Genomic DNA, 981,779 nt, shown 5'->3' on the forward strand with positions numbered 1-981,779 from the left:
CAACCTTTTCCCAGTCTCCTTTAGTCACATGTTCACAAGCTTCTTCTAATAATTTTAGCATTTTTTTTGTGGTAAATGGGGGTTCTGTATTGTGTCTTGCAGCATATCCCTTAATTTGAGCCCACACCAACTCAATCGCATTATACTCACAATGGTAAGGCGGTAACCGTATAACTCTGTGCCCATGTTCTAATGCTATTTCGTCAATGACGTATCGGATCTTGGTTGGTTTGTTTTCTTTTAAAAGACGTACTAATTCCGCTTTTAACATATTCATGTTTGCATCTACGCCATTTTTACGAAGCCATGCGACGATATCAGCTTTCTTTTGGGATTGGGCAGGTGGCTTGTCAATTTGCATCGAGTGGTATGGGGCGTTGTCCATAATTATAATAGATGGTTCAGGGAGGCTACACAACATTGAGGTAAACCATTCAGTAAACTTTTCTCCATTCATGTCTTCATGATAGTCTCCAGTGGTTTTTGACGCAAAAGCCATGAGAGAACCTTCGACAAACCCGTTGATGGTTCCGGCGTGACAAATTATAAGTCGCGATCCTTTTCCTACAGGAACTTTGGAAGTAGATGCTGCTGTGTCATCGTTCCAAGAACGGCCTACAGTATGGTTAGCATTAAGCCATGTTTCATCCAAGAACACAACATTTTGCCAATTTTTGATTTCTTTCACTTGCCGTAAAAAAGTATACCTTGCCATCGCTATATCAAATCTTTCCATCAATATTTTGCGTTTGTTACATTTTTTGTATCGAAATCCAATGGTCTTCAAAATCTTCGTTAAAGAACTTTCCCCACCGAAGAATAATCCAGCTTCCTTCAGTGAATGCACCAACTTTTTTCTTGTTGGATACTCCTTCTGTAAATAGTAGCCGTAAACATGTCTTCGGATAGCATCGGCATCAAAGCTATCGATGCCTACGACTGGTTTTGCTCGTTTTCTCTTTTTTGGTGTGTGAAGTTTATTTTCTTCTGTGCCAGTCTCGCCATATTTTTTTTTAGTTATCCGTCTAACAGTTCGTTGTCCAATATTAAGCGCATCAGCTACGCGTTCAACCACTGACGTTATAGGTAAAATTGGCCCTCCATTTTGAGCTTCACGATCGAAATAGTTACGAAGGCGTATTAGGAACTCACGTGTCTGACTATTTAGAACAGTTCTCTGCGTACGTTCGGTCATATCGACGAAATCCACAACAAAGGGCTTGAACAGAGTCCAAATTAACGAGCAAGGGTCAACAGTAATGCAGTATCAATATTTGAAATCCAAAGCCAGGTCAAAACTATATCACAATCGCATTGCACTGACAGTTTATACTTTTCGAAGCAACGTCAATTCGAAACTGCTTTGTTTTGCATTGAGCATTGACGCGAGTTTGCCGGAGGTAGTAGTTGTGCTAGCCAGCGATCCTATGTGACGATCGTATTAGATTCCATTTTTAAAAATTTATTGATATTTTTTTGCGATTTCAGAGGTTTGTCCACATAGTGAAAATTGTTCATATTCACAAGTACATTCACCCCTTAAATGGTGCAAACTGATTTTTCTACACTTGTATACATTTAAGAAATCAATTTAATAAATAAATTTTGAGTCCTAAACCTAAAACTACATTCGATAAAATTTATGAATCTCTGCACATCACTATCGTCAATAAAGTAATACAATTATTTCCTTCAAAGTCGTTATCAATTAATACGGAACTTCATGAGCGGACAAACGTCAAACCGGCCATCATAGCGTGCCGCTAGTTTAGTTTACTTAATTTACTTTAAAAAAAATGGGATTTCTCCATTGCGATTATTGCAATGTGATAATCCCAACTTCATTTTAGCCCCAGGGTTTAAACTTGAAATAAAACAAAATAATACATTTCAGCAACATATATTTTATTAAGCAAGTACTACAATTTGCGAAATCGTCTACTTTAAATTTTCAAAAGCTAATGGGCAATAGCTCCAGCTAGGTGTAGTTAACACCTATACACAATTTCAATTTATGATAGGTACCCAATATTTGCGAGTGAAATTAACAACTATGCCAAATAGTTCATATTACCATTTGAATAAGTGATATTAAGACAACACATTGAATATACCATAACCATTACAATTATTTCACCTATTTTCTATCAGCGGAATAAAGTAGTATAGCGCTTTCTCTGTTACGTAATCCGATACAAATGATGGAGCCAAAAATCTCAGTGGGCGCTAACCATTTTGAGTCACCAACTAAACACAAACGAAACTGTTTTCGAATTGAATTCCGAATGTTTTTTGAAAACATGTTTGTGATTGGTTGGTGCGTCAAAATGGTTAACGCCCACCGAGATTTTCGGACTACGTGACAGAGAGAGAGAGTGCTAGACTAACTTATTTCCGTAGATAGAGTATAACAATTAATATTTTATTAGGAATGTCCACTACCTTCTACGAATAAGTACAAAAAAAAATGCAAAAAAAGAGGTTAATAAGTACATTTTAATTATGTTAAAAGGTTAGTAAGCGTTAAAACGTTAGTGTTACTTAATAAATTTTAATTTTATATTATTATTCAAAAAAATCATAATATAAGGCATGGGGGTAAAGTTGTTTGATGTCGAATTAATTCATCGATAGCTAAGATTAATTTATTGCATAAAATGTAATTTTCGTAGTTTTTTTTTCATCCAGGGGCACAAGTGTTTAGCCATTAGACATAATAAATCGGCAATAAAAAGAAATCACATTTTATTTCATATTTAATCTTACTTTAGACATAATATTAATTATTTAAATGTTAAAATATGTAATTAAGTATGTATTACAATGATATAAGTTTAATTTTCTAACACGCAGTGTTTAAAAACAACTAAAGTGCTAATATTGAAAGGTGATTTAAATGTTAAATACAATTATTGGTTTCATCTTATATTTTTAAATACTAATTAACAAACGTTCAGCAAAAAGGTATAATTTAACCCAAAGCGCGAAAGTTAATTTATTCTTCTTTACTATAAAATGTTCTGTTTCGTTTCATCAATCATCGATCGAAATAAATTTAAGACAAGCATGTCTGTCGACTATAAAACACTCACGCCGTGGGCAATTATATTCCTAAAATGTTTTAATTTGAAAATAAATAAAAATAATAGTACATTATTGCAAAGGCCGGGAAATTGTAGGTCGAGTATGAGTTTGAAGCCGAGCCGTAGGCGAGGACGTCACTAAATACGAGACATTTCCGCGCGTTTCGAGTGCATCTATGAATATTTTTCTTCTAGCCATGCTTTAAGCCTTATATACAAGACCTATACAACATAAATACATAGAATATTATAATAAATTGTGCAATAGTGTTAATACAATCAAAACATTTTTTTTAGTCAAAAAAGTAAAAAAAAAAACCGAATCCAATACGCCATTATCCATGTCTAACGACTGCGCCCCTCCGTTCTGCGTGTGCGTCGCATGTCACTCGCGGTCACTTCAGCGCGCACTCCACGAACACCGCGTGGTGGGGGGCGGGGCTCGCGGGCGAGAGCGGGGACGGGGGGGAGGTGGAGGCGCCGTCCGAGTCCGGGTCGGGGGAGGGGGGCGGCGTCTGCGGCACGCGGCCGAACGAGAAGTGGGCCCCCGTGAGCGGCCACAGGTCTTCCAGCATCGTCCTGCAAAAAGATTATATTAATGAGATTAGATTTGCACTTTTTAGGGCTCTAGAGGCTATACCAAGATATGTAAACATGTGGTGCATTTCATAGAGGCATTAAAGCACTGCTTACCCTACTTATAATGGATCAATCATCAATGCTCAGTTTCCTTTAGACCCTGCTAGTAAATATTTAGATTGAAGAACAAATCAACAAATAAACACATTTTCGTATAATTTATAATATGGGTAGTGATTTAAATAAATCTTAGCAAGCACATCCCTTTTTAAAAAGAATTTTCGTTGCTCATTTAATGGTGTCCAAAAAAACATATTTTTAATGCCTTTTTTACGCTCATTCATGCAAATAATTAATTTCATTTATTTCATATGTCTAGCTCCCTTCAGTGGTGTTTCTATTAATTTTTTAGTTTATATAACTTATTTATTTACAAAAACGTTTACATAGTTTACAGTAATTCTGATGTAATCATAAACTCGTTTTAGTTTCAAAGCCGGCAACACATCGGTTAAGAAACGTCCCCATTACATACTAGATGTCGCTACTGTCCATTTCCATCGCGCTAGAGGGATTTTCAAGTCCAAGCGAATTATGAAAAAGGGGCGAATTAGGCTCGCTTACCACAAATGCTTGTCCAGAACAGCGCGGACCTTTGGAGTGGGAAAGCCGTTGAAAGGCGAAGCTACGGGGATGGTGTAAGCGCCCATGTCCTTGAAGACCAGCCAGTTGCCCGTGCGCTGCGGGGGAAGCGAGTAAGCGGGGAGCACGCAGTCCAGCCCGTCGCACGAGGGGCCCCAGATTGAGCACTGCTGAGCACGCTCAGATGATTCCTGGTGGAAGATATTGAAAGTTTCTTTAAAATAAATAAAATAAAATCAGAGGTCCAAGAATAAAGGCTATTTATTCTCAGAGGAAAATTGGTAACACCAGCACTAATTTATGTATCACATTGTCCTGCTTGGACATAGGCCTCCTCTAGAATTCACCATTTTCCTCTATCTAGTGCTAATTTTGGCCGAGACGAGACTTGTGTTGTGATAACGCAGCGTCCGTGTGGCACCCAATACTCAAATCCACAGCGATGCGGCGCCGTAACGCACCGGAAACGCATCGTGTGACCTTGGCTCAAGTCGTTGCGCGTGGTGTGCGGCCGCGGCGACGCAAGACGTCGTAACGCATCGTGTGGCATTGTACAGTGCGACAAGGCTATCATGGCGCGTGGCGAAAATCGGAACTAACGTTGTCCCCTATGTTCTTGTTTGAATAGTCTGCCTTTGTTCTCCAACAGCGCCCCCCTGTCAATGTAATTGAAGTGCCAAGAGAGCCTTGTGGCGCGGTACAGCGATGACGCTTCAGTCTCACCTCTAGCGGCACGGCGTGCACTTGTTGGTGGTCGTACAGCACGCAGTTGAAGGAGCCGTACACGCCGTCGTTGATGAAGTACATCGTGTGCGCCTCCTCCGCGCTCTCGCCCTCCCTGGCCGGCAGCTGCCAACAAAATAACATAACAAAATAAATAAACACTACTTATTTAAGCTGTGACAACCTAGAACAGAAGTTGATGCGCCCGTCGGCAAGTTTTCTCCCATCTCGAATACAGTCCGAACGTCGGTCGCGTCAAGTAAAAATATAAAATTGCATCAATCACGCGTCAAGCACTACGCATCAAGAAAACGTGAACGGTCAAAATGCCTGACTCAAGCAAAAATCTACGTGCTTGACGTCAAGCCGCTTGACCGTCTCGGAAGCCATAACTTTCGCAATTGTGTGTAAGCAATAGAGCGGCGCTGCACGACATACAGACCGTTTACTATAAAACGGTCTGATGTTGCCTACGAGAGAATATTTTGACGCGAAGCGACGCGCCGCCTGAGTGAACTAGAGTGAGAGAACTCTCGGTTTGCTTCTGAATCGACGATATGTCAAATATAAAGGTGCTGATAAACTTGAGCATTCACTTGTAACAGAACACGAGAATGCTCGTTCGTCTATTCTTCATGAAAATGTCAGACTTGACGGTCGCGTGTACTCGCTAGAATGCTCGCCAGAACGCTCGATATAATGCTCGCTAAAATGTTCTCTTGCGAATGCTCAAGTTTATCAGCACCTTTAGGCTATATTGATGTAAAATCAAAGCTAAATAGGGCTACTTTAGGGCTACCTACGTGAAATGTCATGAAATGTATGTTAGGGCCTGCCAGTGACGTCGAAGTCTCGACATTCCGTTACAAGTTCCCTAACTGTCGTGAACTGTGGCGCCGCTGTAATTCGGTCCGGTCTTTAAAAAGAATAACAAGGGTCAACACTGACCTGCCTGGTGGCGTGCACCATGGCCGCGAGGGTGTACGCAGCAGCAGCGAAGTAGCGGCCCGGCTCCGCGATCACGCGCACCGAGCGAAAGATGAGACAGCGTTATAACAAGGGTCAACACTGACCTGCCTGGTGGCGTGCACCATGGCCGCGAGGGTGTACGCAGCAGCAGCGAAGTAGCGGCCCGGCTCCGCGATCACGCGCACCGAGCGAAAGATGAGACAGCGTTATAACAAGGGTCAACACTGACCTGCCTGGTGGCGTGCACCATGGCCGCGAGGGTGTACGCAGCAGCAGCGAAGTAGCGGCCCGGCTCCGCGATCACGCGCACCGAGCGAAAGATGAGACAGCGTTATAACAAGGGTCAACACTGACCTGCCTGGTGGCGTGCACCATGGCCGCGAGGGTGTACGCAGCAGCAGCGAAGTAGCGGCCCGGCTCCGCGATCACGCGCACCGAGCGAGACGGGAACTGCACTTCGAGCGCTGCGTTGATCACTTGTGACACCTAACACACAAAATACTGTTAAACTTTTGTATACAAGCAGGCGTTACTTTGCGGAAGTCCATGATATACAATGAACCAAAAGCTTAATAGGAAGCTTACTAGTAAGCTTTGCTGTAATCTGGATTACAGCAAATTAGAATAGAATAGACTAATGTTTATTCGAGGTATATACGTGGTACATGGTGTAGGCAATATCGTCCTGTACAGCAGTGCAACACCTCGAACAGGTAGGCCACTCAGCTTGATTATTTTTAAGCTATATATATATTATAATTAAGCTTTTGGTTCATTGTATACTGTTAAACTGTTACAGTACGCAGCCGAAAGCAATGTACATCGACTTTTAGAAGGAGAGTGAATTAATGAATGAATTAATGTTTTGTGTGGCAGAGACAACGCTCTACAAAGCCGAAATGTCATTCTAAAGGCCGATGTACATTACTTTCTGCCGTGTATTGTACTTTGCGGAAATCCATCATACAGAAGGAACCATAAGCTCTGTGTGGTTTAATTTGTATGGCGCATGCATAAACTGTATGATACACACGTAATCTGTATGGCGCACACGTTATGTGTATGGAGCGCGTGTAAACTGTAAGGTGCTGATAGACTTGAGCATTCACTTGTAACAGAACATCGAGCATTCGCCGTTTTTATTTTTGTCGAACTGAACAACGAGCCGAGCCAAGCACAGAGCCAAATATTGCTACGAATATCTTGAGAATTCTAGCGAACGCTCTATTCGATGCTCGTCAATTCTTCATGAAGATATCAGACTTGACGGTCGCTTGTGCTGCATTTATACTCAATGGTTATGTTAAAAAAAAAGAAAAAGTAAAGATGGTGGCAAACTAATCTGTTTCGTCTTAGAAGCAAATCTGCTCGCTAGAATGCTCGCCAGAACGCTCGATAGAATACTCGCTAAAATGTTCTCGTATTTTTCTGTGATGTAACATTCGCACGAATGCTCATTACAAGTGAATGCTCAAGTCTATCAGCACCTTTATGTTGCTTGCGTAAAATGTACGGGGCATAGCTCACCTCGCGTATAGAAGTGCCGCTGTTGCCCGGGAAGCCGCCGCCGATGTCCAGCAGGTACATGGTGTGTCCCGCGGCGTCGCCCGTGTCGAACAGTGCGCGCGCGTACTGGATGGCGCGCGCGTACACGCCCGTCTCTTGCGCGCCAGAGCCCACGTGGAAGGATACGCCTACCACCTAAATACAAAAAAAAAATACATACATTTTCCTATCATCTAGTTTTTCGGGAAACCAATGTTTTTCAGGGTACCTCAAAAGGAAAGACGGAACCCTTATAGGATCAATTTGTTGTCTGTCTGTCAGGTAGGTAGGTCTTATAGCAGAGATAAGGGGAAAAATCTAAAAACCGTGAATTTAGGGTTACATCACACAAAAAAAAATTAAATTGTGGTCTCATATGAACTAATAATTAGTATTTTCAATTTCCCACGTAAGATAACAATATCAAGTGGGGTATCATAATATGAAAGGGCTTTACCTGTACATTCTAAAACAGATTTTTATTTCTTTTTATGCATAATAGTTTTTGATTTATCGTGCAAAATGTCAAAAAAACACAACTGTAGTACGGAACCCTCGGTGCCCGAGCCTGACTCACACTTGGCCGGTTTTTTCATTCAGATACAAGTTGCTGGGGCAGACGTGTTCAAAGAGTCAAAGCTTTATTTGACCTCAAAATAGTAGTGAGCAGTGGGGTATGTGAGAGTGGTGTGGAGTGTGTGCATGTGTGTGTATTTTGTGTGCGTGCGTGCGTGTGTGTGTGTGTGTGTGTGTAGTGCGTGTGTGGCGTAGTGCGGTTTGTGTGTGAGAGAGTGTTCAAATGTCTCACGTTAAGGCCAATCACAGCAGCGATCTTGAGCAAGCGCGGCGCCTCTGCGACGGGGTCGCAGCCGAACTTGATGCCGAGCGGGCACTGCGCGGATGTTGCGTCGCAGCGGATGCGGACGACCAGCCTAAAGACAAACTTTCACTTAATCTCTTCAAATAAATCCATACTTAATATTATAAATGCGAAAGTGTGTCTGTCTGTCTGTCTGCTAGCTTTTCACGGCTCAACCGTTCAACCGATTTTGACGAAATTTGGTACAGAGATACTTAGTATCCCGGGGAAGGACATAGGCTACTTTTTATCCCGGAAAATTAAAGAGTTCCCATGGGATTTTCAAACACCTAAATCCACGCGGACGAAGTCGCGTGCATCATCTAGTAAATAATAGATCACTAATTAATCTGTAGGTACAGTACGCGGCCGAAAGTAATGTAGCCTTTAGAATGACATTTCGGCTTTGTAGAGCGTTGTCTCTGTCACTCATACCGATATGACGTTTTATCGGTCTCAACGACAGGAACAACGCTCTACAAATCTTCTATCTATCTCCTTCTAAAGATCGATGTACATTACTTTCGGCCGTGTACTGTAAGTAATCTATAGATATGATTAAAAATAAATTTTAAATTATTTGGTCTCTTCAAACGTACTGTTATAAATTTATAATTAATAACTATTTAAGTAATCTGTAAAACAAAATTGTAATCCTATTTGGCCTTATTTTCAGTCTGTTATTATGTTAAATTATATTGTATGTATCGCTGTTGATTGCAAATAAACAAATAAAATAAAATAAAATAATAACAGGGCTAAGCGTATGCTGAGACGCAGGCGACGTAGTTCAAAGAAGTGCAGATTTTGTAATACATGAACGTACTGCGTATGCTATATGCTGCGTACACGCTCGCTCACTATTGGCTACAATGCATTGTTGCAATAAAAATGTCATAAATTCAACCAATCACAACAATGCCCTATGCCAAAAATAAATTATTTCTTAGGAATTATTAAATAGAGGGTCTTCCAAAATTCGTAAAATCCGCGTCCGTTATTAGTTTAAAGTTTGCTAACCATTTTTAACCGACTTCAAAAAAAGGAGGAGGTTCTCAATTCGTCGGAATCTTTTTAAATTATCGGCTTAACTAAAAAAGTATGCCAAATTACGCCAAATGTTTAAGACGTCACATCTATGTATTTCATACTGTTATTATTTCACGTTGTGTGTCAAGATCTCACGTACAAAATACACCTTGACAAACAAAAAAGTGCCCACGGTGATAATGACATAAAATGATCGTTCTGTCACGTTCTAATAAGAGCTGAAATGCATTTTTTTTTTTTTTTTAGCTATCTCGCTCCAACAATAAGAGTTGCAATAGGGCTACTTCTACAGATATTTGTTCTGAGTGATATGAAGCAGGTGTGAAGCACTCACTGAGCGTGCGGCATGTACTGCTTGATCTTCATCAGCTCGGTCTCGGAGTCGAAGGTCATGGTGGTGACTCCGGCGGCGCTCGCCCAGCGGATGTGAGACGCGGGTTTGGCGGGGTTTGCGAAGATTATGCGACTGTGGGACAAAAACATCTATATAAGTGTGTATAAAAGGAAAATAATTAAAATTATTATATTGTTATTTATTATATTTTTATTTTATTTATTATATTTATATTAAAAGCTTTTTTTTTTTTTAAAGAATATTAGCCATGTTAAATGACTCATATTCCCCTTTCCTCTCCAACTAAGCGTCAAGCTTGTGCTAGGAGTAGGTACGACAATTATAGTGCAACGGGCGGGGTTTGAACCGTCGACCTTTCGGTTTTCAGTCCACTCCTATACCGGTTGAGCTATTGAGGCTATCAATCTATCAACGCACAGCTCAAACTACGGAATGGATCGGGCTGAAATTCGGCATGCAGATAGCTATTATGACGTAGAAATCCGCTAAGAAAAGATTTTTGAAAATTCAACCCTTAAGGGGTAAAATAGGGGTTTGAAATTTGAGTATTTTACGCGGACGAAGTACATTTTCGTTTGTGATTTATTGGTGACAATAAATGGTTGACGCCCACTGAGTTTTTTGGCTCGGTCACGTCATGTCAGTATGGGATTAATTAACAGAGAGAGCGCTATACTCACTTCTTTCCGCGTATGGGGTATAGACTAAGGGCATTTGTGCACTCATCCGTATTCGGTTCGTATCCGTAGTTCTTCGAAGTGGCCGTCATAGAAATACGTACCTACATCTGAGTGGTTGCACGGATCCGTAAAATCACGGTTGAGTGCACAAACGCCCTAAAGTGTTATTCACTTACTCGGGGCCCACTCCGAGGGATGTGACGAGCTGGATCTCAGCCTTGGAAGCGCAGTCGAAGCCGGCGCCCAGCGCAGCCAGCGTGCTCACCATCAGCTTGTCGTCATTGCACTTCACCGCTGCGGACAACACCAACACATTCAAGCAATTATCATCATTGTATCCTACTTCATTGTTTGGGAAAATATGAGACAAAAGGTTTTTATTCTGCCGGAACGTTCGGAACGGAAGACGTTCTCGTGACCTTCTTCGTCATTATTGTGTCCTACTTCAATGTGTGTAAAAAGATGAAACAACAAATTTTTATTCTGCTGGAACCACGCGTCAATGACGTACAATAAGTTCTCGTGACCTTCTTCGTCATCATTGTGTCCTATTTCAATGTGTGTAAAAAGATGAGACAGCTTCATATTCTGCCGGAACTGTGCACAAGTTACGAGGTCCGGTTATGTTCAATGACGTAGAAGAGGTTCTCGTGAACCTGTTCATCGTCATGTTGTCTTACTTCATTGTGTGGCAAATTAAGGACGAGGCAACTTCTTATACTGCCGGGAACTGAGTTATTTCCACCAGATCAATGCAGGTGTATGCTTGCAGGACCCCAGACTGAAATGACACTAAATTCAACACAGAAAGGCTGAACACGGGGCACATAACCTTTTTTCAAAGCCAAAATCGCGCAACTACTTCTATATCTACGACATACTGATCCAATAGAACGGCACACAGGTTGGGGGGGTTTAGTGCAACTACGCTACGGCCTCCCATAGATCACTGTGTAGAAAAAAAGTCTTTCAAGATGTCAGAGAAATCAGGTGTTTCGTCCTCAAGTCATCTTCTTACTTTTCCTTTTTGAGGTTGTGCAGGTCCTTGAATCCCCTGTATCACTTTGGCCGTCTTTGATCGCCACCATGTGAATTTAGAATTCCGTGCTAATACTTGTGGCCGCTATCCTGACTAGAATAATAGTAGCTTCCTCAGGGTGTATGACGTGTTTCCCTATGTGGATGCTATATTTATGCATTAGAGTGGGGCAGTAGCAGATTATTATATGCATCGGGGCCACGTCATACTCTTGGCACATTCTGCAGACATCTGTGCCCTGGAGCTTAAGGTTGTACAATACAATGTACATGTGTCTGTTTAGTCTAGAATGACCTGTTAATGTTAAAACTTGCACTAAGATGGATAGGTTGTTCCTACTAAGACTTACCATAGAATGGCTCAACTCGGGGCATCAGCTCCTTCCACTCGCGGAACCGCGCCACGACCTCCCCCAGGTCCATGACGTAGAAGGGGTCCTCCTGCGAGCCCTCGTCCACGATGTCGCGGATCACGTCCACGGGGCTCCAGGGGCCCTCCATCACGACCACCTGCTGCTCCTCTTCCACGACCTTCATTATGCCTGGGATCTTGACGAGCGTCGAGTCCACTTGACTAAAGTTCCTGACCTGGTGATGGTAATTTTGAAGTTAATTGAATGTCGATGACAGTTGCTAACATTGGAAAAATCATAAAACAAATGATTTCTCTACAGTTGTTAATTTATTCGTATTAGCTAATGGATTGGAACCAATTTTACGAGACATGGGCGTTTGATTTGCATCTGCTGAGATATTACTTTTATCAGGATGAGCTGATAAGCGGAGTCTGACAAAATATTTTTCGGCTAGCTGGTAGTTCTTCTCCGTAAAACCCAGGGGGTTATTTCTAGTATCAAGACTTACTGGTATACTCATTGGAGAACTGCTGGGGACTTACCTTGAGCTAGGCTCGGGTAGGCGTTAGTCTGGGGGCTGGCTAGTAGTCCTCCGACGGGCCCTGAGCCTCGGCAGACGCCGAGGCCGAGTCAGTCGGCTATGCTGCGAGAGGGGGGGGCGAGCGGCGGTGCGGAGAGGGGCGGTGTCAGGTGTTCTCGGAGCCCGGTGGCAGAGGCCCGATAGCGCTAGTCCACAAGTGTCAGCTGTTGGACAACACATGGCTGTTAACTGGATATCAAATAGAAACAAAGAAAAATGTTTATTACAAAGTTGTGCCACACATTACTGTACCTTAGGCCGCGATTACACCTGTAAGATTATATTCACGTGAGTAGCTTACGTTATTAACTGACAAATTTACTAATGCAAATGTACTTATAAGAGTGCTTACATTAGTAAATTTGTCGTTTGTAGGTTAATCATGTAAGCTACTTAAGTGAGTAAAACTTACAGGTGTATCCGCGGCGTTTGAGTAAGTATAGTAGGTGACGGGTCGAGATGGTAATCGGGGAGGGGAACACCCCGCACGGCCGCACAGCCACCGCGCTAACCCGGTGCGGGATAGCGCGGGCGCTGTGCGGGTGTGCGGGCGTCCCCCAGTCTCATACCCCGATTCGTGTCGATCTGTCGTGAACTATAGATTCCTTCAAGTTTGACACCAATTCCGCCAATGTCAAAGACATTAAATCTAAGCGGAACTTGCCTTGCGATAACCCGATTAGTTCCCATCGCGCCCTTTATCGTGAGGTGAATGAAGTTTACAATTCTAAATAAAATGACATTTACTTCCACGTTTTGTCTTTAAACCCCTTTTTTATCTTGTCACAGGCAAAAACGGTACATTAAGAATTGATTCGAAGCCTACGGCCCAGGTGTGAGCGGATGCTTCCTGCGAGGCGGGCAGAAGGCGCGATGCCATCATTCCACGCCGCTCGGCACCCGCTCTTGATTAGGACACGTCCGTGCGTCTTCCTTACAATTTCTTGTTCCACAAGTTGGCCGCCTCCCGCTCCCACCTGGGCCTTAGGGTAGCTTTTTTTGTCTTGGTATCTTGTAAAAGGGAAAGATGGTAGCAGGCTAACTTGGAAGGGGTGTGCCGGTTTTTAGTACACCCATATCCCTTGTCGGTCAGACTTCTTGTTCTCTTACTCTCAGTTTTGCCAGTGACAGTTTGGGTCATTCTCACGCTACAAGTCTTGTCTGCAATAGGAACGTCATTGGATGTAAATCTGTGGAGCGTCAGAGGTGTGACTCACGTGATCGGGTGAGAGGTGTGTCAGCGGGCGGGGGCGCGCCGCAGCCAAGGCGGGTCGACGTTGAGCGCGCGGCGCCAGCAGCGCTGCGCGGGGCGCGGGCGAGGCGCGGGGGACGGGCTCGTGCGCACGTGGCGCCCGGCACTGCCAGCTGCGCCGGACTCACCCGGTGCTCCCTGCACAACAAGTAAACATACAAGTGTGTATGTTATGTACAGTTAACAAGCATCACGACTTCACGTGTAAAGAGTTTCCGAGACGGTCAAGCAGCTTGACATCAAGCACGTAGATTATTGCTTGACCTTAACATTTTGATTGTTTACAAAGTTTGCTTGCTGCTTGAGTCAAGTATTGACGCGTGCTTGATGCGATTTTATATTTGTGCTTGACGTTCGGACAGTGTTCGAGATATGAGAAAAGTGCCGTTTGCTTGATAAAGCCGCTTGACATGCGCAGGTCAAGCTCGCTGATCAAGCAAAACAAATCTACGTGCTTGACCGTCTCGGAAGCTCATAAGCGGTGACGACATTTCGCATGCCGCGCGAAGAGCCGCTAGAAAAAAAAGTCGAAAAAATTCAACCGCATTTAAAAGCAGGTAAAATATAAGAAGCTTCACGTAGTAGAAGTATTCCACTCTGTATGTGAGCATTAAAGTAGAGCATTCCAAATTAGTAATTGTGTCGTACCCTCTTTATCGTGATTGGCAGATTGCTTGACGGATTAATTAATTCCGGGCGGTCATTCCTACAAACGAGAACCTTGAGCGCTCGACCGTTGGATCCCCTCAAGCTATCTATTTCTTTTCATGTAGATAAATACATAATTAATAAAATACTATCTAGGGGTTATTCCCGTCGAGTCAAACCCCGTGAGTAACACTGAGGCTCAACGGGAATTTTTTGGAAATGTTGTCTGAATGAATTTTCTATCTCAAGACTAAATCGCATACAATCTACTTAAGTATATATCTAGTCGATAAGCGGCGCAAGTAGGTAAGTATGCCTCTCTTATCGAGAGTAACATTTTTGTTCCGTTTGCCGTAGAGAGCCTGTCGTCATGGAGTCTTAGTGCTAAAAAAAGCACTACATTTCACCGCAATAAATCTCTCATGTCATCTGGGGACAGAAGAGTAAGTACATTTATTGAGCAAAGGATCCAACGCGGAAATGCAGCCAGTATTCTAGGCACCATTCCACGCGGGCATAATTTATGGCTAGCTTTAAGATTTACCTATTATTAGAATTCACGCTTATTTTTTACAATATATTTAGATGTTTTATCGATAAGATGTAGTACCTACTGACTAGTAATCTAAAAACATTATTTTGGTCCTTCAAGCCGGATATTTGCAGAACTTGAGAATTCTGTGTATTTTTCGAATACTAAGCATAATTTTTGAAAGCATTCGTTTATTTTAATCACCAGTACTAAAGGTACTTTATTAAGTACCTCTAATACTGCTGATGAAAGTGCAATATATTATTGCTATATCTTGCGATCCACGACAAACGCTTTTTAATGAACGTCACTATGTTTTCAAACTAAAAACCCTGAAATGGAAACTTTTTCGGCGTTTTTAAGTTTTGTACAAAGAGTTTTGTACATTTACTTTGCCCACTTATCACATTATCGTCATTGCAAATAAGGCTGCTTTTCAAATCACATTTTCAAAGAGAATGGAGACGGTTTTGTTACTTGTTTATACTTATTTATTATGTATACACGCTTGTTCGGAACATACAATTTAGTCGAATACGTAATAAAGTAAATTACTATTTCTTATCCTTCTATGTCATTACCATGTATAGAACGATATATGAAATAAACAAACGTATGTTATTATATCATTCAATGTCAAAGTTCAAATCTTGTGTGTGGATGGGAGACTAAACAAATAACAATACCTATTTAATGGCATACACACCAAAAACGAAAGATTCTTCGAAATTCAACTCAAAAAAATTATAAAGTAAGGAGTGTAAAAAAAGTACCTACACAATATTTTACGATAGTACGGAACTCTTCGTGTGCGAGTCTGACTCGCACTTGACCGGTATTTTTTATCATTAACATCTTCGGTAGCGGTTAGCAAGTATTCGTGAATTGAGTTTGCATAAATTGATTAAAAAAACTTTAAAAATGCATAAAAATTCTATAAAGAAACTGGCAGTGAAAGCCAGTCGATGAAAAGCTTGGCCGAGAATTTATATGAAGTATTTCAACCCCTCTGGCCGTTTTATTTGTGCAAGTCGCAGTTTATGACGCAACCTCTGACATTTGCCGAAGGTCGGCCCTGAAAGCCGAGAGCGCGCTGAATTATACATTCTGTAATCAGATCTTGTTACTGTATATATGTCTGTAAACATGTATCATTAGATACAAGGTTACGGAGGCGGCGCGTGCGCGGACGGACTCCCTTGAAAAAGGACCCCGTATGGGTTCGAAACTAGTCGGGCTAACGTCGACTACACACGTGAGTAAAGCCGGGACAGATAGTATTTATAATGGAAATCACTCACGGTAGTTTAAACGCTAAAAAAGGTTACGGAAGTTACGAGTATTATATTGATTTATTTACCAAGTTTACCTGTGTATGTGTATTGAAAGTTCCGACATGTAACGATTAACTTCTAAATTAAGGCGTCATCTCCACGGATGAGAGAATTGCGAAGAGCTAACTGACCAATCAAAAAGTGTACAATGCACACACCACCACTTCTATAGGTGGTGGTCTGTGCATTGTATTTTTCAAAGTTCACAGGCCTCAAACTGTTTAAAACTAGATATTTTTACGGAAAACTGGCCAACCACAGACTGATACCTATTATATAATTTTTAGGACGTGACTACATTTCATTGAGTTTGATTGAGAACCAATTTACGTTTGTATAATAAGCGTTGGGGAGCGCGCTAGGGTAACTTCTCTTAATAATTTCAATGTGGAACAGTTCCATAACAGCTGCGCATACCACTTCTGAATTTTTTTACATGAAATTCATACTTCCACTTAGCTTGCCGCCTCCTCGTCAAGAACGGCAATCATTAGAATAACTTCACCTTTGAAGACCGCTGCTCTAAATAATGGCAATAGATCTGTATAATCTGGTAGGTACTAGGTAGGGAGCCCGATCGACGAGAGACAGAAAACTTGCAACAATGATTTGGGAAGAGATTCATTAAACCGAACCTTTTTTATTATTCCGATACAAGTTAGCCCTTGACTGCAATCTCACCGAGTGGTAAATGATGGTGCAATTTAAGATGGATGCGGGCTAACCTGGAAGGAGTATGGCAGTTTGTATTAAACCCATACCAGTTTGGTATCTACACTGCATCGTACCGGAACGCTAAATCGCTTGGCGGCACGGTTTTGCCGGTAAGTAGCCACCATAGCCAAATTTAGAAAATATAAAATTCCAAACTCCTGCTCTCGAAGGAATCGAACCCGAGACCCCACTAACAAGACCACAGCGCTCACCACTGTGCCAGGGAGGCCGTCAAAACGGGACACAAGTTTTGGCTGCGGTATCCTTCTGCAACTACGAATCGTAATTTACGACGTTGTTTTGATTTGTGTTTGTTTAGGTATGGTATAGCAGATTGAGGCTCGAAACTCAAATAATATATTAACCGTGACAGGTCAAGATGGCAAGCAGGGTATAAGGCGAGAGGACGACACGCACACCCGCACGTCACCGCCCGCACCGGGTTAGCGCAGGGACTGTGCGGATGTGCGGGGCGTTTCCTCCCCGATTGCTATCTCGACCTGTCGCAGACTAAGTATACCTAACAACTAATCAATAATTACGTACTCGCGTCCAATCAGGGAAAAAATGGTTACGAATTTACAACAATGTTTACGATTTATAATAATTTGTACAAGATATGTAGTATGCTACCTACGAGTACCTAAGTTTATGATTAGTACGGAGAGTACTTATATTCAAGTTTGCAGTAATTAGCATTTTATAAATTGAATTATGAACTATTGCTGAACAAGCGACGTAGATACATGGCGCCGCGAGATAAAGATTCACGGGCAAGGCCGTTACTACGTTCTGTTTACTACCATGATTAAATGGTTCACGCAACGAACATCAGATAAGTACTATCATGGAATATATAAACGCACAACAGACGGAAACGTTTAAGTGCGGAAACCAGCCCAGAGCGAAGAAGATCATGGAATATCTATTATAGTCTTTGAATTTTTCCAAATGAGTCACACTAATATTAAGCCTAATTTACACGCACTAAGTTTTTTTTTAATGGCGAGCAAAGGAGCAGGCCGGTCACCTGATGTTAAGTGATTACCGCCACCCCATGATCAATTGCAGCACCAGAGGAACCACCAATGCGTTGCCGGCGCTTTCAGGAATTTGTAGGTCCGCCCCTTGAATAACCCTATGTCGTAATCTAATGGGAACACCACCGAAGGGAGTTGATTCCAGTTTGCATGTGCGTGGAAAAAAGGATCTGGCACAACGGGTGGTCGAAGTGCTCCAGAAACCCAGGTGGTAGTTGGAAGTTGTTTAGTAGTTAACTAAATTTTAACAACGCATCCAGACAATTTAGTTAGCGGTTAGTTATCAGCAGAGACTCTGACAAAAATTAAAAAAAAAATGATTTTTCAAACTTACCTTTATTAGCGTAATTCTCAAAGCTTTTATGAACTCCTAAGCAACAACCCTATGGTTGTTGCTAACCAATAGCCAATTCGAGACGAATCGCGGAGACGAATCAGCGGGACTGATTCAAGAAAGGAACGAATATTGCGTCCAATGACTGATCGCGAGCAACTGTCACTTGTCAACGGGTAGCGTCGGACTGGAGATGAGCGGGGGCTGCTGTGGTATTTATGCGGTAAGTTATCAGCAGAGATTTCGCGGGATGGCGTTTTATCAGTATTGTTTACATTAACTGATGTAAGTGTGGTAACTTGTGGTACTCGACTGGGCCGCCGCAAACCGCTTCGATTGACGTCGCAAGGCACGCGCCACGCTTTTTACTAGTGGTGTGAAGAGTTAGCAACTTTTTCAATCATGGTACCTACGCTTTAGAACGGATAAAAGATCTTTTTTCGGCACACAACTTTGTTTTGGTTTATTATTATTAATATTAATTTCAATGTGTCGATAGGTTACTTTACTTATACTTATATTACTTTAGGTATGGTCGTTTTTGACAAATAACCACGTTGCTAAGTAATTTATCGGCAGATTACAGATACGTTGAATAGAGGAATGTAGGAACCTGACGTTAGGATCTTATCGACAGATTACGTTTGCTGAATACTGAGTTAGCGAATCACCCGTTCTACCTATGGGTAGGTAGGTACGTTGTTTCCATATGGATGACGGAGTGAGACAAAAAAGTACCTTAAATAATTTTTTCCTCCTCGAATACTAGATGTTTTTCGTGATTTTCGAATTTTTTTTTTAATTTTTAGCACTAGCACTTGGCTGCAATCAGACCTGGTGGAAAGTGATGATGCAGCCTAAGATAGAGCGCGCTTGCCTAGAAGATGCCTATTCACTCTCGACTTGAAGGTACCCATATTATAATTGGAGGGGAAATGCAAGGGTGTCCCAAATCTTAGCGGTTCGGATTGGAAGTGAGGAGGCATACCGCTTCGTACGTATCCGTGGAATTTCGACTACGACTGAAATTAATGCAGTAGAAATACTTATACCTACAGTAATTTAATAATTTAAGTTACTCCACTATTACAGAAGGGCCAATAAACAATCAACTGGCACGTGTCAGCGATAATAAGTAATACCATTAAATAAATACAAGATAAGGTTTCTAGGTTATACGTTTGTTTGATCATGAAGGGACTTTAACTTTCCGGGGTTTTTATCATAATACTAGTTGCGGTCTGTAGCTTCACACGTGGAAGTCTATTTTATTTCTAACTAGCTTATTCCCGCGACTTCATACGCGTGGACTACACAAATTTCAAACTCCTATTTTACCCCTTTAGGGGTTGAATTTTCAAAAATCCTCTCTTAGCTTATGTCTACGTCATACTAGCTATCTGCATGCCAAATTTTAGCCCAATCCGTCCAGTAGTTTGAGCTGTGTGTTGATAGATCAGTCAGTCAGTCAGTCAATCACCAATACTTTGTTTTGTCCCTGAGTTTGATGTCTATAGGTGAATCTGGTGAAAGATCTACCAATGCTTGTTCAGTCCAGTAGTTATTCAGTGACAGCTACGCAGTCACAATAGAATTGAAGACGCGTACGGTAGAGTATAAAATAAGCACTGCCCACCACGGTAGAGTTTTCGTTACGCCATAATAAAGTTCTATGTTTTAACCTTCGCTGGTTTTAGCTAGTACAACCACCCCAATCACTCAGCCACCCCAAGAATTTGGATATCTTGAAATTTCTCAGAAAAACAGAAATTTTGCTGCTTTCTAGTTTCTAGCTCCTTCTTAGTACAAATAAATAACCAAATTGTACATACTTGTGCTTATACCTTGCCAAATTCTCGAGCAAATATAGACAAAGTTATCAGATATGAAGATCCGAGTTCAAGGTAATGTAATCTAGTTATTATCTGGTTGTCGAGTTGATATACGATACGCCATTGCTGTTATACTATATTATACCTACCTACTGTTTTATGCTCATAAAATTATTCTAGGTACTTAATATACCCTTTAAGTTTAAGTAGGTACCTAGAATTATTTTTATGCCGTGCCGCAACAGTCGACATCCTATAGGGGTTCCTTCTTTTCTCTGAAAATACCTACGGAACCCTGAAAATAGTTTGACTATGGTTTGGGTTGATTGTTCGTGGCCTTTGGTTGACAATGTCGGAAGCGAATCCAAATAATGCTGCATCCTTGCTGTAACTGATCGGCTCGGCGTATCTCGCGACAGGCGTAAATCTCGCGATCATTGCTGTCAAACGTCCGGCTAGAGAGAGACAGCAATAGCCACAAAGCAAGAGAGACAGCAAATGAACTATCGCATTGCTACTGCTGTCGCGTTGCTGTCGCTACTCCAAAGTTTTACGTAATCACCCCGCGGACTTTCTGCTTCTGATAAGCTTGTTTGTTCTTAGCTACATCATCACGCAGTTTACCGAACCATAAAGATATACAGCAATGTGTCGGTCGGATAACACTTAATGCGTCTAAAATATTACATACCGAATGGTGCCGTTTTCATATCTTATTTACACGTATTTTCCCAACCGTATTAAATATTTCCTTAGAATTCTCCAGTACAAATATCATAAACAGAACAATGAGATATTTACGAAAAAATGTCAAGAACAAAATGTGTGCACAGTTGATCTTTCCGGTTGTAAAATAATAGAGTTTATTAAAGGCTGGCCGCACACTACATTGGCGGCTATGTTGAGCAACATTACGTTATTCTGTATTAGCTCCACACATAAGCACAGGCTGGCTCCGCAACTATACAAGGTGTTAGATAATGTCCGTAACATCCCGGAAAGCGGAGGTTAAGGCTAATGTGTAGATGTACAAAAAAATGATCCTCGTAGCGTCATACCCGTGGAAAAGGAAGCCCTAGAAGGACCGTTTGAACGTTTTTTTTAGCAGAGAACAAAAGAATCTGTGGCACTATTTTGTACTAGGTAGGTACATACCTATAGTACGCGACAGGTTGAAATGGCATTCGGGGTATGAGGCGGATGGACGCTCCGCACACCCGCACGTCACCCGTGCGATCCAGCACCGGGTTAACGGATTGTGCAACCACCCGGTCTCTCTGGCGACCTACGATAGAAGCCAGTGTACGGCCAGGCTAAGTATACTGATATGAGTAAGCTGCGGGAGACAATAAGTCTAGTAAGACGTTTATCAGATGTGCCAAGGTACTTTTGTTGAGATAACTGTCAAAGATAACGATGTTACAGATACGAGTAAATAAATCCGCAGGCACTTGAAGAGATAGCACAGATCCGTCACGAAAAAGGAGTGGGTTCCGTACAGTGCGGGAGGGTAGAATGTCAAAAAGTTTAGACTTACATATTAAACTTACTTCAGCGGGCGATGGAGAGAGCTATGCTTGGAGTTTGTCTACGTGATCAAATCAGAAATGAGGAGATCCGTAGGAGAACTAGAGTGCCCGACATAGCTCAACGAGTTGAGAAGCTGAAAAGGCAATGGGCAGGCACATGTTTCGTAAAACCGATAGACGTTGGGGTCCCAAGGTGCTGGAATGGCGACCTCGCACCGGAAGACGCAGTGTTGGAAGACACCCCCACTAGGTGGACGGACGACATCAGAAGAGTCGCAGGGAGCCGCTGGATTCAGACGGCGCAAGACCGTGGCGTGTGGAAGTCCCTACAAGAGACCTATGTCCAGCAGTGGACATCTATCGGTTGAAGATGATGATGATGAAACTTATTTAAATGAAGAAATGGTAAAGTCTAGGCTGTTTTACGCCGGAGTAACAATGCGATAAAGTGGCAAGAACATAATATTTTGCGCCTTTAAGTAGCATGCTTATGAATACGTTGATACGCCCAAATGCGAATAACCTTGAGAGCTAATTTCACTCTTTCTTAACTTTGTTACGTCCTATAGTCCCCAGAATTTAGACAAAGAGTACGGACATATTTTTAGTTTGATTTTCTCTCTTTAGAGTCAGCCAGTCAGGCATAATACCTGTTTACTTTGGCAGGACCTGCAATCCCAAAATGTGGATTCTTTTAAAGGTAAGGGCGGTTACGCACTCATCCGATCAGAGTCCGTGAAAATACGTTTCGAATTAGTCATACCTAGAACATTTCTAAGATGTCGTAGATATTTTTTATATCCGTATTTTCACGGATTCGAACCAGATGAGTGAGTGATAGCTGTAAGGAGATGTTTAGTTTGCTTTTGTCATTATCTTCTTCTGTCGTCAACCAAAATCACGTTTACCGGTAACTTACAATGTAAAGATGACCCCCCTCTTATCAAAGTCAAGAAGCTATCGACTCTGAGACTTTTTACGTGGCGCCAACTTTTGATATAGCAAAGAATCAAAGGTCTATTCGGTAAGTAACTGAACGTTTTATCAATCAAAGGTTGGTTTTTGACTGCCTTGCTTTTATGGAGTAACTTTGTGATTATGACTAGATGACTTTGTTAAATGTTTTGTTATTATTTATTTTGGCTCCATTTTGACTTTTGAGTGTGCATCAAAAACCTATTAAACCAAAATTGAATGAACTCAAAAGCAAGCAGACGCATCTGGTAGTAGAACAATAAGAAAACTACAAACACCTTATAGACCTATCATTTTTGTTCGGGATCTCGCACATTGGTAAAGGCCAGATTTCCACCTAATCGGAAGCCAATCAAATTTTTTATAAATTGTTCATGTCATCTAACAAGAATTTTATTGGTCGTTAACACGTTTCTCCGCTCCGCTTAGGTGCAAATCGGGCCTAAGTCCAAGACTATTGGACTCCAGTTAGGCATTAGAGTCCGACTGGGCTAAGCGACCAAGTGCACGACAGAATGAATAGTTTCGTAGCGCGCGCTCTCTTCAACCAAGAAATCTTGGACTTGGATTACTAGGGCGCGATATTAAGTTTCGTGTCACATAAGCAAATATATCAAACTAAAAAAAATATATATGACTTACGATTTCTTTATTTAATACTAACTATTTGAAAATACATGTTGCACACAAAAAAAAACGATAAATCATTGACAAATAGAAAACACAAATGAACAAAGCATTCACAGATGGTAATCAAATTTTAATGAACTAATCATTTCTGTTCTGGAAGATCTATAAAATACAAAATACTATACTCATCACGGCAATGTTTTATGCGTTTAGTAAGTTCATCTACGTTTCCATTACGTGTTAATCTGACACGTGTATATATTTTTAGGGTTGTGTACCTCAAAAGCAAGAAACAAACCCTTATAGGATCACTTTGTTGTCTGTCTGTCTGTCCGTCTCTGTCAAGAAAATTTATAGGGTACTTCCCGTTGACATAGAATCATGAAATTTGGTAGGTAGATCTTATAGCACAAGTAAAGGATTAAATCCGAAAACTATGAATTTGTGAGTACATCACAAAAAAAATGTATTCATGAACAAATAATTAGTATTTCAATGTTCAAAGTAAGATAACTATACCAAGTAGGGTATCATATGAAAGGGCTTTACCTGTACATTTTGAAACAGATTTTGATTTATTTTTATACATAATAGTTTTTGATTTATCGTGCAAAATATCGACGATCGATGTAGTACGGAACCCTCGGTGCGCAAGCCTGACTCGCATTTGGCCGGTTCTTTTTAATATATAGACCAGTGCTTTGCAGTGAATTTTTTTCAAGTACATTATTGAATAAATTAATTTAAAATTAGTAACTCTCATTTATTTAGAGGATTGAATTTTTTCCAACAGCAGCTCCAATCTTCCAGTCATCACAGGCTGCCCTTTCTTAGTCTTCTTGCTCAACTTCTTGAACCTCTCATGCTTCTTCTTCTTGTATTCTTCAAGTTTCAGATCTCTCTCTTCTTTAGCTTTCTTCATAGCTTCTTGCTTTTCGATTTTTTCTTGTTTCACTTTATTGTATTGCTCCTTGGCTTTTAGATATGGATCTTTATTTACTTTCCGAAATTTTTCCTTTTCTTCTTTTTCGATTAAGTCTGGATGTCTTACAAACTTACCAACTTCTGTATTTGAATCGGTGACATCTTCGTCAAAGGGTTTTGGCTTATAAGTGCCTGGGACTGCCTCGTTTTTCATACTCTTCTGATAATCGTGAATCAATTTCTTTTTGCGTTGCTCCTCCCATTTCTCCAATTTGTATTTTTTGCTATATTTCTTTAATCTATAAGTCTTCTTGTCAAAGGGTTTCTTTTCTTTCTGTTCTTCCTTTTCATCATCTTTTTGTAGTCCATTTCGACGCTCATCAAACTGTTTTTGTTTCTCTTGTTTTTTAAATTCTTGCTTTTTATTATAATCCGTTTTATTTTTCTTGTTGGTAAGAAAAAAAGAGTCACGTTTTCTTTCCATTTTAAGATATCTTCAGACCTATAATGAAACGAAAAAGCGTGTTTGAACACTCAAAGTTGGACATTTCATGCAAAACTATAAGGAATACTTATTTTTATATAAAAGCCATATTATAATGAACACGCTTTTTCATTTCTAAATAGGTATACCACCGTGGCCATAAAAAAATTATTTTAAAATTACAGATGACAAACATACTTAAATAAATAATAAAATATATAGGTACACAAACAATATATATATTCCAAATTATTATTAGGATTAATTGTTGTCATAAATTAGAGTGTAAGGGAATAGAATCGGCACCATTTTTTAAACATAAACTATAACATATTTTTGAAACATAAAATGCACTGCAATACGTCAGCAAAACGGATAATTGTGTATGTGTCATTTAGAATTGCATGAGTAGAAAAAATAATAAAAAGTTGGTTAAAAATATCCATAATGGTTAAAAATCATTGGCTGGCTTTGCCACTGCAACAACACTGTTGAACTAGATATTGCCCGATATACAATTGCCTCAGCCTAATAATTCAATATAGTAGTTAAAATATAAAGATTCTAACGTATTGAGAACCTGCTCCTTTTTTTGAAGTCGGTTAATAAAGGCACAGATGGGTTGAATTTATGGTTAAGTTTTTTTTAAACAGAATAGCTTCGTTCTGTGGTCTTGCTGGAACTCTGCCAGGACGTTCTATTCAAAGTCACCTCTGCCCAGGTGGTTCCAAACGTTCTCATAATATCTTAGTTATGACTTACTAGCTGATGCTCGTGACTTCGTACGCATGGATTTAGATTTTTAAAATCCTGTGCGAACTCTTTGATTTTCCGGGATAAAAAGTAGCCTATTTCACTCTCCAAGTCTTACACTATACCCATGCAAAAAATCACGTCGATCCGTTGCTCCGTTCCGTTTAGGGGTTTTATTTTCAAAAATCCTTTCTTAGTGGATGCCTACGTTATTATCGTTAGCCTATCTGCATGCCGAATTTTAGCCCAATCCGTCCAGTAGTTTGAGTTGTGCGTTGATAGATCAATCAGTCAGTCAGTCTGTCACCATTTCCTTTTATATATTTAGATGATTACCTAGCATGGTAGAACTTTCTTGTAAAAACAATGCCCTAAGCAGTTATTCAAAATTATAATATGACTAATAAGAACTTTGTGCCAAATATGTTCCAAGAAAATTACTCATGCGAAAATAATGAACGATCCAAATTCAACCAACACATTTTGGTTGATACTGGATTTGTTAATAATATTTATTAACTTTATAGTTCACCACAGATAACAGAGGAGTTGCTGTTATCTGTGTGTACAATCAACCACAGATATTACAAGTGTAAACGTGGACTACACAAATTCCAAATCCTTATTTTACCCCTGTAGGCGTTTAATTTTAAAAAAAACCTTTCTTAGCGGATGCCTATGTCATAATAGCTATCTGCATGCAAAATTTCAACCCGATCCATCAAGTGGTTTGAGCTGTACATTGATAGATCAGTCAGTCAGTCACCTTTTCCTTTTATATATACACATATAGATATTACATATAATTGCATAATATGAACTTGGGTTCATTAAGTTTTTAATAAATTAACATTGTGTTCATGCCGACAGACCTACCTCTCCTACAGTAATGGGAGGTCAAAGGTTAAAAGCATAGATAACAATATAAATTACAAAACCAAGCTTTTGGTTACTTATAGACATCAGTTCAAGGATCAAATTTAATGACCTTGTGAAAATGTTTCATGTAGTTTTTCAGACACTGTCTAGAATTTTCTACAGCTGTCGCCTGCCGTCCCAGAAACTCTACGCCACAATCAGATACCTAATACGATGACGTAAACTACAATAGGAAACCATGTGTGGCAATTGGTGATTTCGTTTATGCAAACATAAAAATAAAATTGTCACACAAAAAAAACGAGAATTTCCTCGTATTTTATGTGCGATATAAGTAAGATTTTTATCACAAAATGTAGTTACATCTGCAGCCATTTCACAATACCTATTAAACCGCAGCTGTGTAGTTTACCTACCCACTGGTTTTTAAGCAAGAACTGTGTAAATAAGATAATAATACCTTAACGTTTGCAGAGGTTAAAGCATGCAATGAGTGTTGGATATCAAGTAATTATATTGGATTACTTACCAAATTAAGCCACCCACTGGGTAGGCTTTGAATTATCGGCGGAATCTTGATAGTTTAGTTGCACTTGGCACGAAAAAAGTTAACCACGGTGAGAGATTTTATATCACGGGTTTTCGACAGTAAAACTTTATCGACCATGCCCTAATGTGATTTTTTAGAATAATTTCCACTAGGAAACGCGGCGGACGTTTCACGAATTTGTCACAAAGGGAACGATTTTGGGAACGATTACGATACGAGCCCCTTGGTGTATTATCTGTCATTTGAAACCTGTGGGAGCAAGGGAGAAGAGAGTCTTAAGGTGAACTACAAGAGTGAGCGAGAAAACACTACATGCGCAGTTCAACTTTATTCCATTTGGCATTTGAAGTTTCGATCGCTGAAATGGAGCATGCGCTGTCTTCAAGATATGATTTCAACAAGTAATACTTTAAAAAATAGTTACTTAACATGGTTTACTGCCACTAGATGCTAGAGAATAATATCGAATCTTATTTGTAAATTACCTAAACGATAAATTTTGCATTGTTTGGGCATAAAAATAGATTCAAATGCTGTTTTATAAAGCATTGTTTTTTTTGTGTAACGGAACGTTAACTTGGTTTTACTTTCTTCTTAAAACAGAGATGGCGTTAGTAGACATTGAGAGTTGAGACTTGAGTGTAAGTATAAAACTGGCGCCAAAATGTTTCGATGTTATTGAATCGATAGGTAGTTAATAAATTAGTACTTAATAATTCTATGATTTTTCAGTGGATATAGGTAGGTTTCATCAATCAACGTTATTAATTTGGATTGTACCTACTAATAAAAAAAATATTTTTCAAATCCTCTTTTATTTAGTAGTAGAACAAAATAAAACACAGAATGAAACTAAGTAATATTTGCTGATTATACTTTTTTTTGATGCCACGTGGTTACCACATTAATATCTTTGAGCATGATATCGATCGGTTACAAAATACGAATTACTTATTCATTAATTAGGTACCTTAAATAGTTGTTGACCCGTTAATTAAGTACCTATCTGTCTGTCTGTTAGTGGGCTGCCAAACTACTCATTAGATTTTTATGAAACAAGGTGTCGTTACTCGTTAGCTTCATCATGGAGTTTCTGGAAGGAACCATTAATTATTATACCATGGTGGTATCCAAGTACACGACTATATACATCCTACTCTATGGTACACGAGCTACATTTTGACCTGAAACTAATGAAGTCCGCGAGTCTGCGTCGGTCCTCGTAAGCCGATATAGGATTACAAGGTGGCATAAGTACACTCGAGTACACCAATGTTAGTTTGACCTGTTAAACTATTTATTAAATCTTAAAGCGGCCATATTAGGGGTAGCTTGTAGCAGTCTTCATGGTGCTTTTCCCTTGAAGCGGAGCGGAGCGGAGACCTTTTCAATAGACCAAGCTTATTGTTAGATTACGTGATAATTTAATTAATCACGTCATCTCTACTGTCATTGTCATACACGAAACCACTTACACCATTATCAATTATCATCATTATATCACCCGATAGACGTCCACAGCTGGACATTGGTCTCTTGTAGGGATTACCGGGTGCCACGGTCTTGTGCTGCGCGCCACTTGAATCCAGTGGCTCCCTGCGACTCGTGTGATGACGTCTGTCCTCCTAGTTACTAGTAGGGAGTCTGCAAGGTCGCCATTCTAGCAGCTTGGAACGTCTATCGCTTGAGCCATATGTGATAATACTGTTTACATAGTCAGTACCCTTATGCGATTGACGGCGTGTTTTGAAGCAACTTGATTTTCGCGCTGTTAGCAGCAGTGAGTGTCATGTGAGCGTACTCGGAACTAAAATGTTATTGCCATGAGACATCTGACAATACGAGGACCATTATACGTCTGTCATCTATGTATACAAGTTGACTGCAATGTCACCTGGAGTTTAAGATGGAAACGGGCTTACCTGGAAGGGGTATGGCGGTTTCAATAAACCCATACTCCTTTAGTTTCTACACGGCGTACCGGAACGCTAAATCGCTTGGCAGCACGGCTTTGCCGGTAGGGTGGTCACTAGTCACAGCCAAAGCCTCCCACTAAAGGAACTGTTAGGAACTGTTATTTTGTATGACACGCCATATCGACCGTACATACTTCTTATAGGGTACCTACCTATGTGACAGCTTGAGCAATATCTGCGACCAGATAAGTACTTAGCCGTAGCCGAATCTTCTTTACATAACGAGCGTTTCAATTCATAAACGTGAAATCAAGTTCTAATGATGTGAAGGAGCAATTTCAATTAATTATTAAAATTCTATTTAAAGAAACCGGCTAAGTGCGAGTCAAACTCACACTCTGAGTTCCGTACCATGAAAGTAGGTATAGATATCAATGTAGGTAGGCCGTAGGTAAGTATATTTTAATGACCATATTTGGATAAATTATTCGACCTCCTTAATAAAAACAAAATACTTAGTTTAGATGGTTGGTACAATTAAAAAAGTGAAAGGATTTACACACATTTAAAACTCGGACATACCAAATTAATAAAACCTAGGTACACAAAATTTTGTGTGATGAAAAACAAATCCTACTTTGATCAGTAACGATAAGATCTCAAAGCTCTTCACACACTCAGGGAGTGATTGTACAAGTTGTCATAATAAGTATTATTATTATTACTCTCAGTAGAGGTATAGCATATTATACGATAATACTTCCACGCAGGGTTTGAAATTAATAATTTTCGGATTTTTTCCTTTAAGTACTTGTGCTACAAGACCTCCCTTAGAGTCAAATTTAAGGTTGTAGTTTAATGGTAAGTGTGATGGCTGTCTGTGAATGGGATTCTTTGTACGAAAATATAATCTTTGAAAAGCTGTAGATAACATTTTATTAAGAATACAAGAAACTTGAATTTTTTTCAGAAATTGGAGGTCACCTTAGGGCTTAGAGTATTCAGAACTTGATAGACCGTACTTCAAAAGGTCCTTGTCACCGATACAGACAGACGGACAACAAAAAAATCCTATAGGTATAGGTACGGCTTCCGTTTTTCATTACCAGGTACGGAACCTGAAAAATACAAATTCGAATAGCCTTGAATCCATAAACCAAATTTCCGTCTTACAAACAAGTTTTAAAAGGACACCGTATGTGCGTGCCGACTTGAATTAGAATATTAGGAATTATTTATTCAGATAGCGATGGTTAATGCTAGCTAAGTAGTATCACATGTTGCTATCGCACGTCGTGGTACCTAACTCAGTCTGGGTCCCGAAACAGTTTTGGGAGATCCCACAACCACAACGACAAAATATTTCAACCCAATAATATAATAAAGACAGCCGAGTCTTTATTAGAGTGTCCTTATCGCAGTTTTGAAGTAAAAGTTACGTGATTAGTGCAGCAACAAGAATCGAAAACCTGAATTTGGGATTTCAAAAAGTAAGGTTTTTTTCGTAAGCAGATTGTGCGCGTCTGTCCACCGCATCGGTCAGTTCATTAGGGCTTAATTCCGTCGTCGGAGACCGCTGCGTGTAGGTACTACTTAAGTATTGTTTAAATATCGAATATCGAGTTTGAGTTCGAATTTTAAATACCAGTGCCAAATTACCGAGAGACATATTTTTGGAAGTTATAGTTAATTCTATTTTTAAAATATCAAAAGACAATAATATATTTGTTCTGAGCAAAAGACACTCAACGACCACCTTCTCAAAGTTTTTTTTTAATGGATAATGTTTTTTTTTGTGTGGTGCATTTCCTTGCGCAATTGACACTTTTGTAAAAGTTCAAAAAAGTAGTGCATAGATGTTAATGTGGTTATTATTAATGTTGTGAATAAAGGAACGAAGTATTTAGGTACGTAAGTTGAAGGTAAGAATTACTTACTTAACTTTACATTTTAAAACCTAAGTACTTACTATTAGCTTTAGACGATCAAGTGCTACAGGTCTTATAAGACTATTCAAACATGAACAAAGGGGACACGTCTTGACGGCAACGTTAGTTCTGAATTTCGCCACGCGCCAAAAGAGCCTTGTCGCGCTGTATATAAGTTAAGAATAAAGCTGCGGTCACACCTGTGCGATGCAGGTCGCGATGCGGGAGCTTCCACTAAACTATACTAAAGGTGAAGTGGTCGTGTAGCCTGTAGGTAGGTGTGGATACCGTGGGAGGCGTTCCCGCTTCGTAGTAGCTTTGGTCTTGCGCGGGTCTGGAATCTGGATGATGTCTAAGTCAGTAGATTTGTTAGTTTAGTTATGAGCTATATGACTTGTGAGGGAACCAGATAAATATACAAATGTAGGTACATGTAGATGGCTAAACTCATAAAGCCGTTCCTTAGATAAAAGTCTTAGATGAAAAGTTTTAACGACCTCCCTGGCGCAGTGGTAAGCACTGTGGCCTTATTAGTGGGAGGTCCCGGGTTTTATTCCTGGCAGGGTTTTGGAATTACATATTCTAAATTTCTGGTCTGGTCTGGTGGGAGGCTTCAGCCGTGGCTAGTTACCACCCTACCGGCAAAGCCGTGTCGCCAAGCAATTTAGCGTTCCGGTACGATACCGTGTAGAAACCAAAGAAAGGGGCATAATAAAAACTACCATACTCTTTCCAGGTTAGCCCGCTCCCATCTTATACTGCATCATCACTCACCACCAGGTGAGATTGCAGTCAAGGGCTAACTTGTATCTGAAGTAAAGTAAATTATTTAAGTACTAGATGATGTCCGCGACTTCGTCCGCGTGGGTTTAGGTTTTTAAAAATCCCATGGGAACTTTGATTTTCCGGGATGCAAGCTAACTCGATAACAAACATCAAAAGCGGTTAAACTGTTGGGCCGTGAAAAGCTAGCAGGCAGACAAACAGACACACTTTCGCATTTATAATATTAGTATGGATTATTAAGTTAACATTAATATGCGCATAAAATAAAATAAAAATCTAAATTAGGAAGATGGCGCGTGTTTGGGCACGGGCCAACCTGTTAACTTGTTTTATTGACTAAATATCATGCATGTTTTACTATTTCACCTTGGCGAAGACAGTAAAATATGTTCCACTATATTATTTTTAGGTATGTACTCTAGGTACTTAGTTTGATTAAATTAATTCCGTGGAATTTTGACGTTTTACTAGAAATAACACAAAATATGTAACAAATGAAAGTAACAAATTAAAATAAAATAGGCTGTGGAAACTAAAAATTAAATTTATTAGGGCGTAAGTTTGTATTAGTAAATAGAACCGTATGAGTATTGAAATTTTGAGTGGTACACTAACGGCGCGGCGGGTAAACCCTCCCAATGTATAAGATGACAATCTGTCAGAATTCTACCGAATTAAAAATCAGATGCCTATTTCTTCCGACCTGTTTCAAATTAACCTAATTAACAAGGTTGAATAAGTACCTATATTTTATTTAAATTCAGCTTCAATTCGTTCAAAACACTAAGGGCCGGTTGTTTCAAACTATTGGTCTTCGTAAGATACGTTCGTTAAAATTTAACAGACGTAGACGAACTTTAACATCTGTTAATTTAAGAATGTTGCTTCATTGTACAGAAACTGTTCGTCATTGTTATTTTGGTTGCGAAACAAACCCTAAAAATTAACTTACTTCTCCGTATCCTTTTTTTATTTCATTTTATATTAAATTATATAGTTGTTAATATTGCTACTTCGCATTTTAAACACTTTTTCTTTCATACAAATTCTCTTTCATCTTCAAACAAACTACCATTAAAAGCATTGAATTCAATTGATTCCATTATAATTTGTAAATAAAATATTCCGTTTGTAAGAAGTATAAAGTTACGAACTGATTTGACGATCACCAATGGCGCCAGCACAGGTTAACGTAAACGTAACTTTTTAACGAACGTTAGCGCTAATAGATGCTGAATCAACGCTTTTTCTTTACTTACGTTCGTTAGCGCCATATTTAAAGGTTAAGTGTCCGTCATAAGTTGTTGAAACAACCGACCCTAGTATTATTAAACTACCTACGTATAGTCCGCGACAGGTCGAGATGGCAGTCGGGGAGGGAACGCCCCGCACACCCACACAGCCCCCACGCTAACACGGTGCGGGTGAGTGCGAGTGCGGGGCGTACCCCGCTTACCCCGATTGCTATCTCAACCTGTCGCGGACTATACTTTCGAACCACAGACCACTTGGAATCCATCCGGGGAGGTTTTTCACAAGGACTCAGCTCGCTACGCATCGCGGCAGTCTCAACCACGACGCGGAGGTAGCTGAGTCTGGCGGCCTCAGCGACCAGCGTGCTGTTCACCATGCTGCATATCGTGGAATTCTTCAGTTTCTAGTTGTTTTCATGTAGTGGTTCTGATCCTTGGTGCGTTTCTATTAGGCTGCGTCTGAGGTGGTGAGGAAGTGAAGTTGGGATTTATAGAGAAATCAGCAACGTCTTTTTGAAACATTCCAGGAACACCTGGCTTTACCACACCACCTCGGGACAGATCTTATCATCAGATCAGATCTCATCTTGGGACTTCAGATTAAAGTGTCAATATTTTTTTTAAAGAATATTAGCCATGTTAAATGACTTTATTTTCCTCTCCAACTAAGCGTCAAGCTTGTGCTAGGAGTAGGTACGACAATAGTGCAACGGGCGGGGTTTTCAACCGTCAACCTTTCGGTTTTCAGTCCACTCCTTTACCCGTTGAACTATTGAGGCTCAAAATATTGCTCTGCTCTACCTTCCCAGGCTAAGCTGAAGCTCAAACACAAAACAATGGATATCGGGGAAAGTTTTTTTAGCTTTTTGCCTGATCCAGGGACAGCTGGCTTTAGGTCAAAGTGTAATGTCGCTCTGATCTGCCTCCCCAGGTGAAGATGAAGATCCCTCGTTCAGACACGGTGCAAGGCTCGGCGGCGCTGCGTAAGCCAGTCACGGTGATGCTGTACCACGACCGCTACACGGCCGGCGAGACCACCGGCGGGCTCAGCGTGCTGTTCACCATGCTGTGTATCGTGGACCTCTTCGGCGTCTTCCCTGTCGTTGCGTTACCGAAGAGCATTATCTCTTGTGGTGAGTTTTAACTTTATAGACACCCAGAATTATTCTCCTTAAGACACAGAGAATTCAACTCCTAGAGTACGCATATACAAAGTTTTACGTGAAACAAAATCGTAAAATGTTGGCGGGGGACAGGGGAGAATGCTTTGTTGTGATTGGTGGACTTAAAAGTCACGTAATCAAAACAATGTGCGGAATGAGGGTACCGAACGGGCGTGGGCCGACTTTTATGCTAAGCAAGTGCAAGCTTTGCGAGCGGGGGTGTTCGGCTATTAGGCGTCTATTGATGGTCTATTGGTGGTCTGTGACTTAAGGCAAGGCATTCCGAACCAGTGGTAGATGCATCCGACTATTCGAAAGTACTTGTAAAAGTTTATTTGAATAAAAAAGATTTTTACTTATTTTACGATTTACGAAAAACGGAACACTTATAGGATCACTTTGTTTTCAGTCTGTCTGTCTGTCAAGAAACCTACAGGGTACTTCCCGTTTACCTAGAATCATGAAAAAGGCAGGTAGGCCCTCGGTGCGCAAACCTGTTTCGCACTTGGCCGGTTTTTTTGTAAAAGTAAAATAGTCCTCAACTATCTGAAGTGGAGTTGTGACTTGTGAGAGTTGATTCCTTGTGTTTGGCGCACGCAGGTATCTACGGAGTGCCGCTCGTGATATCAGTGTTCGCGCTGCAGCTGTACACGGCTGTGCTGCTGGGCCGCAGCTGGCTCCTGGCGCACGAGATATCGCCTAATATCAGAGAAAAGAGTAGGTATGGAAAACTAGTACAGTGCGACAAGGCTCGATTGGCACTTCAATGACATTGACAGGGGGCGCTGTTGAAGAACAAAGGCTTAAAATATCCCAACAACAGGGGACACTTGACGGCAACGTTAGTTTCGATTTTCCCCACGCGCCAAGATAGCCTTGTCGCACTGTAGTTACGACGTCCGCCTTCTAATCGGAGGTCAGGGGTTCGATCCCGGGCACGCACCACTAACTTTTCGGAGTTATGTGCGTTTTAAATAATTAAATATCACTTGCTTTTACGGTGAAGGAAAACATCGTGAGGAAAACTGCATGCCTGAGCGTTCTCCACAATTTTCTCAAAGGTGTTTAAGAAGTCTACCAATCCGCACATGGCCAGCGTGGTAGTAATATGCAAATGCATATAATCCGGTCTCTATTGATTAGGTTGTGGAGCGACTCTCATAACTAAGATATTTTGTTTGAAAAGAGAGTTCCCACGGGATTTTTAAAAAACTAAATCCACGCGGACGACGAAGTTGCGGGCATCAGCTAGTACTTAGTTCAATAAACCATGTTACATTTTGCAGGTCTCCCTACGCTGCAGTAGCAGAACTAGCATTTGGAATGCCAGCGCGCCGGTTGGTGACGTTTCTCATAGATGCCACCGTTTTCGGCGCGGGAGTTCCCAATTTCATCTTTGGTAAGTACACTGTGTTTGCCCCATAAGTTGCGTAGACTATGGGCAAAGTGGCCAAGTGGCGGATTTGCCCTAAGGCCCTGCAGTAGGCCCGGGCCTAGGGCGGCCCGGTATTATGGACGGTTAATCGTGACAAAAAATTACTAATGATAACATTGATAACAAGAAATAACTCGTACCTACAAAGTTGTAAATATTCTAAAAGCTCGCGCAAATTATGGCGGGCCGCACTGCACCGCATCGTATAACAATAATCTACCTGAATCATTTTTCAAACCCCTCTCTGCGCCCAACTACGTCAAGCTGCTTGACCGTTTCGGCAGCCCTTTAACCATTTAAAGACCGAAGTATGTACTTCAATTCGCAGCTTCCCAAAGCATGCAGTTATTTTGGTGGAAGATCACGGGAGGAGAAGTGGGGGTGACGTATTGCGTGTGGATGATACTCATCGGGTTACTGCTGTGTCCTGTTATGTGGCTTGGCTCACCCAAGGACATGAAGTGAGTAATTACCATGTAAATAATTCTAAATACATATCAAAAATTACGGACCGGCAAGAATCGAACCCGCGTCTCTTGGGATCGCGCCCGACACTCGGACCACTAAGCTACGGCTCGCTTGCTGCCAGTGACGCTTATATGAGTGACTAGCTTATGCTCGCGACGTCGTCCGCGTGGACTACACAAATTTCAAACCCCTACTTCACCCCCTTAGGGGTTAAATTTTCAAAAATCGTTTCTTAGCTTAGATGCCTACGTCATAATAGCTATCTGCATGCCAAATTTCAGCCTGTTCGATCCAGTGGTCTGAGCTGTGCGTTGATAGATCAGTGAGTCAGTCAGTCAGTCACCTTTTCCTTTTATATATTTAGATTTTAGCTTTTTTCTTGATACACAATACCATAATTTTAATTAGTGTAATTGGCTTTATGGCCGTTCTAATTAAATAGGTACCTAATAAATAAATAATGAAAAAAATTTCCAGGCCCATAGCCCTAACTTCAGTGTGCATAGTGACCACAGTGGCCATAGCCACCTGGACCTGCATATGCCTGGATGACTCATCCCCTCCGAGCTCTGGGGATGTCCTCAAGTACGTTCCCAATCCGAGGGACTTTCTTGTAGCTTACGGAATTATCGCTTTTCAGGTAATACTAACACTTAGATTCCTTTGTAATGGTTTTCAAATGTAGTCCCTAATCTAGGGTATAACTGCTTAGACAGAAATAGAACATTTCCATTTTAGTAGTTTCCCCTAAGAATTCTTCCTCTTGATTTCACCGAAAAACTAAATTACTTTAAACTTTCAAAAAATATATATTGGCGTCTATTATCAGTTATTACTTTATTTGGAACTCCCAAAATTGAATTATGCTAAACATAATCCTGTTTCAAATTCAAACGTGTAAGCCAGATAAATTAATAGTCAAAAATATTGAAGACAAGGATTCAAGCTTAATGATAAGCATCAGCTTCTTTCCTGTTTTTTTTTTAAATATTTTATTACAATAAAAACTAGAGCTTTCTGGAAATTCCTTATTAATTCCAGTTCGACATCCATCCAATGCTGCTTACACTGCAAGTGGACATGAAAGACAGTCGCCGGATCAACTCGGCTGTGCTTGGCGCGTTCGGCATCACGGGCTTCATGTTCATGGTGACTTCACTACTCGCCGCCAATAGATACGGGAACAACATTGAGAACAACATTTTACAAGGTTATACATTTGACTATTGGCCTTCATTATTTTATTCCGGGCGGGGGGTTCGGCACCTCTAATTTTTCAGTTGTGTGCGTTTAAAACAATTTTAAATGCCACTTGCTTTAACGGTTTAAGGAAAACATATCGCGAGGAAACTTGCCTGAGATGAGAGTTTTCCATAATGTTCTCAAAGGTGTGTGAAGTCTGCCAACTCGCACTTGGCCAGTGTGGTGGTGGTTGTTGGTCAAACCCTTCTGAGCCGGCGATGGGTTGATCATGATGATCTTCAAACTTAAATGCGTCTGCGTGAAGTTAGCTTTGCAATCTTGCGCATGGGACACTCGAGAACTAAATCACTTAACGGGCGGCGGTAGGTTCCACCTTTAAACAAAGTAACTTCTCAACTCGACTGTACAAACGAACAAGACACATATAGCGAGAGAGAGACGCATCAAGGAACTGGCGGGAATGTAGGAGCGAGATGTGCGCTGTTACCCTCCCCGCTACCTCGGGCGACCTCGGACACCCCACATGTGTGTTCTGCGCAACGTCGTGCGCAAACTTCAGGGGCGCATTTACGTTCGTATCGTACTGTAGTTCACGTATCTAACTTATAACTACCTAATCCAGCACTTTGTTCTAGGCATGCCACCATCAATCGCACTATACATCGTGGCGTTGTTAGTAACACTGCAGCTGTGTCTCTCCAGTGCTGTTGGCAATTCTGCGCTCTTTCAGCATATTGAGGACTTGCTTCAAATTCCTAGAGGTATGTGGCACTTAAAAAAATTATTTTGCCGCCCGCGCGTTAAATCAATTCCTTTAAAAACAATAACTTTTTCCTTTTTCCAAATAAGTAGGTAGGTACACAAAATTCGTGAATAACGTAGGACCTTGCCTAAATTCCATCAAAATTAATTAATGATGATGATGATTAGCTTAGCAATCGCTTTCCTATATTGGGTTTAACCTAGGTAGGCCGACATGTTTTGAAGCATGCTCGAAGGTGTCGTCGACACCTTCCAGATCGTAAATACCGCGCCAGCTTCACACATAAGCGTACGAATTGATTCTTCACTTTCTAGGACACGATTGAACGAGTTTACAGTGCGACAAGGCGCTATTGGCACTTGAATGACATTGACAGGGGAGCGCTGTTGGAGAACAAAGGCTTAGAATATTCAAACAAGAACAAAGGGGACACTTGACGGAAACGTTAGTTCCGATTTTCGCCACGCGCAAAGATAGCCTTGTCGCACTGTACCTACCTAGGTCTATAATAATATCTTTGATTGGGTTTAATATTCCGTTATTTTTTAACACTTCTGTTCTTATTTCAGATTTCTGCTTACAGCGTTGCCTCATCCGGTCAAGCATCGTCGCACTCGCCGTATTTCTAGGAGAGTCTGTACCAAGATTCGACCTCGTCATGGGTCTAGTGGGTTCAACCCTAACCGGCCCCCTAATGTTCATATTCCCCCCTCTTTTCTTCCTAAAGCTCTGCCACAAAAGATCTTCTATGAAGGAACTGGATGTATTAATAGCACGTAGAAAAAAAAGCTTGACACGTATCGAAAACGATTACATCAAAAATGGCGACAGCAATGGCGACCTGTCAAAATTCCCGCTCATTTTACCACATACACAGACTAAGTACAAAACGTTTGTCACCCAACACGAATACATATACCACATAGCTCCTAATGTAGATGTTGCGGATTATACGGTTAAATGGTACGATGTCGTTTTGGCGGTGATTGTTATGATCATGGGCATTGTGGCTACACTTGTCGCGACGTATATAAGTTGGTCGGACGCCATTACGTCGGCAGAATTTGCGCCACCATGTTTGTTGAACGCAACAGCCGCAGCGCGGAGTTTTATAGAAGCTGCCACTCAGAAGTAAGAGTGAAGCCACACGATGCGTTGCGTTGGCGGTGCGGCGCCTGAGCGGTGCCGCTGCGTTATCCTACATAGAAATCGCTCATCGCTGTGCAATGCTACACGATGCGTTACAACGTCGTGCGGGCGCCGCACCGCACGCGCAACGTACTTGGGAACAGAGAGACCAGGCGGGAAGGGGTATTGCAGTGCAATGCCATACATCTGCCGTAGCCCGTAGCGGCAACGCAATGTCAATAATCAAATCCACAGTGGTACGGCGCCGCAACGCAGCGGAAACGCATTGTGTGGTCTCAGTCTAATTGTGGCACATATAATACTAAAGAATAAAGATGCATGTACACATTCGCATGAAGTGAGGGGGCGAGACGAAACGCGAAATGTGTGACCAAAATTAAAGGCTGACCAGAAAATAAAACACGTGGAACTAATTTATGCAAGACATATACTTAGTGACCATCACAGATATACACCTACAGATATGCAACTAGCGTGGCCCCCTCAGTTCCTCTCGCTCAAGCAGTGCAACTTGCGTGGTTCCCTCAGTCCCTCTCGCTCAAGCAGAGGTACTTGTGAAATGTTATTCCTTCTATTTTACGTTCGCTTCGGCTATTGTAGCCTAGTATACTGCAACCTACCATTGCATAACTTCAAAAACAACAAACAACAAAACAAATCAATTATGTATTTCTTTAAAATACTTGAGTCGACATAAGCTCACTTCACGTTATTTGTCAAGATCTACATTTTACAAAGTGGCCAGTGATGAGGACAAAAAATAATTATTTTGTCACGTTCTAATGAGAGCTTAAATGCATATAGCTATCTAGCTTTAACAGTAAGAGTCACAATAGGGCTACTTCTACAGGTATTTATTCTGAGGTGACCATAGACTATTCACAAGTGGCGCCCCCAGAGCAATTTTTTTATATTTCTGGTCAGGCTTTAATGTTATCGCAATAAGACAACCTTGCGATAGCTTTATCTAAGTGAATTATAGGTATCTGGGGGTTTTAACAATATCCTGATGTCTATAATATAATAATATAATAGGTAATAATAAAAATAAAAGGATGGATGCTTGATGAAATAAAAGATCTTTCTAACTATAAAATGTCTTTTATTCAACAAATCCACCAATATTTAACAACCATTAGGTACAACAAGTCAGTCTATAAAATACGTTTATAATAAAAATTAAATATAGTAAATGATCATATATTTTGTAAAAGCAAAGTATATGAAACAAATAAATTGTGTCTTACAGCTCCTTCACATTATATTATATGTACGACGAATAATTGTCGTCTAAAGCGAATTTCATACTACGGCATCCGGTAAATATTGGTGTTCCCAACATTCGTACCAATTTTTAGCTCTATGCGAATTATTGTAACCTTGAATGTCTATTTTGTCCGGATTATAATACATATTATATCCCGTAGTGTGAAATGAGCTTAAGTCTTTAATGTATTTTTATCTACACCCATCCTTTAAATCCTCTATAAAAGATTCTGAAACAGTTAGCTTATTGCCAACATTAAAACACCCAATATCTTAATAACCATTAACAGACAGACACACACTTTCGCATTTATAATATTAGTATGGATTAACGTTTAAGGGTGCCTGGCGGGGGTTCCCACGATACTAAGTGTCTCGTAATGCATCACGTGATTTCTAATACTACTATGAAGAAAATAAAAAAAATTGGACTTTATACTTTGACGTAAGATTTTTTACACCTTTATTACCTGTTATCTCCCAAAGTCACTATGATCCAAACAAACGTTCCTTCCAGTGTTGGTGACAATACGCAGAGAAACTTTCAGCTTTTATAAAATAAGGAAGGTCTGGCACGCGCTGGCTCTTAGACCAATAGCTCTCTTTTTATAACTGTCAATCTAGTGTACAGTACACGGCCAAAAGTGATTTAACATCGATCTTTAGAAGGAGATAGCAGAATTGTAGAGCACTGTCTCGGTCGTTGAGCCCAACAAAACGTCATAATATGGGTATGAGTGACAGAGACAACGCTCTACAAACCTGAAATGTCACTCTAAAGGCCGATGTTCATCACTTTTGGCCGCGTACTTTACCTACAAGTATTCTGCAACTCTTTATATCTTTTGGCTAAGATTTAAGAACTATTACGGGCCCACATCAATACTTTTTTCATAAGTTAAAACACAAAACTTAAATGCAACAAATGATATACTATTATGCCTACATAAGTACAACAACTGTAACTTAAAAGTACAATTGTACAATATGCGGCAGAAAGAAAGGTACATTAGAAGGAGATAGCAGATTTGTAGAGCATTGTCTCTGTCGTCGAGACCGACAAAACTTCATATGGGTATAAGTGACAGAGACAACGCTCTACAAAGCCGAAATGTCATTCTTAAGGCCGATATACATTACTTTCTGCTGCGTACTGTACCAAAATTATTATATAAATCAACTTTGGCACAAAAAAAAAACAAATAGGAACGCGTCCCGAATTCTTCACAAACAAGTCTAATCGACTGCACTTTGGATGGGTTTTCGTATCAATAACACGGTTAACCTTAGTCTCTATTTCTTTTTTAGAACCTTAAAGCGGTTAACCTCTAAATAATATCTGTCCCGGCTGTACTCGACGTTAGCCCGACTAGTTTCGAACCCATCCGTGGTCCTTTTTCAAGGGAGTCCGTCCGTTGGCAGTCAAATCTGCGGCGCGTGCGCGAACGGACTCCCTTGAAAAAGGGATGGGACCCCGGATGGGTTCGAAACTAGTCGGGCTAACGTCGACTACACACGTGAGTACAGCCGGGACAGATATTATTTAGAATGGAAATCACTCACGGTAGTTTAAACGCTAAAACGGTTAACCTCTATTTCTTCTTTAGAACCAATTGCTCTCCAAAACGTTTTTTTATTTCCTTCTTATCTAACTTTCCCATTGCATTTCTAGGCATTTCGTTGACTATCAACATAGTCTTCGGCAACTGGTACGGCGCTAACCTTTTCCCCGCTTCTTCCTTTAACTCCTTCAAGGTTAAACTACACTTCTCTTTAAGAACCACAACAGTGGCTATGATTTCTCCGTAACTGTCGTCGTCTATGCCTAGAACTGCCACGTCGGCTACGCTAGGATGTTCTAAGATGGCGGATTCAACTTGTAAGGCGCTGACTTTATATCCCCCAGTCTTTATGATATCTATGGAGGTGCGGCCGAGGATTTTGAATTTTCCATCGGCGAATGACGCGGTATCCCCCGTACGGAACCAAGCGTCTTCGGTGAAATCTGGCGAGTCGAGTGTAGGGACGCGGTTCCAGTATCTGTATGCCAAAATAAGTTTTTACAGTACGCGGCCGAAAGTAATGTACATCGACCTGAAGAAGGAGATAGCAGATTTGTACAGCGTTGTCCCTGTTGTTGAGACCGACAAAACGTCATATAGGTATGAGTGACAGAGACAACGCACTACAAAGCCGAAATGTCATTCTAAAGGCTGATGTACATTATTTTCGGCCGTGTACTGTAAGTATCTTCAAGATTAAACCTATGGATGTCTATGAAACACAAGGAACAACAAACTTAATTCGCAATGATCCACCAAAACAGGCAAAACAGACAGATCTGTACGGTACAATGTGCAGCAGGCGATATTCACCACCCGCCCTCCCACTATTAAACATGCACGAAAAGCAAGCAACCAAGCAATTTGCCAAACTCGAGTTGTAGACTCCCTAATCGACAGTTGCAAAGTCACGTAAAACGTACGTTGTGTTTTAAAAGATTTGTGTGATGTTGTGTGGTGGTGCGTATTGCTTGCTCTCCCTGCATGTTTAGTAATGGGAGGGCGGGCGGTGCATATCGCATTCTGCACGTTGTGCCATACATATTTTTTTGTTTGGCGCATTATAGCGAATTAAGCTTGTTTTATTATTATTCCGATACAAGTTAGGTTAGCCCTTGACTGCGATCTCACATGGTGGTAAATGATGCAATCTAAGATGGAAGTGGGCTAACTTGGAAGGGGTATGGCAGTTTAATTAAACCCATATTCCTGATCGGTTTATCTGCGGCATCGCACCGGCACGGTAAATCGCTTGGCGACACGCCTTTACCGGTAGGGTGGTACAGTTCTTGCAATTCACGAAGGCGAGTGGCTCATGGTTGTGTTTAAGTCGTATCGGTATAAGGTTGGTACACTGAATGTGTGTGTTTGCGAGCGCTTGCTCGCGACTGATTGGGCCGACATGCACACACACTTACGCAATGCCCGCTGTAGTAACTCATGTATGAGTATTTAATTGTAGTGTGTAAAAATCGGCTCGACCATCTCACTGTCCACGTCTTCACTGCGCGGGAGTCCGAGCTCGACTGAGTCGACTGACTGCCTCGGACGAGTACGATTACCCCTTCCACGCACACTGCGTGAGGTGCAGACCCGAGACGACAAGTGTCTTGGATGTAGTAGGTATATGTTTTGGTATGAATGTAAGTTTGTATGTATTATTTGCATGTATGCTACACCCGCGTCTCCGACGTAACGCCTTCGTGAATTGCAAGAACCGTAACTAGCTACGGACAAGCTGGTTCAAGCAACTATTGAACTAGCTTACCTACTAAATACAGCAGGTCCTTTCAGGCACAATTCTCCTTCGAAGACGCCATCTTGGCTCAGTGTGTGTTTTGTTACGGAAGTTGTCCAACTACCCTCATAGGATTCCTTTTTTGAGGTCAAACCGAGTTTGTCGAGCGATATCTGTGGACAACACACTAAAATCAAATAAAACCGTCAAATAATTTGATATTAATATAATGTATTTACGTTACGTAATACGTACCACGACTATCGCGGTAGAACAGGGTCTTGGAATTATTAATTGGGACTTGGAATTATTAACTGGGACTTGGAATTATTAATTGGGACTTGGAACAGGGTCTTGGTAATTAAATGATGTGATTTTTAGGGTACCTCAAAAGGAACCCTTATAGGATCACTTCGTTGTCTGTCTGTCTATCTGTCTGATTGTCTGTGTGTCTGTCTGTCCGTCTTGCGTGTCTGTCGAGAAAACCTACAGGGTACTTCCCGTTGACCTAGAAATAGGCTTCCAGGTTGGTAGGTCTTGTAGCACAAGTAAAGAAAAAAATCCGAAAATCCGCTCTTTCTATTATGCAATCCAGAAAAGCGTCGTAAGATATCTTAAGTTAATCTTAAGCCTCAATAGCTCAACAGTTAAGAAGCGGACTGAATTCTGAAAGGTAGCTGGTTCAAACCCTACCTGTTGCACTATTCCTACTCCTAGCACAAGCTTTTCGCTTAATTAGAGGGGAAACGGGAATATTAAATAAATAAAAAATATAATATTCTTTAAAAAAAATTATACACTACACACCTGTGTGTCAGGCGCAGGCGACTCCACAGTTAATGCCGGCTGCATCCCCTGGTCAGCAGGGATCAGCCTGGCCGCGACCCCTGGCAGCGGCAGCCCCACGTGGCCGAGGGTCCTGCCCTCCAGCGGTCGGTAGGGGTTGCTCAGCGCCATGCCACATTCTGACATGCCGTAACGCTCCAACAACCTCATTCCTGAGATCTGTAAAAGAAGAACATTTTGTCGTAGTCTTTTTATATTAATTAATCCGATACAAGTAATCCCTTAACTGCGACTTCAACTAATGGTAACTGGTGATGTAGTCTAAGATGGAATAGAATGGAATATATTTTATTCAAGTAGACTTATTACAAGTGCTTTTGAATCGTTGACTAGTTTAATTTACCACTGGTTGGGAATGCCGTTCCTACCGAGAAGAACCAGCAAGAAACTCAGCGGTTGCTCTTTTGCAGTGATCAATTTACATTATTATAACATACTGTACAAGCAATTGCAGCCCCGTGCATTGCTGGAGCGAGTCAAATCCAAGCTTTCTTATCATTTACATAGTCTTCCACTGTATAATATACTTTTTTCAAGAGCATACTTTTAATAGCTGAAGCGGCCTTTTTTGGGAAGGCGTATGGCAGTTTTAGAGCACAGTAAATTCGCAGTGACCGAGTGGCGGTATCACTGCGAACACGGCGGCGGTGGCTCGTAGCTCGTCTCGTCTCAGGTTGATACAGTATCAGATACGTTACATGCTACAAGGCTAGGTGAGTACCCTGCGGTTGAGACAGACAAAACGTCATATAAGTATGAGTGACAGAGAGCAGAACAGAGCGTTCTACAAATCCGAAATCTTTTTCTAATGCAATATTTCCTGTTGGTAACGACACGAATTACTTACCTCCTCCCACTTCTTAAACAGCGTCTCAGGCAGGGCGGCAGACCCGGCGCACATTAGCCGCATCTTGGTCGACAGCGTAGCGCGGACGTAGTCGCGCGTCTTTTTGTCGGCGAACATTTTGTCGTAGTCGGAAGCTAAGCGCGCATACATCGCGGGAACGCCGTGGAACACTGACACGCGGGTTTCTTCGCGGTCGCCCGTGCCCAGCAGACGCGCCCACACTGTGTGAGAGGCGAATGATGGGAGCATTCGTATTCTATAACAAAAAACCAGTCGAGTTGTATTCGCACACGAAGGGTTCCGTACCATTCTACAAGATATAACACTAATGTGTAACTGCAAGTAAATGACGGACAGCACCATCTATGTTATTTGTATGTTATTAATGCTCAAAAAAATGAAATCAAGTTATGTTGGTTTCATTTCAACAATACTTTTAATACCTAGCTCCTGCAGCTAGTGATGCATTGAGGGAGTTCAGCTGCCCGTGTATATGATGCAAGGGCAGAGTGTGCAGCACCACGTCCTGCGCTGAGTACTGCCAAGCTGTGTGTAGTGATGATATCTGTGTAGCCAGCATATTGTGTGTCCATACCACGCCTTTGGGCTTGCTCGTTGTACCTGTAAGAGTTAACCTCAATTAATGATTTCTACATTATAATATGTGGTTTTGTCAAGCGCCGTTAACCAGTTCAAAATTAGATTATTAGATTTTTTTTTTCATTTATAGACTAGCGCTTGGCTGCCATCAGATTTGGGTGGCAAGTGATGGTACAGCTTAAGATGGAGCGCGCTTCCCTAGAAGATGCCTATTCACTCTTGTCTTGAACCCATATTATAATTGGAGGGGAAAATTTTTTAAATTTTTTAAATTTTTCATATACACTTACCACTAGTATAAATCAGCATAGCCTCTGTACCACCGTACCACATATTTGACGGGCCAACATCACTTATGAAATCATCCTGTACATTTCCCAGATCAACTTTACCCTGTTCATCTTTCCCCAGATCTGTACCCTGGTCTGCTTTACCCTGTTCATCTTTCCCTAGATCTATGTTACCCTGATCTTTCCCCTGTTCTTCTTTGTCATCCTTAGGCCTGTATACAACTAGTAAGGGTTTGGAGAGCTCTTGTGAGACTGGTCGGAGTACTTTCTCAAAATCTTGCAAGCAAATAATTAGAATGGACCCGCTGTCTGTTATGTAGTATTTTAGCATCTCGGCCGGGTGGAGAGGTGTTAGTGGGACAGCTGAAAGTAAAAAAAATATTTAATTTAATTTAATTTAATTTGTACCAAAAACAATTTTATTAAAGAGAAAAAGAGAGTAAACATGGACAGGGAAGCACTTCTCTCTATGAGAGATTTCTACCAGTGACCCTTGGGAGTGAGCGAGGTAGTAGATAGAGGGAGTAGAATAGGTACAAAAAAAAGATTAAAAGTTATTCATGAAAAGGACAGAAGAAGATGAATATTACATTGAAAGCTCAAACTAAAGCTTAAGATTGAAATCTCATTGGTCAAAGAACAAATAAGTTTGTTGAAAATCCCATGTAGATTAATTTATAAAGAACATATTATTTATAGTTACTAAAATAGGTTAAGGTTACTAAAATAATAATAAACAATGGCACCGATTCCGTTGTCTTTCTCTAAACTAAATCTAGAGTATCTACATCCTTTTCTTTTTAACAATGCTAAAAGGGGACAGAACATGATCTTTACATTTGAAGACTCTAAATTTTAGTGCACGCTACAAATTTAAACAGTAGGCTCGCGACTGTGCGCTAAAATCACGGGTTTTACCATCTAAAAATTCAATTTAAAACTGTCAAACTGTGTCTGTCCTTTTCATATTACATTAGTAAGAAGAGGATGCGAATACTCTAAAATTAGGTTGTGCTCAGAATCAGTACCATTGCAGACCTTTCTTGTCTAGTCAAATAAAGATATTATTATTCTTCTTCTTATCTTGATTGGTGGCTTTTTAGTGCCAGACCAGCACAATGCACTTCACCAGTGTCAAGTATTATTATTATAAGGATTTCACAGACAACACTAAATATAACAATAAATCGCTAGTATATGACAGAATCAACACATTAATAAAATTGATTTACCTATATTCCCAGTCATCCATATAGCCCACTGTACAACAATGTGAGATGCATCATTGCTACACATGTATGAAATAGTGTATTCAGTTTCACCCTCTGAAAACAATTAAAATATTTCACTCAAAGCTTTAGGCATCTAGCACACTAGCATGGTAGTCCAAGTCCAAGACTATTGAATACATTAAACCTGATGTTCTATGAAACTATAACAAATAGAATTTTTGAAATTTAATTTTCATTTTTCTTAATATGATATAAAATTTCTATCAAATTCCCCTATGTGGAAAATCACAAGTTTCCAGGAGAAACTAGTAGGTAAATTTAAACTTTTTGATATAATTTGAATTACTTTTAGGTTAAAATCATAATAGCTAAAAACATTATCTCATGAACTAACACACACAATAAACCAAGGTGCATGTGACCATTTAAAATTGAATGAAATGGCAACAAAAATGAAAATTCTAAATAATCACATAGCAGATTTTCTATGTGCAGTGACAATATTATGACAAGTTAAAACAAACACACAAACAAACCAACAAGAAAGCGAATTAGCAAAAATTTTGAACTTTAAGTTAAAATAATTGATATTTTACCAAGTTGAGCAGCGATATCTTGACTGAGGGCAGTTGCTGCTTGGTACAGTGCAGCGTAAGTGTAGGTGCCAAAGTCGTCCTGCAGAGCCACCCTTGAAGGGAACAGTAAGGCTCTTCTGAATACAGGTACTGCACCACCTTTTAAATAATGATAAAATATTTAGTATGCGAAAAAATTAATAGCTCGATAGTCAAAGAAAAGAGTGATTAAAGAATAGCAATCCACAAAAATGCTTAATGTTGGCTGAACGAGTTGAGAAGCTGAAGTGGCTTCTTCGCTCTGGGCTGGTTTCCCCACTTAAACATTTCCGTCTGTTATGTGTTTGCTGCGTTAGCTGAAGTGGCTATGGGCACAGCACATAGTTCAAAAAACCGTTAGAAAAAGTTTAAACCAAGCAGGCCATAAAAATAAAAAAGTAAAAAGGGCAAAGTTAATTTCAAGGTATCATAAGATTGACATCATAATTAATACTTTTTACCTATTTTTTAAATTGCTACATGGACGCACTATACGATAATCACATGAAAAGATAAGGTTTAATTGGAATGCGCTTTTTAGACTATGTCTATTCACTCTTGCTTTGAACTTTGAAGACTTAATTTTTTTATTTAGCCTAGAACTCTACTAACTTGGAAATATTTAAAATATCATACTCACCAGCTTTAACATCTCGGTTGAACGAATTCAAGAGCTCTGCACTGGCCTCCTCTTTAACAGCTGCAGTAGAAAGAGTTCTATAAGCTGTAAAACCAAAAGGTTTTCGAAAAAGCCGGTTAATTATGCGCAAAGAACGAATTGGAATTTCCATCTTAGATATTGTCTTCTGGTTGAGATATTTTTCAGCGTGATAAAGCTGACAAATGTAGCACCTTAATGAGATAAGTAAACCCAGAACATTACGTTACTAGGTTGTATGATAAATAAAAGTTTTGGAGATAAGAATTATTATGAAAATTGAGAAAAGGATAGAGGTTATTTTGCATAGTGAATGACACAATGACAGTTTAGAGTTAGTTCAGAAAGTCATAATCGTCATTTTTATAATAATATTATGTTTTCCTATTCCTGTATTGAGTTGTTTTTCAAAGTAGCCAATATAAATAAATAATAAATATTTAAACTAAAAAAAAATATTAAGGCTTTTTCGCCTTAAAGAGTTGTCCCTGTCCAAAGTCCTTGTTATCCACAGGTATTAGTTCCGAGTTGTCATCAATATGTGTATTATCTATGCTAGTCATTGTCAAATGTCAACACCGATAAAAAAAAGATGTGTCAAAATCAACGTCAACAAAGGTCGTGTTGCGAGTTGTTGTGTGGTTATTATTTCTAAAAATATTTATTTTTAAGTGAAAATGTCTTATTTTATTACTAATCAATAAACTCGAAAAATGGTTGTTAATGCGCCGGACTCTCCCACTCAAGCTGAAGTTATTTTTGTGATAGAAGCAACCTCTGCCAATAGCGCCTATATAAGTGAACTAAAAACCAATTATATTGTACCTACACTCGAGTAAGTAGCTTTGTATATTTTACACGCAGTTTATCTGTTATTTCCTTAAATGTAGTCCAACATGTGCTACTTTTTGAGTTAAAAAAACAAGTTCTAACAAACACGACATTTTACTGTAGGAACCGCTGAACCACACAAACCTCCGACTGGACCACAAATAAGAGCATTTATATTATTATACTACCGGCAAACCCGTGTCACCAAGCGATTTAGCATTTCGGGAGAATGCAAAGGGGCATGGGCTTATTAAAAACTGCCATACACCTTCCAAGTTAGCTCACTTCCATCTTAGACTGCATCACATACCACCAAGGGCTTATTTGTATAGGGAAAAACTTATTATTTTGGTGTACATTCAAATTAGAAATATTCTACTGTTTAAGATTTAATTTACTATGTACAGATACATTACATTACATTACAGATATTTTCATGGAGGAGCCTTAGAAGAGGGAGTGGGCAGTGGATCAGTGTATGGCATAGTAGCATATCAAGCGGCCGACTGCCACCCCGGCCTGCCAGTCGCTACATTTGGGCCCTTCACATGCCCACAGACTGTTGTTGACACTGTTGATAAAATACAGTATGTATCATTGCTATTTTCATGTTTCTGTTGTTATACTGTATCATTTTTAGGGTTGTACCTTGAAAGGAAAAAGGAACCCTTATAACATCACTTTGTTGTCTGTCTGTCTCTCGTGTCTGTCAAGAAATCAGGGTACTTCCCGTTGACCTAGAATCATGAAATTTGTCAGGTATATAGGTAGGTCTTTATATCACAAATAAAGGAAAAATTCTAAAACTGAATTTGTGGTTACATAATAAAAAAAAAATGTATTCATGAACAAATAATTAGTATTTTCAACTTTTAAAGTAATATTACTATACCAAGTGAGGTATTATATGAGCTTTACCTGTAGATTCTATAATAGATTTTTTATTTATTTTTACGCATAATAGTTTTTGATTTATCGTGCAAAATGTCGATTAAATATAACTTTTCTTTTTTGTTAAAGAGCAATCGCCGAGTTTCTTACTGATTCTTCTCAGTAATAAGGGCAGTTTAAGCCAGTGGTAGATGCATTTATCAGTTAGTTAGTTTAGTAACAAATAATATGTACAGAAAATTATTGAGTGAATTAAATTGATGAATGAATGAATAAGCATTCATTCATTGATCAATTTTTTGTGCACCACACAAAAAGTACAGGCAACAAAACACAAACAAAAATAATGGTGACCTTATCAACAGTAACAGCATATTATAAGTTAAGAATTGCAATATGCAAAGATTGAAGAAGAAGGCAACTAAAGCAGATCTCTCTATCATTAAATAAATCGTTTGCAACTTTTAATACATTAGAGAAGAACTGAAATAAAGATGTTAAATATATATATATAAGAGGAGTTGAGACGTTAGTCCTTACCTTAGGGTTGTTATTCTTCTATATTATATAAACTAAGAAAATGTATTAAAACAAAGAGAAATAGTCTTCTCTTTAAATAGTTTTAATACATTATCTCAAAGGATCCCACGGATACGTACGAAGCGATTTGCCTCCTCATTTCTGATTCGAACCGATTTGGAATGCCCTTCCAGCATCAGTTTTCCCCTCCAATTATAATATGGGTACCTTCAAGACAAGAGTGAACAGGCATCTTCTAGGCAAGCGCGCTCCATCTTAGGCTGCATCATCACTTGCCACACAGGTCCACAGCTGGACAGCCAAGCGCTAGTCTATAAATCCATACTTCCATACTAATATTATAAATGCGAATATGTGTCTGACTGTCTGTCTGTCTGCTAGCTTTTCACGGCCCAACCGTTCAGCCGATTTTGATGAAACTTAGTACAGAGTTAGCTTATATCCCGGGGAAGGACATAGGCTACTTTTTATCCCGGAAAACTCAATTGTTCCCACGGGATTTCAAAAACCTAAATCCACGAGGACGAAGTCGCGGGCATCTTTGGGGTTGTTGATGGTGGTGTAGGAAGACCAAGATGTTCCCCAATAATCAGAAGACAGGCTCCAACACTCAATCGGTTTAATTGGCACTATTAAAACAATTACAGTCTCGCGAAGTAACGTACTTAATAATTTAAAATTACGTGCATATGCTTTCGCGCGCTAGACAGACGTGGACACACAGGGACGGTGTTGGAAGCCACTAGGCGGGCACCTCGGCCGCAGCGCGCCGCGGCTCGGGGCTGCGGCGCGGTGCGGGCGGGGGCAGGCGCAAGTCGCCTGACCGGTTCCCCGATCAGCTGGCACCGCTGTGGCAGCGCAGTGTGTGCGTTGCGTCAATAGACGATATGCACACAGATGCCGCGCGGTAAAACTAATATTAGGTATCTTAATTTATCTAATTAAATATGTTGATTTTTGATTTTTATATGTGTAATGTAGCCCACACATCATCTAGTAAAAAAAAAAAAAACAAGGATGTCTCCTCCAATGATGGCAACCATTCACGAAACATTGAAATATCCTTAATGGCACCCTTGAGTCATCATAATCAGCATATCTTATTCCCTACAGGTTCATAGGCGGGCATGCGGAGAACCGAGCTTGTATAACGGAAGCATTGACAGCTGCGTTGGCTTGCCTGGAGGAGCTGGGCAGATCAGACATACCTTTACATGTGATATTGCTATGTTGTTCACCTCCGTACTCTGCTTATGCTGGAGGATTGGTGCCTCCAGGTGTTGTGACTTGTAAAAAATATATTGTTTGTTGTGAAAATAGTATTTCAATATCACTTAAATTGGGTATTTTAATCCAATTTTCAAAAATAATAAAAATAATGACGTTTACTGAAAAAACTAATTAAATTGATCAAATAACAAAAAAGTTATAAGCATTTAAATATTTTTGATTAGACAGAGATAGCGATAAGTATAGTATTTTGACGTCACACCTTACTAATGCCATAGTACCTTCGTGCGGTTTCATACAAATTTTCGTTTTGCGAGATAGGCATAGAAGACCCCCCCCCACTCCAAAGACCCCCCCCCCACTCCAAAATTAAAATGCCTGTAACTTTGTAAATCTTTGTTGGATTTTTTTTTTTCAGCGTCATTATTTTTATCCTAGTTTATAATAAAGTAATAATATTTATCAAATTCAAAACTAGGAAAATACCCAATTGGGTTGGTATATCGTCAAATAGAAACTTCAAATGAATCGTGGTATGTACCTGTTATCAATACATTAAAATATATCATCTTGTTTTTCCACAGGAGCTCCGTCTACAGTAGAACAAGCGGCACGATTAATGGGTGAACGAGGTGCGCAGCTGTCAGTTGCTGCAGCCAAAAAGTTACCAGCCCTGTTAGCGTTATATGAGCATGCAGGAGGTGAATTACATTCGGCACAACAGAGAAACTATGCTAAGGTTAGCCTTTATATTGTTCCTGATATCTCCCTTCAATGATGACCGAATATTTTTTTAAAAATAGAGATAGCGACCAAACGAGCAGGCGGGTCACCTGATGTTAAGTGATTACCGCTGCCTATGAACATTTGCAGCACCAGAGCAACTGCCGATGCGCTGCCGGCCTTTTCGGAATTTGTCCGCCCCATGAATAACCCCATGTTGTAATCTAGTGGGAACACTGCGGATGGGAGTTGGTTGGGATTTTTGAAATAATCCCATTAAAACCCCAAAAAAGTATACAGGGTGTAACCAGAACGTTAGCATAAAACTTAGCGTTATTGTTATACTATCTAAACATAATCCAATACCAATAACCATTTGCTTGATTTTGTTGTTTTAGTGATTTAGTATTTTTCAAACACGCAATGTATATCGTGCATAACTGGGGTCAATGCCCCACCTGCGACTCGGCATTGTGGCTAATTCCATTGTACACAATCTCTAAACTAAACTAAAATGACACGTCTAAATCTATTGCTATCCCTTTCATAATGTTGCTTGCAGAAAAGGATAACACTAGATTTAGACCTGTTAATTTAGTTTAGTTTAGAGATTGTGTACTAGAGAATCGGCCCCATTGACTCCTAATTGCCTACTCGCAACGTTCATTGACTTCTAACGTTTTATTTGCAATATATCGTGAACTTTTACAAAATATAGGTGTTATTTAATTTTTTTTTTCACGTTTTTTTTATTATATCTCATATCATTATCATAATTATCAGTACTATCACCTGTCTTCGTTTTTGCTAGCGTTCTGGCTACACCCTGTATTATATCTTGAACAGGACCCCCGTCATCTGGTTCTGCTTCGAGGCTACAGTCTGAAGGAGCGACCGCCCAGTCCTGCCCCGCCGCCCGTGCCCGACATACAGACAGATGTCTATAAGTATATTTTTATTTTTTATTGTATACTAGCTGATGCCCGCGACTTCGTCCGCGTGGATTTAGGTTTTAAAAATCCCATGTGAACTTTTTGATTTTCCGGGATAAAAAGTAGCCTCCCCCGGGATCAAAAATTAACTCTGTACCAAATTTCGTCAAAATCAGTTGAACAGATGGGGCGTGAAAGGAAAAGGCAGACAGACAGACACACTTTCGCATTTATAATATTAGTATGGATTTATTTATGTTCATATCTTAAAATACTGATTGTATGTGTTAAAAAAGAGTGATGTTATAACATATTTTATTCATTTACATCTTTAAATGAAAAAAATATTTTTTTCAATTTTTATTCAATTTTAGTCTATTTATTTGTGTTAGTTGCAAATTACAATAATGCTGCTAATTCTGTTGTACACAATCTTTAAGACAGCTAGTGTATGTTTTTCTTTAAAATTGTGTCTTATTCTTGATGTCTCTATGTCTAAATTAAAGATTGTATTGTATTGTAAGAGATAGTATTTAATATGGTTATGGAATTTAGATAAAGTCAGTTATAACTTATAACAGCTGTATGTATTCATGACTTTAAAGTCTGCGATCTGAGAGAAGAGAGAGAGAAGATGAGGCTGAGATCTATAGAGCGCACTTTGACTTTGCTCAGACTTAAGATTGAGTTAAAACGAGACACATTCATGTGACAGACATACCTCTATCTCGATTTAACTCTGTCTTAAGTCTAAGCAAATTCAGATTGCGCTGTATAGAGCTCAGCCTTAATGTTGTTATTTTATCACACCTGTTGTGTGGCGCAGTCAGCCGCCGCCAGTGCGCGGCGCAGTCCCTCAGCCCCGCGTGCCGCCGGCGCAGTTCCCACGTGCCGCCGTCGGCCCGCGTAGCAACTGGCTCGCGCCGCCCAGGCAGACTACCTACGCCAATTCCGCTCTGCTCACACAACTTGCACAGCCTTCGTACCCACCGCCTCCGACACAGGTAACTTATTACATCACACCTGTTGTGTGGCGCAGTCAGCCGCCGCCGGGTCGCGGCGCAGTCTTTAGCATAAAGTTTCTTAAATCTGCTAACTGCTCTTTTAATTTTTTTTGATTTAAAAAATTTAATGAACGAATGTTTATGATTTTCTATAAAATATTTAGTTTTACCATCCATTTCCATTGTTATTTACTTGATTGATAAGCAGCTACAGTAGTGCTTATATTCTTTTCGATAAGTTCCATGTAATTATCGTCATTATTCAACAATTCACTTTCACGGACAGACAATTTCGTTCCAGACGAATTTGCAACGAATGCAAATGCAGCCGGGTCCCTCAAACGCGGGAGTTGGCGTGAACCCCGCGGGGGGTGTGGGGTCGGCTGGCCCCGTGGGCGCAGTGCCCGCCATGCAGAGGACATACATATGGAGCGGCGTGCTGGAGTGGATGGAGAAGGGCAAGGCGCCAGGAGACCAGCAGAAGGTTACCAAGCATCTGCCATGCCAGGTAAACTAAAACTGGAACCCTTCAAGCACGGGGGTCACTATGTCTCCCATGGTGCAGGAGGCAGGGTGTAACCAGAACGCTAGCAAGAACTTAGCGTTATTGTTAAACTACCTAAATACAATCCAATACCAATAAACATTTGCCTCATTTTGTAGTTTTAGTGATTAAGAGTTTTTCAACCCCGCAATGTATAGCGTGCAAAACTCGGGTCAATGCGCCGCCAACGACGTGGCACTGACTCTAAATGGCCTATTTACGCAATGTTTGTTGACCTCTAGCGTCAGTCAGATGTTTTATTTGCAGTCCATATCGTGGACTTTTACAAAATATAGGATTTTTTAGATTCTTTCAGGTTATTTTCTGTTGTCATATCAGTAATTATCAGTAATATCACCTGTCTTCGTTTTTGCTAGCTTTCTGGTTACATCCTGTATATTTCTGCGTCATCCCTAACAATTTTAAGCTACTATCTTAATTTCTTTCCTCGCTATCCCAGTTGACAAACGTCAAATCTAAAGATGTTGTATAGAAGCAGGCGTTATTTTGCGGAAGTCTATGATATACAATGAACTAAAAGCTTAATTTTGCTATAATCCGCTGAAACAGGTCGAATCTGTATGATGCAACATGCAACATGCGAAATGCACCGCCCGCCCTCCCACTGCTAACCATGCAGGAAAAATCTGCTACCAGGCAAGCAATACGCACCGGCACCACCACCACGCAGCACCACACAAATCCCAAAACACACTCGACGCACGTTTCGCGCCGACACCCGACATCCGACGTTGGATGGACTTCACATCTAAAGATTTGAAGTCCATCCAACACAGCTGTTCGCTGCGCTTTCAAGTTTGTTACTGGTGTAAATGGTTATTGTCGTAAATGGGGTTAGATTGATCAACCAACCAAGTATTACATTGTGGCTAATTCCATTGTACACTATCTCTAAACTAAACTAACATGACACGTCTAAATCTATTGCTATCCCTTTCATAATGTTGCTTGCGGTAAAGGATAGCACTAGATTTAGACCTGTTAATATAGTTTAGTTTAGAGATTGTGTACAAGAGAATCGGCCCCAATGTAATCTTTCACTGTTCTACTACTGAACAGGTAAAAATTGATTTGAAGGTTATAGCCTTGAAATGTTACAGGTATCGGCAAACTCAAAGGACGTGGAGCCAGAGCTGAAAGTGGATACATGGCCGACGAAACTACTAATGCAACTAATGCCCAAGCAGTTAATCAGCAACATCGGCGGACAGTACCTCAAGGACAGCAAATCTGTGCTGTTCCACCTGCAGCAGAACGAGGCTCTGGATGCACTCACCAAGGTCATGGTCAGCGGATTTGTAAGTATCCCGGGATCGGCAACATCAAAGGTTCCACTTTCAGGATAGAAATTTACTGGACACCCACCCGCGAATCACTCGCGCACTGAGGGTTCCGTACTACAATCGTATCTTATCGACATTTTGCACGATAAATCAAAAACTACTTACTAGATCTCGTTATCATAGGTCATCATGGTAATGATGTACATCATATATTTTTTTTAGTATTATCATTCTCTTATTTTAGAAGTTACACGGGGGGGGGGACACATTTTACCATAAGTGTCTCTGGCGCAAACTATTTAGTTTAGAAAAAAATGATATTAGAAACCTCAATATCATTTTTGAAGACCAATCCATAGATAGGGTACACAATGAAAAAAAATTTTTTGAGTTTCAGTTCTAAGTGTGGAACCCCCAAAATTTATTGGTTTTTTTTCTATTTTTGTGTGAAAATCTTAATGCGGTTCACAGAATACATCTACTTACCAAGTTTCAAGAGAATAGCTCTTATAGTTTCGGAAAAAAGTGGCTGTGACATACGGACGGACAGACAGACAGAGAGACATGACGAATCTATAAGGGTTCCGTTTTTGCCATTTGGCTACGAAACCCTAAAAATAGATAACCATAGTACATTATAGTTTTTCCAAGGAAATAGTAGTATTGGGTTGTTGGCAGGCGGGCTGCGTGCACTTTTCACCGATGTCTTCGCCCCCTCAGTGCGATATCAAAGTGCTGATTCTGCTGTACACGTCGGACAAGAAGGCCTACCTCGGGTTCATCCCCAACAACCAAGCCACCTTCGTAGACCGGCTAAGGAAGGTAATTGTATGTAAAAGGTATCAAAAATTCACACAAGAAGTAATTTTGATAGAAAACACAAGTTTTTAATTAAAAACTAGCTGATGCCTAGTTTTTAAAAATGTCCGGGATAAAAAGTAGCCTATGTAAATTTACATGTCTTTAACTATACCCATGCAAAAAATTACGTCGATCCGTTGCTCCGTTGCGACGTGATTGAAGGATAAACCGATAAATATTTTTTATTAGCTGGATTCGTCCGTATGTTAACATTCCATCGAAATTATTGATTTTGCGGCTACTTCGAATCAATAGAAATGAATTTATCTCAATGTTCAAAAAATACTTAGGTACTGTTATTCAGACAATTTCAACATCCCACTAAATCGCCAAGTTAAGCATCTGCGCAGTACAATAGTTACCTGTATCCAGAATATTCACAGAGCAAAACTTGGGCGTCTCATCAAACGGTCAAAAATCCCTTGGCGGCTGCTGGACTATAGCCTGCCTTTCTCCGAAATATAAGCTATCTCTGTAACTTTCGTCAAGTAAAAAGCTAGCAGACAGACAGACATACACACTTTCGCAAAATATATTATTAGCAGGGATATGAAATTTGAAAAGATACTAAAAAAATTGACGGGTGGAAATCTGTGAATTCACATGGGCATGTGTTTGTCAGGTGATCCAGCAACAGAAGCAAAGTAAACTCCTCGCTCCAGTCAGCAACGCGCCGGGCATACCACCCAACATGCCTTCCGCTACCATGGCAGGTAAGTCACCAACACTCTCTTTTTAATTTTTTTTACACCAACAACTTCCATACAAGTATGACTATAAAATATACAAATTCACTGCCGTATGGTTGTCCATGAGCTAATTGCTAATGCGCGTGTGCGCCATTTTAGTGACGTCAGCACTAGACTGAAGTTTCGAGCTGATGGTATATTTTTATTTCGGCTGACGTCAAAATGACGCACCGTGAGACCTCATAGTATCGTTTGTGAATACGGGTGTTAGTCTAAATTGTCAGTAATAAAAAATTTTTTTTAAATAATTGTCTAGGTAGTGGTTTAGGTGCGGGCGGTATGCCTTCCGGCTTAGGACTCGGCCAAGGTCTTGGCCAGGCTCTATCTGTACCCAACATGTCCAACCAGCAGCAGCAGCAACATCCACAGGTACTCACCATGTTTTTGATATCTATTCTAGCTCTATTAGCAAGCTGAAGTGGCAGTGGGCAGGTCATGCCTGTCGTAGAGGCGATGGCCGTTGGAGCTGGAAAGTCCTTGAGTGGAGACCGCGTTTAAGCTAGCGTAGTGTAGGACGCCCTCCAGCACAATGGACCGACGATTTAAAGAGGCTGACGGGAAGTGGCTGGATGAGGAAGGCTGAGGACCGGGTGTGGTGGCGCTCTTTAGAAGGCCTATGTCCAACAGTGGACGTCCACAGGCTTATGATGATGATGATGATTCTAGCTCTAATAATGTCTCTATAGAGTATCATAGACAAATCATCATCATTATGATCAACTCATCACAGGCTCACTATAGGGCACGGGTCTCCTCTCAGAGTAAGAAGGGTTTTCCGCCATAGTCTACCACGCTAGCCATGTGCGGATTGGTAGTCTTCACACATATTTGAGAACATTATGGAGAACATTATCAAGATCGAAAGATTTAGAATACTTACTATTTTTTCAGGGTATGATGATGGGCGGTGGCATGGGTGGACAAGTTAACCAAGTAGGCCAAGTCGGGCAACTTGGCCAAGTCGGACAAGTGGGGCAAGTTGGCCAAGTGGGTCAAGTTGGCGGCAAAGGTCCCCGTGGAGTACCTTTGGACGGAATAGAGGCAGCACGACAGCAGAACCTGGAGAAGATTCAGCATCTGCAGCAGACCCTGGAGGCGGCGCATCAGCAGGAGGCGCAGTTCAAGTCGCAGATGGACATCATGTCGCATCTGCATGCGGCGCAGCAGCAGGAGCAGCACTACAAGCAGCTCGAGGTGAGTTGAGGTGGTTCCTTGAACCAAGTCATTTCACCCTCCCTTTTCTACAACCGCACCGCGCGCCACCGTAAGGAATTTCACCTTCACCACCTGGGTGTCTGGTGCACTTCGACCGTCCGCTGTGCCAGATCTTTCTTTTTTTACACGCACATGCAAACTGTGGAACCAACTCCCATCGGTGGTGTTCCCTTTAGATTACAACATGGGGTTATTCAAGGGGCGGACCAACAAATTCCTAAAAGGCCGGCAACGCATCGGCAGTTCTTCTGGAACTGCAAATGTCCATGGGCGGCGGTAATCACTTAACATCAGGGGACCCGCCTGCTCGTTTGTTCGCTATCTCTATTAAAAATAATTGCCAAGTAGAGGTAGTTGGTCACGTTGATAAGTGTAGGGAATAGGCCAATCAGCTTAGTGCGATAATATTGCTAATAAAGAAAATGTCCAAGTTAGACCAAGTCGGCCAAGTTGGCAGCATTGGTTCCCGTAGAATACCGTTGGATTGGACGAAGGGCGAGTTGACCAAGTTAGGTAACAATCCCAAGGAGGTAACAATCTTTCTTGTAAATGGATTGCCATATAAGGACCCATGCCATGGCCATCGTCATGTCCAGACTTGACTTGTTACATTTTGTACATTTTTTTATTTTTTATTTGTTATTCACTATAGGCAAACGCTTGACCACAATTTCACCTGATGGAAAGTGGTGATGCGGCCTAAGATGGGACGCGCTTACCCAGAAGATGCCCATTCACTCTTGTTTTAAAGATACCCGGGTTGTAATTGGTACATTGGACATTATCATCATCATGGCCTATTTATCTGTATGTGTCAACTGTCATATTAAATGTACGATTTAGTCCTTATTTTAAAGGTGAACCTTACTTCTGACATGACAGTTGAAACAGTTAAAATGGCGAGTGAGTTCTCATTTTGTACGGACTATACCTCCATTTTAAATGCACCACCTTTTGATTGTGTATTGCAGGAGCAACAACGTAAGCATCAATTGCAGCAACAATTGCAGCAACTGCGTGGCGCGGGGCCTCGCCTCATGCGGCCCCTCATGCCGACCAACCCCGGCCTCCGACACTTGCTGCAGCAGGTAACCTGGGGCCCGTTATACGATAGGTTCTGCGTAACTCAGTTCCATCGAGCAGGCCCCGTTATCTTGTCGCATTGATAGACGATTTGTTCATGTCTTGTTTATTTGGCGTCGTCAATTGGGTATTTGACTCCAATTTTTTTATTACTTTATTATAAAATAGGATAAAAATAATGACGTAAACTGAAAAAACTAATTAAATCGATCAAATAACAGAAAAGTTATAGGCATTTAAATATTTCTAGTTAGACAGAGATAGCGATATAGAATTTTGACGTCACACCTTACTTAATGCCATAGTAGCTTCGTGCGGTTTCATACAAATTTTCGTTTTGCGAGAAAGGGATAGAAGACTCTCCCACTCCAAAGTTAAAATGCCTGTAACTTTGTAAATCTTTGTTGTATTTTAATATTTTTTTCAGCGTACGCCATTATTTTTATCCTGGTTTATAATAAAGTAATAATATTTATCAAATTCAAAAGTAGGAAAACACCCAATATTGTAGCAAAACGTTACAAAAGGAAACGCCCATTCGTCAAAGGGTTTTTGGCCAAAGTACAGTGCGACAAGGCTCTCTTGGCACTTGAATGACATTGACAGGGGGGCGCTGTTGGAGAACAAAGGCTTAGAATATTCGAACAAGAACAAAGGGGCACTTGACAGCAGCGTTAGTTCCGACTTTCGCCACGCGCCAAGATAGCCTTGTCGCACTGTACATCCATCAATGAAATTAATGATAGGCATTAGAACTGAGATCACAGATCAAGAAACAAGCACTATTTTGGATCTAGAACTCTGAGGAACTTTTATAAACCTTTTTGTTTATTTGTTTTCCCAGTAAGAATTATTGCAATACCTACATTGCCAAGATTGTCATTTCGAGCGAAATTAGTGTGAGAGCGAGTGTGTTTTAATTACGCCGAAGTGTCAAGAGTTTGACGACCTCCCTGGCGCAGTGGTAAGCACTGTGGTCTTATTAGCGGGAGGTCCTGGGTTCGATTCCTGGCGGAGATTTGGAATTTTATAATTTCTAAATTTCTGGTCTGGTCTGGTGGGAGGCTTCGGCCGTAGCTAGTGACCACCCTACCGGCAAAGCCGTGCCGCCATGCGATTTAGCGTTCCGGTACGATGCCGTGTAGAAACCAAAGGGACATGGGTTTATTAAAAACTGCCATACCCCTTCCAGGTTAGCCCGCTTTCAACTTAGACGGCATCGTCATTTACCACCAGGTGAGATTGCAGTCAAGGGCTAACTTGTATCTGAATAAAAAAAAGAAATATTTCAGTCTTTAATTAAGTTTTTCTTAGTATTCATAACATTGATGGATAAATTGTGGCCAAGAATGGGCGTTTACCTTTCAGGGTGCGCCATCTTATGCTCTGCCTTCCCTATTTCAATGCCAGTGCGGCAAAGATCTAATCTTGGACTGTAGTAATGAAATGATGTGATGTTTTGTATAGCGGTAGCTTATGGGGCTAGAATGGGGAATAAAGAGATTATTAAAAAAAAATTATTAGGTACTTAGCCAAAAAGCATTTCATGTAGTCACTGCAAATCATCTTCACCTAGTTTCACCATAATAATGTTAATTGCTTCTTAAGGATTCCCTTATTTGTTTGAACTTTCTATTCATTGTCAACTTTTTTCTTTATGAGCGTTTTTATTTTGAAAAGAGACAGGTATATTGCTGACAAATCTATCTCGTTTTAAATGAAACTTAAGTCTGAGAGTTACAGCCCGTACAAAATGACACCTCACGCGCCATTTTAACTCTATGGGTCAACCTTCATTTCAAAAGTATGTTCACTTTTAAAATAAGGCAAGCTTAGGCCTTATTTTAAAGGTGAACATACTTGGTGAGGTGAGGTGAACATACTTAAAATGAATCGTACTTTTGACGTGAAATTTGACGCATAAAGTTAAAATGGCTCGTGAAAAGTCATTGTTTACGCATTATACGCTCTACAAGATGCATAGACTCGGTAAAAACGCTCATAATAATGTCGTATAAAACACAGCATGTTCTCAAAAAGTGCAATTTTTTTAAAATTTTAATTTATTAAATTAATAGCTGAATTAGTTTTGCGAGCTATATAAGCTAAGTATATGCTCATTAGAGCATGCTATGTACTACATACTCTAAAATTAAAGCGAACGATCACTATAGTCCTACACATATTTATTAGGCAGTATTGCTATTCTGCTATACACAATCTCTAAACTAAATCAAAATTACAGGGTTAAACGTATTGCTATCCCTTTCATAATGCTCCCTGCGGAAAAGGATAGCATTATATTTAGACCTAACAATTTAGTTTGGTTTAAAGATTGTGTTTGACAGAATAATCCAGTGTCTAGCCGGCCATAAGTGGTCAAAATAATTATTATCCTGCCACTAGTAAAATTATTTAGCTTCTTTTGTTCCTGAATGCAAACTTATAAGGTTCAATTTTTTAATGAAAGTGAAATGACGACCTATCTGGCGCAGTGGTGAGCGCTGTGGTCTTAATAGTGGGAGGTCCCGGGTTCGATTCCTGGCAGGGGTTTGGAATTTTATAATTTCTAAATATCTGGTCTGGTCTGGTGGGAGGCTTCGGCCGTGGCTAGTTACCACCCTACCGGCAAAGCCGTGCCGCCAAGCGATTTAGCGTTCCGGTACGATGCCGTGGGTGCCGATACCAAAGGGGTATGGGTTTAATAAAAACTGCCATACCACTTCCAGGTTAGCCCGCTATCATCTTAGACTGCATCATCACTTACCACCAGGTGAGATTGCAGTCAAGGGCTAACTTGTATCTGAATAAAAATAAATAAAAAAGTAGCCACTACGCTAGTGGTCGTTTAGTAAAAAAAACTATCCTGCCACTAGTGGTGAGTTCAGAAATAATGATATTCAGCCGTAGATTTTTAGCTTCTAACTGATTGTTTTTAAATAGGGAGAGGAAGTCGGGGAAGTTTACATTGAAATTTGTACCTTAACAGTTTACGTTAAGGGTTTTTTAAAAGCTAATAACTTCACTTTATAGCGTCGATAATTCTTTTTTACGGCCACAATTCTCGTAATTTGTGTTGAATTTTATGTGATAGTTCGCTTTAATACATTTCTTACGCACCTATTTAATCAGTGCTTTTTATTTTCACCTCAGCTGGATGCTTAAAAGCAGGGTTGGCATTGTTTTAAACATTTTTAAATTAAAAAACAACCCAGTTATAAACATGTTTTTAAGACGTTTTGTTTTGTTTCAACTGTTTTTTTTCCAACCTTGCTTATAAGTCCTAAATCTTTTCGATGACTCAGCGCATAAAACTGCAAAGGCTTAAATTGGTAGACTACTTTGATTTGGTCGCTATATAATTTTCCTTTTTAAGAAATCATTAAAAAAAACGAATAAATCTAATTAGTTAATCAAATCAAAATCCTTATTGAAACGTGAATTATTAACAAAATATAGGATGGTATTGTCAGAATAAGATTTGAGTTACTCTTAAGCCCTCTTAAGTCGAGTCTAAACTCAAACTCAAATTCAATTCCTAAAGGGGTAAATCAGGCATTTGAAATTAGTATAGTCTACATGGACGAAGTCGTGGACATAAGCAAGTCTCCTATACAATTTGCACATATTATGCGCTGAGGACATGGATATATAATAATACTAATTACATAGTGCGCTAGATGTGCTATTGATGACGTGTTATTGAAGCAACTTTATTATCGCCATTTTGGCACTTATAGCAGCAGTGAGCGTCATGTGAGCCTACTCGAATTTTCGAATCTGCTCAAAAAATAACTCATTTTGTCTGGCATGCCACATCTAGGGTGCTATGCAAATAGTATTATTGTATATGTACAGTACCCTGCAGGAAATATTGTACATCGACCTTTAGAAAGAGATAGCGGTTTCGTAGAGCATTGTCTCTGTCGTTGAGACTGACAAAACGTCACGTACGTATGAGTGACCGAGACAACGCTCTACAAAGCCGAATTCTAAAGGTCGAAGTACAATGTTTCTTGCTGGCTACTGTATGGCTGAGGGTCTCTTCACACTGGAGGCGTTTTCTAGCAACAGCAGGCGGCGCGCGGCGGCCGTCCTCACATGTGACCTGGTACACGCTAAGTAATGCTTCTTTCCGCTATGTTACCTATTAATTACCCCCGAATACTGAAACGCTTCTTCAAACTAGTTATTTTTGGCTTATTTCGTGGTTTAACGACATAATACCGGAACGCTGACAAAAACAAAGACAATAAGCCTCAATAGCTCAACGGATAGAGGAGTGGACTGAAAACCGAAAGGTCGACGGTTCAAACCCCGCCCGTTGCACTATTGTCGTACCTACTCCTAGCACAAGTTTAACGCTTAGTTGGAGAGGAAAGGGGAATATTAGTCATTTAATATGGCTAATATTCTTTATATTAAAAACAAAGACAGATGATAGTACTGATGATTACTGATATGATAAAAATGCCAAAAATAAATAAAAAAATCCTATATTTTGTAAAAGTTCACGATATATTGTAAATAAAACATCTGACTGACGCTAGAGGTCAACTAACGTTGCGTAAGCCGGCCACCCGGAGTCAATGCCGCACCTTTGCACGAAAGACATTACGGGTTTGAAAAATACTAAATTACAAAATGAGGCAAATGGTTATTGGTATTTCTTGGGATATTTAGAATTTATAGGAAAAATATCAGTAAAAAGAAAAACTAGGACGTCCTGTTTGAGATATATATTTGAAGTGAGTTAATAAGTCATCGAGCGTAAAACAAAGGATTTTAGAAAAAATAAGAATAAGAATATATTTAAATATAAACAATTTAGTTTACAGCCAGTTCCAACAGTATTGGATAGTGTTTAGGTAGTAAAACAATAACGCCAAGTTTTTACTAGCGTTCTGGTTACACCCTCTATAATGTAAGTACATTACTATGGTACAGAAAACGTACACATGCACATAAGTGTTATATCTTGTATGATGGTACGGAACCTTTCGTGTCCGAGTCCAACTCGCACTTGACCGGTTTTTTGCACAATGCGCAGTCTGCACCTGGTGTTCAGACTGGACTACTTGTTTTACGCGCACTATATTAAAGACTAGATAAGTGGCGTTTACAGTATTCGTCCGGTATAGGGTCAGATTCTGGGAGCAGAATTATCAGTACGAGGCCACGGGTTCGATTCCCGGCAGAGGCAATTTTGAAATTCTAAATTTCTAAATTAGCTCAGGTCGATTTAAAGAATATATTGACGCCCGTGTCTTCGTCCATGTAGTTTGGGTATTTTAAAAATCCCGTGGGAACTCTTTGATTTAACGAGATAAAAAATGCGTCCCTGGGATGCAAACTATCTCTGTATCAAATTTCGTCAAGATCGGATAAACGGATGGAAAAGCTAGCAGACAGTCAGAGAGATTTATAATATTAGTATGGATATGTATGGATTTTCCAAATTATTGATAGAGAATACTCCCATAATCTCATCCTTAATTATAAGTCCCGCAAATTGCTATTGCGTTGGAACCATGTCTCATTAACATCGAAATGACGTCAGCCGAAATAAAAATATACCATCAGCTCGTAACTTCAGTCTAGTGCTGACGTTACTAAAATGGCGGCCACGCGCATTAGCAATTTGCGGGACGTATATACATGAACTGTTTCCTTAAAACGTAATAACAATGAACAAAGCTGTATATATAGGTAGCTACATACACTTATAACTCGCTTGAATTCCCCTTTCACTTGAATAGCTTACTTTCTTTTGCCAAACCAATTAGAACTCATTAATTAGTGCACCTTAAGAGTCATTTCATAAAACCCATATCAGTTAATCTTTTGCACGAATCTATCATTCAGTCTTTTCATTTTCATATTTCATTGCGTAACAAATAACGAAATATTAAACCTTATATTTAACAGGAAGTAATGCCAACATACGATAACAAATGTCAGAAGTAAAATAACTCTGAACGGGACTGTACATTCTGACAGACTGCCAGAATGTTGCTGGATAGGACGTAGGTACTCTTCTGATGTTCAAGAGACTTGGGCAGAAAGTTGTCTGACAGTCAATTTCTGATAATGTGCGTCGGGTCTATACAGACCGTTCACTTTAACTTGTCCCTTGCTGTCAAGTTGGCACCATTGCTTTGTTCGCTTTATTCCATGGAACTTAGGATTTATTATTGTGTGAACTGCAATGGTGCCAACATGACGGCAAGGGACAAGTTCTAATGAACCGTAGATAGAGTAATAAAGGTAGATACATGAACGTTTGCTTTCTCAGTCACGCTAAAAAGAGAGCACAGATAAAGTTACTAATGTGATAAACAGAGACGCAGCTAACCTATTTTTTGTCCTTTATCGTGTAACTGGTTTTTTTTCAAGAATACATACAAGGCATGCAACTTTAGTTGCGAAACAAACTTTGAGAAGTCGTGGCGTGATTGTATTTCTCATGAGTTATTTACTTGTTTTCACATAAAAAACGTTTAATACAAATATTGTTGATCGGTTAGTTACATTAGGGCGGCTGCCCAGAGCTGGTATAAGTCAGAACACCTTCTTGGTTGGTATATGGTTTAATTACTGTTTTACAAAATGGTATATATTAAAATTAAAGAGTAGTGTACGTCCGTTCGCGTCGATGATCGTACACGAAGGCGCCAATGTGTGCTTCTTCGGCAGGTAGCTCACGTTGCGCTGATGGGGCAGTCAGCCAGCGTAACACCTCCCCCATTGGATGCGCAATTATTCGGGGATGTTGAAAGTGGAGCCGAATAATGCGGCATACTGGTAGTATTAAAAGTTCTTGATTCATGGAATGATGGTTGAGCTGCTCTCTCTGAGCCTCCTTAGACAGAGAGATAGGCGTGGATTATCACGTTTCATCTACCTCCTGTAACAGTATGATTTTAGTAGATGTGTTCTCCGGATCAGTTGGTTCTTCAGTCAGTGATATCTTCTGCTTGCATAAATTTAAAGAATTGACCTTCGGGCATTCAGCCTCTATGTAAATGAAAACCTTAGAATTGGTTGAGATAAGAGTGTGCAGGTGGTACTATAGTATTACGTTACTTGAAATAAGCTAAACTGATAAAATACGCTAAATGTAACCGGAAACCTCAGGACTACGGATCAGTTCTGTAAATGATGCGTTACTCTAAATGTCTAATAACTAGGTACCTAAGTTTCTATGTCGAATAAAGACTTTTAATATTACTGCTAAAATGTATAATATCTAAAATGAAGTGATAGTATTTGTACTAACTCAAATAGTCGAAGAAGGCTATATAGTTATAACTCGTAATTTCTTGCATATTTTATCCAGAAATTTACAAAAATTCGAGCAGTGAGCATATAGCTAAAATTGCTCATTATTCTTATTAGTCACTCTGTGACATAAGTAAGAGCTTTCCTGATTTTATCTGATTTAGTGAAAGGGTAGTTACATCTAGTTTTTAAATCTAGGAAATCTCTGAAAAATAGGTAAAACTATCGAGGACAAAGTTATAAAGGTACATAGGTATAAACTTCGGTATAAAATAGATTTCTTATTTAAAAGCAGTAATTGAATAAAATAATGTAGTTATAGTGTTCCTATCAGTAGGATGAAATTCGATCGTGGGAATGTCGCAAGGGCTTGGTAGAAAGATACCTAACTGCTAATCTAAAAATGTAATATGAAAATTCATTTTATGTGGGCCTTTTAAATCGGGATTTCGGAAAGGGTTTTTTTCGATTTTTTCTAGAAGTATATATGTGTATAGCTTGATTATGAGTCACTGAACTTTGGACAGGAATTTCGGGATTTTTTGGTAAGTTAGTGCAAGTGGTGTCAGTACGAGATGAATTTTTGACCATTGATTTCGAAAATTTAACAGATTTTGATTGTTTTGAGCGATTAAAACATACTGGTATAGTTTCTTTCAACTGATCGTCTGCAGTAGGGTTCATTTTCTTAACAATCGTAAAATTGTATTCAGCTAATTTTAAGTTCCAACGCGTAATACGAGGACTCGGGTCTTTTAAATTCGATAACTCAGGAAAATCGGAAATTATTTTAAACTGTCTGCTAAAGAGATATGGTCTAAAGTACTTAGTTGCCCAGACTACTGCAAGAAGGTCTTTTTCTGTTTTAGAATATTTAATCTCGCCATCATTTAAAGTACGTGAGGCGTATGCTATCGGTAGGTCGGCGCCAATAGGGCCTTGGGATAGCACTGCATTTAAAGTCATATCAGAGGCAAAGGTTGTCAAATTAAATTCATGTTTAAAATCAGGATAAGCTAGAACTGGGATACCTTTTACAAGAATTTTACAATTTTCGAAAGAATTAATGAAATCCGTATCATGATTGAGTTTTGCTCCTTTTTTCAAGCAAGATGTTAAAGGCTTGGTCACTTGTGCAAAGTCTGGTATAAATCTTCTATAGAAACCAAGGATTCCTAAAAATTCTTTGATTTCTTTGCGAGTTTGAGGTAATGGAAAATTTAAAATAGATGAAATATAATCTGGATTCGATTGTATGCCGTGCGGAGAATAGATATGGCATAGAGGCGTTTCGTGTTTAAAGAACTCCGATTTATCTATTTTAATTTTAAAATTCAAATTCCTTAATCTTTCTAAAACAGCACTTAAATTCATTATTTGCTCCTGTAATGATGTAGAGAAAACTAAAATTTTTCCTAAGTAAGCTATGGAATTTGGCAGGCCTTGAAGATCATTATCGCTAAAATGTTGAAAAGTATCATTATTTAAATTAAGACCTAGAGTTGTAAAGTACAAGCACCTCCCTAACTTGTCTAAAACGTTGGTTAAAATCGAAATTGGACACGAGTTTTCTATCGTCTGGAAGTGAAATTGTCGAAATTCATCAATTGAATTATCATTTTTAAAATAAAATACATCGGAATATTCTTTGGTTAAATTAATTAAATTAGTGGCCTCTTCTTCATTTAACTGATCTATGGGCAACCGTGATAATATGAACTCGTAATTCTGCTTATCGCCAGTAGCGGTGTCAATTTCATTTTCACACCGGCGGGTCGGTATGTATTCTTGGGAATTATAATATTGGTCCGATATAATATTATACACAGGAATTTTAGTTTCTGGAGTTTCCAATATACCGTGTAGATTTAAGTCCACCTGTGGGCAATTTTTTGGATCACGGTGAGGTTGACATGGGATATAAGTACTTGAAGGGTATTGAGGTTCTGAAGGAACGTGTTTTTGGGACATTGAGTATCTTCGTGATCTAGGAGGAAATTTTTTCTCACTATAAGAATTCCGCTGTGAATAAAAAGAATAAGGTCTACGAGTATGCTTATGATAATTTTGAAAAAAATTAGTTCTGTTCTGCAGATGTATTATATTTAATTCTTCTTTGGCAAATTCGAGAGCAGTTTGCAATGTGGGGGGTCTCATACACCTTACTCTTGACCCTAAAGGTTCTCTTAAACCTTTTAAGAAGGTTTTAAGGGCTAATTTTTGGTAGAGAGTTCTTTTTACATCTACAGTAGTTTTGACAGTGTCGTGTAGCTCTACGTACGTAATAAGTGTACAGAGTAAATTTTGAACCTTTTCGCAAAAGATTTGTACTGTATCTGGACCTTGAGTTAAATATGATAAGTCTGTAAGTAAAGCTATTTCATCGCGGTAATCGGAAAAGCTGTTAATTAATGTAGCCTTAATTTTATTCCAATCATCGGAAATTCCGTTAGCTGATATGGTTCTTGCTGCAGATCCGGTAATTTTATTAAGAATTCCGCTAATCAAGGAAAGGTTTGAAAGCTCATACTCTTGAGATGGATTTAAAAATGAGCGCACTAATTGGTCGGCTAAATTAATAAATCTCGTTAAAGTATAAGAATTTCCATCGAAATTCGGTAAAAACTTAAGGGACTTATTTATTCTATCTAACAACTCTACTTGACTAAGTTCCGGCATTTTTTTTTAAATATATCTATTATATCAAATAATTAACACAATAAATGAAAGTAATACCTATACTTAAACTACGCAAGTGAGCAAAATGTTGTAATATGTTATAGTACCCTGCGCAAAAATTAATATAACAACCAATAAAAAGGATTTCATGTACTTACAAAACCAAAGTCGCTGGCGAGCTTCGATCCATCGATTTTCAGTATGACTCGAAGTCTTCAGCGGCAGCTCCTATGACAGCTGCTCCTCGTAGGTTCCCTAGTCCTGTCAAGGAAGTTGATGGCCTTGACCAGATTTTTAGGGTATGCACCACGACGACCTTGAAGATCCAGGACTATCCTTTAAGACTGCGCCAGTTACATTAGGGCGGCTGCCCAGAGCTGGTATAAGTCAGAACACCTTCTTGGTTGGTATATGGTTTAATTACTGTTTTACAAAATGGTATATATTAAAATTAAAGAGTAGTGTACGTCCGTTCGCGTCGATGATCGTACACGAAGGCGCCAATGTGTGCTTCTTCGGCAGGTAGCTCACGTTGCGCTGATGGGGCAGTCAGCCAGCGTAACAGGTTAATACAAATATTGACTACTGAACATTGAACAATGGTAATAATTGTCGTGTTATTCATCGTTACGTCGTGCTATCGCTATCTCATACGCGGTTACACAGTACTTAAATCTACCTATTATACTATCTACGTAGTGAACGGTATGTACTATGGTTGCATTATTGTCATTGTACGTGTGATGATTCAATGATTGTTGTGATGTGTTCAGCAGCCGCAGTACCGGCAGCCGGGCGGCGCGGTGCGGCCGTCCGCCTCGCAGCAGTTCGACGACGTTTCCAATTACGATTTCATATAAAATATACTAATTAGCCATAGACGAACGTGTTTCATTTCTAACTTCCTATTCATAGGGTGTGGCCTGTTTCACAACCGCCACGTAAACTTTACGATCTAACGATCTAACATGGATCTTTACCACCTTAACCATACGAATGACATTTAGACAGATTCCTAATACGAAAACGTCAATGTCAAAATTCGTTAGATTTTTAAACTGGTTTTACGGCTCTGGGTTCTAGTACGCTATAAGTAGGTAAGTATAGATCTTAGTATTACAAAATCTATTAAAATAAAGCAAATCCCTACGAATGTTGTAATAAGCTACCCGTGCGAAGCCAGGGTGGGTCGCTAGTCTTTAGATAATGTGATTGGCCGGTTGTGTTTCTAAAGGACAATAATAAAATAAAGAGGTTAATTTGAAAATATATGTATATTTCCTTAAAAATTAATTCATATTAATAAATAACCAATATATTATCTGGAAATTAAGTAGGTTTAGAATACAGAATTATTAGTAGATAATAATCAAAGTAGACAGCATCCAACTTCTAGCACCTAAGCGAATCACACTAATATCTATGTTCCAAAAATATACAAGAAAAGATATGTAGCATATTATATTTTGAGACACTTTCATTACATACAATAATTAAAATTACGTGTTATTATAGTTTATCCAATATGGCAATATATTTGGGATGTTTAAATTTATGAGCCTTTGCGTCTACGAAAAAAACACGGTCAATCTGTAAGCCACAGAAAATATAAAATGCAAAAATTACATGAATGTATGTCGATTTTTTTTGCTAAGGACTAAAGTTATAATTAATGGAAACCTAAAACATTTCAGAATAATTTTTTAAAATAGTAATCACAGGGTCTTAAAAATAGATCTTAGTTAATTAAAAATACAGGATCAAACTAGGATAAGATACAAAATGATAAATTCTAAACACAAAAGAAAGATGTCTTGATACTTACAAATACGTAATCACAAATATTTTTTATTTAATTGTAGCAATTAAATAAATAGTATATCAATAAACTTTTTGGAAATGTATAGAGCCGCTATAAATATACACATTCTATTTTTTTTTAGAAAAACTTAATTTCCTCAAAGCAAAGCATGCAATGCGAAAAATTAAGTGATTTATTTTCAACATGGCAGTGTTTAAAAAGTCCAATATTTCGATTACCAGTTTAGAAATAAAATTTAAGGGTTTTTTGCTTATTTCTAAAACAATTCGGCGACACATATAAACAGTGATTATTGATCTTTTCTATCAAAAAATATTATTTCTAATAAGTAGATTTTTTTATTGATGGCAACATTATTTAATTTGTATTTCATTTAATATCAGACGCTCTTGCTTCCTCAGAAAAAAATCTAAGCTCTAAGTGCGGAATAGGTGTTACCTTTACGATACCGCTTTGTTATCATCTACGCATCTAAATGTTTCCTTCTGCTATTTTGTTCGACGTCCGGTGACGAACACATACCGAAACTGCCGATGGCACACCGAACAACCAGGCAACATCCTCATTGTAACAATTATTGTACCTGCTGTTTGATTTGTTTATAACATATTATATAATAAATAAATTAAATAAATAAATGCAGACACTGATACGCAACAATCTAAACCTACTTTCAATCATTTGTCATAAACATATTTCTACAGTATACATTATACAAAAATGCTGTATTTATCTATAAACGTCTACTAATATAAAAATAAATTTTGATATACATATATAATATTATTATTATTTTTAGCTGGGTTGGCATCATGCTCGAATGCTTACAAAATGTTGTTATTATGTTGGTAACACTAAGTTGTGAGTGAAGTTAGCAGAGGTCCTAATACAGTGCATGTAGCATTTGAATAGGAATTCAGTTAATTTAAAACATCGAGCATATTGCACGCATTTGGGGACCAATAGTCCGCTACAGTTGAGATGGCAATCGGAGTATGAGGCGGGGGGGCTGTGCGTGTGTGCGGTCCGTTCCCTCCCCAATTGCCATCTCAACCTGTCGCGTATTATAGGCAGCATTGTATTATTAATAATACATTGGGTTGATAATAATAATTATAATGAGTAATATTCAAATCATAATAATAACATTCAAATCAATTTTGTAATTGATTTTGACACTTGCTCAATAAGTCTTGGCTTTTATCACTTTTTATAAAAACTATTTTGTAAAGTTAGTAGCAGATTTAGATTACTTACATCAAAAAAAAAATGAAACAATGTTTGTATCTTGCTCGCGCCAATGATTTGTATATCTATAATGATACATATTACTATAATAATATACATAATTGAAAATAAGGCGACGATCGCATTCTGGATAAAAAATTATAAATTATACTAAGGCTTGTTGAAAATCTAGTTTAATTAGGCTCAAAAGGGCTAAAACCCAGACGCATAAAGTCAGTTAAAAAAACAGTACTCCTGACAATTTTGTTTAAGTTAAAACAAGCGACCAAATACATACAATAAACATGTAACATTATTAATAACTTATTTGATCTAGTAAACTTCTTAATATTCGACGAAAAGCCCTAAACCTTATAAATTCATTATTTCCAAAGAAATGCTTTCTTTGTACATCAATACACATAACACAGATGGTCGAACTAACAAATATTAAATGAGACATTTGACGAACCCCGAAATGTACCAATTTTAATGGTTTTTTTTTTCCATTTCTTGAATTGATTTAAAAAGTGCCAAACAAAATTTTAACCACAATCGCTCGAGCTTATCACTGCGCAGATGACGGTTATCAATGCGCGTCATTGTAAAATCAAACGTATTTGCTAAGCGTTTACAGCTTGCGACACGGTCAAGCGGCTTGACGTCAAGCACGTAGATTTGTTCTGCTTGATGCGCCCGTCAAGCGGCTTGATCAAGCAAACGGCACTTTTCACATACATCGAACACTGTGAACGTCGCGTCAAGCAAAAATATATAATCACATCAATCACGTAAATGCCTGACTCCATCATGACACCTTGACAAACAATTCCGGGTAAATTAGCTTAATTAGCCGGGTAAAAAAATAGAATTCACATTAAAATAAGTCCCATTCATGTAAGAGTTACGACGCCATAAAGATCAAAACGCTCCATACGCGTCGCCGGGGTTTGAAAATACTAACGACCGAATTCTGAAGCATCAAATTAATTTTAAGATCACCTTAAATTTTCAGATCATGTCAATTTAGAATAGATTTTTTTCGTTTGTAAATAGTAAAGTAAGGTTAAACGCACTTTGCATGCGATTTTGTATCAAACGTGCACGTCTGATAATGAATACTGGCAGTACGAATTGAGTACGCACACTGAATATCTACGTTTTTCTCCGTCACATAGGCAGTCTCCCGGTGATATCGCTTTTGTGAAGTTCTCTTTGATGCGTGAGGAATAATCTGTATCTTCGATAACTTGGACCATTTTGATCCCACAAACATTTACGTACATAAACCAAGTTAATCAATTTTTCTACATCCATTTTTTATATTCAAGCATGAAAGTGTATTTTCTGTTTATTTTCGAACGTCTTACTCGCGCAAGTGGATTGCTCGTACCTGGGCGTGATAGTACGTGTTCGCAAGAGTTAAATTTGTTCGAAAATGTATCCAAATTGCGGTCGGCCTTATAGTCAAGCTCCAACATTCCGGCTCCTTTGATGTTTGTTTGAAAACCAAGAAAAATTGGCAAACTGGCCGCACATGGAAAATTTAAGGGCAATAGCCGAGCTGATTGGCCAATGTGTTAAAAATTCGTTACACCTGAAGATTGACTAGGCAAAGCTAAGCAAAACAGAATTTTGACTATTGACCCTAACATACTATCATTATGGACAAATTGACAAACTAGCAAATTCAAGATCCTCTTAAAAGATGCTCTTCAGAATTTGGGGTTAAGTTTTTTTTTGCGTCTAACAAGAACGTTAAATTCACATTCACAATTCATTTATACACACTATGACACTTTAGCTTTGTCACTCTCGCACTTTTCACTTAAACTATCTTGTTTCTCAGTCTTCTTGATGCCGTTTTGGCAGACCCCGTTAGTGTGGGCGTTGGTTTTCGGCCTTTTCTTGGGCATTTCGTACACCCTTTCTATAAGGGCATGGAGGATACTTCCGGGTATCCTTTGGTGCTCTTCCACTAAATCTTCGATTGCGGACGCAACCTGGAAAATAAAATTTTAATGAATGGGGCGATGTGCCAATATGTCCAATAGCTCAAAAATGAACACATTTTGTAAAGATAGAAAGCTAAAAACATAAGCTGACTTTTCAGAACTCCACATTTTGCGGATCACAGTTGCTTGAAATTTGAAATGTCGTAAGAACACTCTGATTTAGTATTATAATAGTACAAAGTATAATATATACCAGTAGTATAAACTATAAGTACATTAGAACAATCGAGAGTAATATAGCGTTAATTGAAAACATTTCTAATCGACAAAGCCTATTATATAAGTGGACATATACAACATTAAACGAGTACTTCTGGATACAGGCGATAAACTTCCTGGAGTGTATATGTGCGTATATAAAATTGTGTGTAAGGAAACATATCTGTCCAGCAGACGTCTATCGATTGACAATTTGGTGCGTAACACATTCTATAAAAGTTCAAGTGTATTTGCAAGGTCATAACTCGTAAGTCGTAACTTATTACATTGGCACCGATTCCGTTGTTTTTCTCTAAACTAAATTTAGAGTATCTGCATCATTTTCTTTTTAACAATGCTAAAAAGGAACAGAACATGAACTTTACATTTAAAGACTCTAAATTTTTAGTGCATGCTACAAATTTAAACAGTAGGCTCGGGACTGTGCGCTAAAATCACAGATTTCACCATCTAAAACTTAAATTTATAACTGCCTCTGTCCTTTTCATATTACAATAGTAAAAAGAGTACGCAAATACTCTAAAATTAGGTTGTGCTCAAAATCAGTACCACTGTACACCTGAAACTTATCGGATGTATTCCTTACGACTCGTAAAACTTCGCGAATGTTGACTGGGGTGTGGGTGGAGAAAACAGTTTCGTGGTACATACCTTCTTCTGTAAGAGCTCAGGCGTGTTCGCAGGGTCGTACGGTATGGCGGGTCCGAGGTGGGTGACCAGTTTGACGGGGAAGCCCCCGTACACCGGCGCCAGCGGGATGCGCGTGGCGGCGTAGATGCGCAGGCAGATGCCGCGCAACCAGCCCACTGTGCGGAACGCTTCGCGAACGTTCTGCGTGAACATCGGCACTACCGGCTGGGGAACAAAAGAGCTGTGAGGCGTCGTGGAAGGTGAACTTGAGAGTCAATAGACTGCGTACAGTACGCGGCCAAAAGTGATAAACATCGATCTTTAAAAGGAGACAGCAGATTTGTAGAGCACTGTCTCGGTCGTTTTAAGACCTACAAAGCGTCATATGGGTATGAGGGACAGAGACAACGCTCTACAAAGCCGAAATGTCATTCTTAAAGCCGTTGTACATTATTTTTTGCAGAGTACTGTATTTAATAACCACAGATATAACCACAGATCTATAAGACCATCTTAATTCAAACCAATTGGGTATTCGACTACATCAAAAATAAATGATTTCTCAGTAATTATTAAATAAAGGGCCTTCCAAAATACGTAAAATCCACGCTCTTTGTTAGTTTTAAGTGTAATTACCATTTTAAATTATCGATTAAACTAAAAAAGTACGTCATTATGATGTGACGTCACATTCTAGTATTTCATAGAATATCGCATACTAAGCGCGCGTTTTCACGTTTGATTTGACGAAAAAGTTACTGATTTAACTAAGTTGTCAAATACTGTATTTGCCAATTCATAGTCAAACAAGAGTACAAACTTACCACTTTTGCCTCGAGAGCAACTTTGGCGAACCCAACCCTGGTCTTCCAGTTGAGCCTGTAGTAGTGATCTCCGAACTGCGCCTCGTACACTCCGCCCGGCGCGATGGCTAGAGAGTTGCCCGCTTTGAGCACTCCGGCGCAAGTCTGCACTGTGCCCGGGATCACGCACAAACCTTCCAGAAGGGACGCCCAGCCTGGAATATGAACAAACTTTTTGACCTCCTTCACCTTTCTACTATCGTACCCACGGAGAATTCAACCTCAAAACTACGCATATACAAGGTTTTACATGAAAACAAAATCGTGAAATGTTGGCGGGGGACAGAGGAGAATGCACGTAATCAAGACAATGTGCGGAATGAGGGTACCGAACCGGCGTGGGCCAACTTTTATGCTAAGCAACTAGGCGTCTACAGGTGGTGGTCTGTGATCGTACCGCAAAGCAGGGCCAAGGTCTGCACCCATGCGTATCTAGTCGAGATTCTACGGACACGTACGAAGCGATTTGCCTCCTCATTTTTAATTCGAACCACTAGGATATGGAACGCCCTTCCAGCATCGGTTTTCTCCTCTTATTTTAATATGGGTACCTTGAAGTCAAGAGTAAATAAGGAACTTCTAGGCAAGCGCGCTTATAAATTAAAAAAAACTGTCGTAGTTCGCGTAAATCTTCTTGGCAGTTGAGTGAACGTAGTTACAAATGATTCGCACATCACTTACAGTTCTTACAGGACACGCTCATTGATCTAGTGCCTAGCTGTTTTAGCTATAGATGAGATAAGATCACAACAGGTCGGGCCAAAGAAGTTATTGGGTTATCCTGTCAAGAAAATTTAAGTAGCACGCCCGGCGTTTGGAAACTTGGCGATTTTACACTCTTGTGCCTTTGAGAGCACAAATTACTGCCGATGGTCCTACTTCTTATCTCTCCTCCTGTTCCTCTGTCTCGGTGTGGTGTGTGTGAGGTGTACGGTGTGGTGTGTGTGCGTGTGTGTGTGTGTGTTGGCTAGTAGCTCGGTCAAGAGAACATCTACTTACCGGGTATTTTGAACATGAAGCGGTCGGCCACGGTGTGCATGAGCCGCCTCTTGAACAGCAGCAAGCGCGCGGTAAAGTAGTACATGTCGATGGGCAGCGCGCCGTGGTAGAAGATCAGCAGGAACGGCCCGTCTGGGATATTCTCAATTCCTCGGATCTCGTAGCCTGGTGTATAAGGAAATCTCGTTAAACCTTTACATATATTAACAAAAATTGAGGCTCTGCCTGTCTTTTTAATCAAAGAACCAAAAGCTTAATATGCTATATGCTTAGATAAAAATCTATCTGTCTGAAATGTGTACCTAATTTCTATGATTCGCAGTCAGTTACATTCTTAATAATAAAACAAAGGAATCATCATCAGCATCATCATCATCATGATTAACCCATCGCCGGCTCACTATAGAGCATGGTCAAACCCCCCCTCTCAGAGTGAGAAGGGGTTTGACCACGCTGGCCAAGTGCGGATTGGCAGACTTCACACACCTTTGAGAGCATTATGAGGAACTCTCAGGCATGCAGGTTTCCTCACGATGTTTTCCTTCACCTTTAATGCAAGTGATATTTTAATTCCTAAGGCAAGTGACCTCCGATTAGGAGGCAGACGTCCTAACCACTAGGCTACCACAGCTAACAAAGGAATTTAATATGTAATATCAAAATTACCATGCCACAGCCAGCCATGCGCGTCCCATAGAGCGCAGACGGCGAGTCGAGCCGCTTGCTTCCAGTCATTGTGGTCGACGCCTTGCACTATTCGCAACCTGAAACAGAGGCGAGTTTATTTTACCCCTTGGAAGGCAAGACTAAAACCTCCTGAATTAAAACTACCACTATTGATACCACGGAACAGTACATAAAGTGATAGCTGTTGGAACCGCAGAATTCAGAATATGTAGTTAGGTAATTTTTTAGGGTTCCGTACCTCAAAAGGAAAAATGGAATCTTATAGGATCACTTTGTTGCCTGTCTGTCTGTCGTGTCTGTCAAGAAATCTACAGAGTACTTCCCGTTGACCTAGAGTCATGAAATTTGGCAGGTAGGTAGGTCTTATAGCAGACAAAAGGGGAAAAATCTGAAAACCGTGAATTTGTGGTTACATCACAAAAAATTTTAATGTGTTCATAAACAAATAATTAGTAGGTATTTTAACTTTCAACAGATAACTATATCAAGTAGGGTATCATATGAAAGGAGTTTATCTGTACATTCTAAAACTGAATTTCTAAATTTTTGTTTATTTTAGGCATAATAGTTTCTGATTTATCGTGCAAAATGTCGAAAAAATACGATTGTAGTACGAAACCTTCGGTGCTCGAGTCTGACTCGCACTTGGCCGGTTTTTTTTAAATAAGGTAATTGACGGTCTCTCGCCCGTCACATTCGCAAACTCGCTCATAGCCCAGCGACAAAACTATCCCAAAAACACAATCGCTTTTCGTTGCTCGGCAACTCGTTTCTAGTTTTTAGCTCAACTAGTTTCTCGCGCAACATCGGCGGTCGGACACTTTTTATCCTTAGATTTAGTACATAAATCTGTGCTTGTATTTTACAAATTGTTACTACTAGAACCTAGAACATACTATAGTTTACCTATACAATTTCAAATCTATTAAATATATATTCAAAAAAAAGCTCTTATCATTTTACGGTAGGTTCATCTCCTAAGTAACTTAATTATTAATTGTTTAGTTAAGTAGTTAGTTAAGTTCTTTTTATTTGTCTAGATATTTTGCAAATGCTGTGTACACATTTTATAGATACATTTATCAGCCTGTGTTTGTCTATAAGTGTCGTAGTTTGTGTTAAATTAATGTATTGTGTGTGTTCCTAATAAATAAAATAAAAATAAATATTATCTGAAAAAACCTTGTTTTGTCTACAAAAATAAATTATCAAAAAGTCTGGCAGAGTTATTCCGGAATCCGGTTCAATTTTAATTGGACTAATTATAATTTGAAATATACTAGTAATTATTCATGCGAGATGAACATGATCAAGGTAAAGTACAAGAGATATTATTATTATCAGACATTGCCTTTTGATTTAATTGTCTAGTGTCTACGGCAGACTTCATTCAACTCTTCAGATTTTATTGTCTAGTGTCTACGGCAGACTTCATTCAACTCTTCAGATTTTATTAGTAGAGACGGTAATATATATACTAAAGAGTATTTTTTCTTTGTTCAAATACAAGTTATTGACTGCAATCTCACCTGATGATGGTAAGTAAATGATGATGCAGTCTAAGATGGAAGCGGGCTAGCTTGGAAGGGGGTATGGCAGATTCATTAAACCCGTACCCCTGATGGGTTTCTACATGACGTGTAGAAGCCTATTTAAATGAAATTAAATGGGGGATGGAAGTTTGTATGAAAGTCCGTCATTTTTGACGTTACATCGATGAAAATTATTGGTAGCTTTCGGTTAAAAATAAAAAATACGTATTTCACGATTTTTGAAAATTCAACCCCCACCTCAATTTTCTAAATTCCACCCGAGAGAAGCCGGGGCGTGTCAGCTAGTGTAAAATATGAGACAGTGGCCCCGATTCTCTAGTCTCTCTATTGGCCCCGATTCTCTAGTCTCTCTCTAAACTAAATTTAAAATATCTACATCCTTTTCTTTTTACTAATGCTAAAAAAGGAACGGAACATGACTTTCACATTTAAAGACTCTAAATTTTAGTGCACAATACAAATTTAAACAGTAGGCTCGCGAGTGCGTGCTAAAATCACGGGTTTTACCATCTAAAAATTAAATTTAGAAATGTCAAACTGCTTCTGTCCTTTTCATATTACAATAGTAAGAAGAGGGTGCGAATACTCTAAAATTAGGTTGTGCTTAGAATCGGTGCCAGTATTTAGTTTTCTAGTCATCTATTTTCTACTCCATAACCCTTGATTTGAAAGTACATACTACACAGTGTATTGAGTCGACGTCGTGTTACTGAACTCACCTGTAGAGTCTGTAAAGGTGGAATATGATACTGCTGGTGTAGATTAAGACGATGATGACGGCTGGCAACAGGAAGGTCACCAGAACTGGCGTCAGGAACCACGTCAGCCACAAACTGTACTCATTATCCACGTACTCGACTGCAACAAATAAATAAAAATTATAAAGGATCAGACGATTCGTTTTGGAACTTTGAATCATAATGTGTAGGTACAGTACGCAGCAGAAAATAATGAACATCGGCCTTTAGAATGACATTTCGGCGTTGTAGAGTGTTGTCTCTGTCACTCATACCTATATGACGTTTTGTCGGTCTCAGCGACAGAGACAATGCTCTACAAATCCGCTGTCTCCTTCTAAAGGTAGAAGTACATTATTTTCTGCCGCATACTGTAAATTGATTTGATTAGAATGAGCAAAGACCTTTCGTCTAAAATCTTTACAAATTCCCCTTTGTATGGTAACTTATGGGATTAGCTATCATCATCATCATCATGATCAACCCATCACCGGCTCACTACAGAGCGCGGGTCTCCTCTCAGAGTGAGAAGGGTTTTGGCCATAGTCTACCACGCTGACCATGTGCGAATTGTTAAAACTTAAGATTAGCCTTCAAATCAAGCCTTTGTTACTCACAAGATACCCAACACATATTTCTCCAAACAGAAACTTAATTTAATCAAAGACGAATAAATGTAACACCTAATTTTGTCTTTTACCACATATTCGAAGTAGACGCCCAAATAGTTTATCATAATTTCCTTCATAGGATATCGTTCCCGGATCTACTTATCACTGCATACCGACTGACCTATAGCTATGGTTAAATGTACGTCCCGTAACCCGTTTATCGAGGACATTGAACATTGGACATTGGCCATTGCTATGGAAAAATAATGTCACATACATTTCGGTCGGATATCGATAGCAGTTCACATGTCATCCGGGAGATAGCGTCTGCACGCCGTCTGCGGCAATGACCCCCGGGCCAACCCCGACCGACCCACGCTGAACGCACGCAGCGAGACTGTGACATGTCATCGCGTAACGTGTTATGCATATTACGTAAGTTGACTTGGTCAGGTACAATATCGCTAATTTGCGAGGATGTGTAGTGTTCAATGACCTTAGCAGAGCTTCTCAGCAGGTGGGCCTAAAATTGAACATGAGCAAGACAAAAATCATGTCTAATGCTTATGTCCGGCCCCACCCAGTAATCGTTGAGAGCTCTGCACTCGAAATTGTATACGAGTATATATACCTAGGACACACAATCCAGTTGGGTAGGCCCAATTTCGAGAAAGAGGTCAACCGCCGAAACCAACTCGGTTGGGCAGCGTTCAGGAAGCTTTGAGATGTCTTCTTGTCCAAAATTCCTCAGTGCTTGAAGACCAAAGTCTTCGAACAGTGCGTGTTGCCAGTGATGACATATGGATCCGAGACATGGTCACTAACTATGAGCATCGTAAGAAAGCTCAAAGTCGCTCAGCGGGCGATAGAGAGAGCTATGCTTGGAATTTCTCTACGTGATCAAATCAGAAATGAGAAGATTCGTAGGAGAACGAGAGTAACCGACATAGCTCAACGGGTTGCAAAGCTGAAGTGGCAATGGGCAGGGCACATAGTTTGGATAACCGATAGACGTTGGGGTCCCAAGGTGCTGGAATGGCGATCTCGCACCAGAAGACGCAGTGTTGGAAGACCCCCCACTAGGTGGGCGGACGACATCAGACTAGTCGCAGGGAGCCGCTGGATTCAGGCGGCGCAAGACCGTGGCGTGTGGAAGTCCCTACTAGAGACCTATGTCCAGCAGTGGACGTCTATCGGTTGATGATGATGTGTAGTGTGAACTAACAAGTGTGAAACCCGAAATCGACCGAGTAGGTACTGACATTCACTGAATTATTTGATGAAATAATTATTAAATAATGATATTATTTTCCTTCGATTATGTAGGGATAAAGACGGGAAAAATAATGTTTTCAATAAAAAATACAACAATAATAATCTTATTCTACAACAATAACAATTTTTTTTTAATAAATATTCATAAGAATTTACTTTAATTTCATTAAAAAAACCGACCAAGTGCGAGTCAGGCTCGCGCAATGAGGGTTCCGTACTACAGTCGTATTTTTTCGACATTTTGCAGGATAATTCAAAAACTATGATACATAAAAATAAATAAAAATCTGTTTTAGAACGCACAGGTGAAGACCTTTCATATGATACCCCACTTGATATAGTTATCTTACTTAGAAAATTGAAATACTAATTATTAGTTCATGACCACAATTTAATTTTTTTTGTGTGATGTAAGCCTAAATTCACGGTTTTCAAATTTTTCCCCAAATGTCAGCTATAAGATCTACCTACTTGCCAAATTTCATGATTCTAGGTCAACGGGAAGTACCCTGTAGGTTTCTTGATAGACAGACAGACAACAAAGTGATCCTATAAGGATTCCGTTTTTTCCTTTAGAGGTACGGAACCCTAAAAATATCGTATACTAGCGACCCGCACTAGCTTCGCTCGAGTGCAATTTGAAAATGAGAAGTGTGAATGAGAGAGAAAAATTTAAAATATTTCCTGAAAAAATCTAAAAACGACACTTTTCTATATTCCCACACAAAAGATTCGTGATAATAGTTAAAAGTCAATTTGAACTTTAATACCATATGACCCGGTGTCCCGAATAGCAGAATAAGTTTTTTTTTAAAATTAACGAATCGACTGTTAAGCGGTACGAAGTTCGCCGGGTTAGCTAGTCTTTTATAAATTTGCAGCAATAGGTTTTTTATTTATCTCCTTATCTTGGGTTATAAGTGAATATACGAATACTTAAGTACTTTTTAAAAATCGGAGCAGAACAAAATATAAGTTTAATGTAAGGTTAAATAGTTAAACTGAACTATTTATTTGTTCATAGTATCTATTCAGACGGACCACACGGAATGAATGGTCTCGGTGCAGCTGCCTGCACTCTAAGGTGCTAAAAATTACTAAGAACAGTGGTTGCGATGTAGTCGACCGCTTTGTGGTCACGGTGTCGTCGGTATTGACCACGTTACACGTAACACAATGTTTGCTCTACACGTAAATACCGCGAAATAATACACTGAAACAGTTTCGCAACTACACGTCCGATATTTTATAATTTTTTATGATAGTGTTTTCACCTACACTTCATATACTTCAAGGGATATAGTTTCGATAGCTGCAAGTGTCGCTACTAGCTGGCATTAACAGCCGCTTCAGTAGGTACTGAGTGAATATACATATCACAAATTTCGTCACTGGCAGCAAGCGAACCGTGGATTAGTGGTCAGATCGTTGGGCGCGATCCCACAAGACGCAGGTTCGAATCCTGCCAGTTCCGCAATTTTAGATATGCAACAAGATGGTGAATATAGCGGGGCAACATTTTCGCGCAGAGATCTACGTGTTTTCATAGCTTTTTGGTTGTGGCGACATTGAGGCTAAGCATTTGCTGACACGCAGGCGACGTAACTCAGAGCAGTGCATGGCAGAGCAGATTTTTTAATGCATGAACGTATTGAGAGCTGTGTGCGCTACTGCGCAGGCACGTGCGACTCAGACATTTGTCTGTGCTGCTCTGCGTCGCGTCGTAGTGCCGGCACAGATTTTTGCACGTCAACTCAGAAACGTCTATTCTTTATACTTCATGCCGCTGTATCACATATCACGACAGTTTCTAACAAAACGTCGAGGCTTCGACGTCACTGGCAGATATCAAATGTTTGTACATTTGACGTAGGTAACCCTAAAGCAGGCGTATTTTTCTATGATTTTATGTCACCATAGCCTAATATTTAACATATCGTCGATTCAGGTTTAAACCGAGAGTTCCCTCAATATAGTGCACTCTAGCTGTGTCGTAGATGTGGGCTGTGGCACGTCAGAAAGGACTCTCTGTTACTTAGTAGGCTCTTTACATTGTATAATATTTTGACTGATAAGCGTTGTCATTGAGAGCGGTCAGCGCGGTTTGTCAAGTTCAAGGAGAGGCACATATTTAGGTATAAACTCATTGTTAATATGTTTTATATGAGCTGTTATCAGTTTGCATGCGAATTCTGTTTGCTTTCTGATAAAAGAGAGTCAACCAACAGACCGATCCGAGCCCCGAGGGTGTAGCCAGAACTACTGTAAAGCTGGGTGCACAACAAAAGTACGATTTTAGTCCTTAATCTAAAGGTAACCCTTTCAATTTAATTTTGTTTTATGTCGCGCGGCACCAAACGGGCGCGATTTACTTCGCCAATGTAAAAAAAGATTAGACACCTTTAGTCCTTTAGTTAACATAATTATTATTATTGTCGCAGTAGAGATTTAATATTGTGAGAAAGATACACCAGTTTTCATGTGTTGGCGGAAAATGCTGATCGTCGCGCTCTACTGACACACTTAGTGCACATATTGGTGTAAAGAATAAACGCAAAGTAAACATAACCAAATTCATATTGAACGCAAATGGTTGTAAAACCCTTTGTTGACCTTTTGTCGTACCGAAATGCTTATTTTGGAAATGTGCGAAGGTGACTGGTGACCCAGAACATGCATAATTAATATTGATTAATACATAACATACATAAATAAAAAATTTCAGCGACATAATTAAATTAAATAAATAAATCGGAACGCATTTTCAGTCTCGAAAATTCGTTTTGTTAAATGATAATAGCTACATAATTATTATATAAAAGTTGATATAATGTTACATGATTATCTAAATATATAAAAGGAAAAGGTGACTGACTGACTGAATGATCTATCAACGCACAGCTCAAACTACCAGACGGATCGGGCTGAAATTTGGCATGAGGATAGCTATTATGACGCATTCGCAAAGAAAGGATTTTTGAAAACTCAACCGCTAAGGGGGTGAAATAGGGGTTCGAAAATTGTGTAGTCCACGCGGACGAAGTCGCGAGCAGAAGCTAGCTGAAAATATTACAATAAAACTTAAAGCTAGCGGCTAGCTAGTGTTAGTAGTAGTACAGGTTAGTGTTTCGAAAACTGTGTTCTAGAAAAGTATCAGATTTTATAGACAGGAGATAACTGTGGTTTCTTGCCCCATATCACATGATATCAATATGTGCGTACAAAGAACACTTTCCTACTCAAAACCACAATTTGTGTGACGAAACATGGGAAGTGGGAACTGGTCTTAGCTTATGCCATCAGTATTCAGATACCTGGCGTGAGATCTATAGAGCGCACTTTGACTTTTCTCAGACTTAAGTTCGAGTTAAGACGAGACAGATTTATGTGAAAAATATATACTTATCTATCCCGTTTTAACTCTGTCTAAGTCTGCGCTCTTATAGATTTCACCCCTAGTCTTAATATACAAAAGGAAAAGGTGACTGACTGACTGATCTATCAACGCACAGCTGAAACTACTGGACTGAGAGTTCTCCATAATGTTCTCAAAGGTGTGTGAAGTCTGCCACTCTACACTTGGCCAGCGTGGAACCCTTCTCATTCTGAGAGGAGCCCGTGCTTAGTTGTGAGTCACAGATGGGTTGATGGTACTGATGATGATAGCAAGCCGTGACAAAAGTATCGCATCAAATCAAACTCTGATACTTTCAAAAAGATAACTTCTTTACCGTGATCCTTCGTGATCCTACAGTGGAAATCGAAAGACTTGAAAAAATTTAATTGCAGGGCAAGTAATTATATCAGCGCGAATGAAAAATTGTCACAAATCAAATGTTTATTTTATTTATTCAGATACAAGTTAACCCTTGATTGCAATCTCACCTAGTGGTAAGTGATGAATACAGGCTGAAAGCGGGCTAACCTGGAAGGGGTATGGCAGTTTTTTGTTACCCACACCCCTTTGGTTTCTACACAGCATCATACCGGAACGCTAAATCGCTTGGCGGCACGGCTTTGCCGGAAGGGTGGTAACTAGCCAAAGCCGAAGCCTCCCACCAGAACAGACCAGACATTTAGAAATAATAAAATTCCGAAGCCTCCCACCAGAACAGACCAGACATTTAGAAATTATAAAATTCCAAACCTGCCGGGAATAGAACCCGGGACCTCCCACTAATAAGACAACAGCGCTTACCACTGCGCCAGGAAGGTCTCCAAAAATCTCAGTTCTGATACAATCCGCATTATTTCTTGTCTCTTCTAGTACTTTAACTATAAAAAAAAAAGATTCCGACGAATTGAGAACCTCCTCCTTTTTTTGAAGTCGGTTAAAAATAAATTTTTATAAATCAATGTAATCATATACCTAGTAAGTCGTAACTAAGCGTTGAAATAATCAATCATTCTGCCACCTCGTGTGACTCGAAACACTTGGTTAAAGTTACAGTAACATTAAACGATTGCTAATCATTTAATTAACTCTCAATTTTCACTAATTGACATGTTACATGTGTTTACACGTATAGGTATTATATATCAGAAGTATTATGTTCTTTCTTAAAGGTTAAACATGTTTTTTAAGCATGAATGAGCAAGCCTTTTATAGCTCAACGGTAAAAGGGTGCGAACAAAACTAAATGGTCGTAAGTTCGAAGTTGACATTTTTTATAAGCATGACTGAGAAACCTTTTGATAGCTCAACGGTAAAAGGGTGCGGGGAAAACGAAATGGTCGTAAGTTCAAAGTAGCCATGTTTTATAAGCATGAATGAGCAAGCCTTTAGCTCAACGGTAAAAGGATGCGAAGAAAACTAAATGGTCGTGAGTTCAAAGTAGCCATGTTTTATAAGCATGAATGAGCAAGCCTTTAGCTCACCGGTAAAAGGGTGCGAAGAAAACTAAATGGTCGTCGAAGCTGCCATGTTTTTAAGCACGAATGAGGAAGTCTTTGATAGCTCAATGGTCAAAGGGTGCCAAGAAAACTAAATGGTCGTAAGTTCGAAGTCGCCGCAGCGACTCGCTTGCGAGAAGCTTGCAAAAAGTGCTAGGTTCGATTTCCTGTTGGATGGGAAATGAAGCAGCCTGTTTGGGATTCTTATTTAAATATGAATATTACGAATATTTCGGCCATCATCATCATGATCAACCCATAGCCGGCTCACTACTGAGCACGGGTCTCCTCTCCGAGTGAGAAGGGTTTTGGCCAGTCTACCACGGTGGCCATGTGCGGATTGGTAGACTTCACACACCTTTGAGAATATTATTGGGAACTCTCAGGCATGCAGGTTTCCTCACGATGTTTTTTTTCACCGTTAAAGCAAGTAAAAAGTATTGTTACCGATTTCACAAGATTTTCTCAGTTTAAATAGCGAAAAACCCTGAAAAAAAAATGAAAAAAAAATTGTACTTACGATAAAACAAGCCGACATAGAAGCCGACAACCGCCGTTGCCACTTTGACGAGATCATTGGTGGCTTCGGTGTCGAACTTTTTCAGCAAATCACTCATTATGTAAGCTTTCACCGGCCTAGCCTTACACTGATTCTCCACCATGATTAAAAAGTTATTCTTATTTTTTAAACGTAACGCACCGATAACCCGATGACCGGCACAGATTAAAAATCAAATCGGTGGATTCGGCCAGTAAGTATATTTGCAGCGCCAAAAATTAAAAAAAAAAAGTAACAATGCGTACGATTCACTCGAAGTTGCGTTCAAGAATGATTTTATGTCAACGAAAGTAATAATGCTGTTCACGCAAGGGTCAGCATTATGTTATTATTTATCTATTTTATGTATGTTTAGATATAACACGGTTTACTGATAAAAGAATAGACGCTGCTGCTTATTTATTTTTTAAAATTAGAATCTGGTTTTTTGGCAGGATACCGAAAAAATTATAACTTTTTTTAAAATTAAGTATTATGCTTAATAATTTCTTAGTCAAGAGTACCATCTAAGTAACCTGACGTAATAAGAATGATCTACTGCACTGGTACTGTTATTATACGTTACAAGATTTTTAGGGTTCCGTGGTTACAAGTAACTCTTAAAGTTTCGTCATGTCCGTGCGTTCGCGGCTTGGCATGAGTATACGATATTGATCACAACGACAAAGTGGTAAAATAAAATGTTAATAAAATTGGGTTCCTCCCCTAGACGTAATGTGGGGACGAACTTATTGGCTAGTATATTGTGACAGGTAACTACGGAACCCTACACTTCACATGGTCCGACACGCACTTGACCAGTTCTTAGGGTTCCGTATTCCCAAAGGGTCCCTAATACTAAGCCTCCGCTGTTTGTCCGGCTGTCTGTCAGCGGGTTGTATTTCATGAACCGTAGTAGGTAACAGAGTGTGTATTTTTATTGCCGCTATAACAATAAATACTTAATAAAAACCAAGATGGCAAATTCCAAAATGCCATGCAAATGAAAAAAATTAAAACTACATAGTGTTACATCTTGTACGTTGGTACGGAACCCTTCGTGTTCAAGTCCGACTCGCACTTAACCAGTATTTTTTTAATTTGATGAGAGCGCAAATGGCAAATGCCAACGGGCAGACAGCCACGGTTGGCAAGGTGCAGATGATGCAGGCAATTGACGAGTTTGTATCGTGTTATCTTGTACGATGGAACGGAACCCTTCGTGTTCATGTCCGACTCGCACTTGACAAGTTTTTTTTTAATTTGATGAGAGCGCAAATGGCAAATGCCAACGGGCAGACAGCCACGGTTGGCAAGGTGCAGATGATGCAGGCAATTGACGAGTTTGTATCGTGTTATCTTGTACGATGGAACGGAACCCTTCGTGTTCAAGTCCGACTCGCACTTGACAAGTTTTTTTTTAATTTGATGAGAGCGCAAATGGCAAATGCCAACGGGCAGACAGCCACGGTTGGCAAGGTGCAGGTGAGACAGGCAATTGACGAGTTTTTGCCCCGCCACCTGTAATTATATTTTTAGATATATTTTCTTATACGGTGTAGTGTATGCAATACATCAGTTCGCTACGTGCAGTGCTCCTCAAACTTTAGGACCCATTACGCACGGTCGACTAGTCGCCCGGCAACTCAGTCGACGGCGACCGTTACAATCTCCAATACTGTATTTGACAACTAGTCAAATCAGTACCTTTTATCAAACGTCAAAACGCGCACTTTAGTATGCGATATTCTATGGAATACTGGAATGTGACGTCACATCATAATGACGTACTTTTTTAGTTTAATCGATAATTTAAAATGGTTATTACACTTAAAACTAACAAAGGACGTGGAATTTACGCATTTTGGAAGACCCTCTATTTAATCATCACTGAGAAATGATTTATTTTTGACTAGCTTATGCTCGCGACTTCGTCCGCGTGGACGTCACAAATTTCAAACCCCTATTTCACCCCCTTAGGGGTTGAATTTTCAAAAATCCTTTCTTAGCGGGTGCCTGCGTCATAATAGCTATCTGCATGCCCCGATCCGTCCAGTAGTTTGAGCTGTGCGTTGATAGATCAGTCAGTCAGTCAGTCAGTCAGTCAATCAGTCAGTCAGTCAGTCACCCTTTCATTTTATATATTTAGATGTAAGCAAATACCAAATTTATATGACAGTCGTCGTGTGTAGGTATGCGCACGAAGTTGCGGCGAGCAAAGCCTAACTAATGAATAAAAATTGTGAGTGTAGATGATAAAAGAGGTAAACAGGATAAATAATAATAATTAGGACCTGTGACTAGGTATAGGCGAGCAGAATGATATTATTCGATGGGGAAAACGGTAATTTACCCGTTAATCTAGCCTCGGTAAGGCTGGTTTTAGTATTCCATATGTACTATAGTCGACGCATTTTAAACTGAGTCGTCGAGTTATCTGTCTGTTTCATATATCTGCGTCGACTATAGATTTACCCAATAGTTTAATTAAGGTAAAGGATGTAATGCCATACGGCATTGATAAATTGACGCCAAATCGTATTCCTCATTGCTGAGAGTCGTGACCCTATCATATAAAAAAACTACTAAGAGTCCGAGATTTCAACTCTTGTTTATAGGAATGATATCAGAAATGAGAAGATTCATAGAAGAACCAGAGTAACCGACGTAGATGAGATAGCACTGGGTGGAGCATATATTATACAGGTACGTTGAAGCTTGAAGCACTGCTGGACGTTGGGGTCCTAAGCTGCTGGAGTGGCGACCCCGCATCGCAAATCGCAATGTTCGTACACCAAAATTCATATTTATTTATTTATTTTATTTTTATTTTTCATGTACCAAAATTGTAGTTACAAAGTAATAATAAATTAAATTACATTGGAAATGCTTATCTTTAAACAGAAACATATTGTTTATTTTTCGGATTTTTTAAAAAGAATATTAGCCATGTTAAATGACTAATATTGCCCTTTCCTCTGCAACTAAGCGTCTGGCTTGTGCTAGGCGTAAGTACGACAATAGTGCAACGGGCGGGGTTTGAACCGTCGACCTTTCGGTTTTCAGTCCACTCCTTTACCCGTTGAGCAATTGAGGCTCTGAATGTCACATCACATGGGTGAATTAATCTGGGTGAGTTTAGTAACGGTAAAAATAAAATTATTAACGGCAACTTTAAACTGAAGCTAACAGAATTCTAAACGCGCCTTAGGCTGAGAAGAAGCTTTCAAAAAATTCGACCAAGTATTCTTTTTAGTATCATTGTCGCTTAAACTAAGGCTTTAATTCATATCAGAAGCACATCGAAGCAAATATCTTAAATTTTAGATAACGTATTGTCTCTATCTCTACAATATAAAGCATTACATTACTGAGAAAACTAATCGAGCGAATTTTTCTGCCAGAGCGAATAAATTCGTTACAGTATCCGGCAAGAAATATTGTACATCGACCTTTAGAAAGAGAAAGCGGTTTCGTAGAGCGTTGGCTCTTTCGTTGAGACCGACAAAACGTCACATAGATATGATTGACAGAAACAACGCTCTACAAATCCGAAATCTCATTCTAAAGGTCGATACGTACAATATTTTTTGCCGGCTACTGTACCTAGAAATAAGTAATAATAATTATTATTATTACTTTAACGTTAAGATTTGAATAACAGAAATAATAATATCCATTACAAATTGGCTACCTTCAAAGCTAGACTAGGTAAACAGGCCAATTTTAAGATTTCTTAGAGCGTGTAATCACTTAATATGATCGTAGACCTAAGATTTTTAAAACATAAACCAACAAATTGCCCGTCGCTTATATAACTTATGTTGTGCACATTTTTTTCAAAGACGTATTTTTGTTTGTCATATCGGACATATTGGATTTGTCATGACGTCATAACTTTGCCGTCTTTTAACTAAAAAGCATTTTAAAAAAATTGAATAATCGCTAAAAATTGTGGTAATCTCTGTCGTCGAGGGTATGCTCAACTGTTAGCTCAGTGTCTGAGAAGCAGAAGTATCCAAGGTTACCACGGCGAGCAGCCAGCGGCGAGTGAGTTAGTCGTGATGGTTGTGCATAAGCAATAATTCTTCCACTTTGGGAACCTGTGTGTAAGGAGTTAAGGACTTATAATGATAGCCTTTGGATGCTCGTAGAAATTACAACATCCTCCATTTTTAATGTAAGCAGGCAAAGTCTGCATTTTACATTAAAGTATACTTAAGTAATAATGTATAGGTCGTAGATAGTTACAAACACAACTGTATTATCATAATATTATGTGTGTATGGTAACTATCGAGTAAATTATACAGAAAAGAGTCTATAAATATAAAAGGAAAATCTGACTGACTGACTGATTGATCTATCAACGCACAGCCAAACTACTGGAGCATCGGGCTGAAATTTGGCATGCTCATAGCTATTATATACGTAGACATCCGCTAAGAAAGGATTTTTGAAAATTCAACCCCTAAGGGGGTTAAATAGGGGATTGAAATTTGTGTAGTCCACGCGGACGAAGTCGCGAGCATAAGCTAGTATGTATATAAAAGGAAAAGCTGCCTGACTGACTGATCTATCAACGCACAGCTCAAACTATTGGGCGGATTGGCCTGAAATTTTACATTCAGATAGCATTATGGTGTAGACATCCGCTAAGAAAGGATTTTTGAAAATTCAACCCCTAAGGAGTGTTAACTCCTTTAGGGGTAACTTTTGATTTGAGGGACTGGGATAACTATTACCACCCACTAAGGTGGCACGCGAAAAAGACACAAATCAATTAAAACTGCCTCTTTAAAATAAACAATTAACATAATTGAAGCCCAGTAGAGAACTGAATGACTACAGCAATACAATACGACATAACTCTTGGTTTGGTTACACATTACAAAAAACCGGCCAAGTGCGAGTCAGACTCGCGCACTGAGGGTTCCATACTACAATCGTATTTTACCCGATAAATTTTGCACGATAAATCAAAAACAATTATGCCTAAAAATAAATAAAATCTGTTTCAGAACGTACAAGTAAAGCCCTTTTATATAATACCCCACTTGGTATAGTAATCTAACTTTGAAAGTTGAAAATAGCAATATTTGATCATGAACACATTTTAAATTTTTTCTTGTGATGTAACTACAAATTCACGTTTTTCAGACTTTTCTCTTAATGTCTACGATAAAAACTACCTACCTGCCAAATTTCACGATTCTAGGTCAACTGGAGGTACCCTGTAGGTTTCTTGACAGACAGACAGGCAGACAGACAGACAACAAAGTGATCCTATAAGGGTTCCGTTTTTCCTTATGGGGTACGAAACCCTAAAAACCATATAATTCAGTCTCGGTTGACGTGCTGCCATAAAGTTGTTGACGCAATCAATATTAAAACCGCATTTAGATTTTTTGTAATAAAACGTGTAAGGAAACAACTATTGGCAAAATAAAGGTAAATCAATTATAGACCATAACTTCTTGTTCTTTAAAAATCCCGCGGGAACTCTTTGATTTTCTGGAATACAAGTGTGTCGTCTAAATTGGATATTTGACTCCAATTTTTTTATTACTTTATTATACATCGATGTTTATTATAAACTAGGATAAATCATAAAAGTAATGACGTACCTACACTGAAAAAACTAATTAAATCAATCAAATAACAAAAAGTTATAAGCATTTAAATATTTCTGATTAGACAGAGATAGCGATATAGAATTTTGACGTCACACCACACCTTACTAATGCCATAGTAGCTTCGTGCGGTTTCATACAAATTTTCGTAAGGGATAGAAGACCCTCCCACTCCAAAATTAAAATGCCTGTAACTTTGAAAATTTTTGTTGGATTTTATTTTTTTCAGCGTACTTCATTATTTTTATCCTAGTTTATATAACAAAGTAATAATATTTATCAAATTCAAAAGTAGGAAAATACCCAATTATGTATCTTAACTCAGGTTTTATAGACGATAATATAGATTCTTTAAAAATCCCGTCGGAACTCTTTGATTCTCAATCAATAATAATTTTTATTTGGTCAAGTACATAAGACGGTCACTTATTATCCGTTCCGACATGCTCTGCCTTTTCAGGGTGCCAAATTCTTTAATATTATTATTATTGCTTCGTCCGCAGGGACTACACACATTTCAAACCCCTGTGTTACCCCTTTAGGGGTTGAATTTTCCAAAATTCTTTCTTGGTGGATGTCTAAGTCATAATAGCTATCTGCATGCCAAATTTCAGCCCAATCCGTCCAATAGTTTGAGCTGTGCGTTGATAGATCAGTCACTCAGTCAGTCAGTTAACCTAAATCCACGCGGACGATGTCGCAGGCATTATCAAGTCACTAATAATCTAAAACTTTGGCGAGAACAATTGAATAGATTAGGATAGTTCAATTGAGTAGATTGGCACTCAGACAAGTAAATGAAACCAACTTTTTTTTCATTCAAATACAAGTTGCCCTTGACTGCAATCTCACCTGGTGGTAAGTGGTTATGCAGTCTAAGATGGAAGCGGGCTAACTTGGAAGGGATATGGCAGTTTTTATATATACCCCTTAGGGTTCTATACAGCATCAGCATTGTACCGGAACACTAAATCGCTTGGCGGCACGGCTTTGCCGGTAGGGTGGTAACTAGCCACAGCCAAAGCTTCCCACCAGACCAGACCAGAAGATATTTAGAAATTATAAATTTCCAAATTTCCCCAGCTTGGAATCGAACCCGGGACCGAACTCCCGCTAATAAGAACACAGCGCTCACCACTGCGCCAGGGAGACTGTTGTTAAATATGTAGGTTCGATAAGTCGCCCACTGCACAGCTGCGCGATTGCGGGAGAATGACAGCTACAATGTCACGATCGCAATCACCTCTGATTGGTTAACGCTCACTTTTACGATTGGCTACAATGCATTGTTGCAACAAGAATCGCTCAAATTCAGGCAATTAGAACAATTGAGATTGTAATAATGATTGATGCAGGTTTCCCGCAATCGAGGTGCAGTCAATTTCATTTTTCCTGACCCCATCTGTTCCTTGAGAAGGACAGTGGCATGCTTTAGAAAAGTCTATGTTCAACAGTGGACATAATTATGCAAATTGATGGATTTAATGACTTTAATAGCTCAGCAGTTTATGGTACAAATCAATATCCAGTCAGTAGCCAATTGTAATATCCCTTACTCTTAGAACCAATTTCACTTGTAAACTGTGCTCTAAGAGAGAAAAAGAACTATTAAGTAAGCAGGTACTCGTAGATAAAAATTTATTATTTTATCCGCCCGCGACTTTGTACGCGTGGATTTAGGTGTTTTAAAATTCCGTGGGAATTCTTTGATTTTCCGGGATAAAAAGTAGCTTATGTCACTCTCCAGGTCTTAAACTATACCCATGCAAAAAAATCACGTCGATTTGTTTCTCTGTTGCGACGTAATTGAAGGAGAAACCAACAAACAAAGACACTTTCGCATTTATAATAAGTAACCCTTGACTGTTATCTCACCCGGTGGTAAGTGATGATGCAGTCTAAGATGGAAACGGGCTAACGGAAGGGGTATTGCAATTTTTATTAAACCACACCCTTTTGGTTTCCACATGGCATCATACCGGAATATATAAAAGGAAAAGCCGACTGACAGATCTATCAATGCACAGTCCAAACTACTGGATGGATCTGGCTGAAATTTGGCTTGCAAACAGCTATTATGACATAGACGTCTGCCAAGAAAGGATTTTTGAAAATTCAACCCCTAAGAGGGTAAAATAGGGGTTTGAACTTTGTGAAGTCATGCGAAGCCTACTTGGCTTCATAATTAGGCCAGGGTAGTTTATTGTACTGTCTTCAATATTCCAAAGCAGTAGATATAATGGGAAAATAAGGTTACTGCACTTAAACTAATGCTCAAACTTGTAAGATTAAAAAAAACATATAAAATATACTTACTTACATAAAATTAAACAAAAAATAACAGTAAAAATAATAAATTCCATGATGTACAAAGTACAGTCTTAATTTATTCCTATTCTTCATTTAAAATTACAATTAAAAAATTAGAATACCAAATGGATTTTGATATCGAAACTGATGTAAGATTTAAGTAAACTATTATCATTACAGCTGGTATTATAATGTCTTATTAAACATATTTTTACAAGTAAACCAAAACAAACAACAGAACTGGATATTTTTCAAAGTATTAATGCAAATACAAGAATAATCAACTATTAAATGACTCACCCATAATATCGTATAGACTCGCCGAATAATTATCGTAAAAATACGAAATAAAACCCATTTTGTTCAAACATATGATCACAACAAAAGTTCTGTACACCAAAAGAATATATTGTTAGGTGTTCATACACAATATCCTGTTAGCGACTGCAAAGTGCAAAGGATCATCACACATCAAAATGATTGTCATATTCCGGATATTTTTGAAACATTAATTTTTGTTATATTTGCGAAATACAATCGCAAAATCACAAATCAACATATTTTTTTTCGTTTGAGACTTGACTTTGACAGTGTGACATGACCAATGATAGGTATTGTTCGCAAAGAGTACCTATACCTAATCACTATGATTGTTCGTTCCTCGCTTAGATGAATTGACGCGTGAGAATATATTGGCACCATTGCTTTGTTTCTATGTATGAACTATGAACGTGGTATTATGAGCATTATGAGTGATTTCTGTGGTGATTTCTCAGTAATTATTTGTTGTTTTTCAGATTTTTCATGTTGTTGTTTAATTAAAGGTCAACTTATTCATTACCTTTTTTCCAAATAATAATACATAAAATCATTTGTAATGAATGTAATAAGAACCTGCGATGATAATCCAGTTGGTAGTGTTTAAATATTGTGTTGAAATCAGTTGAAAGATGGAAGCTCACTTCATGTTACCTATCAGACATAATTTGAATAATCTCAAAAATCCTAGATAATGCAGCAGTTAAACTTAAAAGTATGAATGAAAATTATAACAGAATGTTACTGCGGCGTAGATTTTGTAAACGCGTTGTGCTTATGTTGACTGCCTTTACTGTATCATTTTATGCTTCAGTTTTATTGTTCGGAGGCTTTAAAGGGCCTCAAGTGATGCGTCTGACAGATTTGAATCGTTGTCCAGCTTGCTACGGCGTCACAGTATGCCCTGAGCTTTATTCAAATCAAATAACATTGGATTCTAACCATTGGAATATGTTTAATGCTAAAAACATATACTACGGCTACACAAAGTCAAACAGAAGAGTGGTTTTAAAGAAACTAGCACACGACTGGGAACTGAAAGAGTTTGATGACAAGCTTTGTGATACCTGGCACTTGAAACATAGTTGCAAGGTTATTCAACTGCTTAACATGACAAATATAGATGAAAAACTACTAAATATAGTTGAGTTTAACCTATCATGGCCAGACACTAAACCCAGGAAGGGACTAGTGATGTGTCCTTATGCATACAGTGTGTATGATTTAATTCAGTCTTTGTTAAATAACAAACGGGAGAGTTATAAATCAGAGATAATAAATATTTGGACCATGCTCAGCATTAATCCTGAACCTATTATTTTGCAGGTAATTTTTTAAATAAGCACTAGATGATGCCCGCGACTTCGTCCGCGTGGATTAAGGTTTTTAAAAATCCCATGGGAACTCTTTGATTTCCCGGGATAAAAGCCTATGTAAAGCCTATGATGATGTTATTCTCTTTGCCATAATCTACAAATTCTATCAACTGTTTGCATTTGTAAGATGGATACTAAATCTGGTAATTAAAATTTAAACAATTGTATTTTTTGCATTATAGGTAATACCAAAATCTAAAGGTTGGCCGGTTCCACCATTCGGCGGGGTCTGCGGCCGCCTGGAAGTGGTTGGGCATGAGGGAGAGCCCCTGTCTACATTACTGCACGTAGCCTGGCACAGGAAGTTGAAGTATGCACAGAAGATCTTAGATGCTGCTATGGACTTTACTTTTAAACATGACCGGTGGGTATGCCTTATAATATTCATCACTACCTACCCATAATAAAATTATTATGCATGTAAAAACGTTTGTTGATTGTCCTTCAATCATGCTCCAACAGAGGAAGGGGTCAACATCACATGTTATGAGGCTAAGGACCTGCACAGTGACATAGTTTATTTTTTATACTAGAAAATCAAAGAGTTTCTATAATATTTTTAAAGCCTAAATCCGGATGGACGAAGTTGCGGTCATTAGCTATCATCTGTGGGTACGGGAGTGCCCTCGCCAAGTCAAGCTCCTACATATTTGTGTCTAAAAACGCCGTAAATCCATACTTCCATACTAATATTATAAATGCGAAAATGTGTCTGTCTGTCTGCTAGCTTTTCACGGCCCATCCGTTCAGTCGATTTTGACGAAATTTGGTACATAGATAGCTTGCATCCCAGGGAAAGTCATAGGCTACTTTTTATCCCGGAAAATCAAAGAGTTCCCATGGGATTTTTAAAACCTAAACCTAAACCGAAGTCGCGGGCATAATCTAGTATTAAATAAGTTTCATAGTTATTGTTTCTTTGTAAGCTAATTTATGAAATTGAAGGGAAAATAAAGAATCTACTAGATAAGTTTATATTTTTGTAAAAAAAAATATCCTAGGATACCGATTTTAATTCTTCCAGATTTCGTTTCTACCTCATGGATTGGTCATTGGACAACATTGTTGCAAATGGAAAGGATGAAATCACATTTGTCGACTTAGAAGACTTAGTAGTTCTCGATAAGCATATATCACCAAAGAAAGACCTGCCCGATTGGTACCAGCGGTACTCGAGAGAGCTCATGGGACCTGGTTTCACATTCTCTATCGAAAATATGTGTAGACATCATCTTAGTGACCATAACCTTTGGGCTGCATGTTACATTTTGGCCGGAGACGACAATCCTTTAATATATCCTATACCTAAAAAAGTCAATACTTCTAGACCACATTTTGATAGATTATTAAGTACATGTCTGAACGGAGAAGACAGATTTCGTACAGTAAGAAAGCTACAACATGTCATAGAAGAAATGTTATCTGATGAAAAGATAGTAGGATTCGGTGCTGTAAGATGATAAGTATTTTTTTTGTCAAGAATCTCTGCCTTATAAATTATTTTATCTGTGATATTATATTATTCTGTGTGAGAAAACGTGGTTGCGAATTATTTTTAATTTCATGTCATAATTTGATAAGTTTGCTGTATTTGTACTGATACTGATCATTATTCATAATATCATGTATGTACCTACATCTTAATAAACCTTAAAGTATAGTCCGCGACAGGTTGAGATGGCAACCGGGGTATGAGGCGTGGGGATGTCCCGCACACCCCCACGTCACCCGCGCTCGCCTGCACGGGGTTAGCGCGGTGGGTGTGCGGGGCATTCCCTCCCTGATTGCCATTTCAATCTGTCGCGTACTATACATAGATTAAAGGTAGTGTTTTATTTTAAAACATGTTTAAAAATAACACTCAAAATACTATTTGGTCTTGTAAACCAGGGTCTTTTCACTCGGTACATTTTAGCCACAGTACAAAATCGCACAGGGTACATTGACTCAGACTTAGCTCGACAGATGGCACTAGTAGTAAGTTTTGTTGCCAGCCACTCGCAACAGATGGCACTACTTGTAAATTTTGTTGCCGGTCAGCAGTGTGACCGTTTGTGGCAGATTTCTGCCATTTGGGTAGATTTCTCTCCTAAATTTTAACTCTGGCAGAATAAGCTGACGATTTAAGAAAGTGGCAGATTTCAAGGAAATCCTTATTATTTTTCTAATCTATCGCCCCACTTATCTAATCTTATTATTTTTCTAATCTATCGCCCCACTTATCTAATCTTATTATTGTTCTAATCTATCGCCGCACACACACACAGTTAAAGTATTAATGGCAATCTATTTTCGTCCTTATTCAAGCAATTAGCAAGGAGTGAATTAATGTAAAAATTCTTAAATGTGATGGATGAATGAAATAAAAAAAAATTAAGAAGAATAAATCCGTATAATATATGAAAAGACATTGCTATGCTAGGGGAGTCAGACTCAGAATAATATTAATAATTAATTAAAAAGCAAATTCGTGACGTTTTTTCTTGTCAAAAATGACACGGTAATTTAATCAAGAAACACCGTATTTTTAACCTTACAACACGGTAATTCTTGATTTACATATGGAAACACTGGCACAGTCACAAATTGTAAAGTCTGTGGTCTGCCGTCTGTGTCTATTAAAAAATATTTATTTTCAACCTCTTTTTTCCGAGGTTTTCCATTATCTCAAGGTGTTTTTGTGATATTTTCCAACGGCAAAAGGCTTTGTTACTTGGATTTTGGTGACTCTGTTATATTGAAGTGACTTGTGCTTTATTTTGAACTCTGACAACTCTACCGAGCAACTTTCTTTATTTCTTTGTACCCCTTTCAAGCTATTGGAAACTGCAAAGTATGGATCAGGGTCTTAACAGATAGAACTAATGTTGTTTAGTATAAAAAATCTCCATTATTTTAGTTTGTGCAATTAGAACTAGATGGCGTTTTATCAAAAAATAAATTACGGTGCGACAAGGCTATCTTGGCGCGTGGCGAAATCGGAACTAACGGTGCCGTCAAGTGTCCCCTTTGTTCTTGTTTGAATATTCTAAGCCTTTGTTCTCCAATAGCGCCCCCCTGTCAATGTCAATCAAGTGGCAAGAGAGCCTTGTCGCACTGTAGTCTGGTATCTCTACGACTTCCCATAAAGCAAATTAAGAAGAAGAAGATCTCTAGGACTCAAAAAGTTTTATTTACTACTAGGTGCTACTAGCCACAGGACACTATTACTCCTATGCTACTAGCTGAAGCCCGCGACTTCATCCGCGTGGAATTAGGTTTTTAAAAACACTGAGGGAATTCTTTGATTTTCCGGGATAAAAAGTAGCCTATTTCACTCTCTAGGTCTATATCTATACCCATAGACTATATGTATAGTCTATAGTATACCCATGCAAAAAAGCACGTCAATCCGTTGCACGTTGCGACTTGATTGGAGGACAAACCAACAAACAAACACACTTTCGCATTTATAATAAGGGTACTATAGCAACCTTGACATCCATGTTTGTGCCACATTTTTGTTTACGCAGTGTTACTGCATCCGTGATCCATCCATTCAAGTGTACTGCTGGGATATTCACTTTTAAAATCATGCTAAATTCAACATAACCTAATACCTATAGAGAAGCAGTACAAAAATCATGTGTAAAGAAAAAAAGAAAATTTAGTTTTAAATAATAAATTACGGGTTTTGTTTTATTATCTCAACTTTTAGTACTGAAAGTACTTCTTTCAATGTATAAAATAATAAATAATGCGGCCGAACTAAGAATAAGACTGAATTTCTGCCATATTGCGACGTGTACCTAAGCGGGATTATAATTTTTGATTCGTATTTTCTTTGAAGTCACTACCTATAAAAAATAATATATGAATCAAACCTGCGCACGTGTTATACCTGTTATACGTATAGCTATATAGTTGACCTTAAAAAACTAGTATCCAAGGCCGGAAAAAATTAAAAATAATTTACATACAATAGTTACTGCAATTAGAAACAGATGGCGCCACTACGAAAGATTAGCTGTCGTCTCTATACCAGTATATATAATGTACTCTGTGGTATGGATTAACAGTGCATTGTGCTGATCTGGATGTGATGGGAAAAGCCATAAATCAAGAAAAAAGAAGAACTCTATAAGTACCTAACTAATATAACCCGGACTACGTTTCATGGACTACGATTTGCTGTAATGGTAACAGAAAAAAGTGTGTGCTCAGTTATAAAAATAAATAAATGACTTTTACCTAATTTATGTGTTTTATTGAAATTAACCATAGAAAAATAGAAATAAAAGAAAATTTAAAACCTATATATACCTATCTAGGTAGCGTATATACTGTACCTATAGGGATTGGTATATATAGCAGATCCTGTAGTTGCAACTCTGCTCAATAGATGGCGTTACCAAAAAATAGGGACTGATGACTCTGTACCCGTATATTCAATGTACCTACTCTGTGTTGTAAACCTAGTAGGTAGGTATATATTTTACCTATCGAACATGTTTCTAACCCTTACAATATCCAAGAATATAGGTATGTGTTCAAAAAATTTACATTTAAAAAGCCAGAACCCAGAACTGTAAAGCCAATCAAAAAAGTGAAATATCATTGAATTTCAAAAAAAAGCTAGAACCTATAGCTTGAAAACCAATTTTAAAAAAATACATTAAAAAAAAGCCAGAACCCAGAACTGTAAAGTACCAAAAAAGTTAATTGACATTAAAGACATTGAGTCTCAAAAAAGCTAGAGTCCAGAACCATAAAGCCATTTAAAAATAATGGTCATTACAAAAAGGCCAGAGCCCCGAACAGTAAAGTTAATCTAAAAAATTAATTGTCATTGTGGCTCACAAAAGCTAGAATCCAGAACCATATAGCCAGTTTAAAAAAAACTCATTTAGAATCCAGAGCCGTAAAAATAGTTGAAAAAAATTGTCTTTTTTGTCAATCTGTCTCGGGGTGACCAGTAGTAGCAGAATGCTGCGATTTTAGTAGGATACCTAATACCCTAAAGGGCAGTATTTTGTCGCAGTTTAGAAAAACTAGCTGTTTTAGCGGAATCGAATAAATATTAGCAGAACATGAATCGGTATTTATTGATTTTCACTTGGTTAATTACGCAAGAAACGTACAGAAACCTTTAGCAGTATCATTTTGAACTGGGTAACCTTTTATTTTCTTAACATACCTACCGTAGATCTGCCAACTCTAAAGAGTCAGTACCTAATATTTTAGGAGGATTCCCAAACATAATATGTAAAACAACCAATTATTGTGTTTATTTTCATTTGAGCAACCGCCAAGTTTCTGGCAGACCTCTACAGGAAAGGCACTCCGAACCCGGAACCAGTGGTAGATGCATTAATTGACGATTCAAAAGTACTTGTAATTGTGTAAAAATATTTCTATTTTATTCCATTGTTTTCAATTATAACTACAATGTGGAAACTAGTCAGCGATGTTATTTAGAGGAATAGAGTCGACTCCCTCAGTTTCTCGCCGATTTTTGTAGTAGTTTTTTGAACAGCACCTAGTAGGAATATCAATTTTAGTCTATTCACACATGTCACAAGACCTACATCACAAAACTACACAAAATCATTATGTTATTATTCTGTGATCAAAATCAAAAATATCGTAATTCGTACCTACCCCACAGAGTAGGTACTTTGTAAAATGACCTACCCGTTCCATAATATACAATGTGGTTATGTTTAAGATTTCGTGTTTTATTTCAAATGTACATAAAATACTAAATAATAATAAACATGAGTGAATCGGATTCTGATGATGAAAATGTAATTCGATATGGAACTCCACTCGAACCTTTTGAAGAAGGTAAGGATACAAAATATTCTGTCAATCTATATTTATGAATAATTTTATGAATAGATTACAATTATTCTTGATTTATATTTACATATGGCTCCTTAATCGGTATTCTAATATTATGTATAAGTTGATTTATATCCAGAAGTCACTTCAAATAAAAAAAATAGAATAATGGTAGTGATGCCAATATTTTTTATTATTTTTATGATAGTGTTTTTACCTTTGAAAGTAGTTTCGATAACTCCAAAGTGTCGCTACTAGATAGCATTGACAGTCGCTTCAGTACTGAGTGAACATGCATATCACCGTCACTGCAGCAAGCGAAACCATGGTCAAGGCGTCGGGCGCGAACCCAGAAGACGCAGGTTCGAATCCTGCCAGTTCCGCAATTTTTAATATGTATTTAAACAATAATTTAGTCATATATAGTTAATAATAGTCATGCCAATATTATGTATAAGTTGATTTATATGCAGAAGTCAATTCAAATAATAATTTTTCTTTCTTCCTTTCTTTACAGATGAAGTCCCCTCCAAGAGGAAGTACCAGCAGCAAACAGATCAGTATGCGGTGGACGATCACGGGCGACGCAGGTTCCATGGAGCCTTCACAGGGGGCTTCTCGGCTGGGTTCGGCAATACAGTGGGCACTGCGGAAGGATGGACACCTAGTAGCTTTAAGAGCTCTCGCATGGAGAAGGCGCAAGCTTCAGTCAGTAATATGTATTTAAACTCATCGAAACTCTTTGATTTTTCGGAATAAAAAGTAGCCTGTCACTCTACAGGTCTTTAACTACAACCATGCAAAAAAACCGGCCAAGTGCGAGTCAGGCTCTCACAATGAGGGTTCCGTACTACAGTTGTATTGTTTCAATATTTTGCGGAATAATTCAAAAACAATGATACATAAAAATAAATAAAAATCTGTTTTAGAATGCACAGGTGAAGACCTCACATATGATACCCCACTTGATATAGTTACCTTACATAGAAAAGTGAAAATATTAATTATTAGATTTTTCCCCAAATGTCAGCTATAAGATCTACCTACCTGCCAAATTTCATGATTCTAGGTCAACGGGAAGTACCCTGTAGGTTTCTTGACAGACCGACAGACAGACAACAAAGTGATCCTATAAGGGTTACGTTTTTCCTGTTGAGGTACGGAACCCTAAAAATTGCGCCGATCTGTTGCTTCAATAACCAATAACAAACAGACCAGAGTAAATTTAGAAATTATAAAATTCCAAATTTCCCCTGCCGGGAATTGATCCCCGGACCTCCCACTGATCATCATCCTCACAGCATCATCATGCAAGGAGGGGTGCATGGTCGGATGCTGCACCTTTTCTTCCTCTGCAGCTTTATTGTACTGCTACTGTATTGATACTTTTGTACAAAGTCTTGAGCACCATTTACAGTGCGACAAGGCTCTCTTGGCACTTGAATGACATTGACAGGGGGGCGCTGTTGGAGAACAAAGGCTTAGAATATTCAAACAAGAGCAAAGGGGACATTCGACGGCAATGTTAGTTCCGATTTTCGCCACGCGCCAAGGCTATCGCCTTGTCGCACTGTAGTTTATTCTCACCTCTACAGAACCAAAAACCAGAAGACTTCATGGACGAGGAGGATCGCTCGGAGTTCGGTATTGCGCCGCGTCACATGCAGACTAACCAGGAGTTTTCAAGCCAGAAGAGATCCAGACCACAGCGATTTCATGATGGGCCCATACCTGGTAAGCTATTTTAGACAACATTTAGACTTGATTCATCATCAATCAATCAGCCTGTTTGTTGCCGCTGCTGGACATGGGCCTTCCCAAGAGCACGCCACCACACGATCCTCCACCTTCCTCATTTACCTACTTCCTGCTATCTTCTTAAGGTCATCAGTCCAGTGGGTTGGGGGACGTCCCACACTGTCCTTGCTGATACGCGGTCTCCACTCCAGAACACATAAAGTCTCATTGAATATTATTTTGTTATAATCATCATCACGATCAACCCGCTGGCCACTATTGAGCACGGGTCACCTCTCAGACTGAGAAGGGCTTAGGCTATAGTATAGCCTAAGCCCAGATTGGCGGATTTTGTTACACGAGGAATCCACAGCATGCGGCTGAAAGTATATAACCTTTAGAAGGATATAGCAGATTTGTAGTGTATTGTCTCTGTCGTTGAGACCGACAAAACTTCATATAGGTACATATATTTCTATGGAGTACCAATTCACTACACCATCTTTTGAGCAACTGAAAGCTCAATTGGCTACTTCCACGCAACTTTGATATTACAAGGAATTAATCAGTTGTGCAATTCATCAGGTTTACAAAACCGGTCAAAACTTTTTAAAATAATATTAGATTCCACTTCTGATGTTTGTTTCTTGCTCCCAGGTGAGCCCGTGCTAGAGCAATTAGTCCGAGCCGTGCACGAAACGGCGGCGGTGAAAATGCTGCGTAAAATGGGCTGGAAGGAGGGCCAGGGGGTGGGGGACCGGCTCACTCGCAGCGAGAAGAAGAAGAATAAAGAACAGCACAAGGTGTACGGCTGCTATATGCCGCCTGAGATGAGACAGGTACGATTTATAAAGATAATTTAAATGATAAATTTTTAATCTGCTCTAGTACGAAATTTGGTACAGAGATAGCTTGCATCCTGGGGAAAGACATTGCTACTTTTTATCCCGGAAAATCAAAGAGTTCCCACAGGATTTTTAAAAACTACACACTGACGAAGTCGCGTTGTATCATCTAGTTAATAATATGACGCCGAGAGAGAGAGAGATATAATCATTCAATAATGTTGATTTTCTTCCAGGATTCCACACAGTCTTCAGAGAGCTCAGATTCAGAATTTGAGTATGAAGCACTATTCGCTCCGGACGATTATGAGCCTTATATGCTACAGAAGAAGAGCGATCGCTTCGGTTTAGGCTACAAGGGGCTAAGTCGACACTCAGTGCTGGGTAATTTAGGCAGCAATGAAAGAAGTCATTTGGTTATGAAGGAGAAAGGGAAGAAGGTACGTAAAGAGTTACAACTTACAAGTTCAATTCAATTCCCAATTATTGGCTTTTAGGTGTGCCAGCTGGGCACAGAGTGTTTCGCCAGTGTCACGTTTATGGAGAAGGCACGAAGGAGATTGTTCGGTGAGAGCTGTTGTACAGTTAAATTTTGAATATCTACAAAATAGTTTTTGGTAGTTTGTTAGTCCTTAACCTAGAAAAAAGAAACCAAAAAAACTTACAAGTTACAACTATTACAGTTGATTATGCAGTGCACCTCATAGGTACAGATGTTGTATTTCACGGAGGCCGTTTCGCTTTACTTGTGTGAGTGCACACGTACACATTGTTATAGTATGAAGGACCCAATCTCTGAAGGGTTATATAGAAATAAAAGGAAATATGCTGATCGACAGGGATTTAATTTGTAAGGAACACTTTAGTGAGTACAACGGAGAGCGGCTAGTCTAGCTAAGAGAGCGAGAGGAGAGATCGCAAGAGAGAGAGAGGACAACACAGATTGCCTAAACACATTTTAAACACCGTTTTGCGGCTCTGGCTACAAGCCTTTTCATTACGTGCTTACAGATAAAACATGTTAGGCTTAGTTTACACTAGTTACATTTATAACCAACAATCTCAACCGCAACGCGGTTTGCGTTACGCATACAAATGCGTTAACGCAAGTCCAAACGCACTTACGCTGCGCGACGCGACGCGCGATGCCTCCCAAGTCCCATGCAAAATACCTTGAACAATGGTAAGGGACCCTTCGTGTGAGAGTCCTACTTGCACTTGACCGGTTTTTTTAATTACGACACTGTATCAATCATTATTACTATCTCAATTATTGTGGTTGGCTGAACTTCTTGTTTGATTTGTATCTGATCCGACCGATCACGTGACGACCGTCTCGGTGATTTGGGTCGGATCTGACCTGATCTGATAGTTTTTTTACAAGATGCGGTCGCCTTTCAGCTCTATTCAGGCGATTATAAGCTTTATCCTGATAGAAATACAGTTTAATATTCTTTGCGTATGAATCTGAATGAACTAATTGACCTTATACAACATTCACTCAAACCTAGTTTCATACAAAAAAAAACCGGCCAAGTGCGAGTCAGCCTCGCGCACTGAGGGTTCCGTACTACAGTCTTATTTTTTCGACATTTTGCACCATAATTCAAAAAATATGATGCATAAAAATAAATAAAAATCTGTTTTAGAATGTACAGGTGGAGACCTTTCATATGATACCCCACATGATATAGTCACTCACTTCGAAAGTTGAAAATACTAATTATTAGTTCATGACCACAATTAATTTTTTTTGTGTGATCTAACCCTAAATTCACGGTTTTCAGATTTTTCCCCAAATGTCAGCTATAAGATCTACCTACCTGCCAAATTTCATGATTCTAGGACAACGGGAAGTACCCTGTAGACAGACAGACAACAAAGTGATCCTATAAGGGTTCCGTTTTACCTTTTGAGGTACGGAACCCTAAAAAAAGAAAGGAAATCATTCAAAGTCGTAGCGCGCAGTTCTGTGGACATGACGGGTGGCGCCAGTGGAGCGTCCGATCGTAATTTATGTGGCATACAGTCTGCCATTTTAATCATATCAAAAGTGAATGTATGGTGTTCTTGTAACAGCAATGCATTGTAGCCAATAGTGAGCGAGCGTCAACCAATCATAGGTGATTGCGATCGTGACATTGTAGCTGTCATTTTACCGCAAACGAGCTGCAGGTTTCTACCTAACTACTGCCTGTCTTCAAAACCCTGCGCATGCTAGTGTCTGTCATCTACCCCACGATTTAATGGATTTTTAAGATATTGATTGAAATTCAGGTATCGATCCGCGGTCAAGCGTTTGGCGTGGGCGCCTTCGAGGCGGATGACGACGATATCTATGCGTCAGAAGACATGTCGCACTACGACTTTGCTCTGGGAAACCCCGCCGAGAAAACCAAACCTAAGAAAAGTGGTGACAAGGGAACTAATGTAAGTACTTTTGAAATAAACACTCCTTTTGGCACATTAGGCGATTTTGGGATATATAAAAACTTCAAAAGTGCGTCACCGACATGCTAATGTACATGTATCGGCAGAAAGTAATGTAGTTACATCGACCTTTAGAAGGAGATAACAGATTTGTAGAGCATTGTCTCTGTCGTTGAGACCGAAAGGTCGACGGTTCAAACCCCGCCCGTTGCACTATTGTCGTACTTACTCCTAGCACAAGCCTGACGCTTAGTTGGAGAGGAAAGGGGAATATTAGTCATTTAACATTCTTTAAAAAAAGTATAATTTCCGCAAATTGCTAATGCGCGTGGTCGCCATTTTAGTGACTCATTTTAGTCAGCACTAGACTGAAGTTTCGAGCTGATGGTACATTTTTATTTCGGCTGACGTCAAAATGACGTCATTTCGATGTTAATGAGACATGGTCCCACCGCAATAGCAATTTGCGGGACTTATTGCTAGTTTTTGATGCACTCCTTTTTTAAAAGGTGCTAGAAGGATTTGTCAAGGCGTCAAACCCGATGCCTTCAGTGCCATCCTACCCCGCTCCGGCCCTCCCTCGGGACTATACGCCGCTCGCCGCCGGCAGCAGGCGCTCTAGATTCGAACCCACTGCCGCCCCGCAAAGAGATCAAGGTCAGTTTGTTAAATACGTTTAAAATCAAAGGAGATGGATCAGCTCCAGTTTAGGGGTGCCTAAAAATTTAAATGATAAGAAAGCTAGGGAATGAGTTGCTTGTGATAGTTCTAATAAGTTAAAGTGATTTTGTAAAGTGGTGATGATAAAAAGAATACCCAGCTGAGTTTGTTGTGGGCTCTTCTCAGACCTGGGCGCGTTTGTTGTAGCATATGTTTGTCGGCAGCGCCGTCTTTAGTCGTAAACAGATTCCCCATTGACATCACATCATTGTCCCCACCGTCGTTGTGAGACTATAAAATCGGACAAATCGGCTGTGCGTAGTGATTCATTATCCGTGTGGCTCTTGTCGAGGGCACTTCTCATTACACGTGTCGTACTGTGGGTTTTATTATTGTTGTTACCTGTGTGGTTTCTGTTGTTTGAGGTTATAGTACTAGGTGAGGTGTGCTAGGTTAGATGGTTGGTCTTCTACCGGTATGGGGATGGAGGAGCCGGTGTAGGTAGGTCCCTACTTACACCGGGACCTAGGTAGGGTTAGTTAGGGTTGTCTAGTATAACTAGATGTTATACTAGACAACTTATGTCTCTCGTAGTGCGAGAATATTGTTAGTGCGCCCATGTGGGCTCGGTCAATTTATAATGTTGTTATCCTGACCTATCCGGTTAATCATCATCATCATCATCTTTGTGAAGGCTCTATTCCCGACATGTTTATATTTTCAGGGCTAGGAAGACACGAACTCACAGCGGAAGCGCGAGGAGCTTTATTAGGAGAAGTTCCCTTGCCCAAATCAAAGGAACCAGATTTACCTACAGGAACACAAGAGAACACACAGACAAACTTGCAAACGCCGAAACAAACAGAAATGTCCAAACTCTTCAAAAGTATTAACTTTGTGTCACCGAATACCGGAACCGAATCGTCGCCTGACTTCATATCTATTAAGGTAAGCATTAGAAATGTAAAAAATTGTAATCTATATAAAAGGAAAAGCTGACTGACTGACTGACTGATCTATCAATGCACAGCTCAAACCACTATAGTCGACGCATTTTAAACTGAGTCGTCGAGTTATCTGTCTGTTTCGCTCGCACTTACAGGTCGTAGGTAAGTGCGAACGAAACAGACAGATAACTCGACAACTCAGTTTAAAATGCGTCGACTATAGGCGGATCTAACTGAACTTTGGCATGCAGATAGCTATTATGACGTAGGCATCCGCTAAGAAAAGATTTTTGAAAATCCAACCCTTAAGGGGGTATAATAGGGCTCCAAAATTTGTGTAGTCCACGCGGACGAAGTCGCGAGCATAAGCTAGTCTAAATATATAAAAGGAAAAGGTGACAGACTGACTGACTGATCTATCAACGCACAGCTCAAACTACTGGACGGATTGGGCTGAAATTTGGCATGCAGATAGCTAATATGACGTAGGCATCCGCTAAGAAAGGATTTTTGAAAATTCAACCCTTAAGGCGTGAAATAGGGGTTCGAAATTTGTGTAGTCCACGCGGATGAAGTCGCGAGCATAAGCTAGTATATTATAAATGCGCAAGTGTGTTTGTTTGACTTTCAATCACGCCGCAACGGATACCACTAAACACTATAGTGTTAGGTGGGTTTTGTTTATATTCTGTGCCCAGCCTAGTATCCTCTGACATTCTCCGAGAGTCTATGGTTTCGAATAGACTCTACACTCTCTGGTGACGCTTAGAAGATGAATAGTTCATTGTACTGACTTGTAAATTAATTAAATAAGAAAACAGTGATTAAAACTATGTTAAAGTATATCAAAGTGGTTTTCATTCTAACAATAGTGTAAACATGTAACTAACAGTTTTTGGTACATGAACAATAAAAATAAATAAATAAATAAATAGTTAGGATTTGGACCCGGAAAATCATTGAGTTCCCACGGGATATTCAAAACCTTAATCCACGGGGACGAAGTCGCGAGTATCAGCTAGTCCCATGTAATTTGATTATGATTTATGATTGATTGATTGATTTTATCTAGGATTCGGGTAAAGAGCTCTTACCAAATATCTTCAAACCCTTCGCAAGCGATCCGCTAAAGCAGTCGCGATACGAAACGTACTTGCGGGACAAGGACAGCGTGACGTTGGAGAGAGATAGAGAAGCGGATAGACTGAGCGAGTGGGAGAGGAATAGAGAAATGGTGGAGTTCGAGCAGGCGGCGATATTGTATAGGCCTCTGAGCGGCGCTATGGGGGACAGGTAAATAATACTTTTAACCTTTTAAGGGCTCCAAACCCAAAGGGTAAAACGGGACCCTATTACTAAGACTGCGCTTTCCGTTCGTCTGTCTGTCTGTCACCAGGCTGTATCTCATGCACCGTGCGATGACACGTTAGACAGTGTTAAATTTTCACAGATGATGTGTTTTTGTTGCCGCTATAACAACAAATACTAACCTTTGTCACAGAAGATATAATCCTTAGTCTAGATAATTCCAGTAAGCCAGTAAAGGTTTCACAATAAAGTAGATTTATATTTACCAGTACATATCCCGATCGGGTAGATATACTTATTTTAATTTTTGCTCGCGTAACGCTCGCGATTGCGGGAAAACGACATACAGCTACAATGTCACGATCACAATCATCTCTGATTGGTTAACGCTCGCTCACTACAATGCATTGTTGCAACAAGAATCGCACAAATTCAGCCAATCAGAACAATTGAGATTGTTATAATGATTGGTTTTAGACAATTGCCCTACAGGAAACAAATCAGACACGTTTCCTGATTTCAGATGTAAACCTCCCGTACTTACTTTCTTTGAACTTTAGGGGGCGTCCATAAATTACGTGAGATGTTTAAGGGGGGGAGGGGGTCGAGTCAAATCTCATCTAAACTTACGTTGGAGAGAGGGGGGGTCTCGGCAAATATCACGCAATTTTTTTTTCGGATTAAAACAAAAAAAATTATACTATTTTATATATATTATAAATATTTGTCCATTTAATCCAGATTGTACATGCTTAAGATATTCTATATTCTATTGTTAAATTTTTATTACACTTATCTCTCAGCAATATTGATTACTAGTCTTAACTAAAAGCACGAAGCAAGTTTTTTTCTTTTTACAGTAACAATCCAACGCGTCTACGTAAGAAACCCACATTTTGAAAAATCTCACGTGAGATTGGGGTTGGGGGAGGGAGTTGAATAAAATCTCACGCAGCTCACCAGGGGGGGAGGGAGGGACAGAAAATTCAAAAAAACACCTCACGTAATTTATGGATGCCCCCTTATCTTGTTTCTCGTAGGTTCACACACGCGTCCGAACCCGACGACGCAGTGAACCCTCTGTCGGCGGTCGCCAAAAGCTCCGTCAACCACGGTCTAGCTACTTCAGAGCAGATTGAGGCGGCTAAGCTAGGCGCTTACGGCGCTATGACGAGAACGGAAACAACATGGCGGCCGGAAGCGATCGTTTGCAAACGATTCAATGTTCCAGAGCCGGGAGGAACAAGGTTTGTCTTTTGTAGGGTTCCATACCCGAATGGTGCTATTTTCCTACTTTTGATTTTGATAAATATAAACATATTATACTTTATTATAAACTAGGACAAAAATAATGACGTACGCTGAAAGAAAAAATTAAAATCCAAACAAAGATTTACAAAATTACAGGCATTTTAATTTTGGAGTGCGAGAGTCTTCTATCCCTTTGTCGCAAAACGAAAATTTGTATGAAACCGCACGAAGATACTATGGCATTAGTAAGGTGTGACGTCAAAATGCTATATCGCTATCTCTGTCTAATCAGAAATATTTAAATGCTTATAACTTTTTTGTTATTTGATCGATTTAATTAGTTTTTGTCAGTTTACGTCATTATTTTTATCCTAGTTTATAATCTAAATATATAAAAGGAAAAGGTGACTGACTGACTGACTGATCTATCAACGTACAGCTCAAACTACTGGACGGATCGGGCTGTAATTCGGTATGCTGATAGCTATTATGACGTAGGCATCCGCTAAGAAAGGATTTTTGAAACCCCTAATGGGGTAAAATTTGTGTAGTCCACGCGGACGAAGTCGCGAGCATAAGCTAGTAAAGTAATAAAAAAAATGGAGTCAAATACTCAATTAGCCACAATATTGTCTTGACCATTCCAAACTCAATTTGATCTTTGTTTATTACAGAATTGAACCGAAAAAAGACAGCAAGCCGAATATCTCGTATTCCGTTTTCTCGTATCTGGAATCTTCTGTTCACGACAAAGAAAGCTTTACAAAAGAACAGAGCAAATTCGGCGGATCGAAATCACTAAATTTCGAACATAAAAGAGATACAAATCCAACTAATAATAGAGAAAAACAAAATAATATAAATACAGAAAATATTAATATAAATAAAGCGACAACTAGTCAAACGTGTAATATTTTTGATACAACTACAATTGATGTAAATCCTAACAAAAGAATGACAGTAGTAGATCTATTTCTTAAGGAGTTCGATAAAGATTTGCAAAATAAACAACAAGGTGTAGAAGTAGCGGAAACAATAGAGAAGTTCGACAAAATCGATCTATATAAGGCAATATTTCTAAGTGATACTGAAAATGAAGAGGAAAGCGATGAAATTAACACAAATAATGTAGATAATAATGATTTTCTTGTAAAACCGAAGAATGTTGAACGTAATACTTCGCCACCAAGAGGTATTTTTGCTAATATCGATTTTGACGAAATCAATGCTTGGAGACGACCTGATAAAGATAATAACAGCGGTAATACTAAAACAGTTGAAAATGATAAAACCGGAATTAATCAAAAGAATGAAAATGATAAATTAAATAATGAAAAAGTAGAAGAAATAGCGTCAAACATAATACAGGAAGAAACTTACGGACCGAAAATACCTGAAAATCTACAAAAGAGATTGCAATCTGAAACGCTAGAGGAGAAAAAAGAATTTAAACCAATTTTTACAAACAAGAACAATTTGGAAGAAGATTCGTCATCAAGCTCCGACTCTTGGGTGGAAATCAAAACTAAATCGAAGAAAGAAAAGAAAAAGAAAAGCAAAAAGCATAAATCGAAACACAAGAAGGCTAAACATAAGAAGAAATATTAGATTAAATTAAATTTATGTTTCAGGTAACCCTGAACTATACTAATATTATTAATGCGAAAGTGTGTCTGTCTGTCTGCTAGCTTTTCACGGCCCAGCGGCTTAAGCGATTTTGATGAAATTTGCTACAGAGGTAGCTTACATCCCGGGGAAGGACATTGGCTACTTTTTTTCCCGGAAAATCAAAGAGTTCCCACGGGATTATAAAAAAACCTAAATCCACGCGGACGAAGTCGCGGGTATCATCTAGTTTTGTATAAATGTTACGGGCAAAGTGTATAACAGTCGTGATATAATTCCTGGGCAATGGGCATTGTGTATAATGTCGAGGTTAGAGGTATACCGTATAGGCTTTTCGGAGTTACGTGCGTTATAAGCAATGATATATCACATGCTTTAATGGCGAAAGAAAATATCGTGAAGAAACCTGTATTCTTGAGAGTTCTCCACAATGTTCTCAAAGGTGTGTGTAAAGTCTGCCAAATGTCAATCTGCACTTTTCCATAGTATAAAATATACATAATATAAATACAACATCTTATTTTGGAATTGAAAATAACTATTGTCATTGCTGCATTCGCTTTTGCCCAGTCATTATTCATAACTCCCGTTACCGCTAACATTTAATTTAATTTAATTTAAAACAACCTTACTGTTAAAAGATTTACAGAGAGTAAGAATACAGGATACACTTGAAAAACAAAGGGCGACCTTATCACTAAAGTGATCTTTTCCTTGCCCATACTTAAGAACTTATAGAACTGTAAGACGGGGACGGGGGAGACGAGGAGAACATTGTACAGGATGTAACCAGAAAAAAATAACGCTAGCAAAAATTTAGCGTTATTGTTATACTATCTAAACACAATACAATAACCATTTGCCTCATTTTGTAGTTTTAGTGACTTAGTATTTCTCAAACCCGCAGTGTTTAGTGTTAAAAACTGGGGTCAATGCCCCACATACAACGCGGCATTGATTCCGGATGGCCTGCTTACGCAACGTTCGTTGACCTCTACGAGCAGGCAGCTGTTTCATTTGATGTATCGTGAACTTTTACAAAATATAGGTAGGTATATATAAATATATTTTAATAATATTTTTTTTGCGTTTTTTTTTGTGGTATCATACCAGTAATCATGCTAGCGTTCTGCTTACACCCTGTATAAAAAAAGAATAGCCATGTGTAGAATGCACTATGCAATAATGAAGTAAACATTGTAGAGAGATAAATAAATATATTGTTTTGAATAATATATCTTTGTTAATTGCCCATTCTTCACCATAGGTTTCGTCATTCGCCATTATCCATGATTTCCACTTGATGGTGGAAAACGCTCACTTCGAAAATATGTCTCAACTGAAAAACCGCAGACACATATTAATTTCTAAAAGTCTCTCCATCAATGAGTTTGTTTGGTTGATATTCAACATGTACGCGACTTGCAGTCTTGGTTGGGACGTCCCGCACACCCGCACAACCTAATCCAGTGCGGGCGAGCGTGGGTGACGTGCGGGTTGCATACCCCGATTGCCATCTCAACCTGTCGCGGACTATACGTATGTTTGGAGCGCGCTACGAATAAACTCAATAAAGGCGTGAGTATAGAATTAGATGCTCGTGTGCCGATGCGAGCACGAATGACAAACCATTATACCTACTGCAAAAGACCAGGCAGACCAGCAGACGCCAAGTACTCTGTGATGTACGTAGTATAGAAGTAAGTATACGGTATACGCATCATGTAGATAGGTACAGTTATATGCGCGCGAAAGTCAAACACCCACGCACGAAAAAGTGTTTACAAACGAATATTACATCTGTCACACGTAATCGTGTCTTTTTTACACGCATCACGCAAATCGTGCGTAGTTATAAATATAGGTGAACCAATTACACAATACGTCGAAAGTGTAGGTGTTGAGATCATTCCAAGGTTACATGTTCGCGATGGCGGGAAGCGAGCCATGGCCCATGGATCCTGCGCTGCGCTCGGAGTGCAGAAGTGTTAACGAACTCTGACCTAACGATAGTAAAATACCCATTTTTATTATTGCCTACCTACATTCTTCTTTGTTTCAAATATAGTAGACGCGCAGTCTTTGACTACGTGATATCCACATGAAAATTATTATTTTCTTTTTGTAGAGATACAGCAAAATAAAAATACTACAAAAAATCAACTTACATTGCAAATAAGCTAAATACCACAATAGTTTTTGTGGTGCGAAACGCGCAATGGATACTGTATAATATCCAAATAAGAATTCCATCATTTTATCAATAATACTGATGCGAGAAAAGGAGAGCATGATTGAAGGCTACATATTAAAGAAAAAGATAGGTATAAATTGTCGGAGTAGATGAGATAGAATACATACATACGGCGATTTTTAACGTGTTAGAAAGAGACATCTAGAAAACAGTACAATAACAACAGATTTTCCCTTCGTGATTGGACGCATGCGTCATTAGACTAGTCAGGGCCGGATTTTAGGACAGGATTATAAATTGAACGTAAAGTTAAATAATAAAAAAAGGCTTTTTGATAAGTGATAACAATATTTCTTTAATCTGAACTTATTATAAAAAGAAAATATACAACCTTTTACATAACTAGATGATGCCCGCGACTTCGTCCTATGGGAACTCTTTCATTTTCCGGGATCAAAGTAGCCTATGTATGTCCTTCCCCGGGATGGAATGTATCTCTGTACCAAATTTCATTGAAATTGGTTAAATGGATGTGCGGCGAAAAACTAGCAGACAGATACACTTTCGTATTATAATATTAGTATGAATTTCGGCTGAGGATTAATAGTTTGACTTAACGCATAGGCTTCTTTTAATCCCGGAAAATCAAAGAATTCCCGCGGGATTGAAAACCTACCTATATCCACGCGGACAAATTCACGGGCATCATCTAGTTACCTATCTCATATTTAAATTTTACGTAAAATGACAATCTTTTAATTATATTTCCTCTGCGCTTATCCAAATATTTATTCCATAGGTATTTAATCAGTACCCATATTATAAATGCGAAAGTGTGTTTGTTTGTTGGTTTGTCCTTCAATCACGTCGCAACGGAGTAACAGATCGACGTGATTTTTTGCATGGCTATTGTTAAAGACCTGGAGAGTGACATTGGCTACTTTTTAACCCGGGAAATCAAAGAGTTCCCACGGGATATTTAAAAACCTAAATCCACGCGTACGAAGTCGCGGGCATCAGCAAGTTTATTATAAACATGATTTCACAATGCGGCCCTGACAGAATACAATCAGCTGTTTGTAATGACAGTTCCTCTGACAAATACAAAATGGTTGAAAACTAAAGTTAGCAAACAAAGAAAGGCAGCGTAAAAGAGGATTCTGTGTTGAAAAAACTATTTTATTAAGTGAAAGTTACTTTGTTTAGTTTGTGATAAGTGTTTTGTTCATAATGCTGGATTTAGAAATCGTTCCGGAGCGCTCCCTGGGCTGCGAGGCCTGGGAGTTTGTTCTTGGTGAGCTCCCGCTTATGTTTACGAATTACGTCAAGAATTTGCGTTGTATTGCTATGGGACGCGGCTTATGCAATGGTGTTTTAGAGGATTTATCAATTAATCAACCGTTTATATCAGTTGCAGCTTGCATTTCAGGGTCTCATTGATTTTTTCGAAATGTCAGCCGAGTCTTTGTTTCGTCTGTGGGTGTAATGTTTATTTTTTTTCGCTACACTTGACCATGAAATCTTTGCGATGTATATATTCATAGTTTTATTATTACAAATTGCTTTATATTCTATTGACCGTTGGTAGACTTGAAGACCAATTTTCAATATGAGATAGTACGGTCGTAATTGCTAGGTACTAGGCTACTTACTTTATTATTAACGATTACAAGAATTTTTTAAATTATTTATTTAACACTTGTTAATCCATACTTATATTATAAATGCGAAAGTATGTCTGTCTGTCTGCTAGCTTTTCACGGCCCAACAGTTTAACCGATTTTGATACAATTTGATACAGAGTTAGCTTACATCCTGGGGAAAGACATAGGCTTCTTTTATCATGGAAAATCAAAGAGTTCCCAATGTATACTTTGAAAGTCCACAAATGTAACTGCTCTTCAAATTATTGACTTCAAGTTCACATTTAAGTAGGTACTCCTTCACTAGGTAAATCACAAAATCCAATTAGGAAGTTAAGTAGCTAAGTACTTAGTATCGTCTTACTAACTTTTTTTTCTATTTTTATTATAATTTTTCCTCATAAGTAGGTATATCATTTACTAGATGATGCCTGGGACTTCGTCCGCGTGAAAGTGAAACTTAGGTTTCCGGGACAAAAAGTAGCCTATGTGACCTATGTCCTTCCTCAGGATATAAGCTAACTCTGTACCAAATTTATAAATAGAAGTATATAAATTTATATATAGAAATAGATTAATTTGGCGGCAATAAAAACATTCTGTGAAAATTTCAACTCTACTTATAACGGTTCACGAGATACAGCCCACTGCCAGACAGATAAACGGTGGAGGCTTAGACAGTCTGTTGGTACACTCACGGTACCCTAAAAATTATAAATACCTACATCTGTTTTGACAATAATGCACACAGGTTACTGATGGTTCAGTAACCATCAGTATGCTTCACTAGTCACAACTAGAGTGAGAGAACTCTCGGTATGATCCTGAATCAACCATAATTAATCAAATAGGCTATAGTGACGTGAAAACATGAAAAATTTGGCTACCACAAGGCCATTTTTGTTAAATGTACTAACATTTGATGCCTGCCAGTGACGTCGAAGCCTCGATGTTTGGTTAGGAGTTCCCTATTTTTTTTATTAAAAAAAATAAAAAAACATACTTGACTGCAATCTGACCTGGTGGTAAGTGATGATGGAAGCGGGCTAACCTAGAAGGAGTATGGCAGTTTTTATTAAACCCCATACCCTTTGGTTTCTACACTGCATCGTACCGAAACGCTAAATCGCTTGGCGGCACAGCTTTGCCGGTATGGTGGTAGCTAGCCACGGCCGAAGCCTCCCACCAGACCAGACCAGAAATGTAGAAATCATAAAATTCCGAATCCCTGCCGGGAATCGAACCCGGGACCTCCCACTAATAAGACCACAGCGCCTACCACTGCACCAGCGAGGCCAACTGTTGTGAACTGTTACAATACTCATTCACCACTTCTACAATACCTACTTATTCGGATTTCTATAGTTATTACACAATTGTGGTGAAATATCAAGATTTCACTTTTCTTAAAATGGCACTAAGCCATGAAAAAATATCATTTTGTCAACAGAAATCCATACTCCATACTATCCATACAAATATCCATATTTCCATGTTTAATATTATAAATGCGAAAGTGTGTCTGTCTGTCTGTATGTCTGCTAGCCTTTCACGGCCCACCCGTTCAACCGATTTTGACGAAATTTGGTACAGAGATAACGTGCATCCTGGGGAAGGACATAAGCTACTTTTTATCCCGGAAAATCAAAGAGTTCCCAAAGGATTTTTAAAAACCTAAATTTAAAAAAACTGAAAATCTTTGGATAGGTACCTACTTTGGTTGCCTGAGCGAAGGCGGGGCAAACTTACTGCCGTACTCAGAGTCGCTTAATCGTTACTTATGTTTAGTTAAAACGAGACAGAGCTATATCTCTCACATAAATATGTCTCGTTTTAACTCAATCTTAAGTAACGATTAGCGACTCTGAGTACAGCAGATAGTCAACTTGAAACTGACCAAATTGGTGGTCAAAAGCTATCATAGAAAAAATCTCTATCTAATAAAGTAGAGTAAACCAGGTATAAACAACAGAGTTCGTCGAACTCCCTCGCGCAGCTGTGCAAATAATCGCGCCGTAAACACTTCGTTCAGGGTTCGATTTTCGGTAGTGTCAACTTTGATAAATATTGTTTTATATTGACCCAGGTCACTATTAAATTGATATTCAATGTTTTAATAGTGAAGAAAAACATCGTAAGGAATTGTACTGCTATTCACCTTTAAAATAAGGAATAAAATCGTACTTTTGACATGAAATTTGACACAAAATGTCGCGTGAGTTAAATTTTACGCGTTATGTGTACATTTAACGGAGGTAGCCCTAAGGTATCGCTATTTTTTTATTTCACGTCACCATAGCCTATTTGGGGACCGGGTGTGGTGGCGCTCTTTAGGGAAGGTCTATGTCCAACAGTAGACTTCCACAGGCTGATGATGATAATAATGCTGATAGCCTAATGTTTGACATATCGTCGATTCATGAGCAAACCGAGAGTTCCCCCACTCTAGTTCACTCTGATAACGCGCCCAGAATGCAAATCTTATATTTTACTAGCTTATGCTCGCGACTTCGTCCGCGTGGACTACACAAATTTCAAACCCCTATTTCACCCCCTTAGGGGTTGAATTTTCAAAAATCCTTTCTTAGCGGATGCCTTTGTTACAATAGCAATCTGCATGCCAAATTTTAGCCCGATCCGCCCAGTAGTTTGAGCTGTGCGTGGATATAATATCAGTCAGTCACCTTTTCCTTTTATATATTTAGATTTGTTTCGTAGCAGATTTCTACGTAATACATTATTTTCTATTATTGCGTATGCCACTTTTATTTTATCAGCGTATCGGTCTACGTAAGACTGTTTTCGTCAATATCAATAATATTTGCCGACCTTGAATATAAACATTGTTCTTTTCAGTACCTAGTGAACAAAAAAATAAATAATAATCTGCGTAGGGCCAATACCCGGAATTTTGCGTAAATGTGTTGTTTGTCTTCTCTATTCTACGCACAGGCCATATAAAATACTACGTTTAATAATTATTTTTTGGCGACGTAACTTTCGCCTGGCTCATGGCTGACGCGTCTGTTACGTATTTAGTCGTGATTGCGAAAAAAATGTACTCAGTAAAATAGTAGGTACTAGCTGAGATTTTTGCGACTTCGCGATAACTTAGGTTTTGAAATACCCCGCGGAAACTTTACTTTCCGAGCACAACGACGACCTCCCTGTCGCAGTGGTAAGTGGTGGTCTTATTAGTCGGAGGTTCCGGGTTCGATTCCTGGCAGGGATTTGGAATTTTATAATTTCTAAATTTCTGGTCTGGTCTGGTGGGAGGCTTCGGCGGTGGCTAGTTACCACCCTACCGGCAAAGCCGTGCCGCCAAGCGATTTAGCGTTCCGGTAGGATACCGTGTAGAAACCAAAGGGGCATGGATTTATTAAAAACTGCCATACCCCTTCCAGGTTAGCCCGTTTTCATCTTCGACTGCATCGTCACTTACCACCAGGTGAAATTGGAGTCAATGGCTTACTTGTATCTGAATAAAAAAATAAAAAAAACAAAACAAAAGTATTCTACGTCCCATCTCCAGGCTGCAGGTTACGATTTTCGCAGCGATTAAACCGTGAAAATATTTAAATATTTAAATACACACTTCCTTATTTATAGTATTACTAGCCTTACTAGCTGATGCCCGCGACTTTGTTAACGTGGATTTAGGTGTTTGAAAATCCCGTGGGAACTCATTAATTTTCTGGGATAAAAAGTAGCCTATGACACTCTCCAGGTCTTTAACCATACCCATGCAAAAATCACTTCAATCCGTTGCTCCGTTGCGACTTGATAGAAGAACAAACCAACACACTGTCGCATTTATAATCCACCACGCTGGTCAAGTGCGGATTGGCAGGCTTCACAGTCCTTTGAGAACATTTTGGAGAACTCTCAGGTATGCAAGTTTCCTAGCGATGTTTTGCTTCACCGTTCAAGCAAGTAATATTTAATTACTTCAAACGCACATAACTCCGAAAAGAGGAGAGGTGCGTGCCCGGGATCGAACCTCCGACCTCCGATTAGAAGGCGGACGTCCTAACCATTAGGCTATCACAGCTATTACTCTCTGCCACTCATACCTAAATGACGTTTTGTCGGTTCTACGACAGGGACAGCGCTCTACAAATCTGCCTCTTTCTAAAGATCGATGCACATTACTTTCGGCCGCGTACTGTCGCTTGGTTATCATTAGAATATAAGGCGATGGGTTGATCATGATGATGATGATGAACCAAGCTACGTTTGTATGGATCGAGTGAAGAGACCGCCGTTAACGGCTAAACAGATATGGTGGCCTAGTTTACCCGACTCTTAATTACTCTAGTTATTATTCGAACCATTTGAAATATAATTAATAAACGCCTATTGTTTTGATAGAGCGTTATGTAGCGCCGCTAGTTAACAAAGGTTGAGGGCATAGAGCAGAAACAAAGAGGAGATGTTGTATTAAGATTTCCCTATGAAATATCGAGTGACATTTTGCGGGGTGAGGGGTTGTGGAACGCCGCCCACTTCTCAATTTTCCATCTGCGGGTTAGTAGCAAAACTACTCGCTTAGCGACCTAACATCGATATATTGATGTCACTACATAGTTCAGCTATCTCACACTAGATGTCAATAATCTAGAACTATTTTAATAATTACGTATAAAATTACTTACAAATGAAATGTGATACCATTCATAGCATCAGAACGTCTGTCTGAATAACTTTGACACGATAAAACACAACACTTCATCCTTTTGTTCTTAAAAACGCGAAAACACACCGATAATACGAGTCTCAATATATGTGAACCTGACGAACGCAGACAGCATACTAACTAAGGCCCCGCCCACAGTGATGACGTCAGGACCTAGTTGAAAATCACAGTGCACAGTTGCTTAGGCCAACTCCTCTTTGTTTCTGCTCTATGGTTGAGGGACAACAATGAATATAAAACAATTGTTCGAATCGTTGCGATTTCTGATGAGTGATGATGAATAATGATGGGATATGTATGGTTCAAATACTCTAGTACGAATAGGGTCTTGGACAGTAGTAATAAAATGATGTGATATTTTGTATAGCACTAGCTTTTGGGGCTAGAAATCATCATTAAAGAGAATTATCTAGGTATTTAAAAAAAAATCATAATCAAAAAATTTAAAATATTTGTTTACGCCTTGTGACGTCATTTATCGCCTTCAGGTGCTGATAAACTTGAGCATTCACTTGTAATGAGCATTCTTTGCGAATGCTCATTCACACAAACGAGAACATTTTAGCGGGCATTCTATCGAGCGTTCTGGCGAGCATTCTAGCGAGCACACGCGACCGTCAAGTCTGACATTTTCACAAAAAATAGACGAGCATTCGCTAGAATGCTCAAAATGTTCGTAGCAATATTTGGCTCTATGCTTGGGCTCGGCTCGTTGTTCAGTTCGACAAAAATAAAAACGGCGAATGCTCGATGTTCTGTGAATGCTCAAGTTTATCAGCACCTTTCCGTACAGCGTGACGTTAATAGTTAATTATGTTAAAAATAACGAATAATCTATTTTTTTTAATATTCTCTTTAATAATGAATTCTAGCCCCATAAACTATCATCACATCACACACAAAAAAATATATTATAAAGAGGTATTGTCGTTAAGTTAGTTTGTAGGGGGTAATCTCTGGAACTACTGAACCGATTTTGAAAATTCTTTCACCAATAGATCGCTACATTATTCCTGGGAATTGAATTCGAAATAAAAACTTGTAAAACTACAACATTTACCACAGTGCCAGAGAGGTCGGTCTCTGCGAAAAAGATGCAGATATGGTCCGTTCAGTTCCAATGGAACCTCTAATATACATTGATATACCTAAAAGCTGATAGGTACCGCGACTTCGTCTGCGTTAGATGTTAGAAACCCGTGGGAACTCCGATTATTATCCGGGATAAAAAGTAGCCGAGGCCACTCTTCAGGTCTTTAACTATAAATAACCAAGACATGAAAAATCACCTCGATCTGTTGGCTCTGTTGCAGCGTAACTGAAGGACAAATCAACAAACAAACATTTTCCCATTTATAATAACAAAAACTACCTACTCTATACTGTAGACTTCCACTTACAAAAGGTTATTAGAAATTCTACTCGAGCGACTGTCGGGGCGGGTCAGGTAGTTATTAACAAACCATACGCCGCCAAGCTACCTTGGTCTCCAGTGGGAGATGAGTAAACGAAAAAGCATGTACAAATGTTTGCACGAGAGTCATTAGCATTTCGCTTATCGGCCATTACGTGCAAAACAAATTTAATTATCGTAGACATAACAACCTACATAAAATAAGCGATCGTGTTTATTAACGCGACTTTACATTTACATATTCCTGTTAGAAAGAAGAAAAACATTTATTTAAAACTGTACCTACCACACATAGCCCCTACCTTTTTAACTACCTCTCTAGCACAGTGGTAAACACTGTGGACTTATTAGTGGGAGGTTCCGGGTTCGATACCTAGCAGGGGTTTGATGATTGAGTTAAAACGAGACATTTTTATGTGAGAGATATAGCTCTGTCTCGTTTTAACTCTGTCTTAAGTCTAAGTAAAGCCGATGAAGAAATCTTCGATATGTATTTTTAACAGCCTAATCGACTGGTAGTCATTGTAATTTTGTTTTCAGGAATGCATTTCTCCCAGGCGGTGTCGATAATACAGAGTCAAGTTGGCACCATACGAGGTGTACAAGTCCTCTACAGTGATCAGGTAACTATACCTACTGTCAGACGACAAAACATACCTGTAGAAAAATTTTGAGCCACCTATCGCGGTATACTACCCTCAACTGAGGGTGACAATTGACATATTAATGTAACAGATACGAGCGATATAAGTATAACCTCAGAAAAAAATTGTGAGGTTGTAGCGATATCTTGATAACGCAGTAGTAATAAGTTTGAGCCTTTATTGAAAAACTAGATGATGTCTGCGACTTCGTCCACGAACTTCGACTTTCCAGGATAAAAAGTAGCTTATATTATGTCCCCAGCAGAGGCATCTCTAGCCCTTGTGGCGCCCGTGTGCAAGCAGTACCCTGGCGCCCTTTAGTCTAGTAGGAGCAGGGTCAAAATGGAATACTAACAGTTATATTTTCAAACGGAAATTCGGATGCAAATGGTGCAAATTTAAATGATGATTTAAAATGATGACGGCTTCGGCCATAACACGAGCGCAGGTTCATTGAGAGCGCCGGCATCGACGCATCTTTGGAGTTGTCGCATTAGAGGGCGCTCGGCGCCCCCTTAGACCCGGCGCCCGTGTGCGCCGCACACCCTGCATCATAGGTAAAGACGCCTCTGGTCCCCAGGATGCAAGCTATCTCTGCAGTACCAAACGTTCAAAACGGATGGGCCGTGAAAAGCTAGCACAGACTATGGATGTTTACATCCTTTCTTACTTGACATGCGCGCATTTTTATGAATCACATAATTATATTGCTTTATTCAACGAAACAAAGGCTTGCTTATCAGTTATCACTACGCGTCATACTCGTGAGAGAGTGTGTACAGATGGTTACAATATTAATATATTAATACGCATAAGATTTACGGTTTGGTTTATTTTGAATACCATGTTAGGTATATTCATAAAATGAAAAATCTCTCTGACTATCTGTTTTCCACATAATTGCGATATGACTAACTAGATCAAATGTTTATCAAGTCGTATAAACCTAATTAAGTTAATATTATGACAGCAAAAGTATTTTGTCTGTCTATCATCTTATAATCGTTCAACTGGTCAAAATTATTGAAATAATATTTTGGCGCTTTAAGCCCCGCTGTAATGCGGTCCGGCCTTTAAGATCATTAATTTAGTTTTTTGTTTCAGAATCCACTATCAGTAGATCTAGTAATAAATATGCCGCAGGACGGCATCCGGTTGATATTCGACCCGGTCGCGCAGCGGCTGAAGATTATAGAGATATACAATATGAAATTAGTTAAGCTTAGGTATAGGTAAGTCAACAAAACCATCCCTTTCTTATAGCATAAGAAGAACATATATAACAGTATAAATTCTGGTGATCTCGATGATCTCCCATTTTGTTGGTTGTTTTTTCGTGAGAACAAAGAATTTATATTAAAGAAATGCCCTTATAGGTACTCCCTCTCTGCTCTCTTTTATACTTCTTTCTGTGACTCTCTAACTATCCCAGACCTTTTCTATTCTTTCATAAATCCTCTCAGCATCATAGCCACTATTCGGTTAATTTGACAACCAGATTCCAACAATTTTTTTACGTGTGCCACCAGAAACTTCTATTAGTTTTGCTCCTTTAATTTAAGAATTAATCTCATAGCACTCTCATCCTGACCTTTACTCGGTGTACAATCTGGAATAAAAAATTAGCCTATCCTAGATTTCCCTTTATCTTTCGCTCTGGACTCTATTCAACAACCTATACACTAGTTCTGGAACTACTCGTCGTCTAGATCGTTAATTGCCCGTGGTAACCAATCCTACTACGGGTAATACATACGGATAATTTGCTTACCCAATGGTGCGCTTACATGGGCAATTTTTTAAGCAATTATTGCTCGGTAACACGTATGGAAATGGATCAATCTGGAGCAATTATTTTGCATAACATTGCTGAAATTTTCAGGTGTTGCCGGGTATAGTTACAGTAAATTTCTTCATGTGGTCGTGATGTTCATAATTGACTAAATTGCCTGGAATTGAGAAATTTTAATTGCCTGTGTAAGCGTACCTTTAGCAAAGAATTGGACAATAAACGGTCTAGGACCTAGGTAACGTTATCTCTTATGTTTGGCATATCAGAATCAATTATTACTGTCGATATATTAAAAAAAACAGTCACGCCTGTCTACCAACATATGCCGTAAGATTACTGCGTGTAAACATAATATTCTGATCGCGTATCTGCCGACCCTGATGACCTTTCTGTTCGATTTGTCTCCAACCATAGCATACGTTCAGGGACATACTTCTTTTGTAATGAGGTGTTTTGACTCTCAAATCTGTCTTAAATCTTTGTACACTAGTTATAAAGCAGCTTATGAAACCTTTTTTTGTGGACGGTGGATATCTTAATATAACGGATCTCATTGAAGGAGAGATTGGGTTATGTGGGGTTTCCATCCACTAAAACCCTCTGTCACACTTTATATGGACTTCTATGGACATACGCTCACTACATCAACTTCGTAACGTCAGCGGATCGCCTCGCTCCAACCGAACGTAACAGCTTTACAATACGGCAGGTTTTACTATCGTAGCACCTACAATCTACATACCCGAACGATTGATCTGCCATGCCAGTCGGTATAATCCCTCCCCCATCTCACCCTTTCGAATACGCAGGATGTCTGTGCGACTCTGTCGACTGTGATGCAGTTTGTCGTGAACATGGTCCGTTTTGTCCCCAGTGGCATGTGCTTCAACTCTCCGGAGATCACGCCCTCCATCGAGCAGGTGGAGCACAGCTTCGGCGCGACGCACCCCGGCCTCTACGACAGCCAGCGGCACCTGTTCGCGCTCAACTTCAGGGGGCTGTCCTTTTACTTCCCTGTCGATAGCAAATTTGAGGTGAGCCCCAAAACATGGGCTATTGTGTCTTCAGTGGCATGTGCTTCAACGCTGGCAAAATAGCAAATGAAAGAAACGTACTATACAAGTCTCGACTGAAATAGCAACTCGTTTAGTTTAAAAGGACAAGGCGGCAGCCGAGCCAAATCGCTTGGGGAGAACTCGACATCGCCTCCTCCTTTCAATATAGCTAGGTCAGCTATTGCTTAATTTCTGGCCTAGACAGTAATGTACTATTATATTAAACCAGTGCCATCTCCACGGGTGAGAATCGCAACGAGCCCAACCAAAGTGCAGGCTAAAGCGAAACGAAGCTAAGTTCGTTTCGCTTCGCTCATGTCGCTGCCGCATCTTTCATACTTCAGTTTACACTGCCAACTACAGAGCTAAACTAAGCCAGCGATTCGTATAGCGAGCGAAACGAACTTACAGTACGCGGCTGAAAGTAATGTACATCGACCTTTAGAAGGAGATAGCAGATTTGTATAGACGGGCTCCATGTTGTTTAGACCGACAAAACGTCATATAGGTATGAGTGACAGAGACAACGCTCTACAAAGCCGAAATGTCATTCTAAAGGCCGATGCACATTACTTTCGGCCGCGTACTGTAGTTTCGTTCGCTTTGCTTCCAATATGGCGTGCGCTTAACTATCGTCCGATTGGCCTGTACGAGTTGTATCTTCGGTGGCACGGCGAGACTTGCCGCGATTCTCTTGTCCGTGGAGATAGCGCCTATGTTCAGACTCAGAACCTTTGTTGTACTATTCTAGCCTGGATACGCACACGGTTTAGGCTCGCTCCAGTTCCCGAACGGCGGCTCGCCCGTCGTCTCCCGAACGACGATATACTACGGTTCACAGCATCAGGTATGTCTTTTTTTCGACGCACCTCTAACTTTTCGGAGTTATGTGTGTTTTAAAACATTAAACATTGCTCGTTCTAACGGTGAAGGAAAACATCGTGAGGAAACCTGCATGCCTGAGAGTTCTCCATAATTTTCTCAAAGGTGGATGAAAAAGTCTGCCAATTCGCACTTGGCCTGCCTGGTTATTAATTGCCTACTCGCATTTCCAGTTAACAAGATCAGCCAGCGGCGGCAGATGCTCGGCGCCGTTGGCCGACCTTCCCTTGTCTTGCTACAAGCACCAGCTGCACTTACGACGGTGCGACGTCCTGAGATCTCCCACGGCTACGCTTGGACTGCGGTTGCACATTTATACGGAAGGTAATCTTAGATCCATTAGGCACGGTCGACTAGTCGCCCGGCAACTCGGTCGATGGCGACAATAGAATCTGTAATTGGGTATTTTCCTACTTTATAATTTGATAAGTATTATTACTTTATTATAAACTAGGATAAAAATAATGATGTATTTACAAAGTTACAGGCATTTTAATTTTGGAGTGGGAGGGTCTTCTATCCCTTTCTCGCAAAACGAAAATTTGTATGAAACCGCACGAAGCTACTATGGCATTAGTAAGGTGTGACGTCAAAATGCTATATCGCTATTTCTGTCTAATCAGAAATGTTTAAATGCTCATAACTTTTATTGTTATTTGATCGATTTAATTAGTTGTTTCAGTTAACGTCATTATTTTGATCCTAGTTCATAATAAAGTAATAAAAAAATTGAAGTCAAATACCCAATTAATATGGAAGTCGCCGTGTGTATGCGCACTAAGTTGTGGCGACTGCGTGCGTATACACACGGTGACTTTCATAACGGTCGCCGTCGACTGAGTTGCCGGGCGACTAGTCGGTAGGTAGGTAACATGTTAATTTATATTACATCTAATCGAAATTATCTTTTGATGAATAATAACATAAATAAGAAATATAATTTGGACTGTTTTAGATTTTTGCATATTAATTTTGTTAAATTGTATAAAAGAAAATCAGGAAAAATTGCATGGAATGAATCATCCATTAATCTTGTGACTGTCTTAGCCTAAGCTTATGCTCAGCATAATCTTAGCCCGACATGACTATGAATTCCGAATCAAAGATTAAGCTTAGCATACACTCAGCAAAGTTTTTCGTAAGTAAAGTCTGAACAAAGTCAAAGTACTATCTATAAACCAATCAAAGAAGACATTGGCCCTGAATGTGAATTTTATATCATCCACACTTACAGGTATCCGATCAGGCGAGCCAGCGTCGGCGAGAAGACGCGTGGTCCGTTTCGGTGACAGCTGTCAAGCTGTTTCGCGCGCCCTGGCCGCGCCCGCGCGCCTCTACTATAAGGCGGACGACAAGATGCGCATCCACCGCCCCACCGCGCGCCGCCGCCCGCCCCCCGCTTCTGATTACTTCTTCAACTACTTCACGCTTGGTCTGGTGAGTCTCCCTGCAACTCGTTTGATGCTGTCTGTCCACCTAGTGAAGGGGCGTCCAACGGAACGCTCTCCGGTGCATATTCCTTTGCCATCTTTGGCACGTTCTTGATATAGCTCAAAGGGTTGCGAAGCTGAAGTGGCAATGGGCAGGGTGCATAGTTGGACAAACCAATAGACGTTGGAGTCCGAGATGTGGGTAAGTGTGTTCTTTTCTTTTTCTTTTAGCGTTTGTCTAAATTGCCAAAGCTTCAATTTTAGAAACTAGATGAATGTTTTCGGTTAAAAATATAATATTTCCAATATTTTACGTTCGTATTACGTCTCCTTGTGTTAATTTAATAAATTAAAATATCACTGCTTTTAATTTTTTTTAATTGAATTTCTACTCATAGTTTATTGATTTCATTATTTTAGTTGTTAATATAAATTAGAAACAAAAATGGAGCCAATAGCTAACCTTGGGGCACCCCACAAGTTTTTACAAAATGCAATATTTTGGAGAATAACTATCGTTTACCTATTTCAGGACGTGTTATTCGATGCGCGCACGCACCAAGTGAAGAAGTTTGTGTTGCACACCAACTACCCGGGGCATTACAACTTCAACATGTACCATCGTTGCGAGTTCGAACTCAACGTTCAACCTGATAAGTGAGTATGAAAGAATTTTCAGGTTTCATAGTTTAATTTTTTAGCACTGAAGTGACGTCAGTACCATCGGGCGTGCCGAAAAATGGGTGAGCGCTAACTACTGATTATGACTTCGTCGGCTCGTATTTTGCTACTCCAGTATTTGAAGATACATTAATTGTGTGTGCTGTTGTTGATATTACAATTTATTTATTTTACATTTCGTAATAAGAAACAGATGTGTATATGTGTGCAAACCTGGCCGCTTGAGCAATGGTACATTGTTCGTGACCTGTCATCTTATTTATAGAGCAACTAGCTTATGCTCGCGACTTCGTACGCGTGGACCACATACATTTCAAACCCCTATTTCACCCCTTAGAGGTTGGATTTTCAAAAATCCTTTCTTAGCGGATGCCTACCTCGCAATAGCTATCTGAATGCCAAATTTAAGCCCGATCCGTCCAGTAGTTTGAGCTGTGCGTTGATAGATCAGTCAGTCAGTCAGTCGGTCAGTCAGTCAGTCAGTCAGTCAGTTAGTCAGTCACCCTTTCCTTTTACATATTTAGATAAGCCTAATAAAGTGTGTTTATTTCCAGGTGCGAGTCAAACGCTCTAGTGGAGTCCCGCGGCGCGGTCTGCATCACGGCTTACAGCAAGTGGGAGAGTGTGTCGCGTGCATTGCGCGTGTGCGAGCGCCCCGTCGTGCTAAACCGCGCCTCCTCCACCAATACTACTAATCCCTTTGGTTCCACCTTTTGCTACGGCTACCAGGACATGATCTTTGAGGTCAGGTCTTTTTCATTCATTCACTAGCTGATACCCGCGACTTATTTAGGAAAAAGGAATTTGAAAGTATGAAAAATTTAGTCGTGGTTTGAATTAGTGATTATCCCTTTTTAAATCCCATACAGTCTATAGTGCCTGGGGATAATCTATACTTATAATAAAACTGTAACAGGTCCAATTCTGTACATTGAAGATATTTTGTTTTTTTTAAGGTAGGTATATTATATTATATAGATAAAAAATAAAAAAATAAAATAAATAAATAAGCCATTTATTTCCAAAACACAATTATCATCTAGGCAGGTACAATATTAAATATTCTAGTATTAATTCGAAGGTGTTATTATTAATATTAGTATCATTCTTAAGTTAAATTAATAATGCCTTGTTAATACATATAATGTGATAATATTTTTGTTAATTTAAAATAATGTGAAATTTAAAAATATAATCTGTGTTCTTAATATATATATATATATAATACCTAAAATGATATAAATGGTATATGATTTAAATTGATGCTGAATCGTATTATAAAATGGATTATGGGTGTTTTGTTTGTTTCAGGTGATGTCGAATAACTACATAGCGTCGATAACCCTGTACCAGCCCGAGGGCACCCGCCCTCACTACGCTGTCAACTCTATCGCGTGACACACCAAGGTGAAACACACTTAAATTATAAAGACGTGTGTGTGTGTATATATATATATATATATATATATATATAATGCGTAAAAAATGACTTCTCCCGCGCCATTTTAACTTTGTGTCAAATATCATGTGAAAAGTACGCTTTTAGTCCTTATTAAAAAATATATAACCTTAAGGTAGGTAGCGTTTCTACAAACTGGTGCGGCAAAACACATATGCTAATGTCTGTACGTTGTTTAACCGAAAAGTATTATTTTTCTCGACAGGTATCTCCGAGCAAAGGTAAAAAGTTCACAACCTGAATGCAGTCAGTTTGTCAGTAAACACAAAACATACTCCACTGGTGCGGCCCCGCACGGACCCTCTGGCAAAGTGAAACATATCCTGAAAACATGCAACCTAAGAGGTAACAGTATTTAACAAAAAAAAATGTGATAAAAACTGTGAAAAAAAAAACTATAAAAAAATAAAAGTGAGTGACCGATCTCAAGGCGTGTTAAATAAGTTTTATTTAATTCCTTAGCAGCAATGGACAGTAAAAAAAGATTTTTTTTAAATCATGTAAGTTAATAGACAAGTTTTCTCTTAATAATCGTAATAATAAAGTAAAATAAATTAGTCGAATGTGTTCTTAAGTTTTACAACTAAAAATCTGATGTTTTTCATGGAAAAAATGTATAGACTTAAGATGTAAATATTTTTGAATTGGAGAGAACTAAATATGTAATATCAAAAATCGAATGTATTTTTTCTAAATTGAAAGCGTTTGTTAGGGCGTGTGTTATTGTGATAAAAATTACTAAAAAAAATGTGCAAAAATATTTTTTCTCGATAGCACCACAATGTTCCCATGGATGGCTTTTTATTATTGTATAGTGTTAATTAATTTATGCAAATCATTTAGGCTATAGTTGACAAAAAAAGTTTAGATTTTTCGTGAAATCAATTAATTATATTCTTATTATTTTTTAACAAACAGGCTAATATTTTCATAGTAGGAACTGCATACCCTGTTATTTTTTTTAACAATTTTGACAGTTCATTATTATTAAAAATAATTAAATGATATTTTCTTTTCAGTTTTAAATACTACCTATTGTGGTTATAAATAATTTTAATAAAATTGACTAAGGTCAAAAAGTGGCAACTGTCCAAATCACAAAAAATTAGCAAATGGTAGGTGTACAAAGGTCTTACTATGAATTTATTGTCTATGAAATTTTCTATGACGTTCTATTTTATTCACGTATACGTCTACAAATTATTTTTAGTTACTTTTCGATTCCTTTACAATGTTTAATTAACTTGATGGGATTTGATTCCTTGTATTCATTTGCAAGCATGGAATAACAATATTTTTTTACCGTGCATTTACATTTTCACCCTCGCCTGCGGCTTCCCACTATGCGAGACTATACCGGGGACGGGTTTGTGAAAAAAACGTTGCACGTCCATTGACTTATATATTACTTCGTAAAGACAGGGCTGTTGAACAAGCAAAATGGCACTGACTTATTGGTCCTAAAATGTTTATTTAGCACCAATGCAACCTCAGTGACGTCTGGATTTCAAACGGGTCGTTCATTAGGATCTAAGAGGTGGTGCTGATTTATTTGGTTCCAAAACCGTAAAAAAATTGTTCGCTTGGGCATATCTTGTCATTTATATCGATGCGCACGTCCTGTCGCTCGCCCTTCGTGCGTATATATAAACGCACTTTAAAGTTTATATTTTGACGCAATATAACCATACATGGTAAACAATTTGACAGTTAAAGTCATTGGATGTCGTAAAAATTAAGTAGTTAATTTTAAAAATTAAGTACCTAATTCAAATTGAAATTAATTTAATAATTATAATTCCAAATTCTTTACACTATATACCCTGACCAGAAATATCAAAAACTTGGGCCACTAGTATATGATCTATGGTGACTAACAGCCGTACTCAGAGTCGCTTAATCGTTACTTAAGTTTAGTTTTAACGTAATCTTAAGTAACGATTAGCGACTCTGAGTACGGCTGTAAGTGTAAGATCTTGTATAAATTAGTTCCACGAATTTTCCGCAATATGGCGAGGTATTTTATTTTTAGGGTCGGCTTTACAAACCTTTACATAAAAGACTCAGACTAGGCTGTATAATTTTTTATACTTACCTTTTATGCAAACGGTGATTAAAAAAACAAAAGCTGTAATAAAAACACTGTAAAATTCAAAATTTCGAGATGAATTTGACAGTCACTATCATCTGTGTTTAAAAAAGTACGCTACACTTTTAAAACTGCTGCAAATGAATACAAGGAGGAGATTGATAAACTTAATTTATAAATATATTAATATTTAATAAAATAAACCCCCTTTTTAATCAATCAACTTATTTGTCTTTGCTCACAATGTGCGCAAGTAGATTAGGGTTTAGGCTTCGGCGCTTGGAATGTGTATAACGCGATATCTTGTATGAGTGTGTTAGTGTAATGTCACAATTAACTTCGAACATTTGGATGGGCTCTTATTATAAAATCTCTTGGATCAAAAGGTCTTGATAGGTTATATTGTTTTCTGCGACACTTCATTATTATTACAAATTCTCGCAAAATCCTTTCCAAAATCTATACATTTAGCTACGGACTTGAAAAATCATGAACGACATTTATTTTAATTCGTCCACATAATATGCAAACGAAAAAAATATTGATTTTTTGTACTTTTTTTTATTGAGAAACTGTCAAAATGTCAAAAATTTTCTTCAGTTAATAACGTTTACTTATTTGGCGATTTAAAATTCAGCCCTTATTTTAATATAGCAACGTTATGCCTGTCTGTAACATTACTTAGTCCTTATTACCTATGTCGTACATTATACTTATTATACGTATATAATATGTGCACGAATAAATTAATTTTAGTGTACTTACTCGATATTAATATTAATAATTTTTGGCATTTTGTAAAGTTTTCACCAACGATTTTTTCAAAAATTAAAAGTTGTAAAAAATAATACACATTTTGTAACGTCTTACATTTTATTAAACAAGTACCTAGAGCTTAGGGTCCCATTCAGATGCAAGATTTAGAAAAAGAACACTTCTCACAATATTGCTCAGACCAAAATAAAGTATAAAGAAATTGAAATAAGTGGTTACTTTTTTAAGGAAAATTATGTAGTAATCACTCATAATATAGAAAAATTATAGTTCAATTTTTACTTCACTGTAAGTTCAATGCAATATTTTTACTTTTTTTTCGTACGTTGTTATGAAAATTGGGTACATGACCAAAATCCATCCATAATTGTAAACACAATAGTATGCCATTCGGAGGATAGATATAGAGTACTTTTAATCCCGGAAAATCAGTGTTCCCATTATAAAAATCTTAAATCTCCAAGAAAACCGTTGAAACTTAATATTAAATGAATTACGAATGGCGTGCATTCAGTAGAGATAACAAAAAGGCAGCTTATTTCATCATTTAATATTATTAAGCTCTTTCTATACTCATGGGCGAATCGCAGACTTGAATTGTTTTCTGCTATTCGCGATTATCTCTGCATGAAAAATAATGTCCCTTTACGTTCGCAACTTTTCGCAGTTTCTTTGTCGCGGACAACATAACCGACATTGGATGGTGAACGCCGCGAACCATCCACACAATAGGGATGATCCCTACTAGTCAAATCAGTAACTTTTTATCAAACGTCAAAACGCTCGCTAAAGGGAGCATGTATGAAATACATAGATTAAAAACATTTGACGTAGGACTGTTTTAGGTCGATAATTTAAAATGGTTAGCAAACTTAATACTAAAAGCGGACATGGATTTAACGAATTTTGGAAGGCTATTTAATAATTTACTATAAAATAATTTATTTTTGGACTTAGGCATCATCCCAATTGTTTTGCGGCGTTCGTGGGCTGTCGCTGCGCAAGTGTAGAGTGACCTTTACTTTTCAGTTGCATACAAAGTCGTGTACCCAATCATCTTATTACCAATTTTTGTTCCTTTTAAACAAATATACAGAATGAATCAATTACATATGCGTAATCTATACAATTTTATGTTTATGGTTACAAATTCATAATAAGTTATAAATCTATATTTTACACAGTCATAGTCAAATATTTCAAACACATAATATAACTGTACCTCATTTTTTCAGTCAATTTTGTAGGTGTCGCCAAACTTCTTGATCGCTCAAAAGTGATAACTAATTAGTCTTCATTAGCATTTAAACAGTTCTGCGGGGAGACGACCAGGAGCCCTTATAGAGCATTATACCCTCGCACCCCGCGCTCGTAGCCTATATTCATTCCGGGGCGGGATACGTGCTTTCTGCTTATCATACCGGCGCAATCATGCGGTCGTTGCAACTTCAGAGCGATCAAGAAGTTTGGCGTTAGCTGTATATTGCGCCAATGTGCGTGCAAGTTAAGACTTCACTTTAGTTTGTATTAGGGCTTTATCACACTGAGATGCCACACGACAGAAATAGAATGATTTTTTTATTCAAAGAAATTTTTACAAGTGCTTTTGAATCATTAAAAGAATCTACAACTATTCGGAATGTCATTCTGCGAAGAACTAGCCAAGATACTCGGCAGTTGTTCTTTCTAAATGTAAATACCTACAATGTACAAATGTGGATTGCCCTAATCAGAGACGATTGAGATCGTCTTACTGAAGATGTCAACATAAATTACGACGGTAGCCTACGGTTTTTGGGGCTTGCCTTTAAGGTTCTTTCAAGTAAAGCTAAATAACTACAAGTTAATACGGGGCAGAACAAAAATCTGTCCCTTTTATATGCGCGTAAAACAATTAGTCCAATCTGAATACGAGACAAATGACTGCGCATTGTACAAAACCGGATCTCAGCCGGGCTTCTGTTTTTAATCTTTATCTTTAATCTAACCTATGCAAGTCGCGACGTTGCAACTTCAGATTTGGACTACGTCTTTTGCGATCACTGTAACTTGGCCACTTCATTTGGCCATACGTTACTGGTGACAGTATCTCAGTGTGATACAATCCTTAAAGTCGAAAATCCAATGAAATGAGCTTATAGTAACATCGCTTACTGGCGCTGGTTGTGATGTTATACAGTTTCGCTGTTTAGGCAATATGTTACGTGGGTATATGTTCGTAAGGTCTTATATTGCTTTATTTTATCTAATTTTGAAATTCTTTTCGGCCCTGAGCCGGAATCATGATTGATATAATTTTTTTTTGATAATTATACCTATAGTAATATTCCATATTTACGTAAGTATCAAATGATTATTATTAAATATCGACTTAATAATAATAATTTATTTGTACCCAACTATTGTGTACCCTGGAACCACTCTTGCATAAGGGCTTTTTAAATGCTTAGCGACCGTCTGTTGACATTATATAGTTGTTTGAACGTAGTTGTGTATTAGACACATTAAATAAAACGTAACTCTCTTAACTAAGACCCATTACGAATTCATAAATTACAGATTCTAACGGTCGCCGTCGACCGAGTCGCTGGGCGACTATAATATGTATAATGGCTCTAACGGTGAGATCTATAGAGCGCACTCTGACTTAGCTTAGACAGAGTTAAAACGAGACAGAGCTATATCTTTCACATAAATCTGTCTCGTTTTAACTCAATCTTAAGTCTGAGCAAAGTCAAAGTGCGCTCTATAGATCCCAGCCTTAGTGTTCTCGGAGAGACTATCTATTAGTGAAAAACAGGATACCTATGGATTGTGAAGCAACATGTCCTATCTCAAATTTTTGAGATAGGACAAGTTTTTTCGTCATCCTGTAAATTTGTTCAAATTGAGATAGTATAGATTGCCAGCTACGCTATCTGTCAGGCAGAGATATTTAATTTAGCCATATAAAGTCGATAAAATACGCCAGTATGTTATTGGTCTGTGGTATGTTGGCCAGCAGACTATGGTTAGATACTCCTAACTAGTTTGCCACGCATTCGATACGGAATACAAAATTACGTGACCTAAATTTAATATATTTCTAACTGGATTCAATATCTAACGAAAAATCTCAAAGATACAGAATAGCCCTGCAGTTCACAGTCGATATGTAAAGCACTTTCCATAGCAATTGAAATTAGCGCTTCGTGGCGAGTTGACTTGCACTAAATTAGTGTTATCTCTTTAACATGAAAAAATTAGGTTAAAAAAGGACTTTAAAATCGATTTACATTTTGGCTCATGTCCGAAAAGTATTTGTTAGCGCATAAATAAACTATTTATTTAATTAATGCACAAGTTACGTGTGATTGTGAGGTTATGTGGCTGTGGTGCCATAAAAAAAAGTTAAAAAATTGACAAATAATACATTAAAAAAAGTATTAAGTATAAGGTAGCGTACGCTGCACCCCCTTTACTCTATTGTACGGATATTATTATATTTAAACAAATAGGTAAGTATATGTTTTATATGAATCAAAATACTCATATTAAAAATAAACATACCTAATACTTATTATGTTTATTGAATAGCAACACTCGAAACAACTTTCTGATAACAATTAAAGCACTTTTTCAAGAGACTAAGAGTAATTAAATTAGAAAAAAAGTGTAAATTTTAACAAAAATCTCAACTACGAAAATGTTACAGAATTTTTAATAGACTTTTTATTTCTGTAATATTATCCAAAATTTGTAAAAAATACATAAAATCCATCAGTCCAATGAGCGCCAGCGGAGTCTTCGTCGGCTGTAGGATAAAGACCGACGGATTAGTGAATGCCACAACATGTTACCGAAGTCGAAACGGGTTGAAACCAACGGTATTAATCTTGCCCTCTTAGCCTCTCACTTACACACTGGCTTTGTGTATATTGTGTAAGTGGGATGAAATTAGCGCTGCTTCGTTTCTTTACTAGCACGAGTTTGCCGAGGGAAAATTATTTTGTGAGATAAGAGATTTATTTCAGAGACATAATGCTGTCTCGTCTAGTCTCAAGTCTGAGTAAAGGCAAAGTATGCTCTATAGATCTCAGCATTAGGGCGCGATTCTCAGAGAGATACGGAATAAGTTCACGCCGGTTAGCACAATTTTTGATGTAGCTAATTCTGTATACATAATCCCTAAACTAAACTAAAATGGCAGGTCTAAATATATTGCTATCCCTTTCATAAGCGAAAAAAGATGGTAACCTGTCAGTTTAGCTTAGAGATTGTGTACAACAGCCTTGTAGCTGATTCTGTTGTAAGTACAGAATCTCTAAACTAAAATGACGGGTCTAATTATTCTGCTACCGCTTTATAATGCTCCCTACAGAAATGGATAGCCCTATATTTATTATTAATTTATTTAAGTTTAGAGATTCTTGACGAAAGAGTAAGACGCAAGTGTTTAAAATTAGGTGTATGTAAACACTTGAATAAATCAAAAATACCTAGGTGATATTTATTATAATAATGTCCGTACATATTATTTTAGGGGGATATTTTTATAATGATAATTAATTAGCTTACGTTCGTCTCGCTGTGGCTTGTACTCGTCACAGATTTATCATCTAATTCATAACGTTGTTTGTATGTTCATTATGTCAGCCTTCCAAAGTGATCGACGAGATGTGATCGTGATTTGTTTGTTAGCTTATGGCTAAGGACAAAGAATTCCCACCCCAGAGAAGAACCCACGACTTACCAGGCTGTATGGTTTACGACCTTTGCCTTTCCTGAGGGGAATGAATTGAATAACTACTGTAGAATTCGACGCATTTTTCGGCACTAATTCTTGCTGATATAGCGCTGTGGCAGCCTCCCCAATGTTTTTTTTTAAATCTGGTGACAATATTTAAATATTAGGTACCACCTAATATTTAAATATTGTCACATAACGGGTGAATTCTACTTGTTTTGTCCTTGGCCTAAAGCGCTGTCCTCAGTCCTAATTGGCAATCGCTCGTACAAACATGCGATGCGATAAAATCGATTAATCAACATTAATATCACCTTATTCATAGATTTGTTGTCATTTATTTCATCTACAAAAACGTTTAAAACATGACGCGTATTCACTTGTCCAACAAGCGCGAAAGAAGGGACATCGTTGGCACTAGTTGGTCCAATGTGCCAACGAAAGTCCAACGCTGCATCCCTTCGCTGACGTCCGTTGGACAGGGGTGTACGCACCCACAAAGGCTGGCATAAAAATCGTATAATATAACTATAATAAGTATATACGTGTAGCGGTGTTATATTATGCATTTAGTGATACAAAAACTTTATGATTAGCATATAAAAGCAGAAGCACACTTATAAATCACGACGCGGCCTGGTGAAACGCGGGACATGCTGTATCAAATTAATTTGTAGTAATTTCTAGGATCACAACCGCACTAACACCCAATATCAAAACAAATAGTGCAATCTAAACACGAGCGCATTGTAAAAACACGGATCTCAGCGGGGCTTGTATCCTTGACTGTACCTGCGCAGACCGCCATTTGCAACTTTAGTTCACTACTTTCTATAACTATTTCGGTTATAAAAAGTGGTATGTACCTAAGTACGATTTGATTTGATTCAACATACAATACAGTTTTTGCAATTCACGAGCGCGCGTGAACTTGACTTGTAGTTAGGTCGTGTACAAGAACATTGCGTAAGTGTGCGTGCCTGTCGGATAAATCAGTCGCGAGCAAGCGCTCGCAAACGGACACATTTATTTTATTTTACTTATACCGATACGACTAAACACATGCATAAGCCACGGGCACTCGTGAAATGGAAGAACCGTTTATAATCATGTCGATGTTGGTCGCGTTTTATAAGTGTGCTTCCCCCTTAAAGGAGCTAAGAGACCCACTCTGCAACCAACGGTATAACTTTTTTAGTTTGAAGTAAGTAAATAAAAAAAAGTCATGAAGCATAACGTAATATATTTTGTTTATAAGGCTGTATATATGTATTCTCACGGCAGATTTTAAGTGTTGCCAGATTGTACCACTAAAAAACCATAACTACAGGGCTGTTTACACAATACGTATCTACCTACGCGGTGGGTGTAATCACTGTAAGGGTTATTCAAGGCGTTGATCAATAAATTCCTAGACAGCCGGCAACGCATTGGCGGTTCCTCTGGTGCTGCAAATGTTCAGGGGCGGCGGTAGATATCTAATAAAGTTGGTCGGAAGTCGGAACCCGGCGAAGACGTTGGACCAATATGAACGGGAGGCTTCGCGTATTGTGTATACAGCCCCGAAAGACGTGACATAGCCAATTTTTAATTTATTGCTAGGTATATTGTTGTAAAATTGTTGAAAATCCATTTGTTATTATTATTATGTTTGAATGCGATTCACTTATCTATATATATTTTATTTATGTGATTTGTGCTTTCTTTGTAAATGATTTATTGCAAATTCTTTTGATAGTTGCACCGATAAGGATTTTTTAATATATAAACATTAAAAAAAATTATAATAAGCTGAGTTTCAAAAGTAGATAAGTGACATTACCGATACTTTGTTATGCTTATCTACTTTTATTTTAAGCAAACTTTTTCCTTTTTTTTTTGATAATATTGATAGCTAGAGGATTGTCGGTTCGAATCCTTGGGATGTAATTTTTATGTTTTTACTTCATTATTTTTTAAATCTTTGTTATGATTTTGGGATATGAATACAATCAGCAGCATAAGTTTGACATTATGACATTTTTTAAATTATTATTATTAAACTTATAAAAATTATATATTATTCCTGCTACATTCAGTCATCAGTGCCACAAAAACCACACATATGATGTATAATTATTATTTAAAGTGACTAACGGCTGAAATTATTAATTTAGGGCGGTAATCGACAAAATTCGATGAATTGTTTTAAGTTACCATAAATCACATAAATAAATAACTATTAAACAAATTAATCATAGAGGAAAATTAAAATTGATTGTTGTGTGCTGTAGCAATAATTTTGTTTCGATAGAGAATGTATGAATATCATGTGTGTAATAAAACTTTTTTTTTTCTGGATTCATAGATACTTTATTAGATATTTATTTAGTCAAAATTCACACAATTATTTAATTGCGACAAGGCTATCTTGGCGCGTGGAAATTTGTGTTACCTACCGATTTATCCTTATATGCAATATGCATGCATTAATTTAAATTAATGAGGTATTTATTTTCCCCTATTGATACAACCATATTTATCATTCTACAATATTTTCCCTTTTTGGACCAAGCAACCACATTAATAATAAGGAAATTCAATAATACTTAATTTATTTCACTGATTTAAACTGATCTTTATAGGCCGATTTTTAATCGCAAAATAATTTTTAACTTTTTAAATATTGACAGTTTTTTTAACTGGAAATCAGCCAAAATGTTAGTCAGTTAATTTGGTGATTTAAAAAATCAGCCCTTAAATAAAATTAATCGTCGGACACTGACCTCTACTCATACAAGTACGCTGGACTTGCTATTGCACGTGATTTTAAAGCAACTTGATTTTCGCCGTTTTGGCCCAGACGGATAGCAGCATTAAGCGTCATGCTCGGTACTGATAGTGCTAAAAATCTGTCAACATAGTAAATAAAATAAAATTAATAGTTTAAAAAAAAGTTAATAGTTGATAAACACAATGACCATGTGACACAATGTGTCAATTTTAATTTTCGGTTCGCTTGTCTGTCATTTTATACGGCTTACCTTTTTCAGCGCACTTGTATAGGTATGTCCATTTCAGTGTCGTCGGAAGTTATGATCACTGTTCAGCAATTATACAGTTGTAAAACGGTCGTATATCTACAATGTTGGACAGATACAATGTCACGATCGCAATCACCTCGCTTACTATTGGCTACAATAGGCTAGTTGACACTTTTTTTAAGTAGGTCTTAAATGGTTAATATTTTTCCTATTAGATCAAAAAAATTAACACTATATTTTTTGCGCCCTATAAACCGTAAAACTTTAATTTAAAAATATATTTTTCTTAGACAGGTGAAAACACTGTCGGCCATGTTGGGCCGATAGATTATCTGTGCTCTGACGTCATGCATTTGTAAACAACAGCATAACCTTCTAAAGTTTAATAAACATGACTTCTATACTAGTTTACATGAAAAATATATTAATTATCGTTATTGTATCATCCGAGAATGTAAAAAACGCATCGATAAAGACCACAGGAATGTTGTGGATTAGAGTGCCCAGTGAAATAAATATACGTAACACGCGACGACTTGCTTAAAGGGACCCTAGTCGTTAGTCCTATATGACTAACGACTTCAACCCAAATTTATTTTTGCAAAGATCACTTTGTTGTAAGTCTTACTTAATAACTTATTCAATTTATAAAGAGAAAACGATAATTTTTTACGTTTACTATGAGTTTTTAGAAATATATAAAAACTAGCTTATGCTCGTGACTTCGCCCGCGTGGACTTCATAAATTTCAAACCCCCATTTAACCCACTCAGGGGTGGAATTTCAAAAAATCCTTTCCTAGTGGATACCTTCTCTTTACCTACAAAGAACACACCCAACAAATTTCATGTACCTAGGACCAGCTGTTTAGATGTTTAGGCTGTGCGTTGATATATAAGTTAGTCAGGACTTTAAATTTTATATATATGGATACTACGTTAGTCCCCGCGTGACATAGGGATGACATTTCTTTGTTTACATATTTAATGACGTCACATCATGGCTGACAGCGTTTTCTGCGTTTCAAATAAAAATAAAAATTGTATTTTTTAAAATTGGATTTATATATCCATCCTGCGTTTTTAATAATTGTTATTGATATATTTCGTTGTCTTAAGCAAAATACTAGGTATAATAAATAATCATTTATTGGACGAAATTAGATATGAGTCAAGTAGCCTATTCATTGTTGCAACAAGAATACCATAAATTCAGCCAATTACAAGTATTGCGATTGTAATAATGATTGATGACGGTCTTACGGAACCGACCAGCAGGAATGGCGTCTGCGTCTGTTACCATTATCCAACTTTTCGACGTCAACTATGCTTGATTTACTTGTCACACTTGTACTTAAATTCGGAATTTATTAACTGTTCTATGTAATTTTCTTTTGTTGGTTTTGGTTTTCTTTAATAATATTATAACCGAAAATTTTAAATCAAGCGATAATTTTTGTTTTTGGATTACAAGTTTGATAGGTAAGCGACTTACGATGTATCTTACCGTTGATCTTCGCAAATGAAATGCGCAGTACTACAAACTACAGTTCTTGTTAGTTCTAGTTTTAAAGTTTTTGAAGTAGACGAGTTCCTATACACAGATAGGCTTGGCTATGAAATCAAACATCTTTTTCAATCTTTTCAACTTTCATGATCTACTTTCTCGGACTCAGCTCGCTACACCTTCCCGAAAGGCCGATGAATTTAAAAACTGTATGGTTACTAAACTGTGGTAATATAGTTTTTATGTTGACGTGCGATACAGTGCATCGTTTACGAGATCGAAAATTATATCAATAAGATACCTATCGATAATTTTTATGTTCCATAATCTAATTCATCTGACAGTTTTTATTTATCTTTCAGAAATGTTGACGTACAAAAAAAGATAACTTAGGTAATAGGTAGGTAGTTTTTCTCCAAATTATGCTTTGAGGTAACCTCCAAAAAATTGAATTTTAAAAACATTAGGTAGGTATGTTATCTATAGATTTTATTAGATACACACTTTCGACTTATAAGTTACATATTATATACAGAAAAATCACTAGTTTGGTACAATATGATAAGTAGCCTGAATAATTATATCATTCTACGCAATTTAAATTTATTTCGTTGCAATAAATTATGTACCTAAGTATTATTTATGAATATGTATCATAAAATGTAACGACCTCATTGAATTCATTAATTTTAATTCAACGAGTAAGTAATTAAAATTAATGATTTTGTTGTAGGTAGTTCAAAGTTTTTCTTGGCTATGAAAATTTTGCAAAATTGTATAAGGAAAATGACATTATTATAATAATTTGGCTCTTATTTATGGATTAGTAAGTTTTATAGACAATCCTAGTTTAATTTCTGTTTTATATGTACCTATTCTTCGTTCTACACTATTTCTAGTTATACACCGTAACTTTTGTGATCACTAAGAAATTCTCGTTTTATATACATTCAAGTGGGTAAATTAAAAAACTGAAAAGTGTCTCAAAAAATACCAAAAAATCAATAAAGGATTTCATACCGAACTTCGTACTTTTATTTTAACACATTCTTCTTCATCAATTTAGTTCCACTTTAAGTGGAGTGGACTGAAAACCGAAAGGTTGACGGTTGCACTATTGTCGTACCTACTCCTAGCACAAGCCTGACGCTTAGTTGAAGAGGAAAGGGAAATTTAAAAAAAAAGATTAATCTAAATTGGCAGTCATATCGTGAAGAATGGGAGCAGATAAACTCATTAAAAAAAACTAGTAGATCAGAAACCCTTTAGTGATGAGTGGTTGGTGGCACAAAGTGGTCAGAGAGAGCGCTATACTTCCCCTGGATAAAGTATAGTTGCAACTTGCAGAATTTTTTGTTTGAAATGACCCGTCTAGTGCGTAGTACTAAATAGAGGTCGTTGCTAATTTATATGTTAATCAAAAATTCAAAGACCCTATTAGAGCTGTTATTATATTAACCATTGTTCCCATTAATTGACCTCTAGACTTAATTTAACCATTAACCTTGCACACCAATTAGGCCCTTACTAATAAAAATTTACCCAAATATCTAGTAATACCTACACTCGGCTTATTCTATAGACGATTAAATGTCATATAGGTACATCAACCTGCTGATGCCCGCAACTTCGTACGCGTGGATGTAGGTTTTAAAATCCCGTGGGAACTTTGATTTTCCGAGATAAAAAGTAGCCTATGTCACTCACCAGGTCTTAAACTATACCCATGCAAATCACGTCGATCCGTTGCTCCGTTGCGACGTGATTGAAGGACAAACCAACAAACAAACACGCTTTCGCATTTATAATAAGGGTACTGATTGCATAACTCTTAAGCAGTGTGTATTTTTACCCTGACTACGTCTTTTAGCAATTTATTAATGAGGGACCAATATACCTATTACCTATTCTTTATTATGGCCTGGGTGACATAGGCTACATTTTATATGAACCTAAGTAATAGTAGGTACCTACTTAATAATCTTTATATATATAAAAGGAAAAGGTGACTGACTGACTGAAATTTAGCATGCAGATAACTATTATGACGTAGACATCCGCTAAGAAAGGATTTTCGAAAATCCAACCCCAGAGAGGGGAACTTAGGGATTTTAAATTTGTGTAGTCCACGCGGACGAAGTCGCGAGCATATAAGCTAGTCTAAATCTATAAAAGGAAAAGGTGACTGACTGACTGATCTATCAACGACGCACAGCTTAAACTACTAGACGGATCGGGCTGAAATTTAGCATGCAGTCTGCCGATAATAGCTACGACGCGACGTAGGCATCCGCTAAGAAAGGATTTTTTGAAAATTCAACCCGGAGCGGAGGAAAAAAGCGGAGGTTTCTGAATTGAGTGGATTGTAATTACGAGTTCAGAAGAAAAAGACTGAGTTCACAAATATAAATATAGGTAGACATACAGTACGCGGCCAAAAGTGATGAACATCGACCTTTAGAAGGAGATAGCAGATTTGTAGAGCACTGCCTCGGTCGCCGAGACTGACAAAACGTCATATGGGTGTGATTGACAGAGACAACGCTCTACAAAACTGAAATGTCATTCTAAAAGCCGATGTTCATCACTTTCAGCCGCGTTCTGTAGGACTAGGTAGGTACATTAGGAATAATTTTTGCGATGAGTTTTCCTGTTATCTTTTACGGCTACGGCGGTTAAAGGTACCTATTATGTTTGACCTAGTCAGTAGTCTATATACCTAGATAATTTGTAGGTAGTAGGTACCCTTGTGGATATGTATATTAGATATTGTTCTTTTTACTGCTTCTACAGAATATATAATAGTACCTACTCGCTGCCTTTTCAGTGGTAAGCGTCTTTTTAAATTCACCTACATTTGCGTCATACTAACTTCACAGTGTAATAATAATGATGATACTTATTGTTGTTTAGCAATCATATAGTTGGCTACAGTGTTTTTTTTTTTTTAGTTTTGGCACAAGTATTTGTATCCAAGCTCGAACCTAGGGGCCATCTAACGACACTAGTTCGTCACTTATTGAAGTTACTGTATCGATTTTTTTTCAAAAAATACCAAAAAATCAATAAAGGATTTCATACCGAACGTAGGTACTTTTATTTTAACACATTCTTCCTCATCAATTTAGTTCCACTTTAAGTGGAGTGGACTGAAAACCGAAAGGTTGACGGTTGCACTATTGTCGTACTTACTCCTAGCACAAGCCTGACGCTTAGTTGAAGAGGAAAAGGAAATTTAAAAAAAAATGATTAAACTAAATTGGCAGTCATATCGTGAAGAATGGGAGCAGGTAAACTCATTAAAAAAAACTAGTAGACCAGAAACCCTTTTTTAGTGTTGAGTGGTTGGTGGCACAAAGTGGTCAGAGAGAGTGCTATACTAACTTCTTTCCCTGGATAAAGTATAGTTGCAACTTCAGGATTTTTTGTTTGAAATGACCCGTCTAGTGCGTAGTACTAAGTAGAGGTCATACTAACTTCACAGTGCAATTAATAATGATGATACTTATTGTTGTTTAGCAATCATATAGTTGGCTACAGTGTATTTTTTTAGTTTTGGCACAAGTATTTGTATCCAAGCTCGAACCTAGGGGCCATCTAACGACACTAGTTCGTTACTTTACTTAGTGAAGTTACTGTATCGATTTTTTACTTAGTCAATCTATGATTCAAAGAGTTCCTAGAGGGCCTAGGCACTTACACGTGGTAAATCACTGCCCATACTGTCTATACAGTCTTTCTCCAGGTATTTAACTATTTAAAGACCTAGAGAGTGACGTAAGCTATTTTTAATCCAGATAAAGTTCCTGCGGACTTTTTAGAACCCAAAATCCAAGCGGATGAAGTCGCGGGCATCAGCTTGTCTGAAATAATTTAGCAAGACTACACAAATACTACAAAATTCGGACAAACTTTCATCATGGTTGGAGTGGTTGGCCAGTCTAGCGTGACGCTCTATCTTTGCAAACACTTACTTTAATTGCACAACTGTGTGATTGTTAAACAGTGTTTACAGTGATTAAAAAGGAATGTAAGTCATGAATATTTTATTACTTATGTATTATTTAAGAGTAGCTACGCGTATATATATAAAGAAACATTATAATATGATGAGGAAAATCCTTGCATGATTTATCAAGTATGAATAAGTAGATGTCTCACATCGTTGTCGTCAACTGATAGGCGTCCACAGCTGGGCATAGATGTCTTGTAGGGAGTTAGACAGGTCCGAAGGGTGCCAACGGGACCCTATTAATAAGCCCCCTGGCGCAGTGGCAAGCACTGTGGTCTTATTAGTGGGAGGTCCCGGGTTCGATTCCTGGCAGGAATTTGGAATTTTATAATTTCTAAATTTCTGGTCTGGTCTGGTGGGACCGCCTGGGAGGCTTCGGCCGTGGAAGTCGCCGTGTGCGACCTCCCTTAAACACTTAAGTAGTGCAGTGGTAGGTACTTTCAAGTGTTATCGTTATTGCTGCAATAGATAATGTTATCATGATAAAACTCATTCACTCCTACCTAGATAGATAAGTAAGTAAGTATATAGATATCGTTGTCAACCAAAATCTAAAATTCTATACTTTACCTAACATTTTATTTATGACTGGACTGTTGACTGTTGAGACATGAATCATAGTTAGACTAGATTTAGACAATAGGGTCTTGGACTGTAGGAATAAAATATATATTTTTTAATAAATGAAAATCATGATTTATTTTAAATTCTCTTTAATAATGAATTCTAGCCACATAAACTAAACAAGAGATGAGGAAATCCGTAGGTTGCGTTCCGAAGTTATAGTGGCAATGGGTATTGGGTAGGGCACATAGCAGTGGCGTGCAGGTCATAGAGGCATAAATGCACTGCTTACCCTATTGACCCTAGTCCTAATAACTCAATGCTTATTTTTCACTATGACTAAGTAGATTCATATCTAATTGCCTACCCAAGCCTGTGCACGCCACTGGCACATAGTTATAATCACATCGAAAATCCGATAGACGTTGGGTATTGGGACTAATCTTAGGTGCTGGAATAGCGACCTTGCACCGAGAAAGCAAAGCGTTGTAAGACATAATGATGATGATGATTATGATTACAGATGGTAGGTGTAGGTAAAGATCTTATAATATTCGACTCTTTTTAGGGTTCCGTACCTCAAAAGGAAAAATGGAACCCTTATAGGATCACTTTGTTGTCTGTCTGTCTGTCTGTCTTTCCGTCTGTCTGTCAAGAAACCTACAGGGTACTTCCCGTTGACCTAGAATCATGAAATTTGGCGGGTAGGTAGATCTTATAGCTGACATTTGGGGAAAAATCTGAAAACCGTGAATTTAGGGTTAGATCACACAAAAAAAATTAAATTGTGGTCATGAACTAATAATTAGTATTTTCAACTTTCGAAGTGAGTGACTTTATCAAGTGGGGTATCATATGAAAGGTCTTCACCTGTACATTCTAAAACAGATTTTTATTTATTTTTATGCATCATAATAGTTTTTGAATTAACGTGCAAAATGTCGAAAAAATACGACTGTAGTACGGAACCCTCATTGCGCGAGCCTGACTCGCACTTAGGCGGTTTTTTTTTTAAACGAAACATCCCATTCAAATAAGTGGTCCAGTAATGCAAACACCGATAGATCTACCCATTCCCAGTACACGACTGAGTCACCGTCAAAGCAAGTGATATTAAATTGCTTAAACGCAGAGAACTCCGAAAAGTTAGAGGCCTGAATCCCCATTGATTGGGATTGCCAGTGGGGATTAGCGGAATAACCCCGGGATCTAACCCTTGACCCCCCAGAAGACCTAACATGCGCCCCGCGAGAAAATTTTGTCTACGCATTATCTCGTGTTTTTTCATACAAATAAGACGAGTAAATGCGTAGACAAAATTTTCTCGTGGTGCGCATGTTAGGCGTGCAGAACAGGAGGGCGATGTCTTACCCACTAAGCTAACAAATAAGTAAAATAAAAAAAATTTTTATTCAATTAAACTTTTACAAGTAGGTACATTTGAATCGTTAAATGCATCTATCTACCACTGGTTCTGGTGGAGAAGAACCAGCAAGAAACTCGGCGGTAGCTCTTTTCAAAGATTTGATATTAACTATCTACATATAATATTATGCCACGTATAAAAAAGTATTGTAGTCCCGCGCATTTCTGGAACGAACTGCAGGTCAAATCCACGCTCTTTTATCATTTAGATAATCTTCGATTGTGTAATATAACACTATAGATGCTATGTTCATCATCGTCATCAGCCTGTGGACATGCACTGTTGGACATAGGCCTTGTGATTACCGCCGCCCATGAACATTTGCAGCACCAGAGGAACCGCCGATGCGTTGCCGGCCTTTTAGGAATTTGTTGATCCGCCCCTTGAATAACCCCACGTTGTAATCTAGATGGGAACATCGCCGATGGGAGTTGGTTCCACAGTTTACATGTGCGTGGAACAGGTGGAAAGAAGGATCTGGTACAGCGGACGGTCGAAGTGCACCAGACACCGAGGTGGTGAGGGTGAAATTCCTTACGGTGGCGCGCGGTGCAGTTGTAAAAATGTTACTATGTTCGATCTATGAGAGATACTATGTTCGATCAGTTTTAATTCCCATTGTTCAGCGTGCTACGAATCAAGAATGTACAACTTGGCTTCGGTCCAGCTCCTGAGTTAACGACGCTTGACCTTAGTGGTTAATTGCTCTTTGTAATTGCTATTAACACTTGCTCTTAGTGGCTTAACCTATGTTCTTTTTAGTTAAGAGGAGCTACTACTTTAATAAGGTACCTAAAAGAAGCGATGATAGTAGTGGTCAAGACGGAGGTTTCCGGTAGGGTCAGGGGTTCGATCCCGGGCACGTACCTCTAACTTTTCGAGGTCATGAATGTTTGTCTTAAGTTTTTAAGATGATGGAAAACATCGTGAGGAAACCTGCATGTTCTTGATAATGTTCTCGAAGGTGTGTAAAGCTGCCAATTCGTACCGGGCGAGCGTGGTAGACTATGGCCAAACCCTTCTCATTCTGAGAGGTGACCCATGCTCAACAGTGGGCCGACGATGGGTTGATCATGATGATGACCCTTTCGTGCTCGAAAGTGTCAAAAAATTGCGGCCGTTGCCAGGATTGTACCCTATAACGTTTTACAATTTGGATTTATTTGCGTAGAGATGCTTACCCCAAACATAGCTCTCCCATCATCACCTGCTAATAGGAAAAGTCATCATTCATCATCATTATCAACCGATAGACGTCCACTGCTGGACATAGGTCTCTTGTAGGGACCATAGGTAGGGACTGCCACACACCACGGTCTTGCGCCGCCGCGCCGCGCCGCCTGAACCCATCGCGGCTCCTTGCGAATCGTTTGACTTAAGTAGAACAAAGTTTGCAAAACTGTCATAAGTACTTACCTAATAAGAGTAGGTAAGTATACTTAGTAATAAAAATATAAGCTATTTAAATAGGTACATTGTTGATAATAAAGTCGTGGCATGTCTCGAGTTCTACACAAAAACCGACGTTAAACAAAGTTTGTTATCTGATAAGCAACGTAGTTGAAATCATAAGCAAACAAGGTCCAGTTTGTGGTAACCCTCATAGATAAAGTCACAATATAGGTCCCTATTTGGTCAAGGTTTCCGAAAAACTGCGCGTGAAAAAGTATAAGTCACTGTAAATATTTATGTCACACTTTTTAAAGTTCTGTACCTCAAAAGGAAAAACGGAACCCTTATAGGATCATTTTGTTGTCTGTCTGTCTGTCTGTCTGTCTATCTGTCTGTCTGTCGGTCTGTCAAGAAACCTACAGGGTACTTCCCGTTGACCTAGAATCATGAAATTTGGTTGGTAGATAGGTCTTAAAGCAGACATTCGGGGAAAAATCTGAAAACCGTGAATTTATGGTTACATCATACAAAAATTAAATTGTGGTCATGATAATAATCAATTTATTTTCAATTATCAAACTAAGATAACTATATCTAGGGAGATATCATATGAAAGGGCTTCACCTGTGCATTCTAAAGCAGATTTTTTATTTATTTTATGAATCATAGTTTTTGATTTATAGTGCAAAATGACGAAAAAATACGACTGTACTACGGAACCCTCGCGAGCCTGACTCGCACTTGGCCGGTTTTTTTCATCAGTGACTTTACGTTGAAAACAAGGAAAACATCGTGGAAACAATAGTTTGGTACAACACCCGTGAAATGATTCTTCGTGAATCATGACCATGAGTCATGACTTCATTCAACTTTAGGTACGACATCTCTTGACCGGAACTTGTGACGCTTTATCTGACGTGACGATCAATTAGAATGTGACCACACCCACACGATCGTCGTTGATCGATGCCATCGTTCGATGAAATGAGGTCATCAGTGGGGGATTTGCCGAAGTCCTAGTAGGGCGGCCAATCGTGGCAAAAAATTAGTGACGTTATGATAAAAGTTATGTGATAAAAGTTGGCAATGAAGTAAATTCAGTAGGTACCTATGTTGTCTAGATAATATAATCCGGTATTTGACAACTAGTCAAATCAGTAACTTTTTATCAAACGTCAAAACGCGCGCTTAGTATGCGAAATTCTATGAAATGCCGGTATGTGACGTCACAATCATTTGACGTGCTTTTTTTAGTTTAATCGATAATTTAAAATGGTTGTCACACATAAAACTAACGAAGGATGTGGAATTTACGTATTTCGGAAGACGCTCTATTTAATAATCACTGAGAAATAATTTACTTTTGACATAGTCAAATACCGTATTATGATGAGTGCTGAGAAAGGGGCGGCTGGTTCCTATTTAAGTATAACATGGCCTGAGGCCTAAGGCGGCCAAGACTACAAATCCGCCACTGGAGGTCATTGATGTGCCGCAGTTTTTTCATCATCATGATCAACCCATGTTGATCATGATGATGAGCCGTTAAGCCGTTGGTCCCGGTTATTATCACTAACATCTGATAATAAAAAACCTAAGAATCGTAATCTCGTTCTCAGCGAGTTGTACCTATACGGAAGGATCTGGGAAGTGGGAACCCACCGCATTATTATCCAGAGAGAACTTCTGCCATTATCTGATTAATGAAAAGGAGTATCGACCCTCAGCGATGAGAGGAATACGACTATAAAGAAGAAGATTGATTTTGGAACAAAAAGTATAATAAGTAGGTAGCAGTCCTTCCGAATCGCAACAAGCTATCTCTGTACCAAATTTCGTCGAAATCGGTTAAACGAATGGGCTGTGAAAAGCTAGCAAACAGACAGATAGACACACTTTCGGCTAATTATAGTAATATTGAGATGCAACTTGTGTAGACACTTTAGCTGCATCCCACATTCAGGCGACCTCCTCTATGGCGGGTGCAGCGGCCATCAGCGCCGAACAGGCCAAGAGGCGCAAATATGAAAACCTCGATGGGAGCTTCGTATTCGTGCCTTTTGGTGTAGAGACCTTGGGGCCGTGGGGCCCGGGGGCTCGAGCTCTTTTTGAAGAAATTGCGAAAAGAGTTATCGAGTCAACCGGGGACCCGAGAGCTGACAGCTACCTTGGTCAAAGAATTAGTTTGGCCATCCAAAGGGCAGTGGCGTGCACAGAGTTCGAAGCCAGGGTAAGCATTAGTAAGATAGGCCTTAGATACACCTTATATAGACCTACTGAATGGCAGGTCATAAAGAAAAATGGGCACTGGTCATTTCAACTAGGGTAAGCAGTACTTTTATGCCTCTATGAATTGCACGCCACTGCCAAAGGGGTAATGCTGCCAGAATCTTGGGTACAATGCCTCGCTGCGGTGGTCTCGACGAGGTTTTAGATTTAATTTAATTTATTTTAGTTTTAATTTAATGTTTTTTTTTTTAGATTTAAGTTTTTTAATAGTTTCTTAGAAAATTTATCTAAATAAAAATGAATTGACTCATATTAGTTTGGTAATTTATTTATGTACCTATAGAGTACGCGATAGGTCGAGATGGCAATCGGGATATCACCCGCCGTCGCCGCACGGTGTGCGGGGTGTTTCCTCCCCGACTGCCATCTCGATCTGTCGCGGACTATAGGTATATTAACAGAGTGAACTATATATAATATTAATTTGTTCAGATTGTGATTTGCAGAAGTCGATTTGTTAGCTGCCATATCTCGCAAGTCATAATCAGTGATATTATTATCATTCATACCTAATTAGGTACTTACTTAGATTGAAAATGTACTAAAAAACGTTTTCCTGTCTATCTAAATTGCTCAAAAACATCGTGAGTAATAAAATTATTTTTGTTTATTACCTAGATATTAGATAGCTATATTAATTAAATACGTATTAAGTAGGTAAAATGTGTTTCCCCCAAATTACTAATCCACACGCGATAAACTTTGAATTCTGATTTCGATTAATCAAAAATGACGATGCAGCGTCTGGCTGAAATCTACAGTGTACTTTGACTTTGCTCAGACCTAAGGCATGGTTAAAACGAGACAGCGTTACGTAGCTGGTATAAATCAGTCTCGTTTCAACAGCTCCTTAAGTCTGAGTAAATTCAAAGTAGGTACGCTCCACAGATTTCAGTCTATTGTCGCAAAAAATGAGCCAGCCCTTCTTCTGTCCCCATCACATAGGCGCCGTGAGATGTCTCGTAAAAATATTTAGCACTAAGACTCCAGGGCCCCAGGGCAAACGGAATAAAAATGAAACTCTTGATAGGAGCCATGCTTGCGCCGTTTAGCGGTTTCAGCCATTTCTGATATGACACGTTGCCAATGTGTCAACGCACGTTGCGTAGGTACCTACTACAAGCAAGGGCCCGTCTCGTTCCTTAGTAACATCTAACACCTTGTAGGTATGTAGGTACGGTCGGCCTCAGAATTTGAGTAACAATTCCGCAAACGGCAAAACTATTGCATCAAAAACCGCACTTATGACCTTTTTCCATAAACACACCATTACGAACACTGATGTGCGCACAACCCGTGCCGTCAACGTAGTACATAATATTATATATTCTGTGGTGCCGTGCAGAGCAAGTGACTTTGATCATTATGGTGCTATAGGGTGCTAAGCGAGTTTTGGCCTTTGACTGTACCTATAGTTAAAAAAAGATTATGGCAAGTGAGGTGACGCGGTATTAAGATAAAAGATATCTTGTCACGTAACTCTTTACCGTGAAAATTCTACTTATTCTTAAGGAATTCTATCATAGCTAATATATTATCTAATCTAATTATCAATAATGAAGATTATATTATTCGTATGAATCCTCATCCTATGCAATGCAGTGCTTATCTTGATGGGTTTTGTATATAATTGTAATATTATAAGTTGTAAGTAATATTGATGTGACATAATATAAATTATAAAGCAATGATAGACTTCGGGTTTCCTACTCGGGGTGTCCGATATTCAATCCCATGCACGCACCTCTGACTTTTCAGAGTTACCTATACATATATTTGAGCTCACTTACATCAGTGAAGGAAAACATCTTGAGGAATCCTGCTTGCCTGAGAACTCAACATAATGTGCTCAAAGTATACAAACTCAGACAGTAGACTCAAAGTAGGTATAGAAAGACCCAATAGGTAAGTACAATTATCTCTATGGTAAGTACACACCGTTCAGCAGCCGGCAGGAATTATTGTATACTAGCTGATGCCCGCGACTTCGTCCGCGTGGATTTAGGTTTTCAAAATCCCGTGGGAACACTTTGATTTTCCGGGATAAAAAGTAGCCTATGTGTTAATCCAGAGTATAATCTATGCTCATTCCAAATTTCAGCCAAATCCGTTTAGTAGTTTTTGCGTGAAGGAGTAATAAACATACACACATACACAGACACACATACAAACTTTCGCCTTTATAATATTAGTGTGATTGTCTCTGTCACTCATACCTATGTGACGTTTTGTCGGTCTCAACGAGAGAGACAACGCTCTACGAAACCGCTATCTCTTATCCTAAAGGTCGATGTACAGTATTTCCTGCCACGTACTGTATAGTCCGCGACAGGTTGAGATGGCAATCGGGGTATGAGGTACCCGTGCTCGCCCACACCGGGTTAGCGCGGGGGTTGTGCGGGTGTGCGGGGCGTTCCCTCCCCGATTGCCATTTCTACCTGTCGCGTACTATATCTACTTAGTGCTTGAAAGAAAAACGTCAACAGCTGATAATTATCACCTGTCATACCTAATATAGGTACGCCTTAGAAACGTTAGGAAACCTTCACCTAATGAATTTTAATATAAAATGACGTCATAACTCGTGTGTTTTATTTCCTATTAAAATTAAAATTAAATTCGATAAGGAAAGAGTTCGAACATACTGATAGCCCGATCTTTAAACCGATTATGGTATAGGTAATTATTTTCAAATTAAATAAGTAGCTGTCTCGATAAAAAACCGGCCAAGTGCGAGTCAGGCTCGTGCAGTGAGGGTTCCATACTACTGTCGTATTTTTTCGACATTTTGCACGATAATTCAAAAACTATGATGCATAAAAGTAAATAAAAATCTGTTTTAGAATGTACAGGTGAAGAACTTTCATATCATACCCCACTTGATATAGTTACTCACTTCGAACGTTGAAAATACTAATTATTAGTTCATGACCACAATTTTTTTTTTTGTGTGATCTAACCCTAAATTCACGGTTTTCAGATTTTTCCCCAAATGTCAGCTATAAGATCTACCTACCTGCCAAGTTTCATGATTCTAGGTCAACGGGAAGTACCCTGTAGGTTTCTTGACAGACAGACAGACAGACAGACGGACAACAAAGTGATCCTATTAGGGTTCCGTTTTTCCTTTTGAGGTACGGAACCCTAAAAATATTGAAAGCGGTTTTATAGATGTCCAACTTACTTAATTACTTAAATATACATTTTATGAAAGTTATTTGCTGATAAATGAATAGGCAGGTTACCTGATGTAAATTGATTATCGCCTCAAAACTCGAAATAAACATAATGCAGAGGCCTTCTGAGTTCTGTCTGTGAAGACAGACTCAACGGATTCCTTTTTCCTTTGGAGGTACGGAACCCTAAAAAATCTACTAGCATTATAAAAATCTTCAAATCAACAAGGGTATAAGACCCGCAAATTGCTAATGCGCGTGGCCGCCATTTAAGTGACGTCAGCACTAGACTGAAGTTTCGAGCTGATGGTAAATTTTTACTGAAATATACGTCAAATGACGTCGCGCGTCGTTTCGATGTTAATGAGACATGGTTCCAGCGCAATAGTAATTTGCGGGACTTATAACTTGAAATTGAGAAAAGCAGCGAATTTTTATAAATACTAGTACCTAGGTATAGCTTCCATCAAAAACAGGTTCAGACTTCCAACGATATTAATAGCATACCTGTGATATGACCTTCGGAAGATAAAAAACAAAAAAATGTTAGCTGGTTCAGTCTTAATATAGAACTGCTACGGTTCTAAATGTACGGTCCGTTTCTTCGCCTTAGTTTTTAGGGTTCCGTACCCGAAGGATGCGAACAGAACCCTATTACTAAGACTCTGCTGTCCGTCCGTCTGTCTGTCAGCGAGCTATATTTCGTGAACGTTAGAGAGTTGAATGTTTTACAGAATGTGTATTACTATAATTGCCGCTATAACAACAAATAATACAAATTTCGAAATGGCCGCCATGAAAATTAAAAAGTGTTATTTCTTGTACGACAGTAGGTACGCAACCCTTCGTGTGCGAATACGATTCGCACTTAGGTAATATTAAAAAAAAAACCGGCCAAGTGCGAGTCAGACTCGCGCACTGAGGGTTCCATACTGCAGTCGTATTTTTTCGACTTTTTGCACGATAAATCAAAAACTATTATGCGTAAAAATAAATAAAACTCTGTGTTAGAATGCACAAGTGAAGTCCTTTCATATGATATCCCACTTGATATAGAAATCTTAATTCGAATGTTGAAAATAGCAATATTTGTTCATGACCACAATTTAATTTTTTTTGTGTGATGTAACCACAAATTCTCGGTTTTCAGATTTTTCCCCGAATGTCTGCTATGGGACCTACGGGAAGTACCCTGTAGGTTTCTTGACAGACAGACCGACAGACAACAAAGTGATCCTATAAGGGTTCCGTTTTTCCTTTTGAGGTACGGAAAAATTGAGAAAACGAGCTGATGTTAATAGTGATTCTGAGTACCGCCGCCCATGAATATTTGCAGCACCAGAGAAACCGCCAATACATTTCCGACTTTTCAAGAATTTGTTGATCCGCCCCTTGAATAACCTATTCTTGACGACCTCCCTGGCGCAGTGGTAAGCGCTGTGGTCTTGTTAGTGGTAGTCCCGGGTTCGATTCCCAGCAGGGGTTTGTAACTTTACATTTCTAAAAATTTCGTGATTGCAGTGGCTAGTTACCACCCTACCGGCAAAGCCGTGCCGCCAAACGATTTAGCGTTCCAGTACGATGCCGTGTAGAAACCAAAGGGGTATGGGTTTTATATGACTTTATACAATACCCCTTCCAGGTCAGCCCGCATCCATCTTAGATTGCATCATCACTTCCACCAGGTGAGATTGTAGTCAAGGGCTAAGTTTTATCTGAATAAAAAAAACCGGCCAAGTGCGAGTCAGGCTCACGCAATGAGGGTTCCGTACTACAGTCGTATTTTTTCGACATTTTGCAGGATAATTCAAAAACTATGATACATAAAAATAAATAAAAATCTGTTTTAGAACGCACAGATGAAGACCTTTCATATGATAGCCCACTTGATAAAGTTATTTTACTTAGAAAATTGAAATACTAATTATTAGTTCATGACCACAATTTAATTTTTTTTTGTGTGATGTAAGCCTAAATTCACGGTTTTCAGATTTTTCTCCAAATTTCAGCTATAAGATCTACCTACCTGCCAAATTTCATGATTCTAGGTCAACGGGAAGTACCCTGTAGGTTTCTTGACAGACAGACAGACAGACAACAAAGTGATCCTATAAGGGTTCCGTTTTTCCTTTTGAGGTACGGGAACCCTAAAAATAACCCCTTGTTAAAATCTAGTGGGAACTGGGAACACCGCCGAAGAGAGTTGGAACTTGGAAGGTAATATTGTACTCTTGTTTACCTGGTTTCCTAAAGTTCAAGGAAAGGAACGGCATCAAATCATAGATCAGGAATTTGCGTGAGCGTGGGCCAGCGATCTTATTATTTGTATGACGTGCAGTTATCAATTTCAACCAATTCAACTTTACTAAATTGTACATTACCTGACGATGATACCTGAGTATAAGGGAAATCGGAAAGACGGACAAACCCATGGTCTCGTGAGGGGGAAACGCCGCGCCGTGAGTACCTATGACTTAGATACAAACACTACAAACAAATCACAGAATAATTATAATATTTAAATTAGAGGTGTCAAATACAGGTTCATGTGTGTATCACAATATTATCACGTGTTACAGACAAATATATTTTAATAATTATTAACGTTACATTATTTTGTTACAAAAAAAATTGCTTGAACTGTGAGGCGCAAGCAGAAAAATGGGTGCAAGCGATTTTCGACCTTATTGACATACGTCAGAAAACAGCATTTTTAGCAATCTATGCATTATACTGAGCAAGAATATGACAAAAAACAACTTTCTCATAACCAACTTCAATAAGGTCGAGATTTGCTTGCACCGATTTCACAGCGCAAGCAGATAAATGGGTGCAAGCGATTTCCGACCTTATTGACATAGGGAACAACATTTTAACAATCTATGAATGATACCTACTGATTAAATACCTACTTATTAGGTTTTTAGGTGGTGGTCTTGAACTAATAAATTGTAAGAACAATTAAATTGTAAGGATATTATTGTAAGATCTACCTACCTACCCAATTCTAAAATATTTTTGTTAGACGAAAAAAAAAACTAAGTAAGTACATCCGTGCAAACAATCACGTCGATCTGTTTCGGCGTAATTGAAGGACAAACCAACAAATAAACACACTTTCACTTGCAATTAATACGGATAGTGATTACTATATCGGTTCGACTTCGATGTGATGTAGTAATAGCCTAGTGGTTAAGACGTCACGACAGCCTCCAAGTCGAGGGGTCCAGGGTTCAATCCCGGGCATGCACTTCTAACTTTTCGGAGTTAGTTACTGCGTTTTATGCAATCACGATTAAAATACTTGCTAAGTATAATCACAACGGTGAACGAAAACATCAAGAGGTAAGCTGCATGCCTGAGAGTTCTCCATAATGTTCAATGTCATGTCAAAAGTTCAGTTCATCTGTAAATAAAGACTAAAATCGTACTTTTGACATGAAATTAGACACAAAAAGTTAAAATGGCGCCTGAGAGGTCGCTTTTTATGCATTATTTGTGAAAGGTTAGGTATAACATGATCTGACGTAGCAAGCAGCACGGGAGATTTGCTTTCACAATTTCTCTGAAGTAGATACCTAAGTAAGAGGAAAAGAATAGACACCGTCACCGCATTACGCATTTCTATACCTACGTTGTAATAATATTATAGTTACCTAACAGGCGTAACACTAACAGCCTATCAAAACCAATCAATTTTGAAATACGTAGGCATATCTGTTAGTCGTGGTTAGTCAAATAAAATATTAAGCGCGCGTTTTGACGTTTGAAAAAAAGTTACTGATTTGACTAGTTGTCAAATACCGGATTAGATAAGGCTAGGTTTAAATTAGGTAAATTATACTTACTGCCATAGGTAGGTACGTATAGGCTTGTTTTGGGACAATCAGGCATCAGCTGATTATTATGGATATGTAGATTACAGATTACAATAGATTGAACGATATACATAAGTTTATCTAAGCGATTCTAATAAACGACGACGCGACGTTTATAGCTACTGACTAGAGCTTCTAGAAAGATAAAATGCTTATAAGTTATAAGTATTTTATCTTTGCCTATAGATATAAATATCCAACCGAGAAATGACTACTTGGGCTGAGAATTAAGTTCTACCTAAACGTAATCCAATAACCAATAACCATTTGTCTCATTTTGTAGTTTTTAGTGATTTATAGTTTTTAGGGTTCCGTACCTCAAAAGGAAAAACGGAACCCTTATAGGATCACTTTGTTGTCTGTCTGCCTGTCTGTCTGTCTGTCTGTCTGTCTGTCTGTCTGTCAAGAAACCTACAGGGTACTTCCCGTTGATCTAGAATCATGAAATTTGGCAGGTAGGTAGATCTTGTAGCTGACATTTGGGGAAAAATCTGAAAACCGCGAATTTAGGGTTAGATCACACAAAAAAAATTAAATTGTGGTCATGAACTAATAATTAGTATTTTCAACTTTCGAAGTGAGTGACTATATCAAGTGGGGTATCATATGAAAGGTCTTCACCTGTACATTCTAAAACAGATTTTTATTTATTTTTATGCATCATAGTTTTTGAATTATCGTGCAAAATGTCGAAAAAATACGACTGTAGTACGGAACCCTCATTGTTCGAGCCTGACTCGCACTTGGCCGGTTTTTTTTTTCAAACCTGCAATGTGTAGCGTGAAATTATGGCGCAGAGGTTTCCATAACGTAAACAAGGAGTAAAGCCGGATTTTTTGAAATTCCTACGGCAGCGAAGCCGCAGGCAGTCACTACTCATCATCATGATCAACCTATCGCCGGCTCACTACAGAGCACGGGTCTCCTCTAAGAATGAGGTTGGCCAAGTGCGGATTGGCATACTTCACACAACTTTGAGAACATTATGAATAACTCTCAGGTGTGCAGGTTTCCTCACGATGTTTTCCTTCACCGTTAAAGCAAGTGATATTTAATTACTAAAAACGCACATAGGTAACTCAGAAAAGTTAGTGGCCTGGAATCGAACCGCCGAACTGCTATAGGTATAATCAAGGTGAACTAGGTAGGTACCTTCTTAGTATATACGACTCGAGTAACCCATGGTACCCACAGTCAGTTAAAACTGCCAATAATGATAAATCATGTCTATAAAATAATGCACAAAAAGTGGAAACGATATACAGGTGCCAGTACTATCGAAGTGAGTGTACAAAAATATTATATGTACCTATTGACTTTTTAGATAGGTAGACAATTGCAAACGTGCGGCTCGTAAAAATTTACGATGACGTCAAACTGTGCGCTCCGCTCTATTATATTATACTAGCTGATCCCTGCGGCTTCGCCCGCGTAGATTTAGGTTTTTACAGATCCCGTATATCCCGTATACTCAGGCATAATGTAGCTTTCTACTGGTGAAAGAATTTTTAAAATTGGTTCAGTAGTTCCAAAGATTACCCCCTACAAACAAACTTAACGACATTACCTCTTTATATAATAGTATAGATAGATTACTCTACTAGCTGATGCCCGCGACTATGTTCGCGTGGATTTCATCATCATCATCATCATCATCATCATTATCATCAACCGATAGACGTCCACTGCTGGGCATAGGTTTCTTGTAAGGGATTTCCACACGCCACGGTCTTGCGCCGCCTGAATCCAGCGGCTCCCTGCGACTCGTCTGATGTCGTCCGTCCACCTACGCTTCCAACACTGCATCTTCCGGTACAAGGTCACCATTCCAGCACCTTGGGACCCCAACGTCTATCGGTTTTACGAACTATGTGCCCTGCCCATTGCCACTTTTACTTCGCAACCCGTTGAGCTATCGGTTACTCTAGTTCTCCTACAGATCTCCTCATTTCTGATTTGATCACGTAGAGAAACTCCAAGCATAGCTCTCTCCATCGCCCGCTGAGTGACTCTGAGCTTTCTTATGAGGCCATAGTTAGCGTCCATGTCTCGGATCCATACCTATGTCGGATCCACACAATGTTCGAAGACTTTGGTCTTCAAGCACTGAGGAATTTTGGACATTTCGAAGCTTCCAAAACGCTGCCCAACCGAGTTAGATTCGGCGGCTGACCTCTCTCTCGAAATTGGATCTACCAACTGGATTGTGTGTCCTAGGTATACTACTTACTCGTCTACAATTTCGATTGCAAAGCTCCCAAAGATTACTGGGTGGGGCGGGACATTAGACATTATTTTCGTTTTACTCATATTCATTTTTAGGCCCACCTGCTGCGAAGCTCTCCTAAGGTTATACCTAGTCCTAAAGGTACGTTGGCTGAATGTAAGCCGACTCTTAAACACGGTTTAAGAGCTAAAAAAATAGCGAGTCATCGAGGCTAAAAATATAAAGTATGTTTAGGTAAACTTATAGTTCTTAGAATTCCTGCTGACTAATCAGATTCTGCTGGAATCTTTAACGTTAATTTTGGATAAGAATAATAACTAATAAAGAATGTGCTTGGAGCAGCCATGTGGTGTGCAAATGTGGTACTAAGGCGCCCGGCATCTCCACGGATGAGAGAATCGCGGCGATAGTCTCGCCGTGGCCCGTGATGCCAAATTCGATACAACTCTTAGACCTTATATAGGCCAATCTCCACAGGGCGATACTTTTTTATATTTTTATTAAATAAATAAATATTAAAAAAAAGGATTTCTCCTGCTGTATAAATACCTACATTTTATTTAAATTCCTCATGGACACGCACTAGTGCCGGATACTCTTACCAGCGAAAACCCCTGCTGTCTCCTTGTTGGCCGTGTACCCGCATTACAGCCTACAACACAGCAACATTCTTGGCTTTTTTCCCGCCTTTTCCTTCACAGGGCGGTACAATCGCCGATGATAGTAGGTCGGACTCGTTACGATTCCCACGCCCGCGGAGATGGCACTAAGGCTTGAAACAAAGGAAACGCGAGACGGATACTCCACTGCAGGGCATTACGCTGACAGCGCGCATACGCGTGAAGTGTAATCCACGCCAATTAAATAGTCGTTCTTGAAGTTATAACCGCAAGATGCGTTGCAATAGCATTTTTTAGGCGTCAGTGGGGCGCGCGACGCGAGGAAGCGGAGCACAAAAGCCCGCGCGCCACGCCTCACCCCGCGTTCGCCACCTGCATTAGTGTGAGTGCTACATACGTACACAGTACACGAACGCATTCGGATTATAGGCCAGACGCGACTATTTAACTGCTGAGAACTCTACCTGTTTGAAGCTTGTAACATGCGCGGCGGCGAACGACACGTGACAACAGAAGCGCGGGCAGCGGCTTGTTTACGCTTTTTATGCTAGTTTAGTCTAGGACTTCTAGAAGGTGCTTACCTACTGCTTAGGATTCGTTACGTAGCGCCGCGGTGCCATGCCGTTGCGCGTTTTGTTTGGATTGGTTTATCCATTACGTGATAATTGCAAGCACATAGCACTAATTTTTATAGGCTATTTATGTGAACAGTTTTACGTTTCTCGGACATACAGCGTGCGTCAAAAATCAATATCGTCATGCAAATTGCGCATAAATTGCGACTAATAGAGCTGTTATCGGTTATCGAAGTCCTAAGTAGGGTACGTAAGTAAATCACAAAAAATTAAAGAAAATAAGTAGGCACTTAATTAAGTACTACCTACTTACTAAAATAATTATTAATCATTATTCTCTGCATTGGCCTCTCTCTCGCAGTGGTGACTCAAGAGTCCGTAAGCCTATTTTAGCAACTATTGAAGACCAAAGTGCTTCAGATGTAGATAACGATTATAACAAAAAAAAGTAAAATATTCAAAATAGACTCTTGAAAATTAAATATTAATTTTACTAAAAAATCTTAATTTAAAATCTTTATTCTTGCGGAAGACGTTTACTTACTACTTTCACGCTTTTGAGTGAGTGAAACGTGTAGCGCATGGAATTTTTGGAATTGACAACGCAAAGTATCAATATAGGCTTCTCCGACGTAAGTTAAGTATATGACGTATATATGTATAAGTGTTTCATAGCTCAACGGTTAAAGGAGCGGACTAAAAACCGAAAGGTCGCCGGTTCAAACCCCACCCATTGCACTATTGTCGTCCCTACTTCTAGCGCAAGCTTTACGCTCAATTGGAGGAGAAAGGGGAATATGAGTCTGCTTGATAAACTTGGCTAATATTCTTTTTATAAAAAAAGTACAGCTTACGGTGCCATTGTGAGGTACTCGCACATTTTTAGGGTTCCGTACCTCAAAAGGAAAAACGGAACCCTTATAGGATCACTTTGTTGTCTGTCGGTCTGTCAAGAAACCTACAGGGTACTTCCCGTTGACCTAGAATCATGAAATTTGGCAGGTAGGTAGGTCTTATAGCAGACATTCGGGTAAAAATCTGAAAACCGTGAATTTGTGGTTACATCACACAAAAAAAAAATTATGGTCATGAGCTAATAATTAGTATTTTCAACTATCAAAGTAAGATAACTATATCAAGTGAGGTATCATATGACAGGTCTTCGCCTGTGCATTCTAAAACAGATTTTTATTAATTTTTATGCATCATAGTTTTTGAATTATCGTGCAAAATGTCGAAAAAATACGACTGTAGTACGGAACCCTCATTGCGCGAACCTGACTCGCACTTGGCCGGTTTTTTATATGTGTACGCCAGCACACCCGGTCCTCAGCCTTCCTCATCCAGCCACTTCCCGCCAGCATCTTTATATCGTCGGTGCATCCATCGTGCTGGAGACTCCACTCAAGGACTTTCCGGCTCCAACGGCCATCGCCTATCTACATACTACACAATATATAAAGGAAAAGCTGACTAACTGACCTGACTGATCTATCGACGCACAGCTCAAACCACTCGACGGATCGGGCTGAAAATTGGCATGCAGATATCTATTATGACGTAGCCATTCGCTAAGAAAGGATTTTTGGAAAATAGGGATTTAAAATGTGTACGTACCTAGTCCACGCGGACGAAGTCGTGAGCATTAGCTAGTGACTTGAGTACCTACTATCCAACAAACCTAGTTTCTCCTTTCACTAAAGGTTGCCTGGTAGAGATTGCTCTGAGCAATAAGGTCGCCTTTACATACCTACAAATATTGTTTATTCGTTTTTAGTATCTTTGTTTTGTCTTGTTTATCTCATACTTTGTGTGCAATAAAGTAGGTAAGTATTTCTGATATCTATCTTCTAGTTGAGTACCTATCCATACTAATATTGTATATGCGAAAGTGTGACTGTCTGTCTGTCTGCTAGCCTTTCACGACCAATCTGTTCAACCGATTTGGACTAAATTTGGCACAGACGTAGCTTGCATCCCAGGGAAGGACACATGCTACTTTTTATCCCGGAAAATCGAAGAGTTCCCACGGGATTACCTAAACCTAAATCCAGGCGGACGAAATCGCGGGCATCATCTAGTAAGTTATAACTTATAACACAAAGTATAGGGTGTTTCTGATGTGCAAATCACTCGGCGTCACGACATAATATGGCCTACGATATAGCCCGACAGGCGACAGCCAACGCATTCACATTCACATAGCAAAATGTAAACGATAATTATATATGAAGTGCCTATTGTTTACATTAATATATTAGAAGGGACCTTCACACGAATCTGACGGACGTTATCAAACACAACTAGGTACCTAGCTCTATCAAGTTTCAGTTTCATAGGTCTGACTTAGCTTAGACTTAAGACTGAGTTAGATCTCTCACATGAATCTGTCTCGTTTTAACTCAATCTTAAGTCTGAGCAAAGGTCAAAGTGTGCTCTATAGATCTCAGCCATAATCTTGATAGAATTTTTAGAAGTCCTAACTAAAAGGATAGCCTAGTGGTTAGGAGTTAGGACGTCCGCCTCCTATTCGGGAGGTCGCGGGGTTCGATCCCGGGCACGCAACTCTAACTTTTCATAGTTAAGTTAGGTTTAATTATATGTATATGTATGGTTAGATTCGGGTACGATGGAACTGGCATTTTTTTAAAGGAAAGCCCCAAAAATTAGAATAAAAAATTATAATTTTCCGAGTTAGGTATGTGCTTTTTTAAGTCAAAGACAAAGTCAAATAATTTATTCAAAATAGGTGATAAATTACACTTTTTGATGTTCGGTTGTAGCATTTGTAAAATGATATAGTGGTGATAATTTTACGCGAACTTAAAACTAAAGCTACGAGGGTTCCAAACGCGCCCATGTCTGAGAAGAAAATAAATATCACTCGCTTTAGCGGCAAAAGAAAGCATCGTGTGAAAACCTGCATGCCTGAGAGTTCTACATAATGTTCTCCAAGGCGTGTGAAGTCCGCCAATCCGCACATGGCCAGTGTAGTGGACTATGGCCAAACCCTTTTAAAACTGAAAGGAGACCTGTGCTCTGTAGTGAGCCGGCGATGAGTTCATCTTGATGAACTACAAGGAACCACAAGCCTATAATCCTCCAAAACAGACAAATTTGTAATTTACAACAGCATATCATATGAATACTAGAATTGGTACTAGACTACTAACGACAGAGGAATGTGCAGGAAGACAAGCCGCCAAGCGCTTACGAGCACGAAGAAACCAATATTGTTTTTTGAATGGAAAAAAATTAACCGCCCGCCTTCCTACTACTAGAGAAGCAGGAAAAGTAAGCAATATTGCTTACTACCAACACATGACACCACACAAATATTCTCACTCAACGTACGTTTCATTCCGACACCGGAGTAACCTCAGGAGATGTAGACTCCACAATGATTTAATGCATGCTTTGCATTACACACCTAACTGCATATTTGTAAGTGAACAGAGCGTAAGTCTATTTTTAGACAGAAACTCTATATTAATGGAATCATCTCTCCGTCTGTCTACCACACGCATTGCACTTTATTTACAGATCTTTGCAAAAATCAGACAAAATTATTATTAGGTTACCTACCTTAGTAAGAACATATGTAATATGTACCTATAGAAGGGCTAGGGTATTTCAAACCAAATATGGGTAGGTACCTACCTAATTTATAACAATAAAACCGGCCAAGTGCGAGTCGGACTCGCACACGAAGGGTTGCGTACCACTATCTATAAAAACGAGCAAACGTTTGTTGTATGGGAGCCCCCTTTAATATTTATTTTATTCTGTTTATTTAGTATTTGTTGTTATAGCGGCAACAGAAATACATCATCTGTGAAAATTTCAATTTACTATCACGGTTCATGAGATACAGCCGGGTGATGGACGGATAGCGGAGTCTTAGTAATAGGGTCCCGTTTAACCCTTTGGGCACGGAACCCTAAAAATTGTGTTCAAGAGGTATAGGTATTACTTGATCGTTGATCGTGTTATATAAAGCTGTCAACTGGACATCAAGTTTTTTTTTTAAGAATGTTAGCCATGTTAAATGACTAATATTCCCCTTTCCTCTCCAACTAAGCGTCAAACTTGTACTAGGAGTAGGTAGTACAATAGTGCAACCGACGGGCTTTGAACCGTCGACCTCTCGGTTTTCAGTTCACTCCTTTACCCGTTGAGCTATTGAGGCTCTAAAAGTAAGTTGTAAGGAGTAATAGAAAATCGAAGTAAATTTCTAAAATACATTTTATACATAGTATATTGACTTCTGTATCTCCACCAATTTCTACAGAGAATGAAAATTCGCGCGAATTCATGGGCATTCCCGCGAATTCCTCATTTGGGTACCTAATTAAATATACCTACTTGCTTTAATGGCGAAGGAATATTATATCGTGAAGAAACCTACAGTTCTCCATATTATGTTCTCAAAGGTGTGCGAAGTCTGTTAAATGTTAATCCGCACTTGGTGCACCGTGGCCGACTATGGCCCTTCTCATTCTGAGAGGAGATCCCGGGTGCTCAGTAATAAGCCGACGGATGGGTTGATCGGGATAATATTTTAAGTTTTAATATAAACGAGGTGTTATATTAAGTTGTTATTTAAAATATGTATATTATCAGGTACCTATCAGGGAAACTACATTGTTGCTCGCATAAAAACTATTTACGTATTTTAATGTCCAAACCGGTCGTTTGTGCGCTCAGGCATCAACAAACATTTTCATAACGTCGCTTAAAAAAAATATTAAGTACGTGACAAATAAAATCTTTTTATTACTAAGTAGGTAAAGTAGGTAGTAGGTATACCTAATGATTGCACATTTAGGGAATTTATAATTTATAGTCCTGTAGTCTAGTTGTAAAGACATATCCTGCACGACACGAATTTGTAACTTTCTGGGAGTTATGTGTGTTTTATCGTGAAACCTGCTCGAGTTCTCTACAATGTTCTCAACGTGTGTGATGTCTGCCAATCCGCACTTGGCCAGCGTGGTAGATAGACCCGGACGCCCCGCACTAACCCGGTGCGGGATAGCGCATGTGTGCGGGGCGTCCCCCTTCTCATACTCGATTGCCATCCCGACCTGTCGCGTACTATAACTACTAAATATTTTCGTTATCAATATTTGAGATTTGGAAATGAAAAATAAAGTGAAATTCTTGATAACTTTAATTTTAAAACAGGTTTGGTTTAAAATATCATCGTATCAATTATATTTATTGGTTTTGTACAGTAGGCAAGATAGGTGCCCAAGTTAAAACTTAAAGGCATATAAAATTGGTGTTATTACTATAAACATGATCCACGGCCGCAAAATCCGCATGAGGCGTAGAAGCCGTAATTTTCTGTAGGTAGGTAGGTACTATGCCTTCCAAATGTGAAGACGATCGGCAAGGTATCATTTACCACTTGCAACAATTTTTCTAGCTTGTTTTGTAGGTACGTTACCGTTTTTTTTTAAATCTACAAAAATTAGTACCTACCTAGTACTTAAAAAAACCGGCCAAGTGCGAGTCAGGCTCGCGCAATGAGGGTTCCGTACTAGTCGTATTTTTTCGACATTTTGCGCGATAATTCAAAAACTATGATGCATAAAAATAAATAAAAATCTGTTTTAGAATGTACAGGTGAAGACCTTTTATATGATACTCCACTTGATATAGTCACTCACTTCGAAAGTTGAAAATACTAATTATTAGTTCATGGCCACAATTTTTTTTTTGTGTGATCTAACCCTAAATTCACGGTTTTCAGATTTTTCCCCAAATGTCAGCTATAAGATCTACCTACCTGCCAAATTTCATGATTCTAAGTCAACGGGAAGTACCCTGTAGGTTTCTTGACAGACAGACAGACAACAAAGTGATCCTATAAGGATTCTGTTTTTCCTTTTGAGGTACGGAATCCTAAAAACCAAATGCGTGCATGATTACATGATTATCTATTTAGGGATGATTTATGCCAACACGTGGCAGGCACGAACCGTGCCACGTACGAGGCGCGGACGAGGCACGGCCCATGCCCGCCACGTGTTGGCACAAATCATCCCTTACTCGGTATCACCTGGAAAGCACCCTATTATGTAAGTATGTATTCTGTGGTACTACCTCGATAAAAGATGGCAGCCTCAAATCAACTGATCTGTTTGGCAACCAATTTCGGCGGAAGTGGATATGTACATTACTTCCGTTCGAAAAACATTGAGTTACTCTCAAGTCGCCCCTATAGCTTTTATATTTTTTACACTTCAATAAATAGAAAGATAAGAATTTGAATTAATTTCAATAATAAAAATAAAGATTGACATTTTTAATGCCGGGCGACGGTCTTCACAGTTGAAACGCATAGTACCCTTACTGTAAATAATTCGAGTGTAGTCAACAGCCAATGATACTGTAGGATTGTAATTGGTTGGAAATTGGAATTATAAGGAAACGAAATAAAACCTTTTTTTTTTTCAAAAAGATAGCTGTTTTACATAAAATGTACCGTGTAATGTATAATACACGCGCCAAACACAAAAAAGAAGAATAGTTAATGTATTTTTTTCGTAATGTAACGAACTCGGTGGGTGGGTGGTTGTGTCCTATTAATATAAAAACTTCTTATTGAAAACTCCACGGTACTGGCGCCTCTTGTATCAAGCATCTAGCGTTTTCCTCGCTGTAGTGAGATGAAAAGTTGTGTGTTTCGCACAGCCGTGCGAATGCCGCTTTATTTGAGCTCGAGCCTTTGAATTCTTTGCTTCGCTCAGAATTCAATACAAACTCTCGCAACAAAATAACAACTTCGCAGCCTTGCATAACAAATAATTTGTGACTTTACAATTAACTATTACTTAATTGTAAAGTCACAAAACCCTAAATTTTTAACTGTTTCTCTATCATTACGAAATCTAAGAAAAATGCATTTTGTTTACTTTAGTTTTTTTTCAATAAACTTTAAGTATGGGGTTGCGAATTAATGTAATAATTTAATTGTTGTTTAATGTTTAATTATTACTTGTTTAAAAATAAAATTAACTATTTTATATTTCACTTTTTTGTGTTCTGGCGTGTGTTTATTCAATTATTGGACGAAATGAATATAATAAATAGCTGCAAATCAATTATTCTACGTGTGTAGAACATTTAACTCAAATACTTAATAAATATATTATAAGTCCCGCAAATTGCTATTGCGCTGGAACCATGTCTCATTAACATCCAAATGACGTCAGCCGGAATAAAAATATACCATCAGCATCAGCTCGAAACTTCAGTCTAGTGCTGACATCACTAAAATGTCGGTCACGCGCATTAGCAATTTTCGGGACTTATAACACCCACCATATTGCTGATATAATATAGTAAACTAGATGATGCCCGCGACTTCGTCCGCGTTAAGATTTTTTTATTATTCCGTGGGAACTCTTTGATTTTCCGGGATAAAAAGTTGCCTTGTCAACTTCTGGGATGCAAGCTACCTCTGTACCAAACCCATACTAATATTACAAATGCGAAAGTGTGTCTGTCTGTCTGCTAGCTTTTCACGGCCCAACAATCCAACCGATTTTGATGAAATTTAGCACAGAGTTAGCTTACATCCCAGGGCAAAAGCTACAAAGGCTACTTTTTATCCCGGAAAATCAAAAAGTTCCAACGGGATTCTTAATGGCCCATCCATTTAACCGATTTATATGAAATTTGGTACAGAGGTAGCTTGCATCCCGGAAGTTGACATAGGCAACTTTTTATCCCGGAAAATGAAAGAGTTCCCACGGGATTCAAATAAAAATCTAAATCCACGCGGACTAAGTCGCGGGCATGATCTAGTTTCACATAAATTGGTTAAACTGATAAACCATTAAGAATCCCGTGGGAACTCTTTGATTTTCCATGATAAAAACAGATAAAAAGTTGCCTATGTCAGCTGGGATGTAAGCTACTTCTGTGCTAAATTACGTCAAAATTTGTTGAACTGTTGGGCCGTGAAAAGCTAGCAGATAGACACACTTTTACTTTATATTAGTATGGAAGTATGGATTAGTATGGATGAGCCACTTGCATTTGTAATATACCATCCCCCTCATGCCACTTAACTGAATTGCATTTTACGGCCGAAATTAATAATCTTCTGTTCTATAAACTAAAATTCTAAAATAATAACCTTTAGAAGGAAATAGCGGATTTGTCATTGTCTCTGTAGTTGAGACCGACAAAACGTCATATAGGTATGAGTGACAGAGACAACGCTCTACAAAGCCGAAATGTCATTCTAAAGGCCGATGTACATTATTTTCTGCCGCGTACTGTAATTGGCAACGTTGTTAGTTATCAAAGATTGTTTGATCTTTTTATATTATTATTATTTCAGCCATCAGGAAATAGTCAGCAAATCGTCGGTTAGCAGTCAATAGGCAATATTTCGCTATTTTTCAGGAGACTAAAAACTGTTTTTATTTTGGCAAAACTTTTAATTTACAATAACTGTTACAGTGGTTACCTACTGTCTTGAACTACGAAACTGCCAGCGCAGTATGAAATAAGCATGAAGTGAAATCATCAAAACAATTTTTTGGAATAATACAAACAATAGGACTCAATGTTGCCAATTTACAGTCAATATGTCGCAACCACCAAACTTTGACTTGAGCAAGTCAAGAGTAGGTATTGTTTGCTAACCGACCAATCAGAGATGATTGAGATCGTCACATTATAGCCATCAAACTTTAATGCTACAAGAGCAGAAACACACTTCCAAATTGAAATACCCGACCACAACCATGTTGAGTAAAATAGATGTTTGTGGTCATAGGAATTACTGAAATGGAGTGGAGTATTATTTACAAGTGTGTTTCCAGCATAATACTTGTGTGATGTAAAAAGATTGTGCTTATTATGTTCGTTTACAAAAGCAAACCAGTTTAATTAATCAAACATGGCACATAAAATTATCAAAAAATAAAAACATTTGTTTACTAAAATCACAACAAAAACTACCCTTTGGACCTATATGGGAAAATGCCAGTCTTTTCTCTCTGTCACCATTCGGTGAAACAAAAAAGCGCCCGAAAACTATTTCGTAGGTAATTTTTTATTTGAATAATGTTAACAAAATAATTTTCAACCTTATTTGGTCCCATTTCAGACCTGAATAGTTTGGATAAAAACTTTACGTCCCTTGGTCCAAAGGTGCAAAATCAAATTCAAAAAATTCAGTGCACTTTACAAAGCTATTATAGAGAGGTTGAAACCCTGTTCATTATTTAGAATTTTGCAGTCATTATTAATAAATTAATTTTATTATGCATTTTTATTATTATTAATGAGTAAATAAAATAATATGAGATAATAGTAGAGTAGAGTTAACGATTGTAACATGCTGCAGATATTTTTTGTACTTCTTAGAATTGTTTCATTATTTGTTTGCAACATAGAATAAAATAGTGATTCTTAGTCTAAAATTAACATGTATTTATAATGAGGTTAGGGCCTTGTGCAGTGAGTCAGTAATTCAAACTTCCCATCTTACTAAAACAAGTCGCATTACTAAACATAATATGATTCACACTTTGAATAAGTAATTGATAGGAGTCCATGCACACTACTCTATTTGATAAGGACTTGAATCACATTATTTTGTTATCATACAATTAGACTTCAAAATATTCATAAATATATGTATTATAATATATAACTCACCAGCTATAATATAATATGTACATAAATTGAACAAACTAAAATCAATATGGCAGATCAATAATGCAATAATCTACAAAATTATAATATGTACAACAGCAGACTTCACCTTCGATCTATAAACATACAAAACTAAAATAAAACCAACATAATATATCCACCATTCATTTCAAAACTATAAATTAAAATCAAAACTTAATATTAAGCTACTAATTGTAATAATCACAAACACTCGATCCTGTCACGCCCGGTGGTATTCACTCAGTACAATGGACTACGTACATCAAATTAAAGCTCGGAATAATGGGGGAGGGGACGGGGCTCAGAACTTGAGCTTGGGCTTGAGCTCATGCGCGCGGCCGCCCCAGTCCAGGCGGTAGCTGCGCGCGCGCCACGAGATCTCGGGCTGCAGCAGCGCCGCCGCCAGCAGCAGCGGCGCGCAGCACTCGCTCCACAGCCACGCCAGCAGGAACTGCGCCTTGCTGAAGGGCGGCGCGCCGTGCTGCACTGCGCGCAGCATGAGCCAGTCCGACAGGAACCACAGCAGCACGTGCACTAGGAAGAAGGGCAGCGGCTCCGCACCAAACAGCCGCGCCGCCGCCCACGCCGCGCCCGCGCCCAGCGGCACGCACTCGCTCAGCGGCTCCAGCAGCGCTGTCGTGGGCACCATGGCGATGCGCAGGCGCGCCCAGCGTCGCAGCCGCGCCTGCAGCGCGCGCACAGACTTGTCGCCCGCGTTCTGCAGCGCGGGCTGCGACGCCACGCGCATGCGCCAGCCGCGCGCCACCACCGCCTTGGCCATGAAGTAGTCCTCGGCCAGGAAGTCTCCGAACGCGGCCAGCCCGCCCGCCTCCTCCAGCGCCGCGCGCCGCACCAGCGACGACATGCCCACGTGGCAGTTGATGCCCAGCAGGTCGGCGCTCAGGTACAGGCGCGCCTGCGCCGTGCCAAAGTACACCTTCTCGTAGGTGGCCGCGAAGCCCTCCGCGTCGTGTGCGAAGGGCAGCTGGTGCACGATGGCCACGTCGGGCGCCATGTGCTGGACCATGTCCAGCAGCGTGTCCTCGCGCATGCGGATGCCCGCGTCGCTCACCAGCACCAGCGGGTGGCGCGCCTCCAGGTACGCGGGATGCATGTTGTTGATCTTGGGGTTGACACCGACGCACTGGCCGCCCGCAAACAGGCGCGCCGCCACCTGCGGGTGCTTCTGCATGAGACTGTTGACGAGCATCACGGCCGGGTCGTGCTCGTTCTCCACGCAGAACAGCAGCTCGTATGTCGGGTAGTTCATTGTGAAGAACGTCTCCAGATTCGAGAATAGGTTGGGGTCGACGCCGGTGAGCGGCTTCAACACCGACACGCCGGGGTACGGCTGCTCCGGCGACGACCGGTCCACGGTGCGGTGCAGCTTCCACTTCGAGTACGACAGAGCCATTATATGAATTAGCCACAGACAGATCCACGCGATCATAAAAAATATTGCAAAACCATACACTGTGTACACCATAGGGATCATAATTGTAAAATTCTTATGCCTTTTTCGCGTTCCGGCCACATAATATCGACTGGCTTTAGTGTTCGTAGCCGTGCACTACGATGCGACCGTAACCACGATATGATTAAATGTGAAATGCCAGAAGGCCGAAGGCGGGCGAGGTACGCGTACGAGAATGATTCAGTACCATGCGTTATCGCGACACTATACTACTCCGTATTTCTCATAATATTTCGATTAGATAAATCCCATAAAAATAATACCATAAAACACAACCAGTCATTAGATCCCCCGCCCGTCATTTCCACAGATTAATAGGGATACTACGTATGTCATTTCCGTCATTTCCATTGAATCTAATCTAATCTATGGCACAGATCTAGATCTATGGTCACCGACCAGAAAAAAATCTATGTCATTTTGCATTTTAAACAAAAATTATGGTGACCACACATGCTTGCGGCAAACAACATTCTGAGCAAACATTGACAAACACCACAGAGTACTTTTTGGCTTCCGTTCCCAAACGATAAAAATAGAGCCCTATGTTGTCACTCTGTTGTCTTTCTGCCTGGCTGTCCGCGTGTCACAGGTCTCAAGCTCGTAGACGCAATGAGTTACAAACCTGGTAAACTGGTATATGACTCGTACTTGACCGGTTTTTATAGAGTGTTTCGCTTGCAGCCAATCAGACTCGTCCATACGCTTGTTAGTACTTGTGGAAGTTTGCTGTTTGTCCCAAGCATATGTTGCCTCCATAAAAAACAGCAGCACAGGATGTTTTTAGGTTCCGTACCTTAAAAGGAAAACTTATAGGATCACTTCTTTGTCTTCTCTGTCTGTCTGTTTGTCCTACTTCTCCATGACCTAGAATTATGGAAGGACCTGCCTTTAAGGACTATTAGAAGTAGCCCTATTGTGACACTTACTGTTAGAGCGAGATAGCTAAATGCATTTCAGCTCTTATTAGAACGTGACAAAATGATTATGTTTTGTCCTTATCACCGTAGCCACTTTTTTTTGTTTGCCAAAATGTATTTGCACGTGAGATTTTGGCAAACAACGTGAAGTGAGGTTATGTTGACTCAAGTATTGTAAATAAATAATTGATTCGTTTTGTTGTTTTTGAAGTTATTGTGCAATGGTGGGTTGCAGTATATGGCTACAATACCCGAGCGATCGTAAAATAGACGGGATAACATTTCACAAGTAAGTACCTCTGCTTGAGCGAGATCCCTCTCGCTCCCTCCCTCAGTCCCCTGAGGGGCCACGCTAGTTGCATATCTTGACATATCTGTGATATCTGCTGTATCTAATATCTGTGGCATAGACATTTAATTCTATGGTCTACCGGCCTGGCCTACCCAGTGCCGTCAAACCTAAAAAAAAAATATCTGGCGCCAATCGTTTGAAGACAAACCACGACAAAGACAAACACTGTTCTGAGACAAAGGAAAGTTGCCTGCGAACTTTTATCACCTTTTATGATTGCGAATTGCGGTTAAATCTTCATATTTTTTCGAAATGGATGTTACAAAATTGTTAATTTCATTTAATTTGTTAAGTTAATTTAGTTTATAGTTTGTCCAATCCGTCCAATAGTTTAAGCTGTGCGTTGATAGATCAGTCAGTCAGTTAGTCACTTTTTCCTTTTATATGTATAGATTAAAATAATAATTGAAAGTATTTTGAACATTTTAACATCGTGAGGAAACCTGCATACCTGAGAGTTCTCCATAATGTTCTCAAAGGTGTGTGAAGTCTACCAATCTGCACATAGCCAGCGTGGTAGATTATGGCCAAACCCCTTCTCACTCTGAGAGGAGACCCGTGCTCTGTAGTGAGCCGGCGATAGGTTGATCATGATGAATCATTCTCTATCACTATTAAATAACAGATGAGGGTAGATATTTCTAATACCGTATCACATAATTTATCACAGTAAAAAAAACAAGATTATTATGATTTAATCAAGATTTAATTTATAGCGGTAACAAAAACAAAAGTTCAATTCTATTACATACTAGCTGATGCCCGCGACTTCGTCCGCGTGGATTTAAGTTTTCCAAAATCCCGTGGGAACTCGTTAATTTTCCGGGATAAAAAGTAGCCTATGTGCTAATCCAGGGTATAGACTATCTCCATTCCAAATTTCAGCCAAATCCGTCCAGTAGTTTTTGCGTGAAGGAGTAACAAACACACACACACGCACGCACACACACACACACACACACATACAAACTTTCGCCTTTATAATATTAGTCGGGATTTCAGAATTAAAATGATTACATACCAATCAAATTTAATATTAATCAAACATACCTAGCCTTTTAGCAAACAAAATTTTTGCAAAATATTTTGCAGAACTATTGCAAGCAACAAAAAGCTTAATTTGCTACAATCCGCAGAAACAGACAAATCGGTATACACGAAGGATTACATTAAAGAATAAAAAATACAGACAGAAGGCATATAGCATTTTTTTTTAAATTTATAGACTAGCGCTTGGCTGCAATCAGACCAGGTGGCAAGTGATGATGCAGCCTAAGATGGAGCGCGCTTGCCTAGAAGATGCCTATTCACTCTTGACTTGACTCGCTGGCATCTACGATCTGTAAGTGTGAGCGAAACAGACAGATAACTCGACGACTCAGTTTAAAATGCGTCGACTATAGCAAATTAGGCTTTTGGTTCCCTGTATATCATGGACTTCCGCAAACGCCTGCTTCTATACAACATATGTATGTCACGTTTTTATTTAAACCGTAAAAAGTAAAATAATTGTCACTAATCACTTTTACAGTTCCCGGAAGGAAATATAGTAGTACATCGACTTTAGAAAGAGATAGTGGTTTCGTAGAGCGTTGTCTGTGTCGTTGAGAGTTGAGACTGACGAAACGTCATAGGTAAGAGTGACAGAGACAACGCTCTACGAAGCCGAAACCTCTTTCTAAAGGTCGATGTACATTTCCTGCCGGCCACTATACTAGTCAGGTTAGTGATCACATATAATTTGCCACTATTTCAAATTATCACTTAAGTAGTTATGTATGTATCATTATGTTACCTGACTCTTAAAGCGATAGAACCATAGATATACTATTTACAGCATACTATGTAAATAATACTAGATAATATATAATAGATAATATAGATAATAGATAATATCATTATTACTAGATGTTGCCCGCGACTTCATCCGCGTGGATATATGTTTAAAAAATCCCGCGGGAACTATGGATTTTATAGGACAAAATATTAAGATAAAATTTATTTTCATTCTAAATTTCAGCTAAATCTGTCCAGTACTTAGTTTATAAATAAAAGATAATGTTATAAACATTATCTTTTATTTATATTTATCAGCTCATATTGCTATCAGTCCTTTTCACTTGGTTTGCCAATCTTTGCGGCTTTGTCCTTCCCCGGTATGCAAGCTATCTCTGTACCAAATTTCGTCAAAATCGGTTGAACCGATGAGCCGAGAAAGGCTAGCAGACAGACAGACAGACAGACACACTTTCACATTTATAATATTAGTATGGATGAATTTACATAAAATTTATTTTCCGTCCTTTTTTAGCAATATTAAAAAGAAAAAAGTGCAGAATATAGGTACTGTAAATTTAGCTTAGAGAAAGACATCAGAATCGATGCCATACATTAGTATTTACACTGGCCACTGAGTTTTAAGGTGAGTGTCCACGTAGAGGTTCTGAGTGTTAAGGAGAGTGTCCACCGTCCGGCTCCCGTTTGAGCGTGCACTAGCTCTCCTCCTGGCCGGACACTTGCGCCAGGAAGATCTGGTGAGGCTGGTGCGGCGCCTGTGACGACACCTGCAATTCAATACGGTATTTTACACCATGCGAGAAGAAAAATGCATAAATAAGATACTATTATCAATAAGCAAACGAAAAATGACAATTTCAGTTAATAAAATTATACCTACAGTGAACTTTATAATTCATTTTAAAGATCCCACTTTTAGGGTCTCGTACCTCAAAAGGAAAAAAGGAACCCTTATATTATACTTCGTTGTCTGTCTGTCTGCCTGTCCGTCTGTCGTGTCTGTCAAGAAAACCAAGAAAAGAATAGGGTACTTCCCGTTGAAATACAATCATGAAATTCGGCAGATAGATCTTACAGCACAAGTAAAGGAAAATTCCGTAATCCGTGAATTTGTGGTTACATCACAAAAAAAATGTATTCGTAAACAAATAATAGTATTTTCAATTTTCTAAGTAGTGGGGTTTTATAATAAAGGCCTTTATCTGTACATTCTAAAAGTGATTTTTATTTATTTTTATGCATAAAAGGTTTTCATTTATCGTGCAAAATGTCGAAAAAAATACCTGAGTATAGAATACTAAAAAACCCTAGGTGCACTGCGGCTTGGCCGGTTTTCGACCGAACGAATTCTGACTGTGACGGTCGACGGATGGGTTGTACTTTTATTTTAGTTGGATAATATACAAAGGGGTCTATCATGATGACCCTACGCCCATAGGTACACCCAAGAGTGGTTGTTTCAGGGCGGAACGACGCAATAAGCCGATGAAATGATGATGATGATGATTATATGTTCCCTCATCTTTGCCACTCGTATACCTATTCTGTGGGCGCGCTACATACTTGTATGATCTGCGGCGCGGGCTGCTGCGGGGCCTGCGCCTGTATGACGATGGGCTGGTTGGGGTGGTTCTGGACTTGCAGCCGGATCATGTTCAGCTGGGCTTGCGTTAGTTGGATCTGGAACACATTTTAGAATAATACTTACAATTTATCTCACAAGTGCGCAAAGTGGAAAATGAAAGCTAAGGTGCAAACTTAGTGTCTAACTAGGGTTGTAAATAATAATAATAGTCTCAAAATCAAAGTTTAGGTATATGTACTTATTTTATATTTTTATACTATATACGGTAAATACGGTAAATAATACACTTAACATTAATGCTAAATAAAAAATAAAAAAAATAAACATCTTCGCATTATTTCGCCTTTCTAATGAAATATGTTTGGGGCACATCGGTCAAAGTCTATTACGGATGCATAGAAAAATTCATTTTTTGTTGTTAATTCCGTTGTACACAATCTCTAAACTAAACTAAAATGGCACGTCTAAATCTATAGCTATCCTTTTCATAATGTTGCTTGCGGAAAAGGATAGCACTAAATTTAGACCTGTTAATTTAGTTTAGACATTGTGTACAACAGATATCGGCACCATTAAGTATTTATATTATAAAAGAATATATAAATTATTTATACTATTATTATAATTGTATAATTTCTAAATTTCTGATCTGGTCTAGTGGGAGGCTTCGGCCGTGGCTAGTTACCACCCTACCGGTAAAGCCGTGCCGCCAAGCGATTTAGCGTTCCGGTACTATGCCGTGTAGAAACCAAAGGGGTATGGGTTTAATAAAAACTGCCATACCCCTTCCAGGTTAGCCCGCTACCATCTTAGACTCCATCATCACTTACCACCAAGTGAGATTGCAGTCAAGGGCTAACTTGTATCTGTATAAAAAATAAATGAAAATTCTCACAGGAACATTCTGCACCTCTCCGGAGGGGCTGACGATTTGCTGCATCAGCGTGACGGGCTGCTGGCCGGCGCTCACCGTGGCGGTTGGTCGCGTTTGCTGTCAACAGTATCAGTACCCTTATATCAGTACCCTTATATCAGTACCTACCCTTATTATAAATGCGAAAGTGTGTTTGTTTGTTGGTTTGTTGGTTTGCCCTTTAATCACGTCGCAACGCGGTGCAATGGGTTGACGTGATTTTTTGCATGACAAAAATAGTTTATTTCAGATAACTTAAGTTTACGGTAGCTGTAGGAGGTTGGAGCCTTCTTTTAGGAGTGAGCGAACTACTCCTGTGATATAGATAGTGTGATATACTCATGAGATAAAGACCTAGAGAGTGACATAGGCTACCTTTTATCCCGGAAAATCAAAGAGTTCCCACGGGATTTTTGATAAACCTAATTCCACGCGGACGAAGTCGCGGGCACCAGCTAGTTAACTATAAATTCACTTTTCATGGTGTACTGTATTCTATTAGCTAAGCCATCATTTAATACCTATATTGAGAGGGTTGAAAAAAATATAATCCGCCATTTTGTGGCAGCGGCCATCTTAGATTTACAAATAAAGTACCTAAATAAATAAATAAAGTAAATTAAGTAGATTTAGAATGATACTGAATAGACATAGTATTGTCATCAGAACTAAAGGAGTGTATCAAATTTCAAATTAATCAGTCAAAGAGGAAGGGGTAAAAGTTCAAATTACTGTACATCGACCTTTAAAATGAGAGTTCGGCTTTGTAGAGCGTAGTCTCTGTCACTCAATGACAATGCTCTACAAAACCGCTATCTCTTTCTAAAGGTCGATGTACATTATTTTCTATCACGTACTGTACTAAATTAGTAAGCAAGCTAAACAAAACCGATTAATAAAAACAATACGCCTCGGCTCCACTGCACTCTGCGAGTGTGCATTGCGCATTAAGGTGTATCGTTTACCGTCAACTGTGGCATGTCTGCGGAGGACGACACCACTTGCTGCACCATCACGTTGGGCTGACTCGTCGACGTGGTCGCCGCCGGGCTCGGCGACTGCACTGATTGCTGAACGGACGGACAAAGTACGAGGGTCATTCAATAAGTAAAGAGACAAATTCTATAATTTTAAAACTATTCAATGAATGTGTACAATCTTTTCAGGGGTGTTAGTTGGCAACCTTGGGATATGCTCTGATCAGCTGTTTTATCATTTTATGTCAACATAACCTCAAAATTTGTAATTCACAATGGCAAGTCCACTAGAAGATTGCATCGTAGAAGAGCAGCGCTCAGTCATTAGATTTTTAGTCGCAGAAGGTGTAAAACCTAGTGATTTTTTTCTAGAATGTTGATACAGTACGGTAAAAGTTGTATGAACCGAGCAAATTTTTACAAGTGGGTACGGTTTAAAAGTGGCCGAACCGACCGAAGTAGGTGATGAACCCCAATGTGGACGTCCAGTGGAAGTTACTGGTCCCTCGTTGCAATCGAGGATTGACGGACTTATTCGTGATAACAGAAGAATTACTGTTGAAATGATAGCTGAGGATGTTCGAGTAAGTGTTGGAACTGTTCCCAATGTCATTCAGAAGAATTTGAACCGTTTTTGAGCTATAGCCATTTGTCTCTTTACTTATTGAATGACCCTAGTATGTAAATAGGTGACACATTTTGATTTCACAATCAGGAGTTTTAAGATAATATGAGCGTAGATAAATTACCTATTTAATTTACATATTAAGTAAGTACCTGTACGATCTGCGTACACGGCTGCTGCACGACGAACTGCTGCTGGCTGTGCGACGCCTGCTGCTGCTGCTGCACCTAAGGATAGTAGCAGCTAGTGTTTATGGTCTTTGTTCATAATTTATTCTTTACAAATCTATAACATTATCAGAATTGTCTTAGTCTCGTCGTCTTGTCTTGCTTGGTCTTGTGTTGGTCGTGTTTTGGTCTTGTCATGATCGTGTCTTGGCCTTGTCGTCTTGATCGTTTCGTGGTCTTGACTTCCTTGGTCTTGTCTTAGTCTTTGTCTTGTGTTGGCCTTGTCTTGGTCGTGTTTTGTTTTGTCTTGGTCGTGTTTAGGTCTGGTCTAGGTCTCGTCTTGATCCTGTCTTTGTCTTGATCAATTAGTGGTCTAGTCTTAGTCTTTGTCTTGTGTTGGTCTTGGCTTGGTCGTGTTTTGTTTTGTCTTGGTCGTGTTTTGTTTTGTGTTGGTCGTGTCTTGGTCTTGTCGTGGTCGTGTTTAGGTCTTCTCTAGGTCTTGTTTTTCACTTGTCTTGGTCTTTTATAGAACTTAGTCTTTGTCTTGTGTTAGTCTTGGCTTGGTCGTGTCGTCTAGTCTTGGTTAGTCGTGTCTTGGTCTTGTCACAGTACACGTGTCCAAAGCAATATAAACTCACTGGTTCCGCAGAGGGTGCGCTTCTGTGCGGTGCGGGCGGGTCGTCTCTGGGCTTGCTGGGCTTCACCTCGTGGCGGGGCACGATGTCAATCAGAAAGTCGAACTGGTCCGACTTCGATATCGCCATTGCTATGTCGTTGCGCTTTTGAAAAGAAAACATTTACAAAGATATAAGTAGGTACATAGTTACATAGTTATTGCAATTCACGAGCGCGATTGAACTTTACTACTTATTATGCTTTCAAGCACATTGCATAAATGTGGATGCCTGTCGGACCCAGCAATCGCGAGCAAGCTCCCGCAAACACACGTTTACTTACTTATAACGATGCTATTGGACGACGAAGGGTCAAAAAATTTACCTTTTAAAATCGTCAGTCAAATGTTTTATTTCCAATATATCGTGAACTTTTACTAAATATAGGATTTTTTTGGATTTCTTCACGATTTTTTTTGGTGTTATCATATCAGTAATCATCAGTAGTATCCGCTTTTACTGAAATGTCAGTTATTTTGCTGAACATACAGTCATCTGAATGAGCGGCCACTTAGACCAGTAAGACCGCAAACCGGCTTTCTATGCAGAGACGGTCATCCCTAGCCTTCTGGTTACACCCTGTAGAATAGATACCTGAAGGGTCCTCCTCTTATTATCCTCGGTATGCGACCAGGCTCGCAACGTCAGCTCGTGTATAAAAATCTCGGCCGCCTTCGCGAAGAGTACGGGCGCCTCTGCGGATATCATCTTCACTTCCTCATCCAGCTTCATTATCTTCTTGATTCGCGCCAGTGGCAGCACTTGAGTTTTGAAGTCCTCCTAAAGAGTTTTGTTTGTCATATCTTTCCAGTTATACTGTTATTTATAACTAGCTGATGCTCGCGACTTCGTACGCGTGGATTTACGTTTTTAAAATCCCGAGGGAACTCTTTAATTTTTTGGGATAAAAAGTAGCCTATGCTACTTCTCCAGGTCTTAAACTATACTCATGCAAAAAATCCCGTCGTCCAACCAATAAACCAACAAACAATCACACTTTCTCATTTATAATATTATTACTAGCTGATGCTTGCGACTTCGTACGCGTGGATTTAGGTTTTTAAAAATCCCGAGGGAACTCTTTGATTTTCCGAGATTAAAGCCTATGTCACTCTCCTGGTCTTAAACTATACCCATGCAAAATATCCCGTCGATCCGTTACTCCGTTGCGATGTGATTGAAGGACAAACCAATAAACCAACAAACAAACACACTTTCGCATTGATAAGATGAGTAGTGATGTTTCGGATTGAGTATGCTGAGTAGGCCCTACTGGCCGCTATAGCGTCACGTCACCGGGTGGGGTGGCGAGCGCAGAGCTCCGCCTGACAAAACTGTTGTTTTATTAGGGTTCCGTACACGAAGGGTACCAGAGGGAGGGCACTAGAGCATTATTAGTCATTATTATTGGATCCTATCTGACATACAACAGAATGGTAACTACTAAGTAACCTCTTTTTTTAACGAGGTACTTGTGCTACAACGCAAACGGCAGAACGCTCAATCTCTTCGACACGGCCATGCTGATAAGATACTAACTAGCATCCTTGGGTGCCTCTCAAACTCACAAGACTGAAAAGAGTTGTTATCATTGGATCCTATCTCACTTACTAACGATGGTAAGGAGCCTTTATCATTCACTCAATCCTTGCGACACTTCCATGCTGACAGGTTAATTACTATAGCCTATGGAGAACCTCTTACAACTCAATAGACTGAAGCGATCTACTTACCGCATTGATCTTCTTGACGTCATCGTTGACCTTGGTCCAGAACGATTGCAGCGTGTTGTGTATGCTCTCTAATGGCGGGCCCTCTTCGATGCATTCAATGTCGTTGTCATCGGACCCAGCTGAAGTCCCTGCTTGGTCACTGAGACAAAAGTATTTAGATATAAGTAGGTAGGTATAGTTCCCGGCAGTTAAATAAATGCAAAAGCAGACGAGTGCGCGCTAGCGCAGATATTGTTCCACGCGCTCGTGTACTGTTTTCGGATGTAGCACTCACACTAATGCAGATGGCGGGGTGCTGGGCGTCGCGCGCCCCACTGACGGCAAAAAAATGCTATAGTGACGTGTCTTGCGGTTAAGTTCAAGAACGACAATTTAATTGGCGCGGACTAAAACCTACTTGGAAACCAATTATATTTTACGTCCACACCACGAACAGTAGGTACTTACTTCCTACCTAACGCAACGTATTTTTCAGAACCCGCTGAAAAAACAGAATAACAAATTCATGCTAATATTAAAATTGCGAAAGTGTATTTGTCTGTCTGTTACCTTATCTTTTTACATAATATCATCATAAGTAGGTAACTACCTACTTACCCAACTAATATCACTAAAATATTGTTTAGAAAATTAATTGCAATAAAGTAGTGCCATAACAATTTATTTTTAACGCATAAATTAATGAGTTGCGAATGCAATTATATGTATGATAATATGTATTTTCCATACTTTTCATATCGCTGAAATAATTTCAGATACAAAGTCGCGGCTAACTTCCCATATTAGCGCGCCACTTCCAGTGTGAAGTTAGCTTTATTATTATTATGATAAAAAAAACAATAATTTTGTCGATTTATTTTAACCATGCTCTAAACAATAATTAAGTGGAAATAATTAAAAATATGGATACATAAATAATTTATCACGAAGACACCGGACCGGGATAAAAAAAAAAAGATAGCGGGTTGAACTTACGCTGGCACAAAGAAGCATACGGACATCTTGTGTAACGAGCGGCGAAACGACGACCTCGGAATCACAAAATTTCTTTAATTGTTTTAGTTCTAATGTTTTGGGTCACTAAATAAAAACATTAGCCGCGAGCAAAGTTATTAAAAACACGGTAACCAATAATCAGAGTAATATTCGGAGATCTCCAATCACCAATTACTGAAAATGCGCCAGGACCACGATTCGTCCACCGATGACCAGTCACAAGCTTGACGTATGTTCAATGTTGTTACGCTACTTCCGCCTATTTCGGTGCTACAATTAAATTTAAAAGCTACCATGTTATCTAATTTTATAAAGTGACAATTTCTAAAAAAACGTCGTGATACATAGAAGTTTAAAAATCATGCATGTAATGATGCCAAAATTCTGGCTGCATTTCTGCACTGAACAGCCAGGCTGATCCCTTGTTGTTACAGTTACTGTTAAAAATAAAATAAATGCTTTAATGTAGAAACGGGTAACATTGGAATATTCGCATTAGTTTTTAGGATGTCATGACGTGACAGGTGGACATGGCAATCGGGTTGGGAATACCACACACACACCTACACAGCCCCTGCGTAAACCTGATGCGGGATAGCACGAGTGACGTGCAGGGCGTCCCCCGCCTTATATCCCGATTACCATCTCGACCTGTCGCATCTTTATAGTTTCGCTTCCGTAAATAAATTGGTATGTTTTATGGAATTCGGTGTTTCCGCAGGTTAGTAACCTCCAGAAACAATCATTTTATAATACACTAGCTTATGCTCATGACGTGGACTACACAAATTTTAAACTACTATTTCACCCCCCTAGGGGTTGAATTTTCAAAAATCCTTGTTTAGCGGATGCCTAAGTTATAATAGCTATCTGCATGCTAAATTTTAGCCCAATCCGTCCAGTAGTTTGAGCTGTGCGTTGATAGATCAGTCAGTCAGTCAGTCTAAGGCATTGTCCAACAATGGACAGGCTGATAATAATGAAGAACGCTTTTATCACAGGTTTGCAACTAGCGTGGCCCCCTCAGTCCCTCTCGCTCAAACAGATTTTCTTACTTGTGAAATGTCATTCCTTCTACACTTCACGTTGTTTGCCAAATACTGACGTACATTTTGGCAAACAAATAAAAATGGCCACGGTGATAAGAACAAAACATAATCATTTTGTCACGTTCTAACAAGAGCTTAAATGCGTTTAGCTATCTCGCTCTAACAGTAAGTGTCACAATAGGGCTACTTCTAACAGTCCAAGGACTGTCCAAGGACCAGTCCAGAACAAGTTCTGAGGCTTTTATCTTGTCAGAAATACATATTTTAAAATTGCTTAATTTTTTCCATTCCATCATAAGTATGAATGTTGTTATTTCCATTGAACCATAGATTCACAATTATTGACACATTTCTAAAGTTACCCATGGTCACAGTTATTATAAAACTATTAGTAGGATTTTTAATATGACTTACAGCAACACTAACCGGAAACAGACAGAAATGTCAAGAACGTCATCGATCGGCGTCCCGACAATAAAATGGCGGCCGCAGAAATACAAGTTGTAAATCAATCGAATTTAGCGAAAATAGAAAGGTTAGCACCATGCTTTATGTTATATACTAATCCTCGTATGTTATTAATGCTAGTTGAATAGTATTAAAAGAGTTGTACAGTGGTGTTAAGTGGTAATTTAGTGTTGTTGTGTTTGTGTTGTCATTGCGTTTTGTTTTCAGTTTCCTCAATGATCCAAGCTACAAGGAGATCATTGAGAACTCTTCAACATTTAATTCGCGACTATGCGCCGAACGGAGAATGCGGATGCCTTTTATCGACACCCAAACGGGTAAGTGTATATTCATTACTCCTGACTAGTGTGTACATTGTGGGATGAACACCCTCATGTTTTCAACATTATTTTTACACTAGTGGCCCGTGACTGTCCCTCCTTCTCACGGTTAAACCTCAAACTTCGAAGAAGTTGTCTATAGTTTCTGATATCTGCGCACACAGACTTCGCAGGTAATTCCAACTACTTAATTCAACAATTAAGAATCACCAGTTTATGATTATTTGAGTTATCTTTATTCTTAGGCCATCCTATTGTACATCATAATAAAATTATGACAAAAGTCAAAATGTTGTCTGTCAGCATGCTACCATAATTTTATATACAGGACTAATGAGTATCTTTTTAGGGTTCAGTATCACATACTTGTAATTTAAGAATTATAAACCCCTCATATAGGATCACTTTGTTGTCTGTCTGGTTGTTTGTCAAGACTGGTCACAGGAATGGAAACCTATAGGGTACTTCCCATTGACCTATGTTACACCCCTTAACTGTACCCAAAAGAGCTGATGACAGACCGACTCTGACTTGACCGCCGGTGGATAAGGTAGCTTTCCCAGTCAGTCCGTGCTAGACCTCTGAAGAGGGTAAACGTCTCTTGACTCTTCCAAATATCCGTGTTCTATTCCTAGTTTATTTTATTTTTCAAGTTTAATTGATTAATTAAAGTGTATTTCTTTTAGTTATTAAATAAATCTTTTTTTAAAAACATTTTCGAAAGAACCCTTATAACATTGGTGGCAGCGTAAAGGGATACAAATTAATATCCCTGGACCCTCTGTGTAAATCAGTGACAAAGTGAACTAATTACTATATCAAAGTGTCAAACGTGAAGTGAAACTATTACAGTGTTAGTAACATATGTGCTACTCTGTGTCCCTCTGTGTCCCTCTGTGTACCTCTGTGCCCTCTGTGTCCTGTCGAGGAATCTACCACTGAGCCATCGGGGCATCCGCAATCCCCGAAATGCAAGCGTCGCTGATCGCCGTTATCGCCGCCCACGTATTAATGTGAGTCGAGCTTGTTATTCAAAGACAATACATTTGAACTCGTCTTATCTCAAACATAAACAAATCCGTCTGGCCTCATATCAAATATGCCTTTCGATGTCAAGAGCCCAGAATCCGCTGAGCAATCTCCGGTCTTACAGAAGATAACAGTGAAACAGTCAAATATCGAGATGGAACTAAATGTGTTATTCAAGTTTGTGAAACCATACGATGGGTGCCGTGAAACTCTCAATTCATTCCTCATAAATTGCGACAATGCTATTTCACTTGCCAGTGATGTACAAAAACCTATTTTGCTTAAGTTCATACTATGTCAGCTAAAAGGGAAGGCGGAAATTGCTTGCTCCATAAAAGATTTCACCTGCTGGTTGCAATTAAAAAATTTCCTTAAGGAACAATTCTGTGAGAGGAAACATTACTCACACCTGCTAGCAGACCTACAGGAGAGCAAGCAAAGCCCGCTCGAGAATGTTAGCCAATTCGCGCTTAAGGTGGAGACTTGCCTGTCACAACTCCTAACGGAGATTTCACTAACTAATGCCGAATCGGTTCAATTAGCCGGTCGGTCTGCAGCCATGGAGGATCTCGCCCTCCATCATTTCACAATGGGTTTACTCCCTCGCATATCCACGATAGTGAGATGCAGGTCTCCAAGAACCTTGAACGAAGCCATTAATATAGCTGTATCCGAGGAGCGTATTCAACAGACTCTGTATAGGAGGTCCCAGCCCGCTGAAAACAAAGGTAATAAACCTAGAAATTCATTTACGCCCCTTCCAAGGCCGAACTTTGCGCAACGGCCCACTTACTCTCAAACCAATGACATGCCTGCTAAATCCCCGGTAATTTGCCGATACTGCAAAGCCGAAGGTCACATTTTATTGAATTGCAAGAAACGAGAATACAATAATAGCCGTTCTCGCAACTTTCAGGCGCAAGCCCCTGCTCGTAATCCCAACTCATTCTCTAGGCCAGGCCCCAGTCGTGTAAATTTCACGCAAGAAGAGAATATCGAATCTCGTGATGAGGTGGACTCCGGCTCTGAGAACGAGTATTCTCCAAATCATTTAAACGAATAAAGGTCCCGTCTTGGTGCCGTACGGGACACCAAAAATTTAAAATCGATGCCAAACCCTCTGTATCCATGTCAAAATCCTATGCATCCGTGTTGAGACACTCTGCACCCGTGACAAATATCTCCGTATCCGTGTCAAAACCCTCCGTGTCTGTGTCACGACCCTCTGTATCCGTGCCAAAACCATCTGTATCCGTGTCAAAACCCTCCGTGTCTGTGTCACGACCCTCCGTGTCCGTGTCACGACCCTCCGTGTCTGTGTCAAAACCCTCTGTATCCAAATCAGGAACCTCTGTATCCGTGAAGAAAACCTCTGTATCCGACTCGAAACCCTCTGTATCTGTAAATGAAACCTCTGTATCCGAGTCAAGAACCTCTGTATCCGTGAAGAAAACCTCTGTATCCGACTCGAAACCCTCTGTATCTGTGAAAAAAACCTCTGTATCCGAGTCGAAACCCTCTGTATCTGTGAATAAAACCTCTGTATCCGAGTCGAAACCCTCTGTATCTGTGAAAAAAACCTCTGTATCCGAGCCGAAACCCTCTGTATCTGTGAATAAAACCTCTGTATCCGAGTCGAAACTCTCTGTATCTGTGAATAAAACCCCTGTATCCGAGTTAGAACCCTCTGTATCCGTGAAGAAAACTTCCGTATCCGATTCGAAACCCTCCGTGTCCGTGAAGAAATCTTCTGGATCTGTGAACACAACCTCTGCATCCGTGACAAAACCCTCCGTATCCGCCTCGCAAGCGAAAATCCAGTCTGAAGTTCGAAGTGAAGGATTCAGACCTTCCAAATCCGATTCTAAATCCCAGAATTCCAATCCTGTAAAAGATTCAAAGTCAGACGCCGTTAAAGGTAATAAAGTTTTTGAAATTACTGCTAATCCTGCAAAAATATTGCTCCCTCATGTCCTCGTCAAATCCTCTGTTTCAGATATACCTCTTTCATTACTCATTGATTCAGGTTCAGCAATTAGTCTCATTAAATATGACTCCATCCAAACGTATCTCACTCTTATCAGAGAGCCAATTAACCTAAAAGGAATAGATCCTGGTCAAGAGTCAACAAAGACCATGGGCCACTTTAATTTAAAATTACAACTCCTGGACTCCAAACAAAAACCAATCAGCTACAAATTCCATGTCGTAAGAGAAATTGACTTACCTTATGACGGCATAATCGGAACCGATATGCTAAACGCTTTTGGATGTAACATTAATTACACTAAGAACACTCTAAGAATCAATGATGTAAATATAAAATTACTATTCCACGAACCTGTATATAACATCCCTCCAAGATCTGAAATGGTCATCGAATGCTCTGTCTCAAATCCAGAAATAAAAGAAGGTATTATACAAGACCAAAAACTGGTCAAGGATCTCCTGGTAGCCAATTGCCTAGTCAAGGTCAAAAAGAATAATAGAATAAACTTGACTGTAGTTAATACATCAGAATCGTCTATATCCGTAAATTCCAACTTAAATTTTACTCTGAGTCCAGTAGAAGAACTCCAAACATGTCCTGATCAACAACCTCATTTGCATCCCGTTAATAATATCCAATATCAAGATTCTTACCGCCGTACCCAGGAAGTTCTGAACCAACTCAGAACGTCGCATTTAAATTCAGAAGAAGTAAATGCTCTATATAATCTCTGTTCCGAGTACTCCGACATCTTCCACCTTCCAAGTGAGAAGTTAACATACACTAATGCACTAAAGCATTCTATAAAAACCACATCTCAGAATCCAATTCATGCCAAATCCTATCGATTTCCTGAAATCCACAAAGCTGAAGTAAAGAAACAAGTTGACCAAATGCTATCTCAGGGAATAATAGAACCTTCCAACTCTCCATGGTCAGCCCCCATATGGGTGGTCCCTAAAAAGTTAGATTCGTCTGGTCAAAGAAAATGGCGTATTGTCATTGACTATCGTCAACTCAATGACGTGACCATAGGAGATACCTACCCAATACCTCAAATCAATGAAATTCTTGACCAACTTGGTTCCAGTAAATATTTCAGTACTCTAGATCTCGCCTCTGGTTTTCACCAAATCCTTGTAGAAGAAGAAGATAAAGCAAAAACTGCTTTCTCAGTCCCTGAAGGTCACTATCAATTCACTCGTATGCCATTTGGGCTCAAAAACGCCCCTTCCACATTCCAGAGATTAATGAACTCGACTCTATCCGGTCTCCAAGGAACACGATGTTTTGTGTACCTGGATGACATTGTCCTTTACGGTTATGACCTTGATCAAGCCATAAATAACCTACAATGTGTTTTCCAACGTCTAAGAGAATACAACCTTAAGTTGCAACCTGACAAGTGCGAGTTCCTGAGGCGAGAAGTCGCCTACCTTGGCCATATAATTACAGAACAAGGCGTAAAACCTAATCCTGAAAAGATAGAAGCCGTGACCAACTTTCCAAGACCGGAAACCCCGAAACACATAAAATCCTTCCTTGGTCTAGTTTCATACTACCGTAGATTTATTCCAGATTTCTCGAAAATTGCCAAACCACTGACTCATTTACTAAGAAAAGATACTCCCTTTGATTGGCAAAATCAACAACAAGTAGCCTTTGATGAGCTAAAAACTAAACTCACCTCTGCTCCTGTCTTGATTTATCCAGACTTTACAAAGCCATTTATCCTAACATGTGATGCCTCAAATCACGCAATAGGCTCAGTACTCTCCCAAGGTCCCATAGGCAGGGAAAGACCAATTGCCTACGCTTCTAGGACACTAAATAAAAGTGAATGTAATTACAGCACTACGGAGAAGGAACTCCTCGCTATAATATTTGGCTGTAAAACCTTCCGGCCTTATCTATATGGCCGTAAATTCCAGATTGTAACTGACCATCGCCCATTAAAATGGCTTTTTAATCACAAAGATCCATCCAGCAAACTCCAAAGATGGAGACTCAAACTCGAAGAATATGAATATGAGATAGTATACAGAAAAGGTAGACTCAATTCGGCAGCTGATGCCCTGTCTCGATATCCATCTGATTTTCTAAACCCTGTGAATGCAATCAATACTGACGATGCTCGTGGAGAAGATAACTTACCTCCACTAAATATAATTGCTGACCCAATAGAACAGCTGGGTGATGAACAGCTTATTCCGAGTCCATTGAGTGTTGATCTAGGCTCATTATCTCCGATTCCTTTTGAACATATAGATTTCGATCTCCCTGGCACTTCTTCGAATCATGAACCAGAAAGGGATATTGTTAATAACCCTGAAATTGTACTAAACCCGTCTACTTCAAACGACCTGCCCGTTCTAAATCCTTTAGACCTAGATCTCAGCCTTCCAAACTCTCCGTTTAATCCTGAAACCCTACTAAATCCTACTAATCCCAACCGTGGACATTTACCTGTTAATATACCAAATCCTGCTAATACATCCGGTGATTCCTATTCTGATTATCTGAAAGCAATGTCAAATAAAAATTATAAATATAATACCACAATTCACGAATATGCCAATAAATTGCTATCTTCCGATTCCAAAATAATTATTGTTCCTACTTCAATTGACCTAGACGAAACAAATCCAAACGTCGAAGAAATTCTCGCCAACAACAACGACAACAGTGAATTCCTAAATAGGGAAAGATCACTTCATTCATTCATAACTCTGGAGTCAGGCGATAAACACTACTATTTCCTTTTCGCCAAGGTGCACTACTTCGACGATATAACTTATCCTGAGTTATATAAAACTCTACAAAATCTCCGAAATGAATTGCTCTTACAACCTGAGAGTCCTAATGAAATTTCAATATCTGATTTCAAAGACCCTTTCGTAAAATTATCCTATACTAAACTATATAACATCCTGGCCTACCTATTCCATAACACTCACATTACCATCAAAATTTATAGGAATACCCTAATATATCCGACCCCTAGTGAAATCCCCACTATACTTAGGGAAAATCACGATCTACCCATTGCGGGTCATGTGGGTTCTACAAGAATGTTAAACCGAATTAAAGAAAGGTATAGCTGGAAGAACATGAGGTCAGATATAGAGAACTATGTTAGAAAATGTACTCAATGCCAATCCAACAAGGCACTACGCCAGATCAACAGGGCCCCAATGCAAATCACGTCAACATCCACTGCACCCTTCGAAAGAATCAGTCTGGACATTGTGGGTCCACTACCAGAAGCTGGTAGAATCTCCTTGAAGTACATACTCACCTTGCAAGACGATTTGACCAAATTCTCTACAGCTTATCCCATTACTAACATCACTGCAGAAGAATGTCTAGAATGTCTTGTTCATTTCATCTCCCTTTTTGGGTTGCCCAAAATGATCCTAACGGACCAGGGCACTAACTTCACCGCCGAACTCTTTAAAGAAACCTGTAAATTCCTAAAAATCAAACAGATTTGGTCTTCACCTTATCATCCCCAAACTCAAGGCGCTCTTGAGCGGAGCCATTCAACCATTAAGGAATACCTTAAATCCTTCGTAAATGAAAACCAATCAGACTGGCACAAATATATCTATACTGCCATCCTAGCTTACAATACCAATGTCCATTGTACTACCAAGTTCTCTCCACATGAATTATTATTTGGCCAAAAACCCTATTTCCCGAACTCTCTTTTTGAACCCAATCCATCAGGGACCTATCACGAATATATTAAAATGCTTCATCACCGATTAAAACTATCACGTGAAAAAGCCCTGGAATACATCACGAAATCCAAAGAAAGATCCAAGCAGTATTATGACAGACATTCCCGTCCAGTTGAATACAAAGTAGGTGACATGGTTTATGTAAAGAACCACGTACGCCTACGTAAAGCTCTTTCACCAGTATGGAAGGGACCATATAAAGTAATTAAGGTCCACGGTAACCATACACTTTCCGTTTTAATTAACCGACGTCATGTTAAACAACACTATGACGAAATAAAGTTGGCAACAACTTAATTAGGTTAAGTTCAGTAAATTAAGTTAGTTAAGTTTGTTATATTAAGCCTAGTTTAGTACTTACATATTTTAAATTTAAATTTAAGTAAAATATATACAAAATAGACATATATATATATATATATATATTTATATTTCCAGTCCAGCGGTATTATGTCAAGGCATAAGACACGATGGCTACATCGAGCAGATTACAAGCAGTCCTGGAATTCATTTCAACCCAATAGGTTCAATTAAATTAGTTAATGATTATTTACATGTAGTTATACCCATAGAGTTAGAATATATAGAACCCCACATTGACAACATCAATAGTGTTCTACATACATCCCAGCATCTTTGCACAAAAAGTAATACATTAACCGGTCTTGAATGTCAGAATATATTCCAACCACTCATTCCCATGCTCGAAGATTTAACACGGGACTACCATTCTTTATCGCATCTGATTTCATCCAGAAGTAAAAGGTCAGCATGGATACCTGGTATCGGTATCATTTTTAAACACATCTTCGGTACCATGGACGAAGATGATGCAATCAAATATGGTAACGCTATACAACAATTAAAAAACAATGATAAAAAATTACTAAATTTAGTTAAAGAAAACATTCTTATCTCCAAGACAGCTATAATTAACTTTAATGAGACCCTAATCGAAATTAACAAGAACGAAAAACGTCTTAATGACGTTGTCGAAAATTTGACGTCACACATTAACAATGTGACTATTATCACGAATTCAATTCTGATCAAGACCACCATGCAAGAAGTGTTTAGTGCGCTCCAAGCAAGTTTATTAAGTTTATCCTATAAACTAGAAGATATTGTAAACTCTATCTTATTCGCAAAAACCAATACATTACATCCGTCCGTTATAACACCGAAGGACCTGTATAATGAATTGGTTGCCAATGTAAAACACCTACCGAAATTCTCGGAATTCCCTGTAAATTTAGAGCTGTATAATATACACATAATAATCAAACTGTCAGAAATAATATCGTGCATTTTAGATAATAAGTTGGTATACACAATTAAGATTCCCCTAGTCCTAATTTCTCCTTTCAACCTGTACAAAGTCATTCCTATCCCTGTAGCACATAACGCTAGGACACCTAACTCATTTGCCCTTATCATACCTTCAGCATCCTACATTGCCATGAGCAGGGACAAATCAGAATATTGTACCTTTAACGATCTAAATAGTAAATGTAAACTTATAGTTAAGAATTCGTATATATGTAATGAAGTTGCTAAATTTAATATTTTGAATGAGCCGATATGTGAAACGGAAATAATCACCAAAGTCATACACTCACTCCCAAACGAATGCAAAATTAATTTTATCTCAGGCACTGTCCATATTTGGCAAGACATTGGAAACAACCAATGGGTTTTTACCCATTCTGAACCAACAAAACTACACATTGACTGCGAAAATGAAAACCTGGATACTATCCTACTTGGCACAGGGATAATAACTCTAAAACCAAGATGCAATGGTTATTGCAAAAACACAAAACTCATTGGTACAACCAACCTTACAATTAAAATAAATAAAATATTTTCAGACTTTAATTTAATTAATGACACTTGCTGCAACCTTACAACATTTAATAAATTGAATCTCACTTCACCCTTAAAACCTCCTTATTCTCAGATCAACTCTGATAATTTTATGAAATTAAATATTAGAGCAAACGACGCTCTAACTCTATTAAAAGAATTAGAATCCCAGACTAACACCGAATCAATACCGACTCATTCTATAATTTCATATGTTTTTATAAGTTTTTGTATAGTATTTGTATTATACTACTTTTGTAACAAGAGATGTTTAACCTTTTACTCAAAATACAGAGTAACCTCTTCCCCTAGCAACACAGACAACCCGGACAGCAACAACGACATCCCTCTTTCTGAACCACGCTTGAGAATTGTTTAAGTTGGTAAACTTCGCCTACAACGCGCAAGTTTACACTTAAGCGGGGGGCTGTTACACCCCTTAACTGTACCCAAAAGAGCTGATGACAGACCGACTCTGACTTGACCGCCGGTGGATAAGGTAGCTTTCCCAGTCAGTCCGTGCTAGACCTCTGAAGAGGGTAAACGTCTCTTGACTCTTCCAAATATCCGTGTTCTATTCCTAGTTTATTTTATTTTTCAAGTTTAATTGATTAATTAAAGTGTATTTCTTTTAGTTATTAAATAAATCTTTTTTTAAAAACATTTTCGAAAGAACCCTTATAACACCTAGAACCATAAAATATGGCAAAAGTCCGAAAATTTCGGTTTAGTTAAAATTTGTGGTTACATTACAAAAAAATTAAAAAGATTTCTCATTATGCTAAGGAACCCTTCGTATCAGACCTGACTGGTTTTTTAATTAAATAATAGTAAACATCAATTAATTTAGCTTTATTTGCTGTAGGTGTTGCACAGAGCCACTCCAATTTATTTATGACAAGAAAGCAGAGAATGCCTGGCGCAAGAGAGGGACAAGTCTACACATATCCATCACAGAGGTAAAATTCCACAACATTTACAGTTCTTGCAATTGACGAAGGCCACTGACCTTTACTTGTGGTTGAGTTGTATACACGGACATTGCGTAAGTGTATGTGCACGTCGGATCAATCAGTCGTGAGCTAGAGCTCGCTAATGCACACATTTACTGTACTTTACTTATAGAGATACGACTTACACACAAGTATGAGCCACTCGCCTTCGTGAAATGCTACAACTATACATTACTAGCTGCCCCGGCGAACTTCGTACCGCCTAACAGTCGATTATTTTTCAGGATTTTTTTTACAAATTTTCTCCGTAAGAACCATCCCAGTACTTCAAGGAATATTATGAAAAAAGAATTAGCGAATTAGTTATGTACAACTGAATTGTCCACAATAATAACTAAATTTTAGAGTATTCACATCTTTTTCTTGCCAATGGAATAAGAAAAGTAAAGACAAACTTGAGTTCAAACTTTCAAACCTTGTGAGTTACGGTGCCACTCTTGAACATAGTGTTTAAATTTGTAGAGTAGCACTGAGATTTATATTCCATCCTTTTTTAGCAATATTAAAAAGAAAAAGATGCAGACACTCTTTTATCTATGCCGCATCGTAGATAGGGCATTGACCCGATTTTTGCACGCTATACATTGCAGGTTTGAAAAATACTAAATCACTAAAACTACAAAATGATGGTTTTTGTTATTGGCTTGTGTTTAGGTAGTATAACAATAACGCTAAGTTTTTGCTAGCGTTCCCATTACACCCGGTAGATTACAGGGAAATCTATAAGTCTATGATCTTAAAATAATGTGGTAAATCACATGTAACTTGTCTGGTTTTCTGGTTTTTAACATTCTTCATAATTACAGATGGAGGAAATCGCGCAGACAATACCTAACAATGTCTTCCGCAAGATGGGGCTGGCACACATCTGATGCTGCAGAGAATACTGGTGACGGAGAGAACAGCTCCGGGCTACCTGATGGACTACTTGGTGATGAAAGCAGGGACGGATCTCAGAGTGCAGTCAAAGATGACCCTAAGGTAATTTTAATAAGGTTCTCATTTGACCAGATCTTAAATTGCAGCACATCTGATGACGAGAACATTGGTGATAGAGAGAATGGCTCTGGGCTACCTGATGAACTAGTCGGTGTTGAGAGCATGGACGAATCTCAAGAATGCCAAAGATGGTTTCAGGGTTATGGAAATAAAGATATTTCTTTTCATTTTTTTTAAATTGATGATTGTGTATCAGAGTTTTTGATTATATATATTATGTATATAGTATATTTCTACGGCTATACTCAGATTTTTTGAATGTAGATATCAATGTATGAAGTTTAAATTTCAATATCATTGAATGAAAATGTGGTAGAAGTATCTATAAAGAAGTTCTGCATTCAAATTGCACAGTCCATGTGCAGTTTTGCCACAGTGCACAATTAAAGCTACTAGAACAGAATGTTAATAATTGAAAACACATAGAATAGAATAGAATATATTATTTTTATTCAAGTAAACTTTTACAAGTGCTTTTGAATTGTCAACTAGTTTAATTTACCACTGGTTCAGAATTTTGTTCCTACCGAGAAGAACCAGCAAGAAACTCGGCGGTTGCTCTTTTCAAGTGATCAGTTTACAATATTATTATACTACATTTTCTGAAGTGCGTGGTAACTGGGTTTGAATTTTTTGCTTGCACTTGTACATGCCTACTTATGTGTGTGGTCCTATAAATTGTTTGACTTCACAATATTTTCAGGAATGGTTCTATGATGAGCTAGCAATGGAAGAAATGGAAGCCGGGGAGGACCCAGATCCGGAATCTGACGAGGATTACTATGACGACACATACGCGAACAGACGCAGGCGACGCGGCGCCGCGCCCACGGGGCCGGGCTCGCGCGGGGGTAGAACCAGGAAGTCACAGCCTGATGATACTCCAGTTAAAAGAGGGAGAGCGGTGAGTGTTCATTCCATTTACAGCTGTTCATTACTTTTGAATCCTTAGAAGTTGGCGTTGTGTAGTGACCCTGAACATTTTTTTTTTAATCAGATTCAAGTTAGCCCTTGACTGCAATCTTACCTGATTTTGCATTTTAGAAAATTGAAATGAAATAAAAATAAAAATATTTTTCGTTTAATTAAACTTTTACAAGTATTTGTGAGTGGTCAGATGCATCTACCACTGGTTCGGAATGCCTTTCCTACCGATATAATTTCTAAATCTTTGGTCTAGTCTGGTGGAACTCCGAGGCTAGTTACCACCCCACCAGCAAAGCCGTGCCGTCAAGTGATTAAGCGTTCGGGTATGATACCATGTAGAAACCAAAAGGGTATAGGTTTAATAAAAACTGTCATACCCCTTCCATCTTTTTTTAAAAATAGAAATAGCGAGAAAACGAGCAGACGGGTCACCTGATGTTAAGTGATTACCGCCGCCCATGAACATTTGCAGCACCAGAGGAACCGCCGATGCGTTGCCGGCCTTTTAGGAATTTGTTGGTCCGCCCCTTAATCTTAGACTGCATCATGAGTCATCTTACCACCGAGTGAGATAATAGGCAAGGGCTAACTTGTATCTGAGTAAATAAAAAGGTTTTTCTGAAATGTAATGATAACCTCATTTGTCATAGGGTCGTGGTCGTAAACGCGCAGGCGCGGCGACCCTCCTGCCCTACGAAGTAGCCGGCGACGCGGAGAAGCCCTTCGGATGCGAACGTAAGTCCCGGAGGAAAAACTAGTTCCCTTGTTTACCCTTGTCAACCATCAAACTTGATGTTGTTGAAGGATTGGTTTCTATTGATCTTGTTTTTGATACTAAGATTGGATACTCTCATATCAGGGTTAGGAATTTGATGCTAGCCATACTAATTCTATCTGTAATCTCCATAACTTTCCAAGCAACATTGTTAGCTGTCGAAAATGTTGCTAAGTAACCAATCGAGAGGTTATGGCTAGATAGATTGATTAATTATGACCATAACAGATGTGTTGGAAACCACAAGTGTCAAAACACCCCGTATTGTCTAAGGAAACTTAGATTAAATTACAAAATTCTAAAATATTTATACTGAATCTACAGTATTGATGCTGGGGGTGGCATTTGTATGAAATTTAATAATGAATTGCTATAACTTTAATATAAATGTGTTCATATAATATACACGTTCGTATATGTTCTTCGGAATTTGCCTTACCATAATTAATTTATTTGTTTTTATTATTTATTTTTCTTCGGACAAAGAAGCAGATTACGGTATTAGCAAACCTAGGTAACTGTTATTGGCTGAATTCTTCGAATTTAATATTATATTCAATCAAGTATTTCTTTATTCAAATACTAGATGATGCCCGCGACTTTGTCCGCATGGATTTAGGTATTTTTTAATCCCGTGGGAACTCTTTGATTTATCGGGATTGAAAGTAGCCTTTGTCCTTCCCTGATATGCAAGCTATAACTGTACCAAATTTCGTCAAAATCGGTTGAACGGTTGAGCCGTGAAAGGCTAGCAGACAGACAGACTGACTGACTGACACTTTCGCATTTGTAATATTAGTATGGATATGGATTAAAAAAGCTATTATAATTTTGGGTGAATGGCAAATCCCGTTCAAGATACAGACCGACTACAAAAATCGCTTTAGCATGGTATATATTATCTGAAAAATAATGTATCATTAGGTGTGTTATGTAATTTTTGATTGGAAAAAATCTTGTATTACCCAATTTTAACGTAAGAAAAAAAGTTAGTTTTAAGATTTTTCGTATTTATTTTTTTGAATTGACTATTGCTGCATGTAATTTAGAGGAAATAATTTCGATATTTTAAGAAAATAAATTTTATTCATAATAATCAATTAATTAGATAAAAGTTTTAAGTACGACTTATGTCATTCAAGGAGAATCTAACGTTGTATTTATACGTAAGTGGGATAATATGGACCGGGCATAGTATCCGAAATTGTCATCAAAAATATTTATTCAAGTATAGTTTTAAGCTCCTATGATTTAATGTGACGTCTCCGAAAATATTTCCTTAATTCAATATCATCACAATTTATTTATGTCACTGGATAATATTACCAGATTCTACTGATTCTCTAACCAAGTGTCTAACACTGAATGATAGCCACCAAGCTCATTTGACATTCATTTTTAATCCATTGAAGTTTTTCTACGAAAAATATTTTAATATCACTCCGTGAAGCAGCATTGCAGAATCAACCAATGTCAAATGAGCTCGGTGGCTGTCATTCCGTGTTAGACACTTGAGTTAGCGAATCAGTAGGCAGATGGGTGGAAGTTGTTACAATACATCATCTTAGACCACTAATGGTACTGATTCTGAGCACAACCTAATTTTAGAGTATTCGCATCTTCTTATTACTAATGTAATCTTCTTTTCTTGTCTATGGCTCTTTGTACTGCGGTTTTGTGGTCCGCAATAATTCCGCCAATGTCAATTCAGTGGAGAAAACATCGTTGTAATTTGGTTCTTGAATTCCTTTCATGAGAGACTTTTCTTTCTATCCTTTGTTAGACCTAGACATCACAAGGACAACACAAGTTGTTAGTTTATACATTGGATACTAATGTAATATGAAAAGGACAGACGCAATTTGACAGTTTTAAATTTAATTTTTAGCTGGTAAAACCCGTGTTTTTAGCGCACAGTCGCGAGCCTACTGTTTAAATTTGTAGCGTGCACTAAAGTTTAGAGTCTTTAAATGTAAAGTTCATGTTCTGTCCCTTTTTAGCATTGTTAAAAAGAAAAGGATGCAGATACTCTAAATTGAGTTTAGAGAAAGACAACGGAATCAGTGCCATTGCCCCTTTTTTCGACCGTCTTACGTATCTACGTAACGGCCAAAGCACGGGTTCACCAAATATTTGTAGATATTGTCTCTTTAGTGATTTTTGTGGGGTGCGTTGAAGACATGACGTCATGACTCCCTGTGCAATAGTGATGCAATGAAAATAATATAAAATATCAGTTACTGTACGGTATAGGATGCTCTACAGAGAGGATTTCTAAATGTTTCTAAAAAAAAACATGTAATAAACTTCGACAGCTTAGGTAGATTTGCAGTCGATTTTACGTTTTACATATTTTATGCAGTATGATATTATATGCCTTTAATCATGCCTGTATTCAAATATTGATGTATGGATCATTTTATTGCAAAAATATTATGATTGAGATTGAAGACTAAACCACTAAAAGTAACCTTAAGTAATGGTTAACCGGATACGTCAGGATTACAACCTCTAGATTAACCGAGCCCTCGTGGGCGCACCGACAATATTCTCGCACACTACGAGAGACAACACAAACCACCCTCGACGACAACTATAGCAACCCTCACCAACCATAAGTCATGACACCAACGTCTACTATGAGTATAGACGACACTAACTAACACTAGCTAAGTCCCTACCTAGCGACCGGCTCCAACCATCCCCATACCGGCCCCAGACCAACCAGCTAACCTAGCACACCACACTCAGTTCAATTAACCACAACTACAACAATCACGTTTGTCTAATACAAATTGGAACGATACAAGAAGGACTTACCAGATAAACAGCTATTCAACACACACTATACCATCATTCACACAATCACATCACTTTCCACAACCTAGTACTGAACCTTTAATAACTGAAACCACATTAGGTCACAACAACAATGATAATAATAAAACCTACAGTACGACACACATAGTATCCACTGAGAAGTGCCCTCGGCAAGAGCCACACGAATAATGCCTCGTGACACACTGCGCATCTCATTTTATAATCTCACAATGACGGTGGGGACGATGACGCGATGTTCAATGAGCAAAGTGTTCACAATTAAATGGCGGCGAGCCTACAAGTTTTAAAAAACTACACATGAATACATTATTTACATGAAGTAAAATATTTTATCATTGACAAAATAAGCATACTGTAGTTGATAAAAAGTAGTTCTAAACGTGTTATGCCGAATTTTTATTGTCCCATGTATTAAGGCCAGTTTATAATTTAGTTCATTTTAATTTTTAAATGGGCATAATTTTTTTTCATTGGATATAGCCTTAAAAACTGTAGTGTTGACAGGGCCTTAGATTCACGTACTTGTAATAATGCCTTAGATAATAATTAATGTCCATTGTCTATAGATTATAAGCATGTCTAGATGGACAGTCATTTCAGCAGACAATGGCACTGATTCTGAGCACAACCTAATTTTAGAGTATTCGCATGCTCTTCTTACTAATGTAATATGAAAAGGACAGACACGGTTTGACAGTTCTAAATTTAATTTTTAGATGGTAAAACCCGTGATTTTAGCGCGCAGTCTCGAACCTACTGTTTAAATTTCTATTGTGCACTAAAATTTAGAGTCTTTAAATGTGAAAGTCATGTTCTGTTCCTTTTTTAGCATTAGTAAAAAGAAAAGGATGCAGATACTCTAACTTTAGTTTAGAGAGAGACTAGAGAATCGGGGCCAATGATACAGGCAGTCTTCTAATTTTAATGTAAGCAGAGCAAGCGTGCGAGGTAAAGTCATGATTGACACAAACATAACTTGAAAAATGAAAGGAGATTGCCCATTCTCTTAGGAGCTTTGGGCCCCCCTAATATAATTGTTATGTCATCATGGTTTTAATTTTATTTTGTAGACAAATATTTACCTTTTTATATTCTGCAAACTATTTCTATTTATTCACCCTGGTTATAAAGAAATCTTATTTTTTATGTTGCCGATATTGAAGTTATATTTAATTAATACTTCTTCAAAATAAATGGATGTTTAAGATTTTAACTGTAATTGTTAAGAACCCTCAATTTGCTCATGCTAATCAAAAAACGTCGAAACCACAGATTGTCCCCTACTAAATACAAATAGATTCGCTGGTACGCCAATCCTGATATTATAATCCTCCGTCACTATACACAGACTTGGGCATGGGTATCTTAATGGCGCCAGTGTAGTCTAGCCTTTCAAATATTATCGCTCCACCATGGCATTCTGATATAGAAAAGATCTCTTTGAGACGGAGATGACAGTTGGCATGAAACACTTAAGGTTGCCTGTTCAGTGCATTTAAAACAATCTCTATTTCCATTCATTTGTGATCTCCCAGTTCTGTCTAGACATGTACATTGTACATATTATTATAATCTGAGACAAAATATCAATGACTTATGACATACGCAGTAAACATCATAATATTTTAATAATGTAGTTTTGGGGGTAGTTTTAACATATAATAAAACGTGTAGATAGACCGCAAGCAATAGTAAATGTATGAAATATTTTTTGAATTTCAGTGCAGCCTTTCCACCAGGTATGCGTGAGGATGTGTAGTTAGGAATGAAAGGAAAAGATCACCAAAAAGTTCAGCTAGTTTAGATAAGCAATGAAAATAAAACGTTCCTTGCTACTCATCTTCCGAATTGCCTGGTGAAATGGAAAAAGATTAATAGGATGTATTTCTCTTTAACATTTGAATTATCGAAATAATTATAGTCTTTACGGGAAATCCTAAAATTTGTATATCGAATAGTCTTGGTCAGACTGAGACACGTGTTTTATAGAATTTTTTCCTACAAGACAAAGACAGAATGCATATTTTGATAGAAAAGATAGATATGGTTTTTGAATGCTGTAAGATGCCAAATAAGTTAATAGTGGGCAAGTAAATAAAGTTGGGCTGGTTGTTTCATAGTTAGGCCTAAATTATTCCTATGCTGATGTCAGTCGGCTGACGTACGCGACCGCAATCATTATCAGCGTTGGAAGAACTCAGGCCTTAAGTTGGGTTCATACCAATAAATATGGGCGTTGTGTATTAAAAACGCTGCTTGCGTTGTAAATATTTTCAGTCCAAGTTCGATTTTTTTTTTGTAAAGACGTGACGAATGTTTGTGCTTCAAAACAATAATTTTCGTCGAACACAACGTAATCGCAGTTTATTATTGTTGTGGGTACGGCTTAATATTGTAGAAAATGCAGTGCTGGACCAATTTAAACTTTATTACCCATTGATAGGTTATAAAATTGGTCTGATGTCACTTGTAAGAAGCTTGAGATAAATCAAAAGTCAGAATAGCAAAAATGCATTTTTTATATTGTGCATGAATGTATATTTTAATTAGTAGGTAAGTAAATTTCAGAAAAAATAAAACATATTCGTTTTAATATTTTGGTTAAATATATCTCTGCTATAAGTTAAATCTTTGATGTGAGTTTTGAGTGAACGAATTCATTTGTTCATAGCTAGCAATTTTTATCTATGCCGAATACATAATATTGTCATTTCTCAATAATTCTAGCGAACTGTAGGGCGATTGTCTAAAACCTGCATCAATCATTATTACAATCTCAATTGTTCTGGTTGGCTGAATTTGTGCGATTCTTGTTGCAACAATGCATTGTAGTCAATAGTGAGCGAGCGCTAACCAATCAGAGATGATTGCGATCGTGACATTGTAGCTGTCATTCTCCCGCAATCGCGCAGCAGTTTTCACGCATAAATAGTCTCAAAAACTCAAAGCTCAGGAACTTGACGAAAAAAAACAACGCAGGGATTCGTTAAAAAAATCACGCTATTTTGGCTTTACAAAATCTCATAAACTTAGTCTAAAAGTAGTTCTATCCTTTTCACAATGTTTATGCGAAAAAGGAATGCACCACTTTAGGACCTGTCAATTTTTGGTTTAGACTTTAGATATTTGTGTGTAGCTGTAGCAGCAATGACAGTTTTATTTCTTGACCTTGAATGAAATAAGAGATATAACTTATTACGTCTGATTAACAGACGAATATTAACCTTATATTATTTTGACTGTGGTCGCATTTAAATAGTGTTTTAGAGCAATGTTTTAGTGTAATAGTTTTTAGCATCACATTTTATTGTAGGTACCTAAATAATGTAATCAATCAATTTACTTTTTTTTAGAATTTGACTTAGATTATTTTTTTAATATTTAACTGTATACCAAAACACTAATGACTTCTTTATCAATGAGGTGAATTCACAGTTCCATAGCAATAAACTGGCTTTTCGGCTTTGCATTCTAGTCCTTTTGAGCCATTCCTTCCAGAGAAATAATTAAAAGTTTATTAGTTCTATAAAAAGATGTTGACAAATTACTAAATGTGCCGTAAATTCAACTCATTTATAATACTGTTTTGAGAGAATCTTCTTGTGATTTTACTGTTTACACTTGTGTATCCATTATGATTGCTTTTTATAATTACTACCTGCCGAAGTTTTTCTACTTGGCATAATAAACGTCTAAGAGACGATCTTCATCATTAATGTATAATAAGAAGAGTAATGTCTATATGCACTACCTTGCGGAACACCCTAACAAAAAAAATACATGAAATGATATTAGAAAAGAAATTGCTTTGTATGTGTTTTTCTGTAATAATTTTGTGGGGTAGAATAAAAGTATATTCATTCGTTCATTCATCACAATGAAATATAGCACTACCGAATGTTTTAGCCATCATATTTCTTGAGCGATTCGTGTCGGTCGTCTCTTAGACCTAAAGAGCTGTCAATTACGAAAGTTCAAAATTGTATAACGCCTGTACTCTAGAATAAGCCGAAAGGTACGGAAAAACACCAATCAAATAACTAAAACTGAATTAAAGACACTGCCACACAATCTATATAGTACTGTTTGTTTGGGGAGTGTAGTACTTGTTAAATATAATTAAGTTTAGTGTAGGTGCGCCTTATTGTTTTATCAACATTGAAGCTGTGATGCTTGTTTACTTTGACCAAAAACAGAGCCGTACTCGGGTCGGAAAGAAAGAACTAAAAAAAGCTCGGTAAAATTATTAGTCCGTGAACCAGTCTCTCTCTGTTGATCTCTGACTCTGATCCGATAATTGAAGACAAAAAAATTCCAGTGCTATTGAGAGTTTTTTTCCCCAATTTTATCTTTGGCTCAAAGTAACATTGCCTGTAAGTATAATGTTTCAGTGTTGATTATATTGTACTATTATAGTTATTTGAGCTACGAATGATTGAAGTTTATGCTTGATTTTTTTTAAATTTGAATTATTACCGCCGTAACTCCAAAAGTATGATTCCAAATGTTTCTTTGATGTATTGTGATTGGGTATAGTCGTTGATTAAACCTGTAATTTAGTATGGACGGGCAAACGTTGGGATTTGACATCTCCAGCTTGACAAAATTAACGTATAACTGCAGTGTCAGTTTTTTAACATAAAAACTTACCACCAGGTGAGATTGCAGTCAAGGGCTAACTTGTATGTGAATAAAAAAAAAAAAAAAGGTCCACTCCAGGCACTAGTAATAATTTACTAGTTTAGTAGTAGTATGTTACCAAATATGAAATATGGGCTGAAATATATTATCATTCGTAGCTCGACTATATCACTATCCTAAAAAGTCTTATGAATTTTATTAATCACAATATTTTTAATGTCGTAAATTTTCAGCACTGATTGGTTTTGTATAAGGTGTGACTCATGTGTCTGTGATAGTTCTATTTATTTCATTTTTTCGCGTTTAAGATCTAGGAATTGAAGAATATTTTTGGGTTTGCAATGACTAAAGTTTTATAAAAATTTCCAAGTCCGCACGCACCTGCGCTAAAAAATCTGTTTGAATTTTATATGTAATTTTTTTTGAAAATTAAGCATTGTATTTTCGAGACAAGTACTTATAAGTATTAAGGGTACATAATATCTACTCATGTTGGAGGCGCTTTGTACGAGCGTTCCTTGAAGGTGCCCTTAAGCAACAGATCCATAAGCATAATAATCCCAGTTGGGAAACCAGGGCTTTACTACAGTATTATATACTCTGTAGTAAATATTTACACATCGAGCTTAAGAAAGAGAGGACAACTTCGGCTTCGTAGAGCATCGTCCCTGTCACTCACACCTTTGTGACGTTTTGTCTGAAAGACAGAGATGACGGTCTACGAAGCCGCAGCAGCCGATTATCTCTTTCTAAAGCTCGATGCCGATATTTACTGCCGGGTACTGTAACTGATATTTACAATTTTTATTAATTAATAATTAGTATTTTCACATATTTAGATAATTTTAATTTACTCGCCATTTCATTATTTAAATAAGCCGCCATTTTATCGTTAAGTTAGCAACAAAATGGCGGATTGTAATGTGTGGTTTAAAGTCTTATTTGAAAAATATTTAAATGCAGTGCTTAATTTCCCAAGGAAAATATTGCATGTATGAAAAAGTTGTGGATAAGAAAAGTATTGTTTGGGAATATCAAAAAATTATGTCTAGATATTAAAATTGTTTAGTCTTCCATTTTGAATGTAACGCTGTGAGGTGTGTAACTGTATGAAATATACATATCCAAAATGAATGAAAACGGGATTTTGAAGCACAGGTGTTAAAAGTGTATGAGGTTTTATTAGTGAGGAAAAATCAGGATACTGATTAAACTGCAATTGTGAACTAAGCCATCAGAAACGGACTCTAAAACGAAGTCGTGAATAAAGTTAGCTGGTGTCAACTAGTGATGTTCGCGGGAGAACAAAGATCCGTATCCGTTACTTTATTTGTCAGATTTTTTACCTTATTAATTTTAAATAGATCTATTTGTAGGTGGATTAGATAGCAATAAAATACTACAAAATTTTATTTTTTTCTAAAAATCAAATATCTAAAAAATCAAGAATATAAAGTATTGCAAAGATTTATCGTAATAAGTTTACTAACGTTTCAAGATCACGCGCACCCACGCCAATTGAGTAAGAAAGTTAAAATCAGGATCCGCTGATCTTGACACATTGGTGTCAAGATCCGCGGATACGGAATTTTACGGATCATTAAAACGGATGCCGATCATTGGATCCGTATCCGTTTTAATGATCCGCACATCACTAGTGTCAACCTATGCCTGTTCGCTTTTGAAAAGTGTATTAAAATTTTAGTCATTGTAACATTTGTAATTGGCTATAAATTATTATTTATTGTATGTATCGGAAGCAGTAAAAGTATTAGGATTCGATGTTATTCTAGATCCAAACTATTATTAGCACCCAAAGATTGTTATGAATTTATACAAGAATATTTATGTTAAATAAGAAATAAAATTATCCAATGCGTATTTTCTTTTTGGTTTACTTAACGATTGGACGTTCAAAGTTTGGATCTCTATTACAGTCTACCCTCATTAATGTGTTCCGTTTGTTTACTATACGGCCATGATTTTAGTTTTATAATAATTTATTAAATGTTTACATATAATTTGAATTAGTATTAATATAGTGTAGTTATATTATATGCTAAACAACAATCTGTGATTTTCATCGAGCCATGAAGTTTTCAAAAGTATGTGTCATTTTATTACGGTTGAAGACCTTATATTTTTGTGATAGTATAATCTTGTTTGCTTTTTATTTTAAGTACATATTTGTGGCTTATTCTTTTGTACACAACCTCTAAACTAAAATGACAGGTCTAAATATATCGCTGTCTTTTCATAATGCTCAACGGGTAAAGCGTGGACTGAAAACCGAAAGGTCGACGGTTCAAACCCCGCCCGTTGCACTATTGTCGTACCTACTCCTAGCACAAGCTTAACGTTTACTTGGAGAGGAAAGGCGAATATTAGTCATTTAACATGGCTAATATTCTTTTAAAAAAATGCTTCGTGCGGAAAAAGGATAGCATTAGATTTGGACCTGTCAATTTAGTTCAGTCCAGAGATTGTGTGCAACAAAATAAGCCACATTTACAAACTTTAATTTTTTACATATTTATCATTGTAAATTATACAAGTGTGTTTGTACTAGTATAAATGACAAGAACTATGTGCAAGGAAACCTGAATTTTAAATACCTAGAGCTATGGAAAATTAAGTTTTCTGAATTTGAAAGTGCTTTGTAACATGGTCGTTTAGTTTTCGTTGTTGTAACCAGAGGGCAGATCCATTGATTTGAAGTCATCAATCATACGCCCCTCGGAGCCTGCGTCCACTAGAACTGAACATAGAAACAATCACGACGGGCCGTCAAAACGACGTTTTATATTCAAACGCTCATTGCCATCATAAAAGACCTTTAGCTAAAACACACTACTCTTAAATTCCTTATGGTGATTCTGAAATTAATCCATCAGAATTAAAACCTTAATTCTGGAAACTTTATTCTAAGATTTACTTTAATTTGAATATTGCTGTTTTTCTGGAATTAGAATTGTTTTAGAACCTTAACAGGAAACTTATTTTTAGGTAAAGGCTCTTATTCTGAGAATAAAAACTTTTTTCTAAAAATAAGTACTGTGTTCTAAGAAAATAATACTTAATTCTGAAAAATAAGGTCGAAATCACACATTTGGTTGAGAAAGCGTTTCAATATAAAATGTATTATTCATAGCGAAGGTATTGATTGATGACGGATAATTCCTGGAACTGCGCGTCTTACGCCGTCAGCCGTCGTGGTGCCTCCTCTATGCTCTGTTCTGTTGACGTAGGCCTCCGTTACCCTTTATTTTTTTAATAAATCATAAAGTTCGTAAGGTTTTTGAGTTATCGAGCTGGGGAAAGATGGAGGCACTATGGCGGTAAGTAAATAATAATTATATTGATTTGTTTAATGGACACTATTTTAAGCTCATTTCACACAATTTCTCGCTAACTTTTCCTTATTTATTGTTTCTACCCAAAACTTTTGAACCTGGACCTATTTTTTCCTCTCCTACTGCCAATGGTCAGTCTTCTTTTTATATTTTTTCTTTTTACAATTGCTAATTTTTGGTACGAATAATAAAAAAGTTCGTTACACGATAAGTTCTGCTTCAATCAATTCCGTTAATTGTACATTATGAATGGCTGATGGAACACAGAATTGTCCATACATTTGTCATGCAAACATCATTGTCGCACTGCTGTCGCTGGCAAAACTGATAGCTACTAAACTTATCGTCCAATGAAACCTCAAAACTGTAAAAATTCCATAGTCCTTTGATGAGTTTTTTTATGAACATTTCGTCCCCTTTTACAAAAAAATATATAAAAAATTTCCTCCAGTATGCGGAGCAAAGTACAAAACTCGTGCGGGTCTGATCTACCACTTCAACCACACGCACAAAGACGGCGCGACGACGACCAGCACGCCGACGGCCGCGGGCAGCGACAACGACTCGCGCGACAGTCGCGCCGCGCACTCGCCTCCCGCGCCTCCGCAACCCGCCACCGAGTACCAGGACAGCTACGTGACGTTTTTGAACAACCCTGCCGTCGGAACAGCTACGGGTGAGTGTTCCACAAGCCCACTGTCCCTCTAGACCACACGCACAAAGACGGCGCGACGACCAGCACGCCAACGGCCGCGGGCAGCGACAATGACTCGGGTTCACCTATGTTTCGCGTACTTTGATAAAATCCAATAATATGCTGACATTTTTCTTTTAATTTACGCGATGCTCGCCTTTGTTTCGGCTTTTACCTTGCCTTAGTTGTTACTTGTCTCCCGAATTTCGCAATTATTTTGGGATAGGCGTTGCAGAAACTAAAAAATTAAAGTTTTGTTTTCCAATAGCGGCAGCGCAAACTCCAACCCCGCCCGTGCGTAAACCGTCGCCGCCTCCGCGCCCAGCGTCCGCGGACACGTCGTCATCAGACTCGGCACACGCGCCCCTCGTGCCGCCCGGCACCGCTGCAGCCGCTGCAGCGGTCGTCGTGCCCACCACCAGCACCGCGCCCGAGCTGATGAAGGAGCCCGACACCAAGGTAAGGTCTTTTTTGTGGGGGAGAAATCGGGATAGGTAAAATTTTTAAAAACGCTTTTGATCTGATTGACTTCAAAATTGATCACTTATCATTTTTGAAGTCCTAAAAACAAAAGCCATTCAGCTAATGACTGCGTTCTTGTCAACAGGCATCACCATCACCGTACTGCGACTTTTGCCTCGGCGACGATCGCGAGAACAAAAAAACCGGCACGCCCGAAGAGTTAGTCAGCTGTTCCGACTGCGGACGATCAGGTAAGCGCCGCGGCCGGCCGCCGCGAAATGGCATCCAAAAGTGCTTCCACATCACCAACAGGGTCTGCGAGAGACATAAACACCTCAAAGACAACATCAAACTGAACGGCGTCGTCGAAATACTTACCTCCATGTCATATCCCGCGGACGATTTCGATAGTTTCGCCTCGAAAACTAAGTTGTTAGAAAACTGTGAGTATACCATGTCTCCGCCGTCGTCGTGCCAAAGCCCCGCGTACGAGGAGGTAGTTGTTAATGGATCGAATAGTAGCGGTTAATATAGTTACCTCGTGGCAATAACGGATACGCGTTCAGACGTCTGTTTTTGTAGTACTTATTTTGTCTGTTCAGGGAAAGCGTCTGTACAACCAACAGGAGAGAAAATTGATAAGGTAAAAGAGTTTAAGAACCTTCAAACCGGGAAGGGTAGATATGTATCTTTTATACAAACGCGCTCCAACCTGGACCACGGCTTTCCATCAGACGAGATTCTTCAAACGCATCTTTTATTGAAAAAAGTTACATGGACAAAATCTATATCAATCGTTATTTTCTGGTCACAAGCACTGGTAAAATACGATCGAAGTAACACAAAACGCGTTCGAGACATTTAAAATGAGACCAAAAGGTTTTTATCATAATCATAATAATATTATGTGTAAACATTTTACACATAATATAAATCTGTATGTAAAAAAAATCTTAATCTGTGTCACTAACTATTAGATACCATCTCAATAAAATATGGCCGGATATGGTGGGCTCAAAATAGCTGTTCTCTTTGGCGCCCATTTTAAGCGCAAATGAAGTAGGAACGTTAATTCTGTCCGTAAAATAGTGAGTTACTGTCAAAAAAATATCATTGCCAGATCTATGCCTATGGTATAAAATTCCTGATACTCTCAAGCAATAATCTCAGGTCGCGCCTAAAGAAGGTTTACTTCAAAAAAACATCAATGCCAGATCTTTAATATGTCTATAGTATAAAATTCCTGATTTATGGCCTGTTTATAGTTTTGTTGTACAGACGGCAAACCTGAGCGGACATATTCACTTTTTTAAAAGGACCCACTGTTTTTACAGGAAATTAGGGCCCACTGTCTCATATTCATAGGGTTCTTTAGAGGAATAGGTCTTTTTGTATTGGTACAATTTGTATTAATTTTCGGATATGAAATTCTTTCATATTACTATATTATACGTTACGTAATGTAAAAAAAGTTTAATTAGAGAAATTATTACTTATTTACAAAATTATTAAAAAAATATATATGAAAGGCATCGTCAATATTGGTACTGATTCTGATGGCAACTAAATTTTAGAGTATTTGCGTCTTCTTATCAATATAAAAAGAAAAGACACAAACTTAATTTTAAATTAAAACTGTCAAACCTCGTGACTTCAGGTGCCTGTTTTTGAGACCTTTCTCAAATTTTACGGATTATAATAGTGTTCAAATTTGTATGGTAGCACTAAAATTTAGTCTTTAATTTAAAATTCATTTTCCGTCTTTCTTTAGCAATATTAAAAAGAAAAAGATGCAGACACTCTAAATTTAGAGACATCAGAATTGACGCCTTACTTGAGTTACTTGTCACAAAATGTGTGCTGCATCACAAATATGTGCGGTTTTTGAAAAAAACATAGCTTCTTACCAAAGAGGTTTGCTTGCTTTACCGTTATAATATGCATACATTCCAAGTCATAATCGTTTAGAAATAGGATTTTTATTAAGTATATCTAATGACATATCTACATTTTATATTACTATAGGTTTAATGCAATTTGAATGACAGAATTTTTCAAATGTCAGCAGTGCCTTACTGCCTGTATGAAGGCACGCATGTCTGGCATACACGTATGGACTTGTGATCTTGAAGTTGCCATGTTTTATTCTGTAGTGACGAAGGATGCCAAATAAACCTTATTGTTATAGTGAGACCGATTCTCTTGTACACAATCTCGAAACTTAACTAAATTAACAGGTTTAAATCTAGTTAAATATATCCTATTCCGCAAGCAGCATTATGAAAGGGATAGCAATAGATTAAGACGTGCCATTTAAGTTTAGTTTAGAGATTGTGTACAATGGAATTAGCCACATTGTCTGTTGTAACGTTTTTAGATTTAAAAAAAAATTATGATCTAGTTTCAATAGCAGTTAACCATAATGCGCCCGACTCAATTTTTCGTCATAACGCTTATTAGTCGATAGAAAACTTTTAGGGATGGGGATGATTTCTAACGGTCAAAATGAATTTCTCTATGTGTAACTTGTTGATAAATTACTTAACAACGTTGCTATTTTGTCAGAAGAGTATGGTATTTTTGACTTTTTGCTTCACATTTAAAAAAAAGATAGGAGTTTTTATCTTTGGTTTCAATGCAGTGGAATTCCGTGCTCTATTTTTCGCAAGATTTTTCACTGACGAAAACTTGGGTCCTACTACAGGCATTAGTTTGGCTTCTATTGATACAGACATAAGGCGTTCATTAGTCCTCATTTTAGAGGGAAATGTGCCTTGTTATACTTATCCAAAATTTGTATAGATCCGATTCGATAGTTATATTATCATACATAGTATTGCATATTTAAATTTCCTTATAGGATCAAAACACATGATTTATTTTGTTTATTTGAAATTTGAAAAATTATATATTTTTAAGAAATTGGTTTAAAATTTAAAACTGCCTTAAACCAAAAATAAATGTCCTAGCTTATCTAGTCACATCGCTTCAAATCTCCAAATCATTTGCTTCCACTGTTCGTATAATTTTTTACTAGGTGATGCCCGCGATTTCATCCGCGTGGATTCGGGTTTTCCTGTGGTAACTGATTTTTTGAGATAAAAAGTAACCTGTGTTACTCTCACAAAATCACATCGAACCGTTGCGACCTGATTGAAGGACAAACCAACAAGCAAACACACTTTCGCATAATATAATATGGGTAGTTATTTACTTAAAGCATCTATTTTTTTTTGGATAACATTGATGTAAAACCAAAAACAAAATTGTGCTACATAAAATTGGCAAAACTGATATTCTCAAAAATATTGTGTGGTAACCAAAAAACAAATCACAATAGCCACATGAAAGAGTGGTGTTAAAATGAACTTTAATGGCAACAAAAAAGAGCAATACTATACACTATTAGAGCTTCAAAGTGCCTTTACCAACATCTCTAAATGCATAACCCAAAGATTTGTAAAAGTAAACATTTTTGTTGTAAGACAAGACTAAATTCGATGTTGTAGATTTACATTCCTATAGTTTATTAATCGTTTTCCTTAATAGATTTTTAATAAATGTGTTGTATACTTTAGATTTAAATATAGATTAAGAGCTGAGTAACCAAAATTTAACTGTTGAATTGTGGATATTGTTTATGGTCGGTGGAAAATATGAGACCAAAAAAAATATCGATTATTAAACTCGACTAACAAGTTAAATATTAGCTACTTATTAGTTTAATGAGAGAGAACTTTAATCAATATGATATAAATAAAAAATACATTCATATTGTTTATTATATTTATATAATAATATATAGTAAAGTACCCTCACTTTATGTGAATATTTTTAACGATCAAACAATTTGTGGTCATGTTTCCACCAACGATAAATCATTATATTATTATTATTTTTAATTCGGATTGTTATAAGCTTATAATATAATTATATGAATTAATGAATTAGCTTAGAAAATGCAATATAGATTGGAATGATATTATAAATAATGAATATATTAAAATATAACATGGTTAATATATTATCTGATAATTGTCTATTATTCCTCTCGGAACAAAATTATAGCGCGTATGACTAAGAAATAATTAATTGAAATTTTCATTTGATAGTATTGTTGATTTGATGATTAATGAATAATTTATTTAAATGGTCATGCGCGTATTATTTCTTTATAAAGCTGTCTATAAACATTTTCACTATTTTTTTAGGGTTCCGTAGCTCAAAAGGAAAAACGGAACCCTTATAGGATCACTTTGTTGTCTGTCTGTCTGTCAAGAAACCTACAGGGTACTTCCCGTTGGCCTAGAATCATGAAATTTGACAGGTAGGTAGATCTTATAGCTGACATTTGGGGAAAAATCTGAAAACCGTGAATTTAGGGTTAGATCACACAAAAAAAATTAAATTGTGGTCATGAACTAATAATTAGTATTTTCAACTTTCAAAGTGAGTGACTATATGAAGTGGGGTATCATATGAAAGGTCTTCACCTGTACATTCTAAAACAGATTTTTATGCATCATAGTTTTTGAATTATCGTGCAAAACGTCGAAAAAATACGACTGTAGTACGGAACCCTCATTGCGCGAGCCTGACTCGCACTTGGCTGGTTTTTATAAATTGGCCTTGGAACTTTATTTTTAATGATACATATTCTATTTCAAGTATTCGTTAAATATTAGTATTGCTGTTCTATTATGTATAAGTTGTAATGTTTATATTTAATTGTAGTATGTACTGTAGGAAGGTTTTTTATAATTTTACGGTGCCTTAGAAAGTGCAATTTCATGATATTTCATATCAATGACCATGATGAGCAGAACTCGTTTGAAACATTTTTTTATTACGTTCAATTTGTTTGGGAATCTGAAATGCTTGCTGCGAACCCTTATACACTACGAATTTTTAATTTCCATAATCTACGATTAATTACCATATTCGACACTTTATTAAGTTAAAATAAAATCGAGTGTCCTAAAATATTCATAAAAATAGTTATTAAATTTAAAAAAACCGATTACACGTTTAAAACGATAAACTTTTCTTTTTAATTGCCATACATTTTTATGGCAATTAAAAAGTAGTGTTGTGAAAGGTTGGGATTGCCAAACAAAATAATTATTATTAAACGCAGGCGCCGCCGCCTGTGTCGAATGTATTTTCGTTTAATCCTCGATACATTCAATGAATATGATACAGAATAACGTCAATTTTATTTATACCACACTATTGTTTGCTACCATTATTGAAAATATTTTTATTTGATTGTTGTCTGTCAAATAATTATTTCATTATAATTCAAAGATAATTTTATCATTATGCTGTAAAAAAATCAAGTTTCTCTGATTACGGTATTTATACAGAAAAATATGAGAGGTTAGGTTTTCGTTGAATATTGAATGTAAACGCTTAAACTGTATTTCATGTTTAAAATTAGCCTGTTAATTTAAAAAAATGCATACGCGGTTGAAACTTTGAGGTGAACAAAATTATTAATAACTTCCCTAATACTTATTTTAGGAATAAAATGGACATTATAACTATTATTAAATATTACTATAATTCGATGTGAAGAAGTATCAATAAATGCCAGTACGGAAGTGCATACAAGCCCTTTTTCTTCGTCTTCTACCAGTTGCGATAGACTGATTGGCAAGCTTAACAAGTAGCTAAAAACTTGCGACTTTCAACTTAATTGAATGTTATAGGTTATTTTAGTCAACTGTCACCCTCCCGAAACCTACACTCTTATCTCACGACACGTCTCATGAAATAGTATACAGTACGCAGCAGACAATAATGTACATCGACCTTTAGAAAGTGATGGCGGTTTTATAGAGCATTGTCACTGTCGTTGAGACCGACAAAACGTCACATTAGTATGAGTAACAGAGTCAACGCTTTACAAAGCCGAAATCACATTCTAAAGCCTCAATAGCTCAATAGGTAAAGGAGTGGACTGAAAACCGAAAGGTCGACGGTTCAAACCCCGCCCGTTGCACTATTGTCGTACCTACTCCTAGCACAAGCTTAACGCTTAGTTGGAGAGGAAAGGGGAATATTAGTCATTTAACATAGCTAATATTCTTTAAAAAAAAGGTTGATTTTCATTATTTTCTGCCGCGTACTGTACCTATAGTTGTCACTATAATCGGATATGATTCGATGTCATAAGTACCGCACGCTTACCATTATCCGAAGACGTCTTGTAAAATATGAATGCGAAATTAGAATAAAGGCCGAACAATTTTTTTATACCGAAAGTAAATTGGCTGTTGCCTTTTGGCCTACTTATACTTGCCCAATCAGTAACTTGTATCTATTAGTGGACTTATTTCTTCTCTTTCTTTTGTAAAATGCCGTGGAAATGTTTAATTATTATATTAAAATGTATTCTCTAAAAGACAATTGGGTTTTTATTTTTTTGTTTACTTTTTTGTGCTGAAGAATAGTGAATTGCACTTCCTTACGACATTCTGTGATACTTTGGAAATAAACATTTTAATGTACATAGTTTTCTTTCCCGTTATCCCGGTTGGTTAAGAAATGTTATTTTTTTAATTTTATTTTTCACTATTGTTCGGCACATTTTTCCTTGACGAAAGAACGTTAAATATTTTATTCAAGAAGACAACAGAATTTGCGATTTTAAGGTGAGAGAAATGTGCCTTACAGTAAGTGAAAAACTTTAATTTTATTTAATTTTTTGAGTAGGTATCCCTAACAACTTCAAAATAAACACACACGATCACTTTGTTATACTTATTTTACTTATCTTTAGAGGCCGGTTATTTCTTTGACACTATTAAAAAAGGACGGATGTCTAAAAAAATATATCCTCAAAAAATTTCTAATAGTGTGGAAATCGTTCTATTATATACGCTGAAAATGTTAAATTATTGCAATTTATCAGAAAACAAATTCAGCGTGTGATTGATTATTTTGAAGGTTTTTTATCGTTTTTTTTAGTTTTTTTTTATGAGACGAATGAATATAACATTGCCATTGAAATACGAATTTGAAACTTATTTTTCATGTTCAGGTCACCCGACGTGCCTGCAGTTCACAGTGAACATGATAGTGTCGGTGCGCAAGTATCGCTGGCAGTGCATAGAGTGCAAGTGCTGTTCCGTGTGCGGCACCAGCGATAACGACGTGAGTATACGTGAGTCGTGAGTTTCGATGTCTAGAGCAACGACTTCTATAGCTTTAGAAAGAGATAATCGGCATTGTCGGTTTCGTAGAGCGTTGTCTCTCTCGAGACTGACAAATCTTCCACATGAGTGACAGAGACGACGTTCTATGAAGCCGAAGTTGCCGATTATCTCTTTCTGATGGGTACCGTAATGATTGAGGTCGAGACTGAACAGCTATAGGTTTAGCTCAAAACTGAGGATGTTCCTGCGATAGTGGAGGGAAATAAAGCCGAGTAGCTTTAACATTTTGTTTGTGTTCTCAGGACCAGCTGCTGTTCTGCGACGACTGCGACCGCGGCTACCACATGTACTGCCTGGCGCCGCCGCTCGACACGCCGCCCGAGGGCTCCTGGTCCTGCGCTCTGTGCATCAAGGAGTTCCACTGAGTAACGTGAGTGCCTCGGTTATATAGCATATAAGATGTATGATGTGCCTCCTATTCGTGAGGTCGGGAGCACGAACTCGGGCACGCACTTATAACGTTTTGGAGTTATGCGTGTTTTAATCAATTAAATATCACTTGCTTTATACCGGTGAAGGAAAAAATCGTGAGGAAACTTACCTGCACAATAGTTCTCCATACTTTTTTAATTTAATAATATTCCCCTTTCCTCTCCAACTAAGCGTAAAGCTTGTGCTAGGAGTAGGTATGACAATAGTGCAACAGGTGGGGTTTGAACCGGCAACCTTTCGGATTTCAGTCCGCTTCTTTAACCGTTGAGCTATCGAGGCTATTATAAATTATGTGAGGTGTCTGAAGTCTGCCAATCCGCACTTGGCCAGCGTGGTAGGCCAAATCCTTCTCATTCTGAGAGGAGACCCGTGTCTCAACTCTTCGATTGACCAAAATAAAAAGTAGCCCTTGTCCTTTCCCAGGATGCAAGCTATCTCTGTACCAAATTTCATTAAAATCGGTTGAACGGATGGACCGTGAAAAGCTAGCAGACAGACAGACACACTTTCGCATTTATAACATTAGTATGATTAATCTGCGATAAGAATAAATAATTTAAATATTTTTTCAGATAAATATGAAAATCGTCATTGCTGTTTTACATACATATGACCTAACCCGGCGTCTGTCTTGCGTGAGTGTATAGACGATGTTGCCATAGATTATAGAGTTAATAGCTTATGTCGAATGTGGACTTATATTACTTAAAAGATTTTTTTTTACTATTTTTTGGTGAGTTTTAAATGAGATTCTTATTTTTATGTGTAATTTCTATTAGGATAAATGTCTGACTTATCATACGTAAAGACAACGTTTTTAGCGACCAGTAATATTTTTAATCATTAACTAGGTAGACGAGAAGCAGTGAAAGACAAAGCATGGAAATATTTCGTATGCTCTATCATAATGTAACCTCTACCGTGGCAGGCGGTTCGCATACGCATCTTCATTTTGAGTGTAGCTCCGTATAGTGTCCGGCAAACAACTTGGACCTGAAGCAGCGTAGTGAGAGACAGTTGGCGAATCCGGGAAGCGAAAGCCAACGTATCAGCCAATCGCGTGTACTCACGCCGACTGATCCACCAATCACATCAATGCTCATGTTGTTTGCGGGGCACTGTAACTGTCACCTTTAGTAGGCCAATCACGGCAGTGGCGCATGACATAATACGAACCAATCATGAGCCAGTTGTGATTTAAATAAGTGAGGCTCCTATTTTTATTCAAAAATGCAATACGGTATTTGACAACTAGTCAAAACAGTTACTTTTTATCAAACGTCAAAACGCGCGCTTAGTATGCGAGATTGTATGCAATACTAGAAAGTGACGTCACATCATAATAACGTACTTTATGAGTTTGATCGATAATTTAAAATGGTTATTAACACTTAAAACTAACAAAGGACGTGGATTTTCAAAGGTCCAAATACCCAATTGTTATAAACGTGCCGTCTATGCTTTGTCGTTCACTGATGATACAACTAAAAAGTAAGCATTCCTTACCAACGAAAGAGCTGCAATACTTTTCCTGTTTATTTAGATAAAAATATATACAGTCTAGCTTGCAACTCGCTAACTGGCTTGCAAGAATACAAAGTCTGCTTGAAAAATCTCAAATCTGTGACTCAGCGGTTTTAGTTGTGTGTTGTCAGTGTCATGTCAGTCAGTCAGTTTCTTCTTTCACAAATGTAGATATAGATAACTATAAGTCCACATTCGACGCATTATAATAATTATAATTATTGTATTAAAAATTTCGCATACTCAAAATGTATGAAAAATTATGAACACTTCTATCTATGTATAGTAATTTCTACCTCTACCGGTGCTTGCTTTAGCTGTCTTTTTGTTTTCAAAATTGGCGAAAACTGTAGGCTTAGTACGTGTTTCAGCAACTAGATTTCGATTGACGAAACATTATAAAGTCACGTATAAGTCCCGCAAATTGCTATTGCGCTGGAACCATGTCTCATTAACATCGAAATGACTTTATTTGACGTATATTTAAGAAAAATATACCATTAGCTCGAAACTTCAGTCTAGTGCTGACGTCACTAAAATGGCGGCCACGCGCGTTAGCAATTTGCGGGACTTATAACATCTAACATAACTAATGAATGTGTTAATTAGACCTAACGTTAATTTACTGTATCTTTATTATTCTGTACAAAAAATCATATTTGAACAAAACTAAGTAAGTACACCGAATTGTTTTAATATTTTGACCAAGTAACATAACAATGTTAGAAATCGTTCATGAAAATAATAATCAATTTTTTTAATTTTACTTTATTTTCATTTAAAATCTGAAAAATCGTCTTATACTTTTTTTTTACTCAAAATTACTATTATGCATTCCAGATTTAAGTACTAATATGAGAATTAAAATAATAATTTTAACGATTTAAAGCACCAACAGTTAAAGAATCTTAAGCAAAACTGCGCATCCCGAATCATGAAAGGTTGATTTGACACTTACGCCGTCGCGCCTCACTTCGTACCAGCAAAATCGAAAAATCATCCACTGCGCAAGTATACAGTTCCCATGCACATAATTACTGTAAACTGTCTGGCTTTGGCCGTGGCTAGTTACCACCCTACCGGCAAAACCGTGCCGCCAGGAACTGCCATACCCCTTCCAAGTTAGCCCGAATCCATCGCATGCATCATTACTTACCACCAGGTGAGATCGCAGTCATCGGCTAACTTGTATCGGAATAAAAATAAATAATTGACATTTTCCTTTCTTCACGACATAGGGATGCTCTTTAAATGATTTTATTGGATTTTAATAAGTTGTTTAGAAAATAATGCTTCTACTATACTAGGATCAAAACATTGTGGCTAATTCCATTGTACACAATCCCTAAACTAAACTAAAATGGCACGTCTAAATCTATTGCTATCCCTTTCATAATGTTGCTTGCGGAAAAGGATAGCATTAGATTTAGACCTGTTAATTTAGTTTAGTTTACAGATTGTGTACTAGAGAATCGGCCCCATTACCTAATGTTTCTATACTAAGGCCCCTATCCCACTGGCGCTATGCCAGCGTTGGCGTTTCTCCAACGTCTGCGCAGCGTTGTCATTAGAGACTCTCAACGTTGACGTCGCGTCAACGCGACGTTGTCGCTGCGCAGACATTGAAGAAACGCTAACGCTCGCATAACGCCAATGGGATAGGGGCCTAATTGTGAATATTGTAAAATAAGTACTCTATTTACATCTATTAAGATGCATCGTCATGGAATTTCATACTTCTTTTCTTCCTCGAATGGATAATTAAAAAAAAGAAATTATAATTTCATAAATATGCGAGAAAGTTTCTGTCAATTCATTATGCTCCAAAAGTTCCTCTCCATACGACGACATTTTTACGTACAGTTGATGAGTGCTTTAAATCTAAAACTAAGCCAGATATAGATTCATATCTCTATTATCTATGCCCGAAAACGATTATTTATTTATTTTGAAAGACCCTTGACCCTTGAGGCTTCTCAATTTTCAAAAATCCTTTCTTAGTGGATGTCTACGTTATAATTGCTATCTGCATGCCAAACAGCCTGATGCGTCCAGTAGTTTGAGCTGTGCGTTGATAGACCAGTCAGGGACTCAGTCACCTTTTTTTTACATATTTAGATTTCGATGCCCGCCCGTAAATGTTAATTGTGATAGCATGATCTCACTATGGAGAGCACTCTTAAGAGTGTAAACGTAAAACTGAACGCTTTGACAGATTTCTGAGCCAAACTCCTTGCTTATTTTACTGCACTCGACGAAGCAAATAAGTATAGAACTCTGATGATGCTAAGCTTCTGCAAAAACATAGATTTTACAATGACGTAAAAGGCACAGCTTAGCGAGCATACAGTTCAGAAACGAAGTTACGACTTGCAAAGCACAGCGCGAAAGTATACTATAGAAATTCGGACTCACAAAGTTCGGTCATCTATCATCACAACTGGCTACAGTTGTGATGATAGATACGAGACGCACATCTAAAAAAACCGTGAGTTTCTGTATTTTCGAAGCAAAATAGATTTTTAGCTCCTTGTTTTAAAATCGTAAAGTCTGTACGACTGATTTTATAATGTAATATATGTTGTATCTATGTATAATAATAGATAGTTACAGCAATGGTTTTGCATGCGTTTTAAAAGTTTGCATAATTGGCTCATAACTTGTTGTTTTAAGTTTCTAGTATGACAAATTTTTTTTGTTAGTTGGCTTCTTAGTTTACTTTTACAATATTCATGCAAGAGAACGCTTGCTCGCACGAATATGTTGTAGTTCAAAGATCTTCATTTCTCAATAGATTGCACGATTTTAAGGGTTTTGTTACAAAATGATTAATTTGTATGGAACTGGAGAGCCGCAGCTTTACATCGAAAGAGCCGCAGGTTGCCGACCGCTGAACTAGAGCCTTAATAGGGTAACTAGAAACTTTGGTCAACGATATTTTCTCACATACTCTTTTTTGTTTCCGAACTGTATGGTCGCTAAACTGTGACAATAGCGCATGGCCGTGTACATAAAATATGCTTAAGCATAATTTCGCTTGGTGTAACTTTTAGCAGATACTTATTTTGTAAACTACTAACATTAATGTACACTCTCGATTTTAAAGCCCCTTTGGGAACATTGTTGTAATTAGGATAAGGTAACTATTGACTTATTATTGAATACAAAAGAGAGGGATAAAACTGTAGGTTTAGAAATATTAAAGAATCCCGCTTTACTCGCGTATTTAGTCGACGTTTAGCCCGACTAGTTTCGAACCCATCCGGGGTCGACGTCGACTAAATACGCGAGTAAAGCCGGATTCTTCTATATTTATAATGTAAATCACTCATGATTGTTTAAACGCTAAAATAATTCCATAGGCTTGTTTTGTGTGGCTTCGGCCGCGGTTAGTTTACCAACCTGCCAAGTGATTTAGCATTCCAATATGATGACCCATAGAAGTCTATGAATAAGTATAGGTAGTTCTGAGCTGCCGATTATTATCAATTACAGTTTAGTTCCTCTCTGCTGTAAAGACCTCTTCACATTATAATACCTCAATACAGAGAAATACTGGTCTATATCCGGGTTCGCGCATGTCACACGAAATAATGTGAAGGAGCCATAAAGCTCATTTCACACTACGAGATATAATAATATAATATAAATCCCATAGTGGGAAATGAGCTTAAGAATGTCAGCTTGCGTGCGTATTCTTAAGTTTCCATGTTACAGTAGTGTTGTTGTAACTTTATTTTTGTATAATTTTTTCTATATGCTTGATAAAATATAATTGTCAATTTTACAAATTCACAAATGCTCGTAAGTTTTATAAAATACTAGCTCATACCCGCGACTTCGTCCGCGTGTATTTAGGTTTTAAAGATCCCGTGGAAACTCTTTGATTTTCCGGGTTAAAAAGTGTTGTAATATGTGTATGTAATATGTCATGTTTACTTTGATTGTGAATGCAGTTATTGGACATCATTCATTTTCAAATTTTATTAAGTACAAAAGAAAGTAGAAAGTCTTAAAAGAAGAAGAAAAAGTACTTTAAAAATATACCTTTTGTAAGTACAGTTTCACCTTACGCGCATTTGAGATTTACAAAGATTAGTATGTTCTGTGGAAAGCACATTATTTAGTACGACTAATTCAGATTTTCAAAAAATATATTGCATTCTCGATTGCGATTTTCCTAATTTCGGTTGGCTATGTTGCAGATAAAAGAGCCTTGATAGCATAGTGGTTAAGCCGTCCGCATCCAGATTTGGAAGGTCGGGGGTTCGACCTCTTAACTTTTTGGGGCTATGTGCGTTTGAGCGATAAAATATCACTTCTGAAGACGAAGGAAAACGTCGTGAGGAAGCCTGCATGCCTGTTTTTTTCATAATAATATTCTCAGAGGTGTTGTTGTCTGCCAATCCACACTTGGCCAGCGTGGCGGACTATGGCCTAAACACCATTCTGAGAGGAGACCCATACTCAGTAGGTGATGGGTTGATGATGATGATGATGATGATTCGCCTTCTGCGTTTTTGCTTGTATGAGCTGCTTCATACGCATCACCGAACCCCTTTCTTTAAAGAAATTGTAGTTTATGTTAGATATCGCAAATCAGAACAAATAATAGGCTACTTGACAATTTTTTTAAGTTGGTCTTAAATGGTTAATATTTGTCCTATTATATCAAAAAAATTAACACTATATTTTTTTGCGCCCTAAAAACCGTAAAACTTTAATTTAAAAAAATATTTTTCTTAGACAGGTGAAAACACTGTCGGCCATGTTTGGCCGATAGATTATCTGTGCTCTGACGTCATGCATTTGTAAACAACAGTATAACCCTGTGGTTATTTAAAAAAATATTTTTCTTAGACAGGTGAAAACACTGTCGGCCATGTTTGGCCGATAGATTATCTGTGCTCTAAGAAAAATTTTTTTTTAAATTAAAGTTTTACGGTTTTTAGGGCGCAAAAAAATATAGTGTTAATTTTTTTGATATAATAGGACAAATATTAACCATTTAAGACCAACTTAAAAAAATTGTCAAGTAGCCTATTGGGTACATAGTACATACATTGTAATTTGCTTCGCATAGAACTGAGGGTAGTTGTAAAAAAATCTAGTAAGTAAAGCTGTGATCAGACTAGGAGGTTGTGATGGATTTAGCGTGGGTTTACACTTTTTAATCTTTTTTTTTAATTCTAAGTTATTTGTAGTATAGCGATAATCCGAATTTTGCTTTAAAGGTTTCGAACAAATTACCTAATTATATTCCTGCCAGTCTCGAAAGCATCTGTATTACTTTAAGTATCATTTTGTAATTATTATCATAGCAGTTTGGCAGTACGTTACACCGAAATGTAATTAAAAATTCAATAATTTTTCTCTTTTTAAGGGTTCAGTACCCAAAGGGTAAAACGGGATCATATTACTAAAACTTCCCTGTCCGTCCCTCTGTCTCCAAGCTGTCTGTATCTGTTGCCGCTATAACAACGAATACTTATTTAAATATACATTACAACGAATAAATATTTAAGGGGGCTCCCATACAACAAATGTGATTTTTTTGCGCATTTTTATAGATAATGATTCGTAACCCTTCGTGCGCGAGTCCGACTCGCACTTAGCAGGACTTTTGTAATTTAATTTTTGTACAAGATAATTTGTACAATTCCCGTTTGAAGCCTACAACTACCGGCAGAAAATATTGCGCATCGAACTTTAGAACGAGCTAAAAGTGTGATGTGCCTACTTTACAATACTTGATTCAATGCGTGGTATAATTTCCGATTACCGATAGATTTTGTACGAGTATGTATAACGATTTGCATTGTTACCTTGCGGTGTGACGTACGGCCATGGTCTTGTTCGCTCGTGCTCGTTACGCCCACTCTTTCCAGTACTTTAATCGAAGTTGTTAGTTTTAAATTGTAAATTAAGGTTTCCAACCCGTATTGTATCATAACTATAAGTGTGGTGACTTAACAAATAAATGTTAAAATTATTCATTCTTTCTTTTTGTGTTTACCTTAATCATGCAGATCTATCCATATAGTACGTGACAGGTACTATATATCGAGATGGCAATCGGGGCACGAGGCAGGGGTCGCCCCGTACACCCGTACGTCACCCGCGCCGCGCTCGCCCGCACCAGGTTAGCGCGGGGCTGTGCGGATATGCGGGGCGTCCCCACCACGATTGCCAGCTCGACCTGTCGCTTACTATTAGTATTACAACAAATGCAAGTTTAGTGTGTCTGGCTGTTAGCTATTCACGGTTAATCTGTTAAACCGATTTTGACGAAATTTGGTACAGAGATGGACTGCATCACGGGTACGGACATTTGCTACTGTTTGTCCCGGAAAACCACAGTACCGACGGGATTTAAAAAAATAACATGGAGGAATTCGCGAGCATACATCCATGATCTACTTATTTGATGAAGCGATAAATTGTATCCCAGAAATTTACATAGGTAGGTTACTTTTTATGTCGCAAAATCAAAGAGTTCCCACAGGATTTTTAAAAACCTGAAGCCACTTGGACGAAGTCGCGAGCATCACCTTATAATACTAAAAGTAAGACCAGAATCTCATGAAAAATACGGAAATGAAATTCCAAAGTTAGCATCACTGAAAATCCTATGTATTATTAATCATGTACTAATGGTGAATATTGTTACTCTGTGTCTAAGTGAATTTTTTTTAAAAAAACATTTTCGTGATTATGCCGAGAATTTGCCTATGCTCGTTTACCATGAGATTCTGGTCTTACTAATACTATACCATATAGCCATGAGCCATCTTTCAGACGTAATTCAAAGACATTACCTGAAAGAGCGGAGGAAGGGAGGAGCTATTTAGTCTGTGGGCTATCTGACAATATCCGCAACGGAGAATGGACATGCCCGAAACAGGTGTCCATTTAAGATTTTCCTACTCCCAAAGGAAGGAAGGAGTCAGACTCGCGCACCGAAGGCTCCATACTACAATCCAATTTTATACGATGAATCAAAAACTATTATACCTACTACATAAAATAAATAAAAATCAGTTTTAGAATAAACAAGTAAAAACCTCTCATATGATACCCCACTTGGTTTATAATTTTTTGTGATGTAACCACAAATTCATGTTTTTCGGATTTTTCTCCTTAAGTCCTGGCCTTTAACCTCTTTGACCTTTAAAATAAGGACTTAAATCGTTCTTTTGACACAAAAAGTTAAAATGGCGCGTGAGGAGTTTAAACGCGTTATAGTGTTATCTACTTATTGGTTGGACGCACAAATTTAAAACTTTCACGCACAATTACACGACGTTACACACTAAAAATCTATCCAACTCAAATCCAGAAATTCAACATTATTATGCTGGGATTACGCACATTGTCTAGTCGCATACGTTCGCAATGGAATAAATAAATAAATAAATGAACCAGACCAATAGAAATTATAAATGCAAAAGTGCGTTTGTCTGTTACTTTTCCACGGCTCAACAGTCAACCGTTCAACTGATTTTGAAGAAAATAGACATAGCTTGCATCCCTGAAAATCAAAGTTTCTATAGGATTTTTATAAGACCTTAAATTAATCTATTCTTATTACAGAGGATTGGTAAAGGGTAAATTAAAGAAAAAGATTATTTTTAATTAATTTATTGGAACAATTCACTACTTTTGTATGATAATAAACCAAATTTGTTTTGGCATTAAACATCAAAATAACTATTCTAAACATTGCACGTTCTATATCAACTACGTTAAGCATTAGGTCTAATCCACACTAAGCTACCAAGTTTCCGTGGTAGGTAGCTCAAGCCAGCAACTACATAGAACTCGTGCCCATATAAAGAAACGAATCAAAAATGGCCGCGCTAATCATTCCCTCTCACTTACACTCTATACCTGCGTATAATATGTGAGTGAGAAAAGATAATAAGCGCCACTTCCTTTCAATATTTTTGTTTCTTTGTTGGCGCGAGTTATAAAAGGAATTATAGAGATATTAATTTTTACAATTTATTTTCTGGCGTTGCTGGCTGGCACTCTCACATTCAAATACCAGGGTGGTTCTGTCGTATTTTTTTTCTAGATGAATAATTTTCTATTAATGGGCGAGTGCCTGTTCCAGTATCAAAGACAAACATACCATTTCTAGGTAGCAAAATAAGTGGAATAACATTATTAAACTAAAAAATAAAATTTTCGTCAATTCGATATAAAATAATATACATCCGTAGGTAACAATTTGACATAACATGTATTTTAGATTTTTTCTAATGAAATCACATATTTACTATTAAATAGGCCTACCTACTAAGTATTTAATGTACATTTCTACACAGTTCTAACTTCTAATACTAAAAGTTGTGCTATCCGTTTTACGAAGAACATTTCTTTTAAACCAATTAAATTTTTGGTCAAATTGGTTTATTTTAGAGATTTGTGTAGGTACAAGTTACAAACAAATTATCAACAATGTGGCTAACTCCGTTGTACACTATCTCTAAACTAAACTAAAATGCCACGTCTATAATGTTAATTTAGTTAAGTTTAGAGATTGTGTACAAGAGAATCGGCCCCAGTGTCACTGGTTTTTTTTAGTGTGATTTCATTAGAAAGTAACATAAATAAACCAAAAATATATTAATTTACAATTTTATAGTAGGTAAGTAAATAAATATTAAATACATTAAATCAGATTCATTTCCTGATTGATATATTAATAAAAATTAACAAAAAATTTATAGTAAGGATAATAAAATTAACTAGGTATAAGAACATTTTTTTTAATATTATAAAATGTAACAAAAACTAACGATTTTTTTTTTTCATAACAAAATACTACTTACAACTACATTTAAGGTAGTCATGATTGTTTTTAGGTCATGGACAAAACTCACTAGGTAAAAAATATTTTTACATTTTCCTTTTTGGCATATTTCACTAGGATACCTTGGCGACGATACCAGCTTCTCGGCGACTAGAATTTGACTTGATATAATACGTGACTAAAGGAAGCTAGCTAGTCTAGAATAACCTGAATATGTACTCGTATTGCAATCGCAGAAGTGCAGAAGCGGAGGGTATACAGTAAATCCGCTTCCAGAAAAAAAAATTTAGCGTCTAAGCGTCGCCACTCAAACAGGCCACCTGGCAATACTTCCAAATTGGCGGAACTATCAGGTTCTTCAAGTTAGATAACATATACGTTTTAATATCGCGTTTGGCATCGCTTCAGGTAATATCGCCATGGCATCCTAGTGAAATACTGCCTTATTAAACTGGACAACAATGTACTCATGTACTCGAAATTAAAGAAATTAAAGGGTGGTTTTCGTCTTACGCTGATTGTCGGCGCCGACAGGTCAATAAAACTATGAAGTGTTCGCTACGCGCTAGTCGCCAGCGACGACGATTAGCGTTAGAAGAAGCCAGCCATACCCCCCGTCTTGTCGCTTGATGTTCATTTTGACACAAAATCGGTTTCCGCCAAGTGTGAATAGCGTGATATGAAATGTTCTGCCACTGGAACATACGATTTAAATTCGGGCTGGACAAACGACAACTGACAAGTGGGAACGGGAAGTTAAATTGCATTCTCACTAGGCGGTTTGCAACTATTGAGCTGTAAATCAGAGGGTACTATGTGTTATTGAGGATAACAAAAAATCATCCATTAACAAGTCGGCAAGTAATTTGCCACCAACTGCGTGAAGGATGCATTTCGTGAACTGTCCACTATTTAAAATAGTAATTGGACGCTAAATCAGGCTAACATCTACTTATAATTATACGCCTAGTGAGAATGCACCCTAATCATTGCTTATGAACTAAATAAAGGCAATAATTATTCTAAAACTGACCATAGTGTATAATTAAAAGGCACTTAAATTATTGCTTATTTATTTTTTAGTAACTGGATTTAAAAAAAAGTACCTAAGTATAGAAATCCACAAAATATCATTTTTATTTTATAAATGCTTAACTAAGTAATAAATAAGGTTTCATTCCAAAAATATAATTTTACTGTTTTAAGCAATTTTTTTTTTAATTTATAGTCATTTCAAATAAAGATGTAATAATATATTCTACAACAGTTCAATAGGTTTTTGATTTAACTGTTAATAATCATTAAATTCTTTGTCTATTGACATAAGATGATAATTTATATATTTAATGTTAACGATAGTAAATACATAATACAACACTAAAACTTATCACAAATAACATAGAAAATTTACATTAACGGAAGACATTTAGATTTTGTTGTTTATTTTTAATTTATTAATAATTTATATTTAATCATTATTTATCATAAGAACTAAAGATTTTAATATTATGCCAGTGAAATAATCATTATTCAATTATATCTTATCATTTATCCTGTAACAGCTATAGGGCAAAATTTATATGCTACACTATTTCATTTATATTTAATGAGATTGATGAATTAAATTATATGAAATTATGACGTATTTAATTAAATGTTTTTCTTTAAAATACTTAATTCACTATAAGCTACTTGACTAAGGATATATTCAACCTGTATTCGATTGTATGAATCTGGATTATCAACATATTAAACAAAATAAACCTTTTTTAGAGACAAAACGGAACCCCTATAGGTTTACGTCGTTGGCTGCCTATTTTATAATACGTTAACTCTATCTCTCTCCAAAAATAAAATAAATATACTAAGTCGCTGGCAATTAAAATAATTTGCTTATTTAAATCGCTTTCAAATTGTTTATATTCAGTTTCTGTGCATAGTAGTATTCATTAACTGAAATATTATTAAGTTACTGTAATCTGTTACTAGGCTAAATAAGTTACTTGGAATTTAACAAGAAAACACAATTTTTGACAAATAACAACGTTGCTACGTAACTTATCGACAGATCACAGATAGAATGCTTATTAATTTCGGCCATTAGAGGACATGACTGTTAGACAGACCATACATAAAATTAGCGCTGTAATAATAGGCAATACAATTTTTACTAAGGTTTTAGTGGCTCAATACATGTATATTAAAGTTATGTTACATATTGGTTGACTCAACATATTATAACAAAAAATATACAAACATTCAAATTATGTAAGTCATGACCATGACTAACACAAAAGTTATTTATTTGTGCTCCTTTTATTTCATGAATCCTTTTATTATACGTTTATTGGTTGAAAATGCAGTGAAATTAGAATTATGGCAAAATGTATTTCTGTTTTGCTTATTCTAATATTAACTATTCTAATTGAGCGTATTCTTACTCTAAAATGATTAAAATCAACAATATAAATCATTTATTTGGTTTTTGCTAAAAACTGAATAAATCAGCACCTTTATTATAACTGATTTGGAAAGTACTTAGGTAGGTAGGTACTTATTTTTAAAATGCTGAATAAATAAAGACTGAAATCAAATAATCTGTTATTTGATTTTTTGAAAATACTTGATTAGAGAAGGAACTTTTTAATAAATTGAGCTTTTCATTGCTTATATTAAATTTATATGTCCTAAGAAGAAGAAGAAGAAATTAGAAAAGTTTAAAATATAGGATTTCCTTGCTAATTGTCAGCCATATTAAAATTGTTTAATTATTCGTTATTAAAATCGTACTCATCATCGTACTTTTTGTACAAAATTAGTAACATCATTCATAATTCATTGAATACCACAATGGAAAATTTTACTAATAAATAAAATATCTATAAAATTAGATTCTTAGTAGAAAAAATCTAACAAGCACCGGAGCATCAGCATCATATTACCTATATCAAATTTTTGATATCGTCTTATAATTTGATAACATCCCTATATCAAAATTTTCTAATATAAAATAGCCTATAAATAGGAAATTTAATATAATATATTCATTAACTATGAATATATTATAAATTATAAGTATTGAAGTTCAACGTGATATAAAATATATTTTAAAGTAAGAACAATGTTCAAATAATTCCGTACAATCTGACAACACAACACTAACAGATGGAGTCAATTGATATAATATAATTGTTAAAAAATATTTTTTGATTTACATTAAATAATAAATTATAGTATATACATAAGGACTAATAGTTTTAATCCATATTATGTAAGTAGGTATTTCGTCAAATAGTTAAACTATTATAAATTTTCTTTTAGCTATGAAAATAATATTTTAAGTTAATTTAATTTGATATAGTTATATTATTCTTTGCATATGAATTGTAAATCAGGGCATTTGATTTAGTTTATTTAATTATCAATTTAACTTATATTTAACAATATCTTAGATACATCATAATATCACGTTATTTGAGCCATTCCATTCGATACAATCAACTATTGATTATATTGGCAAGTGATGTTACAAGATTTTTGATTTGTACCATTAGTTGTTAATAGTAGGACACTAACGCTTATTATCCAAATTATATTAAAATAATTAATTTTATTCAATAATTATTATATTTTATTTTATTTAATAATACATTTTATAAATTTATTATTTAATTATTGTAGCCGTATGGTAGGTATTTGGATGATTTTTTAAGCATGTTTAAAAGCTATATTATTTGTAGATACTTAACTTATTTTTAATAAGCTATTCTCCACAATTATTATACCCCACACTGTAAACATTTCTTGTAATTGTAAGAAATATTTGCAGACGGTATTTATTATTATTTACTTTGGCTTACAAAGGCAAACTATGGTTTCTATGAGTTTATTTAATGTGATCATAATTGAAAATTTTAGGAAAATATATTTCATGTATAAGAACTAGAACTAGAACTAAACATAATATGTACTATTAGACTAAATTGAGCGATATTTTCGTCAAATATTTAAATATAAAATATACCTGGTCTATGGTAAATTTATAACTTATAATTAAAGGATTAAAAAGGCATGCGTAAGCCTGCTTACATTTAAAATTATCATTATAAATTCTATATTTGCCGATTTTCACCATACTATTAAATCGGTCCTCGCATCTTAGCACATACCTACTTGGTGAAAATTCACCCGACAAAGGTCAGACGGCCAATAAATATCGCGATATTCGTGATCCCGTTAGTAAATATTGATGTGTAAACGCGATAAATACGTTATTAACGCTATGATAAATATTGAGAACGGTATCATGATATTTAGTGACCGTCCGAACCTTGCCTAAGGCCTTATTTAAATTAAAATTTAATTTAGTTAACCATAAAAATAGGCCATTCAGGACAAGCAGCTGGTGGTGGAATCGGTAAAGGAGATCCTCCTCCCACTGAAACTACTTCTGGCATCTGGAATATGGAGAAAAAGAGATTTTATATAGAAATTACATTAAAATACGTATTGAATTCCATCACCAAATATATTATGCAAATCTACTAGAGGTTCGGGACTTTTGTTTCGCTATTTTTTGTGTCAAACAAATTAAACCCCAAGAAAGACAAAAGTTGTGATACAAGTAAAACATTATTTCTCACTTGAAGCTTTGTATAATTTGCCATTTATTTTATTCAATTGTTAGAGAGAGAGAGAGAGTTGTTCAGAATTACTGAGAAGAGGAAAGTCAGTTTATTACAAAATTACTATAATTATAATAATTGCATTTTTTATCTTTTTTTAGTCGATTTTATATTTTGATCCAAAAATATATATATCTTTAACAAGGGCAAGGATAGGGACGCACAATAAATATCGCAATATTCGTGATTCCGTCAATAAATATTTACTGATGTTTAAACGAGATAACAGCATCAATATACATACATTAATTGAGATCGGTATCTCAATATTGTATCACAATATTTATTGACTGTCTGAATTTTTAAATTGGATTCCTTTATTCTAGTCTTATAACTTTTGTAGCTTCGTCCCTGTCGCTAATATATTAGTGACACTTTTAATATCATTCAAATGTCTTTGCTTCGGAACTACGGCTGTGTTTCTATTATGTAGCCATATCCTTACCTAGAAGTTGTTAATCCTGTTAATTGTGATACTTACCTTAATTTAAAAAATGCAATAAAAACAGGGAAACGAAAAAATATTACGAACTACGCAATCTGCTATTTATTACACTTGACATGAATCTTTAAACTAAATATTCGTCGGGCCTAAACGTAGTGGACATTATACTTTTTTGCAAGGAACATTTTGAAAAGGGTACCTACTATTTGTAGAGAGCTCAATTTAGTAATTAAGCTTAGCGATTTGTACCTATACAGAAAAAATAGCGCCAAAGAAAATACTAAGTTAAGAAAAGTTAAATCCGTCTTTCTATTATGCTAACCACCAGTTTGGAAAGCAGATTCTACCGAGAAGACCTGGCAAAAGATATCTAATAATAATAACTACTTTTGAGACCATGTCGACAGAATAGTAGTGGAGTACTATTTAATAAAACTGTATAGTTTTATTGATCCCTAGAGTTCTATTTAACCAAATTTTATTGTTGGTATAATATGAAGTATCCTTACCATAGTTTGGGGATGGTGTGGCGGATGGTAGTAGTGCGCAGGCGAGACAGGCGGAGTCGGATAGCCCCAGTAAACGAGCGGCGGCGGCGGCAATGTAGGCCCCATAGCTGGGTAGTAATACGTTACTGGACCTATATGAAATATACATATGATAAAACTCTCGTTTTGTATACAAAAATATTCAAGTTATATACAATATCTATAATAGTACATAACTTAGATTACAAACTATAACTCAAGTGTGTAACGATAACGCCATTATATACGTTTATACCTAAATAAAATAGTTATAAAAATACTGTAGACGTCTACACAACATTTTTATCACCATTTTTAATAATACCTACAGGTATATACAAATATATTTAATATAAATTATATCTACTCTTCGTAATGACAACCGATTATATCATTTAAAATTGTTTTTTGTACCCCGTGGTACCTATAGCCTATTTTAAATAATAAAATATAGGTATTTGATGAAAAAAATCCAACTAAATTTAAATGATTCATAAATTTTCTTCGATCGATTTTATTGTACATGCAAAGTGTTAGTCACAAAATAATTATTGTAGGTACCTATTGCAATAGCACAACCCGTCAAGAACATAGTACATTTTATTCGGATATCCAAATATTATAGTATATTAATAGTTTTTACTTTAATACAACTTGTTAAATACCTATTTTTATATATATATATATGCATTGCAGATTGAAATGATTTGTATCACCAAGAATATACCTACATATTATATATAATTATGTTGTTTCCCAATAAAATATATAATTAGATTTCGTGTTTTGATTTATATATATAACCCAAATAAACAAGAACAAGATATTGTGTGTTGGAATGAAATGTTCTGCTGAGTTTAATATATTTTTAAAGCAATTGGCGTTTGCCAACATATTTCAACTTTTGGACAATCAGCAGTTATTATATTATACTAGGTATATGTAGTAAACATGGTTATTATATTAATGTCCAAATTTGTTTTTAATTAGGTAGGTATCTAGGTAATTTGCGTTACCAGATAGACGTATTTTAAATATTTTTTTGTGAATTCTTGATCATATCACGTAATTTTAATTTACCTAGCGATAGTAATTTTTACTAGCATATAATCAATAAAGTTGTCGTTCAGTTTTAAACTATCAAACAACGTGATATACTTATATAATACAAATATAATAAATGTTAGTTTTCCTCTTTCTACAAGGAGCTGATAATATATATTTTAGTTATAAGTATTTGTGCAATGTAAATTTAATTAAACATAATCAGCAAAACACTTGTATTGAACGAGTACAGACAGACATACACAATGTAAGTAGTTAAGTATATGTAATTAAAATGATGATCACTCACCAGGGTCTCAGAACGCATTAACAGTCCACCAAAGCAGTGCGCAACTTACACCAATACTCTGTTACACACGTCGCCGATGCCGCCAACCACCAAGCTAGTCTGCGGACTTTACCAAACTTAGGCTCGCCTAGTACCCTAATATGTACTTAGCACCACTTTGTGCGACCTCAACTACGTAAAAAATATACGTATTTTATGAAATAACCATACCTACAGGGTTGAAAGTTTCAATATACCTACGAAATAGTTCTTCATCGCATAATACTTAAATCACTTCCATAGATTTCTAATATTTATATCTAATATATTATATATTATATTATAATATAATTTCGACACAAAAATATTAGATAGATGAAATTTGCTCTTGTGTCTGTCTACTAATTATTAGGATATTTATTAGATAAATTAAATCCCCATATATTTATATTTTTGCTTGCATTTTCTAACCAACCAATTTTCAATTTATGGGCAAAATTAATAGTAATCAATCTATCTGTAATCTGTCGATAAGTTACTCAGCAATATTGTTATTTGTCAAAAAGACCATACAATTTGTGACGAATAACAATGTTGCGAAAATGCTAAGTAACATATCGACAGCTTACAGTACAGATAGAATTGATTCTATTAATTTCGTTCGTAAAAGCTTTGTTATACAGCTAACTTTCAATCCAGTATGTAATCAGTTACTTTTCAAATTATTTTAAAATTTATCGAACCAAGCAGTTGAGATCGCATGTTGTATAAATGCGATACTGAAGAATAGGAAAGGAGCATTTTATGTGAATCCCAGAACAATGATAACCGTTACTTACGCCATCTGTTACTATGATGAAAACCTTGTGTAACATACAGCTAATACACAGACATTATGAAAAAGACAGACAGGAAACGGGCTATCACAAAATGAAACACGTTCGGAGTAACATAGGAGTTGTACTACGAAGTAGTACTTAGAAATTCTTTGGTAGATTACGAATTACAACACTACTTGCGCAGAAATGTAATGATGATACATGACGTGATGCGCTAAGATCTGATTATATTTATGTCATAAAATCGCAATCATGCATGAAATGCATTTTGTCATCTCTCATTTCAAGAACGAACAAATTTGACAACAATTCATACAAGAACTGTCAAATTTGACATCTCATCATAAAAAATGAGGACGTACTTTTTTTTTACAAGAACTGTCAACAAATAAGTTACGAGTGAGATACGATTTGTATGTGTGAAAAAATAAGGACCCAAACAAAGTGTTATGAATTTGTTTTTCCGTGCTTCTTGTCTAGCTTTTTCTATCAAGTCTGTGATACAATATAATAGGGCATCACCTTAAACCCATGATTTTTCCTATTAATCCTCACTAAGGAAGCACAAAAACTGGTTTTTCTACACACACTGAAGCTCCGAGTTGTCCCATTTTACAAGGTTTTGTAGATTTATTTCTGTCACCGGAGTATCCATGCAATTTAGGAAGCATAATATGTTTGACTATTTTGGAACCGAAGCAAAGCTCACGACATAGGTATTTGAATGAACTGAATTTTCATTGGAGAATGGGATTATAGTATTTTTTTTACTAACAAAGAACACTTTAACCTTACTAGAAAAACCTTACCTTACCTTATTTAGAAAACATTATGCACAGGTAAACTTGTAAATTTTTTGCATTACAAAAAAAAACAATAATGTCCCATTTTTCGTCGACTATTAAAATTACAGTAATAAAATGTAAAGTTACGCCGATTTACTGTCTTAAACTTTAAATTAAAAAAAAATATCTATGTCGAAAGTTCCACTTAACGTTTAATATTTTTCAAAGCTAGGTGCTTTACCACTACAACAAAATAATTTAAATATTAGTTGTAGTGTTACCCGTAATAGATTTGTACCCTATATGCTCCATGGTTTTAAATATTTCAGGATTATCTAGAAATACAGAACTAAAGCTATGTTAGGCGGTGGGTGGAGGGGGACAGATGATTGTGCTATTTGTGTTGTTATCTTGTGAAGAAAAGTTATGTTTTGTTCGTGTAAAAGTGTAGAATATAGTAACGCACTATTTACCAACCTCATATATAATATGAATTACCTAATTGAGTAAGAGTTTATCATTCATAAAAATATGAAATATTTATTAGCTATGCTTAAAAACCTAAAAAATACCATATTTATCCTGTCCTTATGTAATAATAGACTTCATTCATTCATTTTAAATAGAAATGTTCAGCTATATTAAAAAAATCTAAAAAGCAATTTCAAATATTTTTTGCGCGTGAAAAACAGGCTATTTTAGGCCCTAATAAAATATAGTGCAAAAAAACAAAAAAAAAAACAAAGTGTAATAATATTATGCATTCCATAATGTAGATACCGAAAAACGTGACAAAGTTAGTAAAACAAAAAATCGACTAAACCACAGACAAGGGCCCTTGTTCACCATTAAAATCTTAACTTACACGAAACAGATATTTTTAAGGTCGATATTGACAGTTTTTGTTTGAAAAAATGTCAAATCAGACGTTAAAAATATAATATTTTATGCACAGTACGATTTGAATGTTACTACCCCCACCAAATGCAAATAGGATTATCTTTTTTTTTTTTTTTTTTTATTATCTTGGCAGTTCCTGCAACTTCACTCGCAACTTCGTAATATTGCTTTGACTTTATAATAATAGTGAATGAAGTTAGCGGGAACGTTCAGGCAAGTTCATCTATTAACATTCGGAAGAAGTAATATAGAAAATTAAGGCAAAGTGTTAGTGTATTATTACACCCCTCCCTTCACAAGTGGATACATTTTGCTACAAAACAGGCAATAGAGATATAATTAAAATAGCACAATCACCCACATAGCAGAGAAACTCGCAATAATCAAGATTCTAACACGAAAAATTATCGATTTATTAAAAAATACGCAATAAACTAAAATTAGCCAACTAATATAATGTTAACTCATAAAGAGCCCCGATTTTGTATGACATAGAAACCGTAACTATAACGCGTAAAATTTAACTCCTCACGCGCCATTTTAACTTTATGTCAAAAGTATGATTTTAGTCCTTATTTTAAAGACAAACCGTACTTTTGATATGACAGTTGACCCATAGTGTTAAAATGGCGCGTCATGACTGATGAGTCATCTTGTACGGACTATACGCACTATATGTATTTTGTGAAGCCGAATGCAAGATTTGCCTTTGACATCTCCTTATACACGATTTGCCAAATTTTCCATCTCTTTAAACACGATATGTCAAATTTGACAGTTTTTATATAAACTGTCAAATGGTTATAAGACTTACGATTTTAATGTCATAGCGAAGATAAGAGGCCTTGAACTAACAAATTGATTTACCATCAAAGAAACGTCTCGGAATCAATATAACTTATATCTATTTTATGTTATCTTATTTATAAAGTTTACTTCACTTTTATTTCATTAAATGACCCATGTTTGAAATTACTGATCAATAACGCTAACGCAGCAAAGCTTATGAAGAAAGAATTAAGTAGATTATACATACAGATATTGTTGAACGATTTAAAAATCGTAACTCACTTGAACTACAATTTGTGGCGATCAAGAATGTTACAAACTTACGGTCGAAATTAAATAACGTACAATCTCGCTTTAAATATATCGATAACTAGCTGATGCCCGCGACTAAGGCGAAAAAGTAGCCTATGTGTTAATCCAGGGTATAATCTATCTTCATGCCAAATTTCAACCAAATCCGTCCAGTAGTTTTTGCGTGAAGGAGTAACAAACATACACACACACACACACAAAAACTTTCGCCTTTATAATATTATATATAGTCGGGATACTTTTGGTAACGTTGTTATTTGTTAAAAAAAGACCATACATTTTGTGACAAGTAATAATGTTGATAAATAACCACAACTTATCGACAGCAAAAATGTATGGTAATTTTTGCCAAATAACAATGTTGCCAAGTTATTTATCGACAAATTATAAATAGATTGATTATTAATTTCTGCCGTAATCAGCGTTAAGATTTTCTTTAAATTCTCTAAATTGCGATAGAATAAGCAAAAAATAGAAAAGAGTTAGCGTTATTGGTGCAGCGTAAGGTGATTTAAATATTTATAACACCATTTAACCTGAATGTGCCAACATAAAGATCAAAGTTGGAAAGTCGACAAATATGTTAAAATAAGCTTCACTATTACAAAATGATTTTATTTCCTCACACCACCTCCTCCAGTCACTACACAAAGATATTTCAATCGTTTTAAGTAAATTTTTGAATAAATTAAAATGAAATCAATCCGATCCATATTAGGTATATAATTAACTAGCTGATGCTCGGCATGCATTGCAACTTTCACGTTCGTTGATATTACTATACATGCCAGAACCTGTCAGACAATTGTCTACAACAACTTTACAAAGTTTCAATTCAATCAGATGAACGATGCGCGGACGCATAGGTATCGAACCAACCAATATAATTTTTTATAATATGTATGGATTTAATATCTGTGACAAAAATATTTATTTTTTCGAAATTCATTATTTGGTCATGTATTTATTATTATACTAAGTGTAGTGCTAATTCGGTTCTAAACAAAATATTATATATAGTAGTGCCATCCTTTTCCCCATGAAATATTGTGAAAAGGATGGCAAAGCTTTTAGACCTTGCGTAAGACAAAGTAAGATAAACAAGCAAACGATTGAAATATCGCAGACCAATAAGATCACATAGAAACGTGAAGCGAGAGAAGGCTTGATAGAGAGAAAAGAAAGCTGTGTATGTGTTAGTGACTGGAGGACCTTAACACCACATTATATATTATGTGTATTAAGTACTATATTAAATACGGTAAACCCAAGACCCGCGTAAGAGATGTAGCAGACTATTCGACATTCCGACAATAATTTTAGAATGTTCGAAAATCAAAAGAAACTTTGAACATTCAAACACGTCGAATCAAATTTGATCGTTCGAAATATCGTATTAATAATATTTGACTGACTTCGTAGTAATGAGATATTTTAATGTTTCAATTTCTCACTTAAACCATTAAAATATACCTAGGTCAATCAAACATCGCCGATATTGAAAAAATGTAATGCGCGCCGAGCCTCATCGAGTAACATCGATGCATTAAGCGTGATACAAAATAGTAAAAGGTTACGTCCGATAGTTTGCACAGTTCATTGTACTATGAATTTTACAGATACCTATAATTTGCAGCTGTCAGCCGCGTCCGATAATTTGTTTCCGCCTTTATATTTTTATTTTAGTAGGTACCTACCTATGCTACAAAAACTCTTTCGCGAATTTCGGGTTCAAACAGAACGCGTGTAAATAAATGGAAGACATTAAGCTTTATTCAATAAATTTAAAGCGGGGCGCGGGTAAATCGTACCTATTATACTCAAAAGTGATCTTTTTCCATTGTTGTATAAAGACATTATTGTAATAAAAAGTATAAAATATAATTAAAATACAAACCTGAAAACAATTATGTAAATCAATAATATTTTAGTAATATTTTTTATTGGTGAGAATGTATAGAATTAATTCATTTACGGGTATGTCAACAAAACTAATGTAAAACTTTGATTACCATTCTACCAAAATGAAGCAATTCATCGTTTACATTTTCTACTCAACACTAAACTAAATAAGGACTGAATACTGAAACGCCATTTAATATTCGAGCACTCCTCAAATTGACATTTGTCACTAAAGAAAACTTATAGTTAAACATGATCGTAAATATATTATAAGGGGTGCTTAAATGTTACTTAGCGTATTCGGGCGTAAATATTCGCTCGCGCTGTGCTCTGGAAAACGTCGAATGATCGCTAAAGACAAGAAAATTAAAATTACATATAAAATATGATAAACCTTCCGATAAACATGCAACCTTTTTCCTGAAATAACCAGCTATCCATGCTAACCCGATTTGGCAACACGTATAGTTATTATTCATAAAGTGCGACACTTACCGATTTTCCCAAAATCCATGCGCCATTTTCCATTACACAACCCGTTCGAATATACCGCCATTGCAACACAGAGCCATTGACACATCGGTAGCTCAAAAATGATTATTGAAAAAGAAAGAATGATCGAAACATGGTAAAAAAATAAATCATGTGCGTAGCTTAATTTAAAAGGGATGGATAATAATTTTATGCAGTAAAAATTAAAAATGCCATATTAAAAAAACTAGCTAGCTAAAAATTAGCTACCGTAAAACTAATAACTTGTGCGTCTAGCTTTATAGCAGCATTTAGTTAAATTCATTAATTAAGAAATAACGCAGACACGAGCAGTATTTATTTATTTTTTTGGAAAAACTATCATTTTAAAGCAAGCTACCGAATATATCAATGAAAAAAATAAGTGACTGCTAAAATAAAATTATTAACACAACATGTTTTTACTATAATTAAAATCTAACTTCAGCATTTTTATTCATAATATTATTAGATATTTCATAACTAGTTAGCTGCCAAAAATATTCCGATGATTAAAAAATGACAACATACTGTATTAAGTACTCATTACACCACATATTATTGTGACTTAAGCCCCCATAAACCTAGATGTGTTTTGAGACAATGGCAACACCATAGACAATGAAAACAAATGGAGACGACGTTAAAAAAGGAATAGATAAGTACCCAATAAAAATACAAGATGTATGTAGTACATTTTCAAACGTAACAATAATTACTTATGATTAATAATAGGTACCAATAAGTAATGCTTATTAACGTTCAAAATATTTTCTTTAAACTTTATATAAATTAATATTTTCTTTTAATTAATAAATTTAGAAAAGGAATGTGATCTCAACATGATTTTTATTAATTTAATTAGATTAATAGGTATGCCACAATGTTCTGCAAAAACTTTTGAAAATGGATATTTTATTTATTTACTTATTTGTAGTGGACCTACAAAAAGTAATTACTTATTGTTATTAGAAAATGTACTACCTACTATGTATATTTAGTATAAAATATCACAAATATACCAATATGACTAAATTATGTGGTGTGAGGTAAACAATGATATATTTTCTAAGGTGTAAGTGTATATTTCAACAATTAGGCGGTTAAGGAATGAATTTGGAGAGTACTGGAGTGTTTGGAGTGTACTTAAACGCAACTTAATATTTGAGCACGCCTAAAGGTGGACTTTCGATTCGAGCGTCGAGTCCGTGGCGTCAGTGACGCCATGACAGACCGTCAGAATAATGGTATACCTCTATGGACTCATGTAGTTTGAAAATATAGGAAATGTCATTCGAATTTTGAGCACAGTGACACTAGACGCCGCGTCAGTCTCGCTGCGCTCGAATGATGTTCATTACAAATATTGCATAGTGCAATAGTACATTAATCTGCCGGTCTGTTGCGGCGTCACTGACGCGATAGACGATCTTCTCGACAGCCCATCTAAAGATGGGCACTTAAATTTTAAGAAGCCTTTAAGCGTTCGGGGGTGAAAGGAAGATCGCGAATATCTCAAAAACATTGAACTTGAGATACCATGAACAAAACTGCCAACCAAAAAATGTATATAAGTACAATAATTAATTAAAGTCCGCAAAAAGGCAATTAACACTAAAATATAAATTCATAACACCAAAACAGTGCATCAACAAACGAGTTGCCATAATCACTTACCTAACAATAAATGTAGACAAAAACAAAAGTGTAAACTATTCACAAAGACATTGACAAAAAAAAACTCAAAATCAAACGCGTTAAGTACCTAACTATCCATTCCAAAGTAATATAATGTATCTAAACATATTTTTCTCAGACTTTAAATCAGCCTTGAAAAAGATTGGCAAAAATAACTTTGCAAATGGAATGTCTAAATTAAAAAATCACAACTTCATCAATCACTCGAAATAGCAAAATACACATAAAAAACAAAGTTAAGCAAAAATCCTAAACTTCCTAATCCTAAACTTCACATCACATGTTAATTATTAACAACCTCAGATTCGCTTACGGCCGAAATTAATATTTATGAAATTTTATCTGTAATCTGTTGATAAGTTAGCAACATTGCTATTTGTCAAAAAGACATTTTTTGACAAATAACAACGTTGCTAAGTAATTTGTCGACAGCTTACAGATAGGGTTGGTTATTAATTTCGGTCTTTAAAATACAAAACATCTACCTAATCAAAATTCAACAATTTTTAAAGTCAGTATAAATTCAACAAAAAAAAACTGATTTTATGGTAAAATTAGCCTTAAAAGTTACAAATAACCTGTATAATAACTGCCGTAATTCATTTATCAAATTGATTAAGAACTTATAAAATTATCTATTACTTAAATTGTTTAAAATTAAATATTATTTTGTAAACAAATATGTGTTTAGTTCTATTTATTTTTATACTTACTACTTTAAACGCATTGATTTCATTAATTTGAGCTTATTGTCATTTTGTTACCCTGTTATTTCGATCGCCCAAATCAATATCGATTTTCATTTATTTTCTACTGAATTTGTTTTGGATAATCCTTATATTTAAGTAATTAATCTGTAGTTATGACGATTTTTACCTAGGTATCAAATTAAAACAAAAATATCAGTTACTACTTATAGTTTAAGTTTATGTTCATGTTGTAGACCAGGCGATCTAGGCTTGCATTTTTATTTAATTCGTAGATGTAAACTAGTCTAAACATATGACAGGGTCATCATGACCCCTGGTCCTTACAAAATATTGAAGCCGAGACTTACGCCGGCTGATCTCTCTAAAAGTAGGTATATAAAAATAATTGTTTTATATCCAGAATAGAGTCAGAAATTAGGGAAGATGATTATACCGGTGGATAATGTATGAATCATAATACGTTCTCACGTAAAATCTTTATGTATCTGATATATCTACCTATGTAACATTTACGAATATCTACAACTTAGTACGTTTATTTTTATCCCAGGTTGATAAGGTAAGGTATTTGCAAATAAGAGTAGGATGATGTGAAGGTAGATAGAGAAATACGTACTTATGAACTATTTAAGTAGGTATCCTTTAATCACCTCGAAAATTACCTTTTGAGTATGATCATGGTTATTATTTAATGAACAAACGTGGTCTCAAAAGCGTAAATCTACTGCAAAGTAGAATCGGTTCAAGCGAATGCGTAGTTGCTTGCTTGTACCCCAACACATGTTTATACCCCATGATAATACGGGTAAGTGGGGAACATAGACATAGCTAGCGATCCGGGGAATGGCGAGGTTATAGACGGGGGCAAAGCGGCAGAGAGCGCCGTGCCGTAACCTGCGGGTAGCGTCGCAGACAGAGACGGGGGTAACGTACTATAAGTCGACAGCATGGGGCTGTTGTTTGCGTATGAGAATATAGGGGCAGACGTGCCGTATGAAAAAACGGGTAGAGATAGAGCGGGGGACATTTGCTGGGGCACGTAAGGGCGTTTCGCGGGCGGCGCTTCGGTCTGGGGGAACGCGCGGTCGTACGATCGTTTGGTTGGCAGTATCTGCGTTTGCGGGAGCATCTGGACGGGGTAGGCAGGGGAGGGCGCGCGCAAGTAGTGCGGCAGGGAGGGCAGGAGCAGCGGCTGGCGCAGGGAGAGGAGCAGGTTCTCGTGTTGGCGCGCGAGCAGGTTTTGGTGCGCGATGTGCTGCGCGAGAAGGCGGGGCGCGGGCGGCGGGGGGGACATCAACGTACCGGGGGAGAGCACCTTGGGGGACGTCGCGGGGGTGACGCCGCCAGTCAGCACCAGGTTCATGTCGTCGCCTGAGCACTGGAACACCTGGAAGAACGGCACAATCCTTCTATATCTATATATTTTAAAGCCTCACAAGAAGCAAGGTACAGTAGCCGGCTACTGTATTATTTTAGCGATATCCACTATAAAATATATAAAACGTCTGACGGCTGAACTCACGTGTCCTTGGCGCCGCGAGGCCCATTGCAAAATGACCCCGGACCGAAACTAGTTATAGTTAACCTATTATAGTTAAGTACAAATGGGTACAAGTATCTTTTGGCATATTATTATAATGAACATTTTTATAGTATCATACCTGCTCATTAAATATACGAGTATAGAATAATATACAGAATTAGAGATAGATAGATAGATAGATAGAAATACTTTATTGCACACAAAAAATAGAGATTAGGTGTCCGACCCTAAGGTATAAACCTGTGTTACAGGCGACAGTACTCTCCTTAAATAGATGGCTCATTTTATACAAAACGAAGGAAATCTGCGAGATGTTTGAGATTTGAACTAAGAAAATCATCTTTACCTCTATATATCGCTGCTTCTTGCCGAAGGTCATGTACCGATGGTGTTTCTGCTGCGCGCACAGGAACGCACTTGTTTCGCTGTTCATCTGGATAAACGCTTCTCCGCTAGGATGACCCTGTAGAAAAACAGATCAAATTGTCCAAACCCCTAAACTTTTAAAATTATTTCAAAAAAGGCGGTTGAATGATACTAATGTATATAATATACCGTCTATATACTAAAATATTATATAAAAATGGTAAGCATTAATAAAATCATGTTCACAATAAGTCGTAATTAAAAATTTCACATTTTGAAAATGGCGCCATACAACCAACTGCCTATTGAAACATTTTCAAAAAAATTATAGCCAGTATCACTCGGGATAATGTAAGGATTCTAATGATACCCCATACATCCAAATCTGAAAAGGAATTTAGAAGTTATGGTTGAACAAACAAACTAGCATACATGAACGCTGAAAACATTCTTTTTTTGGCAGTTGTGTAAAAAGCGAGCTGTGCGACTGTATATTTATCTCTCTGACCAATAAGACATGAGTTACCACGAGTAGTCTCTACATAGTATAAAACAAAGTCGCTTCCCACGTCTGTATGTATGTATGTATGAACGCGTAGATCTTTTAAACTACGCAACGGATTTTAATGCGGTTTTCACCAATAGATAGAGTGATTCAAGAGGAAGGTTTATAGCTATAGTTTAATTCTCAAAAAATTAGAGGTCCCTAGGGAAATTGAAATAATGTGAATTAGGTCGGAAAAAAATCCTCTCATTTGAGAGTTTCCTAGGCAATGACACCTCAATGACACCACATTAGTATCTACGTTGCACCCATGCGAAGCCGGGGCGGGTCGCTAGTATAGTTATATAGGTAGTTATATTCGTCATAAAGGGCGTACCTGAGAATTATACACCATGTGAACTCCTTGCATGACGATGTTTTGTGCAAATTCGTCCAGGAAAGTCAAGATGTGCTCCACCTACAAATTACATATTTGGTATATTAGGACTGCCTTCAAATAGCCAGGTCAACGTAAAATCAAAAATTGAGAACAAAAGGAGTACCAAAGACACGACGTCCGCACCGCACGAGAGACAGATGAGACTGACATTTTGAACGTGCCCTATGTCCGTTATCTGCGACCAAATGACGTGCGGTTCCATACTTCACTATTAGCGCGACTCCGTGACAAAGGTAGTATAGGGTAGCAATTGGGCTTTCTCCAAACAAAGGCCTCCTCAAGGCATACTCGCGTAGGTGTAAAGGGCTTGAAAATTAATGAAGTGTACCTAAATGGAGACGGTCAAGCGGCTTGACGTCAAGCACGTAGATTTGTTTTGCTTGATCAAGCAGCTTGAGCCAGCAAACGGCACTTTTCCCATTTCTCGAACACCGTCCGAACGTCGCGTCAAGCATCAATCAAACTTTGTAAACGGCCAAAATGAATTAACTCAAGCAAAAATCTACGTGCTTGCTTGACGTCAAGGAAGCCCTAAGAGCATTTCAATTTTGTCACCTGCGCCTCGTACGGCAGTCCCCGGAGTCGCACGCAGTCCTTGGCGGTGCCGGAAGTGATTACGTGTTGCGGCACCAACGCCACCGGCAGCAGGCTCTCTGCAGGCGCGCTGGCCGTCGACGGCGTGCTAGCTTGACTCGTGCGCGTCTCTAATGACCGGTTCAGCACCTACGAATACGAATGAAAATGTAAATAGTCACAACTTCCTGAAACGTTTTGGTGCACTTCGACCGCCCGTTGTGCCAGATCTTTTTTCCACGCACATGCAAACTGTGAAACCAACTCCCTTCGGCAGCGTTCATTCGATTTTATCATGGGGTTATTCAAGGAGCTGATCATTAAATTCCAGAAAGGCTGGCAACGCATTGGTGAAAATGTATGCACCTAAATATCGCAATATGTCATACTTAATCTATCATAGCATTATCATTAGCAAAGTACTCAACACCTGTTAATGTCAAGTTTGTAAGGGTAGATGTAGATGTAGAGGTAGATGGTAGAGGTATCTATCAAAACCAATCATTAGAATCGTTAAAAAATCTACTAGAAATCTAAAAATACCTAAAATGAAAATATGAAAAATACATATATGACCTCAAAACTTGAATATGTCATTAATGTTTTACAATAAAATCAACGATTTACATAAGTAATAACGCAATCTTAACAAATGGTTCACAGTAAAATGCTTGCAGTGAGTAATTCTGACATATTTGAACAATAAATAACAATTTAAACTGTTTATGTTGTACCTACTCTTGAATTGTGAAATATGATAATCTACGCAAGCATTTATGTTAGCTTAGATTGTTGTTATAGGTACTATGGTGTATGCACAATTGCACTACTATTGCCAATATAAATTAAAATTATTTTAAATTTATATTTGATTTGAAGGTCCCCTTAAATTAAAGCCCCTTGCCAAGTTTAGTATAAAGGGTCACTATGTTCACTCAAGTAAAAGTTACAGATTTTCTTTAATTTTATAGAAACGATGCAGGATGCTTATACCTACTCTCAGTCATTCGTAATTTTCTAAATCATTTGTAATTTTTTGAGGACCACCAATTTCAATTAAGTATAGTACGCGACAAGTTGCAATGGCAATCGGGCAGGGAACGCCTCACACCCCATGTGCCATCTCAATATATTGCTCTTGCTTATTTAACATAGGTACATTTAACAAAGAAAGTGGCAGAAAAAACCGCCAACGTTTATAAAAAAACCAGCCGTAGGTATTAAGATATATCTAAATATAGCCGGAGTAGGTATAATATATGTATACTTAGGTAGATTTGATTTGAGTAGAGATATCTTACCGTGACCTCCAAGGGCAGGCTGCACATAAAACGTAAGCAAATTACCGTAAATGCCTCCAGTTGCATTGTTAGGATAACTCTCATCATTTGTGCGCGGATAAGAATAAGTAGGTAAGCATTTTGTATGCTTATAAATTACTAGCTGATGCCCGCGACTTCGTCTGCGTCGAATTAGGTTTTTAAAAATCTCGTAGGAAATCTTTGATTTTCCGGGATAAAAAGTAGCCTATGTCACTCTCCTGGTCTTTATTTATACCCATGCAAAAAATCACGTTAATCCGTTGCACCGCTGCGACGTGATTGAAGGACAAACCAACAAACAAACACACTTTTGCATTTATAATAAGGGTACTGATTGAGGCTCGAATTGAATATTATAGACATGGAATATATTGTGCCTATCCTATTTTTACACGTTTATTTCCAAAGGAAAGAAAAATTTAAATGTTAATTTTATATTACAGTACGCGCCCAAACGTGATGAACATCGACCTTCAGAAAGAGCCATCTCAACCTGTCGCTGACTATACATACTTACCAACTTATTTTCCTTTATCTTTTGCAAAGTAATCATGACTTGATATCTACACATTAATTAAATTCTGATTTGAATCAAGGTAAGTAATTTTATGCGCGCTAAATATTATATTTTAATCTGAATGATCGTATTCGTGATTTCACATTTTCATATCATTTTTTTGTCGTTGCAAGGTCTTTCCAGCATATCATGACCTTCATGTCTCTAACTTTAAAACATAGGACTTTCATATAACCTTCCTACCCCCATGTTACCCTTTTAGGGGTCGTAAAATCTTTTCATAGTTGACACCTACGCCCTAGAAAGAACCTACTTTCCAAATCTCAAGTTAACAATAACAATAATTCAAACCTTCCTATACAAACTTTCATCCCCTATTTTACCACCCTTAATAAGGGGGATTTTCAAAAATAACTTATACAGGTTTTTATTATTTAAAGCTACTAACCTAAATGCCGATTTACATACATATAACAGCTAACTTCAAAAACAGGACTTTCGTATAATCTTCCTTCATATAGCCTATAGGTCTGGCACACGCTGACTCTTAGTCCATAAATATAAACTACGTTTCCCTAATCTTAATCTTTGTTCTGAAGGTTTAAAAGGGGAAAGATTATTACGAGTTTAACAAGATACGTATAAGATGGTAGGTAATTTGATAAGAAGGTAAGGACATGTAATTAGCAATGCCAACCTTTACTTATCTTAAATATGCAAAAACTTACAAAATTAAGGAGTTCATTAATATGAGAAGGTACTTCCATCTTAATCAACATTAATGCTAATATTGCTGTCGGGAATGCTTATTATGAGGGTTAATAAGCTAAAACTTTTTATTTAAAAAGGTCTTAGACTGTCTAAGGTAATAAAACGATGTGATTTTAACTAGAATTCATTGTTAAAGAGAATAATTTAAAAAAAATCATGATATAGGGTTACGTACCTCAAAAGGAAAAACGGAACCCTTATAGGATCACTTTGTTGTCTGTCTGTCTGTCTGTCTGTCTGTCCGTCTGCCTGTCAAGAAACCTACAGGGTACTTCCCGTTGACCTAGAATCATGAAATTTGGCAGGTAGGTAGATCTTATAACTGACATTTGGGGAAAAATCTGAAAACCGTGAATTTAGGGTTAGATCACACAAAAAAAATTAAATTGTGGTCATGAACTAATAATTATGTAGTAGTTTCAACTTTCGAAGTGAGTGACTATATCAAGTGGGGTATCATATGAAAGGTCTTCACCTGTACATTCTAAAACAGATTTTTATTTATTTTTATGCATCATAGTTTTTGAATTATCGTGCAAAATGTCGAAAAAATACGACTGTAGTACGGAACCCTCATTGCGCGAGCCTGACTCGCACTTGGCCGGTTTTTCTGTATTGTTACAAAAGGAAATAAATCCTCACTATACTCGGTACATCTCGGTAATTTAACTAATTAATATAAGGGAATGGCCGTTGGAGCCGGAAAGTCCTTGAGTGGAGACCGCGTTTAAGCAAGCGTAGTGTGGGACGCCCTCCAGCACGATGGACCGACGATATAAACAGGCTGGCGGGAAGTGGCTGGATGAGGAAGGCTGAGGACCGGGTGTGGTGGCGCTCTTTAAGGAAGGCCTATGTCCAACAGTGGACGTCCACAGGCTGATGATGATGATGATGAATATAAGGAAAAGAAGGAATATGATTGGCATTGAAAAAAATTTGAAACGGAAGTCACGTGATCTGTTGCGGGAAAGCAATCTTGAGTAGATTGTATAAATGCGGGTGGTCTATGGTTTTTAACTATTAAATGCTTTTTGTGTTTAGGTCACCATTTTGATTGAGTGGTTGCAATAGCAATTATTGTGCCCTAATCAAGTTAATGTTGCAGTTAGGTTATTATAAAAGGTAAAACTCACGATAAGCCTCTGCGCGTTGTGATTAATATTTAATTTCACTTCTGGTATGTTTATGTAATTATTGGGGCCGATTCTCTTATACACAATCTCTAAACTAAACTAAAATGACGCGTCTAAATCTATTGCTATCCCTGTCATAATGTTGCTTGCGGAAAGGGATAGCACTAGATTTAGACCTGTTAATTTAGTTTGGTTTAGAGATTGTGTACAAGAGAATCAGCCCCACTGTTACCTTTTCTCGATGCTAATCCTTACCAACCGCAACAAAAATGAAGCTTAGAGACGGATAAAAAAACTGACCTGTTGTACTTCAGCAGTAGTAGATCTGAACAGCTCGATATATCTAGATCCGATGAGCTTGCGATGTCGAGACAGCGCCTTGGGCGAGTCGTCCTCTTTGGCGAACAGCACGAAGGCGTCGCCGGTGGCCCGCCCGTCTGCGCGCCGCACGAACAGCACCCCGTCTGCACCGTCCAGCACGTTCACTGGGTCGTCGCCCGTTGAGAAGAATTCCAACTGGAAATGGAATGATGTATTAGAACCACAGCATCAATCATCAATGATGATGATGATGATGATCAACATCATCATCATCATCATCATCACATTTTGATTTTTTTAAACTAGTCAAGTGCGAGGCGGACTCGCACGAGAAGGGTTCCGTACCCGAAAGGTGCCAACGGGATCCCATTACTGAGACTCCGCTATCCGTCTGTCTGTCTGTCAGCGGGCTATATCTCATGAACCATAATAGGTAAAAAGCTGAAAATTTCACAGAATGTGATTTCTGTTGCCGCTATAACAACAAACAATAAAAGTTTCAAAATGGCCGCCATGAAAATTTACAAAAAATGTCTTGTACGATGGTACGGAACCTTCCGTGTGCGAGTCGGACTCGCACTTGACCAATTATTCAATTTTTAATTTACTTGGCGGCCATTTTTAATTTTTTATTATTTGTTGTTATATAACGTTTTCACCTGTCCTATTACGGTTCATGAGATACAAGCCCGCAGACAGACAGACATGACGGCAATTCCACTAGGTACTTACCACTTGTTGAGGCGTAGCGTCATAGGGCAGGCCTCGCATCCGCACTATGACCTGGGCTCCACGGGAGAGGAAAGCTGCCGCTTCGCACGTGGCTCCACCTGCCACCTGCAGGAAGTCATCGCCCGTCGCCCGGTACACCTATGTTATAAATAGGTAACTCCAGATTATTTTAGGAAATCTTAGTTTTTACTTGAAAAAGCAATATTGACTGTTGAAGGACATCTTAATATTATGCCAAAAAGTCATGGTATTTGAGAATAGTACTTGTAGAATACTTGAGAATTCAACCTTGGAGAGAGAAGGTAGTCAACCTTGTGCTGGATAACGAATTATGCCAAAAAATTCAAGCTAATCCCAAGAAGGATATCATAATTTTGCTATCTACGGTTTAATCAAACGATGTTATTTATTTGGCATACATGTAAGGAGCTGTCGATGACAAAGGCTTGATTTGAAGACCCCCTGGCGCAGTGGTCGATTCCTGGCAGGGATTGTAAATTTCTGGTCTGGTCTGGTGGGAGGCTTTGGCTGTGGCTAGTTACCACCCTACCGGCAAAGCCGTGCCTCCAAGCGATTTAGTGTTCCGGTACAATGCCATGTAGAAACCAAAGGGTTGGGTTTGTTAAAAACTGCCCTACCCCTTCCAGGTTAGCTCGCTTCCATCTTAGTCTCTTACCACCAGGTGAGATTGCAGTCAAGGTCTAACTTGTATCTGAATAAAATAAAAAATTAGAATAATAAAAATATTTGTTAAAGAAGATAAGGTGGGTAATCTAAGGGTAGGTAAGTAATACTGACCTCGATGTACCGCGGGCCGATGTGGTGTTTGTGTCGTTTCAGCGCCATGTCCCTGTGTTCTTGTGAGATGAAGCGCACCAGCGCCTCGCCGTTGCGTCTGCCCTGGGGTGAGAGGCACAGAGCTACTCCGCCCCTGGAACATACATACTCGAGTTATAAACGTTGTACAACTTTAATATATAGAGCAAAGTGTCGGTTCTGCCAGGAGCCAGTCGAGACTCCGATGCACTCCGATGCATATTATCTGTTACTTCTACGCTCTGACATATAAGCGTCCATCTAGGGAAATATACAGGATGCAATCAAAACGCTAACAAAAACTTAGCGCTATTAATATACCTACTACCTAAACACAATCCTATACTAATAACCATTTGCCTTACAATAGTGATTTAGTACTCTTCAAACCAGCAATATATAGCGTGCAAAACTCGGGGTGGCACCTAACTACGCAACGTTCCTTGAACTCTAGCGTCAGTAAGATGTCTTATAGGCTAGTTTTCCTCCCTATTATCAGCCTTTCTCGATGCCTCCCGCCACCCTATTTATATCATCAGACTATAGGTATGGCAGTTTTATTGTCGTTAATTTTCAGCTGTTCGATCGTATAACGCTGGCTAGCGGTTTTTATAGAAACTTACTTTGCAACATTGAGTCCTCGGAAAAACTTGGCAATGTCCTGGTCCGATGATTGCCAAGGTAGGCCTCGCGCTCGCACTATACAGTTGCCGTCTATTTCATCGTCTTTTGAGCTGCAACAAGAAGAACATGTTTTCAAAATCAAATATGTCTCATCATCATTAACCCAGCCAGTTCACTATTCGGGTCTCAGAATGAGAAGGATCTTCGTTCAAACTGGCCAAGTGCGGAATGGCAGACTTTATACACCTTTGAAAGCATTACGGAGAACTTTCAGGTTTCCTCACGATGATTTCGGGCACCGTTGAAGCAAGTGATATTTAATTTGCTAATATTCGTAATATTTATTAATGTAATTCCAAAGATATTTAGTGTTTACCCAAGAACTGGCGCTTATTTGGATCAAAAGCTAAGCCCAGCCAAGCAATAGCACTAGTGGATTGGGCTGACTTATGTGAGACAGTGGTATTTTTTGTAAATACTTATCAATTTTAGTGGTTTTTTAGCTTTTTTGTATATGAAAATATTTTATTTTTCTATGTATTGTTGTGTAGATATCCTGAGATCTTTGCTGGATATGTTTTTATATCTCCCTTAACGGTTAATTAAACTCTTACGAGTAATTTAGGTAGGTATTCAACGTAATTTGAGGTGACCCAAGCATAACAATGTACGTACTTTGAACACCCCGGACCTAAAAACTTGTTTTATAAGAATTTTAAATTAATCTTATACTGATTAATGAGGAATTTGCATAGGACGCCTTACTTTACCATGTTATTGTACTTTAAACTGCTTATTAGCTTAAAGTTAAGTTAAGTTAGGTACTTTAATATGTAAAGATCTTACTTAAGCTTAACCAAGCCGAACTTTAAAAAGTTCTTCATACATTTACGGTCGATAAGAAAAGATAAAAACCTGATTACCTACTTCTTGTTATCTTAAATTGTTTATGTTTGTAGTTTGCCTGTTTTGAAATATGTAATAAGTAGGTACGTAGAATAATAAAATCGTGCAAGTGCAAATCGGACTCGCACCCAAAAAATTCCGAACCATCGTAAAACACTATGTACCTACTTTTTAATTTTTTTTAGTTTGCATGGCCGCCATTTTGAAATTTACATTATCGAAATGAAATGAAATGAAATAATTTATTTGTGTGAATATGGGAAGACAAGGTGTTTACAATAGAGAGTTGCCAACATATCCAGTATTTACTGTTAAAGCGGCAATAGAAATACACACTGTGAAAATTTTAACTATCTATCTAATTTATACGGTTCATGAAATACAGCCCGCTGATAGACAGACGGACGGACAGCGAAGGCTTAGTGATAGGGGTCCATTGGCACATTTCGGGTACGGAACCCTAAAAATGTAACGCACTTGACTAATTCTTATCAACAGGTGGACAATCATTGAGCAACTATTTATTTATTTAGCATTTATCAAATCATGCACCCACTTTACAGTCGCTGATTTAAATTTATCGAAACGAAACATCCGATTAGGCAACTTTTATCATTTTAATCGGTTAGCGACGGCGCAGAAAATTGTTTTTTTATCCTTGTGTGTTATCAAAGTTATCAATTACATATTTATCAACGGTATACGCTTTCGTTTTTTATGTATACTGAATCAAATTGGGTAATACGGTAGCTGAATGTTGCTAAGACGTCTTTCGAGTAGACTTTATGACAAATACCTAACGAAATTCCGCGGGGTAAACGGTTATAGAATTGCTTTGGAATCTTATCCGCTCAGATTATGGCTATCGCAAACGCTGGCTATACACGATCAAGTTTACCGGTCAAATTTGTTGCGGACTTGAAGCGGCGTCCAGTAACCTTAACGTATGTATGAAGTCAGGCGAGCATAATAAAACCGGCCAAGTGCGAGTCAGGCTCGCGCAATGAGGGTTCCTTACTACAGTCGTATTTTTTCGACATTTTGCACGATAATTCAAAAACTATGATGCATAAAAATAAATAAAAATCTGTGTTAGAATGTACAGGTGAAGACCTTTCATATGATACCCCACTTGATATAGTCACTCAATTCAAAAGTTGAAAATACTAATTATTAGTTCATGACCACAATTTCATTATTTTTGTGTGATCTAACCCTAAATTCACGGTTTTCAGATTTTTCCCCAAATGTCAGCTATAAGATCTACCTACCTGCCAAATTTCATGATTCTAGGTCAACGGGTAGTACCCTGTAGGTTTCTTGACAGACAGACAGACAGACAGACAGACAACAAAGTGATCCTATAAGGGTTCCGTTTTTCCTTTTGAGGTACGGAACCCTAAAAAGAAACTAGAAATCAAAGCGTAAAGCTCGCCGACTTCAACATACATACACGTGTAGATAATCAATAGTTATTTTTAACTTTGTAGTGGTTTTGTAAGTCGGTTTTTTTGTAAATTTTGGCCTGAAAGTTCGGTCGGTCATTAGTCGTAGTCGTAGCTATGAAAATTTATCAGAGGTCCGCGAAGGCCGGCGTGCGGGTGAGCGCGGAAGTGCGGGGCGTGCCCCCCCCAGCCTCATACTCCGATTGCTATTTCGACCTGTCGCAGACTATAGAACTGTTATTTGCAGTAGGTTTTATTTACAACTAGCTGATGCCCGCGACTTCGTCCGCGTGGATTTACGTTTTTCAAAATTCCGCGGGAACTTTTTGATATTCCGGAATAAAAAGTAGCCTTTGTGTTAATCCAGGGTATAATCTATCTCCATTCCAAATTTCATCCAAATCCGTTCAGCCGCTTTTGCGTGATTGAGTAACAAACATCCAAACATCCACACTTTCACATCCATACTAATATTATAAATGCGAAAGTGTGTCTGTCTGTCTGTCTGTCTGCTAGCTTTTCACGGCTCAACTGTTCAACCGATTTTGACGAAATTTGGTATAGAGATAGCTTGCATCCCGGGGAAGGACATAGGCTATTTTATCCCGGAAAATTGAAGAGTTCCCACAGGATTTAAAAAAAACCTAAATCTAAGCGGACGAAGTCGCAGGCATCATCTAGTTTATAATATTACTAGCTGCCCCGCCGAACTTCGTACCTCCTTACAGTAGATTCTTCTTCAGGAAATTTTTAAAATTTTTCTCTCCGTAAGAACCATCCCCGTACTTCAAGGAATATGATGAAAAATCGGTGCTCGAGATTTGCGATCAGCAACACATTCAGCGATTCATTTTTAGGGTTCCGTACCTCAAAAGGAACAACGGAACTCTTATAGGATCACTTTGTTGTCTGTCTGTCTGTCTGTCAAGGAACCTACAGGGTACTTCCCGTTGACCTAGAATCATGAAATTTGGCAGGTAGGTAGATCTTATAGCTGACATTTGGGGAAAAATCAGAAAACCGTGAATTTAGGGCTAGATCACACAAAAAAAATTAAATTGTGGTCATGAACTAATAATTAGTATTTTCAACTTTCGAAGTGAGTTACTATATCAAGTGGGGTATCATATGAAAGGTCTTCACCTGTACATTCTAAAACAGATTTTATTTATTTTTATGCATCATAGTTTTTGAATTATCGTGCAAAATGTCGAAAAAATACGACTGTAGTACGGAACCCTCATTGCGCGAGCCTGACTCGCACTTGGCCGGTTTTTATATTTAGAGAAGATTGAAATGTTTTAAGTTTTCAACAATTTGAAACAAGCCGCTTTTATCAGATCAGCGCCACGAAGGCCCTCTCTGCCGCACGGTCACGCTCTGGGTCCACTTGAATGTGTCGTAAAACGTAATGCCAATACGCCACGTACCTACTTACCTTACGTACTTTCGATTGTTCAACGAGTAAAGAATGTTTCATGCTAGACCGTGCCGGTCCCGAGTCTGACCACGGCCGAGACACACAAATGGAAATTTGTATGAGGCTCAGAATACAGAATTTGTTCTGTATTCTGAGGTATGAGGTCACATCAGACATCGTGTCCGAGTCTTCCGAGCCTCGTCTGTGTTACGTTTCTAAATATATAAAAGGTAAAGGTGACTGGTAGGTAAAAAAAGCCGTGGTAGCCTAGTGGTTAGGACGTCCACCTTCCAATCGGAGGTCAGGGGTTCGATCCCGGGCACGCATCTCTAACTTTTCGGAGTTATGTGCGTTTTTAAGTACCTACCTAATTAAAATATCACTTGCTTTAACGGTGAAGGAAAACATCGTGAGGAAACCTGCATGCCTGAGAGTTCTCCATAATGTTCTCAAAGGTGTGTGAAGTCTGCCAATCCGCACTTGGCCAGCGTGGTAGACTATGGCCAAAACCCTTCTCACTCTGAGAGGAGACCCGTGCTCTGTAGTGAGCCGGCGATGGGTTGATCATGATGAAAGGTGACTGACTGACTGACTGATTTATCAACGGAAAGCTCAAACTACTGGACGGATCGAGCTGAAATTTGGCATGCAGATAGCTATTATAACGTAGGCATCCGCTAAGAAAGGATTTTTGGAAATTCAACCCATAATGGAGTGAAATACGGGTTTGAAATTTGTGTAGTCCACGCGGACGAAGTCAGGAGCATAAGCTAGTGCTCATATAAAATTGCAATCCGTGTATCGTCAGCACATCGGACGTGCCTCGAACGTAACACGACTCGGGCCCGGTACGGTCTAGCATAAATCGTCCTTAATCTCGTTTGTTTCAAAACGATTTTACCTAGAACTGTTGTTATGTGCAGTAGGTTTTATTTACAGTTGAGATGTTTTAAAAAAGCGGTCAAGTGTGAGTCGGACTCACACACAAAGGGTATCGTATCATCGTACAAGAAATAACACTTAAATTTTTACTTTTATTTCCATGGCAGGCATTTTGAAATTTTGAATATTATTTGTTGTTAAAGCGACAATAGAAATACAGTGTAAAAATTTCAAGTCTACCTATTACGGTTCATGAGATCCAGCCCGCTAACAGACAGACGGACGGACAGATGGACGGACAGCGGAGGCTTAGTAATGGGTCCCGTTGGCGCCCGAAATTAGATTAGATTTTTTTAATTTAGATAATAAGTTTGAAATAGCTATAAAACATTGTATACGTGACAGATCGAGATGGCAATCTGGGTGGGGACGCCCCTCACACCCGGTGCGGGATAGCGCATGGTGACGTGCGGGTCTGCGAGGCGTCCCCTGCCTCATACCCCAATTGCCATGTCGACCTGTCGCGTACTATACTTACTGATATATCAGTACCCTTATTACAAATGCGAAAGTGTGTTTGTTGGTTTATCCTTCAATCACGTCGCAACGGTGCAACGGATTGACGTGATTTTTGTATGGGTATAGATAAACATAGTGACATAGGCTACTTTTCATCCCGGAAGAAAGAGTTCCCACGGGATTTTTAAAAACCTAATTCAAAATAATATAATATATTCAAAATAAGCTGCAGATCAATAAATTTAGCGGCAATCGCGTTTGTTTTGTGCGGACAAAGGTCGGGTCAGTAGGTAGTTGCGATACTGAACGATACGATATCGATTTGACATTGGCAGTATCATCTCTAGGAAGGAAAATATTATATTCCATACATTGATCAAGAGCACAATAATTAATCTGAGTTCTAAATTAAAAGCCTTTATGGTTTAGTTTTCGAAAGCAATTCACTCAGGAATCGGGATGATGAAAAAAAAAAACTAGATGTAAGTAGGTAGGTACTGTTTTAAAATTCAGATAAAATCTTTAAAAGGTAGAGTAGATTTAGATTTTAGAGAATTTATTTATTTCATGTAGGACTACAGCTAGTGTCTCTTACAATACGTCTGTGACTCTATCTCATGTTCGGAATACTGATCCTACTGAGAAGAGCTGGCAAGAAACTCAGCACCTGCTTTTTCAAATCGTAAAAAGTTATAGTAACAATGCTCAGCCTTACTTCCACGCCACTTTGTCACTAATCATTGAGGAATGTATCAATTGTATTGCCTTAATACTTGTATTATTTTTAGATATTGGTTTTGAGCCTCCGGTCATGTCAAATAACCGACCCATTAGACTATGAAAATGAGAAAACTGAGTGCAGTGTGTTTACGCACACACTTGTCTACTATAATCTCCTACGCAGTTGGCTAGTCTATAGGCCGAAATTCGGTCAAGAGGAACTTTCATTCATAATTTCATTTTTTCATTTCATTTCATTCATTGAATGTAATTTGTACCGCGATATTTATTGACTGAACCTGAATATAATATCATCTTCGTCACTCATGACCAGAGGTAGATTATCCCTAAGGCCAACTAGGCACGCGCCCTGGGGGCGCGAGGTTACGAAGGGGCGCGCGCGATCATGTCGAGTTCCATTACCTAGCCTACCTAATTATCCCTATCTAAGTAATATTATCTTGGGAGTGACCGAAACTACCTCTTCTTTAATATAGCAAAGTGTCATGATGTGATATTCTTCCCTTGTTCACATAAATAGTATAATCACCAACAACCAGCTATGCAATGAGACGATTCCTCGTTCTTTTGAAATTAGTTAAAAAAAATATGGCGGCTAGAGGGGCGCCTATGAGGTGCTTGCCTAGGGCGCTCTCGATATTTAATCCGCCTTTGCTCATGACTGTACCTACCGTACCTACTGCATAAAAACAGCTTTGTCCAACGAACTCACTATTATATAAACCTTTGAATGTTTCTGTCCGGTGTTTGAACTTCGATTAGACAATGTCGACTGGATGACGGATACCAAAATCAAAACATCGAATTCGAACAATGGGCACGCACACTTACGAAGTAGGTATAGTTATTAGCATTGACTTATATATTACTTCGTATGGACAGGGCTATTGAACAAAATAGCACCGACACAGTGGTGCTTTAGCACCAATGCAACCTCAGTGACGTCTGCATTTCAAACGGGTCGTTCATTAGTATCTAAGAGGTGGCGCTGATTGACTTGGTTCCAAAACCATGAAAAATTTTGTTCGCTTGACCATATCTTGTAATTTGTATCGAAGGCTATTAGTTATATTATACAGGTACAAAAACGCATGTGCGGTTGTTTGGTTAGTAAGGGAAATAGTCAAAACTATATCAGTACCCTTATTATAATTGCGAAAGTGTGTTTGTTTGTTGGTTCGTTGGCTTGTTGGTTTGCAACGGTGCAACGGATTGAGGTGATTTTTTCATGGGTATAGTTAAAGACCTGGAGAGTGACATAAGCTACTTTTTACAGGATTTTAAAACCAAAATCCACGCGGACGAAGTCGCGGGCATCAGCTAGTCTTTTTTTAAAACCTAAACACATGCGGATAACTAAACTAACCTAAACTTCTGGTTTGCGATAGGTACACCAAAATGTGTGTTCTGCAGAAGTGGGGACCGCGTACAGAGAACTGAGAAGCGCAGCGAGGGACGACGACTAAGCTAAAGTGTAACGACGATTACGCATTGCACTTCCGTCATCCGAGTTCTATCCGTCGTCCGTGAGAATACCAGCGATTTCTACGACATATGTCATAAGCTCCCATACAAAACAAAACCGACCAAGTGCGAGTCAGGCTCGCCCAACGAGGGTTCCGTATTACAGTTGTATTTTTTGTACCTTTTGCACGATAATTCAAAAACTATGATGCATAAAAATAAATAAAAATCTGTTTTAGAATGTACAGGCGAAGCCCTTTCATATGATACCCCACTTGATATAGTTATCTTACTTCGAAAATGGAAAATACTAATTATTAGTTTATGATCACAATTTAATTTTTTTTGTGTGATGTAACCACAAATTCACGGTTTTCAGATTTTTCCCCAAATGTCTGTTACAAGACCTACCTACCTGCCAAATTTCATGATTCTAGGTCAACGGGAAGTACCCTGTAGGTTTCTTGACAGACAGACAATGACAGATTTTTGCGACATTTTGAACGATAAGTCAAAAACTATTATGCATAAAACTAAATAAAAATCTGTTTTAGAATGTACAGGTAAAGCCCTTTCATATGATACATTGAAAAAATTAAATATTTGTTCATGAACACATTTTAATTTTTTTTTGATGAACATAACTAACTACAAATTCACGGTTTTCGGATTTACGTGCTCTCAGACCTTTCTTCTACCAAATTACATAATTCTAAGTCAACGGGAAGTATCTGTCAAAAAAAACCTATAGGGATAGGTTTTTTGACAGATACGACGGACAGACGGACAGACAGACAGACAACAAAGTGATCCTATAAGGGCTCCTTTTTCCTTTTAGGTACGGAACCCTAAAAATAATTCGAATGAAACGTGACGATGTTAATACCCTATACTACCTAAAGTCTAAATCCATAGTCTATAGTTACTCATTAGGAATTTCGTCTTCATTTGTCACCGTGTTACTCAATAGCGATAATGCCTTTAGCACGTTTTGCTTACGTTTCCGATTCGGCGAAAAAACTATACACACAGCGTTGCTTCACGTTTAGTGTAAGAGACCACCGAGATATTATGTCCTAAACGTAACATAATACATGACTTTAGTTTTTTTGGCTTTAGTTAAAGTTTTCGAGATATCAAACCTAATATTAGTAGTGAGCGTAAGTAAGTGACACATGGCAAGAATATACCTAATATTAACGTAGGGAAAGGATATTTATAAAACTACACTCGCGAGCAACCTCAACACAAATACATGGATTTTTCGAAAAATGTTCTACTTTTTTATAAAAACATATATCATTTAAAAGCTTGATATCTAGGCTTTAAATTGATACCAAAATTGTAATTATTTATTCAGTACATTTTAAATTAAAGCTATCTGGATGAGAAGGGAGGGTCACTTACATGTATTTATTATTGTACTACTTAAATACATATTATTTTCTAAATATCAATACCCAAATCATAAATACGAAAGTGTGTTTGTTTGTTGGTTTATTGGTTTGTCCTTTAATCACGTCGCAACGGAGCAACGAATCGACGTGACTTTTTGTATGGGTAAAGTTAAAGACTTTTGAAAGGATGATGATCTGACCAATTAAGTATTAAGAAAATTACCTTTTACATTTTTCCATATTTTTTCATTTTTACATATTATGTACCCGACCACCAACATATTATTATTATAGTATAGAGACTAGAGTGATCTCTTAGTCTTTTTGTTTACAGTAGATTGTAGAAGCGTCGCATTTAAGGTTCGTACGCACCTGAGCGGCGCGGCGCGGCGCTTCAGTCCGACTGCAGAACGCGTCACCTCAGGCCGCTCGACGGTGCCTACCGCACTACAACTTCAGTACGCGGCACCTCGCGTCACTTGCGCGTCACTTTTATACCCGTTCGCGTACGAGCGCGAAGCGCCGCGCCGCGCCGCTGGGTATGTCGCACTAGCGTCACTGCACTGCGCGTCGCTTCGCTGCGCTTCAAAATATTCTCTCCTGCCGTGCCGCGCGGCAACGCGCGGTGAAGCGCTGTGCAGCGCCGCTCTAGTGCGATATGCGCCATACAAAATGATAGAAATGATATTTTGAAGCTCTGTGCCGCGACGTGCAGCTCGCTGAAGCGCCGCGCCGCGCCGCTCAGGTGCGTACGAACCTTTATACCCATCGATCAAATAAATAGCTTGACGTTATAATTTTTTTTTTTCAAAGAATATATAAATAATTGACATCATTTTGACCTGTACGGAGCGGAGCAGAGTTGATAGACCAATCAAATTATTGATATATGACGTGATCTTTTTTTACATCTATCAATAATCTCCTCTCCCTGAAATCTCCGCCCATTTTCACTTTGGTCGATACCGAGCCTAGTTGTCCATGATTTTTATTTACCATCGGTAATTCGGTATACCTTATACTTTTTATCCCCGGTAATCAAAGCGTACCCACGGGATAAAACCCTAAATCCGTGCGTACCAAGTCGCCAGTAAGACGAGTCGCTCTATAAAATTATAAGTTGTGTTTAAATGTAATGTGATTTTTACGACAAGCGTGATGTCAACACCTATATAGTGTAATCACAATAACACATTACAGATAGCATCGTTTTGGATATGAATCGTCTGATCGCTTAGCAGTGGATACCTAGATACCACCCATTCTCTGTGCTAGATATTATTTAAAAATTATATTAAAAAACTGCCAAGGCACTAAATGAACTACATAGTTAAAACATTTTTTTTCACATTTGAAAATGGCGCCATATAATATATTATATTTTATTAATTTGTAGCCAGTGTCACTCGGGATGATGCATCTAAGGATTCTAACGATACCCCATACGTCCAAGTTTTGTCAGGCATTTAGAAGTTTTGATGATATAAATAAACTCACATACATTCCTTTTTTGGGCAGCTGAGTCGTGTAAAAATAATGAATAGTGAGAACAATAATTGTTTCCATTTATGGAACTGTACTCAGGCCTAGTGGTATGGTACTACACTGTTGGCTCCTAGTTTTAGGACTTCAAGATGGTACCAACTACCAACGTGGCTAGCATTTGACCGACAGCGATCGATGTTGTCGATCGGCGCACGTGGATCGATTGACGTGGAAGCTTTGTCCAATTGATAAAATAATGGTGGGTCGACCTGCGAATTATAATCGAATGCATAGAAAATCGCCATGCAAGGACTCGAGAGCCAAAGGCCAATCTACCATCGATAATGAATATTTCAATATCGAGTAATAGAGCTAATCGATTTGATGTGAGTACCTTCATATAAGTGTCGATCGGGTCAGTTTTTAATCAGTGGGAGAAGTCTTTCAATCGTATTTAATCTATGATCAGTGATAAGTGATCACTGATCGATGATTATTGATTATACATGATACTGTATGTTTACTTTTAATTATTAATATTTAGGTGTACTAATAGATATTATAAAGAAGTATTTGTTAGTATGTAGGGGATATTTGTTCTTTCACTGATAACTACATTATCCCCGAATATATTATGTACTATATCTACTATAATTATTAATATTATAAATGTGAAAGTGTGTCTGTCTGTCTGCAGGCTTTTCACGAACCAGCCACTTAATCAATTTTGACGAAATTTTGCATAGAGATAGATTCCATTCCGGGGATGGGCATACGCTACTTTTGGTCCCGAAAACTCGAAGTATGTATTTTAAAAAACCTGAATCTACTAAAATTATTTCACGCTGACGAACGAAGTTGTGAGTAAAAGCTAATTTAATTTAAGCTTATCTAAATATATAAAAGGAAAAGGTGACTGACTGACTGATCTATCTACGCACAGCTCAAACTACTGGACGGATCGGGCTGAAATTTGGCATGCTAGCGTTTGCTATCTATCTGATCTATCTATCTATCTATTGCTAGCTATCTGAGCTGTTATGAAGTAGGCGTCCGCTAAGAAAGGATTTTTAAAAATTCAAGCCCTAAAGGCGTGAAATAGGGGTTTGAAATTTGTGTAGTCTACGCGGACGAAGTCGCGAGCATAAGCTAGTTAAATAATATTTCAGAAACCTAAACCTATGTCGGATAGTATAAACGTCCTTTCCGTAACCGACGCGGTCGCTCGTTCGTTTCGTTTGACGAGGCAAAAACGTGGTATTGTAATAAGAGTTTAGGAGTTGTTCAAGGCTCGGGTTACAAGCTCCCTCGCCCGGCGACGCTTCTCAAGCGTTCTAACTTTTTCATTTTTATATTTTGACTAGCTGATCCCCGCGGCTTCGCCCGCGTAGATTTAGGTTTTTAAAGATCCCGTATAGCCTATGTCACTCAGGAATAATGTAGCTTTCTACTGGTGAAAGAATTTTTAAAATCGGTTCAGTAGTTCTAAAGATTACCCCCTACAAACAAACTTAACGACATTACCTCTTTATATAATATTACGGAACCCTATTTTTTTCCAAAATAAAATATAGCCTATGTTACTCGTGGATAATGTAGCTTTCGAATGGTGAAAGAATTTTTAAAATCGGTCCAGTAGTTTTTGAGCCTATTCAGTACAAACAAACAAACAAACAAACAAACAAACAAACAAACAAACAAACAAAGTTTTCCTCTTTATAATATTAGTGTAAACTAGCTTGACTAGCCCGCGACTTCGTCCGCGTGGATTACACAAATTTCAACCCCCTATTTTACCCCCTTAGGGGTTGAATTTTCAAAAATACTTTCTTAACGGATGTGTACGTCATTATAGCTATCTGCATGCCAAATTTCAGCCCGATCCATCCAGTAGTTTGAGCTGTCCGTTGATAGATCGATCAGTCAGTCAGTCAGTCAGTCACCTTTTAATTTTATTTTACGAGATGATACAGTGAACGGCTGGAGCCCTCACCCCAGGACTCCTCCCTATATAACTATCTACCTAACTAAACCTGATGCGTGGACCTGCATTATATACCTTCCTACTCATGTGCCTGTAGATCGATTCCGGAAAACCTGCATCAATCATTATTACCTACGATCGCAATTGTTGTGATTGGCTTAATTTATGGTAGGTATTCTTGTTGCAACAATGCATTAATACCTATAATATTTAATATTTTTAATATTCCCCTTTCCCCTCCAACTAAGCATAAAGCTTGTGCTAGGAGCAGGTACGACAATGGTGCAACGGGTGGGATTTGAACCGACGACCTTCCGGAATTCAGTCCGCTCTTCAACCGTTGAGCTATTGAGACTCTAATGATCATTGTAGCCAATAGTGAGCGCATGTCAGCCAATCAGAGGTGATTGCGATCATCACACTGTAGCAATCATTTTACACGAAATCGAGCCCCTGGCTTCGAATCCTGTCAACTCCAATGAGTAGGTATAGTTCGCGACAGGTCGAGATGACAATCGGGGTACGAGGTGGGCGCACGCCCCGTACACCCGCACGTCACCCGCTCTCGCCCACACCGGGTTATGCGGGGCGTTCCCTCCCTGATTGCCATCTCGACCTGTCGCGTTAACAGCAGATTTCCTAGTTCCTCTATCATAGAAACACTTACCAGTATTCTTCTTCAACTGATTGTTATATTGACGTAGATCAGATCTTAAGCCTTTATCGGTTTGAAGGTGTAGTCACACTTGAGCTGAGAGTTTGGACCACAACTGGATCAAGATTCAACCAGATATCAAACCCAGTACTTCATGCCTGCAGACAAGCGCGAAGTGTATAAAACAAGAACCCAAGTAGGTAGGTACCTACTAAATTAGAAGAGTTATCAACTTTGAACCAAGGCACACATTTAGCTGGTACAAATTATAGTACGCGACAGGTCGAGATGGCAATCGAGGAGGAAACGCCCCCCACTCCCGCACAGCCCCCGCGCTAACGGAAGCGGGCGAGCACGGGTGACAAGTGGGTGTGCGGGGTGTCCCCCCGCCTCATACCCCGATTGGCATCTCAACCTGTCGCGGAGTATAGAAAAAGCTCCTCCATCTGGACCATCTTTAACTTCATTGAGCCACAGAGCTTTTCAGGTATCTTTACATGGTACCTGCATGAGCTTAAGATGAGTGGGAATCGCGTTGCCCGGGGCTTTCTATAAAAACGTAGTTTAGTCCCATCCAGTCCCCTCATTTGGATATTAACTAATCAAACTCAATGAAATTTTGTAACATTCTAGAGACCATCTAGAAACAAATATCTCTGTCTGTCATCATCATCATGATCAACGCATTACCGGCCCACAATTGAGCACGAATGTCCTCTCAGAATGAAAAGAGTTTAGGCCAGAGTCCACCACGCTGGCCAAGTGCGTATTGGCAGACTTCACACACCTTTGAGAGCATTATGGGAACTCTTAGGCATGATGGTTTCCTCACGATGTTTTCCTTCACCGTTAAAACTAGTGTAGTATAGGTAGGTACTTATTTAATTGAAAGACTTACAACGCACATAGCTCAGAAAAGTTAGAAGTCCTAATACAAGGCGGACATCTTAACCATTAAGCTATCCTGGACCTAAGAGTACCAGCTCAAAAACCATGAGATCTGCTGGATCTGCTTCTGTCATAATTCCTATAAATGAGATCGTAAGGAAACAACCCACTTATAAATAATGTAACCCATCAAAAATTGATATATTTTATGTGTGCCCCTTGGAACAATATGTTTTCTATATACTACTTATACTTAAAATCATTAGGCATTTCAAATTCCTATATCAGTGTACAGGCGTAGTAATTATCTAAAGCTATCAACACTCACCTCATTATCTCAAGTAGCCGACAGCCGATAAAAAGCTACGCCAAGAAGTTCCCAAAGAGAATATCACAGAACAAACACTTGCGTACGTCAACTTAGAAACACATTAGGACGAATTTTTTAGTACACGTGTCGTGGGAACAATTTTTTGAATCAAAAATCTTTTAGTTTACTTTAAAGACGTCCGCACTGCGCGACTGTTGGGCGTAGAATGCGATTTATGACGCTTGCGGTAGCCTAGCGCTGCGCAGGAGTTGATATGGCTCGTACAAAGCAAGTTGGTTAATTTCTTTGCTGATAACGCAGAAGTACATAAATATAAGTGTTTGCTTGCACTAAAACTTTATTTATAGTTACGTAAAATCGATTCGAAGTCGTTTTATCGGCTAGGTTTATGTGAGATATTGGATATTGTTAGAGAATAGAACTTTATTTTAAAAAAATTATAATTTTTTAGTGTTTACCTACACTTCAAGGAAATTACTAAATAATTTTAAATACATATCAAAAATTGCGTGACCGGCAGGAATCGAACCTGCATCTTCTGGGTTCGCGCCCGATGCCTTGACCATTTTTGATATGTATTTAAAATTATTTAGTTTATTTTAAATTGTTTAAAAATAAGATCTGATATCCAGATGAAATTTACCAGAACATTATGGAGAACTCTCAGGCATGCAGGTTTCCTCACGATGTTTTCCTTCACCGTTAAAGCAAGTGATATTTATTAATATTTTAAAACGCACATAACTCCGAAAAGTGAGAGGCGAGATCGAACCCTTGACCTCCGATTAGAAGGCGGTCGTTCTAACCACTAGGCTATTGCATTTTATTTACATTTACTCTATAGTTAGCAGATACATGATAATCTACTGTGATTTATTTACAGTTACCTACTTGCTAAAACTTAGAAAACAATTATAGAGCTTGTTATATTATCACTTATTTTGTCACCGCAATGACTAAATGCTCCAGAACACAATGGTACAGTACGCGCCCGAAAGTGATGAACATCGGCTTTTAGAATGACATTACATCTTTGTAGAGCGCTGTCTCTGTCACTCATACATATGACGCTTTGTCGGATTCAATGACCGAGACTTGGTTGGACTTGGTCTACAATCCTTTGATGTTTGTATAAAAACACTGTATCTGCAGCTCTGCTAGTTTAGTAGTTTAACTAGTATAGTAGAAAATATAAGCCGAATGGCCCTGTAGGCTGTATGGTCTTCGCAAATTCGCACGTCGTACAGTTATGGCCATTTAAGTACAAAGTCGAATCAGAGTGGAATCATTCCACTCTGATTCGGGAATCGGCGTGGAGTTTGGGTAATGTGCGAAGACACGTTTGCTTCGTCAAGCGCATTGGCCGAGTGCATTAGGCCCTAATGTACTTGAACACATTGCCCTAATGATTAGGGCAATGTGTTCAAGGCATTTTAGACGATGAGATAGATCGTGCAAGGGTGAATATGAATAACTTTAGTAAGTGAAGTGGCTATTTTTATAATGTATACCTAGTAACCGATACGAGCATAGTTATTTTTTTTCATAGTTTAGTTCATAGTGGCTTCGGTAACATAACGATATTTTGTCAACAAAAAATTTCGACATGCTAACTGCCACTTGCTAGCAATAATTTTAGCGATATTTCACTTTTTTGTAAGACATTTGAAACCAAACCCTCGTTGTTGCATTGTTTTGTTTTTTGATGACGTCTGAAAACCTTGCACGTTTCCATAACTTTGCTCCGTACACCATTTTTTTTACAAGTAAATTTATTTGACCTAAGTACGCAGTGTTTTTGTGCTTAATCAGTAATCATATTATAAATGCAAAAGTGCGTTTTTTTGTTGGTTTGTCCTTCAATCACGTCGTAACGAAGCAACGGATTTTTTGCATGGGTATAGTTAAATATCTGGAGATTGACATAGGCTACTTTTTATCCCGGGAAATTAAAGAGTTCCCACGGGATTTTTAAAAACCTAAATCCACGCGTACGAAGTCGCGGGCATCAGCTAGTACTTTCCTAAATTAAATTCTAAAATTATGTCCACACCTACAGCAAAGCTGTTACAAGAAAGTAATGTACATCGACATTTAGAAGGAGATAGCAAATTTGTAGAGCACAGTCTCTGTCGTTGAGACCGACAAAACGTCATATAAGTATGAGTGACAGAGACAACGCTCTAAAAAGCCGAAATATCATTACATCACTTTCGGCCGTGTACTGTACGTACGTATTGGGCCGCCATAAGCTTATTATCTAGACTATCATGCGTTGCTATTACGTGTAACAGATACTGCATAAGTGCAGAGATCAATACGGCGATCCCCATTCATTAGTCGTTATCACGTTATCAATCGTCCCCGCGTCCTCTACTCTACTGCCAGTCACCTCTGTCACGTGACCTACTGTGGAACTGATGGCTAACAGTAATGAGAAGGTTTCCAGGCAACGTTCGAGAAAATTTTCATAGATGGCGCTGAATATATTACCACCACTAAAGACGAAAAATAATACCTAATATCATAAATGCTTTAAAGTTTAAAATTTAAATCGGATGCGAAATTAATTAATTACTTCTATAATTCTATATTCACACATTTTGTGGGGAAGAAACGTAAGGAAAATTGCAGTGCACGCTCGCTAGCTCTTACTCTTCATCTATGTCATTGATTGACACGACCTAAACATTAAAGCATAGATCATAAAGATATAGGTATTATTTTTCCTCTTTCGTGGCGACCTATGCGAAATATTCAAGAGACATCTATGAAAATTTTATTGAAGCTGTCCCTGATACTTCCTCATTGTCATGCCGGCTCCACACAGTCGTCCAACAATCCAACACACCAACACTCCAACAACCAACACACGTCGATAGTGTGGAGGCGATCAACACAGACTCTTCACACATACGTTCCAACCTCATTCACTATAGGGACGTTGAAGTAATAGGTGCTTTTGCACTATTTCTTATGAACATTGACTTATAATTACTTCGTATGGACAGGGCCATTGAACAAACAGAATAGCACCGAATCAGTGGTGTTTTAACACCAATGCAACCTCAGTGACGTCTGGATTTCAAACGGGTCGTTCATTAGTATCTAAGAGGTGGCGCTGATTTTTTTGGTTCCAAAACCGTGAAAGATTTTGTTCGCTTGGTCATATCTTGTCATTTGAGCCTCAATAGCTCAACCGGTATAGGAGTGGACTGAAAACCGAAAGGTCGACGGTTCAAATCCCGCCCGTTGCACTATTGTCGTACCTACTCCTAGCACAAGCCTGACGCTTAATTGGAGAGGAAAGAGGAATATTAGTCATTTAATATGGCTAATATTCTTTTATAAAAAAAAAAAATTAAATATCGATGTTGTAGGTACACTTTATAATTGGTTGTTGTTTGTTGGTTTTGTCACCTATTTGCCTATGTGGATGTACTCATCACTCGTTACCTACGATTGTAAGTGATTAAGTAAACAGTATGTTAAATCCAGCGAACGTCGCGTAGTTGTAATAATTGCGTTCTTAACCGACTTCAAAAAAGGTTCTCAATTTGTCGGAATCTTTCATTTTTTATGTATGCTCCCCGACGATTACTCGAAGACGCCTGAACCGATTTGGATTTTTTTTTTGTTTGAAGATAATACAGCCTCTCGTATCCATCGAGGATAGTCTCTGCTCGTTTCGTAGGTCCAAGTTTGTAAATAAAACACTTTTTAGTTTTTTACACGACAGCCTAAAAAGGATTCATTTATTATAATTTATACCTATGTATGAACGTAAGTTTCTTTATACCAGCACAACTTCTAAATACATTTGATGTATGGGGCATCCAATGACTTCTATCTAGTATACATTATAAGCCATTGGGGGGGTGGCGGCATAATAATGCCGTCTCTTGTCGCTGTGGTCGGTAGAGCGGTTGTGCTCTGGGGTACCCAGCGAAAAGGGACTCTATGTCACGGCCTGTCAAGATGCAATAATAATAAGGAAGATCACTTATGTTACGATCTACAGTAATTACTTATAATAAGACAAAACTGTGTGTGTGCAATAAAAATACAAGTCTACCGGTCATTGTTTCTTTGTGTACGACCCTCGCCTCACCCAACCGAAAGAGCGTACAGGGGCATCTAATAATTTTAAGCTTATTTCGTGGTTTAACGACATATTTCCATCCAACTCCCATCGGCGGTGTTCCCACTAGATTATAACATGGGGTTATTCAAGGGGCGGACCAACAAATTCCTAAAAGGCCGGCAACGCATCGGCGCGGCGGTTCCTCTGGTGCTGCAAATGTTCATGGGCGGCGGTAATCACTTAACATCAGGTGACCCGCCTGCTCATTTGCTCGCTATATCTATTACTAGCTGATCCCCGCGGCTTCGCCCGCGTAGATTTAGGTTTTTAAAGATCCCGTATAGCCTATGTCACTCAGGAATAATGTAGCTTTCTACTGGTGAAAGAATTTTTAAAATCGGTTCAGTAGTTCTAAAGATTACCCCCTACAAACAAACTTAACGACATTACCTCTTTATATAATACAACGGGCCGTGCAGCAGAAATAGTAATATTTTAATTTCGCCATAACTTCAAAACCAAACGTCCAATTTTAATCATTCAAAGACCAAATATTATCTCCATAAACTGTTCTTAGTGATGAAATCATTTATTTTGATAAGGATTAATAGCATGAGTAAAATAAACGCGTTTAAATGTAGTCCAAAAAAAATTCAAGATTTTTAAATAAAAAAAATGGTTGCTGTGCCTCACTCGACATAGATGGGTATAGTGTGTCGCGGACTTTTTTGTAGATATTTATAAGATCTACAATTAATTAGAACATTTTATGGTTCTATCTTTTATAGTTTAGGCAGCGTACGCAAAATAAGTAACTTTTCTGGTTGATTTTTTACACCTTGTGTCCGAAAAACCCAAATATCTTACGGAACCCTATTTTTTTCCAAAATAAAATATAGCCTATGTTACTCGTGGATAATGTAGCTTTCGAATGGTGAAAGAATTTTTAAAATCGGTCCAGTAGTTTTTGAGCCTATTCAGTACAAACAAACAAACAAACAAACAAACAAACAAAGTTTTCCTCTTTATAATATTATTATATATTATATAGTGTAGACAAAAAAAAAATGTAGATAACGGGTACATACCGGGTACGGATACGGATTACAATGTAAAGTATGGGGTATCGTTAGAATCCTTATATTATCATCCCGAGTGACACTAACACTGACTATAATTTTTTAGTGCAAAAAAATATATTTAATTATTTCAATTAATGTACACCAGGCCTGAGTGCTAACCGCAGTCGGGTTTTCGAAACTTTTTGGATTACGTACTTGTTTTGTTTGTCAATGTTCCGGTTACAGCAATTGCTAACTTATAAGGTCAGGCGCTTATGAGCAATTAATGATCAGACTGTTCCTCCTGTAAAATATTTGGTGCAATTACGAAGTTTTCTTAATTTTGTATAACTCACCAAATTCCAGTTTCTAACACGAGATCGATCGTTTCCGGTAGTTCTAATCTAAAACCTGAAAACAAAAAAAAGTTAGAATGGCATAATTATTATGAACAATTTTATTTGACCTCAATTCATTATCCACGGTTTATGGGGATGTAATCTGTAAAAACTATTTTCTGATATTTTTTTGTGTATGCTACAATACACAAAATACACATGCTATAAAAATTTCAACTCTCTAACTATTACGGTTCATGAGATACAGCCCGTAGACAGACAGACTGACGGATAGCGGAGGCTTAGTAATAGGACACCGTATGGGTACGGAATCCTAACAATGGAGTCACGACCCTCTGCAACGAGGAATAAGATGCACAAATTCAACATAGCGCAACAAGATTTATTTTTTAAATTCATTTTAGGCAAACGCTTGACCACAATCACACCTGATGTAAAGTGATGATGTGGCCTTAGATGGGACGCATTTACCTAGAATATGCCTATTCACTCTTGTTTTAAAGATACCCGGGTTGTAATTGGTAGGAAACACATATCATGGAAGAGTTAAAAAAACCAAGAGTAATTAATGACACCAATTAAGGAGAGTTTTAAGAATCCATTAAGCTCAGGCCAGGTGTGGCGGAAACGGCACACGGATGCCCACTTGCTCAGTCAATACCTTTTGAAGACAGTACTTAGGCCACTCTCGAGTGTTTGCTTTACATAAGTAAACCTACGCCGTGTACCTACGTGTGTAACTGTATGAGAGTATGTCGTAAACACATCTCTTAAACAACGACCTATCTTTGACGACCTCTCGGCTAAGTACATTCGAAACGAAAGTCGACATCGAATTATGTAACAGCTGTAGGCAAAACTTCGTAAATACGGAAAAAAATTCACGTGGATTTAGTTTTCTAAAAATTCTCAGGGAATTCTTTGATTTTCCGGGATAAAAAGTCTTTAACAATAACCATGCAAAAAATCAAGTCGATCCGTTTCGTTGGATCAAGTAGGTATCCAAAATCTAAGATGTTTTATGTAAAAAAAGTCGTAGGTCAAATATGGAGTATTGCTCTCACCTTTGGGCCTGAGCACCCCAGAAAGAACTCCTCCCATTCAATCGGATTTAAAAGCGGGATGTGTGGACATGGACAATATCAAACTAACCAGCTCGTTGCGTGTTCTGCCGCCTTTATAACGGGAAGAGTTCTAAAGAGTTTGAACCTCCCTCCTTATTCCACCCTCGTTTTTCTACAACCGCACCGCACGCCACCGTAAGCAATTTCACCCTCACCACCTGGGTGTCTGGTGCACTACGACCACCCTTCGTTGCCTTTTTCATGTTATACATGCAAGCTGTACAACCAATTAATTACCTCTTTAGGTTAGGACTTGGGATCAATGACAATGGTAAGTGCTAACCCTAGTCACATACTACGATACGACCTTATTCACCTGGGTTTCTGGTCGACTAGATAAAATAATTCATGTAAGTAAATCAATAAAAAATCTCAAGGAACTTACCATCTGCAATTATCCTTTGTATTATGCTCGCCATGTCTTTGACTTCTGCTGCATAGAAATTCTCTCCGGCATACGGAGTTATACCTAAATCTGTACACGATAAGGTTCATTATTGTTTACAAAGATGAAGCAATGTCGCATCTTATTCAACTTTATTAAGCAGCTTAAAAGCTTTATTTAACCTCTGATTATCCATGCATGAGAGTTCTTCGCAAAAAGAGTTGATAGCCTAGTGGTAAAAACTAAGACATCCGCCTCCTATTAGGGAGGTCAGGGGTTCGATCCCGGGCACGCATCTCTAACTTTTCGGAGTTATGTGCGTTTTTAAGTACCTACCTAATTAAAATATCACTTGCTTTAACGGTGAAGGAAAACATCGTGAGGAAACCTGCATGCCTGAGAGTTCTCCATAATGTTCTCAAAGGTGTGTGAAGTCTGCCAATCCGCACTTGGCCTGCGTGGTAGACTATGGCCAAAACCGTTCTCATTCGGAGAGAATCGCCCGTGCCCGATGCTACTTTTCGATTGACTATCAATGTGCTATTATGATGTCATCATGGCGTTGATGGGATTGTTTATTATTATCGGTTCCGGTTTCTTTAGAAGGCAGTTTTTACGCAGAAACTACGTCTTATTTTTCTGATCTCAGTGTATATCAGATAAAATGACAATCAACGTATCAGATTATAGGGAAATCCCTATGATGTTGGAATATCTCTATAATATTTGATCCAATATCAAAATTCGGATACTGGTATCGTTTTGGTATCCGCTACGCAAGGCTATTGGTTTAAGTTTTAAGTTACACCATTGAGAGATGGAGATAAAAAAACCTTTGTTTTATGCCGCTTCTCATATTTCAGACTGCTGGTCGATTGTGAAAAAGCTAAATTAATCATTACTACAATCTCAATTGTTATGATTGACTGAATTAATTATAGCATATTAACAGCATTTAAGTCCAGCCGTCAATGGGGCCGATTCTCTTGTACACAATCTCTAAACTAAACTAAATTAACAGGTCTAAATCTAGTGCTATCCTTTTCCGCTAGCAACATTATGAAAGGGATAGCAATAGATTTAGACGTGCCATTTTAGTTTAGTTTAGAGATTGTGTACAAAGGAATTAGCCCCAATAAGAGGTTATTGCGATCGTCGCACTTATACCTTGTCCATTTTAAGAACTAGCTGTCAAGCAATGGCGGCAGGCCCCCGGACGCATTAAAAACACAACTCGTCAAAAATATCTGCACGCACGTCATATTATGTATCACATCTGACGTCACAGCGTGAGTGACGCTTCTGTCAGCGGAAAAATTGTATATTAAATCGAAATACATATATTATGTCCTAAATGTTTAAAAAAAAATGTCGTACAAAAGGATCATCGGTACCTCTTTTATGACGTTGCAAATTATTCTATCGGAACTCTCGGAAACCACCCAAGTTTTCGAGAGTTCTAAATTCTAATATTTCATAATAAGTAGGTACAACATTGTAGGAGTAAAATGGATCTAAAACTCTTGTATAGTTAAATTTGAAATACTAAATTACCTAATTATTATTTTATCAAGCTTTCACAACAGGCGCAAATGTTTAGCGAAACGTTACACTGATTTTCGTTTCAGGAAACTGTGAAAACCCGTAATAACGGCACATCTTGACAACGTTAGAATTCAAGTAAGAATGGTCGCAAAGTTAAAAATGGACTTTTAGAGAGGGTTGGGACTTGTAAATGCTGCTGCGTGTAAAATTATGAAAGGATACAGTTAAGCATGTCTAGTAAACACGTAGGATGGTCGGGTGGGGGCGGCGGCGGCGCGGACGTGGCGCGCGGCGTCACGGCGCGCAACGTGTACGCGCGCACGTACTCCTTGCGCAAGTCGTGGAAGCGCGCGTAGTATGTGGGCAGGCTCAGGTCTTTGCTGCACGCTTCTGGGTGGAGGCATTGTCTGGAAGAAGACGAAAATAAGTTAAAAGTTAAAACTTAACAATTAGAAAGTATCTAATTTAAAGAGTTTAAAAAAACGCCGACTGTGATTTGCCCTGTATCTTTTTCAGCCCGCACTTTTTATGTACCCAATGACATTCGCTCTATCAAGACGAATTTATAAAATGACGTATTATCTAAATACTTATATAAAAGGAAAAGGTGACTGACTGACTGGACGGATCGGGCAGAAATTTGGCGTGCAGAGAGCTATTATGACGTAGGCATCTGCTAAGAAAGGATTTTTGAATATTCAACCCCTAAGGGAGTGAAATAGGGGTTTGAAATTTGTGTAGTCCATGCGGACGAAGTCGCGAGCATAAGCTAGTTTATCAATAAAATAGCCCGGAAAATAATGGAAGCAGGCTAAACGTTAGATTAAAAATATGAAAAAGGTAAATAATGAAATATTAATAGTCGAAATAAATTGTAAAGTAGAGGCACAGGTAGAGGGCACAGACTTATAGAAAAACCGACCAAGTGCGAGTTGGACTCGCACACAAAAGGCTCCGTACAAGAAATAACACTTTTTGATCCCTCCTCACCTAACCCATTTTTTTAAAAAAATTATTTGTGATCAAATTGGAGACCATTAATCGTGGATATTTTGTTAGTTATATTTTGTTTAGTAGGTATATCTATATTTTTCTTTAAATTTAAATTCCTTTACATATTTAACTATTTTATTTTTACCTACTGTTAATCTGTCAAGTTACTCTGTACGTTATTAAGTCTGTCTGTTATTAAGTTAATCTATACTTTAATCTGTTAGTCTGTAAGTTAGTGCATGTTAGTTTATAAGCAAAGTTTCACCTGTAATTGACGACCATACTGTTTATTGTATGTATTTAAATGTGCGGTCTTTTATGTATGGAAGTTGTCGGTGATAAATAAATTAAAAAAAAAAAAAAAACCCATCGCGCACGCGTCTGTCCATCCGAATTCCGATCCACCTATTTCCTAGTACGTGTGGTATTATAGTAAGCATATTTGTTCGTGAACACATTTTTTTTTAATGATGTAACCACAAATTCACAGTTTTCGTATTTTTTTCCCTTGCCTTAATAAGACATTGCTAGCTGCCACATGATTCTAGGTCGGTAGTACCCTACCTATAGGTTTTGATTCCCTTTTCTTGACTGACACTACAGACAAGACAACAAAGTGATCATATAAGGGTTGCCTTTTTCCTTTTGAGGTACGGAACCCTAAAAATAATACTTGACTATTGATGTCTTGACTTGATGTGGTCATTTCAATACTTATTTTAAGATCACATAGGTACCTATGTTGGGTTCCTATGCTGTGCTAGCCTAGTGGTTAGGACGTCCGCCTTCCAATCGGAGGTCGGGGGTTCGATCCTGGGCACGTACCTCTAACATTTCGAGTTATGTGCGTTTTTAAGTAATTAAAATATCGCTTGCTTTAACGGTGAAGGAAAACATCGTGAGGAAACCTGCATGCCTGAGAGTTCTCCATGATGTTCTCAAAGTTGTGTGAAGTCTGCCAATTCGCACTTGGCCAGGGTAGTAGACTATGGCCAAAACCCTTCTCACTCCGAGACGAGACCCGTGCTCTGTAGTGAGCCGGCGATGGGTTGATCATAATGATGATGGTTGGGTTTTAAGCTTAACAAATCACGACTATCTCTTAATTTCCATAAAAATTGTCCCCACGCGACAGGGTGATAGTTCAAGATGTTTTAAAAACACCCAAATTATAATAATTAATTCACTGTCAGTATTTCAGACTGGTTTTGGTACCTATCTATCAACCAAAAACTGGTTCTTTGCTGTACAGTTCAGTGAACTTGGTGAATTTTAAGGATTCAAGTAAGATAAGAACTTTCTGGAAATGTTCTTTGTACTAAGTACCTATACTAGGTACCTGTAGAGTGCTATATCTGTCAAAAGTAAGGGTTTAAGAGTCTAGAACCAAGCATAAAAAGTGAGAAGAATAACCTAGATTTATTCACAGCAGCGTTCCGGGAAAGAGATGTCAATAAAACAATGTTAACCACCCCAGAATCAAAAACCGGCCAAGTGCGAGTCTTACTCATAACTGAGGGTACCGTACTCGGGTATTTTTTACGACATTTTGCACGATAAATGAAAAACTATCTATAATATAAAAATGAATCACTAAATGTGTTGCTGATCGCAAATCTCGAGAACAGCTGAACCGATTTCATTTCGCTAATTCTTTTTTTATAATATTCCTTGAAGTTGGTACGAGGATGGTTGTTACGGAGAGAAAAATTTTAAAAATTTGAATCGCCTGTTAGGCGGAACGAAGTTCGCCAGGGCAGCCAGTTATGTATAAAAATCTATTTTGGAATTTTCAGGTGAAGCCCTTTCATATAATACCCCACCTGGTATAGTTGTCTTAGTTTGAGAATATTATACTAATTATAGAAAAATATTACAAACTAGCAACTTTAACTAATACTTAACTTTTTTTTAAACGCATAATACTCTAGTTCTTGAATTTACTTTTTTTTTAATTAAAAAAAATCGCACTCGCTTCGTTCGCGCTTTTGTATTGTACGAGTGGATGCCTGCGACTTCATCCGCATAGATGTAGGTTTTTAAAAATATCGTGGGAACTCTTTGGGATAAAAAGCTAATGTCGTCGTCGTCTCCCCCACCCAACCCTCCAATCAATTCCTGGCTATGGCATGGGTGCTCAAAAAAGGGTGGCTGGTAGGTACATGACCTGGGGCCTTGGGCGGCCAAGACTGCAAATTCGCCACTGATCCCGAAGAAGGACATAGGCTACTTATTATCCCGGAAAAATGAAGAAAGAGTGCCCACAGGATTTTAAAAAACCTCAATTAACGCAGACGACGTCATTTAGTAAAATTTAACTTAACCAAAGTAAGACTAATCAGTACCGTTATTCTAAATGCGAAAGTGTTTTGGTTTGTTGGTTTGCCTTCTATCACGTCGCAACGATGCAACGGGTTGACGTGATTTTTTGCATGGGTATAGATAAAGACCTGGAAAGTGACACAGGTTACTTTTTATCCCGAAAAATCAAAGAGTTCCCACGGGATTTTAAAAAAACCTAATTTCACGCGGACGAAGTCGCGGGCATCAGCTAGTACGTCTATAAGCTAAACGATACACGTAATTATTCTATGTAATATAATATTCATATTACAAAAGCGAGAAATAGGCCCAAATAAAGCCACTTGAGAGGAAACTTTTGCAATATTGAGGTTGATCATAACCTAACTGTTATTGCGCAGAATACGTTTTTCGAATACATCATGGACCGCAAAGAAATATTACCTAACTCGTAATGTCTTAAAATGGTGGCAATTTGAGGTTGGTTCACGCGTTCAAACTGTAATCATAGGTACCTACTAGGTAGGTAATAATATTATTATTTTTGTTATATTTTTGACAACTATAACTTATTCTTTGATCTTCAATATTTTGTATTTTTAACATTTTGTCCTTGTTCACCGTTGTAAAATTATAAAAGAACTAGCTTATGCTCACGACTACACAAATTTTAAACCCCTATTTCACCCCTTTAGGGGTTGAATTTCCAAAAATCCTTTCTTAGCGAATGCCTACGTCATAATAGCTATCTGCATGCCAAATTTCAGCCCGATCCGTTCAGTACTTTGAGCTGTGTGTTGATAGATCAGTCAGTCAGTCATCTTTTCCTTTTATATATTTAGATTTATGAAAATAGAAACTAAGAACAAGAGACTAGGACTAGAAAAAGAGTGGCAGGTTTTTCTCAACAGAAACTGCTTTGTTACCAACTTAGGAACTGTCAAACCAATAAGTGGTTGAGTTGTCTTTTTTTAAATAATAACAAAAAATAATACTTTTTTGCGCGAGAAACAACGCAAATTGAACAGAAATAAGATCTATATTAATGGTCTGAATGAACAAAAAATATCTCGATGATTATCATCGAAAGTTAAAAATAGACATACTTACTCGTAGCAGTCATAACCATTGACGTCACAACAAAACAAAAACTACATAATTGTATAAACATTAGAATACAAATACCTAACGATCTGTTCACCGTCAAAACACCATACAATCTGCGCCCCATTATCTATCTATTATTGGTTGAGGAAGGCCAATGTTTTCGACGCACAAAAGGATTTATGCTGTTCAGTCAGAGTCAATGATATGGATCTGCCCTAGCATCCGGTATCGGTGATTAGTATGAAAATGCACCGTATCGGCGTAATCAGTCAAGAGCACGTGATGTTCCACTTCCACGCGACTCACAAAGTATTCTAAATATATTTTAAAAAACTGACTTCCAAAACCACTACAAAGTAAAAAAAATATTTTTGTTGCTACATGTGTATGTATGTATGAACTCGGGCGAGCTTCACGCTTTGATTTCTAGTTTCTTTTATTTTGCTCGTCCGACTTCTACATACACGTCGTGTAGAAACAATTTTTTTTACTTTGTAGTGGTTTTGGAAGTCTGCTTTTTTTCTTGTTGCGGAGTTGGGACTTGGAATCCAAGCACGAAGTCGTTGCTAATTGTTACCTACGATATTAATTCACTATGAACGCTTCCTGAATCTTGATAACTTAGGCGGGCAGTAAACCCTTGCAACATCAGGATTAAGGAGTTGGCTCCAGAAATTTGGGACCACAATGGACTGTTGATTTAAAAAAATTGCAAATCGAGCCAGAAACCTCGAAATAATCGATGTAGGTACCTACGTATAAAAAACGGACCGAATTGAGAACCACCTCCTTTTTGGAAGTCTGTTGAAAAAGTGACTGAGCGACTAACTGATCTATCAATGCAAAGCTCAAACTGCTGGATGGATCGAGCTGAAAGGCATGCAGATAGCTATTATGACGTAGACATCCGCTAAGAAATATTTTTTTGGAAAATCAACCCCAAAGGAGGTAAAAAATTACCTACTTACGTTATGTCTACTGATAGCTTGTTCACGCAACAGAAGACCAGTTAAAGGTTTAGGTAGAAGTTGGAAGATATAAATTGTTACCTGAGCGGTGGCTGTCCGTCCGTGACGAGCCTGAAGAGGGGGGAGTGGGGGTCCACCTGCAGGGACCGCACGAACTCGTCGAACTGCAACGAATACACACCAGTTATTTTTGTGATTACTTACAACACTAGGGTCCTAAAGTCCTAAACCTAGTCAAGTAAAAGTTTAGGTTTTGACGACCTCCCTGGCGCAGTGGTAAGCGCTGTTGTCTTATTAGAGGGAGGGCCCGGGTTCGGTTCCCGGCAGGGATTTGGAATTTTATAATTTCTGAATTTCTGCCCTGGTCTGATGGGAGGCTTCGGCCGTGGCTAGCTACCACCCTACGGTGGTTCCGGTACGATGGCGTGTAGAAACCAAAGGGGTGTGGGTTTAATAAAAACTGCCATACCCCTTCCAGGTTAGCCCGCTTTCATCACTTACCACCAGGTCAAATTGCAGTCAAGGGCTAACTTGTATCTAAATAAAAAAATAAAAAAATCGCAACTCGTCGTAATGATGGATTGATATTTCACTATTCAGTGGTCGCGACTCAAATAATTTAAGAGTGTTTTCGTAGCGCGCTCCAAACAAATTTAGTTTCAAATGGAAACCAAACTGTTTGTATGGAAAGCGCTGGGGCTCGGAGCGCGCTACTCAAACTTTTTTTTTGGTCAATAGTTTTCTCAAATTAACATTATTTTATGTAGACGCAACCGCGCATTAGTTAGTTAACCCTAACTAGCCTCGAGGTAAGAACAGGACGAGTTGCGAATATAAATAGTGAATTTGACTAGTTGCGAATGGGATGAGATGCGAACGGGACGAGCTGCGAATGGGACAAAATGCAAATGGGACTAGCTGCGAATTGGACGAGTTGCGAATGGGACGACTTGCTAAGGTACCCTCTTCAAATTGAGCGCCTCGTTTCTAAATTTTTCATACGTCTTTCTCATTATGTGAGAGCAGCTTAGCAGTGGGCGTTCGATTGTGTTGATGATGATGCATTTTGTAATAAGTTCAGTACTTAGATCAAGCAGGTACCTACCTACTTGAATATAGGTAATCGAAGGTTCCTTAGGTCGACCAAAATAAAATAAAAACAAATCATTCAACACACACGTATGAAAGTAAACATATTTTTAGGGTCCGTACCTCAAAAGGAAAAACGGAACCCTTATAGGATCAATTTATTGTCTGTCTGTCGGTCTGTCAAGAAACCTACAGGGTACTTCCCGTTGACCTAGAATATGAAAGGTAGGTAGGTGGGTCTTATAGCTGGTATTAGGGGAAAAATCTGAAAACCGTGAATTTGTGGTTATATCACACAAAAAAAAATTTAATTGTGGTCATAAACTAATAATTAGTATTTTCAATTTTCGTAGTAAGATAACTATATCAAGTGGGGTATCCTATGAAATGGCTTCACCTGTGCATTCTAAAACTAAATCTAAATTTATTTATTTTTATGCATCATAGTGTTTGAATCATCGTGCAAAATGTCGAAAAGATAAGACTGCAGTACGGAACCCTCATTGCGCGAGCCTGACTCGCACTTGGCCGGTTTTTTTGTAAACTAAGTACATCTTTTTCACAAATGAGCTACGGGTGCCCATGTAACGAATTAATCTTTGTAATAATTATTTATTTATAGTCACAAAAATGTCATACCAAAAACATACAATTTATTACACGTTTAAGATTTATTACCTTAATCATAAATTACCTACATCTTAAATTACTCGCTTTCGAATTTATATCTAGTTGTAAATCATAATCATTGGCATTTTGTGACGAAAACACATCATATTTTAGTTATATATGTTTTTATTTAAATGAAACCTTACAAAAAAAAACCGATTTCAACAAGTATGATTTATTCGAGTCGGTTCTTAAGTTTGTTGTATATAAATATTTATTTACAAAGAGTAACTAAAATCTGTATTTTTTTGCACCTACTACTATGCAGTTAGCTACGTATTAAACTTCAGTCGAATAATATAATGAATTTTTTTTACTAAGTATACTCAAAAATGTCTACCAACAAATGACTACCGGTATCTATTAAGATTTTTTTCTACTTATCGCATTGGTCTAAAGATTAGCGTTCAAATTAGTATCAAAATGGCCTTCAGACATATCTATTTTCTCAATATACCTACCTAGTATTTATATAATTTAGGCACCTTGAAACCTCAGCTTAGGACGAATCCGGATAATCACAGCTACTTAAATCTTAATGCAATCATTTTTTGTAATCACACGGATATTATGGATTTCAATGCCAAGAAATATACGAAAAAGTTGATAATATTATAACTAAGCCCATATTATTAAGCTCCAAGTACAACCAGCGGGGTGGGGCTGTTATTCATAACATTATTTTTATTTTATTTGAAAACCAACGCTTTTTGTACTACTTAGGTAATTGAAGCTTAGAATTAGATAACTTCTATTTTAAAACTGGTTTTCACAAAATTAGACATATAAACGAAAGTGTGTCTTTATAATTTCTATGATAGTGTTTTTTTACCTACACTTCAAGTCTGTGTCAAGTTGTGTCTGTCTGTCCGCTAGCTTTTCATCTGTTTAACCATTTTACTACTTTTTGTCCCGGAACATCAAACATTTCCCATGGGATTTAAAAAACGTCTAAATCCTCATCGCCGAAGTCGCGAGCAACATCTATTTGGTACAGAGACAGTTTGCAACGGCATTGATGGACCAATTTATCTCAGAATTCAAAGAGTTCCCATTTTTGTATTTGAGGAATTTTGAAAAACCTAAATCTGAGGAAAATATATGGAAATCTGCATGCCTGAGAGTTCTACATAACAAAGGCGTGTGAAGTGTGCCAATCTACACTTGGCCAGCATGGTAGACTAATGGCCAAACCATTTTCATACTGAGAAGAGACCCGTGCTCTGTAGTGAGCCGGCGATGGGTTGATCATGATCAATATTGGCGATATACAATATATTGTCATATAATATGACCGAATGTCTCGATATCAAAGAGAGCGACATCTCTACCGGGCATCGAACCTGCAACGGTTACGCAAGTGTCCGGCGCATAACTGGTTCCAACTTCCCCGGGATGCGAGCGATTGACTGACAACTTGCACCTGTGTGAGACCACTGGAATTATGTGGATATATAAGGCCTTCCGATGAGGCAGCTCAGTTCGGTGCTTTCTCCATACAAACGTAGGAGGGAAAATACAACAACATTCGATATTGTACGAACAAAACTAAGAATTATATCGATTTATCTCGTCATTATCTAGGTTTATTGATATATAAAATATTGAAAAAAATATTGATTTAAAAGTTACGAGGCTCAAAAGATTCCTATTTTAACACTAAATTAATGACAACTTTGGGCGTAAATAAATAAGATTAGGGATATGAAAATTCTAAAACAATTTATCATTAGACGTTGTTTATTTATTCATTACTTGAAATAACTTTACTTTGCAAACATAAATTCAGCAGTTTTTTCTCAAAAATACTTTTCCTAAACCCTTTTCACGCGCTTGATTTCAGTGAAAATTATCGTGCCTCTCAACTTTCTCATACAATGTCAAGTGAAAAGCAAACATGTTACCCACGTGCGCTGCCAATTTCGGCTGTACTTTCGAGTTCCAAGATTTAATAAGCCTCAACAAGTCAATCGGTTAAAGGAGCGGACTGAAATCTGAAAGAATCAAACCCCATCCGATGCACTATTGTCGTACTTACTCCTAACACAAGTTTTACGCTTAGTTGGAGAGGAAAGGGGAATATTAGTCATGATTAACATAGCTAATATTCATTTTTATAAAAATCCATACTTCCATACTTAATATTATAATTGCGAAAGTGTGTCTGTCTGCTAGCCTTTCACGGCCCATCCGTTCAATCGATTTTGACGAAATTTGGTATAGATATAGCTTGCATCCCGAGGAAGGACATAGGCTACTTTTTATTCCCAAAAATCAAAGAGTTCCCACGGGATTTTTAAAAACCTAAATCCACGCGGACAAAGTCGCGGGCATCCTCTAGTCCCAAATAAAAATTAGACTCTTGGCCGGTTTTTTTATCTATATAGATCTTAATTTAAACGATTGGTAGGTATTTCAAACCCGTCCGCTGTGCCAGATCCTTCTTTCCACGCACATACAAACTGTGGAACCAACTCCCATCGGCGGTGTTCCCACTAGATTACAACATGGGGTTATTCAAGGGGCAGAGCAACAAATTCCCCGGCAACGCATCGGCGGTTCCTCTGGTGCTGCAAATGTTCATGGGCGGCGGTAATCACTTGACATCAGGTGACCCGCCTGCTCGTTTGCTCGCTATCTCGTTACCATCTTACCATACCTTATTTCGTTACCATCCGTTAAAACAGTCAAATCTGTATGAGTAGGTAGAGGTAGTCAATTCTGTATGGGAAGTCCCGCTTTCGATTTCCGGCAGGGGTTTGGAATTTCATAATTACCAAATTTCTAGTCTGGTCTGATGGGAGGCTTCGGCCGTGGCTAGTTACCACCTTACCCGCGAAGCCGTGCCGCCAAGCGATTTAGCGTTCCGGTACGACGGCGCCGCCAGAGCAAGTTTTTATATTACCTACTGGTCTGGTCAGGCTTTAGCTAGGTACCTACTATTCCTACCTCTATGGCTTGTAGCTCCAACGTTTCTTTTAAACCGACTTCAAAAAAAGGAGGAGGTTCTCAATTCGTCAGAATCTTTTTTTTAAATGTTTTATGTATGTTATTAATTATACAATTAGGTACAGTATAGTTATTCTTAAATGCATGTTGTTCTGAGTAGTTAACTAGGTATCCGCGTTTTCCGGTACCCTGGTCTCTAGGTACCTACACTTCAAATTAATTATTAGTAATTACAGCATATTATAAATTAAAATTATTGTGGAAGCTAATTATTATATTAAGCCAAGGTGGAACGAAGCGAGGTTTGTTCGGAAGAATACATTAATAATTCTTATATTTTTATGCAAATTTCGCCAATGTTTACATAGCTGGCTAAGATAAGCGTAATAATCTAAATATATAAAAGGAAAAGGTGACTGACTGACTGACTGACTGATCTATCAACGCACAGCTCAAACTACTGGACGGATCGGGCTGAAATTTGGCATGCAGATAGCTATAATGACGTAGGCATAATCCGCTAAGAAAGGATTTTTAAAAATTCAACCCCTAAGGGGGTGAAATAGGGGTTTGAAATTTTGTAGTCCACGCGGACGAAGTCGCGAACATAAGCTAGTTTTGAAAATATGAGCCTTATCATTCTTGTCGTCAATTGATAAACGTCCACTGCTGGGCATGGATGATGGGTCTCTTGTAGGAACTTCCACAAGCCACGGTCTGGCGTCGTCACGTTGTATTAATATCACAAGTCACAACAGAAGGGCTGGCTCATTTTTTGCGCAACGGATTGGCCTGGCTGTCCAGCGCGGAAATGCAGCCAGTATTCTTGGCACCATTCCACGCGGGCATGATTTGTATAGTAATTAAATAAGGCTAGCTTTAAGTTTTATTATAATATATTTATTTATTTCATCGATTTAAAAAAAAGTCACAACACAATTCGGATTTTTGCCTCCCTTGGTAAATCTCGAGTTTCACTGCAAAATCTTAGGATTTACCATACTTTCGATTTTTGCAGGGACATCATCATCATTATAAAATAAAAATAAAATAAAATAAAAATCTTTTTTATTCGAATAAACTTTTACAAGTACTTACGAATAGTCGGATGCATCTACCACTGGTTCGGCCATTATCATCATCATCATCATCAATCCATCGCCGGCTTACTACTGAGCAAAGGTCTTCTCTCAGAGAGAAGGGTTTGGCGATAGTCCAGGCGTGTTTTCTTACGTTGTTTCCTTCACCGTTAAAGCAAGTGATATTTTTGCTTGTAACGCACATAAAGTCTAAAAGTTAGAGGGTGCGTGCCCGGGATAGGACTTCCGACCCCCGAATAGGAGACAGACGTCTTAACCACTAGACTATCACCGCTCCAACCACAAGGCAATAGCATCTACGGTAAAAAAGCTTTCTCATTTTTAAAGTTTCACCAGCAATTGGGAGTTCATTCTGATTATATCTGGTACAACGTTTTTATAACAAGCATGTATGTGTAATGCAAAAGTGATCTCGGTTGTTATCGAGAGCAAGATCGCAGGAACCTTCGCCGAATCTGACATAATTAGTGCTTGTTTAAGAAATATCAGAGGCTTTCGCGGGCAACGGTCGCGTGTAAGTTGTGGGCATACTGAGACTTACTAACTTTAAACTTCACAAATTACGAATTCTCTAGTAATTCGAATATTTACGTACCCCTTTTTTATACACAGGAAATGCCTGACGCATAACCCTCCGTCAGGGGAAGCGGAGGGGTTATGTGGGGCTTGCACCCACTAAAACCACTAAAACCCTCGACAGACTAGCGGTTGCGCGAGTATCACTTTAGTAGTATTACTACCGCGCTCCCGCCAGATTTGACCCGCCACGAACTGGCAGGCGGGTTCCATCGCTAGTTGTACTACCAACCCATCTCGGAAGCGCTCCAGGAACATGGAGCGCTATCTTCTGACCTGCTTATATTTCGGTTGACGAACGATATTTACGTACCCCTGACTGCGATCTTACCTGTTAGTTAGTGATGATGCAGTCTAAGATGGAAGCGGAATAACTAATTGGAATGAGTATGGCAATAGCCTTAACCTTTATCGGTTTCTACACGGCATCGTGCCGGAACGCTACATCGCTTGGCAGCGCAGCTTTACCGGTAGGGTGTCATCATAAGGGCAGAAATCTCCCATAATAAAGAAATTATAAATTCCCCAATTGCTCCTTCGGGAATCAATCCCCGTGATCTCCCACTTAGGTATAAGACAACAGCTACACACAGGGACAGATATTACTTATTAAGAAGACAACAGCTCTCACCACTCGTCGTCGTCGAGCTTGTTTAATCGAGATGGTCCTAGGTTCTTAGCTATTTTTGATAAAATATCTGTAAGAACGGTTTCGAGGATTATCAGCTGTCTTCTTACCCGACGATGTAAGGATCTCAGTCGTGATACTGATATTTTATACTTATCACTTGCATATTTTGTCTTACGGACTCGATTCAGACTACAATGCAATATGAATTATGATAACCTTGACCTGTCGTGTCATGGTTAAGACGTCCGCCTCCTAATCGGAAGGTCAGGAGTTCGATACCAGGCACGCACCTCTAACGTTTTGGAGCAACATGTGCGTGTTAAACAATAAATACCTATCCTTGCTTTAACGGTGAAGGAAAACCTCGTGAGGAAACCTGCATGCCTGAGAGTTAATGTTCTCAAAGGTGTGTGAAATCTGCTAATCCACACTTGGCCAGGCAGCGTGGTAAAAAAAATCTCATTCTGAAACGAGACCCGTGCTCTGTAGTGAGCCGGCGCGGTGAAGGGATGATGCGGTGATATGTTGGGGGTGATTTGATTTCGAGTTGTGCCACACATGAAACATTTTATCCAGATGTTTCTTCCATTCGAGGTCTTTTCTAATTGCTCAAGTGTAGAAAGGCCGGATTCCAAAAATCTTTCTATTTCTAATGAAATATCACACGCAAAAGTTTCACGGTTACGTAAGTGTTATGGAAATGGATTTAGTCAGGCCAGTAAAATTAGACTTTATAATTTCTAAACTGCTGATGGATATGGAAGGAATTGGAAAGCGGTAGGTATATTTGAACTGTTTATTTGACGTCGAAATATATCGATTTTTTTTTCATGTACCAAAATTGTAGTTACAAAGTAATAATAAATTAAGTTACATTGGAAATGCTTATCTCTAAACAGAGATTTCTTCCAGCTTCCCATTCAACATTTAGTGTTGCTTTCAAATTAGATCGATCGCTAACACACCGAAGGTATAATCCAATACATCCATCCATACTAATATTATAAATGCGAAAGTGTGTCTGTCATTTTAACCGATTTTGATGCAGACTTAGCTTACATCCCAGCGACGGACATAGGCTACTTTTATACGGCTTATCCCGGAAAATCGAATAGTTCTCCCGGGATAATCATAGACCCATCCGTTTAACCCACATTTTCTACTTCGTGGCTTAACCGATTTACATATATATGAAATTTGGAACAGAGGTAGCTTGCGTCCCAGACATCGACATCTAGGCAACTTTTTATCCTGGAAAAGCAGAGTTCCCACGGGATTTTAAAAAACCTAAATCAACGCAGACGAATTCGCGAAATATTTAAAAGGTAAAGGTGACTGACTGAACTATCATCGCACAGCTCTAACTACTGGACGGATCGGGCTGAAATTTGGCATACCTACAGATAGCTATTATGACGTAGGCATCTGCTAAGAAAGTATTTTTGAAAATTCAACCCCTAGTGGGGTGATATAGGGGTTTAAAATTTGTATAGTCCACGCGGACGAAGTCGCGAGCATAAGCTAGTACCTAAGTGATAATTTAAAAAAACACGACTGCCTTGCCTGAGTTTTTTCAAAGGTTATGTACTGTTAAGCCTGAGTGTCAATTACTATAACCTTCCGAATTGGCAGACTTCACACACCTATGAGAACATTACGGGCACTCGCTTTACCTACAGAGAAGTAGGTATATTCCTTATTATGGAGAACTCTGAAGCGTGCAGGTTTCATCACGATGTTGTCCTTCACCGTCGATATTATGCGGTTTATGCCATACTACCTTATGCTCGCGACCGCGTGGACTACACAAATTTCAAACCCCTATTTAACCCCCTTAGGGGTTGAATTTTCAAAAGTCCTTTCTTAGCGGATGCCTACGTCATAATAGCTATCTGCATGCCAAATTATAGCCCGATCCGTTCAGTAGTTTGAGCTGTGCGTTGATAGATGAGCCTCAATAGCTCAACGGTTGAGGAGCGGACTGAATTTCGAAAGGTCGGCGGTTCAAACCCCACCCGTTGCACTATTGTCGTACCTACTCCTAGCACAAGCTTTACGCTTAGTTGGAGAGGAAAGGGGAATATTAGTCCTGATAAGCATGGCTAATATTCTTTAAAAAAAAAAAAAACTGACTATCACCTTTTCCAAGATATATTATTCTCAGTGTGCCCGCACCTTACGTTTCACGAACAAGTGCTCTACTTTTTATTTTGTTTCGGCTTCATTATGTGGAAACAGGAGAAGCAGGTTCCTAACTGTTAATGCCGGCGAGGGGGCGATGGCGGAAATGCGAGCCACGCCATTTTGGTTCACACGTTGTCTCGGTGCAGTTTCTCAACTTATTTTTTAACTTTTTAGGGCTCCGGGGCTTCAGGCTTCAGGCTTTTTGCCAACGGAGCCCTATTAATAGGCCTCCACTGTCGGGCCTTATGTCTGTCAGCGGGATGCATCTCATGAACTGTATAATACCTACTAAAGAGATTTGAAATTTTTAGTGTGTGTGAAGAAAGTGTGTTTGTTTGTTTATTGGTTTGTTGGTTTGTCCTTCAATCACGCCGCAACGGTGCAACAGATTGCCGTGATTTTTTGCATGGGTATAGATAAAGACCTGGAGAGTGACGCAGGCTACTTTCTATCCCGGAAAATCAAAGAGTTCCCACGGGATTCTTAAAAACCTAATTCCACGCGGACGAAGTCGCGGGCATCAGCTAGTACTTAATAAAAACCAAGATGGCGAATTCCAAAATACAAATTTAAAAAAATTACGCCGACGCGAGCAACAACACGAACAACGTGTTCTCCAATAAATCTTGCAATTATAGCGTCCACACTACATGCGTTCAGAGGTAGTCAGTACATCGATGCTGCAACGAGTCTGTATCGATGCTGCATCGCGATATCGCTGCAAAAAGACCTCCACATTTTGCATTACATCAGGCCTAGTTACCTGCTGTTACTTGCTAGTAGGTATAATTATTTAATTTATTAAATAAATAAATTAAACTATTTCTAAATTAATCGGGTTTTTTTTTTCAACACAGCCTAGCTAGTTCCTTTATTTGTGACCTTAACCACTTCAAGGGTTTCCTCAAAGCCCCTGATCGTGTTGTAACGCTGTATTAATTAGCGATGTAATTAGTTTATACAGGGTATAACCAAAACGCTGTTATAGCTGAGCGTTATTGTTATACTACCTAAACACTTTTGTAGTTTTAGTGATTTAGTATTTTTCAAACCCGCAATGTTAAGCGTACACTCGTGTCAATACGACGCGGCGGATATATGTATATGTATATACCTGTTACGAAAAAAAATCGTGTCTTTTTTTTTGTGGTATCATATCAGTAATCATCAGTAGATACTATCACCTGTCTTCATTTTTGCCAACGTTCTGGTTACATCCTGTATAATGAGTTATCTTCACGCCTTTTTGATGCAACAAACAACAAAGTGCAGTATCCAGAGTCGAAATGCGGCCAGCCTGCTTTTCCTGCAAGTTTAGCGATGGGAGGGCAGGCGGAGCTTATCGCAAATATATCGTATAGACTTAACTGATATGGCGGATTAAAGCGAATTAATTTGTTGTTCCTTATCTGCAACTTTTTACAGAAAATCATCATCATCATGATCAACCCATCGCCGGCTCACTACAGAGCAAGGGTCTCCTCTCAGAGTGAGAAGGGTTTGGCCATAGTCTACCACGCTGGCCATGTGCGGATTGGTAGACTTTACACACCTTTGAGAACATTATGGAAAACTCTCAGGTATGCAGGTTTCCTCACGATGTTTTCCTTCACCGTTCAAACAAGTGACATTTAATTACTTAAAACGCACATAACTCCGAAAAGTTAGAGGTGCGTGCCGGGGCTGGAACCTCCGATTTGTAAATCACTGCGCTGCATACACGTGCCAAACCAACATAAACCCCTTCACTAAACTGAGCTACAAGTTACAGTGCAGTGCAATAAATCAGTTTTAGAGCCGTTCGCTAGCTGGTGCAGCTCCGCCTGACCCTTGGCACGTGATTAAACAAGCTTTGATTACGGCCATAAAACAATTTTCACCCGGATCATGACTTGCAATACTTTGTTGTTTATTTTACGACTTATTAACTGTCGACTACTTCCATGTTCGCGACTCTCCCCCTATGTTAAAAACTTATTCCTACTTATGTTCTTCTAAACATTTTCGGTCACCGCAGCCCTCATGTGAGAGGCAGTACTCAGCAGGTCTGTACTTGCCACAGAGCAAAGATGCTGGGTCTGTACTCTGTAGCTATACAACGCAATACGCCCGCCCTACACGGGCGTTTCCTCACGGGCCTATTCGTCACGGGGCGGGCTTTTATTGTACTTCGCAAACAAGAATTTTAGAGTATTCTAAAAGTTTGGCGTCAACTTACAGTCTATTTCCTCATTCTTATAGAATGAATGAATGAATGAATGAATGAATGAATGAAACTACTTAGCATAGTGTGACGAGACGGCAATCCGACACGACAGGAAAAAGGCAAAGGATAAACAGTTTTACGTACTCTCCGAGACTCCGAGACACGAGAATATTAAACCTGTGTCAACTTCCCAATCTACTTAAAATTTCTTGATGAACTCAATAAGTCCCTCCCATTTTTGACGACTCTCCTGACGCAGTAGTGAGCGCTGTTGTCTTGTAATGGAAGGTCCCGAGTTTGATTCCTGGCTGGGGAATTTTGGTAATTTATAATTTCTAAATTGTCTCTGGTCTGGTCTGTCAAGAGGTTTCTGCCGGACTTAATTAGCACCATACCGGCAAAGCCCAACCGCCAAGCGATTTAGCGTTCCGATAGAAACCGATAGGGGTATGGGTTTAGTAAAACTGCCATACTTCTTCCAAATTAGCCCGCTTCCATCTTAAAGTACATCGTCACTTACCTACCACCAGGTGAGATTGCAGTCAAGGGCTAACTTGTAATGGAAAAAAAATCTTTTTTGGCCTGTCTAGGACCTATGGGTTGATGAGGTCTATGAATAGGTTGCTCACCTGTTGTACCACCACTTCTAGTGGCTGTCCCGTCTGCAATTCTTCTGAAGGCCTTCTTGTGGGTCGCACTGCATATTCTCTTTCGCCTATCACCTGTAACAAATGATTGTGATATTAAAACTCTTGCAATATGGAAGAAGATAGTAATCTTACTTTGAAAGTTGAAAATACTAATTATTTGTTCATGAACACATTTTAATTTGTTTTTGTGATGTACCTAACCACAAATTCACGGTTTAGATTTATTCCTTTACTTGTGCTATAAGACCTACATACCTACCAAATTCCATGATTCTAGGTGGTCAACGGGAAGTACCCTATAGGTTTTCTTGACAGACACGACGACGGGCTGACAGACAGGCAGACAGACAGGCGGGCAGACAGACAGACAGACAGACAACGAAGTGATCCTATAAGCATTCCTTTTTTCCTTTTCAGGCACGGAACCCTAAAAACTGACTGGACCCGGTTACCGGCATAATGTGAACCGGCCGTAACGCAACTAATCTACACAAACATACAACAATACCTACAAACGTTCAATTCGCCCAACATTGTCAACGCCCGTAGAAACTAATTTCTCCATAGGTTCATCGTAAAACGGAATCTGAGCTATACGTTTCTAATTTCAGCGTGGTTCAGCGAATGAGAAGAACGCCACCGCGCTTGCGCGTGACCAGCCAATCAGGGCTGGTGATATTTATAAACAACATAGCGCGTGTGGTGTACCGTTTGACTCCAATTACAAGCGACAAATTCCAAGAATTTATAGCTCTACTAGCTGATGCCCGCGACTTTAGGTTTTTTTTAATCCTGTGGGAACTCTTCAATTTTCCGGGATAAAAAGTAGCCTATGTCCTTCCCCGGGATGCAAGCTATCTCTGTACCTACCAAATTTCGTCAAAATCGGTTTAACGGTTGAGCCGTGAAAAGCTGAAAGACAGACAGACAGACAGACACACTTTCGCGTTTATAATATTAGTATGGATGGATGCACGTCATCTAGCAATAACCTGATTGGTCTACTGAACACGTCTAAATGAACAATTCATTAAAACCGAGCTCCTGTAATACACACATTCAGAGCGTGATCAAAAGACAAAAAAAAATCGTCGTTTTTTCCCCCATTGTATGTAAAGCGGGGCCGCGCAACGGGTCGTGGCAGGCATTGCGCATGCGCGCCGGTCAAATGTCAGCGCGACAATGGAGTGGCGGGGAACCAGCCGCGTTACCAACCAATCCATTTTCATGAATGATTAATAATTTGGAACAAGAAGTTCCTATCTATCATTCCTTTTTTTTAGGGTTCCGTAGCCGAATGGCAAAAAACGGAACCCTTATAGATTCGTCATGTCTGTCTGTCCGTCCGTATGTCACAGTCACTTTTTGCCGAAACTATGAGAGTTATATACTGTTAAAACTTGGCAAGTAGATGTATTCTGTGAACCGCATTAAGATTTTTACACAAAAATAGAAAAAAGACAATAAACTTTGGGGTTCCCCATACTTAGGACTGAAACTCAAAAAAATTCATCAAACCCATACGTGTGGGGGTATCCATGGATAGGTTTTCAAAAATGATATTGAGGCTTCTAATATAATTTTTTTCTTAACTGAATAGTTTGCGTGAGAGACACTTCCAAAGTGGTAAAAAGTGTCCCCCCCGTCCCTCCGCCCCTGTAACTTCTAAAATAACATAATGATAAAACTTAAAAAAAATATGATGTACCTTACCAAGCAAACTTCCAATGAAAATTGGTTTTAACGAGCTCTAGTAAGTAGTTTTTGATTTATCGTGCAAAATGTCGATAAAATACGATTGTACTACGGAACCCTAGGGCAGTGCGCGAGTCTGATTCGCACTTGGCCGGTTTTTTTCGATTTTCTACAGGAACTATTCGCTGTCACAGAATGTCGCGTGGGCCAGGCTGCGGGCCTGTTGATTTCTTTTATAAGGTTCCGTACCGTATTATTCAAATAGAGTTCATTTGGTTAATGCACGTGTTTTAACTAAACGGTCTATCTGAGTATTATAATATTACCTTGGCTCGTAATTGCTGTTCTAAGTCGGGGGTCATTGTCATATTATTGTTTCACTAGCTTTTGCACACGACTTCGTCGATTAAGGCCAGTTGCATATCAGGTGATTAAAGTAAGGTTAAAGTTTTTAACGACCAAACAAAAACCAAAGCTTGACCGATTTTACCATGTAGCCTGTAAGTAGGTACGAAGTACGAACGTTGGTCTCTAACGGCAACCTTATTTCAGTTATTCAGTTATTAATTAATGAAAAGTGTTTAAAAATCCGAACTTTCTTCACTTGCTGGAGTTATCTCCCGGGTTTTCTTTTTGCTTTGCGTTTTCATTTTACTTATAGTATACCTACAACTAATTGCAGTAAAATAAAGCCCTTAGATCATTAGTTTAGACTTTAGTAATTTCAAAGCCATATGAGGTAACAAGGTAGGTATGCATGTAGCATATAATTAAGTAAGTAACTATTGCTTAATTTATGTTCGTCTTTGTACTAAGTACTTATTAATTATTACGAATAGGTACTTTTATTCTTATTTCTTACGAAGCACACGACGCAAGCATATTTTATAAATCCTGATTACGTCATAGATACCTACTCATTTGAAAAGATTTCGTGATTAGCTAATTAGCAATCAAAATTAAATAGTAATTAAATAAAGTAATGTTAATAAGCTTACGAACCGTAGTTAATTTGCGCCGAATCTGAGACCCTAATGCAACTTGTCATTGTTGGAGTTTAGCTGACCTAACGTGATATTATAACAATTTATGAGCCCCGATAAAATACTGAGGAAAAACATAAATGTTAAAAACAGTCGCAATTTTTATAAAAATATTTGCTTAAAACATTTTTATTGGTTCTTGGTAAAAAATGTAATTTTTTCCAACACTGTAAATAGGTCAATTCGTTCATAATAAAAATAATCAATTATTTTACTCTTATGAGAGTAAAGGAATAGAGTGCATCGGGGCTTTAGCCGGATAGGATGGCAATTCGATACAACCGGATAGAGATAATAGGCATATAGAAGCCGTGCTGCTGATGCCTGCTCTTCAATAGCATGCTATCGTCGCATAAAAGCCCGTGAACGGTCGCGAAAACTGTGGATGGGCGTTTGTTGGCGATTACAGCTGTTCCACGGTCTTTCACACGCGAGTGAAGAGCTAACAACACCATTCATACAGTTCCTTGTTTCACAAAACGTTCAGGTAGGCGTACGCGCGTGTTCTAGTATTTCATCGCGCTTAATACACTGCGGCCGATTCTCTTGTACACAATCTCTAAACTAAACTAATTTAACAGGTCTAAATGTAGGGCTATCCTTTTCCGCAAGCAGCATTGTAATAGGGATAGCAAGATTTAGACGTGTCATTTTAGTTTAGTTTAGAGATCGTATATAAGTGAAACGGCGCGGCCCCACTGGTTCACGCGGTTTTGACCACGATTCGCGCGCGAGTGAAGACCGGGCATTACATGTTTACCTAGTCCATTGCTTTACAAAACGAACACGCCCACGCGCGCATTTCAGTGTGACGTCCTGTTAAATGCCCATCGCGCTTTATTCATTCATCTCTATATTATTCTATAATAGGTACTAGCTGATGCCCGCGACTTCGATTGCGTGGATTTAAGTTTTTGAAATCCTGTCGGAACTCTTTTATTTTCCGGGATTTAACTACATATATCAAAAAGCAAAAAGTCACGCCAATCCGTCATCCGGTTTCGCTGAAGGACAAACCAATAAACTAACAAACAAACACACTTTCGCATATATAATATAGGTGATCGTTTGTTATGTATTTGTTATTTGGCAAATATTATTTGTTGCTGAAAGCTTTGTTTGTATTGTAGATAATAAATCTAAATATATAAAAGGAAAAGGTGACTGACTGACTGACTGACTGACTGACTGACTGACTGACTGACTGACTGATCTATCAACGCACAGCTCAAACTACTGGACGGATCGGGCTGAAATTTGGCATGCAGATAGTTATTATGATGTAGGCATCCGCTAAGAAAGGATTTTTAAAAATTTAACCCCTAAGAGGGTGAAACAGGGGTTTGAAATTTGAGTAGTCCACGCGGACGAAGTCGCGAGCATAAGCTAGTTACAGATAAAAATATTGCATAATTCTCCCCAGTGACGATTTTTTTAATAATAATAACTATTGTAATCTAATCACATGTGCATTTTGTTTATATGATTACGACATAATAATATTATAGATATCTACTAAAGTAATTATGAGTAAGTGTTACTATAGGTAGATACCTATAGTTTCCGATAATGATGTTACCTTAACCTGACCCACCTCAATGATTTGTAAAATTCTTGTTTTTTAGAGTTCCATTCCTCGTCATAAAAGAAAAATGAAATCTTTATAGAATCAGTAGGTAGATTTCGTAAAACCTGCATCAATCATTATTACAATCTCAATTGTTGTGATTGGCTGAATTTGTGCGATTCTTATTTTTAGCAATGCATTAGCAATTAGTGATATTTACGAAAAATTTGTGTGCACTGTGCGTGCCCGGGTTCTAGCCACTTAGGCAAGGGATCTAGTCACTTAATCAAGGGATCCGTATATCCCTCGATTAAGTCCAATGTCTTAACAACTAGGCAATTACGGCTTTTATTCTTATAAAGCTTAGCCTCACACTGATCTAAATAATTAAATAAAGTTTATAGCTTTATGCAATAAAATGACCTCGGAGTAAATAATATTATACATAGTTAGACCTACCTATTTGGGTAATTCCCATTGACCTAGTAATCTTGATTAATATTATGCACGTTCCATAGACGAACGTACATATTATATTATGTATGATATATAAGTTGTATAGGAATAGGCGGCTAGGTACCTACAAATCAGTGGTCGCGTGTATTGGCCAGTCATTTCCGCCAGTGCACTAGTATTAATTGCAACACGATATTGCTATGTTCTGATGATTTCATACTTTTGCAAAGGTACATTATACACATATTTATATTACCTACTTTAACTCTAGCTAGGTATATTTTAAAAGTTCGGCTTCTTATTCGGCGGAAACGCACCTCTAACTTTTCGGCGTTGTGCGCGTTTAATTAATAACACGGATTATAGCAAATTAAGCAAAAGCTTAATCTGCTATAATCCGCTGAAACATATCAAATCTGTATAGTGCAACATGTAGCCTGCAACATGCACCGCCCGCCCTCCCACTGCTAAACATGCAGGAAAAACCAGCAATACACACCACCACCACGCAGCACCACACAAATCCCAAAACACACTCGACGCCCGTTTCGCCCCGACACCAGAGCATCCTCAGGAGATGTAGACCTTACAATCCACAATTGCAACGTTATATACAACATTTACTTGCATTACAGTGCGACCAGACTCTCTTGGCACTTGAATGACATTGACAGGGGGGCGCTGTTGGAGAACAAAGGCTTAGAATATTCAAACAAGAACAAAGGGGACACTTGACGGCAACGTTAGTTCCGATTATCGCCACGCGCCAAGATAGCCTTGTCGCACTGTAACGGCGAAGGAAAACATCGCGAGGAAAACTTGCACGACTGAGTATTCTCCATAATGTTTTCAAAGAATTAACAGACGGTACCTACCGACGTGAAAGTTGCCAATTCGCATTCGCCAGCGTGATGGACTAAGTATATCCTAAATTCCTAAACCTTTCTCATTCTGAGAGGAGACCCGTGCTCACTGCTCAGTGGTGAGCCGTTGATACGGTTGAGTAGAGTAGAATAGAATAGAAACCCGGCTAAGTTTGTTGTGGGCTCTTCTCAGACCTGGGCGCGTTTGGAACCCTCGTAGCTTTAGTTTTAAGTTTGTGTAATAATTATCACCACTATATCTTACAAATCCAACATCTGACCATCAAAAAGAGTAATTTATAGATCTGTACGCACCTGAGCTGCGCTGCGCGTCGCTTCAGTCCGACTGCAGGGCGCGTCACTTCAGGCCGCTCACGGTACCTACCGCACTACAACTGCAGTACGCGGCAGCTCGCGTCACTTGCGCGTCACTTCTATGCCCGATCGCGTACGAACAACAACGTCGCAAGATGAGCGACATTGAAGAGGGAAAGGGTGGAAGCCGACATCCTAGGGGGTGGGAATTTTGAGGATAAACTTTTAAGAGCCCGTTATGTGCCAAAAATTAAAACTACGATATTTATTTTGAGGTCTATCACGCCCGTACGTTAAATACTTAATTCGATGCGCGTGTATCTTATCCGAGCGCCGTACGCATTCTGAAGCGATACGACGCGTCGCTGGGTATGTCGCACTGGCGTCGCTGCACCGCGCGTCGCTTCGCTACGCTTCACAATATTCTCCCAGCCGCGACGCGCGGCAACGCGCGGTGAAGCGCTGTGCAGCGCCGCTCTAGTGCGATATGCGCCATACAAAATGATAGAAATAATATTTTGACGCTCTGTGCCGCGACGTGCAGTGACGCGCAGCGCAGCTTAGGTGCGTACAGACCTTTATACCTATTTTGAATAAATCATTTGACTTTGACTTTGAAACATTTTTTATTCAAATATTGAATCGTCAAAGGAATTTTAAATGTCAGTCCTACCGAGAAGATCCAGCAAGAAAATCGGCGGTTGCTCTGTTCAAGTTGAAGATGAAGGGATGGCACATTATCATTATTAATGCTCACTTGCTTCGAAGTGCGTGCCTGTTACTGAGGGTCCCTGACTCGTGACCCCTTCCATTAATTTAAATGTATAATTGTAGGTGATTTCTTGGAATAATAATGCGGTGGGCACCCGGATCTTTACGCATACTTACATAATCAATGTTTTTGTTTTGAAGTATTCTAGACTCTAGAGTATTCATTTATATATTTTAGAATAGAATAGAATAGAATATGTTTTATTCAAGTAAAATTTTTACAAGTGCTTTTGAATATCAGAGCCTCAATAGCCCAACTGGTAAAGGAGTGGACTGAAAACCGAAAGGTCGACGGTTCAAACCCCGCCCGTTGCACTATTGTCGTACCTACTCCTAGCACAACCTTCACGCTTAGTTGGAGAGGAAAAAGGGGAATATTAGTCATTTAACATGGCTAATGTTCTTTAAAAAAAAAAAAAAGTCGGGTAGTTTTAAATTACCACTGGTTCGGAATGCCGTTCCTACAGAGAAGAACCAGCAAGAAACTAGGCGGTTGCTCTTTTTAATTATTCAATTTAAAATGTTAGGTATTATACCATACTATACAAGCCACTGCAGCCCCGTGCATTGCTGGAGCGAGTCAAATTCAAGCTTTTTTATCCAAGCTTATTTAGAACTAGCTAAATGCTCGTGACTTCGTCCGCGTGGGCTATACAAATTTCAAAACCTTATTTCACCCCCTTAGGGGTTGAATTTTCAAAAATGCTTTCTTAGCGGATGCTTACCTCATAATAGCTGCATGCCAAATTTCAGCCTGATCCGTCCAGTAGTTTGAGCTGTGCGTTGATAGACCAGTCAGTCAGTCAGTCAGTCAGTCACATTTTCCTTTTATATATTTAGACTGGGTACTTTACACACCGGTTTGTGATCATCACCTATATATTACAAATCGAAATACCAGGGTAACATAAAGAACGAGGATAATGATAACAAACCAGTCGCGCACACGGTTGAACAACCTGCCTTAACAATATAGTACGAGAGCCAGCGACGTTGATTTCTAATGAAAACCGGCCAAGTGCGAGTCAGGCTTGCGCAACGAGGGTTCCATAATACACTCACTCATCCTATGTGACGTTTTTTTCGGTTTTAACGACAGAGACAACGCTCTACGAAACCCAAATCACTTTCTAAAGATCGATCGTATCTTTTCGAGATTCGTGAAATTGAACTCGAAAGAGGAATCGAACCAGAACCCTCGTAGTTCCTAGTCCAGTAGTCGCACGGCCCCATGAGAGATCGTCATAAAGAATTGTCAAGTCACGGTAATGAATATTACCAACTTACATCTAGGTTATGTTGCTAATTCACACGTATATAAACCTAAACTACCTAACTAACCTAAACATAAAGCTTGCTGTCCATTTCAAAGAACATTACGAACATTTTGTCTAATTCATTTACACTACATAATTGTTATTAAACTAAACTAAATTCACAGGTCTAACTAAATCTAGTGCTAAACTTTTTTGGAGGAAGAATTATGAAAGGGATAGCAATACATTTAGACCTATAATTTTAGTCAGAGTTCACGGTATAGTTAGGGAAAATCTAACAAAACGCTTATTATCATTAACGGCTTAGAGTTAAACGTCAAAATGTTAGTACATTTGACTCAGGTAGCCCTAAGTTTTTTTGATTTCACGTCACCATAACATAATATTTGACATATTTTCAATTCAGGATCAAACCGAAAATTCCTTCAATCTAGTTTACTCTGTTTACATTTAGAGATCGAGACATTTCACCGCGATTGACAGTCTCATCTGGTGACAGAAGGGCTGGCTCATTTCTTGCGCAACGGATCAGCCTGACTGTCCAGCGCGGAAATGCAGCCAGTATTCTTGGCACAATTCCATGCGGGAATGATTTGTATAGTAATTAGTTAAGACTAGGTTTACCTAACAGAATTAGCCACATAGGTAGACTAGTCCCGGTGTCTACCCAAGTTGAGATGTGTTTAGCAGACCAATAAAAAATATCGCACCATCTATCAATAAATAATTTGAGTGCATACCGGGTCGATATGAAATCTAACGGTGATCTCTGGGACTATGCCTTATGTTATAATAAGTATTTGTCATTATTAATTAAATAGGGTTTAATTTACATTGAGGCAAGTATGCAACAATCCATTCATTCTTCTACTTGTTCCCTAACCTATGTAATAGAACACAATCGCAGCGGCAGCGATTACGTAAGTAGTTACCTAGGTATATGCATATTAAGGCCGAAGCTCTCCTCTTAGAGAACTCCTATTAGATCTTGGAGCCTCCCAATACGCGGTGAGGGTGGCCACCGAGACAAAAAAATGTTTCTTTTTATGTCTATAATATTATATTTTAGATTAACCACCGTTAATTTATTATATTCGTAAGGATCTCAATTTTTTTTAAATAAAATAAATAACCTTGTATATGTATAATATTATTATGTGACTCGGGAATAATGTAGCTTTCTACTCGTGAAACAATTTTCACACAGTTCCAGGGATTACTTCCTGCAAACAAACTTACAAACTTTACCTCTTTATAATATTAAGTATACGTATTAGTATAGATAAAAACATTTAAATACTAAATAAGTTTTATTTATTGTTAAATAAAGATAATTTATTTAACTGGGTAAAAACTTAAACAATGCGGTAAAAAATTAATGAGTCAAAGCTTAAAATAACAATATCCTGCTCAAAATGATTCTAGCTGCCTAGAGAAAACGACGTTTCTAACTAAACCACATTGCTAAATAAACAGGCTATGTAGGAACACTGTAAGTACAGATTTCGTAGGAATTTCCTGATTTCACCCATACCTACTTAATATTATAAATACGAAAGTGTGTCTAAACGAAGAATAATGCAATGTATCTCGCCAGCTTTTTACGTCCCATCCATAATTGAATTTTAGAAAAGAGCAATCGCTGAGTTTCTTCCTGGTTTGGCATTCGGGACCAGTGACTTGACGATTGGCAGAAAAAGTTTGCTTGAATAAAAACTTTTTATCCAAAACACACAACTAACCAAAAGCGACACGAAAAGCTTCAAAGGGGACTAAATTACAAAAATTTGATTTGATTTTTAATCAAAAAAACTTTTACAAGTACTTTTCAATCGTCAAAATAATTTACCACTGGTTTGGAATGCCATTCCTACCGAGAATAACCAGCAAGAAACTCTGCGGTCGCTCTTTTGAAATGTTCAATTTACAATAATGTAATGCCATTGTGAACGAGCAAATACAGCCCCGCGCATTGCTGGAGCGAGTCAAATCCACACTTTTTATGGAACTAACTTAAGTTGTCCCAATCTAGTATTTCTCAATAATGGTGAACCTAGCCATACAAATACAAGGTGTCAGATGACAGGTCACAGTAAATAGAGGCAAATAATATGCACTGACGTGAAACACTTAGCAATAACAAACCACGGTAATGGACTTTTGATGAATGACCTCTACTGATCGCACATTTTAAGTGCCAAACTTAGACACACTTTTACCCCAAGTCCCAGGCGAAGGTATTTTTCTAGGTACATAATACAATTCACAGTACATTAATTTTAAATTTTATTTATTTGGGTAACTAAAACAGATTACAATACGTTATAATTCTAACCTAATTCCACAATCACTACATTTTGTTCTTATTGAAAGCCTAGAGGGAAATCTCAGATAAACATTAATACTAGATAATATAAGCCGCATATCTAAAATAACTTTAAACTCAGCAATTTTTTATTTATTTTTTAAAGAATATTAGCCATGTTAATTATGACCAATATTCCCCTTTCCCCTCCAACTAAGCGTAAAGATTGTGCTAGGAGTAGGTAGGTACGACAATAGTGCAAGGGTGTCGCAGTACGCTAATCGTAACGCCTATGCTATCTCCCAAATAAAATTAATATGTATTGAAATATAAATAAATTCCTATAAAAATGACGTAGGTCAGTGACGCAAAGCCTTAATAGCAACTTGTTTTTGCACTAATGATTCTATTTGTCCAACATGTTAATAGGTTACCTATCTATTCTGTTATGGGCTCTACAATCTACATCATATTTAAATCTGAATGGTATTTCTATAACGTCATCACAAATGGCCCATATTTTTTTAAAACCACAAAGCCTTTAGTATCTCGGAATGAATCTCTCGGAAAATCTAGAAAAGCTGCATGGGATTTTTCCCAGTTATTCCCAATTGGGCCCATTCTATACCTAAGCTAGATATTTATTCTTTAAAATGTCATCATATCGACCAAAAATGTTTTGATAAAATTTGCGTTGCCCACATAGTTAAAGAAAATGCCCCTTCTTGTAAACTTCACCCGGGTGGAATTTTTGAAAATCATATCTTTATAGAGGAACTCTGGATGCAAAATTTTGCTTCTAACCCATCTCGTTTAATCAGTTTGTGGATAATAACAGATATTAATATGCTAATTAGTTTATCCCTATGTATAGATTTCGGCTCTTTAATATCTTGAATTGTTTCTGAATAAAATATCAGTGACAGACAGACGCCGAGGTGATTCCTAGTGTGCCGTTTTAAGTACTTTCGAGTGACTACCGTTGGCGTCATATTAAACTCTGGAGACAAGGGGATCTGTCTGCACGTGGCATAGTACTTTGCTATACTCTTTCGTGTGGAGCGAAAGGTTAACTGAAAAACTAACCGCGCGGCGGGATGGATACCACTGCAATCGGGCCTCACTTCAAACCAACAAATAAACCACCTACTGCGCAAGTTTAAGGTAATTTTTTCCTAAACCTATATAAACTGTACGGAAAAGCTGAAACACGTGTATCTGAGAGGACCCATATAAAATGAAGTCGATGCCATTAAAACCAAGTCACAGAGCCTTGACACCACGGGCAGCCTAACTACCGACAGTTGAGAAAAACACGCTTAATTAACCACCTACTGCGCAAGTTTAAGGTAATTTTTTACTAAACCTATATAAACTGTACGGAAAAGCTGAAACACGTGTATCTGAGAGGACCCATATAAAATGAAGTCGATGCCATTAAAACCAAGTCACAGAGCCTTGACACCACGGGCAGCCTAACTACCGACAGTTGAGAAAAACACGCTTAATTACTAATTAAAAACAACTTTCCGGCTCAGGGGTAAGGGTTAAGGTAGACTTTGTAATTGTATATATTATTCTACGTAATGCCATGCCTTGCTGGTAGTAAAAAGGTAATTTTGTTGCGGAAAATATAAGTTCTCTATACTTTGTTTACTATTCTTTGTTGCTGCTGATAGCCTAGTGGTCAAGACGCCAAAGTCCAGGTTTCGATTCCATGCACGGTCTATTTAACTATTTTAGTTATGTGCCTTTTAAGCAATTAAATACCACTTGCTTTAAAGTGAAGGAAACCATTATCTGCTCAAAGATTAAAATAAATCTTTGAGCCCGTGTAACTATAAAACTATAGTCCGTAAAAAATGACTCCTCACGCGCCATTTTAACGCTATGTTGAGTCTCTTGACAACTGTCATGTCTAAAGTACGGTTCACCATCTCTATGGGTTCACCTATAAAATAAGGACTTAAATCATACTTTTGACATGAAATTTGACACAAAAAGTTAATGGCGCGAGAGGGGTAATTTATTTACGCATTTTCTGGCAAATCTGGAAAACCACAAACACAGATATTAATTTTTAAAACGTGTCTACTTTCATTGAGTTTGAAATGTGAAACTATAGTACGCGACAGGTCAAGATGGCAATTGCGGTGGGGACGCCCCGCACATCTGCACAGCCCCTGCGCTCAACGCGGTGCGCAGGATGGCCCGAGTATGAAGGACGTGCCCCGCCTCATACCCCGATTGCCATCTAGACCTGTCGTGTACCTACTAAACGTTTGTTTGGAGCGGGTAAGGCTGAGACCACAACACTGCGATGCGACGTCGCGTCGGGTCGTAAAATTGTACGACGTCGCACAATGCACTGTACTTTCAGATGCGGTGCCGCACCGTAAAAACTTGCAATGCGACGACGTATTCCCGTTCAGTCGCTCTCCACACCTCTCTGTGTGCCATTCTAATTCACAAGTAGAAGTAGGATACGTGTAGTGCGGTCCATGGCTCACTAGAAATTGATGGTCTGAGTTTTCTCGTACGATGCCGTAAGCGATGAAATTTTTGCGATGCGGTATCATTTTTGCGATGCGACGTGTGTGGCAGTGTTGTGGCCTCGCCCTAAGAATAAACTCCTCCTATGAGTAAATTCTTTCGCGAAAATTGATATAGGTAGAGCACGGTGCAGTGGTTCCAATGAATAAAATCGATCGTAATCATTACAGAGTAGGTACAGACCACAAAACCACTTGTAACGCAATTAAATTAAATTCACACGTAGATACATTGCACAGAATTAATGTCTTAAAAACTATTTTAAATTATTAGGTTATGACTAATAAACAGGTTAGTGTTCTGACGTTTGATTTTATTAGGTACCTACTATCTATACTTTAAAACAGTTTATATGATGACCGCAACTTCGTTCGCGTGGATTTAGGCTTTTAAAAATCCCTTTGGGACTCTTTGATTTTGCGGGATAAAAAGTTGTCTATGTTATTTTCCGGGACGTAAGCTAGCTCTGTACCAAATTTCATGTAAATCGGTTAAACGCAAGTGCCTATAAAAATCCCGTGGGAACTCTTTGATTTTGCGGGATAAAAAGTAGCCTATGTCCGTCCGCGGGATGTAAGCTAACTTTGTGCCCAATTTCATCGAAATCGGTTAATCTAATGGACCGTGAAAGGCTAGCAGACAGACAGACACACTTTCGCATTAATAAAATATTAGTATGGATCAGTTTCAGTAAGATAATCAGCTTATTTCGTTTATCCACCCTAAAACAGCCACACTAGGGTGTATACTCGGGTCTCGGAAACGTGTATGTGTTTATCATCCACCCTGGACGCCGAATTTGTAGGTTGGTAGGTATAAATAATTTTTATTTCGGGGTAGATAGGCCGACAAACGTTTACGAATATACATTCTATGCTGGACGTTTCAGGGTGGATAAACAGAATAAGCGTTAGTCACTAGTCAGTAGTAGTATTTGTATGCGTGTTTGTAACTTTGTATGTACCAGTATGGCAAAAGTCTTGAGTGTATCCTACACCCAAAAGGTAGGTAGGTAATTCAATCATTTGAAAACACACTTCCCTTTATGTATTGAATTTCAAAAGAGTAGGTATGTATTTTAAACTTCTATTCAGAGATTCTAAAATTATTGATACACAATTATTTATTTATAAACTTTATTAAAAAGGATGCAAAAAGTGATGTTGCCGTATTCTTTATTCCTTAATCTGTTTGGAACTCAGGGCCGAGTCGTTTACAAAAAGTGTGTAATTTTCCAAAGACGCGCAACGATATCACAGTTTAGCCACCACACAATAGGGTATTTTACCCTTTTTTTGGTTCCGTACCTCAAAAGGAAAAACGGAACCCTTATAGGATCACTTTGTCGTCTGTCTGTCTGTCGGTCTGTCAAGAAACCTACAGGGTACTTCCCGTTGACCTGGAATCATGAAATTTCGCAGGTAGGTAGGTCTTATAGCTGACATTAGGGGAAAAATCTGAAAACCGCGAATTTGTGGTTACATCACAAGAAAAAAATTAAAACGTGTTCATGAACAAATATTACTATTTTCAACTTTTAAAGTAAAATTACCATACCAAGCGGGGTATCATATTTACTTTACTGTACATTCTAAAAAAGATTTTAAATTTTTATTTATTTTAGGCATAATAGTTTTTGATTTATCGAGCAAAATGTCAATAAAATACTAAACTCTAAAGTGATAATAAACTACCAAAAAAATTTCAAAGATTTTGTTTGATCGATAAGTAGGTACAATAAAATGCATTAAAATTTTGCATATCAAAATTCGTCACGAAAACGCTGCCCGCCACCACTTACGTTAATGAGCTGTCAACAGTGTTTTCTTAGTGAAATACATTACAATTTCAATCGATGTGACGTCACAGTCACATACACGGATATAGTGAGGTAACTAAAATAAAACAGCATAAGCATAGCGTCAACCAATCCTTAATCTGAGTTTTGTTTACTGTTATGAGTATAAGTAGGTATTTAAGTTTATAAGTTAGAATACAAGTTAGAATATCATTTAATACGTACATACTAATTATTTTTAAGGAGCGCCAGCTCGCCAACAAACTGGTTCACCAGTTTGGCGAGAGACAAACAATGTACTTATCTGGTATACGCTTGATCGGGGTCTAAAAACACAAGGCAGCGCCAAATCGTCCATTCGTCGTTTTTGCTCTCGATCAAAAGCCTTTTCTAACTGTACGATTGTTAAACTACGACAACAATATACTCGTTCACGAAAACGAAGTTGTATGGCCAAATTCAATCCTCAATAATGACGCCGACTATCCGGTTTCTTGTAAGAACCGTCTGATTGCCTATTTTATCACCTAAAATAGGCTTAAAGTGGTCGTTGTGGCTTGTTTTTAGAGACTATTGGATATAGCCTTAGAGTAAAAGCAGACGAACGTTTTTTAGGGTTCCGTACCTCAAAAGGAAAAAGGAACTCTTATAGGATCACTTTGTTGTCTGTCTGTCTGTCAGTCTGTCAAGAAACCTACAGGGTACTTCCCGTTGCCCTAGAATGAAGTTTGGTAGGTCTTATAGCTGACATTTGGGGAAAAATCTGAAAACCGTAAATTTAGAGTTGCATCACACAAAAAAAAACTGTTAGTATTTTTAATTTTCTAAGTAAGATAACTATTTCAAGTGGGGTATCATATGAAAGGTCTTCACCTGTGCATTCTAAAACAGTTTTTGTTTATTTTTATGTATCATAGTGTTTGAATTATCCTGCAAAATGTCGGGATCGAACCCCCAACCTCCGGTTAGAAGGCGGACGTCCTAACCACTAGGCTTTCACAGCTTTGATAAACTTTATCCGGTCTATATTTTATCAAACCACGGGAAAGGAAGATAGCTAATGACACAAGCTATACACAATTTTCTTAAGAATTACGTGGAATAATCATTAATAAAGTTAAAGTGTGTTTAAAGCAAGGAAACACATATTTAAACTTGAAGATACCAGTGTAAGCAAACATCACTGCAAGTCGTTGGTTGTATTTTGTATTGAGAATTACAATCCGTCAATACAAGCTATGATGTAATTACTATTTCTGAAAGGATTAACATAGGTGTCCACATAAATCTGTCTCGTTTTGATAAGTCTGAGCAAAGTCAGAGTGTGCTCTATAGATCTCAGCCTCAGAATAAATGCCGGTGCAAATAGAATAACAAAGTAAGTAACAAACACTGAAATCAGAAAGATTTATTAATGTACTGAATTTATAGCGATAAGAAGATCAGAGCGAAGGGAACGCAACATGTAAAAGTAAACCGACAAGCATGTGTGGCCTCTGTATTTCCTTTAGACGGACTGTCCAATTTCTGTTAAGTATAATTTAGGAAAAATTAATAAAAACCGGCCAAGTGCGAGTCAGGCTCGCGCAATGAGGGCTCCGTACTACAGTCGTATTTTTTCGACATTTTGCTCGATAATTCAAAAACTATGATGCATAAAAATAAATAAAAATCTGTTTTAGAATGCACAGGTGCATACCTTTCATATGAACTATGTTTCAACGTCAGCCGAAATAAAAATATACCATCAGCTCGAAACTTCAGTCTAGTGCTGACGTCACTAAAATGGCGGCCACGCGCATTAGCAATTTGCTGGACTTATATAAGTTCATTTCGTTTCCCATTGCTCATTTTGCTGGTGAGATAAATTAACTCGGGTATCGAAATTTGATCGTGATTCGTGCTGACTATGCAAAAATTTCGATAATTCGCGGATATGAACTTTCCATCTACATTAATGAGTGAAAGAATATTGCGTAAGACGAAATAAGATAATGTAAAAACTAAAGAGACAAAACAACATTTATGTGGTCCACATTTCTCCATTTGGTTGCAGATATTTCTTAGCATATAATTTTGCACACTATTGCCACAGTTTTACGAAAAACTGTGCTATTACTGTTAGGCCGGCCAGACACGGACTGCTCGAGTGGTTAGCCAGTGATCAACATACACGGACCGCTCTTGCAGTCAGAGTCGGCAGCTTCAAGCTTCAAGCAATTTCAATGCGCCGGAAGCGTGCGCGACGTGGAATGAGGAGCGCGGGCGGAGGTAACTGCGCGAGAGCGGTCGACAGCTCGAGCAGTCAGTGTATGCCTGTCAGTGTTTCCATGTACACGGTAATTACCGTAGATGCACCGTAATTCAGCCCTAATCTACCGTCAAGGTAATATGCCCATTACCTTGACCGTGTCACCGTAATACAAAATCACGTTAAAAATTCATAATAAACTGCGTAATAGTAGTATTTCGTCCTTATTCAAGCAATTAGGAAGGAGTAAAATGTAAAACTAATGAGATTTAACAAAATATTAATATGAATAAATCCGTATATGAAAAAGATATTGCTATGCTAGGAGAGTCAGATTCAGAATAATATTAATAGCTGATTAAAAAGCTAATTCGTGACGTTTTTTCTTTTAAAAATGACACGGTAATTTACACGGTATTCTTTTAGTTAATCCACCGTAATTTAATCTAGAAACACCGTAATTTTAACCCTTGAACACGGTAATTCTCAATTTACATATGGAAACACTGATGCCTGTTGACTGCTTGACCGCCCAACCGCCCGAAGCAGTTGCAACTGCTTGAGCGGTTTGTGTATGTACGTACTTAGAAGTCTGTAGTTCAATACGCAGTCCATCTTGACTGCTTCAAACTGTCCGTGTATGGCTGGTCTTATGCTACGGAAGAGTTGAATTAAGCATATATGAATAAATATTTGTTCAAATGTTTTAACTTGAGTAATGAGTTAATATTTGTTCTAGATTACCTTGATAACAGTAACCAGCGTCTTAATTTTACTAGCAACTAGCTTTTGACAGCACTTATAAGTCTGCGTGGATACGCAGGTCGCCAGGTCGGCGGTATGAATTTAGAATTTCTAGGGACCATTATCGCTGATCCATCAAGGGTAGATGGTAGAGTGGTGGGAGGGGATTGGATGAGGAAGGTTGAGGACCGGCGGGGTGATTACGTATCTCGCGACGGGCTTCGTAAATCTCGCGATCATTGCTGTCAAACGTCCGGCAAGAGAGACACAGCAATAGCCACAAAGCAAAATAAGAAGAAGAGAGACAGCAAATGAACTGTCGTATTGCTACTGCTGTCGCTACTGCAACGTTTGACGTAATCACCCCGCGGGTTTGGTGGCGCTCATTAGGGGAGGCCTATGTCCAAAAGTGGACATACACACCTTCTATGCGTTATTGTTAGCAGCTAAAAGTGTGCAATAAAGTTTTATGATTTATAATTGGTAGAAAGGCGCCTCTTTAGAAAGTCGAAAAGGTCATTGATATACCAATGACCATAATTTTTAATCAACAATGGGTGTTGAAGATAACTGTTAAAGGTGGATAGAATTGCGAAGTCAGAGACTCTGTAATATAGAGACCAAAGACACATTACACCATTCATTCTATTCACAGAATGTGTATTTCTATTGCTGCTATAACAACAAATAATAAAAAATTCCAAATGGCCGCCATGAAATTTTAAAAATATTAAGTATTTCTTGTACGATGGTACGGAACCAGTGTGCGAGTCCGACACGCAATCGATAATTTTTAGGGCTCCGTACCTCAAAAGGAAAAACGGAACCCTTATAGGATCACTTTGTTGTCTGTCTGTCAGTCTGTCCGTCTGTCTGTCAAGAAACCTACAGGGTACTTCCCGTTGACCTAGAATCATGCAATTTGGCAGGTAGGTAGATCTTAGAGCTGACATTTGGGGAAAAATCTGAAAAACGTGAATTTAGGGTTGCATCACACAAGAAAAATTAAATTGTGGTCATAAACTAATAATATTAATTAGTATTTTCAATATTCTAAGTAAGATAACTATATCAAGTGGGGTATCATATGAAAGGTCTTCACCTGTGCATTCTAAAACAGATTTTTATTTATTTTAATGTATCATATAGAAGCTGTGGTAGCCTCGTGGTTAGGACGTCCGCCTTCCAATCGGAGGTCGGGGGTTCGATCCCGGGCACGCACCTCTAACTTTTCGGAGTTATATGCGTTTTTAAGTAATTAAAATATCACTTGGTTTAACGGTGAAGGAAAACATCATGAGGAAACCTGCATGCTTGAGAGTTCTCCATAATGTTCTCAAAGATGTGTGAAGTCTGCCAATCCGCACTTGGCCAGCGTGGTAGACCAAAACCCTTCTCACTCTGAGAGGAGACCTGTGCTCTGTAGTGAGCCGGTGATGGGTTGATCATGATGAATGTATCATAGTTTTTGAATTATCCTGCGAAATTTCGAAAAAATACGACTGTAGTACGGAACCCTCATTGCGCGAACCTGACTCGCACTTGGCCGATTTTTTTAATCTACTTCTTTTTCACATAATATGTATTATGTAATATCATTGAAAGAGACTATATTATGCTTATTAGGATATCTGTGTCTATGATCTGTAGGTAAATAGGTACGAGTTTTATATAGATTTTACATGGAGTCATGAAACATGTGTCACAAGGCACGTGATATAAATATAAGGAGCTATGACAAAATGGCTATTTCTGTATTCTAAAAAGAGCGTTGACCTCAAAAATATTGTTGAATTCACGAAATCATATTAAATTGATTAACAATATACCGGTTTTTCGAAATAATTCTAACGAAATGGTCCACATAACGGTGTATAGGCGGGTAACACAAGTGCAATATGATCCTACCTATGGAAAATAAAAATATGTTTAGTCATTGTTTAGAAAAGAACTACGAACAACATATTTGTAAATATTTGTAAATATATACCTAATACTTTACCGGTTGAGCCTCAATAGCTCAACCGGTAAAGGAGTGGACTGAAAACCGAAAGGTCGACGACGACGGTTCAAACCCCGCCCGTTGCACTATTGTCGTACCTACTCCTAGCACAAGCCTGACGCTTAGTTGGAGAGGAAAGGGGAATATTAGTCATTTAACATGGCTAATATCCTTTAAAAAAAATGTATATAGGTATGTATATTTATACATATTTGTGTATTATTAGAATGTACTGTGTATGTAGTCTAATTTATAATAATATAAATATACCTAGGGCCATTTTCGGCTGCCGCACCAACCCGTGCTTTCGTGATTCCTTTCGTCAAAGCTTGCCTGGAAGAGTCAAGAGATCGCTTTAGCGATAAGGCCGCCTTTGCATGCTACAGCTATTAGATTAAGATCCTGTATTGTGTTTTTCCAATGTTTACTTTGTGTTGTGTGCAATGAAGTGTAAAATAAATAAATATTTAAATCATATGGGTAGATAGGTAGGTATAGTAGACGACAGGTTGAGATGAAAATCGGAGTATATGAGGCGGGGCGACACGACGCGCCGCACACGCGCACGTCACCCGCGCTATGTCGCACCGCTATGCACCGGCTTAGCGCGGGGCCTGTGCGGGTGTGCGGAGCGTTCTCACCCCCATCTCGACCTGTCGCGTACTTTACGTAAGTAATTTTTAGTACCTACATTATGTTCATAATATGCACATACCTACCTAGAATACTAGACTGCAGAGCTCAGACAAGCCGCCAAGCGCTTACGAGCACGAAGAAACCAATATTGCGTTTTTTTTTTGTGGAAATAAATAAATTAAAATTAAATTAAATTAAGTACTTTGAGTTAATAAGAGCAGAATAAAACAGATAAGTTAGTGCCTGTATCTTCATTTTTTCCCGTCATTATTCCGGCTAGTGATTAATTCAAAGCGATCTAGCTTGTCTATGGTAAATGAGTTGAGACAGAATACGCTCAATTCATGTTAAACAGCCATAAAGAACACAAAACATCGTTTAATGGCTCTTTTTGCGGAAATAAAGATCAAAGCAATCAACTGACTGTTGCGTAAAACTGACTCTCGACTCTCGAGTCTGCACGCTTCTTCACTAGCGTGCGCAAGGCTTACAGTATGAACACCCGAAGCTGTGATAGCCTAGTGGTTAGGACGTCCGCCTTCTAATCGGAGGTCGGGGGATCGATCCCGGACACGCACCTCTAACTTTTCGGAGTTATGTGCGTTTCAAGTAATTAAAAACCGGCCAAGTGCGAGTCAGGCTCGCGCAACGAGGATTCCGTAATACAGTCGTATTTTTCGACATTTTGCACGATAATTCAATCACTATGATGCATAAAAATAAACAAAAATCTGTTTTAGAATGTACAGGTGAAGACCTTTCATATGATACCCCACTTGATATAGTTATCTTACTTCGAAAATTGAAAATACTAATTATTAGTTTATGACCACAATTTAATTTTTTTTGTGTGATGTAACCACAAATTCACGGTTTTCAGATTTTTCCCCGAATGTCAGCTATAAGACCTACCTACCTGCCAAATTTCATGATTCTAGGTCAACGGTAAGTACCCTGTAGGTTTCTTGACAGACCGACAGACAGACAGACAACAAAGTGATCCTATAAGGGTTCCGTTTTTCCTTTTGAGGTACGGAACCCTAAAAATCACTTGCTTTAACGGTGATGGAAAACATCGTGAGGAAACCTGCATGTGTGAGAGTTCTCCATAATGTTCTCGAAAGTGTGTGAAGTCTACCAATCCGCACATGGCCAGCGTAATAGACTATGGGCAACACCCTTCTCACTCTGAGAGGAGACCCGTGATCTGTAGTGAGCCGGCGATGGGTTGATGATGATGATGATGAACACATGTAAACGGCGCGAAACAACCATCCACACCAGAGTTTAAAAAACTGTTTTTTAAAGAACAAAACATTTTGTTTAACAAGACATTAAAAACATGTTTTAAACATATAAATGTCCACGACTTCTTTCGCGTGGACTACACTTTAAAGAAAGTTCAAACCCCTATTTTATTCCCTTAGAGGGATTGAATTTTAATAAAAACCTTTCTTAGTGGATGTCAACATTATAATAGCTTTCAACATGCCAAATTTCAGCTCGATCAGCTCCTAATATTATAAAGCCGAAAAATTGTGTGTTTGTTACTCTTTAACGCAAAAACTATTGAACGGACTTGGCTATTTGGAATATATTTATTATTTATTTATTTATTTATTTAGTATTTAATTAGAACGGCCATAAAGCCAATTACACTAATTAAACTACGAGTACAAACTAACATAAACATACTTACAAAAATTGTTTAAATTATAAATTTTAAAAAGCAAAATTATAAATTTTCACAAAAGTGCAAGATCTGACCCATGAGGTCAGCCCATTAATATATACCCCGGATTAACACATTTCACATTTTTTTATCTCGGAAAATCAAAGAGCTCGGGTATACAGGTACCTATAGTAAATGGACTAACTTAAATGGATGAGGAAATTCTATAAAATTTCATTTTTCCTTATCTATTTCGGTTACTTAAGTTAATTGATAAAAACATCGCATACCTAAATAATTTTTAATGCGGTCAAGACAAGAAACCACAAGAAACTTAATAACTAGTAAAGTCATGGTCAAATATTTAACCTGTTTTTATTTGTTTATAACTACAAGTTTGTATAATTAGGTACCTACACTTAATTTATAATCAATCACCGAATTCTTCAAGGAGGGTCAATGGTCAATGAATCCATAATACGTATAGAACTGTCAAACGGTACGGAAGCCTTGTCGCCGCGCAATACGGCCACCAAATGAGAAAAATTCTAAAAAGTTATAAACAAGATAGTATTAGCAATAAGCAATCGAAAAAAGTTAATTTCAGTTTATAAAATTATATAATGAATTTTACAATTCATTTTAAAAATTTCACTTTTTTATCTGTTCTACAAACATACAAACGCATGATACCATAGCCGCCATGTTAATTCCGACGGTGACATCAGATGGATTGAAATTGTTATGTATTTCACTAAGAAAACACCCTTGCTTACCAATCCGTGTGACGGCATGACAGCTCATGAACCTAAAAAGATGGCGGGTATCTAACGTTTTCGCAGCAAAATTTAAATGCATTTCTATTGCACTTTTCATTAGAACAAAATTTTTGGGTAGTTTATTAGGTATTACTTTAGGTTCAAATTAAGACACTGTTAAGAAAAGAGTAAAATACCCTATTGTGCGGTGAAACATCAAGACGCTTTAGGCTGGGCGTAAACGAGCCACTGACCACAACCACCGGTGGCTGCCGCGCGAAGTCGCCACTTAAGCAGCAGCGCGGCAAAAGTGCCACCCGTCACAGTTGCAACCGGGTGCAGTTTTACGTCAGCCACCGGTGTTCGGATGCCACAGCATCGACAAGGTCTGCATTCGTACGTAGTTGAAATTCCACGGACATGCTTCCTCATTTCTTATCCGAACCGCTAGGATATGGAACGCCCTTCTGGCATCAGTTTTCCCCCCCACTTTTAATATAGATAGGTACCTTTAAGTACAGAGTGATAGGTATGTTCTAGGCAAGCGCATTCCATCTTAGGCTGCATCATCACTCGTCAGCTGCAGGTCTGATTGCAGCCAAGCGCTAGTCTATAAGTATAAAAAAAACATTTTCAAGCATCGGCATCTTGTGTGAGCCCGCAGGGGTCTTCAAGAGGCGAGTCGCGGACACTGCTAAAGCGCGTGGTTACCACAGACCACACAATATGTCGGTGCGGCGAGTCCCTAAAAAATGTATGAAAAAACGTGTAAACTAAGTATTTGTCGCTGGCCACCGGTGACCGGTGGCTGTGGTCGACAGCTCGTTTGCACCACGCTAAATACGGACGTATTTGCATAGCGATAACATTAAGCTAAGCGCGGTGACCGGCCGCCTCTAGTTATCTTACAAAATTGTACGTTAAAAGTTCCGCTTGCACATGCACTCAATGCCGTACTACCAATTACAATATTCGTAATTGCCGTATGATGAATCAAGGCGCCTATCTATAAAGCGCACTTTGACTTTGACACAGCAATTCGCGCTGATGCCGGTGAAAAGCGGATATAGGAATTAGGATACTGTTATTATACTACTTAATAGGCATGTGCTTAAAATTATTCCTGTATGTGTCAGTAACTGCCGTAAGTGTAGATGTGTGTGACTCCCGGTATTAAAGATCACTGGTACCATTTCTATTGACTTATTTAGAATTCTATGTGATTCACGAAGGTGCCTAGTTACTACGCATACAAATAACATATTTAACCCAATTACGAGATGAGATGCTGTGTCGCTAAAAGGCTAATGGATTAGTTTATCATAGATGGAATTAAATTAGTATACCTATTACCTACCTAATGTATCAATTTCATAGTCTCAATAGCTCAACGGGTAAAGGTGCGGACTGAAATTCGAAAGGTCGCCGGTTCAAACCCCACCCGTTGCACTATTGTCGTAGCATCGTGCAAAATGTCGAACAATAACGACTGCAGTACGGAACCCTCGTTGCGCGAGCGTGACTCGCACTTGGCCGGTTTTTTTTAATTATTCCTTGTCAGTTTGTGTGAACTGTGAAGGAGCCCGGTCCATAAATGTCCGGTTTGACCGGATATTGCCGCTTTTGTCTTCACCTATAAAGTATAAATTGTGGTATGTAATTATTAAGAAAATGTAACCGGTCGGTCTATTGTTTAACAACATTAAAAAGAACTTGTATAATGCTAATAGGTACTTACTTAATTTAAGTTTTTAGGGTTCCGTAAAGGTGCCAACAGACACCCCCGTTCTGGTGGTTCGACCACCTGTTGTGCCAGATTCTTTTTTCCACGCACATGCAAACTGTGGAATCAACCCCCTTGCGCGGTGTTCCCATTAGATTATTACAATATGGGGTTATTCAAGGGGCGGACCAACAAACTCCTGAAAGGCCGGCAACGCATTGGTGGTTCCTCTGGTACTGCAAATGTTCCTGGGCGGCGGTAATCACTTAACATCAGGTGACCCGCCTGCTCATTTGCTCGCCATTTTTATCACAAAATAAGTAAAAAATAGGAATGAATGAAAGAAAATAGAGGTGGCCAAGACTCACATAGTTGAATCACCGAGTGTATTAGGTATAGAAATAAGGACTATAGATAAAGCAAGTTTAAATAAAATAAATAAATAAATAAAAGTTTATTCAGCTCACAAAACAAGAAAAAACGAAAAAAAAACCAAATGTTACAAATAAAAAAAACAAAAAACTAGGTAAACTTTCCTGACATAAGATCTAACTATCCATGGACCTCTTGGTAAACTATCATTACACATCGCAGCGATATTAGGACGTTGCTGTCTAGTTCCTACAATTAGTACGTTTACACGTCCATGTGCTAATTACTAGTACGCAGCTACCTTGCGCTGTTATGTGAAAATATATTATTAAGCCAAATTAACGCCTCCTATGTTTGATGAAGTTTTATACCGACTAGTAGATACAAATAGTTACAACGTAACATCGACTATAAAATTGCTTCATCGCTTTATTGCTTTTGGGTTGAACATCGTTTGAAATGCACATCATAAAATTTTAAATTACGAGGTCTATCTCTGCTTAGAATACCTACAATACCTACATTTACAGAAGTCTAGTAGTCTTATTTCATTTTTGCCCACAAAATTAATTTCGCATCCGATTTAAATTTAAAGCATAGGATCATATACATAGATATAGGTATTATTTTTCATCTTTAGTGGTGGAAGTATTCAGCGCCATCTATGAAAATTATCTCAAACGTTGCCTGGAAACCTCCTCATTCTTGTGCCTATTACACATGAAGTTGGCAACCCTATACCAATTATGTCAAATAATATTTAGGTTGGCAAAGATCTCTTATTTCAATGATATATATTGTATGGCGATATAACTGTGTTGTCAGTTATGTACCCATAGCCCAAGTGACTACCCACCACCTTCCATGGCTCCCACCAACCTCGCGGTTATATGGCCGAAACGCGGGAGGGCGCACGTTCGGTACTTGCTCGGTGGCTCTTTCCCGGGGCGCCTTCTTAACTCCCTACAAATTCTTTTTCCTTTCCTTGTCCCTAATTAGTCTTTCTCCCCTTTCTGGGGCTTCGCGCACAAAAACGCAGATCCCCGCGTGCGCCGCGGTCCGGATCCTTCCTCAAACACCCACTGGTCCACGACCACGGTCCGAGCTGTTCCGCCTCTTGCCAAGTGACTAGTCAGTACTGGGTACTAGGAATAGTAGACTGAGTACTATACGTACCTATGCCTAAGTTTGCAATAGACGGTGTTAATTTTGCAGCCATCTTGCACTGTTGTGTGAATTTATTTGTCAAACAAACTTAACAAGTTCCTGGGCTAGGTGTGACCTTAAACAATGCCACACAATCCACAAACTGTAATCATCGCAAATCTTAACCCATCACCTGGCCCACTACTGAGAACGGCGGGGTGATTACGTAAAACGTTGCAGTAGCGACAGCAGTAGCAATGCGACAGTTCATTTGCTGTCTCTCTTCTTCTTCTTATTTTGCTTTGTGGCTATTGCTGTCTCTCTCTAGCCGGACGTTTGACAGCAATGATCGCGAGATGTACGCCTGTCGCAAGCCTGTCGTGAGATACGTAATCACCGCGCGGCCGGGTCTCCTCTCAGAATAACAATAGTTTAGGCTTATAGTTCACTCCATCACGATTCAAGGTGATCAGATGCGGTTTGGCAGACTTCCTACACCTTTGAGCACATATGGAGAAGTCTCTGGCATCCAGGTTTCCTCACGTTGTTTACCTTCACTGTAGCAAATGATATCTAACAGCTTAGCTTGCTAGGGCGAATTTGGAACCCCCGTAGCTTTAGTTTTAAGTTTTCGTAATTAATTTATGATCAACATTACAATTATCAATTATTATCTTACAAGAGCAACCGCCGAGTTTCTGGCCGGTTCTACTATCGGCAGGAAAGGAATTCCGAACCAGGTGGTACATTTCACAACCTATGTAGTATGTAGGTAGTACTTGCAAAAGTTTGTTTGAATCCGGACCCTTATTATAAATGCGAAAGTGTGTTTGTTTGTTGGTTTGTCCTTCAATCACGTCGCAATCTGGAGAGTGACATAGGATACTTTTTATCCCGGAAAATCAAAGAGATTTTTAAAAACCTAATTCCACGCGAACGAAGTCGCGAGCATCAGCTAGTAAAAAATATTTTTATTAAATTCTACGAATGGGTATATTTAAATACGTTCTTTAAGTTTTGTAATACATATAAAAGTAAATAGTTATGATAGGTAATAATATATACATATAATAAGATTTTTTTCTGGGTAAGTATTAGGTAAGTAGGACTTTTATAATAAGTAGTTATAAATAAAAAGAACGATTGTTATATTAAATACACGCACTGATGATTAGTTATTACAATAATTAACAATACAAGTAAATCTATTGTTTTCGATGTAAAGTTAGAAAAAAAACAAATATAAATAATTTATATACCTCTTGAAGAAGTGTCGATGGCAAACGAGTTCTTACTGTCATGGATTCCATGAAAAAGGCTTAAATTATAGGAAAAAGAAACGTTTTTTGGAAAGAGTGATTTGGCAATGACATGCGTGGTTGTCGCAGCTCAAACTACTGGACGCTTATCAGTCTGGGCATAGACGTAGGCATCCGCTAAGAAAGGATTTTAGATAATTTAACCCCTAAGGGGCGTAAAATGAGGGTGTAAAGTCTGTGTCACGCGGACGAAGTCGCGGGTATAAGCGAGTAATAATAATAATAATAATTTCAGCCTGCTTTACAATGTTAAAGTTATTTCGGAAAATGTCACAATAAAAAGTGAAGCAGCAATTAACACTTCAAATACACAAGATAAGCAACACACGACTTGGGTGACCATGGCCAAAGAAACAAAACTAGGACAAAATTAACTTGACATACATTTCTTCTCTCTATAGTCCACTTTATGAAACTTTTATTATTTAATAATAATAATAACAACAAACAACATTATTGTTAACAAAATTACAGACAGTAAGAATACAGGATATACTTTAAAAAAACAAAGAGCTACATTCTCACTAAAGTGATCTCTTCCAGGTAACCCATATATGTATATACCTAGGTATACGTTTAAACATATAATTTTTATTTTAGTATTCCGTATTCAAATTAAAAACGGTAGTCAGTCTCTATCCATAACAGACGTTTAATTCTGAAACTGTAGTTTTAAAAATTACCTACAAAACGTATTGTTAACATAATAATACCGCTAATTAGGCCAGTTTTCAAATTAAGACAAACAATTTTTTCAACCTACATTTAAGTAGGTACCGAGCGCTATCGACCAAAAAAAACGACAAAAAAATGCATAGATATTATACTTAAATAGGTACCATTCGTGGGTTAAATTGATAATTTTAAAATTTAAATAAATAATAAATAAATAATCTTTATTTTTCACACAATAATTTCACAAACAATAACAGCTGGGAACGATGGTCCTGCAGAAGTTTACACTGTGTTGCAGTGATCATCGCCCTCCTCATACAATATGACAATATGAGTGCGCGTTTGTTTGTGTGTGTGTGTGTGTGTGTGTGTGTGTAAATGTTATATTATGTGAATTAGATTTAATTACAATGCCAAGACTTTATAAGTTGTTCTGATTGATCGTAAGAAAGAGTTAAAAGCCATTTAGTACATATCTTTTTAACTCTCGCCGCAGTTAGGGGATATATGTGTAGGATTTTATTGATATGGTTATACAATGAACAACTAAAGTGATAATAATGGCGACTCGCAATAGCGGTTTGACGAGGTCTATAAGTGCACACCTTGTAAGATCTCCGTTGTAAGTTACCCACAATAGGGTTGTAAGAAAGTTCAGAGTGTTTGCGTAGAATTGTTTGTAATATAAATAATTGGCGGACTGTGAGCAACTGACAGCTCGAGTACAATTCAACAGTAGGGAACAAAATAGGTTTTTTGAGCATTACTTTTAGAACTGCCCTTTGGGCTCTTTCAGGCCTTAGCATAAGCGTTTTAGGAGATCCACCCCAAACGGTTATGCAATAAGATCAGACTGACTCAGCAAGAGCATGATAAACGGACGTCAGGCATTGGGGGTCAGCCACATTCCTTAAGTTTTTAAAAACAAACATTAACTTTCTAGTACGTTATGACTTATTCGGTTATGTTTCTAAAATAGTTGTGAAGCGAAGCTTCTTTAGAGTTGTTGCAGGCTCGGCCGCTTGGAAATAAACCGAGAAAAACGTCACCGTGACCGTACTTTCCCGTCCCTTATCACACGGCTACACTACTGTGTCAAGCACACATTCGAACAGCTCTGCGCGCACTCCTTCGCGCGCCTGCTTAGGTAATTTACTTTGTAACTTTTTCAATAACATAAGCACTTTAAATATTAAAAAAAACTTATACTTAGTGTAAAATTATAATATTATACATTACACCGAAAATTACTTTAACCAAAAAATATGTAGAAATTTCGCTTCTGTCAGGCGTCACCTCTCGCCACCCGTTTTTACAAACATCTTTTATATTTAGTTCATTGAATAACAAACACAGACGTATATACATGACAAATTATAACGTTTCTTTGTTTTACTCCAGAACCCTAAAAATAAATAAAACAGAAAATTCCTTAGTAACTCGAAAACATAGTTATCTCCATCACAACTAAGCATTTAATTGTGAAGGCAAACAGTGCTATCGTCGCGCGTCGTCGACAAACGTGATCTATCTAATTTTGCTCGCTGCAACATCGCTAATATTTGTCTTGTTACAAAACAGATCGACATATTTTCTTATATTTATATACATATTTACGTACATTTTTACGAAAAACTAAAAAAATGTGTTATTTGATTTATAGGTACAGTTGTCAGTTGTCAAACAAATAGTTACAATGGCCGAAAAAGTGGATCCCTTTTCAAGAAACGAGTGACATAATTTTTAGTCATTTTAGTCCTAACTCCTAACTGTCTACTAGCCTCTAGTTAGTCGCTTAGATCGGTAAAAAGATAATAAAAAAAAAATCTAAAGTTTCGGCCTGGAAGTCGCATAGGTATAGTATAGACGTAGACGTAGGACCTAATGGGAAAATACAAAGATTCATTGGAAACGTGTGCCATATTTCATACACTGTTTCAACTATGCCTAAATTTTCTAGTCAAAAAACGTGCAATGGGGATGGGATGGAAACTAATCCAATCAGCAATTATTTATTACGCGTCAAAATACGCGCTCAGTATGGCAGCTTGTATCAAATAATGAAATGTGACGTCATAAACATTTGACATGCTTTTTAAACAAGTAGGTAACGTAACGTAAAGAGAACGTGGATTTTACTATTTTTGAAGACCGTGTATTTTTATCACTAGGAAATAACATATTTTTACATAGTTAGTTAACATCCTTATTCTGAGTGTGTATAATTTGAGTTTCTTACGCACTATAATTAAAAAAAATTAAAAAGCAACCTTGCGGAAGTTTGTACGGAAGGCTAACTACTTTTTATTACTGAACAACAGGACTTATGCAACACTTCACTATATTATGCTTATGTCAATATTATACCAGTCCATGTAACATGCATGGTATCAAATCTATATATATCACCAGTTCAGCTGCTGGGTACAAAAAAATACTACCGAACGTAAAGGTTTGTATGCCCGACACAAGTCGTTTAAGTCCTGTATTTCAATGGGGCAAAGAGCGTTTACAGTAGGTATTGCACAAACCCCGAAACCCGGGTGGTTTTGAGCTACACCTTATAGGCCTTATGCTATGCCAGCTAAAATTTTACATCTCTGTCTTATGAGAGAATATAGGTACAGCTGTCACATAACGCCACCGAACCGGTTGCGAACCTCTTTCCCCACCATCTCTTTACTCGCGTCCTCCACCAGAACCGTATGCCGCTGTTTGTTTAGGCCGTCGATGCTACTTCATTGCCTGAGAGTTCCAGCTGAGACCTTGTCTCGTTATGTTAGGAAATATGGCCAATCCCACCCTATTCACCCCGAGCTCTGGGAGTATCAGATTGGAGTATTTATGAGAGTAAGGAAAGACAGAGTCAACATATATTCTGTGTGCAGTGTACACTATTATCTAATCTACCTATACCGTGCAGATGGCAAATCTCTGTGACCGTATGAATAAAACGTCTGACCCCGGACACGTGTGAAACTTTTTTTTAATGAATGGCGAGCAAACAAGTAGACGGTTAAACTGATATTAAGTGATTACCGCCAACCATGAACATTTGCAGCACCAGAGGAACCGCCAATGCATTGAAGCCTATTCAGGAATTTGTTGCTTTAGTTTTAAGTTCGCGTAAAAATTATCACCACTATAATATCATCATCTTACAAATGCAAACCGACTATCAAAAAGCGTAATTTTTTTACCTACTTTGAATAAACGTTTTGACTTTTGACTTTTGTTGATCCACACTTTGAATAATCCCATGTTGAAATCCAGTGATACTTGCACTGATACTAAATCTATAACCTATTTCCCGTATTGTCCAGTTAATATATTTTCCATGTTACAATCGATTAACTAAGAATGTAATTAGTTTAGACTTAAGAAAACCATTAAATCTAAAATTAGATTATTAACTTACCAAGCAATTATTTCCTTAGTTTTAGGAAAACCTGAAAGTGACGTTCAATGTCGTTACGAACTAAAATTATATAGGTAGACTTATAGAATTTTATTTCGATTCAAAGGTAGGAAAAACAGAACGGAATTTATTATTTGATGAAAACTTTCACTATCGTGCAGATTACTGTTGGAGAAAAAAGTGACTGCGTAATGCGGAGCGCTGAGGACGCTTTCGTTCCAACACGAGCTACGCCAGCCTCGCCAGCCATCTTGTCGGTGATATCTAACTGTGATTTTGACACATTTTCGGCTGAATGAATATACTTCAAGACAAGCGACAAACTAACAAACTACTCCGCCTGGACAGAGGTAAACTAGAAAGGTGGTGGGACTCATAACAAGGCATAGCCCACTAAACAAACACCGTTTCGTTATAGGTGTCGACAGTCCTCTGTGCAGGGCCTGCATAAAGATCGATGAAACACCGACGCGCGTCCGACCGACGTGCTCCTAGAGTGCACGGGCGTGGTAAAACAACGCGAGCGCCATCTGGGTTCCCCAACCTCACTCCATGAAGCCTTTGACATTTTGACAACCTAGGCGGTCTACTCGGCTTCTGGAGCGAGCTTTGATGGCTGGAGTGAAGACTTCAGCCGGGAAGGGGCAATGCACGCACAACAGACGGAAACGTTTAAGTGCGGAAACCAGCCCAGAGCGAAGAAGAAGATACAAAGCCCAAAAATAGGAGTAATGTTTTCGGGGCTCATGTATTGTATGTATGTGAATTTATGTATGCCACCATAACCTCTAATTGCCAGAACAGATTTGGATTTTTGGAATCTCGTTCTACATCATCCCGAGTTACACTAAGCCATAAATTTTTTGAAAAAAAATCATTATAGCGGCATTTTCAAATGTGAAAAAAAAGATTATTTAAGTACTTATTTTTCACTTACTTGATAAACACCAGACCTGATGCAGTGTAGACTGCAAACCATAGGGCTTTAAAAAAGTACTTGTTAGAGATTTATTTTCGAGCAAAATGTCAAAATCAGACTCTCATCATCGACATTAATGCACGTTTTCGACCATTTGAGAATTTGTTTGTGAAAGTTTGAAAACAGCCTTTGAAACCAGTTTTTTTTAAAGCAAAATAGTGCGAGGTAGATAGGCTTGCGCTTGAGGACAATCATGTCTGGTGTGCAATTATGAGGCCCAGGTTGGAGCGTGCTTGCGTCTAAGGTACCTATTTACTCTTAGGTACATTGAAGTACATAACTTTACTTATGTACTGAAAAACAACAATCCTTCTAAAGCTATAAATATAGCAACTGACTTGTCATCTTACTAAGTAGGTAATATAATAAACAGATGATGCCCCCGACCTCGTCCACGTGGATTTAGGTTTTTTAAAAATCCCGTGGGAACTCTTTGATTTTCCGAAATAAGAAGTTGCCTATGTCTTTTCCCGGGATGTAAGCTAGCACTGTACCAAATTTCATCAAAATTGGTTAAACTGTTGGGCCGTGAAAAGCTAGCAGACAGACAGACTTTCGCATTTATAATTTTGGTATGGATAACAAACATCCAAACTTTCAGATGTTTGTTAGTCCTTCACGCCACAAAGACTGAACCGATTTGGCTGTTTGGAATGGAGATAATAGCTTATATAAATTAGCACATAGCTTCTTTATATCTAAGAGTTTGTGAGTTCTCAAAATGAAGGTATGCAATATAACTTATCTTCCGCTTCCTGACATATGAGGTCAGCCCTTGGAATGGGTCAGCCTAATATGTCTTCTTCTTCCACGCTTCTGTCATCCGTCAACGCATTATCCACCCCTTTAACTCGCATATTATATCCTCTTTCACGCAATCTCGTTTGTCCTCCCACATTCATATTAGGTACATACAATAAAACAAACTTTTTAAAAAGACCTTCTAGTTATTTACGAATTCATAAAATCATGATTGTGATTTGATAAAGTATAAAAAACGAGCTTTATATTCAAATCAAAATTACAGACTGTAAAGATAACGCGGATCAGATACTTACGTATATCTGGATAAAACTCGAATAATAATACCCAACGTATTTATTTTTGTTAGAACTTTTTGTTGATTATACTCACCACATTATGTTGCAAAGTTAAGAAACAGGTTTGACTTTGAAGTAAGCAAAGATCATCACTTTATTTAATGGCGTCTTAACAAGCTGAAACGTACAAATCTTGTCGCTATCCAGTCTTCATTTATTGGATGACCTTCATTACTTTGGATGTAAAGCCCGAAGCATACAAAATTCTCGACTGCGGGCGTACCTTTTCAACACAGCAATACAAAGAATAAAATCGACTTACTAAACACCGTCATAACCTAGTTGCAGTTGATTAAAAACAATTTCGCAAATCGCGAATTAAAAAAACGAGCCGAGTTGAGAACTACATCCTTTTTGGCAGTCTGTTAAAAAGTTGCGTGGAACAAATCAGTTACTAACCTAACCTAACCTACCCACAATAAATTATATTCATAATTCTTTATGGTAGTGTTTTATTCTACACTTTTTAGGGTTCCGTACCTCAAAAGGAAAAAAGGAACCCTTATAGGATCACTCCGTTGTCTGTATGTCTGTCCGTCTGTCGTGTCTGTCAAGAAAACCTATAGGGTACTTCCCGTTGACCTAGAATTGTTTGGCAGGTAGGGTAGGTCTTAAAGTAAAGGGAAAAATCCGAAAACAGCGAATTAGTGGTTAGTTCACAAAAAAAAATTAAAATGTGTTCATGAACAAATAAAACTATTGAAAATAGTTTTATTCTTCTTTTATTTCTACGAGGTAACGCTGCCAGCGTTCTGGGCACCCTGCCTCGTTGCGGTGGTTTAGATGATATTTTCGATCTGTAATTTTTACGTTTAATTATTTAAATTCATATTAAAATTAATAAATTTAAAAACTGAAAAAAAAAGTGGGGTATCATATGAAAGAGTTTTACCTGTACATTCTAAAACAGATTTTTATTTATTTTTATGCATAATAATAGTTTTTAATTTATCGTGCAAAATATCGAAAAAATACGACTGTAGTACGGAACCCTCAGTGCGCGGGTCTGACTCACACTTGGCCAGTTTTTTTGATAGAAAATCTCTTTTTTAAATCGGTCACAAAGCGGTTAAACATTACTTTTTTTTAGAAATTTGACATCATTTTTGTGAACATTTTATACCTATCACAAGCAGTTAAATTTTGCAAATCATTTTTAGTTTCGCAACTATTCACTCCGCACGTACTATCGCATGTCTACTTCCCTTTTACTGTTTACAGACGTCCCAACTTTGTTGGCGCCGACATGGTCGTTACCCGGACAAACTTGATTTGACAGAACTACGATAGGTAACCACAGATAACGCAACTTTCAGCTTTTATAAATCATCTAGTCAGAATTTTAGTTTGATAGCATAGCTCTACAGTAATCGCAATCTCTGATTGACTGACACTCTGTCACTATTGGATACAACGCACAATGCAGCAAGAATAGCATAAATTCAGTCAATCACACAACTGTGCGATTGTAGCAAAGTGAGAACCACAACTTTCGTGGTAAAAGGGCTGGATGTCGGTGATAGACACTGATGGGACGATGTACTGTACAACACCAACACCAAGACAACATATTAAAAAAATTGAATAGATGGGTCATGGAGATAGGAGGGATGGGTCATGGGGCTCACGGTGGGCATGCAGTATCTTGGTAGTCTAGTGCCGCCACTAACTGTACTTATTCCGTAACGAGTTTGTTGGACTGTTTGCGTTAAGTAAAACTCAATGGAGGATTTGGCGAACAAAACGGTAAAATAATAAGACTTCTGCTCTAAGCCCTTTTTTCTAATCCGGACGTTTTGATCACTGAATGCAAACTTGAACTCATTCCAAGCAAAACGACCTAAAACTATGCTGAAACCGAGTACAAAGATCGTGATTCCGATCAAAACGGTACAATCACAATACAAGGTACCTACTTACCTACTTAAACACTAAAGTTTCAAGAATTTCCATTCAGTTTTTTACTCCTGTAAAATTTCTTGCAATTACTTACATCATTTGGTCGCCAGCGTTTCAAATAAATTATAGTTACTATGGCCACTGAGATACAGTCGGATGGTTTGTAGCTGGCTAAAGTATACCTAACTTTTTGGCTGTTGTTATTTGTTAAGCAGCATAATATAATATTTAATTAATATTGTTATTAATTACTTACTAATAAGGTATTTTTACAAGTACATACATACTCGGTAATGGTGCATATGTACACAATACATAATATTATTGCTTACACAAGTAGACCAGGCCCACTACCTGCCGTGGTTTGACAGGACAGCTACAGTGTGAAATGGCAATAGGATACCTATTTGACAACTAGTCAAATCAGTAACTTTTTATCGAACGTCAAAACGCGCGCTTAGTAGGTACCTATGCGAGCTACTATAAAAATACTGAAATGTGACGTCACAATCATTTGACGTGCTTTTTTTTAGTTTACTCGATAATTTAAAATGGTTATTAAACTTAAAACTAACAAAGGGCGTGGATTTAACATATTTTGGAAGACCTTCTAATCAATAATCACTGAGAAATAACTTATTTTTGTCATTTTTTATTATTTTTGCCCCATGCGCAGGAAACCAGCATGGTCGTTTAAAATAGTTCATGTTTGTGAATAGATACCTAGCCGTGTACACGCAACATATTGGTTTCAGAGACCTCTTGGTAATAAAATAGTTTAGTAGGTACCTACCTAGTACAAACGTTTTACAAGTGCTTATGAATAATGTGAAATAGTGAATAATGATTCGTATAAAATTCCAGTAAAGTAGAAATTAAAAAATCAACTCCTAAAATACTTAATTGTCAGAAGTTGTCCCGATTTTATTTCCAAAATTATGGTTACACTGGCTACATCATCCGTCAAAAAAAATCGAATAAAAATTCGTGTCAAATATTTACCTACTAGTTACTTAAGGGAGTTTGTGCACTCATCCGTGAAATCACGAATTCCGTAAAAATACGAATCGAATGAGTAGCGACGTACCTATTTGTATGACGGATACGGATGAGTGCACAAACGCCCTTCTGTATCTGTTTGAGCGAGGTAATCTCTGCCAAACGGCTGAACCGAGTTTGAAAGAACTTTTACAGGCATACAGCTATCTATTTTTGTCAAGGATTTTCAGACTGCTGCTAGTGCCTATTTAGTAATATAGGTAGGTAGGTAGGTACTTACTATTACCCATTGTCACCATTGTTTACAAAATATTGTTTGTTAAATTATTGTTTTGCGATCTGCCATTCTCCCACGAAAGTGATGAATGGAAGAGGTCCATGATTTGCGACCTTCGGTAGGTAATGAGGATAAGTTACCTGGTTGGTGAGCGCGTCTATGACGACATAAGCGAGGTACACAGTTTCTTCCTCGTCAGAACCCAACGCGGCGCCTCCCAGCCCCGCCGTGCGGACATGTAAAGCGCACACCCAGCCTCCGGTAATCATCGCGCCATACACTGTCACACACCACACTAGCCGAGTTCACCAAATTAACAGTCCACTCGCATACTAATGTCTAACGGGATACCTCAGTCTCACAGTCCAAGTCCAAAACTACTCGTACCAAGTTAAACACAAACCTGACTGTTACTTAACACTCGCACGGGCACTTACGGTTCAAGTTAGTCTGCAAGTACCGCTATATGACAACGTATACGTAAGCGTTAAACGGCTTTCCGCTAGTGAAAATCTGGAATTAAAAGCTAATTCCATTCGGCGCTACACGAATTCGTGTGCCCGAAACTCCAAAACTCGATAGGTGTCAATGTATACGAAATTCTAGTCCCGGATACGCTCGAATGATTCCGTTCAGTCACTGATTTCACTTTGTGCTCACTGCTTAGAAATTGTTTCGTTTATGGCTGTTTTTGGTGAATATTTATATAATAGATATGTTTTAATTATTTAAATGTTAAGTTAGACACACGTTCGTGTCTTTCGGTACGGTAAATCGACTGGCAGTCGCTTGCCCCCCGTTGACACTGCGCAGGTAAACGCCAGGTGAGGCGAAGCGACGTTGCCAAACCGGTACTTATCATTGATGAGATAGCCGACTGCCGCGTCACTGACTTTACGCCTCGCAGCCTATAAACGCTTGCTTAACACCATTTTCTACGAATTAAGTTGGTAAAAAAACGTCAATGTATCCTAAATTTTTCCCACTTGCCAATGTTGTTACGCTGTCGTAGATAATTTTGTTTGTGAAGGTTTTTATCTAGATGGGTGATTTTGTTCAGTACGTGCTTATACATTGCGTCTATCGTTAGGCGCCTTGCTAAGCCTGTGTACGAAAAGTAGTATTTGATTCGGGTGTCGTTTTGTACTCGACCGTGAGATAATATCAATGAAAATAGCGACTGCATTTTCCAGATACCTCCAATCAGTGTTTCCATGTACACGGTAATTACCGTAGATGCACCGTAATTCAGTCCTAATCTACGGTCAAGGTAATATAGCCATTACCTTGACCGTGTCACCGTTATACAAAAATCACGTTAAAAATTCATAATATACTGCGTAATACGAGTACGAATCTCAGTCACCTTAGCATATTTCGTAATAACAACATTTCTCTTGCTCTCGGTTTAAGCATCAAATCTCAGCAATCTATTTTCGTCCTTATTCAAGCAATTAGGAAGGAGTGAAATGTTATATTGTCATTGTGTGTCATATTAATGAGATTTAACAAAATATTAATATGAATAAATCCGTTTATGAAAAAGATATTGCTATGTTAGGAGAGTCGGATTCAGAATAATATTAATAATTGATTAAAAAGCAAATTCGTGACTTTTTTCTTTTAAAAATGACACGGTAATTTACACGGTACCATTCTTTTAGCTAATCCACCGTAATTTAATCTAGAAACACCGTAATTTTAACCCTTCAACGCGGTAATTCTCGATTTACATATGGAAACACTGCCTCCAATATTACCGTGCCTCCTGTGCTCCATAAGTCCATACACAGTTCGCTGGTTTGCGAGAATAGTGACGTAACTCAAAATTATTGATTTTAGAGAATACCTTTTGAAGTTTTTTCTAAATATTTTATTACATACCGCAATATGAAAATGATTTATTGAGTGTTTGATTTAACTGATTAAAGGTGTACTGTCGAAACACTTAAAAATATTTACTTAACTTAACTTTATTGAAATAATAAAAAAAAATTGTCCTCTAAAGGGAGTTTTAGACAAATCGTTATTCTCGAGATCACATATTATAAAAAATCTACTTATTTTTGGTGAAAATAGACTCAAGTAAGAAAAGTCAGTATAAAATAAGATATATACCTAAGCAATTGCCCAGATCTATTCAAGAATCAAGTAAGTAAAAATAAGACTATAAAAACATACTTGCCTTTATCAGAAACAACGACTGATCTCTAAATTATGTCACTATTCTTGAAAACTGTATGACACTATGACAACTATTGAAATCGACAGTGCATGTCATCGAATCAACTAAGATGAGTCTGTATTTGTGTTTTCTCTCAAATGAATAAGGACGCTTCTTCTTTTTAACGAACGTTGACGCGAAATCGGCGTTGCGTTTCTGTTCACAATAAAATATCAAAGATTTCAAGTAGGTATATAATCAGTCAGTGAAGATTTCTGATCGTTTTTATACTTAACCCAATTTGACAGAATTTTGAGTTACGCTACTATTTTCGCAAGTCAGCGAGTTTTTCTTATTTATATTTAAAACAACGTTATAAAAGCAAGTTTAGTAGGTATTCTTTGTTTAGTCATGGTCATGTGACATTCTTCAAAATGTAAAATGAATAAGTAAAAGACCCTGAAGGCTGAAATATAAGGGAACCTATAAAGATCTGATAGAGAGCACAGGTTTTAAGCTAAACCATGTCAAGAACCAAGTACTTACCTATCATAGATTCATAGCAAAATTAAGCCAAGTATTTAGCATTGTGCCATCTGTTTCCGTCGTAATCTATGATGACTGATGAGATAAAAAGAGATGACATAAAAATATAATATCCTTTTTTATCTTTGCAGATAGCATAAAGCACGTTTGAATATTTTTTGCGAAGGTAAAATACCTATTCCATAAATAAAGTAGGTATTTAGTAGGTAGGTGCCTACATACTTTTGACTTAGTTTTAAATTTTAATTGTAGAACCAACTCACTTCAGCGGTGTTCCCACTACATTTCAACTAATGGGGTTATTCAAAGGGCGCATCAACGAATTCCGGAAAAGCCGGCGCATTGGCGGCACATGAGTAGGTACCTATTAACTGTTACTAACTAATAGGTACATAATTAACTACGTCAGTATATAAATGTATCAGTTTTTTTTGAGTTTTAAGACACATGTTACATTACATATCTTGCATTACAATTTACATACATTGTGATCATCTCAATGCATCGTCGGACCCATAAGTATCTACTGAGCAGGGGTCTTCTCTCAGAATGAGAAAGGTGTAGGCCATAGTCTATCACTCTAGTCAAGTGCGGATTGGCTGACTTTACCTATTTTGAACTCTCAGAGATTCTGATTTCCTCAAGATGGTTATTTTTTATTAAGTAGGTACCTACTTAAAAGTTAAAACGCACATAGGTACCTACCTACATATTATAACTCTGAAAAGTTAAAGGTAAGTAGACCCCGAGATTGAACCCAGGCCGCACACAATAACCGCTGACGCTACACTACAATACATCAACTGGGTTGGGTCATTGGGTGGCAGCGCCTTGAAAATTAACGAGGTACGTTTACTTCAAAATTACGAAAACATACAACGAAATCGTATTTTTTTTCCTCGTAACTACTAATTATGGTTTACCTGCACATTGAGTAACAATAATTAAGTTGGTAAGTTGGTAGGTACCTAATTACTGTACTTATCAGTTTTTGTATGTTTTAAGTAGGTAGGTACCTAGGTACCTAATTTACGTAAGCCGTAAATGGTTGGTAGGTACTCTAATGAGTCCACCCTGGTCGGCTGCATAGGGAGAGACTTGTCACCACCGGCTGTTATAGCGGCAATGCTGGACGACAATGAAGCATGGCGGGCAGTGGTCTCCTTCTGTGAAACAGTAATGTTCAAGAAGGAGGCCGCCGAGCAGGTTTGCGAGCGAGCTGATCCTGCTCGAAGGCGGAGATATCAGGGCGGCGTTGATCAACGTCCTGATCAGTCTAACCAATAGTCCCTGGCGCTAGGACTTCGAGGATGTGTCCAACGGGCGTCGTACTTCTACATAATATCTTCTGTGCTTCTACCCAATGCGGGCGGGCGCAGGTGACATGCAGGGGGGCGGGGCGCCCCCCCGCCTCATACCCCGACTGCCATCTCAACCTGTCGCGTACCTATACTATACCTAATACGGATATATATACGGAAACCTATACCTAACTTACCGTGTGTTCTGAGTCAGATCACACGGTAAGGCAGGGTTCCGTATCTATCTTCTGACACGCACTTGACAGTTTTTTTCGTTCATTGTTTTTGACGATCTGTGGTGAAATTTAAAAGTTCGCTGATGACCTTACAATCAAGAAGATCTTGGATTCTCAGTTAGGATTTAAAAAAAAATAAGCGTTGATTTGGTCGGATGATTCCACATGCTCTCTGGGGCTCACCTCCAAATTTCGGTCACCCATCCAGTTACCGACTGCAGTCAAAGCTTGCCCAAAATAAATTGATTGTATTTGATAGCCTATATTAGATAAGCTAGATGTAAGTTACAAGATGTAACTTTTAGAAAGAAGCTATAGTTAAACTAGTAAACGGTCCTAAATTGACTACTGGCAATGACGTCAATCAAATTTAAGCCTTATTGAATATGCAAATTGAGTCTAAAATTGATTAATGATGCCAGCAGAAATGGGTCACACTCTAGATTGTTTATTGTTCAGTAATGTGAGGTGTGGGCGTCCATCTTGGATTTACGGAAACGGGCCAATCAGAGGCGAGGGAGGTCGGGGCGGCGCGTGCGCATGTATTAGGACGTTTTAGGACGAAGTTTAGCTAATCATTAATTAGTTTTCGTCTAATACTATTATGCAAGAAGTTCTAATTAACAATGTAGGTACCTACCTACTTATTCCAATCTAAGTTCCAACAGAGATCTCTTTTAACGTACCATCAGCAACAAAAAAATTCGCCTAAGTAGGATTCAAAATTCATCTAGTAGGTAGGTATGTAGATGTAGGTAGCTGTTAGATACACAGATTAGAGAAGTAAAGGTAAAGGAAGTAGGTACTTACCTACATCTCTAATCTGTGTGTAGATGCCTATAACCTGAGTAAGTACCTATATAATATACTTAGGTATAGGTATCTATTACCTAGCTAGATTTTAATTTTTTATTTATAATAAGCGAGTAAAGCAGGTGGGTCATCTGATGTTGAGTTGAGTGAATACCGCCGCCCAAACATTTGCAGCACCAGAGGAACCGCCAATGCGTTGGGTTGTCGGCTTTTCAGGAATTTTTGATTCGCCCCTTTATTCAAAACGTTGAATAGTAAACAAAAACATCGTGAGGAAACCTGCATGCCTAAGTGTTCCCCATAACGTTTTCAAAGGTGTGTGAAATAAATCTTACAGCATCTGCATTTGGCCAGCGTGATGGACTGAGGCCTAAACCCTTCTCATTCTGAAAGGAGACCGTGCTCAATTCACTTACTCAGCAGTGGGCCAGCGATGGATCAAAATGATGATTTTTTAACCTTTTTTCATGTTCATGGAAGTAAAGCAAACAATGATAAAATTAATAAGGATACAATGAAACCCTGAAAACAATTCTTCAGTATTTTAATTTAAAGACACAAGAAAATATGTAAAGCGCCTTGAACACATTGGGCCAATTCACTTCGCGAATGCAAAAGGCGATTTTGTCAGTTCGGGCAGCTTCGGCTTCGTAGAGCGTGGTCTCAGTCATTCATATGTGACGTAGACGACCAAGACTAACGCCCTACGAAGCCGAAACTATCGATTAATACAATACTTAGTAGGTAACGGGGCGCTGTTACAGCCGCCAATCTGGCGAGGCATGGAAAATCGTGTAAATACCTTTCATCTCTCCGCTTTGTTACGAACACATTCCAATAATAATTGGTGTACGTTCTCAGGACTATCGCAATCAGGACATTTAGGTGATAAGGCTTTTTTCATTAGGAAACCAAAATTGAGTGGATTGTGTCCGGAAATCCTTTCTAATTAGCGCAACTTGGACTAGATTAAACAGCGCAAAACGCTGGCAAGGTTTAAGTACCAGTAAGGTTTCGGCCAGCATTGCCGAAAGTAATAGGTCATTGTATACTGGAGCTTTAAAATGTAACAAAAGGTTCACATAGGTACATTGTTTAACTTTATAATCATTGTGTTAACAGTTTAAAACAATCACATTTATTATAATAGGTTCCCATCAAAAACATTTTACCTATCTATCTTAAATAAGGACCTATCTATCTTAAATAAGGTAAGGTATAGACAATAGACATAGAGCGGACTTTATGGAATTACTTAATTAAATTCATTTGTGTCTACAATATTCTTATTATGACTAGCTGATGCCAGCGACTTCTTTCGCTTGGATATACTTAGGTTTGTTAAAAGCCCGTAGGAACTCTTTGATTTTCCGGGATAAAAGTAGCCTGTGTCACTCTCCAGTCTTGCAAAAAATCACGTCGATCCGTTGCACCCTCGCCGCCTTCCTAATTCCTATCCACCTTCTCGACTGGCGGAACAGTAGAATATAGAATAGAATTTTCGAAGAAGCGCGTGGGATTTTCTTGAACGGAGTTCAATCATGTAGTCGTGGTTTGGAACTTTGGTAGAATGGTAAATGGTACAATATTAATTTTATTCACCATCAACAGTTGCCAAAAACGCATAGCTTAGGAGTGCAGTAAAATACCTACCTTGCAGCATCAGTATTAAGGAGTAGGACCTTGGAGTTAAATAATGGTGTCTATGTTTGGCATCTACAATATTATTTTACAAACAACAGTCCCTGAATACCTAACACTTAGAAGTGCAGTAGCCTGCATCATCAGGGTTGAAGAGTTGTGACATGGAGTTCAATCATGAAGTCGTTGCTTGGTACCTAAGCATACCTTTAATATCAATTCACCATCGACAGTTAGGTACTAAATCAGCAGGTCCAAATCCAAAAGTGCAGCAGTTACCATCTATGGTTAAGAAGTTGGGACTTGGAGTTTCATGTAGATACCTGCCTGCCTGCTTTGCTTGGTACTGTACCTACATACAACATTAATTTTTATTTTGAAGACTCCCTGGCTCAGTGGAGAGCGCTTTATCAGTGGAAGGTCCCAGGTTTAATTCCCGGCAGGGGCAATTACAAATTTTATTATTTCTAAATTTCCTCTGGTCTGGTTTGGTCTGGCTTTGGCTGTGAATAGTTATCATATCACCCTACCGGCAAAACCGTGCCGCCAAGCGATTTAGCGTTCCGGTACGATCAACGAGGCCATGATCATAGATCGTATTCGTAGGTCTATTCATCAATGCCTAGTTTAATAGTTAACTATATGTACCTACGATAAATTGCACACGCCAGCTTAAGCTCAGCCGAAATAAAAATATAGATACCATCAGCTCGAAACTTCAGTCTAGTGTCTAGTGCTGACGTCACTAAAATGGCGGCCACGCACATTAGCAATTTGCGGGCCTTATATTATAGATACTATGAATTCGGTATACCTATGGTTAGTTAGGTAGGTACTTAATAAGGATTATACAAGTGGTAAGTTGGTATAGTTCTCGGAGGATCAAAAAGTTCCCATATGAAAAAACTTAAATCCAGACAAACAAAGTCGCGTGCATCATCTGTTTTAAAATAAGACATCAAATACGAGTAGGTAGTTACTTAATTACTAGATGGATTAGCAACGTTACTATTTTTGTGAGTAGTATCACAGACCAATAACATAATAATAGGATATAGTATTTCGATTCGAACCTTGGATGAATGATCAAATTTTGAATTGTAGCGCCAAATGGCGTTAACCTTGCCATTAAAAAAATACTTAATTAAATTATTTAAACTTGATTTTAGTTATCACTTATCCTTATAAAAGAAATTCAGAAGATTACCTTTTGTTAATTCAATAATAAACACAAAAATAACTTCTCTATTAACAATATTTAATTTGGAGTATTATTTACCTCATTCATTCTTTCAAGGTAGCAACATCGTCACCAAACGTGACAGATGTTTACGCGCCAAACAATATGCCATAATGGTTGCTGGCTAAACGTTTGCGAAAAGTTTTGATTACTCGAGTTTTTGATTGTTTTACGTTTTACCCTTCATATTTGATGTGTGTCTGAATAAAAATTAATGTGGGCATATTTCTAAAAAATTAACTCCAAGATTATGTAGTATGTTTACATAAAAAGTGGGGTAAATGGCCTTATGTCTAGGCGGGAAAGGCAGGTGCTAAAAACTGGACGCGTGTGTTTTATCCTTGTGACTTAAAAAATACTGTTTTTATGAAGTGAATCGTGGTAAAACAATGGCTGCGACTACTCCGCGGCGTTCCTTGCGTATTCCTCATACGCATACTCCAAAAATGACTGAGAGGAAAAAGACCTTGTTTGTTGAGAATGAGGCAGGGAGGGAGTCCCTGACAAAGCACCGGCATCTTCCCGTGGTGGAAAGTGAAAGTGACAGCGATGATTGTGATCTAGGAATCATCAGCACCCTGGATTCCAGCTCTAGTGATGAAACAGACCAGAATGTTCCTAAAACACCAGAAAGGAGTGTTTGGCGTTAGTATACTGTATATAAATAGGTATTTTAAAATAATGATTAAGTAATGACTAGCGACACTTCAATGTGAAATCAAGTAGTTACAAAGCTCATAAATAAAGCCTTGATAGTATAAATGGTGGTGTAGTATCAGAATGGTTAAGGTTTGAAGTTTTGACTTACATATTATCACATTCCTTATGTTTTAAGTAGCTTTATATAAAAGCTTTACAATTAATTTGTGTATTCTAGCTATGTGAACAAAACCTTGTTGCTAACAGACTCTTATTTAGGCACTAATAAATTCTACCACTTTCTGAAGAACTTTGAGCTAATTTGGATTGAAGCTGATATAGATTACTATAAGCCTTTGAAAGTATGGTGTTTTATAAATATTGCCATAGCCAATCTTTAAAGTCATTGTTTTGTTTTCTTGTAAGTTAAACTTACACTTTAACAAATTTTAGAGTTTCAGTCAGCTCTGATGTTATTCTACTATTACTTACAATCATCACATCACAATGAAATCAATCAATCACAATGAAAACATCCCGAAACCGCTAAGTCTAATCAATGCTTGTTTCAACAGATGATACAAGAAGCCACAAGTCCATGAACAGTTTGAAGAACTTCATGAAATCACCCTTCACATTAAATAAATATCAAACCAGGCACTCATGTCCAGAGGCGCAATGTGGTTCCTTATCAACACCGGCTACACCGCACATACAACACCATCCAGGCACTCCATCCTCAACCCATTCATGTGCCAGTGCTCATACTGTGTCCTCCACTTCGAGCAAAGCCAGGAAAAGCTTAGCCAGCCTTATCGCAGACACAGAAAGCTGCAGCAGCTCTTTGAAAGACCTTAATTTCGACACAGATTCCGGCACAGATTCAAAAGAAAACACACCTACTAAAACTTTACGTCGATCGGCAAGACGACGCAAAATGACGCCGAAATTCCAAAGCTTTAAAGGCATACTAGTCGAGCAAAAGAAAAATGTTACACCAATAAAAAATGCTGTTGTGTGCTTAACTAAAATGGATTTAAGTAGCTACATCTCTCCTACGCAGATGTTGAAAACACCACATAATAGTTCAGAGAATAATTCTCCACCGAAACGTCATCGTAGATCTGTAATAGAAATTGCAGAGAGTCCCGAGTCCTGTGGGAGCGAAAAGAGCTATAAGAGGCTTCATTATGAAGGAATGACTGATATAGGTCCGATACCTAAACAACCTCGTCTAGACCCATCCGTAGCACCTAAAGCTCGCCTATCTCTCTTCAATAGCGACAGACTTAAAGAAATTCTCTCTACCAAGTCATTTTATGGCAAATCCAACCCTGATTTGAACACTACTATCACTACGAAGTTATCAAATGCTATAGAAACTGTAAATACTCAACGCAGGCGTCCATTTTCCCATTCTCATTCCCACAGACGTAAAAGGAAGCCTGGTCAGATTAATATGGGCGTTAGACATAGGATCCGGAAGCCAAAAATACATAAGTCGAAGATAGTTAGTGGACAGTTAAATAATTCAGCTTCTAACACTTTTATAGCGAATGCCAGTATTGAATACTCTGCAGCTAATAAGTCTGTGAACAAAGATGTTTCAATTTTAAGCCAGTCATCTGTGGATGGTAAGTTTTATATTTTTATATATTACTAGACGATACCCGCGACTTTGTCCGCGTGGATTTAGGTTTTTGAAAATCCTGTGGGAACTCTTCAATTTTCCGGGATAAAAAGTAGCCTATGTGTTAATCCAGGGTATAATCTATCTCCATTCCAAATTTCATCCAAATCCGTTCAGCCGTTTTTGCGTGATTGAGTAACAAACATCCGAACATCCACACTTTCACATTTATAATATTATTAGGATTAAAATAAAATAAAAATAAATAAATAAAATAAAAATCTTTTTTATTCAAATAAAACTTTTAAAAGTACTTTCGAATAGTTGGATGCATCTACCACTGGTTCGGAATGCCTTTCCTACCGAGAAGAACCAGCAAGAAACTCGGCGGTTGCTCTTTTCAAATATTTGATATAGGTACAAGATTATGCCATTAGGGTTATAAATATTTAATTACAAACTGCATTATTAAAACGAAAATTAGAAATTAAAACCCTTGTACATTCAAGTGTGTGATTGGATATTATTAGTATCCAATGTTATTCTTAAGCAACATCAGCATAAGAGGAATTCAAACCTTACAGTCCTGGGACTGATATTAAATTCAACAGAACAAAGAACTAACCCTATTAAATATTTTCTAGAAAAAGCTGACCCATTCGACAAAGAAAAACAAACTATAGAAGCACTTCTCAGCCAGTGGACAGAGGAAGAGGTTCCAGAGTCAGAACTGATCTACACAAAACCACAGGAGTTACCATGTTTCAACAGCACAGTTATAGAAGCAACCAACCAAATCTTCCAACCGGTTACAGCTGTTCCGGTTACTGATGGATCCAAACCATTGGATTCTGAAACAGTTATAGTGGAATTGGGTACTCGAATTGCCAGCCAGGCTACAAATTTACCACAAAATCTGGCTAATATGCCAGAAAATGTTCTTAATATGCCAGGAAGTATGGTTAACACATCAGGGATTACAATGCAACATCTTGATAATATGCCAGAAAATATGGCCGGTATGCCAGAAAATGTGGTGCCACAAGATGCCATAGATTTGCCCTGTGAATCAGGGCAAGATGTAATGATGCTGGATCAGGAAGGGCACACTGCTGCTCATGGGGAGATAAGTAAAGATGGACAGTACTTACCTGTTGAAGGTGGATATATATTTGTGGATGGAACTATTGCACATGGTAAGTAAATTTATTTATTTTTAAAAAAAGAATATTAGCCATGTTAAATGACTAATATTCCCCTTTCCTCCCCAACTAAGCGTCAGGCTTGTGCTAGGAGTAGGTACGATAGTATTGCAACGGGCGGGGTTTGAACCGTCGACCTTTCGGTTTTCAGTCCACTCCTTTACCGGTTGAGCTATTGAGGCTCTGGTAAGTAAAAAAAAAGTATGGTTGACCTAGAATCATGAAATTTGGTAGATAGGTAGGTCTTATAGCACAAGTTAAGGAATAAATCCGAAAACCGTGAATGTGTGTGAATGTGTATGTTCATGAACAAAGAACTAGTATTTCAATTTCAAAGTAAGATAACTATACCAAGTGGGGTATCACATGAAAGGGCTTTACCTGTACATACATTCTAAAACAGATTTTTATTTATTTTATGCATAATAGTTTTTGATTTATCTTGCCAAACGTCGAAAAAATACGACTGTATTATACGGAGCTCTAGTTGCGCGAGTCTGACTCGCACTTGGCCGGTTTTTCATAATGTTTTAATTATTTCTAGGTCAAAAAGAAATACCAGATCTGGATGAAATAGAACGTGAAATGCAAATGCTCGACGAGCAGATACTTCAAATGGCGCAATCCAACAACATTAATGCGGAAGCTATTCTGGCTTCCACGGAGACAGAGCCTGTTGTTGCTGGTGAGTTCTAACTTTCCGAACCAGTGGTAGATGCATTTGACGATACAAAAGTCACTTTTTGTTTGTTTTGGTTTGATTTTAGTCGGTACGGTTAAGAAACTGTTTTCTGCGTAAACGAATTTCGCCGATGCCCGAAAGTGGTAGTACTGTATTTAGTTACTTTTTTCACAGATGTAAATGTCGTCAATTCTACAGAGGAAAACAAGGAAAAGTCACAAAGGCTTTTCGCAATTTTCAGCGAACCCAATCCTGGTATTAGTACACCAAGATCTAAACGTAAGTTGTATTACGGTATTTTACACCAAGCGAGAAAAAGATCTAAAAATGTATAAACAAGATAGTTTTAGAAATAATCAATCGAAAAATATTAATTTCAGCTTATAAAACTATATAATTCATTTTAAAGATTTCACTTTTTTATCTGTTCTACAAATATCCAAAACGCATGACACCGTAGCCGCCATGTTAATTCCGACGTCACACGGATTGAAATTGTTTCACTAAGAAAACGCCGTTGCTTGCCAATCCGTGTGACGTCATGACAGCTCACGAACCTAAAAAGATGGCAAGCAGCGCTTACGCGGCGATGTTAAAATGCATGTTTATTGCATTTATCGAGCGAATAAAATTTTTATATTTTTTTTGGTAGTTTATTATCACTTTAGGATCAAATTAAGACACTTTGCAAAAAAAGGGTATTTAATTTTATATCATTGTGGTAGGCACTGAGGAAAGAAGCAAGAAACTACTAAAGAGTGGAAATAACCAGTACATCATCGATGCTGGACAAAAGAAAATTGGCGCCACACAGTGTACGGCGTGCGGTGTTATTTACCAGGTTTGTCTTTTTATTCCATATCCCCTGGAAATGAAAAATCATGTCAAAGATACGGCTTGCGGGCCGCGTCCGGCACTTAATTTTATTAACTTTTTTTAATATTTTTTTTAAATGTTATTTTATATTTCAATAAAAAATTTGAAAACGTGTTTCCGGTTCAAATATTAGCCACCTGATTTGACCATGGCCCGCTATCACCCCCTAAATCCCTTACCAAATAAAGTCCTCATACAAATACATTTATTAAAGGTAACCCAATAAAGTAATAAAAAATTGGGAGTCAAATTCCCAATTAAGAAAACGTATTTTCAAATTGTGCAGATTGGTGATCCTCAAGACGAGCACGACCATCTGGTACATCACGACGCTATCGATGTGCTTAGGTTCAATGTGAGTATTGTATATTAATTTTTATGGTTCCGTACCCAACAGGACCCTCTTACAGACCTCCGCTGTCGAACCGACTGTCTGTTCGCCGGCTGTATCTCGTGAACCGTAATAGATAGAGAACTATGTTTTCAGAGTGTGTATTTCTATTGTAGCTATTACAACGAATAATAATAACTTAAAATGGCCGCCATGCAAATTTTTTTTTAAAGTACATTATATCTTGTACGATGGTACAGAACCCTTTTCGTTTGCGAGTCCCACACCACTTTTTTTTGTCTCTTTACTTATCTCTATAACTCTGAAAGTGCGAATATAGGTGTGACTGATCTATCAACCAGGTGCCAGAACAACGAGGACCAACTAAAAATGGACATACTGGCTTCACATCAGGCAGATAAAAACTTTGCTAAATTCTGGAAAGCAACAAAGCGTCTTGACTATAAGTCAAACTTACCTGCGAGCGTAGATGGTGAGCATGAACCAAAGTTGATTGCCGAGTTGTTCTCGCACCACTTCAAGGTTGATCCCTTGCCAGCTAAAAATGTACAGCAGCATGGTTCTATGCCCAGTGACTTTAAAAGTATCGAAGGATCTACTCTACTGTACACACCCGATTGTATAGCCAACGTGGTTAGAAAAATGAAGAGAGGTAAAGCTCCAGGTTTTGACGGGCTGAGCATAGAACACATCTTATTTGCAGGTTTCGATATTTTTCGTATTTTGGCGGAATTATTTACTTTTTGTGTAAATACTGGATATTTGCCGAAAAATCTTATGAGAACGTTGGTGGTTCCAATCCCTAAAAATAAAACTGGTGACCTTTCCAGCCTTAAAAACTATCGGCCGATTTCTTTAGGGACCGTTATAGGTAAAATTCTGGAAAGGCTACTACATCCAAGTATAAAAGGTAACGTAAAGGTTGACGACACGCAGTTTGGTTTTCGTTCTGGACTCTCAACAGATTCTGCAGTTTTCAGTCTTAAATCAACAGTTAACTACTACACTAACAGAGGTACGTCGGTTTATGCTTGCTTCTTAGACCTAAGCCGCGCCTTCGACCTAGTTAACTACCAGCGACTTTGGCAAAAACTAACAACATCGAATGTACCCAGTAAGACTGTAGACCTGTTGAGATACTGGTACGAAAATCAGACAAACTTTGTTAAATGGGGCGACGCCATCTCTAATGACTATATATTAGAGTGTGGCGTACGTCAAGGTGGGCTGACCTCTCCGGACCTCTTTAGCTTATACGTAAACGATCTGATTAAGGAACTTAGAAGTACAAGGATTGGTTGTCATATAGGTACAACTTGCCTGAATAATTTAAGCTACGCTGACGACATGGTACTTCTAAGTCCCTCAATCAGGGGACTTAGAAGATTATTGGCCATCTGCGAGCATTATGCAAGGGATCACGGCCTGAAGTATAATGTTAAAAAGACGCAGATGATGTTATTCCGCTCAGGTAGAGGTCCGGAGAGGATTCCGAAGGTTTTTTTAGATGGTGTACCTATTGAAAGGGTGGATCAGTTCAGGTACTTGGGGCATATCCTAACTGAGGACTTGCGTGATAACCGCGATATAGAACGCGAAAGGAGGGCTCTGGCTGTTCGGTGTAATATGCTCGCACGTCGGTTTGCACGGTGCAGTCCTGAGGCGAAGCTGACGCTGTTTAGAGCATATTGTCAATGCTTCTACACGTGTCAGCTTTGGTTCAACGCCACGAAAAGTGCACGTAGCAGCATCAGAGTGCAGTATAATAACGCATACCGCATTCTGATGAAACTGCCTAAATACTGCAGTGCGTCGGGCATGTTTGCTGACGCCAGAGTGCCCGATTATTTCGCGGTTGTTAGATCTCGTGTTGCGGCATTTTGGTCCCGCATCCGCGATTCTCAAAACGAGGTCCTCAGGGTATGCTCTGAGTGCCCTGAGAATCCCATACTGAAGTACTGGCTTGCCGTACATCGTGACAATAACCGTAAATAAAGTACGAACCTCCTATTTGGGGGCAATCTTTAATTTTAATTTAATTTAAATTTTATTATTGTATACTTTATTATTTTCATTTTATTATTATTATTTTTAACAATTGTACATTTGTATTTGTATTTACTTTTATGTATGTCCAAATGGGTTCAAGTTGCCTAAATAAATGACTATTTTTTTTTTTTTTTTATTTTATTTTATATTTTTTTATTTTATCAACGCACAGCTCAAACTATTGCACTGATCGGGCTGAAATAGCTATTTATGACGTAGACATCCGCTAAGAAAGGATTTTTTTGTTAAAAATTCAACCCCTAAGAGGGTTTAGGGTCCACGCGGACGACGTCGCGATATAACCTAGTGTCCTATAAATTTTGGCGTTTTAATTCCAGGGCTGGAAGGAAGAGTGTATAGTGGACAAGACGGAAACCGGGCGCTGTATTAAGATTCGCGGAGGCGAGTCGGGCTGGAAGCGAGTGGAGAGTGTACTCGCGCGAGTCGTGCACCCGCAGCTGGGGTACGCGCCCGACTTGCCCAGGAAACAACACACGTATACTGTGAGTTTATTACGACGACCTAAAGCTAATCTTATCTAACCTATAAATAAAAAATTTAAAAAAAAAATTAAAAAAAAAACGCGACAGGTCGAATCTCATACCCCGATGAGGCGAGGGGACGCCTCGCACACCCGCGGTCGCCCGCACCGGGTTAGGGCGGGGGCTGTGCGGGTGTGCTGTGTGGTCCCTTCCCGATTGCCATCTCGACCTGTCGCATCCTATAACTAAGAAAATGCGTCGAGGTGTGACGTCAGAATGCACCTCTCCACATCTCATAAGCGGTTCCTCTGGTGCTGCAAATATTCATGGGCGACAGTAATCACTTAACATCAGGTGACCCGACCCGCCTGCTCGTTTACTCACTATTTTTTATAAAAAAATTACATGTATAGATTCTGGTAGGTGTCAATAAACAACAGAGCAGCAGAATTAATAAAACGTTTTTTTCTTTCCAGGCGTACTTATTCATAGAAAAGAGGCAAATAGTGGGGTGTTTGATAATGGAGCCCAAGTCCCGGGCCTACAAACTGTTACCCGGCGAACCTGATTGCTGCAGTGTTAAAGATTACCCTGTCAAGTAAGTCATCATCATGATCAACCCATCACCGGCTCACTACAAAGCACGGGTCTCCTCTCAGAGTGAGAAGGGGTTTGACCATAGACTACGACGCTGGCCATGTGTGGATTGGTAGACTTCACACACCTTTGAGAACATTATGGAGAACTCTCAGGTATGTAGGTTTCCTCACGATGTTTTCCTTCACCGTTAAAGCAAGTGATGTTTAATTAATTAAAACGCACATAACTTCGAAAAGTTAGAGGTGCGTGCCTGGGATCAAACCCCATAGTCTATTACGCTGGCCAAGTGTGGATTGGCAGACTTCACACACCTTTGAGAACATTATGGAGAACTCTCAGGCACGCAGCAGGTTTCCTCACGATGTTTTCCTTCACCCTTAAAGCAAGTGATATTTAATTAAAACGCACATAACTCCGAAAAGATAGAGGTGCGTGCCCGGGATCGAACCCCCGACCTCCCGATTAGAAGGCGGACCTCCTAACCACTAGGCTATCACAGGTTTGTTTATACTTAATCTTCATTACAGATGCGGTGTGTCCCGCATTTGGACGCACAAGTCGTTCCGTCGACGCGGCATTGCTGTGCGACTGCTGGAGTGTGCGCGCGCCTCGCTGCTGCACGGCATGGCGGTGCTGCGCTCCGAGGTCGCCTTCAGTGCGCCCACGCCCGCGGGCAAAGCCCTAGCCACGAGTTACTGTGGAACACCCAACTTTTATGTGTATTTGGACTGATCTTGAGACACAAATAAGTGGCACACACAATGTGTATTTGGGCTGATCTTGAGACACAAATGAGTGGCACACACAACTTTTATGTGTATTTGGACTTATTTGTGAAGTGTTTAGTATGTTTCATCAAGACTGTGGCACACAGAACTTTTACATGTATTTGGACTGATCTTGAGCAAGTGCCATACACAACTTTTGCTTGTATTTAGAGTTTAGACTGATTTGTGAAGTGTTTAGTGTGTTTCATTGTTAGACTGTTTTATGCGGCGATACACATTACTGGGCGAAAGGGTAGATCAGACCTACCCTCGAATATCTCTGTACCTGTTCATCGTTTTCATTCATATTCTAATTACAGTACGCGGCCGAAAGTAATGTATATCGGCCCTTAGAATGACATTTCGGCTTTGTAGAGCGTTGTCTCTGTTACTCATACCTATATCACGTTTTGTCGGTCTCAACGACAGGAACAGCGTTCTACAAATCTGCTGTCTTCCTTCTAAAGGTCGATGTACATTACTTTCGGGCGCGTACTGTGTTACAGCCTACTGATTAAAGGTCCAAACGCACTTACGCTGCGCTGCGCGACGCCACGCGCCGCGGCAATGCCTTGCTCCATACAAACTCATAAACTATATGTGACATGCCGCGTCGCGTTGCGCAGCGCACCGTAAGTGCGTTTGGACATCAACACACAGTCAGTAATTACTGACATCAGCATTGAGGCTGAGAACCTATATTCCTTGCTAATAAGCAGTCAAGAATTATTGTACTGACTAGATGCCAATTTATACTATGTCAGAGTGATGTTGATTTTTTTGTGTATTTTTAACTTTTTTGTGTATTTGTATTTTGGAACGATTTTTAAGTTACTGTGGAACACTTATGTGTATTTGCGCTGATTTTATGAAGTTTTAGTGTTAGTTCAAATGGATTTGTTTTAATGAGTATGACCTTTGTTAATATTTCTGTCATTTGAAAATGAATAAATATTTGAGAAAATACATATTTTCCCAAAAAAACTTTCTAAGCTCAGGTAATATTCGGTAAGTGAAGTAAGAATGCTGAAAATTTTAATGATTGGGACCAAGACATTTTAAACAATGTATAGAGGGATGTGATTTTAATGTTCAACTCTAGAAAATACTCATAATATACATATAATTATTTGGTAGGATAATTTTTGTATTGCAATTTTATTGAAAATTGTTTTAAAATTTGATTTGCCAAATTGGTGAACATATTTTATATAATGATGTGAAGAAGAATACGTAATAACATTTAATTTATGGTAGAAATGAAATTCTTAAATAGCTACTTGTGTGATTTTAAACCTTTTTGTTATGAATTTTGTTTTTTGATTATTCATGAATTCATTTTGATTTTAGATGTGTTTTAATTTTTGACCCTTAAGGGTTATTTCTAAACAATGTTGAGTACTCCAATATTCTTTAGTAGTTTGCTAGTATTTAATAGACATGCTTTAAATATTCGTAAAATAGTTTTCAATTCGAGTTTAGACTAAAGATAAAACTCGTTAATTCATCTAATAGAAGAAAAATTAGTCATTAGCCATTTTTTTATTTAAAATAAATTTAGTTTAATTAAAACATAAAACATGTTTACCTCAAGTCACACGCTTACTAAATGCTCTCTGTTAAACATATTTTTCTTCTATTCTACAATATTGATATTATTCAGGTGTAAACAATTCACTAAACGGAATTGAAAGGTCTAAAATCCTATAGTTCCTTTTCTCTAAGAAGCACTGTATTATATTTGGAGCCTGATGTACTAGTGAATAACACCTATCATTAAGAGGGGTTGATTGGCAGTGCGGTCCACACAAACGTAGTTCTCACAGTTTAATACTAACCTTATTGGTTAGTATTGAAATGAGAGCTCAATGAAATATTGTAGAATTTTATTTTATTTTAGCCTATCTATATTAGCTTCTCGATGTTAATTTATTAAAAATTTCCTTTGTATTTCATGGAGTTTGTGCCTGTGTTTAATTATTTATCAGTCTATACTCTTACAATATAACTTACCAATAAAGAACCGAATCGAAAGTTGGGACGTTAGCCCATAGTACTTGGAAGGTCGGGATTGTTCTTGCGTGTTTTTACACGAGTCAAATTCGTACGAAAACTCATCTACTTATCTATATAAAAGGAAAAGCTGACTGACTGATCTACCAACGCACTAACATGCTGATAGCTATTATGACGTAGACATCCACTAAGTAAGGATTTTTGAATCATCACCCCCCACGGGGGTAAAATAGGGGTTTGAAATTTGAGTAATCCACGCGGTTGAAGTCGCGGGCATAAGCTGCTATAATAATTCCTAATAATTGCTATAATAATTCCTAATATAAAGACTATTGTTCGAGAATATAGACTGGGATAAAATTAAAAACTTGCTAACTTATTTTAGATATGATTTTTTTTATATTTTAGAGGCGACTCCAAAGATGTTCGTACCTTTACATTGCCATAGAATTGTAAATAATATTTATTGAATAATTTTGTTGTTTTAATTGCAAACAAAGATTTTGTACGAACTCGCACGTTACATGTATTATGCTAACATGTTCTTTTATGTTTGGATTGTAATTATTTTTTGAGACATTGCGCTTATGTCATTTTGGTTTTAATAAAAGATATTTTTGATTACTTTTGATTATTATTAATAATACATCCATTCCTACTACCCATTATACGTTACTAGCTCAGAACCTGTAGAAGTAGCCCTATTGTGACTCTGTGACTCTTACTGTTATAGCGAGATAGCTAAATGCATTTAAGCCACGCATCTATACTAAAGTATAAATCCGCGATTTAAGCTCTTCACGCTACGTCAAGTTCTAAGTCTGGCTAACGAAAGAAGACTGAAGAGACTGGAAAAGCGAGGCAAATTTAAAATATTATTAGTATGGCCGCTCTGAAATAAGTAATAATAAAAACAGAATTGGAATTATAAAGAAATAATTGATTTGTTTTGAAAATTAAGTACAATTTTTATTTTTGAAGTTATTGTGCAATAGTGGGTTGCAGTATACTAGGCTACAATAGCCGATGCGAACGTAAAATAGAAGGAATAACATTTCACAAGTACCTCTGCTTGAGCGAGAGGGACTATAGGGGCCACGCTAGTTGCATATCTATTAGATCTGCGGTCACTAGGGTCGAGACCTATAGAGTTGACTTTGTCCCACAAACCACTAAGGCTTAGTGTTCTGTGTGATTTTAAAATCCCTTTTTAAAGCACTATTATACCATCTCTAGGTACTTATTTTATTTTAGTAATTATTTACTAGTTTTTTTTAAATTGTGTAGGTACAACAGAATTAGCCTCAGCAATGTGGGGTTAAAAAGGGAAGGTAAATAAAAAATCACAATTTTAAAACAACATTTATTTTTACATACATTAAGTCGGATTCAAAATGCCTGAAACATACTGATTTGTGTACACATCAGTTATAGATTAATTTCATGGACAGTAAACAATATATTTCTCTTTGCGATTCTCTGGAAACAATAAAATTATAAGCGTTTGTTATTTTATAATCACCTCGCAGTACACTACTATACACGTAAATATTAAAAATTTCATTTTTAATCTTTAGGAATTTCATTAATTAGGTAGGTATATTTTAAAAATTAAATTTGTTAAAAATATAGATTTTTCAGTATATATTTAAGGTATTAAGAGTAAATACACCATAACTCGCAGTCCGTCGGTAACGAATACAAAATGTAAAGTGCTCATTTGGAAATTTCGAATACCGTAACAAAATTTTTGAGCTATGCTATACCAATTTTTTTCTATATTTTTTACAATAAAATAAAACTACCGAAAATTGAGAAAAAACACGTTTGTGCTACAATGGAAAAAAATCTATGAGCACTAATTTAAATGCCATCATTATAATATCTACAGCGAGTCAGGCTAGCGCCACCGTTACTCGACGGGGACTCCGCCTGCGCAGGTAAAACATTACCAAAAATATTTGCGGCGAAGGCTGCACTTTGAGAGACCGAACAAAAGTTACCTAAACCGTCCTCACATTCAGATTGTGCGCAAGTACATACACTTATCTACTATGAAAGATAAAAAAAGGAGGAATTGTTCAATACTATTTGGTTATTGGCAACGGACGTTACATCACCTACTTGTCAAGGAGCTGACCACGCGAACTAAAGTTACATTAGTCATTACGCTACGCTAAAAGTTCCCGCCTCGAATAGACTGAGTGAACGATCCCGTACACGGAAACCGAGAGAATCTAGTACACGTTACGTTCAGTTAGAGACATCGACACTGGCAGTATATCATCTACGTATCGAAAATTATAGAAAATATTATGCTAAACTACTTTATACATGACTCACTCGTTATTGCGCTTTCTTAATTGTACGAGGGGCAGCGGATGTCGGCTTCAATATACAAAATTAGCGATGGGCGTTTCATTAGAATAACAATCGAATTATAACAATTGAACAATCGATTGTTCAATTGTTACTTAGCGCGCGGGTCCGGGACGAATGAATCGAAAATCAAATATCATTTTGCAATTAATTTAGATTTTCGATTTATTCGTTCCCGACGGTGCGCTTCGCATTCGTAGGCAATTGAACAGTCGACTGTCGATTTTTATGAAGACGAATAAAAATCTACAATAGATTGTTCAATTGTTCGATTATTATTTTTTTGTAACAATCGCCCATCGCTATACAAAACCACGTCCGATCTGCTCGGGTAAAAAATTCCATACATACGTACTTAATTTACAAAAGGCAGCTGAAAAATTTTGGGGTCGAAATTCTAAAATATTTTACATTATTGCTTTTTAGTGAATTTACTGGTGGAAAGTGAGTTATTTTTATGTCTATTGTGCGATTTGAATTTCCCTCTATTAGCAATTAGTTATCACGTCTCTTTTTATAATACGCAAGTTTTTGTAAACTTTTTCAAATGGCTTTAAGCTCTGGGTTCTAACTTTTAACCCTTTAGAAATGTTGGCTTATATCAAGACTTGACACGAACAAAAAAAAAACACGTTTTCACTGAACAGCATCCTCATTGCGTGAGATTCGCGAGTTTCCAAAGTTACGGAATTTATTTTAGTACAACTATCAGAGTTACATAGTGTAAATGAAACGTTTTTTTATATTTTTCCGCGTCTCGTTTATACAGTATGTTCCTTTCAAAACTATCCTTAAATTTTTAATTTACCAAAATTCGAAAAATAATAAAGCTACAGGGTTTATTAACAACTCTACCAATATAAGGCCTATCGCGAACGATCGACTTTTTGCCATTTTTCCAAGAGCGCGTAAACGTGATTAAGTATCAGATTTTTTGTAAAAAACTTTGATGTGGTTCGAGTGAAAAAATCAAGTGAGGTATTATTTCTATTGACTCTGTAACTGTTTCAATGTATTGGTAAATTAAAAACAAAGAAGAAAATAATATTTGTATCCGACTAAAAAGCATCAGTAGACCTGCGTGGGAAACAAACTAACCAGCAGTCTACGCTATTAATAGTAAATATATAATATATAATAACATATATTTTTTGTTACTTTGCATTCACTTCAATATCGCGATTATCTAAAACTTAATTAAATAGCTACCAAATATTTTTTAAGTTACATATACAATAGGTATGTAAGACGCCATGTTATTTATTTCACAATGATATTTAAAATGATTGGTTCTGGGAGTCGCTCTTTATTGCACATATTTATAAAAATAATTTATATATTACTTCATAAAATTTCCTAAAAAATATTTAAATGGCATAACATTCATTGAAATAAAATGAATTAAGTAAATAGTATGTAGCGATTAAATTAAAAAAGAGTGACAAGCAGTAGAGGAAATGGTCTATTTTGTAGTTTATTATTATCTATTATGCAAGTCTCATGTTGGTGTGGATTCGGTCTTAATTTTTTCCATGTGTAGGAAGAGAGGATAAATTAGTAATTAGTTTTATTTTAAGCTTTAATTCTCTTCATATGCTTCTTCTGTGATTTTTTGAACTTGTCAAATTTTTTAAATTCTTAGACTAAAAATGAATTTTATGCCAAAAATTACAGTTAGACTAAAAAAGTTTGAACGACTCCCATTCACCGCGAAATGTATGAATTAAACATCGGTACCTCAATATTAAACATACATTACAATTCCCTACTTACAATCAAAGTTTTTTTTAAACACAAGAGAAAAATAAAGATATAATATTTTTTATATAATAATAATTAATAGGTATACTTAAAAAAATAACGACTTTACGTTATATTTAATTAATTAGAAAGCAAAATAGCGTTACGTTAATTTACAAGTTACTAGGAAGGACGATCGGCTTATGACATAATATTTGTAATAATGTTTATGAAATCGGTCGCCTGACGTTGGGGTTTTGTCGGTGTACCGCCGACAAGTTTCAACTCGAACAAGGTCCTTAACTCCTTAGTTATGAGTCGACGCGACGCGACGCGATCTATGATAATAGACGCTAACTGAATCTAAATTTATCGGATATACACCGACAAAAATCCGACGTGAGCCAACTGATCTCTTATTGATAAATTATTATGAGTGCCACTCACGACAGTTTAAATTCTAAAATAAAGACATATGCTGATTTTTTACAATGGTAACATTAGGTTAATGTGCTTCCGCTAGCAACACTTTTATGGCACCGAGCACTAACAAACTTCTACAATGTTATATTAAGGACCATGAATACAGATTATATAAATCTTATTTATGTTAATTATTTTATATATATGTTTTTTCATGTCCACTAAGCATTTTAGGAGATTGTCACTTTTATTGTAAAAAGACTTTCTTATGCGATTTGTTTCTAATAAAACCACAGACCACATTTTAATGTGTAAAAAAATACATAAAAATGCTAAAGCGACCATTACACGATCAATCAGGTACCTATTGCATTAATCTGTCTTCTTATTTTGCACTTTTTGTCAATAACATCACTACATACGGTTAAGAATAAGATACGATTGGAAAGTCATAGTAAACAATACTGCAGACTTGAACAAATGCGCAGTAACGATTTATCGGTGTCTTTGGCGGACTGAAGGAGGCGTGAGGGAATTTTTTACCGTGCGAGCGCACCGATTGGTTGATAATAATCGATACAGTCACAAAATCGCCGATCGCTGATGCCAAAAGCTTCGTGTCAGCTATGACCCTTAAGCATAAAGAAACGTTTATGTATCTGGCCGAGACACGAGAGAATTGACCGTTGTAAACTAAATTGACAGGCCTAAATCTAGTGCTATCCTTTTCCGCAGGGAGCATTCTGAAAGGGATAGCAAAACATTTAGATTTCCGGCACCAATCTCGTCAATCGAAGTTCGCGGATTGAACTACACTAGGATTGTCGTTTAATGGAAGCCTATCGGCCACAATTAATAATAATCAATCTATCAGTAATCTTTCGACAAGTAATATAAGACCAAACAGTTTTGACAAATAAAAACGTTGCCAAGTAACTTATCGGCAGATTACAGATAGGATTGGTTTTATCAGTTTCGGCCGAGCATACAACAGAAACGATAAGTAGAACTTTTTACAATAATAATGACGTGCAAAAACAAACAATAAAATTAAACCTAACTTTTACTTACTTAAAAGAATTAACGAAAAATAGATCTTTTTAATGCATTTTCACTAACAAACACATTGTAAGTACATTAACCAATTATTTATATAAATAAAAATAGTCATAATTTTATTAATATAATATATTTCATAATCGTAATAATAATAATAATTTGTTAGGGCTTATCGGGTTAGTAACATTTTGTACTTAGGGCTAATTTAACCTTCTTAAAATAAATGGGAAATATATTAATTAATTTAATTTAATCAGAAATAATTGAACAAATTAATTCAAATACTGCTAACAATTGATATTCTTAAAGACACCGCATCGAATGCGGGGAGCGAATTCTTTGGACCTTAAATAAAAAGAATCATATACAGAGTGTTCAGTATCCTATGAATAAAACAAAGAGAAATCACCAAGCTGTCATAACAACTTATAGACATGAAACAGGTCAAATATGTTAAACAAGACCAATATTTCACTCAGAAAACAGTAAAACTTGTGCTAGTAGAATATACGACGATAATATATCGATTCCGAAAGATTATTCGTAGTCGACCAACAACCATTCGGATTTTAGACCGCCACCTAAACCGTTGAGCTATCACAACTAAAATCATTTAAAAATTACCTAAAATGTAATTTTTGTATTGGATTTCTTTACTATATTCATAATTTACGGAACACCCTGTACCTAACAATATAAATTAGGTAATAAGTAAGTTAAAAATAGCAAAGCTGTTGCTTTTTGTTGTTTAGTCAAATGTGCGCTTAATAGAAGTCATACGATAACACATAAAAATAAAAGTTAATAAAAAAAACTACGTAATGGAAGACGTCATAAGAACCAAACGTTTAAATGTAACCTAAAGAGTGCCTCCACACTTGTTCAGGCCGGCATATATTGGTATACGATCCAACCAATGCGATGCTTTCGTCCTTGTGTTCGGTATAGAGATAATAAGCGTAATGCAAAATGCTGCAGTTTTTTAGATTAAAGTTAATGCCAAATGCCAATATATATGTTGTGATAGTATGTCAAATCACAACATCATCCATGCAATGTAATTGACAGATTGAAGTCAATTTTAGTGATCAGTAGGTTTATTCATAATCTTATATTCTCAGACCTTGTCTCGCTAAGACAGAATTACTTTAATTTAATTGATATAATTACAGGGTGAAGGAAAAAACTTGTTTCGAAGTGCAAATTTTCAAATTTTTGTTTCAAGCTAGATACCTGTCGTGAACTGTGACACTACAGAATACGAAATATTACAAAATGAAATCGTCAAAATTTGAGATAGCATAGCATATTTGGTATACAAAATGTTTGCAGCCCGAACAAGTATGTAGGCACCCCGAAAAACACATGCCAAAAACAACTATAGAAAATGTGTTCAATATAAAATATAAATCTATGCAATCAAAAATATACAGACAGCAAAAAAAAAAACAAAGTTCAATATATAACAATGCTTTTACAAAAAAAAATCTAAAGGCTATACAAGACTGTATATTTGACTACAAACCACTAATATAAAAACAGATAAGAAAGTCTTTTATCATAAATAAATTTTGGCCTATACTTGGGTACCTGAATAAAATATAACTAAAATTTGTAAATAATTTGCTTGTCTCCATTCAAATAATATGAAGTAATAAAGGCCAGAGTTAATGCATAAGTCATACGACAGTGTGTAAACTGGCCCTAATAACTAGTAAGCCGTCAATAACTACTTCAGTGCAATTAGTTGAACACAAGTTTTGTGATGTTATATTAATTTTCTTAAACTTATAAAAATTCAAGCAATAATTTTATTGAAATTATTCGACAGCTTAATTATATTATCTCTCGCCATGCTTATTGCAAAACGTCCTATGTCAAAATTATGCATAGATATATAATAATTAACAATACTATTATCGCTCGCCTTCGTTCGAGCGTTTCGTAGAGCGATGTATCTGTCGTTGAGACCGACAAAACGTCATATAGGTATGAGTGACGGAGACAACGCTCTACAAAGCCGAAATCTCATTTTAAAGGTAAAGGTAAAATATTGTACACCAGTACAAAATTTCTTGTCGGCTACTGTACGACGTTTTTTTGAGTGGGCGTACTCGGAACTAAATTTTAGTGATGAGACATCTGTCAACACAACGACCATTTGACACAAAGTGTGAATTTTAATTCCCGGTACGCTAGGTGGGGCTTCAAATCGGCACAAAAAATAACTGCCATTTTGTAATGCACACCAAATCTAGCGTACCATATAGTATTATTATACATACTATGAAATTTCGCAATGGCTTTTTGTCTATAACCAATAAAGCAACCAAAAAAAACATTTTATACTCCTAAGTCCTACATTTTTTTTGTCAACTATACAATATTCATTCAGTCTTATGTCATTCTTTACTCCATAAAGATGCTACAGACATTCCAATTATTAAACTTTTTACGAACAAAGATTGACTAAAAAAACTTTATGATATGAAACTATGCAGCAAAAAATTTTGACATACAGCATTTTGCAATCAAAACATACGATTTTTGCAGTCGCACAACCAAATATGCCAAATATAATATTCGCAAGACAAAATAAATACGTCATGGATTGACGCAACAAACAAGTTTTTTAACACAGAAAATAGTGTTAATTTTTTATGTATATTGTATGGCGAAAGCAAAATTCGTGCTCTTAACATGTATATAAATGTATGTATAGGAAATACTAATCTAGCCTCCTGTTAACGCTTTCACACCGATGATCCTTAATATAAAATGGTATTTTTGCCTAATATCAGCCTATATATAACTTCTGACCATAGACATAATTTACTTTTAGAAATCAAAGCTCCGAATGAAACTTTTTAAGTTAACATAAAATCTCAAATCAGGTTTTCCCGTTCATGCTAAAGTCCAGTTGCATAACAGGCGATTAAAGTTACGTTACGGTATAACCGACAGTTAACGCTAACAATAACTTAATCACCAGTCACATTCAACTAAACCAAAGCCCTTAACGTTAGCTGTGTGTAAAACAGTCTAGTATGGAGATGTCCACACGAGCCCGTCCATACATCAAAGATTAGTTAACATTAAGTGTGCTTTAAAACTATTCAGATGATACCTTGATGTAGTATGGAGGGCTCGTGTAGACATAAGGTGAATTATCACCTTATTTATAATAATTAGTTTAAGTATTTTACAACTTTAAAAAAGTCTATGATAGAAGTTTGGCTGATTTGTAGGACACACCGCGGAACTATACGAAATCACACACGACACTTCAGCGTTCCAAATAAACGCATTTTTAAAGTCCACACACACTGTGCCGTTTCACTGTCACAGAACCCATAGCATGCTTCAGTAGAAGTAGGTGTGGTTTACCATCACCGCGGACGAAAACAATTTGGGTGTTCTTTGCTAAGAACTATCACTGGCTTACCACAAAAATTTCAGACTCGGCTTAAACAAACGTTAATCCGTTTAGCACATACAAAAAACTTGTTGTCACTTCTCATACCTATACAACCTCGTTACAAAATTGCTCAAATTTCACTTTAGGCATGCACTTATAATAATATTATTATTTCATTTCCTTGCAATCGAAGTAAAAAGCAGAGCAAACCCATTTTATCCTCGACTTAAATATATGCCCTCGCCTTCGGCTCGGTTAGATAAACGTCTCGGATAAATGGCTTGTTTTATACCCTTCTTGCACAATCTACTATTAACATTAGTTTAAAACTTGTCTAAGTTTTTGTGGTGAGTCTATTAATGTTTTTATAAAAGTTTCACATGTGTTTGCCAATCTAAAATAGCGACAAACGCACTTTTTAACGTCAATTTTGACAGTTTTCGTATAAAAGTAGTCAAAGACGTCAGCAAAAGTTTTGTCTAACAAATCAGGCAGTTTTAATGAACGCACCCTAAGAAACGTCTGTACAAACATAGATTTGATGTGGGAGATTAAACAGTTGCGGAGATAAAAGTTACTTGTGTGCCCACACCCTATTTTTATATTTCAAAATGGCGACGCTAAAATTTCAATAATTAGTGTTCTTCTAAGCAGTTTTTCAATTGAGATCCAAATTACGCACTTTATAACCTCCAAAGTGTCCCATAAAGTCCTAACCACACGAAACAAATGCACAGATAAGAAAACAGTCACACGTCTATGTATAATATCATACGTATCTTGACTCTATTATTATACATTTTGCAGAACAAAAAAAAAATTGTGCAATAAAGTATGGAAACACGCTTGCATTTAAATGAAATTAGTAAACCAATATCAGTAGACAATAGATTTTTTTTTTATCCGAAAATATTATACATCATATAGTTCGATCTTGAAAAAACCACAAGTTTTAGAAAAATCTTTGTAAGTATTATTTATTAGTGGTGGTGTTTTCGTATAATTGGTTAAATTTCGCCTATTAAGATGCCTATTCATTAATGTAATCTTACGACTAAGTACAGATTAACGTCTCTCCTAAACAGGTGCGAAACTCCAGCCGATTTAGCCGATCGATCGATAATACCGCCGATAAATTCGCGGATGTGAAACCCATACGGTATTTTACTAAGAAAAGCAGGGTTGGAAAAAACAATTTTCGTTTAAAACAGGGGATTAAAAACATTTGAAAGCTGGTAGCTTTCCTACATGTTCAAAAGACATTGCCAACTCGGAAGAAAAGGTATCGGGAAAATTAGGAAGGAGATTTCGCACATATATACGAGAGGCAATGAAACTTCGATCTGTCGGATTCATAGAAAAGAGACAGCGATATTCTATATACCTACCCTCAGTTCACTATCTAAGAAGACATAGCTCGCACTTTTTATAATCGTTTAAGTTGGAACTTGCGCTTATGTTAAGCTGGAAATTGACTTGTAACATTTTGGTGTAATGTATCGAGTTTTTGTAACCAAAGACGGACTGTAACGTTAGTTTGTAATGTAAAAAAAAGTATCATTCGCGACGAGCGCCGCGTGCTCCACCAGACTATCGGTTTTTTCGCGAATTGCCTGTGAGTGTTACATTACAAGTCAATGCATCGCAAGCGCAAGCCGTAAAAATGAGCAATGAGCCATGAGCTCGAATAATACATTACAAACACACGTTACAAGTCAGTCTCCAGCTGTAAATGCACGCGTAAGATCACGAAAGTCCCTTTTTTGTTTTAAGAACTTTTATTCATATGACCTTCTTGCCGACAGTTATCACAACAACACGACAGAGACAGACAACTTTAAAATGGTTAAGAGCAACAAGGACAGGAGACATAAAGTTCAATTATGCTAATTCGATTGTACTCTTAACATTGTCTTAATAGTTCCTTAACGTTAACAGTCCCTTTTTGTATTGTGTCGTGTGACCTTACGCTAATAACTCCAACCAGTTAGAACGGTGCGACTTACACAGTACGAGATAGAGTTATACAAGTTACTTACTAGTACACCCGACAAATCGAAGTTGTTTGATAGTTGCCCGATTGTTGTGTGTTGTGTGTCGCCGCACGGCGAGTGGGGGTTGTGTGTGTGTCGCTGACGGGCTCCGGCCAGTGTCGGCGACCGTATTGCACTTCTCTTTTGTGTTTTCTGTAACAAAAACATCATGAGCTGGCATGGAACATTCGAAAGAAGCGGAGCATTTTTCTCTTGTACTCTGTTTCGCTTACTCGAAAGGGATTTTGTGAATATGAGTGAAACATGAGAGCGATTTTTGTAATGATTTTTTTTGCCATTTAAGTGACGAAACTTCGCTTCAGTTTAGTTTATTCGTCGATGAACACCCGCTCGATGTTCTGTGTGTTAAGGTACACACCACTCACCGGTGTGTGCGTGTGTCGCGTGTCTCGAGTCGCGTTAGAGCAGCTCGTACTGGCGAAGGTGCATGCGCTGGATGATGTCGCGACAGTCGTTGAACACCCGCTTGATGTTCTCAGTGTCGACCGCGCACGTGAAATGCGGGTAGCAATAGTGCTTGCCGTCGCCGCTCGCCGTGCTTATACGCTGAAACAAACGATACAATATAACCATCGCGAGCATAGTGAGCGACAATTTTTCGTTAATTTTACGGAGTACATAGAAAATTAAGGAGATGCTACGGGCCGTTCGGCAAACCATTGAGGAGCAACTTGGGGCCATACTAGGCTAGAGTACTACATTTAATTCGGTTTGTAGTCTCAAGTACTAAAGTACTAATGACTCTCAAAGATCTTGAAAGTACTGAGGCACTGTAAGGTCACTCTTAAGGATCTCTAAAGTACTAGGGCACTATGACTCTAAAGTGCCAGGGACGTATACTACATTCAAACTATACTCGCAATAAGTCTAAAGTACCAGGGCAGTATGACTCACAAGGAACTCGTCTCGTATGAAGTACTTGGCGCGCGCGACCTCGGGGTGGTCGCGCGCGTCGGGGCTGGCGTCGGGCGGCGTCTGGTAGCGCGCGAACTCCGCGAAGTAGTCTTCCAGCCGCGACTTGCCGGCCAGCACCTTCTCCGCCAGCAAGTCCTGCTTGTTGAGGAACAGGATCACGGATATCGTGCGGAGCCATCTGCAATTTACAAGAAACTTATTAGTTTTTGTGCCTGCTGCTTAACCTGCTGTGATTGCCTAGTGGTTAGCACGTCCGCCTTCTAATCAGAGGTTGGGGGTTCGATCCCGAGCACGCACCTCTATCTTGCGTCACTGTACCCTCACATTCTGCGGACCTGTTGTTCCATATGCTCTTAAAAAGGTCGAGGGATTCCCGGAGGCGGTTCTGCGTGGGGTCCTCCCGCAGCACCATGTTGTACGAGGAGCATGCCGTCACGAAAATGATGGCTGTGACGTCACTGGAGCACTGGATCCACTTGCGTCACTTCACATTCTGCTGACCTGTTGTTCCATATGCTCTTAAAAAGGTCGAGGGATTCCCGGAGGCGGTTCTGCGTGGGGTCCTCCCGCAGCACCATGTTGTACGAGGAGCATGCCGTCACGAAGATGATGGCTGTGACGTCATTGAAGCACTGGATCCACTTGCGCCGCTCGTCGCGCTGACCACCGACGTCGAACATGCTGTACAACAAGAATAATTTCATACATGAGCATTGAGCATATCCTACATCTAACCTAGCTCAGCGTGTGACCGGCGATGGGTTGAGGTGGTGGTGGTAACTTTTTTTTTCATTCATTATAGGCGCACGCTTGACCACGATCACACCTGATGGGAAGTGATGTATGTATGTATGTATATACTTTATTGCACCACAGAAACACAAATGACAGGTTACAAAAAGAAATCTTAATAAGTAGGTACAAAAAGGCGGTCTTATCGCTAAATAGCGATCTCTTCCAGACAACCTCCAGTGAAGCTGTGTAATTGGGTCGCCAGTTTCCTTGACGGTCGCAGCATCAAGGTCGCTGTCGACGGTTTTTGCTCGGAACTCAAACCCATCAATGCTGGCGTCCCTCAGGGCTCGGTGCTATCGCCCACACTGTTCATCCTGCATATCAATGACATGTTGCATCACAACAACATCCATTGCTATGCGGATGACAGTACGGGTGATGCCCTGTACAAAGGACATACACAGCTTTCTCGCGCAGTGCTGGAGGAGTGTAGAGCCAAACTTGTGTCTGACATAGAAACCTGCCTAGGTAAAGTGTCAGAATGGGGCGCACAAAACCTAGTGCAATTTAACCCAACTAAAACACAGGTTTGCGCGTTTTCCGCCAAGAAGTCCCCTTTTACACTGCCTCTTCTCTTTCAGAGCACTCCCCTCACACCTTCCAACAGCATTGGGATCCTTGGAGTCCACATTTCGAGCGAGGTTCAATTCCGCGATCATTTGGAAAGCAAGGCCAAATTAGCCTCCAAAATGCTTGGGGTGCTCAACAGAGCAAAGCGGTACTTCGCGCCCGAGCATAGGCTCCTACTCTATAAGGCGCAAGTCCGCCCTCACATGGAGTACTGCTCCCACCTTTGGGCTGGAGCACCCCAGTACCAACTCCTTCCATTTGATCGGATCCAAAGGCGGGCTGTTCGACTTGTGGACGATCCCAAACTAACCGCCTCGTTGGAAAGCCTGGAGCACCGCAGAGACGTTAGCTCTCTATGCGTGTTCTATCGCCTGTATAATGGGGAGTGCTCTGAAGAGCTTTTTGACCTCATTCCACCCTCTTTTTTCTACAACCGCACCGCGCGCCACCGTAAGGAATTTCACCCTCACCATCTGGGTGTCTGGTGCACTTCGACCGTCCGCTGCGCCAGAACCTTCTTTCCACGCACGTGCAAACTGTGGAATCAACTCCCATCGGCGGTGTTCCCACTAGATTATAACATGGGGTTATTCAAGGGGCGGACCAACAAATTCCTAAAAGGCCGGCAACGCATCGGCGGCTCCTCTGGTGCTGCAAATGTTCATGGGCGGCGGTAATCACTTAACATCAGGTGACCCGCCTGCTCGCTTGCTCGCTATATCTATTAAAAAAAAAAAAAAAAAAACCTTAACGCTAGGGAAAAAACGAACAAATGGACAATGGGAGGTGGTGAAAAATAAACCTAAATACCAATAGCTAAATAAACTAAACCATATAATAAGAATATAAAATACATATTGTTAATACACTAATACATACAAATAAAGTATAATAGACATACATAAGACTACATAGATATATATACACATATAGATTTAAATAATAAACTATGCCGTTAGTGATGATAGCAAAGAGATAGGTAATGATCTTTGACGTCAATTTTAAATTTGTTAAGGGATTCAGCACGATGGATTTGCGAGGGAAGCTCGTTCCATAAACAGATAGCAGTGACCGTGATGATGAGTGATGATGTGGCCTAAGATGGGACGCGTTTGCCTATAGAAGGTGCCTATTCACTCTTGTTTTAAAGATACCCGGGTTATAATTGGCAGGAAACACTGATCTAGGAAGAGTAATCCAGTCCCTAGCCATGCGTATAAGGAATGATGACGCAAAGCGTTTCGTACGCGAAGATGGAATGTTGACGACATAGGGGTGGAAACTCGCCCGGTGTCTTGCGGTACGGTGGTAGAAAGGTGAGGGAGGGACAACTTACTGGAAATTGACTTTGTCGACGACGAACTGCGTCTCAAAGATCCCGGAGGTGAGCACTCGGCAGCGCAGGATGTCCTGCTCTGTGGGGGTGTAGTCCGCGCGCTTTATGATGTGCACCTGGTCCAGGAAACTGGAAGAATACTTTCATTACACTGCGCCCGGATATAGTTCAAGATTTGCAGAGTGACATACACTGCTTTTTATCCTTGAACAACAAATAGTACCTATGATTCATCTTGTAGTTTGGAGGTATACATACTATTTGGCGCAGTCGATGAGCTGGTACTCATTGCTGCGCTCGTACGTGCGTTGAACGCCCAGGTCCTTCCAAAGCTCCTCTGTGTGCTCGTAGAACTCTGGAGGGTAATCGAAGTCTGGTTGTGATGCCACATCCTGAAATTAGCATAAAAACACAAAATGAACTATTGCAAAAGTCTCCCAAGGATTTCTACAGATATCGGGCGGATTCGAAAAACACATAGGGCTGAAATTTGGCACGCAGATAGCCATTATGACCTAGATATCCAGTAAGAATGGACTTAAAAAAATTAAATCCCTAAGGGATAAAGTAGGAGTTTGAAATTTGTCTAGTTCACGCGAAGTCACGGACATAAGCTAGTAAAATTATAAAATTTACTGTCTATTGGGATAACTGAAATTTGCTTGACATAATATTATATCTGGTTAATTCTCTGCTTCATTACTCACTAACTGATGCCCGCGTCTTCGTGCGCGTGGAATTAGGTTTTCTAAAAATCCCGTGGGAACTCTTGATTTTCTGGGATAAAAAGCCTATGTCACTCTCCAGGTCTTTATCTATACCCATGCAAAAAATCACGTCAATCCGTTGAACCGTTGCGACGTGATTGAAGGACAAACCAACAAACAAACACACTTTCGCATTAATAATAAGGGTACTGATGTCATGATTGATGGAATGAGTTATAATATTATCTAATGGACACCTTAGATTAGGACTGAAATCATTTAATTAAGTAGGAACTGAGATTCATTATCACTTTATCATTATTACATTCATCATCATCATCATCATCATCATCATCATCATGATCAACCCATCGCCAGTCCACTCCAGAGCACGGGTCTCCTCTCAGAGTGAGAAGGGTTTGGCCATAGTCTACCACGCTGGCCATGTGCGGATTGGTAGACTTCACACACCTTTGAGAACATTATGGAGAACTCTCGGGAATGCAGGTTTCCTCACGATGTTTTCCTTCACCGTTAAAGCAAGTGATATTTAATTAATTAAAACGCACATAACTCCGAAATGTTAGAGGTGCGTGCCCGGCAAAGCCGTGCCGCCAAGCGATTTAGCGTTCCGGTACAATGCCGTGTAGAAACCAAAGGGATATGGGTTTAATAAAAACTGCCATACCCCTTCCAGGTTAGCCCGCTATCATCTTAGACTGCATCATCACTTACCACCAGGTGATATTGCAGTCAAGGGCAAACTTGTATCTGAATAAATAAATAAAAATAAAAATTAATCTTTTGTAAACAAAACCTCTGTGAAGCTCAGTTAATTATAACAGCTCTTACCTGAATGTAGTCGACTCGTGCTTTATTTTCTTGCTTTTCAAGCGGAATGGGCGGACTTAAAGTGCTCATTGCGCCTGTTATTGTCTGAAATCCATCGATTATATATATTAAATTATTTGAGAAGATTCTATTTTCTCAAGTTTTCAGTAACATGCAAAACCAGTCCTTAACATTTTTTTTGTTATCTTAATTTTTATGGGACTTTTATCGGAACCGACACGCCAGCCCCATTGAAGCCCAATGTACAATCTAAATTATATAATGGAATTCCGATAATTGATTGAGATTTAATTATGCTGCAGTGTATAGGTGTACTTGACTAGAAAGGCTCATGGGATAGGGTGCTGGTTGCGGGACAGGACAGTGCAGTCTCAGTATATCCAAACTCAAACTTAGAGCCTCAATAGCTCAACGGTTAAAGTAGCAGACTGAAATCCGGAAGGTCGCGGTTCAAACCCCACCCGTTGCACTATTGTCGTACCTACTCGTAGCACAAACTAAACGCTTAGTTGGAGGGGAAAGGGGAATATTAGTCATCATTGGCTAATATTCTTTAAAAAAAAACTACAACTATTTATTCAGAATAGGTAAAATGTTACGATTACTGATGGTCAAAATTGTTAATTTGTAGGATGATATAGTGGTGAATTGGTAATACTTAATACGTACTTAAAACTAAAGCTACGAGGGTTCCAAACGCGCCCAGGTCTGAGAAGAGTCCACAACAATCTCAGCCGGGTATTCTTTTTATTATATCCACTAATGTTTGATTCTGTTTGATCATAAATTACCATATTGGTCCAAACATTAGCGGTTCTTAGTTATCAGAAACGTCGAATATAAGCGTTTCGTGCGTGTAGATGGGATATCGACTACATAAAGATGCCAACTCTCACGGTTTTTACTGTAACTAAAAATAAAATCCGAAAGGTTGGCGGTTCAAACCTCACCCGTTGCACTATTGTCGTACCTACTCCTAGCACAAGCTTTACGCTTAGTTGGAGGGGAAACGGGAATATCCGGGAATAACGGAATACGGGAATAATATAATAATGATCCCAGTCAGCCTCGCTCACCATCTGAGGCGACTGGGGTTCCGTGGCAGTTCGCTCGCAGCCAGGATGCAAAAAGCGGTCTTGCTGGACTCGGCTAGGATGGTCCGCCGATTACTCAACCTGTCGCCCTGACCCCCGGCCGTTTGGTCTCCCCTGCCGGGGTGTAATCCTCCGCCCGGTACAAATATGTTGTATGTAATGTTTATGTAGGTTTATTTATTTTTATGTATGTAAGTATATTATATTTCTTTTGGCTTTTATATGTGTAGATTTTGTACACGGGCGTGAAAGCAAATAATATTCGATAATACTAATTAATAGAAGAATTAAAAGAAATAAAAATAATACTTACAAGTATAGCGTCTCGGATATTCTTCTTGATATCCTCTATTTTCTCGCGCCGCTCCTTGTCGGAGAAGCCGTTGACGTGGAGGATGCGCATCTGCTTGACGATGGTGGACTTGCCCGACTCGCCCGCGCCCAGCAGCAGCAGGCGGTGCGTGGCGCGGTACAGCTGGAACACAGGTGCACACCAAATCAGACTAGCTGATGCGCGCAACTTCGTCCGCGCGGATTTAGGCTTTTAAAAATCCCGTGAGAACTCTGCTTTTCCGGAGTACCTAACGTTTTTGGCGCAGTGCTGAGCAATGTGGTCTTATTAGTGGGAGGTCCCGGGTTCCATTCTTGGTAGGGGTTTGGAATTTTATAATTTCGAAATTTCTGGTCTGGTCTGGTGGGAGGCTTCAGCAATGGCTAGTTAGTAGGCACCAGTCACCACCCTACCGGCAAAGCCATGCCGCCAAACGATTTAGCGTTCCGGTATGATGCCACGCAGAAACCAAAGGGGCATACCCCTTCCAGGTTCGCCCGCTCTCATCTTAGACTGCATCATCACTTACCACCAGGTCAGATTGCAGTCAAGGGCTAACTTGTATCTGAATAAATTAAAAAAAAAATAAGAAGTAGCACATATCACTTTCCAGGTCTTTCCAGGTCAAATCGTACTGACGGGGGCGTCTTGAGGTCGCAATGGATGATGTCGTTATCTCAGAGCTCCTACGATTAGGCGATAATTGTCTGCACTTATGTTGGAGTATGATGTGAATGACAAACCTGCTTGTCTTTTTGCAGCTGGCGGGTGATGGCGTCGCTGCGGCGCTTCTGCGACTTGGCGTCGTCCTCGCTGCTCTTGGCGCCCGGCGACCCGAAGCACCCCATGGCTGACCACGCCGCCCACCTTAAAAAAAGAAAAAATATATATAAGTAATTTTTTCGCGGTATGGTAGAGTCTTAACATCTATTATATGAAAGGAAAAGCTGGCTGCCTGACTGACTGACTGATCTATCAACGCAAAGCTCAAACTACTGAAAGGATCTTAGAATACAGATAGCTATTATGCCTGTAGATGTCTGTTAAGAAAGAATTTTTAAAATTCAACCCCTAAGGGGGTAAAAAAAATAGGGGTCTGAAATAACACGCAGACGAAGTCGCAGGCATAAAAAGGCGAAGATTATGTACATGATTTAAAGCACGCACATCTAACTCTCAGCAATTAAGTATCACTTGCTTTAAACTTGAAAACATCGTGTGGAAACCTGCATGCCTGAGAATTCTCATTCAATGTTCTCAAACGTGTGTGAAATCTGCCAACCCATACCTGGCCAGCGTGGTGGACAGTGGCCAAACCCTTCTCATTCAGAGAGGAGACCTGTGCTCAGTAGTGAGCCGGCGATGGGTTGCTGATAATGAATAAGACCGGTTAATAACTTTCGTTTCCACACACCCATAAATATGTCGCATCAGGCATACTAAAAAGGTTATGAAGTTCTAAGTGCGACCTCATCCGTCCGTCAAGATATTTGTAAGCTAAGAGCACGTTACATTTTCTTTGATGCAAAATTATCTTAACCTTTTTCCACGACTGCCCAAAAAACCTCAAAGTAAAAGGCATGTGCTTAAACTGCGGCACCCCCCTAGTAGAACCACTCATTTCTCCAAAAGTTTTTTCCCCACTGGGCCACTCTTGTATAATCACTTGCCCAGATATATGATTGAGACGCGAGAACTTCCTTTATGTAAGAGAAAATTGAAAAAAAAAACTACTGTTAGAAAAGACATTACTAAATGATATGACCTTTTAGAAAAGTTTTAATTTTATTTTAATTTTTGACATTTGTAATAGGTACTTATTTTTTATTTTTTTTATGACTAAGTGTTTAATGTGACTAATTTTATCAAAACTATGTACACGTTGTTAGGTACGAGTATATCATAACATATTGCATGCTAATAGGCAGAATTTGGCTGTACCTTTTTGTTTTCGTAACATCTCCTGATTTACCCTGATTAGCAATAAATAAAGAATTTGTATTTGTAATGTTTTCAGGCTTTATGTATGTATAAGAGTTTCTTTATTACACCATAACTTTTAAATGCTTAACAGTTGAATGTATGGGCTATCGTTAGAATTCTTATATCATTCCGAGTGCCACTTGCTATACTATATATTTTTTTTAAATAAAAAAATCAATAAAGTGGCAGTATGGCGCCATTTTCAAATGTGTTTTTTTTTACTTTTTAGTTTGTTTTTGTAGTTATGTTATTTTTAATAAGGCAATTGTTAATTAATACAAAAGAAGTTTCAAAAGACGATTCAGTAACATCATTGTATTACTATCAAAATAAAAACTAGGCATATATATATAGTAAAATTCGGGATACTCAATATCTCTCCTGTAGTAAACGATAACCAGCTCTCAGACTATTATAAGAATTTGGTCGACAATTGTTCACGCGCAATGCTGCAAATACTATGCTAATGAACTCATTACGAGCGACTTTTGTAGTTGCGTATGCAAAGCGTTTTTGGTAGCTAATGTCATCTTCGCATTTGGAATACTTACGGCGATCGAATATTTTTAAGCCTTACTTACTTTAAAAAATTAAAATGCTATCTTTTGTTTATGCACACTTAGAGAAAACAAACTACATAACGTATATTCTAATAATGTGTACAGGTATATAGGTAGAGCAGGCGCCCGAAGCGCGAGTCGAGTACGCTGCGTTTTGGGCGCTTACTAAAATTGTATGGATCGGATTACAAGCGTAGCCGTCGTTGATATAATTATTTTAGTAAGCACACGAAACACGCGCCTCGGGCGCCTGTTTTAACTAGTATGTTATAGTATGCGCCACTGTGTAATTAGTTTAATCAATCAATCAATCAATGCCGCAGAACCAATGGCCGATGGGGCAGACGTGTTCTGGAGTTGAGACCGCGTATCAGCAAGCGCAGTGTGGGACGACTTCCAACCCGCCGCGCTGGACTGACGACCTTAAGATAGCGGGAAGTGGGTGGATGAGGAAGGCGGAGGATCGTGGCCTATGTCCAGCAGTGGACGCAAACAGGCTGGTTGATTGATTGATTGAGGCGGTACTTTGCGAAATTCCATGATATAACCATAAAGCTTAATTTGCTATAATCCGCTGAAACAATGTTGAACAACGCTGAAACCGCGTTGTTTCAGCAAAAAAAAATATCGGGCAAAAATCGTGCTATATAAGTACTTAATCCCGGGTGAACTGTGAACGGGGTCTCACGGGGTATCTGTGAGTGTGAACGGTATGGAGCTATGTCATGTTATTTTATTTTTATTTATTGGACACACAAAACAGATTATGACAATAATTGATAAAGTAATACAAGCCATGAATAAAACTAGTCACTCTCCAAAAAAAAGTGTGTACAAATGCAGTTATTAGTAATGGACGTGTACGTAGTTAGTAACGGACTCACTATTAAACAATACCTATACTATAATAAACGAACAGAGAACTAAAAATTTGTTAAAGTCATATAATATATTTGTTAAGGTCGTCGCAAGGTAAGGAAATGAGCACTAGCTCTTGGGGTAAGTAGGGCAATTCAACCGACGATTGTTCACGCGTAACGCTGCAAATATGCTAATGGGCTCATTATGAACGGCTTTTGTGTAGCACGTATGCAAAGCGATTTTGGTAGCTAATTCGATCTTCGCGTTTTGGAGTTTGGACAGTTTCGATTCTGTGCTTTGCGTATTGCGAACGCTTTGTTTATCAATACTTACGAAATGTAAACATGTATTAGTAACTAATCGTTTATTTATAAGTACTTAATTATTTATTAAGTATGTTACAGAAAAAACACATTTTATTTTGAGGGAAGCTGGAAGAAATTTCGATTAGAGAATAGGGATATGGAGGACGAGATTCACCTTTGTACTACTTAATTTCATTATTAGTTTGTAAGAAATATTAATAGGTATGTACCTACCTATGTACAAAAATAATAATTTATAAACTTTCATGTTCAATTTTCTATTTTAAGTAGGTACTTAATTAATACTAATTAAGTTACCCAAGTATAGTACGCGACAGGTCGAGATGGCAATCCTGGTATGACTTATGTGGCGGGGGACGCCTCGCACACCCGTACGTCACCTGCGATATCCCGCACCGAGCTAGCGCGGGGGCTACTTCGCGTACTATACCTACCTACGTTATGTCCTTGTTAGTTTGGAATAAATAGAAGTTACCGTTCAAAGTTCTTCGGCTAACAATGTCAACTTTTCTATTAGGTATTTACGTGTATAATATAGTACTGTATACCTATGTTTAATTACTCAAGTATTATGAAATCGGTTGGAATACCAATTACGAATCAGCCCGTACCAAAGCTGGTTTCTCAGAGACTGAAATTTCACATTTTCCTAAAAACACAAATTTACCAGATGCACCTAACTACGGGGTATATTTTCACATGTCATCGTAAATACCAATACAATGCCATTTAGTGAAGCTCTCGAGTCACTTTGAGCATTTTACTCAACGGATGAATACGACCAAAATTTCGACAGCAACCATTCCACAGAAGTAGTAATCAGTAAGTACCCTACCCTTATTATAAAATAATGCGAAAGTGTGTTTGTTTGTTGGTTTGTCCTTCAATCACGTCGCAACAGTGGATTGACGTGATTTTTGCATGGGTATTCATAAAGAAAGACCTGGAGAGTGACATAGGCTACTTTTTCTCCCGGAAAATCAGAGTTCCCACGGGATTTTTAAAAACCTAATTCCACGCGGACGAAATCGCGGGCATCAGCTAGTGATGAAATAAAAATACAGTACTAAGTAAGACCACTTTTAAAATCAAAAATCAAATCAAATCAGAAATGAGGAGGATGCGTAGGAGGACCAGGGTAACCGACATAGCTTAGCGGTTGGCGAAGCTGAAGTGGCAATGGGCAAGGCACATAGTTCGAAAAACCGACAGACGTAGGGTCCCAACTCCCAAGGTTCTAGAATGGGGACCTCGCACCGGAAAGAGCAGCGTTGGAAGACCCGCTATTAGATGGACGGACGACATCAGGGCACGCACAACAGACGGAAACGTTTAAGTGCGGATACCAGCCCAGAGTGAAGAAGACATCAGGCGAGTCATCAGGGAGCCGCTGGATTTAGGAGATACAAGACCGTGGCGTGTGGAAGTCTCTAGGTATTTCCAGCAGTAGACTGTTGATGATGACAACTACCACTTTTATTTTGTCGCATCGGCAAAATTCATTTGCACACAAAAGTGAAACCTAACACCGTCTTAACCCACAGTGTACAAAATATGAAATACAGAGACAGACCTTATTGCTTGAAGTCGTGATTTTAAACACAAGAACAACAGAGGCTCGCGCTATCTCGATCATAATTCGCGCGTACAAAACATGACGCGTAAGCAACAACCAATAGCAAACGGACACGCGTTATGATTGGCCGAGCTATTTTCGCGCCATTCAAAAATAAGATTTCTGCGCAGGTACATCGGCGTAACTGAAAGTGGTAAGTAGTACGGTAATAAGGTGATCAGAATATCCGTTCTGAGTGCTGACTGATAAATTGATGATCTAAGAAGAAAGAAGAAAGATAGCTGTTATACATTCGGTATTACAAATTACAATCCGAAGGCAAGTATAATATTATCTCACAATCTGCGCACACAAAGGGTATTATGCAAAAACATCAATTTGATAAATATATCAGTATCAAAACACGAGCTTAGACTCATATTACAGTTATCGATGTCTATCTCAATAGTGATAAAGATACAAACTTGTAACGACCGCGACATCTCAGTAAATATATCTTATGTAGGTTAATTTGACTTTTACAACAATAACACGTAGGATTATTATTGTGTGATTCAATCACAATATCGTTGTTTGATATTCTACAACCCCATAATTGTCTCGGTATTTAGGGCCTTTGGATTTGATTGCGATTATTACAATGGTGCTTATGATTCGTAATACGGCACTAGAAACATGATAGGTTCAATCGTTTTATGATGATTAAATCGATGTATAATAACGATGTATTCTAAGGATAAAATATTCATTAAATGTTTTTAATATATTAAGAATACGTGATCCCGCAACTGGGGCAAATCGTGAAGGCTCTATTTTTAGCAAGGCCCTTTGTAGTAAGCTAAACATAAAAGCGTTTATTTTTAAAAGTCGACAGTAAAGAGGGGTATTTTAACTTTTATAACATAATAGTTTATTTTAAAAGCTTAATTTAATTAATTTGCTATAGTTAATCCAAAAACGTACGAATCTGTATGTTATACAACATGCGGGAAAAAAGCGAGGTACCTACTACCTACTCATATCAAGCAAGACGCACCACCATCCACCATCTACCACCAAGCAATTTTTTTTTTTCATTTTAAAACACATAGGCTACTTTTTATCCCGGAAAATCAAAGAGTTGCCGCAGGATTTTCACAAATGTAAATCCAGGCGGACGAAGTCGCCGGCATCAGCTAGTAGTCAATAACGCCGTCGAATTTCCCATACACAGTGATAAACAATTCCCGAAGTCTCACCACTTTCGTCACCCCATTGTACAATCGCTGCGCGTTGGAATTTCAATCACCATATACGAGTAGGTGCGTCGAAGTTTAACCTGTCCGACTGTTCATGTGTAATGCGTTTCGTATAATAGCTTCTTGTTAAATTCCTACACATGGTTTTTTACATCGCCCATACTAATATTATAATGCGAAAGTGTAGCCTACGACTATCCGTTTAACCAATTTTGGCGTTTAGTACAGTAAAAGTATAATAAAAGGAAGTATGTGTTATAATTTATTATTTACGGTTGTAACTGTGGCGTCACCCGGGTCACAGCTGAAAATCAGGGTCCTGCATCTTATGTGTGTTAACGCATATGATGCAGGACATTATGCTGAGCTGTACACCCATTTGGGGTGGTGTCACAGATGAAAATGTTACATTTGTACTTAGTTTTTATCTGTGACACCAACAACAAATAAATGCATTTTCTTTCTTTCTTTTCTTTCTGATAGCTTGCATCCCGAAGGCGGACATAGGCTACTAAGAGTATCAGTACCCTTATTATAAATGCGAAAGTGTGTTTGTTTGTTGGTTTGTCCTTCAATCACATCGCAACGGCGCAACGGAGTGACGTCATTTTTTGCATGGGTATAGATAAAGACCTGGAGAGTGACAAGTGAATCAAAGAGTTCCCACGGGATTTTTAAAAAACCTAATTCCACGCGGACGTAGGCGTAGTCCTTTCCTGGGATGTAAGCTAACTCTGTACCAAATTTCATCAAAATCGGTTAAACTGTTGGGCCGTGAAAATACACACTTTCGCATTTATAATATTAGTATCGACTAGCTTATTCTTGTGACTTCGTCCGCGTGGACTAACTTTCAAACCTCCATTTAACCCACTTAGGAGTAAAATTTTGAAAAATCCTTAATGAACATCTACTATTTACAAATAACCCTCCAAACACGTCTCTAGGACCAACGGTTTAGGCTGTGCGTTGATATAAAATCAGTCAGTCAGTCAGGACTTTGAATGGTATATTTATACAGATTATGTGAGGTCTATCGATTGATAATGATGATGATAGGGAAAAGACTTTTTAGACACTGACACTCGCGACTTCGTTTGCTTGGATTTAGGTTTTTAACAATGCCGTGGGAACTATTTTATTTTCCGGGATAAAAAGTAGCCTATGTCCTTCCCCGGGAAGCAAGCTATATCTGTCCCAAATTTCGTCAAAATCGGTAGAACGGGTGGGCCGTGAAAGGCTAGCAGACAGACAGACACACTTTCGCATTCATAATATTAGTATGGATTATGGTGGAGCAACACGTGCAAGGAAGTATATACCTAGTTGTTACGAGATCTAACTAAAGGTATGATTCCAAACCACGCTGCACGCAGCAGCGCTGCCGCAACAGTGCTGTCACATTATATATTACATATATTACATTCCGAGCTAGGCAGCAATGTTCCGCTACAGCTGCCGCGACATTGCTGCTTAGCTCGGAATGTAATGTCATATAAGCTTATAGATATTGTATGGGGACCAGTAGTGCCGCGACAGGACTGTGACAGCTGGTGACAGCACTGTTGCGGCAGCGCTGTTGCGTGCAGCGTGGTTCGGAATCATACCTTAATAGAAATGATAATGTTATAGCCTCCGCAACCTTGGCGAAACCTTACAATGTCGACTTTGTTGCACCTCGTGGTGCAAATCCCCATTAACTTATTTATTGTTGCCTTGTACTTAGTAACAGATTATGTTATGGATTACGGTCGACAAGTATAATGAGTAAGTATTTTACTTTATTACTTAGTTAAAGACAAAACTTTAAAACCTAGCCTATCGGTTCTTCGAACTATATGCCCTGGCCATTACCACTTTAACTTCGCGCCCCTTACGGCGATTTCGCACTGCGCTTCCGTCATCCGAGTTATATCCGTCATCCGTGAGAATACCAGCTATGACATAAGTCATAAGCTCCCATACAAAATAAAAACGAACGTATTTACACGGACTCGGATCGGATGAGTGCGTAACCGCCCTTACTCAGATTTTTCTACAAATATCATTTTTATAAGAGAGTAGAGGGTGGTAGAGATAGCCGAACATAGCTCTACATCGCCCGCTGAGTGACTGAGCTTTCATTTGCAACCCATAAATTAAAGGATATTTCGGATCTGCATATCTCATCTTAGCAACACGCACTGTTTGAAGACTGGTCTTTAGGCGAGGATTTTGGACGAGAAGACATCTCAAAGCTTGCCGAACGCTACACCCAAGCAGTTGAATTCGGCGATCAACTGCTCTAGCAGTTCTAGCAGCTTGAGCGGTCTTGTACGTATGACAATAAAAAAACCAGGCCAAGTGCGAGCCAAACTGGTTCCGTACTACAGTCGTATTTATTCCACATATTGTACGATAAATCAAAAACTATTTAGCATAATCTCGACTAATATTATAAAGGCGAAAGTTTGTATGTGTGTGTGTGTGTATGTTTGTTACTCCTTCACGCAAAAACTACTGGACGGGTTTGGCTGAAATTTGGAATGGAGATACATTATATCCTGGATTAAGACATCAGACAATCCCGCGGGAACTCTTTGATTTTTCGGGATAAAAAGTAGCCTATGTTCTTCCCCGGGATGCCAGCTATCCCTGTAACAAATTTCGTCAAAATCGATTGGACGGATGGGCCGTGAAAAGCTAGCAGACAGACAGACAGACACACTTTCGCATTTATAATATTAGTATTGATGTACAATAATTTTATTGTATTGTTTGTTTGTGACACTATACCATTAAATAAATGAATTTTCTTTCTCTCTTCGTGGCTGCTTCGCCCTGTAATATAAGTAACATTTGTGAATTGAGTTGGCGACACCGACAAAGCTTTTTGCGCTCAGTTGGAGCCACCGACAACCAATAAAACAAAAAAAGAAGAAAAGAAAACAAGTGTATTTGTAGTTACGACTTTCAGTTTGCGTTTGATACGATGCAAAGGTTGTAAACTCGCGTCTGTATTTATTTTTAACGCTGCTAGGATGTCGCTTCCCACGGTCTATTGTTGTAGTTTTTACACGGCTCATTCCGCAGGATAAGGCTGCCTTTGCATCATGGATGTGCGAGGATGCGTAGCGACATGGGTTAAAAACTCACCTGTTCATTTGACTTTCCTGTCGCAGTGGTGAGTGCTGATCATATAAGTGGGAGGTCTCGGGTTCACTTTCCGGCAGGGCAATTTCTAAGTTTGAGTTCTCATGCGCCATTTTAACTTTATGTGTCAAATGTAACGTCAAAAGTACAATTTTATTTTAAAGACTTTTCGTACTTTTGACATGACAGTTGACACAAAGAGTTAAAATGGCGCGTGAGAACTCATTTGATATGGACTATAGTTTCCAAATTGCCTATGTTGGGAGAGGCTTCGGCCGTGGCTAGTTGTTAACTAGCCACGGCCGAAGCCTCTCTCTCTCTACCAGCAAAGACGTTTAGCATTCCGTTACAATGCGCGTAGAAACCTATTAGAGGTTTGGGTTTAAAACAGTCTGAATACCTACTTTGGAATTAGCCCGCTTACGGGTTAAATAGCAATTCGCAGTCAAGGACTATCTTCTCATAGAATTAAAATAAAATTAACTTGGCTTGTCCAGCAGAGTTAAGATGCGCTTAGCTATGAAAATGAAGCGATACTGTTGGTGACTACATCTCTTCACATCCTAGCACGCCCCTGCAAAAGGCAGCCTTATGCATTCTAGTCTGGATTAGATATTTCCCCATTCAATCGCTTTTATACATTACTTCTCTATTGTTGTTCATGTATAAATGATCGTTTGAAGGTTCATACTTTTGCTAAACAGATTTTCGCATTTAGATCGAATTTCTTACAGTATTTGCTTTTAAGTAAGAAGTCCTTTCAAGTAAGTAGTAGTCTAAACATATAAAAGGAAAAGGTGACTGACTGACTGACTGATCTATCAACGCACAGCTCAAACTGCTGGACGGATCGGGCTGAAATTTGGCAAGCAGATAGCTATTGTGACGTAGGTAGGCATCCGCTAAGATAGGGTTTTTGAAAATTTTACCGCTAAGGGGGTGAAATAGAAGTTTGAAATTTGTGTACTCCACGCTGACAATGTCGCAAGCATTTAAGCGAGCGATTAATAAGAGGTGATAGCCTAGGATCACTTCATTGTCTGTCTATCTGTCAAGACTCAAGACACGTCAAGGGAATCAAAACCTATAGGATCCTTCCCGTTGACCTAGAATAATTTTGGCATGTAATGTCTTATGCTCCGGGTGCTTTTGCGGCGCGAACCATACGATTCAATTGGGTATTTGACTACGTAAAAAATAAATTATTTCTCAGTTATAATTAAATAAAGGGTCTTCCAAAATACGTAAAATTCACGTCCTTTGTTAGTTTAAAGTGTGATAACTTTTTTAAATTATAGGCTAGATAGGCTTATAAGCGCGTCTACGCTTGTACGAGATGCGTGTGTAACATACGGTCATACGCGTTCAGAAACGAACTTGTATGCGTAAAAATAAACGACAATCTGAAACCGTTCGTAGTTTATACGTTTAATATACATTAACAGTAAGTAGGTAGGTACTTAGAACACCTTAAGAGAAAAACCGGCCAAGTGCGAGTCGGACTCCGTACGCACGAAGGGTTCCGTATCTATAAAAACGAGCAGAAAAATCACATTTGTTGTATGGGAGCCCCCTTAAATATTTACTTTATTGTTTTTTTAGTATTTGTTTTATAGCGGCAACAGAAATTCGTCATCTGTGAAAATTTCAACTGTCCAACTATCATGGTTCATGAGATACAGCCTGGTGACAGACAGACAGACAGCGGAGTCTTAGTAATAGGGTCCCGTTTTACCCTTGGGTACGGAACCCTAAAAACTATGCCGACAAACTATTTAACGCCGGAAGAATATAATTTTAACCGTAGTGGCAAAAACTCCCTAAATGTCACAAAAAAATTGTTTGTAATGATCATCAATGAATTTGTCACGCTACCGATTTCCGAACTTTTTAGTGCCTACTCACTAAAGTAGTTATTTAAAGATCTTCCTTGAAGTGTCAAATTGATGTTGACTTACTAGCTGGTGCCCGCGACTTCGTCCGCGCGGAATTAGGTTTTTTAAAAATCCCGGGGGAACTCTTTGATTTTCCGTGACAAAATGCATATGTCACTCTCCAGGTCTTTATCTATGCCCATGCAAAAAATCAAGTCAACCCGTTGCACCGTTGCGACGTGATTGAAGGACAAACCAACAAACAAACAAACACACTTTCGCATAAGGGTTCTGATTTCTTAGGTAACAAGATAATTAATATGTAGCCTTTTCTTTATAGAGAGAGAGCCCGCGACCTTCGTTATTTTATAAAAGCTGAAAGTTTAGAATAGAATAGAATATAATAGAATAGAATGATGTTTATTCGAGGTATATAGGTGGTACATGGTGTAGGCAATATCGTCCTGTACAGCAGTACAACACCTCGAACAGGTAGGCCACTCAGCTTGTGTTGAGACGTCGCGGCGACGTCTCAACACGCGTCGGGCCCCTCAGGCACAAACCTCTATAGCAAATATCTGAGGTACCAGACGCCCCAACGCCCCCGCCTTTTATATCACCCAAACGTCAGTGGCATAGAATATGTAAAGTTGGCGAGTTATATACTTTAGTAAATGGATAAATAAAATGAAATAAAGTGTTTAGTTTCTCTGCATATTGTCCAAAATACAGGGATGAACGGTCAGCGACTATGAAATTTGGTTCATGGTGGCTTTGGGAGATAATAGGTAACAAAGGTGTAAAAGATCTTACGTCAAAATAAATCGTGGGCCGCCTGCCAGACACCCTTAAACGTTTAAGCTGTAACGGCTGGCAAGGGTGTTGCCACGACACAGTGTCTGTCAATGCATGACGTGATTTCTAATATTATTCCGAAGGAAAAAAAGGAAAAAAATTAGAATTCATAAGTACTTTGACCGTTTGACGTAAGATTTTTACACCTTAGCTTTGTTACCTGTTAACTCCCAAAGCCACCATGATCCAAACCTCATAGTCGCCGATGGTTCCTTCCAGTTTTTGGAACAATGCAAATAAAAACTTTCAGCTTTTATAGAATAAGGAAGGCCCGCTATAATGTCACTAATTTTAATTTTTTCCATGCTCCCTTGAAACTAAGCAGTGCAATCGAAATCGCTATCGCAAAAAGTCTGTACCGTGATCCAGCCTTCCGCAGTAGCACAATTAATGCACAATTATTACAAAAAATTGCATTGTTTTTACAAAGACGGAACACCATCAATGAACTGACCATCTGACAATGACCATCATAGTTTTATTTTTAAGTTAACGTTTTGCATATACTTACGTAGATACTTAAAATTCCTTTGTACCTACCCGGGTTTTATAACATAAAATAGTTTTTTTTTTAATTTTTAGGGTTCCGTACCTCAAAAGGAAAAACGGAACCCTTATAGGATCACTTTGTTGTCTGTCGGTCTGTCAAGAAACCTACAGGGTACTTATAGCAGACATTCGGGGGAAAATCTGAAAACCGTGAATTTGTGGTTGCATCACACAAAAAAAAATTATTATGGTCATGAGGTAAAAATTAGTATTTTCAACTATCAAAGTAAGATAACTATATCAAGTGGGGTATCATATGGAAGCTCTTCGCCTGTGTATTCTAAAAAAGGTTTTTATTTATTTTTATGCATCATAGTTTTTGAATTATCGTGCAAAATACGACTGTAGTACGGAACCTCGTTGCGCGAGCTTGACTCGCACTTGGCCGGTTTTTTTTCAAGACCGATTGTAGTTCTAGGTATTTGGACGAATTTAACATTTGTTTTCCGAACTTGACCCGCGATTGTATTTCTAGTCTATATATGGAACATGGAGAATCTATTTGTGTATCGCATAAATTACTGAGGAATATTCTTCCAAGCAACACGCCAAGGAGGGGACATAATATTATTGGTACTTAGAGCGGTCTCATCCGATAGTTATTGTCCATTGTCGTCCTACTTCCGCACTACCTTTCGGCTTAATTGGAAACAAAAGACCCAAGAGGATAAGTCTTATTACATGCATTAAAAAATATACAACCATTGAATTATAACGACCGACGTGTCAAATGCACTTAAAACTGGCAGAAACAGGTAAAGATTGGGAAGAATCTTATTTACTTCAAATTCAAATAATTTATTCAAAATAGGTGATAAAATTACTGTTTTTGACTGTCAGTTGTTGGATTTGTAAGATATACAGCCGTACTCAGAGTCGCTAATCGTTACTTAAGATTGAGTTAAAACGAGACTCTCATATAAATCTGTCTCGTTAAGTAACGATTAGCGACTCTGAGTACGACTGTAAGTGGTGATAATTATTACGCAAACTTAAACTAAAGCTACGAGGGTTCCAAACGCGCCCAGGTCTGAGAAGAGCCTACTTCAAACTCATCCGAGTATTATTTTTATTATCATCACTTTCCAAAATCACTTAAACTTATTAGAACTTCATTACGGAAGCTATGATCACAGATCGAATACGAATTGCTAAAGAACTGAAGTTAGTTAAATAATTATAGGATACTAATAATCCTGACTTCCTCATTTATTGACTTATCAACACTCAACCCAAATCTTTGACAGACAGATTCAGTAGACAAGAAATAAGGTCGAATTTTTTGAAATTCGCACTGTAGCGAATCCGTGAGGTGAGCTGTCACTATAGTTTATCAATAATTCGTTCATTTTCTAAACATCTATTATATATATAGATTATATCTAAATATATATGTAAAAGGAAAAGGTGACTGACTGACTGTATGACTGGCTGATCTATCAACGCACAGCTCAAACTACTGGACGGATCGGGCTGTTTGGCATGCAGATAGCTATTATGACGTAGGCATCCGTTAAGAAAGGATTTTTGAAAAATTAACCCCTAAGGGGTGTACGTCCACATTTTTTTTTTTTTTTAATTCAGATACAAGTTAGCCCTTGACTGCAATCTCACCTGGTGGTAAGTGATGATGCAGTCTAAGATGATAGCGGGCTAACCTGGAAGGGGTATGGCAGTTTTTATTAAACCCATACCCCTTTGGTTTCTACACGACATCGTACCGGAACGCTAAATCGCTTGGCGGCACGGCTTTGCCGGTAGGGTGGTAACTAGCCACGGCCGAAGCCTCCCACTAGACCAGACCAGAAATTTAGAAATTATAAAATTCCAAACGCCAGGAATCGAACCCGGGACCTCCCACTATTAAGACCACAGCGTTCACCACTGCGCCAGGGAGGTCGTCAACACCATGGACGAAGTCGCGGGAATAAGCTAGTAATAATCATAATATTTTAGAAAAGTGGGCCTTTACTTTGTCAAAGGAAAACGTTGCGTCTACCTCCCTCAATGTCGAGGGGAGAGGCCTCGATAGTATTGAAATATTTAAATCAGTTCTCGATGTGTATCAGTTATTTTTGTGTATTTGTGTTTGAGCTTATTTTTACGTATGAATAGATTATTGTCTGATTTGACAAATATTCCACTGTGCAGTTGTAAAATCGTAATTTTGGATTAGCAATTTATTTTATCCTGAATTGACTTTCTCAATTTTTTTTTCAATGACTGATTTATTTTATACACTCTGCCATTATGCTTGTTTAACTATTATTAGTTTCAGAATTTCCTGAGTCAGACGGTTATCACGTGGTGGTAATGATGCAGTTTTTTAAAGGAAACTCTTCTGATGAAATCGCTCTGTTGGTCGTTTTGTCGGCCATTCATGAAGTATCCCGAATGATGGAACCTCGCGGCCGCGACTCGCGAGCAGCTGGAATGAGGGCTTCGACCGTTCATTCTTTAATCTTTTTATTCTTCCAGCGAACCTAGGAAGTCAGCAGCTTGGCGTGGCACGAGTTGTCGAGCCTCACTGCGATCCGCATGAGTTCGGAGGATCAATTCCTTCATACAATAATTTGCTCAATAGGCGTCGTCCTTGATGCTTCGTGCATTCACTCCGATATTAAAGACAGGCAAGTCTTACGGTGCCTCATAAGTATTACATTTTCTCCTTCTGCAGATATTTATCACTGCTGATGATTATAATATTCGTGGATTTAGGATTTTAGCCTATGCCCGTTCTTCAAGACAGGATAAAAGAAATCTTTAGATCGTTTCAACCAGATAGATACACAGCAAAATAACCGATTTGAAGGTGTTGAACCTTGGGAAAAAGGTGTAAGAAAGGGTACTGTGTATGGTGGCGCGTTTATTTAGTAATCATCATCATCATCATCACCCAATAGACGTCCACTGCTGGACATAGATCTCTTGTAGGGACTTCTTCTTGTTCGGTCTTGCGCCGCCAGAATCCAGCGGCTCCCTGCGACTCGTCTGATGTCGTCCGTCCACCTAGTGGCGGGTCTTCCAACGCAGCGTCTTCCGGTGCGAGGTCGCCATTCCAGCACCTTGTTAGCACCTTGCTGTTTATTTAGTGCTTTTATCTAACTAGAGTGGTGACATAAATCTTGTTCTACAATTGCATCTTGCTGGATTGGTTACATAGGTAACTTAGTAATAAATCAATTGACAAATCTAATCATACATTGTAATGACTTAGTAACTATCATAAACCGTGTAAATGACTTTGTGAATCGAACTACGGAATTTTTACAACCTCAAGGAATAAGATTATCCGAGTAACAAAAACATTGCTATAAATATTGATATTATGTACTCGATATCTTACTCAGGAAAGGCAACGCCTGTCTGTCTGTCTGATGTAGGTCAGTCTGAGTAAAACTTTCATAGAAAATTAAAACGAGCCAAGTGCGAGTCGGACTAGCACACGAAGGGTACACGAGGGTCTTGTACCATTGTACAAGATATATTTAACACTTTTTCATTTTCTTTGTGATTTTGAACCGTGAACCACAAATTCACGGTTTACAGAATTTGCCCTTTTTAACTACCTACCTGCCAAACATGATTCTAGGTCAACGCGAAGTAACCTATAGGTTTTGATTCCCTCGACGGGTCTTGTCAGACACGACAGACAGACAGACAATGAAATGATCCTATAAGGGTTCCTTTTTTCTGTAGAGCACCGAGTAGTATAGCTGTAGAGATACCGAACCCTAAAAATAAAATTGGTGTTTTGGGTGAATATTGTCTTCATTGATGACAAGTAAGCTTCAGCCTCAAATGATTTACCGATGGTTGCAAGTCAGGTAGGCTGTGGAATCTATGGGGAGAAACCCAGGACCAATCTGTGCCAAACTGTGTTTTGAAACACTACACAAGATCTCAAAAACTTAATGATTTTCCTGACTTTTGAAAACATTTTGTATAGATTTTTAGGGTTCCGTACCTCAAAAGGAAAAACGGAACCCTAATAGGATCACTTTGTTGTCTGTCTGTCAGTCTGTCAAGAAACCTACAGGGTACTTCCCGTTGACCTAGAATCATGAAATTTGGCAGTTAGGTAGGTCTTATAAAAATCTGAAAACCGTGAATTTGTGGTTACATCACACGAAAAAAAATTAAATTGTGGTCATGAACAAATATTGCTATTTTCAACTTTCAAAGTATGATTACTATACCAAGTGGGGTATCATATGAAAGGGCTTTACTTGTAGATTCTAAAACAGATTTTTATATATTTTTAAGCATTATAGTTTTTGATTTATCGTGCAAAATGTCGATAAAATACGATTGTAGCACGGAACCCTCAGTGCGTGAGTCGGACTCGCGCTTGGCCTGTTTTTTATTTCAGTCTTCTGTACGAGCTGGTATGGATTAAAGCAATTCTATAACGAATTTCGTTTTCGAAAACTAGAGACTCATACTGGGGGTACTAGTCGTCAAAATGACCTATAGTCCACAACATGTCGAGATGGCAATCGGGGTATGAGGCGGGGGGACACCCCACACGTCACCCGCGTTTATCCACACTGGGTTAGCGCGGGGGCTGTGCGAGTGTACGGGCGTTCCCTCTCCGATTGCCATGTCGATCTGTCGTGGAATAAAGTAACTACTCGTAGTCAGTAGTTATATTGACCGTGATTCACATAGGAATTATCCTAAATGACAAGCGTTAATCCCAACATCTGTAAGACACGGCGCTTGTAAGGTTTTCTCTAGGTCTTATAGCGATAAGGCAATAAAAAATACAAGCGGTTAGTTGCACCAGTGTTAATATACTGGGTAATTTTCCTAGACAAGAAAGTGCAATGTTAGCAAATTGCACGATTCATCATCATCGTCATTAACCCATCGCCGGTTCACTACTGAGAACGAATCTTTTCTCCAAATGTTTGTTTAGCCATAGTCCATCATGCTGGCCAGGTGCGGATTGGCAAACTTCACACATTTCTAAGAACATTATGAAGAACTCTCATGCAGATTTCTTCACCATTAAAGCAAGTGTTCTTTAAATTGCTAAGAAACAGAATACACATAGCCCTGAAAATTAAGAGGTGCGTGCCAGTGTCAATCCCTGGAGCCGCCCTAAAAGAAGGCTGACTTAAGCACTAGGCTATTAAAGTTTTTTTTGTTTTACTTGCTCAATTACTAAAACCAAATTGTACACCTGTATGTATCTTTCATAAGTAATTACATTAGTCAAAAACTATAATTAAAATATAGGTTACGCTACTATACAAAATAACTTTAAAAAAAAAAGAATAAAAGCCAAATTAATTGCTGAGTAATTTCCCTTTCCCCTCCAATTAAGCTTAAAGCTTGTGCCAGGAGTAGGTACGACAATAGTGCAACGGGTGGGATTTGAACCGGCGAACTTTCGGTTTTCAGTCCACTCCTTTAACTGTTGAGCTATCGAGGCTCTAATACTTAATTAATTAAATCCATACTAATATTATAAATGTGAAAGTGTGTGTCTGTCTGTCTGGTAGCCTTTCACAGCCCCTCCGTTCAACCGATTTTAACGAAATTTGGTACAGCGATAGCTTGCATGCCGGGGAAGGACATAGGCTACATCTTATCCCAGAAAATCAAAGAATTCCCAGGGATTTTTTTAAAAACCTAAATCCACGCGGACGAAGTCGCGGGCATCATCTAGTTTACTATAATTAGAATCAGTTAAAATAAAATATGAATCATTTTTATACCTACATCAACTGCAGTTGTCATGAAGATATATTTTAAGACTATAAGTATATTTAGATAAATCAGATTAAAAATGTTTGTTACTATGTATATCTTATCTCCGACCACAGAAACCAGCGTTATTCATAAACTTGACATTGTTAAAATAATACAATTGCAATACATATAGCTACTTTACGACGGTCACTCACACATGCTCAGATTCTGAAATACCTATATGTGGGCGAGTCTATGGACCATTTTAAAATGTGGAAAGGGAATTTCAGATTTTCATAATAGACCTTAATGTGGTCATTACGGTGGATCATGAAAATCTACATACAGACACTCAATAATGACAAGTTGGCAGAGTAAATTAGGCTCTGGTGACGTGAAATCAAAGAAAAATAGGGCTACCTTATGGCTATCTAGCATCAAATCTACTAACGTAAGCCTCGACGTTTTGTTACAAGTTCCTTAACAGGTTGTGAACTGTGAAATTGGTTGGTAAAAATATGAAAATCATAATACATATAGAAGTATAATGTTCAAATATTTATAATTGTATGAATAAATTCATATGAAAATTAATTGGGTATTTTCCTACTTTTGAATTTGATAAATATTATTACTATATTATAACCTAGGATAAAAATAATGACGTACGGTGAAAAAAATATTAAAATCCAACAAAGATTTACAAAGTTACAGGCATTTTAATTTTGGAGTGGAGTGGGAGGGTCTCCTATCCCTTTCTCGCAAACCGAATATTTGTATTAAACCGCATGAAGCTACTATGGCATTAGTGAGGTGTGACGTCAAAATTCTATATCGCTATCTCTGTCTAATCAGAAATATTTAAATGCTTATAACTTTTTTGTTATTTGATCGATGTAATTAGTTTTTTCAGTTTATGTCATTATCTTTATCCTAGTTTATAATAAAGTAATAAAAAAATTGGAGTCAAATACCCAATTAAGACTGTTTATATCTGATTCCTAAACTAATATGAAAATTACTACTGCCCAATGGCAATGGTAGAGATTCTCTTGGCAATTCAAAAGCACTTGTAAATACAACTTAATAAAAATATTTCTATTTGTTGTCTTGTCTGGCTGAAATCTAGTCATGTGGCTGCTTTAGTCAAATCTGATAGAATTGGTTGATAATTGATATGCATTTTGTATGAATGGGAGCGTCTCTATTTTGAGCCAGTGGCATGTGATTGTTAAAATTGTTTAATTCATTGAAAATTTTTGATATGTTTATCAATAAGTATTATGGTTATAGTTCAAGCCAATTAAATATAACAAGAGTTGTATCATAATTTATTTATTACTAGATGATGTAGAAAAAGGTTAGGTCTGGTTTTGGGTGGTTATCTAGTTTCATAAAAATAGCTAAAGGATATAAATATAGGGTTTTGTATGCCTAAATTTTTTTTAAACATTTCCCTCAAATTTTCCCGTAGATGTGCTGCAGTTTAATAAGCACTATGTCTAGGTTAGAATAATATAATGCAGCAGACTGTCGTAACTCATAACATCGTATTAGAAAAGTGGTTGTGTTATAGTGTATTTAACTAAAAAGTGTTACAAAACTACACTGGTAGGCTAGGTCACTTAGTCTTTTCACAAAGATCTCTTTACTTTTTAGTGATAAGGCATCTCAACCTAGCGCAATAATTGTTTTTCTTCTTTTTTGTATGTCTATGTTTGTTTTGTTGCAATAAAGCTTTAAATACTACTACTACTAGGGGGCTGGCTACTGGGACACCAGTAAAAGCTGTGTCTCAGTCACAGAGAATTGAGTGAAATGGTCCATACAACAGGACTGATCACCCACCTGCTGACTGCAGTAATCCTTTCTTTGGATATATACTATTTTAAGTGTTGCTGGACTCACCAGCAGGTGGGAGTGGCGTTATCCACGGTGTCCTGGTTGGCCTGCGAAGGAGACTCGGCTCCCCGCGCGCCACCCGCCACAGACGAAGCCGTGGTGCCGTGTACCACCTCACTGCGCCCACATCATGCACCGCACTGTATTATCTCCACCGAATTGACACCACTTGCATCGCTACCTGAAAAACACCACTACACTTGGAACTGTCAACCACTGCCCACTTTACAGGTATCACTATATCGCAGTCACTACACTATCGGGAACTGGAGGCACTCGCGGCAGGCTCGCAAGACGCTCCGGGCGCCGCGTAAACGCCCAATATTACACCAAACGAAATATATCTCACGAAAATATGGCAGGCAACCTTCACATAAAATGAACCCGACTCATCACGATTCCGCCATGGTATAATGTAATATTTATAAACTTTCACGAGTTAATTATAGACCAGACGTTACTATTAACGTTTGAACATAAGTAAAAGATGAGAAAATAATATTTATAAATAGATTTGGATTATTTTGATACAAATCTATATCTGTCGAACATCACTGCATACACACCCCTGATTCGGGTGGAGTGAATCCTCTTCTTACTTCTAATAATGCTTATATTATACAAAATTTAGCACGAATTATTTAATAAGACTACAATTAAATGACCTACACCCTGATAACTACAAAGACATTTTTGTAGCAATGACAGCGATCCGTATGATCCGTATCGGCTTCACAGAACCTACAGAAAAAATCAACATGTCCGAACTCCGATGTCGTCTGCTTCAGAAAAAGGTATTTTATCATCGCGAGTTTTCTTGATAGAGATAAAGGGGTGTGGTCAACTAAGAAATTGAGATAATGTTACTAAATGATTTTGAATTTGAATTTTGATCTCATTGATCATTTTATTTAAGTGTGATCATTGATGTCTAATTTCAATCATTCTTGTTGAGGCCTAACGCCTAAGCATAATTTGATGAAACATTCACGTCTTATCATCCTCTTTCACATTCAACAAGTGCTTTGTCCACCTAATTCTACTAATATATTGTAATACGTAGGTAGGTAGATAAGTAGGTATAAGTTTTGTGTTATTTACCTATTAATTTATTTTACAATGTTCGTTTTTTAAATAAGAGTAAAATACTACATAGGTAATTATTTATCATAATCAAATTAACTGTTAACACTTGTAATAGTAGTTAGGTACCTTACATAACAATATGTATGACTTAGTAGTTCATTATAGCACGGCGTGAAACACGCAACACTATCGCTAAGGTGCACTTACATAAAGTGCGGACAATAGTGGCGAGTTGTTTTATTTTACTTGTCAGGCTTTATCATTCATCCAAGCTTTAAATTATTAATTTATGATATAACGGCAATCTAAAGCTACCCCGATTGACTGTACATATATATCAAGATTACATCAAGTACTATGTAACCATAGAGTTATTGTAACTCAGAACAAGGACTGTTAGAAGTAGCCCTATTGTGACACTTACTGTTAGAGCCAGATAGCTGAATACATTTAAGCTCTTGTTAGAACGTGACAAACTGATTATGTTTTGTCCTTATCACCGTGGCCACTTTTTTTTGTTTGTCAAAATATATTTGTACTTGAGTATTTGACAAACAAGTGTAGAAGGAATGACATTTCACAAGTAAGAAAATCTGCTTGAGCGAGAGGGACTGAGGGGGCCACGCTAGTTGCAAATAAGCACCAGTTTTCAGTGCTACCAGATTTTTACGAAAAATAAATAGCGCGGGAGCAAAAATAATCGGCAACTGAGTTGGTACAGTAGCTACGGGTAACTTTAGAAACGTATCTAGCATTGTGAGTCGATGGTTCAATGCAATTAATGGCATAAAAATTATAAAAAAACTCAATCACCTGCTGTTAACTGTTTAATAACATCTAAGAACACCTAATTAGTCAGTAAAATTTATAACTATCTACGTAGGTAAATTATATCCTAAAACCCTATTTTAAAGCACTATTATACCAATCTTACCTACCTCTAGGTACCTATATACTTATTTTAATTTAGTAATTATTTACTAGTTTTATAATGCTTGCTTTTTACTCTGCTTGTGTGAGCTCAATGTAAAATAGAAAAGCAGGAACTGGTTCATTGACTCATTCACATGACACAACTGAACCACATAGTTACATTACTAGACAATCATCTTAAATATGCGGGCCGATTGCCGTAAACTGACATGTCACATCTCAATAGAAATATCCTTAAGAATCGTAATCGTTACAGTGATATCATTATTTTACGATTTGATATTAGCTAATGTCAAACGTGTTGTTTAATTTAAAATTCATCATCTAATTCCGTGTCTTTGTTAGATGATAGAGTTAGTCGAATTTTTATTTTAACAAATTAACTAAGTAAGTACCTATAAAAAATACCTATACCTGAAGTACAGAAATGTCCAAAGTGTCCCAAAATGATCCATCCATACCTTTCATAGACAATAAGAGTAAATAAATTATCTATGATCCTACTGTGCTCACGGTGCTCACGTCAATTTTCAAACGCCATTGTCAAAACCAGTCAAAACACAATGAAACAGTGGTGCCAGATTAAGGTATTTTACTTTAGATTTAGGGCAAAACTAAACTAGCAGGGTAATATTTTTTAGTGTGTTAATTCATTAAGATGGGCAGGTCGCTTGTTTGGGATGCAACTTGTGTAGACACTTTAGCTGCATCCCACATTCAGGCGACCTCCTCTATGGCGGGTGCAGCGGCCATCAGCGCGGAACAGGCCAAAAGGCGCAAATATGAAAACCTCGATGGGAGCTTCGTATTGGTGCCTTTTGGTGTGGAGACCTTGGGGCCGTGGGGCCCGGGGGCTCGAGCTCTTTTTGAAGAAATTGCGAAAAGAGTTATCGAGTCAACCGGGGACCCGAGAGCTGGCAGCTACCTTGGCCAAAGAATTAGTTTGGCCATCCAAAGGGGTAATGCTGCCAGCATCTTGGGTACAATGCCTCGCTGCGGTGGTCTCGATGAGGTTTTAGATTTAATTTAATTTATTTTAGTTTTAATTTAATGTTGTTTTTTTTAGATTTAAGTTTATTAATAGTTTATTTGTAATATGGCCGTGTAATGGTTTTGTTTTCCTAAACAATTAATGATACAAATTTAACAAAGCTGCAAAAAAAAAAAACATATAGAATAGTGATTCACATTTTTGGGTAAATAATTTAACTACGGTATTATGAAGATTTGATGTAAAATAAAAGGATTACTTAAAAAGGTTTAAACTTAGCTACTGCCACGAATTAATAGATTACTTGAAAACACAACGAAAACATATGATTAAATTTATTAAATAAATCCAACAGTATAACTGTTGGATTTAATATAAAATTGTAACGCAAAAGTCAATAATAATAATTCACAATATTAGTTAATTATTATTTTGAAACCAAGCATGTGGTAAAGTGAAATTAAGGCTTGGTAACACTGCAATAAAAACGTCACGGTAAAGACACGAAAACGTAAAAATTGTAAACAAAACCTCGCGCGCGAAACTCATTTTTTTATTTATATTTCGCGTTTTGGGCTGTGATTTTGACTTTTGAGTTGCAATTGAAGTTAGAACCGTATGGTAAAATAAAAATACTACTATTGTATAAATGAGCCATGGCTACCCACAATAAAACTCTACAGGTAATAGCCACCAAGCTGGGACTTGGTGAAGAAAAAGTTATAAGGTAATAACACTTTCATTTGCTTATTAGTGTTTCAAATTCTAGTCATTGTGATAAGTTAAGGAAGTGTCTAGCCGACCGACCGGCTGAGGCTAGTCATCTGAGTTTTTTTTTTTACTAAGTACCTACCTACTTAATATTGATGAATATAAATTTTCTCTGCATGGTATTCCTCATTACAGAGGGTCGTGACTCTTCAGATCCCTACAATTTAAAATCAACTTGCATTTTAGAATAAGTAGGTACCTTAAGAATAACTTAAAAAAAAGACCTGTTTTATTTTTTTCGTTCTGTAGAGAGTAATAAAGGTAGATTGAAGTACTGTGTAACCGCGTATGAGATAGCGATAGCACGACGTAACGATGAATAACACGACAATTATTACCATTATTTAGTAGTCAATATTTGTATTAACCGATCAACAATATTTTTGTATTAAACGTTTTTTATGTGAAAACAAGTAAATGACTAATGAGAAATACAATGACGCCACGAATTCTCAAAGTTTGTTTTGCAACTAAAGTTGCATTCCTTGTAAATATAAAAATACAAAAAAATAGGTTAGCTGCGTCTCTGTTTATCACATTAGTAACTTTATCTATGCTCTCTTAGTGTGAATGAGAAAGCAAACGTTCCTGTTGCTACCTTTATTACTCTATCTACGTTTTGTTCATAAATTTCACCTTAATATCTGACAATACCCCAGAAAATTATTATAAGTGGGATATACCTATACACACTATTAATATGGGTAGTGATAATATTATGGCTAGTGGGTCTTTAGTGTCTCTAGAAATGCTTTGTTATAGGTAAGCTAAATATAACATTTGTTTTTTACAGTAAAGCTGCAGAATTTGAGCGTTTATTGCAAACAAAATCCGTCGCGTACAGCAATATGACAGATACCAGCAAAACTGTCATATGTTTGGACCTTGCTGCATCCATTTTTGGTGCTGATTTGGATAATGTAAGTTTCTCTACTTTATAGCTCTGATAGCCTGGGTTCAATCCTGGAAATGCACCTCTAATTTTACAAATTGCATTTTAAGCAATCAAAAAAACAAGGATCACTTGAGTACCTTTCACTTTTAGTTTTTTCCAGTCTGTCTATCTATCTGTCACAGCCATTTTAAAAATAAAAGCTGTAAAGTTAAAAATTTAGAATAGTTATAGAAATCTGTTTGTGCTGATATGTATTAAAAAAAATTTAGGGTACCTCGGTACATGAAAAGTGTGAGCCAAAAAAATTTTACTTAACTCTTCATTATTTTAAAATCATTATAAGGTTTCTTACACCGTTTTTGGAAACTATTTATGAAATAGTGTCCGTCAAAGTTTTTAGAAATTATATGAAATCTAATACTACATGCACTTGACCATTTAAATTATATATTTTTTTATACTGCAGTGAATACGATATTTTAAATAACTTTTCGATTAAAAATTATAACATTACTTCATATCTAATTCCAGAAAACTGCAATCAAGTACTCGGGCTTGAGAGGTCCCACATACATAAACTGCAGAAAGATAGTTGAGAATCTTCTAGAATTGACCAGCGATAGACTGACAGTGTCATTTCTGTGCCTCTCATTGCAATGTGCCGGAGTGCAGACTTTGGCTGAGGACATATTGGAGGAATACCAGAGGCAAAAGGGTGTATGTATATTTTTTTATCTCCACAGGGTCTTTTAAGGTCATAAGCTCATTAGAGCCACCCGGCACCCGACCAGCACCACCTCGTCGTTCGGCGTCCACTTGTTGTCAACAGGTGGTCCAAGGGTGGACGCCGTGTTGTCACCAGTGAACCTCGCGTCGTCAACGAGTGAACGTCGCGCAGCCAACGCTTGGACATCGCGTGGTCCACAAATTTTCAATTATTGTATAAGATATCCATACTAATATTATAAATGCGAAATTGTGTCTGTCTGTCTGTCTGTCCGTCTGTCTGTCTGTCTGTCTGTCTGCTAGCCTTTCACGGCCCATCCGTTCAACCGATTTTGACGAAATTTGGTACAGCGATAGATTGCATCCCGGGAAGGACATAGGCTACTTTTTATCCCGAAAAATCAAAGAGTTCCCACGGGATTTTTAAAAACCTAAATTCACGCGGATGAAGTCGCGGGCATCATCTAGTCTTCTATAAGTTTTTCTTTATTCATTTTTAATAACAAAATAATACGATCGAAAGAAAGGCTAGGAATGAAGGGAGGGAAGGAAGGGAGGGGTTTTGTCTGGTGGGAGTCTTCGGCCGTGGCTAGTTACCATCCTACCGGCAAAGCCGTGCCGCCAAGCGATTTAGCGTTCGGGTAGGATGCCGTGTAAAAACCAAAAGGGCATGGGTTTCATAAAAACTGCCATACCTCTTCCAAGTTAGCCCGCTTCCATCTTAGATTGCATCATCATTTACCACCAGGTGAGATTGCGGTCAAGGGCTGACTTGTATCTGATAGTAGAAAAGACGTCGGCCTGCCAGTTGGAAGTCAGGCTCGCACCTCTAACTTTTCGGAGTTTGTGCACTTTTTAAGCAACTAAATATCACTATAACAACGAAAACATCGTGAAGAACCTGCATGCCTGAGTTTTCCATAATGTTCTCAAAGGTGTGTTGTGTTAAGCCTGCCAATCTGCACTTGGCTAGCTTGGTAGACTATGACCTTCAGTAGTGAGCCGGCGATGGGTTGAGATGATGACGATGATAAGGGGCGCTATATGCCTTTTTCGTAGAGTGACAAAGACAAGTGTAAAAGGAAAAGCAATAAGTTCGAAATACCTTCTTTTTACATTGTTGCAGGACATTGATTTGAGTTTACCACAATATGTTTGTATGGCTGTGCATCAAGCTTGCAGGTAAGCTATTTATTTACTGAATGATGCCCGCGACTTTGTCCACAAGTTTTTATAAATCCCGTAGAAACTCTTTGATTCTCTGGGATAAAACTTAGCCTATGTCCCGTCTCTGGAATGCAAGCGTCTCTGCCGAATTTTGTAAAAAAAGGCAGGCATACATTTGATACTTAATAGTGTAGATTAAAAATCACATAAGAGCGATTCATTTTATTTAATACTGAATCGTATTTTAGGTTAAACAAAATTAAGATATCAAAAAGTAAACTGATGGAGAAGTCTAGACTAAAACCAGGACAGTGGAAAAAATTTGATGCTGATTGGACAAAACTAGTGGATGAAAAATTTGCTGCTGGTAAAAAGAGAGGTAGACCACCAAAGAATGCAGAAAAAGTTTGTGTTGAAAGTGAAAAAATGGAAGTTGATGGACCCAGTCCCACTGAAGAGAAAGAAGAACCTGCGATAGAACCTTACGAAGATTGGAAGAAACGCGTGCTTGCAGATGCTTACAAAGAACTGCGAGAGCTTGAAGAAAAACAAAAAAAAGAAGAAAACGAGAGCAAAATGAAAGAAAATCAGTTAATGGAGAAAAAGTTTACCTCGCCTAGGCGGTCGCCGAGGAAGACGCCGCGAAAGTTTTCGCCAGACAAAAGTCCGACGAAACCTGTGACTGCTGTTAGACTTCTTTTTCCAAGACAATGATCTATCTAAGATCTGTATTAAGTAATTATGTAATTTTTATGACTGGCTTTAATAGGACCCTGGGGTAAAACAAAACTGTTGTTGCATTTAAATAACAATATTTTGGGTGTTCTTTTTTGACATAAGTATTGTAATAAAACGTAGCTTTAACGAAAAAAAAGGTTTTTTATCACTAAAATATCACAACACTAAAGTTTACAGTCTATGTGGTCATGCATTATCACTCATCGACATCATGAACACAATTTTTATAATAATAATTTATACTGTCACAACAATGTTTGCTAACGAAGTTTTTTCAAAAGGATCAAACAACACAATCGATGAAGAAGTTACTTTCGAAAATCCATATCGGCCATCTTTGGTCTACCCTACATCTCTTGGATTCCTATTCATATTTACGACACTCCTCATCGGTGTTGTTATAAGAACTGTAATGTTATGGACAAGCATGTGTATTCCGTACCGGATTGTGATGTTCTGTATTGGAGGACTTGCAGGATTCTGCGCCCACACATATCCATCATTCAGACCCATTGTCCAGATATGCTATATCGACGTGGATTTGCTCCTTCTAGCGTACTTGCCAATAATGGTTTTCTATACATCATATACGGTCGATTCTCATTCATTTTGGAAAAGCTTTCCTCAAATATTACTGGTTGGAGTACCTGGAGCTTTATTAACTGCTTTAATAGTTGCTTTTATGGCGTACTACTTGATCGAATCATCGTGGAACTTTCCAACAGCTTTCTTATTTGGAGTAATTTGCTCTCCGATATATCCAATGGAAGTTGTGAAGCAGTTGAAAGAAACGTCCAAAGGGAAATATATAAGCGTTCTACTTTTGGGAGAAGGATTGATTGGAGATGCGACAGTCATGATTGAATTTACGGCTGTTTTTGGATATTTAGCACTCGCAATAACTGAAGCTTCTCAGCTATCGTTGTTACTTCTTCGATTTGCTGGAGGCGGTGCGTTATTGGGGATCGTTATGGGGAAAACGATATCCGCATTTTTATCATTGACGTATTACGATTTGCCTTGTGCCGTATCTCTAACTTTAGCTGGGGCATATCTTACGTACTATATTGGAGAGAAATATTTCTACGTTTCGGGTTTATTGGGCACTGCGATAGCTGGCGTGATGGTCAGCAAACGCAAATCAACTCTTGCTGCAGATATTGAACAATTTGTTTCATGTTTCTGGAGTATTTTAGCGCATATTGCCAATACATTGATCTTTGCAATTGTCGGTGTTGTCATATTTGAGAAAGTGAGCTATGTTATCAGCGTCCGTCAAGTGGCTTTGATATTCGTCACGTATACTACGGTGTACTTCTCAAGGTTACTGGTGTATGCGATAATGACTCCTATTTTAAGGCGCATTGGGTATGGAATGTCGTGGCAGCATTCTATGGCTTGTGTTTGGGGAGGCTTGAGAGGTCCTTTGTCACTCTGTTTGGCATTGATTGTGCTGCAAACTCCAGCCGTAGGGGACGCTGGTGAAGTAAGTGTAATAAAGAAGTTTAACATAGAAATATGAATTCTCCCCTATGGTATCCTCCTTTTAGTACCAGTTATATTTTGTCAACTTACATGTACTTGCTATCTGGCCTTTCTTCTTCTTATGAAGAAGATCTTTCTCTTCCTTGTTTTCTCTTTAGTTTGTCCATTTTTATAATTTGATCAATTTTCTAGATATTCATAATTCAGACAGCGGGCCTGGTGCTCCTGTCTTTGCTTCTCAACGCAACGACCATGTATAGATTGTTAAAAGTAATTGGGTTAGCCGAAATATCTTTGGCCAAAAAGGCAAATATGACCAACTGTGTGAAACGCATCATGTCGACGAGAGATCGCTGCATTTCGATGTTGAAGATCGACAAGTTCCTTGCGGATGCCAACTGGGATCTTGTGCAAATAGGCAAGTAAATTAATAATTTTGTTATTTCTATTATTTGTTAATTCAATGAAGTTAATTGTTTTTTTTTTAATTATCTTCCGTGAATCTTTTGTTTTACAGTTTTTGTTTAAACATGATCCTAAAGTTTTTCTGGACCAAACTTGACTATATTCTTATTCACACTTTCTCGTCCGAAATTCGGAATTCCGAAAGAGACTATTGTGTGTATCTTTGTAAACTTCATTACCTATATAATTCTAATCATACTAAAGTATTAGTAAAATTGGAAGCTTTACTTAACTCAAAAGAAAAAGTTAAACTAAACGGTAAGAACTGAAATAGAACTAAAAACTGTAATAAAAAATAAAAAAAAGGCGATTTAGCAGACACTGAAATCGATGGTGATCAAGATGCAAAATACATATAAATATCACAATTGCGAAGATGGAATAAATTGCATATTGATATACTTATCGTAGATTTTATAATTGAGACTCCATCATGTAAAAATAAGTAGGTTTTGATTGTCTAGGAACGACTATCAAACATCCATATCGAATCCAAATGTCGAGGGATGAGGATAGCGACGATGAGACTTACATGGGCTATCACTACACTACTTGTCCAGACTGTGAGAGGGAAATACCCAATGAGCCGACGAAGAAGGAGTTTGCGGAAATGATGAGGCTTGTACTTTTTACATTTTCTTGGAAAGTTTTCGAGACGGTCAAGCACGTAGTTTTTTTGCTCGAACAAGCTGCTTGACGGTCGCATCAAGCAACTTGACCGTCTCGGAACCTCTTTAGGTGTACTACTTGACTGAGTGGGCTTGTAGGATAAGACTGCAGGTTGCGGAAGGTTGACAGTAACATTGAGAACCTTCGTCATCCTATCCTCCCGCAACACGCATCCTATCTCACGAGTCGTCTCAGCCTATAGCTATAGCAAAAACAAAATCGTGGTCAAAAGTTTCAGTTTTTCATATTGATCTACACGAATGATTTGGAAAAATTCTATCAATCTTCTGTCTTTGTTGTACCGTATTCTTGTTCCGTTAAATCCCACTGGTAGGGATAATATCTTAGATCGACTAGTAGGTACCTACTTCCCTGTCAACTTATCTTTTTCTTTGAACTGTTACAAGCTTTTGGGACAAATAAAAAATGAATTAAACAAACTACTTAATTTTTAGTCACTGATTTTTCTACAAAAGCTTTTTCAGTTTTTCTTATTGCGGTGATGTACGCAATCGTTTATTGCGTAATTAAATATTTCACCAGAGAAGCAAACCAGCGTGTACTGAAAGCAATGAAGATTTCCTACTGGCGTCAATATGAACACGGCAAGATCAGCAAGGATGGGGTGAGGATATTAGTGCAAGCTGTTGAGGTGGCCGCTGATGCGGACGATGGAAGGGTCAACTTAGATCAACTGGCTACTTTGTGGAAACCTAAGGTAGATGTTTTGACCGTTGCACCTAATTTTACCGTTATTACACATAATGAAAAATAAGAAGCTTATCTAAATTCTTCATCTTGAGATGACATTTAAGATAGATCTATCTTGCAATCTTATCGGTAGAATTAAATACAATTTACAAAACAACGTATTAAATGAACCTAATAAAAGAAAAATGATATCAATACTTATAATAAAACTGTAACAGGTCAAATTCTGTACATTGAAGATATTTTGAAATTTTTTTTTCGAGGGCACTCTATAATCGATACTGAACCCAAAACTGTAATTTTTTTCATTTTTGTCTGTCTGTCTGTCTGTCTGTCTGTATCACGACCGCGCATCACGCTGAAACTACTGAATGGATTCCAATGAAACTTGGTACGATTTGAGGTCATACTATGAGGAAGAATATAGGATACTTTTTATCCCGAAATTCAGCATGGTTCCCGTAGGAGAGGGGATGAAAGTTAAAATGTATACTGAGTAGTAATTCATTAACGCGTAGTCCGATTTCATTCATTCTTTTTTTGTTAGAAAGGGGGATATTTTAAAGATTGTTCCGTAAATATTTCAAGGTCATCGGCTTTTAACCGAGTGTCAAAAAGGAGGTGGTTCTTTTTTCTACATCGATTTTTTCGAGATTTCTGGACCGATTTGCAAAATTTTTTTTTAAATCAACAAAAAAAGTTTTCGTGGTGGTCACATAAAAAATTCTGAATTCAACTCCTTAATCCTGATGCTGCAGGGTTACTGCCCGCCTGAGTTATCAAGATTCAGGAAGTGTTCATAGTGAATTCATATTGTAGGTACCAAGCAACGACTTTATTCTCAGACTTCAAGTCTCAACTCCTCAACTCTGATGATGTAGGGTACAGCACTCCTAAACTATAATGTTTCAGGAACTGCGGATGATGCAAAATTATTTTAGGTACCAAGCATAGGCTACATCATTGAACTTCGGATCCTAACTCCTCAATCCTGATGCTGCAAAGTACTGAAGTCCTAAATCGTGGGGATTTTAAAAAAAATTAAAAAATTTGAATCGACTGTTAGGCGGAACGAAGTTCGCAGGGTCAGCTAGTTTTATAATAAGGATATTTTTGCGAGAGAAAAAAATTTCTTATAAAAATGTGAAAGCTACTAACAAGTTAACTTTTCAAAAGAATCTAAGGGTTCAAGACATACTCAGAATTTACTTTAATACATATTTCGTCATTATCGTAGAAAAATGACACATTTGCATTTTGTGAAAATTTACAGTACAACCATTTTAAGTACTTTCTAAAAAAATCCTGACAATTATTATAGAAAAAATCCGTAGAAATGAAAGTTCACATACATCCAATAAAAAGGTCGTGTTTTAGGTATGCGGTAGATTGATATTTCATATAGCAATAGTAATTCATGATACGATCATGATGATCTGTTCTTTTTAAGGCCCATGCAGTCTGGCTTCGTCGTAAGTTAGTAGACATGATGATGCCAGATCCGGCAAATGCCCAAATCCCTCGCACGCCCTGGCGTCAGTGGTGCTTCAATCTAGTTTCCACTGTGTGGTTCGATGGTTTTATATACGTGATGATATTGTTGAACACCCCTGTCATACTATGTGAAGTGCTGCTGAAACCACCTGTGACGGAGACCGTTACATTAACGATCAAGTTGCTTAATTTGTAAGCCATTCCTTTCGTAATCAATCTCATAAGACTTGTTACACTTTAAATTCTCTGTTCAATCGTCAAAGTTTTATAATGAATCTATACCTAAATGTGCCGTCGATCTGCTTGTCAGTAAAAAATATATACCTAGTCGTACCAGAACGTTGCTCTAAGCAAGATTGTTTTCTGAAATTTGGCACTCCTTTAATTTTTTTTGCTTTTATTTAACAATAATCTTGGAACATTGATATAATTTTTATTGTATTAATTTTTACATTAGCCAATTCAATAAACTCACATTAACTAATTCTATCTAATTAATGACGTTAGATTTAATTTCATCTTTAACTTTTATTTTAGATTCTTCTTCGTCATCTACTTTATGGAAATGGTTATGAAATTTTTTGGTTTAACTGTTCGTGGATATTTTAAGTCACATTGGAATAAATTAGATTTCTTTATTATCGTTATGGCTACATGCGGTAAGAATTTACGGCTTTTCTAATTATTTTATTCTTCCTTTAACCGTTTTGATATTCATAAATGATATTCAGTTCCACTCAATACAGCAAATATTTTTCAAACTCTTTCAAAAAAATTGTTTAAAAAATTGGTAGTTTTCACCTTCATATTTTTCTTCTGCGTCCGAACATTTTCCGAGTCTGATTTTTGTCTAAATTTGTAACAATAATTTGTTGGTACTGTTTTAGATTTGATCTTAGACATAATCGATGCTGTAACACCATGGGACAAGTGGAATAATTTAAACTCGAGTGTGCTTACTGCCACTAAGTTGTTAAGAATGCTTCGATTCTTAAGATTATGCAAGTTGGCCAGGTTGGATAGGTTTTCTTCAATAATAGCGTATAGTCTTCTATTCCTCATGGTTTCCATTTTCTTCCAGAGTGTCTGTACCTAAAGTCATGGCTTACATCGATAGAATGATAGATTTACAATTAGCATTCGGTTATGATGTCGGAAAAGTAAGTTCGTATTTTCATTTTCGTTGTAGATGCATACTAGATATTTCTTGTAAATTCTTAATTCAAAACGAGCTGCGGATCTCATTGGGATTTTATTTTAGGGATTCGTAACTGGTGAACAAGAAGTATCTAATCTTCTTCCACAATTAGTTGATAATAAACAAATACAAGAAACACTTCATAATAAACTTGAAGTTGATAGGTGAGTTATATGCATTAGATTAAAAGTTGCCCACGATTTTGAATGCCCGGACTGTTAATTAAGAGTAGCCTTTATTACTCCTTGCAAACTCCCGTAAAAGTCCAGTTAGTTCAGCCATTTCTTAAATTATGACGCCCAGACGGAACAAAAATTGAAAAACGTATGTTTGAATTTTAGTAGCGGACAAGTATGAACTTGAGAATGGCAGTTATTTCGAAATCACAGTTAAATATCTTAATTTCATTTATTGGTATAGATTTTTCATATTAATGTGGAGTACTCCAAGGGAGTTTACTGAGACCGCTACTCCTTTTAATTTATATCACAATCAATATTGATGAAATCGATGAATTTTAATAAATCCCAAATCAATACTTATAATAATATATAATAAAGTGATATTCAAATGTAGAATATTTTAAATGATAGGTTAACGGTAACACGCCAGCTAGGATTACTACAAAGGGATCGTCCGTGGACAGCGATAACTGTTAAAACGCGACAAGCTACAACATCGACTTTGAATATAATGCTACTTGATGCCATGCAACTAAAGGAGGAAGGTATGACAGAGTAAATTCACATTACTTACTTACTTCTACATACACAAAAATGATAGATCTGAGAGTTCTCCATAATGTTCTCAAAGGTGTGTGAAAGCTGCCAACCCGCATTTTGCCAGCGCCTATAGCCTATGATCCTAGCATAAGTTTTATTTTATAAATGGCTAGCGACCCGCCCCGGCTTTGCACGGGTAGCTTATTACAATTTTCGTAGGGATCTCTAATTTTTTTAAAAATAAAATTATAGCCTATGTCACTCAGGAATAATGTAGCTTTCTACTGGTGAAATAATTCTCTAAGCCGGTTCAGTAGTTCCAGAGATTACTTCCTACAAACAAACTTTCAAACTTTACCTCTTTATAATATTAGTATAGATAAATTTATTTAGAAAATACTTATTTTAAATAATCTTGCAAAAAGTTTTCTTTCGGAGGGTTTTTAATCAGATTATATAATATTTAGGTTTCCTAGATGAAGTAGAATATCGATTATTGGTTAATGCAATACAAGAAAAGGTGCAAATGTGTCGTCATAAAGGAAGTTTGGTAGCCCCTGCTTCGCCTGAAGTAAATTAAACATATTATTATGTTCGTTTTGTTATTATTGTAAAACTTTTTATACCACCCTTAGCTTAATTTTTAATAGACGCAGTTGCGAGCAGTGTCCTGGCTACAAGGAAATGAGCGAGTTGCTGATTTCTTTATAGAAAACTCTGAAATTCACAACTATAACATTAATGATATTCTTGTATCTCGGGGCAAGTATTTTTTATTGCATTTCTGACTACTGAAATTTTGAAGTTAATCTAAGAAATAAGGCTTTGCAGACCTGTCGTGTCACTATCGTGGCGATTTGAAAATAGAATAAAAACATTCGAATAATCAAGTCAACTCCCCGTCATCTAAGGAAAATGTAGGCGTAGCTTATTGAAATCCCGCGTTTATAGCTGATTCTGTTGCGCACAATCTCTATACTGGTCTATGCTATCTTTTTTCCGCCGATAATTAAAAAAAGGGATAGCAACAAGACCTGTCATTTTAGCTTAGTTTAGAGATTGCGTACAACACAATTTGCCACATTGTATCTTTATAAAGGAGGTTTTGTGTTATTTGTAGGTGACCGTCCAAAAGGTCTTTACATTCTAGTATCAGGCCTTTGTGAAGCCACTTACATACCACCAGAAGAAGATCTAGATGAGGCTATACCTAATTACGAGTTTCTAACAGACCTCAAGTTTGCGGAACCTAGCAAGGATTATATCGTTTCCGGAAATGCTATTGGAGTTTTGGGGGTATATTTTGGGACCATTTTTTTTCCTTACTTTCGCATCATTTTTATTTCAGACAACTAAGAAACGAAATGAAACACTACTTAGTTTTTTAGTTATTTATAATTTATCAGACAGTTCTTTTACACTGTTGTCTTGGCATTGGGATAATGAGTTAGTTCTAACACAACTTCGATTTTGTCAACATGTATTTTAACATGTCCTTCCGTGTCGTTTTTGTAATCCATTAAGATCGTGTCAAAGTTTTCAGATATTTAGTTCCACAGTTATTAATAACTTATTTGAGAATTCACCTACCTCGTTATGTTACGTTTCATTGGGATCATGATTTAATTCTATCGCATCATAGATTTCACCAACATATAGTTTAATAAGTCCTTTCATATCTTTTATGCAATTAAGATTGCATCATAATTTATTCACAGGTTCTTACGAATCGACCTTATAGTTATACAGCACGATGTGATTCAGCAGTACAGGCGTATTATATAACTATGCCCATAGTTAAGGAGGCTTTTAATCTAGCGCCACATCCTATTATGGGGTTAGTTCTACATTTATATTTTGGGTTACTTTAGTTTTACCTTCGTTTACCTTGATGATTGAAAAAATGATTTTTGTATTGCTTGTTATTCCATGCACATATTTTGTATGAACTTAGTATGATTATATTAAATGTGTGAATAAATTGTTTATTAAATAGACGGATAAGTTCAACTTCCCATCTGGTATTCAATTCAATGTGTTCACTTTTTGGTATACAATTATTTACGACTACTATCAAATGTCTTTTATTACTTACTAGATGATGCCCGCGACTTCGTCCGCGTGGGTTTAGGTTGTTTAAAATTCCGTGGAAACTCTTTAATTTTCCGGGATAAAAAGTAGTCCTTCCCCGGGATATAAGCTAACTCTGTACCAATTTTCATCAAAATCGGTTGAACGGTTGGGCCGTGAAAAGCTAGCAGACAGACAGACATTTTCTAACAGACAGATTCTAAATGTTTCTATGCTATTTTCTACGTCAGTAGTGGTAGATAGATCTAATATTAAATCCAATTTAATAAAATAGATGTTCTTAGATTTGACCTTCAATTGTTTTTAGACTAGAAGCAGCAATGTGGCGGGAGATCGGTATAAAGTTGTCTATGATGATACTGCCTATGGTACCCGCGTACCACGGCTGGTCTAATGAGAAAGTCAGCATGCGATTAGAACACGGCTTTGTACCATGTCTAAAGGCTTTTAAGGTTCACTCTTTATTACTAACTAAACTGTGAGACTACTCAAAATATATTAACATTTTTTTACCTATATAAGATTTGCTTTTGCTCTTAGGGTAGATATATGCTAGTGCACTTCATGCTGTGTAAGATTCAATTATTTATCAGCGAAAAAATTTGTCCTTGATGGACGTAGTAGTTAGAAAAAACTAGCCTTAATTGCCATTCATACCAAATCTCTATTTTCTTAGGAGAAACTGCTTTGGTAATAGACCGTATCTAAAGCCTCTTGTAAAACCATCATATGAACTACTAGCTGATACCCGCGACCTTGTTCGCGTGGATATAGGTTTTTGAAAACCCATGGCAACTCTTTGATTTTTCGGGATAAAAAGTAGCCTAGGTGTTAATCCAGGGTATAATCTATCTCCATTCTAAATTTCCGCCAAATCTGTCTGTTTTTGCGTGAAAGAGTAACAAACATACACACAAACTTTCGCCTTTATAATATTAGTGTGATTTTTGGGGTTCCGTAGTAATTTCTGTTTAGGTACGATACAAAAAAATTATTAGGTAGGTACATAGATATTCTAGAGTAATTTTGTCATTAGATATTTGTGGTAAACGAGCTCATGGAAGATATCGTGCTGCTCGATGGTGTGTGTCAAGATATGGCTACGAGGGAGGTATTCCAACCGCCTTGCTATATCCCGCGGTATGTTAATGAGTTCACTTCACCAGACTTGGTATTTTATTGGTACGTGCTAGGGGTTCCGGCTTTGGATTAAAATGCCAGTGTCCAAAACAAGAAAGTTTATTCACACTGTACTAAAAGTCCACAAAAAACAATGAGGTAGGCATTTGTCTCGAAGAACCCAAACACGTAGGTACTTGAAGCTTCGAGATTTGTAGGTATTTGTAACACAATTGCGGTTATAGATAGTGTTATTGTCTAGCTGATTTTTAAACGACTTCCAAAAAAGTGGCGGTTCTCAATTCGGTCTGTTTTTTTAAATGTATGTACACTTCTGGACCGATTTGCAATTTTTTTTAATTCAACAGAGGAAATGTCTGTGGTGGCCCCATAAAAAATTCTGGATCCAATCCTGATGCTGCAGGGTTACTGCCCAGTGCCCGCCTAAGTTATCAAGATTCAGGAAGTGTTCATAATGAATTAAAATTGTAGGTACCAAGCAACGACTTCATGCTTGGACTCCAAGTCCCAACTCCACCCTGATGATGTAGGCTATACAGCACTCCTAAACTATAGTGATTCATGAACTGCGGATAATGCAGTATTATTTAAGGTACCAAGTACCAGGTTGGTTGGGGTGGAACAACAAATTTCTGAAAGGCCGGCAATGCATTGGCAGTTCCTCTGGTGCTGCAAATGTTCATTGGCGGTAGTAAAACATCAGGAGTCCCGCCTGTTTGTTTGCTCGCTATTTTTATTTAAAAAACCGGCCAAGTGCGAGTCAGCCTCGCGCAATGAGGGTTCCGTACTACAGTCGTATTTTTTCGACATTTTGCACGATAATTCAAAAACTATGATGCATAAAAATAAATAAAAATCTGTTTTAGAATGCACAGGTGAAGATCTTTCATATGATACCCCATTTGATATAGTTATCTTACTTCGAAAATTGAAAATACTAATTTTTAGTTTTTTTTTTATTTATTTATTATTAACATACAAGAAAATTTACATATAATAGGTAGTACGCATTGTAAAAAAACCACAGAGGTTTGACCCTCAATGCGTACGTCTGCGCATTACATCATGCCTACTTTGTCAAAAAACAAAATTAGAAATAAGAAAATTAGAATTACTATATTATAATATACTAACTTAATGTTAAAAACAAAGAACATATAATACATATACCTACACATATATGTATATACATACATATATGCATATACATACACATGCAGATACACATATAATTTAACAGGTGACATTATTATTTATGTATTATACGTGCGACTATTATATCGTCACGACAGGAGCCAAGGAGATATCCCCGACGCAACCCGGCATGCTCATAGGTTGCCAAGGAAGTATCCCTTCAGCTTCCGTTTAATATTCGTTCGCGTTACCTTTTCCGCCAGAGAAGAAGGCAGCTGATTTAAAAGGCGAGGTATAATAAAACCCGTAGTTCTTTCACCGTATACATTGTTTGCCCGCGCAATGTGCAACCGGTTTGCAGTTATCGCCCGTGTATGTATGGGATGTTCTATTTTGCGACGTAAGTTATCGTTATAAAATTCTTCTTTTAGGATAGTGTATTTAAAATGTTCTTTGATAGGTAGTGTTTCGCAATGTTTGAATAAGCCTAGTTCATTTTTGTCATATTTTGTTTTAACAGAATTTGAGACAATAGTTTTTAGGATTTTAAGTTGAAGTTTATAAATATTATTTAAATAAGTACTGTAGGTACGACCATAGCTACTAAGGCCATATTGAATGTAAGATTGTGCGAAGCTATAGTATAACATTAACTTTACTTTGAAGGGAACTCGACGGTTTAAAATAGTAATATTTGCTAGAAATTGCCTTAACCTATTACAAACATAGTCTATGTGTAGGCTCCAGTTAAATTTGCTGTCAATAATAAGCCCAAGGTAAGTGTACTTGTCGACTAGTTCGACAGTGGGGCAGTTACAACCGCAATGACTAATTGGTGCATGTAGGCAGCTGTGAGTGTGAGCTATTATATTTTTGAACGGTGGGTATTTTAAATATGGTGATCTGATGTGGATCATTTTTGTTTTATTAGCGTTCAATACTAAGCCTGCGTCGTGGCACCATTTGTTCAGCCTATCAAAGTCCGTCTGCAGCATTCCACAAATTTTGTTAGGATCTTGGTCTGCCAACATAATACAAGTATCGTCTGCAAACTGATAACACGTACCGTGTTCAATACAATTACTCATGTCGTTGACATATGATAAAAAGTGCAATGGACCTAGTACTGATCCCTGGGCGGTACCTTCACTGGCTACAATGACGTCACTGTTAGTATTGCAAACGTTCACAGTATATGTGCGATTTCGTAGATAGTCGGCACACCAGGCGAGCAACGGCCCACGTATTCCACATGTGTCTAGCTTATTTTTCAGCTGTACGTGATCCAAAGTGTCAAATGCTCGAGAGAAGTCTATAAATAGTGCTATAACATGTTTTTTTTCGTTTAAATAGCCATTAACTTCATCAGTAAATTTCGAAAGAAGATTTGTAGTTCCTTTACCTTTTTGAAAACCGTATTGATTATGATAAATGACCTCGTTCTTCTTGTAGAAAGCATGGACTTGCTCACAGACATACTTTTCAACTACTTTATCTATCGACGACAAGAGACTTATGGGTCGGTAGTTCGAGAAGTCATTACGTTTGCCCTTTTTAAAAATTGGCCTAACAGAACCTTTTTTCAAGTTATCAGGGTAAACGCCGCATGAGATACTACTATTAATTAAGTTTGCTATGGCCACAGAGATTTTCTGTCCAACTAATTTAATGTGACTTACTTTAATACCATCAGTTCCCGGCGCCTTGTTGGGATTAAGGTCTTTTCATGTTCAAGTTCAAGTTCTTGACCACAATTTAATTTTTTTTGTGTGATCTAACCCTAAATTCACGGTTTTCAGATTTTTCCCCAAATGTCAGCTATAAGATCTACCTACCTACCAAATTTCATGATTCTAGGTCAACGGGAAGTACCCTGTAGGTTTCTTGACAGACAGACGGACAGACAGACAACAAAGTGATCCTATAAGGGTTCCGTTTTTCCTTTCGAGGTACGGAATCCTAAAAAGATCACATCAATATGGTTATATGCAGGACTGCCCATCGTCTTATATTCCCCAAATCCTCTCAAATGGCTGTGAGCAGTTTGTGTCCAGAGACCAAGCTACTGATTGTGCCAGCCAAGGACACAGATGATCTGGACATCATGGAAGATGAGATGGACGATTTACAGTGTGAACTGGTAAATAGTCAATATCCTTGTTCCTCCTTCACCGTTCTACCACAAAAAAGCGAGAAACAGCCCCGCGATCGTATTCATCGTTATCGTTATCGATAGCAAATTCTGCCCTTTGATTGGTTGATTCGCTGTATACATTTTTTTACAGCCAATCAAGGGGCGGAATTTGCTACCGATTACGATAACGATGAATACATTTTTCTTACACAATTAGGGGACTGATCGCTGTCCTGTTCCAAGGATGATGGTGTTGTGACGGTTGTCTTAGTGTTAAAAAATCGGTCAAGTGCGAGTCGGCCTTGCACATGAAGGGTTCCGTACGATCATATAAGAAGTAACGCCTTTTTTATGTATATATTTTCATGGCGGCCATTTTTAAATCTTTATTAGTTGTTGTTACTTATAGCGGCAATAAAATTATTCTGTGAAAATTTCAATCCTCTACCTATTACGGTTCACGAGATAGGTACAGCCCACTGACAGACGGACGGACAACGGCCGAGGCTTAGTAGGTCCCGTTGGCACACTTCGACCTGCCTTGCGTGTCGCAGCCCGCGCGGCTCGCAGTCTCCTTGTCGCCGCGTTGCAACAATGTGAACAGAGGCCCATTGAAATAGGACCCCGGACGGGTAGAGCATACTCTGACATACCTATTTTACCGTTGTATTTATAGTGAATCAAATGTATGGCAAATCAATTTCTCCAGGTATCAAACGTGTCATCTCGCTGTTTGTACCACAAAGTGGCTCGGAAGCTCTCGTCTGAATCGCGCGGCAAGAGCACCATGAGGATAAGGAGCAAGCGACGTCGGGGAGCCAAACGAGTCAACTATAGGGAATCCGTTTGGGGAAATAAGATTCGTGAGTACCTACTCTACTCGTATTAATCAATAATTAATTATCGTATTATTACCAAAGAAAGAAATAAATAAATAAAGAAAAACTTTTATTCTTAAATTGTGATTTGTGCCACACACTACATGACACAATAATGTCATAGGTACCTATAGTCCGCGACAGGTTGAAATGGCAATCGGGGTATGAGGCGGGGCATTTTATTTTCAACACCCAGGTATACCCACACACCTACCGTATTATCGTTTAAACTGATAATAAGAATACAACTGATGAATAATATTATGTGTAACCAGCTGATGCCCGCGATTTCGTTCGTGTGGATTTAGGTTTTTATAAACCCGTGGTAACTCTTTGATTTTCCGGGATAAAAAGTAACCTATGTCACTCTCCAGGTCCTTAACTATACCCATGCCAAAAATCACGTGGATCCGTTGCGACGTGATTGAAGGACAAACCAACAAACAAACACACTTTCGCATTTATAATAGGGGTTCCTAGTGATTTTATTTTCTTAGACCTGCCCTTAACACATCTTCTGCCTCCGATTTCGGTTCGGAAATAAAAAACTCCGGTTCTGAATTCGGTTCCGATATAATTACTTCCGTAACTTGAAGATCGCGCGATCATGCGATGCGTTCATATTGTCTAGTATTATTCGTCGCACGACCATCGACGTACGGACGATCACCGATCAAACATACTGATCTGTACTGAATGTTCTAATGGCGCTCGCGCGGCCACCAGGGGGAGCTACCACAGTGTGCGCTCGCTGCTCGTGGTCCACGTTTTCTTTTTTTAACTTTTAGGGAAATTTGCATGACAGCTAAAATTGTGCATCTCTGTTAAGAACCATTTCGAATGTGATCGCATCGCTCCAAAATAGGACACACAATTTCTTATCGCGCGACCAGTTTCATCGCACGATGAAATGATGACAATAGGACGGCGCCTAATGATTGCCAACCTGCGATAGGAGACGGCATTTCAAGAAGAAGAAGAACTGTGCAGCTTTACAATTATTAACTTACTTATTTTCAGCGACTGCGAGTACAGCAGTGCCATCCATGTCCAGCACTCACAGCGAAAAGGAGCTTACTTCTAAATATTACAGGCCAAGTTACACTGATATAGTGAGTTGTAATTTTAGAATGGCCAATATTTAAAAAAAAATCTTACCGATATGTCGATAGTTTTTGTTCGATACCTATATCGATACTTCCGACATCCCTATTACACACCAAGGATAATGTACAGTGCGACAAGGCTATCTTGGCGCTTGGCGAAAATCGGACTACTAAATCCGAATCGAACTACTAAATCGGCAACTAACGTTGCCGCCAAGTGTCCCCTTTGTTCTTGTTTGAATATTCGTGGAATATTTTAAGCATTTGTTCTCCAACAGCGCCCCCCTGTCAATGTCATTCAAGTGCCAAGAGCGCCTTGTCGCACTGTAAAGTTACCTATATGTACCTATATGACGTTTTGTCGGTCTCAATGACAGAGACAATGCTCTACAAATCTGCTATCTCCTTCTAAAGGTTGATGTACATTGCTTTCTGCCGCGTACTGTAGACAGCTATGTGCGACTACCTGTCGAATTGATTTGGATGACGAATTAGCTATTTGTATCCACAGCTTCAGGTGAGGTGAGGCAGCCGATCTCATTGGCCAATGTTACGTCTCAGCCGACTTCTTCCGTGCCACAAGTCTCGGAAGTTGAGGTAATATTTGTTATTATCCTCATCACCGGCTCACTACAGAGCACGAGTCTCTCTCAGCATGAGAAGGGTTTTGGTCATAATCTACCACGCTGGCCAAGTGCGGGTTGGCAGACTTCGCACACCTTTGAGAACATTACGGAGAACTCTCAAGCAAGGGTTCCTTACGATATTGCCTTCATTGTTAGCGCAAGTGATTTAATTGCTTAAAATGCACGTAACTCCGAAAAGTTACGAGGTGCGTGACCGGGATCGAGCCCCGGACCACTCGAATAGGAAGCCTGTCTTAACCAGTAGGTATGTCCCGCAAATTGTTATTGCGCTGGAACCATGTCTCATTAACATCGAAATGACCTCAGCCGAAATAAAAATATACCATCAGCTCGAAACTTCAGTCATTTCACGCATTAGCAATTTTGCGGGACTTATATCACAAGCGTTTCAGAAGTTTCCCATAAATCAACCATTAAAAGTAATATTTATAAATATTTCAATCCGCAGATCTACAATACGATGCTTTCCAAGAATAAACGAAAGTCTACAGAGAAAAACTAACTAGGTGTATACTTTATAAAATATATAAATAAAGTTGTTTAATAATGTAATCTGAAGCTTTTTCGTTTACTTCCGGTCATCGGAGAAAAAAAGCGATTGAATCGGTTCAGCGTTTAATGCCCGGTTTCTGAACTCGTCAGTTATGTTCTCATTAGCTGTTAACTCAATAAAGTTATGTATAAGATAAACGTCGTTTAACTGTACATGCGTTTCTGAATACAACAAAAACTATGCAACCGATAACCAGTTCATTATTCTGTCTCTAGGTGGGTCTGTTGCAGGAAACGAGTTTGAAATGCATATTATTATTTTATTTCGCCCTCAACACTAGTTTTATTAATAATAGTATTTTTTTTCTATGCTAAATAAGTGGCTAAACACTGTTTTTGCAAAGTAACGAACAACTTACTATTAAAATACTTTTTAATCTAAAAATACGCAAACCATGAACAGAACTACTGACAGATGAACCGTCAGATGACTTTATGGAATTTATAAACGGCGCAAATTGGCCAGTTAAGTCTAAACGGAGTTTATCTTGTATTGCGCTCGAGTTATCGGACCAAAAGCGCTATTGAATAGATAAACCGTCGTTAAAAGTAGGTTCTTCAGAAACCGGGCATAAGCATTTAAAGGAAGTAGGAAATTCAGGAAAAATAGGAAGTTTAATTTCAAAAATTACGCGACCGCAAGCTTTTAAAGGCTCCCCCACACAGCCGCGTTATTATCGGTCGATAATATCACATGCGTTATTGCGATATCTGTTTTCAGTACATTTTGTATTAAGATGGTCATGTAGTTACACACTGCTGCGATAATAACGCCGCAATGGAAATAGGGACGTATTATCGCAGCAGTGTGTAACTACATGACCATCCTAATACAAAATGTACTGAAAACAGATATCGCAATAACGCATGCGATATTATCGACCGATAATAACGCGGCTGTGTGGGGGAGCCTTTAAGGTTTTTCCTTATTGCATTACCTTTAATTAGGTTTAAAAAACGAAATTTTTACTGAAAATTTAATAATAAACTTAGAAATAAAAAACTACAAGAGACATTTTCATATTTTTATTTTAAACTAAAAGAAATTTAAGAAAAAAACCTACAAAACATGGTTCCAAATGTAAACACATTTCGACCAATCAAATTTTAGTAATCAATTAACAGGTTAATATTTTATTTATATTAATGAAAAACCATATGGAAATGTTAACTGAATGCAACCAATATTAAACATTTTAGCACCGATTTACCCTAATAAAATAGCATCTTTTTAAAAAAAATTTGCATTTTTGCATATTTTAAACTTTTTTTATTAGCTTTTTAATACGGCAGAACTGAATAAATACAATAAGTTTTTAATAATAAAGAAATGCTTTAAGGAATGTAAATTGAAAAATACACATTTTTTCGAAATTTGAGGAGCATGATTCTAATGCAACCAACAAATTTTCAAAAGCATGCATGGACAAATATTAAATATTATAAAACTAGTCTTCTGTTAAACATAAAACTATCTGTTTTATCAGTATTTTTGATGGATACATTTTTTATTATTAAACTTATTTTTTTATATAATATTATCATTCTTATCAGTCTTTCACAATATCTCAATATAAATTGATACAATAAATTATGTAATAATAATTATAGAAACTTTAAAATACATAATCAAGGAAACTTGGATAGATTTTATATAGTCCGACAAATCTGTGCTAAATATATATATTTTTTAAAATATATAGATAGATTTTTTTAGCGTTATACATAAACATTACACAACCGATATAAACATAAAAATAACAAGTTAAAAATAAGTATAAACTTAGGCGCATACATCGCTCGTGACATGGATGATATTAGAATCATCGGTCATTTGCGTTTAGCCTTATAGATTATTTTCATAAAACAAAAATCATAGAAAAGTCATATTTATACATAGGTATAACAAATGTTAGATTTTAGAGACAGCCACATACTCTTAGAAATTTGTCAGAAAACATTTGGGTTTTCCCATAGGCATTGTACGTTTTAACTGTATACCGAGCGCAAAATAAGTAATCCAATCTGAACAGGAGGCGTACGACTGCGCATTGTACTAACAGATCTCAGCTAGATTTAAGGATTCTTTTTTTAAAAAATAGAGATAGCGAGCCAACATGCAGGCGGGTCACTGGATGATAAGTGATTACCGTCGCCCCTGAAAATTTGCATATGAACTTCTTGTTGGTTTGGCGGCTGTGCACTGTGCAGGGCTTCTCCCAGGCCCTGTAGCACTTTGACCGTTGCCGATCTATTGTGATCGCCCCCATTTTACAGTTCTCGTCCAATACTGATTGCCGCCAAGAACAGCAGCAGCTTCTTGGCCAAATCAAATCAACTAAGATGATTTTGATTGGATTTGAATACTAATCGTGAGCCTATGGCCTGTCATCAGAGTTTTTAAATATTAGCCAATGATGACTAATATTCCTCTTTCCCCTCCAACTAAGTGTTAAGCTTGTGCTAGGAGTAGGTACGACAATAGTGCAAAGGGTGGGGTTTGAACCGAAGACCTTTCGGATTTCAGTCCACTCCTTTAACCGTTGAGCTATTGAGGTTCTAACTTTAGATTAGACTACTTGTTTTGGGATCACTGTACGATTCTGGTGTTGGCAGAGTGAGTGGGATCAGAGATAATATATTAAACAAGTATAATATTATATTATCTCTGGTGGGATAGAAAGTTATTTCTAATAATATGCGGCCGGCCTTAAGGATAGCCCGAAATTGATTAGATTGTTATAACAAGAGGATTAAATCCTAATATTACTCAAAAATGCGACAATAAATAAAGCATTGACTTAAATATACGTAGGACATTTATTCTTAAATATACCAAACTAATCACTAGGCAAACATTGATTCAAGTTAGGTGTTTTAAAAGTATGGAAAAAATTGTATTTGTTATTTTTAAATATACCAAGTACCTGTTCGAGGACTATAATTATTATTAGTTCACTTTAGACTTGCCAAAGGTGATATTATAGAGAAGGGGAAAAAATTGCTTTATTTTTTATTGTCTGCAGCCATACAAAAGTTCAGAAGTCAGAGACTTAGGGGTCAGGTTAAACACTGAGCTTTCGTTTCGTGATCATATTATACATTGTTGTAAGAAAGCTTACCGAAATCTGGGTTTCTTGCTTCGTACCGTTAGTAGTTTCACAAACATAGGCGCTATTACCGCATTATACAACGCGTTGGTAAGGAGCCAACTGGAAAGTAACGCAGTCATTTGGGCTCCACATGAGGCTAAATATAGTCTTATGTTGGAGCGGGTGCAGAATAAATTTATTAGGTTCTTGTACATGAGGCTTTATGGGTTTACCCATTTTACCCATTGATGTACCCTACACTATTTGTCTTGGGTATGGTCGGAAACAATGACATAAAGTCTAGAAGGGAATTAGCGCTTGTTCTGTATATGTTTAAAATAATAAGAGGCAAGCTATTTAATGCGGATGTATTAGGGCAGGTGAGTCTTAGAGTGCCGAACCGGTACGTGTGGCGGAGGCGCAGGCCGCCGCTGCTGGCGTTGCCGCAAGGGCGCACCAATTTGCTCAGAAAGGCGCCGCTGGCGCGCGCGGTTTGCACTCTAAACGTCGTGGCGGAGCGGATCGACCTGTTTTGTTGCACTCTGAGTGAACTCACAAGGACTGCGATGTGGTCTATATGTTATGATAGTAATAAATAATTATATTAGGTTCGTAAGTAATTCTTTTGAATGTTAGTTTAGGTTTATATGTATTTATTTTAAATTTTAGGTCAGTCTTCAGGCTGTGGTAGTAATTAATAATAAGTAGGTATATAGGTATTTTTCAAAATGTTACATTAGATATAATTTTTTTTAAGAAGTGCATATTATGTTACACTAGCGTATTAGGAATAAGCCTGTAAAGCTAGATGTAAGTGTTGCAAAAAAAAAAAAAAAAGTTTGTTTTTTCCTCAACATCGCCATTTTATTACCAGATATAAATAACTTTATACTTTTAGTATTCAAGCCAAGTTTAAATTAATATAAAAATAAAGAAAAAAAAATCTTGATCTTCTTTTTTAGATAACTGTGTACTCAGACTCTATGGTACATTCATATAGATTATAGAAATATATACAACTATTTAACACGATGAAACTACAGTGTTGACCTTTTACAATAACTAGTATATTTATTCAAAAGATTAAATGAACTTTATTAGTATTTTTATGTTGATAAATAAAATTTTAAATTATTTATTAACAAAAATTACAATATCAAAATTGATAGCCTCATCTGGTGACAGAAGGGCTGGCTCATTTTTTGTCCTGGCTGGCTGTCCAGCGCGGAAATGCAGCCAGTATTCTTGGCACCATTCCACGCGGGCATGATTTGTATAGTAATTAGATAAGGCTAGCTTTAAGTTTTATTGTAATATTTATGTTATAATATTGTAAAAAAAAATAACATCAAAACTAAGTACTTCCGAAAATAGAACGATTAATTTATAAGAAAAACACCACCAAGTACACAACAACATAATTTGATAGAATGCTTAACTAACTATCAAAAATATGGAGTCTGGTAAAGCCTGAACAAACTTAGTGCGATGGAACAGCACTGTAAAATGTCACACAAGTACACCACATACTTACGATTTGTAATGCAAGATACTTAACTGTCATAATGCAGAATCCGAAACTAATGTCGCGCCATTTTAGCAGCCTATCTTGTGAAAGTCCCGCAAATTACTATTGCGCTGAAACCATGTCTCATTAACATCGAAATAACGTCATTTTGACGTCAGCCGAAATAAAAATATACCATCAGCTCGAAACTTCAGTCTAATGCTGACGTCACTAATATGACGGCCACGCGTATCAGCAATTTGCGGGACTATACCCTTCACAAAGTTTAATTTTTCTAGGAACTGTGCACTGTGCAGGGACATTTTCATTGCACATTGTGTGTTCAAGCCTTAATACTAAGTTCTATGGTTTTATTGTACATTTAAAAAAACACCTAACAAAAATCCAGACTTGAGAAAAAGATAGAGAGCCCTAAACAACCAACATCAGTAGAATATCTGAAGCTATGATTTAAAGGCTTTTTATTGGAGCCTTAGTGATGAAATGATTTATAAAATATTGCAATCAGCTGAAATGTAGTTTTAGTAAGCACAAATTCAAACAAAAATAAAAATTTCAAACATCAATATTTAGAAAAGTAAATGTAAGAGTAATACAAATTCAGCATTTGTTGTTTTCAACATTTGTTGCAATATATCACAACTTCTGTGTTCGTTTCCATATACTAGAAATTTGTTTACTGTTTACTATCCATCTTTTTCCTAAAATCTATCCAAATCATATAACAAGATTGATATGCGTTTTCGGGCCTTCAGAACAGCCTACTTCCGAGGCTGGTGGATAATTAGGCCAGGCTTATGGTTAACGTAAGCTGGAGGCTTAGGACTATGAGCTACCTGCGCGGCTTCCGGCGGAAAGTCCGCATTACCTTTGTTAGGTGCTCCGACAATAGACACAGGGTTGGTTGGCACTGCAGAGGGGCCACCGAGCCCAGTTAGGTCTTCATTAGCCGGTTCCTTGTCATCTTTAGTGTGGGGCTGCTTGTGCTGGGTGATTCTCATTCCTCCAGCTTTTACTGTGGAAGTTATTGATTTGGTCAATGAGTAGAATGGCGTTTTCTCATCATAATCATCTACTCTCGGAATGAGAAAGGTTTAGACCATAGCCCAACATGCTGGCCCATTGTAGATTGGCAGCCTTCACACACCTTTGAGAACATTATGGAGAACTCTCAGGCATGCAGGTTTCCTCACGTTTTCCTTCACAGTTAAAACAAGTGATATTTACTCAATTACATAAAATTGGACTTTACATAAGCTCAAATGTATGCAGTAAGTTGTTAAGAGGTGTGGCATGTGTTACAATTTCACTGGCATTTAACTGCTATTCTTTTTCAAGACATTGGGGCTCATTCTCTCATACACAATCTCTATACTAACCTAAATTAACAGGTCTAAATCTAGTGCTATCCTTTTCCGAAAGTAATATTATGAAAGGAATAGCAATAGATTTAGACGTGTCATTTTAGTTTAGTTTAGAGATTGTGTACAACGGAATTAGCCATTTTGCTATGCTGTTTTCAATAGCACGTAAATTGATGGTTTTACTGTAATATACCAACAATAAGGTGGTGAACGGTGACAAAAACATGTTGTTCTTGATAAATGTTATACTTTTCATAACACGTGCGTAATTGATACAATATGACTCATCGATATGGTCTATCAACGCTGACCTTGGAGTTGTTTGTACTTTGTTTAGCAACACTCATACCTAATATGTTATGGAAATGGAAAAAATATCTATTTCAAGGTTATGAGCGTGCACTTTTATTTATAGAATTTGGGGTTTTAATGTATTTTATAGTTCATACGTGGAGCTTATCTACAATGTACAGATTGCATTTTATCTACTGCGTTCTTAAAAATTTAGAACGCCAATGTAATAAGTATATGTCTTCGTGTGTCGTAAGTAAACAAATGTAAAAACTTACCTGCGGGAGGGTGTCCCGCTTTAAGTTGGGGGCTCTCTTCTGGAGTAGACATTGCTGATAAGTTCAATGAAATGAAAATATAGCTGGACAATATAAAATCTGATAAGATTTGCGTACGTAACGTAAATTAATCGAAAACTGACAACGTGTAATGTAATGGTAAAGACGCGAAAATGATGCGAAAATGACAATCAATCGGTGACATACCATACAGTGTGACCATCTCAAAAATGATAAATGTGCCCAACACTGACTAAAAATCTGCCAAACTCGACATATCATCGCAAAAATTGCAGAATCATTGAGATAATATTTCACTCGAATGGGCCATTATTCGAAAAGGTAAATTGTGTTCCACTAGCATGGCATAATAATTAAGTAAATTGTTTTTTACTGAGGCTGATTTCGCAGGAAAGGTTCTCATTTCTTACGACGATTTATTAAGAATCAACCAAGCAAGAATGAGCCGGACTCACAAACGAAGGCTTCCGCACCATCGTACAAGAAACAACAGTTAAAATATTTTTTATGGCGCACATTTTAAAATTGTTATTAGGTATTTGTTATTATTGGAAATAGCAATAGAGATTCTGTGATAATTTAGACTATCGAGCCTTTACTGTTCACGAAATACACCAGCGGACTGCCTGACAGACGTATGGACGAGCAGCGGAGGTTTAGTAATAGGCTGCCGTTGCGGCGTTGTCACCCTTCCGGTGTGGGACCCTAAAATAAAGTAAATAATAAAACTTCAAAAATTATAAGGTGTTCCTTGATATTTACCAAAATCTGCCAGAGTTAAAAAAAATTGGTACGCGCCTAAATGGAGCCAAATCTACCCAAATGGCATAAATCTGGCACGTATGGTCACACTGTTGAGACAGATAAAAAATAAAACATGAAGTTTGAGTGAACTTAGCCACAAACTTACAAAAGTCTGGCATCGCCATCTATTAACAAATAGAAGATTTATTACAATAGTTATGGTGTTTAACGCCATCTATTGGTGAGTAGACGATTTATTTTATTAAGGTATAAGGTCTCCCTATATACACTGTAGTCTGTGGTATAAGGTATACATTAATATAGTAGATAATCTATGGTATTATAATCCCATTTATTCTTGTCAGTAATGTTTTTAACTTAGGTTTTTTATGAATAACATACCTAAACATAGATTTAAAACTTGAATACTTAATATTAGATCCTAGTTGTTTACGTACTTTTTAATAAAATTAATGATTTTCGAATTAATTAGATATTCTAGAGATGTGCAAACTGGGATAAAACACAACTCGAGTTGATACAAGTTGAAATTCATTCCTTGGAATTGATTTCGAGTTACACAACTTGAGTGTGCTAGGAAAACCATATTTTGTGATTGATGCAGTCATTAATTAATGATAGTTATGTCCTTTTTCAGTGCCATATCAGCCCAATGCACTTTTCCAGATTAATTAATGATTGATGCTGGCGATTCGCAATCGAGCCACAGCACACAGTGCATCAGAAAAGAATCTCATAGGTTACAAAGAATCTTATAAAATGGCTGCCCATTGGTGCACGAATAAACCCGACAGGGTTTTTGCTGCGTCGGAATGGAGCTTCAAATTTAAATTCTAATTCAAATTTCTTTATTGCAAATATGGGTAAACAGTGCAGATATTACAAAAAAAAATTTACAAAAAAAAATAAAAACCGACTTCGTTACACAAACACTAAAAATTTAAAAATAATTTAATTTATTACCGAATATATTATGTATACAAGAGTTAATATAGTTCCATAATAATATTTTTTGGGGTCGGTGTGTAACGAAGTCGGTTTTTATTTTTTTTGTAAAAAATTTTTATTTCACAATTTTTAGTGGCTCCATGGAATTATGCTATGACTGGTTAAAAATCTACTGTTTGCTAAGCTATTACACTGATCGCGAGCAATTTACTCTTATCTAATTTTCAAAATCGGTCCAGGCGTTTTCGAGTAATCGGGGAACATACATAAAAAAAAAAAATAAAAAAAAAAAAGATTCCGACGAATTGAGAACCTCCTCCTTTTTTTGAAGTCGGTTAAAAACAAAAAGGTACAGCCAAATTCTGCCTATTAGCATGCAATATGTTATGACTTATGATATGCCTACCTAACAACGTGTACATAGTTTTGATAAAATTAGTCACGTCTACGTCCATGATGTGCAAAGTACCATCAAGAGTCAAGACACATCCGTAATAGAGAGCCTTCTCATAAGATTTTAATGTCACCCAAATTTCTAATGCAAACCTAGCACCATCTATTAGTTGGTCACCTACAACTGTAACTGTATACATACCAATAGGTACCTACATACATATATACCTACTATACCTATAAATAAATAGGTGGTACCTACTACGTGCATTATATAGGTAAACCAAAACCACAATAGACCTTTGACTTTACAGTGTTTTATTGAGTTTCAAAACAAGTATTAATTTAACAATAATACTTAATTTATTGGTGAATTGAAAACAATAAAACACTGAAAAGTCAAAGATCCATGTGATTTTGGTTTATCTATTTAATGCACGCAGTGTAACAGGACCACCTTTTTATTGGCACCTTAATTATTATAGGTTCATTGGAATAACAACACTGATTGTGATTTACTTTTTATTTTTATTATGTCTCACAGATCACTAAATGTTAATTTCACGAGAAGACGAAGAAGAAACCACTCGACTCGACGTACTAGTAACGGAATTTACCTTTCGCCAAAACAGAAAAAACAAAACACCATGCCGATTCAAAACACAAATGGCAGCCATTTGCAATCTCTGACCATTATAGTAAATCAAGCAATAATTTAGTTCAAGTGACCAACCAATAGACGGCGCTAATAAAAACTACAATACATAGTAGGTGATAATAAGCGACTTTCCGGCCCCGGACCATAGAGTAAAGTAATTGAAAGTAATACACTGGAACATCTCACAAAATAGCGGATGACAGCATTGTCTATTTTGGCATCTCGATTCTCCATATCGCTTGAGCTCGAGTTAACTCGAACTTTACACAACTCGAGTTAGTAAATAAAGTTGACACAATATCTCTAAGATCTTGTAGTAGGACAAAAATAAATACCTACTTAGTAAAATAAAATAAGTAGGCAGGCCGTTGTATAAGTTGGTAAGTAGTTACTTAGTGAATTTTATTTTGTATACCTACACTTTATACTTGTAGTAAAATGAAGATAAATTAAACGAGAATTTCATTTCCAAGCTTTTATTCTCAACCTTCTTGGAGGTATAACCACATCAGTATCATCTCGGCCAGGTTTCGACATATCCTTTTGAATCTCTACCACCATTCGTAACATGAAATTGGTAACTTGTACACACGTCCCATCCCTTAATTTTGGAATATCTTTATTTGGAAGGGATTTTCCGTTGACTGGAATGCATTGTTGGGTTAGTGACCCGATTAACCGTTTGATGATATCGATTTTCTTTTGCGCTGCGAGCGGTCTTAGTCGAATAACGAAGCGAAGCAAATATTCGATTAGCATAACGTCCTCCTGAAAAAAATTTGAAGGTTAAAAAACTGTCATTTCTCCTGTCACATAAGTACCTACCTAGATATTCTGAATGTAAGTTTTCATGTTAAAAAAATCTGGTCAAGTTGTGTAAAAAAACCGGCCAAGTGCGAGTCAGGCTCGCGCAACGAGGGTTCCGTAATTCAGTCGTATTTTTCGACATTTTGCACGATAATTAAAAAACTATAATGCGTAAAAATAAATAAAAATCAGTTTTAGAATGCACAGGTGAAGCCCTTTCATATTATGATACCCCACTTGATATAGTTATCTTACTTCGAAAATTGAAAATAGGTACTAATTATTAGTTTATGACCACAAAATAATTTTTTTTGTGTGATATAACCACAAATTCACGGTTTTCAGATTTTTCCCCTAATGCCAGCTATAAGACCCACCTTCCTGCCAAATTTCATGATTCTAGGTCAACGGAAAGTACCCTGTAGGTTTCTTGACAGACAGACAGACAGACAGACAACAAAGTGATCCTATAAGGGTTCCGTTTTTCCTTTTGAGGTACGGAACCCTAAAAACGCATACCTAAGGTTTGGTTCCGTAGTCATGTAAGTAGGTATACCTATAGTACGCGACAGCTCGAGACTCGAGATGGCAATCGGGGTACGGGGCGGTGCACACCCGCGCGCTATCCCGCTCCGGGTTAGCACGGAGGCGTGCGGACGATAGCGTCGACTCTGATGTTTTTCTCAAAATGACAATTTAAAGACTAAATTTTAGTGCACTCTACTTAAAAAATAGGCTTACTAAATACTACTGGCACCTAAAGTCACGAGGTTTGACCTGTTTCTAAATTAAAATAGGTTTGTCTGTCCTTTCCTTATTACATTGGTAAGAAAAACATGCAAAACCTACTCTAAAATTTAGTTGCGCTCAGAATCTGTACCATTTTTTCTAAAAAAAACCTACCATTTGTAAAGCCGAAATGCACATTTCCACGTGTTTACATCGACCGACGATAGTGGAAAGGTCCTCCTTGTCCAGCACCGGCTGCTTTAGGCCTTCTAACCAGTCGAATAATAGACCTGTTAGTACTTCCGGGTCCTCCTGAAATAAAAACGTTTCGGTAAAGTACGAAAGCCTGGGCATGATTATCAAAATCGGCTCAGGGATAACAACAATAATTAATCTCTTTCATGTGTTTTTTTTTCGCGAATGTGTGCGGTATTGTATGCAACAATTGGCATAATTATGTCACAGAATTCTGCGGATAAAAGCGCGCGGGGCAAACTAAACACCTGTTACTATAAGCATAAAACCCACAATTTCCATTCCATCGCAATGACTGAGATTATGCGCAAAGTCAAGGACTAACTTGTCATGGAATAAAAAGCCTCTAGTCACCTCTTCATCGATCTTGACCATAGCATCTTTTCTCTGATTGATCTCGGTGCGAAGTTGTCTGAGGTATTTCTGTTTCTCGTCCGGAAGACTTTGGTGGTCCAAGATGAAAGCCTGCAAAAGATTTCCATGATTCGTTTGTTCATTAGATGCACTTTGTCGAGAAATTGTTTAAAACACCTTTACACATCATTTGTTTAATGTCCCTGCACTAATGCATAAAGGCAGGTGTATATTGAGATGACTGGCGACAGCGTCGCTGGAGCACACTTTTCCGTGCCAATGCTGGCAGACAGCTTTCATCACTTTCATTTCACTTTCATGTCTGTCTGTCTGTCTGTCTGTCTGTCTATCCGTCTGTCTGTCAAGAAACCTACAGGGTACTTCCCGTTGACCTAGAATCATGAAATTTTGAAGTAATTACAATTATGGACCAATGGATGTCCACCGACCAGCTATAGTTATCACGGTTGTCAATCGTCAAGTATTTACCCACCTCATGCACCAACACAGCTGGTATGCTCCCAGCAGTGGCCCCGCCGGTTAGTCTACTCACTGACTCTAGGTTCCTCTCGATATCCTCTTCTATTGGGTCTCGCCATTCCACCATTGGCAGAGCTGGCACTTGCGCTGATGAATTTGAAAAGAGAGAGGTTTTAAAGTATACAATTTTAGGGATAGGTTATCAGGTGACTAACCGCACGATACACAGATGACGTCAGGAATAAAGAACTCTGACCTTGCACCTTTGCAATGGTTGATTTATCAGTAGGTCGATTTCGTAAAACCTGCATCAATCATTATTACAATGTCAATTGTTGTGGTTAGCTGAATTTGTGCGATTCTTGTTGCAACAATGTATTGTAGCCAATAGTGAGCGAACGTCAACCAATCAGAGGTGATTGCGATCGTGACATTGTAGGTGTCATTCTACCACAATCGAGCAGCTGGTGGTAGGTATGTAGTAGCTGCGACCGCATGGGTGTTCCCCTGTACGTGTGTCCCTGTACGATTGGTTCGTTAATCAACCTTTTCCTTCCCACACTATATGAAAGTGCAGTATCCATTTACCCGTGTGCAGATATATTCCGTGCCTCCGTCGTCCTCATCCCTGAGCTCTTTTCCCTTGAAGCCAACTTTACCACAAACTATGGATATGATATTAAATTACACCAACTTGCACCAACTTCCTCCGGTGGTGTTTGCACTTCAGGCGGGCGGCCTTGCTTCAGCTTGTAGGTCAGGAAGGACTTGTAGAACGGCCTGTTCCTGACCCTCAAGTCCAGGCCGCTGCTCTGATGACAGCCGCACAGCTTGAGGAGGCGCTCGCAGAGGCAGTATACAATCTGTTAAGTATATAAATTAAAAAGCTGTGAAGATTCATGAGACACTTGACAGAAGTGAAGTTGACCTCTGACACGATATCTCATATGGTCAACAATAAGTTCTGCACAGCCAATGAAGTGTTGCGTTCATTTGTTTTCCGTCCCGAACATATATATATACGAACCTCGAAATGTTGAAATCGACATCCACGGTTCTGATAAAAACTGCTGAGGTATAGAATACCCTGCCAGCGTCAGTATTTTCTGCCACGTAGAACTTGAGTACTAACCGTCTATAAGCAAGAGAGAATAGGCATCTTCTAGGCGAGCGCAGTCTAACCTTACAATTGCTTGGTACAGTGAAACGCAATCTATCTTGCATAAAGTAAAAAGATCGTGAGATGTCGTGGGACAAGACAACTGACCATAGTAATGCATTAATTGCTCTTTCTTTTGCTTGATATCGTGAGTATGAGCAAGGTCATGATACATGACAAATCACTTTCTACTTGTATTAGGTCTCTAGTTCAAAAGTCCGTAAAGAAGCTTCGCTTCTAAAGCTACTAGAATGGGTAACTGTCGTAGGTATTTCGATTTGTGAAATAAGGAATAATTTGCTCCTTAGTTATGTAATCCAGTTCCAAATATTATGGACTGCTGAGATGGTCAAGCAGCTTGACGTTAAGCACGTAGATTCTTGATCGTTTACTAAGCTTGCCTAATGCTTGAGTCAAGCATTTAAGTGCTTGACGGTGATTGATGCAATTTTATATTTTTGCTTGACTCGACGTTCGAACAGTGTTCGAAATATGAGAAAGTGCCGTTTGCTTGATCAAGCTGCTTGATGCGACGACTTATGTAATTTTACATTATGTTCTAGCTGACGTGGTCTACAAAGCATACTCGGCGTACCTTTGGCAGTTCCCTGAACGCTCGCTCCTCCGCCCCGTGCAGAGTCGCCCTCTGACGATATAAATATTGACGGAGTGTAAACTCTGAACTCTTCCGATCTTTTGTTAACATCACTGAGTCCCTAAAAGATAACTCGATGTTACTAGATCATTATCAGCATTTGAATTTGTATTCGTGGTAGATGCAAACTTGATAGTATATCTTGGGGGTTATGGGAACTGTACCTACTTCATTGGTATCCCAATAAAACTCTAACGAAAGGGATCTACTTTCTGTAAAATATGAGGATCCCAACGCAGAGGAAAAGGTCTACATAAATCAGCGAGCTTCAAGCTAGCCAAAGAATAATACAAGCATAGGCTCTCCCAATTCTCCCATTACCTGTTCCAACCAATTTATGAGACGTAAACATGATAAAAACGGACATAGGACTTAGGTAAATAAGAACAGAGCATTTTGAAACTTTTGTCAGATCGTGTCCTGTTGTGTACAGCTTCATTTTGTCCTGTAGAAGTCCAGGGTATCAGCTGGTTGCTTTCCCGTGGCAAAACGATTTGCTCTCTGTAGTACTTACCGACCTATCACCTAACTTTAAAAATTAAATGTTTTCGTTAAGAAATAAGGTGACTTGAGGGCAATTCTGACAGGAATTTCTATGAGATGATCTAATGATGATCTTATTTCGGTTAATTAAGTATATCATAAACAATTTTTCTAATTAGGTCCATTTTTGATTTACATCTCTTTACATATTACTGAAAGCAATTAAAGATATTCAAGAAACACTATGTGAGATACTCATAAAGTAGTTTTTTTTTTAAATTATAGCATTTTAAAAATTGGACTTTTTTCATATACCTAATTGGGGCAGTTGCGATCTGTATTTGAGTATTTCCGAATTTTATCAAAAGTGGTTCGTATTACACTCTGACCGAAGGTCCTTTTTCGATCGTCTTTATCCCTGAAGCAAAATATCATCACTTTTGATAGTATTTCGCTAAACAGCTGTTCTTTCCACCTTCGTTCGTTTCCGTTTTAGGGTTCCGTAGTAAACAAGGAACCCTTATAGTTTCGCCATGTCCGTCCGTCTGTCCGTCCGTCAGTCCTCGGTTAATCTCAGAGCTATTAGTGCTAGAAATCTGTAATTTGGCATGGGTATAAATATTAATGACGGCGACAAAGTAGTGAAATAAAATTTTGATAAATATTTTTTTTAGGGTAGCTCCCCTACATGTAAAGTGGGGATGAATTTTTTTTCTCTTCTACCGCATAGTGTGGGGTATTGTTGAATAGGTCTTTTAAAAATACTGTGGGTGTGGGAACATCATTTTTCGATATCTAGATCCGTTTGTAAAATATGATGTTTTATGTGTGCAAATTTTTACTACTGCAGTCAAATGTCCCCCTCCTCTATCAGCCAAATGGTAGTTAATATAAGGAAAACTAAGTGGGGTACACAGGTTAAGGAGTTATATCTGATTTTCGAGGATTGTGACTACGGAACCCTACACTGCGCGTGGCACGCCAGGCACTTGGCCGGTTTTCGTTCTGAATTACCCCATATCTTATTTATTATGAAGATAATATAGATGTATCTAAGTCACCCCGTAGGGATATTTATGAATTCAATGCAAAAACAGAGCTAACACGTGAGTTGTGACTATGACCCTTTACCGAATGCGTAAAAAGCGAACAATAGTGACTCGCGACGCCTGAAATATCAAGGACAAGAAAGATAGCGTCTACCTTGGTGATCCTATCTAGTGAAAAAATGATATACGAATACGGTACGATACGAATTGGGGTTATCCCAACGATAACCCCAATTCGTATTTACCCCAAGTCACCTTAATAAAAAAAATATCAAATTAAAAGCATGAGGAACAATAATAGTTAAGTACTTATTCAATAAAGTAAATAGATAGAGAGAGTCAGCGCCAGACCTTCGTTATTTTATGAAAGCTGATAGTTTCTCTGCGTATTGACCCCTACACTAGAAGGAACGATCAGCGACAGCAAAGTATGAAGTTTGGATCATGGTGGCTTTGGGAGATAACAGGTAATAAAGGTGTAAAAAATCTTACGTCAGCATAAAATCTATTTTTTTATATTTTCTTCGGAATACTTAGTAGGTATTAGAAATCACGTCATGCGTTCGACGACGATCTTAACCTTTTTGAATTTAAGCCCGTAAAGCATGAAAGAAAAATTGGAATATGTTTGGATATCTCTTGTGTTTCAGTAAATAGGAGAAGCTGTTATCAGCTAATTAACTAGTTCAATCACCAAGAGGCAACGACCCTACGCGGAGATATCGCGAGGTATTATTACTTGTTGTTGGTTCAAGTCGCTTTCTAATTTTTTTTTTTACAATTTTGTAGCAATTATTTTGACTCTAGTCAATAAAAGAAGCTGTGGTTGCCTAGTGGTTAGGACGTCCGCCTTCCAATCGGAGGTCGGGGGTTCGATCCCGGGCACGCACCTCTAACTTTTCGGAGTTATGTGCGTTTTAAGTAATTAAAATATCACTTGCTTTAACGGTGAAGGAAAACATCGTGAGGAAACCTGCATGCCTGAGAGTTCACCATAATGTTCTCAAAGGTGTGAGAAGTCTGCCAATCCGCACTTGGCCAGCGTGGTAGACTATGGCCAAAACCTTTCTCACTCTGAGAGGAGACCTGTGCTCTGTAGTGAGCCGGTGATGGGTTGATCATGATGAAATAAAAGAAGTATGTTTGTTTAGATTTAGATGCCAATACTAAACCATACCACGATCTAGTTGTTAAGAGGAATGATCTCACTTGGAACTGAACACAATGGTCTGCGGCAACAGATAGTGTTGGAACTGCTGCACGCACAGGATCTGGCCGCTCATCTGGACGGAGTGCGGGCGTTTCTTGCGGACGAGACGAATGGCATCGTTGGCGCGTATCCGAAGCGAGTACACCAGGTAGCAGGCTATGAGGACGCCCGTGCGGCCTAGACCTGCGAATAACGGAAGTGTATGGTGGGGCAGAAGTCCTGCACTCAAACCACGGCCTCGAAGGTGTGCGGACTAATCAAGTCCAACTAACCCATCCATCCCAACGTCATCCTAATCCGTGGTCAGAGCCTCACAGGAGGTGCCCTTAGGACTTAGGTGGACGCTGCCCCCGATCTCTCCAATTATTTGTCACCTCCAGGCGAAGCTCCACGCTCGCCAGCCCACCCGATGACGCTGTTGTGGCCAGTAAGACCTACCTAAGCAGCATACGCAATCCGAAACTAAAAAGAAACATGATTGACGAGCAAGAGTTTTATTTGACTTTGCGTCCACCTTTATTAAATTAAGTGTTTGCATACAATGAAGTCGTTTTGACTTTACGACCCTTTTTCCGTTTTGCGTGCACAGAATTTTATAAATTATGAAATACTCAGGTATAGTGAAACTCATTTAAATATTAAATAACTTTATTAAGTATAGGAATATTATGTATTTATACGTTTGCATATTTATCATTAAAGTCATATCTAAAAACAATTTAGGTATTAAAATAATTATTACGACCATTATGAAATAGATAATAGTGTTTTAAGACTATAGTTTGAGTAGACTTATTTCAATAGTCTCAATTTAGTATTTATTTATGACAGATATAGTTTCATCCCATAATCTTCTTGCTAAATCAGTATTTTCCGCATTTTTAGAGGGTTTAATTTTTTTGCAGTTTTGAAAATAGCCACCAGTCGAATTTTCCAGGTTTGGGGATACACATAAATGTATATTCGTCTGGGCACCTTCCTCGGCGGTTTTGTGAACTAAAAATATTATGGCAATCAATACATGTCGTAGAACGGGAATCATGTTATCAAAAATGTTGGTCATAACTAAACCCGGATGTAATGCGTTCACCGTCACGCCCTGAGGGACTCTTTCAGCCAATTCTTTGGCCCATAATACATTACAGAGTTTGGTTCTTGCATAACGGGTATATGGGTTCACTGGCTTTGCATTAGTTATCTCTTCAGGAACCAAGCTTGCATGAGCGTGAAGGAAGGAGGATACTATCACGATTCTACTCGGTTTCGATACTATGAGCTTATCTAGTAATAACTGGGTGAGCAGAAATGGACCAATGTAGTTTATCTGCATTAGATAATCTATTCCATGTTCTGTTTTTCCTTCTTTCATTTCTCCACAACCAGCGTTATTGACTAAAATGTCCAACCGATCGAAGTTATTATTAAAATTCTTGGCAAATTCTCTAATACTGTCTAATTTCGCTAAATCAAGATGTCTGTATTCGACACCATTGTTCTTCGTTGCTTCTTTTATGATTTCAACGGCTTTTGCTGATTTCTTATCGTTTCGGCTAGCGATTATGACTCTAGCTCCTCTTTTCGCTAAATCCTTTGCCGTCTCGAATCCAATCCCGGAATTTCCACCAGTGACTAGAGCGATTTTTCCATGTAGTCGCGTTTTACACTTGCACCTCTGTTTAAACGGTTCCACCCATAGTCGTAATCCAACAAAAAATGTAAAGATTAGTAACAAGACACCGCCAATAAACTTAGCAATGAAACCTAACATTACTAGAAGTACGGACGACATTCTTCGAACTTGTGTGAAATAAAAATACTTTATGCCATTTGCAAGACATTTATTTTTGCATTACATTTCTTTACAACGCAAATTAGGCCATGTATTCACTGAGGGATATTTGGTCCTGCAACCTCGTCGCCCGACACGAATTCTAAGTCGCGGAACATGTGAAAGACCCGTCATCCCACATTCGAAGACTGTTTACCAAACTTAATAACTTTGCCTTTCTAGCAAATATTCTATAATTTTTTCCCATTTTGTGTTTTTCCGAATACTTTATAATTAAGCCGCACACAACCTCTATCTCCTCGCGCGACATCTCGATCACAACAGGATAGTATGGAGGTGTGATCGAGATGTCGCAACAAGGCAAATGTCGAGCGACTTTGTCCCACAAGGTCGCAGACGCAGCACGTTCGGGCGATATGCGATAAATATGTCCCCAGTGAATACATGGCTTTAACTATAAAGTTAGCAGTATTTAAAGCATTTATAGTTGATCCGCCCCGACTTCGCTCTTACCTATTCCTTAAATAACAAACTTAAATTATAATTTTTATAATAAGTAGGTACGTAATAATATAAAATTCCTCGTGAAATGTTCTGAATGATAATGAAACCCGTATTGAAGGTAACAATTTTTTTAAACCGAAATCTCAAAATACATAATAGTAAGTACAGGTACGTTAGTACTAATTATATCTTCTGTGGTACAGGTAATACCGAAATGGAAACTAATAGGGAAGGATGAGAATTTTTACTACACTGATCGTCATCGATTTGCTATTGAGGAACCGTTGAGGAGTTCTGTTCACCAGCTATTCTTCAAATCTTTACTTTTACATGAGATCTACTTGATTGTACAGCCTTTGCCAAAAATAATAATTGTCAAAATCGGTTCAGATGTGACGGAGTTATGGAACAACATCGATAAAAATTTTGATCGCGTACATATCTATCCAGAACGATCCCTATTATTTTTCGGGATAAAACAATACCATGAACATAATATAATACACGGAGTAGATATATGAGCTATAAGTTGCGTTCAAATCCGATCTGTGGTTTTAGCACGAAGTGTGCACAGACTGACGGCCTGACGGGCGGACAAAAATGAAAAAAAAATACTGTTTTGGGCACTATATCGATACACCTATCCTCTCTTTTCTTTCTAGTGGCAATAGGTATGTGAATCCATGTCTGTTTCCCCCAATTAAAATTTCCAAAATACAATACTAATGTACAGAATTCGCCTACTTACAATTTTATTATAAGTAAGTATTAAGCATACAATGAATAATTACATTTTAAAAAGATACAAATTAAAAGTTAATTAATTAATAATTTAAACTAAAACTAAAACCTTAAAAAATATAATATTATAACTAAAATATATTATTAAAAGGAGTCCATACAATAATTAACATTAATTAAATACATTAAAAAGTAAATGTCACTGATAAAACTGTTGAAAGTCTTGTGCTTTTTCATTTACAATTTTACTAACTCTACAGTTCTCTCCCACACCCTCCTGGCTAATTCATCATTTTCAGCAATTTTCGCAGGTTTAGTTTGTTTGCAGTCAACGTAATAGCCTCCTGTCAAATTCTCTAATTTTGGGGAAACGCATAAGTGTATGGTTGTCTGAGCACCTTCGAAAGCATTTTTAAATAGTAAAAATACTATAACTAAGACCATCTTCTTGATATACGGTGTGACGTTTTTAAATATATCGGTCATTACTATTCCCGGGTGTAAAGAATTCACAGTGACACCACGAGGTAGTCTTTTAGCGAGTTCTCTAGTCCACAATATATCACAGAGTTTAGTATTCGCGTACCGGAAGAAATTACTTTCTTTCCAACTTTTTGTAATATCTTCAAGTTTGAAGTATGGGGCTAAAATGTGCCCGTAAGACGAGACAATAACAATTCTACTTGGCGCAGATGTGGTTAGTTTCGGCAGTAATAAGTGTGTGAGAAGGAACGGACCAACAAAATTTATTTGCATCAGCATGTCTACTCCACTTTCTGTGTTACCGGTTTTTACAACACCAGTTCCTGCATTGTTGACTAAAATGTCCAAGCGGTCGAAATCCTTATTGAATTTGTCAGCAAACTCCACGATACTATTTTGTTTTGCTAAATTGAGGTGTCTGTATTCTACGTTATTATTCCCAGTAACCTCTTTTATAATCTCAACAGCGTTTTCAGATTTCTTGTCATTTCTACTTGCTATAACGATTCTTGCGCCTCTTTTGGCCAAGTCTTTGGCTGTTTCAAGTCCTATACCAGAATTTCCTCCAGTGATTAGAGCTACTTTTCCGTGTAGCATTGTTTTACACTTGCAGACGCCTTTGAAAGGCTCCATCCATATTCGATAGCCAACAATGAGAACACATATTAGTAAAAATACACAGCCAATAATTTTACTAACAACCAAACTCGTTGTTATAATTAAAGACCACATAATGTCTACGAGTATTAAAGGTAAATGAATATGCAAACCTTAATGAAATATTTAAGTACTTAGATTGAGTGGCAATACAATTACCATTCAATCTAAAACAAAAACGGGACTTGGATTTGAAACTCCAAGGTCCAACCAAAACACAACATATTACTTAAGTGAAACGAGGAACCCAATGAACCCAAGTTTCGTCCAGTCCATGTGTTGATCGGTGTGAAGAAAAAGGTTTTTTAGGGTAACTCCAGAACATGAAAAGCGAGAGACGAAAAAGATAATTTGATTTCATCGAGTCACATCGATAGGTTTTTAAAATCATTATTAGGTTTCCTAGACAAAAAACACTGTTTAAGAAAATATAATGATCTCCAAAGTTTATAGCAAGTAGGTACCATGGTTGGAACCGTAGGTTACCTTACGCGTGTTTGGATTCGAAATTAACCAATTTTATTTGTTACGTATAAAAGAAAAGCTTTTGACCTACCTGCATGACAATGTATAGCAACTCTTCCTTCTTGCAGTGCAAAGGACAGTACCTTGGCCATATCCAACAATCCACTCAGACTCGCTTCCCCATAGTCAGGCCATGCAAAGTTGTAGTAGTATACTGCGAAAGTACATAACTAGTAGTTATTATAAAATACATAACTAGTATTCAAACCAGGGTAAAGCATGATTAATTCTGGTTGTTCTTTAAAATTTTCAGCTTTCATTTCTTTTCGATAACCCAATCAATTAGTATAAGTCCCGCAAATGTGCTAATGCGCGTGGCCGCCATTTTAGTGACGTCAGCACTAGAGTGAAGTTTCGAGTTGATGGTATATTTTTATTTAGGCTGACGTCAAAATGACGTCATTTCGATGTTAATGAGACATGGTTCCAGCGCGCAGGTTAGAACTCTTGCGAAGGAGTTAACTCATAATCGGGGTTGTACGGTCCCTAGTTAGGTACATTACTTCAAGTTTATCAAGATTATTAATTATGTTCTAGATATTGCTCGTGTTAGGGATAGCTTAAAATTTTAATCACTATCATACTACGCAAGAAACTTTTGATTTACAATGTTTATCCAGAAATAACAATATTATAACGACAATAAAAAAACTGACTTACTATCGTTGATCATGAAGATATTGGGATCATAGGTAAAGCCGGAGTTAGTAAGGGGTGGTCCACAGCTGGCATGCTCTCCTGAGGTCTGCAGGTTGATCACAGTACGGATGCCCCAACTGAAAACAGGTTCGAAAATAAAAATTCTTTTCAAAAAAACGGACTCCAAAGCCAACGTACGCTACAGACTTGAAGTGTAATCATGAAAGCGTTGCCTAGTTCCTACGATATCAATTCACCATTAACAGTTCCTAAATCATCAATCGCTTAAAGCTGTAGAAGTTTGTGAAATGGATTCGTATTTTTTTTTGGGTCTAACTTAATTTTAAAGCAAACTCCACGTATTAAGTAAAAAAAATTGCGAACTAGTTCAGAAATAGCGGAGAAATCGGTGTACATCTAAGATACATAGGTAAGTACATAGAAAAAAAACGCACCGAATTGAGAACGAAGAGTCGCGTCGGTTAAAATATTGATGGCATGTCGCACAGAATTACAGCATGCTGATTGCTGTTGTACTGATTGTAGTCCCAATATGTTATCTTCTGATGATCTCTTGGCGACTACTGAGTAAGTGAGGCACGATCCCCTCAGGAGCAATTTAAAAATTTATAATTTTAAATGATGGTCTCTTCGGCTGAGGCTACTGGTTCGTTACCACTATATCGGCAAAACCGTGTTGCCAAGCGTTTTAGACTGGTAGTATACTAACGTGTCGTGACTCGTGTTGTAATGTGTCGTGACGCGTCAAAAGCGTAATCGAGTCATTTTAGTATTGTTAGAGACACTTTAGAGTGGAGTGGCGTGTCGAGATGCTTTGTGTTATGTAAATTAACATTAATCGCTCTTAATCATACTGAATGTATGACATCGATATGCTTCTGATGCGTCACAACTCACGATGCAACACGACACGCTAGTTGGTAGCTAGGTGTATTTTATCGGGTTATATCCGATTAGGTTTAGCGTTTCGGTACGATGCAGCGTACGTAAATATAAAAACCTAAGTATTAGAGATTAGGGATATGCATTATGGGCTATGAAATTAAAAAAAACCTTGAAAATACCACCTCGGACAGCGGACTGCACATTAAACTGGCGGCTAACTGGCAATTATACGACATTTAGTAGGTAGCAAGATGGTTAACCTAACGAGCTAATTTTTTATCAAAGTTTTACAGCATTACAAAAAAGTTACTTTGTTTTTTGACCATAAAATCTTTTCTTTATGAACATTATTTAGTTAGTTATTTTTTTAAATTTATGACTTTTAAGCGTAGACTAATAATATATTCTGTGACTGGTCGTTAATTTCCTTATAGCCGGTGTTTATTCATAGTGCACTCTAAACAAACGCGACAGGTCGAGATGGCAATCGGGGAGGGGACGCCCCGCTCACCCGCACAGCCTCCGCTCTAACCCAGTGCGGGCGAGCGCGGGTGACGTACGGGTGTGCGGGGCGTCCCCCCGTCTTATGCGCCGATTGCCATCTCGACCTGTCACGGAAGTTTGGCTCTCATTTGAATACTAGGGAGGCCCCCTTGGAAAATAATCTAATTGCATTTCTACTGAATATATTCAGATTTGGGTTAACGTTTTACACCAACTCGCAAAATTTCAGGTTTGTAACTATGAGCTACAGACCTGTGACAGACAGCAGAATGCAGTGACATCAATCATCATCATCATGATCAACCCTTCACCGGCTCACTACGGTACGGGTCTCCTCTCAGAGTGAGAAGGGTTTTGGCCATAGTCTACCACGCTGGCCATGTGCGGATTGGTAGACTTCACACACCTTTGACAACATTATGGTGAACTCTCAGGCATGCTTTCCTGACGGCACAATAGGGCTCCGTTTAATACCCTTTAGGTATGGAACTCTAAAAAGTATGGATATGAATATAGATTCTGTGGCATTAAGCCTAGAACATTACTATAAAATGTTTAACATAGCGAATAGCGAGCTCACCTGTGAAACTGTTGTATAATGTTCCTAGCCGCGATGCCGGCGGTGCTCGGGCGCGCCATCGCCAGGATGTCATCTGTGACCCTGCGGAACACTGCTGTATACATCGCGTGTCGACATACCAGTATGATCAATTATTGATCTGTGACGTATAAGTCCCGCAAATTGCTATTACGCTGGAACCATGTATTTAACATCGAAATTACGTCCATTTTTTTTTTTTTTTTTTTTAATATTACAATAAAACTTAAAGCTAGCCTTATCTAATTACTATATAAATCATGACCGCGTGGAATGGTGCCAAGAATACTGGCTGCATTTCCGCGCTGGACAGCCAGGCTGATCCGTTGCGCAAAAAATGAGCCAGCCCTTCTGTCACCAGATGAGGCTATTAATCGCGGTGAAATGTCTCGTAAAAAATTTTTAGCACTAAGACTCCATGGCCCCAGGGTCTCCACGGCAAACGGCACAAAAATTTGATAAAACGTCATTTTGACGTCCATTGACGTATATTTAAGTAAAAATATAAGTACCATCAGCTCGAAACTTCAGTCTAGTGCTGACGTCACGTCACTATAATGGCGGCCATGCGTACTAGCAATTTGCGGGACTTTTTTTTTATTTCTTTATTGCGGCCGCGTATTGTATGTACATACTTATACTTTCCAACTGAAAGTATACCTACAGTCCGTTGCAGTCAAAATGCTATCCGTCTGTCCGTTTGTATTAGACTGCATTGTCATGTACCTACCTCCCAGGGTACTGATTCGCTAACTCAGTGTCTAACAATGAATGATAGCCACCGAGCTCATTTTACATTTATTTTTAATCCATTGAAGGTTTTCTATGAAAAGTAATTTGATGTCACTCAATGAAGCAGCAATGTAGAACCAACCAATGTCACATGAGGTTAGTGGCTATCATTCAGTGCTAGACACAGAGTAAGTGAATCACTCCACAACAGGTGAGATTCCAGTCAAAGGTTAAGTTGTTAGTAAATAACCAAAAAACTCTATTTCAAATTGAAATGTATACAATTAATAGTATGAAATGTTAGCGTGTACTATTTTACAAATAGGTACCATGTACCTACGTATAATAATGACTGTTTTTTTAAATAAATTTTACGAACACCACAACCCAACAGTCGCTTAATAGAAGTCACGCGATTAGATTGTTAATTTTTAGGGTTCCGTACCCAAAGGGTAAAACGGCACCCTATTACTAAGACTCCGCTGTCCGTCCGTCTGTCACCAGGCTGTATCTCATAAACCGTGATAGACAGTTGAAATTTTCACAGATGATACTGTTGCCGCTATAACAACAAATACTAAAAAACAGGATAAAATAAATATTTAAGGAGGCTCCCATACAACAAACATGGTACGGAATCCTTCATGCGCGAGTCCGACTCGCACTTAGATGGTTTTTTATTTCAATGGGGGAAGTATTTTCATGTTGCAAAATTAACATAAATTAAGTAGTGTCCTTAGTACTTAACCTACTTAGTAATTACTTTTTTGTTTACACCTAGATATAGTTGGCTGGTAAGCTGCGTCATGTACATGTATAATTATGTGAGATATCACATATGGAATAATCTGGGAGTCTTAGGGTGAGATCTATAGAGCGCACTCTGACTTAGCTTAGACTTAAGACAGAGTTAAAACGAGACAGCTATATCTCTCACATAAATCTGTCTCGTTTTAACTCAATCTTAAGTCTGAGCAAAGTCAAAGTGCCCTCTATAGATCTCAACCTCTGAGAGGGCCAGTCCTTACCAATCATAGCCCCTTTTACCTATAGCAGAGTTGCCCTGATGTGGCTGCTCGTACTGGCAACGCGAATCTCTGCAAAGCAGCGCACTTCGCAGAGCAACGTGAATTGTGGAAGTCGTTCACTAAGGGCGCTGTAGATTTCAGAAGGAAGCAGGTTCTTACCAATCATAGCCCCTGTTACCTATAGCAGCTCGTACTGGCAACGCGAACCTCTGCAGAACAGCGCACTTTGCAGAGCAACGTGTATTGTGGAAGTCGTTCAATAAGGGCGCTGTAGATTTCAGAAGGAAGCAGGTTCTTACCAATCAGAGTACAGCCCCTATATGGCAGAGTTGCCCTGATGTGACTGCTCGTACCTACTGGCAACGCGAACCTTTGCAGAACAGCGCACTTTGCAGAGCAACGTGTATTGTGGAAGTCGTTCACTAAGGGCGCTGTAGATTTCAGAAGGAAGCAGGTTCTTACCAATCAGAGTACAGCCCCTGTATGGCAGAGTTGCCCTGATGTGGCTGCTCGTACTGGCAGCGGGAGCCTCCGCAGAACAGCGCACATTGCAGCGCAGCTGGTGTACTGATGCGGACCCTTTCACCAAGGGAACTATAGATCGCTGAAGGGGGCCGGTTGATTCGACGACGTGATTCGCGGCTCCTGGAAGAATGAAAGTAAATGACGCATATGAATTTTTTCTTGAGAGTTTTGACAACCTTCCTGACCCAATGGCCAGTGGTGGTGGTTATTAGTGACAGACATAACACTTTCTTTTTCGTAGGAACGTAGGGCGAGTTTCCATCCTTATGTCGTCGACATCCCATTTACACGCACGAAACGTTTTGCGTCATCATTCCTCATACGCATGGCTAAGGTGTGGAATACTCTTCCACGATATGTGTTTCCTACCAATTACAACCCGGGTATCTTTAGAACAAAAGTGAAAAGGCATAGATCTACTAGGTAAACGCGTCCTATCTTAGGCCGCATCATCACTTTCCATCAGGTGTGATTGTGGTCAAGCGGTTGCCTATAATGAATTTAAATAAAGGGAGTTAATGACGAATGAATTACCCTCGTGAAGCCTACCCCGCTAATGTGGGCATGACGTGCAGGGTAAGTGCCGATAATTATCCCAACTATTACTACATAAAATAGTAGACAGGTCACGATTATACATTAGAGCATTAAAAATGAAAACTCAGCCGAGACGACAGAATTCAGGATGGATATAGAAGTGATAAATTCGACGCGCAGGTGTCTGGTAATACATCAGTACGAATTCGTAACAACTTATCTAGTTGCATGTTTAATACTTAGTTTAATTATTTATGTGTTGCTTTGGATGCTTAGAGATACCTGATTATTTCAATACTAGGTAGATAGATGGGTTAGACTTCGTCCACGTGTATATTTAGATGTCTTAAAAATCCCGAAGGATCTCTTTGATTTTCCGGGATTAAGTAGCCACAATTTCATCATGATCAACCCATTACTTACCGGCCCACTACTGAGCCGGGTCTCCTTTCAGAGTGAGAAGGGTTTAGGCCATAGTCTGCCACGCTGCTGGCCCAATGCTGATTGCCATGGAGAACTCTCAGGCATGCAGGTTTCCTCACGAGGTTTTCCTTCAGTAACATTTAATTGTTTTAAAAACGCACATAATTCCGAAAAGTTATTGGTGCGTGCCCGGGATCGAACCCCCGACCTGCCGAAAAGAAGGCAGTTGTGTTAACCCCTAGGCTATCACCGCCATTATAATAATATTATTCTACCTTAATTTTACTTCTGTGGTTGGAATTGTGGATATATAAAACTACCGAAGTATAACTCTCCGATATGTTCGGATCATAGTTATCGTACATTATCCGGGTGATTATTATAATCAAACTATTTTTGGACCTATCTAATACCAACAGATATCTTGTAAGGAGGTAGTTAGCTGTTGGGAAGATAGAACTAGGAATCAGCTCGCTTATTACTAGTTGCGGGAAGAAGCATTTTGAGAAGAAGGAAAATCTCGAGAGTAAATCGTATCTTGGAATCTGTGGTTTAGAGTCGAGAGAAATGCGGAAGGGTTGCATTATTATGCCAAGAAAACTCCTACCATTATGTGGTTAATGGAAGGAGTCACTACACTCAGCAATTTAAACTACGTAGGTATGTAGATACATTAAATTATTTCAAAGGACCCGAGAGCTGGCAGCTACCTTGGCCAAAGAATTAGTTTGGCCATCCAAAGGGGTAATGCTGCCAGCATCTTGGGTACAATGCCTCGCTGCGGTGGTCTCGATGAGGTTTTAGATTTAATTTAATTTATTTTAGTTTTAATTTAATATTGTTTTCTTTTTTTTTAGATTTAAGTTTATTAATAGTTTATTTGTTTTCATCTTCAAGTAATTATTAAATAATAAAAATTTCAAAGGTACATATTATTAATACAAATAATGTAGGCAACGTACAAAAAAAATTTACATTGAACAAACTCTTCAAGTAGGAAAGTACTTATGTATTTATGAATTCGTGACGGCATTTTACTATTTCATGTGCAAATTATTTTGTGATGTAGGTACGTACTAAGTTAATCATATTTAATTAGCGTGAGGTCATAAATATAATGCAATTATTTAAGAAATAAAAGAAAGGTTCTAAGAATTCGGTAGCAAATTTTTTTTTAAGTAGTAGGTATAAAAAATACCATATGTGATTATTTTTATGGTGATTTGGTCTATTAAGAGCCCGCTTCATCGAAGTGACAACTCGTGGGCGGGTGAAGCCTAAAATAGTGCTGTTTCCACAGATGACGGAAACAACGTTATCTGTGCGTGTCACCCTTTCTCTGTAACCGCAACTCTCCCCGAGAGAGGCTGAGGCGCGATTTTTAGTCAAATATGTATGTATGCATTTACTGTACTTATCACACGGCGGATAGCAGGCTACGCTGGAAAAATATCATCAAGAGTGTGTTATCAGAAAGGTGCCACGATCCTCAGTAATGGAGCGACGCAAGGAGATAGAGAAGGTCTGTTTTGGGTGGTTGAGAATGAGATATCGTTTGGTTGGTGAGTTTGTTTTGGTTAGCAGCTTTTTGTACTTCAGTGTCAAGTGTCAACTTACGTGTTAAGGAAATGATAACGTTGAAAATTAACGAAATTGATGCTAGATCTTCTTCGGTTTTTATCTAAAACTGCTTTGGTGGGCTTGGACATTACAAAACGCGAGTGTTATTTGAACTCAGTTTTAAAACTTAGCGAAAAAATATAGAGACACTAAAAAGGAAGACTATACTTTTCAGTAAATTAAATAAGTACTGTTGGTTGGATAGACCTAAACTTCAGTTACCGTTGGTGTGTTTTTTAAATAATATCCTACAAAACGGAAACGCACTCTTAACACGAATTTTAGAAATAAATTATTTTATTAGATATTAAAACCTCGACTTTTTCAAACAATTTCAAGCAAATTTTACTCCCACATACTTATTGTCCTAGCTATAGTTGTTTTATAACAATAATTGTTTTTTTCGTAAAAGTCGGTTTTTTTTTTTTTTACACTGATAATGTATTGTGGTACCTAATGGGGTAAAACGTACTAGCTAAACTTTTGTTTAATAAACAGCGGTAGGGTCAGCATGATGTATCAAAGTTGTTTTGGTAGATCCAGCCGCGAAAATTCAAATTTTAGTTAGTTTTTCGGAAATAGTACCTAGACTAATCATACATCGAAGGCTTACCTACATTACATTACATGACATTACATTTTTTTTATTCATAAGAATGCAGGTGACATTACATGGTTATAAAATTACGAGCCTTATACATTAAATATTGGTGTATGAATATTTAAATATTACATTACAGTTATTTACATTTACATTACAGTTACTTATTTATATTTATCTTATCCTATCCAATGAACTATTATGTTATTCTACAATGTCTAATAATATCAATTTATGTTATACTAGCTTATGGCCGCGAATTCGTCCGCGTGGACTACACAAACTTCGAACCCCTATTTTAGCCCCTTAGGGGTTGAATTTTCAAAAATCCTTCCTTAGCGGATTTCTACGTTATAATAGCTATCTGCATGCCAAATTTCAGCCCGATCCGTCCAGTAGTTTGAACTGTAGATTGATAGATCAGTCAGTCAGTCAGTCAGTCACCTTTTCGTTTTATATATTTAAGATAATTTTTTTGCTGTCGTTGCTTCTTCGAAGGACCAAGGACAGTAATTTATAGTAATGGTCAAGCGGGCTGTAGCTGTGTTGACAAGCTGCTACCATTGTGGTGCTGTTGGTTTTATACCATTTCATACGCATACTGCGCACAGGTAAACATGGCACCCCGTGGCACGACACAAAACCCATAGTAGGTAGGAATGTTTGTGGACTTAAATAGGTACTTAAATAATTAAGTAGGTAGGTACCTAACGTTAGTTTACCAACCAAGGTTACTCATAATACCGAAACGGTAACCGTATCCAGGACCCATGTTAAATAATGAAAAGAGATCAAGACCGTCAGAAATGAGGTAAACCCCCTGCCATTAGCCATAGCCAACAATATCCCCGAAGAGAAATTATTAGCCAAGTTAGCGGGGTGCACCGGCTCGAATACTGCTCTTCCCCTCGGACGGATCCAAAAGGGACCAGCAGCACACTGGGAGGTTACCTGGCTGGCACCCCACGACACTAAGTGTCTGGCAATGTATGACGTCTGTTTCTAATACTAATCTGAAAAAAACATAAAAAAAATAAGACTTTATAGTTTGACGTACCTAGGTAAGATTTTTTACCCCTTTATTGCCTGTTATCTCGCAAAACCACCATGATCCAAACATCGAAACAAACGTTCCTCCAAGTTTTGGGGACAACACGCAGATAAACTTGCAGCTTTTATAAAATAAGGAAGGTCTGGCAGGTGCTGGCTCTCTATAAGTAGATATCATCAGTACCCTTATTATAAATGCGAAAGTGTGTTTGTTTGTTGGTTTGTCCTTCAATCACGTCGCAACTGTGCAACGGATTGACGTGTTTTTCGCACGGGTATAGATAAAGACCTGGAGAGTGACATAGGCTACTTTTTATCCCGGAAAATAATAGAGTTCCCACGGGATTTTTAAAAAACCTAATTCCACGCGGACAAAGTCGCGGGCATCAGCTAGTACGTAATATTTATCGTTCGAAATCTAAATTGGGTGTTGACCTATAATTTTTTTAAATTGAAGGCTACTTCATTCTTTCAGGAAATGTTAAAAATACGAAACCTAAAAATAAACCTGTAAGAAGCAGTCGTAATTTTCAGTAAGGGTTAGCACATTAATTATACACTAGCTAGGGTGGTAAATGCCACGCATCTATTATCGTATCGCGCACTGTGCCTACTTATTATATAAAATTCTGGAAAAAAGAAAATATTTATTTATACTACCTAGTACCTAGCAGTGGCGAGGGGTGAAAATCTGAAAAAGGGAAGCCGGAGCAACAAAAAAAAGTTCTTACCTAAAAAAATATCAGCTCCACACCACCGTCACCGATTCACCATTTATTTTGTAAAAGCACTGGTATTTTCAAAATCTTTGTGACTTTGAAAAAAGCCTTTTTATGTTGCTGTGAGACACATCTGTGCTTGCTTGCTTTATTAAATACACACTTAACCCAAACCAAATCAAAAACTAAGTATACCTAACCATTTTAGTCTTTAGTTTCAGTCAAATTAAAAGATAATAATCAAAGAGATTCCAACACAATCGCTAACACATAAAAACAAATGTAATAAATAGAAAACAAGGCCAGAACAGTCATTTGTATTCGAAAGGAATATGCCTGTTCTTTTTTACGAAATGAGCTAAAATCTAAACATCTACTTAATTATGTGAATTTAATGCCATTTCTTATGTTGAATTACCAAACTGAAACTAAATCAATATTAACTTACACTTATTAGAATTATTAATCACTAACCCCAATTTATTATACTTAAGTATATCAAAATAACATAATCACAAACTTTAAAATCAAGCGCGCATGATGCTTCACCTTCACGTAAACAAAATATGTATCAAAGCGCCCTACAAAATACAAAATAGTAGTATGTACCTGTTGAAACAGTACTGTGAATACAATTTTTAATTTGGAGGTGTAATACAGTAACCCGGCATGCAGCGGCTTATTTGTGTCAAATTTGTCTGACCTGTCAGAGCTACAAATTCGTATTTGCTACCGGGCCAAATTAAATTCGTGGTTCTCGTCCGTAAAGCAAGACAGACGTTGTTCGCTTCCTAGGGAAATGAAAGAGATGGAATGCTAAGAAAGCGCTAAGGCATAACCCGATGTTTACCGGGTTGTTTGCGAGTTTACTATACTATTATATTAGCTTGTTTATAACTATGACTTGATGCATAGCATAGATTTTATTTGATGTTATTATATATTTTTAGGCAAATAAATTTCGTACACAGTACGTAGCATGCATTTGGGCTTTGGCCTACATTTATGTCACTAAGTACTAGTAGTACCTAAGTACTTACGCTATATGCCAATTCTGAAAGGGAAGCCGATGGGAATCGTGTTATATGGACATTTCGCCACTGGTACCTAGGTACCTACTATAAATGAATGATATTCATAAAATAGGTAGGCTTGAAATACGTCTTTTTGTAATAATGCTCTCCTTAGGTAGGTATCAAGAAGCTTAGAGTTACTATTTATTAAATAAGTGGCTTTAAATTTTCAATTTATTTTTTGTTTATTTACTATCACTCTACGAACGGTAGGTAAGGTACCTACTTATTAACTAAATTCCACTGTAATTCCACAGTATAAGAAAGTTACACTATGGTACCCAGTTAAGCTGCATAAATAGAGCACTCATTTCAGTGTACTGAGAGACAAGACAAGATGCAGAGGCGTCTCTAGCCCTTGTGGCACCCGTGTGCAACATTATTACTATATTATTAAAAGGTTGAATAAGTTTAATATCATTTATCAATCCAAAAAATAATATTTAAAAATATTTAACCTTTTTGGTTTGTTGTTGCATAAATAAAACATTTCCTAATCTAAACGCTAATACAATTTAGGATTACAGTGAAATATTGAGTAATTCCGCTGAAATAAAACTACTTACGCTAGGAAATTTTGTGGCATTGCGTGCTTCCATTTTGTAGGTCACACCTGTGGCTGCGTGACTCGCGGGTAAATATCACGCACCCTTTACGTACGCACTGGGTCAAATTAAGAGTTTACCGGACATAATGTGAAACTAAAATTACTTTCGGGAGCCAATTTATTATGTAACTTTTACTTATTTTTTTGCAATAAAAAGCTTTTAAAATGTAAATTATAAAAACTAGGTGATTGTATTATCTGTGGCGTGCTCTGCGGAGTAGCGAATCTATGGGAAAGGTCACTCTGAAATGGCGCGTAGAAAGAGGTGTTTGCTCTTGTGTTGATATAAATAATAATTACTATGTGAACTGTAAATAAAAGCCTACTAAAGTATATCAAAGTGGTTTTCATTCTAATAGTACCTAGTATATAAATAGTTTAGTAGAAGTTTTAAAAATCGAAATCCACGTGGATGAAGTTACGGGCATCGGCTAGTTAAATAAATAAATATTTATGTCGTAATGTAGGTATATTATGTATTTTCTATGTCATCATCATCATCATACACTCACACATATACACACACATGCATATGTTGTGAATATATTTTCATATTATTATATTGTAAAGCTTGTTTAAATTATTTGATCTCTTCAAACGTACTGTTATAAATTTATAATTAATAACTATTTAAGTAATCAGTAAAACAAAATTGTAATCCTATTTGGCCTTATTTTCAGTCTGTTATTATGTAAAATTATATTGTATGTATCGCTGTTGATTGCAAATAAACGAATAAAATAAAATAAAATTATCATTATCAAACGATAGACGTCTTAATTTAATTTTAATTTAATTTATTTTATTTTCTAGAGACAAACAGTTACATTTAGTTAACTAGATAATCTATGGTAATTATATGAAAGCCCTCAGGGACAGGCCAGGGTAGATATTATCTTTCTTTTCCCCATATTTTTTAACCAGCGATTTGTAGCAATAACCTCGAGGGTATTTTATATATTTGACGCGTATAAGAGCCATATAAGAGCCTCAATAGCTCAATCGGTAAAGGAGTGGACTGAAAACCGAAAGGTCGACGGTTCAAACCCCGCCCGTTGCACTATTGTCGTACCTACTCCTAGCACAAGCCTGACGCTTAGTTGGAGAGGAAAGGGGCATATAGTCATTTAACATGGCTAATATTCTCTATTAAAAAAAAAAAAAAAAAAATTGGAGGTCGTCAAAATAGAAGACCTCCTAAAGGAAATAATTATAATTTACTAGCTGATGCCCGCGACTTTGTCCGCGTGGAATTAGGTTTTTTAACAATCCCGTAGGAACTCTTTGATTTTCCGGGATAAAAAGTAGCCTATGTCCCCCCGCCTCATACCCCGATAGCCATCTCGACCTGTCGCGTACTATACTTATCTATATCTTATAATCCAATAACGTTCCCCCCCCCCCCCCCCCCCCCGATAAAACCCCGACCTCTCGAATTATTTGTTCGAGCCCTAGGGCTCACCCCCAGGCGGAGCTTTGCGCTCGCCAACCCCCCCGGTGACGCTGTAGCGGCCAGTGGGGCCTACGCAGCTTAGTCAATCCAAAACAACACACAATATCGCTATGGTTTTTACCTAGTCTTCCCGCTGCACCCGGTTTCAGGCGCCACTCTGCCGAAGCGTCGCCGGCAAGCCCTGGCTGCGCGCGCGCACCACAGCCTCTCCCAAAATGGACACCTTTCACTGCCCAAGTCCTCCGAAGAGTCACTTTGTTGAGTGGCACCATTCATCTTAATTATATTGTAAACCTATACCTACTTATTAATTCAGTTTCATTTTAAAGTTACTGTTATTTGCATCCAGGTGTTATCATTTTGTGCATTGAAAAATCTTCCAAGGTATAGTCCAAATGGTTGAGGTAAATTCTGGACAATCTATGAATATAATAAATGTTTGATACTGTTCTAGTTTGGCACAAAATAAATTATACATAATATTATTAAAAGTAATATTTTGTTTGAGTTTTACAATAATTAAAACTGCTTCGTACGCGCTGCATGTATTCGGCATATTCGGGGCATACAGCTGCCGATATTCTGATTTTGAGTATCTATGGAACTCTGTAATAAAAAAATACGATACGTTCGGTGATGATTAATGTGAGACCAATGTTGTATAATTATCTTTATATTAGTTTATTTTTATGTAACTAGATGGCGCCACACGAATATTGCAGCGCGGCTCAGTTTTAGTACTTAGCGAAGTATATAGCAATTCAAATGTGTCCTATCTTCAAACATCGTGAGGAAATCTCATATAAAATTTTTTTGACATCGTTGACCATATTTTGGAAACAGCGACTAAGATCTTACTGCACAAAGAAAAGAATTCTTCAGGAGTTCTAGCCAACCAAACCATAATCCATACTAAAATTATAAATGCGAAAGTGTGTCTGTCTGCTGCTAGCTTTTCACGGCCCAACCGTTCACTGTTCAACCGATTTTGATGAAATTTGGTAAAGAGTTAGCTTATATCCCGGGGAAGGACATGGGCTTACATTTTTATCATCATTACATTACTTTTCATCCCGGAAAATTGATAAGTTCCCACGGAATTTTTAAAAACCTACATCCACGCGTACGAAGTCGCGGGCATCAGCTAGTAATTGAATAAAGGCTTCTGAAACAGTAGGTTACAGACTACAGTACTTACTGAGTAACTACGCGGCCGAAAGTAATGTACATCGGCCTTTGATTTTTGAATAACATTTCGGCTTCGTAGAGCGTTGTCTCTGTCACTCATACATGGCGTTTTGTCGGTCTCAATGACAGGGACAACGCTCTACAAATCTGCTATCTCCTTCTAAATGTCGATATGTTCATTACTTTCGGCCGCGTACTGTACATATTATACATTGTGATTATACCGTTTTGATCAGAAACAACTCAATTTTAGCAGTATTTGGGCCGTTTTGCTTGGAAATGAGTTCAGATTCGTAAATTTGTAATAAAAGTGGGCCAAAAATACCACTGGAAATAGATAATGTGCCTACTTTTGCTACCCGAGTGTAAAGCCGTAATGTTAGACCTCCAACAAATTTTATAAAGTACTAGCTTCTGCCCGCGGCTTCGCCCGCGTGGCCTACAGGAAACAAATGGCATTTTTTTTCAGTAACAAACATTATAACATCAGGACGCGCATTCTGAACAGCACCGAATAACACATATAACCTTCCAACCCCCATTTTGGGGTGATTTTCTCATAGTCGTTTCTTAGCTGACACCTAACCTCAAGAAAAAACCTATTTTCCAAATTTCAAGTTAATAATATCAATATAAAACTTGGGGTGGAATTTCGAAAAATCCTTTCTTATTGAATACCTACTCTTTACAAAGAATAGACCTTCCAAATTTCATGTTTTTAGGACCAAGCAGTTTACGCTGTGCGTAGATATATATGTCAGTCAGTCAGTCAGTCAGTCAGTCAGTCAGGACTTTGAATTTTATATAATATATAGATAATATTATTTTTTACTACCTAATTAAGTATCTACTCTACGTCTGAGAATTTTTATACTTATTTTTTTCACTAAATTTGGGATAGCAAATTAATATTCACACCCAATTTATTCAAATCTGTACCGTACCTATCGTTTGTTTCTTTTATGATTTAATTTACTTTTATGTTAACACACATAGTTATTTACATTTCAATATTTTAGTCACGCGATATTAGAACTTTCAAGTCCCAGAAAATAGCTTGCGGCAGTTACGAGTCCGAACTCGCAACTGCCAAGTCGCCAACTAAAAAGAAGGTATTGACTATACAAGCTAGGAACAAAGAAAGTTAAGGTTGGTGTACATGAAAAATCTAAGTAATAATATGAGAGTAACTAATAGAAAGTTTTTTATTTACCTAAGTAGGCTTTTAAAAAGTGCTTTGGAATCAATTTAATTAATTTTAATTAACCCCGGAGGGCTGGCAGTTACCTCGGTCAGCATATTAGTCTGGCCATTCAACGAGGTAACGCTGCCAGCGTTCTGGGCACCCTGCCTCATTGCGGTGGTTTAGATGATATTTTCGATTTGTAATTTTTATGTTCTAGAATAAGTTTGGTATTTTTGTTTTTTGTATCTCCCTATTAAATAAAGTTTATAGTTTATTTATTTAATTATAATTGGTTCTGTACTTCTATTAGCGCTATAACAACAAAATAATAAAAAAGCGGCCAAGTGCGAGTCCAGACTCGCGCACCGAGGCCAGAGTTCCGTACTAGCTATTATATCTTCTGTGGTACTAGGTACAGTTGTATTATCTCGACATTTTGCATGATAAATCAAAAACTATTAACTATATACATAAAAATAAACAAAAATCTAATTTACAACGTACAGGTAACGCCCTTTCATATGATACCCCACTTGGTATAGTTATCTTACTTTGAAAGTTGAGAATACCAATTATTTGTTCATGAACACATTTTTTTTTAATGTAACCACAAATTCACAGTATTCGGATTTATTCATTTATTTGTGCTATAAGACCTACCTACGTACCAAATTTCATTATTCTAGGTCAACAGGAAATACCCTATAGGTTTTCTTGACAGACACGACGGACAGTCATCAAAGTGATCCTATAAGGGTTCCTTTTTCTTTTTGACCCTTCATGGGCGAGTCGGACTCGCACATTAAGGGTTCGTACAAGAAATGACGCTTTTTAATTTTCTTAAATTTTCATGGCAGCCATTTTGAAATTCTTATTATTTGTTGTTATAGCGGCAATAGAAAACATATTATCCTGTAAAAGTTTTAACCCTCTACCTATTACGGTTCATGAGATACAGCCCTCTGACAGACGGACGGACGGACGGACGGACGGACGGCGGAGGCTTAGTAATAGGGTACCGTTGTCCGTTGGCACCTTTTGGGTACAGATCCCTCAAAAAATAATTTGTAGTGTTACCAACGTTTTAATCGGGATCTAAAATTATAAATGATGGGAAAGTTAAGTTAAGTTTTTTTTTTAAATTTTATATTTTGTGTCGGTGTCAGGAAAAAGTGTAGACCTGCCTTACGATTAAGGGTGTTTACCCTTTGCGAACGATATGATTTTGTTCGAAGACGGAAATGAGCGGCCTTGGCTCCGTTACGTGATACGTGCAATTGTACTTTACTGTGGTTATGCGAACATAATTCTAGTCAAAAATAAATTTGTTATAGGTCATCATCATCATCATCATCAACCCGTCCCCGCGGCCAGCTCACTACTGAGCCGGCTGCATTCTGCCAGAAGTGGTCTCCTCTCAGAATGAAAAGAGAATCAGTACCCTTATTATAAATGCGAAAGTGTGTTTGTTTGTTGGTTTGTTGGTTTGTACTTCAATCACGTCGCAACGGTGCAACGGATTGACGTGATTTTTTGCATGGGTATAGATAAAGACCTGGAGAGTGACATAGGCTACTTTTTATCCCGGAAATTCAAAGAGTTCCCACGGGATTTTTAAAAAACCTAATTCCACGCGGACGAAGTCGCGGGCATCAGCTAGTTTGTTATAAAAACCTTATTAGCTACTAAGAATGTATGAAATCATACACGTTTTACTTAATTTATAATCCCTAATTTAATATAGGTATTAGGTACCTACTTACGGTAAAAAATTAAAAACATACTTTGTCAAACATTTATTATATTACATATTTAGATAATTATTTATTAATAGAAGAGAGCCTTTTAACTTTTACTTATTATAAAATAAATACAATACCCGTCACCAAAGAAATTGTCTAGTATCTAAAATTTAGGTTGATGCACGAAATAAGGCACAATGCAATTAATGGACTAGGACTGAATACCTATTTTGTAGCGTCTCGCGGCCAAAGTAGCATCGGCAAAATTCGTTTGCGCAGAAGAGCTCATCTTAACGCCGACTACAACCGAATGTACACCAATGAAATACACGCCTTAATACTTGAAGTTAAGATTTTTAACACAAGAACAGAGACTCGTGATATCTCGCTCATACTTCATACAAAACATGGTGCGTAGGCAACAACCAATAGCAGACGGACGCGCGCTATGATCGGCTGAGAAATATTTTCGCGCCATTTAAAAACAAGATTTCTGCGCAGGTATAATTACCTACTTATAAAAGTGTCCTCAAATAAGCGTGCTATACCTCAGACAATTTTGAACTTTAGTGACGTGAAGTGTAATAAGGACTTAATTAGAGAATTAGCAGTTAGATAATGTCTAAGCTCGGGTGCACGTCAATCTCTCGGTGGCGGGGTCGAGCTTGCACACCTCGAATGGACTGCACTTTTCGTTAGCGCAGTAAACTCCTGCGCCGCCAGCTGAAATGAAATATTTGTTTTGGTAAATAAAATATAAATTATACTTACTCGCTTTTTACAGAAAAATATTTTCTTTAATTTTCATGATAGTCATAACCTATAAATGTGTAAGTGTCCTTCAATCACGTCCCAACGGAGCAACGGATGACGTGATTTTTTTGGGTATAGTTAAAGACCATGAGAGTGACATTGGCTTTTTATACCGGAAAATCAAAGAGTTCCAACGGGATTTTTTAAAACCTAAAACCACGCGGACGAAGACGCGGGCATCAGCTAGTATTTTATTGTTTGTAGTGGCAATAGAAAAACACATTCTGTGAAAATTTAAACCCTCTATCTATTAGATACGGTTCACTAAATACAGTCTGCTGACAGATAGGCGGATGGCCGGCCGGACGGACAGCGGAGGCGGTGTAATAACACAGCTTTATAAAAGGGTCCCGTAATATAATAATTATAATTTTCGATTGCGTATCATCTGGAGTGGCTGATGTAGTATTTAGCCTTGAGTAGGGCTACAGTAGGCCCTTACTCAAGGCTATTGAATTAATCCTTGGTGAAACTTACAAGCTTATGCTCGCCGGTAAAAGTTGTTTCCTCCTCCATAAGCAGCGACATCGACACAGAACTTGGTGTGGCAGGCGTTGGGGCAGCACTGTTTGCCGTGGCTGCAGTTGAATGTCTGCTGGCATTTAGGAGTTCATCCCCGGGCCAGGTGTAGAAACCCTAACAGTTTCAGCGCTTTTCCATTTCAATCTTCATTTGAGTCTTGGAATCTTGTCGAATGCATCTACTTAGTGTTTCCGTCAGAGCTTTTTATAAAACCTCGGTATTTTGGTTGCCGATTTCGATTGTAGGTTTTGGTTTTACCTACAATCTGCGTCAAAACTCTGTTACCGATACGAACATAATATGAAACTTACTCTGATGCTTATGCTCGCCGGTATAAGCTGCGACATCGACACAGGACTTGGTGTGGCAGGCGTTGGGGCAGCACTGCTTGCCGTGACTGCAGTTGAAGGTCTGCTGGCATTTAGGGGTGCACCCGTGCACCTTCGAAGCTAGGGGACAGTTGCCCACTGGAATTAGAAATATTATATGTTACTAGCTTATGCTCGCGACTTCGTCCGCGTGGACTACATAAACTTTACACTCCTATTTCACCCCCTTAGGGGTTGAATTTTCAAAAATCCTTTCTTAGCGGATGCCTACGTCATAATAGCTTCTGCATGCCAAATTTCAGCCCAATTGGTCCAGTAGTTTGAGCTGGAGGGTTATGTGTTTGACATGTATGTAACTATTCCTATGTCCGGTCTACTCTCAACTACTCAACGGCTCAACCGATTTCGAAAAATGATATTTAGATTCGTCTTGATAGCGCGAATGTCACAGGTAGGTACATAAAATTCTTAAAAAAATAATCCGGGAAATTCGAATTGAGCGAAAAATAAGAATTATTTTCCCAAGGGACATATTATAATCCTACCTACTAATATTACCTGAGATTAACTAGAGATTATGTAACATACTCTACTTACCTAAGAGATTGATAAGTAATGGGAAATATTTAAGACTTACCAGCCTCAGTGTAGCTAATGATGAAGAAAACGGCGAAGATGCTCAACATTATCGTCATGGAACCTGTCAAATGTAAATAGGCATCATTCGCACGCACATTAAAAAGTTAAAAATCGGTCAAGTGCGAGTCGGACTCGCACACGAAGGTTCCGCATCACAATACAAAAAAATAAAACTTTTTACTTGCATGGCGGCCATTTTGAAATTTTCATAAACTGTTAGGCAATAGAAATTCATATTCTGTGAAAATTTCAACTCTACCCGCAATCTCTACTCTCTACCTATTACGGTCCGCGAGGTACAGCCTGCTGACAGACAGACGGACGGGCGACAGACGGACAGCAGAGGCTTAGTATGGGGATACCTTCGGGTAAAGAACCCTAAACATGAATACTTAAATAAAAAATAGTACCTGTATAAGTAAGTATTTTAGAATGTGCAAATGAAGGCCTATTATGATACATATCCCTTCTACTAACCCCATTTTAAAATTTCGATCCCTGTATTTCGGCCCCTTTTGGAATTATAATTACGAGTAAGTAGGTACACTTAGGAACAAACCAACTCCGCCACGAATGCGAAATAATCACGAAACGTGAAAAATGGATTTTCAACGTTTCGTGATTATAAATGTTTGGTAGATCATATTAATTCAAAGCAGATACCACATTATGAAAGGCAATTATGCAATTATAGGCAATTTATTTTCTATGCACTTTGACCGCAACAACTATTTTACGACATGACCTTATTTTCTACGCGGTGGACATGACGAATCTTCTCAAGTGGATAAAGGGAACCAACAACATGACTACAATATGACTAGATAATAATATAATGGTGGTATAATGCCTTTTTTATTAGCTCGATATTCGATGACAAAGGTCTTTAATGGGTCGAGAAAAAAATGTGCGTCTGTTCGTAAGTTTAGATATAAGTACCTATGTTGTAAAACTAAGGTACTAAATTCAGATGTTATCTCCGATCCGATCTGATCTGAATCCAAAAAAATACGGTTTTTAGTCTTACTTCAGTTATTTTGAGACAATCTCTTAAAAACAACACGAAGAGTCTCTTAAAAACAACAACATCTAAATAGGAGTTGTCTTACTTACCTAATAATATCGCGACTCGCGAGCGAAGCTATAGCACGACTTATATGTTTTGGTATTTTAACTAGATATAAAATATGACTTGGGATTTTAAATAATGTTTGCCCAAAAAAAATTAAGTGCCTACGTAATTTACAATGCAAAATGCGTCGAAAAGTATTGAAATGATGTATTTACTTAATATTTTTTGGGCAAACATTATTTAAAATCCCAAGTCGATAGCATTGGTAGTTACTAAAATAAGTTGGTGTGACGAACGGACGGACACTCGCAACTCGCAGAGTTTGAGGGTTCATTTTTGTACAGAACCCTAAAAAATCACTTTCATATCACTTCACTTACTTTATCAAATTTCGGAAATATCTGACCACTAGCTGATGCCCGCGACTTAGTCCGCGTGGAATTAGGTTTTTAAAAATCCCGTGGAAACTCTTCGATTTTCCGGGATAAAAAGTAGCCTATGTCACTCTCCAGGTCTTTATCTATGCCCATGCAAAAAACATGTCAATCCGTTGCACCGTTGCGACGTGATTGAAGGACAAACCAACAAACCAACAAACAAACACAATTTCGCATTTTAATAATATCTGACAATTTAATTTTCATAAACTTTCTCAAGTAGGTAGGTAGGTACGTACAGTTTACCCTTGTTTACCTAACGAAATAACGTTAAATTTTGGTTTAATTAAATTAATTGTTATAAATAAACTCACCCATATTTATATTTATGTATTTTTTATAACTTTGCCCTGAAGCACTTTATATGATTGACGTCGCAATACTGATAGGCTTGATAGAATGATAGGTCTGTAGTACGACTGTACCTACTTGCCCAATTTCGACCCATAATTATACCTACCACAGCGCAAATACATACAGTGAGACGACGTCCTTTAACCCTTTCTCACTAATCATATCCTGTATTTGGTTGCATGTAGCTCGATTCCGTAAAACCAGCTGCTCGATTGCGGTAGATTGACAGCTATAATGTCACGAATGCAATCAGCTCTGATTGGTTGACGCTCGCCCACTATTGGCTACAATGCATTGTTGCAATACGAATAGCACAAATTCAGTCAATCACAACAATTGAGATTGTAATACGAAATCGCCCTACTGCATCAATCATTATTACCATCGCAATTGTTGTGAATGGCTGAATTTATGGTATTCTTGTTGCAACAATGCATTGTAGCCAATAGTGAGCAAGCATCAACCAATCTGAGGTGATTGCGATCGTGAGTCGTGACATTGTAGCTGTCATTTTACCGCAATCGAGCCGCTGGTAGAGATCGCTTCAAAGCGATAAAGCCGCCAATCGTACTACTATTTTTGCTGTGCAATGTTTTGCTTTGCATCTTTTTATGATGGTGTTACAATAAAGCATAAGTATTTCGATTCAATTCGATCCTTGATGTTTACAGACGATTCGGCTTTACGATCGTAACCAAGGTACACATACCCGAATGAATAATCTACTAGTAAAAGGAAAATAATTAAAGATTGCTCTGCCGACTTTTGCCTGTCTGTGATATCGTAGGATTGCTCTGCCTAGTATTTACCAACCCTGCGTCTCCGTCGACCAACTGTATGAAAGATTTCTTTAGGCTGTGATTATACGGTACCTAGGTATTTTAGTAGGTACGCCACAGGTTGAGATAGCAATCGGGGAGGGAACGCCCCGCACAGCCCCCGCGCTATCCCGGTGCGAGCGACCACGGGTGACGTGCGGGTGTGTGAGGCGTCCCCCCACTTCATACCCCGATTGCCATCTCGAACTGTCACCGACTATAGGATAGATGCTATAGAGTCTCATCTGATTCAAATTTACTTAAATACCATCTTCGAGTCATTTCATATAACTCTTATACCCAGGCAGTTATCAAAAATTTTACCATTTGCAACAGTTTTTTCACATCGTTTCTATTGTACTGTTTTAATTTTAAAAGAAAACTTACCTACAGAAATACAAGAACTTCGTAAGAAAATAAATATACTTAAAATAAAGAATTAATTATTATCTTTGTGTTACGCTGGCCGACTTCCTTCATCAACGAAACTTGCCACCTGAGTCAAATAACTTTTGTCCTCAATTGTTTATGTTTGTATAAATAATGCATTTTAGCGTTTTTACTATCGTGAGTGATTTCCATTATATATAATATCTGTCCCGGCTTTACTCGCGTGTTTAGTCGACGTTAGCCCGACTAGTTTCGAACCCATCCGGGGTCCTTTTTCAAGGGAGGGAGTCGTAACCGCGGCGCGTGCGCTAACTGACTCCCTTGAAAAAGGACCCCGGATGGGTTCGAAACTAGTCGGGCTAACGTCGACTAAACACGTGAGTAAAGCCGGGACAGATATTATAAATTTATTATAAGTATTGATAATGCATTGATTACATTATTTAAAAGAGACAACGAACTATCTTATTTTTTATTTTATACAATAAAATTACAAAAATGTCACATATTAAAAAATATATAAATTTCTCTGAGCGATATCAAAATAACATTTCGTAGCAGACCTATGTCCAGCAGCAGTGGACATATATTCTATCGGTTGATAGTGATGATGATGATTAGGTATGTATATCAGTAGTTATGAATAGATATTACAAGATTGAGATATATTCATGTCTAGGCTCGCGAGCACTTCATCCTCTTGGTGGCGGGGTCGAGCTTGCACGCCTCGAATGGACTGCACTTCTGGTTACCGCAGTACACTCCTGCGCCGCCGGCTGAAAATAAATATTTGTTTTGGTTGCCAAAGGGAAATATCAAATAGGTAGGTAGGTAGTACCCATTCGACAAAGGGTATAAGGAATAAATGGTAAGTAAGACCACTGGCACTCTAGGCACCCGATAAAGAAACAAGCACTGTTTTTACCTACCTAAAACTTGGACGAACTTTTGTAAAGCATATTGTATAAAAAATCGGTCAAATGGGAATCGGACTCGCACAAAGGTTCCGAGAGGTACGATGGCACGGAACGTGTCACTCATCGTGCAAGCAAATATTACATTTGAGAGGAACCTTAAATAAAAATTATGTAGCGTCATCTAACGACAAGATACAAAACTATGTCTTACGCTTATAAGGACATCTAGCGGTGACAGTTGAAACTTTTGTTTCTCTACGTCGATTAGCAACAGCTACTTGTCAATAGATGGCGCTTTTTAATATGTTTTCTTCTCAAATTTTTATTTTTAGCGGCAATAGAAATACCTACACATTCTGTGGAAAATTTTACTCTCTACCTACTACGGTTCACGAGATACAGCCCGCTGACAGACAGACGAACGGACATACGGGAGACAGACTATTTCATATCCTGGAAAATCAAAGAATTCGGGATTTAACCTGTATGTATGCATATACACGCGGACAAAGTCATACACATCAACTTGTCTCATTTGGACGGTGTCTTAGGTATTTGAGCCTTACACTGTTGCCTATCCTTGCCGTTCGCGTTGTTTCCTCCTCCATAAGCCGCGACATCGACACATGACTTAGCGTTGCAGCTGTTGGGGCAGCACTGCTTGCCGTGACTGCAGTCGTAGGCCTGCTGGCATTTAGGACTGCAACCGTACACCTTCGAGGGTAGGGGACAGCTGCCCGCTGGAATTAGAAAGATTTTGCGTTAAAACTAACGTTACTCTACTCCTAACTGACTCTATCGAAAGAAACGGAGCCAAAAAGTCGTAGTCATTAACCGACTGAAGTCTTTTTTAGGAACGTCCACAGACCACACATAACGTCCACGGTATCGCGCCGCCTGAATTCAGCGCAAGGAACCTAATAGGTATAGTACGCGACATGTCAAGATGCCAATCGGGGTGGGGACGCCCCCGCACACCCCCACAGACCCCGCGCTTACCGATTGCCATCGCGTCCTGTCGCCTGTATAGGTATCTTTACTCTAGCGGTCTATGCTCTGATTTTCTCTACGCGATCGAAATGAATGGACGGGGCACATAGTTCGAAGTACCTACCTATTTAAGCAGGTAGGTAGGTAGGTACTTAAAAAGAAAGTATGACATATTCAATAGTCCGTTTCCTACATAGCTCTGTACCCGTAGTACAAGATTTTACGTCTCACCAAACCAAACCGAATTCGAGAGTCGAAATACTTCCGCGTTACAGTAAAATGGACCTAAACAGCCTTGAATTGAAGTCAAATATTCAATGCCACTGATTTTAATTTCGCAATGTTTCCGCTTGGAGCGCTAGCTGTAGAAGTGTAGACAAACTTGAGCTTTAAAACAAGGCACTTAAGATCCAGTTTACTGTAACGCGGAAGTATTTCGACTCTCGAATTTGGTTTCGTTTGGTGAGACGTAAAATCTTGTACTACGGGTACAGTTCTTCTTTTAAAGGTTTCGTTCCATAAAAGATAACAAGAAATCTTACGCACATATTGTTGTAGGTACCTACTCGTATCTGTTTTAGAATAACCACTGGGTAGGTATCTACCTATGAGAGGGCACCAGAGGGCGAGGAAGGTCACCCATGCGATGGACCGACCAAATCAAGTCTGCTGAGGGCGGGTCCTTTGCACGAGGGTACCAGTCTGTCGGCCAGCAGAGAGAAGTGGCGAATGCTCATGAGGCATATAACATCTGCCCTCAAAGACGTTGCTTCGTGATGACCACGACCGCTCTGCCAAGATACGACGAAGAAGAAGAAGAAGAAGAAGAAGATCTACCTATTATATTCTTTTGAAGATAGGAAATGCACAAACCTAGGTAATGTTCTAACTTCTAATGATTGAGCATAATGTATCCAGGGCAGGCAGGGTTGTTGTGGATTATTAGAAGTTCACATCTGCGGATGCGGATGCGAATGCGGAATTAATGCGAATGTTCCGCATTTGCAGATGCGAATGCGAATATCCGTAACATCGATGATGGGTACCATTGTCACTTTTTTATTGGTCAGTTGGAGCAATTAGAGAGCGAAGATATCAACTATCAAACACGTGCGAGGCACGCGCCACTCTGGCCCCGCCCATCCGTAAAAGCTCCGAATTTATCGATGCGGATGCGGATGCGAATATCCGTAACACTCCTGATCCAGACCCAGAGGATACATTTCCTAATTTAATGGATCACAGGTATGGTATGTATGAGTATAAGATTGAGTAAGTAGGTTGGTAATTACTAATTGCTTACCAGCTTCAGTGTAGCTGATGATGAAGAAAACAGCGAACACGCTCAACACGATCGTCAGGGAACCTGTAAGTGGAGATTATTTCTTAATAATTATACTTAGGTAAACTGTATATATATAACTAAGTAGGTATCTAGGTACTCGTAGATGGAACAAATATTGAGATCACGAATTAATTATATTATTTGAGAATTTATTATCTCGGGGCGGCCCCTGTCATAAGTCATAATAATATATAACTACAGGTCAACCAGAGTAATTTAGGTATCATACTTTGCCCTCAAAATGCACGATATTCTGAGAAATAGATCCCCCAAGATGCTGAAGTCTCTTTTGTGAGGGCCAATATATTCAGATTATAGGGTTTCAAACTAGAAATTACTAGACATGAAAAACGGTTGGTAGCTCGGTGCAGAGAAGTAGGTACAACAAATACCTACCTAAAACTCACTTGTGTCTGTATTATTATGCACTAGCTTATGCTCGCGACTTCGTCCGCGTGGACTACACAAATTTCAAACCCCTATTTCACCCCCTTAAAGGTTGAATTTTCAGAAATCCTTTCTTAGCGGATGCCTACGTCATAATAGCTATCTGCATGTCAAATTACAGCCCGATCCGTCCAGCAGTTTGAGCTGTGTGTATAGTTTTAGGTCATAGGTACGAGTAGGTACGTTGTTCAATTAAGAGATCTTATCGCTTGAACTTGCCGGTGTGCGAGTGAACGGGGGGACGCCCCGTTCACTCGCACGTCACCCGCGCTCGCCGCACCGGGTTAGCGCGAGGGCTGTGCGGGTGAGGCGGGGATTTCCCTCCCCGATTGCTATCTCGAGCTGCCGCATACTATAGGTAGGTATATTATGTTAATTTTAATTACTAAGAGTGTCAAATAAAATTAATAAAAGGTTCCTTTGAGGTAAGTACTCACATCCTAACATTTTTGATGTCATCATTGAACATGTCTCATATGTAAGATATTAGTACCTAATGTTAGACGGATAAAAACTAGGTGATTGTAATTATATGTGGCGTGCTCTGCGGAGTAGCATCTATGCGAAACTTCACTCTAAAATGGCGCGTAAAAAAGTGGTGTTTGCTCTTGTGTTGATATAATTAATATTAAATAATAATTACTATGTGAACAGTGAATAAAAGCCTACTAAAGTATATCAAAGTGGTTTTCATTCTAATACTAAGTATTATTATTACCTAGGAATGGAAATCTCCATAATCAGAAGTGGGATAGGTATAATTAACAACTTGTAGCAATGTTTTGTCCAAACAAGTAGGTAGGTAGGTATAAATATAATGCAATTTGTTTTCATGCTCTTTGACCGCAAACCGCAATAAACTATTTTACGACATGACGAATCTTCTAAAGTGGATAAAGGGAGTAACATGACTAGGTAGGTACTTTACATGTCTAGGTTTAATGGTGGTAATGACATTTTTATTAGCTTGATAATTTAATGGAGCTGAGATAATACGCATCAAGAAAAACATCCTATGCGTCGAAGTACCTCATCGGTTCAGGTTTAGACCCTCAATAGTTCAACGGGTTCAACCACACGAGTAGATATAGAATATTTACTCATGTGGCTCAACGGTTAAAGAAGCGGACTGAATCAGAAAGGTCGGCGGTTCCTTCAAACCACACCCGTTGCACTATTGTCGTACCTACTCCTAGTACAAGCTTATTATGTTTAGTTGGAATTCCGAGGGGATATATTAGTGACTAGCTTATGCTCGCGACTTCGTCCGCGTGGACTACACAAATTTCAAACCCCTATATCACCCCCTTAGGTGTTGAATTTTCAAAAATCCTTTCTTAGCGGATGCCTACGTCATACTAGGTAATAGGTATCGCTGCATGCCAAATTTCAGCCCGATCCATTCAGTAGTTTGAGCTGTGCGTTGATAGATCCGTCAGTCAGTTTCCTTTTATATATTTAGACTAGCTTATGCTCGCGACTTCGTCCGCGTGGACTACAAAATTTCAAAACCCTATTTCACCCCCTTAGGAGTTGAATTTTCAAAAATCCTTTCTTAGCGGATGCCTACGTCATAATAGCTATCTGCATGCCAAATTTCAGCCCGATCCGTCCAGTAGTTTGAGCTGTGCGTTGATAGATCAGTCAGTCAGTCAGTCAGTCATTCAGTCAGTCAGTCAGTCAGTCACCTTTTCCTTTTATATATATATAGATGATAAATGATAAACATGGTTAATATTCTTTTTGTTAATAACAATTATTAGGAAGTCTGACAATTAAATTGCAATGCGATCTGTGATAAATAGGATGTGATCCGAATGATGTATCCGAGTAAAAACGGTTTTTAAGTCTAATTTCGGTTATTTTGGGACCATTTTCTCTGACTCAGACTTGTGGCAAAAGTTCCTTATAAAGAGGAAAATAAGACAAGAAATAAATATTACGATCGGTATTCATTTGAATAACAATAATTTTCCCTATTTATGTGAGTTATGGGACCTTGACTGATTGATTTACCTTACTCGAGTAGGTACTTATTTACCAATATGAGTCTTACTAATAATACTTATGTTAATTCAAATTCATTAGATAAGTAGGTACTTGTGATTCTAGCTTTTGTTTGAAGACTTTAAAAATCACGTAATGTACTTGTTTTCCTGGGATATAATTGAATAGTTCTTTTTTTAAAAATAGAGATAGCGAACGATGTTAAAGTGATTACCGCCGCCCATGAACATTTGCAGCACCAGAGGAACCGCCGATGCGTTGCCGGCCTTTTAGGAATTTGTTGGTCCGCCCCTTGAATAACCCCATGTTGTAATCTAGTGGGAACACCGCCGATGGGAGTTGATTTCACAGTTTGCATGTGCGTGGAAAGACTGATCTGACATAGCGGACGGTCGAAGTGCACCAGACACAGGTGGTGAGGGTTAGTTCACTTCTTGCTTGCTACCTTCCTGCGAAAGCCTTATCAAAATCAGTTCGGCTGTTTTGGAAAGAGTAACTGGATATTTTCTTGCTGGCTCTTGTCAGTAGAAACTTCATTCTGAACGTGGTAAAGTGAAGAAGATGCACAGACGCGACATAGTAAAAGAGGACTAGTTGTCGTACATGAAATAAACGAAATAAATAAATTTTGATTTCATTTCAAAACAAATCGTTATGAGTTTTTGTATGATTAACATTTTATATTGCTGATAAATTGTATTGACCCTCAGATTAAAGAAGTCTCCGAACAATCGAACCGGATAATTTGATTAAGTATTCTTGATCTGCTATTCATGACAAGGTTGTTAATGTAGGTAGATATTTTTGGCGAGCTACATCGCTTGAGGCTTTAGCGAGTCGCGTGATAAACCTGCTCAACTTTGATTTTGAGACTCCTTGCATAACATAATAACAGAATAAATTAAATCAAATTAAAATTAAATTAAATTAAATATATCAAAAAAAAAGAAGAATAAAGTAGGTACCTATATCTAGTACACCAATGCAGGTAACATTTTGTCGCTTGGCTCACTATAGAGCCCGTGATTGGCCACTATGGTCTTTTTTTTCTTTCTAGTCTATAGCTACCTTCCTAGGTATATATATCTATTAGGTATATTACTTAATTATTACAGGACGTGTTATCTAAATATATAAAAGGCAAAGGTGACTGACTGACTGACTGATCTATCAACGCACAGCTCAAACTACTGGACGGATCGGGCTGAAATTTGGCATGCAGAATGCAGATAGCTATTATGACGTACGCATCCGCTAAGAAAATATTTTTTAAAAATTCAACCCCTAAGGGGGTGAAATAGGGGTTTGAAATTTGTGTAGTCCACGCAGACGAAGTCGCGAGCATAAGCTAGTAATATGTACAAACAAAGTTAGATAGGTACAAGGAATGCAAAAATAGATGGTTAGAGATGTATAGGTGCTGTATAATCCATACTCCATACTTTACTAATATTATGCGAAAGTGTGTGTCTGTCTGTCTGCTTGCTTTTCACGGCCCAACAGTTAAACCGATTTTAACAAATTTTGGTACAGATATAACTTGCATCCCGGGGAAGAAATCAAAGATTTCCCGCGGGATTCTCAAAAACCTAAATCCACGCGGACGAAGTCGCGGGCATTATCTCTAGTATTAAATACCTGTCTTTGACTCTCTACATAACAAAGAGAGGTTTAATAAATAGATAGTGCAAAATATGGTGGCGGATAACCTTTTACTTTGAGAATCCTTGATCTCGTCGCGTCCGGGCAAAATAAACGAATGCCGGTAAAATAACGCAATAACGATGTTTACTAAATACTTAATTATACCTATGCTATAGTGCTACTAAATATCTACTTTATGTCTAGGGAATTTTTCCTACCTAGCTAATGTTTTTAAAATGTTCTACCTGTACTTGTACAGGTTCTCTGCGTAAAAGTAGTCGGTACCTATATAGGTAGCTAAACTAGACAGGTACTGTACCTACCTGACGTTGAATTGTTCGAAAGAATTTACAAAAAATTAAGTCGAGATTAACCTAGGTGAACTTAATCAAAATTTTATGGAATTGACCTAGTCAGTAGGTAATAATTTGTGGAATTCCTTCTAATTTCATTTTTTTCAAATTAATGAAATTACCTATATTAAAATAAAACCCCCGCACACCCGCACGTCATTTCGAACTGTCGCGTACATTATAGCTATACCCACTTCTCAATATTTACGTAAAGTAGGTAAGCAGGTAGGTACATTATTATAAAAATTTATTTCCCATTGTATTAAAGTTCTTTCTCTCTTATATGTATAAGGAAAATTAGGATTTAGCTTTTTAAAAAGCTTTTCCGCGAGTAATAAAAAGCAGAGACGCGATGCAAGGTATCTACTCTCTGTACCTTTTGTCAACATACCTAATATTACTTTAATTTAATGAGGTAGAGGTATGTATTAATTAGGTACTAACTAACTTTTAGTTTAGTTATTACTTATTAAATAAAATAATTATTATTTAAATTACTTACCCATCTTTATTTATAATATATATTTTATCGAACTTGGCACGAGCACTCTAAATGATAGACGTCGCAATACTGATACTGGCCACAGACCACTACTATATTATACCTACTTAATACTCGTATCTAATATGCTGATATACCTTGAAGTATGGTAGGTACTGGTTTTGATGTAAGCAGTGAGCTGGAAGTGACTAGTGAGGCAATGATCTTACCTGCACAAGTCTTTACCTATTAACTAGACTTGTACCTATATTACGTTACTACCAATTATACGTAAGTGTATTGCATTCCTACTAGGAGATGCTTATTGCTCTGGAGGGCCAAAAGTCTTGTCTGAGCACTCATGCATGACACGACCCACGCGTAGGTACCTAAAGAATAGGTAAAAAACCGACCAAGTGCGAGTCAGGCTCGCGCATTGAGGGTTCCGTACTACAGTCGTATTTTTTCGTCATTTTGCACGATAATTCAAAAACTATGATGCATAAAAATAAATAAAAATCTGTTTTAGAATGTACAGGTGAAGACCTTTCATAATATTATGATACCCCACTTGATATAGTCACTCACTTCGAAAGTTGAAAATACTAATTATTAGTTCATGACCACAATTTAATTTTTTTGTGTGATCTAAGCCTAAATTCACGGTTTTCAGATTTTCCCCCAAATGTCAGCTAGAAGATCTACCTACTTGCCAAATTTCATGATTCTAGGTCAACGGGAAGTACCCCGTAGGTTTCTTGACAGACAAACAGACAGACAACATAGTGACACTGACCCTATAAGGGTTCGGTTTTTTCTTTTGAGAGACGGAACCCTAAAATTAGCAAGGTCGGTCTAATTGTGAAAGTTTCATCAAATCTGATCCTACTCTAATGATTTTAGGTTAATGTACATCGGCCTTTAGAATGACATTTCGGCTTTGTAGAGCGTTGTCTCTGTCACTTATACCCGTATATGACGTTTTGTCGGTCTCAATGACCGAGACAGTGCTCTACAAATATGCTATCTCTTTCTAAATGTCGATGTACATTACTTTCGGTCGCGTACTGTACGATGATTTTGAATAAATTACTATCGATATTTCAGTTGAGTGAATCGTGATCGTGGTAGGTTCCGTAGGTACGTACCTACTTCCTACCCGCTATTTAAGTAGGTACGTTAGGTACCTACATATATTAGTTACTTCCTAACCTAGTTAGACAGACCTTTTTTATCGCTGGGAAATGCGTAAATACGCATCCCCTGGAAGCCAGCCAGCCGGTCATGGAAGGTATGAGGGACTCGCTGCGCGCCGAGAGGCGACTATAATATTATTAAAGTCTAAAATAAAATAAAAATGTTAAACAAACTTTGTACCTACCTACTGTTTCTTGACCTTATTACTATAAGGTCAATGTCCTTGAGCGGTTGTCCTTGGGCAATGAATAATCCTACTCATTGATAAATCTCTGGATAGGACTACATGAATCCAGTTTCGTTCCAACATTTTAAGTTCTAGTTTCACGGTTGAAACGATTCATATACGACTCAAAACCGGAGTGAGCTATAGATCGACCGAAAAGAGTAGAGAGTTTAGTATTTTTCGCAAACTCGTAACCCAAAGTGCTAAAACCCACCTCAATCAAATAATTTTTTTTTATCTTTGACAGCACTGACATTAATTTTAGTATTTTTTTTAAATATTACAATAAAACTTCAAGCTAGCCTTATCTTATTACTGTACAAATCATGCCCGTGTGGAATGGTGCCAAGAATACTGGCTGCATTTTAGGGATGCTCTTTTATTTCCAAAATATTTAACTTCGACTCTAAACGATTGCACTGTACTCATATTATAAAGTTTAAAGTTAGTTTTTTTAACCAAGTTGAAACCGAAACGGCTCAGAACAAAACGGAGTGTAACCGGATCTTCCTGTGTAATCCAAGCTTTATATGTCTATGCTCAAACGTCTCTATATCCAAAGACTACAACTAGAATTTTGAACTCTATGGTTAATTCAAAAATTTCGGTTTGTTGTCAAATGTCAAATTTCCAACGGCGACTGAAAGTGTTTTTGTGATTTTAAATTGATATTTAATAAGTTAAAAATAAGAGTATAGCTTTAAATAGTTAAATTAAAACGTCGTAAGCGTTATGGTGATTGTATGATTCTGTGTGTGAAGTTTCTATTTCCATTGTAATTATGGATCCATTTACTCAGGTAGGTCCGGCTTTCTGTAACGGCCGCCGCGCCTTAAAATTTTACTTCTTCTATTTTTCTTCTTTTCTAATGTGAAATTAATGGTGTATTACAGCGTATGTTGGAAAGGGCACGGGCTAGGCAAGAGAAAATCGATCAGAAATTAGCTAACTCTGGACAAGCAGTTCCGAAACGCAAACCGTTAGCAGAAAATGTCAGTCACTTTAAAAATCACGCTTCGCCGGTTAAATCACCTATTAAAAACTCGAGAGAATCCTTATCTTCACCCAAAAAGACTGCACGAGAAGTAGTAAACTGTGATACGCCTATAATAAAGAAAGTTTTTGAAAAATCTGAACAGCCAGTTTTGTCTTCGCCCCCACGGAAAAACGACTATATAGTGACGAAGAAGGAGTTTAAGAGCCCTAAAAGCAGTTTGAATCGTCGCAACTCTGACGTGTCGGTGGAAATCAACATTTCTCATAGGAATGATATTCAGATTGAGGTTCAGGTGGAGGAGAGAGATGCACCAATCAGCATCGTTTACAACTCCAGTGAAGGTGGCAATAATGTTGTCATTGAAGAAATCGATGGTAAGTTGGTAATTTGAATCAGAATCTAGAATAAGAATCTCAATCTAGACTTAGTATTACTTAGTCAAATCAAATTTATTTTGCAAAATAGTGGGTAAATAACAGATTTACCCACTATACTACTTTTGTGTACAATATACAATTTGTAAGTACTACAATAGTTAGACCTGTACACAAGCCACTACTGCAGACAGTGTGCAAGTGTGTGAATTATGGGTATCCTCTCAAAATGAGAAGGGTTTAGATCATTATTTTAAGCTTACATTGTGGTTTAACATCATATTATACTGTAGAAAATGGGTACATATCATGATTATTTTGGTGATTTTTATCTGCTGATATGCTGACCTTGCTGGCTAAGTGCAAATTGGCAGACTTTCACACCTTTGAGATCATCATAGAAAACTCTCAGGTGTGCAGGTTTCCTCACAAGTTTTACTTTACCATTAAAGCTAGTGATATTTAACAAAACACACAACTCTGAAAAGTTAGGAGTGTGTGTCCAGGTTAGAACCCCAGACCTCCTAAATAGGAAGCAGACATCTACATCTAGGCTATCACTTTAAAAGTAAAGTAAAATAAAATCCATACAAATATTACAAATGCGAAAGTGTGTCTTTCTGTCTAGTAAATTTGTCATGGCTTGTCACTGATTTTGATGAAATTTGGTACAGAGTTAGCCTACATCCCAGGGATGGCCATAGGCTACTTTTTACCCCAGTAAAACAAATGGTTCCCTACCAGGATACTTAAAGACCCATCCGCCTAACCAAATGATATGAAATTTGGTATAAAGATAGCTTGCGTCCTGGAAATTGACTTAGGCTACTTTTTATTCCGGAAAATCAAAGAGTTCTCACAGTATTTTCAAAAACCTAAATTCACACCGAAAAAAATACAGGCATCATCTAGAATTCTATAATGTAATAGAAAATAAAGAAATTATTTAAGAGTTCATTAATGAGATCATAAATTAATGTTCCTAACTTCCTAGTCCGTTTATTTAGTTAGTTCCGATTTTAGCCATGCGCCAAAAGAGCCTTGTCGCACTGTGTGTGAAAGGCAAATAAGACAAATGGCTAAATAAATTAGTTTTCCTGTATTAATTTTGCACATTAGTCACTTCTGATAGTATTCTGAGTACCCATTACCAAATGGTGTTTACTTAGTAATCCATACTAATATTGTAAATGCGAAAGTGTGTCTGTCTGTCAGTTAAATTTGTCATGGCCCATCTGCTTAACCAATTTTGAAGAAATTTAATATAGAGAGAGCTTGCACCTTGGACATGGATATAGAATTGGATTTGTCAGGAAAATCAAAGGTTTCCCACAGGTTAATATTCAAAAGCCTAAATTTACGCGGACAAAGTCGCGGGCATTATCTAGTACAGTAATAAATACTATTAAGATGAAATTATTTACTAGAGACAAAGCTCATTTTCATTCTTGTGTTGTGTTACACAAAACTTTTGAGTCTGTTCATACATTTTTATTTATTTTGTTGAGGAGTGCATTTTGTCTTTAGTGTTTTACAGTTTTTTTTAAATTAGCAATGGATAATGGTAATTAGGTTTTTTATGGCCTATTTAAATTTTACTTAAGTAAATATGTTTCATGTTTAACTGGTCTGGCATACTGATTTCATCATTAACCTTATTATAAATGCGAAAGTGTGTTTGTTTTTTTGATGATATTGAAATTAATGTAGAAGGCCTTACAAGAGGCCTATGTCGTTGATGACAACGATGACGATTATGATAGTAAATAGTACTTAAATACACTGATGAACTTCTAAATGCAGTCTTATTAAAAGTATTTTGTAAAAACTTATTCAAATGAAATTTGGTTTAATTTTCAAAAAATATGCCACATGCCACACACAGGGACTTCCACACGCTGTGGTGTTGCGTCACTTGGATCCAGTGCCTCCATGCAACTCATTTGATGTTTGTTAGCCTAGAGCGGGGTCTGCGAATGTTGCACTTTCATAAATGCATATCATTTTATAATTTCCTATTATTTATTTCCAGATGACAATAAGGTTGAGGAGAAAAAACCAATTGAGATGGGTGATGACAAGAGTCACAAGGCTGGTCTCCGTAATAATGTCAAATCAAGACTGGACAGACTTGCAAACTTATATTCAGGTATAGTATTATGCATTTTATTATATTAAGCCTGCAACTTCATTTGAATGGATTTAAATTTTTGAATCCTGTGATAACTCATCAATTTTTCAGGATAAATAATGGCATTTGGGATGCCAAGCTATATCTCAAGTGTTAAGTTTTTTTAAAGAATATTAGCCATGTTAAATGACTAATAATCCCCCTTTCCTCTCCAACTAAGGGTGGCTTGTGCTAGGGGTAGGTACGACAATAGTGCAACGGGCGGGGTTTGAACCGTCGACCTTTCGGTTTTCAGTCCACACTTTTACCCGTTGAGCTATTGAGGCTCCAAATTTGAAGATCCAAATTTGCAGATTGAAGTTGTGTCTAGTATAAAATTCAGAAAAGACAACAGAAATTTGAGAAAAATAACAAAGTAGCAACAGTTTTAGAACTCTTTTCTCTACTTTTCAGACAACCCAACCATGTCTCCTCCCATATATCGCTCTGAGGATTTCATGGCATCACCTCCCAAAGACCGTGAGTCTCCAAAATCGAAGCATGATGGAAAGAAAAAGTTTGGCCGGCTAGCAGCCCTGGCGGATCAGATTAACAACTGGGAAGATGATCTTAAGCACCATTCTCATGTAAGTACACTTCAAAAGTTTTTGAAAAACTTTTCGGATTTTCGTGCGTTTGTGTCATGAACTAGAGCGGCCGTCTTACAGTATAAGTCCCGCAAATTGCTTAATGCGCGTGCCCGCCATTTTAGTGACGAGCACTAGACTGAAGTTTCGAGCTGATGGTATATTTTTATTTCGGCTGACGTCAAAATGACGTCATTTCGATGTTAATGAGACATGGTTCCAGCGCAATAGCAATTTGCGGGCCTTATACCTACTTCAAAACATCTGCCAGGGCATCCAACGGGTATACAGCAATATTGCATGTTTGATATGGTCTGCCGATTGAATTATGATATCTCAAAAATTTTGTATGGGCATGGGAATCGTTATTAACAAACCTATAATTTAATACTATTAGTTAATAATACACGGGATTTTTGAAAATCTAATCACTACTCATATCATAAATGCGAAAGTTTGTTTGTTTGTTGGTTTATCCACGCGAACGAAGTTGCGGGCGTTGGCTATTAAATGAAATCAGTTAGTAAATAATAACATTGTTTTCTATTACAGCAACCAGAAACAAAGAAAACTGCATCTTATCAGACAAAGAACGACAAAATGGATGCATCTACCCTGGATATGTCCATACACTCCTTCAAAGACATCAACAAGGCTTTACAATCTGCAAAAAGTAACAAGGTATGGAAATCTTGGTTTTTAAGTTCAATTAGGCCGGACTCACTTCATCACGCGAACCGAAAAGTATGGCCCTTTTGGCGGCCTGAAAAAAGGAACCCATAAGGGTTCCTTCTTTCTGGTTTTGATTCCTTTTTCGCATGCACCTCTAACTTTTCAGAGTTATGTGCGTTTTAAGTAATTAAATATCACTTGCTTTCTGAGAGTTCTCCATAATGTTCTCAAAGGTGTGTGAAGTCTACCAATCCGCACCAGCGTGGTATTCTATGGCCAAACCCTTCTCACTCTGAGAGGAGACCAATAAATACTCTCTGTACTGTAAGTATTCTGTGGTCCAAGCTGAGTATAAAAGTTGGCTGAAATAGTTCGAATCTTACTTTTCAAGGATCTGTAGCCACCACCCCATTGCAATCAATAATGGTTCTCGCATACGATATTCGTAAGTCCTTCAGTAAACGGCGCCTGAAGAATTGTGCATAGCAGACAAACCAAGCGTTAAGTACAGTTCTTGCAATTCACGAAGGCGAGTGGCTCATGGTTGTGTTTAAGTCGTATCGGTATAAGGTTGGTACACTGAATGTGTGCGTTTGCGAGCGCTTGCTCGCGACGGATTGGTCCGACATGCACACACACTTAGGCAATGGCCGCGTATCCCACGTAACGACAAGTAAAGTCTACTCGCCTTCGTGAATTGCAAGAAATGTCCACTTTTGTATGGGCAGTGATTTTTTTATTTGTTTCAGAATACAAAACAAATGAACTCGCACACATTTACAAAACCCAATGTAAATGAGTGCCAACGGTTGGCGAAAAAAATCGTTGCTGATCTGGTAAGTGCTAGATATGTAAGATTTAAATGTACATAGTAATTAATGATGTAATTATATGCAGGTATTACAGGTAAAAAAAATATATGGTTTAACCAAAAAAAAGATTATTTCCTAACAAGTTCTATTTTTTGTTATGCTTAAAGCAAGTGAATTTTATTTTTGAACTTCATTGCTTCATTTTGGACAAGCATTATGTCTAATAGATTTTTGTTAAAGTAGCTAAAAAGATAAAAATAAAGCTAAAGCTACATAGATAAAGAATATTAAAAAGGTAAGTAAGTTTTCTGTTTATTATAATTTCTTGGTAAAAATCATCTTCTCAAAACATGTATAGTACCCAGCAGTAAATATTCCATATCAAGCTTTAGAATGAGATGGCTGGCAACTTCGATTTTGTGGAGCATCTGTCACTCATAGAGTCCGTACAAAATGAGAACTCACTCGCCATTTTAACTCTGTGTCAACTATCATGTCAAAAGTACGGTTCACCTTTAAAATAATGACTAAAATCGTACTTTTGACATGAAATTTGCAACTTAAAGTTAAAATGGCGCGTGAGAAGTCTATTTGACTAGTTGTCACTGAGTTCTCAGACTATAGTCTCAACCTCTGGTGTAGTGTTCTCTAATCTCAAGTCTCAACGACAGAGACAATGCTCTACAAAGCGGACGATGCCGATTATCTCTTCCTAAAGCTTGATATCTATGTAATATTTACTGCTGGGGATTGTAATGCATGATTAAACCTTTTACATTTATTGTTTGGTGAAAGAAATCTGGTTGCCACCTTAAAAAAACCGGCTAAGTGCGAGTCAGGTTCCGTACTACAGTCGTATTTTTCGACATTTTGCACGATAATTCAAAAACTATGATGTATAAAAATAAATAAAAATCTGTTTTAGAATGCACAGGTGAAGACCTTTTATATGATACCCCACTTGACATAATTATCTTACTCCGAAAATTGTACATATTAATTATTAGTTCATGACCTCAATTTAATTTTTTTTAATGCGATGTAACCACAAATTCACGGTTTTCATTTTTCCTTGAATGTCTGCTTTAAGACCTACCTACCTGCCAAATTTCATGATTGTAGGTCAACGGGAAGTACTCTGTAGGTTCCTTGACAGACAGACAGCCAGACTACAAAGTGATCCTATAAGGGTTCCGTTTTTCCTTTTGAGGTACGGAACCCTAAAAATACTACGGTGTAGTCCGTAAGTGAGGAGTTCAATTTTACGCGTTATGCTTTATTTTTGGCGCTATGTTCCAGTTTAACTGCATTTGGTGCGACTAAGAGTGCCCTACCGATAATAGAATTACCAAAATAATTATGTTTATAAGGAAAGGATTGAAACCTTAATTTTACAAAATTGAATTTGAGACCAAACATTTGTTAGCAAAATATAATGATTTCTTTCTCCAAACAAGTCATAAATTCTTCTAGGTTTTATTGTTATAGTTCTTGCATTTCACGAAAGCCACTGACTCATGCTTGTGTTAGTCGTATCGGTATACGTAAGGTACACTAAATGTGTGTGTTTGACAGCGCTTGCTCGCGACTGATTGGTCCCACATGCACGCACACTTACGCAATGACCATGTAAACGACGTTACCACAAGTAAAGTTCAGTAGCTTTCGTGAATTGCAAGAACTGTACTAACAAACGAGCTCCTTCTTCTTCTTCTCTCTCTGGGCTGGTTTCCGCACTTAAACGTTTCCGTCTGTTGTGCGTGCTCGAGCTCCTATGATTGGGCGTAAGGGTGACGGATTTATTTAATCGATTAACATCGATATAGGAAAGTTTATTAACCAATTGTAATTATGGTGTCGGGTTTGTTTAGTCTTTTTAATCTTTAAATGGGCGAAGTTGCATCATACATACAAAGATTTTTTATAGTCAAAGATCTATTTTAACGTATTATCCTTTGTGTATCTAATTCCTACTTTGCGAATGTAATGCAAAAAAAACCGTTAGGTGTCGTAGTACAACTGAGGCCTGACAGAAGGCGAAGCTTTCAAGGCGGTGCGTTTCATTGTTCGTTTGTTTCACTTTTTTTCATTTAGTTTCCCATCCCAAACATCCACTTCAAAAACAAAATAATGCGAGTTTCGCTTCAAAAAAAATATGCGCGTGCAGTTGATTCAGATTGGCAGTGAATCGAAGCGAATTTTTAAATTTTTACATAGCGTTTTGACCTCTATCTTGAGCACTAAAAACAAAAAATTCGTGTGAACTTCTTTCCTCGGTACAAATTAAATACGATTACGAAAATACCACAGGCCAATTGCATATTACATAGGTACACATTACAATCACACTTTTCTTTTTTGGTATTCTTATATACAGTACGCGGCAGTAAGTAATGTACATCGGTCTTTTGAAGAAGATAGCAGATTTGTAGAGCATTGTCTCTGTCGTTGAGACCGACAAAACGTCATATAGGTAATAGGTATGAGTGACAGAGACAACGCTCTATAAAGCCGAAATGTCATTCTAAAGGCCGATGTACATTACTTTCTGCCGCATTCTATAGTGTTTATTGTGTTCTACACAAATTTTTAGAGTGGCTCTGAGATCTGTAGAGATACTTTGACTTTATTCAGACTTAAGTTCCAGTTAAAGCGAGACAGATTAATGCTAGCGGTAAAAAAAAAAATAAAAAAAAAAATAAGGCTTGTCTCATTTTAATAGCGTCGTAAGTCTGAGCAAAGTCAAAGTGCGCTCTCCAGATCTCAACCTTAAATTATTTAGAGCAAACTTTTTCACAAATTTATCTTGCGGTCATTAAGACCTGTTTAGTTTGCAAATAGCAAATTAGTACCAATGCGTAGTAATAACTTGTCTAGACTACATGCGATGCGTAATTTACTTAGGTCAACATTTTCCTATGTATTTGTAAAAGTTACAAAAGTTTGTCAGCTCTAAAGTATTGATTTGCATACGGTCTTCAGAATAAGGAACGCGTAGTGCGCGGCCTTTGGGAACATGCTGGATTATCGTACTTTAAACAAGGAAAACCATAGAGTAGACTGCAGAACTTTGTTGTTTGCCGAATAGTTATAATAATTATTTTTTATTGTTTAAAAAAGCAAAGCGCGCTTGCCTAGAAGTTGCCTATTCATTCTTGCTTTTATAATATTTATATACGTCAGCAGAAAATAAGGACGCCGGAAGGGCATTCCACACCTTAGTGGTATTAATTACTTATGCCTAAGTATTTGGTTTTAGTTTTAGAGCATGTCAAAAAGTTTACTGCCATCCTTTTCCGCTATATTGTGACAAGCATAGCTATTCTTATGCTGGGTTGTACAAAAACCGGACTGGCAGCTTACAAATTATTGTATAAACCGAATAGGCGCCATTAGCATGAAATTAATAATGTAATGTAATTGAACCTTCACTAAATTGATATGTCTATAAAGTATAGCGGTGCGGTGTTAGCCTATTGCATATGACATCGGCATTCCAGTCAGGTAGTCCGGGGTTCGACCCCCGGCACGCATTTCGAACTTTTCGGAGTTATGGGCGTTTTAAGTAATTCAAATTTCATTGGCTTTAATGGTGATGGAAAACGTCGTGAGGAAATATGCATGCCTGAGAGTTCTCCGTAATGTTCTCAAAGTTGTGTGAAGTCTGCCAATCCGCACTTGGCCAGCCAGCCAGCGCGGCGGCGTGGTAGACCAAACTCTTCTCATCCTGAGAGGAGACCTGTGCTCAGTAGATAGTATCTAGTATACTAAATAATAAAGTTATGATTTAAAATAAATATAAATGGTCTTAATCACAAATGATTTCGTTTTATAAAAAAAACAAGCCCCAATACGTCTCCATGTATTTGCTAGTCCGTTTAATCCCGATTAGTATCACGCACGCTCGGACAATTTGACAAGCGCGCGCGTCGCATACCAAATAGATACCGGCTGTTGACTATTGTCTGTAGAGTTGTACTCTGTAAACGTTTGAAGCTAATCTTAATTGCGTATCTATGCATTTGCATATTCCGAACTGTTTGAACACTTTTGTTTTCTATTGTAATGTTACCGTATTTTGTATGGAAAAAACCCTTAGTTGTCTCAAGTACATAGTAATTTTTGAAACGAACTTTTACATTTACCTTTTAGACGACCCACCTTGCCTAGTGGTGAGCACTGTGGTCTTATCAGTGGGTGATCCCGGCTTCGATTCCCGGCACGAGAAATTTGGAATTTTATAATTTCGTCCGGTGGGAGGTTTTGGCCGTGGTTAGTTACCAGTTACTACCCTATCGGCAACGTCGTGCCGTCAAGTGATTAAGCGTTCCAGTACGATGTCGTGTAGAAACCAAAGGGGTATGGGTTTAATAAAAACTACCATACCCCTTCCAGGTTAGCCGGCTTCCATCTTAGAACAGAACTCGAAAAGTGGGACGAGTAGTTTTACGTTATAAATTGACACGACTGACGCCCAGACTGATATTTAGGGCGCAACTACGTCATCACTAGGAATACCATTAAAAATAGTTAATCACTAGCTTATGACCGCGACTTCTGCGTGGACTACACAAATTTCAAACCCCTTAAGGGTAGAATTTTCAAAAATCCGTTCTTAACGGATGTCCACGTCGTAATAGAGATCTGCTTGCCAAATTTTAGCCCGATCCGTCCAGTATTTTTTTCGTTGTCAAGTTTATTCTCTGTCGGTCAGGTTTTCATGATTCTCGGTCAACGGGAAGTAACCTATAGCTTTTGATCCCCTTGACGGGTCTTGACAGACATGACAGACAGGCAGACATACAGACAACAAAGTCATCCTATAAAGGTCCTATAAAAAGCCTTAACCGTTCGGAAGTAAGATAATTATTTCGTGGTATAAAAGACAAGGTATAAAAAGACTAAAAACCATTGTACTCATACAAAGGAAAACAAAACGGCTTTTGGCCATATTTTCGTTGATAATAAAAGCTGGCAATACTTGAAAAACGCATAAACATAATTTTGGCTGACCGGAACAATAGGGGAGACCACTCCACTGCATATTGTGAAGGCATTATTGCATTGAAGCGTTAAGAATGCCCACTGATTTTACGACTCCAAGCGCGGTTTTGAAAACCCAAAACCTTTAGTTTCATATTGACGACCTATACGATAAAGTTCACGGTTCATTGTTTTGACCTTTTTTTCCTTGTATTGGCTGTCTCGTTTACACCTTTATTGAAAAAATAAAATTATGTAGTTTTGAAGTTAAAAGGGCTAAAATTTTTTAAGTGAAGCGTAGGTGCCTACAAAATTTCATTCAGTTTAATTAGTTAATTTTCAGATGACTACTAGAATACGTTTGCATGAAGAGTTGAGTCTGGGGAGGGCGCAATGTACTTATAGCAATACTAGCTTATGCACTCGACTTCGCCCGCGTGGACTACACAAATTTCAAACCTCTGTTTTACACCCTAAGGGCGTTTGTGCACTCATCCGTATTCGGTTCGTATCCGTGATTCTTCGAAGTGGTCACGATACAAATACGTACTCATTCGATTCGTATGTTTACGGAATCCGTGATTTCACGGATGAGTGCACAAACGCCCTTAGGGGTTCAATTTTCAAAAATCCTTTCTTAGCGGACGTCTACGTCAGAATATAGCTATCTGCTTCTGAATGCCAAATTTCAGCCCGATCCGTCGAGTAGTTTGAGCTGTGCGTTGATAGATCAGTCAGTCGGTCAGTCAGTCAGCTTTTCCTTTTATAGAAATAGATTAAATGAACATTTCTATTCGAATTTATGGAATGTTGATTTTACATAATATACAGACCCTCATAATCTTGCAACATGAACTGTTTTTGAGCCCGACCACCCAGAAGTTAGACGCCGTCGTAAAATTTGTAAACGATCGATAAACTGTTAGGAAACAACCAAAACGGCGAGATTTTTTTTATTGTTTTTAGTTAGATACTACTAAAAAGCGCTATATAAAAACAAGATTTTATGCATTTTTTGCATTCTAAAACAGATTTTTATTTATTTTAATGCATACCTAATAGCTTTTGAATTGTCGTGCAAAATGTCGAAAAAATACCACTGTGGTACGGAACCCTGGTTGCGCGAGCCTGACTCGCACTTGGCCGGTTTTTTATTTTTAGAAAGGTCAAACAAACAATGAAATCCATTTTAGGAAGATTAAAATCAGGGCGATCCTAACGATGTCATGTGATCTTAAGTCGTCAAAAGGAATATGTGACAAAGTATCAGGTTAATCTTAAGTCTTTTAACTAATAGAAAAAAGTTGTCTCTTTCTTTAACGACTGCTTAAAAACTTCGAACACTTTGTAAGTTTACCTATGAGCTTAGTTGCTGAGACGTCGCGCGTCGACCAGGCGCGGTTCGCGGCTCGATCTCGGCTCGCACCTCTTATCTTAGGAGTTACATGCGTTTTAAGTACTTTTAAGCAATTAAATATCACTTGCTTTAACGGTGAAGGAAAATATCGTGAGGAAACATACACACCTGAGAGTTTTACAAGATGTTCTAAAAGATGTATGAACTGGAATCCGCAATTGGTCAGCGTGGTGGACTACGGCCTAAACCATTCTCATTCTGAGAGGACCCGTGCGCAATAGTGGGCCGGGCGATGGGTTGATGATGATGATACCATAGACAAATAAAAGTCTATATGGATGATACTTGAAAGTTTTGCCATAAAGTCAAAAGTGATTCAAAATAAAATAGGTCCCCCCGTCGGAAAATCGTTAATATCAACGATAATGATAAAATATTAAAATTAGGGTTAATGGTGCATTAATAAATAACTAATTAGTAAATGTGTTATACATATGTGCCAAGTCCTCATTTGACAATGTAAATACTTATACTAAGCTAAATAATAGATTGATGTACATTATATATATACCTTCTATAAAAAGTGCTATGAGTGTACCTGCCGATTGACTGAGACTGAGTTGCTGGATGGTGACAGTGACATTGAATTCCTTGGCTTATTCCATTTATCCATCCTATGAGACACCCAAGGTGTCTGTAAAATTCATTTGGTTTGCTTGATTAATATTCAAATGAGAATCAAACTATGTTTGTATGGGGCGCGCTAGGACTTAGGAGTAGGTACACACGCCATAGATAATAAAATAGGTATACCATTGTGGTGCGCGTACGCATCGTATGTTACACGTTATATCGTCATCGATCAACCGGCAATGCCACATGACAGTGAGTTATGGGCATGGGCGACTTTAAATGCTTATTATACAACAGCATAACAGTCTGGTGTTGTTTTGTGATAACATAAACAGATGTCTCCTTATACGTTGTCAAAATAAACTGTCCTATTATTTATAGAACTCATATCTATGTATATAAAAGGAAAAGGTGACTGACTGACTGACTGACTGATCTATCAACGCACAGCTCAAACTACTGGACGGATCGGGCTATAATTTGGCATGCAGATAGCTATCATGACATAGACGACCGCTAAGAAAATTCAACCCCAAAAGGGGTGAAATAGGGGTTTGAAATTTGTGTAGACCACGCGGACGAAGTCGCGAGCATAAGCTAGTGTACTCATAATATTTTACATCTGAAAATGTATGTCTTGTTACCTTTTCGCAACCTAAAAAAGTTCTAAGATAGCTTGCATCCTACAGACCCCATAGTATTTATACATATTTTATCCCGGAAAATATTCCGGGATAAAATAAGGGTTCGGTCAGGATTTTAAAAATCTTTAATCCGCGTGGTCTAACTAAGTGGCGTACATTATAAAGTTATTTTCAAAAAGTAGGTGGTTCTCAATTCATATAATTTATTCAAAATAGGTAATAAATTACACTTTTTGATAGTCGGTGTTGGATTTGTAAGCTGATGTGTGGTGATAATTTTGACGCGAACTTAAAACTAAAGCTACGAGGGTTCCAAACGCGCCCAGGTCTGAGAACACACACTTAACTAGTATGGCACTACAGACAGACGTGTTCGAGGCTTCAACCTATCTCCTAGAAGTTCCCGTTCCCATTAGATTAGGGTGTTCCCATTAAATTACAACATGGGGCTGGGCTGTTCTAGGGACGGACCAACAAATTCCTAAAAGGCCGGCAACGCATTAGCGGTTCCTCTGGTACTGCAAATGTTCATGGGTGGCGGTAATCACTAAACATCAAGTGACCTGCCTGCTCGATTGCTCGCTACTGGGTAACTTCGAAGTGTCGTCATCTCGAATGGTCAATCATTGAATCTCGATGACAGTCGACGACCGTGATGGGCTGCCTGCTGATGGCATGGGCGTTATTTCTTGAACACTGCGTAGTGTATAGATAGATTACATGTTAATTTCTTGAACATTTTACGTAGCGTAAATCAAAATTGCATATCCAAAGAGATACGCAACAAGGCCTGCTGGTGCTGCCGTCGTCGTGTCGGTAAAATAACAAGTTTATTGACATGATCCAATCTTGTTATAGGTGTGTAATGATATTGTTGGCCTTCCAAACCTTTTCGTGTCAGTGTCACATTATCTTGCAGATTGGCTTACGAATTAAGAAAAAATCGATTTAAATAATGTAAAAGGTCACCTTCGCACAGTTGTGAGATGTGAGATTATTATAGCTTTGTTTTTAATAATGACGTTTGCGACGCTAGGGTCTAACTACCTACTTGCCGTAAAAATGGGATTCTCAGCTTAGTTGATTTGGCAATTTATCATTTCCTAATTGGCTCAAGACTGGAGGCTGGACTGATGAAAAGCAGTCGTCTAACAGCTTGCCCTTGCCCGTTTATTTTTCTTTACACTACAAGTTAGCCCTTGACTTCGATTTCACTGATAAGTGATGATGCTGTCTCGGCTCTTCTGAGACGGGCGCGTTTAGAACCCTCGTAGCTTTAGTTTTAAGTTTACGTAATTGATTATCATATCACCATTACATATCTTACAATTTTTTTAAAAAACCATCTTACAAATTCCACAATCGACAATCAAAAAGTGTACTATAGTACCTTCTGACGTGTGACGATCACAAAAATGTATGATTGGCTACCACCATCGTAGCGATGGTGGTAGCCAATCATACACTCACTATTAAAATGCAGTATCAGAAACTACAGAACCATAGATCCAGCTAATCATAACCGGGTCACTCATTTTAAGTGATTATCGCCGCCACATCAGGAACCGCCAATGCGTTGCCGGCTTTTCAGGAATTTGTTGATCCGCCCTTTGAACAACCCCATGTTCGTCAATTACTGATATTACCCCCAGATAGATCCAATAATTTTCAAAAAACTTTCAACATCTTTCCTTATTGAACAATGTACCTAAAATTACGCAAACAGGAAGTCGTTCGCGAATTGTCAATGTTTCCTCGTCTGATGCAAGCGACTTCTTCGCGCTTGCATCAAGATTACGCCAGACCTTCCTTCATTACGCGACCGAATAAAACTCTCCCAATTTTTTCATACCTTCTTAGACGTTTGGCATCCCCACAATTTGGCAGTATTATAACCTTAGGCTAATACTAACAAAGCAAAATGTTAGCTAATAAAAACTGTTGAGTAGTTTTATTAAGGCTTTTGAAATTTTCAATGTTATGGTACATTGAACCAAGTTTTTGCGTATATTGGTTACCGGTTGCGGATGTTTTTATCTCGATGCCAAGATCGGGTGCATCGAACCTTATATTTGGTTGTGTTGAGTGTTTTAATAAGAACCTGATAGCCTGTCAACCAAAGACTTGTTTAGTGTTCTGATTTTTTATTGCTAGATTTTTTTAAGTAGCACTTCACTTTGATTTTTAGACTAGACTTGGTAAGGATCATAAATCATAAATCCTTTTGATTGGCTAACACTTCCAAGCAAGGAGCGGACCAACAAATTCTTGAAAGGCTGGCCGCATTGGCGGTTCCTCTGATGCTGCAAATGTTCATGGGCAGCAGTAATCACTTAACATCAGGTGACCCGCCTGCTCGATTGCAGACTGCTTCGTAACAGAATCATGCAAAAAAAATTACATTATTCAAATCCTAGGTGCCAAGTCATTTTATATAATTCAAATTACGGGTACAGCATGCAAATTTAGACGGATAAGTCGTGCGAAAGGATTTAGAATTAACAGCTTATGTAAGAAATACGTAATACTTAGGTACATTTTCATTCGATTAACTCATTGGGGGTGCGGGCGATTTCTAAAAGCCATAGGTCCTGCATGTGTAAAAGAAGCTTAATCATAATAAAGAAAGTAGCCAGTAAAATTATCCCTTCCTAAAATGAGTGTTGTATACCTAAATAGCTTTGAGTAGATGCGTTTATTAAAGCAATTGTTTTTATAGTGGTCCTACCGAAATTGTGATGGACATTCCCCTAAACACTGTGTCAATGACACTACAGTGTACGCTGCTGTTTATTGTAGTCAAATATTTGAATGAAAGAGAAAAAACCGGTCAAGTGCGAGGCGGACTCGCACACGAAGTGTTCCCTGTACCGTACAAGAAATATCACATTTTAATTTTTTTGGTGATGTATCCATAAATTCACGGTTTTCGCATTTTTCTATTGACTTGTGCTATAAGACATTGCTTCTTGCTTTTCTTGATTCAAGGTCAACGGGAAGTAGGTGTAGTACGCGACAGGCCGAATTAGCGATCGGGGAGGTAACGCCCCGCACACCCGCACAGCCCTCGCGGTAACCCGGTGCGGGCGAGTGGTGTGTGGAGCATCCCCCCGCCTCATACCTCGATTGCCACCTCGACCTGTCGCGGACTATACCTACCCTATATGTTGACAGACATCGAAGTGATCTAATAAGGGTTCCTTGTTTTCCCTGAGATATGGAATCGTAAAAACGACAGTCAAGTGAGTCAAGTGCAAGCAGTACTCGCGTCCTGAGAAGGTTCCATATCAGCACAACTTGATCTCAATTCTCAATGAGAATTTGATACCTGCTTAAAAAGACGAAGTCCGTGGAGTGTAGGAGTTCTTACAAAACGTGTAGGGATTTCTCGCAGACTACAAGAAGCCTTTGCGCAGAGGTCTATCGGCTGAAATTATGACAACCAAGACCTAAAAGAGGGTATTGTCAGACTGACTACGAAATAATCTTGTTAAGTTTACGTTACCTAATAAGATAATCGAAATTATTCTGATTTCCAAAATTAGGGGTGTTGTTACTAAAGTATGTCTTAGCAATTACTCGTACTATAGTGGTCGCTGGTCGCAATATCTAGCTGCTCGCGGGGCAATAAAACGCCTCGCACGTCTTTTGTTGTTTGCTTTACAACAAAAGACGTAAGACGTGGTATTGCCCCGCGTGCAGCGAGATATTGCGTTTACTATAGAAGATATGGATAGACCGGTAAGAATAATCGTCTCGCGCGTTTTTTGTTGTTTGCTTTACAACAAAAGACGTGGTATTGCCCCGCGTGCAGCGAGATATTGCGTTTACTATAGAAGATATGGATAGACCGGTAAGAATAATCGTCTCGCGCGTTTTTTGTTGTTTGCTTTACAACAAAAGACGTGGTATTGCTCCGCGTGCAGCGAGCTATTGCGTTTAATATAGAAGATGTGGTTAGACCGGTAAGAATAAAACGTTTCGCGCGTCTTTTGTTGTTTGCTTTACAACAAAAGACGTGGTAGGTATTGCCCCGCGTGCAGCGAGCTATTGCGTTTACTATAGTTGTGGATAGACTGGTGCTTGACCTTTCAGCTTACCTGTTAATTTGGACTAACCAAGTAGGTCAATACACTAAACGTTTTCATGATTTAATTAGTTTCCTTCAAGGCCGGTCGATGTTTACTCCCAAATCAAAGTTGAAACAATAGCCTTTGTTTTACATGTAAATAAAAACATATTTCTTTTCCTTCAGAATATTACGAATATTTTCCTCTGTGGTAAATAAATTACCACACAAAAACGATTCGGTCATATTTAATGTAAAACAAATAAATAAATAGTCTTTTATCTAACATGACCTTATCTTATTACCTATTAAACTTAGCGGATCCAAATAAAATGCAATGGTATTGTAGTTTCAAAAATTAAAATTAAAAAGGACTCGTCAGTTATGATACAGATAACTGACGAGTCAGATATAGTTTTTTATATGTCACACTCACCTTATCTATCACCTCTAAACCGACTGCAATTAAAGGTGTAATAGGATCATTAGTCTCTTGGCAGTGGACGTCTATCGATCTATGATGATGAGGAGGATCATAAGAACTCTCAAATAAATACTGAATATCATAGTTATAGCACCAAGATTTTCTATAGAACTAATAAAACAAAATCGTCACTGTGACGCGTCAATCGTAACTTATGGTAATGAAAAAACCGAACCACAAATTCATGGTTTTTAGATTTTTCCCCTCATGTCTGCTATAAAACCTACGTTCCTGCCAAATTTCATGACTCTAGGTCAACGGGAAGTACCCTATAGGTTTCTTGACAGACAGACAACAAAGTGATCCTATAAGGGTTCCTTTTTTCCCTTTGAGGTACGGAACCCTTGGAATGCCTTGAGTCTAATGAGAATGAGTCTAATGACCTAAAGACCAGATGTTCTCCAATTTTCATCTTCCGTAACATGCAGTTCCGTAATGTTTTGAAAATGGGTCACATAATGTAGCCCCAAGTGCGTCATCAACACCATTTTATGGGTCAACCGAGATCAAACCGTCACTTTTACACGTAGACTATCCACTTAAAAATAATATTCGAAAGAGTTCTTAGATTTTCCATGGCATGTAAACACTGTGTTAAATAACATTTGTTAAGTCGCGGGTATTAAACAATCGACGATTTCTAAATGACAAGGTTGCATGGTAAATTATTTTGACGATTCTATTATTATGTTTTTTAAAAAAGGGCAACTGCTGAGTTTTTTGCCGGCTCTTTTCAGTAGAAGCTGCTTTCCGAACCGGTGGTAGAGTTTTGACATATCATAAGTGTCAGACGCTGTCCTATATGAAATAAAGATTTCTATGACAAAAGATCGAGAATGATTCATAGAATGTTTCAGCACTGTCTCTTAGACTAAGAAACGGTCTGTTGACGATGGTTAAAATAGAAAACAAACAGAACAGTCTTACTTCCGCTTGGCGCTTGACCAATGCCTGACTGATAGTAAGGTTTGTAATGGATGAACCTTTAATTAGTTTCTTTTTCTACGCCATCGTATCTGAACCGATTACTGGGTAAATTGTAAAACATGTTTTCTTTCTGGGCGTCGTACTTTGGTACCATTTAGTGATGATTTAATTAGCAGTGGCCAGTGGCATGCCTTTAGGATTTCCATATTCAGTGAGTTACTGTGATCTATACAATATGCCAGATGGGCATTACAGATTAGATTACAATGCAAACAATGATAGACCGAGTTACATATGTATTATGAATATGCACTTCCGATGTTTATTAAAATAATATGAAATCATATTTTAGAGCCGCTGAACTAACATACTTATACTCAACAAAGCATTAACACCCATTGTGGCAATTGTCAGCTGACATTACGTCCTCATTAACCAAAACATCAACGTCATTCACATTTCCTCACACGAAACCGCATAGTCCCGTCGCGCGTCAAAATTATTATCTACAGCCTAACGCACGTGTTGCCTCGTAGTGTACACCCGTACGCGGTAAGGCAGTCTTAATTCACTACTCGACGCATCCCCACGTGTCACGCGTCCCGCATACCGCTGAAACAATCGCAAACAAACAGAACTCACGACGACCTTTGTCAATCCTTACAAGTTCTGCAACCTGCTCTCCTGACCCGTTTAGCGAATTACGCAATATTACATGATGCAACTTCGTCAGTACTAACCCAGTTACGGTCAAACTTGCCTCCAAACCGCCCGTGTCGATTCACGGTATGTTAGCACGTGTTCACCCCGCGCAATCCGCCGCCCTTGTCCAATCCTAGGAAGGCCAGGGGTACCGCCGCGTCTCCGCCAACCAATCGCGGCTCGTTTACGATTTCGCCCCGACGCATCACGAACTAAAACGACAGGAGCCGAAGAGTGCATCGACAACCCCCAGTGCAACTTCAGCCCCCAACATGGCGACTATGGTGGCCGCCTCGCCGGCCACTATCACTAAAAAACCTTCTATCAAAAAGTACCGGGCGCCGACGCCGCCGGGCAAGATAAACGACGAGAACTGTGAAAGTGATAAAGACAAAGAGAACAATGTGGTCGAACGGGAAGAGAACGACAACAGTGAGTGTGTACAAACAAAAGATGACAAACCGGCGACGGAGGGTTCGCCGGCTTTCAGGAGATTTGCGCCGAGGCTGAATGGCAATGTTGACAGGAGTTCGGTGCTCTCGAAAGCGGCGATGTTCGAAGCGGGCAGTCCCAGGTCCAAGGAGAAGGACCCCGCGGAAATGTCGCTACGCGAGCGAAAAGCGCTCTTCGAAAAGAACAAGGGAGCCGCGATTGTGCCAAAAGCGCCCTTCGGCCTCGCACCCTCCGTCAAAACACTGCACGGACACGTAAAAGGTGAGTTATTTCCTTGTCTATTTATAGTTTAGTGCCAACGATCACTACGTACACAGACACTGACATTTTGGTTAAAGCTATCGTTTTATTAAGAAGGGTATTCACAACAAAGTTTTTTCATAGGTACATTGACACGCATTTTTTGCATCGTTTTATTCAGGTAAACAGACCCGTCTTATTGGTCAGCGGTCTTATATTTGCTTACGATAATGATAAGGGTAATGACTGAGATTATCTTGATGTCTTTTAAATATATTTTTAGCGGTACATTTTGCATCCATTTAGATTTTGTGTACAAGATTTTTAAACGTCGAAGAAGTAATCTGATCCGTAATTAATTTGTTATTTAAGAGTCGTCGCCGATAACGAAAAGGTCAGGGTTTTGTTACTTCTATTTTTGATAAAAAGATTCAAGATAACCCATTAATAACAGTCATGTTACGATTTGGGGGAGAATCTTCCCGAATGAAAGTCTCGAATGAAAAATGAAACAAATTCAGTATATAGGTGAGATCTTTACAATTCATCCCCAATCTTACATTTAGAAATAATCCGCGCATGTATCTAGGTAGTTGTAGTGCCAAAACTGCACAATCAATAAATAGCATCACGTTATCATCGAGGTCAAACAACACCTTGCATCCGGTGCATTATTATATCGTTTCCATCTCTATACACGCGAATAGGCAAAACATTGTTCACCTATTTTGTTGTTGTTTTAATTCTAACACTCTTTTATTCAACAAAATCAATTAATTTTGATTACTCGTAACTATCACTTAATTTTTCATCGTTGACTCGGAGTCTGTTAGTCTAGTACTATTCCCAAGAAAATATAAAAAAATGACTTTGTACTTTGACGTAACATTTTTTATACCTTCACTACCTGTTATCTCCCAAAGCCACTATGGTCCAAACTTTATAGTTGGTGATCGTTCCTCCCTGTGTTGGGGACAATACGCAGATATACTTTCAGCTTTTATAAAATAACGAAGGGCTGGCACGCGCTGGCTCTTAGTCCATGATGCTAAGCATCATTATTTTTAGGGTTCCGTACCTCAAAAGGAAAAAAGGAACCCTTATAGGATCAATTCGTCTGTCTGTCTGTCCGTCTGACGTGTTTGTCAAGGAAACCTATAGGGTACTTTCCATTTGTCCTACAATCATGAAAGGAGAATGGGACTTATGGGCCTGATGTTAACAAGTTAAAAAATACTTTAAAAAGGGTATATTCTTACTTCCCGTTGACCTAGGATCATGAAATTGGGCAGGTAGGTAGGTCTTATAGCACAAGTAAAGGAAAAAATCCGAAAACCGCGAATTTGTGGTTACTTCGCAAATAAAAAAATAAAATATGTTCATGAACAAATAAAAAATTTATCTTTCAAAATAAGATAACTGTACCAAATGGGGTATCATATGAAAGAGTTTTACCTATACATTCAAAAACAGATTTTCATTTATTTTTATGCCTATTATTTTAATTAATTTAATTTTTTTAATTTTAATTAGTTAATTTATCGTACAAAATGTCGAAAAAATACGACTGTAGTACGGAACGCTCGGTGCGCGATCTGACTCGCACTTGGCCGGTTCCTTGTTTTGCCGTGAAGAGAATAAAACTGAAACTAAAATAACTTTAAATTTTAATTCGAAGGAATTACAAAATTTAGTTTAAAGTAGGCATATCGCAATGCATCTTTTAATAAAGCTGAGAACTTTTTATAACATCTAAATTAAACAGAGTTGTTGAAATTACGTAAGTAATAATTAATTTTAAAACAACAAATTCACATGAAAATTCGGCTCCAAAAATGTGTTCCTGTTTTAAGAACTTGTTATTTTAAGAATATTGAATAGCATAAATAGTGATTAATTAGATAGGCTGCAAATAAACTTATACTCTTTTTTAGGGTTCCGTAGCCAAATGGCAAAAAACGGAACCCTTATAGATTCGTCATGTCTGTCTGTCTGTCTGTCTGTCCGTCCGTCCGTATGTCACATCCACTTTTTTCCGAAACCATAAGAACTATACTGTTGAAACTTGGTAAGTAGATGTATTCTGTGAATCGCATTAAGATTTTCACACAAAAATAGAAAAAAACAATAAATTGGGGTTCCCCATACTTAGAACTGAAACTCAAAAACTCAAAAACGTGTGGGGTATCTATAGATAAGTCTTCAAAAATGATATTGAGGTTTCTAATATAATTTTTTTCTAAACTGAATAGTTTGCGCGAGAGACTGTTCCAAAGTGGTAAAGTGTGCCCCCTCCCCCTGTAACTTCTAAAATAAGAGAATGATAAAACTAAAAAAAATATATGATGTACATTACCATGCAAACTTCCACCGAAAATTGGTTTGAACGAGATCTAGTAAGTAGTTTTTGATTTATCGTGCGAAATGTCGATACAATACGATTGTAGTACGGAACCCTCAGTGCGCGAGTCTGATTCGCACTTGGACGGTTTTATTATTATCTAGAAAAGGCCAATAACCTCCATAGCCTGAAGGCTTTGCGGTTGACTTTTGGCAACACTATTATTATGTGTGCACGCTTTAAGGTTTAGCAGTTGCCAACTTACGTAATATCTATGTTACGTACGTTACGTACTTCTATAGTACGACTGTTATAAAATCCTTCATCGGAAAGTACCTACCCCTTGCAAATAATTCCAAGAGTGATTATCTCACATTATACTCCTTATATTTATGTATCATTTAAATGTTTTGGCTTTTATACATTGACTTACCACACAATACTATTCTTGAGAAAGTAGGAGCCATGTATGTATGTAGAAATATTTTTCTCGTATAACTTCATTGCATTTTTTTTTTCTTAGAACTCTTAGATCAATTGAAAAATCCTATTACAATGTAAAGGATTATTTAAATGATAAACAAGCTTGGGAATGAGTTGCTTAACGACTTTGTGATAGTTCTAATAAGTTTCAATAATTTTGTAAAGTGGTGATAATAAAAAGAATACCCGGCTGAGTTTGTTGTGGGCTCTTCTCAGACCTGGGCGCGTTTGGAACCCTCGTAGCTTTAGTTTTAAGTTTGCGTTATAATTATCACCACTATATTATCTTACAAATCTAACACTATACCAGACAATCAATAAGAGTAATTTATTACCTATTTTGAATAAATCATTTGACTTTGACTTTGACTTTGAATTGATTTACTCCCATCGTACTTTTGGATCATGGTTGTCTTATAAGTACCTAGGCTAGTTTTTATTTTGTAGAACATATGTTTTTACTGCAGAAAAACTAGATTCGTAATTTCCCTGCAGGTTATTTCCTTAGAGATTGCATGTAACGACTAAAACTGCTGCTAATAAGAAAATAATCTTTTTCTATAAGTTAAGAGGTATCCCACAGCACACACAGGTTTTCAAACTGCCTAGCTCTTACCACTGCTTACTTTGATTATGCTAGCAAAAACTAGGTACGTCATTCTCCCAGACATTTATCAAACTTATTACAACACAGGTCAATGCTTACATTAGAATAAAAAGTTCACGACACTTCCCAGTCTTCACGTGATTTTGAGTCTTATTCCCAAGTTGCCATGGGCTCATTCCAATTGTTAAGAAAAAGTTAGGTCTTTTCTTCTAACGTTGCTCTGTAGACTTGCCTAGACAGCTACAAGTCGTCACGACTAAATTTTTGTTAGGTGTTCGATTATCCTCGTTAAATACCACTGGATCTATTGACATTTAGTCTCCTTTTCAAAGCCTGTACTTTTGTATCTCTAAAATTGAATGTTTTTTTAAACCGGCTAAGTGCGAGTCATGCACGCCCACCGAGGGTTCCGTATTACAATCGTATTTTTTTCGACATTTTGCACGATAATTCAAAAACTATGATGCATAAAAATAAATAAAAATCTAGAATGCACAGATAAAGCTCTTTCATATGATACCCACTTGATATAGTTACCTTACTTCGAAAATTGAAAATACTAGTTATTAGTTCTTGACCACATTTTTTTTTGTGTGATGTAACGCTAAATTCACGGGTTTCAGATTTTTCCCCTTATTTCTGCTATAAGACCTACCTACCTATCAAATTTCATGATTCTAAGTCAACGGGAAATACCCTGTAGGTTTCTTGACAGACAGACAGACAGACATACAGACATACAGACAGACAGACAACAAAGTGATCCTATAAGGGTTCCATTTTTCCTTTGAAGGTACGGTCTAAAGTTGACTCGCACTTGGCACTCGTTTTTTTTTCACTTGTATCATGATTTCATTGTCAGTTCGTAGTAACGAGGTATGGGCCGCGTATAGTGCGCCTCATACATTTGAGCGAGAGGTTACTTGTTTACCTTTTAAGTAAAGTATACATTTACAAGTTATAGGTATTTCTATAATAGATCTTTCGTAACATAATATAGATAAAAGACAGACGCAGCAGCACTGACTGTCTATGGGAACTACAAACACAAAAACTCGTTCCTTGACAATACAACAATGCAAGCAAGGCTCTTGCGTGCACTTGCTATGCTACGAGACTTTCCTGCACTACGAGATTACAGACCAACATTAACATAAACAGTCTCGTAATCGTCATCTGTTTACCATAAAGTTGATGCAATCTAAATATATAAAAGGAAAAGGTGACTGACTGACTGACTGACTGACTGATCTATCAACGCACAGCTCAATCTACTGCACGGATCGGGCTGAAATTTGGCATGCAGATAGCTATTATGACGTAGACATCCGCTAACAAAGGATTTTTGAAAATTCGACCCCTAAGGGGGTGAAATAGGGGTTTGAAATTTGTGTAATCCACGCGGACGAAGTCGCGAGCGTAAGCTAGTTAACTATAAAATCTATAGATTTAAAAGTAAGTAGGTATACACTATACACTGAGTAGAATCAGTACCCTTATTATAAATGCGAAAGTGTGTCTGTTTGTTGGTTTATTGGTTTGTTGGTTTGTCCTTTAATCACGTCGCCACGGTGCAACGGATTGACGTGATTTTTTGCATGGGTATAGATAAAGATCTGGAGTGACATAGGATACTTTTTATCAAGTCAAAGTGTTCCCGCGGGATTTTTAAAAACCTAATTCCACGCGGACGAAGTCGCGGGCATCAGCTAGTAGAATCTCGATATCCGTCCCCGAAATGTTTATCTTTGTACCTTTCGTTAAAATCGTATAAACGGATAGGCCGTGAAAAACTAGCAGATAGAATGACAGAACCGCTTTCGCATTCATAATATTAGAATAGAATAGAATATATTTTTATTCAAGTAAACTTTTACATGTGCTTTTAAATCGTCAACTAGTTTAATTTACCACTATTAAGTAGGTATGGTTTGCAATCACAGTCAATTTAAGAAGCCCTACCCTTTTCGTGTCAACTGTTACCTAATACCTTTTGAAACGTTTGTGTTATTGTTTTAGAATTCTGAGAATATAATATGTGACTTATCACTTTTAACGCCAAGGTTTAGCGAAATATGAGTGAATAATGAATGTTGTGAAGAATTATTACCAATAAATTTATACCTAGTCATAGTGGCTATGACAAACAACCACTGCACCGAGGTGATTTTTGCTTTAGAGTTCGGAGTTCGGACCACCTATAAAATGAATACGTTCATCTCAATCCCAAACAGTCACCAAAAGCATATAGCTGTAGTAGTGTTAACGATAAACTTAGTCTAAACGATTTAATATACTCACAAAATTGGGCACTACACCATTATTTTGGCACTGCACTGTAAACTCTAGACCACACTCGAGTTTTACACGTTTTGATTTTAGGCGCGCGAGCTGTTTCACTTTATTTTGCCATACCTCGCCGTAACGGTCGGCTATTTTAGCGTTTAAACTACCGTGAGTGATTTCCATTCTAAATAATATCTGTCCCGGCTGTACTCACGTGTTTAGTCGACGTTAGCCCGACTAGTCGGCTAAAACCGCCGACCGTTACGGCGAGGTATGGCAAAATAAAGTGAAACAGCTCGCGCGCCTAAGATCAAAACGCGTAAAACTCGAGTGTGGTCTAGAGTTTACAGTGCAGATTAAATATACTTTTATTTAAATGCCACACATTTTACATTTTATCGCCATTATTAAGCCTTACCAGAGATTGCATCGACCAACCAAACCATAGACTTCTGGACAACTGTTATGATGCTTTAGGATGTGTGTAGACTATCAAGAAACCTATCAAAAAGGTCATCCGTCGCAGGTTTATCATCCAATCATAACTATATAACTTATACATGACTCGGACTCGTTAGATACCTAACATATTTGGTCAGCACCATATAAAGTAAACGAATGCAATTCTATTTTTACCTCTACAACAACTGTGGCCCTATCGCGGTTGTTTGACAGCTACAATGTCACGATCGCAATCATCTCTGATTGGTTAATGCTCGCTCACTATTGGCCACAATGCATTGTTGCAACAAGAATCGCACAAATTCAGCCAATCAGAACAATTGAGATTGTTATAATGATTGATGCAGGTTTTAGACAATCGCCCTACTGAACAGCATGTAGCAATGTACAGGAGATAAATATATCCCCTGCTTATTGAAGCTCGACGTGGTATACATGATTTGCATCATATATTACGACAGTATCGCTTACAAAGTTACACCGCAACCATGCGGATGCGATTTAATTATAACTAGTTTGTACTGTTTAAAGTAAACAGTACAAACTAGTAGGTACACTAGTATCATAAGGCTATGTACAAATTCTGGGACTTGGTCGCGCGTTTTTCTTCATACTTCATTTTATAGTAAGATTCGTTCGTTTTGCAATGCATTACATTACATTACACATTACATTACATTACAACGCATTGCATTACATTAGCGCCTTGTATTATAAGACTACTACTTTCTAGTATTGCACACAAGGTAGTCGTAGTAAACATATAGTCACAAGTTAAGGAAAACGAAATTACTTCGAAGTATCCGTGAGTCAGTATAAAATACCCAGTTTGAAAGCGAATTTTATAGAATAATAACTTATGCTCGCGACTTACTCCGCGTGGACTACACAAATTTCAAACCTCTATTTTACCCCCTTATGGGTGGAATTTTCAAAGATCCTTTCTTAGCGGTTGTCTACGTCATAATAGCTATCTGCATGCCAAATTTCAGCCCGATCCATCTAGTAGTTTGAGATGTGCGTTGACAGATCAGTCAGTCAGTCAGCTTTTCCTTTTATATAATATAGAAGACTGCCTACACGCTTCGATCATTTTACCAGCTATGACTGCGTTGATTTCTACTAATTTGCATCACAATAACGCATTACAACATTATCGCCCATAGGTGCATTTGCATAACGTATTACGAGATTAACGTTAACAATTCAGCCATGCGGGCATGATTAATTTTATAACTCAGTGTGTACTGTTTACTTAAAGTACTAAGCCTAGGTTCGCATAATCCATAGGTTACCGTGCGTTTATCCACCGCACACATTATTTGGTTATCGTATCAAGTTGCTTCTCGTATTACGACTTGCGAGGATATCGCTTACACGGCAGCCACGTGGTCGTATGTTTATAGTTTCTTTATCACACGCATAATTCACACTAATCCCTATGTATCTATGTATATTCTTTATTGCACCACAAAACACAAATGACAGGTTACAAAAAAATCTATACTATATGTACTATGTGTGTATAAGATAGTATATGTGTGTGTGTAACAGTTATTATGTGTTTGTTGATAAAGTTTGCCAATCCGCACTTGGCTAGCTTGGACTGGTGGCCCATCAAATCTTCTTATACTGAACGGAGTCCCGTCCTTAGTAGTGAGCCGGCGATGGGTTGATGATGATGATGATGATGATGAGATATAGTTAGGTATGTACTAGAAAATATTTCCGTGGGAGATGGATATTTTTTTGGATAACAAAAAGGAGCCCATTTCGGTTTTGGGCTACTGGTATCATGAAAGGCAACTATACACTTTAGGTAAAACACACTTTCGTATTTGTATTACATACCTATATCACAATCTATACTATTATAGCTTAGTATGGAAGATGGATTAGTAATTAGTATGGATACTAGGATAGTATGGATTGCATAGGAGAGGAATTAATATGATTGGTATTTTCTCTGACAAGTTTTCGAGACAACGAGACTAATGAGTTTGGTCTTTCACTCTGTCACTAGTTACTGCGACCGCGCGGTCTATTACTGTAGTGTGCTTACGCCCTATGTCCTGTTTATTTCCCGTGGACGGTAGAACACAAACATATTGCATTGATTAATGTAAACGCCTAGTAAAATATGGCTAGTTGATTTTCCGAATGCCAAACTCTTGTAAAATGGACTAACTATTCTTCGTATACAATCTACAAATTAATTCTTTTCTTCTATTGTCGCTTAAATTTCTAAAATCTAAAAACGCGACATTATGTTGGTTTCTAGGACGTACAAGCTAAGTCCTAGAATATTATTCACACCATCTGTACACGAAAGTAATTCGCATGTCCTTTTATGTGTAACGAGTAACGACTCAGTTAGGGTTGTCAAATGTCGAAATATAGAAAAGTTTGATGATTTATGATGCCCTAGACTTTGTCCACGTAGCTTTAAATTTTTAAAAATCATGTGAAAACTCTGATTTTCCGGGATAACAGTAGCCTATGTCACTCTTAAGGTCTTTAATTATAGGTATCCATCTATGCAATTTACGTCGATCTAAGGTCTAACGAACATATTTTCGCATTTATAATATTACTTACTCAAATTACTGCCGCTGGTAGTAAGATTGGTAGACATGGGCATAAAACGTTGGTAGGGCTGTTAAGACGTAGACGTACTCTTAAGGTTTGTACGCACCTGAGCGGCGCGGCGCGTCGCTTCAGCGAGCTGCACGTCGCGGCACAGAGCGTCAAAATATCATTTCTATCATTTTGTATGGCGCATATCGCACTAGCTTCACCGCGCGTTGCCGCGCGTCACGGCTGGAGAGAATATTTTGAAGCGCAGCGAAGCGACGCGCAGTGCAGTGACGATAGTGCGACATACCCAGCGTCGCGGCACGGCGCTTCAGTATGCGTACGTCGCTCGAATAAGATACACGCGCATCTTATTAAGTATTTAAAGTACAGGCAAGAATCGGCAAGATAGACCTCAAAATAAATAACGTAGGTTTAATTTTTGGCACATGACGTGTTCCTTATGCTCTTAGAAGTATATCCTCAAAAGTCCCAACCCCTAGGATGTCGGCTTCCCCCCTTCTCAGTGTCTAAATGTATAAATGTCTCTCCGAGCGTTATGAGAAAACATCAATGGTAAAAATAATCCTGATTAAATAACTATAATATATTATGTACATATTATACCTACCTACTTTATCTAGGTAGAATTAATAGTTTCGGAAATATGCCTACCTATTGTTGTACTTGTGTTTATATTATACTAGCTTATGGCCGCGACGTCGTCCGCGTGGACTACACAAATTTCGAACCCCTATTTTACCCCCTTAGGGGTTGAATTTTCATAAATCCCTTTTTAGCGGATGTCTACGTCATATTAGCTAGTTAGCTAGCCAGCATGCTCGTACGCGAACGGGTATAAAAGTGACGCACAAGTGACGCGAGTTGCCGCGTACTGAAGTTGTAGTGCGGTAGGGACCGTCGAGCGGCCTGAGGTGACGCGTTCTGCAGTCGGACTGAAGCGACGCGCCGCGCCGCTCAGGTGCGTACAAACCTTTATGTAACTTCCAAAAATCAAAATTGTGGCATTCTTTTAAAACCAAGTAAAACATAATATCTACCTACATATATCTCAACAAATAGATTATAAATCTATTGATTGTATTTAATTAGTTGGTTAGTTAAGTGTATTAGTAGTAAAATTAGTAAAAATACTTCAATTAGGTATTAGTAAAAAAAATACAATCTTATTTCTTGGTACTGAAAAACCAACTTTTTAAATGAGTTGTTGTCACACGAATGCGATTAGGAATAAATTGGCATTACTCAAAATTATTTTTGTCAACCTTGTACGAACTGCTAATTTGAATACGAATAATACGATGACCGCGATTGATTTTATGCCCCCGAAATGTGTCGGCATCACTTAGCAAATGACTTTCATTTAATAACTGTACAATGTAGTAAAAAGTATCTTAAATTGAGAAAACGGAAAAGCTCTATACACTTACCGTTAACTATAACGCTATTGTTGTCAACACGGTAAAATTGTAGCGTGATTGGATATTTGTTTTTAAAAAAGGAAAAGGTGTCTGACTGACGTGGATTTTCGTTTTTCTAAATCCCCCGGGAACTTTTAGATTTTCCGGGATAATAGTAGCCTTTGTGTTAATCCAGGTTATAATGTATCTACATTCCAAATTATAGCCAAATCCAGTAGTTTTTGCGTGAAAGAGTAACAAACATACACACACATACACACAGAATTTCAGCTTTGTAATATTAGTGTGATGAGGGGAACAATAAATAATAGTACGGTTAAAACTTAAAACGCGTAAAATTCCATGTGAAAAGTACGATTTTCGTCCTTATTTTAAAGGTGAACAGTACCTACTTTTGACATCACAGTAATTGACCCATAGAGTTAAAATGTGTGAGGAGTTATTTTGTACGGACTAAAAAACATGTCTGTAACCTATAAAGGCAAGTAAGTGTAATTACCTAATTTTAGCAACTTGTGTCTGTAAAGTCTACTACCTCAATCCATCGCTGCCAGCCTACTACTGAGCAGTGAGCACAGGTTTTCTTTCAGATTGAGAAAAGCTTAGGTTATAGTTTAATACACTGATGTGAGAATTCGCAGACACCTTGGAGAACATTGTGGAGAACTCGCAGTCGTACAGGTTCCCTCTCGACGTTTTTCTTCACCGTCAAAGCAAGTAGTATCTATTGTCACTACATAAGTGATCACAAGAACTACTATGCACTAAAATAAACTAACTGTATGTAACTAAAGCCTAGTAGAGCCTTGTTAACTAAAGTAGGTTACTGTAACTCGCGTTTCCACACTTATAGACCACACATTATAGAGTGTGTTGTTTGTATTATTACCAGTAATCACTAGTAATTTTGTGTTCCATAAAAGCCAGGGCCTTTAGAATTGTAGATCTTAGTAATACAACTTAGGGTATACTTAATATGACCGCTTTTCTTCCACAGTGTAGCGATCTTACAGTTCGAAAAATGATATACAAAAAGCAATGCCCAATTTTGTTTATGAATATTTCAAACTTCATTGTCTACCTGCAATATCGTTCAAGCCAAAAAGACCATCCATGGTTATAGTCGACGCATTTTAAACTGAGTCGTCGAGTTATCTGTCTGTTGCGAGCGAAACAGACAGATAACTCGACGACTCAGTTTAAAATCCGTCGAGTATAGTATAACGCTGCTATGGTTGCCTGTCTTGCGAGGATGTGTAACTACTAACCACTTCGCCACCTTTTTGATGTCGTTGTCTCACTGCGCGATCGATCCTGTGGGTTGTGGTAACACCCATCAAGGATGGGATGAATTATCGCAACATTGGTAAAGCTTATCTTAGTTTATTTACATTTAAAAGGTAACTACCTATGCTAGTAAAGAGATTGTACTGGCGGAGCTTTACACAACAAACATGCCTCGTTCTAGAGTCTAGAGTCCGAACCAGTGGTAGATGCAGTTGACGATTCAAAAATACTTGTAAAAGTTTAATTGAGTAATTTTTTGTTTATTTATTTAGAGACGGCTACTGCAGTCGCTTTTGAGGATGCTTTGCGAGAATACGTTAGGTCCCGAACTCTACGATCGCTAAACTGTGGTACCGCTTTTATATTGTAAATTGTACTTGTCGTCCCTATACTTGACTCGGGCTTTTAACCTAACCCAGATTTTGTATTCTTTCAGTGGTTAGAAAACAATTTGTAAATGGGGTCGCCGCGCCGCCGCGGTCGATCGCGCGCAAGCTTCTGTCCCCGTTGAATATTATAATTCTAAATATTTTAGCTATTTCAGTTTTATGCAGATAAAATTAAGCTCTATCCTCTATGGTAGGATCATTTTACTGAAAGTAATGAAGAACGCTAAACAAATAGGTGGGTAGGTACTGAGTTAATTTCCAAAGCAGAAAAATAATTTATTATTGTGATCTAGGGTATGTATTTAGATTTTATATTACAAATAATATTTTTCTATCTGTGATTAGGGTCCCGTACATGAAGAGTGGAACTCTATTACTAAATCTCCGCTGTCTGTCCGTCTGCCTGTCTGTCAGAGAGCTGTACCTATCGCATAAACCGTAACAGGTAGAGTTGAAATTTTCAGTAGGTATGTAACTACCTATTTCTATTGCTGCTATAAACAACAAATAATAAAATTTCAAGATGGCCTAGTGATTTTTAAGAGCCTCAATAGCTCAACCGGTAAAGGAGTGGACTGAAAACCGAAAGGTCGACGGTTCAAACCCCGCCCGTTGCATTATTGCCGTACCTACTCCTAGCACAAGCTTGACGCTTAGTTGGAGAGGAAAAGGGAATATAAGTCATTTAAAATGGCTAATATTCTTTAAAAAAAAATGGTTGCATGGCCGCCATGCAAATTAAAAAATATCTAAAGTACATAAGTAGTGTTATTTCTTGTACGATGGAGAGAAACCCACGGAGGGTTTCGGTCGGGTCCGACTCGCACCTGACAGGTTTTTTCTCTTCAATAGCCTGCAGGAATAAAATCGACTTTTGACAGTTTTTGTATAGAGAATCTATCCGCGACTGGTCGAGATGGCAATCGGGGTATTAGGCTGGCAGACGCCCCGCACACTCGCACGGCACCCGCGCACGCCTGCACCGGGTTAGAGCGCGAGATGTGCGGGTGCGCAGCGTTCCCTACCCGGTTGCCATAAAAATAAAATAAATAAAATGAATAATCATTTATTTGCAAGAAGATTGGTACAAAAAGGATGGAAGTATACAGTATAAAGAGCCCTTAACATTCGACTAAATTAATAGTGTGCAAATATTTTAAGCGATATAGATCAAAAATTAAGTCCATTTCAACTTGTCGCGTACTATATTTGTAAATGACAAATTAATTCGTAATTTATTACTTACGACGTTTTAGCGCATAAAAATATTTTACTTATTTTGCATAAAAACCGAGATTGAAGTCACAAATGTAGGTAGGTACCTATCAAGGTTGGATAACTACATCGTCAGCCTTGGGAGAACAGGTTTATTTAACAAAGTCCTTTTTATCATTGCTGCGTTTTGTTTTCATGGTTTCATGCTACATATATAGCTACATCAGGATATAGACCGAATGTAAAGATTAGGGCCATGAGTTATTTCTCAATTTGACAACTTGAACTTCACAATTTAAAAGATGCTGGCCTAGCACTTCGGTGACAGCTGCAATGTGATGATTGGGTATTTGACTACATCAAAAATAAATTATTTCTCAGTGATTATTAAATAGAGGGTCTTCCAAAATATGTAAAATACACGTCCTTTGTTGGTTTTAAGTGTAATAACCATTTTAAATTATCGATTTAATTAAAAAAAGCACGTCAAATGATTGTGACGTCACACACCGGTATTTCATAGAATTTCGCACACTAAGCGCGCGTTTTGACGTTTAATAAAAAGTTACTGATTTGACTAGTTGTCAAATACCGTATTGCAATCACTTCTAATTGCGATCATCATCACATCACATAATATCGTTACATTCTCCCACTATGCACATTGCAGTTGCGGAAATGTTCAGTTGCAGCAAGAATGCTATGAATCCGGTCAATCACAACAATTGCGATTATTGCAATGTGATAATGACAACTTTCGTGCTAGCCTCCCCAAAGCTTTTCATTTTCTCTATGTAAATTAGTTACTACATAATATTATGAAATAACCTCTAGAGAGCGGTTTTCAAATGAATATAAAATTGATGCCCAGATGTCGTCAACCTGGACAGGGCATGTTTGTTTTATAACGCCCTTTCAATAACTAGATGTTTTTAGGGTTCCGTAGCCGACGAGTGCCAATGGGACCCCATACTAAGCCTCCGCTGTCCGTCCGTCCGTCTGTCTTCCTGTGTGTGAATTTCTATTGCTGCTATAACAACAAATAAATATAAATTGTACGATAGTACGGATCCCTTCGTGATCTGGTCCGACTCGCACTTAACCGTTTTTTAACAATGCTATTCAAAATATTATCATATATTGCAAACCGTTTATGACATCACCTAATTAAAGAAAAATCAATAATAATCAAGAAATACTGCGTAGCTCGGTATTGAATAGGCTTATTGTTTGATAATTTTGTAATTGGCTGATTGTAAAAGACAATAAATTATTAATCGCGTTTTTATTCTAGTGTACTGTAGTAGCCTTTGTAAGAACTGAATAAAATCACAAGTAAGTACCTTCTTGCTGGATTCTATGATGGAAATATTTGAAACAATTATAAAATAAAGACATATCTTTTTATTAAGTCTGCTGTACAATATTTTCAATAAAAAAATCTGATTTCTAACATGTAGAAACGGTTGTCTTTTAAAAGTGGCATAGATTTTACCATAATCGGTTTAGTAAAAAATTTTTACAAAAAAAATAAAAACCGACTTCGTTACATAAACACTAAAAATTGAAAAATAATTTAATTTATTACCGAATATATTATGTATACAAGAGTTAATATAGTTCCATAATAATACTTTTTGGTGCCGGTGCCAATTAGCTTTAGCTGCGCGAATCGTCTAGACTTCATATTTTTATGGGACTCCACAATGGCACCTCATTGGCACCGACCCCAAAAAATATTATTATGGAACTATATTAACTCTTGTATACATAATATATTCGGTAATAAATTAAATTATTTTCAATTTTTAGTGTTTATGTAACGAAGTCGGTTTTTATTTTTTTTGTAAAAAATTTTTATTTCACAATTTTTAGTGGCCCCATGGAATTATGCTATGCCTGGTTAAAAATCTACTGTTTACTAAGCTATTACACTGATCGCGAGCAATTTACTCTTATCCGTTGAGGAGTTCCAGTATCTATCTTCGAAGATGTTCATCAGATCTTCACCAAATTGAAATGGGACCAACTTTGAAGTATACCCTTTCAAACAAAAAAAGAATTTTCAAAATCGGTCCAGGCGTTTTTGAGTAATCGGGGAACATACATAAAAAATAAAAAAAAATAAAAAAAAATAAAAAAAGATTCCGACGAATTGAGAACCTCCTCCTTTTTTTGAAGTCGGTTAAAAACAAAATGTAATGTAGGTTTAGTAAATGTCGAGCTTTGCGTTTTACTCAAATATTAACTAACCACAAACAAAACCGCTGGTATTAGGCTAGTAACAAGGGTTCCTAAAAATCCATACTGGTTGTTGTTTGTTGTTGGCACATTTGTTGGTTTTTCCTTCATTCATGTCGCAACAGCAACAGATTGACGTGATTTTTTGCATAGATAAACATAGTTAAGACCTGCATGGCTACTTTTTACGGTGAAAAAAAAAACAAATAGTTCTCACCGGATTTTTAAACCTAAATCGACGCGGATAAAGTCTCCGGCGATAACCTTCTAAATATCCATACTAAGTAATATTATCAAAAGTGTGTCTGTCTTAATGCAAAAGTGTGTCTGTCTGTCTGCTAGCTTTTTACGGCTCAACCGTTCAGCCGATTTTGACGAAGTTTGGTACAGAGATAGCTTGCAAGTTGCATCCCGGAGAAGGACATAGGCTAATTTTTATCCCGGAAATTTAAGAGTTCCCACAGGATTTTTAAAAACCTAAATCCACGCGGATGGCGTTATCTAGTATAACTATATAAAAGAAAAAGGTGACTGACTGATTGACTGATCTATCCAACACACAGCTCAAACCACTGGATGGATCGGGCTGAAATCTGGCAACAGATACATAGCTAATGTAAAATAGAGGATGAAAGTTTGTATTAAAGTCCGTCATTTTTAAGTTTCATGAAAGGTATTTCAGGATTTTAGGCAATTTCAAAGGGACAGGGAATTCTAAGGGCCTTTGACAGGCAAGTAGCGGATTCTAGATGAAATAATCTAGGTCTTAACGGTATTTTTAAGAAATTAACTCCAGGCAAACGTAGTAGCGGGCATTGTCTAGTGAATTTGTTTTCCATCACGACCATTGCGACCTTGTATCGACTTGTTATGCTTGTAAGTTGTAACATATAAATTCTTTACTACTAGTTGTGTAATGACTAATGCTAGTAATAAAGGATTAAGTGCGAATTAAAGCGAAGTTATATAAAATATGCATTTCACAATTCAAAACATATAGGTATTAGGTATTACAATTTGCTGGATGTGAGAGGCTGACATGGCGTGGTTGTGTTAGTTGAAAGCACAGGTTGAAAGCATCTAAATATATAAAAGGAAAAGGTGACTGACTGACTGACTGACTGACTGACTGACTGACTGACTGACTGACTGATCTATCAACGCACAGCTCAAACTACTGGACCGATCGGGCTGAAATTTGGCATGCAGATAGCTATTATGACGTAAGCATCCGCTAAGAAAGGGTTTTTGAAAATTCAACCCCTAAGAGGGTGAAATAGGGGTTTGAAATTTGTGTAGTTCAAGCGGACGAAGTCGCGAGCTAAAGCTAGTGTAATATAAAAAGTTTTCAAAAACCCCCGACTTACTCGCGCACTAAGGGTTCCGTACTACAGCCGATTTTTTTCGACATTTTGACACGACACCAAAAACTATTATGCATACCTATAGGATTTTTTGACAGACACGAAAGACGGACAGACAAACAGGCACACAGCCAGACAACAAAGTGATCCTATAAGGGTTCCTTTTTTCCTTTTGTGATACGGAACCCTAAAAATAAAAGTTAAGAAAAATTGTAATGAAAACAAAAAGTTATGTAACATAAAGTTAGAGGAATAAGATATTTAATTATTTTTAAACACGACCATTATTTTTATTTGACCATCAATTATTGCCGCCTTTTTGCAACTGTCCAACTTGGAATTAATGGATTACAAATAATTTTACAAATTCACACATTACTTTCTTCTCTACTCAAAAGCAGTCTCTAGTATTTTGGCCTGTATGTGCCTTTTCAAAATTGGTTAAAAAATAGATTTTACAAGCATTTTTGAATCTGTAGAAGTTTCTGTTATGACTAACTCTGGTGGCCACTAGGATACTATTTTTTTGTTCCATTGAAATAAGAAGCATAAAAAAATCGGACAGTTTAATGTCCTATATCCAATGTTCTGGATTTTAAGAATCCTTAGTCATTTGATAGCTTTCGTAAAAGTGAAGCCACCTAACGTCGGCATCTGATTGCTTTGATTTTTTGGAACAGGACAATATGTAGAGTATTGAATTTCTAACATATTCCAAAAAGTGATCATAAACATTTTTTATAATTTTGTAATTTGTGTATTTTAATCGTATAAATTAATGGCAAAGCGTTTTGTGCTGGCCACACCACAAAACGCCTGGCGTGGCTCCGTCCACGATACAGTAAAGGCCCATATCAAGTGAGATGTTTGAGACAGATCTTGGTTAGACTAGACGATATAATAATGTGGATTTATACTTAGCTACCCAAAATTACAACAAGCGGATTTATAAAAAAGCTTTTTGTATGACAAATAACGTTATGAGAGTCAACCTTCACTTGACGCGTTTATGATGGTGATCTATTTAGCAGGTACCTAAGCCTAATGTCATTCTAAGATTACATTTACAATTAGTTTTATAAAAGTTAAATATTTGAATTAAAATCGTGATAACAATCATGTGTCTGATTGCACAATACTTATCGACTTTAACAAATATAAAAATCCACGAAACACGTACTTACCTACCTACATTTTAATGATTATTATTTTTATAATATTGATTTAAAATAAAAACAATAATTGATGGTTACCTAAGTGTTACCTGTGACGTCGTCCGCGCGAAATTTATGTAGTTGTTTTTTTCAAGTATGTTTTCCCGTTCATTACTACATTCTACTTATTACCGCAGCAAAAATAGTTTTGCGGCGCTAATAAGTCTTTGACAAAGATCTTGTTGAAAGGTATCTCAGTACCTTTCAACAAGATCAACACAACGATTTAGCCGTAATTAGTGATAGATAGATCACAAGGATTTGCCATGTTGATAGAAAAGAAAACTAGAACTCTTTCCAATGGCTTTGAGCAAAGTCCACTCTACCCGCCTTCACTTGCCCGTAACATAACAAGGTGTGTGTTCACTTGTTTTATTAAAACATAACGAAAACAAAAGTAGTCATTATCTTAACAAAAAATCGCAATATAAACAGTAAATGGAGCTACAATCTACCATAATATTATGGTGTGCAAATTTGAAAAGGTACACAAATATAATTATTAATAGGAATCCTTACTACAACAATAGGCAACACAACAATTATTTATTAATACAATAGCTCAAATATCTCATTATTAACATATTATTCATTATAATTAATCAATTATTATTATTTTGCATTTAAAAAAAAAAAAAAGTTTAATATTAAGTAAGTCATAAAATTATTATAATCTAATTAATGGCAAAAGGGCAGTTTCAAGTATTTCTATTATGTCCGAATAAGTACATACTAAAAAAAAAAAAAAAAAGTTATATGTCAAATAAGTTAGTAAAAATCATAGAGTTATGATACTATCACTGGTAAAAATGTACATTTCTTAAATTTTAAAATTTAAATAATCTCCAACCGAATAGAATTGGCGGGTCATTAACCAGTCAGTAATCTTATTTTTAAATATGTTCAAAGGTAAGTCAATTAAATCTTTTGGCAACTTGTTGTAAATTTGAATAGCCATACAATAGACATTTTTTTTATACAATGTTAACTTAATCATTGGCCATACTAATTTATTTCCCCGCCTGCTGCCTTTTCCGCGTATATCATCCAAAGTTTTAAAATACTGGCTATATTTTTTAACAAATATGCAAATTTCTTTGATGTACATGCAAGGCAAAGGTAAGATCTTCAATTTTTTGAATATTGGTTTAGCGCTATCCAAGAAATGTGCGCCAGTTATCGCCCTAACACACTTCTTTTGGGCTTTGAATGCCCTCTCGAAATCTGTCGAGTAACCCCACAGTATAAGACCATAGTTTAACACAGATGACACATATCCATGATAGGCACTTAAGGATGCCTCTCGCGAAGAAGTCTGACTTATTCGTCGTAAGGCAAAAACAAATTTATTAATTTTTTTGCAAATCGCTTCAATGTGTGGTTTCCAATTTAATTTACTATCTATTATTATGCCTAAAAATTTTATATTATCTAATTTTTCTATTGGGCAGTGGTTATATTGTATATTTAGGGATGGATGTTTTGAATTAGTTGTTTCAAATTGAATAAATTTAGTTTTGTCAATATTAATATTTAAATTATTTTCAGTTAACCATTTAATTATATTATGAATTGAATTATTAATGTCACTCTCAAACGTAGTTTTATCATTGCATTTGATCGTAATCGTCGTATCGTCAGCAAATAATATGCATTTTTGAGGTATTACAGTTGGTAGATCATTAATGTACAGTAGGAATAACAACGGACCTAATATGCTTCCTTGCGGTACGCCACTACTGGAACTGATAGGTATTACGAAAGCCCTATTCATTCACCGGAACCAAACGCGGCAGTTCCGAAAATCAAGCAGAAGCAATCATGCGCGAAAATGTTGATGGCATCTGGATACCAGACAGGGTTGACACTTACTAATCTAAATATTATTTAAAAAAAATCCTGACTCACTGACTGACTCGTAGACCAACCCTTGGACCTAGAAAAGTGAAATGCACGGAGGTTCCATTTATAATGTAGACAAGGAATAAGGATGAATAATAATTTTTTTCAATTCCCACGGGAGCAAAGCCGCGGGCTATTGCTAAAATGTTATGATAGCTCATGCGTTGTAATGGGAATCGCGCGCCGTTGATGATGCAACGTCAAAAACCTTTCCGCAAGTCCCAACAAAAACTATACATATTTTTATATATATGTATACTATTATGGGTGACGAGCAGATAGAGCAGAGCAGATAAAATATGGGGCCTTTTTTATTAGGCTTTTGCCGCGAATTTTCGTGGATTTGGGATCTATCTTCAAAATCTCACTAGATCCAGCGAGGCGGCGCTTTGAGCTGTTCACTGTAGTGTTATATCAGTCACTTGAAGTTTCCTTTTCTATACAATAGGTGAGCAGATTTCTCATAGTTTTTTCATCAAAACCTAATTCTAAAACGGTGCTTAATGTATTTTGGTACAGTAGAATCCGTTAACTGCGTGTGAAAAAAATTAGGTAGGAAATATAATATGTAAAATGTATTTAATGTAATATGTAAATCTATGTTAATATAGCTTTTTTGGGTGTACATAACTGTGTACAGTGAAATAACTGTCAAAGTTATGCTCAATGTGAATTTCATAAATAATCATAGTAGGTCATTTTTTTAGGCTTGCCTTTCTTTGAATTTCAATAAGAAATCTCTAATTTACGACTAATTAATTCTCCACTGACCTATTAAGGGCTTATACCTACCATGTCGTGGTTCAAAGATACACGAATTTATTAAGTATGCATTATTGACAGCCCTAATACAGGGAGTGGGGCGTCAGATAAGCAATTTTAAGCCTTATTGTCATACACCTAAGGAAATATTCCTATCGATACTGCTGACACGCAGGTAAGGTAAAGTATGGTATTGACAGATCAAGCTGTGACCGATGTTTGGCCATCCGTGCCATAATGCCATTCTGCTAAGCGTCGTGCGCTCACGCAGATCGCTTTTAAGGCATTCTTTATTATACATAATATTTAATTTATGTAGTACTTACATATTTTCTTATACGGAACGTGACTAGTTGTGAACTGTGAACTTTTTGTGACGATACTTCTTCGGTATTTTTATTTGGTACTGTTGTATAGTGTTGTGCACGTTTCAGCTGAAGAGTTCGAAACTTTTTGTTGTAAGTTAAGTTTTTTATTTAAAAACCGGCCAAGTGCGAGTCAGGCTCGCGCAATGAGGGTTCCGTACTACAGTCGTATTTTATCGACATTTTGCACGATAATTCAAAAACTATGATGCATAAAAATAAATAAAAATCTGTTTTAGAATGTACAGGTGAAGACCTTTCATATGATACCCCACTATAAGTCACTCACTTCGAAAGTTGAAAATACTAATTATTAGTTCATGACCACAATTTTTTTTTTTGTGTGATCTAACCCTAAATTCAAGGTTTTCAGATTTTTCCCCAAATGTCAGCTATAAGATCTACCTACTTGCCAAATTTCATGATTCTAGGTCAACGGGAAGTACCCTGTAGGTTTCTTGACAGCCAGACAACAAAGTGACCCTATAAGGGTTCCGTTTTTCCTTTTGAGGGACGGAACCCTAAAAATCGAATACAATAAATATTTGAATTTTTCCTCATAATTTACTCTCTAGTCATAAGAAAATAGAGTTGTAACTTTGATTGTGAAATATTTTGCAAAATATACTTGTAGGTGGGTATATAATAATAATTTGTCATGTAGGTATAAAATCAGTGCAATGTAATTTGATGATTTCATTTGTGAATTACTCTAAATCATTAAGAGGTTTTTATTTAGTCATAGTTAGTTTAGAATTTGAGTTAGTCCCTCTTTGACTCGAGTCACTGAAAATAACCTAACGTATGAAATCATAGAACCTAAGATTACACCATCCCTTAATTGGGTGCGATCGTGGTTAGAGGAAACTGCGTCATCCAATGGCAATGGTTCCATTCAACAATTATTCGAAATCTTTTACACAGATAATAATATAGAGTAAATACTTATTATACCTACAGTTTTACTTACTCTGAGTCAACAAAGTCGATCTCAAAAAGTATTTTGAAGTACTCGTACATACATAAAGAGTACCTACGTTATGTAGATCGCAGTACTCTATCGTAGTACTTTATTTATATACTCCTTTATAAGTTCTTTTGATTCAACAAAACATAAGTTACATAATAGATAAAATCTATGACCAATAAGTACTATGTACGTTACATGTTTTTACCGAGAAGAAACTGCAAAAAACTCGTTAGTCGTGCAGGTATATCCATACTAATAATATAAATGCGAAACTGTGTCTGTCTGTCTTCTGTCTGTCTGCTAACCGACTTTGAAGAAATTTATTACAGAGATAGCTTGCATCTCGGGGAAGGACATAGGCTGCTTTTTATCCCGGAAAATGAAAGAGTTCCCACGGGATTTTTAAAAACCTAAATCCACGCGGACGAAGTCGCGGGCATCATCTAATACCTACAAAAAATATAACGAACTAGATGATGATTGCGACTTCATACGCGTGCATTTAGGTTTTTGAAAATCCCTCGGGAGTTCCCTCGGAAACTCAATGAGTTTCTAAAATAAAAATGCCTATGTCGTCTCCAGGATGCAACCTATGTCTGTACACACTCATTAAATTAGGTTAAGCGGATGGGTCATGGAACAGACAGATAGATAGACAGATCACTGATGATGATGAATCTAAGTACCTACCTATAGGTAGATCAGTTCAGTTATTCAGAAATCTATACTATTATAATATTATATGCATTGTAAATAAAATAGAGTAGATGAAACAAAAGTAGGAGATAATATCCTGATTCACCGCAGAGCTGAGAGCGACTCTGGTGACCTAGAACCGAAGTTTTTAATTACAATATAATCGATATCTCCTTACAACCTTACCTACTTGTATATTGAGGTTAAACAAACGTCGATATTAAATTATTTATTATTTCGCAATCAGTTACTATGATATTATTAAGTGATCTATGAATTATACTAAGAGCCTCAATAGATCAACGGGCAAAGGAGTGGACTGAAAACCGAAAGGTCGACGGTTCAAACCCCGCCCGTTGCACTATTGTCGTACCTACCTACTAGCACAAGCTGACGCTTAGTTGGAGAGGAAAGGGGAATATTAGTCATTTAACATGGCTAATTTTCTTTAAAAAAAAACTACTTACGTATTTTATCTCAGTTATCTTAAGGCTCAAAATATATCTTTTAAATAGAAATAGAGCCATAGAAAGAAATAGAGATCTTGCTTACGAATAAAATGAAGATATATGCAATGAAGATATCATTTAAGCTATACAAATACATATTTCAACAAGCGAAAATATGATAAGAAATATGAGACTACATGATAAATAAAAAAACCGGCCAAGTGCAAGTCAGGCTGGCGCACTGAGGGTTCCGTACTACAGTCGTATTTTTTCGTCATTTTACACGATAATTTAAAATCTATGATGCATAAAAATAAATAAAAATCTATTTTAAAATGCACTGGTGAAGCCCTTTCATATGATACCCCACTTGATATAGTTATCTTACTTCGAAAATTTAAAATACTAATAATTAGTTCATGACCACAATTTTTTTTGTATGATGTAACCACAAATTCACGGTTTTCAGATTTTTCCCCTTATGTCAGGCACAGAGTACAGACCGACATGTCTGTCTGTCTGTCTGTCGACAGACAACAAAGTGATCCTATAAGGGTTCCGTTTTTCCTTTTGAGGTACGGAACCCTAAAACAATGAAATTATGAATTGTTGTGGGTTCTGATTTGTTGTTGTGTCTGAGTTTGTTGCGGCCTCTTTTTAGACTGGGCGCGTTTGGAACCCTCGTTTAGTTTTAAGCTAATTAATCATCACCACTTACATCATTGTATTGCAAATTCAGCAATTGACCATCAGAAGTGTACAACAGTACCCAATTTGAATAAACGACTTGACTTTGACTTTGAACGAAATTCTTGACCAACTCTACATAGTACTAAAAGTTTAAAATATACTCTGGTATACAAACTGTATATAACATCATCATCATCATCGTTAGCTAACCTGTACATCTACTGGTATATCATTATAGGCCTCTTTTAAGTAACGCCTGTCATCATCATTATTATGGCCCAAAATTTGTCCAAGAAATCTCTCACAGTACAATAATATTACCTTCCTAATCTAATAATATATTATTAAATGCTATAATTATGTTCTCGTCTCAACAATTTTCCTAATTTGTGTCCCAGTAGTACAAAGTTTCCGGTTGCAACACGTGTACTCAACATGTAGTATGGACTAAGAGCCAGCGCGTGGCAGACCTTCGTTTTTTTTTAAATTGCTCACAAAACATTCAATTACATTAAAATACACAAACAGCCATTCTCTGGAAACTTAGAAGAATTTTAAATAACTGAAAGTTTCTCTGCGTATTAGAATTCCCTGCCAGACACCCTTAAGCTTTTAAACTTTAAGGGTGTCTGGCAGGGGATTGCCACGATACTAATAAGTGTCTGGTAATGCATGACGTGATTTCTAATACTATTTAGAAGCAAAAAAAAAAATACTGACGTAAGATTTTTTACACCTTTATTATTTGTTATTATCTCGCGAAGCCACCATGATCCAAACTTCATAGTCGCTGATCGTTCCTCCCAGTGTTGGGGACAATATGCTCAGAAACTTTTAGCTTTTATAAAATAACGAAGGTCTGGCACGAACTGGCTCTCTCTCTCTAGTAGTTACTTCGTTCTGCAACTGTCAACGTTTAAACATATTTTAACGCCGACAACAATAAACTATGCAATTATGCGGTTGCCATAATTATACTAACCGCACCGCAGCGCTAATAAATCGTTGATGGCGTTATTTTTTTTGCCCTGAAATACGAGTTTATGCACATGCATGGTATAGCGCTAATCCGTGAACCGTTGCGATTTTGTTATATCAATGTACCCTAATGCTTACTAACCATCCGTCCTGAAGATGGACATAGGATAGGCTATTGCAAAAATTATCTATCTTTGTCCCACGCGAAAACAAAAACTTTTAAAGCAGAGAAAGTTGCAGGCTTGTGACAAATGAGCCAGTGTATATAAACTAATACTTAAAAGCTAAAATTAGTTTTTTTTCCACTTTATGTGCTAACTAGCTTATGCTCGCGACTTCGTCTGCGTGGATCACACAAATTTCAAACCCCTATTTCACCTCCTTAGGAGTTGAATTTTCATCCTTAGCGGATGCCTACGCCATAATAGTTATCTGCGTGCCAAATTTCAGCCCGATCCGTCAGTCAGTCAGTCATCTTTTCCTTTTATATATTTAGATACTACTCATTACACCACAACGTTACTCATTAACATAAAACGTACAAAATTCACTTTACTTGTAAAAGAGAAAGAAACCAAAAAGTTCTTCATTCGTTTCTTGAAAAACACTGATGTTGAAGTGTGTTTAGCTAGTCATATTCCAAATCTTTAGGCTCTTAAAATAAAGTATAGGATATATCCTTCTGAGTTCTCGTTACTCGTGTACATCAGAGAATATTGTGAGGATTCGTCATCTGTACGTAATCACAATAAGACAATTAGTAACTACACCTACACCCTACACAGACTCACAGAAAACGTTGGCACTAAACAGGCTTTACAAATTACTATCGTTCGAACTCTATGTCAAAAGTATAATAACATTGCTCTTCCAGACAAACCAACGAAAGTGGTGCAAAAAACGACATCAAAAAGCAATACCCCCGAAAAGAATTCCAGGACCAATTCCAAAGACTCGCTAGCGGAAGACAACATCAGCCAAACATCAGTAGGAGGGGGCATTAAAGGAAAACTGGCTGCATTATTCAATAAGGAGCAAACGATAAGCGAGACGACTATATCGAACAAGTTCAAACAAGAAAGAGACAAAGAAATGGAGATGCTGCAAAACAGATTCCATTATAAGGTGAGACCAGTTATTTTTTTAATGCAAGAAATAGTTGATAAGTCGGGAGTTACGGACTTTGGAATTTTTATTTACAGAACTTGAGCTAAGCTTTTATGGATGACACATCCATATCAACTAAGCTTAGGTCTAACTAAGACATTAGGGCTGTCACTTGTCTTCTTGCGAAAATACAACAAGTGATATTTATGTAAAACTAGCTGATGGCCGCGACTTCGTCCGCGTAGATTTAGATTTTCTAACTCCACTCTCCAGGTCTTTAACTATACCCTTCCAAAAAATCCGTTGCTCTGTTGCGACGTGATTAAAAGACAAATCAATAAATCACCAAACAAACACACTTTCGCATTTATAATATGGTAGTGACTAGTACCTATGTACTCGTATGTAAGGAAGTGAACATACGTTTTACGGTAGGATTTTTTCGTTTGGGAAAAACGCTGATTTCCCCACTGGCCGACTTCTGCGTACTAAATATGCAAATAAAGTTCCAAACGTGTTGGATCTATGAAATCACGATCTTAAGGTTTTTTCAAAGTCATTTTCCTTATTCATTACTCTATACAATCTTTCCTTATGGCTTGGAAAACTAATAAGTGCTAAACTAATATAACTGTAAGTCCCGGGTAAAACCAAATCACGACGGCAGCGAAGCGTCCTGGCAGCAGCGCGGCACGACTTGCGACGTGTCGCTCCAGCAGCTGCAATGTAAATATTTTTTATAATACATGTAAAACGTGTAAAAAACCTGACATGTGGCCCACCACCTTCCCTTTTTTGCGTTGGGGAAATCCTCATGGGTACCACCGCGGCCGGGGAGGCTCAGAGGTTATGTTAGACTCTACTGACTAAGACCCCACGGTATTCCATGCGTCGTCTGGTGGCTGGGCTACGCAACGGGACCAAACCCGTTCGCGCAGCCCAGCCAGCGGCGCCTGGTGAGGACCCTCCTCCGGAACCAATAAAGTCCCTACACAGCGTCTAAGGCGCACCAGGAACACAAAGCTGCGTCTCCCGACTCAAGGACTGTTTTCCTATCGAATTTTCCTTCCAGTGTCTCTCGCCCAGAAGCCATTCTCTCCACCTTCCTGCTCCAACATCCGATCTTGATCACTATTTGTCTACCCACAACTAAGACAAATCCAACGGGAAGAAAAAAGTTCTAAAATCTGTCTTTTACCTATTTAAAGCTTTCGAAATAGCAAGTAAAAGCTACCTAATAGCAAAATAACGCGTCCTTAAGTCTATTCTCGTCGCCATTCCAGGATTTGTGTGTTTGTTTTTGTTGGGATAAGTGGACTTTCAGTGCATTCCCTTTTGAGAGAAGTCCTTAATGTCTGAGAAACTGTTGTTTTTTTTTGTGAATGAACTTATTTATTTTAAGTAAGCCTGCGTTTAATTTTTTCAAAATTTTCCCCGGGATTTCCCTAAAGACTTTTCATAACCTTAACATTAAAAAAAACCATATTATGCTACATTACATGTTTATATATAAATATAAGTAAAATAAATTTTCATACTAAATTCACATACATGACTATAAAAATAAAAATAAAATACTAACATTTTATAAACATTTTTAAATATACATATATGTATACATTTATATACTATAAACCCTATATTTACTATAATATGTAATACATACACATAGGTACAGATATCATTACTATTATACTACTGTACTTACCCTGAAGTGCCAAGCCGTTTCTAGTCTCTAGTAATCCGTGTTTTGCCTGTATCGCGCACTCGACCGTCTCGCTTACTTTGCGATAATTTTATTTCTACCCACTTTGTTTTGTATAAAATCGCAGTGATGTGTGGATAATATACCTACTGTTTATTTGTTAAATTTCTCATGTAAGTGAATTTAATTCTTAGTGAGAATAAAGTTCTTCTTTAAAGACATTTTTCTGGTATGACCACCGTCGTCGTTTTTCCTGACTTCTAGACTAGACTTTATAATTCACAAAATTTAAGTTCTTATAAGCGGAGATATGGTCAGTCGACCAATCAGATTTTTGAGATGTGACGTGATAATATTTTCTTGTAATTTATAAGGAATCTGATTGGTCTGCTAAACACATATCCGCCCCATCTCCTCTTTGGTGGATACCGAGCTTTTCGTAACCATTTCAAGCTTTTTCAGATACTACTATTAGGCATTTTTGAATTGCCAAGTCTGTCAAAGAAAGTTCCTTTTTCCCACAAGTTCTGTTTGCTGTTTTTAAATATATTTTCTTTCAACTAAATAAACGAATATAGGAATAGCTATCTAATATATTCTGCTATTTAAAATGTCAGTATTGACGAACACCTACCAAATCTTTGGTGTGTGTGCGTGCAGGATGTGATAATTTTTACACCTTATACTTTCGAGGTTTCCCTTAAAATTCCCATAGTACACCATGAATGGTTGCGTTGTAAGAGAGAAATCTGTTTTGTAATTCGTTACTGCATGTTTGTAAATGTAATTTGTAGAGGCCATACCAAGGCAGGCTTTGCCTATGTTAAAAACGATATCTGCTAATATCAATAGGTATGTATAAAAAAAAGTCATGACTCTCTCTCTGACTTATCAACGCCCAGCACAAAACCCTTGAACCTAGAAATCTGAAATTTTGCACAGAAATTCCCCTTAGCATAGATTCCCACGGGATAGGGAATAAAGAGGATTTACAAGTAAACTTTTAAAAGTGCTTTTGAATCGTCAAATAATTTACCACTCGTTCGGAATTCCGTTCCTGCCGAGAAGAACCAGCAATAAATCACCAATAGCACTTTATTTTTCTCTTTCCAGCCCACACCACCTCAAAAACCAGACAACAATATTAACAATGAGTCCGATGAAGACCAGAACGAACACGAGTCGGAAAACGTACCGCTTATGGGAAGCAGCACGAGTCTATCCCAAGTGTTCAAAAAGCCGGAAATTATCTCCAATGTGCCCAAAGTGAAATTCAATGAGAAGATGGAGCAAAAGGATGAGAAGGACGTCGAACATGAAAGAGTTGTTGGCGCCCAACCTGTCAAACGGAGAAGTAAGTTATTATATTGTAGGTATAATTAGGCGCCAAGAGAGCTTCGCTAAGTGAATTTTTCTTTGATAGCTCTTGTCGTTGCGACAAACTAGTGGATAGAGAGTTCTCGCCGGCAGTGTTAACAGTCAGCGATCAACTATTAATATATCTAATATGTATTTCATCATCATCATCATCATCATCATAATCATTTGTGAACATTATGGAGAACTCTCAGGCAGGTTTGCTCACGATGTTTCTCTTCACTGATAAACATCTAAAAAATTACTTAAAAGATAAACCGCACACAACTCCGAAAAGTTAGAGGCGTATCGAACCCCCGACGTTCCGAAAAGAAGGCCGACGTACTAACCACTGATGACACGGAATCATAGAGTAGAATAGAATATATTTTTATTCAAGTAAACTTTTACAAGTTGTTTTGAATCGTCAACTAGTTTAATTTACCACTAGTTCGGAATGCCGTTCCTACCGATATCACATCGATTGTATGTTTTTTGAGCGAGACAATAGCCGATAGCTAGTCGCTTCCTCGTTGGCTATAGGACAGCTGCCTATTGCCTAATGACAAGAATTGATAGGAAGATGCGTCCCTAAACTGCACAATTTTTTAACGCTATACTGTACTGTGATAAAATTGATAATTGTTCAATTGGTGCATGTGTTGTGTTGCATAGTTCTTTTTGTGTGGTTCACACGAGTAATAAGGTATTGGCGTCGATTCGAATTTTTTCTCTAAACTACATTTGGAGTATCTGCATCTTTTTTTTAAATAGCTAAAAAAGGACGGAAAATGAATTTTAAATTTAAATACTCTACGTTTTAGTGCACTCTACAAATTACTACACTACACGACTGGCACCTAAAGTCACGAGGTTTGACAGTGCTAAATTAAATTAGGTTTATCTGTCCTTTTCTTATTACATTTGGTAAGAAAAAGGTGAGAATTTAGTTGAGTTCAAAATCAGTACCATTGTATAGTTTCAATTTATTAACTGCATCTCGCAAGATTAAACTTTATCGAGTAACGGCTGGCCAGTGAAATAAGAAAATGCTCATTGTATCAGAACTAGGTCGTTAAAATAAACGATTTACAGTTTAAACTTATCTTCGATTTGTCACAGTGCCGATTGCAATCCATGAGTTCGTTTGATTACTTTTATAATTAAAGTGGTCATTAGACTGAAAATATTGGAATTTCCACTTTCATCATTTGTGTTAATAGAATTTAATTTAATTTAAACAACTTTATTGTTAACAAAATTACAGAGAATAACAGCGATCACGCACTCATCCGATCCGAAAAAGGAACGTATTTTCACGGACTCGGATCGGATGAGTGCGTAATCACCGTAAGAATACAGGATACACTTTAAAAAACAAAGGGTGACCTTATCACTAAAGTGATCTTGATTAAAATATTGGAAAACTTACTCGCTCCGGCTTCGCTCAAATGAAATTTTCAGTGGAAAATGATCAGTGGAATTACTAAAAATTATTTCTTAGTATTATTAGCGCCTACGCTACGTAATAAAAAACGCTACAGTCAAAATTTCTATCCCCAACGGCTTAGGCTATGCGTCGATAGATTAGTCAGTCACCCTTCTACCACAGAACAGCAAGAAACTGTGAATGTTGACACCCTTATGTGGTCGACATCCAGTCTACTCGTACGAAACGTTTTTGTTCAACGTTTCTGCTACGAACCGCTAAGGTGTGGAATGCCCTTCCAGCGTCCGTGTTTCCTGCCAACTATAACTTAAATACCTTCAAGGCAATGTATAGCCATCTTCTAGGCAAGCGCGCTCCAACCGCTTCATTGCTTTTTATCAGGCATAATTTGTCGTTAAGCGTAAGCCTATCTACACTAATCTACACTATCTACACTAATATTATAAAGAGGAAAACTTTGTTTGTTTGTTTGTTTGTTTGTTTGTTTGTTTGTACTGAATAGGCTCAAAAACTACTGGACCGATTTTAAAAATTCTTTCACCATTCGAAAGCTACATTATCCACGAGTAACATAGGCTATATTTTATTTTGGAAAAAAATAGGGTTCCGTAAGATATTTGGGTTTTTCGGACACAAGGTGTAAAAAATCAACCAGAAAAGTTACTTATTTTGCGTACGCTGCCTAAACTATAAAAGATAGAACCATAAAATGTTCTAATTAATTGTAGATCTTATAAATATCTACAAAAAAGTCCGCGACACACTATACCCATCTATGTCGAGTGAGGCACAGCAACCATTTTTTTATTTAAAAATCTTGAATTTTTTTTGGACTACATTTAAACGCGTTTATTTTACTCATGCTATTAATCCTTATCAAAATAAATGATTTCATCACTAAGAACAGTTTATGGAGATAATATTTGGTCTTTGAATGATTAAAATTGGACGTTTGGTTTTGAAGTTATGGCGAAATTAAAATATTACGATTTCTGCTGCACGGCCCGTTGTATATTATATAAAGAGGTAATGTCGTTAAGTTTGTGTGTAGGGGGTAATCTTTAGAACTACTGAACCGATTTTAAAAATTCTTTCACCAGTAGAAAGCTAAATTATTCCTGAGTGACATAGGAGCTATACGGGATCTTTAAAAACCTAAATCTACGCGGGCGAAGCCGCGGGGATCAGCTAGTCACAAATAAGCCTTTTTATATGTATAGACTATCTTACGCTCGCGACTTCTTCGGCGTGGACTACACAAATTTCAAACCCCAACTTCACCCCTTAGGAGTTGAAATTTCAAAAATCCTTAGCGGATGTCTGTCATAAAACGCTAGTTTGAGCTGTGCGTTGATATATCAGTCAGTCAGTCAGCTTTACCTTTTATATATAGATTTAACGACTTAAAACAGTATAGTTTCGAATCCTACCAATACAATTTAGGTTAGAACTTTACAATGTTGACTACAGGGACGACCACATAATTCTTGTAAGCCACAAAACGGAACGTGAATTGCGGTTGGTTGTTGAATGATTCATTGAGACCTTTATTTGAAACCAAATGGCATAAAGACAAATCTTATGATTTAAGATATCTTAGTTAGTTAGCCTTTGACTGCAATCTCACCTGGTGGTAAGTGATGATGCCATCTAAGATGGATGCGGGCTAACCTGGAAGGGGTATGGCAATTTTATTATTTACTCCTTTGGCTTCTACTCGGCATCGTACCGGGACGCTAAATCGCTTTGCAGCACGACTTTGCGTGTAATGTGGTAACTAGCCACGGCCGAAGCCTCCCACCAGACCAGAAATTTAGAAATTATAAAATTCCAAACCCGTGCCGGAAACCGAACCTGGGACCTCCCACTAACAAGACCACAGCGCTTACCACTGCGCCAGGGAGGTCGTCGAAACCAGAGACGATGGTGATGATTTTATTGGAGTTTTATTATATAACTTTTTTTTGTTTATTTACAGGTTCGCAATCCTCAGACTCACCAGTGGTTTTATCAGTATTGGATGACGTGAAAAGGATAAAAGTCAACAACGGTACCAAAGAAAATGGGACCGCAGTACAGCAACCGACCAGTTTATACCCACATCTCTCAGACATCGAGACGGACAACTCCAACAACAACCCAGAGGAATACTCCGATTGCGGCGGATCTAGGTGTGGACACTATGCTTTAGAATGCGTTTTCTTCTTCCTTTGTATTTGAAGTTGGCTCTTCAAATTGGCGGTCATGTTTGGCCAAACATGTGGGATACAATTTTATACGAGTAGCTTGTTCTTTGTTGCCATTGCCAACTCATTTGTAATGCCTTATCCATTCGTTTGCGTGTTGGAACGATTCGGATTCAAACTAACTTTTATTTGTAGAGGAAGTTTTTAGTAGTGGGCTGACATTTGCGGAATGTGGTTGTAATCAACCAATAGACTTCCTGGTCATAGGTCTCTTGTAGGAACTTCTGATACTATAATTTGATTGGCCTGCTAACGGTCTGGTGGTGTGGGCGATGCCGAGCCGAACCAAATTCTTGTAAATCTCCACCAACCCAAGATAGTAATGCTTAATGTGTAGAGGACGCATGAAAACAGTTTTGACAGAAATTTGGTGCAGTTGTGGCCAAATATTGGTTATAAAGTATCTAACACTATTGAACTCAAAAAATTGGATAAAATGGTGATAACTATCAATAAGCACCAAAAACCAGATATGTAAAATATGGCGAAAAACATATCAAGATGTAGCAAACGTCTCAACTCTTGGAAGACTAAACGATATACGATATACGCCTTGGGCGAGATTTCCACGGATGACAGAATCGCGGCGATAGTCTCGCCGTTTAACGAAATTCGATACAAGCTCTATGGGCCAATCTCCACAGGGCGATTTTGTCACACGGCGAGACTATCGCCGCGATTCTCTCGTCCGTGGAAATGGCGCATTATAACTTAGTACTTTAAGTAGGCAGACAATACATATTTCAATTAATATAATGGAAAATTAGGATTTCTAAGTTATGAAAAATCGAAAAAAAAACAAGTAGGTGTGTTAGGAATGTTGTTTTAGACATAACTAAGTTTGCACTTTGCCATTCGACTCTAGAAAATGAATATAAGCTAAGAAAAATAGTTTATTTAGACGAACGCCTAGCTGTTAAAAAAAACCCCTGAATTCATCCATAAAATTACAGACAAATCTTTCACCGCTAAATTTCGATTGTGACATATTAAAATGTTAGAGTAGCGCCATATCTGCGCGGATAAAACCCCGGGAAAAAAAACTGCGTATAATTTTCTGCTTGCAAAATTCTGCTTGGTTTGTCCTTAGCCTAAGGCCCGGTATCCAGTTCAGTGGTTCGGTCTGATTGGTTTACTGGACAGTTTGTGTTCACCAAACCAATCAGGTTACTCAAAAATGACGTGATATCTTTTTTGACATTATGTATCAATAATCTAATTGGTCTGCTAAATACATCGCTTCGGTGAATTCCGGGCCTTAAGCAGCTCCCACTTTGATTAAGCTATTAAGGTTAAGCGCATTTAGGTTATTCACTATCGTAATACCGTAGTTTAGGCCTTACAACCTCGCATAGATGTAGGTCTTGATGACATTGAATGGTACTCGTTTAAGATGCGGGTTACTTGCATTAGAGATAAAAATAGTTGTTTCATTGACACTTATAGGCTACCTTAGTGCAGCTAAAGGATTTTATACTTTAAAACTAGCTTATGCTCGCGACTTCGTCCGCGTGGACTACAAAATTTTAAACCCCTATTTCACCCCCTTAGGAGTTGAATTTTCAAAAATCCTTTCTTAGCGGATGCCTACGTCATAATAGCTATCTGCATGCCGAATTTCAGCCCGATCCGTCCAGTAGTTTGAGCTGTGCGTTGATAGATCAGTCAGTCAGTCAGTCAGTCAGTCACCTTTTCCTTTTATATATAACGAAATATATAACGAAATATAATAGAACGAAAGGCCCTTTTTGGCGTTGATGTGAAATCATTGATATAATGATGATCGATGAAGTTATGTGACATATTTGCACTTCTATTAATCTGATTTAATGATCACCGACAATAGATTTGCCAATAATATATTTATAAATAAAACTATCCTGAAACTAAATTGTATGATTAAAAACTTTAAAAAAATCATATTTGACGTGATTGCGAAAAATCTTTTTTTGTTATAAAATCTATTATGTGCCTATATAGAGTTTAGACTGAATTTGGTATCAGTGTTTTCCCTTTTTGGAGTTTTTAGAAGTGTCAATTTAAATTTTGAAATTGGGATTTTACATCCTGTTTTAAAGAATAAACGGCATAAATATCATAAAACGCATGTCAATTTTGTTGTCATCAAAGAAAGTGTTTTTTTTGCATATATTTTCATGATATCATTAGAATAACAGCTAGTGAAACTTCATCTTAACGATTTCGAAGAAGTCTGCTACATTTTCACATAATAATCTATCAAATTCGCTTTGAAAGTGGGTATTTTATACTGACTCACAGATAGTTCGAAGTAATTTCGTTTTCCTTAACTTGTGACGATATGTTTACTACAACTACCTTGTGTGAAATACTAGAAAGTAGTATACCTGTAATTATCTATCAATATCGACTTTGGCGTTTTTGAATCCTCTATACCTTAATTAGGGGGCGCGGGGCGGGGCGTCTCCACCCCGATTGCCATGTCGATCTGTCGTGCACTACACGTCTGTATAAACCACACCATAGATGCATAATATTTCTACTTAAATCAATAATAACTTAGCATTTCTACACAAGGCATAAATATCACTACTTATATGAGACTGTAACGTTGCCTATAGCTAGTTGGTAGTTTAAGTATTGTAGGCATAGGTGTAATTTATAAACTAATAGTTTAGTAGGTACTTACTTGTTGACTTAAACTTACCATAAACCAGTTTGCTATGAACCAACGTATCATTATCTCAAAACCGTATGTAGTTTGCATGTTTATTACTTACATACCATAAAGATCAAGTTTCTAAGATGTCTATTTCAAAATATATATATAAGGTAATCTTACGTATGTTATATGTAGATCAGCCTATTATCTATTTGGTATACTTATATATGTATAATCATTACTTTATATAATTTCAAAATATATTATACTATATTATACATATTTACCAGCATTGCATTTGAATATTGAATACTTCACAAAAATTTGTAGTTATTTGTAACTAGATAATATAATATATTTACATTCATATTTGGGTCAATAGATACCTATCGCGATATCAAATATTCCATACAAATGATAGAGACAAAAGTCTCGGTGGACGCTAACCATTTTGAGTCACCAATCAATCACAAACGAAACTATGTTTTCTAATTGAATTTTAATTTTTTTGCCTCTATCATTTGTATGGGATTACGTAACAGAGAGTGCTATACTAGCTTCTTTCCCCGTATAGAATATGGCAAGGTAGATGTCAAATCAAGCTGTAATGCCAGCGATACAGATTTACCCCAACGCCGATTTCACGTTTGTTGACTTGAAAACGCACTCTCAGAGTCTAGAATTACTACACGCATGACGAATAACTATCTTTTCGCCTTTATTTCTAAGTGGTACGTTTTAATTATTTAAGTAAGACGCATAGACCAAGCTTTTACTATGTTGTCTTTGAAACATTCAATACCTAAATATTTTTTGTTTCAGCTAGCATAATAATATCTGATAATGCAAACACTCTTCTTTTCCAGGTTTTTATATTTTAAGTTGTTGTCTGTGATAATAGAAACGTTTTCTATCGGATTTTTGTAAAAATAAACTATTTAATCCTACTCTGCGTATTTCATTCTCCCTGCCTCTGCTGTACTTTCAGATTCTCAGTGTGTACCTACGAGTAAAAATTTAAAAATTATTATAGATCCAGTAATATTTATAAATATGTCTAAGAACCTGCTCTAAGGTAATAGTTATGTACTTACTGCAAAAATGGCACGAACCAACCTACCGGCAAAGTCGTGCCGCCAAGCGATTTAGCGTTCCGGTACGATGCCTATACGATGTATAAAAACCGATAAGGGTTATGAGTGTAACAAAAACTGCCATACCACTACCATCCTAGACTGCGTGATCAGTTACCACCAGGTGCGAATGCAGTCAAGAGCTAACTTGTAATGGAATAAAAAAATCAAAATCAGTTTAGTGTCTAGTTTTTGTGGAGTATTGTAACGTCTTGAACATGATGAAGCAATCTAAGTTGGTAATGAGACTCTTGTAGACTAGTTGAAGATTTGGTGTGCGTAATCCCAGCAAAATAATGTCGAATTTCTGGATTTGAGTTGGATAGATTTTTAGTGCGTAACGTCGTGTAATTGTGCGTGAAAGTTTTAAATTTGTGCGTCCAACCAATAAGTAGATATTCGAAAAAAACGCGTTCTGCCAGGAATACGTCATCCCAGCTACACATTTTTTTCCCAATGGACGTACGAGAAAAAAATAGGTCCATGAATTAGTGCGTTTTAAGAGGTAAATGTGCGTGCTAAAATTAAATTTGTGCGTCATAACACTTCGAAGATATTCAGTTTTTTGCTGGGATGACGTTTAACCATTTCTTATATCTCTTAAACGGTTAAACGTATAGACGTGATTTTTTTTACACATATTGCTATGAATTTGTGCGTAATGTTTGTAAAAACAGAATTTAAAAAAAAATTACCGTTCAGTTTTTATAATTAAAAAATAAAATAACGTTATTAGGTCCTAGTACTTTAAATATGACCTCTAAAGATAATATCTACTTATTGGTTGGACGCACAAATTTAAAACTTTCACGCACAATTACACGACGTTACGCACTAAAAATCTATCCAACTCAAATCCTGAAATTCAACATTATTTTGCTGGGATTACGCACACGAAGATTTGGATAAGTTAATTAGTCTATCGACATTTTACTTAGTGTGGCTTAGAATTCTTTGAAGCATTTAAAAAGACGCATCGCTGAGCTTCAAACTTTACATGTATACATAGCAGTATGCAATGAGCCTGAAAGCACACAGATTTACAGCGCTAACCTGCAAAGGGGGTGTGCGTAATCCCAGCAAAATAATGTTGAATTTCAGGATTTGAGTTGGATAGATTTTTAGTGCGTAACGTCGTGTAATTGTGCGTGAAAGTTTTAAATTTGTGCGTCCAACCAATAAGTAGATATTCGAAAAAAACGCGTTTTGCCAGGAATACGTCATCCCAGCTACACATTTTTTTCCCAATGGACGTACGAGAAAAAAAATAGGTCCATGAATTAGTGCGTTTTAAGAGGTAAATGTGCGTGCTAAAATTAAATTTGTGCGTCATAACACTTCGAAGATATTCAGTTTTTTGCTGGGATGACGTTTAACCATTTCTTATATCTCTTAAACGGTTAAACGTATAGACGTGATTTTTTTTACACATATTACTATGAATTTGTGCGTAATGTTTGTAAAAACAGAATTCAAAAAAAAATTACCGTTCAGTTTTTATAATTAAAAAATAAAATAACGTTATTAGGTCCTAGTACTTTAAATATGACCTCTAAAGATAAACTTATACCGTTGATTTGTCCCTTATAACGGCTCACAGTATCTTATCAAGTTTCATTGGAGTATTTTAAGTATTTATTGATTTATGAAGAAAATTACTACGACAGGACTACGATATTTTTCGACATTTAATTGGTCGAGTATTTTATGAGTTGGCTAATTAAAATTTCTACCAATAATTAGTGCGTCAGCTCATTTATCCATCTGCAAAAATATAGCCCAATACACAGATAAATTATAGAAATATAATCAAAAAACCTATAAGATGCGCAATACAATGATAAACCGACAAAGTTTGAATAGCCACAAAAAAGCGACCGTGTCATATATCGTGCTAACCTTCCAAAATTGATAGTATTGTGCCATTTCTTTTCTGGTACATGTGCGCACAAAATTATTAAGCTTTTTATTAATCATACTATAATATTATAAATGCGTGCATTATTATAAAGTATGTTTGTTTGTTGGTTTGTCCTTCCATCACACCGCAACAGAGTTACAGATTGACGTGATTTTTGCATAAGTGACCCGTTACATTTATTCCGAAATATTAGAGTTCCCACGGGATTTTAACAAACAAAAGCAAACAGTCCTATTGTCTGGTCACAAGCCATAATTAAACAATATAGTTTTCTGGAAACTGTTAAACTAAGCCACCCGTTCATCTTCAAAACACGGCAATAAAACTGAATTTTAAAACTAATAGGTAGGTACCAAAGGTTCCGACCACAGCCATCTTTACTTACAAGCCATGCTATTAAGTTTGGCAACGTCGCAATTAGGATCCGCCGTGAATCTGTGGCATAAACCGATAGAGCTACAAGTGTACTAGTGGACAGCTTTCTATAGGCTGTATCTAGTTATATTTACAAACACGATGCACCTACTTACATTACAAATACATAAAATCATTAGTTTTTGAAATTACGTATTGACCACATACAGCCCATTTACTTAATGTAAGGCAGTACCTAGTAGGTATGTCTTTCGTAAGAATGTAGGAACTTAAAACTTGTTTGAAACTTTGAAGATCTACCTACTATTTCACTAAAATAAAACATAAATGAGGGTTAATAGATATTTTATTTCCTATTATAATTAGACTTAACAGTTATTTTATTTCCTGTCCTTTGTGATTGTCCTTTTCTTGGGCTTGCTGATGTAGTTCTTGACGACGCTCGCTGTTTATACAGCTGTTCCCTTTTAGAGGGATCCATCTTAGATGTTTTTTCGCACGTAACTTAGGTAACGCAAATTCTTAGGTAGGTTAGGGAAAATATGGGGCACTGCACCAGCTACTAGTTGATTCAACGTGATTTATCTCCATTTCTAGATTTTTTTACTATTTTGTTACTGTTGATTATTTTTATTGTTATGTTAATATGACAAATTATGTTAATACAATAATTTTAGATTACCTACTTAATTTACAATCGGTATTCAGTCAGAATATTGATCAACTAAAACTTAGAAAATAAAAAATATATTGAACTGTTCTGTTGTTTTAATTTTCACTAACTATTATGTACGTACCTGTACTTAAGTGCGAAAAAAGTAATGGTACAATACTATCAATTTTGGAAGGTTAGCACGATATATGACACGGTCGCTTTTTTGTGGCTATTCAAACTTTGTCGGTTTATCATTGTATTGCGCATCTTATAGGTTTTTGATTATATCTCTATAATTTATCTGTGTATTGGGCTATATTTTTGCAGATGGATAAATGAGCTGACGCACTAATTATTGGTAAAAATTTTAATTAGCCAACTCATAAAAAACTCGACCAATTAAATGTCTAAAAATATCGTGTCCTGTCGTAGTAATTTTTTTCATAATTCAATAAATACTTAAAATACTCCAATGAAACTTGATAAGATACTGTGGGCCGTTATAAGGGATAAATCAACGGTATAAGTTTATCTTTAGAGGTCATATTTAAAGTACTAGGACCTAATAACGTTATTTTATTTTTTAATTATAAAAACTGAACGGTTATTTTTTTTTAAATTCTGTTTTTACAAACATTACGCACAAATTCATAGCAACATGTGTAAAAAAAATCACATCTATACGTTTAACCGTTTAAGAGATATAAGAAATGGTTAAACGTCATCCCAGCAAAAAACTGAATATCTTCGAAGTGTTATGACGCACAAATTTAATTTTAGCACGCACATTTACCTCTTAAAACGCACTAATTCATGGACCTATTTTTTTTCTCGTACGTCCATTGGGAAAAAAATGTGTAGCTGGGATGACGTATTCCTGGCAGAACGCGTTTTTTTCGAATATCTACTTATTGGTTGAACGCACAAATTTAAAACTTTCACGCACAATTACACGACGTTACGCACTAAAAATCTATCCAACTCAAATCCAGAAATTCGACATTATTTTGCTGGGATTACGCACACGCAAAGGGGTTGACTATTAAATCTATGAGCAGTCCTGCTAATACCGGGATAGATATATGAATAAAATTCAAACGTAGGTACTGCTTTCCAGTTCTGCTAATAGATGGCGATGTAGCTAAATCGCGCATATATATTGTATTGTATTCGTAAATAGAATAAAAATACAAGTACCTACTTTTGAATCGTCAAAGGCATCTACCACCAAATAGTGCTCGTGATACCATCCCGGGCTCACTTGGTCACGAGACTGCTGCGCTCCAACTCTCTCTCATAAGAGATGAATGAGATTTTTTAAGTTATAGTCCTGAAGTAGCCCGCCGCAAGTAGATGTATACTGTTTGTCGGGTCATGTGACCAAGAGTGTTCGTCCACACTGAATACGCGGTGACTAGAGGCCTGTGGCGGGCGTGCGGTGGCCACAGTGACGTCCAAGCGGGTAGAGCGTTCAGGTGTTGCAAACCATGACGAGGATTTGGTATTTTTACTAGATAGTCCGATCCTGAGATGGGAGGTGCTAAGCACAAAAGATGGTGTGCATGAAATAAATAAAAACAGAGAAATAAATCGCGAAATTTTTAATTTGCATGAAGAATTGAGATTGTACCCCAAAAAATTCTTTAAGTACACTTGATTACTGTGGTGTGGATGTTTGCTTTGCCATATAGCTGGTTTAGAGTGAATTGTACTAATAAACAGTTCGGTATTTACCGCCATTTTACCTAAATTACATGAGCAGACGCGCAAACGCCGAGCGATAAGACCGACCTGCCCCCCAATTGTGTAAGAATAACCATTTCATGGCTATCGCAATCGTCAGGAAATTCTGCCATTTGATTGGTTGATTCGCTGTTTACATTTTTTCACAGCCAATCAAAGGGCAGAATTCTTGACGATTGCGATAGCCATGAAATGGTTATTCTTACACAATTGGGGGGCTGGTTTGATACCCCCGCATCCGCGCGTTAAGTCGCTTGTTGCCTAGGCCCTTAATGTGGACATAACGCGCGGATAGGAACGTTTGAAAACTACGCACGCTATGTCGCTTAGGCCCGTCGCGCTAGGCGCCCGCCTTAGTCACTACACTATGGACGCAAACGGCGCGGCGGTTTCATATGTTAGATATTTCGCGCCCGCCCTCGCAACCGCGCTAGGCTGGCAGTGTGGACGCACACTCTAGAGTCTGGCTTGGTTCTTCCTGCTGTCTGCCTGTGTGTTTGTTCAGACTTTGAGCATCATCATCATTATCATCATGATCCCGGGTATCTTTAAAACAAGAGTGAATAGGCATCTTCTAGGTAAACGCGTCCCATCTTAGGCCGCATCATCACTTTCCATCTGGTGTGATTGTGGTCAAGCGTTTGTCTATAATGAATAAAAAATGATCAGCCCATCGCCGGCTCACTACAGAGCACGGGTTTCCTCTCAGAGTGAGAAGGGTTTTGGCCAAAGCCTACCACGCTGGCCATGTGCGGATTGACTAGAAGATCTTCACACACCTTTGAAACATTATGGAGAACTCTCAGGCATGCAGGTTTCCTCACGATGTTTTCCTTCACCGTTAAAGCAAGTGATATTTAATTACTTAAAACACACATAACTCCGAAAAGTTAGAGGTGCGTGCCCGGGATCGAACACCCGACCTTCGATTAGAAGGTGGACGTCCTAACTACTAGACTATCACAGCTTTGAGCTACTTTCAGCGATACCTCTTAAAAACATCTGAACTGTCTACTGACTAAAACCAAATAATGAAACATCTAGTTAATAAATATTGGTGTTATAGTGGTACTGATTCTGAGCACAACCTAATTTTAGAGTATTCGCATCCTCTTCTTACTAATGTAATATGAAAAGGACAGATGCAGTTTGACAGTTTTAAATTTAATTTTTAGATGGTAAGCCAGTCGCGAGTCTACTGTTTAAATTTGTAGCGTGCACTAAAATTTAGAGTCTTTAAATGTAAAGTTCATGTTCTGTCCCTTAGCATCGTTAAAAAGAAAAGGATGCAGATACTCTAAATTTAGTTTAGAGCAAGACAACGGAATCGGTGTAGCCACCTAACTAGCTAGGCATTGGAGTCTATAGAAGACAGCTATATACGGTTGGTACATATTTATATGCACACTGAGAATCTGAACTGTATGACATAGCAAGGAGGATGATGTATAAAGTAGGTACATTAGGTTATTACTAAACGATGTAATTATTTCAAAAACAAAGGCTAATCGTGTACTATTTTGTTTTAGTACGGAGAACATACCAGGAACATTAAATAAATCCGACAATTGGGCCGACTCTTCATTTGGTCGAGAAGTTATGAACGTAAGTTTTATATGCAATGTAAAAAGGTATTCAGATGTTTTTTTTCCCATAGATGGCATTAGTATATAGTTAAATCGCAGTATTGTTTGCTCTGCAAAAAATAAACGAAAAGGTTGAAGCAATATTTTATGACATACAATAGACAATTTTATGTTATTTTATTAAGGTGGTGAAGAAAAACAACACGAGCTATAAGAAAGCAGTGCAGAGTGATTCAGAGGAGTCTGCTTGCGACAGTGAGCTGGATGATTTGTTGGACGAGGCACTTGAAGTGGAGGGACCGACGCCACCCAAAATTAATAAGGTGACTGAAGTAAATTATATATATATAAATACGCAATACATGTTGAGGGGTACCGTATCTTTTTTGTCTGTTGTATCGTGTTAACTTACAGACAAAAACAGTCTAAATATTTTCTTACAGACAAGAAATAGTTTTAACTATATTTTCTGACACACAATATTGATAGTCAAAGTTAACTATAGTTTTATTAAAATTTTGTACACATTTTTAACAACTTTCTAATTGATAAAAACTTATTTAAAGGAAAAATATTTCTTATTCAGTTCCTACTCAAGAAACATTAATACTTTCATGTAAATGAATAGAAGACGTCCTCATATTTTGGCCAAAATTATAAAAATAATAAATAGCAATAACAATTGCAAGCGAAAAATTTTTGTGTCTATTAAAGTTTCATTGTTTTATGAAATGGGTGCTTTTCATAAAGCTTTTAGGCTTCGCCCGTCTTTAGTTAAAAATAGCTTGTTTTGGACTCGAGTATATACTTGGCCATAATGTGATGACCCTTGCAGCACGACAGTCTGTCGTCATCCAGTTTCGTGTACCAGGAGAAGGGGAAATTCAAGTCGCCGCTGAAGACGCCGAGCCCAGCTCTGACGCCCGCCGGGCCAGACCGCGGGAATGAACTAGTGCACAGCGTCAGCTTCTATAGGCGTATGCAAGCAGTGAGTTCCATTTTATTCATCATGATCAACCCATCTCCGGCTCACTACAGAGCACAGGTCCCCTCTCAGAGTGAGAAGGGTTTTTGGCCATAGTCTACCACGCTGGCCAAGTGCGGATTGGCAGAAAGTGCGGATTGGCAGACTTTTTTTGGAGATTGGTGCCATTTCATTATGGGACTAGATTTTTTAGCAGAGCAGTATGTGGTCCATATGAATGAGCGTGACAGAGCAAAAGATTAGCTTCATTTATCTCGATTAACTAAGATTAGCTAAACTAATATCTGGCATGATTTCCTAGACTTTCATAGTAGTAGTAGTTTCCGAACAAAATAGTATAAGTGCCGCAAATTGCTAATGCGCGTGGCCGCCATTTTAGTGACGTCAGCACTAGACTGAAGTTTCGAGCTGATGATTCTTATTTCGGCTGACGTCATTTCAATGTTAATGAGACATGGTGCCAGCGCAATAGCAATTTGCGGGACTTATATCAGGTCCAATGTGTGAGGTCCATTCAAGTGATTACCGTAGCCCATGAACATTTGCAGCACCAGAGAAACCGCCAATGCGTTGCCGACCTTTCAGTAATTTATTCTGAACTTATTCTCTGATTTTATGTTTAAACTAGCTTATGCTCGCGACTTCGTCCGCGTGGACTGCGCAAATTTCAAACCCCTATTTTACCTTCTTAGGGGTTGAATTTTCAAAAATCCTTTCTTAGCGCATGCCTACGTCATAATACCTATTTGCATGCCAAATTTCAGCTCGATCCGTCCAGTAGTTTGCGCTGTGCGTTGACAAATCAGTCAGTCAGTCAGGCAGTCACCTTTTCCTTTTATATATTGAGGTAATATGTATTTATAATTGCAGGGCTCAACACCATCCACACCCATGCGGGTAATCCGCCACACGTCGCCCGAGCGCGAAATCCCGCCCACTCCAGAACCTGTAGCCGCCGTCACCACTGTCCGACAGCGGATAAAGGAACTGCACAACGAAATATCCAAACAACAGACTGTTATATCACAGGTATTTTTACAGTTAATTTTATGGCCGGGCCGCATTACACGGGCGCTATTCTGCATAGCGGAATACAAATAGCGTCAAAATATTATTTCAATCATTGCGTTTGGTGCATGTCGCACAAGAGCGGCGCTATACAGTGTACATGCTGCGACATCCATATGCATACTAATATTATAAATGCGAAAGTGTGTCTGTCTGTTTGCTAGCATTTTACAGCCCAACAGTTTAACCGATTTTGATGAAATATATAGTATAGAGTTAGCTTATATCTCGGGGAAGGACATAGGATTTTATCCTAAAAGGTTCCCGCAGGGTTTTTAAAAACCTAAATCCACGCGGACGAAGTCATCATCATCAGCGCCGCTGTTATGCGGTACAGCCTTTAATCGCGTGGATCTAGATTTTCAAAAATTCTTGGAATCTCGATTTTTTGAGATAAAAAGCTTAGCGTGTACGCCGTGAAAACGTAACATACAGGCAGTCATACATCCGCATTTATAAGTATAGAAACGAATAGATATATTGCTTACATCTGTCTCTTCCATTTAATATGACATAGAATGTAGAAGTTAAAATGTATTCTATTTTGTTTTTGTTTCAGGCGAGTCAAGCACTGAATCTTTGCGCTTCGACAATAGAGTTCAGTGGATCGACAGAGCAAGCAGAAGGCGAAAGGCTACTTTTATTGGCGAGTAAGTAAAATATTAACTGGCACTTAATTTGCATGGAAAAAAGTCTGAGTTCTAAAGGAGTTTTACTACTAAACTTCGATTTTGCTATTTCTTCTTTGCAAGGCCACACCATTTTGAGTGTGGCGGATAGATAACGAATTCTCACTCATCTTTCTTGATTCTACCACAACTAAGAAAGATCGACTTTGTAACTACTCCTTTGTCACAAAGCTCCTTGGTCCCCCCTACTGATTTGCTCGCCTTTGCTAATACAATAGCAAAGGGGAGCGAGCGTTCGGTGCCTATCAGCCACAGCCGCAACTTTTCTGCACTGCTCGATCTGTTCGCGCCATAAGAAGTAAAGTTCGACTCTGTAAGCCATCAGCATGTCGATTTCGAAAAACCTGCATTATTACAAACGCAATTGTTGAGATTGGCTGAATTTATGCGATTCTTGTTGCATCAATGCATTGTACCCAATAGTCAGCGAGCGTCAATCAATCAGAGGGGATTGCGATCGTGATATTGTAGCTGTCATTCTACCGCAATCGAGCTCAGTAGGGCGATTGTCTAAAACCTGCATCAATCATTATTACAATCTCAATTGTTCTGATTGGCTGAATTTGTACGATTCTTGTTGCAACAATGCATTGTAGCCAATAGTGAGCGCACGTTAACCAATCAGAGATGATTGCGATCGTGACATTGTAGCTGTCATTCTCCCGCAATCGCGCAGCAGGTTCATGTCAAATGAGATAATTTTGTTGCAGCTCATCGTCGCCAAGCGTGCCTCCATGAAGTCCAGCGTCTCCAAGTAGAAGGCGCAGGCGCGGCTGCCACGGCCGGTATGGCCACATTACACATGAACAACCTCAGGGTGCCACTGAGGAGAGACTACGTGCGACAGTTGCATGCAGGTACACGACCTAGAGCAGTTTAGAAGATACTCTTTTTTTAATAGAAATAACGAGTAAATGAGCAGGCGGGTCACCTGATGTTAAGTGATTACCGCCGCCCATGAACATTCGCAGCAGAGGAACGGCCGATGCGTTGCCGGCCTTTCAGGATATTGTTGGCCCGCCCTTTGAATAACTCCTTGTTGTAATCTAGTGGGAACACCGCCTAGGAGGCGGGAGTTGATTCCAGTTTGCCGTGCGTGGAAAGAAGGATCTGGCACAACGGACAGGCACCAGACACCCAGGTGGTGAGGGTAAAATTGCTTACGGTGGCGCTCGTAACTAAACCACGTGTTTCTCTGTCTCTTACCACCAGATTAGATAGCAGTCAAGGCTAATTGAATTTCAAACAACAACCTTTGGCTTATGTACTAGACTGGTCATTCCGAACTAAAAATATTGCGCCCTAAAGTGATGTTTGCATCGAAATTTGGGACTGTATAGAGATAGCTTGCATCCCGGAAACGGACATAGTCTTATTTTTATCCCGGAAAAATAAAAAAATCCCATGGGATTTTTACAAACGTGGTCAAAGTTGCGGATATCATCAAAAATAAATAAATTTTGAAGTCGGTCCTTCGGTCCGGATTTGAATCAGTAATTCGTGTTTATAGATGGCGCCGTAGGACACCACGCAGTGTGTCTGCTCAAGTGCAGGGACCGCGTGCTGGCCACCAGCATGCAGCTCACTAAACCCAACGCGCCACAGCACTTTCCTGACGAAATACGCATGGATGGACTTACTAGTGATTTCAAGGTAAAACAACTTCTTACGAATTTGTACAAATAAAATCCTGTATGACGCTTCCAAACTAAAATAGGACGGAATTTCCATCATGTTGTGGTGTCATAGTTGGAAATATAGTTTCGAGAGACAGTTGACACTTAAAGCTGTCCTATTCTTAGTTTGAACGCGTAGTACTTTATCTCGCTCACTTATATGATACTTATGGTATGGGCAAATGAGAGAACGAGAAAATGCAACACGTAGCATTTTGCAGGTTGCAATTTGTCTCTTACTCTGTCCAATGAATGAGAGCAGAGAGCTTCGTAGTTTTGCACTGTGTCAAAAAGCAGGCATGTTAAACATTCTTTATGATGATAATAAAATAAAAGAAGATGAGTTTCGCTGCCGTTCGTTGCGTTCGTTCTTTTGTTTCATTTCTTACTCTGCTCAGCCATTGATATGCGTTTCTTTGCTGCATTTCGTTCTTTCGGTTCACTAGGCACTAAGCGAGTCCCCGCTTAATCTAAATATATAAAAGGAAAAGGTGACTGACTGACTGACTGATCTATCAACGCACAGCCCAAACTACTACACGGATCGGGCTGAAATTTGGCATGCAGATAGCTATTATGACGTAGGCATCCGCTAAGAAAGGATTTTTGAAAATTCAACTCCTAAGGGGGTGAAATAGGGGTTTGAAATTTGTGTAGTCCACGCGGACGAAGTCGCGAGCATAAGCTAGTGGTTATTAAGAAACTTCGCTTGATAATTATCGTTATTTTCAAAGGGAAATATTGAGTGCCATAATTTTATACTTGCAGGTTACTGTAGAGATCTATCTCCTACAAGCATCCAAGGAGGTTCTACCCCATGATGTCAAATATCACATTTCAAGCAAAAAGGTTTGTAGAAACTTCCTACAACTATGGTATCCACAAAATATGTTGGAATCACTACTCATATTATAAAAACTAAAGTGTTTGTTTGTTGGTTTGTCGTAGCAATCACCTCGCAACAGATCAATGTGATTTTTGCATGCTATAGTTAAAAACATAGAAAGTGACATAGGCTATTTTTTATCGCTGGTAAACAAACAGTTCCTGCGGGATGGCATACCATTTTTTACGCTTTAATGATTCTTAAAGCGTTAAATTAAAGCGATTAAAGTTTAATCCTTCAATCAAGCAGCAAAAGATCAACACGTTACGTGATTTTTCGTACAGATATAGTGACATACCTAGTACCTAGACACCTAGATACCTAGACACAGGTGAACTAGTTTAGAGTCAGATCTACCACCCGCACAGATTGCCAAATTATTACTTTAAAGAGTTTTCTGGTTTAATTATTAGGTACCGGTTTTTAAAATATTTCTGTAGTCTTTACAAACTTGTGTGCATCACTACCCATATTATAAATGCGAAAGTGTGTTTGTTTGTTGGTTTGTCCTTCAATCACGTCGAAACGGAGCACCGGGTCGACGTGGTTTTTTTGCATGGGTATAGTTTTATGACCTGGAGGATCATAGAGGGATCATAGGGAGGATATAGGCTACTTTTTATCTCAGAAAATTAAAGAGTTCTCACGGGGTTTTTAAAAACCAAAATCCACGCGTATGAAGTCGCGGGCATCAGCTTTTATCCCGAATCGTCGAATTCATCAGATTAGTTTTTATCCCGAAAAAAAAGTCCCCACGTGGTTTTTAAAAACCAAAATCCACGCGTATGAAGTCGCGGGCATCAGCTTTTATCCCGAATCGTCGAATTCATCAGATTAGTTTTAATCCCGAAAAAAAAGTTCCCACGGGGTTTTTAAAACCTACATCCCCGTGAACGAAGACGCGGGTACTATCTAGTTTCAATTAACTTAATTTCCAGGGTAACTCAAAGCTCCTGACTCCTAAGTCGAAGGTATCGGAGCTGAAGGCGCCGCGCGTGCAAAGCCCGGCCGGGCCTCACTCAGTGCGCAGTCCGCAGTTCCAACTTCACGGGTACTGCATATTCGCCCTGCCGCAGGCCACTCGCAAGAGTTTCACTCTTAATAAGGTAACACTTCTTTCCTCCTTTATATTCCTCCTGTATTCCTCCTTTTTTTTTTAAGAATATTAGCCATGTTAAATGACTAATATTCCCCTTTCCTCTCCAACTAAGCGTCAGGCTTGTGCTAGGAGTAGGTAGGTACGACAATAGTGCAACGGGCGGGGTTTGAACCGTCGACCTTTCGGTTTTAAGTCCACTCCTTTACCAGTTGAGCTAATGCTATTGAGGCTCTAAAACCCTCATTGCTGAGGGTCGTGACCCCTTTCCATTAATCCTGTAATGGTCGGAGTTCTCTTGGGATAATAATGCGGTGAGTTTCCAGATCCTTCCGCATACAACTCACTAAGAGAACGAGAATTCGACTCTTAGTTTTTTTTGGGTAATTGGTGATAATAACCGGGACCGACGGCTTAACGAGCTTTCCGAGGTAAAGTCGGTCAGCCATCCAGTTACCGACTTGGGTCAACGTAGCTTAGCAATCCATTGATACGCGTTGTTACAACTGTGCCACACATCAGGGTCCGAGTGACTGTCTCGCCTGCTCGGCAGAGAAAAAGACGTAAATCTCAGCAAAAAGAGTTTTACGTTGAATCAGTGAAAGAATTGTCATAATCTTAAATTATGATTTGCTTAGAGCACATCTTTGTTTATCGCCAATCGTTTATGATTTTTTTTGTAGCGGTTTTGGTGTTATTTAGTCCTTAGTACATCCTTTGTTTAGGTCCCGCACGGCAGTCCCTTAGATGGCTCCATCTTCGTGGACATCAAAGCCCGCGTCGTGGTGCCATCACCGGAACCACACGCAGCTTTCCTCACTGCTTTTGACGACGTGTCGGGCCTTGGTGCGTGGCATCGCCGCTGGTTCCGTCTGCAACCACCTAGGCTTGCCTTCTGGAAATATCCCGATGACGTGCAGAAGAAGGTATGTCTGTTTATCATTGTATCGCCTAGACGTCACTAATCGGAGTTGCATCACAATATCGAAGTTCACCAATGAGCGTGAATAGGTTGGTCAATAGTGCGAGTGAACTCACTGCAGTGACATCTAGTGCGTAATGTGGAAGTTATAGTGACGTTCTCACGTCAAATGTCGCGCGGTGGTTCCCTCCCCGGATTCTTATGCATCTTTTTCACCACTTTTGAATGTATGTCTCTTCTAATCATTGCACTTTTATAACAGCAACTTTCCCTAAACAAACTAAAAGTCGCTATTTGGAGTTTCATGACACTACAGAAGTTCATTCAACATTGTGGCTAATTCCGTTGTACACAATCTCTAAACTAAACTAAAATGATATGTCTAAATCTATTGCTATCCCTTTCATAATATTGCTTGCAGAAAAGGATAGCACTAGATGTAGACCTGTTAATTTAGTTTAGGTTTAGAGATTGTGTGAAAGCGAATCGGCCCCATTGTAATAGGAACCACAAATTCTCTAGAGTGTGCACTAGATGTCGCTGTACAGATTTCACTGTACAGCGACATCTAGTGCATAATATAAAAAGCGAGGAAGACAATCCCAGCTATTAGGCTAGTTACTAGAATAGATGTGGAGAGAGTTCTCTCCTAAAAATAGGTGTAGCTGAACTAATTTAGACGATAGAATTTGTTGCAGGCGTCCGGAAGTTTGCGCGTAGATACGTTTTGGCGATTCATTTTTGATTCCCAATTCCCATTACAGATGCCAATCGGCGACATAGACCTAACAACGGTGATATCAGAACGTGTCACAAGAGCACCGAGAGACCTGTGCGCCAGGCCGAACACGATCCTCCTCGAGTCCTCCGTACCCGCTGGTCTCATCGTCCCGGACACCGGCTCCTTGGTGTACGTGCGCAGCTCCGACGGCTCGGTCAGGAGGCGCCACTTGTTAGCCGCTGATACTCCCAAAGACCGCGACATTTGGCTCGACAAGTTGAACAGTGCGTTGGAATTTGTTCGCTGTACTGCTGCTGATGAAGAAGAATAGTGTATATTACTTTTCCTTAATTAACTTAAAGGAAAAACCCCGACAAATGTTAGTCGGACTCGTACACGGACAGTTCCGTACCATCGTACAAGATTATGCACTTTTATTATGTTTTACATGGCGGCCATTTTGTAATTTTTATTGTTTGTTGATATAACAGCAATAGTAATTAGAAATGCACAATCTGTGGAAATTTCAACTCTTTACCTATTTAAGTGTTGAAATGATATATTTTTTGGGCAGGCTATGTCTGCTCTGCATGGTATGTTTTATTTAGATTTAGTTGTTAGATATCAATAGAATATAAATTGTAAGATTTTGTATTTAAACCCACCTATAAAATAACCACACTTGTCATATGCTGTTAAGTATATAATAGGTATTTCGCAATGTTTTTGTATCAAAATCCGCCTATTAATTCTTGAATATATAAATCAATAAAGGTTATTTTAGACGTGCCACACCGCATCAAAAAATATTACATATGATTTAATGGTAACCGTATTGTAACGTTAACTGCCTATCATGTAATTAAACCTCAGATAGTGCGGAGTGCCAACACTTTCTGTCTTCAGTTTCTGGTCTTCTACATCAAATCTGTACCAGCCACTTTTCGGATGGTCCACTCGAGAACATTTGACTTCTTGTGTGATATCAATCAATCAATCATTCAATCAGCCTGTTTGCGTCCACTGCTGGACATAGGCCTTCCCAAGAGTGCACACACGATCCTCCGCCTTCCTCATCCACCCACTTCCCGCTACCTTCTTAAGGTCGTCAGTCCAGCGGGTTGGAGGTCGTCCCACACTGCGCTTGTTGATACGCGGACTTGTGTGATGTGGTCCGTCTGAATGGATACTATCTGCTGAATATAAAATATATTATAAGAACTGCTTTACGGCCTCACTGTTTAAAAACAAATGAAAGGTACTCTCAACAAGATTCAGATGATTCATCTATTGTTACCATACCATAGATAGATAGAACTACGAGTATAATATGTAATGGCCAGCCATAAAAAAATTATACAGACTGAATTATTTAGTTTTAATTCATGAAGAATAAATACATTATTGTAATTAATCAGAATTCGAAATTAAAATTTGCATACATTTTAATATAAATACTTATTATTTTTATAATTAGATATAATATTCACAAATATTGATACTTACGTAGTACTTATACTGTATTAATAATAATTAATTATTATTAAATATGAAATAATTTTAATATTTGATAAATGATATGTAATGCAATTTATTTACATTTAATTATAGTGGTACAAATAGTTTTGTGTAAGATAAGTAGGTTAGGATTTTTTCATAATTTTACTATTAATCGAAAGTAGTAATAGTTAATTTTAGCACATTTTAATCGTGATCAATAAACTGCCTGGCGAACTAAAAGTATAGATAGACCTTTTATATTTCATTTGAAATAGAAAATATTCTGTAAACGACCTGAATTATTTGTTCGCAAGTTCATATTGTCGTTTTTGATAAAATATTTTATTTGGATTTTGGAATTTAAAATATTATGTTTTTGGCTTTACTTTGGGACTTCTTATCAAAGACGCAAATTATGGTCAAATGAATTATTATTATATATTAATGTAAAGTGGTTTCGTGTTGTAATTTTATCAAAAAGCATGTTTTGCATGTATGGCCATGCAAGCCAATATTGCAATAATTTTGTGTTTATTTTATCATAAAGCTATCCATTGTATATAAAATCAATTTATTTTAACAATAAACTACTGATATAATCGACCAATGGCTTTTTTCTCATATTTTGTTAAAACCTTAACTTACGCATGATATGCTAAGGGTCGATTCACACAATTTTACATGGCATATTGACCTCTAGAATAACTTCTAGTGCATTACGCTGTGGAGATAGAGGTCAATAATTATGCTATGCAAAATTTTAGATACAGCTTTGAGAATAGCTTCGTGCACTATATTTCTTTGTAGTTTATACGTGGCAGTCCGAAACACGGACGACGGAAGCGAATTCCACACCTTAGTGGTTCATACATTCGTACATTTCAATAATGCCAGATTAAAGAAAAACCTACAGTCGAATTGAGAACCTCCTCCTTTTTTTGAAGTCGATTAAAAAGAGGACTACATCAGTTGCGCAGCGTTTATTGATTTTCAATAATAAATAATTAAATACAGATCATTTAAAGTCCCCTGTACGTACAGTATACATTATACAATAATGTTAGATGGCGCTAGATATTGTATGTAACTATTTCTCATCTTCGAAATTTTCTCGGATGTCCTCTGGTTCTAGTCGGCGGTGTTTGAGTTTGTCGTCTGTGGACATCTCTTGTTTCAACTCGTGCTGGGAAAGAAATAGTACATATTAGTATTAGCGCTTTAACGTCGCTGTTATCTGGAGATGGTATATTACCAGTGGCGTGCACAGTGTTTGAAGCCAGGGTAGGCATTAGTTAGGTAGAAACCTGTTTACTGGCAGGTCATCATGAAAAATATGCATTGAGCTATTACAACTGGGGTAAGCTGTGCATTTATGCCTCTATGACCTGCACGCCACTGTATATTACCTATTACCTTATTCCGACAGTGAACATCATAGAATAGGATTATATCAGGTGAACATCACAAAACAAACCATCCATTTTATCCAAGGTATTAATTTGCCGAACTTTGAGGTTAAATATAATATTTAGGCATTTGCTTCAAAAAAGTGGATCTAGGCTAGTTATACCGACGATAATTATAATCGTCGATCAGACTTTTGCAGCAGTAGGTAGGTACTAAAGTAGGTATCTACTAACCAGAGTAAGTGCTAATACGTTGCTGACTATTTAGAAATTCGTCATCCAATGAAGACAGCTTACCAGTGCTGCGGGCTAAAATAAAAACAACTGGTGGGATCTCTTTTTCCAGACCAGTCACAACTAAACTTCACCTGGGCAGACACTATTGCCCACGATGCAGCATGCACAGCGCAGCGTTGGCTCTTATACGTCTGTTATGAAGAAGAAAACTCACCAGAAAGTGCCGGCAGATTCTTGCAAACTGTCCACAGTCGAATACAGCTGGCGGAGATCTCTTTCCGCCCGACCAGTCTCTGCTGAACGTCACCTGGGCGGACACCAGTGCTGCCAGCACGCACAGCGTTAGCATTGTCACACATCTAGTGGGAGAACAAACACTGTCGTCACAAATATACTTAAATGTTTTTTCATAGCCGATGCCCGCGCCTTCGCGAGCATTTGGTTTTTTTGAAAATCCCGTGGGAACTCTGATTTTCCTGGAAACGTTTCCCGGAAAATCAGAGTCCATATATATATAGTCATATCCATGCATAACATCACGTCGATCCGTTGCTCAGTTGCAGCGTGATTGATGGACAAACTAAGTACCTAGGTAAATTAAAAATTTAAAAACCCTCTAAAAAGTAAAAAATAATATAATGTATTGGCCCTTTAAGTTTAATATAAATAGTAAAATTAATATCGTAATTATTTCGTTTCCTGTTATTATCACACTAACATCTGATATAGCCGTAAATTAACCTAAGAGTCGAATTCTCGTTCTCTTAGTCGAGTTGTATGCGGAAGGATCTGGGAACCCACCGCATTATTATCCCAAGAGAACTTCTAATTACATGATTAATGGAAAGGGTCGCGACCCGTAGTAATGAGGAATACGACTATAAAGAAGAACTTTTTCACAAACTATTAAACATTTAGGTTACAATCAGAACTCGCCTGCATCTAGCGGAATGCATTTTTCCCGACCACTGTATCAACTAGCCGTGGACACTTGGACAGTTTTGATCATGAACAAATATCAAACGAAATTGAAGAATATCAAAGATGTGTTACCCTTATATATCTGTTTGTATTGTATTGTATTGTACTGCGCATCTCCATATCGCATCATATAGGAGGCGTACGTGTCGGGAATCGCCGAGCGCGATCCGGGGATCACCTGAAAATAGTGTTTGTATTTTGTGTGATTATTGTATTACTTGCCTTATTTTATTTTATTGTAGTACTAAATGATACTACATCACCGCGACATCGTCCTCGTGGACTTTTCCAACCCGAACTGTGTAAACGGGACTATTACTAAGCCTCTGCCTCCGCTGTTTGTCCGTCCGTCCGTCCGTCTATCAGTCTCAAGAACCGTAATTAGATAGAGAGTTGAAATTCTCGCAGAATGTATATTTATATTGCCGCTATAACAAGAAATAATAAGGTTTCAAAATGGCTGCCATGAAAATTTGAAAAAATTAAAAAGTGTTATTTCTTGTACGATGGTACGGAACGCTTTGTGTGCAAGTCCGACTTGAACTTGACCGATTTTTTAAATTGCGTGGGAACTCTTTGATTTTCCGGGATGAAAAGTAGCCTCCAGTCTCCAGGGTGCTAGTTATTTCTACCATAGATCAAACTCAAAGATGATGCGCGCTACTTTGTCGATGTGTCGATGTAAACCTTAATCATTCTAAGAGATAATAAAAAGAATACCCGGCTGAGTTTGTTGTGGGCTCTTCTCAGACCTGGGCGCGTTTGGAACCCTCGTAGCTTTAGTTTTAAGTACGTATTAATTATCACCACTATATCATATCATCTTACAAATAAAAATTTATAACAATCAGGAAGCGTAAAATTTTACCAATTCTGAATGAATGATTTGAGTTTGAGTTTGAGGTAAAATTTCCTAGTTTGTGAGTTGGTATTCAGGGGGTACCTAATCTCCGGAACTAAGGGAATCCGATTCTGAAAAAAATAGGTAGCAGGTACATTGCCCCCGAGTGCTGTATAGGCTATAAATTATACAAATATCACGCGCAAAAAAGAATTGCTATTTTGACGCACTTCTAACCTAATAAGAGACATGATCGGACTCTATTCTACAGTACGCAGCAGAAAGTAATGTGCCTTTAGAATGACATTTCGGCTTTGTAGAGCGTTGTCTCTGTCATTCATACCTATATTTTTTTTAAAGAACCCATCCTAACTGCTAATCAGGACTAATATTCCCCTTGTAAAGCTAAAGTAAAGCTTGTGCTAGGAGTAGGTACAACAATAGTGCAACGGGTGGGTTTTGAGCCGCCAACCTTTCGGAATTCAGTCCGCTCCTCAACCGTTGAGCTATTGAGGCTCAAATATGACGTGTTGTCGGTCTCAACGATAGAGACAATGTTTTACAAATCCGCTATCTCCTTCTAAAAGTCGATATACCTACATTATTTTCTGCCACGTACCTACCTACTGCAGTAGGTTTGGACTTGGGACGACCTCCCTAGCGCAGTGGTGAGCGCTGTGATCTTATTAGTGGGAGGTCCCGGGTTAGATTCTCTGCAGGGGAAATTTGGAATTTTATAATCTCCAAATTTTCTCTGGTCTGGTCTGGTGGGAGGCTTCGGCCGTGGCTAGTTATCACCCTTCCGGCAAATGCCGCGCCGCCAAGTGATTTAGCATTCCGGTATGACACCGTGTAGAAACCATGGGATATGGGTGTTATTAAAAAACTGCCGTATTCCTTCCAGGTTAACCCGTTTTCATCTTAGACTGCATCATCACTTAACACCAGGTGAGATTGCAGTCAAGGGCTTGTTCTTGAATCTTGTTGTACTTGTTGTATATGAGTAAAATACTTTAAAATTGTAATTGTTTCGAATTCTACATACTTACACCTCTCGACAGATCTGCTCTACATTTACACCAATTTACTTATGCAATTGTAGGGAATTCGCGATAAAGACAGGATTTTTAAAAACACACCTTTTTTCCTTTTAACACGTTTTTTTAATAGCTTTCAACCTCTGGGTTCTAGCCCTTTTAAGCCTCCTTTGCCTGGTAATGGTCCTAGGCTAACAATTGCTAGACAAATGATAAAATCTGAAAGATTTTAAGATACCGACTGCTGTTGTAATAACGTCCATTCATACATCAAACTCGTGGACACTACAGCTCATCGCACATTACAGCACGAGTCGCACAAACCGCACACGCCGCAAGCAACGCATATTCCATGTTGAAAACTAGCTTCTTCGTCCACCTGGATTTGGGTTTTCAAAAATCCCGAGGGAACTCTTTAACTTTCCAGGATAAAAGTAGTTTCCAGATCTTCAACTACATTCTTGTAAAAAATTAAGTCAATTCGTTGCTCAGCTCCGGCGTGATTGAACGACAAACCAACAAACAGACACACTTCCGCACTTATAATATAGGTAGTGATAGTGACTAGCTGACGCCTGTGACTTCGTCCACGTGGATTTAGGTTTTCAGGTGGTTACGAGGGGAACTCTTTGATTTTTCGGGATAAAAAGTAGCCTATGTCATTTTCCAGGTCTTTAACTATATCCATGGAAAATAAATCACGCTGATCCGTTGCTCCGTTGCGGCGTGAATGAAGAACAAACCAACAAACAAATACACTTTAATACTAGCTGACACCCGCGACTTATTTAAGTTTTAAAATCCCGTGGGAATTTTTTGATTTTTCGGGATAAAAGTAGTCTATGACACTCTCAAGGTCTTTAACTATATCCACGCAAAAAACATGTCGATTCCTTGCGACGGGATTGAAGGACATACAAACAGTGCGTAAAGAATCTTAAATTGTGCTATTGGCAAGGTGTTGTACTGTGCGATCAGTTCAAACTAAACATGAAAGGAATATTATTAGATAGGTATATAAATTCCTTTGACCACCCGCCCTTTCTCAGTGTGCACCGTGACAATACCTGAGACGGGACAGGTGTCCGAACAAACACCCTTTGAGAGCTCATCGGTTATTTATGTGTACGCGAAATAAACCTATTCAATAGCTTAACCTTAAACCAGATATTATAGTTTATTTAAAGGTTCGAGTAGGCAGATATAGCATTTTAAACAAATAATTTGGCGCCCGCGACTTCGTCCACGTGGATTTAGGTTTTTCAAAATCTCGTCGGAACTCCTTGATTTTTCGGAAAAAAGTAACCTATGCATTGACTTATATATTACTTCGTAAGAACAGGGCCATTGAACAAGCAAAATGGCACCGATTCATTGGTCCTAAAATGGTTATTTAGCACCAATGCAACCTCAGTGATGTCTGGATTGCAAACGGGTCGTTCATTAGTATCTGGCGCTGATTTATTTGGTTCCAAAACCGTGAAAAATTTTGTTCGCTTGGGCATATTATCTTGTCTTTATATCGATGAGCCTATGTCACTCTCCAGGTCCAACTATCCATGCAAAAAAAACACGTCGATCCGTTGCTCTATAGCGGAGTGATTGAAGGACAAAATATCAACAAACAAACACACTTTCGCGTATATATCATATGGGTAGTGATCACTCACTACCCATATGATATATATCTATCACTATCACTAGCTGATCACGTCATACTACCTACCTTATTATGCGTAAATCTCTACATAGTATAAAATAAAGTCGCTTCCCGCATCTGTATGTATGTATGTATGAACGCGTAGATCTTTTAAACTACGTAACGGATTTTAATGCGGTTTTCACCAATAGATAGAGTGATTTAAGAGGAAGGTTTATAGCTATAGTTTAATTCTCAAGAAATTAGAGATCCCTAGAGAAATTGAAATAATGTGAATTAGGTCGGATAAAAATCCTCTCATTCGAGAGTTTCCGAGGCAATGACACCTCAATGACACCACATTAGTATCTACATTGCACCCATGCGAAGCCGGGGCGGGTCGCTAGTATTAATTATAATCCTTTCCATGAAATTATAAACACAGGCACGTAAAGTCCTTAGGTAGGTATACACTCTAAGTAAGATTATGTTATCAAAGTCCAATTCACAAAAAAAAATAGTTATGAGTGACTAACGGACCGATGCACGACGAATAAAATTATAAATTTTTCTCAATTTAGAGATAAAAATAAAATATCAAGTACCTAGGTAGGTACTTAGTACGTCTATATGTATATTGTATGTATGTACCTATTAAGTACCTATAGTTTACTGAATCACTTTTCATTATACCTATCATGGCATCTCGACCTTAAAGCATTCAACTGATAACTTCGAAAACTAGAACAGTGCCAATAATATTGTCAACAGTCAATAGCAATAGATGGCTTAGGTACCCTACTAAGTATTATGAAATTGAATGTTTGTTTGTTTATTGAGCCTTAAAAGTAAAACAGACCCAGAGCATTCGATATTACTTACCTACATTACTGTAAAATCCCGAACTACCACGGACTACCTACGGAAACCTAGGATTTGCTGTAAAACTGTCGCCTAGCAAGCATAGGCGTAGGCCCAAATCTCAGACATTGCGAAATTGTTTTTAAAATGCATGTACCTGTACCACCTAGGTAGGCACATTATATAAGCTAGTTATTTAATTTAACAACAATTTTTTGTTAAGATTCTAAAACTAAAACAAAAAATTCCCGCTCACTTCGCTCATTCACGCTCTTGTCCTTAACGTCAATTTGAAAGGTAAAATTTTACTGGCCAGATAATCAAGTCGGGCATAAAAGTTGAATTATCGCTTGAGAGAATCCGGTTAAAAATTTGGCCCTGATAAAACCCGCACGAAATCAATTCCTGGCTACGGCCTTGTCTATAGTAGGTTGACTGTCATCTCAATTGACTGAATTTATTCTTCTACTTACTCTTGCTGCAATAGTGCATTGTAGCCGATAGTGAAAGAGTGTCAGCCAGAGTTCTTATGCTTCGAATTTCGCACGGGGGAAGCAGAGGGCAAAAACTAGTAAAGATAAAATAATCCATGAGTGACAAGCGCCTAGTATATTAACAGAAACGCATTAAATATTACTCATACATTAATGTAGTTTTTTTTAAGTGTTTTATTAACTCGTATCTTTATGTTTTGATAAAATGTTGATAAACTTTTATGCCGGAAGTAAGTACCTACATAGGTAAATCGTTTGGGGCCCTATTTTTACAGTGGATCGATGCTAGTTGTTACTTCTAACAAGACCAACATGATCGAATTGGCGCAGACGACCGACAATAATCGGCCCGGCAAAAGTCGGCTGAGAATGCAACAGGTTGAGATGGCAATCGGTGTATGAAGCGGGGGGGACGCCCCGCACGTCACCCGCGCTCGCCCACGCTGGGTCAACGAGGGGGATGTGCGGGACGTTCCCTCCCCGATTACCATCTCGACCTGTTGCGTACTATACACGCTCACGAAAAAACGTACCCACTTATAGATAAAGTGTGACTAATACACCGATCCAACGTTCGACGGAGAGAAGGATATACGGAACATACAATCAAACACTTGTGACGACCTCCCTGGCGCAGTGGTGATCGCTGTGGTCTTATAAATGGGAGGTCCCGGGTTCTAAAGTAAAGGAGAAAATCCAGAAACCAGGAAATCGTGGTTACATCACAAAAGAAACAAAAAGTGTTATTTCTTGTACTTGGTACGGAACCCTTCGTGTGCGAGTCCGAGTCGCACTTTAACGGTTTTTTAATTACCTAACTAATCATAATTAACTCTTGAAAGCGTTCTCTAAATCTGTACCTAAGTATATAGAACTGCGTCGTAGCTATACGTGTTGCATTCTTTAGGTTTCATTCATCGTGAAAGGTTTCAGCAATATTTGAGTAGATATACCCGCGAATCCGTCTAGATCCCAAGTGTTTTATTAAATTTACCTTTTTCATTTTACAGGCCAGAGATAGCTTGCATCATGGACGTATACCTACGTTTGGGCAAAGATATTATAAAACTCCAGATAGGCAAAACTTCTACAGCTGATGCTACTTACTTATTAAAAAAGTGGAGGCCAATTCGTACGCATTGGCGCGAGGTGTATGCACTTTTTGACACTTTCGACTGAAAAATGACTGCCCGTTACCAGGGTTGAAAAAATGTGGTAAGGTAAGGAGGGAAAACATACTTTTACGTAGATACTAGGTTAATTTTGTAATTGTAGGTAAATATGTACTTATCCATATATAATCCTATAGATAAACTTAAGTTTAGAAAACAACAAGATAAATCTCATTAAATCAACAAATCGCAATAAACCGACGACCGCGTCGAAATTATAATCAGAAATCAAGCAATCGCACAACGAAGCGTAGTGCTGTGTTATTGAGAAACAAATGTAGTTTATCGCGAGCTATACCCAATACAAGACGTCTTTAATTTCTTCTGTGTCGGGAGAAATAGAGCGTTGAAAACCGGTCGTTTCCACTAGCGCATCCCCGTTGTCAACCGTAAGTCTTTTGTTTTCTAATTTAATTGATTGATTAAGTGACATTGGTACGTATTTTGACGTAATAAGACCTACTTTTGTGTGAGATAAAGGCGGTATGATATCTGTGGTTAGTGTGGATGTAACCTAAGCTTGAATTGCATTAGTAATTTTTTTACAGATTAATTACAGGTTTTCATTTGTTTTACAGACATGTTTCATGACGAACAAGTTATATCAGTCAAATCAGACAAGTTGCTATGTGTTAGGTAGTATGTTGTGGGAGTCCCCATAACGTTTTACTGTTCTTCAAAAGGTTTAGGATCGTTGGTTTTATTAAAGGCCTTAAAACTTTCCCGTTGATTTGTTACGAAACAATGGACTTAGGTACCTACTTAGTTATGAACACAGATTACCGAAATAAAATGATTATCAAATTCCAATATTTGAATAGCGATAGTGATATTTGAATAGGATTGAATAGCAACATAAGAACTATTTTCAAAATTTTCCTAAATAAGTAGATCCAGATTTTCCGTTTATTTGTTACTAAACGATGTACCTTTACTATACGCAAATTTTATCGAATAAAAGGGTTATCCAACTCCAAATACCAATATTAGAATACGCGACATTAGAACAACTTATTCAATAGGTATTTTACTAATCCTAACTAATATAGGCATCAACTTCCAAAATATGAAAACTGAAATTTTTTGAAATCTCAACAGATTCATAGGGAAAAAAAGGGATAAATATACCTACTTACGTTTTAAAATACTTAATGCGAAATATTTAAAAAAAATATAAGCTATGTTACCGTTATGTTTTTTGTTTTGTGATTATAATAACTATAGGTAGGTATATTATTTGAATAAATGACCTTACTACGCATTTTTGTCGTCAGAAATTATTTTTGTGACATGATTTGTAATGGGTGGATATTATTACATCAGAATTGCGATCACAGTAGGTATAGTTTTGATATCAATAATATTTTATTTATTTACTTTTACTGGATACTGTGGCGTTAATAATAGATACCTATCTCATAACTGGTCAAAGGCTCTGAGGAGAGCGATATGGAAGCAAATACTTGAGGAACTATCCACAACGTTGCCCCAGTACGGAATGGCGAAGTATCTACCGTCCTATTTAGGTATATCTCTCTCTTTATGCGTTATATACCTCATGGCTAGTGTGCTGACCCCTGGTGGGAGTTTTCCTAAGATAATATTATTATTATATTAGGATATCTTATCTATATCTGGGAGCCCACTTTATAGTGAGCTCTCAGATCCTTGCGCATTACCTAAGTAGGTACTTACTACCCCGAAACTACTTATATGTACTTTCCCCAAATCTCCCGAGTCATATATCTACAGGTTTCCTCCAAAGATACAATGATAGTAAATAATTTATTACTTACTTAATCTTTCGTGCTGATTTTTCTCTGCAAGAAGAGTATTCCGAACCTATCAGTGGAAGATTCTTTTCCAAAAGAATTTGAATAAAAAAGTATTTCTACTATTTCTATTGAGACTCCAACGACAGACAATTTAACGGTTCTACCTCAGGTATAATATTAAATAGTTTTTTTCCTGTTGAATGGTAATTAGTTTCCTCGAGAAAGCATATACTTATTTTATTCAAACGGCAAAGTTTTTTCCCATACCTCATGTACGGTTCTTTTTCTTCATCCACGGCGACCTAGAACAGTTTTTTGTATTATGTTCATCTTACGTCGGTTAATTTAATGACAGGCTTCAATCTGTTCTCGTTCGACCGCTTTGATCACGCTCCCTTTCTTCCCAATGAAAGTTTTTATACTCGAATATCGCGATTCATATCTTCGCTTACAGTTCTTTGGCCTGGCTCCTTGGGTTTATGACCTTTTATCCTAGAACTACTTATCGATTTTTAGGGTTCCGTAGCCGAATGGCAAAAAACGGAACCCTTATAGACATTATAATAATAATGTCAACACTGCACTACCATAATTATTAATACTGATATCATCATCATCATGATCAACCCATCGCCGGCTCACTACAGAGCACGGGTCTCCTCTCAGAGTGAGAAAGGTTTTGGCCATAGTCTACCACGCTGGCCATGTACGGAGTGGTAGACTTCACACACCTTCGAGAACATTATGGAGAACTCTCAGGCATGCAGGTTTCCTCACGATGTTTTCCTTCACCGTTAAAGCAAGTGATATTTAATTACTTAAAACGCACATAACTCCGAAAAGTTAGAAGTGCGTGCCCGGGATCGAACCCCCGACCTCCGATTAGAAGGCGGACGTCCTAACCACTAGGCTGTCACAGCTTACTACTGATAATTACAGTAAAATAAACTTAAATCTTAATTAAAATTAAATAAAAAATAAATTTAATTAAATCTAAACCTTATCCATTCCAAACCACCGCGCCGCAGCAGCGAAGCATAGTGCATACCTAACAGATGCAGCCTGCAGGCAGCATTGCTCCTTTGTTCAAAATAAAATGCATTAATATTATCAAGGCTTCAGTGGATTTGTTTTGCTAGTCGGTGAAGGGATTGCTTTAGTTGCTGATAGGCGTTGTTATTTGGCAACTTTTGCTGTAAAACACGATTAGGGTTGTAACCTATCTAAGTAAGAACCTCTAGCGTGATAAAGCACAGATTAACAGATGATACTAGGTACTACAATTCAACGGTTAACTTGGGTCTAAACAGAAAACTCAAATCGCGATGGGCAAAATTGCGATTTTTGCAATTGCCTCTTATTGTTGTCCGAATGAACCGTCTTGCGACGCGAATTACGTCGTTTGCTCGCTGTTTTGAATGTTTTGACCAATTTGACTATGCGATGCGAAAGTTGCGTCGCGGTTTTAACATTAGTTTTGACCCTAAAATTGGTGTTGAAATTTATGAAAAATTGTTGTTAAGACAGATTTGACAAAGGAAGAAGATAAAAAAATTGCAGAAAATGATATTTTGAAGGCTCCGTTTAGTATAAATTTTTAAATAAAATATTGTTGTTAATGAGATCGAGATTTTAAGGCAAAGATGTTCAAAGCTCTTATTTCCTTCTAAAGATCTAATTAAAATTATGAACCTCGTCTTATCAAATTACGTCTAAACCTAAAATACTACTTGATAATAATAGTAACTATCCAAACACACTTTGGTATTCAGTTATCATACTAAGTAAATATATGCACTACATAATTAGGCATTACATAATTTTTAGCATGTTTACCTAACTCATATCAACTTACAAAATATGATGTGACGTGAAATCATGCATAATATAAAAAGTGACAAGTGACAACCCTAAGGATAAAGGAAACTTGATTTCAAAATAGCTGATTTAATATGACTGATTTCTGGCTTTTAGCTAGGTTAGTAGGTCTCTCTGTTTGCCATTTTCAATGCTATCGAAAGTAGGTATAGGTAGGTATGAGTGCGAGCACTTCGTATGAACAAAAGGACACTGCATACCCTATCTTACTTAGACCACAAAATATACAATTGGTACTACGCAAGGACAAGGCATTGGTTCATGGTTTAGTGTAGTCATTAGAACACTGAGATTCTCCTTGTCTTTCGAAATAGGGATGTTGCCCCAAATTTTTAGTTAGTTCAGTGGATTTAAAAAAACCGGCCATGTGCGATTCAGACTCGCGCACCGAGGGTTCCGTACTACAGTCGTGTTTTTGCGGCATTTTGCACTATAAATCAAAAACTATTATGCATAAAAATAAATGAAAATCTGTTTTAGAATGTACAGGTAAAGCCCTTTCATATGATACTATCACTTAGTACAGTTATCTTTCTATGTAAATTGGAAATACTAATTATTTGTTCATGCACACATTTTAATATATTTTTTGTGGTGTAACCACAAATTCACGGTTTTCGAATTTATTCCTTGTGCTATAAGACCTACCTACCTACCAAATTTCATGATTCTATGTGAACGGGAAATAGGTCGGTAGTATGTACCCTATAGGTTTTCTTGACAGACGGACAGACAGACAGACAGACCGACAAAGAAGTGATCTTCTACCAATAAATTATTCAGTCATGTTTACGTAAACGGAAAATTATTATTTTCGTCAGCCTATAAACTATTGATAATAACAAATAAATCAATGTTATTGCAAATTAGCGCGAAATAACGCGGAACACTATCTTGTTTGATAAATATCGACATCCTACGTCACTAGCCTAACGATATTATAATAGTGACGTACGAGCGCGTTGTGAGGCAATCGATAGTGCACTCTGAGGGACCTTCGCGTTTCCCTCTCACATTCTTTTCCTATTTACTAAGTATTCTCTTACTTATGGGCTATGGCACAGATACTCTGTTACTTACAACGAACTAATCTATGCAAGTAAATTGAAAAGCTGGTGAGCAAAACGGTATAACTGCACGAAATAAAATTTTACAGGACGATCAAAAACCGAATTGTACCTACCGTTGCGGCAGTGTTGGATAAAAGGCCGTTTTGCTTGAAAATGGCTTTCAGTGATCAAAAACTTTGGATTCAAATTAGAATGTGTTTTGATAAGAACTGTAGGTAATTATACCGTTTTGTTCGCCAGCTCCTCAATTATTATGATCAAAACAATTTCATTACGACCTCCCCTGGCGCAATATGAGCGGAGCGGTCCCGGGTAAAATTCCTGGCGGAGGCATTTTGTAAGAGTTTTTATTTCTGTATTTCTAACAAGCATACGGCTTCACTCCCGTGGAGATTTTAGAAAAATTAGGTCTTCTAGATATACCAAGTTACATTATAACTTTACTTTTAAAATTTCTTAGATTTTTGAGATAAGTACATCCCGCTGACAGACAGACGGACGGACAGCCAAGGCTTAGTATAGTTATAGGAATATAGGGTCCCGTAGGCACGGCACACGAGTAGATATCCCTATAATTGAACGTTGAGCTACTTGGACTAGGGTAAGCAGTGCTTTTTGTCTCTATGACTTGCGGTTACGGTTTTCTCCATGTAAGTAGGTACCTAATGGAGGCAGTTACTCATCTATAGGAGTGCATAAAAACAGGAAAATGTTTCTCTTGGTGACATTTTAGGAAAGACCGATTAAGTAATTTAATTTTTAGGGTTGCGTACCTCAAAAGGAAAAACGGAAACCTTATAGGGCCACTTTGTTGTCTGTCAAGAAACCTATAGGGTAGGTAGGTACTTCCCGTGTTGACCTAGAATCATGAAGTTTAGGAGGTAGGTAAGTCTTTTAGCACACGTAAGGGGAAAAATCCGAAAACCTTGAATTTGTGGATATTGGTTATAGTGGTGGCAACAAAAAAAAATATAATTATGTTCATATTTTCAACTTTCAAAGTAAGATTAATATAGCAAGTGGGGTATAATGTGATAGGCTTTACCTGCAGGGACTTTCTAAAACAGAATTGTTTATTTTTATGCATTCTAGTTTTTGATTTATCGGTTATTTTTTGATTTATACCCTCGGTGCGCGAGTCTGACTCGCACTTGGCCGGTTTTGTACCTAATTATTATACTTATGGAAATTATTTTAATGGCAACTCATCATTCGTTGTTTATTTTATGAACAGTCATACTGACCACATAAACCTTGGCGCTGATTTTAACTAGAAGAAATTGCAATTCATTATGAAGAAAAAGTACCTATGTAATATACGGTATATCTACGGTGCCACCAACTTATCTGTTCAGTTGACAGCGTCGCTAGTGAAGAATTTGTACCTAATTTAAGGGATTCATTAAGAAAACGGAATTCAAAATTTATTATAGGTACTTAGCTTAGTAATATTCCTAAAGGTACCTACTAGCTGATGCCCACGACTTCATTCGCTTGGTTTCTGAAATGACGGCTGAATCAATCGCCTAGAATAAGTTGGGCACTAGTAGAGTCATATTAAAAAAACTTGTACTTACTTAATGTGTTTTCGTGATGTCCAATTTAATATGAATATAGTTATACCTACCTAGTGTCTTGAATAAAACAGAAAATTAGTTTCGATTTTCCAAGTTCTACCCAGAAATATAATGCCAAAAGATTGCTTCCAAATTGAAGCGCGTTGCACACTTAATATGTGCAAAATGAGTTCTCACGCGCCATTTTAACTTTGTGTCAATTGTCACCTCAGAAGTACGATTTTAGGCATTTAAGTCCTTATTTTAAAGGTGAACTGTACTTTTGGAATGACTTCTTCTTGCATGTGCCTCTCCACAACTGGAGGTTGGCTGTTAGCTCATTGAATTTTTCGCGGTCCTGCGCTAAGCGAAATAGTTCTTCTACGCTGGCGATTTTCGTCCATTCACGGATGTTGCACAACCAGGACTCCCTCTTCCAGCAGCGCGTCGTTTGCCCTCTACTTTGCCCATCATAAGTTGGAGCAGTCGGTATCTCTCGTCATTCTTCAAAAAGGCTTGACTCCACCAGTGGCGTAGCTAGGTAACCAAGGGCCCTGGGGCAAATTAAAAATGGGGCCCCACTGCTATCTAAACTGGTTAGGTTTTATCAAGTAAAAATATTAAATGTACAAATACATTCACAGAAAGAATTTAGGGTAATTCCCTAGTAACTTTCGAATTATCATATTTATTTTGAAAATGGGAGAAATTTTCAAAACATTAGTTCGATTGAGATTTTCTGGTGGGGATTCGAGGGGCCCCTGAGCTTTAGGGCCCCGGAGCACTGCCCCGCCTGGCCCCTAGGTAGCTACGCCACTGGACTCCACTCTCTCTACTGCGTTTGTTGGCACTGGCCCTAAGGGTAATCGATAGATAAAATATTTTCACTAGGTAACTTATTAAATTCTCAGATAACATTGAAAGTACTTTCGACGACACGATCAACTTGTACTTTATTTTATATTGTAATATTTACTTTACGTAAATAAAGTACCAGTAGATCGTGTGTCACGCTTCGAGACAATTTTAATTTTTAACGTGTTTCATGACTTTGGTAAAAAAAATTAAAAAGATTTAATATATATTTGAATTATATTGAAGTATACACACGTAAACATTACCTTAAATATACCTATAGCTACAGGCTTGTGTTATGTAGGTATACCTATTAGGTAAGTATATAATAATATGCAAAAAATTGCATATCACCTAGGTATAGTCCGCGACAGGTTGAGATGGCAATCGGGGTATGAGGTGGGGGGCCGCCCCGCACACCCGCACGTCACTCGCGCTCGCCCGCACCCTGTTAGCGCGGGGGCTGTTTGGGTGTGCGGGGTGTTACCTCCGCGATTTCCATCTCCACTTGTCGTGTACTATACGGGGTACTCCATAGGTGACGCTAAACATTTTTCACCAAAATTTTTCAAAATATAAATGGAAAAATCCGTTTCCAATACAGCTTGTATTTAAAAGGGATTTTTCGTGTGATTTGGCGAAGGTTAGGTAAGTGAATGTTTGATATTTAACTAGTTTTACTAGTTAATATACTTATAATATAAGTGATCATAAGGCGGACCACATACTAAACGACTTATTACCACATTTGCGGTTTTTTGCCGCTCTATACCTACTTATGCGGGAATGTTGTCTATTCATAGGTTACTTGTCTATAATGTGGCTCATACAATCATAAGTAGTACACTATACAGTATACAGTAGGTACAGCTATATATGTAGATTCGAAGTTTTAATGATTTTTTTATGACCTTGTGCATTGGTTTCAAATATCAAATACTTCGATAAATCGTTTTAATTAACTATTTACCTTTATACCTACGAGTATGTTTTTGTTTTAGTATAGCTACGTATTGTAAGAACTGCAAAATTATTCAAATTTCAGCAAAGAATCATAATAAATACAAACTATGGGTACAATACATAATAATATATTGTTTGTTTCAAATGGTTAAATACTCAAGATTAAGAATTGTTTTCTTTTTTACAGAATTCCAAAAGAAAAGTCTGCAAAAATTGCTCCAAAATGGTGTTGTTGTTAAGAAGACTATCAAAGAAGTAAGTACCTACTTAATTTATTAATTTTAAAACTCTTTCTATGAGATAAGAGTTACGCGAGTGCCATTAAAGGAGCCCGACACCGTCGATATATTTCTCAGGTTACGTGTTTAAGCGAGTGTAGCCTGGAATTAGTATGGTTCAGGTTTGTTACCACCTTCAACTCGTTCCGTTTGTAAAATTCCTTAAAGCAATATCAAAAAGTGCGAAGTTCAGTTATCAAGGAGGCGCGGTCGCACGCCCTCTGTTTCATCATGGCTGTCTTATCAGCTGTATTTATATACGCAGTGGAATACGCCGAGACCATCTTATAGTTATTTGTAATTATTATAAAATACTTCGCGTCGATGAAGATAAACGAGTATTTTATTATGAAAAAAGTAATCGCGTGTTGAAAGTAAACATGGGTATTAATTTTTGTTTAAAAATCATCATCGTGGCAACGTAGCAACATGATAATTCGAAACTTGTTTTTTTGTTTTACCTTGAATACCTATCGTATTATTATATCTGGCGTAGAAACTACTAGATTAGGTACCTATATACCTACATGTTCTGTACTAGCTGATGAGAGCAAGTTCGTCCGTGGGAATTAGATTTTTAAAACATCCCGTGGGAACTTTTCAATTTTCCAGGTTAAAAAGTACTTAGTCTATGTTACTCTCCAGCCTTTTAACTAAGTATACTTATTCATGAAAAAATGACATCGATCCGTTGCTTCGTTGCGACGTTATTGACGAACAAGCCAACAAATTATCAAGTAAATATATACACTTTCGCATTCATAATTACGTAGTGATAACTGAATATTCTTAGGTATATCATGCGGTTTACTCAAAGTCGAAAGTCAAAAGTCAAAAAAGTTTATTCAAGCTAGGTAATAAATTACACTTTTTGATACGGTTGTTGCATTTGTAAGATTCGCGTAAAAATTATCACCACTATTTATCATCATAAGGTAATAATTTTTACGCGAACTTAAAACTAAAGCTACGAGGGTTCGAGACGCGCCCTGAAAAGAACCCACAACAAACTCAGTCTCAATAGTTATGTTGTCTTGTTACACTTTCCATGCGGAATGCCACAGGGCCCACATGGTACAATAATAATTTTAAATGTAGCAAGAATCGTCGGCAACTACTTACTGTCGGGTCTTATTATCCCCAATTCTATAGCATAATGTTGTCTTTACATCTCTCTAATCATTTTTTTATCCCAGAGTTCTTAGACATAAAATATTGTAGACATAATTCACAGTAGAAAATCCATACCATTTACACAATACGGTATTTGACAACTAGTCAAATCAGTTACTTTTTATCAAACATCAAAACGTAGTATGCAATATTCTATGAAATACTGGAATGTGGCGTCACATCATGATGACGTACTTTTTTAGTTTAATCGATAAATAATTTAAAATGGTTATTACACTTAATACTAACAAAGGACGTGGATTTTACGTATTTTGGAAGACCCTCTACTTATTTAATAATCACTGAGAAATACTATTATAAATACTATCTGTCCCGGCTTTACTCACGTGTGTAGTCGACACTGCGAAATAATTTATTTTTGATGTAGTCAAGTATAAGTTCCGCAAATTGCTATTGCGCTGGAACCATGTCTCATTATCATCGAAATTACGTCATTTGACGTATATTTAAGTAAAATATAGGTACCTACCATTAGCTCGAAACTTCAGTCTAGTGCTGACGTTACTAAAAGGCGGTCACGCGCATTAGCATTTTTCGGGACTTATACCCAATTGTTTAAAATGTTGTAACCTAGTGAGAAGTTTCTACCGGCCGGGCACTTTATCAGCTCCGTGTGTAAGGAGCCTAGTGTTATAGTTTATGCCAATCACAGAGCAAAGTTCAGTTAATCGCAGAGGCGCGGCCGCGAGCCCCTATTTCATCATAACCGATAACTGCTGATTACCCAGAATAGAATATCATGACCGGCAAAAGGCTGTTTTTCATACGATAAAATTAATCTTTGTTTTTTTCCAAATGATTAATTAGATATGGTTGATTACCTACTCAGAATTGATACAAAATCTATAAATACAGTAGAACAGTAGGGCGATTGTCTAAAACCTGCATCAATCATTATTACAATCTCAATTGTTCTGATTGGCTGAATTTGTGCAATTCTTGTTGCAACAATGCATTGTAGCCAATAGTGAGCGAGCATTAACCAATCAGAGATGATTGCGATCGTGACATTGTAGCTGTCAAACAACCGCGGTAGGGCTACAGAATACCACCATGACGACGGCTGTTTTCGAAAATATGTATAACTTTTTATATGTAACTGACTTTAAAGTTCTCTTAACTATAGAAGAAGGTACCTATAGATCAATACCTACCTATACAAAATCTATTTAATTTGATAGTTGGTATTATATTAGATAGGTAGGTAGTTAGGTACTTCTAAGTACCTACCTACTAAAACTACGTATTGGTGGTTCTTCTCGTGCTCCAAATGTTCATGGGTGGCGGTAATCACATCAGGTGACCCGCCTGCACGTTTGCTCGCTATTGCCGCCACGGATCAACATATAGTGACAATAGGATACTTTTAGCACTGAAAAGAAAAAAGGGAATTACCTACCTATTTGCTTTTTCGGGGGTTTAATAACTTAAATCCACGCGTAGGACTAAGTTGCAGACTAATAGCTAGTAAGTAAGCTTATAAGTAAGTTATATACTGTGTATATTGTTATGGGTTGTATTTTCATTGTCTGAAATAAAAAATATTTATTTATTTATAAGTGTATAACGCGTAAAATTTTACACCTCGCGCGCCATTTTAACTTTTGTGTCAAATTTCATGTCAAAAGTACGATTTTAGCCCTTATTTTGAAGGTGGAACCGTACCTTTGACATGACAGTTGACCGATAGAGTTAAAATCGCGCTAGGATTCATTTTTTACGGACTATACTTAATAATTAATTACCATAGACAATTTAACCTCTTTACTTAATAGGAATGGAGCGTTGTTAAAATCAGGATAAATATTGCTAGATGGAATGGTAATTTAGGTATCTATTTGTCGTTGACGACATTTTAAAGCGTCTGAGCAATACGTATTTTTAAAAGCAATTAAATTGATAAATACCCGGATCTATGTGATAATAATAGATTGATATTTATCGAGAGTTCGTTCATATTAATATACCTACCTAGCTAATATTATTTGTATAGAGAGCTACCTATTGATAAAAACTACCTATTAGAACATGTTTTAATTTCGTGACGAAGTCGTAATGGGTAATTAGGTACCAGTTAGGTACCTACCTACTATGCAAAATTTTCATTTAAGACCGTCGGTAATTTTTTAAAGTATCTTTCACACGTATACTAAGTACCTACTTAGTATACTTAATATAGATAGATAAGCACTTAAATTTCTTTATAGGACCTACGTCCTACACATCCAATTTGCCAGCAGGTCTGCTTGCAGGCTGCAGCCAAGCGAGTCTGTAAAAAAAATACTTATTGCCTGTTTTATATAGGTATAGGTACCTTATATGCATTAGTACCTCAGTACCCTTATTATAAATGATTATAAATGCTAAAGTGTGTTTGTTTGTTGGTTTGTCCTTCAATCACGTCGCAACGGTGCAACGGATTTACGTGATTTTTGCATGGGTATAGATAAAGACCAGGAGAGTGACATAGGCTACTTTTTATCGCGGAAAATCAGAGTTCCCACGGGATTTTTATAAACCAAATTCCACGCGGACGAAGTCGCGGGCACCAGCTAGTACCTAATAATAATAAATTCTTTTTTTGTTACGTAGGTATAGTCACGCTCGTCTGCTAGTATGCCATCATCATCATCATCATCATCAGAATCAACCTATCACCGGCCTACTACTGAACTCAGGCTTCGTCTCAGTTAGGCCATTAGACGCTCCTGATTGGCAGACTTCGCACACCTCTGAGAACATTATGGAGAACTCCCAGGCATGCAGGTTTCCTCACGATGTTTTGCTTCACCGATAAAGCAACTTGTGATATTTAAGCGCTTAAAAATGCACATAACTCGAAACGTTGAAGTGCATACCCGGGATCGAACCGCCGACTTCCGGAATAGACGGCCGACGTCTCTTAAGCACTAAGTATACTATCACCCTTAGTATAATATGTACTGACTTGAGTTAGTTTAACTAAATTACCAAGGTTCAAGGTGAGCATTAGATATACTTGGCAGTGGGCAGGTCATGCCTGTCGTAGAGGCGATGGCCGTTGGAGCCGGAAAGTCCTTGAGTGGAGACCGCGTTTAAGCAAGCGTAGTGTGGGACGCCCTCCAGCACGATGGACTGACGATATAAAGAGGCTGGCGGGAAGTGGCTGGATGAGAAAGGCTGAGGACCGGGAGTGGTGGCGCTCTTTAGCGAAGGCCTATGTCCAACAGTGGACGTCCACAGGCTGATGATGATGATGATGATGATTAGATATACTTATATGGTTTCTTAGGTTCTCGTCCTGATCCAACTTCGCCTGGGTCGCGAACCCGGCTGTTTTTGCTATTTTCAATACTATCATTATAAGTATTATTATTAATATTATATTATTATAATTATTTATAATATAACTAATTAATTATGAAGAATAAAATACCTACTTACAAATCCATACCTACTTAGGTGCTACTTATAAATGCTATTTTTTTAAATAATCAGATACAAGTTAGCTCTTGACTGAAATCTCACCTGGTGGTAAGTGACGATGTAGTCTAAGATGGAAGCGGGCTAACCTGGAAGGTGTATGGCAGTTTTTAATAAACCCATGCCATTTTGGTTTCTACACGGCATCGTACCGGAACGCTAAATCGCTTGGCGGCACGGCTTTGCCGGTAGGGTGGTAACTAGCCACGGCCGAAGCCTACCATCTGACCAGACTAGAAATTTAGAAATCATGAAATTCCAAATCCCTGCCAAGAATCGAACCCGGGACCTCCCACTAATAAGACCACAGCGCTTACGAGAAGCGAGAATTATCAGCTAGTAAGTACATAATTGTAGATTGAAAAAACTACTTAGATTGTAAAATATTTATCAGGGTCTATGTCTTTCTACCAACCATTTTCACCTAATAAGTTTCTCATGAATATAAGCTGTGATAGCCTAGTGGTTAGGACGTCCGCCTTCTAATCGGAGGTCGGGGGTTCGATCCCGGGCACGCACCTCTAACTTTTCGGAGTTATGTGCGTTTTAATTAATTAAATATCATTTTCTTTAACGGTGAAGGAAAACATCGTGAGGAAATCTGCATGCCTGAGAGTTCTCCATAATGTTCTCAAAGGTGTGTGAAGACTACTAATCCGCACATGGCCAGCGTGGTACCCAAAACCCTTCTCACTCTGAGAGGAGACCCGCGCTCTGTAGTGAGCCGGTAATGGGTTGATCATGATGAGATAGGTAGGTACGTAGGTAATAGGTATCTATTACAATTTACAAATGGTGACCTAACGAGTAATGTTCTAATTTGTACAGTGACTAGTAAAATGATCTTTGGTCACGCATGTCAGTCAGTTTGTTTATCGCTGACCTTCTTGAACTCTAGTCTGGGACAGACCCTTTTTATCGACGTCGGTTATTTTCCTCACAATCATCTTACTTAAATCATTTCAATAATTATAATTTACCTACGTATCTATACCAGATCAGCTAGCTGATGCCCGCGACTTTGTCCGCGTCGATTTAGGTTTTTTTTTAAATCCCGTGGGAACTATTTAATTTTCCGGGATTAAAATGCCCTTCCCCGGGATGTAAGCTCATCAAATTCGGTTAAACTGTTGAGCCGTGAAAAGCTAGCAGCTCAGACAGACACACTTTCGCATTTATAATATTAGTTTTCAAGGTACGGAACCCTAAAAAACGGTCAAGTGCGAGTCGGACTTGCACACGGAGGATTTCGTACCATCGTACAACAAATAACACTTTTTATTTTTGTGGCGGCCGCTTTGAAAATTTTATTATTCGTTGTTAATGGTTATACAGAAATACACATTCGCGTTCTATGACCATTTCGACTCTCTACCTATTAGGCGTTCTATGAAAATTTCAACTCTCTATACCTATTGCGGTTCACGAGATACAGCCCGCTGATGACAGACAGACGGATGAACGGACGGACAGCGGAGGCTTAGTAATAGGGCCCCGCACCCTTCGGGTACGGACTACGGGACACTAAAAAGACTAGAATATGACACAATATTTTTGAGTAGGGTTACGATCTATCCGGATTTTGTCGGATTTGTTCTTGTTTGAAAAGCGTGATTTTTTAGATAGGTAGGTGATGTTGTTTTTCATAGATTTATAATATTGCTTTCATCATTTTCTTTAGGCGAAGGAATGAGCAAAAATGGCATCGCGTGAGGATGCCTTAAGTTTTACAATATATCTACCTACGTGTATATTATGACAGCAATAATATTATTATTATTCTTGCTTTGTTAAAATATGTTGTTGCTACACACACAATGATAAGCGACATTCACCTTTACCTTTTTAAAGCGGTTTCAATGAATCAAATTTTATATACCAATATAAACTTTATAACCAAACATTAGTGATCGTGCTATAGGATACCTACATAAGGTAACTTGTAAGACGAGATTTTTTGAGAACTTGTTTGACACACCTACCTTTGAAATGGAAACCTACCAGCTGCTAACTAAATACCTACCAAATAATATTGAAGTTGATTTCATATTACCTAATTGCTCTTGTCTAGACTTTAAAACATAGGTAGGTACATGGAAATTATTATTAAAAGAAGAATCACGGATGAATGGGATGGGCAGAAAAAAGATAGCGCCTAAACTCTAAAGACAGCCATCTTTCAGATGCAATGCAAAGGTTTTACCTGAAAGATAGAGCGGAGGGTGGGAGGAGGTTTTTAGTCTGTAGGCCATTGTGGAGTCAGGCATGCCGGAGGCATCCATGAGGATTTTCCTCCTCCCCGAACGAAAAAAAAAAAAAAAGGTACATGGAAATTGTCTATTAAATACGTACCTACCTACCTACCTGCTATAATATGTATAATACTAATAATTATTTTGATCGTAGGCATATAGTCTAGGTAATAAATAAGTATAAATGCTAATGCCAATGATGAAACCACCATTAAACTTAGTTTTGCATCGTCCAAGGGTCTGTTCCTCAGTTTGAGCTTTTCTCAACTTAGTCTTGCTTAGTAGAGTACGCGGCAGAAAATAAAGAATGAGATTTGGGCTTTGTGGGGCGTTGTTTCTGTCTACCTATGTGATGTTTTGTCGGTCTCAACGACAGAGCAAATGCTCTACAAACCGCTATTTCTTTCTAAAGGTCGATGTACATTATTTTCTGCCGGGTACTATAGGTAGGTACATACTATTTATAAAAAATTAGTGAATATATGAGTATTGCAAATTTATGCCAAATTCAGTATCCTGATACAATTAATTTTCAATTTTCTCCTGCCTCCCATTGGATAGTACGGCCAGGATAGTTAAGCTAAAGAAAACTAAATGCAGATTTGAGATTTGGGTTTGACTCCTAAATTTTTGGTATGCTGTTTAACGTTTTATAAACCTCTAGTTAAGTAAATATACACTATAAAATCAGTACCCTTATTATAAATACGAAAGTGTGTTTGTTTGTTGGTTTGTTGCTTTATTGGTTTGTTGGTTGGTCCTTCAATCACGTAGCAACGGTGCAACGGATTGACGTGATTTTTTGCATGGGTATAGATAAAGACCTGGAGAGTGACATAGGCTAACTACTTTTTATGCCGGAAAATAAAAGAGTTCCTACGGGATTTAAAAAAACCTAATTCCATGCGGACAAAGACGCGGGCATCAGCTAGTAATTAATAATTATATTACAAAAGTTAAAAATATAAATAAACAAATGTCCACTGTTTCATAGCTATATTAAAATCAAAATAAAATCTTTCCTATTAGGCGTTTTTCTTTGTTCCCTCATGCAGAAATGGATTTTCTTAGAATAAAATACTTGTGTATATTAGTCTAGTATTATTCCACTTGTTGTAAGTATTGACATACAATTATTGACTTGTTGATTTGAGTCGTTGAACCTACGTGCGTGTATGTTCATTTTAATACACCAGGGTGCTTTGTGTTATAGTGAATACATTCACAAAGTATGTGGCAACTTATTGGAGCTTCCTGCTCCGGGAACAAAGAACTGAACCTAGAAAAACTGATGGCCTTCAAGACCGGTCATATATTATTTATTATTAGCTAGCTAGTAGCTAGGTAGGTACACAAAGTAGCTAACTAGAAACATTTTTCTACCAAATTGAGCCGCTTAATTATTCATATATACATATGTTTTTAGGGTTCCGTACCTCAAAAGGAAAAACGGAACCCTTATAGGATCACTTTGTTGTCTGTCTGTCTGTCTGTCTGTCTGTCTGTCTGTCAAGAAACCTACAGGGTACTTCCCGTTGACCTAGAATCATGAAATTTGGCAGGTAGGTAGATCTTATAGCTGACATTTGGGGAAAAATCTGAAAACCGCGAATTTAGGGTTATATCACACAAACAAAATTAAATTGTGGTCATGAACTAATAATTAGTATTTTCAACTTTCGAAGTGAGTGACTATATCAAGTGGGGTATCATATGAAAAGTCTTCACCTGTACATTCTAAAACAGATTTTTATTTATTTTTATGCATCATAGTTTTTGAATTATCGTGCAAAATGTCGAAAAAATACGACTGTAGTACGGAACCCTCATTGCGCGAGCCTGACTCGCACTTGGCCGGTTTTTTTTTAAGTTTGGATAATTATTTTGATGTGGTTCAGTTCTACATTAACCAGTATATTAGACAACATCGTTAAACATGGCAGTCAAACCTGTGTCAAGCAATATTCTGTGGTCAAGCGCTAACTTGTCAACAAATAAAGAACATTGAAATGCCTACCCCGTTATTTATTGGTGGCTCTCATTGGAGTGAGCTTCGTGAAGGTATAATGCATTCAAAATAAACTGGCGTGTTTCCACTTGAGACCTTCATTAGCAATAACAATAGGATTAAGTCGTGGCGGGCGAATTCAAAAATATCAACACTGGTTGGTTTGCAACAAAATATATAAGGTTGAACCGGCTCCTTTAAAATGAATGGGCTCTATGAGTGTTTGGTTTATTACCCCTATTGTTTATGTGGCATGTCGAATGTAGTCCTATTGTTATTGCTAATGCCGCTCTCAAGTGGAAAGACGCCAGTTTATTTTGAATGCACTATAGTTTAAAGTAGGTACCCACTACATTCAATTATTGACGATTAACGCTTTGAACATTGGCTGGCAAAAGACGTCCAAAATTAAGTTTCGCCAAAATCTTATATTATAGGTATCAAAGGCAGAGTTCATATCACCAAGTTTGCATAGAAACACAATAACACGCAATATAACTACATATTTACGCGTCCGTATCACGATAAAGAAGGCACGTCACAAAATGTACCTACCTAGAGAAAGAAACAAATGAATAATAAAAATAGATAACAAACAACTAGTAGAGATAAGTCTTGAGACTTTGCTATGAATTACGTGATCAAATCAGTTCCCAAATCAGATAGAAGAACCGTAGAACCAGGGGAACCGACACAGCTCAACGGGTCGCAATTCGCAAAGCTTAAGTGGCAACGGATAGGGCACATACGGCAGCTCGAAGAAAAGATTTAAACTCTGAGATCAAGATGACTGGATTACAACCCATCACTAGAAAGCCTCCGTTACGACTTAGGATACCCACACTAGGTAGACGGACGATCTTGAAGTCGCTGGACACAAAGCGGCGCAAAATCTGTTCAGTGGAAACTGAAAATCCATGCAACAGGCCTACGGAGTTACACAACCGTACATACTCGTTCAGCAGTGTAGGCACACGAGTAGATATTATAGACCAGAGGGGAAGCTTCACACTAGCTCACGTACACCACGACGTGTCACGGACGCTCCGTTTGCGCCCAGTTCGATGGCAAACGGCGGCAAACGGAGCGTCCGTGACACGTCGTGGTGCGCGTCAGCTGCGCTTGAGTGAGTAAACCTACAGCCAGCCGCTAGTATGAAGCTTCCCCTCTGGTCTATATATCTACTCGTGTGGTGTAGGTACATTTATCGGCAACATAATAATATGACAACTTCTCCAATTTAATACCAACCAACCTTATAGTTATAATTTATGATGCCATATCAAATGGGATTTCCTTATTATAATTTTGTCAATCCATCAATTTGATTTTTGCAGTCATCAGGATCAACCCATCGCCTGCTCACTACAGAGCTCGGGTCTCTTCTTTAGGTTTTGGCCATAGTCTACCACGCTGGCCAAGTGCGACTTGGCAGACTTCACACACCTTTGAGAACATTACGGAAAACTCTCAGGCATGCAGGTTTCCTCACGATGTTTTCCTTTACCGTTAAAGCAAGTGATATTAATTACCTACTTAAAACGCACATAACCCAGAAAAGTTAAAGGTGCGTGCTTGAGATCGAACCCCCGATTAGGATGCGGACGTCCTAACCATCTAGGCTGTCACAGCTTAGCAAAGCTAGTATTAGAACTATGTTCGAAATATTATATAAAATATTATAGTCCGCGACAGGTTGAGATGGCCATTGGGGTATGAGGCGGGCCGCGGGGGGGTGCCCCTCACACCCACGCTCACGCAAGGGGTTAGCGCAGGGGTTGTGCTGTCGTGCGGAGTGCCGATTACCATGTCGACCTGTCGCGTACCATACTTACGTACGGTATAGTACGCGACAGGTCAACATGGAAATCGGGGAGGGAACGCCTCGCACATCCGCACAGCCCCGCGCTAATACTGTGCGGGTGAGCGCGGCTGACGTGCGGGTGAGTGGCTGCGTCATACCCTGATTGCCATCTCAACCTGTCGCGGACTATAGGTAAGTATACTACCTACCTATCCGAAAAAATTATCTAGCGATTTACAGCTACAGATGTTATCACAGAGATTATGTTATTGTTTTGAACATAAGTATTTGCAATAACATATTTGTGTTGCACACGTTACGTAGTTGCTTATGCTTTGGCACACGCACTTTCCTGCGAAAGATGCAACGTGTGAACTATGATTATCATCAAAGCAAAAAGGATGACGCCATCCAACCTTGAGCTTTGATCGATCTGACGAAACCACGCTGTACTGTTACAACCTAGTACCTACCTGTCTCACATACCTACTATAGAGCGTAATTTAAGACATTGAAAACAACTAAATCAACTTGTTTTTCTATGTACAGTTTGCGATATATGTAGCATTGCTTACGTCAGAGCCCCACCCGCGTTTTCCGCCAATAAGAAGCCGCCATTCGCGCACTCCCATTCTATATAATGCGCGCACGCATTTGAATTAATAGCACTAGTATTTGATAGTTCCCGTCATTTGTTCCTTATAATTAAATGGGTGACAGATTCAATAAATCAAGATTTTATAACTGGCTGATATTTTTGTTCAGTTTCAGTAATTTGGATAAAATTTAGCTTTTTATTTTTTTCAAATTTTTACTTACCTGAAAAGTATTTTTAATTTTAATTTATTTAAATAAATATTGTACAAAATGCTGAATATCAAAGCTATCCCAGAAGACTACGTTAGGAAGGCCGCCAAGTAAGTTTTTTTTTATATATTTTTCTTACAATTTTATTAAAAGGTTAGGTTTTAGGATCTATACCTACCTATAGGTATAAAGTTAATAAATCTAAAACAAATAAATACTTAAATAGTAACAAATTAATAATACATTTAAATGAAAAAATGATTGAGTTGAACACACAGTTTTTACTCCGCCAAAACGATTGTTTAATTAAAGTCTCAATATTGTCAATCGAAAATATATAATTACATAGGTAATTAATATGATATTAATTACATTTTCGGTTTCAACTCATAAGAATATTCCGTATTCGTAATGGAAAACCAACATTACAACCAAGGCCGTGTCTATTGAATGGCAATTCAAAGTATATAAACTACAAAGAATTTATATTATTTAAATTTTAAAGTTATATAATCAATAGGAAGTTAATATTTGTTAGAAGTTACGTAAGTTTTTATTTTTAAACAGAACAGAAGGAATGATAAATATAGGCATTACTTAGTACTTAGTATGTAGGTTTATCATATATAATTATTAAAATTGGAATCAGTAAGATCGCAAATTGTTCCAATTTACTTAGTTACCTATACTAACGCGAAATCTATGATATATTAAAAAATATAATCCAGAGTTCTTGTAACTAATTGTTACTTATTAAAGGTTCAAAGTTTTAGCTTTTTATAATTTGAGGAAATTTTAGATACAGGTACTTTTATAATGTAACTTTGGAAATGTCCAATTTCATTTTATACATATTTTAATGGTTTTTCCTGTATATTTTATCCTTTTATGTCCCAAAAACTACCTAATCATTGTTTTTAATATGTTTCAACAGTCCAAATGCTTATGTTGTGCTGTGCAAGCTTAATTGCACTTTAATGCGTCGGTCGTGGAAAGAGTCGTCATTTGTTTCAATGTTCTCCTTTGTCTTCGCGGAGTGTGCCTTCTGTACCTGCAACACATGAGTAGATATCCCTCTGAGGGCCTAACAAGCGCCCCGCGAGAAAATTTTGTCTACGCATTATCTCGTGTTTTTTCATACAAATAAGACGAGTAAATGCGTAGACAAAATTTTCTCGTGGTGCGCATGTTAGGCGCGCTGCAAGGTGCGTCAAGTATCGATTAGGTAACGATTCTAACAGGTGTTTTGTTCCTCAGATGTGCACAAGTGGCGCTGGGCTGCAGCAGAGCTGCGCACCAGGCTGCTCTCCGCGGTTCCACCAAGCTAAGCCCTCAACTCGCTGCTTTGACTCCTAAGGTACCTACATAAAAAAAATTAATCACGGCCTATTCGGGTCCATGTTTTCGAATTTTAACATTTGTCATATTTTTAATAATCTCCATTTTTAAATAGGTATCCATTTTTTTAATGTACTTACTATACGTAAAATAGTTTTATTGTTACCTACACGATGTGAGAAAGTAAATTCTTGATCATCTGTTTTTGTTGCAAAATCCTGTTAGTTTTAGTTTCGTCCTGGATTTGGAATTTGGTTCATGGCCACCCCAGCCTTATTGTAATATCACATTCATTTTGCTATTTAAAAAATATTGCCTAACTTGACGAGAGAAATGAGTTGATTAAATACTTAGAGGTTTATGGGTAATTTTACTAATTTTCCATAATCAATGGAACTATTTCGGAATGCTAAAATATAAGAATAAAGTATCTAACCTGCTTGGTTTAACTCGAATAGAATTTTTGAAAATACTTTCTTAGTGAGTGACTCTATAAGTACGCCGCAGGTCGAGATGGCAATCGGGGTATGAGGCAGGAGGACGCCAGCCCACTACAGAGCACGGGTCTCCTCTCAGAGTGCGAAAGGTTTTGGCCATAGTCTACCACGCTGGCCATGTGAGGATTGGTAGACTTCACATACCTTTAAGAACATTATGCATAACGCTCAGGCATGCAGGTTTCCTCACGATGTTTTCCTTCACCGTTAAAGCAAGTGACATTCAATTAATTAAAAGTTAAAACGCACATAGCTCCGAAAAGTTAGAGGTGCGTGCCCGGGATCGAACCCCCGGCCTCCGATTAGAAGGCGGACGTCCTAACCACTAGGCTATCACAGCTTCCTACTTACCTAATTTTAGATAAATTGAATTGATTTGTCCGTAGGTCCGAGCCTTCGTAGAGCGCAGCGCAGCGCTTTGCGAGCCGGAGCATGTGCACGTATGCGATGGATCTGAAGGCGAAGCCACTGCGTTGCTGCACCTAATGCAGCAGCAGGGCACCGTCAAACCCCTGCCCAAATATGACAACTGGTAAGAGCTTCGTACCTTTTCTATCAACGTACATCTGTGATGGTGTTCTAAGGGTCCTTTTACCAAACTATTCATCAGATTTTGATATATGAGGTGTCGCTGGGTTTGTCTTTGTCGCAGGTTACATGACGTCAGGTTAAATCCAATATGGCGGATATGGGATGATTAGTCATAGACCATAGTCCTTAATCTAAGGATATGGGAAACAAAAATAATAGAAAAATATATATAAGTAGATACATAGGTATGCCTAATTGAAATTTTATACCAAAGTAGGTATAGTTTGATACCTAATCTGGTAGAAACTAAGTACTGTAAGGTTCTAAGACTCCTAAGACCTATTGCTGTACTCACATTCCTGCGAATAAAACACTATTTAAAGAAAAGAATAGAATATATTTTTATTCAAGTAAATTTTACAAGTGCTTTTGAAGTTTAATTTGTCACTGGTTAGGAATACCGTTCGTACTAGATATTAGATAGAATGTGTAGGTAGATTTCGAAAATAGTTAATGTGTATATATGTAGATAAACATTATATATTTATATATCTTATATCGTTCGTCTGCGATGGTATTTTAAGAGGAGTTCTTCAAATAAATACTTTTCCAGCTGGTTAACCCGCACGGACCCAGCGGACGTGGCGCGCGTGGAGTCCAAAACATTCATCTGCTCGGAACATGAGAGAGACGTGGTGCCAGTGGCTCGCGCCGGCCAGAAGTCAGCGCTAGGCAACCATATCACACCCAATGATTACGACAAGGCTGTGACTGAGAGGTTCCCTGGATGCATGCGCGGTAAGTAAATATACTTAAATCGAAAAAACAGCTTACAATGCGTTGTGGTTATCGCAGAAAGGCTACGAGGCGAAATTAATGCTCTTATGAAAACGATCACGATATGTCGTGGCTATCCCTTAGATACGAGTTACGACCACAACGCCTTGTTTCAATGAAAAAAACCCGCGCCACTGTTTATTCCTCAATAAGTTTTCGGTCATTGAGCGTAACATAATATAGATATATATTAATTAATACATAATTTATTGTTTGGTACAGGACGCACAATGTACGTGATCCCGTTCTCTATGGGTCCGGTAGGATCTCCGCTTTCCAAGATCGGCGTAGAAGTGACGGATTCACCATACGTCGTCTACTCCATGCGCGTTATGACTAGAATGGGTAAGCTTTCCAAATGTTTACTTTTCTTACGGGAGGCTTTTCTTGTTTTTAATGGGTTAGGTCTATAATTTTGGGGCTGCCATTCTGATACTTTTTAAAGCCGCGCTTTTCCAGTATCATCTTTCGTTAGCCAGACTCTAGTAGGTATTATTAATTATTGATGTCGTCAATCAAATGTAAACTATGGTTGTACAGCATTTCACAGATTTTTTAAATCCCTCAGGTAGCAAAGTCTTAGACGCCCTCCGCAAAGACGAACACTTCGTGCGCTGCTTGCACTCCGTGGGTCGCACTCTGGGGACCAGCACCACCGGCTGGCCCTGTGATCCTCAACGCACCATCATCCTACACCGACCCCTTGACAATGAGATCATAAGCTATGGTGAGTGGACGATCTTCTTCATGGAAGTTCTTGGAAAACTCCCTACGTATTGCGAGTAATTACGTAGGTTCAAAAATACAATCCTTTCTCTCTACTCTCGAGGATAATACTACAAGTAGGTAGGTCTGGTAATATACCATACAATGTTTCTCTCTTATAATGTACCGTTATTGATGTATTAGTGTGTTTATTCATTACTATATTGCTGTGTAACCATTATAATTTTGTCAGGTGTTACATCATAAAACAATCTTCCTACTTTGCATCGTATGTTAAATTTCTTGACGCAACAAATGCAACTTCTTTCCTTGTTTCTTAAATCTATTAATGATATATGTACTTACAGATTACAGAAATATATAATAAATATAGGTACCTACCTATAATACTTTCTCCACAATATTATTTTCTTGACCGTGCAAATAAAGTGAAATTATTTCAACTTTTTCTATACAGGTAGCGGATATGGAGGCAACAGTTTGCTTGGAAAGAAATGTTTTGCTCTACGATTGGGATCCGTATTGGCAAGACGTGAGGGCTGGTTAGCTGAGCACATGCTGGTAAGTGATCATTTCAGCTAGTTAGCTATATACAATAAAACCATTTGATAATATTGTGTAAAAGTCCGGTTTGAAGGACCAAAAATAACAAAGAATTAACTAACCCAATATTCCTACTCTACTATACTACCTTATAGGTAGATTTATTGCTAAATTAATGTGATTTTACAAAAAACATGGTAATCTTCTGTTTTTGCGATGTTCATCATGAAAGAACATCGACATTGCATTGCATGTAGGTAGGTACATACATTTCAACTGTACGTGAAAATATCGCCGTGAGACGTTTTTCAGATAATAACTGCAAATGGCTCAAAGACCTAATCCTGTACTTCTTTTCCAGATCGTCGGTATAACGGACCCGAAAGGCCGCAAACGCTACATCGCAGCAGCTTTCCCCTCAGCCTGCGGGAAGACCAACCTAGCCATGATGACGCCAACACTGCCGGGGTACAAGGTGGAGTGTGTGGGAGACGATATCGCGTGGATGAAGTTCGACAAGAACGGAGTGCTGAGGGCCATCAACCCCGAGAATGGATTCTTTGGAGTTGCACCAGGTAAACATCCTTCTATCGAATAAACTGGGTTTTGGTTAATTTGGCTAGAATGGCGCCACTGCCACTAGGTTGGACAGATTCTGAAGCTAGGGCCTACCCTAGGTCTAACTAATTCCTAGTGCTATCCTAATATCACTAGGAATTAGTTAGATTTATTTACAGAGAGGACTGTCCTGTCATAATGACAAATAAGGATTATTTTCGACAAGTATAAGCAGTGCTTTTATGCCTAGAGAGGATATAGGAGAGGCACGTGCTCTAAGAACACCATACTTAGACGACTCTAATAAGAAATGCCCGGTCCAGGCGTCCATCTTCTGTATCGCTGAATTGACAAAACGTGTAAAGACCTAACCTACAAACCTCAGAAGTAAGACATACAAGGAACGCCAGTTTCTCATTTTAACTAGCTATGGACATTTTCTCAATAACTTGAAGTACAAAGGTTGCTAATTACACCACTTTATTCCTCAGGAACCTCCACCTCAACCAACCCCATCGCCATGGCGTCAATATTCAGTAACACGGTGTTCACGAACGTGGCGGAGACAGCAGAAGGTGGAGTGTGGTGGGAGGGCATGGGCCAAGCGCCCGAGGCTTTGATCGACTGGAAGGGACAACCCTGGGACCCCAGCAAGAAGACGCCGGCGGCTCATCCCAACTCTAGGTAAGCTAAGCCCTTCACTTGAAATATTCTAAATGTAATCTTGACTAGTCTGTACTGTTCTACGACTGGGAAACTGCCGCCACCCGATTTCTCCCCAATCCGTCTCATTAGGGCCACCTAATCGAATTCATTGCGCAAACGTCACGCGTTGCTTCGACCAGCAACATGCAATAACGGGATCATGGTTTGCCTAAAAATTTTTAAAGCGAATATCTGTCATCAAGTTTTCTATGAATAGTAGAATAGTAAAGCAATAGAAAAAACTTGCTTGTCATAAGGATGTGCTCATAATTAATAATGTCTAGACACAAGAACACTTCTCAACCATCCCAGAATCCTCAACGCCAGCGTAGTAGGCCGAGGCGACGTTGGCGTGACGAATTAGATAAGTTTGCAGTAACGTGGCCTGAAGAGGCACAGAATAGGAAATGGTGGAAGGATCGGAGGGAGGCCTTTGCCCAAACGTGGGACAGTACAGTCTAATTTAGAATAAGAATAACACTCAGAAACGCCACCTAGTCGCAATCTCAGAAAATCCCCTAGGCTACAATTTAGCAAGATTCAGTTCGAATTAAATTTGGAAACGGGACTGTGGCAAGAATTTCGCAAAATCTTTAAAATGCTGTCATATCTTTCCCAGATTCTGCACTCCAGCAGAACAGTGTCCAATCATAGATGGGGACTGGGAGAGCCCTGAAGGAGTCCCGATATCAGCGATCCTGCTGGGAGGCAGAAGGCCGGCGGGAGTGCCGCTGGTGGTCGAGGCGAGGGACTGGCAACATGGCGTGTTCATGGGGGCGGCCATGAGGTCTGAGGCTACAGCGGCTGCTGAGCACGCTGTAAGTATCACTTGTTTAAGAGATTACTTGATTCTAGCACTGTTATTTTCAGGGTTCCGTGGCAACGTGACTCTATTGCCACTATAACAACAGTTTAAAAAGTTAAAAAAATAGTCATACGCCGTGCACAGGGTTTGAAGCCTAGGTAGACACTAAGTTACTGGCAGGCCATAGAGAAAATGATACTTGGGTACTTAACCAAGACCCTGAGGACCTTTTTTATCAAGATAGGTACTCGTTTCTTGCTTTTAAAGTTCTCGAATTGTAAAATTTGCTATTAAGGTGACGCAGGACGCTCGACCGAAATTGGCAGCGCACGTGGGTAACATGTTTGCTTTTCACTTGACATTGTATGAGAAAGTTGAGAGGCACGATGATTTTCACCGAAATCAAACGCGCGAAAAGGGTTTAAGAAGAGTATTTTTGAGAAAAAACTGCTGAATTTATGTTTGCAAAGTAAAGTTATTTCAAGTAATGAATAAATAAACTACGTCTAATGATAAATTGTTTTAGAATTTTCATATCCCTAACCTTATTTATTTACATCCAAAGTTGTCATTAGTTTAGTGTTAAAATAGGAATCTTTTGAGCCTCGTAACTTTTAAATCAATATTTTTTTCAATGTTTTATATATCAATAAACCTAGATAATGACGAGATAAATCGATACAATTCTTAGTTTTGTGCGTACAATATCGAATATTGTTGTAATTTCCCTCCTAAGCCACCCGATCTTAGTTGTTGCTTTATGGTCCAAAACTCTTTGAAAACATTTCTTTTTATTAAAACGGATTTTTACTTTTCAGGGAAAAGTGGTGATGCACGATCCGTTCGCCATGCGTCCATTCTTCGGCTACAACTTCGGAGAGTACCTCCGCCACTGGCTGTCCATGCCGCAGGCTGGACGACACATGCCCAAGATCTTCCACGTCAACTGGTTCAGGAAAGACGAACAGGTATTTATAGTGTGATGTGTTCGCTTTCTGATGGCTTTAGTGGGTTATGTGGTCGATTTTCTACGACTTAATGATGGCTTTGTTAAAGACGATTTCTTTAAGTACCTAAGCGGCTATGCAATGCAAATCCAGTGCTGCAAACGACCTGTTGAGCCATGTACACAGGGTTCCAATGTCCCTTTCCTTTCTTCTTTTTTCTCCTTTCAAAACCGGTTTTTTCCCCGACTTTAGTATGGAATTCGCAGTTTTCGATTCAGTAGGTAATCGTTAAAGGAAAAGATACCCCTTTGAAAAGTAGTGCTTTTAGAATGACAAAGTCAGAAGAAATTTTTTGCCAGTGTTTCCCATACTTTGAACTCTATCATTAAGTTCAACAAATGCTCCAAAACGAAACGATGTATATATAGTACGCGACAGTTTGAGATGGCAATCCGGGTGGGAACGCCCCGCACAGCCCCCGCGTTATCCCAGTGCGGGCGATGTGTGGGTATGCGGAGCCGTCCCCTCGCCTCATATCCCGATTGTCATCTCGACCTCGCGGCCTATAGGTAAAAAAACTTAAACCTACAAAAACTACCATCCTACCCACATTTTCCAAAGAATATTTTGAACTTAAAGTTCAATCCTGTCGTAACCATGTACAGATGTCATATGAGTCAACTCAAATCCAGACGACGATCACGTCTTGAGATAACAGACGAAAAAACCCTATATATACAAAACTCTACAATTATAACACAAAATAATCTCTCTTCCCCAGGGTAAATTCCTCTGGCCAGGCTTCGGCGAGAATTCCCGTGTGTTGGACTGGGTGCTGCGTCGATGTGACAATGAGCCCTGCCACGAGTCCACCCCGCTCGGCTTCGTACCAGCTGCTGGCGCGCTGAACACTAGCAACTTGGACGCTGTTAATATTAAGGAACTCTTCAGCATACCTAAGGACTTCTGGATGCAAGAGGTAAAGAAACAAAAAAAGATGCAAATAGTTTTTTGGGAGTTTCTTTGTAGTCATTGAGTGGAGATTGAGGGGTAGAAGAGCCTAGATTTTATGGTTTTCGTTATAGTCATTGACTGAGGATATTTTTTGTAGAAGAGGACAGGGCCCAGATTTATGGATGCTTTTTTTAAATCTAGGTACCAACAGAATCATACAAAAAAAATACATTACTTATTCAAATCCTAGGTGCTAAGTTATATAATTCAAATTAAAGGCGGCTACAGCATGCAAATTTAGACGGATAAGTCGTGCAAAAGAACTTAGAACTCATATTTTTGTTTTACCTTTAGTAAAAAACACACGTAAAAGTACAGTAGCCCATAAAAAATATTGTACATCGACCTTTAGTATGAGATGTCGTCTTTGTAGAGCGTTGACTCTGTCACTCATACGTATGTGACGTTTTGTCGGTCTCAACGAAAGAGACAAGGCTATACAAAACAGCTATCTCTTTCTAAAGGACGATGTACAATATTTTATACTGTATCTACTACTGATTCAGCTGTATCAGTAACTGGAACAAAACTATCAAAGCTCTTTTAAAAACCATTCTCATGTTAAAACAAGAATATGGATTTCTTCCTACATCCATAGTTAAAACCTCGGAAACCACAGATATGTCCAGATTTGCAACTAGCGTGGCCCCCTCAGTCCCTCTCGCTCAAGCAGATTTTCTTACTTGTGAAATGTCATTCCTTCTTACACTTCACGTTGTTTGCCAAATACTCACGTACAAATACATTTTGGCAAACAAAAAAAAAGTGGCCACGGTGATAAGGACAAAACATAATCATTTTGTCACGTTCTAATAAGAGCTTAAATGCATTTAGCTATCTCGCTCTAACAGTAAGTGTCACAATAGGGCTACTTCAAATATTCTGTTCTGAGTCGGAAACCATTTTAAGTAATTTGGCTCAAAGAGGTTAAATATAACAGTTTCAACTCTGGACCGTATAATCAACATGATCAATGTTATACGCCAATTTTTTTATTTAATTTTTTGTTTCAGGCTGACGCAATAGAGAAATATTTCAAGGAAGAAGTCGGGGACGACCTTCCGAACGAGATGTGGGATGAACTGAACAAACTTAGGAAGAATATTCATCAGTCATAGACCAAAGACCATGATTTTCGATATAAGAAATTAAGAGTGAATGAAGATACCTAATTTTTTTTAAATCTACGACTTACGAGGTTCAATAGAAATGTACCTTAACTTTATTCATAGGTATTTAAATGTTAATAAGAATAGAACCGATAAATATGAATAGTGCTATAGATGTCAAGTGAAGTAAGGTATTTTTAACAGAAGAATTTAGAAGAAAGCACCTACCTAATAGAAGATTAGACAAATAGATAGTTCTATGCTTTTCTTAGAAAAAAAAGTATTTGTATTTCTATTCTATTCTCTCTATAAGTAATAATTTGTGTTGTACAATGCGTAAAAATTTACTTTTCACGCGCCATTTTAACTTTGTGTAAAATTTCATGTCAAAAGTATTTAAGCCTTATTCTGGCACCGTACTTTTGACATGACAGTTTAGCCATAGAGTTAAAATCGCGCGTGAAAAGTCATTTTGTACGGACTATCCTGTTTGTTTCTTTGGAAAAGTATTTTTGTTAGTGCTAGACAAATACCTCTTAATTTTTCGTCTTATCTATATTTTAAGATTTCGAATATGTACATTTTTTTACATTTATGTATATTTCAGTATAATTGTAAAAGTAAGACGTAAAAAATAGAATAGACAAATAAATTTTTTTTTGAACTCTATTTAACAACGCGTATTAGAAAAATGTAAAGGCTGTGCTTATTAGGCTAAAGTGTGATAGCCGGATGTATTGTATAGATTTACAATAATTATTATTAAATGAATTAATGTAAATACTCCCTAGAATAACAATAAACGTATTGAATTTAAAATCAGTGTTTGAATTTTACTTCAGTCCTTGTCTAATAAGAAAATCGTTGATCAATTAAATACTTACAATACCTGGCAGGAAATATTGTACATCGACCTATAGAAAGAGATACCTAGTGGTTTCGTTGAAGGTAGAAGGTAGAAGGTAGACGCACGGACTGTGTGGATATTCCGACTATTCACGTGAATTCCGCTATAAGAGATTTACTTATATTTATAACTAGCTGCCCCGGCGAACTTCGTACCGCCTAACAGCAGATTCTTTTTCAGGATTTTTTTATATTTTTCTCTCCGTAAGAACCATCCCCGTAGGTACTTCAAGGAATATTATGATAAAAGAATCAGCGAAATCGGTTCAACTGTTCTCGAGATTTGCGATCAGCAACACATTTTGCGATTCATTTTTATATATAGAGATTACTCGTAGGTATAAGACTGAGGTCATACGATGCGTTTCCGGTGCGTTGCGGCGCCGCACCGCTGTCGATTTGAGTATTGGGTGCCACACGTGACACGGGGCACCGCGTTGCCGCTTCGACAAAATGTATGGTGTTGCAACGCACCGCCCCTCCCCGCCTTGTCTCTCTTGTCTTAGGTCCATTCCGGTGCGGCGCGGGACGCCGTAACGCATCATGTGGCATACTACAGCGATTTCTATACAGGATGACGCAGCGGCACCGCTCGAGCCTCAACCGCTGCACCGCCAACGCAACGCATCGTGTGGCTTCACTCGTAGGTATAGTTAGCGACAGGTCGAGATGCCAATCGGGGTATGATATGGGGGGACACCCCGCACACCCGCACATTATCCGCGCTCGCCAGCACCGCGTCAGCGCGGTGACTGTGCGAGTGTGCGGGGCGTCCCCCCGCCCCATGCCCGATTGCCATCTCGACCTATCGCGGACTACAGGTATATACCTACATTTAGGTATAATCAAAATTAAAAATTCTAATGTTACGATATTCTAAAGTATATTTATATAAATGTATATTAATCGATTACATTAATATCACTTCATATGTTTCGCTGAAAACACGCGGACTCCATCTTGTGTTGACGCACGAGCATATTTTGTTAGCAAAGCGTTCACGTTTAATTTCTCTGTCGCATACAATCTGAAATAACATTTATAAGTTTAGAAAACTTCGACTGCCCGTTGTGCAAGATATTTTTAGGGTTCCGTAATCCGTACCTGAATGGTGCCAACGGAACCATACTAAGCCTCCGCTGTCCTACCGTCTGTCTTTCAGCGGACTGTACCTATCTCGTAAAGTAATATTGTAACACCACTTCATGTGTATTTTTTGCAATAAAGAAAAAAATCGATTGATAATGTTTTAGATTATTTTTTAAATGACATTGTGAGAATGGAAAAATCGTTAATTTAAACTACTCACTGAATGTAAGGTGAAATTTCATCAACAGTCCACTTTGCTTTGGTTTGGAATAGAACCTTGAACCGCTGGGTTATATCCTCAGGCAGGTCGCTTTCTGCGAAACCCCACACCACTGGAGGAGTGGTAGTTTTATCTATTAACGCTATACCACATAATAGAGATTCCTGTAAAAGAAAGCATTATAATCTTATCTGATACTTACCAATTATCTAAATATATAAAAGGAAAAGGTGACTGACTGACTGATCTATCAACGCACAGCTCAAACTACTGGATGAATCGGGTTGAAATTTGGCATGCATGCTATTATGACGTAGACATCCGCTAAGAAAGGGTTTTTGAAAATTCAACCCCTAAGGGGGTGAAATAGGGGTTGGAAATTTGTGTAGTCCACGCGGACGAAGGGGCGAGTATAAGCTAGTTTATTTTATAAAATCATTAATTTTTAAAATCTTGTATCTAAATAAATAAAATAAAATAAAATAAACCAAATTCTGGACATATAATATTTACACGTCATCGTCAACCGATAGATGTCCACTGCTGGACAAGGATCTCTTGTAGGGACGTCTACCATCCACCTAGAAGGGGATCTGCTACTTACGCTCGCTTTCCGATGCAAGGTCGCTATTCCAGCAGGGTAGTATCGAATTTCTTCATAAGAACCGCAAATTATTTACAAGTATCAATAATAAGAAAGTAAATAAGTGTAAACTTACATCAGTCCTCATTCCTTCTGGCACCGAATCCTGCCACGCCTCCAGGAATTCTGTTAAATTGAATTTCCCAGCACTTTTCAGCAATACTCTGGCCAAGAACTGACAAACTTTATCCTGTTTATACTGGTAATACTGTACGTCATCCTGTACCAGCGACACGTTAGTATAAAACCCGAACATTGCTTCTAGAATGCTTGCAGGAACGAGGTCTTTTAAACTGTCTAGCGTTGCTTCTTTAGATATTCTGTCTAAAGACCAAGAATTTTCCTCTATTAAATCGAGCATATATGACAAAACTCTGAACTCGTAATCAAACTCTAGTAATCTGTAGTAATTGTCTATTTTTATTGCTTGTATCTTAACCAATTCCTCGTCCAATTCCGCTTTTGAAGCTTGTGTTTGATCGAATATGGCGTCGTAAGTTTGCAATTTAGATTTATCGACAGCATATTCTAGTTCTGGACCACGATACCGGGTCGGTTCGAGAAGTTTCCTTAATTTTGATAAGTGGGGTTTGCAAGGCTTCAGTTCGTAATATGTGAAGAATGTGCTTGTAATGTCTTTTTGAACGATTTGTCTAGGAGGTTTCCCGTCATCTGACTCAGTGGATTTGTTTAAGCTAGCGTTTGATTTATCGAAGGAAGAATCTGAGTCGCCTTCTATGGAGTTATTGGCAACTGTTTCATCGAGCCCCGTGGACGCAGCGAATAACAAATCAGGAACTAATAAAAGACTGTTCGAAGTCTCCGCCTCTTTTATATCATAGGTTTTATTACTCGTGCATAATACTGCGTTTTCGTCTGGATCACCTATAAATTATTATGTCAAGTCATTGTACCTACCTTTTTTTATTTCATTACAAGCCATAGCCCTTGTCTTTAATCTTATCTGGTGGTAAGTGATGATGCAGTCTAATGGAAGCGGGCTAATTTGGAAGGGGTATGGCAAAAACCCATAACCGTTATCGGTTTCTACACGGCATCGTACCGGAACGCTAAGTTGCTTGGCGGCTTTGCCGGTAGAGTTGTAAATATTTAGCCACGGCCGTAGCCTCCCACCAGATAAAACATATTTCTACTTAAATTGGTAGCTACCTACTTTTTTTTATAAATGGCATGGACTTATCTGAATTAACAAACTCAAAGTGACGAACCTTTAAATATCAATTGATTGCCTGCCTCGATTTCTTTCAACAAATTATCATCTAAAAGCATTAGTCTTAGGTTATCGTTCTGCTGACTTGGCTTTGGGAACCTCAGTATTTGTGTAACCTCAGTCAATTCAGATTCATGTAGTTTCGCTGTTTTAATTATCTTCCTAACATCTTCTGGGGTTCTTTCTTGGCTAAAACAAACAAGAAAAAATATTTGATCGGAAAATGAACCCAGGATACACGAGTAGATATTATACCAGGGGAAGCTTCACACTAGCTCACGCATACCACGATGTGCCACGGACGCTCCGTTTGCCGCCAAACTGGGCGCACGGAGCGTCCGTGGCACATCGTGGTATGCGTGAGCTAGTGTGAAGCTTCCCCTGGTATAATATTATCTACTCGTGTGCCCAGGACCCTCTTTATGCAAAATAAGTACAGTACGCGGCAGAGAATAATGTACATCGACCTTTAGAAGGAGATAGCGGATTTGTAGAGCATTGTCTCTGTCGTTGAGACCGATAAAACGTGATATGGGTGACAGAGACAACGATCTACAAAGCCAAAAAGTCATTCTAAAGGCCGATGTACAATGTACATTATTTTCTGCCGCGTACTGTATTTCCATACATATATTTCTATATTCTACAAAAACTTGTACCTTGAATCTAAATCTTCAAACTGAAAAAATATAAAAAAAGACATTATCTATGGTGCGAATGACAGCTGACATTTCCATCTGACTTTGACATTTCGATTCAATTTCGATTTTCGACCTTCGTAAATTCTGCGTGATTGCCAGTGATTGCAAATCACGAAAATATTAGGATAGTTTATTAGTTTAGAAATTTAGTGTACAAAATCGAAAATGTCGTTGTTTAGTGATATACTACCCTTAAATAAAAATGAAGAGAAGAAGCAGGCTCAGGCAAGCGCGAATCTTTCGCCATACTTAAACTTTGATCCTAACTACATACCGAAAATGCAGCCAGAGTTCCTTTATCCTGATGAAAGCCATATGTCCTCGACCGCCAGACGGTCTAACGTAGCCCTACCTATCATTGGAATGTCTTTTATGACAGGATCAGGTGAGCAAATGCTAAATAACCTCAAATTATTTTACATAACAATTTCGTGCTTTGTAGATTTCCTACGATATTCCAATAGGAAATTCCACACAATTCCGAGAAAATTATTTAGGAAAATGAATGTGCATGTTTGATTTTCTTGATTGTGTTAATTATTCAAAAGAATATCACCCATACCCTCCAAGTGTTCTAAGATGTGATACAACAATAGTCCAAGAAGCTTAACAGTTGACCTATGCCTTTTAAATAATATAAGAATAAGTATCAAAACTTACTGCACATCACAGTGCTCAGTGCACAAACTATTGATTTTTCAAGTAAAAGTATTGTTAATTATTTCAGGTCTCGGAGGTATGACAGGTCTGTACAAAGGTTTGAGAGCAACAACTCTTGCTGGGCAAACAGGCAAAGTGCGGAGAACACAGCTCATAAACTATGTTATGAAACAGGGTCAGTGCTTCAACTTTGTATAATGCATGAATTATTTATAATCTAAGTTGGTCAATTTGATCTATAATTTAATCGTTAACTGGGTTTCATACCTGAAGAACGCCAATTACTAAGCCTCCGCTGCCTATCAGCGGGCTGTATCTCATAAACCGTAATAGGTAAGAGTTGAAATTTTCATCCATGCTATAGTTGGCTGGCAATGAGCTGTGCACCCTAAACAAGTAGACCAATCTGAAGTGGCAACATGGTGGTTTGTGCGGGTGATTAAATACACATGGCTTGGCTGATATCTGTTTTTGTATGTCAGCCATATGACTCATGTTCTAATAGGATTACGTTTTGATCACACTACAAATACTAATTCAAACTTGATCAACTTGAATTTCAAAACATCTAAACTGTAAACAGGCATATTACATCAAGTACATTGAGATTTGAATAATGCATTACAGTCATTAACCTAATATTGATTCAATATTTTGGAGATTACTAATCTCTTTTATTAATTTAACTTGTAAATACATTTGAACTCATTTAAACTCATTTATTCTGTTGATAACATATCTATATTGTTAACAGGCACGACAACAGGCTGCACTTTAGGTATTATTGCATCATTCTACTCAACCCTCGCCCTTGGTGTCACCTGGATCCGTGATAAGGAAGACACTGCAAACACATTCATAGCCGCAGCTGCAACAGGTGTCCTATACAAAAGCACAGCAGGCTTACGCTCAATGGGCTTAGGTGCTGCTGCTGGTCTTACATTAGCAGGAATATACACCCTTGTCACAGATAATGATAACATATGGAGTAAAGCTAGATATATAAGAATGTGAAACCGCCTTAATCTATGTTTGCATCTTACATACTGTACCACAATGAGGTTAAAATCTGCTAAGCTCTTTTTTTAGTGAATCCCATCATTTTGGGTCTGCTTTACTATTACTTACATTCTGTAAGTGAATAAATAAATTGAAGCCTTTGCAAAATGATGAAAAATATTTAAACATAATTTTAATTTAATCCAATCCAATCCATCGGCCTGTTTGCGTCCACTGCTGGACATAGGCCTTTCCAAGAGCGCGCCAAATTGGCGCTGCTCATTAGAAGTAGTGCCCATACTGACCACGCTGGGCAGGCGGGTTGGTCAGCGCAGGGCTGTAGGCTATTTCGCTTATTTAATTTAATATTTTATTTTTTTATAGAATTTAATAATAAATATCTTTAAAAACAATTAACCCTTACATACTTATTTAACATTTTAAATTTTCAAGTGAACAATTATTTACTACTTAATGATTTAAGTTTGCAATTCTTCTTGGTGTACCAATTTCTAGTATCATTTGTTCAATCTATAGAAAATGTTTTATAAGCATTGTGGTGCAGTATGTAAAATGTAACGAGCCCTTAGTTTATATGTAAATAATAGACTGTTATTTTTAGTTATTACATTTTAATGCAATCAGCACCAAAGGATCTGTAAGTGTTCAAGACTTGTTTATGCCATGTCCGTTACACTTTAGTCTAGCATGTGTTGAACAAATCCTGCTCACGGTTTTGAGCACCATATCGGAGCGGGATTAGCACAATTATTTCTAAGCCATTAATAAAACAATATATTTGGAAAATTAATTGTTTATTTTCATTTTACCTACACAACATTTAAGTATTATTTATTATTTACATTTTATTTTTAAAATGGGATGTTTAATTACAGTATTGATCATATTATTTAATCTAGATTCCTCTCCATATTTATGTAAATATAAGGATAGAAACTGCAGAACTAAAATTAAAGTGGAGATTTGACGACAGTGACAAATTGAGCAATTTCTGATAGCAAAACAAATAGTTTCAAAATTATTAAAAAAATATGCTATATATAATATGTATATGGGGAGAAATATAACAAAGTTAGAATGTTATAAGTTTGGCAACAATTTTGTATAAATGAATTACAGAATATTAAGCTATTTATGAATTTTTGATAAGATTTGGCCTAGGCTTAACATATCTTGAAACAATATTGACTTATCAATGGCATTAAAGTCTATTATGATAAAGTTATCATTATCCCCTTTATCTGTAACTAGCTTATGCTCGCGACTTCGTCCGCATGGACTACACAAATTTCAAACCCCTATTTCACCCCCTTAGGGGTTGTATTTTCAAAAATCCTTTCTTAGCGGATGTCTACATCATAATAGCTATCTGCATGCCAAATTTCAGCCCGATCCGTCCAGTAATTCGAGCTGTGCGTTGATAGATCAGTCAGTCAGTCAGTCACCTTTTCATTTTATATATTTAGACTACATGTAAAACAAAATTAGCTACCTAAAATTAATATTATTTATTTTATTATAATATATTTTATGTACATTGTGAATGTTGAAAAAGTGAGGATGATATAGCATAGTTTATAATCACACAATTCCATAATATAAAACTTTTGATGACATATCCTAAAATTAAACAAATCATGGTTCACACAATTCCATATGATCAGAATATAAAATCATTCGTTTGTACCTCACGGAATAACTATCACATGTGCAAAATGTGTTCAAGAGCTAGATCACTAATTTGACTTGAAATCACAAATAGAATAGCAAATTACGAAGGAGAAAGAGTACCTACATTATGATTGTGTAACTCATAAACAGTGCGATATTTTTTCAATGACATTCTTTATGTCTATATGAATTTCTGCTTGGATTCAATTACAGAGCCCAAAAATAAGAAAAAAGTTCTTTAATTACTCATAATTGCTGTCTATTGTATGTATTACGGCCATATTACACTAATCTTACTAAAATATTAATAAAATTAAATTTTAAGTTTTGCATATATTTTACATCGCTTGAGTGTTTTCAAAATTAATATTTGTACAATCCAATAATTTCTAAAACTAAGTCAACCTATTTTAGATTTTATTGAGTTTCACTTCACTGTATACACATTTAATATTCAGTTTATGCATAATATACTAGGGTTACCATAATTTTTGCGATTAAAACTGGGATTGGTTACAGTAGTAAGTACCTACTTATTGTATTGCCTTTTGCAACTTAGTAAAAGATCTATGCAGTCTCATTGTAGGTCATTTTTAAGTTTCCGTACCTGAAGGGTGTATCTCGTGAACCGTAATAGGCAGAGTTGAAATATTCACAGAATGTGTATTTCTATTGCCCATACCTATAGCAAATAATAAAAATTTCAAATGTCTGTTATGAACTTGACCAATTTTTAATATTGAGAAGATTGCAAATAATACTAATTAGTAATTTGGTAAGTACCAGTAAATGGTTCCATAAGCCATATTAGGTTATTTTAATTGGTAAATGGTAAGTAACCAATTAAAATAACAAAAGCTTCCTTTTGGAGACTTTTGACGACTTGGAATTTTGTTGTAGGTATTTTTAAATCAAAGCGGACAAAACAATCATTGTTTATAAAATATCTAGCCTCATTAGAAAAACAAATCATACAAAAATTCACTAAGATAATATCTCCATCATATTAGGGTAGTTTTTTACAAATAGAACTAATTAGCTACAGGGTACCGGTTACAGTAATTAGGAAGCCTTTGTACTCATATTATAGCTATAAGCCATATAGCTACTTATGAGCATATTCATTGTACAATATATCACTTCTAAGGTCTCCATCTAATGTGATCAAGTCAAAATTTAAGTGAGTATTGAGTTTATGCATACTTTTATTTACATAATAAATTCCTATATATCTGGCAATATTTTAAATAGCTCATTAAGCAATTTAAAGTTAAAAAAATACCATACTTCTGTGTACCATTGCTACAGAATATGTGTAGGAAAATAAATTGTAAAATTTAATTTGGCCATGCATATTACATACAAATAACAGTCCTATTGTGAGTAGGTTTTAGCTGAATTTTGCAGTCGACGCTGCAGCCTCTCAGTCCTGAGGTGCAGCAATTTTTGTGTCACGACGCTGCATTTAATATTGACTTCATATCATCAGGTAGAACACAGTTTAAATCTTCTAGCCTTCGGGCTAACAATGTCCTAGTATTGCCAGCCACAGGTGGGTCACTCTTCAGCACCTCTCTAAGCTTCAAGACCATATCAACTATTTCAACCTCCTTCTTGCCAACTGACCATTCCTTTAAATCACTCTCAGCTAATGCTTCTAACTGTAAAGCATGTAGCTTATTTGTTAATTTATTATGCCTTTCATAAAACCAGGCACTAAAATTGGGTGTTCTGAAAAAGTTTCTATACAAGCCTATCCAATCACCTTTAATCCCTGTTGTCAAATGAGGTCCTGCTTGTTGCAATGTTGCAAAAAAATCTTCAGGGTTAAATGGATTTGGGATAGGAGGTGCTCGGAATGGCGATATATTTTTCTGTAAAGGCATTAATGACGCCATATATCTTTCCAATGGAATCATAAAACTCTGTGTCAGTTCTAGTAGATGCCTTTTCACCATAGCAGTTTGTACCTCAGAGGGTCGATCTGTCCTCATACCATTGTGAAGCTTCTTTATTATTGCCTTATCTTTTTCTAAAAATGGCTTGTACTGTGTGTAAACACCGGGAGCTGTGTCCAAATGCTTTATACTGCCAACCTTCCTTAGCTTTGTTTTGATTGAAGTTGAGTCACCCAATTTGATAGTGTGAGGCCAGTGTTGTAATGTTTTTGTAAAGAATGGATTTGTCACACCCAATATCACACAAGGAGGATTGTATTGCTTACGGGTAAACTCTTTGAATTCACTATCATGGATTGTGAAATATGGTCTATATTCTGCTGCGTAAGGTAACGGTTGGATTAGGTATGTCAAAGCCTGAACCAGAGCAGAGCATTCTGTTGGTGAACTCGCCATCACCACAATGGGTTCGGCTGCCAATACAAGCTCCCACAATAAATGTAAATGTGATATAACACCAGCTAAAGCATCGAAAACATTAACATCCTGAATCGAAGCCAGTACGTGAGGGACATTCGGAGAATGAACTTGCTTTATTATATCTGACCTTGACACTTTCCCAGTCTGCTGATTAGGAATGTATGACTGAAAAACAGTTCCTAAAACTGGTAACAGTATATTCTGACCTGCAACGAGCACGGGCCATCTGTTTATATCATGGCATACAGCTTCCAAGCTTCTCTCCCCTTCTTCAAAATGTTTTGGTGCAATTAATTGTATGACCTTATAGTACAAGTTGATAAACGGCAATCGCGTTAGCAAAATTATGCTCTTCTGGAAATATCCACGCGGTAAAGAGGGGTCTTTGACTTGACGGAAGTACACGAAGCCCCAGTAGTGCGTGGAATCAGCGCGTAGCGTCGGCACACTGTCCTCGTTATAGCTCACTTGATAGGGCGTAAGTGGAGCGCGGCATCGCAACCTCACGTGAAACTGCGTATCGCCCATGCAGCCAGAGTTCGAGTCGGGAAAAGCCAAATAGCAAATGTTGCATTTCTCTTGGTCAGTGAGCTTCACGCCAGGCGGGTAGACGCTCTCCATCGCCTGCCCGAGCTCAAGGTCGAAAGTCACTACACAAATGCAGTGCAGCCAGTCTGAAAACCTGCTCCATTTCGTATGAAACTCGCGTTCCTCCATTGTCAAAATGTCAATGTCTCCATTACTTTCTCGTCGACAAGCCATTGTTATTTTTAACACATTGTATAACACACAAACCCGATCAGTATTAATTCATCATCACTTCACTTGCACAGTTCACTAAAATATTGTTTACATTCGAGCGCCATTTGTCAACAGCAGGAGTACGCTACTAAAAATTAAAGAAACACGCAAGCGCAACCACAGCTGTTCCGTCAACATGGCCACACGCGCGCCAAAACTGAAGTTCGATCAATGGTAATGAAATTTTTGTAATTATTTGCATGCACAATTTACCCAGTTGTTTTTAGTTAATTGTTAATAGTTTAATTTGTTTATAATCTTACCACGTATCCATAACTCAATTTTATGGTAAATGATTCTTCAATAATATGCCTGTTCTAAAATAAATATAAAAACCAACAACTTATTCACTTTCAGAAATAATTATTGTTTCACACACTTGTAAACAAATTGCATTGCGTTCCGATTGACGTCAAAAAATGAGGAGACTTTACTTTAATCAAATCATTTAAATTTAAATAATTTAGCTTCAAATTTCATGGAATAATAATTATATTTCAAAAATTAAAATCATATTTTGTTTTTTAAGATATGTCCAGATATGCAACTAGCGTGGCCCCCTCAGTCCCTCTCGCTCAGGCAGAGGTACCTACTTACTTGTGAAATGTTATACTGTCTATTTTACGTTCGCTTCGGCTCAAAGAATTTGGATGTATTACCACGTAGTACACCTATTGTAGCCTTGTATACTGCAACCCACCATTGCACAATAACTTCAAAAACAAAAAACAACAAAACGAATCAATTATTTATTTACTATACTTGAGTCAACATAACCTCACTTCACGTTGTTTGCCTAATACTCACGTACAAATACATTTTGGCAAAAAAAAAAGTGGCCACGGTGATAAGGACAAAACAAAATCATTTTGTCACGTTCTAATAAGAGCTTAAATGCATTTAACTATCTACTATCTCGCTCTAATAGTAAGTGTCACAATAGGGCTACTTCTAGTTCTAATAGTCCTTGTTCTGAGATCCGGATTTAGAGTTTATTTCATCCGCCATATTGAATTTATGATGACGTCAGAATTTATGGTTCGCGGCACAGAGTACCTACTTTTTACAATATGTTCGCGGTAACAAGGTCGTTATGGGCCGCGTATAGTGCGCCCACGAAGTATAGAAATTATATTTTCTACTTACGCATTACTCTCAATGAGAAGCTACAGGTACTTGTTTACCTTTAAGGAAACTTAGGGAAACTAAAGCACATTCACGCACCTTTCGGCACCTACAAGCTTGCTTCAAAAATAGCGGCCGTTGACAGATGTTCTATTTCACGAAGACTGTTTGACTGTTGTAAGTGTAACAGAGTTTTAGGGTGTCAAGCGTAAAATTGTATAATTATTATTTGGCTGAATAAAGAATTAAAAAAAAAAAGTGCACACGTACACGACAGGTCGAAATTGCAATCGCGGAGGGAACGGCCCGCACATCCCCACGCTAACCAGGTGCGGGCGAAGTGTGTCTGTAAGTGGCGCCCCCCCGCCTCATATCCCGTTTGCCATCTCGACCTGTCGCGGACTATTACACATTATTATAATGTGCAGTTTTCCGACCGCGACGACGACAACGCTGTTTACTTATGCACACAAATGCGTTATCGCTTATCCGTATACTCACTAGCATAACAAAGGCTGAGCGGTCATCGTGAAGTACACACATGAACACAATATAGTATACCAGGGTGGTAATAAACAAAATAAAAATCATTTGAATATGTAAGGGCATTATATTTATTTCAAAACTCAAATAGATACATAATTGATTTGATACAGGTCTTGGGTTGCCAATATGACAAGTTGCCCGGACCAATTATATATTACAATTTTAACTAATTACATATTGTTTTAACGAAATACATCAAACACTTGGGTTACAATTTACTAATAATATAGATTAGTTAATTTGGATTTAATTTCAGTCATTCTGTTTGTTATCAGTGTACTTATTATGTTTTAAATAGTAATTTGATTTCGATTTATCACAAAAACTTAAAACATTTTAGTTACTACTTAGATAGGTACTTATTTAGTGTTATATTTTATTTAAACAATTAATAGTATTAAAATGACAGTGTTTGTAAGGATATTGTCGGGTCCGATATCGGAGCACTAAAATATGTACTTGCCTTTCCCCATATCAGAAAATCGTATAGTATATTGTACCTATAGAATCTTTCATATTTTTACCGTTCTTTAAAAAAACATAAAAAGAGGAATGTCGGCAGTTTCAAATTAACAATAGATTTAAGTTAAATTAAAAATATGAAACTTTATGGGTTTGAAACCAGAATTCACAGTATTTGTATTGTATCTATATATGTATTATATAAAAATTAACATTCATCAGCGTTACCTATGGGTTTGCGCATTATTCATTCGCTGCTCGATTGCGGTATGACAGCTACAATGTCGCGATGGCTATCACCTCCTGATTGGTTGACGCTCGCTCACTATTGGCCACAATGCATTGTTGCAACAAGGATAGCAAAAATTCAGCCAATCACAACAATTGAGATTGTAATAATGATAGATGCAGGTTTCACGAAATCGACCTACTGATTGAGTTTAACATAATATAAGAGGTGACGCGCGAGTTGCATTACTACGCATGCCAGGTAAGTATTAGCTAGTACTTATAAATAAAAATGTCTACCGAAACTTAAAGATTCGTTAGTAATAAAGCTAGCTTACACTAAATTAATTTAAGTATAGAGTTACATTTGCACCAACGAAAACTCAAGCCCAAGTGTTTTCAACATCTTACGTATAATGATACCACAGTTTCGCAATTATACAGTACGCTTAGTATAAGATTTTACGTCTCACCAAACGTTGCTAGAATTCGAGAGTCGAAACACAATACCCTCAAAGTAAAATGAACCTAAAGAGCCTTGAATTGAAGACGAAAATTCAATGCCACTGATTTTAATTTCGCCACGTTTCCGCTTGGAGCGCTGTCTGTAGATGTGTAGACAAACTTGAGCTTTAAAATAAAGGTAGTTAAGATCCAGTTTACTATAATGCGGAAGGTTTTCGATACTCGAATACTATCACCGTTGGTGAGACATAAAATCTCGTACTAGGCCTCCAGTTAGCGACTTGATAATACAGTGTCTGCTGTCGCGCTGCGCTCCATAGTCCATACATATACAAGAAGGGATGGCGGAACTATAAAATTGCTACACTGTGAATAAAATTCTAAAAACTATAATTTTTTAAACTAAACGTCTTCAAAACGTCAGAGGACTTTATGTTTAAAACCATATAACTTCAATAAAAACTAGCAAATAACTTAAAAATCTTAAAATACTCATACGCCGCGTCCAGGCGCTTTTTAGGATAATTCATGTGCCATGAAAATACATATTTTCAGCGAAAATGTGCACTAAATAAAATAAACGACGAAATCGATCTTTTAAATAATAACAAAATTGGCAGTCAGTCAGGGGACTGCCGACAGATGTGAATACTGAAGACTATGAAATAAGTGGGGTTTTTGGATAACCGAACTAATTGTAGTATCAAAAATTTAAATTTATTAATTAAAACCATTAATATTAGTTTTTACCTACATCTATCGGCACTCCGAGCACTATTAACATTAGCATGTCGGTGACGCGACCTTGAAGTTTTTACCTACGCGCTTAGAGAACTCAAAACATGTATTGGCTAAATGTTGGTGTTTATTCTACTGTACACAACAGTCTCAACTTAATTAACAGATACCGGTCATTTCAGACCTGTCAATTTAGGTTAGGACTCTTACAACCCAGATTGGCACCAATTTTGACAATCGCTAAATAAACTTCCGACTATTGAATATGATATTTTGACATACCTATACTAACGCAAAAACCATGCTGCCTTTTTAGTGAAGTTCAGACTAGCGTTTATTCTGCGCGTATTACGCTCGTTTTCACATACGTGCGTTTCATTTCATCTAACACGCGTGCACGCGCTCATTCCCGCGAGTTCGGCGGGACAGTAGCAACCATGAATTGAGTTATTCCCGTTGAGTCACACCCCCGTGAGTAACACTGTGCCACAACGGGAATTTTTTGGAAATGTTGTCCCGTTGAATAACACTGTTACTCAATGGGAATTTTCGTTCGCACGTATACGAGCTTAAAAGCGCGTCTACGCTCGGCTCGTATGAATACGCGTGTTACAAAAGACACGCGTACAAAAACGAGTTTATAAGCGCAAAAAAAACGCTAATAAATTAGCTTAGTTTTAGATTAGATTTTTATAAATTTAGATTAGTTTTCAAATAACAGATGTTATACCTATAAGATATATATAAAGACTATTCAGTGCAAACATTAAAAAGGTTAGTACAAAGCCGCAAAATAATCGTAAACCATAGCATTAAAATATAACTAGAAACACATTTCACACCAACATTATACTACATTATTTAGAGTGCATAACAAATTCTAAATCAATGTGTGAAATCGTTATATTTTATTTTATATAGTAATAGTAATTGTAAATATGGAAAAATAATTGCACTCTGACCGTTCACAATAGCTGTAAGAACTTTTCCTATAAGCTGGAATATAATTTTAATCAACACCAAAGACAAAAATATCTAAAGACGTAGCTAAATAAAATAATAATTTATGCAACCAGTCAAATTCAGCTAATTGCTAAATGAGTAAATAAAAAAATAATCTATATAAACATTTATTAAAAAAATAGCTTTATTTAATGAGAAAAAATATAAAACAAATCTTTAATACATAATAATAATAGATGCATACTAATATTATAAATGAGAAAGTCTGTTACATTTCTTTATGTTAAGCTGATTTTGACGTTTGGTACAGAGATAGCTTGCATTCCAGAGAGTGATGTACATATACTACTTTTTATCCCGGAAAATCAAAGAAGTCCCGCAGGATTTTTAAAAACCTAAATCCATGTGGACGAAGTCGTGGGCATCATCTAGTAATAATATAAAAATAAACGACAATTTCATTTAGATATGTATAGGTATAAAGAAATTTTAGTACATAAGTACATCGATAAATAAATTAATCACGAAAAATTCTAAGAGAAGATTTATACAATAAGACATGACAAGAATTATTTAACTGTCGACATTCGCTTGATTTCTTTTAAGTAATTTTTTATTATTGAATTCATTTGATTTCTATTTTCTTGTAACAATGGCTGTATCTACGGTGCTAATTTGGTTCTCTAAACTAAACTAAATTTTCATGTTTAAGACTATTCTTAACCACAAGGAACATTGTGAAAAAGACAACACTATTTGTAACCTGTCAATTTAGTTTAGAGATTACAACCGAATTAGCACCATTGTAATGGTATTTCAGTTTTAAATGCAATCATATAGGCAGGGACAGTTAAATATATTGCGTTATCTACAATGCGTGTTAACAAAATCTAAGGCTCATATTAAGACATAGTATAGCCTCGAATGTATCTTTTACGCACTTGCTAGATTAGCCTCAGAAGTATAGAGACAATAGAGTCAGGAATCACCTACTGAGAGCCTAAACCTTAATTCGTTATCAATAAGCTAGGGCGTGGTTGAAGGTAGAAAACAAAATAAAAGATTGTATAAGGAAATAAACTGTTTTATTCAGGGAAAAATCCCTCCATATCAAAGTTTATCTTTACCATTACTTATTGCTTTATCATTAAATAATTTATTATTTCCTTTAAGAAAAATCTACCGCCAGTTCGAAAAAGCATATCTACCGAGAGAAAGAACTGGCAAGAAAAAACTCGGCGGTGTCTATCCACAATTATTGAAAAATAGATACCACTATGGTATTACCATAACATATCCAACCCACATCGGGTATAAGCATAAACTATTACAAAGGAATACCAGTTGAATAACAAATTACACATTAAACAACATACATAGTATAACAATAGAAATATAAAATCAACAATATTCGTACCTGTAGGTATGTCACAGCTTCTTATTAAAAATAGGAAAATTAATGATGTCTACCGTCAAAGCAGAGCCATTTATAGCCCTTTGGCTACCCTTTCCATAAGTATAATGATACCATATAAAACTCAAATTCAATAGAGTCGACAATAGAGATTAAACTTTAGTTTTAAATTTATACACTTCAAAATTCCACATTATACTCTATTTAAATCTACAATTACTTTACTTCTAAAATATAATAAAATCAATTTCACCATGTAAGACCTTTGGATTAGCTGCTATATATTATCTGTTACGTCTGTAGTATTTTGTCTATCATTTTGACGTGCCTCTGTTTACAAATAAAATGTCAATGGTTTAGAATTAATTCTTAAGCAAAATCTAAAGAGTTTAGTAGCAATTTCAAGAAATAAATAGCAACTCTAACCATTTATCTTATACGGCCAAACTGACAATTGCTTCGTTCTCGAAGCAACAAAATAAAAACAAACAATTCGTAAAGTAAATAAAGTTGTTAAACAACATCAAAACATTTTTTTTTTCAAACAACATGTCTGTGGCCACCATAAAACAAAATAAAACATGTTAAACACAAAATGACATACTCTAAAAATACAAGATATATTTTTCTCGCCACAGCACATATGTTTCCAAACAAGATATCCATTAACCCCATTGGTTTTAAACCCATATCAAAAAATATTTTTAACACCACTGGTATTAAAGCGATATTATAAAAATACTTTTGAACACCGTTGGTTCCAACGTTTTAAAGTATCATCTACAAAATATTCTTCAACACCATTGGTTTTAAGGCAACATCATAAAATGTCCCGTAACACCATTAGTTTTAAGGCAACATCGTAAACATCATAAATTGTCCCTTAACACCATTGGTTTTGATCCATATATCACTATACAATTTTTCCTTTGATCGAACATTTGATCAAAGTTTTAAATAAATTCCAATAAATAGAGATGAATATTAAACAAAGAAAAGTTGCAACTGAACAAAATGTCAATTATCAAAATTTTAAATAATATTTGTTTCATAAAAAGAAACCATCAAAATGAAAAAGTTATAAAAATATTAATATTTCAACATAAATTAAATCATAAGAACTTTTTTTTTTAAATTTCAAGTTAATAATTTTGCAAAAATAATAAAATACCATCGACTTTTACTCCTAAAGTACCAAAGTCAAAAACAAAGGGTAGGTATATAAAAAGTAATTATAATCTAAGATATATCAAAACAAAACTAACTACTATGTTAGAAGAAGTAAAAATAATCAAAGAGTAAAATTATCAAATTATTGTTATTTACTTTCAAAAATATTTTCTATTCAATCTCTTTTGTCTATCTGCAATCAGTCCTTGGACTATACAAAAACATTTGTTGCTTCCCACATCCAATGATGTGCCAAGAACCTTCCTTTTAAAATAAATACCAAAACATTTTTCCAAAATAAAATATAACAATCCAAAAAGGTAGTAAATAAAAACATATAAAGGTAGGTATCAAAAATTAAAATGTCAAAAAGTATCACTCAAAAATAATTTACATTAAAAAGATCGTCAAAGAAGTAATCAATATCAAAAATAGTTAAAAACAAGAAAACCCATGTTCAAAAATTAATACATTTCAAACATCAAAAACGTCAGAAAATAAAAAGTATTATTCAAAACAAAAACCTTCGGAATTAAAAAATATCAAAACAAGTGGGTAGTCAAGAATCTCTAAATTCCAATATTCTAAATTTAAGTTTCAGGTTTGACCATAGTCCACCACGCTGGCCAAGTGTGGTTTGGCAGATCCATTACATCACATTACATAACGGTGGGTATTTCTAAAAAAACAATGACATCAAACAATCAGTAGCTACTATTCTATAATCTGACAATTGCCTCCGGCCTTTATTGCAAGGTACCTATTCCCCTGCTGAATGGGACTTAGCGGCATAGCAACAGGATAAGACATCAGCAGCCTAACCTATCCATATATAAAAACTACAAAAATAAACTCAAACAAAATTTCTAAACTATTGTAGGTAGGTATCACAAATCTTTCGTCTCTACGTTTTGCGAGTGAGAACTCCGATGCAAAGTCAATAGCAAAATAACAAAATGGCCACGCTAATCGCATTTCTGATCAATGAATCATCAACATTTAACGAATGATGGAATGTGCATTTCTGTATTGTTCTTAATTTGAAACAAAACTACAAAAAAATTTTTTTTTTTTGTTCTTTTTTTTTTTGGTTCTTTTTTTTCTCTGTCATTATGTAACACATAAATAATTAATATACATCTATTCGGCCAACCTGAAAAGTACTTCGTTCTCGAAGTACTTACATAGGAAATGCCACAAGAATACCAACATAACTAAAAAAAGTAAGATGACTCATCACTCGTAAAACAATATTCAATGATTCAATGTCAACATCACTATCATATAAATTACGAATATGCGGCTAGACGTCAGACGGAAATTAAAATAGAACACAAATTAATCATCAGAAAATATTTACCGACAAACTTGCTTTACAGTTTTTCACCGCTCGGTCAGTCTGACATTTAACCACATTTTATTATTATCAAACTACAAACCTAGGTGCGATTAGAAAATGTAACTAATAAACCGTATACAAAAAAATGACAAAACCTGAGAGGTCTTTTTGTCAACTATGTCAAGTCTAACCTATTTAACTTGTAATCGTATGATCATTTACTTAACAAAAATTTCATACCGACTAAGTACCTGCAAATTTTTAACATTATTTTCGTAATATCGATTTGTGTTATTAGCCGAGACATCATGCGATTAAACACCTTCAAACATTAATCTGAGTCATTGAAACAGAATACCTATACTGAATACAAAATTACCCGCAAAAATTTTATTTATTTAGTACCCACATCTTTATTTCTATAATACAATTAGTTTTAAAACAAATAAAATGACGGCAGGTACTATGAAACTGTGTTACTACATTACGCAGAGTATTAATAGGGCCATGATTACGCAATAAAACTTTTTAAGGCCTACCTGCCTGAAAAAAATAGTCTCGCAAAGACACTTTTTTTTTTTCACTTTCACAATGAACAAAATAAGCTTCCATACCGATTTAGGGTATCCAGATTAAGGGTATCCAATGTCCATTGTGGTACCTCTCGTGGACGTCAGTCATCACAACGCCTGTTGTAACATCTTTGATGGCTTTTCACAAAGCCATCCGAAATGACCGGTATTTCTGAAACTTGTACAATTGCATTAGAAAAGGCACAATTCAGCCATATCGTATCCCACTTCTGATGCTAGATTAGCCTCAGAAGTATAGAGACAATAGAGTCAGGAATCACCTACTGAGAGCCTAAACCTTAATTCGTTATCAATAAGCTAGGGCGTGGTTGAAGGTAGAAAACAAAATAAAAGATTGTATAAGGAAATAAACTGTTTTATTCAGGGAAAAATCCCTCCATATCAAAGTTTATCTTTACCATTACTTATTGCTTTATCATTAAATAATTTATTATTTCCTTTAAGAAAAATCTACCGCCAGTTCGAAAAAGCATATCTACCGAGAGAAAGAACTGGCAAGAAAAAACTCGGCGGTGTCTATCCACAATTATTGAAAAATAGATACCACTATGGTATTACCATAACATATCCAACCCACATCGGGTATAAGCATAAACTATTACAAAGGAATACCAGTTGAATAACAAATTACACATTAAACAACATACATAGTATAACAATAGAAATATAAAATCAACAATATTCGTACCTGTAGGTATGTCACAGCTTCTTATTAAAAATAGGAAAATTAATGATGTCTACCGTCAAAGCAGAGCCATTTATAGCCCTTTGGCTACCCTTTCCATAAGTATAATGATACCATATAAAACTCAAATTCAATAGAGTCGACAATAGAGATTAAACTTTAGTTTTAAATTTATACACTTCAAAATTCCACATTATACTCTATTTAAATCTACAATTACTTTACTTCTAAAATATAATAAAATCAATTTCACCATGTAAGACCTTTGGATTAGCTGCTATATATTATCTGTTACGTCTGTAGTATTTTGTCTATCATTTTGACGTGCCTCTGTTTACAAATAAAATGTCAATGGTTTAGAATTAATTCTTAAGCAAAATCTAAAGAGTTTAGTAGCAATTTCAAGAAATAAATAGCAACTCTAACCATTTATCTTATACACTCACTAAAGTTCGCGTTAAATGTCAAAATCTTGCATGGGAAAATGAGCAGCGCCTCTAGCGTACCATTTTGAAAGCTCTTCTTCTTCTTCTTCTTATTTTGCTTTATGGGATTTTGAAAGCTCTGTTTCGCCTTAAAATTGACATATTAACGAATGTTTGCTTCCACAAACACAATCGAGGCTCGAGGCTCAAGAGTTTAAGCTCGTTTTTACACACTTCAAAAGTGCGAGATACGATTGTGAACTCTAATACCTCAAAAATAAGAGTCTAAATAACTTGCAAAAATTTAACCTATTGCCATATATTGCTTGCTACATTAGGATTAGGTGGGAAAGCGCTAGCAAAACTCTGCCCTAAATTGAGACCTCCAAATTGTTGAGGTAACTGATTTTGTTGAGGAAAAAACTGTTGATTTTGAAACGGCTGAACGTTTTGTAAAGGCTGAGCATTTTGCGAAGGTTGAACATTTTGCAGTTGCTGATGAACATTTTGTATCGACTGAACATTTTGCATCTGCTGTGGCATTTGATTTGGGAATGCCTGTTGGAACTGATTTGACATCGGTTGAAACTGGTTAAAGGATTGCATACCGTTTTGCATACCCATGCTATTGTACGCTGGTGATTGGTACACTGAACCAAACGCAAACTGATTTTGAGGTTGAACAGGGTTAAATTGCCCAGATTGGGGCTGAACAGGGTTAAATTGCCCAGGTTGAGACTGTACTTGATTAAATTGCCCAGGTTGAGACTGAACTTGATTAAATTGCCCAGGTTGAGGCTGAACTTGATTAAATTGACCAGGCTGAGACTGTACAGGGTTAAATTGATTCCCTAAAGTATTAGCAGGTGTCTGACTATACAACGCAAGTATGCTATCTTTAGTTAATTTCGACTTTTCTTTCTCCGTTGGAGCTGGTTGTTTGAAGAAGTTTTCTTCCTCAGTTTTGAGATCAGGTTTGGTTTCTTCCGGTTTCAGTTCTGGTTTTTCCACGGGGGCTGAGAAGAAACTCGAGAATATGTCATCATTGTTTGTTTGTTTTACTTCTGGTTTTGAAGATGTGTCTAGTCCAAGTAAGTCTGCTGCTCCGTTGGAGGTTTTATTAGTATCAGCTTGGTTTGTTTGGTTTGTTGGTGTGTTTCTGCCTAATTTGGGACTTACTGATGATTTTGGTTTAGGTATGCTCGGTATTACATCGGATTTCTGAAATAAAATAGAATGAAATCAATTTTTAAATCTGGTATTTTATAGTTTGAAAAAAGTGGCCCAAACTTTTAAGCCTTGTATCCTGACCAAGATAGATTCTAGACCATAAAATGTAGTTGAACCTTCTGAAATCACATATTCTAATATATAAAACGAAAGTTGAGCAATCTATACATACATTATATTTCTTATCAGTAGACGGCGCAGGTAGTGGTCCCAAGCCAGAAGTTGTAGCTCTCTTTTTGCGTTTTTGTTTTTCTAATTCTTCATCTATCTCTTTATCCCTGTAATTAATTGAAATTACATTATACGTAATTGTAAAGTTAGTACTCATTATAGTGCCCTAGTTGTTAATATAAACGCGAAATAAAACGGGAGCCGTAGGTGCACCTTGTAGAGCTCCCATACGTACAGCTTGTGCCAGGAGAGTAGTCAATAGATGATATTTTTTAGTTATTGGCCAAATAGGGTTAAAATACAGTACAGAGAGTGAAGCTATCAGACAAGTCCGACGTATGCCGCGACTACGACTTATATTTATTTTGTAACATGTAGGTACTATTATAGGCATCTGACAGGGTTCATTTAAGATAATTTTTGCAATATGGGTTTGGCTCAATTACATTGCAATAGGTCTGACTGCATCATTTTTTTGCAGATAATAAATTATCGGTTAAGGGTATGAATAGAAAGTAAGTATGAAACACAAGACAGTGGGGTGGATTCAAACAGAAGGAGAACTTTCCCCTTATAACATGTACAAGTTTGAAAAAGTAACAGCAGCCTTCAAAAGTCGACATGAAATAAATGAATAGAAAAATCTTACCAGTTTAGTTTAGGCATGATAGGGGGCACCCATTCTTTCGCGATGTACTTCTTTTGTTCGTACTTGGCGCGGATGAAAGCCTCCAGCGAGGAGTCATTCTGAGGTCTCCTAAACGAATCGGGTAGGTTCGCTTCGTAGACTGCCCGCGCGCGGGAGTTGCCCATTTGTTGGAGATAAACCTAGAAACAATGCTTTTATATTGTACCTACTTGCGTTGCGGGGCTAAGATCACATTGCGATTACCGCAATTGTTGTTATTTATAAATCAGTAAATAAATAAGACCTGTAACTTACAGATTACTAGCTTATGCTCGCGACTTCGTCCACATGGACTACACAAATTTCAAACCCCTATTTCACCCCCTTAGGGGTATAATTTTCAAAAATCCTTTCTGAGCGGATGCCTACGTCGTAATAGCTATCTGCATGCCAAATTTCAGCCCGATCCGTCCAGTAGTTTGAGCTGTGCGTTGATAGATCAGTCAGTCAGTCAATCATTTTATATATTTAGATGTACAACTTGTCGCAACTGCACATTCTAGCCAATGCAATAGTGAGAAAATGTTAGCCAATCAGAGGTGACTACGATCATTTTTGATAACAATGCAAACTAAGCTTTATAACAGCATTATGACGTCAGCTGCATCAAATAGTATCCCAGGAATTTCTGCGCTCAAGGTACCCTTTGAGTTTGTGTTTTTTCCAATAAACCAATTGAGATAAGTTGTTATCAAAAAAGATGCTGTATCTTGTATAGACTCCACTCCATCGGTATGCGTCAGACCTTAGCCTGTTAAAACTGGCATACTCACTACTTGTTCCGCAGTCCATGAGTCTAAATTGACGCTCTTGACCTTCGAGATATGCACGCCTAAGTTCCGGTGAATGCCCGCGCAGCGTATGCACAAGAATATACCCAGGTTCCATGACGCCCAGCGAGGTCCTGATGAATTAACAAGTATATAATTTAGGCACTAATCACACGTCTACCAACGCTGCACTTTCCGGTACGAGGTTGCCATTCCAGCACCATGGGCATCCCAAAGTGCTGGAATCGTCTGAAAACGTATAACTGTTCTTCGAAGTTCGAACTATCTGCCCAATCCATTGCCAATTCAGCTTCGCACTCTGCTAGGCGTTGGCAGAATTCGTTTTAGACTAATAAATACTTTCCAACGTGCGATGTCACGCGATCATTCTTCCGAGTTCTGACTGTATTCTTTTATTGTATGAAAGTCATTAAAATAAACCTAGGTATACCTACACTTGAAAAAAATTTCCTGATAAGACATACAGCTTAAACAAATAGAAGTGTAAAAAAACATTGTGACAAGTTATAGGTAGTTGTAAAATTATTATTGAGTAAGTGGAATAGGCAAATGGGAGTTGGTGATATGTGGTTGAAGTTCTAACATATAAAACATTAATCATTAATAATGCAATTTGAAAAGAGCAACCACCGAGTTTCTTGCTGGTTCTTCTCGGTAGGAAAGGCATTCCGAACCAGTGGTAGATGCATCCGACTATTCGAAAGTACTTGTAAAAGTTTATTCGAATAAAAAAGATTTTTATTTATTTATTATTTATTTATTTAATCAAGTATATAGCTCATCATAATTAACCCATCGCCGGCTCACTACAAAGTACGGGTGTCCTCTCAGAATGAAAAGGGTTTGGCCATAGTCCACCACACTGCCTATGTGCGGATTGGCCACTTCACACACTTTTGTGAACATTATGTAGAAACTCTAAGGCATGCGGGTTTCCTCACGATGATTTCCTTCATAGTTAAAGTGAGTGATATTTAATTTCTTAAAACTACATAACTCCGAAAAGTTTCGAGGTGCGTCACGGGATCGAACTCCCGACCTCCCGAATAGGAGGCGGACGTCCTAACCACCCACTAGGCTATAGTATACATATAGCTCAGAATGTTTCAATTTCAATATATTCTTCAATTTGACTATGTAAAGAACTACATTTGGGTTATTTTGTTTATGTTGTAAAAAGTCAGGGTATCAAAGTGCTTACAGACAGTACAATATTATTTTAGTCACAGACCTTGAAACTTTAAACATTAGCGCAAAAATTAAAATGGGTCTTTCCTGCATGTTATGTGTGTAAATTACTGTAATGTTTCCTAGTTCTTGCAGAGTTATCATTATGAGTAATATTTTAATGAGTTAGTTCATACCAACATTCATTTAACTGTTTTACTCTATACTTCTACTAAGTTGATACAGAGAAGACATTTGGTACAGAGATAGTTTGCACTCTACAGATTCTTGTTTGATCTTGACTCTGGAGATTGGCCCTAAGTCTACATGGAATATTTTAAAGGAATATTTAACAGAATTTGACGGTATAGAGATATCTAGATCCACGATTGTCTCGGAAAAGACTTCCCACTGTTTTAAAAAAAAACTAAATCCTTGCGACTGAAGCCGCGTGCATCATCTAGTAAAATATAAAAGAAGCATCAATAATCTCAACCGTAAAAGGTCGAATGAGATCAGAAAGGTTATAAGTTTGAATCTTACCTTGATTGTCTATTGTTAAATAATATAAAAATTCTTTTGTTAATATTGTTTGCTTATTGTAATGATATAATTTAACAATTAAAATCTATGTATTTATTTTTTCAGAATAGTTTATTTTGTACTAGATGATGCCTGTGACTTCGTCCGCGTGTATTTAGGTTTTTGAAAATCCCATTGGAACTCTTTTATTTTCCGGGATAAGAAGTAGCCTATGTCCTTCCCCGGGATGTAAGCTAACTCTGTACCAAATTTCAACTAAATCGGTTAAAATGTTTGGCCATGAAAAGCTAGCAGACAGACAGACAGACACACTTTCGCGTTTATAACCGTTGTATAATATTATATATCCAGTATGCAATCCAATGCGACTCACATGCCACCTATTGTATGTTAATGGTACTACATCAGAAACCTTTCTTACCACACCTTTGGATAACCACTACACGAATGTATAGGCAACGAACAGACAGACAAAATTTTAAATATGAAGAAATCATTTTAACTTTTCTTTGTAGAGAGTATGCATTAATTGCATGTATTTTACAGCTATGTAGGCCTAATGTATGTCAATGTTAGACAGGAAGCCTATCAAGCTGGGTCAGATTCTAACCTAGACTTAGTTTATTTTATGTATAATCTGCATTGACCATTGTAGCCTTACTTTTCAAGGGAGAGGCTAACTGGAGGGCTGAGTTTGTTGTGGGCTCTTCTCAGACCTGGGCGCGTTTGGAACGCTTGTAGCTTTAGTTTTAAGTTTGCGTAATAATTATCGCCACTATATCTTACAAATCCAACAACTGACAATTGAAAAGAGTAATTTATTACCTACTAGCTTATGCCCGCTACTTCATCCGCGTGGACTAAACAAATTTCAAACCAGTATTTTACCCCTTTAGGGGTTGAATTTTGAAAAATCCTTTCTTAGCAGATGCCTACGTCATAATAGCTATCTGCATGCCAAATTTCAGCACAATCCGTCCAGTAGTTTAAGCTGTGTGTTGATAGATCAGTCAGTCAGTCAGTCACCTTTTCCTTTTATATATATAGATTTTAAATAAATCATTTGACTTTGACTTTGCGATAAAACTACTAAATAACTTTGCTGTTATATCAATCATACATCAAAAGTACTTATTTCATTATTTTCTTAAAAAAGAGTTATCTAACATAATTATTATAATATGCCTACAATAAGTATAGATCTCTCAGAGACCAATAATGGACTCAAAAAGTTCACATTAAATATACATCCCAATGATTAGTCTGTTAGTATGTTTATTAAAAGTTCAGCATAATTAAGGTTCAAATAGATACACAATACAATTAAATAGCATTAGAGTGTGCAGTCAACAACATTTGAATAAATAATTCAGTTTAAAGAATTATTTATATTACTTCCTTGCTTAATATTTTTAATTTAAACACATTACTCTACGATAATTTAAATAATCCTCAGTAAGTAATCAGTACCTACCTAAAAAAATATACATGAACAGTAAATGTAAAATTAAATGATAACTGTATTGTCTATCTTAATTGTTGCATGATAAGAATCTAAAGATTAATATAACATGGCATGATAATTTTACTTTCACTGTTTTGTTTATATTAGATGACTCAACTGTTATACCAATAGTCAGACCAGATACTTAATGAAATAGAAATAAGTATGTACTTTTTTTTTAATTTATAGACTAGCGCTTGGCTGCAATCAGACCTGAGTGGCATTACTATATACTTACACCTATGTTAAATATTTTTATTCAAATCAACTTTACCAGGTCAGATCAGACCAGACTTTATTTAGATTTATGATGGATATTTGGCTAATATGCTGATTCATACTCACTATATGATTAAAGATATTATTTATAATTGAATTCAATGATCTTCTTGTAGCAAAGATGGATGGGTTACTGTTGTAAAATTACAAACCAATTTATATGGAGATAGAGTTTATTTTAGGCTCAACAATAATTTTTGTTCTAGTTAAGTAAAAATTTTAATCTAATATTATTTAGCAGCTCTTTTCTTCATATAATTTTATAGGAAGTACAGAAGCATAATTTTACAGCTTCCGATCAATATTCGAAAATAATCGAAATTCGTCTTATACACTTTTCGGGATAAAAAGTATGTAAAGCCTATGTCCTTCCCCGGGATGTAAGCTAACTGTTAAACGATTAAACTGTTGGGCCATGAAATGTTAGCTTTTCAGACAGACAGACAAACTTTCGCATTTATAATATTAGTATGGATTCATGAGTGTATTACTGAAATTCGAACTTCGGTTTATACGAGATCAATAGGTACATAACACCTCAGAAACGTGAGTATAATTTTATATTTGATAATTGATAAAGAAGTCGTATTACAATTATTCCAGATAGCGTGAGTCAATCGAAACTCTAATGGTAGCATGCAAAGTTCGAAGACCTCTTTCAAAGGCAATTTTCCCAGGGCCAGACTTATTAAAATAGGGAAAATCAGACATGTAACTGTAGAAATGCTGATTTGTTACCTAAACAGACATTCCACAAGTATTTCTTAGCGCACTTGAGGTAAATAAAATAAAAAGGAAATTCCACTCACCTTTAGCGTCACAGTCAACACAATATTTGTTGTCTTCATCTTTGAGCAATTGTATCAAAATGTTCTGACATCGATCCTGAATCTGTTTAGCCCGATCCTTTTCACTTTTAGAAGTCATTTCTGTGATTAAGCTGCTAATAATTGGAAAAAAAGGGTGGATAAGAAATATTGCTTATTTGTAGAATGTAGAAGACAGACCATCAAGCAGAAGTGACAGCAGGAGCACTCTGTACTCTATGTTTTTGCAGTGATGAGTTGTTCCGTCTTGTATAGTACCCAGCCAAAGTTGTATAATATGTATTTGTATAGTTTTAAATATAATTTTAATGTTACAGAATTTTTGTCGAAACATTCTTGACTCCATAAGTTGAAAATACACCATTTGATTTCCCATTTTTTAGGGTTCCGTAACTCAAAAGGAAAAAAGCAGTCCTTATGGGATCACTTCGTTGTCTGCCTGTCTGTGTGTTTGTCGTGTCTGTCATGAACCCTAGAGCCCCTAGAGGGTACTTTCCATTGTCCTAGAATCACGAAAGGAGACCGACCATCTCCCATACATCGTTGGATCCAGAAATTGATGAACCGTAACAAGTTCCAAATTAGTGTGATTTGGAACTTGTTACGATTAAAAACTTAGATTATATAGATAAAACATCCCCTTTATACTGCTTTAGTTTCAGTTTGCATATAATCAAAATATATCGGCTCAAATCCGTGGTTAGGTTGTATTAGATAATATTGTTATTTGAATAAGTATTTTTCAATAGTTATCAATCAAGTAATAATAATTAGACGACTATAGTGACTATAGTTTAGTTTGATTTTCTTTAAGTAACTAGTAACTAACATAAAAATCCAACAATAAATAATACATACAAAATATAATGCATAGTATTTTTTGATTTATCGTACAAAATGTCGAAAAAGTATGTACGGAACTTTCGGTTCACGAGCCTGACTCGCACTTTGTCGGTTTTTTACAATTATTTTAAACTGGAAAATGACCGTTAGTGATTTGTGCTACTAAAATGGTACGTTTTGTTTTACTTGTCTACACCGTATGTTTAGTAGATAAACTGTAAATGTAAAAATGGTATGTAACAGGTACAACTGTTTTGTACCTGTTATATATTATACAACATACAACTGTTTTGTACCTGTTACATACCATAGAGTAGGATTATCTTAATATATCTGAGTGCTACTCTTTGTAATGTACTCTGTGGTCCTTAAAGTACAATGTCAATCTCCCAGGGCCGAATTTTTTTTTTTTTAAATGTCAATCTCAGACAGAATCAAGATGACAATTCTATTATATTTCAAAATAATTTATCTTTTTATCAACAAAAACAAAAGTACAAAACTGCAAGTTGCAATATTATTTTGTTAAATTAATTAATATTGTTATAAATCTGTTTAGATTTCTATAGCTACGTACGCAGTGGAAATATGTGAATTAACTACGTGTGAACTAATTACGTTAGCGAATTAATTTTTCTTTGAATCAATATGGGCAATCAACTGGTCGGTGTAGCTCCGTCACAAATATATCCAGTTGAACATTATTTAAGTGACCATGTGGATTTATCATTCGATCAAAAGTAAGTGCTATGTATCCAATATTTCTATGACTGAAGCTTAGAAAGTGTTAAGATACCCAGTCTTTGTTTATAGGTACGTGCATTAATGTATTCCCGCGTAACTCTCAAAATAGTCATTAGAATTTGAAGAATGCTATTCAATTTACATTCCATTTCAATTGTATCCTATTTCCATTCTGTATCATCTATCATCAAATAAGTATTTCCAGCTAAGATAATAAATATCACAAAATAGCGGAAAGTCCATCCTATTCTTAGTTTACATGCACTTATCTTTGTTATCCCATTCAGCCTTGGCTCTACAAGATTCTTCAAAGTGGCCCGAGCACGCACCAGAGAAGGCCTGGTTGTGGTTAAGGTTTTTGCTGTTCATGACCCTTCACTGCCATTGGCCGAACACAAGGAAAGGATACTGAAGATTAAAGAACAGCTGGCCTCTGCTTTTAATTGCTTACCATTTCAGAGAGTTATTGTGAGTACTGATCTAAGTGTTTGAGCTTGAGTAAATAGTGTAACAAGTAAATAAAAGACATATATTATATAATATGTACTAACTTATTGTTTTTATATTGGAAAAATTGGTACAATCAGACTATCTAAAATATAATGATAACTAGCTTATGCTCGCGACTTCATCCGAGTGGACTACAAAAATTTCAAACCCCTATTTCACACCTTAGGGATTGAATTATCAAAAATCCTATGTAATATGCCTACGTCATAATCCAATTCATGCCAATATTCAGCTGGATCCGTCCAGTAGTTTGAGATGTGCATTGATAGTTCAGTCAGTCAGTCAGTCAGTCAGTCATCTTTTTCCTTTTATATATTTAGATAAATGCCAACTATTTAAAAATCATGTTTGATAAAATTTTACAGGTATTTTTAATATCTATGAAATATTATTACTACATATTATGTAACATCTATGAACCACATGATAACAGGTAGAAATTAATGTTATGTATCACCATGATCATCATCATCATCAACCCATCGCTGGATGTCGGTTGACTACAGACTACGGGCCTCCTCTCCAGATGAGAAGGGTTTGGCCATGCTGGTCATGTGCAGATTAGCAGATTTCATTCAACCTTTGAGAACATTATGGAGAACTCTCAGGCACGCAGGTTTCCTCACGATGTTTTCCTTCACCATTCAAGCAAGTGATATTTAATTGCTTAAAACGCATATAACTCTGAAAAGTTAGAGGTGAATGTGCGGTATTGAACCTGACCTTCCGAATAGAAGGCTGCCAATTTAACCTCTTATGCCTACATACCAGAGATGGACAAGCAAAGGTAGGTATAGTATAGGCTTTTCCTTTATATACTTAGATAGTATATGCTTAGTATGTTTTAGTATAAGTTTTTTTTTTAATTTTGACGATGATGGATAATTCAAATCTCAGTTCAAACTTATTATCAGCAAGACTTGTCAAAGGAACACTAAAAAGAATTAGTCGGAAAACCTCATGCATTTTTTTCAGTTGACAGACAAAGCTGGTCTTCTGATGCGAGAGTACTGTAAATGCAGTGTGTATGATAGAATGTCAACTCGACCGTTTCTCACTGTGCTGGAGAAGAAGTGGATAACATTCCAGGTCCTCTACGCATTGCACAGGATGCATAAACTTGGCATCTGTCACGGAGATATTAAGGTAACTTATAAACTTAGTCATTTTAGGATTTGACAGGGAAGTGTGAAGTGGAGGCAAACACAATAGATCGGAGACGGTCGCGGTGATACAGGGATATCAAGGACCTGCATAGCCCCAAAGAAGAAGAAGAAGAAGTCATTTTAATAAAACCAAGTCCATACCAACCATAGTGGTAATTTAATTTAATTATAAATTTTTAAAAGCTAGCAGACAGACAGATACACTTTCGCATTATATATAATATAAGCACAGTATAAGGAGTTTCGCCTTTGCGTCATTTGATCTCGTGTTAAACGACGACCGTGATGACCCTTCAATATAGGTCCCGGAGTTATAAGCCGGCCGAAATATCTGCGAACCTGGCTTAGTGACGTCATGCAACGCGCTCGTGTTGACACCGGTACTGAATAGACGAAAACGGGCGAGTTGCGGGGAAGCGCGACCCCTCGCGCTTCCGCAAGCGCATTCCAGCGAGATTCGTAGATATTTCCGCTAGTAGTGCTCATCTTGGGTTGCTCCCTGACGATTGCTCTGCCTAGACGGCTTCGGCGAACCTCTGTAGAGGCAGAAGCCTACAGGTAATAACATCCATACTCTTATAGGGTAGTGATATTAAGGGCTTTGTGCACTAGTCCGTGATTTGACGGATCCGTGAAAAACCATACGAATCTACTGTATTTGTATGACGGGCACTTGGAAGAATCACGGATATGAACCAAATACGGATGAGTGCACAAACACGCTTAGTATGGCTTTGTGTGATCTTTTTCCAGTTAGAAAACATAATGGTAACCTCCTGGCTGTGGGTGCTCCTCACGGACATCGCGTCATTCAAGCCCACCTTCCTCCCCGATGACAATCCCGCAGACTTCAGCTACTTCTTTGACACGTCGAGGCGAAGGCTGTGCTATGTAGCTCCGGAGAGATTTGTTAGGGCTCCAGATCCTAATGTCAGAAATTCGGTGAGTTTTGTTTTAAATTAAAAATTAAAGGTTTGCCGATTTTCGAAGCATTTTTTTACTTGGTGCAAAAAATGTGCTTATTTTTTGGACTGAAAACTTTAGGCGTGTTGGGTGACTTGGGGATGGATAAAACTTCAAGGTTGCGTCACTGACATGTTAATGTTATTAGTGGTGGGATAGATGTAAAACTAAACAATGGGACCGATTCTATGCACAACCTAATTTTAGAGTATTCGCACCCTCTTCTTACTATTGTAATATGAAAAGGACAGAAGCAGTTTGACATTTCTAAACTTAATTTTTAGATGGTAAAACCCGTGATTTTAGCACGCAGTCGCGAACTTAGTGTTTAAATTTGTATTGTGCACTAAAATTTAGAGTCTTTAAATGTGAAAGTTATGTTCCGTTCCTTTTTTAGCATTGTTAAAAAGAAAAGGATGCAGATACTCTTAATTTAGTTTAGAGTAAGACAAAGGAATCGGTGCCATTAATTAATTTAAAAATAATGAAATTTTGATATTTGATATTACAGTGAAATTGAGAATCCAATCAAAACTATATCATAGTCTTAAGTTTTTTGTCGGTTGACCCCACTGAATGCCTGACTGATTAAAAAAAATAGAGGTTAGTTTATAAAGAAGGCTAATAACACTCCAGTTTGGTTCGGTTGCATCCTAAACTTCTCTTACTACAAAGAGTGAATAGGCATCTATGTAAACGCGTTCAATCTGAGGCCAGGTGATCACTGTCCATCAGGTGTGATTGTGGTCAAGCGTGCGTAATATAGAAAAAAACCTATTTTTGGTTACCTATTGGTTACTAAACAGTTTTAATAATTTTACAGGGTGACGATAGAACTAGCAGTCTATTATTGAGCGAATCGCCGTGCAAAATAGGTGAGCTCATCCCCAGCATGGATATATTCTCTACTGGGTGAGTTTCAATATACAATATGACAAAATCTCTTAAAACTAGCTATGTTTAGCGCCCACTGACATTTTTGTCTCTATCATTTATATGGGACAACGTAACAGAGAGAGCGCTATACTAATTTCTTTCCGCGGATAAGGGATAAGTTTCTCCTTGCTGCTTGCCTCAGAGGGCACTCATTATCACTAAACTAATCTAACACTGGGGCCGATTCTCTTGTACACAATCTCTAAACTAAACTAAATTAACAGGTGTAAATTTAGTGCCATCCTTTCCCGCAAGCAACATTATGAAAGGGATAGCAATAGATTTAGACGTGTCATTTTAGTTTAGTTTAGAGATTGCGTACAACGGAATTAGCCTCAATGGCTAAGTCTCTTGTACACAATCTCTAAACTAAACTAAACGTCTAAATCTATTGCTATCCCTTTCATAATATTGCTTGCGGAAAATAATCGTCAATCAGTATTATATTATATTAAGTATTGTATATTAAAATAAGTATTATATTCAGCATACTCATAATAAACCATTTTACTTATAGATTATTTATTCCTTAGGTGCGCTCTTCTAGAGCTCTGGAACGACGGTACTCCAGCGTTAGACCTCCCAGGATTACTAGCATACAGGAACGGCGAAGATCGACCTCCCACCATGACCCTACCAGATACTTGCGAACTGGAGCTACGGACCTTACTGGAATCCATGACGGAACGGAACCCAAAGGACAGAAGGAGTGCTGAGATCTATCTGGACGAAGCTAGGGGCAAGTATGTAAAAACTAGATTTTTGATGAATTAGCTAGAAGACCTGCAGGGTGGTTTTCTGATTCAATGTCTAACACTTTTTTTTTTTGTCTAACACTGAATGATAGCTTCCGACCTTGTTTGACATTAGGTGGTTCTAAATTGTTCATTAAGTAGTGATATTAAAATAATTTTTCGTACAAAACATGAGAGCTGGGTTTAGTACTGGTGCGGCGTTGGGTCGAAATCATGACACTAACATTTTGAGATTACAAAGTAGAAGTTTTTGCCGGAGACCTCTTGACGCCGTAAAGAGAGGAGAATATTTCAAAAACCGTGAAAGCTAATTGAAATGAAAAATGAAATGAAAATTTATTTATCACAACAATGTCGGTTTACAGTTTAGTGTCGGGAACCCTGAAGTAAGTTTGATAAACCTGTGTCTCAGGGTCCCCGCTCCTCCTCCTCAGTCTCAAACATAATAGTTGTGTTAACAAAAACTATAAATACTTAAGTCTAAACAATTAGCATGCAGTGTGTCGTGCGTGTATGTGTATGTGTGTGTGTGTGTGTGTGTGTGTGTGTGTGTGTGTGTGTGTGTGTGTGTGTGTGTTTTTGAGTGTGTGTGTGTGTGTGTTCTGTGTGTTTCCTTATGTTGTTGATTTGATATAGCTTTAATAATTTATTTAAATTTAAATTTGAAATTTTAGTAGATTTTCCGTATCAATATAGTTTAGATTATTTAGAAAACTAGTTACTGTTTGTTTGCATTTAAAGAGTTGCATGTCGTATATGTTTAAGGTTCTATTTAATTTGTTATATAAGTAGGTTGAAAGATTTTTATATTGTCTGCCAGCAAAGTGGGTCCTATTACTTGAAACAGTGTTGATGACTGCGTGGTTACGTCTTCTACCTTGGAGTGATCTATTATATTCAGTAGTGCGGTGAACCCGAGCTATAGTTTGTAAGATGTATAGTTGTCTAATGGTTAATAATTTGGCTGTTGTATAGAGACTATGTGTTGGGTACCGGAATGGTCTGAAATACATTACTTTTAATAGGGATCTTTGTGCTCTCTCTAGGTGAATGAGTTGGGTCTTACATGCACTACCCCAGGCAGGAATACAGTACATTAAATTTGATTGTCCCAGTGCGATATATATAGTTTTTAATAGTTCAGGTGGTACAACATGGCGTAGTTTTTTAAAGATCCATATAAGATTTCTGGTTCTCTTTATCAGACTGTCTATTTGTTTATACCAGTTTAGATGTTGATCAATTATCACTCCTAAATATTTGTACTCTGTTACTTTTTCAATGTTCGGGCAGTCACATATGACTCCTTGTTGATAATCACATGCATGGCATTTTATAATGAAATTGTCAGACGGTTGAGCTGGTTTTCTAATCGAAAAGGTCATGAATTTAGTTTTCGATACATTTAGTGTCAACACATTGTTGTTTAGCCAATTTACAACATCGTTTAGACCTTTCTCAGCATTAACTTTCGCTTCCTCCCAAGTATCACCGTGAAAAATAAAGGCAGTATCGTCTGCATATGAATATATATTGCATTTGTTTCGATCAATGAGAGCGAGGTCGTTTATATATATTAAGAACAGGGTAGGTCCTAAAACACTACCCTGCGGTACACCGTACGTAATTGATGCTTCATGACTTCGGGCATCACCAATTTTAACCTGTTGTCTTCTATTTATAAGGTAACTTTTCAGTAGTTGCAACGGAGTACCTCTGATGCCAATTCTATCCAATTTATCTAACAGTATGGGAATACAGACAGTATCAAATGCCTTGGCCAGGTCCAGAAATACTTTAGCATAATTTAGCAGAATAAATGTTTGTAGACTTTACAAGAAACAGTCTCCTTTGAAAGTTTTTTTATTAAAATCCATACTAATATTATAAATGCGAATGTGTTCTGTTAATGTGTCTGTCTGTCTGTTAGCTTTTCACGGCCCAACAGTTTAACCGATTTTGATGAAATTCGGTACAGAGCTAGTTCACATCCCGGGGACGGACATTTTATCCCGGAAAATCAAAGAGTTTCCACGGTATTCTTAACCGATTGACCGATTTGTATGAAATTTGGTACAGAGGCAACTTTTTATCCCGGAAAAGCAAAGGGTTCGCTCGGGATTTTTAAAAATCCTAAATCCACGGGGGTGAAGTCGTGGGCATCAGCTAGTAAAAATATGAGTAAAATTTATCCCGGAAAAGCAAAGGGTTCGCTCGGGATTTTTAAAAATCCTAAATCCACGGGGGTGAAGTCGCGGGCATCAGCTAGTAAAAATAAGAGTAGAATTTCCATACTTTACAGATTATTCCCTGAATACTTCTACTCATTCCTCCAATCATACATGCTGATATTCTCCGCCCAACCGATCCTACCAGCCGACGAGAAGATAGCCCGTATCTACCAGGACATAAAGAACATCATCAAAATCTTCACACAACCCTCGAATTCGAAGGACTACCGAAATCTAGTTCCAGAGACCAGAGAAATCCCTAAAGTTGATATGGAAGCATTAATAAAGGAAGGTTTTCGAGTTATGAATGTAAATGTAGCCGATTTTGATGAAGATAACGATAATAAAACGTTGGAGAGTAAGGAGATGGGGCCGGACGGTGAGGGGTTGATTTTGATCACGTCTCTAGTGACGTCTTGCATAAGGGGCTTGCATCATTGTACGTCGAAGTTGCATTGCTTGGAGATCCTGCAGTTGTTGTGCGAGAATTCCAGTTCAGAGACCATTTTGGACAGGATTTTGCCGTTTATCGTAAGTATTAACTTTGCAAGCTATTGTTAGATAGTTTGAATATTAATATAGCTGGCAGGGGGCACAAAACATTTGAACCGACTTCTAAAAAGGATGAGGTGCGTTTTTTCACCCGCTCTAAAGTTGTCACTTGTGCCAGTTTCAAGAACCCATAGTTTATTATGCGATTACCTATTAAAGTTTATTTCTATGCAGTGGTCTAACTAGTTAAGTTATTTTTGATGTGATTTTTGATCGAAACGATAGACTTTCTTAGATTGCTTCATCACTTATTACCAGATAAAATCGCAGTCAAGTCGCTTGTCATCAAATAAAAAAAATGAATATTTGTACCAGATCTACCTATCCCATGCCCCGGAAGCTCGCGTCCGAGCTGCAGCAATATGGTGTGTGGCCAAATGTGTCTCGTGCGTCCGGAACCTGCCTCCGCAAGACAGCAACGTGTTTCCGGAATACATCCTGCCGGAACTGGCGCCACGGGCTTCCGATCCGGCATTGCCTGTACGGATCGCGTATGCGAATAATATTGGTAATAATAAGGCATTTTTAGATTTTTATAAGATCTACCTATCCCATGCCCCGGAAACTCGAGTCCGAGCTGCAGCAATAAGGTGTGTGGCCAAATGTGTCTCGTGCGTCAGGAACCTGCCTCCGCAAGACAGCAACGTGTTTCCGGAATACATCCTGCCGGAACTGGCGCCACGGGCTTCCGATCCGGCATTGCCTGTACGGATCGCGTATGCGAATAATATTGGTAATAATAAGGCATTTTTAGATTTTTATAAGATCTACCTATCCCATGCCCCGGAAACTCGAGTCCGAGCTGCAGCAATAAGGTGTGTGGCCAAATGTGTCTCGTGCGTCAGGAACCTGCCTCCGCAAGACAGCAACGTGTTTCCGGAATACATCCTGCCGGAACTGGCGCCGCGTGCTTTCCATCCGGCGTTGCCTGTACGGATCGCGTATGCGAATAATATTGGTAATAATAAGGCATTTTTAGATTTTATAGGGTTCCGTCCCTCAAAAAAGAAAAAACGAAACCTTGATAGAGTCACCTTGGTTACCGTCGTGACCCCCTAATCTAGTACTAGATCTGGCCTTTAGACTTATTAAATTTATTTCAGTACCAGCTGATGCCCGCGATTTCGTACGCGTGGATTTAGATCTTTAAAAATCCCGTGGGAACTCTTTGATTTCCCGGGATAAAAAGTAGTCCATGTCACTCTGCAGGTCTTTAACTATACCAGTGCAAAAAATCACGTCGATCCGTTGCTCTGTTGCGACGTGATTGAAGGACAAACCAACAAACAAACACACTTTCGCATTTATAATAAGGGTACTGATTACGGTATTTCCTTCAAGTGTAGGTATTTAAAACACTTTGACAAATATATTTGTTTTAGCAAAGCTAGCGGAAACAGCGGTACGCTTTCTCGATCAAACCCAAAATGTGGCTGACAAAGAAGCAACTAATATTAACTACGAGACTGAACTTTCGGCGTTACATGAAATGGTTTGTATTTTATCACTGTTTATCAATCAATCAATTTATAATCGAATAACAAATGTAGTTAATTAAAAAAATTGTTGTTATTAGGATTCCGTACCTTAGAAGGAAAAAAGGAACCCTTATAGGATCAATCCGTTGTCTGTGTCTGTTAAGAAAAGGGAATCAAGACCTATAGGTGTTTCTCGTTGACATAGAATCATGAAAAGCAGATAGGTAGGTAGCACCAAGGGGAAAATCCGAAAACCGTGTGGTTACATTACAAAAAAAATGTGTTCACGAATAAATTATTAGTTTACTAAAACTTGCACATAAAAGTGTTATATCATGTACGATTGTACGGAACCCTTCGTGTGCGAGTTCGACTCGCACTTGGCTGGTTTTTATTATTATTTTTGATACATGGTTCCTTTTACTTTAGGTACGTTCCACAGTGTCGTATTTACTGACGGACTCTCAAGCGGTAGTAAAGCGTGCGTTGGTCGAAAATGGTATCACGAAGCTATGCGTTTTCTTTGGAAAACAAAAAGGTAAGTCAATCAATAACAGTGAAATCACATCGTTGGCTTAGTTCACAATTGCACTAAATACATTAGTATAGTTCTGGATATGGCCTGTGGGTGGGGACGCCCCGCACACCCGCATGCCATGTCGACTTGTCGCAAACATTGTTGATTTTACAGAATCTTAATTTCAGATTATGACTAGGACAAAAATCCATACTAATATTATAAATGCGAAGTGTGTCTGTCTGTCTGCTAGCTTTTCACGGCCCATCCGTTAAACCGATTTTGACGAAATTTGGTACAGAGATAGCTTGCATACCGTCGAAAGACATAGGCTACTTTATATTCCGATGTTCCGGGGAAGGCTGCTTTTCATTCCGGAAAATCAAAGAGTTCCCTCGGGATTTCTAAAAATCTAAATCCACGCGGATGAAGTCGCGGGCATCATCTAGTAGTAGATAATTTCAATGTATTGAAATTATATGTATTGAATGTATTGAATACAGATAATTAAGAATATAATAATGCTCGACCAATTGTATTAAAATTATCTAGGTGTACTTATTTATAAATTTTTTTAGGTATACCTATATTATTATCTAGGTATAATTAATTATCTATACTAATATTTTTGATAGTCACAATGTTTGAGAGGTACGGTGCCACTGATAGATAACAGACATACGCGTTTTGAAAACTTACGTCGGGGATTAAAAATATAAAAACCAAAAATGATTTTTTAAATATTTAATTCTAGCAAATGACGTAATCCTGTCACACATGGTAACATTCCTAAACGATAAGGAAGAAGTGGCTTTGCGCGGATGTTTCTTCGAGCGGGTAGTGGGAGTTGCATCATATGTGGGCCAGCACGCTGCGCCCATACTACTGCCGCTGTTACAACAGGTAAGAATTCACCCGGCCGAGTTTGTCGTGGGCTCTTCTCAGACCTGGGCGTGTTTGGAACCCTCGTAGCTTTAGTTTTAATTTTACGTAATTAATTATCATATTATTGTTTTACAAATCCAACAACTGACAATCAAAAAGTGTACCTGTAATGTTACCTATTTTTAAAATCCATACTAATATTATGAATGCGAAAGTGTGTCTGTCCGTCTGCCCGTCTGTCTGTCTGTCTGTCTGTCTGCTCGCCTTTCACGGCCCATCCGATCAAGTGATTTGGTATAGCGATAGCTTGCATACTGGGGAAGGATATAGGCTACTTTTTATCCCGGAAAATCAGAGAGTTCCCACGGGATTTTTAAAAACCTGAATCCACGCGGACGAAGTCGCGGGCATCATCTAGTACCAAATAATTTATAACGCCCAGAAAATTTTAGTCCTTATTTTAAAGGTGAACAGTACTTTTGACATGACAGTTGACCGATAGAGTTAAAATGGCGTGTGAGGAGTCATTTTATACGGACTAACTTCGACTTTGAATCCTCTAGTACTCTCTAGGTCCGTACCTGAAGAGTGCCAAACGGGACCCTATTACTAAAGCTTCCGCTGTCCGTCCATCCGTCCGTCTATCTGTCAGCAGGCTGTATCTCATGAACTGTAATAGGTAGAGAGTTAAGGTATTCACATAATATGTATTTGTATTGCTGCTTTAACAAAAAATAATAAAATTTTAAAAATGGCTGCCATGAAAATTAAAGTGTTATTTCTTGTACTATGGTTTCGTATGCGAGTCCGACTCGCACATGACTAGTTTTATTTGTTCTCGCAATAGTTTACAGGGTTATAATAAATTACAGGGCCTCACAGACCAATCAGAGTGGATCATAGCGAAGGCGTTACGTGCCACCACAAGTTTGGCAGAATTGGGGTTATTGCCGAAACAAGCTCTCTGCGACTTGGTGGCCGAAAGTGCTGTGTATCTCGCTCACCCTAATCTATGGGTATGTCATTTTGTTAACTAACTATCTCTCTCTCCCTCTCTCTCTCTCCCCCCTCTCCCCCCCCCCTCTCTCTCTCTCTCTCATTTTAATACACCTAGGTATCATTCTTATATGCAAAGTAATACGCATTAATGCACACTTACGTCACCAATATTTTTGATATGTACTTACATACTACACCGATTTCTCTCCGTACATATTATCCTGATATTTTAAACCTCTTGTAGATTCGTCACGAAGTGTGCGGTCTGGTGTCGTGTGTAGCGAGCCTATTGAACCCCATTGACGTCAACTGCAAAATACTACCGCTCGTGTGGCCACACCTTAAACACAAACTGATCCAGGTAGGACGTTTATCAAATTTATACTAGCTGCTTCGCTCGTGGGGGTAGAATTTTCAAAAATTCTGAAATACCACATAAACCAAAGTACCTATATACTCTTAATAAATATTGTATTGTATAAAAAAGGGTACATACCACGATTAATTAGGCGATTTTTAACTGCCGATATTTTGACCTGGGACCACTACTCATTATTGTTGTAATTGTTGTTTAATAACACATTTTTAGGGTTCCGTACCTCAAAAGGAAAAACAGTACCCTTATAGGATCACTTTGTTGTCTGTCTGTCTGTCTGTCTGTCTGTCAAGAAACCTATAGGGTACTTCCCGTTGACCTAGAATCATGAAATTTGGCAGGTAGGTGGGTCTTATAGCTGGCTTTAGGGCAAAAATCTGAAAACCGTGAATTTAGGGTTAGATCACACAAAAAAAATTAAATTGTGGTCATGAACTAATTATTAGTATTTTCAATATTCAAGTAAGATAACTATATCAAGTGGGGTATCATATGAAAGGTCTTTACCTGTGCATTCTAAAACATATTTTTATTTATTTTTATGCATCATAGTTTTTGACTTATCGTGCAAAATGTCCAAAAAATACGACTGTGTTACGGAACCCTCGGTGCGCGAGTCCGACTCGCACTTAGCCGGTTTTTATTAAACAACTATTACAATTTTTATCATACATTCAATACTTATGTATACGTCCATGTTAGTTTTCATTCGTGCGCGATCTTCTATTTTTCAGCTCTAATTTTGTTTATTTAGGTGGAAAGAGCAGAACTACTGCTAGAAAGCTTAGCGGAACCCATACCGAGAAAAGTTCTAGACGCAGTGCTAAGACACGGTGACGTAGATCGCCTCGTGCAGACTCTGCGAGAGAGGCGGAGTGCTAGATTGAAGGTATGCGTTTCAAATGAGAAGATCTGCGGCAATATCACACTTTTTGATCTTTAACTCATTAGGAAGAATAGGACAAACGTGGTGGGGATTTAGTTTTCTTTGATACGGAGTGATAGAAGATGCATATCTATCAATAGCCTTAGGGCGTTGGTGCGCTCATCCGTGAAATCGTGGATTCCGTAAAAATACGAATCTATTGAGTACATGAAGCTGTGATAGCCTAGTGGTTAGGACGTCCGCCTTCCAATCGGAGGTCGGGGGTTCGATTCCCGGGCACATTCCTCTAACTTTACGGAGTTATATGCGTTTTAAGTAATTAAATATCACTTGCTTTAACGGTGAAGGAAAACATCGTGAGGAAACCTGCATACCTGAGAGTTTACCATAATGTTCTCAAAGGTGTGTGAAGTCTACCAATCCGCACATGGCCAGCGTGGTAGACTATGGCCCAACCCTTCTCACTCTGAGAGGAAGACCCGTGCTCCGTACTGAGCCGGCGATGGGTTGATCATGATGATGATGATTGAGTACATATTTGTATGAAGGCCACTTCGAAGAATCACGGATACAAACCGAATACGTGCACAAACGGCCTTACTTATATTATAAATTCGAAAGTCCGTCTGTATGTCTGGTAGGTTTTCACGGCCCATCTGTTCAACCGATTTCGACGAAAGGTACAGGATAGCTATAGGTAGGAAAGGTATAAGGTGGAGAAAAGGTATAGGATAGCAGGTTCTGGGGTAAGACATAGCTACTTTTGCTCCCGGAAAATCAAAGAGTTCCCGCGGGATTAAAAAACCTAAATCTAGTTTTGAATAACTCTTGTCAATCAATAACTCTTAAAGCAGGGAACATTCAACAGGTAAAAGAAGGAATGGTGCCTCAGTACTCGGAAATGGGACAGCAACTCAAGAACTTATTCAGAAGACTGGCTTCAGATGGTGAGAACATATTTTCATTTGACAGTTATATAACAGAGGTTGAGTAGGTGAAACTGAGTGAAAGGACGACGAAATAGTTTGTCCTAAAATCGGGTTATTGGTACAAATGATTTTTCCTAATCTCAAGTGTGGCCGGCTGAAATAGTTTGCCCTAAAATCGGATGGCACAAATACTTTGTCCTAAAATTAGGTGTGGCCGGGCGAACTAGTTTGTTCTAAGATCGGGTTTAATCAGGTATAGCGACCCACAATAGTTTGTCTTAAAATCGGGATTAATTTGCAAAAATATATTGTCCTAAAATCAGGTATGGCGACGCACAATAGTCCTTAAATCGGGTTTAATTTGCAGAAATACTTCGTCCTAAAATCTGGAATTTTTATCTTAAAATTGGGTCTGACAAGCCGAAATACTTTGTCCGACAACAGATTTAGTCATAAATGATTTCTTTATAGGTATGACAGAACACGTAGAAAACCAGTTACTAGCAATGAGTGCACATCTCATCAAGATTCAGAGCACTTCAACGCAGGTTAGTCTAGCGTCAGATTATCTAGATTCTAGACGTATATCTGTGTGCGTGCCTCATCCATCCACAATCAACTCGTCGCCGGATCACTACTGAAATCGGCGGGGTGATTACGTAAGACATTGCAGTAGCGACAGCAACGCGACAGCAGTAGCAATACGATAGTTCATTTGCTGTCTCTCTTCCTCTTCTTCTTATTTTGCCTTGTGGCTATTGCTGTATCTCTCTTGGCGGACGTTTGACAGCAATGATCGCGAGATTTACGCAATCACCCCGCCGGTCTCCCCTCAGAGAGAAAGGTTTGGCAATATTCTACGCTGGCCAAGTGCGGATTGGCAGACTTCACACATTTTTTTTGTAGAATACTAGCTTATGCTCACGACTTCGTCCGCGTGGACTACATAAATTTCAAACCCCTTAGAGGTTGAATTTTGAAAAATCCTTTCTTAGCGGTTATCACAATAGCTATTTGCATGTTATATTTCAGCCCGATCCGTCCAGTAGTTTGAGCTGCGCGTTGATAGATTAGTCAGTCAGACAGTCACTTTTTCTTTTATATATTTAGATTTAGGACAATTTTAATATCTTAGAAAACATTATGGAGAACTCTCAGGCAGGTTTCCTCGCGATGTTTTTCTTCGCCGATAAAGCAAGTGATATTTAATTGATTAAAACGCACATAACTGAATCGAGCCCCCCGAACTACCGAATGGGACCGGCGGGCTGATTACGTAAAACGTTGGAGTAACGACAGCAACTCGACAATTCATAGATTGTCCGATAGAGGGTGAACTAGAGCTTGATTGCTGTCTCTCTTCTTCTTCTTATTTTGCTTTGTGGCCATTGCTGTCTCTCTGTAGCCGCTGTTACGTGTGACGTTTAATATATATATATATATATATATATATATTATTCAAACAACTCAGTACAGTAATTAACTCTCTGGAATCCTGACCCCTAAACTAGGAAATCCCGTGTCTTAGGGGCCAGTGCCTTCCCAAACTGAAAATCAGCGCTGTATGTTCTTGTGCAACAATGCATACAGCATAATGCTGAGCTGGGACCCTTTTTTCGGGTTGTGCCACACAATATGACAGTTTGTTCCGGCGCTTCTTTTGCTTGTTCTCAGGTGGAAGAAGCGCCGGAATAACCAGCTCGTAGCTTTAAGTTGTGATGTGTGGCACAATTTGTATAAATAAACGTCTTTTCTTTCTTTCTTTTCTTTTCTAAACGTCCAAACATAAGATATGAATAGTTAATAATTTACAGCTAGGTATTACAACTATTTAAAATAAATAAATAAACAAAACACAAGGCTAAAGCGTGAAACAAACTATGGGACGCGTCTGTAAGCTATGGATATGGCTAAGAACCGCGATTGATAGGCGTCCACAGTCGTCTATCGTCGTCGTCGTTTGACAGCAATGATCTTGAGATTTACGCCTGTCGCAAGCCTGTCGCGAGATTCGTTATCACCCCGCTGGACCTCTTAATCACTAAGCTATCCCGGCTTAATAAACATTAATTCTAGCCTAATCAAAAAAAATTGCAGCATATAACAGACGCGCCAGGAAGATTAGTACTGAACGGAGGCGGGGTATCGAGATCGGTGCCACTCGATACGGGAGTCGACACTCTCGCCCACAATGTCGCCGACAAACTGTACACAGCTGCGCAGACCAGGTATTGTGTGGGCCAATGAGGCTTGTCGCCCTATAAATTAACTAGCTTATGCTCGCGACTTCGTTCTACATAAATTTCAACGCCCTATTTTACCTTACGGGTTGAATTTTCATAAATCCCTTCTTAGCGGATGCCTACGTCATAATAGCTATATGCATGCCAAATTTCAGCCCAATCCGTCCAGTAGTTTGAGCTGTGTGTTGATAGATCAGTCAGTCAGTCACCTTTTCCTTTTATATATTTAGACTATATCTGTAGGCGAGTCAAATCAATCCTAATGTGTAAAACCCAAAAAAAATATCTCTCTATGTCCATTATAGACTTAAAAACCATCCGACCAATGTGCCCCAAACCGGTTTCATTAGAAAGGCAATAATGCGAAGATGGTTTTAGACCACTCAAACAATGCCTAAGGCACATTTTTTTAGCGTAATACACGATTCAACGCCAATAACGATTTGCCTTTAGTGATTTAGAATTTTTCAAACCCGCAATGTACAGCGTGCAAAACTCAGGCCAATGCCCCGCCTACGACGCGGATTGACTCCCAGTGACCTACTTTCCCAACGTTCGTTGACCTCTAGCGTCAGTCAGATGTTTTATTTGCAATTTATCATAAACTTTTACAAAATTATAGGCTTTTTTATTAGTTTTTTTTTGTGGTATCTTATCAGTAATCATCAGTACTATCACCTGTGTCGTTTTAGCCAGCGTTCTGGTTTACTGTATATTTAGACCTGTCATTTTTAGAGATTGTATGCAACAGAAAAGCCACTACGTAGCGTAATTTTCTTTACAGGAGACCACATAAGACGTCTCTTTCACACGAAACCCACATGAACACAGAATGGCAGCACATGTTTGGACAAACGCAGGAGCAATCCTCTATTAAAGGTATGTCTAGAATCTAGATCTAAAGTTCGAATTGTAATCACTACCCATATTACAAATGCGAAAATGTGTTTGTTTGTTGGTTTATTGGTTTGTCCTTCAATCACGTCGCAACGGAGCAGGGGATCGACATGATTTTTGCAAGGGTATAGTTAAAGACCTTGAGAGTGACATAGGCTACTTTTTGCCCTTGAAAATCAAAGAGTTCCCACAAGTTTTTTGCCCTTGAAAATCAAAGAGTTCCCACAAGTTTTTTGCCCTTGAAAATCAAAGAGTTCCCACAAATTTTTTGCCCTTGAAAATCAAAGAGTTCCCACAAGTTTTTAAAAACCTAATACACGCGTACAGAGTCGCGAGCATCTGTTAGTATTAGAGATAAGTTTCATCATTCAACATGTACAACCTAATTCCTAAATATACCTTCAAAGCAAGAGTGAATAGGCATCTTCTAGGCAAGCGCTATCCAACCTAGACCCTCATCATTGCTTTTTAAGCATGATTATTGTCCAGCGCAAGGCTATCACGCAACCAAAAAACCTGTGATTGGCTGACTCTTTCTGACTATTGACTGAAATGCATTATTGCAGCAAGAATACCATAAATTCAGCCAATCATAACAATGGAGGTTTTTTAAATAAAAAAGAATATTAGCTCAATTCATTGCTGACTAATATTCCCCTTTCTTTCCCAACTAAGCGTAAAGCTTGTGCAAGGAGTAGGTACGACAATAGTAAAACGGGTGGGATTTGAACCGGCGACCTTTCGGTTTTCAGTCATCGAGGCTTGTAGCAATGATTGCAGCTTTTCAGTAATCGACCAGCAGGACGTGTCTTCAGGGCGAATACTTTATTTCAGGATCTGAGACAGTGTCTCAGTCAGGTGCTTCTGGCGCGGCAGGTGCGGTGCAGGCGGGCGCAGGCTCGGTCAGTCAGCCTCCACATTCGCAGATGGGCACTTTGGGCCATAGCGCCAGCTACGTGCAATGTAAATATTTGTTCTCTCTCTCTCTTTTTCTGCGTCGCCGTATTCTTTAAGACTTCGTCATACAAAAGCTCGATTACGGTAAAATAACAGCTACATTGTGACGATAGCAATCACCTCTGATTGGTTGACGGTCGCTCACTATTGGCTACAATGCATTGTTGCAACAAGAATACCATAAATTCATACATAAGACAAAAAGTCAGTGGGCGTTAACCATGAGTAACCAACCAATCACAAACGAGCCTATAGTTTCCATTAATTCTTCAAGTTAGTACGGAAAACATAGGCTCACACAATAAACTGACATGAATTGTTGCAACTAGACTTATGTCTAAATATATGTACCCTACGCGGCAGAAAGTAATGTACATCGCTCTTTAGCATGACATTTCGGCTTAGTAGAGCGTTGTCTCTGTCACTCATACCTATATGACGTTTTGTCGGTCTCAACGACAGAGACAACGCTCTACAAATCTTCTATCTCCTTCTAAAGGTCGATTACATTACTTTCTGCCGCGTACTGTATCACAAAAGTTAACCATTCAATTGCCAGATTATTTGTAAAAATATCACAGTTCCTTCTTGTAAAATTGTTGCGGTTTCTTGCAGACAGTATGGCCCCATGTCGCATGGAGCTGAGGAATTTAGTCACACGAATGCAACAGAAGTTCCAAAAGTCACTCAGGTGAGTTAGTGGTCCCTAATTGGACATTCTGAAAGAAATAAAGAAAATCACTAACCCTATTATAATTGCGAAAGTGTGTTTGTTTGTTTTTGGTTTTTCCTTCAATCGATCACGTCGCAACGGAGCAACGGATTGACGTGATTTTTTACATGGATATAGTTTAAGACCTGGAGGTTGGCATAGGCTACTTTTTATCCCGGAAAATCAAAGAGCTCCCACGGGATTTTTAAAACCTAAATCCACGCGTACGAAGTCGCGGTCATCAGCTAGTAACATATATTTCATAAGTTGTGCCACACATCACCAGTTGTATCTCAGGGTTTGGTTTGTACCAAGGGTTTGGTTATCCCGGCGCCTTTAACACTTGAGCATTAAAGCCAAAAGGCCTCAAGCAGAAGAAACACCGGAATAAACTATGTCATGTGTGGCACAACCCGAAATAAAACCGGCCAAGTGCGAGTCAGACTCGCGCACGGAGGGTTCCGTACAAAAATTCACGGTTTTCAGATTTTTCCCTTATGTGTGCAATTTCAATTTCAATTTTCATTTATTGCATTTCCATAAACTACATCATATTATAAGTATGTACAAAGTATTATGGATACCCAGTTTGGGTGTCGCAATTTGGTCCTTAGACCTTAGTAGGGAGACCGATATTATTATTTATTTTTATGTTCGTCGTTTAGGAAATCATTTACGGCATAGTAGCCCTTTTCTAATAAAAGGTTTTTTAATATTTTGTTGATATTTATTTTCATTGTTTATGTTACGAATTTTGTGCTATAAGACCTTCTGGTTACACATTGTATATGTGATGTGAATGTTTTAGAAGTCACGATGACAATGTGGAAGCAGGGGAGGATCTTTTGCCTCCCGCGACGTGGCGACCCGGCAACCAGCTACTAGCTTACTTACACGAGCACAAGTGAGTCTAGTAGTTTAGTTTAGTAGTAAAAGTTGTAAACTTTTCATTATTGCTGTCAAAGTGTAATAATTGCAACCTCTCAGTAAAAGGCACTTCTCTCACCGCCGACGAGGCAGCGACTAGCTATTTTCTCGCTCAAGAAACGCACAATCGATGTATGAAAATCTGCTAAGGTTTTACTGCTGCACTGCTGTGGTAAGTGATGATGCAGTAGACTGCATCATCACTTACCACCAGAAGGCCCGCTTTGCTTCCATCTTAGAGGATGGAAGCGGGCTAACCTGGAAGGCGTGTGGCAGTTTTTATTAAACGTAAACCCCCTTTGGTTTCTACATGGTATCGTACCGGATTGCTAAATCGCTTGTCGCCATGGCTTTGCCGGTACGGTAATAAATAGCTACGGCCGAAGCCTCCCACCAGACCAGACCATTAAAAAAAATCCAAATAAAATATAAAATTCCAAATTTCCCCTGCCGGAAATCGGACCCGGCACCCTCCACTAATAATACCACAACGTTCACCACTGCGCCTAGGACGTCGCCAAGTCTTCGGCAATAATATCCCTAAACCTTCTGTTTTATAGGAATAAGTTTCCGTGATCTTTTTTTTAAATTTTATAGACTAGCGCTTGGCTGCAATCAGACCTGGCAACTGGCAAGTAATGATGCAGCCTAAGATGGAGCGCGCTTGCCTCGTAGTTGCCTGTATATTTCTATGCTTTGTACAGTATTTGCCTTATGGTTCCAAATAAAAGAGTATTTATATTATATTCTTTTTAGGGCTCGAGTAAATCAGCTGGTAAGGTTGCCAGCTCACCGCAACCTGTTCGGGTCTTGCTCGGACGATGGAACCGTGAGGTTATGGGATGCTTCCAAGCTCCAGGGTCACGCTTATGTTAACAAGTACGTATGGTTGTTTACCATTTTAAAATTTCTACAGGATACGAAAATTTAATGTTTTTGTTGGTAATACCCAAAAAAGCACAAATCTGAATATATAAAAGGAAAAGGTGACTGACTGACTGACTGATCTATCAATGCACAGCTCAAACTACTGGACGGATTGGGCTGAAATGCTATTATGACGTAGGCATCCGCTAAGAAAGGATTTTTGAAAATTCAACCCCTAAGGGGATGAAGTAAGGGTTTGAAATTTGTGTAGTCCACGCGGACGAAGTTGCGAGCGTAAGCTAGTTTTATAATAAATCATGAAAATTTTTAATAGTCGTAGCAAGTGCTATAAAAGGAACACAAAGCTTAATTTCCCTAATCCCAGACCGTGAACTTAAAATGTTGTTCCCCAGATCGAAGTCTATGTACAACCGGAGTGCGGGCCCAGTGATATCGTTGGCAGCGTGTGAGGGTGGACACTCGCTGGTCGCCGCTACGCAAGAAGGCTCCATTTTTGTACTAAGGTAAGTTTTATTACTACAATATATTCGTTTAGACGATAAAGCATTCGTCCTTTTTGTTCTTGTTTCTCTTGCCCTTGTCCTATTTCATTTTGGGTCCGGCCCTCTTGTACGTAAGTGCCAGGATTTTCTGTCCTGTCAACAGTCCCACTGACTGCCAATTTTGTTTTTCAGATTAGACACGGGATCGTCTCGTATGAGTTTATCGCAGTGTCGTCAACTGGAGAGCAGTACAGACGGCGCGTGCGTAGCGTGCTCGTCCGCAGGCGGCGTGCACGCGGGCGTCATATCGTACGCGACGCTCAACGCGACTGTCGTGGGCTGGGACTTGCGAGCGCCGGGTGAGTATACAACAAGGCTGTCGCAGTGTCGTCAACTGGAGAACAGTACAGACGGCGCGTGCGTAGCGTGCTCGTCCGCAGTCGTGCACGCGGGTGTACGGGAGCGGGTGTGTAGGCTCGACCGTACCAAAGGAAGATCTCCCACCGAGCGGTTGGTTGTGCTAGGTAGCGCCAGCTGGGCCGACAGATGTGTCTTGAAACTTCTATATATAGTCCAGATTGCAGAAAACTCCGTTAGTGCGAGTACTGTCGGCGGTACATTTTTGTTCGGGACTACGTCATGAAATGTTATCGATTGAATGGCGCCATCTAGTTTCTACTGTGGCAACCGCCACATCGGCGTCATATCGTACGCGACGCTCAACGCGACTGTCGTGGACTTTAGACACACGAAGAATGCTCCGCGCGGCTTTTTTATTTTTGTACGGGACACTTTCAAAGTTAAATAACTTTGAAAGATTTGATACCAGATCTTACTCATAATAATTTAGTTGCCAGAAAGGGCAACTTTTACAAAAATTTCAACATATGGTCCTTCGAGCCGGATTAGATTGTCGTTCTTGAAGTCTTCATTGTTGATAACAGATTGAAGAAAGTATATATTCTCATACTGTATAAATTAATACCTTGATATACTGGAGTACAGGCGCCATCTAGTTGTTAAAGTAGCATACTTCTAAATTTTACTTGGAATATTTTTTTAAACCCGAAATATAAAATAAATATAAATAAATAAATAAAATCATTTTATTGCAGGTCAGCAGGGACCCATATAAATTTACTTGTAATATTTATAAAATAAGTAAAAATAAATAATCAAAAGGTCAGGGATCCATATAAAGCATGTTTACATACAGTCAGAATTATTAAAATTATTAAAAAATTAAAATATGTGTATGGTATTGAACATATAAAACTAACAAAGGACGTGGATTTTACGTATTTTGGAAGACCCGCTATTTAATAATCACTGAGAAATAATTTATTTTTGACATAGTCAAATACCGTATTGTATGTGGATGAATCTGGGAACCACTGCATAATGATCCCAAGAGAACTGCTGCCATCATGTGGTTAATTGAAAGGAGTCACGCGTCAGCAATGAGGAATACGACTATAAAGAAAGCTTTTGTGGCAGGTAACGCGTGGAAACTACAAGGGGACCTGAAACAAGGCGTGTACACGTGTCTGTACGCGAACAGCGCGGGGTACCTCGCGGTCGGCACGTCGAGCGGCGCGGTCTGCGTGTGGGACCTACGGTTCGGGCTGCCCATCACGTCGGTCAAACACCCAAACTGTGAGCAGTTTTATTTTATTATATTCGTCACTAGATGATGCCCTCGACCGCCGGGATTTAGGTTTTTTAACTAACTTTACACGTTTTGTTCCAGCGGAACGTATTCGTCGTATAGTGGGTTTCGGCGGCTCGTCGTCCCGCGTGTGGGCGGTAGGGGGCAGAGACGCCGCCGCGTGGTGCCTGGAGTCCACGCAGAGAACCCACGCTCTGTGGCCCGCCACCGCCGGCGCTCAGCCGCTGCACTATAGCCCCGTGGTAAGTGCACCATTGCTCATCATACGGCTCGTCGTCCCGCGTGTGGGCGGTAGGGGGCAGAGACGCCGCCGCGTGGTGCCTGGAGTCCACGCAGAGAACCCACGCTCTGTGGCCCGCCACCGCCGGCGCTCAGCCGCTGCACTATAGCCCCGTGGTAAGTGCACCATTGCTCATCATACGGCTCGTCGTCCCGCGTGTGGGCGGTAGGGGGCAGAGACGCCGCCGCGTGGTGCCTGGAGTCCACGCAGAGAACCCACGCTCTGTGGCCCGCCACCGCCGGCGCTCAGCCGCTGCACTATAGCCCCGTGGTAAGTGCACCATTGCTCATCATACGGCTCGTCGTCCCGCGTGTGGGCGGTAGGGGGCAGAGACGCCGCCGCGTGGTGCCTGGAGTCCACGCAGAGAACCCACGCTCTGTGGCCCGCCACCGCCGGCGCTCAGCCGCTGCACTATAGCCCCGTGGTAAGTGCACCATTGCTCATCATACGGCTCGTCGTCCCGCGTGTGGGCGGTAGGGGGCAGAGACGCCGCCGCGTGGTGCCTGGAGTCCACGCAGAGAACCCACGCTCTGTGGCCCGCCACCGCCGGCGCTCAGCCGCTGCACTATAGCCCCGTGGTAAGTGCACCATTGCTCATCATACGGCTCGTCGTCCCGCGTGTGGGCGGTAGGGGGCAGAGACGCCGCCGCGTGGTGCCTGGAGTCCACGCAGAGAACCCACGCTCTGTGGCCCGCCACCGCCGGCGCTCAGCCGCTGCACTATAGCCCCGTGGTAAGTGCACCATTGCTCATCATACGGCTCGTCGTCCCGCGTGTGGGCGGTAGGGGGCAGAGACGCCGCCGCGTGGTGCCTGGAGTCCACGCAGAGAACCCACGCTCTGTGGCCCGCCACCGCCGGCGCTCAGCCGCTGCACTATAGCCCCGTGGTAAGTGCACCATTGCTCATCATACGGCTCGTCGTCCCGCGTGTGGGCGGTAGGGGGCAGAGACGCCGCCGCGTGGTGCCTGGAGTCCACGCAGAGAACCCACGCTCTGTGGCCCGCCACCGCCGGCGCTCAGCCGCTGCACTATAGCCCCGTGGTAAGTGCACCATTGCTCATCATACGGCTCGTCGTCCCGCGTGTGGGCGGTAGGGGGCAGAGACGCCGCCGCGTGGTGCCTGGAGTCCACGCAGAGAACCCACGCTCTGTGGCTTATTTATCTATTAAAGTAATCCTAAATTAAACCAAAAAATACCAATTACTACTATAATTATAATGATAGGGATAAAAAAATACGAGCTTGCTGCGCTCGCGCTTTCATTTATTAAGTATTTTTATATGGATTTCAGGCTTCACACTACATAAGCGCGCTATACTGTGGGACACGGGACGGCAACCGATTCCTCATCTCTGGAGGTTCCGACCAGCGCTTGAGACTATGGGACCTCCAGCATCCTGAAGATTCCCATATCCTGCTCAATGCGCCCCATGACCAACTAAATGCGCTTAAATACAGGTACGTAAACTTTTACTTTTCTGTGTTCTATTCCTCAATGTGCTGCTTATTTGTACATAAAATATATTGTCAATTTTTTCAATTTTTAATACAGATCATCCTTTTCCATACAAAACTTTGTAAAAAGATAAAGATAGCACTATTTTCAGACCACTCAAATTAGTTAAATTACCTAGCCGTATTAGCGTCATTGGTATCGATTCTGGTATCTGCATCTTTTTCTTATCAAATCTTAAATTAATAATTTAAAAGGAGATGTTTTAAGAATGTGTGAACCTGGGGCCAGATCTTGTACAGTATATTGCAAAATAGTTAAGATACCTTAAAATAGTGTTTCAAAATATCCTGTCTTTGAAATGGGTTTGTTTGCTGGTTACAAAAACAAGAATTTACGCACACACAGATACAGGCAAACACATCTTGGGGGTAAGGTCAACGTAAGATGTCATTCATTCCGTCAAATGACGTTTGTTTGTTTTGTTTGACATAAACCATAAACAAACATGGTTCTTATCTCATAACATTGGTAAGAAAAAGATGCGGCGAATGCTCTAAAATTTAAATTTAAGATTTTTAACTAAAATTTAATTTATTATAATTAAAGTACCAATGCCACTGATTCTGAGCACACCCAAACTTTAGAGTATTGGCATCTTCTTCTTACTAATGTAATATGAAAAGGACAGACACAGTTTGACAGTTTAAAATTTAATTTAGAGCTGTCAAACCTTGTGACGTTAGCTGCCAGTCGCGAGCCTGTTGTTCAAATTTGTAACATGCACTAAAATTTAGAGTCTTTAAATGTAAAATTAGTGTTCTGTCCTTTTAAGCAATATTTAAAAGAAAAACTTATACTCTAAATTTATTTAAGAGGAAGATAAGAGAATCGGCGTCAATATATACTTCTTTTTTAGAAGCCGCATTGTCGACGGTACAACCGTAATCCAAGAGGTGTGTAAATCCAATCCGTCGGTGGCGCCCTCTCTGCAGGAGGACAACGTGTACCGCACCGTGGAGTCCCGCAGCTTCTACCACACCGCGCCCCTCACTGACATCACGCTGGTGGAAGCCGGCAAGTGCTACCTCGTCAGCTCCTCCGCCGACGGCGTCATCAATGTGTGGAAATAGTGGTTGCTCTAACTTGAAATGAAAACGGCGTATATTCTGATGTTTCTCTATAAACTAAATTTAGAGCATCTTTTTCTTTATAACGTTATTAAACAAGGACAAAAAAAAATGTAAAATGTCGTTAATTTTGTTTCACTCTAAATTTTTAGATATCTATTTGAAAATGGATAGACAACAAAATAATATTGAATTAACAACTGAAAATAACCGTAACCTATAAAAAACGCCGCTTAGTTGACGACATAATATTCAGCTGAGATTTTATTATAGTACTAGCTGATGCCTGTTTTCAAAATCCCGTGGGAACACTTTGATTTTCCGGGATAAAAAGTAGCCTATGTGTTAATCCAGAGTATAATCTATGCTCATTCCAAATTTCAGCCAAATCCGTTCAATAGTTTTTGTGTGAAGGAGTAACAAACATACACACACAGACACACACACATACAAACTTTCGCCTTTATAATATTAGTGTGACGTATATTGTATAGTGAGTGCAAAACCAGTAGTCCAATGGCAGTTTGTTCAGAATTCGTCGACCAATGTTTAACGTGCATGACAGTCAAACATCGCTCATCGAATATGGCCACCGACCTAATATAAATGTGCCATAGGACTCAGGCCGGGATGCGATCTGTTTTTGTACAATGTGTAATAAGTTGTTACACGTCATGCTCAGTTGGGACTGTACGCGGTAGAAAGTAATGTACATCGACCGTTAGAAGGAGATAGCAGATTTGTAGAGCACTGTCTCTGTCGTTGAGATCAACAAAACGTCAAATAGGTATGAGTGACAGAGGCAACGCTCTACAAAGCTGAAATGTCATTCTAGACCGATGTACATTACTTTCGGCCGCATACTGTACTTGTTTTGTTGCACACAAAAGTAAATGAAGTCATGTAAGGCTACCTTCACATTATGGGCTATTATTTGAAGCTAGCTTTATTTTCTTTTACTTAACTTGTTATGCACCGCTTTTTATATTTTATCCCAGTTTTAAATATAAAATATTTTTTTTGTTAAAAATAAGTTTCAGTTGATGTTTTGTGACGTTGTAAATTTTGAACTACTAATTAGCGTTTCGCTTTTAATTAAAATCAATTTTGTTCAAAGTATGTTGGTGCCACCTAGCATCAAGGTGCAGAACTACGCGTGGGTCGATGTTCAGAGTTCATTCGAGCCACAATAGATGGCGTTTGCTTCGTTGTCAATTGTCGTAAAAATAAAACAAAATAATTAAATAAAACCATAATATCATTTGTTTATTGTTAAGTCATTAACAAAACGGTTCTTATAATATATCCTTAGGTTCCGCAAATATTCAAAAATGAATTGGCTTCATGATCAAACTAAATGAGAGCGGCCACACTCGGGTTGCGTCTGGCAACACCGATTGGTGAGATTGAGAATTTTTCTGGAGTCAACATGTGAAGACGAATTTTTTCGTTCCAGGAAAATCTCACTCCTTTTCGCCCATGGCTTCGCCTGGGAAAATACAATAGTTATAAATTTAGTCATCCTAACGTATTTCAATGTTTCATCAATTATGGTGAGTGAAAAATCAAGTAATGTGGATTCGACAAAATGGCGGTTTGGTTAGAGAAAATCCTAATTTCATGATTTCCCTTTCAGTTCCAGTTTATTTTACCTTCCCAAATAAATGAGGATAATGGGTTGTGGGTGGACTCCTGAAAACCATTGGTGGCCAGGAGTTCAATAGGTGAGTTGTGTTTGATCGGGAAAATTCCACGTGTCGAAATTTTCACACAGCACAAATTATAATCTTGTTTTTCTTTGTTACAGGGTTTCCGTTTGCGTTTCCGTTTGCGTTTCCGTTTTTAGTTTTCGGTTTTCGTATTTATTTCTTTTGCACATTCACGTTGGCAACTTAATTTCTATGGATAAGACTTGGTGAAAATCTTTGTAATGAAACATTTCGGTTGTGAAGAATCAAATAATTGAGTTTTGGATCTTGGCCGATGCCGTCCAGCTACCTTGCAGTCTTCGCACCTACAAGTAAGCAAATGTTTGTATCCTGGAATAGTTTAGTGAACCTTCTTAGTGTATGTGTACAGTAAGAACCCTGTCTTTACTACTGAGCTTTTATTTTGAAACAATTTTATGAATTTTACTGTGTCATTGTCTATTCCCTGCCAATGGCATCTTAAATTTAAAACATAGATTTTATGTACTATCTACCTAAGGCATTCTAATGTATCTAAATTAAGTCTTGGCATTAAGCTAGAATAACTAAGCATTATTAGCCATCACTATGTATTAAGCGACCCCGGTAAAAGTTACATTAAAAACAATTTTGCCTAACATCTAGCAAATTTCATTTATAACACCTCATAGACATTACAAGGGAGTCGACGGCTAGCTTCTATTCTTTACTAGGTAGATAGATCAAGTAAGTAAAATTATTTTTTTTTTCCTCTAATCTTTGTAAGGTGGTAGATTATTCCGTATCCGGGTATATTTCCATTCCGCCCAATTTACCACCCTTACAAATGGCGCCCGAACGTTTTTTTTATATAGTTATTTCAGTATATTTTGAGAAATTTTGTGAATTTTATGAAATGTACTCCGCTGATTGTACAATTTTCTAAGTAGTGACACATTGCAAAGAGCACTAAGCTGTTTTTTTATGGTTAACTAACTAAATAATAACTAATAGTTAGAAATTTTGTTTGATAGTTTAAGTAATTTTCTGAGTATAGTCCAACATTGGTTTTTTTTTTCTTATTTAATTAACACATTATAAATGGTGCTTATGCCGTTCAATTATGTTATTTGACTTACCTTTGAGGTGTATAAGTGAATGTTTGCCTTCAGTTTAGTAATAAACATTGCTTAACTGAGTTGTTGTTGGGTATTGCTTTCAATAGTAAGTACATCTTATGTTTGAAAATTCCGGTAACTTAGTATAATTAAAGTTTTGAAACGCTATGTGCCGTTAACTAGTTACACACATACATTTATAAATACTAAGAGTTACAACTTGTGAAACTAAATATATAAACTATATTCAGAGATTACATTAAGTTCAAGTATGAAGTTATGAACAATTTTTTTTCAGTGACTTGATACTTCATTATTTTGTTGAAATTTTGTTTAGAGCTGTGTTAAGGTTATGATAAAAGCTACTTCACACACAAAACATGTTAAGTTTAATTGAATGCTGGTAGTTTAAAGTGACATTTAGAAACAGATTTTGTTGTATTTTAGGTTATGTGTTAAAAGTGTAAAGTAACAGTCATCAAACCATTGCACAATCTCTTTGTTTTTTTTAAAGATAATATGCTATTCAGAGTTCATTGCAACTTTGTTGCCTGTTTACTTTTGTAATTGTAAAGGTTGTAACACACTGTGTACTCATAAAGGTGATACTGCACCTTACAATCATTTATTCAATTTTGGGAAGTTTTATTTTGTTATATTTTGTTTACTATAGTAATAATATGTGCTTGTATTATTAACAATATTTTGGAATAGGAACATAATTGATAAAATAGTTAGGATAGACTTAAGAATATTGTTTTTGTTGTGTATTTTGCTTGTGTATATTTAATAGTTTAAATAACTTCTTTTGTGTTTGTGTTTAACCAATTTGTATAAGGCTAAACATAGACAGTTACACAAGCTCGATATTTTGTTAAATGTGTTTTGACTTAACACAATGGAACAGACTTTTGCCCAGTTTCATTCACTTTTGAAGGACGAATTGTGTTATGAGGTATCCATTCGTTCCGAAACTCCAGCACCTACAGTGCTAGGTTTAAAGAAACAGTTAAAACAATTAATTCAGGAAATTCCTTCTGAATCAATTTTAGAGACGGATTTCACTTCTGAAAGTGAGTTAGGGGTTATTACTAAAAAACTTCAAGACTTAGAAGATTTATTAAAAAAGTGTTCTGACACTAAAGATAGACATGCCCTCTGTAGGTCTAAAGCTTTAGCTTCACATTTGTACTTTAGAATTTTGAGAATACAGTGTTCCGAACTCAGCTTAATAAGTAGGAAGAGTGAATTACATACAAAGTTGCAGAGTTTGATTTCCAGATTAGATGCTGACAATGAGTCGTCTCACGACGAATCACTGGATTCCGAGAGTACCGCCGTTGACTGCACTGGTGATAAAAATGTTGCCAAGTGGAAGTTACATTTCAACGGACAGGGTGATCCGCGCAGTTTCATCGAACGCGTTGAGGAATATAAAAGATCTTATGGCGTTTCAGATGGAAAATTATTTGTTTCTGCATTTCATCTTTTTACAGGCCGAGCATTGTTATGGTACAGAGGCAACAAATGTCAAGTTTCGTCTTGGTCAGAATTGAAAACTTTATTTTTAGAGGAATTTGATGCAGTAGATTATGACTACAGGTTGCTAGGTGAAATTCGAGCAAGAACACAAGGCTCTGAAGAACCTGTGTCTATCTATTTCGCTGTAATGTTTTGCATGTTTTCAAGGTTGTCAACACCACTTTCCGAAGAACAAAAGTTACAAATTTTATTACATAATATTCGCCCTTTTTACTCAGAACAATTAGCTCTTGTTGACATTAAGTCTGTCGCAATATTGAAGGAAAAGTGTCGCAAACTAGAGGCTGCGAGGCAGCGTTCCGCCTTATTTTCTGAGCCTACTAACAGTAAGGCAACTTTAAGTTCAGAGTTTGCTTACAAACAAGTGACAAAACAGATAAACACACTTTCAGTCACACCTGCACCTAAGGTTGATACAAGTAAAGGCACTGATTTTTCGAAAACAAATAAACAACTATGTTACAAGTGCGGCAAGGGTAACCATTCCTTTAAATTTTGCAGGACAGTTCCGAAATTTATTAGATGTTTTTCGTGTGGACGTCAGAACTTTACAGTAAAGACATGTCCAAGTTGTAGTAAAAAGGCGATTAGTAAACCCGCTCCGGACAAAAATTCAAAAAACTAATTAGTAAGAACTGTGCAGAGACACAAGTAAAGAACTTGGTCATTAACAACAAAACATCCCTTTTACCTGACACAGTTCTGTATTCAGTGGATAAACGAGACTTTAGGCCATATTTAAAGGTTTTTGTTGACGATTTTGAGATTACAGGTTTACTAGATTCCGGTGCTTGCGCGTCAATTTTGGGTAACCAGGCGCACAAGGTTTTTTTTGAGATTCGGTTATAAATTGCATAGCAGTATTGATACCACATTTTCAGTGGCAAATGGAGACAAACTTGATTGCATGGGTTATATGTTTATTCCGATTACTTATAATTCCGTAACTCACATAATAAAATTTTTTGTAGTACCCTCTATAATAGCGGATGTTATTTTTGGCTGTGACTTTTGGAAAACATTTCAGTTAGCCCCTGGCATTTTTGATAATTTAGAATTAATTAAGGCACCTTCTCAATTTTACAATATTTGTGCGATTGATAATGAACAAATTCATACCATCACTTCTTTTGAAAACTTATCATCTCAACAGAAAGAATTAGCCCAGTCTGTAGTAAATAAATTTTTAGATATTTCTTCAGAGAAAATTGGATTGGGTAGAACAAAATTAATTGAACATGTTATTGACACCGGTGATGCCTTGCCAATAAAAATAAAACAATATCCACTTTCTCCCGAAAAGAAGGAAGCTTTAAGTAAAGAGTTAGATAGGATGCTGGAAATGGACGTAGTTACTCCGAGTGAAAGCCCTTGGAATAACCCAGCAATTTTAGTGAAAAAGGCAAATGGAGACTGGAGATTTTGCCTAGATTGCAGGAAATTAAATTCAGTGACAAAGGGGGATTCATACTCAATACCGTACATTCCACAAATTCTAGATAGCTTGAAAGAGGCAAGGTTTTTATCATCGATTGATTTAAGTTCAAGTTTCTGGCAAATTCCGTTAGCTAACGACTCTCAGGAAAAAACCAGTTTTACAGTTCCTGGTAGAGGGTTATTCAAATTTAAAGTCATGCCGTTTGGCCTATGCGGTGCACCAGCACGACAGCAGAGGTTAATGGACCAGTTATTTAATCAAAATTTTTGTAGTGATATTGAAAATGGAATAGTATTTTGTTATATAGATGATATTGTTATTTGTTCTGCTGATTTCGAAACCCATTTAATTTTATTAAACAGAGTTCTGGATAAACTAAAAATGGCTCAACTATCCATAAATTTTGATAAATGTAATTTTTTTCGAAACTCTTTGAAATATTTAGGGTATATAGTGGATGAATTTGGTTTACGCACAGATCCTGGAAAAGTTGCCGCAGTTTTGAACTTTCCGACCCCAAAAACTGCACAGGAGGTAAAGATTTTCCTAGGCACTTGTTCTTGGTACAGGCGCTTTATTAGGAATTTTTCAACCATCGCTGCACCACTCAATAGACTAACGAGTAAAGGAAAGAACGCACCTAAATTTGAGTGGAGCGAACAGGCAGAGGTAGCATTTAATACATTGAAGAATGCGTTGGTAACCGCACCTGTTCTTGCGGTACCGAATTTTGAAAAACCATTCAAAATACATTGTGATGCTTCTGCATATGGTGTTGGCGGTATGCTAACGCAAGAAACCTATGGTTGCGATCATCCCATTGCGTATGTCAGTAGGAGCCTAAATAAAAACGAAAGGAATTACAGCGCGACGGAACGCGAGGCTCTAGCTGTGATTTTTGCAGTGGAGAAATTTCAGGCTTATTTTGGTTCCAAGCCAGTCACAATTATCACAGACCATGCATCCCTAAAGTGGTTCTTAAATTTAGAAAATCCCTCAGGACGACTCGCCAGATGGGGTTGTAGATTATCACAGTATAATTTTGTTATCGAACATAGGAAGGGTTGTGATAATGTAGTTCCGGATACCTTGTCGAGACTCATACACGTAGATGTAGTTGGTGATCGTAATGATAACTCTAGTCAACAAGTTTTGGTAGATGACTGGTATGACAAAACATTTAATGGCTGTAAAATCAATCCAGCAAATTTTCCGAATTTTTGTATTTTGAACGATAAACTATATCGTTACAGTAAATGTAAATACCAGCTTCTCAGTGAGTTCGACTGGAAAGAGGTAGTCCACAAGAACGACATCCTTAGAATTATGCAACAAAACCATGCAGATGCAACTGCAGGTCATTTTGGTGTGTTCAAAACTCATCGCAGATTATCCCTCAGATATTTTTGGCGTGGTATGTATAAGGACGTGGTTGAGTACGTTAAGAATTGTGATACTTGCTCTGCGTATAAACACACGACATCAGCCACTCCAGGTCTGCTAGGGAAGCCTAAAGTCTGCGAGAGACCTTTTCAGGTCATTTCGGCTGATTTAGTCGGACCTTTGCCTAGGTCTAAATCAGGATTTACATTTCTTTTTGTGGTGACGTGTTGTTTTTCGAAATATACAATGTTGTTTCCGTTACGGCGTGCCACAGGTGCCGCTGTTGTTAAAGCGCTAGAGAATTTTGTATTTTTGAACCATAGTGTTCCAGAGACTGTGATTGTGGACAATGGGTCCCAATTTACAGGATCTGAATTCCGTAATCTCATTAAGCGTTATAATATTCCGAAATTACACTACACACCACTGTACACTCCGCAAGTTAACCTTGTTGAGAGGTACAATAAGGTTGTTATGACTGCTGTAGCCGCTTTTGTGAAAGATAACCACAGGTCCTGGGACGAAAACCTGTACAAGGTCCAGTTCGCCATAAACAGTGCGGTTAATGAATCCACTGGATTCTCCCCGTTCTTCCTTGTCCACGCTAGAGAACCGGTTTTAAATGGATCCTTCTATAAGGACACGGATAAGGAGTACGAGGCCGGAATTCCAAGGGAGGAATACGCAGGAAAGTTTGGAAATTTGGAGGACATATTTGGTCAGGTTAGGAGAAATTTGTTTCAGGCTCATGCAGAGTATGCAACGCATTACAACTTAAGGCGTAGGTCTGCAAGCTATTCTGTTGGGGATATAGTGTGGAAAAAGACCTATCCACAAAGCGACGCTACAAATTTTTTCGCAGCTAAGCTGGCACCTAAGTATGAAAAGTGCAGGGTTGTCAAGGTTTTGTCACCTTTGGTTTACGAACTAGTTAGAGTAGCTGACAACCACCCAATAGGCACTTGGCATATTAAGGATATTAAGAAGTAGATATTTGCCATTACTTAGTTTGGTCTAAACTGTTTGAATATTTAAGTTATCAATATTCAATTAGGAATTTGAATGAGTGTAGTGATGTTCTGAGTTAACAGTTACATTACCATGGTTCAGTTGAGGAGGAATGTAGTGGATGTATGTAGGGATGAATATGTGATGATTGGAATGCTTGTGGTAGACCAACCGGTTGAGAAAGTAAAAATGCAAATATCGTACTTTGGGGATAACGAAAAGGGGGGGTTTTGTGTTTTGTTTTCGTTTTCCTTCTAGATAATGGATCATTTCTGTTATTTTTCCGATTCTGTTCCGAGATCTATTTTCTAGGAGAGTTATTTCGTTTTTTTTTCTCATATTCCGATTTTGATTCGGTTTTATTTTTCCGAATGGGATAGAGAACGGTTGCCATATCAGATGGACCCGTTCACAACCAGATTTTCCGTATTTGTTGAGTAACAAATATTACGATGGTAGTTTAAAAGAGTGAACCACCGTAGGCCTAGACGCATTCTATCAGTCAGCTGAAGAATGATGCCAAGATGTTTCCACTCAAGTGTCTTAGACACCATGAAGTTTTTTTGTATATATTCTTTTTAGAAGTTAGGGTTGTGTAGTTAAGTATAATGTATAAAACCTTACACTGTTTTCAGTATATTTATTTTGTTAGACAATTTTCCTTGTTAGTAGTAGATGTGCGTTCACGCGTAACTTCTGTGTTTTTTTTGTTTGTTTGTTTCAGGCAAATTGTTAGTAGTTGTTGGATGACGCTGAGGGCAGCGTGGTTCAACCTGTTGAACCTTTTCGTAGGAGGGGAAGTATTGTGACGTTGTAAATTTTGAACTACTAATTAGCGTTTCGCTTTTAATTAAAATCAATTTTGTTCAAAGTATGTTGGTGCCACCTAGCATCAAGGTGCAGAACTACGCGTGGGTCGATGTTCAGAGTTCATTCGAGCCACAATAGATGGCGTTTGCTTCGTTGTCAATTGTCGTAAAAATAAAACAAAATAATTAAATAAAACCATAATATCATTTGTTTATTGTTAAGTCATTAACAAAACGGTTCTTATAATATATCCTTAGGTTCCGCAAATATTCAAAAATGAATTGGCTTCATGATCAAACTAAATGAGAGCGGCCACACTCGGGTTGCGTCTGGCAACACCGATTGGTGAGATTGAGAATTTTTCTGGAGTCAACATGTGAAGACGAATTTTTTCGTTCCAGGAAAATCTCACTCCTTTTCGCCCATGGCTTCGCCTGGGAAAATACAATAGTTATAAATTTAGTCATCCTAACGTATTTCAATGTTTCATCAATTATGGTGAGTGAAAAATCAAGTAATGTGGATTCGACAAAATGGCGGTTTGGTTAGAGAAAATCCTAATTTCATGATTTCCCTTTCAGTTCCAGTTTATTTTACCTTCCCAAATAAATGAGGATAATGGGTTGTGGGTGGACTCCTGAAAACCATTGGTGGCCAGGAGTTCAATAGGTGAGTTGTGTTTGATCGGGAAAATTCCACGTGTCGAAATTTTCACACAGCACAAATTATAATCTTGTTTTTCTTTGTTACAGGGTTTCCGTTTGCGTTTCCGTTTGCGTTTCCGTTTTTAGTTTTCGGTTTTCGTATTTATTTCTTTTGCACATTCACGTTGGCAACTTAATTTCTATGGATAAGACTTGGTGAAAATCTTTGTAATGAAACATTTCGGTTGTGAAGAATCAAATAAATTGAGTTTTGGATCTTGGCCGATGCCGTCCAGCTACCTTGCAGTCTTCGCACCTACAAGTAAGCAAATGTTTGTATCCTGGAATAGTTTAGTGAACCTTCTTAGTGTATGTGTACAGTAAGAACCCTGTCTTTACTACTGAGCTTTTATTTTGAAACAATTTTATGAATTTTACTGTGTCATTGTCTATTCCCTGCCAATGGCATCTTAAATTTAAAACATAGATTTTATGTACTATCTACCTAAGGCATTCTAATGTATCTAAATTAAGTCTTGGCATTAAGCTAGAATAACTAAGCATTATTAGCCATCACTATGTATTAAGCGACCCCGGTAAAAGTTACATTAAAAACAATTTTGCCTAACATCTAGCAAATTTCATTTATAACACCTCATAGACATTACAAGGGAGTCGACGGCTAGCTTCTATTCTTTACTAGGTAGATAGATCAAGTAAGTAAAATTATTTTTTTTTTCCTCTAATCTTTGTAAGGTGGTAGATTATTCCGTATCCGGGTATATTTCCATTCCGCCCAATTTACCACCCTTACAGTTTTTATGTCAAGTGGAATTAAAAATTCCAACTCGCTCATTGTTATTATAATTGTATAGTTAATTATAATATTATTGGATGTACATATTATTAAGAGCAATAAATTAATAGTTTTTTAAATTTATTTCTTTTGTTTACTTCCCTATACCCTATCCGCGAATGGAGTTTAATATAGCTCTCTCTCTCTCTACCTAATCCCATACAAAAACAGAGAGAGTGCTATATTCATTCCGCGGACAAGTTAGTTACCCATACAAATGATAGAGCCACACAGAAAGAGCGCTTCATCCCGCAGATAGGGTATAAGCCTTTTTATAATTTGGTTTGATCTGGTTGTTATGAGAAATAAAAAATATATATTTCAAAAAATAAATTTATTGTTCAAACTCATTCACATTTTATCCATGATATATAAAAAATAAATAATAGTGTAAACATAGATTTATACAAAAAACCAACAAAATTACATAAAATTCATTTGTAAATGACACATTTATACTAAAAAGTAATTTATTGGATACAACTTTTTAATAGGTACTAATTTTTTTCTATTCTTGATACTTTTGTACATTCATCTCTTAGTAATAATATTAAGCCTATTCCAAAAATCCACTTATATCTATAAGTGGATTTTAGTGAGATAGATGAGAGCTTTAAGCTATAAATTATATTACACCAATAAAATCGTGGGCTAGTTATAATTAAATTCCAAGTTATAGTGCAAGTGCTAAGAACTCGACCTTTGAGATCACCATAGTTTACTAGTCAAACTGAAATGTGCTTTATTATTTTATCTATAATAGACTTAAAAACTACAGTTACACCTCAAGCTGTTGATTAACTATAGTACGCGGCAGGTCGAGATGGCAATCAGGGAGGGAACGCCCCGCACACCCCCCGTGCTAATCCGACGAGGGCGAGCGCGGGTGTCGTGCGGGTGCGGGATGTCCCCTGTCTCATACCCCGATTGCCATCTCGACCTTTCGCCGACTATACTTGTACTGTACTAGGTGTAACCAATTATGTGCCTAAAACTAGAAGCTTCCTAAGTAGATTTTACAGGCTACAAATTTATAGAAATTAGAACAAAGATTGAAGGTGTATAACTTGGGTACCGGTGCACATAATAAAGTCCTGAATAAACAATGCACAGTGGCATAGAAAGATGGTCTTATCCACACATATATGGCGCTTTCCATACATTTTAACTTGTCATATGTCTAGCAAAGTTCCATTCGATTTGTCTCTCTCTAGTCCTATACAATAACCAGACAGTGCTTAATTATTATGATGTCATCATGTTTTCCTTTAAAACATGATGCTTATGATGATGATGATTTACTGCTACTACCTTTTTTGTCATCTGGCACATCTTCCAGCAGTTTCTCTAGATCTATGCCCTCAAACTTTGGGTTATCACTATTGGAAGCATACTCCATGAACAGTTCCTTGAGGAATTGTAGATCCTTTGTCAGAGTTTTAACTTTTTCCTCGAGCGCTTGATTCTCTGCCTTTAGTTTGTTGACTCTTGTAAATGTTTCTTGTGTTCGCTGTTTTGACTTGTATCTACTCTTTTTGACTGCCTGGAAGAAGATTAAAGGTTTATTTACTTTTTGTACTAAGATATTGTTGATTGTGTACAGTAAGCTTTACACGCGTACGAAGTCGCGGGCAAACTCTAGTTAAAAATAATAATGCACTTTATAGATAAGCTGTATTTATGGCTTCAGTAGTTTCAGGCATATCTTTGTAAATGTAAGCTTATGAAATTGTTTGAACTTTACAATTTACTTGTAAGACTATTTGACTGTGATCTTACCTCATTATTACGGTCTCGCTTTCGTCTGTAGTCGTCGTCTTCGTCGTCCGCGTCGCTAACTCCTCGCCTTCCGCGCTTTTCAGGCGGCATATCCCAGGAGTCCTCTAATATCATCAAAAATATTTACTAACACTCCGTTTGCATATATCCGAACACAATCCTCTCCAAACTGATAGTGAACGGACGCAATTCGTATACCTTACAGACGTATAGAACTAAAGTTTTTTTGCGATGAATGACGCAATTATTATTCCTGATTATGATAAAATTGCACCACAATTTTGTTGTTACTCTTGTGTAACCTTTCACTATTTATTTGACACTCGTCGTATGTGTTATCTTATCATGTCGTATTTAAAATAAATGCTTACAGCTCAATAAAATTAAGAGTCAATATTTTTATGGAACGCATGTATATTTTAAGTAACTTCAATAATTAACCGTAAACACTTGCGATCATAGATTAATATGTATACCTGACTTGCGATCGTAAACATTTACGAATTCGATTTACGAAAATAATTTACTTGATTAACGTCACTGTGACCGTGTGACGCTGGTGACGTACTTTGACGTCAACACCAACTTCTTTGAAATCACATAAAAGATAAAAGGTTTGAAATTGACGTTCCCAGTACTTCTAGTCTATGGTTTTGAAATCAATATAAAAGTTGCCAAAACAAAAAAAGTTCGATAAACGGTAGTTTTTTATTTTAGCTATTGCAAGAAGAACCTTATCACGGGAAAACCGAAGATATGTGACCTAGGCACCGATATAATAGATCTAGAGTCTAGACGATTGAATTGATCTTTGTTTTCAGCCTCATTCGCTAACTCAAGAGTCTACAGCAGGCGGCAGAAAATAATGTACATCGACCTTTATAATGCGGCTTTGTAGAGCGTTGTCTCTGTCACTCACAACTATGTGACGTTTTGTCGGTCTTAACGACAGAGGCAACGCTTTATAAAACAGCTGTCACTTTCTAAAGTCCAATGTACATTATTTTCTGCCGCGTACTGTACATGTATGTGTTAGCAAATACGATAAAATGGCGCAGCAGCCGACTTTAGACACCGAGTTAGCAAATCACCCGCAGGCCGCAGGTCTTTCGGAATGCAGCCACCTATTGACTGGTCATGGTTACCAGCGGCATAGTGGTTTTGTATTACGCATGTGCCTTTAATTTTCGGGCAACTGAGATTTATAAAGAAGATATTTTCTTCTCACTTTAAGAAAGTAACTAGCTTCACAAGTGGGGATAGAGGGCGTTATAAAATAAAACACATTGCTCATCAGACCACAATATAGTTCTTTCTTTACGTTAAAATCCTAACAAAGTACGTAAATCTTATTTACACAAATAATGGAAGCATCCCATGCTAAACAATCTAATACTGTCGCTAACCATTTTAGTACTCAATACCAAGAAAAAAGAATTCTACTTCGTCTTACTACATAATCGGTTAACCATTCACACCTAAAGGATCAATACACAAAGAATGTTGCAGTAATGCAGTAAAATTATGATTACTTTGAAACGGACGATCTAAGGCCTAATTAATTTAATCTCTTTTACTTAGCTTTTACTACTGTGAATGACATTCACAAGTAAGGCCCGGCGCCCATTATCGGCATCGGCAAGGAACAGGATCCTTCGGCATCCTACATGCAAGCGCACACTGTCGGAAACTATGCTTTGGCATGCTGCAACGTTCTTAGGGATGACGAGGCGTCCTACAGCATGCCGCACCGTCCTGTAGCTTGCCAAAGCGTCTCAATATCGTATTTCTCGTCAAAACAGTCTCAGAGTTGTTACAAGCTAGTTGTCTGAGTTGTATTTAATATGGTGGACTGGGATCTAGTGCTCATAGCAGCTCTTGCTGAAGAGGAAGAGAAATCTAATCAATCAAGAAGATTTTGGGTGAACAACCTTTGGAAGCTATCCCCGAGTGGTGCCTCGGCGCCGGCGGCGTACCGAAGGATGCCGAAGCATCCCGAAGCATTCTTAAGGCTGCCGATACAGCAGCCTCAAGCATACCGAAGCGGTATTTTTATTATAACGACCATATATAATGGAAATTTCTACTTTATTGTCATTATGTTAATGTATATTGCTATTTGCCACCTAAAATCCTCAGTCGTGCCGATGCCGATGATGGGCGCCGGGCCTAAATGAAATATAAATAATCATTTTGTCGAAGTAAAGTCTTACCCACATTACAATGACGGACTTCGAAGAGACGCAGACGCAACATTCTTTGTATTGTGATCCATTTAAAACTGTTTAAATGTATGATAAAAACATGAACATTACAAAATTCTGGATTATTTATAGTGATACAGACTGACACACTATTTAAGTTATATGATAGTATATCACAGAAATAACAAATTGGGAACGAAAATGGCAGTCTTTTTATAAATGCTGCAGTATTTACTTAACACAAACGTAAATGCGTGTAATATAAAAGAAATGACAAAGTAGTAGGTAACAACACATCTCTTAGTAAGTAAGCCCTCAGAATTTAATAACAAAAATAAATCATTTTTATACACCTAAGTATTGATTAGAGTCTGGCTAACGAAGGAATCTAGAAAATCGCGGCAAATTTAAAATATCAGTATGGCAGCTCTGAAATTAGTATGACAGACTTGGAATAACCTAATTTGATAGAACAAAAATAAAAATAAGTAATTCTAACGCACCCTATTAGGTTATTCCAAGTCTGTCATACTAATTTAGGGGCTGCCATACTAATATTTGTTTAATTTGCCGCGCTTTTCCAGTCTCTTCTTTCGCTAGTCAGACTCTAGTAGGTAATAGTTGTTACAGTCCCAATAGTAATATGAAATAGGTAAAAAAAACAAATAAAAATAGAAAATTGTACGAAGAAAAACATCCGATGTCCATTAGATGATATGTTGCGGGACATATTATAAGATGTATTTTTTTGTCAACTTAACTGTATAACATTAATATGACATTTTTATAAGATTGTAGTTTTATGGAACATTAAAAAAAGCGGTCATTCAAACTCTATTTCTACGATAGATAAACAAGCGAAACAAGACCTGTGTAAATTTATTTACAATTAGACCATTAATTATTGTGTTACATCGGAATTACCATTAATTAAGTATAACTAATATTTGCTTTAGAATTATTTCGTTTTATTTTGATATTGTCATATTTCTCTCCCAGCTATTGGCTTAAAGTATTACATCTTAAATAGTTCTGTCTCATTGTCACCTGACATGATGCCACGTTTACGGCGTAGCAGGAACGTACTACAGACATTAATTATTTATTGGCCTCTCGTTATATCAGGTTTTCTAATTCATACCTCGTTGATCTAATGGCTAGCTTATTCGGCGCGAATCATGAAACCTTAAGTTTGTGCTGGGTCGAGCCAAAAAATTATTTGTAGCAGCCCCGAGTTGGAAAATTGGCGGTGTTACATCCATGTGCGTTGGGGCACACAAAAGCCCTGAGCACCTGTGTCCTGCACCTGAGCGTGTCAGATTGCCGTTTCTCATCGGACTATGAATGAGGGAATAGAGAGTGCACCTGTGTTGTGTACACACTACACATTTATGCACTATAATATCCTACGTAATTGTTAGTCTCCGTAGAGATTGGGGCTGCTTCTTTGTCATAGAACAAATTATTACCCAGATAAAATAAGTACCACGATTTGATTTGGCTCATCGTGATTGATGATTGCGTGACGTCAAGTCAAGTGATGTGTTATATAAGTATAACTGTTTCCACTTTCCCTCCTAAAAACTTTGCTTGGTTAGAAGTCCATATATAGTTAAGTTTTAAAAGTAAATATACAGTTTGGCATGTATAGCTACATAAAGTGTACCATTCTATATCAAAACAGAGCTTTGTGAAGGTGGATCGACTGTCGACAAATAAATACTGGAGATGTTTGCTTCCAACAATAAATCTATTACTTTTATTTATTACGCGTCAGTCACATAAAATAATATTTTAAGTTCGTCAATCATACAATCAACTCTTCTAATTATTGTGTCCCAGAAGAATATATAAAGCTCTTCGTTCACATGGATGCTTTTCTAACACATATTAAAAAGTGTAAAATGATAGACAACACACTTGACGAATTTGATTATTACCTATCATTCGAATCGAATTTCGATTCGAATTGGATTTCCTAATAAACCTTAGAAGAACACCGATGACTTGTGTACACATCGATTGCAAACTTACCCATTTGGTACAACCACAATTTGGCACAGTTTGGTCTAACGCTTTTGAACGCGTCTTAGATGAATGACCGTGTGAACGAGGGCTAAAAGCGCTAACATTTGTATTATTATTAGCACCAATACACGTTTTAATTATGATGCATCCAATTTATGCTCCCGATTCTCAAGATGTTAATTACCAAATTATTAGTATTCTGTGGCATAGCTATGAGGTACCCTGGAGGACCTACTAGCGGTTTTTTTTGAGTCATCCACTAGAAATATTTAAATAACAAAAGTAGAATAGTGCCAAAAACTTTTAAAATCGCCCGGGCCACATTTTTCGTCTACGCCCATGATAATATTTTTTTCATCTTAATTTACACTATAAATATTAATTCAAAATTATCTAACTCTATGTAAATATAATGACAAATCCGTAACAGGAACCTCTTTTGAAAATACATAATTATTATAAAACTGAAATGCAATAGACATACTAATAACAACAACATATTAATATAATTATAATGGTTTCTGAGGAAACACGCCAAACAAGAAATTAAATATATTAAAAGATCAATTAATATTTGGCTTATAATTTATTACAATAAACTTTTTAATATTCATTATAATTAATTATTATCAAAAAACGGAGATAAATAATAATTTTAAGTACATACATTCTTAGATCAAAATGTAAGCACATTGTATATTTTTATACTCTTATACAACATACAGTACCAATTTAGAATTTTTAAGACACAAATATTTCTTGCGAAACTGAATCAAATACATGTATTAAAGTATAGGTAGCAACATAACAACGGTGTTTGAATTGAACTTATCGTTACAGCAGACTCAAAGAAATTTTAAGTACTAATTTAAGAATTATTACTTTCTATACCTATCCGTGAGCAGACCATAGTAAATATTTGTAAACAAGTTTTGTTCTATCGCTTTTATATGTACCAGAAACTATACGAACATCAATTAATGCGATAATAGTTAAACTAGCAGCTATTTTCGGTGTTAAAACAACTTTTAAACAAATGTTAGTCAATAGTCAATTTTTTTTTAGATATAGTCTGTCTAACAAAAGAAGAGACCGGAAAGGTGCAGCAAATTCAAAAAATATCAGTATGGCAGCCACAAAAATAGTATGATAGACCTGTAATAACCTAATTTGATAAAACAGAAATAAAAATAAAGAATTCTTAAGTATCAAATTAGGTTATTCCAGGTCTGTCATACTAATTTTGGGACTGCCATACTGATATTTGAATTTGCCGCGCTTTTACAGTCTCTTCTTTCGCTAGCCAGATTCTAGTGTTTATATAAGTGTTGAAATATTATTTTACTAGCGACATCTAACGAGTTGGTAATATCGATTTTTGAGCCCAGAATTTGTATTCCATTTTTGAAAGGCTCCTATCTAAGCTCGCATATTGTACATAGTTTAAAAGATGAAAATATCTTCAATAATTTTTTATCGAACTTTTATTTACCTACTTTTTAATTTGTTCAAAAATATTATAGTGTCGTCTTGGCGGGGGCTTTAAGGTGCCCCTGATACCTATTACTTACACACCTTCTATCTATATCGAGAGTTAATTTATTTCATAAATCTTTACCATAAATAGCTTTACCTACCTACTAAAATAATAATTACTGATGAAATAATTTGAAATAGAGTTTGGCTAACGAAAGTAGAGACTGGAAAAGCGCGGCAAATTTAAAATTATCAGTATGGCAGCTCTGAAATTAGTATGACAGACCTGGAATAACCTAATTTGATAGGAGAGAAATAAAAATAAGTAATTCTAAAGTATTGCGCTTTTCCAGTCTCTTTTCGTAAGCCAGGACTGTCGAGGGTAGCTTGATCTTTGCAAATGCAAATTTATTCCTACCAAAACCCTTTACAAAATACTATCAGTATTTCTAGCGATAGTGCAAGAAAGTTTCTATCTTTGAAATTAATGTGACAGTTGTAAAACTATTTATCATAAAGGTTTACAAACGGTGCTGAACTGCAGTGCCAACGCTTGCATTAACTTAAAAAAAATTTGACTAGATTATTCATAAACAAATATTTTGATTATCCAACAGATTTAAAATAACAAGTGCCTTTCTAAGTAAAGAAGCAGTATTATAACGTTTACCTAAATAACAATTTGAACTATATTGGCTTTAATCTGTCAATTTATTTTAGTAAAATCTTTTCCTAGTTCAAAAGTTATCAAGACGTAATATTAGAAATATATAACATTATTCTTAATGAAAATGTTGGCAATTGTACTTCAGCTTAATTCGATATACTTACTTAATGTAATTAATATATTATGTAATTATTATTAAAGTAAGATTTTAATTTAATCTGCCTAAACTAGTGAACAAGTAGGGTCACTTATATAATTAACAGTCGATATTCGAAACATCAGCTATTATTGTAAAATAATTATCGTTTTCGTTACTTATCATCACATCTTCATCAATCATACGAACTATTATAATATCGATTTCACGAAATGTTTTTCAACGCAAAACTTAATGCTTATTTATTTATTTTTCTTCGTTTACCAGCCAAACCTAATTGAATAGATTATGGAAGTCAATTTTATTGAAATTCACTCGCGGATAATATGTATTTGGTACAAAGTTGTACACAAAAGTTGGCAACACTAAATTCACACGAAAAAGATGCCATTTATTAATTCTCTTGACACCTGTGCCCTGTTTATCAAACGTTACAAGTCTTGTATTACAAGCGTTTCTCTTGTAAATTTGTGCATTTTTACAAGAATGCGTTTATCAAAACTACACTTGTAAACTACAAGCTACAAGTAATATCACTTGTAATACAAGTGTTTTTCACACTTGTATTTGTGGTTTTGTTCATCAAAAATGCCTTTGTAGCTTGTAGCTTGTAACTTGTAGCGAAAAAGTTGTAGAGCCTCCGTTGACTCTTAATTTATTTTACAAGTTGTATGCAAGTATGATATTGTATAAAAGAATAATTAAATTATCTAGTACCTAGTAGTAAATAGGTAAAATAACTATAAAATAATTCAAAGGTGTAATTTTATTAAACTTATCAATGCTGCTCTTTTTAAATTTGACCAAAACGTGTCTCATGTACATACGAGTATACTGGCATAATCTTTTTCGGTAGATACAAGTCCAAGCGACTGACATAGCAATAGTATCTCTTTCCACTCTGCTATTTTTGGGTCTTTAGATAATTTATCAGTAAATGCGCCAAATAAAATATCTTTTTTGTCACGAATTAATTGAAGAATAATTGTAACTTTCGAATCAGATTTCGCCATCTTTGCAGTGTAATTCGAATAGCGAAAATTTTTAAAGTCTATCTATTTTTCCAAATTTTAAGTCTAACCTTAATTCACGAAAAATAATGTAATATTTTTAATTTAAACTTTTTGTGTAGGTACTTCCTGTTGATGTACCGAAATAGAATAAATAAAAGTAGGTAGGTAAATAAAATAAGAAGCAACAGGTTTTACAAATAGGTTATTTAACACAAAATTAAATTATTTGAAAAAAAAAAAATTATTTTTAACAATAACTTGACTAGTTATGGTACCGTATAATTTCTATTTTATCGACATTTATTACGGTTGAAAAATTATTTTGCAATTTAGCAAAAATAAAGTGTTCTAAATTAAAAAAACAAGTTCTACAAGTCTTGTAAAATCCTACAAGTCTTGTGAAATTATTTGATAAACATAATTTACAAGAGTTTGTAAAAAAGTTCTTGTAACTTGTAACTTGTGAGCTTGTAGACTTGTAATGTTTGATAAACAGGGCACTGGTAGTTTATTATCAATTTTTGATAGGAACATCGTACTGCGACAATTAAAAAGTCCTACAAGTTTAGATTCTTTAGTTGTTGTCTTGTCGAATTATTTAAAACGCGATAACCGTCAAATTTTTAAAACCGCTCTTCTTCATATGATATCAATATCAAACAAATCTAGGTAAATACTTATACAACTTAAAAGATCTTAAAAGACCTTATCGTTTGTCAAATAACGTATGTAACTTATGTTTAAATCGTTATCTACTGAGGCGGTTGTATTTGAGCTTTACGACACTGACACAGCCATTTGATAATTCTTGCATTTCGTTCCACCACACTCGGCGGCTCGGTGTTCCGATAGATCTGCTTTTGGACTCCCGGTCCTTGAACCTGTACAAAATAAATATAAGTATTACTTATTGGAGAAAATTATACACAAAATAAGCTGAAATAATTAAGGCTGTTATGGCCTATATAAAAATAACAGTACCGGTGGAACAGCACAGCAGTCACTACTTTTTTACTGATTGACTTAAATACAAATTTAAATTAAAATACATTTATTTTGCTGTTAATATATTTGTTGTCATTTTCAGAAATATCTATTCCAAAAAGGGGAAAAACCAAAAATGTCTATAATAACTCTCTACTTATGCTACTTAATGTTGTCTAAAATAATTAAAATTGTCTCCATTCTTGATTTTTGATTAGAAATCATGGGACTGTCTTCATACTCGTCTTTAATAAGTCCATCGTAGTCTCGAGTCCATGTCCAAATAGTCCACTTACTGTATAGTCCACAGCAGCCAACTGATTAGAGTCCACAGTAGAAGGCAGGCGAGAAGAACGCCGGACTGCCTTCATCCCCGTCCTTGATAAGGCCATGTAGTCTCGAGTCCACTTACCGTATAGTCCGCAGCAGCAGCCAACTGATTAGAGTCCACAGTAGACGCAGACGAGAACACCGGACTGTCATTCATCCCTATCCTTGATAAGGTCATGTAGTCTCGAGTCCGTGCCCAAATAGTCCACTTACCGTATAGTCCGCAGCAGCAGCCAACTGATTAGAGTCCACAGTAGACGCAGACGGGAACACCGGACTGTCATTCATCCCTATCCTTGATAAGGTCATGTAGTCTCGAGTCCGTGCCCAAATAGTCCACTTACCGTATAGTCCGCAGCAGCAGCCAACTGATTAGAGTCCACAGTAGACGCAGACGGGAACACCGGACTGTCATTCATCCCTATCCTTGATAAGGTCATGTAGTCTCGAGTCCGTGCCCAAATAGTCCACTTACCGTATAGTCCGCAGCAGCAGCCAACTGATTAGAGTCCACAGTAGACGCAGACGAGAACACCGGACTGTCATTCATCCCTATCCTTGATAAGGTCATGTAGTCTCGAGTCCGTGCCCAAATAGTCCACTTACCGTATAGTCCGCAGCAGCAGCCAACTGATTAGAGTCCACAGTAGACGCAGACGAGAAGAACACCGGACTGTCTTCATCCCCGTCTTTGATAAGTCCATCGTACTGTCTCGAGTCCATGCCCAAATAATCGAAGAACTGCTGCAGCCTCACTGATTCTCCGGATGGACTATCTGGAGAATCTTCTTCGTCGCACGGCGCAGAGGCTGGGCTACGGCCGTCTGTGCGTCTGTATCTAAAACAATGTTATTGCGCTTTACAAAAAGTGTTCAAAATGTCCCAAATGGTCCAAAAACGTTCTGTGTCGCAAGGGAATTTATTAATATTTCGAGGAATAACTATTTAAATGGTCTTCAACATAACCTAAAAAGTGACAGAAAAATTGGGCGTCAAAAGCAAGATAATAACAACAAATGATTAAGTATTTCAGCTGAAAAACTAATTACATATTTAAAAACCTTATAGAGCCACAAACCTGTCAGATATATCTGATTTGGAGCGCAGTATAGGTCTTGGCCGCCTTTGCTTGTATCGAAGGCACCTTTGACGTTTAAATGTGCCAAGCGGTGACGTCACTTCCTCTGGCGGACAGATCTGGAAGAAAAAAAAACCATTTTGTCTTATCCGGCTCGAAGGACCAATGCAATCCATAGAAACTATCTAAGTATAGAAGGAGAAACTGACTGACAGCGTCTATCAGCTGACGACGACGATACTGGCACTAATAATAACTTACTGATGATGAGGTAATTAAAGCTATATAGGTTAAATTAAATTAACTTTGTTAATATAATTAGTAATGTAGAATTATTGTTAGTAGTTGATAGTTTATGATTCCGTGGCGTCACCCGGTTCAGGGAACTAGCTGAAAATCAGCGCTGTATGTTCTTGTGCGACAAGGTATAGGTACAGCATAATTAAAATCAGTGGCATTGAAATTTTGACTTCAATTCAAGGCAGTTTAGGTCCATTTTACTTTGATGTTATTGTGTTTCGATTCTCGAATTCTAGCAACGTTTGGTGAGACCTAAAATCTTATACTACGGGTACTGGTAGTGACCGCACTCCATCGCACTTGAACAACGACTGACAAAACGTCATATAGGTAGCTTGCGACAAAGATTTCTACGAAGCCGAAATTAGCTGACTGTCTCTTTCTAAAGATCGATGTTCATCACTTTTGGCCGCGTACTGTACGCATTACGCAAGCACTGTAGTCCGCGTGAAAGTGACCAGAGATTGGCATTATTTTGTAACATCGTGAACTAGATGGCGCCAGTAGTGCTATACAACACACAATCGATTTAGAACAAGGAACCGATATATATGGCTATTTAAATTCGTTCACTATGTTTTTTTTTTGTTTTTTGTTTTATAATTTTTGGGAAGTGGTACACGTATAACAGGTATCACTTCAGGAATGCTCATTGTTCACTGAGGGAATACGGAGACTTTCGGGATTTTCGGGTTTCGGTTCTTTTGCTTGAAGCGCGTTGGGCGTATGCTCAGGTGAAAGAAGCGCCGGAATAACCAGCTCTTAGTTATAAGATGTGATGTGCGGCACAGTTTGGTAAATAAACGCCTTTTGCTTTCAAATTGTTATGAAATAGTTTACCTGCGCAGTATTCACATACTCCTGCTTGTCATCAACGCGCGGTCGCATGCGCGGTTCCTGATACTGCGGCTGTTTGCTGATCAGCTCCGTACTTGGTTCGTGGTATCTGATAATGAGAGAAAGAATAAATATAATGTGAACGAATATCAAATACCGGTCACTGACTGATCATGATATCTTCAGAACCAAACCATAATAACATTATGAATATGCAATAATCCTTTATCAATTTACTTAATTTTAATGTCAAGCGGATTTTTATTGATTTCGAGTGTGAACGTACTAACTATTTTCTCAACTAGACTACATGCTAGTTGAGAAAATAGTACGTTCAGTAGTATAACTCAGAACGATAACTTTGCTCTGGCACAATTGTTGCGCAGTCAAGGGACCAAATCCTGTCTTGCTAGTTAAAGATGTCTAAACATCTATCAGTATAAGTCCCGCAAATTGCTATTGCGCTGGAACCATGTCTCATTAACATCGAAATGACGTCATTTTGACGTCAGCCGAAATAAAAATATACCATCAGCTCGAAACTTCAGTCTAGTGCTGACGTCACTAAAATGCCGGCCACGCGCATTAGCAATTAGCAACTTATTTCTTAGATATTATGTAATAGTTGACAAATAATAAGTGATCTGAATAAATTGGGAGAAATCGCAAAAGTAAAGTGGTTTCAATGGATGAATTACCTGGTATACTCCCTGGTGTTGGCGTACTCCTTCCTGCCCACGTTGAGGCACTTGAGCGGGGCTTTGTACGTGCAGTCGTAGTCTCCGTAGTCGTACAGCGGCGGTTCATCTTGGAACTGGGGAGGAGGTGCGCTCGCCTACACCAAAAATACGAGTTCAGATCAGTCAGAGAAATTCATTGCAGATGCCTTGCCATGATTCCTTAGATTGAATTCCCCCTAATTTGTGGCTTAAGTTTCGCCACCAAACAGCTCCGAAAAAAGAAACCTCAAAATTTAACCCTCTAACAAATAAACCTGGAATAGCGGTGGAATAGTTATACTCTGTTTTGTCTTTCTCTGTCATCAGTAATTTGACATTTGAAGGAAAAAGACAAAACAGAGTATAACTATTCCACCGCTATTCCAGGTTTATTTGTTAGAGGGTAAGTGTTTAGCAGTTCAGTTCCGTTTTGTAATCCTTTTGTCCCTTTTTGATGATTGAAGTAGTAACATAGGAGTGGACATACATAATATCCGCGGGGTGATTATGTATCTCGCGACAGGCTTGCGACAGGCGTAAATCTCGCGATTATTGCTGTCAAACGTCAAACGTCACATGTAACAGCGGCTAGAGAGAGACAGCAATAGCCACAAAGCAAAATAAGAAGAAGAAGAAGAGAGACAGCAAATGAACAGTCGCACCCCGCCAGTCTTAGTGCGTTGCAAAATGATCTGTGAAAATGATAGAATGATGTGATGCGATCCTGTATTTTATGTGGTGAAGCAAAATGATAAAGTATTAAAACAACTAAAGCGAGGCGAGAGCGTAGCAAACGCGATATTTACAGAAGGACGTCGACGAACGATACAAGTAGATCGGAACACTTGGTAAGGCAGTTTTTGCTCACTTGGAAGTGTATGCCGACGCGCGGGTGCGGCGGGTGTGGGTGCGGGTGTGGGTGCGGCGGGTAGGGCGGCGGCGGCGAGGGCGCGCCGTCCTGGAACTGCGGCGGCGCCGACACATAGCACTGCTCCAGGGTACTGCCGTTGTTGGCTTGCCATGACGCGTAGCCTCTGTAATAAAATCATAGGTATTGTTAACCGTCATGCACTTGCAGTCTTCAAAATGCCTGCCTAAATAATATCATGTGGCCATTACAAGCACCTTAGGACTAGGGCCGGCCCCCTACATAGTGTGAACTGAGCAGCCGCTTCAAGCGTAAAAATCCCAAGGGTGCAACTGTTGGAAAAATACTTATACCAAGCGGAAAATATAGGCTTTTTTTATAATTTCTCAGAACTCAGAACAGAAAGACAAATTTTTCGTATGGGATTACGTAAGAGAGAGAGCGCTATAATAACTTATTTTCGCGGGTAGGGTATACCGCACAAACCTGTTTCTTTCATGGTGCGTATTGGCGTTGTCTCGCGCGTGAGGCGGGGCGCTGCGCTGCGTGTAATGGCCGCTGGAGCCGCCCGAATCTCGAGCAAATGACGAGCCGCAACGGCTACAAACAATATTTTTTCAAGTAAATCATACGGAAATTCATAATTGAGGTAGGTATAAGTCCGGCAAATTGCTAATGCGCGTGGCCGCCATTTCAGTGCCGTCAGCACTAGACAGAAGTTTCGAGCTGATGGTATGTTTTTATTTCGGCTAACGTCAAAATGAAGTCATTTCGATGTGATTATTATTTATTATTATTATTATTTATTTTATTTCAGATGTTTCATCCATAATGTGTTAGTAACAGAAGACCTTATTAACTATGTTAGTAACTAAATAAAATTACAATTATTATTATTAATTAATTCAATTTATAATCAATTCATATACCCCCTTGACCACTTGGTGTTCATGTGTATGTACACCCAGTGTTTCATAAAAGGGTTTTCCCACTTTGCAGCCAATGTTCTCAGAATACTGTTGGAGCTCCCACGCACCCTGCTCATCACAGATGCAGCTCTTTTTCTCACAATCGCGTAAAAATCATCTGTGTGAGCCTCCGCAAACATCTGTGACGCACTGCACCAGCGCGGTAACCCCATCAGTACTCTGAAACCATTGTTATACTGCACTCGTAGGTCGTTGTAGGCCTTCTGCGTATACGTCACCCACAGGCTACACGTGTAAAATGTCTGACAATATGCTTTAAATAGAGTGAGCTTTACGTCTCTATTACACCGTGCAAACCTCCGGGCTAGCATATTACATCGGACCGCCAACGCCCTACGTTCCCTCTCTATGTCTCTAACGTCAGACATATCGTCTGTCACAATGTGCCCCAGATATTTGAATTCAGTCACTCTCTTAAGTAAGACTCCGTTAAGGGTTACGGGCGGAATATCGTCCACAGTGTTCCCTTTGCTCTTAAACACCAGAAGCTCACTCTTCTTTACATTGTATACGAGTCCGTGTGCCGCAGCATAGGACTCGCATATCTTGAGGAGCCTTCTGAGTGCGCTAATCGATGGGCTCAGCTCGTCTGCGTAACTTAAATTATTGATTAAAATTCCATCAATCGAGAAGCCGATTCCAGTACTGCCGAGCTCATCGATCAGCTGGTTTATATATACGTTAAACAGAGCGGGAGATGTTAATCCACCCTGCCTAACGCCACACTCAAGACGATATGACTCTGAAAAAGAATCGGCCCACTTAACCTTATTTGTTTGTGAGCTATACCAATATTTTAGAATATCAATTAATTCTGACGGCACATTTAAGCTCTGTAGCTTTTCCCATAGTTTGTCATAACAGACCAGATCAAACGCCTTGAAAAGGTCAAGAAAGGCAGCGTATACTGGTGTTTTCCTGTCCGTATAGTATTTGAGTTATTGAGACATGTTCCCAGGGCAATAGCAAGTTGCGGGACTTCTAATCTGTGCTTCAAATCTTACCAAAAAAAATTATTTATGTATGCACCTACCTATTATACGATTGATAATTTTCTTCACCAGGCGAAGGGTGCTCAGAGAATGCGTCGCATGATGATATCAGAGATGAATGATTTGATCTGAAACAGACTAAAAATTAGCTCGGCCTACAGTACTAGTACAAGCTCAGGACGTCCGCCTTCTAATCGGAGGTCGGGGGTTCGATTCCGGGCACGCACCTCTAACTTTTCAGAGCTATGTGCGTTTTAGTAATTAACTTGATTTTACGGTAAAGGAAAACATCGTGACGAAACCTGCATGCCTGAGAGTTCTCCATAATGTTCTCAAAGGTGTGCGAAGTCTACCAATCCGCACATGGCCAGCGTGGTAGACCATGGCCAAAACCCTTCTCACTCTGAGAGGAGACCCGTGCTCTGTAGTGAGCCGGCGATGTGTTGATCATGAGACTTTAAACGGTTACCTTGTTCCTTTAGAAGAACAAGATGCAGTACGATGGTGAGCCGAATGCCGCCTTCGTCGCGGCGACCGTCCTATCGACTCTGTGCCCACTACTACGTTCACACTGCAACAATGACATAGGTACTTACAGATATCCGGCTCGAAGGACCAACATTGTATTAGGTATATACTCAGAGTAAATCACTTACTGACGTGCTAACGTGCTAATGATACGAACTGTTCCAGTTGGAGCATAAAGGGATATTCTTCCTTACTTCCTTGAGCGCTACAACTGTTTATGGGTGTTGGCCTCCCCTGCAATTATCCTCCTTTTATTTCTATCCTTTACTTCTATCTTGTGATGTCTCATCATGTTGTCAGTTTCTAATTTTATGTAGGTACCTACCTAGATTTTATCATCTTGCACGTATGTACTACTAATACTTAGTCAAAATTTTCCAGTTGAAAACATCAAGGGATAAATTATGTTATAGCTTAAATGAATATATATTATATCATCAAGCGGCTCACTCAACTCTTGTTTTATATACTTATATTTTTTATTTATTTACGGTCTTTATGTTTGAAAAGAGCAACCGGCGAGTTTCTTGCTGGTTCTTCGCGGTAGGAAAGGCATTCCGAACCAGTAGTAAATTAAAACTTGAATAAAAATATAGTATTCTATTCTATTCTATTGTAAAAAATATGAAAAAGGTTTAGGTGAAAGTGAATTATGATGTTCTTACTGTTCAGGATAGACGTGCGCCTGGGCATGCAAGTCTGGTAACGATTTATGGCTGTTAATATTTGTGCTGTCGTCTTCACGTGCGCTCGGCTGTGAATGTGAATTTGATCTGAAAACAATCAAATCGGTTTGAGTAATTGATGTAAAACTCAAGAATATACGTCTACTATCACTGCCCAACGGATCAACGTGATTTTTTTAAATTATTTATTATAAGTATTATTATGATTAATTATTTATTATAAGTATTATTATTGTATATAAGTTGATTTGGGTATTTATTATAAGATATTTATGTAGTTTATTAGATTCTAGTACCGTAGACCTATTCCACTTCTTGATACGCCTTACTCACAAATTTGAATGGGAAGCTGGAAGAAATCTCTGTTTAGAGATAAGCATTTCCAATGTAACTTAATTTATTATTACTTTGTAACTACAATTTTGGTACATGAAAAATAAAAATAAATAAAATAGCAAAAAAAAATTGCATGGTTATAGTTAAAGAATCTGGGTGCGTCGAGCTTTTCGACTGCCCGTTGAGCCAGATCTTTTTTACACGCTGCGAACTGTAGAACCAACTCCCTTCGGCGGTGTTCCAACAAGATTTCAACGTGGGGTTATTGAAGGGACGGATCAACTTTCTGAAAGGCCGGCAACCATTGACGGTTCCCCTAGTGCTGCAAATATTCATGGGCGGCGGTGACCCCTTATTAGATGACCCGCCTGCTCGTTTGCTCGCTATTTTTATTTTTAAAAATCTTCTCACTGATTATGACAGCCTAGTATATAATTCAAAGGAAAAATATTAATTAATATACAAAAACTCGTCAAAAGTGTTAGTGTCAAAAGTACTGACCTAATATATCTAGGTGCGGAGTGAGCATATTCAGCAGGAGGACTGATGGCTTCCAACTGATCGCCGCTGCGGGAGATGTCGTTTGGTAACTGATGCGGACTTGACTGGGGGCTTGCTGCAAAGGGCATGTTAAGTAACTTTAGTTACAGCACTCTTGAAAGTCTTTGATTATGCAGAACAGTTCTGGTTCGATAACTTTTTGAACCCTTTTGAAGTGGGTCATACTCACAGTAACTTTTTAGTAACGGTGTACAGAGTCGAAAGCCTTCGTCAAAACACGAAAATAATTCTGATTCTGATTTCTCAGTGACTTTCGACCATTTTGTTAACAAAATAAATTCTATTCTATTCTAAAAAAACTGCATTATAAAGTGAAACTGACATTCTAAAAAAACTGTGTCCTGGTCAACATCCTGCATAAAATAGTTAGTTTGTGGAGAAGCACAAGGAGGGCTAATTTCTCCGTAAATATTAAACCTTTACATCAACAACGATGCCATGCAATGATTAATTCAAAGCTATAATATTTTAAAACCTAAAATACTTATTATACTTTTATTAGACTTACGTATTGAATATGCACTCTTGATAACTACTTCGCTAGGCCTCTGTCGTGGTATTACGAAAGATTCCGGAAAAAATACTCTCGCATCTCCAAAATTCACCGGCCGACTCTTATCTTCCGATTTATGTTTGGAACCGGAAGTTCCGGATGATGAGGTCCCAGAAAAAGTTCCGGACGTGTGCTGGGAACGGGGTATCTCTCGTTCTGGGTACGAATCCTTTAGCCAGCGAGCTTCGGAGAACATTTTTTGCGCTGGAAAAATTTGCAGACCTTAGATGATAATGTAGCCTGAATGTCATAGCTTTTGAACATTTCCTGCCTTTCCTTTAAAAACAAGCCAGATTTATTAGCAACATTAACACGTTAGGCAGATTAAACTAGTATATATGTCGGAGAACAAAGGGGATGGCTGACATCAGAAGGTAGTAATTTCAATTACAATCATTGTAATACTCACTAATTACACGTGAAAACCACTAGCCTAGCGTAACGTGACGTAGGTAAACCTAACCCTACCTAGCGACCGGCTCCACCATGTCCCCATACCGGTCCCAGACCAACCAGCTAACCTAGCACACCAGAATTAGTTCAATTAACATCAACTACAACGATCACGTTTGTCTAATACAAATTGGAACGATACAAAAGGACTCACCCGATAAACAACCTGTCTAGATCGCCAAAACACACTCACAGCAACCTTTCACAACCTAGTAGTATAACCTCAAACTGAAACCACATTAGGTCACAACGACAATGATAATAATAAAACCTACAGTACGACACACATAGTATCCACTGAGAAGCGACTCTGGCCAAAGCCAAACGAATAATGTCTCGAGACACACTGCGCATCTCATTTTATAATCTCACAATGACGGTGGGGACGATGACGCGATGTTCAATGAGCAAAGTCTTTACAATTAAATGGCGGCGAGCCTACATATATATAAAAAACTATACTTAGATACCCATTTATCTATATTATTCGAGATTGAGTATGTTTTCAGTTTTAGTTACAGGTAGTCTCAACTCTTATTTTACTTCCTGTTTATTATTTTGCCTTCTTCTCTAGTTTATTTTTTACAACTTACAGACATAAGCCGGTGAGTAGACATTTTCTCTACTATCAGAATGTTCCAGCAACCTTCGCAACGTGTTCTGCAAACCTTCGCCCGCGCTCACCGCCCTTCTGGTACTAGCTATCCGAGTCGTTGCATCTGAAATAAGATATTAAACGTTTATTAAGTACTTCAGTATTTTCGATTTCTTTATTTGATATCACTGCAAAATTCGCTGCCATCCTTTAAATAAAAAGCCGTTAAGGGCAAAAAATATGTTATGAGCCATTGGCAAAAACATTAGTAATGTTTTTAAAAAAGAGGATAGGTACTTCGTAGGACTAGACTAGAAACAACCTTGGTCCTATAAAGCATTTTTTTTTTTCGAAAAATTACTTTTTAAAATTGCCACGTTTTTTGGCGATAGCTCAAAAATATATTTTGCACTTAGCTTGGCTTTTTAGCTAAAGGACGGCAGAACTGTAAACACCTTTTGGACCACTCATCCAGTTGAGTTTTAGTGCGGACTAATATGAATCGTAGTCCTCAAGGAGTCTCTAAGAATCGATAATGATATGAGAAATCCACTTACAAGGATTACAGCAGGCCTCATTGCTAAGAGTGCCGGAACTGACTAGATGACAGCCCCCGGCTGCTATCGCTTGACTAAGCCCGCTGCTTACCTGCAAGATTCATATTGTAAGTAGGTACTACTGAATAAGATACCGACTAAACACTCTTGCACTTTAAACTAAAAATGTTATAATTGGTCCTTGAAAACCTGTGCCAAGTAATCTTTCACGTCGCTACCGTGGTTAAGACCTTCAAGATATTTATGGTAGACCATCACAACGTTTTGCGGTCGGACCTTATCTAAGAATTCATCATTTGGTAGGTACATTTACACTCTACATTATCATCAAGCGGCTCACTTCTGAGCACGGGTCTCATCTCAGAATCAGAAACGTTTGGGCATAGTCTACCACGCTAATCAAATGCAGATTGGCAGACTTCACATAACTTTGAGAACATTATGGAAAACTCTCAGGCATGCAGATTTCCTCACCGTTAAACACGTGATACATATTTAATTACTTAAAACGCACATGATCGTAAAAGTAAGAGGTGCGTACTCGGAGTCGGACCCCGAACCCCCTGTCTAGGTGGTCGACGTCTTATCCACGAGACTATCACACATCTACATCATTAATAAAATTGCCGTAACTGCTATAAAAGTAATTTTTCTTCCAACTGAGAAAAATAAGTTGTCAAATTTCTTTCCACTTACCCTCAAAGGCAGTTCTTGCTTTCGATCCAATACGGTTTCAGACTTAACATAGAACGCTTTGGATTCCGCCAGCAGTTCCACGGCCGACTTCCGCTTCTGCTGCTGCTGCGGCATAAGAGAACGCGGCTGCGCCATGTCTTTCTTGCGAGGGAGCTTGAAACTGGCGAACAACGAATCTGCTAGACGACGTCTGAAATGACATCAAATTATTATTAGTTAATTGGTAAAAGCGACGGCAGTTTGTTGGGGTGGTGATAATATTATGTTACTGAATTCTTTTACCTATTATTATTTATTAGAGAAAATGTCACCAGAATAATACCATTAAGGCAGCTCAGTTCGGTGCTTTCTTCATACAAACGTAGGAGGGAAAATACAACAATATTCGATATTGTACGCACAAAACTAAGAATTATATCGATTTATCTCGTCATTATCTAGGTTCAATGATATCTAAAACATTGAAAAAAATATTGATTTAAAAGTTACGAGCCTCAAAAGATTCCTATTTTAACACTAAATCTATGACAACTTTGGGCGTAAATAAATAAGATTAGGGATATGAAAATCCTAAAACAATTTATCATTACACGTAGTTTATTTATTCATTAGTTGAAATAACTTTACTTTACAAACCTAAATTCAGTAGTTTTTTCTCAAAAATACTTTTCCCAAACTACTGTTCAACCCTTTTCAAGCGCTAGATTTCGGCTAAAATCATCATGCTTCTCACCCCAAAACATTAGACACCGCGCGGGTGGCGGAGGGAAGGGCCAGCCCAGCGGCGCGCGGCTGCGCGTGTAATATTGTGGTTTCTATGACGACAACTGTTGTTATTAATATGTTTTCAAAAACAAAAGTCGTAATGATTTTATAAAATTAATTTTTATTCAGTGGCTATGCAAATGTGTAGAAGATTGAGCAGAGCAGAGTCAATAAGTCCTTCAAATACTTATTGCATTTTGTACATTGACCTCTGGAATTTGAAATTTGGACACCAATTTTATTCATTGGTTTATTGACCTGACTTTGTTGTTGAGGTCCTAGTAGGGATATCTACTCGTGTGGTCCTAGTACAATAGGTAAGTAACTTTTTTTAGTTATTTATTTTATCTAATTTTAAAAAACCGGCCAAGTGCGAGTTGCTCGCGCACCAAGGGTTCCGTACTCAGGTATTTTTTTGACATTTTGCTCCATAAATCAAAAACTATTATGCATAAAAATAAATAAAAATGTGTTTTAGAATACACACAATACAGTAAAGCCCTTTCATATAATACACCACTTGGTATACTTATTATACGTTGAAAATTGAAAATACTAATTATTTTTTCATTAACACACTTTAATTTTTTTTTGTAAGTTGTAATCACAAATCTATGGTTTTCGGATTTATTCCTTTACTTGTGCTCTAAGACCTACGTACCTACTAAATTTCATGATTCTGGGTCAACGGGAAGTATCCTATAGGTTTGTGTGACAGATACGACACAGACGGAGAGACGGACTGACAGACAGACAACGAAGTGATCCTAAGGGTCCCTTTTTTCCTTATAAAGTACGGAACCCTAAAAAGGTACCTGTATATGTATAATAATATAGGTAGGTAGGTACCTACCTGGTGGTATTTCTTTGTATTTTTAGGGTTCCGTACCTCAGAAGGAAAAAACGGAACCCTCTGTCTGTCTGTCTGTCGGTCCGTCTGTCCGTCCGTCCGTCTGTCCGTCCGTCCGTCCGTCCGTCCGTCCGTCCGTCCGTCCATGCGTCTGTCGGTCCGTCCATCGGTCCGTCTGCCCGTCCGTCTGTCCGTCTGTTCGTCTGTCGGTCTGTCCGTCTGTCTGTCTGTCCGTCTATCTGTCTGTCTGTCTGTCTGTCCGTCTTACAAATAAAGTACGCAACGCTTCGTACAAATAGTACTTTTTTATTTATTTACTAGCTGACGCCCGCGACTTCGCCCGCGTGGATGTAGGTTTTCAAAAGCCCGTGGGAACTCTTTTATTTTCTGGGATAAAAGAAGGCAGGTCATGCCTGTCGTAGAGGTGATGGCCGTTGGAGCCGGAAAGTTCTTGAGTGGAGACCGCGTAGGTATAAGTAAGCGTAGTGTGGGACGCCTTCCAGCACGATGGACCGACGATATACAGAGGCTGGCGGGAAGTGGCTAGGTGAGGAAGGCTGAGGACCGGGTGTGGTGGCGCTCTTTAGGGAAAGCCTATGTCCAACAGTGGACGACCGCAGGCTGATGATGATGGAAAAAATCACGTTGATCCGTTGCACCCCTCACACGTCCCTATCCGCCTTCTCCACTCCTGTCACGCTGGCGAATAAGTTTGGAATAGAATAGGATTTCGATGGAGTGCGTGGATTTTTGTGAACGGAGTTCAACCATGTAGTCGTGGTTTGGTACAATAGTAAATGGTACAATATTAATTCACCAACAACAGTTCCTAAAACCCATAGAATAGGAGTGCAGTACCCTGCAGCATCAGTATTGAAGAGTTGGAACTTAAAGTTCAATAATGGTATATATGTTTGGCATCTACAATATTATCTCACAATCAACAGTGGCTTAGGAGTGCAATACCCTGCATCATCAGGGTTGAAGAGTTGGGATATCGAGTTGAATTATGAAGTCGTTGCTTGGTACCTAAACCAGAGATAGTTTATTCTAAGCGTACCTTTAATATCAATTCAACATCAACTATTCCTAAAACAGCTGATTGAAATCCAAAAGTACAAAAGCTACCCGTCATTATTATGATGATGGTTGAGAAGTTGGAACTTGAAGTTTTAACATGTATGGTTTCTAACAAAAAAGAATGAATGAAATCGGACTACGCGTTAATGAATTACAGCTCAGTATACATTTTAACTTTCAACCCCTCTCCTAAGGGAACCATGCTGAATTTCGGGATAAAAAGTATCCTATATCCTATATCCTCATAGTATGACGTCAAATCGTACCAAGTTTCATTGGAATCCATTCAGTAGTTTCAGCGTGATGCGCGGCCGTGATACAGACAGACAGACAGACAGACAGACAAAAATGAAAAAAATTCCAGTTTTGGGTTAGTATCGATTATAGAGTGCTCTCGAAAAAAAAATTTCAAAATATCTTCAATGTACAGAATTTCACCTGTTACAGTTTTATTATAAGTAATAAAATAATAATAATAATATTGATTCAGATACAAGTTAGCCCTTGACTGCAATCTCACCTGGTAGGTGACGATACAGTCTTGCTTACGACTATTTCGGATCGGAAATTCTTGGATTCAGGTTAAATGCAGTGCAAAAAGAGAGATCATTAGGATTCCGTACCTCAAAAGGAAAAAGGAACCCTTATAGGATCAGTTTGTTGTCTGTCTGTCTGTCCGTCTTACAAATAAAGTACGCAACGCTTCGTACAAATAGTACTTTTTTATTTATTTATTCAGATACAAGTTAGCCCTTGACTACAATCTCACCTGGTGGTAAGTGACGATACAGTCTTGCTTACGGCTATTTCGGATCGGGAATTCTTGGATTCAGATTAAATGCAGTGCAAAAAGAGAGATCATTAGGATACCGTACCTCAAAAGGAAAAGGGAACCCTTATAGGATCAGTTTGTTGTCTGTCTGTCTGTCTATCTGTCAGTCTGTCAGTGTGTCTGTCAAGAAACCTGTAGGGTACTTCCCACTGACCTAGAATGATAAAATTTGGCAGGTAGGTAGATCTTATAACAGTTATAACACACGTAAGGGGAAAAATCTGAAAACAATGAATTTGTGGTTACATCACGAAAAATAAATAAAAATGTGTTCATTAACGAATAGTTAGTATTTTCAACTTTCAAGTAAGATTAGTAAACCAAGTGTGATATCATATAAAAGGACCTTACTTGTACATCAAAAACCGATTTTATTTATTTTTATCCATACTAATATTATAAATGCGAAAGTGTATCTGTCTATCTGTCCGTCTGTCTGTCTGCTAGCTTTTCACAGCTCATCCATTTAACCAATTTTGATGAAATTTGGTACAAAAATAGCTTGCATCCCGGGGAAGGACATAGGCTACTTTTATGATAAATAAGATTTAGTGGATACCGCTATTTTTCTGGAAATAACGTTAGATGCGAAACTTCAATGGGGCTCTCATATAAATAACTTATCGAACAGACAGTTCTGCTGCATATGCGGTAAAAAAGATTCGCCAGTTGACAGACATAGAAACGGCGAGACTAGTATATTTTAGTTACTTTCACAGCATTATGTCATATGGCATATTATTAGAAAAGAAAAAGAAAGAAAAGAAAAAACGTTTATTTTTTAAAGCTGTACCACACATTACCAGTTACCAACTGGTTAGGTTATCCCAGCGCCTCTTATACTTGAGTAATAAAGTCAAAAAACCTCAAGTAGAAGAAACGCCGGAATAAAGTATGTCATGTGTGGCACAACCCAAAAAAAAAGGTCCCTACTCAGCATAAATGCATATTGTCTTGCACAAGTACAAAAACATACAGCGCTGGTTTTCAGTAGAAACCCTGATTCAGATGGCACCACGGAATTATTATGGGGTAATGCTGCTGATATAAATTCTATTTTTGTGCTGCAGAAAAGGGCTGTTCGAGCCATATATAGTATGGGACCACGAGAGTCGCTGAGAACTAAATTTAGAGAAGTTAAAATTATGACAGTGCATAATCAATATATTTTTGAAAATTTATTGTACGTATATAAAAACATAAATAAATTAAAAAAAAGTGACTGTCATAAGTTCAAAGTGACTGTCATAAGTTCAAAGTTTTCATAAAACGTAAACTAATTAAAAAATCCTATTACATTGTAAAGGATTATTTAAATGATAAGCAAGCTTGGGAATGAGTTGCTCGGCTTTGTGATAGTTCTAATAAGTTTAATTTATGATTTTGTAAAGTGGTGATAATAAAAAGAATACCCGGCTGAGTTAGCTGTGGGCTCTTCTCAGTCTTGGGCACGTTTGGAACCCTCGTAGCGTTTGCGAAATAATTATCACCACTATATTTTACAAATCCAACAACTGACAATCGAAAAGAGTAATTTATTACCTATTTTGAACAAATCATTTGACTTTGACTTTTGATCCCGGAAAATCAAAGTTCCCACGGGATTTTTAAAAAACCTAAATCCACGCGGACGAAGTTGCGGGCATCATCTAGTGCATACTAAATAGTTTTTGATTTATCATGCAAAATGTCAAAAAATACTATTTACCTATTTATTTATTTTTATTTTTCACTAGCTGCCCCGGCGAACTTCGTACCGCCTAACAGTCGATTCTTTTTCAGGAATTTTTTAAAAAAATTCTCTCCGTAAGAACCATATTCGTACTTCAAGGAATATTATAAAAAAAGAATTAACGAAATCGGTTCAGCTGTTCTCGAGATTTGCGATCAGCAACACATTTAGCGATTCATTTTTATATGTACCGAAATTCTAGTTACATAGTAGTAATAAATTAAGTTACATTGTAAATGCTTATCTCTAAACAGAGATTTAGAGATAAACATTTTACTATTGTAGTACGGAAACCTCGGGGCGCGAGTCTGACTCGTACTTGGCCGGTCGGTCTGTCGGTCGGTCGGTCGATTTATTTTAGAATGCATCGTATCGACAGCTGGTGGTAGTAGTTTACATATATCCTACTAATATTATAAACTAGGTGAAGCTATGATAGCCTAGTGGTTAGGACGTCCGCCTTCTAAACGGAGGTCGGGGGGTTCGATCCCGGGCACGCACCTCTAACTTTTCGGAGTTATACGCGTTTTAATTAATTAAATATCACTTGCTTTAACGGTAAAGGAAAACATCGTGAGGAAACCTGCATGCCGAGTTATGCCTCCATAATGTTCTCAAAGGTGTGTGAATTCTACCAATCCGCACATGGCCAGCGTGGTAGACTATGGCCAAAACCCTTCTCACTCTGAGAGGAGACCCCTGCTCTGTAGTGAGCCGGCGATGGGTTGATCATGATGATGATGAGGTGATGCCCGCGACTTCGTACGCGTGGAATTAGATTTTTAAAAATCCCGTGGAAACTCTTTGATTTTCCGGGATAAAAAGTAGCCTATGTCACTCTCCAGGTCAACCATACCCATGCAAAAAATCACTTCGATCCGTTGCTCTGTTGCGACGTGATTGAAGGACAAACCAACAAACAAACACACTTTCACATTTATAATAGGTGTAGTGATGTGTGTGTGTGGATGTTTGGATGTTTGGATGTTTGTTACTCAATCACACAAAAACGGCTGAACGGTTTTGGATGAAATTGGGAATGGAGATAGATAAAAATGTTAATTTAGGGTATACCCTAAATTAACACATAGGCTACTTTTTATCCCGGAAAATCAAAGAGTTCCCACGGGATTTTTAAAAACCTAATTCCACGCGGACGAAGTTGCGGGCATCAACTAGTAATAAAATATAATTTGGACTTATCCGAATTCCGAAAGTCAGGGTTGTCAAATCACACTTATATTATAAAGGCGAAATTTTGTATCTGCGTGTGTGTGTGTATAGGTTTGTTACCCTTTCACGCAAAAAGTACAAGACGGATTTGGCTGAAATTTGAAATAGTGATCGCTTTTGAAAGAGTTCTCGCGGGATTAAAAAACCACTATATCCTCGCGGACGAAGTCGCGTGTATCATCTAGTTACAAATATAAGTATGTAGGTCATATTGTGTGCTTAGACAATTTAATTATATACTTGAGTTTTCGTGTAACAGAAACAAAAATGGATTGGCGGAAGAGGAAAAAGAAACGGTTTAGACTCGCAAAAGCTTCTCGCAAAAGCAAATCCTTTGCAAAGAGGAGATCTATTAAAATTCATCAGAATCTTTCCAAACCATAATATTATCTTGTGATGATAATGCCATTACTTTTTCGGGGTTATTCCCGTGCGTCACACCCGACGTGAGTAACAATGTGACTCGACGGGAATTTTATTTGACTGAATATGTACTTTTCCGGGATGCTGAATTTGATAATGACATTTATTTTCAAATCCAAAATAGCAGACATGCACTTTTCACAAAAAATAGAAATGGGTGTCGTTTTCAGGGTTTCCAGGATGCTGGTTTTGATAATGACATTAATTTTTTAATCTAAGATGGCGGGCCAGCACTTTTTATAAAAAATAGACGCGAGTGTCGTTTTCAAGGTTCTCCAGGATGGTGAATTTGATGATGACATTTATTTATTTTAATAAATACTTATATATTATACTTCTATTTTAGTGGATCACGGGATTTTCTTTGGCAAGGAAACGACAAAGCAAAAAATCGAATTGAATTAGATTATGATGCTATCACACCGTACCATTTAGAGCCAGCTTCTGAAAGTTTGACACTGTGTTTGTAAGTTGATATTATTTAGATACTAGCAAATGCCCACGACTTCGTCCGCGTGGGCTACACAAAATTTCGAACCCCTATTTCACCCCCTCCAGAGTTGATGAATTTTCAAAAATCTCTTCTTAGTGGATGCCTGCGTCATAATAGCTATCTGCATGCCAAATTTCAGCACGATCCGTCCAGTAGTTTGAGCTGTGCGTTGATAGATCAGTCAGTCAGTCAGTCAGTCAGTCAGTCAGTCAGTCAGTCAGTCAGTCAGTCAGTCAGTCAGTCAGTCAGTCAGTCAGTCAGTCAGTCAGTCAGTCAGTCACCTTTTTCTTTTATATATTTAGATTAGGAATTAGGATTAGGATAATATAATTATTATGTTACTAGCTGCCCCGACGAACTTCGCACCGCCTACAGTCGATTCTTTTTCAGGACATTTTTTAAATTTTTCTCTCCATAAGAACCATCCCCGTACTTCAAGGAATATTATCAAAAAGAATTAGCGAAATCGGTGCAGCTGTTCTCGAGATTTGCGATCAGCAACACATTCAACGATTCATTTTTATATAATAATATAGAGATTTACTATTTGTTGTCAGATTTGTCAATGCTGAATTATGTTGTATTTTAGTGACTCAAGACATTCCTTTTAGAAGAAAACAAGGAAAATAAAATGAATGTGCCCAATATAGTACCACTGAAATCCAACATGATGCTGCAACATTCAATTCTGTACTAAATATTGAAAGGTCTACCCATACCATACTTGTAAGTTGTTATGCTATGTTTTTTGCATACATTCTATATAGATAATACTCACAATATATTTATGTTGATTGTATGTTTATTAATTCCAGAAATGAAATGGAGAGCTTCAATAGTTCTGCGTCGAATGATACATCTAATGTGACTGTTGAAACAGAAAATGATACATATTGTGTTTATGTGTGTAGTGGGCTTTTAGAGGGAAATTGAATTGTACCTACTTCCTACTTATAAAAATAAAATTTTCATTTTTGAGATCAAAGTGGAATTTATTTAGACTTTTTTATACACAAGTAGATGGTATATATAGTTTTTAGTCGCTACTAATAGATAAGTGTAGGCAACAAAATTTATTTTCACAGACAAACGAATGTGTAATCATGTGTTCCTAATAGGTAATCCGCCAGCACAGAGAATTCAACTCCTAGAGTACGCATATACAAGGATTTACATGAAAACAAAATCGTAAAATGTTGGCGGGGGACAGGGGAGAATGCTTTGTTGTGATTGGTGGACTGACTAATAAAAACAATGTGCGGAATGAGGGTACCGAACGGGCGTGGGCGATGATTCATTTAAAATTCCGTGGGATCACCACGATTTAGCAATGCAATTCCTTAGGTACAGCATCAGGGTCGAGAAGTGGGTCTTCGAGTTCAATGATAAAGTCTTTACTTGGTAGATATAGGTACCTACCTCTCAATATCAATTTATAACCGACAGTTTCAAAATCCCATAAGTTTTGGTGGTCATGTCCCCTGCAGCATCAGGATTGAGGAGTTGAAATCCACATTTTATATAGGACAATGTTGCAAAGTTTCTTTATCAATTAAAAAAAATACGCAAATCGGTTCAGAAATCTCGGAGATTTCTGTGTACATAGGTAGAAAAACACAACTCCTTTTTTAAAAGTCGGTTAAAAAAGTATCCTTTGTTAATCCTCTACTTGTCTGTAAAAGTCCCGTCAAAATAGGTTCTGCCGTTCCGAAGATTAGCCCGTTCAAACAGACAGACAGACAGACAGTTTTTAAAAACATTTGATTCAGCTGTTATGGTACAGTTCAAATAACAATATTATGAGCTTGCGGTAGTTATTTCGAAATTACAGACAGACACTTCATAGAAGTATGGATTTCTATAATATAATATAAGTACGAGTTGTTTATACACGCTGAGGTAGTAGTTACCTAATAGGTATGTATGTAAGTGAGATTTTATAGTATTCATCAAAAGATAAGTAGGTAATCATTATCATTCAAAAAAAATTTAAAAATATCTATTTCAGTAGGTAAAACAATTTCACATAGTGCGTAGTAATTGGGACCATCCCAGTAACTGTTTTAGTATTGCTACGAGTACTCGTGGCAGGCGACCCCGCTCTTCCATAAAATCTTATACAATAATAATTGAAATAAGTAGTTCCTTCATAAATCATATATTTACAAAAATTCATCGGTGACATCTGTCCAACTATCTGTGTGCCATCATCAATATATCCGGACGCTAGTGTGAGCGCATGCACTCGCTACACTGCTCATCACTGAGTCTATTTCTTTCTATCACAATGTTAGGTGAAATAGCATACAGGTTACCCACGTGGGCCGAGCAGTTCGGACGTGCATCCAGCGTCACCTTAAGCAACAGTTACATAGTTTGAACATGCTTTGCTAGCTCCTCTCTGGTGCGATTGATGAACACCTCGAGTATGAGGTCCCGGTGCCAAATAATTTATCCAGAATAATGTGTTTATTGTTCTCAACTCACCTAGGCGGCGATTCAAAGGATCTGGAGTAGGCAGGTGACGTGGCCACGCCCTCGAACTTCTTCCTGACCTCCTCGACCTTGGACCAGCCTGACTCGACGTTGAGCCGCCTCGTCAGTGTCGCGCTTTGTGCCGCATGCTTTGCTAGCTCCTCCCTGGTGCGTTTGACGGATACCTCAGGTATGAGGTCCCGGTGGCGCCCCGTCCGCGCCTCGTGACATCTTTCAATGAACTGACGTCTTCGCGCTGTAAGTGTTGCTGATTCTTCGTCGTCGTCGAAGCACCTGAAATTGTGATTATTTTATTTCATCTAAATATATAAAAGGATTGACTGACTGACTGATTGATCTATCAACGCACAGCTCAAACTACTGGACGGATCGGGCTGAAATTTGGCATGCAGATAGCTATTATGACGTAGGCATCCGCTAAGAAAGGATTTTTGAAAATTCAACCCCTAAGGGGGTGAAATAGGGGTTTGAAATTTGTGTAGTCCAGGCGGACGAAGTCGCGAGCATAAGCTAGTCTTTAAAAATAATACCTACTCAATAGCAGCCTATTTCTCATAATAACTCGTGAAATGCTCGTGAATGATTTTGTGAATTTATAAAAGAAGCGAGACGCTAGTTTTTTTCGCGCGTGGGCTATAGTATGATTATCTTGACGGAATACTGCAATCAGCGTAACCCTGGTTTTTAATCAGGTCCCTAATCAATGTATTGGAATCTAAATGAAAGGGTTTTAATTTGACTAATTACCTAGCAGGCTGTGCGAGGTGCGAGCGGCACGGCTGGTAACAGGAGAGCGCGGCCATTTCGCCGGACGCGACTCTGGACGCACTCCGCGATCATCATTTGCCCTCCGCCTGCCGTCCTCCGCCTCGCACACGCTCGATTATCTGAAACAAGATGACCACAATTAATTATACTTACTTACCTTCTGTATAGTTACTTTTATCTCTTCTAGATGCCACTTAGGACTCAAACTGAAAACCACGCTGGGTGATTGATTACTCGCTGCGAAGCATTTTACTGCGTTGTCAGACCCCGATTACACCTATAAGTTGAACCCTCGTAGCTTTTGTTTTAAGTTTGCGTAATAATTATCACCACTACTTATATCTTACAAATCCAACAACTGACAATCGAAAAGAGTAATTTATTACCTATTTTGAATAAATCATTTGACTTTGACTTTGACTTTTACTCACGTAAGTAGCTTGCGTGATTAAGTAATTACTTAACTAAGTAATTGACAGCAAATTTAATATTGTAAATGTATTTTTATGAGTGTTTACATTAGTAAATTTGTCGTAAGTTAATCACGTAAGCTACTTATGTAAGTAAAACTTACAGGCTGTTGTTTTATGATTATTATAGGAACTGAGAATTAATAAACCGTCTTGTTATGTGACGCGCATCAAGGAGGAAGAAGCTCGTAGTTTCTGACGATGCTTCCATACCGAAACCACACGAGTAGTTATATAAGACCGCGACGCAACGATGCCAAGCGGTTTTGAGTTTCGGTATGGTTTCAGTCCTACGCTACGGCCAATTGCACCAAGAGTCAAGACTATTAAAGTTGACCGCCAGAAAAAATATCTGTGGATTGCATAAGACGTCAAGATTCGTTAACTATGGCTAAAAGGCCTTAACATTAATTTACAAGTGACCAATAGCTTACTTACTAGCTTGTTGGTATCGCTGATCAAAATAAACTCTATAGGATAGTGTAGAATATATTAACAAATTGGTCATGAATTCATGATGTATGAAAACTAAACATGTCCAATACATTGCTGTTTGACCTCGCGCGACGGTCAGAACAGTTCTAACATGTTAGCAATTTTAAACTACATGGAATACTTGACTTCTACTCCAAAAACAGCACAGTTTAGTAAAGGTAAACGTTACTGTTTTTTATAGTAGACCAAGTAGCGACTGCATTAGAGTTGCTAATGTTAAAAACCTTATGAAAGTTTGAAAATCCTAGTAATAGCCACTGTAGCGAGTAAATAAGCGACAATAGACTGTTGCCCGCTTAAATCCTATGTTTATTATAGGTTTTTACTAAACGTAATATGTATACCTATAATAAACGTGTGCATTAAAAAATTCGTCTACGGCTCAGGCTTTAAACTACCCTTATCTACCGAAAACGCACAATAAACGCACTGAATGAAATATTAAGTGTACACTAGCAAAAAAAAAGTGAAACTATAAAAGTAGCAAAACATCACCAAGGTAGTTCATCGCATGATAAAAGCATAGAATCAACCCAAAACACGCAACGCTAAATTGGCCATTTGCTCTAATGGCATACGTACCTAATTGACATTGGTTAATTAGATGAATTTGCCTCGGCCCTTGTCCCACGCTGGCATAGAGTGAAAACTGAAAGCTATTTAGCCTAAAACACCTATACTTTGGTAAGTATACCTACTTATATTTACTATTCATGTGAACAACGATACTCGGTAGCGGAATTTCAAAGAGACATTTATGAATATTTTTAAAGTTTTTTAGTAAAAAATTCTTATATTATAATCATTATTTGGTAACCTATCTAAAAGAGGTGCCTTTTTCAGTGATATCGTATATTTAAGACCACATAAAAGTCACTAAGTATGTACCTAGGTATGTATTTTCGAACATTAAGCTATCTAACCTTAATCGGCCTGCTGGTAGGATTTAAGAGTTCTTTTGAAAGTTGTTTATTGTATTTAAAAAGTCCTTTAACAAGTTTTTATTCGTGGTTAGGTCAGCTACGTCAACTTCAGCTAAGTGATAAGTCTTTTCAAATAAGCAATGTAACGTTAGGTAGGTTTTCATGATGAAATGTGGCGCATAACAAACTCGCATGAACATTTCTCACATTTGCTTAGTTTACTGATTATAAACTATTTGCCATACAAAATGCAAACACATTATTTTACGCAAGTACCTATATGTACCTAAATATTGCACATCAAACATAGAGGTACAGTAGGTAGCCAATAAGCCATGATAGATGTGATGGGATAAAATATAGAGACGCTCTGACTTAACGTTTCTATTGTAAGGTGAATGGTCACGAACCTATTCATATTTCATAGTTCGCGACAGTCATTGTAAATGCAATAATTTCTCATAATATGTAACCGGCTTAGCTATTGAGTGGAAAAATCTGTAAGTAGAGATGAACTTTCGATTTCTTATAGAACTTTCTAGGCTAACGTACTCGGATAAGCTAGGGCTGCCAATTATATAATGCCTGAATCCCTGAAGGGTATCTATTCGAGAAAATTCGTTACAGGAATTGGTGTAGAAATTAGAATTCTGTTCTGTTTTAGGGGGTCTTAAAATATTTATAAGTATAATACGTAAAAATGACGCGCCATTTTAACTTTTTGTGTCAAATTTCATGTCGAAAGTACGATTATAGTCACAGTACAGTCGTTAGTTTAAAGGTGAACCCACAGATATTGTTGTTTGTTTGGATCATGGTGGCTTTGGGGGACACTTAGTGTCGTCGCAACCCCCTGCCTATGCCTGACTTAATTTCTAATACTTTTATGAAGAAAGTATAAAAAATTAGACTTTACACTTTGACGTAATTTTTTTTACATCTTTATTAATACCTGTTATCTCCCATGGCCACCATGATCCAAACAAACGTTTTTCCCAGTGTTGGGGGCAATACGTAGAGAAACTTTCAGCTTTTATAAAATAACGAAGGTCTGGCACGCGCTGGCTCTGCCCCCACTGCCAGTAATGAGATTTTCTTACTTCGAAAACCTAAAATCCAAACTCACGATAGGTTGAGAAGTCAAAAATATTGATAAGTATTTATATTGCATTCGAATTAAAATTTTATTGAAATACTTTGTACTAGCTTATGCTCTCGATTTTAAATTTCAAACCCCTATTTCACCCCCTTAGGAATTGAATTTTTTTCAAATATCGTTAGTAGCCAATGCCTACGTCGTAATAGCTATGCATGCCAAATTTCAGCCCGATCCGTCCGTCCAGTAGTTTGAGCTGTGCGTTGATAGATCAGTCAGTCAGTCAGTCCCCTTTCCTTTTATATATTTAGATTATGTAAATATTAAAATTGTACATAATGTAGTTTGTACCTACAGAGCAGATGTAATTGCGCAAGTAGGTACCTAGTTGGGTATTACATATCGCTTATTTACGCAATAAAATTAGCAGATACGTGTTCAGACTTCAGACACCCGACCTGCAAAATAAGCAACTTTGCATATCACGCCATATTATTATATTTTGCTTATTTTACAACTGCACTTTCAACAGTTATAGGTAGAACGTACCTACCTACGCGTAGAAAATCTACGTTTGCAAATTATTACATAGAGGTATAGGTAGGTACCTATTTGTTGTATACCAAGGTAGTAAGTAATTTTTTTTATTCATTATAGGCAAACGCTTGACCACAATCACATCTGATGGAAATTGATACATAAACCTGATGGAAAGAACTACATACTATTGTATCTGTGACCTTACAAATGAATAAATAATTACTGAATAGTAGAATCATAGAGCGGTGATGTGGTTAAGACAGCCTCCTATTCAGGGGGTCGGGATTGATTCCAGGCACACACTTCTAACTTTTTGGAAAGTTACTTTAAGGGTGCTGAAATGCCTGAGAGTTTTCTGTGATGTTCTCAGCGACGTGTGAAGTCTGCCAATCCGCACTTGGTCAATCATGGGGTGGACTCTACCAATATCCTTCTATAATAATTAATTTGTCTGTTTTGGCGAATTATAACAAATTAAGCTTGTGGGTCCTTACTTAGACTGATAAATATTATTATAGTAGCTAATTCTGTTATGTACCTACTTGTATCCGTGGACCAGAATCTCATGAAAAATATTGAAGAGGGATTCCGGAGTTAGCAGCGCTGTACTCTGTGAGTACCTATCCTGTGTACACAGTGCACTGTGGTGAATTATTAATATTCACCACAGAGTACTAGTATGTACATGGGATGTTCACGGAGTACAGTGTTGCTAAATTTGGAATTTCATTTCAAGAGATTCCGGTCTACCTATACCTATCTTCACAATCTTTAAATTGACAGGTGTAAATCTATAGCTTATTCTCTTCAGCAGGGCGCATTATGAAAGAGTTTAGCACTAGATCTAGAACTGTCAATTTAGTTAAGTTCTCTATGTAAGTACAACAGAATTAGGTAGCAAAAGCATCCACGAACGGATTTCTTTGGATTCCTATTTCATGTTATGAGGAATGAGGTTATCAACGATAAATATGAGTTTCATAATAAACAGACCGTGACTAAGTGGCTATAAACTCGGCTCACGTAGGTGCATCCTATTTTAGTGAAGAATTAGCGGCAGCGATATAAAAGATCATATTGCACTTGAAAATTTATGAAAATTGCATTTAGAATAACTGGCTTAGCGTAATACGAGTAAATTATCCCTATTTACGGACAATAAATTGTGGCCAGAAGGTATATATTGTTTAGACATGGAAAAAAGACAATAGTAAATCCAGAGAAAATAGAAATTAATAATGGAACATACTGAACGGGTAAAGCTGACCTTATTTAGGGCTTACTGCCAGTCATTTTACACGTGCAGTCTGTGGACGAACTACACGCAGCGGACCTACAGTGCCCTGCGCGTTCAATACAACAATGTGCTGAGGGCGGTGTTGAGGAAGCCTCGACACTGCAGTGCGTCGGCAATGTTTGCGGATGCTCGCGTGGATGATTTCTACGCGATCATGCGCAAGCGTGCCGCGTCCATGATGAGCAGGCTGTTGAGGAGTACCAACACTCTCCTCAGCGCATTGTCCATGAAATTGGACAGCCCTCTCTGGAGGTGCTGGAGTGGTGCGCACATAGGCGCAAAGAGACTCCCTCGGGCGTTATAAATAGGATTAGTTTTAATAGTAGTAGAATTAGTTGTTAAGTTAAGTTTAAGCTAGTAGTAAGTAGGTACTAACATAGGTTAAGGAATTGTTTCTGTACTAACACACAATTATGGGTGTACTTATGCCTGAAATAAAAGTTTATTTATTTATTTTATTTTATACCAGTGTAAAGCTATTTTGAAACTAATTTACGATTCATGAACGCTGTTTCTTAAATCCATAAGATAATGGGGCTAATTATGTTGTACATAAAAGTATATGATCTCCTAAAATAGACCGGTCTATTATTATCTCTTTTACAACGCCCCCTGTTAAAAAGGATAGCACTAGATTTAAACCTGTCAATTTATTTTAGTTTAGAGAGCGTGTAGGTACAATAGAATTAGCCACAATGACTGTAGTTATATACCTAGTTAGTAGATACCTTATAAACAGCTAGGAACAGCCGCGATTAAGGCTTATAAAAATTCCGTGGGAACTATTTGATTTTCCAATATAAAAGTAGCCTATGCCACTTTCCAGGTCTCTAACTTATATATTCATGCGAAAAATCACGTCGATCCGATACTCCGTGGCGGCATAGTTGAAGGACAAACCAACAAACAAACACACCCACTTAGTTAGGTGCAACTGCACTTAACAATTCGAATACAAAGTGGGTACTTACTGAATTCAAAGGGTATTTCCTTCATTTCTAGGTACCTACTGTACCAAACAAGAACAAGCAAAATAGTAATATTACAACTTAGTACAATTTCATACACAATACAACATAACCACAGTTCACGACAGTTAGGGAAATTCTAACAAAACGTCGAGACTTCGACGTCACTGGCAGGTGTGAAATGTTAGTACATTTGACGCTAGGTAGCCCTATTTTTCTTTGATTTCACGACGTCACCATACCCTGATATTTGACATGTCGTCGATTCAGGATACAACCGAGAGTTTTCTCACTCACGTTCACTCTGACATAACGAAAGATATAACAGTACCTACATACCATGTGCCATGTATATCTACGATTTCACGCAGCTGCATGCCACTTAACGGCACATATTGATTTCAATTGTGGCCATTAATATAATTTAAGTTATCGGCTCTCGTCCGTTACTTGCGGCTTGTGGGACTCGGATACGTGGTGGTCAAAAACCGGCCAAGTGCGAGTCACACTCGCGCACTAAGGGTTCCGTACCACAATCGTATTTTATCGACATTTTGCACGATAAATCAAAAACTGTTATGCCTAAAAATACATAAAAATCTGTTTTAGAATGTACAGGTAAAGCAATTTCATATGATACTAGTATCCCACTTGATAAAGCAATCTTACTTTGAAAGTCGAAAATAGCAATATTTGTTCATGAACACATTTTAATTTTTTTCTTGTGATGTAACCACAAATTCGCAGTTTTCAGATTTTTCTCCTAATGTCTGCTATATTACCTTGTAGTTACCTTCGAAAAAAAAATATCTATCTTTTGATTCTCCGCATTCACTGATTTTGAGCAACACGTGCAATTCCTATTTTTATAGTTCCGTGCCAAAATGGTTAAAAAAGAACCCTGATGTTTCGACTTTACCCTATGAGGTTTAAATATGAAAAACTAAAACCTACAAATTGAAAGCGGACTCACACACGAAGGTTTCGCATCGTACAAGAAATACTTTTGAGAAATTTTGTTAATTTAAATTTAAATTTTTATGGCAGCAATTTTGCAGTATTTGTTGTTATAGTCGCAACAGAAATACACATTTTACTAAAAATTCATTTACATTTTACTCCTACTAGGAAGTAGGAACCCTAGGGAGAGATACGAGTACCTACCTACCTATGTTATTTTAATACATAGCGCAAAGGCGAGTCCTATCTCCGATTGTACGCGTCATAACTACCTAATAGCACAGAATCAGTAGGTACCCTTATTATAAATGCGAAAGTGTGTTTGTGTGTTGATTTGTCCTTCAATCACGTCGCAATGGTGCAACGGAACTGATTGACGTGATTTTTTGCATGAGTAGATAAAGACCTGGAGAGTGACATAGGCTACTTTTTATCGCGGAAAATCAAAGAATTCCCACGGGATTTTTAAAAACCTAAATCCACGCGTACGAAGTCGCGGGCATCAGCTAGTAATAATTATAATAGTAATAAGTACTAACGTAAGCTACCTACTCTGATTTCTGTGGATGGCCCGATAAAGTTTCGCCGACGCCGTAATGGAGGCGTGCAATTTCGCAACGTTCCGACCAACGCGGTTTGCTTTGTTAATTTATTCAACTGTAAACCAATAAACCTATTTTAATAGCAACTTGTGATATTTTAAAGGTCGTTGCCTGGTTATTTGAGAGTACCTTACGCCCACGACTGTCCGCTTAGAACAGACCTTATAATTAACAAATTTATGCTTAGATTCGATACTTTAGCTATAAATCGTTGCTGCCTATACGTACTAATTTTATAAATACGAAAGTCTGTCGTCTGTGAAATTGTTTTACCGACTTCGACAACAGGTACCTACAGAGATAGTTGGTATCCCAGAGACGCACATGGGTCGGACTTCATCTGCGTGGATCTAGGTTTTTAATTTAATTTTCCGGGATAAAAATTAGCCTATAGTCACTCTTCATATCACTACCTATACCCATGCAAAAATCACGTCGATCCGTTGGTTCATTACGACGTGATTGAAGGACAAATAAACACGCTTTCGCATTTACAGTAATGGGTAGTGAGTATGTAGAAACTACCTATCTAGTTTTGAGCAGGTAGGTAGGTACGTAGGCTAATTGTTTTAGAAGAACTATTGACGTCTATATGACTGGGTCATGAAAGTCACGGGAGGTCACGGATATTATTATTATCTAATATCTTTGCTTGAATTTGTGGAAGAAAAATTGCTGACAATAATATATTCGTATATTTTGATACCTTCATATTATATGATTTGGTTATTCGAAACAAACTTGTTTTCAAAACAAATAATTTGTAATTGTTAGACTCATTACAAGCGCTTACGAAAGTCAGATCGGCATAGAGCAATACAATAATAAAATGATTGTACAAAATATGGCATATTATAATCTAAATAATACTAGTTAAAGATGGCATAGTAAAGGTGTCAGCACACATATGGGATCGGAAAGGGATCGTCACCGTATCGCCTCGAGCCGTTCAGAATGATTTGTATTAAACTCCCAACGCACACTAATCGGAATCATAACGTAATCGCCTCGCCTCGGAACAGGCTCCGAACTTGCAATTCCCGCGCTTACGGCTCATCGTCCCCGCGCTTACGTCTCTCCGTACCCGAGCTCACATCTCTTCGTCCACCCTTGCCCCTGTCCCCTCCCGCGACTTGCCTGCTTCGTATTCTAAACCATTCGTATATTCGTATTTGCTGCTTTTCGTATTGTAAGCCAAGACATAACCGTGCGCTACACTTAACGTTTGGATTCAAACTGATCTGGTGCCAACCAGGGTCAGCCAGCGGGCGGCGAGGCGTAAGCGCGGTGTCGCCTAGCCGTAGCCGAATTGACGTACAGGCGCTGCTGGTACGCTTTCGTTACGTGCATACGGTAGGTTGACAGCGAGGCGAAAAGCGTTACGGTTACGATCCCTTTCCGATCCCATATGTGTGCTGACACCTTAATAGTACCTACACGTAAAGGATTCTTTCTTACTCTGCCCTGTATAATGTAGGTAGGAATGTAACTTACAGTGGCTTACAATATAAATATGTAGGTACCTAGTCTAGGACCGACGACGCTGTCTATACGCGACTATAGAATTAAAACTGGAAACAAACAGGTTCAATTGTCTTCTGTTATGGAGGTGCAAGGTCAATCGGATATAAATTCAAGTTAAATATAACGCAACAATTCTTGAATTGACCATGGCTATCAACCAGTTAAGCAGCGCATTGTTTTTATGCTCACATTTTCTTCTTTTTAGTGTTTCGTGCTCAAAGGTGAAAAAAACCGGACAAGTACGACGGAGACGATTCCGTACAGTTAAATACCTAGAGAGTGACGCTGCTTTTTATCCCGGAAAATCAAAGGGAAAACCACGGGATTTTTACAAAACCTAAATCCACGCGTCGACGTCGCGGGCATATACGTAAATTTATACGCACAAATTTGAGAGATTTTACCATGGCTTTCCTATCCAAACTAATATTATAAATGCGAAAGTGTGTCTGTCTGTCTGTCTGCTAGCTTCTCACGGCCCAACCGTTCAACCGATTTTGATGAAATTTTGTACAGGGTTAGTTTATATCCCGGGGAAGGACATAGGCTACTTTTCATCCCGGAAAATTGATGAGTTCCCACGGGATTTTTAAAAATCTCAATCCACGCGTACGAAGTCGCGGGCATCAGCTAGTAATCTATAAACTTAAAGAACTATTTTCTGCATATATTCAAAATTCGTTTAGGTAGGTAGGGTAGGTAGGTACCTATCTATTTACATCGGAGAAAATTGGCTGTGCTGTGACAGATTATGTTTGAATTTTGAGTCTACATCGATGGTTGGTAGGTAGCTACATCATTTCTATTTAAATTTATCTAAGTACATATTATGTAGGTTTTAGGGCAAATGAAGTGATTGTTTGATATTATTTTGAATTATTTGTTGTGCTGTTCAAAGATATCCTCCGTCGTAAACCTGTAACTCGTACATACCTACTTATCTAAATATATTTGTTACGATAACAGGATATAAATACTTAATTATATTGTATTGACAGCAAATAATGGTTCAGAAGTTATTGTGCTTAACGATGATAAACATAATATTTTAGATCATATTTTATTTTCATAGTACTTAATAATATTATGATTCTTTATGTATGATGTGGTTGGCAGCTTGTCATAATATGATACTTACATCGGAATTAATATTACGATGATATTACACTTTACATGAGGTCCCTATGCTATGTACGATGATTTAATGAACAAGGAAGTAGGTTGCATGGAATTGTCGCTTATTAAGCATATTATTATTATTGTTTACTTTAGAGCGGTCTATTCTATTGCAATCACGTCATAGCTGTGTTTTAGATCTAGGTATAGAGGTACGAACTACCTACCTATGTCATCATCATCAACCGATAGACGTTCAAGGCTGGACGTAGGTCCGTCCTTCAACGCTGCGCCTCCCGGTGCGAAGTCACAATTCCAGCACCTTGACAATGAGACCCCAACGTCTATCGATTTTCTGAAATATGTGCCCTGCCCATTGCCACTTCAGCTTCGCAACCCGTCGGTTACTCTAGTTCTCCTACGGATCTCCTCCTCCTCCTAGTAAGTGAATCTATATAGTACCTAAGTAGAGCGTTGTCTTTGTCACTCATACCTATGTGACGTATTGTTTGTCTCAACGATAGAGACAATGTTCTACAAAACCACTACCTCTTTCTAAAGGTCGATGTATATTACTTCCTGTCGCGTAACGTAATACAGGCGGCAGCGCATCTACTCGTACTTTGATAAAAAGATTCAATCTTTAAATGCTGGTGGCGTCAGATAGCTCAGATCCAATCATGACCAGAATAAACAGAGTTAAGAGTAGGTACTTACGTCGTTATCACGAGTATTTTAAATATGTACCTACCTGTTGTATCACTGCTTTGGAACTAGGAAGGTATCTACCTACCTAACACCTATTCCTCTTTTCCCTATTCCCCAATCCGCATACAAGTTCAAAGATGCAGTTCCTGACTGGCTACTTTCTAGCAGTTTCTAGAATCGCTAATAAACTTAGGTAGGTACCTATATTGGAAGTGGAAAAATATAACTACAAAATAAATGATTATGAATTTATGACCATTTTACAAGACTGTACCCGGTTATTATTCATTCATAGCACGGCCTAAGTGCGTTCGAATGTACAATGTAGGCGCATGTACTTAGGCGTATTTACACGTTGTTTAAGATGCGTTCTACAGACGTGCATGGTGTCCTACGAACAACATGTAGACACCAACGAGTAACACTATAAGGGAGGACATACACAAACACAGATCTCCCGTATCCCGTACGACAATTACGACGTATACTTTATTAAAAGTTAGCTGTAGCTGCAGTTATATTTTGTAAGTCCTTGGACGTATTTGTCCCGACTAATATTATAAAGGCGAAAGTTTGTATGTGTGTGTATGTGTGTATGTGTGTGTGTGTGTGTGTGTGTGTGTGTGTGTGTGTGTTTGTTACTCCTTCACGCAAAAACTACTCGACGGATTTGGCTGAAATTTGGAATGGAGATACATTATACCCTGGATTAAGACACTAAGACATAGGCTACTTTTTATCCCGGAAAACCACAGAGTTCCCGCAGGATTTTGAAAAACGTAAATCCACGCGGACGATGCCGCGGGCATCAGCTAGTAATACATATAATGCTCAGAGCATGTAGGCAAAATTGAGAACAAGACATAAAATGAAAAACAAATATTTTCAGATTTAATGCATCCCAATCAATGTATTTGCAACTTGCAACTACTGCCTGGCGGCTTCACTCCCGTGGGAATATCGAAAAATGCGGCCTTATTCCTTGCCTACATTATAAAAGGAATCTTCGTGCAAAATTTAAGCTTTTTATATCCTATGGTTTGGGTTGGGCCTAATTAATGAGTTAGTCAGTGAACGAATCAGGATAATTCTTTGCATATACAAAGGTTTCATATAATCCCTCTCTACAACACAAATAGTAAATATTATTATCAATAATAATTCACGCACACTTTTAGGATACCCTCTCATATTTTTGACCTAGCGGTCCAGTACTTTAACAGAGGGGAATGTTGCGTATAGCATCTCCCTATCCAGGACCCGTAGCTTTTTGGTAGACACATACCAATATGACACTATTGTGTAACGGCAGAGTGCAGAGGTACGATCCTATTGTTTTTTTCGAAACTTAGGAATTCTGTACATGTAAGTCTCGTGGGCCGTGTTGAGTTGTTGACTTGTAACCAATAAGAAAGGGGCTTAGTTTTTTAATTTAAAAATCAAAAAGGGAACCGATTCTTTAGAATTTAGATGAATTATGTGATATTGGTCATAAAATCATCTCCGCACAGGGTGAGCTCCTGAACTTCGGTTTTGGTGTAACTCCGGAGCTTCGAAAGATTACAGATTCGTTTGTGATACCGGAGTTATCATGAACATAACCGGAGTTCCAATTTTCATATTTTTAGAAAAAAGGCGAGCTTTTTGAGTGTTTACATAATACAGTACAGAGTTTTGATAAATTGTCCATATGAAATAGGGTGAAACTTGGGTGAAACTAACCCAATTTTATCGATAGAAAACTTAACAAAAAAATGTAAAAGAAAAATCTTACTACATATTATTATAATAATTTTACCAGTTCGTAAAATAAAGTTTCCTTTTCATTTTTCTAACTGTTTTTTTTAAAAGAATATTAGCCATGTTAATTGACTAATATTCCCCTTTCCCCTCCAACTAAGCGAAAAGGAGTGGGTACGACAATAGTGCAACGGTTGGGATTTGAACCGTCGACCTTTCGGAATTCAGTCCGCTCCTTAACCGTTGAGCTATTGAGGCTACTTGATTTATTTCTTGCTTAACAGACTTGAACATTTGTTTAAGTGCAAGAAATATTCAAATTAAACTCATTATTTAGTCACGTTCAATTTTTTAATGAAGTTTCGTAACTCCGGAACTCCGGACTTGGAACGCTCAGCATCAAAATCCGACTCCGGAGCTGAAAAATAGTCCGATTTTGAAGCCCTTAGTCCACAGGCTATTTAGATACGTATCTAATTAATCAGGTATTTAATGAATGTTTGGAATCAATACGGCATTAAACGTCGTTGGCATTCAATTAGTTTTATAGTGACACAAGGCTCATTAACTTTGAAACAAAGGTTTCCAATGTCTCGGTTAGTTAGCATGCGCCGAATCGCCGATTCAATTCAATGGAAATCATGTAGGCGGCGGATGTCCGTCCGTCTGTCCGGCATTTTCGCAAGCAAATCACAACGTCTAGACGAGAGATATCGTTTAATTTAACATTGTCATAAATAAAACAAAACATCTGTCTGAATCACCCATCCATACTCCATACTAATATTATAAATGCGAAAGTGTGTCTGTCTGCTGCTAACCTTTCAGGGCCCAACCGTTCAACCGATTTTGACGAAATTTGGTACAGAGATAGCTTGCATCCCGGGGAAGGATATAGGCTACTTTTTATCCCGGAAAATCAAAGAGTTCCCACGGGATTTTTAAAAACCTAATTCCACGCGAACGAAGTCGCGGGCATCAGCTAGTATCTTATAAAGTTCCTTTGACTGTACTGTACCTATGTATTATGCCATGGGAAGTGCCTACACAAACAGCAGAGTGAACTAGAGTGAGGGAACTCTCGGTTTGATGCTGAATTGGCGACATATCAAAATTAAAATTAGGCTATGGTGACGTGAAATCCTCGACGTTTTGTTAGAAGTTCCCTATCGTGAACTGTGCCAACAGTCTCTAAGCCTAGTACACATTGGTCAGACAACGGCGATCGGCAAACGTGTATAGGGACCTATATTATAGCTGCATGCGGCCAGCATTGGACATCGAATGATCTTGGCGCAATTCGCAGACATACCGGTACACGCCGAAGGTTTTGGGTCAATGTGTACTGAAACCATAAAATCCATATCCACATCCACACAAAATGCGAAAGATGACTGCCTGCTACGTTTTCATGGCTTGACTGTTGACAAATCTTGACGAAATTTGGCACGGAGATCCTTGGCTTCCTTGCATCCTGAAGACGGATGGTCGATGTAAGTATGTACCTACATATCTACGATTGGTGAGCCTCCATTAAGATAACTACTTATTATGCCGTTGCAACCATAGGTAGGTACCTACCTAATTACAATCTATTTACTTAGTAAAATATATATTAAGTATATAGATACGTACCTACTTGTACTTACATACAGTTACAAATCTCATTGGTATTCTGCACAAGATTGCATTCAGCAATCGTAATCAATCGCCATCAAATAAGGCGTTCGTTTCCGATGGTTAATAGGGGACGTGTCGTTACGAGCCTTACTGCAGACCATTCTATTCAATGTGAAGGAAGAATTTAATAAACAATACAGTTCAGAGCATCCTTTGTAGGATAGCAAAAAATAAAAATAAAAGGCATAAAGTCACGGCTAGTATCTGACTCCGTCCACGAGGGTTAATTTTTTTACAGTGGACTAAAGACTCTACCACAGTTAATTTTAAAAACGTGAAGTTGCAGACATTGTGGCTAATTTTGTTATACTTATAGGTACAGGTTTAGTTAAGTGATTATGTCCAGCAGAATTACTGAGCCATAGGTAATATTATTATCTAGTAAATTATAAATTAAATTCACGTAGGTAGGTAAGTAAACTGATAATGTGGGAAACACGTAACCGCGAGACAGGACACCTGTCGCCTATATGACTGTCGGATCTAGATTTACTTACGTTGTACGTACTACCTATCTACCTACTCACAAGTTGCAAGTCACAGGCAAAACGTGGGAACCGGTCTGAGCTGTGAGCCTGTGGAAACGTTACGTGATTCCACCGGCTTTTCTCCAATGACGAACTGTTTAGAGATCTCTTTTAATTTCTAAGAAAGTATAACAGCATCATTTATTTGGTTATTATCAAATAACCAAAATATACCAAAGTCCCGGCTATTTGTAATAATAAAGACTTATTAAGTAAGTTACACTGTGTGTTATAAGCTGTGATAGCCTAGCGTTTTCATTAATTAAATATCACTTGCTTTAACGGTGAAGGATTCAACGCATTCTTCATAATGTTCTCAAAGGTGTGTGAAGTCTACCAATCCGCACATGGCCAGCGTGGTAGACTATGGCCAAAACACTTCTCACTCTGAGAGGAGACCCGTGCTCTGTAGTGAGCTGGTGATGGGTTGATCATGATGATGATGAAGAAACACTGGCTATTACAACTAGTGGATTTTGCAACCTAATAATCGTGGTCTTTTCAATGTTGTAATAACAAATTTTGACTGTATTTGTTACATCGATGGTATTTGTACAGTACTAGCACACCTTTAGTTACCACTTTTATAATTCACATCGGCAAAATTCGTTTGCGCAGATAAGTGCAACGGCAACCTAACGCTAACTAAAACCACCAATACAACCACATAGGTTCTATTGGGTAGTATCATTAGCATACCTCAATGAATTATAGTATACATTATAAGTCATTGGTAACCTACCTAACTTAGTTAAAACGTACCTAGTGGTTTTGAGGTAAGTAATTATTTTAAACGGCTGGAAGTAGGGAAGTATTCGTATCCGGTCCATAAACTATAGGTTGTATGTCGATCTATTCTCACGGAATTTCCGTAACTTTTGATAAGTGAGTAGGTAAGTGGGTACCTACATGACATCAGGTGTCGATTGGTTATAATAAATGCAAAGATTGTAAGATACACGCAATTTTAATTTAGAACATTTCTACCTGAACTTTTATTGATTATTCGGTACGAAAGCCTCTTTTACGTACAATTTACACACAACTCTCGTACAGATCGATTCCAAGCGTCGCTGAGAGTCGGCGTAGTGTTCATTCACCCCACGATTCCGACTGGCTTTATTCATAACGAATTGCGTTCATTCTACAGTCTACGTGGGTATTACGCGCAATTAGAAAAGCCTCCGTATTCGTAGTAGCATTTTCCCTGTAGGATTAAATCGTTAAACAAAAGCTAAGAAATAGGTAGTTAGGTACTTACACGTATATATGGCTTGAATAAGTGAGAATTTATTATTTCTTACCACTTGCCAGTCTATTCAAACAAAGATTTTTTGAATCCCGTTACACCACAGTTTTAGTAATAAAATTAAATGGGTAGATACCTTTTTAATTACTAGGTACATAGTAAGGTACTGTTTTTAAAATGATAAAAAGATCTCCTCGACACAGCACCACAGTAAACAATTTTTTATACTAAACTTGTTCGAACATGTCCTGAATCCCGAATCCGATAGTCATTTATTTTTATTTTTGCTCTATTTTAAATAGGCTCAGTCTACACTGTTCCGGCCTCCGGGTCCACGCCGGATTGTGTCCGGTACTATGATCTCTACATACGTTCCGTTGTCATATTATTGTCGTATTGTTTATTAGCTGAGGCCCGCGATTTCGTCCGTCTCGTGAGTCATGAGTGGGTCTTCGGTGGAAGGTCCACCTCGGCGGACGTCACTGGCTGGGTCGCGGTTGATTGCTTCCCGAAACCCAGTCGCCAGGCGACGCGCAGCGCCGCTAGATTTTAGTGGGTAGATATTATGGGCGCCTCTCGGCCGGCGAGTCCCACATTCCTTTCCTCAAGTTGGCTAGCTGGTTGGCTTTTAGGGGGGGATGGGATGGGATTTCCCAGCGATAAAAAACAGGATTTAAGTAGGTACTTGGAGAAAAAAGGTAAGTAATTTAGATGGTTAAGATCCTCAGAAATATTAAGACTGGAACCAGTAAAAGTACAGTTATGTGCCATTTAAAAATCGATTTAGGGCGTTACATCGAGAGCAACAAATTACAGAAAACGTTATACGATATTACAGGGGAAGTGCCAGAACGAATCGATTGTGAATAGGTACGAGTACCTACATGGAAACTTGCCGGTGCGGTGTAGAAAGTGGAAAATCGATTTTAATACCTACTCGATTTGTCTAGCAAAAGTATGGTAGCCGGATTATGTCGTTTTGCAAGAGAGACTACCTACTACTCTGATATGAAATAAAAATGTTATTTTATAAAGACAAGTAGGATTCATAACAATTCATTAAGCCGAAAAGAATGCTTCCATCAGTTTTTCATAACAGTCTTTTGATACCAAACATCGGTTTCAGGAATAATAAATAACTAAGCACTCTGTGGTTATCAATAACTTGTTAAACTTTTTAAAACTTTTAATGAGTTTAATACCAATCTACCTAATAGCGAACTATGATGGAGAGTGGACTGGTGGCACAGCTCACTACAGTGAGGGAACTTCTTACAAAGCGTCAAGGCTTCGTCGCCACTGGGCAGGCGTCAAATGTTAGTACATTTGTTTTCTCTTTGATTTCACGTCACCACAGACTAATATTTGACATATCGCCGAAATAGTGTCAAACCTCCATCCTTATGTCGTCGACATTCCATCTACATGTACGAAACGTTTTGCGTCATCATTCCTCATACGCATGGCTAAGGTATGGATTACTTCCACGATATGTCAATGTGTTTCCTACCAATTACAACCCGGGTATCTTTAACACAAGAGTGAATAGGCATCTTCTAGGTAAACGCGTCCCATCTTAGGCCGCATTATCACTTTCCATTAGGTGTGAGGTTAGGTGTTAGGTCAAGCGTTTGCCTATAATGAATTAAAAAAAATAAAAAAACCCAGAGTTCTCTCACTCTAGTTCACTCTGCTGGCGGTCTCCAGTTCTCTCCATAAATACCTACTAAGCATAAGAACTGCTAGTTACAGCTCTGATACGGGATCTTCAGCAGTTAGTATTTTTTCAAACAGTCATAACCATTCTTGAAAGTCTTTGGTGTTAAATCTATCCAATCACAGGGTTGCTAGAACATCGCAGAAGCTTTGTAATGGTTTGCTGGAAATTGTCATGCCTCTCATCTATGTTAATTTGAGTAAATAAATAAAATTACAATTTTCGCAATACAAAACTAACGGGCCGGAACAATGGTGCCAAACAACAAACAATTCAATCAACTGTTTCCGAAACGGTTAATGAGGTGACTTGATGTTGCCAGTAGGTAATTGCTTTTTTAACATACTTATCTCACGGAGGGTAGTGTTGAAATCACTATAGCTGTCCCTATTGGACAAAAAGTCGTTATAGGTTACCTTTATTGTGATTTATCTGAAGTTAATTGAAGCCTTCATCCTCAGGGTTAGGCTCGAATCCCAAATATTGAGTATCCCGATTAATATGAGCATTCGTGCTTTTTCCAAATTCAATTCTAATATCTCCAGTACATATTCACCCAAAGCGTTCGACGAGCACTGACTGAAGCCTCGAATCTGTCCGTGTACTTGGAATTTGGATGTAAAAAAAAACCTTGCCTATAAGATACGAGTAGGTAGGTATGCCTCATTCATGCTCTGAAAGAGTACCAGATAACATTAAAATATAATAAGATAAGTCTACAGTTTTCAAAGAATGTGAACGTAGGCAAGCAGAGGATAATCCCCAATTTCTTTTGTATTTAGGGAACAGCTCGTAGATTATGATAAAAAAATTGAGAACGACCTCATAAAAGTCATTGACACTGCAAGGTGCAAATGGAACATGGACACAACTATAATTTATTTGACGGTCTTGAATTACTGTTTTATCAACGGTCGATTTCAATAGCTGTGGATGATGTAATTTAAGAACATTTAACAAAAATGTATAATGGGCAATTAAACTGTTCAACTCAATCGCCGAAAATGCGGGTGCCAAATTATTAATGATTAAAAATTTAAGAGGGTTGTTTTTTAATTTGTAAACCCGATTTTTACCAAGTAAGCTAAGTTCTAGGTTAACCTGCTTCCATCTTAGACTGCATCATCACTTACCACCAAGTGAGACTACAGTCCAGGGCAAACTTGCATCTGAATAATTTAAAAAAAAGTAATAGGTACTTAAATTAAGAGAAAAAAACATCCGTTTTCTCCCCCAAGAACTCCTCATTTATTTTGATTTTTGACAAACTGCAAGCGTCTGCGATTTCTGATTTCTGATCTGCGAGTTTAATTACAGATGTGTGATAACTTTTCATTCAAAATAAGTCTTCGTTGGTAATATAGGGTCTACTAATCTACTTTCGACTTGATCAAGTTCACCGCCTCTGTGCTATTAACATTTAGCCAGTCAGTTCCGATGGTTTTTGTTGTACTTTTTATCGAAGCCAAGGCGTCTGCTCTACTTTTAGAGCAAAAAGTAAATGTACAGTCATTATGGCAGTACGTACCTTATATAGTGTAAAGATTTTTCTCGCTTTTTCTTTTAAATGTACCTTTAGAGGAATTATTAACAGCCAGCCCTTAATCGGACTAAGCGTGGTCAACATTGACTTATTACAAAAACATGTGATCAATGAAAAAGATGCAGCTTGTATAAGAATCTAGAAAACACTCACAAAATAGATCAAATTCTCGATCTCCAATAAGATTTCCTTCTACGAAATATCCGAGTTTTGTTTTCTTTATTAACAAAAATAAGGTGGGAGAGATGGGAAGCTTCTAATAGAAATAGGACCGATATCGCATTCCTGGGACGCTAAAGGAAGCACCCTGGTATTTAACACGACTTTGGCTTCTGTCCAAAGGAATTCTTACATTGTCCTTCACATAAACGAGACAGGATGTCAACTTTCAGAGCACGTTGCAAAAAGATTTTTATTTATTTTTACGCATAATAGTTTTTGATTTATCGTGTAAAATGACGAAAAAATGCGACTGTAATAAGGGACTCTTGGTGCGAGAGTCTGACTCGCGCTTGGGCGGTTTTTTTTTAATTTACATTTTTTAATTTTCAATTCAACCTGCTGGCAAGTCATAATGCAGCCTAAGATAGAGCGCGCTTGTCTCGTTTTGACTGAAGCTTAAGTCTGAGCAAAGTCAAAGAACAATATATTATGTATATAGATCTTGACTTAGGATGTTTAAGCTTTACTCTTTATCAAAACACACAAAATATCGAAAACACTTTGTGCATAAATACCTACAATCAGCAAGTTGTAACTTACATACAAAGTAGATTTCCGAGCTTTCTACACGACTAAACTTCGATTACCTAAGTTACCTTACACGTTCGCACCATGTTCCTGTTTACACTTCAATTCCTAACCTGTAACTAAACCGGTTAATGGTATCAAGTTACTTGTGCAAGTTGAGATGAGAGGATCTTATCTTTCTTTATCAATATTTCTGTGTCTGATTCCTTCATACTCCTAGATCCACGATGTAGATACTTTCCACAAGATTGCCTAAAAAAGGAGTGTAACGTTTTCAAGCTTTATGTACCTATGTGAGTTTCTTTATTCCACCATAACTTCTAAGTTACGTTCTCACCTGAGCAGATTTGGATGTATGCGGAACCGTTTGAATTCTTACATCATCCCGAGTGACACTAATTTTTACATTATTTTGATAATATTTTTTTTGGAAAAAAAACAATATGGCAGCTGCGCCGTTTTCAAATGTAAAAAAGTCCTTCTACCTATTTCATGTTTGGGGTTCCGTATGTCAAGGGAAAAAAGGAACCCTTATAAAATCTGTTTGTAGAAGAAATAAGTGCTGAGCTAGCTGTACTTAATTTAAGAACCTACAGGAAAATAACTTCAAATACCAACAAATCATGATGATAATTGGATTACCTTTCTCTTTTGTACGATCTACCTTCGTATTAAAAAGATAAAAAAACTGTTCGTGGAAATAGAAGGAACGTAGGTAATTAATGTTTTTTTGCCGCTCATCGCTCACCGCTGCCGCCTGCCATACAATATACAACGGATTGATAAGTACCCAGTGCACCGTGAATACACGAACACTTAGCTTCCTCTATAAATATACAATATAGTATACTTATTATAAAGACTTGAATAAAACTCTCGATTTAATGGTCGTTTTTGTTCTCTTTTCTATAAGAGCTTCAGACAAAAGATAATGAACCATAAGTATCAAGTCATTAATGTAAATGCCAATGTTTTGGTTTTACACTATAAGTATAGCTACCTTAAATATGCCTCACAAACTTTGTCTAAAGTGTTACAATGTACATCATCGGTTTATATGCATAAGTGTGTAAAATTTAAGTATTTCATGTAGTACAACTAGTATCGTCTGGGACTATAGCACCAATTTGGAAAGGAATGTAACTGAGAAGAGCCAGCATTTTGGTACCATATAAAATTGGTAAACTGGCTAAGACGGGAACGACGGCACAAAAAACATCGGTATCTAGAATGGTATGTCATAGAGAATGTTAGAAGGTGACGGGAAGTAGCTGGATTAGGAAGGCTGAGGACCAGATGTGGTTTCGCTCTTTGGGGAAGGCCTGTGTTCAATAGTTAACGGGGTTGATATTATACTAAAGATGGCATGACCTCAGAATACAGATGACATAATAGGATACTGAATAGGCAATACATACGTGTCCGACAACCTGCACGAACGAGGAGCTACACGAGGCTCCGACCGAGCTATCGCGGTTGCGGCTTTTTGGGCTGCCCGTGTTTGAGGTGACCATCGCGTCGACTCGAGAAGAAGAAGCCAATACATATACAAAATTATGCCACATGGAATGGATGTAGCTAAGTAGATACAGCTAGGTAGAGATCAATTTCAAATGAAAGGGGAAGCTATTTTTTATCATGTGATTATAAACAAGACAGGACAGAACAAGAAACTGGACTTCGGTAAGAGTTTGAAAATTTTCAAGGAATAGAAATATTCCTTATAGAGAACATGGAGTTTCTATTTCTATTCGAGGTATCGACATAGTATCATTACAAAGTGAATAACCAATTCCGATACCAATAGATAATCTTTGGCGAATCTTGATTTAACGCGTAAACAAAAACAGAGTTCACAGCTGGACCTTGGTAGTACAGTTGGTGGTAGAGTTTTAGAGTAAGTAAGTACTTATGTTAAGAAACGAAGGATACCATTGAGTTTTCTGTTTCAGTTTGAGGCACCGGAAAGGAAAGGCAGGAAATAAACTTTGGTTAAATGCAATATCTCAGTGACTAAGCGCATTTGCAATAACTTAAGTTAACTCGCACCTCACATTCAAACCCAAAAAGGGTACTTATTTTCAAAAATATGGTTACTCTAACGTTATTACAGCTGGTCATGGTAATTACACATATGGCCACCCACTCAAAACCACATGGCAGCTGATTACTTGGAAGCACAATGGGGTTATTATTATTGTTTTCGTCGAGCCGTCGCGAAATGCTGTGGCACTTATTGTTATCTAAGTCATATTTGGTGTATAAATGATGAAATTCTCAAAATTTTTATTTTAAATGTCGCACGAGATGACGCTTTGTGCTATTCTTTATTTTTTTACATAATCTTACTGTCAAAACTAAAGTTGAAACTGGACAGTCTTAGAAAAGAAGGGAAGCAAAAGGATGGTTTGTTGGGAATAGTTTGTAAATGATATGACAAGATAGTGTGCAGAGTGTAGACTGCAGAGATGAAGGTAGGCAGAAATAAATTGTGACATATTGTTATTTTTTATGAATTGAAAAGAGAAGCTGTTGAGTTTCCTACCGGGTCTTCTCAGATGAATCCACTTTAGGAATCGGTGATAGTATGTCCCACACGAGTTGCCCTATATAAGTCCCGCTAATTGCTAGTACGCGTGGCCGCCATTTTTGTGACGTCAGCAATAGACTGAAGTTTCGAGCTGATGGTATATTTTTATTCCGGGTGACGTCAAAATGCGTCATTTCGATGGTAATGAGACATGGTTCGTTTATTATTATATTCGGTTATTTATTTGAATTTTTATGTGAGGCCATGACGTGACCTATTGCTCGGGGAGAATGCGCACCTGGTGCAGTTCCTCCATTTTCCAACTTTTGTGACGAATAGACTCAGGGCGGCGCTAAAAACATTTGTAGGTAACTAAAATATAGCCTGTTTTTGTGGTCTTAGAAATTTTAGTTAGGTATTGCAGGAATAGACTACTACAGGTTCTTAGGTAGGATTTAATAACACTTGGAAGGTCTCTTACGCAAATGCTTTTGCTTGTTTATGATTTTAAGGGAAATAACGAAACCTTTGCCCAGATGCTTGAAACTGATAAACATTCAAATTAGGGATGTATAATTCACGAGTTCGTATTAATTTTACGTCTAAAAGCAGACGTAGGTAAGGTCGTTTCTACTTAAATCGTAATTAAATTAACACATTAATATGCTAACGAGCACCGAGCCAGTAATTATGCGTAATTAATGAAGAAGCTTTTGTTTAAATATTCATATTTTTCCGTATTGTTTGATGTTTACTGACATCAGTGGAAGAAAAATCTTTTCGGACGCAGAAAAATGTAAATTGAGTTTATAAATACATATTTGCACTTTGTGAATATTCATACTTTTGTCTCAGTTTATGAAAAATCCTACAATAATACACGGGCCATATAGCCTAAGTTTATACTTTATAGAAATACATTAACTATAAGTAGGTACCAATTTGCATTTTTGGTTTAGGTTCTTTAAAATAAATAATACGGTAGACATTGAGGCTAATTCCGTTGTACACAATCTCTAAACTAAACTAAAATAGCTCGTCTGAATCTATTGCTATCCCTTTCATAATGTTGCTTGCGGAAAAGGATAGAACTTAATTTAGACCTGTTCATTTAGTTTAGTTTAGAGATTGTGTACAAGAGAATTGGCCCCAATATCTACCTATTGTAGATTCACTCGCACTTATGTGTTCATATTCTTAAAACATTGGCATTTTGCACTAATAGAATATGCGTTTAAAAGACTTTATTTTTTTTCTCAAAAAATGGGAGTCACCAACGATAGTGTAATAGATTATAAGGTCTTTATTTATCTTTATTTTCTAGGAATATTCCCACTATTTCATACGCTAACAGAAATATTCGCACGTTGTCTCTTTATATTAAGGTATAGGTACATTTTATACCTATTTTTTGTTCTACATATAACATAAGGGGTTATAATTTAGGCTACATAGAAGCATGAACCGTGCTCATTTATACCATGCCATACCATTAAAGAACGGGTCACATGCCGAGCTCACAAGTATCTATTAAAATCTTACGCGTGCTGCCTCCACTCAGGACTGCGCCACATATAAAGGCTGCGCTCCTTTCTTTTTACTACGACTTAGTACTGCTGTGGTTATATGATATGCGATGTTTTATAAGTTCTACCTTGAGTAGAAGAAAAAATAATTAAAAACCACGTCGTCTGGTTAGCAATATCTTTTTTCAAAGAATAATTTGGAAGAGTCATGTCTTCTATTTGGTCGCTTCTAAAATGCTTGAGGAGTTAGAACTTTCTTTTGTTAGTACCAGTGATAGTACAGTATTATACCAAGTACTTATCAAGGTGCTCCTACCTATAATTTAAAATAGTAAACTATATTATGTTCAATGGCTAAAGCTTCCCCTAAAAAAATTACTGCACGGTGCAGACCGATTTTTTGTTTGTTTGAGGAGGAGGATAATCCTCATGGATGCCTCAGACATGCCCGGCTCCAAATGAAGATGTTGCCCAACGCCCTACGGACTTAAAAATCTCCTCCCCTCCTCCGCTCTATCTTAGGTAACACCTTTGCATTTCATCTAAACGAAGGCTGTCTTTAGGCTGTATCTTATTTCTGACTATCCCCATTCGTCCCTAACTTCGTTGTCCAGTCTGCCCACACCATAAAAGCTTTCCGTTAGAAAATCAAGAATTGTTAATAAACATTCCATTATGTGTCCACGGGGCACAATAACAGTATTGTGGGTGGAATAAAGCCTACGCCACATCTGTCGATGGCGCTGGCTGGCAGTTTCAAGGCTTTTGTACCGTCTTGTATTGTTCGCTTTACCTTTGAACTTATGGTTTATTAGGTCAGTTAATCAATACCTGCAAGTACTTAAGTACAAATGGTATATATCTATATGTAAAAGGAAAAGCTGACTGACTGACTGATCTATCAACCCACAGCTCAAACTACTGGATAGCTGTCATGACGTAGGCATCCGCTGAGAAAGTATTTTTGAAAATTCAATCTCTGAGGGGTATAACAGGGGGTGTAGTCCACACGGACGAACTCGCGAGCATAAGATAGTAGCAGAATATGAATAATATGAATAGGTCTAAATCTATCTTTGTAACAAATAGGACCGGAAGACTTATCGAAAGTGTGGCCGATATTTTCGTCACTAATCCTTATAATGAATAGGGGTTCACTCTATTCACTTTTATAGGGAGTTCCACGCTTCAAGGTTACAAGGTCTTAGTTTTAGTAAAAAATACATAGGTATAAAAAAAATCTTGGGAACCCAATGTCGGTCACAGATCCGAGCTATGCTACTGTTTAATTCGGTTTTTTTTTTACCTAAACTCTACCAAATCGCGGGTTTATATTAAAAGCTGATATGTAACGTTTGCATTATTACGGATGCAGGAATTGATAGATTAGTGGGCTATGGGAAACTACGGCAGGTAAAGCAAGAATCCAGATAAATGCTTCTCACGTTATGCATAGGTGTGATTTGAAACAGCAATGGCGTGCTATGGCCTATGGTTACCGTTTTGTTTGCAAGTACACAATAGTTTTCACCTTGTTACGCGGAAATCAATAATAAATAATAATATATGCAGATAGTTGTATACAATGGCTAGTAGCACAAAACTACTAGTAGGTACTTAATTATGATTTAGATAGGATTTAAAATAGAGCCTCCTTTATGAAAGATAAAGAAATCTACGTGGCTCGTGGCGTAGGGTGCGGGATTTGGGTGAGTGACAGTGAGTTGAACTCCTTGATTTTTATTTTTCACATCACCTGTATCCCTCGCGGAACCTACCTGACCTCACAAGCCATTTCAGTGAAACGGTACCTATACCTCTAGTCAACTGTATAACAGTTCTTAAAATAGGTATGATAAGCACTACTGTTCAAATAGGAGTAACTATGAAGGATATTTAGCAAATGAGGAATTAGTTTTTTTTTTAAATCGAGGGTACAAAAGCATTTTGTACTTACTTAATTACATAGAAAAAGTAGCTTAACATAACTTCATAGTATTATGTAAAGGCATAAGGCATCAGTGAATTTTTGTTGAGGGAATTCGATGAAAATGTAACACATAAAAACTAGCTAATTTAAAACGTAGCTAATTTAAAACGTAGCTCTATGCTGATTGCCAATCTTCAGCTAATAAGCATTCGCTTTTTCCTGAGATGTATCTGTCATTAGTTCATTACATACAACAAAGACTTTCTAATCCATTATATTGCACAGGTACCTATCTATCTATATCTATCTATAGATAGATATACCTAGGTACCGACTACCGTACAAGTGGCCTACTTTTTGCACAAATCATCACAGTGTTGTTTATTATTGTATACCTATATCGGCATGCGGAAGGCGTATATTCTCTCTGGTAAATATTCCATGACGAAGGCTCTAATCTGTTGTATCTAGGCCCAAAAAGGCTAGAACCCGGAGCCTTAAACCCAGTAAAAAAATCTGTTGTATCCATATTATCTGTCATATAATTCATTTCATAACCAAAGTTCTTCCCTTGGATAAATAATTTCTTCCCAATTTCAACCGGGATTTTTACAAAGATTCATTGTCACCACAGAACCGTCACATTTCTTCATTTCTTAATAAGTAGTTCTTAACCTACCTATTTTGTGAATTTTTGTGCTGTCTATACTCTATATTATGTAACAGATGACGCCCGCGACTTCGTCCGCGTGGATTTAGGTTTTCATAATCCCGTGGGAACTCTTTGGTTTTCCGGAATAAAAAGTAGCCTATGTCCTTCCCCGGTATGCAGGCTATATTTTCTGTACCATCGCTCAAATTTTTTCAAAATCAAATTTCGTCAAAATCGGTTGAACGGATGGGCCACGGCTAGTCAAAGGCTAGCAGACAGACAGACACACTTTCGCATTTATAATATTAGTATGGATATGGATAAAGGTGAACGCACACTTATCCGAGCCGAACGCGTCGAACTAGTCGAACGAAACGAATTTTGGAATTCTGTATATGAAATCTCATGAAACCTCGCATACTTCTCCGCGTCGAATCGTCCGAATCTGCAAGAACCTCAGAAATCCTAGACGAATTCGGATGACGTCATCAGATTCGGCGCGGTTTATGCGGTTGACTCGACCGATGCGCTCGCATTCTATCAGTTGCGTACGACAGAGCAACGCGCGAGTACTATTTCTTCATTGTTTAAAAAATGGGTGATTCTAATTTGAGTCGATTCTTTCAGCGCGGTCGATTCTTCTGGTGCGGATATGTGTGCGAGGCCTCCTTGACTTATATTCGTTCGACGCGTTCGGCTCGGATAAGTGTGTGTTCACCTTAATATGGAATATGGAAGACATGGTAGGTGGGCACTGGACAGTTCATGCAGTTATTTATTATTTACACACCGCAGCGAAATTTATAATCAACATGTCGAAATCGATCGGTATCTTGGATATTCCGGATTTTTGCACCTGTTTCGGAGCGGCATAATTGGTGCTAAGATTACATCATCCGCTTGGAATAAATTACTTATCAATACCTATAAAGGTACGGCTATCGGGATTCGGCAAATGCTGACTCAATATAGTTACTACATTCGGTCTAGTGCTTTGCGGAACGATACAATTGACACGATACTTTGCCGAATCTCGATAGTGGCCAGCATCAGTTTTCCCCTCCAATTATAATAGTCAGTCAAGAGTGAATAGGTATCTTCGAGGCAAGCGCGCTCCATCTTAGGCTGCATCAGCACTTACTACCTGATTGCAGCCAAGCGCTAGTCTATAAATTAAAAAAAGTGGCCAAACTATAAGTATCCTACTTGATACAACAAATCGAAAGCAAAAGAAGAAAAAGAAGAATCTAAACATTTTATGCCAGCATATAAAAACATACCAGAAGTGAAGTTAAATATAAACCACGACATACAGCGGCTTATCGAGAGTTTGCCTTTCATAATAACCTTACTGCAATATTAACTTGATTAGGGCACAATTGCTATTGAAACCACTCAATCAGAAATGCGACCTAAACACAAAAGCATTTAATAGTCGAATGAGTCTAGCGTCGGAACTAGACTGGCTTTAAAACGATCAACCACCCGAATTTATACTTTTCGACACAAGATGTTGACGCAACCAATCACGTGACTTCTGTCAGAGATAATAAATTATAAGTGCGATAACACACAATACTTATTTATTGCTTCAAGTTGGTATAAAAGTGTCGCCAGATTAGTAAGCTATGGCAGAGATAATATATTAATATATAATATATTAATATATTATCTCTGGCTATGGTACGCGTAGGTAAACTCTAAAAATTATAAAGAGTCAGAGTACAGTGTCGGAAGCTATTTCTCACTGAGCATCCGTCCTCCACAGTTGGTTGAGCACAGACTGGATGTTGCAGTGCAAAGGGACGCCGTGCCCTTGTCACGCTTGCATACCAGATTACATTGAAGATTACGATGAACATCACAACAATAACTACCTAGCTCAGTTCAGTTGGCTCAACGACTTAAAATGGTTCATAGCCCCCGCAAACAAGATAACTAAATAAGCTAGCAAGATAGCTAGTTTAAATTATTCCAGTATGTTTAAAAGTCCAGCGCTGTATAGCTGCCCAGACCAAACTTCATAGCTACTCACTCTAGGTAAACTTAACAAAGAGCATAAAAGTTTTGATTCCAGTACAAAAAAGCCGGCCAAGTGCGAATCAGACTCGCGCACTGAGGGTTCCGTACTACAATCGTATTTTATCGACATTTTGCACGATAAATCAAAAACTACTTAGGTACTAAGATCTCGTTCAAACCAATTTTCGGCGGAAGTTTGCATGATAATGTACATCATATACAGGGTTACAGGAAAAGAGGACACGATCCCGTTAGGGGGTTATAGTACAGGACATTAGCTATCAAACGACCCCTAAAGTGCTTATGCGAAAGTGTATCGTTTTCGAGTTATTCATTTTTTTATTTTTTTTAGGTAAAGGGGTAAACACCCCTTTACCTAAAAAAAATAAAAAAATGAAATACATTCGACTACACACGTGAGTAAGCCGGGACAGATAGTATTTATAATGAAATACATTGTTTCTTTTTTTTACTAATTTTTAAAGAGGCAAACACCCCTTTACCTAAAAAAAATAAAAAAATGAATAACTCGAAAACGATACACTTTTGCATAAGCACTTTAGGGGTCGTTTGATAGCTAATGTCCTGTTCTATAACCCCTTAACGGGATCGTGTCCTATTTTCCTGTAACCCTGTATATTTTTAGTTTTATCATTCTCTTATTTTAGAAGTTACAAGGGGGGGGGGGGGGGGGGCTCACATTTTACCACTTTGGAAGTGTCTCTCGCGCAAACTATTCAGTTTAGAAAAAAATTATATTAGAAACCTCAATATCATTTTTGAAGACCTATCCAAAGATATACCCCACACGTATGGGTTTGAGGAAAAAAAATTGAGTATAGGGAACCCCCAAAATTTATTGTTTTTTTTGTGTGAAAATCTTACTGTGGTTCACAGAGGTTACCAAGTTTCAACAGTATAGTTTCGGAAATAAGTGGCTGTGACATACGGACGGACAGAAACCAGCTAAGTTGCCTATCTGGCAATAATAAATGTTAAGTAACTTTAATTTTCAAACACCTATTTCCTCCCTTAGGGGTCGAATTTTGGTAGATCTTAGATTAATGATTAATCTCCGCTGCACAATTCGATGTAGACTGTAAACCACCCAACAGCAGATGTGTGTAATTTTAAAATACTTTATTGTTTTCTTTGGATAGTAATGCTCTTTTGTTGACTCTTTTGCCTGACGGACCCCTCGACCTGTGGCCCTACCGCGGTTGTTTGACAGCTACAATGTCACGATCGCAATCATCTCTGATTGGTTAATGCTCGCACACTATTGGCCACAATGCATTGTTGCTCATTGTTGCAACAAGAATCGCACAAATTCAGCCAATCAGAACAATTGAGATTGTAATAATGATTGATGCAGGTTTTAGACAATCGCCCCGCAGATGTCGTGTGTCAAAGGCAGCTTTGTCAGCTTATTTATAGCATGCGGCGCGTTGCAACTCCTCCGTAATGTGCGAGCAGCATTAAATTAAGTTTTTAATGCGTTAACCTAGTTAGTAGATAGGTAGACATTTATTACATGCTATGAGTCTTGTATTGTAAGTATGCATTGTAAATCGGTGAGTTTCAAGATCATTCAGTTGAACGCATGAATGGAACGAAGCCGGTTCGAACCGGTTTATAAAAATCAATTAAACGAAGGTACTCTTTACCGGTGAATGGATAGTGGTTCTTAGCAGATGCTTCGTAATCCCCCTAGTTATTTACATAAGTTCAAAACGGTTTAAAAAATGTTGACGAAATTGTTTACAATTGAATACATATTATATACTTCTTGTAAAACGTTAATATCAAAGTTTCATTTTTTTTCCAAATTTATTAAAAGAATTTGGTCAGTTTTAGAACAGACCGTTCGTTATTATTACTCGTTAAAATATGAAAATGGAAACTTGGTACCTACTTGAAAACTGCAATACAGTTTTTAGTAGTTTTTCGATCGACACACATCAAGTTCGTTTGCATTATTCAACAATACGCAAAAATTAATTAAGAGCGGGTTCAAAGAGAAAATGCCAGTTTTAAATTTGCATTTTACAGTAGGTAGTACATCAAGTTTTAAGAAGAATTTAGATCATACTTTAGAGTTAAGGTGGTTTGATACATCCGGCCGCGAAAATTCAAATATTAGTTAGTTTTTCGAAAATAGTAGACTAATCATACATCGAAAGCTTATGGTAATGAGTTTTGCGGGCATAACACTTATGCATCTACATGTTTTTCCATAAAAACTTTGGTCAAAAATACTCATTTACTTCGTATTTGTTCCTGAAAGATAATTTTCTGAATTTTCCCAGATTTGCACAAATATGAAGTAAATGAGTATTTTTGACCAAAGTTTTTATGAAAACACATGTAGATGCATAAAGTTATGCCCGTAAAACTCATTACCCTTCGATGTATGATTAGTCTACTATTTCCGAAAAACTAACTAAAATTTGAATTTTCGCGGCTGGATGTATCAAATAAATAGCATGGCGCTTCGTCTCGCGTTAGCTGATATGACTCTATCATCAACTTACATTAAACATTGAAACTTAGAATAAACATTGGAAGGAGCAAATACGATAAAAATATCTCGCGCCTGATTTACGAGGACTCCTAAATAAACAACGTAGGAGTTAATACTGCGACGGTCTTAGAATAGGTGTGCCATTAGTTCTAGAGTTTTGGGATAAGTACCTACCGTTTTATTTATCTAGAAAATAAAACAATCAGAATTTTATTCTTTCTATTCTAAGCTAACATACTGCTTGAATGGAAGCCCACGTTCCAGCGTTGGAAAACCCCACTAGGTGGACGAACCTCAAGTGAATTTCCGGGAGTCGCTGCACAAGAATGTCGCAGCGATCTTTACCTATATCTTCAAAAAATAGCTTATAATAATTTCAACCCCCCATTTAACCCACTTAGGGATGGAATTTCGAAAAATCCTTTCTTAGTATGTACCTACTTTTTATATATAAGTCAGTCAGTCAGTCAGTCAGATCAATAGCGGACGTCTATGTATTACAACGACGACGATTCTAACCGCGCTTCTTATTAATGCTTAGATTAAAAACCCCAGGTAAGAGAGAAGCACAAAGAAATACTAAGAGATAAAAAATACTAAGACATAGAAATAAGAAATTAGCTTTGCCAACGTTAGGGCCAATGCTAATTTCCCGAACCACACGTTGGGCGAACAGTGTTGGGGCCAACGTGTGGAGCCGGCGTTAAAAATTACGCTACGTACAAAATGAATTCGAAAGTATCTAGAGATGCTTTACCTAAAATAGAATTGGGAATCATGATTTGTTCACTTAATGGTAACCCTATCATAGTGGGACGGATTTCAAAATAGTGCTTAAGTTTTATTGCTAACACAGAAGTGCATTTTATGGTGGAAACCAGAAAGGGCGTTGACACCACAATCGCTAACGATATCTACAGATAGACAAGTCATAATTTTAGAACAACGAATGAAATTTGCATTCTAAATTAATCAGCGACCGCTTATTTATGCTTATTGATATTGTATGAATTTACATAAAACGATGATAAAACATAATTTCGATATGATTCGTAGAGTAGGTAAGGAAAGCCTTGCAATAAACGACAATTTGTTGGGATTGTTGGGAATAACATAACGCAAATTTGGGCAAAATTAGGAATTTAATACAAAATGCACTACAACCAGTCATAACATAAAACTTCGGATGTGTCATGTGATGCAGCTATCGATGATGTACACTCACGGGTTTTTTTATTACAAGTTAATCCTAGACTGCATTCTCATCTGGTGATAAGTGATAATGCAGTCTAAGATGAAAGGGTATGGCAATTTTTATTAAACCCATGCCCTTTTGGTTTCTACACGGCATCGTACCTATTATTAACTTTTGAGACACTTCATGCAGTGTGTAAGTGCAAAATAATGGAGGTAGACACACGAAATGACTGAGAGTAACTATGAACTAAAATAGTTACAACTAATATAAATAGGGATTTAACTAAGATGATTTTTTAATCCATAAGTGTTTGAAGACCAAAATCTGCGAAAAGTGCGTGTGCCAGTGATGACAGAATAAGTATTATGGATCCGAGACATGGTCTCTAATATGGGCCTCATAAGAAATCTCAGAATCACTCAGCGGGTATAGAGAGAGATATGCTTGGAATTTCTCTACCTGATCAAATCAGAAGTGAAGAGACCCCTGAGAACCAGAGTCACCGACATAGCTCAGCGGGTTGCGAAGCTGAAGTGGCAATGGACAGCGACACATAGTTCGAAAAACCTATAAAAGCTGGCGTCCCAAGGTGTTGGAATGACAACCTCGCAACGGAAAGCGCAGGGTTGAAAGACCCCCTACAAGTGGACAGACGACATCAAACGAGTCGCAGAAATTCAGGCTGTGCAAGATCGTGACGTATGGAAGTCCCTACACGAGATCTATGTATGTCTATCGGTTGACGATGGTGATGACGAATTTCTAAAAGTAGTAATAGGAGAGGTACTTACCAAATATTTTTTTATGGTCAAAGAAAGCAGATAATAATATGATCTGTCAAAGTTGACTGCATTATGTGTCGCTGTGACTACGTGACTTTTTCGTAATTCCAACTTCCAATGTCGTCGACAAACGGTACGTGTATGTCAAGCCCATGTTGTTGTTGTTTTGTTTGTGTGTATAAAGCTTAATATGCAAGAAATTCAGTTCAACAAACTGGGTCACGAACTAACACGCGTTTACCAGCTTTGACGGAATTCACAATAGGATGATGTTGACCAATATCTTTCAAGAGCTACTACTTAAAACATCAGCATCATTATCAACCCATCGACTACAGAGCACGGGTCTCCTCTCAGAATGAGAAGGGTTTTGGCCATAGTCTACCACGCTGGCCAAGTGCGAATTGGCAGACTTCACACACCTTTAAGAACATTATGTAGAACTCGCAGGCATGCAGATGTCCTCACGATGATTTCCTAACTGTCAAAGCAAATGATATTTAATTAGGTACGTAAAATGCACATGGCTCCGAAAAGTTAAGAGGTGCGTGCCCGGGATCCTAAGCGGAGGTCGGGGCGGGCGTTCGATCGAAAGAAATACAAAGAACGCCTTATACCTACCGTATACCACGTTCCGAAAGAAAAAAATTTAGAGAGAGTAGGTGCTCAATCATTCGATGGTGTTGACACACTTGATTTTATAATTGTTTAATATCTTGTTTAAATATTACAATCATACATCGACATAGGAATACATCAAGTACTTCCAGCAATCATATTAAGTACAATAAACAAAACAATCGATGTCATCATAATGTGTTCTTGTCATCTAACGGAATCGAGTTTAACATTCGCGATCGTTGCGTCCACGCTGCGTATTGCGGCATTCTGACAACATGATAAGTATGGAATTTAAATCAGCAACGTTTGTGGTTGCTAAATCTTTAGATAATGATCTGTTTTTCATATTAAATTAATTAAATGTTCAATCCCGCTTATATTCCAAACCCTGTTTATAACATGAGGAATAGGAGTAGGTGGGAGGAACGAACTAAAACTTACCTACTTCAGGTCCGAACTGAAGAAGCAAAGGACGTTACATGGGTCAGTGAAAGGTGTGAGGAGACTTTTGCCAAAAAGGACATCGAACCAATGAATTCTATGTATACTACTAAGTACATAAGTAAGACTGAGTATACATAGAAGTCATTGCTTCGAACTTAGAGAGAGACGTGGAAACTGCAAAAATTGTGTATTTTGCCTATTTCCACAGTATTATGTCTTACGGAGTCTTGCTGTGGGGTAAAGCGGCAGATATTGGGAAAATATTCGTATTACAAAAAAGGGCAATACGTGCAATTTATAATTTAAAACCGCGCGATTCCCTACGAGAGATATTTAAGGAAATAGGTATTCTTACAGTAGCTTCCCAATATATTTACAATAATATAATTTTTGTACGACAAAACATTCACAGCACACACAAAAAAATCAGTGATCTCCATGATAGGCAAACTAGAAACAAAAATAAGCTAGCTACTCCTGCGCTCCGCCTCTGGAAGGTGCGAAAGTCATTTGTGGGAATGAGTGTAATATTTTATAATAAAATTCCACAAGCAATTTTAGACTTGCCTTTACACAAGTTTAAAAAATGTGTTAAAAGTATGCTCCTAAAAAAAGCATATTATACAGTCGCAGACTATGTAAACGATAAAAAAGCTTGGATTTGACTCGCTCCAGCAATGCACGGGGCTGCAATGGCTTGTATAGTACGGTATAATAACATTGTAAATTGAAAAATTAAAAAGAGCATCCGCCGAGTTTCTTGCTGGTTCTTCTCGGTAGGAACGGCATTCCGAACCAGTGGTAAATTAAACCTGACTATTCATAAGCACTTTTAAAAAGTTTACATGAATAAAAAAACATTCTATTCTATTCTATTCTATTCTATATTAAAGAAAGAAATAAATATTACAATCTCGGTTTTGCAGAGGCGTTTGTTCAAATGCATTAAATAAAAAATATGCATTCAATGCTGTACAGAGACTATGTGCTGTACCAATAACCCACGGGTTCCATTGTCTGTCTATCTTTGAAAAAGTAGTGCCATTCCAGTGTCTCAAGTCAATACTAAGAATAGTTACTAAATTAACGGGATCACGTTGTGCTTTCTAGTGAATACAAAATGGCTTTTACAATCTTCTTCAGTTCATTGTGGAAAACATGTGGACAGAAGTGATATCCTAAAGTGAAAGTTATTAAAGAAAAAACCGGCCAAGTGCGAGTCAGGCTCGCGCAACGAGAGTTCCGTAATACAGTCGTATTTTTTTGTCATTTTGCACGATAACGCAAAAACTATGATGTATAAAAATAAATAAAAATTTGTTTTAGAATGCACAGGTAAAGACCTTTCATATGATACCCCACTTGATATAGTTATCTTACTTCGAAATTTGAAAATACTAATTATTAGTTCATAAGCACAATTTAATTTTTGTGTGTGATGTTACCACAAATTCACGGTTTTCATTCATTTCATTTTTCCCCGAATGTCTGCTATAAGACCTACCTACCTGCCAAATTTCATGATTCTAGGTCAACGGGAAGTACCCTGTTGGTTTCTTGACAGACCGACAGACCACAAAGTGATCCTATAAGGGTTCCGTTTTTCCTTTTGAGGTACGGAACCCTAAAAAACTGTCAATCATCACGACTACACAGTCCTTATTGTTTGATTTATGTAATCTTGAATACCAATTACTTACCAGTTACGTAGATATAAGCATATGTAACGATTTATTTATTTAGGATGATAAGCAAAAGTTTCTCTAAATTATAATTTCTAGTTACGCATTAGTTTGCGCTAAAGTAGGTACAATATACCACCGAAAGGAATCTTTGAGCTATTGAGGCTCCTAAACTATTAGATTGTATAAAAATATGTAATCCGTACCCGGTACCAATATTATAAATGCGAAAGTGTGTTTGTCTATCTGTCTGCTAGCTTTTCATGGCCCATATTTTGAACCAATTTTGAGAAAATTTTGTGACTGCAGAGATAGCTTTTTGTCCCATTTGTCCCAAAGAAGAAAGAAGTCTGAAAAAGTTCCCACGGGATTTTCAAAACCTAAACCCACCTGGACAAAGTGGTGGGCATCATCTACATATTCGGTAGGTATAGAGGTAGCTTGCAGCCCAGGGATGGGCGTAGGCTATTTTCCATCCCAGAAAAAGTTACCACGGGGTTTTAAAACCCTAAATAAACGCGGACATCACCTAGTAATAAATATGCCTTTAAGGCTACCGAAATCCAGAACGTTCGATGTCCTTGTACCGGTTGGCAATTTTACAAATGGCCATCCAGACTCCCAGTAGCAAGGGTGTCGGCTGACGAAAACGGGCCAAGGTCGCGAACAGAATGCCACGCACCCTCTCAAACTGGGTCAGATAGATACAAAATATTCGTCGAGGTACGATAAAGAAGCAAGGCTATATATAGGGTTATTCAATGGACGGATAAAGATATTCCACTAATGAAAATTATACCTGTTAAGGCTTAGAATTACAGGTATACGTCATGATCTCTTAAATTGGTTGTAGAAGAGGTCGAACGCTATAAAATGATCTCTACTATGCCTTCGTTTCAAATAATCGTTTTATGATTTTCAGAAAAATGCGGATTGGTAGTTACCTACCTAGTAGGTAAGTACTTAGATAAGTTCAACTGTAGAGCCTAGTTTAAATTAAAGCAGTGGTTGAGCAACGTTCTTTGTCATTGAAATGAGGGTAACAAAACATTGACGTCCTTGAACAGAACTAGGGTAAGTATCTATTAAGTAATACAAGATACAAGAGATGCCTATAGCGTGCCTATAGTTTCCCTTGCTATTTTTTATAAAGTATCTAGTTTTGATACTAGTGTTTTTACTTTTTATAAATTACGTGTTTTGATGCCATGCGCGGCTGCAAGGATATTTTTTTAAAATAAATAGGCATGCGCTTGACTGCAATCAAGTAGCACCAAATTAGCTATTAGCAGAGTAGCTAGTTATTGATTAGACTAGACTCTAGAGCATTGTAATTTGTGTTTATTTCAGACTAGCGACCCGCCACGGCTTTGCACGAGTAGCTTATTAAAATAATTTTTGCATGGATCTCTAATTTAAAAAAAATAGCCTATGTCACTCGGGAATAATGAAACTTTCTAATAGTGAAAGAATTTTTGAAACCGGTCCAGTAGTTTTCGAGTTACAAACATACAAAAATACAAATCTTTCCTCTTTGTAATATTTGTGTAGAAAATGATTCCCGTATATTTACTTAGGACACCCACTCCTTTGTCTGAACTTAGTAAATGACCATTCTCGCCTACGGATGTTACGAAAACCTGTCAATTAAGTTGGGAAGCTAAGTACATCTTATGTAGTAATATGCGCTATGAACATGAATTTTCTACTAGTAGTAGTAGTAAAGTTTATATGCGAGCAAAGACTCCCTTAATAGACGGACCTCCACAGAACCATATACTTTAATAAAGAGACGATAAAGTACCTAGACATCTTGGTTTTCCTTTGTTCTTGTACAAATGACCCGAAGATTTTTTTATTTCGCGCTAGAAAACCTATTTGTGAAAATGGGGCCAAGGTCATTGCGTTAGTTGTAAGAACAGAGATCTCGGACGGGCAAGGTCCATAAGATATCACTAGGGAAAGCCAAATTGGAGCCTAACGTTGGACCTTTGAGGTTGTCTCATTTCTCCCCGTGGTATCAATAGTTGATACCGAGTCTTGTATTGCGTCCCATCTTATTTGAAAAAGGATAAGCCTGATAAAATTCTTGGTACGTTTAGAAAAATATCCTCATGTTTTTTTTTCAAGATGTCTTATCTCTATCATCTAAATCCATCAATGTTTCAGGTAAACTGTTAGCTACGTTATTTGGTATTACTGAAAAAAGTGACAGACTTGACAGAGAAAACACTTTACAAAGCCGAAATGTCATTCTAAAGGCCGATGTACATTACATTCTGCTGCGTACTGTAGGTACTTGTTGGTGTCCTAATTGCGAAATATTAACAGATTGCATTGGATAAACAGAAACAAGATCGAACGAGATCGCCGGATGTGTACTTTGTGTCTCGGCGAGCGTTGATCAGTCCCTCTTGCTAGCAACAATACAAGCAGTCCTTATACTTAATGACCAAAAAAGAAATTCCGATTATTCGTAGTTCAAAAATTAATAGCACCGGTTGTTACGACTATCAGCTTCGACGATTTTAATGAGGTCTCCTCGATGTCGTTAAGTGATATAACCAATTTTAATTGTACCTATCTGGTAATAAGCATTATTTCCAGTACGATACAAAATCATTTAACAAATTATTACAGACGCATTTGTTGTGATTGGCTGAATTTATGGCATTCTTATTGCAACAATGCATTGTAGCCAATAGTGAGCGAGCGTCAACCAATTACCAAACCAATTTAGAGGTGATTGCGATCGTGACATTGTAGCTGTCATGTCATTATACCGCAATCGAGCCGCTGGTATTACTTCAAAAGCAGTTAAAGTAAATATTCGTAGTTCGTACTACCTGATTTGAAAAAAATCTGTGTTAGATCATAGGTGTGTACAAGAGCCGCGAAGAAATTACACATATTCACTTAATCATGTATCTCATACCTACTTAGTTCGTAGAAGTTAAAACACGTTAAAATAATTCCATATCCCCAGCTTATACCGAAACCATAGCAAAGCCTGTTCGGTATACGTATCATGTTTAAGACAGGTTTTATTGTTTAGTCAATAAGAATGATTCCTAAGATATGAGTTGTGCCTTAAGGTTAGTGTGTTGGGATAAATAAATGCGGTTAACAATAATTCATAACTTTATTTGCAAATTAATATTGGGGTAAGTAGATAAGCACTAAGCAGTGATATTATATATGCACAGCATTCAAGGAATAAATAAAAGCAACCAAAGCTGAGAAGTAATAAGTATGTACGTAATAAACGCAAAAACGTCCACAATTCTTGCGTAATGTCCTGACATAAACTTTCAAACCACTTGAGAAAAAAAAACAAGTTCACTATTATAAGTATAAAATGGTTCGACCGAAAAATGTACACGAATTTATTTCAAAGAGAGTGAAATATATTATGGACGAGAACAATCACAAAAAAACAACGTTGAACGTTCGATTTCATCGTTCAGATTCGGAAAGGTTTAGGATCATGATTCATATTGATGTTGCTTTAGTTAATAATATGATCCCTGTATTAACTTGAAACCATTAAATATCATGGATATTATGAAAGTATACAGCTGAATAACATTATGGTTTCCGTATACTAAAGATATTAATATATTATAACGTATAATAATTATAAGAGCATTCTATTGAAATATTACGCGTGAAAAGCTTAGCCTTTTACGAACATTAAGTAGGTACAACAGATCTATCTAAAATACTTGAGAGATCAAAGTCTCATCAACTTTTTAAAAAAATAACGAAACATTTTTTAAAAGATGGTAGGTAAATTACTTGAATTGATTGTGTTTTGAATGAATTGAATGTTATTTTATGCGTCTTATTATAGAAGCAAAATCATGCATAATTAATTAATTAATTAAGCAAATTAATTTGAAAAGCGTGCAAAAGCTGTTGTAAAGAAAAATCAAGCCATGCGTTTTTCCCCTTTATATTTTCGCCTCCGTGCTCGCAAATACCTAAACAAAATAAAACAGATTAGTCATTAGTACTGCAAATATTGAAATGCGAAAACAATATCATGTAGTTAGTAAATGACCTATTAGCACAATTAAGGAAGGATTAAGTAAGTAATTATCAGATAAATAAATTAGCTAAAGAGTCTAGATAGATTAGAAAATATTAAAATTATTTCACCATATTCAAATATGTGACGCACAAAGTAATATTAATAAAGTAATAGGCAAAATCATTTGTACCTACTTAGAATTCCACGATGACAATAATATTTTAAGAAGGTGAGATGAAAGCTGGGTTCAATTAATTTTGTACGCCATGCTTGGCAGGATATGTGAATTTTTAAGACCCCACCATGTAAAAAATAATAACTATGGTTATGATTATGAAGTAAATAAGACGGCATTCCGAACCAGTGGTAAATTGAAACTACCTGAAATAAAAATCATTCTATTCTATAATACAAAAGACGATGCAGATTATATTAAGTACTTACTTAAATAAATACACAAAACGAAAAAAAATTATAGGTAGAAGACATTAACCAGAGTATCATAGAATAAGAAGTAAGCGTACCTATTATGAATTTTAAAAGAACAAAAGAAGAGGTAGGTATACTGTAATTTGATTGAATGAGACTATTTGATGAGAAGGTAGAATTTAATTTGAGTATAAACAGAGGAACAAAGAAAGGTTTTGTTACAAGTAGGTACTACATCTTAATACTGTTTCATAGTTATATTCCAGAGAAAATATCGTTTACTGTCAGAGGAAACTGATTAACAAGAGGAAAACCACACGAGCTAACCACACGGTCTTAATTACAACGGGATTAATTGACGATATCATATGCAGAGGCAGTATTGTTTATATTGAGTAATCCTGAACTATGACCCAATAGAATGAGTAGAATGGCTAGTTGAGTAGGCCTTTGTCAAGATGCACTATGAATTCTACACTTTTTAGTCTCAATGAAAAATTCTAAAACAGTAAAGCTCGCGATAGAAAGACTGCTGACTGATGTTTATGATGATATTTCTATATTAATTACCATTAGATTTAGAAGAACCAAGTCTTACCTACTTAGCAACATAAGTACGAAGAGTTCCATAAGTTTCGTCAACAAAACAGAAGATCCGATGTTTTGAATGAATTGATATGAATAATAAATAGGTAGGTAGTAGGTACCTACTTCGATTTCGTTAAGTCGTTAACTGGAGACAGTTTGATTGAAGTTAATTATACCGTTTTAACCGTTACGTGCCCGCTTACTTGCATAATACTTATAGACCCAAGTGTACATAGCTAGTAACTAGACGCCAGACTCACCATGCACAGATGAAGTTACGCCAAGCTATTTGTACAAATATCACAGCATCACTTGGTAAGAGGTTCACTCACTTTGCCTATCGCGAACTATAGGTCCATACACGCGTACATAAACAACAAAAACACCACGAATAACTCTACCGTTTTAAAAACCTGTTCCAACCGCACCAACAGTTAGAATGCCCACACTTGTCGCCAAAATCAACAATGTAAAAAACACAAATCTAACACCAAAATCAACATAAAGAGGCTAGCTCGGTGTAAATCGATTTTTTATTCATCAAAACACTTAAAACATTGAGCTTGACACGGTCGTTTTCATCAATACCTTCATAAACTTTTTCGAAACGAAAAGTTTAAGTTTGCGTAACGGTTTTTGGTTTGATATTTTATATTTAATTTAATTTAAATAAAAATAAAATTAGGGGGTTCTGTCAGTGTTCATTTATACGAGTGACTGACGAGCGCATGCGCGGACGCGACCAGTAGCGCCACCTGCGCAAATCTGACTGACGGTGACGAGTGACGTGACGGTGGAGGCCCGCGAGCCCGAGCGAACGCGCCGCCACGCCGGTTTGTGGGGATGCAGATAACAAAAATGCATTCAGAATATTGCCAGCATTACCTCATAGATTAATATGCATTACCTCAATACCTTTTATCGGTGCTCAAGACTCTGAGGATTGAGGACATAAAAACTCCTTAGCAAGGCGGGAACTCGTGAACTAAGTATTTGAGATTTCCTCTTTGATAAAGGAAGATGAAGAAGTGATTATGATATAGAACTTTATAGCTTCTATCCTCATAACTAGCTTATGCCCGCGACTTAGTCCGCGTGGACTGCACTTTGGAATCCCTATTTTGAATTGAATATCCAAAAATTCTTTCTTAGCGGATGCCTACATCATAATAGCTATCTATGCATACGAAATTACAGCCCGATGCGCCCAGTAGTTTGAGCAGTGCGTTGATAGATCAGTCAGTCAGCACTTTATATATTTAGATCACAGATTTGTTTATGAAGAACATCATTAATATAATTTAAAACCACTTTAAACAGATCGAAACGTTCGAAACAAATCAAAAAAGTTTTTGGAAACAACCCAGAACAACCACAAACTTTTTGTGGCAAAACCACGAAGATTAGCATATGACATAAAAGACATTCAGCAGCCTAGCCTACGCGATGACAATGATTCGAAAACCAATTTTGAAATAAAAAGAAAAAAATGTATAATTTACTTATCAAATAAAAAGAGGAAAATTTTGTTATTGTAGATTTAACCGCCAATGTCTTTCAAATTGTCATTTTTATTTACAATTTTACCCTTAGTTTTTCTCTTAAAATTTAGTGACTATTATATTAGTTCGTTTCTTATGTTAAAGATAATTAATTGTATGCCATTTGTATGCGTGAGATGTTACATTGAATGAACATCGAAGTGGCTCGTCACTCGTCTGCTTGGGCACACATAGCCCTCTGTGCAGATCTCACTTGGGCCTCCAAACCTCCTGATGAATTCATCGTAGCCAATCAGGTAGCCTAAGCCACCTCTTTCAGAAGTCCTGGCAGTTGCAAAGGACTCAGAAAAACCGATACCTAGTTGCTATTCAAAGTCCGAAAAAGAAACCTAGAGAGCGGTTTTACGATCTTTCTAAATAGTCCGGGAATTCTCTTTTAGCAAAAATGACAGAAAACAGCTGTTGCCCTGATTGTCATCTGACATCCGCTACACGTCATATACCAAAAATCTACTTTTACTTTATCTTTTGAATTTTTGAACGTTTTCCGTTAAAGAATTATGGGAATCGTATTATAATATACTCGACAGACTCATCATTATTGGTGATCCCACTCAGCAAGTTTCTTTAGACCTTTCATTAAAATTTAATTTTTCAGCGCCTATGGGCACAGAATTGCTGTGTATCGCAAGTCCTCCAAGATTCAGCCATAGAGTCTTCACAGGATCATTGCGATCACAAAGGTCAACTTCTTCCTTTATTTGTAGAACCCAAAAGACAAACACAATAAAAAACTTCCAAAAATAAGTAATTCCACTAAACTTATTCTCGCAATTCTGTCATCCATAAAACTGATCATTTGGATTCAAGAAGTTTTTTTTTTTGTTTAGTTACAATATAACGTCTTCAGTTTTAAAGCATTTAATAGAAGCGGAAACTTCAGTTTCCTTTTCTAATAAGTACAATATCCTCTCGATGGCGGTGCAATGGGAAATTGAATGGTTATCTGTTGCACGTTGCGCTATCGATAAGATTAATTGTAGACTAGCTTATGCTCGCGACTTCGTCCGCGTGGACTACGCAAATTTCAAACCCCTATTTCACCCCCTTAGGGCTTGAATTGCCTATCTGCATGCCAAATTTCAGCCCGATCCGTCCAGTAGTTTGAGCAGTAGTGTGAGTGTGTATATGTTGATAGATCAGTCAGTCAATTAGTCAGTGTCACCTTTTCCTTTTATATATTTTGATTATTCAACATGGGGGTAATGCAATTTCTTACGTTACGGGAGCCGGGATAAATTCCAAGCGTAACGAGGGATTCTAGAGTAACTGCCGAGCATAGCGAGGGTTTTGCTTCTAGAATCCTGAGTGAAGCGCGGGGTTTAGAGGCGTCCAAGACGAAGACACCCCTAGTCCCTACGTTGAATACTCCTACTTCCATTATCTCTACTTTTCACGCCTTGCGAGACAGTAAAATCAAGGAAAATAAACAAACAAATCAACAAACACACTTTCCCATTGGCCATTTATAATATGGGTAGTGCTGATCAATGAAGTTAAAATTTTTGTAGGGAAGCAACTTGTTCAAAATCAAGAGAATGACAGCAGCAGTGGTCGTAGAAGCGTGAAAGACGTAATACCAGAATCTAGATTAGCACAATTTTATGGTAATTTTTACTACGACGATATCAGGTGATTATTTTTCAATCTCTCATCATTAATTTCTTAGCACCTCCTGGCTAAAACAATGTCAATAAAGCAGTGCAGATATTATTTTCAAGAAGTTCAGTTTGAAAGGTTCAAATGATTACGGTTAGGTACGTTTATTTTTCAGAGAAAACTGTTATACTTGTACAAATGAAAATGCCAACTTGCGTGGTCATAACAGCCACAGATGTGACAATAGCGATCTAACAGAATGTTGGATGTTACCTGAGGTAATGTGGACTCCAAACAACATTTTAACATACATAATAACAAATGAGTTTCTACGTTTAGGTTTAAGTCTGACTAAAATACTGCTCTATTTTTTTTCTTTTGACGACCTCCCTGGCGCAGTGGTAAGCGCTATCTTATAAGTGGGAGGTCCCGGGTTCGATTCCTAGCAGGGGCAATTTGGGAATATTTAATTTCTAAAATAATTGTCTCTGGTCTGCTCTGGCGGGAGACTACGGCCGTGGCTAGTTACTGGCAAAGTAGTGTCACCACCGAGGAGTGAACCAAGTCACCCTGTGACAAAGCCGTGTGGCCAAGCGATTTAGAGTTCCGGTACGATGGCACGGCATCTTAATTCGTACCAGAAACTAGAAACCGTGAAGAGATATGTGTAATAAAACTGCTATACTATAATATGCTATCCAAGTTAGGCCGCTTCCATCTTAGACTGTAGGTATCATCACTTACCACCACCTTATATCCTTACCACTCAGTCTGCTTAAGTCTGTTCATCAAATCCTCGCCATATTTAAATTACCTACATAAGTATTTTTTACATATTAAAAAATAAGCAACATAAAAGGATCAGCTTCGAAGGAATATAAAGTACTTACCTACATATTCATTTCCAATGTCTTATTTTAGAGTTGTTTATAACTGAATTTTCTCGTATCGAATCATCTTTGCAGGTTGAATACTGGTTTCGGAAACTTGTAGACGACTCAACTGATCGTAGTGTGGTGCCACGTCGTCGTCGACAATATAAGATTCTTCCCGATGACGATTCGTGCGTCCTTTGGTTATATATTTTCATCTTTGTGTTTATGATCATCTTCTTAATTATGTAGATCTTGCACTCGAATTTAAATCTGAGATATTTAGCAGTTTATTTAAGTCTTTTCGTCAAATAAAACCCCTCCTCTTTGGACTCGTTTTTTTGTAAATTGTTCAGACATAATATCTATGAAGGTTTCTGCGGTAGCTGAACTGTGCAAGAGGGGTGTGATGCAGCGTCGCGAAAGCTCAGTAATTAGTCAACTTGTGACAACTGTCACCACTACCGCAGGAGCTTACTCACTTATGCGCTGTAAAACTTATTTTCCTCTGTTTTAAACAACTTCTCTTTTATCTTATAAAATATAAAAATTAACGGGCACCAATCGGCAGCTAGCGAGCGCTGGGACCCGACTGAAGCGCGAACCGCGGAAGAAGCGACGTTGGAGGCCCGAATTCGAAGTACCAGATCCTTGTGGAACCAACCATCAACCCAAAGACCAGCTAGAGTTCCTTCACCGCCGCTCGCTTCGAGGAAAATGCGAGCAAGGCGTCGCCAACCTAAAAGACTGACCTTAGCACCTCCCCCGCCTGCGTATTGTTTAAAAGCCCCAAACCAACTCTTATGCGACCCGACTTGTAAGGTAATTTACTTGAAAAAGTACTTACAAGAAGCTTTTATTTTTTTGAAATAACCAACATTTTTGCTTGGTAGAGTATCACTGCACCATAAATACCATATGGTTTGAAAATTGAAATAAGGTCTCTCTAACCTTAAATCTTCATTATAATCGAATATATATTTCTTGTTTTAGTTTCAATTCGAAACTCCACGTCCACAATTAACTGAGTATCAAAGCTCGATGGGACGCTTATCAGCGAGCATGCAAGCGGTGATGAGAGCTAATGCGTGTCGATGTCCACCATACCGCGGGACAAACGTCAGTCGATACGCGCCCACCAGCCCCAGACCCTTGCGCTGCCCCGACAGACGCTACGGCGTCTGGTGGCCACGCCAGAATCTAACACCAAGATTAGAAAACAGATTTAACATAACACAAATACAAAAAATCGCAACAACCAGTCAAAAGACGGAAAAAATAACCCCTAGAACTGAAACAGAAAGTAAAACAGAGGAACCAGAGAATTCGTCTAAGGGTGAACAGCCAACAAAAGAACCTGAAGTGCAACAGGAAGCGACTTCAGAAAGTCCTCCACAGAAAAAGGACAAAGTCTTTGTTGATAATCATCTACCATCTACAAGTGCTGCCGCTATAGAAGACGTAAGAAAAAAGCGACTCTATAGCACCGTTCTCAGCACGTGTCCACCGCCTCCTATTAGTTTAAACGCAGTAGGATGTCTCAGGCTATCACAAAAATTACCACCTGGTCTAATAAAATTAAATCGCAAACTAGTTCTGTCTTCGAGAATTAAGCCAAACGTCGATAACAAATTTGAGGAGCTCGAAAAAGAAGCTTTGGAACAGTATAAAGCCTCAGATGAAAGTATAGACACAAAGTTTCGCGAGCTCGAAGAAGAAGCAGCCGACCAATACAGCACGAGTAACAGCAACACGAGTTGCAGCAGTGGAAATTCTGGAGAAAAGAAAACTGCCAAATGTTCGCCACAAAGTGAAACTAAAGCAAAAGCGCAAACGGCAAAATTTCATAAAGACAAATCTGTGGATAGCTCGCAGAATTTTCCCGATCTCAAAGCTAAAGGAAATACAAATAGAGTAACGAATTTAAAAAACTTCCACACCCCCCCGAGGGGGGAGAAAAAAGGAAATTCTCATAGATCGGGTGCATGCAAATGCATGAAAAGCAGTAAGATACATTCCCAAAGACCAGCGTCGGATACTGATTACGAAGCTCGGGAATCAAACACCAAAAGAAACAGGGGAGCAATGCGTTGGACTTTACATGTTATGCCACCAAAGAAGAGACACTTAACTTCGTGTGTATCCGATTTCTCTTCAGATGAAGAGTTGGAAGAAGTAAGTGTGTCCATTAAAGACGCTGGACCCTGTATAAAGAACCGTGTGACTGGTAAGGTCAAAATGTCCGCGCACGGCGGTGGTGATTTGCATCCAATCCTGAGAAAAGCTTAACTTTTTATACAAGAACTAAGTGACGTGATGGCAAGACCACGTTTCCTTGTGCCACTTAAGTCGGTCTTTGGATTGTTTAACAACTGTTTCAATTCAACAATTCGTATTGTGCCGATTTATTTGTTCAGTTTGTAAGTTTTCAGACTTTTAGTGGTAGGAGTGTTTTTTTATATTAAATTTTGATTCTATGGATTATTTACATGCCTAGATAGCTACGCAATTTTATTTCAATTCTTCGGGAAGGAATCGGCGTATTTCTAACGGATGAGCCAGATTTCTTTAAAAGATCTATTGAGACAACGACGAGTAACGAACTGTTATCATGACCGGCATATGTACCGTGATTTGATGAAGAGTTAACATTTTATACTAGTCATAAACAATTTGTACATATATTTTTGTATTTTTGAATTTATATTAAGAAAAATAATTTCAGTTTAAAATGATGTTGCATGAGTTAAACAAAGATTCATTAGGTATATTTTAGTCTGGAGACAATAAATTTTTATGAATTGTTCAAATTGTAATGATACATTTTAGAAAAGTTTATCTATAGCTTGAACAGATTGCACTAAATAGAGTTATCGAAGAGAGAAAGGCCCTATTTACTGAAATATCTAGACAACAAAAGCTAAAACAATAGAATAATCGATACTAGTATTATAAATGTGAAAGTGTGTCTGTCTGTCTGTCTGCTAGCTTTTCATAGCCCATCTGTTCAACCGATTTTGATGAAATTCGGTACAAAGATAGCTAGCATCCCGGGGAAGGACATAGGCTACTTTTTATCTCGGAAAATCAAAGAGTTCTCACGGGATTTTTAAAAACCTAAATCCACGCGGACAAAGTCGCGGGTAGTATCTAGTGAGATATGAATGCACCATTGCGCTGCCGAGACTTTCAAAAATTCATCACCCTGTGTGTGCGAGTTTGACTCGCACATACAGGGTTCCATAGTACAAGAAATATGGACACGCCTTATAATATTTTTTTTAATTTTGATGGCGGCCATTTTGAAATCGAACTCGTTTACCAATGCTAAGCTGTGTGGAGCAATGAAAATGATTGGTCCATGATTGGTCGATATCACACACATCCATAACAACGTATAAGTCCCGCAAATTGCTAATGCGTGTAGCCGCCATTTTAGTGACGTCAGCACTAGACTGAAGTTTCAAGCTGATGGTATATTTCATATATTTTTATTTCGGCTGACGTCAAAATGACGTCATTTCGATGTTAGTGAGTCATGGTTCCAGCGCAATAGCAATTTGCGGTACTTATAGCATAGCACATATTATCTGGTGGAAAAGCAGCCTAAGTGTCAAGCTATGCCTGTTAGCATTGGACTAGGGTATACTTACTATTTATTTTTAGTTTTCATGTACCAAATTGTAGTTATAAAGTAGTACTATGTCTATGGAAGAGACATGCATCCTTCACATCTCGGCTACTCACAATGTCTAATCTCTATTAATTCATATAATTTTAGCGTTGAAACTATCGTGAGTAACGTCGACTAAACACGTGAGTAATAGTGAGAGATATTATATATCATTCATTTACGAACAAAACGAAGTTACAATCAACTTTATTTAATAATAATCAACTTGAAAATATAACATCTTATCGTATACAAACTATAATAATATAAAAGCTCTGTATTTATTCATATCACTCTCTAAAGTCAGCTCCCTGTTGATCAACTTTCCAGAAATTTCTCCAGGTCTGTGTTGTCATTTTCTAGTTGTATTTGCTCTAGGGTCACCTTCGGTGGTGTTGATGGTACTAAAACAATTTAAAAAAAATATTCAAAGAATTGAGTCTAACCAGCTGCTCGATTGCGTTAGAATGACAGCTACAATGATATATTGATGCTCGCTTACTATTGGCTACAATGTATTATTGCAATAAGAATACCATAAATTCAGCCAATCACAACGATTGCGATTGTAATAATGATTGATGCATTTTTGCCCCAAATTGAGCAGCAGGAACATTTATATGTAACTAGAAACTAAGGACTTCATCTATGTGGATTTAGATTTTCAAAAATTCTGTTGAAACTTAGATTTTCCGGGACAAAATATAGACTCTCCAGGTCTTCAACTATATCCATGTAAAAATCTGTTGCTCTATTGCAGTGTGATTGAAGGACAAACCAACAAATTTCGCATTTTATAATATGGGTAGTGAAGTGGTGTAACAAGGAATTCTATTTTGAGCAATGCATTATAAGGATGCAGTGGGTACTGTCAGAGAAAAACATCATCAAGATCAACCCATCTCCAGCCCATTAATGGGCACATGTCTTCTCTCTGACTAAGAAAAATTTCACCTGGAAATATACTAGTTTATTGTGTGTGTAGTATTGTGATTCGTCAGTCATATTGGATTCATACATTTGGTATATAACAACTCGTTAGAGATACATTATTGTGGAGTGGAGTGACGTGTCATGTCATGACACCTTGTGTTCTGTCTCTTTCTAACCAAAACCAATATACTTCTGGTGCGTCATGTCACAACACAACAACCTTGATATTTCCCATCTGGTCCCAGCTCCTTTATGGATGAAATAATAAAAAAGAGGCAGACCAACAAATTCCTGAAAGGTCGGCAATGCATAAGCAGTTCCTCTGGTGCTGCAGATGTTCATGGGCGGCGGTAATCACTTAACATCAGGTGACCCGCCCGGTTTTTGTTCGGTTGTTTTGTTTGGTCTGTATTTTTATTTAAAAAGAAAATCTTACCAACTGGTACATTGCCACTGGCTAAGTACTTGGCTATGTCACTTTGGAATGCAGCTGCGCTGTTCTCTCTTTTTGTTTGTAACTCTGCAAGCTGTCGCCTTTCCAGTATGCTGTTCTTTTCAAGGTTTTCTTTGGAAAGTTTGTTACGAATCTCTTCTAAACCAGCTGAAAACATAAAACAAATAGTCTTTACAATTATTGCAATGCTTATATACCAAGGGTTATAATGTGTGGCAGTTAATCTGCTGTAACCTGATAAACAAGCCTTAACTACTGAACTGATATTGTTGAAATATAGCTTGCATTTTAGGAGATAGGCTACTTTTTAAAATGGTAAAATATCGTATGAAAACAGACCTTGAAGAAGGAAATGGTTTGTAAAAGTACTAGGAAATGATAATCAACCTAAAATTACATAGCTAAACATACAGGTTAAAGATTTGTCTTTAGTTTTAGTAAAACATGAACGAACCCATTTTCTTTTCTTTATATAATGTCAACTGGTAATGATGATCCAACTTCCACTTTTCCAGGTTACTTCTCTCGATAATATCCTCAAATTCCACCAACTGGTTCTCAACATCGCTCAAAAGCGTTTGTACGTTCTTTAAACTATCTACACACTGTGCCACGGTTACAGTTAAGTTTGGTAAAAGTGCTAAATTCTGCGCCAACTCTGTTGCACTTTGTAGTCTTGTTTTCGTCATATCGTACAGTTCCGTGATCAACTTATCCACTTCGTCAGCAGCTTTGGCATTCCTGTCTGCGTTTTCATGTATTTCACTCCATTGCTGCTGATATTTCGCTAGCAAAGCCCCACCAGCTCCATAATTCACTTTGCTCTCATTTGCAACTTTTTGCTTGTCCCGAAAAATGTTTTTGACTTTCTGGACTTCTTGTAGCGTTTGTCGTATGTTGTTGTTATATGTTAAACCGTCTTGTACCACTGATATAAATTCTTTAAGATTCCCTAACATTTTTCTGTTTCAAAATTAAATTGGTTAGAAAAATTAACAAAACAGACAACAAAACTATACGTGAGTACGACATTCACCAAAACAAAAATAATTTGCATCACAGACTAATAAATTTGCATGTAATTTGTCAAATCCGTTATGTCAAAAAGTGAAACACTATGTTACAGACTACAGACTAATAAAAACTTGACTGTTGATGGTGTCATCAGACGCTTGCGGTAAACAGCCATAGCATACAGCCAATATTTATATAATCCATATATAATTATTCTACTCTATGCACACAGTAAGCATCGGAAAACGGCAAGGCTAGGTTACGCAATGGCTAGCAGAAGAAAAATGGAACTATGAGAGTGAGGGAATATAGAGTCTTTACCACCGACCAGAAATAAAAGGTTTTTACCATCTTACTCCTTTCCTTATCCAGTGCTTGCATCTTGAAGTTATAGTTACTTATTTTTCCAGCAATAGCAATAGGCAATACCCAGCAAAGTTGAAGTAGAATCCTATGGTAGAATCACTGATAAGAGACTGATAAGAATAGTGATTCTATTCTTCGGCTAGGTGCGCCTAGTGGACGTTAGCCTTATGAAAAAATCTACGACTTGTCTATGCAATAATCAACGTCAACTTCAATAACGTCAACATTCAAATTTCAAATGTCCGTTAGATTTCAAAATAAATCTAAATAATAAAATGCAAAGTGTTTATTAAGACATAAAAGTATCTCGTTTAATATTTATTTGTAATGAAAAAGCATTAAACCGGAGCTAATGGTTATACAAAATGAGTGGCAAGAAGTTAAGCAGTGATGAAGTGCCACAAAAGTTTATCGAATGGTTGCTGGCGATGGGATGTCCTACAGAAATGATACCTTCTATCGAAAAGATGATTGGGTTTGTTCTAATCGAATATGTACCTACCTACTATTTATGTAATACCTACTAGCTTTCGGCCGCGTCAGTTTTTTTTAAAGATGCCGTTGTAATTCCTCAAAATCCTGTCTTGAGGTCTACATTATAGATAAAACCAACATGCTCTCAATCAATCTCAAGTTTCCTAGATGCAATGATTTGAGCTTTATGTTGATATATCAGTTATCAATCAGTCAGCTTAATAGATAAATATCAGTAACACCAAGACTAGAAACTGTTTTCTAATTGAATTTCAAAAGTTTTTAGGAAGCATGTTTGTGATTTGTTGGTGCCTCAAAACAGTTTAAACAAAGAATCTATTTAGAGACACATCCTTGCTACTGTTACAGAATACTCTGTACCTGAAACCAACCGCTTTGTTTTCAGGATGTGCAGAGGGCAATACTATATGGCATGGCGCAGCCTCATGGAGCATGTTGAGGAAAAAGATGTGATTAGTCACAAGAGGCTGACAGTGTACTGTGATGACGTCAAACTGTGTCAGGAGAAGAAATTGCTTAAAGAGGTTGGTTACTTATAATATATTTTTATGTTAGTTGTTGACGATTATAGAGATATTTCTAAGTTTAAATTGCTCTTCATCACTCCTTAACTCTTTTTATAGCTCTGTTAGGAATAAAACTACACTTAAGTTACGCTTAAACATGGTACAACATAAGTTGTCCAATTTTACACTGAAGGCTCAGTAATGGCACTCCTATTAGGAGGATAGACAATATCTTATGATTGTACGAATCGCAGCCCCCACTTGCTATAGTAATCTTACTTTGAAAGTTGAAAATACTAATTATTTGTTGACCAAATTTCATGATTTTAAGTCAACGGCACTATACCTATAAATTTTAGAAATTTTTCAGGGAGGCTCTAGTCCATTGTTACCCGAACAGCTGTCCCTATGGAAGGAGCACACAGAAGTCAAAGAAATGGTAGCAGAAGCAGAGGATCGCGTCAAAAAGGCGAGAGTAGAGCTTAATGAACTTATGGATAAGGTGTCTAGAAAAGGTGAGATAATGCCAATCATTGGAAAAATTCTTCCTTTCGATTATTGATTACCTATCGGAATTGAGTTGGCTTTAGAAACCAACTGCAAGAATTAAGGGGTTGGGGTAAGTAGGAGGAGGTGCTCCTAGAGTGCACGGGCGTAGCAGATCAACGCGAACGCCATTTGGGTTCCCTGACCTCACTCCATGAAGCCCTCTGCAACCTGGGCGGTCTACTCGGCTTCTGGAGCGAGCTTGGATGACTGGAATGAAGACTTCAGTGGGGAGGGGCAATACATGCACAACAGACGGAAACGTTTAAGTGCGGAAACCAGCCCAGAGCGAAGAAGAAGAAGGGGGAGGAGGGGGGGTATGTCGTCCCATAATCCATCCTCTCTCTCCCGGGTCTTTAAACCCATGTGAAAAATGATGTCAATTCATTAACCTGTTTTGGCGTGATTGAAGGACAAACAAACACACTTTCGCATTTGTAATATTAGTAGTGATAAGCCATGTAATATGAACATGTCTATTTGTCATTGTAGTTTACCGTTATTTTTAGTTATTCAACGTAAGTCGTCGCGACAACGCATAACAGACTTGCAGCGTCGGTCGTGGCTGCTGAGTCAGGTATCCAGCGAGCTCACGACTAGGACAGCCAATCTGAAGGAGACAAGGACCATAGCTCACACTCTGTGCGATGTTGACAAAGAACAAAATGACATACAGGTGACTAAGATCCTATACATATCTAGGGAGTGTTTTTTTAGCATAGTAGTAATTATTTTAAGCATTGTAGCACACGCGGGGTATAAAACGAAAAGGTGACTGACTGACTGATCTATCAATGCACAGCTCTAACTACTAGACGGATCGGTTTGGCATGCAAATTGCTATTATGACGTAGACATTGTAACGATACTCAACTGGCATACTAAAATATTATAAAATTTTAATATGCAAAATAGTACAAAATTTTTGCTATAAATTTATCGAAATTAGGTTAGTACATATCAGCAGTAAAGTATTTCACATAAGAATATAAAGGTTCACTTTTAAGAGTTTCAATTTTAACTCATAACGCATAACGTTGGTAAACATTGGGAATCGAGGATTTACGCCGCACGGGTTATTGGGAGCGAAGACAGACAGCGATGCGCGGGGCCGCGTCGAGGCGTTGTGTGCGCGCCGCGCTGGTTAAAGCATAATAGCGCTCGGAGCGTTCATTGTTGAACTAGCGTTGCGTGCGGCATCGCGCGCGTCGGTCGAGACCGTGAGTGTGCGCGCTCGTCGTTGCGTAGTGGCGCTCATAGCGTGCTCTACTCAAACGGCGATGTGGAGATACAAAATATAATTTACTTATTGTAACTTATGTGCTGGGGCGACACATGAGGTTTATAATAAAGAATACTAATTTGAGAATGGGACCACTTTGAGTACAAGGATACATTTCTTATATTATAGGGCGATACTTTCTAAAGTCTGAGAGCGATTTATGGTTGAACTGACAATTTGGCTGCTTAGGCGGAGAAAACCGCGCGTCCCGCGGGATGTGTTTGGTGAATCTTTGCTTGAGATGGCTTTCAGTGTTATTAGTGAACTATCTGACATTCTTCTGAAGACTTCTATCACTCCGTGGTGATCGCAAACACTTACAAGGTACATAAATGCTGAAGATGGGATTAGGCCTGTGGATATAGTCTCCCTCGCTTCGGCGTTTGTATCGCAGTGCGCCTGGCTCTGTTTGGCATCTGACTATCAGTTAGATGTTAGATAGGGATAGGCCTGTAGATGCCATGGTGAGCCTTGTTCATTCTTGACAATAGTTTGCTATGTTTGAATTTGTGATTACATCGGCGTGCGTTCACACATAGTGCGAACGTATGTTAATGGGGTTGCATTCAAGTATAGTAGATGTTAAATTGAGTTGTAGGCCCATGTACTAAATCTGCAGTGAGCCTGGCTCGTCTTTAGGATTTAATTACATTGGAAACTAGAATAGGATTGGCTAGCGATGGCAGATCATACTGCTATTTCTGGTTTTGTCTTGTTCTGGTATCCTGTGTTTACTTTTGAATTATTTGCTGGTATGCGTTGGAGCGCGTTGGAAGACGCTTATGCGAAGGAGACCCAGTGCCTTTGATGCTTTGTGATTCTTATATGAAGGAGAACCTAGTATCTCGGGCTTTGTGAATCCTTTGCTGAGTTGATTCTAGCATGCTTTAATAGCTACCAATCACAGTGGGCAGGTAATGCTGCTGTTCTGTTTGTACTCTGACATGCGTTGGAATACTTAACCACCTTGTGGTGTTTACTGAATACACGCACAATATAAATGCAACATTATTATACCAATACATAAATATTGAAGGTTGGGTTAAGGCCTGTGGATATTCCCGCAGTGAGTCTGACTCTCCTTGAAACCTATTAACAGGTCTGTAGTGGGAGAGCACCACTCTAAAAATGCTGTATCAGCTATGGCTGCATCGTGGGATCATAAGAGGCACGCACCTCTTTCTAAAGTATGCTTGCATACGTTGCGCCGTTTATCAAATGATGACGTTGTGGGGGGGGGGGGGGGGGGCTACTGTTCGTTGGTATTTTATGTACTTAGTGTCATAGGATACTAAAGGAAGGCAGAAGCTCACCGTACATGGCGCGGTGGGGCTATGTACCATCATTTACTTTTTAATTCCCCAAGTAAATGATGCCATCCTTCCAAGCTTCTATCCCAAAGGGGTTAGCAGTTTGGAGCAACAAGTCTTCCAATTCGCGAACTCCGTAAAGTCGTTGGCTTGATAAACGCGGTTCAATACGTGAACGCACATTTTGAATTGCACCAGAACGGCATATGCCTTGTCAGACATACTCGAATGCCTACTTCCAATACGCGAACTCCGTAAAGTCGTTTAGGCCTGATGAACTCATTATTTCCGATACTCTAAAAGTTCTTGGTTTATTATGGACACAACATTTCAAGGGGTCTTACTGCTATACGATACACGTGCCACTTTAAGGGAATTAATTTAAACCGTAACCTTTGGAAAGATTCGAAGGAAAAATAGGGTAGAGTTTTTTAAGACCTCGTCAGTTTAGTTACAACATCTGCTAAGAAAGTTATTTTTGAAAATTCAACCCCTAAGGCTAAAATAGGGTATTTGAAATTTGTGCAGTCCACGCGGACTAAGTCGCGGGAATAAGCTAGTATATAATAATAATAATTTGAGCCTCAATAGCTCAACAGGTAAAGGAGTGGACTGAAAACCGAAAGGTCGACGGTTCAAACCCTGCCCATTGCACTATTGTCGTACCTACTCCTAGCACAAGCCTGACGCTTAGTTGGAGAGGAAAGGGAATATTAGTCATTTAACATGGCTAATATTCTTTTTTTTTATTTAATTATATTTATTATTTTCAGAACAAATTCGATAAATGTATAGCACTGCTCAGGCAGCAGAAAAGCAAATCCAGCACTCTATCACTTTCCACTCCCTTAGCGAGCTCCTCCCTTGTGTCTAACCATGACAATGAGACAACTAGCAATGAGACAGGTAAGGTCAGTTTTTTTTATTCAGATTTTATTTTATTCAGATACAAGCTAGCCCTTACTGCAATCTCACCTGGTGGTAAGTGATGATGCAGTCTAAGATGGAAGCGGGCTAACCTGTCTGTTCCACTGTAGCAGCTAAACTACTGGGCCGATTTTGATAAAATTAGGTCAATTGATTTGTAGCTATGGTCCGGGTTACATAGGCTACATTTTACACGAACAAAATCGATCTGACGGATGTTACATCCAAAAAAATGGGATTCTTAAAAAATTACTTTTGCTATCGTATCGAGTGGGATGTCAAATGAAAGAGGAATGAAAAACCGGCCAAGTGCGAGTCAGGCTCGCGCAAGGAGGGTTCAGTACTACAGTCGTATTTTTTCGACATTTTGCACGATAATTCAAAAACTATGATGTATAAAAATAAATCCTAATTATTAGTTCATGACCACAATTTAATTTAATTTTTTGTGTGATGTAACCACAAATTCACAGTTTCAGATTTTTCCCCGAATGTCTGCTATAAGACCTACCTACATGCCAAATTTCATGATTCTAGGTTAACGGGAACTACCCTGTAGGTTTCTTGACAGACCGACCGACAGACAGACAACAAAGTGCTCCTATAAGGGTTCCGTTTTTCCTTTTGAGGTACGGAACCCTAAAAAATACTGAGTTCATAAATATTAATATATGTATGAACTATTAAAATATACCAAGCGACAGAAACCCAATTTTACTATAGCTAATATTTCAGCATTTATTAAGTCGGGTTTTAGTTTTCAACTTTGTCTTGTGTTGTTACAGATGAGTATGTTAAGTCTTTCGTAAACTGTAGAGGCGGTGTTCTTTGGCCGCATTTGCTTGAAAGACAAAATGCGCTTTACTCCAGACTAACGGAGGCATATACTAAGCATGTTGATGTTGTAAATAACAGGTAACTTACCTTTATATGTAGTATATTTCTACGGCTATTCTCACGTATCCAGTCGACGTTAGCCCGACTAGTTTCGAACCCATCCGGGGTCCTTTATCTAGTAAGTCAGTACGCGCACGCGTCGCGTTTCGGACTGCGCGCCGCGCGTGCAGCTGCCCGCACAGCCCGTTGTGAGGGTGGCTGGGGTGGCTATTGCATGAGTGTGGTAAGTTACCTCACTCATGCAATAGGGATGTGTCAAATCAGTCACTTTTTATCAAACGTCAAAACGCGCGCTTGGTATGCGAGCTATGAAATACTGGAATGTGACGTCACAATCAGTTGACGTGCTTTTTTAGTTTAATCAATAATTTAAATTGGTTACTACACTTAAAACTAACAAAGGACGTGGATTTTACGTATTTTAATGATCACTGAGAAATAATTTATTTTTGATAGGAACAGATCCCTATTTATTTTATTTTTTATTTATTAGAAACCAAAAGGGCATGGGTCCCATTTCCCTTTGGTTTCTACACGGCATCGTACCGGAACGCTGAATCGCTTGGCGGCACGGCTTTGCCGGTAGGGTGGTAACTAGCTACGGTCGAAGCCTAGCCTCCCACCAGACCAGATCAGAAATTTAGAAATTATAAAATTCCAAATCCCTGCCAGGAATCGAACCCGGGACCTCTCACTAATAAGACCACAGCGCTTACCACTACGCCAGGAAGGTCGTTTTTTTTAACAGTCCGATATATTATATTCCTTCATTTGTTCCATAATAATAAAATGGTCGCTATTTCAGAACTTATAAACGATCTATATTCGGGTACACAGAAGCATTCCAATCTACATTGGCACTTGAAGCTATTAAGAATAGAGCTCATTTTCAAAGGACGCAGCAAAAGTTGGCTGCATCTATTGAAGACCTTAGCGTGAGTAAATTTTTCTAGTATTTTAATATGACATTTAAATCCTTTTCAACCTTGTTGCCTGGTAGAGATCGCTTCAAAGCGATAGGCGCGCCAATTGTATTTCTATGTGCAAACTTCTATGTGTACAGAAGACGTTTTACTTTTGTCATTCTTTTTATAATGGTGTTCAATAAAGCATATTTTCATTCATTTCAATTCATGACATAATCATAAAATTAATTATTTTGACGGTTGCCTTGCAAAAATTTTCACGTTAATTGGGTATTTGACTCCCAATTTTTTTATTACTTTATTATAAACTAGCTTATGCTCGCGACTTCGTCCGCGTGGACTATACGAATTTCAAAACCCTATTTCACCCCCTTAGGGGTTGAATTTTCAAAAATCCTTTCTTAGCAGATGCCTACATCATAATAGCTATCTGCATGCCAAATTTCAGCCCGATCCGTTCAGTAGTCTGAGCTGTGCGTTGATAGATCAGTCAGTCAGTCAGTCACCTTTTCCTTTTTTATATTTAGATTAGGCAGAGATAGCGATACAGCAGTTTGACGTCACAGCTACTAATGCCATAGTAGCTTCGTGCGGTTTCATACAAATTTTCGTCTTGCGAGAAAGGGATAGAAGACCCTCCCACTCCAAACTTAAAATGCCTGTAACTTTGTAAATCTTTGTTGGATTTAATATTTTTTTCAGTGTACGTCATTATTTTTATCCTAGTTTATAATAAAGTAATAATATTTATCAAATTCAAAAGAAGCCAAATACCCAATTTTCCTATAGAATTAGCAATACCCCTTAAACACACAATTGTGTAGTATTATTTTTCGGAACATTTTGGAAGTGCTTATCGCAAATCTAGTACTAATTCTCAGAGCAAACTTGTCAGAAAATACGATAAAATATTTTTTACAGAACTACGTAACCGAAGATGAGTTTGAACTGTTAATACTCAAAGTCCAGAGAGCCTGTAGTACAGCAAGGGTTAAGTCTCTTAAATCCTCGTTAGAAGACCTAACAGCAAGGCGCGGGGTGTTTGACTGCGGAGACGATCGTAGTCGGGCCGTCGTCGATGCGCAGGCGACGCTGGGGAACATAGCTAGTATTAACAAGGGTATTGTGAGTAATCTGGAACTTTCTATGATAGCTAGAGATAGTCCTACAGAGGAAAAAGAGCTTTATTGTTATAGTTATGAGGTACAAAGTGACTGAGTTTGCTTGAGTCAAGCTTTTACGTGCTTGACGCGTGATTGATGCGATTTTATACATTTTGCTTGACCCGACGTTCGCGTTGGCTTGATCAAGCATAGGTCATTCGCACGTCAACTGTCAGACATGGCGGACGTCGACGCTTTGTTGTGTACTCAGAACAAGGACTATTGGAAGTAGCCCTATTGTGACAATTACTGTTAGAGCGAGATAGCTAAATGCATTTAAGCTCTTATTAGAACGTGACAAAATGATTATGTTTTGTCCTTATCACCGTGGCCACTTTTTTTTGTTTGCCAAAATGTATTTGTACGTGAGATTTTGGCAAACAACGTGAAGTGAGGTTATGTTGACTCAAGTATAGTAAATATATAATTGATTCGTTTTGTTGTTTCTTGTTTTTGAAGTTATTGTGCAATGGTGGGTTGCAGTATACTAGGCTACAATAGCCGAAGGGAACGTAAAATAGACGGAATAACATTTCACAAGTAAGTACCTTTGCTTGAGCGAGAGGGACTGGGGGGGGTCACATAGGGATGAGTGACAGAGACAACGTTCTACGAAGCCGAACTCTCTTTCTAAAAGTCAATGTACAATATATCCTGCCGTCTACTTTAAAAAAAAAATTTTTGTTTTTTTTATATACTTATTAACAATTTCCCCCGATTTGGTGGTCAACTGTTTTATATTTTGCACTGTTCTATTTTATTGCAAATACAGGTAAGAGTCTCTCTATGTCTTTGTTCCTAGGTGTCTAGATCTACTACTGTAATAGAATAATAGGCCCGCAAATTGCTGATGCGCGTGGCTGCCATTTTAGTGACGTCAGCACTAGACTGAAGTTTCGAGCTGATGGTATATTTATACTTAAATATACGTCAAAATGACGTCATTTCCATGTAAATGAGACATGGTTCCAGCGCAATATCAATTTACGGGACTTATAATACGTTTGCATTTGTAGAGAAACATATATGAAAATATGTAACCTTAATTTTTTTTTCAGATAAAATCGCGGGAAGAACTCGAGAGATTGATATGGTTATCGCTCAGTACTGAACGAAAGATATACAACATCAGGGAATGTTTGCTAGCCGTGTTCACCGCCTTGTACAACAGTACAGATATATCCTACAACGCGCTAGCAACAGGTGAGATAATGGTACAGTATGCGGCAGAAAGTAATGTGCATCGACCTTTAGAAGGAGATAGCGGATTTGTAGACCATTGTCTCTGTCGTTGTGACCGACAAAACGTCATGTAGATAGAGTGACAGAGACAACGCTCTACAAAGCCGAAATGTCATTCTAAAGGCTGATGTACATTAATTTCTGCCGCGATGTAAAGTGATGTACACTTAACATCAGCTCTATAAAAACCAGCCAAGTGCGAGTCAGGCTCGCGCAAGGAGGGTTCCGTACTAGAGTCGTATTTTTCGACATTTTGCACGATAACACAAAAACTATGATGCATAAAAATAAATAAAAATTTGTTTTAGAATGCACAGAAGAAGACCTTTCATATACCCCACTTGATATAGTTATCTTACTTCGAAAATTGAAAATACTAATTATTAATTTATGACCACAATTTAATTTTTTTTTTGTGATGTGACCACAAATTCACGGTTTTCAGATTTTTTCCCAAATGTCTACTATAAGACCTACCTACCTGCCAAATTTCATGATTCTAGGTCTACGGGAAGTACCCTGTAGGTTTCTTGACAGACAGACAGACAACAAAGTGATCCTATAAGGGTTCCGTTTTTCCTTTTGAGGTACGGAACCTTACAAAAAGACTGCATCATCACTTACCACCAGTTGAGATCGCAGTCCAAGGCTAACTTGTAACGGAAAAAAATGTTGTTTCTATTTCCAGGAGTTCAGTTAGATTTCCCAACGGAATCGATACCCATTATCTGCCATTTCTACAAGAAGAAGCGAGAAAGAGACGCCAATATTAGCAACCTCAGTTTTAATTTCGATCTGTCTGATCAATCGTTTGGTGATGTACCAGGTAAGATTTTAATCAGTACCCTTATTATAAATGCGAAAGTGTCTTTGTTTGTTGGTTTATTGGTTTGTTGGTTTGTCTTTCAATCTGGCTGAGTTTGTTGTGGGCTCTTCTCAGACCTGGGCGCGTTTGGAACCCTCGTAGCTTTAGTTTTAAGTTTGCGTTATAATTATCACCACTATATCTTACAAATCTAACACCATACCAGACTATCAATAAGAGTAATTTATTACCTATTTTGAATAAATCATTTGACTTTGACTTTGACTTTGAATCACGTCGCAACAGTGCAACGGATTGATGTGATTTTTGCCTGGGTATAGATGAAGACCTGGAGAGTGACATAGGCTACTTTTTATCCCGGAAAACCAAAGAGTTCCTACGGGATTTATAAAAACCTAATTTGACGTGGACGAAGTCGCGGGCATCAGCTAGTCAGAAATACATAGTCTTTTTCTGTTTATTTCTCACTAGCTTATGCTCGCGACTTCGTCGTTGCGTGGACTACACAAATTTCAAGCCCCTGTTTCACCCACTAATGCCCGGTTTCTGAGTACTTTTATCGATAGTTTATCTATTCAATAGCGCTTTTCTTCCGATAACTCGAGGCAATGCGTTTCTGAACAACACAATGCAAGATAAACTCCGTTTAAATTTAACTGGCCAATGTGCGCCGTTTATCTATTCCATAAAGTTATTTGACGTTTCATCTGTCAGTAGGTAGTTCATGGTTTGCGTATTTTTAAATTAAAAAGTATTTTAATAGTAAGTTGTTCATTACTTTGCAAAAACTGTGTTTAGCCACTTATTTAGCATAGAAAGAAAAAAATACTTTTATTAATGAAACTAGTATTGGTGGCGAAATAAAATAATAATATACATTTCAAACTTGTTTCCTGTAACAGACCCATCTAGTGACAGAATAATGAACTGGTTATCGGTTTCATAGTTTTTGTTGTATTCAGAAACGCAAACGACGTTTATCTTATACATAACTTTATCGAATTAACTGCTAATAAGAACATAACTGACGAGTTCAGAAACCGGGCATGAGGTTTTTAATTAAGTGTTTCTATCAGTGTTTTTTTTCCAGATAATCCAACATTCGTAGATGAATTGAATGTGTATTTGAAGAAATTCTGTTTGGAGAAAAATAGAAAACTTGTACTGGATAAGTAAGTTAATACCCATAACATGCAACCAGATGTATTAGTCCCGCAAATTGCTAATGCGCGTGGCCGCCACTTTAGTGACGTCTGCACTAGACTGAAGTTTCGAGCTGATGGTTTTTTTATTTCGGCTGACGTCAAAATGACGCCATTTCGATATTAATGAGACATGGTTCCAACTTCCAGCGCAATAGCAATTTGCGGGACTTATATCTGCGATTGTGTGACCGACCAGTCCGACTGTAATACTGATAGCCTGTCTGTTTTGACTGATTGTCTGCTACTATGATACCGACAAAATGCGACTGTCGATCTGACCGACTGACTGCGATTTCTGACTGACTGACAAACTGACTGTCTGGATCATATTATTTATAGAGAGAGAGCCAGCGCTTGCTAGAACTTCGTTATTTTATAAAAGCTGAAAGTCATTAAAGTAAATATTAAAAAATTAGACTTCATACTTTGACGTAAGATTTTTTAACACCTTTATTACCTGTTATCTCCCAAAACTTCCTCCCTGTGTTGAGGACAATACGGAGAGAAATAAACTTTCAGCTTTTATAAAATAACGAAGGTCTGGCACACGCTGGCTCTTAGTCCATGAGTATCCTGTACAATAAAGAATGTAATAATATTTACTTTAATCTGCAGTGGCGAAAAGATCTGGATATTCGAAACTGTACAAGCATTGTCGTCGAGACTACTAAGGAGATGGGTGGCCGATGACGTCACAATCCTGCTGCATCCCTCCGTCCGTGTATCGCGTGCTCTGCGACACCTGCACGACGACACGCGCCTGCCGTGTCCCCCGCACCGCTCCTCTGATGACTCCTTACGATTCACCATTCCAGGTATTATCAGAAATCTCCTTCATCGTTCTATGTTCCTGGTACTTTTACGGTTGTCAACCTAACAGCTGCACTCAGAGTCGCTTAATCGTTACTTAAGTTTAGTTCAAATGAGACAGAGCTATATCTCTCACATAAATTAGAGTATTTAAACTAATTAATAGAGAGAAAATACCTATGGTTTTACCATGTATTTTTTGAAACAGAAAATGGCGGCGCTAGTTCATAGTATCAGCTAATCAGCTGTCATAACAAAAGATTAGGTTATATTTTATTTACAAGAAAAACAAGTACTTACGCTGGCACAGCAAATGGCAGATTGTGCCAAAACCCTGTTTTTATAATTATGTTGAAATGTAGTGTTGTCTCTTACACACTTATGAAAATTTTGATAAGCTTGAGCTAGTTTCCGATCCGCTATTTTCTATAAGACATTAGGGCAACTCTTTATATCTCTATGTTGTTCAACACACACAAGAACAAAGGGGACATTTGATGGCAACGTTAGTTCCGATTTTCGCCACGCGCCAAAAGAGCCTTGTCGCACTGTATCTCTTTTAGAACGTCGATTTGTAATATTTACTGTCACTGTCATGTACAGTACGCGGCAGAAAATAATGTACATCGGCCTTTGACATTTCGGCTTTGTAGAGCGTTGTGTCAGTCACTCATACCTATATGACGTTTTGTCGGTCTCAATGACAGAGACAATGCTCTATAAATCCGCTATCTCCTTCTAAAGCTCGATGTACATTATTTTCCTCCGCGTACTGTAGCTATATCAGTATAAAAAATTATGACACTCAGTAGACTAGCCGGCAAAAAATATTGTACATCGGCCTTTAGAATGACATTTCGACTTTGTAGAGCGTTGTCTCTGGCACTCATACCTATATGACGTCTTGTCGGTATCAATGTCAGAGACAATGCTCTACAAAACCGCTACCTATTTCTAGAGGTCGATGTACATTATTTTCTGGCGCGTACTGTAAAGTTCACTCGTCTTCGTTAATTGCAAGAACTGTATCCCAAGAAAGTTCCCACCATTATGTGAATGAAAGAGAATCACAACCCTCAGTGGATTACTGACTTACTATACTTCCATACTAATACTATAAATGCGAAAGTGTGTCTGACTGTCTGTCCGTCTGTCTGTCTGTCTGCTAGCTTTTCACGGCCCATCCGTTCAACCGATTTTGATGGGTACAGAGATAGCTTGCATCCCAGGGAAGGAGTAAGGACATTGGCTACTTTTCATCCTGGAAGTCGCGGGCATGAGCTAGTGAGTAAATACGACGCAGAGAACATGTTGTAGTAACAAAAATATCCTTTCAGATTTAACGGCCATAACGAATCACGAGGCAGATACAGTAGACAAAATGAAGAAAAGCATCACAGAAAATCTGAACTTGCTTAAGAAAGTCCACAAAAAACTAGATGCTTGCGAGGAAAACTTGCACTTTTGGTCCAAACACCAGCTCAAGACGTTTATTTCTACCAAAAGGACGATAGATGGCAAGACGTACAAAGAATACGAAGCGCTATATATAGAGAAATTGAATTATTGGTAACTGATCCACCCGGCTTCACTCAGATGAAATTTAATATACCTTGTATATACATAAGCGGTGGGCGATACATTCGAATAACAATTGGACAATCGAAAAACAATCGATTGTTTTCGATTGTTCAATTGTTAGAAAGCGCGCTGGTCTGGGACGGATGAATCAAAAATCGAATGCAATTGCTTAGTTGATTAAGATTTTCGATTTATTCGTTCCAGACCATGTGCTCCACATTCGTAGACTTACTAATAAGAATAACAATTGAATTTAATAACGATTGATTGTTTTTGTGAAGACGAATAAATCGACAATACTCTTTATAACATCAGTATAGATAATGGTTGTACCAAACTGGAACGGGATACTTAGTTTTTAGGGTTCCATACCTCAAAAGGAAAAAAAGAATGGTTATAGGATCAATTTGTTGTCTGTCTGTCGTGTCTGTCAAGAAAACCTACAGGGTACTTCCCGTTGACCTAGAATCATGAAATTTGGTAGGTACGTAGGTCTTATAGCTCAAGTAAAGGAAAAATTCGGAAACCGTCAATTTGTGGTTACATCACAATAAAAATGTGTTCATGAACAAATTAGTTTACTAAATTGCATATAGATGGCGCAGTCAGACTTTACCTTGCAGTGTTCTACATAACAGAGGTATATCTTGTACGCTGGTACGAAACCCTTCGTGTGCGAGTCCGACTCGCACTTGACCGTTTTTTTAATTTGGTGACTGCTGGTTGGATCAGTGCGGCGATAGGTTGATGATGATGATGAAGAATGAAATAAAAGTTTGAAACAAGTAGGTATGCTGTTTTTTTTCATATACCTTTCTTACGACATAAATAGGCAAGTGGGGGAGGTATGCCGTATGGGGTGGTCAGAGAAAGGAAGGAGGTGCAGGGGAAGATAGGGGGCAGTGGGAAGAGATGGGAGAGGTGGGGAGATGTCGCGGAGTTGGGAGAGGGTTTACTGGTTATTATTAGCAATTGCGCCTTACTTTTGGTGTGCTTTTAGTAAATGTAATAAAACAATACCATATTTGCCAAAATCTAAAGTTAGGTTAGAACATAAATAAGTAGTCATGCGTGCCTAGCCACAGGCCGGGCACTTAGGTTCTATTGGTTAACATACCTAACTTAATCAAACCTAGCTATTTTGAGGTATTTTCCTACTACTCCCTCGTATCTACCGTCTCCCCTCCCCCTCCACACACCTCTCCCCGTCTCTACATCTCCCCCAGAGCCTCCTCCCGAACTCCCCCCTCATCTACACCATCTCCCCGTCCTGTTTCTATTTTTTGTCGCCGAGCAGTCGCAAATCTAATATCGTCGATACCAGATAAAATTTCAGTTATATCCTTACTTTGCCAACAAAATATTATACTAAAACTGGATAAATATTTTATTGAAACGAAATTATTTCATTTTTAATGGGTAGGTATTTTCAACATGGCTTCGCAATACTTAATAGTCGCCAAGTCAATACTATAAACAACTTAACCTCCAATCCGGGTTTATTAGTCTTGGGATGACCCTAGTATGAATCAAACGCAGTTCCAATGTCCACAGTCTTATATTCAGGTACACTTGTCACATCCACTTAGTTTATATCTAGCTTAATTAATCACTTAGTACTTATATCTCGCTTAATTACTTTTATATCGTTCCTTTTTTTTACTCCCGCGCGCTGTCGCACCTCGACTCGCGGGTGACAGCTGGCCGGTTTTTCTGTGTTGCCCACAGTCGTCCATCCTGCTCCAGATATGTCCCCATATCTGACCACTCGGCCTTCCAACCGAGGGTAATGCCCTCATACCCATAACTCAATAGGAGCAACATAGAATACCTTAACAGTCCTATATTATAATTAATATGATTAGTATAATAATTCCTCTAACAGATCAAAGCTAACATTGTTAGATTTAACAAGTGCACAAAACAAGTGCCAACGAGACCTACAAAATACTGGTATCAATAATCATTATGTACATTGCAATCAACATCTGTAAGTCTAATTCTTATAAATACACAACAAATCACACTGAGATAAGTAAATAGTAAATACTATAAGTCATTCTGATTTAAGCTTGATATTAAGAAAATTCTATAATCTAGTTATTGTTAGTGATATACGTATACAACCAATTCACAATAGTATAATCAAATATTGAAATCAACACAATTTATGTTAATACTTAATACAAGGAAATTATAGTGAAATCAATAATTTAATTTTTAAATATTATTATGAACTACATATTCTTCAAGTTTGTATTTGTATTTAGTAATACGTGAATAAATATTTGCATGGCAAATGTGGCAATACTAATTATGAGAATTATAAAACATCTTTGGTAAATTGCATTTAAAGCGAATAAAATATAATCAAACTTAAACAAAACAACAACGAGGAAAGAAAAGAAGGATAGTGAATTATCACCAACTTGAATTCTGAGTGCTAAGTACTCTATGATTTTAAACCATGTCACTATCCGTTTTCAATTAAAGTAAGTTTGTTTGCCCTTTCCTTCTTACCACTGTAATGACATGAATTCTAATCCTACATAATGCTCTAATGCAACACAAATACAATATTTTCACTAATATAAACATTTTAAGAGATATGGTAAGAGTGGTTGGATCCCATTGACCATTACTAACACTTTATATAAAATTAATCACAAAGTTCTACAATGTACCAATGTACCTAACTACTTCTGTAGACTTCATAATTTCTTTAAACTTAAAAATAAATTAAAAGAATATCTTATAATCCAATGTTCTCATACAATTGATGAATATTTGATATGAGTTGACCTTGATTATAATGTCTTTGTAGTGTTTCATGAATTATCAATTTGACTATCGTGAATTGACATTTAATTATTCTCAAGTGGTACCTACTGATTGACACCGTTGAAAAAAATAATAATATTACAATATAAGTATGTAACGTAAAACAAATAATAAGAAAACAATATGCCAATCTTTAATTGCATATATGTAGTATTATACTAAGCAATATCGGTAAGTATATGAATAATGATTGTAAAATATTTTTGCAGACCAGAAAGGCAGAGATGTCGGCACAGATATTATGTGACCATATTTTGTACTCTACTTGAATAACAATAAAAGATAATTACCTATCAAATTGAATTATTGAATATTGAACCAATATTCTTGATGTCTACGAAATCAAGATAAATAATATGGTTAAATGTAGTTGTTATTATTAATAAGTACTAAGATCGAAACAAACCACAATGTATTCTAAGGAGAACCCAATAATCATATTATTTCAGAAATTTAAAGAAACATGAATCCACTAATTGATAATGATACACAGTACAGATCACTATGAGATCTACAATGTGCACAATGTAATCCTATATTTTCAAATAACTGAGACGACTGCCTCTGACTGTATCTCGATTGTAGTACAACAAATACTATTATTAATATAACAAAATAAGTCACAATGATGTTAGCCAAGGTATTATTGTATTATTATAAACTCGTTACCCGTGGTGCCCCATATCATCCTTGCACTAGGGGTAGATGCATGCATAACTGTGTCTACCATAAGCCCCGTAAGTGCGATAGAGAGCGCAACAGACGGCGTTTTGTTGCCCCATTTTATTGTCTCGCAAGCAACGAGTCCTTGATGGCACTATAGACTTAATTGATGTAACATACAATAAAATCTGATTTCTGGAAACTTCCATTCTTGTACATACTTGAGCGCGTAAGGACGAACGATGCCAGAGACCCTCGTCCTCTTATGATAATATGGTTAACTTGAACACGGTGATTGAGGACAGACAGCACCCAACGCTGCACCAACCCAGCGTCATGCTGAGCCGTGAATTGCTGCATCGGTCACCGTTGCTTGTCTCGTGTCAGTGTGTGACAAATGAATGACAAAGATGTAGGAAATTATTTCGTGATACATTGGTGTACTTATACGCTTTGATAACATGTCAGCGATCCATACATTAATACCTAGCGAGTGAAGTAAGCAAGCCTTCGTGCGCGAACTGCTTATATAGTCTATTGGAATAGATGTTACTTGAAATAGTATTTAAGAATTTGCTCTTTACTGTGCTGTTTCCACCAAACATCAACGTAATACAATGAGTGACTGCGAAGATGTGCATTAACATGAACCGATATTTAGCATTTACAATCAGCATGTCATTTTAGATCTACTTTAAAGGGTCTATACAACTTCTACTACGTACCGAATTCAGCAAGACATAATTAATATATTATTACTGAATACGTCCATTATAAGAACTTTAATTTGAATTTAAGTAACCCTTGAACATTAGTAAGTATCTGCTAGAACAGGTAAAGTGATTTCCAACCATGATATCTACTTCTGTACCCCTATTCTGTAGATAAATCTATTATTATTAATAAAAAGGATACACCCTTTCCACTTGCCGACCCCGATTTAGTCTGCTTGTTTTCCATCAAATTAACTGGACTCCCTCTTGTCACCATCGCGACCCGATCAGTTGCTGAAGTTCATACTGAAGATCACCGTCCACTCGCATCGGGATTATCGAATCAGGTTTTACCAGACTATTATTTTTCGTCATTTTTCAGACGCTTCGTCAGTCGTTTTCCAATTCGTTTGTTGGTTCTTACTAGGACCAGCTTTTGTCACCGGAATACGATCCATTGTTTACGTCAGTATTGCCACCTTCCATTTGTCATTCTTGATTCCTTATTCTTAGGTTTATATTATAGTCAATGCTACCCTCCTTTGGCACGATTGCTACAAAATCAAAAATTTCCACTTGCTGTATGTCACAATTGGGACATGAATTAAATTTTCCAATAACAATATGTCTCATTTGGAACATATAAAATAGACAACCTTTGACACAATTGGGACAAGGTATATTACATAAACTATTCTCAGCAATTACCGCTTATCACACCAGGAATAAGTCCATACATAAGTCGGTATTCTTTTCTCCCATTTGCCACTTGGTTCATCATAAAATATTCTCAGGAATCACCGCTTATCACACCAGGAATAAGTCCATACATAAGTCGGTATTCGTTTCCCTTATTTGCTTGTTGGGTTATCATAAAATATTCTCAAGAATCACCGCTTATCTCACCAGGAATAAGTCCATACATAAGTCGGTATTCTTTTTTCTCATTTGCCGGTTGGTTCATCATAAAATATTCTCAGGAATCACCGCTCATCACACCAGGAATAAATCCATACATAAGTCGGTATTCTTTTCAACTATTCTCAGGAATCACCGCTTATCGCACCAGGAATAAGTCCATACATAAGTCGGTATTCGTTTCCCTGATTTGCTTGTTAGGTTATCATAAAATACTCTCAAGAATCACCGCTTATCACACCAGGAATAAATCCATACATAAGTCGGTATTCTTTTCAACTATACTCAGGAATCACCGCTTATCGCACCAGGAATAAGTCCATACATAAGTCGGTATTCGTTTCACTTATTTGCTTGTTAGGTTATCATAAAATACTCTCAAGAATCACCGCTTATCACACCAGGAATAAATCCATACATAAGTCGGTATTCTTTTCAACCATACTCAGGAATCACCGCTTATCGCACCAGGAATAAGTCCATACATAAGTCGGTATTCGTTTCACTTATTTGCTTGTTAGGTTATCATAAAATACTCTCAAGAATCACCGCTTATCACACCAGGAATAAGTCCATACATAAGTCGGTATTCTTCTCTCTTATTTGCTCCTTAGGTTATCATAAAATACTCTCAAGAATCACCGCTTATCACACCAGGAATAAATCCATACATAAGTCGGTATTCTTTTCAACTATACTCAGGAATCACCGCTTATCGCACCAGGAATAAGTCCATACATAAGTCGGTATTCGTTTCTAATATTCTCAGGGATCACCGCTTATCACACCAGGACTCAGTCCATACATAAGTCGGTATCCTTTTCTCTCATTCACTAGTTGTCAGTTTGTTTAGAGTCTAAAAATAATAATCACATTCATAACAATGACACGTTATATCATAACAATATTAAACACCATTTTTTTTTTAATTCGCTTCCTCAAGACAGCCACCAGAAGCGATTATTTGTGTACAGTCAATAGAATGAATATTATAGTGTCAACGGTTATGGCAAACCCGCTAAGTGTTTGCTCCCTTAATACCTCATTTGATTAATCTTCTTCTTAATTTGCTTTATGGCTTTTAGTAATTTGATTAATGATTTGAAAGACTAGTTATCGAGACTACTGAACTCAATACTCAAATCGATATTCTTAACTATTTGTGGGGTATCTACAGTAGTAAACATCTTTAGTTCACCGTGGGCTCTACCGCGGTTGTTTGACAGCTACAATGTCACGATCGCAATCATCTCTGATTGGTTAATGCTCGCTCACTATTGGCCACAATGCATTGTTGCAACAAGAATCGCACAAATTCAGCCAATCAGAACAATAATGATTGATGCAGGTTTTAGACAATCGCCCTACGTGTAATGTCTGCAAGTGATAATAATTGTGCAACTCGTTTGAAATTTTAATGTAATTTAAGGGCACACACACAAGAGAGCAATCCGTCTTTTGTTTATAATAATTATATTAATAATTTATTTATTTAGTAAAAATATGCATCTCATAAGCTCCTTTTTCCAAAGTCAAATAGCTAGTCAAAATTTGGGCAGTAAAAGTAGGGAATCCGTTTCTCCACTATTTATCCGATGGGGCTTGCAAGGTTAAGATTTACACTTCTCTGTATACTGACAATTTCATTTCTTATTTCAAAACCTAAACCTAAGTCAGAGATCGAATTATTCGTGCATTATTTATACCCGAGAAACAACGATATGATAAAATTATGTGTTAGTAGGCTATATAAAGAAATACAACAATCCAGACCCTGTAATACATAACATTGCCACAGTCATTGCCACTTCATTTAATAACACCTTCGTAACTCTCTTTTGTTATTAGAGACACATGTTTCAAAGTTTCCTTTACTCGTACATAAAAATTGAACTTCGTAACTTAGTATTTCTTTCTAATTTCTATTATTACAGCAGATAGTATCATCTATTAAGTTGGTAAGCCAATCCAATAATAACAACAGTAAATAATTTATTATGTACTTGGTAGTTAACCTGTTGTTCAGTGCGTGTTTTTCTGAGGTAGTAAGTACCTAAAGGCTTTGATTTATGGTAGCAGATTGTACAACAAGGGCACCAAACAAGCCACTTGAGCCGAGTTATAAACACTGCTTTTCACTTCGATTGCGAGGAAATGTAACAATAATATTACTATAAGTACATATCTATAGATTGTCCGAAAAGAGTAGGGATTAAATGAGGGTGCTGTAATGAGTTTGTAGGTATAGGTCGCAACCTCAATACAAGTGCAAAAGTTCACTGGCACCATAGAAATTACATACATTCTTTCTCATCCATATGTCATTCAGAGAGACTGTTGTTTACCTATAATACCTTGTGCATAACAGCATGAAACGCACTTTAGTCCTCTTATAGCCAGCGTAAAATAGAACCTTACGAGCATGAGAAGTGGAAACGTATTTTTATTTTATTATTATTTTTATTTTCCGAATTCTAAAAATCACGAATGCATGTCATCTATTAGTATAAGAGGATGTCAGCTACTAGTGACTTTATATGAATGTGATAGCTCATATAATTTTACCTTTTTAATTATAAAACTCTAAGAACATTTGAAAGAACCACTGTTATGCTGATAAATAAATATTTTAATTCAATTCCATTTATTTATTTTCATCTGATCTGATCAGTTAAATTCACTTTAGGTTAATATAATAATGATTCAATTCATTTTCCTTTCATAACCTCACCTCTCCTTAAATGGTAGTTGCAGCCAATGTAATTTATAATTTTCACAAGGGTGAGCAAACGGAACAAAAGTACATACTAGCACTTAATATAAATTTTATTGGTATAAGAATCAAATAAAATTCCAACATCCACATGGCTACTTCGTGAGCATAAGTGTTGTATGTCTTTCTGTTTCTGGTATGTACATAGTTAGATTAATTCAAACCTGATATTTCATACCCTATACCTACTAGGTATTCAAAGTAATCTAATAACTCTAATTTGGTCGAATAAGTAAACCTACAGATTCAAAATAGGTTCAATGTTACCTACTTTATCTAGTGGACCAATTAATTATTTATTAGCTGATCCACCCCAGGTAGAATTTTCCAAAATCTTTTCTTTGTGTCCAGTAGTAGCTTAGTAGGGAACTCAAATCATATTTGATTATGCAGGGCCTGCGGGTTGATCTATGTCTGTCAGTACATAATACAGACTATTCAATCGGTAGATAGGTATTAAATGGGTGCATCTAGCAATCGACTCTATTAGTCTCCCTATCACTGTCTATCATTCTCACAACCATACCATGCCTACCATAGACCCAAATCCAAAAATCTTACATTAAATGGTAGGTAATGAAAACACATGCACCTGACACATATTTCAGGCATTCTATCCTTAAATTGTACTAAAATATTACTATGTGTATAGTTAAGTATGTAATTATTTAATTAAACAAGAATAACTACTCATATTGAGACTATTCAATTCAAAGTTTTAAGACTTTATTTTAGTTACTAGGTAAACTAGATTTGCTTCAATTAACCATAGTAGTATTCAGATGTTTCTTACCTTCTTATTACTGTATTACATAACAATACCTTGAGGTTACACCCTCTATCATAATGAGGCAGCCCGGGATGGCTTTTTTTCTTTTGTATCATTATAACAGGCCTCACACCAAGAGTTACTGTGTTCTTATCCGAGCCATGCAGGTACATGACTGCTTCTAATCACAACTTGAAGGTTATGTGCACTTCTCCACCACAGATGCCGGCCAAAACCACTTGTTCATCTCACATTCGTCGACCTCATCGTCAAGTCGGGGTCACAGGGTCGTGTACATCATCAGAAAAGTTGTCGAACATGAAAAAAATGGTAACAGTTGAATAATCTCGGAAATATTGCATTTAAGCGACACCAGTATCAAGTACATACCTACTTGATTATATCAGACCCCTGTCTGTATATAACCCAAATTTTGCACTAAAACCATTGATTGACCCATTGATGTAGATATGACCGTTGTTATTGTAAGATTATTATTTCTATTTTTAACTAAAGCACATGTACATATTTCTTTTTTTAAAATGATTGTTGAATGATTTAAATTAAGACTTGAATAAAATTATATTGTCAACATTACTTCCTAGATAGATAAAGTTATATATAAATGAGTTAAGTAGATATTATTCATTCTAAATTTTCACATTTTATTATGCTATGATAATGTACTATAGGTAATAATTTGCACACTCAGTTATTGGTTGAATGTGTTAGATCAAAACAGATTTAAGACCAAATTGTACCACATTCTAGCAAATAAACTCTACTTTTTTATTTCTACACTAGCTCATGTATCAAGTACTTACCTACATAATAATCTAATTGTTTTCTTGATTCTACTTTAATATAGGTAGGTGCCTATTTGGTTTAAAGTATTTCATATCACTTATTACCTTATTTCGATTTTAAAATACAAGGTGTTAGTACTACGGTGCGTTGCATCCAGTCTTGAAATTAATACTAATACTACTTATAACTTCATAGATCAAATCTTGGGCTAGGTATGTCCCTACATAATAATCCATTAAAGCGGTCAGAATAAAACTATAATCCCTTACTTTGAACTCTCAAATAAGTCATAATGCTGATATCTACTTACTATTAATAATTATAGCCTTCACTTACTCTGTTCTAAAAGTATCAATTGGTAATATTGTGACTTATCAAATACCTACTTAGGTATTTTGATGCAGTAATCTTACATTAGGCACTCTTAATATTCACCCATGCTTTAATGAACATCCACTGTAAGAAGGTAAGTACACAGATTCACCGCTTTCAATACAACCTATGGATGCATTGGACCCATCGACCTACGTACTTCTGCTTGTTCCAGACAGTATAAGGTGCTTTCCTCCAACCAATCTCTTGAGTAGTTGCGTTGGAGACAAGTCCTCCAACTCGACACAGGTCTACTCAAGTACTCCCAAAGTAATAGTGTAGCACCATTGCAGTTTGTATGTATTTCATATTCACTTTGTTATTCGTTCAGGTAGATTTCTTCATATAATTTCCGATATAAGTACCTAATAAATATGTTGCTATGCGTCTTGTACAGGCACTTTAACATCTTCCAGGATAGACCCGCATTTTTGGGCATGAATCACATCCAATCTTCTGATATAAACAACTTAACCTCCAATCCGGGTTTATTAGTCTTGGGATGACCCTAGTATGAATCAAACGCAGTTCCAATGTCCACAGTCTTATATTCAGGTACACTTGTCACATCCACTTAGTTTATATCTAGCTTAATTAATCACTTAGTACTTATATCTCGCTTAATTACTTTTATATCGTTCCTTTTTTTTACTCCCGCGCGCTGTCGCACCTCGACTCGCGGGTGACAGCTGGCCGGTTTTTCTGTGTTGCCCACAATACTTACTTACGACACGACTTAATATATTTGCCGCCTCTATTATTTCGCTATTTTTATATTTTTTGCTCCCGAACTTTAGCCGCTTATTTAATTTATTTGTAAGCTGCCATTTTAATTTATTAGTTGCCGTTATTAGTCGCCACCAAAATAAACCTTAATATTCCCATACATATACCATCAAATGAATGTTAGAAACTGTCAAACGCTGTATTTGAATTTTGAACTGTTTTTGGCCTCGAGCATCACCAATGACAATTATGACATCGAGTAAACCCTACCCTACTGTGCATGGCGTGCTCGAGCAATGGCCATGGCTCGAGCACTCGAGCTCTCTGGGGGACTTTTATTACCGGACCGGTTAGTGTGAATGTGTGCATTTGTGGTACGACTCGGCCCAACTCGGCTCGCTGCTCGACACGAATTGCGGCACACAAATAAATTAATGTGTTTTGTGTGCGTTAGTCCGCAGCTGTGCAGTTTACACACAACCAGCAACCTGTATAATTTACCTCTCTCTAAACACTATACATACACATTACACACACTGCAGTTACGTCTGGTATTGAATGTGTTGTGATTTGAAATAGTTGTAAGTATAATTTATTGTAGTTATATTGCTGCGGTACCTACCTGTACGAATGATAATAATATTGGTAAACTGATAAGTGGCGTGGCTCGCTGGGTAGTAATGATAAAATTCCGGTGGTTTTTAGAATAGCTGTTGAAATGTAAGAATTTTAAATTTAAATTCTAAACGCACCCAAAAAACTTTTATCCGTATACTTAGGTATATAGAAACCTCTTGAATTAGAACCTCCTTCACTGCCTGACTTTTGGTTGTGCCCTATTAATATTGAAACTTTTTATTGAAACCTCCACGATACTGGTGCCCCTTGTATCAAGCATCTAGCGTTTTCCTCGCTGTAGTGAGTGAGGAGATGAAAAGTTGTGTGTTTCGAACGGCTGCAAATTTATATACGCTCGAGCCTTTGAATTTCTCGCTACCCTCAGGATTCAATACAAACTCTCGCGACAAAATAACAATCTTGCATCCTTGCATATCAAATAACTAAGTAGGTATTTTTCGGCTCCTTTTTCATGAATGGGAAGCTCTTCTGTAAAAAATATTAATTGAATTTCCAATTCAATATTTTGTTTCGGGTCAACGTTACCGAATTACCTACACCAAATACCGATATTTCAGGTTTGTAACTCGTATTTTAGCCTACGAGCTAGGGATCTGTAACACGCGGACAGACAGACAGACGGACAGATAGACAGCAGAGTGACACCGCTTTTACCCTTTGGGCACGGAACCTTAAAAACTACGGGTTGGGGAGACATTTAAGGGGGAAGCTGACATCCTAGAGCTAGGGGTTGGGACTCTTGAGGAAATTAGGAATGCCAGCCTGCATTTTCAAAAATAAACTCCTTATGCTCATAAAATTATAATTAGGTACCTACCTATCTATACCTACCCCTACCCATCGCTTATAGGTATGATGAATGTAGATAGGTAAGTAGATCATATGATAATATTATGATGAAATAAATGTTTGGCATAATGCCTACCATGCTATACAAAATTATTATTATCACAACGGATGAAACACCAACTATAATTCCATTGGAATAAGTACCTAGTGAGAATTATTATTATTCACAGAACCGCGCCACAAGAGCGGTGGAGCGGGCAGGCGGTGGCATCAACCGGTCGAAACCGGTTTGGAATGTTCGTCCGCACTGCGCAACTCAAGGCACGCGAGTAGATATAATAGGTATATCTACTCATGCTGCTCAAGGCACGGTAGGTAGGTAGGTATATGTATACAGAACTGTATAAATAAGTTATGAGCGTGTATAACTTGCGCTCACTCCAATCGACTGAAACCAGTTTTTATCTCTGTCCGATATCTGTAGCCACATACCTATAATACATTTAATGGAATAATAATTATAGACTGAATTTAATTAAATGATTGTCGAGAATGCAATTGCAATTAATTGAATGAGATTATGAAAAGTGAATGGGTAGGAGTATTTATATTTTATAGGTAGATCTATGGTAGGCACTACATGAGTAGAGGCACCTACCTAGGTATTTTTAGCTAAGAAATGTATCCGAGTGAACTACCTAAGTCTAAATTATTATAGTATCGCCAAGGAAAGATGCATGTTTACCTAAGCAATGCTATGTAGACTAGGTACCTACGCTATAGTATCCTAGGTATAATTATATTTTATTATTATTATAGGTACCTAGGTAGAGCACCTTCCGAGTTGCGCATCCGTGCCTCGCCTCGGTCGATACTGGGGTCGAGTAGGGTTCATACTTCATATAATATTATACCTACTTATGCAGCTCTCTACGGCGGTAGGGGTCAGGGGTTTCGGGAAGTAGGTAGGTACCTATCTATGCTACCTACATATTTCTGTACAGAGTCGTTCGTTGTGCATCATTGTAGGAAAGTATGAACCACGGCATTGATCAATGCGCTTCTGATGGGTAAGTAGTAGGTATATAGTTAAGTATCTCTCTAGAGGTACCTACTTATCCAGCTATATATAGCTGGATAAGTAGGTACCTCTAGTAGGTACCTACCTATATACGTAGGTAGAATACCTAATAGGTAGGTAGCAAAATATAACACTGGGTTATTTAGGTAGGTTGGTACTTAGGTACTAAGTATTACTTACCTACTTACTTATAAGGGAATAGGGGGAAATGGGGAAGATTAATGCAGAAAAATTCAAAATGACATTTTACTTCTTAAATATCTCTTTTTTTTTATTTGGCCTAGGCATCGTATTAAATATTATAATCTATACCTATTATAATTACAGTTTAAAAAAACTGGTTAAATAAGGAGATAAAAAAGTTATAACATTTTAAGTAAAAAATGGGATTAGTATCATTCTGCCCCTCCGACGGGGCAGATTAATACAACTCTGAGCACATGAACTGTAAATTGAATCTTGATGTAGGTATACTTATTGAAAAAGTATTTTTGGATATGACGACACCTGCGAGGAAAATCGTAGTATCTCATTTTTAACCGACTTCAAAAAAAGGAGGAGGTTCTCAATTCGTCTGTACCTATGTTTTTTTTTTGTATGTTTGTTACGCGATTACTCCGTCAATTATGAACCGATTTTGATGATTCTTTTTTTGTTTGGTAGGACATACTTGAAAGTCGGCGCCAATGAGGTGCCAATGTCGAATCACAAAACAATATGAAGAGGAGATAGACGGTTCGTTCGGCTAATTGGCACCGGCTCCAAAAAATATTAGTATAGAACTACAATAACTCTTGTATACATAATATATTGGGTAATAAATTAAATTATATTTTACTTTTTAGTGTTTGTGGTTACTGAAGTCGGTTTTTTTTTTTTGAATTTTTTTTCGTAACTTTACATCGCGTGACGAACATTAAAAATGCTTACTAATTTCTTTTAAGCCTTAACGCCATCCAACTCTAAATATGTTTGTAAATAAGGTAAAATCTACACTTTCATATAGTTCATATTATTATTCTTAAGAATGAGTGTTTTATAATAATATATTTCCTATTGCTTTTGTATTTTTTATTTTTTTCTTGTCAATTATAGTAAGTATTAATCAAATACGTGTAAAATTTCTGTGCTCTAGGGATGGACGATAGAACTGTGAGGCATTGCGTACACTACAATGCAGTTCATTTATTATTTTGTTTCCGTTTACACAGACATATTTCGCTGATATTTAATTAATACTTATTGCTTTTTTTTCAAATTTTTTTGAGTACTTAAAATTGCTAAAAAGTGAGTTACGATGTTTTTCCTTGCATGTGTCAATTAATACTTATGTTTAAGAATAGTTCAAATCAGTCAAAAAAACTATGTTTTTGTGGTTTGCAGCGCTTTTCGCTTTTTGCTTTATATTTTCAGGATTTCTAAGTCCAAGTTTCCTTCAGTAAATCTTGCTTTCAATAGTTTTTGAATGTATTTCTTTATTTTCATGATTTCGGATATTTCATCTGAAATATTTTATAAATTACTGGCTTTCACCCACGGCTTCGCTCACCTGGTAATTTGAAAAACTTTGCGAGGAGGAATAAGACACCGACCATGAACACAGAACAGTGCACTATTTAAAAGAACGTTTATGTAAAGAATGTTGTCCCCCCCCCGATAAAAGACGCCCTAAGCACGTCCTTAACGACCCCGACGATCAAATCATGACCGACAGTGCATCGTATCTCGTAGGGCTACACAATACAACCTCATCACAGCGTCTTCGCACAGGTCCCCGATTTCTAACGTCACCCGGACGTGGACTCACGCCACGGCCTCGGGGGCGTACGGATTAACCAGTAGTCCAACAACTCCACCCATCCCAACGTCATCCTAAGCCGTGGTCCGAGCCTCACAGGAGGCGCCCTTAGGAGGACGTTGCCCCCCGACCTCTCGAATTATTTCTTCGAGCCCTAGGGCTCACCCCCAGGCGGAGTTTCGCGCTCGCCAACCCCCCCGGTGACGTTGTAGCGGCCAGTAGGGCCTACGCAGCATAGTCAATCCGAAACAACACACAAAAAAATAAAGAATGTTGTGTCTTTCCATTAACCGCTAAGACATGTAAATTTTGAGCATTGGACACATAATAGGGATCTGGAGTATCATTACATTTTCTACTTTACTTGCCCCTATCAAAATAGCGGTACCAAAAATATTCCGCCTGAGTTGTGTGATGTGAAGCCGAAGAAGTTATTCCGTTGCATAATCGCAGCGCATCTAAATTACGCATATAAACGAAATGCCGGTTAGACCGGTTAAACCGCTAGCTCTTCTAAAACGTGATTGACTGATAAATGTATACTATCCTGCAGGAAGTGTTTGTTTTCCCGGGATAAAAAGTACTACTGTTCCAGCGTGAAATTCTAATAAAGCGACGCATTGGCATGGTAGTACGTAATATTAGTTACACGATATAATATTACACGAACCATTTCAAGCTATTTCCGACCCCCTGATAACGCAGAAGCTATTGAACCTAAACACGTACAATTTTGCATAACATACTTAAAAGGTTTTTGAACACTTAGAATCTTAAATTACTTACATCAGATTATAAATACTATCCGTCCCGGCTTACTCACGTGTGTAGTCGACGTTAGCCCGACTAGTTTCGAACCCATCCGGGGTCCTTTTTCAAGGGAGTCCGTCCGCGCACGCGCCGCGGTTTTAACTGCCAATTGAATTGTATTTATAATGGAAATCACTCACGGTAGTTTAAACGCTAAAATACATCAGATTAGTTTAGGTAAACGGCTGTTCAACACAAGTGTGTAAGTAAGATATACATAAAGTTTACGAGGGCGTATGTAACTTAAAATTTATAAAACCCCCAACACAAAAACCACTAAAAGTAAAAAAAAAATTACAAAAAAAATAAAAACCGACTTCAATAATTTAATTTCGACGATGAATTTAGTATCGACGATGCGCAATTTGGTTTTCGTGCCAATGTCTCAACCGATTCTGCTATTTTCAGCCTGAAAAACACTGTCAAATATTATACTAGCAGAGACACTAGTATATATGCCTGTTTTTTGGACCTAAGCCGAGCTTTTGACCTGGTAAATTATAATTTGCTATGGTCGAAACTCAACAAGCATAAAGTGCCATCTAATGTTATAAATCTTTTGAGATATTGGTACGAAAACCAAAGCAACAAGGCAAAATGGGGCGACACACTTTCTAACGACTATAGGTTAGAATGTGGTGTACGCCAGGGCGGATTGACATCGCCGGACCTTTTCAACATTTATGTGAACAGCCTGATAGAGGAACTGAGAAGCACCAAAATCGGTTGTCATGTCGGCGGAGTTTGTATTAACAATTTAAGTTACGCTGATGATATGGTGCTACTCAGTCCCTCTATCAAGGGGCTACGGAAGTTGTTAGGTATTTGTGAAAAATACGCTTTAAGTCATGGACTTAAATATAACGTTTCCAAAACGGAAATGATGGTATTTAAATGTGGAAAGGGTCCGGACAGTGTCCCTCCAGTGTATATGAATGGTGTGGAAATCCGAAGGGTGGCGACGTTCAAGTATCTTGGCCACATCTTGACGGAGAATCTCAGTGACGATAAGGACATCGAGCGCGAGAGGAGGGCGCTTGCCGTAAGATGCAACATGATCGCGCGTAGATTTTTCCGCTGCAATGAACAAGTTAAGAACACTCTTTTCAGAGCGTTCTGTCAAAACCTGTACACTTGCCAACTATGGTTTAACTACACAAGACGCTCGTATGGTGCCATCAGGGTGCAGTACAATGATGCCTACCGCATCCTGATGAAACTACCACGATTTTGTAGTGCGTCCACCGACCCCAAAATATATTATTATGAAACTATATTAACTCTTGTGTACATAATATATTCGGTAATAAATTAGTTAAATTATTTTTAATTTTAGTGTTTGTGTATTGAAGTAGGTTTTTATTTTTTTGTACAAAAATTTTATTTCACAATTTTTAGTGGCCCCATGGTATTAAAATATGCTATGCCTGGTTAAAAATCTACTGTTTACTAAGCTATTACACTGATCGTGAGCAATTTACTCTTATCCGTTGAGGAGTTCCATTATCTATCTTCGAAGATGATCATCAGATCTTCACCAAATTCAAATGGGACCAACTTTGAAGTATACCCTTTCAAACAAAAAATAATTTTCAAAATCGGTCCAGGCGTCTTTGAGTAATCGGGGAATATACATTTAAAAAAAAAGATTCCGACGAATTGAGAACCTCCTCTTTTTTTGAAGTCGGTTAAAAAATAATATATATTGACCCTTTGCGCTTAATATTATCAGTTAAATTTATATCCAAGTGCTCCTCGCGTCGGAGGACCGCTAAGTAACAAAACCCCCTCCCCCCCAACGTCCAGTTAGCCTTTGTATCCAACAGGATACAAAGACTAACTGGACGTTGCTGATGTTGCCCAAATAGGTATTTGGTGTACCTATGTATTAATGTGCCCCTTGCATCTATTTGCCCCACTTCCCCCTAACTACTTATATGTTATAGGTACCTACCTATTTTAAACTAAACCACGAACGTACGAAAAGCTATCTCAACGACAAAAACGTTACCTACTCAATCAATGATTCATCGGAGTTACATTAAAATATTATACTATGGCCTAAGCGAATGGGCTTGCGATACCAATATTATTATTATTCTTAACAGCCAGCATTATGTTTGCCCTATTCGAGTCGAGCGAGCGAGGTCATCACGAAGTAAACTTTGTACAATCCGTTCCGATAATAAATGATTCCGTAGGCGACGACGGGGATTTCGTCGTAAATGGCGCTGCGCTGCAAATAGAAAGTATAGAAAGAGATGAAAACATAATTCTTTAATGCGTGCAATAGAGACAGCGAATCAGACTACCGATACCGCCTAGTAGGATTTTGCCAGGCGGCCAATGCTGGCATTGCGCCATACTGGCATTGGCATCTGTGTCCGTTTTGTGCCTGCTTGCCTGTGAGTGAGCGGAACAGAATTTTATATGCTCACTTCCTCAGTGGCTCACTCAGCCTAGATAGCAGCGCTGCGGAGTGTGGTCGATCGGTTAGGTATTTGCCTCAAGCTCAGAATATTAAAAATATTGTTATTCCAATTACAATTGTAATTTGCATAATTTAATTACAATTGTAATATAAAAACTTTACGTGTCATTGTTCGCGTCTTCTAATACGCGCTTGGTTCGTGCATTTTTCGTATCGTATCGGTGCACTGTTCTTGGTTGGCGTTTATTTGGCCGGCCATTTTGTATTTTCATGCACTTGTATAAGCAGAGACTGAAGTGGGAGAAAAACTTGATTTCTCTATAAATAAAAACTTTTGGGGAATCGAGTGGAAACCGGTAACGAGTTTAATCCTTGTTTTGATTTGTGGATGAATTATTGTTTTGGTACGACATCTGTGATTGTGTATGTGAATTTGGCTGACCCTGCAAAGTGCAAAGACGAAAGACGCACAAATTTTATAAGGCAGCTAAAACTAACTGAAAATTTTGAAGTAAAATGAGAGTAAGTTATTAGTTATTAATTACAGTGTTAAAGATCTTTAAAAACCAAAGCATGATGATGAGTGGTACTAGTGGTGTGTGAATGTTTACAACTCTTGTAGTCTTAATTTCTATTTAAATGTAGGACCCATTTTACATTTCTTTAATCTGCTAAGTAGGTAAGTAATTAATTTCTGACAAAAGAAAAAAAAAACATTGAAAGCATTAGGTATACTTACCAACCTACTTACATATTTAAGAAACGTTCATTTTTTGTTATTTTTAGTAGGTACCTACCTAACCTATCTAGAAGTTTTGTTTACTAACAAAGTTTCAACTCTGAAATTCCTAATGACTTAATTTTTTGACATTTGCCTACTTATTTGCCTATAACATGCCTATAATAATAAAAGCTTTAGCATATTTCTTGTCCAGTCTGACTCTTCGTTTAATTTTTGATTGTTTCTAAACTTTTTAAGTTTCAAAATTTATAGGTGAAGAGATGGCTGCACATTTCCTGTTGATAGATTACATGAAAATTATTCCATTTCTTGACTTGATTGTCGTTTTGATCTTATATATGGCTCCAAGTTTAATCTTACCTATGAGTTTCAAGTGTTTCAAGCAAACAACCTGAATCTAATCAAAAAGTTGATTACTTATAGAAAATTAAGTTACTAAGTTATTTACATTTTGCTTTGACTTGTGAGAATGAGACTAAGGCTGAGATCTATAGAGCACACTTTGGGCACATATTCTCTGGGCCAGGACTCTCTCATGTTATCAGGCACAAGTTAAGGCTGAGATATACCTAGAACCATCTTTGACTTTGTTATAATGGGACCCTATTACTAAGCCTCCACTGTCTGCCTGTCCGTCACTCCCTCTGTCTTTCAGCGGGCTGTATCTCATGAATCGTAATAGGTAGAGAGTTCAAATTTTCTCAGAATGTGTTCCTATTTCTATTGCTGCTATAACAATTTATCTTCTATAATATAAAAATGAATCACTAAATGTGTTGCTCATCGCAAATCTCGAGGACAGCTGAACCAATTTCGCTAATTCTTTTTTTATAATATTCCTTGAAATACAAGGATGGTTCTTACGGAGAGAAAAATTTAAAATTTTTGAATCGACTGTTAGGCGGAATGAAGTTCGCCAGGGCAGCTAGTTATTTATAAAAAATTTAATTTGGTCTCTATGAAAATAAACAAAAGAATGTTATTTCTTGTACGATGGAACCCTTTGTGTGCGAGTCCGACTCACACTTGACAGATTTTTTTAGTTGTGCCAAAACAACATAATGCATTTTGCCAATGTAGAGACACCCTTTTCTTCATGATATTAAGTAGTATGTACAGCAATACAACAGTAAATTTTTGTATCAGTCCATAGGAAAAGTTGCAGCTGTCTCTCTGACTACAACTGAACTAAAAAAATTGCCAAAAAAACCAAAATGTTTAATTTTTTTCCTTGTTAGTATAGCACTAAGTTAATTGTTTTCAGGTTAATCATGAGCACAAAGATTGAATCTGAATTTCCATCATCAACACCAAACGATGAGTCAGGTTTGTTTTTATTTTCATTTTATTTTTCACCATTATTTACATTTTCATTTGTAACATACAAGATTGTTTTGTCCTCTCAGTTTAATTTTTCAGTATACTTAATAGAGAGAGAGAGCCAGCGCGTGCCAGACCTTCGTTATTTTATAAAAGCTGAAAGTTTCTCTGCATATTGTCCCAAACACAGGAAGGGACAATCAGCGACTATGAAGTTTGGATCATGGTGGCTTTGGGAGGTAATAAAGCTGTAAAAAATCTTACGTCAAACTATAAAGTCTAATTTTTCTATATTTTCTTCGGAATAGTATTAGAAATCATGCATGCCACAACCAAACATTTGGTATTGTGGCAGTGGCAGGGCCACACCCCTTTAAGGGTAACTAGTAGGGGGTTGCCACGATACTAAGTGTCTGGCAATGCATGTCGTGATTTCTAATACTATTCTGAAGAAAACAAACAAATTAAACTTTACACCTTGACGTAAGATATTTTACACATTTATTACCTATTATCTCCCACCATGTTCCAATTTTCATAGTCGCTGATTGTTCCTCCTTGTGTTGGGGACCCGGACAATATGCAGAGAAACTTTCAGCTTTTATAAAATAGTGAAGGTCTGGCAAGCGCTGGCTCTTAGTCCATTATATTACTTACAAAGATGGGTGTCATCAAAATCAAGTGGAATATTGCTCAAATCAATTCCAACAATGCAATCATTTCTTTTCATTTCAATTATAATTTGTTATTACAATATATTAAGGCCCTATTGTTTAGACCATAGAAAGTAAAAACATCAATGGTTTAGACTTTAGACTGTGATTTCAGCAAACAAAATTTGCCTATATTTAAAGTCAGATGTTACTTTTTTTACAGTACCTTAATCATAATGCTTTCTTTGCCTTTCATAGTGTAAGCTTTTTGAACCCCTAATAATAATTTAAAATAGTATTGAATTTTTAACTTAGTAACTAACGTTTCACCCAAATGTCTATAATCTGCATGGTAAGCCATAGTTTTTATACATAGAACTGTTTGTGCTCTTGCGCCTGGATGCTGTGTCAATTATATTAGCACATAACATAGCTGCCTGTTTCCTTGTTAGCTTTTCATGGCTCAAACGCTGAACCAATATTGAAGAAAATTGGCACAGATGCCAACTGGAGAACTGATCATACATAATGTTCTCAAAGGTGTGTGAAGTCTGCCAATCTGCACTCGGCCAGCGTGATGGACTCTGACCGAAAACCGTTCATTCCTTGAGGACACCGTACTCTGTAGGCCGGCGAAGGATTGAGATGATTATGCCAGCGTACAATAATATGAACTTCAAATCGTTCCTTTTTATTATATTATTGTTTACATGTCTCATTATTTAATTTTGTTGACAACAATATTGATGTTTATTTTCTATAACTTTTTATTTCAGATGGTGAGGAAGAATTTGATGCTCTAGATACCAATGATCAAGCCGAAGAGGATGATCAACAGCAAGGAGAGCACCAGGATGTTAGAGAGCCTGTAAAAACAGGTGTTGCTAATTTATTAGCACGGCTGCAATCTACTGGAGCATTACTCAAAAATCCGAAACAGGAACATCACTGTTTCGATTGTGATATTGATTTTGCCGATTGGAAGGAGCTAGAACAACATCTTATTACCCACGTATCCTTGCCCTCAGTGGTATTAGACAAGCTGCCTTCCGACGACGAAGACTTGCCTCCTTCGGGAGATGAAAATTGGTCTGATGAAGAAGAAGCACCAGCGCAGGCTAAGCCTGGTGAGGCAAAAACGCCCCAAAAGATAGATATATCGCAAATACTAAAAAAGACTGGCCTTTCTTTAAAAAAACCAACTACGGAACTGCAAAATTCTGATTCAGCGTTAGACAAGCTAAGTGGATTAGGTTTTACAATAAAGAAAAATTCGACTCCAATTAAAAAAGAGAAACCAGATAATGAACCTGAAAAACAAAATGATGTTATGCAAAAATTAGGTAGACTTGGTGGTATAAAACTTAAGTTGAAATTAGATGGAAATAATACAAATTCATTTAAAGTTGTGAATGGCCTTAAAGATTTTAAGGCTTCTGATGATGAAGATGAAGCCAGTGGCAATGAAGAAGACAAAGATGATCAAGAATCCAATGATGAACAAGATAAATCTGGAGAAAATGATTCTGATGAACACGAAAATCAGAACAAGCGACAGAGTTCCGATAGCAATGATTCTGATAAAGTTAAAAAGAAGATACCTAATTTACCTAAAGGTGTCCAAGCAAAACTTGTACCAAAAAAGGAACCGATGAACAGTCCACTTAAATTAACTCCACTTAAGGTGGAGCAAGAGGAAGTACCAAAAGCGAAGCCAGGAAGACCTGCAGTTAAACAAACACCAAAAAGGGGATCCAATAACCTTGTAGCCCCTAAAGAACTTCCAAAACCTGTGACGAGAAGACAATCTCAAATAGAACAAAAAGAACCATCACCAGCAGCTACTCCTGAAAGACGGGAATCTAACGATCGAGTGGACAATGTTGTAGTGAAACAAGAAGTACCAGAAAACATTAAGGGAGGGCCACAGACTAGTGATTTACCACTCTTTTCGGGCCAAATTAAATCTGAAAGATCTACTCCCCCATTATCTGAAAGGACCACACCTATATTAGCAACCGTTAAATCCGAACCGGATGCATCAATACCATCAGCGAATACTCAGCCCCTATTCAGTTATAAAAATACCACAAATGTGACTACCCCAACAACTCCTTTACTTCCTGTAACAAAAACTGAGGATTCTGGCGTAACTGTTATAGAAATAAATGGTGATTCGAACGATGAGGATGACGATTGTTGTGTTGTGTCAACCACCCCTGCTCCCATCATAAAGCCTAAAATTGAACATTCACCGCCACCTACTTACCCGAATCCTCCTGCCTATTCAACATCTCAAACAAGTTACCAGAGCTCAGCACCAACTCTATCCTCACGTCTATCATCTGGCCCGTCGACTGAGAAACAACACAATTTTAATTGGAATGCTCCAGATACTAAACCACCATTAGATATGCTAGAAAAGAGTGCAGATGATATATTCGAAAGTCTCCTATCGACTGCAACAAAAAAGGAAAATCTATCTGATGCAAGTGAATATGTATCTTTAGATTCTTTAGGACCTCAGCACACGTGCGAAATTTGCAATACCAGATTCACTAATTTATCACTTTTAGATGAACACAGAAGGGTGACAGGCCATTGCACTAGCATCATTGCTGCTACCCCTTCATCTTCACTCATGCCCTATAGTCATTCGTCAAATATTCTTTCAAGTTTAATTCCAGTGAAGCAGTTAGCAGAACAAGTGGGAAAGTTGTCTACAATCGGCGGTAGTGGCCCAGGATTCACTCATCAACAAAATGTGATGATTAATATCCAAGCTTATCCTGGAGCAGGAGGGGTTATGGTGCCGCCTCAACAATATAATGCATATACTAGTGGTCAGAGTATGCCTGGGAACTATCCCCAATCGGCAAGTAATTTGTATAGTTCACCTGGTGGTCAACCGATGACTAACCAATATCCTGGGGCGAACTTCATGGGACAAGGATATGGTCAATACACGCCTATGTCAAAACCTGGATATCCCGGATCAATTCCCCCAAACTCATATTCAATGCCTTCATCTCCATACTCATCAGCATCCCCACTGCAAAGCATGCAGCAAAGCGTTTATGGTCAAGCTTCTATGATGAGTCAACCTGGTGCGATGGGCCCACCCGGCTCTTCGCCGAGCCATTCCTACGCCTCCGCGTCGAGTCCCGGAGGAGCAATGAAAGTGCAGGCAGGCAGTGGAATCAAAATACAAAATATTCAAACTTTTCCTCCTGGCCAAATGATGGGACAGTCTGTGACTGGTCAGACTATATCTGAATTAGGTGGACAAACGATAACTGGTCAAATTCCTGGGCAGATGTCTGGGCCAACACCTATAAGGATGGCAGCAGGTGCAAATATTGCCGGAGCTCGACCGCGAATGCCATCTGTAAGAGGACAGAGACCTACCATTCGGCCCGGTATTCAAGTTCATGGGCAAGTTCGTGGCGGTAAAATTGCACCGCGTATGCCGTTAAAGAGACCCGGAGCGATGGTTGGCGGACCCGGTCAAAAGCGAAGACCCGATATGTTGCTACCTGGTAAACACGACAATGAGGATTGTCAAGTCATGGCACTGCAGAAGCAGCGTGAGGGTTTGCCTTTGATCCACAGTGTGCAGGGGGCCAAAGACAAACTCAACATCGGCAGCCAAATCTCTATTACAAAGAAAGCCAATCCCGTTAACAAAGAAGCAAATGCAATGGCCAATGTTCTTGCATCCAGAGGTATAAGTGTTAAACAGAAACAGAAAAGTAGGTCTCCGACACCGGAGCGTCCATTGCCACATATTCCCAATCTTGGAGCAGGAGTCAGTATTAAACACACATCTAAATCGAGTAAGTTTTCAATACCTGAAGCAAAAGTCGGCACAGGCATGTTTTCATGTAAAATCTGCAAGAAAATGTTCATGAACCACACTTCATTACAAGTTCACATGTCGAACGCGCATCCGCAAACGACTAGCAAAATTCCCGTGTTTAAGTGTGACGAGTGTCCAGCTTCATATCCAAAGTCATTGCAACTGCAGCATCATAAGAGAGTGTTTCATAATGTATCAGGTCCTAACAGGGAGCTGGGGTTGCCAGTAGTGGATCTGTCACAAGAGGATAATTTAAAACGATTGAGTAGTTTAGGGATTTATAGTTTTATACCTTTGGCAAACCGAGAGCAGGCTAACGGTTGCTTTGGCATACCTGTGATATCAGTGCACAACATGCAAAACGGTTTGTCATCAAGTTTACAAGCTCTCGGAGCTGATGGACTGTTGAGTCTTGGGCCTCTCAAACCCTTACCTAATCCATAAAGTTTTATTTATAATAGTTATAAGTGAAAGTATTAACATTGCATCTTGTGAGCCGAAATGAAATAGTGATATACATAGCTTCAAAGACTTTATTTTGAAACATATTATTAAAAAAGTTTTATTCTAAAAATTTAGCAAATTCCAAATGAAAGTGGCTAAAAGCTATTTTACGCCGGGGCAACAACATGCAACAATGCGGCATGTTATAAAATATGGAAACATTCATCTTGAGGGTGTAAGCAGCATGCAGCCGTCTGTTTTACGAGTATGCCGAGACAACATTGTGCTGAACAGTTGAAATAAATATTTCAAGGATTCTTGCCGCAATGTCGCACTATGTTGCTCAGACGTCAATGGAGTTTAAAGGCTAGCCGCACGTTGTATACGTCGTCGTACGAACAATCCCGACCTTCCAAGTAGGGAGCGCGTAGTTTGGGTTGGCGTACGACTATCTCGCACCCAGTCTGCCTGTGCGCATGCATAAAAAATCCGTAAAAAATGTTTTTATGCCAATAAAGAAAATGCTGGAAATTCGAAATTCCCCTAGAAATCCTACAATGCACCAATCATCTCGTCCATGGCGCCAGTACGTACATCTGAGTAATTCCAGATATTTTTCAATTTTGAGTACCTAATTTTTGTCGCTTTCGTGGTGTGGTGTAGGCAGTATAGTACGCGCAAGACAAGTAATCCAAACTGAAGTTGCATGACCATGACGATTTGCGCAGGTCTAAAGACCTACACAAGCCCGACTGAGATCTGTTTAAATGTACAACGCGCAGCCAGTCATACGCCTCGTGTTCAGATCGGACTACTTGTTTTGCGCGATGTATAGTAACTGTTTAATATTACGTGCTACTCGAGTCTCGACGTTTAACTAATATTTTTTCGGCAATACTCATTCTATTCAATATAGTTATTACCTGATTTGCAGCTATCATTTTTGATTATTCTTTATTTATAACCGAAATTTGTTTTGAATTTCAGTATAATTTAAATATTTTACTCTAGGCCTAGCTATAACGCAGACACAGCAGTCTGCTTGGACTTAGAGCGGTCACACACGGGCAGTTGAGCACGACTGACATTTCAAGCTGCCCGACTACATTGCGAACTTACTGGATTACGCAGTGTTCCGAACGAGTAACCCATTAAAATAAGTACTAAGTGTGAATTTAAAATACAATAATACATACAATAATAATGTCAAGTAAAAATAAATATTAGGGGCTGTTCCCGTTGAGTCACACTCTCGTGAGTAACACTGTGACTACACGGGAACAATTTTTTTTCCCGTTGAGTCAGTGTTACTCACGGAGTATGACTCAACGGGAACAACCTGTACAGGGTTCCGATGTTCTGATTAGCGATTATATACATAAATATTTCAATGATATAATTTACAGCAGCATTAAGTTCCGTCGTGCGGAACTGGCTGGCTGATTTCTCGGCCAGTTTCTCGAGCTGTCGTCTGCTGTGGCTTCTGGCACAGATATTTTGTCCAATTTTATTGTTCAACCATAACTGCTCAAGCAGCCAGAAGAAGATAAAAAAACACTGCTCAAGCTGCTCGTGTTTGACCGCTCTTATAAATATTTCGGGAAGTAATACTTTATAATTTTATAATGTCATTTGTAAATTTTAAATATCAATTAAAAATGTTAAGTGCAATAAGGAATTACAGATCTTATGTTTACGGTAAGTACAAACTTACAATCGACGTAAATTTGTGCTTAAAAGCCAGATTGTTCATAGATATTTTTATATTACGAATCTTAACACTATCCTGCATAGGCGTCAAAAATGGAGCACACAATTTTTTTTAGATATTTGAATCCAATTATGTTTTAAAATGTAAATTAGGTGTTTATTGTCGTACTCAGAGTCGCTTAATCGTTACTTAAGTTAAAACGAGACAAAGCTATATCTCTCACATAAATCTGTCTCGTTTTAACTCAATCTTAAGTACCTAACGATTAGCGACTGAGTATGGCAGTAAGTCAAGCAAAACTATGCAATTAAAAATATACATAAATACTTGTATGTTCATAAATTGTGTTAAAAATTTAATTAGTGCATTTAAGTGTTTACGCAAGGTCTTGTATTATCTAGATTTGATCTAGTTTTGTTTTTTTCCACAAAATTTTAAGTATCAATTTCCGCCTATGTAGAATAGTATGTTATGTCAATAAGAGTAATATTAGGATCTTATTATTATGAATGTGTAAAATTACTGTCAGAAATTGTAATTTATTAAAGCTGCTACTCTAACTCCTGCGCGTGTTTTTCCCTAAATACTAGGTACACAAAAACATCTATACTGTACCTACTGTACATGTTTTTAAAAACAAAAATTACAAAATACCTGAGCAGGATAGATGTTTTGTTGTATTTCGGGAAAAACACGCGCAGGAGAACCGGTTTAACTTAAACGTTATACTATCTTAATAATATTATAATAGATAGTTTGCTTTGTAAAAAAAACGCGCATTGCGGTGCAAATAGTTTATGAGGAAAAGATATTTTTTGCGTTACCTACTTTATTTAAAAGAGGTCTACTTGACTACTATTAAGCCGGGTCTCGTGCATGTTTTTCTTTAAACACTACACAAAGTATTTGGTTTGTCGTCTCCTGCTCAGGTATTTTGTAATTTATATTTGTGTTTTCAAAAACATTCACAGTATTTTTGACCGAATGAAGCGAGCTCTCTGAGTCTACTTGAATGAAATTGCACTTGTCCGTCCGTCTGTCACAGCCTTATAACTTCTAAATTACGTAATACGAACGTAATTACTTAAAAAAACATAATTTGTAAACTTCAGCCGAATATTGCATAGAAAAATATAAAAAAGCTTTATTTCAGGGGGGCTCTCATACGAAATGGGGGGCTTTAAAGTGGAGATTGAATTCGACATTATGTAAAAAACGGCTACATATTAGAAACTGAAACTTTAGGTAGATGTCATAGCTTAATTATTGATCTCGCTCCGCGTAGATGTTTTCCATCAGGAACGGAAAGCAAAACATGGTCAAAAAACAAAAAAAACGTCATAAGTGTAATGTTTGTGTTTTTGTGTAGTGTTTCAAGCAAAACACGCTCAGGAGATCCGGCTTAACTATACTAGAATACAAAATTTATGAATAAAAAAATAATTTAATGAATTTAGTTTTATTTTAGACCATAAGCCAAATATAGACTACTAGCTGACCCGCCCCGGCTTCGCTCGGGTGGAATTTAGAAAATAGAGGTGGGGGTTGAATTTCCAAAAATCCTGAAACACGTATAATTCTTCATTTGTGACCGAAAACCCAAATACCAATTTTCATGCAAATAACTTGAAAAATGACGGACTTTCGTACAAACTTTCATCCCCTATTTAACGCACTTAGGGGTAGAATTTCGAAAAATCCTTAGTGGCTACCTACTCTTCACAAAGAATGTACCCTCCAAATTTCATGTCTCTAGGACCAGCGGTTTAGGCTGTGCGTTGATATATATGTCAGTCAGTCAGTCAGGACTTTGAATTTTATATAATTATAGACTATATTATAGTCCATACAAAATGACTCCCTCACGCGCCATTTTAGTTCTATGGGTCACTGTCATGTCAAAAGTATCAGATACAAGTGAGCCCTTCACTGCATCGTACCCATGGTAAGTGATGACGCAGTCTAAGATGAAAGCAAGATAACCTGGAAGAGGGTTTGGCAGTTCACAGGTAGGGTGCCTTATTAAAAAAACAGTGTGTTAGATGACGTTTATTTTTAAGTTTTACAATAAAGCCTTTCAATAATAATTATGGTATCTAGCAGGTGGTACAGATTACAACTTACAAGGTTAATTTTAGAAGTACCTATGCAGTTCTAAGGTATTCCGATCGAAAAATTTCAGTTCAAGTAGAAAACAGTAAAAAAATATGGGCTCAATTAACATTGAAATGCTTGTGGAATGTAAAACAGAAATGTGTCAAAAATATTGTAAAAATGCATCAAAAATTACACAATTCATTGCAAGAAGTCCCTTAGCTTAAGTAAATTAACTTTATGAATTATGACTGAACACTAGATATTATAAGAGACTTAGGTCTAACGCCTAACACAGACAACCACTTTTGAACTGATACAGATTTTTATCTAACAATGTGGCTAATTCTGTTGGACATCTTGGTCTAAATCTTTTACTCTCCATTCTATAATGCTCACTGCGAAAAAGGATAACATTCGATTTAAGCCAGTCAGTTAAGTTTAGAGTACAACAGAATTCAGAATTACGGTCGAAATAATAATCTATCTATCCGTAAAGTATCAATAAGTAGCAATTGTTAAAAAGGCCATACAATTCTTTAAAAATAAGTTTACGTTGCTAAGTAACCTATCGACAGATTGCAGATAGGATTATTCATTTCGGCCGTTAGCCACAATAGCTGTGGATAGCGGCCAATCTGATAATTTTCGCAGACTTTTATCGGACCCACTTGGGCATCTGTGATAGGCGTTAACAGGTGATTTATTAGTAGTTAAATGAAACTATATCTAAAATGTGACATAAGTATTTTATAAGATAGGGATCTCTTAACTCTTTGAAAGTCGAAGACATGCATTAAGGCTTGTTATGCATGTATCGCTTAAAATAATTGACATTCTTTTCAATAGAAACAATAGGTATTTAGACTCTAACATAAGGCAAATTGCGCTAGTCATAGCAACGCTTTCCGTTGTCACACTTGTTTCACACGAAATATGTGGGTGCGACTAAACGGGAAAAATAAAATTCCTCATGATAGCTTATTTCATGGTCTAACGACAGATAAAAACATCAAATTAATTGTCCTATGTACGCGTTATCTACATTTAAAAAATCCTCTTGTCACACTGGGACTAAAAAGGATTTTTACCCTATTGAGTCAAGTGTTACGGGAGTGTGACTTAACGGGAACAACCCGACGAGTTAATTTTAAATTAAACTAAACTGCGTAATTTTGCGTATACGCACCGCAACCTTACAATGATGCGCGCCTTCTTGCGTTTTGGTTTTTTTGGATTATAAGCTTTGATATCCAACAAAGTGGAGATGTATTAAGCAAACCAATCATATTATTATGGATAGGTGTGATAATTTTTCACGTCATCTATCCATAATCTGATTGGTCTTCTAAACACATCTCTGTTTAGATGGATACCGGGCTTAAGACTAGAAGTGATTAATAAGCGGCAGACATTGAGAGCAAATGCGCGCATCGCCGACCGCCTTCATCTATCGCCAACGTTTCTTTCCTCTTTAGCTCCATACATTTATTAGCTGCACGCAGTATACATTTTGGAGACACTTGTAGTTTATACTAGAGGTGAGTTTTGAATGAACAAACTGTTTATTTAGACTTTTTTGGCATACACCTTCATAGTTAGTTTACAGTATACATCGATGACGTGGCAATGTGAGTCTAAACTTGTTCAAACAGGTGAACAATAACTGTAAACACTGTTCAGTCGTTGACGTAAGCTAGTTGACATAAACTGTTTTAAATGAATGTATCATTGCATGCCTCAAGTTACAATTTGGACGTACACTAATCCGTACCTTAAGATCTGTACACTAACCCAAATTCGCAATAAAGAGAATTGAATTGTTTTATTAACTAGTTATCATCAACGCTAAACTGTAATGTTGACCGTACATTATCAAGGTTAAGTATGTAAAATGGCTTCCATTAAACTTGATGGTGTATAGCTATCAGTGTGCATGACATCATGCAAGCTTGACAGTAAATTTGATTGTGTATGGCCAGCGTTGTCATCCAACAAAACTTCAACAAGCCACTCCTAGTTGATACATAAATAGTAGAGATCCCTAACTTAGATGAATTTATTCAAGACGGATGAGTTCCACATCAAAGATGAGGGTGGAGTTAGGAGGGATGACTCCAGGGTGGCCCTGCTGACCGTACGCGTAGTCAGGGGAGCAGGTTAACTTGGCACGCTCACCGATGGACATCTGTAATGAATATTTTGTAAGTATTAGAATTTAAAATCTTTAAAATGAAATAGAATGGTGCTAATTTAGTTGAAGACAATTTTAAAATAAATTAATTCATTGGCCTTAATAAGTTGCTGAAAAATGACAGATCTAAACATATTGCTGTCCCTTTCATAGTGCTCCCTGCAGACAAGTAATACTAGATTTAGATAAGTCAGTATACTAGAAATTGAGCACCATAGAATACTTAGAAAAGACATTTACTTTTTGTCATAAACATAATATGTATAGATAAATTAATCCAGGTTTACCTGAGCCACACCTTCATCCCAGCCCTTGATAACCTCTCCCTTGCCAATCTTGAACTTGAAAGGCTTGCCACGGTCGCGCGAGGAGTCAAACTTCTTGCCATTAGTTAATGTGCCTGTGTAATGGACGACTACCGTTTGCCCTTTCTTGGGGTATGTGGAACCTAGGTAAAAGAAATTTTGAATTTGATTTGGTGTTCACCATTTATACATATAAAAAACTTATTGTGACTGACTAATTGATCTATCAATGCACAGCGTAAGCTGCTGGGGTAAGAAACTTGAAATTTTAACAGTAGGTTCCTATTACAATATAAGCACTCACTAAGAACCAGTACCCACTTATTATTTGTCGGGCTCGTATTTTATTTAGATGTTCCAGTGGCAGAACATTTTATATGGAGCTATTCACACTTGTCTGAAACCGATTTTGTGTCAAAATGTTCTGCCACTGGAAAATCCAATTAAAATCAAGTGGGAATATGCTGTAAGTGGTAACTAGCTGGCCAAAGTCAAAACAGACCAAGAGCCAATTTAGACATTTTGGATTCAAAATTGCCTTTACCGGCAACCGGCAAACCCTAATACCTATCACAAGACTACTGCGCCAGGGATTCAGACTATTCTTGTCAAGAATGGACAAATTATGGAAACTTCTTTGCAAAGAATAGAAGATTCATTTCTAATGTTATCAAACAATAAACGAGATACAAGCTCTGATTCAGTAGCTACCATAGTAGAGTTGATACAGCGTCAGCCATTGCCCAGTCGGAAGTTTCAGTACTACCGTACTACACCCATCGATTTGCAATTTTAACTATTATGTACCACTATCAAATTGTCATTCTAGACAGCTTACCTGTATTCGCTATAATATAATCTACATTAACACTAAATAAGCATATAATTCAGTCGATCTCTTGAAAATTCCTAATGAACTTGGCAAAAAGGTTAACTTTTACAAAATTAATATAAGTTGTTAAAAATACGAAGAATTCAATTACCATCGCCTGGAGTTAAAGTCTCAACGTCTACGCCCATATTTTAATTGTTTTATAACTGTAATTCACTAATTTTACACAACGCGGTCTATAAATTATTTTACTATGACAGCGGAAAGAAAATTTTCACAGAGTACAGACCACGTACAGACTAGACTACCTTAGATCAATGAGCCTATTAGGGAACACCTCGGGAATACACATCAGAACTCTTTGTACCACGCACTGTACAGACTAGGCACAGGACTGTAAAAAAAAAAAAAAAACAGATTACACTTTACAGTGTTCATGGTTTGCCAGACACTTGCGACCATAGAGATTGCGACTAACTTGTCCCCTGATGTTATGTTGGCAAACCACACAACAACCACACAATAATAAACCATAAACAGCAAGCAACGGTCAAAACCACTATAGTGCGACAAGGCTAAAATCGGAACTAACTTTGCTGTCCAGTGTTTCCTTTGTTCTTGTTTGAATATTCTTTTTTTTTTTTTTTGTCGCACTGTAAACTTTTTAAGCAGTGTTTAGCTTGCCTACATTCTCTACGCATACGCTACCTAAAGCAAAACACTATCCCATTTCGACTGCCAAGCGAGAGCGAGAGATCAAACCCCACTGGGGTCCAATCTGTCGGTTAACGATAATAATATTTGCTTCAAGTAAGTATTGGAAGTGAACTCTCCATTACTTCATGGCATTGGCTCCATTGGCTCAGCATCGCTGATCATTCACCGACTAGGCTCAAAAAGCTAAAATCCAGAGCCGTAAAGCCAGTAAAAAAAACTGACCAACTATGCTCCTTAGTTTATGGTTCAAGCGTCATCGATTCAAAATTCAAATCTTGAAGTCGCTGCATAGGTGAAACCGATTTAGGCGCGAAATAAAAATACCGCCATTTTTAAATAGTTTTGGTAACATGGCCCATGGGCATAACATAAGGTATAACATTACGATAGAGTGAAGCAAAGAGTAAAGGAATACATTGGAGTGAAGTCCATGGCGTCGCTGTCACTGCGCACATAAAATCCCAAATCCCTTCTTTAAAATACGTGACAAGTCGAAATGGCAATCGGCAATCGGGGTATGACGCGGGGGGACAGCCCGCACACCCGCAAGTCACCCGAGCTCGCCCGCACCGGGTTAGCGCAGGGGCTGCGCGTAGGTACCTATGTAAATTTTCGTTTTTAATGAAATTCTGTTCAGTTTTAAAAGGCGCGTGTGCTTGAAAAATCCTATACATCCCTACTTATTTACAATCCTACTTATTTATATGATTTTGACCTAAAGTAAAGAAAATTATTCAGTTTTAGTAGGTACATAGTTTCTTGTGATTTTTAACATAGGGCAATAATTTGCATGCGCAGCGAGGATGAGCTAACTGCTGAGTCTATTTGAATTTGGAAAGCGCAATTATTATAAAGAAAACGAACTAGTTTGAAACGGCTCTAAAGGGAGAGTTATCAAAACGCGCGCTTCAAAGCACCTAAATGTATCAACCCATCGCCGGCCTACTACCGAGCACGGGTCTCTTTTCAGAATGAGACGAGTTTAGGCCATACTCTGCCATGCTGGTCCAGTGCGGATCGGCAGACTTCACATACCTCTGAAAACATCATGGAGAACTTTCAGGCAAGCAAGTTTCCTTACGATGTTTTCCTTCACCGCTAGGGCGTATGTGCACTCTCCGTATTCGGTTTGTATTTGTGTTTTTTATGTTAGCAAAAAAACGGATCGCCGTATTTTTGCTTACATAAAAAACACGAATACGAACCGAATACGGATAAGTGCACCAACGCCCTTAAAGTAAGTGATATTTGATTACTCCAAAAAGTTAGAGATGCGGGATTGAACCCCGACCTCCCGAAAAGAAGGCCGACGTCCTAACCACTAGGCTACGTGTCGCCTAACTAATGTATAGGTACCTACTGGCTGTAAAATAATTATTTATAAAATGAAAACATTTATTTAGGTAGGTGGGTGAAATCAAAATGCACGTATATAAATATAAACATTTTATAGCAAACAATCTCATTATAATATTAATAAATAATTAACACGTAGTGCCAGGCTTTGGGACTATGGGATCACCATGATAGTTTCACTTAAAGCAACTTGTATGATATTCAAAAATCAATAAAGATTACTGATATATATCGACAGTTGATGGGCAGGCCCATCTTTCCCACTGGGCACTCTGGGCACGTGCCCAGGGCCCACGATAGATAGGGGCCCACTAGTCCCTGCCAGATCACCAAACTATAACCGACCGATATTTTATTACCGAAAACATATTTATTTCGATAAAATCAAAGGTCCAATAGGCCCACTTAAACAGACAACTAAGTATCTTAGATATAAGAATATAGGTACCCATTTAGTTTCACTAGCACATTTAAATAGCCTAAACACAGACTTACAACTAGTCTCTGGTTTTAATAGTGACAACTCTGAAAATTCAAAAGACTGACAATTTGCATAGATTAAAAAGGACTTCGTGAAAAAGCTTGCATTACTCTTACGGCGGTTACGCACTCATCCGATCCGAGTCCGTGAAAATACGTTCCTTTTTGTTTTGTATGGGAGCTTATGACATATGTCGTAGATAATCGCTGGTATTCTCATGAATAACGGATAGAACTCGGATGACGGAAGTGCAGTACGTAATCGCTCTTAGTGTAGTCTTTTTAGTTAAGTTTTATGTTCAGCAGAATCTCTTAGTAAGAAACAAGTGTAAATATTCGGACATCTATAATATGAACACTTACTTAGATATTAAGAACGACTATTATGATATCATGTAAGTTTGAAAGCTTTTAGTAGAGATGTAAAAAGTAATTTAAAGCTTATTTCACACTACGGGATATAAATTATATTATATTTCGGTCAATATTGGCGTTCCAAATTTCAATATTGACCGGACTATAATATGATTTATATCCCGTAGTGTGAAATAAGCTTCATTGTTAACGTTCAGTAAATAAAATTTTCTTAGCTATTTTGTAGTCCAGGAAAAAAAATCATTCAACATTTAGTAAATATAGTTACTTAATATATTTTTTTGATACTCATGATTAACATTTCTTTGAAATACTTAATATACAAATATATGAATAACTTGGCGTTTTGTGCATTTCCTTTTCCTAATTAGTTATTTCCTATAACAATCATCACAACATCTATATTTTATCTTATTTTACTCCCTCATAACATTCCAATAGTTTCCAATTAAAAATGTAATTAAAGTATTGTACATCATAAAAATATACGTTATACAAAAATGTTATGGATATAACATTATTATGAGTAGAACTGGCAGCCGTATCGCTAAAATAGGGTTCGCTTTCAGCCTTCCACAGGCAACCTTTAATTAAGCAGAAGATTCTTTAATAGAAAGCGGAAGGGGTGTCATAATCTTCTATATTTATCAAAAAGAGTAATTTTTTACCTATTTTGAATAAATCATTTGACTTTGACTTTTGACTTTCATGACATTCTGACTGACCGATCTATCAACGCACAGCTCGAACTACTGGCCGGATCAGTCTGAAATTTGGCATGCAGATAACTATGATGATGTAGTTGTAGACATCCGCGAAGAAAGGCTTTTTGAAAATTCAACCCCTAAGGGGCCAAAATGGGGGTTTGAAATGTGTGTATCTCACGTGAACAAAGTCGCGAACGTAAGCTAGTTACATTATAAATAAAGTGTCATCTTGTTATTATTTCATAAAAGTATTAGATATAAGTAAAATATTGAATGAATTAGTAGATACACTTAAAAACTTTTAGGGATATTGAAAAAATATTGCATATGTTAGGTACTTACTACAACGTTTCGAGTGAATTTGAAAAATAACAGAGTGTCTGAAAATGTAGGCGGGACGGCTTTTTATCGTGAACAGGAATGATCCGGATAATTTAATATGGCTGGCCACATTGTCTTTAAGGAGATCGCATAAGTATTACTGACTGATTCAAAAACTCGCAGAAGCCTTCGTTTCGACTCTATTGGTGCAACGATTAACTTAAATTTAGGTACGTTTCCATTGAAGTGGAGCGAAGCAAAGACCTGTTCAATAGACCTATAAAGTTATTGTAAGATGACGTTATATTTTATCACGTCATCTCTAAATAATCTCTGTACTAAAATACGCTTCCGCTCCGATCCACTTCAGTGGACACACCCTTAATTGTCGTTTTGTGTTCCCGAATCGTGAATATTAAGCGTGTTTTAGCAAAATTACAATAATAAATTGTTGTACTAGTATCTAGTAATTAATAATGATATCTATAACATACGAAAATACAATTTATGTATAATACTACCACAGATATAAGAAACTCGTAGGTAAATACTTAAATTATTTATTTGGCATTTGTTTTGGCTTTTGATGATGATTTTTGAACTGTAGTTATTTCTAAACGAAATAAAAAATTAGAAACAGAGCACTCAAACAATTCGACCAAGTGGTATGTACCTTGAACGAAATTCCCACATTTTTTTCTGATAATTTATAAATTAATTTCATGTAGAATGTAGACTCATACCACGATAGTTCAATTTCATTTGATGAATGTGAATAATCGTCGAAATTAATTTATAAACCACACTTATTTAAGTTATACCTATCTGTAACACCCAAATAGATTAAGTATAGAGAACATTTTCGATAACAACCATAAAGGTGTTAATAAACAACCGTGACATCATGACATGGTGTGTCGCACGTAACGCACTCTGACGAGACCATCCTCGATCGAAGCGCGCCATACGCCAGAGCGCACCACCACTGTATCGCTACGAGAGTGCTACGACAGTGACAGACTACGACGGAGTGTGACCTACTCTGTCGTAGCTCGTAGCACGACACTTCACGAACGACGATCACTGTGCACAGCGTAGCTTGGATTGCAATGGCGTGCACTTCACAACAAAAAATAAAGTCGATAAATAAATACCTTATTGTTCAAAAACATATTATTATGTAGATGTACTTAAGAGTGCGATTTTTAAAAATTAGTAAGTACAAGTGAATTAGAATACTCAACTCAATTATGTTAGTCTTAGATTTAAACATGGAAAATATGTCTAACAGCCGTACTTAGAGTCGTTTAATCGTTACTTAAGTTTATTTAAAACGAGACAGAGTTATATCTCCCACATAAATCTGTCTCGTTTTAGCTCAATCTTAAGTAACCGAGTGCGGCTGTTAGTCTAACAATTTAAATTAACGCTATGCACGCCACTGCAAATTATTGCATTAGCGCTGTAATAACACAGATATTATACAAAATATATAATATAGACATATAGATTATTACGTGAAACTACATAAAACAACACCATAGAATTTCCACCATGATAGTTAAGCAACTCAACATTACAACAGATGTATACATAGGTGGGTACCTTAGTAGGTATCCAGTAGTGTTAAATCCCTAATAAAAATAATATAAGTAATTATTTCTTTCTTTTATATATTTTAGTCAATTTTAGTTACTATGTTATAATTTTATCTAGTTATAAGTGAAATAGTTCTTGAGATGTTACGAAATAATACTGGATAAAGCTTTGACTACACGATCCGGCTCCATTCCGGCCCGGTTTCATAAGTCACGCACACTTTTGCTCGAACTAATGGTTTCGGTTATCTAACCGGAGTAAAACCGGAGCTCGTGTAGTAAGCCAAGTTAAAGAATTTTATTTCATACTACTGGGACGGAGTGACAGTCGCGTTCTGCGTTTTTTATGGAGTGTACACTTCCTCTTCCTGATTGTGTTTAGCGAGCGCTAAAAGGATCATTGTTAGTTGCTTTCTGCTGATCTTCCCTTCGCTACTGTATTCTACGCCTTGGAGAATCGTTTCTTCGAACTCAAGGAGATCTTGCGCGTCGTAATCCTGAAAGGAACAGAATTGAAGAGTAGATGTGGCGAATAATATTTTTGATTTGGTAGCCCCGTACCCCTGCTAGAAATAAATCTAGATCTCATCAGTTATGTACACTTTAGTTAACTCTCTCTTTTGTGGAAAGTTATTTTATTAATTGTAAGCTGTTAAGGTCTACGATAAATGGTTAAAATTGTTATATTATATTTGATTGAATTTGTATTCATGCCTCTTGATGTAAGCTTGTAAAGTGTCAATATCGATTTTTTTTTAAACTTTATACATATTCTTGGTTTTTTATTATTTAATATCGTGTCTCAAGCTAGATTGTTATAATTACTAAATACCTAATCTATGGCATTATTTTTGACGCTGGTTTAAGCTATTAAATTATGCTCACTTTTTTCACTAACTCTAAAAGGTCTTTTAGAAAACCGCGTAGTTCTTCATTCTCTATGGAGCCGTTGTTATCCTGTGGAAATAAAAAAAGACATACATATAACTTATTATTTTCAAAAATGAATAGATTTATAGAAATTTCTAATAATAACTTACTCTGTCATAAAGAGAAAACACCCGCTCAATATCATCTTTCGTTAATTTTGTTGCACCCTGTAAAATTAGCAACGTTATGAAATATTTAAGACAGAAGTGAATAAATTAAGGTGGTTCAGCTGACGGTGAGAGTTGGGACTCATGTGATATTTATTTAAATTATATTTATAAAATAATCGTTTAAACAAATGGCATTATAGGTAAAATATGACTAATCGCCGTAATACGTGCAAACTGGATTTGGAGGTATTACAGTGATTTTAGTTGCTGACGCGTCTCGTCTCTCAATTGGGCAGGAAAATGTTTCCATGAACGAATTTGTGTAATACGACAGCACAATTATTGCCCTTTTCCTGTCCAAAAGTTATCTAACATTATTTACAAAACAAAAAGAAACTACCTATAAAGAAAGAATCTAGTATAAAAAACTTTAATGAATAATTTGTAGCTATTTATTGTTTGACATAGATATAACACTACGGACAAATAACTCATAAAAATATAAAACATCTAATACTACGTAGGTACACATTTTATTCTAAAATATTACACTAAGTAGGTAATTTAATTAATGTTTAAGTTAGTTTTAATATATTGGCCTAACAAGGATGCCGTATTTTTAAACTGAAACCCTTTTTTGAAATAACTAATTATTACTATATTATTTTTGTTTCTGAATTCCGATCTTTCTTTATGTTATAAATCATTATGCTATTTAATATCATCAGCATCGACATCGTTGTTAGTCTAATAGCCACCGAGGACTCACCTCAATGCCCTCCTAAGAGTGCGGTGCAGACAAGCAGCAGTGTTAGGATAGAGAGACAGGCAAATCAACAGTAACACACATGCCACACTTTTTTCTTTTTAATTATAGTTGTTGTCTTTAAAAAGGAGATTATCAATCCGTTTCGTGTGTGTATAGTTTGTATGTATTAATTATGTTTCGTCAATGTTCACGCATTACACGTGTATTCACTTTTTATTGGATAAAGATTTTTTTAAACAATTTCAACAATTAGTACTTAGTATATCTAGTTAATACGGATTATTTACAGAAAATTATCAGCATACGCACGTAGAAGTATTTTTATTACAAATTTTTAACTATCAATCTAATAATACTATTCTAATTAATTATCTTATTTAATGGAGTAATTATGTATGTGAGTTTGATGTGCAGTGTATAATTAAAGCAACGGAATAGAGAAATGGAAAATTTATATTTTCATTTTAATATTTGTGATTAAATATAAAATATTAAATCTAGCGTAAAAACACAGTGCAAACGAGCAAAGTAACCACACTCTGTGCAAAAAATACAGTGACTATAATTTGAATCTTGATCGTAAATGACATGTTTGGCTCAGTATATCGGCGATCGATTTCACTTTGATTTTGATTTCATAAATCCGGATTGTAAGACGACATGCTCGAATAGTAAAATTTTGAATAGAAAAAAATTCAAGCAAAAATTACCATTGAACCGGACCGTACCTAGTGAAACCGCGCCGTGTAGGCCGAGTCTAATAAATCATTTAAAAAAAAATCAAAATAGATATTTGGCCAAAATATTTATAGCTCTTTCGTAGAAACAAATGATCAAAACGTAGCATCAAATAATTTTAGCTCTTAAATAGAAATTGCATGCAAATAATAAAAAATTAAAGTAAAATAACTATGGAGATGACTAACTTAAATTTTATTCATCGGTAGGTATTAAAAAAATTAATATGTAGATAGGTAGGTATCTACTTAAAAGTGTAAAAAACATTGCTCTTTTACTAAGAAGAATATAAAAAATAAACGGGCCGCCATTTTTTGAAGCATGCTCGAAGGTGTCAAAAGATGTGGAAGCCACAGGCCACACCAGATATCTGTGTTGCTATGTATAGGTACCTAATAAGCGCTTTGTAAACTTGCTGTTGGTCTACTAAAATATCATAAATTAAAAATTAAATTAAGGTTAAAATTAATACGTCTATGTGTCACACACACAAGCGTACGAACTTGTCTTCACTTTTTAAATTTATGAGCTTTTTTAAGCTTTGCCTATCTGAATTTTTATAATATCTCTGCAGAAAATTAACAAAAACTGTAAATAAAATTGGCATAAGCAATAAGTAGGTATTTCAGTAAAGTAAACGAGCAATGTTTGTTAGGCCCGCGGTAAACAAAATGTTGATTTGATTCGATGGAATGGCGCGCGTGAAACAATGTAGTCGCAGTTTTGGCGGGAAATGAATTGTCACTCACCTTGAACACCTGTCGGCAGAGGAAATTCTCCTTCACTGGCAGCAATCTGCGCATATATGGAACAACATTAAAAAAAATATCCTGGTATTTACGGCAATGAGCTTTCTTACTCCCGCGGGATCCTGATATTTACGAGATCCCGTAGAGCGCTACTACAAGTCCCGTAATGGGGCCGATCTCTTGTACACAATCTCTAAACTAAACCAAATTAACAGATCGAAATCTAGTGCTATCCTTTTCTGCAGGAAAAATTATAAAAGGGATAGCAATAGATTTAGACGTATCATTTTAGTTTAGAGATTGTGCGCAACGGAATTAGCCTCAATACTTACCTAAGTAATTTTCATTAAAAATGGCTTAAACAAAAATGTTATCAAATTCTTTATTAACGTTATTTTTATTTTACAAACCAAATAACTTTTTTCCGACACTCGAAACCGAGAATTCATGATCCGCAGCCTAATGAGCTAGTAACAAGACAACTAAATCAGTGTTTGAAGAAAAAAATTAGGTCTCAAAGTTTTGATTAGAATTAGAATTAGAATGTTTTTTATTCATGTAAACTTTTTAAAAGTGCTTATGAATAGTCAGGTAGTTTTAATTTACCACTGGTTCGGAATGCCGTTCGGATTGCCTAAAGTCGAGTTTTTTTTTGTTCTTAATGAAACTAAATATTATCACAGGATCCACAAAGTTGATTCTATAACAAGAAGTTGGCAAGAAACTCATTAGCTGATCTGAACTCATTAGCTCATCTTGATCTGTCGCGTACTATAATAGTAATCAAGATGGCAATCGGGGAGGGAACGCCCCGCACACCCGCACAGCTCCCGCACTAACCTAGTGCGGGCGAGCGCGGATGATGTGCAGGTGTGCAGGGTGCCCCCCCCGCCTCATACCCCGATTGCCATCTCGACCTGTCGCGGACATACTTTACATTCTGGCTTACAAAGTTCAAACTACTGACGCAGGGGTCGGCGCCACATGGGGTAGAGCTGACCCCTGGGCTAAACAGATGGGCCGTGAAAAGCTAGCATACAGAAAAATATACGTTTACGCATAAATTATGGTTTGGACTTTGGTTAAGTTTAACGCAGCAGAAACAGCTGAAAACGGCAAGCGGCGCAAGTATGCCTCTCTTATCGAGAGTTAGGTACATTTTTGTTCCGTTTGCCGTGTAGACCCTGCAGGGCCATGGAGTCTTTGTGCTAAAAAAAATTTACGAGACATTTCACCGCGATTAATAACCTCATCTGGTGACAGAAGAGCTGGCTCATTTTTTGCGCAACGGATCAGCCTGGCTGTCCGGCGCGGAAATGCAGCCAGTATTCTTGGCACCATTCCACGTGGGCATGATTTGTATGGTAATTAGACTTAAAGCTAAGTCTTATTGTAATATTTTAAAAAAAAAGTTTTAATAAAATAAAAACAGGTGGGTAGGTCAACTCACTTGGCCATCTCTGAAAGTTGAAGCCGACCGTCTTTGTTCGAGTCAAACACTTGTAGCTGCACATAAAAAGGAGATTTTATTAAAATTATACGAACCATTACCGCTTTTATCACCTTCACATAAAAGAAAATATCATTTCGCATTGTAATTTTATGAGCTTTTTTATTATTTGATGACAAACTATCGCTTGACTTCGTTCTCATCTGATAGCAAGTGAAAATGCAGTATATGGAAGCACATTAAACTTATAGTGTGGTAGAAGCTGTGATAGCGTAGTGATTAGGACACCCGCCTCCTAATGGGGAGGTCAGGGGTTTGATCCCGGGCACGCACCTCTAACTTTTCGAAGTAATTGCTTGCTTGCTTTAAAAGGAAGAAAACATCGTGAGGAAACCTGGCATGCGCCTGAGAGTTCTCCATAATGTTCTCAAAGGTGTGTGAAGTCTGCCAATCCGCACTTTGCCAGCGTGGTAGACTATGGCCAAAACGCTTCTCACTCTGAGAGGAGGCCCGTCCTTTGTAGTGAGCTGGCGATGGGGTGATCATGATGATGATGATGGTCGGGCGCGCGCACGGTGTCTTTACCGGTAAAGCGGCGATGATGATAACATTGACATAACCGAGTATCGAATCCGTGACTCATTTGTATAAGGTACAGCGCACACTACTGCGCCAGAGAGGTCAAAAAAAAAGAAGAAAAATAAGTGAGTATATTTTTACCATGGTGTCGGTGTATTCGATTAGTTTGTCTTCGGAGACGTCATTAATCTTCTTTGCTTCTTTGAGTAAGTCGCGGAGGAAATTCTGAAAAAGATGGTAGAGGCCATTGAGTTAAATGTACGGAACAGCTATTCCGAACAAATGTAGTGTTCTATGAGCTGTCAAAAATAGTAGCGCTTACGATTCTTAAGAAGACCACTATCGAAAAACTAATTTTGAGCACCATTTTTAGGGTTCCGTATCTCAAAAGAAAAAGGAACCCTTATAGGATCATCTTCATCACTTCGTTTGTCTGTCAAAACCTATAGGGTACTTACCATTGGCCTACAATCATGAAATTTGGCGGGTAGCACAAGGTAAAGGTAAAAACCCGAAAACCATGAATTTGTGGTAACATCACAAAGAAAAATATTCACAAAAAAATAATTAGTAGATGGCGCTGTCTGTTATTCACTCGCAATGATACACATAAAAGTGGCATATCTTGTACGATGGTACGCAATCCTGACTCGCACCGGTTTTTAACCGACTTCCAAAAAGGAGGTGGTTCTCAATTCTGACCTTTTTTTATATAGCAGTGCAAGCGGCAAAGACACGAGGCGGCAAAGTGAATATTCGACAATTAGTGTACGTTTAAATCTATAAAAAATAAGAATTTCCAAAGCTCCCGAAAATCTAAGTCCACGCAGACAAAGTCTTGGGCGAAAGCTCCAAATAGCTCCGATTAATGTGGGAGGAAAAAAACCATACTTTTAGGAATACCTGTAGGCATCAGGCTACATTTATTTCAATTCAACCAATTCAAATTAATGTAGCCTGAAGCCTCACCTTCAATTCATCAGCCTCGATGTACCCGCTGCCGTCTGTATCGTACTCCCTCCAAATCTGTAACACAAAACGTATTGATCTGTTAACAACCTGTTGCCATCCATCACTTGGAAACTTTGTCTTTTCCTTATTGAAAATCGTTTTATGGTATTAATATATTTACAGATTTTTTTAAATGTGTATTTTTTCTGACCTGATTCCATTATACGACTGTCTAAACTCTAAACTCTTAACCGATCGTGAGGAAGTTTTGCTAAGAGATATGCTTATACAGGATGTAACCAGAACGCTGGTTAGTGGCAAAAACAAATACAGGTGATAGTACTGATGATAAGAACAGCAGACGGACGTGCGATACTTTTTATGACAGTAAAACAAAGGGTTCTTATTTCCCACGAGATTTTTGAAACGGACGAAGTCTCGGGCAAAATTAACTAAATATCACAAAAACCATAAGACCAAAATTTTCTCACTTCTAAGACATACCTAATTTACGTACCTGGTCTGACTTAACTATGTACCTACCTACTTCTCTAACAATTCGTAAGATATATCTACATATAACATAATAGAAAAAAACTCTGTTAGGAGGCAGGAGCTCGAACCTCAATAAAATTTATTAAGAGTTAAGAAAATAATATAATAAAGTTAAGAAACGAAAGGAAGCAACAAGTTATTAGCAAACACTTACGAGTAGGGTAGGTACTTTAAATCGATGTGGTCTTTCGAACCGGATGAGTAAAAAAATAATTGATAGGTATTAGTAGGTCTGTGTATTATATTGAAGCAATGAGAATTTTCCTGTTACAACCTTCTTAAACAGAATTATATTGGGCGGAAATAAAAAGAGTGAGACGGCATTTATTGTTTACGGTCTCACTCATTTGAAACATAAAATGTAAGTATTGATCTAAAGTTCACCTGTTGCTTTCTATTAGATCTGAACTACGCTGTATACTAAGATATCAGTTATATGGAACATCATTAGGGATTTGAAATGCTGTGGTTGTGTTTTTCGCGATGCGGAAGGGTAGATATGGTTCTAAAGCAGTGGACGAATTAATACCACCTTAATAAAACTTTTAAGATTCGAATGAGCTTATGAATATTCTAAAGCTTATTTCACACTACGGGATAGGTTCATACTTACTACACACTACAGCATTTATAAAGATTTTAAATCAAACCCATTTGTTTTGTTAGAGAGCTAACACTAACAGCAATATGTATTATAATATTAATGTAACCTCAGGAATAATCTATATATTTTCACGCGTTGATCAAAATGGCTGACAAAGAACTAAATGCTCGTTAGAGAGTACCTAGTATATTCCTTGGTACATATATACCTACATATAGACAAAGAAGAAGGTAAAGATTTTAAAAAGAAGCACCTAATATAAAGCAGGAGGGCCGTGTCGTGGAAGACTTACTTTCATAAACTCGACACTGGATTCCAATGGATTGTCGAACCTAAATAAAAGAAGAAAATTTTCCTCCATCGGCAAAAGTTGAGCCAGCTGTAACAGAATTGATAAAGTGTTTTTTTTTAAAGGTTAAATCTCTAGTTTGATTTCGAAAACATATATAATTATTGTATTAAACATAAGTACTAACACGATTACACACTCGTAGAATATGTGGGATGGGAGTAGGATCCAACATAAAAACAGTTATGTAAATACTTTCATTGGCGCCCAACGAGGGGCCGTGTATCAGTTTATACCTCAGAACAAATATCTGTAGAAATAGCCCTATTTGTGACTCTTATACTGTTAGACCGAGATAGCTATATTAGATAGAGATAGAATGCATTTAAGCTCTTATTTGAACGAGACGAATGCTCATTTTTTTATTTTTCAAGATGTGTTTTGTACGCGAGATCTTGACAAACAACGTGAAGTGAGGATATGTGGACTCAAGTACTATAAAGTAACAATAAACGATTTTTTTGAAAATTGAACACAATTTTTATTTTTGAAGTTATTGCGCAATGGTGGGTTGCAGTATACTAGGCGACAATAGCCGAAGCGAACGTAAAATAGAAGGAATAACATTTCACAAATACCTGTGATCTTAATGAGAATATAAATATGTGGTATCTGCGGTTTATTCAGTTTTTATGGCAAACAATTATTTTATGGCAAGCCTGTATAATGGGGAGTGCTCTGAAGAGCTTTTTGACCTTATTCCACCCTCTTTTTTCTACAACCGCACCGCGCGCCACCGTAAGGAATTTCACCCTCACCATCTGGGTGTCTGGTGCACTTCGACCGTCCGCTGCGCCAGATCCTTCTTTCCACGCACGTGCAAACTGTGGAACCAACTCCCATCGGCGGTGTTCCCACTAGATTATAACATGGGGTTATTCAAGGGGCGGACCAACAAATTCCTAAAAGGCCGGCAACGCATCGGCGGCTCCTCTGGTGCTGCAAATGTTCATGGGCGGCGGTAATCACTTAACATCAGGTGACCCGCCTGCTCGCTTGCTCGCTATATCTATTAAAAAAAAAAAAAAGAAAAAAAACAAAGAGATAGGTATAAGTAAATAAAACTAGCTCACGGAAACCCCATGGAGTTTTTGCACAATTTTTTACGGTCATCGAACAATGATCTAAAAAATGCCCCAATATAAGTATGATTTGAAATTTGAGAAAATTGATTTTTTATTATTACATGACCCGCTAACATTAACTAAGAGCATTTTACATGAATATTTCTTGGCTACATACAGCCCTTTCATAGACGAGTGGATGCCATAAAAATTCTTAATAACAACAAAGGGTTACTCTCCTACCTCTCGTATGTCAATTTTGCCGTCCTGGTTATCATCATAGGCCTCCATGAAGCAGGCCTTCAGTTCCACCAGCATTTCATCGGATACCGCCTGTAAAGAATAGAAACTACTTTTAACAAATTGAAAAATACAATTTGTATGGAGATTAGGGACTGTATAAGTACAAAATATTCCAAATCAAACATCAGTCCAATGAGTATACATATACCTATCTAGCTGGTCTTGGCCTGTACAATTAGGCATTAGTAAATCAATGATGACACCGCCACTATATTTCCACATTCATTCCAACAACAGTGTATACAGGTTGTTGGAATAGCATAATATATTATGGAACAGCATATATTATGCTATATGTCACAGCCGCCGCCAAACACGGTCCTCCATCTTCCTCATCCACCCACTTCTCGCCACCTTCTTCAGTTCAGGTCATCGGTCCCACGGGTCGGAGGTCATCCTATATTATACGCTTACCACGGTACGCGGCCTCCACTCCAGAATACATCTGCCCGATCAACCGTCGGTTCTGTGGCAGATATGCCTACACTATTTAGCTAATCCTTTGAGGAAATTCGAAGTAGAACAAAAGTGACCTACATACATCACTAATTACGTTCTTGTACAAACATAGAGCTATGTTGGGTATATCTCATCTCAACATAGACCACAGCTCTGTGGTCGAGTACAATGCAAAAGGGGACCGTTGTATCTGTAGTTTTCCCTCTCGAGAGGAAGGACCGCAATGCTTTGTGTATCGTGAAGATTTACGTAAAGTAAAATAGGGTGATTCAGCAGCAATAAACAGCGTAATTTGTCAGCCGCGTAAACAAAGAGCGCACTCACGCCCCTCCTACTCGCCTCATAATCTTACTTGGAGCGACATTTATGAAAATTGGAGAAGGATCATCCCGATTCGAAGTTTTACACAAATATCTCAAATAGCGAGCAAACGAGCAGCCAGTTCACCTGATGTTAAGTGATTATCGCAATTAACATTTGCAGTACCAGAGGCACCGTCGATGCGTTGCCGGCCTTTCAGGAATTTGTTGGTCCACCCCTTGAACAACCCCATCTTCTTCTATATTTATTTCTACTTCTGATTCTTAATATGAATTATAACTTCTATATTATTTATTAAGGGATATTTTTTACTTAGCTTAGGTTTTATTTAGCTTGCCGTGTTAGTATGTGGTCAAATAAAATCTTGCAACTGAATAATTTTGAAAGTTGTTTGGAACACAAATGAATGAGGAACTTATGCAAAACCATGAATGTGGTCTTATGATGGAGCTATATTTTCATCACGGGTACGTTCTACCCGTTTATCAATAAAACCAGTCAAGTGCGAGTCGGACTCGAACACGAAGGGTTTGTGCCATCGTACAAGATATAACTATACTTTTGTTATAATAATGCATGGCAGCCATTTTGAATTTTTTATTATGGCGGCAATAGACATATCAACTCTGTAAAACTTTCGACTCTCTATACCTATTACGGTTTATGAGATACAGCCCGCTGACAGACTGACGGACGGACAGCGGACTTCGGAGGCTTAGTAAAGGGTCCTGTTGGCAGGGTGCAGAACGCTGAAAAGTGAATGAAATCAGTGTCAATATAGTAGGCGTCTAGTCCTCAATAAATCGTGACTGTCACGCGTGTAACACAGCGTGAGTTATTTACGTAATACCTATTGGTAGGTACATGCGCATGTAATATCAATCTCATCCGCGTCACATCTTCCCACGCCATCCCGCCTCACAACTTTTTCATGGAAATTGGAAAATTTCTAACATGTTCGCGTACAAAAAAGATACGAAAACAATTTAGCCTCAATAGCTCAACCGGTATAGGAGTGGACTGAAAACCGAAAGGTCGACGGTTCAAACCCCGCCCGTTGCACTATTGTCGTACCTACTCCTAGCCTGACGCTTAATTGGAGAGGAAAGGAGAATATTAGTCATTTAACATGGCTAATATTCTTTTAAAATAAAATATAAAAAATTTGCTCAAATAAGCATATTTTTACGTAAGTATATCCAATATCCATACTTCGGAAGAGTTGGTAGCTTCCTAGAGTTTAAAATTTGTCACTAGGTACCCCTATTATAAATGTGAAAGTGTGTTTGTTTGTTGGTTTGTCCTTCAATCACGTCGTAACGGACGGATCGACGTGATTTTTTTGCATGGGTATAGTATAGTATATTCATAGTACTTATAGTATAGACCTGGAGACAAGTAGGAATACATCGATGTAGGTATATCATTATTACATATTAATCAGATTTGTCAACATATTGTTCAGTTGGCAGCACGCCAGCATGCATTTACGATTCACGTTTATGGCTGCAAATGTAACGTGAATTTCCATTTAGAGGAGCATTCCAACGTTAGGGCAATGCGGTTAGCCCATAAATAAGGCAACAAGCGCTTTTGAGACCCAAAGTTACCTAAATTTGGATCAGAGTCCAGTTCAATTTCAATGGGTTTGTAATTTAGCTGTAACACCGAAATGGACATACTATTTTAAGTCTTAATAGCGTGACGGTTAAAGTAGCGGACTGAAATCCGAAAGGTTGGCAGTTCAAACCCTACCTGCCTACTGATTCGCTTACTCAGTGTCTAACATTGGACGATAGCCACCGAGCTCATTTGACATTTACGTCTTTTAATCCCTTAAAGGTTTTCTACGAAATATTATTTTAATATTATTCAGAGAAGCAGCAATGTAGAACCAACCAATGTCAATTGAGCTTTGTGGCTATCATTCAGTGTTAGAAACTGAGTTAGTGAATCACGCCGCGTGTTGCACGACTATGGTACGCCAGTTGGAGGGGAAAGAGGAATATAGTCAATGAGTTGAAAAGAGCAACCGCCGAATTTCCAAAACAGTGGTAGATCCTTTTGACGCTTCAAAAGCACTTGAAAAAGTTTATTTGGATAAAATTATTTCTATATGTATTAATTCTATCACCGTTCCGAACGGTCATGAATAGGTTTTTTTTGAATAATTTTAATTTTTTTTAACATAAAAATGGTAGGAAATATTATAAAGTGCGAACAGCATGAATGGCCGTTCATAAAATTTAAATTTAAACTTTGTATTTTGAACTGCGATGAAAGCGACAGTTCGAAGTTTGAAATTGCGTTCTATTCAACCGGCCGTCCCAGCAACAAAGGCGCGGGCGGATTTTTCAAATTATATTTTTAGGGTTCCGTACCTCAAAAGGAAAAAGGATCTTATAGGATTACTTTTCAATGTGTCTGTCAAGAAAAACCTATAGGGTACTTCCCGTTGACCTAGTATCATGAAATTTGGTAGGTAGGTCTTATAGCACAAGTAAACGAAAAAACCCGAAAACCGTGAATTTGTGGTTACACACATCACAAAAAAAATTAAAAAGTGTTCATGAGCATTTTTTTAAAATCTTTTATTATCAGGCTTTTACAAACATTAGTTAAACACAAATAGTTTACTAAATTACATTATATCTTTGCGCTGACCGTCATTAATTGCAGTGTTGCACATAGAAGTGTTAAAATTAATATCTTGTACGATGGTACGGGGCGCTTCGTGTGCGAGTCCGACTGTATTATACTTAGTTAAAATTGGAGCACGTTTGTCATACTATGCACGTGAGTTCATCTGTTCACATTATGTAGTTAAAACTTTTTAAAGTAACTTTGAACGGTAGTACCTATATTATGCAATAACTTCCAGCCAAATTGAGTTAAACCTTGAGCTGGCAGACGGCCAAGTGCTACCGGAAATATGGCCTGACTATCATCATAAGCCTTTACTTCTGTGGCTATACTGGAACAAAACTCTTATATCTGTGACATGTACCTAGCATCTACCCCAGCACCTGAATATACCTACCTACTTACTCACTTTGTTCAGTTCTTTATAACAATTTGCGTGACATAAAATCTAATCGTAAGTTGATGGAAGTATCTTCTGAAGAAAACGTATTAATTAAGTTATACCCACGACTTCGTCCACGCAGATTTGGGTTTTTAAAAATCCAGTGGGAACACTTTTATTTTCTGGAATAAAAAGCAGCGTGCAAAAATCACACCGATCTTTTGCTCCATAGCGACTGATTAAATGACAACCGAATAAACAAATAGGTACACATTTGCATTTAGGTATAATATCGTAAAGGTAGTGATGGAAAAGTTATCCTTTCCTCCTCTTTAATTTCTATTTAGCGATTTCTAGATTTATTTACAGATTCTAATATTCTATTGTATTCTATCAGGTTGAAGATTTTATACAAATGATGCCTCTGCTGTGGTCATTGCATTGTCAGTTCCTCTAATTGCTGCAGATTTTCATGGGCGGCAATAATCACGTAGGATCAGGACCCTGCTCTTTTGCTCGTGGTGAAAATTAAATATTTTGTCCATAAAATGCTCGGTTAGGTAGACGTACTTGTGCTAGGTGTATTATAAAACCCGTCATTGTTGTACTTAATACACAAATCGGCTTAACCGATTTCACGGGCAAGCGGAGTGTTATGCAATATTTCCAATAAAACAGAGTTAACCTTCTAACGTCGCTGGCAAATGGCCAAGGGTTGTTGGGATATGGGCTGGCATATTATCAGATATATGGCTTTGTTGTTGCGGGCAAGTGATACAAATTAGTGCTTCAATCTGTGAGAGGTATAGATAACTATTTATTTTATTAGGGTTCCATATCTCCAGAGAAAAACGGAACCTCACCATTTGTATTTACCTATAGCGTACTTTCCATTGACCCAGAATCATGAAATTTGGCACGTAGCACAAGTAAAGAATCCGAAAACCGTTGAATTTGTGGTTATATCAAAAAGTGTTATTTCTTGTGCGTTGGTACGGAACCCTTGTCTGACTCGCACTTGACCGGTTTTTTATTAGAAGTAGAGCTAGCGTATAGACCTAATCAATTTGTTGTTTTTTATGATTTTGTTATGTCTGGTCTTGATACTCAGAAAGACGGTGTATAAAATTGCTATAAATTCAGTAATTTGTAAGTATGTAGGTACTAGGTACTTAAATGAAGCCACAGATGAAGAAGCAAATACCTACACCCTACGTACAAGAGCTTAGCTCGGGTTGATATAAGTTTTTGGGAATAAACTTATTGTCTGGTTGTGGTAGTCCTAATGGCCCCCCATTCGTGCTCCCGCGGCAACTAGTTACTAGCAAGTAGCAACATTAGTTTACAACAATGGACTTCAGGCACCAGAATGCAAATGCCGATTCGAGGGCCAACAATTAACTTTTACTCAACCTACCTACCTCATTTTACTATTGTTAGAAATCATGTTATAAATATTAAAATTTGTAATGAGTTAAATACTATGGCCATACTTAATAGAGCGCATGAAATATAATAAGTATGAAGAAAACATTTGATTGAATGAAGCATATTGCACTAAACCTTATGTGATTCATTCAATCAAATGTTGTTGACAATACACATGCCTAAATTGCATATCTATTTAAAGTTAAAATTACTAAAATTATTTATCAAAGTAGTATTACATAATATATTTGTTTGTTAACATACATTAATGACTTTAATTAAGATACTTTGAAAACGAATCTTAAGGAATGAACGAAGGTAACTTCCCGTCATTTTCATTCATGATAAACGATATAAAAGCCGTGTGGCCTAATAGGCAGGTAGTTCTGTAATGAAAATCGACAAATAAACTTGTGGAATCGTCTTCGGGTTATTTTTCCTTCGTGGGCACCTTACACTATATACCATTGGTGAGGGAGAGAGATATATACCTATATACGTATAAATCCTCTGGGTTGAACTATGAACATCATGTTTATAATCCTAACTAGCTTATGTCCGTGACTTCGTCCTCGTGGACTACACAAATTTCACACCACTGTTTTACCCCCTTAAGCTTTGAATTTTCAAAAATCCTTTCTTAGTGAATGTCTTCGTCATAATAGCTATCTGCGTGCCAAATTTCAGTCCGATTCATTCAGTAGTTTGAGCTGTGCGTTGATAGATCAGAGTCAGTCACCTTTTCCTTTTATATATTTAGACTAGCTTATGCTCGCGACTTCGTCCGCGTGGAGTACACAAATTTCAAACCCCTATTTCACCCCCTTAGGGGTTGAATTTTCAAAAATCCTTTCATAGCGGATGGCTACATCATAATAGCTATCTGCATGCAAAATTTCAGCCCGATCCGTCCAGTAGTTTGAGCTGTGCGTTGATAGATCAGTCAGTCAGTCAGTCAGTCAGTCAGTCACCTTTTCCTTTTATATATTTAGATAAAAACAATAATGAGTCTATTTACATTATAGAAGGTACCTATGTATGACTTGTTTGTCCAAACAAAACCTAAGTACCTACTATTTTCATGTCGTGACAAGCATCTTACTTTTAAGATGCAAATTAAGTACCTACGTACTTGCATCATTGCAAAAATCTACCTAACAGTAGGATTAGTAAGGCCATTACCTGCCTATTTTGTTTTATTAACCAACTATTACATCAATTTTTTTTATATTCGCAAACCATTCGCAGTAATTTCGCGGGATGCGAATATGCAAAAATACACGAATATCCGCGAATGTGAATAATATATTCGTTATATCACTAATAGGTACTATACAAATTTTCACTATAAATATTTTTTGCACAATATTTTTGTGAAAGCGTTACATCATCCTTGCATGAAATCATTGCTCATATTACTGACAGATAAGATGCGATAAGTAACTAGAAATTTCTTATTGGATCCGTATACCTAGTAAATGAACAATTAAATTTTTAGGATTCCGTACCTACCAAAATCGTAAAAAAGGTAAACTGCCGCACCACACCTGCTTGGTTCAGTACATACCTACCTAACTAAGTACTTCGGAATAGTTATTTGCTTGCCCAACCTTATCGCAAATAAAAGAATTTTCAAAAATTATAATTTTGATTTTTGATTGTAAAAGGAGCCAAAATCATCATTATCATCATCACTGTCAAGCGATGTCCAGCGCCTCCCCGCGACTCTTCCAACGCTGCGCATTCTGGAGAGGGGCCGAAGAAATGGTGGGTCAAAATTTTAAAGTGGAGTTATATGAAAGGGTTTTACTTTCAATTTCTAAAGAACTATAAGTTAAGAATGTCCTGTTTACGCACTTTACTTTTATGCATGTATAGCTATACAAATGATTCAGTGATAAGAGATACGTGTTATCAGACAGAGCACTGTATAAATATTATCCTTACATTTTATGCGTATCGCCAGTTGAGGCTGAGTGTCTGAAGTGTTTATACCTTGAAGGTGAGTCATTTTCATGTTTAATTAGAAAGCGATACCTAAATAGGTCAGACTAATACCTAGTTTGAATATAGCTATTCAGGAAATAAGATGAAACTAGATCGAATTTTATGGACGGACAACATAGTAAAAAACCGGCAAGTGCGAGTCAGGCTCGCGCAAGGAGGGTTCCGTACTACAGTCGTATTTTTTCGACATTTTGCACGATAGGTAAATCAAAAACTATGATGCATAAAAATAAATAAAAATCTGATTTAGAATGCACAGGTGAAGACCTTTCATATGATACCCCACTTGATGTAGTTATCTTACTTAGAAAATGGAAAATACTATCTAATTATTAGTTCATGACCACAATTTAATTTTTTTTGTGTGATGTAACCACAGATTCACAGTTTTCAGATTTTTCCCCGAATGTCTGCTATAAGATCTACCTACCTGCCAAATCTCATGATTCTAGGTCAACGAGAAGTAACTACCCTGTAGGTTTCTTGACAGACCGACAGACAGACAGACAACGAAGTGATCCTATAAGGGGTCCGTTTTTCATTTTGAGGTACGGAACCCTAAAAAATGATATACAAACCTGAAAATTTTGAATTTTTGTAAAGAAAATGTTGTAATCTTTGAACCTAATCCATCATGTTACAAATAAAAACACAAAAGCGGTAATGATGGTTCAGGTACATAGTATCTGCCATTAGTACCCTTATTATAAATGCGAAAGTGTGTTTGTTTGTTGGTTTGTTGGTTTGTCCTTCATTCACGTCGCAACGGAGCAACTGATCGACGTGATTTTTTGCATGGGTATAGTTAAAAAACTGGAGAGTGACATAGGCTACTTTTTATCCCGGAAAATCAAAGAGTTCCTACGCGATGTTTAAAAACCTAAATCCACGCGTAGGAAGTTGCGGGCATCAGCTAGTAGGTTTATAAAGTAAGCATAAGTTGACGTAAGCACCACGGAAAAAAATCTAAGATAGGTACAATGATTATTTTATTTTTTAGATGAAGTTCACTATCGGCATTTTGATCGTGACAGCCCTGGCCTCACTCGCCAGCGGGGCCGTAGTGAAAGGCATCAGCAGATCAAACCTGAGTCAAGGCTACGTTTATCCCGGGGACAGGTTGCTGACTAGGTATGAAATACTTAAAAACCATTAAGCTTTGAATTTGTAATAGATGCTTCGGTGTTGGAGCTATCCGTCACCATTAGAGTGACTGATCTATCAACGCACAGCTCAAACTACTGGACGGATCGGGCTGAAATTTGGCATGCAGATAGCTATTATGACGTAGGCATCCGCTAAGAAAGGATTTTTGAAAATTCAACCCCTAAGGGAGTGAAATAGGGGTTTGAAATTTGTGAAGTCCACGCGGACGAAGTCGCGAGCATAAGCTAGTTTTATATTAATTCTTTAAATTTTGCTTCAAAACCACCAAAAAAAAAAAACTTAATATTATAAAATGTGAAAGTGTGGATGTTTGTTACTCAATCACGCAAAAACGGCTTAACGGATTTGGATGAAATTTGGAATGGAGATATACCCTGGATTAACACATGGACTACTTTTTATCACGGAAAATCAAAGAGTTCCCGCGGGATTTTGAAAAATGTAAATCCACGCAGACGAAGTCGCGGGCATCAGCTAGTAAAAATAAATCCATACTACTTAACATTATAAATGTGATATGTCTGTGATTTTGGCAAAATTTGGTACAGAGATAGCTTGCATCTCGGGGATGGACATAAAGGCTACTTTATGACTCGGAAAATCGGAGTTCCCACGAGATTTCTAAAATTCTAAATCTATGGGGATTAAGTTGCAGGCACGATCTATTTGGTACAGCTTGTATCTTGGAGTTGGACATAGGCTACTTTTTATGCAGAAATATCAAAGAGTTCCCACTGAATTTTTAAAAACCTAATCCGCGCGGACGAAGTCGCGGGCATTATCTAGTTATAGTACCTACCTAAATATATGAAAGAATTAACATACTGACATATCAATTAAACCGAGGTGTTTAGAGACTTTAAATATTCATTATATGCAGACGCTTTACCACAGTCACACCTGATGGAAAGTGATGATGAGTCCTAAGATGGGACACGTTTACCTAGAAGACGCCTATTCACTCTTGTTTTAAAGACACCGGGTTGTAATTGGTAGGAAACACAGATCGTGGAAGAGTATTCCAAACCTTAACCATGCGTATGAGAAATGACGAAGCAAGGCAAGACTTGAGATTTTGAATGCAGCTTTTCCCTCTAACGTAGACCCTCGCTAGAAAGGATTCTGAGCCATTCCAACAGCACCTGAAAGCCTACCTCTAACCTAACGAAGTCTAAGAAAAGTTCTTCAGAAAGTCCACCCGAGGGTCACTTAGTTTTGTAAAATACTTCTCTATTTTCCAGGCAACATCTCTACCAACCAGCAAGGCCAAACACAATCCAGTATCAAGACTACACGTACCGAGGCAACTATACTACTAGGATATCAGCAGTAACTGCTACTGAAGTGGGTTACACCCAGTACGCTACAGCGTGGGTGCTCGCCGGCGGGGTGGGGTACAGCAGTGTCACTGTAAGGGTGCAGTCCGCTAAGGGATACGGGTTTTATTTCGCCATTGATGTATGGGGACGATAATAAGCAATTTATTATAGCACCTTCTTAGTCGAATATAACAAGTATTAATAGCATAATCTAATTCTTATTTAAAAAATTATAAATACGACCTATCTTCGTAAAAAAACGAACTAAACAGTAAAAGAAAAGTCATATTTGAAAATGGCACCATACAGCCCACTACATGTACCATCAGCAAGACCGAACACAATCCAGTATCAAGACTACACGTATCGAGGCAACTATACTACTAGGATATCAGCAGTAACTGCTACTGAAGTGGGCTACACCCAGTACGCGACAGCGTGGGTGCTCGCCGGGCGGGGTGTGGCACAACAGTATCACTGTGAGGTTGCAGTCCGCTAAGGGATACGGGTTTCATTTCGTCATTGATGTATGGGGACGATAATAAGCAATTTATGATAGTACCTAATTAGTCTATTTATAACAAGTATTACTAGCATAATAAGTCGTTATTACAAAAATTAAAAAACACGACCTGACCTTTTTGAGTATTTTTATTCATATGATAATAATTGGAGGATTGTATACTTACCTGCTTTAATTATTTTTTTGCTTATAGCTGTTTCACAAAATATTATATCATGTGGCCTTTTCGGATGTATCACGAAATATCATAAATATTCGAGCCGTTTGTTTTTAAGGGTTCCGTACCTCAAAAGAAAAAAACGAAACCCTTATAGGATCACTTTGTTGTCTGTCTGTCTGCCGGTCTGTCAAGAAACCTACAGGGTACTTCCCGTTGACCTAGAATCATGAAATTTGGCAGGTAGGTAGGTCTTATAGCAGACATTAGGGGAAAAAATCTGAAAAACGTGAATTTGTAATACATCACACAAAAAATAATTAATTGTGGTCACGAACTACTAATTTGTATTTTCAATTTTGGAAGTAAAACTATATCAAGTGGGGCATCATATGAAAGGTCTTCACCTGTGCATTCTAAAACAGATTTTAATTTATTTTTATGCATCATAGTTTTTGAATTATCGTGCAAAATGTCGAAAAAATACGATTGTAGTACGGAATCCTCGTTGCGCGAGTCTGACTCGCACTTGGCCGATTTTTTGTATTCCGAATAGATTATGCTTATGTAATAAAAAGGCTTTGGCTCCCGCTTTCCACTGGAAAACGGTATTACTAACTTGGCTCCTGTTTTGGCAAGAGAACAATGACACTGTGGAGCAAATTTCGTCAGTTTTATTACATCTAGGTGTCGAGTCGAGTGTCTTTTTACCCGACTACGGCAAAGCTAAAAGGAATATGTTTTTAGCAGTCTATGTATGTATGTAGGTTTGTATTTATGTGTGTTTCACCGTTGCGCCTAAACTACGCCGATTTTGACGAATGAGGTGTCAATCGGTTTGTTATTACAGTCCGGATGACATAGACTTTACATAACATTGTATTTAGGTATATTTTGTATTTGATGTACATGTAAGTCCAGAGGTACGAAAAACAAACAAACGTACATCATTATCATCATCATCGCCCTATATTGAGCACGGGTCTCTCTCTCAGAACGAGAAGTCCACCACGCTGCTGGCCAAATGTAGATTGGTAGACTTCATACACCTTTGAGAACATTATGGAGAACTCTTAGGCATGAAGGTTTCCCCATGATGTTTTCCTTCACCGTTAAAGCAAGTGATATTTAATTACTTAAAACGCACATAGCTCCGAAAAGTTAGAGGTGCGTGCCCGGGATCGGACCCCCGACCTGCGAATAGGAGGCGGACGTCTGAACCACTAGGCTATCACATCTTCTCATTTTATTAGTACTTAGCATATATTACAATCTTTTAGAACGTCAAATCTTTTCGTTTATAATATACCACTCAGCTCTACTCTACCACTGGTCCTTAACCAGATTCAACTAAGAAGAAACCAGAAAGACATCCCGATCTCCGACATTGTACGCATACTTGCTGGTTTTAGGTCATCATCATCATGATCAACCCATGACTGGGTCACTACAGAGCGCGGGTCCCCTCTCAGAACGAGAAAGGTTTTGGCCATAGTCTACCATGCTGTCCAAGTGCCGATTGGCAGACTTCAACACCTTTGAGAACATTATGGAGATCTCTCAGGCATGCAGGTTTCACGATGTTTTCCTTCACCGTTTAGATTTTAAGTAGTGGTTGTTAATATAGGGGTTTATCTAGGCTATACGAATATAAAGGTAATGTAATCGCTCCGAAACCCCTGGCATGTCGCCAGCACGAACTTGCCAATTCTCGGTGAATGTTGCATTTATTACCAATTTACGACCCCTTCCTATGGCTTGGTAAACATTTTATAAAAAATTCAGCTGAAGCCGCCGCTTTCATGTAGCGCGTGACGATAATACTACTGTAGCTGAAATAAAATTTGTTTAATATTGTTTCTTTAACGGTGAAGGAAAATATCGTGAGAAAACCTGCATGCCTGAGAGGTTCTCCACATTGCTGGTGGTAAAATTAGTGAAGTCTGTCAATCCTGGACACTTGGCCAGCGTAGTGGACTGTGACCAAATCCTTGAAATCGGTTGAAATGTAATAATAATAAGTGTGTAGGTAGGTATTTTGCTTTCAAGGAAAAAAAACCGGCCAAGTGCGAGTTAGGCTCGCGCAATGAGGATTCCGTACTACAGTCGTATTTTTTCGTCATTTTACAGGATAATTCAAAAACTATGATACATAAAAATAAATAAAAATGTTTATTTTTATGTATCATATGAATTTGTTTTAGAATGCACAGGTGAAGACCTTTCATATGATACCCCATTTGATATAGTTATCTTACTTAGAAAATTGAAAATACTAATTATTAGTTCATGACCACAATTTTTTTTTTGAGTGATGTAACCACAAATTCACGGTTTTCAGATTTTTCCCCAAAGATTCCCAGCTATAAGATCTACCTACCTGCCAAATTTCATGATTCTAGGTCAACGGGAAACTGTACCCTGTAGGTTTCTTGACAGACAGACAGACAACAAAGTGATCTTATAAGGGTTCCGTTTTTCCTTTTGAGGTACGGAACCCTAAAAATTACATTTTATTCTTTGACGAATAAAAGGTAGGGAGTAATTTCATACACCTTTGTAACCTTTTATTTCTTTGTCAGAATCAAAGCTTTTTTCAGGGGGCAACATTTGTTTTATTCGAGTGTAGTGCACAACAATGGGAACTGTCGCTCTAACGACGAACGCGACGAAATTTATCGTGCGTTGCGAAAACAAGCGGGAAGAGCACTAAAAGCAATTTATTACGTTTCGTATAGCGACGATGCGACGTAGCGAACACCATGCACATACTCGTACGTCGCAAGGAAAAGAGGGAATCAGGGATTTCGAGAATTCCCTGGGATATTTTTTTGTAGCAAGATAGGCTTGCACTGGACGACAACCCTTCTCACTCTGACAGGAGACCCGTGCTCAGTAGTGGGCCGGTAATGGGTTGATCATGATGTTGTGGTCCAGTACAAAATCTGAGCATCCCGACTCCACGAAGTCTTGTCTGTCCTACCCCTAGAGTGATTTTGTAAAACGTGTTAGAAGCGATATTTCTGATGGTGTAGCCCATTCAATAAAGACACCCTTGTAGTTACTTCAGGATTTCAGTGACAGTTAAACGAGAGGCCTATACATTCAGTCTAATCTTATGAAATACGAACATTTCACTATGAAGACAAAAATGTTTTTAAGAAATCTGTTAAAAAAGAGAGAAATAGATTAACTATTTTTCTATTACAATAACATTTTAAGCCCGATTTTCTTTTAAAAACATTTTCCGATTTTAAATCACTCGGCCAACTAAGTAGAGTAATAAAATAAAGTAGCAATAAAAAGACACGGTCGCTAAGCAAGATAAATGGTAACAGTTGTTTCCTACGACCCGGTATACTCTCGGCGGGTAGTATTTATATGTAATGCCCAGTACTAATGTAGTTTAAGTTATACCACCACATGAGTTCAATATGAGGCAAGTAATGGAAGTGGTATCTATGATCTATCTATTCTTCTTTCAAATCGGGACGCAGCATTGTCACCAATTTTTAGCTACATTTATTTAAATATATATTTTCAAGCTTTTTTAAGCTGTAGTTAATTTAAGCGTAGAAATATCAATTAACTCCTTTCTTTATTGCGTATCTGGGTAAACAGTGGAGATATTACAAAAACAAAAAGGTACAGCCAACTATTGCTAAGTACTAAGCCAGATATACTAAGTTAGGTAGCGTACTATTTATCTTTAAAGTACCTTTAAATTCCGCGTGCTGAGTTTGTGCTATATTTGTCCCAGGTTTTAAACACTATCTATGACACAGAATAGAGAAAGTGTAAATGAGCGTTAAAAGTACAATGCTTAGGTACTTATTTTAATTATCATAATATTTGCTATCTTCACGACCATAACTTTAACGAGCAATTAATAGAAAAACGGCTTATCAAAATACTTTTTAATAATTGCTTCGATTAAGTACACACGTGCCCAATAGTATTTCGTTTATTCTCGTAAAGACGTATTTCAAAAACAGATCTCGAGAACAATGGACAAACCTTTAAATCAGTTGAAATTCCTTTTTTTGTGCTCTGTATGAACCGACAAAGAAAAAAACAATTCAGCTGGTGACTGTGTGAATACAGATAATATAAACCAGATTCGCGTAATTTTATTAAAGATAAAATAAATACAAATGTTGTTCCTGAATGATAAATTTAAGCCTGGACAGAAAAGGTTATTATAAATGAAACGATCTTAAACCAAGAAGAGATCAAAGGAACTGTAACGATACGGAGAGAGAACATAATAGATGATAGTAATGACATGTTAACTAATTCAGATAAAAAAGGGCTGGGCATTACATGAGTCGACAGAATATACGCTTGAGGACGATAATGATCATGTGTGCTTCAGAATTGACTAGATATTATGTGTTGAAATATACTATTAGCAAGCATCTATAGAGTACTTTTTGAAAACAGTAGTTGTAATGTAACTATCAATCATGTGGTTGTTCTTGCCTTGTTAAAAGTTTTTGCGGAGAAATGTATGAAGAAATAAAAGATCTAATGTTGCTAACCGTCAATTAATTGTTGCATACTAGCACGTAGTGTCCAATCTGTGGTTATCATAACCTCGGTGGTTAACTTAAGATTGTGTAATCGTAGTAATTGCAAATAATGGTAAACCAGTTTCAGGAATTGCCTTTTAATCACATACAAGTACCAAGAACTCATTGGTTCTTCAATGTGCTATATCAATTTAGTATATTCAGTCCTAACTTGAAATTTAAATGATTATAAATCATGAAGATGTGTATATTTTACTCTGTGCTATTCTTGATCTCGATCATTTTTGCCTTTTGTGTGGATAAAGAAAGTTTTAACGAGGACATATTTGATGATTTTGCTACCGTTAATAGAGAAAGAACGAAAAGAACACCATTGCCACATCTTTTGCACGATCACCATCAACATTTACATGATGATCATTCCTATGACATTTCTCATGATGATTTACATCAATCATATTTACAAGAATTACATAAGTTACACGACGAGCGAAGAAATGAGATATTGCCTGTTGCATATGCATCGTTTGAAGGTAACATGTGTGCGACGGGGATGACCAGAGTTAATGGAATATGTGTTGAAATAGATTATTAATTTAATACTAACTAACTTAATTATGATAAAACAGAACAACTTCTAAGGAATGTGTAATTTTCAAAAGTTAAAAAGTGATTTAAATGAATTTTGTACAATAGTGAATCGTACTCGGAACTAATAATAATGATTATTTATTAAAGTACTTAATATTAAGTAAATATTTATTTTCATTTATTAACCGTCTTACGGCTTTTTAGATTAGACTTTATAGATCGAATATAGTCGATTGTCGTGACTCCGAATTTATATGTGAGGGTAAGATATTTTTATCATTATTTTAGGTACCTACCTAGACTAATAGATTATGTCTGAAGAGTTATCTTTAATTGGGTTAATAACTTGATAATAAATACAAAAAACCGACCAAGTGCGAGTCAGTCGAGTAGTCAGTCAATCGTCAGTCAGTGAAGCTGTGATAGCCTAGTGGTTACGACGTCCGCCTTCTAATCGGAGGTCGGGGGTTCGATCCCGGACACGCACTTCTAACTTTTCGGAGTTATGTGCGTTTTAATTAATTAAATATCACTTGCTTTGCGGTGAAGGAAAACATCGTGAGGAAACTTGCATGCCTGAGAGTTCTCCATAATGTTCTCAAAGGTGTGTGAAGTCTACCAATCCGCACTGCGTGGTGGTGGTAGCGTGGTAGACTATGGCCAAAACCCTTCTGACTCTGAGAGGAGACCCGTGCTCTGTAGTGAGCCGACGATTGGTTGATCATGATGATGATGATGATGAATGGTCAATAAGTCAAAACCAAACTAGATCTCGGGGATGAGTTTAAACCATAAAGTGGGTAAGTAGATAAGTACGTCAATGAAATCCGCTTTGAACTCAACCCATACTGGATACAAAACTACGAAGCCATATGAAAATGACGTTAAGCTTTAAATGACGACATTTCTATCAAAGCAAAGCCGCTGACAGACTGCCTATCTTGTTTCGGGTTCAATTAGAAATATGGAAGCAGATAGGCAAGTATTGAGGAGATCCGTAGGAGAACCAGAATAATGACAAAGCTCAATTGGTTGCGAAGCTGAAGTGGCAATGGGCAGGGCACATAGTTCAAAAAAACCGGCCAAGTGCGAGTCAGGCTCGCGCAACGAGAGTTACGTACTACAGTCGTATTTTTTCGACATTTCGCACGATAATTCAAACAAACTATGATGCATAAAATAAATAAAAATGTGTTTTAGAAAGCACAGGCGAAGCCCCTTTCATCTGATACCCAATTGACATACCTAGTTACTACTTTGAAAATTGAAAATACTCATTTTTAGTTCATGACCACCAATTTTTTTTGTGTGATCTAACCACAAATTCACGGTTTTCAGATTTTCCCCCGAATGCCAGCTATAAGACCTACTACCTGCCCATGATTTTAGGTCAAGGGGACAGTACCCTGTAGGTTTCTGACAGACCGACAGACAGACAGGCAGACAACAAAGTGATCCTATAAGGGTTTCGTTTATCTTTTGAGGTACAGAACCCTAAAAACCGATGGGACGTTGGGGTCACAATGATGACCTCGCATGGAATGCGCCAGAGTGGTTACACCCTCCCACAAGGTGGACAGATAACATCAAACGAGACGCAGCGAGCCGCTGGATCCAGGTGATGCAAGACCGTGTCCTTACTCTGTGACCGTGGCATGCCGTTGTGTGGAAATCCCCTACAAAAGATGTCTCAACGCAATGGTTAAGACGTCGTAGACGACGTTGTAGGGGTTTGTACGTTTGTAGGGGCTATCACAACTATGCACAAATACGAGTATTATAAAACTTAAAAAGTAATACAAAGGAGAAGTGACTGACTGATCTATCAACGCACAGCTCAAACTACTGAACGGATCGGGCTGAAATTGGTCATACAGATATAGCTGACTATGTTGAAAATACAACGCATAAGGGTGGTAAAATAGGGGTTTTGAAATTTGTGTAATCCACGCGGACAAAGTCGCGAGCATACGCTAGTACGAGTACTTATATGAAACTTAAAAAGTATTATTTTTCAATAAAATCACTTAACTCTGGGCTAATGTCGGTGAAGTTGGCACTTGACACAAACTCTCTCAGGAAGCCATCCAGCTCTGTACCCTCGATATAGCCGTTACTAAAAATGAAAGAGTTTATGAGTATAAATGTTAGTTAGGAGTAATAAAAACCGGCCCAAGTGCGAGTCAGGCTCGCGCAATGAGGGTCCGTACTACAGTCGTATTTTTTCGACATTTTGCAGGATAATTTCAAAACTAATACCTAAAAATAAATAAAAATCTGTTTAGAATGCACAGGTGAAGACCTTTTATATGATACCCCACCTTGATATAGTCACTTCGAAATTTGAAACTACTAATTATTAGTTCATGACCATAATTTAATTTTTGTGTGATTTGTGTGTAATTCACGTTTTCAGATTTTTCCCCAAATGTTAGCTATAAGATCTACCTACCTGCCAAATTTCACGATTCTAGGTCAACGGAAGTACATTGTAGGTTCTTGACAGACAGACGGACTAGACAGACAGACAGACAACAAAGTGATCCCTATACGGGTTCCATTTTTCCTTTTTGAGGCACGGAACCCTAAAAATGAGCTCGGTGGCTATCATTCCGTGTTAGACACTGAGTTAGCGAATAATGCTCACGCACCTTAATAAAAGTCGATGGTGTCATAATAAATACCTACTTATTTCCGCTAAAGTGGCAGGAAAGTAAAGTCGTTTATAGTAACGAAAACGATGCACGATTACCTTAATTAAAACTTCGCCTATTCGTAACAGTTGCCTTGTTTATTACAAAAGAAAAGGGTAATTTTTTTTAATGGCTGCTTAAGAACTTTCTCAAGAAAAAGTTCGGTTATTTTAGGGCTGTACCTACCTTAACAAACTCAAATTGTTTATGTTTTCATATAACGAAATGTGAATGTGATAATTATTAACTTAAAGGAATACCTGGGTAAGACCATTCGAGTGAAGACGGGGTGAATCAGCTAGTTGTTAATTTATTATTACACTCAAGACACACTCTTTAAATTTTTTAAGTATTTTACACACATATATTTAGTGAACGGTGCACTTATTGAAAACAAGAAAGAAAATGCATTTATTTGTTGTTGGGGTCACATAATATAAAAACAAAGCATATAAATGTAACAGGGAAAGTAAATCTTTACTAACTGCTATTTTAAGTGTTACGAGTTAAACAGTTAATGTAAAATTAATTCATCTTCTTTTAAGAAACTGAAATTGCGCCAAACCACGCTCTAGTTCTCCAATTTTTAAATTTTGGCAACCCTACCTTCCGGTGGCCTCAATTAAGCCAAATGGGACGTATTTGAAGAACATTAAGACCTATTGTTTTACAATTGGACGGACAAGAAGGCTATACAAATAAAAGGAAAGCACTTTTCTTCTATCTTTAAATACGGTCTAAACCCAATTACAACCCGGGTATCTTTAAAACAAGAGTGAATAGGCATCTTCTAGGTAAACGCGTCCCATCTTAGGCCACATCATCACTTCCCATCAGGTGTGATTGTGGTCAAGCGTATACCTATAATGAATTTAAAAAAAAACGGTTTGTCTTAACATACACAGAAAAAGTAGTAGTTAACATACAACATAAGTTCTTTTTGAAAGGTTCTATAATACTACTAGCTTATGCTCGCGACTTCGTCCGTGTGGACTACACAAATTTCAAACCCCTTTCACCTCTTAGGGGTTGAATTTTCAAAAATCCTTTCTTAGCGGATGCCTACGTCATAATAGCTATCTGCATGCCCGAATTTCAGCCCGATCCGTCCAGTAGTTTGGGCTGTGCGTTGATAGATCAGTCAGTCAGTCAGTCAGTCAGTCAGTCAGTCACCTTTTCCTTTTATACTATATTTAGATTTAGATTGTAGCTATTGTAGATTGTTAAAAAAATGTATCGGTATGATGATAATAAGTAGGCGGAAAAAATCTTCTCATCTGAGAGCTTACGTGGCGTGCGCTACGTAAAATTTACCTATGTATATGTATAGTGGAAGAGTTCCTCTCAAGCTACTCGTGCGAAGCGAGGGCGGGTCGGGCGATAAATACAATACTTAGAGTTAAATAGTTACATAAATCTGCGGATGCAAAGATTTAGGATATGGAGGGCAGATTCTACTTTAGGATACTGATAATTTCATCTATCGTACAGCCCTCGTTTAGGTTTAAATATTTCCTTTAGATTTCCCGTATTGCCTTTATCAAATTGGATCTCTGGATATATGTTCCGTGTGTCCCCATTTACGCTAAATGGTTGCGATATATCAGTCAAGATCCTCCTTTATTGGTATTGGGGATTTACAGAGGTTTTTTTGCTTGTAAATTGTTATTTAAATAGAAGCCTACCCTTCGATTAAATAAGTACTAGGAAAACATTAAATCCATACTAATATTATAAATGCGAAAGTGTGTCTGTCTGTCTGCTAGCCTTTCATTGTCTATATTTTCAACTGATTTTAACGAAATTTGGTACAGAGATAGCTTGCATCCCGGGGAAGGACATAGTCTTTTCTACTTTTTATCCTGGAAGATCAAAAAGTTCTCACAGGATTATTAAAAACCTAAATCCACGCGGATGAAGTCGCGGGCATCTCCATTCTTCAGTAAGTAAATATACCTATTCCATGTAAAAAGGAAATGGTAATTTTGGTGCACCTGCATGCCTGAGAGTTTTCCATAAAGTTTTCAAAGGTGTGTGGTGCCTGCCAATCCACACTTAGCCAGCGTGGTGGACTATGACCAAAGCTTAGTAGCAAGTCTGCGATCGGTTGATCATGATGCTGATGATGGAAGTATGAATTTTTAATATTTCTGTCGTCAGTACAGCTCAGCCTACTGATTCGCTGACTCAGTGTCTTACACTGAATGATAGCCACCGATCTCGTTTGACATTTATTCTTAATTCATTCAAGGTTTTTTACGAAAAAGTATTTTAATATCACTCATTGAAGCAGCAATGTAGAACCAACCAATGTCAAATGAGCTCGGTGGCTATCATTCAGTGTTAGACACAGAGTTAGCGAATCAACTCCGCAGGCCTTATCATTGTTGTGGCTAGCCAAAGCGTGGGCAGCCATGGGTTTAAGCAAGGTGCTTCTTTGTAAGGGTAGCGACTCTTATCGACGGCTCATGGCTCAGGTTCATACTATCGGTGAACTCTTGATTGAATTTCGCTTCAATTAATTAAGCTCAACAAAAGGTTAAATGAAGCCTTATTATTAAAATCTTTGACTTCCAAAAGTTTTTTAAACAAGTTTTATCTATATTAACCCTAATATTCCTCGGTGAAGCTGTGATAGCCTAGTGGTTAGGACGTCCGCCTTCTAATCGGAGGTTGGGGGTTCGATACTGGGCAGACACCTCAAACTTTTCGGAGCTAACTGTGCTTTATGTAATTATATAGCTTGCTTAAACCGTAGAAACTCTTTGATTTCCCGGGATAAAAAGTAGCCATTCCCCGGGATGCAAGCTATCTTTGTACCAAATTTCATCAAAATCGCCGTGAAAAGCTAGCAGATTTCTTCTTCCGTCCTTCCTCAGTTAAACAATTGTATATATTTATATTAGGACAAAAAGAAAAGCGTTTAAAAATAAATCGAATGTTGATGTTATAACTTCCAACATCATCGTCCGTATAAAAATATTTAGGATACTTTAATCATTTTACTTTCTGTAAAGTATTCTAAACATTTTATACACATGTTGTTAACAGATTTATAAAATTTGGCAAATAAAAAACGAAAAAGCAAATAGCTGAGGCTGTTAAATGGAGGGCTCTACAAAATTGCTTACAGCCGCGTCGTTACAAAAAGTTTTCCTTCAAATTTCGTGCTCACTCAACGTGTGCTTGACCGACTTACCTTGGCCTGACTACAGATACACTTATAATGCCTACTTTTTGTATTTTAAATGGTTTTCTAGTACCTTAGCATACTTAGCACGTTTCTAGTGTCCCATATCTCCAGAGAAAAAAGGAACCCTTATAGGATCCCTTCGTTAGCTGCCTTTTTCTTTTTTAAATTTATAGACTAGGGCTTGGCTGCAATCAGACCTGCTGGCAAGTGATGATGTAGCCCTATGAAGGAGTGCGCTTGCCTAGAAAAAACATTATCTGTCTGTCTGTCGTGTCGTGTTTGTCAAGATTCGTCAAGAGAGTCAAAACATATAAGGTACTTCCCCTTCCCGTTGACCTATATGAAAGGCAGGTAGGTGATCAATTCACAACTAAAGGGAAATTCGGAAACCTTGAATTAGTGGTTACCTACGTACAAAAAATACACACGCTGGCTTTTTGCATTGCTTATTATTCAAAATCCTTTAATGTTTTATCGTTTTGTATTTTGTGTTTTTTGTGTTGTATATAAATTATCATTAATCATCTACGTAGTTAGTGTAAGTGGCAGTGCCGTTCCAATTAGATGTAAAATGAATAATAATAATTAGTAAGAGAAATATGCGAATACTCTAAAATTTTGTTGCCATCCGAATCAGTGCCAATTTTGTCCATTTTGTCTTCAATGGGGGCTGGGGGCCCTTTATATCCACGGGGCCCTGGAATACAGCCCAAAAAGTCATTATAATATAGATCCGCTCCTGTTTGCTGCTATATTTTGCTAAAAATCTGTTTCGTTATGGCCCATTAAGTCAGAAAAACTGAGAGCGCCAGTATAATGGCGTTTAAACCTGGGGTTCTGTAAATCAGAGAGGCTGTTAGCCGGCAATAGCGGGGAAACAGCGCAATCGTCTAAAACGACGACCCTTTAGCTACAAACTGCCTGATAGTCTCAGAAATGGTCGTAAAATCTTTTGTTTGCTAGAAATTAGAATACAAAATACTGACTAGGACTTAAAGATAATAATTTGCTGACGGTTTACATATTATTATTCACTATAATATGTGGGTATACCTTGGACACAATATACATATATACAAAATTAAACAACAAAAGCCACTAACTAAAAAACATTCGGCCTCCTATTCGGGACGGGAGGCCTTATATTAGAGCCCTGTAAAGCTAGATGTAAGTGTTCATAATAAAATAATAAATAATGATAATATTAAAAAAACCGACCAAGTGCGAGTCAGGCTCGCGCAACGAGGGTTCCGTACTTCAGTCGTATTTTTTCGACATTTTGCACGATAATTAAAAAACTATGATGCGTAAAAATAAATAAAAATCTGTTTAAGAATGCTAAGGTGAAGCCCTTTTATATTATGATACCCCACTTGATATAGTTATCTTACTTTGAAAATTGAAAATACTAATTATTAGTTTATGACCACATTTTTTTGTGTTATGTAACCAGAAATTCACGGTTTTCAGATTTTTCTCCTAATGCCAGCTATAAGACTTACCTACCTGCCAAATTTCATGATTCTAGGTCAACGGGAAGTACCCTGTAGGTTTCTTGACAGACCGACGGACAGACAGACAACAAAGTGATTCTATAAGAGTTTCGTTTTTCTTTTTGAGGTACGGAACCCTAAAAACGCTTAAAGTCACCCAGCAGCCGGCGATGGAGAGAGCTATGTTTGTTATGTCTCTAAGTGATCGAATCAGAAATGAGGGGATCCGTAAGAGAACCAGAGTAACTGACATAGCCCACCGCGCACCGATTCGCCAAGCTGAAGTGGCAAAAGGCAGAGCATAAACCTCTAACTTTTCACAGTTAAGTGCGTTTTAAGCAATTTAAGTATCACTTGCTTTAAGAGTCAAGGAAAACATCGCGAGGAAACCAGCATGCCGGAGAGTTCTCCATGTTCTGAAAGATGTGTGAAGTCTGCCAATCCTCACTTGGCCAGCGTGGAGGACTATGGCCTTCTCATTCTGAGAGGAGAACTGTGCTTTGTCGTAGGCCGGCGACGGGTTGATCATGATGATATAACACCTTTGATTTTATGCATAGATACCAATCTGTGGATAAATGGATATGGATTTCTTCTACTATCTACAATGCTATTCGAACAATTTAATCTTCATAATTGACTGATTTTAAAAAACTTCGTAGGTAATAAGTTTCAGGGACCTACCATTCACTTTAAAATCTGAATCCCGTTAGTTATTAAAATTCTGTGTCCAGTCAGGGACTTTTGCATATCTAATTGAATAATTAAAAATTTAGAGGTCTTAAGTTTTTAATATTTAAGTTATTTTACTTAAACCCTAAAACAATCTGTTTTATCTTAACTACATTCGTTTGGTATTCATGAAAACATTAACGTGCCTTCCTTTCTAAAATGAAGTGGAGACTTCTGAAAATGTTTATTAAGTTAATGGGCTATGCCTGCTCCGACAGAATGCCTAGTGGTCCGAGAGCTGTGGGGTAATTTTTAGGAGGTGCTTCATAAAGCCAAAACTCCACCAAACTCGTACTGGGCGACAACAATGGATTCCATAATTATCATCAATTGTCAACCGATAGACGTCCACTGCTGGACCATATATATTATGTCTCTTGTAGGGATTTCCACAAGCCACGGTCTTACGCCGCGTGAATCTAGCGGCTCCCTGCGACTCATTTAATGTCGTCAGTCACCTAGTCTTCCCCCCCGGTCTTCCAACGCTGAGACATCCAGCACCTTGGGACTCCGTTTCTCGAACTATATGCCCTGCCCATACCACTTCAGCTTCGCAACCCGTTGAGCTATGTGGGCATTGCATTTACAAACACGGAATCGAATCGGAACCCAGCCCCGACCTTAAAACTAAGAATTAAGAAACTACTACAACTAAGTCGAGGGAACTAAGGACAGTTGTAAGCAACGATTACGTGGGGAGTCAGGGAAGCGCGGTAAACTAACATCTGAACCGATCCAAACGTCAACCTCACTGCACGCGCCGTATGGCGGCGGCAACCGTCGGGCTGCCGTGGTGCTCCCTGCTAGACAACGAACGAGGCTCTTGGCGACCGAGCAGTGGCGGGATAACCACACACTCAGCTGGGCAACCGGCTGAATGAGGCTACAGCGAGCCTTGGGGTCAAAATAACCCCAAAAAGGACTGGAGTGGAAGAGAAGAGAGTTGTGAGGAGTAAACCATGGATAAAGCGGATCCCAAGAGAACTACCCAGGAGGGTACCAGCGCCGATAGTGGTACTGGAGAATCCCTCACTGAAGCTCTGAATATGTCTTCGATATCGAATATATCAGAGCTTCAGGCCGCCCTTGTATTCTGGGAGGGCAAGGTTCGCCAACATGCCAACAGAAAGCACACAATCACACACACCATATCCACATCAGAAACAGCAGCCTCATACAATCAGGATTGCGACTGCTGCATCTGTTTACGGTCACCTAGATGCTGCAGTTGAAGACGGTACACAAACCATGATAGATGACCCCCGCAGACGCACAGTAAAAACTGGAGAGACAGTAGAAGTATCAACAAATCCTTTTGCACGAGGAGGGGTTAGTACAGAGATCACCACCAACTAAGAGCATGGACCAAAACATTGACGTAACAACAAACACACAGGTAGGAGTAGCAGGGAGTCAACACGTCCCCTTAGCCTCAGACTCAGAAAAAACAGTGCGGCTAACAAAACTCCACGAGAGAGAGGCTCACTTGGGCTAGGCGGAAAGCTTAATTTACAGCTTTTAAAACAAAAACAGGAGTCGCAGGGAAAAGAATGAGGAATGAAGAAGAAGACGGGGAAAACATACAGGCAGAAATAATGAATGCAATTGCAAGGCTCACAAAAATAACAGTAGCCTAGTTAAAATTGTAGCGAAAACGCAAACACCAAGATGGAAATAAAAACGGTGTCAGAGACCTGAAAGGAAATATAGAACACTTAAATAAGATGACAAAGGACTGGGAGAACTTCCCCCGTAAAGCTTCTAAAACAAGAGCGATATCCAAACTCACCAAAGAAATCGGAACACAAACGGTGGAGGATGACAAGAAATCCAAATCAACGAGGAGAACAAAAACTGTGGTTACAAAGAAACTGGAACACAAACTGAAGACAATAAAAGTGAAAATCTAGACCATATGGAAGATAAAAGGGAAAGATCAATCATTACTCATAATACCCAGCAAAAGATCCAGAATTGTAATAACTTAGAAAGACTAGTGGAGTTAATTGATATAGAATGGCCAGAAGAATCTTGTAGTATGGTGAAGGTTGAAAAAAGGAGCTCTATTGACTTTGGATAAGACTGGGATATTGTGGTAGTTCAAAGCCCGGCCGCATAGAGAAAGATCAAGCGAAGGGCATCAGGGAAAATGCTAAAAAAGTCTTACCCGGAAGCTATGGAGTTACTAGAAAATAGCGATACAACACGGGTAGGAAGATACAGTGCGAACCAGCAAAAGCTCAAAAAAAGGAATTGCGGAAGGGGAGAGGTGGATTTATGTTATTCCGCGTACAGAAAACTCGGAGGAGCCAAAACCTGTGGAAACATTATACAACAAATCCAAGAACTCAGTAAGGTTCTCAAAGCGCATAGAAGAAACAGGAAGTTAGCTATAGTTGCTGAAAAAGGAGTCACAAAGAGCACCTGCGTAGATTTTAGAAACACTCCTAAAAGGCTTCGGATTCGAAATAAAACTTCTTTTGGAAAAAGGTCTAACCCAAACAGTAGACAGGAAAAATAGGAGGGAGGAACACACAGAAACCCTATTGGTGAAGGAAAGGGCTCGTATGCCGACACTCTTAAGAAAATGAAAGCTAATGTCTCAATGGCCGACCTGACAACAGCTAGGAGTCAAGGTTAAAACTGTCAGAAAGACTGATAATGGAAAAGTGCTAATGAAAGTGACAGGGAGACGCAGAGGTACTAAAAAACAAACTTTCAAGCGTTGTAGAATGCACAGAAATTGGACTGGGGAACGAAGGTGATATTTCATATCACAGGAATGGAAGAGGATGTATCGGCCGAGGACTTGAAAGTAGCAATAGAGTCAGAATTGAAAATACCGGTGAAGGTCAAATCCATACGACCCACTCAGTACGGAAGCAAATCAGCCACAATTGTGATAAGCCCACAGGCCGCAAGAAATATTGCGAACGTTACCCCGGTAATTATTGGCTGGACAAGATGCAGACTCAGAAAACGAGTTTTCGTGGAAAAATGCTATAAATGCTGGGAAGTGGGGCATAAAGCCACAAAATGTGAAGGACCAAATCGAGTTAGCCTCTGCCGAAGATGCGGAGGAGAGGGGCATAAAGCAGATAGCTGCACCCGCTGAACCAGCCTGCCCATCTCTGCAAAACGACAGGACACAGGGCAGCCACAACGGGTTGTCCCAAGTTCAGAAAGGCTATAAACGTCGCCAATGAACAACATCAAAGAGGTCGGGCAAGGACAGCACCAACAACACCACTTAATGGGGATAAAAGTCCTACAAATTAATGCAGATAGGGTCCGCGCGGCTCACTTGATCTCCTCCCAGTCACAGCTATAAAGCACGGCAATAGACCTCGTTATTTTAGCCGAACCAAATAAGAAATACGCTGAAGCCGCGGGATGGGAAAGAGACCTGAGAGGAGACGCGGCAGTTATAATATACATAGATTTAGTGGATACGCTATTTTTCTTGGAATAACGTTAGATGCAAAACTTCAATGGGGCTCTCATATAAATAACTTATCGAACAGACTTAGTTCTGCCGCATATGCGGTAAAAAAGATTCGCCAGTTGACAGACATAGAAACTGCGAGACTAGTATATTTTAGTTACTTTCACAGCATTATGTCATATGGTATATTATTATGGGGTAATGCTGCTGATATTAATTCTATTTTTGGTGCCTGCAGAAAAGGCTGTTCGAGCCATATACAGTATGGGGCCACGAGAGTCGCTGAGAACTAAATTTAGGGAAGTTAAAATTATGTACAGTGCATAATCAATATATTTTTGAAAATTTACTGTACGTACATAAAACACATAAATAAATTAAAAAAAAAAGTGACTGTCATAATATAAATACTAGAAATAAAAATAACTTGTAATTCCCGCCTCTAGGCTCAGTAAAGTTAGCAATTCATTTGCTCGTAATTCCATACGTTTCTATAATAAGCTTCCAGAAGACATATTGGAGATGTCTCTCAACAAGTTCAAAGTTTTCATAAAACGTAAACTAATTGAAAAATCCTATTACAATGTAAAGGATTATTTAAATGATAAGCAAGCTTGGGAATGAGTTGCTAACGACTTTGTGATAGTTCTAATAAGTTTCAATAAATTTGTAAAGTGGTGATAATAAAAAGAATACCCGGCTGAGTTTGTTGTGGGCTCTTCTCAGACCTGGGCGCGTTTGGAACCCTCGTAGCTTTAGTTTTAAGTTTGCGTTATAATTATCACCACTATATTATCTTACAAATCTAACACTATACCAGACAATCAATAAGAGTAATTTATTACCTATTTTTGAATAAATCATTGACTTTGACTTTGACTTTGAATAAAGCCCTGACGGTTAACGCAACAATTAGAGGAAATGGCTTTATTGGTTTACAGCTCACAAGATTCACGGTGTACAGCTGCTATATCTCACCTAATTGTACAATCGACGAGTATAAAAGAGACCTAGATGAACTCTGTGAAAGCTTGCGACTCCAAAGAGGAAAGGTTCTGGTGGCAGGAGACTTTAACGCTGCTTCCACCGTGTGGGGAAGTAGACAGACCAACAAAAGAGGCCAATATCTTATGGATGTGCTTGCTGATCTGGATTTGAGTGTCGCCAATGTCGGGAAATCACCAACATTTGAAAGAGGAGACAAAACGTCCATACCAGATGTAACCTTGGTAGATGCAAACTTGGCCGGAAAGATCACAGACTGGCATGTCCTAGAAGAAGAGTCAATGAGCGGCCATAAATACATTGTTTTTAACATTGGCGAGAAAAAAACCGACTTACGTGCCAACGCCAACTGGTTGGAACTTCAATAAAACCAACAAAGAGAAATTCGAAGAAACGTTAAAAGGCGAGTCTATAACAACCCCATCCGAGTTGATCGCAGCAACAACCAAAGCATGCAATAGAGCTATGCCAAAAAGACGAGCTAGACGTAGCAAAGCAGTCTACTGGTGGAATAGTGACATTGCCGCAGCCAGAGAAAAATGCCTCAAACAAAGAAGAGTGTATACCAGAGCTAACTCTAAAAAGAAAAAGAAACAGGACAAGTCTGAAGAGGAAAGGCGTGAACAGGACAGAATAAGCGAAGAAGCAAGAAATAATTACAAGGCAGCCAAGTCTGAATTACAAATTCTTATACTCAAATCAAAAGGAGAACATTGGCAACAAATTGGCGAAGAGGTCGATAAGGACGTATGGGGACTGGGATACAAAATAGTGACAAAAAAGCTCAGAAAATCTCCTCCCGCCCCCATAAGTCTAGACAAGATGCGCGACATTGCAGAGGCCTTATTTCCCACTCATGGTGATTTCACGAGGATTATCGAAGCAACCGACCAGATCCCGAAGGTTACATGTGAAGAACTAACTAAGGCCTGTGACCGGATTAAACAACGAAAAGCACCGGGACCGGATGAAATAGCACCTGAAATAGTCAAATTAGCTGCGAGAGTCATCCCAGAAAAAGTGAGAGATGTCATGTGCAAAATCCTCCAATGCGGAGAGTTCCCGAGTATCTGGAAAACTGCAAGACTTATCTTACTGCGAAAAAACAATAAACCAGCAGATGATCCCTCAGGCTACAGACCTCTCTGCCTTCTGGACTGCTATGGCAAGCTTCTAGAAAGATTACTACTGAATAGGATAGAACAAATATTGCCAGATCATGGTGGATTATCAGATGAGCAGTACGGATTCAGACAGGGCAGGTCTACATTGGACGCCATCGAAAAGGTGAAAAGCATCGCCAAGGCAGCCAAACAAGGAACTCAGCGAACTAGGAAGTTGTGTGCTCTTGTTGCATTGGACGTCAGAAATGCTTTTAACTCTGCGCCGTGGAACCAAATCCTGGAGGAATTCAAGAGGAGAAAATTTCCTGGGTACATCAGCAATATTATTAGCAGTTACCTGGATCAGAGGACCATTATAGTTACTGACTCTGCGGGGACTTCAGAGACAATCAAAGTAACTAGCGGAGTACCACAGGGCTCCATTCTTGGGCCCACGTTATGGAATATCCTGTACGACGGCGTATTTAAACTAGACATTGGTGATGAGGCCCGCCTCATTGGTTTTGCGGACGATTTGGCTCTGGTAGTATGCGCCAGAACAGACCAACTACTCATACAAAGGACGAACAGGGCCCTTAAGAAAATAAATGAATGGATGGTCAAAAAGAAACTGAAACTGGCTCCAGAAAAAAACAGAAGCAATAATCCTAAGTGGAAGGAAAAAGCACGGCCCCATCACCTTCAACGTCGAGGGAGTGCAAATAAAACCAGGTGACAAGCTAAAATATCTTGGAGTGTGGCTAGACCGTAGCTTGAAGTTTGACAAGCATGTGGCCCAAACTGCTGAAAAAGCCGAAAAGTTAACAACAGCACTAAGCCAGCTTATGCCCAGGAAAGGAGGACCAAGAGCCAGCAAAAGAAGGATCCTAGCATCAGTGGCACACTCGGTGATGCTGTACGGAGCACCAGTCTGGGGCCAAGCACTCCAAATGGCTAAATATAGCGACATGCTTGGCAAAATACAGCGGCGATTGGCTATCCGAATCTGTGGTGCATACCGGACAATATCTAAAGAAGCGGTCATGGTCATAGCAGGGACGATACCCATAGAAAGGCTAGTCATGGAAAGAATGAGGATATTCAAAGGAAAAGACCAAAAAACCCCACAGGAACAGCGGCAACGGACCCTAGAAGAGTGGGAAAAGGAGTGGAAGGAAAGAGGAAAGGGGCAATGGACTAGAGACCTCATACAGGACCTCCGAAAATGGATTAATAGGAAACACGGGGAAGTCGATAAATTAATCACACAGGCACTGAGCGGGCACGGAGTATTCAACACTTACCTGCATGCCATCGGCAAGGCACCCAGCGACAACTGTCCCTACTGCGGTGAGGAGGACACACCGCACCACGCAATTTTTGAGTGCAGTATGTTCGCAGATATAAGGAACGAAGCACGTGGAAACGGAGAACCTCTCACCAAGGACAGTTTGGTGCCACAGATGCTAAACGATGAAGAGGGGTGGAATAAGGGTGCAAAAATGCTCCAGGAAATAATGAGGAAGCGTGTGAACGACGAATGGTCCAGGCAAAGGGCAAACGAGGCCTGACCGGACAGCCCCTTTCCTGAAGATTTGCGTATTGCAGTACCGGGGAAGGACGGCCAGCGAAGGGAGGAGGTTTTAGTCCGTAGGTCGCTGAGGAAGCCTCAGCGAAGTCGGGCATGCCAATTGGTATCCATGAGGATTTCCTCCTACCCAATTAAAAAAAAAAAAAAAAAAAAAAAAAAAAAACAACGATTACAGGACACTGTTTGTAAAACAAATTCCTCTCCATTCTAGGTATCACCTACAGCCCTTTATGCAGAGCTTGTATGGAGAATAACAAGACACTGGAACACGTACTGCTTAAATGCAGTGATGTATCCACCCAACGCGAAGCATACATTGGCTCTCCAGCAACACTTGCTGAAGTCCTTGCTGATTTGGCTGGCCTGCTTGGATTCTGGAGTGAGCTTGATGATCAATCCAGCCTATATAGGCAGGGAAATAAGCATCTTCTAGGCAAGCGTCTGCATCATCACTTGTCTGCAGGTACTTATGTTTGCAGCCAAGTGCTAGTCTATAAATTTCAAAAAAAGGTATCATGACCATTCTGCTTACAACTACTTACCTACATACAAATTTTCATCTTTCAAGCACCTTCTCCAATTTTCTCATCAACTCTCGAGCGCACATGAGAATGACGCAGAAATGTTTACTATTTCATATTTTAGTTTTCAGAAGCTTTTCCTTATATTTTAAATTCATACATAAAATATAGTTAAAGTTAGGTACTTCCTGTTTTTTTTTCTTATAGCAAAATAAAGTGTTATGTCTGACAGCAAAATTCTCTTTAAAATTAATATTTAAAAATCTTTCCACTCCAATTAGTCGGTTGCTCACTTGACTTCGGTGACTAACTGAATTTGATTCAAAATTACTGTTCCAGTTGCCAGGCGGTAAAAGCTTTCGCCTGCTTGCTGACAAGAAGGTTGTTAGCGACTCTTAATAGGTGCTTTGGGTTACTATATAATTCAATGTCAATATTAATTATGTATATAGACCAGCTAGCTACTTAGTCTAAATAGGTACCTGGTCATATTTTTAGAGTTCCGTATCTCAAAAGGAAAAAGGCACTCTTACAGGATCACTTCGTTGTCTGTCTGTCTGTCCGTCTGTCCGTTGTGTCTGTCAAGAAAACCTATAGAGTACTTCTCGTTGACCTAGAATCATGAAATTTGGTAGGTAGGTAGGTCTTATAGCACAAGTAAAGGAATAAATCTGAAAACCGTGAATTTGTGGTTACATCATAAAAACATAAATTAAAATGTATTTTCAATTTTCAAAGTAAGATAACTATGCCAAGTGGGGTATCATATGAAAGGGTTTTACCTGTACATTTTTAAGCAGATTTTATTTATTTTGAGCATACTAGTTTTTGATTTATCGTGCAAAATGTCGAAAATAATGCCCGAGTACGGAACCCTCGGCACTTGGCCGTATTTTTGTAATACTTCACATTTATTTAAAAGTACCTACTTCCTAGTTAAGAAATCAAGGCACTAACGTTTTATTTATAAAATACACAGATAATTCATAAAATATATCACAATTTTATTTTGATATACCGCTAGGAGGGCATACGGGCAAAAGCTAGCAATTTTTAAGATTTTTGTTATGAACAATATAAAATGCACCCTTACATTTTTTAGGGAATGGTTACACCCGCGGCCAACAAATCACAATTGTAGTGCTTCCTTTTCACTTCCATACAATTGTGCAAGAGAGACCGACCTATTAGCTCAAATCAGTGAACAAGGTATAGTGCATAGTACACAGTTGTATTGTTTCTTCCAATTCGAGTATTCCATGACAGTTCGTTTACTAGGGCTAAACGTAAACGTGTGTCAATAAGTAGGTGTATAATGCGCACAAAATGAGTTCTCGCGCGCCATTTTAACTTCATGTGTCAACTGTCATGTCAAAATTATGATTTTAGTCCTTATTTTAAAGGTGAACCGTACTTTTGACATGACGGTTGATACATAAAGTTAGTTGACATGGTGCGTGAGAACTAATTTTGTGCGGACTATACCTACCTAGCTGTCAAACCGAATGAAGCCTCGGTAAATAACTTATTTGGGCCTTGTCCGTGACTGAAATAGCGCCGACTTGAACTGTAAACAAAATCAATACACCGACCAATGGCCAATTTCACGCCTAATGGATTGTTCGTGGACTGTCATGGAATTTCGAATGGTTTAGACTTCGTTCAAATCTTAAAATAGATTGAAGTCTACCACGTCGTCGTCTACCGATAAAATAATATGTTTGCTGGACATTTAGGTGAAGTATTAGATAATTGTAAAATACGCTGATGCCTTCGCGCTGTGACGTGTGAATCGTGTGATTCAGCTGCGCGATTGCGGTAAAATGACAACTACAATGTCACGATCGCAATCACCTCTGATTGGTTGACGCTGGCTCAGTATTGGCTACAATTCATTGTTACAAAAAGAATACCTACCATAAATTTAGCCAATCACAACAATTGCGATTGTAATAATGATTGATGCAGGTTTCACGGAATCGAGCAGCTGTTTCTTAACCACTAGGCTATCCCTGCAGTACCTAGGTATACTGCGGCGATAGCCTAGTATCCCGGGGCTTTCGGAGTTATGTGGATGTAAGCAATTAAATATTGCTTGCATTAACGGTGAAGGAAAACATCGTGAGGAAACCTGCATGCCTTTAAGAATATTCTCCATAGTATTAACTAAAAAACAACCTCTGAAACGGCATAGGTTTTTTAGTCAAAATCGCAGGCAAACTTTAAAGTAAGCAAATATTTTGTTTTAATTAATTTTGCTATTTTACTGAAAACATATTCAAATGAAAATTCGTACGAAAATTCTAGAAACAGCTTCGCTCGACGTACAGTGCACACAAACAACAACCACGATTGTTTGTGAATAAGTACCGGCTGATATCTGGCACGCTAGGGATGTGACTAGACTACATAATATTGTGTCGATAACTATTTAATTTTCATTTTAATATGTTTTATTCAGAAACATTGTATTATAGTTTTCTTTAGCGGTCTTAAAATATAAGCAAATCGCGAAAACCTTCCCGTTGAAACGTATAAGCGACGCGATTTGTCCAACGCTTCTGGAGTGACTACTTTTTGGTTTTCACCTGCATCATTAATTCATTGGCAGTTTTCGGTAAAGGGGCTGCGTATTATATCGTGCACCTCTTAGTCTTAGGCATTAGGCTTAGAAGCTAAGTAAGAAGTTGTTTATCTTTTAAGTCAGTTAAAAAAAAACAATTTCCCACTGGAAAAACGCGCTGTTGGAAGTTATAGCTGCAAGATTTTGGAAGAGCTGCAATGTCAAGTTTGACGTCACAAACTGTAGTTGCGAAAGATTGTCAAGATTAAAGAAGAATAATTATTATTATTAATGGTGAAAGAAACTGTTCCAGTTTTGGGCTTGCGGTGACTAGCTTGGTTAATAATGGGGCCGATTCTTTAGGCGGTTTTCTAATTTTAAAATGTCTAATATTAGACTTAGAAAGGTGTGTTATTCTGAAAACCCACTTAAATGACAGGTCTAACCTAAAATTGAATTTGACAGCACTAAACTATTCAATTTAGATTTTAAAGAGCAAAAGTTATTCTGTTGCACGAACTAAATGCCTAAATTAAGAAACGTCAACCTAAAATTTTCTAAAATTAGAGTGGACCTCGCGAGGTGCCCACTAAATTTAAAGAGTCTGCTTAAATGGCAAAATGGACGTGTTTTGAAAGAAATATTTTTATTTGAGTTTAGAATTGTTATATTTAAGATAAAAAAAGTATCTTTTAAGTGTTTTAATTTAATTTAAACTTTATAAAATGGAAATATACGTGGTTTCTCTGGCTCGTCGTTAATTCACAAAAAATAATTAGGTTGGTTATCTACTTTGTTGTCTAAGAGTATCAGACACCTCCACAGACATCCTGGCGGCTTCAGCAAGGCAAACCTAAGATCCTTAAGTCTCCTTATTTCTTAACTAGCAAGTGGCAGCTGTTCGAAAATCCTGTGGGACTAGGATACTTTTCTGTAGGTACTTAGCTTACCTACCTACCTAATAAAAGTAGCCTATAAGTATATCCTTCACTAGTATGTCTCCTTGTGAAAAATCTCTGTGCCCAACTAGGTTAGATGCATAAAGGAACATACCCAGAGACAAAAACTTGCATAGGTAGCTACCTAAATATTAGTGTGAACATAAATCTTTGCCAATTAGGTATGCCAAGGTAAAACTTGATGCCTTGTTATCATTATCAATGAGATTAATTCCTACTACCTACTACTTATTGCTAAACATATCAAAAATAAAGCAGAATAAGTGTGGTGGTAGAGTAGGTACTTATAATAAAGTTTAAGTTCTAAAATCTTAATGAGTTCACCTAAAGGTTTATTTATAGGCTAAATTAACAGATTTTACATTTAGTTATGTCTTATACTTACATACCCCTAGTATTGAACTAAGTACTTGAGTAGTACCCAGTTACTTCTTTATTTTCAACTCAGTAGATACCTGCTTGAAAGACTACCTATTACATGCATAAGTAGGTACTTATACTAGCTACAGTACAGTATAGATAACTACAACTAACTGACATAGCCTGGGTTCACTTTAATCATCTGATAAGTTTTAGTTGAGAAGTACCTAGTAGATACATCTTGTAATTCCTAAACATATCATGATAGGATCTTGTTGAGTTTACCTATATAGGTATACCCATACCCATATGGGTATACCTATATAGGTATACCCATACCCATATGGGTATCACATTTCAGGTTAACTAGCTGACCTAACTGAGTTGTACCTGCCCCAGCTTTGTTCGGGTGGAATAAGTACCTATGTAAGTATCTGAAAATTATGTCGTAGTGGTCTATATAGGTACTTAAAGTAAACGTTCCTTCATGCAAATTCTCAAGTTTTTAAACTCAGCAGCTTAATAAATTACTAGACTCAGGAGTCAGCAGCTTATATGCTGATGTCAGTCAGTCAGTTTATATTTTTACATTTACATAATATGTACAGAAGAGAGAGAGAAAAGCTAGGACTTCTCCATAACATCCTCAAAAATGTGTGAAGTCTGCCAATCCGCACTTGGTCAGTGTGGTAGATTATGGCCAAAACACCTTATTCGGAGAGGTGACCCGTGCTCAGTAGTAGTGACCCGGCGATGGATTGATAATGATGATGATGATGATGATGTACTGACCTAGCTACCTGCCTTTAGGTCACAAGAAGTATATAGGGTACTTCTAGTACCTAAAGTGATCCTATAATGGTTCCTTTTGAGGTATGGAACCCATAGTTAGAAGAGAAATAACGTCAAAAAATAATTTGATTTCTTTTATCTTTTCTAGATCTATTTTATTGAAAACGGACTAAAGTTTTCTACACATTCCTATAATTCTACAAATTAATACAGAAATCTATAGACTCAACCTTTATTTAGTTTGAAATCTATAGATCTCTGACTTTGCATAGACTTAAGATACTGATAAAAGAGACAGAGTTATATCATTGGCATAAATCTGTCTCGTTTTAACTGAAACTTACGTCAGAGCAAAGTCAAAGTATGCTCTCTATACATATCTGTGCTTAAAGTATTATGTTTTAACTATGTCTAGTCTGAGCTAATTCAAAGTATAAGTACTCTATAGATTTTAGCCAAAGAATATGCAAACCTCAAAAAATGATTTTATAATTGTTATGGTGAAGACTGCATTGAAATTGATATAAATAGGGACTGAAAACTAATTTTGAACTATTTATACCTATAGATTATAAATTTCATTTTTCAGGTAGTACTAGTACAACTAAGTCATACTACAGCTGCTCAGTATGATGAAGGCAAGAATTTTCTAACAAAAGCAAGAAAACTTCAATCAGATACTTAATTAACAATTACTTTTATTAAATAAAATAATAAAATATATACATATGTTTCATTCTGTACTGTACATAATTAATATTTATTTCAATAACATTTAAATAAAAATTAAGTTTAGGAAACAACTGTTCATTTTTGGTAGATGAGTGACGGAACATCTTTTTAACTCGCAGACTCCATATACTTGGTTTCATGAAATGGGCTGAAATAAAAATTATCAACGTTGAAAGTTTGTTATGATGATGTGTTGAAAGGTGTACCTAATGTATCCTACACTTCAATTTTTTGCTATGCATACTAGCTGTTTACTATGCAATTAAGCATCACTTTCTTTAACGGTGAACCAAACCATTGTGAGGAAACCTAAATGCCTGAGAGTTCTCCATAGTGTTCTCAAAGGTGTGTGAAATCTGTCAATGTGCACTCGGCCAGAGTGGTGGACAATGGCCAAACTCTTTCCGTTTTGAGAGGAGTCCCCTGCTCAGTAGTCAGCCGGCAATGAGTTGATCGTGTGATGATACTAACTGTTGCCTGTAATTATTATTTTTATGTAGGTATGCTACACTTCCATTTTTTGCTATATTATAATATGTACTAGCTGTTTAATAAGCAATTAAGTATCACTTTCTTTAACCGTGAAGGAAAACATTGTGAGGAAACCTACATGCCTGAGAGTTCTCCATAGTGTTCTCAAAGGTGTGTGAAGTCTGTCAATCTGCACTTGGACAGAGTGGTGGACTATGGCCAAACTACATTTTGAGAGGTGAGCTGGCAATGAGTTGATCATTATGATGATACCAGCTGTTACCTGTTATTATTATTATTATACACGTAGGTATATACATTCAATCTTGATCTTGTAGGTACTTTCATGCCTTAAATCACATTACCGCCTTAGTTTGTTGAATTCATAGCAGAATTCATGGATACCTCGTTCCACGTCCTTGCACGCCAGATTTGTAAGTATACCGCCAAGTTTCAGAACTTCCTCGCTGTATATTCCTTTACCTGTATATTCAATGTACTCTGTGGCAGTCAGTTATTTAGGATGATTGCTTTTCATCTGTTTGCATTGATTTCCTAGCAAGAGCTTGACAATTAGGTACCTCGGTGATTTCAAGGTAAGGTAGGTAGGTAAGATTCCAAGCAAAATTCTTTGCTTTTATCTATTTTATGCACATAACCACTATTTTCACAAAGTTTTGTAACAAAAACTAAGATTCTTTAACCACAAAACATAAAGAAATTAGGTTAGAAATTATATTTGCAACAAAAATAATAGATCTGTTTTTTTAACTAGTTTTACGGCTCTGGGTTCTAGCACTTTTGATCAAAGACTTAAGCCTACTTCACACGATAAAATGAACAAAACTTCAATTTTCGACACTTTTATTGTGATTCGACCTAAATAAATCAAGTAAAGTTATTATTTTTGTATTTCAAGTAACATCGTTCGATATTTTTCGCAAAAAATAGTTTTAAGATTAAAGGGGAAAATCAAACACAAATTTAGTGCAGTTCTTGTTATCTTAAATAGCAACACTTACTATTCAATTCAAACGTCATTTTAGACGGCCATTTAGGATGTTTAAATTTAGTTGAAGCAAAAAAGCGAATGCAGTTTAGAAATAGAAATCCTAAAATTAAAGAATCTAAAATTTAGTTTAGGTTTAGGTTAGAGTACAACAGAATTAGCGCCATTATTAGTTTATCTTAAACTAAATGCATATTTTTCGAACTTTTACTTACGCCATGATTTAAGTTATTTTGACCGTAGCTGGTTTTTTCTTTAAAATTTAGGCGTTGCCCTATATAGCTATCTATGGAAGAATATAATTTTGTGATCTACAAGCAAGAAGCTCTATTGTCATTTCATTTCGTAGGATCGCTGTCTGAGTAATTACTTCAAAGACCAGAAAATTGACATTAATTTAGTCAAAGCCTTTGTAGGGACGTATTTAAATTACCAAGAATTATTCCCCTTCCACTTTAAATAAGTTTCAAGCAGACTTTAGCTTGATCTATTTGTGGGTAAGACAGTGAAGTAAACTTTAATTAAAACTGAAATTACTCGCGGGCTGATTTTTAAGAGGCTCCAAAGAAAATTTAACTGACGAATACATTTTATGTTTTGACGGATTTCCAATATTAAATTATCAAAATGTTAAACATGTTCCTCGGTTAATCATTTCTTGAGGCGAACAAAATAGTGTAGCGTAATTACGCTTCTGATAAAAAGTTTTTTTTTTCAAATACAAATCTAAACTTTTATTCAAGTGAAACCACCTAAAAATGTGCTAAAATCGAGTCCAAAGTTCGTGATCTCAATTAAAACGGTAAACGGTAACACTAAAGTTTTAACAGCTTTCATTAAGTTTTTTGCTTCTCCTTTAAAACTTGACTTCGTACAATTACACCGTTTTGTTATAGCTAGCTGCTCCTCACTTGACGTTTGTAAAATCATATTTTCTCACTAAACAAATTGTAGAAATCTTTTCAGAGAACGTTTGAGAGAGATTTGCCTACCGCTTTAGACCTTCTGGAGTTAAGGTTTTCACTCGTACATGATTTCATGGTCAGTTCGCAGTAACAACGTCCTATGTGCCGCGTATAGCACAGAGTAAGGAATCTTTAGTAAGTTACTTTTTAAGTCAGTAAAGAAAAATAGATTGTAATATTCCTAGTAGGAAAATGTGACCACAAATCACGATACAGTGTTGTAGTTGTTCTATAAGATATAACTACTTACTCATTGTTTCTTACTATTGTAAGTACATTTAGATAAGAAGTTATTTTGTTTCATAAAAAAGACGCTGTTATCACATGGTACAACCCTAAGTTCATCTTTTCGTTTTGTTGAGAAGTACATTTTCTGTTTGCAAAGAATGTATTACTATGAACACAAAATAGACACAACTGACGATCTGCATTTGATATTTTTCACAAATAACAATAAAAAGTTGAAGTTTTAATACTTGTTGATGATGCTTGATTATTCAAGTTTTAAAGAAGGAACATTTCAGAAAGGAAAATATTTTATATTTTGCTCTACTTTTGAGTGAAAACAAATATGAATACTTACTTAGTTACGGTTCCGCACCTGAAGGATGCGGATCCGCTGGCCAAAACCCTTCTTACTCTGAGAGGAGACCCATGCTCTGTAGTGAGCCAGCGATGGGTTGATTATGATGATGATGATGATGACGCGAAGGATGCCAACGGGACCCTATTACTGAGCTTCCGCTGACCGTCTGTCTGCCTGTCAGTTAGCGGGCTGTACCTCATGAACAGTAATATGTAGAGAGTTAAAATTTCTTATAGTGGCAATAGAAATACACATTCTGTAAATAATTCAACTCTACCAATTACAGTTCAGACGGACAGCGGAGGCTTAGTAATAGCAATAATAATAAGGTCCCGTAGGCACCTTTCGGGTACGAAACCCGAATTATTAAATAGCAAATTGGAAAGTTGCTAGCTAGTACGAAACGGATTTAAAAAAATCTGAAGCTTTTAAAAAGCACATACTTATCTACTTTATTCACTGCTGTTTGGTTTTAATCTAGAAATTTACCTACGTGAACCATGTTGAGGCAATTATCAAAAGTAAATAAACATGATCAAAAGTAAATATGGAGAAAATGAATAGAGAACCGCGAATTTTAAGTGAAAAGAGATTCGCTAACGCTTTTTGTACATCACATTTAGCATTAATGGATTAGTTTTTTTAATGTAGAAGTGTTTGCAGTACTGACTGCAGTTACAGTATGAAAATATTGGCCTCTTTAACCTAATTTAAATAAACTATTATCATCATCAAGTCTTCAAAGTCTCCTAACAGTGCGTGTTACCAGTGATGACAGATGGATCAGAGACATGGTCGCTAACTATGGGACTCATAAAAAAGCTCATTGTCACTCAGCGGGTGATGGAGAGAGCTATGCTTGGGGTGTCTCTACGTGATCGAATCAGAAATAAGGAGATCCGTAGGAGAACTAGAGCAACCGACATAGCTCAACGGGTTGGGAAGCTGAAGTGGCACAATTGCCACGAACGAACGAACTATGTGCCCTGCATGGGTCGTGCACATAGTTCGTAAAACCGATAGACGTTGGGGTCTCAAGGTGTTGGAATGGCGACCTCGCACCGGAAGACGCAGCGTTAGAAGACCCCCCACTAGGTGGACGGACGACATCAGACGAGTCGCAGGGAGCCGCTGGATTCAGGCGGCGCAAGTCCATACAAGAGACCTATGTCCAGCAGTGGATGTCTATCGGTTGATGATGGTAATGATCATCATCATTAACAACAAAGCCGTGGGTTGGCCTTGGCTTGAATTGTTTAAGCAAACGCCGCCTTCGGGCCGATCAGGCAGCTTCCTTTTAGCTCCGAAGCTCCAAAGCGCAATCAAGTAGGTATTGTGAAGTATCACTTGCAAAGAATCATTTTGCAATTATTTCTTATTTGGGGTCTTTATTATAAAGAGATCCTATTAATACTTACTTTTCCCAAATACGAAAAATTGATCTTAATAATATTATAGCATAGTTCGTATGAATGTGGCATCTAGCTATTCTAAGTCCGTTTTACGGCACAATAAAAAGGGTTATCACTCACCATCTCTATCATAGTGACTCCAGACTTCCATAAACTGGTTCGCGGATAGTTTCTTCAGTTCCCTCGAATCCGGGTCCCGAAATTGCCTCATAAAGTTTGAAGCTAAATTGAATTTTTTCGCTGATGACGGTGATTCGCAACTCATTTTGTCTTACTTTATCGTTATGCTTTTAGTAAAAATACTTTTCAACTATCGATAAATAGGTACCAATATTGATTTTTATTTTAAAAATATCCTTGATATTTAATCAATCGGTAAATAGCATTCAATTTAATTGAGTTTACAAAAATATCGACAAATACCAGTCACTACAATTAAGTTTTATTTAATAGATTTATTTTATATTTATGTTTCATTAAATATGAAAACTACTTTTATGTATGTGTATAAATAAATAATTTGGCTTTTATTATTGTCTGTGTGTTATATGTTTTAAATAAATATATGATTTCTTATAAATTGTATATTAAGTATTTTGTTCATTTATTACGTTGTATGTTTAACTGGAGAAAACTCTCGCGTTCTCATCTGAAAAAAAAGAAGAAAAAAAAATTATAAACTTATAATTATTATTTCTTTATTTGCCGAATTACTGCAGTAATTATAAAATAGACTGCCGGGGGCGCTGTTTATCATCTTATACATCAGATTCAGGAACTAGTGTCTATTCAGACGGACCACAACATAAACACACAACAGCGGCAAAAATGTCGCCTGGCGACATTTATTTGGGTGGTTCTGTCTCTCGTTTCACTGCAGTATAACACAGACTTTGCGCTATAATAGCACAGACAAAATTAACTGGCCATAGCCACTGAATGGCATGGTGATCGAGAAGTGGTAGCTGGCTCGTTGTTGCCGATCGATAGCGACTGCAAATTGTGGTGTGTTTATGTGAAAATAAGGTCACCCGGCTATATTTTTGCCGCTGCTCTGTGGTTATGCTTGTAGCACGTCTGAAAGATCTCTAACAGTAAGCCTTATGTATGAGAAATCAAGTTGTGTTTACGTAATCGAGGCTCTGATTTGTGTATTTTTCTCTTCATAGAACTTTGCATTGACTAAAATTATCGTCTTATTTTTGTTTTTATATTATTTTATTCAATGTCGTTATTATAGATAACGCCACGCCATACAAAAAGTCATATTGAATATCTTCTTCTTTTATTTAAATATATAAAAGGAAAAGGTGACTGACTGACTGACTGACTGATCTATCAACGCACAGCTCAAACTACTGGACGGATCGGGCTGAAATTTGGCATGCAGATAGCTATTATGACGTAGACATCCGCTAAGTAAGGATTTTTGAAAATTCAACCCCTAAGGGGGTGAAATAGGGGTTTGAAATTTTTGTAGTCCACGCAGACGAAGTCGCGAGCATAAGCTAGTTTTATATAATATAATATTTTCAAGGTCACGAACTTCAGAAGCTTTCAGACAAATACAAAGATCTTAGGGACTTCGCACACTATAATTTTATCACGCGTGGTCAAACTCAAAAACATATTATATACTTGAAACGCAGCCTTTGCACAAGTTCACAAATCCAATTTATTTTCTACTAGATGTGGATGAAGTGACGGCAATCCGTGACGTCCGAATAATATCAGTTCGATCCCGGGTTCGACCTCTAACTTTTCGGAGTTATGTGCGTTTTAAGTAATTAAGTACCACTTGCTTTAGCGAAGCCCCCAACTTCTGCTTCAGTAAAAACAGCGAAGTTTTTTTGAAGGAAAATATCGTAAGGAAACCTGCGTGCCTTAGAGTTCTCCATAATGTTCTCAAAGGTGTGTGAAGTCTACCAATCCACATATGGCCAGCGTGGTAGACTATTGCTTAACCCCTTATCACTCTGAGAGAAGACACGTGCTCTGTAGTGAGCCAGCGATGGATTGATCATGATGATAATGAAATTTATTTCCGCAGTTTGTAGCTATGTGTTGGTAAAACGCGCAACAACTGAAACGACTCGCCATGTGTAGAGACACTTATGCTGTAATAAATAAAGCATATCTATGGGATAAAACAAAAGTTTACCGATAGCACTCGTATATTTGATTGTTATTGGCAAAGTTTTATTCAGAGAAATGCCTTCACTCAAGGAAGTTGGGACATCAAAAAGTCAAGGTCTCGCTTTCGTCCTTTGAAGAGTAATATTCATAGATATAACTCTCTACCTACATCTTAGTGATTTATATTTCTATTTTTTATTTTTTATTATTAAATTACTAGCTGATGCCCGCGACTTCGTATGCTTCGATTTAGGTTTTTAAAAATCCCGTGCGAACTCTTTGATTTTCCGGGATAAAAAGTAGCCTATATCCCTTTCCAGTTCTTAAACTATACCCATGCAGAAAATCACGTCAATCTGTCGCTCCGTTGCGACGTGATTGAAGGACAAACCAACAAACAAATACACTTTCACATTTATATTAGGGCCTAGGGGTAGTGATTTATTCAACCAAGAAAAATGTTGCACAGTACATAAACTCCTTAAATATCTATCGAATAACTTGTCTACTTATTATGAGATATAGGTATTTATACTTTTATAAACTTGATATTTAAGATTAGCAAGGGCAATAGGCTTTGAAGGTAGTAAATAGATTTTTTGGTAGGTAGGTAGCTACTTACGTTTTGCAAAGATAAAATATAATATTCGAAGTCAATGCATTAATTGCATGCTGACAGGCAGCATTTGGCTGTTCCTTTTTGTTTTTGTAACATCTCCACTGTTTACCCATATTCGCAATAAAGATATTTGTATTTGTATTTGTATAAGTACCTAAAAAATTTGGTCAAGGGCGAGTCGGAATGGCACACGAAGCGCTCCGTACTATCGTACAGTAATGTTTGTTAATAAATATATTCTGTGAAAATTTCGCTCGCTACCTTTTAAGGTTTACGAGATACAGCCCACTGATAGACAGATGGACGGACGGACGGACAGACAGCGGAGTCTTAGTAATAGGGTCCCGTTGGCACCCTTTGGGTACGGAACATTACAAACTGTGAACTCGGCAGCATCGAGCGTAGCTTTATTTTTCACTAGCTGATATGCCCATGATTAATTCATCTGAGTGGATTTAGGATTTTAAAAATCCCGTGGTATTGAAGAATAGTCCCGTAATGTTATAGATCTGCTGCGCGATTGCGGGAGAATGACAGCTACAATGTCATGATCGCAATCATCTCTGATCGGATAACTCTCGCTCACTATTGGCTACAATGCATTGTTGCAACAAGAATCGCACAAATTCAGCCAATCAGAACAATTGAGATTGTAATAATGATTGATGCAGGTTTTAGACTATCGCCCTGCTGATTCTAAAGAGCGGTGTCACCATGTCACTCATAAATTTCTCTCTAAATAGACAAAGTTTTATTCCGTAAACTTGTCACCGAAGGATATTGGAGCAATAAAGAGTCGTCAAGGTCGCCGGGGAAACACGAGTTCCATAATAGGTAAGTATTATATTTTTATTCGTTATCAGAAAATCTCACGCAATTATTTAAGTACTGGCTGATGCCCGCGACTGCGTACGCGTGGATTTGGATTTTTAAAAATCCCGTGGGAACTCTGGTTTCCCGGGATAAAATGTAGCTTATATCTCACTTCACAAACCAGGTATTTAACTAGAACAAAAAATCACGTTAATCCGTTGCTCCGTTGCGACGTGATTGAAGGACAAACCAACAAAACAACAAACCAATAACCAACAAACAAACATACTTTCGCATTTATAATAGGGTTACTGATTGTGCGTTGTGCTTACCGAAGGTTTTTGGGTTGCGTAGCGAAATAAGTTGAATTAATTTCTTATATTATGTACCGCAGGCTACAGATACAATTACTTGGAGGAAAATAGAGAAGCTTAACTCAAAATTCTTATTATTTCTTCTGCGTTTTTGAAAGAAGTGTCAATTATGCTTTCGGAATCCCTAGCCTAGTTGTCGAGTAGCTCAGCATGAAATTTAATCACCCTTACTCTACGCAGTCTTGCATGGCCCACCTACTTACTCCTCGAGTGATTTGTAAAGCGCGAAGCCTGAAGATCCTGATGAATGGAGTGAGCCTACGAGGCGGAGTGGAGCGAAAGGAGGTAGCGAGAGAAGGAGCCGGCGACTTTCATAGAAAGTCGATAAGGCTTTTTCTGTAGAAAAAGTAAATTTACTACCCATTTCACCCTATTATTATTTACTAGATGATGCCCGCGACTTCGTCCGCGTGGATTTAGCTTTTTAAAAATCCTGTGGGAACTCTTCAATTTTCCGGGATAAAAATTGGCCTATGTCCTTCCCCGGGATGTAAGCTATCTCTGTACCAAATTTCGTCAAAATCAGTTGAACGGTTGAGCCGTGAAAAGCTAGCAGACAGACAGACACACTTTCGCATTTATAATATTAGTATGGATGGATAAGAGCTGCTGCTGCTTGAGAGAGAGAGGGGTGAAATCATTTATAAGAGCATCTGTACCAAAAATGATCATACGAACAATGGACTAATAAAAAATGGACATACAAAGAACGCAATTTTTGATATGTATTTGAAATTATTTAGAAATTTCCTTGAAGTGTAGATAAAACACTATAAAAAATTTAAAATAAAATATACAAACATCATTGGACAGACATGGACTATTTCCTATAGTTTCGTTGACTGGCAGTTGATCAATAACGCAACAATTTAGAAAACAAAAGAAGTAAAAGCCACAATCGGGCCGATTCTCTTGTACACAATTCTCTACCTAAACTAAATTAAATTAACAGGTCTAAATCTAGTGCTATCCTTTTCCGCAAGCAACATTATGAAAGGGATAGCAATAGATTTAGACGTGTCATTTTAGTTTAGTTTAGACATCGTGTACAAGAGAATTAGCTACAGTGTCTAATTTTAGGAACGTAACCGTAAACGCCACTTAGAACACATTACGAAACCATTTTTACGTCAAATCAATAAAAGGGTAATCAATTTTCCATTACCATCAATATTATATGGTGTTACGTTTATATGCGATCACAGGCACTATAATAATAATAATCGGTAGTACAGAACGTGATCCTAAGAACGACAATTTATAAGCAGTTCGAGCTAATACATCCTACTTAATATTGTAAACTAGCTGATGCCCGCGACTTCGTCCGCGTGGATTTAAGTTTTTTTTAAATCCTGTGGGAACTCTATGATTTTCCGGGATAAAAAGTAGCCTATGTCCTTCCCCAGGATGTAAGCTACCTCTGTACCAAATTTCATCAAAATCGGTTAAACCGTTGGCCCGTGAAAAGCTAGCAGACATACAGACAGACACACTTTCGCATTTATAATATTAGTATGGATGTGAAAGTGTGGATGTTTGGATGTTTGTTACTCAATCACGCCAAAACGGCTGAACGGATTTGGATGAAATTTGAAATGGCGATAGATTATACCCTGGATTAACACATAGGCTACTTTTAATCCCGCAAAATTAGAGAGTTCCCGCGGGATTTTGAAAAATGTAAATCCACGCGGACGAAGTCGCAGGCATCAGCTAGTAAACTATAATGTTCTAAAAGGTGTGTGAAGTCTGCTAATCTGCACTTGGCCAGCGTGTAGGACTATGGCCAACAAAGGCTCATTCTGAGAAGAGAGCCGTGCTCAGTAGTGAGCTGGCGATGGATTGATCATGCAAGACGCAAGTCAATGCAACGTCAGATTTAAGTCGTTAAAAATATAACCGCGGTAAATAGGTACCTACTCAAAAGGCTTCTTTGTAATTATGAATTAACTCTTTGATGTTGTAATGAGTGAAACCCTGTCAACAATCTGTAAAAGAGAGGCCAATTATATTAAGTACAAGATGGAGTTTATTAAATAAAGAAATAAATGTTTCAGTGAATAAGGCAGTGGTCCGACCGCCGACGATGAACGAGAAACGAGTAGAACTAGAAACTTAAACGAGTTGGCGATCAGCGGGAAGCGAGTATTTAGATTTAGATAATAGTTTTTAAAAAATCTGACCGTTTTATATTTAAATTAAGAGTACATTGAAATCCTTTCGAAGCAGAAGAGGGTTTTCTTGAGTGAAATTCAATTGAACGCTAACAATGGCGCTGGTCATGAGCATCTCGCGGAAGTCCGGCTTTATATCGACATAGTTCTCTTTGTGCAAACTATTTGTACTCGGGAAGAATACAGAACGATGTCTCAGTAAAAAGTTAGAAAGAAGTCAAACTTTCCACAAATCGAACTGAGAAATTTAAATATTTTCTAAATATATCAAAGGAAAAGCTGACTGACTGCATAGTATATACACCTTTAATATACAAGTGTCTTTTATATTTCCTTTCATATAGTATTTTTTAATTAAAAAAATGATTACAAAGTTAATTACAATTTTGTTGTTATCTTAAACTCGTTTGAGTTTTTGTATATTTGTGTAGATTGTAATAGATTTCAGAAATTCTTTTGGTAGCCGTTGTCTACGAAACACAGACAAGTGCTACGAAAATTATTTATTTCCGTAGAAAATCATAATAAGTTACGACTTTTATGAATGTAATGTGAATCATCATCATCATGAAACCATAATCGGCTCACTACTGAGCACGAGTCTGTACTCAGAACGAGAAGGGTTTAGTCCATAGTCTGAAGAATCGGCAGACTTGATCCGCCACACTGGCCCACTATGGATTAGCAGACTTTATACACCTTTGCGAACATTATGGAGGACTCGCAGGCATACCTACAGGTTTCCTCACGATGTTTTCCTTCATCTTTAGAGTTAGTGATATTTAATTGCTTAAAATGCACATAGCTCCGAAAAGTATCTAAGTGATGCGTGGCTGGGATCGAACCCCGGACCTCCGGAACAGTTACAAATAAATAAATACAAAAATCTTATTTCGTAGCCGGTTACGAAACAGATTAAATATTATTCAAGTTAAGTACAAAACGATGAAGTTCTAATCTTATTTCGTAGCTGGGTTACGAAAAATAGTTACCAACGTGGATGTAAGGGCCGTTGAACGTGAGACCGCTCATTATGGTAAGTTACACGGCCGAAAGTAATGTACATCAACCTTTAGAAGGAAATAGCAGATTTGTAGAGCACTCTCTCTGTCGTTGAGACCGACAAAACGTCATAAAGGTATGAGTGACAGAGACAACGCTCTACAAAGCCGAAACGTCATTTAAAGGCCGATGTACATTACTTTCGGCCGCGTACTGCAGTTGTATTTAAAAATTGAAATGATTGATACTATTTATTTAAAAGTTAATATGCCTTGAATAAAATAACTATGTACTTTATTAAGTATCCACGTTTCTAACTTTCTATTACAACTTTGAGAAAGAGGTTTTACATAAACGTTTTCCTGAAAGTTTCAATAGAATACCGGTATTAAATTTCAGTATTAAATAGCTTCAGGGCCGGCACGTGTCAGCGCGAGTTTCTTGTCTTTCTGATAACTCCCAGGAACTTTCTCTTTTGGGTTAGAAAAATTGAAATTTAGTTCAAACAACGTTAACTACTTATAATTATTTATTTTTATTGACATGCCTAAAGATAACAGATATATAACTAATACGAATATATTAGCTGTCTGCATGCTAAATTTCAGCCCGATATATCCAGCCAACAGTTTGAGCTGTGCGTTGATAGATCAGTCAGTCAGTCCATCAGTCAGTCAGTCAGCTTTTCCTTTTATAAGTATCTACATATACATATTATATAATTTTTTTTTAAAGAGAATATTTATTCATTTTTTTTCGGCTTTAGTTTTTGTTTATATAGATTACCTAAAATATAATCAAATGAAAAGTTTTCAACAAATCATTTTTATGTTTCATTCAGACTCTTTATTGGGAGGTAGGTATATTTGAAAAAGGTTTTTGTGAACTCGTTTTCATAATGTTAATAAACGACTTCCATAAAGTTTCAATGGAATTCCGGGAATAAATCAGCTTGGTGCGGCGCAGGGCGGAAGTTTGTTATATCTTGCGAATTAGCGTCGAGAACTTTTCCTAGAGGTTTTTTCTTTTTTTTTCTTTATTTATTTAGGGGCTTTTATATTTATATATTATAATCTAATACATACAATCGAAACAAGTCATTCTTAACCTAACGAAATAACACAAATACTAAACGAAAAACAAAATAAAAGTTTTACTGTCTGCAAGATATTTGTAGCAAATAAACAGTAGGAAATCTACTTATAAGTATTAAGTACATGAAAGGAAAAGCTGACTGACTGACTGACTGACTGACTGATCTATCAACTCAAAGCTCAAACTTACTGGACGCATTGGGCTAAAATTTGGCATGCAGAATGTAGATAGCTATATTATGATGATGATGATAAAAAAAAATTAAGAAAAAAAATTAGATGTCTTTTAAAAATAAATCGCTTTTCTTTTAAAATATGTTAAAGAAATAAGGGAAAAACTTATTTCTGTTGCGCGACATGTGATAAGCGGCTCTTATGTCACGAGTGGTTTTACCGCAAAGAAAATATGAAAATGGGACATTTAAATAAGATAATTCTACTCTAAAAAACTTCTATTTATAATATGGGTAGCAGGTAGCCCTTAGATATATAGGTAGGTATATCAGGCGTTGAAAAAACCTGTCAAGTGCGAGTGGGACTCGCACGAAGAGTTCCGTACCATCCATTTTGAAATTATGTATATACTTTAGATACTAATTTAAGTAATTTATTACTTTTCATTAAATAAAATATTGTATGATGTGCCCAGTCATAGAGTGTGTATATACGTGAACCACGTGAAATTAGGCTTTTTATCGTTACAAAAAAATAATAAAAATCGTACAAGATTTCTTGAGACGGCGTTTTTTTTTAATGCATTATAGGCGCACGCTTGACCACGATCACACCTGATGGGAAGTGATGATGTGGCCTAAGATGGGACGCGTTTGCCTAGAAGGTGCCTATTCACTCTTGTTTTAAAGATACCCGCATTATAATTGGCAGGAAACACTGATCTAGGAAGAGTATTCCAGACCCTAGCCATGCGTATAAGGAATGATAACGCAAAGCGTTTCGTACGCGAAGATGGAATGTTGACGACATAGGGGTGGAAACTCGCCCGGTGTCTTGCGGTACGGTGGTAGAAAGGGACAAGGACAATTGTGAGGAGGTTCCTCGCTTTGGAGCCTGACTACCGGCAGCTTAGGTCTTAACCTAGTAGAGAGAATGCCTAATAGAGAGAGTGCCCGAGAGGGGGCGTATTATCCCCAATACAGGGAAGAACGATCAGCGACTATGAAGTTTGGATCATGGTGGGGCCATGATCCAAAGAAAAACTTTCAGCTTTTATTATAATACTAGATGATGCCCGCGCCTTCGTCCGTGTGGATTTAAGTTTTTAAAAAATCCTATGGGAACACTTTTGTATTCCGGGATAAAAAGTAGCCTATGTCCTTCCCCGGGATGCAAGCTATCTCTGTACCAAATTTCGTCAAAATCGGTTGAACGGTTGGGCCATGAAAGGCTAGCAGAGAGACAGAGAGAGAGACAGACCGGCAGACACACTTTTGCATTTATAATATTAGTATGGATAACAAAGCGGGCTCTTAGTCTATAGATTCGTAAGAAAATAAACGATGACAAAGGCTAGTGTGTGTATAATGTATATAGATGTATATACAAGATTGAAAATGAAAGCAGCTTTCATAATCGTAATCGTGTAAGAATTTTCTCTTTCTTTCTAAGACAATAAAAACCGAATGGCTCCGACAATCGTAATAACTCGTCTGGAGGGAACGTGTTCGACGTGTCAACGCGCAGATTAAACGATTCCAAATCTGTTTGGATTGTTTTCTGTGTATTTTAGGGTTCCGTTAAAGTTCGCATACCAAAGGACGACCCTTGCAAGACCCGTCAGAGCCTTCGTGTATTTTTTTTTTTGGTTTTCCTCCTTTCAGCAACGGATCGACGTGATTTTTTAGGGTTCCGTACCTACCTCAAAAGGAAAAACGGAACCCTTATAGGATCACTTTGTTGTCCGTCTGTCTGTCTGTCTGTCAAGAAACCTACAGGGTACTTCCCGTTGACCTAGAATCATGAAATTTGGCTGGTAAGGAACCCTCATTGCGTGAGCCTGACTCGCACTTGGCCGGTTTTTTAATGAACATAGGTATAATTACGTACATAACGCAACAGGTCAAGATGGCATGGATGGTCTTCCTGAAAATGTCAGAGAGAACTGCCACTCAGTACACTCATTCAAATACAGAGTGAAGCAGTATTACCTATCATTAATATTATAGAGTATTTTATATATTATATGTATTTATATTTTTCATATATTATGTATATAATTATTTATGATAAGTATTATTATTGTATATAAGTTGATTTGGGTATTTATTATAAGATATTTATGTAGTTTATTAGATTCTAGTACCGTAGACCTATTCCACTTCTTGATACGCCTTACTCACAACCTTGAATGGGAAGCTGGAAGAAATCTCTGTTTAGAGAAGCATTTCTAATGTAACTTAATTTATTATTACTTTGTAACTATAATTTTTGGTACATGAATAATGAAAATAAAAATAAATAAATAAAATGGCAGTCGGGGTATGAGGCTGGGCCACGGCTGGGCGTTCCCTCCCCATCTTGACCTGTCGCGTACCTATATATACGTGCTTTTTATTTTTTGTACTCATAATAAGAATAAGTACAACTGTTGAATAATGTGTATAATTTTTTTTTAGACTTCATCTTTATTATTAGCTTTCTATATTGTCTACTAGCTGATGCTAGTGGAATTAGGTTTTTTAAAAATCCCGTCCGAACTCTTTGATTTTCCGGGATAAAAAGTAAGTAGGTATGCCTATGTCACTCTCCATGTCTTTATCTATACCCATGCAAAAAATCACGTCAATCCGTTGCACCGTTGCGACGCAATTGAAGGACAAACCAACAAACAAACACACTTTCGCATTTATAATAAGGGGACTGATATACATAATATTAACTTTGTTAGAATTGGGTAGTGAACAGTGATAAGTTTTAAAAGTCCTTGAGGATTTAGCAACGACTAAAGTATGAACCCGACACCAATAACGTTCAGTAAGTAGGTATGGTAGGTATTTACCGGTAACCAGGAGCTCCGTAGTTAGAGCAAACATTACTTCTTGTGTTTGTTTGTCGACGGCGCGCTAGCGGGGCTATTTGTTATTGCTATCGATGATTTGTTTAATCTGCTACGCTTTAATCCTGTTATTGTTGTTATTTCATAAATACGGTGTAATTCAGAGATTATCGTAAATTTAAACGCTGATTTTAGGTACATTCGTGAATGAGTTGTGGTTTGCTAGGAAACCGTGTGTGTAAATTGCATTTATGAGTAAAGTTATCGTGAGTGGTTATAGCTTAGTAGACGTCGTCGGCTTCCTATTCATAGGATCCGGGGTTTTCCGAGTTCTGGGCGTTTTAAGTAATTGAATATCACTATTTTAACGGTAATGGAAAACGTCGCGTCGTGAGGAAACTTGTATGCCTGGGTTCTCGATAATTGTTTTTTTTTTTAAAGAATATTAGCCATATTAAATGACTAATATTCCCCTTTCCTCTCCAATTAAGCGTCAGGCTTGTGCTAGAATAGTGCAACGGGCGGGGTTTGAACCGTCGACCTTTCGGTTTTCAGTCCACTCCTATACCGGTTGAGCTATTGAGGCTCTATAATGTTCGCAATGATGTATGAAGTCTGCCAATCCACACTTAGCCAGCGCGGTGTACTATAGCCAAACCCTTTTCATAATGAGAGGCGTCTCATCACATGAATAGATGCTATGGTCTCATGCTCAGTAGATGCTCAGCCAGCGATGTGTTGATTATGATAATGATGATGATGAATCGTGTAGAGTGGTCCAAATGTGTATTTTTTGTTATTCAGGTACAAGTTAGCCCTTGACTGCAATCTCACTTGGTGGTAAGTGATGATGCAGTCTAAGATGAAAGCGGGCTAACCATGGAAAGGGTATGGCAGTTTTTTATTAAACCTATGCCCCTTTGGTTTTCTACACGGCATCGTACCGGAACGCTAAATCGCTTGGCGGCACGGCTTTGCCGGTAGGGTGGTAACTAGCCACGGCCGGAGCCCCACCAGACCAGACTAGAAATTTAGAAATTATAAAATTATAAACCCCTGCAAGGTATCAAACCGGGGAGTCGAGACCTCCCACTAATAAGACCATAGTGACCAGGGAGGGAGGTCGCTTACGTGTACCTAATCTCAAACTCAATAGGTACCTACTGAAATAAAGAAAGATACTTTACCCTACAATATAATGCCACAAACAAACAGTTATTTATAACGGTGACGTCATCCAGAATGTGCTTATAGCACATGAGTACTTATGTATAGCTCAGCATGATGCCCGCATCATCTGCGCAAATGTTGCAAACAATACAGGGCACTGATTTTCAGCGGTGACCCAGGTGACGCCACTGCCAAAGAGACCCTATTAAATTAACGCTTCATTTACGCTAGAGTAACTTATTTTAGCAAGAATTATCGGCAAACTGCCGCAGCGTAATATTCCCATTCTACAGTACGAAGTTCTCCACAGAACGGATTTTTAGATATTCCACGCGAGTTAAGCCGGGGCGGATCAGCTATCTAAAATTATAGTAAGTATCCTATATCTCTCATAAGTATTACTAATACTAAATCTACTACTACTCCTCTCTACTACTAATCTCTATTTGCAAAAAATTCAATGTTCACATTTTGATTTGGCTTGTAGCTCCAAAAAAGTGAATATATTATATATCCTCCCTAATATGAACATCGGTGCTTGTTTGCGTTTGCTACATTATTATAGTACTAAAGTAAATAATCATTAAACACGCAAAAAAATGAAAATATTTGTTTGTTTATTAAAAGACATGCTTATTTTCATTGTATTTCAATACCATTGCTCAATATGAATATTGTAGGTGAATAGCATGGGATAGAAATTCTCACACTGCTTACCCGTGCATCTTTCAAAAGAAATAGGTAAACGAAATATATCGGAAAGTTCCGCTCACATTTTCCTTTTCAAATAAGGACTACATAACAAAAGCTCTATTTCTGATTTCATACTCCGATTCCGAAACGTTTAACATTACCTACCTATTCTTATTGACAATACGGATTCCGACGAAAGGTAATCCATGCCTTCATACGCAGCATCTGTTTCTTTTTTAAAGTTCCGTATCTTAAAAGGAAAAAGGAATCACTTTGTTGTATGTCTGTCTGTCTGTCGTGTCTGTCAAGAAACCTTTAGGGTACCTACTTCCCGTTGACCTAGGATCATGAAATTTGGCAGATAGGTAGGTCCTATAGTTCGAAAACTGTGAATTTATAGTTACATCACAAATAAAATGAAAATGACGTAGGTATTCATGAAAAAATAATTAGTATTTTCAATTTTCAAAGTAAGATATCTATACCAGATTATTATTTTTTATTCATAATAGTTTTTGCTTAATCGTGCAAAATGTCGAAAAAATAAGACTAGTACGGAACCCACGGTGCGCGAGTCTGACTCGCACTTGGGTGATTTTTTACCTACATATACAGAGTGCTTTTTGATACACAAAAATGATCTAAATTCTAATGATTTTAAGCTTCTTTAGTGGTTAAACGACATATTATATTATTGTAGATATCGTATTGTAATACAGACAGATAAAAAACATCCTTCTAATCTATTCGTGGTAAGCGTGTAAAGCTAATAAAGGACGACGCATAATAAAATTTGAGGGAACCCAGTCACCACCCAGGGAGAAACTTTCTCCCACTAACTGACTGATCTATCAACGCACAGCTCAAACTACGAGTAAGTACTTACTGGACGGAGGCGTGCAGATAGCTATTGTGACTTATGACATACGCTAAGCAACAATCCCTAAGCAGGTAAAATAGGGATTTGAAAGTGTAGTCCTAGTAAAATATAAGTAGAAACTAGAGGGCAAATATTACAAACAGAGATGTAGAGATAGGCAGCGACGCGACCGAATGGAATGATTGATTCCGAGCACTAACTGTTTTAGAGGCGTCATAAATTTTACTCAAATTGACATAAATCTTTACTATTTTGGAACCAGTCGAATGTTCGAACATTGAACTATTTTAGATTCATAGTTTTTAAAGTTTAAAGTCCATTTCCAAACAAACACAAACAAACAGACATATAATATCTATTAGTAGGATCATGTCAAATGCCTCGTGACTTTATTCGGCTGCGGATCTTGAGGTCCCGGGTTCAATTTAAGTGCCGGGAAGTCTTTATGTTGGGTATGTATAAAACTAACATAAAGCCGTAGTGGTCCTCCATCTGATTTCTCATCTGTAGGTACACTGCACTGGAAAATGCAACGTTAAAAACTGGTAATATGGGAAAAATACACAATTTTATTCTTCCCTCCATCCTAAAATATTCACGACAATTTATAGTATAGGCAGGTAGGTCTAGGTACTTGCGTGAATTTAGGTTTTGATTTTATGGAGATAAAAAGGAGCCTATGTCACTCGTATATCCAAGTAAAAAATCACGTAGATTGGTTGCTCGGTTAAAGCACAAACCAACAAACAAGCACACGAAAGTTTTCGCATTTGTAATATACTTAGGTAGTGATAATATTATAGTGATAGTAGTGATAGTAAAATCTGCTTATGGCTTTTTGAGACGATATCTTTCTACTACGTCACAGTTCACACTACGTAGTGATATATTAGGTATAGATCCGTGACTGATTATCAGTTATCACTTTCAATAATCTCTGATGACATTTTGATCAAAACGCCAACATGAGTCGCGCTGTCAAATTAATCATCCCCTAGCCGATTTATTCCGCATTTAAGCCCAATTTATCAATTTTATATAGCTTTCTGATAATTTAATTTCAGGAGCACACCTACTATGTTTATATTCATCTTTTAATTATGCATTCCAATAAATAAAAAGTCGGTAAATAAGAAAAATAAAAACCGACTTCAATAACCACAAACCATAGATTAATTATTGGTCTCGCTCATGCCACAAACACAATAGTAAAAAATGATTTAATTTATATTTATTACCCAATATATTATGTAGGTAGGTATACAATAGAGTTATTGTAGTTGTTTACTATAATAATATTTTTTGGAGGCAGTGCCTATTAGCCGCACGAACCATCTATATCTACTCTTCATATTGTTTTTAACTGACTTCCAAAAAGGAGGTGGAAATATGCAGAGATTATACCATCGATGGCAGAGATACTTTCAGCTTTTATAAAATAAGTAAGGTCTGGCACGCGCTGGCTCTTAGGCCATAACGCACCTATATACATCAAAATTTCAATAAGAGCGGTACAAATTATATTTTATCTTACCCATTCAATTATTTGTACCTAAACTATATTATTTTGTAATTGACTTAGAAAAGTGCCTTTGCATGAATCAACCTTACAGTTCCAACATTTAGCTCAATTATTCCTTTGCCATCTCCAATAGCCTTCTTCGTTAAGGGTTAAATTGACACGCCATTCAAGGCTCAACGAAGGAAAAAGTCAGTGTAGTAAACAAGGGATGCATTATTCATGCAATCAAGGCGACGACCAGCGCGGCGGCGTCGCGGAAATTATTATAATTTTAACTAGGCGACTACATAGTAGGTACATACCTACCTAAGTACGTAATACAATGAAGATAATGTGTTTTTCTTTAATGTATGAAAAAATTGTAGTGCTCCACCATAATTGCATGTACATATCTATATATATGTAACAGGAAAAGCTGACCGACTGACTGACCAATCAACCGACAGCTCAAACCATACGGATCGGGCTGAAATTTGGCATACGGATACTATTAAGACGTAGGTATTCGCTAAGAAAGGATTTTTGAAAATTCAACCCCTAAGGGGGTAAAATAGGGGTTAGAAATTAAATGCAGTCCATGCGGACGAAGTCGCATCATCGGTTTGGTACAAAAAATTGCTTGCATCCCGGACAAGGCTACTTGTTATCCCGGTAAATTAAAGATTTCCCACGGAATTGAAAAACCTAAAACGTGAATGAAGTACCTACCAGGCTATCATCATCTGGTATTATGTATAAATTAACTCCTACTTACATATTTTATTGTTGTCAATATGTGTCTATCGTACATAGTAGATAAGTACATAATGTTTTTTTTTTATTTTATTCAGATACAAGTTAGCCTTTGACTGCAATCTCACCTGGTGGTAAGTGATGATGCAGACTAAGATGATAGCGGGCTAACCTGGAAGGGGTGTGACAGTTTTTATTAAACCCATACCCCTTTGGTTTCTACACGGCATCGTACCGGAACGCTAAATCGCTTGGCGGCACGGCTTTGCCGGTAGGGTGGTAACTAGTCACGGCCGAAGCCTCCCACCAGACCAGACCAGAAATTTAGAAATTACAAAATTCCAAACCCCTGCCAGGAATCGAACCCGGGACCTCCCACTATTAAGACCACAGCGCTCACCACTGCAGCTGCGCCAGGGAAGTCGTCATATATTACTATGAAGGCTCTACCGGCAAGTATAAAGCAGGTATAGACTTGCTAGGGATGTTTTACATGAAATTTGAAATACGATATGCTTAATAGGCGGTTGCAAGTTCAGTTCAAGGCACCGCGCTTCGATTTAGCGCGGCATGAAACTCGATAGTTGCTATCGAGTATCGACATAGTCTGACTATGTGTATCGATGATATAAAATTACCTCTTACTTAAATATAAATTCAACCTTCGGGATAAGTATGCAAATACGAAAAGGAAAAAAGGGATCGTCACATCCAAAATTGTCTTGGAACTTTTGTTTCAAAGCAAACTGCGCCCTTATTGGAGTGCTGAAACAACAAAGGACGGCTGAATTTCAGATTCACTTGGCAAAAGTTCTTTTACGACATCGTTGAAAGCCCGCCCCTAAAATCAAGTGTCCCGTTCCTCTTTTATAGTCACTTCACGAATATGCGTGGCAGGTGCTCGCATTTTACTTTGCGTAGGAATACGTAGATACTAGATACTGCCAAATTGTTAAAGTTTAAGGGCTGGCTGCACAGGCTGGCTGGCAGGGGGTTGCCACGATAGTAAGTATCTGGCAATGCATGACGTGATTTCTAATACTACTAGCTCATGTTCGCGACTTCGTCCGCGTGAACTACAAAAATTTCAAACCCCTAATTTACCCCCTTAGGGGTTGAATTTTCAAAAATCCTTTCTTAGCGGATGTCTACATCATAATAGCTATCTGCATGCAAACTTTCAGCCCGATCCGTCCAATAGTTTGAGCTGTGCGTTGATAGATCAGTCAGTCAGTCAGTCAGTCAGTCAGTCACCTTTTCTTTTTATATATTTATAGATTCCGAAGAAAATATAAAAAATACGCTTTATACTTTGATTTAAGATTGTTTACACCTTTTGTTACTTGTTATCTGCCAAACGCACCATGATCCAAATTTCATAGTCGCTGGTCGTTCCTCCCTGTGTTAGGGACAATACGTAGAGAAACTTTCATCTTTTATAATAATACGAAGGTGTGGCCCTCGCGGGCTCTTAGTACATAAGAAAAGGACAGACAAACTTAATTTAAAACTGTCAAACCTCGTGACATGACAAAAAGGCGCAGATACTCTTAGTTTAGAGAAAAACATCAGAATCGACGCCAATAAAAGGGAATGGGAAAATAGAGGAGAATAAAATTAGTACACTTTCCTTCTATGAAATTGGAACTGGCGTACGTGTTTCAGAAATTCCACACCAATATCCCCCAGGCGGTAGACTTATTTGATTCAGGGTAACATTTACGATCGATACACAATAAATAATATAAATGCTAGGTACCTCTCGTATTCAATTTACGAATGATACCTTCTTCTTTCAAAGTTAAAACCGCTCGGCACGGCTTTCCTCGGTAGGCTGGTAAGTGGTAACTAGCCACGACCGTAGTCTCCCACCAGACAAAACTGCTGATTGGTTGCGCTGTCAACTGTAGGTAGCTGGTCAAACTCTAGGCACACTATAGTTCTCTATAGCCTACACACAGCACACTGTCACACAAATAGGTATACACCCACATAGTTGACCGTGAACATCGATGTAGGTTTAGGTTGCTTTGGTTTTGTTCAGCTTATCGGTAGAACGTAGAGCTTTGAATTCAGAAATCTAGACCCGTTGACATGACACTGGCAGTGGTAACGCAAAAGTAGGGACTGAAAACCTCATTTTCAGAGCACCTACTTACCCTCGGTTCTGTTTGCCTTGCGATAAGAGCTTATTCCAAAAAACATGAAACATATCAAAGCTATTAAAAATTATGTATCCGGTCATGAATTCAATGTGAAGTTCACGAAGCAGTACAAACTTCGGTCAAGGCTCAGCAGCGCGTGATTCTGCTAAGTCGCGTGTACAACGCGAGTCGATCTCAATCAAAAATTCCTTGCAGTAGGCAAGTAACTAGGTAACTTTACTGTGATCGCAAAACGAATACTCCAATCTGAAGTTGCAACATGCCGCCGGTCTGCGTAGGGATACACAAGCCCAGCCCAGCTGTGTTATTTGTACAACACCTATGTAGTCATACGCCTAGTGTTCAGATAGAACTACTTGTTTTGTGCACACGCTTTAGTATAGAGCAGTGTTTCCCATTTGCCGGGTCGCGACCCGGTACCGGACCATCAAAATAAAATCCCGGGTCACAACATTCCCGCATTGTTTTGAAAATATTACCAACTATCGATAATATTACTATCAATAAATGTGTATTATTTTACCCTATGGAACCAGCCCCCCAATTATGTAAGAAAAACGTATTCATCGTTATCGTCATCGTCTACAAATTCTGCCCTTTGATTGGCTGTGAAAAAATGTAAACAGCGAATCAACCAATCAAAAGGCAGAATTTTTTGACAATTACGATAACGATGAATACGTTTTTCTTACACAATCGGGGGGCTGCTTGGGTCTAAAAGTGTTAAGTCATAAGTGGGTCACGATGAGGCAATGTAAAATTTACCGGGCCATGGCAGAACAATGTTTGGGAAACACTGGTATAGAGGATAGACCACAGAGAAAATTGTACGGTTACAAAAAGTAAATAAGTAGGTATGCAGTTTAAACAAGATTAAGTCTGAAACTCGACTACCTACCTACTCCTCTTAAAAACAGATAGACAGATATTAATATTTTCGGAATATCTATTCCGAAAATATTAATTTATAATCTGTCTCATTGTGTACTTAGATAAGTACACAATGAGACTTTTCATGTAATACGAAATTCGATCCATCGATGTATCGATGCATTTCATGTTTATTTACATATTGGATTTGGATGTAACGCAAGTCATGAGATCATATTACTTATAGCTTACAAATGCTTACAAGTTACAACGCTCCTAACGCTGATGGAAGCTTATTTTGAGTAGTTTCATAATAATTAGGGTACTGATAAACAGACACAGACATACAAATAATTAAAAAACGAGTAAAAATATTAAAAAGGCACTCACCAGAGTTACCGCGGCGTGCCTCGCATTGATTGTTGACACAATTATTTTGTTCAAAACATGTCAAGTGGCAAAAGTTTGGCATGTTTCTCTATAAAAAGTAGAATTTAGCGTGGCAATAAACTTGTTAAATCCAACATGCTTTAATTTACTCAAGTAGGCGTACCTACTTATTATATTATTTGTTTGATTACAACCTTGTGAATACCACGAAATTGATGAAAAAAAACAAAATTATACTGTTAGAGAATATTCGTTAATAGAGCTCTGTCTGTCTCGGTCGTTGAGACCGACAAAGCGGGTATGGGTGACAGAGACAACGCTCTACAAAGATGAAATGTCATTCTGAACATTTCATCTTTGTACCGATGTTCATCACTTTCGGCCGCGTACTGTACGTCCTAATTTCGGTCAAAATTCCTTTAATATTCTAGGTAAATTCTCAAGTGTTCTTATACCTAAGTCGAAATATTTTCTACCCTAAACTTGTGTGTTGATAGTTGATACGCACAACTTTCGTAGATAGAGCTGTGCTGCTTTGGATAAAAATACGTCATTTATTGCTAGACGTTTGTACAAAAACTTTTCCGACAGATTCCTATTCAAGGCACTTTTCTATAGCTGGTAATTGTCACGAACTTTCGACCCCTCGTCCTTCGACACTCGGAAAAGGCTGACTAGGTGTTTTCTTTCTCTAGTAGTGATGGAATTGGCTATACTCTACGTGATTTTTTTCAATAAAAACAACCTATTAAGTACGCGCAACTTATTATCCTACACTTAATTATAATTGTAACCAATAACTGAGATAGGGTTTTGTAAGAAAAAAGCATTTGTTTCCTTAGTAGATTTTGTATTTAAAAAACTAGCGGATACCCGGCGTGTGCTGCTACGCTAAAATTGTGCCAAATGCATTGTTTTAGTGATCTAAAACCATCTACGCATTTTTGCTTTTCTAATACTTTCATAATTATTGGAGTATTTTCGACCTACACACAATATTTGTTTCAACAGGTCGAATGTTGATAGCGAACTTTAGACAGTTTTTAAAGACTTTTTATACAGAAGCGAAGCCGATGAAAACTAACTGGAAAAGGGAAACGAGCTAATGAGTTAGCACGTTTTCCTTTCTTCATGGACTCTTTCTTGATTAAAAAATTGAGCGAGACCAAAAAAAACTGAAGTGTTGGTCAGAACCCTTCGTCTGCGGCTCTGACTCACACTTGGCCAGTTTTTTTATTAGGTATTTTAACTGAGCGATCATTATGAAAACAAATGATACCTGCATTAAAGATTTTATTTACCTATTTTCCTACATTTTTTTACACTTTTGCGCCAGTAAGGTCACCTAAGTTATTGTCACTAAGATAATCCCTATTAAGGTATACCTACCTAATCTCTGAACGAGCACTTTACCCGGTCTGTTTAATATTCTAATTTCTAATCCATAGACAGACTGTCGGATTAAATCGAGCTATTATTAAGGATTATATGACCTTCGCAAGCTTAATAGGGGAACTAATACGTCGTATTATATATATTAGGTAGTGTTTCAAAGGGATTTATTTAACTGCTATCTTAATCTTGCCTGGTTAAAAATAGCTAAATCATCATCAACAACACTACTGATCACGGGTCTCCTCTCAGAATGAGGAGGGTTCGGCCATACTCTACCATGCTGGCCAAGTGTCGATTGGCAGACTTCACCCACCTTTGAGAACTTTATGGAGAACTCTCAGGCATGCAGGAACCTCATGATCCGTCGGCTTTACCACAGATAAGTGAATAAGAGGCTTCACCGGTAAAGCAAGTGATATTTTACTAATAATTCTAAGCTTATTTCCGTGGTTCCGTGGTTTAACGGCATTTTTAGGGCCATGACAGCTTGAACTTCATCTCTCGCAGCCCTGCAGTCCCGTCGTTGACCACGACCAGTGCAATCGGGTCAAAATATCGACAAATAGAACAATCAAATGAATCGAGTTATGTACCCGTTATCTACATTAAAATAAGTGATATTTTAATAGCTTAAAAGTTAATAACTCCGAAAAGTCAGAGGTGCGTGCCCAGGATTGTATCTCTGACTCTTCGACTAGAAGGCTGACGTTTTTTAACCAGTAGGCTATCACCGCTTAATGTAGTATTAGGGTAATATTCTATATTACTATTTATTATAAAACGGTAGATTGTGAGTTAGATTGTGAGTTTGTATCATCATCATCATCATCAGCCTGTGGACGTCCACTGTTGGACATAGGCCTTCCCTAAAGAGCGCCACCACACCCGGTCCTCAGCCTTCCTCATCCAGCCACTACCCGCCAGCCTCTTTATAGTGAGTTTGTATGTAAGGGGGTAATCTCCAGAACTAATGATTCGATTCTAAAAATTATTTCACTTATACCTAATACCTAATTAAAGTCCGTACAAAATGACTTCTCATGCGCCATTTTAACTCTATGGGGTCAACTGTCATGTCAAAAATACGGTTAACCTTTAAAATAAGGACTAAAATCGTACTTTGACATGACATTTGACACATAAACGTGAATCATTTTTTACACATTATACATTGACGACTTATATATTACCTACACATTATATATTATTTCCGAGCTATAATATTTTATATCACTCGAACGATCTCGCCGGCAAAAGCTAATTCAGGAAATATAAAAGTCGCAAAATGCTTGCATATTGACTTTCTATACCCCGGATGTGACAGAAGGGAAGCGAATAATAATAACTAGAGTTTCCCTAATAATTTCATATGTAAAATTAGGGACAAAATGTTATTATTGACTGGGACATTTTCCTAACCCTCGAAACCTACAGGGCGGAATTAATTGACCTAATTATGCAGCTCAACATTTGGGTCACCCATCAATTTACCGATTTAAGTCAAAAACAACCTATAGTTTTAGATATACGAGTATAGCTAGCTAGTCCCCAGCTTCATATGGGTGTCCTTAACTGTAACTATAACCTACTTAAGAATCTTTTTACCCTTTTCCGGGATTTTTTTATGAGATAAGACCTGTCAAAGCAACAAAAGCTTTATGCTAATTTTACCGTATGTGCATAGTTATATATCTTACCCTATGTAGGTACATAATAACCCATTAAGTATAGTTATATTATTAAGAGGTAAGTCATTATTAAGATTATAATAACGCTATAAAATACCATGAATCAAAGGGGAAACAATGACCTAGGCCACTTCAAGCAAGAAATTTCCTAAAATTCCTTTAGGCTTGAATTAGGTACATGTAAGCTGTAGCTGTCCTCGTAAATCAAACATGGAACAAAAAGCTAAGTCTGTTTTAAAATACTATAATATTTATATACCTAGTTATATTAAAAGGTTTGAAATAAAATAAAAAGTTATTTAATTAAAGACAAAAGGTAGGTAGGTATCTATAGAAAAACAAATTAAAAAAAATTGCTTAGGGAATATAAGTAAAATTTATAAATTTAAATTTTCAGTAAAAATTGTCCGTTAAAAGTTTTATGTCTCACTGAAAATTTTAATATTTATTTCATTAGGTACATGTAGATGAGTAAAGGAAGGTATTTTAAATCTGGCTTACATATTATACCTAGGTACAATTAAAAAAACAAACTTTTTGATCAAATGTAGGTAAAGGTACAGAACTGCGAAATCTTCAGAATGTTTATAAAAATAGTAAAACAAAATATCCCACGTAAAAATTGGCGTGTGTTTGAAGTACTCGTAGCCTACCAGCTGTGTAACGAAAACACGAATAATATTCACACATCAAACAAATTCACGGAAACCTTGAATACAGCAAAAGTGTGATATATGCAACCTACCTTATTATGGCGATGTCTTCTGTCTTCTCTATCAGATAAGGTCGGGTTTAATTGTTTAATGTTTACCTCCACACGACGCAAATTTATCACGAAAAGACGTGCACCCAGTTAGAGGGTAGAGCCGCGAATGAATGAATCAAGGGACAGCCGACAGGCACAGGGGATGTTCGTTGCTCGAGGGCGGGGTTGAGTTAGATAAACGGGCGGAATCTGAGAGCCTTCATAAAGTTTTATTACAACTCGGAAAAGCGACGTCCGAACTTGGGCGGTTTATTGAAAACTCCAGAAGATAATCTGGCTAGTTTGGAGAGGCTGTTCGCAGTTGGATTCTTTAGGGGGGACGGACGTGATATTACATATTTCCGCTTAGCTCGGATATGTTTTGGAATAGGTTCCATTAAAATATTGTGAGGGTAAAAGTTCGTCGCTCATTAAGAGGCAGTATAGCTTGGAAGAGGAGATTTTAAAGGAAACTAACTATCTTCGTGTCGTCTTCTATACTACTAGGAATCATGAAGAAGTAAATGATGTTAGTTTGTATGTGGGGATAATCTCTGGAACTAATGATCCAATTATGAAAATTATTTCTTTATTATTAAGAGAAGTAGAAGGGCGCTCGCCCGCGCCGGGTTAGCGCGAGAGCTGTGCGGGTGTGCGGGGATTTCCTTCCCCGATTGCCATTTCAACCTGTCGCGTACTATACCTGTGATGCCAACCACACGACTGAAAATAGGGAAAATGGAAGAAAATCATTAAAAGAGTGGTATCGAAGGGTAGGGACACAGGAAGAAGTAAGCAATGAATTATATTATCTTACAAATAATAATAAAATTACCTTTAAAAATATAAGTCAGTCTTGTTAAATGTTTCGCCCATTTTGTTAAAAGTTTTCCAAACTTTTAACAAAATGGGCGCTTACCTTAACATTTTAATATTCAGAATACCACATGTTTTATAGCTCATAAGTTATGCATAAGTATTTCATAATAATTAATAATATTGCATAATAAAAGAATAAATACACTTACCATACGATAAGTATAGGTACTACCTATTATACGCACTTTGCCGGGTTTTAATATAATAATTATCATGTGTGCAATTTAATATGTGCGCAAAGCACGTTCAAAGGCTCGGGCTCAAAGGAAGGGTGCAAGCATATTACACATATTATGATTAACTTTTACAAGTTTAATTACTATGGATTACACGGGTAGAGGACTAGAGCCGACCTTTTGAATTTTCTTTAAATACCTAATGAAAATTACATAAATTATATTATTTTTATATTTTTTATGATACTGTTCCTACACTTCAAACACCTACACTTCAAAGAAATTTTCTAAATAATTTTAAACACTTACATATCAAAATAGAGAACCGCATGCCTGAGAGTTCTCTTATTATACCAAATGGGGTATCATATGAAAGGACTTTACTTGTACATTCTAAAACAAATTTTATTTATTTTTAGGCATAACAAGTTTTTGATTTATCGTGCCAAATGTCGATAAAATACGATTGTACTACGGAACCCTCAGTGCGCGAGTCTGATTCGCACTTGGCCGCCGGTTTTTTTATGTGCGCTGGGGAGCTAGGAGGAACTAGGGGAATAGAACCTTTCTGTTGTCGCTTCAATTTAAAACCACAGACTAAGGCTTATACCTAAATAAACTTTCCAAATTAAATTAAGGTTTGATTGGAGCTTAGGAAAAGGTCAGCGTATGCGATCTAAATGTGGCCAGGCAATGTATGAGTCGTTCGAGAAAATAAACAATGGGTGAAACATAAAGGTTCTGACCTGATTTAAATCAGGTATGGGTACCTATAATATGTAGCAGAGATTGGGATTATGACTACTTTTCAATCATTTTCATTTGGTGAATACATTTTTTCTGCACAGTGATTTCCCATTCTCTTTCTAACACGGATGCGAATTCGGGGGCCAAATTTGGCCAAATTGCTCCACAATTAGTAACTTATCGTCATGATCAACCCATCGCCCACTACAGAGCACGGGTCTCCTTTCAGAGTGAGAAGGGTTTGGCCATAATTTACCACGCTGGCCACTCGGCCAATCCGCACTTGCGGATTGGCAGACTTTACACACCTTTGAGGACATTATGGAAACCTCTCAGGCGTGCAGGCCTCGATGTTTATCTTTGCCGCTAAAGCAAGCGATATTTGATTTCTTAAAAAGCACATAACTCCGAAAGTTAGAAGTGCGTGCTCGGGATTGAACCCTCGACCTCCCGAATAGGAGGCGGACGTTTACGTCTTAACAACTAGGCTATCACTGACTAACAAATAAGTACATAGACGTACCTACTCGTAATTAGGTACCTAACATTGAAACATGGCAGTTATAAATATTATAATGTATGTTAACATATTGATTAGAAATTTCTTTATAGCATCATCTCATCGAACATCAAAGAGGCTTTTTCAAAGAGCCAATATTTTTAGTGCCGTGTGTTAGTGTGAAGTGTAAATAACGTACTAGGTATCTGGTTATTAATATTAAGTGTCGAATTTATTATATACGATATCAAAGGTTGGTTACATTACTTTCATATGTCCATTTTTCATCTATTACTTTCATATGTCCATTTTTCATCTATTACAGAAAATATTTTAATGTAGATAACAGGTAGGTACATAACTACATACCACGATTAATTTTGATGTTTTTATTTGTCGATATTTCAACCCAATTGCACGGATCGTAACGGGTCGAATTTTAAACTGGCAAGTATGTGGAATCCAGTGGTAGAATTATGCAAACCAAGACAGCAACGTACGACGTCGAAAGTAAATATGTAGTGACGTTGTGAGTGTATTTTGCCGGACAGCTCGTGAAATTCTAGCGAAAATTACAAGAAAGCGGGTAGTCCGCTGCTGCCCTTGACAGTTCGAACTACATCTCTCGTAGCACCGCAGTCCCGTCGTGACCACGACCCGTGCAATGGGTTTGAAATATCGACAAATAAAAACATCAAAATTAATCGTGCTATGTACCCGTTATCTACATTAAAATATGTCGTTAGACCACGAAATAAGCTTAAAACCATTATATTATAGTATTACAGAAAAAGTTAGTATATAATATCTTTGATTTAAAGATGTTGATAATGATAGGTATTGGCTGGGTGCGCAGATTAGGTGGAGAAGGAGATTGGATCCTTAATATACCAGTATATCGTTATATCGTTCCAGTACGAAGGCGCGTAGAAACCGATTTGGGAGGGGTACGGGTTTCATCAATGAGAACAGTGGTATAAATTAATCGAGCGGGATAAGGACAACGCTTTACATAAAACCTATTTCCGTTGCAGAAGCGGGGAAGTGAGTGACTCCTCTTTACGTAGTAAAGTCTTTGATAAATCTAAGTAGGTATTCAAATTTCGAATATAACACATCCAATAACATCAAAGTCCTCATAAACAGGTTACCTAAACATATTACGCAACAGAAATCAATGTGAACGATTTTAGAAATGATGTCCGAGCAGTAAATGGAATCGATATGAATCGTGATTCGTATACTACATTGCCATTCGATTACAAACACCCGATACGTTTACGATACTCGGAATTAGATCCTTTTATTGCTGTGGAAATAGTACCCAATGCCTTTATAATTGATTTGTGATTAAGTACCCATAAAATTGAATACAATACTTATGTGTTTTCTTCTGGAATGGATTTCGGGACAGCCAATAATAATTTTAGCACTCCAAAAGACTTAAGAAGGTTTCCTTACGATGTTTTCCTTCACCTTAAATATAGATTATTCCGGTTGGACTCACTTGTTTAGTCGACGTAAGCACGACTAGTTTCGAACCCATCCGGGGTCCTTTTTTACAGGGACTCAGCTCAAAAACTAGTCGGGCTTACGTCGACTAAACACGTGAGTCCAGCCGGAATAATCTATATTTGTAATAGTTTTCCTTCACCGGTGTTGTTACTGATTGACACATCAACTTACAGCCAGGTACAGCTCAAACCGCGTTGGGTCTATAACATTGAGATTTTGCATCGCCATCAAAGGATACTCAGAAATACCGCCTTACCGCAGCCGGTCTATAATTATGTACAAGATCAGGGATTAAAGGACTGAATTCCTTCGTACTTAATTACATTGCCTTAATTACATTTGAAATTGTTCGACTCGCCAAGTTCAAAGGTGAAAAGGGTAGGTAATGAAATAACTTGGCCAGTCCTTAGTAAAGGAAAGTCCACGTTAGCAATTACACCCGTATTATTAAGGGTTGAGCGGAGCTGAATTATTTGATTTAGATCATCAATAGTAAGGAACAATGTATATTGTACAAATACCTTGTTTAAATTGCTGTCCTTTTACATTTACTTCACTAATAAATAAATGAAATTATGTACCTAACTATCTCGGGATCAAAGGCTTTTTCGATCAAAGGACTTCTTGATAAAATATTTAGAAACGATACTAGATACGCTTTTTAATCTTTTGCTATTCATATATTTTTATTGCTATTCTTCACTGACCTCTATTGATACAAGTTGGTACCTATGCTATGACTATAGTCGTGAATGCTCTAAATTGCACATGAGGTCCTTCGGTAAGTCTATAAAATCTATCTAATCAATGGTATAAGTCGGTATAGATTAGAAAAAGTAAGGGTCAAGTGATACTACCTTGTGCGGTGTGTCGATTGAATATGTAAGTCTATAATAGTAACAGTTCATCTAAATGATTTTCCAGGCAGACCCCATTGACAAATACTTTCTTAAATATGTAAATTAATATAAATATCCAAGAACATTGCATACGATCCCTTAGGTTAATCTAAAAGTAAAACGAAGCAGAGGTTAAATCCAAAACCATGTTGAATCGTAACGACTAACGTTGTTTAAACAGGACAGAACAGTAAATCTCGGGGTGGGTAATTCTGTAAATCACCTCAAATAGCAAAACTCCGGAGACTTGTAACACAAAAGCTCTTTTGTATGATGTGTGAGTACACGAGTAACAATACAAACTTTCAGAATGATAAAACAGAGCTGCGTTTTAGGTTTGTCGTCTGAGTAAATTTAGCTGTGTTTATCTAGACCTGCTGAAATGTACCGAGCTTAGGAAAAGACATGACAGACTTGCTTTGTTCAGGATCTAAGAGAAATAATGATGTCGTTTGAGAGATCGAGTATAAATTATAGAGAGTCAGTCTTTCTTATTATACCTACTTACTTAGTAAGTATCTCAAAGTTAAACATCTAACAAATATCATATTGGTATGGATTTAATTTTCGCTTGGTCCAATTTAAGAAATTTCATGTAATACCTACTAAGCTGAACTTTTAAATTCAAATCCTTTGTTTTCAGAAACCATTTTTACAATGAAATTTATAAGTGTTTAATATTCCAGTAGAAATGTTTCCCCCTTATATAACAAGTAGTTAATCTAAAAAGTTTTAAATTTAAAAAGCATCTCTAAAAGTTCTATCTGTTTGGTTTTGGTTGTATTTTTAAAGAATTTTATTAGCAAGTCCTCAGTTGGCAATGCGATGATTCAACGTATTAACTGAAAGGATGTTCATGAATAGAAAAGTATACAGCTAAGTTATGTAATTCGATCGTCTCGAGAGTCGAGACAGACAAAATGTTTGAAATATGACTAATATGATATAATAAATAGCAGTAATAAAACCGGTTAGTGTAAACAATTTTATTATCCGCCACCAGAAAATATCGTTGTTTACCGCATTTAGGTCTGTTTACTGACTTTTCTTATGTATAAACAAAATAAGGGCGGTTTTCTAGAGGCAATACTACGAGTGTATGCTATTTTGTATACTACTGAATTCTGCAGGACGAATACCAGATGGAAAATCAAACATCACCATTACATGAAAATAGCCTACACTACCTTTTTTTTAATAAAAAAAGTAAACAAATGCGTGAAAATTCAAATAACTTTTCTTTGAATGCACATTTTATTATTTTACAAGATGATGCCCGCTATTGTCTCCACATGACTATCATCATCATCATCATCATCACTACAGAGCACGGGTCTCCTCTCGGAGTAAGAAGGGCCAAAAGGCCATCTACCACGATTACCAAGTGCGGATTAGCAGACATCACGCACCTTTGAAAATATTGTGGAGAACTCTCAGGTATGCAGGTTTCCTCGCGATGTTTTCCTTTGCAACGTTAACGTTTGCGTAAGCAAGTGATATTTAATTACTTACAACGGACATAATTTCGAAACGTTTGAAGTGGGGGCCCGGGATTGAACCCCCGACCTCAGATTTAGAGGCGGATGCCCTATTTACTAGGTTATCACAGCTTTATAACTACGTGGGTTTAGGTTTTTAAAAATCCCGAGGAAACTCTTTTATTTTCCGCAACAATAAGTAGTTCATGTCCGTCCCATCAGAGATGTAAGCTAACTGTGTATCTCGTCAAAATCTGTTTTAACGAATGGGCTGCATAAAGCTAGCAGATAGTCAGACATACTTTCGCATTTTATTTTCTATCAACAGAATCATACAAAAAAAGTACATCATTCAAATCCAAGGTGCTAAGTTATTATTTTTACTACTTAGATAGAAAACTCTTAGATAAATACACGTTCAAAATAAAATGTTATCGCTTCGCCTTACAACTGGAATACAAGCTTTCCTGTTTTCCGTACAAAAACCAAGACTACTCGTCAAAATTCTTAGGCTTTCTGTAATGCGCATGTTTTTTGTCCTTTTTATGTTGATTTATTAATGTAACAGAAACATGTAGACAGTAGGTATATTTCTTATACGTATAGTTGGTAGATTATCCGTATTCCATACCAATATTATAAATGCGAAAGTGTGTCTGTTTGTCTGCTAGATTTTCACGGCCCAACAGTTCAACCGATTTTGAAGAAATTTGGTACAGAGTTAGCCTAAATCCACGCGAACGAAGTCGCGGGCATCACCTAGTTCTAATATAAAAACAGCAAATAAAGAAAGACCATGACTTTAAGCTAATCACTCTTAAAAGAAGAGCTATCATGATCATCATTATCATCATAATATCAACCCACCGCCGGCCCACTGATGAGGACGGCTCTCCTCTCAGAATATGAAGGGCATGAGTCCACCACGCTGGCCAAATACGAATTAGCAGAATTCGCTCTACTTTGTGATCATTATAGAGAACTTTCAGGCATGCATTCCTCACGATGTTTTCAAAGTCTGTGAAAAACATGTGATGTTTAATAATTTAACGGTTGAGCAGGCGCTAGGTCAAGGCTAAGTAGTCGAAAACTTTTATAAGCACTGCACATGGCACCTACACCAAGAAATTCAGCTTCAGTTCCAAAATAAAGTACTTCTCAGCCAAATAGCATCGCAGGCTATTAAAATTTATGAACTGAGCTGAACGTAAACTGAGGAAAAATGGTCTACTATTCCGTGAATGGGTCGCTTTCAGAGCCATAAAAATGTCTATTCCTGAATACGTATTATCCGTTTCATATGTAATGGTCTAAGAAATTTGTTTTCCCGACGGTTTCTATTGGTTCATTATTATATTCAACGTCTTCATGGTCTTCACATCAGGACAAGGAAAATACCTACTACTCAAATCAGGATCTCTACCACCTCCAAAGTTTTACATTTTACACCTCTACCTCTCTGGTAGAGGTAGAGGTGTAAAACGTCCACGTCCACCGTACTTGTATTAGTAGAGATCAGTGCTTTGGATACAAATCACAAATTAAATGGACAAAGCATAGATTGGTTTCGCTACAAAGATTCGTCTAAAATCCATCCCTAAAATCCTAAGAAAATCCTACTAAAATCTGTCAAATGTAATAAAAACAAAGTCTAATTTGTCAAATTGAGGTCGCAAACATCAATTAATTTGCAATTAATGTGATAGAGATAGCAATTATAATTTTTGATAATTAATATTTGAATTTTTAACTTAAAATTCAATTTATTTGTGATCCTTAACAACTTACCTGTATTTCTTGCTACCTTTATTTCCTACCTTCCTTAATTTAGGTTTTGCTACCTTTATTTCTTGTATTATGAAATGTAAGTATTAAATACCTACTTATCTAAATATATAAAAGGATTGACTGACTGACTGATCTATCAACGCAAAGCTCAAACTACTGGATGAATCGGGCTGATATTTGGCATGCAGATAGCTATTATGACGTAGGCATACGCTGAGAAAGGATTTTTGGAAATTCAATCTCTAAGGGGGTGAAATAGAGGTTTGAAATTTGTGTAGTCCACGCGGACGAAGTCGCGGGCATCAGCTATTTGTTTATAAAACAAGAATGTAGATATCGTTCTCCTATCGCGGTGGCATATTCCAGAACAGCCACAGTTGGTGATGATGAACGTTCTCCGTTCCATGTTCGGGGGGTGCAGCAGCTCCGCGGAGAAGGGGGAGGTGCACGACACCGTGCGCAGGATCCTGGGCAGCGAACTGGTGATGAAGGACAACACTGACAAATATAACCAGTAAGTAAGCTTTCAAGTTCGCTGTTAATCTGACAGGTAGACAGATAGACCGACGGAGGCTAACGCCCCTTTCACACTGCGTCCAGTTTTTTACAGGATCCCGTTTTCTTCAGGATCCCGTTTGATGGTGAATGTGTTTAAATATGCTCGTGTGAACGCTAGCATACAAATACATTCGCCATCAAACGGGATCCTGCAGAAAACTGGACGCAGTGTGAAAGGGCTATTAGTAATAGAGTCCCGTGCCGAAGGGTGCCTATAGAGTAGGATTATAATATTAGGGTACCTTCGGATACGGAACCTTACAAACTAACAGGACGACGTTCATCATAATCCATAATAATATTTTAAATGCGAAAGTGTGTCTGTCTGTCTGTCTGCTAGCTTTTCACGGCTCAACCATTCAACCGATTTTGATGAAATTTGGTACAGAGATAGCTTACATCCCGGGGAAGGACATAGGCTACTTTTTTCCCGGAAAGTTGAAAAGTTCCCACAGGATTTTTAAAAACCTAAATCCACGCGGACGAAGTCGCGGGCATCATCTAGTAATATTATATTCTGTGATTAATGTAGTTAATATGCACCAGCCACTAGCCAGTCCGGCCACCAGCATTGATTATTATTATTATCTAAATAATAATATATAAAATGAAAAGATGACTGACTGACTGATCTATCAACGCACAGCTCAAACTACTGGTCGGATCGGGCTGAAATTTGGCATACAGATAGATGTTATGACGTAGGCATTCGCTAAGAAAGGATTTTTGAAAATTCAACCCCTGAGGGGGTGAAATAGGGGTTTGAAATTTGTGTAGTCCACGTGGACGAAGTCGCGAGTATAAGGTAGTGATAGATAAGATCATTAAATTCCCATACAGAAATATGATCTTTGTAAAAATTCAAATTCCGTTAAGATCGGCTAAAGGCTCAACCACATTATTGTATTTACGTGTTCCAAAGCTACAAATGTATAGTGCAGCGTAACGCTTGTGTGCTGCCATCTATCAAAAAGTATCAACAACAGTATTACCCTTATAACTTACTAGCTTATGCTCGCGACTTTGTTCGCGTCGACTACACAAATTTCTTACCCCTATGTCACCCCCTTGATACGTTGGTTGATAAAAGGGTTGAATTTTCAAAAATTCGTAGCGGATGCCTACGTCATACTAGCTATCTGCATGCCAAATTTCAGCCTGATCCGTCCAGTAGTTTGAGCTGTGCGTTGATAGATCAGTCAGTCAGTCAGTCAGTCAGTCAGTCAGTCAATCAGTCACCTTTTCCTTTTATATATTTAGATTAGCTTTTGACCGCGACTTAGTGCGCGTGGAATTAAGTTTTCAAATCCCGTGTAGCCTAGATCATGCCTAGATCACTCCTTGTATGAACCTTTACATGTCGGTGAAAGTTGGTTCAACCGTACTGCAGATTAGCCGGGACAGACAGATAGCCGCAACTTAAACTCAAAATAGTTACCAAAGTAAACCCAAAAGCCAAAATTCCAAGTTTCACAGATTTATTTATCTTGAAAAATGACAGACTTTCATACAAACTTTCATCTCATATTTAACCGCTTTGGGGGTGGAATTTTCAAAAGAATTTAGCTAGAAATAGAATATTAGGTAAGAAATAGATATTCCTCAGATCTTGACAATTTTAGGAGGACGAAATATGTAAGTCATATACAAGAAAATCTTTCAAAAATGTTGGATTCAAAAACGACACCGAAAATGAAATCTACCAAAAAGCATGCTCCAGTAACGCCTGAGGTATTACTACCGAAACTATTTTTGTACATTTATGTATACACTAGATGATGCCCGCGACTTCGTCCGCGTGGATTTAGGTTTTTGAAAATCTCTGAAATGAACTCTTTAATTTTCCGGGATAAAAAGTAGCCTATTGTCCTTCCCCGTGATGCAAGCTATCTCTGTACCAAATCTCATCAAAATCGGTTGAATGGTTGAGCCGTGAAAAGCTAGCAGACAGACAGACAGACAGACACACTTTCGCATGGATTAGGTTCAATAATTAATTGAATGAAATCAGCTACATCCATTTTTACAAGACTGGCTTTTTTATGTTCAATAATCTTTCTAGAAGCTGTCATAGCCTAGTAGTTAGGACGTCAGCCTTCTAATCAGAGGTCGCGGGTTCGATCCCGGGCACGCACCTCTAACTTTTCGGAGTTATGTGCGTTTTAAGTAATATCTCGGTGAAGGAAAACATCGTGAGGAAACCTGCATGCCTGATAGTTCTCCATAATGTTCTCAAAGGTGTGTGAAGTCTACCAATCCGCACATGGCCAGCGTGGTAGACTATGGCCATACTCACTCTGAGAGGAGACCCGTGCTCTGTACTGAGCCGGCGCGGCGATGGGTTGATTATGATGATGAATCTTTTTGAGGTGATCAGGAAAGCTAATTTCTGAATCGGCTTTTAGAATACTGTTTCTACTGACGAAAGACCTGGACGGATTGGACCTAAGCTAGTAGTGTTCGATGCACTAACGGGTATGTATATGTACTTACTTATGTAATTAAACTTAACATTCTTGTTAAACGGTAGACAATAATATGAACAACGACAAGCACATAGCTACTGTAAAGTCATTCCTCCACCTTTTTCAGCCAACAAAAAATTTTTCTTTTGCCAAGAGTCAAAGCATTTTACAGTTACAAAGTAGGGCATATTAAGTATATACCAACTCTGCGCTTTTCGGTGCGAGCTCACCATTCCAGCATCTTGAGACTCGAACTCTATCGATGCAGTCCTACCAATTAGGTACCTATGTGCTTCGCCCATTGACACTTCAGCTTCGCAACAATGTTGTGTCAAGCTATTCTGTCTCTTCTACGAATTCAATTCTGATTTGATCACGTAGAGAAACTCCGAGCATAGCTCTCTACATTGACCGCTTGGTAACTATGAGCTTTCTTATGAGGCCCATGAAATATACGATTGATACAAAAACAGTCTTGCAGGTACCGGCAGGCTAGTCCTCGTTGGAGATGAGAGAGTCAGTGTGCAGGGTCTGTCGAACTTCGCAACGATACGAGCTACGGCTTGCGTTTACGCTGGAAAGTGGATGTTTGAGGTGCAACTCGGTACGAAAGGCATTATGCAGGTAAGATGTTGAGGATTACTTATAAGTATAACACAGCGAAGATCTTTGTATAGTATGCGACAGGTTGAGATAGCAATCGGGGGTGGGGACGCCCCGCACAGCCGAACAGCCCCCGCGCTAACCCGGTGCAGGATAGCGCGGGTATCGTGCGGGTGTACAGGGCGTCCCCCCGCCGCGTACTCCGATTGCCATCTCGACTCAATTTATAAACTAGCGCTTGGCTGCAATCAGATCTGCTGGCAAATGATAATGCAGCCTAAAGTAGAGCACGCTTGCCTAGAAAATGCTTATTGGCTTTTGACTTGAAAGCATATTAAAAGTGGAGGTGAAAACTGAAGTCAAAAGGTCCATATCCAATAGCGCTTCGAATTAGAAACGAGGTGGCACATCGCCACATCGTATTGTGTGTCCGTGAAATTTCGACCACGAACGAGTCCAAATTTTGACAGTGATTCTTGAATTGAATTTAGATTTTTTAAATAGATAAGTAACTTAACGAGTGCTGTAGTAATTGATATACTTAGGTACCTACTTTGATCATACATTTGTAACGAATGTTAGCCCAAAACGTGAAAGAAAACGTTTTAATGACCATTTTCCGTCAGATACAATTTAGGTTCGCCGTTCGGACGTCGCGTCGCCCCCGTACACCCAATTAACCCCGTAGTGAGGGGCTAATTGGACGAGAAGGGGACTAATTGAGATGATGTCGGGCGTACTCTGGCGAGCGACGGCAAAATGTATCGATGCTGATACTGTAGTATTGAACTTTGTTACTATAATAACAGACATTTCACACTGCGTCTAGTTTTTTGCAGGATCCCGTTTGATGGCGAATGTGTGTATATGCTGGCGAGCATCCCGCATGCGGGATGGTCGTGTGAACGCTAGCATACAAACACATTCGCCATCAAACGGGATCGTGCAGAAAACGGGATCCTGCAAAAAACGGGACGCAGTGTGAAAGGGCTGTTATTATAGTAACAAAGTACTTACTGTTATTATAGTTACACAATCAGTAGGTATGTATCGCACTAATATTATTATAAGGGCAAAAGTTTGGTTGAACGTGTGTGTGTGTGTGTGTGTGTGTGTGTGTGTGTGTGTGTGGGTATGTGTATATTTGTTACTCTTTCCCGGAAAATCAAAGAGTTCCCACGGGGTTTTTAGAAACCCTAAATCCACCCGAACGAAGTCGCGGGCATCCTCTAGTATACACAATACCTATATGCACGTCACCCACGCTCTCCCGCACCGGGTTAGCGCGGATGCTGTGCGGTGTGCTGGACGTTCTTTCCCCGACTGCCATCACGACCTATCGGGTACTGCACTTCGTCTACTTATTGTGCCAGACCAATAATTATATTCCACACACGATTTTTAAATCGGCAACGCATTGGCGGTTTCTTTGGTACTGAAAATGTCCTGAGGCAACGCGGGCGCGCCAACTTATTTGCTCGATAGCGATATAAAAGATTAAAGCAGCTTTGCTTCTTCAATCTTCTGCTCCAGATCGGCTGGTGCACTGCAGCTTGCCAGTTCTCCATGGACACGGGTGTTGGGGACACGGCTCACTCATATGCCTACGACGGTGGTAGAGTCAGGCGGTGGAATGTGGCCACCTCACCGTACGGCCAGGCCTGGCTGCCTGGTGACGTTATCGGATCGTGTATAGATTTGGATAAGGGGACTTTGGAGTACTACCGGTACTAATTTTTTATTGTGATGATACTTACCTACTTACCAACTGTATAATTTTTTAAATCCTCTGAAAATAAATCAAGGCTTTCTTTGCTTGTACAAATTGTAAATCGTTAAGGATTTTTATATAATAAGTATTTTGTTTCTAGTAACGGCCTATCACTTGGAATGGCCTTCACGAAGGTGGCTAGAGGGTCTGGCCTTGCTTATTTTCCAGCTGTTTCTTTGGCTATGCAAGAACATCTTTATGCAAACTTTGGGCATTTACCATTTATGTAAGTAATGTTTGCTTGACCGAATGTTGATCTTATTATGATTATTTTGAGATATTATTTTGGTGCTTGAGTGACACCCTATTCTCTTATAATGTATTCAAAGTCCGAAGAGACAGCAATCATACACGGCCGAAAAAAGAGCATGTGTAGTATCAATGGCTTTACGTGCTGTGCAAGGCACAGGGGTGTAACACCGTCAACTTTCCAACTCCACGGCTTATTTTCTTGACACAAACCCCAATAAATTTGTAGCACGACCCGGGATCTCAATCCATTGGGCCGTCTAAGTTCTATAGAGCACAATGTTGCACAGCTGTTGGATTTTAATGGGCTGTAAGGCATCCATTAGACGATAGTCGATAGGTACATAGGTTTAGTCAATTTTGTCACACTGACTGCTGTGATAGACGGTTAACCTATCTTCTAATGCGATGACTCATGGTTGCATACATGGAACTAGGAATCCGCTTAGCGTATCTGTGTTTCGCATAGTTTCTATGATTCTTTGCTCTAATACTTATGATTGGGGAAATTGACTGATCTTTCGTTGATTTAGCTCTTGATAAATAACGACCTTTTGCTATAAATGCTTGGTATATTTATATTAACTATATTTATTGTTATTTCTTATTCTGTCTTTAGCTTTCCAGTAGAAGGTTATGCACCAATACAAGCAGCACCTATCCGAGATTGTGTTCGGGCAACGATACTGTTGAAATCACTTGATGCATTAGTTGATGAACTGGAAAAGCCATCTGATATCAAGGCTCCAGTCACTGCTAAAAGTAGTAAGGTAAGAACATTTTTATAATGAAACATCAAAGAACTGAAATTTATGGAGAAAAGGGCTGTTACAACCTTTTTAACTTGGGCATGTTATGGAATAGCCCAGTGGTTAGGACGTCCGCCTGCAAATCCCGGGAGTTCGATCCTCTAGCTTTTCGGAGTTATGATATCACTTGCTTTAATAGTGAACGAAACATCGTGAGGAAACCTGCATGTCTAAGAGTTTTCCATAATGTTTTCAAAAGTGTGTGAAGTCTGCCACTCCACATTTGGCCAACGTGGCCAAAACCCTTGTCACTCTGAGCTGAGACCCCTACTATGTAGTGAACCGGCGATGGGTTGATCATGATGATGATGTGATGGGAAATAGGGATAGCTATTGGTTAATAGGAATGTAGATTATACTCACGATGGATATCTTACGTATAGCTGGCGTGACGAATTTATTCGTCGATCAGCCTGTGACCACTGCTACGATGATTTTCCGAGAATGCGGCATCACACACGGTCCCCCATATTTCTCATCCAGCCACTTTCCGCCACCTGTTTAAGGGCATCGTTCCAGCGGAATGGAGAGAAAATTTAGAGCGGAGTTCGCCTAAATAATGACTATACTTACTATGCAAAGCGTTTACGAGCACGAAGAAATCAACAGTGTAATCTTTTGTTTTTTGTAAAGAAAAAAAACTTGATTGTAAGGTCATAGACCGCGTTTGTTTGGAGTGTCTTTATACTAACTTGTATTATCTTCACTTCAGGCAAAGTCTGAAACATCTAGGACTCAAGAAGAAGTTGGATTACGTATTGACAGTTTAAACTCCGCTTACACTCCCAGAGCCTCGCCACACACTATTTTAGATACGCAGAACATTGAGGTTAATAAAATGTCAAATAAGGTAATTTTCTAAAAAATAAGTTACAATAAAACTTTATTATCATCATCATTGACCCATCGCCAGCCCGCTACAGGGCCCAGGTCTTCTCTCAAAATGAGAAGGGTTTATGTCATAGATAGACCATTCGACCATGCTGGCCAAATGCTGGCAGACTGTACCCACCTTTACATAATGGAGTAATCTCAGGTATGCGAATTTCCTCTTGAAGTTTTCCTTCACCGAGCCACTGATATTTAATTGCTTAAAATGCATACACTTCCGAAAAGACATTCAAGGTGCATGCTCGGGATCAAATTCCAGAGTTCAAACCTCCCAAATAAGAGGCTGACGTCTTAACCATTATCAGTGCTTATTCAATAAAGCTTAAGCTATGTAGTCTAATCTAATCACCGACATTACAAGTCATGCCTGGAAATTAGCTGGAATACTGGTTGCATTTCTGCGCTGGACACCCAAGTTATCCCTTGCACCTAAAATGAGCCAGCCCACCATCAGTATTATTACCAAACTCTAAGGAATCACTTAGACGATATTCATTAATTTTTATTTTTAGCAAATGTGATTATAAATTCAGTAACCACTTCAAAATTAAGATTTAGGAGATTATCCTTAAGGCCTAATATATTATTAAGTACATGCTTCATTTTCCAGGCTTTCCTAATGTCCATTGCAAGACTGTTAGTGGAAGAGCTACGTCCAGTGCTAAAATCCTCATACGTGGTAGTATCAGAATTGCTCCCAAGGTTCAAAGGAGCATTGGGTTTAAAGGCAAAAGACCAATGGCCCGAGCCGAGAGCTGCACAGTTCTATCAGAAAATTAAGGAACTAAAGTTTGTAAGATATAATCAATACAAATTCTTCTCAATTTTCTCAATATTTGATCTATATGATTCTTAACAGTTATTTTGTCGGGAGAAATGCACTTAGGATTATTTATTGAAGGACAAATGTAATTTATATTTTAATAAATGATGCCTGCGACGTCGTCCAAGTGGATTTAGGTTTTCAAAATTCCCGTATGAACTCTGATTTTCCGAGATAAAGAGTAGCTTATATCCGTGTCACTGGGATGCAAGCTAGAGAGCTTGCATCCCAGTGACACGTAAAAATTGGCTAAGCAGATGGGCTCTTAAAATGGAGACCGATCGTCTTTCGCATTTATGATATTAGTATGGATTTATGGCTCAAATTGAGTGTACATACTTAATATTATACAAAGTTTGCCACTGTTCCTATAAAAACGAATTGATAAAAAGAAAGCCATGCAAACATCAAAACATGAACATAAAAAACTAAATTTTCAGAATGGACTTGCTCAGAAAATGCTATCGCAACCAAAATCACGAGTATCAAGTCTACTGAACTTGCTCTGGATATTTCTAGAAGAAGCTGCGCTGTGTGATATACTGGAACACTGTGTTGTAAGAGAGTGTCTGCTTTATGATTTAGTACCAACGGTAAGAGTTTAAGGAATATTTCAATTCCCAGAAATTTATATAAAAAAACAAAATATTTTTTATTCAATTAAAGTTTTGCAAGTACTTTTTAATCGTCAAATGCATCTATCATTGGTTCAGAATGCCTTTCCTACCGAGAAGAACCAGCAACAAGAAATGGCAAACTGACAAACAATTCCGCATTTGTTTTACACAAAGGAGTGACGGACACAGAGTTTTTGACCATAGCAGATACAGCGTAGTCAGATGATACAAAATTGAAAATGCGTTCAAAAAGCTATGTTATGGTCAAAATCTCTGTGTAAGATTTTTAGTACCTTTTGAGGTAGATATAAAAATCTTATAGACAGAACTTTTAGGCATGTATGAAAATTGTACAAGGAAATGGGAGATGTGTGTATTTTTAGTTCATCGGTTCACCGAAAATATGTAAGTCTGTGATGGTTTTTTCATCGGGATGGGAAGAGGAGTCGAGTTGTAGTGAATTTTATGTGGTTTTCAGGATATTATGAACTTCGATCAACAAATCGAGGGAGTATATGCTTTATGTGGTTTGATGCAGCATCGAGAAACTAGACACTACCTTGTCAAATATGTGTTTTTCAATAAAATAACGTAAGCATTATTAAGTTTTTTGGGGTGCTTTAATTGTGATCAATCTTATACTCGTATCTCCATAAAAAATCGTATTAAACTAACAGAGTTTATACCTATCCTAGGCATCTAAAAAATCTCTGTACTTATTCGATTTATTCAGATTCGATAACTTCCTGAACGTCAAATGTCCCGATGACACCGTTCTACGCTCGATAATTCGAAACCCATGGTGGCAGCGACCAACCTCCGTGCAAGGAGAAACAGATCCGAAAATCGCTGGTGAGTCCATAAAAGAGTCTGAGGGTAGAATACAAGCAAATCGAATTTATGTTTTACCTACTAAAAATATTTTACGCCCTTTAGAAATAGCGGAGAAAGGAATAATAAAGCCATCCACATTCGCACCAGATGTCACAGGTATTTTATTAATCGACCTTTTAGACTTTTATTGATCTAACTAACTGATGCTGGTGACTTCATTTGTGTGCATTTAGTTTTTTAAAAATCAAACGGAAATTCTTTGACTTCCCGGGTCAAAACTGATCCTAACATGAAATTGAGTCGATCAGCATTAAAAAATTTGTTTCCCAATTACATTGATTTTTATGGACATCTCACGCTTGACCAAAAAATTGACTTTGCCAAAATTGTTTTCACAAAAAAGACCTAAATGTTCCTAAGACAGTTTCAGTATATCTTAACCATAGTGGTTTTGGATTTTCCTCTACTGTCGCAGTTAAAAAAATACACTGTATAGTTGCGTATGTTACTCTACAGCTCTATGATTATAAACATGCAAAAAATTGTTGTCCAATCCGTTGCCACATTGTGACGTGTTGCAGGACAAACTAACAAACCAATAAACCAACTAACACTTTCGCATCGATAGATAATATGGGTAATGAGAGTTGGGTAGTGAGTGATGACTTATCCTAATACTTAGTATAAAAATTAAGTATTATCAATTTATACAACAAAGAAGACAAAATGTTATGTTATTTCAGCAAAATTGTGTAAGCTTCAGTCAACAGTCGAAAGTGATAGTGCACTGGAAGCACAGTTTAGAGAAGATTGTGACAAAATCACTAAAGCTATTGCACCTCTAGAAAGAATACAGGTATGGTAAAATTAAAATAGTAACTAAATTTTTCAATTTACATCGCCCTCCACCTTTCGCTCCTTTGAAATCTTATTCTAACAATTGTAAATGGAGGAACATAGCGCTTGATTTTATACAGCCAATAGCTTTTAGATCTTTCAAATTCTTCAGTATCAATTTTACAGATGGAATTTCTTCTAATGCTGCTCGATAACTCCGACGGCACGAATATGGTACCATCAACTAGAAAGATCTTTTTAGAAAAGTTTAGGAGGTACATAATGGACAACTGCATATTGGATTTGGTAAATATCTCATTCATTTCCATTAGCTCTACCATCTCCATTACTGTTTCGATCTTCTTCATTAGTACTAATGATAGTTGCAAGAATATGCGGTGAAATGGCCTTTTCCATCCCTTTTAAGAAATCCTCTTCGAGAGAGGCCAACCAACAGAATTGTGTGACTTAGTATGAACTATGATATTATACTTCAAGTATTATAAAGGCGAAAGTTTGTGTGTGTCTCTCTCTCTCTCTCTCTCTCTCTCTCTCTCTCTCTCTCTGTGTGTGTGTGTGTGTGTATTTGTTTGTTACTCTTTCACGCAAAAACCATTGGATGTATTTAACTGAAATTTCGAATGGAAATAGCTATTACCTTGAATTAAGTCTTAGCACATAGGCTACTTTTCATCCCGAAAAAATTAAAGAGTTCCCGCGGGATATAAAAACCGTATATCCATGCAGATGAAGTCAACATCATTTAGTTTATTATAACTTTATTTCACAGAGGTTGTTTAACGTGTCTCGAAACTCACCCGCTATCTCCTGGTGCTGTCACGCGCGTCTTCTCTCAGCCGTGCTGCATCTATGGCACGAAAACCCCTTAGGCCATCCGTAAGTACTTTTATATCACGATCGATCAGAACTGATCAAAACTGACTCGAAACTACACCACCACCAACACTACAACATCAATTTTGATATGGTTTTATTCAAACTGTGGCATTTTTCTCCAAATTTTGTCTTTAGCCCTTGTCATTTAGGCTAGGAGATTGGACCTGACGAGAACTTATCTAGAATGCTCATTCATAGCCTTGGAGATAATCCAATTTTAACGCACAACAGACGGAAACGTTTAAGTGCGGAAACCAGCCGAGAGTGAAGAAGAAGAAGAATCCAATTTTATGACTGGACAGACAACATTTCACCTTTAAAAGTTCAATCTCAAAAAGTAAAATCTCAAATCTGCACTTATTTGAAAGTCTTGGAAAGACTAGCCTTTGCATATTTTGCAGCCAAGTCCCTCCTCATATTCCTGCAAGAACATTTATCGACGGTGAATTGGACTTTTACAACGTTGATCGTCTTGGAGGCGTCCTACCTTTCCTTGTAAGGACATTACGGTTAGTAGACCCTAAAATTACTTAACATTTGAAATATCTAAATCCTTCAATTTAAACTGTAAAATAAAATTAAAAATATTTAAAAAAACCGACTTCCAAAACCACTACAAATTTCGCTCGCCCGACTTCAACATACATACATGAGTAGAAACAAAAAAAATTTTTTTGCTTTGTAGGGGTTTTGGAAGTCGGTTTTTCAATATATTTTTATTTTAAGCTTTTTAGTGTCAGTAGTCATTGATTGGTACCTAAAACATCAATTCATCAGCAAAACTTTCAAAATCTACACGGTTTAGGAGCTCAGTACCTTGCAGCATCAGGATTGAAGAGTTGGGATGATAATATTATAGTCTATGCTTGGTACCTAAAATAATTTTCATCATTCGTATTTCCTGAATTACTATAGTTTATGATTACTGTACCCTGCATCATCTGGATTGAGAAGTTGGGACTTGAAGTCCAAGCGACTTGAAGTCGTTGCTTGGTACCTACAATATTAATTTACTATGAAGACTTCCTGAATCATGATTACTTAGGCAGGCAGTAACCCTGCACTCTGCAGCATCAGGATTAAAGAGTTGGATCCAGAATTTTTATGGGAGTGGTTTTTCACTGGAGATACGGAATTCCAAAAATGCTAGAAGCTACAAATATCCTCCTGACGAATCCTGACGAATATATTTCAGACAGGACTTGATCAACGTCCTGGGTGAAGACAATACCTTTATACAGAGCTTCGAACCAAACTACAACAGAGCGGGAGGCGTTGACACCGGTAGGTAAAATATAAGTTAAGTAATTTTAGATCAAGACATTTTTCTTCTTCTTTCACATTCTGTCTTATTGTATAGTGTTGTATATTTGAGTAATGTATAAGCACCTTACCACCTTACTCTCTTAATAGGTGTAAGTGAAATGGCGGCTGGATCGCCGGGTCTTGCAACGCTTCCTCAAGTAATATCCTCAATGGCACGTTTCATGCATCCTCCCCTACCATCAATACCGAACAGGTAGGTTTTAACTTCCGCTTACTTAATAATTGCTAAGGAAACTATTCGACTTAGTTCCCTCCTTACCATTTTAGTATCGAACCGCAAGGCATCGTCAAGGTTTGTACCCCTACATAGTCCCACGGACTCGTACGTAGACATCAGCTAACTGCTAAGAAAGTATTTTTGAAAACATTTGCCGAGCATAAGCTAGTATGTAATAAAGTTTCACTTTAGTTTATTCCACCGACATATTTGATAATTTCAGAACAACCGACGAAACTGCCCTGGCACTAAAAGGTACGAGGTCAATGATGCCAGGTGCTGGGCCTATTGATGATAGGAACGCGTACTTGAGGCTGCTCGATGGACTGCTTGCGTTGTATCACGGAGCAGCAATAAAACATGCCGAGAAAGTAATGATAGACTTAGTATTACCACAAAAAACTATATAGAAATCCAATGAAAAATTTTATCAAAATAAATTTATTTTCAAACTACTCGCTCACTTGTTTACATAATAGTATGTAGGTAACTATAAAACGGAGTACACCTAATCATATGCAGTCCGAGACCGAGACAGAGGGATCTACTAGAGAGACTCTCTCCTTGACACAAAGGTTTCTCCGGTCGGTCCCTCATGACTGAGGTTCGTCATTTGTGATCACTGATTACCTTCCTAGCGAGTCAATATCTCACGATAAAGGATGTTATTCCATTGGGTCCTGTCTCTCTACAGCAAAAAGTTGAGCGCACCAGTCACTTTTAGTTTGGCTGAGCTAAACCACTTCAAATTCCTTCTTTAAAAGGTTATACCTTTCTTGGTAGGTTGGATTCCCAGAAATAGCTTCCAGTTGAGGATCAACTTCTTTTAAAAGTTCGTCTGTTTTGATAGCACATTCGTAATAAAATTAAATTCGTAAATCGTGCTAATTCACTCTTTTCGTTGCAGCTTTGTGAACTTCGTGACAATCAACTCGACTTGGCTGACTGTCTTCATGACATAGAGAATCGGATTACAATTGTCACCCAGGAACTTCAGGCGCTTTCAGGTTGAAGATTTGTTCTTTGGACTTTCTTGTCTGTCCTACTTACTCGTATCACCCGGTTTATTATTAAATTTCCAAAAGTTTTTCTGTGTCTTTGTTCTTTACTCCTAAACGATTAAACCTATTTCGACAAAATTTGACACAGATATAGCTAGATTATGGAGTACGTAATAATTACGTAGTCCATTATTTAATAAAATTATTGTAACCCAAGAAAACTTGGGGTTGTTAGCGTATTAAAAAAACTTAATCTATATAGGCCCGAAATCGAACACAATAGCTAGAAAAAGAAAAACTTTCAGTAATATACCCGCTAAAATATTGTTCTTCCGTCAATAGATTCTGTACCTGGAACAGAAGATGGTCAGAAGAAACCAGAACTTTATAAAGTCATGCTCAAAGAACTAGACAGATCCAAGAGTGTTTACGAGGTACAATTATAAAAATATCGAAATTAAGAAGCAAGCCGATTCTGTACTCGTAGTCACCATTCCATATTAACCAATCTCACCCCAGAAGTTTTGGAATATTTTTAGTAGTTTCCCCCCCATGAATAAAAAATTAAAAGAAATTGGTCACATGCATGGCCATCTAAAAGTCGCAAGGTCGGCGATTACTGAAAATTAGGAGAATAATTTGTTTTCAAAGGAAAAGCTGGAAGCCAGTGCTCTCCAAATGGCGTGGGTGATCGGTGCAGTGTGGACGAAGCAACGGCAGTCGGAGCTAGCTACGCACTTTGCAGGGGCTTTGCATTCACTGCTAATTGCTTCGGACCCTGACTATGCCACTCACGTCCAAGTAAGCCTGTCTTAGGTTGTCGTGTAATCAGTATCAGGTTTTTTGGAAACCCCCCCTCCCTTAAGGGCGGTTAAATAGGGGGGAAAGGTTTGTATAGGAATGTTTTAATTATTGTTACCTTTAACTTGAAATTTGAAACAAAGGTTATTTCTAGGGGGTATGTATCAGATCAGAAAGAATCTAATAAAATTTAACCCCCCCAGAGGGTGAAATGGGGGTTGAAAGGTAATATGAAAATCCTATGTTTTTGAAGTTAGAGATAAGTAAATTAGCATTTAGGTATTCTGGGTATCTGCCTTAAAGTGAGACTGAGTAAGTAGGTAAGTGAGGCCATTTGCAGCGGGAAAATTTCTGATATCATGAGAAACCAGAAATTTTACGCGGACGAAGTCGCGGGCAACTGCTAGTAATAAGTATAATACTACTTAGTCGCTAGATGATTTTGCATTTTATTTATTTTCTGGCAGATATTGATCTTAAGAACCTAAGCAGTTTTCATTTTACAGGCTTCAAGCAAAGAAATTCTGCCTGGGAAAAGTTCTATAATAGGATCTCAAAGTTATGCGTCACTTCAATTAGAATACACTTCTAGTTCGGATCAGAGGTAAAAAGTAGTCATAATTTCACTTGTCTAGGATTTCCGTGCCTTCATAATGTGGAATGTGGACGCTACACACGTTTACCTCTTACTTTAAATAGAATGATATGTGATATCATTGGACATTTCTATTGCAACAAGAGAGCGTTTTAGGGCTCCGTGCCTAAAAGGTGCCAAGGGGGATCTTATTGCTAAGCTTATGCTGGCCGTGTGTCTGTCCGTCCGTCTCTTTCAGTGGGGTGTATCTCATGATGATATAATGATTTGATTTGATTTGATTTGATTTGATTTGATTTATGAACCGTAATAGATAGAGAGTTGAAATTTTCAGTGTGTGTATCTATTGCCGCTTTATAATCCATACTAATATTATAAACGCGAAAGTGTGTCTGTCTGTCTATCTGCTGCTAGCCTTTCACGGCCCATGCATTCAACCGATTTTAACGAAATTTGGTACAGAGATACCCAAAGGACATATTATGCTATTTTTTATCCCGGAAAATCAAAGAGTTCCCACGGGATTATTAGTAACCTAAATTCCATGCGGACGAATAAAAAATTTAAAATGGCCGCCATCAAAATTAAAAATAATAATTAAAAGTAATTCAATTAAAAATAATAATTAATCTTCTACGATAGTCCGGAAGCCTTCACTGGACTCGCACAGTCCAACTCACACTTGTCCGGTTTTTTTACATCGTCAATAACACTTGGTGCTGCGATCACAAGCCGTTTCTAGCACTTTAGTATTGCCGCTATCCTAGGAAACCAGAGCTTTAAGGAAAAGTCAATACTTACTTTAAAATCTTATTAAACTCCAACCTTAGTCCACAGACACCCACGTCAAGAGCACCCACTCCCCCAGCCGAATCTAATACGCAAATTGGAATTACCAACCGTAAGTTTTTCCACTTTTCAGTTATTTTAAAGACTAAGTAGTAAACTAAAAAGTAGATTGAATTTTGTTCGTACATAATAATATCTACAGACCATCCATCACTCTGAAACGCAAATCACCCAAAGGACGTACCCATCTCTATTTACTGTAATATCATACCCTATACGTATTTTTGATAATTTTGCCCAAACAGCAAATGTTAATAAACTATCTATGTTTGGTTAATCGACTTTTTGGGTGGGAAATAAGGGAAATGTTTCTTTAAATAAATTAACAAGCGTAGACATATATAAATTCTCTATGACTTTTCGGATTGATTTACTAATTTTGTTTTTTTTTTATTCAGCTAACCCTGACCCAGAGTTTACAGAGTCGTTATTTGCATTCGTGCCAGAATACCACGTGGATGCCATGTTAGAATTGTGCAACACATTGAGACTGTATATGCACCCGACCATAACCCTTCAGCAAATACCAGGTACCTACCTAAAGATTTCCTTTGAAGATTCAATTTTATCAGGTTTTTTGTTAGCTCTTGACTGCGATCTCGGTGGGTCACACCTCAGAGCGTACTTTGACTTGGCTCAGACTGCTCTACAGCCTAAGATGGAAGCGCAATAACCAAAAAGTATTTAATTAAACCCATTTCCCTAGTCCATTTTAACCAATCCAGTAACGCTTTTTCTTCCTGCCTATAGCTATCCAGTGCCAAATACAACGTGGCGCCTCAATAGTTCAACAGTAAAACTGTCTGAAATCCAAAAGGTTTTTTATTTTATTTTTTTATTCACATACACGTTAGCCCTTGACTGCAATCTCACCTGGTGGTAAGTTTTTATTCCAAGGTCGATCTGTTCAAACCATAACATGTGCACTATCATCAAACCTACCCTATATGGTTAAAATCCTTGTGTTTATTTGTTTTAGAATGGGAAGAACTAGTGGTATCCTGTGCGGCGTTTCTGTGTGCAGAGTTTGCGGATGCTCGGATAGTGCTAGCGAGCACGCGGGAGTCTCTTGTGCAGACGCTGGCTTCTTTCGCGACACAGCCGGCCACTATGCGGGCTATTGAACGAGTTCCTTTAAAACAGTTAATCCTCATGCCCGCTCTTCATTCGACCACGAATTGCAGCGCGAATGTTTTCTCTGTACTGATGTTTATGGTACATCACAAAAATACTACAAAGTAGTTGCATCATCGGTAAACGACGTGAAACTCCCTTCCACACTATTATTCGCGCCCTTCCCGAGCTTTCATGCCGCAATTCACGCGTGAGTGAAGAGCAGGTTTCAGAATATAAGTACTTCTGTATGAATATAAAATAAATATATTATGTCGGCAAAATCCACGTCCATATCGGAGTATGCCCGACTGGTTTCAAATCTGTCCGGAGTTCTTTTTCAATGGGCCACTGCTCACAACGCGGCGCCCAGGAGACTGAAGAATACTTCTTCATCCTGATTACCATTATTATCTCTCATTTATGAACGAAAATTTACTGTCGCTAATCCTTGTCGCTGTTGTTACCGTTACCACTGTCATTATTAGTGTTCATCATCACAACTACAGCATGCTCATGTCCATTGCCAATCCTTTCTCTGAGATCTAAATAGTTATTACCCTATTTAAGATCAATATCAACCAACAGACCTCCTGCTAACTTCACTCGCAATTTTGTTATGATACCAACATTAATACTTTTGTAAATGAAGTTAGCAGATGTCTGTTAGCAATTAAATAGGTAAATTCCTAAAGTTGCATTTTTACAATCAAAAATTCTATATTTCAGACAAATGTGTATGGTTGAAGAACTGATACGTCCATACCAGAACCGCGCTTGGGCGCAATCAAACTGGGTGCTTGTGCGTTTTTGGCATGGTACAGGTTTTGGTTACCGGCATAGACAGTGGCCACATTTAGCTGCAAGGTAATTTTTATTGATCACTAGATGATGCCAGCGTGGATTTAGGTTTGTCAAAAATCCCGTGGGAACTCTTTGATTTTCCGCGATAAAAGGTAAGGTAAAAGTAGCCTATGTTCTTTCCCGGGATGTAAGCTAACTCTGTACAAAATTTTATCAAAATCGGTTAAAATGTTGGGCCGTGAAAAGCTAGCAGACGGACAGACACACTGTCGCATTTATAATATTAGTAAATATGGATCATATTCATGACCTGGTGAAACATGTGCTTGGTTCTACATTATCGATGAATGCTAATATTATCGTGGTATTTCGGTTGCAATGCTTGGAAATACGTGTGTTGTAGGATTAAGTTTGCGTGATCTTTATTTTTTTTGTATGTTTCTGTATTTCTTCTACTTTGTGTGCATTATGGTGTCAAATAAAAAAAATATAATTATTTTATATAAACTAAACCAAAAACCGTTTTATACCAAAAACGAAGCTATTGGAATATAAGTTGATAAAGAAAGTCATGTCCAACATTATACTAAGAGTCTCTATTTCTTTAGTCATTAGAGAGTATCGTTCCCAAAGATTGATTTTGGAAAATAAGATTCCAAAATCAATCGCATAAACTCTGAAATATCTCCACGTTGTCAAGGAGTCAAAGTCGTTGAGTAGAGGGTTGAGTAAGGCTTAACTACCTAAAATTTAAAAAGACGCTCTTGATGGAAAATTTTTCGTATAATGGCTGCCAAACTTTATTCCAAGCTATTATAATTTAAAGATAATCTTCCAATGATGATAAAAGGTATTTCAATATTTACAGTTTCGGTGATAGAGAACCCACAGTTAACAATTTAGGAGCAAAAGTGGACGCTGCGCTTATGAGTCAGTGTTTTGGTAAGTAAATCCTAACCAAAATCTGTAGCTGCAGACTAGAGTGGAGAAGAACCTAAAAAAGTCACTAGCGAAGTAGTGGAAGTAGATGTAGTACGGGTATTTTAATATTTATGTCCTGAGAGTATTATAATTTTTAAGGTCCATGTCCTTCAGAAATTATTCAAAGTCGAATAGGAGACTACTTGAAGACTCATCCGAAGGAATCCGCCGCATACCTCAATTCCCTTCTAAGTCAATTAAACTGGTCCTTCTCAGAATTCTTCACAATGATGCAAGAGGTAAAACATGAGCCTATTAATGTTTAACTTTAGAAAAAACGCCTCCATTCTGATAGGAGAGTTGGATATGCTCCATAGACAATTAAAGGAGAATTTGAATTAAAACTTTAAATATTTAATTTCCTTGTTTTGCCTTTCAAAGCACAATTCATTCTCAGTGAAAAAATGACTAACTCTCACGATTTATATTATAATGATAATAATATGATAATCAGCTATCAATATTGCAACCTTTATTTAATGAACAACATTAAGGTTTACATAAAGTACCTCAACTTCGTAGTGTCAGCGACCAAAGCGACCAGCTGATGCTGCCTGTAGGTACCTACTATTCAAATGCATTCTGAGACGCAACGCTAAGTTAATGTAGTGAGCGTAGATCCATAGAAGTCCATAAATAAAGAATAAGTACTAATCGCACGAGGTGAGGCGCTGCAGGTCGGGTGCCGGGTTGCTCTAATGAGCTATTTTTAATCTCAACAGATAGACCGAGTGGAAGAAGACACTCAACTAGAACCTCGTCACATCAAGTTATGCGCAACATGCTTCGACCTGTATCACGGATTAGCACGAGCGCTCGAAATGACGCTTGCACTATTCCCCGAATTGCTGACGAAACCAAATGCCAGCAATAACCAGAACGAACTTCTGTTGGGGAGAACCTCTCAGGTATGTGAAGTATGTGACAGATCATAGAGTCAATGAATAAAGTCAAAGCGGGCAGTCTAACTTGTAGACAATCCTAAACTAACTAGCTCGTTGGAAAGCGTGGAGCACCGCAGAGACGTAAACGCTCTTTGCATGTTCTACCGCCTTTATAACGGGGAGTGTTGTGAGGAGTTGTTTGACCTTATCCCACCCTCCATTTTCTACAACTGCACCGTACGCCAACGACAGAGGGAACTAGAGTGAGAGAACTCTCTGTTTGATCCTGCATCGACGATATGTCAAATATTAGGCTATGGATGACGTGAAATCAAAGAAAAATAGGCTATTCATAGGCTACCTAGCGTCAAGTGTAGGAACGTTTGACGCCTGCCAGTGACGTCGAAGTCTTGACGTTTTGTTAGAAGGTAACTATAGTCCGCGACAGGTCGAGACTGCACGAGATCGCACGCACACCCGCACGTCACCCGCGCTCGCCCGCACCGGATTAGCGCGGGGACCTGTTCGCGTGTGCGGGGCGTTCCCTCCCCGAATGCCATCTCAAGCTGTCACGTATTATAACTGTCGTGAACTGTGGTCTCTGCCACCGAGCAATTTCAAAGGACTATCTATGTATTTCAAAGTCTTGATCAAAACACTTAGTACCTATATTTACGAAATTGGATCGATATATCGACACAAAATCTCTACACCAAAGCCAAGGCAATCAGATAACAGAATCCGGGCTAAGTACTTTGGTCCCGTGTTCGTTTTCACGCTCCAGTGCGCTCCAGTGAAATACATCCAGCCGAATTAACGGTAAGGTGACCTTACATCTCGTTGATTAGAAACAAATAAAAAGGCTTATCAATATTACAAGTAAGAAAGAATAAAAGAAATTGTTTTTATTGATTGATGAATTTATTCCATTATGACAAAGTGCTTGTCTGTGACACCAACCGAAATGGGTGTACACTGTACAGCAGCTTAGCTTTCTGCTCTGTACCTATCTTTTTTTTAATTCCATTACAAGTTAGCTCTTGACTGCGATCTCACCTGGTGGTAAGTCATGATGCAGTCTAAGATGGAAGCGGGCTTAAGGGGTATGTCAGTATTTATTAAACCCATACCTACTTCTTATCGGTTTCTACACGGCATCGTACCGGAACGCTAAATCGCTTGGCGACACGGCTCTGCCGGTAGAGTGTTAACTAGTTACGGCTGTAGCCTCCCACCAGACCAGACCAGAGACAGTTTAGAAATTAAATATTACCAAAGCCCTGCGAGGAATCGAACCCGGGATCGCTCAAGACTACAGCGCTCACCACTGCGCCAGGGAGGTCGTCAAATCTTTTTAGATTGTATGCGCATACAATCCAGGGGGACCGGGGTAAAATTGTACAGTACGCGGCCGAAAGTAATGTTCATCGATCTTTCGAAGGAGATAGCAGATTTGTAGAGCGTTGTCCTTTCGTTGAGACCGACACAACGTCATATAGGTATGAGAGACAGAGACAACGTTCTACAAAGCCGAAATGTCATTCGAAAGGCCAATGTACATTACTTTCGGCCGCGTACTGTAAATATAGTACGCGACAGGTCGAGATGGCAGTCGAGGTGGGACGCCCTGCACACTCGCACAGCCCTAACCTGGACGTGCGAGATAACGCGGGTGTGCGGGGCGTCCCCACGATACCCATACCCCGATTGCCATCTCGACCTGTCGCGTAATATACCTGCGACAGGTCAAATCGAAGTCACGGGCACATGAGTTATGTGTCACGAGCTCCGATTTGAAAGAAATTAAGCACCCGAAAATATCTGACTGAAACGGTGACCCTGCCCCTAATCCCGGTTTTGTGAAGGACACGGTGTCACAATGGGCGATTTACTGGCTTTCCTTTTTCTAAATAATAAAACTTTCCTTTCGATTTTGTTTACGACCTTATTAGGCCTTGACCTTGACAGTAATTTACTGTGACGGAAACCATTAATTATTGACCCTCCGTTTCATTAACAAAGTCGTTTGTAGTAAACCGTTACGGCGGTCATCCGATCCGAGTCCGCGAAAATACTTTTTAGGGTTCCGTACCTCAAAAGGAAAAACGGAACCCTTATAGGATCACTTTGTTGTCTGTCTGTCTGTTTGTCTGTCTGTCTGTCTGTCTGTCCGTCTGTCTGTCAAGAAACCTACAGGGTACTTCCCGTTGACCTAGAATCATGAAATTTGGCAGGTAGGTAGATCTTATAGCTGACATTTGGGAAAAAATCTGAAAACCGTGAATTTAGGGTTAGATCACACAAAAAAAAAATCAAATTGTGGTCATGAACTAATAATTACTACTTTCAATTTTCTAAGTAAGATAACTATATCAAGTGGGGTATCATATGAAAGGTCTTCACCTGTGCATTCTAAAACAGATTTTTATTTATTTTTATGTATCATAGTTTTTGAATTATATAAAAATACGACTGCAGTACGGAACCCTCATTGCGCGAGCCTGGCTCGCACTTGGCCGGTTTTTGTTTTGTATGGTGGCTATTATGACATAATATGTCGTAGATAATCGCTGTAGGGCGATTGTCTAAAACCTGCATCAATCATTATTACAATCTCAATTGTTCTGATTGGCTGAATTTGTGCGATTCTTGTTGCAACAATGCATTGTGGCCAATAGTGAGCGAGCATTAACCAATCAGAGATGATTGCGATCGTGACATTGTAGCTGTCAAACAACCGCGGTAGGGCCACAGGTATTCTCACGGATGACGGATAGAGCTCGGATGACGAAAGTGCAGTGCGTAATCTTAAACTTTTTAGAGAAATAGGTACTGAGCGTTTAAATTATTTAGAATATATATAATTATTTACGTATATTATTTAGAATGGATATAGGTACTTACTTTACTATGTATGACGTATGTGTTTTAAGAAATTAAAGTATCACTTTAACCGCCCACTAATAAGACTACAGCGCTTACCACTGCGCCAGGGAGGTGGAACTATTGGGCCGTGCAAAGCTAGCAGACAGACAGACACACTTTCGCATTTATAATATTCATCATCATCATCATCATCAACCAATAAACGTCCACTGCTGGACATAGGTCTCTTGTAGGGACTTCCACACGCCACCGTTTTACGCCGCCTGGATCCAGCGGCTCCGTGCGACTCGTCTGATGTCGGCCGTTCACCTAGTGGAGGGGTCTTTCAACGCTGCGTCTTCCGGTGCGAGGTTGCCATCATTGTCGCAGAACGCAAATGATCCAAGCGACGACGATTACGACGACGCGAGACCCACCGGACTTGACCTCGTCTCCGCGCTCGACGGCGAACTTAACGCCGTCGCGCGGAGACCGACCTCGGATTGACGACCCTGGACCGAAAACATCTCCGCGCGCGATAGTGCGAACGCCGCCGCCCGCGCGCGTAGAACAAACAAACTTTTATTTCTTGGGTAAGCAGTGCTTTTATGCCTCTATGAGCTGCACGCCACTGCTAGGGCCATAAGCCAAGATTGGCAGGCCCAAGACGGTGTAATTCCGACTTAAAAATAGTCACCAGGGCACAAAGTTGCCCTGCGCCCCACCCGGGTAAGGAGGCCATGCCTCGAGGCCCGTACCCCCGCTTGGCCGTTCCGGCCAAACGGAAAAGACCCGCGCAAGAGGTTGCCATTCCAGCACCTTATAATATTAGTATGGATTTCTCATAGATTCTAATGGCAGTGCTATCTCGAATCTGCGTGTCAGGAGGTGGCAGTTCCAGTTTCGTGAGGCTCATGAAGCGAGGTCTTCCTGATACGGACAGGGTACACTACTATGTGGCATTGGCGCCGGTAGCTGGCTGCCTGATTAGGATGCTGGACCCGAAGTTACCTGATGAGGTTAGTAGGCTACTGAAGATTTGACTTTTTATTTATTTTTATTCAGGTTCAAGTTAGCCCTTGACTGCAATCTCACCTGCAGGTAAGTGATGATGCAGTCTAAGATGGAAGCGGGCCAACCTGGAAGGGGTATGGCAGTTTTTAATAAACCCACACCCCTTTGGTTTTTACAGGGCATCGAACCGCAACGCTCAATTGCTTGGCGGCACGGCTTTGCCGGTAGAGTGGTAGCTAGCCACGGCCGAAGCCTTCCACCAGACCATAACATAAATTTAGAAATTATAAAATTCCAAACCCCTGCCGGGAATCGAACCCGGGACCTCCAACTAATAGGACAACAGCGCTTACCACTGCGCTAGGGAGGTCCTCACTTTAAATTAACTGCACGTGGTTTCGAAAATATACAAGCTGTGATAGCCTCGTGCTTAGGATGTCCGCCTCCTAATCGGAGGTCGGGGGGTTCGATCCCGGGCACGCACCTCTTACTTTTCGTAGTTATGTGCGTTTTAAGTAGGTAGGTAATTAAATATCACTTTCTTTAACGGTGAAGGAAAACATCGTGAGGAAACCTGCATGCCTGAGAGTTCTCCATAATTTTCTCAAAGGTGTGTGAAGTCTGCCAATCCGCACTTGGCCAGTGTGGCCCGTGCTCTGTAGTAGGCCGGTGATGGGTTGATTATGATGGTTTCGAAAATAATACTTACTAATGTCATTTGGTAAACTCCCTTTTTTGAATAATAATTCAGCGTAATGATTTGCTAATTCAGTGATCATCATTGAATGGAAGCCACGAAGCTCATTTGACATTTATTTTTAATCCACTGAAGGTTTTCTAGAAAAAAATATTCTTATATCGCTCAGTGAAGCAGCATTGTAGAGCCAACCAGTGTCAAATGAGTTTGATGGCTTTCATTGTTGATCTCTGAGTTAGCGAATTCGTTTTTTGTTTCGACTCCAAGCTACTCACTGTTCAAGTATCCAACGTCCTGACAAGTATTAGGTACAACAATCGTTCGTAGTATAAAACCGGCCAAGTGCGAGTCAGGCTCGCGCAATGAGGGTTCCGTACTACAGTCGTATTTTTTCGACATTTTGCACGGTAATTCAAAAACTATGATGCATAATAAAAATCTGCTTTAGAATGTACAGGAAGACCTTTCATATGATATCCCACTTGATATAGTCACTCACTTCGAAAGTTGAAAATACTAATTCATGACCACAATTTAATTTTTTTTGTGTGATCTAACCCTAAATTCACGGTTTTCAGATTTTTCCCCAAATGTCAGCTATAAGATCTACCTTCGTGCCAAATTTCATGATTCTAGGTCAACGGGAAGTACCCTGTAGGTTTCTTGACAGACAGACGGACAGACAGACAGACAGACAACAAAGTGATCCTATAAGGGTTCCGTTTTTCCTTTTGAGGAACCCTAAAAATCGATAAAATATTATGGTACCTGTATGTATACAGACTGGTCTATATCTTGAACTTGAGGTAGCAACCTCTACGAATAATGTTGTTATACGTGGGCCGCTGCTAAAACTTGTTTCCTCAACTCAGTGGGAATCACCGTCTTATTGTCCCTTAACAAAATGCCATCATGAAACCAGAGTTTTAACCAGAGTATAGGTACCTAATGAAGCTATTCTTTTCAGCATTTGAATAAAGTAACCGATGCTCTGGTATCCGAGCCTTTATTCCGTTTGGATGGACTGGATTTTATGTTAGAAAAAGACAAAAGCAAACCTTTCTCGTTTTACAAATGTGAGTATATATTTTATTATACATAGTAATTATACATAGTTTTGATGAAACTCTTGAAACTTTGAAAGATCAACAATATTACACTGTTCATCAATGAAGGTGATGGTGATAACCATAAGTATTCGTTAACCTAAAAGTAAAGCTTTATAGAATTAGTGATCTTCTTAAAATATGCACCATGAAAAACCAGTTAACCATTTAGAGTCGATCAACGTCTGATAAATAGTAATAATAATTGATTGATAGACGTTGATCGAATCTAAAGTCTAAATTGTTAACTGGTTTTTCGTAAGATATGTATAATATGGTAATTACTCACGACAGTTTAAACGCTAGAAAAGTAATAACAATAAAGTCCTTTAGAAATTATTCCAAGGCTCAGCTAGTTCTGTGATAAAACTAGTATCCTGCTTGAAATAACAAACAGATCCCACAGAATTGCTCCAAAGATAGAACTAGCTCGATGAAAACTTCTTACGCTACCAGTTATAGGAGACGTCACTTTGGAAGAACTAGCGGCTCTTGAAGCGATCGTGGAACGCCTCAGAACAGCCAAGGAAGCCCTGGCAGTGTCAGGATCCCCTGGCTCTAGCGGGGCACAATCAGATCTGCTGTGCACTATATGTTACGCGAGACCAGCAGATACGGCCTTTGTGCCGTGTGGGCATCATTCTTGCAGGTAAATCCCCTGAACTAACCTGAAGAATTTAGCGATAGGAAAAACGAATATAACGATAAGTAGGTACAACCAAAGCTTTCCATTACTATTTTTAAACAAAATTATAAGATAAAAACGTACCTAAACTTTACGTTTGCTGCGAGTTATAACTAAGTATACGTCATAAAGTTTCCTTAACTCACAGCTTAGCAGATTAGCAGAAGTAGTGAGCAAAATATATTTGACTAAGTATTAGGTATCAGATATCCATTGAAGCGGGAATGGCGCAAGACGTGTTTAACTGACCAATTAGATTATTGATAGATGATGTTGAAAAATTATCATGTCTGATTCCCACAACTTCGTCAACATGAATTTAGATTTTTAAAAAATCTCATGGGAACTCTTTGATTTTCTGGGATAAAAAGTAGCCTATGTCACTCTCTATATCCATGAAAAATCACGCTGTTCCGTTGCTCCGTTGCGATTGAAGACAAACCAATAAACCAACAAACAAACACACTTTTGCATTTATAATATGGGTAGTGATTGATACTAATAAAATTTTATTATAGCACCTTTGACCTGAAAGAAACCTGAAGGTCGTTCTATGTTTAGAAACGAGGATGCAAGTTGCTTTCTAAATACAGCATATTAAAAACGTTGGACAAACTCATCCCTTATGTATTGAAATATCTAAGGATATTCCACTATTATTCAGCATTATTCTAAGTAACATTCCAGTATAATCCGCGACAGGTCGAGATGACAATCGCGGTATGAGGCGGGGGAACGCCTCGCACACGCGCAAGGCAGCAGCGCTCGCCAGAACCGGGTTAGCGCGGGGGCTGTACGGGTGTGAGGGGCGTTCCCTCCCCATTTGTTATCTCGACCTGTCGTGTACTATATACCTACTATTAGAATGAAAACCACTTTGATATGCTTTAGTAGGCTTTTATTCACTGTTCACATAGTAATTATTATTTATATCAACACAAGAGCAAACACCTTTTTTTTACGCGCCATTTCTGAGTGACGTTTTCCATAGATTCGCTACTCCGCAGAGCACGCCACAGATAATACAATCACCTAGTTTTTATCCGTCTAACAATACTTACCTACAACGTATTGTTTCAGATCATGCATAATGCAGCACCTACTGAACAGTAAACAGTGTTTCTTCTGCAAAGCGGATATCGATACCGTTCGAGAAATAGAGCCTGCGAACAGTTGAAACACCTATTTGCATAATCAGTGGACTTTTCCAGTACTCGGTGATATATTTTATCAATTGACTTGTATAATATAGTCCGTACAAAAAAGTATGGGTCAACTGTCATGTCAAAAGTTACCTTTAAAATAAGGACTAAAATCGTACTTTTGATGTGAAATTTGACACAAAAACAATTAAAACAGCGCGTGAGGAGAAATTTTTTACACATTTAATTTAGAGATATACTTTTATTAAATAAAGGTTTTTATAGATAAAGTCGTCGAGATTTTAATAAAGTGGTTTGGATTTATTGAACTACTTTATTTCATGTTCTCTTTTTGCACTCACAAGAAAAGAAAAATATGATGGATATACAAAACAAACAAACACTTAAAAAAAAAGAAGAAGACTAAATACTACAAAAAAAAAGTTAAAGAGAAAATTAAAATCAGTTCGATATTTCAAGCCCCTTTATTGTTTTTTTGGTCACAAAGATTTAATTAAGTACTTACAATCACATTAAAATACATATTCAGATCTATTAACATCTTAACCTAAAATACAAAATTGACCACAATATTTACAATCCTAGGAATCCATAAACAACTCGTAATACAGTGCGACAAGGCCTTTTGGGCACTTGAATGACATTGACAGGGGGGCGCTGTTGGAGAACAAAGGCTTAGACTATTCAAACAAGAACAAAGGGGACACTTGACGGCAACGTTAGTTCCGATTTTCGCCAAGCGCCAAGAGAGCCTTGTCGCACTGTACGCGAAAAAGTATTAAATAGATAAGCTTTTTCTTTCAAAGGAGGGCAAGAATCAATTAGATAGGTACATAACTGATGGATTGCAAAGGTATCAACAAACTATGGTCCTTTATTATTGCCTGAATAAGCATAGTATCCCACTCCAGGGTATCCAACAGTGGGGCATTCACAGGTTCCTCTTGGTCCAGGTACTCCTCTTGGGCCAACTTGTCCTAAAATATTCAATATAATATTAAAACACCATACCACATTTCGGGACCAATTCAAACTCTTTCAAGCTCATTTAAATCACTTCTTTAGTACCAGCAGGGCGATTGTCTAAAACCTGCATCAATCATTATTACAATCTCAATTGTTCTGATTAGCTGAATTTGTGCGATTCTTATTGCAACAATGCATTGTGGCCAATAGTGAGTGAGTATTAACCAATCAGAGATGATTGCGATCGTGACATTGTAGCTGTCAAACAACCGCGGTAGGGCCACAGATTTCGTAACTAATTCGAAGATTATTTCAAATATTTGAACTTTAATTATTCAAAGCTTATTTCAAACTACGGGATTTAAATTATATACCTTCTACCGACATTCGAACAAATTTTTAGAGTAAAAATTTATATGATAGTTGGGAACGCCAATATTGACCGGACTATAATATAATTTATATCCCGTAGTGTAAAATAAGCTTTAAGGTCTGGCAGTTCATATTCTATCATTCAAAGATCTTACTATGAGAAATTGAGTCTTTAGGAAACTATAAAAATAAAAGCAGAGCCAGAACAATAAATCAATTTGCACAACTTACCATTTCGACCAGAATCACCTCTTGGACCAGATCTTCCTTCGGGGCCGGCTGGACCCATCGGACCTTGAATAAAAAAAATTATTTTATTTAATTGAAAGTTAGCCCTTGACCTCACCTGGTGGTAAGTGATGATGCCGTCTAAGACGGTAGCAGGCTAAAGGTCAGTATTTATTAAGTTTCTACACGGCATCGTACCGGAACGCGAAATCACTTGGCGGTACGGCTTTACCGGTAGTGATCTAAGTAGGTACATATATAGTTCGATTATACAGCATTTGAGATTTTAAAAAACTTTCTTTATTCCAAATGCTAAAAGATTTCTGTTATTTATGTATTGTATGATTGTTATGCAATAGTTTAGGGTTTTATTATTCGAAAGATATAACTACTTTCATTTTTATTGAATTGACTTCATACAAATTAAATTTATAATCTCATTACTTTCTTCCTATTTCTTGCCTCAAATTAAGTTGTAGGTATATTACGTATTGTGTTTAATGATGAAAAATATTTCATCATACAAATAGATTTTGTCTTATTCTATTTATACTTACCTTGTTATTTGTTATTTTATTTATTCTTCGGTTTAGACTAATAATAGCGCTTACGAAAGTCAGATCGGTAATCGGTATAGTACAATAGGTAGGTACAATAATAAAATAAGTCTACAAAATATGTCGTAGGATCTAGATAATACAATGTAGTTTTAACATATGGCAAAAAAAATTGTAATGTATCATACCTGGTAATCCACCAGGGCCTTCAGGTCCAGGAAGGCCGACTCCATCAGGTCCTCGATCGCCTTTATCGCCCTTATCTCCTGCGGGTCCTATAGCACCCGGTCTGCCAGGCTCGCCGGTCTCACCAGGGTAACCTCGGGGCCCTAACGAACCCGATTCGCCTGGTAACCCTAGAGAAACCATAATATATTTAATTGTAAAAAGTTTTACTTGGTCTTGGAAGTAATTCATTTTTTAGCATTTAGAAATTTGATGGTTTCATCTCTACATAGTATAAAATAAAGTCGCTTCCCGCTGTCTGTATGTATGAACGCGTAGATCTTTTAAACTACGCAACGGATTTTAATGCGGTTTTCACTAATAGATAGAGTGATTCAAGAGGAAGGTTTATAGGTATAGTTTAATATTGGTTTGTGTTAATTTGTTGAAATATGACGATATTTGAACAAAATGTCGGAAGAAATCAAGCTTCCATCGAAAATTAACAAGTATTACGCGCAACAAAACGTGAAGGAGGCGGCGGTGGTCGCATTTATAATATTAGTATGGTAGTGACACTACATAAGTATCTACATTGCCACCCATGCGAAGCTGGGGCGGGTCGCTAGTATTTTATAAATAGATGATGCACGAGTCGCAATGTAGAAATAAGCCCGATTAAAAATAATAATTTGCAAATCGGTCCAGAAACCTCGAAAAAATCGATGTACATTATTACATTTTTTTTAAAACGGGCTGAATTGGGAAAGAACCACCTCCTTTTTGGAAGTCGGTCAATAAATGCGATACTTACCAGGGTTCCCGGGAGGTCCAGGACGTCCCGGGGGTCCTCTTCTACCGGCACTCGGAGCTATTGTTGGTATGATGAGGTTCGCTGCTAATTCTTGGAACCTCGCTGTCCACAATATTTCATCCAAATTAACATTTTAAATCTTTACTCAGCGGGCGATGGAGAGAGCTATGCTTGGAGTTTCTCAACGTGATCAAATCATAAATGAGGAGATCCGTAGGAGAACTAGAGTAGCCGACATAGCTCAACGGGTTGCGAAGCTGAAGTGGCAATGGGCAGGGCACATAGTTCGTAAAACCGATAGACGTTGGGGTCCCAAGGTGCTGGAATGGCGACCTCGCACCGGAAGACGCAGTGTTGGAAGACCCCCAGGTGGACGGACGACATCAGACGATTCGCAGGGAACCGCTAGATTCAGGCGGCGCAAGACCGTGGCGTGTGGAAATCCCTACAAGAGACCTATGTCCAGCGGTGGACGTCTATCGTTTGATGATGATGATGATGATGAACATTTTAAATTGCAAAGGTTTCGCTAATTTGTTACCCATGTTATAATTGCAGAAGTGTGATTGTTTGTTTGTTTGTCCTTCAACGCCGCCGCACCGCAACGAAGCAATGGATCATAGATTAGAGAATTATCTGTGCAATGGATCGACGCGACGTGATATTTTGCATGGATATATGGATACAGTTAAAGACCTAGAGAGTGACATAGGGTTTTCATCCCGGAAAATAGAAAAGTTCCCACGGGAATCTCAAACGCTTTCGAGGTCGAGGGCATCATCATGTCTGATGACTGATCTAGTTTCATTTAAAGGTGCTGATAAACTTGAACATTCACTTGTAATGAGCATTATTGCGAATGCTCATTCACACAAAAATACGAGAACATTTTAGCGAGCATTCTATCGAGCGTTTTGGCGAGCATTCTAGCGAGCACACGCGACCGTCAGTCTGACATTTTCATGAAGAATATACGAGCATTCGCTAGAATGCTCAAAATATTCGTAGCAATATTTGACTCTATGCTTGGCTCGGCTTGTTTTTCAATTCGACAAAAATAAAAACAGCGAATGCTCGATGTTCTGTTACAAGTGAATGCTCAAGTTTATCAGCACCTTAAGGTGTCATGCTAAATCGATAAAGTCATTACCTCTGATCAAGTCCTCACAAATATTTCTAACGTCCCCTTCCGTTACGGATGGACTCTGTAACAAATAGAGAAGCAATTTATTTGGTCACCGAGCTGATTTTGAAACTATACTTATAATGGACTTGATATAAGTGCAAGCGCCCCGAGCGCGTGAATAAGATGCTTTAAAAATAAATAAATGTGGCGCTTCATTGAACGAAATACAACAAGCGCAGGTATGCCGCGCGTCCATATCGTTCTATGGAATGCCATACATTTTGCCTTCAGTCTTCAACTCTTCACAGTCCGCGTGCCCGGGGCGCTTGCTAAGTATATCATCATCATCAACAACCGATCGCCGGCTCACTACTGAGCACGGGTCTCCTTTGGCCATAGTCCACCACGCTGGCTAAATGCGGACTGGCAGACTTCACACACCTTTGAGAATATTATGGAGAGCTCTCAGGCATGCAGGTTTCTTCACGATGTTTTCCTTCGCCAACGTACAGCTCCAGAAAGATTGGTGCGTGCCCGGTATCAAACCCCCGACCTCCCTAATATAAGGTGGACATCTTAAACACTAGGCAGAGGGCTAGCTGTCACTGCTATTCAAGTCCCTAATAAAATCACTTAGGTACAGCTAACTATTTTCTTTATTGATCCCATCAACATACTTCTACGAACTACAGTAGACAGAAATCTTTACCTGAATGATCGTGCTACTTGGTGCAGGCAATCCAGGGACACCTCTCTGGCCAGGTGCCCCCGGTATTCCATCCAGGCCATTTTTACCGGGGAAACCAGGCATTCCAGGGTCTCCTTTCTGAAAGGAAAGTGACCTCATGCATTTTATAAAACGTAAGAAAATCATCGAAATGGCGCGTATTCCGTTTATCCACCCTAAAACAGCAACGCTAGGGTGTACATATACTTCGCGACAGGTCGAGATAGCAATTGGGGTATGAGGCGAGGGGACGCTCTGCACACCCTCACAAAACCCGCGCTCGCCCGCGCCGGTTTAGTGCGGAAGATGTGCGGGTGTGTGGGGCGTCCCCGCCCCGATTTCCATCTCTCCCTGTCGCGTACTATACGTGCAAAAGTATGTCCGTCTATTCACCTTATTACTGGAATTTGTATATGATTTTTTTAGTTTGGAGTGGATAGACGGACACCTTTCCGAATACCTATATGTACACCCTAGGGTAGTTGACTTATTTTTGTAGGGATAAACGGAATTTAAGCGCGAAATTGCTTTTGACGGAAATCTGACATTTATTATAGGAACAATACTTACGGGTCCTGTTTCCCCTGGGGGACCAGGTGGTCCAGGTACACTAATTCCGGGTGTGGCTGCCATTGACGCGCCAGGGGGACCAGGCGGCCCCGGCATCCCTTGTCGTCCTTCTGGACCCTGGATCATGAATAGAAACTTTTACAATAACCTTCAAACAATGTGTGTTGCCAGTGTTGACATATGAATCTGAAACATGGTCACTGACTGTGGGCCTTATAAGAAAGCTCAGAGTCACTCTGCGGGCGATGGAGAGAGCTATGCTTGGAGTCTCTTTACGTAACCAAACAAATCGGAAATAAGGAGATCAGTAGGAGAACCAGAGTAACGTACATACGAGTAGTTCAGCGGGTTGCAAAGCTGAAGTAGCAATGGCAACGACATCAAACGAGTCGCAATAAGCCGCCGGGTACAGTCACGTGGAAGTCTCTAAAGAGACCTATAATGTCCAGCGGTGGACGTCTATCAGTTGATTAAGATTATGACACTCTTTGCTTATTGCAAGTAAATAATATGTAGGTATATCGCTTTAACGGTGAAGGAAAACATGGTGAGGAAACCTGCATATAAGCGGAGTGCTGGTAACTAACTAAATCCAGCCAGTTTTGCAAGACATTGCTGCCACAGAGTAGGGATTATATAGAAAGAAAAGAAAGAAAGGAAGAAAGAAAAATAATTATTCTTTGATAGATTTGGCATCATGTGTTGCTGCTCTAGTAATATGACAGCTCTTTAAATCTACGTAAGTATGGAGTAAATGTAGGTAAGATTACTCACTTGCGGACCTTCAGGGCCTCTTTCTCCTGATGAACCCTGTAATCCGGATGGACCCCTTTCTCCAGGCACACCAGGCATACCAGGGGGTCCTTGAAGACCTGGTACACCCTAAATAAAAGTCAAACGATATACAATTAAACTGGGACGGACGTGAGGATGGTTGCTCTTACGCTCAACTTGGAGCGATCATGATGTAGAGCACTCTTAAATCGTTACCCAAAAAAACATTTCCAACAGAAGTCGTGAGGTATAAAACAATTCTGCCCGGGATGCAAAAAAAACGTAAGTAAAACATTGATTTGGCTTGCAAATAGTATACTTGAAGGTAAAATAAAAACTCACAGCGGGTCCAGCCATCCCCTGGTGTCCTATTTGGCCTGGCTCCCCATCACGACCCGGTTTTCCAGGGGCACCGCGTTCTCCTTTTGCACCTGGATAGTATATTTTTGAGTTTTTGATTATTGGATAGCCTCCTTCTTTGTTAAAAATTCATCTGGCTATTTTTATAATGGACTAAGAGCCAGCACGCGTTATTTTATTAAAACTAAAAATTTCTCTGCGTACTACGTCTCTCTCCAATACATGGAGGAACGATCAGCGACTATGAAGTTTCGATAATGGTAGCTTTGGGAGATAACAGGTAATAAAGCGTAAAAAATCTTACGTCAAAGTATAAAGTCTATTTTTTTTAATTTTCTTCGAAATAGTATCAGAAATCACGGCATGCATTGCCAGGCCAGACACTTCGTGCCAACCCCCTGCCAGACACCGTAAAACTTATTTACTAATGGTGTCTGGCAAGGGGTTGCCACGAAGTGTCTGGCAATGCATGCCGTGATTTCTAATACTATTTCGAAGAAAATATAAAATACCTAATTAGACTTTGTAATTTGACGGAAGATTTCTACGTATATATTAAAACTCTATATCTCTCTTGTGTACGGAACGCAGCAAAGTGGTTATATTATATACTTAATATTAGATCGTCTGGCAACCTTAATTGGAACAGTAATTTCGATTTAACAAACTCACCACGTGTAAAAGGGATGTTGACAGCGGGTACTCCCGGCGGACCGATCGGACCGGGCTCACCGCGAGGCCCCATTGGTCCAGCGGGACCTGGTAGACCCTACAACATAGGTATCTCAAATTAGATTGAAATTCATAAATAGGTAGATGACAGTCGGGGAGGGAACGCCCCGCACACCCACAAAGCCCCCGCGCTAACCTGGCATGGGCGAGCGCGGGTGACGTACGGATGTGCGGGGCGTCCCCCGCCTCCTACCCCGATTGCAATCTCAACCTTTCGCGCACTATACCTATATTGATTTCTTAAATCTCTCACCGTATTCGTCATTGCTTCGTTTAGATTCGTCATGACCTCTTTTCATTAATCACAATAATAATAGGAGGTTCCTTGGGATTATAGTATACTTAATACTGGGATAATAATATACCTACAACTCGATAGGATTCACTAAGGGAATAATATTGTAACTTCGGTACGTTTTACAGTCATTATCTGATGTAAATGACGGGAACCGACGACGGCTTAGCGTGCTCTCCGAGTCAAACAAAACGAAAAGTCTAAATTCGGACCTCCAAAGTCTTTCATCCATCTAGTTACCGACTAGGATCACAATCGGAATATTATGCGTTGTCACAACTAAGTAGTTCAACTGTTCAAATACTCTTGCGTTTATCACTTTTTGTACTACGGTTTCTCTGAGACTATGAATTAGGTGACGGTGATTTCATTAAAAAAATTCATGTCACCGAATTATATGCAGCATCCTTGTAGAAAATTATTCAAAAGTACCTACCTATGGAATTTAAAAAAAAAGCTATTGAATTAATAAAAATATTTTAGTAAGTACTAACATCTTTTCCATCAACGCCAGGAACACCAGCCAATCCAACGAGCCCTGTTTCACCTGGCTCCCCTAAAACAAGGTTTTTTAATTAAGCATAAGTACCTTTATGATATTCCTTGATATTTCATATATGAAACTGATAATATACCTGTAAGCCCAATTTCCCCTTTATCTCCTTTAGGACCACGCCGGCCCTCTTCTCCCGGTGGACCGGCTACCAAAGTTACCTAAAAAATTTAAAAACCTAATGTTCGTGGTTCGGGGTAGGTATAATCATATTTTATCTGAAAGACAATAAAACTTACATTATCAGAATTCCCGGGCAGTCCTCTGTCCCCCTTCTCCCCTTTAAGTCCAATGGGCCCCACCGGACCAACCGGCCCTGGAACCCCTCTTTCTCCCTAAAAAATATCGACAATTATGTGACGTTAAATGATAAAAAATATACAAACAATTATGTTACAATAAAACTTTCGAGAATAATTGTATGTTAGTATCTATAATATTATTTATAGTACCTACCTACCTATATTTTAATTGTTTTTAATTTAAAAAGCATTATAATAGGTACTTATTATTCACAATTTAGAAACACAAAATATGATTTTACTTTTTCAAATGTTTTTCACGAAAACAAAAACAAAAATATAACTAACTACTTACTCTTTACCACCTCGATAAAAGATGAAGCCCTCAAAACAGCGGCACTTTTTGGCGGCCAATTTCGGAAAAATTGACGTGTGAAAGTTAAGTAACTTCCGTACGAAAAAGGGCAGAATTACTTTCAAGCAATCTCTAAAAAATGTTGAACCAAAAAAAGTTTTACTTCACAATTTTTTTTTTTGGAATAGGTATTAGGTATGTATGTATAGGTATACCTGCACCTACAGTAGATATAGTAAGGTATAGTGAGTAGTGACAGACAAGTAAGAATACATACCGGTATACCCGTGTACCCAAAGGAGCCAGTATCTCCTTTTGGTCCAGGAGGGCCTTCGGGTCCCTAAAATAAAAATTTAACATGAAAATTATAAGTGCAGTTTAAATACCAATATAATATGCGCTCAGCTCAGCTTGGTATGATTTCCTTTATGAGACTCGATGTAAGTAGGTTTCCTAAAAAAATGCTATAAAATGGAGTGGTGATGATATAATCAATTAATTTATGAATTTTTTCCCTATCTTTTGATATAAATAAAAGGGAGGCTAGGAATTGAGTTAATAAAGTTTATACTTACTGGTGGACATGTTTGATTGCATGGTATAAAAGGATTCCCATTAGGTGTTACCGGTGGAAGCTGTAACAAGAAAATATATATAAGTCTAGGAAAAAACCGGTCAAGTGCCGCCGAAAGTCGCGTTCGCACACGTAAGGTTCCGTACCATCGTGTAAGAAATAGCACTTTTTAGAGTTCCGTACCTCAAAAGGAAAAAGGAACCCTAATTGGATCACTTCGTTGTCTATCTGCCTGTCTGCCTGTCGTTTCTGTAAATAAAGTAGAAACCTACGGCATAATTTCATGATTCTAAGTCAACGGGAAGTACCCTATAGGTTTTGATTCCCTTGACGGGTCTTGACAGATACGACAGACAATGAAGTGATCGGCCGCGCTGCTTCGTAAATCCATATTGATAAAAACGCGCGACTACAGCGCTACACTCGCGCTACAGCAGCGCGTCATTTTATCGATCGAAATTATATGGATTCGCTAAGCAGCGCGGCCGCTGCGCTGCGCTGCCTCCGCGCGACACTTTGCGGTAATTTGAATGCGCCCTTAGGGTTCCTTTTTTCTCTGGAGATACAGAACCCTAAAATAGAATACGAGTTATTTTGGTCAATAATATTAGATGTACTTAGTACTTACTGGCGGAATGGTAGCAATTAAATAATCAGGCGGTGGATCCTGAAAAAAATGTTTAATTATAAGTTAACACGAAAAGAAAACTAAAGATTGATTTGATAGGAACAAAAATAAAAGTTATCCGTACATTGTAAAAAAGTATTTTAACCCGAAAATTTACCTAACTACTTATGTAATTTTATTATACCACGACGTGGGCAGGTATAATTTTATTTTATTTTACTTACAATTTCTTCACAGCTCTCTTCAGTGAGGTTATACCGATTGCAGCTCAAAGACAGCCATTGTAAGTCTATCTGGAAAAATAATCATGACATTATAACTGCAGGATTCATGACGTAGGGCATCAGTGTCTTCATAGTTTAAGATCTAACATAGCAACTTTATGGTAGAGCAAAAAACTTCCGTTTCCAGATATTTGCGTTGTTTGATAGATACCGTGCTGCGTGCAGTTAACTATTTTTTATTCTTAAGAGTTTTCTTGTTTCTGACTAGCTGAAACGACGCATCACTCGGTTCTCTGGCGAATAGCTTCGAAAATCGAAATGTTAAAGCCGCCAAAAAATGACTATAGGCACCTACGTGGTGTTATAACGTCTAACGACGATATCCTGGCTCTGATTAAAACATAAAATCTCAACCCTACTTAATTAATTGAATACAAAGGACATATTATAATATGTCAATTTGAGCCTCAATAGCTCAACCGGTAAAGGAGTTCAAACCCCGCCCGTTGCACTATTGTCGTACCTACTCCTAGCTCAAGCCTGACGCTTAGTTGGAGAGGAAAGGGAAAAAAATAAAAAAAGAATGATGCCTGCGACTTCACCCGTGAGGATTTAGAGTTTTTAGAAATCCCGTAGAAACTCTTTGATTTTCCGGGATAAAAAGTAGCCTATGCACATCTCCGGCATGCAAGCTACCAAATTTCGTCAAAATCGCCGCGAAAAAGTGACACAGATAGACAGACAGATGGACAGCTGAACAGACGGGTGAATAGACGACAGACAAACAGATAGACAGATACATTAATTATAATATTAGTAGCTATGGATAATGGGGCTTTACCGGCGCTGGACTGCCATCGTCGTTGGTGGCTATGGTGATGGAGGACGCGTTTCTGAAGTCGTGCTGCGCTATACTCTCCATCTCTAGCTGTACAACAAAAACAGTCATTAATTTTCTTATTCTTTACTACTGACCCATCTTGAAACTTCACCATTTAGTACCAGTTATATTAATTAGCCAGCTTAGTTGTTTATTTTTGTAAATCAATGCAAAATTAGATAATATGCAATATGCATGTGGAATAACAAAAGAGGAGAGAAAGACCAAACAAAAGGTGCAAAAAAATTCGAAAACATAAGTAGTTTCGTTTGTGATTGGTCGCTGATTGAAAATGTTTAATGCATGCATGCATGTGATTACGTATCAGTGGTAGTGCAATACTAACTTCTTTCCGTGGATAGAATGTTGGTATATTTCTTACCTCAACGCAATCTACAGCCGCATGTACCGTGTCATTTGTGATCGCTACATGAATTTTATGCCAGCCTGGACTGAAGAGCTGGAACACACGAACAACATCTACTTATTAAAAAGTTTCAAGGAAATTCAGAAAATCCTTTTCTTGTTGTTGTAACCCACCCAATTTCTCGGATAAGATTAAATATTATGATGATTCCGACCTACATGGTGGTTCTAGAGTTCCGTTTGGGTTGGATTTTTAGGTAAGCAAATATTAATTCACTTAGCATTTAGTACCTACCTACCTGATAGTCGGCTGATCAAGAAAGAGCTAAGAAATGGAATGGCTTCTACTTACTTTAGGGGAGAAAAATCAAATTCTTTAATAAAATCACTTAGGTATGATATTTTGGAGAACATATTATTTTGATGCAGTTTTTATTTTCCTTAAAATCCACGACATGGTTCATTAGACCCAATTCCTCAATCTACTTATAATAATTTAAATTTTAGCCTCACTGGCCACTCTTAAAATTACATCCTGTACAAATACTGGACATACCTCAGGAGAAGTGAACAAAACCCTGGAACCCTGGACATATACGGCAAACTTCTGGATATTGGGCAGCAGTGTTAAGGAAAACTGGAGCGTGTGTGATCGAGCTCGTATCAAACTCCACGGACGATGCTGTCCGTGAGCGTTGAATGTGCCAACGATGCTGAAGTATTCTGGCAGGCCGTTAGGAAAGACTGTCCTGAAAGGGGATATCCTAAATCTTTTACAAATTCATTGCTAAATCAAAGTTTTTCATCACTAGTACAATTACGAATCCTCAATTTCTTTGGGCACATCACAAGGAAGATTCGATGGTACCAACCATCGAAAACCTCGTGGTACAAGGTCGAGTGGAGGGCACACGTCCCACACTAGGTGCACGGACAAACACGCCTGTCTCCGTGTGTGCTCGTAATGCCACCAACAGAAGTCGCTGGAGGGAGATCGCACGAGCAGCAGTGAAGAATTCATAGCCACGACCACTATTTCAAGAGTTAACGATTGAGAAGAAGAATATATTGCTTGAAGACCAAACTCGTCGAACAGTGCGTGCAGCGTGTTGCTAGTGATGACATATGGATACGAGATATGGTCACTAAATACGGACCACAGAGTTACTCATCGAGCGATGGAGAGAATTATAATTTCTCTACGTGATCAAATCCGAAATGAGGAGATCCATACAAGAACCAGAGTAACCAACATAGCTCAACGGGTAGCTAAGCTGAGTGCGATAGTATGGGCAGGGCACATAGTTCGAATAACCGATATAGACGTTGGGATCAGAAGGTGCTAGAATGCTGACCTCGCACCGTAAAGGGCACTATGACTGATTTGATGTCGCCTGTCCACCTTAGTGGGGGGTCTGCCAATGGTGCATTTTTCAGTGCGAAGTTGCCATTCTAGCACTCCAGTGTTGCCTTTGATGAACTTTCAGTTTTTTCAATGAGCTATAACGTGAAATGGAATGGGAAAATCCCTGATTTAAGCTAGAGCCAATAACGTTCTTTGAGACGTTTATTAAGTCCTGATTTTGAAAATCTACGAACGCACTTTTCACTTACCGTAAGGGCAAAGTCAGATTAGCTCCATCGCCAATCCGAAAAGCCGTTTGTAAATCCTGCGAACCTTGTACTAGAGTTATGCCGGTAGTGTCTGGACTGTCCAAATGGTACACTGCTATCAGGTCTATCGTCTGAAAGTCAAAGTCACCGATACTCTGGTAGGAGCATGGGGCGTCCGATAGTGGTGATAGAGTTGACATAGTATCTGTAAATCAATAGAAATATTGTTTTCAATCATTGTAATCACATTATCATGGCGTTTTAGTAAGTAGGTATCATCTTTTTAGGACATAGAGCTCATTCCAGACCTTAGGCCTATCCCAGGGAGCCTCATCTAAAAGGCTGTTTACTTGTAATTTATTTATATCGGAAGACCCAATGCTTTCCAGTACTTACGTAATCTTCACTCTGAAACCGCTTTTTACCAGAGATGTGCGAGGACTGGATGCGTGAGGGACTTGTTTAAAACCCAACAGACTTATTAGCTCTATTTTCAGTGTTATCTGTAGGTACATCTTAGCACTAGTGCCATCACGAGTATAGGTAATGTTCTAGATCGTAGGCTATGACAAACAGTCATTGCGACTACATCTTTTGTAAGGGAGTGAGGGTAGCGGGCATACCTACTGTTTATTTGTTAAATTTCTCATGTAAGTGAATTTAATTCTTAGTGAGAATAAAGTTCTTTAACCGTAGCGAGAGTGAGGGTGAGTACTACCTGGCAGAAATATCCGCGAACCTGGCTTAATGACGTCATGCAACGTGCTTGCGTTGGCAACGGCACTAGCACTGGTACTGGCAACGTTACTGATAGGACGTAGTGTTTACATACTCTTTGGATACTGGATAGGCGAAAATCGGTGAGCTGCAGGGAAACGCGAGGCGCGCAGATATTTCCGACAAGTTGTTAGTGTTGAACACGAATTAAACACTAGTTGAACTAGAGTTGAAAACGATTTGACCTCGAGTTAAACTAGAGTTGAAATAGAGTAGAACTCGAGCTATAATACCAAGTAAAGTATTTAAGATAAAAATAGGCACTCACCTATGGGATCTCCATTACTAACAACTGTCGCTAGGACGGCTACCAGTAGAACAATTCTGTAAAATAAATCTGTTAGATTAAAAAATATACCTACCTACCTAGTTGTGAAGTTAAAGTATCTTCTTTTTATTGCCCACCTTGCCTGCCTTTAGAAACCTGACTGCACATGGTACCTACTTAATTGTTTCGTGTTAGAACAGACTTTTTATAGCATCAGACCATAGTGGCGAGCACAGGGATCGAAGCGAGTGTAGGTTAGATATGTTCGTTCGACGATCAGATTATTATTTTTATTTTAGGGTTTCGTAATCTCTAGAGGAAAAAGGAACGTTATAGGATCACTTCGTTATCTGTCTGTCTGTCAAGTGCCGTCAAGGGAATCAAAACCTATGGGGTAAGTATCTTTCCGTTGATCTAGAATCATATTTGGCAGGTAGCAATGTATTATAGCACAAGTGAAGGAAAAACTCCGAAAACCGTGTATTTATGGTTAAACCACAAAAAAACTGTTATTTCTTGTAAGATGGTACGGAACCCTTCGTCTGGAGTCCGGCTCGCACTTGACTGATTTGAAAAAATGTTAATCATGACCAGTGGCGTGCAGCTCATAGAGGCATACAAACACTGCTTACCCAAGAAATAGTAATTAACTAATTATGTAAGCAGACGCCTCTTCGCTGCTGTCGGCTCTCTTAAAAGATGGAAGAATCTCCTCCCAATCAAAACAAAAATATCTTTGGCTGAAACTCTGCTCTTACCCATATTGGACTATGCCGACAGCAGCTACACAGATCTGAATGAGGAGCTACTAAACAAGTTGGAGCGGTTGCAAAACCTTTGCATTCGATTTATTTATGGACTAAGGAAATTTGACCACATCACCGAATACCGTACGCGTCTTAAGTGGTTGACAATTAGACGGCGTCGGGATTTCCACGCACTCACCTTACTTTTCTCTATCCTCTATGCTCCCCACACTCCTTCGTACCTTAAAGATCGCTTCATTTTTCTTGGTGCTGCCGATCGCGACAGGAAGTTGCGCTCATCCACAGATAACAAACTCCAAACCCCACGTAACTGCACAAAATTCTACGGGAAATCTTTTACAGTATATGTTGTACAACTGTGGAATGCTCTGCCCAAAAATATCCGGGATTCGAAATCCTTGCCCATATTCAAAAATCGTCTTAAAGAACTATACTTATCGATGCCATAATAGTTAATTTATTCGATCATAGGTATAATATGTATGTCTATTATAATAATATATGTAGGTATGTAGGTATGTAGTTATATATATATATATATATATTTATAATAGTTATGTATATGTATGATAGTTATGTATGTATTACTGAAATAGTTAATTATATTATATAATATTATACTACTTCATTTTTCTGTATTGCGTGTAAGTACTATCCAACACACCTAGTTTCTCCTTTCACCAAAGGTTGCCCGGAAGAGATTGCTGTGAGCAATAAGGCCGCCTTTGCATACAATATTTTTTTTAGTTTAAGTTTCTGTAATAGTTATGTAATATTTTTTGTGTGCAATAAAGTATTTCTATCTATCTATCTATCTAAATAGTTACCCTAGTTGAAATAGCTTAATGCTCAATGTAAGTAGGTATACCTTCCTAACTACTGCTTACCCTAGCTTTGAACCCCGTGCACGCCACTGATCATGACTCATGAGGCATGCCTAACATTCCCCTTTCCCTACAAAGAAACGTAAATCCAGCAGCCAGCAGAATGTACTACAAGCTAACAGGAGGGATTTGAACCGCCTTTCGGATTTTTGTCCGCCCGCGCCCCGTTAACCGTTGAGCTATTGACGCTTCAATTATTCTCTGAGTTGTTTACTAGTTTGAGTCCTTGCGTGCTATAAGGAATTTACGTGTCTCCGCAGGCTAATCAAAGTGAATCGATCGGACCTCGCACCGCAATTGGCGGCCCATCAAATCTCGATACTGACTTGTGGCAACGGGTTAACAATTAATTGACCATTCAGGAACCAATTCCAGTGTCCCACTTTTGATGACCTTCAACTATTTATTGTACTGTCGTGACACCGGGTCATTTCACTCGAAAAACATACAAGTCAAGAGGAGTTAGTACGTAAGTAGGTACAATTCAATTTGATCGATTTAGACCCGTTGCAAATTAAGAGTTCTATGTTAGAATCTGTACCATATACTTTTTTGGTCTATTGTCTGCGGTACTTGTTGGTAAATGGTGAAAAGTGTAAAGACGTAATAGTTTGAGAAATATAAGGAAGATTTATGTGAAATGTGGTTAATATAATAAGGCTAGCTTTAAGTTTTATTGTAATATTTAAAAAAAATGTGGTTTCATTTATACAAAATTAGGTTGTGCTTAGAATCGGTGCCACTTAGAATGTGAGATGCATAGGGGTCTAACAGCCTAAATCTATACTAACACACATTCATAATTCTCACATTCTATGACAGACATTGCGGATGCACATAAGCATCCGGTGAACATCAGGAACATCTGCTGTTCGATAATATTATGGAAAATAAAATATTAAAATATAAACTTATTTATAGAAATATCATAAAAATTGACTAAAACAATGAAATTAGCCTTGCAATTCAAAGGGGGAACGCTGCCAGTATCTTCGGGACCTTGCCTAAAGGGACTCCTTTTAATAATATATTTTAGTTGTAATATTATATTTTTTAACGTTTTAGTTTTAGTTTCATATTAAAATATTAATTGCAGGGATTGGCCTTTATGGTATTTTCATAATTTTTATGATAGCGTTTTTCCATGTTTATATATTTAGATTATATTTAAAAGAATATATAAAAATAATAAACCGTTCGCTAAATTAAATATTCTGGGTATTCCGTAACAACTATGCTAATTAACCATAAACTCTGGAGTCTTAACCGTTTATTTGGCAAGTCAATTAGCAATAACTTGCGGTAGGTAGTTACCTATTATTGAGCTATAAAATAAATTGCTAATGCAATATTTTACACGAGTCCAAAACTTTATTAGTCATCTTGATTTAAAAAACACTGATGTCATTAGACATCCCAATGGTTCATTAACATCGTCGTTAACATTGACAAAAGACTGAAAGCCTTCTGAAAGCAGTCACAGGTTGATTTTCATAATATTTTCTCAAGATCTGTATGATTAAAGTAAGTGAATGAGTTTAGATAGGTAAAGCCCAGGTTTGGTTGGGCATAGATTACCAAAATCCTAAGGTTCGACAGTAAAAAAAAAATCAAATAAATTAGCTCCATTATGCTTTCTTTAATCAGTTTAAACATTTCTTTGATTTCGGATTTTTTCATAGTCACTTAGGTACTTAGATCATTAAAAATAAGTTATGAGACTATTGTGAACACAGATTATGAAAGAACCAATTTAAAAAAAATCTCACCCAATAACTTCCATATTTTCCATATTCATCCGAACATTGAATAAAAAGATTTAAATTAAGAACACATATCTATGGTCTCCCACTGGGCGAACTCCACTCAACAGACTGAAAGTCCAGCTGGCTAATAAAACATTGTACGGAGATTTTCTACGTACGCAAAGATATATATCAATTAATTTCGTCTGTCAAGCTTTTTAATGTTCATGCATTACTGGAATTGTGACTAAAGAGTCAGCGCAGACCCAGAGGCAAGCTTTGTTTCGTATATGTACGAGTACGAGCACTTTTACTAGAAATAATTATTTAAACATCATTATTGTCCAATAATAATTGTAACCACAATTCATCAACATCATTAACCCATCGACGGCCTACTATTGAGCACCGGTCTTTTCCCAGAATACGAAGGGCTTAAGCATAGTACACCATGCTGACCAAGTACGGATTGGCAGACTTCTCAAACCTTTCAGAACAGTTAGTATGAGTTTTTGGGTTATCGCCAAAAAACGTGGGAATTTTCATAAACCGATTTTACTAAAAAATAGTGCTAGGTAGGTACTTAGCATTAGATTACGTACATATGTCATCCGCGCTCGCCCGCACCGGATGATGAGCGCGGGAGTTCCCTCCCCGATTGCTATCTCGACTTGTCGCGTACTATATATACCTTATACGTAGATTAAAACTAAGAAACAACTAAAAAGCTTAATAATAATAATAATAATGTTCTTTATTTCGAGTTCCCACGGGATTTTTAAAACCCAATCCCACGCGGACGAAGTCGCGGGCATCAGCTAGTAATATATAAAAATGAATCGCTGAATGTGTTGCTGATCACAAATCTCGAGAACAGCTGAACCAATTTCGATAAAAAAAAATCATAATATTCCTTGAAGTACGGGGATGGTTAAAAAAATTTAAAAAAATCCTGAAAACGAATCGACTGTATGAAATTCGCCGGGGCAGCTAGTTTATAATATTAGTATGGATATAGTAGGTATTCGAGCGTAGTTTGCCGCTTGGTCTGCGCTGATCTCATAATATGTAGCTGACCCTTAACAACTTGGCGGTTAAGGACTGCTAAATGGGATACAGTTTTAAATTATCAATGCTCGTTGCGAAGTCCTGGATTCAAATTCTTAATGGTTCAAAAATTAGGAAGGTGGGATGTTTTGTACTTGTGAGAATTTATAGCATTATTGCCGCAACAATGCATTTCAACCAATGGCCTTTTCAAACGAAACGATGACACCATAATCTTGATCCAAACAGATGGATTCCATTACACTATAGTAATTATATCGCATGCACCGTATTGTTTAATTAAAGGCATTATGCTGATACTAAAAATAGAGACGATGCAAGGTGTGTGTGTAACGATATATTTTATTGAAAGACTTGAAAAAGGATGCCTTTACTAATATACCTACCTATTTACGTATAGTCATGACTCGTGAGTCGTGAGGAAACTTGCATGCGTAAAAGTTCTCCAAAATGTTTTCAAACGTGTGCGAACTGAACTGATAAGTCTGTTAATCCGCACTTGGCGAGCGTGGGCAGCAGCCAGTGGCGTGCAGGTCATAAAGGCATAAATGCACTGCTTACCCCAGTTGTAATAGCTCAATGCATATTTTTCATTATGACCTGGATGTAAACAGCCTACCTAACTAATGCCTACCCTGGCTTCGAACACTGTGCACGCCACTGGCAGCAGCGGACTATGACCTAAACCCTTTGCATTCTAGAGGAGACTCGTACTCAATAGTGAGCCAGCGATGGGTTGAAATGATGATAATGATAAAGTACCGTAATAATCATCATCATGACATCATGATCAACCCATCGCCGACTCACTGCAGAGCACGGGTCCTCTCTCAGAGTGAGAAAGGTTTTGGTCATAGGTAGTCTCCCACGCTAACCAAGTGCGGAATTGCAGACTTTACAATATATCTTTGAGAACATCATGGATAACTCTCAAGCATGCCGGTTTCCATACGATGTTTTCCTTCAACGTTAAAGCATGTGATATATTATTTATTTAAAACGCACAAAACTCCGAAAAGTTAGAGGTGCGTGCGTGGGAAACTTTACCCTATATATTTTAAACCCCCGACCTCCAATTTGGAGGCGGACGTCTTTACCACAGACCACTAGGCTATTCAGCTTCACACAGCACAGTGAGAACTGTAAAGTCTGTTAATCCGCACTTGGCCAGCGTGGTAGACTGTGGCATCACTCTACAGGAGACTCGTACTTAATAGTGAGCTGGCGATGAGTTGAGATGATGATTGATGATGATTGATGAAGTACCGTAATTATGATAGGTACCTAATGCAAATAACTAGCTTCATAGTTTCCGTAATAAATAACCCGATAACTAAAACTATATTCATTATTATTATTACCAACTATTCTTGTCTTTTTAATCATTCGTAATGAACGGCGCGCTTCAAAGAAAACCAATTAGAGATCTAAGACTAATAAATGTTTCAATTAAAAATGCATTCCAAGCGATCGCCGGGCACCATTGTTGGAATTAATGAATTGAATCAGAAGAATATTCAGAATATAGGACGATTTGACGGCCTTTAGATAGACGATGAGTCAGGCATCAACTCAATCCAAGATCACGGATACATAATTAATGTGTACCTATCCGTGATCTTGGATTGAGTTGATTGATTGAGTTGAGTTTAAATAACACAATCACAAAAGTCAATAGATGCCTAGGTAGGTACATAAAAGATAGGAAGATACATCAGTAACATAATAATATTATGTATGCTTAATCAATAAATCATTGATTTCATTAATAAAGATCTTAGCATTTTAATCACAAGGACCAGGGTCGGAATGGCCATAATCCAAACATACATATTTATATCGTTTTTTTTTTAAATTTCCCGCTCGCGCCTTTTGTAACTTGCAACCATACACAGCTGACTTGGCTTGCAACCATAGAGTTAGAACTCATTGCGTCACATACTTACCGTCGAGTACCTACTCTTGTACAACTTTAATATTTATATGCTTATGACCAATTTTTAATTACAAATAAACTATTAATAAACTTAAATCTAAAAAAAACTTTAATTATATTAATTTAGTTAATATTTAAGGGGGAAAAAATATTAGTACTTTAAGCATAAAGACACTGCAGCAATATTAATTTTATTAGATAGCAGATTGAATGCCACCTTGAACTTGACCTGAGGGTTACAAGAAGGTTACAAGAGGCACAAACTTAATGTGCCATAGAGTATAAAAAGAACTAATTAGGTACTAAGTCTGTGGTGTTTTTGACAAATTGTCATTTGTCAACTTGTCAAATTTGCTACTTGTTTCCCTGTGGCCCTACCGCGGTTGTTTGACAGCTACAATGTCACGATCGCAATCATCTCTGATTGGTTAATGCTCGCTCACTATTGGCCACAATGCATTGTTGCAACAAGAATCGCACAAATTCAGCCAATCAGAACAATTGAGATTGTAATAATGATTGATGCAGGTTTTAGACAATCGCCCTGCTGTTTCAAAAGCTTTCAACGTGAGCAAGTTGATAATTTCATAATTTTTTTTAAAATAATTGATAAAACTAAAGAAAGGATTTCAAAACTAACATAAAGGTGCTCTTTTCTTCCGATCACAGAAATATATTTGGAAATTATGTTTAAGTTTTTACATTGAATAAGGTTATGTTTCGTATAACTTTCAGATGCCGTTGTCGTGCAGGTTTTACCAGGAGAAATATCCTGAAGTTGAGGATGTGGTGATGGTGAACGTAAGATCTATTGCTGAGATGGGCGCCTACGTCCATTTGTTAGAATATAACAACATTGAGGGCATGATTCTATTGTCCGAGTTGTCGAGAAGACGTATCAGGTCGATTAATAAATTGATTAGAGTGGGCAAAACAGAGCCGGTTGTTGTCATCAGAGTGGACAAAGAAAAGGGCAAGTTACTTATACTTAGTATAAAATATTAAGTTAACCTTAAGCACAATAGTGTAAGCTACTAACACATTTTTTGCTGCCAACCTTGTATAATTTTCTATATCAATCTGAATTCCAGGTTACATAGACTTATCAAAACGTCGTGTATCAGCGGAGGACATAGACAAGTGCACAGAGAGGTACGCCAAGGCCAAAGCAGTGAACTCTATCCTGCGGCACGTAGCAGAACTTTTACGCTACCAAAGCTCAGAGCAGCTGGAGGAGTTGTACAAGCAGACTGCCTGGCGCTTCGAGGAGAAGTACAAGAAGGCCTCAGCTTATGACTACTTCAAACAAGCAGCTGTGTGAGTAACTCTACCTATAATAAAAGCCGGTCAAGTCGTAACAGTACAGTCGTATTTTTCGACATTTTGCACGATCATTCAAAAACATAAAAATCTGTTCTAGAATGAATAGGTGAAGACCTTTCATATGATACCACACTTGATATACGTATCTTACTTTGAAAATTGAAATACTAATTATTAGTTCATGACCACAATTTAATTTTTTTTGTGTGATGTAACCACAAATTCACGGTTTTCAGATTTTTCCCCTAATGTCTGCTATAAGACCTACCTACCTGCCAAATTTCATGATTCTAGGTCAATGGGAAGTGCCCTGTAGGTTTCTTGACAGACCGACAAACAGACAGACAACAAAGTGATCCTATAAGGGTTTCGTTTTTCCTTTTGAGGTATGGAACCCTAAAAATCTAGACATTATTTCATTATACATATAGTATCGTTATTATACGTCTCAACTGATGCATTAACACATTGCGAGCTGAGACCTTGAAAAAGGACCCTGGATTGGTTTGAAAATAGCCGGGTTTATGTTGATAAGCACATGAGTATAGCCAGAATCAGCAATATTTTTATAGACATGTGGCGGTTGCCACAATAGAAACTAGATGGCGCTGTTCAATCGATGACGTAGTCCCGAACAAATGTACCGCCGATAGCAATCGCACTAACGGAGTATTCTGCAATCTGGACTATATATAGAAGTTTCAAGACATAACCGTCGGCCCAGCTGGCGCTACCGAGCACAACCAACCGCTCGGTGGGAGATCTCCCCTTTGGTACGGTCGAGCCTGCACACCGCTCCCGTACATTGGTGACCCCGACGTGATCAAGAACGGTCGCACACCTCAACAACCGACGTGATCAAGAATGGTCGCACACTACAACAGCCGACGTTGATACAAGAGTGATCGCACACTAGAACAGCCGACGTCATCGAAGATCAACCACACACCACCGCACTGCGCACATAACGTGATCAAGGGTGATCGCATACACCGCAACACCTTTGGATCACACACCGCAAGCCGACGTCTCCTCCAACTCCAAGTCTACAAGCAGCAACAGCAAGCACATCGAGGCCTGTAAGACGGATGTGGCACAGCTTCGGGGCACAATGGCTCTGCACTCCATCACCAGCTACAAGCGTCCTGGTCCACCGCTTCTCTGGATGGTTAGCAGCCATTGCCCTTCCTTCACACGCCTTCACGCTACAACGCCACCTCTCTTCACTGCTTCACACTACGCGTTCATCTCGGAGGAGAGTGATGTGGCGGTTGCCACAATAGAAACTAGATGGCGCTGTTCAATCGATGACGTAGTCCCGAACAAATGTACCGCCGATAGCAATCGCACTAACGGAGTTTTCTGCAATCTGGACTATATATAGAAGTTTCAAGACATAACCGTCGGCCCAGCTGGCGCTACCGAGCACAACCAACCGCTCGGTGGGAGATCTCCCCTTTGGTACGGTCGAGCCTGCACACCGCTCCCGTACAGACATTATATACCTATAGTTTGATTCAGAAATAGAAAATTGAGGAGTGTGTGGCCTCCGTGCTTTGCTGTAAGAGCATGTTGTCAATCCTAGTCATCATACATCACATACTCATATTATGAATGTGAAAGTGATATAGTTTAAAGACCATTACAGTAGATTGCAAACCTGTAAATGATGTAAATGTCAAAAATGTAAAAAGTTGTATTAATTAAGGTTTATCTCCTATTTCAGAGATCCATCAGTGCTCAATGAGTGTGGTCTTGATGAGAAAACCAAGGAGGTTCTCCTAGCCAACATAAAGAGGAAGCTCACATCTCAAGCAGTGAAGATTCGTGCGGACATTGAGTGCGCTTGCTACGGCTATGAAGGCATTGATGCGGTGAAAGCAGCCCTTAAGGCTGGCCTTGCATTGTCCACTCCGGACTTGCCTATCAAAATTAACCTTATTGCTCCACCTTTGTATGGTATGTTCAATAGTTTTTTCTGTAAATGCCATAACTAAAGCAAGCTCTATCATAGAGCCAGCTTAAGTTTTGCCATATAACTTTAAGAAGTAAAATCAATATCCATATGAATGCGAAATTGTATTTGTTTGTTGATTTGTTCTTCAATCTCGCCGCAATGGAACAACAGATCAGCGTGATTTTTTGCATGGATATATTTAATAGTGACATAGGCTTTATCTCGGAAATTCACAGGATTATTAAGAGTTCCCACAGGATTATCAAACCTTAACCCATGTGGGTGAAGTCGCGAGCATTGGATAGTAATATAATATAATGTAAAAAACTAATAATTTGTTTTCAGGGTATCTGTTTGCTAGTGAGTAAATCTTAAATTCTCATCTACATATTTTCTGATACAAAAGTCTATTTTACTTAGCTTAGCTTTTACACAGCGTCAGCAGAGTGAACTAGAGTGAGGGAACTCTCGGACCTCAGTTTGATCCTAAATCGACAATATGTCAAATATGTAGGCTATCATGGGTGACGTGAAATAAAAGAAAAATAGGCTATTTATCTTCTATTCACAGGCTAGGATCAAGTGTAGAAAGTTAGAAACACTTGGCGCCTGTTACAAGATACCTAATTGTCGTGAACTGTGACGTCAGTCAATATCAATGTTGTCAATTGCGATTAGCAATGTAATCTTATATCATCAGTACCCATATTATAAATGTGAAAGTGTGTTTGTTTGTTGGTTTATTGGTTTGTTCGTTTGTCCTTCAATCACGTCGCAACAGAGCAACAGATCGACGTGATTTTTTGCATGGGTATAGTTAAAGACCTGGAGAGTGAAATCAAATAGTTCCCATGGGTTTTTTAAAACTCTAAATCCACTCATACAAAGTCTCGGGCATCAGCTAGTTATGATATAATTTTTGTTTCTTTTAGTAATGACAACATCCACACCCGAGAAAGCAGATGGGCTCAAAGCATTACAGGATGCCATAGACAAAATCGAGGATACAATAAACACTGCTGGCGGTGTGTTTAACGTTCAAATGGCAGTGAGTAACAAATATACAACCCGTCGGAAATATCTGCGCACTTCGCTGCTATGCGCTTCCCCTCGCGCTTCCCCGCAGCTCACCCATACTGCCAGTACCATTGCCAACGCAAACATATTGCATGACGTCATTAAACCAGGTTCACAGATATTTGCGACGGGTTGTAGAATGCCATTCAGTATAATTTGGACAACCCTTACATTATACTGAAAGACAATGGCTGTAATTTTTTTGAAAAAATTCAATATGCGGCTGTATGGCCATTTCCATATGTGAAAATATTTACTTTTTAGTTCGTATTTTAGCAGGACAGGCAGTTTAATTTTTTTAAGTATGACTTGTTTTGATAAATAAAGAGTTCATACAAATATTTTTTTTAGCCTAAAGTGGTGACGGCGACTGACGAGGCGGAGCTGGCGCGGCAGATGGAGCGCGCGGAGGCTGAGAACGCTGAGGTCGCCGGGGACTCGGCCGACGAGGACGAGGACCAAGGTTACAATCTACTTATAGAGAGAGAGCCAGCATGTGCCAGACCTTCGTTATTTTATAAAAGCTGAAAGTTTCTCTGCGTATTGTCCCCAACACAAACGATCCGCGACTATGAAGTTTGGATGGTGGCTTTGGGAGATAACAGGTAACAGAGGTGTAAAAAATATTACTTCAAAGTATAATGCCTAATTTCTTCGGAATAGTATTAGAAATCACGCCAGACTCTTACTTTTGTGGCAACTCTCTGCCAGACACCCTTAACGTTAAATAAATTGTTCAAGTTTAAGGCTATCTTGCCATGATATTAAGTGTCTGGCAATGCATCACGTGATTTCTAATACTATTCTGAAGAAAATATTTTTTTTAAAAAATCTTTGACGTAAGATTTTTACACAGATAATACAGATTTTTGTTAACTGCTATCTCGCAAAGCCACCATGATCCAAGCTTTATAGTCGTTAATCGTTCCTTCCTGTGTTGAAGGGACTATACACACGGAAACTTTCACTTTTATAAAGTAACGAAGGTCTGGCACTCGCTGGCTCTTAGTACATTAATTGAACTCTAAGAATGATTTTCCACTAACCCTTCTCATTCTGAGAAGAGATCCGTGCTCAGTAGTGAGCCGGCGGTGGGTTGATCATGATGATAATTTTGTGTTTCAGGTATGGGCGACGCCGGTATGGAAGACGAGCCGCAACAGAACGGCGCTTCAGAAGAAGAAGACGAAAACTAATACACACCCTTTAGCCCTAAACCCACTTATATTATGTATACCTTCTCCTAATATATTATATGTTTTATATATTACAGACTTTTTATTGTTTGCAAAACAACGCAAAAATATTCGACGACTGCTTGCGACTATGAGTAATTTCAAAATCGGATCATTAGTTCTAAAGATTACCTCCAACATGCTAATGTTACCTCTTTATAATAGTATAGGATCCCGCTATAGAACGACCTTCGTCGAGCTGGTTAATGGATGAAACGTATTTTATATTCAATTTAATATGTCAATAAATATATTGCATATGGGTTGCCTAAAAAGTTTCAGTCCAGGATGATTAATTAATAATTTAAATTTTTTTTTTTAAATCATTTCACAAATTCCATACCAATCGAAAGTATGGAAGCCCATAGAATATGCAAACGTTAGGTTAATGAAATAGTGTTTATTTTCATTTATCTTTTATTCATTAACGCAGTGCAATTTACTAGTATCGATTTACCTGTTTATACCTGACTACCCGGGGAAAAAACCGGCCAAGTGCGAGTCAGGCTCGCGCGATGAGGGTTCCGTACTAGTCGTATTCTTTCGACATTTTGCACGATAATTCAAAAACTGCATATATGCATAAAAATAAATAAAAATCTGTTTTAGAATGTACAGGTGAAGACCTTTCATATGATACCCCACTTGATATAGTCACTCACTCCGAAAGTTGAAAATACTAATTATTAGTTCATGACCACAATTAAATTTTTTTTTGTGATCTAACCCTAAATTCACGGTTTTCAGATTTTTCCCCAAATAAGATCTACCTACCTGCCAAATTTCATGATTCTAGGTCAACGGGAAGTACCCTGTAGGTTTCTTGACAGACAGACAACAAAGTGATCTCATAAGGGTTCCGTTTTTCCTTTTAATGTACGGAACCCTAAAAATAACGTTTGCATATTCTATGGGCTTTTTACTTTCGATTGGTATGGAATTTGTCAATTAAACAAACCGATGATATGATTCAAAAAAAAAATTTTTTTTTAAATTATTACTTATATACTGGACTGAAATTTTTTAGGCAACCCATATGCAATATATTTATTGACATATTAAATTGAATATAAAATACGTTTCATCCAATAACCAGCTCGGTGAAGGTCGTTCTATAGCGGGATCTTAGACCATAATATTATAATAAACCTTCCCTTGAAAACCACCTCCTTTTTGGAAGTCGGTTAAAAATAAAACAATACAGTGTAACAGAAATAATTATTTATTTATTCATATAAAATTCAAATAATTCATCATTGAAATTACTTATTGACTCTTATGAAAACAAATTGTATTGTTAACAATGTCACAAGAATAAAAAATAATGATTACAAACAAAAAAATAAACAAAATCACATTATTTACGTCTTTTAATTATGGGATTATGTTTAAAAGTTTAAAAAGTTAAAATCTCTATTATAGAAGGTATTTACAGGTATATCACAAGTCACTAAATCTGTGTTAATAATATAACAAAATTCGTTCATACAATTACAAACTAAAAATTGTTCTATTTAAAATCATAACTAATACTAATCTGAATTTTTGAATAAATTTAGACCTTTTTCCCGTTTATTCTATTCAATTTACTTCTATGTAGTTTGTCAAAAAATAATAAGCCCGCGGATTTTTCAATAGTTTCCGGTGGTACCTGGAATATATAATGTTTATTTTAATGTCAAATCATTTGAAAGATAAAAACTAAAACTGTATGCAACTTTCTAAATTAAAGATTGGGCGATAAAGACTGGTTATATCGGCGTCAGGGACCTACAAATTAGCCTGAAATGAACTACTTAACAATTTAAAGAAGTGCTATGAGCTTAGCAGAATCTATACCTATCTATTTTACTTTGTAATTTCAAAAATACTCTTTCAATTTCTTTTCTACCGAAATAAAAAATTTTGAATTTGTAGGTATTTTGATAAATTGAGCTCTACTATCAGCTTCACCTAAGGCAAATGAAATCCAAGATGGTAGTCATTTGTGCCTCATAAATCATTTGACACACAAAAATTAAGCTCAATAGTTTTGAGTAATATTGAAGTAACACTAATTTGCTACTAAATACTTCACAGAATGTGTATCAGTCTTAGCACTTATCAGTAGGTACCCTTATTATAAATGCGAGTGTGATTGTTTGTTGGTTTGTCCTTCAATCACGTCGCATCGGTACAACGGATTGACGTGATTTTTGCATGGGTATATATGAAGACCTGGAGACTAACATAGGCTAGGTAATTTTTATCCTGGAAAATCAGAGTTCCCACGGGATTTTTTAAAACTTATTCCACGCGGACGAAGTCGCGGGCATCAGCTAGTCAAAAAATAAATGACGTCATACAAATTCAACATACATACCATATATGAGGAGACAGGCGTTTCTTCAGGGATCTTCTGGTTGGGCATCACATAGGCCTCCATGTCCAGTTTTCCGTCACTTGACTCGGCTACCACCACCTTGTAGAAATGTGTGGGTACTGCTACCGTATTAGCGCCTATCACTTGGTATCTTACATAGAATTTTCCATCGGATTCCTTCCTGTAATGAAGTACAGTACAGTAAGAGCACTGGCAAATCCCCTTTATGTAGCATCAAACGAGAGAGCAGCTGGATTCAGACAGCGCAAGACCGCGGGTTATGCAGGAAGTCCCTACAAGAGACCCATGTCAAGCACTGTACGTTTATCGGTTGACGACGACGACTATAGAAAGAAACCTAGACGACAGTAAGGGCATCTGCCTGCAAATAGGAAAGTACACCTTTCCACTGCGAACAGCGAAAAGTTAACTGATGAACTAAATCAGATTGACAGAATTCACACATCTTTGAGAACATTTTGGAGAACTCTCAGGCGTGCAGGTTATCTCACGATGTTTTCCTTCACCGTTAAGACAAATAAGGCACATAACTCTAAAAAGTTAGAGGAGGAGCCTGGAATTGAACCCCGAACCTCCGATTAGGAGGCAGATTCAAATAATTTTACCTGGGGAGATATAAAGGTCCTGTGCAACAGTATACGTTATCATAGACCTTAGTCAATTTTCTGACGTGTTTTTCCAATCTGTTCCATGCGTGCCTGTTGAAGCCTTCGCCCACCTGAAAATAAAAAGTGGCTAGGTCATTAAATAAATTTTTATCAATATTTTTACTTTTATTTCTTTAACTAGCTTATTCTTCTTATTCTTCCAGACTTCGTTCGTATGGACTTCACAAATTTCAAACCCCTTTAGGTATTGAATTTTCAAAAATCCTTTCTTAGCGGATGTCTACGTCATAATAGCTATCTGGATGCCAAATTTCAGCCCGATCCGTCCAGTGGTTTGAGCTGTGTGTGGTGTGTGATAGATCAGTCAGTCAGTCAGTCGCCTTTTCCTTTTACATATTTAGATTCTTTCTTCTTTCTTTTCATAATACATTTAACAGTTTTAAATAAAAGTCCACATTTTATTGGATGTAGGATACAATTATTTGGAGTGTGCAAATGGAAACTAAGTCAAACAGCTTTCTCCAATACAGATTATTGAAATCTTTAGGGTAAGAGCAGGCAATTTGTTTAGGTATGTATGTATCATATAAGATGGACAGTTTCACTGATACCTCAGTCTCCATTTAGTAAGGTGAAGGACGAAAATGGTTCATCAGCACAACTTTCAATCGCAAACATACTATCGTAAAAATTATCAGTACCCTTATTATAAATGCGAAAGTGTGTTTGTTTCTTGGTTTATTGGTTTGTTGGTTTGTCTTTCAATCACGTCGAAACGGTGCAATGTATTGACGTGATTTTTTGCATAAGTATAGAAAAAATATCTAGAGAGTGACATAGGCTACTTTTTATCCCGGAAAATCAGAGTTCCCATGGGATTTTTAAAAACCTAATTCCACGCGGACGAAGACGCGGGCATCAGCTAGTAAAACATAAAAATCATAATCACCTGTGGCGCCATATTAGTCAAGAAAAAAGTTTGTTCAACATGTTTCTGGGCTAGCCGGTGATTTCCCGCCGCTGCCATGTGTCCCCTATCAAACCCTGATCCTTTGTAGTCACTGTTCTGAGATCTAAAGAATAAAATAAATAGTCATGGGCATCATCTAGTAAACAATTTTACTTAATAGTAGACTTTACTTCACCTAAAAAATGGATGTATACTTTCATCAGGTGTGAAGTCACATTTACTCCTGTCCACTGCATCATTTTTCTTTACATGCTCTTTGGTTATATGCTCAAACACCCAATGTGGCACCCTGTTGCGACGGTCATAAGATAGTACAAAGTCATCGTATGAACGGACATGGTCAAGACTTGGGAATCCATATTTCATTATTTGTGATACCTGTGAAAATAGTTCAAGAAATATATTGTAGTATATATTACAATATTATAAATGCGAAAGTGTGTCTGTCTGTCTGCTAGCTTTTCACGGCTCAACCGTTTAACTGATTTTGATGAAATTTGGTACAGAGATAGCTTGCATCCCGGGGAAGGACGTAGGCTAGTTCCCACAGGATTTTTAAAAACCTAAATGCACGCGGACGAAGTCGCGGGCTTCATCTAGTATTAAATATTAAGTTTTTCAATTAAACCTACCCTGTCTTTTGGTGTGCTACTATCTGTAAATGGTGCTGCTGCTGATACAGTTCCAAAAATCGGCAGGCCTGGCTTGCTACTTATAAGTTTCCCGTCTACTAACACTGACTCCTTGCAACCATTAAACTTTTCGGTGTGTCCTATATAATAACCCGCTATGCCCACTGCACTAAGTTGAGCTACATGTAATAATCTCTTTGGAATCATTGTACATCCGTTTATTTTAAAAATTCTCGTTCAAATTAAGATTTTTATAAGATCTCAGAGGTTATAGGTAAGGATATTAGATAATAATTAATAACAAATGTTTGAATTTGACAGTTGACACATGTTATCATCTTATCAACTTATCAGTTCATAAGAGCTTCCGAAACGGTCAAGCACACACGAGACTTTTGCTTGAGTCAAGTATTTTAATCGTTTGCAAAGATTGCTTGAAAACGCCTGTCAAGCGGCTTAATCAAGCAAACGGCACTTTTCTCATGAAACAAAATGAAATGAAACTATTCATTTGCTTAATATGAGTAACTACCTAGTTTACAAAGGTCTGAATTTAATCTAAATAGTCCCCGCACATTTACTAACACTTAAGCATGCATATACTACTATTATAATAATTCTACCTACAGGTAATTTGTACACTATATTACTAACGATGTAGGGTAGGTTATAGGTATATTATTCAGCGTCGATTATTGTAGTTATTGTTAACATAAAAATTTAATATAATATTATGTTAAAATTTTATAAAAGATTGACCCTTAGGTGCATCGAACATTCGTATCAAGCAAAAATATAAAATCGCATCAATCACGCGCCAAGCACGTAAATCCTTTCTAAATGGTCAAAATGATTGACGTCAAGCCGCTTGACCGTCTCGGAAGCCTGTTACAGTTTTGAAATACCACCTCATTCCTCAAAAGTCAAAACTTTTGAACGGGAGTACGGGGACTTGAACCATGTTTTCTTTGCATGCACTTTTTATGATCGGTCTGCCTTTCTTGCTCATCTAGTATCATTGCATGTACCATTTCCTACATCTATAGTTTGTTTATTATATACTAATTCTTCAAATATTTATAAAGTTCTAGCTTTGTTCATAGAAAAAAATGATATCAAGTTATAGTATATGTGGGTATATTATTATTAGTGAAAACCTTATCCTTTTCCTTTCAAATTCCAAATCCCGAATTTTCAATTTTATCCACAGTTTCCCTAACTCATATATAATGTACTCTGTGGACTGTGCCCTAACTTTAAACTTTAATAAATAACAAACCTGACATTGGCTAATCTGTGTAAAGCCAGAAGAAGAAAAAAAGAAAAAAAAACTTTTGAACTAAGAAAACCTTGATCCTTTGTGGTCTGAGAAGAATACTGACGTTTAAACTTTAAACTTTCAAGTTTCATTACCTACCTAAACTAGCGGCACGCTATGATGGCCGGTTTGACGTTTGTCCGCTCATGAAGTTCCGTATTAATTGATAACGACTTTGAAGGAAATAATTGTATTACTTTATTGACGATAGTGATGTGCAGAGATTCATAAATTTTATCGAATGTAGTTTTAGGTTTAGGACTCAAAATTTATTTATTAAATTGATTTCTTAAATGTATACAAGTGTAGAAAAATCAGTTTGCACCATTTAAGGGGTGAATGTACTTGTGAATATGAACAATTTTCACTATGTGGACAAACCTCTGAAATCGCAAAAAAATATCAATAAATTTTTAAAAATGGAATCTAATACGATCGTCACATAGGATCGCTGGCTAGCACAACTACTACCTCCGGCAAACTCGCGTCAATGCTCAATGCAAAACAAAGCAGTTTCGAATTGACGTTGCTTCGAAAAGTATAAACTGTCAGTGCAATGCGATTGTGATATAGTTTTGACCTGGCTTTGGATTTCAAATATTGATACTGCATTACTGTTGACCCTTGCTCGTTAATTTGGACTCTGTTCAAGCCCTTTGTTGTGGATTTCGTCGATATGACCGAACGTACGCAGAGAACTGTTCTAAATAGTCAGACACGTGAGTTCCTAATACGCCTTCGTAACTATTTCGATCGTGAAGCTCAAAATGGAGGGCCAATTTTACCTATAACGTCAGTGGTTGAACGCGTAGCTGATGCGCTTAATATTGGACAACGAACTGTTAGACGGATAACTAAAAAAAAATATGGCGAGACTGGCACAGAAGAAAATAAACTTCACACACCAAAAAAGAGAAAACGAGCAAAACCAGTCGTAGGCATCGATAGCTTTGATGCCGATGCTATCCGAAGACATGTTTACGGCTACTATTTACAGAAGGAGTATCCAACAAGAAAAAAGTTGGTGCATTCACTGAAGGAAGCTGGATTATTCTTCGGTGGGGAAAGTTCTTTAACGAAGATTTGAAGACCATTGGATTTCGATACAAAAAATGTAACAAACGCAAAATATTGATGGAAAGATTTGATATAGCGATGGCAAGGTATACTTTTTTACGGCAAGTGAAAGAAATCAAAAATTGGCAAAATGTTGTGTTCTTGGATGAAACATGGCTTAATGCTAACCATACTGTAGGCCGTTCTTGGAACGATGACACAGCAGCATCTACTTCCAAAGTTCCTGTAGGAAAAGGATCGCGACTTATAATTTGTCACGCCGGAACCATCAACGGGTTTGTCGAAGGTTCTCTCATGGCTTTTGCGTCAAAAACCACTGGAGACTATCATGAAGACATGAATGGAGAAAAGTTTACTGAATGGTTTACCTCAATGTTGTGTAGCCTCCCTGAACCATCTATTATAATTATGGACAACGCCCCATACCACTCGATGCAAATTGACAAGCCACCTGCCCAATCCCAAAAGAAAGCTGATATCGTCGCATGGCTTCGTAAAAATGGCGTAGATGCAAACATGAATATGTTAAAAGCGGAATTAGTACGTCTTTTAAAAGAAAACAAACCAACCAAGATCCGATACGTCATTGACGAAATAGCATTAGAACATGGGCACAGAGTTATACGGTTACCGCCTTACCATTGTGAGTATAATGCGATTGAGTTGGTGTGGGCTCAAATTAAGGGATATGCTGCAAGACACAATACAGAACCCCCATTTACCACAAAAAAAATGCTAAAATTATTAGAAGAAGCTTGTGAACATGTGACTAAAGGAGACTGGGAAAAGGTTGTGAATAGAACTGTTAAATTAATAAGGGAAGATTATGAAAGAGATGTGAAAATAGATAATATTATAGAAAACGAACATATAATTATTAATGTATGTGATGATAGCAGTGACGACAGTGAAAATAGTAGTATGGACGAATCTGATTAATTATGGCCTTTTGTGGCACCTTTTTCGGTATCTTTTGTATTCATATGTTTCTTGTGTGCATATAAAGTATGTATATTCATTTTCGTTCAAATATTCAGTTCGTTCAAATAAATTAAATAAACATATACATTTTTGTTTTATTAAACCTATTTAATCAGGTACAAAAACAAAACTTAATTGTTTTTTGTTCGAGAATAAATTGACATTCCACATCACTATTGTAATGTGTCAAACCGGCCATCATAGCGTGCCGCTAGTGTAATCCATTTCAATTTTCAATCTGTCAAATGGTCAAGTCAAAATAAAAGCGATTTGTAAATAACTATTCCCGGACCTTTTTTCAATTTTATTAAAAATATAAATTCGAGATAAAATAATATACAATTGATCTGTGTAATATACTTAATGGGAAGATAGGAGTGTGATTTTAGTATTGTGAGCAATTTAGTAATGTAATGGCACAATCGAGTCAATAGTTTTCAAGATCGAAACCAATTAACTATGAAGATTCTATTTAGAAGCAACCGATTATATTTAAGATTTATCAATAAAAATTATAGTACCGCACCGAAATCTTTAGCCACTGTAAATGTAAATGGAAAGGAGTACCGTACGGATGATTACACAAATATAACATCTAAGATATCGTCGTATATAAATAGAAATTTGCACTTGAAGAAAGATAACCCACTTTCCTTAGTTCGTCAGCGAATCGTCAATTATTTTTATGGTTCGTTTACGCATGGAGGTAACCCCAGTTTCAGCGTGTACGATAATTTGTCCCCCATAGTCACTTCTCGTCAAAATTTCGATGATTTACTTATTCCGGAAGATCACCCAAGTAGAGCAAAGTCTGATTGTTATTACATTAATTCTTCGACGCTCCTACGAGCTCATATGACTGCGCATCAAAGCGAGCTGCTGAGAGCAGGTCTGGATAACTTTTTGATGATTGGAGACGTTTACAGACGAGATGAAATAGATTCCACACATTTTCCTGTATTTCATCAAGTGAGTAACTAGAATACAGATAACGCTAAAAGACTTTTTTTTACTTATAGATAGATACCTAAGAGTAAATATTTTATTTTCTCTCTTTTAGATATGAGATTACTTTTTGGACTATAATAATCAGATTTGGGGGTTCTTTATATGTACAATAAGTGTGGCTATGAATCTACATAAAGGTACAAAAACTTCTGGTACCTTTACGTAGTTTAACTTGTACCTGTTATGGTTAGTTTAGTTAATGAGCTTTTGCTAAATTGGGTTCCAATTGGTACTATGATATATGACAATAGTCAATAATGTAATTAAGTATGTATTGTAAATGATATGTATTCAATCTGCTTATTCAGACTATCAATAGGTGAAAACTTAAGATAAATCTGTTCAGCCACTTTTTTTTTACACTTTAAAACACACTACTACATTTTAGGTAAAAATTATTTCTTACTTTTTGATTATTCTAATATTAAGTTTTCTTTTCCAGATAGATGCAGTGAGATTACAACGAAAATATGATCTTTTCGAAAACCATCCAGACTTAGACATATTTGAGCCAAGCTTTGATCCATCGAATCCACATACATACACCAATTCAATCTCCAACCCAACAAAGCAGAGCTGTCACACTTTGGAAGCAACTAAGTTAATGGAGGGGCAACTAAAAAACCACCTTATTGGTATGGTAAAAGTTCTATTTGGAGATGATATAAAATGCAGATGGGTCAATGCCTATTTTCCTTTTACCCATCCATCGTGGGAGTTAGAGATTTATTATGAAAACAATTGGATGGAGGTTTTAGGATGTGGCATAATGAGAAATGAAATCTTAGCCAATGCTGGACCAAATAATAGTATAGCTTATGCATTTGGCTTGGGCTTAGAAAGGCTTGCTATGGTACTATACAAAATCCCAGATATAAGGTTATTGTGGAGTACAGATTCCGGCTTTTTAAGCCAGTTTCAGGACAAAGATGTTAATGCGAGTATTGAATATAAGCCAGTGTCGAGTTATCCACAGTGTACAAATGATTTGTCATTCTGGTTGCCACCAACGTTGACGATAGATACTTTTATGAGCAATGATTTTTATGATTTAGTCAGAGATATTGGTGGGGATGTGGTGGAACAGGTTTGTTTTAATGTCTCATATTCGCACTTCCTTACATATCTTACACTAGCTTATGCTTGTGACTTCGTTCGCGTGGACTACACAAATTTCAAAGACCTATTTCACCCCTTCATTTGATTGAATTTTCAAAAATCCTTTCTTAGAGGATGCCAACGTCATCATAGCTATCTGCATGCCAGATCTCAGCCCCATCTGTCCAGTAGTTTGAGCTGTGCATTGATAGATCAGTCAGTCAGTCACATTTTTCTTCTTTTATATATTTGAAGATGTTAGTTTAACTGAGGTAGTACCTGGTAGGTGAATTTTAATTATTCTTACAAGAGGTACTGTGGTATACCTAACCATATTCAATCAAAATTCGTCTAAGTAGCCAATTTTGCGTGAAGTAATAAATCTATACTTCTATACTTTATTATATAAAGAGGTAATGTTGTTAAGTTTGTTTGTAGGGGGTAATCTTTGGAACTACTAAACGGATTTTAAAAATTCTTTCACCAGTAGAAAGCTACATTATTCCTGAGTGACATAGGCTATACGGGATCTTTAAAAACCTAAATCCACGCGGGCGAAGCCGCGGGGATCAGCTAGTAACAAATAAGATAAATTTTCACTTAGATCATCTTAGGTACATCAACTGTCACGTTGACAGCATGTCATGCTCTCAGAGGTATGTGGAAATCTAAAAAACCAATTCAAATCTCCAAATTCAGTCACCAACTCACAGACGGCGGCAGACAATAATGTACCTTTGGAAGGAGATAGCGGATTTGTAGAGCATTGTCTCTCATTCAGACCAACAAAATTTCATATAAGTATGAGTGACAGAGACAACGCTCTACAAAGCTGAATGTAAAGGCTGATATACATTATTTTCTGCAGCGTACTGTAAGTCAGTGTTGCTTAGCAATTGTGATCGACTGATATGCACTGGTTCCCAACTAGGCCACTTTTCCCTCTCTCGTCCTTTTGTTGATACATCCAATCAATTTAAATAATTAATATTTCAGGTTAAACTAAAAGACAAGTTCGTCCACCCAAAGACAAACAAGCACAGCCTGTGTTACAGCATAGTGTACCGACACCTGGAGCGCACGTTGACTCAGGCCGAGGTCAACAAGATACATGAAGAGATTGCTAGCGCGGCGGTTAGCACTTTTAATGTAGTCATTAGATAAAATGTGTTAATTAATTATAGTAATGTTATAAGATGGTCAAGTGTTTTAATATGACCCGAGAAACAAGAAAACTTGAAACAGACGAGTTCGTCCGCCCAGTGACAAACGAGCACCTCTGTTACAGCAGAGTGTACGGAGCGCACGTTGACTCAGACCGAGGTCAATAAGATACGTCAATTGTTTCAAGTAGGTAGGTAGGTACCTAAGTAATAAAATAAAACAATAAAATTATGTACAAAGAAATCCTTAATCAGATATTTTTATTAAATAAAATATACATAAGAGCTTCTTAAGGTTGTAAAAAAAACAAAAAGAATATTTTCGTTAAGCGCACATTACAGCATAAGCCACAAAACGCATTTTTCAATAAATGATAGTCAAGTGTGGTAATGACATCATACGAAACTTTGTCCCGAAAATTGAATTTTCCTACGAATCAACAACGTGAAATCTTGTTGTTGATTCGTAACTTAAAGTAAACTCAAATTGCTATTGCGCTGGAACCATGTCTCATTAACATCGAAATGACGTCATTTTGACGTCAGCCGAAATAAAAATATACCTACCATCAGCTCGAAACTTCAGTCTAGTGCTGACGTCACTAAAATGGCGGCCACGAGCATTAGCAATTTGCGGGACTTATAATTGCCAACGATCAACCCGTGTCCCGAGTAATGATGAGTATTCGACCTTTAGTATTATGTTATACTTAGGTATATGTACTAGTCTCATACACTAGCATGTCAGTACACGCAGGTTGGAGCTGATGACTCAGAAATCACAACTGTCGAACTGGAGTTCCCTGTTATGTGGTAAACGTTCAGGACCAAAATTCTCCGACTTTTGCATCGGTCTCATGAGGACAGTGGCGAAAATAAATACTTAAGTGAAATTATACCTATCTTATAAAATAATAAATAAATAGACTGGAAGGTTAAAGAAAATAATACCGGTACTCAAGGACCCTGAAATATAAATATCAGGGGGTTTGCTGGAAAAAACTAGTCCCTACTCTCTAGCCACAAGGCTAACGAATATTAACTTGTTTAAGAGGTTCCGAGACGGTCAAGCACGTAGATTTTTTGCTCGAGTCAAGCATTTTGATCGTTTACAATGTCTGCTTGATTCTTGAGTCAAGCGTGCTAAACGCGTGATTGATGCGATTTTATATTTTGTGCTTGACGCGTCTATCGCGTTGGTTTGATCAAGCATAGCTCATTCGCGTGGCGTGTCAACTGTCAGACATTGCGGACGACGACGCTTTGTTGTGCGACAACAGCGAAAATTAAAGGAGCGGAAAAGAGATCTTTATTATTACTCATTTCACTATACCGAAACCCCCCAGAACTCTGGAAAATAAAATCGCCGCTGTATTTTGATAAAGATCACTTTGTTTGTCCGCCTCTTGACTATCTACTTATAAGTACGAAGATCACGTACCTACGAAATAAGAACATGTGATTTTTGCTGTGTGATGGGCGCATCAAGCAGATTGATCAAGCAAAACAAATCTGCTTGCCTGATCGTCTCGGAACCTCTTTACACATAGGTACATTTAAGACCATAATTCATAACAAGAGACATTCTAAACCGAACGAACTCTGGAACCAACAAAGGTAAAGTTGACAGATGTGGCTGTTGGTTCATCATAAAGGGCAACTTTCTGATGCCAAATATGTCAGTCTGCCTTTTCTGAATTTTGCGTTACATTGGCGCCTGAAAACGTGTCATGTGATCAAAAAATAATGGACCTCTTAAAGAAAACATCCATATTTGGCATCAGAGTTTTTGTTTACTCTATGAACTAATATCTGTGAGGTATCCTGTTGTGACTTTCCGGTCTATTTATTAGGTAACTATATATACTTAATAATGGCATTAATATAATATTTTTAAATGCAAATAAGGTAATGTACCTTTTTAGTTTTTATACATAAATTACTGATGTAAGCCTGACCAGGAATATAAAAAACTTGCTCTGGGAGCGCCACTAGTATATTGTTTATGGTCAATAAGTAGGTATATGGTCTTGTATAAATTAGTTCCACGGGTTTTCCGCAATATGGCAAGGGATTTTATTTTCCTGGTCAGGCTTTAATCGGTAGTACCTACTTAATAATTTAATATCACAGTTTCCACAAGGGACTAGGTACTTACATAATTACAGACAAACTTACTAAGTATACCTACTTAAATAACTATCTAACTCTAACGTGAGAAATTATTCCGCCCAAATGTTAATTGCAGTAAAGCTATTTGCATTTGGATTCTGGACCGTAGTTACAAACTTTACTAGGTACTTATTTTGCTAACGATTTTAAAAGTGGTAGGTAACAAAAATTTGTCTAGTAATAAAAAATAGTTTTCTTATATTATCCAGTAGGTATATAAACATTTACTTATAAAATAGCTCAATTTCTGTTGCTCTGATTTCCTGATTGCGGTAGGTACGGTCACAGCATCCACAAATATTGCATCAACTCAACTGACGTCACAGAAACGATTGTCTATAGAAACAAGAAGACATGGCGCATAGCTGCGTCAACTGCGCGCGAAAACAGTTTCCACACACACAGAACGAAATCAACAAACCGTTAAAATTACTATTATTGTCTATCTTATTTATGCTTTAGGTACGTAAACAGTTTGACTTTTGAATTGGCGATCATTACTATTATTAAACACCTAAGATGCAGTCTTCATCTGATGACTCGGGCATATCATCTCCAAAATCTACTGGTTCGAAAACTACTGGCTCTAATTGGGGCGTCTGATCTTCATGGGCTTCTTTGGTTATATTGCTAGGAGTGTCGTCAACCAGGTTTTCGTTTACTATTTCTGTAAACTCACCACTGAGTGTTTCTGTACTCTGGTTGTTATCTTTAAGATTTTCTTCTTGGTCATCAGTGTTTTGGTTCAATTCTTCACCAGGTTCAATGCATTCGGTTGAGACTTTCATCCGTTTCGCTTTAAACGCCAACGGTTCATCGTCAGAATCGGAATCGTCATCTGATTTTGTCTTTTCCGGAATCGCTTCCGAATTGGAAACTGCTGGAGGACTTTCTTTTTGTTCACTATCTGAATCCAAATCTATACATTCCATTGGCTCTTTTCTTTTACGTTTAACTTTGATTATTCGAATCATCTTTTTCTTTTTTACGTTCGATGTGGCATCTGTCTTGACCGATGATACCAACAAACTTCTACCACGTTGTAATATAGTTGGACGGACTGAAAATAATTTCACTGGTACGGCGCGGTCTTTTACATTTTCCGCTGATGGCTCGAGTTCAACTGTTTTAGCATTTTGCTCCTCGATACTTATGGTTTCGCCTTCTTCAGGGTCATCAGTTAAATCTATCACTGACTTTGAGATTGTAATTTGCTTATTTAATTTTTCTCCTTGCGTTTGTTTTTTAATTACTAAATTTATAGGCATTACTACGCCAGATACAATGTCCATTTTAAAGAACCGTGCGTTATTCTCTGAAGCATATCTCAGCTCCGTATACGAGAAAACTATGCACAACTCTGGACATCTATTTAAAGCAGCTTTTACAACAGGATTATTAAATAGAGGATTGTTTATAAACTTTTCATTATGTTGATTAGTGATTTGTGATTGCAATCCTTGTATTATAGGCGGTGGACATAATTCTTGCTGTTGCTTAGTAGGACTTTCATGATTTGTGAGATGTGTATCTTCTGCCGAAATACCAGACATTTCCATTAAATCTGACAATATTGTTTTCTTGTTCAAGTCAGAGTCATCTTTCAAATCAACTACGCTGGCATTACTTTTATCAAACTCAGTACTATTCTCTTCCTTATTGTGACAAGCCCGTTCTTTAGTTTTATTAATATCTACTTTCATCACATTAGAATGATCTATAAAATTTTCATTACAAGAAAATGAAGTTACTTCTATTAAGGATTCCTTCTCAACTCCTTTATCATCTGATTTCATATCAGATACATTACGATTCTCTAAGGTAATATTACTTTGAGCATTCGAATCGGTCTTATTTTTCAATTCATCCATGGGAGAGGCTGTAATGTTATCGACTTCATCAGCGGCAGTAAGCTGCTTCTGAATGGAAGCCATGAGAGTTGGCAAATAATCTAATTGACTGGAGTCTAGCTCAATTCCAGGGTCAATAGAAAGAGCTAATTCTTTGTTAGGCAAGAGAACAATTCGTACTCCATCTGGTAACGCCACTACTGGTGGGGTACTTTGACATGTTGGGCTCTGATTCACAGACTGACTCAGATTGGCGACGAGATTGCCATCCAGCTTAGGCTGATTTTTCAATTGGGTGTTCTCAAAGGAGCAAAGTAATATTTTATTTTTTCCTAAGCATATAGGCGTTCGAGAATAAGCATTATTCCATCTATCGTTTGATAAAAATAAAATTTTGTCTAATGTTTTACCTTTTTCATCCAGTACGACTTTTGTATCACCACCACTTAATGGGGCAAGATTAGGAGTCTGAGGTATACGGGTTTTAGGAGCGATTTTAGGATAGTATTTATCTAAAAGCAATGACGATAGCTGACTTTGCTTCGCAATGTCCTTAGTACGTGTATCTGACCATTCTCTGATTGAAGATATTGGACTCTTTTTATTTGTAATTACAGCACTTAAGTTACTTTCTGGCGGAATAATTACATTTTTTTTATTTAAAACTATAGGCTTTAATTTTAATGGATTAGTTTTTTGAAGTGTGACAGCTGAATCATTTATATCTGAAACCATACGAATTTTTACGGGATTTACATCCTTCATTATTTCATTATATTTATTCATTATATTTTCCTTGATTGAGAACGTTGGATTCCTTTTATCTAAAACTATTCGATTCGTTTTTGGAATTTCTTTAAATGAATTCCTTTCGCTGAATGAGAAAGTTGGAGCATTTTCATCTGAAACATTTTGTGGATTATTTCCAGGTAATATTTGTGTTTTGTTATTTTTATCCAAAACCATTAAATTAACAGAGGTCTGAGTTTGACCAATAGCTTGAGTGTCATCAGGTCCATATGTTACTTTTATTGCTGATACTGCAGGACTTTCGTTATCGAAAAATTTGGAACTTGTGTTGAATTCTGCCAAATTAGCAGCAAAACCAGTCTCAAATTCTGCATCAAAGTCAGTGTTTATACCGATTGAAACTTTCAGCGGCTTTCCTGTAGAGTTTTCCTTTGGACTTTGTGGCATTTGTGTTAAGTTTTGACGTTGTTGACTTGAAACATTAACTTTTATCAGCTTTGTGGTTTTGTCTGTTTCAGCCTGGATCGTTTGAAAATTTAACATATCTCTTCTTTTTTTATTGACTATAAACATTTTTTCAACAAGCTCTTGTCTACAACAGCAATTACACAAAGGACGTGGGCATTTATGTTTTTGTATCAATTTCTTTCGTGAGCCTAGTTTCTGCATTTTTTCTCGTGCCCAACAACAATATTTAAAGCGTTTTTTATCTAAGTTCTCTCTTTCGACTCTTTTCATAGTGTTGCCTGGGTTTTTTTTGTTTATTTCATTTGTCGTCTGATTTGGTACAGTATTGAGGCCAGTATTTTTACATACATTTTCAGTAGGTGCTACAGTGGCACTTATAAACAACACTTCATTGTCAATCGTAACCGCAGATGCTTCATTCATATTTACTTCACCTTCATTGTCACATTGATTTATTTCTTTGTATAAAACAGAGCTTTTTTCCTTTTGTTTTGTTTCATTTAAGGCCCTTTTCCTCATTGCCTTTTTATACGCCTTCGTTTTTTTTAGCCAACTATCATCTCCTTTACAGACGTTTAATATTTTATCAACAGTATCAGATGTTAAAAGTCGATCTTGAGGAATAATAGATTTTTTAGGAGTTGGGTTCCATGATACTTCAACACGATTTCCACGCACTTGTTTTTTAGGTTCTTTTACAACTTTGTGCAGTTGATTATTAAATCGTTTAAGTGAACTTCCTTTAGATAATATATTCAAGTTATCATTTGATTCTAAAGATATGGTTTTATGTGTGGTATCAATAAGATGATCATCATGACAGGTGGCATCAGAAGTAAAACTAATTTTGTCTAAAATACTTGATGTTTCACAATTTATATCACTCACTGTGGATGACGCCGTTGAGTCTATGCTTTTATTAATTATGTTATTATGATTTTGTAGTTTTTTATTGTTTTGTGAAGCAATATCTGAGCGTTGTTGTACTGAAACAATGTTCACGGGTGCCTTAGTGATATTTGAAATTTGTATAGGAGACACTTCTGCAGTAAGCAATTTTTCGTTTAGACGACGAATTTGTGCTATATCTGGCAAATTTATTACTTTATTTCTTTCACCCGAATGACTATCTAGGGCTGAAAGCTTTGCTAAAGAGGGGTCTGGAGGTGGGGCTGGGCCTAGAATATCATCATCCTGCGGCACTTCAAACTTTTGTGGATCCTGGCTTTCTCCACGGTCTTCATTTTTAACACTAGGGCCTAGAATATCATTTATAACATTATCTACTAAATTTTGTAACGGTAAGGTTGTAGGAAACACAGTTGTTTCTATGGTGTGTTCTTCTAGCCCATGTGTTTTATTTTCTATCGATTTGGTTCCAGTTAAATATAAAGTATTATTAACGAGTTTAGTCTCGAATGATTTGTGTAAATCAATCGTCAGAGGCTTACATTCTTTTAGTTGGCGTCTATTTCGTTCAGAACTAAAAAATCCAGCTGATAGTCTTTTTAATCTTGTGTTAAAGTCAGGATTCTTGCATAACTGTATAGGGTTGTAGGATAATTTTGGAAGTTTGTTCAATAGCCAGCTTGAAGGACTGATATTCTCTGGGCCTAAATCGAATTCTGAGTGATATTCTGATGCACTGTCACTGAATGCATCACTATCAGGTGTAGGTGGACGCTCTTGAGATATCTCTTCCATTTTGACACAATTTCTATCGTATGGCTTACTTTCATTATCAGCATTGTCGATCACTCGTTTGTCTTCTACCGTGTTATAATCAATAAACCGAAAAACATCCATGTCATCAAGTTTTTTTGTGTACACCACCGGAGTTAGCAGAAGCTTTAAATCAATTGTTGGCGTACTCGCATACTCACTGTCACTGTCGTCAGTTTTTTCAGTTTTTATTTCCTCTTTAGGCTTTACTTCTGAAACAAAACAAATTATACAATTTTGTGAAAACTATGATAGTCAAGTATGTATTAAACGATGGAGTAATATATTGCGCTAAATTGATTGGAGCCTACTTATATATTACTAAAATAATACTTTCAGTCTTTTTCAACTAAGAAATGTTTACGATATTTACCTTTCATGAGATCTTCTTCTTCAACATACTCGATCCCATCATCTTCTAATTCGATACCATCAAATATATTAATATGGTTTGGAACTGCAATGAAGGAATCCAAGCCTTTTTCGACTTCATCTTTGATTTCAATAACTTTTTCGTTAGAACTTATTTCCTCATCTATATTTTTCACTAATGCATCCGGATTCTGTATGTTATCTAGCGTGGGGAATGTTGTACGTTGTGGTACGTTGAACATATTCTTTGTTGAAATGTTGTCAGCAACGCTCTCCAATATACCATTAATCTCACTATTGACAGCATTATCTACTGGTTCGTCAATAAGAATCGCAACGCTTGATACGTTTGATATTTTGGGCATTATTATATCAAATTCATTGGAAATATTTGCCATTGAAGTGCTTGCTACTATTGTTGGCAGTAGCATTTCAGCATCATCTTGAGAGTCAATACCACCTGTGTCATGGGTAGTGTCAACAATCTGCGTGTTTAAATTTAAGTTATCATTTGTAACGCTATTGAACTGTATGGAATCGTTCGAACTGTGATTGTCATTCACATCAGAGATATCTTCTTCAATATTAACGTCAGCAGACCTCTGTTCTTCAACGTTTTGTTCATTGCTATTCCTTAGACTACTTTCAGTTTCTGCATTTGTATTTGGTTCCAAAGATATGTGTACAGAGTCCAATACACATACATCATCATCGTCGTCTGATATTTCATCTACTTTTTCAATTTTCACTACTCCTAAATTGACATTTTCCTTTAGCGTCCGTGTTGAGGTAGAATCTCTGGAGTCTTCTGATTCGATTTCTTGATCCAAATCGATTGTTTCAACCTGTGGTTCGATAACTTCAAGATCAGGCCCGGTTTCTAAAATATCAATAGATTTAATTAGTATTCATTACGTAGCAAAAATTCAGCTTAGCTAGACGGACGAACGTAATATAACAGCTTAAATAAACATATAATGGGAATAATTTATTATTTTATTGACCGATTGATTGAATTTTCCCGTCTGTCCGTCCACCTGTACTTTATGATTTCTGAATTAATGCACTTAAATTCACGAAAATATATAAATCGTCTACGTGTAAAGCCGAGCAAATACTTAACAAATACTAATAATATTTGTTAAGTATCAAATTTTTAGAGCCTCAGTAGCTCAACCGGTGTAGTGGACTGAAAACCGAAAGGTCCGACGGTTCAAACCCCGCCCGCTGCACTATTTTCGTACCTACTCCTAGCACAAGCCTGACGCTTAATTGGAGAGGAAAGGGGAATATTAGTCATTTAACATTATATATAGGCTTGCGCTTGACTGCAATCACACTAAGTAGTAACAAAATTTTAAATGTTAATTACCCGTCCGAAATATACGTCTTTTAGCCAGTTGCAAACGTTCCTGAAACAATTTAAAAATAAGGATTTAGAAATTGTTTATTTTCATTTATTTTTTAGAGTTCCATATCCGAAGGGCTAAAAAAAGCTGTGATAGCCTAATGGTTAGGACGTCCGCCTCCTGATCGGAAGTCGGGGGTTCGATGCCGGGCACGCCTCTAACTTTTCGGAGTTATGTGCGTTTTATGTAGGTAATTGAATATCACTTGCTTTAAAAGTGAAGGAAGACATCGTAAGAAAACCTGCATGCCTTTGAGAGTTCTCCATAATGTTCTCAAAGTTGTGTGAAGTCTGCCAGTCCGCACTTGGCCAGCGTGGCGGATGGTAGACTATGGCCAAAACCCTTCTCACTCTGAGGAGACCCGTGTTCTGTAGTGCGCCAGCGATGGGTTGATCATGATTATGACCCGTAGGGTGCCAACGGGACGTAAATTATTGTAAATAAGTACATGATGTGTATAAATGTAATAGTAATGTAACGAATATTCCCATACGCATCCGCGGATATTCGCATATTTTTACATATTCGCATTCGCGACATTACTGCGAATGTTTTGCGAATATAAAAAAAATATTTTGTTGGTGTTGGTTAATAAAACAAAATCCATTAACTTCTTATGTTTTTTAATGTAATGAAAACTTAACTTCGTAATCACATTATCAGTCTTCTCTTTATCATTTGGTAACGGGACTGCCGCCAAGGTCACCAAGCCATAGACAAATGGCGCCAAATTTAAACAAAAACTGAATATTCCCGTCCGCGAATGTCAAAAATATTGTATTCGTTACATCACTAGTATGTAATATATTACAGTGTCACTTATTTTCTATTCAAGTACAATTATTATATCTTTAACAAAACTCACAAAATCCTCGGGCAGTGCCACCTTCTTCTGTTGAATTGATTCCTCCCACGTTGGAAAAGGTTTAGTTGTGATGTACTTGAATCTAAAATTAAATAGGTTAAATTTTTGTTAATCATGTACCAAAATTGTAGTTACAAAGTAATAGCACAGCCTTGAAATATACAGTCCAATTACGAATGTACTTGTACGGAGCAACGGTGGGGTGGGTTGCGGAGCGCGGGCGGCGCGGCCCGCTGCACACAGATTCGCGTAGTCTGTGTGATTGATGGACGAGGGTTTACGTGAGCGTGGTTTTATATATTTTAAGTGTCGTTTAGTAAGTTCTAAAATTTTACCGATTTCCCCGCGATTTTAATCCCAATTTTGTGACAACCCTTGGATATTTGCGTAGGAACACGTATATACCTACACGAGCGGCAGCATCGCTCGACTTCAAAGGCGTCGAACAACTGGTAGTATTTCGTTAAACTGTGGTAATAGTCTGCGCCCAGTCTTACGTTTTAACTATCTCCATCTCCAGGCTGGTAGGTTTGAACTCGTTCGCCGCGGGCAAGTTTTGCTGGCTGCCTCTGTACATGAACCAGAACTGGTAGAACTTTTCGCGCACCATCTCCTTCAGCTGGTACCAGCGACGCTGCAGCAGCATCGGCGAGCATTGCCTCTCTCTGAAGTTAAAATTACATTTTTAATCTATCGTCGCTGCTCACGCAAATACCGCTATATAGAAAATCACAAGTTTTCAGGAGACATTTCTATTATTTTTTTAATTTCGAGGCCCGGCTCGTTTGCTCGCTATCTCTATTTAAAAAAAAAGCTATTTGAGCTGTACGTTGACATGTCAGTTAGTCAGGTTCTTCGTCCAACCGCGCTAATTCATACTAAATCTATAGTGCACGACAGGTTGAAATGGCAATCGGGGTATGAGGCGGGGGGATGCCCCGGACACCCGCACGTCACCCGCGCTCGCCCGCACCGGGTTAGCGCGGGGGCTGTGCGAGTGTGCGGGGCGTTTCCTTCCAGATTGCCAGCTCGACCTGTCGCATACTATATAGTACAGTAAATAAAGCCGTTTTTTTTGGTCAACCTCGCACTAAATTTCCGATCCAATTTTCCGAAAATATGGTATATTTAGGTACCTACACCTACATGTAATAAAATTAGAGATTAGATTATGCGATCAGTGTGCAATATGTAGGTAGACAAAACGAAAGGGATAAGCATCACTGGAATTTTAGAATTTGCAAATATCAAATGTGGAGATTTCGAGATGAATTGCCAAAGACCAAAACCTGCCCATTTTCTTTCAAAGATTAAAGGGTGAATTTTAAAAAGAAAAGCTACAACGAATTTCGGACTTTTGTGTCTCAATAATTTGGATCCAAAAATTGACATTGGAAATGTCGGAAATATTAAACTTCGAGTTTTTATGAGTCTATATTCCCTTTTCTGTGGTTTATAATCTAATTATTATTAACAAATAGGTAGGTAGATGGAAAAGGTCCTGACATTATTAACATATTTGCTCCATCTTTCTCCACTTTTTAAGGAATGCATTCCAATCAAAATTCCTTAAAAAGTGGACCTTAGATAAATACTTACGTGCCATTATAGGACTTGGTGGCTTCAAACCAGGCTTTCGTCAGTTTGTCGCCTCGCAGACGCTCCAAGTCGAAGACGACCACTGTAGCGAACAGATCCTCCAGTATCTTTGGCGACTCTTCGGCTTCTGGGTCTTGTAGTTCCTATGACATAGCATAGGTAGGTACTTTTTAAGACTTAGGTATGCCTAATTGGGTATTTGACTCCATTTATTTTTATTACTTTATTGTAAACTAGGATAAATAAAAATAATGACGTAAACTGAAAAAACTAATTAAATCGATCAAATAACAAAAAAGTTATAAGCATTCAAATATTTCTTATTAGACAGAGATAGCGATATATCATTTTGACGTCACACCTTACTAATGCCACAGCTAATGCCATAGTAGCTTCGTGCGGTTTCATACAAATTTTCGTTTTGCGAGAAAGGGATAGAAGACTCTCGCACTCAAAAATTAAAATGCCTGTGAAATTTTTAAATCTTTGTTGGATTTTAATATTTTTTTCAGCGTACGTCATTATTTTTTATCCTTGTTTATAATAAAGTAATAATATTTATCAAATTCAAAAGTAGGAAAATGCCTAATTTCACCAAGCAATTACCATGGTTTAGTTTAGAGATGTTGTGGAGGTTCGATTCCGATCCGAAAGGTAGTAACTTCCGATTGGTATTGCACCTTCGGTTCCGATTTCTACACAAATTTCAAACCCACATTTCACCCCCAGGCGTTGAATTTTCAAAAATCCTTTCTTAGCGGATGCCTACGTCATAATAGCTATCTGCATGCCAAATTTCAGCCCGATCCGTCCAGTAGTTTGAGCTGTGCGTTGATAGATCAGTCAGTAAGTCAGTCACTTTTTCCTTTTATATATTTAGACTAGCTTATGCTCGCGACTTCGTCCGCGTGGACTACACAAATTTCAAGCCCCTATTTCACCCTCTTAGGGGTTGAATTTTCGAAAATCCTTTCTTAGCGGATGCCTACGTCATAATGGCTATCCGCATGCCAAATTTCAGCCCGATCGGTCCAGTAGTTTGAGCTGTGCGTTGATAGATCAATCAGTCAGTCAGTCAGTCACCTTTTCATTTTATATATTTAGATATTAATCTATCTACCTAATGACACATGAGTAGATATACCTACTCGTGTATTAATGACGAGTTTTATATGAAAATGAGAATTAATCTGAATGCGATAAAATCGCGGGCTTAAGCTAAATTATTAATACCATTCCACGCATGATTTGTATGCCTAGTAATTAGATAAGGCTAGCTGTAATATTTTACATATATATAACACAAGACATTTCAATCCTTATCACCTGCTTAATAACGTCTATTTTCTCATGAACAAGTAGACTGAACCGCGGGCATAAACTAGACATAACATTCGATTTGAAACGTTCTTACCTGGCCGATAACGTCTATTTTCTCGTGCACCAGCACGAGGTCGAACAGCAGCCAGTCTGTCACGGTGAACTGCGCGACCGGGGTGATATTGGCAATCTTGTCCTCGCACGTAAACAATCTCCGCAGCTTCTTCATTGTCAACGTACGCATCCGATCCCTAAACAATTTTTATGATAAATAAACTAGCGCGGGAGCAATGGATTTTAGCTAGCAATGGGCATCTATTAGAAACGAGGAATCAGTGCGTTGGGATTAGAAAGGAGGAATGCGGATCTTACCAAAGCAATTTACAATCACAGCCACTTTGTTTCGTCAAGTCTTCCCAGATCTCGTCAGTCGGTATCTGATCGTTGCGCAACAAATGCGCGATGGCCCGAACCAGTCTCCTCTTAAACTTGTCGAGTCCCGTGCCTTTTGGTTTTTTAGTTGTTTTCGTGATCTCTGCCATTTCATCCTCATCTTCTTTATCCGCTCTATCCTGTGCAGTTTCATTTTGAGGTAGCTCTGTGGTCAGTTCGAGAGACGCAGCTTCAAAATTATCGTCGTACGGCACAGCGGCGTCAGTTGAGTTCTGATCAGTTTGTGGGTTCGAGTTGCCTTCATCATCATCTAATAGTGTTACTTCCGTTCCTTCGTCCATGACTGCGCTGTTTGAACCGTTCTTTCTTCTGAAGCTGTGACGAAATAGAGATTTACCTACAGTACGCGGCAGATAGTAATGAACCTTTAAAAGGAGATAGCAGATTTGTGGAGCATTGTGTCTGTCGTTGAGACAGTTAAATACTTACAGTAGGTACCTACGCGGCAGAAAGTAATGTACATCGGCCTTTAGAATGACGTTTCGGCTTTGTAGAGCGTTGTCTCTGTCACTCATACCGGCGGGGCGAGCTCTTATGAACTGATAAGTTGATAAGATGATAACATGTGTCAACTGTCAAATTCAAACATTTGTTATTAGTTATTATCTAATATCTGCGGGGCGATTGTCTAAAACCTGCATCAATCATTATTACAACCTCAATTGTTCTGATTGGCTGAATTTGTGCGATTCTTGTTGCAACAATGAGCAACAATGCATTGTGGCCAATAGTGAGCGAGCATTAACCAATCAGAGATGATTGCGATCGTGACATTGTAGCTGTCAAACAACCGCGGTAGGGCCACAGCTCATACCTAATGACGTTTTGTCGGTCTCAATGACAGAGACAACGCTCTACAAATCTGCTTTCTCCTTGTAGAGGTCGATGTACCTACATTACTTTCGGCGTACTGTATATTTCGATTTACATAATATGGGGTGGCACTGATATTCGGACTCCGGAGTCTCTGTCGCAGGGTTTGCCACAAAAACTATTGAATCGAACTACATAATAGTCACAGAAGAAATAGATATAGTACGCGACAGGTCAAGATGGCAATCGGGGAGGGAATGCCATCACAGCATCCGCACTAACCCAGTGCGGGCGGAGTGCGGGGCGTCTCCCCGCCTCATACCCCAATTGTCATTTCAACCTGTCGTGGACTATACCTATAGGAGAAACCAAACCCAGTTTAAAACTAGAAATCGAAAAATGATGTTCCCACACCCACAGTATTTTTAAAAGACCTATTCAACGATACCCCACACTATGGGGTAGACGAGAAAAAAAAAATCATCCCCACTTTACATGTAGGGGAGCTAGTTACCCTAAAAAAAAATATTTATCACAATTTTATTTCACCACTTTGTCGGCGTGATAAATATTTATACCCATGCCAAATTACAGATTTCTAGTACTAAAAATAGTCTCTGAGATTAACCGAGGACGGACGGACATGGCGAAACTATAAGGGTTCCTTGTTTACTACAGAACCCTAAAAAGAGATAAAGATTGATTGTGGTTATTGTACACACACGTAGTGAATATTCCTTCATTCAATAATATTATTATTATTCTTCACAGTTTACGTAGGGTGTTCGGCGCAAGAGAAATCATACTCTATCTGTAGCACTGAACAGATTATTTTATTGGATTGTACGGTTATGTGACGTCATTGTGACGTCACTTGAATTGGCATGATAAATTTTATTTCCAACGACGACGCGCGCCAGGTATACCTACGTGGATTGTGGAGGCAGGCTCATTGTGTCGCGAACCGCGGTTGCTTCGCCTCTGATCAATTATAAGTGTCTGGCAAAGTGCATTGTGCTGACATGGCACTGAAAAAAGCCATATATTAAAAGAAGAATTATAAGAGTGAATGTTATATACTTAAATATACCTACCTAATAATATCTATTCTGAAGCCATGATAGCCTAGTAGTTAGGACATCCGCCACCTAATCGGAGGTCAGGGATTCGATCCCGGGCACGCGCCTCTAACTTTTGGGAGCTACGTTCGTTTTAAGTAATTAAATATCACTTGCTTTGACGGTGAAGGAAAACATCGTGAAGAAACCTGCATGCCTGAGAGTTCTCTATAATGTTCTCAAAGGTGTGTGGCCTATGGCCAAAACCCTTCTCATTCTGAGATGGCAGCACGGGGCGTCCCCCCGCCTCACACCCCGATTGCCATCTCGACCTGTCGCGTACCTACTATACTTAGGTTTTCCCGCGGCTGAAACTGCATTGTTTTAAGTTTTTTTGCGGAAACTGTGTTTCGGGAAAACAGAGAACGTAAATTCCGTTCAAAGTTTGACTGAAATCGTTTCAGTACCTACCTCCCTAGTTGAACCATAAATAGAGAAATATCGGTCAAGTGCCAGTCGTACTCACACACAAAGGGTTCCGTAACGTCATACAAGAAATACCACTTTTTAAAAATTTAATGGCTGCAGCCATTTTGAAATTTTTATTATTTTTTGTTATAGCGGCAATAGAAATGTTTCTATGAAAAATTCAATTCTCTACTTATTACGGTGCACGAGATACAGCCCGCTGACCGACGCGACAGTCAGACAGACGGACGGATAGCGGAGGCTATGTGTCCGTTGCCACCCTCCGGGTACGGAACCCTAAAAAGTACCTACGTGACAAACAAAAAGATATACAATACAATAAAACCGGTCAAGTGCGAGTCGGGCTCGCACAGGAAGGGTTCCGCACCATCGTACAAGAAATAAGTAATATTAAGTATTTTTGTGACGTAACGTAACTATTACCTACATGGTTTTCAGATTTTTCCCTTTACTTGTGATATAACATTGCTAGGTACCTGCCAAATTTCATGATTCTAGGTAAACTGGAAGTATTGACGGGTCTTGACAGACACGACAGACAGTCAACAAAGTGATCCAGGATCCTATACGAGTTACTATTTCTCGGGATGTGTAAAACACAAGGGAACCCTAAAAACTATGTGTATATGCCAAACATACAACCTCTTTTATTGCATAGTCGGTAAAGCACGTAAAAACCAGTTCAAATATCGAAGCATGCTTGCACGAGCATCCGACAATACTTGTCAACTTCTAGTTTTTGTTTTAACTGCACGCAACACAAAAATCGATCAAGTGCGAGTCGAACTCGCACACGAAGGGTTCCGTACAAGAAATTAAACTTTTTCTTTTTATCTGATGTCTATCCACAAACCTTTTTATGGGATGCATGGCGGCCATTTTGAAATTCGCCATCTTGGTTTTCAATTGTTTGTTGTTAGTTATTATAGTGGGAATAGAAATATACCTACAGTACGCAACCTAAAGTAATGTACATCGGTCTTTAGAATGACATTTCGGCTTTGTAGAGCGTTGTCTCTGTCACTCATACCGTAGTGGCACCAATAATCGACAAGGACCAATAATCGACACTTTTTTCTTTAACCGTCGAAAATAAGGACAGACAACGAGTTTTTTAATTTGGCAACACTGAATCATACATACCGTAGTGGCACCAATAATCGACAAGGACCAATAATCGACACTTTTTTCTTTAACCGTCGAAAATAAGGACAGACAACGAGTTTTTTAATTTGGCAACACTGAATCATAGGCAATGTACTTCCTACTGTCATCCAGTAAAATGTCACGGAATTCCGCCATTTTATTTAAAAATGTCGAATTAAAAACTAAGTGGAGACCGATCGTCTGTAAAAAAAATCAAGATTTGTTAAAGAAATCGTTAAGAGGGTGAGTCCAAACTTTTGACAATTGTTTTAATACTATGAAAGTTATTTGAATGAAACTTTATTTTATGGATTTCTATAAATATCCTTTTAATGATTGTGTAGATAAACTATTTGAGGTCATAATAATTTTGTCAAAACAGCCGGTGTCGAACACTAGTTCCTGTAAACTACCTTTCTCCAATAATCGACATATGTCGATAATAATTATTTTTACCGTTTATTTAATTGTTAATGCAATCTAGCTCTTTTTTCTTTCCTTGTTGATTTAATATTTGAAAGCAATTGATCAGTGTTTAACTACCAGTAATCGACAAAGTGTCGATGACTGGATATAAATGTGTCGATAGTTGGTTTCACAGATGGCCCCGAGAAAAGATTACACCTGCTGATAGAAAAAGCAATTGAGGCCGTAAAAAAGGAAGAAAAGCTGCAGTTAAAAAAGTGGGCTTGAATTATGCTACACGATTAAGTCAGAGGGAATACTCCAATTTGTTTCACAATGGAACCGAGCACAGACCTATCAAAAACAGGACAGTGTGCAGAAAGCAAAGCGTGGAAACAATATTATGAAAAAAAGAAGAAAGAAAGAATGGATAAAAGTAAATCCAGGAGGAAAAAAGAGAGATCTAAGCAGATAATAGCTAAAGAGGAAAATATAAGACTAAATTATTGAAGATAAAAGAAACAGGTCTAAATTTAAATCCCAAGGGAAAAAAAGAACTCGAGAAGAATTGACGTCTGAACTCTGAAGACACTAATTTGGCAGATGATGAAGGATCAGAAATAGAGAATGTAACAAAAGAAATACGTCTAGAGAAATCCAGCTACAAACCACAATTACCACTATTCGACTATAAAACGGATAATTTACCTAAAAACAAACTGTTTTCTTTGCAAGCCAGGAGATTGAAGAAAAGTAAGAATTTACTTCCAGGAAAGATCGTAATAGTAAAGTACGAAGGTGAATATTTTCCAGGGAAAGTGGAAGATGTGCAAAAAGATAAATATGAAATAAGTACAATAATTCTGACAAAAGGAAATACATTTCGATGGCCTAATTAACACCCCAAATAAAATATTGTATAGTCGTGAAGAGAGCATTGAAATAGTAAGCCTGTATGTCTCAACAAAAGAGGTTTTTACAGAATATTGAAAATGGATAATTATTTGTCCAATGTGTATACTTAATACGATCTTTAAAATATTATAATAAATAAATACACTTACCCAAATATATTTTAATTTTTTATTTGTTTGTCAAGATAACTTCGGGATAAGTAAAATTATAAAATAAATAAATTAAAAAGTAAGTAGTTAATCGAAGTACCTAACATTAATCCAATGATCCGATGGAAGAAGCGGATGTCGATTATTAGGTGTCGTTTACTGGTGACTGTCGATTACTGGGTGTCGACTACTGGAACTTCGATGTCGATAACTGGAGATTTTTAATATTTTTCATTATTTGGCTTTTTCTTTTAATCTATAGCTTTTCAGTTAATAAAACGCTAATATATATTTTCTTAAAGATATATTTTATTATATGCACTCCTAGTTATTGCTCTAAGTGTTAAACATTTATTTTTAAATTGTGATGAAAATACACAACCTCCTTAAAGTGTCGATTATTGGTGCCACTACGGTACCTATATGACGTTTTGTCGGTCTCAAACGACAGAGACAGTGCTCTACAAATTTGCTATCTCCTTCTAAAGGTCGATGTACCTACATTACTTTCTGCCGCGTGCTGTACACTCTGTGAAAAAGAGATTGCCCATTTTCTTAGGAGCTTTGGGCCCCCCCTAATATAATTGTTGTGTCACCATGGTTTTAATTTTATTTTGTAGACAAATAATTAACTCTTTATATTCTGCAAACGATTTCTATTTATTCACCCTGGTTATAAAGAAATCTAATTTTTTATATTGCTGATATTGAGGTTATATTTAATTAATACTTCTTCAAAATAAATGCATGTTTACGATTCTAACTGTAATTGTGGATATTTTCAATAATAGAGTGAAAAAAAGTCGTTATAAAGCATAATCGTAAAAAAATAACACATTAAAAAAAAAATTAAGTTTTGACACGACGCCACAAAAGAGGGCCCGTTCACGGGCGATCTCCTTTCGACTGTCTAAATACGGTTCATGAGTCATGAGCATGACTCATGAGATACAGCCTACTAATAGACAGACGGACGGCCGTCGTAGGCTTTGTAATAGGGCCACAGAATATAATAATAGTGGTCCCGTTGGCACTTTTCGGGTACGGAACCCTAAAAAACTATCATACACCTATTAAGGTAAGTACCTACCTATTACCTTAATACCGTAGGTATACAGAGATAGAGGAATGTGTCATTCGAAAAAATAAGTAGTTAGGCAGAAATAATTTACTAAACAATTTATGCTTTGATTAGGTATGCTATACCTACCTAAATTTACTTAAGGTAGGTAGGTACCTAGTATCTTGGTTGCAATGTTATTAATAAATTACCTACTAGGTGATGCCCGCAACTTTGTCCGCGTGGATTTAGGTTTTTTAAAAATCCCGTGGGGACTCTTTGATTTTCCAGGATAAAATGTAGCCTATGTCACTCTCCACTCTCCAGGTCTTTTAATACAGATACGAATACAAAAAATCATGTGGATCCGTTGCACCGTTGCGACGTAATTGAAGGACAAACCAACAAATCAACAAACAAACACTGTCGCATTTATAATATGGGTCGTGATTTATAATTTACCTAATTGAATAGGTACATAGTACAGTACATACCTACCTACCTGATTAACATTGTTGAGGTTACAACCTACATTAGATTTTTTGGGTTCCGTATTAAAAAACAAGAAGCCCGTATAGATTCATTCAGTCCGTGTCACACCACACTCACAGCCATTTTTAAAATAAATAGAGCTGTAATTTGTAGTCGAAAAATACAGTTATAGTAGGTAGGTAGGTTAAATTTTGAAAAGATTTTTCAGGGTACCTTTGAAGATGAAAGAGAAAATTTTGGTTTACCCCCTCGACACACACGCTGTCCTAGATATTTTAAAAATAAAGTACCGTTTAAGAAATAATAACCGCCAAAGTTTTCAGAAACTAGCATTGCTACGGAACCCTGTCTTATGCGTGTTCTGAGTTCTGACACGCACTTGACCAATTTTTAGGGTTTCGTATCTCCAGAGAAAAACGGCTTTTCGTCTGCGAGTCCCGACTCGTACTTGACCGGTTTCAAAATGTCTGCTCGCGCCTCGCTCGTTCATAATTTGTATTTTTTTATGATAAGTAGTTCTTCTCAATCTCGCTAGGAGCACTGTACAGTTTATTTACACTCAGGTTATAGATTAAAAGAAATGGAAATATTATTTAATTAACGCAAACGCTAAACAAATAAACTTTGACAAAAGCGGAACAGTCAAATTACTTAATTCAACCAGTACGATTGTTATAAGTTCCACGGTATTGAATAACTTTACTACTCGCTAGTCGCTGCATACGGTCCGCGTCCATACGGTACGAACGCTGAGTTAATAATGAGGCAAGCACGAAGTGAGAAGACGGAAATTTTTCATTGAATTTACCTAATACCGCAGCTATCGTCGACTGAACTTTTTCTTGTTGGTGCACATTTGCAATCACACAATTATTTTAACACTAACTAATATTTATAATATCTTTAAAACACTAAAATCAATCTTCTTTCGTAACATTCACACGGAGCGCTGCTCCCGGTGACGCGTGAATACAAAATGGCGAAAGTACACGTTTCGACGGTTGCCGAGCTGCCTGCAATAAGCAGCTATAGGAGTGAAAGAAAGAGCAAACTTGATATCGTTCTCCCCCTCATTCAGTTAGAGCACCGGGCGCGTGCGAACGAGAGGCGATTTTCGATGTCAATTTTCCAGTTTCAACCATTTTGCTCGCGATCTCGAAATCGTGCAGACGTATGATCTTGCAGTGCTTGCAGTGAAATGTTTTCAATTATTTGCTTTAAAAGTAAAATCCACATTTTGAGTGGAACCTTTCAGGAACATATATAGAGATTTATTAATGTGAAGATTTTTTCAGCAATGGTGGAACGGTGGGTATCCTATTAACTGCGTAGAAATCGTCACGACTCACGACACATTTATCATTACCCCTACCATCGTTCGCATTTTATTGACCGATGGAACTCAACTTTCAAACAACCTTCGGGTACTTCACGTTTTAATCAGGATAGGTACAAATCGCTAAAGTTATTGCAAGTACATTTTTAACATTATAAATTCTCTATGTAAGAGTCTAGATAATATTGTGTCTATCAGCTACTTGCCTTCTGAAAATAAAATCCAAAACATAACTGTGTAAAAAACTAGACCTACAATGTTAGATATTAATATGTTTATGTAACTAAGTATGTAGGTAGCAGCGGCGAAGAGTCAATATAACACGATTCCTATCGGCTTCCCTTTAAGAATTGGCATAATATAGCGTAAGTAGGTACTATTCACATAAATTCCGTAATACATTCGTAAATACAAAGGTTCGATCGTCACAAATGCTATTTTTTTTTTGTTGTTATTAAGTACTAATTTAAGTTAAAAACATAACAGCTAATGTAAGTAACATACACCTACAGTCCTACACCATACAAGCCGTAAAATATCGGATTCCCTAGTTAGATTTTTGCTTAGTATTTATCTCTTTCATTTCCCTAGCGAAAGCGAAAGGAACGAACTAGGTCTGTCTCGCTCTACGGTCGACTAATAAAGAGCACACCAATTTAGTCTGGCCCAGTAGCGAATACGAATTTGGAACTCTGACAGGTCAGACAAATTTGACGTAAATAACTCGGTTGGATCCGAGTTACCCTATAATACCTCCAAATTAAAAATTATATTAATACTATTGTTTTAACAGGTACATGCTACTATTTTGAGTATTTTGTATTTTGAAGGGTGATTTGATATTGATACATTTGTTTTTGTGAAGCGGCCATGCTTGTTTGTTTAAGTTGTTAGTGGTGTTTTATTTTGATACCTATAATAAATTGGGGATGTGATTAATAACTTATAAGTGGTAAGTTCACGGTAATTTTGATTCAGTTTGGTAAGCCAAAATCAGAAATGGCCTTAATTCACATAGATTGTTGTTTAACAGATTTCTTGTTACGTAACGATAGTAATTTTTCTAAATTAAGTTTTGAAAACAAAAATCGAACAGCTGATATTCTTTTAGGTAAGTATGTTTCCGGCTTCCCTTTATCAGATTTTCACCCTTCGCCACTGGTAGGTAGTATTAAAAGCTGTGTAACCTAGTGGTTAAGTCGTATGCTTCTTAATCGGGGGGTTCGATTTTCAGAGTGCATTTTAAGCAATTAAATATCACTTGCTTTAACGGTGAACTAAAACATATGAGAGAAATTGCGTGAAAGTTCTCCATAATGTTCTCAAAGGTGTGTGAAGTCTACCAATTCGGCTTCCGCACTTGGCCAGCGTGGTAGACTATGGCCAATACCTTTCTCATTCTGAGAGTCTCCTACCCGTGATCTATAGTGAACCGGCGATGGGTTGATAATGATGATGATGAACTGAGTATATTGGGTAAGTAGAACCCCTATTTAGTCTAAATATATAAAAGGAAAAGGTGACTGACTGACTGACTGACTGATCTACCAACGCACAGCTCAAACTACTGGACGGATCGGGCTGAAATTTGGCACGCAGATAGCTATTATGACGTAGGCATCCGCTAAAAAAGGATTTTTGAAAATTCAAGGGGACCCTGAAATAGGTGTTTGAAATTTGTGTAGGCCACGTCAGCCACGAAGTCGTGAGCATAAGCTAGTAGGCATAATATATAGTGAAGTAGACACTTTTTATTGAATAAAAAAAATCTATTTTTTATGTAGAGAGTAGGTAACTATAAAGGGGAGCAGCTGCATTTGGAAATCTATTGTGTGCACATGCCACATGGACCCTGGTAACCTTACGACATAAACACAATTATGAGCGAGTTCGCTACTACTGTAATTGTAGTATAGTTAATAGCTGTATTTATTTATATTTTCATATAGAATACTTGGAAGTTGACAGTAGCTAGCGCAGCCTAGCGATTTAGCGTTCCGGTACGATGCTAAGTAGAAACCTAGTAGTACCACTTCCAGGTTAGTCCGCTTCCATCTTAGACTGCATCGTCGCATAATACCGAAGCTGAATTAGCTTGTCGTCGAATAAAAACAATGTAATATTAGCATAGAAAAACAATATTAGAGATGGATTAGTAAGTAAATGAGTCAGTAAGCACTCAACTATATTGACAGTTTATGCATCCTCGATTGCGGTACAATGACATTTACTTACAATGTCACGATCACAATTCACCTCTGATTGGTTGGTGCCCCCGGTCACTATTGACTGCTATGCATAGTTACAAACCATAGGTTCAGGGGTGTTTAGCCAGTCACAACAATTGCGATTGTAATAATGATTGATGCAGGTTTTCCGTAATCAACCTATTGTAGATTGTAGAGAATAGAAATTGACTTATGTCCACGGAGTTTCATGACATAACATTTTCACGGCGCTTTGATATAATTTGGTACAAGTTAGCTTACATCCTGGGAATGGATATGAGGTATTTTTATTCCAGAAAATCAAAAAAATTCCACGGGATTATAAAAAACCTACATCATCTAGTAGGTATATAATTGGAATCACTATCCATATTATTCGGATACGGATCGACGTGATTTTTGCATGGGTGTAGTTAAAAACATGTAGACCTGGCAGTTCTGACGGGATTTGAAACCTAAATCCACGTGGAGGAAGTCACAGGCATCAGCTAGTAAGGTATAATATCAAAATGTGTGCGGTCCCCACCTTTCGCTGCCCCCTGCCCCGACGCGACGCCATAACTAAAAACTCGAACTTTTAAAGCTTTCAATACATCAAACAACAATGGTAGGGGATTGATAAATCTATATTTATAACAACGCGGCAACGCGCAACGACGCGGTGGACGCGAATTCGTTACGTGATAAAAAAATATTGTGGGTCGTAGTCCGTAGAAGTCATAATTATTTCGTTTTACCAACGTATTTCTAAATTTTTCAATAAAATACTTAGAAGGTATATTTACTTACTAGCTGATGCCCGCGACTTCGTACGCGTGGATTTAGGTTTTTAAAAATCCTGTGGGAACTCTTAAATTTTCCGGGATAAAAAGTAGCCTATGTCCTTCCCAGGGTTGCAAGCTACCTCTGTACCAAATTTCGTCAAAATCGGTTGAACGGTTGAGCCGTGAAAAGCTAGCAGACAGACAGACAGACACACTTTCGCATTTATAATATTAGTATGGATTAAGATTTCCCTACGAAATTGTTTTAAAATTCGTTATGTAGGTCACCTAGGCCCCGGCCATGTACAAACCGAGCAGCGATGGCAAGCGAACTGGTTCATGGTTGCCGTGGTATCTCTACATAGTATAAAATAAAGTCGCTTCCCGCGTCTGTATGTATGAACGCGTAGATCTTTTAAACTACGCAACGGATTTTAATGCGGTTTTCACCAGTAGATAGAGTGATTCAAGAGCAAGGTTTATAGCTATAGTTTAATTCTCAAAAAATAAGAGATCCCTAGAGAAATTGAAATAATGTGAATTAGGTCGGAAAAAAATCCTCTCATTTGAGTTTCCGAGGCAATGACACCCCATTGACACCACATTAGTATCTACGTTGCACCCATGTGAAGCCGGGGCGGGTCGCTAGTATAAAATAAAGTCGCTTCCCGCTGTATGTATGTATGTATGAACGCGTTGATCTTTTAAACTCCACAACGGATTTTGATGCGGTTTTTACCGATGAAGTGATTCAAGAGGAAGGTTTATAGGTAGGTATAGTTTAAGAATTAGGTCGGAAAAAAATCCTCTCATTTCAGAGTTTCCGAGGCGTGCGCTGCCTAGATGGTCAAAGTTACACGAAAACATTGTATGGTGAAACTGTTTATCTTAAAAAGTTCTACAAAACAGTCCGCGATAACATACAAGGACAACTTCTCACTAGCATACTAGACACCACAGAGTACATTATACTAGACACTTTCATTAAAAATTGTATTTTAACAGTTTGCTTTATGGAACAATACCCAGCCACATGGCCACAAGTTTGATATTATAGCTTTTAAGAACCTTCACTTGTGGCAGTTTAATTCCTAGGTTTCCGTACCCGAAGGATCCGCTGTCCGTCCGTCTGTCAGCAGCCTGTATCTCGCGAACCAGGGACAACCCTCCACCTCGCATGGCCCAACCAACCACTCAGTTATGTGGACCGAATCGCGGGAGGACGCCCGTTCGGTATTACGCTCTTGGCGTTTCCCAGGGCGCCTTCTTGACACACAACAACAACTCGCACTTGTTTAAATCAAACAACAGCTGTTTGTGACGGTCCGGACGGGAAACGCCCATTCGTCAAAGGGTTTTTGGCCAAAGTACATCCATCAATGAAATTAAGAAAGGCATTAGGACTGAGATCACAGATCAAGAAACAAGCACCATTTTAGACATAGAACTCGGAGGAACTTTTATAAACCTTTTTGTTTATTTGTTTTCTCAAGAATAATTATTGCAATACCTACATGGGCAAGATTGTCATTACGAGCAGAATTAGTTGAGTGTCTTTTAATTACGCCGGAGTGTTACGCACAAACCGTTACGATCAATATTTCAGTCATTAAATAAGTTTTTTTAGTACCTATTCGAACATTGATGGATAAAATAAAATTCAAAGTCCTATATTAACTTGAAATTTGGAAAGTAGGTTTTTTCTTAAGGCTCGACGACTATGAGAAAATCACACCCCCCCCCCCCCTAAAGGGATGAAATAGTGGTCGGAAGGTTATTCATATGTGGTATTCGGTGCTGGTGCAGGGTGCGCGTCCTGATGTTATCATGGTTGTTTCTGAAAAAAAAATGCTATTTGTTTCCTGTAGGCCACGCGGGCAGAAGCTAGTTGATGGATAAATTTTGGCCAAGTATGGGCGTTTCCCTTTGAATTAAAGGCATAATAAAAATTAGGTAACAATTTATTAACTTCCTTAGTTATTTACTAATATTAACAAATAGTTGTTGGTACGTAACTACGTAGCTACAGATCAGCGTTGCCAGACGTCCCGATTTTTCAAGTCAAAAAAAGCGGGACAGGCTCAGTCCCGCTTTTCGGGGATAACTCGACCGTGCGTGCTGGCGTGCTGAGGAAACGTTAGTGGGTAGCAAGGACAAGCCCGACAAGAAAAAATCTGTAAGATGTCTTATTGTCTCTAAGATATCTTTAGGAGTACTATTTTCTTGTTGGGAAGTGTGGACTGGCCGCCCGCCCGGAGCGTACCTAATGAAGATAAGCGCGCGATTTTTCGATTCAAACGTCATTTGAATTCATATAAAATGATAAATATTTAAAAACTTCTGATTGTATGCATTTTTTTAACTTGTCCCGCTTTCGACGAAAGAATCCCGCTTTTTTAACTCAAAAAGTTCCAAAATCCCGACTTCCAAAACTGGCAACGCTACTTCCTACTTAGTACCTACAGGCTACAGTAGTAGGTAAAATAATATTACCAAATAAGATCAAATGCAATGCAACTAAATTCAGTTAAATTTTATCTTATGTAAGTATACCTATAACTAAAATACACTAGCGACCCGCTCCGGCTTCGCACGGGTAGCTTATTACAATTTCGTAGGGATCTCTAATTAAAAAAAGATAAAGCCTATGTCACTCAGGAATAAGGTAGGTTTCTATTGGTGACAGAATTTTCAAAGTCGGTTCAGTCGTTCCAGAGATTACTTCCTGCAAACTTACAAACTTTATCTGTTTATACTTATATTGATATAGAAGTATAGATGTGATTTGTAAAAAGTACCTAGCCCATGTTCGTCTACAGGATCGGTTAAACGGATGGGCTATGGCTATAGGTTACTCCTAAATAACATAGGCTATGTTATTTTATTTTCAAAAAAATTGTAATACGCAATCCGTTCCAAGCCGGCGCGGGTCGCTAGTTACACGTAAAGATAAAAGTTCAATTTGCTTTGAAGCATAGAATGGACGCTTCGTCTACACGCGGGCACCCTGAAGCCGAGACGTCAAAAAAAATTGTAACAATTTAGGTAAAATCGAGTGTAATAAAGAATTAATAATTTTTTTTATCTATTACAGACTATTTAATTATTAATCAGAAACCAAAACCAGTTCATCATCTGCCTCTTCTTTTACAACAATTTCATCATTCTCTCCGCTATTAGCATCAATGTTCTTAGGGATGTCGTTTATTATATCGGGCAATATACAATGTTCCTGGACAGGTTGCAAAGCTACTGGCATAAAAGTCATTTTACCATCGCATATTTGATTAGTTGGAGTTGGGACGCCAATATTTAAATTATTGTCGGGTATCGTAATTATTGGTTTTGTTGTAAATACATTTTGTGTAATTGGTGGAGTGATTGTGTTCACATAATCAGCCGGCGTAAATAGACCTTTCGGATTCAAACGTACCATCTGTGCCATTCTTGTTGTTGGATCATAAAGCATTAGCTGTTCTGCACTAAATGAGGGACAAGCATTTAAATGATTTCGAATATTGATATTATCATTATAACTATTTAAGGGTATTGAAGATGCAATATCCAAATTATTGGAAGATTCAACTTTGCTAGTTGAAGGAAATGGTTCCTTGGTTTCCTTTTGGGGTTGCTGAGCCGAGTTTTGTAACGAGAATACCTTGGAAATTTTTGGCATAACTACATTTACTGTTTGTGTTTCATCTTTAAGATAAGATTTAAATGATTGTGTGTAACATTTTTTATTACACCTAATTACATTTGCAAAGCCATCATACGGCGTAAGTGTACTTGAAGAACTTATATAATTATATGCCTCATCATAATTAATATCGCTGATGTCGCGGCCAAAATTATCACTTGACAACTTCACAGAAGCTACATTACGCACTTGGATTTTATTTTTGTGTAAATTTTTATCCCATCCTTTTGTTTTTACCTCTTTATTGAATATAGTTCGGTTTTTTTCGCTAAATGTTTGTATATTTTTTTGTTCTTGATTAAGTCTATTAATAGTACTTTGATTACTGCAAGAATTGTCAAGAATGTCTATTATACCGCTATAACCGCATGCCAGATTTTTATTTGTGATAAAATTCGGATTGCTTATTTGAAGATTAATAAAGTCTTTTGGAATAGGCTTGTTGTAATTGGAATTTTTAAACGCTTCAAGAACTTTTAAAATAGCTAATTCTGTGGGTTTTACAATAATATCATTACCACCCTCACCAACTGCAACGGTATCGTTATTTAGATTTTTAATGATGTTAAAATAGCCTTGACGATTACTATTAGTTTCAAGACCACTCGGAGTGACAATTTTTGCTACTAAATTAATATCAGATCCTGGCGATATTTCACATTTACATTTTAAATAATTCTGGGTAGTTAGAAGCATCCGTGCTAAAATCTGGAATTCCTCGGTAGATGTTGTCTGCATTGGAGTATTTAATGATGCTACAATTTTTAAATCTTCTTTAACGGTAAACCTCATATATGTTAATTTTGTAACTATTTCTGACGCTGTCTGATAACCTACACTGTCTATTAAAAAGTCAAGTTCCGGAATTTGGTTACAAGTTACTTTTAACTTGACAGTTGACGGTGTTTTGGCTATTTCTGTTGCCGGCGTCATAGATGCAGATTTCGTCTCGTGTGGAATTTGATGAGCAAGTTTTGTCACACTATTAATATTTATGTTTGTATATGGGGTTTGTTGTGTTGAAACACTATTTATATTTGTGTTTATATATGGTGTATTATTCTTATAGCAAATTTTCAATAACGTGGGCTTTACGGATGTTCTCGTATGCTCTATTTCCGGTATATCAACAGCTAAATTTGAACTTTGGTTTGTTTTAGGGTCTATTTTTGCAGTGATTTTGCAATCATTAGTATTTTTGCATCCATTGCACATATTATTCTCCAAAGGAACGCTACCATTTAGAAATCGTAATGTATTAGCCGATATATTACATGTTTTAAATTGTCCGTAAAGGAAGAAATCTCGCTTCCACTTGCAGCAAACGAAAAGTTTATGATAGGCTTTATTGAATGTCATATTCATACATTGGTTACACCGCTGGCGATAATCGCGCCAATTGTCTACGTGAAAGCGAATAATTTCATGTTGGCTACCGATTTCAACACACTCATTTTTCACGTGTTGACAGATGCCTTTTTGTGAAGTCTCTGTAAATAAGTAGGTTACGCGAGGACTAATTTTCTGATGAGAGCGAGTATAAGTATTTTTACTTGTATCTTTTTCTGGCTTTTTATAATTTAAAGCAGTTAATATTAGGCATTCGTTGTATTCATCTGATTTTGTAACATGAGTATCAGTTGGTTTATAAAGAGTTACTTCAGTGGTTCTTTGTTTGGGCTTGCAACAACAAGTACACTGATCTGTAGGACATTTGTGTGTTGTGATTAGAAATCGAAAAAAATTACATTCATTTCGAGGCCAAATTGATTCAATTTTGTGCTGTCTACGAACCCAACAACATATATTCAATATCAATCTAACCTTGGTTCTATCAAATTTATTTATAGTATATTTGTCATTTATTTTGGTGCAACAATATTCAATAAGATTACCTTTCAGATCAGTTACGTATATATCACATAAGTTTGAAAACAGATTATTAATTACAATTACGACATTACATTTATTACTTATGCATGAAGCTACGGTGTCTTCTGCACTAAGCGTTATGATATCGTTTATAATAAGGTCGTCATTATCATCACCGACTTTATCAGTAAGATCAATGGTTTTTTCTTTTTGCTTTAACTTTTTTAATACCATTTTTAATAATTTGAAACTCATTGTTCTTCTCACATTTATGTTTGATGTATGTGTCCTATAAATATATTTTGGTTTACTTTCCCACAAAATCTCATTCATGACGAGCGCATTATCAAGATGTTTTATTTTCTTATGTAAAATGGCCATTTCTTCTAATCTCGTTGTGTACACTATAGCCTTAGGAACATGTGATGATCCCAAGGTTTTTGGACCTGCAATCAAATTTTTCGATTATAATAAGGTAAGCTATATAATAAGTTCACTGAAGCTGTATGGAACCTATCAATGCTGTATGTTTCAATTTTCAAGCTATATTAGTATTAATATAATCATCATTGTGACCAACCCATCACATTCTCACTACAGAGCATGGGCCTGCTCTCAGAATGAGAAGGGTTTTGGCCATAGGCTCACACCTCTGAGAACATTGTGGAGAACTCTCAGGCATGCTGGTTTCCTTATAATGTTTTCCTTCACCATCAAAGCAAATGATATTTAATTGCTTAACACACACAATTTTGCTATTATTTAGAAGTCTATACTTCTTTATGTAGTACTACTCTACTGAGTATCTTTTTTATTTTTTATTTTTTGAGCTCACGAAAAATGTACCTATAAAATGGGTTCAAAGGCTTATTATGACAACTATCTATAACTCAATAGGTACTAATATCTCTACAAAACAATTACACGCCCATTAAAATAACTTACCATAGCTACTACTTTTTTGTTTTCTCTTTCCAGAAGTTCTTGACTTCTTAGTGCCGCTACGCTTTGAGTATTTCTTTTTACGCTTTTTTGTATATTCTACCTCAGAATAAATAACATCATCATCTGTTTCACTTCTACTCGTTTCGCTCCAATTTCCAACATCTTGCGCCTCATTCCAATTGATTTCGCATAGTAAATTATTATCAGACGTATCTACAATATAGCTATTACTCGCTTCGCTGCATAAAGCAACATCTTGCGTCTCAGTTTTTATGGCTTCGCTGCAAATGACACCACTATTGCTTTCTTTTTCAATAAGGATTTCTACATCACTTTCTTCTGAATCTAATTCATCTTTATTAATAACCGTTTCTTTTTCAGATTCACTACTTTCTTGTTGTTCAACTTTTGCAGCAACCTTTTTCTTTTCTCGTCGTAGGATATGGTTCAAACTCCTCTGTTCTTGCTTTCTGCTTTCTTTATTTTCATTTCGCTGTTAAAATAGATACAATAAAACGTTAGCAGGTACTACTAAGGTCATATTATAATGAGAGTATTTTTAGGGTATTTTTCTATGAATTTCTGTCAAAATGCGCCCGGCCTTGACATCCTAGTTTCTAAAGTTTTTTTTAAAACAACGACACACATTTTTCGTCGTGTGGTGGTTAAAATTTTCGTGGCAAGGTCGAATTTTTCTCCTTGTAAAATCGACAGCAAAATTTTGGAACGCCCACAGCGAACGCATATTTTTATTTATAGGGTGTAGTTTCAAGCTCAAGTTATAAAGGCTCAAATTACTAAGTAACCCACTTAATTTTAAAACAACACACTTTTTACAGAAATCTGGCAAACCACAGACACAGATATTAATTTGTCCTTCCAAACACTCTATCTGATTGGTTAGTATGCAAACGAGAACCAAACTACGTTTGTTTGGAGCCCACTACAAATAGACTTTTTTTATAAGGGCGAAGCCAAACAAGTTTCATGAGTTGTATCTGTGAGTCGGTAATCATGCGTCACATAGCCTAACCCGATCTTTGACATACATATTATGCAATAAATTGTAGATGGAAGGGAACTAAATGAAGCATACTACTTTTGTTTCCACACTAGTTTCATCTCCTGACTCCCACATCAAGTCTGAAATTCGGTAACTATGTATTTGTATGAAATTTTAACACAACAATAAACAAATACTTCTAAACAAATAGGTATTCTGGAGTTTGGAGGTCGTGAAAGCTGATGAGTTGAATTTCTTCTGTGTTACTGAGCAATAGTAAACTAAACCTGCCAAGTGCCCTGCAGGGTTTTATCAATTTTATATGACTGCTGCCATGTGTTTCGGGTGACGATCGACGGGTAAAGCACTGAAACAGGTCAATGAGGCCACTGAAATGGACATAATGCAAGTATGCTGGAAGAGGTGTGCCATACAAAATGGGAGTTATTTTTGGTGCTAATTTGACTGCCCGCCCAACTGAGCGTACCGGAAATTTTTAAATTTGACAGTTTGTGTAAAAATGGTTTTCGTATTGAAACTATTTTGACAGACGACTTATCACTAACATTTAGTTCGAGCACGCTTACTGCTGCTATCAGTTCCAAAATGTCGAAAATCAAGTTTCCTCAAAAACAGGTCGGCAATCGCAAGTCCAGTGTACTTGTATTAGTAGAGATCAGTGATTGGACATATCAAATACCCCAGTTGCCATGACAACTACAACTGTTTATCTCTTTCGATGTTAAACTCGTATTTAACTGCAGTGGAGTGAGTGAACAAACATTGCTTGGAATTTTTCTTTGTAATTTCTTAAGACCGTACTTGTCACTTAGATAAATAGCACATAAGGGTAGTTGTATATAAACAAATGTGCAGCAAGACAAGATAAGTTGGATTTGATGATGGTTGGAAAGTATCCTGCTTCTAAATACTAGTTCTCTTTACTTCTGATAACACTTTGCTATCATTATCATTTATCAATTATGTGTAGCATTAAATAAGGTGTAATTTTGTTTTTTTTCACCTTTGATATAATCAAGTACATTTAACCAAAAAATTAAATCAACATGTAATTAATTAGTAACTACTTACTTTGTTTTTTATTAGAATATACAAAACGAATTCAAAGAATATATTAACTATTATTATAAGTATTGATTTACTTGATTAGATTTAGATATGTTAGTTAAAAATCTGAGAAATATTTTTATGGTGTTGTTTAACCTATGTCCATACTAATATTATAAATGCGAAAGTGTGTCTGTCAGTGTGTCACGGCGCAACTGTTCAACCGATTTTGACGAAATTTGGTATAGAGATAGCTTACATCCTGGGGAAGGACATAAAACTTTTTATCCCGGAAAATAGAAGAGTTCCCACAGGATTTTTAAAAACCTAAATCCACGCGGACGAAGTCGCGGGCATCATCTAGTATTATATAAAATAAATGTCATTGTATGTAAGATTATAGCTTAAAACAGTTCAAATTCTTAAACTGGAGCAAATAGACATATCATAGACTGTTAAGTGTAGAGTATGAAATAAGCTAAAACGAAAACCAACAAGTGAGCACTTTGGTGACTTAGGACTTTTAAGAAATTCTCAATTATACACAATATGGTAAATGGGACGTACCTATTATAAAAACCCAGGTATCTACAGAGGATGTCTTCTAAAAACAAAATCATTAGGTATTTTACTTCTTTGATGACATGCAATAGAAGAAAGTTTTGAAATATTTCTGTAGAGTCTACAAGGGCAAGTAAGTACATAATATTATTATTAATATTTCTATGCACATTAATTGTCTAATGATAAAATATGTTATGGGCAAAAACTGTAAAGTTGACACTGACTCGAATGCCTGGGTAGCATTATTTAGGGTAAAGTACCTTATACCTACCAATAGAGACTCCCTGATTTTAGCAAATAATTATGAAAGCCATCTGTCAATATTTGGTAACTTTATGAGTACAAGGAAATAAAGGGCCTCAATAGCTAAACAGTTAAGGAGCGGACTAGATTCCGAAAGGTCAGCGGTTCAAACCCCACCCATTGCACCTACGCCTAGCACAAGCTTTACACTAAGTTGGAAGGGAAAGTGGAATATTACTCATATTAATGTTGCTAAATTCTTTTGATAAAAACCCTTGATAGCTTATTTTTTGTATGACTTCTCAACATTATTAATACAATGCAGTCAAAATAAACTATGGTGAGCCAGATATCAGGCATTTTCAGTTCGGTAAAACTATGGCTGTTCGCCCAAGATCGGCTGGGGGCCGTAATTTTGAGACCCCTGATCTGGAGTACAGTGGATACTAAAACAGTTGCTCTTTATTAAAATGAGTTACTACCAAAGATAAGTCAGTACCTATTACCTAATAGCTGAGTATTGATGTGGGAGTCAGATGATAGATTATTTATTTAAATGTTTGCTGCTGGGAGAAAGTTATAAAGGCTAGGCATTTTGTAGATGGTCGGCCTATTTTTTTGACTTTTATCGATTTGTCACGCATGGTTATAAATCTTGATTTACAGTTACGTTAATAAAAGGAGCAGCTGCCTGAGAAATTTCAGCTGAGCGATGCCGGGGTGGCGCCCCTATTTAGCCTTAAATAAAATACTAACCTTTGCTTCTATCTCAGCTTTTCTTTTTTCAAGTAATTTTTCGACATAATTAGTTTGCACACTGAATATACTAGCAGCCTTCTTAACAGTTGCGTGTGAATTTGTTATAAAATACCGTACAATTCTGTCATCCTTGTATGAACAAGCAGTAATTTTCACTTCAGGCTTTGTTGTCTTAGTTGACACGAGAGATTCTTGATACTCTTGCACAACTTTCTCTAGGGTATGTAGCTCTGGTTTTGTACGGTCAGGATATCTGTTTGCATAGCATGTTTGAGTTAGTGCAAGTTTCTTCCCGCTGATGAGGTAGCACTGTATCATATCAGCGTATTCTTCCTCCGTGTACGGCGAGCTGGTTGTGTCTTCTGACATTTTGATTTTGATACTTACTACTTTGTTATCATTACCTACATCATAATCTTTGTGAAAATCAACTCAAAATATAAAAACCGCGTAATATTTAAGAAATAATAACCACAGGTACTCTCCAGACGCCATAATCATAACTCCAATGTCAATTGTCATTTAATTGTCATTGTCAAATGTCAATGTTGCATGTCGATTGTAAATTTTTTTTCTGACGACTTTGGATTCTAGTTTTTTAAGATTTAACGGTTTATAAGCTTTTGGTGACAATACAATTAGTTATCTTCATATTACAGTGAAATGGGTAAAGCATTGGGCAAGCTGTGTTCAGCTTCACGTGTCCCGGCAGTGGGTTCAGTTCTCGACCGAGTCATCTCTCAACCTAGTAGCGAAGACCATACAGTTCTCTATAAACTCGCAGATTATAAAAAAGGTACAAAATATGCCACAGCCACGCTTTACTAGTTCATTTTATTTTACCTCAACTTTGCGTAACTAAGTAGACATGTTAAAAAAGTTCACGCTCAAAACTGCGATATGTGTTTGTGTGTTTGTGTAGGTTTGTATAGTAGCATAGCATAGGCGATGACGATCACCCAACATTTTTGTTGAGTGAATGTGTCCGAAACGCAGTCAAAACATAATTTAAAATTAAATGATGTCAGGAGTAGACCGTATTTATTTCAAAGAATTCTGACTGTCTGACTGACAAAGAATACTTCAGAGCAGGGTTGTTGCGGATGCCAATACTTTGAAATGCGCGGATGCGGATGCAGATGGCTGGATTAATGCGAATGTTCCGTATTTGCGGATGCGGATGCGAATATAGTAACACCCCAGTTGCGTAGCTACTGTTGTACACTTTTTAATTGGTGCGTTAGCAAACGAACATAGTGATCATCTAGCAAAAACACGCGAGGCACGCGCCACTCTGGCCCCGCCTACTTTCTTTGCAGGCATTAGTTGTTGCAAATATGAATCCGCATCCGCAAAAGCTCCGCATTGATTGATTGCGGATGCAGATGTCTGAATTAATGCGTATTTTCCGCATTTGCGGATGTGAATACTTATCCGTAACACCTCTACTTTAGAGGCAGCTAGGATGCTTTTTTGATTTTTAATTAAGATAAGTCCCTAGTTAACTAACTATACCTACCTATGCTGTACAATTAGTTTAGAGGCTGGCTATAATTTTTTTTTAAAAAGCCCAAAACAAAATAAAGAATAAAAAAACTACATGTTAAAGTTTTAAGTACCTACCTATAATTAAATCAATAAAAGTTTTGACACACATCGTAACTAACTAACTTTATTATTTTCTGTTTTTAAATGTTACCTACCTAAGTATTAAGCCGTTGTCGGTTGTAGTTGCGTTGTAAACAAGGAACCCTTTTACAGTTTCGCCATGTCTGTCGTCCGCGTCCGCGGACTGTTGTTATTTAAAACAGCTTGTATAATATTGTGACTGGCAACTATACGGAACCCTACACTGCGCGTGGTATGACACGCACTTGACCAGTTTTTGTTTTGTTTTAGGTGGTTTGCTACTAGAGACTTACACAAAAGGTGGAATGGCTGCGGCAGAGCGGCTAATACGTGAAGAGTTTTCAGCGTACATGTACGCGGGAGGTAGAGGCAGGGTCATAAATAGAGCTGAATATTTGAGGTGGAAATTCAGAGATCAAGAGCAGGTAAGAGTTACTAAGCTTCATAGGAATCATCATCATCATCATCAACCGATAGACGTCCACTGGACATAGGTCTCTTGTAGGGACTTCCACACGCCACGGTCTTGCGCCGCCTGAATCGAATCGAAGTCGCCATTACAGCACTTTCGGACCCCAACGTCTATCGGTTTAACTATGTGCCCTGCCCATTGCCACTTCAGCTTCGCAACCCGTTGACCCAAGTCGGTTGCTCTAGTAACTATTCTCCAACGGACCTCCTCATTTCTGATTCGATCCCGTAGAGACACCCCAAGCATCTCTCTCCATCGCACGAGTGACTCTGAGCTTTCTTATGAGGCCCATAATAAGCGACCATGTCTCGGATCCATATGTCATCACCTGCCGCTGATGACATTCATAGGAATAGATATCAGTGTGCAATTATACCTTAATGTGAAAGTGTGTTTGTTTGTTGGTTTGTCCTTCAATCACGTCGCAACAGAGCAACGAATCGACGTCATTTTTTGCATGGATATTGGATATTGTTAAAGACCTGGAGAGTGTCTTTTTATTCCGGGAAATCAAAGAGTTCCCACATGATTTTTAAAAATCTAAATCCACGTGTACGAAATCGTAGGCATCAGCTGGTAATATAAATTTCAAAATGGTTGCCATAAAATTTAAAAAAAAAATCTTCATAAAATCACGAACCCTTCGTGTGCGAGCCCGACTCGCACTTGGCTTATTTTTTCAGTTTTTTTAATCATTACCTGTACTAATCCTACAAGGTGGTACTACCAATCGAGGCATCACTGTCCCCCCACGATCCCCTGGCCAAATGGGAGGATCACACCGCGTGCTGGCAAATGAGCTACCGTGGAGCGCTCGGCGAGTCGCTCCTGCATGTGCTCATCATTTGCGATACTAAGGTAAAAGGTAGATTAAGTAATAATATCCTAAAAAATTGAGCTTTAGTGGAGTCATCCTACTTATTAAAAAGAGCAAAAATTAAAAAGATAAGATATTTCGAAGACATGTTTTGTGTTTTGGTCTAGAATAGAGGTCTTCAAACTTTTTATTGTTTTTAGCCTAAGATTTTTCACTTGTCAAAAGGGCGAAGATCTATTGATTATTGATAGCGTACCTATGTGTTTGGATCTGGGTGACTTTCCAAGATTACTTATACATACTTATTGCTATGCTGAAACTATGAGCACGAAAACACGTGGCGTTTTGTCAATTTTGGTTCCAACTATTGAAAGAAAATATTACAATAAAACTTACAGCTAGCCTTATCTAATTAACTACTATCTATACAAATCATGCTCGCGTGGAATGGTGCCGGACAGCCAGGCTGATCCATTGCGCAAAAAATGAGCCAGCCCTTCTGTCACCAGATGAGGCTATAATGTCTTCCTAAAAAAAATTTGCACTAAGACGCCTTGGCCCCAGGGTCTCCACGGCAAACGGAACAAAAATGTGAACGTTCCAACTTACATCTGTAATCCCCTTGTAACTTGAAAGTTCCTACCAACAATCGTTCATCGTGGCCGTAGCTCATATTATGTCCTTTCAATTTTATTTTAACCGACATATAGAAATACTAACCTAGGCGTTGTTTCTAGATACACACACGGTTAGCCAGAACATTAGTAAAATGTTTTCCGAAAATTTCATTGGATGTCGTTGAAGGAGAGGAATATTTGGGTATGTTGATAATATTATATACTAGCAGTTGCCAGCGACTTCGTCCGCGTAAAATTTCTGGTTTCTCATGAGCTCTGAAATTTTCCCGCTGCAAAAGGCCTCACTTACCTACTCTTAAGGGGGGAGTTTCCCGAATTGACTTATAAAGATTTTTATTATTTAAAGCTATTAACCTATATGTCGATTTTCATGTCTCTAACTTCAAAAACATAGGACTTTCATACAACCTTCCACCCCCCATTTCTCCCCCTTACGGGGGGATGTTCTCAGAACCGCTTCTTAGCTGACACTACGTTCTAGAAGGAACCTACCTTCCAAATTCCAAGTTTATAGGCTTTATAGTTCCTGAGATTTCGTGATTAGTCAGTGAGTGAATGAGTGAGTGGTATTTCTCTTTTATATATTTAGATAATCATAATTTTGTTTGTAATTTAAATAATAACATGGCGTTTTAAACCAAAGTCCGCATTTCTCGCAACACCGCATGACAGCTTGAACTTCATCTCTCGCAGCACCGCAATCCCGTTGTGCTGTGCACTTTGGTTGAAATATCGGCAAATAAAAACAGCAAATTAATCGTGGTATGTACCCGTTTATATACCGTTAAACCACGAAATAAGCTTAAAATTAAAACGTCCGCATCGTTGGTTTAAATTAAAATTTAAACATGACGGCCGCCATCTTTATTAAGTCCTATATCTTCCAGGTGCGAGCTCATTGCACCTTGCCATCGCATACAGCAATAATGAGCTGGTCCAAGATCTAGTGGAGGCTGGGGCAGATGTCAGTCAAAAAGCCATTGGTAAGGAAATGTACTGTTTTTAAGTTATTAAAGAATGATGATGCCCGCGACTTCGTCAGCGTGGATTTATGTTTTTAAAAATCCCGTGGGAAATCTTTGTTTTTCCGGGATAAAAAGTTGCCTATGTCAATTTCCGGAACTCAAGCTATCTTTGTACCTACCAAATTGCATGTAAATCTGTTAAACGCATGGGCCGTTAAGAATCCCGTGGGTACTCTTTGTTTTTCCAGGATTAAAAGTAGCCTACGTCCGTCCCCGGGATGTAAGATAACTCTGTAATAAAATTTCATCATAATCGACAGACAGTCAGCACATTTTCGCATTTATAATATTAGTACGGATATGGATTAGGTAGGCAGCAAGTAAACAAAAATGCAAAGGTATTGCTTACGCAAAAGACCGCTGAAATTGTGATGTACACAAAAGGAAACGTTTTTTAATTTTTATGTGGTCAGGCTCTTTCCGAACAGCCGATACGCTAAAAATCTTTGTATATTATGTGCACAGTAGACCACCTATAGACGCCTAAGCCGGACACCCCCGATCGCCAAGCTTATTAGGCAGTTGATTAGCATAAAAGTCAGCCCACGCCCGTTCGGTACCCTCATTCCGCACATTATCTTGATCACGGGACTTTTGAGTCCACCAATCACAACAAAGCATTCTCCCCTGTCCCCCGCCAACATTTTAGGTTTAGGTTTAAAGACGTTTATTCTCATAAAGACAAAGTCACTTACATGAGAACTTAATTCTAAGAATAAATTTTACAAATATTCGCCATTTAGGTACTCATTCAATGCATTTGTCGAAGTGATTCGCATTACTCATAATGTGAGCAGCTAATTCAGTTTTAAATGCATTGAATGAGTGTACATTTTTTATGTGTGCAGGTATTTGGTTATAAAGTTTAGCTCCTTCATAGGTTAGGGTTTTTCTGCCATAATTTGTTCTAGTTTTGGGTAGGATAAGCTAACTGGCTCGACGAGTTTTAGTTTTAATTTTTGTAAATGTGATATTTGTGTGGATTGTTTTATTTATAGTTTTCCTAACAAAAATACATGTGTTGTATATATCATCCATCCATCCATCAGCCTGTTTGCGTCCACTGCTGGACATAGGCCTTTCCAAGAGCGCGCCACCAAACACGGTCCTCCGCCTTCCTCATCCAACCGCTCCCCACCACCTTCTTCAGGTCATCGGTCCAGCGGTTGTATATATATAACTGATGAATACGATTTTGTTTTCATGCAAAACCTTGTATATGCGTAGTACTCTTGAGGGTGCGGGCGAGCGCGCGCGCTGTGCTAGTGTACGGGGCGTCCCCCCGCCTCATACCCCGATTGCCATCTCGACCTGTCGCGTATTATACTTACATCTTTCATACTTTGCACTTGAAACAGGTAGTTTCTTCCTACCCCGCGACCAACAAAAAGTGCCACCAACGCGTCAGACCAACTACGAAGGTCTTGCCTACTTGGGGGAGTACCCCCTCGCCTGGGCAGCTTGTTGCGCCAACGAGGCAGTATACAACCTGCTTCTGGACTCCGGGGCTGATCCAGACGCTCAAGATTCGTTCGGGAATATGATACTGCATATGGTTGTAGTTTGTGATAAACTGGTATGAATTTCTTAAAACGTTATTTGTTTAAGCGGCTACAAACTATGTAGGTACAGAACGCGGCCGTAAGTAATGTACATCGGCCTTTATAGTGACATTTCGGCTTTGTAGAGCGTTGTCTCTGTCACTCATACCTATGTGACGTTTTGTCGGTCTCAACGACAGAGACAATGCTCTACAAATTCGCTATCTCCTTCTAAAGGTCGATGTACATTACTTTCTGCCGCGTACTGTACCAATTATGTATTAAAGGTTTAGTTTTACTCAACCCGTTTTAAATAATTCGCTGTCAACGTGAATCGTTGATTTGGACGACGCAAGTGGCACGGCTTAAATCGACGGGTCACTAAGTAACTACCTAGTTTTCTTCCTACCTAATTTCTTTTTTTGAATCTAAGTATAAGCTTAATCTGTATATAGGTATATCTAAGTATAAAGGGTAGATCAATGCCCACACCTTATTTTACAACTCCTAAGCTTAGACAAATCCAAAATTAAAGGGCTTTGTTTCTAGGATATGTTCGGTTACGCTCTCCGACATCCCAAGCTCCCGGCCAGCAATGGCCGACTCAATAAGGCTGGCTTTACACCACTGACGCTAGCCTGTCAACTGGGCAGAGCGTCCGTGTTCAGGGAGATGTTGGAGCTGTCGTCCAGGGAGTTTTGGAGGTATTCCAACATCACCTGCTCTGCTTATCCGCTAAACGCGTTGGATACTTTGTTGCCTGATGGACGAACAAGTAAGTGCATAATAAGTATACTTCTTCCATACCATTCCATTAATTTAAAATAATATAATATACCTAGGGGCATTTTCGGCTGCCGCATCCAACCCGTGCTTTCATGATTCCTTTGAAGGTTGCCTGCAAGATATCGCTTTAGCGATAAGGCCGCCTTTGCATGCTACAGATATTAGATTAAGATCCTTGTATGTTTTTTCTCAATGTTTACTTTGTGTTGTTTGCAATAAAGTATAAATAAATAAATAAATATTATTGAAATAACATAAACCCCCCTGGATTGTAAGAAAACTTTATTTGCGCATGCGCAGCTGTAAACACTAGACCTATTAAGATAATATTTTCGCATCTAGACAGAACTAGGTTTTGCTCTACGTATTAGACGAAAATGCGTATGTTTTTTAGACAATTATTCTTTATTCATTAACCGACTTATAAAAAGGATGAAGGAAGGTTAGTAGGTTAAGTTAAAAACTACTGATGCTCTAAAGGTCTACAATCCACTAACTGTGTTACAGATTGGAACTCGGCGTTGTTCATCATTCTCAATGGTACGAAACAAGAGCACTTGAACATGTTGGACGGAGGTATTATTCAGAGGCTGCTGGAGGAAAAGTGGAAAACTTTCGCCAGGGTAAGTAGCCACACTGATGCATTCTTATATAGATTCTAGAGTTGTCTAATACGCACCGAGCAAGGTCACCATCGAGGGGTTTTCGCGGTTAGAATTTTATAACGCCCTTGAGAATTTTTTATTGGTCCTATAGTAAAGACAAAGATTCAATCTTTCCACGTCGTATTCCTCATATAAGAATAGTGACCTCTTTCCAATGAATTACATATTTTGTTTGGGGGTTCCTTTGGATAATAATTCGAGTGGCCACAAACCCACAGATATTGCCCACATCAATATGAAACGTAGCGGATACTGAAACCATTTTTACACAATGTTTCGTCTGTTACAGACAAAATTTCTCAAAAGGCTTCTCATCTTAATGCTCCACCTTCTGCTGCTGTCCATCTCGGTGTACCTGCGCCACAGCAGCCTGGAAGCCGACGTCCACCCCGACTGGGGGCTCGCGGTGAACGACGCGAGGTCCGGCATACGACTGTCCACCGAACTGGGCACGATCATAAGCACCCTGTGCTATATTATACTGCAGCAGGGCGATGAAATTAAGAATCAGGGCCTTATCGCGTATTTTAAACAGCTGGTGAGTCAAAGTTATCGACTTTTTTACTATTACAGGATATGTTAAGGTCTCTTTTATAGGTAAGTACCAAACGTTATTGTGTAGATATAGCATCTTTATGTCAGCCAAAAAATCAGTACCCTTATTATAAATGCGAAAGTGTGTTTGTTTGTTGGTTTATTGGTTTGTTTGTTTGTTGGTTTGTCCTTCAATCACGTCGCAACGGCGCAACGGATTGACGTGATTTGTTGCCTGGGTATAGATAAAGACCTGGAGAGTGACATAGGCTACTTTTTATCCCGGAAAATCAAAGAGTTCCCACGGGATTTTTAAAAACTAATTCCACGCGGACAAAGTCGCGGGCATCAGCTAGTATTATCATAAAGCATAAAGTCAACAAGATAAAGTCCCGCTATGGTCGTTTTAATAAACGCTGAAATATTATAGTAAAATTGGGTTTCTGTCGCTTGGTATACTATACCTACTATGTTTATATTTATGAACTCAGAATTTTTTATTTATTTCATTAGACATCCCACTCGATACAATAGCAATCAAATAATGAGCTTGCAAATCAAACAAGGGACTAGGGAGCATTAAAAATATTAAAATTGGAAGTCTTTGTATTTCAGATCCACGAACCAGCAAAGTTCATATTTTTAGCATCGAACATTCTTCTCTTAGCATGCATACCAGCTCGACTTAGCCGAAAAACTACACTCGAAGAAGGAATACTCATCTTCGTGTTGCCAGGGTCATGGTTTCTACTTATGTTTTTTGCTGGGTAACTATCTCTTGGCATACCTACTACGTTTTTATGAGCATCCAATATGAGAATTTTGTAAAACTGGATCAAAAAGGCTTGAAAAAGAAAATACCTTTTAAGCGCAGAGAGCGGATTGTCGCGAACTAGCAGCAGTATATTCATCTGTAGTTTATTGAACCAGCGATATATGTGTAGATGTTAGTGATGTTACTGTACACGAGCTGCCTCTCAGAATGAGAAGGGTTTAGTTATAATCCACCACGCTGGGCCATGTACAAATCGGTAGACTTCGCACACCTTTGAGAGCTTATGGAGAACCCTGAGGCACGCAAGTTTTCCCACAATGGTTTCCTTCACCGTTAAAGGAAGTGATATTTAATTGCGTAAAACACACATACCAAACTCCGAAAATTTAGAAGTATGTGCCTGGGATTCAAACTTCAAAGCCCGGAAACCCCGAATACGGAATAAGAGGTCGAAATCTTAATCACTTTGCTGTCACAGTCTCACTTCCAGGGGGCGAGACAGAGGCGGATTATATGTCGATAACGCCCTAGGCAAGCACCTCATAGGCGCCCCTCTAGCAGTCATATTAAAATTTTTACTAACTAATTTCAAAAGAACGCGGAATCATCTCATTGCATAGCTGGCAGTTAGGATTATACTATTTATTTGAACGAGTGAAGAATATCATGTCAGGACACTGTGTTACATTAAAGAAGAGGCAGGTTCGGTCACTCCAAGATAAAATTATACTTAGTAGTGATAATTAGGTAAGCCAGGTAATGGAACTCTACATGATTGCGCGCGCCCTTTCGTAACCTCACGCCCCTAGGCACGTGCCTAAAAACAAATTCCAAAACGGTCATTCCACACGGCAGTCCACGCAGATGACGCAGATTCCTCAAACCTAAAAGTTTTGGTTTCCAGGGCAGTGAAGTTGACCGGCCCATTCGTGACGATGATCTACAGCATGATCACGGGAGACATGTTCACGTTTGGCATCATCTACTGCATCGTGCTCTTTGGCTTCTCGCAGTCTTTCTACTTTTTATATAAAGGTATAACCTATACTGCGACATATTCTGAATCTTCGTGCCTCTGTTTATTGTCTCTATTTATTGACTTGGTACTATAACTGCAGATCGACTTCCGTCTAAATTCAACTTGCCGAGACGTTGAGTGGTAAACCGTAAATAGCACACACGATTTTCTATCTTCATTGAATCTTGATTTTTGCAGGTTTTCCCAATGTACAGTCAACTTTATTTTCAAGTTACCCAAGCACATGGATGGCACTGTTTCAGATTACATTGGGCGATTACAGTGTACGTATGATTTAATACTTACTGCAAAATGTTTAAAAGTGCAGACAAACTAAATTGACACTTGAGCCTCGCGCTCTGAGTTGTCGATGGTGACGTTTGTTGCAACCATATTACGATTTTTGACACAGTTTGTGTGCACTTTTATTTTCGGACTTAGATACTATTTTGATAGTAAAAAACCTAGCCACGCTGATCTGTTTAATTCGGGATTTGAAGAAGATTTTCTGGTTCAATACAAGTTGACAATAAATAAATCACCTACCCTCTTTATATCTTTTTTTTCTGATTTTGAACTAAATCCGTTTTTAGTTTTTTACAGATGTTTTTTCCTAAGTTTTTTAAATGGGCATTATTTTTATTTCTTTTTAGGTTTCAGTACGCAGAGAGGTAATTTATTAGTTTTGGGTAAAAAAGGGTATATATTCAGTTGTTTGTTCTTTGTGCTGTACCTACGTGATCTGTTATGTTTGAATTTGTGCACCTACCCGCAAAGAACAGCGTGGCAGGTTTTTGTCGTTCATTCTTCCTTCCGTCGCGTCGTGTGTATGTCGTAAATGTGTTCTTGTCATACTTGTAGTTCCATGTGTTACTTTTCTTTTTAAGTAGTAGGGATTGGTGAGTTTACTGAGGGATTTCTTCACTGTGGTTTGTTGTGCTAATGGTGAGGTTTGTGGCACGCAAAAACAATTCTTTGTGATGGTAGCTTTTGGTAAACGATTTGCCAACGTAGGTCGATAATATCCCATACTGGGCAAGTACAAGGTCAGAGTTCCTTTTTTCTGACGCCACCTGTAGTTGAGGACCATTACATGAATTATCTTACAAACTTACCTTTAATTATAAAAAGATGACCCTCGAGACTTACCTAAGGGAATTATGATTATCTCAATTTGATTCTTTCTTAAAGTTTTCTCGGGTTATCCGGCTCGAAGGACCACAAAATGTCATTCTTGTCGCAAATACATTTTTTACGGAACCATCTAAAATACATAGCATAATTCATCATAAAACTTATTTGAACAGTACACGGACCTGAGTCAAACCACGTACCCGAACCTGTCGAAGACAGTGTTTGCCTTATTCATGGTGTTTGTGCCGATCCTGCTGCTCAACATGCTGATAGCTATGATGGGCAACACGTATGCGCACGTCATTGAGCAGTCCGAGAAGGAGTGGGTCAAACAGGTAACTATTTACTAATTCTAGATCAAAGGTCAAGGAACGATTAAGAACCTAAGGATCCTTGGACTAGGAGGAGAAGGAAAAGGATTAGAATCCAAAAAGTCGACAGTTGCACCATTGCTGTAGGTGCCATTTTTCCTAACGGACGAAAGACATCGGATTAACATGTAGGATTTTTACCTACTAAAACCTAGCCATATTGGGAGGCTCCGAGATTGCTTACGACAAAAATACGAATACATTGATGCCCCTTCCGCTACGCCCATTGGGCTCGTCCCGACTCCCGGTGACTATTGTTGTAACTAGGTACCTACTCTCAGCACTACACTTGGAGGGGAACTGGGAATATTAGTCAATGTGGCCATTACTGACAAAAAAACTGCATATTAAAATTTGGGAGTTAGTGAAACCTAGTTTGAAACTGTGACGGTTAGAACACTTAAAACCGCATAGAATCATATTATGTATATATTTTTCCTTCTAATTTCAGTGGGCCAAAATAGTAGTGTCGTTGGAACGATCAGTATCTCAAGAGGATGCTCATAGATACCTCCAGGAGTACTCAATAGGGCTGGGCCCATCTGACGACCCTCGGTACGAGCAGCGAGGGGTCATGGTCATCAAGAGCAAAGCAAAGACCAGAGCGAAACAGAGGAAAGGCGCTTTGACTAATTGGAAGGTAAGTATGTAGGTGGAAATATATTTTTCGGAATAGCGGAAAATATCTTGAACGAATTACTTTGATATTATAAGGTGTTCTTGGGATTTATCTGATATCATGGGTGAGCTTATAAATTTTTTTCTGAAGTGAGCGTGACAGAAATCGATTTGAAAACAATGTTAGGTAATAAAAATAGTGCCTCTATCTTAAAAAAGGTATTTTTACAAAGAAAGACACCTGGCTTAATCTATATACCAGACTCTGATATTAGCAGATTTCGACCCCAAAATGCTCTTACACGTATCTTTTATAGCGAGTTGGAAAAGTGACAATAGCAGAACTACGTAGAAGAAACATGAGTGGCGAGGAGTTGAGGCGTCTCATGTGGGGACGAGTGTCTATATCCACCCCCACCAAGGCACCCTTAAAGTGAGTTAAATGCACATAATGTACTTGGAGTAAATACTTTAATTACCTATGCATCACGAAAGTTAACAAAATATAATGCGCTGGACTTATGCACTTGATTTGCTCCGGGCATCAGTTCTCAAATAATAGGCTTAAGAATTTTGTATACTTAATCCGGTTCGAAGGATCGATTTAAAAAAATCTTACGGTTTTTCCTTTTCTTATTAAGTCAATAGCTTATGCTCGTGACTTCGTCCGCGTGGACTACACAAGTTTCAAACCCCTATTTTACCCCATTAAGGGTTGAATTTTCAAAAATCCTTTTTTAGCGGATGTCTACCTTATAATAGTTCTCTGCATGTCAAATGTCAGCTCAATCCGTCTAGGAGTTTGAGCTATATACCTACGTTGATAAGTCAGTTAGTCAGTCAGTCAGCTTTTCGTTTTTTATATTTAGATTACTTACCTTAATTTTACATAATACATAAGTATTTTACGGCTTATAGATCCTTGCCTCCACCAGAGCTGGTGGGTTCGGCAGAGGCTCAAAGCACGGGCGTTGGACCGGCTCTTTCGTCGGCTCTCAATGTCATGGCTTTTGCCCATGACCTTGACCTAACTAACACTGGTTAGTTTTTAGTTTAATATTTTTAATGAATTACGAGTTTACGACGCTAAATCATCATCATGATCAACCCATTGCCGGCTCACTGCAGAGCACGGGTGCTCAGAGTGAGAAGGGTTTGGCCATAGTCTACCACGCTGGCCATGTGCGGATTGGCAGACTACATTAGTGTATTTTCATACAAGGATTAGCCCTTGACCATTGAACGATGTCGTACGTGTAAAGGGTAACATCACGTCTTAGTCTACATTTCGCGTCATGATTGAACCTGCGCAGTGGGTGATTTATCAATCTATTTTGTGGTAAGAAGAGAGGCGGAACGCTACATATAGGTACCTATATCAGTCAACATTAAATAACCATATTTTTTTAGGCACGGAACTACAAAAACAGCCAACACCAGATCTTCTAGTGAACGGTGTAACACCAGCTACAGGTGTTCCCAATCAAGCACAGCCGAACACAAAACAAATCACTTCTCCAAACCACTTGAATGTCACCTTGAACCAGCCACTATCGAAATCCAGTTTGGAAATAAAAATGCCCATGACTGGTCAAGCAAAAGTGCCCATGACTGGTCAAGTAAAAGTGCCCATGACTGGTCAAGCAAAAGTGCCTATAGCTCCAGGCCAGATGAAAATGCCCACTATTAGTCAATTTGGTCAACCTGCTCAAGGACCCATGCAGCTAGAGGTTTTAGGAATGAGTTTGTCACCTCAAGATTTACAGAATATGAATATAATGCGTGAGTTATTTTGTATTTAGATAGTAGGTATGTACCTACATTAATTATATCAGCACTTCAGTTTTAATTGAGCAGTTGAACAAGTTTAATACATAAACCAATATTTTGTGGAAAAAAAATTATATGGGGTAGTTATAATTTCAACAAAAGGAACGTATTATCTCTATCTTGGTACCTACTTATATTTAAAAATGCAAGTAGTATTTTATTGAACCGATTTGTTGGAGGGTATGAGTCCCGCAAATTGATATTCCGCTGGAACTATGTCTCATTAACATCGAAATGACGTCATTTTGACGTCAGCCGAAATAAAAATATACCATCAGCTCGAAACTTCAGTCTTGTGCTGACGTCACTAAAATGGCGACCACGCGTATTAGCAATTTGCGGGACTTACAGTTTCATAAATCCGTATCATGTTTTCAGTAAATAACCTTAGGCTTAGAACAGTATGTGAGACATTAGGTATATTCTAATTTCTACTGTATGACTTACAGGCCGGCTGCGGCTGTTTACTGTCACTAATCACTATGAGTTAAACCTGCTGTTTTAAGATGAAAATTTATGTTTCAGCACAACCAAGTGAGGAGGTGTTCAGAGATTACCTTCGAGAACTGGTGTCTATTGAGGCAAAGGCAGGTCCTGACAACCCAGAAGTGAGGACCTTAGCGGAAAAGGCGGCAGATCTCGCAGAAGTGCCGGAAATTGACATCAATGCTGCGGTAATAACTTTGGCTATTCATATAGGCACAAATACACTGTTCACCTACGTATTATTAGGTGGTACTGGGTGGGTTTAAAATGGCTAGGAATCGAAATGCAATAATCACTGACTAAATTATTATTAATTGCTACAAATTACCTAGGTACCTACCCACTAATGCCAAACTACTATTACACAATTGCCAATAGTGTAGGTATACTTAGTGTAATAGTATACACTATAGGCAATAGTATATATTATTTTTGAAACAGTATACCAGTTTTGAAAATTGGTAACTAATCACACTATAAATATTATCTACAATCTACAGTAGATTGCTTTGTTTAGGTACAAATACAATAAACTGTAAAAGTCTTGAAAACAATAATTGCAGCCACAGCTGTGCCTGTATACAGTAGTTATCTACCTAAGTACTATACTTATATATTATTATTACCTATGCAACGAGCGACGTGGTAGGTGCCTCAAAATGCGCTCTATGGATAGGTGGGGTGATGTCTCCTCGTGCCCCAAATTTTTTATCAATTCTCGCCCTCAGTGTTTCTAATACCTATAGTACGCGACAGGTCGATATGGTAATTGGGGAGGGAACGCCGCACACAGCCCCCGCGCTAACCCGCTGCGGTCGAAATACGGCTGTGCGGGGCGTCCCACGGTTGCCATCTCACCCTTCGCGGACTATACTTCAATTCAAAATTGTTTGCAGGCAGTGGCGTGCAGGTCATAGAGGCATAAATGCACTGCTTACCCCAGTTGTAATATCTCAATGCATAATTTTCATTATGACCTGCCAGTAAACAGGTTCCTACCTAACTAATGCCTACCCTGGCTTCAAACCCTGTGCACGCCACTGTTTGCAGGCCAAGATAAGAAACTTGAGAATTTTTAAAAACCTTTTGATTTTCGTAGGCGACGGCAAAATCAGCGCGTTTGGTCGTAGCGGGCGCAGTGTCTGGTCTGTTCGGGGTGGCTGCAGACCTGCCGCCGTCTGACGCTGCTTGGAGACGAGATAGACAAGAGCACACCGACAGTGATCCTGTATTAGGTAAGTAGGTACCCTTTAAATGGGTCCTCCCGAGTCCCGACCAAACCACGGTGGCTCCACAGAAAAATCATGAGCAACACTTCGCCGGCTCACTACAGAGCATGGGTATTCTCTCAGAGTGAGAAAGGTTTTAGCCACAGTCTACCACGCTGGCCAAGTGCGGATTGGCAGACTTCACACACCTTTGAGTACATTCTGTAGAAATCTCAAGCATGCAGGTTTCCTCACGATGATTTCCTTGTAAAAGCAAGTGATATTTAATCCGTTAACTCCTAAAAGTTAGTGGTGCGTGCCCGGTGCCCGGGATCGAACCACCGACCTCCGATTAGAAGGTCGGACGTCCTAACCACTAGGCTTTCCTAGCTTATATACCTATTAGGTATTACAGCGCACAAAACCACAAACACAGGTGTATGTTCGCTTACTCTCAAAGTAGATGGAACTGAATTCTGATTTCTGACACGACCGGACAGATCCGGTCCGACCGGTTTAGCGCTCTCCTTCATTTACCCTTGTGCACACATCCTCCCTACAGTCGTCAAAGCTCTTATTACATGGAGTGAATTTTTATGATTTGAAGTAGGTATGGGTCTGATTAAACTACCAAATCAGGTAGATACAGATTGAAGTAAAGATACCTAGTATCTTAACTGTATCACCCACCACGTAGGTACTTGAACAGGCAAGCAATTTTTCACCAAATGTTGGATCTGGAGACCGGTAGGTCAATTTCGTAATACCTGCAACCATTTATTACAATCTCAATATTCTCATTTGTTGTGATTGGCTGAATTTGTGTGCGATTCTTGTTGCAACAATGCATTGTAGCCAATAATAAATTATCTCTGCCAATAGTGAGCGAGCGTCAACCAATCAGAGGTGATTGCGATTGTGACTTTGTGGCTGTCATTCTACCGCAATCAAGCAGCTGTCTGCTGGATGTCTCATGTGTCTAGGTCAAAGAAATGTTATGTAGTTAGGTACTAAGTACTTCGATGGATTCCTATGTCGATGTTCTATTCTGGGTACTTAGATGAGTGTCCATTGTAATTATTTTTGATTTGACTATATTTCAGACTCAGTCATACTGGGTAGGGCGGCTCGGGCTCGCCGGGCACGCTCGGCGTCACGTCGGGCTCCACCGCCCCCGCCACATCTCTACGTGCCCGCCAGGTAAGAGATGTCCCCGTTCAAAGTCCGAGATTATTATATACTAGCTGATGCCCGCGACTTCGTCCGCGTGGATTTACGTTTTCCAAAATCCCGCGGGAACTCTTTGATTTTCCGGGATAAAAAGTAACCTATGTGTTAATCCAGGGTATAATCTATCTTCATTCCAAATTTCAGCCAAATCCGTCCAGTAGTTTTTGCGTGAAGGAGTAACAAACATACACACATACAAACTTTCGCCTTTATAATATTAGGTATTAGTTATAAGTTATATATATTTCTTTGGCAGTGCCCTGCCACCAGAAATTCACCCATAATTTCAAACGTCTATCTTAAAAACTGGCGATCGGACTAGAACGTGGAACTCATCGATAGTGGAACTGAATTCGTGTTATCAGAATCTCAAAATAAAAAATAAACCGACCAAATACGAGTCGGACTCGCAAAAAGGAACCCTTATTTATAGGATCACTTCGTTGTCCGTCTGTCAAGAAAACCTATAGGGTAGGTACTTTCCGTTGACCTAGAATCATAAAATTTGGCAAATAGGTAGGTCTTATAGTCAAGTACTATAAGGGTTCCTTTTGAGGTACGAAGCTTTAAAAGGATTTGAGTTGTTATCAAGAGACTCACCACTTCACTCTATAGCCGTGCGTTGCACCTCACCGACCAGAAATGTTGCACCTTGCCTGGTCAGCCCTCCGATTGTGTAAGAATAACCATTTCATGGCTATCGCAATCGTCAAGAAATTCTGCCCTTTGATTGGCTGTGAAAAAATGTAAACAGCGAATCAACCAATCAAAGGGCAGAATTTGTTGACGATTGCGATAGCGATGAAATGGTTATTCTTACACAATCGGAGGGCTGACCTATATAGTTATTGATTTTCTAGGTCTATGTACTTTGTGGCATCAGAAAGCAGTGCCGTAGAAAGCGATGTGCCGATAGAAGACCAACTCAGTTCGGGTAACAATTCGTAAGTTTAAAGTTATAAATATACCCAAGTAGTATGTATATAATGTACCTACCTACTATAGCTTCTCTGATAGGTACTTAGGGCAATTTTCGAACGAGCTGGACCCGTTCGATCGGGTTACCTAAACACAATTATCAATTTTGAATTTAAAAAAAAAATCCAATACCCATTTTGTATTTCTCAAACCCGCAATATATAGCGTGCAAAACTCGGGTCGATGCCCCGCTTACGACGCGGCATTGACTTCGAGTGACCTACTAACGTAACGTTCGTTGACCTCTAGCGTCAGCCAGATGTTTTATTTGCAAATAGGTATATCGTAAACCTTTACAAAATATTAACTAGGATTTTTTTATGGTGTCATACCAGTAATCATCAGTACTATCACCCGTCTTCGTTATGCCATCGTTCTGGTTACACCCGTATATAAAAAAAACTACGGAACCCTAAAAACGGCGAAACTAACCTCATCGCCGCGTTTAGCAGACGAACGTTATAACGTTTAGTCAGTCGCCATTTGCAAAATGTTCTAAAATATTATGTACCTAACTACATTCGCATAATATTATTTTACAATCTTATGTACCTACCTAACTAATAACTAGGTACCTATTCATATTTATTCGTCAAAATAAACTGTAAATATAAACTTGCGCGTAAAGAATCGGGATTGATCATTGAAATACTAAGTAGGTACATAGTGCGCGACAGGTCGAGATGGCAATCGGGGTGTGGACGCCCCGCACTAACCCGGTGCGGGATAGCACAGTTGTGCGGGGCGTCCCCCGTCTCACACCTCGATCTGTCACGTACTATACCTACCCGCTGTGCTCGCTTATTTTCACTTATTGATTTTTCCCCAGCGCGTTAGGCGGCATTCGCGACGACCGCATGAGAGCTGCTCGACCATTGTGCATACAACACGCTACTGGACAAGTCCCAGTGGAGCATTCTTTATTTATAGTGGGTTAGTAGTTGTACTTAGGTGTTTGTTGCATTATGAGTTATAACTAGGCAATTCCTAATTTCTCATGCAAGGTACGAGCACAGCTCTTCATGGTGAGATCTGTTTAGATCCTACTCTATGTTGACAAGCCCTTGATCTCACTAACCTATTGATCGATGAATGATTCTATCAATTATATCTATCTACGACTACTTATTTATGTAGTGGAAGTCAGTAAGAAACAGTTCTAAAGACGCCTACTCACGACACTGCCGATTTAGGGTGAAAAACTGGGGAGGATCGTAGATGGGTTATAATAGAACGGTGTGTAGGTCATGCATCCGACCTGCACTTGTGTAGGGCCGTCGGCCGGATTTCTTTTGTCAGTTCGCTTCCACCTAAACGTTGGTGTTTCGACGCTCCAACAAGAGTTCTCTTGGGGCGATGCACGCACAACAGACGGAAACGTTTAAGTGCGGAAACCAGCCCAGAATGAAGAAGAAGAGTTTTCTTTTGCGTCCGCGCACGCACTGGGCCGCAGGCTCGTGTGTAGCGACCACCCTAGTGGCCCTGCCGCAGTGTCATGAGTAGAACATAGAACAAAAAACTAACTCCCGGCAGGCGCGGGTAGCGGTGCGGAAGTAGAGAGTGCTGCGCCAACGCAGAGAACACAAGTGGATCGCAAGAAACCAAGGCCGAAAACAGCTAGACCGCGACGCAATAATAGGTGAGTAGTCTACTTTTCTAAAATGTACGACTTTGGTTGCCATTCACGACATCCAACAACACAGTAGGTAATGATGTATTTGCGCCTTTGGTTCAGTAAGTACCTACACTTCAGGCTATATTTTATCAATTTTTCAGGATATCTCCAGTTCCAGAGACAGGAAGTCCCCTAGAACCCTGGGCGACGGCTTCCCTGTCAAGGTTATCACGCCTGATTCAATCCTCCAGCAGTTCCTCCGTCTCAGTCAGCTCCCGCAACTCTCCAGACAGTTCTCCTAAACGGTATTGAAGCTTTCTCAATTCTATATCTAATTTCTCACATTAAATGATGCTACCAGTTGAATACTAAAACACCAATCAATTAAGTGCACCTCAAGTATAGTGATGACTTTTTGAAATGAAAATAATGATTTATTTGTTTTAAAAAAGGTCTTTTTAAAATTGTGCCAGGGACCCTGAAGTAAGTTTGCAAAACCTGTATCTCAGGGTCCCTTTTTGATGTTTATGTGTATATTTGACCCGTAGTATAAGATTTTACGTCTCACCAAACGTTGCTAGAATTCGAGAATCGAAACACAATAACATCAAAGTAAAATGGACCTAAAATGCCTTGAATTGAAGTAAAAAATTCAATGCCACTGATTTTAATTTCGCAAGGTTTCCGCTTGGAGCGCTGGCTGTAGATGTGTAGACAAACTTGAGCTTTAAAACAAGGCAATTAAGATCCAGTTTACTATAACGCAGAAGTGTTTCGACTCTCGAATTCTAGCAACGTTTGGTGTGACGTAAAATCTTATACTACGGGTACTAGTGGTAACGACCAAATGCTAAAAACAACTTTTTGATGTTTGGACCAAATGTCAAAACAAGTTTTTGATGTTTGGACTTTTGTACCAAATGCCAAAAACCATTTTTGATGTTTGGACTCTGATATATGGACCAAATGCCAAAAACACAACAATTAAAAGGAGCACTTAAATAATAATAGGCGTTTCAGAATTCAGTCAGATCGTGCAAGTGGACGATATGAGAAAATTATATTTCCTATGTTAAATATTATGTTAGAAACTTTAAAATGTTGACTACTTGTAAGATTACAGTTCCAGTAACAATTTTAAGCAATAAATAAAACAACTTATTACTTTAAGTTTTTTATTGGATTTCGCTGCCATGTAAAAATCAGGTAAAAAATATAGTTTGGGCAATGTGGCTAATGCTGTTGTACACAATCTATAAACTAAAATGCCGGTCTTAATATAATGCTATCTCTTTCATAATGTTTGGAGCGGAAAAGGATAGCATTAAATTTAGACCTATCATTTTAGTTTACTTTAGGGTGCAACAGAGTTAGCCACAATATTGAGATAATCAAAGATGTAGTTAAATGCAAAAAACCAAAGTCATAAATATAAAATATCAAATCACTGCTGTAAAGTTCACGAATTTCCTACAAATACAATAAATATAATATAAAAAGAAATAATAAGGTTCGTAAACACTGGTAAACACACTATCAAATAATATAAAAGTGCAAGTAATACTTTTTGTAGGTAAAAGTAATTTATGAATTAGGAAGGTACCTAAGTAAAGTTTTTAATAAAAAAATCGTAAAAGATAAACCCGTAAATTATGACACCCGTAGATATATATATCAGATATTTTCAGTAAACAAAATGGTCTAGAATATAAAACTGGAATAAGTCTTATTTTATGCACGTTATCTTAAAATCATTCTAATAAATAGGTACGTAATCATAGTTCGAAAACTAAACATCTAGGTTTCGGGATAATCTTTAAAAATTTGAAAGAAATATAACTTTTTTGGTATCAACTTATGCTCTAGAAAGGCAAGAGAAAAATATTTAAATGTCTCAAACTCTAAAAGTGTCTACTTTTAGAGTTAGAGACAGCTTTCTAGGCATAGGTATAGGTAGACCAGAATATCATGAAATGAAATTCCAAATTTAGCAACACTGTACTCCGCGAACACCCCATGTACATAGTACTGTGGTGAATATTGAATTATAATTCACCACAGTGCACTATGTACACAGGATACTCACATAGTACAGCGCTGCTAACTCCGGAATCCCACTTCAATATTTTTCATGAAATTCTGGTCCACCTATAAATATTTTAGAATTAGGATTTAAGTTCTAATTATTATTATTATTATGTGAAGAATAAAAGTAAATATCACAGCAAAAAAGTTCTACGGAATGGCAAATTTTAAATACTAGAATTTTTAAAATTATCGTAAAAAACATAGACAATTTATCATCTCTGAAATTTGTCTAATGGCTGAATATTGGAGCATATCTTAATACCTACTCTTTAAAAGCATCTCAAATGCGAAGTGACTGTTTTTGACATTAATGTTGTACAGCCAAAATATATCGAATCAAAGATCAGCAGTGAAGGATAAAACATAAAATTTTTCGAAGCATTCCGTACGCGTAACATAGCGTAACGAAAACTACCGTGGTAGGCGGTGTATTTATACTCTACGGCACTCGTTGAATCAGCCAATCACAGCAGTATGAATAAATCATGAGCATGTCGCTATATCCACGAATTTAATTGGTTAGTGTTTAACAGGCGTGAGTGACTATTGACTGTTGTTACAAACGCTTATCTTCTATGTTTTGTCCTTCGCTGTGTTTCTGAATTTGGTGGTAAAATTTCATGTCCTACGAAAAATGTATCAAGAGCAGCTTGTCAGATATATTTTCGTTTATTATACAACTTACCAGTTTTGCTCGAGCGCCAAGGATGCTTTCACCTATCGCCAATGTCCAATCATTGATCTCAGATTCCATTTATTGATAAACGTTTTTAAAATACAAGGGCCTTCAGTCACCTTCAACAGACCGACAACAATAGAGACAGTGAAATATCACAAGATGAAATACAAATATAAAATCAAAAAATAGTGGTCGAACACATTTGTCGTGATGGGAACACACAAGCATATCAATTGGCACATCATTTATAACACATAACAATATATTATGAAAAAAAATATAAGATATCACCGGTGTTTCTTGGTGTTGAAAAAATGGCGAAATATTTTGCTGTGGAAGGCAAAAACACCAAAAATGTATGTAAGGAAATAAGTTACATAAGGGGCATTAGAAATATTGGTGCAATGAGAATATAGAAATACCGACATAAGTACAGGGTCTTCCAGCAAGAACGTTCTATTTGACAGTTCATACAGTGGTCCAAGAGTAACTTTTCAAGTGAACTTACGCGACATTGCCGAAAATCTACCTTGGATAAAATGTACATATATGTCGCGTTTTTGACGACAATGGCATATTTACGTAATTCCAGTCGCACGTTTTAAATTAGAAAAGTTACACTAGTGCCCCTGATATCGAATTCATTTTGCACGACATTCGATTAAAGTTACCTTAGGGTTACCGCAAAATTTTGAGCGTCAATAAACGCAA

General features: G+C 37.8%; 45 protein-coding genes, 2 long non-coding RNA genes and 1 pseudogene across 79 annotated transcripts; 22 read left to right on the forward strand and 26 right to left on the reverse strand.

Annotated features, from left to right (window-relative positions):
- Nucleotides 1–1,884: 1,884 nt before the first annotated feature.
- LOC117983409 (ornithine decarboxylase 1-like) lies at nt 1,885–27,081 on the reverse strand. Of its 2 annotated transcripts, none has more exons than XM_034969952.2 (12): nt 26,849–27,081; nt 13,677–13,849; nt 12,422–12,623; nt 11,874–12,111; nt 10,662–10,779; nt 9,785–9,916; nt 8,350–8,473; nt 7,524–7,697; nt 6,351–6,482; nt 5,028–5,153; nt 4,287–4,495; nt 1,885–3,662 (listed from the first exon to the last, which is right to left on the reverse strand). In XM_034969952.2, exons 4-12 carry the CDS (start codon nt 12,058–12,060, stop codon nt 3,479–3,481), a joined length of 1,386 nt encoding a protein of 461 aa, XP_034825843.1. In that variant the 5' UTR covers nt 12,061–12,111; nt 12,422–12,623; nt 13,677–13,849; nt 26,849–27,081; the 3' UTR covers nt 1,885–3,478. The 2 variants fall into 2 exon arrangements, with proteins under 2 accessions (XP_034825843.1, XP_034825842.1); XM_034969951.2 differs by lacking the exon at nt 26,849–27,081 and adding an exon at nt 18,314–18,516.
- On the forward strand, nt 22,653–40,077 carry LOC117983947 (uncharacterized). 3 transcript variants are annotated; one of them, XM_069499772.1, is made up of 9 exons: nt 22,653–22,698; nt 33,684–33,885; nt 34,516–34,636; nt 35,202–35,314; nt 35,679–35,811; nt 36,296–36,458; nt 36,860–37,028; nt 37,657–37,782; nt 38,354–40,077. In XM_069499772.1, exons 2-9 carry the CDS (start codon nt 33,690–33,692, stop codon nt 38,917–38,919), a joined length of 1,587 nt encoding a protein of 528 aa, XP_069355873.1. In that variant the 5' UTR covers nt 22,653–22,698; nt 33,684–33,689; the 3' UTR covers nt 38,920–40,077. The 3 variants fall into 3 exon arrangements, with proteins under 3 accessions (XP_069355873.1, XP_034826480.1, XP_069355872.1); XM_034970589.2 differs by lacking the exon at nt 22,653–22,698 and adding an exon at nt 30,358–30,707; XM_069499771.1 differs by lacking the exon at nt 22,653–22,698 and adding an exon at nt 30,358–30,692.
- Nucleotides 39,868–48,893, reverse strand: Acsf3 (Acyl-CoA synthetase family member 3). Of its 2 annotated transcripts, XM_034969950.2 has the most exons (10): nt 48,569–48,893; nt 47,911–48,048; nt 47,315–47,407; nt 46,083–46,445; nt 45,636–45,813; nt 45,193–45,448; nt 44,307–44,504; nt 43,530–43,672; nt 41,790–42,239; nt 41,472–41,490 (listed from the first exon to the last, which is right to left on the reverse strand). In XM_034969950.2, exons 1-9 carry the CDS (start codon nt 48,717–48,719, stop codon nt 41,792–41,794), a joined length of 1,968 nt encoding a protein of 655 aa, XP_034825841.1. In that variant the 5' UTR covers nt 48,720–48,893; the 3' UTR covers nt 41,472–41,490; nt 41,790–41,791. The 2 variants fall into 2 exon arrangements, with proteins under 2 accessions (XP_069355856.1, XP_034825841.1); XM_069499755.1 differs by having other exon boundaries at nt 39,868–42,239.
- Nucleotides 48,894–49,189: 296 nt separating this feature from the next.
- LOC117983489 (mediator of RNA polymerase II transcription subunit 25-like) lies at nt 49,190–71,334 on the forward strand. Of its 8 annotated transcripts, none has more exons than XM_069499747.1 (15): nt 49,190–49,421; nt 49,846–50,004; nt 51,962–52,125; nt 52,663–52,817; nt 53,648–53,748; nt 54,560–54,737; nt 55,039–55,245; nt 56,403–56,600; nt 57,264–57,413; nt 58,069–58,159; nt 58,452–58,564; nt 59,087–59,389; nt 60,382–60,498; nt 64,562–64,615; nt 71,227–71,334. In XM_069499747.1, the coding sequence occupies exons 1-14, from the start codon at nt 49,300–49,302 to the stop codon at nt 64,598–64,600; spliced, it is 2,097 nt and encodes a 698-aa protein (XP_069355848.1). In that variant the 5' UTR covers nt 49,190–49,299; the 3' UTR covers nt 64,601–64,615; nt 71,227–71,334. The 8 variants fall into 8 exon arrangements, with proteins under 8 accessions (XP_069355848.1, XP_069355849.1, XP_069355850.1 ...); XM_069499748.1 differs by having other exon boundaries at nt 71,230–71,334; XM_069499749.1 differs by having other exon boundaries at nt 64,562–64,604.
- Nucleotides 71,335–71,708: 374 nt separating this feature from the next.
- On the reverse strand, nt 71,709–97,061 carry LOC117983495 (DGAT1/2-independent enzyme synthesizing storage lipids). 2 transcript variants are annotated; one of them, XM_034970063.2, is made up of 7 exons: nt 96,765–97,061; nt 81,188–81,326; nt 78,895–78,992; nt 78,229–78,393; nt 77,191–77,384; nt 76,388–76,591; nt 71,709–75,505 (listed from the first exon to the last, which is right to left on the reverse strand). In XM_034970063.2, the coding sequence occupies exons 1-7, from the start codon at nt 96,820–96,822 to the stop codon at nt 75,293–75,295; spliced, it is 1,071 nt and encodes a 356-aa protein (XP_034825954.1). In that variant the 5' UTR covers nt 96,823–97,061; the 3' UTR covers nt 71,709–75,292. The 2 variants fall into 2 exon arrangements, with proteins under 2 accessions (XP_034825954.1, XP_034825953.1); XM_034970062.2 differs by lacking the exon at nt 96,765–97,061 and adding an exon at nt 88,505–88,868.
- A 135-nt stretch (nt 97,062–97,196) lies between these two features.
- Nucleotides 97,197–99,973, forward strand: LOC117983493 (divergent protein kinase domain 2A-like). Its single transcript, XM_034970060.2, has 3 exons — nt 97,197–98,108; nt 98,341–98,522; nt 99,183–99,973. The coding sequence occupies exons 1-3, from the start codon at nt 97,500–97,502 to the stop codon at nt 99,616–99,618; spliced, it is 1,227 nt and encodes a 408-aa protein (XP_034825951.1). The 5' UTR covers nt 97,197–97,499; the 3' UTR covers nt 99,619–99,973.
- Nucleotides 99,974–103,828: 3,855 nt separating this feature from the next.
- Nucleotides 103,829–116,018, forward strand: LOC117983488 (G patch domain-containing protein 1 homolog). Its single transcript, XM_034970053.2, has 11 exons — nt 103,829–103,984; nt 104,499–104,689; nt 105,577–105,715; nt 106,376–106,557; nt 106,800–107,003; nt 108,841–108,993; nt 109,503–109,650; nt 110,378–110,601; nt 111,673–111,893; nt 112,949–113,155; nt 113,834–116,018. Exons 1-11 carry the CDS (start codon nt 103,915–103,917, stop codon nt 114,765–114,767), a joined length of 2,673 nt encoding a protein of 890 aa, XP_034825944.1. The 5' UTR covers nt 103,829–103,914; the 3' UTR covers nt 114,768–116,018.
- A 1,998-nt stretch (nt 116,019–118,016) lies between these two features.
- LOC117983492 (PHAF1 protein CG7083) lies at nt 118,017–145,817 on the forward strand. Of its 2 annotated transcripts, XR_011236944.1 has the most exons (12): nt 118,017–118,273; nt 125,273–125,355; nt 126,481–126,608; nt 128,043–128,202; nt 128,975–129,070; nt 129,279–129,429; nt 130,340–130,542; nt 131,068–131,192; nt 131,771–131,960; nt 132,528–132,623; nt 132,881–138,159; nt 138,291–145,817. XR_011236944.1 is itself a non-coding variant. In XM_034970059.2 (11 exons), exons 1-10 carry the CDS (start codon nt 118,210–118,212, stop codon nt 132,612–132,614), a joined length of 1,287 nt encoding a protein of 428 aa, XP_034825950.1. In that variant the 5' UTR covers nt 118,017–118,209; the 3' UTR covers nt 132,615–132,623; nt 132,881–145,817. The 2 variants fall into 2 exon arrangements, 1 of the variants encoding a protein (XP_034825950.1); XM_034970059.2 differs by having other exon boundaries at nt 132,881–145,817.
- A 27,573-nt stretch (nt 145,818–173,390) lies between these two features.
- GlcT (ceramide glucosyltransferase) lies at nt 173,391–176,457 on the reverse strand. The gene has a single exon (XM_034970061.2). It carries the CDS (start codon nt 176,150–176,152, stop codon nt 174,959–174,961), a length of 1,194 nt encoding a protein of 397 aa, XP_034825952.1. The 5' UTR covers nt 176,153–176,457; the 3' UTR covers nt 173,391–174,958.
- A 3,343-nt stretch (nt 176,458–179,800) lies between these two features.
- On the reverse strand, nt 179,801–187,094 carry LOC117983500 (nuclear transcription factor Y subunit gamma-like). Its single transcript, XM_069499804.1, has 9 exons — nt 186,850–187,094; nt 185,875–186,013; nt 184,736–184,921; nt 184,106–184,246; nt 183,453–183,527; nt 182,664–182,768; nt 181,681–181,776; nt 180,764–180,880; nt 179,801–179,967 (listed from the first exon to the last, which is right to left on the reverse strand). The coding sequence occupies exons 1-9, from the start codon at nt 186,873–186,875 to the stop codon at nt 179,896–179,898; spliced, it is 957 nt and encodes a 318-aa protein (XP_069355905.1). The 5' UTR covers nt 186,876–187,094; the 3' UTR covers nt 179,801–179,895.
- A 1,263-nt stretch (nt 187,095–188,357) lies between these two features.
- On the forward strand, nt 188,358–228,212 carry LOC117983491 (zinc finger protein ubi-d4-like). 2 transcript variants are annotated; one of them, XM_034970058.2, is made up of 12 exons: nt 188,358–188,454; nt 188,595–188,704; nt 198,201–198,294; nt 199,155–199,329; nt 200,051–200,251; nt 200,925–201,009; nt 212,336–212,560; nt 212,847–213,037; nt 213,186–213,291; nt 220,086–220,198; nt 220,503–220,630; nt 221,265–228,212. In XM_034970058.2, exons 1-11 carry the CDS (start codon nt 188,399–188,401, stop codon nt 220,623–220,625), a joined length of 1,479 nt encoding a protein of 492 aa, XP_034825949.1. In that variant the 5' UTR covers nt 188,358–188,398; the 3' UTR covers nt 220,626–220,630; nt 221,265–228,212. The 2 variants fall into 2 exon arrangements, with proteins under 2 accessions (XP_034825949.1, XP_034825948.1); XM_034970057.2 differs by lacking the exons at nt 220,086–220,198; nt 220,503–220,630; nt 221,265–228,212 and having other exon boundaries at nt 213,186–219,451.
- Nucleotides 190,555–191,538, forward strand: LOC138402540 (uncharacterized). The gene is made up of 2 exons (XR_011236912.1): nt 190,555–190,906; nt 191,246–191,538. It is a non-coding gene; the product is annotated as an uncharacterized lncRNA (long non-coding RNA).
- A 1,629-nt stretch (nt 228,213–229,841) lies between the features above and the next one.
- Nucleotides 229,842–333,635, reverse strand: fus (epithelial splicing regulatory protein fusilli). 4 transcript variants are annotated; one of them, XM_034970055.2, is made up of 16 exons: nt 332,983–333,635; nt 296,209–296,301; nt 284,257–284,339; nt 279,029–279,213; nt 277,262–277,351; nt 275,750–275,804; nt 256,131–256,241; nt 255,490–255,622; nt 254,692–254,829; nt 253,939–254,154; nt 249,878–250,045; nt 249,260–249,340; nt 248,359–248,475; nt 247,772–247,856; nt 236,674–236,804; nt 229,842–235,491 (listed from the first exon to the last, which is right to left on the reverse strand). In XM_034970055.2, the coding sequence occupies exons 1-16, from the start codon at nt 333,109–333,111 to the stop codon at nt 235,399–235,401; spliced, it is 1,908 nt and encodes a 635-aa protein (XP_034825946.1). In that variant the 5' UTR covers nt 333,112–333,635; the 3' UTR covers nt 229,842–235,398. The 4 variants fall into 4 exon arrangements, with proteins under 4 accessions (XP_034825946.1, XP_069355843.1, XP_069355842.1 ...); XM_069499742.1 differs by lacking the exon at nt 229,842–235,491 and adding an exon at nt 235,506–236,164; XM_069499741.1 differs by lacking the exons at nt 229,842–235,491; nt 236,674–236,804 and having other exon boundaries at nt 240,932–247,856.
- On the forward strand, nt 328,262–352,700 carry LOC117983486 (N-acetyltransferase eco-like). 2 transcript variants are annotated; one of them, XM_069499736.1, is made up of 10 exons: nt 328,262–328,345; nt 341,998–343,056; nt 343,697–344,248; nt 344,799–344,939; nt 345,111–345,215; nt 345,662–345,777; nt 346,099–346,167; nt 348,552–348,716; nt 349,172–349,293; nt 349,823–352,700. In XM_069499736.1, the coding sequence occupies exons 2-10, from the start codon at nt 342,021–342,023 to the stop codon at nt 350,025–350,027; spliced, it is 2,511 nt and encodes an 836-aa protein (XP_069355837.1). In that variant the 5' UTR covers nt 328,262–328,345; nt 341,998–342,020; the 3' UTR covers nt 350,028–352,700. The 2 variants fall into 2 exon arrangements, with proteins under 2 accessions (XP_069355837.1, XP_034825943.1); XM_034970052.2 differs by lacking the exon at nt 328,262–328,345 and adding an exon at nt 340,888–341,428.
- Nucleotides 352,701–353,427: 727 nt separating this feature from the next.
- Nucleotides 353,428–390,432, reverse strand: Galphas (G protein alpha s subunit). Its single transcript, XM_034970066.2, has 10 exons — nt 390,314–390,432; nt 370,495–370,618; nt 369,734–369,895; nt 368,327–368,410; nt 367,026–367,159; nt 366,768–366,896; nt 364,568–364,747; nt 364,046–364,244; nt 363,517–363,697; nt 353,428–363,283 (listed from the first exon to the last, which is right to left on the reverse strand). Exons 2-9 carry the CDS (start codon nt 370,597–370,599, stop codon nt 363,551–363,553), a joined length of 1,140 nt encoding a protein of 379 aa, XP_034825957.1. The 5' UTR covers nt 370,600–370,618; nt 390,314–390,432; the 3' UTR covers nt 353,428–363,283; nt 363,517–363,550.
- Nucleotides 390,433–393,782: 3,350 nt separating this feature from the next.
- Nucleotides 393,783–413,024, forward strand: LOC117983948 (sperm-specific sodium:proton exchanger-like). The gene is given in 23 exon segments (XM_069499823.1): nt 393,783–394,044; nt 394,882–395,008; nt 395,515–395,700; nt 396,836–396,891; nt 397,125–397,563; nt 398,393–399,100; nt 399,292–399,517; nt 400,029–400,182; nt 400,777–400,951; nt 402,395–402,630; nt 402,976–403,097; nt 403,326–403,452; nt 403,520–403,598; nt 403,700–403,800; nt 404,230–404,373; nt 405,025–405,071; nt 405,479–405,654; nt 406,077–406,195; nt 406,757–406,901; nt 407,486–407,589; nt 410,716–410,863; nt 411,567–411,720; nt 412,756–413,024. Coding segments are annotated over 23 exon segments (3,969 nt in total). The 5' UTR covers nt 393,783–393,973; the 3' UTR covers nt 412,881–413,024.
- A 156-nt stretch (nt 413,025–413,180) lies between these two features.
- LOC138402598 (uncharacterized) lies at nt 413,181–414,040 on the forward strand. Its single transcript, XR_011236956.1, has 2 exons — nt 413,181–413,438; nt 413,937–414,040. It is a non-coding gene; the product is annotated as an uncharacterized lncRNA (long non-coding RNA).
- Nucleotides 414,041–415,051: 1,011 nt separating this feature from the next.
- On the reverse strand, nt 415,052–420,781 carry LOC117983499 (death-associated protein 1). The gene is made up of 2 exons (XM_034970067.2): nt 420,594–420,781; nt 415,052–419,675 (listed from the first exon to the last, which is right to left on the reverse strand). Exons 1-2 carry the CDS (start codon nt 420,643–420,645, stop codon nt 419,422–419,424), a joined length of 306 nt encoding a protein of 101 aa, XP_034825958.1. The 5' UTR covers nt 420,646–420,781; the 3' UTR covers nt 415,052–419,421.
- A 3,059-nt stretch (nt 420,782–423,840) lies between these two features.
- Nucleotides 423,841–448,621, reverse strand: LOC117983950 (uncharacterized). 2 transcript variants are annotated; one of them, XM_069499764.1, is made up of 12 exons: nt 448,395–448,621; nt 440,128–440,310; nt 437,888–437,968; nt 435,919–436,034; nt 435,290–435,412; nt 430,559–430,742; nt 427,758–427,878; nt 426,692–426,866; nt 426,017–426,150; nt 425,524–425,634; nt 425,089–425,226; nt 423,841–424,146 (listed from the first exon to the last, which is right to left on the reverse strand). In XM_069499764.1, the coding sequence occupies exons 1-12, from the start codon at nt 448,547–448,549 to the stop codon at nt 423,841–423,843; spliced, it is 1,827 nt and encodes a 608-aa protein (XP_069355865.1). In that variant the 5' UTR covers nt 448,550–448,621. The 2 variants fall into 2 exon arrangements, with proteins under 2 accessions (XP_069355865.1, XP_034826482.2); XM_034970591.2 differs by having other exon boundaries at nt 426,698–426,866; nt 448,395–448,617.
- Nucleotides 431,210–432,392, reverse strand: LOC117983537 (retinol dehydrogenase 12-like). The gene has a single exon (XM_034970110.2). The coding sequence runs from the start codon at nt 432,346–432,348 to the stop codon at nt 431,371–431,373; it is 978 nt and encodes a 325-aa protein (XP_034826001.1). The 5' UTR covers nt 432,349–432,392; the 3' UTR covers nt 431,210–431,370.
- On the reverse strand, nt 433,583–434,819 carry LOC138402590 (retinol dehydrogenase 12 pseudogene; annotated as a pseudogene).
- Nucleotides 448,622–452,443: 3,822 nt separating the features above from the next.
- On the reverse strand, nt 452,444–458,072 carry LOC117983539 (waprin-Thr1-like). Its single transcript, XM_034970114.2, has 4 exons — nt 456,516–458,072; nt 454,691–454,753; nt 454,036–454,191; nt 452,444–453,112 (listed from the first exon to the last, which is right to left on the reverse strand). Exons 1-4 carry the CDS (start codon nt 456,517–456,519, stop codon nt 453,012–453,014), a joined length of 324 nt encoding a protein of 107 aa, XP_034826005.1. The 5' UTR covers nt 456,520–458,072; the 3' UTR covers nt 452,444–453,011.
- A 149-nt stretch (nt 458,073–458,221) lies between these two features.
- LOC117983538 (waprin-Thr1-like) lies at nt 458,222–466,067 on the reverse strand. The gene is made up of 4 exons (XM_034970111.2): nt 465,969–466,067; nt 460,974–461,036; nt 459,247–459,420; nt 458,222–458,539 (listed from the first exon to the last, which is right to left on the reverse strand). Exons 1-4 carry the CDS (start codon nt 465,970–465,972, stop codon nt 458,439–458,441), a joined length of 342 nt encoding a protein of 113 aa, XP_034826002.1. The 5' UTR covers nt 465,973–466,067; the 3' UTR covers nt 458,222–458,438.
- A 1,916-nt stretch (nt 466,068–467,983) lies between these two features.
- Nucleotides 467,984–540,255, forward strand: LOC117983529 (anillin-like). 6 transcript variants are annotated; one of them, XM_034970096.2, is made up of 21 exons: nt 467,984–468,169; nt 468,264–468,741; nt 470,774–470,890; nt 471,326–471,498; nt 472,051–472,179; nt 472,920–473,006; nt 486,919–487,495; nt 513,066–513,316; nt 516,117–516,357; nt 519,788–519,980; nt 530,053–530,128; nt 530,295–530,441; nt 530,945–531,097; nt 531,965–532,123; nt 532,722–532,812; nt 533,562–533,708; nt 534,362–534,504; nt 535,296–535,376; nt 536,352–536,519; nt 537,235–537,435; nt 538,196–540,255. In XM_034970096.2, exons 1-21 carry the CDS (start codon nt 468,152–468,154, stop codon nt 538,481–538,483), a joined length of 3,918 nt encoding a protein of 1,305 aa, XP_034825987.1. In that variant the 5' UTR covers nt 467,984–468,151; the 3' UTR covers nt 538,484–540,255. The 6 variants fall into 6 exon arrangements, with proteins under 6 accessions (XP_034825987.1, XP_069355830.1, XP_034825988.1 ...); XM_069499729.1 differs by having other exon boundaries at nt 530,981–531,097; XM_034970097.2 differs by having other exon boundaries at nt 530,295–530,432.
- Nucleotides 540,256–540,617: 362 nt separating this feature from the next.
- On the reverse strand, nt 540,618–549,783 carry LOC117983797 (uncharacterized). 4 transcript variants are annotated; one of them, XM_034970421.2, is made up of 4 exons: nt 548,256–548,387; nt 542,349–542,454; nt 541,510–541,654; nt 540,618–540,835 (listed from the first exon to the last, which is right to left on the reverse strand). In XM_034970421.2, exons 3-4 carry the CDS (start codon nt 541,642–541,644, stop codon nt 540,740–540,742), a joined length of 231 nt encoding a protein of 76 aa, XP_034826312.1. In that variant the 5' UTR covers nt 541,645–541,654; nt 542,349–542,454; nt 548,256–548,387; the 3' UTR covers nt 540,618–540,739. The 4 variants fall into 4 exon arrangements, with proteins under 4 accessions (XP_034826312.1, XP_034826311.1, XP_069355920.1 ...); XM_034970420.2 differs by lacking the exons at nt 542,349–542,454; nt 548,256–548,387 and adding an exon at nt 549,732–549,783; XM_069499819.1 differs by lacking the exon at nt 542,349–542,454 and having other exon boundaries at nt 548,256–548,398.
- On the forward strand, nt 548,540–578,655 carry LOC117983791 (phosphoenolpyruvate carboxykinase [GTP]-like). Of its 2 annotated transcripts, XM_034970413.2 has the most exons (14): nt 548,540–548,709; nt 556,605–556,672; nt 569,480–569,579; nt 570,444–570,589; nt 571,202–571,386; nt 571,648–571,770; nt 571,994–572,152; nt 572,609–572,712; nt 573,056–573,269; nt 573,744–573,936; nt 574,577–574,775; nt 575,581–575,730; nt 576,491–576,688; nt 577,737–578,655. In XM_034970413.2, exons 2-14 carry the CDS (start codon nt 556,641–556,643, stop codon nt 577,839–577,841), a joined length of 1,908 nt encoding a protein of 635 aa, XP_034826304.1. In that variant the 5' UTR covers nt 548,540–548,709; nt 556,605–556,640; the 3' UTR covers nt 577,842–578,655. The 2 variants fall into 2 exon arrangements, with proteins under 2 accessions (XP_034826304.1, XP_034826303.1); XM_034970412.2 differs by lacking the exons at nt 548,540–548,709; nt 556,605–556,672 and adding an exon at nt 568,070–568,332.
- A 949-nt stretch (nt 578,656–579,604) lies between these two features.
- Nucleotides 579,605–589,922, reverse strand: LOC117983794 (sister chromatid cohesion protein DCC1). 2 transcript variants are annotated; one of them, XM_069499782.1, is made up of 5 exons: nt 589,750–589,922; nt 581,920–582,110; nt 580,767–581,575; nt 580,048–580,211; nt 579,605–579,765 (listed from the first exon to the last, which is right to left on the reverse strand). In XM_069499782.1, exons 2-5 carry the CDS (start codon nt 581,978–581,980, stop codon nt 579,660–579,662), a joined length of 1,140 nt encoding a protein of 379 aa, XP_069355883.1. In that variant the 5' UTR covers nt 581,981–582,110; nt 589,750–589,922; the 3' UTR covers nt 579,605–579,659. The 2 variants fall into 2 exon arrangements, with proteins under 2 accessions (XP_069355883.1, XP_034826308.1); XM_034970417.2 differs by lacking the exon at nt 589,750–589,922 and adding an exon at nt 589,416–589,666.
- Nucleotides 582,672–585,092, forward strand: Tim23 (translocase of inner mitochondrial membrane 23). Its single transcript, XM_034970418.2, has 3 exons — nt 582,672–583,007; nt 583,350–583,457; nt 584,037–585,092. Exons 1-3 carry the CDS (start codon nt 582,788–582,790, stop codon nt 584,294–584,296), a joined length of 588 nt encoding a protein of 195 aa, XP_034826309.1. The 5' UTR covers nt 582,672–582,787; the 3' UTR covers nt 584,297–585,092.
- LOC117983792 (protein DENND6A) lies at nt 585,080–589,396 on the reverse strand. The gene has a single exon (XM_034970415.2). The coding sequence runs from the start codon at nt 589,111–589,113 to the stop codon at nt 587,425–587,427; it is 1,689 nt and encodes a 562-aa protein (XP_034826306.1). The 5' UTR covers nt 589,114–589,396; the 3' UTR covers nt 585,080–587,424.
- A 951-nt stretch (nt 589,923–590,873) lies between the features above and the next one.
- LOC117983793 (stromal membrane-associated protein 1) lies at nt 590,874–606,699 on the reverse strand. Of its 2 annotated transcripts, XR_011236904.1 has the most exons (6): nt 606,488–606,699; nt 602,168–602,298; nt 601,356–601,534; nt 600,708–600,813; nt 599,327–600,526; nt 590,874–594,609 (listed from the first exon to the last, which is right to left on the reverse strand). XR_011236904.1 is itself a non-coding variant. In XM_034970416.2 (5 exons), exons 1-5 carry the CDS (start codon nt 606,603–606,605, stop codon nt 599,615–599,617), a joined length of 1,446 nt encoding a protein of 481 aa, XP_034826307.1. In that variant the 5' UTR covers nt 606,606–606,699; the 3' UTR covers nt 599,321–599,614. The 2 variants fall into 2 exon arrangements, 1 of the variants encoding a protein (XP_034826307.1); XM_034970416.2 differs by lacking the exon at nt 590,874–594,609 and having other exon boundaries at nt 599,321–600,526.
- Nucleotides 606,700–607,783: 1,084 nt separating this feature from the next.
- Nucleotides 607,784–643,462, forward strand: Vps15 (vacuolar protein sorting 15). Its single transcript, XM_069499821.1, has 29 exons — nt 607,784–608,088; nt 608,380–608,560; nt 609,578–609,748; nt 610,522–610,710; nt 611,555–611,643; nt 612,201–612,410; nt 614,725–615,184; nt 615,521–615,938; nt 616,588–616,697; nt 617,113–617,221; nt 617,955–618,103; nt 618,958–619,101; nt 619,329–619,445; nt 620,215–620,349; nt 621,215–621,293; nt 621,747–621,823; nt 623,373–623,503; nt 624,303–624,397; nt 625,250–625,378; nt 625,988–626,063; nt 626,893–626,988; nt 627,768–627,890; nt 628,292–628,402; nt 628,574–628,740; nt 629,879–630,037; nt 630,132–630,292; nt 631,621–631,787; nt 632,702–633,957; nt 643,339–643,462. The coding sequence occupies exons 1-28, from the start codon at nt 607,997–607,999 to the stop codon at nt 632,913–632,915; spliced, it is 4,359 nt and encodes a 1,452-aa protein (XP_069355922.1). The 5' UTR covers nt 607,784–607,996; the 3' UTR covers nt 632,916–633,957; nt 643,339–643,462.
- Nucleotides 643,463–644,660: 1,198 nt separating this feature from the next.
- LOC117983951 (CCAAT/enhancer-binding protein homolog 2-like) lies at nt 644,661–645,630 on the reverse strand. Its single transcript, XM_034970592.2, has 2 exons — nt 645,158–645,630; nt 644,661–644,921 (listed from the first exon to the last, which is right to left on the reverse strand). The coding sequence occupies exons 1-2, from the start codon at nt 645,269–645,271 to the stop codon at nt 644,661–644,663; spliced, it is 375 nt and encodes a 124-aa protein (XP_034826483.1). The 5' UTR covers nt 645,272–645,630.
- An 817-nt stretch (nt 645,631–646,447) lies between these two features.
- LOC117983790 (uncharacterized) lies at nt 646,448–717,066 on the reverse strand. The gene is made up of 18 exons (XM_034970411.2): nt 716,563–717,066; nt 675,416–675,555; nt 674,660–674,941; nt 664,765–664,954; nt 664,069–664,159; nt 663,510–663,635; nt 662,419–662,667; nt 661,851–661,965; nt 660,993–661,100; nt 660,269–660,370; nt 659,841–659,927; nt 658,305–658,418; nt 657,819–657,984; nt 656,930–657,066; nt 656,235–656,340; nt 655,095–655,213; nt 654,623–654,854; nt 646,448–653,583 (listed from the first exon to the last, which is right to left on the reverse strand). Exons 2-18 carry the CDS (start codon nt 675,469–675,471, stop codon nt 653,455–653,457), a joined length of 2,409 nt encoding a protein of 802 aa, XP_034826302.1. The 5' UTR covers nt 675,472–675,555; nt 716,563–717,066; the 3' UTR covers nt 646,448–653,454.
- Nucleotides 717,067–717,785: 719 nt separating this feature from the next.
- LOC117983583 (uncharacterized) lies at nt 717,786–723,019 on the forward strand. 2 transcript variants are annotated; one of them, XM_034970175.2, is made up of 7 exons: nt 717,786–718,100; nt 718,463–718,547; nt 719,376–719,496; nt 719,639–719,741; nt 720,429–720,538; nt 720,911–721,157; nt 721,329–723,019. In XM_034970175.2, exons 1-7 carry the CDS (start codon nt 717,993–717,995, stop codon nt 722,622–722,624), a joined length of 2,070 nt encoding a protein of 689 aa, XP_034826066.1. In that variant the 5' UTR covers nt 717,786–717,992; the 3' UTR covers nt 722,625–723,019. The 2 variants fall into 2 exon arrangements, with proteins under 2 accessions (XP_034826066.1, XP_034826067.1); XM_034970176.2 differs by having other exon boundaries at nt 720,429–720,526.
- A 1,178-nt stretch (nt 723,020–724,197) lies between these two features.
- Dysb (dystrobrevin binding protein dysbindin) lies at nt 724,198–726,462 on the reverse strand. The gene is made up of 3 exons (XM_034970178.2): nt 725,850–726,462; nt 725,378–725,542; nt 724,198–724,412 (listed from the first exon to the last, which is right to left on the reverse strand). The coding sequence occupies exons 1-3, from the start codon at nt 726,352–726,354 to the stop codon at nt 724,327–724,329; spliced, it is 756 nt and encodes a 251-aa protein (XP_034826069.1). The 5' UTR covers nt 726,355–726,462; the 3' UTR covers nt 724,198–724,326.
- Nucleotides 726,463–727,002: 540 nt separating this feature from the next.
- LOC117983584 (uncharacterized) lies at nt 727,003–741,279 on the forward strand. The gene is made up of 13 exons (XM_034970177.2): nt 727,003–727,250; nt 727,656–727,794; nt 728,147–728,291; nt 728,832–728,998; nt 731,688–731,820; nt 732,627–732,756; nt 733,544–733,673; nt 734,586–734,789; nt 735,886–736,030; nt 736,758–736,895; nt 737,986–738,067; nt 738,716–738,915; nt 740,248–741,279. The coding sequence occupies exons 1-13, from the start codon at nt 727,141–727,143 to the stop codon at nt 740,481–740,483; spliced, it is 1,959 nt and encodes a 652-aa protein (XP_034826068.1). The 5' UTR covers nt 727,003–727,140; the 3' UTR covers nt 740,484–741,279.
- Nucleotides 741,280–758,591: 17,312 nt separating this feature from the next.
- Nucleotides 758,592–768,798, forward strand: LOC117983638 (uncharacterized). Its single transcript, XM_034970251.2, has 3 exons — nt 758,592–759,143; nt 760,628–760,689; nt 762,113–768,798. Exons 2-3 carry the CDS (start codon nt 760,635–760,637, stop codon nt 765,637–765,639), a joined length of 3,582 nt encoding a protein of 1,193 aa, XP_034826142.1. The 5' UTR covers nt 758,592–759,143; nt 760,628–760,634; the 3' UTR covers nt 765,640–768,798.
- A 586-nt stretch (nt 768,799–769,384) lies between these two features.
- Fkbp12 (peptidyl-prolyl cis-trans isomerase Fkbp12) lies at nt 769,385–773,086 on the reverse strand. The gene is made up of 3 exons (XM_034970780.2): nt 772,927–773,086; nt 771,926–772,086; nt 769,385–771,632 (listed from the first exon to the last, which is right to left on the reverse strand). The coding sequence occupies exons 1-3, from the start codon at nt 772,961–772,963 to the stop codon at nt 771,504–771,506; spliced, it is 327 nt and encodes a 108-aa protein (XP_034826671.1). The 5' UTR covers nt 772,964–773,086; the 3' UTR covers nt 769,385–771,503.
- A 1,837-nt stretch (nt 773,087–774,923) lies between these two features.
- Nucleotides 774,924–787,550, reverse strand: Cbp53E (Calbindin 53E). Its single transcript, XM_034970778.2, has 9 exons — nt 787,421–787,550; nt 786,057–786,143; nt 784,624–784,680; nt 783,796–783,879; nt 783,076–783,131; nt 781,626–781,671; nt 779,370–779,426; nt 779,215–779,286; nt 774,924–778,826 (listed from the first exon to the last, which is right to left on the reverse strand). The coding sequence occupies exons 1-9, from the start codon at nt 787,493–787,495 to the stop codon at nt 778,674–778,676; spliced, it is 687 nt and encodes a 228-aa protein (XP_034826669.1). The 5' UTR covers nt 787,496–787,550; the 3' UTR covers nt 774,924–778,673.
- Nucleotides 787,551–794,594: 7,044 nt separating this feature from the next.
- LOC117984125 (probable salivary secreted peptide) lies at nt 794,595–797,506 on the forward strand. Its single transcript, XM_034970779.2, has 3 exons — nt 794,595–794,715; nt 795,721–795,851; nt 797,129–797,506. The coding sequence occupies exons 2-3, from the start codon at nt 795,721–795,723 to the stop codon at nt 797,358–797,360; spliced, it is 363 nt and encodes a 120-aa protein (XP_034826670.1). The 5' UTR covers nt 794,595–794,715; the 3' UTR covers nt 797,361–797,506.
- A 62,639-nt stretch (nt 797,507–860,145) lies between these two features.
- Nucleotides 860,146–887,737, forward strand: LOC117984127 (E3 ubiquitin-protein ligase RNF123-like). The gene is made up of 36 exons (XM_034970781.2): nt 860,146–860,166; nt 860,457–860,604; nt 862,271–862,379; nt 863,054–863,123; nt 863,595–863,737; nt 865,250–865,443; nt 865,588–865,713; nt 866,356–866,506; nt 867,258–867,395; nt 868,047–868,229; nt 868,700–868,852; nt 869,355–869,467; nt 869,610–869,728; nt 869,813–869,866; nt 870,454–870,566; nt 870,734–870,853; nt 871,338–871,444; nt 871,846–871,953; nt 872,640–872,728; nt 872,858–872,963; nt 873,211–873,358; nt 873,895–873,994; nt 874,331–874,422; nt 874,640–874,789; nt 875,296–875,393; nt 876,215–876,285; nt 876,632–876,763; nt 877,213–877,375; nt 878,076–878,213; nt 879,019–879,092; nt 879,231–879,370; nt 879,854–880,039; nt 883,729–883,899; nt 885,559–885,667; nt 886,154–886,346; nt 887,463–887,737. Exons 2-36 carry the CDS (start codon nt 860,474–860,476, stop codon nt 887,557–887,559), a joined length of 4,389 nt encoding a protein of 1,462 aa, XP_034826672.1. The 5' UTR covers nt 860,146–860,166; nt 860,457–860,473; the 3' UTR covers nt 887,560–887,737.
- A 253-nt stretch (nt 887,738–887,990) lies between these two features.
- On the reverse strand, nt 887,991–905,323 carry LOC117983952 (collagen alpha-1(IX) chain-like). Its single transcript, XM_034970594.2, has 23 exons — nt 905,133–905,323; nt 901,713–901,768; nt 900,668–900,872; nt 899,610–899,802; nt 899,070–899,147; nt 898,649–898,735; nt 897,808–897,876; nt 897,584–897,622; nt 896,957–897,016; nt 896,659–896,721; nt 896,024–896,119; nt 895,867–895,945; nt 895,726–895,787; nt 894,877–894,973; nt 894,187–894,275; nt 893,845–893,952; nt 893,071–893,187; nt 892,483–892,599; nt 891,798–891,852; nt 890,648–890,749; nt 889,857–890,024; nt 889,115–889,177; nt 887,991–888,522 (listed from the first exon to the last, which is right to left on the reverse strand). Exons 1-23 carry the CDS (start codon nt 905,159–905,161, stop codon nt 888,410–888,412), a joined length of 2,145 nt encoding a protein of 714 aa, XP_034826485.1. The 5' UTR covers nt 905,162–905,323; the 3' UTR covers nt 887,991–888,409.
- Nucleotides 905,324–908,606: 3,283 nt separating this feature from the next.
- eIF2alpha (eukaryotic translation initiation factor 2 subunit alpha) lies at nt 908,607–913,736 on the forward strand. The gene is made up of 7 exons (XM_034970035.2): nt 908,607–908,758; nt 908,848–909,085; nt 909,204–909,429; nt 911,162–911,394; nt 912,325–912,440; nt 912,821–912,932; nt 913,595–913,736. Exons 2-7 carry the CDS (start codon nt 908,848–908,850, stop codon nt 913,663–913,665), a joined length of 996 nt encoding a protein of 331 aa, XP_034825926.1. The 5' UTR covers nt 908,607–908,758; the 3' UTR covers nt 913,666–913,736.
- Nucleotides 913,737–914,908: 1,172 nt separating this feature from the next.
- On the reverse strand, nt 914,909–971,152 carry EndoG (Endonuclease G). Its single transcript, XM_034970038.2, has 7 exons — nt 971,137–971,152; nt 918,298–918,571; nt 917,841–918,043; nt 917,645–917,768; nt 916,693–916,805; nt 916,067–916,247; nt 914,909–915,355 (listed from the first exon to the last, which is right to left on the reverse strand). Exons 2-7 carry the CDS (start codon nt 918,502–918,504, stop codon nt 915,260–915,262), a joined length of 924 nt encoding a protein of 307 aa, XP_034825929.1. The 5' UTR covers nt 918,505–918,571; nt 971,137–971,152; the 3' UTR covers nt 914,909–915,259.
- On the forward strand, nt 921,897–924,976 carry PheRS-m (Phenylalanyl-tRNA synthetase, mitochondrial). Its single transcript, XM_034970034.2, has 3 exons — nt 921,897–922,642; nt 923,124–923,768; nt 924,776–924,976. The coding sequence occupies exons 1-3, from the start codon at nt 922,133–922,135 to the stop codon at nt 924,941–924,943; spliced, it is 1,323 nt and encodes a 440-aa protein (XP_034825925.1). The 5' UTR covers nt 921,897–922,132; the 3' UTR covers nt 924,944–924,976.
- On the reverse strand, nt 926,418–945,417 carry LOC117983464 (uncharacterized). 2 transcript variants are annotated; one of them, XM_069499485.1, is made up of 10 exons: nt 945,258–945,417; nt 939,666–939,763; nt 937,842–938,237; nt 937,564–937,720; nt 936,150–936,292; nt 935,048–935,215; nt 934,551–934,632; nt 933,649–933,688; nt 932,278–933,156; nt 926,418–932,116 (listed from the first exon to the last, which is right to left on the reverse strand). In XM_069499485.1, the coding sequence occupies exons 2-10, from the start codon at nt 939,686–939,688 to the stop codon at nt 927,621–927,623; spliced, it is 6,384 nt and encodes a 2,127-aa protein (XP_069355586.1). In that variant the 5' UTR covers nt 939,689–939,763; nt 945,258–945,417; the 3' UTR covers nt 926,418–927,620. The 2 variants fall into 2 exon arrangements, with proteins under 2 accessions (XP_069355586.1, XP_069355587.1); XM_069499486.1 differs by lacking the exon at nt 939,666–939,763.
- On the reverse strand, nt 950,721–959,426 carry LOC138402523 (uncharacterized). Its single transcript, XM_069499478.1, has 3 exons — nt 958,929–959,426; nt 955,295–955,787; nt 950,721–954,795 (listed from the first exon to the last, which is right to left on the reverse strand). Exons 1-3 carry the CDS (start codon nt 959,298–959,300, stop codon nt 951,884–951,886), a joined length of 3,777 nt encoding a protein of 1,258 aa, XP_069355579.1. The 5' UTR covers nt 959,301–959,426; the 3' UTR covers nt 950,721–951,883.
- iav (transient receptor potential cation channel subfamily V iav) lies at nt 959,595–979,465 on the forward strand. The gene is made up of 24 exons (XM_034970595.2): nt 959,595–959,727; nt 960,831–960,985; nt 961,750–961,890; nt 962,587–962,668; nt 963,375–963,470; nt 964,871–965,088; nt 965,603–965,828; nt 966,347–966,462; nt 966,794–967,042; nt 967,654–967,805; nt 968,718–968,848; nt 969,030–969,115; nt 970,139–970,300; nt 970,788–970,976; nt 971,272–971,387; nt 971,873–971,994; nt 972,365–972,736; nt 973,310–973,458; nt 974,370–974,505; nt 975,582–975,678; nt 976,569–976,652; nt 977,516–977,619; nt 978,220–978,325; nt 978,463–979,465. The coding sequence occupies exons 1-24, from the start codon at nt 959,595–959,597 to the stop codon at nt 978,611–978,613; spliced, it is 3,573 nt and encodes a 1,190-aa protein (XP_034826486.1). The 3' UTR covers nt 978,614–979,465.
- The last annotated feature ends 2,314 nt before the right edge of the window (nt 979,466–981,779 follow it).

Source organism: Maniola hyperantus, chromosome 7 (assembly GCF_902806685.2).
Source record: "Maniola hyperantus chromosome 7, iAphHyp1.2, whole genome shotgun sequence".
NCBI lineage: Eukaryota > Metazoa > Arthropoda > Insecta > Lepidoptera > Nymphalidae > Maniola > Maniola hyperantus.

What these genes read in the sequence shown, in the direction of transcription:
- LOC117983793 (XM_034970416.2), bottom strand. Translation starts at nt 606,605, where the DNA reads ATGACTTCTAAAAGTGAAAAGGATCGGGCTAAACAGATTCAGGATCGA. An exon ending in TGTTGACTGTGACGCTAAAG is followed by an intron (nt 602,299 to 606,487) that starts GTGAGTGGAATT and finishes TTAATTCATCAG; the next exon opens with GACCTCGCTGGGCGTCATGG. An exon ending in ATCATGCCTAAACTAAACTG is followed by an intron (nt 600,814 to 601,355) that starts GTAAGATTTTTC and finishes AATTAATTACAG; the next exon opens with GGATAAAGAGATAGATGAAG.
- LOC117983950 (XM_069499764.1), bottom strand. Translation starts at nt 448,549, where the DNA reads ATGAATGGTGCCACTCAACAAAGTGACTCTTCGGAGGACTTGGGCAGT. An exon ending in TGCTATACATTGTCATGCAG is followed by an intron (nt 430,743 to 435,289) that starts GTAGGTCAAAAG and finishes CGTTATTCGCAG; the next exon opens with GTCTAGGCCGCACGGGCGTC. An exon ending in GGAAGTTGGTGCAAGTTGGT is followed by an intron (nt 426,151 to 426,691) that starts GTAATTTAATAT and finishes CAAATTCATCAG; the next exon opens with CGCAAGTGCCAGCTCTGCCA.
- eIF2alpha (XM_034970035.2), top strand. Translation starts at nt 908,848, where the DNA reads ATGCCGTTGTCGTGCAGGTTTTACCAGGAGAAATATCCTGAAGTTGAG. An exon ending in CAGAGTGGACAAAGAAAAGG is followed by an intron (nt 909,086 to 909,203) that starts GCAAGTTACTTA and finishes TCTGAATTCCAG; the next exon opens with GTTACATAGACTTATCAAAA. An exon ending in TGTTTAACGTTCAAATGGCA is followed by an intron (nt 912,441 to 912,820) that starts GTGAGTAACAAA and finishes TATTTTTTTTAG; the next exon opens with CCTAAAGTGGTGACGGCGAC.
- fus (XM_069499741.1), bottom strand. Translation starts at nt 333,111, where the DNA reads ATGATTACCGGAGGCTGGGTGTGCGCTTTACATGTCCGCACGGCGGGG. An exon ending in GACGGACAGCCACCGCTCAG is followed by an intron (nt 279,214 to 284,256) that starts GTAACAATTTAT and finishes GTCTTCTTCCAG; the next exon opens with ACAATGCCTCCACCCAGAAG. An exon ending in ACAAAGGATAATTGCAGATG is followed by an intron (nt 275,805 to 277,261) that starts GTAAGTTCCTTG and finishes TTTTGTTTTCAG; the next exon opens with GTTTTAGATTAGAACTACCG.
- LOC117983951 (XM_034970592.2), bottom strand. Translation starts at nt 645,271, where the DNA reads ATGATATTAGAGGACTCCTGGGATATGCCGCCTGAAAAGCGCGGAAGG. An exon ending in AGCGAGACCGTAATAATGAG is followed by an intron (nt 644,922 to 645,157) that starts GTAAGATCACAG and finishes ATCTTCTTCCAG; the next exon opens with GCAGTCAAAAAGAGTAGATA.
- LOC117983794 (XM_034970417.2), bottom strand. An exon ending in CAGAAGGAATGAGGACTGAT is followed by an intron (nt 580,212 to 580,766) that starts GTAAGTTTACAC and finishes TTTCTTTTACAG; the next exon opens with GAATCTCTATTATGTGGTAT. An exon ending in GAAATTTCACCTTACATTCA is followed by an intron (nt 579,766 to 580,047) that starts GTGAGTAGTTTA and finishes ATGTTATTTCAG; the next exon opens with ATTGTATGCGACAGAGAAAT.
- LOC117983491 (XM_034970057.2), top strand. Translation starts at nt 188,399, where the DNA reads ATGGCGGCCGCAGAAATACAAGTTGTAAATCAATCGAATTTAGCGAAA. An exon ending in TTTTATCGACACCCAAACGG is followed by an intron (nt 188,705 to 198,200) that starts GTAAGTGTATAT and finishes TATTTGCTGTAG; the next exon opens with GTGTTGCACAGAGCCACTCC. An exon ending in CAGTCAAAGATGACCCTAAG is followed by an intron (nt 199,330 to 200,050) that starts GTAATTTTAATA and finishes CAATATTTTCAG; the next exon opens with GAATGGTTCTATGATGAGCT.
- LOC117983489 (XM_069499745.1), top strand. Translation starts at nt 49,300, where the DNA reads ATGGTTGTTAATGCGCCGGACTCTCCCACTCAAGCTGAAGTTATTTTT. An exon ending in TGGAGGATTGGTGCCTCCAG is followed by an intron (nt 52,126 to 52,662) that starts GTGTTGTGACTT and finishes GTTTTTCCACAG; the next exon opens with GAGCTCCGTCTACAGTAGAA. An exon ending in AGCACTACAAGCAGCTCGAG is followed by an intron (nt 59,390 to 60,381) that starts GTGAGTTGAGGT and finishes TGTGTATTGCAG; the next exon opens with GAGCAACAACGTAAGCATCA.
- LOC117983500 (XM_069499804.1), bottom strand. Translation starts at nt 186,875, where the DNA reads ATGTCCGTATGCTTCTTTGTGCCAGC. An exon ending in ATAAGAGGAGGACCCTTCAG is followed by an intron (nt 184,247 to 184,735) that starts GTATCTATTCTA and finishes TCTTTTCAAAAG; the next exon opens with CGCAACGACATAGCAATGGC. An exon ending in GCGCACCCTCTGCGGAACCA is followed by an intron (nt 183,528 to 184,105) that starts GTGAGTTTATAT and finishes TACTATCCTTAG; the next exon opens with GTGCAGCAGCAGCAGCAGGC.
- LOC117984125 (XM_034970779.2), top strand. Translation starts at nt 795,721, where the DNA reads ATGAAGTTCACTATCGGCATTTTGATCGTGACAGCCCTGGCCTCACTC. An exon ending in GGGGACAGGTTGCTGACTAG is followed by an intron (nt 795,852 to 797,128) that starts GTATGAAATACT and finishes TCTATTTTCCAG; the next exon opens with GCAACATCTCTACCAACCAG.
- iav (XM_034970595.2), top strand. Translation starts at nt 959,595, where the DNA reads ATGGGTAAAGCATTGGGCAAGCTGTGTTCAGCTTCACGTGTCCCGGCA. An exon ending in TCATCATTTGCGATACTAAG is followed by an intron (nt 961,891 to 962,586) that starts GTAAAAGGTAGA and finishes CGTTGTTTCTAG; the next exon opens with ATACACACACGGTTAGCCAG. An exon ending in TTGTAGTTTGTGATAAACTG is followed by an intron (nt 965,089 to 965,602) that starts GTATGAATTTCT and finishes CTTTGTTTCTAG; the next exon opens with GATATGTTCGGTTACGCTCT.
- LOC117983791 (XM_034970412.2), top strand. Translation starts at nt 568,283, where the DNA reads ATGCTGAATATCAAAGCTATCCCAGAAGACTACGTTAGGAAGGCCGCC. An exon ending in TCGCTGCTTTGACTCCTAAG is followed by an intron (nt 569,580 to 570,443) that starts GTACCTACATAA and finishes ATTTGTCCGTAG; the next exon opens with GTCCGAGCCTTCGTAGAGCG. An exon ending in GGTTCAGGAAAGACGAACAG is followed by an intron (nt 575,731 to 576,490) that starts GTATTTATAGTG and finishes TCTCTTCCCCAG; the next exon opens with GGTAAATTCCTCTGGCCAGG.
- Acsf3 (XM_069499755.1), bottom strand. Translation starts at nt 48,719, where the DNA reads ATGGAAATTCCAATTCGTTCTTTGCGCATAATTAACCGGCTTTTTCGA. An exon ending in TATGCTGATTTATACTAGTG is followed by an intron (nt 45,814 to 46,082) that starts GTAAGTGTATAT and finishes TAACTCTTACAG; the next exon opens with GTACAACGAGCAAGCCCAAA. An exon ending in TGTTTAAGAAGTGGGAGGAG is followed by an intron (nt 44,505 to 45,192) that starts GTAAGTAATTCG and finishes CTTCTTTTACAG; the next exon opens with ATCTCAGGAATGAGGTTGTT.
- LOC117983538 (XM_034970111.2), bottom strand. An exon ending in CATCAGCTACACTGAAGCTG is followed by an intron (nt 459,421 to 460,973) that starts GTAAGCAATTAG and finishes TTCTAATTCCAG; the next exon opens with CGGGCAGCTGTCCCCTACCC. An exon ending in CGGCAAGGATAGGCAACAGT is followed by an intron (nt 458,540 to 459,246) that starts GTAAGGCTCAAA and finishes ATTTATTTTCAG; the next exon opens with CCGGCGGCGCAGGAGTGTAC.
- LOC117983583 (XM_034970175.2), top strand. Translation starts at nt 717,993, where the DNA reads ATGAACATCGAAGTGGCTCGTCACTCGTCTGCTTGGGCACACATAGCC. An exon ending in GGATCATTGCGATCACAAAG is followed by an intron (nt 718,548 to 719,375) that starts GTCAACTTCTTC and finishes AAATTTTTGTAG; the next exon opens with GGAAGCAACTTGTTCAAAAT. An exon ending in TATGCGACCCGACTTGTAAG is followed by an intron (nt 721,158 to 721,328) that starts GTAATTTACTTG and finishes TTCTTGTTTTAG; the next exon opens with TTTCAATTCGAAACTCCACG.
- LOC117983952 (XM_034970594.2), bottom strand. Translation starts at nt 905,161, where the DNA reads ATGAATATGGAAAATATGGAAGTTATTGG. An exon ending in TAGTAATGGAGATCCCATAG is followed by an intron (nt 900,873 to 901,712) that starts GTGAGTGCCTAT and finishes ATTGATTTACAG; the next exon opens with ATACTATGTCAACTCTATCA. An exon ending in CAAGTAGCACGATCATTCAG is followed by an intron (nt 891,853 to 892,482) that starts GTAAAGATTTCT and finishes TATTTGTTACAG; the next exon opens with AGTCCATCCGTAACGGAAGG.
- LOC117983495 (XM_034970062.2), bottom strand. Translation starts at nt 88,646, where the DNA reads ATGGTGGAGAATCAGTGTAAGGCTAGGCCGGTGAAAGCTTACATAATG. An exon ending in CTATGTCGGCTTGTTTTATC is followed by an intron (nt 81,327 to 88,504) that starts GTAAGTACAATT and finishes TATTTGTTGCAG; the next exon opens with TCGAGTACGTGGATAATGAG. An exon ending in GCATGGCTGGCTGTGGCATG is followed by an intron (nt 78,394 to 78,894) that starts GTAATTTTGATA and finishes CTTATACACCAG; the next exon opens with GCTACGAGATCCGAGGAATT.
- LOC117983409 (XM_034969952.2), bottom strand. Translation starts at nt 12,060, where the DNA reads ATGAAGGTCGTGGAAGAGGAGCAGCAGGTGGTCGTGATGGAGGGCCCC. An exon ending in TGGTGCACGCCACCAGGCAG is followed by an intron (nt 5,154 to 6,350) that starts GTCAGTGTTGAC and finishes TTTTGTTGGCAG; the next exon opens with CTGCCGGCCAGGGAGGGCGA. An exon ending in GTTCTGGACAAGCATTTGTG is followed by an intron (nt 3,663 to 4,286) that starts GTAAGCGAGCCT and finishes ATCTTTTTGCAG; the next exon opens with GACGATGCTGGAAGACCTGT.
- LOC138402523 (XM_069499478.1), bottom strand. Translation starts at nt 959,300, where the DNA reads ATGTCAGAAGACACAACCAGCTCGCCGTACACGGAGGAAGAATACGCT. An exon ending in AAGCTGAGATAGAAGCAAAG is followed by an intron (nt 955,788 to 958,928) that starts GTTAGTATTTTA and finishes CTATTTTAACAG; the next exon opens with CGAAATGAAAATAAAGAAAG. An exon ending in ACAAAAAAGTAGTAGCTATG is followed by an intron (nt 954,796 to 955,294) that starts GTAAGTTATTTT and finishes ATTTGATTGCAG; the next exon opens with GTCCAAAAACCTTGGGATCA.
- LOC117983529 (XM_034970096.2), top strand. An exon ending in ACTGCACGGACACGTAAAAG is followed by an intron (nt 487,496 to 513,065) that starts GTGAGTTATTTC and finishes TTGCTCTTCCAG; the next exon opens with ACAAACCAACGAAAGTGGTG. An exon ending in CGTGCGACAGTTGCATGCAG is followed by an intron (nt 533,709 to 534,361) that starts GTACACGACCTA and finishes TCGTGTTTATAG; the next exon opens with ATGGCGCCGTAGGACACCAC.
- LOC117983537 (XM_034970110.2), bottom strand. Translation starts at nt 432,348, where the DNA reads ATGTCGTCCGTACTTCTAGTAATGTTAGGTTTCATTGCTAAGTTTATT.
- LOC117983797 (XM_034970419.2), bottom strand. Translation starts at nt 542,251, where the DNA reads ATGCATTCCGCTAGATGCAG. An exon ending in ATGCATTCCGCTAGATGCAG is followed by an intron (nt 541,655 to 542,231) that starts GCGAGTTCTGAT and finishes TTCTCCCACTAG; the next exon opens with ATGTGTGACAATGCTAACGC. An exon ending in GAATCTGCCGGCACTTTCTG is followed by an intron (nt 540,836 to 541,509) that starts GTGAGTTTTCTT and finishes TTTCTTTCCCAG; the next exon opens with CACGAGTTGAAACAAGAGAT.
- LOC117983492 (XM_034970059.2), top strand. Translation starts at nt 118,210, where the DNA reads ATGCTGGATTTAGAAATCGTTCCGGAGCGCTCCCTGGGCTGCGAGGCC. An exon ending in GGCCTGGGAGTTTGTTCTTG is followed by an intron (nt 118,274 to 125,272) that starts GTGAGCTCCCGC and finishes TTTTGTTTTCAG; the next exon opens with GAATGCATTTCTCCCAGGCG. An exon ending in ACTACTTCACGCTTGGTCTG is followed by an intron (nt 130,543 to 131,067) that starts GTGAGTCTCCCT and finishes TACCTATTTCAG; the next exon opens with GACGTGTTATTCGATGCGCG.
- LOC117983493 (XM_034970060.2), top strand. Translation starts at nt 97,500, where the DNA reads ATGAATGAAAATTATAACAGAATGTTACTGCGGCGTAGATTTTGTAAA. An exon ending in CTGAACCTATTATTTTGCAG is followed by an intron (nt 98,109 to 98,340) that starts GTAATTTTTTAA and finishes TTTGCATTATAG; the next exon opens with GTAATACCAAAATCTAAAGG. An exon ending in TTTACTTTTAAACATGACCG is followed by an intron (nt 98,523 to 99,182) that starts GTGGGTATGCCT and finishes TAATTCTTCCAG; the next exon opens with ATTTCGTTTCTACCTCATGG.
- Fkbp12 (XM_034970780.2), bottom strand. Translation starts at nt 772,963, where the DNA reads ATGGGCGTAGACGTTGAGACTTTAACTCCAGGCGATG. An exon ending in GACTTTAACTCCAGGCGATG is followed by an intron (nt 772,087 to 772,926) that starts GTAATTGAATTC and finishes TCTTTTACCTAG; the next exon opens with GTTCCACATACCCCAAGAAA. An exon ending in GGGATGAAGGTGTGGCTCAG is followed by an intron (nt 771,633 to 771,925) that starts GTAAACCTGGAT and finishes TATTCATTACAG; the next exon opens with ATGTCCATCGGTGAGCGTGC.
- Tim23 (XM_034970418.2), top strand. Translation starts at nt 582,788, where the DNA reads ATGTCGTTGTTTAGTGATATACTACCCTTAAATAAAAATGAAGAGAAG. An exon ending in GTCTTTTATGACAGGATCAG is followed by an intron (nt 583,008 to 583,349) that starts GTGAGCAAATGC and finishes TAATTATTTCAG; the next exon opens with GTCTCGGAGGTATGACAGGT. An exon ending in AAACTATGTTATGAAACAGG is followed by an intron (nt 583,458 to 584,036) that starts GTCAGTGCTTCA and finishes TATTGTTAACAG; the next exon opens with GCACGACAACAGGCTGCACT.
- LOC117983790 (XM_034970411.2), bottom strand. Translation starts at nt 675,471, where the DNA reads ATGGCCGCGCTCTCCTGTTACCAGCCGTGCCGCTCGCACCTCGCACAG. An exon ending in GCGCACGTCTATCCTGAACA is followed by an intron (nt 660,371 to 660,992) that starts GTAAGAACATCA and finishes TCATTGTTGCAG; the next exon opens with TGTGAACGTAGTAGTGGGCA. An exon ending in GCGTCGGCATACACTTCCAA is followed by an intron (nt 657,067 to 657,818) that starts GTGAGCAAAAAC and finishes TTTTTGGTGTAG; the next exon opens with GCGAGCGCACCTCCTCCCCA.
- LOC117984127 (XM_034970781.2), top strand. Translation starts at nt 860,474, where the DNA reads ATGATGAACGTTCTCCGTTCCATGTTCGGGGGGTGCAGCAGCTCCGCG. An exon ending in TTTGGGCATTTACCATTTAT is followed by an intron (nt 865,714 to 866,355) that starts GTAAGTAATGTT and finishes TTCTGTCTTTAG; the next exon opens with CTTTCCAGTAGAAGGTTATG. An exon ending in GGAACTTCAGGCGCTTTCAG is followed by an intron (nt 873,995 to 874,330) that starts GTTGAAGATTTG and finishes TTCCGTCAATAG; the next exon opens with ATTCTGTACCTGGAACAGAA.
- GlcT (XM_034970061.2), bottom strand. Translation starts at nt 176,152, where the DNA reads ATGATCCCTATGGTGTACACAGTGTATGGTTTTGCAATATTTTTTATG.
- Galphas (XM_034970066.2), bottom strand. Translation starts at nt 370,599, where the DNA reads ATGGGGTGCTTCGGGTCGCCGGGCGCCAAGAGCAGCGAGGACGACGCC. An exon ending in ATATCCGAGACGCTATACTT is followed by an intron (nt 368,411 to 369,733) that starts GTAAGTATTATT and finishes GATGGATTTCAG; the next exon opens with ACAATAACAGGCGCAATGAG. An exon ending in GTCGACAAAGTCAATTTCCA is followed by an intron (nt 364,748 to 366,767) that starts GTAAGTTGTCCC and finishes CTTGTTGTACAG; the next exon opens with CATGTTCGACGTCGGTGGTC.
- PheRS-m (XM_034970034.2), top strand. Translation starts at nt 922,133, where the DNA reads ATGAAGATTCTATTTAGAAGCAACCGATTATATTTAAGATTTATCAAT. An exon ending in ATTTTCCTGTATTTCATCAA is followed by an intron (nt 922,643 to 923,123) that starts GTGAGTAACTAG and finishes TTTCTTTTCCAG; the next exon opens with ATAGATGCAGTGAGATTACA. An exon ending in GTGGGGATGTGGTGGAACAG is followed by an intron (nt 923,769 to 924,775) that starts GTTTGTTTTAAT and finishes TTAATATTTCAG; the next exon opens with GTTAAACTAAAAGACAAGTT.
- LOC117983488 (XM_034970053.2), top strand. Translation starts at nt 103,915, where the DNA reads ATGAGTGAATCGGATTCTGATGATGAAAATGTAATTCGATATGGAACT. An exon ending in ACTCGAACCTTTTGAAGAAG is followed by an intron (nt 103,985 to 104,498) that starts GTAAGGATACAA and finishes CTTTCTTTACAG; the next exon opens with ATGAAGTCCCCTCCAAGAGG. An exon ending in GTGGTGACAAGGGAACTAAT is followed by an intron (nt 108,994 to 109,502) that starts GTAAGTACTTTT and finishes CTTTTTTAAAAG; the next exon opens with GTGCTAGAAGGATTTGTCAA.
- LOC117983584 (XM_034970177.2), top strand. Translation starts at nt 727,141, where the DNA reads ATGAGTGGCAAGAAGTTAAGCAGTGATGAAGTGCCACAAAAGTTTATC. An exon ending in GGATAAGGTGTCTAGAAAAG is followed by an intron (nt 728,292 to 728,831) that starts GTGAGATAATGC and finishes CGTTATTTTTAG; the next exon opens with TTATTCAACGTAAGTCGTCG. An exon ending in GTTGATGTTGTAAATAACAG is followed by an intron (nt 732,757 to 733,543) that starts GTAACTTACCTT and finishes TCGCTATTTCAG; the next exon opens with AACTTATAAACGATCTATAT.
- LOC117983792 (XM_034970415.2), bottom strand. Translation starts at nt 589,113, where the DNA reads ATGGCTTGTCGACGAGAAAGTAATGGAGACATTGACATTTTGACAATG.
- Vps15 (XM_069499821.1), top strand. Translation starts at nt 607,997, where the DNA reads ATGGGCAATCAACTGGTCGGTGTAGCTCCGTCACAAATATATCCAGTT. An exon ending in ATGGATATATTCTCTACTGG is followed by an intron (nt 611,644 to 612,200) that starts GTGAGTTTCAAT and finishes TTTATTCCTTAG; the next exon opens with GTGCGCTCTTCTAGAGCTCT. An exon ending in TAGCGCCAGCTACGTGCAAT is followed by an intron (nt 625,379 to 625,987) that starts GTAAATATTTGT and finishes GGTTTCTTGCAG; the next exon opens with ACAGTATGGCCCCATGTCGC.
- Dysb (XM_034970178.2), bottom strand. Translation starts at nt 726,354, where the DNA reads ATGTTAGGGAATCTTAAAGAATTTATATCAGTGGTACAAGACGGTTTA. An exon ending in ATATAAAGAAAAGAAAATGG is followed by an intron (nt 725,543 to 725,849) that starts GTTCGTTCATGT and finishes TTATGTTTTCAG; the next exon opens with CTGGTTTAGAAGAGATTCGT. An exon ending in CAGTGGCAATGTACCAGTTG is followed by an intron (nt 724,413 to 725,377) that starts GTAAGATTTTCT and finishes AAATTGTTTTAG; the next exon opens with TACCATCAACACCACCGAAG.
- LOC117983486 (XM_034970052.2), top strand. Translation starts at nt 341,173, where the DNA reads ATGGCTGCGACTACTCCGCGGCGTTCCTTGCGTATTCCTCATACGCAT. An exon ending in AAGCCAGTCATCTGTGGATG is followed by an intron (nt 343,057 to 343,696) that starts GTAAGTTTTATA and finishes AATATTTTCTAG; the next exon opens with AAAAAGCTGACCCATTCGAC. An exon ending in CGTGCGGTGTTATTTACCAG is followed by an intron (nt 345,778 to 346,098) that starts GTTTGTCTTTTT and finishes CAAATTGTGCAG; the next exon opens with ATTGGTGATCCTCAAGACGA.
- LOC117983464 (XM_069499485.1), bottom strand. Translation starts at nt 939,688, where the DNA reads ATGAGCCTGCCTCCACAATCCAC. An exon ending in AAATAGACGTTATCGGCCAG is followed by an intron (nt 936,293 to 937,563) that starts GTAAGAACGTTT and finishes GCTATGTCATAG; the next exon opens with GAACTACAAGACCCAGAAGC. An exon ending in TGGCACTGCCCGAGGATTTT is followed by an intron (nt 933,689 to 934,550) that starts GTGAGTTTTGTT and finishes AAATTGTTTCAG; the next exon opens with GAACGTTTGCAACTGGCTAA.
- EndoG (XM_034970038.2), bottom strand. Translation starts at nt 918,504, where the DNA reads ATGATTCCAAAGAGATTATTACATGTAGCTCAACTTAGTGCAGTGGGC. An exon ending in TGACTAATATGGCGCCACAG is followed by an intron (nt 916,806 to 917,644) that starts GTGATTATGATT and finishes TTTTATTTTCAG; the next exon opens with GTGGGCGAAGGCTTCAACAG. An exon ending in GGACCTTTATATCTCCCCAG is followed by an intron (nt 916,248 to 916,692) that starts GTAAAATTATTT and finishes ACTTCATTACAG; the next exon opens with GAAGGAATCCGATGGAAAAT.
- LOC117983539 (XM_034970114.2), bottom strand. An exon ending in CATTAGCTACACTGAGGCTG is followed by an intron (nt 454,192 to 454,690) that starts GTAAGTCTTAAA and finishes TTCTAATTCCAG; the next exon opens with TGGGCAACTGTCCCCTAGCT. An exon ending in CGGCGAGCATAAGCATCAGA is followed by an intron (nt 453,113 to 454,035) that starts GTAAGTTTCATA and finishes ATTTCATTTCAG; the next exon opens with CTGGCGGCGCAGGAGTTTAC.
- LOC117983499 (XM_034970067.2), bottom strand. Translation starts at nt 420,645, where the DNA reads ATGTCTACTCCAGAAGAGAGCCCCCAACTTAAAGCGGGACACCCTCCC. An exon ending in AGCGGGACACCCTCCCGCAG is followed by an intron (nt 419,676 to 420,593) that starts GTAAGTTTTTAC and finishes TAACTTCCACAG; the next exon opens with TAAAAGCTGGAGGAATGAGA.
- LOC117983947 (XM_069499772.1), top strand. Translation starts at nt 33,690, where the DNA reads ATGAAGATCCCTCGTTCAGACACGGTGCAAGGCTCGGCGGCGCTGCGT. An exon ending in AGTTCCCAATTTCATCTTTG is followed by an intron (nt 35,315 to 35,678) that starts GTAAGTACACTG and finishes TTCAATTCGCAG; the next exon opens with CTTCCCAAAGCATGCAGTTA. An exon ending in CTTGCTTCAAATTCCTAGAG is followed by an intron (nt 37,783 to 38,353) that starts GTATGTGGCACT and finishes TTCTTATTTCAG; the next exon opens with ATTTCTGCTTACAGCGTTGC.
- Cbp53E (XM_034970778.2), bottom strand. Translation starts at nt 787,495, where the DNA reads ATGCTGGTGGAACTGAAGGCCTGCTTCATGGAGGCCTATGATGATAAC. An exon ending in GCAAAATTGACATACGAGAG is followed by an intron (nt 786,144 to 787,420) that starts GTAGGAGAGTAA and finishes ATTCTGTTACAG; the next exon opens with CTGGCTCAACTTTTGCCGAT. An exon ending in TCGAGGCTGATGAATTGAAG is followed by an intron (nt 783,880 to 784,623) that starts GTGAGGCTTCAG and finishes CATCTTTTTCAG; the next exon opens with AATTTCCTCCGCGACTTACT.
- LOC117983638 (XM_034970251.2), top strand. Translation starts at nt 760,635, where the DNA reads ATGAGCACAAAGATTGAATCTGAATTTCCATCATCAACACCAAACGAT. An exon ending in AACACCAAACGATGAGTCAG is followed by an intron (nt 760,690 to 762,112) that starts GTTTGTTTTTAT and finishes TTTTTATTTCAG; the next exon opens with ATGGTGAGGAAGAATTTGAT.